Below are 1,153,433 nucleotides of genomic sequence, written 5' to 3'. Positions count from 1 at the left end.
TATGAGATGATCATGTATGATTAACTCGAATAAGGACGTTAGTGTTCTCGAAGCCTGTAGATCTGACCTTGGGTAGAAGACACACCTGGTTGTAACCCCACTTTCCTTCTTGCTAACAACCCCCCAGTTAATCCAGGTTTCTGATGGTCTGTGTTTGAGGGAAGGTGAGCTCTTTCTCCCCCCCAGGGCGTGAATCTCTATAAACCCAGATCGATCAGGGAATTCTATTCTGTTCTCCAGGGATTGGCTTAGATAAGGCTCGTGACTCAGTTCTTTTCTTAATCATCATTATTGAGGTATATACTTCTACACATAATAAAATCCAGCAATTTTAAGTGTACAATTTGAAAAGATCGACAAACATAAACAGCCCTGTAACCACTGCCAGGTTCATGACATTCATTTTCCTCACCCCCAAAAGTTTCCTATTGTCTTTGTGCAGTCAGCTCCTTCCCCCACCTTCTAGAAACAATTGCTTTGCTTTATGTCACTATGGATTGGCCTTCGCTAAGTCATCACGTGTGTGGAATCGTACAGTATGAGGTCTGTGTACCTTCTTTCACTTAACCTAACGCCCTGAGACTCTTCCATGATGCTCGGTGATTCAGTGGCCTCTTCGACGCATGGCTGAACGGATCTCCCCCGGACACCTCTAGTACCGTAATTTACTCGTCAGTCTGGATGGCTGACAGATTTTGGGCTCATACTCGCAAAGCTGTTGTGAACATCCAAGGACAAATCTTTGCGTGGACCTGTGTCGCCATTTCTCAGTAAATATCTAGGAGTGAGATTGCTGAGTCATAGGCAAGTATATGAGAACTCTTTAAGAGGCTGCAAAAGTGCTTTCCGAAGCGGCGTTCCCATCAACAATTCTTGATTTCCAAGATTTCCGGTTGCTCCACATCCTTGCTTACATTCGGTATTGTTCCTCTTTTTAAAGCAATGATTCCAGCGGTGGGAATTCAGCGTAGTTTAATTTGCGTTTACCAGTGACAACAGATGATATGATAATCATTTTTTCACGTGCTTATTTGTCATTTGTACATCTTCTTTGGTGACATGTCTGTTCAAATCATTTGTCTGTTTTTAAAAAAAACTCAGTTTATCTTCTTAATATTGAATTGTCAAAGTCCTTTATGTACTCTGGATATCAATCCTTTAGCAGATATGCTTCAAAAACATTTTCTACCAGCATATGCTTGTCTTTTCATTTTCTGAATAGTTACTTTTTAAATGAAAAGATTTTCAGTTTTAGAACACTTTTAGATTTACAGGAAAAGTGAGCACCTCTCATTTCCTCACTCCACAAAGCTCCTTGAACACTGGTGGGCATGGCGCAGTCTTTTTCTGAAGAAACTATAGGAGGATTAACATTAATAAAGGTAAGTATTCCAGTCCATGAAACACCCTACATCTCTCTAGGAATGTCTGCAGGGGACAAAACATCAGGCGACATAAGTGAGCCGACTCCTGACAAGCCTCCTACTCTGTTATCTGGCACATTCTATTAAGTATTGTGCAAATTTAAATTAAATGAGGGAGCAAAAGGAAACAAAAGAGCAAAACCCTCCCAAATAATAAGTTTAGTCATAATTGTCATAATTATATTTTCACTTCTAACATAGGCCTAACAATAGATTTTTTTTTAGATTTTATATATATATATATATATATCTCCTTCTGCTGGTATTGCTTATTTATTTCAATTGATGGAAAAATCCTAAAGAGATTCCCTCACATTTTGAAAGCAAGCGTCAGACATTTTATTTGGGAAGTTATTACTGTTATCCTCTTGTTTTCTAAATTAGGGATGGTCAAGAATATAATTGAGTCCTTTTGTGGAAAAAAACATGCTTGGCAAACTATGAAGGAGCTGGACTTCGCTTGTCCTAAGAACCTAATCTAACAAAGCGACTTCTTTTCCCCTTATGTGTGGAACTGGTTGAAACACGTCTACAGACCTGCTTGAGATGATGTGGAAAATGTGACAGAAAAATCACCAGAGTCATACGTTAAAGGGGACTATTTCTCAATACCCGAGGGAAAAGAGGAAGAGTAACTCACAGCCAGGAAATCCAGGAGCGCCTTGGAAAGAGATCCAAGAAGGCCTGGTGAACGCAGACAGGGGAGCTTCTGGCAGGAGTGCCAACAGGACACGAGGAAGTAGATGGCTGTGAAGGATCACCTCTGGCACACAGACAGTTAAAATGCAGGGGGCAGGACAATCTCCCTACTACATATTTTCGGGGGAGAAGACAATTAAACATTCAAGAAGCGTGTATGTCCCAATGATGCTCTTGGCAGGAAGAGAGGGATCCAAGCAAAATGGCGGCAGGTAGGGCCACGAGGGAATGAGCATGGGGTGAGGGTCTCTCCGTAACTGTGGAGAAACTGAACAACGGTGATGTGTTCTGGTAACTTGTTTAAAAACCCCGTTAAAACGGCCTTTTCTTCAGAAAAAAGACTGTTCCATGCCAGTCCTAGAGGAGTTTTGTGGAGTGAGGAGAGAGGGATGGTGCCCGGGATGAGGAGGAGGATGGAGATGGAGGGAGGAGGTGATGGGGGTGGTGACACAGGGGATGACGGAGAATTCCTCGGGAGCAGAGTTTGAACAGGAAGTGACCCAGGGGCCATGAGGGGATCCTTCAGAGAAGCTCCAGAAGAGGCGGCAGGGCCCAGACTTGCTACCCTAGATGTGGTGGGGACTGATTCATTTCAATGTGATCTTTTTTTTTTTTTAATTTTATTTATTTATTTATTTATTTAGGCTATGTTGGGTCTTCGTTTCTGTGTGAGGGCTTTCTCTAGTTGTGGCAAGTGGGGGCCAGTCTACATCGTGGTGCGCGGGCCTCTCACTATCGCGGCCTCTCTTGTTGCGGAGCACAGGCTCCAGACGCGCAGGCTCAGTAATTGTGGCTCACGAGCCTAGTTGCTCCGCGGCATGTGGGATCTTCCCAGACCAGGGCTCGAACCTGTGTCCCCTGCATTGGCAGGCAGATTCTCAACCACTGCACCACCAGGGAAGCCCTCAATGTGATCTTAAAGGAAGAAACAGTCCTCAAAGGAAGGGGGATTTGAGGACATCGGTGGGACAGACACTTGGTGAAATAGACCTAAAAAACACCCCTCCTTATGGTTGGTCTATTAACCTGATCAGGCCTTCACTGCTTTGCCCTTTGTGCAGTGCACAAACCTACCTTCCAGACTTTCTCTTCTGTACATCATTTACTGTGTTTGATCTTACATCTGTTTACATCAAATTCAACTGCATATAACAGAAAAAGCAAAATACTTGTATTTTCCCACGAAGAATTTTGGAGGAGCCAGTTCAGGACTGCTTTGGAGATTCCAGAAAGTCTTCAGAATGTTTCTGCTCCATCATTCTCTCTCTGAGGCTTCTTTCTTGAAGGTTACCTCGTGACCCAATAATGACACTGGAGTGTTGGGTGCCTGCAGGTCGTCTTTGGGGAGATGACTGATGGGTGTTAGGAAATGTGAGGGAGACTGGGAAGGGCTGTAGCGTATGAGTCACCAGAATAGACACGGCAGCTAAAGTCGAGGGTCTAGAGGGCCATGGGCTGAGGACAGCTCCCAGGGGGGCACCTGTAGTCAAGGAGAGTAGGGAGTAGCAGAAATGAGCCTACCATTGGGATGGCACAGATAATACTAATACTCAAAACTAAAAAATTTAAAATTAGGACGTTCCTTGTATATCAAAAAACGCAGACCTTTGAGTGTTCTAGAAAATTGTATACACTCAAGATTGTCTCTCTATAATTTCCTAGGATGCAAATGTGTGAAGCAGATTCTCTGAAATATGAGGGGGTGCCAACACAAGACTATGTATTTCTCTTGACGGCAGGGTTTTGCGGTCACCCCACTGCAGCCCAAGGAGGGTCTGGTACACGGTGGGCATTCAATATCTGTCAAATGATAAAATGTTGTTCCAGCCAAAGAGCCCTGTTTCCTCCCTTCACTCCTCCCAAAAGTCTTTTCTCTTTAAAGTTATACCCTAATCTGGAATAAATTAAGTTGAACACATGCATACGGAGTAGAAGAGTTGGATGGGAAAGAGGACGTGGGTCCTTACCTGTTCCGGAGCACGGGCAGTTTGTTCGGGGAGCCACTAGATGGCGCTGCGTATCCACTCATCAGGAGAAACCCGCACTCTCTGAGCCAGTTTCCAAACGTCTTATTCAAAGGTAACAAGTGTAAATTCCTGGATGAGATCACAAAGTGAGTCTACCATTTCATTTGTCTTTAGTAACAGTCTGACTCCCTAAACAAAAAGCACTACCTCCTGATAATGGGCAGCACGCCGAACACAATCAACTATCAAACCCTATCCCCCACCCCCGGGTCCTTTTCCTGAGATTTCCCAAACAACAGCAGGAGGCTACCTTCCCTTCAGTTAAGTAGACGCCTAGAATTTCCTTCTTTTCCTTCTTTCCCATCTACCTCTCTCTTCCTCAAAACCCTATTGCTGTCCTAAAAGAGCCAGAGCCTTTGACCCCTCATCCTAGGGACCCACGCCCTTCGTCAGCCATCTGCCAGGACCACCTGCAAACACCTGGCCTGACTCTGGAAGCCACCATCTGAGACCTGGAGCCGGGGTTCAGCTCCTTCCCTCTACCCCTAAGGAGGGAGGTGTCCTGGCATCTCAAGTCTTCCTGAGGATAAACATTGTTTGACCAGTTGTCAAATGCAGCATTTTACTTCAACTAGACTAAGGATTTAAAGGCTTTGGGGAGGCTGGTGGAGATCCCAGCCACCGATCCTAACAATCCTATCATGTCAGGGGCCCCGAACCTAAACGGGATGATTGGCAGGGATGACAACTAGTTAACAGTATCGCATTGTGAGCTCTGTAATAGGGCTCTGAAGAAAACGCAGAGGGCAGGTGATTTGTTCTTCCTGATGCTGGAAGGCTGAAGGAAGACCCTGCAGAGGAGGTGATGCTGAGCTTGAACCAGGAAGAGTTCACTCAGCGGAGGGTTGGGGATGGGTGGGGCGGGCCACAGCGACCATCCCATGCAGCCCCACTAAGAAGTTCCCGAAGCTTGAGTGTAGAGTCAGCGGGAGGTTGGCTGATTGTACGATGGGAGGGACTGCTGAGGATGGACCGTGTGTGCCCCTCTGACATCGAGACCTGAACACTCTGAGCTATGAGGAGCCGGCAAAGGCTTTCCAGGTCTGTTACGGGTTGAACTGTGTCTCCCCTTCAAAAGATACGAAGTCTTGACCCCAGTCCCTTTGAATGTGACCTTGTTTGGAAGAAGGACATTGCAGATGTAATTGGTTAAGGTAAGATGAGGTCCAACACGGCTGGTGTCCTCGGGAGAGAAGAGACACAGGCACGTGACGAGGGAGACAGAGCCTGGAGCCCCGTGGCTGCAAGCCAAGAGAGGGACACCAGAGATGGTCCCCAAACACCGGAGGCTGCAGGAGGCGAGGAAGGCCCCCCACACACACATCAGAGGGAGTACGGCCCCGCTGACCCCTTGGCTTTGGACTTCTGGCCTCCAGACCCGTGGGGCGGTACATTTCTGTGGCTGTAAGCCCCCCAGTCTGTGGTGCTTTGTGACAGCAGCCCTAGGAAATGAATACAAGGTCATTGCCATGTCTGCTGGCCACTGGAGCCTGGCCTGGAAGGCTCACCCTGGCCTCACCCCTTCCCCGTTCTCCTATCCATGCTTCAGGGATGGACTCGAAGCCCAGCTGTCCCTTCAGGGAGTAGCAGCCTTAGACGTCGGTCCCAGGTGTGTGTGCCTGAGCCCCGCGAGAGCAGCCATGGGACTAGCCCTCATCCTGGCACTCCTGCCGCATGCAGGGAGGGAGGGCTTCACACAGCAGCCCCTTCCTCCTTCCTGACTCCATCCTGCCCCTGCCCCGTGAGTTCCCAAACCCGGCCAGGCCTGAGCTGTGGAAAGCTTTGGTTTGAAGGACAGACTTACATTTTGAGTCACAAGGGTCTTGACTTCTCAAGGTCTGAAAATGAGACGGTTCTAATCCTTGAAAGCGACAGGAAAAGCTTAGGGACATCCTCAGGCCTTGGAGATAGGGACCAGATCTTACAGGTGTGAAGACAGTTTGGGTGAGAGGGGAAAAAAGTTCCCCTTTCCTTGTTCTGAACAAGGTCAGTTCATTCAATAAATGAGTTAAACACACCGAACGTTTTCTCCCTACTGACTTTATTAGTTTTTGAAGAGTTGGCATCTTAAGTGATCCTAATGACACCGAATCTATCTTAATTATAACCCTTCCTCTCAGGGCACAGAGATGTCTATTGGAGAATTTTCTAAATTTCTTAATTAACCTGTCCTGACTTTACGTTGCCAAAGATTGTGTTCTGAAACCATTATGAGATATTCTGTATACGCTACCCCAGAGTAGTTAAAAAAAATTTTTTTTTAATTTTTTTTAACACCATAAAGCAAAAAAAGTATAGCAATAACCTGCTCAGTGACTAAAGGTCAGAAAGACTAAAGAAAATAGACAACGACCAGAATTTAAAGGTCAAGGGTTACAGAGATTCATATTCTGCACACATCATTTCCAAGGGAATGTTTGAAGATAGATTTTTTTTTAACCTGCCCCAAATCTAATTTTTGATGGTGAGGGTTTTATAAGCAAGCTTGAATTCATTAATATGCGGCTGTTTACTCTCTACTTTATCTTTCAAAGAAAGTAGTTAATCCTTCATCTAAACAGAAACCAGACGTGGAGTTTAATGAGCCGAGTTTAACTGGGAGGAAAATTCATCTTTTTCCCTGTTTCCCTTTATGCTCTGCTTCCTTTCAGCCAGAGGAGGACTTACCTGCAGACGTAATGAACCTGCAGCTCCTTCCTCCGGTTCCTTGTGAGGTCTGAGAGGGACCCACGCTACTGTCACATGGTCTTAATGGCATATCCGACTGACAAAATTAAGATGATTTAACTGCAGTGGGTCAAGAGCATCCTATCTTTTCACTCCAACTTGTCCTTTCCAGAAGTTTCTTTAAGGTCAGGTGGCATTGGGGAGGCCGTGGGCATTTTGGGGACCCAACTAAGGCAAAGTGGAGCTAATGCGGGTTCAGGGGACAGGCCTCTGAGGTGTTATTGGGGGAACCTCTGGCCTCCGGCTGGTTCTTGGTAGCTGCTGCCCTGGGCAGGGTCCCTGGGCTGCCGGGGCCGTCTGAGGCCCACATAGGTTGCCTCTCTGACCCCTCTGAGGGCCCTGGGGTCTTCGGCCTCCCCCCACTGTGGGCCCTGGGACCCTCTTCACCTTCATGGCTCCTGGGTACCTTCTCCTCCAGACCCTCCTGGGCGTCTCCTTGCTCTGCCCCTGGGCCCACACAGGCCACTCAGCACTCCCAGGACAGGGCTTCCTGGGAAGACCACCCCGAATTCTAATCTGGAGCTGCCACCAAGGCCATGCCAACCTGGAGATTATACCACTGAAACCACTGTCATTGCTTTCCTAGAACTCTGCCCCGGGGGGATAGTAGTGGGTGGAGAACAACAGTTCCTTTCTTTGCTTCCTGAGCTTCCCTGAGAGAGGAAATGAGGAGCCTTATTTTGCTTCCTTCTGGATGTCTCTCCTACGCTCTCTCCCCCGTGGATAAAGCAGATCACTCCCCGACCTCATGAAAGGAGGGCTGGTGTTTATTAAGGGCTCACTACCTGCCGGGTTGGGAAGGCACTGTTCGAAGTTCCGGATGTGTATTAACTCCTTTAACCTTTACAAATATCTTCCGAAGTCGTTCACTGTCACCCCCTCTCTATGGATGAAGGCACCAAGGCCCAGCAGCCCAAGTGCCGGGTCACCCAGGCACGCAGCCCCGCTGCCACTCTCCAGACTCACCAGCCCAGGGACCGTCTCCAAGCAGTGCAGGCGCCTTGCTGGGTCTGTGCTAAGACAGGCCTGGAGGAATTTGGAAAGCCCTCTCTCAAGACAATAGTCCGGCTTTCAAGCCTCTAGTTTTGCTGAAGAGGACAAGATTCATCCTGTGGGTGGGAAGATGCTTATAAGCTTCAGGGGGAGAGTAAAGCATCAGCAAAATATTTCCCAGGTTCAGAAAGCAGTGGGGGAAAGATAAGCCCAGGTTGCATTTGGGAATAGTGCTTCCCTTTCCACCAGGAGCCTACCTCCACCACAGAGCCCCCCACCAGACCCCCATCAGGCCTCTCAGCTCCTCGGGCAGGAGCCCGCCCCAGTGGGGATGAGGGTTCATAACCGCTGCCCTAAAGGATGCTGGAAATCCACCCGGAAACAGATTTCTTTCTGGAGGAGACTGCTGATCACCTCCTGCCAGCCCTTCCCCTTCGTCCAGAGACTCAGAGAAGAAGGCAGCCTACCCCACCCCCCCGAATGCACGCGCGCGCACACACACACACACACGTACATGTATATACAACACAGCACAGACCACACACACACAGTACACGTAAAACACGTACAGACATGCGTGCACAACATGCACACCAAAAACACCTAGTAATCGAGATAATATCTTAATACGATACTTTCAAAAATCAAAACTAACATAAAAATTCCTGATGAACAACATATTAACATTCTAAAGATCGGATTCGACCCCGTGTTTGCACAACCTCACTTGCCTCATGTTCATCCCAGCTCTGAAATAAAACGTTATTTATGAAAAGAGGGGGCCAGCCTGGGAGCCGTGGTTTGCTAACGTGACTTCTTTTTATACATTTATTTATTTTTGGCTGCGTTGGGTCTTCATTGCTGCGCGGGCTTTCTCTAGTTGCGGCGAGCGGGGGCTACTCTTCCTTGTCGTGAGGGGGCTTCTCATTGCGGTGGCTTCTCTTGTTGCGGAGCACAGGCTCTAGGTGCGCGGGCTTCAGTAGTGCTAACATGACTTTTTAAAATACTGCATTAAGATAGTATCTGTCCTGATTAATGAGTTGTCTGGAAACCTCTTAAATTCTGTGCCCAAGGCCAGGGCCTCCCTCTCCTTACCCTAGTCCTGCCCTGGGTAGTGGAGTCAGGATTTGAACACAGAAAGCCTGGCCCTGACCCTGTGCTCTCAGACACTGGGCTCACCTTCCCTTAAAAGGATTGGCGGGGAAGGAGCATTGGGCCATCCTTGAGGTCAGGGGACCTGGGGATGTGAGGAAGCCATTCCTTCATTTACCCGTCCTGGTCCTGGTTGACTTGAAAAAACATCTCTACATGGCCTACACTATGCTCTTAAAAATTTTTTTTTAAACTGGCTCATTTTTAAGATATGGAAACAGATTCAGTGATATCTGAAGCAATTTGCCTCAGTTTACTCAGCTGGTAAGGGGAGGGGCCAGAGTTCATCCTAGGACTCTGCTTCCAAAGCCAAGCTCTTCCCAGGACCGCCTGGAGTGCTTGTAATCTATGATACGTGTATTTAGTGAAATTAGACAAATGTAGGCCTGGAATAGAGATTTTACCCTGAAATGAAGCCCAAGACACACAACGAGATAAATAGAGACACAGGCAGAGATGGGGGGGGGAGGAAAGGTGGGGGAGGAATGCAAGGGCAATGGGGGAGGAGAGGCGGGAAAGTGCAGGGCAGGCCCCGGAAGGATGCTCTCATTAGCAGAGGACGTTTGACGGACAGTACAGTTTGTCCTTCCATCTCAGGGACAGCCCTGTGAGCTACACAGAAGAGATGGCACAGGTGGGGAGTGAGAGGTGAGATGCTAGGCGACTCGTCCAAGGTCAGGCACTCAGTTGTGATGCCGGGACCTGCCAGGGGGGCGAGCCTGGCGCCCTCAGCTCCAGGCCTGCTGCTCTCTCTATTTTATCAGACGACTGTGTTTGGGAAACAGACAGGGTTGGAAACACGTGACCATCAGAGCCTCCGTCTGAACTTGGAGTGGGGACCATCGAGGGAGGAGTCGTGGAGGCTGATAGCAATGATTTCCCAAATCCCCTCAATGAAGAGATGCCTCTCCCTTGCCCCACCAGCCCCACTTCCTTTAAAGCTCAGCTCACTGGCCTGTTGATTCCTGGAGCTCCTAGAAACCCCTGCTCCCCACCCCGGCCTCTCCTATGTGACCTGCAACTCCAGGAATGCTGGAGGTCTTTGAGGGCTCAGGAGAGAGTCTGACAACATTAGAGCAAGGACGCGTTACCTCCCAGGCACTGAGGTTGGGTAACTTGCCCAAATCCCTTGCAGAATAAGTGCAGAGCCAGCGCCCGCTCTCTCCAAGCCAGGCTCTCCCCCGACTGAGACCTGGAAGGAAGTGTCTCCAGTTGCCAGCTCGCTGTCTGCATTAATGTGACTCCATGGTCCTCCCCAAAGTGTTTACTATTCCAGGAAACTCTCACCCAGGAAGTTGCAGATTACTTTGGCTTCCCAAATTTTCTTCAGAGGCCCATCAGCTTTTCAATAGAGAGCATCAAAAATAGTTCACACCCCAAGACGCTTGCAACCTCTGCCTCTCTAATCCCTGCCTTGCGGTGTCCAACTGTCATCCTAAGGGGTGAGGTTAGTGAGCTCACCCTACCTTAATCAAGGCTCCTTCACATGAAAACCCACCTCAACCAGCCTTCAGAATCTCGGTGAGGATCCCGGCTTTGGCCTCCTCCCTCTGACTCTCCTCCCCTCTCCCTGCACAGTAAGAATAAACACAGCTGAGTCTGCTAATCAGCAGATTGTTTGGGTGATATTTTTGCGGAGCTGGAACTTGATAACAGAAAGAAAAGAGGAAAAGAGAAGTGAGAGTTCCCTGTGCTATACAGTAGGTGCTTATTATCAATAGTTATTTTATATATGGTAGTGTATGGGACAGGAATCTAAAAAGAAGTGGATCTATGTGTGTGTATAACTGATTCACTTTGCTGTACACCTGAAACTAACACAACATTGTAAATCAACTATATTCCAATAAAAAAAATAGTAATATAAAAAAAGAGAAGTAAGACAAAGAAGAAGGATGAATAGGGACATTTTACTGGGGACCAGGGACCAGCTCATGCAGCAGCAGGACAGACTGGGGCCCCGGGGCCCACAGGGAACTCGGGCCTTGATGGACAGCGGAAGTGGAGGCAGCTACGTGGAAACCCAGGGTTAAACCTGCGGCCCTCCTGTGGCCTGTGTAGGCAGATCGCAAACTTGGTTCCCCATCCACCAGGTGGAAGGGAAAGCTGCGTCTGCTAAAGAACCATCTTTCAGTCTCCTTTCCGGGAAAGGTTCAGGGTTTCAGGTTCCACAGCCCACGTCTCCCTCCCCAAGATGCTGTCCGTCTGGCCAAGGGGAGCCTGCTGAGCCCCAGGGCCTCGACGGTCCTCGGCCGCGGCCACTACTCACTCCGCGGGCGTCTGCTGCGGGTGGCCCACCCCCGACTCAGCTGGGCCTGGTGTGCTCCCTGCTAGCCTGGCCTCACCGCCCTCTCCCAGGAGCAAGGTCCGACCTTGACTCCCATGTGCCCCCTGCAGGGAGTCCAATCCGCGGTCTTCCTAGAGTCCGGCCTCCTCCGCCCGCCCAGGGTGACTGTCCTCCGGCGTGGGTGCTGCCTGCCCCGCCCTCCGCGGGGCCCACACAGCGGAAGCCACCCTCCAGCCCAGCTCTGGACTCGCGGCACGCAGGCGGGACCCCTTCACTAGATCGAGGTCTTGTGGAGGTTTTCTGCCCAGAACCCCAGGATGTCCAGAGAACAAATGACCTGCCGTCAGCCTCCCCTCAGCCTGTTCACACATCAACCCTTCTCCAGACGTCAGCCAGGAGAGGGAGGCCGGGGCCTGTGCTACCACCAGCTGGGCGCTCAGCCAGCAGAAGCCTATTGTCTCCCAGTTCGGGTGCTCGAAGTTGAAGAGCAGGGTGTGGGCAGGGCTGGCTTCCTCTGAGGCCTCTCTCCTTGGCTTGCAGGTGGTCGTCTCCTCCCTGTCTCCTCACTGGTCGTCCCTCTGTGCCTGTGTCCTAAATGCCTCTTTTTTCTTTTTCTTCCTTTTTGAATTCCATTTTCCTTTTTTTTTTTTAATACAGCAGGTTCCCATCAGTCATCCATTCCACACATACTAGTGTATACGTGCCAATCCCAATCTCCCAATCCATCCCCCGCCCCTGCTTCCCCACCTTGGTGCCTCTCTTATGAGGACACCAGCCGTACAGGATCAGGGCCCACCCATAGCACCTCATTTTACCCCAGTCACCTCTTTAAAGGCCCTGTCTCCAAATGCAATCACACCCCGAGGTGCTGGGGGTTAGGACGTCGACATATGAAATTGGGGTGTGGGACGCAATTCAGCCCCAAGAACACGGCTCTTCTCTGCTGTTTCCCTCACGTTCCATTCTGTTCTCTTCCAATCCCCAGGGGCCAGAATCCCCGCCTGCCCATTTCTTTTTTCTTTCCAGATGGGAGTTTTCTCATCACGTCCTCTTTCTAATCTGCCGTCTCCTCTTCCATAATGGGGAAAAGGTGACCGTGGGACATGACTTTGAGGGGAAAGATGAGAAGTCCTTTAACTTCACATTGTCAAAGTCTTCTCTTCCTTAGCTTTATGTGGAGGTCGAGGATACCCGTGGATAAGCCTGGCAAGATGGTGAGGAAAGGAGGTTGACAGAATCGACCAGCAGGAGGAAGAACAGGGCCTCCAGCAAAGGAGGGTGAGCTCACCTGGGCTCCGGGATGCCCGGTGTCGCTCCCTCAGCCTTTCCTGCCCAGGCCCCTGCGGCATGTTTACATCCTGGGAGGAAAGGCTCTGTGCCGGTGGGGAGAGTTTGCTCCCTGCTTCTGTAACCATTTGGACCCCGGGAGAAGATAGAACCATAAAAGAGGGAGCCTTTTCCCCACCTGGAGAGACTGCTGGGGCTCTCAGATTCTAGAACAGTGGGAGCACTTCCCAATGGGGCCAAGATTCCACAGTGATAAAATGGGTCTAGCAAGCCACTGAAAATCCAGATCTCGGTGGTCATATGAACTCTTTTGCACCCTCAAGCTGTGAGGGTTAGGAATATCCAGATTCTTTGAACTGGATTGGAAAGAAAAAAAGTTAAAAAAAAAAAAAAAAAAAGGAAACTAATTGACAACATTTTCATGGTAGTTTGTTCTTTAATAGGCAGTATTGAGACCATTTACCATGTCCCTTTTGACCTACCATTCCTTTCGATTGTAATGAAATGAGTTTCTTGTATGGAATTTTTATAATTTTACTTTCTATGTTAGAGTAGTTAGTATTTGACGATGGGCCTAAAGCAAGCTGAACATTCTTTAGAAGTTTTCAAGGTATCTGATTGAGTTTATCAGCTTCTCTTTTGAAGCTTCTTTACTGCCTCTCTGAATGATTAGAGAGTATTTTTATAATTGTGCAGAGCTTGACGTGATAATGAAACAATCAGAAAGTAGCTGCACAGACAGGGCAGAGCCGCTGCTGCTTTACTGAACAATGAAGGACCAACAGCTCTCCCTAGTGAAATAACAGGGGTACTAAACGTTTCTATGAGCTAACTTAAAAACCCCATTCAATCCACACAAAGTCGGGATCAAACCTCTTTCTATTGCAGATCTTCACAAGTAGAATCAAAACGTATCAGTAAAACTTCTGATTATCAGTTAGGAATAAGTTAAACAATATATCAATTATTCTATTTGTAACTGAAAGACTTTATAATATCATGCCCTTATTTAAAGAGTCTTAAATCTGAAAAAAACAGATAAAAGTGAATTTAATTGTCTCAGAACAATCATTCATCTTAACTTATCAAAACATAATTATAAGGGCTTATTAAATGAATAGCAAATATTGATAGACTACTGGTAAGACCAAAATATTTTGACTGGATTTTCATGAGAAATTAATAAATACGGTTAAGAAACTGTCACTAATACATTTGGGGAAAATTATAAAATGCCAAGAAATGGGCTTCCTTGGTGGCGCAGTGGTTAAGAATCCACCTGCCAATGCAGGGCACACGGGTTCGAGCCCTGGTCTGGGAGGATCCCACGTGCCGCGGAGCAACTGGGCCCGTGCACCACAACTACTGAGCCTGTGCTCTAGAGCCTGCGAGCCACAACTACTGAGCCCGCGTGCCACAACTACTGAAGCCCGCGTGCCTAGAGCCTGTGCTCCACAACGGGAGGCCGCTGCAGTGAGAGGCCCGTGCACCGCGACGGAGAGTGGCCCCCGCTCACTGCAAGTAGAGAAAGCCCACGCCCAGCAACGAAGACCCAACACAGCCAAAAGTAAATAAATAAAAATAAATAAATTTATAAAATGCCAAGAAAGAAACCCATATTCAATTTTTCTTTTCTCCAGGTGTGAACAATGCTTAGTAGAGACTGGGATATTCATGACTGTCTTCCCTACTTGCTTCATTCATCCAAATGGAAAGTTATTCTGCATAATTCTCAGTTAATGCACCACGGGAGAGGAGAGATTCCCAGAAGACTTTGAAAATTAAATGGAAAGAGACCCAAAGGCCAAAATTACATGGAGCCACAAATTGCATACAGAAGTCAAATCAATAAGATTTGATAATCTAATGGAAAAGGCTTGATAGAGAAGAAATTACTTCTTTCAGATTCTACTAATCGTTGAATAGAACACGTATTCGTGGGATTCATTCACAATCTAAGTGCATTCACTTGATGGGTTAGAGGAAAGCTCTTAACAAATTAAATTTTTAAATGTAAGCTGTACAGGGTTGGTTAACATTTAATATTAACCCACCATTTTGAGGCATTCAGTGAAAAGAACAAAGAGAAGTTCAAGCTTTGAACCAGGAAGTGAAAAGTTCAAAGTTGTTTGGATTTTTCAGGCAGAAATATATGTGGTGACCTAGATGGGTGGGATGGAGGGATGGGGTGGAAGGGAGGTCCAAGAGGGAGGGGATATATGTATACATATGGCTGATTCGCTTCGTTGTACAGCAGAAACTAACACAACATTGTAAAGCAACTGTACTCCAATTTTTAAAAAATCGAATAATCCATGGTTAGGCATAGAGTTTCTGACATAGAGACCTAGAAAAATGAGTTTCAAAGCAATTGGTTTTCATTAACAGAATGTGATGGGTCATAAAAACCCCATCTAAATGGATATAATGTCTGGAATGGGATCTAAATTTGGATCCCCACTAATGTGCAGCAGTGGTTATTTGGGTCTCTCTATCCTCCTAAGCCTCTTCAGATGCACCTGTCCTGACCACGGAAATCCCTGGAAGTGAGGAGAGCTTGCTGTTTCCAGCTCAGGAGTTAATATCCTGTCTCCCACTTGCCTGCTTTTAATCCTTTGTGTCTCCCTGGTGACCTTGGCTCTTTGATTCTGTTGTTGTTTTTTCTCCCCTCTCTCTACAATATTTGCTCTCAAAAACTTAGCTATGGGGACAAGAAAAGGAAGCATATTTTCCCAAAGTAGCATCTTTTCAATCATTGTGAATGAGACTATGTTGACACAATATAATCATTGTTGAGATAACAATGAAAAGACAGTAGAAGTCTTGTGATTCCAACACTCGGGTGCGAGAGACCCTGACCAATTCTTCCACTTACATAAACTAAGTCTGCTGGGCTACAAAATAATTAAATGTATTGACAAACTAATAAGAATCTTAAAAAAATGATGCAAATGAACTTATTTACAAAAGAGAAATTGACTCACAGACATAGAAAACAAACTTATGGTTACCAAAGGGGAAGGGGGGGGAGGGATAAATTAGAACTTTGGGATTAACATACACACACTACTATATATAAAACATATAAACAACAAAGACATGCTGTATAGCGCATGGAACTCTACTCAATATGTTGTAATAACCTATAAGGGAAAAGAATATATATATTAAAAATATATATATATATATTAAAAAAAGAGAAAAACAAGTCTTAAAAGAAAAGAAATTAAGGCCAAAAACTAAGTGAAAGTGGAACGTGAAATAGAAAGTACATTGCAAGCAGGTTTTAGCCCTGGGTTCATTTGCCAAACCTGGCGCCTTGGTCTTTGGCTTTCATGGCTGGTCCAAGAAAGAGAATCTAATAGGAGACCCCCTTGGTTTTTTTAATTGATGTGTAGTTGATTTATAATGTCATGCTAGTGTCAGGTGAATAGCAAAGTGATTCGGATGTGTGTGTATATATATATATATATATATATATATATATATATATATATATATATATATATATATATATGAAGGCTCTACTACCATAGGAATGGGTCAAAGGGAACATTTGAAGAGATAATTGTGGTGGATTTTTCAGAACTAATAAAAAATTTCAATTCAAAGTTTAAACCCAACAATTTCCAAACACAATTAAAGAGAAAAGAAATCCACATTTAGTTGCATCCCAATGAGACAAAGCGATCTTCTCAAAAGCTAGAGAGAAAACACATATTATCAACAATGGCATGAGATTTATTCTGAGATCTGATTTTTCACAGGCAACTGTGGGAGGCCCAGGAGAGTGAAACTCTATTTTTAGTGCACTTAGAGAAAATAGATGTCAACTTAAATAATTTTCAGATCAATAAAAAAGCCAATAGGGCTTCCCTGGTAGCACAGTGGTAAAGAATCTGCCTGCCAATGCAGGGGACAGGGGTTTGAGCCCTGGTCTGGGAGGATCCCACATGCTACAGGGCAACTGAGCCCGTGCACCACAACTACTGAGCCCACGCGCCACAACTACTGAAGCCCGCACGCCTAGAGCCCATGCTCTGCAACAAGAGAAGCCACTGCAATGAGAAGCCTGCGCACCACAACGAAGACCCAACACAGCCAAAAATAAAAAAATAAAATAATAGAATAAATAAAACAAAAAATATGTAAAAAAATAAAAAAGCCAATAGCTTTTGTTAATGAAATTCTGAAGGAAGTGTTTCATGAAAAGGAAAAGGACCCCAAATATAGATCTGAGATGTAAAAGGGAACACTGAGAAAGGACACATTTATGCAAACACTGGCTGTATAAAATAATATCAATCAACCCTGTCAGATGAAATAAAAACAAGACAGAAAAAGGCACTACAAAAAAAGGAGTAATCAAAGTTATGGTGTTCCAAGTTCCTCGTATCATTTAGCAAAACTATGGAGCTATTGCTTGGCTTTAAACTTGGTTAAGTTAAATAATATGTCAACCATGGAGTTGGTGAGAGACACGGGTGGGATTCCCAAGGTCGTGGTAATTAGTCATTTCTTAATCTAAGCTGTGGGCACACAGTTGTGCGTTATATCCCTATTCTTTTCTCTTACACATCTTGGTATCTGCTCAGTGCTATGAATTAGCCAGGAGAGAGGTTCATGTGATTAGAAAGTTGAGTGAAATGCAATACTGCCTTCAAGGTGCTTTCTCTGCAGTGAAGGAAATACACATGTCCTTGAACAATTAAAGTTCAAGGTAGGAACTGAAAAGCCACTAGGAATTTGCACATCAAATATAAAGTGATAGGAGAGGGCAGAGAGCAAAATGGGGCTCATTAAGTGGCCAGAGAAGATTTGTAAAAGGGGTGCCCCTGGAAATGAGGCTTAGAGGAAGAGTGCCTGCAATGCGGTGGCTGATTCTAGGTAGGACTTGGTGAGGAGAGGCCCTGGAGTCACATGGAGCAGACAGAGAAGAGAGTCGTCATTGCAGATGGGAATACAGCTGAAAACACATAAAAGGGATGAATATTCTGTCTAGTTCTCAAATTGAATAGACCAGTTTGGGGTAGGTAATTGAAAATAAAAGCACTGATTGTTAGTGATGCTTTATCCACTTTTCTTCATTTCCTAGAAAGACTCTGATTGGAAGGCCAACACTGTTCCATTCTCAGACATCCCTATTTAGCAAGGAATCTGCCCTTTGATACAACTTGAAAATTTCTTCATACCCCTTGGTAATTTTTGCTCCTCTCTGCTTTCCTTCTTCCTTTCTGATCTAGAAGACTTTTCTTCCTTTTCCCTCTCTTATTGCATTGGCAAGGACCTTTAGTAAATGTTGAATAGAAGTGGTGAAGTAGGTATCTTTTCCTTGTTTCTGATCTTAGGGGGAAAGACGTTAATCTTTAGCCATTGAGTGTGATGTTATCTGTAGGTGTTTTCTAGATGCTCTTTATCAGGTCAAGGAAGTTTCCTTCTATTACTTTGTAGACAGTTTTTTTGTTTTTTTTTTTTAAATCAGGAATGGATGTTGAACTTTGCCAAATGATTTTTCTGCATTTATTGAGATGATCATGTAGTTTTCTTTTTTAGCTTGTTAATATGTGAACTATATTGATTGATTTTCAAATGTTAAATCGACCTTGCATTTCTAGAATAAACCCCACTTGGACATGATATATTATCCTTTTAATATATTGCTTGATTAAATTTGCTACAGTTTTGTTAAGGATTTTTACATCTATGTTCTTGAGGGTTATCGGTCTGTAGTTTTCTTTCCTGTAATACTTTTGTCTGGTTTTGGTATCTGAGTAATGCTGGCCTCATAGAATGAGTTGTTAAGTATTCCCTCCTCTGCAATTTCATTGAGGAGTTTGTATAGAATTGGTATTATTTCTTCCTTAAGTGTTAGATCTGCAAAGGGGTCCCCTCCGGTCTGCAGCTGAGTCATATTTTCTTACTTCTTTGCCTACCTAGCATTTTCTGATTGGATAACAATAAAGTTGTGATTTTTACCTTGTTAGAGCCTGGATATTTTGTGTTACTATAAATATTTTTGAGCTTTGTTCTGGAATGCCATTCATTTCCTTGAAAAGGATTCTATCCTTTTGTGACTTGCTTGTAGGTTTGTTGACTGGGTACAAGCACATCTGCTTTTGAAGTTTTTCCACTACTGAGGCAATACTACATGAGTCCTTTAACTGATGTAGTATATATTTTTAAAATTTATGTTGTTGAAGTATAGTTGATTTACAATGTTGGGTTAATTTCTGCTGTACAGCAAAGTGATTCAATTATATATATATTCTTTTTCATATTCTTTTCCATTATGGTTTATCACAGGATATTGAATATAGTTCCCTGTGCTGTACAGTAAGACCTTGTTGTTTACCCATTCTACATGTAATAGTTTGCATCTGCTAATCTCAAATTCCCAATCCATCCCTCCCCCACCCCCCTCCCCCAGCTGATGTGTATAAATGGCAAGGGTTCCACTCTGGAGCAAAAACGATGGCTGGTCCTGTGTGAGTTGAAGCAGCTGTTCTCTGTAATCCTTTCCGGTGGTTCTTTTCCTGGCCTCGGATTGTTTCATGACGTGCCTATGCTGATTGGCACTCTGCAGACAGAGAGGAAGGGGCCGTTTGCAGATTTCTAGAGCTCTCTCTATGGAGCTCTTGCCTCTCTGGTTCTCTGCCCTGAAAACTCCAGCCCTTTGACCTCCTCTTCCTCCCAACATCTTCTCCTGAACTCGGGGAGGCTGCCCAGCTCTTCCTGGTTGCCCTCTCCTCCAGGCGATGGTGGGACTCACATTGTTTGTTTCTCCTATCTCAGGAATCTCTGTCCTTTGCTTTTGTCCAATGTCTAAAAATCATTGTTTCATGGATTTTATCCTCTTTTTTAGACATCCCATCTTGACTAGAAGTGAAAGTCTCAAATTTACTATTTACACTGATTTCGATTTACATGATTCTGTCTTTTCTGCTTGCCTTTCTACTTCTAATCAGATGTTAGGATTTCATGAAACCAAAGTCATGTCAAATGAGGATCCAGGGTTTGGAGGAAAGAAGGAACAGAGAATTAATCAAGTTAAAGATAAAACTAGTTCAACACCTTCACTGGGTTCCTCCTACCTGTGAAGCATCATGCTTGGTGTCAAGCAGGTATTAGACGTTGGCATAAGCCATAGTCCCCTATGGATTTAGAGTTGAATGCAGTTAGGAAACAGGTTTTCTGAGACTTCAGGATTACTCTTTGAAACAGAGAATACCCCTACCCATTTCTTTTTTTCCTCTGCTTCTCCCTCCATTCATTTCCTAAGCCTCCTAGAAAACTATTTCCCCAGCAAGACGGCCTGTGTTTGCCACTTAGAAGTTCTGCAAGCATCCTTCCCTGGTTGCTAGGGGCTTCCTAAGGCTTCCTACTCAACCATTCAGCCCTGATCTGAGAAGAAACGAGGAAGCCATTAGCCGCATCCACTCAGGGATGATCTTACAAAACCTGGCTCTTGTCTGCATCTCAGTTCATTTATGCGTTCTGTTTGTCCTGTAGTTGCTGATGTTTTATTTATGTTGGGCATTCGGGCAGCTGTGCTGGCCTTGTTAGAGCGGCTGGTGCCCTTGCGGGAGCATTCCTTTCTGCTACATTTGTGTCATAACATTTGCAACACACTGGAAGGCTGAATCTGGGAGGTTCAAGGAAATGTCAGCCCATGATGGGTGTGAGGCTCAGCTGTGCTTCTGCATCTACCAGAAGAAACATTACTAATTGATTTGTCACTTGCAAAACCACAATCCTAATAAAAGTTTCATGAGAGGGTGCTACCAACTTTTACTGGGACACTGGCGGTCTCTGCAGGCTCCAAATCTGACATGAGCTGATTTTTAAACTTTTACTTATTTTTTGAGCTGCCCATCGAATCATATAGTAACTTCTCCTTAATAGAAGCTTAGCCAAAGAAAGGGCTATATCTTCCTGGTGGGGGTAGTCATGATGCTCAACTGTGCCCTCCCACATGAAAGAGAAGCCTAGGAAGATGTTCAGAAGGAGTAGAGACAAGTGAGAACCTACTAAGTGCACGGACCAAGGTACCAAGAAGCAAACTCCTCCCTCCCCCCATCTCTTCACACAGGGCTACAGTTAGGATGCAATCTTTGATTGTGTTCCTTGTGTTTATGTACCTTGCCTGGCTCTTCCGTGAGGCTGAGACCTGAATATGTGGCTTTAGGTGACAGGTGAGGTGCAGAGCAGCGGTTCCTCCAGATGGTACCCCTCACCTGCCAGTCTGTCTGTACACAGCATCTCCATCCCTGGAACCAGCCCGGACGTTCACCTCAGCTCTGCGAGTTTAGGTGAAAGCCCTCGTGAGCACTGTCAGCTTTAGTGAACATTGGGGGATGGGGGTGTGGGAGGGGGGTTAGATCACGTGCTCCTCAGCAAAGAACTCGAATGTCCTACCTTGACATTGACATTGATGTTCTCCAAAGTGATTTCTCAGCCAGACAGCAGGCTGCAGCGTGGCCTCTCTTCTTCCCATTACCCTATATCAGCCTCTCTGGCATCTTTCCCCTCAAATGCCTTTCCTTTCTGTCATGGAAAGAACTTCTGCTCTGTACTGGCAACTGCCCTCCAAACTTGCATCCCCGAACTAGTCACCGTTCTTCAGCAGAACTATGTGCTGTCCAGGTAGCAGCTCCATCCTCTTTAGAAGGCAGCTGGTGGCCATCTCTTGTTACTGATTCATTCTTTTCAATCTCACTTTTAATCCAAGAAGATTTTCAAGTGATTTTCGCAAAGGGGATTCCGGTGGAGAAAATCTGCTCCATCACTTTCCATCAGAGTTCAAAGTATGAGGACAGGTGGCTAGGAGATGGAAGGACCAGAGAAGGTGTTAAAGAGAAGGAGGGAGTGGAGTTGGACCTTGACACAAAAGTAGACTTAATGGGTGGGGATGAAAACAGAGGATCACTTCAAGCTATTTTCTGAACTTCCAAGCTGTTCACATGTTAACTCTTCCCAAATAGAAACATGACAAAAAGAGCTGATATTCTCATCACATTCTCCATAGGAGTTGACTAGGAAGGGTTCTAAATCTTTCGTTTGGCTTTTTTAGGTCCCTCATATAGGTGATATCATACAGTATTTGTCTTTCTCTGACTTATTTCACTTAGCGTGTCCTCAAGCATATCTATGTTTTCACAAACAGCAGGATGCCTTTCTTTCTAATGGCTGAATAATATTCCATTGTATGAATACATACTACATCTTCTTTATCCATTTATTCATTGACAGACATTTAGATTATTTCCATATTTTGGCTAGTGTGAAAAATGCTGCAATGAACATGGGAGTGCAGATAACTGTTTAAGATCCTGTTTCCATTTTTCTTTGGATAAATACCCAGAAGTAGAACTGCTGGGTAGTTCTATTTTTAATTTTTTTGAGGAACCTCCAAACTGTTTTCCATAGTGGCTGCACCAGTTTACATTCCCACCAGCAGTACACATGGGTTCTCTTTCCTCCACACCCTGGCCAACATGTCATTTCTTATCTTGTTGATAACAGCCACTCTAACAGATGTGAGTTTTGATTTGCATTTCCCTGATGGTTAGTGATGTTTGTCTGAGGACGTCTAGCTTCCATTGTTTCATTCACAGCCGACACTCCAGTGAATTCACCTGAATTAAGTTACTGAATATGCATAGATCCTTCTTTCCCTTGGTTAGGACTGCCTTGTCCTTTTCTCCATCATTCTCATTTCTAGCCTTTCACCATCTGCCACTGTTTATTTGTCTCTTCCTCATTTCCATTTCATAATTTTTAAAAATACTGACTTCTGACCACAGTTTCATACCTCCAAAGCCTTTAACTGTTTTTTTTAAGCTAGTAAAGAATATTAAAAAATAACATTACCAAATAACGACATAAAATAAAAACCAAATATCAAGAGCTGTCAGGGAAACTAATGAAACGTTACAACTTTTCATCCAAACCAGAATGGATCATGGTGGGTGATTTCTCAAATCCAGATCACCTTTCCTTGGTGGCTGGGTCTCTAAAAAGATCACAAAGTCAGGGAAACCCAACTGAAAATGCAAACATCCTTGTGCACAGGGAGAGCTGCAGGGTTAGTGACAGTTATCCAAACAGAGGGGGTTGGAGAGGGGGTCCTTGCGGGTGGGTGAGACTGGGAGGGGCAAGCTCACCTGAAGACCCAGAGGAGAAAGGAAATATGAGAAAGCCTAGAGAAAAGATTTGAAAAGCGATTTAACAAAGGCCAGAAAAGAAGAAGGAGAAGGAGAAGAAGAATGAGGAGGAGGAGGGGGAGGGAGGAAGGGGGAGGGAGGGAGGGGGAGGGGGAGGGGGGAAAGGAAATCAGGAAGTACATTAGGAAAATTAGGTAGTCAACATCAAAGGAACTGAGTCTGCTTCACCTATTCTAATTCTTCCCTTTCCAATCTGCCTGTGTGTATTTACTATACTACATACCTAGCGTTTCTAGTCCTCTGTCTCTTATTCCATCCAGCATCACTGCTGAGTATCAGACACTTTGGCATCTGCTAGGGCAGCGGCACCAGGATGTGGACCCTGCCCTGAGCAGCAGCCAGAAGGAGGAGGCGGTGATGGGGAAGGGCAGGTGGGAAACTGAAGATGTCATTGCAGGGCCGAATAGACTTCTGACAGTGTAATGGTTTTTATTAACTAATTACAAGGCTGAACATAATCCCAAGAATGACATTTTACAGGTCTAACAGATTCAGCAGTTCTATCAACTAGCTAGACTAGCCCCAATGTCACAATAAAACTCTTCTGTTTACTGAAAGTCTGTAAGAGATTGAGACCTGGGCGTTTTTCCAAAGAGTAGAATAGACAGTGAAACTAAATGGAACAGAAAATAAATGGAGAAAAGCAGGGGGTGAGGAGGGAGCAGGAGGGAAAGAACAAAATAGAGAAAGTGCATGGAGTAAATATGAAAAGGACGTAGGGTTTGATGACTACTGAGAATAAGAGCTGGAGGGATTTGGGAAGGTTAGCTTCTTTGAAAGTCATTGTAGGAGCACGTCTGCACTCAGAATCAAGTTGACACAGAAGCAGCCTCTTTTCCTACAAGAATATTCAAGAAAGATTTTGTCTTCAGCACCTTCAACAAGCTTCATTTGAAATGGCCTAACCACAGTCAAGTCCTTCCGCATAACATCCTGCCAAAAAGTTTCACAACTATCTTTTTGGAGCCAAGTAAATTATTTTTAACCAGTAGACACCAAAGACTCTCTCAAGTAGGTCATCAAACTGAAGTCTGTGTTCTTCCCCTGCTGATTCTAATCTCATAATTCAAAACAGTTGAAAGGTCTAAACATCAACAATGAACATACAAAATGCTTAACAAAAACCTAGCTCCTAAAGTGGGGAGGACTCCCCGGTCTCTGGTTTACCGCCTCTGGATTTATAGATAGTTGAACTGAGATTTGGTTCCCTTGAGTGATGGTCTCAGAGCTACACAGCTGATAGCAAAGCGGGGGCTGAACTTGAATCCCAGCATCCGGACTCCTGAGAGCAGCATCTCCTCCCCAGCACACCGCCCTCTCCTAGTGAAGAAATAGTTTCAATCTCCTCTTTTTTCTGCAGCCCCTCTGTTTTCAGGATTCTCCCGAGAGTCCATATAAGGTCATAAGAGCAAGACTCGTGCATTGAACAGTCTGAGCTCGGGCACAAAAGTGAAATGTTTTTATTTTCTCCAACTGCTGCCTTTAACTATGCTTTCCCTTTCCTATCGCTTAAGCACATCTTGGGTAAATTCCTCAGTTCTTTTGTTCATTTTATGTATTAAAAAATGTCCACTACCGTTTAAAACTTCAATTTCTTGTCTTCTTGCCAACCCACCATTGAATGATTCTTACAATTTACTTCACACTGAGAGAGTAATTGCAACTTATTTAATTGTTCATCTTTACCATTTTTGTTTCATGTTCCATTACTTAAAAAAAATTTAAACACTTTAATTTGAAATAATTTTGGACAGAGACAAGTTTCAAAATGGTACAAACAATTCCTACATATTCTTAGCCCATAATCCCCCAATGATAATATTTTACTTCTTTGGCTTTATTATTCGGTTTTATATATATATTATATTTTTAAAATACACTTATGTGCACATTTTCCTGACCATTTGAGAGTAAGTTGTAGACATTATGCTTCTTTGCTCCTAAATACTTCAGTGTGTATTTCTTTTTTAAAAATGACATTCTCCTATATAACCATGAAATGATTTTCAAAGCATAAAATTGGCATTGATGCAACACTACGATCTAATCTACAGGTCTTATTCAAATTTCAGAATTATCTCACTAATGTCCTTAAAATAAAATGAGAAAATTAATTTTTTTCTGGTTCAAGATCCAATCAAGCATCACTCATTGCATTTAGTTGTCGTTTCTCTTTTGGCTTCTTTTATCTGGAACAATTCCTTAGTCAGGCGTGGGTGTGTCCGGGGGGAAGGGTGGGACGTAAGACTGCGGTTGTGCCGTGGCTGGGGGCGGGGGTGGGGTGGGCGGGAGCGGATGGACCACAGAGGGCTCCAGGAGGGTAGCACGAGGTGCCCTGCTACTCGCTTTGCTAGCATCATCCCATCCATCCTCAGTACAGGCCAGTGAGGAGGAAGCATAATCACCATCTACAGATGGGGACGTAGAGGGGCCGCACCTCAGCTGCCCGATGCCCTGCAGCTCGCAGGAAGGTGGGACCAGGACCTTCCTGAGACGGCGCCGAGGCCTCCTCTGAGAGATGGACTAGACTTGGCTTGTGGGACAAAGCTTTGCTCGAGGAGCTGCTGCCATGGCGGTTAGATCGGGGATTCTGAAAAAGCAAAACACAAAAAACTGAGCTCATAGATACAGAGAACAGAGTGGTGGTTGCCAGAGGTGAGGGTGGGCGACATGGGTGGAGGGGGTCAAAAGGTACAAACCTCCAGTGATGAAATAAATGTCCTGGGGATAAAATGTACACCCTGGTGACTAGAGTTAACGTCGTGTTGCATGTTTGAAAGTTGCTAAAAAGTAGATCTTATAAGTTCTCACCACAAGAAAACAAAATTCTGTAACTATGTGTGGTGATGGGTGTTAACGAGACTCAGTGTGGTGATCACGTCACAATATGTACAGATGTTGAATCATGTGGTACACCTGAAAGTAATATAATGTTATATGTCAATTATAGGCCAATAAAAACAATTCTGGATTATGTGATGAGCCCATGCACACAGGACGCGGGTAAACGGAGAGGTGCCTTAAACAGACAAATGTCAGAATATAGTAACAGAGAAGCGATTAAAGGCAAACGGGATAATACTACTCAGCCATAAAAAAGAACGAAAGTTTGCCATTTGCAGCAACATGGATGGCCTTGGAGGGCATTATGCTAAGTGACATAAGTCAGACAGAAAGACAAATACTGGATGATATCACTTCTATGCGGAATTTTAAAAATTACAACAAACTAAGGAGTATAACAAAAAAGAAACAGACTCACAGATACAGAGAAAAAACTGTGGTTACCCGTGGGGAGAGGGAAGGGGGGAGGGGCAATGTAGGGGGAGGGGAGTAAGAGGTACAAACCATTACATATAAAATAAGCTACAGGGCTTCCCTGGTGGTGCAGTGGTTAAGAATCTGCCTGCCAATGCAGGGGACACAGGTTCAATCCCTGGTCCAGGAAGATCCCACATGCTGTGGAGCAACTAAGCCCATGCGCCACAACTACTGAGCCTGTGCTCTAGAGCCGGCGAGCCACAACTACTGAGCCCGCAAGCCACAACTACTGAGCCCGCAAGCCACAAATACTGAGCCCGCGCGCCTAGAGCCCGTGCTCCGCAACAATAGAAGCCACTGCAATGAGAAGCCTGCACAATGCAACGAAGAGTATCCCCTGCTCGCCGCAGCTAGAGAAAGTCCACGCACAGCAACGAAGACCCAACACAGCCAAAAATAAATTTTAAAAATTAAATAAATAAATTTTTTAAAAAGTAAAAATAAAATAAAATAAGCTACAGGGATATCTTGTACAACATGGGGAATATAGCCAGTATTTTATAACAACTATAAATGGAGTATAACATTTTAAAATTATGAATCACTATGTCATACACCTGTAACTTACATAATATTGTACATCAACTATACATCAATCAATCAATAAAAACAACACACAAATAAACAAACAAGAAAGTCAGGTGCCTTCTCTGTTGTTTTTTTTTCTCACATCAGATTTCCATCAGCACCCAGATGTTTGTTCGTTTCAGTGAGCATTTATTGAGCACCTACTGTGTCCTCAGAATTGTTTCAGGGATCTGGGGAGATAAGGAGCCTGAAATCTAACTGAGCTGAAGGAACAGACTGAGACTGAACAAACCTGCGGATAAGTGAGTTTGGAAGAGGAGCCGGACTTTGAGGGAAAGCAGTTGCGCTTGGATCTACCCCAGGACCCCCCTGCTCACCAGGAGAGCATGCTGTGCCCTGGAAAGAGCTGATTGTCAGCACAGCTTGGCTAAGAGGAAGGTCCAGGAGAGGAAAGGACGAGGCTCGCCCTGCACGGATGAAGTTCCTGTCACTCAAGCCCCGGGGCAGCCGTGGAATTGGCCGTCTTTCCTGTGTTCTGTCTAGTATCTATTCATGGGCTACCTATGGAGATGGGTCCTATGCGTTTTATGTGTATTAAGCCATTTAATTCTCACAGCACCCTTATAAAATACTGTGATTATCTCCACTCGACATATGAAGAAATGGAAATACATACAAGCGAAGTACCTTGCCCCGGTTCACATGGCCTTTCAGTAATAAATCTAGGATGACAACCCAAGATGCTCAGCCCTGGCAACCAGCGCTCAGGACATTGACCACCAGGCTGGGCTGTCTCTCACTGCAGTGGCTCTGAACTGGCAGGCGGGGGCATGCTCTAATCAGAGTAGTAATAAGCCACTTTACTAAGAAGAAAAGCTGTGCAGAGGGACGCTGGCTAGTCACATGGTAGAAAGAGAGCAGGATTTAGATCAGAAGACCAGGTGTTGATTGAACTCTGATACTAACTAGTTATGCGTCAGTTAACCCCACTGACTCTCAGCTTCCTCATATTTAACCTAAGGTTAACAATATCTACCTCACGAGTCTTCTGAATGTCAGATAGACTGTATAACTGTGTCTAAAACAGCTCCTGGCACTAAGTAAATACTCAGTGAACAGAAGGTGAGTGAAAGATCAGTGAGAGACGCTTCATAGACACAGGTCTGATTGCCCTTGATGAGAGTGTGAAGTTCATGAACAAGGAAAAATAAGCGTCAAACGTGTGGGGATGTTCAGTGAATGAATCTAGGGGTGTCTGTTGGGGGGGACGGGTGGTCTATGTGTATAACAGCTGCCATTCATGGGGCAACTGTCATTTACTGAGGTCACCATGAACCTTCAATGTACCATTAATAACCATGAATTAAGGCATTTTGTTATGTACTTTGGGTTTCACTGTTACATGCATTTTACAGATGCTTAAGCAGGGACTGTTCTGAGACGTGGTGGTCCAGCCACCGTGCAGATGTCTGTGAAACCTAGCAACAGGCAGGGCTTGCTGCAAAGATGTGGCCAACTTAGCCCCAGAGCTCCTGCCTCCAGCTATGCTATTGAGGAAACCTGGGCTAAAACAGATGATAAGAAATTTTTTTTGGTACAAGAAAATACATTGAAGTAGATATGTATAGGAAAAAGCTCGAAATTTACATATGCAAAACATTAACTGGATTGTCTCCATACTTTTCTATACTTTATTTTAAAAACTTTAAATCAATGAAATGGTTAATTTAACAAATGGTTGAAACGGGCACATTTCTTTCTTCCAAAATTAACAGACATGATCTGTAGACATAAGCTGAAAAGCCATAGTGACAATAAAGAGATTTTCAATGGATGTTCCATTAGTGTAAATTCAGGAGAAGCTCTGGATGTTTTCATAACCTACTATTTTATACTCTCCTCATTTCAGTTGTATTTTACTTAGGGTTAAAGAAATAAGAAATGTTGATTTTCATATGTTGAACAAGAATCACTTGGAATATATAACAATGTAGTTAACATGGTAGGCTTATTAAATATGTTTCTATAACTTCTTTAGGTTTTAAAGACAGTCAAATTACTTACATGCCCTGGAATTTCAAAAACCTGTCAACAATGCAGCCCTCTGAGGCTTATGCCAAACTGAAATCCACTCAGCCTCAAAGAGTCTCTTTTGGCAAAAATTGGATGTGTAGGCTTAATAGTAAGTCCCAAAGCCCCACAGCATTTCCTGTTACTGTTTATTCCCCAGGGACCAAACTTAATGTGAGGAAAATAAAAGCTGCCTTGGATGTTGCCTGCTTTCACCAGAAAGCGTTAAGTCTGACTTGCATTTTCCTACAATGGTCTCACTTGTAGTGAGAATCTTGACTCGCAGGGTAGGAAGGGGCTCCGGGAAATCACCGCCCACAAACGGCCCACATCATAGACGAGGACACAACCCAGAGACTATGACCATCCCCTCCGTGAACCTGCTCTGACTGGAGCTCGGACTGGATCACCATGGTTAATAAGAGGCATCATCCATGTTTCAGAAACTTAGAAGAAACAGTCAGCTATCCACACAACTCGTCCATTTGATATATGAGAATCTCGCTAAAGAACTGAACTATTTTGGGGAGGGGATTAAATCCATTATGCCAAAGTCTTCGGGAATGGTATTTTAACTTTGGCTTCTCCTAGTTGTGTTGGGGGAGAGAAAGTAGGGTTAATGCCTAATTATGTAGTTATTTCTATTATGTGGTTGCATAGTCATTTCTTTACCTATGTTCTCTCCAGACCTACTCCATAGAAACTTGAAAACAGAAAACCATATCCTAGCCACAGTTATTCCAGCTCTGTATACGTTTAAGCCCAGAGTTTTCTTATGGTTCCAGCCAGGGCTGTTGAGTCAGACTAACTGGGTTTGAATTCTGGTCCTGCCATTGAGTAGATACTTGAACTTGGGCGAGTGACTTGATCTTGCATTAGTAACTTGACCTCTCTCTGGCTTCCTTTTCCTCATATTAAAATGGAGATAATTTTAATATTCATCTTCTATGTAAAGTGCCTAGTGCAGTGCATTTCACACAGTAAATATTCGATTAATATTGGCTATTGATAAGTGCTCAAAAAGTATTTATTGGAAAGAATGTATTAAGGGGAAAGAGAGAGAATTGTCACAAAGAAGAAAGCCATGACTTTTTCTCAAACCATCCCAGCTCCTGCTGGTCCCCACATTTCAGATATTCTAGCATAATTTCTCAGTCTCATGCAAGCAGCAGAATTCTATTGTCACATGAAATTTACATATATAAGGCGTGATCTGCTCCAAAAACCTAGGGCACAAATTTAGTCACGTTACTCCCCCACCACCGTCCCCAATTAATACCTATGGTATACTCAAATATACCATAAAAAAAGTCTAGAGTGTCCACCTTTGTCCAGGAGTGCCTGGGGCTTACTCAGTTGAAAGGGGTCAGAGCGCTCTCAAATGCCAAGTGGGGCAGAAATGGCCTGGCATTGTCTTACACCTCCTGCTGCTCCGCCACAGTGGATGGGCCTGCAGCTTCCCCGGGGCGGCACCCAGCCAGAGCCCAGCTCAAGGTCCTGGCTTGGTGATGACCACAGTCACAGGACCAGCACTGCTGTCCAGGAGGCCCAACTGCTATGCCAGCGCCGTGCCAGCAAAAGCTGCAGGCCTGTGGGCCAAGCCAGCCCTCGCAAAGCCCATATGCCCTTTTCTCAGAGCCTGGGCCATCAACCTCGATATCTCTTCTCCCCTTAACCACAACTTATTTTTAGGATTTTTTCACCTATGCAGGTGTGTCCGCCTGTGCCCCAGCTGGGTGAGTTTGCCAGGGCCGTCACACAAAGCTCCATAGACTTGGCCGGGCGGGGTGGGGGGCGGAGCTTAAACAGCAGAAATTTATTTTCCACAATTCTGGACGCTGCAAATCTAAGAGAAGGTGTTGGCAGGTAGGTTGCTTCTGAGGCTTCTCTCCTTGGCTTGCAGATGGCCGTCCTCTTCCTGTGTCCTCATGTGGCCTTGTCTCCAAACACGGTCACATTCTGAGTTACTGGAAGTTAGGATTTCATCGTTGGAAATTTGGGAGTGGGGGCACAGTTCAGCCCATGACACCAACAACTGACTCTACCTACCTAGGGTATAAGTTAACTTGTTCAGTGAGAGAGATGGAGAGAGAGAGATGGAGAGAGGTGTGTACCCAGGGAGGCCTCTTCAGACTACTTTCCAGGACAATAGGCACCGTGCTTTCCTTACTAAGTGGCCGGTCAAGGGCTGTCCAAACATTTACAGAGCACCCAACCAAACCCAGGAGCTCTCTGCAGAACAGAGGACCCCAGAGCTTCTCTGGGAGAAAATGGGAGTGCGGTCAAGACCCCTTCACCCTCTCTTCAAGGAGTCACCTCGGACCAGTACTGTGTAAAACCCTGTTCTGGAGGATTCCAGGTGTCCGGGCTCCTTCTGTTACTTTTTCACAACGACATGACTCACCGCGGTTTGAATCGGTGTGCATGTTACGTCTGCCGATCCTTAACTTTGGGAACGTGACTCTGCGACTCACATTCAGCCAGCTCCGCTCCGCGGTCCGGATAAGCCTGAGACCTGCAGACACCCTGGCTTTATTTTTCCCCTTGGCTTCTTTTCGGAGATGGGCTGGTTAATCGCCCTGCTCAGCTGTGACACCCAGAAAAGCGGAGACAGGAAAGTCAGGCACGGCCTCCCCTTGACCTGTTTGCACACACCAGGCCAATAAAGTGCAGGCAGAATGACAGTGACAGCTGCCCCGTGGTGTTCAGAGGGACTCGAGAGGTTCAGTTCTGCAGCCTCAGGGACAAGGGTATCATTACAGCCCGGCTGCTCCCAGAGAAGCCACTTCAACCCAGCCTGGAAGACGGGCGGCTCTCGGCGGCGCGGCTAGACATCTGGGACCCCGAGGACCAGGCATCTGGGACCCTGAGACCCGGGGATCTGGGACCTCCCCCCAAGTCCTACTCCACCTGCAGCACCACCGGCCGCAGCTCCCATCACCCGATCGGCTCCGTGCTGGGCTTCAGCAGCGGGCCGGGAGCCCAGCCCCACCTGCGGCGACAGAGGAGCACGAGGAAAGCAGATAAATGGGGGCCAGTCAGTCTGTTGCCCGCTGCAAGGACAAGGGCCCCCCGGGGCGGGGGGTCCTGCGGGGGAGGCAGAAGTTCTCCCCGTGGGACGATGCTCTGCTCTCGGGGAGGGACCCGCGCTGTCTGCTGAAGCGGGGCCTGCGGCACGTCAGTTTCAGCCTGGTCACCAAGGGCATGACGGATGCTCCCGACTTCCTGTGGAGCCTGTCAGAGGTGCAGAAGCTCAACCTGTCCCACAACCAGCTCCGGGTCCTCCCGCCCGAGGTGGGGAAGCTGACACGGCTGGTGGTCTTGAACTTGTGCGGGAACCGCCTGAAGACCCTGCCCCGGGAGGTCAGCCTCCTCCAGAGCCTCAAGGTCCTGTTTGTGCACATGAACTGCCTGACGGAGCTGCCGGCGGAGCTGAGCGCCTGCCGGAACCTGGAGGTCCTGAGCCTGTCGCACAACTTCCTGTCCCAGCTCCCCGCCAGCCTCGCCGACCTCTCCCGGCTGCGCAAGCTGAACCTCAGCCACAACCGCTTTGCCCACATCCCCGTCTGCGTGTTCTCGCTCAGGGAGCTCGACTTCCTGCACGTGGGCTCCAACCGCCTGGAGAACATCGCCGAGAGCATCCAGTGCCTGGCCAGCCTGCAGATCTTCATTGCCGAGAGTAACAATATCCACGCCTTCCCCCGCTCCCTCTGCCTGCTCACGAGGCTGGAGCTGCTGAACTTGAACAACAATGACATCCAGACCCTCCCCGAGGAACTCTACCTGCTGTGCAGACTGGCCAGGATCGCTTGGAACCCCATGGACAAAGGGCTTCACATTTCCCACAACCCTTTATCCAAACCTCTGCCGGAGCTGCTGGAGGGGGGTCTGGAGATGCTCTTTAGTTACCTGAAGGACAAAAAACACACCTGACATGGGCGCCGGAGACACAGACAGACTCAGCCGGGTAATTTCCTGGTCTAAACCTTCTCCTCTTCCTGTTTCTGTGGGTCGATGCTTGTGCTATTCTTTGCTAAATCACACTGAACGCCCTTTCTAAGGAGGTGTTTGCTTTTAGCTCTGTATGTTCTTAATAACCCGCATAATACTATGTTCATCTCCTTCTAAACATTAATTGAAAGAGGACTTGGGTTTTCCCCAAAGAGGAATAATTCTGATTCTTCTGGGGAGCGGTGGGATTCAGCCTTTGGAAGGGAGAACAGCTGGTCTGATTCAAAGTCAATCAAAAGTGAAATATTTGCTAAGTACGTGCAGTGGGCCAGGTACGATATAGGAGGCATTGACACCATCTGGTTTCAGCCCCTGAACTGGCCACGTGCAGCTGAGTAGCAATGGCAAGACATGCTGCCACCTCAGCCGCCATCAATCATCACTTGGGACCAAAGAGCAGCTGGGGCCCTGCCCTCCCGGCAATGACCAAATCAGCCAGAGCTTCCCCACGAGTCCGGGGGGAAACAACCACAGGAACTTTGCCTCCAGAATGACCGTTGGGTAACAATCCAGGCGCTCATGCTGACGTCTGGTGGTGAGTGACGGGGGTACAGTGTGATGGCTTTCAGAGAATAAATACAAACCAAAGCTAACATTCAGTGTCCACCTTCTTTCCCAATCCTCCTCTTGCACTCGCAGTCACATCCTTGAGCTTTTCTAGAGACGCTTGCCAGTGGTTACATTATCCTTTAATAATTTCATTATTCCTCTCTTACTACATTTGCCTTCTCAGAGATAAGCTAATAATAGGGGAAAAAATGGCCAAAAGGCAGGAAAGAGGAGGTAAGGCAAAGACAGGCCACCCAAAAAAGTCATTACCTTTTTCACATTCAGAGAAGGGTGAAATTTGCCACTTGGCTTTCCCATATGGACATTTAAAAATAAGTTGAGCAACATGCAAAACTCTTTAGACAAAAGGATCTGTAAATATATGGTTTGTTTTGTTTTTAATTCTAAGAGTACACAGCTGTCAGTTAAACACAGAATCAGGATGAGGAATTACAGAGCTCCTGCCACGAGAGTCACTGAACCTCGCTGTTGTCACAGCAGCCAAGAGCCCCTGAGACATCACTATGTGGTGACAGTTCAAAAATTAGAATGAAAAAGTGGCAGTGAACCTACAGTACCTTCAGATCAGGGGAAGTCCAAGCATTCGGGTTTCTTGGCACGTTTGTCTACAGGACACAACAAACAATAGCAGGACAGGAATGGGGGTTGCTGCTAGGATTTATCTAACTTCTTACTACCCTTAATTTAATTCAGTTAAATTTATATTTATTAGCACCTTCCCTGGGCAAGGACCTCGAGAGGAATAACGCTCAGCTCCTTCTACCAAGGAGCTCAAAGTCTGGTGAAAGAGACAGACCCACCTGGGTTTCCACAATGTAGCAAGTTGTGATCCCCATGAGAGAGAAATTAAAGCAAAGGACTGAAGCAAAGATAACACACTAGGTGGCGTAGAGCAGACTGAGCCCCGGGTTTCAGAAACCAAAGGACACGATCGGGATGAATCAGTCAAACCCCCATTCTAGCAGTCATCTCACCCTAATTCCCCCTCTGCCTTCACCCCATGTGGGGAAGGGCAACAAAGCCTAGGGCAGTGGGTGGCTCATTCTCAGGTTCAGACTTAGGCAGCTTTAGTATGGGGGACTGCCGTCTTACATCTTCTAAGAGCTGCTCAAGGCTGGCGGGGGGGGGGTCCATGTAACTTATTCACAGGACAAGTGATTTTTCCAACAGACCCCAACATCAATTTCCCATCCAGCAAAGAAGGCAGCCAATTCCTGCCTTTACCATCAGACACCATCGCTCCATGAGCACCTTAGTGCATGAGCTCTTGTGTTGAACCACTGCAAACAGATCTTACCAGTGTCACTGGGAGGCAACTGCAGTCCCCTCCACATGCCCCTCCAGCGGCAACCGGAGACCTGCTTATCCCCGCCAGGCACACACAGGCACACTCAGTAACCACACCCACGTTTGCTTGCTGGAGCCAAGACTATTTAAAGACATCAGAGGAATTCTTCCTTGACCTCATGACTCAGTGGGAAATTGTGGGACACACCTTCCTCTGCAGAGCAGGACTGAGGCTGGAGCTGGAGCCCATATATGCAGCTGTCACACAAACACCACTTGTGCCAGGATCGCGCTCATGGTGTCTGCTGCTGAAGACCCACTTGGGCTCACGCTGAAGTTCCATGACCTTGCTCTGGCGGAGAGGCAGGCTGGAACACCACCATCACGTTTTTCCTGCTGAGCAATCATTTTATTTCCTCTCCTCGTTTTTTCAGTCACTTGATACCTCACGGTAACTCTACTCCAGGGAAAGAACGTAACCATATTTTGAAGGTGACCCAAGAGCTTATTATACTTCTTGAGAAAAGAGTGCTATCAATGTGGTTGCCAGCATCTATTGGTACCTTTCAGAGTATAGAAGCGAGGTTTTCTTTGTTAAAGCTCGGCATTGAGGACATCATAAAAGTAATTGCGGTTGCCTGATGAGCTTTAGATATTGATTCTTTGTGAATGCTCCTTTTTATCGATAAAGGGAAGTGCTGAGCAAAAACCCGGCTAACGTGCTTGGTTATTCAAAACATGAACGTGGAGGGAATTTGATACAACCCTGGGTGTCTGCTCTCAAATCCTACAGTTTGCTGACGGGCTGTGAAATGCTTCCTGCTTATCTTTTGTAGTTCTGATACTGCCACATTCAAATAACTCCCAGGTATTTCTAAGGCTTCCAAATCAAAGCATTGAGGCTCACTGCATTGGCTGAAGAGTACGTTTAGCAAAAGAATACGAGCTAATTGGGTGCTTGATGTGGGGAGCTGGCCATTCACATCCTGAAGATGGGGTGGTTTGCATGTCACTGGGCCCTCTGTAAGGAAGGATCTCAGTGGTGTGTTCAGAGACACCTTTTGAAGCAGCTTACAAACATACAATTAAGAAATCCTCTGTTCCTAGGAAAGGAAGACAGCTTTGAAAAGACACATCTGTTCAAGGAATAATACCGCTAAATGCATAAAACTGCTGCACATTAGAAAGAAGAGTGTCCTCATTAGTTACTTGTTGACTTAATAAATGGTTAATAGTAGAAATGGGCTCCATTCTCAGGCTTTAGTTAATGCACTGCGTCTCTACATTAACCAGAGAGACAATCAGGGTGCACGTGTGCTTCACAACCAGGCATGCCTGCAAAGAGATGGAGAGGGAAAGCTGTCATTATTTGCAGAGATACTTTAAACCCTTTTCTTGTGGGAATGGATTATTGCATTTCCATTTCCTATGCCTCAAAGCACAGACTGAGTAGGCATGTGGTTGGCTATGCACTACACACAGAGGAAGATGAAAGCACTGTGGGCTTGGTCACTGGAAGACGATGCAGGTATCAACATCCTCAGATGACCAGGGTGAGTGAGGCTCGAAGCTGGGCTGGGGTGCCTCTCATCAGTAACATACATCGGTGAGGGAGAGTCTGGACAAAGTCACTGAGATTCTGTTACAAACAGTGAAAAACAGAAGATGAGTTCAGGAAATGATCATTTTTAAAAAAGCAAACATTAAATCTGTTAGATTTAGCTAATAGGAAGACACTACTCCATGACTCCATCAATACCTCCTTAAGTATCCACATGTGCTCTATCTTCTTATCCCACCAAAGAATTATTTTCAGCACTGCGTGAGATATAGAGAAACACAAAATCCCCGGCCTAGATTAAATGCGCAACTAAGTACTGGTACCCGTGATGTAATTATAATTAATCCAAGAGCATAAAAATACAACTTTTCATAGATTTTAAGAAAATGAAACAAAATTCAGAGGAACATGAAAGCTATCATAAACAATAATGGGAACAATCTTGACCTTGTTGAGAAAAGAACTTTTTACGAGTATTCCTTTGATGGTACCCATCAAGTTATATGTTGAATCCAAAGCATTACTAATTTAAAAAAATGACAGCATAGTAATAAAAGGGAAGCAGAGAAGTCTCATAATGAATTTGTAAGAGCTTTGGCGTCATTAGGCGAGCATAACTGAAAGCTATTAGCATCAAGCTTGCTATGCAGTTTTTTTATAACATCTTTATTAGAGTATAATTGCTTTATCAGATTTTTTTTGTAGTGTCGTAGGAATCTATTTGCAAGGAGAGAGCTTATCTCCCATTGCTTAAACTTACTTCTCTTTTTTTTTAACTTTTTATTTTATATTGGAGTATAGCCGATTAACAATGTTGTGATAGTTTCAGGTACACAGCAAAGAGACTCACCCATACATATACATGTATCCATTCTCCCCCAAACTCCTACTGTATAGGACAGGGAACTCTGCTCAATGTTATGTGGCAGCCTGGATGGGAAGGGAGTTTAAACTTACTTCTTATTTCAGCACAGGACAGAAAATGAAAGTGAACTTGAGTCCATCAGGAAAGTGTCAAAGTATTTCTGGACACTCTGGAGAGAAGCGTACATTATGAAATTTACAGTACTACTGGCTTCTGCAGAATGAGCTAGAGCAGCCTATGGAACATCATAGAGTCCCCCATATTCTTTGGTCTTCAGCGACGTGAGTTCCCCAGAAGAGCCAGGACATGCCACTGGGGGCAAATCCACATTCCAGCCTCAGTGGCTCCTCTGGTGCTGCGGATTCTCTGATTGCAAAGCCACTGGAATTTGTCTTCTTGGCTGACTTGGATCTTCGCATCCAGCATAGGGAAGAGATTCAATCATAATGCATCCAATGAATAGATGAGAAAGTGAACGAGTATGTACAGGTGACTTCACCTGTCCAGGCCTCAGTTTTCTATAAAGTGAGGCGACTGAATTCACTTTAAAGTAAACTCACTTTAAGCTTTTTTTAGCTTTGAAATTCAGACTGTATTTTTTTTCTTTGTCTTCCCCTTGTCTAATGCCTCAGTAAATAGCTACCTGAGATAAGAATTGTTGTGATGACTCAAGAATAGCCAAAAACATTGATGAAATGGGTCAAGATCACTACCTCCTTGCAGTACCATAAAAAAGTATAATTTAATTTTGGTTGACTTTCAAAAATATGAAAAGAGCTAAGCTTTTATTCAGGGTGAGTCTAGGAGTTTGCAGACCTCTAGATTGTCTGGATTCCATCTCTAACTTTTTATTGGATTGGAGGCTCAGGGGAATATTTCTCTTTGGCTTTGTTGATTGAAAGATTTGAAGCTCCTCTTACGTTTCTGGAAGAGAAGGAATTCCTAATTATCTGTTTCCCATTAAAAAAAAAGAATGAATTGGATTTGATGAAATAATATCATTTGGGTAAGCAGAGCTGAAATCTTTTCTCTTATAAAAGAGAAAGCATAATGTGTTCCAAAGCGTGAGTTGAACTCTTTTTTTTTTTTTTTATAAATTATATTATCCCCTAGCCCCCAGGACTTTTTTTGGCTGTGTTTTGGGTCTTCGTTTCTGTGCGAGGGCTTTCTCTAGTTGTGGCGAGCGGGGGCCACTCTTCATCGCGATGCGTGGGCCTCTCACTATCGCGGCCTCTCTTGTTGCGGAGCACAGGCTCCAGATGCGCAGACTCAGCAGTTGTGGCTCACAGGCCTAGTTGCTCCGCGACATGTGGGATCTTCCCAGACCAGGGCTCGAACCCCTGTCCCCTGCATTGGCAGGCAGATTCTCAACCACTGCGCCACCAGGGAAGCCCCGAGTTGAACTCTGGTAATGAGTCATGCCTTCTCTACATCCCAGTCCACATACATATGTGAGTCAAACTTGAATTTTGCTATAAATTTTCCAAAGCAGCTCCTGCAGGTGGACACGCAGAAAGCTGTGAAACAACTCTTCCTTTGGTTTCTTTGATTCTTAATAAAATTGCTCCTCTCTCTGCCTCTACTGGTTTAATCAAAGCCACAAATGGGTGATATTTACAGTGTGGAAATTAGAAATTAATGACTATAATTTGGTTTTTGACTACCCTTCCTTCTAGAAGGGCAAATTACAATTGTGTTGGATAAGAAGTCCTGCATAATTTTGTTGCCATAAGTACTTTGAAAATTCAAAGGATGGTTCTGGTATTATCCTCCTCAGCCAAGGTTTATGAGTGAAGGTTCAGGAATATTTTCACTCTGGAAATCACAGGAGTAGTGTAAACTAAGAATCTAGCAAGAAGGATAAATGTCTACTTTATGTTTTATTGTTTTATACTTTCTTCTTATCGTGATTAAATGTCTATGGTAAATAATCAAGAAATCTGTTTAATCTCTCAGAAATGTATATGTTTGTTAGAGAAAATTTTAATTGTTCAACTAACCATGTAATATGTTGGTTATAGAATAACTGAGTTGACCCACTTAGTTTGAACATGAACTTGCCAGGGTCTCACGGATTCAGCCACTACTGTCATTTTAGCTGGCTTGCTTCTGTGGCTGAAGAGGGAATGTAATCCTTTCTGATCAGAATGAACAGGTTCCTTTTTTTCTGCCACTGAGGTTGGGTCCTTCATGGTCATCATCTATTGTGCAAAGACCAAGGATGCATTTGACAAAACCACACGGCATGTGTGCAGTAAAGGTCTGACTCAGCAGTTCTTGGGTGTTGAAACTCTGTACATTTCAAAGAAAGGTCTGGCCTTTGACCAACTCCTGGGAAATAACCTCTAAGCTTTTGGGATACCCTGTCTGATAAGGGCATCTTTGTTTACTGGGGGCCATGGGTCACACCAGACAGTCTGGGCTCACAGTGTGATTTATGGTGAGGTCTTGGGCAACACAACAGCTCTGTAACCTCTGGAGCGGCTGGGAACCGAGGTACTAAGGTCAGCCACGGGGAGCTCCATGCCTCCAAGACACACTCCCAACAAAAACCCTGGACACCAAGGCTCAGGTGAGCCTCCCTGGTTGGCAATACTCCATACACATCACATATCATTGCTGGGAGAATTAAGCAATGATCATCAAATTACTCCATTAGGAGAGGACAATGGGAAGCTGTGCCTGATCTCTCCTGGACTCTGCCTGGATGCACTCCTTTTATCTTTGCTGATTTTAACTTGTGTCCTTTTGCTGTAATAAACCATAATCATGAATATGAGAGATTTTCTGAATTTTATGAGTCCTTCTAGCAAATTGTTGAACCTGAGGGTGCTCTTGTGGACTCCAAAAAGCATGAGCTAAAAAGTAGACTTTATTAAGAAAGCAAGAGAATGGATAAAGAAGATGTGGTACATATATACAATGGAATATTACTCAGCCATAAAAAGAGATGAAATTGGGTCATTTGTAGAGATGTGGATGGACCTAGAGTCTGTCATACAGAGTGAAGTAAGTCAGAAAGAGAAAAACAAATATCATATATTCACACATATATGTGGAATCTAGAAAAATGGTCCAGATGAACCTATTTGCAGGGCAAGAATAGAGACGCAGATGTAGAGAATGGATGGGTGGACACAGCAGGGGAAGGGGAGGGTGGGATGAATTGGGAGATTAGGCTTGACAAATACACTACCATGTGTAAAATAGAAAGCTAGTGGGAACCTGCTGTATTGCACAGGGAGCTCAGCTCTGTGCTCTATGATGACCTAGATGAGTGGGATGGTAGGGCGAAGGATATCCGAGAGAGGGGATATATATATATATATATACATATAGCTGATTCACTTCATTGTACAGCAGAAACTAACTCAACATTGTAAAGCAATTATACTCTAAAAAAAAAAAAAAAAGAATACTTGCTGGAGAACAAAGCAAGAAAAGGGAAGCGAGAGGTCCTCACATTCCCCCTCCATGCTGGCCACATGTGTGGTCCGCCTTCCTGGGAGATAACTCACCTGCCGTATAGTTCCTTCTTTTTATAGGGAAATCCTGAGCACAATATCCAGACACCTTTGGTGTCTGCCTGTCTGGTTTTGATTCTGGGAGTTGTCTAAGAAAGCCAGCTGCAGAGCACCCCAAATTTGGGGGCATGCTGGATTTGCCACAAGGGATGGACGTCACGAGTCCCAGAGAAGACAACCTGGGGTACCATTCCCTCCTCCACTCCCACTCACTCCAAGCAGGCCGGTGGGAGCTGCCACATCATTTTGGACATTCTTGTTCCTCACACAAACTTCTGAGAATCTATTAGGCATATCACAATTTCCCCCCAGGTGGAATAATTCTATTCTATTCAGAAATCATTTATAGGTCCATCTCAGTTATTCAGGATATAGCTAAGACCCCAGAGTTAACATCATACATTTTACTCATTTATTCATAGGTAAGAGCTTTAAGCCATAAGAATAATGAATGAATGAATGAATCCATCCATCCATCCATCCACCCATACTATGTTATATAATGATAAATGTATGGAAGAAAAATAAAGCAGTGAGAGGGAATATGGTGGGAAAGGTATTTGTTATAAGGTGGTTGGGAAAGTTGCCAACAGCATACTGTTGGAACAGAGAGACCTGTAGAAAGTGAGGGACATAGTCACGTAGGTATTGTAGGAGAAAATATTCCAAACAGAAGAGAAAGCATATGGAAAGATAGAGTGTGTTTGGCATGTCCATGGACTGAGGTGGGTGCAGGGGAGGGCACTGAGGTCACTTTGGTGTCAGGATGGCTCAGGGACAGCTTTGGGCTGTTGGAAGGACTTTGGATTTCGCTCTGAGTGAGGTGGGATGCCATTGGAGGTTTTAAGTAGAGAAGAAACACATACTAACTTACATTTTAGGGGCATTACTTTGACTACTGTTGAGAATAGACTGTAGGGGCAAGAATAAAGCATGGAGACTAGTTAGGAATCTGTTGCAGTATTTCAAGTGACAGGTGATGGTGGCTTGAACCAGGGCAGAAGTGGTGGAGGTGATCTTATTGTGGAGATACTTTGATAATAGCAGTAGCAGAAATTGCTGATGAATTGGATATGAGGAGAGAGAGAGAGAGAGAGAGAGAGAGGTGCAGAATAACCTCAAAGGGTTTGACTTTAGCAACTGGAAGGGTAGAATTGTCATTTACTGAGAGAAGAAGGGTTTAAGAGGGATCAACATGCTAATTTTGAGATGATTAATAGATTTTCAAATGGGTCTGCTAAGTAGGTACTTAGATAAAGAAAATAGGGTTCAGGGAGAAGTGTCCATTGGAGATATAAATTTAGGAATCACCAGCAAAACATACAGGAAGAAGTCAGGAAAAAATGTATCTATTGTGAAGGGCTTCAATCAAAATCGGTGATTCTTTTTTTTTCCTTAAGTTTTGGTACTCAAAGTGCTATGCTCAGTAAGCTGGAAAATTCCATGTTTGGTGATGCTTGTTTTTTCCAGGTGCTGGATAAATAGGATGTTACTATATCTAGATCTCAGAGCTGTATTTGTGAAAACCCTTGAAATTATTGGTTAACAGGAAGAGAGGCTTTCTCTAGTCACATAGAAATTAGAGCACAGAAAGGCAAGTTCCGAGTGGACACTGATACCCCATTTGCCTTCCTTCTGCTAAATTACCATCCACACTGTCCTACCTGGCAGGTGATTTTAGTCAGTCATCAAGTAGACAAATATGTTGGTATTGCTCAAGATTCACCAAAACACAGTTGGAAAAGCCTCAATTTGTCTTCCTTCACCCTTTTTCCTTCTCTGTGTGTTTTAATTTGTTTAGATCTTAAGGAACATGATTAAGATTGTTTAAAACAAGGGAGAGGGGGAGCAAACTCAACACTTGCATTAGATTTTCTCTCCAAACTTTGGAAATAAATTTTTACTCCAATCTATCATTCTAATAAAAACATTTTAGAGTGCACAATGTGACAAATATAATTGACGAGCTGGCCCTGCATTTTCTTTTACCTGTGTACTGCACATACCTGCTTCACCCCATGGCATCTGGGTGGGTCTGCAGACAAGGGGCCCAGAAGGCTTCTCTGTTACTCTCTGGTGTCGTGTGTATTCTACTGCTTTTCTTGATCTGAATTACTAATGCCCCTCCTATTTAAGCAGAACCAAAGAGCTTTCTTTTGGAACTCTAACTAAATATGATCTTTTATTTTGGGCTCGTTTCATATTCTCTCCACAGGCATGGAAACACCATGAAGTCAGGTACAAGGAGAAACTATGGTACTTTGGATGATGATTCTTATGTGTAAAACAGAGAAACTGCCCCATACGTTCTGATCCGGTTTTACATAAGTCACAGAGAGAAAGGATGCCCTTTCTGGGATCAATGCAGGATGTGATCCATTGTTCTCCCCCATCCCCCCTTTTTTTTTTGCACAGGGTATTTGAAAGAAAATAAAACAAAATGCTGAACAGTTTTGAAAAACAAAGAAAAAGTCCTACTGGCATGTATGTGCTCTTATTTTACCCACGTATTGGTCCAATAACCTCATTGTCCTTTGCATCTTGCAAACAGAAGTCTTTTTGAACATATTGTATGCCCCCAGCTCAAACTACTCCCAGCTCAAACCAGATAGCCCACAGCATTTTAGCTTCTCACTGGGAAATTATTTTCTCCACATACGTTTTGATGATGACAGCCCTTTTGCCATCTTGCTGTTCCTCCTCCTTGGGGGAACAAAAATGTAAGGAATAACTTCCGATTTGATACTTGCTTTCTACCCATGTACCACTGCAGTTTGAAGACTGTCTACATACCTGCTAATAACTTACTTTAAATCTATGCTTCGGGAAGATGAGAGACAAACGGGAAGAGAAGAAGGAACTTAAAATAATACGTTTGAGAAAATATGTGTAATATTTGGAAGAAAAGATGATTCACTAATTCTACTGGCTGTATCACATTCTATAAAGCTACATCCATGGGGGCTGGGCAAGCTCATGTCTAAGCTAAATTCCATAATTCTGCTACATAGGAAGAATTATAGAATCTCACTCTAAGTGAGGATGTTTTCCTCTATACATCACCTAATTCAAAACTGTCATAGTTCATCATTTATTCGAGAAAAGAATGATCAGTATTTCAGTTTACCCGCTAAAATGATACAGCCATAGGAAAGTAACAGACACACAATTCAAAATTCACAGGATTAATCACCTTTGAAATTAAAATTCCTGACTTTTCTTTTATTGAATTCTAGTTGATTTACAATATTGTGTTAGTTTCAGGGGTACAGCAAAGTGAATTCTTTTCAGATTCTTTTCCATCATAGGTTATTACTGGATATTGAATATAGTTCCTGGTGTTATACAGTAAATCATTGTTGTTTATCTATTTTATATATAGTAGTGTGTATCTGTTCATCCCTCCCCTCACCTTTGCCTTTTGGTAACCATAAGTTTGTTTTCTATGTCTGTGAGTCTGTTTCTGTTTTGTAAATAAGTTCACTTGTATTATTGTTTAGATTCCACAGATAAGTGATATAGTATATCTGTCTTTGTCTGACTTACTTAACTTAGTGTAATCTCTAGGTCCATCCATGTTGCTGCAAAGTGCATTATTTCATTTTTTTTATGGCTAATATTCCATTTTGTGTGTGTGTGTGTATACATATCACATCTTCTTTATCCATTCATCTGTTGATGGAAAATTCTTAATGTTTTTTAACTTAGAGGATTGACATTATTTTGAATTTTGTGCAAGAAATGAGGCATTGTTATTAATGTCACCACATTATTTCAAATCTATAAAACTCAAATTTTCATATAATATAACAATATTGTATAATTCAGAGACGTGTCAGTTATTTTGGTATTGATGGTAATAGAAAACTGTACCTTGTACCCAATTCCATAGGTCAAGAGATGGCCAAGCATTTATGTTTTTTCTCTTATAACTACCAGGCTGCCATCCAACCAATACTTGCAAACTCTAGAATTAGAACAAACAAACCTTAAAATTCATCTCCTCTAAATTTCTCCCCCATATGTATCTTAAAAAAAAACATTTATGCTCAAACACTCTTCAGCCACAGGGGGCTCACCCATGTGCAAATGGTCCAGTCCATCGATTTCTTGATATGTCTTCTCCTTGTTCTCCATCTCAATAAATGGAGGAACCAGAAACCTGAGATGCATTCTAGCCTCCTCCCCCTCTTAATCCTTCATCTAATCTCTCACCCAATCCTGAGATTCCGCCTCCAAAATCCTCTTTCCACCTCCTCCTATTGTCCTATTCAAGCCACCACTGGGCCTCATTCTGGCCTCCATATTCACTCCTTTGGCCCCTTTTTCATCCATCCTTCACACAGGCACCAAGAGGGACTTTTAAAAATGCAAACTGGGCCATGGCAGACCCCTGCTTAATGTCCTATCAAAATGTACTTGCAATAAAATCCAAAAGCCTTAACACGATCTACAAGGCTTCGCAAACTCCAGCTCCACTGTTCATTCTCTTACGAATGTGCACCCATCCTGGCCCTCTTTAGTTCCTGAAGATTCTGAACGCTGTCCTGTCTTAGGACTTTCAAGCACACTCTCCCCTCTCCTTGGAATAACCTTGACGACTAACACCTGCTTGCCCTCCAGGTTTCAGATCAAAAGCACTTTCTCAGAGATGCTTTCCCTGACCTTTCACTTTTCCTTCCTAGCGCCTGCCACAGTTGAAATTACATGCATGTGTGTGTAACTGTGTGCACATACAATTAAATGCATGTCGTCACACATATACACACGTACAACTAGTAAGGATCTATCTCCCACCCTTATGACAGCATGCGGCATATTTTCCTTGTTTCACGGCTGCATTGCCCCACATGTAACTTTCTTTCTGGGCCGCATTAAGTACTTAATGCATTGTACAGAATGCATTCATATCTAATTATTCAAAATCATTAATTTGAAAATCGTGCCTTAGTTGAAATTTGTTTTATCAACCAGATGAAATAAAATGATGTATGTGTATCCATCATGAAAAAGTGCTTTTTGGTACAAAACAAAGTTACATTCATTTAAAAATATCGTACTTGAGAAGCAAAGAATAAACAGATGAGAGTGGTCATCACTTATTTAGGTTAACGCTAACATTAACGGTGCATAATTAATCACGCAGTCATGAGTTAAATGAATAAATGATGACCTTGGGGACCGAATGGCCACCACGCACAGTATCATCTCATTCACTGTTTGTCCGGTGGACGACATTACCTAATTGCTGCAGTTTAGTTACATATGTTTCTTAGTTGGTAGTATGTGGAATAAATAATAATGATTTAATATGATATTGTAAAAAATATAGATAACATTCCTTGAGTACTTACTCTGAGTCAGATTTATTTAATTCTTGTAAGATCTCCATTACATAGATATCATCTTCCCACTTTACAGGTTGGAAAACTGAGACTTGGAGAGCTTAAATTACTTGTCAGTCTAGCAATGGAAGGAGCAGGGAATCGACCCCAGGTCTGTCTGATTCCACTGTTCTGTGTCTTCTCTTGGGTACGTTTCCCTGACCTGCCCAGGGAGGGCACAGGGGACCACCTTCCTTTCTGTTTAGATATCTCCCCTTAATAGCACACAAAAGATTTCTTAACTCAGCTTGATGAGAAAAGACTGAAGTAAAGAGAGCTATGTAGTTTACTGATGATTAAATTCTGTTTGTGCACTTGAACGTGTATTTAAGAATGAGATTAATATTCATGCTTGTCCACGGTAGTTCCTGGCATTACTACCAAATTCCCCAATATTGGTATTGGCGAGTCCTCATCTAGGAACTGATCCCCCCTGGGTAACACTATAGTGATTTATATCTCCTAATTAATCTCTACAACAACTCTGTGAATTAGGTATTTTCCATAAATAAGGAAAGTGGGGCGAACACTGTGTCCAAGTCATAGAGCAGCCAGCCTGGAGCGAGTGGACGCCTCCTCCCCACCTCCCGGGGATGCTGGGCGCATCCCTGCTTCCTTAGGGAAACGTCAAGAGTCAGGACTCTCATGAACAGGGGGCGCCACCCAGGCAGGGACTGTTGTGGGGTTGATCAGAAGTCAGTGTGAGTGCAAACTGGAACCAATAAGAGAAAGGAGGGGTGGGCCGTGCGAGTGAAACCAGAGGGGGCTGGATGTCCAAGCTTCCGGCACAGGTGCTGAGCAGGTAAATGGGTCCGAGGGCGCTGACCAGGCGGGCAGACCCCTGCCCGTCCTCGTGCCTCCGGCCACCAGCCAGGAGCCTTGGGGACAGTCTCGTCTGCTTCTGGGAAGGCCTCCCCCTCACCTCCCTGCTCGCCGGCACTGTCCCTGCTGTCACCGTTAGAGTGGACCCTCCTGAACCACAACCAGCTCCTCTAAGAAAGCTGTTCATTTTGAGCTGTGATGGCCCGCGGTCACATCCTCCAAGGACAGACTTTGCACTTTAGCTGCACGGAGTGCATATCACCACCCTCCCACACCGTCACATTTCTCCCAAAGGTGATCTTCGAGTTCCTAGTGGTTGATGCCCCAACTCGCAGCCCTGGGGAGTCAAGGTGCCTCTGATGCAGGCCTCCCACCCCAGGATCCAGGGCATCCTTGGCTCCTGTGGGCGTCTTGTTCCCAGACTTCCCTGGTGTTTTCCGGGGAAGAAATTCTCACGTGGGTTGCGTGCTGGCAGAAAGGGCTCTGTCCTTATCCTGGTGGCCCATCCTCTCTCACCCCACAAGCATCCTCTGTCTGACTCTGGGCTGAGGCTGGCAGCCGTGGTCTCCCAGGTGGAACGCCATCTGTGACACGCTTCCAAACCACAGTCAAAGCTGGCCAGCGCTAAGCCCCCCTGCATCCCGGGCTCCAGAGCAACTTCATCGTTCAGGGCTTCAAATGCCAACGTGTCCGCCTAGAAAGTCTATCATTTCTGACTCAAACATTGTAGTAAGTTCCACAAGATATTGTAGTAAGATTTTACTGATTATTTTTTTCCAGTAAACAAATGCAAACATTTTTACACCCTGGTTTCAGCTGCAGTTACTGTGTTAAAATATTTGGCCGAGAAAATCGAAGACAGTTGAAAGAGTGTTGTAGACGTCAACTCAGCCCTTCAATAATACGTTCAATACCTCGAAAAGCGACAGGAAATCAAGGATGAAATGAAACAGTAAACAGAGCGAAGGCAGATTTCACATATGGTGGCAGCTCCGTCATTTCAAGCCTCAGATGGAACAGTGGATCAAAATGCCGAACGTGATGGATGAGGCTTGCATGTCCCAGATGAGCTGCTTCGGCTGCTGACGCACGCAGGGCATGCTTTTTGCACAATGTATTCTAAGTCAGTAGAAAAAAAAATTTAATGTCTGGCAAAGTTTAGTCTCATCCCACGGGAACTTCCATGCCCCGGGATATCCTTGCAAGAGATGGGAGTCCAGGCACGCTATTCAGTGCTTAGCCCCTCACTGGGAGAGACAAACAACAAAGAGATCAACAGCTCTGCCAGACACCCCGGGTTGGTCCCTTGCAGGATCCTCCCGGGCCATGCCCACCTCTCAGATACTGATTCTGCCCTGACTGTCTCACCAGCAGAGTCCTCTCAAGCCCAAGGCCCAGGCGTCCCTCATGTGTCCTAAAGTCTCCATATGGTAGAGCTTCATCTCCTGCCCACTGCAGTGGCTCCTAGTTCCATTTCTGGCTCTGGTTTCCATGCAGAGTCCTCTGAAGCTATCTCCCTCTGCTGGATGGAACATTATTTGTGGAGGAACAGGGTCAGCCACTGGCTTCTCTGATCCCAGGACTCTGTGGGAGCCCCCTCCCCACTTCCCAAGACGCGGTCATGGGATCATCTATCCCCCACGAGCTGCAACTGAGACGTGGTCCAGGCCGTCCTTGTTAAGTGGCTGAAGGGGATTAGCGTCACTTGCCTCTTAGGCTCTTGCTGTGCCTCTAATTTCAAAAGTCGCATTGTAGAGCCGCCTGTCCTGCACTATATTTATCATGTATTTCAACAAGGCTAATCCCTGTACTGTACAAGGAAACACCTGTGTCCACAGCCTCTGGCTCTGGTACCCCAGCAGCGCCCAAGCACAGTCGTAGGTACGTGCCCGTGAGGGACACTTGTCCAAAGATGTCATCTGATTGAGTGACCAGAACCTTTTGTGCCTTCTGTGGGTGACAGGAGATTTGTGGCCTCGTGGACGCCGTCCAGTGATGTGTGAATTACCTGGCATAGCCCACTTCTGCCTGAAACCATTCCTGACATGCCATCGGTTGCCACAGAGACCATGTCGCAGTGTCTGTTATATTTTTCTCTCTCTATCATGGGTCTTAACCTCCTTTCATCACTTTTTCTCTCTGGACTGAATTCTAAAAAATCTCTTCAGGTCTGTCTTTTAGTTTGTTAATTTCTCTTCATCTGAGTCTCGGTCAGTTAAATAGCATTCACTGAATTTTAAATTTCAATGGTTATATTTTTCACTTCTAGACATTCTACATGGCTCTTAATCCAATCTCCTAAGTCTGTCTTTCTAATCTCTTCCTCATTACTGTTTTTGATCCCTTTTCTTTCCATGTCATTGAACCTATCAAATGTACTTGTTCTAATGTCTGTTGTCTGATAATCCAACGTCTAATATCTTATTCCAGTTCTGCTGAATTCTGTTTCTGCCTCATGCTCATGGGCCTTGCTTCCCTGTAAATTTCACGATTTTTAACCATGAAGCTTTATCTGAAGGAACTGAAAGCATCCTTTGAAAACTAGGTTAAAGGTGGGAAGGAGATTCTTTCAGAGAGGATCTGCATTTGCTTCTGTTGGTTCCTGGGTGCCTTAGCTACCAGGGATGGCTTTCAGCTAATGTATAGGGTTTAAGTTTTGGACTACCCATATAAGACTCACCTGCTTGAGGCCTGACTTGTCTTTACAAATACTAGGTGGAAATTTTCTTTCTGTACCCAGCTCAAATCTTTAAAATTGGATATTTCTCTAGCTATCTCCAGGGGAGAGGAATGTGGGTTTATTTCCAGTTCACCTTTATCTTGAGGGCTGGCAATCTGGTTGAAGTTGCGTTCTTTTGTGGGGCACGGGGAGACTTCTCACCTTGGACAGACCCCTGGTTTTGTTTCCTTCTCCTTATGCCCTAAAAAGCTATGGACATATAAGCTCAGATTCATCTAGGTTTGGCAAATACTTTAGTTTGGAAAATACCTGCTTCGGTAATTCCTGTCTTTCTCTAAATCCCCACTTTCCAGGTCTCTGCAGCATCAAAAACATTTTTTAAAATACAACACCCAGGACTTCTGTGGTGGTGCAGTGGTTAAGAATCCGCCTGCCAATGCAGGGGACATGGGTTCGAGCCCTGGTCCGGGAAAATCCCATACACCTCAGAGCAAATAAGCCCGTGCGCCACAACTACTGAGCCTGCACTCTAGAGCCCGCGAGCCACAACTCCTGAGCCCACGTGCCACAACTCCTGAAGCCCGTGCGCCTAGAGCCCCTGCTGCACAACAAGAGAAACCACTGCAATGAGAGGCCCACGCACCAACGAAGAGTAGCCCCCACGCGCCACAACTAGAGAAAGCCCACGTGCAGCAACAAAGACCCAACACAGCCAAAAATAAATAAATAATATAAATAAATTAAAAAAAATACAATACCCAGAATTTGTACCTGTTTTATATGGAATCAATTGGGTGTGGCCATGTGCTAGAGACAAAAGCCTGGAATTCAGACTTTATGAAAATGTCAGTTTACATCTCTAGCATTCAAGTAACTTTATGTGTGTATAACATACAGTTTTAATGTGAGTGTTTTGGGCAACATTTCAGAAATTAAGATTGAACAAAATGTTTATTGCCTTTGTTCTGATTATAACAACATTATATGCTCACAGCAGACACTAAATGAAATGGAAAAGTATTGATAAGGAGGTTAATATCACCACTAATCCCACCATCCAGAAGTAGCTGTTATTCATATTTTGTTATATCTACTTTTATTCAGCTTCGATAGGCTATTCTATTTTTAAATAGTTGAAAATGCATTGTTTCAAATAGATTTATTTAACTGGAAGATGATCATTCTTTTCTGAGATATAAGTCACAGGATAGCTTTATTTCTCTCCCTTTCTATTCTGAGGTCGCAGCAGATCGGTTAACTGGCTTGTAAGATACACTACATTCCTCAGTGTAATCTAGCCTGATGCATCTAATCAAAAGAATCCACTTAGAAAACCACGGGGGAGTAGTAACTGAAGAAACAGTGCCACTCGGTCAGGGGTGTAAAGTGTCCAGCTGTAAAGGACTGAGGCAGAAATGACCTTGCCATCATTTAAATACTGCTGTAGGCTGTGTTTGAGCTCCGAGGAACAGAAAGGGGGATATGGTGGAATGAGGGCCAGGATTGAAAGTGTCTTTTGTATTTTACAAATAAAAATGCTTCGATATAATAATCTGATTATAATTACAGAAGTTTCACATTGGCTCAGACCTCCAGGGCCTGTCTCTGAGACAGGGAAAGAGGTGCACCCACCTCACACCCCAGGCATCTTGAATGTGACCATCTGGACTCCCTGGGTAGATAGGGGCTTTTTATCTAAGATGCTAAAGTCCCTGAAAAATGACAAAGATTTCCAGTTGAGCTGAAGTACTTTGGTCTGTAACCAGGTTTTCCTGCCCACTAAAGCCTGGAAGGGAGCCTCCCTGAGTGAACATGGACCCAATTTCCCGGTGCAGGGAGGTGTAAGGGGTGCAGAACATGGGAGAGGATTCCAACGAAAGAACCCAAGGCCACAGATGTCAGCAAGGCCCAGGAAACACAAGTACCTCTCGTTAGATCCCAGGAGCACAGAAGGTGGAGGGTCATTTTTTGACTCGTTTAGAAGTCCTAGCTGGGTGTACGCTACCTTTTGACTCAGAGCCAGACGAAGGATAACACATTGAGCTTTATTTAGGGTGAGTCAGACCCCTTTCTATGACAAAAAGCACAGGCTCTGGTGTCACGAAGATCAGAGTCTAGGTGCTAAGTCAGCAGCTCCTTGGCTGCATGAACTCACAAGAGGTACTTACCGTCTCCTCTATAACATGGTGATGATAATCCCTATTGTTGCTGGGGTGCTGGCAGGATTGAAGGTGATCTCTCTACCTGGCACAGGTAATCAGCAGTGATTTCACCTGACTGTGTAGGTCCATGTGTTCTGGAGTCACACTTTGATCATTATTGCTCCTAAAATAGCTAGCACATAGTAATTTTTTTTATGTTCCAGTAAAACTTTATTTAAAAAAAAAAAAAAGCAGGTGGCAGCTGGATTTGGCTTACTTGTCAGTTTTTTTAATTTTCTATTTTCTATTGGAGTATAGTTGATTTACAATGTTGTGTTAGTTTCAGGTGTACAGCAAAGTGATTTTTATACATATACATATATCCATTCTTTTTCAGATTCTTTTCCCATTCAGGTAACTACAGAATATTGAGTGGAGTTCACTGTGCTCTACAGTGGGTCCTTATTGATTATCTATTTTATATGTAGTAGTGTGTATCTGTTAATCCCAAACTCCTAATTTATCCCTCCCCCCCTCATTTCCCCTTTGGTAATATAAGTTTGTTTTCAAAGTCTGTGAGTCTGTTTCTCTTTTGTAAATAAGTTCATTTGTATCATTTTCTTAGATTCCACATATAAGTGATATCATATGATATTTGTCTTTCTCTGACTTACTTCACTTAGTATGATCATCTCTAGGTCCATCCATGTTGCTGCAAATGGCATTACTCCATGCTTTTTGATGGCTGAGTAGTATTCCTTTGTGTATATACACCACATCTTCCTTATCCATTCATCTGTCGGTGGATACTTAGATTGCTTCCATGTCTTGGCTATGGTAAATAGCACGTAGCAAATGTTCTGCAAATTGTCACTGAATGAGTGGACAATGTACTTTTGTATAGAAGGAATCGATCTTGGAAAACAGAGGCAAAGGTACATTGATGTCCTACCAGGAAGCTCTCGGAGGGACCAACCTTTGGATGACTTTTTTTTTTTTTTTTCCAGGCCAGGCTTTATTGGGGCCCCTGCTGCAGCAGAGGGGAGCAAGGACAAACAGCAGGTTCCCTTGCTTGGTTCCTTATAGGGGGTGAGGGTAGGGGGTGTGTCCAGGGGTGGGGCCAGAGGCGTGGCTTAGGTGGTCTGCCCGCCCCTTAGGTGGTGCTGTGCGCAGGGGGCATGTGCAGTACCCTGCTTCTGCTGCGAGCTCTTCAAAACTGGCAGTTGGGTTTTTTGGTCTCTTTGTATCTTTTGTCCAGAATTTGCCCCAACTGTGCATGCATTCCAATTATTTTTAGTCCCATAGAGTTTCCTTGTATTTTGTTGCTTGAGGAGAGGTGTGTCCAGGTGCAAGCACGGTAGCAAAAGTTCCCAGATCCCAGCCGGTCTCATTCCCCCCTGAGAGACTACACCCTTATTCTTTTTTTTTTTTTTAATTTTTAATTTATTATTTATTTATTATTTTTTTTTTATTTTTGGCTGTGTTGGGTCTTCGTTTCTGCGCGAGGGCTCTCTCCAGTTGCGGCGAGTGGGGGCCACTCTTCATCGCGGTGTGCGGGCCTCTCACTATCGCGGCCTCTCCTGTTGCGGAGCACAGGCTCCAGACGCGCAGGCTCAGTAGTTGTGGCTCACGGGCCCAGTTGCTCCGCGGCATGTGGGATCTTCCCAGACCAGGGCTCGAACCCGTGTCCCCTGCATTGGCAGGCAGATTCTCAACCACCGCGCCACCAGGGAAGCCCCTACACCCTTATTCTTAAGGGGTAAGGGGCCGAAGGTCTCTGCTTCTGAAACTTCTTCCTGCTGGACAGGGGTCGCAGACCCTAGCCTACCCTAGAGGTGTAGAAGTCCCTCGCTGACTGTTCCAAGGAGCTGGAGGGACCTGGGCTGCTTTCCGCTGGAATGCGCTGACTGGGACGTTCCAACAGCTCCAAGCATCCGAGTTGTCCGCTCAGTGTCTGCTCAGGCATCTGGACCTGGGGGTGGCCCCTTATTTCCAAGCCTTCTGCCTGAGTCCTGATTCTGCCCACGAGACTAACCAGATGTCCGTCCACACCAGTTTTTGATGCACCCCACCTCCCCTTGACACCTCAACCTGTCCATCTGCTCTGCTCACGTAGCCGGGATTCCCCACGTGCATGTGCACCTGCGGGGAATTGGAAAGGGAAGCAGAAAGGAAGACACAGGTTTGCAGGTGTGGCACAAGAGGGCGTTGAAAGTTGAGTCCCACTGTGAAAAACGATCAAATCCTTTTACCTGGAGGCTGATTTAATAAATGATAGCCGTGAGTCAGTAGGGTGATGTCAGATAAATGAAATATTTAACACGATGTAATAATCCCTCCAGTAATGTTAGAATGCTCGCATTTGTTAATCCAAGCACCCCCTGATGAGATGGCTGAGTGGCTGAACGTTCTGGAAAGCTGCTCACTAAATCATGGGACCCCCTTGAGTCAGGGGAGGGAGGTCCTTCTTTCCTAGTCCTTTCAGGGAACCCGGCGTGCTTTCCTCCAATTAACAAACCATGGATTTAAGGACACGTAGAAAATTACTCTCTCTCTCTCTCTCCCTTGTGGACAGAATTTGCACAGGCCTCCTGCAAGCTCCCTTCTCGGGTGGAGGATGCTGGTAAAAGTACCTCCTCTTATCTCCCACCTCGTAATTTGGTATCTGCTGTGAACAGAGGGACAGACAATAGACCTTCCCCAGCACGGTGGTTGGTTTGCTTGTTCACAAAACTGGGGTCAGCTGAGGCTTTGTCAACTTTTGGCTTTCTGATGAGCAGCATAAAAGAAAAAAAAAAGAAAAAAAAGAGAAAGAAGAGTTTTTATTCAGAATTCCCAGGCTCACAATAAATAGAGTTGTTAATTCAAGACCAAACTGCTTAGATAAATCGACTCATGGCACCCTATTAATTTATATGTTAAGTACTCAGTATCCATTTCTGGATTATTTTCATTCGATGATCAAACAGTACTACCTCTAAGGGAGACAAGAGCAGTTGTATTTTTCCTGTGTCCCAGAGGCCCCTTTCACTGGCTAAGCCTTCTACAGCACGACTGCAAACTCACCGAGGACCAGACTGGCTGCATGTGACATGGACGGGTCTTTGCTCCGGCCACCTGTCAATCACTCTGGGAAATATATGTGAAGTCATATTTTTAAAGCTTCAAAGAAAGCTCTTGTTCGATTTCAAATAGGATGACTTCCAAATCTTTGGGAAAGATATGAGCAGGAAGAAACTCGTGCACTAACAGAAAACTTAAAACACAAACCTTAGCAAAGAGCCACGAAAAACAGTCAATTTTTAAGGACGAGGGAAAATATGCAGAACTTTATATATACAGTGCGATTCAAATTTTAATACGTGCACATGCATGCATGTGGGTAGATGTTAGAAAAAAGACCGAGGAGAAATGGGCCAGAATGTGTTGGTTTCTATATGAACATATGTTGCTTTCGTATTTAGAGAAAACAATGTCACAGCAACAACCACAAAATAAGAAGGTGGGACCAGATGTGTAGACAGATGTGTAGGACATCCCCAGACCAAACCGTTGGTCAACCTTAGGGGCTGATGGGGATGATGTCTTCCCAAGGGGCTGGGTTAGCAGACCTGCCCAGCTTACCTCTGCTCCCAGCACCTCGTCTCTTTGTCAGGGATGTGTTTCATCATATGAGACACATCATTTGGTAGGAGATGAATGAGTTAGGAAGATATATAGGGCTTAGAAAATGTTTCATTTTTAGAAATGTATCATGCATAGCAGTTAAAGGCACCTCATACCTTGCAACAATCATTTTGCCTCAACGAGAAACAACCAGGTTTAACCTAAAATGGAAAAAAAGAAGCCAGTATAAAAAAACTCCCAAATATTGACATAGATTTTTTTCAGCCATCATTCCTGGATCAACATATAACTATTGAAGACCTCCTATGTGCTTCTAGTCACTGATTGAGGTTTCAGAAGAGAATAAGAAAGTCTCTCCCCTCATGGACCTTACCTTCTTCTGGGAAGAGACAGGAAACCAACGAGGAAGGAAATGCATGACGGGGGTGTGTTCATGGGTGTCCAGTACGTTAGTTTGCTTTATAACTGCTATATATGATTTCAGAGAGTGTTAACTGCTATAGAGGAAAATTAATCCAGGCTAACGGTGTAGATGGTAATATGGGGGGAAGCAGTTGCAGAAGGAGAGAGGTTTGGACCAAGAATGCAGAGAAGGTAAGACCCCATCTTATTCACTCTTCTTCCCCCAGATGCTAAGCACAGTCTGCGGAACTACAGCTAAGAGTTTTCTTAGTCAATGTTATCAATATCATAAAAATATCTATTACGACTGACATGCTTTAATAATTTTTTGAGATTTACCTTAAGGAACATTTCTCTGGCCCAGAAAGCCTTCAAATTATCACTGAAATGAAAATGTCATATCAGCATGAAATGAAAATGTCATATCAGAAATTAATTTGACTTTCTAGGCTCCTATTGCAAACGATGTGTGAACACGCTTAGGAGAGAAATTCTGGTCAGCTGATATTCTGGTTAACAGGGACTCACCAAATGTCACACTTAGCAAGGCTGATATGCGATGTTAGGAAATTGGGTCATGGGAAAATAGACCTGACACTAGAATCTCACTGAATGTAACCCAACCATGGATGGTTCAGAGCACCTTGGGGTCTTGTGGTGTCTGCTGTGACGACCACCTGATTCTGCCCGTGTGCCAGTGAATCATGATGGATTATTTGGCCCACTGCAGAGAGAGATGGCATGAATACACAGGGACCAGAATGGGGACTCTTATTGGCGGTAGGACAGGGGATAAATCACATTTCCCCTACCAGTTGTGCAATAAGTCCCACATGAAGTAAAAACAAAGCAGTAAAAAGTTGAAAGATGAAACTTGACAGAAAAAGACCCTCTTACATTGGAGACCATCGTGTTAAGTTATCAGAGGTTATACATATCTTTGGCTTTGTAAGCAGGGCTGTGGCTCCCACGGCCCCTCTTCACTTTCCTGGGCTGCCAGGCAGAGAGACTGAGCTGGCAGGAAAAGGATGAGGCTTGTCCCCCTCCCAACTTAGCCCGTCTGAGATCACCTGTCCTGATCACGTGTCCTTGGTCTGATACCACCCTAGTCTTTTGTGCTTCCTTCTGCCCCCTTGATGTGATCGCCGTTGTCAACCCTTTTTTGTTTTTTAAATTTCTACCTCACCCATGCTAGATAACCCCTGCCCTCACATCTCTCCAAAACTTATTTCAGGAAAGAACTTAACTTAAAACCCTTTGCTGTTTGGAGAAACACGTGTGAGTCTGTGTTTTCTTGTTTTCTGTGGTATTTGCATTTTAATACTCACCTTGAATTTTTTCTAAAAGAGCTATGTCTCTTTTTTAGGATTTTCAGAAACTAATTAAGAATGGTGGTCTTGTATATACACTACCAAATGTAAAATGGATGGCTAGCGGGAAGCTACTGCATAGCACAGAGAGATCAGTTCGATGCTTTGTGACGACCTACAGGGGTGGGATAGGGAGGGTGGGAGGGAGGTGCATGAGGGAGGGGATATGGGCATATATGTATACATATAGCTGATTCACTTTGTTTTGTTTTGCTTTGTTTTTAAATTTTATTATATTTATTTTTGGCTGCATTGGGTCTTCGTTGCCACACGTGGGCTTTCTCTAGTTGCAGCAAGCGGCGGCTACTCTTCGTTGCGGTGCACGGGCTTCTCCTTGCGGTAGCTTCTCTTGTTGCGGAGCACGGGCTCTAGGCGTGAGGGCTTCAGTAGTTGTGGCACATGGGCTCAGTAGTTGTGGCACACGGGCTTAGTTGCTCCGCATCATGTGGAATCTCCCCGGACCAGGGATCGAACCCATGTTCCCTGCATTGGCAGGTGGATTCTTAACCACTGTGCCACCAGGGAAGTCCCTGATTCACTTTGTTGTACAGCAGAAACTAACACAGCATTGTAAAGGAATTATACTCCAATAAAGATATAAAAAAATAAAATAAAAAGGGAAAATAAATAAATGAATAAGTAAATAAAATGTGTTAAGAAGCAAAAAAAAAAAAAGGTGGTCTTTTTTTCCCTCATCCAAGGAGTGAGCTAACAAAAAATATTTATCATTATCACCATCATAATCACCACTATAGACTTTCAAAGCTCTTCCATAGGCACCATCCTCTCCAGGACCTTACAATGGCATCTATAAGTTGTCAATCACATCACCTACCCTTGAGGCTTGCTACGGTTCTTGAAAAAATATTCGAAAATCCTTCCTAGTTCTAACATCCTGCAGTTGACCTGTTCCATGGAACAGGCTCCTGCAATCTTCTTTTTCTGTCTAATCCACAGACATAACTATTTATTTCGATACAGTAACTGTTCATTTTCAGTTGCATCTGCCAAGAGTGTTGCCATAAAGTGTGGCATACTTCCAATCTTCGGGCGATGCGCCTCTTTAAAGACCCAGATGCTGGAGAACATGCTTCCCTTGGAATCACTATGGACGTGTGGTACGTTTACCTGCTCTGAGCTGGGCCAAGCCTGTTGTGGGAACTACGTGATGTAGGCATCATGCATGTATGGCTTCGTGCAACGTTAACATAGAATGTTTGTCCACATCTGGCCGTCTGCTTTGAAATACGCACTACTTGTAGGTTCTGACCATGGACAGCAGATGGCGCTCTCGTTTTAGGATCCCAGCTCCTAAGTGTGGCAGTAACCACGGAAAATTTCAGGTGCATATAAAAATTTATGCATTTTTTTTTCTCTGCCAAGCCAGAAATGTACTCCATTTTCTTTAATCGGGTTCATTTGCTTCCTACTGTGTTACTTCAATTGGGTAATAGTCAACCCGGCTTCTCCCCTGGCTATCTTCTTTCCTAGAGCCGGGTATGAGGTTTGAGATTTGCCCGAGTTGGGGGTTAGTGGTCAGTGCAGGTCTGGCAGAGACGTTAAGTGCTGTATTTTCCTGCAGAGTTGGGTGTCCTTCCTGACAGTTCCAAGTGGCCTCGTGCAGACGCCGTCTTGACGGGGGCATGTTTGCCCTGGGTGTGGAGCCTGTCTGAGGCAAGGGAGCCTGGAGCCGGGAAAAGGCTTCCCCAGAAAGCTGGGAGGGCGTCTATGCCAAGCAAGGAGTGTGATGGGGGCAATTCCCAGGGGCACCCAGCTGGCCTCCCGGGAGGCACCTGTGCTCATTCCCAGTGATGGAGCATGGGCATGCCTTTGGTCAGCTACCGGGCACTGGTTCATTCACTCATTCCTGCAATCATTCATTCAGCAAACACAAGGCCTCCCGTATTCCCAAAGTGCTGTTTGCCCATGAATTAGTCAGGGTCCAATCAGGAGACAAAAACCACATCAGCTGTTTTAAGGGAGAGAATTTAATCTAAAGAACTGCAAACTCTGCATAAATTGTTAATTAGGCAACCAAATAGACAAAACAAGAGCAAGGTATCCTCCGGAGGTGGTGATGGGAGGAGTGGCTGTCCCCTGGGGGTGGGGATGGGGGTGGGTATCATTTCTGGAAGCTCCGACCAGTCCTGCTGGGTCTCAGCTCTGAGAAGGCTCCGCTCAGCTGGTGCGGGTCTCTGAGCCTGTGTGATGAGAGCGGTTCTGTGAGTGTCAGAAAAACTGCAAACTGGAGTCGGCCGCTGCTGTGGACAGGAATTGCCGCCAAGCGCAGCCAGCAGGGGTGCTCAGAGGAATGGGGAGCCGTGGGAGGATCAAGTCCCGGCTTCGTCCTCCCTCCTTGCCGTCTCCCTCTAGCGCCCCCCACTGGCAGGTCGGGGCCAGGGCACAACAGTGACGCGCAGTCAGGGCCCCTGCCTCTGGGGCAAGGTGTAGAGACATTGCCGAGTGATGCATGGAACTTCATTCCCACCCCCATGGGCTCAACTTAGACGGCGAGCAGGACCCATTTCCTCTTATTGCGCCAATGTGACATACAATTTCACTAAACGTAACATAACTTATTTCCTCTCTTCTGCTTGAAGATTCAAATGAAATTTCCTCACTCCCATCTTTTCACCTCCCTCCCATCATTACATACTCCTGTTTCCTTAGCCTGGTCTTACTCTTCACAAAAATCAGATATAAGAGCAAGAAAAGTATGTCACAATGTCATCGTGGGTCTTTTGTTAAATGCAAATGGATGTGTTGGATTGAATTAATGCACTTTGAAACTAGACAGAGCGACTACACTTTCAACAGCTTTCATTATGACGGTAACGTCTTGTTATCAGATCTAATCCATTTGACATATACTGGCATTCCCATTCTTTGTTAGAATGTTGACTTACGCATTTTTTAAAAAATCAAGCAAAGTAGAAGTGGAAGGTATTGTGGAGGTTTGGGTCCAAAGGAGAGAAAATAGAATTGAACGGAGAATTATTTTGAAGACCACCTGGTCGTTGCTTTTCATCCAGAAAATGCATTTATCAAGGACAATAAGGATCAATGGACAAGCACCAGTCAACACTGTACAGAGGCTGAAAGCTAGGAAGGCAGGTGGTTGGTGAAGGAAGGGTACCACACTAGAAGTACTGAAGATAGAGGTTGGGCTGGGAATTATCTGTTGGCAATACATCTCCTGCTGTTGTTTCTCATGGTTCACAGGCCAGAAATTTGGAAACTGCCTTTCCCCTCCTCCCTGGCCAGGAGCGCTTGGCATACATTTAACATTCCATCAATGAGATGAGCTCAGTTGATATTTGGAAAGCGGCAGGATGATGTTTCCTCCTCTGGAAGCCATGGTTGTGCTTCCAGCAGATGAGTTATCAGCAACTTCAGCCCTGACATTTGCATCAGCCGGCAGAGGTTCATCTAGGGGACCCACGCAATCCTCTGTAGCTTCCTGACTTGGGGCGACAGCACCTCTTTGGTCTCTAACAGCAAATCTGAAAGTTATAGTGATGCCTGATTCCCCCTCCTTCAGACTTCCAGTGGTTTTATAAGCACCTAATTTGGTGCCTTTCCTGCTTGATCTACTAGAGTGGTCTCTACTTTCCTGAGCAAACTCATACTTCTTCAGAGGTGTGAGGGGAGCACAGTCCAAAAGGCACATTCCTTTATAAAGTCATTTTCTCTGATGAGTAAGTCTTATGCCACCGTGTTTACCAGCTGGACAAGTTTCAAGAAGCTCAGAGATTATATTCGCTATATTTCTTGATGACCAAACTTGGGTTTGGACAAATCTTGACAGCTTCAGAAACCTCTTGTTCCTGATCCAGAATTAAATATCCTTCCAGTACCTTTAAGGTACAAGGGACAGCTGAGGTGACTATTAAGAGGAAATGACTGCCTTTTTTGCTGGTATGAACCAGACAATCCAAATTAGAAGCAAGCAGACAGTGCCCTCTTTCCTGTGGACGAAGGTAACTGAGAATCACTTTTCACACAGTAAATCTGACTCAAGTCTTTTATGAAAGGTGAAATTTAATATTCATCCCTGGAATGAAGATTCATCTCTTTAAAAGCTGTTCACTGTCTCAGGGTGTTTGTACTCACATGGGATGGATTGAGATGGCTCCATCAGTTCTGTCTTCCCAGGGGTTCTTGATCTGCAGGAAAAGAATTTAGTCCTTGAAACTAAATTATTTTGAATAGTCCTTGTCACAAATAGATTCTTTCTCTTTGCTCTATCTCCCACTATTTATTCTTTTTTCTAGTTTTTTTTTTTTAAACTTTGGGTTTATTTATTTTATTTATTTATTTTATTTATGGCTGTGTTGGGTCTTCGTTTCCGTGCGAGGGCTTTCTCTAGTTGCGGCGAGCGGGGGCCACTCTTCATCGCGGTGCGCGGGCCTCTCACTATCGTGGCCTCTCTTGTTGTGGAGCACAGGCTCCAGACGCGCAGGCTCAGTAGTTGTGGCTCACGGGCCTAGTTGCTCCGCGGCATGTGGGATCTTCCCAGACCAGGGCTCGAACCCGTGTCCCCTGCATTGGCAGGCAGATTCTCAACCACTGCGCCACCAGGGAAGCCCCCTTTTTTCTAGTTTTAATTTGTCTTAAATCTGCATTATATTATGAGTTTATAAATGTAAAATTTTACAAATTGCAGAGGGTTCAATAAATGCTTTGTTATTATTTCCCATTCACAATTTCTTGAATAAGTTCTTTCCTTGTAAATACTGAAAAGTGGAAGGATCTGGTAGCATTGTTGGTCAGAATAACAGTCTGAATGGAGACCACCTCGTCCATCTGGTCGCGGCGTTTCTGAGCAAGGACCGCGCTGACCCATGCAGACCCAATCTACAAGGCTATTGTCCTTTCATTTGGGTGATGTGTTTGGTATTTGAGTGAGAGACGTTGATTGATAATGCTTAGTATTTGCTTTCCTTAAGTGCTGTCACACAGATGATCTCATTGGTTGGTCACAAAGATACTGGGAGGTAAGGAGAACAAGTAGGAGCATGCCTCCATCTGACCACTTGGCAAGGACACACACTTTTCCCTGCAGCTGTGACAGCCAGGCACCCCAGTTTGGCCCAGACCAGAATTAGTGCAGAGTCTGCCCTGCTCTCTTGGCCTGGCCCTGATAATCCTTGGGACAACAAAAGGGTAAGACAGAAAGAAAAACCAAAAAAGACAAAAAGACGTTTCTCCAAAGAAGGCATATGGATGGCCAAGAGGCACACGAAAAGTTGCTCAACATCATTAATCATTAGAGAAATGCAAATCAAAACAACAATGAGGTATCACCTCACACCGGTCAGAATGGCCATCATCAAAAAAATCTACGAACAATAAATGCTGGGAGGGTGTGGAGAAAAGAGAACCCTCTTGCACTGTTGGTGGGAATGTAAATTGGTGCAGCCACTATGGAGAACAGTATGGAGTTTCCTTAAAAAACTAAAAATAGAATTACCATATGACCCAGCAATCCCACTACTGGGCATATACCCAGAGAAAACCATAATTCAAAAAGACACATGCACCCCAATGTTCATTGCAGCACTGTTTGCAATAGCCAGGTCATGGAAGCAACTTAAATGCCCATCGACAGATGAATGGATAAAGAAGATGTGGTACATATATACAATGGAATATTACTCAGCCATTAAAAAGGAACGAGGTAGAGATTAACCAAGATGGTGGAGTAGAAGGACGTGCTCTCACTCCCTCTTGCGAGAGCACCAGAATCACCACTGGCTGCTGGACAATCATTGACAGGAAGACCCTGGACTTCACCAAGGAGGATACCCCGCGTCCAAGGACAGAGGAGAAGCCACAGTGAGACGGTAGGAGGGGCGCAATCAGAGTAAAATCAAATCCCATAACTGCTGGGTGGGTGACTCACAGACTGGCGAACACTTATACCACAGAATTCCACCCACTGGAGTGAAGGTTCTGAGCCCCACGTCAGGCTTCCCAACCTGGGGGTCCGGCAACGGGAGGAGGAATTCCTAGAGAATCAGACTTTGAAGCCTAGAGGGAATTGATTGCAGGACTTTGACAGGACTGGGGGAAACAGAGACCCCACTCTTGGAGGGCACACACAAAGTAATGTGTGCATCGGGACCCAGGGGAAGGAGCAGTGACCCTGGGGGAGACTGAACCGGACCTACCTGCTGGTGTTGGGGGGTCTCCTGCAGAGGCGAGTGGTGGCTCTGTTTCACTGTGGGGATAAGGACACTGGCAGCAGAGGCTCTGGGAAGTTCTCCTTGGCGTGAGCCCTCCCAGAGTCTGCCATTGACCCCACCAAAGAGCACCGGTAGGCTCCAGTGGCTCCAGTGTTGGGTTGCCTCAGGCAAAACAACCAACAGGGAGGGAACCCAGCCCCACCCATCAACAGTCAAGTGGATTAAGGTTTTACTGAGCTCTGACCGCCACAGCAACAGGGAGGGAACCCAGCCCCACCCATCAACAGTCAAGTGGATTAAGGTTTTACTGAGCTCTGACCGCCACAGCAACAGTCAGCTCTACCCACCACCAGAGCCTCCCATCAAGCCTCTTAGATAGCCTCAACCACCAGAGGGCAGACAACAGAAGCAAGAAAAACTACGATCCTGCAGCCTGTGGACCAAAAACCACAGTTACAGAAAGATAGAGAAGATGAAAAGGCAGAGGGCTATGCACCAGATGAAGGAACAAGAAAAAACCCCAGAAAAACAACTAAATGAAGTGGAGATAGGCAACCTTCCAGAAAAAGAATTCAGAATAATGATAGTGAAGATGATCCAGGACCTCGGAATAAGAATGGAGGCAAAGATTGAGAAGATGCAAGAAATGATTAACAAAGACCTAGAAGAATTAAAGAACAAACAAACAGAGATCACCAATACAATAACTGAAATGAAAACTACACTAGAAGGAATCAATAGCAGAATAACTGAGGCAGAAGAACGGATAAGTGACCTGGAAGACAGAATGGTGGAATTCACTGCTGCAGAACAGACTAAAGAAAAAAGAATGAAAAGAAATGAAGACAGCCTAAGAGACCTCTGGGACAACATTAAACGCAACAACATTCGCATTATAGGGGTCCCAGAAGGAGAAGAGAGAGAGAAAGGACCAGAGAAAATATTTGAAGAGATTATAGTCGAAAACTTCCCTAACATGGGAAAGGAAATAGCCACCCAAGTCCAGGAAGCGCAGAGAGTCCCATACAGAATAAACCCAAGGAGAAACACGCCGAGACACATAGTAATCAAAGTGGCAAAAATTAAAGACAAAGAAAAATTATTGAAAGCAGCAAGGGAAAAACGACAAATAACATACAAGGGAACTCCCATAAGGTTAACAGCTGATTTCTCAGCAGAAACTCTGCAAGCCAGAAGGGAGTGGCATGATATACTTAAAGTGATGAAAGGGAAGAACCTACAACCAAGATTACTCTACCCGGCAAGGATCTCATTTAGATTTGATGGAGAAATCAAAAGCTTTGCAGACAAGCAAAAGCTAAGAGAATTCAGCACCACCAAACCAGCTCTACAACAAATGCTAAAGGAACTTCTCTAAGTGGGAAACACAAGAGAAGAAAAGGACCTACAAAGACAAACCCAAAACAATTAAGAAAATGGTCATAGGAACATACATATCGGTAATTACCTTAAACGTGAATGGATTAAATGCCCCAACCAAAAGACATAGACTGGCTGAATGGATACAAAAACAAGACCCATATATATGCTGTCTACAAGAGACCCACTTTAGACCTAGGGACACATACAGACTGAAAGTGAGGGGATGGAAAAAGATATTCCATGCAAATGGAAATCAAAAGAAAGCTGGAGTAGCTATACTCATATCAGATAAAATAGACTTTAAAATAAAGAATGTTACAAGAGACAAGGAAGGACACTACATAATGATCCAGGGATCAATCCAAGAAGAAGATATAACAATTATAAATATATATGCACCCAACATAGGAGCACCTCAATACATAAGGCAACTGCTAACAGCTATAAAAGAGGAAATCGACAGTAACACAATAATAGTGGGGGACTTTAACACCTCACTTACACCAATGGACAGATCATCCAAAATGAAAATAAATAAGGAAACAGAAGCTTTAAATGACACAATAGACCAGATAGATTTAATTGATATATATAGGACATTCCATCCAAAAACAGCAGATTACACGTTCTTCTCAAGTGCGCACGGAACATTCTCCAGGATAGATCACATCTTGGGTCACAAATCAAGCCTCAGTAAATTTAAGAAAATTGAAATCATATCAAGCATCTTTTCTGACCACAACGCTATGAGATTAGAAATGAATTACAGGGAAAAAAACGTAAAAAGGACAAACACATGGAGGCTAAACAATACGTTACTAAATAACCAAGAGATCACTGAAGAAATCAAAGAGGAAATCAAAAAATACCTAGAGACAAATGACAATGAAAACACGATGACCCAAAACCTATGGGATGCAGCAAAAGCGGTTCTAAGAGGGAAGTTTATAGCTATACAAGCCTACCTAAAGAAACAAGAAAAATCTCAAGTAAACAATCTAACCTTACACCTAAAGAAACTAGAGAAAGAAGAACAAACAAAACCCAAAGTTAGCAGAAGGAAAGAAATCATAAAGATCAGAGCAGAAATAAATGAAATAGAAACAAAGAAAACAATAGCAAAGATCAATAAAACTAAAAGTTGGTTCTTTGAGAAGATAAACAAAATTGATAAGCCATTAGCCAGACTCATCAAGAAAAAGAGGGAGAGGACTCAAATCAATAAAATCAGAAATGAAAAAGGAGAAGTTACAACAGACACCACAGAAATACAAAGCATCCTAAGAGACTACTACAAGCAACTTTATGCCAATAAAATGGACAACCTGGAAGAAATGGACAAATTCTTAGAAAGGTATAACCTTCCCAGACTGAATCAGGAAGAAACAGAAAATATGAACAGACCAATCACAAGTAATGAAATTGAAACTGTGATTAAAAATCTTCCAACAAACAAAAGTCCAGGACCAGATGGCTTCACAGGTGAATTCTATCAAACATTTAGAGAAGAGCTAACACCCATCCTTCTCAAACTCTTCCAAAAAATTGCAGAGGAAGGAACACTCCCAAACTCATTCTATGAGGCCACCATCACCCTGATACCAAAACCAGACAAAGACACTACAAAAAAAGAAAATTACAGACCAATATCACTGATGAATATAGATGCAAAAATCCTCAACAAAATACTAGCAAACAGAATCCAGCAACACATTAAAAGGATCATACACCACGATCAAGTGGGATTTATCCCAGGGATGCAAGGATTCTTCAATATACGCAAATCAATCAATGTGATACACCATATTAACAAATTGAAGAATAAAAACCATATGATCATCTCAATAGATGCAGAAAAAGCTTTTGACAAAATTCAACACCCATTTCTGATAAAAACTCTCCAGAAAGTGGGCATAGAGGGAACCTACCTCAACATAATAAAGGCCATATATGACAAACCCACAGCAAACATCATTCTCAATGGTGAAAAACTGAAAGCATTTCCTCTAAGATCAGGAACGAGACAAGGATGTCCACTCTCACCACTATTATTCAACATAGTTCTGGAAGTCCTAGCCACGGCAATCAGAGAAGAAAAAGAAATAAAAGGAATACAAATTGGAAAAGAAGAAGTAAAACTGTCACTGTTTGCGGATGACATGATACTATACATAGAGAATCCTAAAACTGCCACCAGAAAACTGCTAGAGCTGATTAATGAATATGGTAAAGTTGCAGGATACAAAATTAATGCACAGAAATCTCTTGCATTCCTATACACTAATGATGAAAAATCTGAAAGAGAAATTATGGAAACACTCCCATTTACCATTGCAACAAAAAGAATAAAATACCTAGGAATAAACCTACCTAGGGAGACGAAAGACCTGTATGCAGAAAACTATAAGACACTGATGAAAGAAATTAAAGATGATACCAACAGATGGAGAGATATACCATGTTCTTGGATTGGAAGAATCAACATTGTGAAAATGAGTATACTACCCAAAGCAATCTACAGATTCAATGCAATCCCTATCAAATTACCAATGGCATTTTTTACGGAGCTAGAACAAATCATCTTAAAATTTGTATGGAGACACAAAAGACCCCGAATAGCCAAAGCAGTCTTGAGGGGAAAAAATGGAGCTGGAGGAATCAGACTCCCTGACTTCAGACTATACTACAAAGCTACAGTAATCAAGACAGTATGGTACTGGCACAAAAACAGAACCATAGATCAATGGAACAAGATAGAAAGCCCAGAGATTAACCCACGCACCTATGGTCAACTAATCTATGACAAAGGAGGCAAAGATATACAATGGAGAAAAGACAGTCTCTTCAATAAGTGGTGCTGGGAAAACTGGACAGCTACATGTAAAAGAATGAAATTAGAATACTCCCTAACACCATACACAAAAATAAACTCAAAATGGATTCGAGACCTAAATATAAGACTGGACACTATAAAACTCTTAGAGGAAAACATAGGAAGAACACTCTTTGACATAAATCACAGCAAGATCTTTTTTGATCCACCTCCTAGAGTAATGGAAATAAAAACAAAAATAAACAAATGGGACCTAATGAAACTTCAAAGCTTTTGCACAGCAAAGGAAACCATAAACAAGACGAAAAGACAACCCTCAGAATGGGAGAAAATATTTGCAAATGAATCAACGGACAAAGGATTAATCTCCAAAATATATAAACAGCTCATTCAGCTCAATATCAAAGAAACAAACACCCCAATCCAAAAATGGGCAGAAGACCTAAATAGACATTTCTCCAAAGAAGACATACAGATGGCCACGAAGCACATGAAAAGATGCTCAACATCACTAATTATTAGAGAAATGCAAATCAAAACTACAATGAGGTATCACCTCACTCCTGTTAGAATGGGCATCATCAGAAAATCTACAAACAACAAATGCTGGAGAGGGTGTGGAGAAAAGGGAACCCTCTTGCACTGTTGGTGGGAATGTAAATTGATACAGCCACTATGGAGAACAGTATGGAGGTTCCTTAAAAAACTAAAAATAGAATTACCATATGACCCAGCAATCCCACTACTGGGCATATACCCAGAGAAAACCGTAATTCAAAAAGACACATGCACCCGAATGTTCATTGCAGCACTATTTACAATAGCCAGGTCATGGAAGCAACCTAAATGCCCATCAACAGACGAATGGATAAAGAAGTTGTGGTACATATATACAATGGAATATTACTCAGCCATAAAAAGGAACGAAATTGAGTCATTTGTTGAGACATGGATGGATCTAGAGACTGTCATACAGAGTGAAGTAAGTCAGAAAGAGAAAAACAAATATCGTATATTAATGCATGTATGCGGAACCTAGAAAAATGGTACAGATGAGCCAGTTTGCAGGGCAGAAGTTGAGACACAAATGTAGAGAATGGTCATATGGACACCAAGGGGGGAAAACTGCGGTGAGGTGGGGATGGTGGTGTGCTGGATTGGGCAATTGGGATTGACATGTATACACTGATGTGTATGAAACTGATGCCTAATAAGAACCTGCAGTATAAAAAAACAAACAAAACAACTAATACTAAACTTTCATTGGGTTATTTGTATGGAAATATGTTAATATAAATGTTTCAGACATTACATGAAATTTCTAAAAATCTTATATTTGTATTTGTATGGAAATATGTATGGAAATATGTTAATATAAATGTTACAGACATTACATGAAATTTCTAAAAATCTTATATTTGTATTTGTATGGAAATATGTATGGAAATATGTTAATATAAATGTTTCAGACATTACATGAAATTTCTAAAAATCTTATATGTTCTGGTATAATGTTATAAGTAATAATCCTAGTTATTACTTTAAAATGTATATCTCAGAAATAACTAATTTTCTTGTCAACTGCATTATTATGAACTTTCATCAAATCTTTAACCGTGGTCATTTTTAAGTCTTTTGTCATTTACAGACAGTTCTGGGTGTACTCTGATGATTTTGCAAATATGTTCCTATAAAAGGGTTTCATCTTCAAGAGATTCATGGAAAAGACTCTGACAAGTATAGGTTTCTGGTAACTGACTGTACTGCTGAACTGAATGAATAAGCATTTTCAGAACTCTAATGAAAAACTGATGAACTCATAAAAGTGCTAACAAAAGATCAAGATGAAAAAAAAATTAATTACATGGGACTGAGTGAACTGATGAGGATGAGTATAATTTTTGTGACTTTCTGTCTGAATTTAAAAAAAAAAAAAAAATCCCACAAGGACTCAGAGGCAAAGAATATACAAATCAATTTTCACTGCAAAGTAAAGGAGCTGTTACAGTGGAGGATTACTGGACTGAATGTCAATATTATGACATAGTATGAGTGTGTTTCATGTTTGGTAATTGCAATCATTGTTGCTTTTGTTGTGGTCATCCATGTACAATGCTTGGTGTCAGTCTATTTATGTCTTGTAAAAATAAAATACAGTGTGTGTGTGTGTGAATAAAAAAAAAAAAAAAAAAAAAGGAACGAAATTGGGTCATTTGTAGAGATGTGGATGGACCTAGAGACTGTCATACAGAGTGAAGTAAATCAGAAAGAGAAAAACAAATATCATATATTAACGCATATATATGGAATGTAGAAAAATGGTGCAGAGGAACCTGTTTGCAAGGCAGAAATAGAGACACAGACGTAGAGAACAAACATATGAACATCAAGGGGGTAAAGCAGGGGCTGGGAGGTGGGGGGTGGGATGAACTGGGAGATTGGGATTGACGTATATACACTAGTATGTATAAAATAGATAACAAATGAGAACCTGCTGTATAGCACAGGGAACTCTACTTCACTTCACTGTACAGTAGAAACTAACACAACATTGTAAAATAACTATACCCCAATAAAAAAAAAACAACTAATTTACAATGAGTTGAATAAATTGTTTATCAATATGAAAAAAAACAAGAAAGTTGGCCAACCACTGTTCTAGAGGCTTTAAAGTTTTAGATTTTATGTTTCTGTCTATGAGCTACTTCACATTCCTTTTTGTGTGTGATATGAGTAGGAATGAAGATCCATTTGTTTACCAGTTGTCTCAACACATTAAACATGACTTCATTTTCCACACTGAATGGGTAGGTCATTATCTGAACTTCAGTTTCATTGATCTATTTGTTTATCCTGACATCAACATCAAACTCTCCTCGATTACTGTAGCTTTGTATAAGTCTTGCAATCAGGGGCTATTAGTTCTCCAAAATTGCTCATCTTTTTCAGGATCTTTTTTGCTCTTCTAGGGTCATTGCATTTTCATATAAATTTAAGAATCTGTATGTCAGTGTTATAAAAATTTCCATTGTGATTTTGAATGGGATGGCATTAAATCGATAAATCAGTTCAGGGAGAATAAGACCTTTAATACTTCCATTCATTGAACATGGTATGTATAGCTCTTCATTTAGGTCTTTATTTCTGTCAGTCGTGTTTTGTAGTTTTCAGTGTAGAGGTCTTAAATATCTTCCATTAATTTTTTTCTGCGTATTTTGTTATCCAATGATACTATAAATATAATTGTGTTTAAATTTTGGTTCTGCAAATTTGAAGACAAAGTAAGAGTCTATTACAATAAGTCAAAAAAATAAAGACATGTTTTTGGTGTAGAATTTATTATTACAAATTACATTATAATTCTATTATTTCTGCCAAGTGGACATATTTGCTTATATTGCCACCTCACCCATATTTTGTTGCTGTTGTTCTTAATAGATGGCAATATTTGCATGTGATTCTGGTATACTAAAAATAAAATTTTCCTTTTAAAGAAAAAAAAAGAAAAAAAAGAAACCTTCAAGAAAAGTAGAAATAAAACTTGTCCAGCTATTCTAAAAGTCTAAAAGGTGAAGAGAATAAATTTATCCTGTCACTTAAAGAGTTGGAATTCTAAAGAGTTGCCATATGATCAAGAAATCCCACTTCTGAGCATATATCTGGACAAAACTATAATTCGAAAGGATACATGCACCCCTATGTTCGTAGCAGCACTATTTATAATACCCAAGATATGGAAACAGCTTAAATGTCCGTTGACAGAAGAAAGGATAAAGAAAATGTGGTGTACATATATATATATATGAATATTACTCAGCCATAAAAAAGAATGAAATAATGCCACTTGCAGCTACATGGAGGGACCCAGATATTATCATATTAAGTGAAGTGAGTCAGAAAGAGAAAGAAAAATACCAAATGATATCATTTATATGTGGGATCTAAAATACGACACAAATGAACTTATCTATGAAACAGAAACAGACTCACAGACATAGATGACAGACTTGTGGTTGCCAAGGGGGAGGAGGGGTGCAGGAGGGATGATTTGGGAGTTTGGGATTAGCAGATACAAACTATTATATATAGGATGGATAAACAAGGTCCTACTGCATAGCACAGGGAACTATATTCAGTATCCTGTAATAAAAACCAGAGACACATTTTAGAAAAAGAGTTGGGATTCTATTTGACTAAAACTCTAGCCGGCCTTCCAAGCCGCTGATCAACACCCACAAGCACCAAGCACCGTCAGCTCAATGAGCCTGCCACGCATGTTGGTCGGCTGACGCAGGTGCCCTAGAAGGTTCTCCGTTTCTCTGAGTGTCTTGTCCCATCTCCTTGACTAAATTGGAAGAGTCTTGGACAGAAACTAGGAACCAGAGAGCCACACACAACCACCGTGGCTATCCTGCCTGGCAGCCCAGCTCCCGTGAGGCTGACCAAAACACCATGTGGTCACTTCTGACCCTCCAGCCAGCGTTCCCTGGCAGATCCAAGCACGACTCCTGTGTAGGGAGGGAAAGAGGCAACCCTCCCGTGAGAGAGTGTCCCCGCTTTCCACACCCACACCCGCACCCTCCTCCCCAGGAGCTTCTCTTCATCCTAATACAGATCAATACATGGATCAATTGTGTGACTGTGCACTTGTGGGACTGCGAAGACCGTGGGAGAAACGGCCTCAGGGAAGGCTAGATGCAGTGATGCAAATAATGTCATCATTCTCTCTCTCTCTCTCCCGCTCTCTTTTTCTCTCTCTCCAGCTTGTCTTTGCTTATTTTGGTAGGTTGGCTTGTTCTTTCCCTTCTAATCCAAACAATTTATATTCACTTGGCGTGGGGAGCTGCTGAAACCAGGCTTAGGTCGCGTCCATGCAGCAACCCCAGAGGAGAAGAGCATCTTCCGCCTCCTGAAGCTCTCTCATGGGCCTCATGTGGGTGACACGCACACTGCAGTGACCAGCCCCTGGGACGGGGCTGGTGCTATGTGTCCCCAGGCAGGCTCTCAGGAACCACGATTGGTAGCCCCACTGGAAACAAGAGCTGTGGACAGGCAGCTCTCCAGAGCAAGGTACCCACCCTGAGTGTCTATGATGGTGATTCCCCTGAAGAATCAACACATCATTTGTGCAGCAACTTCCTCCTCTTATGGATAAAGGGAACAATGAGAGTGAGTATTTGATCCCATAGCCATACATCTCTGCACAACCACCCACGGGCGAGTTCTCCTGGGGTGAGCAGTGGAAATCAGTGGAATTCAGGTCAGAAGTCATCCTCTTTGGCAGAAGCTGGCAGGGAGACATCCCCCGTGGCCATTTCAGCCATTGGTATTATGTCTGGCTCAAGCCAACATTATCTGTCATTCAGTTTCAGGAACATCTGACACACCTTTTCATGCTGAGAGCTAATTGCCTTATTTTCAAACCTGGAACTGTCCCTCTTGTGATGTTTTTCCGATTGCAGTGATCTATTTGTCTAGCCAGCAAGCACAGCCAAAGCCAGAGCTATTCTGGAGAGTAGTCGGGGTAGCGAGCAGGGGAATTATTCAGCCACACAGTAAACAAAGGGAAATTCTCTCTGAATCAAAAGCTCCATCCTTTCCTTAATCACACATATATGATAATAAAAATGATTTGCTATCCATTTTTAATCTTCATGAAATGAATACACTCAATCATGAAAGTTGTGCAGGAGCTGCTTACTTCAAATAAGACAATGAATACATTACAAAAGTAATTAAGTGAGAACCCAAGTGAAATAGAGCCGTGTTCTATACCAACAGTTCTCTGTAACCAGATAAAAAAACAAAACAATCCACAGGTTAGACACAAGAGATAGAGAAATAAAAACCAAGGCAATAGACATGTAAAAATAAATAAGATCCACTGCAGAACATTGAGCTGGATCTCACATTTCTAATACCCCTCATCATATTATTTTTATTACCTAGGAAAGAAGAAACAATAGGGACTCACTTTAACCTGAACTTTGATTTATTACTTTATTATTAATAGTTATTGATCACTTGCTATGTATAAAGCATTCTGGCAAGAAGTATAGAGAATACAAAAAAAGGGGAATAAAACATTGATCCTGTCCTCCAGGAGATCAGAGTCTAGCTGAGGAATTAAGTTATATCCAGTGCACACAAAACTATGAAATTAGATGATGAGGGTTCTGTGTCCTATAAGTAGAATATATGCTATTTTCCTCTGGAATTTAGAAGAAAAGAGAAGTTAAGGCAAGGCTTTTTGGAGGTGCCATTTGGCCTTGGCCTCGGCACGTGCACCAAGGTGTCATAAAAGGAGATGTTAAGTGGAGGGAGGGAAGGGGTGTGCTCCGGCAAAACATGGTGGGGTCTGGCAGAGTGGCGTATGCAAGGAACAGAAATGCAGATAGGAAGAGCAGGAAGATGCAGCTGGAAACGGAGGTGGTAACAAACCAGTGCAAGCCTTCAACGCTAGGATGAAGCTCTCCAGACTTTCTGTACAGGGACGAAGAGGCTGTCAGAATTTTTTGAGAAGGGGTGTGCTGTAGTCAACCGGGTGATGTAGAAAAATTATTCTTGGTCATGCAGAAGGACATTGGCATTGGAAGAGGATAAATTGGGGGCGTGGAAAGTGGTCAGTAAGCTAATTAGAGCTTGGGTGTTGTGTTCGTTTGCTAGGGCTGCCGTAACCAAGTATCCCAGGCTGGGGAGCTTAAACAGCAGACGTGGATTTTCACAGTCCTGGAGGCTAGAAATCTGAGATCAAGGTGTCGGCATGGTTGGTTTCCTCTGAGGCTTCTCTCCTTGGCTTGTAGGTGGTTGTCTTCTCCCTCTGTCTTCGCATGGTCTTTCCTGTGTGTGCGTGTGTGTGTGTGTGTATCTTAATCTCCTCTTCATACAAAGACATGGTCGTATTAGATGAGGGCCCACCCTAATGACCTCATTTTATCTTAATTACCCCTTAGATGCCCTATGTCCAAATACAGTCACATTGTGTGGTACCCGGAATTAGGACTTCAAGCTGTGAGTTTGTGGGGTGGGCAGACTTCAGTCCATAACAGGCATAATAAGGGCTTGAATGAAGATGGTTTCCTTGGGCGTGAAGAAGAAGAAAAAAAATCTGGAGGCATCATGAAGGCAGAACTAACAACTCTTAGTGAAATGCTGGAAGTGTGGGGAAGGGAGAAGATGCCATGGAGACCGCATTTCCTAAAAGGTAAGGGATGGAGGGGAAGGAAGAAGAAGGATGAACAAGGTGACCACAGATAAAAGTTTTGTTTTTTGTATAGAGGAGAGTTTAACACAAAAGGTAAACAAAGGGAAAGGAGACAGGAGACAAAGAAACCAAAGGTGGTCTCGGGCAGGTGGAAGAGGGAGAAACGCAAGCCACTGAATTCAGTCTACCTATGGGAGGGGTCGTCGTTTCCTTTTAGTTAAGACAAGAGAAAATTTAGAGAGTACAGAAGATTGTGAAGACACGTCAAAATGCAGAAGATGGAAAACAAGGGAATTCCCACCAGGTGGTCTCAATTTTCTCGGTAAAACTCAAGGCAAGATGTAGTGGAAACATCTAGATAAGTTAATGAACTGAAGTTTTTTGTTTCGGAATCAAAAAAGGGTGTTGGGGTCCCAGCTCTGCTGTGAGACCCTGAGCTCCTCCTTCCCTGTTTGCTGCTTTTCTAGAACAGGAAGTCTACCTCCCTGAGTGCACCTGAAATATGAATGTAAAAGCGTCTTACAAGTTGGAAAGTCCTCTGAAGTCATGGGCTGTTAATCATTATTTTGTTTATTTATTATGTGGGCGGGAAGATGACCCATCAAACAGACCCTTCAGGACTATATTGGGTCCAAATGGATCTCAACCTTCAGATGCCCTGGGGCCCCATCCTCAGACCAGATTGAGCTGAAATAGACCTATTCTCCAATATGTTGGGCAGACACCCCTTCCCCAGAGCTTCCCACCTTCAACCATTGGAACTTGAACTTGGTACTTTCCTAAAAAGTTACTGATGCGTCTCACCACGGTGTCCAAAATAATTTAGTGCCCGCCCAGTAGGAGTTAACATGAAGTTAGCTGCTGGCACTTCATAAATTACTTCCATTTCTTGCATTTTTTATATCAGGATGTCATATTCCCTTCTAATCTCATATATCACTTCAGGACACAATGTCACTCGCAGATTTTTGAAAAATTGTAGAAAAGATCTTCACTTCTTTGATACATATCAATGACTCTCATTATTCAGAAATTGTCACTATTACTCTTGGATTGATGAACAGCTTGGTTTCCAAAAGTTTGTCTGAAGTCAACTGTTTTCCCCAAGATGAATATTTTCTATTATAAAAATGATATACGTCAGTTAGGTTTATAGGTCAACCTACAAGAATCTACACAACCGTAAAAGAGAATGGACACCATAGCCTTACATCACCCTGTCCAAGCCACGGGAAAGCGTTTCGTCTCCCAGCTGCCTCAGAAGCAGAGAGAAGATTCTTTCTCAGAAACACACATCTCAGGACCCCGAATTGGGTCATGTGTCCATTTCTAAACACTTTCTCTGGGACAGGGTGTGTTCATTGACTTCAGCCAATCAGGAGGTGGGGGTGATGTAAGACCTCCTTGAAACTCCTGGACTGACGGGGGAAGGACCAATCAATACCTGAATAGAGGAAAAAAGAGGAAGGGAGTCTGGATGCTGGGCAGCCAGGTACATCACCCCCATTCACCACACATGTGCTACAGAAAGAAGCAAGAGCAAGAAGTGTTTTCTCTCTGCTCTTTGTACGATGCCAGCTTGGAAACCTCCAACTTCACCTTTCCTCCCTAAATCCCAGCTGCCAGCATACCCAGGCTTCCACTGAGGCCAAAGTGGCCCATAGCAGAGCTCATGTTTAGAAGCCTAGTGCAGAATAACCCGTTCAATTCCCCCAGTTCTTCATGCTAACCATTCCCCTCTCCCACGCCCTCCCCCTACACCCACATTGGTGTTGCTGATCTCAGTTGACTAGTAAGAAGTTGCTAGATACACTAAGACACACTGAGGTCGATGAGTCACTAACTCAGGTATTCGTGTCGTTAAAGTAGGTGATTATTTCTAACCCCAACATCCCAGTAAATCACGGATTGGTGAAATTTCAGGCTGCATAAACAGAGAGAGAGAATAAAAAGAGGAGGAAACGGAAGTAGATAAGCAAGCCAGCTGTGCCTCGGTCCAGCTGTGCCTGGGTCCAGCTGTGTCTAGGTGTCTTCCTTTGGATGCACTTTTCTTACTATTCCTTCTATTTCACCTATGAACATACATGGCAGTAGCAGCAGGGGGAAGGAACATGGTGGGGACTGTCGCATTTTGATATGTTACGGACGCCTTCCACATTCATTTGTCAAGTGAAGACCACTGCATGGAGTTATAGATGAGTTACTAGATAGGCAGGCGACGAATGATAGAGACCAACACACTGTATTCCGTCATCATCCATTATAGGAAGCACTATTATTACATAACACTAAGAAAGGGAAAAAATACTGCCAATTATAAGAGTCACCAGTGTTAAAAATGAAAAAAAAAAGTGCATTTCGAATTGATGGAATACAGTATGCACCTTCTTTCCCAAACCAGGTTATTTTCTAACTCATTTAAGTGCAGTTTGGAATAAGGAGGTAGAAGCATCAGAGATCTGAAGATGAAGACTTGAGGAATTCGTTTTCCTTTTTACCAAAAATACATGCAGGGTTTCCCATTCCTGGGTCTTTTAGACCATCCATTCAAAAATCCATTCATAGTATATGAGCAGAGGCTGTGTACAAGGCACTCTGCTCGGCTCCGTGCAGCGCGCAGAGAGATATAAACCATGGCAACCACCTTCAAGACGTCGTCTTTATGACTTAGTCGAGAAGAGGAATCACAGAGAATAAAAAAGAAAACCTTAAACAGAAGAAGCCATCATATTGTGTTCCAAATAATTCTGGAAGGATCACTATGGTCTGGCGCCATAGGGAAGACTTTGGACTTGAACTGGATCTTGAGGAACAGGTACAGTCTAGACAGCAGTGGCGGTGTTCTGTGCTCCGCTACAGGGGAAGAGCAGAGTGCTTTGATGTAAAAAGGTCCTGAAGAACCTAGGGGTAAGACGGGAATAAAGATGCAGACCTACTAGAGAATGGACTTGAGCATACGGGGAGGGGGAAGGGTAAGCTGGGACAAAGTGAGAGAGTGGCATGGACATATATACACTACCAAACGTAAAATAGATAGCTAGTGGGAAGCAGCCTCATAACACAGGGAGATCAGCTTGGTGCTTTGTGACCACCTAGAGGGGTGGGATAGGGAGGGTGGGAGGGAGGGAGACGCAAGAGGGAAGAGATATGGGAACATATGTATGTGTATAACTGATTCACTTTGCTATAAAGCAGAAACTAACACACCATTGTAAAGCAATTATACTCCAATAAAGATGTTAAAAAAAAAAAAAAATTCATCGGAGACCTCCCTGGAGCCAGCCAAGTGCTGACGCCCTCCCTCCAGCCTCCCTTAGGGAACAGTACACTGATTTAGTTTCCTCTGCCTTCACCACATTGCTTCTCTCTGTGATCTTCCAGCCAGTGAATCTAAACCAGGTTCTTCTCATTCAGTTCTTAGCCCTGCATCTTGGTGGACTGAATTCTCTTTATGCCCCAACTATCAATATCCTGGGACCGATTGGTAGAGTTGTTATACAGGGAATGGTATTCTGAGAGCACTTGCTCAGGGAGCCAGGACTATTAAAACCCAACCCATCATCACAACTCTCTCCTAAGTCTCTGAGGTTCAAGGACGATGATTAGTATATTAAGGGCTAAGGAAGTTGGCACCGCCTTTGGTTTTGACCCAGATCCCAGTGTAGAACTCCAATAGGCTGGGCTGGATCTTGGCAAAGACTCAGTTGTCCAGGACTGATGCCCTAGTAGTCACATTCCTCTCTGTCCAAACCTAAATTTCAGATTATACTGTTGCACAAAGAAAAGCCATATATTTCTATCCCTGACAGATAAGAACTAGAACAGAGAGTCCTCATTTCCTTGTAAGAGTTTATGCTCATCTCCAAGTTCGACCCGCCCGAAAATGGGGCCCGATCGCTGGCCCTGCTCATTTCTTCCTTGACCGTGGAGTCAAGCAGGGAGACATCTCTGCCCTGGAAAGTCTCAGGAGTTACCCTCGTTTCTGATCTGCAAAGTAGAATACATCGGATGGCAAAGGAATAAAAACAAAATCACATAGGATTCCCTTTCCAATGAATATCATTTATTGAAAAGAATAAATGATGTGAAAATCTAGGCACTACAAAGCCCAGGGAAAGAGGTAAAATATTCAGAGAATTTTTATATACGTAAGCAAACAGAATATTTCAGATTAAAATAAAAGAAAATATATTTATTTTCAAAAGCAAGTTGGGGAGGGGACTAATGGAGACATCTTTCAATATCAGAATTACTGCAGCAGCTCTGGACTTGGCTTTGTCCTTTGGGCCATCCGAACACAGACAACGGGGTCAGCTCCCAGCTTGAAATGCCCGCTCTCTCCCCTCCGTCCCCTCCTCATCGGCCTCTATCAGGACTCAGCATCTCCGACTTTTCCTGCAATGTTAAATAGTAAAAGGCCCCAGAAAGTTCTTGATTTACTCTTTGTCTTAGACTCATCAACCAGTTCTAGAAAATAACGCTACAAGTCACGTCGTTCTATGGTAACAACAAACGATGGGTCATTAGTCTCAAAGACCAAAAAAAAAAAAAAAGGTTCTAGCCAAAGTTTTGACTTCCCGCTACATTAAAAAAAATGGAGTCAGGGAGACTCCCGTTATTCTGCATGAGGTCCTGTACAGTCCCAAGCTCCACCCACTAGAAAATGAACCAAATCTCCAGCCCAGAATGTGATTAGCTGATCAGCAGAGGGTTGAGTGATGGGTGGGGGCTTGGGACCAGGTGGCTTTCTTCCTTCTCAAAGCCAAATGCTGATCTCAAAGGGAGATGCTTGGCAAGCCAAGTCCAAACTCACATCCTCTCTGAACTTCCCCCTGAGGCCCCATTTCCCATCACACACACTCTCCCTTCCACTCCCACTCCCCCATTGCCCACCACTTTTCATTCCCTGCTTCTCTCAGCCCCCTCAGCCTGATGGTTCCCCCTCGGCTGGGGGCTCCTCGCCATGCCCATGGCCACCACGGTCGGGTCAGAGGGTCATGGGAAAACTACATAGAATTAGTCTTAAACACACAGGCACGCATATGCACACACACCCCCCCATACGTAAGCATACACGCGTGCACACACATACACACACCCCATACACACATGCATGTACAAGTGTACACACACACGAATTCTTTTTAAAAAACTCATTAGAATGCTTTTTTTCAGACCCACCCAGATTCCTTGCTCTCCCTCCCAGCATTTCCTGTTTGAGTTTACAGTTGACGGTGTTACAGTCAAACGCTGTAAATAATAGTCTCCCACTAAATGACACCTGTTAGAAAGTTCCTTCTTTATGGGTTTCAGAACACAGGGTTGGGGTAGGGGGAGGATGAGAGATGGATTCAAGCTTTTCAAACATCACTCTATTGATTTATGTATGAAAAAATATGGAATCTGTCAGGGCAAACAGCACTCTGTTCAATGTAAAATGTAATAACAGCTGTGGTAGCCACTGCTGCCAGTACATATATTTCAGGAAGTCAATTTACTTTTAAATGGAATTTTAACATTGGTGAAAGGCGTCACACTGGAACCTTTATTTACGTGAAAACTGTCTTCAGCAGTGAGGAACAATGCACACGCTCTCAGTCTGCAGAGACGGAAACTACACAGACTTCAGGAGACATGTTTGTTTTCTCAATCATTTATTTACCTGCGGATGCAGTGGGCAAAGACGGAGAAGGAGGAGGGGGGCCGGGAGGATCCATGGGACAGGCCTGCCAGCTTTCTAGCTCCTGGAGGTCCATGATCAGTGTGAGTGATCCCCTCTTTGGGGCTTGGGGACCTACCTTCCTTGGGAGAAAGGGGGGAAGGTGACAATGGCAGAGCCACATCACCCTGCTGAAGGTCTACATGGAAGGGAGGTCCATTCTCTACATCACCTCTGAATTAGAGCTATGTGATCGTGGGCCTTTTGCTTAACCTCTCTGGGCTCAGTTTCTTCACCTGTAAAGTAGTGTTGGCAACCCTTACCTGTTGGGATTTCGTGAGAGTTAAATAAGAGGACACATGTACAAGTGGCGTCGGGCAAGCTAGTCAACAAGGAAAAGGTACTATTTCCCTTTTCTCTTCTTTTTTTCCCTGAAGTGAAGACTTGTGTCTTGCTCAAGGTCCAAGGGTAAGGTGGATGAGGCCAACCCACCTTTCTGATTCACGGCACGGCCAAGGAAGCCTCTCCCTTCCTTATAGGCAGGAGCTGAGAAGCATCTGAGACTGGTTCGTGCTAATGAGTGGGGTAAACTTACTGGTTAAGTCTTCTTGCTCAGTTAGCGGAGGTGTTGATTTGTCTTGGCACAGGGGGACTTGCTCTAAGAGCTTAAAAACTGTATGAATAGTAAGCCGAGAAATGCCTGCAGCTGGGCTGGAGACTACCCAAGTAAATAGCAATTCTGATGATGGCACATTTTCAGCACCTAGAAAGGATCCTCTTCTTAGGCAGAACAGCAAGTCCTGTCTCTCCCCACCTTGTGGAGCACGGAGTTGCCTGTGGAGGAAAGTCACAGAATAACCTCTTCAAGAACAATAGTTTCCGGCCATCACGGAGCCGTGAGGGAATGTAAGGTCATCTGTCCAGCTCCCATCAGATGCCCGGTCCCCAGCATCCTGTGGGCATCTCCGGTGACCTGCCCGTTGGTGAGGGTTCTGGAGCTGTGTGTGCATCAGGCACAGGCCTGTCCTCAGGCCCCGCGGACGGGGGACTCACTGGAGAAACCCCATTCTCTCGGATCGCCCACTTTGGCTCCCCGACTCCTTCGGACATGACACGACAAAAGAGTTTTATTAATATTATAATGTACCAGATAATACATGTTAGTTAACAAGAATCCACACAGCTCATTTTGGTTCTAATTAAAATCTGAAAATACATTCTCCACTGTAAAATCCGTATCATTTAATCATCGAGTTACATAACCCGTCCATGTTCGTAGTCCCCAAATTGTGGTGCCTTTGATACAAATATCATTATAGAATGGATTACATGCTTTTAGTTTGATATCATGAACACTGATATGTGCTTTGGGAAAGATTATAAAGAAATCACTTGAGCACCACGACGCCCCTACCCCCCGGCCCTGCCACATAAGCTTTGGGGAGATCCACACAAGGGCACAAGAAAAATGGACCCCTGACTCTCCTCATCCCCAAAACAGCTTTTAACACATTTATGATTATAGTTTCCCCTTCCCTCTCCCTCTCCCTCTATTTCTCTTTTAAGGAGAAATAGAATCCCCCTTCAAATAATTTTTTTTTCAAAAAATTCACATCTATTGGTATCCTAGGAAATTTAGGGTCAATTCTTTCTGTGTGTTTTTTTTCCCCCTCCTTTTTACGCTGCAGGTGCCTTGGTATATATTGTATTATATAAGCGGATTAATTTTCTCCATCTTGGCTCTAAAACATTTCATTCAACTTGTTTTGGATTTCAAAGCTCAGTCTTTCTGGGTGGGCAGCACTCTTGAGTTTTCAAAACAGACTCCTCACAGGCTATTATTTTTGGTCTTTAATCACAGGGAAACAAAACATGGATTCGGGGCCACGCCCCCTCCATCCCTCTTTCCTCTCTGCCCCTACCAACCCCAGAGCCGGCACCTGGAAAATGCAAGGCAAATACAAAATCGAGCCTAGCAAAGACCCAGAAATATTCCTGGTGCCATCTTTGTTTTAAGTGCGACCTTCATCTGCACCTGCGCCCCTGGGGTCAGGAGAGGGACCCATCTGCTGTAGGATTCCCTTGCAGAGTAGCCCTCGCCTGTATCTCCCAGCTCCACCCCTATTGGTTGAGTGATGAACAGGGTAACTTAACCTTTCTCAGCCTCAATTTTCTCATGTCTTAAATGGTGATATGGTACCTAAGCCATAGGGTTCTTGTGAGAATTAAATGAGGGACCCATGGAACATGGCAGGGACATGGTGAGCATCCTTAGGGCACCATCATCACCCCTCTGAAGGTTCCTTCCCCAGCAGGTTAGGGTGCGTTCCCCACCCCAGTGTCCTCCTGGCCCTGGCAGCCAACACAGCCATTCTCATCCCTTCACTCTCTATTCCTACTTCCTACCAGGGCAGGGGGGCCATTACTTGAAGACAACCTCTCCTGTAACCGACCAGGGCCCTTGGACTCTTTAATCAATAGAAACTGATAAGAGGCCAGAGGAGAATTTCAGGTGGGCAGGATAGGAACTTGGACCTGGCGTTTGTTTCAAGTCACCTGTGACAGGTGTGACAAGGCCAGGAAGGATGGAGAAGAGACAGAGGTCACGGGGAAGCCAGGGGGGCCAGAACCTCTCCTCTCAGGGCTCACAGTGGGTGACTTTCTCAGGGACGCCTGAGACGGTTCAGTCAAGGTCAAATCCATCCTGCCCCTCCTTTCATAACGTGGTGGTTTGGGGACAATTTCATCTCACCCCCAAGAGCAGCATGTGGCTCTGTCCTTAGCGTGTGGTCACCCTTCTCGTCTCTCCTTCTTCAAAGATCATTCCTGTAGCAAAGGTGCTCGTGGATATTTTTTAGAAACCAGTAAGGCTCTGTCAGTAATGTTTCCTGGTAGACTGCAAATTTGAGCCAGTGTCCAAAATACAGCAACCTGGTAATAAATCATTATATCTTCTTTTCCAGAGAAAAGTCAGTTCCAGGACAGATCTCTGCTTTTGGTTCTCCACAAAATGATGCATGTCTCCGTACAAAGACAGACATTATATTAACCAAGCCAGATCTGGGTGCGCGGCCGGGGCAGAGCTTAGGGGACTGCATGAATGCAATGCCCAGCCTCGACACAGCTCCACTCACCACATCTCCCCCAAGACCCCCTCACACCCCCACCCCCTGCCCCCCTTGGACTGGAGGCCCCCTTCCCTACAAGCCCTCCCATTGTTCGTCCTCGCCTGGTGTTTCAGGGCATAATGAAGAAGCTGGCTTGTAACCCACACGATTTTGTCCCGACAGCACCTCCCTGTGTTTCCTTCTGGCTGCAGGCCCTCTACGGCAGTCTGGAGAAACTTCTGAAATCTCTCTTCAGACCCATTAACTGGAGAGTGATAAAGCTCCGAACCAGAATACTGGATGATTTGTTATCCCAGATACATTTCATTTTAATTTTTAAGAAATTGCTCCGGGTGATTCTTGGGGAAAAAGAAAAAAAAAACCCCGAAAAACTATAGTTAAATGCTTTCACAGTCAAAACCACTTGCTGTTAAAATCATTGACTACATTTTTTTTGGAATGCTTGACTGATTACACACACTCTTCTTTAGATATATTGACAGATTCTCAGGCTGGGTTGGCTCCCCAAGCACACATAACACATAATCCTTGGCAAAATTACTAAAGGAATCATTTATATGGGCTGGAAGACTGCAGTTCTGCCTGGAGAATTGCATTATTTCTTATCTCAACTACCCTGCTGTCATTCTCAAAGTGAGCTCGCTGCATGGCTCCCCGGGGACCCGCCACCGGGAGGCTGGGACGCTGGCGGCAGCAACTGCCTCCCGAGATGCTGAGCCCGGGGTGTGGGATAGAGAGCGGACGCCCGCTCACTCCCTCCCTCCAGAGAGAGCTTCTGCTCTGCCCTGTGGACACCGAGGCCCCCTGGGCCCCAAAGTGACACTTGAGTGACAGAGAAATGGCTCAGAGGGTGGGTTCAGGACTGGTGCAGGCCTGGCCTTGGCCGAGTTAGGTAGCATCTGGCTAAGCCTGGCATCCGCATCTAGAACATGGTACCCACCTTGTTTGATTCTATGACGATGAAATCAGATCAAGCAGCCGAAGAGGCAGGCACGAGGCCCTCAAGTCGTAACCCATCCAGACATGGTCCTGTTCATTCTACTGCTTCATGACCACATTCTCTGCGAGGCTAACGCACCTGTGCTCCCGAACCAAACTGGAAACCCATATTGTTTCATCCCAAGCCTGCTTTTCTGCAAGACTGGAAAATTGGCTGGGATATCCACACCCACCTCCCACTCGTCTCCCTTAGGAGTGAGGATGTCCTTCCCCAACGCTCCCCTGCTGAATCCCCCTCCCTCCTCATTAGCCCAAGTAGGTGTAAGCTTGTCTGTTCTGAGCCACTTCCTGACAAGGCGAATAGAGCCAATAGAATGGTCTAGTATAATCCTCTGGCGGGCAGATGTTGGAGGCTCCTGGGATCTCAGTCTCAGGAGAGCACTGCACAAGTCCAAGGAGCCAAAAGAAGCCCAGGGAGCAAGGGGGCAGGCGGGGAGGCGGTGAGTTTAGAGAAGGAATCACATAGGAACTTGTATGGGAGCTACCCCAGGGTTAAGCAGGGGAATGATAGAATCCAACTTGCATTTTAAAAAGAGGATCCTCAACACTCACTCGCCAAATCGCACAGAACCAGAGCAGCCTGGAAGGGCGGAGAAGGCAGGGACCTGGATGAGGTGATGTTTCCCTGTCAGGTGTGAGGAAAAAAGTGAGTTTAACACATGCCACAAAGAGGAGAAACCTTTCTGATTTCTCCAAAGAATGTAGAACTACTGAGTTAAAGGATGATAACATAATTTCCTAAATTAGGTAAACTTAACGATGCAGGGTAACGCAACGTCTAGTTTAATAACAAAGTCACATAGTCAGGATTATTCTTGGTAGACAGCTGGCCCATGACATCCTTCTAGAAAAAGCCAACAGTCAAACCAAAGAATGCTGGATGGTGACATGAAGCATACAAGAGCGTGGACCAAAATGCCCTCAGTCTGGACCAGGAAAAGATGCTAAGACATAAAAACAGGTGAATTAGAGGAGCAGAAGCACATTGGGGGGATGAGGGGGAAAGATGGGGAATGATTATGGGAAACAGAACCTGCCAGGACCCAGGATCTCAGAAGACACGGCTTATAGGAGGGAGGCCAGACATGAGGTGTTCTTTCAAAGTTCCTGCAAAGCCTCTCTCTAAGCAGAGCACATGGGGGCCTCTCCATGGGTTGAGAGGTGTCGATGGTGGCCCCAGTCTTGGTCATTTCTGTGCACACTGAGCACTTTCCCCCCAGGATGGGAGGCCGGGCTCAGCTGTCTGCAGTGATCACCTGCGTATCAGATCCTGGGAACACGAAGTGAAGACATGTAACAAAAAGATGCTGGGTTTTAGACCTAAAAGCCCATGAAAGGAAAACAAACAGATTGAGGTTGTTTTCATTTTTCTCAAAAAAAAAAAAGTCACCACTTGTCTGAACCGGCATACAAAGTGGTTTCCCAATCAATCCATCAGCAGCTCTAAAAATCCATGTTGATCCACTCCAGAAAATCTGAAGGAGAAGAAAATCTCTTGAGAGAAGAATGATTTGCTTGCTCTCTAAATAGACTGTTTGCTATGTCTTTTAACACCAGCTAATGTTTGCAGAACATCACTGAGGTCAAATTGGATAAAACATATTTAGATACAATCAGATCGTTTTGTATTCAAAACAACTTCCAGGAGAAAGGCGGCCTGCTGTCCTGTGGTTGAAACCTTCCAGGGAAACGCGACTGAGGATTTGCAGGTTTACTTGGCCTGCATGCTGAATGTTTATGCTGTTGCTGTGTGTTTATGCAGTCCTGACTTACGGGCGATGTGCAGAGACTCCAGGAAAATCTGCACAAAGGCTGCTTAAGCAGATGGCAAAGCTGGACTTGGGCAGAAAGGGAACTTATTTGTCTCTTTTGTTCTATGCTCATCACTCCTTTCCAGAATTCTCTATTCCCCACCATCGTAGGGTCTTAGAAGCCCATAGTCTCCTCATATTTGCTTCTGTTTTCTCCAAGCTGACTCCCTCCCACGCAGATAGGAGGTTGATGTGACGGGCAGGGTCTGGGAGCCGCTGTTGAGTGCTCTGCCTTGCGTTAGTGTCCCCTTATTCATCCTCTGTGCCTCAGTTTCCCCATCTGTAAAGCAGTGGAAATGAAAGTACCCACCTAGCAAGGCTGCAGCTAAGATCAACTGAGCTGATCAGGTTGAAGCAATCAGGCAGTGCCGGGGTCTGGTAAACACCCAATAGAGGCAGGTGAGACTATTACCATGCTTATCCTTCTCCCAAGAAATTTTCATGGTTTTTCCCCCTTCCCTTCAAAAACTTTTCATCATTTCAGGTCCTCACTGCTGAGGGAGGGCTTCACTCAGCAGTATAGCATTCCAAGCTCTATCAGCGTCTCTTGATGTCCCCAACCTAATTTTTCACTTCTGTCCTTAAAGCTCATTTGCATCCCGGAGACTCTCTGCCTCATTCAACGTTTGTAGAAATTCCATTTTGTGCCAGGCTCTGTGCTGGGGGAGGTGACATAAAATGAATGACATTTCCCTTATCTCCCAGGAGATAACAGAGCTCTCCCATGCTGCTCTGTCTTATCACGAGTCACCGGTGGTCTCTGTCTCTCGTTTTTTGGGGATGGACGCATTGGTACAGAGCCGCCGCCAGCCATCCACTGCGGGAAGAGGTGGACCATTGGTCGCAGCACTGATCACGATGACAAAGTAAGTGAGCGGATAGCACATTTGTAGCAAGACAGCTGAGTGGCTGTGCCCTTCTGGGTGTATGTTTGTTTTTCTCTCAAGGAGTTCTGGTGTTGAAGTCTAATGTGTGATCTCACTGAGGTTTACAAAGAAGCAACGGTTCACGGAGGCACATTAACTGCACAGCTGGATTTGACCTTGGATCTTGCCAGCGATCTTGGGGGAGGAGAGTGGTGGCAGGTCTGCAGCCCCTTCCTCTGTGCCCCCAGCACACAGCACTCGGCACGCTGCCCTAGTGACCCACTTGTGTGACTGCCACCCGATAAGCCTTGTAGCCCATGGTGCTGGGAGAGTGCCCTGTTGATTGGGGTGCCCCCGGCACCTGTTCAACTAAACTGAGGAAGACAAGAAGTTGACCGTGCCCGTACATTTTACGGGAACACTGTCTGCTCGTTTGAAAGGACAAGGGAAGCATCCCTTCCCCACAGAGATTCCATGAGAAAATAGAGCTGCCACTGCTTATTTCTTATATCTGTTCAAGTGTGGAATATGGGATTTGCCACTCATGCCAGCAGGCCACACAAAGTAGCTTCTAACCCAGTGCCTTTAAGGGAAATGTGTACACCCAAGATACAGGAGTGAGGGAAGAAAATATCAGAACCTTACATTTAAAGTGAGCATTTACAAATGTATATTTTATAATGTACATAACGTATAGCACAATGACACAGGTAGATATATAGAACATAGGTGTATATATTGAGGAGGTTTAACGCTTGTTATGGAGGGGCTACAATACAAATGTTTGAGAAACGTCATATCTGGATAATCATACATAGCATCTGAATTGTGTATAACTTCTGAATGAGTATTAACAAATACCTAAATGCCTGGATGGGGGGGTGGGGAAGGGAAGGATTGGGAGTTTGGGATTAACAGATGCAAACTATTATACATAGGATGGATAAACAACAAGGTCCTACTGTATAGTACAGAGAACTACATTCAATACCCTGTGATAAACCATAATGGAAAATATTATGAAAAAGAATATACATATATATATATATGTATAACTGAGTCACTTTGCTGTACAGCAGAAATTAACACAACTTTGTAAATCAAGTATACTTCCATACAATTTTTTAAAAATAAATTTATCTATTTATTTATTTATTTTTGGCTGCGTTGGGTTTTTGTAGCTGCGTGTAGGCTTTCTCTAGCTGCGGAGAGCGGGGGCTACTCTTTGTTGCGGTGCACAGGCTTCTCACTGCGGTGGCTTCTCTTGCTGCGGAGCACGGGTTCTAGGCCCGCAGGCTCAGTAGTTGCGGTTCACCGGCTCTAGAGCGCAGGCTCAGTAGTTGTGGCACATGGGCTTAGTTGCTCCGCAGCACGTGGGATCTTCCCGGACCAGGGATTGAACCCGTGTCCCCTGCATTGGCAGGCGGATTCTTAACCACTGCGCCACCAGGGAAGTCCCCAGTTTTTTAAAAAATAAAATAAATGCCTGAATGATTCCAATTGTGATTTGCCAACAGTTCTTCCCAGTCTCAGGGCAATTTCTTCTTCCTAAGGTGGGTAAAAATGAATTTCGTAGATGAGCAGGTGGGTGGGTTGAGGGATGGATGGACGGGCAGTATTTGTTTATATACGTTAACTGGAGGTTCTTGCGTGGGTGTCCAGGATTCTGAGAACCCTCGGAAATTGCGGTCAACCTACCGCTAAAATGTGAAGAACCCCTGTTTGAATAAATACTGCGGGAATCTTTTAGAGAAATTTTTGTGACCTGATGTAATTCAAGGTGCTTAAAAGCATTTTATTCTTCAGATCCTATTCATTGCCTGCGTTAGTCCACGTGGCAAGGTTCTGCACTGCAGGGCAATTAGAACAGAACCCCTCCCCCCCCAACCCCACCCCCAGCTGCAGATTTTTAAGCGGGGAAGAAGGGAAAGGATTGTGACAGTAGGAAGAGGGTGAAAATCATTATAGAATTGTTTTTTTCTCTTTGCCTTGGATGCAGTTCCATCCTAAATCAGAGGTTGTAATGTTTAGTCCAATCTGCATTTCTTTAGCATTTAGACATTTACTGATGTTACTTAACTTTGGAAACGTTGTCAGAAGGGGATGGGCTTCAATTTATTTATTCAGTGTAGCAGACAAAGTCTCAGACCTCGCAGAGTTTCTCTCTCAGAATAGGCTGCTGAGAAAGATTTGTCCCCTGGAATGCCTCCCCTCCCCCGAGCTCAAGGAGCACTTGGGTACGGAGCATCTATAGGGCAGGCGTGATCTTTATTCCCTGGCACCTTGTGTGGGTCAGGGGGCCAGGACATCTCCTCCTCAGTCCCGAATGTCTTGTCTTCCTCTCTGTTAAAATTTGAGCAGCATTAAAACCCCACATACCATGATAAAGCCATCATGATGATGAACAGTGGCCTTAACTGGGTATTAAAGGATATTTATGTTGGGATGACTGAGTTAAAACCCCTAATTGATTGGAGACACTTGAGTAACGGGATCCACGGAGCCCCATTAGTATCACATTGACATACTCGCTTATCTTGGTAGCTGATGGCTAAAGGATACAGATGAGAACCTTGCCCCGCATCACATCGAGGGTAAGATTTCTGACCTTAGATTTATGTTTGCTAAAGCAACAAACCCAGATGCTGACTTCATGGTCTGAATTACAGATTTTTCATCTAGCCGGACGACATGAATCTGTGGCTCCGATTATGTCCGCACTTACAGCCCCGCCGAGTGCCCGCCACATTCTAATGCACTTGTTTACCTCCCCCCACCCCAGCCTCCCTTGGAGTAAAAGTACATCGGCAGCGTCCGTCCCCTTGCCCCTCATCCCTCGGCAGAGCTGTCACTAGACAGATGCCTGGGCCGCTCTCGGCAGCACCTTCCCCTGCTGTTCTGTCCCTTGCTGCCTTTCTCTCTTCCAAGGAGGCTTCCTTCCATCAGAACTTTCCAATCTAAGACATAATGAACTCGATCCTCCCCCTCTGTTCAGGGAATGCACAGAGCAGAGCAGAGAAGAGCTTTTTAAATTTAACAAGCTGTGGCTGAGCCCTGCCTTGCACTGGGCACTAGAGCCCCCTTCCCAGTTTTGGGGTGGAGGGTTGCTCAAGTTCTGTGCAACCAGCAATGTATCTGGTCCCAGAGTTTTCTCCCAAACTTTCCTTCCAGCTGATTGGCTTTGGTCCTGGAATTCTGAGACCTAGTCTGCATCCTACATCCAGGCTCTGGTCTTTCCTTTTTCCTTCCTTTTTTTTTTTCTTAAATGAAAATATAATCATCCTATCCATGCTGTGTTATGATCTGCTTTAAAAAATTTTTCTAATTAATTGCAATGGTGATACACACTTTGTTTGAAAGTTCATATGTTACCTAAATATGTAAAGTTAAGTCTTCAAAGAATATTTCCAGACTTTTTCCATGCGGAAACACAAGCATTAAACTATAAATGTACAATTAAAATGAAATTTTAATATACATCTTTTCTTGAAAATTATTTTTTATTTTTATTTAGCACATGGTGGATATTTTCCACATCAACACATTACATCTATATCATTCTAGATGCACAGGTCAGATGTAACATCATTTATTTAATGTACCCATTATTGTTAGATATTTAGAATATTTTCTATATTTTGCGATCATAAACAATTATTGGATGAGCATTCTTTTAGCTGAATCAGTTTTCCTTTTTTTTTCTTTTTATTATGGAAAATTTCATCCATACACAAACTAAAGTGAATAATATAATAAACCCCAAACCCAGTACCTAAGTTCAAAATTATCAACATTGTGTCCATCTTGTTTCATCTGTTTCCCTCCCCAACACACACACACACACACACACACACACACACACACACACTTTTTGTTTCCCTAGAGTACTTTAAAACAAATATGACACTTTCTAAATTCTTTCTAAAAGACAGGAAGAGAAGTATAAAAAAGGATCACCAGATAAGACCTACTTCCTTCCTTTCCTGTCTCACCCCGACCGCTCCGAGGGCCCTGGTTTCAGGGAGGTTAAGCCCTGTCTCCTGCTTTTCCTACGAGGTTAGAATGGCAGGCGTGTTGCACACCTATTTTATAAGGTACGTCATTTCTCACTCATTGTCTTTCTGAATTTAATCGAGTTACTTAGCTTTTCTAAGCTAGAGGGTTGAAATAATAATAATAAGCAGATTGTATGGTTGTCCTGGGCGGTGAATGAGATCATGAAGGTGGGTAAGGAGGCAAGCACAGTGCTGGCATGGAGGAGAAGACACATGGTCCACGCTAAGCCCTTGCCCTTAGGAAAGCAGGTCAAGCAGAGCCTCTGGGCACCTGAGACCAGCAGCCTGGCCTTGACCTTGAGGAAGGTGGCTCTACAGCACCAGTATGTGTCCTGACTAGTCTCCACGAAAATAGACACCCCAGTGCATGTCTCTGCAGCAAGACCATGCTGGACCGTCCATGTGACTGTGACATCATCAATCCTCCAAAAGCCAAATGTCTGACCAGACTGTAGTGGGTTAAACCAAGTCCCCTGTGACCCGCATTTCCTTGGTGGGTCTCACGTGGGTTCCAGTTCCTGCTCTGGGGCCTGCGACGCCAGGTAAGTCATGGCACATCTCTGGGCCATTGTCTCACCTGGGGGACCAGAGTGCTGGATCCCACCATCCCTGAAGGCTATTCCAGCACAGAGGGCACACTTAGAACCTGGAAACACCTGCTCTCTGGGTAGGCTGGAGGCTGGTTGTAGGATGGAGGGTGCACCCGGCGTGCATGGTGGGGCTGCAGGGCTGGGAGGGCCCAGGGTTTACAGTCACAGACCTGCACCCAAGGCTCATTCTTCACCAGCTCCATGAGTCACGGAAAGTCTCACTCTCACTGGGTTTCTGCTTCCCCAGCTGGGACGCAAACATCATAACGCTACCTCACAGGGTTAGTCGTTCACTCACTAGCTCCTTCACTCATTCACCCTTCAAACTCCATTGAGTGCCTACAAGGCACGATATCCCTGCCTGGTCGCTGAGAAGACATCAGTGAACAGAACAGCGGAACTCCCTGCCCGCTTTCTTGTGGGGATGCATAGAACAGAGGCAACATCCTTTATTTAACTTACCCATCACTGTTAGATATTTAGAATATTTCCTATTTTAAGGTCATAAATGATTATAGGATGTGGTTGGGAGTAGAGGAGACGTGAACAAAAATAAATTGTAAAATAAGTCGTAAGTTGGATGGAGATAAACGCTAAGGAGAAAATAAAGTGGAGGCAGGGATAAGGATGATCAATGGACCAGTGAGAGAGGCGACAGGACGGCAGTTTTAGAGAGGTAGCCAGGCAAGACCATGGAAAAGGTGACACTGAGGGAAGCCCTGAGGGATGTGATGGAGTGAGCCGTGAAGACACCAGGGGGAAGAGCTTCTGGGCTGAGGAAACAGAGAGGGCAAAGGTCCTGAGGCAGGACCATGGTTTAGGGCTGGGAAGGAAGCTAGTATGGCAGGAACAGAGGAAGGAGAGGGCCAGGCGAGGCAGGGAACGGGACAGATCATACTGGTCCCCGATAAGATAGAAGGATCCTGCCTTTTATTCTTCCTGTGTCTGGGAGCCACTGAGGGGTCCGGGCAGAGGCATGGTATCATCTAACTTAGCACTTTTCAAAGCATAGTCTCCTATCTCCTGGGAGTCCCTGAGACCTTTTCAGGGACCCTCATGAAGTCAAAATATTTTCATAGTTGTGTAAGGCTTAATTTTCCCTCTCCATTCTCATCTTCTCACGAGTATACGGTGGAGTTTTGCAGAGGCTACACGACTATAACGTTTAATTGCTTGAAAGCAGAGGCAGATCAGAGAATCCAACTAAACTCTATTAAGCCAGACATTAAGGAGATTTGCAAAACATACTTTTCAAACTGTATACTGTTACGTTTCTCACTGCATTGTTTTTGTTTTAGAAAATGTTATTTTTCATAAAATTATTTATGTTAATGTGCAATGGGTTTGTTATTTTTTTACTGAATTATTTTTAAATTTTCAGTTTTAAATCATGATACGGTAAATATCAATGGATATACCTGAGGTAGCAAAGCTTTTGGGGATCATCAATTATTTCTAAGGATATAAAGTGTTCTGAGACCAAACGTGTGAGCCCCACTGGTCTAACAAAGGTTTGCATGGACCTCGTGTGTGGTGTCGAGACGGAGGAAGTGATTTCAATAACAGGATGGAGGGTGATTAGGATGGTGGCGCTGGGGACGTTGAGGAGTGTTTAGATTCTGGATATATTTTGAAGGTAAAACTGACAGAAATTGCTGATTGGACCATACGTAGATTTGAGAGAAAGAGTCAAGAATTCCTCCTTGGTTGGGACCTGGTCAACCAGAAGGATAGCAGTGCCGTTGATGAAGTGAGGAGGGCAGTGGGGTGGGGGGCAGGATCGAGGCGGGGGAGGGGAGGGATGGGAGGTCAGGAGCTCGGCCATGGACATGACAGCTGTTAGATGTCTGCAGGTATCCAGGCAGAAATTTCAAGCAGGTAAATGTACATACAAGTCTGACATCCAAGAGAGGCATCCAGGTTGGAGATATAAATTTGGGGTGTCATCAGAATACACGTGGACTTAAAGTCATGCGCTGGCTGAACTCTCCCAGGGTGTGAGTGCAGATAGAAGAAAGAAAGCATCCAAAGATGCTGCAACATCCAGGGAGATGAGAAGAGGAAATAGCAAAGGGGACTGAGCAGGAATGGGAGAACAAGAGAAGCTGTGGGGTTCTGGATTCCAAGTGAAGAAAGTGTATAAAGAAGGAAAAGTGGTCGACAACCTCGAGCCGTGAGCAGTACTGACTACTGAGTTCACACCTGGAGTTCACAGTGCCTTGGGTCCGGGCAGTTTCTGCGATGGCGTGGACGAATGTGGGTGAAAGGTGAGGATAGACAGCTCTGCTGGGGAGTTTGCCGTAACGGGATGGAGAGAAATCAGGTGGTAGAGGAGGGGAAGCAAGGTCCAGAGAGAGTTTTTATTTATTTCTTTTCCTTTGATATTGAAGCGGAAAGATAGTATATTCCCTCTTTTGATGAGGACACAAGAGTAGAAAGGCAGGCTTTGACAAGAGAGGAAAGAGCGGGGAGGATGAAGGAATGAAGGAATTCTAGGAAGGAGAGGGGGTGGGGTCCAGTGAAAAGAGGGGAGCTGGTCCTGACCGCAGTGATGGGAGAGAGGCAGGGAATGCGGGCGCAGGTGCAGAGGATGCGGTGTGTGTCCACTCTCTCTGTTTCTACTTTCTCAGTGGGAGTGGAAGCAAGTGCATCACGGGGTAGGGTTAGTGTAGGAGGGGATGGAGGCTTAGAGAAAGAGAGGGTGTGAGATAGTAATCTTGGTAATTGTAAGACCACATGAGCTATTCTCCACTGCGGGATAGATGCTTGATGCTGTTTCTTGTTAACTATAGATGTGGGAAGACACAGCTATTTTTCACTGGGTCTTATGTGTCCCCAGTATAGAGGGGATTATTACTCACTATAGGTCGAATGCACACATGTAGTAATATTTGCGTTCATGTCGTCACCCTCCCAAATTTCCCACGAGAATCCTCAGGTCTGCAGGGACACTTTATGTAGACACTTTACTGTAGTCTTGATGACTGATGATGCGAAACGGATTCTCTTAGGTTCCGTACCTCCTGCGGCCCATACTCACCCATCAAAGAGCCTGATGGAATTAGGTAAAGTAAGTAACCCAGTGCACTGTCTCTCGGATTATGGAGGACGTGCCTGGAAAATGCTGCCTGGTCTGTACATCCAGAGCCGCGGTACCCGCAGACAGAGGAGGGGAGGAGTGCCAAGTGGGGTGTGGGAAAGGCATTAAGCCATGTGTTCTCTTTCCAGTCAATTTCTCCACGAGGCCCCGAGGGCCTTCCTCCAGCTCAGGCAACTAGCAGCGATTCATCACTGTCTAAGGGGGAAGTTGCCTTTGCAGAACCAAACAAAGGCATTAAATTCTTGACTTTTAAGTTCAAGAGGCTTCTCTTTCCCTCTCCCTCCTCTAAGCTGGGGGAGAGGAAAAGCAAATAGGTGGACACTGGCTGCCTCCCGCCTCTACCTGTATTGGGGGTGGTGGAAAGGGGGAGAGCCCAGCCGGACACAAGGACCCAGTGACAGAGGGAAATCACACCAGCATGCGTCACCAGCAGTGGACAGGAGCACAGCAGGGTGTGTCCAGGCCAGGAGAGTCTGTCTCCATCTCAGAGAAGACAGGGAGCAAGTTCTCAAGTTTCCTATGTCCCAGAGGAGTCTGTGGTCAGGACAAGGACGATGCAGAGTGGCGAAAGCCCTTTTGAAGTGATGGTAGAACCCAGTGGATGCGTCAGGGAGGAGTCCACAGGAGAAGCAAAGAGGATGCTCTCATGACACCGTGGGTACCAGCACGAGGAGGACCAAGTCCCAGCGACCACCGCCGCTCCCTCCTGACGGGCGTCACAGCGCCGTGTAAACGTCCCAGGACTGAGCGAGGAATCCTGAATTGAACTGAGTGCATCCAATCCCGAAGAGGACCAAGTCTATCCATTAGGTGGATTGTATTTCTGCCATCAGGAAGCATGAATGAGAGACTAATTGGGTCACAGAAAAAAAGAGAAATTGATATTTCTGCCTATCTGCATCGCTCTTCCTTGGTTCCACTTACAACATGGAAATATTCATCAAGGAAGTACATATTTAAGTCACTAACATCTTAGTCTGAATGAGCTAATCACTGTGGTTCTCAAATGTGGGAGATTGCGCTCCCTGGGGACTTTGGTAATGGCTGGAGGCATTTTTGATTGTCACAGCTTGGGGAGAGGGGTTGTGTTGCTGGTATCTAGTGGGATGAGGGCAGGGAGGTGGCTGGACATCCTATAACGCAAGGGTCAGACTCCACAACAAAGACCGATCCGGTACTGAATGTCGATAGCGCTGAGGTTGAGAAGCTCTCCATTTCTCTCCTGAATCAAAAGATAGTTTCATCATTAAAGGACTGAATTCCTCAAGGAGGAAGGTCATGCAGATGGGGAAGAATAGAAATTGAAACTGAGAGAGAAAATAAATCCTAGCCTACTCCAGATTTGGAAGGGCCCATAGTTTCAGCACAGTCACTGATTATACGTACCACCAAGAGAAGCAGGAACATCAGGTTAATTGCATCCTACTTTCAAAAGTACACAAGACAAAGATTCCAAATACTAATAGTCTGAGTGGAGCAATAAATTAGGATTTGGGGATTAGCAGATACACACTACTATATATAAAATAGGTAAACAACAAGGACCTACTTTATAGCACAGGGAACTCTGCTCAGTATCTTCTATTAACCTATAATGGAAAAGAATCTGAAAAAGAATATATATGTATATACATATATATGTATAATATGTATATGTATAACTGAATCACTTTGCTGTACACCAGGAACTAACACAACATTGTAATTCAACTAAACTTCAATGAAAATAAAAAATAGTAATAGGCACACGATATGACAACAACACTGAGATTTCATTTCATCCCCACCTGGCACGCACAGCCTCCACTGAATCTGGGTGAGATTCAGGCCAAGTTAGGCTTACAGCTTAGCAAACTCCTACCCTTGGAGGTCAGCGAGTTGCCTTCGACAGTCAAAGGTGAGATAAGCCTTGCAGTTCTTATCTACTCCCATTCTGAGGGAGTCGCCGGATCACTTTTCTTTTAAAAAACCCAGTTCAGTGGAAGTTCCAGGCAGAAGTGACCCCTGGCACACACACACAGCCTTTCTCACTCCTGTGTCAGCCGGTCCCCCTCCAGAGCCAACAGCAGCCTGCAAGATGGGCTGCTACCCCCAGAGCAGGAGCCTGGGGCGCAATCCCCACACCATGCAGAACCCCGCCAGGAACTTGACGTCTGTCCTTATGGGCTTGGGTTGACGAGCTGGTACAAGGGAAACCTTTCTGACGATGGAGAAATTCACAGGCATGCGGTTGGGTCAGAAGCCACCAATCCAGCATTGGTGACTATCCCCCTCTAGCCCCATTTCTCCAGAGCGTCTTTGCGCTCACGAGCCGGTCATTCTCTTGTCTCTTGCCTGGTTTTCGCGATGCTGTCATTTGGTTTCTTCCTAACCCAATGTTCCTTTTGGGGCTTTCCGACCTCCCCTTCCTCCTGCTATGTCCTTATTTGTTCTTTAACTCTCATCCTCTGCTTCGCTATTTGGCAACCTGCCTGGACCTCTCAGCCTCCGCTACCTCTTCTTGGTGGATAATTTCTGGATTCTTGTCTCCCTTCTGAATTCCCTCCTGAGGTCAAGGACTGAATTTTCAACTGTTTACTACTCATGTGACTCTCTGCCCAGTTTCATCCTCCATAAAATGAGGATAATAATAGTGTCCGCCTCATGGGGTTATTGTGAAGAATAAGTGGGTAATACTCAGCTTGCCACAGGGGAAGTGCTCAGGGAATGTTGGCTATTGTTACTATTACTGTTATTATTGTTATCTATTCCTACTTAGAAGCCCAAACACTACCTCAAAATTAATATGTCCACAACCAGACTCATTTTCCTCCGAAACCTGATTCTTTTTCTCCATCCTACCTTTCCAGTTACTCCGCTTTAACTAGAGTGATTCTATCATTTCTTGTGCAAACTGGTACACTTGTAAAGAGAGAGGTCTTAATAATCACACCAGAACAGCAGGCTGAGGGCACGAGAGTCCCAGGCAGCCTGGAGGCTGTGTGGTCCTTCTGTCCTGAAACCGCTTCTCTGGACCACCATCCCCTCTAGTTTGCGTTAGTAACAGGCTCTCCTCACTGAGCCCTCTCCCCTCCAGCTCTCCTCCTATTTTCCCCTACGTATCTTTCCCTCCTGCAAAACTTGCAACGTTTTCTAAGAACTTAAGGAATGGGGCAGGAATTATGTAGCCCAGAGTTCAAGGCTTTCTGAGATCTCAGCCAGCGTTTATAACCTCATAACTCAGAACCAAGTCAAACAAATGGGCCACCCACTGCCCAGGGACCTACCCGCCACCTTCCCCTCCCCCCCTCCTGCCTTTGCTCTGGAATGTTCCTCCAGACTCCCACCCCCAGCCCATCTTCATAGATCCACGTCCTACCTACTCACCACCCGGACTCCTCCACAAAGCCTTCCTACAACAAGCGTTGAGAGTGTAAGGGGGCCTGATTTCCTAGCCACGAGTAACTTTCTCTCTTTTGAACTAATATGATACTTTTGTATCCTTTTTGTGGCGTTTATCCCCTCTGACCTTGAATTGGAATTGGAGCTACTCGGATTCATGCATTTATCTCCCCATAATATACTGCAAATTCCTTCAGAGCAAGGACGTGAATTCAATTTATCCAAGGAACTTAGCACTCGGTAGGAACTCAGCAGGTATCTGTGATCCTTCCACACGATCTTTTGAATACTTTTTTATTGACTGCATGTAAAAGTACATTGACTGAACTTCCTTCCTGGTTTTGTCATCAAATAGTTTCAGCCTATGTACAGTCCCCAGAAGCTGGTTAAAGCTCTCGTTTCCCTTTTTTCCCTGGGTGGGGGGGGGGAGGGGGAGGGCTGCATGACATGACGGATGCTTCGACAGAGCTGGAAAGAGACTGCGAAGGTCATTAATGTTCATATGAAGTCAGTTGCCATCAGGCAGTGACAGTGGGGTTTGCAGACAGGCAAACTGAGAACTGGGAAGTATAATACAGTTTCGCTGACCGACACCCAGGAGAGGGGCTCCGAAGGGCTGTCTCGAGCACCCCCTTCACTTTACCCAGAAGAAACAGCAACACAGAGGGGTGAGCAAGGTGGCTGCGGGGTCACAGACCACCTATCTCCCACCCTAGATGTTTGTATCTTTAGACCCATGTTCACGTAAAAGAGATGCGTCACTGGGTTGTATCCCTGGGAAGCAGAAGGGAAACATTCGAACTTGCGTTATCTCTGTAAGTGGTAACGCTTCCTCACTGACGGGCAGGGTTGGTTTGAGGAGACAGGGTGGCCTGGCACCTGCCCGGCTGGCCGGTCACTGCCGGCGGGTCCCACACGGGCACCCAGCAGCGCTCAGCGTCTTTTCACCCTAACGCATCTCCGTGGGTTCCCTGTTCCTGGAGATTAAGTACTTGCCCAAAGTCAGGTGGCTGTCAAGTGGGGAGCTGGGATTGGAAGGCCGGCGGCCTGATTTTACTAACCGCCGTGCCTCGTGCAGGAAGAAGGGAGGGAGGGAGGGAGGCTGGAGGGGGCGATGCACATTCACACCCGCAGCCCGCGGCCCGAGGGGAGATGTGCTGGCTCACGTGGCAGCCCCCCCTCGCTGAGGTGCGCCGAGGGCCAGGCAGGCTCCTTCCAGAGGCTTCTTACCTGTCCTCACAACGTGTAACTTATCTGCACACAGACGAAGATAAGCAGGGTCAGCCGGGTACAAACGGAGACACTCCCCAAATTGTTGCCGGCCTCTTTTTTCTCTCAAGAGCATCTTCTTCTAACCCCTGCCAGGCGACCATTGCTCTCCTACATGTCAAAGGTCCTCCAGCACAGCTGTTGATACCGTCTTATACTGTTTGCGTGACATTTCTTCACTCTTCTGTGTAACCTCTCCTGGGCATTAGCAGAGTAGAGCTTTCTAGAGATCCCAGCAGAATGAATGGCCGAACTCGCCTGAAATGAGTTTCAGGTGACATCCAGGCCTTAAGGGAGATCCTTGCGGGGGGGGGGGGGCGGTCATGGAGACTTCTAGTTGTCCTTTAAATCATTCTCTGCCTAAGGTTGGCCTTGAAGGTAAACCTGCTTTCCTTACTGATGCACCTGGGAGTGGGGCCTGAGAAATCTGGATCCTGGATCACCCCCCAGCACCCTAGAGCAGGGCAGCCCTGGGTTCCTCCAGCAGAGGAGAGAATTCTGAGCAAAAGCCAAGTGTGCATTTTCACCTCCCGTGTTGCCTTTGTCTACCTGAGCCGTAGCAGCAATAATAATAATAGAGTAATGACTCTACTTATTAAGAACCTACTATGTGCCAGGCACTGTCCTCAGTCCTTTACATGCTTTACCTCTGAAGCTGTAATGAGTAAGTGTTTGGATTTGGGTATCAGGTTATCATAGTATATAACTTTGAAGATTTGCTGTAAGAATAAATGAAAAAATCTCTAAATACTTAGTACAGGGACTAGTGTATAAGGAGTGTTCTGTCAGTGTTAGGCTTTCAAGATTGGTGTTATTATCTCCATTTTACAGATTTGGAGACTGAGACTCAGAGAGGTCAAGTATCCTCGATTGTATAGCCAGGAAGCAGAGAAGTTAGGATTTGAAACCGCTCTATCTGATTTTGTCCACTGCTGATACTTTCCACTGCTATTAAGTATCAGGTATGTTACACTGAGTGTCCCATAGGTTTCTAGAAGTATAATACTCCTGATTCAGGGCATCAGATTTGTCTCCATTCATTTGACTCAATGGATCCCATGTACCATCTCCATATATCATAACAGAAGGTGAGGGATTTTCACTTCTACTATAATATGGTAAATATAGTAGCTGTTTGGCAATAAGCAACTTCTTTTTCCAGATTAGCAATTTTACTTTTTAAAATCTGGAGCTCATAGTTCACACATCAGAACCAAACCATAAGCCTTCTTCATTCCCATGTCTGAGCTGTTGTTCATGGCAGAAGTTCAAGGAATGGGAAGTGGTGCATGGATTTGTGGGGAGTCATCCCCTGGGGTGTATATGTTCATATAATACTTGTATATCTTCATATGATACTTGTAAATCACAAGGCAGGCCCACCTGGAATCCCATCCAAGAGCCTACAGAAACTATTACAGCTGCTTTAGCACCAAAAAAGCCTCTAGATAAACTTGCTAGAAGATGTTCCCATGACAACGACCTAAGGACAACTTGAATCAGGTCCAACAAATGTCCATTTCAGTCCGAGTAAGTGGGTGCACTCCCTCCATTTTACTAGGAAAGCCCGGGCATGACTAACTAGGTCTGTTCTAACCTGTTCACCAACATCCTACTATCACAAAGGATGACTCTTGGGCTTCTTTTCTGCTATTTCACTGCGAAGAGCCCTGAGATATAGGTCCTCAGCCCCTGCCACTCTTGTTATGGGACTTAGGACTATTCATTCACTGTGGTGGAATGGGCTCTAATGCACAGCTGTGGCTGGTGATTGTACCGTAATCTTACTTTTCACTTTATGCATGACCCTCTCCGTGGGCACATGTTCAAAATGAGCATCAGTGCAGCTGTATTATGTACAGCATACACGGCTTTGATACGTCCTTGTTCCCCTTGTTGTCTGGATGGCATTGGCTCTGCAGAGCACAGGAGCGCCTCCAGAGAGACAGATGCAAGGCAGCACCAATCCTGTTTTCCAACTCAGTTGCAAAGGAATATTAGACCTCTTAGTATGTCCTCTAGAACATGTTCAGGCCAGACAGTGTTTTGCAAGGTTTGAATTTAAAGATTTCTGGAATGATCCAAACCAGTGGTTCTAGAAATATCTTGGCAAAGGACCAGTTTGTTTTTGTTTTGCTTTTTTTTTTTTACTATTTATAATTCATTGCACACTGATATATATTTTAAATGTGATAAAAATGAATTACTAGAAAAATTAAATGAAAAAGGACATAAAAATATAAGCCCTAAGTTTAAAATATTAGATTCAGCAAGCATAAAATGACTCTGTCAAGTTTCTATAAAAGTTTCTAAATGCTTATTCTCAATGTCAGGACTCATCTCATGGACCTGAAACAAACTGTTGAGGGCCACCTTCCTGGGATGGCGATTTGAGGATTTGTAAGTTTCCATGGACCAGGACGTGCTCTCAGGACCTTCACCCTCCCCTCTCTGAGAGCCGGAGCTCTGCGTCTATCTTAAGACCCAGCCTGAGCCTGGAGTATCACCTTTGGCTCTTATATTATGACCCTGATTGTATCAGTACCTGGTCCAAGAGCACAGCTGACTGTTATCTACCCCATTCATGAACACACAAATCACAGCTTTCCTCTCTGGTCCCTTAAGAAGGGATGCCTTGCTGCTCTGATTAATTATGCATCAGTTAATTAATTTGTTGGCTTTAGTGAATGGAATCAATTATTTTAAATGGCTTTTAATTGTTCATATATGCATTATAACAAAAGACAAAAGTGGTTAATAGAATTCAACATGAAAACCTCCCAGGACAGGGGATAGCCTTGTAAAATAAATTATTTAAAGTTTCCCAAAGTGTCTTTGTGACTTCCAAAAAGCCAGTGGTATCTGAAGCAAGACAGGATTCTGTGTAAGCATCCTTTTACAAGTAATCCTAAATGTGGTGTGAGAATATATTGAAAGATCACTGCGACTCATACAACTGCCTCTAAGCTCTTGCATGCAGGTCTTTCAGGAAAACTCAACGGGTCCTTGGGGACAGGATCACCTCTGTTCATCAGTGTGACCCTCATCTACAGCTCAGTGATGCATCGGTGAGGCGGGCATTGAACGTCTGTTAACAAGAATGGGTGGTTGGGAGGGTTCTAGATTCTCTCTTGTTTCAGGGAAGAAGTGAGAGGGTAGACTCTGGACAGCACTGGCTGGGGTTGGGGACAGGAGGGATGTTTCAAGTGTCACTTTCTCATCTCAGCCAGTCTAGAAACCTGAAACCCAGAAACCAGTGCAGGAAAGACATCCACACAGCTTGCAGCCCCCTGGGAGGGGCAGGGATACCCTCAGCTACTCCCTTCCCTCTAAGGCCTTCCTCAGCAGCCACAAGGAAGATCTTCCATAATGAGCCAAAGTAGCTCTTGGGCTCAACTTCAATATTTTTACTAGGAAGTCCAGCTCATCCATAAATAAGCCTCATTTCACAGGCTGATTGCTGCTTTTGAAAACTGTCTGTCTGATGTTCAAAAGGGGCGGCTGGTAACCAGTAGAATAAAATTGGGTTGGGGTATTTTTTTAAACCATTTTTTTTTTGAGTTTTTAAAAAAGATATTTATTTATTTATTTGGCTGCACTGGGTCTTAGTTGCGGCATGCAGGATCTTTAACTGAAGCATGCGGGATCTAGTTGCCTGACCAGGGATCGAACCGAGCCCTGCATTGGGAGCACGGAGTCTTAACCACTGGACCACCAAGGAAGTCCGAAACCATTTGATTAATTCATTTACCTTCCAAACATTTGAGAGCCCCCTATATGCCAGGCTGTGTGCTAGGTGCTGGGGAAAGAGAGAAAGCTGTCTGTCTATACCCTCAACAGGATGAGTCTCTGGTTGCAGACATTTGCAGCACTGTGTAATGAATGTTACAAAAGGCAAATACTGAGGGCTACAATAACATACTGAAATGCCACTTAACCCAGGCTAACAGAGTCCTGGAGCTTTCATAAAGGAGGTGAATCTGGAAGGACAAGGCAGGAAGCATCAGCTAAGCAAAAAAAAGGTCAGAGAGGAAAAGCATGTGGCAGAGAAAGAACCAGAGACCTGCGAAAAGCGGCACCATTTCTGAGGAGTTTGTCAGGGCCAGGGTGTAGGGTGCTGGAGGTCCAGACTGAACCACACAGGTGATGAGAAGCCATCGTGTGGTTTTAAAGTGAAGAATGGCACGACTGGGTCTGTGTTTAGAAAGTGCATCACAGCAGCTGTGTGGAAAATGGATTGGAAGTGGGTGAAGAAGGTGAGCAGAAAAACTAGGACCCTGCTGCAGTGATTCAGGAGAAAAGTGATGAGAACCCCGAATAACTAACCCACGAGGCTGGGGATGGAGATGGGGGTGGCGGTGATGTGGACTCTGTGCTGTGTCACCCAAATGTCCTGTCGGAGAAGGACTTGTTGCCCTGTTACTGGGAACACTGTGGCTGAGCCCTCAGGGATGGTACCTGGAGCGGCACAGAGCCCCTCCCCCGAGGTCACTCCCCATCCCACTGTGGACTGATGGCTGGGTGATGGGAGGGGGTGCAGGCTTGGCCAACGTGGTTTAACTCAGGGCCACCCTGGAGGGCTGTTCCAGCCCATTTATTCTGATTTCACTTCAGAAAGCATGGTGAGCTCCTGCTCTAAATCTGGCATCACTCTAGGAGCTCAGAGGATGCAGGATGGATAACAAATAGTCTCTTCCTTCCCCAAATTCTCAGTTTAGTGGAGACTAGCACTTAAATAATAGTGAAGCAGTGTGATGAAATCTCAATGCAGACAGAGGTGTTTACAGAGTACAGAGTAGAAAGGTTATTTTTGTCAACTCTTTCTGATGTACTACCATCTGACCCCACCCTGCCCATCCAATCTAGTTTTCCCACTCCCCACATTTGTGTGCTCACTGCCTGTGGGAGGTAATGAGCCTCCAGAGACCCTTGACTTCAGAAATTCATGCCTCTCTCCCCAAAACACACCCTTTGGTGAGGGCTGCTTTCTCTAACCAGCAGGATTTTGTGGACATGATGAGGTGTAACTTCTGAGGCCAGGTCATAAGACATCATACTTTTTGTGAAGAAAATACACGATGTGCTGGTTTTCAGGACACTGGACATCAGTCATGAAGGACGGTGATTGCCATGAGATGGAAAGCAAGTGATGGGAGCCCCGCGACCACCTGAGTTTACTGCCTTGAGAGAGTCCCCAGGGCACAGCACAGGAAAGGGGTGACCAGGAGGCTCACTGAATTGAGGAGACAGAGCTGAGAATCTAGGAGAAGAAGGTGGCCAGAGTTTACAGGACAGGCTTTTTGGGAGGACAGAGTGGCATTGAAGGAGAACTCCAGAGATCTGCAGGTCACCCCTGCATGTTCAGCTGAGTACTGATCAGTGCGTGTAGGCGAGGAAAACAACCCAGGGACAGGGAAAGAACCACCCTTTCTTCTCTTAAAGGATGACAAGGACTCATAATTGACATTCAGAGAGAGCCAGGAATGGTGCCTGTTCCCACCAGTAAGAATGGAAAATCTCATAATTCACAAAGCACTTGGTAAAACATTCAGAAGAGTCTTGCCCCAGTGGTGGATGGCACTACTCTTGTCCCACATAACAAATCGTAAATGCAAGACCTGAAACAACAAAACTATTTCTAAACAACTTAATTATATCCCAAAACAAAGCTCAAGAAAAAACTGATAGGAATGCAAAATATCAAGTACCCCAAAAGGCAAAATTCATAATTTCTGGCATCACATTAAAAAAATTACCAGGCATGCAAAGAGCAGGAAAATATGATTCATAATGAAGAGAAAACTCAGTCAATCAAAACTGACCTAGAACTGACACAGGTGTTAGAATTAGCAGACAAAGACAAGCAGTTGTTAAAAGTGTATTTTATATGTTCAAAAAGTTAAGCAGAGACATACAAGATATAAAAACAACCAAACCTGACTTCTGGAGATGGAAACTAACCTGTCTGTGTTGAAAATACATTGAATGGGATTAGTGGCAGGTTAGCTACTGCAGAAGAAGAGATCAATACACTTGAAGACAGAAACTTTCCACATGACCATAGAAACAGTATTTTTTAAAAATAAAAGGAGCATCAGTGAGCTCTGAGACAACTTAAAGCACCTTAATATACACGGCATTGGAATCTCCAAGGGAGAGCAGGGGAGAAAAAATATTTAAAGAAGCAATGGCCAACAATTTTTCAAAATTGATGAAAACTGTAAACTTAGTGTCCCAAGAAGTTCAATGAACTCAAAGCACAGTGAACATGAATTAAACTACACTGACAAATCAAGACAAAATTGCTCAAAAATAGTGATAAAGAAAATTTTAAAATCATCCAGAGAAAAAAGATACGTATGTACATATACAGAGGCACATGCTTAAGAATGACAGCAGATTTCTTGTCAGAGCCAACGTCAGAGATAAGACAATGGCGAAACATCTCTAAAGACAATGAGTCAACCTAAAATCTATGCCCCCAAAAATATCTTTCAAAAGTGAAAACAAAATAAAGATGTTTTTAAACATACAAAAGCTGAATGTGTTCATCACCCCAGGAGACTCATCCTGCAAGAAATGCTGTTAAAAGAAGTCCTTCAGACAAAAGGAAAAGGATGCCAGATGAAAACCTGGATCTGCACAAAGAAATGAGGAGCATCAGAAAATGGTAACTAATGGTTAAATAGATGATGGTCTTTTTCCTGTAGTTCCATTATGTTGAAAGATAAATGATTGTTTAAACAAACATAATAACCATGCATTCTGGGTTTTATAACATACAAAAGTAAAATATATGACAGCAATAGCACACAGGCTGGCAGGGAGAAAGGGACTATACTATTGTATGTCTCATATATGGTATGGACTGAATGTTTTGTGTCCCTCGAAATGTGTATGTTGGAATCCTAATCCCCCCATGTGATGATATTAGGAGGTGGGGCCTTTGGGGGGTAATTAAATCTTGAAGGTCCATCCTCATGAATGGGATGAGTGCCCTTATAAAAAGAGACAGGGGAGCTTGTTCTCTCTCTTGCCTTTCCACCAGGTGGGAACACAACAAAGATAAGGCCATCTGCAAACCAGGAAGAGGGTTCTTATCAGACCCCGGATCTGCCAGTGCCTTCATCTCGGATTTCCCAGCCTTCAGAACAGTGAGAAATAAACGTTTGTTGTTTCAGCCACCCAGTCTATGGTCTTCTGTCATGGCAGCCCAAATGGTCTAAGGCAAAATGTGTGGTGGTGTAATATCACTTGAAGTCCAACTAGGACAAGTTAATGATGTGTACTATAAACCCTAAGGGAATCACTCAAATTACAAAATGGAGTTAGAGCTAGTAAGCCGACAAAGGAGAGAAAATGGAAAAATACAAATATTTAGTTCACCCAAAAGAAGGAAGAAGAAGAAGGGGAATGAAGAAAAGATGAGACAAATGGAAAATAAACAACAAGGTGATGGATATAAACCAATGCAAATCCATATTCACAGTAAATGGTTAATGGTCTCAACACCTCAATTAAAAGGCCAAAATTCCCAGATTGGATAAAAAAGCAAGACACAACTATATGCTTTAAATAAAGGACACAATTTAAATATAAAGACACAGATTAAAAATAAATTAATAAAAACTATATTCCATGCTAACACTAATTAAAGGAAAGCTGTGGTAGCTATAACAATTTCACACAAGGTAGATTTCAGAGAAGAGAATATTACCAGGGATAACGAAGGTTATTTCATAAAGATAAAGGGGTCAATTTATCAATAAGACATAACAATCCTCAATATGCCCCTAATAATAGAGCTTCAAAATACATGAAGTCACAACTGATAGAAGTACAGGGAAAAATAAACAAATCCACAATTATAATCAAAGATTTTGGCATCCCTCTCTCAATAATTGATAGAACAATTAGAAAATCATGAAGGCTATAGATGTGAACACAATTATGAATCCACTTGACCTGATTGATATTAATTCAAAACAGATCATATACCTAAATGTAAAACCTGAAACTATGGAACTTCTAGAAAAGAAGATAGGAAAAAACACTGGAAACTCGGGTGAGGCAAAGATTTTCTAGATATGACACCTAAATCATGAGCCATAAAAGAACAAATTGATTAATTAGACTTCATTCAAATTAAAGTCTCCTCTTCAAATGACAATGTTTAGAGAATGAAAAGCTAAGCCACAGACTGAGAGAGAATATTTGCAAAGCATATGTCTGATGAAGGACTTGAATCCAGAAAATATAGGAAACCCTCCAAACAATAACAAGAAAACCAACAGCCCATATAAAAATCAGCAAAAGCTCTGAAGAAACATTCCATCATTAATCATTAGAGAAGTGCAAATGAAAACTACAATGATATACCACTTCACAACTTTTTAAATAACTGCAATTAGAAAAGACTGAACATATTGAAGCGGACATAGAGGAAATAGAAATCTCATTTTCTGCTGGTGGGAGAGTAAAATGATACAACCACTTCCAAAGACAGTTTTCAGTTTCTGAAGAAAGTACACATACACCTATAGGATACAACCACTCCACTCCTACGTATTTACCCAAGAGAAAAGAAAGGATATATCCATATAAAATCTTGACAGAACTGTTCATAGTAGCTTTATTTGCAAAAGCCCAAACCAGGAAGCAACCCACATGTCCATTAACAGGGGAATGGATGCAAAATTGCAGCATATTCATACAATGGAATACCACTCACCAAAACAAAAGGAAGGAACTACTGATACCTACCAACAACATGGGCAAATCTCAAAGTATTTACACTGAGTGAAAAAACCAGATGAAAAAGAGTGCATACTTTTATTTATATAAAATTGTAGGAAATGCCAACTAATTTACAGTGACAGAAAGCAGATCAGGGGTTGCCTGCAGGCAGGGGGAGGGGAAGGGGTGAGAAGGAGGGATCACTAAGGGGCATGGGGAGACTTGGGGATACATATATATAACATATGTTTAGCATCTTGATTGTGGCAATGTTTCACTGGTGTATACATATGTCAAAACACCAAATAACACAATGTAAATATGTATATTTTATTATATATCGATCATATCTGAATGAAATAGTTTAAGAAAATAAAGAAATTGTGAAACTTATTAGTGACATTATAGTTGCAAAGAAATCTAACCTGGCTATGCAGGCAGCCTCCCTAAGGACTGCGTAAGTGACTGTTGCGGTCCTTCTCTGCCAGAGTGTGTTCGGGTAGAGGGTCCAGAGAGCCCCTCTTCTGCCTACCCTGCAGACAGAAAGTAGTTCTCTTTTATTGCTATGTTCAACCCTATGGCCTGCAGCCTCCACTCTGTCGTGCTAAAGACAACGAGCCCCATATTGGACCATTTGAGGTGCTGCAAGCTCCTCCTTAAGGAAGGGTTACAAGCTGTGGCCTACCCCTTCTGTCCTCCTGGCACCCTAGTTCTTGGCTCAAATTCAGCAGTGAATACACATCTATTTTATGAGTGAATGAACAAATGAATGCTTAATGTAAAAAACACAAATTTCCCGGTGATTCTACTACATAATAATATGCACAGTATGAACAGGTTGTAATCTAAATCTTAATTCTAAGAAAGTTATTTAGAATTAGCAACATATTTGCCTACATAAAAAATGAGAGCTAACATTTATCATACATCTGCTATGCTAGACACTTTTCTAACTTTTTTAAAAGCATTTTTTAAATTGAAGTATAGTTAATTTACCATGTTGTGTTAGTTTCAGGTGTACGGCAAAGTGATTCAGATATAGTTCCCTGTGCTCTACAGTAGGTCCTTGTTGTTTATCTCTTTTATATACGGTAGTGCATATATGTAAATGTGAACCTCCTAATCTATCCCCCACAGCCCCACCCGCTATCCCTTCCGGAAACCATAAGTTTGTTTTCTATGTCTGTGAGTCTACTTCTGTTTTGTAAATAAGTTCATTTATATCATTTTTTAAGGTTCCATATATAAGCGATATCATATATTTGTCTTTCTCTGACTTACTTCACTTAATATGATCATCTCCAGGTCCATCCATGTTACTGCAAATAGCATTATTTCATTATTTTTATGGCTGAGTAATATTCCATTTTACATATGTACCACATCTTCTTTATCCATTCATCTGTTGATGGACACTTAGATTTCTTTCATGTCTTGGCTATTGTGCATAGTGCTGCTATGAACATTGGGGTACATGTATCTTTTCAAATTAGAGTTTTCTCCAGATATACGCCCAAGAGTGGGATTGCAGAATCGTATGGCAACTCTATTTTCACTTTTTTAAGGGACCTCCATACTGTTCTCCATAGTGGCTGTATCAATTTACATTCCCACTGACAGTGCAAGATGGTTCCCTTTTCTCCACACCCTCTCCAGCATTTATTATTTGTAGACTTTTTGATGATGGCCATTCTGACTGCTGTTAGGTGATACCTCACTGTAGTTTTGATTTGCATTTCTCTAATAATTAGTGATGTTGAGCATCTTTTGACTCATGCTTCATCTCATGGAATCCCCCAAAAGCACCCATATTAGTTTGCTAGGGCTACCTTAATAAAATACCACAGATCGGGGAGCTTAAAGAATAGACATTTATTTTCTCACACTTCTCGAGTCTAGGAGTCCAAGATCAAGGTGTCAGCAGGGTTAGTTTCTTCTGAGGCCTCTCTCCTTGGCTTGTAGATGGCCATCTTCTCCCTGTGTCTTTACATGGGCCTTCTTTTTGCGTGTGTCTTTGTCCTAATTTCCTCTTCTTATAAGGAAACTAGTCGTATTGGATTAGGGCCCACCCATAGGACCTCATTTGATTCAACTATCCCATTAAAGGCATATCTCCAAATACATCATATTCTGAGGTCCTGGGGGTTACGACCTCAACATATGAATTTTAAGGGGACACAATTCAGCCTATAATAGTACCTATAAGATCAGTTATAACTATTGTTTTCATTTTACAGAGAAGAAAACTGAGGCAAAGTGTCGCTGAACTGTCCAAGCTCACACCCTTAACCAATGTCAGAGCCTGGAAATTAACACGGGTGGTCTGAGGCCTCTAGAACCACATTCTTACTAAACACACTGCCCTGAGTCACAACTGATCCAACTGTTCTCAGGGTGGGCACATTCTCAGGCTCACCCTCAAAGCCTGATTTGTCACAGTTGGAATCAACACAGTTGGAATACTACTCAGAGTCTCCAAAGACCTGAGTGCCGGAGGTATTCAGGCATAAAGGGGAGACATTGAGATTGGAAATCAGCAATGGGGGCTCCACAAGCAGCAGCTCTGGGGTGTTGGTAGGGTGAGTGGCAACCGGAATATTTGGTGGCCGCAGCCCTTGTGACATTGTGAGAGGTCGGAGGACCAATGGCTGTTTCTATGTTTCTATGTATTCATCAAGTGGTTTACTTTTGAAGCTGCCTGTATTTAGAAGAGACAAACGAATAGAGCAGCAGGCATAATTAATATGCCACTGGGATCTCAAAATAATATGTGGATTGTTTTAGGGCTTTTAATTTACTTTAACTTTCTTAATGTACTGTAATATACTACACAGATATATGCAATATAATTTTAAATCACTGGAGGCTTTCTTTTCTGATAGTAATTAATTTCACAGCACAGCAGTATTTGACTACATCTCTCAGGCAGCCAACGGCACGGATTCCTATTTTCCTCCACTTAAAATGCTCTCAGGAACCTGTCTATTTCTCTAGGCCATTTTTTTTTCCTGGCCTGTTTGTATCCTGTGCAATATTTAGATGTGTCAACCCCAGCTTTTGTTTTGTCTTTATTATGAAGTAATGCACATTCTGAAAGGTTTTTATAAAAGAGCCTATGTGAAACCTAGGGCATTGAGTGATACCCCCCATCCATGTGGTTTCATTCAACAAATACTTAGGCACGATTCTAGGCATTGGAAACGCAGCTGTGAAAAAGCTGTCTCGATGACCAGTGATGTATGACAGGTGAGGACAGGCCTCCGACCTAATCATGACTCTTCTCTCGGCCACTGGAGAAGATGATCCCTGCAGAGGAAACGCCCAGGTGCAGGAAAGCCAGGCTGGGTCTGCTGGGGAGAAAGTCCAGAATATGAAAAGTTGCCTGGCCCTGGAAACGCTCTCTGCTCAGGGCTGACCCAGCACCCGGCCCTCCAAGCCCAGTGGTCCCTGCATGGTGGCTTTCAGCCTGTGTGCGTGGGTAGGGAACACATCTGGCTGATTTCTCCTCCACCAGCGGCATGGGAGTTACATTTTATGTGTGTAACCCAAATAAATCTAAACCTTCAAGTTCTCAGTACAGCATCACATGCCAAAGAAACACCAGTCAGCTATCAAAAGGAGCAATTCAAAGCAATTAAAAAATCTGAATACATTTTCAAAAAAAGACCAAGAAGGGATTTCATTCATGAATTTGAGCAGAGTTGTTAAAAATCCATTTTTACCATCTGTCTCCCCAAAGCCCCACTCATAGCACAGCAGCTGCCTCCGTCGGCTTCTCAAGATTCTAAAGGAGATGAGGTGGAGGCAGAGAGCTGCATTTGAACTTTCCACCAAGCCTGAGGGGTGCCCATGAACGCAGGCTGGCTCGGGACAGAACAGGAGCCTCTGACTTCTGTGCCATCCTCCTGCTCTGGGAGATCACTGCCTGACCCCCAACCTGGTCCCGTAGAGGATGGGTCCTGCCCGTGCCGCGGGCTGCCCTTCCCTTGGAGCCCTGCTATGCTGTCTGTTTCTCCTGGTGGAGTTCTTGTCGAGGGGAGGGCAATCACTGGAGGCTTCTTTCCTGATAGTAGGTGACTTCATAGCACAGCGCTATTTCTTGGGCTGAATCTCTCAGGCAGCAGATGGCGTGGATTCCTTCGTGATCCTCTTCACTCGGCTTTGCCTACACCTAAAGGAAAACTGGCTCATGGCGGGGAGACAGGTGTAGTATGGGGGCAGCAGGCTAGGCTAGGCAGCTAGGCTTTGTCCTGTCTGGTACCAAGGGACATCTAAGCTCAGGCTGGAGTGTAAACGTGTCCTGGGCTTTCCAGGATGCCTTCCAGCACTGGGTCAGCAGGAACAGCGGGATGCTTCTGTTGGTCCATCTTCTTCTCCCCATTCTTATTCTGTCCCTTCCCATCATTCATGACTATTAAGATACGTTATACTGGGGGACTCAGCCTCTCTTCTCCCTGCAATCCTTCTCTCCCTCCATGCCATCAACTCTTAATTAGATCTTCCCTCCCACCCCTAAGTCTACAGTCCATAAATTTGTAAGCCAAGAGTACCTTCGCATCAAGCTCCTCTACACCCAAGACACCTGATCATGTTTGGTACCTGCTTCTAGGCCATTGTCAAAAGCCAAGGAACACAAAGATTTGGGAAGCCTCATTGAAAACCTTTATTTCTTAACAAGAATGAGTGATATTATGTATAAGAAGTTTAAATATTTTATATTAATTGTATTTAAAATGTTAACTTGATACTGATTATAGATTTTTTAATTTTGACTTTTTATTGAAATATAGTTGATTTACAATGTTGTGTTAGTTTCAGGTATACAGCAAAGGGATTCAGATATATATATATATTTTTTTCTTAGATTCTTTTCCCTTATAGGTTATTGCAAAATATTGAGTATAGTTCCATGTGCTATACAGTAGGTCCTTGTTTGTTATCTATTTTATATACAGTAGTGTGTATCTGTTAATCCCAAATTCCTAATTTATCCCTCCCCCCACTTCCCCTTTGGTAACCATAAGTTTGTTTTCTATGTCTGTGGGTGTATTTCTGTTTTGTAAATAAGTTCATTTGTATCATTTTTTTTTTAGATTCCACATATAAATGATGTCATATGATGTTTGTCTTTGTCTGGCTTGCTTCACTTAGTATGATAATCTCTAGGTCCATCCATGTTGCTGCAAATGGCATTATTTCATTCTTTTTTATGGCCGAGTAATATTCCATTGTATATATATATACCACATCTTCTTTATCCATTCATCTGTCAATGGACATTTAGGTTGCTTCCATGTCTTGGCTATTGTAAATAGAGCTGCTATGAACATTGGGGTGCATGTATCACTATTGGTGAGAACATAAATTGGTACAGCCACTATGGAGAACAGTATGGAGGTTCCTGATTATAGACTTTTTGATACTGATTATAGATTTTTTTTTTGAAACTAACAAAACAAGAAAGGAGAAAAATTTTCAGAATTGTATGGGGTTCCCACCACTTTTGCATAGTACAAAAATAACCATGTATCTCATTGAGTATGCCAAATTAACTTTGTTATAAGTTTCATTTTATTACAAAAGAAAATAAAGGAGTATTTATTATGGAGAGAGACCTAAAGTTGATACAGTTCTACAGCGTTTCTTTATATATGTATAATATAAATATATATGTGTATATTTGTCATAGTTTGGTGTATATGTATCATGAGTTCTGCTATTGCAGTTGTATTTTCTGCTCAAAACTATAAAAAATTTAGAGGAGCGACTACCCTGGTGGTGCAGTTGTTAAGAATCCGCCTGTCAGCTCAATATCAAAAAAACAAACAACCCAATCCAAAAATGGGCAGAAGACCTAAACAGACATTTCTCCAAAGAAGATATACAGATTGCCAACAAACACATGAAAGGATGCTCAACATCACTAATCTTTAGAGAAATGCAAATCAAAACTACAGTGAGGTATCACCTCACACCGGTCAGAATGGCCATCATCAAAAAATCTACAAACAATAAATGCTGGAGAGGGTGTGGAGATAAGGGAACCCTCTTGCACTGTTGGTGGGAATGTAAATTGACACAGCCACTATGGAGAACAGTATGGAGGTTCCTTAAAAAACTAAAAATAGAACTACCATATGATCCAGCAATCCCACTACTGGGTATATACCCTGAGAAAACCATAATTCAAAAAGAGTCATGTACCACAATGTTCATTGTAGCACTATTTACAATAGCCAGGACATGGAAGCAAGCTAAGTGCCCATCAACAGATGAATGGATAAAGAAGATGTGGCACATATATACAATGGAATATTACTCAGCCATAAAAAGATATGAAATTGAGCTACTTGTAGTGAGGTGGATGGACCTAGAGACGGTCATACAGAGTGAAGTAAGTCAGAAAGAGAAAAACAAATACCATATGCTAACACATATATATGGAATCTAAAAAAAAAATGGTTCCGAAGAACCTATGGGCAGGACAGGAATAAAGACGCAGATATAGAGAATGGACTTGAGGACATGGAGAGGGGGAAGGGTAAGCCGGGATGAAGTGAGAGAGTGACATGGACTTATATACACTACCAAATGTAAAATAGATAGCTAGTGGGAAGCAGCTGCATAGCACAGGGAGATCAGCTCAGTGCTTTCTGACAACTTGGAGGGGTGGGATAGGGAGGGTGGGAGGCAGACACAAGAGGGAGGGGATATGGGGATATACGTATGCATATAGCTGATTCACTTTGTTATACAGCAGGAACTAACACAACATTGTAAAGCAATTATACTCCAATAAAGATGTTATATATATAAAAAAAAAAACTAGCTGTGGATTTATAAATAAATAAATAAATAAATAAATAAATAAATAAATAAATAAATAAATAAAAGAATCCGCCTGCTAATTCAGGGGACACGGGTTTGACCCCCGGTCCGGGAAGATCCCACATGCCGCGGAGCAGCTAAGCCTGTGCACCACAACTACTGAAGCCTGCGCGCCTACAGCCCGTGCTCTGCAACAAGAGAAGCCACCACAATGAGAAGCCCACGCACCACAACAAAGAGTAGACCCCACTCTTTGCAACTAGAGAGAGCCCGCGCAGCAACGAAGACCCAAAGCAGCCAAAAATAAATAAATATAAATAAATAAATTTATTTAAAAAAATTTAGAGGAAAAAGAGTTTGTTAGTTGCTAATTAGCAGCTAATTGGATAAACTAATTTTAGCAGTGGATTTAATAGCTGATAATGGCTAAGGGCTTGCCACACCCAGATAATATGCTGCATTTTAATAAATGCCCTCAACGTCTTATCTAATGACTGAGCAGGAGAAGAAACTTAATTATCTATATTAGGCTAATTTGGAGATATTTTGTAGGATTTTCCAGTACACTGCCAGTCCTACTACAAAGACAACTCAGAAGGCCTATTTCAGAAGACATATTTCCCTATCCATATGGAACTGGTCTTGTCCTAAGGAAAACAATGTATCACAGCACACCAGGGAACCTTCTGATAAGATGATCTTTTCAATTTTTCTAATCTCTTGCAATTTGACAAGTGAAAACTTGAAATGAGATCTCAGTATTTAATCTTGCATATCTTTGACCATTAATGGAATTCAACATTTTAATATATCTTTGGTCATCTATGTTTCTTTTTGTAAGGTGTCTTTTCATATTCCTTGCCCAATTTTTAAAGAGTATTTGTCTTCTTTTGGACTTATACAAGTTCTTTATATGGTAAAGGTTATTATGATATTTTAATCAATATAAAGCCCAAAGGTATAGTAACATAAGTTTCTGCTTTTGTAAATTTGCAGGGATGGGAATTGACTGCAACTGAATGCAATACTTCTGTTCATCCTGAATTCTGCCTTCTATTGTTGGATTACCTGTCTCCCCAAAGGACTGCACATGACATTGTTCTTCCTGGTCTTTGACATTTAAAATATTTATAATTTGGCCAAGATAAAAGGACTAGAAAAGAAAACATATCAGTTTCTCATAATGAATCACCCACAAGAGATTTTTCCACTGTGTGACTGGCATTGTATTTGCATAAAGTGAGAGGTAAGACATACGAAGTGTATGATTCATCAGCAAAAACAATTTCCAAATGTCACATTTAAGCTGCCTTTTACTGATAGCCGAATATGCAATACAGCAGGACCTCATACTTTGGACAAACTATTCTAAGGGGATCTTAGGATCCTTCCCCAGCTCCGTGGCCCCCTTGCCCTTTGCTTTGCTATGCTAAATTCATCTTTGTCACCTACCTCTCTCTCTTACTTGTTAGGAAACATTTCAGACATCAAAAACACGCAGAGACTAAGTAGCAAATATTGGTTTGTCCCTACTCAGCTTAACCAACGACTATCAAAAGCAGTGGGAACCCCCTGTATTGTTCTTCATCCAAAATATCCTGTTTCCTCCCCACCCAGAAGTAACTGCAATCCTGGATGGGGTATTTATTCATCCAATGCGTGACTATACTTACCTTACATGGTCATGAACCTTTAAACAATATATAGAACTAACTGGTTGGCATGGTTTTTTAAAGTTTATGTAAACAATATAATGCAACATGTAACTTTTATTCAACATTGTTTCTGAGATTTATCCATGTGGTTACTTGTAGCTCTAGTTATTTTTGCTGAGCATGGTATTCCATTGTAAGACTTTTATTCGACTTTCTCTCCTTGAAATTCATCTCCCACCTTCATTTTCCTTTATAAAGCCAGGAAATGTTCAGTGTCCCCCATTCATTTTCACCCCCATAATTCCAGAGCATTCAAAAGAGGAAACCCTTTCTCCACCATTAACTTTTCAAAATATTTTTCAGTGTGTGCTGCCTTTGTGCTACTGTATTACCCTTTTGCTTTATCTGCTATTATCTCTTCTTCATTCTCTATCACTTTATACACAGTGGGAGAAATGAAATGGAAACTTTTCTGTTTTTTTTTAGAAGTCCTGACTCTTATCACCGCTCCCTCATTTGTGTACAGCTCAGTATTTACTGACAAGCAGGGCCTCGAAGTTCCCAAGCAGATTCATACTTTACTCCTACTCCAGCCAGACTGATACCCCGCCCTTGACCTCTGACCCACTGCCACCAGGCACAAAGTTATGAAATGGATGAAGTTTGTCTCCAGGAACATAAGCTTTCCTGATTTGGGGGGCTCTTTCATTCAAAATCTTAAAAAGTTTTGCTTTTGATCACAAATGAAAGCCTGTAGTGTTTTCGGTTCTATCAGAACTTCTGGCCTCTACCAACAGGAGTGGGGGGTCCAGGGGGCTGTCTTTGGCCTGGCATCATTGTTCCCTGGATAGTGCATGGGTGTTGGGATCAGAGAAAGCCATCTCCCATCCCAGCTTTGCTACTTGCCAGCTCTAAGGCAGTGGCAAGTGACTTACCCTCCCTCTCTCAGCCTGTATCTCCTCATTAAAAAAAATAAGTAAACTTCCTCTCAGGATTGAATAGGATTAAACATACTGCATATGCAGAAGCAGGCACCTAGAGCAAACACTAAATAACTTAGTTTTCTCATTTTCTTTCTTCCTCGATGGTTCTCCCCAAAGTTCCATTCACACCCAGGTGGATCTGATTACCTCCCCACCCCAGCATCCAGAGGGCTGGGAGTTTGACTGCATCCAGATCTTCAGAAAGGTCCTCCCTGGTTTCTTAAAACTTGGCTAGAAAAAAAATCATAGAAAAAACTAAATGAAAGTTAATGTGCTGTATGGACTCAATTTCATTAGAAATATCCTACATTACAGCTCTTGCCAGAGATGAGATAGGAAATAACCATCCCAGTGCTGAGCTCCTGGAGTCATGTGGAATGGCTCAGACTTGGGACTTCAGGGTGCACCCCTTTGTCCCCTCTCCCTAAATGGTTTCAGACACGCTGGAGAACCATGGTGCCCTGCCTTCCCACTCCTAATCCTATCTTGGCTCTCAGCCAAAGATCCAGACATTTGTCCATTTCCTCGATGCCTCCCTGGTCTGGATCCATGGATCAGTTTCTCTCGCATGTTTATAACAGTGCACCTGCTTGCTTCTCCATCCAGGTGCCAGAGCTGCATTTCTCCAGAGGACTATTTGAGAAAAAAAAAAAAAGAAAAAAAAAAAATATATATATAAGAATTTTTTCATTCGTAAGTGAAGTAAACTCAACTCAAATCAGCCCAGGGCAAAACAGTATGAGTTGGGGCTTTATGGGGTCCTGCAACTTTGAAGGCCAAGGGTAGGCTGGATTAGATGTGGTTGCATCCAAGGGGCATACCCCCCCCACACACACACCTGCTGTGTGTGTGTGTGTGTGTGTGTGTGTCTGTCTGTCTGTCTGTCTATCCTTTTCTCCCCTTTGCCTATGGTCCTCAGACAAGACTTAAGAAAGTGGCTCTTGTCAGCTCAAGCCCCTTTCCTTTCTGTTCCTGATGCTATAGAAACTGAAACCTGCCTTGCCTTAAAATCTAAAGAGGCTTTGAATTTTAATAGAAATGCAGGATCTCGGGTCAGACAATCCCACCAGAACCATAGGGGGGTCTAGAACAGAAAGAAGGGTGCAGGTGGGTGAAAAGCCTCAGATATTCTCAGGTCCAAGAGACTTCTGAGGCTCTATATTCTGAAAAAATAGTGATAGAAATAAAGAGTGTAAGTGACCATCTGAAGTCAGGTCCAAGGAGCATTCATGAGCCCCTTTCCGTTTTTGGGGTTCACCCAGCCTCTTAGCTCTCCCTTCCCAGACGTCCGCGGAGGTCACCCTTCCTGCCCCCTTGAAGGAGCCATGGCCTTGTGCTTTGCTTTGACCAATGAAATGGGAACAGACATGATGTGGGTCACTTATGAGTGGAGGCGTGTAAGAGTCAGTGTGCAATTTCCCACCCTTTTCCCCCCTGCAGCCACACATGAAGGAGTTTTCATGATGAGAAGGAGGAGCCAGAGATCCAAGCGGCCTGAAAGACGAAGCCCCAGCCAGGAGGGTGGTGGGTCACAGATCACAATGGGATCTGGAGAGATGAGCCTTCGTGTCTCCAGCCCCTGAGATCTGGCTGTTATTCTGTAGCATCGCCTAGCCTATCCCAACTAACACAACTGGGTCTTGAACACTAGGTAGCTCAACCTTTTCAGCGAACCCTGTGAACTTGAACATTTCACTTAACTCCCCTGAACATAAATTCATTTTTGTGAACTGTCTAAGGTCACTGCAGAGAAGAGCGTCAGTGAACTATGAGTGGAGGTGATGACTGAAATAATGCCCAGGGTGTCAGATGGGCTAGATGCCCACCATACCATTGACTTGTCCTGCCCCTCAAGGAGACTGCATTTCCCCGCCTGCCTTGCAATGGCCCCAACAGGGACCACGTGCTGAGTCCTGGATGGTGGTCTGTGGGCCAAAGGGAATCCTTGCCTCCCAGGCTTTCTTTTCCTTTTCCTTTTTGCCAGGCTGAGCACAAAGGACTCCGTCAAGGATGGAGCCCAATCCCTGAGTTATCATATAAGGGGAAACCTGGAGGATTGTGGTCCTTGAAAATCACGTGACCCACAGCATAGCCTCGCCTACCCTATGTAATATGCCAAGTAAGAACTATGTCAAGGCAGCGGACCTGAGTACAGAAAAGGCAGCCTGGAAGGTTTCATGATTACGTGGGGAGCATGGGGCCACCATCACAGGCTGAACACCTGACACCCAGGGCCGAGGTTCCAAACACGTGGCTTTTACTTAATTGATGACGGCCAGGCTCAGCTGAGTGGAGATCAGCTTGGAGCAAGCCACTCTGAGATGCAGCATCTTTACCAACGACTTCCAAATTTGTATTTTGCTGGCCTGTTTTGCTTCGTGTGTGAGGAACACCTGTGCTCCTCTGGTCTGTGCTCACAGGACTGTCCAGCGTCCTTTCCCCTGGGGGCGGGGCCTTCTGTGATCCACACGGAGCCAGGGCCAGAAAGATGCTGTGGGCCCTCCCTCCTTGCCTCCCTGCCCCCCATCCAACATACATGCCTCTCTTTTTCTCTCCCTCGTTGTTCCCAGGCATGGAAATGAACAATTATAATAATAAATATTAAACAATATTTTAAAAGGCCTTTAATCATGTTCTAGATTTACCCTTAAATACCCTTGGGGAGACTATACCCGTTCTGAAGGAAAGTTAAAAGCTTGAACTAGGGTTTTGAAATTCAAACCTAAGACAGCTTAGATGTGCTCTGTCTGGGATTTCAACCACGTGTGTCGAAGTTCAAAACCTTTGCTAGCTTTAATACATCCTGTTATCACTTAAATAAGGCTTGTCTGAGCTTCATATGTGTCAGACATGGTGCTCAGTGCTTTACCCGGTGGCATGGATGTTATTCACCCAATAAAGTTCCTTCCCAAGTGGCATAGTCAATCCTTGAACCCCGGCCTGAGTTCAGAGTCCTCAGTTGTAACTGTCTTGTGTTACCCTTTGTGTCTCTGTTGTCCTGATTTGTACCCTTCAGAGGGTTGATGAACACCTCCACACCAGGGAGGGCTCCCTCTTTCTACAAAATGACCCCGGTCACAGCAGGAGGGTTGGGCCGGCACCCAGGGTAGCACAAGATGCTGAGAGGCAGGAGAGAAGGAGGGGAAGGATGAATGAAACATACAAGCAACCCAGAAGCGCTTGAATCCCTGATTATTGTATTTCTGCTAGGGTGGAACTCAAGAATAATGAAGCAGGCCTCTCATCAGGTTTACTGTAGAATAAGTCATTTAATAAACACAAAACAGGGGGCTTCCCTGGTGGCGCAGTGGTTAAGAATCCGCTTGCCAATGTGGGGGACACGGGTTCGAGCCCTGGTCCGGGAAGATCCCACATGCCGCGGAGCAACTAAGCCCGCGCGCCACAACTACTGAGCCTGTGTGCCACAACTACTGAAACCCGCACGCCTAGAGCCTGTGCTCCGCAACAAGAGAAGCCACCACAACGAGAAGTTCACGCACCACAACGAAGAGCAGCCCCCGCTCACCGCAACTAGAGAAAGCCCACGCGCAGCAACGAAGACCCAAAGCAGCCAAAAATAAAATAAAAAATAAATAAATTTAAACACAAAACAAAGCTGCTGAAAGATGACTGTAAAGCAGTTTGTTTCATGGAGCATAAAGGGTGATTTGAGTGCAAGCATTAAAACAGTTATCCTGGAGCAATTATGGATGTAAGTGACCTCAGACGGGCTCTGAATTAGCAAGGGATCTCGCCCAGGAAGCCTGAGGTTGGAAGGGGTGCCATCTATTCTTTATGCAGGCAATGCCTCTTTTGCCCTTTTACACACGAATAGAGAAGGAAATACTTCCAGAGCTACTTCTCACAACTGCGGGGGAAATGTGTCTGCATTCCTGCGCTGGCCATTGTGGCCGTTATGATAATAGACAATAGAGGACATGCCCTGCAGCTGGAACGCGGGCTGGGGAAGCAGTGTTCAGACTCCCATCGCGAGAAAGACACTCCGTGAAAGAGCTAATAACACTGACCGCTGACAAGTACTGACCTCAGCATCCGGGCTGGGCCCCGTGCAAAGTGCTTTCCAGCGAGATTTCACGGGAGCTTCATGACCACCTACGGGGCAAGCGATTTGATTATCCCCGTCCTACAGACGAGGAAACGGGCTGTAGCTGATGTAAGCTCTCTCAGCAGCTAAGTGGCAAAGCCAGCGTTTGAGCCCATGTGCTGCTGGCTGCGGACTGCACCCGGGTCTCAGGCCAGGCCAAGGCCCTGCTGCCGCGCCTCTGCTGTCCAAGTAGCACGTCCACACCCGGCTTGGCCTCAGTCTCTCATTCCTGGGAAGATTTGGGTGGCCCTGCGAAGGGGATAGCAGCAACCCAATTTAGGGGCAGAATTAACAGGCTGTGGTGACCCCAGGGGCCCCTGCTACCCGCTTGGCCACCTCTCATTTTGGCTGCTGCTGTAGAAGATGGTCCGTGCAATGCTGCCCATGGGACCACTCCAGGTGCCCACGGTACCTTCAACTTTTCCAGCCTCAGGTCTTTCTCCAAGGCCCCCAGAGCTCACTCAGCCCAAGAACAAGGGAACCCAGACATGGGAGAAGGATGTGGAAGAGGGAGGCAGCCCTCAGCCATCAGGACTGCGAGTGGGTGAGGAGAAGGGAATGGAAGGAGAATCCTGCGTGTTCCTTAGCAGGTCCCTGGAGGACTGATCCCAGCCGCCCCGGGTAGGACCCCTCAACAGTGCCCGCCGGTGGCTTTTCCTCGTCCCCCGCCTTCGTCTTCCCATTTCTTACTCCCATTCCCTGACATCACCTAACAAAGCCCTGCACCCAAGGCTTGACTCAGGCTCTGCTGTGGGGGAAACCAAACTAAGACAGGAAGTATTTGGGGTGCAGCCCTTCCCCAGCAAGGACAGCAGTGGAGAAACAACAGGAGGGGCTGCAGGCCTCTCCCTGGGCCTCCCCTCCCCACACTCCCCCGGGACCCTTCTCTGTGTACTGCCCTCGGCTCTCTGGGAGCAGACGCTGAGATGGAGAACAAGGCGTGAAGTGGAGATGGGCCCCTGTGAAAGGAAACGGCCCGGCTGGAGTGGAAACCAGGAGGCAGCTGGAGCCCAGGCCCCCGGAGACTTGACCAACCCTGTGGGCTCCTCGCTGGGTCACTGGATGCTACTGCCCAGGAAGGGCGTGACCTTGGACACAGCTCTCTGATCTGGACAGCAAGCTCTTCCCTGCACAGAGACCTGGGCGAACGGCCCTGCGTCTGCTGCGCTGTGGGATGGTACCCTTTGCTTGTGGGCCCATCTGTACCCCAGTGTGCAGGGCACACCCTGCAAAGGCAGTGGCCTGAGCTGTTCGGTTCAACAGCCAGCATGTCACCTGACACAAGTAGGCAACCCATAGCTGTTAAATGATTGAATATCTAATAATGATTAGAAAAGCTCCTAGTATGTCCTTCATTTTACAGGAAGAGCTGGAGCCTAGAGTGATTCAGTGACCTGCCCAAGGTCATAGACAGGGAGAGGGAGGGGTGGAGTGGCTTTAAATGCAGGATCTTGACCCTGAGTCCATTGGTCCTTCTATCTGCTCTCAGAAATCTGGACGGGTAGTGTGACGTTTTCTCAATTTGATTCTCTGCAGGATACATACAGCTGGGCAGATTTCCAGCCATATTAAAAATAATAATGAAGAAAAAATCCAGAACCGTTAACCACCTAGGAGCTTCGGGGCTAGAAGGACACAGTGACAGTGGTCTGTCCCCAGCACGGAGGGGAGAGGCTGAGTTGTCGTCTCGTGCGCTGGATGGAGCCAATAGGCATATTTCCTGACAGGTGATCCCAAGCTCTACTTTTAGAAAAGACTGTTCTAGATCACGCCCACCTGCCCATTTCTAATCCTGCCTCTGGGTGGATGAAATGACCCACTTTGTACACTACCCTCCAACTCTGGGGAGTCACACTTACGGGAGGACAGGTCCTTTGGGACAAACCTATAGCCGAGCTAGGGATGCCCAAGGATCAGGCAGGGTGGCGTTTTATCCACCTGGAGCGAGCCAAGGAGCAAGATGTGCTCTTGTGTCTTCCTGATCACCTAGGCAGGACCTCAGCGTGATAGAGATTCTGTCTCTCACAGCCCAAACCCCAAATGCCGCCTTATCAAGCCACCAGCTGCCGTTCCAGAGGAATCTGATAATTAGTTCCTAAGTTTGGCCAGCTGCAGGATGTAAGAAGAATAGAAGGAAGCTGGGGCCTTGGCGGCCACATTTATAATTAGCAATGTGCTGATTTTCAGGGTGCTCTCAGGATGGAACTCGAATCTCCGTGCTGCACTACTATATTGTGATCCGGGGCTTGGTAGTTACAAGCCCTTTGCAGAGAGCCAAGCACCTATTCCTATTAGGAAAGCAACACAGGGGCCCCGTGCGGCTTCCTCATCCAGGTTAGCGGAGTTACCGGGACAGGCAGGCAGGAGGGCCCATAAGTCACAGCCTGAAAGGGCACTTGGCGTATTTATTACACCTACATCTTGGGTCCCTTGTTATTTATGCACTTGTTACTTTGTACTCAACCTCACCTCTCTGAAATATTTCTGAATCTGGGCAAAAAAAAAAAGAAGCTAGAACACAGCTGGGTACCTCTACCTCTCTGGTAGCAACCGTCAGGAAAGTCTGCCAACTTCTCACCTCCCAGTGTCGGTCAGTGAGGCATACGTGTCAGGACTCTTCACACACTAAAGAAGACAGAATTTGGAGGCAAGAGAACTAGAGTCAGTGAAAAAGGATGCCCTCAGGGCTGTCCCTCCTCTGCTGGCCTCATCCCTGGCTCGGCCGGCTCATCTGCTCTGTTTCTCCTGTGGTCCCTGTGATGGAGTTTTCACAGTCACTGGGCGTGGGTTCCACTAGGGCAAGGAGGTGCATGGCGGCTGTGAGAACACCTTTCTAGTGACACGTTGACCTGGTGTCTAAAGGGAGGACGCAAGGAAGACACACCAATGCAGACACACCTTCTCCCTTTTCTGGGAGATGCAGGAAACGTCAAGATGGGACCAACAGCTCTGAGAATCTGGATCCCCAGGTCATGAGACAGAAAGGGGCGGGGTCAACAGGAACTCAAGCACCCAAGAACCATCCTCCTCTTCAGGGACCTACCCAACTCACTCCAGACAGCAAACCTGCTGTCAAGGAGGCTCTTGCCCTGGGCTGCTCTCCAGCCGCCACCTGTGCATCAGCTCTGCCCTCCTCCCTGCCTCCCCTTCTAGAACTTTCCGCTTGGATCCCTCATTGGCCTTATTAATGACATGTAAATATCACTGATGACTTTTTCTTGTAATTTGTTCCCCGGCATCTTCTGCAAAGTATTCAATTAAAACCGAATTGGAGATCAGAAAGGCCTGGGCAGACAGGCGGCTACATGCCAGATTTTCCTGCCTGGGGGAGAAGCAGCATTCCCACCCTGTTCAACCCCGGAAACGCGGGCTGGGAACGCCAGCCCCGCCGGGAACTGGTGCCAGGGCTACCTTGAGCCACTGCCCTCAGAAAACCAACCCAGCACTGACTCTGGTGGGAGTGCAGCCCGAGAAGAGGAGAAAGTAATCTCCTTTCAGGAAAAGACGTCATTTTCTCCCTGCAGCTGATGGGAGGCGGGGTGGCGTGGAATTCATCAACACAGCACAGCCAGATCTGACCGGGGTTTTGAACAAACATCTTGTGGGTTGTTTAAATTGGAGACAGTCACAGATAAAGACGTATTTGGTCCAGCTGTTTGCTCAGGACTCAGCCCTACTAGCTCAAACGCTGCTCATTGTTTTGAAGGCTTTATATTCCGAAGTTGTTCCCAAGCATATCTGCAGGGGAAGAAGCAGAGCACTGATCGCATGGGTGAGCTGTGATGGGCTGGCTGGACTCAGGAAAGAGACGGAGATAAACTCCAGAGTGGGGGACCACTTACAGTGACTGGATTTTGTGAAGAGGGCGAGACCTCAGGGGACACAGCCACTCCCAGCGGCCCCAAGTTCTCGCTGAGTGGAGGGGCCGGAGCATCTGGGCTCACCGAGGCCTTTTCTGGAGCAGGGCTTTGGCATTGAGGTCAGATGGAGGAAGAGGAAGAGGAGTGGCTTCCTGTCTGCCTGTGTGTCTCCCAGAGTGGGGCTCCCTGGCCCTGGGCAGGAAAAAGATGGCCTTCTCTGATAGGAATGCTATTGAATTGTTTGGAACAATAGATTAGGGTCTTGGTAAAGGCATTATTTGAACTCAACTGTTTTGTCGCGTTCTGAAAAAGGTTATGATGTGATCTCCATGTGATTAGCGTGGGACAGAGCTAAGCAATCGCTTTTCTGAAATACCAAAGTCACAACAAGCTTGGCTGTCGTCTTGGCAGCTGTTCCCTGGGATGTCTGAAACTGCCAAGGGCAAAGGGCAAAATAATATATTCGGAAGAGAGGGATAAAATATATTTTGTGGTCGAACCCCATCCCTACACATCCACACAAAGCCTCCTGATGGTCCAACAGCCCAAGAGGGTGTGAGAGAGAAACGCATTGCCTGCTGAGGAAGATGAAAGTGGGCGTGAGAACGCGGAGTCAGAAGCAGCCCAGGATTCGGGCCACTCTTTCCTTTTCCCTAAGGGGAGAGACAGAGTTGAGGTGTCCTTCTGGGAAGCCACCTGGCTTCTCTGGGCACCAGCGGGTCCCAGACCCAGTTCTCCTTATCCCAGAACAGTGCTCATGGCAAAGTAGGCCAAGCAACCAGGGCTCCTGGGAGCTGGCTGGAGGGTGGAGCCAGGTGGATGAGGGTGAGCTTGTTGAGAGAAAGAGAGACAAACTGGATTGGGTTCCAGCTGCAAAGGGCAGATTGGAGATGAAGACAAGAACATACATACAGAATGAGGAACTAAGCCAGGAGGAGGGGTCAGCAGGGGTAGGGCTGGCAGCGGGATGGTTCTTTTTTTTTAAAATTTTATTGAAGTATAGTTGATTTACAGTGTTGTGTTAATTTCTGCTATACAGCAAAATGATTCAGTTATACATATATATACATTCTTTTTTAATATTCTTTTCCATTATGGTTTATCACAGGATATTAAATATAGTTCCCTGTGCTATACAGTAGGACCTTGTTTATCCAGCCTATATATAATAGTTTGCACCTGCTAATCCCAAACTCAATCCTTCCCTCCCCCACTTCCTCTCCCCCCACTTGGCAACCACAAGTCTGTTCTCTATGTCTGTGAGTCTGTTTCTGTTTCATAGATATGTTCATTTGTGTCATGTTTTAGATTCCACATATAAGTGATATCATATGGTATTTGCCTTTCTCTGTCTGGCTCCCTTCACTTAGTATGATCATCTCTAGGTCCATCCTTGTTGCTGCACATGGCAAGCGGGATGGTTCTTAGCGTGTCACCAGAGGTTACGGTGAAAAGGCCTGGATTCTACCCCATCATGGTATGGCCACGGAGGAACCACTGTACCCCATCGTGAAACAGCTTCATTTAACCTCTTTTGAGAAGTCTTTTGAAGATGTGTGAAGCAAACCTAGTTGTTAAAGTGAAAAACAAATTAACTACTATTCCTAAGTATAAAGTGCAGACCTATTTGAAGGGGCATCTATAGGGCCCAGGAACCCATCTCTGAGGTAGAGAATGATTAGGGAAGGGCTGGAAATTTTTCTTCTTTCCCCAGGAAGAAAACATTTGCTCCATGGAAGCCAACTGTATATGTGCGTGTGCACCATGAATATTCATGATGGATAAATGCCTGTTGAGAGAGGTGCTTGACAGCAAGTCCTCAAAAAGGACAAAACTCCAAAATGGGAAGTCCCCAACTCACGTGCCTACTGGGGCCGGGCAGAAGTAAGTAGAAAGAGGATTATAATCCTCACGAGGACTTGATTTTGGCCTTCTACTGCTATATAACAAACCATTCCCAGACTTAAAGGCTTCAAACAACAGCTTATTATTTTCTCTCATGTTTCTATGGGTTGACTTGACTCAAAGGAGACCTTACCCCAGGAGTCCCAGAATGTTCCTTCTACATTTTATTAGCCAAGCAAATCCCTCAGATCAGCCCGGATTCAAGTCTCTTTGTTACTTTCTACATTCTTGCATCTGAACAGCTTGCCTTTATCTCCAATGTCCCTTTTGAATTTGACCACCGATTGGATTCTCAGTCTCTCTCTCTCAAGCTTGCATTCCCCCACGAGGCATCACCCTAGAAGGAGCCTGCTTCCATTGTAACTTGGCTCCCTTTTACTTTGCCATGAGCACTGTGCTGGAATCAGAGGAACTGGGCCTGGGATCTGGTCGTACTGCAGGTTACCTGAGTGGCTTCAGAGCAAGACCCTCCACCTGTGTCTCCTCAACTGTAAACGCCCCGTGTTGTTGAGGGGTGACCAGTCACATTACAGAAGAGCCTATGGGATGGAGACAATGCCACAGCCATCTTTGGAAAAACCATTCCTCACAGCGTCTTAAACTGTCCTCTTACCAAATGGACTGTCTTTGCTTTGCACATTGATTGTATAGACACCATTTACAAATAAATAAACACTATACTCTCTCCTGGTTTTCTTGAAACATACAACCCTCCCAGGTCTAATTTTCATTTTCCTTCTTTGGGTGGAGACCTAGTACAATCAAGATTCCACTTTCCTTTGAACACATCTGTGAAAGAAATGATAGAGTAAACATGGCGACAAATGGCAGCTGACGCTCTGGCAGGGAGATTCTAGGGAGCGGTGGGGACTATGGTGAAATGGGGCACGTGGGCCCGTCTCTCAGAGTGGCCGAGTATCATCACGTGAGAAAGACTGTTGATTCTATTGCCTCTAATTTACTTTAAAATACTTCAGTGCATTCAGTAGAATTCATATGTGTGTACAGTTTAATTTTAATCAACGCCCTAGGTGCAGTTAACATTAAAGGACCCTTCAAATTAGAAATCCATACTCCAGGGATGGTTAGTTACCATTTGAAAGACCCCAATCAAAAGTCAACATTCCAGACACAAACACTTCAAATATTCCATCTGGATCTGGGCAAAAGGCTTCAGTAATCATCCTGAAAATGGTGACTCTGCCTCCTGGGGTCGTGCGTTTATACCTGCTGTTCGGGGACCATCATACATGAGGTGTGTGCCCATCTGGCCTCTGCAACTGCAGGGTGCCCTCAGCTTCACTGAAATCAAGGAGCCCATTTGAATGACCAGATCCCCTGCGTTCACACCTGGCCTACAAAAAGGGGCAACCCTAGAGCTTTTCACGGACGTGGGCATTTCCCCTCGTTGATACAAGTCTCTACGCCTTAGTGCAGAGTGTCTTCCAGACCTTCCGGAGGCAGCTGGGCCGAGGGGGACGGATGTGCAGGTCACACATGATTAGTCCAGGTCCAAGCTCCTACCTCCCTGAGTCTCGGATTCCCTCTCCTACATTGTGCCCAAAATCTCCCAATTTGTAAGTGTTGGCAAGTGAATGTGGTCCATGATGTTGGCCAAATAAATCCACATCGTGTGACTTTGGGCAGTTACTTAACTTCTCTGTGCCTTTGTTTCCTTATCCGTCAAAGGGGGATCATAATAATAATACTCACAAGGCTGTGTCATGGGCTAAGATGAGTATATATTGAACATTTCACAGGGACTGACCACACGATAAGCACTATGTGTGTGGACAATTTAAAAATAACTGAGTACATTTCCGCCAGTCAGATGTCCAGGAGCTGCCTACTCTTGACCTCCCCTCAGTTTTCCTGTTGCCCATTTGCACTGTCCTCTTAGCCCCATGGAGGGGGCAGAAGTATGACTTGTAATAAAAAATGCACTAAAGGAAGCCGTTTTACCAATGAGCTGGACAAATATACACCCTGGAAGAAATGTTCAGAGCTCACGACATCACTGCCTTCTCTTCCCTCCTGCTCCTCTGCCACCTCTAGGCTAAAGGCAAATGTGGCTATTGCTGCCGCCAGACACTCAAGAGTTGATTCAGTCCAGATCCGGACACAGGGTAGGTGCTTAACAAAAGTGTTGACTTATCTGGACACAGTTAATGCCAGATGCCTCATCTGGAAGCCAACTTTCCCTGGCAGAAATGTTGGCCCAACACTCTGGCATGAAAGCACCAGAAATCAGCCTAGCAATTTTCTCTTCAAGCCTGGCCCACTGGTTAAAATCTTGAAGTTCAAATCGAAGCTTCTAAGCTTTCCCCCATCACAGTTGGAGTTGTTACCTTAGGAGCAGATGTGTCTGAACTTGAGCACAGGTAGAGGACCATGGCTTCTTTAGGAAACCCTATTGCTTTTCCTCTTCCTCAAGCCTTCTGTCTCTGAGAACTGAAGAAAGATCAGAGGTGAAGGGAAGCGAGAAAAGGAGCTTGTTGCCTACTAGGTGGCTTGGTACCAGTGACAGAAGGGATTTTTAGAGGAGGCAGGATGTCTCTGAGCAAGGCTGGGGCTCATGAGGAGATGGGAGACAGCAGGACCCCCACAGCCCCCAGTGGGAGGTCATCCATGGGGTGTCTCCATCCTGGAGTGACCGTCCCAAAGCCTCATACCCTCAAGTGGGTGCCGTCGTGATGTGGCAATTGTACCCAGAAGCCTGGACGAACTGCTATGCCTTCTCCATCTTCCCATGGGGTCACCCTGTCCGTCCTCTCTGTACTCTCTGTAAATACGGTCCCTGCATATTTCAGACACTTTTCCTCTGGGCACTGTCTCAGCCCCCAACTTATGCTTAACATTTTGAGCTAATGCCTTTCTCTGCCACCGTGTTTGGGAGTAAACAGGAAAGAAGTTCTCATTTGCAATCTTCACACTCCATACTCTACGCTGAAGGCTTACACAGCATTCCAGAACCAGAGACAAAGTCCATCAAAAGGGTTATGGCTAGAAAGAGAGAGGGACCTCCTACAAGGGAGGGCTTTTCCTAAAACCCTTCCCACCACAGCTGACCCCCATCTTGAAAAGACCCGAGACGCCTTTGTTCACAAGATGCAGTTGGCTATCTGGGTCCAGGTCCTCAGAAGAAAGTGAAAATTTCCCTGAAGGGAAAAATTCCCTGAAATTCACTCACTCCTATGCATTGTTAATGACACAAATCTGGCAGGACTATGTGATTCTCACTGGAAGAAAATTTCAGGAGAAAACATTCACAATACCGTATTTTAGCTCAATTTCGACTCTACAAAGAGTAGCTTATTGATTCAAAGGCTGGATTTGAAAGTCGGTCTGTCCAGGTTTGCACCCTGACTCTACCACTTCCTAATTATGGGACAGACTTCACTCCTCTATACCTTGGTTGTCTTATCTTTGGAGTGAGCACATTAATCATTCCTCCTCCATAGGGTTCTGGCGATAATTAAGGGAAATAAAAAATATAGGCTTAGGACAGCGCCCGGCACACAGCAAGTGCTCAGTAAGTGTTGTCCGTCACTGTTCTTGTGGCTCCTACCACTCCAGCATCACTGGTAACTGTTTTCTAGTTGAGTAAGATGAACCACAGTTTTGTGTAGGGAAAAAACCTGTGGGTCTATGTGGATGTGCTGACTGAACATCAAGACACAGAGTTTAAAATAAAATAGGAGAAATAGAGGAAAGGAAACCATACATAGTTGAAAACCATTGAACTGGATGTAAAAAGACTCATGGATGTTTCTTTTTTTTAATTAATTTATTTATTTTTGGCTGTGTTGGGTCTTTGTCTCTGTGCGAGGGCTTTCTCTAGTTCTCTAGTTTCTCTAGAAACTAGTTTCTCTAGTTTATTGGGAAGCCCAATAAAACTTGTTTTAAAACAAGAAAATCATGTGCTCAGCTGCCGGAACCTGAAATACTGACGCCCCTCCTCCCACCCTGTTTCCTTGGCTGCCAATCCACATCCACTAAATCACCGGTCACTTAGGTTCTGACTCATCAATACCCTCTCCATCCTTCCACTCTTCTCTATTCCTCTTGCCGTCAGCTCGACTCAGGCTGCCCTTCTAACCGGGATTCCTGCAAGCAGCCCCCAGTCTGGCCCTCCGACCCAATCTGCCCGTGCAACGAAGAGTGACACTGAAAGTCACACCACCTTCAGATGAGGGGCAGGCCTGTCACGTGACCTGGAAGGCTTTGCGGTCTGATTCCTCTCACTGTCCATGGCAGCTCCAATGTCCTGGCTGTAGTGAATTTTCCGCACTTCCTCAAACCATCCCTGTCCGTTAAGTGGCCTTTGCTTGTGTTTTTCTTCCTACCAGGACCGATCTTCCTCACCCTACACCTAATTCTAATTCAACCTGCAATTCTTGGCTTCGATGCTACTTCTTTCAAGAAGCTCTTTCTGCTCAAAAACCCTCCAGGTGGGCCAAATACCCTTCCCGTAGGCCCCTCATATAATGCTTACCGAGCACTCCCGACCCAGAGGTCAGGCCAATGAGAAGGAGCACGGTGGGGCTTCCCTGGTGACGCAGTGGTTGAGAATCTGCCTGCCAATGCAGGGGACACGGGTTCGAGCCCTGGTCTGGGAAGATCCCACATGCCGCGGAGCAACTGGGCCCGTGAGCCACAACTACTGAGCCTGTGCGTCTGGAGCCTGTGCTCCGCAACAGGAGAGGCCACGATAGTGAGAGGCCCGCGCACCGCGATGAAGAGTGGCCCCCGCTCGCCGCAACTGGAGAAAGCCCTCGCACAGAAACGAGGACCCAACACAGCCAAAAATAAATAAATAAATTAATTAATTAATTAAAAATGCAACTGCGGGGAAAAAAAAACTTTAAAAAAAAGTTTTATTGAAGTAGAGTTGATTTACACTGTTGTGTTAATTTCTGCTGTACAGAAAAGTGTCTCAGTTACACACATACATATTCTTTTTCATATTCTTTTCCATTATGGTTTAATCACAGGATATTGAATGTAGTTCCCTCTGCTATACAGTAGGACCTTGTTGTTAATCCATCCTATATATAAGAGTTTGCATCTGCTAATCCCAAATAGCACATGATTTTCTCAAATAAGGAGGAAGAAAGAAGGAATTTGGAGGGAAATGATATGGGGTGGGTTTTAAGGATGCTGTGTTAAAGGTGCTTTGGGACATCAGTAGAGGTGAGATGTAGGCCATCACATATGGGGCTCTGAAGGGCAGGACGGAGTCCTGGCTGAGAAATCACACACACACACACACACACACATGCATGTCTTGGCTCTGTTCCCAAGACTCTATGGAAGGCTGTCATCAAGGGCGTTGGGATTTTGATTGCTGAATGAGTACCGCTTCCTTCCAAAACCCACCCCTCTGGGACAGGATGGGAACACAGCTGGTGCCCAGCAGCCCACATGCCCTGACGCTGGGCACGCCCCACGGGGGATGGGCTCCCATTGGTTTCGGCTGTGCTGCGCCTTCCTTGTTCATAGGGGATGAAGATGCAGACTCAGCCTGTCTGCTCCAGAGTGGGGGGCTCCCTGCACTCTCCTCCGTAACTGCAGACGGGGATGAGTAGCTTCCTCGGCCAACATGAAAGCACGTTCAGTGTTGGAGGGGATGCTCATTTTGGTGCTTATAACTCACTCCCACCATACACTCACCAGGGCGTCCAGGGGGAAAATAACCCCCTTGCCATCCACCAGGTGCGTTTATTGCAGGGAAAGAAAAAGCCTAAGCAAACCTCACCAAATGGTCAGAATCTTAACAAGGACGCAATTCCCTTAACATTCAGGTACAGCATTAACTGCATCCATAAGCCAAATTGAAAAACAGCAGAAATAATAATAAAAAGGAGATATTTACGGCGGCAATGTAGGAGAGGGGATAGTAAAGAGAGTCCCCTCCCCCATCCTCAGCCCCTGAGTTCTGCAGTCCTGAAAGACTGGCGACCTTCCATCCTCGTAAACCCCAAACACTCACCTTCCCAGCGCAAAGCCTTGGGATCCTTACGGAAAGATGCCATGACCAGCCTGCGTACCTTGGGACAGAAGATGAAAGTCGTCTCTATAAAAGTCGGCTTTTATTCTAAAGCAGAAAATTTCCCAGTGTTTATGGAAAATCACCATCTCTGTGTGTGTTTTAAAGTTTTTGTTTAATGAAGGAGCAAAAACGTCAGGTGGGCTCAAGGGGCAGTCCCTGTGCTGTCAGGGCAACCGGCCACCCTCTGAAGGACATGGGAAGCCAGAGGCTTGGTGGCGTGGGTGTTGCTGGATGAGCTGCTACAATTTCTGAACAAAAACCTGGATAAGGGTGTACAGTGAGGAGCAATGGGGCTGGGACAGAAGTGTGAGAGAAATAACAACAATGCTTTGTCTTCAGATCACAGCTCTTGGTCTCGATTTCAAAGCCCTGCATGCATACATTAAATCTCCAACATTCATCCGAGGTCAACATCCTTACCCCATTTCACAGACGGGGAGAGCCGTCCAGCCAGGCCCGAGAGCAGCCACATGCACAGGAGAGCAGTGAATACAGCCTCTTTTTTTCCCACCCAGGCTGCATCCTTCCTTCTGCGTCGGAGTCACAGCCAAAAGCTCAGACTGGAACAGAAGTAAAATCAGCTGAGCCTTTCCTCCTTCAGAGGGAATCCAGGCTCATCCCCGGCCGCTGCGCGTGGAGGTGTCTCTGGAAGAAGACCTTGCAGAAGCAGGGCTCCTATCTGCTCTCTGTGGACATTTAGTATCTTGGGGACATTTCCGCAAAGTTTATCCCAGGCCCTGGGCTGGATGCTCCTTTCATGACACGCTGGGGCTGTGCACTGTTGGTGTTCCTGGCCGTGGCTCTCCCAGCCCCGATGACCCTGGATGAGAAGCCCGTCAGGTGGTTTCTGTGTGCTGGTGGCTTAGAAATGGGGAGGGGCGGCAGACAGAGAGATGGAACCCCCATCTTTAATCCTGTACCAGCGCCAGCACAGTTGGTAACTTGCCTCTCTGGAGCTTTGGTTTCCGAGGGGACGATTCCATTTAAAAAGGACACAGTGTTTTCCCATCAGGCTGATGAAATTGACTTCCCTCAACGGTAGGATGCCCCGCAAATTTGAAAACAGGAAAGCATTTTGCTTTGCTGCAATTCATTTTTTGGTTAAAGAGTATTCAAAGAGGTAGGCAGATAAAACTCATTCTGTCATTTACCAGCCCTGAGGGAAAAAAAAGGAGGGGGGGTAGGGTGGGAGCAAAATATGGAAAATAATGCAATTGTCAAATAGAGCCCAAATGCTGGTCTTGGCTACCTCTCATTTCCTAAGAAATCTTTAAGCCTCCATTTAATAAACCCAGAGTCTGAAACAGACTCTGATTTTGACACTGTCGATTGGTGTGGTGTGTGACGAGAAACGAAAATCATAGTGCAACTCTTTGGCAGTAATCGTCTGAACACTTGAAGTGCTGCAGGAATGATTTGCCAGACCCTGTGAGGAGTATTGGGCTGCTCTCCACCAGGATGTTGGAGGCTGTTTGATTGTCTGTGTTTTTTCCTCTTTCCTGTTTGTTTTCCAAGCAGAGGGGTCAAACGTAGAGCAGCGAAACAGACAGAAAACACATTTGGATTTTTTGGGTCCCACTTCCTGCTTGTTTCTCTCCTTCTCCCTTTTGTCAGTTTCCCTCTTAAACTCTGTAAATGTTGCCTCCCCCATGACCTTTCCATCATTTCTATCTTCAAATACTTGCCTTCTTCCCTGATTTACCAACACAGTATATCTCCCTCCGTTCCTCTCTAGATGGAAGCCATTCTAGCTTTAAAAAATATATATCAACGTGTTTTGGGAGGTCAGGATGGGGCGCTCCACACTCAGCAGAATTTTTTCCCGTCATAGAAGATATAGGGGCAACTAGGAAGAAATGCTTCCCCAGACCGGTGGCACCTCCAGGAAAGTAGCTTCAAGCACAGATTTCACCTGTGGTAAAAATTACAAAACAATAACACCGTGAACGGCCCCGCCTCCCGAGCTGTTATAACCTGCAGACCAGAGGCAGTGAAGCAAATCTGCTGGGTCCTGCTTGAGCAGTACACACTGGCCTTTCAAAACAATGCATCCAGATGGAATGAGTAAACAGACACAGGAAGGCCAAGTAGTGGAGGGAGTAATGAAAGCTTCTCAAGGGCAAATCTGTACCTACCTGAGATTCTTGATCTCTGCTTGGAGGAAGACAAGACGTTTTTTGCATGAAGGTCTCTCGTGGAACAGCTATGCTTGGGATGCACGTGTGGATGAGAAGGGCCTGATGGAAACAGTACCAGGACCCTGTTGAGCATCTGGGGTGGAGTTCTCAGACATGCCCTGTCTTAGGTTGGGCATCCCAGATGTAATCCCCTGGACAAAGGTTCAAGTGCAATTAACACTTGAGAGGGCACCCAGGAAGCAGCTTTAGGACAGAAAGTGAACAGAGAAGAAAAGGTAACTAAGAAAGAGCAAGGTAGTTCCCGTGGCAGGTGCCTGGAGCTCCATCCTGCTGTAGAAACCAGGAGCCAGTGTAGAAGACACACTTCCAGACATCCACCAGCTGTTATTGGCTGAGGGCTGCTCCTGGGACTCACGGTCCCTCGGCACTTTGGCTTTTACCATGGGTGGATGAAGTTCACTCTGGAGGCCAGTGAATGCTTCCAGGAAAGGAAATCTGGGTGCTGAGAGCTGTAAACCCAGCGTACTGAAGTGGAGAGGGCCATGGATACAGGTGGGGTGCTGCGATGGCCCCTCATGGCTTCTCATTTCTATATCACAATAACATATATACATATTTTTTGGCCAAGCCACATGGCTTGCAGGATCTTAAGTCCCCTGACCAGGGATCAAACCCAGGCCCCCTGCAGTGGAAGCTCAGAGTCCTATCCACTAGACTACCAGGGAATTCCACCATAGTATATTAAGTGGAACTTAGAGTCATGTGGCTCTTTGGTGAGTGATGCTAATAAGTGGTGGCTCAGAGTTACGTAGATGGGGAATACTAAGGATTTAGAAGATTAGTCACTGAGTGGCCCGTGGACGGGAAAGCCTCGTCTGAGAGGGGCTTGGGTGAAAGTCTCCCTATAGATCCTACAGAATAAAAGGTCGTATACCAATTGCATATATATTCCTAAGCAGGCAGATGAACAGAGGAGGATGAAGGGCCTTTTCCTGAAAGGAAGCCTCCTCCTAATTCAGCAGCTGGAGTGTTCACTATGATCTCCAAATACCTGAGCCTTCTTTTTATAAAAGCCAGTCCTTGGGCTTCCCTGGTGGTGCAGTGGTTGAGAATCCGCCTGCCAATGCAGGGGACACGGGTTCGAGCCCTGGTCTGGGAAGATCCCACATGCCGCGGAGCAACTGGGCCCGTGAGCCACAACTACTGAGCCTGCGCATCTGGAGCCTGTGCTCCGCAACAAGAGAGGCCGTGATAATGAGAGGCCCGCGCACTGCGATGAAGAGTGGCCCCCGCTCGCCGCAACTAGAGAAAGCCCTCGCACAGAAACGAAGACCCAACACAGCCAAAAATAATAAATAAATTAATTAATTAAAAAAAAATAAAATAAAAGCCAGTCCTTAGCGCGTGGGCACATTCTTTGCATCCTTGTTTCCGCAACATACTTTGACCCAGCACTGGGCACATAGTAAGGGTATCCAAGAGATGTTTGATAAGTCAATCAATGAGTGAATGAGGAGTCATATCTCTCTAACAAAAAGCCTGGTCTTTGACAATTTGTCAGTGACCTTCCCTGCAGGTTTAATATAATTTGGTGTAACCAGAGTGACATAGGACAGCAACAACCATAAGCTTTTGGCTAGTACGTCCATCAGACATGAGGATAAGCCTGTGAGGGCAGGGACAGTGCTACGTGACACACCAGTGAATTTCCGGGGCCTTGCAACTGGATTTGTTGGATGAATGAATGAACAACCAATGTAAAGGCACGGGGTGGAATAGTCGCTAAGAGCATAGACTTGGGAATTATGTGGCTTGTGTTCAACTATCAGCTCTGTCCTTTACTAGCTCCGTGACTTTGAGCAAGTTATTTAAGCTCCTTGTGCCTTGGTTTCCTCAACTATAAAATGAGGTTAATAATAGTATCTAGTCCATAAGGCTGTTGTGAGGATTAAATGACTTGATGCATTTAAATCATTTACAATAGTGCCTAGCAAATAGTAAACCTTATTTAGAGTTTTGCCATTGTTCTGGAATCTCAGAGCCCCCTGAACATCAAGAATTATTTTCCCAAAAAATGAAAATATGGCCAATGTGGCCATTGCCTTTTAAGTAGATGCTAAGTCCTGCTTTCATTGTCTGTAGAACTTTGGAGATTTCGCAGCATACCAGGCCAATGAGTTTCTTCAACCTCAAAAAATTTCAAAAATGCAATCCCTATCAAAATCTCAGTGACTTTTTTACAGTCATGGAAAAAAAAATTCTAAAATTCATATGGAATTTCAAGGGACTCTGAATAGCCAAAACAATCTTGAAAAAGAACAAAGTTGGAGATCTTGCATTTCCTGATTTTAAAACTTATTATCAAAACAGTATGGTACAGGAATAGAATAGAGAGCCCAGAAATAAACCCTCACATATATGGTCAAATGATTTTTGAGGAAGGTGCCATTCAACAAGGAAAGGACAGTATTTTCTACAATGGTTTTGGGAAGCTAGATATTCACATGTAAAAGAATGAAAGTGGACCCTTACCTTATGCCACATATGAAAATTAACTCAAGTAGATAAAGAGCTAAACATAAGAGACAAAATTATAGAACTGTTAGAAGAAAATGTAGGAAGAAAGCTTCATGACATTGGATTTTAAAATGATTTATTGGATATGACACCAAAACACAGTCAACAAAAGTAAAAAAAGATAAGTTGGACTGTAACATAATTAAAAACTTGTGTCAAAGAAAACAACCAACAGAGTGAAAAGGCAACCCATGGAATGGGGGGAAATATTTGCAAATCTTATATCTGATAAGGGATTAATATCCAGCATATATAAAGAACTCCTACACCCAACAACAATAACAAAACCTGATCAAAAAATGGTCAAAGAACTTGAATAGACACTTCTCCAAAGAACATATACATATGGCCAATACATATATGAAAATAAGCTCAACCGTGAATTATTAGAGAAGTGCAAATCAAAACCACCGTGAGATGCCACTTCATACTCATTAGAATGGCTTCTATCAAAATACACAAAATAACAAGCGTTTAAGAGGATGTGTGCACAGTCCCTTGTGCACCGTGGATGGGAATGTAAAATGGTGCAGCCACTATGGAAAACAGTGTGGAGGTTCCTCCAAAAATTAAACAGAATTATCACATGTTCTAGCAATTCTGGTTCTGAATACATACCCCAAAGAATTGAAAACAGACCGTTGAAGAGATATTTGTACACCTTTGTTCATAGCATTATTCACAATAGTGAAAAGGTGGAAGCAACTCAAATGTCCAGTGACTAGTGAATGGATAAACAAAGGTGGTCTATCCATACAATGCAATATTAATTCAGCCTCAAAAAGGAAGGAAATTGTAGCAAATGTTACCACATGGATGAACTTGGAGGACCTTATGCTAAGTCGCAAAAAGATGAATACTGTGTGGTTCCACTTATAGGAGGTCCCTAGAGTACTCAGATTCATAGAGACAGAAAGCACGGTGGTGCTGGCCAGGTGCTGGGCGGGGGGATGCAGAGGAAGGGGGAGGTGTCATTTAATGTGTATAGATTTCAGATTGGGAAGATGAAAATGTTATAGACATTGTTTGTACAACAATGTGAATGTACTTAACACTATTGAACTGGAAACTTTAAAATAGCTTAAGAGGGTAAATTTTATTTTATGTTAAATGTTATGTTATTTACCACAGTTAAAAAACTTAAAAACACACACACAGAATTGAAAAATACAGTTGAATGAATGGAAAGCTAGACCAGGGATCAGGAGATTTGGATTCCTATTCTGAGTTTGGTTCACGCATATCTTAACTCGACTTAGCTAAAAGATAAGTGAGAAGCAGTACTAGAAAAGCACTTTGAGCATTTTTATTTATTTATTCATTTATTAAAATAAATTTATTTATTTTTGGCTGCTTTGGGTCTTCGTTGCTGTGCGTGGGGTTTCTCTGGTTGTGGCGAGCAGGGGCTACTCTTTGTTGTGGTGTGTTCTCATTGCGGTGGCTTCTCTTGTTGCGGAGCACAGGCTCTAGGCGCGTGGGCTTCAGTAGTTGTGGTGCATGGGCTCAGTAGCTCCGTGGCACATGGGATTCTCCTGGACAAGGGCTCGAACCCGTGTCCCCTGCACTGGCAGGCGGATTCTTAACCACTGCACCACCAGGGAAGTCCCTGAGCATTTTGAAAAAGGATGGTATTGTTATTGAGGACCATTGGCATAATTACATTATTAGAACACTGCACTAGCAAAACAAACGTTTTTGCCCTGACAAATTGTAGGCAAAAAACAGATGACTGAGAAGCTATCTTGTCGGCTCATATTAACACCCTAATAGTAGAAAGAGGGCAAACCTGAAAAAATGCAGTCATTTACTTAAAAGCAATTTTAAAAGGAAAAAAATAATAACAGTAAATCTGTGACCCAGACTTCATTTGCTATTAGGAATGAATTTGGATAGGTCTTGGACTCTTGCATCATGAAACAAAACTAATTTGAGTTTGGATGATTTTCTATTTCATATGGTGTATTTAACTCTTATCGGATGGATATATGGACAAATAAGTATTGACACGTGCACAATAAATTAAGCTAAAGCCATTTTCTTCCTTTAGGGATTTAATGCAGGGAAAGCATTACACAGGGATGGTTTCTTCAGACACTCGCCCTTGTCAGAGAAAGCTATAGACCTGAGTTATTAACATAGTAGAAAAGGAGAAATGTGGTCCTCACACCCGCGTGCTCGCCCTGAGCCCTGTTGACTGGACTCCGGTATGCCCTGTGTAATGGGCTTGTTGCTAGGTAACAGACACAGGGACCCCGGAAAGCCTTTCCTCAGGGCTGCATATATTTTCTACTAAAGCCCCAGCTTCTGTGGTCTGGAAACTGTTTCCATTAGTCATTGTCTCTGTTGCTCTTCCTCCCATTTGTTTTTGTTCACAGATCCCAATTTAACAAATGAGTTCATACATCTTATGCCATTAAACAGCCGTGTAAAATAGAGACACCACTTTAATGGTCCTGGTTTACTCCAACAGGTAATTTAATAAAGAACATTTGGCTACTTGTATTTGTCCCCACTTCGTAAAAGGAGAGGCACTGGGAAAAGCATGCAACCAAATGAAAATGTTTCCTAACAATAGAACGCTGTCTTAAATGTGGGTTCAACCAAGCAAATAAATAAATCAATAAAATTGCTCTTTGAAATCACAACGGTTTGGGGGCAAGTGGAGAAATTTGAACATGAACTAGGCATTCGATGCTTTTAAGGACTCTTGTTAATATGTTAGAGGCGGAAGTTGCATCGTGGTTATGTACAAGAATGTCCTCATTTGTTGAACATGATGCTCAAGGTATAAGTGCCATAATATCTGTGAATTACTTTCAAATGGTCCAGGCAAAACTATAGATGAAGCAAATATGACAGAATATTAACAATGATGAGATCTGAATGGTGTAATGTACGGATGTTCATTGTCCGTTCTTTTTTTATATGTCTGAAATTTTTCATAATGGAAAGTAATTTATAGTCGAAACAAACAGACAAAGAAACCCACAACTACTACCTTAGGAGGAAGGTCTTACTTATAACATGGAAGGTCCATTTTTTCTGCTCCTGCAAAGGATGAGAAGAATTTTAAAGGGTAGGGGTGGAGTAGCAAAGTAGGAGGAAAGAGCTAGGGGACGCAGGGAGGAAAAGGTGTGATGCTGAGGACCCTGTGACGTGAACTGCCATTAAAAAACCCACTGTTGAGTGAACAAGGACTTGTAGTGTTCGATCTGAAACCGTCATGCTTCTGAAATATGATTCACTCCTCTTGAATCACAATTATTCAGTAAACTGAGCTACACTCAGAATGGGTTGTGAGAGTGAAAAATGAGTCAGGTGTCAACTTCCATGTTGCAGAAAGAGCCATAGACTCATCCATTTCCATGGAAGCTGGGGTCAGAGGTGAGCATGAGAATCTGGTTCCCATGGAAATCTTTGGAAAGGGTTTGAACCCTACGAAGAACGGAATTGGATATGAAGCAATCTCATCTTGATCTCAGGGCTCAGCTGACATCGGGCCAATAAATTTTAATCTTTTGTCAAGTCTAAGAAGATTGAAATAAAGTGTTATGTTATCCCATTTGTAACAATGTAGGACATACATTAGTTGATCAACTAATCAGATCATAGAATAAGTAGAATATATTTACTGTGACAGTCATTCAATACCTATTTATGGAACATATACTGCATTCCAGGTATATGTTTATGAGCTGAAGACCATGCAGCAGTAGGGGGTTTTATTTTGGCATGGCATTATAAAAGAAGGTTCTAGACATCACTTGAAGACAGAGCAAAAGAATTTGCTGATGGACTAGATGTGAGATAGCAGAGAGAGAGGGGAGTAAATGGTGACAGTAAATGATACAGGGAGACTGGGGGAGGGGCAGGTTGGGGGCAATAGTAGGCGATCAGGGCCTGGATATAAGCATTGACATCTGCTATCTGACATCTAGTGGAGATGTTCAGAAGGCAGGTGTTCACGGTCTGGATAGAGACGAAGAGTTTGGGGTGAGTGTGTGTGTATGAATGTGTGTGTGTGTGTATGAATGTGTGTGTGTATAAATGTGTGTGTGTGTATAAATGTGTGTGTGTGAATGTGTGTGTGTGTGTGTGTGTGTGTGTGGTTATTGCTGTTTTAAGGGTATCTGGGATTTGTTTTAATCAGGTATGGTAAGACACACAGACACAGAAATAACTATCACGAAGGAAGAGTTTATTATACTCACAGTTCTGTAGAAACAGGAATCATGGCATGTAGGGCCACGGGGGAAGCACCAAGGTGAGATGGGTGGGCAGACAGAAAGAGAAGGAAGTTGTGGGCAAGAGCCTTTATTGTGGTTTCCGTGGGAAAGAATGGGCAAAGCAGGGTAAGCAGGCTTGGGACTGGCTAGTTGGAATAACCTCAGTGGGCTCTGGGGCGTAGGGCTGTGTCTGTATGTCTGGTACCTGGCCCCAGGATGATTAGGGCAGGTGGATAGTGGCTCTAGATTGGTTGGTTTGCATTTGAAAGGTGAACTCTGAGGCAGGAGAGCTGTTTACTACATCTAGGAATCTGCCAGCCCCGGGAGGGGCAGTCCCTCCAGGGTCAGCAAGGCCCCAGATGTCAAAGCATCAACATGCAGGAAATAAAAAACATGGTTATTCCAATAATATTTAAAGCCATGAGCATGGATGAGATCACAGAGGGTTGGGACCCTGTGCACTTCAAGCAAGAGGTCAGCAAGATGAAAAGGATCTTGCAAAGAAAACTGATACAAGGGAAAAAAAGCCAGCAGAGAGTTTAAAGGGAACCAGCAGAACATGGTAGCCCCAAAGTCAAGTGGATGGAGTGAGAAACTGGGCCAGTGCTACTGATAAACCAAGTAAATGACATGGGGGCCATTGGTGACCTTTGCAAGAACAGTTTTGGTGCAGAAGTGGGGACAAAAACGCAAATGAATCAGATTTAAGAGCGAATAGGAGGGAGGATGTGAGACAGAGTATCCGTCCCTCTTCTGGGGTCTTTTGCTGTAAAGGGAGGGCAGAGACGGAGCAGGACCTGGGGTGGGGCCAGTTTTAAGATGGGAAGAAAACCTGCTTGCGTCTGATCAAAGGAACAGGAAGAGGCAGAAGCTTCGCGGGAGAGATGCCCAGGGGTAGACAAGAGGGACCTGAGAGGAGAGTCCGGCCTTGGAGAGGGGCAGGGCCCGCTCAGCCAGAGCCTCAGGGTCAGGCTGAGGACCTGGGCACAGGTGCCGGCCGTCGTGAAGATGCGGTGATGGGAGCGGGTGGAAGTACGTCCACTGGCTTCTTCTTCCTCAGCGGTGATTAGCTTGAAGCTTGTTCTTTTTTCTGATGCTGATTTGAGGCTCTTGACTGGATGGGAGACAACCATCTGATTCGTAGGGAGTGGAGGAGCCTAGCCCACCTCCTTTTTATTTTGGCATGGCGTTGTGTACGAAGGAAATTGCAAGAAAGAAACGTAAATCTCTAAATATAGTGACATAAACTAGAAGAATGTGATCCCGATTAAATGGTTTATCCCACGTTGTGAACAAATGTTCGGGAGAAGAAAAAGACCCGCATGTGATAACAGTACACATTTTAACGCTCCTTCCAGTAAGCAAAAAGTTACTGACTTACCAGAGTATTCTAAAGGTACAAGAGAGAGGGGGAAAAAAGTGGATTCAGCATTTGACTATTACATCAGGAAGGGCTTAACAGCCTCCAAGGGAGTTCCTGAGAAAGTGGTTTAGGAGGGAGACATGTGCGGGCACACACACCCCGTACACTCAACACGCTGACCCTCCCCCGCCCCGACAGAGCACAGTCTTGGGAGATATGTTCCAAGGACTGGGACGCCTTTATTCTGACAGCTTATTTTTTTGACCTGGCAGTTGTTTTGTGCCAGTCACAATGACATGTCCCCTGCTCCTCAATTATAAATAAGGGCAATTTACTCATCAGCTGTCAAACAGTGCTCCAAGGTACCTATTTTTTCTTTTTTCCCCACGTTCGTAACTTAATCCTCTAAGTGGATACGGTAGACTTCACGGAGATCACGGGATTCTGAGCCTGATAAGAAATCATCACTTCTCCCGCCCTGGTCCAGGGTGCAGGTGCAGTGGCAGCATGCCCTGGGTGCCCTAGGCTACGCCGTTGCCCACTGATTCTCCCGGAGACCTTCCCAGGGGTTGGGCCTCACCAGGTCTGGGCTGCAACTCCCTGTCAAGGGTCTCTAAGGAGTTTCATGAGCAACGGCTGTTCTTGCCTCATTTAGTGAACTCCCCACCACCTTCCAGAACCTACAAGCTTTCCAGATGCCCTGTGAGCATTTATTCACCTCCGTTGGGGGAATGCTTGGCATCCAAATTCAAGTCGACTCACTCGGGCCCTGAAAGTCATGTAACCTTGAATTCATCCATTTGCTGCTGAGGAGACAGCCATTGTCAAAATTTCTGGCCTGGGTCATGCCTGGCTCTCGGAGAGACAAATCATAGTTAGCTCCATCATCAGAAAAGATCTGGCAGGCAGAAGGTTTTTATTTGTACAGGAAGCCCCTGTGTTATCTTTTATGCTGGTCACAACTCTTTTTTTTTTTTTCCAGGCCTCCTTCTCCATCATGAAAATGTATCATAGTTAAGAAAGCTCCCGCATCTGGGGTCCTCTGAGGCCCTAACTGATTTAAACCCTGGGCCGACTTTCCTGTTTGCTCTTTCTTCCCATGGAAACAGAATCCACACTGTACGGCCAGGGTTCAGGGGAGGGAGTTATTAGTGTTTACCACAGTGATAGCCAGCACCGCTTCCCAGCTCTCCTTTTCCAGGTCTAGATTACAGATGAATCTTGATTCAGGCACAGAAACCCTTGATTTATGTCACTAATAAGTATGTGCTTTGTGTTGCAGTCACTGTGAACCGCTCAGAATACATGATGTGCTAGTCTTAAATTGATAACCATCTGTTGTAGATCACGGGCAGCTCAGAAAAAGGAGACAAGGATGGGAATCAAATACATGCGATATGACCGGAACTCAAGATGCAAATCCCAGCCTCGGGGTCAGGGCGTCTCAGCCGAGTCCAAATTACCCAGCACATCATCAACATCGACTTCTTGAGGTCACTAAGAACACACAGACCCTCTTTCACTTTGTCAATGTCTTGCTTATGCATCAAACTATACACGAAGAACCCTGATCTCACAAATGAAAAATTGCTCCATTATCTGCCTGCCTTATGGGGAAAGGAAGGTCCCACTGCATTAAGAAACAGGTAAATTTCAAACACGACATGAATAAACTTTGACTCCATACTGAAGGGTGCAATGCCTTTTCCCTGCATCTGCACAGAAAAATGCATCCTTTCCACGTGAGAAGCTGCAAGGTCCATGGGAATTCCAGCAGAGCCCAGCACGTGGCCCTTACTCGCTTCCTTCTGTCCCTTGTCCTACTTCACTTGCTTTCACTAATCAAGATCTCGAAGAAATGTGTTCTCTTAAAGCTTCAGTTTGGTTAATCACTTCATTGGGTTACTTTTCAGAAAGCATTCTTGATAGTCCTTGAAATGGAACATGATTAATGGAAATTCACAGGAAACATTAATGAGGTTGAAATGCCTTTACATCCATCTTGGAATTCTGGGACCTCTCCAACCCCCGGGAGCTGCATTTTAGTCTAGGCGGCAAGGTAATTGAGCTTTGCACAGTGAATGGCATGAGATGGGTGCTTGTGGGCTCTGATAAGTTCATGGAGGAAGGGTGATCCTTGATGTGATGACACTAAAATTTGCCTAATTTTTAGAATCTTCCGGGAGCAATTTTTACAGTTTGTATCAGTAACTGTTTTCCCCAGAAAACGGGGGGGGGGTGGGGTCATCAAAAATCTGGTTGTCCTTTTACATTGTGCACCGGGTAGAGACAATCCCACTTTCCCTAAATTTCTGAATCGTGACATTAAAGAGCACAAGGAAGTAAAAGCATGGCACTCCACCAGGACTGTCAGCTGAGATAGAAAACCTGATTAGCAGCAACTTTGGCACCTGAGACGCCTGCACATGGAATGAATTGCCAAAGGCGTGTCTTGCTGAGAGAACATTGCCTTTTCATTCAGTTATAGCAGAAGTATGTGCTACTTGATATGGTGCATTAATTGTTTTCTTAGGAAGCGGCAGTCTAAATATAATTTGTAGTACGTGCTTTGGTAAGAGGCATTTTATGTAGCTGGATCTATATATCATCGTTGACTATTTTATTAAATGCTAAAACTTTTAAAGCAATTGTGCCATATTTACAAATTATCTAGACTAGCAAAAACCATATAGGGGCGTGCTCAGGTTAATTACTGCCTGGGAGATTTTGGGGGTCTTGACATATTTTCAATTTCAGTAGGAAAAACTCAGCATTGCTAAGAGTGTTATGCCAGTAACTAATTCCCATAGACGCAGACATGTTGTATGAAACTCAGCTGTCAAGATGGACGGTCTGAATCCACGGCCATGCAACTTAGGAAAGGAGGAATTTTAAATGAAAACTTCTGGAAGACAAGGAAAATTCAGCTAGTCTATTCCTCTGACTCTGCTTGTCACCACAGTGACTACATCTCAAACATTTGTTTCCTTATAAAGTTAACTTTGAGGCCCAGGTGACTACCACCTCTGGTAAAGGGTAGGGAGGGGGCGAGTACAATTAAAAATCTAGCATCGGATATATTTGATACGGCATTTTTGTCTTTGTTTTGTGAAATGACGTCATTTTCCACCTGCCCTCCCAGAGCACTAAGGTCTGCTAGAGATGTGTTAGGGACCATAATAGGAACCAACTGTGGAGACTACACAAAGTTTGGGATTAGCAGATGCCAACTAGTATGCATAGGATGGACAAACAAGGTCCTACTGTATAGCACAGGGAACTATACTCAATGTCCTGTGATAAACCATCATGGAAAAGAATATGAAAAAGTAGATATGTATCTATAACGGAGTCACTTTGCCGTACAGCAGAAATTAACGAAACATTCTAAATCAACTATACTTCAATAAAATTTCAAATATTTCTCATTATGCCTCCCGCTCCCTGCTCCGAAAAGATCAGCTCCACATGAATCTCCCTGTAATACCAAGGTTTAAGAAAGAAGTATTTTGCTACTTACAGGAGTTTGTAAACAACTGGGTTGTTTTCATCCATTTAACACCAAAATACATTTAAGGATATTATAGGGAAAAAAATGTAAACGTGGAAACCTATGCATGACATATTGTTAAATTTAAAAAATTGTACCAAAGAAGTGTGAACATTATAAGCCCTTTTTGCAAATACCTGCATATTTACACATAAAAAGAAAAAGATGAATAAAATAAAAATAAACCGTACTGAGAATAGAGTGTTGGAGAGTAAGATAATTTTTTTTATATTCTGTTTGCATCTCTGTATTTCTTTAACTTTTAGTTTTGAAATAATTCTAGATTCACAGGAAGTTGCAAAAAGAGTACAGAGAGGTCCTATGTACCCCTAACCCCATTCCTCCTGTGGTAACATCAATAGTAGCATAATTGTAGTGCAATAACAAAACCAGGAAATTAACATTGGTACAATGTTACTGTACCCTTATCAGATTTCTCTGATTTTGCACGCACTTGTGTGTGCGTGTGTCTGCATGCGTGTGTGTGCAAAGTTCTATGTGATTTAATCATATGTGTAGATTTGTGCAACCACCACAAAAAACAAGACACAGGACAGCTCTATCACCAAAAAGATCCCTTGTACTATTCTTTGACGGTCACCACCCCCAACCTTGTCCCTAACCCCCTGGTAACCACTAAATCAGTTTTCTATTTCCATCTCTGTATATCGGCGATCATTTCAAGAATGTTACATAAATGCAATCATATAGCATGTAACCTTTTGAGATTGGCTTTAATTCACTCAGCATAATTCCCTTTGCTGAGTCGGATTCCACGGTGTGGCTGTACCAGAATTTTTTTTTTTTTTTTTTTTTGCCATTTATGCATTGTAAGACATTTCCAACTCTGCAGTCCTTATTACAAATAAAGATACTGTGAACATTTGTGTACACACTTTTTGTGTGTGGACGTAAGTTTCAATTTCTCTGGGATAAATTCTCGGAAGTGCGATTTCTGGATCATACAGTAACTGTGTTGAGCGTTTAAAGAAATTGCCAAAATATTTTTCCAAGTGGCAGTGCCATTTTACATCCCCACCAGCAATGCATGAGAAGACATACAAATGAGGGTAAACACTATAGACCCTCCTTCTTCCCTTGAATTTTATAGCATATGTTGGATGAGTGAAGCAAAGACTATAACATTATCTGATGTGGTTCTCAATACATGTAGAGGAAATATTAAAGTCAACTGTACTATGAAGGGGGAGGGCAAATGGACTAAATGGGTGAAAGATATGTTCCCTTTACTCAAACTTTAAAACGCTGAGATCAGCGGACAGTAATACGTTACTTGTGTATGATGTAATACCTAGACCAACCACTCAGTGTCTGTACAAAAGCTACACTCAAAAACTTTATACAGGGAATTCCCTGGCAGTCCAGTGGTTAGGGCCAGGTGCTTTCACTGCTGGGGTCCAGGTTCGATCCCTGGTCGGGGAACTAAGATCCTGCAAGCTGCATGGCATGGCCTAAAAACAAAACAAAACAAAACAAAACAAAATGTTATACAAATCAGAACAGAATTCTAAAAAATGTTCAAATAAACCCCAGGAAGGCAAAAAAAGTGGAATAGAAGAAAGGAAAATGAACAGAACAGAATTATTAAAAATGTTCAAATAAACCACAGGAACGCAGAAAAAGTGCAATAAAGGAAAAGAGGACAAACAGTAAAGTGGTAGAATTAAGCCTTAACATACTAATAATTAAATTAAGCGTAAATTCAGCTCATCTTAAAACACCAATTAAAAGACAGAGATGGGCAGACTGAATTTTTTTAATGACCCAGCGATATATTGTCTAAAATAAACATCAAATATATTTGTGTGTAGGTAGGTTGAAAGAAAAAAATGGGAAGAGACGTATCATGTCAACATTAATCGAAAGAAAGCAGAAATTAACCTCCGATCAGGCAGATTTTAGAGAAAGGTGCAAGTTCCCCAGGCTGCCTTCCACCTTCCAGAATCTTTCTGTGCTCACTTACTGTGTTATGTCCACGGATTTGTAGTTAAGAGCAAGGCTGGTGGGAGTAGGAAACAACGGGACCACTGCATCTTGGCCAGAATTGAAGTCTCAGTACTTTTCTTATTTCTAAAATAAACTAAGCTAGATATTTAAGTAGTTTATTTAAAGTATATTTAAATTATTAAAATAAACTCTCTATGAGAGAACTTAGAACTTACACTGAATTGCAAATCAAAGTGATTTTTAATTTTGTGAATTTCAATTTGGAAAATTCTATTGATTCATTCTCCAAAAATATTCTTGATCGAGGTTTGAATAAAGCTAATGTGTGTGCCCACGGTCACCCAATAGGTAGGTAGCAGAATCTGATTCCTTTCCAGGGAAGTCTGGCTTCAAAGCCCACATCCTTCCCTTGGCCGGCCCCATTCCGCCTCTCCTACACACCAGCGTAAAACAAGAATGCTGGCTTATGACATTTGCCATGATTTGTATGTTTATCCCCTTTTTGATTTCCATTCCACCCTCAGGCACACCCCTCCTTCTTTCCATTCTTTATGTCCATAGATGAAATATATATCGGTAGAGAAAATATTGCATAAAACATGGCAGCCTTTTTATGAAAATACACCAGATCAAAGGGAAAAATAAACCACTACACAAAGAATCATTGATAACACTAGGGAAAGGGCTTCAGAGAGAGAAAAATCTAGCTTGTTTACCTAACTTCTGGTCATTAAATTGCTTATGGTCCTGAATTCTCATGAGTCACACTTACAAACAGGAGAGCTTCTACAGGAAAAGAAAAGAAGTGAGCAAGGGCAGAAGGAAAGGTGCCCTGGTCTGGCCGGCAGAAGAGATGAGGAAGGCAGGGGTGGGTCCTCCCGTCCCCAAGTGTGTGTGGTCAAGACCCTATTTCTTGCCCTCTGTGTCCTGCTTCTGCAAGGGGACGGCATCTTCCCCAGAGAGTGTTCTGCTCTGTTATGTAGAGACCCAACCGCATTGGCCAAGGGCCTAATTGGTCTTACTTGCTCTTAGCTGTGCGAAGTTCCACCCATTTAATGTAGGAAACCTGTAATTCTCCCATTTTGTATCACATACTCTCCATGGCCTTACAGGAGAAGTATTGAGGCCTTTTCAGCTGCCTTGACTCTGTGCCTTTCACACCAAACCTCATCCAAGATCCAAGAGATAGGCTCAAGTTTAAGAGCATTAGGTTGCACGAAAATAGGGCACTGCATTTAGACGCTCTCCCCAGAGACTCTGGCAGAGGCAATGGGAAATGGCGAGCTGAAATGTAGAAGTGAACTGGTGGATTTAAGATAGTTGACCAGACTGTGGGTTCATTACCTGCCGTGATGGACAAAGGGAGACTAGGGCACGGCTATATATTTTTAGATATCAGGTCAAATGGAAAATAAGTAAAGTAGTAAGCTTTTAAAAGGTATTTCTTTTTTTGCCTGTGGACTGAGGTGGACATTCCAGTCAGTAAAGAAGTAAAAAGATAGGGCTTCTTCCTTCTCACATCCATGAAGATCGGTTTTCAGTCCTTTCCTGTGTAGGAAAGGGACGAATCCTGAACTGAATGACACAGCCTTATATGTTAGGACATGCTGATAATCAGAAATCTTTCATTTCCCATATCGTATAAAGAGGCAATGCTGTTTTCTTAAAATTACCTTCTGACAATCTTGTTAAACCTACATCAAACAATAATAGAGCCTATTTTATTCATTCGATAACAAGAGAAATAATCATTTAGAAGCTTTTATCGTAGGATTCCTACGATAGGAATTTAAGTAGTTTTCTTAAACTCTACTTTATGGAGAAGTTATGTTCAAAAACCAAATCCATGGAAAGTGCCCCATGCCCTGAGTTTGACAGTTACGTCACCCTCGGGAGATTCCTTCTGCCCCTTTACAGCCCATCCCTCCATCCACCCACAGACACAGCCAGCCATTCACCTTTTTCCCACAATTTTTTTTTAAGCCACAAATGTGTGTTTCCACTTCTGGTGAGGAGTGAAAGAGGGTATAAAGAACTTTCAGGGTTATTTTGAAAGATTGTCCAGGGCCTATGCCATGCACAAGTACTATCCACAAAAGGTTAGTATGCTCTCCTTCATTTGCCTAATGCCAGGGAGGGGCAGGTAGGGCTGGAGTTAAGCTTAGCTCTGAGCGTTTAAGAAAAAAGGCACAGTGGGGAGACTAGATACGCCCTCTCTTTTTCTCCGCAACATCGGACAATGCAAATTTGATAGAAGTGTTAGCACATGTGTATGTGCTGGGGGCGGGGCAGAGCGCTGGGCTAAGCCAGGTGGTTTCCACCTGTGTGGTTTCAGGTACGTGATTCCGCTCCCAATCTCTTTCACTTCTCCAGTAAAGTGAGAAGGCAGGACTGAATGATCTCTAAAGACTCTTCCGTGTCTACAAATCCGTGTTCAATCATAAACAAGGTCTTTAAAACACCACTGACTGTGAGTTGTTTTAATCAGTTGGAATAAAAACAGAGAAAGAAAAATTTGTAGAGGAAATACTTTACAGTTCTCTGTATCTCTTGCAGACATTATCCTATCACCTGGGTGGTCTGGCACAAGCATTAGTTCAATTGTCTCTTTTAGCTCTTTTTAACCTTTATTTTAATGATTCTGTCACTGTGATCTTACTTTGAGAATTAAGAGGAAAATGCATAAAAAGTAAACAACATCAGTGTCTCTGTATCTTGTTGAAAAAGACGGTTTTCCTGGAGGAGGTATTAGGTTTACTTTTTAAAGACTGTGGTATTTTAACTTAAGTTCTGGGTCACTTTCATTTAAAGAGGCTTTTGAAACTAATTAATACAAAAATTATAATTTTCTAATACTGATTTTAGCAATTAGAAGAAAAACAGAAAAATACTTGAGGTCTTTCAGAATATTCCAAACAGATTACCGATAGAGGCAACCGTAATACTATTTCAAGTTGAGTTATAACAAAAGTTATAACATCTACTTTCTTTTAATAAGAAAAATATTCAGGGAAGGGGCAAGTCAAACTTCAAAATCACTTTTCTGCTTTTTCAGAGATAATTCCACATTTTTCTTCTAATTCTTACACAGTGGATACATGAATCTTGCAAATGTTAAACTCAATTATTTTGGGGTTTCTGATTCAGTTTGTGGATTATATCACTTTTTCCCTTCTTTGCAATTACCCTCTGATACTGCAAATAAAAACTCAAATAAGTCCATTTTACTACTTATTATTGTAGAATATTTAATGGAAGAAACTAGAATCTTTAAATTATAATGAAATTCATGGGTTTTTGGCAGCAACTTTTATGGAACCAAAAGAAGTCATGTGCATTGTTTAGAGTCTCCATCTAAACCAACTGAAAATGTTGTAATTCTTTTTTATTTAACTCAATTCAGCAAACTGAAAACAATGAGAAAACACATTTCAAACAGCAAGTAAACTTGAATCTTTTCTAACATAATTGTGGAACATGAAAATAATTTCTGAACTTGAACGAAGCTGATAGTTGTTTGATTTGCATCTCAGCTCTATAGATCTATAATTTTGTTTGTTCATTATCTCATTTAAAAGTTATCATGGATATATCATCTTCAAACGCTAACCGTATATGGACTTCCCTGGTGTGCAGTGGTTAAGAATCTGCCTGCCAATGCAGGGGACACTGGTTTGAGCCCTGGTCCGGGAAGATCCCACATGCCGCAGAGCAACTAAGCCCGTGCGCCACAACTACTGAAGCCTGCGCGCCTAGAGCCTGTGCTCCACAACGAGAGAAGCCACCGCAATGAGAAGCCTGCACACTGCAACGAAGAGTAGCAACCGCTGGCTACAAGTAGAGAAAGCCCGCGCGCAGCAACGAAGACCCAACGCAGCCAAAAATTAATTAATTAATTAATTAATTTTAAAGAAAGCTAACCATATAGATTTTATTTTAAATGATACATATTAGTGTAGATTGTGCTTATATAGCAAAGTTGTATATCGTTTCAATAACTTATACAGACATGGTTATATGTGTATATATAGATATATGTATAATGTATATGTCTATATAGATATAATGTAATATATAGCATAATGTAATATTGCTATACCTCACAGGTAGCTTAAAAACTATCAAAGATTTTAACCATTATATATTGATAATATTTCATATATATATATATAAAACATTTTTTCTTTTTTTAAACCTTTCTTTCCCTGGTGGCAGGCTGCGGAGTGTGTTGTAAATTTTTAGTTAAATGCTTACTTGTCCATTAGTTCATTTTAGATCAGCTCAATTTCTTTCAAATCCTGAGCATATAAACCTCTGCTAATTTGCATAGCTGTGCATGCAACCTTAAATGTGAAGGAGATTAACGGTAGGAAATTGGAACGTACTGGAGGAGGGGTCAGCAACTTTGGTTGGCCCATTACCCCTGGGACAGGGGACGGCAGTGTCTCAGGTGTCGAGTGTCACCTCTGTGACTGCTTGGAGACAGACAGCGGCTGAACCCTCACCCGCCAGCTACTCCAAGTCCCAGAAGCAGAGGCCCCAACAATGCCTTCATTCACAGCCTCCAGATACTAACTGGGGACAAAGTCCCACTGAAGGTCAAGAGGGGCTGTAGCTATCAAGACAGATGGGCTCAAGTGTCACATCGAAGCCAAAAACTTGTACCTGCTGCAATTACAGTGATCAGGGCAGGTCCCCATGCTGGCAGGGCCTCTGTCCTGAGAGAGGCCTTGTGGGCTGGGAGGTTCTGTGTGTGGTCCCCGGTCTCTGGTTCATTGGCCACTGGTGATGCCATAGTTTAAGCTGTATTTAAACTGTCAAGGAAGAGAAAGGGTTCATTAGAAAACTAGGAACATTCTCCCAAGGTGGTCACATCCTCTGTGCAATGTGCCTGGATAGACAGGATTTAGGCTTCCTGGAATGCTTGTGACATTCGTGATGAAAAAAGTCAATTAGATTTTTCATAGAACTATTTGAGTGTTTGCTATAAAATGAGAACATTTATTGAGTATTGGCTATAAAATGTGAAGTCCATGAGCTTTTGAGATGTGTGTGTGTGTGTGTGACTTCTGTCTCTGGTCCACTGTTGTTTCCCATAATGCTAAGCCCTGGCCCATAGGCACTAAGTAAGTATTTGTTGAATGAGGGATCGTTTCAAGCACCATCTATAGGATCTCATAGTTTACATATAACACGTCACTTAAATTTTAACAACCCAAATAACACAGTGCTCACACCCCAGCTGGCAGATGAGAAAACCTGTCACAGGGAGTTAAGTGACTTGCCCTCCATCACACACACAGAGGTGACAGTCTCAGCGTTTGAACCCTGGTGCTCTCTTTGCAGTCTGCTCTCTTCATCACATCTCACGATCTCAAAGAGTCAGTGCGTCACGCTTACTTTATACTAAAACGTAACCAACCTTACCCCAAATATTTCATGACCAGACTGGTTTCCCTGCTTCTAGCATGTTCTGACACTTGGGAAATAATTTCCTTTCAGATGGGCAGTTCTTGTCTGTCTGCTCCTTTAACTGGCCGTGTCTGAGTCTGCCAGAATCGATCAATCTGATGTCGTGAGCCTGTAAAAGGCTAACGATAGATTTCAGGATATGGCCGTACTCTCCATACATGGGGAGCCCTGACTCTCACCACCTGCATTACCTACTTGCACGAGGGGATGATGGGTTACTTTTCTTTCAGTGCCTTTGAATGGGTTTAGCTCCGAAGATAGATGTTGTATGGAAATCCCTGGAGAAACAGTTTCTTCAGTTCATGCTTACAAGGGACTGTGGGCCAGAGGTACGGTCTGTTACAACCAATGAGCCCACACCTACCCTGAAGGGTGAGCACCTCAGCTTCCACGACTGCTCCCTCCTAAGCCAATGGAGGCTGCCAATGGCTTTTGTCGCACGGGCACTTGAATTAGGAGCTGGGCTGAGACCAGATGGGCAGCAGATTGGCTATAAAACAATATGATTACTTTCAGCTATGATAGGATTGGACCATGGGAGCCGCAGGTGAGCTTCTTGATTTTACCCATTTTCCATATGAAGGTCTGGCTAGCTTTTAAAATTTTTTCCTTAAAGGATTACCTCCACATTAATATTGTCTTTTTTAAAAAGTTTAATAACTGTCTCATTTGCAGTAAACTTCATTTATGTTCTGGGGAAGAGCATAATAATCCAGAATAAAATGGAAGGTAAGGATTATAATCTACCTCCAGGGCTTTTTTGAGTAACAGTCAAGATATATAGAGAGAGGAATAGGCTATTTTCACCCACAGAATTCATGCCCTGCTGGAAACAATATGAACTGGGCAATAACGTTCGCAATAACTATTTGTATTTTGGACATGTTCAATGCATAGAGATTAGAGAAGAAAAATGTATTCCAATTGAGCAGCCCATAGCCATTAAAATAAAGTATTCTGTCTGAAAGTTGGCCTGAACTATTCTCCTCTATCTTATTTCCCCCAACGGCCAAAAAATCTAAGAGGGCAATTTAGAAAGTTAAGCTGGAGAAGGGCTAAAGTGAATTCAAGATCTTATGAAATAAATATTACAAGATACAGGGACAAAGAAGCATGGGTGTGCTCTCATCAAGATGTAATTGTTTGTGTCCCAGAGAGAACATGACACTTGCCATCTTGAAAAGACAGCATTAGGTGTTGGGGGTCCATGAGCAGTTTTCTGAGGAGAGGATTCATAACTTCATCAGGCTCCCATCGGTGGGTATAATTTATTAGGTTATGAAGCATTGTTTTAGCAAAGTATTGAATTTTTCACACTATGACAACATCTGCCTTCTGGTCCTTTAACTAGGATGTTGGAAAGTTTAGATTCCCCAGGGCTCCCAATTGCTTCTAGGAAGAGAGTCACACCTGGATCTGGGGCGAACAAACTATACCATGGGAGTAAAATGATCTCAAATGAGGCGACGTAAGTAAACTTCTCAGGCTGCTGTTGAGCACACAGAAGAAAATGTATTGGATAGTAGCTGGTTGCCCTAAAAAAAAGTTTACCTCCTCATCGGATAAGCGGGTCACTCAGAGACACTTCCGAGTCTCATTCTGACTCTCCCTGGACAAAGCGCAAAGAAATCAAGTGCGAGGATGATTTCTCCTCCCAGCACCTCCTGCACTCTCCTGCCCAGCGATGCCAGCCCCATCATCTGCTGGATCTTCCAGGGCATCTTTCTTTGTCTCACTCATTACTTGGTCCAGCTTAAATCCCCAAAGTATTTGAAGATATAAAACTTTGCATAAGGAGCAGTTTCACCGGGTATTAAGACACAGCTAGAGTATGAAGACACAGATCAGCTATAGCTGATCTGAAACTATAGACCTCTCAGAGCATCTATTGACGGTCATGGACAATTGCCACAGAAAAGTGCACACTGGCCTCAAGTAGACCTTATAATGTTTAGGTGGGTTCCTGGATCCTCACAGCCCATCTCTGAGTCCGTGGTTCTCAGATTAAGAAGCCCTACTCTAAAACACAAATGCCATATGATATCACTTACATGTGGAATCTAAAATATTATACAAATGAACTTATCTACGAGACAGAAACAGACTCACAGACATAGAGAACAGACTTGTGGTTGCCAAGGGGGAGGGGGGTGGGGGAGGGAAGGATTGGGAGTTTGGGATTAGCAGGTGCAAACTATTAAATATAGGATGGATAAACAACAAGGTCCTACTGTATAGCACAGGGAACTATATTCAATAGCCTGTGATAAACCATCATGGAAACAAATATGAAAAAGAATCTATATATCTATATCTATCCATCTATCTATCTATATAACTGAATCACTTTGCTATACAGCAGAAATTGACACAACCTTGTAAATCAACTATACTTCAATAAAATAAATTTTAAAAAGACAAAGAAGCCCTACTCTAGAGCAGGAGTTCTCAACCTCGACACTCACATTTGGGGCTGGAAGAGTCTTTGTTGAGGGCTGTCCTGTGCACTTAGGATGTTTAGCAGCATTCCTGGTCTCTACTCACTAGATGCCAGGTGCCCCCTTCCTCCATCTGTGGCAACCGGAAGTGTCTCCAGACATTGCCCCTCCCCAGGTGAGAACCACTAGGGTGGACACATCCCAGTGGGACTATATGAAATCATCTTCCAAGTGGAAGGAGGCCCTCTTATGTCCTCAATGTGGCCAGACTGTCTAGATTCACAAGGGGAACAGGAGCCCACTTTCGTGTGATATTTTTACCTTCATGCACTCACTTAGCTACACAAACACCCAGTGAAATAGCGGCCACAAATGTAATAAGCAGCAAGTTCAGGTTTAAAGCCGAGTCTTCTGTTGCCAAATCCAGGGCTCTTTCCAGATGCATGATAAGGTAATTGGACTATAATTCAAAGTTCTAGTAGGGGTCTGGCCCTTAATCAGCCACATAAGCCCTTAAATTGTCTGCGACTCAGGCTTGCGTGGCCCAGCTGCGTAACATGAAGGATACCTTCGCCTGCTTCCCAGCAAAGTTAGAGGAACAGATTGCTGAGTGACAGCAATTAAAGATGACCCACACCAGTTTAAATGCAAGGTGTTATTAAATTGAAAAGTATCCATTAGTCTATAAGAATTACATGCGCATCAGCACTCTGAAATCTCCTTTATGAATAGAATCTTGAAAAATGATGATGCTTGTGGAATATTAAAAACTGAAATGGCCCAGGGATTGGCTGTCATACATGACATTAATTTCCTTTTGTACGGTCCGGTAGAGCAGGCATATTCAAAACCGGTTGTTCTGTGTTCCAAAAAGAAGCCACTCTAAGAAGAAATAAAATGAGCTAACAATAACTGACTATTATTATTATTTTTTTTTGTCGATTTCCAAACCCTTCATTGGATTTGCAGCCCAACAAGGATGCTATTTGAGTAGAATAAAAATACCCTGACTTGAATCTGTAAAGAATTATAAGTGAGTTATGTCTTGCTCTTGCTTAAAAGCAGAAAGCCCACATGACTCCGAAAAATGGGTGTAAAGGAAGGTGAACTGGTAGTGGTGGGTCTTGGCTACAATCACCTCACTGCTTGTTATGGAGCCGCCAGGGACAGTCACCCCATCATGAAGGTAATTGGTTCTTCCCCACGAAACGCGTGGGCGGGAGGCAGAAGAAATCACATCCCTTGTTAGCTTCCGGGATTCAGTGATGCAGGGCATCAGCAGCCCGTCCGGGCATCAGCAGCCGTCCAGGCATCAGATGTTGGTCCCTCATCCTAGGGCTGCGGCATCTTCACGATGATAATTGGAATAATTCTTATTCAATTGCTCTTGGGAGCCCATGAGGACAGAAAAATTATGCTTAGCCCCAGAGGTCACTTGCTTGGCTAATATTTCACTAATTATTTCTTAGTTGCTTCTTTTTTTTCAGGACGGAGGGAAAAAAAGAGTTCTCTTCTAGGGTTTTATGAAGAAGGGTTTAGAGCCTTTACAAAAGTGCAGGAGTCATAGGACTAGGGCTTTTTTTTTTTTTAATTTATTTATTTTATTTACTTATAATTTTTGGCTGCGTTGGGTCTTCGTTGCTGCGCGCGGGCTTTCTCTAGTTGCAACAAGCGGGGGCTACTCTTCGTTGCGGTGCGCGGGCTTCTCATTGCGGTGGCTTCTCTTGTTGTGGAGCCTGGGCTTTAGGCGTGCGGGCTTCAGTAGTTGCTGCACATGGGCTCAGTAGTTGTGACTCGCAGGTTCTAGAGCACAGGCTCAGTAGTTGTGGTGCACGGGCTTAGTTGCTCCATGGCATGTGGGATCTTCCCAGACCAGGGATCGAACCTGTGTCCCCTGCATTGGCAGGCGGGTTCTTAACTACTGCACCACAAGGGAAGTCCCAGGACTAGGGCTTTTAAAAAGAGGTCAGGACATATACGGTACACTGAAATTGGTCAAGACAGCACCACGCCTACAATATAATTTTTTAAAAGATGAGACTTGGCAGGGTGCGGCACGGCAGGTGAGGGACAATCAGTGATAGGGTGAGAGTAGGCGGACTTGGTCCAGAGATGGCTACGAGGCTAGTTAAGTAATAATAAAAGGACCCTGAGTGAGGCTGGATTCTGAGGTTTATTGAAACACAGATGGAGAAACATTTAGTAGGAACTAGCTAGTCTGAGCATCGTGCAAAGTGGACTGAGCTATTGATAGCTCTCATAAATTGTTATTTAAGACTTAACAACCCGGACTTTGGCACTTGTCCTGTTATTTGATTAGTGTGTTTCTGTTGTTGGAAGCACAGGGTCAGAAGGAACCTCTAAGGAGTGAGAGTGAAGAGTTTCCTTCTAAGGGAATTGATGCTCTTGCTGTCACTCACCCCGGAAGGGTGCCTATCCCAGGGCAGAAAATGTGGTTGGAAGTAAACATAGGACCAGAGGGCGAAGAGGAGCCTCTTCATCTCCCTGGGGCCAGGAGTGAGTTTGGCGCTGTGATGGGTGTGCAGCCGCGTGGCACTCAAGGTGGTGGAGACGGGCCGGGGGAGTGAGGGCCGAGGAGGTGGGCTGGGTGTAAGTTATCCAGCATCAGTCTCTTCTGCTGTTTTTGAAACTTCAGTAAAGTCTGATGGAAAGCATGGCAGGATCAAGCTCTGAGAAGATAAGAACTGTTTTTCCCCCACGTCATCTTTTGTGGTATTCACCCTCTATCCATTCCAGCAGTGACACACACTGCTGCGGGCTGTCAGACACACCAAGAACAAAGACGTCAACTGAATGTTTGAATACAGTTTTCTTCACTGATAACAGAGATGCCGAAGGCTGATGCCAGAGTTACGTTGTTTGGATGCTGAGAAGGGTTTATGACCCTCCAAGGCTGGGACAAGTCGAGGAGAATGTAGGGTGACATTTTGGCAGTGCTTTTACCCAAAAGATAAAAACGATCAAGCAACTGATGGGAGGGAAGGTTCTAGAGCAGAGCATGGCCAGAGCGCGTGTGGCAGGGGTGCCTCGGGAAGGCCCCTTCTCCCTGACCCTCTGGGCTAAGCGCCAGCGGAAAAGAGAATGGCCCCCCTGAGGTTGGGGGCATCTCAGCAGTAGAGCCTGAGAAGCAGCTGGTCTTGAAGTAAAGGACCAGCCTGCAGACAAGGTGTGGCTTGTAGAAACGGATCAGGGGTTTTCAGCAGAGGGGAGCTGAACATGTACCTCTTCTTTGCTCCGAGCCTCTCCCAACTCCAGAGCAGTAAGAGAGTAAAGTCGATTTTGTTATTTGCTCAAAATATTTGCACCCTTGTGCCTGGATCCCAATGATACGAGGACATCAGTCAAAGCCGCAGCTGATAACCTTTATTATTGCAAGCCACTGGGATTTTAGGGGGGAGGTTGCTTGTCACAAGCTGATGCAGAAAGCCCATCCCAAAGCTTTCCAAGCCCACGAGAAAGACAGGGAAGGACTGGTGGGCAGGGGACCCTTGAAGAGGCCTTGTGATTCTGAGCAGGGCTAAGATGACACGGAGAGACCTGGGTCGACCTGAAGACCAAAACACAGTAGAACATGGGACCCTCAACGGTAGACCAAGCACGGGAGAATTCAATGAAAACATGGATGTGACATTGGCCATGGATGCAATATTGAACTGAGCCAAATAAAGAAGAAATGAATGCGCCCTGCTGTTGAAGCCACGGTGATTCTTAGATTACCCATGGGGGGAGGTGCTGAGAAGGGAGAGGAAAACATCCCCAAGGATGTACACAAAATAGAGCGAGGAATCCTTAGAACATACTTTCTATTCATTTGGCAATAGCAAGTTTTCTGCCATCCGCGGAAATGGGGCTCAAGAACTCCATTTATAGAGAAGTCAAGTCTCCGTTTTACACACTTGACTTGGTGACTATGGAATTCAGACCTGCGTGTGTGTGTGTTTCGCGCTGTGGGGATGAATCCCATGGGCGGCAGAGAGACGCAGACAAGAAAGAGGGCGGGGTTGCAGCTGCGCTCCTGGGGACACCTTTGACCTTGAGGCCACGGAGCCCACGTGCAGGGGTAGTGCCTGATCCATGTTCCCGGGACCCCTCACATCCCTGCGGAACGTCTTCAGAGACTAATTTCTAGCAATCAAGCTGCTGGGGGGGGTGGTGGTGCCACAGTAACTCATCGTAATCCGGTTTGCACAGTGACGGCAGCCATGCTTTATCAGGGGGTCTACTGAGCACCACCCACTTTGAATACAGAGAAGGTTTGCATCTTCTGGCCATTTACTCAAGTATGCAGGACATTAGAACAGGCTTCGCTGTTCTAGGACTCAAGCTCCATTTCAAGCCCCATTCTGCCAGATGGCAGAAAATGTAGTCTTAGGCAATGACAGCTTTTCTCCATCCCTTCAGACGCGAACTTCCCTCCCAGTCCACCTTTCCATCTGGGGTGGCAGTGGCCACAGGCATCCCCCCACTTTGGAACCCTCTCTGATACGTCCCTCTGTGTTTCCTCACCACTTTTCTGCACATCATTTCTGCGGCCCTCTGCCCTCTCTCGACAAATCCTCTTTCTGGGGCAGGAAAAATTTTCAAACAATCCACCTTTCTTAGGGCACAGAAGACTCAGGGGGCTGTCCTGTGTCCTCTGCATCCAGACCCACCCAGCTACAACTTGACTTCCACAGCTACTCCACGGGCATGTCCAGACAGGAAAGACGCTTGGGGGGGGGGCGGGGGGGGGGCTGGGGCCTCGATTGCTTCGAGGTAAAAAGGAGTGTGTGTGTGTGTGTGTGTGTGTGTGTGTGTGTGTGAGAGAGAGAGAGAAAGAGAGAGGGAGAGAGAGAAAATTTGGGGGTGTACTTCAACTAACACTTCTCAAAATAATCTTGCCATATATCGTATCATTTAATCCTCACTGAAATGCCATAAGGAAAATATTATTACCCTAATTTTACAGAAGGTAGAACTGAGGTTCAGAGATAGTAAATAGCATGTAAATAAATAGCACGCAACTCAGTAGCATCTAAGTAGGTCGCAAAGGTGGTCGATGGTTTATCCAGAGCCCAAGCTCAGATCTGTCAGATTCCAAAGCCTCTGTTTTTTCCACGGTAGCACATTTCAGTGGTTCCCTTTCCTGGGAACTTTTCTTCCACGTTCCAGACAGGGTGCTGATATCTCATCTTCCTCCTCCTATTACCTCAGCTTCACCAGCTAGTAGATCCAACACCCATTGAAGAGCTTACTACAGATGCCGTCAGAATGGCCAACAGGCTGCTCCAGGGAGGAGCGCTGGGAATGATCTCTCCGGGGGTCACGTGTATTTTCTGCTTAGAACCTATAGCCCATCCTATAGATACATCCTGCAAGGTCCCATCAGTGACTATAGCCGTGCTCCCATTTCGTAGCCCCAAATGTGTCCTAGCTCCCATCGGCGTTTGACGGCACACACAGGGGCATAACCAGACCCGGCAACCTTTCATTCTTTAATCCATCCATTTGGCAGTACTTTCTCCTGCAAGAGCAAAAAGACCATCTTAGGTGTGTTTTCGAGTCGCTGACACTGAGAGTGAATCGTCGCCTTGAAAGCTCTGGGGCACCCCAAGATGCCACCCACCCGTCTGGAGCAAATGCGCACATTTACAGATGCCTGTGGTTTGCCTAATTACTTTTTCACAAGCCCTCAGAAACCACTGAGGGCTTCAGCTGCACCATGCATGTGGTTTAATGAGGTTTCCGAACTCCGTGTTATGAAATTGTCACCAGTTATTTGTCAGGAAACAAGCTGCCTTGTGAAGAGAGCAGACTTAAAATTTGGGGCACCCACATTTTAATAGTAATTCTTTGTAATTACAAAAACATCACATGACTTCAGTTACACGCAACAGATATTTTCTGGGCATTTGTTTTTAATGCACCTGAGGTTTCTGGGTTTTGGGTTCCTCTGAGCGTCTTTGAGGGATTGAAAGTGACGGGCACTGCTACCCTCATCCTTAAATTTGAGGAAGAAATAATGGTTTTCTCATGAAAATAGAGCTCTCGAATTGATCAATGTTGATTTCCTTTCCTTGAAGATGGATTAACTACTGTATGCTATTACGTTTCCCCTCTTCACAAATCATTGTATTTTATCATAGTCATTGCATTCAGTGTTTTCTAAAGCGTATTTAGTGTAAGTACTATCATCCCTTGGTTATTAAAGGGATTGACTGGTTATTAAGGGGGTGATGATCTGGTGAGTGGATCTTTCTTGCCTTTGGCTGGTAGGTTTTTTTCTCCTTCCTTCTTCCTCTTTGGGCTCCTTGCTATGTAACCCCGCTGCTGCTAATTACGAGTTCTCCACACCATCTGGACCATCACTACGGCCTCATGCATCCCTGCCCGGGTCTGATAACACCCCTGTGGCCAGGGGAGGCTCCCATGCCCTGGAGCCACCAGGCCTCCTCTCAGAGCCAGGGAGCTTAGTACCGGGGCCTCTTACCCGCTAGCAGGTGGGGTTTGGAAATAAACTTCTACCAGGGTTTGTCCTCAGGCCAAACCGCCTGAGCTTATTCAACTCTCACGATTCACAAAGCCCCCGTGGAGAACTTCTCCAGCCTTTGGGGGAGGGGTATCTCGTTGTCCATATTCCTACTCCAGGAATCTCTCGGGTTTCTCTGTCCTGCTCTAGGGAGAACCCAGTCCGTACTCCGGAAGATAATTAAGTTAAATTACTAATACACGTTCACTGTACAGCATTTGGAAAATGCAGAAAAATAAGCACACCCAAAACAAGGGTAATGTCATGACCCAGAGACAGCCCCAGTTTTTAATCTCCATGTATATGTCTATGTCTATTTTATGAAAAGGGATTATATCATAATACTGTTTTGTTAACTGATTTCTTAAATTAACAATCTTATTATTATTTTCACATTGCTAAGTAATGCATCATATGACTATCATTACTTACTTAACAAATCTTCTAATGCTGCCTACTTAGAGTGATTTCTTTTTTTATTACAGATAAGGGGCAATATAAAAAGATTTCCAAGGATATGGGTGCATATCTTGTTATTTCCTTATGATCAATTTCTAGAATTGGAATTGCTGTGTCAAAAGGTAAAGTGAGGGCTCTCTTCTTGACCTGGTTCTACTTCTTGACCTGGTTCTACCAGTTCTGCTTCCCACTGCTAGGTTTTCCTAGTCCTGTGTTTGTCAGTTTTGATACTCAGACCCCCTTCAGCAGAATTAGATGCAGATTCTTGGTTGCCCCACCCCCACGACAGGAGCTGCAGATCGAGTCTGCATACCTAGCCTACAGCATGGCTTGGAAACAGGAAAGTCAGTCTCCTCCAACCCGTCTCATGTGACTAGGAACCCTGTATGTTAAAAATGTACTGGGCTTTGTTTTATTTTTAGTTTTTATAAATTTATTTATTTATTTTTGGCTGTGTTGGGTCTCTGTTGCTGCACGCGGGCTTTCTCTAGTTGTGGCGAGCGGGGGCTACTCTTCGTTGTGGTGCGTGGGCTTCTCATTGCGGTGGCTTCTCTTGTTGCGGAGCACAGGCTCTAGGCATGGGCTTCAGTAGTTATGGCATGTGGGCTCAGTAGTTGTGGCTCATGGGCTCTAGAGTGCAGGCTCAGTAGTTGTGGCGCATGGGCTTTGTTGCTCCACAGCATGTGGAATCTTTCTGGACCAGGGCTCGAACCTGTGTCCCCTGCATTGGCAGGCGGATTCTTAACCACTGCACCACCAGGGAAGTCCCTGGGCTTTGTTTTAGTCACATGTAGTAAGATGGCAGACGTGGAAATGAGTGTCACGAAGAAGTTTATACTCACAGATCCTTAGAAAAGGATGCACACCAAGCCACCAGGGCCACATGGGGAAGCACCAGGACCCATCCAGAGACAGAAGAGGACTGGAGAGAGCATGGCCCAGAGCCTGTATTGGGGTTTCCTTGGGAAGGAATGGCAAGGTGGGGTAGGCACACTGAGTAGACGTAGTATTGGACAGTTTGAACAATTTTGGCAGCCCAGGGGCTATAGGGGTGGTCCCTAGCTGTCTGCTACCTGGTCCTGGACTAATTCAGGGCAAGGGGACTGTATGATTACAACCTCCTTTGGAAACAGGTATTTACTAGAATTGAATTAGAATTTTGCTAACCTCTTCAGACTTAATTACAGCTCCACCCTCCCAGATTTCCTAATGACTGGCCCTAGGGATCAGCTTCTAGTAACGCCCACCAAAGTCTCCTGACACTCAGAATAGTCCCTAAATGAGCCTGCCTCCAGCTGAAACAAGATCACCAGGACTCTGCTGAATTCTCCTCTGCATCAGCTCACCCAACATCAGGCACAACAAAGCTAAAGCATCCGAGCCCAAAACAGGTTAGCTTAGTTCAAGTGTTCTATATAGAGAGGTCTGCTCGGGGAGAGGCTGAAATTCTTGGCGAGATAATATTTACGAATTAGCTGTGAATTTCAAATATCCCTGCATCCATCTCACTTCATTAGTATGGAATCAAAAATTATAATTATGGAGTAAATGTTTTTCAAAGAGGAGAGAAAAAGGGTTTTTGCCACAATCCTTGTTATTTCTCTTTTGTAGGAAAATCTAAAATTGGACCAGAAAAAACACGACTATGAGCTTCCAAAACTCTCCTTGTGACGGGATTACTACATATTATTATTTCTATTCATAGTTTCATTGCTTCTGATAGAGCTGTTATTACTGGAAACAAAAACACAACAATAACCCTCTGAAATCTTTTCCAGCAAATTCTCTAAATAGGTAGGCATCTTCCTACTTCGTCTCAATTCTTTTCTAGGGGGTCAGCTAATTTTACCTTTTAAAACCATTGATATTCAAATCCACTATTTCTTTAATATCGAGTTGCTTGCCAAGAATTGTCCAACCTCTTCTTGAGCACAGAAGTGAAAATGTCCTTATCTACCGTTGAGGAAGCAACTGTTCTCTGTGATCCCCACCGAGGAGGTGGGGACGCCTTCCCCCCTTCATCAGCATCCTTCTGCTCATGGGCTGTTTGTTCCTGCCTCACCTGACTCTCCTCAGATGTGTGCAGGAGCTGTAAGTTCCCTGTGGCATCAGCCTGCAGCCTCTGTGCCCTTCCTCAGCGTGACAGCCCTGGGCCGGGGAGAGACATCCCTCGCACAGCTGCAGGGAGGTTTGGTCCTCATTAGCCCTCTCAAAGCTGCCAGCTCATCCGCCTGCCCTTTCACGGACAGGCAACAGGTGACATCCTGCAGCAGCCGTGGCGCTGATAGAACTCCTTTCTCTGGGTCACTGTTGTCGCCTGGCGTTTCACTGGTGTTGATCACGTGGGCACAGTTCGCCTTACTAAGACCCTAGGCATCCCTTGTGCGTTCTGGTCCAGCCCTGCAGGCCAGGCGCTGGGCTGGAGCCGTTTTCCACCTCACTGCATGGAAATCAGGGCAGCAAGGAGCAGCAGAGACCCATTTTAAACAGTCTCTCGAAGCTGGGTTTGATGCAGCAATGTCGTTGTCGGAGATCAGCTTCTCTGGTCCCTTTATGCACCAATGGAAAGTTCTGGAATGGTCACCGCAAGAAAGCTCTTCTTTCTCCTCGCCCCTGCCAGTCATTGTGTGGATCCCTGGTGTTCTTCCAAGGCGGGCCTCCCACTGCTGGCTCCCTCTGTCCCTTTGATGGTCAACCTGGTGTAGATTCCTGTCTATTCCAGCCGCCCTCCTTCTCAAGATTTTCTAAAATGTGATGCCATTTCATTTTGCTTCAGCCAGACCCCAACTACTAAAGCTCTGACGAAGACACTCAAACCGTGTTTTAGAAATGAGAGGAAGAAATCCAAGTTTTAGAGCACCGTGCAGGAGTGAACGTTAGCTCTTTGCAAAGTCAGTTTTGACTTGTCCTCAGAATGGATTGAAAGACAATACAGACTGGATTCAGCTACAGAAAATGGTATGAAAAGTCCCTGACACAACTTTATGCAGAATATCTAAAACCTCATGGAGAGGGCTTCTAGTGGGATTTCCCCACTGCTTATAAAATGTGTACACTCATGCCAAGAGAAAGAAAAGACAAGCAGGACCACCTCTTCTGTCCGATGGGACAGTCTATTTCTTCACTCTCTTCTTGATATTTGGCTCTGCAAACACCAGCATCATGTCAGCTGCCGGTTCTACAACGAGAAACGCTCTGTACGGATTTCAGTGGCAAACAGGTGATCAATCGCCCACGGGGGCGAAAGGGAGTGCTCTCCCAAATCTGCACACGACTTGTTTCTCCTTTGAAAGAATATCCGTGTTCAGAGACATCTCGGGTCTCATCTGCAGCGTATGTGGAAAGGCACACACATGGAAACAACACATCTTCTCCAAACATGTGACAAAACTAAGTGATGTTCTGGGGACTGTGCTTGGGAGGGAAGGAGGGAGAGAGCTGTTCCCGGGGAGGTAGTTTGCTGAAACATTTCCTTTCCTGTTCTATGGCTTGGGAGAAAGAGGAAGCAAAAGCCAGATTGCAGGAGGAAGCCTTCTTTTCTGGAGCCCACTTGTTTGTCAGCCTTGCAATGCAGAATAATGCTGGTGATTTGGGGTAAAAAGCAAAGGCTGAGACATGTGACTTTTGCAGGCGTCTTTGGGTGGGTAGGTGGGGCTCTCCAGGGCTCTTTGTCCCCTGTTAGTGACTTAAAGGTTGTCATCTTTACCACCCAACCCGGCTGGCCCATCAGTCTTTTTTGATCTGAAGTCCTTATTATTTTATATTTTGTTTGGGTGCTGGCTGTCTCCACACTCCTGGGGAAGCCGTGCTAAGGAACTCCATGTCCTGGACTCCAGGAAATAGAGCAGGGACTTGCATTTTGCACAAAGGGTTTGAATATGAAGCAGAAACAAAAACCCAAAACACATATTTCCTAAAACTTTGCGGTCGTGATGATTTCCATTACTGTAGCATATTTCAATTTGTTTCTTTTCTCTATAAATAACAATAAATGTGTTGGAGAACCGTGTCATTTCTAGTATTGTTTAAAAATTTTCAAATTCAAAAATGATGAATATTTAAGCAATTAGATGGAATTGATGATACGTATTTTGTCAGATGAAAGACGTGTGATTGAGTAAATGTGCTTTTCTCTAGGCAGTTAGTAAAGCACAACATTTCTAGCTGGGGAGAGCAGAGTCATTCACATCCCATGGTACCACCGCTGAGCGCAGTTCACTCTCTAGGCCAGGGCACATTACGGGGTCGGGGTGCCCACTTAGTAACTGGGGCTCTCACTAGGAGCTTGCAATGAACACTCAAGGATGAGCTCCATCAGGAGGCTGGAGGCGGCTGGAGGCATGGGCTCAGGTGTGAGCTGTGCAGCCAGAGTTAAAGAGTTTCATTCCAGGTCAATTACACCTCCATTAAAAAAATTATAACCCAATACACTGGTAGGATTATGGAAAGAGTGAATGATGTTTGACTTATAAGGATGAACACCTAGAAGCTGGTAAAGATTTTAAGTTCTTAAGTTCACAGAAATCAAACTGAAATCATCCCTTTGTGACTTTGAAGGTGTAATCATATCAACATAGTCTGTTATATATTTTTAATGTCCAGGAAATAGTCCTCTGTGTGTTGCCAAAACAATCCAAATAAAAAGCACTACAGTCGAGTTAAGTGTGATACGCTTTCTATGTATTTGTATTATTTTGTTTTGTTCTCACACATGGGGCAGAACATATACCCAGAATAAAAATGACTGATACTTTTTAAGCATTTAGTTTAAAAAAAAAAAAAGAGTTTCAAAATGTTCAGCACTGGATAGGAGAGACTCTCGTTTACAGCATCTTCATATCACCCTTCTCCCTTTCATGTTTCCTGATTCAGTCTAAATTTGGAATGGTATAAAGACAAAAGAGGGAAACAAGGGGGTACGTCTAATAACTGGGCTGTATTTTAACAGGTTAATTCTCCACCAATATCTGGGCTGCCAGTCTAGCTGCTACCTGGCTTCATTTCACAAAACAGTCCCCAGGAAGATCCTTTCTAGAGACAAAGCAGACTGTCATCCTCCGGCAGAAGAAGGAAAGACCTGCCTCTCAAAGCTGCTTTCTCTACGGACAAAGTAGCTACGATCAGAAAAATTGGAAATACCAGGCAGGATTAGGAAATCAATAAATTTTTCCCCTTACAAAAGAGCATGTGATTGTGAACAGCTTCACATGGCTTAATTTTTGGCGGTGTAAATGGAATTTAAACTGCAGGCAATAAATCAGGGACACCTTTGATTCATTATAGATAATCAAGAGGGAGCTCTTCTGATGTTCGGTGTCAATGGAGTCATAGCTCCGATTTCCTTCAAACTCTACCATCAGTCAAGAGAAGGGACTGGCCCCTGGTGCAGTGGGAACAGCACTGGGCAGTGGGTGACTGCCACCCTGTCCAGTGCCTCCTGGGAGCCAGGATCCATTTTACTGCAGCCCCTGTGGTAGATGGCGTAACCCTCCGGGGTGCAGGCAGCGTGACCGGGGCAGTTATTTACCTTCCGGGGGCCTCGTACGCCTGTACAGGTAGCACCCACTTTCAGCTCATCCTGAAGACTGCTTCTCCCTCTTCCCACTCCCACCCCCCGGGCCCCCAAAGCCCCTGCTGCCATCTGACTGCAGGCCGTTCCACCAGCCCAGATGTGTGGTCCAGCGCCCGCCCTTCACCCCTGCCATGCAGGCCTGTCTTCCTCATCACAGAGAGAGACCGATGTCACTCAGGTCGTGTCCGCAGCCCTCCCGGTCACATAGGGCCATCCTCCTCATGTGCACAGGGGCTCTCGTGGCCCTGGGCCCTTGCACTGACCCTCGGCCCCTTGGGCTCTTCGCCAGCCTCCCTCATGCCACCCCATAGGTTCTTTCTTGGGGATCCTATGGCTTTTCCTGCCATTTTAATTTTTGTCTTTGAAAGCCCAGGCTGTGCTAAGGTTCCTGCCCATTTTCTTCCAGGCAGTTCCACAGACTAGCTTAAGTTCCGTTTTCCTCTAAGATGCTTCTCTGCTTCTTCCCATTTCCACACGTTCATATCCCTGACAGCACATGTGTCTTAGCCTTGATAGTGTTCTGCAGTTAGGACTGACAGCAACTTTTTAAATTAATGCTGCGCTAAATAATGGCACATTCTACAACTGATGGCATCTTAGATTTAATAAAATACAGCAAAGGGAGGCAAAGAAGATGCAAAGCAGTGCCCGGGGCGAAGGGGCTGCCCCTGTATCACTGGTACAGGGCATCCAGACCCCAACACAGCTGTCGGGTCGGGGAGACGAGCTGCCCCCCGTCCCCAACCAGGGCACGAGAACCTCTGCTTGGCAACCAATATTTCCCCTTATTTCCTTAGGAATTGTGAGCCTGTGAGTCAAGAGCTTTCATAGCTATCATCACACAAAGGGGGAAAGTTGCTGTCTAGACATAGACTATAATTACTAGTATTATTTAAAGTCACTGAAATGCCTGAATTGCAGAAAGGAGCAAAGGGTCTCATATAAGCCAAAAGCCCTACAATGGGCCCCAGCGAACACCTCCCTGGAGGATATGCACCTACTCCAGGCTTTGCTGGGGGTAGGGTGTGCCTGGTAAAAGAAGCTGCAATGGATATAAACTATAGGCCGTATTTCTTTAGTAAGCTTTTTTTTTTTTTAAGTTCTCTTAATTTGGTTTCCACTAAGGTTAATTAAAATCTTGAAAAGCCTCTGCAAGGCAGCACGGATGCCAACAGAAGCCAAGAACTTGTCAGTAAGTCATTACATTTGTGCAATTGTCAACAGATCCTACCTACCGCCCCTGCTTTTATACTTTAAGAAGTACAACTTATGATTCATTCTTAGATCTACATTGGTCAAAGCACAGTATTTGGAAAACAACCATAAGACTGTGGCAGTGTATATAAACATTGCAAGCTTTTAACAAAATAATTCGGCTTCCAACATTTTCTATTTAACCACCTTTAATCACACTTTCCAACATGTTTGCTCTCCCCACTCACATCCGTACCCTTTTACTGTTTCTCACAACTGCAAAAATACCCTCCCTCCCGGGCAGGATGGAGGGTTTGGATGTGGGCTGGGGAGACGCCCAGACCACCAGAGTGGTCCTCCATGGGACCCTGGACTCGCCTCAGCCGTGGCTTCCCTTCCAGGCCCCAGCTGTCACCTGCTCCCATGGCAGGCAAGGCCATCTTCCCTGGACAAGTCCAAATCTAAAAAGACATAGGTTGATCTCTGGGGGCTACACACTAGCCATCCTCCTGCCAGGGTGCTCTGGTTCCAACACCCAAGGTCGTCCCTGTGCTTCCACTCTTATACTTGGATAGTGGACCTTGACAGGCTGCCTCAGCCCATCTGACTCCTGGACCTCAGCCCGTTTGACTTTCCCACCTCCGTTTTCAGGGCCTGGGTCTCTCTTTCCTGAGCCCCAGCTGGGGGCTTGAGTTCTTCACCCATATCCGTCATCTTGACATCTTGGCTTGGATGTCCACTACGCATCTCCAACAGTATATTCTGACTCGAACTGCACAATCTCCTCCCACGGCCAGACACATGCATCTCCTGATATTCTTCACCTCATTAGTGGTCCTATATTCATTCCATTCTTCAAGCCAATATCCTAGGACTCATATTTGATTTGACAGTATTAGATCCTTGGGTCTCCCTCTCCCTTCTCTGCTCCCTCCTCTCTCCTCCCCTCCCTCCATCCTCCTCCCCTCCCCTTCCCTCTTTCCCTCCTCCGCTCCTCCTCCCTTCCCTCCTCCACTACCCCTCCCCTCCCCTCCCCCTCCCCTCCTCCCCTCCCCTTGCCCTCTGTGCAGCCACACCACATGGGCATTCTTGCTACTTCCCCTGAGTTCTCCAGCTCCCTGTGCCAGGCCCCTCATCCTCCAGGACAACCACGTGCCTCTCACCTTCACCTCCTTCAAATGTCACCTCCCAGTCAGGCCCTCTGAACCAACCTATTTAACATTGTGACCCAGCTCCATCCTACAGGGCCTTCCCCCTCTCTGAGCAATGGTCACCTTTCAAAACACCGTGTAACTTACTCTTTATAGTCTGGTAACTGATCATCTCCCTCCTTGAGAATATCAACTCCCTAAAGGTGAGGCTTCTGTCCATCTTGTTCACGACACATCCACACACCCAGAATAGTGCCAGCATGTGGTAGGAGCTCCGTATATATTTGTTGAGTGAATGAATTCAACAAATCCATGTCCTGAGGAAAAGGGATGTGAATGATCAACACCAGGAAATGTTTTGGTAAATTTCCAAGACACATTTTGAAATTTCCAATTTCAAAAAAGGAATCCAATGGGGATCCAGGCAGAAGTAGAAAATATATAAAGGGGGCAGGGGGAGCATATTCCCCGGGTCATCAGTGCCAGACCATAGTGGGCCATGCAACATTCAGCGGGACAGAGCAGGACACCAATCTTGTGTAAGAAGCCAAGTTTTCCTTTGGATATAGATGCAGCAGACTGTCTGGACCAGGCAAGAACCCAGAGGAGCAAGCACCGCCCAGCCATCTCTTCTTTTTTTTTTTTTAACATCTTTATTGGAGTATAATTGCTTTACAGTGGTGTGTTAGTTTCTGCTTTATAACAAAGTGGATCAGTTATACATATACATATGTTCCCATATCTCTTCCCTCTTGCATCTCCCTCCCTCCCACCCTCCCTATCCCACCCCTCTAGGTGGTCACAAAGCACCAAGCTGATCTCCCTGTGCTATGCGCCAGCCATCTCTTCTTGCGCAAGTCTGCTGAGAACCGCTCGTAGGAAGGACAGGCCGCACTTGGCCGTGGGCTATCTCTGTTCCCCAAGAGCTGTCACAATGCCACTTCAGCCCCAGACCACAAGGCTGCCATTTATTGAGTGATGGATCCCCCTGGGCCAGGGCTTTTCACCTCCTGCCCAATGAAAACCTCACACCCCCATTTAGGAGATAGACGGCCCCATTTTATACATGAGAAATCCCACGTGGACCAAGTTAAGCTACTCCCCTCAGTACACAGGGGTAGAACCAGGATTTCAACCCAGGCACAGTAGCAACCCAGGCCTTACACTACATGGCATTATAAACATTAACCTGGCGTCTATCAAACTGCTGGGTCAACAGCACCCACTGGCCTCCTCATAAAGCTGAGAACTCCATCCCGCAAAAATAGTTTCCAAACCTCTATTTTTCTGCTTTTCCAACAGTTCAAGCAAATGTCAGAAAGCAGAGTCCCCTCCCACAATCAATACAAAAAGTATTGGGACCTTCCATCTGGAAAAGATAATACAAATAAAGGACCTCATGAATATAATCTTTAATATTCTGAGTGTCATGGATAAAGTTGATGTACTTTGAAACTTGAGACCAATTAAGAAATAAGTAGAACGGTGGTTACCAGAGGCTGGTTGGGGATGGGGGGTGTTGGAGAGGTGTTTTGGGGTGCTTACTTGGAACTAGTAGATAAATAAGCCCTGGAGAGCTAATGCACAACATCATGATTATAGTCAACAACACTATAGTATAAACTTCAAAGCGGCTAAGAGACTAGCTCTTAATTGTTCCCACCACAAAAAATAAATGATAATTATGCGATATGACAGAGGTGTTAGCTATGGGGTTAATTGTATCGCAACACACAAATGTATCAAATCAACACGGTTTATACCTTAAACTGACACAATGTTATATGTCAATTATATTTCAATTAAAAAAAATGAAAGAAGAGGAAGGGGTCTTAACAGTCTATGATAAACCTTTAACGTTCTTACTCAGAAAGGTGAGAGTGGGAGGGAATGAAAATAGATTCAACCTGTTTGGACTCTGTGAGGAATCTCATGCCCTAAAAATCTATTTCCCGCGTGAGAATGAAATCATGAGCAAGAGAACTTGAAATCAGAAAGACCTGCATTTGAGACTCATCCCTTATTTAAACAACTCTTCACTTACCCCACACTCTCGCTGTCAGGACAGAGCAATGATTTGTTTCCCTCTGCTCTGAGGACTGGCTTCATTTAATTTGTAAGGAATTATTTGCATCGTTTCTGTTGCTACTTGATAAAGAAATATTGTATCTTTTAAGAAATGGTTGGAAGCTCAGACAACAAAACAATAAAGAGAATAGAAAAATAGCAGGAATGAAATAGAAGTAATTAGACTTGAACCTGACATCACTTTCCATAGCTAACGCCATATATTAGTGTAAAAGGGAGAATAATGGTTTTTCATTTACCTTCATATTTATGTTCATTATGAAAAATCACATAACATATTTAGGGAAATCCTTGGTTTAAGCCAGTGTATAAAAAGCTTTTTATTTGAAGTATATTACACTGGTCTGCTTCTGAGCAAGTAATTTTTTCTGCATAAGGAAAATATTTTTGAAAAAAAAATATTACAAGCACCGTTCCTTTTTATTTTAAAATTATATATTTTCAAATAACGAATACAATATCTACTACTGTTCCACAATATTCTCATTATTTCTATATCATCAGAGAGTATCCTTTTGGGGGTAAAATTTCAGAAATTACCAGAACATAGAGGACCACTTTGTTGTATTGTCGTCCTTTAAACACATTTTGTTGAGTAAGACACAATGGAATTGGGCTTATTTTTGCTTTCCTTAACTGGATCTGTATTGTGAAATGAGGTTTGCATCTTATTACTTCTTACTGTTGCATTCTTTAAAAAATTTTTTTTTAATTTAAGCTTATGAATTCTATTCTAAGCAGCATAACTAAAATGAGGTAAGACATCATTACTCACAGCACTCTGGTTCCTCAGTTGGGGAACTCCACACCTCCTGCCTGAGAAGGGAGAAGGGATAGATACACAGCCGACCCTGAACTTGTCCCCAGAGCCACCACTCTGGATGCCGCCTGGCTCCCGTCAGGCCTTCAATCCCAGACTCATCTCCACATCACCTTCCCGCAGCCAGGGCCATCAGGTGGGTACCTCAGGCAGCAGCCTTTCTTAAAGGCTTTGAGGGCTATAAGTGCCTGAGGACCTATGACCATCGTAGGCTTGTGGGGCAGTTGGGGAACCCTACCCACGTGCCCCAGCCTTTCTTGTCCCCATCATCCCTGAGGGAGCCCCTGACCATGTCATGCTCAGAGCCACCCTCCAGACAAACACAAGTTTTGCAACTTCCTCTCTTGGCCAGACCTGGCTGATGGGAGCATGCCAGCAACACGGGGTGGGGGAGGTCCAGAGTCAGCAGGGTGCCCCCCTCAGGGTGCTGTAGACATAAAGCAGCCGCTAGCCACTGTGGCTTTTCAAATTTAAAGTTATTAAATGTAAAAAAAGTTTAAAACTCAGTTGTTCAGTTTCACTATCTCACATACACAACAGTCACATGTGGCCAGCGGCTACCATATCGGACAGCAGAGAGCGTGGAAGATCTCGGCCATTGCAGAAAGTTCTCTTGGGCAGCTCTGCTCTAGAAAGCATCATATTTCTCCCAGCCGTTGATTCTGGGTGAGGAGTTCCGCTGGGTCAGCCTGAGTGGAAGAAATCCCGATCTTGTTCTGGCTCTGTCACCAACCTGCTATGGACCGGGGCAGGTCACCTCCTTACCTGTGAGGGCTTCCTGGAATTAGATTTTTGTTCGTAACGGAAGAAGGGCAGGCCTCACATGACCCAAGGGTCCCAGGTTACTTGTCTCTGCTGTGGCCTTTTGTAGAATCGCTTCTATTGAATGTTAGTTTGGCATCATGCTTTCTACTTATGTAAGGACAATCACATACAATTCAGTACTGTGTTCATTTTGGGGAACATTTGAAAAATTATATTACATAGTATTCTCTTTATGAGACCCAACTGGAAAATTTCTCTCAAGTCTCAGGACCAGGACAAAATGTGTTCCTCATAAGCAAATAGTGGGCATTTAGGTTTCAAAACAACGTGAATATTGTAACTAATCCAATTTTCCTCTTTGTTTTCACAGCAAGGAGGCTCAGAGCAATACCATTAGAAGCAGTTAGACTGAATCTTATGGTCTACATTTTTCTTCCTAATTGTATCTCTAATAAAAGCTGTTGGGAAGCCATCAGAATATTTTTGGGAATGAATTGGAATAAATTATTTTATGAATTGAGGGAAACATATGTTCAGAACCCTCGAATCTTTAAACACATCATGCAAATGCATAACCTAAATCCGTGCTAAAAGAATCCATCTACTGGGAAAATATCCTTAGAAAGACATCTTCTAACCAGACTTGACCTTGGATTTGGAAATTTGGTAGACATGTATTTCTGGAGTATAATAAAAGACTAAAAGATATTAGGGGGCCTGAAGTTAGAAATTCAGATGTTCTAAAGACTGAAAAATGAAAATACATCACTGTTTTTAAGCAGAAGCCTTCGTTGTTGTTGTTAAAGAAAAAAAAAAATTTCCAGAACTGTCACATTAACAGAGTTCTCACTCCTCCCATGTTAAGCATGACTCTATAATCGAAAAACACCGCTCGAGGGAATAAATTAGTAAAAGTAAAAGCATCTCACCTCTCAAAACACTTCCATCCTTTTTGGTTTGTTTGTTTTGATCATTGTCAAAAGTATACTTTTTATGTAAAAGCATATTTTTCAAATAAAAAAGTGTCATAGGAAACTAAATAACTTTCCACTTGGAGTTGTATTGTCATGGTATCAGACTTCATGAAGAAGGAAAAATAAATGTTTTGGAATCAAATTTGAAAATCCAGACTAGAGTGTACCCAGACATGGTATATAAGGATTATGTGGACATCACTGGATTTGTGTGTCCTTGCAGTACAGAGACCCAAAAGAATCTCCTAAACAAACACAACTGTAGGATTCCAACATGAACATGTGCTCTGTAGTAATCATGTAACAGGGATTGTTTTCAAGAAGAAACGGTATTCAGCCTTATACTGAAGCATAAAAAACAACACTGAGTGTTCTTTTCACTAAACATCTGAGAGTCTCTTCCTTCCATACCTGTCACACAAATATATGATCATTAGTATATCTATGTCTTCTCAATCATTTTGTCAAGTAAAAGGCAAAATAAAGGAGGATTAGTTAAGTAATAATAAATGGCGTTTACTGGGAATTTACTATGTGCCAGGCACTCTGACCCGCATTCCTGATGGATTCTCTTATTGACAAACTGTGGGGTAGATACTGTTTCTGTCCTCATTACACAGTGGAGGAACCTTGGAAGTAACTTTTCCAGAGTCCACAGCCACGCAGCAATGGATGGGACCCCACACTGAGACAGCTTGGCCAGGACCCCGAAAGTCCTCTGCAGAGGGGAGGGGACCTGGCTGCAAGTTAATGGTGGGGCTGAGAGAAAACCCAGGGAGAGGGACCCAGATCTCAGCAACCCTCGCTTCGAGAGCCCTTCCAAGCTCCTTCTCCACTGCCCAGAGAGGATGAGAGGGACCATGTCCTTGGAACAACAGGCATGGACGGGGGACCCAGGACAGATGGCTTCCCCAATATCTGGGAGAAAGAATTCTGGCCTGGCTTCTTTTCAGCTAATGGCGAAATTTTTCATTTTGCTTCTCCCTGAAGAGAGGACAAATTTGTTTTCACTTACACATGGCTAATTTGCCTGTAGTGTGTTTAATAATCATCGTTCTAATTATCAGAGTATTCTGACACCAGATCACTGTGACCCCAAGAGGCTCAGCTCTCCTGTCTCTCTGCTTCCAATTCTATTAAACAAGGACGGATCAAAGGCTTTCTTATCCAAGTACCTTTGATGATGACTGCAACAAACAAACAGACACTGAGCTGCCTTGATATCCAGCTTAAATGGCCAGGCATTGTCCACTCACGGCTCCATCCACAGTGAAAGGCCTCATCCAGATACAGATTCTATACAGAATAAGTAAGACATCCTATTCGAGACCAACACGCTAACATTCACAAGTAATTAAATACTAACAACTGGCTGGGCATCTTTGTATGCTTTGCGGTCACTTCAACTTAGAAGATGCCTTAGTAACATATACACACTACTATGTATAAAATAGATAACCGACAAGGACCTACTGTATAGCACAGGGAACTCTACTCAATATATTGTAATAACCTATAAGGGAAAAGAATCTGAAAAAGAAAAAAAGAAATATATGTATGAATTGCTGTGCTGTATACCTGAAACTTACACGATATTATAAATCAACTATACTTCAATAAAAATTTTTTAAATAAATAAAAAAATTTAAAAATTTGTAGTACTACAAAAAGGATATATAACTGTGAAGTTGTAAAAAAAAAAAAAAAAAGAAGATGCCTTAGTTATCCGTAGAGTGAACATAGGTGGACGCATCCTCCTTTCCAGGTTGAGTAGAAGTGGCTGGAGTGGAGGAAGGGTGGATCAGATGTTTCCCCTTATCTGGAACAAAAGCATCTCAGCTTGAAGACTGAGGCTCTGCAGGCTGCCCAACCCTGTACCTCTGCCCCAGGGGATGCGGTTAACAGGACGGGACCACCTCCTTGATGAGGGAGGACGCCCAGCTGGGCTTGCCCAAACCCTGGGTCCTGGCAGCTGCCTCCTACCCTGTGAAGGCTCTGGCCAGCCTGCAGGATTATTGGGTAAGCAGCCCCAGAGGAGCTATAATTCAAGCATTTTTATGATATTTTTCAGCTCTCTTGGGATCCTCCTCACCATATTTAGACATTGGCTTTTGTTACTCATTCCATGTGAAAGTAAGTGACTGCCTGGATTTTGGTTTAAGGTTACAATTGCTGTTTATAAATCTCATTGACCTACTATTGTTTGTAAATATGTATATAGCTTGTTTAGATACATTTATTTGATTAACACACTTGGGTTCCCTTTATATGTGTTACTTTACATTCTCTCTTGAATGTGAAGGAAAATAGCATTCCCTCGGCTCCCCCTCTTTCTTTTGCTCTGGTCCAAAGGGAAACAAAACTTGGCTCTCGTTGACCAGCTACTGGTCACCTGAGCTTGCTGATATGATTTCCCATCCCCTCATCAGCCTCCCACCTCCCACCCTCACCCTACGCCGGCTGTTTAGAGACAAGTGTGTTGACAAACAGGCGCTGGACTTTGCATGCGTTCGTGCTTTGTCAAGTCCAGCAGGTTTGCCGTAGAGCAAGGCGTGAGAACTAGGGGTCCTAAGAGGGTCTTCTCGAGGGGTTGCCATCCAAGGGCCCTCGGCAGACTGGGACGGCTCCTTCCAAGCAAACGGGCAGATCAAAAGCAAAATGATCAAACAGAGTCTTAACAAAGACCTTGAGCTCAGTGTGGTGAAGTGTGAATTGCAGAAGCTCTGCTTCCCGGTCCAGCTCCCCGGGGAGTCAGGTACAAAGGCAAATTTTATTGCAGTAATGAAAAAAGCCATTGATTTACAGGGTTCTGGAAATGCATCCAGTCAGATGAAAGAACACAAACGAAACAAGAAATAACATGCTGTCCTCCCAACTCCTCCCTCCCCCTCCGCTCACCGATGTGGATTTGGGGGAAAATATGATTTGTGGATGAGGCAGAGAGCGGGGCTGAACATCAGATGCTGCCTGGTCCCACCGGTGGAATCGTCCTGCTGGTCATCAATATGGGCCGAATGGCAGGGGGACAGCCTCTTGCCAACTCTAGCCATCCTCATCCTGGCCCTAGCCTACGTTTTTGACAATTACTTGGATAAAGATATAAAAGGCATGGAGAGTGTATATTTGTCTTTTTTTCCCCCTGCTGGGCGTCTGAACCTCCTTCTCACGTTTGGAGAATTGTTTACAGAACAAGCCCTGCTGGGAGCAGAGCTCACCTTTGACACCAGATCCTGAAAGAACCAGACGCCTGTGTTCCCGGCCTTCCTTGCCGCTGGGGGGTGGGGAGGCGAGCTAGGCCCAGCCGCTCGGCCTCACACCCCCCAGCTCTGAACCAGAGGATGGGGGCTCAGAGCAGTAACTGGGGGCAACCCCTGCTGGTGGCAGGAGATGGGATGCATCGTTAGTTCCAGGTTTCTGGGCCGCACTGGCACACCCACCGCAGGGCCATGTCCCCGGTCCAGGGCCAGAGGCTGGGGAAGCTGTGCATCCAGGCACAAGGGGCAGCAACGTCCTCCCAGTGGGGTTCCGTAGACTGGTTTGTGATGGCATCTTTCCTGCAGCTCAGCCTGCCCTTTCCATGCCTTGGCCCATGGTTCTTCTGTGGCCTTCCCAGTGAAACTCTGAGCCACCCCAAATCTTTACAATCAATTACTTCTCTGCTCGCATCAGCCAGAGTTGATTTTGTTGCAGGCAACTAAGAACATTGACTTGTGGCATCCTTTCCAAATCTGCCGTCCATTAGATGACAGAATTGAGAAGAAAAACGTCTTCAGAAATGCAACCTATTAAGAGGACATCAAGCCGGGACAACTGTGTGACCCTACATTTGGGCCCAAGAGCCAACTCCGTGAGATCAGACTGCAGCTGGAGACACTTCTCCAGCCTGAGTTGGAAAACACAGGCACTTTGGAGAAACAGAGGGACACCCTCTGGGTCGATTTAAAAAAAAATTTTTTTTTACCACATTGCTAGTCAAATATAAAGAAACATAAAGTTAGGTATAAACGCCTTAAGATTGTGGCTCATTTACAGCTATAAAACCAAAACAAATTTACAAATTAATTACCAGCAGAACTACAAAAGCAATAACATTAAAATTAACATCATTAATTTAATGCAAAGATGATGATGTTTTGCTGAAACTGGTTCATTGCTCACCACACGGTCCGGCACCAACCGCTGAGGCTCGGGGGCTTCTAGGCGGGGACGGCCCTGAAGCTAGCAACCCACTGAGCCCTGGGTGCCCTCACATCCATCATTCTTCAGCTTCCTCTGGATCTTCAGCAAGAGGCTTCTCTCCAGATAGCTGGGCTTCTGTCTCATTGCTCTGACTTAATGCACTGAAATTCCTTCTTCCTCCAAATCAATCCTTCCTTAACCGAGTCCTAACACCCTGGCATTGAACTCACTGGCCCAGCATGAATTCAATACTGACCCTAGTCAAGCCAACTGAGGCCAGGAGGCAAGATCAAATGGTACTAAGATGATGGCTCCCTCAGCATCCATGTTCACAGTGCAGTGCCAGATACCACTTCAGAGAGTAAAAGCACATGGTGAAGCCCTACTTTTCACTCTGGTGCAAATGTCATGGAAATTAGGATGTGTACCCATCAGGGTCCATGTCTGAGGATGTTCAGCGAAGCACTGTCTGTGGTGGCAGGAGGTTGGAGGTGACCTAGTTCCCTTCACTGGGAAGGTGACCCATGGCAGGTGCACACTGTGTTCTACCGTGCAAAAATTAGACCCCGTGGAAGTTCACATATCAACCTACATGAACCTAAGAACCATGGTAGAATGAGATTTAAAATACTATTTACATTAGCTAAAGATACCTAAAAAAAACAATATGCATTTTGCAAGAAGGCATGCAAATACAAAGATGCATATTATGTTTAAATATTTGCCTGTAACAGTATGACAGGAAGGGTAGTGAAAGATGCTGATAAAAGAGACTAAATATAAAAACAACCAAACTTACTCACTCACTCACTAGCAAATGAGAGTACAGCCTTATATGGGCCAATGATAACGTCCATGAACAGTAAGGCTTAATAAGCGCTTAAGTCAACACACTGTACCCAAGGCAAAAAAGAAGAAAGAGAGAGGGGAGGAAAAGGGAAGGGAGGGAGGAAGAAAAGGAGTGCTGATATTACAGGGATCTGCCACACACGCAGATTACAAAGATTCTGGTAAAAATCTTATTTCACGTGATGAGAAAAAAGTCTTTTGAAAGTTGCAATTAGAAAATCTGGCTTTAAAAGACAATAAGAATATTGTTTGATACAGAGTAATGAACAGCTATTAGGATTTGGGCAGTTCCTCCCAGAAGCCTCCTTCTGTCCCACAGATCCACATCTTTAAAAGTAACCCAGGGGCTTCCCTGGTGGTGCAGTGGTTAAGAATCTGCCTGCCAATGCAGGGGACACGGGTTTGAGCCCTGGTCTAGGAAGATCTCACATGCCGCGGAGCAACTAAGCCCGCAAGCCACCACTACTAAGCCCACTCGCCACAACTAGTGAAGCCCACGCCTAGAGCCTGTGCTCTGCAACAAGAGAAGCCACCACAATGAGAAGCCTGTGCACCACAATGAAGAGTAGCCCCTACTCACCACAACTAGAGAAAGCCCACGTGCAGCAATGAAGACCCAACACAGCCAAAAATAAATAAATAAATTTATTTTTAAAAAAATGTAACCCAGCCATTACCCTGACTCCAACTTATCCAATGCAAGTCTCCCAAGCGTGATTTGAACGTAATGAACATGGCGCTATTCTTTACTGCATAATAAGTTTGCACACAGCTTTATCTTTTCAAGCCAGAATAGGCTGTGCTATTTCAGTTATATTTGAGTGAAATACCCAAGTCATGATTCATGAAAACATTTCATTAACTGATTATAGATCTTGTCGCTTCAGCGGGGGAGCCAAGAAGAGTACTCTGACCTGAAAATCCTTCGGTGGAGGTTGAGTGACACACCAAGTGTTAGAATTCCTTGTCCAATTTCTAGCAAGAGAGGCTAAGAAAGTGACATTTCTTTCTAACCAGGCACGACCACATATTAAAAAAGGAGGTGAGTTCCATAGCCATCTTGGGATATACGAAAATCCTTTAGGACTTGGCAAATAAGTTTTAAAAATAGTGGCTTTGTGTCCACAAGAATCAACACCTGTTGATTCTTAACTCCAAGGCATAAAATAAGCTTGTTATGGTTTGGCATTGAATTGAGCTGTCACCTTAAATGAAATCACAGTAAGAAGATAATTATTCTCAATTCTGCAGATAGATGATGTGACATCTCTCGGTGGTATGAAACAGCTACTATCTTGAAACTACTGTCTGACCATCCTAGGTGAGGTCAACCAATTTGCATGACTGTGAGTTATACATGATACAAATTTTTGCTTCAAAATCTATGTGCTCTCCCAAATTTTGCAGTTAGCCGGGGCCTTGGGAGTTTCTCTGGTCAAAAGGCTGTGAGTGGGAGTAATGGGTGTCACGTCTGATCTGAGGAACTGAATACCTGGAGTGAGTTCCCCACTCTGTCAACTCCCCACTACAATGACCACAGAGCTCACCTGTGAGGCGTGCAGTGTCCGTCAGCGGGGCTCTCCGGGGGATGACGAGGGGCAAGCTCCCCAGAGACCTGTACTGGGTGAGTAGCACCGACAAGAAAGAAGTTTCTGCTCCATTAAGCCACTGAGATCTGAGGGTCACTTGGTCACTGCAGCGACCTAGTCTATACCGACTAATATTCATATTGAATGACTTAATTAACAATAACCTAATTTATCACATCTTGGCGGGAACAAAAACAAATTTAAAAGATAACTATCATTGGAGTGTTAAGCAAAACAAAAAAAATTTGTTTTTTTAATTTTTAAATTCAGAGGAAGAATATCTGGAGGCTGTATCATAGGATGAGGGGAAAAGTAAGTGATCCCAAGAGCAAGTGCTCCTAATTCAGAGGGGGTGTCAGTGGGCTATAGTGTTAACAGAAGAAGGTGGATAAATTGGGAGATTGGGAATGACATATACACACTACTATCTATAAAATAGATAACTAATAAAAACCTACTGTATAGCACAGGGAACTCTACTCAGTACTCTACAATGATCTATATGGGAAAAGAATCTAAAAAAGAATGGATATATATATATATATATATAAAACTGACTTACTTTATATATTCCAATAAAAATTAATTTTAAAAAATTAAATTAAATTAAAAACAGAAAACAAAAACAGAAGAAGGTGGGCTGTGAGCCAAGGCTTGTAATTTAGGCCCAATTTGAGAAGCTTAGAGCAAGGAAGTGAGGGAAGATCTGGAATTAAGATTGGGCCTGGACTGGTTCAAGACAGTGGAAAGAGAGGTGTATTTAGGAGAATAATTGGAAATACAATTTGAAAGTATTTTAATACTATGATGTGAAGTCCACTGAAAGTCAAGCTAAGGATTTTGTACTTATATTAAAGGCAATAGAGAGTAACTTGGTTTTTCAGATATTCGACTGGAGAGAGAAAAGAGAGAGATGGAGAGAAGCGGGGAGGGGAGGTGTGACATCAACTCACATCAGTGTTCAGGGTGGATTTGAGAGCAGACTGAGGGGAAGTTGGGAGACCTGTCTTCAGACAGAAGATGCACTGGGTTGTGATGATTACCAGGAAAAGGAAAGGAAAAGCCTCGTGAAGAATTTACAGATATTGGTGAGTGAGTAGATGCAGAAAGCAAAGCAGAAGTATGGCTAGCAAGTCATTCATTCACGCATTCATTCATTCAGCAAATACATACTAAGTACCCACCATGTGCCAGGCACTATTCCAGGCACCTGGAACACAGCAGCAAACAAAACCAAGTCCCTGCTCTTACGGGATTTAAATACTAGTCGAGAGATGCAGACGATAAGCAAATAATAAGGCACCAGAGGTTATGTCAGGCAGGAGAAAAGAAAAGAACTGGGTGAGGGATAAAGAAGGACAGAGGCAGATCTCCCTGGAAACCTGAGGAGAATCTGAAAAAAGTAAGGAAGCAAACGTATTTGGGAAAGAGAATATATAGACCACCTAGTTCTCTTTAGGTAATTACTTCTTGGAATAGGTATTCCATGCACATGGAAGAAAAGTCAAAAAGTGCAGAGGGTACACTCTGGAAATTCAGTCTCCTTCCCTCCCAGCACCACCCAGTATTCCCAATGGAGTCAATCAATACGGAGGAATGAATGAATGGGTGAATGAATGAATGGATGCCCACATACATTTTTTTTTGCCGACAATACTTTTCTAATGGAATTTTTAAAAATTGTATTTATTTCTGCATTGAGGAGGGGGAGGAGGGAGAAGAGAAGGAGGGGAGGGGAAGGGAAGGGAAGCAGTATCCGACCAGCTCTTTCCTCTTCCTGGTTCCTGGAGGCTTTGAGAAAGCAGGAGGGATCCCTGGCTTTCCCAGGCACGCCCTAAAAAGAGGTGGAGGCTCACTGTAGCCTAGAGCCTTCCCAGACCTTCTGATCTGGCGGAGATGGCTGGACAGAGTCCTCCAAATCTCCCTGCAGACAGGATTTCAGGGTGAACCTCTCCCCTGAAAGACACAAGCTTCTGAATCAATTGTTCTTTTATTAACCCATAACATGGAGTTTCTTTCTTATTGTAAAAGTAATAGATGCTCATTTGTCTTTTCGAAAAGGGAGAAATCATCAAAGTATGAAAGATAGAAATAAACTGTTAACTAGTCATACGTCTACCATTGACATAATTGTTTAATCCTTAAATATTACTATGGCTACTGAGCTAATAATTGAAAATAAACGAAAGCAAATTAAACAGGAAAGTTCATATCACATCTAAATATCACAATACAAAAAGGGAGCCTTGAAACATCTCCACTGAAAACAGACGTTATTTTCAGTAATTTCTAACATTACTTAATAAGCAGAATTTCAATATGATATTCAGGTTAACTTAAATTTCCTTTACTGTGTCTTTTTTTGACTAAGATGTAAGCATTTGAGAATGCTAAATATACTCCTTGAGGGATGAATTTTAAAGCAAATCAGCTCTGGCGAATAATTCATTGTGTGTGATGACAAGTCTGGATGTTTAATTGCTAGCATTTTGTTTGCTGTTCTCCTTCGCAGAAGCTGTGCTTGGTGTTTGTTCCTCATTCCTTTCTTTGTCTCGGTCCCTTTTCGTTCAGAATCAGAAACAAAGATTGTCACTTCACAGGGAGAAAGGAAGCAAGGAAGTCAAACCACAGTAATGCAGAGTCTATTTCAAAATTGGAATTAAGTGTAGATAGGGGTTGATTTTCCAAATGAGTCTGTCTTCTTTTACTGCTAGTATAAACTAATAGCGTAACCAAGATAAATGTTTAAAATATTTATAACCAGCAAGACTTACATATTTTTTGCAGTCAGGTAACTCTTATTTGTTCGTTAAAAACAACTATTTTTTATCCTAGTTTATGTTATGCATCATATTTATCTTAAAGTTTTAAATTCATTTAAAATGAAATGTTTTGTTTTTTCTCCCAGCAAGTCCAAAACAGTGGGATTTTAGTGTATTAACTTTTCCAGGAATTTGCCTTTTTGTCTCTGTAGTACATATACGTGTGTGTGTATATATATACACACACACATATACATATATATATACACATATACATATATATTTAATTACACAAAGATATGTGTTCATTATAGAAATAATAGGAAATATAGCTAAGTTTTGAAATATTTAAAAGATCTGAAGGTCTGAACTTGAACCATCAGGTGAATAATCAAGATTATTTATAATGAAGATATTCATAAGAGATATTAAAATTAGACTTCAGTTCATCCCCCAGGATTTAGTTAGGTAATTAGAACACACAAATTTATCACCCACCTTTATTTCATTTAAAAATGAATGCATGGTGACTGTGATACTCAAAATTGCTATTAGTTTTTTTCTCTAATAACCAAATAGAGAAGATATTGACTAATTCAACCCACAGCTGAACTATACCTAACTAGTCAGAAATAAGAGCTTTAAATTCCATTTGTAAAATATCCAAAGGAAAAGACTGCCAGTTTTCCCCAATCACCTGTTACTAAATTTCCTTCCTGCTCTGAATAGCTTTACTGTAAAGAACCTCTTCACTGCAGTTAATTCAAATCTCTTAAGCCATAACTACAACTCCACTTCTTCTCCTGGGATCAGTTGTGTTTGACTCTATCACCTGTGATGTTCACTTCTCTCCAGGCATCTGTCTTGATTTCTAGGCTGTTTTAGTTTTTCCTTGCCTGTAATTCACTTGTGCTCATTTGTTTGAGAGGGACAACTGTTTGAGTTGTGTACTTGTAACACACAAGGACAAGTACACACACCTTCAAACTCGATTTCTAAAATGGTTATGACCAGTGGGGGCACTTTTTTGGTAAAAATTTGTAAAACCTTGTGAAAATTACCTAAGACATGCCAAATTCATTCTTACTGTAAAAGATTAAAAAATATAGAGTCAAATACCAATACTTGCTCTCACCTAGCTTCACTTACTTCATATCCAACCCTTTCACTGTCTATACTTTGAGTCCAATTCTTTGGCATTCTGTCTGCCTGTGTTGACTTTTTCCCCCCAAGATTCAATTTGGCCTTATTTCCTCTGTCTGTGTAGCAATAGAAGAAATACAGATCCATAGAATCAAAATACAGTTAATCATCAACAGGAAAAAAGTCTTACATCTTCTTATAGAGGCTGGATACTCAGATCTGGTAGCTGCTACTTGACCAGCCATCTGAGTCACACCAATGACTGGATGCAGTGTCCAGTCGCTGGTAATCCACCGGGATACACTCAGACAGAAGAGCTTGATGGACATCCTCAGCAAAGCCCCACTCTATCCCCCCACAGAAAGCCCGACTTAACCTCAACAACCTTTCACAGACCTACTACCTTTAAATGGTCTTTCAGGGCATTAAAGGGCCCACTCACTAGCTGAGTGACTTTGGGAACCTCGTTTATCATATTTAAATCAGGTAGTCGTATTAAACCACTTCTGAATTTCTTCCCTGCTTCTAAATTCTTTTATATCCTTTATTTTCTAAATTATTTTGTATCCTTTATTTTCTTCAAATAAAAGGCTAACCTAAGATAATTATATTAGCAAGAATATTCCCCAAAAATAGCAAGCATTTTCCACTGGGGAATTTTCTCCCTGTTTTCCTATTTAAAATACTGGTTGAGGCTAACACAGCGTTGTGTATCAACTATACTCCAATAAAATTTTTAAAAAAAGAATACTGGGGCTTCCCTGGTGGCACAGTGGTTGAGAGTCTGCCTGCCAGTGCAGGGGACACGGGTTCGAGCCCTGGTCTGGGAGGATCCCACATGCCGCGGAGAAACTGGGCCCGTGAGCCACAATTACTGAGCCTGCGCATCTGGAGCCTGTGCTCCGCAACAAGAGAGGCCGCGGCAGTGAGAGGCCCGCGCACCGCGATGAAGAGTGGCCCCCACTCGCCGCAACTAGAGAAAGCTCTCAAACAGAAACGAAGACCCAACACAGCCAAAAATAAATAAATAAATTAATTAATTAATTAAAAAAAAAAAAAGAAGAATACTGGTTGAGAGACCTTGACATCCACAACCTAGAATGATTCCTATTCCAGGATCGGAAAGAACCAAGGTATCTTCCCTGAACTATGAAGTCCCTGGCAGGAAGATTTTTCAAAAATCAAATTCCACAGATGAGGCCAGGCCATAAAGGAGAAAGAAAAATATATTGCAAAAGAGACCAGAAATAGACGGGGTATGAGAGTGGGAAAAAAATAAGAGTGTCGTGGGGTAGAGAGTTGGAGGCTTTTTGAGTTCTGTATTGGTTATCTATTGCTGGGATAACAGTTTACCCCAAAGTTAGCTGCTTGAAACAACTAACAGTTAATTTCTCTTACTCTTTCTGTGGGCTGGGTAGCTGGGAATGACTTAGCTGGTAGTTCTGGCTCAGGGTCTCTTACAAGGTTGCGATCAAGCTGTTGGCTGGGCCTGCAGTCTCTGAGTTCTTGACAAGGTCTGGAGGATCCACGTCCAGGCTCACTCACATGGCGTTGGCAAGAGGATTCTCTCCACGTGGGCTTCTCTGCAGAGCTGATCGCAGCATGATTTCCACAAGCCAAGTGATCTCCAGGGAGAAGGCAAGAAAGAGATCAAACTAAGAACAGCGTCTTTTATAATGTAATCTCAGAAATGGCATAAAATCACTTTCACCTTATTTTTCTGGTCACAAACACCATCCTAGTGCAACATGAAAGGGGAGCATACAGGGTGTGAATGCCAGGATCACTGGGGACGTCCAGGGCTGGCTACTTGGCTACCACACGTCCCATGTCACGGCCCCTCTGTTTGGAGATGGTTTTTTGGCATAAAGGAAAGAAAAACTCAGTGTGGACTTCTAATATAAACAAAAGCTTCACAGAGTATGAGGAGCTAGGGTCAGACTCAAAGGTCACTAATGCTAGAGGCTAGGGGAGGTGGGCAGGGTTGCCTGCATAACAAAGTTCCTAAATGTCCATCGACAGATGAATGGATGAAGAAGATGTCGTATCTACAATGGAATATTACTCAGCCATAAAAAAGAATGAAGTAATGCCATTTGCAGCAACATGGATGGACCTAGAGTTTATCATTCTAGGTGAAGTAAGTCAGACAGAGAAAGACAAATATCATATGATATTACTTATATGTGGAATCTAAAAAAATGATACAAATTAACTTATTTACAAAACAAAAAGACTCACAGACATAGAAAACAAACTTATGTTACCAAAGGGGAAAGGTGGTGGGGGAGAGATAAATTAGGAATTTGGGAGTAACATATACTCACTATTATATAAAAAAGAGATAACCAACAAGGACCTATTGTATAGCACTGGGAACTATACTCAATATTTTGTAATAACCTATATGGGAAGAGAATCTGAAGAAGAATATATATATGTGTATATATATATATATAAAACTGAATCACTTTGCTGAACGCCTGAAACTAACACAACACTGTAAATCAACTACACTTCAATAAAAAAATAGTTAACAGTTAATCAGAGCAGAAGTTGTCAAACTTCTTCTGGAAAAGGCCAGATAATAAATTTCTCAGGCTAAATCTCCAAAATATACAAACAGCTCATACAACTCAACAACAAAAAAACAAACAACCCAGTCGAAAAATGGGCAGAAGACCTTAATAGACATTTCTCCAAAGAAGACATACAGATGGCCAGTAGGCACATGAAAAGATGCTCAACATCACTAATTATCAGAGAAATGCAAATCAAAACTACAATGAGGTACCACCTCACACCAGTCAGAATGGCCATCATTAAAAAGTCTACAAATAACAAATGCTGGAGAGGGTGTGGAAAAAAGGGAACCCTCTTACACTGATAGTGGGAATGTAAATTGGTACAGCCACTATGGATAACAGTATGGAGGTTCCTCAGAAAACTAAAAATAGAATTACCAAATGATCCAGCAATTCCACTCCTGGGAATATACCCAGATAAAACTATAATTCAAAAAGATACGTGCACCACTATGTTCATAGCAGCACTGTTCACAATAGCCAAAACATGGAAACAACCTAAATGTCCATCGACAAATGAATGGGTAAAGAAGATGTGGTACATATATACAATGGAATACTACTCAGCCATAAAAAAGAACATAATAATGCCATTTGCATCAACATGGATGCAACTAGAGATTATCATACTAAGTGAAGTAAGTCAGAAAGAGAAAGACAAATACCATGTGATATGACTTATATGTGGAATCTAAAATATGGCACAAATGAATCTATCTGCAAAACAGAAACAGACTCATAGACATAGAGAACAGACTTGTGGTTGCCAAGGGGGAGGTGGGGAGGGAGAGGGATAGAAAGGGAGTTTGGGGTTGGTAGACACAAACTATTACATTTAGAATGGATAAACAACAAGGTCCTACTGTATAGCACAGGGAACTATATTCAATATCCTGTGAAAAACCAAAATGGAAAAGAATATTAAAAAAAAAAGAATGTATATATATGTATAACTGAGTCACTCTGCTGCACAGCAGAGATTGACACATTGTAAATCAACTATACTTCAATAAAAAATTTTTTAATTTAAAAATAAAGAAATACATTTCTCAGGCTTTGTGGGCCATAAGGTCTCTGTTGCAATGACTCAACTCTGTCATTGTAGTCTAAGAGCAGCCACAGACAGTATATACAAGGATGAGTATGAAGGTGGATCAATAAACTTTATTTGTGGACGCTGACATTTGAATTTTATGTAATTTTCTTGCAACACAAAATATTATCTTTTTATTTTTTTAAACCATTTAAAAATGTAAAAATTGTTCTTAGCTCATGTGCTATACCACTGTGGGCCAACTTGGTCCATGGCACATGGCTAGCAGATCCCTGAGGCAGAATGAATGTATTGGTGAAGGTGAGTGAGACCTGATTGAAACAGGAGTAATATAGCAAAGTGCTGTTTTCCAAGATAGGTTTTCATCTTAATAATATGGTGAACACTTAATGCTCCTTATCAAGTAATCAAGCCTCAAAATATATACGATCCCCTAAAAATACTTATAAGCAACTTTAAACTCCTGATGTTTTAGTTAATTGGAGGAAATGGAATCAGACCAGATATATAGGAGCCCAAGATTTAATTCAAACTTACATCATCTTTTAAAAACAAAAATCTGAAAGTTCTTTTTTCTTAGCACTTGCTATGTAAATATTTCATTTGATCATATTTACTTGTTGAGAATCCTTTTCCCATCTTTCAATAAAATAATTAAAAAATAATTTGACACACAATTAAGAGGATGTATACAATTTAAGCCAAAGGTATTTCACTAGGGAAAGCAAAGACAGCCATGGGAATTGGAGATTAGGAACTAATCTTTAAAGGACTGAAATTGTGAGACCAATGTGACTCCTAAACAATAGACACTGAATTCATGAAACGTCATTAATAAAACTGTAAGTAACAGAAGGGCCGGACCTGGCACTGAACATTATCAAGTCTGCTGTGATGGGTCAGGAGAAAGTTAGTGCTGAGGTCTGAACTCTTGCTCTTTTGAATTTTATTTCATCTGTTAAAAAGATGAGGAATACAGGGCTTCCCTGGTGGCGCAGTGGTTGAGAATCCGCCTGCCAATGCAGGGGACACGGGTTCAAGCCCTGGTCTGGGAAGATCCCACATGCCGCGGAGCAACTAGGCCCGTGAGCCACAATTACTGAGCCTGCGCGTCTGGAGCCTGTGCTCCGCAACAAGAGAGGCCGCGATAGTGAGAGGCCCGCGCACCGCGATGAAGAGTGGCCCCCGCTTGTCACAACTGGAGAAAGCCCTCGCGCAGAAACGAAGACCCAACACAGCCAAAAATAAATAAATAAATAAAAAAAAAAAAAGAAAAGAAAAGAAAAGAAAAAGAAAGCCAGAGCAAAAGGAAAAAGGAGTGTTAAAAAAAAAAAAAAAGATGAGGAATATAATAAGGACAAATTATTTTGCATATTATTTGTGTTTTCCAAATTGCAAAAAAATTGAATCAGTCTGTTTCCTTTAATGATTACTTAGATTTCATTTCAAGAGCCGGCGGAATGCAGGTCCCTTGAATGCAATAATAGGACACAAGCCATCCACTGGGCAGTCTCTTCCTAACTGCCAATGGCCTCAAAGCACAGCCTTCTGAGCTGTTCCCAGGGTCGCTCAACTGAGAAGAAGTGTCCCTGACTGGCCAGATCACCACATGACCATGCCGTCCATTTCTCGGTCTCATGCATGCCCTGCTTCTTAGTTCGTCCAGCCATTCAAACATCTATGTTTGAGTATCTGTAATTTTCCCGGCCCCAAGCTCTGCATAAGAGAGCTGCTACCCAGTGCATATATGACTGAATCCCAGCAAGGCTACGGAGCCCCTCACCTCTAAAAATTTTCCTCAGTTGTGCAGTCAGAGAAACTCAATCCAGCCATTTCCTCTGACATTTATAATAATAAAATACAGTGCCTTTTTTCATTGATTTTATCTTTGTTGTTTTCAAATGTAAGTAGCAGCCAAAGCTAAAAAAAAAAAAGCCCAATAGCATATTCTTATACTGATTAAGAAATGAACCTAATATTTATTCTACATAAAGAGTTGCTAAGTAATAACTCTGTATTATTAAATTAGAAAAACAAAACCAAAATGGTGCTTTTAATATTTGTCTTTTAATCACCTCCAAATAGGATGTTGCATGTTAAGGAAAATACATTTCTGATCACTGTATAGCATCCTTAGTTCAGAGAATCCGTGCTCACACATGGACAAAAGCACTACTTGGATATGATGCCCAGGGCTGTTCTCACTTCTCACATCCGGGAACCCAGCGTGACATCTCAAAGGCATGAGAAAAAGTGCCAGCTGGAGTAGAGGATGTTGCTCATAAACTGTACAACCGTTGTCAGTGATCAGGAGTTGTTTTCGTCGGAGAGACTAGAGCAATGCCCTAGCGAGATCTGATTCTTTACTGATTTCATTTGGTCAGAAGACACACTGCCCTATGAACCACTGCTTTCATTCTTAGGAGAGAGCGCAGTTAGTTAGAAAGGAAAGAAGTGTACGCCCTGAAAGACAGATCATAAGAAGGGACATTCCCTTGCTTGAACTACTACCCATCCGTTAGAGATCTAATAAACGTCGGCACTTGTTGTGATGTCTGAGCTGGGGTGAAGCATGGAAGGCGGGCCCCTGTGTCATCGCTGCGTGGGACGCTCTCCATTTTCCCACTCAAGCCTGCGAGGTCATTAACCAACATTCTCTCTCTCAAACCTCTTTCCGCCCCACTCTGACCTCTGGAAAATTAGGTCTGCTAATGCTTTAGGACATTTGTCAAAATGATAGTTCGAATTGATTTAATAAGAAAGGATGCATATAATTTTAAAAGATTTCTTTTCCATGTGTGATATATTTACTTACAGTCATAACTGAAGAAGAAGGAGTGTCATTCTCAAGCAGGGAAAGAAACGCTTTTAGGATTAGCAAAAAGATATAAATGGTAAGCACCTAATTGCACATCAAAGAGACTTACACGATCTTATTTCCTGTCTTGCCCATTCCGAGTGGAAATCACGTAGATGAAATAGAAACTTCAGCATAAAAGCAATAAACCAACGCATGAATATGCAGTGCCTTATTTACATCCAATTCAAGTCAAAAATGATTTAACGATAGAGATTATGAATAGTAGTTTTTCTGGGGCGGGACTAGTGAGGTTGAACATACAATTTCAATTCCAGTCAGGAGGGAGAAGTTTTAAACTCTTCTTAATCAATACAGAATTTTCCCTATGTATCAATACCTAAAACAAGCTATTACGGGTGCTGGGAAAACTGGACAGCCACATGTAAAAGAATGAAACTGGACCTTTTTACACCATACACAAAAATGAACTCAAAATGGATTGAAGACTTGAACTAAGACCTGAAACGATAAAACTCCTTGCAGAAACCATAGAGTGTAAGATCCTTGACATAAGTCTTGGCGATGATTTTTTTGGATTTGACATCAATCAAAGACAGCAAAAGCAAAAATAAACATGTGGGACTACATCAGCCTAAAAAGTTTCTGCACAGCAAAGGAAACCATCAACAAAATGAAAAATCAGCCTACCAAATGGGAGAAAATATTTGCAAATCATGTATCCGATGAGGGGTTAATGTTCAAAATAAGTAAAGAAGTCATACAACCTAATAGCCAAGAAAGAAAACAAATGATCCAATTTTAAAATAAGCAGAGGAGCTGAATGGACATTTTTTCAAGGAAGACATACAAATGGCTAAGTGCTCAATATCACTAATCATCAGGGAAATGCAGATCAAAACCGAATGAGATATCGCCTCAAACTCATTAGAATGGCCATCACCAAAAAGACAAGAGATGACAAGTGTTGGCAAGGTTGTGGAGAAAAACCCTTGTGCACTGTTGGTGGGAATGCAAATTGGTGCAACCTCTATCGAAAACAGTACGGAGGTCCTTCAAAAAATTAAAAATTGAACCACTGTGTGATCCAGCAATTTACTTTTGGGTACATTTCCAAAGGAAACAAAATCACTATCTCAAAGATATATCTGCACCCCCATGTTCACTGCAGCATTATTTACAACAGCCAAGACTTAGGAAACAACCTAAGTGTCCATGGATGGATGGATAAAGAAGATGTGATATACATATATAGTGGAATATTATGATTATGCGGCCATAAAATAGAAGGAAATTCTGCCATTTTAGACAACATCGATGCACCTTCAGGGCATTATGCTAAATGAAATGATAGATAAAGACAAACCCTGTATGATCTCACATATATATACAGGATCTTAAAAAACCAAACTCAGAGGAACAGATTGGTGGTTGCCAGAGGCAGGGGTTGGGGGCTGGGGGAAATGGTGAAGAGGCTCAAAAGGTACCAACTTTTAGTTATAAGATAAATAAGTCCTGGAGATGGAATGTAGAGTACACTGACCATAATTAACAATATTATACTGTATATTTGAAAGTTACTAAGGGAGTAGATCTTACAAGTTCTCATCACAAGAAAAAAAAGTGTGACTTATTGTGGCAATCATTTTGCAGATATACATATATCCAATCATTATGTTGTGCACCTAAAAGTAATACAACATTACGTGTCAATTATACCTCAATAAACCCTGACAGCATAGGAAGTCCTTTCTTTGCCTGCTAATCTGGCTTGAAGAGACCAAATTGCCCAGGTGACAGACTTGCTTTAGCTTCCATGGATGCTTACTGTGCCCAGGTTAAAGAAATCTTCTACTGGGAACCTAAATTTTCAACCCATTAGAGCTTAGAGTGATGGGGTGGATGTGTACTGAGAGTGATGGTCAAAGAGTCAATCCTACTTTTACCCCTTAGCTTCTGCACCCATGAAGTCAAGCTATCTTTATACCAGCCAGTAATTCAACACATATACCCCATCCTGAAAGACAGCATCCCAAGCTCATGCTTTTTTGGAATCTTTAATAAGCCATTCCAACATTCTTATTGCTTCCAGGTAATGAGATGTATGGGAGAACCCACTGCATTCCGTGGTCACGTGCCCATTGTCATATATTTTTGCCATCAAATGGGTCCTTTGGTGCAAGACAAAGCTTTTTGGATTCTGTGTCTATAAATGAATCATTCTGTAAGCTCTCAGACTGGTGCTTGCAGATGTACTGCAGGTGTGGATTGCAAAGAGATAGATGTCACTTCTAATAAGGACAAATCACTCCTCCTTCCAGAGTTGAACGTGTCCAGTGTAACTGACTGGCCATATGTCTGGCTGGCAGCTCAGACATATAGAAATAGAGCTCCTGATACTCTCCCTCAAACCTGCTTTCCCTCAGTCGTCTCCCTCATAATTAATGGCAACTCCATCCTTCTGGTTGTTCAGGCCAAAAACCTCAGGAAAAGCCTTTTCCTCACATTCTACATCTGACCTGTTAGTAAATCATGTTGGCTCTGCCTTCAAAATATATCCAGAATTCGTCCTCTCCTTCCCCATTGCCACCACCTTGCACTTACCACTGTCAACTTTCACCTGGATTATTGGAATAACCTCCTAACTCATCTCCCTGCTTCTGCCCTTGGCCCCCTGAAGTCTATTCTCAACCCATCATCTGAGTGAGCCTGTGAAAACACAGCTCATATTACATCATTCCTCAGTTCAAAACCTTCTAATGGCTCCCAGTCTCACTCAGAGAAAAAGGCAAAATCCTTACAAGGGTCCATATATCCCTGTGTGACCCGAGTCCTGGTAGCAGACAGACTCTAAGGTGGTTCCATGATCCCCCCTCCTGGGATGCCCTGCCCTTGAGTGTGGGTGGAGGCACCATGACTGGTTTCTAACCAACAGGATACAAGCGAAGTGTTGGATGTCATTCTTGTAATTACATTGTTTTGTACAACATGCTCTCTTGCTGACAGACTCTGTCTCACTCTCCCGCTGGCCTTGAAAAAGCAAGCTGCCATGCAGTGAATGGCCGGTGGAGGGGCCATGCAGAAGGGAATTCTATGCAGCCCTAAAAGTTGAGGGTGGCTTCACTGATACCCAGCAAAAAAAAAAAAAAAAAAAAAAAAACAACCCTGAAGCTCCCAGTCGTACAGCTGCAGGGGAATAGATTCTGCCAACAGCCCAAGAGAGCTTGAAAATGGACGCCTCCCTAGTTGAGCCTCCAGATGAGAACACAGCCCAGCTGACACTTGGACTGTTGCCTTGTAAGAGCTGAGCTGAGGACCTGGGTAAGCTGCCCCTGGACTCCTGACCCAAGGAAACTGTGAGCTAATAAATGGGTGTTTTTGAGCCTCTAAGTTTGCTGTAATTTGTTATGGGACAACAGACAATTGATGTAGTCCTGTTACTTCTCTGACATCCCTCCAGTACTGTTCCTTCATCCACGCTGCTTGAGCTACACAGGCCCCCTTTCTGTGTCCCAGATGAGCCAGACACATACCCATCACGAGGCCTTTGCATTCGCTGTGCTCCCTCAGCTTGGGATGTTCTTCCCCAAGATACACACATGGTTTTCTGCCCTCACTCACTTCCTGTTTTCACATGAAAACCATCTGCTTGGTAGGCATTCCCTGGCCACCTTATCTAATATTTCACATCCCTCCCTCATATCATAACTTCCTTCCCTGCTTTAATTTTTCCTCCTTAGAATTTATCACTCTCTAACTTACTATATGTTTTAATTATTTATCTTGCTTCCTGCCTTTTCTCTCCACCAGGACAGGGATTTGTGTCAGGTTTGCTGTTATTTTTTGTACAGTGAATCCAGTCCCTGTGGGTGTGTGATTCTCTTCTGCCACAATCAATGCTCAGCAGTGGGTACCAATTCAGAGGATATTTGGGTTTAGCCAGGGTTGGAGTATGATGAGGAGATGGGGGCCCACAGGCTCTGTGTGTTTTCTGGGGACTAGTTCTGGTGCTAGATCATGGAGTCTAGGAGAGAAGTGGGGACATGAAGGTCTGGGGTATGGCTTTGTGAGTGACTGGTTGAAGTCAAGTGGAATAAAAGATTACTGGGTCCAAAAGACTAAGGAACTGGGAGACCAAGGTATTGGATAAACCATTTCTTAAATTCTGAAGTCTCCAAGAATGCTGACTGGGTTAAGAGTGAAGTGACTCAGGTTATCTAAGAAGAAGGGAACATACAGAGAGGTTGGCAATTGACAGCCCTGACCTTGGAAGGTTCAAGATGGAAAAGCAGCCTTCACCCCAAAGCTGAGGATAGTAGGACCCCCCATGGAGTAGCCGAGTTGCTGTCAGAGCAAGAATCAGAAAACTACCAAGTCCAGCCTGCCCCCTGATTTTGTAAATAAACTCCTACCAGAATACAGTCACGCTTGTTTACATGCTTCCTAGGCTGCTTTTGCACTAGCGTGGCAGAGTTAAGTATGCAACAGGTGCAAGAGACCGTATGGCCCTTGATGCCTGAAATATGTACTTCTCTGACCTTCACAGGGAAGGACTGCTATAACCCCTGAGTTAGAGCAAGAAGGGGAGTGGAATATTCAGGCGAGGAATTGAAGATACTCTGGGACTTTGTTGATGGTGGACCATGAATTTCAAAGGGACCTTTGGAATGATGTGGGAGAATGGAAAGGGTAGAGGGTGAGGTCAGACTAAGGGCATATTCAGGACAACCTGGCCAGTGATGGTGATCTGGAAGCTTGGGCTTCCAGTGGTGACTGAGGCAGCCGGGGAGGTGGGAGGCTTAATGGGCTGAACCCCAGGACGCTCCAGGTTGGGGTGGTTGCCCGTGGGTGGAGGTGGCAGCTGGTGGAGCCAACAGCAACAGAAGACCTTGGAGGGTTGACTTGCCCTCGGCTGACGCAGGGGACACGCAGCCGTGAAGGCCCGCATGGGCTGGGCTTGCTAGCCTGTGGTCTGGGGGCAGGGCAACCCCTGGAGTGCAAGCACTGCCCAGTTCCTGGACAATCAAAGTAAGAAATCTTATTATCAGTGCTAAGGCCTCTTCCGGGTCCTAAAAATCCATTGTTCAACAATAGCAAGATACACTGTGTATCTTTTTTTTTAACTGCAGTATAGTTGATTTACAATATCATGTTAGTTTCAGATGTACAACACAGTGATTCAGTTATACACACACACACGCACATACTTATATATATATATATACAATATATATGTGTACATATATATATTCCTTTCCAGATTCTTTTCCCTTATAGGTTATTACAAAATATTGAGTATAGTTCCCTGTGCTATACAGTAGGTCCTTGTTGGATTTCTCTTTTAAATATAGTAGTGTGTCTATGTTAATCCCAACCTCCTAATTTATCCCTCCCTCCACCCCCCTTTCCCCTTTGGGAACCATAAGTTTGTTTTCTATGTCTGTGACTGTCTGTTTTGGAAATAAGTTCACTTGTATCATTACACTGTGTATCTCATTCCTTCTCAATTTAGTATTCTTCTCATCAACTACCCACAGCCCTCACCGTTGATTAGAGCGCTTCTTTAAAACTTACCTGGATTCTCGTGTCAAAACTCTTGCCTCCTAAATGAGTAACACGTGGCCGCTGGCGAGCCCTGGCGGAACTGCTCCCACCACCCCCCCCCCCACCACCCCGTTAACGACTTCTACCTGCCTCAGCCACGGGCAACCTTCCTCACCTTCCATCAAAATAATGACGGGGAAGACATTTCTTCTCCCATCTCCGCTCCACTCTGCTACGAAGATCCACGCCCCGCAGCTCCAAGTCCTCCTCTTTTTCCGGCTTCCCATGGGGATGTATAGTTTTGTTATAGCCTCAGAGAAACTTAACCCAAATTCCCAGTAGGTCAGGGCCAATTCTAGAACATTGCACCAGTTAATGACTGCATTTTAATACATCTTTTCATAAGAGTAGAACAGCCCTCCTCCCTTCTCTTTCAGTCTGGGAGCTGCCTGCCTGATTTGCATATTGTTAAATATTTCTCAGCTCGGATGCCTTTAGCAAAGGTTTTTTTCCGTGTAAACTTCCTTCTACCAAAGGGCCACCCCTAACAGGAAAAATAAAAACAAGATTCTCAAAAGATTTAATAGCAATTCCCAGCAGAGTTGATCTGGTTTCATCATAGAATCCTTGACATTCCACAGGGAAGAAGCCTAATTTAAGGGTGGAGAGGGAAGGAACTCTGATAGCCAAAAGTTCTGAGAGCCAGAAATGAAATCTAAAAATAATATTTGTCAATGTACCCAGAGGCTATTGCATGATGGGCGCCCACAGGGGAAGGGCTCCAGGCAGCTGCCTCTGCCTCGGGCTGCTTATGTTGATTCGCCAGAAATAGCAACAGCAAGCGTTCACCTAAGGCTTCTGCCATCATCCTCCCAGCTACAAACGTAACTCTCAACCTGAGGATCAGACCGATTCTTACAAAGAACGTCTTCCGTCCCCTTTGGGGGCAAGTCTGAATTTTGCTGCAGTGCTCGGTCTGTTTTCTTTGGAATCAATGAATTTCTATTCTTCTTCTAGCTGCCGTCTCTTGTGTTACTACATTTATTTACTTCGTCCTTTCCGTGTGCTTTCTCTACTTTTCCTGCCTTTATTTATTCTTCTTTCTCTGGGTTCTGGAACCCCAGAGGAGGAGCAATTCCAACATGGGAGCTCTCGGGAAGACTTCACAGAATGTTTAACATTCTAGGGAAAGGAAACAGTACAACCAAAGCCACTTGGTATGTTCTGGGACCTATGAGCAGTTTATTGTGGCTAAAGCAGCTACATCAAAGCTCAGTCAGACTATGAACCTTTGTCCTAGAGGCAGTTGTCAGCCAGGGAAGATTCTATGCCTGTGACATGACTGTTGGAACAATTAATGCTGTAGAACAATTAATCTTTATATCACGGAGGTCTGCAATAATTATCCATGGCTGCACAACAAATTATCCCCAAACTTAAGACTTAAAAGTTACTATCTTACGGTTTCTGTGGTGAGGAATCCAGCACAGCTGGTGTCAGCCAAGAAGGTGGTCCTCTCAAGGCTAGACTGGGGGGATCCAGTTCCCAGGTAACTCGAGGGGTTGTCGGCGGGCTCAGTTCCTTGCTGGCTGTTATTTGGACGTCTACCCTGGTTCCCTGAGACTTTGCTCTGGGTTTCTCCATGGAAAACCCACTTCCTGTCAGCTTCTCCACAGAGCAGCTCACAATACGGCAACTGGCTCCATCAGAGAGAACAAATGCGAGAGCAAGAGAGGGACACCAAGATGGAAGCTGGAGTCTTTGGGGACCTACTCTCAGAAGGGACATCCTATTCTCCCTATTGTGGTGTCTTCTGGTCATTAGAAGGAGGTCCTTAGGTCCAGTCCCCGCTCAGGGGAAGGAACTACACAAGGACACGAATACCAAGGGGTGGAAATCATGCGAAGTCACCCAAAATAGGAGGAGAATCTGAAGACGGTGGTGTCCGTCATATGTGGCACAGAGGAGTCAATGCCCTCCAGCCAAAGCCGCCAGGAGCCCGCTTGCAGCTGAACAAGCTGAGCATTTATTTAAGTGTTGCAAGGGGGAGGCCACACCCTGGGGAACCTCGCAGTGTCTCAGAAGGTGGAGTCAGATCCTGCTACAGGGTCTGGGCCTCGGTTGAGTGATTGGAAGGCATCTAAGGAAGCCGATCTCACTGTGGCCTGGGTGCTGTTGAGAGCGGGGGCCCTTCTGTGACTGGGTGTCTCAGTGAATCTTACCCACAGGGAAGGGGGGGACTGGGAAGGGGATAGAGCTGTAGGTGGTGAAGAAGAAGCAGTCTCTCATTTTGGCTGGGGGTGGGGGTGGGGAGGGGGTTTGGTACTCTGTGGTGTCACCGTGACCTTGCTCTTGCCCGTTCTTTGGCAAAATTATGAAGTGGCCTTGTTTTGGCTCCTTTACCAGGGTCTGAGGCCGTTTATGTCTAACAGGAGAATAGCAGGATCAGCCACGAGCGCAGGGCCAGCTTCAGAGTGTCAGGGGCTGCCCTTTCTTCCTTCTCAGCGGTCAAGTGAAAGAGGCCATTGATACTGCAGTTAAGACAAATGATGGTTGAGAACATGACTCTGCAGCTAGACTGTCTGGATTCAAGTCCTAACTCCACCGTTTGCAAGCAATAGGACCTGGGCCCATTAGTGAAGCTCCCTGGACTTCAGTTTTCCAAACTTAGAGTGGAAATGATAAGAGTATATATCTCATTGGCTTGTTCTGATGATTCAGGAGTTAACATACATGTCAAGTATCTAGGACAAAACTGGCATATGAGTATCATCTGTGATCCTTGAAGGAGCAATTCTGTCAGAGTGGCAGAAGACAGAAGCCAGGCTGCAATGGCCAAAGATAAATAGCAATTGATGAAGTAAGTTCACTATGTGCCGAATAGCCCTTCAAGAGGGATCCTGACAGAAAAATCTGGAAATCACGCAGATAGGGAAAGGGAATTGGTTTATCCAAGGTCGTACAGAGCAGTGCTTCTCAAAGTGTTAGAAATGCAAAATCCCCAGCCCTCCAGGTGACTTTTTTTTTAAAACAGTTTTGCTAAAATATAATTGGCATACAGTAAATCGCATTGACCTAAAATGTACAATTTGGTAAGTTTTTTTTTTTTTTTTTTTTTTTTTTTTTTTTTTTTTTTTTTTTTTATAAATTTATTTATTTATTTTTGGCTGTGTTGGGTCTTCGTTTCTGTGCGAGGGCTTTCTGCAGTTGCGGCGAGCGGGGGCCACTCTTCATCGCGGTGCGCGGGCCACTCATTATTGCGGCCTCTCTTGTTGCGGAGCACAGGCTCCAGACGCGCAGGCTCAGTAATTGTGGCTCACGGGCCTAGTTGCTCCGCGGCATGTGGGATCTTCCCAGACCAGGGCTTGAACCCGTGTCCCCTGCATTGGCGGGCGGATTCTCAACCACTGCGCCACCAGGGAAGCCCAATTTGGTAAGTTTTGACACGTGCACACAAAATAAAACCATCACCACAGTCGACAAATTCATCACCTCCTGGTAATCCCTCCCTCCTCTCCCCCCACCATCCCCAAGAGATTCTGATGCTAATGTGTGAGAACCACTTTGGTCTCGAGACAAAGCATGTCCTTGGGAGGACCTGAAGTCATGGTCCCCAAAATAGTAATAAAGATGAAATTGTAACTGTGAGGAAAGGAAGAAAATGGGAGGTAATTGGCAAAATCAATGCATGGGAAAGGCAGCCCCAGGCTTACAGACCAGGTGAGGATTGTCAGACTCAAGGCTGTGAACAGAGCACATACTCAGTTCTCTCACTGGGCAACAGGGCTGGGGGCAGTGGGGACGTAGGACTTTTGGAAGGTCACCATCTCATACTTCTGCTAGGAAAATGTTTCAACTCCAGGTCTGTGATCATGGCACATCCCTGTCAAGAACCCTTAATGGGGACTTACCTGGCGGTCCAGTGGTTAAGATTCTGCGTTTCCACTGCAGGGGGCGTGGGTTCGATCCCTGTTCAGGGGAGTTAAGATCCCTCATGCTGCACGGCCAAAAAATTTTTAAATAAATAAATAAATAAATAAAATAAGCCATGGCTTCCTCTTTAAAAAAGAAGAAGAAGAAAAAAAACCCTTATTGGACTCCCTTTTCTATAAGATGCAGTAAAAACAGACAGACAGGAACAAGCTGCAACAGAACCATCTCAGCCTGGCTTTCAAGCAGTCTGACCCCAACTGCCCTTCCAACACTATCTTCTCTCTTTCCGCTCCAGTTAGCTCTGGTCGCATCCCAGGGGGTTGCTTCCTGTTCTGCCTAATTGCTCTCCTTTTCCTCCCTTCAGAGAGCACATCCTCCTCCGCGCGTCCACAGCCCGTCCACTGAAACGCCGCTGTTTCCTGAAGCCTCCCCCGGTGGCACACCTGGGATTAATCTCTGTTTGCTTGGGATGGTTATATCATACATGACATGGCGTTCTTGTTGAAAGTGGCAAATTCTTAAAGGCAAGGATTGTGTGCATCTCATCTTTGCGTCCTAGCGCCTGGCATGCACTGAAACATACACTGAATGTTTGCTGATGGATGGATGGATGAACAAATGAATTTGCCCAGAATTCTTCGTCTTTCATTCATATGGCTGAGTCAGGGTACCAGGGTTTCTCAAGCTTGGCACTTCTGACATTTTAGTCCAGATAATTCCTTGGGGTGGGGCTCTGTCCTGTGCACTGTGGGGTCTTTAGCAGCATCTTGGCCTCTGCTCACTAGTTGCCAGTAGCATTCCCTTCCCGTTGTGACAACCAAAAAAGTTTTTCAGACATTGCTAAATATCCCCTTTGTGTGTGGTAAGGGGAGGGTTTGGGGGAGAAGGATAATTCTGTTTGAGATACTCGAACATTAACTCCCCAGGTGTTCCTATTAAATATTCATTAAGAAAAGGATAGTGGGGCTTCCCTGGTGGCGCAGTGGTTGGGAATCTGCCTGCCAATGCAGGGGACATGGGTTCGAGCCCTGGTCTGGGAGGATCCCGCATGCCGCGGAGCAACTAGGCCCGTGAGCCACAATTGCTGAGCCTGCGCGTCTGGAGCCTGTGCTCCACAACAAGAGAGGCCGCGATAGTGAGAGGCCTGCGCACCGCGATGAAGAGTGGCCCCCGCTCGCCGCAACTAGAGAAAGCCCTCGCACAGAAACGAAGACCCAACACAGCCATAAATAAATAAATAAATAAATAATTTAAAAAAAGAAAAGAAAAGAAAAGGATAGTGGTAATGATCTAATTCAGGTCAAGGAAAGAAGGAAAATGATTAACACCTGGAAACCTCCTAAGTCCTAGGAAACTCCCTACATGTTCTGAGTGGCTTCCTCCCCCCATCCCCCCCATTCCCTCCCCGTTCCCTGCTACTTAGTACTTAATTCCGATAGACTGTCCATCAGTTCCTTTTAACGACAAAGAAAAATATGTCCTAAACCAGAGTACTGAAGCTTTAAGAATGGAATGACTTCAAGTCAGTTGGAATTTTGAATAGGATACCACCATGTCTGAGCTATGCATGTACCTCTTACTTTATCTCCTTATCGTGTCCACTGTGTATGATCTACGACCATCTGTTCTCAGGACCTGAAGATGCTAAATCACTTCCCCACATTTGTTGTGAGATAAAACCTTTACCATCTTGACTTCATGTGGACGAGTTCTGGAAGTGAGAAAGTCAGGAAGCATGAGTCATGCTGCATCTCCCTGAGCTCTCTAGATGTTTACAACCTTAAGTATTTCCCCCTCCATCTTTTAGATGCAGTCTCAGTTTTAATACATTTTCTTCCTTATTATAATATGATCTATGGTGCTCATTTTGCAAGTCTAATTCAGTGGACCGTTTGCTAAAAATGGGCTATTAAAACAGAAGAGCGGCATGTAACCCTAAGCCTCTGCCCAATCAGGCTAAGCCCTCAGCGTACCTCCTGTGGGTACCACTCACTGCCCCATCATTTCCCCCTCCCCTGCTATAGGCAGGTGACTGCCTCTCTCCTCCACAGCCTCTTCTTCTTCCCACTTCTCCCCTTTCTTCTTTCTTCTCCATCTACCTCACGCTGACATTTTCCTTTGATCCTTTCATGCTTTATAGACCCTTTGTCTCTGTTCTCACACTCAGCTTCTGTCTGTGCTGTGTGCTTCAATTTCAAATCACCGGGAACATAAGCTGTATATCACTGTTCCCCTCCTTAAGTCACAAAAGCAAAGAAAAAAAAATGAAAAAGAACTCATCTTTCTGCCCGAGCGAAGCCTTATTCATGCAGTTAGTTGGTGGGTCTGTTGCTCAGTACCAGCTGGAGCGAACCCTGGACACGATCCTCTTAATGAGAGAACTTCTGATGCAAGTGAAAAGCATATGCTTGTAGGAAGTAGCCTGGAAAATATGGTAAGATACCCACCAGTAGGAAAATCAGATCTCATCATGGTATTCTTATTGTTTTGATATCCTCACAATACTTAGCTTTCCATAAAATTCTAGAATGTGTCCTGGAAGCAATGACATTGGATTTATGTATTAATTTTGAGTGTGTCTCACACGAGTGGGAAATATCTTTGATTTTGGTCCTTCACAATCAGTGAGAGATTCAGCAAGATTGCCTCTAGGAAGTCGGCCCCAGGGTGAAGGATTCTGCCATTCTAGGCAGGTCACTGCGACTACATCCATCTGTTTCTTTCCCTCATTGTTAGCAGGAGCATCTAGAGCTGTAGATAAACAGAAATGGACATATAACCAGAGGTGTGGATTCGAGTGTACCTATAATAGCTGCTTAACAAATGTTACAAACAAGTTTGGGGAACAGTGATCTACGGTTCCTTCCTAGAAAAGCATTTAGTTCTTTCTCTCTCTGGTCCTCTGTTCTCTTTTGAACTCTCATTGACTCATCATGTTCCCTGATTGCCTGTGCAGCCTGCAGAACTTAGAAGGAAAGACAGTCCAGGTTCTTACTCCCAACTACCAGAAAAGTCTTTCCAAAACAGAAAAAATGCTTATTTATCTCTTCAAACCCCAGGGAAAGTTGAGAACTTGACAGACAAGCAAGTTGAGAAAGGCAAATGTGCTTTGCCTAAAACTGAAAGGTGTTGGCAACTTTTGCAAAAATGGAATTAAGAGACGAGTGATCAGAGAACCAGAGGTAAAATATGGAGACCTTATTAATTCCTCCTGAGTGGATCTTCACAACATGGTCTCAGTATTTCATTTGATATGAATTCCCTGAATAACAAATATACCCAAATTCATGTTGCAGTTCAAAATGTATTCTCCAAAGCCATATACAAATAACCTTGAGTATCCATAACTCTATTATTTTTCAAAAAAAAAAGAATATATTCTTCTTCGTGCTTTTATTAAAGACATTTAAAAGACAAGGCTGTTGTTTTTTCAAATTTATAACTTCATAACATAATATAAAAGGAGTATGCTTCTGTAAAAGATACCTCATCTTTTTTTTTTATAAATTTATTTGTTTTGTTTTCATTTTTGGCTGCATTGGGTCTTCGTTGCTGCTCGCGGGCTTTTCTCTAGTTGCGGCGAGCGGGGGCTACGCTTCGTTGTGGTGCACGGGCTTCTCATTGTGGTGGCTTCTCTTGTTGCGGAACACAGGCTCTAGGCATGCGGGCTTCAGTAGTTGTGGCACATGGGCTCAGTAGTTGTGGCTTGCGGGCTTAGTTGCTCTGCAGCATGTAGGATGTTCCCGGACCAGGGCTCAAACCCATGTCCCCTGCATTGGCAGGCGGATTCTTAACCACTGCGCCACCAGAGAAGCCCTCCACATCTTTATACTGACATTGACATTTCTCTTCCTGAAAAGAGGCAAGATAATGCTAATAATATTTTAGCCTTTCTCCCTTATGAACTCAATGAATTCATAAAGGTAAATGTCATAAACAGAGATCAGCAATCATACAGTATATATCACAAGGGATTTCATTTTGATCTGGCAAGAGGTATTGCTTTGCAGTACTTTAAAGATTATTATAAAAATTTGGAGGGTTCTTGTTTTTAATATTAACTCTTTAGCTAATGTAACATTTTCTTTCTCTATTCTCTTACAGCTTTTCTCCTTTTTTATTCTCTGAATGACGTTTGTTGTGACTGCATCTCCACTGGATGTCCACAAATGTATTATCAATGTTTTTCCCCATTTTCAGTCATAATAGATCCTTGAATTGTAACCTTTTGGGAGATAAGATTCACCAGTCCATAATTTCAGGTAGTCTTCATGATATTCTGAAGTAAAAATATGGCAAATTGTCAGATCTGGAAGTGAGACAGGCTTCTGACAAAATCCAACACCATTTCATGATAAAAAAAAAACCCTTGAAAAACTAGGAACAGAAAGCACCTTTCTCAACACGATAAAGACCATATCTGAAAAACTCACATCTAACATCACAGGTAATGGTGAAAGACTAGGTGTTTTCCCCCCTAGGTCAGGAACAAGATCAGGGTGTCTGCTCTCACCATTTCTATTCAACCTTGTACTTGAGGTTTTTACCAGGGCAATTAGACAAGAAAAAATAATTTAAAAGCATCTAGATAAGAAAGGAAGAGGTACAACTATCTTCATTCACAGTTGACATGATCTTGTATATAGACTATCCTAAGGAATCCACTTTAAAAAAGCTAGTAAATCGGTTCTGCAGGGTTTCAGGATAAAAGGTCAGTATACAAACATCAATTGTATTTCTATACACTTCAACGATCTGAAAAAGAAATTAAGATCTAAATAATTGGAAAAATATCTTGTGTTTGTGGATCAGAAGACTTAATATTGTTAGGATGGCAATACTCCTCAAACTAGTCTACAGATTCAATGCAATCCCAATCAGAATCCCGGCTGAATTCTTCGTAGAAATTGACAAGCTTATTTTAATTTTTTTTTTTTTTTTGGCTGTGCCAAACAGCATGCAGGATCTGAGTTCCCCGACCAGGGATCGAACCCGCTGCCCCTGCGTTGGAAGCACAGAGTCTTAACCACTGGACCACCAGGGAAGTCCTGACAAGCTTATTTTAAAATTTATATGGAACTGCAAGGGACCCAGATTAGCAAAAACAATCTTGAACAAGAAGAACAAAGTAGGAAGACTCACACTTCCCAATTTCAGTGCTTACAACAAAGCAATATTAATTAAGCCAGTGGTGGTACTAACACAAGAGTAGACAGAGATTAATGGAATAGAAATTAGAGTCCACAAATAAACCCGTACATCTACTGTCAATTGATTTTCAACAAAGGTGTCAAGATTAACGAATGGCAAAGAGCATTCCTTTCAACAAATGCTAGTGGGGAAACTGGATAATCATATGGAAAAGAATGAAGTTGGGATATATGAAAAAAAAAAACTCAAAATGCATCAAAGGCCTAAGTGTAAGAGCTGAAACTAAAAAACTCTTAGAGGAAAACACAGGGACAAATCTTTTTGACCTTGGGTTTGGCAAAGCATTCTTAGATATGACACCAAGAGCACGAGGGACAAAAGAAAAAATAGGTCAATTGTGCTTCATCAAAATAAAAGCTTTTGTGCTTTGAAAGACATTATCAAGAAAATGAAAAGGCAACCAACAAAATGGAAGAAAATATTTACAAAGTATATATCTGAAAAAGGACTTGTATCCAGAATATATAAAGAACTCTTGCAATTCAATAACAATAAGACAAAAAACGCAGTTTAAAAATGGGCAAAGTATCTGAAGAGACATTCCTTCAAGGAAGAATATAGAATATGAATAGAGTAGTAGAATTTGTCAATGTGCCCTCACAATCTGTAGGGAAGGAAATACGCTGATTCTGAAGACTATTAGGGAGTATCTTAGGAATGAATGTTCCTAGGATGAACAAAGAACCATTCTTCTTGTTGCATAGTTAGATAGCCCCTAATTACAGCCAGATCTATCTGTTCTTATTCTATGTTCACTAATCAGTCTGCTGATCCAACAGATGACCAACAACCAACTCCCATCTGAGTGGCCTGAGAGTCAGGTGTGAAGGACCACTAACAGTCATCCTATTAGATACAATTCCCAAGATCAATTAATGGATGAATATGCTCATTTCCAAACCACTCAGTGAGTTGGATCAAGGGAATTGATCCCCTAGAGTCTGCTAATCTTAGATGACTAATAAAATAAATGTACATTCTACATGTGTGGCTCTCATTCAAGTTCAGGTATATCAAGACGTGGGGCATAGGGGCTTCCCTGGTGGTCCAGTGGTTAAGACTTCGCTTTCCAATGCAGGGGGTGTGGGTTCGATCCCTAGTTGAGGAGCTAAGATCCCACATGCCTTGGGACCAAAAAACCAAAACATAAAACAGGAGCAATATTGTAACAAATTCAGTAAAGACTTTAAAAATGGTCCACATCAAAAAAGTCTTAAAAAAAAAAAGACATGGGGCATAAACAACCAGTTTCTTTTCTCTCTCTCTCTCATGCTTTTTTTAATCCCCCCAACTTCATTCATTTCCCATTCACTCAGGCTCAAAATCTTAAAGACTTTCTTTGAATTCTCTATCTACATCCTATTCTAACACTCATCAGAGCCAATGGATTTTTCCTTCTTATCCTTTCTCCCACCTAAGTCTAGCCTTGAGGACAGCATAATTAGTGGGGGCAAATTATTTCAAAGTACAAATTGTTGTGCCCACTCATCCCACCCCTACTCCCACGTCAGTCATTCATTTGTTCCCTAAGCGCCCCCTGTAGATCAGAACTAGACAGGAAATGCCCATCATCACCAGGGAACCAGGAAAAGACAAGGCAGCAAAAGCAGAAAACTCTTGATTCTTAAGTTCAAACCCTTGGGGTAATGCTGAGTCAGATCCACATCTGTGACTCCCCTACCTAGACTGAAAAAAAAAAAAAGAAAAAAAAAAAGAATCTCCAGGCTGAAAAAGAGAAATGAGGGGATTGGTTGGCAGAGAAAAAGAAGTAGAGTTAAACGTGAGTGTGAGAGTGTGCTGTGCCTTCTGCCTGCTCAGCATGAGTCCTGAGAGAGGACATAACCGATCTTCTTATTAAGTTTGGGGACCCATGAAAAGAAAGTATTTCTGATAGAGTGGGGCTGGGAGATAGCAGACAGCAAAACTCCGAGAGAGAAGCCCCTCCCCAGCCCTAGCCATCTATCCTGCCATCATTGAGAAGGAGCTGGGGATGGGGCTCAGATGCTGTGACAGCTAGGGACAATCCACCTGGTGCCTTATGGGCTGGGGTGGTGTGGCTGGTGTCTGGAGGATCCCACAGTCCTCCAGTTCCGGAAACCAGGGTTATCTAAGGCAGGGTCTGTAGGGGCTCTTACAGTCAGAATGAGGGAGCTCTCAAAGGAGGATTCTATGGGGAAAATCTCTGCTCCCAATGACTGTCCAGCCTTTGTCTGAGGGACCATGATCCCACGCCCACACAGAGGACAGACGAGAGGAGTGACATTGGGATCAGTTTCCACCATAGTGTGGAGAAGGTTAACATGAATGTCTCTCATGTCCTCCTGCCCCACTCCTTCCGCCCCCTCCTGAAATGGTGGAGCTCCCAACCCTGAGGGCTTGTTTTACCTGGAAGTGACTAGAGTACAATTTCTTCAGCAAGTAGAGTGGAGACTTAGCACCAGAAATTGAAATGAATTCTAGAGAATGAGGGCAGTTACGGGTTTTGTTTATGTTCTTGTTGCCCACTTGAGTAGGACCTTTCAAATCAGTGCCTGCTCTCCTCGTATGACTAAAATATCTTTTTAATAAGCTCCCTGCCTCCGTCTTACATGCAGCTGCCAGGTTAATCTTCCTAAATGCCCACTTTAACAGTGCATTCGATGGTTTCCTGTTGCTTTAGGATGAAGTCCAAACTCTTCATCCCGGAGGCGTGGTGAAAGGCCCTACGCCATCTGTTCCCCAACTACTTGTGAACGTTTTACTTTCTGCCATTTTCATTCAGGATCCTCTGTTTCCAGAAAGTCATCCCTCTGACCTCCAGCCTCTATGCCTTTGTTTATCTTCTTCTCCAACCACCTTCACCATATCGTAAATGTTCTCCCTGCTTCTTCTTTTAAAAAAATATGAATCTCAAGTCACCCCATCATTTGCTTAACAAACGGTTTTTACAGATCATTCTTGTAGGTTTCTAAACACACCTATCCATTTTCATTCTGCCATGTTATAAGAAAAGTAGTGATGAGTTGCCATGGGAAACGAGAGGAAGGGGAGATTAGCGCAAGATGGGGCTGTCAGGGAAGGCTTCGTAGAAGGTATGCACATGTGCTGGGTCATTAAAGCAGGTAAGATTTAGATATACAGAGACAGTAAAGGTGGGGGAAGAGGAGTCTGCAAGGAAGAGATAAAACTATGAACAAGGAAATGACCCATACATTTAGGGATTGTTGAATGGTTGAATCCAGCTCAAGCTGAGTTCCATTTACTTAACTCCTAAAATATTTTTTGTCTGTAGCCCTTATTTTGTATGTAACTGATCTCTATAGCTATGCCATATCATCTCTCTGTATATACCATATTAAATAAGCTATCTATCAACCTATCTATTGGAATGATTCATGCACATGACTTGTCTCTAAGTAGAAAAACATTACCTGGGTGTGGGTGGCATGTCTTAAGGATCACAGATAATTTCCGACTGGGTTACACCAACTTTATTAATGACAAGACATGAAAAATTAAGGAAACTTAGATTCTGGACCTGAGCATTGACTTCTCTGTGGAGCTAAATGCCATTTCTTTATCATTTAGAATGTTTCTAGGAAATGAAACATTTAAAGTGACAGATGCACAGATGCTGAGACTTAACAATGATGATTACAGAATCTGAGTATAATAAAGGAAACTACAGCAGACGTAGTAGACATGGAAGAGAGAACAAGAAGATCCAAAGTAAGAGTAATTGGTGTTCCAGATGCAGAGAACTAAAACAAAACAAACAAGATGGTTCAAGCATATAGCAAGGACTTTTTAAAAATGCATAACGATATGCTCCATTACTCAGTGGAGACTCTGATGCCCTATATCATTGCTAGAGTCAGTTATTGAGCAGGATATTGAGCTTCTAACATTACAAATTGGAAAACTGGATCTTTTTTGTTTTTAATTGAAAAAAAAATTTTTTTTTTACTTATTTATTTTTGGCTGTGTTGGGTCTTTGTTGCAGTGTGCTGGCTTCTCACTGTGGTAGCTTCTCTTGTTGCGGAGCATGGCCTCTAGGCACGCGGGCTTCAGTAGTTGTGGCTCGAGAACTCTAGAGTGCAGGCTCAGTAGTTGTGGCGCACGAGTTTAGTTGCTCCGCAGCGTGTGGGATCTTCCTGGACCAGGGCTCAAATCCATGTCCCCTGCATTGGCAGGCGAATTCTTAACCACTGTGCCACCAAGGAAACCCTGGATCTTTCTTCACATAGAAAAAACAAATAGTGATTAAATTATTTTACAATTAATTCAAGTAAATTTTGAGTTTAATGGGATTTTGTAGGCTGATTTAGGTACAGAGTCAGTGTTTTTAGTATTGGTTCAATGTGGAAATGCATTCTGAGTGAGAAGGCCCTAACTTAGAAATAAACTTCTAGAACATAAATCACTTTTTCATTTGGGAACTATCTGTATTTTTTTTGTAATAGCTTCAGAGCCTCACAGAAAACTATACTCAGAACAGGAGTCTAGTAAACACCTGTTGGAAAAAGAATAGATGTATGTAGGTGATGAAATCTGAATTCACTTGTAAGAAGAATAGTAGTTTGTGTACTGGATAGGAAACCCTCATATTCTTCAAGTGATAATTATGAGGAATCACAAGCACAAAATAGTTACTACACACTAAAAATGATAGTAAATCTTGTCACAACAGGGCAGAGATGGTGGTTCCACCCATCTCTTGGAAGTTGTATATGGGACAAAACTTTGACCTATGTCCACAAAATGAAAGAAAGGATTCAAAGGACCTTGGAAGTGAAAGTGACTTGTGACTCTACAACTCTCTTGGAAACTATTTAACAATTTCCACTCCTAACCTACATTTGATTCACTTATTCATTAATTCATTGTTATTCATTTATTTATGTATTTCCATTTACTTACTCAGCCAATGTATGAATTTTCTACTGCTAAGGTTGCCAGTAACACAAATTTAGCAGCTTAAAGCAATGCAAATATATTATTTCACAGTTATGTAGGTTAGAAATACAGGTCAAAATGAAGGCATCAACCAGCCAGGGTCTTATCTGGAGGCTCAGATGGGAGTCCATTTGGGTTGTTGGCAGAATCCAGTTCCTTACAGATATAGAAACAGGTCCTCATTTCCTTCCTTTCTGGCTGCTGGCTGGGGGCTGCCCTCAGCGCCTAGAGGTCCCCTCTCCCAGTCCTTACATGTGAGCCTCTGAACATAAGAGCCAACAGGAGGGCATTGATTCTTCTCATACTTGGAATCTCTCTGACTTCCTGTTACCAGAATAATTCAGAACAGCACCCACCCTATCTTAAGATCCATTACCTTCATTACATCTGCAAAGTCCCTTTTGCCATGAATTGTAACACGTTCACAGGATCCAGGGATCTGGGTGTGAACTTCTTTACGGGGCCATTCTGCTTACCACAGCCAACAATAATTATTGTTGTTACAGACCTTTTTCATTTTTAATAAATTCTCTACTCAGTGAAAATTGCAGGGGGAAAAAAAAGCTGATCGTTAACCTTGTTGAAACCCCGCCAAGAAGCGATCTCTTAGTCACATGGTTCATGAGTAACCTAATTTTTTAGCCTTAAAAAAATCATTTCCAACCCTTAACTATATTAGTGGTTCTCCACTGGTTACTTTGCAAATTATCAAAGTGTATTTTTTTATGATGGAATCATGAACAGCATGGAGAAATTGCACACAAATATATAACAAGGATATGATCTGTGTAACTAATTTACTGCTAAATTTTCTACCATGTGGAGAGATGAGCATTTGCATTCACTGGTGTTGAGAAGTAAATTTCTGGAGGGTGATTTGGTCACATATAGAAAAGCCCTAAAATATGCATATTCTTTGATACATAAATTGCCCTTCTAGAAATTACTCTTAAATAAATAATAATGGAACAGATAAAGCTCTCACTACAAAAATATTCAAGACAGCATAACATGATAGTAAAGGATTAATGCAATCTAAATATATAAACAAGAAAATGGTTAAGTAAATTATACTTCTTTCATACAATGAAATGTTTTTTGATAAAACTCCTGGAGATATTTTGGAGATCTGACCTCACAGGGGACCTCCCAGGTCAGGGCCAAACCTGGGAGAACTAGAAAGGGCTGGGATTTTTCCATGCCCAATAAATGCAGAGACAGAAGAAACATATGCATGGTGAATCCAGACCAACTTCCAATATGGAGCAGGGAGCATAATTTCCCCTGTCCCTGGATGGGACTTAGTTGTGGTGAAAGACCTCAGACTATGAGAGGTTTCTGCAATTCCAGAGCAACACAGACGACCTGCCCAAGGTTTCTGACATAGAGCCAGACCTGGGGAGACTGTGGCAGGTGAGGGTGCAGGTCCACGCAAGCTCCCTGGAACTTTCAGGTACAACCCCAGGGCAGGGGGAAATCATGAAGTGAGATTAGTTCTTGCTCCCAGTAGACTGAGAGTTAGAAATAAAAATTAAGGTGAACTTTATTTACATTTCTTAGATACCTGAGATTTCTACACAGAACACATGAACACAGAAAGTCTAGATACTCTATAATAGTAATGGTAGTTACCCCTCTAGGTGTTACTGTTATGAGTGATCCTAACTGTATTCTTTGAGATTTTCTATAATTTCCATTTGTTAAGATAATGAAATAGGTATGAGTCTTACATGTGGAAGAAATATGATCATTCTTTATTTTCTGTTAGTCTAATATAGAGTCTAAGCACCAGCCATGTAACAGGTAATTCTACCCCAACTATTCTGGAACTCTCTCCTACATCTAATCAGGCTTCTGGAGCGTATGCTGTATGAAGGTACGTGAACGCCTGGGGAGAAAAGGGTCCCTAGTATCACCACGTCTGTCCACACTGGATCCCACTGTGTCATGAATGAGGTGGGAGATCTATGGTCTTCCCATTACCCACACCTGAAACAGGCCTTGAAAATGTGCTTGTCCTGAAGGAGACGTCACTGTGCAGCTGAGAGCACATCCGTGAGTTCTAGATTCTGCTCCCAGGAAGAAACAAATACCACCCCCTCTTGAGCAGATCCTATGACTCTGAGCCTACTTCAGTAACAAAGACTATGACCTAAAGTTGCAAAAGATGACTTAGGTGGAAGTGTGCCTGTTATAGATGTGGTAGGTATGGAAGCCAAGTTTAATCTCTTTTAATGTTTGCACTGCATAGAAGCTTCTCTTTGGATCCATGCCACATGGGAGACTTTTCTCTGTGCTGCGATGAACTCTTATTTCACACACGAGGTCTACTGGTTTGCAGCTCTGATCAAGTGAAAAGGAATAGATTCTGAGTTAAGGTGTGAAGTAGTAAGAACAATGCGAAGAAGAGCCAGAGCCCAGAGCAGGTTACAAATTCTGGGCCATTCTCTGCAAGCCTGGGTCTTTTCGTTTTGATTAAACAAATCACAGAGAAGGAATTACTAAGATCCCTTCCTAAGGGGCTTTCTGGCTTAGCGTCCACACAGATAAAACCAGAAAAATTAACTACACTCCACATCTGGCAAGTGGCCCAGACTCTCTGTGGGAGAATGATGAGGCCTGGCTTGGGTTACATAGATCACTGATTAGGTTTTCAGGTGGGGACAACTAAGAAAAAGCAGTAAGACAGTACATGATATATCTAATTGTGATCTTTCTTGATGCAAATAACTCCTTGAAAATAAGGGCGTAGACATGTATACCTATCTTTAATTTCTTGATAGAAAAGTGGGATAAAATATATGAGAAAACATGAAAAAATACTTATACCAAGGCAGAATAAAATTTGTAACCATTACAGTTTGACGGTCATCAATGCATTTAATATAAATGGATTTTTCTCATCAGGGCTAAATAGACAATAAACCCTACAGTCAGTTTGAGTCTCTATGTACACTCAGAAACTTCTTGGTTCTGCTTGCTCATTATGTGGTGTTTGAAGACTTTAGAGCAATAGGATATAAAAATGTGTCACTTTGGTCTACTTTGCCTTCAAGTGACAGAGCCTGTATTATCCGCTAATTTTAATTACTGTGGGTCGGTCCATATCTGTGCCTTGCTGATCTTACGCCTCTGGTCATGATCTTAAGTGACACTGGCTGACATTCAGAAGACACCCGATGTTTTCTTTTCTAGGGCCTAGAATTCCTCTACTCAGATAAGAGGGCAACAACCCAGGAGACCCCTCCCTGGAAAGGTCTCTCTCCTCCTAATTGGGGGGCTTACTTGGCAACTGCATGTGTGCCTCACTCCTTCACTAGAACTGGACTTAACCACTGGACTTGCTTTGTTCAATCCTGAGTGCCCATATTTTACAATCATTCACACTTTTACACAATCGCTTTTTACCCTCAGGGAGTTTTGCTCTTTTGAAAAATTCAAACCATATTTTTATTATTCAACCTCAGAGAGGAAATACTTATGAATATTCTGCTTTCTCATGTTCACATTCATTTGTGAATTCCAGAAACTTTTGGCTGTAGTCCAAATGTCCCTGTGTCCATGATACTAGTTCCTCACCATTCAAAGGGACCTTTCATCTCCAGTTGGCTATTAGCAGTGAAGTCAGACTCTCAGAAGAGCCAAGAGAAAACATAAATCGGTGTTCTTTTAATTAATGTCATTCTTGCATCTTACTGGTGTAAGCCGTCCAGTCTGGGTACTAGAATATGACAGTTTTTGGTGAAATCTGGAACAGAGTCAAAAGGATGACTTCTTTGCTAAACAATGATAAAAAAATAGAAAATTGGGAAAATAGATATACATTTCTAAGGTAATGCCCCTCACCACCAAATGAATACAAATACTTATTAAGTAAGGGATAATTGCATTCTACTGTATGAATATGAAACTTTAATTAAACAGTTCTCTGTTCTTGGATATATTTCCAGTTTTAACTTATAAAACGAACATGGCAATGCATATTCATGATTGTTGTTTCTTTAAAAAGTTCTTTCTTTCTTAAAAATATTAATCAAATTTTTCATATTATAAATATGACATTTTTTAAATATAAAAATTTTAAGAAATATGCTTAGGGAAAAAAATTTAAATTACTCATAATCCAGCTACTTTTAGGATTTGGGGGTTTGGAATATCTATCTCCAGAATGCATAGTATTCACAGGTGAAATCTTGTGATACTTCACAAGGTGTAATAATAAATACAAGGTGGATAAAATTCCCCATTAAGTAGTAAGTTCCCATTATTTAAATTTTAGCAAATATTTAAATTCTATCAAACATTTAAATTCTATCTGTGAAGGTCATCTCTCTATATTTCATCTCTATGTCTCCCTAAGTCCCTGAAGCCTGGTAAAATCTAGTCATTTTAGATGTGGTTTATGTTGGGAATGACAACTACCCTGAATATAAATAGATATTCATTAAGTAACAATGGTCAGAAATCAAATGTCTATGAGGGCTCTGCCAATGGGTTCTAAATTTCCTGGGCTAAGATAGGGTAATACAAACACCCCAAACTTGCCCAGCCTGGCCATCGGTTTCCCAAATATCTGGAGGGAACTCAGAGCTGCTGTGACATTGCTCCCCAGGAGACAAAGCAGCTCATGGGCGCAGCAAATCAGGGGCTAATCTGTGCCCTAATTGGGGACTTCTCTTCCCTGTGGATCAAACAAAGACAGCTTTCCTCTTCCCTCCAGCAAAATATGTATAAAGGGAAATTATGCCTGACTTATATACTAGCGTTTTTGAGAGTAAATAATGAAAGAGCAAAGGGAAAACTAATAGATCCAATTAACATAAACCTTCAAAATAAAATCTGACAGTTTCAAAAGAAAGGCAAATGAGCCATGTCAGGTTGGGTAGGGGGCTGTGATATTCGGTCCTATCAGAGACATTTTGTTAGTGTGGAAAACTCTTTGGGAATAAATAAGCAGGTAGAACGCTGCCTGGTTCAGCACTGAAACTGGTCTTATTGTCAATTTTACAAAGTTTCAAAGAAGGGGAGAATATGGTGAGACGTCCAAATGTGCACTTGACATCAGGCTCTCCTGCAAAGAAATGGGCCAAGCCAAATGGAAACGACGTGTAGACCTTTTGAAGTGGAAATGAGCCACTGAAAGGGCTTCAGTGTGGATAAGAAGAGGGCAAATTATAGGAATAATGATCTAAATTGTGCTTATTGATTACAGCTTCATAACAGAACATTACTAGCATCTGTTAGATGCTTTCACACATATTTTTCAGATAATCTTCCAAACAAATCCTGTAAAATGATGTATCCCCACTTTACCTATGGAGAAACTGACATGAGGAAAGTGTAAGTGACTTAGCTGAGGTCATAAAGCTCATAAGAGGCAGAGCTACCCCTGACAGTCTGCAAAGGCGGGGCAGTTATTATCCAAGAAAGCGGTGTGGAAAGTACTGTGGGCACACACCACAGACTTGGGCACAAGCTCTTACTGTAGCAAACACTGTTAATACAAGTTTTTAGACATAATCAGAAAGAATATTAAAAAATAAATGCAAAATATTATCCTAACTTTATGTCAGAGTGCATTCCTCTTTGGAATAATGTGTGTGATCTTTACGTTCAACTTTTCCAAAAGGAGAAAGGTCAGAGCTGCAGAAGGTCCAGTGATTGGGAATAAAAACAAATCTGCTCTGAGCCAGTGGTGTCTGTTCAACTCAGTGTATCCCTGAGAAGACGTTGTCATCACAGCAACAAAATGAGTTCAAGTGCACTGATGTTAAGTCTTGCGTGTATATGTTAACTTTGTCCTCTCTTCTGTCTTCTCCTTTCAAACATGAAGCAGATATCTGCCGTGTTTTGCCTGTTCTCCCCAACCCTCATCCATTTCCAGCTGTGCTTCCCTTTTGGGGAACCTCCCCCTCCTGTACTTGGAGTTCATTTGCCCTTGAAAGTCTCTGCCTCTACTCCAAGGATGAGATGGATAAGCCGGCTGACCTGACAGCGCTCAGTGATTGGTTCAGAGTTGGTCATGTGACTCAGGGTGTTCAAACCAGAGCGACCTGCTTTATCTGATGTATTAGTGTCCTGTGGCTGCTGTACCCAGTGAACACAAACCTGGTGGCTTAAAACAACAGAAACTTATTCTCTCACAGTTTTGGAAGCTAGAGTCTGACATCTGTTTCCCTGCGCCACAGTCAAGGTGTCTGCAGGGCCATGGTCCCTCTAGGGACTGCCAGCATTCCTAGACTCCTGGACGCATCGCTCCCATCCCCACCTCCATGGTCACGTGGTCTCCTCCTCCTCTGTGTGTGTGGTGTCTCCCTCCACTTTCTCTTATCAGGACACTTGTTATTGCATTTGAGGTCCACCTGGAGAATCTAGGATAATGTCCCCACGTCAAGACTCTTAACCTAACCATATCTGCAAAGACCTTTTTTCCTTATAAGATAACATTTACTGGCTTGAGGGATGCCGACCTTCCATCTTTGGGTGGCCATTACTCAGCCTGCTGCATCTAGGCAGAATTAATGACAGGAAACATATCTTTTTCATTCTGGACTTGGGCTTGCTTCCAGTGGGCGAGCCTGTAGAATTCTTGCCTGAGAAGCGACCAGCAGGAGGAGAAGTGGGGCAGAACACAGGTCTTGATGACATCCTTTCAGGATTCAGCCAGGCCCCAAACTAGGTCAGCCTCTGGACTACAAGTTATTTTAGCCTCTAAATTCCCTTTTTCCTTTAGCCAGATCTTTTTTTTCCCACAGATAGAGCAATATAAATTACATCTCCACTATTAGAATACATCTTCTGGAAAAGTGTCTCACATTGGGCCCATTTCATAATCTAGGGGAGTGGCAATTTTCTACTTAAACCCAATACTTTGGAATATCCATGTGTGCATTTTATGATCATTTACTTTGAGTCAAAGGTAGAATCAAGTTGTTTCTGAGAATTCCTGTTCATTTTTTTTTTCTCTCTTTTTCCATTGTCTGGAGGTGTTTCTTATCCCCTCCTTTCATGCTGTTTTTCTTTCCACTTCACCTGACTCTCATTCCATTCCTTTTCCTTTCTCACTTCAAAGGTCTCCTAACTGAAATGTGCTGAGGCATTTGAAATGTGGTACCTTGGCGAATTACTGTCAGACACTGTAACCTTTGGATCAGCTAGAATCTTGCTGTGAGAGGAGACAGCAGATATTGATGGAAGCTTAGAAAAAAGAATCATAAGAAAGTTCACATTGGTAAAGTTCTTCTATGAAGAGAAAATAATAGAAAAGAGTTAAGTTGTAAAATGGGCAATTAGCTGTTGACAATTAAAATGTTTGGTATAAAATATTCTGAGCATATAAAGTAAAATATATGTTGCAGATACAGAGATTTGGGGTCATGAAGCAATGTAGCTTTCAAGATTTAATTTCAAGAAGATGGCTTTTTAAAAAGTTTCTTATGGTGTTTCTGCTAACAGGATGGGGAAACTTGGGCTGAACAGTTGGATATGTGCTGAGTGTGTGGCCAGGTGAAAACTAGATTGAAGGGGGTGATGACCCATGTTTATCCAGACGTGGATAACAGCAGATTTAGAAGACCTGCTAAAGGCTCTCTTTCATTTGATGTGTTTATTAGTAACTTCACTCAGGCATGTTTATCAAGTTCAAGTATGACATGAGCTGGGAGAGACAGAGATGAATATACTGAGTGATTGATAGAATCCAGAATGAAACTGTCAAGCTGGATCTTGAACTAAATCTAATGAAACCAAAGTTAAGTGTTCTCTATATTAGGTTCACATTCAAGTTCACAAACTCAAGATGAGGGAACTATGGCTTAACAGCATTTTCAGGAAAAAAAAAGAGTTATTTTTGGTTAATGGCTAGAGCCAAAAAGTTTTTTAAGTTGCCAAAAGAGTTCACTGAATCTTGGTTGTCTGGCGACTAACAGAGTCCGGAACCGGGGAGATAACCATGACCCTCAGCCCATAGCAATCACTGTGCTTTCAGTGAGAACCAGGTAAACTGGCTTTGGTCCAAAGGATAGGGACCAGGTGATGAGTGGCAGGAGGAAGTACTGAAAAGGTGCTTAAGACGCTTAGTGAGAAAAAGTATAATTCCAAAGTCATAAGACGTGTATTCAACATTTGAAGCCACACAGAGTCCCAGGCCATATTTCAGAAATTTAGATTCAGTAGTTAGGAAGGAGACTTCAGTAATGTATCTTTTTACAAACCTCCCCAGGTGATGATCAGATGGACTAATTTTTAAAACTCGGATTCTAGATTCTAGAGCAGCTTCCAACTTTTTATGCACCTAAGAATTTTTGCTTTCCAAATTGTCCACATCTTTTAAAGTATTCCTTAAAATCGATCCATCCTCAAATATACATCACGGGTTTATCTTTTGCCGGATACCGAGTTGGAGAACACGGGGATCACTGCTGCTCTCAACCCCAACCTCCAATCACATCAAGAGCTTTAGGAAATGCCCCACCCCCATCTCCAGCCTCAGGGGTGATAAATACAGGCCTGGGAAACTGTCATTCCTGAAAAGCTTCCACGATACACTGAATGTGACATGCAACAAGGCTTTCTTTTGCTCAAGAATTCTGTCTTCCATAAATTGACAAGTTTTATTTCTGGAAGTGCTAGGGAAGCAATGATGTAGGTAGAAACAAAGGCTAGATAGAATCACCAACAACAGCCGGCTAAGGAGTTACGATTCTACCTCTCCAGATGTGGTGGGCATACACCCACCCTCTGCACATCTGCATGTGACACAGGAGGCCCTGGGGGACCAGACCCATCATTTATGTCCCTAACAGGTTCTCAGAATTTCACGCGTGTCACCCCATTTCTGCTCATGCGAGCTTGTGCGCACTTAAGCTAGGGAAGAGATCCCTGTTAACTGTGGGATTCTGTATTTGAAAATAAAAGACTCACTGAATGTTTCAGACTTTTGTGAAGCCTTCCTGGCAGCCTTATTAATTTGTTCTTATTTTGGTACTCACTGTTCTTTCGTCTGAGTGGTTATTTTAAAATGGGAAAGGAAACTAAATTAGTATTATACATTTTAAGACATACATTTGCATACATCATGAACTTTAATTTATAGTTGGGCCAAATAATTTTAACAGTTGCTATAAAATCCGTTATTTAATAATAGTTTTTACTACCATACTGAATGCAGCAGTAGACAAGCTTAATAGCCTCGTGTCCACAACAAATTTCCAGCTATTATGTGTACATCCCGCACGCCTTTGACAACTCCATGGACCAGTCAAATTCCCACTGATTGCATTATTTGAATCTTGCTAGAAACTAGTTCACCATGTGAGCACAGTAGTTTTTTAGTGAATACATCTGTTTTTCCGACCTCAATTTCTTTTGCTTTCTCAGATTTACATCATTATAAAAACGACTGTTATTTTCAATAGAATAATTTTCCATAATCATATATGTACCCCTTCATAGGGCATCTGCAATTCAGTTCTAAAGCACAAAGAGGAAAATGTGCATAAATTAACTACATTTAACATTTATACTTCTGGTAGTAAACATAAGAGAAGATTTCAAGGGGATTAAAAAAACCCATATTTTAGACATATACCAAGGTAGTTAAGTAAGGAAGTTTAAATTGGGCAATTGGAGAGAAAATGTAAAATTAAAGAGTGTAAAAATATAACACTAACTTGATCTCTGTTTTTGGCAACTTGCTTTTTAAAATTATGTTTATTTTCTTAAAAGTGTGACTGCGGTTTTAATTGAGTTACCTAAACTTGAGGTAGTTTTGGTTCTCTGAATTTAAGAAACTCTACAATTATTAAATCTGATTATGCTAAATACTCAATTTATCTCATTTATCTTTGTACCAGCCTCAGTTAACAATAGACTTGTTTTTTGTCGGCTTAATTTTCTAATCATCTAATTTCTAGCACCAATTCATTCCAAACTCTACCTATAAATATCTAAATCTCCTCCCAGTATGTTTAAACATAGCATTCTATTAACTTCATCTTCTTGGAGACATCTCTCTTGGACTCCTGACCCAGTGCAGTCTTCTCCGGATCTTCCACACGGCTGTTCTCCTAGATGTCCCTATGCTTTAATCCTGAGAATTCTGTCTTTTCTGTGTTGCTTCCCTTGTTATCCCAAATTCTATGCTTTTGAAATTATTGGTTTGCTTATCTGTCAGTAGTTTCCTTAGAAGGAGTTAATTTTTCCAAAACTTTGCATATTTGAACAGGTTTTTATTTCACCCTTATTGCAGTATGGCTGAGAATGTGATTCCAAATAGGAAATAATTCACTTTCAGAATTTTGAAGGCTTTGCTCTGTTGTTTTCCGGCCCTTCTGAGTGCTACTGAGAAGTCGAAGTCATTGTGCGTCACACTGCATTTTCTGAAGCCGTTTTTTCCTCTCTGGAAGCTCATGGGGTATTTTCTCTGTCCAATTGTTCTGAAATTTCACAATGATGTGCTGTGGTTTGAATCTATTTTCCTCTATTATGCTGAGCACTCAAAGGGCCCTTTCAATCTGGAGGCCCTTCTTTTCTTGGAAATTTTCTTGGTTTATTTCCTGATTATTTCTTTCCCACTGTTTTCTCTTATCTTTCCCCTTGGAACTTCATTATCTAGATAATGAATGTTCCTGGTCTAACCCTGTGATTTTCATCTCCTTGTCTTTTTGTTCTACTTTAATGGAAATTAAATTTTTTCTACTTTAACGAATAAATTCATCAATTTTATTTTCCATCCTTTCTACTGAATCTTTCATTTCTGCTATTATATTTTTAATTTCTCAGAATTCATTTTTATTATCTGGATATTCCTTTTCTCCAACATCCTGTTCTCATTTTATTTTATTTTATTTATTTATTTATTTTTGGCTGTGTTGGGTCTTCGTTTCTGTGTGAGGGCTTTCTCCAGTTGTGGTGAGCGGGGGCCACTCTTCATCGCGGTGCGCGGGCCTCTCACTATTGTGGCCTCTCTTGTTGCGGAGCACAGGCTCCAGACGCGCAGGCTCAGTAGTTGTGGCTCACGGGCCTAGTAGCTCCGCGGCATGTGGGATCCTCCCAGACCAGGGCTCGAACCCGTGTTCCCTGCATTGGCAGGCATATTCTCAACTACTGCGCCACCAGGGAAGCCCCTGTTCTCATTTTAAAGAGGCTCTGTCTCATTGCCCTAAGAGTGTTATTCATAGATTTTTTTCTTGTAGTTTTCATGTCTCTGTCCAATATCTGGTATTGTTTTTTTTTTCTGTTTATTATTTATGGGTTCCATAGTAGAGATTTTCCTCTGCTTTTTGTTAGTCTCTGGTTCTCTCCTCATATTTAAAAGTGGGGCTTTATTTTATGGTTGTAAGTTATACCTCAGTAGGGCTGTAAACAGACAAAAGAGAAACAATGGGGTATTATGAAGCTCCAAGCACGTGGGTGAGTCGTGTCAATTCCAGTGAGCTCCTGGATGGTTTCACTGGGAGAACTCCAATGTTAGACTCCATGTCATGTCTCCTGGGCTGGTCAGATTGCTCAGAGAAGAATCTTCCCATCTTCCATCTGGAAGGTGAAAGCCTGGTTGTCAGTGTTCTAGAACCTGAGTGGGGGAAAAAAATGGTTGAGGTGTTTCAAAATTCATTATTTACACTGTCCCTTAAGCTCATTTTCAACCTGGTATTCCCAACCTCAGTGGTGCCGAATGTCCCCAAGCTGTGTCACCTCCTGTCGTGACTTTGCCTGAACCTTAACCTCTTGTCTTCCGCCAGAGCCGATGAGAAGCCGTCGCCTGTGGAAGCCGACGAAGGATGATTTGGCCGGGGGCTGTTAACTACATTTGAACAAACTCTTAGCCAGTCCTCCTGTTTGCAGTCCAAATAGACCCCTACTTCCTAAAGCCTTTGGGACTTCGGGTGCTTCTTGAATTTCTTAAATGCCAGCGTAGGGTTTGTTTTTCCTTGTTCTGCTGGGTAAATTGCCATTCTTCTTTCCACTTTTCCACTTTCAAAATTTTGTTGCCCTTGCCCCCTCTCCCATTTATTGTCTTTGGGGTTTAATTCTGTTTTCCCCCTTATCCCTTTTTTTTAAGGTGTCAATATTTCATTCAAGTTTTATTTTAAGCGATGTTAATTACAGCATTTGAAGGGGAGGATCTAATTCCACACAAAATGGAAGACTCTAAAATGTACCCATTAAAACTGCTTAAAAATGAACTGAATGGAGAGAATACAACAGAAGTCCAATTTAGATTCTGAGTGTGGACACCATGTGATTATCATTATTTGGGGCTTCCGGGAGGAGGCAAAGGTACACGTGTGGGTTCAATATACTAGCTTTAACCCAAAGCACTAATACATTTATGGGTCTTTCTGCCTGCAGTATCTTTTCCTATAAAAGGGGAATAAATATAGGCTCATGATACTATTTATAAGACAATCATTTTCATCTCTGCATCACTTTACACTGTATAAAGCACTTCACATATATCTCCTTTCGTCCTCCTGATACTTTTATAAGTCAGTTAGGGCAGGTACTGCTAGTCCTTTTACTTAAGTAAACTGAGGAACACAGAGGTTCCTTTGCCAGAGGTCACATGCCAGCCAGGGATGGAGTTGGATATGCAGTGCTTCTGGGTGCCTGGGGGTCTGATGGAGCTATTTGAACAGAACAGACAGCAAGGAGAGGAGCAGAGCTGATTCTGGAAGCTGACTGAATGTCTACATAATTCAGAAAAAAATGAACGTGTTAGGCAGGGATAAAAGATCTCAGTTTCTATCAAGTAAATGGTTAAAAAAAATTCCAGGTGAATCTGTGGTTAGGGAAACAGAATGAAACCTAGAAATTTAATCAAGATTTCAAGACATCAAATTAGATTCCCTGGTAAGGATGCGTATGACACAAGTCATTATCTCAGCACAAAGCCCTATTTCTTAAGGTTAAATACTGATTTTCTTATCTTGGATGTCCTCTGGAAATCTTATTACCCTCATGGCTATTCTTCTGTATTAAAGGAGCATGGAAACACAGAAGGCAGCACACAGTATCTGCAATCACCATCTACTAGCATCTCTCTCCTCTGCTGAGCTGTACGGCCCATTTGTAAGAAAAATACAGGAAACCTTGGGACTTATCATCCTTTTTTTCATCCTAATTCTGTCATTTTTATCTTCAGCCCCTTATTTAGTGAATTAACAAATAGCCATGGAGTCCCTTGGTAGGTGGCCCCAGAGGAGATACAAAGAGGGAAAAGGCGACCTCTGCCCTGAAGAAGTCATCATTTTTGAGGGAATAAGACATCAGATCATAGCAGTGAGGTCGAGATCTCAAATCTTACCAAAATATGGGATATTCACATCCTGTCAAAATATGTCATTCAAAACCATTCATTCAACACAATCTAGCTACTTTCCTGGGCAGCTGTTGAGTGCTGGTGGCTGACCTGGTTGGATTAGGGCCATGCTGGACTTGGGATTTCTGCAAGAAGCATGCCATCTTCTTAGACTGTCTCTGAAATTGGGCCATTGACTCCACCATTCTTGGGCAGCTCTGCCTTGATGTCTGGCCTCTTAGTTCTACTTTCACGTCCTTTTTTTTTTTTTTTAAATTTATTAATTTATTTATTTATTTATGGTTGTGTTGGTTCTTCGTTGCTGCACGTGGGCTTTGTCTAGTTATGGCGAGCGGGGGCTACTCTTTGTTGCAGTGTGCAGGCTTCTCATTGTGGTGGCTTCTCTTGTTGCGGAGCACGGGCTCTAGGTGTGCAGGCTCAGTAGTTGTGGCTCACGGGCTCTAGAGTTCAGGCTCAGTAGTTGTGGCACACGGGCTTAGTTGCTCTGCGGCATGTGGGATCTTCCCAGACCAGGGATTGAACCCATCCATGTCCCCTGCATTGGCAGGCAGATTCTTAACCACTGTACCACCAGGGAAGTCCCCACATCCTTTTTTCTTCCAATGTTCCACCGCGGCAGGAAGGGTATGGCTCTCCACCTTGTGTTCTCTTTGACGTGGAGTCTCACATACATCCTCCTCCCTCCCGAGGGGACTGCATCCTGCCCTCGTAGCAGGGGACACAGTACTGTACCATAGGCAGGGAGAAAGCCTGCCTGTTGAGAATATAAAAAAAAAAAAAAAAATCATCCCTCTTACCCTGCCGATTGAATTAAGCATCATGAAGGAAATAAACAGAGTACGAAAAGGAGGATAAGAAGAGAGACCTGAATTCATTCATGAGAGAATTCTTTCCCCAGGGGAAGGCATTCACTGGAACCTGAAGGATGAGAAAAACCAATGCAAAAGGCAGAGAGAACCATAAATTAAGTCCGAAGCAATGGTAAGTCATGTCCATTAAGCTGATAATTAGGGAGGACAAGCAGATGGGAGGTGAGCTGGGTCTTCTCGGTGTTCCTAGAAATCAGTTCACCCAACAACCATTCCCAGCCACCTTCTCCGATGCTTCCTCCACTAGAGAGGCTGGGAAACTGCGACTGAAATTCCCAGCACCCTGGGAGCAAGACGTGGCTATAGGACACCATTTTTGCGGATGAGTTGTAGGAGAAAGTCCTTTCGGGGGCCTTCCCTTCCCCAGAAAAAGTCAAAAGCCCACAAGAAGAAGTCATCTTGTCCCTTGCCATTCCTCTTCCTCCCTGCCTGGAGTGCAGAAGGAGGCACTTATGTTTCACAGGGCTGAGAATGAGCAGTAAGACCGGAGGAACGTAAGCCCTGCATGGCGTGGTGATGGGGCTGCATCACCTGGGCTACCCATCTCCAGGTGGGAAACTATAGCATGGTAACTTCTTCTTCTTTTAAAAACATTTTCTGAGCAGTTTACTTGAATTCACAGTTAAACCTCATAAGAACTTAAAGAAAGTAGGTGCTGTTGTCATCCCAGTTTTTAGATGAGGAAGTTGAGGCATGGAAAGGTTGAATAATTTACCCAAGCGACTCGGTTAGTCAGTGGAAGAAATTGGACTTTGAACACAGGCAGTGTGCTCCTCAATCCCATCCCCTTGACCACTGGCTACATGCCAGTGTTGGCTGGGTTTTCTGTTACCCACAGATGATTGCAACCCTAACCTATCCATCTTTGAAGGATGGATAAAGTTTAGACGGCAGCTTTCAGATGATCATATCAATACATGTCAGTGCAGTGTGTGCCAGAGGAGGGCAAGTGAGACAACAATTTGATGAAGAATTTAGGCCAGGTAAAGAGACAAAGGTGAAGACAGAAAATACAGCACAGTGGAAAGACAACTACCATATGATACCACTTATATGTGGAATTGAAAATATGACACAAATGAACTTATCTATGAAACAGAAACACACTCACAGACATAGAGAACAAACTTGTGGTTGCCAAGGTGGAGAAGAGGTTGGGGAGGGATGGAGTGGGAGTTTGGGGTTAGCAGATGCAAACTATTATATATAGGATGGATAAACAACAAGGTCCTACTGAATAGCACAGGGAACTATATTCAATATCCTGTGATAAACCATAATGGAAAAGAATATGAAAAAGAATGTATATATACATGTATAACTGAATCACTTTGCTGTACGCCAGAAACTAACACAACACTGCAAATCAACTATACTTCAGTAAAATAAATTAAAAAATATATATATAGCAGAGTGAACCAGAAAGGGAACTTTAGGATAATTGCCTACAAGTCACAGATCTACCGGCTACCACTGACTGTGGTCTAATTATACTGCCTTATCTTTAGCAGGTCTAAGTCATTCTGTCTTTAAGCCTCAGTTTCCTCATCTCTCAAATGGGCATAATAATCATACATGTCTTTTAGAGTTTCAATGCCCTAGCAAAATGCTCTGCTCCGAGTAAGACTTCAGTAAATATTAGCCCCCAAAACATAGTGAGATAAATTCGAATGTTTTCCTCTGTGGCTTGTCTCATCTTCACAGTAATGACTGTCTGGAATCTTCAATTCAAAATGCAACATTTGGAAACTTTAAAATATTAAAGATGAAGAGAAAGTAAAGATGATCTTTTCTTTGATGTTAGCAGTGAAATGTTTTTTCTTTTTTTTTCATATTCTAGTGAAAACCTGGCCTTATTACAGATCACAGGCCCCTGCACACCATTGTTGCAATAATTTAATCTGAGGGAGGATTCTGACATTGTCAGTGTAACGTTTCTTAATAGTATTAGTCAAGCAGACCTTGAAGGAACCTACCTATTGACTTCAAAGGATTTGTTTTAAAGAAAGTGAAATACAAAGGAAATAAGAATTCATGGGAACTGGATTGGATGCCATGATTTCCACCCCGAGTTTAGGAAAAGCTGCCTAACCTCCAAACTGTGTTCTGAGAAAACAGTTGTCTGGTACAAAGGCACGAGAACTGATATAAAACGTTAGTTCAAAGCCTTTGGGGAAAAAAAGAGGGACCCAAAGACAGTCATTCTCTCCTTTAATGAACCCCCATGTGGAGAGTGGCTGCTGCATGGGGAGCTGGTGCCTTTGAAGTGAATGTGAATCAGACAACCAAGTGCCACCTCACGGCCTCTCACTGAGCTAGCAGATTTCCAAGGCTTCACAGCTCCCAAAGAGCCTGCACAAAGCATTTTCTTCCAGGACTTCTTGCAGACTTAAACAAAAGACGCAGAGAGTGACTGTACAGGGACCACCAGTGGACTCTGAAAAAATCTTCAGAAATCAGGGTTTTTGTTTTTTTTTTTTCCTTTGTCTTTTTCCATATTCAATGAACCAGCCTGAAAACTATGGCCGATGTGTGTGTGGAAGGCTGTTACCGTGTCTCTAAGGTTGCTGCTTCCAACAGGAAAAGCCTGCTGCTGGCTCTCCATCCCCCGGGACAGAGCAGACAGGCTTTTCTGGTCAGAGGGGTGTTTTTGTGCAGGCAGTCGTTTCCCCTGGTCCAGGATGCAGGGGTGGAAGTAAAGGGTACAGCATGGCTTGTTTCCCCAGAGGGGCCCTCGGTGTGCAACAGCCTGAGCACCCTGCCCTCCCAGTGCAGGGAAGGCCCCAGAGAGCTGTGTCCTTCCCCGTAGAACATACAGAGCAGCCCGCAGAGGCGACAGACTTTCTGGAGATCAGACGGTTGCCAGGGACTCTCCGGCAGAGCCCTTCCTATATCTGCCGTTCCCGGGAACACAGGTTTGGACGTGGCTGTAATAAGCATATTTTCTAGTATCTTGACGTCACCATGTGGGGTCCACCTTGCTACAGACCCCATGAGTAAGCAGGGAATATTTTGAGAATATCAAGCTACCATTTTACCTAAAATAAAGCTAAAGGAAAAAGTTCCATAGAAACAGATTGTTATAAAAATATGACCTATTTGCAAATCGCGAACTTATAGTCCCACCTGGTAAGATGAAAGAGAAGAGTTGCATAGTAAACTAAAAGTTTAGCCATCGGGGGCCTGTTTATAAAGAACTTGTCCCGACAATGTCGTTGACACTCTTACGACACAATGAGGTAGACAGGACAGAAATTATTATTCTCATTTTGCAGAGGAGCAAACGAGAAAGGGCTGTCATGATAAATCTTGTGGTTCCCTTGGATGTGGCCTGGTGTTGGGTCTGGCAGCTGATATAAACTCAATGTGCCCAAAAGCAGAGGTTGTTGAGAAAAGATGGAGGGGAAGCCCTGTTGAAGGTCGTCCCATCTAAATGGTAATTGGGCGGCCCAATTAGATGTCCCATCTCCCTGCGCAGAACCCCAGCACAGAACTTCGTGCAGAGTCGATTCTCTTCAGTATCTGATTTTAAAACCAGCGCTTAATAACTTATATAGCTCTAATGATGTACCAGAAACTATTCTGAACACTTTATATCACTATCTCATTTAATCCTCTCAACAACTCAGTAAAGTGGGTACAATTATTACCTTCATTGTACAGGTAAGGAAACCGAAGCACAGAGAGGTTAAGTGACTTGCCCAATGTCACACAGACTAAGGGTGTCAGAGTTAAGATTTTTAAAAATAGGCAAATGCATTGTCCTAGTATCAGCATTTCAGAAGCTTAATTTCTATTCTGAGGGTAATGTGGGCAAAGCAAAGAACTGAAACCTATTCCCTCTCCCCTTTTAATTAGGCCTTGAGAAGGAATTCCTGGGGCATCTAAAAATTCAAAAAATTTAAGCCTTTATGCACAAGTGGCTTTGAAGTCTGCTTGGAGGAGCCTTGCCTTTTGCTGGTGACAGGTTCTGGCCTCAGGTAGGATAGAACAACTTCAAAAAAGGGCACCTGCCCCCATTCTTTCCTCTGTGCAGGTGAGACCAGGGCTTCACTGGTGAAAGTTTAAATGCCCTGGTTTCTTCTAACCCCGTGAACCGCTAATGTTGTGTTTTTCACACACATTCAGAAGGTGAGTGAAGCTGTTAAGTCCTGACTGAGTAAGCCGACTCTGACGGCGAGGGCGTGCACCCGGCAGGGATCTGCTCAGCACTGCGTCCACGCTCCCCACCCCCCAGCGCTGCCCCGAGGCTCACGTGCTTCTCCAGGTAACGACAAGTGGGGGCGGGGGGGGGGGGGGGCAGAGACCGTGATGCACGGGCGGGGGCGGGGGCGGGCAGAGACTGGGATGCGCTCTGCACCCTTAGGGCTTTGCTTCATCAGAGAGGTTTGTTCAGGGCCTCAGATACACGCAGAGCTGCCACGTGTAATGCCATTTCTGCAAGCCAGGAAATGGAAACTAATTTAAATCACACAGTTGGGACTCAATCAAGCTAGACTCCAAATTCCAAGCTAGCTCTGTCTCCCACTCCCTCTCTTTCCCCCTTCTTTCCTTCCTTCCTTCCTCCCTCCCTCCCTCCTTCCTTCCCGTATTTATTTTCTTTTCAACAACATACTATCTTTGATCAATGAAAGAATACATCATCGTGAAACCCACACGAGGGGGCTTATTTACATTTTCCATTTATTATCTCAAAATACACTTCCACAATCTCAATGTGCCTCTAAAAAGGGAATTAATCATTGCAGCAGGGCCTAGAGAACAAAACGTGAGTTTTCTAGGACAATGTTTTCCGTTTCTGCTGGGTCATGTTAGCCCCAGTTAAGCCACCTGGGAGGTATTTAAATGATTCTTTTGTCGATGCTTTTCGGCAGGTGTGATAGATACTTTTGAAGGATCAGGAACTTTCTGCCTGTGGTTAACCTCCAAATTCAACCTGACATTGAGGATAGGTGGGGATAGGTTATGGTCAGTTTTCTTTTTTTATTTACATTTTGACTTTCAAGAGGTTGGGACAAATGTCACAAACAGAGTTAGTGATGCTGAAAACACCATCACAGCACAGACAGTGGGCAGCTTGGGCTCCTGCCCTGGGCCTGGGCCTTACAGGACCCTGGGGGATCACTAACCTATAAAAATAAATGTATTAAGGGGCACGTGGTCACCTCTGTCACTAGGGATCTGGTGCTCAGTGTTGAGAGACCATAAACCATAACCCTAAATATCCAGTCTCAAAACCAGCTCTGGGCTGGCTCCAGAGAAACACTTCACCCTGAGTTTTGTCCCCTGGCCTTGGAAGGGCACTGTGAAGATTTCCAGGGTGTGCTGCCACTGACACGCACATGGACACACCTAGGTGGGTAGATGATGTCATGGCAGAGGCACTTCGTTAAAAGTCCAATCAATTAAAAATCAAATCCTTGCTTTCAGGTAGCAGGAATAGGACACAGTCTTAAATGTGAGTGAGTGGGGTTTCCTCGTAATGCCAACCACCAATTTTCTTGCTTCTCTTTGGGTTCCAAGTCTGTAAGAAGTCACACACTAGTGTAGTATTTGCATGTGTTGAACTTGCTGATTGAGGAACATCTTTCAAAATGAAATGATTAATATTACTGTTAAAATGGTAGATATGTAGTTATACGTGAAACAGGATACTGATTCTTTTACATTGACAGCTAGGTGGACATTGAATGCTCACATGGCTAATAGGTTTCTGTTTATTCAAAATTCATCACGTATCACTGAATTTAAAATCTTAAAGAAAATGTTAAGCTTTTTATGAATCATTTTATTTCAGTCTTGGTATTCATAATCCTAATTTGTAGTTTGCATTTTACTTCTAGCAGATATCTTTGAATCATTGGGAAGAAAGGAATTTTCAGCAACTATAGGAAAGTAATTTTAATTTTCTGATTAAAACTTTTTGAATTTACATTTTTGATGAAAATATATACTCAAATTTTGCATAATTTGAATACACTAATCCCTTCTCAGTGTTTTCCAAAAGAGCTTTCTGTGATGACGGAAACGTTCTATATCTGTGCTGTTCACATGTAGCTACTGAATACTTGCAAGCACCACTGAGGAACAAAACTGGGTGAAATGTGGCTATAAATGTTCCATACAGAACAGATCATTGCTATCACTAGGACAAAAATTATGTGACAGTCTCGATTACGGCAACATATGAGCAATTTTACTAAAATAAAGGCAAAATAAAACTTATGGAATAAATACATAATAACGCATGAATTATGTATGCCTTTATTATTGATCCATACAGCCAGACTATCAACAGAAAATTAAGATACGCACAATGATATATTCAGTTGTCTTTGATATTTTGCTGATTTTCGTCATATGAAAACTATAGGCTTTCTTATCTTTCAGTATTGTTATCTTTGTCAAGGTAGGAAGATATAACATATTATATAATAGTTTGCCAGCTTGATGAATAACTTCAAAATATTTAGACATATGATGGGGGCTGGCTTGACAGCACCCCTGTGACCAGCCATTCTGCAAATGTCACTGTTGTCCCCAGAGAGACAGGAGTGTCATGTGGTTGGATTAAAATTAAAAAAAAAACCTCTCTGCTGAAAAAAAAAAGTGACAAGAAATGTCCCATTGGAAGGACTCCTACAGCATCCTTTCCTTAGAGGAAGTCCAATCCATTCCTTTTGAAGAGAGGCCTTCCATTTGGGCTCAGTGCTGCTTTGGCCAGTTACCTGGAAGAGTGAAGAAACAGTAGCTGTTAGAATTGCCAGGGAAGGAGCTGCTGGCAAAAACCCCACCACTGTTTGCAATGCGGGTTTCAGGCTAATAAGGGCAGAGTTGGCTTAACACTGTAATGTTTAGAGATCAGAGATAATGGAAATTCACTGGGTTTCCCACTGAGCTTTAAGTAACCTGAGGAAGGGACAGGGCATCTTCCGGTTACCAGGGTAACAGCACTGGGAGTCCCTACAGGGCTTTCTCCCCACTGGTGAAGGGACCCCTATCTGCGCAGCTGTCTCCCATGCCCCCACCCAGCCACCTCACACACGTCCTTGCCCTGGGGTGGGGTGCTCCAGCTCTAAGGCTGTTCCATACTTCCTCCTGGAGGTCTCCAGGGGAGTGAGTTCCAGTTGCCCAGAGTGGCAACTTGCTCATTCATACACCCTATATTGACTCCACCTCACCCTTCTGTCTCACTTTCCCATTCCTCTTGTACTGCGTCCTGGGATTACTTCCCCAATAAAACCTAAAACCACTTATGCTTAAATCCTTAACTTCAGGCCTGTTCCTGGGGGAGCCCACCATAAGACAACCTCCAGCCCATAGCTCAGTGCCTGGCAGATATATGGCCTTCTTAGATATTTGCTGAAAGAATTCACATACTTTGCAAATGAAATCCTACCTTAATATGAACTTCTTCACCCAACTCAAAGAAGGAAAATGACTAGATTGACATCTCCCTCCTTATCTGGATCCATCTCACATCTACTAACATAACAGCTCCATTGGAAAGCGCATAACCATTCAAATAAAGGAAATTTGGGCTCCTTCACATCACGGGACCTCAGCACCAGGGAAAGCCCAGGTGACAGACTCTCACTGCTGATCCTTGGAGGTATGTGACCCCCCTGCCTCTCCATACTTCAAATGTTATTTTGCAATCGAGATAGGGCTCAACAAGTACATATTTGGGAGAAGAAGCAGGATGATGTAAGGTCCGTAGTATTAAAACGTTAATGATTAATACAGAGCCTTCAAAAGAGCACTTCTGATAAGGATCTAATAAGTGGAATTCTGCAAGAAAGAGGAGCTAGCTGTTCGTTGGGCACCAAAATCAAAAGTCCAATCCCTCAATTTGCCCTGGGGAAGTGACAGCTGTGACATATCCTTGTCTGTTGGTTCTAGGGTCCACTGGAGACAGCGTCGAGGTGAGCGTGGGATCAATGCACTTTCTGGGCCTTTGTCAGTACCGGGAGGGAGCCCGTGGCCCACTTGCTTCATGGGTTTGCCCTCTTGCTGGCGCCGTTCCCCGCCCTAGAATACCGTGCAACTCACGGGTAGTTACTTGGTTTCTAATTTAACCTCTTCCCAGGCCTTCTACTGCTTTCAGTTAGCTAGGCCTGGCGTCTGCAGCTCCATGTGTGTTATTCCAAGGGAGATAGAAGGATTCCCCCCCTCACCCTGCCTTTTTTTTTTTTCAATTTTACAAACTGAACCTCTTTACTGAAGCATTGGAAGCTATTTTATCCACTTAATGAAATAGGCATTCCACACCCCAAATGGTAAATTATATATTTCAAGACATCATTTGATTCATTACCCACGCCTCCTCCCGCGTTTCCCAACACTTTGCACCAGACACAGAAATCACAGGATACGTAGGTCCGTGTGACCGCCGCCTTCCGTGCATGGCCCGCGGCTCGCTCGGGCCCACCCGGGACGGCTGGGACGCAATGAAGCGGCCGAGCGTGTCCTGCTCAGAGGGTTCGAGGTTCCGGGGGCAGGAGCGCGGGTGTCCCGCGGGGCTGCCGGTGCGCTGCGGGGTCTCGGTGCCCGCGGCCGCAGCTAGCTGCCCGGGCGCCCGCCAACTTCGCGGCGCCCGCGGCGCGGAGAAGCCGCAGATCCTCGCAGCCCCGGGATCTGCCGGCTCGCCTGGACCGCAGCCGCCGGGGAGCGCGGGCCCCGCGACTCCCGGTGCCTCCGGCCCTGCCCGCCGACACTGCCGTCCGGCGCCTGGATCGGAGCCGCCTCGCCCGCCCGCGGGGCCGCAGGCCGCTGTCCCGCCCGCCGCGCTCGCCAACTCCCGGCGGCCCGTGACCCGGGACAAACTTCTGGTCCTGGCGCGGCCCCTGCGCGGTCACCCTCCCGGAAGCCGGCCGCGAAACCAAAGCTGCGGCGGGGCGGGAGGGGAGCGGGAGGGAGAGGGTGGCACCGCCCGGCCACCGCTCTCCGCGCGGTGACGCCGCCCCCGCGGCCACCCCCCGCCCGGCTCCCCCCGAGGCGCCGCGGCTGCTGAGCGCCGGCGCGGGCCGGCGGGGCCGGGCGCTCACGCCCTCTAGCGGGCCGAGGCGGCGCGGGCGGCCGTGACGTGGGCGCTCCCTTCAGCCGGCCTGCGGGGCACCGCCAGTCAGTCGGGGAGCAGGAGCCCCGCTTGCAGCCGGCGCGGGCTCGGCCATCGGCGCGCCGCCGCCCGGGGGCTGGCTCGCCTGGCGGCGCAGAGGCGGCGGGCGGGACGCGCGCGGCCACGGCCCCGGCCCTGGCCACCGCGGCGCCGGAGGCGCGGGTCCCGAGCCGGGGAAGGAGAGCGGCGGCCAGCGCAGCCGCCGGCACGGAGGGCGGATTTTGGCTCCACGGGCGCGCCCTCCGCTCCGTCTCGCAGCGGCGCAGCTCCGAGCGGGGCCGGCGATAGGGCGGGAGGACCCAGGACCCTCGCCCCCGGCCCCGGGAGCCGCCGGAGTTGGGACTTCTGCAACTGTTAGCACTTTGGGCGTCTGGCTCTGGTTTTGGCTGTTCACCCTCCTCTTCTTGCCGCCTTGGAGGCAAAGCTCCCGGCCGCCCTCCGCCCTCGCGCCCACCCAGCGCCGCCGGGAGCGGCCCGGCGCGCACTCAGCACCATGGGGAGACTTGGGACTTGCCTGGCGACTTTGACCGGACTTTTGCTAACTGCGGCGGGGGACACGTTTTCAGGTAAGCGGGGTTGCGCCTGCCGGGGCCTGGGGCGCGCGGGCCGGAGGGGGCCCGGGACGCGGGCAGCTCCCTGTGGGAGAGCCCCAGCGGCGAACGGCAGGGCCGGGCAGGGGGCGCGGCGGGCCGGGCACCGCGTCTGCCCGTCCCCGGCGCGGGCGCGGGGCCGGCGGGGAGGGCGGGCACCTAGCGCTCCGGAGGGCCGAGCGGACGAGTCCCGGCGCTGGCCCCGGAGCCTGGCCCCCGTCTCGGCCCCCGCCCCTCCGCGGCCTGGGCGCGTGTCGGGGCGGACGGCGCCACTCGGAGTCCCGGGTCGGTTCCGAGAGCAACAGCAGAAACTTTGCCTGAAGTTGGGAGTTTGCAGCGCCGGCCGCCGGGCGTGGGCGCTGCGCGGTCCTTCCCACGGCGAGCGGCGGCCGGGCCGGGTCGCCGTGCCCGCTGCGCCCGCGCGATCGCCCGACCAGTCAGTGGCTCCGGCGGCGGCGGCGATCGTCGGTCCTCCCCCCGCCGCCCGGCTCGCGGCGGCCTTGACCCCGGCTCGTCCCGGTGGCTGCGCGGCTGCCCGGGAGAGCCGAGGCGGCGTCCTCGTCGGTCCCGAAGGGAGGACCGGCGGCCCGGAGGGAGTGGCCGGCCCGCAGGCCCTGGGCCGCCGTGGCTGTGCCCCCCGGGCTCCCCCTCCGCACTCTCGGCCCCGCGGAACGCCCGGCCGGGGGCATCGGTCAGCCCGCCTCGCGGCCCGCGGTGCCGGGTGGGGAGGAAAAGGAGTGGCGGGGAGGTGCCTGCTGCGCGCGGGCGGTCCGAGCTCGGAGAGCTCCTTGCCGGAGGACGCGTGGCCGGGAGTCGGGGGTCAGGAGGGGCGCGAACCCCGCACGGTGTTAACCTGGAACACACACGTGGATGGACAGCCGGCGCTTGCACACCTGCACACTAGCACACTTTCTTTCTCGTGTGTCAGTTTCATTAAGGTCCACGTAGAATGGTGGCACTGGGCTTGTTTTTCTTTTAATAAAAAGCCTGCTATTTGGCCTTGAACTTGGGTTGCAAAATAGGTTTCTATGTTTATTCGGGAGGAATGAATAGGTTGAACTTTTTGTTTGTTTTTTATATTTCATGAAGGACATTTTCACTGACGGTAAAGCGCATATTTTAAAACGTTTCAAACGTTTGCCTCTGTCAGATCTGTGGAAACGTACATCTTTACTTTCCCGGAGCCCGAGGGACACGCAGGCGTAGAGGCCGTGCCCCAGTCGTCCCTGAGCCCAAGGACCCTTGACCACAGTTGGCCGCCGCCAGGAAGCCGAGCGTGGAGTTGGCTGCTAGCTCTGTGCTGTCAACTTCAATAGAGAAATACCCTTTTCCCAAGTTTAATATGTCCTTAACTGTCTGGTAATTGCACGTGCGCCGGAGGATTTAACAAATTGATCCACTGCTGTCCGCTATAAACTTGATGTAGATATTGGCTTGCGTTCTTTCTTATTAGTGAATTATGGAGTAGACTCGCCAGTTGTAGAGCCTTGTAACTCATTAGTGTTAGAAGCCAAGGATGAGGGCCTTAGTTGATGGTTTTCTCTTTATTAAGAATCCATAGCTCCCTGCCTGGGATTTGTTTCAAGTTAAGCTGTGTCAGAAAGCATTTGGATGGATTTTCAAGTTGTGGGCAAGGGGGTGGAAAGAAATATTTATGTAGCTTATTTAAATGATCGGTTTCTCATCATTAAAAGGGACTTCAGCCTATGTAGTACTGACCTGTGTCCTTGTTAATGCTTATGTAAATTAATAGTCAAACCAAAAGACTTTTTTTTTTAACTCAATTTTAGCCAGATTTTTCTTTCAGAGGAAATATGTCATTCTGTTTTTTTGTTATCATACCACTGATTGAACTGTGCCTCCTTTTCATTTGGAAGCCAGAGTTATCCTAGTATGTTAGAGGGTTAAGAGGAAATGAAGGGCAGTATCCCAGAGAGAATGCTTAGCAACGATGAAATTAAAAAAAATTGAAGTTGGCAAAATTGGTGTGTGCAAGGATCAGATAAACTGCAGTGCATTATGCTTTTTCTCTCCACTTTGGGTTTTAGGTAGAACATGTGGGAAGCACTTAATGCTTTGGAAAAGTCTATTTTTTTTTTTTCCTTGTATGTTGGGAAAGTTAATTCTGATGTTATGAGTGACACTGACACTTATTTCTCTTTACGAGTCTTCTGGACGTTGAAATACTTGGCTGCTGTCCCCTGACATGGGGATCCTTTTAGAGACAGAGGAGCTCGATCGTAAGCGGCTTGAGGGCAAAGGCAGTTATTTTTCCTTCTTGGTTCCCATAAAGCACTTACATTCACTGTTTGTTGAATAAATTAGTGATGTGACTTCTGATTATTTGCAAACATTCTAATTGTATGTGAACTGGCTGACACAGAAGGGAGGGAGAGGAGAGATTGTGAGACTGGCTTTCACCGGCCCTTGTTTTGAAATTAACATTTTCATCACCGATTCTTCTTAGGGCACCCAATGGACTGGATCAGGAGGTTTTATGTAATCAGTGGAGGTTTGTGTGTGTGTGTGTAACCAAGATTTATACACAAGACACTTTGCTATTTCCCCTTTGCATCCTCATATCCTCTTTTGGAATGCATTCAGAATTGATGTGACTGTTGATTAATCATTTCTGGAAGGTACTACACATAATTTGAATGCCAGATATCAGAAATAGAGTGCTAAACATATTGGAAGAAAAAAGAAAAGAATTAGGTTTTTTGTCCAGGAGGACTTTTATTTAGTATATATAAACATTCCATTTTAAACATCACTTTCCATGTTTACAATTTCTAACTTGTTAGGCAAAGTATTGGAGGCTCACTTTCTGCCTTCTATCTAGGCTTTGAATGATCATTCAACATAACTTCTGTAAAAAGATATATAAGTAAGAAGCTAGGAAGAAAGTGAAATCATTCTTGCTTCTGCTTGAAATTCTCTTTTCCAGATTGAGAAGCCACATAGCTGGGAAGTCATTCCTCTTTGACCCATTTTCTCAAAAGCCAAGTTGTAATATATCCTATGCAAGGAAGTGTTTGGTTTTATATAATAATGAGACTGATATGGTAAGGTCTGGTAAGCAAGCCTTGGTCTGCAGAAGTAGAAATGCAAACAGATTGGTCCTTTGCTTCTACCGCAGTATTTGGAATAGATTAAACCTTAGTATAATCTTGTGAATTTGAAACTTCTTGAGAAATTTCTTTTTTAAAGTACTCTTTTAAGGACATTTGTGGGAAAACAGCCAAAATCTGAATGGAGTCTGTAGATGAGTTAGAACTGTACCAATATTTAGTTTCTTAGTTTTGGATAATTTGACTCTGATTAAGTCAGATGTCAACACTAGGCGAAGGCGGGCGAAACATGTACTTGAAATCTTTGTACTGTTTTTACAATAAGTTGAAAATTATTTCAAAATACAAGATTGTACAGTAACTTTTACAAAGAGTGTGAATAGATTTGTTTAGCAGTTTGATTTATTTTTTCTTTTTCAGATAACTAGAGTCATGACATTTTATATTTTTATGGTGCTTTAATGAGATTGATAATGGACGTGATGAAAAGATGTCAAGTTTAAATCAGGGCGCATGATAGAAATATGCCAAGAAATCACTTTAACATTTTTAGTGTTATGTGGTTGTGTGGATGTAAAGAAGTACTGCTTGAGCTTAATCAGTTGTTCTGATCTGGAAAAATCACAGGTTTTAGTCTTTGATGTTTTCAAAGGGTTATTTTACAGATTTTCAGTAGAGAAGTTACTTACATATATTGATATGTAGATACATGTGTATGTAATTTGAGTAATTCTAAATGAACAAGTAATCTGAATTATGTCTTCACGTGATATGAACCCCACCTGAGTCTCAAGCACAGCCTTTAGTTTTGGGAAAAGTAGGTTTTAGAATTTAGGTACTTCTGTGACAATTTGATAAAAGTTGATGGCTTTATTGGAAATTGTCATAGTTTTATAACAATTGTAATACATTCCAGGAATTGATAGGCTGTACATATCTGTTTCAGTAGAGGCACTGTTTTGGATTAAGCATTGTTTTCTCTCAGTGTTTGTTTTAGTTTTCTCGAATAAGCGTGTATTATCTAAATATCCTAAGACAGTTTTTAGTTAGGGGTCAGGCATTTTAATAAGTAGTTACATACTTTTTCAACAGCATAACATTTTTTTTTTTAAGGTAGTGTCTATCATGCTTTGTAATTCTAGGATTCTTCTCTTTGAAAACCAACTTTCCCACGAACTTTTCTCCTAGGGGCTTCTTATCTTTATGACCACAACCTATTAATAAGCTTATTTTGTAAGTGAGAGAAGGTTTCATTACTAATGTTTTTCAAACTCACTAATGAAAAGTTTAAAGAAGACGCAAAAGCACATAAACCTCCCATCAGAAGAGGCTGCTGCTTCTCCAGTTCCTACGATCCTGCCGTGGTTTAGCGTTTAGTCATCAGAAAGCCTGCGTTTATACTGTTGCTCCGAAAATCAGTAGGTAGGGCTGGTGTTAGGTGGGGAGCAGAAAAGCTTTCGTCATTACCCTTGGTAGCCTGTGGTCCCCCCGCCATCCAGGGGGGGTGGCTGGCAAGGCCAGAGCCTGATAAAGGGGTGGGAACGTGGGAGAGGAGAAGGAAAGAAGAACACAGGCCTGAGAAGGGAAGGGTTGTGTGTGCTCACCCGTAAGAACACAGGTCTGCAGATCCCGGCAGGCAGGGTCGCCGCTCCTCCCCTCTCTTTGCTGTTAAGGGTGAAACGTATGGAGAGTTTAGGGAGGAGGATCAAAAGAGTGACAAACGGGCAGGGAGAGCAGGTGACAGTCCTACACGTTGGTGGCTTTAGGTGGCCTGGGGGAGGGCGTGGGGTGCGTTCAGCCTGTGCTGCTGGTGAGCTATGTGTATACCTGTGCTGCTCAAAACCAAGCGTGCCTGAGGGTCACCGGGAGTGGTCCTTCCCAACTTGGTCTCTATGGCCGGCATGGTGACTGTGATGTCCAAGGCCCCTGGAGGGTCCCACAGCATCCGCAGGTGATCCTGGCCATCTTTCGAGAAACGTTGTTCCAAAAGAACAGTTTTTAAAGTGTTGTTCTTGGATTAGCAGCCTCAGCATCAGTCAGGAACTTGTAGACAGGCAGACTCCTGCCCCCTCCCCCCCCCCCCCCCCCCCCCCCCCCCCCCCCCGCCAGGTGGACAGAATCAGAAAGTCCTGGGTGGAGCTGGGGGTGGGGGCAGCAGTAGGTGCTAGAACCAGCCCTCCGGGAGCTTGGGATGCCAGACAGAGTGTGAGTTCTAAAAGGCCTGGCATCCTCCTTCTGCATTTTCAGCCTCCCTTGACAAGAGCTGAAAGGACCCAGGGATGAAAATATAACTCACGTCCATGCACTTGTGAACACCCCTGCCCCCCCATCAGCACGGCCCAAGTTACGAACAGGCCGATGGGATGGTGCTGTGACTCTCAACCTGTTAGGGGAAACTGCCAGCGTGACATTTCAAATAATGGTCTTATCTGGGGAAGATACTGGATCCAGCCAGTCGTGAAACGAAAATGAAAAAAAGGCTCCTCTAATTTTACTTACCACAGTGTAAAGTTTTAATTAAATCTTGCAGTCACGATTAGCCACTGGAAATTTCTCTGGGTTGATACTGTGTTTCGAAGATATTTGTTGGCTTGTTGTAAGAAGGGCGTAGCGCAGTGCACCTATTAAAATGATGCTTTTAATTCAAGTGGATATTTATTGAGCACATACTGTTGGGAAGGCCCCTTTAGGGGGTCGGGCAGGCATTGGGGGGTGGTAATGGGCAAAGATCGGAAAGATATAGTTAACCGTACTTTGGAAAGTTGTCCAATTATTAAAAGTTTCAAAATCTACTGAAATCGAAAGAAGCAAGGACTTTCTTAGGCGAGAATGAGAAATTTGCATAAAATTTGGAATTTTAATATGGCAATGTGACACTTTGCCTCTGGAAATGAACTTCACTTCCAAACAGAAAAGAAAAGCTTTTCAATATGTATCTCTTTAAACTACTGATAACATACTTTAATGTATCTCCTAAGATAGAGCCTCGTTTCTCTGTTATCCACAAAAGACAATCCCTGACTCTCTGTCATTTAATGCTCCAGGTAAACAAAATCTATTGTGATGTCATTTAACAGATTTATCTTAAAAACATTGTCACCAGACTTTCAGAGAATCAGTGGCAGGTGGAGTGCTTTCCACGTGGCAGGCGGGCCTCTAGCTCCCTGCTCCTCAGGCTGCCATCCCCAGCCCATCACTAGATGTAGCTCCATCCCTAAACCCACCTGCCTGCACCGGGGGGAAGGCCCAGCCTCACCCGCAAGGCTTCCCGGACGCATCTACTTACAGCTGAAGGAAGGCACGCTCTTGATGGGCCTTCCACCTGCTTGTAAGTCATTCACATCAAAAGAAATTCTTTAGTGGAAGTTGCTGCATTAGTCGCACTTCTCAACACTGACCTCAAGACAGCTTTAGACTCTGCCGTGATTTCTTCTTTTTTTGGCTGTTTCATAAATGGCTGCTATTCTGTGTATAGCAGTAGGACTTGGAGAAGTAGTATATCTGGCAACTACCTAAGAGTTCGTGGTAACCTCTGATGCCTTCACCATCAGGCCTTTCGGTAATTGACCAGAAGAGTGGCCACGAGCAGGTGTGTGTGATGTGTTCACGAGGAACGGGAGTACCGCGCTTACATCTGCAGGAGATGCCTTCTCCAGCATCGCCGGTTCACGTATATAATTCAGGAAGTCATTGAAATTTGCATGGACATCTGGATTCAGTCCATTTTTCTGCTTAAAACTGAGAAGACTCCTGAGTCGTTAAAAACTTTTTCTATGAAGCAGAAGGTTTGGGCCCCGAGTTGGAGGCAGAGGGAGGGTGGAGGATCTGATGCAAGGCTGCGTCACTTCCCTTCAGGCTGGGGCTCCAGGGGAGGGAAACTGTGGTGGTCAGTGATCCAGGACCTGCAGCCAAGAGCGGATGGGAGTTAAGTTGTCAGAGACTTGTCAAAACGGAGAAGTTTTTAGACCTTCCCTTGGAGGAGGAGGCTAGTGTTTAACAGAATGATTTATTTAAAAATACAACAGCCTAGGACTTCCCTGGTGGCGCAGTGGTTGAGAGTCTGCCTGCCAATGCAGGGGACACGGGTTCGAGCCCTGGTCTGGGAAGATCCCACATGCCGCGGAGCACCTAGGCCCGTGAGCCACAACTACCGAGCCTGCGCATCTGGAGCCTGTGCTCCGCAACAAGAGAGGCCGCGACAGTGAGAGGCCCGCGCACCGCGATGAAGAGTGGCCCCCGCTTGCCGCAACTAGAGAAAGCCCTCGCATGGAAACGAAGACCCAACACAGCCAAAAAATAATAAATAAATAAATTAAAAAAAAATACAACAGCCTAAGCAGAAGCAAAGCATTTGCTTTGTATGGGGCACAGAGCAGAAACACTTAATAGAGCATTGGTTTTTCTTCAGATGGGTGAATGCTCACTTTCATCTCTTTCCTATTCAGTATGCAGAAAGCAGATTTATTTCAGACAGTGAGAAGAATATGTTTTCGTTTGGGTTACTGTGGATGTCAGAGGCCCGGTACTTCTCCCCGGTTCCAGTGGTGGAATCAGAACAGGGTCTCGGGTGGGCTTCTGAGCATGGGTGAGGGGGCTGGAACACACCCTTCCTGCAGTCCAGTCTCGATGGGTTCTATTTGATCTCTCTTCTCAGTTGGTGTAGTTTGAGATATTTTAAATCATGTCATGACCACATGCTTGAAGTTGGCTCATTGTGATATTCTCTCTAGATACAAAACTATAAAGTCTAAAGCATTTCTTTTAAAATAAATACTCATAATGTATAAAATCAAGTTACTGAACAGTGTTTAGCATGTAGTAATCACATAGTAAATTAATAAAGTTAATAAATATTTGTTGAAGGAATGAATAAATGAATAAAGTTCCCTTAGGGAAGAAAAAAATCAAATTACTTCTGCTTACTGCTGTTTTTTTTATCTTTCTATCAAGTTTGATTTTTTTTTTTTAAAGCATTTGTAATCATCTTAACAGTAGGCCCAGGTTGTGGGTTCGGTGCTTGACACCCTTAGCAATTTATAGGTGCGTAGAAATTCAGTCGCTAAATTTAAAGGAAAGCAGTTACCTTTTGTTAATTAAGTGTGCAAAAGTGAGCCTATAATTTTATCGTGTACAATAAAAATTTATAAATCAGTTATTGCCATAAAGTAGAATTTTGGTATAATACTCATCTCTAAAAAAAAAAAAGAAATTTACTATGTGGTAGATTGACCATGTTTCTACTCTAGGGGCATTCGATTTTAGTTACTGGTGTGTTAAAAGAAACATGTATCACCGGTAAGAAGTTTCCATGACAGGCAATAGTGTGTATCATCTCCTGTTTTTATTTCTGATATAGAATGGAATTAATTGCACCTGCTCGGAGCTCAGCCTGCCCCTTTCCATCCGCTCACGTTTGGTACGCAGGCAGGCTCTCATTCCTTCTTCATTCACTGTGGCATATTCTCAGGTGATGAGACTTAATAAAATGAGGCTGCTTTGACAACAATCTTGTGATCTGTTCTCCACTTCCTTGACTTTTGACACCTAGGCCTAGGAACGTGGCGTGAAATCTCCACGATTGACATCCGTTGGCATACGTCCTGTGTGTATGTTATGGGGACTCTTGCCCTATTTTCTCTGTTTGTCAGTTACCATTTCATCCTGTTCGTGTGGCTTTTTAGAGAGCCTCTCCCTTTGTTTCTAGCCCCTGTGGGGAGCTTGCTGAGAGGCCTGGGTTACCGACCTCGGAAGGTTTGGAGCGGGGGTCCGGCCATCACAGTGGGACTTGGATAACTGGAGGGTGTTGTGGCCTGATGTCAGCTCTGGGGCCCCTGGGGGAGGAAAGAAGGGCAGAGGTGCCCCGGTGCATCAGGTGTTCCTGATTTCAAATTCTGTTTCCGCCACTGAACAGCCATGTGGTCTTGGACATGCTGTTGGATTTTTCTGAGGCTTAGTTTTCTTTTCTGGAAAAAATACCTTGCAGGAGTATCCTAAAGACCAAACAAGTGGACCAATGCCGCGAGGTTAGGAGACCTCGTGAGGAAAAGAGGGGACCAGTCGGCTCTGCCATTGCCCCTTGTAGGTGTAACCACACGAACTCCCTGTTTTCATGTCAGAAAGGCTTGAATATTGACAATGTCATATGGTTCAAACTCACAGATCCCCTTTCTGGGTCCAAGCCTTTGTTATTTGAGTTGCCTGGGGGCTCTGTGGGTGATGTGTATGTAGATGTGCTTATACACATATTTATTTACATTATAAACATATAGCCAACCTTATGTTTTAAAAGAAAAAAAAAAACCTTTGAAAATTACAAAATGACCCCCTCAGAATTGGCACTGTGAAAAGCCAGCACTGCTTAGTGCTGGAAGGCAGTGTTGGACACCTGCATTGGAATCACCCAAAGCTCTTCTTATAAATGCAGATATGGGGCCACAGAAACTGGTAAAGAAACACCTCTGATGATCTTTTTTTAAAAATAATTAATTAATTAATTAATTTAGTTTTGGCTGAGTTGGGTCTTTGTTGCTGCCCACGGGCTTTTTCTAGTTGTGGCGAGCAGGGGCTACCCCTTGTTGCCGTGCGCGGGCTCCTTATTGCGGTGGCCTCTCTTGTTGGGGAGCACGGGCTCTAGGCCTCTTTTGTTGCGGAGCACGGGCTCTAGGCGTGTGGGCTTCAGTAATTGAGGCTCACGGGCTCTAGAGCCACAGGCTCAGTAGTTTTGGCGCGCGGGCTTAGTTGCTCCATGGCATGTGGGATTTCGCGGACCAGGGCTTGAACCCGTGTCCCCTGCATTGGCAGGCGGATTCTTAACCGCTGCGCCACCAGGGAAGCCCCCTCCGATGATCTTAATGCTCGTTAAAGTTGAAAGCGTACTGGCAGGTTAGCAGTGACTCAGAGACCCTGCCCTTTGGAGAATTTACCACATGTTTTCGAACTAGTGTTAAGAAAGCATCTGAGGATGGTTACATGAAGTTTCACGTACCACACTATAATTGACTGGAGAGTATTTCTCTTAAGAAGCAGGGGCTTTCTGGGGTCAGAAGAGAAAATGAATTACAAAACACGGTATTTTATAGAAACTAAGCCACTTTGTACCCATCTTTCAACTTGGTGACCTCCAGTAAATGTGACATCCATCTGGAATTTTTAGGGTATAATAAAAGAATAAAGATATTTCAGAGAATCAGAACACAGATCATTTTAGATCTTTAGATTTGCAGCTGTGAGCCGAATTTTGAGATGACTCATTCAGAGAAGATAACAAGACATGATGACATTGGGGAGGTAATTTTCCAGCACTTATTTCTATCTGACATTCATTGAAACATGGACACTGTAGAAGAATCGGTCTTAGGGGCCCCATAAGCAGGGGCCAAAAGCGTGGCATTTTTACTGTAGTCGTTCCTAAAAGACTTGCTAACCTCAAAATGGGCATCCCCGTCTGTTACAGCACTTGAAGTTTCCACCAGCTCATTATTTTTGACCAAGGAAGAAAGGTGCTTGTTGAAATGACATCTCTGGGAGCGGTGGCTCATTAAGTCATCTTAAATATGACATCCCCAACTCGCTATCACCTCAATAAGTTAATATCCTTAGATGTCAGATTTCTCCCTCGTAAAATGAAGACGTTTGATTCAAGGATCTGTAGGGTCTCTCCAAATACTTAGAGTTTGAGGATTGTCACCTGAGTTCACGTTAGTTTGTCAGGTAGCACGGTGTAGGGGAATGAGACCTGGATCCTTGGGTCATTTTTGATAGATGAGGATGAGAGAAATGTCTAGAGCAGCGGGTCCAATCTGAGACGGTGCCTGATGCAGCAGGAAGGTGCTTGTTAACACAAAGTGGGTGTAGCAGGGATGTTGGAAGGATTTTAGGCGCTTCCCACGTTTGCCATCGGCTGCCTCTGCTCAGATGTGCACAGATGAAGCCTACTCTTTCCCTCCATTCTTGGGGATGTAGCTGCCACCCAACAGCTGCCACCAAAGGCTCTGCAGCAACAAGGATGTTTAGGCTGGGCTTTTCTGCTTAAATCTTGGCAACATAGATAAGCCTTATTTCAGGGGCTTAGAATTGATAGTAATGAGTGATAACTATATATTGGGCATTCATTGTGTGCTGGGTACCATGCTGAGAGGCTATGATATTCTCAAACCTACCGCTGCCCACTAGCTAGTCAAAGCTTGGCTGAGGTCTTTGGTGGGAGCTTTGGGAGGTAAAGCGGTCTCCAGTCCTAACAAAGCCAGGTTCCCTGAACACGGGGTGCATGCACTGTATTCTCTCTCTCCTCCCCTCCCCGTGCGCACAGATGCAGGTTGCCTTTTCCTGATTTATGCCTTGATTTGATGCCATCCACCTGTACTGAGGTGTGCTCTGTGCAAAAGCATTTCAAATGGAGTGTCGGATCTGTTAGAAAGATGCTGGGTGATGTTTTATTATGTGATGTAGAATCTTTATAATGACCTTCTGGGGAGCTTCCTTCGGGGTCACAGTTCCAGGAAAAAGTTTGAGTTTCCTTGTGATCTTCCTTCTTGTGGACACAGCGAATTGTATAACTCATCACGTTTTCCTCTTTACGTGGGCTGTTAGGATGCCAGATTCACATATGTGTGCTGTAGTAGTTAGAACTTTTTTGAACAGAAAACCTCAGTCAAACTGGACTTCATCAAACAGGGGATTTGTGGGCTCTTGCAACAGAGAAGGCTATGGGTGGCCCAGCTGGTCCTAGTGGCTCAAGGCGGCAGCCAGGAGAGTTCTGAGTCTCCTGAGCTGAGTCCTCCAGCTCCAAGCCCAGTGGAAAGAGAAATTCCCTCCCCCGAGCCGTACAGACCACTCCTGCCGCGGGGCTTGTAGAGTCAGCTCACATCACCTGTCCCCACTTTAACCTCGTGCCCTGCTTGGCCCGCCCACTGGGCCAGGCATGGGGTCCGCCCGCAGGAGCCACAGGGAACAAGAGTGCGGAAACTGAGGCTTCTCCACGGAAACTCAGGCTCTGTTACCAGCTGGAGAGAGTGGCTGCTGCCTGGGCCTAAAGCCGCCAAACACCGAGAGCCACGATCTCTGCAAGAGAACCTTAATTCTGCCTCCTTTTCTGGGCCTGAGTCTTAGTACCCCTCTTCACTTGTCTTACCTCATGCCCCTTTATCATGCTGTGTTTTATATATCATGATCAGTGCATTGAGTCTTTTGGAGCTGGGTGGTGGTGATGGCAGAAAATAAATGAGTTCCAAGTCTCAGCATCTGAGCGTTCCGAACGCAACTTTTGTGTATGTGCACTTCTTTTACGTCCTAGTGACACCAGGAACACGGTCTCAGCTCATTAACAGTGAAGAACACGGGTGTGGGAAGACGTCAGGGAGGGTATGATAGCCGAGTTCAGTAGTTCCCCAACTTATTGTTTAAAGCATCCAAAACCTTTTGGTTAAGCAAACTCTTACATAGGTAGAAAAGCATAAACATCTTCTGGTTAAAAAAAAAAAAAAATCTTTTGGTTAAACAAAATTTGATGTGGGCAGGTTTAAAAAATGACTCTCCAAGTTGGAAAACCAGATATCTGATGAGCTACTGCCCAGTAACAGATGCCCCCAGGCTTGGTGGCTTAAACAACAGCCATCTACTGTTTTGCCTGTTCTGTGGAGGGGACGCGTGTCTGCTGATCTAAGCCGGGATTGTATGCTTTCTGTATACGTCTCGACTCAGCTGACCTTGGCTGGGCGTCTGCTGATATTTTGGGGTTGGCTGGCTGCAGGCTGGTCTAGGATTGGCCTCGGCTGGGCTCCCCTTCACATGGTCCTCCACCCCCCAGCAGGGAGAGTTTCCAAAGAGAGGGCAGAGGGTTGCCAAGTCCTCTTGGCTTACGCTTGGCGAGGGCACATTGTCACCTCTGCCTCATCCTTCTGGTCACAGCCAGTCACACGGCCAGTCTGGAATCTAGGGTGGGGAAATAGGCCTTGCCCTTGGTGTGCAGGGCGGCAGGGCCACATTGTGAAGGGTGGACACAAGGACGAGGGGAGGATGGGGCCCTACACAGGGCTCTGCCAGGCCCCAGGGCCTGCGTCCTGAGATGGCCTCTGCTTTGCAGAACACAGTTGGGAAATCATTGGCACGTGAAAAAAGGGAGTATAGAATTGCAAGACCTGCGTTCAGGGGCCCACCGGCCACTTGCTGTCCTCCGAGGGGAAGCTGTTGAACTCAGTGAACCCAGTTCCTTATCTGTAAAGAGGGTCATTCTGGGATGTTCTGATTCAGAGGTTGGCTTCAGAGATCGCATATGTTAATGGATGGTATACAAAGAAACTTTTACAAACTGCTGTGTCTCTGGGTGTATTCTGGAGGTGATTAGAGCTTGCTTAAACCCGAGTTCTCATCCTGGCTGTGTCATTCATCAGCGGGACAGTCACGTGGCTTCTCTGAGGCTGGTTTCTGCATCTGTGGAGAGCGATGCTGTCTTCCCCCTTGGTCACCCGGTGGAGAACACAGCACGCCATCTGTAAGAGCCACGGCCCCTGTTCTTAGAGGCCTGTGACCACGGGATAACCTCGAGCCGTTGTCTGGTGTGTTTCCTTTATGTCTGCAAGCCCCAAAGGGTGTGGGTCCCCAAGCCCCAGGTTTTCTTCGATTTGTAATCCGATTTATCAGCTTATTGCTACGTCCTCTGGCTTCTCAGGAGCAAGGGAAGAGGAAATAGGAATATTTCGTGCCACTAGGTGTCGGCCCTTCACGTGTTCGTTGCCTCCCAAAACAGTCCTGTCAGGTGAAATGGTGGCTCTGTCATTTGATGGTTTTTTGGAACTGAGGCTCCAACATTTCAGGATGTGGCACAGACAGTGGGTACAGCTCTTTGTGGAGCCTCTGGGGCCCAAAGCACAAGTCATAATTTTTAAGTGTGCTTAAGTATTTGGTACGGTTTCTCATTTTAGTGTTAAAGACGATTGTAACCCAGCAGTGCACTGTAACTACTGCTATTTTATAGCCTCTGAAATAGCAAATTAGAAGGAAAAGTACTTAGCTTCTAAGTAACTTGTACGAAATGAATGGATGAGAGACGTTATCCATATTTTTCACAAGCAGAGGGAGGGGTGAATGCTGTTTTCTCCATGGTTTGAAATCCTCTAGATAGAATTGTATTTTTGTAATTTCTTGTGTTTAGCATCTGGAGATCGGATTGAGGTGAAAAGTGTAAAAACCTTCGCAAAACTCTTGTCTGTGTGCGTTCGTGGTCTCGGGCAAAATGCCACTAAGGTCAGTGAGATTTTATTTTAAGACTTTTCACTTCAGGTGGAGGTGAACAGGCCTTTGGAGATTGATGTTAATCACCTTCTTTAGAACAAATTGCGTTTGCTTTTGAGGTTGGACAAAGGCAAAGATAGCACGTAGATCCCTATTGGAAGGATTGAAAACACTTCAGTGAGTCAGGTCTGATTGCAGTCGTCACGGGAAAGAACTATTTGGTATATAATAGTTTACAAAGGTTAGGTACTTTGCTTATTTAAATCACTTTTTTTGTTGCAACATCATTGGGGAGATCTATGCCAAAATAAACCGTGCATTAATAAAAGTAGAATAAGTGAACATTAAGAGGTTATTAGCATCTTACAGAGTGATTTTTAAGAAATTATGGATTTAGGTTTTTTCAACAGAAGTATTTGTGAAATGACTGTCATTGTCAACAGATGCAAATTTGCATGGAAGTACCTATTTTGGAAAGATTCCTGAGCAGCTGGAGGTAAAATGAGGGGGTCTGTCCATTGCTAGGGATGAGGGAGAAGCCAGGACTGGACCTTGGGATTCTGATGTTTGGTTCTACCCCCAGGTGGCACGTGATTTGGGTCAGGTCTCCTAATTGTGACTCAGGTCCCAGAAGAATAAAATGGATATTATAATAACTCCTTCGAGTGCCTAAATTATGAGGATCAGATTAAATAATTTAAACATTTGCTTTCTCAGCTGCAAAGTCTTGGCCGCTTGTGGTCATCACACACCCTGGGTTGGCTCTTGCTCGGGGTTGCAGCCTGAGTCAGGACCTTCTGGGGGGCTAATCTGTGTGCCTGCAACCCCCCCCCCCCCCCAGGCTGGCGTTTAGTGAAAACCAGAAAGCTGCCAGCACCACGTGGTTGTCCTTTTGCTCTTTGTAGATGGGAAACTGCTATTAAGTTAGCATTTTTTCTTCTGGGGATGCTTTCCGAGTGCATCCGGTTTGTTCTCTTCTGGACCAGCCCCCCTGTGCCAGGATTATCGTTGATGTCTCAGTTCTATGGACTGAACCCGAACACGGGGTGAGGCATCTTCCATGGTGGGGAGGATAGTTCAAGAGTTGTTTGTAGGGCATCCTTTTCCAGAAGCGAATAATTATCGAGGGCTAAGCCTGGACTGAGGCAGGATGAGGTCCTCCGCCAGAGGAAGTGGCTGTGGCCTCGAGGGTGAGGACTCGTGGGCTGCTTTGTGCTCAGCCCTTGGGGTCCAAGGGTGTCCAAGATGAGGGCTGGCTCACAGGCACCCACAGAAAAACTCGAGGGGCACAGGCAGGCGGAGGGCTGGCCCTCAGGGAGCTTGAAGCTGACTCTGCAGGAAGGGAGACCCTTGAGGGCAGCTCCCCAGCCCACAAGGGTGGATGTTGGTGGAGATAGGACCCCCCAGGGGGCCTGTGGGGACTCCTAGGTGCTATTCAGAGGGAAGGGAGAGCAGTGACTTCCAAATATCATCTTTAAGTGTTTTGGGTTCTTTTTTTTTTTTTTTTTAAAGATTTATTGATTGATTGATTGCTATGTTGGGTTTTCGTTTCTGTGCTAAGGCTTTCTCTAGTTGCGGCGAGCGGGGGCCACTCTCCATCGCGGTGCGCGGACCTCTCATTATCGCGGCCTCTCTTGTTGCGGAGCACAGGGTCCAGACGCGCAGGCTCAGTAATTGTGGCTCACGGGCCTAGTTGCTCCGCGGCATGTGGGATCTTCCCAGACCAGGACTCGAACCCGTGTCCCCTGCATTAGCAGGCAGACTCTCAACCACTGCGCCACCAGGGAAGCCCCTTTTTTTCTCTTTAAATGGCATGTCTCCTAAGCAATTAAGTGTTTGAGGTGGTGGTCATCTACCTAGAGTAGATGCAGAAGGGAAAAGGCCTGGGGAGTTGGGGAGAGGAACCCACTTTTCATACGTGTTTAAATTGGAAGATCATTTTGTGGCTGACGTGGTTTCTCTCCCTCTGTCCCCAGGCTGTGGGGCCTGTTTGCTGCTGTGTTTGGCCACAAGTAGGAAAATGTGGGGTGTTAGGGAACGTTCAGGAACCAATAATTTCTTCTTTATTACCACACTTGGTATCACTGTCCCAGGCTTTCTCTTTTTCCTTTTCTTCTTTCCTCCTCCATCTACATCTCCTGTAATAGGTGGGTTTTCAAAGAAAGTGGTGAACAGGTATCTGTATCCCGCTGGACTGTCATCCCTCTTATTGTTGAGAAATTATCAGTGACAGGCTACTTGGTGTCCTGTTCCTCCTCTGAAGGGTGAGGACAGGACAGAGGGTGTTGGTCCCAACAGAGAGAAGTGGTGAGTGAAAGCCTGACCACGGCCATGCCTGTCAGGCACTGGTGGGTGCTTTGTCTGTTTTATTTCTAATCGGCACAGCACTTCTTAAGGGTTAAAAGATTATAATACAACGAAGGGACAGCCAATGCTTATTGAATACTTAAAATGTCTAGGCATTATTCGAAGTGCTTTTTATATGTATCACCTGGTTTAATACTGATAAGCACCTAAGTGACCCCCATTGCACAGGCCAAGGAATAAGCTCAGAGGCTAAGCAAAGGGGCCTAGCTCAGGCAAGTTGCACGGGCAAAGCCTGAGTCTGAAGCCGCCGAGCCACAGAACCTGCCAGTTCTTTGTATCCGACACAGTCAGGATCCCCCTGCACACACCATGGATGTAACCTGCTTCTGTTTCAAGACTCTGCATCTCTTTGTATGTATCCCTTTGATTTGTTTGCTGGGAGTCCAGGAGGGTGGACGGATGCTTCAGGCGGACAGGGCACTGGTCCCTGAATGACAGGCTGAAGGAATGGAGGAGAATCCCAGCTCTCGGGATGACTTTCCCAACAGAGTCAATGGGTGGATTTACTCATTCTGGAGACAGTGTTGTAACATAACCAGCAAAACTGGCAAGAGTCAGGAACAAGGTTTAGATCCTGCTTTATGAGCTCTTGCTCTAGTTAAAAGTTTTTGCTGAACCAGGAGCCAATGCTGGTAAGTTCCAAGATTTGTGGAGCTTGTGTGTCCAGAGGTAAAAATAATCAGACACTTCCTTGCACGTTGATAAGCTCACATCTGAAATTTTGCATCATATGTTTATACAGTTGAGAAGGAGGAAATTTATGCCCTATGGTAAATACTGACATTTTAAGGTAAGACTTGTACAAAAATCTTATAAAGGCATCCATCAGAGAGAGAATCCAAATACCAAAGGCATTTGATACTTCCATTGGCCATTTAAAAATACATGAACGAGGTTTTCTTTAATTGAGAGAAATTTTACCTGACTAATTTTTCTTCCTGAGCTGTTATTTACATTTTATTTCTCCATAGAATCTTATCCTATTATAACATGTTTAAACATGAGAGTCTTTTAGTGATGACTTATCAAACTTGTCTGCAACAAAAAATATGTATAAGAATGAAATTTTAATTCTATTTAATTTAATTTTATCTATTTTAATTTCTAGCAACAGAAATTATTCTTAATGACTTATAAGTTGACGGCTTGATTAGTTTCATTCCCAAAATTGTTCAAAGCAAAAAATTGGAAACCAACTAGTCTCTAAAGGATTTGTTGTCCAGTCCTGTACCTTCTCATTTGCTGGCAGGTAAACCGAGTAGATCACACCTGTTGGTTTTTAACTTAAAGGCAGCTTATTTAACCAGAATTATAGAAATATTCAGAAGTGGTTCTGAAAACAAAAATAATATTAATTTTAATATACTTTATAGTCAATGCATGCTTTAAATATACATATATATTATGTAAATATATATATACATATATATATTGGGTTGGCCATAAAAGTTCGTTCGGGTTTTTCCATACATCTTATGGAAAAACCCGAACAAACTTTTTTGGCCAACCCAATCTTATGTTAAAGAAATATCTATGTATATACACATACACACGTTTTTTGGTCAAACCTTAGAAATGAAGATTTAGGCTAGTCGGTGAATGAAAAAATCTATGATACCATTCCGTTTATCATAGCAGTCCTCATCAAAGCTGTCATTCAAATCAACCTTACTTTCTATCAGAAAAAGTCTAACAGTTTTTAAATTTCAAATAAGTGTTAATTTGCATTTTGAGGAAAAGATTTAAAAACAGCAAAAAGAAATATGACAGATTATTAAAAGCAGTTTAATCAAGTTTAAAATGATGTAGATTTAATAGAATTAATTATATTTTGTAATAAGTTATAAAACCATGGCAAATCTATACTGTTTCTCATTAATTTATAGGAATGTAATATAATGGTCACCTAAAATTATGAGGTATTATAAAGTGAGGATTAGGGTTAAAAAAGCATGCTGTTTTTCTGTTAAATGCGTGTGAATGTGTGTATTGAACTCTGGTGTTTTACCTCTGGGAATAAAGAATTATGGACATACTTTCAAAAATAACTACATCCATTTCTGAAGATACCAGGATCCAGTTTTTCCTATGGATGTAAAAGAGAGAAGTACGTGCTACTCAAAATAAATTGACACGGCAGCAAACTAAAACATAGCATGTTTTTGTTAAGAGAAAATATTAAATATTTGCTGGGGTTGACTTTTCATTGAAAAACTTGCTTTATAAATAAATGTTTGATAAAGTGGATATTAACTATTTTACTGTATAATGCAAACAGACCCTAAACTAAATCTCAAGGATTTTTATTTGTGAATTTTTCCTGTGTAATTTGAAAAATGTGGAAAGTGTTGCAATTATATTGAAAAGAATCAGCGTCAGGAACATCCACATTTTTACTTGTTTGACGGTTGTTTTATTTCCAGCTAATATCATGCTTGAGTGTGAGTATATTTGCTAAAAAAGAATCATATTTAAGTGCATTTGAAACTGATTTTTTTGCATTATTATTTACTGGTATCATTTTAAAAAATTTTTTCACTAGTTCTTTGGCTGTGAAGTGACTTCTTTATGGTCAAGGGAAGGAAGATGTGTGGTCGTTAAATTTATAATATATCTGATTTTATAACTTTCCACAAGGGCTAAAATATTCTATCTCTAGTACGGTACGTTTTCTTACCTTTAAGTGAAATATGGATACAACAGGGAAAGTCATGGAGCCCTACAGTGAGAGGCTGGTGTTTGAGTCATCATTAAAGAAGGCTTCCGGGCTTCCCTGGTGGTGCAGTGGTTGAGAATCCGCCTGCCAATGCAGGGGACACGGGTTCGAGCCCTGGTCTGGGAAAATTCCACATACCGCGGAGCAACTGGGTCCGTGAGCCACAACTACTGAGCCTGCGCGTCTGGAGCCTGTGCTCCGCAACAAGAGAGGCCGCGATAGTGAGAGGCCCGTGCACTGCGATTAAGAGTGGCCCCCGCTCGCCGCAACTAGAGAAAGCCCTCGCACAGAAACAAAGACCCAACACAGCCAAAAATAAAAAAAAAAAAAAAAAAAAAAAAGGCTTCCTTGACAGTTACAGCTCTGTTTCTTTGAAGCCCTGGACGTTTTTATACTGGAAAAGTGTGCCTTCCTTTTGTATGGTGTGACATCTGTTGAGAAAGGGCAGCAGGAAAGGAGGACCTATCCGATGCTAGGACGGGAGTTGGTGCCCTTTCCCCCGTCAGCACTGTGTATGCCTTAATTTTCCCATAGCCTTAGCTGGGAAGTCCCCTGCTCCGTGGCTCTGTTGGGACTTGCACACTGACACTGGAAATGATGGGGCCGGGCCCTATGACTCGGGGTCTGTAGCCTTTATCTTTCTAGCTAGAGATCTTAATTTTTTAAAAAAGACAATTTTTTAGAGCAGTTTTGAGTTCACAGCAACACGAAGAGGAAGGTACAGAGATTTCCCATATGCTTCTGCCACCACGCATGCGTGGCCTCCCCCGTCATCGACATCCCCCACCAGATGGTATATTTGTTACAGTTGATGAACTTGCACTGACACATCCTTATCACCCGAAGTCCATAGTTTACATTAGGATTCCCTCTTGGTGTTGTGCGTCCTATGGGTTTGGACAAATGTGTAATGACATGTATCTGCAGTTGCAGTATCACTGCCCTAAGAGTCCTCTGAGCTCAGCCTGTCTCTCCCCGCGCCCCTCCCCCGACAGGAAGAGGCAGAAACCCAGCTGGTGAACTTGGGTTTACAGTAAGTCCATTCTAGTCTTGACTAAGTCTGTGACTAGACAGATATTCTATGTTTCTCTGCTTCAGCTCCCCCTCCTGAGATGGAAACAGGTCATTACAATTCAAAAAGTAATTTAGATGGACTTTAGCTTCTGTCATTAATAATTATATGAATACCAAACAATAAACTCCTGATTTGACATGAAAGAATCTTGCAAAAATATTAGTTTCCCATTGCGTAACTAAATCTGCTGGACAATTGGTGGTTTCCAGTTGAATTCTCACGACTTGGAGGGAACAAGAGACACAGGGGGCTGTAGCCATCCTTCCAATGGCCTGCATGTCTCCAAGGCGCTGTATTTATTTGAGATTTCCCTCTCCACTTTGTGTGGCCTTTCTGATGTTTCTTTAGTGGGATGTGGGTAGGAATTGTCTTACTACCTGGATCTTGAAGCCCAGGCTAAATGGTTTGTTCAGGCCCTAGAGAAAGCCAGGGCTCTGGTTTCCCGTGAGTTCTAAAGCCAGGCAGCAAAGCTTTTGTGAACCCACTACTTGGGGAAATGATGAAGCATATTATCCCTTTACTAAGAGGAAGGCACATTTCTCCTTTGAATTGCTTTCAGAAAATAGAACACCAGCAGCTAGTCATTTTTTTTAAGTAATTTTCATACATAAGGATATTTATAATGTGCTTTGAGTGGGACTGGAAAACATGGCAAGATGGTGGGTTATCTGAGATCAACCCGTGGGCCAGGGGTTGTTTCCAGAATGATGACCCTCTAAAGCACAGGTCTCTAGAATGTGCACCCCTGGAGTGTGGAAAGGTGATGCATCAGGATGCAAAAGGGGGACAACTTTATTTAAATGTGAAAAAAATCCATCCTAAGGGAATGAGTGGCTACGTATGGAGAATCCCCTGAAAGCAGGTTTGTTAAAGCATTATTTAGAGTAGTGAAAAGTTGGGAACTACGGAAATATCCAACAATAGAGAATGGATTAAGTCATGGTCTATTCCTATGAGAGAATGTCATACAGCCACTAGGAATGATGACAGAAAAGAATGTTTAAGGACGTAACATGATCACAGTATCGAGAAGTGAGACAAAAACTAGTGGCAAAATCATGTGTATAGGATAATGCCAACTTTATCAGATGATTCAAAATGTTTTTTTAAAAAATCTATGGAAATGTATAAAGTAAAAGCAAAATATTAATAGTGGTTCTTTCTGGATAGTGGATTTGTTGGTTTTTTGCTTTCTTTTAACTCTTCTATGTTTGCCAGATTTCCTTCGATGTGTTTATATATCCATCTTATGTTGGGAGAAAGTTATTTAAAATAGTTGTTAGGTAAGAGTTGATTCCATGAGTAGTTAACTCAGTAAAGAAGTGTGATGATTTGGGGAGTATGAACCAGCAGAGAGGAACCGAACAAGGGAAAGAGGAAAATTCTCAGAGGACACAATCTACCTCCACTTTCCCTTGCTCTAAAATGTGTAAAACACAAACCATATAAATGTAGGTGTGAGAACACACTGCAGTGTGATTTTTAAAAACAGATTGTACCCTTAGCCAGCTGTCTCCTAATCCTCACTTGGCTGGCTTTTCTGTTGGAATTGTTTCTTTGCTAGAGTGTTAATGGATTGGTTAATTTGTGAGCGGCACTCCTAATTGTATTAAATCTCTACAACCTTATTAAGCATTTGTGCAGAATTAGATCAGAGAGTTTGGGGAAGCAGTGTGCCAGTGGTCGGAGGGAGGGAGAGCCAGGCTAGCAAGTGGGTCTGACCCCATCCCCAAATAAAACAGCACAGAGTGAAAACCCCACTGCTGGAAGTTCAGAAGGATTCTAAAGCACATAAAACAGCCTCCTCGCTGTATGTTTAAACACCACTAATGAGAGAGAGAGAGAGAGAAAACCAGAACCAGCTTGTTCTTTTTATTTAGATCTGTTAGGATTTACTTTTATTTGGGGGAAAAGAAATGAGCAAGAACTAACAAAATGTCAAGAGTACTAGGTTTTTAATTCTGGTCGCGTGTGTTTCTATTTAGATACCAGGGTAAAGGTATTCTGTGCTTAAAGAGAGAGAAACGGTTTCAGAAAATAGAGTTGGACCATGTTTATTTTGAAAACTAAAGCCCCAATGGACTGAAATATACTGCTTTTTAAAAACCATGGTCGGCAGCTACTTTCTGCTGCAAGTAAGGGGGGTGGATTCGGCCCCTGAGAATGCTTAGCGCACCTTCCAGCAGTGGGTTTGGGGAGGATGGATGAGGAAGCTTTAACATTGACCTCTGGGCATCCTGACTGTGTCCCATTGCTTATCTGTAACTATCGGTGTACGTTTCCCCCCAAAGTTGAAAGTTTATTACTCAGGATTATCGCAACAGTAATGAAAACCAAGTAAAACTTTTTAGCAGCCTTTTGTTTGATTTAAAGTTATCGATTTCTTGTATTGTGTGCTTTAGCACTTTCAAAGGATACTGAAGTACTCTTTAAGGATGAAGACGGTTCAAACCCAGAAGCAGTCAGAATTTTGACTTTCTTGATAGCTCCACAGTACTGCGCTAAGAGCGTTTTTCTTGTCACTGTGGTTTTAAATTGGATGGTCCCACAGGTTTCAAGAGTCACGTGGAAAATAGAAAAATAAAGGCTATCGTTAATTTTAGAAGTTTTACATAATCATGTCTGTGCCGGGGATATGGGCTTGGAGAGTGAGAATAAGGCATATAGGACAATAAGGAAGGAGAGGGGGATGAGACGCTGCCTTTCCAGCTCCTGGGGAGCTCAGCTCAGCGTGTATGCCACACGCCAGGTCAGGAAATCTGTAGGGATGTCCCAGGGTGTCCCCCAAAGCGTTCCTCTCCCCCACTAGGCAGGGTCTGCCGTCTCCTCTGCCTGGATGCCGTGGGGATGGCCCTGCCCTGGTTGCCACCAGCACAGGGTAGCCTTGTGGCCCTCCCTCCTTGCTGGCTGCAGTGTGCCACCTGCTCTGGACCGTTCCTGCCCCCTGATGTGGGGAGCGTCACACCCAGCTAGTGGCTGCCAGCCTCCCATCTCAGAGGCAAGGGAAGCGGCTCCTTATTTTAGCCCCTGCTCTGGGGCTGTCGGTGAACTGGCCTGACCTTTGCAGTCAACAGGGTCCTAGAATAGGGGAGTTAAAAGATTGGAGTGTGTGTTATAAAAAAGGGGTTAAATGCAAAGGTGGTGAAGTGTGTGTGTGTGTGTGTGTGTGTGTGTGTGTGTCTGTGCGCCCATGTGCTGGGGCCGGGGGTTGAACTGCAGATAAAGGGGCCCTTTGCTTCGCAGCCCTTCTATGGGGGTTGGGGCGGTGTGGAGGCAGAGAGATGCTGGAGGAACTTTCCATGTTTGTGAGAGGTGAACAGGGGGTGCAGCTTCCCCTCCCACCTGGATCTGAACATTTTCCAGACATGTACAGCAGGTTCCTTCCGTTCCTCCCAGATTTTCTAGGTCCTTGTAATGATGTGAACACATTTCATGTTGTTTACTCGGTTAAATATATAGGATGCTTCCTGGAATAAAATTGGTGGCAAGGAACGTGTGCCGACCGACTGCTTAGTTAATAATTGCTGGTGTGGAGCGTTCTTTTACTTTGCTTTTTTCCCCTTAATTGGCTGAGTATTAACAAACTCCTGGTTTGTTTCAATGGCACAGCCAGTTTTTAATGGTCGTACAGAAATTTCAGGAAGAAAGCTAAAGAATTAACATAATAAATAATTATTGTTTCCAGAATTTTTTTGTTGTTAAGATAATAAAATGTGTTAAAAAGCAAAGCCACTTGAGCGGAAAGTAATTGCCCTGACAAGCACGATGCCAGCAGCGTTCATAATGAAGCAGCCCTTCCCTCAATGTCAGGCAGATTTGCGTCCCACGGAAACGTTTCCTCACATTATGGAAATGTTCTTTTCCCATCAGCAGTGGAGAATGAAACTCCAGGCTTCTAATTAATCTTGGCTGACGTTTGATTTCATACCCAAGTTCAAGGCAAGAGGTGGTGGGGTCTCCCCCCTCCTGCCATGTACATGACCACAGGCAAATTTCTCCATTAATGTCAGAACACATCTGTGTGGCTCATTGTCACTGCCACACGTCAGTCATTAATGCATTAGCAGTCACTTCCGTCCACTTGCTACCCGCTCATTCCCTGCTGGAGGAAGGAGCATGGCAGGAATTTTACTTTGCAGGCCTTTAACCTTGAACCTCTGTGTTCATGACATAAAGAACTTGTAATGTTTTACAGATTATAACTTGTAACGCTCATACATTTTCTCCCAGCTGTGAATCTCAACAGCTTGGTGAGGAAGGCCCTACACCCTCAGTTCACAAAGGCGGGGACCAAGATTCAGAAAACCTATGTGGCTTTCGTTCCTAAGTCAGATGGAATGATTTTGTTCCTAAGAGGGTTAGAGGGCTGCTTTGAGGATAGAATTGTCTTCACCATGTCTCTCTATGACACCCCTCTCACCTCTTGCCCAGTCTAGTTCCTGAAGATGTTAGGGAAGCAGTAGACATTTTTGATTGTCCAAAGGAAAAAAAAAATCAGATGTATAGAAGAAATGGTAAAATCAATTCCCATTAATTAATTTGAAGTGGGGCGTAAAAGGATAAGAAAATTACTAACATAAGAATGGAAAATAAAGCTGTATGTATGTACCATTAGATATCGGTTGTGAGCTCCCTGGCGATCAGCGGAAGAGGGAAATGCAGGTCATCTTGCTCTGAGAGAGGAACCCTTTTCCTGCTCCTGGGTTTCCACCGAGGGCTCCGCGTCAGCAGATCCAGTGATGTAATGGGCCATCCTTCTCATGGACAGTTTCAGAGTCATTATGGCAGCATAATGCACGCAGCTATTTTTTTCTTTCAACCTGACCTCCGGTTTGAAGGAATAACTTAAAACAAGTCAGCGAAGGCAACTCTGTGGGAGGTACAGAGGATGCCTGGCTGATTTGATTGAGGGACAGAAATCAGCATACCTCGCTGAGGGAAAAATTGCTTCTTTCTTAAGTGATCATCCTCAAAGCCCACTGCTCTATGCTGCGTGTTGACGGCCGAGACCTCAGCAGCCCTGTCGCTGCGCTGTGGACTTCTAGAGCCTTCCAGTCTCTGAATGTCCAGGCTGGACTTGGACAGGAGCCAGGGTGCCCTTGAGGCGCAGACAGGACTTGGCTGTGATCCCAGAGAGCCCCGCCGTTGCGGATGGCAGGGGCAGATTTTGCTGGGAGGATTTTGGAGCAGGCAGTCACCACGGCTGTAGGAAAACCTCAGGAAGGCGCCCGTGAAGTATCAAAATCTAAGCAACCTCAAGGCTTCCCTGATGTGCCTCCGAGGAGGAATCAGCTGCAAATAGCCCCTCTAGGAAGGAAACAGATTGACCTGCATGTGGAATGGCTTTTTTATTGGCTCCTTAAGTGCTGGGGAATATCTATCAAACAGTGACTTTTGTTCTGTTCAGCACTTTCGGGGGGGGGGGGATAGTAATTAGGCAAAGGTTGTTTGGGAACACCTGTTCATGACAGTGTCACCCTAGGAGATGCAGCGTGGCTGGGAGATGCTTTTTACCCCACAGAGAAGTCTCAGGCGGTTACATCCATAGAAGAAAGTGGGGCACAGATACTTCAATAGCGGTGTTGCTCTATCTGCACTTTTAATATGTTCACTGTCACTGATGGATAGAGGGCTTCCTCTTGATTGTATTATGAATGCTTCTGGTCCCATTTTGGGGTCTTTGCCACGTTCTGTCGTTCATCTGTGAATATTTGAATTTGATGTACATCTCCTATCCTGAGGCCACTTGAAGCAATGAAGTCTTCTTTACCAAGATAATAATAAAACCTAACGTTTTCACGGTTTTGCAGTTTTTATTTTTTCCTTTCCCCCCCAAACTAATTGTGTCCTAAAAACATAATCCCGTGAGATTGATAATAGCTCTCGCATTTTAAAGTTAGGGAAATATACTTAGGCCTGGAAGGGCTAATAACCAGGATGTGAACAGTGGCCTTTGGGGTCCACACCCAGTATTCTTCCCATGACCCCATAGAAAATGTATCAAAAAAGATGACAGGAAAATTTCCCCAGCTCTCTGTTAGTTACAGACTAGGAGAATAAATACGCATGTGTTAAAACGTCGAATTCAAGTCTTTTACTTCTAAATGATTAAAGATATTGAAACGGAAATTCAGAAGTGAACAAAAGCAAATTGAAATGTAATACATTATTTTCAGTTACCTTTTAAAAAATATTGTATTTTCGTTCTAGATTTCCAGTTATGAAATACTTTTCCACTAAATATTTAACCTTTAATTGGGACTAAATATATAAACTTGATACTTAAGGTGGGTGAGTTTTTTTAAAAAGAATTACTGATAAAGATTGCTCAGGTAAAATCCCATTTGCTATTTTTAGAAAATGACCTAATTTCTCTCTTTCATTTTGGAGGTAAGCTCTAGAGTATTATTTCTTTCTCTGCATAGACTTTTTCCAAGGCGTTATGTTTCTTCCCCCTTCCCCTAATAAGTAGGAGGGTGCTTCTTGGTCATCCAAGTGAAGATTCTCACCAGATAGGCACCTCATTTATAATTAGGTTAATTGTTTTTAATTGAACTTGATTGTTCTGTGTCCCTGATCCCTAGAATGCTGTGTGGCATGTATAGGACACTAATTTCTTCAATAAGTGAATGAGTTTCATAAATTATTGCATTGGACACCTCACTTTTTACCCTAAAACATCGCTAGCAGAAATTTCATTATGCAGATAACCTTTTAAAATGTGTTTGGCACACATACTTTGAATTTAAATCTTCTAAAAACATTTTAGTAGAATCATTTTTTTGTAGTTTCTTTAATTTTTATATATTATACAGTTTCCCCTTTAATTTCTTTTTGTTAAAGATAATATTTCTTTTTTCATAGAGCAAGTTTGGAAAATAGTAAAAATTACAGGAAGAAGAAAAAAATGTTTATAATGCTGTCACTCATCCTTACCATAATTCAGTATTTTTCTTTCCAGTTTGTTTGCAAATTGTGTATGTGTTTTTAAGAATTAGAGTCATAGAAATTTCATCCTTTTCTTTTTTTAACTTAACCTTAAATTGTGACCTTGAATTAAATTAGCCTTAAATAATCTTAAACTATATTTTCCTTATATCCTTAACATTTAAGAAGACATTTGAGAGCATATTTCCACAGCTGCATAATACTCCTTGCTATCGAAGTGTGTTTTTTATGCATTAATGAACACTGAAATGTTCAAAACCTGGAACAATGACATTTCTAAATGCATTGCATTTACCAACATGGGATATTTTGCATTTTCAAAAATGGCCTTTATTGGAAGGGCCCTTTTGAAATGAATGAGAAGTTTTAGATATCACATTAGATCAGATTCTTAAATAAAACAAAGGCTTGTATTTGAAAAACTTCCACTTATACGAAACTAAAACAAGATGAAATTCTTTTGATCTTAATTGGAATATATATTGGCTGATATTTTTTGTGTCTGAGCTCGGAATTACCAAGAAAATCTTTGGTTTTACAAAGCTCAAAATGTTTATTGCCAACAGCCAAATAATGCCTTCTAGTAAATAGCATGGCTCAAAATTGTGTTCCTGTGTTTATCTAACTGAAATCTGAATGGAGTGCTGTGATCGTATTCTGAGTTGTACATACTTTCATAGGAATGAACACAAAGCATAATTATGAGGTTAAGATAAATGTGTTCAGTGTTCATGAAACTATCTCTACTCATCCAGTCTACGTGCATTTATTGAGCACCTACTGTATGCTCAATTCAGTGCTTAGTTCTTTCAGGGGAGAGAGAGGAAGTTAGGCACTCAGAATTTTCCAGAATTAAGTAACATTATCTTTCAGGCAGGTATAAAATAGTGCTAATCTTGTGTCCTTTTCTAACAGGATTCCAACAACCATTGCCGAGCTTTGCTGTACTAATAGTGTTGCTGATGTCAGCACTTTCTTGGAAGAAGTCTTTTTTGCTTATTCAACTTTGGCCTCCTGTTAGATTTTTTTTTCTGCTAAACATTGCTGTTATCTTAGCTTTTTTTGTTGTTGTTGTTGACTGGCTCTGTGGCCTGAGAATTCAGTTCTGAACTTTTTCTTTTTTTAAAGCAACATAGGGTAAGCAAGCCACTGTGTGTACAGCTTAAGATGATTTATACCCACTTAGTTGGTAGTCAAGTCTCATTCCTAAAGGATATAAACTCCGTATTCCTAGTAGGGACCCTCACGTTGTTGGAACTCTGTACATGGTAAAGCATGAGTATCGAGTTTTGGGCCAAACAAAAATATTCTGTCTCCTAATTTTTGCCATTCTGAAACACAGTGGCCTTCTGTGGCTCAAGTAGTTTCATCAAGTGTTTAGAATTTCTTGGCTGCAACCTGTTTCTGAGAAGTTTAACTCAGCTTTTGTTGAGAGAGGTCATTCTTTAGTCACTATGAAGCTATTGTAAAAGTATGTTAAGAGCTGGTAAAGAAAAAGGAACTTGAAGTCTTGATTAGAAAATAAGATGCCCTCCTTGTGCTTTAGGTTTTGAGATGTAGCTAAAATACATATATTTAATTGCTACAGGGCTGTATTCAAACTTGAAATAAAAAATGGCTCGGGGGGGTCCGTGGGGAGGGATAAATTAGGAGGTTGGGATTAGCAGATACACACTACTATATATAAAAGAGATAACCAACAAGGACCTACTGTATAGCACAGGGAGCTATACTCAATATTTTGTAATAACCTATAAAAGAAAAGAATCTGAAAAGAAATATACATATATGTGTGTGTGTATATGTATACATATATATATAAAACTGAATCACTGTGCTGTACACCTCACCCTGTCCTCTTGCCCAGGCTCCCGTGTGGGGTTCACCCCACGTTCCTCTTGGCAGTCTTCTCGTCTTCCATAGTCTAATCTCAGGTCACCTTTCACTGTACTTTTCTCCTCCAACACGCCCTACTGTGGTGGGAAGTCCATCACTCCCTTATCTGTGTTCTCAGAGGGCTTTACCCAGTTCTTGAATCCCTTTTCGAACCTATTACAGGGCTTGAGGGCAGGACTCTGGAGCCCAAGTGCCTGGATTTGAAGCCTGGCTCCTCCTTTCTAGCTGTTTGACGGAGGGTAAGCTCCTTAACCTCTCTGGGCCTCGGATTCTTCATGTGTAGTTACCTCCCTGTCTGTGCCGAGGACCAGATGAAATAAGTGTACAGGATGGAGGACAGTGACAGGTAAGGAATAAGCCTGCCCCAAAGGTCAGCCGTTGTCATCTTCGTTTTGTCTCTGTTGCTGCCATTTCATCATCATCCTACAGGGCTCCCCAGCCCCAGAAACCCGGAGGGCAGGGATATCGCCACCACTTCACACAACCTGCTCCGCACAGCGTGATGCACTGAATTGACCTCACTTGCGAATCCATTCTCTGACTTGGATGTCGCCCGGGCTTCACCTCAGCAGTCACATCTGTGGCTGTGGGTACGTCTCTTCTCTGCTCCCCTGGGAGCCTCCCCAGGGACAGTCCCGTGGAGGTGGCTGTGCCCGCTGTGAGCTGTCAGCGTCGGCACCCAGGGAGCCCCTCCTGATCCCCCGCAGGTGCCCTGCAGCGCTCCGGAGCCACACTTGACACTCCCTGGGCCTCCCGGGGCTGCCCAGGTGCCGCATCTCAGGGGAAACTGCTTCTTCATCTGCAGTGAGTACTGCTTGCCCGGGAGCAAGCCCATCCCTCAGAGACGCAGAGCCTGGTTTGACGTTTGGAGAATTCGGCAGTCCTCGGAGGAAGCTAGCCTGAAAAGAGCACCTTGGCCTTGACCCCCCTACCCACCATCCCTGGGTGACCAGCTTAGCCCTGCGGGGGACAAACGTCCACCTTCCTACCTCTCAGAACACAGAAAACTGACCCAAGTGTCCAGATGACTATTTTTTCCACCTTGTTCAGTTTGTAAACAGTTTCATAGATCTCAAGCCCAAGGGTCCATCAGTGTTTCCTCCCTCCTAGCAGTTTCTGTAAGAAGTACAGTCCTAGCTGTGGACATTGCTCTTCCCCCTTTTATTTCTTAGGCAACAGATCACTACGTTTTCTCTGGAATATTTGTTTCCTGGGGCTGCCGTAAGAGATTACCACAAACCTGGTGACTTCAAACGACAGAAATGTATTCCCTTGTAGTTCCGGAGGCCAGAAGTCTGGAATCCAGGTGTCGGCAGGACCGTGGTCCTCCTGGGGCTCTGGGGACAGTCTCCATGCCACCCCCTGTTTCTAGTGGCCACATCCCTCCTGTCTCTTCCTCTGTCTTCACATGGCTTCTCCTCTGTGTTTTTTTCTCTTCTCTGTGTCTCTTTTAAGGATTCTTGTCATTGGATTTGGGGCCCACCTGGATCGATCCTAGATTACCTCCTCATCTCAAGATCTTTAATTCTATCCAAAAGATCCTCTTCCCAAAGAAGGTAGCATTTACAAGTTCCAGGGATTGGGACTTGATAGCTTTGAGTGGCCATGATTCACCCTCCTACATCTAGGTGCTAGGAGTTTCCACCACCACCATCATATATCGTTTCATCATACCAGGTTTATAAACTAGTGTCCGTTAACTTTGGTAATCTGGTTGCTGCCAGGAATTTTTCATGTTTGAGAGAGAGAGAGAATAATAACAACTACAGAAACAGTACAGTTTTTTGAGCCCTTCCTGTATGCCGTTGCTGTGCCATTACAGTGCCCTGGGGGAAAGGTGTTACCATGATCTCCATTTTCCTGATGAGGTGACAAAGGCCTGGAGCATTTAAGTAACTTGCTAAGGTCTGCTTAGCAAATGGCACAGTCGGCCATATACTCCAGGCAGTAGTCTTCAGAATCTGTGCTCTTAAGTATGGTCAGCATCTGTAACCGTATAACAGATGCACTTTGCTGTATACCTGAAGCTAACACAACATTGTAAATCAACTGTACAAAAGAAAAAAAAAAAAAAAAAAAAAAAAGAAAAGCTGGTCAGGGCTGCAGAGAGGTGGCCTCAAGTAAGGGCAGGGCAGGGGGTCCTGGTACACTAGTTTCTAGCACTAACATGCTGTTAGACCATGGGTGAATTGGTCCACCTCTGTGAAAATCTCCATCTCTGAGATTTTCAGCCTCATCCAGTAAAAGGACTGTGGAAAGGGAATTAATAGGAGGGAAATATCAAAAGAAAGCCAGTGAGAAGCTCTGGACAAAGGTTTGGTTGGCTTCGGTTGAATTTCACGTTAGCTGTTTGGGTTATCTGGGAAATTTGATGGTGACAAAGCTTCTATAAAAAGCACTGTGTAAACTGTTAGGCACTATTCAAATGTTAAATGATTCTGTTACTCAGTCCCATTTCTGCTTGTACTGTCAGCTTGGAACCTTAAAAATAAACTTGGAATAAAAGAAAGGGGGGGAATGCTTCAATGAGTTTAAATATATATATGTTGATATTTGATATTAAAACTATTGGGAGAAAAAGATAAAGTATTACAAATACGTTTGAGAACAGTGTCTTTGGAATAACTTTTATAACCTTTGTCCATGCTCTCCTTTACCTTTATGGTGAAGAAAAAAGTTGAGATTGATTGCAAAACTCCAAAAATATCTTCTTGTAACTCCATTTTAGGAGAGTCGTTTGGCATCTTTTTGGGCGTATTTGATTTGGATGTTAAGCTGACTTTTGGTGAGAGCTCCTGCCTGTTAACGTCTGCCAGGCCTTGGCTTGCCCGGCTTTTCCTCTTCCCCCTAGGCCGGGGCTCTGCGAGATCAACGTGAGGTGCTGTGGGTGCAGGACCTCCCGTTTCTACCTCCCTCTCTGCTTTGCTGTAGGACAGTTTGTCGGGGGCCCAGAAATTCTCCCCCTTCCTCCATCTTCCTTTCTTTCTACTGCTGGCTGGTGGGTTTGGCTTTAAAACGGACAAACTCCCTGCTCCCCTGTCTCAGAATTAGTGATTTCTGCCCTTTCAGGGAGCCGCTGTGAACACACAGTGGCCTGTTGAGTTTCTGCTAAGCCTGCGGATTCACAATGAAGCATTGATGCCGGGGCTGCAGCAGCCCAGCCTGAGCCCCGGCCAGACGCACTTCCAGTGGGTGTTTGGATTTGTCACGTCGGCTTTTGTTTGTAGTCAAATGGGGGGGCTTGCTCCCCCCTCATCTCCATCCTTTATAACGTGGTGATCAGCCGCCTCATAGGTTTTGATGCCAACATAATCCTTTATGAAATCATCACATCACATCACACTTGCTGATTTTTTCCTTATATGAGAAATGGTTTTCAGGGGACGTATTGATGGGTGTAGTTCCTGTGAATTGAGCCTGATCTTTTATTTGAGATTCACTAAAATTGTCAATCTCTTTGGGAGACCAAAATATGATTCAGGTTGCAAATGAGTTGTTCCAAGTCTTTTCATGCCGAGCAAGTCTCCATGCTAAATTTTGGACCTCAGGAGACAGATTTAGGGTCCCGAGAGTTAAGAGCGAGACATGGTGGCTGCCTGGCCACGTGCCAGAAGCCGGGAGGTAAGGCTGGTGGTTCGCGACAGGGCTTGGACGTAGCAGCTGCTCTGTCAAAGCAAAACGAAACAAAAACCAAACTCCACCTTGCTTCGTGTGGAATATGTGCTAAAATCTAGAAAAGCGAGGTTCTCTGGTGTGGGAAATCCCGTGGAGTTCCCAGCATGCGTGGTAGCCCCTGGAAATACTCATTTCAATTCAGATGTGTCTGAAGTGGGCCCTGTAGGGGCTGCAGGGGGGAATTTGCAAGTGGTGTTTGTTTCGGGAATAAGTATTGATAGTGATACCAAAAGTAGGAATGTTGAAGGAATGTGTCTACTCAGGAAGAGGAAATAAAGGGACTTTGAAATTTTTGTTTGATACTAACATCCTGTGAGACGCATGGTCTAGCAGAAACTGGAAGCAAAGAGAGACGTGACAGAGGGCTGGGCTCCTGGAAGATGTCCGGAGATGTCCTTTCTGCCTGGTGCCACATTTATTTCCACGGGAATGCGTGGGTGGTGAGTGTCACCGCCAGCCCAGGTTTCCTTCAGCCGCGGTTGGAAGAGAAATATTTCTCCTAACTTAGTTCTGGATGGAATGGTAAAACAGTTCAAATACGCTCCTATTTCTCAGTGATGTTACACAGTGATTTTCAATTTACATTGCATTAAAGCTGTCCTAGGCCCCCAAAACAGAGTTTTGGCTTTTCTCTTTGGTGCTGCTGCTTTGTTAACATTCAGAATACCGAGAGAAACTTCTAACACAGATGAATTTTTAATGTGATCAACTACTTCAATTTTACTCACTAGAATCTTAATAAATATTGTGCAGCAAAAAGCCTGTGCTTATATAAAACTTCAATGATCAAGTCTTAGAAATTAGCTATATTTATCACCCCCTTTTTTTTTTTTTAAGAGATCGGCAAAAATGTCCCCCTTCCCCCTTTTCTTTGGTAGCATGCTTCATAACAAAAAGTTTTAGGAAAGTAAAGATATTCTTGTTCATAGCACATCCACATTCTTTTCTCCAACAGAGGTAGAAGGAAGGCACGGTGAAAATCAGATTGTCTTTTCAAGACCTTGCAGGGGATCAAGCCAAATCTTCTCAGTTATTTGAAGGATTAATTCCTTGGTTTCTCTGCGGAGTTGAATCGCCTGCAGTGAGTTGATGTTGAGCGGGCCTAGCTCCTTCTGATGCTGCCTCTTCTGGACAGTTTCAGTTCTGTTTCGGTTCTGAGGCCTGTGGTAGGGATTTGGGGAGGGGTCTGCTGTGTTGCCAGCCCAGCCGGCCCAGGCCAGCTCCCTAAGGCCTATTTGGGCCCAGACTGAGAGATGGCATGGGGGGAGGTGGTGTGGGTGTGGGGTGTGGTCCTCCCCTTGGGATAAGCCTTTGCAGAACAGAAGACACAGGCAGAGGCTGCAGTTTGGGACCAGGGAAGTGCTTCTGGGGGTGAGCAGAGCTGGGAATGGGGAAGGCGGTATGCTCTTCCGGACCCCCCTCAGAGCGGCCATTCCCTTCACTTGTCCTTTGGATGGATCAAGATGGGGGGCGGGGAGGAGGCCTTCAGCCCCCTCCCAGGACTGAGCGGGGCGGGGAGGTAGCTGCCTTGCTATCTGCTACCTGCCCTTGATACCTCCCTAGCCTTGCTGCTACCTGCTACCTGCTCTGTTTCTGGACTGAAGACCTGGACCATCCTTAAAACCCCTGAGGACCTGGTGGCCTGCACTGGGGAAGAGACTTCTCTGGCTAATGGCGTTGAGGCTGGAGAATCAAGCAGTCACCACTCCTAACTTCCTGGGCACAGGCGATTTGGAGGCCTTTGGGGTCGGCCTAGCTCCAGGAAGAAAACGCACCCAAGCCGGGGTTGCTTCCGGGTCCATCGCCCTCCTTCCTTGAAAGATGCAGATCAACCTTAGGCTCTGATCCTGGATGGGTGGGGGCCAGACGGGGAGGGGGCAGCGGGAACACTGCTTCTCGTTCTCTACCAACCAGAAATCAGATGTGCAGGTGACGAGCACCTGATCCTAGGGTCCAGTTCTGAAGTCAGCAGAGAGGGTAAAAATCTTTTTATTTTTTTCAGGGCAGATTTTGAATTGTCGAATTCACCCAAGGATCACGATTCCTATGTGCGTCATATGGACACACAGTCACGCATGCTACGTGCTAGCGTAGTGTGGCGATGTTTCACAGCGCCTACCTTTTGGGGGTGGGCAGAGCGGTGCTGTGTTGTTTGGCTAGTTTATATGGGTTTAAAGCCCAGAGAGGCTCCTCAAGCCCTCCTGCCCTCAGATATCTTCCTGGTTCCTAAGCTTTTCTCCAGACACAGGGCCTGGCTCTAGTTGGATGTGTCTTTTGTCATCTGTAGCCTGTCCTGTGGATGCTGGGGGAAGCTCCCTTGTCAGTTTTTGGGTCCCCGGATTCAGAAGCAGATTTGTCTGACCTTCTCGGCCTTGGTTTTTCCACACACTGCTTCCACCTCATTTTGATCGAAGCTGCTCTGTCGAGGCCCCCTGACCCGCCAGCTCGTCCAGTGGCTCCCTGAATTCTACTTCTTGGCCATCACTGACTTCTTTCTGCTGCTTCCATCTTGCCTTGGAGGTTCCTAACCCGCATGTGGAGTCTCCCATTCAAACTTCACAAATGTCCCGGGGAAGGTGGAACCGGGAGCTGGGTGTGTGCAAGGCCCCGGGTGCAATGCTTACACGTGCTGCTTCATCAGATGTTCCCACCAGCTGCTGAGGGGAGGGGCTGCTGTCATCACTGTTTCAGTGACGTAGAAACTGAGATTCGGAGCTGCAAGGAACGGAGATGTCTTTTGCACTTTTACTCTGGAAATTCTCACGGCAGCCAGCCGATGCTTCCTTTCTTTGCTCTTTGCATGTGGAAAAGCCCGTAGATAAACCAAGGCCAGAGTGAGTGACGTGCTCAGCTGTGCCCAGCTGTCTCCTCTGTGCGTTGTCTCCCACCTGAGGGAGGCAGCCTGGTGGAGGGTTTAGACCAGAGCTTACACCCTGGGGCTGAATTTCTGGCTCCAAGACTTTACTGTGTGACCTGGGGCAAATGACTCAACCTCTCTGTGCCTCGCTATGGGAGGTACTGGTTAACTAAATCGAGCATTTTGAGTACAATTCTAATAGTCTCCTACCAGAAAAAGAGTAAAGATTTCTCTTGCCTGTGCCAGCCTGATCTGGTAGAGGACAGGGCTGCGGGGCCTTCTTTAGGGTAGGCTTGAGGCTGTTCAGTTTCAAGTTGCTGACTGCCTGCTGAAGGCTAAGATGTCGCTTTCCTAAAATAAGAATCCTGGATGCCGTAGGTAAGCTGCTCATTCCTGGCTCTGCTGTCCTCAGAGAACTGATCATCCTGTCTACATAGGTCAGAGTCCTCGTGGGTGCTTCAGCCCCACCCACCCCCCAAACGTGATTTTCTTCCACCTGCCTCTGAAACTGAATCCCAAATGGCATGGCAGTGGGGGGGGGGGGGGGGGGGGGGGGGGGGGCAGCTCCGTAGCTGGCCTGTTACCATCTTAGCCTTACCAGCTGCCCATGTGCTGGCCTTTTAGGGACATCAAGCCCTCTTGCTCTGCAGGCTCTGTCCCCCACCTGTTCAGTAATGAATGAAACTGTAAAGCTTCCACTCCCTGGTGAGAGAAGAGGCTGGACAGGCCAGCACTCCTGGGAGAGGCATCACATCGACTGATAGTCACATCAAAGGAATGAGAATCCCCTTTGCTTCTGAACAGATCTTTTTGGAGACCACAGGATAGAAGTGCCCTGAGAACATTGAAATGGAATGGGAAAGAGAGGCAGGGAGAGTCTGGAGGGACGAAGAATCATTTTTCCTGATTCAAGTTTTATTTCAGGCTGGCAGGCTTCTGCACACTCCTGACATCATACCAATTTACATACAGCTTGTCCAAGACAAGAAAGGGTTCTACTAACGTTTTACATTCCACTTTTACGGAAAATCTCAGAGTTCCAGGCAAAAGACAGTCTTGTTGATCTGTAAGATTGAATTAAGAAACCACTCTATTGGTTATCTGATTTTTTTTTTCCCTTGAAGCTCCACATTGATCTCTGGAATTAATGTCTGAACTTTCGAGGTCCCTAAAATGAGAATGGGAAGGACGTGGCTCTTCTCCATCGCTGAGAATCCAGATTTCCTTCCGATTTTTCCTTGAGTCTAAAAGCACTCAAATTTTCCATATAGGGCTGAAGGCACTAGAATTTTCCATTCTTGGGTCCCATGCTTGAGCCACAGAGATTTGGGGATGAACTGGAGTGCAAAAAACCGTAGTAGTGTTGGCAGCTCTGAAACAGCTTGAAGAATTTGAGGGGAACTCTCTTGGGAACTGGGGTGGGGCTGTCTGAGTGAAGAGTAGCCTCTCCCAGTTAGAACAGACGTAAGGAGAGAGAGCAAGTCCAGGAACATCTGGAAAACCCTGGAAGTGCAGACTAGTCCCCGTGGGCCCAGAAGGTTGGCAGATCAGCGGCTATGGAGGCAGATGTCAAGGTTAGCTATCTGGGAACCTCTTCACAATCCTTGTTTACTCCCCCAGGGTCCATTTATGCTGTTATTAAATGAAGACACACTTGTCCATGCCTGTCTAGAGTGTCCTTTCTAGCTAATGTCATTTAAAACTAAAAATAATTCTATACCCCTTAGAGTTCCTGAGATTTTTTTTTTCTGCCCAGCCCTCTTTCTTCTTCTGAGATTTTGGTCTTCCGAAATCATAGTGAGTTTTGACCTCGTGATCTTTTTTGGCCTTGCTCTAAACGATTGGAGTTTCTGGGTTTTTAACTAATTAATTAATTTATTTTTAATTGAAGGGTAGTTGACATGCAATGTTATATTTAGTTAATTCGCTGTGATAATTATAAATTAAGAAGAACCTTTAATTTAAGGGTTAAACACAATTGAACCCTTACTTATATATTGTCTTAGTCCCTTTTGTTTCATTCAGTAGGAGCTCAATAAATAATGTTTGCAGCTGATGCCGACCTAGTCACCTTGTCTCTTCCAAGGAATTGAAACACCCCTGAGAGTTGGGGCCCTGTTGATCATGCAATTATTGATCAGGACGTAAATGTTTGGTTGATTTCAGTGCAATGGAGAGGTGCCCCTGTTTGATTAATCTCCTGGGATCAGCAGATTACTACTGTCAACCCCAATAGGGCTAACTAATAATTTTTTTCACTTGAACCAGGTGAATAAGTTGCCCTGTTGCTTAGATGGAGAAGAGGGTTGAGTGGAAATCTGAATTTTCCCTGGTAAGGTTGATAGCTTTATTGGGGCTGCTACATAGTTACTGGAAACAGGAAGATGGCACATGGATGAATCAGTGGGAGATTGATGGATCTGGCTCACTGAGGCTATAGGATTTGCAGTGGGGAACGCATCACAGTGGAGAAAAACCTCCATTTTCTGCAGAATGATTTAGGGCAAGAAGCAGAACCAGAGAACGTGTGTTAATCAGAATCCAAATCAGACCTACCAATTGTGCAGATGATTTAAGGGTTATTTTGGAAATTTACTTAAACCACCAACTCAGCATAAAATAGCATAAACAGGAGGCAAAGCTGGTGTTGCCATAGTGATAAAGTACACACAGGGCAATGAGCCTACAGTATACGTAAGGCAATCAAGTACATCTGGAATGCTGGTTTCAGAAACAGAAGAAGATGCTACAGGTTTGATTTTATGAGATCAAAGATCGTTTCGAAGCTGAGGAACTGAAGGAATATTAAAGAACCCAGAAATGTTCATGTTTGAGGTGATGAGAGCTTCTTGTATGCTTAGAAGGAGGGAGTGAATGATAAGTGATCCTACAAAGAACAAAATAGTTTGTTGTCACTCTGAAGGGATGTCTTCTTCTTTAGAGAAAATTGGATCACTTGTAGGCAATTGATCTGGTTAATAATCTGAATTTTATCCACTCCAACCAAATCATCTGGGTGAACATTTCTTGCCTTTCCTGCCTAATGTGAAACACTAGTTCAGTGTACCTCTCCTTTTTCATAAAGAAATTGTCAGCTGCTATTGACAAGCAGCTAATGAGTTTGACACGGGATCAATATTGCCATCAGTCTTTAGCACAGACATGTATTTATCCCATAATGTCGCTTCCTAAAGCATGGACTTAAAGAGTTGTTTTCTACTCCATGGGCATGTAAATAAACTTCATTCTAACCACTATTCTTAGAAGATTCATCAAATTTTTAAGAGAGATGGTCAGTCTTTAACTGTTTTTACACATCAGGATGAGACTGGAGTTGAGGATTTGACTCTGACCCTACTTGGCCCTCCTTCACCGACATACGATATTACAGTAGGATTCAACCGGTGGTTTTTTTTTTCTGTTTTACAATTTGAGGTTGGTGTTAACGTTGAGAATTTTCAGGAAGGTTATCTTCAAAATCACTTGTGGCTTAACTCTGATAATTTTTCAATTTGGGGAGCTGGTTTGATTTTGCTTGAAAAATACCTCCACATTTAGATACACTTACAGTATTTTAAATTATAATTTTAAGGTAACAATAGACAAAATTTGGGACTTCTAAGAGGAAAAAAAAAGTCAGTCATGATCTTACCACTGTAACGAAATCACTGTAGTCATTTGTATGTTTCCATTCGGTTTTTTTTAGGAGGATGGTTTATTTCATATTCTCTACTCTTTGGGTTTATTTGTTCTCAATGTACCTGTAAAACATTCAGTGATTGGGTGTCAGGTGCAGAGATGACCCTGGCCCTGCGGGTTATCTGTGACCATCCCTTCACATATGGCATGGGGGTGACTGGCGTGGGGTTTAGGATCAGGAATTGGCACAGGGGAGAGGCCCGAAATTTCTTCTCATGCCCACCGATGAGGGTGCCAAAACCTCAGGACCACCAGTTGGGCCTCCCCCAAGATGTGGTCACTCTGTGGCAGAGGCTCCGGAAGATGGCACATCCTGGGGCGGAGCTCTTCAGAAATTTCTGCTCAAAGTCATCTTGACTTGTAAGATTTTCCCCTGTATGTCTGAAAAGTTACCCGTGTATTGATACTTGCTGTGCAGGTGTTTTTACCCACACCTTGGAGCTGCAAAAACCTAATTGGCTGAGCCAGCCCCCACCAGCCAACAAAGGAGGCACATAGAATGTAATTTTTTCCAGAAGAAGTCTGGCTTCGCTTTTGAAGTCACACCCGTGTGTGAATCGGTGTCTCTGGTGGCCTCTCATGTCTGCATTCTCATGCTGAAATAGGAGTGGAGGCACCTAGGACTCTGTTGGAGTTTCCCACCCCGTCTGTCTCTCTCTGAAGTTCTCTGTCATTTGCATCCCCGTGACCTTGCACAGAAAGTATGGGTTGGGGATGAGGGGATTCCTAATCACCGTAAGATTAGGGGTCCTGAGAGGGTTTTGCACAGGGGCTGGGAAACAGTGGAGGACGTACGGGTGGGTGGGGGGATGGAGCATTGCAGCCCAGGCAGACGTGGACCAGCATTGGGAAGGACACACTGAAATACGCTCTTGTCCACCGCGAGTACTTTCTGGAAAGGCTTTGACTGTCCCTCCCCCACAGTACAGGGACCCCTCTTGGAAAGATCTCTGTGCTTCCCTGACAGACTCTCCACATGCTGCTGAATTAGGGAGCAGGAAGTAGTTTGAGATGGGCTGGTCTTCTTAGAGTCAACCTTTATTCTTAAAGTCTCGTCCCTTTATTTTGACAAGCATCGTAAAATGCAGACCAGAGACCTTCAAGATGGCGGAGGAGTAAGACGTGGAGACCACCTTCCTCCCCACAAATACATCAGAGATACATCTACATGTGGAACACCTCCTACAGAACACCTACTGAAGGCTGGCAGAAGACCTCAGGCTTCCCAAAAGGCAAGAAACTCCCCACGTACCCGCGTAGAGCAAAAGAAAAAAGGAAAAGCAGAGACAGAAGAATAGGGACGGGACCTGCACCTCTGGGAGGGAGCTGTGAAGGAGGAAAAGTTTCCACACACTAGGAAGCCCCTTCGTGGGCGGAGACTGCTGGTGGCGGAGGGGGGAAGCTTCGGAGCCACGGAGGAGAGCACAGCAACAGGGGTGCGGAGGGCAAAGCGGAGAGATTCCCGCACAGAGGATCAGTGCCGACCAGCCCGAGAGGCTTGTCTGCTCACCCGCCGGGGCAGGTGGGGGCTGGGAGCTGAGGCTCAGTCTTCGGTCGGATCCCAGGGAGAGGACTGGGGTTGGCTGCGTGAACACAGCCTGAAGGGGGCTAGTGCGCCACAGCTAGCTGGGAGGGAGTCTGGGGAAAAGTCTGGAACTGCCTAAGAGTCAAGAGGCCATTGTTTCGGGGTGCGCGAGGAGAGGGGATTCAGAGCACCGCCTAAACGAGCTTCAGAGACGGGCGTGAGCCGCAGCTATCATCTCGGACCCCGGAGGCAGGCACACACCACCACTGCTGCTGCCACTGTCACCAAGAATCCTGTGTGCAAGCACAGGTCACTATCCACACCCCCCCGGGAGCCTGTGCAGCCCGCCACTGCCAGGGTCCCGTGATCCAGGACAACTTCCCCGGGAGAACACACGGCGCGCCTCGGGGTGGTGCAGCGTCATGCTGGCCTCTGCCACCGCAGGCTCGCCCCACATTCCGTACCCCTCCCTCCCCCAGGCCTGAGTGAGCAAGAGAGCCCTAATAAGCTGCTGCTTTAACCCCGTCCTGTCTGGGCGGGGAACAGACGCCTGAGTGTGGCCTACACTCAGAGGCGGGTCCAAACCCAAAGCTGAACCCCAGGAGCTGTGCAAACAAAGAAGAGAAAGGGAAGTCTCTCCCAGAAGCCTCAGGAGCCGCAGATTAAATGCCCGCAATCGGCTTGATAAACCCTGCATCTGTGGAATACCTGAATAGACAACGAATGTTCCCAAAATTGAGGCGGTGGACCTTAGGAGCAACTGTTGACTTGGGGTTTGCTTTCTGCATTTGATTATTTTTGGTTTTATGTTTATCTTAGTTTAGTTTTCAGTGCTTGTTTTCATTGGTGGGTTTGTTTATTCGTTTGTTTGCTCTCTCTTTTTTTTTTATCTTTTTGTGAGTGTGTGTGTATGTTTCTTTGAGTGATTTTGTCTGTTTAGTTTTGCTTTTACCATTTGTCTTGGGGTTCTGTCTGTTCGTTTTTTGTTTTTTGATTTTTCTTTTTATGAGTGTGTGAGTGTATGTGTCTTTGTGTGATGTGGTTGGTTTAGTTTTGCTTTTACCATTTGTTTTGGGGTTCTGTCTTTTCATTTTTTTGTTTTTTTGTTTTGTTTTTCTTCCTTTTCTTCCTCGTGCCTTGTGGCTGGCAGGGTCTTGGTGCTGCGGCCACGTGTTGGGCCTGAGCCTCCAAGGTGGGATAGCCGAATCTAGGACATTGCACCACCAGAGACCTCCCAACCCCACATAATATTAATCGGCAAGAGCTCTCCCAGAGATCTCCATCTAAAAACTAAGACCCAGCTCCATCCAACAGCCAGGAAGCTCCAGTGCTGGATGCCCCATGCCAAACAACTAGCAAGACAGGAACACAACCCCACCCATTAGCAGAGAGGCTAAAATAAAAAAAAAAACAAAAACAAATGGGACCTAATGAAACTTAAAAGCTTTTGTGCAGCAAAGGAAGCCACAAACAAGACGAAAAGACAGCCCTCAGAATGGGAGAAAATATTTGCAAACGAAGCAACTGACAAAGGATTAAGTGCCAAAATATACAAGCAGTTCATGCAGCTCAATATAAAAAAAATAAACAACGCCACCTAGAGGGGTGGGATAGGGAGGGTGGGAGGGAGATGCAAGAGGGAGGAGATATGGGAATATATGTATACGTATAGCTGGTTCACTTTGTTATACAGCAGAAACTAACACACCATTGTAAAGCAATTATACTCCAATAAAGATGTTTTAAAAAAAAATCCAGTCGAAAAATGGGTCTAAGACTTAAAAAGACATTTCTCCGAAGAAGATATACAGATTGCCAACAAAAACATGAAAGGACGCTCAACAGCACTAATCATTAGAGAAATGCAAATGAATAGCACAATGAGGTATGACCTCACACCCGTCAGGATGGCTATCATCAAAAAATCTACAAACAATAAATGCTCTAGAGGGTGTGGAGAAAAGGTAACCCTCCTTCACTGTTGGTGGGAATGTAAATTGATAACAGCCACTATGGAGAACAGTATGGAGGTTCCTTAAAAAAACTAAGAATAGTACTACCATATGACCCAACAATCCCACTACTGGGCATATACCCTGAGAAAACCATAATTCAAAAAGAGTCATGTACCACAATGTTCATTGCAGCACTATTTACAATAGCCAGGACATGGAAGCAACCTAAGTGTCCATTGACAGATGAATGGATGAAGAAGATGTGGCACATATATACAATGGAATATTACCAGCCATAAAAAGAAACGAAATGGAGTTATTTGTAGTGAGGTGGATGGACCTAGAGTCTGTCATAGAGTCAAGTAAGTCAGAAAGAGAAAAACAAATGCTGTATGCTAACACATATATATGGAATCTAAAGAAAAAAAAAAAAAAGGTTCTGATGAACCTAGGGGCAGGACAGGAATAAAGACTTACCTCGTGGTCCAGTGGTTAAGAATCCGCCTTCCAATGCAGGGGATGCGGGTTCCATTCCTGGTCGGGGAACTAAGATCCCACATGCCACGGGGCAACTAAGCTTGCACGCCACAACTAGAGAAGCCTGTGCGCCCCAACGAAGACGCAACACAGCCTAAAAAAACAAGAACAGGATTCTTACTTGAAGGCCAGAATTGGGATGGTTTGCAGAATATCCTAAGTGGGCTCAGCACTGGAACCCCTGGGGACCCGCTCGGGAACGTGCTGGGTGATGGAGTACCAGGTGCCAGCCATTGGCCAAGCCTGTGGGCTCCTGTGCTGTGGGTATGGAGGGGATGCCCGGGGCCCTTTCTAAAGTCCCACATGTGCTTTGATGAAACGGGGACACGGGCAAAGGAAGAAAGATTGTGTGTCATGGAAAGCAGTAGGTTTGGACCCGGGCCAGAGGTCATGTTTGTGTTTGCTTCTTGTCACTCAGAGGAGGGGCACTTTGGTGGGAGGAAAGTCTCCTTCCGACCCCAGGAGCCACCCTGTCACATCAGAGGTGGCCACAGAGGCACAGAAGGCCTTTGCCTGGGGTCAAAGATCCGGGGTCCCGAGCAGCAGGAGAAGGAGGGAGGGCCACCTGTTCTCCCTTCCCTTCCCTCGAGGTGCTCTGGTGGGATCCTTCCTCCCTTCTTGTAAGGGGACTCCTGTTAGGGATGCCATCTGTGTTTCAGACACACAGAGTAAGGCCCTTCTGCAGCCATCAGATTCCCACAGACTTGACCCAAAGTAACAGCCGCAGAGCCTTGGGGATTGCTTGCTGATTTCCTTTGGTTTGGGTTCTGGGTCTCAGAAAGGCCCGTGTGCAGGGCAGAGCTTTGGTCCTCTCTCCGGGTACCGCAGCGCGCAGCAGGGATGGGCTCCGGAGCGTCCCTCCCTCTTTGGCCTTGTCCTCCTTCCTCCCGTCCTGGGCTGGCTTCCCAGAGGGCTGGGAAGAGAGTGTGGTTGTCCCGGCTTCTCCCCCTTTCCCTCCCTGCCCAATCCCAGGAGGGAGCTGCTGGTGGCTTCTGGGGCCAGGATTTACGGGAGGCCAAGGTGACCCGCCCGTCTGCACTCATGCGGCCAAGTGGAACCCGGCGTCTCTTTCACGTCTGGCCTGCTTTCCTGGCCGGGGCCCAGGACGTGGTTTCTTAGTGTTTCCACATGTGAGAGGCTGGGCTGGAGCCTCTGACATTGTTCTTACCATCAGCACCTCTTTGATCAAAAGAAGTGCAGAGAGGGAGGTTCCGTATTTACACAAAAAGCAAAAGGGAATTTAAAATAGTATGTTTGAGTAGGTGCCTTGGAAGTGGAATTCACAGCTGAACGGGGCCTCTGGCATGTTCCGAAGCTACCCAACCATGTCAGTCAGTGGATGTGCAGGGATCACGGTTCTGACAGCAGGATCTTGTATGGGGATTTTATAGTTTTAATGGGGATTTTATAGTTTTAAGGTAAGTTTGGAAAGGAAAATTTGGAAAACTTGAAGCGATGGGAAAGACATTTTTATTCGTAGGTTGAAGAATCAAAATCGTCCTCAGTTTTCAAGTCCTTGCTTAAATGTCACCTCTTCCCTGAAGCCTCCCTGGATTCTCCCTGACTAGCACTAATATCCCCCTGCTTGATGATTTTCTAGTGCCCAGAATATATGACCGTTACACATTGCAGCACTTACTGTTATTTGTTTAAGTGACTTTGTCCTCCGTTTATCTGAAAACTCTTTGAAGGCATAACCTCCCTTTTTCCATTCTATTTCCCTGGAGCATAATTACATCCTCAATAATAAAGATTTATCGAATGGAATCAAAATATATCAGATAGTATTTCTCTTTCTGTGTATGGGAAAAATGTAGTTTTCCTGAGTAAATTTAGAAGATAGCTGTTTCAATGAAAAAACTTAAGGCTTCATTAAAAAACTTCGTTTCAAAGAGGGTTTGCATCAAGCTTGGACACTGGGCGTATATAACTATACATCTATTTCACTGTAAGCCTCTTGTGAGAAGACGATCATCGTTAACCATGTGACTTAGTGTGTGTGGCGGAATGTCTGGGAAGTGGGAGGTTCAGGAATGCCGCAGCGGTGAATACGTTGAGAACATTTCTGGTTTCAATTTGGTTTACCTACTCTCGGTCTGGAAGATCTGGAGCGCTGCCCTGGACTTGTGGCTCTGCGTGAATTGGCTGTGAGGAGGAGGAGGAGGAGGAATTCTGAGCTTCAGGGGCTGGGATCATGAGAAGTAAGCGGACAGGAATCTGTTCTCTAAGACAAAGCCATTGAGTCTGCCTTGCTGATGACAGCCCGGTGTTGGAACTATTCTTCCCATCATTCATAAAAAAGGTTTTATTTTCACATGCAACTTGCTCATAACATGGCTCAATGCCCTGAAACAAACAAACCAGAAAGAAAAAAACAAAAACAAAAAAAAAACCACAAAAATTTTCTGGAAGTGATTACTTAACAGTTCCCATTTCATAGACAGTTGAATAAAACAATGTTGTCTTTCCTTTCCCTGAGGGAGCTGGGGATGGGGGACGATGAGCTTGAATCTCTGAAGGTATCACAGTCAAGGAAGTCTGAGGCTTGTAACTTTCCCTTCCTTCTCCTCATCACCTCCACTTCTGTTTTTCTCATTTAATATTTATTCCACTAGAATAGTACTTTCTTAAAGTGTATTTTTCTCCCTTTCACTCTGACTTGACACATTTTGGAACTTCTGTTTAATGTGTTCATAACGTTAGCTTGAGTACGAGTCCTTGGTCTATAAGACGTAACACCCAGGCTGAGTGAACAAATTGGCTAAGAGTTATGTCCGGAGAGTTGGTGTTGTTTTGCTTTTGCTTCTCAGGCTCTTATACAAGAAAACAAGTCCTTTTCACTGGCTCCAGCCCTGACACAGACCTTCCCCCTTTCTCCTCTGTATAGCACGGTGGCCAGCAGAGTCAACAGGGCAGGGTGGGCAAGGCGAGAGGTGGCCCCCTTCCCAGCAGGAAGGTCAGTTCTCCCTGACAAGGATCACACACTGTGGATAATGACCGCCAGACCCCTTCAACCTCAGACGCTCGCTCACCTCCTAAGTTATTTCAGTTTGGTCTCATTCAAATGAGTTTGTCGCATTGAAATGGATTAAGGCGAGAAGGGTGCCTACAAGTGGTAACTGAGCAAGAGAAGCCAGATGAGGATTAAAAATATATCTTGAGGGCATTATGCTAAGGGAAATAAGTCAGAGAAAGATAAATACTGAATGATACGGCTTGTATGTGGAATCTAAAAAAGTGTGACAGACTAGTGAATATAACATAAAAGAAGCAGACTCACAGACATAGAGAACAAGCTAGTGGTTACCAGTGTGGGAGGGGCAGTATGGGGGTGAGTGGGAGGAACAAACTATTGGGTGTAATATAGACCCAGGGATGGATTGTACAACACGAGGAATATAGTCAATATTTTGTAATGACTGTAAATGGAAGGTAACTTTTAAATTTTTATAAAAATAAAAAAAATTTTAAAAATGGAATCTTTTAACCCATAAAAATATGTGTCTTGAATGATGAGGTGACCTGATCAAATAGCAAGTGTTTGTAGTCAGGATATTATTGAGAACAACCTCAAGAATTTTTACTAGGGTGCTTTCTGAATCTTTTGGTCAGGAATTGAAAGCACTCACTTCATATTTTTCACTGCTCGTAATAACACAGCTAAAACGGGCTCTTCATAGTAAAATACTGTGTTGTTAGAAGCAAACCCAATATAAAATGCTGTGAAAGAAAAAGGAAATGATGATCTGTATTTGACTGTTGACCTACAGAATACCTGGAGGTAAAAACAAAACAAAACAAAGCTAAAAGTAATTGCCCTCTCATGATTTGAAAATGCTGTCTTTTCAAGTTGATATGTATGGACTTATAAAGGATGTCCTCCAACTGTTGGTCAGCCTATAGGGTATACCCTAATCGAAGCCATCTTTAAAATACCAGTAAAGAGTAGAAGATGTATATTTGGGGAAAATAAGGTCCCAGACTCATAGGAAGTACAATGGCTCTTTAATTTAGGGAGATTGGCACAGGATAAGGTATTGCTAATATAGATAGTGTGTCATCATTGTTCCTCCCCCAATATTCATTCTTCCTTTCTTTCTTTCTCCCTCCCTCCCTCCTTTCCTCACTCTTTCTCTCTCTCTCTCTTTCTTTCTTATATTGGAGTATAGTTGATTTCCAATGTTGTGTTAATTTCAGGTGTACAGCAAAGTGATTCTGTCACACATATGCATAAATCCATTCTTTTTCAGATTCTTTTCCCATAAGGTTGTTACAGAATATTGAGTAGAGTTTCCTGTGCTATACAGTAGGTCCTTGTTGATTATCTATTTTATATTAAGTAGTATGTGTATGTTATCATTGTTTTTCAAGTCAAGATCCCAGTAGGTACCAACTGTTTTTTACGCCACAACAAAATTAACAAAGAAAGCCTTTCCTATAAATGGCCGACAGCAGAAACTGCATTTATGGAGAGAGACACCTAGGTAGCCTTTTCAGTAGTTAGGGAAGAGCTTGGTTACCTGGTGTGTAAAGAGAGGTCATCTTCATAAAGGAACATAACTTGGGAAGTTCATCATTGGTGGTTCACTTGATAATCTTGCTCCAGGGTTTTCCATGAAGGAAGTAGTATCTTGATGACTGCAGTGTGTGGTGGTTTGTTACAGTCACGATGGGGCAAGTATTGGAGGTCGTAGGGCTGTTGAAAACCATTGCTTTAAGACACTGGTTTTCCAAATGGTCCTCTGCTGGTTCTCAGAAGTTTTACAAGCACCTACATTACTAAAGGCTAAAAACAAAACAAAACAAAAACTTGAGAGAAAAAAATCCAAAAGAAATCCCAAATCCTTATATCCCATATCTACTATCTTTCAAAACCAAATAATAAGAACCTCAGTTCTTCAACGTCTTTCTTCATTCTTCTTTTCATAGTTCGGTGTCACCTTTGATTTGAGTTCAAAACTAAATGTTGAGTGCCAGCTTAAATACACACACACACTCCTGGAACTGTTCTTTTGAATCACCTTAAAAAAAGAAAACCTCTTCAAAACCATCACTATGATCAGACTTCACCCCTGTGACATTTAGGATGTACGTTATAAAAAAATACAGGAGCTGGCAAACCAGCTCCATAGCCCTTGTTAAGCTTTTTCCATTCTGCAAAGGCAGCAGCTCTGAAATACAGAAGTGATTGCATTAAATCCTTGGCTGGCAATTTTGTGTGGGATTGGGTATTGAAATGCAGCAAAGCAAATAATGAAGGCATATGTTTACCTATAATTCTTTTTACCTTGGGAGAAGGATTAAATAGGAACAGTTTGGTTGTTGTCAAATTCTTAGCAGTTGCTTTCAAGCATGAAACAGTCCCTGGGCTCTCGGAGGATTTACTTAGCAGTTTGAATAGAGAGGTCTTTACTGCTAATGGAACTGAGATGGCAGGCTTAAGCAATGGGGTGCTTTATAGCCTCTTTAGCCACTTGAGAAGATGTAACATCAAATAGCTGAAACCAGCTCAGTCTCCATTGGTGTTTAGGAAGTTGTGCAAAATTGGTGAATAAATAATTCAGGGTTGGACGAGCGTCCGGATGCCAAAAGTGTTGAGAGTATCTAAAAGCCCGATTCACGGAAGGTTTCTTTCTGGGAGGACCTCTGGAAGCGCCTACCTGAGCTTGGCCCCAGGGAACAGTTACAGACGATGACATTTTCTATGAAAGAAAGAAAGAAAGAAAGAAAGAAACATTTCACTGGGGACTCCAATCCTGGAAAAGTGTTATTCATAAAAAAAAAACAGAATATTTTATTTTCAGTACAGATGGTTGGCACTGACTGCTTGTGTATGGAGGCATGGATGTGTGTTTAAAATATAGGATAGTGATGATTGCTTAGAGTCTTAAGTAACTGTTTCAGCTCTTTGCTATCTGATGGTTAGGTTTTAAGAAAATGCCTCTTGATGCGGTGGGAGAGAATGAGTCACAGTTTGTCTCATGGTAGCTGGTCGAAGCTTCTGCTTCACCCTGTAGTCGGCCTGTTTGTGATCATGATGGAGACATATCTGGAACGTGTTCTCTAGTGAGCAGGTGGAAAGCAGGTGTTGGGGACCGGCTGGATGGATGCATGGATGTTTGCAAACATCCTAACTCTCCTTCTTGGCAGAGTAAGTAGAACGGTGCTTCCATGTCCATTTGAACATAGGTGGCCACGTGACTTGCTTAGGCCAATTAAATGTGTCAGTTCTGGGCAGAAGCATGAAGAGCCAGCGTATGCCTCACCACATCCCATGCCCCCTGCCGGAGCAAACTGCAATATTTTGGCCCCAGGTGAGGAGGACTTGAAAGAGCCCCCGCTGACCTGCAGTGAGCGTGAAGGATCTGTGAGAAACGATGCATTCCTGGGTATTTTATGATTGTTACTGCAGCATAACTTGGTTGACCCTGACTAGTATAACCCTTGAGGTCCTAGATTCTTCTTGAGGAAAAGAACCGTGCTCAGGAGGCCTTGTAGCTATTTCTTTATCTCGGGCGCAGCAGAGAAATTCCTGCGCCGACCTGTTGAGTCCAAGGTCACACGGCTAATAATTGGTGAGCTGGGATTTCAACCCAGCCCCCAGAATCCTTGCTTTTAATGACTGTAATTTGACTGTTAAATGAAGAAGAGAAGAGTATTCTTGAACTTTTATAAATAATACTTGGACTGCATTTTCTGAAATATGTAGTTTATGGTTCTTTTTTTGGTTTAGGACTCCCCAGATATGTACTGTATGTACTTTTTTAAAAAAAGATTTTATTTATTTATTTAATTTATATTTTTTGGCTGCATCGGGTCTTAGTTGGGGCACGCAGGATCTTTGCTGAGGTGTGTGGGATCTTTCGTTGTGGCTCGCGGGCCTCGCTCTAGTTGCGGCGTGCACGTTTTCTCTCTCTAGTTGTGGCATGCAGGCTCCAGGGTGCGTGGGCTCTGTAGTTGTGGCACGTGGGCTTAGTTGCCCCACAGCGTGTGGGATCTTAGTTCCCCGGCCAGGGATCGAACCCACATCCCCTGCATTGGAAGGAGGATTCTTTACCACTGGACCACCGGGGAAGTCCCTGTGTATGTACTTTTGCTTTGTCTTTTAAGCTTCTTACCACCTCCACTCTCTCTCTCTTATGATGGTTGGGGTCAGGGCTCTCATATGAGAGGAATTGATACTGAGCTTCCTTTGGTCTATACTGGGCACTCTGTGGTTCATACTGGACTCCCTGTGGTCTATACCGGGCTCCCTGTGGTCTGTATTGGGCTCCCTGTGGTCTATACTGGGCTCCCTATGGTCTATAGTGGGATCCCTATGGTCTGTACTGGGCTCCCTGTGGTCTATATTGTGATCCCTATGGTCTATACTGGGCTCCCTGTGGTCTATAGTGGGTTCCCTGTGGTCTCTACTGGGTTCCCTATGGTCTGTGCTGGGCTTCCTAATTTATTGGTTTTGTCCTTTCAAAAGGAGCTGTTGACGCAGCTGTTTTCTGCAGGATGAAAACAATTGGAGGAAAAGACCAAGACTGGTAGTGAACTTGGGACCATGCCTGAGATTTGTGAGTCTAGGTGAGGTACTGTCAGGGGGACCCCGGAGGCACAGATGCAGCTGAGACAGGCCTGGCTGACACGTCTGCTGGGGGCTGCACTGTGTCTGGGCCCCAGGTCAGGGTGGTGAGGGAGCAGCAAGCCCGAAGGTGGGCTGGCAGCCCTCATGCAGGTGTCGGGCTGGTGAGGGGCTGGGGCAGGGACAGGCCCCAGGCCAGCTGCAGCGCTGAGTGGGACGGGGCCTCCGTGGTGGCTGAAGCGGCAAGCATGCTAGGCTCCTGGGGAAAGCTGCACCTTTTTCATCTGAGAGTTGAGAATCAAATGCTTGACTTGGCCAGCCTGTGTGTGTGTGTGTGTGTGTGTGTGTGTGTGTGTGTGTGTGTGTGTGTGTGTGTGTGTGTGTGTGTGTGTGTGTGCGTGCGTGCGCGCGCGTCTGCCAGGATATTTTTTCCAGGCCTAAGAGGAAAAATCATTTTCTAAAACTCTGTCTTCCTGATTTCTCTGTGATTCTGTGTGGTCACTTGTGGAGCGTTTTTATCTCTAAATTCTCTGTATGTTAAACTTGCTTTAGTGCTATTTGAATTTCTGGAAATGATCATTTTTTCTATTTTCCTTTTTTGGTGTTAGGTCATTTCTTGTTGGGATGATATTTTACAGTTTAGCTCCTTAAAAATAGTTTTGCTCATAGTGTTAATTTCACCTTTATTTGAAAAATGTATGTTTGTTCTTAGTTGGAAATCACTTTCCGTTGTTGACCCTTTTCTCTGATTACGTGAGTCCTGCATCGTCATAGGAAAAACCAGAAACTACCACAAGATAGCAAAAAGAAAATAAAACACAATCCAATTACTTAAAGAAGTACTATTAACAATTTTTTGTCTTTTTTTCCAGATTTCTATGTATGTATATATGCTTTATACATGTGTACTTACACGCAAAATAGTGCAGACGCTACGTATGTAGTTTTTACAGCTTGCTTTGTTCAGTGACCAAGATCAGCATTATTTTTCCAGGCTAAAAAAATAATCCCGGAAAACATGATTTTTAATAGCAGCCTATGATTTTAATACTATTCCGTAATTTATATGTTCTTACTCTTTGCAGTGTTGGCCGTTTGGGTTGTTGGCAGTCTTTCACTATTAATGATGTTGTGTTGAGGGTCTTTGTTTCCATGTGAGTTGAGAGATGACGAAGGCCTAGAGTGAAAAAATAACTCCTGTTCCTAAGCTCCTCCCGTGACCGGCTATGTGCCCAAGAACAGCCCATTGAGGGGATTAGCATTGTTCCCCGCAGAGACACAGGCAGACTGACCCAGCCGGTGCCCGCAGCTGCAGGCCAGGGAGCTGGGATGTGAACCCAGTACCTTGGGGATCCAGGCCCAGCTCTTCCCCACCCCTCATTCCGGCGTGGGGAGCGCTGAGACCAAATGATGAAAGAAAGGTACTCTTGGCTTATATGTGGAATCTAAAAAAAAAAGATGCAAATGAACTTATTTACAAAACAGAAATAGACCCACAGACATAGAAAACAAATTTATGGTTACCAGAGGGGAAAGTCTGGGGGGAGGATAAATTAGGAGGTTGGGATTATTAACATGTACACACTACTATATACAGAATAGATAACCAACAAGGACCTACTGTAGAGCGTGAGGAACTATGCTCAATATTTTGTAATAACCTATAAGGGAAAAGAATCTGAAAAAGTGTATATGTATGTGTGTATATGTATATAAAACTGAATCACTGTGCTGTACACCTGAAACTAACACAATATTGTAAATCAACATAGTTCAGTTAAAAAAATAAATTAATTAAAAAAATAAAATACAAAAATAAAAAGAAAAGGAAATTGTGTGGGAAAAGCTATTATGATTAAACAAGAACCTGCCCATGCTGATCAGACCTGAATATATGGGAAACTATCAAACAAACCCTCCTTCCCCAGCCTTGGCATTTTAGATTAAAAAAAGAAGGCCTGGAGGGGTTTGCCTGAGACCTCTGATTCTCTGTAGCTGTGAGTGGACCACAGCCCCGAGGTTGGTCCCCCATATTCTTTCCTTCCACTGTGCTGGACTCTTCAGGCCTCCTTAAGACTAAAGGGTGAGGGTCCCAATTCTCTATTCATCAGGGGGGCAGATTACATCTGTAAAGGGGCTTCTCCCCACATTACCTAGTTTGAAATCAGTATCTTCCAAAGTCCAAGGGTGGCCGTCCTGCAGACTGGCTGGATTGGAATTCCACCTCCACCTTTTCCCAGCCCTGTGGCCTGGGCAAGTCATTTCACTTCTCTGAGTCTCAGTTTCCTCTTCTGTAAAACGGAGACAGCAAGAGGGTCCGCCCCACGGGCTTGTTGTGAAGACAGCACTAGCAACAGGGCAGCTGAGATCTTCAAGGACGTTGAAGGAATCATTTTTTGTTGCCTCTAACAAAATTTATAGAAACTGCAAGAACTTGAAATACACCTATAGCCGTCATTGAGAGTATATATTTAAGAAGAGTATTAAGATAAAAGTGTTTGTGAAAAAAGCTTTTAGAAGACTAAGAAAACTCCGAGTTCAAAGGTTTTTTTTAAGCCGGCACTAGAATGTCATCTCAAATATGCTTCCTTTGTTTTCAGATATGAGAGTTGTTGGAAAAACACAAAACGAAATAACCTCATCACATATCAATAAGCCAGAGTTCCAGATTTCCTGATTTGGCTTCACCTACTAGTAATTTTCCAGCTCTTGGAAATTGAATGCAGATAGATGTTTTTAAAACATCTAGTTTTAAAACATTTAGTTTCCCACACGATTTGATTCAGTTTGCTCTTTTGGACATGAAAATGAAGAAGGAATAAGGCCTAATCCTGGCTTGATGGTAAGGTCACACTGCAAGGTAAAAGAATAGGGAAGGAAGCTTCCATTATAACTGCTCCATGCCTTCTGGAATGGAAACACTGGGCCACAGCAAGGGGGTTGAGGCTCACCAAGATGCATTTGTTCTGTCTTTGTCAGTCACCAGAGAAGTGGCAGTGATACCAGTGGTGATGGTCGGTGTGTGACATTGGCAGTCACAGGCCTGGGTTTGAAACCCAAGCCTGCCGTGTGCATCGAGGTGACCTAGAACGGGTCACCCCCATGTCTCCCAGCTTCTATTTTACGTACAAGGGAGAGTCCTTCCTCCTGTGAGGATTGAACGAGTTAACATTTGTGAGAGTGTGTGATGGAAGGAGGGCTCCTGGGATTCCCCCCTTTTCCTCTCGTGATGTTCTTCATCCGGGAAAGGGGGCTGCGTGGATCGATCATCAGAACTTCATTCTCCGCATCAGAATCACCTTCTAGGTTTGCTTTTAAACTAGGTAATTTTTTTTAAAAATAAATTTATTTATTTATTTATTTATTTTTGGCTGTGTTGGGTCTTCGTTTCTGTGCGAGGGCTTTCTCTAGTTGCGGCAAGTGGGGGCCACTCTTCATTGCGGTGCGCGGGCCTCTCACTGTCGTGGCCTCTGTTGTTGCGGAGCACAGGCTCCAGACGTGCAGGCTCAGTAGTTGTGGCTCACAGGCCTAGTTGCTCCGTGGCATGTGGGATCTTCCCAGACCAGGGCTCGAACCCGTGTCCCCTGCATTGGCAGGCAGATTCTCAACCACTGTGCCACCAGGGAAGCCCCATAAACTAGGTAATTTTCTTATACTATCCAAGCAAGTGATGTGAATATGAATTGGTGTGCCCTCTGTGAGACAAGCACTCACTTTAGAAAAGTTTGTCGCCCCCCCCGTGCCCCCTCTTTTAAAAGGGCTTAACAATCCTTGGACCTTGGCAGGCCCATAGAGTGTAGGCCTGATGTACAGAGTTTAGGCAGCAAGCAGATTTCCATTTCACAATCTCATATGTAGGGACCGGAAACCTGCAGCTGGCAGCCTGGAGGTCACGACCAGAAGCGCATGTCTGGGGAGACGTCATGGAGAACGGGAGGGAGGCTGCACCTCGCCCCCTGTGCCCGTGATAAAGCTGGGGGCTTCATGAGCTTAATGGCCTGCTAGTCACGAACAGTAGTGTGGCTAGCTGTGCCCCTGCCGGGATCGGAGGCTGACCTGCGTTCCTCCAGATCCTACTCTAGCTTGCTTGGATTACAGCTGTGAGGTCTGGGACCGGCTCTGGTGCGCTATCCAGTCAGATCCCCGGGTGGGAATCGATGGTACTCAGCTGCCCCTCCCTTGGACACCTGACTCTGGCCTCCCCACCCTGTGTGGGCGGCTTAGTGTCCTTCCTCTCTGCAGGGGGAACTCCTGGGTCCCCTCCTCTTCTGGTGGCTCTGGGATGACTCACACTACAATCTGGGTGGAATTAGGAGTCCTTATGGAAGCTGTTTCTACCACCTCCTGACCCCACCGACCTGCACAGTCAGCCACTCAGTCCGCACTCTGGGCAGGGCCTGCTCCCTGCTCGGTTTTTTGGCCATCAGACATCACAGTCGCTTGGAGCCTCAGACCTTGGCCTTTCCCTTGTCAGGGTCACAGCTCCCTCCCTTGAGGGCCTGGTGAAGCCCTGCAGCTGGACGGGGAAGCGGTTTACTCTTCACTAACGAGGCTCACGTGTCCTGTCCTCGACCCCCTGGTCATCCTGTCCTTGGCCTCCCAGCCTCTGGGAGTGGGATCCTGTCTGCCCAGGGCTGGACTCCAGGCCTTGGGGTCCCCTAGGAGGGAGCCTTTGGGATACAGAACGCCCAGGGACCTGTGGTGATGCTCGGTTCATGGCAGCCAATGTTTAGGAAGCACCTGCTCCCTGCTGGGCCTGTGCTGGATCCTGAGGGAGGGTGAGGATGAGGCCCCTGGGTGGGTACCAGGCGCACAAGCCCCCTGTGCCTGGGCTGTGCTTACCCTCAGCGCCGCTGGAAATGTTTCAGATGGGGGGATTTTGTGGCAGGGAGTAGAACTGAACTTTAACCCAGTTATTTTCCCTCTAAAAGGAGTAGGAAGGAAACCAATAGTACAGCTTAGTTAGGAAACAGGTTAGGGAGGAAACCCTGCTAAAGTGAGCAGAATTCCATTTATTCCAAATCAGAGGCCCTTATTTGTGTAAATGGGAATCCTGGTGTGGGCAGCTCCCCTGCCTCCTCTATTTGAAAACAAAAAAGCCAACTGGTTTTTTTCTAAAAGAATTTGCAATATTTTCCAATGGCCATATGGCAAGTATACTAAATATATTTCATATTTATTTCAATAGAAATATAAAAAGTATGTATGTCAGGATACATGTTCTAAGAGCCGCTATTAGGTTTCTGTAGGCCAGGCTGGATTTTTTAAAGTGTCTGAAGCATTCACTGTTTTTCACTTTAATATAAAAACATTAAAATAATACAGAAACAAAAAATGTGAAGTCATTTAATGATCCTACTTAAAATTAATGCAACTGATTTAGTGTATTTCTGTTATCCCCTGGTGTCCTATTGTTGAACAGTAGTTATTTGAAATGAGAGTTGAAAAAGATAACATCGCTTTCTATCTGTGTCTTTCATAACATTGCAAATCTGGTGCAGAAACTTGTTTCTAAATCAGACATGTCTTATTCCATTTTATTTAATAGGATAACATATTTAAATCACTGTGTGATATGCCAGAACCATTAGTTGGCATTTTAAGAGTCATTTAAAGAATGTACTTTAATTTACATCAGAAGGAAAACTAAATTAGAATTCAATTCCATCTTACTTCTGTTTTTTTTTTTTACTATATTCAAAATGAAAACTTTTCTTATTTTAAATTCTAGTTTTGTCCATGACTGTTAATACAGTCGTTCAACAAATAATCGGGTGCCCACTCTGTGTCAGGCACTGTTCTAGATGCTAGCAGTGCTAAACAAAGCAAAATTGACATGAAGCTCTGTCCTCAGGGAGTCCCCATTCTATTTATGGACACATGTGTGGGCCAGGCACCAGGCTGTGTGCTTTCCATGCAGGAACCATTTTAGCCCTTGTATCAGTCCAAAGAGGAAAGCGCTATTATTGTTTCGGTTTATGGAATGAGGACACAGAGGCTTGATGTGGTTTGCAATCTCCAGGCTCATAGGTGACAGGCTGGGTTTCCAGCCCGTTTCCATGTGGCCTCGTGCTGGTTTTGAGACCACTGTGCAGTGGGAGAGCCCTCAACTGGGTTAGCTTCGGGGAGGACCTGGAACCATCCAAATATGGTGTTAGGAACTAAGCTTAAAAAGAGTGGTGGGCTGTGGACTCCAGGTGATGGTGATGTGTCAGTGCAGGTCATCAGTCGGTGGGATGGGGGTGGGTGTTGATCATGGGGTAGGCTGTCCATGTGTGGAGGCAGGGAAATCTCTGTATGTTTCCCTCAGTTTCGCTATGAACCTAAAACTGCTCTAAAAATGGAAATTCTTTAAAAAAAAAAAAAAAGAAAGTATGGAAGCAGCCTCAGAGGAAGGCCATTGAGATGCTGAGGGTGCCAGCCACATCCTATGAAGGGGATTTTAAGGAATTACTGAACTAGGATCAATGGGTTAGAAGGTTCCGGAAAGCAGGTTCCAGGTCAATATAAGGAAGAGCTGTCACCTGCCCACGGAGGGATGGATGGCCTCATTAATGGAGACCCCAGGCCTGTGGGCATGGTCAGGACTCAAGTGTTAGATGCATTCTGGCCTCCTGGAGATGCTTTGATTCTCTAGGTTCAGGTGGGGCCTGATCCTCTGAATTTCCAGTCAACATAATAGATGATCCATTTGTGGGGTGGGAGTGGTGGTGGTGTGGCAGAGGTCACAGAGGTCCAAAAGCCCTTTTTTGAGGAGAGTACATGGATTGTATTAGAAACTGAAAGGCCAACGTGGCTGTAACACAGAGAGTAAAGCGAGCATTGAATTAGGAAAACGCGGAGGAGCAGGTCGGGGTGTGTGTGCAGAAAGGGGAGGGTTTGCTGAACCCTGGGAAGGATCTTTCCCGTAACTGGAAATCTTTTAGCCTCGAGCAGCGCAGGGTAACAGGATTATATATGTGTGTGTGTGGAGTGTACACACACACACACACACACACAGAGACACACAAATACACACAGTATTTTTAAAGCTCACTCGGGCTGTGAAGAGGATGGATTTAAAAGTGTGGAAGGAGAGGGGCAGGGGTGGATGGCCACAGATGATTCCGTAGACTGGGTAAGCATCCCAGGTGAACGAGGATGGAAAATGAGGAGGGTTTGGGAGCTAAAGTCAGGAGGACTTGACGATAGATTGGATAATGTGGGTGAGGGAAAGGGGAGAATTAAGGGGGGAGGTGGGGAGGATTAAGAGGGGAGGTTGGAAAAAAAAAAAGAGAGGAGGTTGGGAGAAGGGGGGGTGGGATGAATTGGGAGATTGGGATTGATATATATACACTACTATATATAAAATAGATAACTAATGAGAACCGACTGTATAGCACAGGGAACTCTATTCAATGATCTGTGATGACCTAAATGGGAAGGAAATCCAAGAAAAGGGGGATATATGTATATGTATAGCTGATTCACTTTGCTGTACATCAGAAACTAATGCAACACTGTAAAGCAACTATACTCCAATAAAAAAAAGGGTGAAGGTTGATGGCAGTTAGTCATGGAGGGAACCCTGGAGGAGGAGACCCAGGGTTGGGGTAGTGTTTTGAATGTAGGGGATCTGAGATGGCTAATGGGAGCTCAGAGGGAGAGGTTGGGCGACGGAGGCCCAGGGGCTGCATAAAACTGGGGAGCGAGAAGAGCCTTACCCAAGGTCCAGGGATGAAGGCAGACGTGCCTGATGCTGCCTGCCTGGCGGGGGAGGAGTACCAGGGCAGAGAGAGTGAGTCAGGACAGGAGGGGAGATGAGGCCTGGAGGGGATGGCCTTCGACTCCCTGGCCTGGAGGTGGCCGGGGCTTCGGGGACAGCCCTCGAGGTGCAGCGTGGAGGCTGCAGATGCTGGAGGGGACAGGAACTTGGAGGACACTTTCTGAGAAATTGGGTTACAAAGAGGAGCAGAGAAGTAGGACAGTGGCTCAAAGGAGATGTGGAAGGGAGGTGTGAAAACAGTTTAAAAACTGGGATAGACTTTTGGCCTCTTTGCTGATTTATTTGAGAATTGGAGGGGGTGAATTAAAAGAAAATTTGGAGTAATGCTTTTGAAGTTTCAACTTTGTTCCTTTAAAACATTTTCCATCGTGAACTCTGAAGCCATCTTTGAGGGGATGATGGATTTCTGTTGCCAGTCTCTTCACGGGCGAGCCCTGGCGAAGGGACTTCTTTGAGACCACAGCTTTGTTTTCCTCCCCTAGAGATAAGATCAAGGCACCGTGAACACCACTCTCTGCCTTATTATCTAAGAAGGGGGGTGGTCCCAGATGCATATTGTAGTTTTAAGAGGTACCAGTGGTTTTGTACCCGGGCCCTGAGATCTGCTCACTTTACATCCTCTGAAAGTGAGACCCCACGGCCAGGATCTGACTTTCCTCTTTAATTGAGCATCACATTAAAATCCGGAGCCCCAGGGACTACCATGCAGAACCATTTCCCCCTCCTCCTGATTTGTTTTTCTGGTCTGCAAATCTATGTCCTGTTTCATTGAAAACAAATGGACCTCTTTAATTAAGAAGGTTTTAAAGTCATGAGATTACAAAGTAATCTTGAATCCAATCCTCTGGAATTTTTAACCAAATCACCCAATATCTTTAAGCTCTAAGAGTCTGTTCAGTTTTAAATTGAAACTGAATCCCACGAGAAAATATTACCAGGTCTCATCAAAACCTGTGTTAATTTCCTTCTTTGTTTTCACTTTTCCTGTCTTAAATAATCAATCAGCTTGCTTTTCTACCGCAGTGAGTCTCAAGTTGGGTAACTGTGATAAGATATAATTCTTCCCGTTAACTTGACTGTAATAACACTTTATATTCATAATGGCCGGGAGTTAAGTGACAGAAGGCTGACATTTTAATTTTGTAATACACCAGGGCATTCCTTGTGGAGCTCCTGAGGATGGTAGGGTCCAGTATGGGATTTAGATAATGGTCTGGAGAAACAGACCTATTTCCTATGTAGATGGGTGGTTTTTCTAATACTGTCCCCGTCTCCCAAGTCTGCGTTTTCCCCTGCGATGCTATATATCCATCAGGGGTGAGGCAGTACCATTAGCTGTGGACCTTAATGGATTTTTTCCAACTTTACTGAGGTATAATTGACAAATAAAAATCGTGTATATTTAAGGTATTCTCATACATGTACATTTGGTATATGTATACACTGTGAAATAATTACCACAGTCAAGCTAATTATAACACGCCTATTACCTCACATAATTACCACTTATTTATTTGTTTATTGTGGTGAGAACATTTAAGATCTACTCTCTCAGGAAACTCCAAGTATACAATACAGTATTATTAACCATAGTCATCGTGCTGTAATATATCTCCAGAACTTACCCGGCATAACTGAGACTTTGGACCCTTTGACCAACATCTCCCCATTTTCCATCACCCCCCCATCCCTGCCCTGCATTCTTGCCCAGGCTCTAGAAACCACCATTCTACTCTCTGCCTCTACGAGTTCAACGTTTTTAGATTCCATATGTAAGTCAGACCGTGGAGTATTTGTCTTTCTGTGCTCAGCTTATTTCACTTAGCATAATGTGTTTTGGGTTCTGGACGTTAATGAAATGTGATTGTCAATATATCCTGTGCTGATTGTACTCACTCAAGTTAAACAAAATTGTAAGGTGCAGATGGATAAAAACCCAAATGTCAAATGCTGGCTGACCAGTTTACAGTGAAAATGTGATTTAACGTTCTGTGATGGACACGTGGTACCCGGATCTAAATGGTCTCCGGGGAAGCCAGGTGAGAAGGTTGGGTGCCTGTGGAATCAGCACAGGGGATGATGTCAGTGGCCACTTGTCATCCGCTGTTTGACATAGTGTATCCATTTCTATTGTAGCGACACACGTATGGCAAGAACCAGACCATGACATTTCTGTGGCTGTGCCATTTTCCTAGCAGTGCTCTATTGGACATTTTATATGCAAAGACATGAATGATATCCTCAGTTTATAGTTGAGGAAAGTGAAGCTCAGAGAGGTTGTGTATTGGCCTAAAAGTTGCACAAATCATAAGGGTCGGAATTAGAATTGGAGCTCACGTTTAATTCTAAAGGTTGTGTTTCTACTTACTGTGCCTTACCCTTAAGATGTGGGTGGCCCGTAGGTCTTCAGTGACACAAATCATCTCTAAGAAACCTCAGTGTCCCAGCACCTGATGGCCTTTCCAGGAGCAGAGCATCTGGTTCACTTTGCTGAGGCCTTTTCTGAGCCAGGGCAGCTGAAAAAGGCTCCCTGCTGCCACTGGGGACCACTTCTGCTCTAATCAGGGATGTGTAAAATTCTAGCCATCAACTGGGCCTGGAGTCTGGATAAAGTGAATATTACAGGTGATAAATGATCCCAGGCAATTTATCCAGATTTAGGGATGGTATTTGGGAAGGAGTTGTAGAGAAGAACTGATGAAGGCGCGTTTTAATGGTTTCTCACCAAAGCTGTGTGCTGTTTACTGTTGGAATTAGTATGACTGATTAGTACAGTGCTCTGAAAAGCTGTGAAAACGGCTAGAAAAATTCTGATTGCCTCGGTGCCCTAAATAGCCTTATGTCAGCAATTAGCATTAGCAGTCTTTCGTTAATCCATCAGATTTCTGATGCCACACATCCTAAAGCAGGCAAATCCTCAGGATTAGCCAGGGATGCATCACACGGCGGCTTGTCATTACAGTAGCGGTGTTGAGACAGCGTGTGGAAACAGAAGCGTCAGAGCGAGATGCTTCTCTCAAAGCAGCATTGCTCTCCTTTCTTCATTCAGAGAACATGGGCACATTACTAAACAGCAGTCTCTATCATGGACTCTTACACTCTTTGGAGGCAACTGGGCTTTTTAGTTGTAGTAATAAGACGTTGTAAAAACAACATTTCAAGTGCCTCTTGGAAAGCGGACTGTCGCTGCTAAATTCCCTGTGGTTCAGAGTGGGCAACCGCTCCTTGCTGAAATGGCCTCTCCGTCTGTTTTGTGAGCACGTGATCTGTTCAGAGCCTCAGTCTCCATATGCTTTGCCCTTCCTTTAATTCGTCTTGGGTCGATTCTGTATCAGAATCACCCAGCAAATAGTCCACGTCTTTTCTGGTTTCTTCAAGCCCCCAGATGCCTCCCCGTCCCGTGTTGCTGGTACCCTGCCCCGCCTTCTGTTCAATAACTTCCCCATTTTGTCAACCCTCCCATCTTCCCTTCCCTCCGCTCAGAATTCTTCGTATCCCATGTTGGTTCTTGCATCTCAGGCTTTATCGAGGCTGAACAGAGAGTGTGCGGGCGTTGGAGTTTGGCAGATGTAGTTTCAGATCTGACCTGCTCTATACATCATGCCGGCAGAGGGACCAGGCATGCCCACGCGTAACTCCGGATTCTCCCGTCTTTCTCTCCAGAGACGACTCCTGCATCTTTCCCATCTCAGTCAGTGACAGTGCCGTTTCAGGCCCCCAAAATCTTGGAGCGCTCCTCGCGTCCTCTTTCTCTCTGCCCCACCTTCAACCTGTTAGCAAATGCTGTGGGTTCTACCTTCAGCATATTTCTGACCACCTTCCCTGCCATCATGCGGGACTCGGTTGGTGAGATCCTTCTCTGGGATTATTGCCTTACTAACTGGGCTTCCTGCTCCCCACATGGCCCCGTGGTGGTCCACTCATACTTCCAAAGTGTGAACCAGTCATGGAATCTTCGGTGGCTTTCTGTTTCGTTGGGCAAAATCCAGAATCCTTGTCAAGGCCCCAGGTGCTGTGTGATCTGCTCCCCACCCTCCTCTGGTTTCATCTCCTGCTCTTCTCTCAATCCCTCCTCCTGACACAGGCCCCCCCTGTCCTAACCACAGCTTCACACACTTCCTCCTGGGAGCCTGTTCTGGATGCTTCCCCTGCCTGGAATACACACCCCCAGTATTCCTCACAGCTTTTCTCAATTCCTTTAGATCAGACGCGACTCATATTAAAATACTCACCCTATTTATTTTATTTCATTTTTATTAAAAGCATTTTTAAAATGAAGTATAGTTGATTGACAGTGTTGTGACCACCCTTGTATTATCCATCAAAATACCATTTATTTTTAGTAGTTTATATCCTCCGAGAGGATGTTCTCAATAAAGAACAGGATTTGTGTTTTTTTTTTTTTTTAATTTATTTATTTTTGGCTGCATTGGGTCTTCGTTGCTGTACGAGGGCTTCTCATTGCGGTGGCCTCTCCTGTTGCAGAGCATGGGCTCTAGGCACGCGGGCTTCAGTAGTTGTGGCGCACGGGCTCTAGGCACGCGGGCTTCAGTAGTTGTGGCACACGGGCTTAGCTCCTCCGCGGCATGTGGGATCCTCCCAGACCAGGGCTCGAACCCGTGTCCCCTGCATTGGCAGGCGGACTCTCAACCACTGCGCCACCAGGGAAGTCCCAGGATTTGTTTTTTTCATTCTGTTCACTGCTGCATCGGTCCGCTCTGTCCCTCTGCCCTGTCACCCCTCCCCCATTTGACAAGCTCAGACCTGTTAAATCAAGTCCAGACCCCTTCCTGTGGCATTTGGTCGAGACTGCACTGCCCAGGTCCTTATTTAATTTAGGCCATTACAGTGAGCACCCCAGCTACACCCGCGTGTTTACCGGACTCCAGGTTTGCATTGGCTGAGTCTTTGTTCCCGTGGCCGTGAAGGTCTTTTCTCATTTTTGCTTGTCCAAGCCCCAACTTGACTGCCACCCACAGAAAAATGTCTCGGTTTCCTCCCAATAAAATGTATCCCTCTCTGCTCTGAAGTCTGCTGCCACTTACACAGCACCCATCCCACTGGGCCTCATGGAAGCGGTGGATGAGCAGCTATCTCCTCGTTGTCCTTGAAAGCTCCTTCAGGATGGATTTATTTTCATTTCGTGTTTGAGTCTTGTATCCTTAGTTGTCACCTTGTGGCCTGTGTTGACCCAACTTACTGATAGAAACAGTTCTCAATTCATATTTCAAATGATCTCAGTGAGTGGGGAAAGTATATGAATTACTCACTTGAACAAGAAATAACATGCATATAATAAATTAGAATGTGTTATTTTCTTATTATCTTAGGATAATAAACAGTGAATTATTAATAACACACCAGCATATATTTTATTTCATTTTTATGTGTTTAAAATATAAAAACAAAACTAAATTGGACTTATTATTGGTCCTAATAGGGTGTTTTTAGGATTTGGGGGAAAATGAGTATTTTTACTTACAAAGAAATCACTAGTTTAAGAAAAAAAAATTTAAATGTGCATTGTGCCCTCTAAAATGTTGCCATGTATTTGGAATGTATGCTCTAAATGTATTTGGAATGAACATTCTATGTGTGTTAGAGTTTTAAATATTTTTACAAAAGTATAAAAAAAATAGAAAAAAATGGACTTCTGTTCATTGTGAAATCAACCTTTATTTTATCTTCCTAAATTTAAAGTTCTTCTGATTTGAACAGCAAAGGCAATCTTATAATGCTGGGTCCAAATCTCATTTTCTTCTTATCTTTTCTTCCCACCAAATAAGTAGCACCTCATGATTTAATGTACTAATATTTAGCATAAAGTGCATATTACTTTAATACAGAGTAAGCACTCTATAAGTGTTAGCTTTTATTATTCATTAAGAAGTGACCTTCCCTTTTCAGACTCTTGACTTAGCATTCATCATATACAGCCTTATGTGATACTTATTTTTGTATGTCTCTTCTAGCTAACTATTCTTTAAGATGGTAGAGAATTTTGTGCATGGTAAGGGATGAATACATAATTTATCCGCTGAATAAATAATGAACTTTGAACATTCTTCTAAAATTTAAGTCGCTTTATTTGATGTTCCATAACACGGAGCCCAAACATGGGGAAACACCTGAGCGCAGACAAGTTAATTCCTAAAGGATCCCAGAAAAGCCATTGGAGACAGAAGGAGCCCTTGGGAACTAAGCAGGAGTCCCACCTGCCTGTCTACGGCTTCCTGGCTGGGAAAGTTCTCCTAAATTACTAGGGGATGCATTACAGCCTTCCGAGACCTCTAAGGCACCATAAAACCCACAGAAGGCCGTCTTCAACTGAATTTGATAGACTTGCCCATTTGGTTAAGATTAGTTACTCAGTTTATTTATGGTGACTGACTCATTTGGCTTCTATTTGTTCAGGAAAGGTAGGAGGGAATGTCAGAGACAGCACAACAGACAGCGGCTTCTGTTTCCCAGCTGTGCAGTCACAGGCAAGAAAGGGGGCCTTTTTCAGAGCTTTTGCTGGGGTCCCTCACGTTTAAGGTGAGAGCAGTTGATTTTTCAGAGCCCGGACCTGGCCTGTACCCCGTTCTTTTTTGTGTACTCGTTAACCATCTCAAGACTGGGAATTTAGCAGGCATTCAAGGCATCCTTGGAGGGCTGGCTAGTTGATAGACTGTGGCTCACCTGCTGAACTTGCTCCGTGCGAGTCTTCATTTGGTTCTCCCAAGGCTCTGTGTTTGGCCTGCAGCTTCAATCATTTTCAGATCAACGAATGGAATTGATCATTACATTACATTAATTGTATTGTATTGTACCATTTACTTTCAAGTCAAAGCGGTCTTTCCTGTCATGATGATATTCATTTTATTTATTCTCTTAATGATTCAAACCTACTGTGCATCTCAGAATTGTAAGTCACTCTGCTGAGAAATAGCAGGGTCACACATCCACAAGAGGCATCTTCTGAGCTGCTTGCAGCCCAGCAGGAGACGGGACCTGCCCGCATCACTGTCAGGACAGGACGGCACGCCTGTTACCTGCTGAGAGGTTTAAGAGGAGGGAAGGTTTTTGTAGAACTGGAGAAATCCAGGGGACTTCAGAGAAGAAGGTGCATTTTGAACGAGGCTTTGAAGGAAACTTCGGATTTAAAGAAATGGCTCAGGTGGGAGATTTCGAGTGTAGACATTATAGTAAGAGAAAGAAGCGGACATGGTTATTAGTAACTGTGTGGCCATGTCAATGAAGTTATGTAATTCAAAGTGTTAAACTTTTAAACATTAAAAATAAGTTAATTCTTCATCCATGTGTAGGTATCTAAGTACAGTGATGGATTTTGTCAAATTTAAGCTAAATTTGATTTTTCTCCTTTGGTCTCCTTTTGGTGCAGGACATATTTCAGAATAGTTTTGTGTTGTTCAGGTTTTTTTGTTCTTTTACTGTTTTATTTCTTTTATGTATTGGGATTCTTCATAGTCAAAATAGAAAAGGAAATATCAGATGCTGTACTGTCCTTTGAAGGTAGGTTGCACGGTGTCCCTGGTGGAGGTGAGGACATCAGTGTTTACTCCGTAATGAGTACACGCCGCCTCTTTCCCACTGGCCTTGGAGCCATGTCATTCATTTGTTCACTCATTCAAAAACTATTTATTAAGCACCTACTATGTGCCCCAGACACTGTCTGTTGTCTGTAAATGTGCATGCATGCCTTACGGTATGTTTTATTTATTTTTTCTTTCTCCTATTCCATTAACATTTCTTTGGGGAATATGGTAGGTTCCTAATAACCATCATATGAGTGCATGTCGAAAAATCTCAGAAGGGAATAAGGACATTGATGAGCAAGATGGGCCGGTTGAAAATGCCATTCCTGTTTTGGACTTGAGTGCAAATATTAAGCACTCTGTTTCATAGAGGTGCGTTAGAACAGAATGCGTTGATACTTTTGAAACATTCCTGGTGCTTTGTATTAATTTAACAGATAATTCCACAGAAGAATCAGAGCAGTGTTCAAAAACTTAATTTTTCATTTTGATTAATCTTCCTACCTACTGGGGTTTTGGTAGTGACTTAAGCTTGAAGGACTTTTCTTGGCTTTTGACAGAAGAACAGATATTTGAAGTTTTTCATACATTTATTAATGCTAAACTTTCTTTAGCACATTTCAGCTCTTCTCTGATTTGAAGGTGAGCCAAAGACCATTCAATCAACCAAACAGAAAACTAGAGGTCGGTTAGTTAAAGCCTCACAGGGTATGTCTTCTCTACCCTACCCCATGCTCCCAGTTAATGCCATTCTTGGAGAGACCCAGCCAAACAAGATTAGTAGAAAGAGGCCCAGAATAAAATGTCTGATAAAGAGCATTGTATCTATATGAGGAAGCTCTTTTGGAAGACAGAAGTTGAAGGCTAATAGCTTTGACTTTATGTGATTAATCTAGTTTGTTTCATTAAAAATTTTGTGCTTCTTGATGTTTTCATCTAGGGCCCAAGGTTTTGGAAATGGAGAAAGGCAGTGTATGAGTACAATTAAAGTTTCAAATTCTGTTATAGAGAGGAACAATCAGTGTTTCTGCCTGCCCTGTGTTGTACAAACTTCTCAGTGGCTTTTAATGTCCTAAACATGGGTCTAATGACATGTGCCTTCAGGCATCCACCTTTGTGTCTGTCGCAGTCTTTTAATGATTTTAAGTTCATTTTTATTGGTTGAGAATGAGACTGTCTTCTGAGGCAAAATCGCGAAGTAGTACATGACTGTATTAAGTTATTTAAATTAGAATTGCAGTTTTAATGCATTTGCTATTTGAGTATTATTAGGTTGATTCTTATGTTAATTTTAGATTTATTAACAGATGTGCTGGAGTCTGAGAGTAATTAATTTTTTCTCTTGATTCAGCAATCATTTGTATAGTCCAAAATGCAGATGGATTTCTTATGGTCTTTTAGAAAATGGTTTTCTTTTGATTTCATCACTTGGTACAAGACATGTTTCATTAATAACACTTCTAAATTTAATTAAATATTACATTATTCCATAAGCAAGAATCATTTCTAACTCTTTTCCTCACAGTGGAAAACTTGATCTTCTTAAATAAACTTAACCATGTTTGTTTCTCTAACACTGTAGTATTTTACCTTGTGTTTTTTTTTTCCAGATGATGCATTTAAACTAGGTATCTCATTTCCACTTTTAAAGCTTTTTTTTTTTTTTTTCTGATTTGATTGACTTGTACTGTTCTGAATGCTTTTACTTCTTATAGATGTTGAGTTAGCAGATCCTTATATTGTGGGGCATGCAGTTTCTTGCTGTTTCCATTGACTGATTTCCTGTGAACAGATAAAATGTCTTTACATTAGTGTTCATGTCCCAGTTAGAATATATCTGTGCTTGAACACTTACCCAGAGAATGCTGCCACCTCTTTTTTTTTTTAAGTTTTTTTTTTAAAAGTGATGTGCGAAATTTATTTATTTATTTTTATTTATTTTTTAAATTTTTTGGCCGCACCCCGAGGCATGTGGGACCTTAGTTCCCGACCAGGGATCAAACCCACGCCCCCTGCATTGAAAGGCAGAGTCTTAACCACTGGACCACCAAGGAAGTCCCTGCTGCCATCTCTTAACAAGGTGATCAGTAATGTAGGAAACAGCCTTGTTATCATGCTTTATTTTACTTGTACCCAGATACAAGTTCCTAAGTCATTCAAAAGAAGTGAATACCAGTCTTTTCCATAGAATTTATTTGGTGGGAATAGTGGGAATAGAGGTGGTCTACAGTTAAAGATGAATGGTAGGATGGAAAAACAATTGGCCGTGATAGATATTGACCTGAGAAAGGAAATTGATACTTCAAATAAGTTTCCTGTATCTTCTAAGGTCAAAAAAATGTCATATACTTTCTACTTTATTATACTGATGATTGGCATTTGGGGTCTCTCTTCTGAACCGGTACAGATAAGCAAGTTTGAAAACCAAAACTCGCTACAGCAAGCAGCTTTTTCCTGGTGTCCAATTGAAGGGATTACTTACAAATAGCTACACCATTCCAAATTATCAGATAGTTACGTAATTTGAAACAAATAATTATATGGAAGGAGACTTGAAGATTATTTTATTGGGAGCAATTTTGTGATCAGGAGGAAAACCAAGGTCCAAGGAAGCTTACTTTTCACAGGTGGTTGTGTGTTAGGATGTTTTTGGTTGCAAGTGGCAGAATCCCCAAATGAAACTAGTTAAGCAAACTGAAAACAAAGAGGTATTGATTTACACGACTGGGAAGCCTAGAAGTGGATTTGGAGCCATGACAGTATTTCCAGGACGTGTCTCTGCATTTCTTGGTACAGCTATTCTACTGGTGTTCCTACCATTTTCTCCTGCATTGACACAAGAAAATTACAAGACAGTAATTCATTCTGCATCTTGTGTTTCCTACACCAGGCCCCTTAGACAAGTATGACTTTTAATAATAGTGGCGATTTTGAGCCTATTCTAGATTAGCCGTCCCAATAAGAGAGGAGAGCAGCTTTCTCCTGTATATATAGTTGTGTTTAAATTATCAGGAAGTAACCCGATTTTCCTGCCTTGGGTCGTCTGCAGATCTCCCAGCCGATTGGGTTGAGTATCATAATTTTAGGTTGTGTGCTCATTCCGAGGATGCCGTGGGAGAAGGACACATACGTAATGGCAGGGCCACTAGAGCCACCTGGAAGGGGAGAGGCAGGTCTCTTAAAAAGGAAGCAAACCCACCTAGCGGAGTGGTACGATAGATGGCTAGTGGGGTCTGGCTTTTCGACTTCCAAGCCAAGGTCATTGCCATCAAAACCTTAATGCATGGTCAAAAGGATGGATTAATTAGGAGGATGCCTGACTCAGTGGAGAATGTTGTCTATTTAATTCTCACTTCGAGAAGTTTGAGTTCCAGAACCTTGACTCGAAGCCAATAAAAGCTTGTAGTTACAGTCTTTTGGCGAATAGGGCTTTTATAATACAAATTCATTGTCAGTGATGTGATAAACGTAGACCAGAATAAAGTGTGAATTTGCTTTAAAAAAATTTTATTTTTCTAAATGAGAGTGTAAGTAACTCCTGAGGGCATGTAAACTGTGATTTGTTCAACAGGCAGGTCCCTTCAGCCTTTCCCTCCCCCAGCACACCTGGGCCTGGCCCCATGCCTCTTCCTGGGGCTGCTGTCCCGGCCTTTTCATAGGTCTCATATCCTCATGGGCTCCAACCCACCCACGCTTTCCAGCTCCAGGACCCTTTTGGTATCTTCCCAACCACTTTCTGTTCATTTCAATAGATGTTCCCATTTCTTTCACCAGGTGTTAAATTCCTCGAAAGCAGGGCCCATCTTAAGTTTTTCTGTATTCCTCACTTTTCCAAGGAGAGTACTGAGAATGAAGTAGGAGTTTCATAAATACTTGTTGTGTTTCTTATTTGATTTGCTATCGGAAGCATCTTTTATATTCAAGGGCCCATGCTAGGCTGAATTGTATTCAACCAATTCTTCATTTCCTTAGTCATATAAAAGTTCCTGTGTTACTAATCCACAAGGAAGTCTGAATTACTAAGGAGAGAGGTTACCCAAAGTGTAATTCGTAGACAGGTTTCACCTCAGCCAGTAGATTTAATTTGTCTTTATATGTTAAATACTGTGTGTTTATATATGTGTGTATATTAAATTTACATTTGATTTTTCCTAATTGTTCTTGGTGAGTTGTTATAAATGTGATCAGAAATATTCCATAGTATCAGAAAGGAGAGGAAGAGACAAGAAAAGTCTTTGTTAATCCCCCAACTGCATAATATCAAGATAGGATTGCTATCATGTAACAAGAGAATGTTTAAATTCTCTCACTCAAGATGTACATAGCTTTCAGATATTAATAACAGAAATGTGTGTACTTTAATCATACCCTGTATATAAAACCAGAGGGAGAGTGTGAATCTTAAGAAGAAGGTAATTACCCAAGTCTGTATTTCTGTATCAGATGGGCTGCTATAATCACTAAACATTTTTATAGGAGTTCATATGATACTGAGAACGTAGTGATTAATCAAAGGTAATTTTATTTTTTTTAATTTATTTTTTTGAAGTGTAGTTGAATTACAATGTTGTGTTCATTACTGCTGTACAGCAAAGTGACTCAGTTATACATATATATATACATTCTTTTTCATATTCTTTTCCATTATGGTTTATCACAGGATATAGAATATAGTTCCCTGTGCTATACAGTAGGACCTTGTTGTTTATCCATTCTGTATATATATCAAAGGTAATTTTAAAATGGAAGGCTTTTATTTATAGACATTGGTTTGTTAGGATGAGAGAATAGGGTAGTAAAATATAGGTGAAAATTTTATTGAATACTCTGGGTCCTGCACTGTGTTTTCATGCATGGGAATCAATGTTCCCTTCCATCCATGAAGCAAGCACTATTGTAAATAATACTCTACTTTACAGATGTGGAAACGGAGGCTTCGAAGGGTCATTAAATGATGTAAGGTGGATCCAGCCCTGACCCCAGGCCCTTGGGGTACTATGAGGGATGTAAAGCACTGTCTGGGAGCACTGAATACATAAGGTGCATACTGAGGGCAGGCATCTGACTTTGCAACCACCCGTTCTTCTACCTGCATCCATGGCAGACACTGCCCCAAATACCTTAGGATCTAAAAGCAAGTAGCTCTGCTAGGCTTATTGACTCCGTTCTGTGAAGAAAAGAAAATTAGACATTTGTTTCTGAGAAAGATTGCACCGAAGCAGAGAGTGCCCTTAAATTGTATTGACTTTTAAGAAGTGTTTCAGGCAAGGCGAGTCTCCAGCTTTTTCCCCAAGAAAAGCTCCACAGCATTGTACCCTGGGAGGAATGGAATATAGATTAACCTCCTTCCAGAGAACCATTTGTTCTCTTTCAGAGATGAGGTCTGCTCTTACAAGTTGGGCAGACTTCACATCTAATTATTCTACTGTCGTTACAATTTCCTCCCCTAATCCTAAACCTTGTGGAGGTTTTATTACATGGGTTGGTGGCATTAGCCTGTCAACAGCTGGATGAGACAGAAGTTAGAAAATGGACTTTTCAAGGTCAGGAAGCTAAGCAGCCAGAAAAACCAATTTGTCAACTTAAATCATCTTGGGAATGGAAAAAATTATTCCACAGCGTGGGAGAGGAAAGGCTGCAGTGAGCCCCTGCTTTGTTTTTTGTTGTCTCCTGTTGGTGTTTTTTTTTTTTTTTAATAGCAGCATCATGTCTGGATCACAGACGGTTTAAGTGTTGACTTGATTTGTCAGAAGCTGTGGTGTGTGGTCACTTGTGGTGCTTATCTGAACGTTTATCATGAAAATCGTGGGCCCTTTTTACCCTTCTGGCTTAATTACCTGCAGCCACATCAACCTGCAAACACGTGAAAGGTAAAGGGGCCTGAGCATTCAGTAATAACCTCTCAATCGACGTTTTGTTACTTTTTAAAAGACTTTCACCTTTGTATCTGTTATCTTTTAATAATGAGATATTAATACATTTTCCATATTTGGGGTGATAGCTTATGTGGAATGGATTTCACTTACTGGCTTTATAAAAATTATTCTTTCACAATATTTAGGAATATATGGTGTAGTATTTTATAAAATTTAAATATAATCTTCTCTTAAAATAGATATTCTTTGTGCTCTAAGAGCAAAGACAAGGATTCCTTTTTGAAACCATGAGATGGGGGTGTTCACGACAGCAAAAACACATGTTCCCTCATGATGCTCCCTTTCAATTACTTGAGCTTTGTTTTTCCTTCATATAAGTCTTCATAAAAATACAATTTTTTATATACTGCCATGGCATGAAATAAAAGCCATTATTGGAAAGCCTCTGTTTCTTAACAAGGCTCAAAGCTATGTTTCTTTATTTTCAGTATGAATCCATGTTTTTCAGGTTAGTTCAATGGACTGAGAAATCCAAATTACTGTTTCTTTAAATAGTAAAGCAAATATGCAATTTAAAATAATCTGGGCTTTTTATTTTTTTTTAGAAGCCCAAAGAAAAGTTGTTAATTTTTACTCAGCTTATCTCTTTCTTTCTTATGTTGTGTTTGTACATATAAGTACAATTTGTGAATGGATAATCTATTGATTAATTTCAAACTATCATTCTGTTATTAAAACAATTTAATATATTGAAACCAAATTTTTTAAAAAGTTTTTAAAACTTGAAAGTTTTTAAAATGCAAGAAAACTTGTAATAACCAGGCAGCACATATTTAAATGTAATAATCCTGTAGGAATTTGTTTTTAAAAAATTTCCTGTACACTAGTATTACTTATTATAAGAAGAATGTTTTTCTCTTAAAGGTTGCATATTCATTGAAATGCCATAAATAGAGCATTTTGTAATACTCTGGGGCTTTCCATGACTAAAGATGCTCTGAGATTAATTCTTTTGCAAAATGAGGACTGAGTTTTAAAAATAAACACCCTGTTAATTGTGTTTCTAAATTTAGATCGTTATATACTGGATTATCTTTTCTTAGAGTGAAGAGCACTTTATTTTATTTTCAAATCAGAAAATTTTTATTTACTGTGGAAACATTTTTAACACAGATGACCAATGAATAATCTCCCTTACTTCTGTAAAACATGCTAATTCATGTCCATCTCATGCTCAACACAGTAGAATTGTGTGTCCAGGAAGAGTCACTTGTATATATTCTCAACCCTGTTTGTGCAGGTTGTATTTGTAATCTAATTAATGTACCAAATTACTCTATCAAGAAAATTGATGAGAGTGGGTAGGGGATAGAAAGAGAGTTGTCCTATAATGAAAACTTAGTTGAATCCTTTGGAACAAACAAGAGTGAGCTGTTTCAGGGCAAAAAAAAGTTTAAAAGTTACAGCACTAAGGTAAGCAAACCAGCTGAAAAAAAGAATTAGAAAAGGGGTAGCAGAAACCTAGACTGGAAATCTGAGAAAAAGCATAAATGGTTGAGGTTTATGCAAAACAGATGAGGGGAACCTCTAATTGGCAAATCCAGGAAAAGGCTTTGGCAATACCCCAGAGGATTAGAGGATGACATGCACGTCTGTCATTTAACTTCAAAATAAATTGTTTAATTTCTTTATTATTTTTTAATTCTCATTTTGAAACTCCTTTCCAATTAACTGAAAAAGTAAGCATTCCTGAAGGTTGTACAACTGGACTTCTACTTTGGCGGTTATTATTAAATATATGTTTATATATTTTGTAAACATATTTAAGTATATTTAAATATAATTTTAAAACTTATATATATGTTATATATTATATAAAATGTTATGTATGTATAATATGAATGTTATATATTATATGTAATTAAAAATATAAACAAATGAAATTGATATATGTATATATAAATATATAATTTTAAAAATATATTTAAATTTTATAGACATATTTAAATATATATTATTATAATTTACTAATATTAAAGTATATAAATATATTTAAAATAACCATATATTTCATTTCACTTAATATGTCTACATACAACTTTTGTCAGCTCTTTCAAACAGTTATGCATCTTCTGTCATATTAAAGTAGTTAAATAGAAAAAGAATGTGTTTCTCCCTAAAACTCTTAAAAACCTTGTGTGATTAAACTTCGGAGTAGTTTTGTTGGAAATGTTATGTTTTTAAGTGAAAGCCAGCAAGCATTTAATTAAATATTAAGTATTTAATTGGGATAAAAACCAGTTTAATTTAATTATATAAAAGCGATTTTTAAATAACCCACCTCATTTGACACTATTTATCAGGAGAGTAGGCATCAGGTGCATTAGCATGCCTGTGATTTAATCATGTTTCCATTCTACTTATGTAGCCATTTCAACTATTCCAGGAAAATCCTTAGTGTTTAGAAATGAAATTGACTCATGACCCATCTATTTTATCCAAGGGGCAAGCGTTGGTTTGCTTTTGTTTGGCGTACTTCTAATCGTGAAAAAATAAGAGACACTTTGAGAAAGCATGTGGAAGTAAAACTTAAAGCCGTTTTAGTGGTAGGGTGCTGACATGCATCTTGGCAAAGCATTACAACGCACACATGCTACTGTGAAGCATGTAGTAGCAGTAAATTCCTGAGCTGCTTCCCTGCCTCTGCGGAATACTGCTCATTTGACCATCAGACCAATGACAACTCAATAGAAAATGCAGATGAAGGCCAGCCATGGTGCCATCACTTCTGGATTTAAAACGCCTGCAGAAATTAAAAGAAAAAGTCCATCTAGTGAGTGACATTATAGAGCAGTGGACCATTGAGCTGCCCAGATCATCCTAAGAGGGCAGTGTCTCAGATCCAGAATCTGGCCTCTGGTCTTGGAAGAAACATAAGTCGAGTTTTGTCAGTTCTGCAGGATTGGGTCTGTCCCAAGCTAGAGTCATGTTGGTATTTTATTATTTATCATGAGCAAATAAGGCAGACTTGAAAAGAACTGGGTGCCCACACCCTTTAGCCAGGACGGCCTTTCTTTGTTGGCAAGCTCTGTGCGGACCCATTAGAATCACACTGTTCTTGGTGGACCTGGAAGCAGGGAATGGAATGTACTAGGAGGCTTAGGTTTCTTCTGTAAACATGGGCCTGGGTTTACACTCGCCCATGTGAACATTAACAGGAATGCATCCGTGTCCACTGCCTGTGTCCTGCATAGACGGATAAGCTGTCAGGCAGGAGTCCTGTACTTACTGAGCTTGCAGTGTAGACGGGAGGCATCTTGGCCACATCCTGAGGCTCCATGAGTGCAGGTGATGGAGGCGGCAAGCCAGGTCTCAGGTCCTTGAGGACTTGACACCCATCTGAGACCAGAAGAAAGAGAGGGGTTACTCCTGCGAAAGGAGGGGTGAAGAGCACCGCGGGGAGAGAAAGCCCCTGTGCAGAGGACCTGGGATGCAGAGGAGGGGGTTTCCATGGAAAGGGCAGGGGGCTGGTGCTGGGAGGGAGGCCGGATATGGAAGGGGAGGGCTTGTGGTGCTGGAGAGAGGCGGGCCAGTGTCCACTGTCACCCTGGGCATCCTTGCGCTCAGCCTTACTGCCTGCTTGGGTACCCCCACTTCCTCCACTGTGCCCCATGTGCCCACCTGAGGCCGTTCTCCTTCTGTTCTTGCCTTTTATTAGACAGGATCCAAATCAGCAGTGTCGGTGGCCAGAGTCGTCAGTGACACATCTTTGTTTCCTTAGAACCTTCTCTGCGTAGAACTTGCCCTTGAGTTAGTGTGAGGTTGAACCAGGAGGCACGTCTCAGCAGCTGTATCATGGCACCGGGGACCGTCTCTGTTTTGACAAGGGAGGTGGCCTTGCCATTTCTTCATTCTTCAGCCTCCCTACAGGATCCTCAGTTTTTCTTTTTATGCAAGTAGATTTCTGATGAGCTGCCCCCCACCCCGCAGTCCGTCTTAAAATCGTATTGTTGGTGGTGGTGGGGGAGCATGGCATCCCTGTTGGGGTGGCTCCTGCATCCATTGCCAGAGTGGCACACGCCTGCGATCCCCACTGGCCAGGTGTCCCGGGGCATCCTCCCCTCTCCTGTGGCCTCGATGGACGTGGCCGGTGTTGGCCTCGAGAATCTCCGTGGATGACAAAGTGACAACAGTGGATCCTTTGATGTGTTTGCTTTAAAGCTTACTTTGCGTATCTTTCGACATTTTGGGTTGAATTGTGACGTTTTTGACTTTCAAGTGGCCGTCTCAGTTGCCAAGCTTCGCAGTTCTGAGGCTTTACTTCCCTCCCTGGTCAGGCTTTCATCGTGCCTCTGCTGGATGGTCACCCCGGTCCCTTCTTAATGCCCAGAAAATAAAGGATCGTTTTTTTGTTTTTGTTTTTTGGCTAGAAGCTCTCCAAAGCCATGTAACATTTATCTGGGACTAGGCATAGTTCCATACTGGTACTTCTGTATATTAGTCAGTTCCTAATGCCTTTAGTTCCTAATCTGTAAAACGGGAAGTTCAAATTTTTTTCAGGGTTGGTATGAGGCTCGTACGACATCTGTGTAAAAAACACGTCCACTGCCATGTTTGGGGTAAATGTCAGTTTTCTTCTCTTTTTCTCCAGTCTGGGCTCTTCCAGGCTTGCTGCCTGCTGTCCTGCTGTGTTTCTGACTCTGTCTCCCAGGCAGGGCATGGGGCCCTCAACACCCTGGGCTGACTTGCTCTTTGGAGAGGAAGCTGTGAACCGGGCATGTTCGTTTTTCATTACCTGGCTTCGCATTTCACTATGCCCACCTCTCTGCTGAGAACCTTCTCCTGCTCTCCCTGTGCTGATGAGCTGCCCCCCACCCCGCAGTCCGTCTTAAAATCATAGGGCCCTGAGTCACCTTGCCTGTCTCATCTGAGCAGGACTGGCAACAACTCCTCCTGCGGTGTGCCCAGCACACTTTGTCCTGATTCTGGGCTGACACTGGCCACTTCCTCAGACTGTGACGTTGTTTGCATATCTTCGGTAGATGGAAGGCCCTTGCGAGTGACTTGTGTTTACTTCAGCCTTGCTTCCTCCAAGTTGGAATGTTTGGGGAGGTCTCTGTTTGTATATTTTTAGGAGTGGAGGCGGCGTTCTAGAGGGGAGAATGTCACAGATGGAGGAGAAATGGATTTCTGTTCCTCCTTTAAGATATGATCTCTAGCACTTTTTGTCCCTATGTCATGAGCACTTTGTGAGGCCACTACAAGCTCTTTTTATCTTTGGCAACTTGGTCATGAGACAAGTTTTGGTGATACCAGGGGTGAGTGAAATAAATTTAAGGTATCATTTTCTTATATATTAAGAGAAACAATTTAAAATGAGAGGGCTTCCCTGGTGGCACAGTGGTTAAGAATCCGCCTGCCAATGCAGGGGACATGGGTTTGAGCCCTGGTCCGGGAAGATCCCACATGCCGCGGAGCAACTAAGCGCGTGTGCCACAACTACTGAGCCTGTGCTCTAGAGCCCTCGAGCCACAACTACTGAGCCCTCACGCCTAGAGCCCGTGCTCCGCAACAAGAGAAGCCACCGCAATGAGAAACCCGCGCACCACAAAGAAGAGTAGACCCGCTCACCACAACTCGAGAAAGCCCATGCGCAACAACGAAGTCCTAGCGCAGCCAAAAATAAAATAAAGTTATTAAAAAAATTTAAAATAATGAAAAATAAAATGAGAAATGATTTTCAGATGCACATTGAGGGTAAAGATTTATCCTTAAATCAACCAAGCAAAACTCTGATGAACTGTGAACCAATAGTTTCCTGTCAAGTGCAAGAATTCCGTTGAAAAACTCAGTCTCCCGAGGGTCAGTTCAGATTCTTTCTCGGATGGATGAAAATAAAATCCAGTCATAAAATCTTATGTTAGATTTTTAAAGTGTTGTCTCTCTCTAATATATGATAGTTCTGGGCTTCTCCTTTACTTCTTGTGAAAGTGAGAGTGAGAAAATTATTAGATAAATTATCAGTACTCAGAGGCAACATTCCAGATAAAGGTTCCTTCTACATAAGGGATGTGTATCACGGACAGAGAGAGGCAATGTGAACCCGTGAAGATGTTGTTTTCTACGAGATGTTGTAGCTTGGTTCTATTTTAATTTTAGCTTAACAAGGAAATACGGTATAGTCAGAGGAGGTCTAGATTTGAAAGGCTCCCCGGGTGTGTCCTGGCCAAGTCCCCAGCCAGCTCTCTCTTGAGTCTGCCTCTTAACAGATTGGAATCTGGCAAATGGTGATGAAGGCTACTTGCTCCCTTGACTTCAAAGCATGATTGAGGTTGTTGTATAGAATACAGCAGTGGTTCTCAAACTTTAGAGGGCATCAGAACTACCAGGAGGGCTTGTTAAAATACAGGTTGCTGGGCCTCATCCCCAAATTGGGGTAGGGCCTGATAATTTGCATTTCCAACAAGTTCTCACGTGGTGCTGATGCTGGTCTGTGGATGTTCTTGGAGAACCATTGGTATAGATAGGTATGTTGAAGTGCTTTGGAAGCTAAGTTTCTATAATATTCTTGGAATAAAAGGTAGATTTTGATCTCCTTACATTAGCCTTATATTTGTTTAGGATAAAAAGGACAAAACCAATGATTGTTTTGCTTGATGAAATTCTTAATGAAAAAAACATCTTGTTTTGTGTCTTCTGTCCCTTACTGAAACAGCATAGAAGTGTCAGATTCCCCCAATCCATAATTTATTGTGGTATTTGGCACGAAGACTTAAAAATTAATAGGAAGCTCAGATATCTTAGCTTAAAAATATTTAATTCTTGGATTAAAGATCCTTTAAAGTTTATCTGAAATGGGTGACAGTATTTTTTCTTTACCTTTATCTGTGACCAACCCATATACTCTTATTGCTAGAAAGAAGACTTTCTGTATATAGTGCCACAGTGATATGGAAATTCAGGATCCACACTGGTCTGAAGCACCTAACAGCATCCCACATCCCGTTTATTCATTCACCGTCTGTCAGCACAGAAGGTAGAAGGAACATTATGAAAAACACATGGGTCTTGTCAACGGTGGTGCCGGAACAACTGGACATCCCCATGCTGTTTTTACTGACCAGGGTTCTTGCCCTCCTTAATCAATAGAAATTGATCAGAGGCCAGACAAGAAATTCAGGCCAGGCTTTATTGGGGCCCCTGCTGCAGCAGAGGGAAGCAAGAACAAACAACAGGTTCCCTTGCTCGTTTGCCCCCCCCACCCAAGGCGGGGGCGGGTGGGTGGTGGTGAGCTGGGGTGAGGGTAGGGGCAGGTCCAAGGGTCAGACCGGAGGCGTGGCTTAGGTGGTCTGCCCACCCCTTAGGTGGTGTTGTGTGCAGGGGGCATGCGCGGTACCCTGCTTTTGCTCCCAGCTCTTCAGAACTGGCAGTTGGATTTTTGGTCTCTTTGTATCTTCTTGTCCATAATTTGTGCGCAAGTGTGCATGCACTCGGTTTTCAGTCCCTCATAGTTTCTTTGTATTTTGTTGCTTGAGGAGACGTTTGTCCAGGTGCAAGCACTGCAGCAAAGGGTCCCAGGTCCCAGCCTGTCTCAGTGCCACAAATGAACATAGACACTGACATTATCTTTTGCAAAATTTTACTCAAAATGGATCATAGACCTAAACGTAAAATGCAGAACTATAAACTCCTGGAATATATCGTCGGAGAACATTTAGGTGACCTTGGGTTTGGTGATACCTTTTTAGATACAACACCAAAAGCATGATCCATGAAAGAAAAAAATTGATAAGTTGAACTGAATTAAAATGTAAAAATTCTGCTCTGGAAAAAAACATTCTTAGGAGAATAAAAAAGGACAAGCCACAGACTAGGGGAAAATATTTACAAACACGTATCTGATAAAGGGCTAATATCCAAAATATACGAAGAACTCTCAAAACTCAACAGTAGGAGAACAAACAAACCAATTTAAAAGTGGGCAAAAGATCTGAATACACACCTCACCACAGAAGATGTACAGATGGCAAATAAGCACATGAACGGATGCTTGAGCAGTATACCGTGCAGTTAGGAAATTGCAAATTAAACAGCAGAGATGCCATCATACACCCATGGCATCCAAAATGCTGACAGCACCAACGGCTGGCAAGGCTATGGAGGAACAGGAACTAAAATCCAGAATGCTGACAGCACCAAAGGCTGGCAAGGCTATGGAGGAACAGGAACGCTCATTCATTGCTGGTAGGAAGGCAAAGTGGTACAGCCACTGTGGAAGACAGGCTGGCGGTTTCTTACAAAGCTAAACATAGTCTTATCAAATGGTTTAGCAGCTGTACTCCTAGGTACAAGTTGAAAACTTATGTTCATTACAAGACCTTGCACGTGACTGTTTATAGCAGCGTGATTCATAATTGCCAAAAATTGAAAGCAATAAAGATGTCTTTCAGTAGATGAAATGAATAAACAAACTGTTTTACATCCAGACAACGGAATATTATTGAGCTAAAAAGAAATAAGCTACCAATCCACAAAAAGACCTGGAGAAACCTTAATTGCATATTACTAAGTGAAAGAAATAGTCTGAAGTCTACATACTGTATAATTCCAATTATATGACAGTCTAGAAAAGGCAAACCTCTAGAGACAGTAAAAACATCAATAATACCTTACTATCCAAAAAGGTTTTTTAAAAAAATAAAATAGTGTGTGTTGGTGAAGACATGAAGAAATTTGAACCCTTGTACACTGTTGGTGGGAATGTAAATTGGTGCAGCCACTATGGAGAACAGTATGGAGTTTCCTCAGAAACCTAAAAATAGAACTACCATATGATCCACAATTCCACTTCTGGGTATATCTCCAAAATAGTAGAAATAATAGAGATATGTGCACTCATGTTCATAGTAGCATTATTTTCAGTAGCCAGAAGGTAGAAGCAACCCAAGTGTCCATCGGCAGGTGAATGGATCAAACAAAACGTGGTTTTTACATATAATGGACTATTATTCGGCCTTAAAATGGAATGAAATTCTGACACCTGCTACAACATGGATGAACCTTGAAAGCATTAGACTTGGTGAAATAAGCCAGTCACAGAAGGACAGATACTGTATGATACATTTCTATGAGGTCCCTAGAGGAGTCAAACTCATAGAGACAGAAAGTAGAAGGGTGGTTCCCAGGGGCTGGGGGAGGGTTGGAGAGGGATGGGGAGTTTCTGTTTAATGGGTGCAGAGTTTCAGTTTTGCAAGATGGAAAGAGTTGTGGTGATGGTTGCACAACAACATAAATGTAATTAACACTACTGAACTGTACACTTAAAATGGCTAAGATTGTACGTTTTATGTTATGCATATTTTACCACAATTTAAAGCAGGAAAAAAATGATCAGTGTTTGCTAGGGGCTGGGGCTGGGGCTTGGGGAGGGGTGAATAGGGCAGTGAAACTGCCCTAATCATGGGTATATGACATTATACATTTACCAGAACCCATTGTAGGTCCATCATAGGGTGATCCCTAATGTAAACGTGGACTTAGTTAATAGTAGTGTGTCAATATTAGCTCATCAATTGTGCAAACGTAGTACACCCCGACAAGGTGTTCATAGTAGGGGAAACTGAGGGTGGAGGAAGGGAAAGGAAATAGGTGGGAACTCTATTTTCTGCTCAATTTTTCTGTAAACCTAAACCTGCTCCAAAAAATAAAGTCTATTCATTAAAACAAGCAAAGAAACTTAAAAAACACATGGGGCTAAGCAACCAAGTGGTACAATTGGGCTAGTTTTTGAAGTAATTCACATGCTGGAAATAGTCCCGGTGAAATCAACTACCTGGGATCATTGGATCGTTAATTCGAATATATTGTTAATCTTTCTCTGTGCATCTCACCCTTCCCGCCGCCATCACTGCACAGATGCCCCGGGAAGAATTCAGTGCCACCTTGGAAAGAGAACAAGGGCTCGACTTTAGCTGACGTGTTAAATAGGGACATATGTTAGGAGCACAGTGAGAACCGCCTTGGAGGTGCAGCTGGTTACCTGCCTTCCTTTCCAGGGCTGATTGGCTGGATTTCCCTTTTCTTTGAGAGAATTAGGAAAGTTTCCCTTGTCTCCCTGTTTCCTTCGTGGAGGGGACTCACTTGTGCAATGGTTTTCTCTTCCCTCCAGCCTGGTGCCGTGTCATCATCCTGGGGGGAGCAGTGGGCCTGTCCCAGCAGCATCGTTACCCTAGAGTGACGGTCTGGTCCCCTTCCCACCCTCCCTCCTCTCTCTCCTCCCACTCTCTCAGGCGGAGGTGGGATTAGGAAGCAGAGACAACCCCATTTTCCTTCCATTTCCCTTTGGAATCTTCCGGCTTCTTACTAGCCTCACATTTTCAGACATGCGGTGACCATTTTTGCTAAACTCTGGGTTCTTAACTGAACGGAAGATTGAGAGGAGGTAGTTGTGTCCTGGTCCATTTATTATTCCTTTAAAAGATGCTAAACACGACCATCTTTACCCCGTGAGCCCAGCGATGCCAGATCGTTGGAAAGTTTGAAGGCCAGGCGTCCCCGTGCGCTGCTATTTCTGGGTTTCCCATTGACAGCAGCCAGATTACAGTGAAGCCCGTAAACTGACAGTTCCGGACAGGACCACGATTGCCGTAGGCAGTCAGAGACAGCGGGCCTCTCCGTGCTCCTGACTCAGGACAGGCATTCCTCCTGAGGTGCCTTGTCCTTTCTGATGATGGATTGAGAGAGACAGGCAGCACATGGGCAGACAGACACCCCACCCAGGCATTTGGTGCCATTTCACAGCTTCCTCCCGCTCCTGACATTTTCATTTCCCTCCTTCGCCCCGCGCATCACTAACTGTTTGCATCTTTTCTTCTTTACACAGCAGTAATGCAAAATGACAGAAGCCACATCCAGGCTCCATTCCTAATTTCCTCGCTCTGTTCTAGTTCGTTTACACAGTGGGTTTTCCACGAGCTGAGCCACGAAAGGCACGTTCCAGTTTTAATTGTACCCTGGCCTGTACGGGGTGGAGAGGAGGCATCATTCAAGATAGCCTGAAATTTGCATGAACCATCGCTGCTCAAAAAGCAGCGGGGAAACAGAAAGGTGTTTCATCTATGAGTTGCTCGCGCCGGCTTGGGCTTGCCTTGCTTGTCAGGAAGCCTCTTTCCCAGGAAAGAACAATGAGGAGTTTCAGTCATATCCCTTTGGGAAGAGGACTGATGTCTGCTGTTCGTTCTTGAGTGCGGTTCTGGGCTGTGCGGCAACTCAAATGTAGCTTCGCAGAATTTGTCTCTTTATCAACGGAATGATCCCTAGGAGGCTTGAGAATCTATTTAAAACTTTGAGACTTCCTTTCTTTAAAAAAGGTAGCTTTCTTTCATAAATATATCTACGTAAAAACTGAACAAATTCAGTGCAGGGGTTGCAGAATGGTCAGTGATTGATGGAGACATTTTTCAAGGTTTTCTGCTTCTGACTTAGATTCCATCAGCTGGCCTCTTTATCTCTTATTTCCAACATATCCCATCACCTGTCCTGTTAGGGATTGCACGTTTAGTCCTTTTATTCTTTTCTTTTTAATATAAATTTATTTATTTTATTTATTTATTTTTGGCTGTGTTGGGTCTTCGCTGCTGTGCGCAGTCTTTCTCTAGCTGCGGCGAGCGGGGCTACTCTTCATTGCAGTGCGCGGGCTTCTCATTGCGGTGGCTTCTCCTATTGCGGAGCACAGGTTCTAGGCGCACGGGCTTCAGTAATCGTGGCCTGAGGGCTCTAGAGGGCAGGCTCGGTAGTTGTGGTGCACGGGCCTAGTTCCTCCGCGGCATGTGGGATCTTCCCGGACCAGGGCTTGAACCCATGTCCCCTGCGTTGGCAGGCGGATTCTTAACCACTGCACCACCAGGGAAGTCCCCCTTTATTCTATTTTGAGGGCTTGCTTTCTCCTTTCTCCTCCTCGTAGGGGCTTTGTTGGTAGGTTGGGAGGTTGGACATGCAGCCCGACATGACATGACCATGAAGTGTGACAAAGGAAGGGCAGCCCCTGTGTCCCACTTAGAGCAGGTGCTCACTTACCGTTTGGTTGACTTAGTAAACAGCCGAGGATGTGAAGATGTGCTGTTTATCTCACATGAAGTTTGCCTGGTGAATAGCCTGAATGGTGACTGTCAGCAGAGACTGTCTTCTTTCTCTTTTGGCCGCCTTTCTCTGGGTTCTGGGAGTACAGTGGGCCTCATCTCCTTCCCCTCTCCTCACCCCCTGTGCTGCAGTCACACTGATGCCATTTTCAGACTTTAACTCCTTAGCATTGTTTCTGCCGCAGGGTCTTTGCACTTCCTGTCTCTCTGCGTGGAGCTCAGGGCTCTGCCCACGGATCTTCAGATGGCCAATGTCTCCATACCCAAATCTCCATTCATATGCCTCCTGGTAGCTAATGAGGTCTGATGTGGTAGCCTCGTCTGCAACTGCAAGGACACACACACACACAGCATATCTCCCTCCCCTGCTTTATTTTTTCCACACTAAATATTTTCATTATTTTGTTTGTTTGTTTGGAAAGAGCCTGAATAATAGGCATTACTACCTCTAATGGTTTTATTCTCAAGCGGCAATATAGTTACCCAAACATGTTCATATATTGTATGTAGTTGTAATAAAAGGTTCATGCTAAGGACCATGTTGTGTTTGTGTTTGCACCTCCTTTAATGGCCTGGAATATACTTTTTTGCATCTAGTAGGTGTTTTGTCCCTGTTGGCAAGATAAACGCGTTATGCCCTCGGCATCTGGAGGCAAGCCTGTGTGAGGGTGTGGTTTCCATGGGCCAGGAAGTTGTCCTCCGAGGGGTGCGTGACTGGTCCAGGTGGGGAGGGCACTCCTGTGTGCCTGGCGCTAGCTCAGTGCCCCCTTCCTGGAGCCACCAGACCACTAACGGCCAATGGCCATGGGAAGGACCACATTCTCCCCATCCCTGGCCGTCAGCAGGCCTGCATCACAAGCTTTCCAACTATTTACCCTCAGCAGTTCCAACTAGTCAAGTTTTCCTGTGCTGGTGACCCACTTCTTTGTAGCCTTGTTTAAAGAGATTTCATCAGAGTGGGACTTCAGTTCATTGAACAGATATTTATTGGGCAAGGACTCTGTGTGAGGCACGGTTCTAGGTACTGGGGACACAGCAGTGAGCAAACACCCTCAAAATCACTGCCTTCCCAGCATGTGAAGGTACGCAGCTAAGCGCCCTAGTTACCTCTTCCTACACAACCAGCCACCTACCCCACGCCCGCCCCAAGCTGAGTGACCTAAAAGCACGGCAACCATTGCTCTGGCTCAGGAATCGGCAGTTTGGGCCGGGCTCAGCGGGAAGACTCTTCTTGGCTTCACGCGGCATCTGCTGGGGCAGTTCCCATGAGGGCTGGAGCAGGCCTGGTGCACAGGAAAATAAGAGGGCCCTTCTCTGAAAACTATCAATGGAAAAAAGTGCTGTTAAAGGTATTAAAATACAGAACATCTTTCCTTCCTTCCGTGGTCTCTTTCTCAACACGTCACGGTGTTTTTTATTTGTTCCGTAAAGGACGGGTTGCCTTGGGCTTGGAGATGCTTGCTGGGCAGTGCAGCCCATTCCTGGCCCCGGGGGTGGGATGGGGTGCCCTGCCTTGCAATGCAGCACACACAGCCCCCCAGCCGGCCCAGGTCAGATGCCCTGTGCCCCGGCCCGGGGTGGGGAAGGCAAGCCAGGCTTCCCCACTTCCCGTGGACCTGCCACCTCAACCCGTAGTGGACGAGTGACCCTCAAGGCGGTGCACCCTCCATTGCTGGACATGCTCGGTGCCTGGATTGGGGGTGCATGAGGGTTCACCCACCTCAAGTCACTTGTCACACGTGCCATGGCTGCCAGCTTAGGGGGGGACAGCCCCTGCCGTGCTGTGCCCTGAGACATCACAGGATACACCCCTATGTTGCTGCCCAGGCCACAGCTTGGAGCAGAGGAGGCGGTGGTCACTGGCTGAGGGTGGGCAGAGGAGCCAGGAGTTGGAGGAGTGGGCAGCTGGGGACCTGTCCCAGGGACCCCTCAGGAGCCCAGGCTCCAAGTCCCCTGCTCCTGTTTCCTTGTCTCATGTACAGAATACAAACTCAAAGGTAAAGTTGTTGGGAATTGCAAGATGGTGACCACAGAGCATTAAAGCCAAGTGCAAGTCCACGTGAGCCCAGGGCCTGGGTGACAGCACCGATCCCACATCCTCCGCCCTTGGCAGGAGGAGGTGCTTCTTGGTGACTTGCCCAGTGGAGAGCAGGTTGGTGGTGGCTGTCGGCTGGGAGCTCAGTCCAGGCTGAGACGTGCCGAGTGGGGGGGGGGGCTCTTCTTTGTGGCGTGGTGGCTGGATTCCAAGAGGAAGCCGGGCGGAAGCTGCATGGCGTTTTATGATCTAGCTTTGGAAATCACGTAGCATCACTCCCGCCGTTAGTGGGGGCGATCACAGAGGCCCGCCCAGGTCCCCAGTGACACTCCACCTACCGATGGAATCATGGAGTTTCCAGAGGAACTTGGGTCTGGATATATCGTTGGAGCTGTATTTGTAGAAAACATCATCTGCCCCAGTAAGAGAGTTTGTGAGTCAGGGATTAGTGCTGTGAAACAAATAAGCAGAGCCAGGCAGAAAAGGAGCCTTGGTGAGGGTGAGGTGGTTTGCACCATCGAATAGAGGTCAGGTAGTGCCTGTCTGACATTTAGGGGAAGTTGGAGGTGGAGCCACACAGGTACCTGGGAAAAGGACGTTCCAGGCAGAAGAGAGAACCCGTGTAGGGTGAATTATGAAAGCAGAGGGGCAGATGCAAAGTGAGCGTGGAGGAGAGAAGTAGGAGAGGGTTTCAGAAAGGGAGCAGGGGACAGCCCTTTCAAGTCTTGGAGGATGGTGTAGAGCTTTTCCTTGTGTACACGGAAAGCCATTGTTTTTGAGCCATAGTGCTGTACGGCCTGGCTCACTTTTTAAAGAGATCCCTCTGGCTGTTTTTTATAGAACAGATTGTACAGGGACAAAGGTGGAAGCAGGCTGACCCATTAGGAAGCTATTGACATATTCAATGCAAGTGTTGATGGTTGCTTGGACCAGGTGGTCACGATGGAGGTGATGGAGTGATCAGCCTCTGGATGTATTTTTCAAGGTAGAACCAGTAGGATTTGGGGACGTGTTGGATTTGAGTTAGGAAGGACTGGGTCGAGGGTGACTGCAAGGTTTCCGGTCTGAGCAGCTGGATTGGTGGCATCGCCATGAACCAACCTTTGCCCCACTCTTTCCCATTTAAACAGTTTGCATAGCTGTTTACAAAAGGCTTGGAAACCTTATTATATTTGGAGGTTCCAAGACAGTCAGACTTTTGAGGGGATGGGGTGCTGGGCAGGGTGGGTGGGAGGGTATTAAGAGGGAGTCAGAATCAGGGACCCATGATTCTATTTTCGGGTCGGCCTGGGAGGCGGCTGGAGAGGTGAGTCTGCGGGTCTAGGCCAGAGTTCAGGGGCACGCTCGTTATTTTGAGTTGAAGCACATTTTTAATAAATAATACTGGGGACCAGCTCTGTAATATGCCCGGCTGGGGGAAATGAAGCACAGTTACTTGACTGATAATGATGCCAAACAGTTTCAGGTGTTAGAATGTCATTAAGACGGCATGTTGTCTCTCACTGTACGGTTTAGATTTTGTTAGGTATTTCAAATTAATCACGAGCATAATTAATAGTTGTAGTAATTAGATTACCATTTTGTGGTGATCTGCAGTGCAACAGAGAATGTGAGGAAGCAAGAAAAACGAGGACCTCGCAGGTCTGTGTCCTCTGTGTCCTCGGTATGAGGGACATCAAAACAGGTCACCTCTGAGCATTTACATATTGGTGCTTCATTACAGGTTGGTATATTACAACAGCTCAATACGGAGACAATTTTAACGTAAAGTGGAACTCTCCTAGGGCCCTTTGGTCCCAAGCCACCAGAAAAGAATTGTTTATGAGGATACTAACATTATAACAATAGTTCAGTTGAAGTGTGGGTTACTTTGGATAACTGTGGAGAAACCAGGAAGCAAATATATGGTTTTACGTTCCTTAAAAGCTTAATTCAGTTAAGGATCAGTATGCGTAATCTAACAAAAATAAGGAAGTTCAGCATTTTAGAACTTTAATGAATTACTGAACGTATATCAGACAGAAGATTGTTAAAATAGCATTTTGAATAGTTCTTGTTAACCTGAAGAGACACTTAAAACTATCCATAGACTGATAGAAAAAGGATATTTGCATAGAAGTCCCTTTTCTGCCATGGTTTGCCCTGGAATGATTTCGAAGGGTTGCATAATGAGGGCAAAAAGTTTCAGGGCTACATAGAAACTGCATGCTACTTAATAAATTATTCATGTTAGCCCAAAGGTATAATTATTCAGTGAAATGAGAACTAAAAAAATTAGTTCTGTACTAGTATTTATTTATACTGGTATTTTTTTTTTTAACATGCTCACATTTTCCTGCCAGAGGTAATCCAAAGGCAATTCACATAAAATATTGAATCAGGTTGCAACTCTCGGGGTCAGTTGTGTTCATCCTTTTCTATTTTTGTTGTTGTCTTTTGTTTGCTTTTAGAGAAAGTTTCTTTCATGTAGAAAGAAAAGTCAAACTCTCATTAAAGCTGTCCTTTGGCAAAGAAGGAGAGCAGTAAGGCCCTTCACCGCAGGCATGCCTGCAGCCCAGGCTGGGGTCTGCCACATCTGCTCTGGAGTGAAGAAGGGTCACAGTGACACAGTTTTGTGTCCTGGTGGTCCTGGGTTCCCCCACTTCCCCGACCTCCCACAGTCCAGGTCAGAAACCATGATTCTTATCTTTCTTTGTCTCAATTGTTATTACTTAGTTTTCAGTTGCAACAGTGTTGAACACATCTTAGTTCAATAGTCTGTGCTTCTACCCTTGACCCCTAGGTCAGGGTAGAACAATATCCAGAACAATAGGCAGGGTGGTTCCTTCAAAGCAAATGTCAGAGCAAATCATTCCTCCACTTAAAACCTCGCAGCAGGTTCTCATCTCAGAGTAAAAACAGAACTCCTCACCATGGCCCAGAGTCCTGCATGGTCTGTCCTATTTCCTCTGTGTCCTTCTGTCACTCTGCCCCTCCCCCAGTTGACTGCTGCCACACTGGCCGCCTTGCTGCCTGTGGACCAGGCCAACTGTGCTCCCCACAGAGGGCCCGGATGCCTCAGCCCCATTCCAGGATGCCTGCTCTGCTCACTTCCTCACCCTGGACCCTGGGAGGTCTGTGTAGACGCCACCTTCCCAATGAGGCTCACGCTGACTCCTTGCTCCCTATAACTACTGCTCTGCGCATCCTCGGTCCCAGGCTCCCCCTTACCTTTGTCCCGGTCTGAGATTTTCCTGCTTAGCATTCACCAGTATTTGTTGAATGAATGACTGTTGTATATCCTGAAACTCTTCTGTGGAAATGCTAAATGTGCTGTCTCCAACGTTTATTAGAGAGCACGCAAAGCCATGTTGTGAATGCCCCACGACCACCAGGAGTGTCCAGTTAGAGAAGAAATCTGGGGAAGCAAGGGCAGGAGGGTGGGAAGCCGTTGAAGCAGTGGAGAGCTTTTGTAGGCTTAGGTCTGGGACTCAGCATGTGCACATAACCCCGTTCCACCCCTGTTTGGTGGTCATGATAACAGGATGAGAATGGCACAGGTGGCTTGAGTGGGTAGCCTGACATGCGTGGATGTCCTGCTTGTGTTTAACCTGAGGGAATTTCATGCACAGGTGTCTGTCCCTTCCCAGACCTGTTTGAATCCCAGTTTCTAGAGCAGTGGTGGCTGCCATAGTTCGAGTGATCTGTAAAGTGTGTGCTTGCCTCCTGGGAGACTGGGTCACCATTTGCTTGGAAACTTTCATAGCAGGAAGCAGTGAAGCAGAGAAAATTTTTGGAAGACTTAAATGTCAAGAGATAAGGCTAAAGGCAACGAGCTGAATCTTTTGTTTCAGAGACCTTCCTGATGGGCAGCTTTGCAATTCCAGCCGTCTGCAGCACACAGACACACAGACACACAGACACAGACACACACACACACACACACGAGAGTTAGGGAGAAAATTCATGTTATCTTATACCTTCATTTGATTTAGTGGATGGTTGAATTGCCTCTTAGACTATTTCAACACTGTCCAATAAAAATATAATGTGAGCCCAAATTACAATGTAACATTTTCTAGTAGCTACATTTAAAAAGTAAAAAAATTTTAATATCGTTTCATTATATATTTTAATGCATTTTATTTACCCAAAATATTGTCATTTCAAAGTGTCATCAATGTAAAATTTATTAATGAGACATTTTGCATTTTTTTAAACCAAGCTTTCAAAATTTGGTGTGTATTTTATACTTGTATCTCAGTTTGGACTAGCCACCTCTCAGGTGTTCAGTAGCCGTACGTGGCTGGTGCCTGCTCTGTTGGACAGTGTTGGCAGCTATAAAGAGTTGGCTGTAAGATAAAAAACTTCCTATGTATGGATTCTCTTTTAAAATGGATTCTCTCTCTTTTGAAAAAGTTTGTTTTGATTCAAAGTATATTTTCAGTCTATTAATTACGTTGCAGCAAGCTTGATGTGATGAATCAGACTATGGAAGACAGAAAAAAACGTGTACTTATAGATGATCATGAACATGGTTATTAGTGATGACAGTTATAGTTCCGCTTAATCATTGGTGTATCAAGTAGCAAAGATATAAACAATAGAAACAGAGCAGATAATAAGTGGAATCCACGCACACATTCATGTAGCAGTCTGATACAGCTTTCTGTTTTGGTACATGTGAATTTATAGAGGTCTGGCTTACGAAGTCATGTACCACTGAGTGCTCTTTTGTATATTGCAAGATTATCATCTTTTCAAAACTGAGCTGAAGCTTATATAAAGCAGTTATATTTTGGTTCTCTTCCAAGGAATTGTAGCTACTAAACACCCCACATGAATTCTGAAGATAATATTCTAAGGATGCTTTCAGTATTGCAGGGAACTCGACTGACTCTGAAAGATGATTGGAGGGTGTAATGCCTGCTAAGAGTCCTAGGGTGGTCTTGGATGCCCTGATAAATAAGACAAAGAAAGTAGCTCTTCAAATCAGAATAAATGGCATTACATTTTGTTCTTATCCTTCTGAGCAAAACAAAGGTGACAACTTTTATACTTAAAACAGAAAACCTATTACTTAAAGATGTTAAAATAAAAAAAAAATAACATTGGAAAGAATCCCTGAGTCTCAGCATCTTCCAGTTCATTCCCTTCTGTGAACACTTTGTCCTTCCTTGTGCTGTTTTCCACTCCCCACCCCCAATTCAGAGAGACAAGTAATTATATACACACCAGCTAAATGTCTGGTAAAATCTCCGGGCAAAACCGAGTTGACTCGTGTGGAACTGAATTTAAAAATACTTGATGGAATATTGCTGCAGTCTCTGCCTCCTTGTCAGGTTGCATTTCCTGCCTTGCCTCGCTCGCAAAACCTGTGCTTTGGTCCTGAGCGCTGTTGCTTTGCCCAGCCTCTCCTCTTCCCTTCCTCCCCACCACGTAACGCTAGCTTCTGAGGGCTCGCCACCTAGCCGTCCTTCATTTTGTCACTCTGTTAGAAAAAAATATAATCATAGCCTATTTGAAATTTTTGTTTCATACCTAGACAACTGTCTTTTTAGGAAGAACATATTTACATAGTAAAATAGAGGAATGTTTCATTATTGTGTTAAGTGGCAGTGGAATAAAAATAATGCACTGCATTAAAAGTCTGTCCAGATCTATAGATCTGCTTTGGTAAGCTCTTCCTTCTGTTTCTGTCGATGCATAGAAATAAAGCCAAACACTGTCCTTTTGCTCAGTTTAATGGAAAAGAAATGACTTTTAGTTCTCATGGTTCAAAAATATAAGTAGGAGTAGCTAAAGACCCAGGCTCTTTCCCTAAAGTGACACATTTTGTCCTACATGTAGTGTGTGATTTGCAGTAGAGAGCCTTATGTGTTGGCATGGTAATAATTACGTGTTGAAACAATGTGCATACTCAAGCTATATCTAGAAATATCATTCTCATCAACCTGGAGTAAAACATAAACGAAATCAGTTTTAATAAAATAATCCTGCCATGTAAATATTACAAATAGAAATGTATTCTTCTTTTGGGGTGTTATTGGCAGAATCCTTGGATTAGAGATTTTCGTTTTAGTTTAGGGCCTTCATTCTTTCAGTGTTTTATAAACACTGTTTCACCTGCTCAGGTAGTTTGCATTTCATTTCATTTCGTTTTGGGTTTTTTTTTCATTTTTTTTATTGAGATATAATTGACATACAGCACTGTGTAAGCTTGTGTACAGTATAATGATTTGACTGAAATACATCATGAAATGATCACCACAGTAAGTTTAGTGAACATCTATCATCTCATATAGATACAACATTAAAGAAATAGAAAAGAAAAATTTTCCTTGAGATGAGAACTCTTAGGATTTACTTTCTTAACAATTTTCATGTATGGCGTACAGCAGTGTTAGTTGTATTTATCATGTTGTATGTTACATCCCTCGTACTTATTTATCTTCTAACTGGAAGCTGGTACCTTCTGACCAGCTTCATCCATTAGTTTGTATTTTAAATCATCTCACATAGCTTGTTGGAACCTGTAATCAGTGCTGAGGACACTGTGACATTTTAAGGGAAAACTGAATCGCATTCGATGTGTGAGGGGGGTGCCTGGTTTGCTGGACCCACTGGAAGAACATGGGGCTTAAATTCACGACGAGGAGCCAGCTGAGAGCCCAGGCCTTTTGAGGACAAGAAAAGTGTAGACAAAAGTTAAATCCAAAGCATGCATGCAGTGTCAAGCGTCTCTGAAAGTTTCCTGTTATCACAACTTATTTTCATTCCAGTGGTGAGGACAGAATAAACATCGGCTGTTTGGACTTGTTTTCAGAACCACTTCCTGATCTTCTTTTCACCTGGTGAAGAACCACTGACCTTTTCCCTGCCTTGGACCCTTCTTCACACACTTACTTTTGCAGATAATCAGCAGGGCGCACACCTTGGCGGCTGGTGGGATGAAGTCGTTTCCTTTTTCACTCAGTACATTTTTTTTGTTGTGAAACTGCTAAGTGTGTGGTGCTGTGCTAGGCTCCAAGGGATGAAGACATAGTTCGGACTTGGCTCTGGTTCTCCAGAACTGGGTTCTAAGCTTGTAGAAGCTCCGGGAAGCAGAGGCAGTTTTCTTCGCTTACTTCTTCAGTGTTTCCATTCCATAGCATTCTTGGCTTGCAGAAAACAGAAACTATTTATTGTTGCAATTGCTGGAAAAAATTCTTTCCTCTCCTGATTTGCTTCCTTAGTGACAGGTCAGTTGACAGATAACCTGTTGGTCACCTCGGAGCCCTGGCATTCGGGAAAGAAAAGTTTGATAACTGCTGATCATCCCAACCCTGGGGGTGTGATTCTCTCCGTTTCCATTGCTTGGGTGAACGTGAACTTCCTGTCTCATCCTTGACCTTGAGCCTGACTTATACTGCATCTGGCTTGGACAGGTCAGCCGTGAAGGATTTACATGTAGCTGAAATCAGTATTACTGATTTTTGAAACTAAACTCTCATCCCCACCCCTCACCAAAATTTCGGGTCTCCATATGGTTGGTTGACGTCCCATCTGGGTAAGTTTTCCATCAGCTGCAAGTTGATTGTAGGTCAGCGTGTGTGTGAAAGATTAGTGTGAAGAGGCTACCCAAATCTAAAGAGTTAACTGCACGGATCTTACTGACAAGTGTGTTACCTGTTTGAATGTGGCAGATTATTGAAAAGTTAGAACAATATAAAAAAGATGATTTTTGTTAAGTCCTCAGAATATGAAAATATTTTTTAAGAAGTACTTTTTTCGTTCTTTGAGAGGCTCTTATAAATCTCTAAACTCATGTTAATTTTCTACGCTTTGCGCAGTTTTGCCTATGAAGTCACTGCTAAGCCAAGTCTAGGGCCAGCCGTAGATACTATTTGGGAATTTAATCTGGGATTTAAAGAGTTTCCTTTTCTCTTGATTTTACTCTAGCTGACACTTTCTAGTCAGACTACATTTAATATGCTACTCATCCCAAACACCCTTCATTTCTCCTCTTAAGATCTTTCTCTTTCCATTCTGATAAAGCAGTTGTATAAACCTATATGTCATTTCTAGAATTGCTTCGAGGCACCCAACGATTACACTTTCCTTACAGTTTATAAAACCCCACTGGACTCTTATCTGAACATGAACTTTTAGAATTGTTGGGAGATTAATACGTGCATTGTGTCAGGGAACTACTTTACTTTTTCAGCAGTAGTATTGGATGCTTGCAACCCAAAATGACAAGTGATTACTGGTTTAACAGCTGTATGTTTCAGCAGATATAGCAAAACAATACGTTTCAGTCTCTACGTGGAGAGATGGCAATCCACCAGAGCTTAAGTTTTTTTCCCTCTTATCCTTAGCAAGAGAAGCAGATGGACCACAGTTTAAAAGGGAGTTGATGAGAGGTGCCTTCCTTAGAAGGCCTTTATTTCGCTGGTTGATTAATATCTTACTGTCCCCTTTAGACACTAGTTCCATCAACACAGAGGCTGCTCTGTGTCTGCTCACCACGTGGCAGTGTTCTTGGCTCATTTACTTGGCTTATTTTTCAGAGGAAAACCCAAAGTCCTCCCTACCCGAGCAGACCCAGTGCTTCCCCTGGGCTCCCTCCTTGAGCGCCAGGCTCTCTTTGGGAGCCCTCTCCTGCCCTTTCTCCTGCCCGAAAGGCTCTGCCCCCTTTCCTTGAATCTCTGCTTAGATGCTAACTCATCAGAGTTATTAAAGAGCTCCCCCATATTTAAGAGCTACCTTCGTCCCACATTCCCTGTGCCCCTAACTTGTCTGATTTTTCTCCTTGGGACTTAGCACTCAACCGATGACATATTGATTTCTTTCTTTATTGTCTGTCTACCCTAAGCAGGATGTGACCTCCGCAGAGACAGGGTCTCTGGGCTCAGCACTGTTTTATCTCTGGTGCCTGAGTGAATGGCAGGCACTTGGTTATTCTTTGAAGGAGTGAATGAAGGATTAGGGGCGCTTGGCGGGTATCTGTGGGATGAATGAGGGAGGGAGGACGTGGCACGTATGGTACCTAAGTGTGAAAGGACTTGGACACTGTCCCTTAGAAAGTAGGTGGTGGGCTTCCCTGGTGGCGCAGTGGTTGAGAATCTGCCTGCTAATGCAGGGGACACGGGTTCGAGCCCTGGTCTGGGAAGATCCCACATGCCACGGAGCAGCTGGGCCCGTGAGCCACAACTACTGAGCCTGCGCGTCTGGAGCCTGTGCCCCGCAACGGGAGGGGCCGCGATAGTGAAAGGCCCGCGCACCGCGATGAAGAGCGGTCCCCGCACCGTGATGAAGAGTGGCCCCCACTTGCCTCAACTAGAGAAAGCCCTCGCATGAACCGAAGACCCAACACAGCCAAAAATAAAAAAAAAAAATAAAATAAATAAATAAAAAAAAAAAAAAAAAAAAAAAAGAATGGGTTGTATTCTAAAAAAAAAAAAAAAAAAAAAAAAAAGAAAGTAGGTCGTGATTGTACTGAGTAGAGGGATACAACCATCCCTGAAGAGGGCTTACCATGAGGAAAGGGGGTGCTTCCCCAGTCATGGCTCAGTGCTCCTGGGTAGGTGACTGTAGGTCTGTTTTTCCTTTCATACACCTATTTTCTAGCCTAATATCTAATAACACCCTCTTTCATTCTCAGAAGTTTCCTGGGTTGGATGGTAAAATATGTGGCCATCCTACTTAAGAGATCCGATTGCATCCAGGGTTGCAGTTCTGTTAAGAGAACTGACAGTGGGAAGCACTCAGAGGGGCAACTTTGTGGGCAGCCCTGGCTGGACAGGGCCCTAGGAGAAAGGGAAGGTCTTCCTTCAAAGGACCACTGAGCGTGTGCAGTTCCGGACCAGCAAATGCTATGATGTCGCCCATCCTGTTGAAGGGGACTTCACGGTGACTCAAGAACAGTAGTGACCAGAGGAGATTCTAGTCAGTCCTCGTGGCCTATGCAATCCAGCCCCTCCCCACCAACCCCACCCTGCAAGTCCCCACCCTGGCCAGTTTCAGCTGTGGGTCAGGGACCATTTTCCTACTAATAGGAAACTTGTACCATTAAATGAAAAAACCCAACAAGGTGGGACTAGGAGTCTATCCTGAGTTTGGGGAGCAGTTGATGTCAGGCAGATATCCAAGAAGAGTGTCACATGGGCTATATTTGTTACAGGTATCAGATAATGATATTTAACTAAAAAATTATCTGAATATGCTCACTTATAGTAAATGGAATATGTCAATCTAAACGTCATCCTATACCTCTCAACTCTTCTTCTTACTTTGCTTATAAAAAAATAATTTAAACTTGCTGTTAGAAGAGTTGTCTTCTTTCTCTTGTCAACCCAGCCTTCTTGAGGTTTTCAAAGTTATCACTTTGGTTTATGTCTTTCTACATATTTTCTGTGCTTATGCAAAGGCATATAAATATGTACATATATATAAAGCTCACCCCTCTGTTTTATTTTATAGATATGGCATTATGTCATACCCAAGGCTTACCAAAGTCTTTTTCACTTAGCATTTTCAGAACATCTTTGCTGGTCATATTGATCTTCTTCATTCTTTTTAATTGCAGCATAATATTCTATAGATGGATATATCATCATTTATTCGGCCATGTCTCTGCTGATGTGCTTCAAGCTATTTTCATTTTTTACCATTACAAATAATTTTTTAAACTACATATATCTGTTTGTACCTATCTTTAAGTGTTGATGCTTTAATTTCTATGAAACAGACTCATGCCAGCAGGACTGCTGAATCAAAGGGCACTTAAAATTTTAACTATCATCACAGACACTTTCCCCAAAGGATGTACAGTTCATTCTCCCTGTAGCAACATAGAGCATGCCTGTTTTCTCACACCTTTGCCAGTAATGTATGCTCAAATCTTTTTATATTTTTCTAATACTTTAGGTAAAAAAAATGAGATTATCTTTTACTTTTGCCCTTTATTTTTGAGTATGTATTTTATCATATAGTCAAGTGTTTTGTTGCATTCTGTACCTCCAAGATACGTAGCGATTACTAACTGCTGATATTCATTAAAGATAATATAGAAAATTAGGAAGATATACTGTTTAAATTTTAAAAATCAATTTCATGTTCATATGCCATATTTTGTCAGTTATTTCACATACAAGGTAATTTTTTTTACAGATTTCCAGGTTTTATTTCTAAGTATGGCTAATAAAGAAGTTTCAGATCAAGGTTTATAATTGGAAAGGTTTTTCTTTTCTCAGAGATCTATAGGTAAAATTTTAGCATTCAAAGTTTTGTGGTGAATTATGACAGTCTCTAGTAGACTTTGTGTGCCTAAAACAATATGGAAAGTCCTAAGACCTTAACAGACATCTCACCAGAGAAGATATACAGATGGCAAATAAGCATATAAAAAGATGCTCCACACCATATGTCCTCAGGGAAATGCAAATTCAAACGACAATGAGATACCACTATACACATTTTAGAATTACCAAAATCTGAAACACTGACAACATCAAATGCTGGTGCGGATGTGGAGCAACAGGAACTCTCATTCAGTGCTGGTGGGAAAGCAAAGTGATATAGACACTTTGGTAGATGGTTTGGCAGTTTCTTACAGAACTAAACGTGCTCTTACTGTATGATTCGGCAGTTGTGCTCCTTGGTGTTTACTCAAAGGAGTTGAAGACTTATGTCCACACAAAAACCTGCTCATGGATGTTTGTAGCAGTTTTATTCATAATTGCCAAAACTTGGAAGCAATCATGATATCCTTCAGTAGGTGATTGGATAAACTCTGGTCCATCCAGACAATGGAATATTATTCAGAGCTAAAAAGAAGTGAGCTATCAGGCCATGAAGAGACATGGAGGAGACTTAAATGCATATTACCAAGCGGAAGAAGCCAATCTGAGAAGGCTGCATACTGTGTGATTCCAACTACAGTTCACCCTTGGACCACATGGGTGTGAACTGCATGGGTCCACTTATATGAGGATCTTTTTCAACAGTAAATACTACAGTACTACCCAATACATGGTTGGTTGAATCCGTGGATGCAGAACTGTGGATACAGAGGAACCGCGTACAGGGAGGGCTGACTATAAGTTATATGTGGACTTTCAACAGTGCAGAGAATCAGTGCCCTTACCCCTGCATTGATCAAGGGTCAACTCTCTATGACAGTCTGGAAAAGGCAAAACTGTGGAGGCAATGACAAGATCATAGTGGTTTCCAGGGGTGGAGGTGGAGGGAAAGGTGAATGGGCAGAACACAGAGGATTTTTAGGGCAGTGAAAACATTCTGTATGATATTTTAATGGTGGATACATGTTATTATACATCTGTCCAAACCCATAGTATGTACAACACCAAGAGTGACCTGTAATGTAAACTGTGGACTCTGGATGATTATGATGTGTCAATGGGGATTCATCCTGGGTGACATATGTGCCAGCCTGATGGGGGACATCAAAAGTGGGGGAGACTCTGCATATGTGGGTGCAGAGAATATGTGAGAAATCTCTGAACCTTGCTCTCAATTTTGTTGTAAGCCGAAAACTATTCTAGTGAAATAGAAACATTGATAAAACAAACAAACAATATGGAAAACTGTGATCCATTAATTGGTCATGTAATTTTTAAGTTCATAATTAACTTTGGCCATAGACTTTATTCATCCATTATTGAAGTATGATTTAGTAGAAACTATTCATTCTAAATATTTCCCATCAGAAGGCATCAGATGTGACGGGGAGGGGCAAGTCCATGAGTGATGGTGCACTTGGGCCGTGTGTGATTCTGTGCTTGTGATAATGGCTTTCTTGTCCCTTAAACCAAAAGCAACCATGTAAACAGCGACTTGCTTAGAGCAGTGTGCTATAGTCAAGGTGCAGGTTTCTTTCTCCAAGGGCCTTAGTGTGTCATGAAAACTTCATTGATTGATGCTCAAAATGTTGCAGCACAAAATAAAAATATGTTGCCGTCTGGTAGTGATGGAGGGAATTGTGTGCCTGCACTACACGAGGGATGACATTTTTGAGTAGACATAGGAAAAATGTCCCCACATGTTAGAACTGCTGTGTGTTTCCTCTGTCCAAATGCACATAGACAAGGGACCGAGGTGTGTGGGAAGTGCTTCTCTACTGCTTTTCCTGGGGAAATGGGCATTTTTTTGCTTGCACAGGGAAAACTGAACAGATACCTATTATCTTATAGCTTTGTGGTGTCTTTGAAAATATTGAAATGTCTCGTTCTCTTTGGTGCTCACACCCTGCACTGGCCTCGGCCTCATCTACCTGTGTGCCATGTGGGTGTCACTCTTCCTTCCTCTGCCCCCCCAAGAATAGCCACCCTTGATTCTGCCCTGGGTGCTGCCTCAGCGTGTGGCTCAGCCCCTAGTGGACCTGCCAGCCTAGCCCATGGGAGATGACTATGTCCCCTGTTCTCTAGATGGTGCAGACATGTTCGGACCTTGGAGTCCAGCATGGAAAGTTTGAAGGCGTTGAGGGGACATGTGTGTGAACTGGGTCCAGAGGTCATCCTTGAGCTCAGAGGAAAGATTGGCCACTGTGCTTTAGAAACCCTTACATCTCTGAGGGTTGACATGTGCAGAAATGAATGAATTCATCTTGAGGGTTTTTTCTCCTTTTGTGATATAGTTCTTTTTTTAATGTGAATCTCAGAATTGCCTGAATAATAATAATGATAATAATAATAATGGATACACTTAAAGAGACCTTCTTATTAATTGTTATGTTTTATCTCATTTAATCCTCATAACTATGAGAAGATACTCATAGTATCCATTTTGTTGTTGAAGAAACTGACATTTAGTGGTGTTGAAAGTAGCTTGCCAAGTTAAGCATAGCTAGAAAGTAGAGGGTCTGTCTGCCTATGGGACTTTGCTGAAAGCAGTTTTTCTTAATGAGCAAATTTGTAACTGTTGGTTAGTGGGTAAGTGGAGCCTCTTGTCAGATGCCGTCAAATCTCTCTTTGTAATTTTGTTTTTAGCATCCGTTGGATGATGCATATCTCTGCCCTGTACCCTCTCACTTCCTGTGTTTTGGAATTAAAATGGTGATACATTTTGAAAAAGAATGCTTCTTTGTGTTCAGAAGTGGTTCCCAAGTGCATTGCTGGTTTAACTAGTAAATGTTGCTAATTGGCCCTGCCTTGCAGATGGCTCGCCTCACCAGACACGTCACCTACTTGGTTCTTGCTTACTTTTCCTTGCATAACAACTCTGAAGTTTTTAATATTCATTTTACATTCATTTTGAGTTTTCATATATGTACTAAAAATGAGGTCCTCTCCTACCTTTGGCTGGAGATGAGTATATTTGTGGTTTAATTGAGCAGATGTAGGGATGGGGGACCCTGGACGAGAAATTCCCAGAAGTCTCTCCTGATTCCTCTTTGTGTGCTGGCAATGGCCGTAGAGGAGAGTTTGTTATAATAGAGCAGAACATTCTCGAGCTGATACTTACAGCCATGCCTCGCACCTCATGAGCCCTATGTAAGTGCTCACCTTACTTGCTACACCTTACGGTGCTGGTCCTCTTGGGATCTTCACTTTCCAGAAGAGGGAGCAGGTTGGGTATCGTTTCTTCTCAAGGCCTAGCAGCTAGTAAGTGGCAGAGCTGGGATTCCAATTCAGTTTGGTCAGATTCTTGAGCCCGGTGTGTTACCCGTAGGCTTTTAGCCTTATCCTGGTTCACATGTTTTGTTTTTTTTTTCCAGTAAAACTTTAAAAAAACAGGTGGCAGCTGGATTTGGCTTACTTGTCAGTTTTGCCAATCACTGGAATAGACCATTTGCCTAGTGGTTTTAAAAAAAAAATTATTGAAATGTAGTTGATTTGCGATGTTGTGTTAGTTTCAGGAATACAGCAAAGTGATTCATTTTATATATATATATATATATATATATATATATATATATTCTTTTTTAGGTTCTTTTCCCCTATAGGTTATTACAAGATATTGAGTGTAGTCCCCTGTGCTATCTAGGAGGGCCTTTGTTGGTTATCTATTTTATATATATAGCAGTGTGTATATTTTCATCTGAAACTCCTAATTTATCTGTTCTCTCCTCTCCCCTTTGGTAACTATAAGTTTGTTCTCTATGTCTGTGAGTCTGTTTCTGTTTTGTAAATAAGATCCTTGTACTTAAATATTCTGGATGGAGGGTATCTCAGGTAGAGCTATTTTGAGGGAATGTCTAAGAAGATATATGAAACATCTTGAAGTCATATATTTCATCAACCCTACAGTTACACCACAATGGGTCTTTTTGTTTGTTTTTTTGGCATCTCTAACAAATAGAGCTGTTGAAATACTTTCTACTGGTAAATGCGAACCAAGGAGACACTGTACCAATCATATAATTGTCCCATATCCTGGAAAAGCTAGAATAAATCAGGGAGAGCTTAATAAAAGTCAGGGGGCAGCACTGAGTGAAATTTAAGATGCTACAGGCTTCTTTATTCCTTTTTTTCCAAGAAAATGTATCATCTTGATGACATAGACCCCATAGCCAAATGATTCCAAATACAATTGCCAGTTAGTGTGTTTTTTAATGCTGGTTTCTCAATCAAGATGTTTCAAGAAGTTTTATAATGTAGCTTAAAATTAGACATTAGTTATTTATAAGAAATGACAAATTTTTAAGGCTTACAGATAATTTGCTTATGGGCTTGGGGGAAGTCCTTTGGGATTTTTCATTTTAAATGGTGCTGTGAAGCTCTGATTTCCTTTTGTCTCAGGCATTGTGAGGTTTTGGCCAGAGGGCCCTGGGACTGAGACCTACTCTTTGGGTTTCTTTAGCATCCTTGTGACTTTGTGTCCTGCAGTATTTTTCGGGTATGTGTAATTTGGGATCAATTTAATAGTAAAAACCCAGTTTAAAGAACAGCTTGTTTCTAGTTTGCTTTCATCTGCAGCTGTGTAGCTTTGACCTTCTATGTAACCTAGTGTCTGGGGGGCTTAGTTTTTCCTTCAATGAAACAAGGATGCATTCTCTGCCACCAGAATGCCCTTTTAACATCCCAGGCACTGAAGCATCACTCCTTGAGTGTTACCATCCTTTCCCTTATCTCTTCCCCTTCAGTGACAACTAGAGGATCGTATTGGGTGCAGGAGGTTGGCAGAGGAACTTGGAGAATGATTTCCCAGAGACACCTTCTTTTCCACTGGAAGAGACCTAGAAGCCCTGGTCTGAGAAGTAACTTTCACTGACCCAGAGTTTTCTGATGTATTCACATTCTCTGGTTGCCTAGCAACCACAGACTCAGCAGATGAAGACACCAGGCACTTCTTAGCTCATACTACTCTGTTGGAAGGCTGGGCTGGCTGGCTGTGCTAAGCGCATCACCAGGCCAAAATCAAGGTGTCCCCTGGCCAAGCGCTGGTCTGGAAGATCTGGGGAAGAAGTCACTTCCAGGCTCGTTCATGTTTCTGGCAATCCAGTTGCCTGTGGCTCTGATCTGAGGTCCCCATTTCCTGACTGTCATGGGACAGGGGGTGCTCTCAGCTTCTTGAAGGCTATCTGCCTTCCTTCTTGTGCCCCTTCAGCTTCAGGGCCAGCAATGTCTCATCCTGTTAAATCTCTCTTGACTTTCCCTTTTGCCACCAGCCCTAGATAGCCCCCTCCTTTTAGGGCTCGAGAGAATAGATCAGACTCAGAGATTAGAATGTCCTACTCTTAAGGTCAACTGTGTCATATGACAACATGGCATCAGCATGTTTTCATAATCGTCATGGTGCGTATGATGATAAAGGTAACAGTGAGTATAATCCCAGGAGTGACATGTCTTCATATTTACAAGTTCTACACAGTGTGGAATCTGGGGCTGGATGCATTTTTAGGATCCCACCCACCATGAGGGCTATCTCTGAGCGACCCCGGCTCCGTCTGTACCCTGCTGGAGTCAGGGCCAGTCTGGACAATTATTCAGCGACCCAGCAAACATCTTATTTCTGTAGGTTTGGCTAATTTCATTTGGTTTTAAGAAATTACCGACAGAAATTTCAGCTAAAGTATAATCATTATCTTGATGCCTCGAAGGGTGTTAAAGATTCCTCACGATGATAATAAACCTATTAGAAAAGACAGCATTGTTCCAGACTTATAGGGCTCTGGATGTGCAGACTCTTAACTGTCTCGCAGGTGAAACAAAGACATGGGTCAGTTCACTGCTCATTTTATTGTGGGAATGAGTCTGCGGAACTGGTTTCCTCGGGGTTCCTGCAAATAGAGATTATAGGTCGTAAATTAGAAGGTCTGTTATATAAATGGGCAAATGCAGCATTACCTTACTGATCAGTTCCCGAAGTCCTAGGGTGAAAAGCAGCAGCACAAGCCTTAGAAGCAGTTTACCTTATGCTATTGATTTTTTTGAGTTTGCCGCCTAAGGAGTCCTCGGGGCCACCAGGCAAGGTCAGGCAATAATTCATGTCTGGGGCTTCCCTGGTGGTGCAGTGGTTGAGAATCCGCCTGCCAGTGCAGGGGACACGGGTTCGAGCCCTGGTCTGGGAAGGTCCCACGTGCCGCGGAGCAACTAGGCCCGTGAGCCACAATTGCTGAGCCTGCGCGTCTGGAGCCTGTGCTCCGCAACGGGAGAGGCCGCGACAGTGAGAGGCCCGCGCACGGCGATGAAGAGTGGCCCCCGCTTGCCACAACTAGAGAAAGCCCTCGCGCAGAAACGAAGACCCAACGCAGCCAAAAATAAATAAATAAATAAATAAAATTAAAAAAAAAAAATTCATGTCTGGGAAGAGCACCTCGAATGGAGTCAATGTCTGTTACTTTATCATAGAGATAATCTCACAAAAGGGCACCTGTATCAGTTAGAGTTCTTTGGTTGCAAGCAATAAAATTGGACCACAGTTAATTTAAAGCAGAAAAGGAGTTTATTGTAAGGATATCAGGAAACTCACAGAATCCAGTGGCAAACCAGGGAGCGGGGCTGAGGATAAAGGTCAGGAGAGATCCAGAGTAGTTTTAGGGAGAAGATTTATTACCTAACTACTGTCCTGTCTTTTCAGGGCATGCCGCAGGGAACTAGATGGATTTTTTTTTCTTTCCCTGGGCACCACACTAATCAAGACTGAAAGCCCTGGAGAGACTGTCCTGTGGACCTTTCCAGAAAGGCAGGGACCCAGAGCCTGCACCCACTGGTGGAGGAATGCACACCTGGAAGGGATGCAGGATGCAGTTACCAAGCAAGGAGGGAGCAGCTACTGGGGAAGTACCCTAAAACCAAAAACCGACCTTCACTCTGAAATCTTTTTGCTTAAAATGCTTTCTTAAAAACTATCCTAAAAAAATGTATTAGGTGGTCATTTCAAAAACACACTTTTGCCTTAAACAAGATTGTCTTCTGTTGCTACATAAATGCTGCCTTCAATCATAGAAATCCAAAGTCCTCAAAAGCTAATGTGAAATTAGAATATTTCAGGCGTATCCCCGTATTTGCATAATATCAATGAAATCCTTTGACTAGGCGGATAAGAAGGGCCCATTTAGCATATGACAGTGAAAACCTGTGACCAAAAAAAAAAAAAAAAAAAAATCTGCAAGCAAGTAATACAGGAGCAGAAATCATTGTTTGTTGTCCTGGAGTAATGTTTACTGATTATTTGTAAAGTGAATACAAACTACGAAAATAATCCACATTCTATTTGTTGCATGATAATAGCTTTTAAAATGAACAACATTTGTGTCTAACCTAAAAAACCCTCTGTATCTGACAATTTGTGGGTGAGTGATCATGTTGTAATAGCATTGTATCAAAAGCTGCTTTTCTTTATTAAACCCTTATATTTAATCCCTCCAACCAGCCAACAAGCTACATGCTTCCCAGGGAATTAATTTAAGATTGAAGGTAAAAAAAAAGAGGGCAAAGTTAACAATATCAAAGAGAAAGCTCCTGAAAGAGGTAATAGTTTCAAAAAGAATTTTGACTGTTTTATAAAACAAATATAAGCTGCTGTAGAAAGAATTGGTGTAATGTGAGGTTATTGCTTTTGACTTACTCAAAATGATTTTTTTCTAGTGTATAACCTCAACTAATCTTGTAAAAAATGTTTTAAAGTAAAATTTTAATGGGAGCATTGGGAAGGACACTGACCAGTTTTACTATTAGATCACAAAAAATGTTTTAAATATTGGTAACGTAATTTTGACAAGAGCAAATCATTACTTGTGATAGCATAGAATTTTTATACTTAAAATATGAGATTTCTAAATGGATAAATAGGCAAAAGGGGGTTTGTTGGTGAGTTAGGTAGAATCTAAGATTGAGTTCTGTTCTGACAAGGAAATAAAATAATGGCATAAAACCACCAGGGAAAATTAAAAAATGATACTTTTGGTGAATGTTCTCCATTTTAAATAACCTTGCCACGTAATGACTTACACCTATAGTGGAATTGAAGCACCATATTATTTACACATTTAATCTTATTTTGATTTACTCTAATTTATCTGATATTGGCAGCCTGTTAGATGATAATTTAAAAATCCGCTGCTACCGTAATTACCTTAGGAGACCTTCCTAATGGTAATTTTATTCCCCAGAATAATTTAACTTTTCATTTAAAATGCACCTGTAAACACGATGAAGTATGTATTGGCAACAGAAGACGTTTATGTTCATGTAGAATGCTAATTTCCTTAATGGACAGCAATACTGTGCTTCATATTTTATGGTAATGGAGATGGACTAAAATTACTTTTTACTACAGGTACCTTCTATGTTTGTGTGTAGCATAAACAAGGAGTTATAAGAGTTGAAAACTTGAAAAAAATTCCCCAGAAGTGCCTTCATGGAGGCAACTGAGATTATGATGTCATATTTTGTCAGTTCTCACTCATACTCCAGTTCAAGCTACTTGCCCAGCATGGGCACACTTTCGAAGACCTACATCTGGCTTTTTCCTCAGAAGATGGGTAGGACTGGTTCTTCCTCAGAAGCATGGCACTCTGTTTCTGAATCTTCATTGCACACCTGAGAGATACAGTCCTCTCCTGCCCTGGACCGTGGCTTCCCTGCTGGAAGCTTTATTCCACAGGGAAGAAATGACAGAAAAGTCCTTGAGTCTACCCTCCCTAGAAGAAAGGAGAGGGAAGATGGAAAATCTTCCAAGGAAAGATGATGTTGGAAATACGGAGATAGTCCTTCCAGAAAAGCTCTGGGGATGGTGTTACCCCCAAGCATCCGAGGATGCTCTCTGAGTGTCCTCTGCCAATCACTGTAGGACGGAGGCTTCTAACTGTATTCTGCAAATGTTGAGGACAGGTACAGGTGTTGGGGAAAATCAATCCTAGATGATGGCATTCAGGAGAACCCCAAGGTCAGCCTGTGATGGAAGAAGGTTGAGAAGACTTCATGCCTAAGGTGTCAACAGCGGGTGCTTAATCAAGTTAGGAACAGAGGAGCCAGCACTTCCAAATCCTGGGGGTTTGCCATAGGGTGAAGACATAGGGCAATAGTTGCCCCAAGAATCTCTCACCCTGTGCTTTTTACTTTTGGTGGAGCATGTAGCCCAGTTGGTTATGGCCCAGTTGGCAGGATATGTTTATTCCGGGAATTTGACTTTGTGGACTGAGGCAAATTTATGCAGATAGAGCTGCGGAGGCAGAAATCCCTCAGAAGGGGCCACTGCTCCTGGCCAGCCCACGGGTATCGTGCTTGGCCAGCACAGGAAGAGACATTCCGCTGTGGTGACTGTGGAGGAGGTCTTAGTGACTAGATGCAAATTAGCATACTACTCCTTCCCGGATTTCTAGAATAAAGTAATTTCAGGAGTTATCTGTTAAGTATTTTTTTTTTTTGAACCCATTACTCTGAACAAGATTTGAACCAGCAGTATGACACGTCCCTGTCCTCAAGCATGTCATAATCTTATGGAAAAAAATAAGATAGATACTGAGGCAGTTCCAGTATAAATGTTATATTCGCGGAATATAAAGTAAGTAGAATTGATGTGAAAAAGAGCTACTTCCTGGTTGAAGTGAATTGCAAAGAAAACGTATCAGGGTTTCTGCAAGAAACAGAAGGTACCTTTGAAATGGGTGATTGAGGAGGATTTAATAGAGAAACTGGTTACAAAAGTGGAGCCAGGATTAAGATACCCTACGAGGGGATGGGGAAGCACCCGTCCACCCATCGGGATTGGAGACGGCTGTTGAAGGGAATCAGGCATAGGAACGGTGACTTTCATAGATGAATTCAGCTGGTGCCGAACCAGAGACTTCAGGGGGGGAGGCTGTGGATGAAAATGCCAGACCTCTCCTTCCTTGAGCCTTCCGACCTCCTCCTGACGCCCTTGCTTCGAACCAGAAGCAGAGCCCATGTACATTGGCCTCCCGGTCATGGAGGGTGGATTTCGAATAGCCAGTGAGGAATATCAAGCACAGGCTTTATATAAAAGTTTGAAGTACACAAATTTACATACCATTCCATGTTGTGATGAATAGTTTAAAGCACAGTGAATCGCACGTGAGGTTTACAGATCATATTTAGTTGGTGAAACCTCAATCTTGTCTTTCATTCTTCGGGCTAGGTAATCAGAGGAATTCGTCATTCGGTATTTTTCCTGACGCTCCAGAGCACTTCGAGAGGTGTAGGGGGACTTGAGCACATATAGAATCCAGACCCAAGAGTGGAAGTCTACTGGTATCTCTGGGTGTAGGGAAGAGGGATGGATGCTGAGCTACGTATGGAGACACTGAGCTGTAATAACCTCTCTTCATCCTTTTTTGGCATTATAACTTTTAAAAGGTGTGAAGTTACTAGAAGCTGTGCCGTGGTAAGCTTTAAAAATGCCAAGGAATCTTATAAACAGATGAGGGCCGTGACATAGAGCATTTGAATGGAGAATTGAAGCCCTGAAGACAGAGACAGAGAGATACAGACCCCATAGCTCAAGGTGATTGTAACTTTCTCCTTTGAGTGTGGCGACCTCATGAATTGTTCATATACAGAGATTTTTTCCCCCTTTGCCTCTAGTATTTGTAGGCACACTGTTAACTCATAGATTTAATATATTACTCAGAAGAGTATTGTGGTTTACTTCAAATTTCAGAGATGCTGCAGAAAACCATTTTTAATTTGAGAAACAACATATAAACTGTATCCAATGTAACACAAGGGAGAAATGTTCTTAGGTAAATTATTTAAGTATCCTAAGAAAATAACTCAGGACATGATAGAACAGTATCAAGGTGCTGGAAGAACGTTTTTATTATTCAGAATAACTCCTGAATAATATCATTTTATGTGTATCTCTTAAATACACAATAATAAAAATACGATCTTTAAAATATGGTACAATGGAAATCAAGCTAGTGAGGAATCATGCAAGAAAGCCTTGTACTTTCATGTGGACTGAGTCCAACAGATACTGATACCAAGCAGATGTGATAAATACAGTTATTTGGTTTTAGGGGTGAGGAAGACTGTTACAGAGGAAGGCAACCTTGTGTCACCTTTATCCTAAAAAGAAAACGTTATAAAATGTGCTTTTAATGCAACTCAAATATAATTTGTGTGCTAAACAGATATTTGAGCTAAGTAGAGAAATTTTAAAACAGCAAGTTTATGCTGCTTAGCTTCTTAAATCTTGGTAATCTGAAGCTGAAGTAATTGTTGCATTGTGTTAATTTAGTAAATTATTTGAAAAAAGTTAGTAGGGTATGTATGACAGCTGAGATCTCTTCCTTTATTGAAAAGGGTTGTAAAATAGATAAAAGGACGCAAGCTTGTGCCATAAATAATTATTTTTAAAAAAGCTCTGTGTGTGTGTGTGTGACAACAAAGTGAGTCAAATGTGACTTCCTTGGAGTATTTTCTGATTTTCATCTAAGTCAAAGCAGGTTCAGTAATAGTATTTGTACTTTCATGACTTTCTTTACAATCTACCTGTATCAGAATTTCCTCAATAAATCTAACCATGTAGACATAGAAGGGGTCACATATTGTCTTGGCCTGACTGTACTCTCCTTGGAGGTTCAGGGGAGTGGAGAGCACATGTTTAGTGCACTGAAGGTCATGAATTAATACAGTGCAGATGGTGAATCGATGTGCTGGGGGAGAGTTTCTGGAGAAAAATAGAAAACACCAAAACTCTCTTTTTTAGTTGTTCATGCTGTCATCTTTGGTAAGCATAAAATACTGCCTTATAATTCTCAGTGTGAATAAAATACAATGATCAAAGTAACTTTCCTGATAATAAGTAAGTAATTGATGTATACATTTTTGCCTAACTTGCTTACTTGAATCAAGCTTAAATGAGCCAGTATGTTATTAAATGAGCCTCTGTGCCTCCTTCTGTTTAAGTTTTGCTGTTTATGGTACGTTTCTGGGGGACCTGTTCATTGAGAAATGATGGATGCCAGTAAGAGAATGGCAAATTGAAAGAAAATTCATTCAACTTCTAGAGGGAGAAAAACTGTTTCTCTTATTCCTCCCACCAATGGGCCCAGCATGACTGAATTCAGTGGAAGTTTCAGTGGGATTGAGAGACAACTTCCAGCTCTCTCTACTCTTCTGGACAGACACTGACAGTTTCCATCTTTTATTCTTACCATAGCCTGACTTGAATAATTCATCAGCACAAATTGTGAGATGATGAAACCCTAAAATGACACAATCGAAACCACAAGTTATAATATCCTGAGATATTTCCAAGTTTACTTGCCAATGAGTGAATGCATCTTTAATGTTGATTTTTATTCTATTCTATTTTGAGATCTAAAATACCAGGTTTTCAAAACTACAAATGCTCTATAATTTAAACTAATTATAAATACTTGAAGATACTTCTGTCTTTCTGTGTTATACTTTGATGTAAACTTAATAAGCATGGGATATTCAGTAGGTTAAGAATACAAGAGGCTTGGTTTAAAATGCCATGATTTTAGGGTACGAAGCTGGAAATCAGTTTTTCAGTCTATTCCACATTTGACACTGACTGAATAGGTATTTCCTGAATGTTTATAATACACAGGCCATTTTATTACATACTGTGAGGAATTAAGGAACGAATTAGACGGATATCCTGTCCTTATGTAGCTTACAACCTAGTCTGTGAGACAGATTTCATAAAAGTATGAAGCTTTTATAATTTGAAATAATAAATTCCAGAAAAGACTTAAAAGATGTGTTAACGCACTGAACACGCCTAATGGGAATGTATTTTGTGTAAGTACTGTGCTGGACACATAGTCATCATGTTTACGTGGCTTTGGGTATGGAATGCCCGGGGAGCTTGGACAGGTAGTTAGAAAGGTTGCTTGGGGTCATGATTCAGAAGAAAGAGAAGGGAAAGATCATATAGCATAATATAATATTTTACTGGATTATGTGTTTAGTAGACTTTAATATTAGTAGTATTTAATAGACTATAATGTAATGCCATATAATATCATATTGCATAAAACTATATATATATATATATATATATATATATATATATATATATATATATACATTAAGGAATTTAGACTTTAAAGGCACTGAGGAGCCACCGGACTCTTTTGAGCAGGACAGTGACTTGATCTGAGTAAGATTAATCTGAAAACCAATGGGACAGAGATTAATGCAAAGAAGAGAAGTTAAACAAGAAGCTGGTTGGCATCTGTACCTGAGTTCTGCGTGGTGTGACCTCGGACCACGGCAGATCAGACTCCAGGGGCAGGAAAGAGGTCTCATACCCAACCATGTTGAGTGCGTTTGCCTACCCAGTGCTGCAGGACCTGTGATCCACAACGGCCCTTGGACCTGGGGTGGCCCCAAGCCCCTCATCCCTGTCTTTGAGGCAGCTCTTGGATTTTCTCCCCACCCAGAAAAGCCCCTCGTACACAGGAAACACTCCACTTTAAAACTCCAAATCCTGTCTACTCTGGGGCTATACTTATGACCTCCCACTTCCTTTTTCATTGACTTGATCTTAGATCTGAAATGAATGAGGAAGGTCTCATCATTTTGTGGATTATTTCTCCAGGCAGGTCTTCTGGAATTATTTGTCCACCCCTCTGGGCTTGGTGGTTTCCTGGTTTGTAACCATGTCTCACCCAGCTGCACGGCATAGAGAAAATGATGTTGACTTATGTGTGGGCTGCCTGACAGCACAGGAATGCCGCCATCAGCAGTATGACCATCCTTTGTAAATTGCAAAGCCCTTTTATGTAAATTATCCCCTTTGATTCTTCAAACAGCCTACCTCTGGGGCAGGTGAGATTCCTGAGCTTAGTTGAGAGTTGAGACAAGTGAGAGGTGGTGACACGTGTGAGGTTTCCCAGTAAGTGATGAAGCAGGGGTGTCACACGAAGTACAGGTACCTGAGCAGTCAGGACTGAAAACTTATGGGGCAGGAACAATGAAAGACAAGCACAATTTTATTGCATTTCTAAGCACCAGACTTTGTGCTAAGCAAATGGCTTATGTGCTCACCTAATCTTCATCACAACCCACAGGATAGATAAGGAAACAATGTGCCTTATGTTAAAAAGTATCAGAAATCTAAATGTGACCCCGACCGTCCCACTCTGCACCCCACACTCTCAGCACATAGCTCAGTGCCCGGCCCCAGGCTCCGAGACCACACCTGGTGTGCTGTTGCTTTGTAGCGTCAAGGAGCGAAGGGGCCTAGCACAGACCAGCAATGCCAATGTGTGCTGTTCTTACATGAGGGAATCAGGTGAGTGGTGCGAATGTGAACCCGAAATTAACAGTGATCTACTGAAAACTTTACAGACCAGTGTCAGAAAATAAGTAACCAGTGATGCCTACTTTGTGAATTTACTTTCCTGACTATATTCTTATTTATTTTACTCATTAAAGTTATAATTAGTAGCAAGTACCTTTTAATTTAAAAAAATCATTTTCTTAGCTCATATGGGTGGTTTAGACTCAGTGTTTTTACTTGAATAATATGCCTTCCTAAGAGGGGTTTATCTGCCTTGATGGTGATAAATCATTATCCTTTATCACTGTACCACAAAGGGCCCCATTAAATAATTGCCAGCTCTATTATTTTTCACATTCGGGTACCTTAGATTGTACCGTACGAATTGACACTCTGTTTGTTGGTCAAGAATCAGCAGAAATCAGAGAGGGAACTGTTTGCCCGATGGGTACAATCAGGATCTTTTATGAACAGCTGTGGAATTTCATGTCAGCCAAAGTAAAGTCTGCACTGTGATAGATGAACAGAAGCGACAGGCGGCTGGACAGCTCTCTGCTGTTTCTATCTGGAAAAGCATATATAAGTAGACGCAGATCCACAGTGGCCCTCTGGTCACCAGAGGACCGCAGCGTGGAGCAGAAGCCTGCGTTTCTACAAGGTAATTTGTTAGTTGTTGAGAATGGCTTTGGAAGGGAAATCATCTTTTAAAACTGTGGTTAGGTTCTGGGGCCAGCTCCCAAAGTGCATATTTACCCACTGTGCATTCTTCCATTGCTCTGCGTTGTGTGTTGTTTATATTATTACATTTATCACATTATATTATACCTGCTTTCATTTTTTGGTTTTGCTTATTGGGCTGAGAATTCCCTATGAGCAGGGATGGTGTGTCTCAGAAAGTACTCAGGCCTATTCCTGGCACATAGGAGTCACTAAGAATTTTCCTTTTGGGGAATGAAAATATTGGGTTGACCAAAAGGTTCGTTTGGGATTTTCCATAACATCTTACGGAAAAAGCTGAACGAACTTTTTGGCCAATCCAATATAATGTTTAGTAGGTTCTAGAAAACTACATGGATAATAAATGTTTATGAGAGAGAAATCTATTCAGAATTCCAAGTCTGGAAGCCAGGAAATACTCCTGGCACAGTAAATTGGAGAATGTCTGCAAGCAATATAATTCAGTATTTTAAAATGAAGGGTGTAGGGACTTCCCTGGTGGTGCAGTGGTTGGGAGTCTGCCTGCCAATGCAGGGGACACGGGTTCGAGCCCTGTCTGGGAAGATCCCACATGCCGCGGAGCAACTGGGCCCGTGAGCCACAACTACTGAGCCTGTCCTCTAGAGCCTACGAGCCACAACTACTGAGGCCACGTGCCACGACTACTGAAGCCCGTGTGCGTGGAGCCCGTGCTCCACAACAAGAGAAGCCACCGCAATGAGAAGCCCACGCACTGCAACGAAGAGTAGCCTCTGCTCGCCACAACTAGAGAAAGCCCGTGCGCAGGAACAAAGACCCAATGCAGCCAAAAAAAAAAAAAAATTTATAAAAAAAAAATGAAAAAAATAAAATAAAATGAAGCGTGTTACCTAAAGTTCATTAATTCTGACCACCTTGATAAAACCCTTCAGGAAAAGCTTAACCTTTCTTCAGCTACATAGTAATCAGAAATAATGGGTTCAGGGCAGGCTTTCTTCAAATCTGTAATTGTACTCCAAAGGGAAATTAAATTATGATTATATGTTGAGTTATTTGTTTTCTGGAATTTTAATGGAATGTGAATAATGCTATTACAATAGATCTCAAAAGCCTAGTCCTATGACCCAGAAAGATATTTACCTTTTTTCACTTTGGAGGTGAATGTTTCTTAGATACCACATCTCCATTGATTAAGTAATTTTAGAAAGAGAATGGTTCAGTGAATGTTTTGATTGTACATTTTTGTATTTTTGAGACCTCTAATTACTTTAGCCAACTTCCTTATAGGGGAAAATAGGAAAATCAGAGTGCTTTTATGCTTGGAAATATTGGAAGTAAAAGTTCTAAAATCTTCTGTTGACTATATGGGAACAACATGGAAATTTTTGAACAGTGCTTAATAAAAACCTGAATCGGGTTATATGTTTGTATTTTGAGATTTGAATCTCTGTTACACTGGCCCCCTTTCTGACTGTAAGACCCTTGAGGAGGGATCACGCCATAATTTTCTTTTTACCCAAAGTGACTTTCACAGAGTCTGAAATATAATAGAAATTACTGATGTTTGTGGAATGAATGAATTATGAAAAATTGACTCAGGCATGTTAAAAACCAAGTTAAATATTTTTTGCCTTCTCTTTCTGGGCTGCTATACCTCATGCAGTCCTAACTATATACCAAAACCCATGACAGTACCTTTGATCAAGCCTGAAGGGTATTAAATGGCTTTAAAAAGTCAGAGCGTGGCTAGCAGAACACCTTAACAGGAGCAGACAATGTATTGCTATACTGGCATTATTAAGGACCACCAACATTTTCATTTTGAATGATTATGATGTGGAAACAATTGGGTAATTAGAAACATTGAAGTGATTTGTAAGGCCAATCATATTTTTTTATGTATCTTTATTGGAGTATAATTGCTTTACAATGTTGTGTTAGTTTCTGTTGTACAACAAAGTGAATCAGCTATAACTATGCATATGTATATCCCCATATCTCCTCCCTCTTGCGCCTCCCTCCTATCCTCCCTATCCCACCCCTCTAGGTCATAACAAAGCATCGAGCTGATCTCCCTGTGCTATGCAGCAGCTTCCCATTAGCCATCCATTTTAATTTGGTAGTGTATATATGTCGGTGCTACTCTCCCACTTCATCCCAGCTTCCGCTTCCCCTGCTGTGTCCTCAAGTCATTCTCTACATCTGCGTCTTTATTCCTGCCCTGCCACTAGGTTCATCAGTACCATTTTTCTAGATTCCGTATATATGTGTTAGCATACAGTATTTGTTTTTCTCTTTCTGACTTACTTCACTCTGTATGACAGACTCGAGGTCCATCCACCTCATTACAAATAACTCAATTTCATTCCTTTTTATGGCTGAGTAATATTCCATTATATATGTGTGCCACCTCTTCTTTATCCATTCATCTGTTGATGGACACTTAGGTTGCTTCCATGACCTGGCTGTTGTAAATAGTGCTGCAGTGAACATTGGGGTGCATGTCTCTTTTTGAATTATGGTTTTCTCAGGGTATGTGCCCAGTAGTGGGATTGCTGGGTCATATGGTAATTCTATTTTTAGTTTTTTAAGGAATCTCCATACTGTTCTCCATAGTGGCTGTATCAATTTACATTCCCACCAACAGTGCAAGAGGGTTCCCTTTTCTCCACACCCTCTGCAGCATTTATTCTTTGTAGATTTTTTGATGATGGCCATTCTGACCAGTGTGAGGTGATACCTCATTGTGGTTTTGATTTGCATTTCTCTAATGATTAGTGATATTGAGCATCTTTTCATGTGTTTGTTGGCAATCTGTATGTCTTCTTTGGAGAAATGTCTGTTCAGGTCTTAGGCCCATTTTTGGATTGGATTAGTTGTTTTTTTGATATTGAGCTGCATGAGCTGCTTGTATATTTTGGCGCTTAATTCTTTGTCAGTTGCTTTGTTTGCAAATATTTTCTTCCATTCTGAGGGTTGTCTTTTCATCTTGTTTATGGTTTCCTTTGCTGTGCAAAAGCTTTTAGGTTTCATTAGGTCCCATTTGTTTATTTTTGAGTTTATTTCCATTAAGAGGTGGGTCAAAAAAAGATCTTGCTGTGATTTATGTCAAAGAGTGTTCTACCTATGTTTTCCTCTAAGAGTTTTATAGTGTCTGGCCTTACTTACATTTAGGTCTTTAATCCATTTGGAGTTTATTTTTGTGTATGGTATTAGGAAGTGTTCTAATTTCATTCTTTTACATGTAGCTGTCCACTTTTCCCAGCTCCACTTATTGAAGAGGATGTCTTTTCTCCATTGTATATTCTTGCCTCCTTTGTCAAAGATAAGGTGACCATAGGTGTGTGGGTTTATCTCTGGGCTTTCTATCCTGTTCCATTGATCTATATTTCTGTTTTTGTGCCAGTGTCTTGATTACTGTAGCTTTGTAGTATAGTCTGAAGTCAGGGAAGCCTGATTCGTCCAGCTCCATTTTTCTTTCTCAAGATTGCTTTGGCTCTTCTCGGTCTTTAGTGTTTCCATACAAATTGTAAAATTTTTTGTTCTAGTTCTGTGAAAAATGCTATTGGTGATTTGCTAGGGATTGCATTGAATCTGTAGATTGCTTTGGGTAGTATAGTCATTTTCACAGTGTTGATTCTTCCAATCCAAGAACACAGGCCAACCATATTTAATCTTGAGTTTCACACGTGAAGGCTGCTCTAGTCATAATGTTCTGTCTTCCTCTATTTTTGCTGGTTAAAACCAAATTTTCTTTGTTTTTCTGATGATACCAGGAGCATGCTATCCCTGTGTCCACAGAATACACAGATTATCTGAGGATTGGAGAGAAATATGGTGACTCAAGAAATGGCATTATTGTATAGTAAGCATGTATGAGAGATTTGGGTGGAAGAGGTATATTTGTCCTTCCTTAATTACCTTGTCAATAAGAAAGAGAGAGTTGGAGAACGAAACCTTGAAAGTTACAGAGGGATCTGAAGAAATAAGATCTCCTGGAATTAGTTTGCTTCTGCTTTGGAAGTAGTATTTCTGGGGCACTGAGTTCACATTATCATCATAGCAAATTCTCAGGCATTGCCTTGAACTGGTGTAAATCCTGTAAATGTTCACTCTGAAGGCGGGGTGGGTGATGGTGCTGGCAGGCTGAGATGGGACTTTCTTGCTTTGACATTGCTCATTTTATTTTTATGTGGGGGGATCTAGTGACCTATATAAATGTGTTTTTATGAAAATGTCAATAACTAACATTGGAGGGGTGACTGCTTGCTGAGCACTCCACCGGCGTGACCTTATTCTACTTCCTACTGACCCTATGAAGGTAGGAGCTGGTGTCATCCACTTTTGCGTGAGACTCTCACGTCTCATTTGTTGGGAGTAACTTGCCCACAGTTCCACAGCTAAGATGTGGCAGAACTAGGATGGAAAACCAGACAGTCTGATCCCAAAGACTAACCTTTGCTATTACTAGTATTTTGCAATGCCTTCCTGTTCTAGAACTATTAAAAGGCCAATGAACAGAAATAAACAGAGACACGGTACATGAGTAACCAGTAATATATGCCGAACATTTAACTTAATTCACTTTTTCTGCCAAAAAAATGTATTGACTCTCTACCATGGGAAATGGTGTGTGGGAAATATGAGGATGAGTTCCGCATGAGGTTCTCTGCTCAGGAAGTAAGAGGCTATGATAAGAGGCCATCTAGAATATCAGTAAACAACTCAAATTCAAAGTGGGAAATAAGTGCTTTCTAAAGGTTATAAGAAGAGTAATTACACCTAAAGAAAGTGTAGGTAGGCATTGTAGAGGATGTGGCATTTGCACTGGGCTTTGGAAGACCAGGTAGTTATCAGAAATGCAGACTCGGGTTGGGGATGGGGGGCATCAGGCTCAAAGGGGAGGGGGACATACGTGAGTAGGTATCGGGAAAGGAAGAGATGGGGCTGGAATTCTCAAAAATGAGAAATGTGGTTTGAATTGTCATGTGGTAGAAAGAGATTTGGTGGTGCCAGGTGTTAGAAAGCCTTAGGACCTGAGCAGTGATCTGTAGGCAACGGGGTGTCACAGAAAGCCTTGGGGTTAAGTTGTCTTGGGCACGGCTGGTTTCCACTGTGTCAGTCTAATGATCGAGGCCTGGAGCCAGTGATCCCAGAGGCGTGGTAGCTTGTGTTCTGGGGATGTGGTCTTTCTGAAGCTGGTCAGACTCCTCCTCTGGCCATATTGCCTTTCCTTTGTGTTGTCAACTTCCCTTAAATCGGAAGACTCATCGGCCCCAGATCATAGGAGGGGCGGGCTTGTAATCTTAATGAATCCCATATGTCTCATGTTTCTGGAGTCATTTTCCATTCTGCAAAATGTCATGAGAAGATACACATGATGATCTGTAATGATGACTCTTCCTCCTAAAGAACAATGCTTTGGAAAACACTTTGAATTTGATCAGGTGTGGACAGTCAGTAGTACAGGAAGCACAGGAAACAGTATTAAATACAAAGAGAAGGAATAGGACATAAGAAAGTGTTCATGGAAGGTTATAGCTCTTTTATAGAATGTGCTAAGTTTCTAATGGTCAGAATAAATATGTTTAAAGCAGTAGTTTAAAAATCGAGGTTGAAAAAAAAAACTTAAAAAAAAGGGAAACAGAAACAAAGCTTTCTTGAAGGCTTACTGAAAACAGCCTTTGTGCTGAGTTTTTCCTAAGTATCATCTCAATTAATCCTGGCAGTAACCCTGAGCTGGAGGGTTGCATTATCTCCATTTTGCAGATGAGGAAGCAGAGGCTTAGAGAATTTGAGCGACTTGACCAGTGGGAGGGAAGTGCTCACAAGTGGCAGAGTGGGGGCTTGAACCCCGGTCAGATGACTCCAGAGGCTGCTGTTCTCCAGCTAAATGGAGGGTCAGAGCTCATCCTGTTAGTAAAATCTCCTAGCAAGACATGCAAACCAAAAAGGATCCCAGACTCTTTGAGTTATTCAGAAACATACATGCACCCCAGTGTTCATAGCAGCACTATTTACAAGAGCATGTAAAGCTATTGTAAGACATGAAAGCAGCCTAAATGTTCATCGACAGATGAATGGATAAAGATGTGGTACATACATACAATGAAATATTACTCAGCCCTGAAAAAAGAATAAATAATGCCATTTGCAGCAACATGGGTGGACCTAGAGATGATCATACTAAGTGAAGTAAGTCAGACAGAGAAAGACAAATACATGATATGACTTACATGTGGAATCTAAAAAAATGATACAGATGAACTTATTTATGAAGCAAAAATAGACTCACAGACATAGAGCACGAACTTATGGTTACCAAAGGGGAGAGGTGAGGGAGGGATAAATTAGGAGTTTGAGACTGACACATACACACTACTATACATAAAATAGACAACCAACAAGGACCTACTGTATAGCATAGGAAACCCTACTCAATTATCTGGTAATACTCTATAATGGAAAAGTATCTGAAAAAGAATCATTTGCTGTACACCTGAAAATAGCACAGCATTGTAAATCAATTACTGTATATTTCAATTTAAAAGTAAATTAAAAAAAGAAGAAAAGTAATTTTTAAATGTCAGACTGGTTTTGATAATACTTTCCCCCTTTCTGTTGTGGGTTGTGTTTACAGGGGCACAATGAAGCATGAGGCATGGGCTCCCTTTAGCTGATGGAGATGGGGTGCCACACAATCATTTGTGCTACTGTATCACGTGTCAGTCAGTGGCACTTGGCGCTGGGATGGGACGTGCCGGGGTTGTCAGGGTGGATACACTGCCTTGCAGTCATTTCTGAAAGTTTTGAGTGCATTCAGTCGTCCAGTAAGTTTATGACAATTTACCTGATCTTTCTGTGCATCATCATGTAATTTTAAGCTTTAAAAATGCCCTGGTGTATCTTTGACATATAGTTTATTTTCGATTTACTCGGTATTTCTTGTTTAGAGTTTAGCTACCTCAGAGGGCTTTTATTTAGAATTAGCTGCTCTGACCATTGGCTTCTGGAAAGTTAATAGGAACAGTGGTGTTCGGTGCCATGCTGCCTGTTAAGGTGGTTCAGGTGATATGGTCCATGCCTTGCGGCCACCCTCCCATCAAAGGGCAGCTTCGCTGTCTACCTTCACTAAAGCACATGGGTTTTGACAGGAATTGACATTGCTCTCATGATGGTTTGAAGATAAATAGGTAAAAATGTTGTTTAAACTCCTTAACGTAAAATATTTTTATAAAATTTCCTTTCTCAGGGCTCCGATGACACTGACAGCATTGTTAATACTCAGTACTCTACTGACAGCAATCATTTGATATCAGTTTAATCATTTCACTGGTTAATGTTGGCTTTTTAGCATGATCGTTCAAATATACCAAAAGTTTGGGTTGATTATTCCTCACCAAGTAGATTCATTTTAGAGTCAAGAGAATTGCATCACTTGTAACATCAGCTATGCCTTTTCCAGGATTCTCCTTTAAATCAAGTCATTATAACTTATTGTTCTGATACTTAGTTATAGATCTATTTTGACTCGTTTTGTTTCTTAATAGGATCATGAAAAGTCCTTTTGCAAATTAGGCCTTCAGAAAATGAAACCAATCATGTTCCCCTGATTCTAACAACACTCTTAAAGTTTAGCACACAACATCTCAATTTTAATCTTCCTCTGTAGAAACAGGTTTCCTGAGTAGATTTCTTTTCATGCATGGTAGTCTGTTGTATCTGTACCACAGATCATTGTTTGCATCAGATTTGTCACTTTCTGGCATACTTTGAAATAGTAATGCATAGGAATGTGTAAATGTTTCATCAGCTACAGAAGGTGCAAATGTACCATATAAGAATGGTTTGAAAACTTCTAAGAGCATCTGTGTTTTCGCAGTTACCGGTTCATGCCGGTCAGCCTATTGCCGGGTCTTTTTTATGCCTGTTTCTATGCAGAGCCTGTTCACAGGGCTGTCCTAACTGTGCAGGCTTTATCTTTATGGATGATCTATAGACACACAAACAAGGAATTGTAGCAGCAGTATTTCATTCTTAAGGCTGAATGATGACAGGCATAATTACTGAGGCTAACATCTGGAGTATTTTATTAAAGGGAAACCTGCCAAGATTGTTAGCATATACCAAACAGCATTATCCATATGTGCCATTTTATCACTATTGACTGTCAGGGTGTGTTCATATGAAAGGAAATGGATAAAATCCAGCAAAGGATCACTACTAACATATCTTGCCAGAGCGGATTTTAGTTTAGCTCAACGGAGCAGTTTGCTAGAGATTTTCAAGACCATGAACATCACCCATCTGGAGGGTTCCTAGATAGACCAGTAGTACCTGGTTACTTGGTCTTCCCAGAATTAAAATGTACGCTTCATTAAAATCCTGCTGAGGTTTTTTTTTTTTTTTTAATGTTCTCCAAATCCTTTAAAGGAATAAAGACTATCATTAAAAAATAAACAAGGTTAACAGATTTTGAGGGCCTACTGTGTGTTCCATCTTTTTGAAAGCTCGGTACACACACTTGAGGAGTGTAGTAGGGATCTCGTCCAGTCGGGTGATAAAAGAGCACTCTGGAGCAATTATCAAATTTCTTGGAGTAGTACGGAATTACTATTCACTCTTTTCCTTAGCAGACAGCTCTGCAGTTGAATAGAGGGTATTAAGTCGGCAGATTGGTCCTTATCAAACTGTAGGAGGTTCGATTCCTATGAATACTGCAGTTCTTGTAATAATCTCGCAATTCAGTTTATTTAAATAGTAATCTAGAGAGGCTACCCCACCCTGGCATGGTCATTGTTGTCCCCCTTAGGCACGAGTGGAGGGAATCGTGCCCGTCTGTATTCTGTACACAGGAACTGAGGAAAAAGACAGATCTTCAAAAATCATACCCAGATAGTTTTTGATGGAAGGGAGAAAAAACTGGTCCCCAGAAAATGCTCCTAGTTCGTCCTCTCTGCCAATCACTGCAGATGCTGAAGACTGAAAAAGGAGTGAGAACATGGCCATCATTTGGTTCTAGTGCAATCTGGGTGATGGATTGTGTTTATGAATAATATCTGCTAATAGTTCACGAGTTGTGTGGTGGAGGTCCATGCAGGGACACAGGGAACACTGGAGGAGATGAGTGGTTTATTGTGCCTGTTGGACAGATCTGCCTACCACAAAATTGCATGTCCTTCCCTTGGAACCAGACAGCAAACTCCCTTCCACACCCCACATGCCGTTCCCTCACCTGGTGCAGATTCTCCCTTTAAAACGTCTGCACTGAAAGCAAAGTCTTCCTCCCCACCTGCGTCCTGCTACCCTGCCTTCACTTCCTCATTGTCCCCGCCAGCACCCGCAGCCATAGCATCGGGGCAGCCCATCCTGTCTGGGTCTTTGAAGTCGGCTCTGGCTGGTCTTTTGCTCTATTCTTCCTTTGCTCCCAGCCATCTGCCACGTTGCTGTCATCCCTGCAGGGCACACCTCACCCCTTACAGAAAACCAAGACTCCTTGGGAAGACCCAGTGGCCTTCTGCCACCCCTCTCACCCTCTCACTGCAGCCAAGACGGCTGCCCTTCTGACACTTTGCCTCTGCCTTTCCTCCTGCCTGCAGGGCTCTTCCCACTTCGGTGGATTTCCTGTTAATTTTCAAAGGGACAGCCAAGTCTTAACATTTTAGTTTCTGGGTGATAGATCTTCCTCCTCAGAGTCTAGTGCCTCTTTCATTCCCTAGGGATGCACGGATCCCATAGCATTTCAGCGTTCTGTCTCCTGCGGTAGAAGGACCAGGAAGATTTGTCAGAAATGAGTACTGAGTAATATGCATTCACCATTCGACAAACGGGGGCAGACCCCTCACTTTAAAAAATGTGTTTCAGCAGAATACACGTCCTGCAGGTAGATTGAAAAGCAGGCTGTGCATGAACCCTGCAGGGAGAGGTGGGACTTTGCCGCTGTTGTCTTCCTGCAGTATTACAAGTCTGTGTCTTAAATACGTGCAAAAAAATCTGTTACACAGCAGTGTTGACTTGAAGCTTTTTACTCATAGCTTCGATATTTGGCTTGTTTGATTTTCAGATATTCTTATTTCTGTATTACTATCTTGCAGTTTTAAAATGCACCAATCACCGGTGCCTTAGTGTTTCCCATGTATGCACGCACACACACACACACACACACACACACACGTATGTAAGGATTTACAGTCAGTCATCGCATCTGTAGACATTTTCATGTTTCTGAATGTATGTATACTCTGTAGAGGGAGAAGGTTGCTGAGATCATCTAATCCCAAGTGTCACCCTGAAGACAGAAGTACACCATCGGTAAATACGCACAATTAAAGAGACACTAAGTTGGGACTTAGAGAGACTTCGAGGCTCTGGGAATGGCGGCGTCTGAGTTTGTTGTGGGCATTTTGCCATCCCCAATAATGGGCATCTTTTCTGGCTTCCTTTCTTGCATGAAGCCGCTTCCTGTCCCTCCTCCCCCGCACTCTCCTTTGCTAATCCCTGCCAGTGCCCCTCCCCCCCAACCCCTGCATATTGTCTGTTGCCTCCTAGTGACATGAGAGCTGGGAAGACTGTAAGCAGTAAGCAGTCAAGTCCGACCAGAAGCGATGCGGCTACACAGCCTGGCACGCAGGAGGACTTTGGGCGGCTCACGTAGTGACTTACTGACCATGTGGACATCCAGATTGATAGTTAGGGAATGCAGGAAGGTGCCCAGAGAAACCAGAGCAACTGACTCAGACTGTATCTCCCACTGAGTTTTTGTTCTTGAAGTAGGTTGGTGGAAGGGAGTTAATTTGCATTTTTTGGATTGATAGTGGATTTGAACATCATCTAAACTTTCATTGTTGATTTGTGTTCCTTCTTTTTAATGTCTTTTGCCCATTTTTCTGTGTGACTTTAGTAACAGACAGAGCATTTGGATTCCCTACAAAAGAACTACTTACTTGGTGTATGCCTTATAGCTGTGAGTAGCTACGTACATAAGCTGGCTGGGGGAGGATGTTGCCTGGGATGGCTGAGAATAAAACAGGGAGTTTCGAATTTTCTGAATGTCCTGATTGGTTGATGTTTAGAAGTCAGCTACAAGGATTGAGGTGGAAAAATATGTTCATATTCTGTCTTTTCTGCTTCTATTGAATATCAATAGTGTGAGTCCAGCCTTACTGTAAAATGGCCCTGGAGGTGTAGCTTCGTTTCCTTGGTGGTTTTCTTGCTTTGTTTTGTTTTACTTTTTTTCTGTAATGGCTTTCCAGAGAAATAACTTCAGGCTCAAATTACTCATTCTAATCCCAGGATTTCCCTGTTTCATCTGGTTCAATGCAGTCAACATTTCATAGTTCATATAAATACCTTACCCATCCAGCATCATGATAAAAGGAAGGATATGTTTAACATGAGTGAAAATTTCTTGGATGATTGAAACTTATCTCAAAGTACAAAATTTTGCATTTTAACCAGTCTATGGGAAAATTACCTAAAATATATTCCCTGTATCAGACTTCTAAGATCTTAGTGTAATCATTATTTTCTGATGGGTGTATATCAAGAAGTGGAATTAATGAATCATAGAGTATGCATATGCTTAGCTTCAATAGACATGATCAAACAGTTTTCCAGTGTGATTGTACCAATTTACACTCCTTTAACAGTGTAAGAGTGTTTTGGTTTTCCCACCTGCTCACCAACATTTGGTCTGTCATTTTGATTTTATCTATTTTGGTGGCTGTGTGGTATTGTCACATTGCAGTGTTGGTTTGCAGTTCTTTGGTGACTAAGGAGGCCCATCACCTTTTCATATATTCCTAGCCATTTGAATATCTTTGTGTGAAGAGTCTGTTCAAGTCTCTTACACCATGTTTTCTTTGGATAACCTATCTTTTAAATACTCATTTGGGGTAGTTTTTCTAAATTCTGGATTTAAGTCCTTTGTTGCATACGTTTATTGCAAATACATTTTTCCACTGGTTGTATTGCATTGTTACTCTCTAAATGATGTCTTTTGATAAACAGAAGCTCTTGATTTTAAGAAGTCTAAATTATGTTATTCCTATAATAGTTAACATTTTCTGTGGCCTGTTTGAGAATTTTTTTGCCTATGCCAAGGTTACTAAGATATTTTCCTATGTTTTTCTATAAACACTTTATTGTTTTATCTTTTACATTTATATTTTCAGTCTTCTGGAATTGATTTTTGTGAATTGTGTGAGGTAAGTTCAATCTATGTGGCTTCCAATTGACCAAGCACCATTGACTGAAAAAAGAAGCATCCTTTCCCCCATTGCACTTAAGTGTCATTGCTGTAATAAATCAGTCTATTGTGCTCTCTTCATTGTGAAACACTCTGATGGGGACTTATAGAATTTTATACATCTCACAAGTTTTCTTCCGAAAAATGTATAGGTTAGAATATGCCATCAGAGTGAGTTGCTGTGGAAGGTCCCTTATCTTTCCATTCTAACATGAAAATAATAGATAAAAATATTTTATAAAGCTAAATATATAGCTGAGATTGAAAACAAGGAAAGAAAATCTGTAGATGCTCAAAATGAAGTGAGGACTCTTGATGGTGAGAGGAATTGAATTCACATGGCTGATAAGGATAACTGGACCAGAGAAACCCTTTATATAATGGAGTTTTAATGCCTCACAGAACCAATTTAGTATGAGCAGGAATTAACTTACCTGGATAAATCCAATAACCAGGAAAAGGTGACTCAGCAGAATTCTGCTTGCTGGCTAAAGGATGAACATAGAAGCTGAAGTCCTAGGCAGTGGATGTAAACAATACAAATTATGGAACATTGGATCTCCTAGATTGTGCAGTGACTGCATTTGGAACTGAATTCATCCTCTGATTATTCTGGAGAAGCCCTGGACTAAGAAACCAACATAAAATCTGACCAAGTACTCTACAGTCACATTGGGCTGGGGTAAAGGCAGCCAGAAAGACATTCCAGAGGAATGCCTCTTAAGACTCTAGAAGAAGACAATTTTTAGTAAAGATGAACTCATGGTAAAATTTTACAAAGGCCTTCAAGGAAAGAGGGAGAATAATAAGAACTTTCAAAGAAAAAAAGAAGACTGACTGCATACTTTTCATCGATAATACCAGATGACAGAGACATTGGAATTTAAAGTGCTAAGAGAAATAGATGTTAACCTAGAATTTTATACCCAGCTAAATTATCACTTGGGATTAAAGATGAAATTAATACATTTGGACATGAAATAAAAGATAGTTTTCAAAAGAAAAATACAAATAGTTAATGCACATTAGTAAGAAATCAACCATGCTGATAATTACAGAGATAAATATTAAAATAACAATTATTTACTTATTTCAATCCATCAAAAGTGAGATAGTAGACAATCATGTTGACAAGGATTTTAGGACATGTAAGAGTCTCACACTTAGCTGCTAAGTTTACACTGCTACATTTTTAGAGAACAGGTTGGCAAAGGCCTTGAAATTGTGCAAGGTCTTTGAACCTGCAGTTACACTTAAGGAATATATCCTAAGGTAGTACAGTTGACCCTTGAACAATGTGGGGGTTAGGAGTACTGTCCATACATGCAGTTGAAAATCCACATGTAACTTTACATTTGTCCCTTCATATCTGCAGTTCTACTTTCGTGGATTCAGCTAGCATTGGACCATTTAGAATTGTAGTATGTATTTAGTGAAAAAAAAATTCATGTATAAGTGGACCCATGCTATTCAAACCTGTGTTGTTCAAGGGTCAACTGTAGTTGAAATTATATTTATTTAGTTACTACATTGTTCATCCTAGTGTTTTTAAGAGCTCAAAGTTGAAAATAAAGTAAGTGTCCAACATGGGATGATTGGTGAAATAAATTATTGAATCTGTATAATAGAATACTGTATAGTCATTAGAAACAACATTTCATAATACATCAATTGACAAGAAAAAATACATTAAATGAAATAAATATACCAAATAAAAATATTATAAAATGTGAATAACATGATCTATTTTTACAAAAGCAAATAATCATTGTACCTAAAATATTTGAAAATATATAAATATCTATATCTATATGTATTTCTATATATTCCTCAAAGTGGTTGTACTTGGGTCGTTAGTGTTGTGTGGTTTTAAAATATTCTTCTTTATTGTCTCTGTTTTGTTATTTTTCCAAGGTTAGATTGTAATATTTTATAAGGAGAAGAAAGAAGGTAATCTCATGTTGGAGGAAACACACAAAACACCATTGTAAGCATTATGTAGTATTTATCATATGCAGCAACTTCACAGTACTGGTGATAGGCAGAGTCCAATCAACTATGTCTCGTTTTTTCCTTGATGATAAGGGTTAAGTTGATGTTACTTCTGCATTTTAAATTCCAGTAAATAATTATAACTTTTTAAATTTTCTTTAAAAACTCAAAGGATAAAAGAACACTATATTGATTATTCAATATGTAGAATGTATGGATCTTATTTCTCTTTATGATTCTCTACTCGTATAATTCCTTTTATATGTTTTTTTTTTTCTAGACAACCAAAGGACATTGCTATGGGTCCAGATCATGTGAAAGTGACATATGGCGACCCTATAGTGATTATAGGCATGAGGGTATGAGAGAAGTAAAAAAAAAGGCATTAATAGAAGGTTTTTTTGTGGGGGACAGTTTTTTTTTTTCTCACTGAGATTTTGAAATAGTTCAAGAGAGGTACCTGTTTCAGATAGAAGATAACTTCAGAAGTATTGGAAGCCGAGATTTGGATAAGGAGAAACAGACTGTCCCAGTGGAACACAATGCAAACTACACTCTTGTTCTTGCCAATAAAAAAGCAGAGTTGCTTCTACTTATGTAAAAGAGATTATCCTGAAAATAGATGCTGCACATATTGAGAATTTTGAGGGTGTTAGGAATGAGTTGTGATTTAAAACAGAAAAAAATATGAAAAGGAACTATAAATTATTAGCCATCTAGCCTTTAAACTTCCCTAGGAAATAATTTTTTTGAGGCTACCCATGTAGAACTGTTTCAAGATTTGGGGGTCGGGGAGGAGTGGAGTAGGAGTGGAACAAATACAAAATTTAACTTTTAAGGCAGTAATTTTTAGATCATTGATAATTGGTGACCCTTTGATGCCTGAATTCCTTTTGGAGATAATTGTGGAATCAGTTTTAAAAACCCACCTCATGTCGGAGAGAACATTTATAAATCTCTTTATAGGCAAATATATACAAAGCACTATTAATTACTTGAGACCATATCCTTTTAACTTTGTATTATATGACATAAGATTATGAAGGAAAGAAAAATATTTCATGAATCTCCTGCAGGCTCTTTTGAAATGACTCAAAGGAACTTTACTTCAGGGTCTTTAAGGAAAATATAAATTGACATCCAGTGCCAGCTACCTAAAAATACACTGTGTCATTCTTTACAAGATGTGTCCCATATTTTCTGTGTTAACTGTGGTTTAGAGAGAGAAACAGAAAAAGTGGGAAACCCAAAACTAGTTCTGGCTCTACTAAAAACTAGACATGTGGCTTGGGAAATCATTTATCCTCCTTGAGTTCAGTTTTTTTTCCTATTATGTAAGAGGGTTGAATTTATTAGTAGGTGATCTTCAGAGTCCTTGCTACTACAATATTCTATTTGTGTGTTCAGACACAATGATCCAAAAGTTAATACCCTATTTATTTTCCAGCAAGAATTACATTAGCACTAGAATAGTGTGGAATATGCTGTTTAAAAGTATTTTTGATTATTTATACCCAACTTCTTTATTCAGCTCTTGAGTTGGCTTTCAGAAAACATAGGGTAAGGTTTTTAAATAAAGTGATTATCTGGACTATAGAAATATAAATTAAACAGGAGATGAAGAATATATATTTTTGGTAGTATATCAGACTTTCACAATATCATATTGAGAGCCTTAATTGTAACCAAGTAATGTTCCCAGTGTGTGTTTAACTATACATCAACTCGGTGGATGGTTCATAAAGAATATAATTGACAGCTAGTAAAACCCGTGCAAAAATGAATCAGCTTTTAACTTTGTATTAAATTATCCTTTTCTAGAAGATTGAAAACTATAATCAAGTTCTTTCTGTGTAATTTGCTATAGATTACTACTCTAAGAGAATAACATCCTTTGTTAAAAAGGCTTTTCTATTATTGGCTTATGGTGTCCCCTCCTCCCACTGAATTAAAGCTTTCAGCCTCCTGTCAGATGCCCTGAGCTTTTCACCTGAACATTTTTACAATGAGGGCATAATGAATGTTGGAACTGGTATAGATTATTTAAAATAGGCTTACATTAGCTGTCTATCACTGTTCTTGACCTCCAGAGAGAGAGAAGAAACAAGTTCCTTAGTACAGAGATGGAATTTTTATCAAATGCTTTAAAGCTTAAACTGTACAGGTGAGGTCTGTAGCCTCCTACTGCTAGTTTTTCTTTATTTCTCGGGTCCACTTATTACATGAGCAAGTATGGGTATTCTGACAGTTATAATGTGCCCATTGTATATCATAAACACTAGAAAACAATATAATAATCAATATGTTATACAGAAGAATTAGGAACTTAGAACTGCTCTTTCATGCATTTATCAAAAATAATACTAAACTTTATGTATTAACATTCTGTAGATGGAGTATTGAAAAATGCAGCAAAGGTCCCTGCCTTCATGGACTTTATGGATAACAGTCAAAACCTTTATTATGATTCTCTTTATAGAGGCTAAGTGTAGGCCTTTCACAAAATTTAGCGCCCATTCCTGACTTAAAAAAAAACACTCAATAAAATAGGCATTGGTGACCAATTCTTTAACATTAGCTAAACTATTTAGATTGAAGAAATAAGGTTTACATCTTTCTTCATGTTGAAATATAAGAAGCATTCCCATTAGCCCCCAAACAATGCAAGGATGACACCATCTTCACCTGGTCACCTTTTTATTAGAAGTATTAGCCAATGAGATAGGACAAGGAAAGATAATTAAAGGCATAAGAACAGTACAAGGGGGAAGTAAAACTATCCCTTTGCAGGTGATACCTGGAAAATCCAAAAGAATCAATGAGAAAACTAACACAAACAATAAAAAATTCAGTAAAATACCAGGATATAAAATTAACTTACAAAAATCAAACATTAACTGATCAGAAGATAAAATGGAATAGAAAATCCTATTTGCGATAGGAGCAACAAGAAAATAAAATACCTGGGAGTAATATTAAACATATATGTACAAAATCTATATAAGGAAAGTTACAAACCTTTCCTGAAAGGTCTGAAAGTAGATTTGAATAAATGGTTAGTCCTAACCCGTGCTTGTATAGGATAACTCAACACGGTAAAGATATCATTTATGTTCAAGTTAATAAATTGAATGCAACCAGTAAAAGTGACAAGTTTTTATTTTGAACCTGACAGTTTGATTCTCATGTTCACATAGAAACTAAACATGCAAGAATATCTAGGAAAACCTGAAAGGGGAAGAGTGATGGGGGATTTGCTTTCTCTGATATTCAAGCCTCTGCAATGAAATAGTGAGGTGCTAACTAATATACCTGTTGGCCACTGGGGGAAGATAAAAATAGACCCTAGAACACATGATAATTTGACTAGGGACCTCATCTAAGTAGAATCATATAGTATTTGTCTTTTGTGACTGGCTTATTTTACTTAGCATGATGTCCTCAAAGTTTATCCTTGTTGTAGCATGTATTAGCTTTTTTAAGGCTGAATAATATTCCATTGTATGCATATCCTACATTTTGTTTATCCATTCATCCATCCATGGACACTTGGGTTGCTGCCACCCTTTGGCTGTTGTGAATAATGCTGCAATGAACGTAGGTGAAAAAATACCTCTTTGAGACCTTGATTTCAATTTTGGGGGGTGTATACCTAGGAGTAGAATTGCTGGATCATATGGTAATTCTAGTTTTTATTTGAGGACCACCTTACTGTTTTCACAGCAGCTGTACCATTTTACATTCCCACCAACTATGGATAAAGGTTCCAGTTTGTCTACCTTGTCGCCAATACTTGTTACCTTCTGTTTTCACACACGTATTTGCTTATTTTTGTATAAAGAAACATTGGGAAGATAAACCATAAACTATGAAACATGATTACTTGGGAGGTAGGTGGAAAGAGTCAGGATGGGGGTGAGATTTCTCTTAGTACATCTTCTGCTCCTGGCCAAGATGGAAGTAATAGGGACTGGATTTGCCCTTCTACTTGAAGCAACCTACAAACCCCACAAAAGCACAAAATACACGCACAAACAAAACAACGAAAAGAAGACAAAAATACAAAAAAGGAAGATAAACTGAAACAAAGGTTTTCAAGGCTTGGACATTGGGCAGCGAAGGGCAGTGAGCCCTGAGAGAGGGCATACCAAGGAGGCAAGCCTGTGGTGGCCTCTGCTGAGTCACGGGGAGAATTTCCAGAGCACGGGGCAGGGCAGCCTGCGTGGAGCCTTACCGAGTCACTGAGTTGAGGAGACGGAGATAGGAGTCTGGGGGGAACAAGGCGGCTGGAGTTCACAGCAGAGTCCTGGACAGGAGAGAGCCCCCAGGGGAGGACCCCAGGGCTGTGCAGTGTGCCCCTCTGTACGCAGCAGCTCAGCACACGCAGGTGAGGAGACTTGGCCAGCTCTGGGAAAGGAACCATCAGGAAGGATGGGAAGGATTGGAAGGAATGGTCCCTGGCAGCACACACAGGGCCGGGAACGGAGCCTGTTCCATCAACCAGGCTGAGGAACCTTCTGGAGACTCAGAATCGGGGAATCATCAACCCTACACTGAACTCCGTCTCAGACCCGCCTAACAGATCATTAATGCAAGACCTACAAGGATCAAACTGTCCAGGTGACTTCACTGCTTCCCAGGTCAAAGCAAAGAAGGTTTGTAGAATGTTCATCCAGTTTTGATTTTTGAACAGTGTAATGCTTTAAATATTCCCATTTAAAGTTAAAATTTCAAGGAATGAAAAAAGCAAACCAGAAAATTGAAATCAAACAAATGAATCTGATGATGACATAACCACGCAGAAGAAAAGGCTAATTCAGGTAAATCTTGGGCTCCATACACTATATATTCTCTAGGAGAAAGACACACACAACTGCAAAGAAATCTTGAGCTCTCCTTGGTGGTACTGATGTAGGCATTCTGAATTATATTTGTGAATCGTTGGATAGAGTGAATGAGTAAATATATTGATGTTATTGAGAACCAGGGCTACATCGTAGGATGGGGAGATAAAAGTATGAAATGCATAGATCCTGATATTTGACAAAGCTTTTCTGAGGCTATATTGATTCAATACATATTACAAAAATGTTCAGAAATGTTGGATTGTCTAAATGCAGTAAGTTAAATCTTCCTTACACCTACCTTCTAGTGACTGAAATTGAAATGTGTCTGGGCAGTAAGGCTCTACTCCTAGCACCCTCCAAAAGTGACCGTTTCTGATTTCCTATTGATTTACCTATTTATTTTCAATAAAATCCATAAAAAATATTGTTTATGTTTGGCATAAACTCCTGGAGAACAGTTGGGCCTTTGCCCAAAGCTGTCACTCATACGTATCTGTTGAATGGAAAGTAGTGACACTTTTCTGCTTTTTCATCCCATCATTCTAGTGTTATATATACTAGTGTGATAGTTATAAAACATCATATATATATTTTTTTGTTTTAATCCACCACCATGTTAGGAATTGCAGGTAAAAAGACAATCATGATGGTTTCTATTGTTGGAGAAGTGTGGCTTTAACTATTTTTCCCACTTCTAATTTTAAACTAAAAAAGTGAAAGCAAGATCGACGCAGTAAAACCTGATTTAAATTAAACCAAGCCTAGAGGAAACCTGGCCCTTGACAAGTAGTGACTATATCATTAAAGAAGACTGATTCATTTATGCTGTCATCACTCCTGCAGACTGCCGGTGCATTGCATGGTTTTCCACCAGGATCAATTCCTTGATCTTGAGTGTGAAGATTTTTCAGAATCCAGCTGTGAACTTTCATTATTAGTTTTTAGCAGGACATATGCAATTCCCCTTGGTCAGAGCGCATACACTCAGATAAAACCAAAGGCAGCTTACTGTTCAATGCAAGACAGAGAAATTAGCAAAAATTAAGAAAGTAGTATTAAAGGTTGGCTGCTCCTGATATATACATATATGTTAAATAAACTTTAGAAATTGTAGGGTGATAGGACCCTGGCTCATATTTTATTTTTACTTTTAACTATTTATTGTTACAGTAGTGTTACTGAAGGATGTGCTGAATTAAAATGTTCTTATTTTTCATACACTTGTCAGTTACAGACTGGTAGTAATTTAGAGTTGCATTTGAACCTAGATTTCAACAGATCCAAATGGCTTATCTCAGCTCTAAGGTGTTGCATCTATGGAGCTTACTCAGCTTCTCCATGAACTTGTGGTCTTCAGCAGTGAGAGGGCTCATGCTGGTCATTGACCACATCTGAAGGATGGACTCTTCAACTCTGCCCCCGGATTTAACTTGCTTATTCTTCTAAGCATTGATGTTTAAGTCTCCCTCCTGAAATGACAGAGTGCCATTTTTTTCTTCTTAAAAAAACATAGCTTTATTGATACATACTCCACATATCATACAATTCACTGATTTAAAGTGTACAGTTCAGTGGTTTTTGTATATCCAACGAGTTGTACAACCATCACCACAATCTAGTTTTAGAGCATTTTCATCACCCCAAAAGAAGTTCTGTACCCATTAGCAGTCAATCCCCGTTTCTGCTCCCCAATCCAGCCCTAGGCAACTACTACTGTACTTTGTATTTCTACAGATTTGCTTATTATGTGTATTTCATCTAAATGGAATCATACAATAAATAGTCTTCTGTGATTGGCTTCTTTCACTTAGAATAACGTTCTCAAGTTTCATCCTTGTTGTAGTACATATCAGTGCTTTATTCTTTTTTTATGGCTTAATAATCCATTGTGTGGATATACCACATCTTAACATCTTATATGTGTATTCATCAGTTAATAGGCATCTGGGTTATTCCTTCTGGCTATTTATGAATAATTTTGCTGTGAACATTGGTGTATAAGATTTTGTATGGATGTATGTTTTCATTTCTCTTAGTTATATACCTAGGAATAGAATTCCTGGATCATATACTAATTCTATGTTTATGTTTTAGAAAAACTGCAGGGCTTTTCCAAAGAAGCTGTACCACTCTTATTTCTACCTGCAATGTATGAGGGTTCCAATCTCTCCACATCCTTGCCAGTGCTTGTTATTGTCTGTCTTTTTGATTCTAGCCATCCTGATGGTGAGAAGCAGTTCTCAGCATTCCCTTCATGACTAATGATGTTGAGCATCTTTTCATGTGCTTGTTGGCCATTTGTATATCTTCTTCCAAGATCATCTCTTTAGATCCTTTGCCTGCTTTTAATAGGGTTATTTATTTCCTGAGTTTTAAGAGTTCTTTATATATTCTGGTTATCAGTCTCGTATTAGATGTATGGTTTGAAAATACTTCTCCCATTCTGTGGGCTGTTGAGAGTATTTTTATTTTTACTTTTAAGCCCTCATCATCATTCAAATATTTAAAGATTACTGATCTGTGACTTGCACAGTGCTGGTACCCAGAAGGTCTTCCACAGAGGTTTATGAGTAAATGAACGATGTGTCTTCACATCCCCTCTCAGTCTCCTACCCACACTAAATATACTTCATTCCCCAGTTGAGTCCATATTCTGCCATCTCTCAATCTCTCACTGAGTGGGCAATGGCCATCCTACGGGAGTCTGCTGATTTTCCCTAATGCGGCATCAGAGGTGTGGGTGTACTGGAACCATCACCTCCTTTGAACTTGACACTGCTTTTCTCTTTGCTCAGCCTGAGGTTTCCTGACTTTTGAATGCAGCTCTGTTATTTTTTGCAAATAAACAAACTGTAATAATCCATCTTGGAATAACAGATCTAAGCGACACAAAGCTCTGCCTTTAGTTTAAGAAGAATGGGTAGGTAAGTGAAAAGCAGAGGATGTCAACCTTGACAGCAGCTCTATGAAAAGACCTGGCCTTTTCAGTTAGCTCGTTACATACAATTCACTAGTAGGACAAAGTTTTTTGTTTCGTTTCTGCTGTTGTTGTTGTTTGGGGTTTCTGGGTGGTTTTATTTTTAATGAAGAGCTTCCCATCATTTAGAGCTCTGAAACAATGGAACGGGTAATTTAAGGGAGGGACAGTATGTAAACAGCATCATTGACAGTATGTAAGTAGGGGTTGGATGAACGGTGGTCAGGGATACAGTAGGAGGGACACTTGACTGGGTGGGACTATGGACCGAGTAACTCTTAAGAGCAACCTCTCTCCTCTAATTCTTTTCTATGACAAAGATACTTAGGAGAAAGGCCAATTCTTTTTGTGTTTGTGTGCATTCTGAGGTTATATTTTCAATTTATATAAATTTTCAATTTATTTTTTCATCAGATACTTTTTTACCTCAAAAGATCGCTTTTATTCTTTACTAAATTATTTTGGCTTCTAAGGAAAACATGTCATTCTTAGTATTAATCCTTAATGAAGTTAAGTGTATGCCCAGATAAATTTTTGCTTAGTTGTGTATTTTCACTTTTTTTGTCGTTAAGTCTCACAGCTGTATTTAGTAAAGTCTTCTGAGAGACGGCCAAGTAGCTGATTTTTTTTTTTTTTTGGTGTAGCAAGCCAATAGCATGTCAAAATTTGAATTTATGTTGAAAAGCTGTTTTGCAGACATAGAAGTCCATATAAACAGCCAAATTACTATTTCTCCCCAATTTGGTTGTGGGAAAGTGAGTATGTGTTTGGCTTTTCCTTCTAGAATAACTTGAGAATGGATAAATAGTTTTTCCTATGTGCTGTGTTAAGCATTTGCAATTTTGCAGCAAATCCAAATGTAAGAAATTTAACCCCAATTAATTATGTTAAGTGGTTGAAAAAATATCCATTACTTAGGGTCATCATCTGTGTGCTAGATGTTTTACAAATGATATTTTTTCAAATGTAATCCCCAAAATAGCACTGTAGGTATTACAGTCATTTCTATGGTATGGACACTAAAATCAAGGGCATCAGAGTTTAAGGTAATTTGGTCAAGGCCACAGAATCAGTAAGTATGAATTACAGATTTGGGATTTGAACCCAAATCTTCTTGGCTCCAGTCTCAAACCTTTTCTTAAAGCTTCTCCAAGTTATTGCAGTTTCTGTTCTTTTGTACCATAACATGAGATACTTAACATTCAAATATTTTGCTATTTTAAAATATCGCTTCAGATTCATTACTCTGGTTTTTCATGACTACCTAATATCCAAAATAGCAGCATTTCTCCTATTTTAGTTGCTAGAAACAGGAATGATATATCTGTGTCCCGGACTATCTGTGACTCCAACCTCAATTTCTATGTTTATTCATAGGTTAAAAAACTGAAGGATCATCAAGAAACTAGCTATTAATCATTTTTAAAATCAAGTTCTCTCCAACTTTCTATGTGTGGTTTTCCTGAATGAAATGCCTTCATGTTTGTTGTACATCAGAGAAATAGAGAAATGCTCCCTTATGGCTTAACTTGTTTTCCCAGAGGACTTCGCAAGGATGGTTTGTGTGTCCCTGATTCAGGGCACGTGGATCTCCTTTGGGCAGTGAAGTGGACGATCATCACAGGGTAGATTATGGAATCATGCTCAAGGCTGATCGCTGGGTGGAATAGTATCTGTTTTCTCATTTTACTGTTATTCTTTAATTTTCTGCTACAGCAGAACTTCTGTTGTATCTAAAACCCAGCATCTGTTTGCTAGGAAGGATAAAAAAAACAAGCAGTGAAAAACACTGGAAAGAACATAGTCAAGGTAGAGTTCATGTCAGAAAAAAGGTATAGCATTCATTGAAGTAAAGCAATTAAAAATGATCTTGGGACTCTTACTTTTACTTTCCGTACTGTTTGTTATAAAGCCGCTCTTAAGTGTTTTTCCCTTATCGTCCCAAAGCACACATTTGAGTTTCTTACTTAAATTATTATCCTTACCAGCTGCTTCGATTTTTTAAATCCCTCTGACTTAAAGGATTTTTAAAACCTCTAATCATATGGAACCATATAAATGTAACCTAACTTTAAATCCTGGTCTATTATTTTTATCTTAATGGCAAAATAATGAATTAAAACCAAGCTTTGGGCATTCTGTGTTGTTGAAGTTACCTCTCGTGTACTCCAGGAATGAAAAATATATACTCTAAACATATGCTAATGACTATATGAAATCCCTTTCAAGTGTCAAATGTTTATGGAAAAAAAATCTACTTTGACTCTGAATTTTTATTATGCCTGAAACCTCACAGTAACATTATCTTTAGATTGTGTAGGCGGGGAGGGGCCATTGTTATAAATATTTGGCACTTACACAGTAAGATCTGTTCTGTAAGGACCAAGGTGGGCCCTTGCACGTGAAAGTGGGCTCTCAGTATTATGCTGAAGCACATCACTTTAAAGAATCTGTATTCCCAGGTTTTTGAGAGTATGTCACCTTTGGATGATTAATGCTGAAAATGAGCCATGTCCGCTCATTTTTTCTCTGTCGAGCATTTAAAAAACCTATTTATTTAAAAAGTTGGCACATACATTATTTTCTTAGCTGAGTATTTAACTGCCATTCATTTCTATATTAGTTTCTGCTTTCCCTCGCCAAGTTGTAAATTTGTGTTTTCATGGGGTAGCAGAGAAGGGTCTGTATTACCGTAAACCATACATAATTAGAAACATAAATGTCGTTAATACACACAGACTAAGTAAAGAACTACATTGTTGCTGTAAGTACAAATGAGTATTTTTGGATTATATACAGTTTTGCTGATCTGTGATCCTCTTCATTCAAACTTAGACAGGTAATTAAAAGTCATTTATGTGGGATTGTTGTATTACTCAGGAAACAGGGGACATTGAAATGTAAAGTTTCTGTACCAGTGCCTCACAGTAAATTCTTTCCCTAAAGGCAAATAATTGCAGAGCCAGAAGCATTTTCTTTCCCTGGGGTGTGGGGGGAGTTTGCTGAGAGAGCTTACTTAGAAGTCCAAAATACTGCAAATTTGTTGAGACAGTTTCACTTAGCTGACATGTTGATTGCATGTCACATCAGACACAATACCCAGGGACTTATTCTGTAAGGTTTCTGGCCTTCCTCTTTATCATAATTGTGGAGTGTCACATTGGTCTGATGGAGACAGATTTAGAACAATTGTTGATTGGAAGCTCTTGATAAAGACAGGGAGTTCAAACACAGGCCCTGTCTGAAAATTCAGCAGTGAGCATTACTCATCGATCATAATTTAACAAATGGGAAAGATCAAGACAACCTGCCATCCATCACATCCATTTAACTGTACTCCAGCGTGGATTAAATTGTATTTAACAACTTTTCTCTTACAGGATTTACATACTCCAAAAAGGGAGTAACACTTCTTCATCAAGCTTTTGTTTTCTGTTTATCAATGTGAGATTTTGAAATTTTGTTCCAGAACATTCAGTATCTGGTAAATTCTTTTCAAAGTCTTTATGGCCCTTAATTTTCTCCAAAATTTGTTTTTAACAGTAAGCATGAATATCAAGTTAGTAGAACAGCAAAGGAAACATAGTCTTAGGATATACAATGGTATAAAATAGTAAGTTATTCTTAAATATGAGTGTTCTGAGTTGAAACAAGTTTGACTGGTACTGCAGGTATTAATTTGGAGCCCTTGAAGAACCTTTAAGGGGCATAATTTTAAGACCATAGCACCCTAGGGTTAGAGAGCACCTCAAGATGTCACCCAGTCCCTTTAGTTCACAGCTAAGAAGATGCGGCCCTAAGAGGTCAGTGACTATCTCAGCAAGGTCATCGTGATCTTCTGCAACAGCACCAGGATAAGAATCAGGTTTCCTGACTCCCAGGAATAGCTTCTCTTTTCATTTCCGCTGTACATCGTCATGTATCAATTCTACACGAATTCTGTGAACCTCGAGCTTTATCAGGATCTTGGGGATTTAAGGGCGAGGGGAAGGATGATCATGGTGAGAACAAATATCACTGACTCTTAAAACTTGATACTATCAGTTTGAGTTAAAGAGGAAATGTGTGGGAGAACGTAAGGGAAAGGAGATCACTCCTGTTCCTGTGTCTCTCCAGCTTACTTAACACTTGTGAGCTGATGAAAAATTTATTCATGAATTTTGCTAATGGAGTTGCTGTGTATTAGATACTTTGCTGTGTATTAGATACTAGATGCTCTTAGATACTTTCTACATCTGCAGAGGCAAAGACAGAATACTTAAGTTTTCTTTTTTGAAGAGCAAGAAAATCCAAAAAGAAAACATTTTCTAACATCTTGATGGATGTTATTGGTATAAAACATTATGTATTAATTAGGATTAGATCCAGCCCAACGTGATGGAAAACACAAATAAGAATGTTGTAAGCAAGTAGAATTTTATTTTTCCTTTCCAGTAAAAGAAGTGTGGAAGTAAGTAGACCCTGACTGGGAGGATGGGCAGTCTCCTTCTTTCTGGATCCCTATACCATCCTAATGTGGCACCTCAAGATTCAAGATGACTGCTCGAGCTCCAGCCATCACTTCCTAATTTTAACTAACATGAATTAAGTGATGAAGAACAGAAGCAGGGAGAGGGGCAAAGGGCCAGGGTGAGCTGGTTTATAAGGTAGTTTCTGGAAGCAGACACATAACACTTCCACTTACATTTCATTTTCATTGATCAGAACTTTAGTTATGAGAACACTTCTTGCTGCAAAGGAGACTGGAAATTTTGGAATGATTTTGGAAAATTCAGTTTCTATTCTGAGTGGCAAGGAATCCAGCTAAATCAGCGTTAAATTATTCTATTTGATTTTGGTAAATTACAGTATTTGAATTTGAAAGTTTTATCTGCTGTTTTTTAATTGGCATAAGTTTAGCATGTCAGGCTGGAGACTCTGACATTTGTGTCCAGTGGTGCCACTAAAGCTTTGACTATTAGCCACCTTTTCCATTTCACATTCTCTCTGTAAAGTCCGTGTTTATAGTCAATGCATTTTCCCTGGACCAGGACATTTGCTTTTTTTTTTTTCTCTCATGAGCCTAAAGAATGAAAAGTGCTTGGTACATGCCCTAGGACTTCTAAGAAAATGCCTCAAAGAGAAATTTTTTGGAACACCTATTTATTTCTCAGTTGTCTTTGATTGTCTATGACTTGAGATGAAAGGTACAAGCTAATGAAAAGTCAGGCTCTGGGAAGGATTTCTGGGGGGACCATCCCCCCACACTGGTACCAGCCCATCACTAGACAGACCCATGCACACAAGGCACAAGGCTGTCATACAGAGGAAGGGTCTCTTGTAAGCTCTGCTTTGCTATAAAGTATATCTTCAGACTTCCTTTCTCCCCACCCAGATCCTTGTTTCCTCCTCTGTATTCACATGCTGCCTCTCCACTTCCCCATAGCCTTGACTTTGCTGCATCCTTGAAAGAGGAGGATGTAGCTCAAACCAGCACGAGACATTGCTTCTTTAATCCATCTGATCTTCGGAAATTCCTGGGGGGGTGTTTTCACAGTGTGGACTCTTGGGTCTCATACCTGAACCACTGAATCAGAACCTCTGGGCGTAAAGCTTATGGGTTCATTTCCAAAGCTTTCCCAGGGCTCCCTAGGCAGCCAGCTTCCTGCTCTGTTGAGGAATCTTTTCACAGCAATACAGGCACTAGACATAAACCCCCTCCCTCCAAAAATAAAATACTCTCCACACTAAACGTTTCACACCTGTGAAGGGCTTGAAACTCCCAGTCCTGTGTTCCACACCTGCACCAAAGCCAAAGGAGGCCCAGTCCAGATTGGCATTAAACATGCCAGAGCCTTTTCTGAGCCATCTGTGCCCATGGGCCCAGAGGACACATGATTAGTATTAATATCCAGTGCCACGAAGAAGGACAAAGATGGGGCACCCCAAATCTGTGTGCATCAAGGGTAGCGTGGTTTGGGAGGGGCTTGGAGAGGGGCCCGTAGGAAAAAAAAGGAACAAGGAGGTATATTGCTTCTGTCCAAGGCGAATGAGGCTTCAGCATAAATGCAGTGCATTTGCCCAGCATCTGTGATATTTCAGCTTTAAACTAGGTTTTGGTTTAGCTAATAAATCTGGAATATATTTATGTAATTGTGATTTTATGTATACTTAAGAGTTTACGTTTTAATTAAGTTGCTACTAGTGTTCTAAGTACTAAATCAAGAATAGCATGGAATTCTGTGAACAGATAAAAATTTGGGGGGGAGAGGGCAGGCAAGTGTGGATTCTAGCAGAGTTGATATTAAAAATTAATCAGAGTTGTAGTTTCTTTCTTAAGAAGTGAGGCAGACTACAGATCTATTATGGACGTTAATTAGAGAAGGAGAGAAAATGGTATGGGATTTTACTACTGCTCGAAAAAGCCTTAATGGCATTAATGTCCTCGGAAGTATTGTGACATTGCTCAAGTTCAGTTGAAAATAGTCTCTGGTAGCCCTACTGGCATGTGGGGAAAAGTTAATTCTCTGAAGAGTGATGGTTCCAAATTCATCAGGACAAAAACTCCCTGCCTTCCTCTGGTGTTTATTTTTACTTCAGCTGAGCTCCCGTCTTAGCTGCAGTTCTGCTTTGTAGCAGGGGCACCTAACGGTCCATGGCAAGGGCCTTAAACCCAGGTGACTTCCTGGGTGAGTGACAAGTGACATGAGTGAGTGAGGGCTCAGAGAAGAGGGGCTGCTACTCAGTTCCATGTGGGAATATGGGCCCAGCTTTGCCAGATCTGTTGAGTCTGGAATTTTCAAAGTGAAAATTTCCTGATCTACGTGGCCAAGCCATGCAGAGGAAATAAAATAAAAAGAATTGGGTGTTTGATGCTGTGAAACCTGAATGCGGCCCTCGGGCCACGTGTTTGCTTCCTCTGCCCAGTGGTGGAAGGTTTCGTCTGACCCCACGGATTAGACAAGGCTCCAGACTCTCATGTTCAACTGGTCTGCATCTGGTTATTAAAACATTAAGAGTTGGTGAGTTACAGGGCCTGGGGTGGGTGCTCCTGGGAGCTTTGTGGGTGACGGATGTGGTGGCCTGTGCCCGCCCCTTGTCTGCTAGCCTGTCCAGGGCAGTTCCTCTGCCCCGTCCCCCATCCCGTGTTCCCTTTGGACCATGCGGACCAAACCCTGATGGGGACGTGGCATTCCCAGTGGAGTGGCCATGAGACACACTGAAGGACAAACATCTCCCTCAGCCCAGGCAATGGCCCGTTGCCCCACCCAGTGTTGCCCTTGTGTGGCCTATTGTAGGTGCTCTAGCTTCCCTAGTGACCACGCTCATAGCATACGTGGGGTTTCACTCTGCCATCGGCAGTGCATGCATCTCAGAAATGCTTTCTCAAGACATTTTGCCTTTTTCTTAGAATGATTCTTTCCCGTGGACACATACTTCTATTTTTCGTTCCTTTGTATTAGTGATGCTTTTCCCTTTGCCTTTTCACACCTCAACCTTGTGATTTAGTGGGGAATGCACACAATAAACAGCTTAACAACGGACTAGATTTTCCTTGTCTCTTATGTTATTTTGCCATGTTCTCTGCGTTTTACATCTTCCCATGTTTAATCATTCAGCCACACGGGGCTGGTGACAGTACTCTCATGCTTGCTTATCGTTTCCTTGTCTTTGCTTGTACTACTCCCTTTGCTTAGAAAATTCTTCTTGCTTCCACCACCTAGGCTGGTGTGGTCAAATCAATTTGATTTTTTACAGTAAGAGACAATATCTTCTTCCTTGAATTTTGAAAGCAAGAGCCTTCGTCTGAATGTCTCATAGAGCAGGGGTCCCCAACCCCCGGGCCGTGGCCCGGTACCTGTTAGGAACCAGGCCACACAGCAGGAGGTGAGTGGAGGGCGAGTGAGCAAAGCTTCATCTGCAGCTCCCCGTCACTCGCATTACAGCCTGGACCATCCCCCCCACACACCCCGCCCTGGTCCATGGAAAAATTGTCTTCCACGAAACCAGTCCCTGGTGCCAAAAAGGTTGGGGACCGCTGTCATACAGAATTCACCCCTTTATATTTCCTGTCCCGTATGGACACCTATGAGACAAAGTCTTTTCTCTCTCTTAAACTCTAAGGCTGTCCGCTATGGTAGCTGTTAGACACATTGGGCTATTTAAATATAAAAGAATAAAAATTAAGTAAAATTGGGATTGACATATACACACTACGATATATAAAATAGATAACTAATAAGGACCTACTGTATAGCACAGGGAACTCTACTTAATACTCTGTAATGGCCTATATGGGAAAAGAATTTAAAAAAGAGTGGATATATGTTTATGTATAACTGAATCACTTTGCTGTACACCTGAAACTAACACAACATTCTAAATCAACTACACTCCAATAAAAATTATAAAAATATATATATAAATAAAAAATTTATTCCTCGGTCCATCACACTAGCCACATATCAAGTGCTCAGTAGCCACAAGTGGCTGGTGGGTACAGTGTTGGACAGTTCTGAACATTTCCTTCATTGGAGAAGCTTCTGTGAAACAGGGCTGCTCAGGTCTCTGAGGGCTTTGATTGGTTTTCTCCATCCCACTTTCAGCTCCATCCCTATTCTTAGTGGGTGGGGTTGCAGAGGAAGCCGTGTGGGGCAGTGGTGAGTGTGTAGACTGGAGTTTAACAGTTTGGCTTGGTGAGTGTGTAGACTGGAGTTTAACAGCTTGGCTTGGTGAACTGGAGCAAGGTGCTGATAATCTCTCTTGGCCTTGGTTTCTTCATTGATAAATGGGAATAATCATTATATATATGTGTGTATATATATGCATATGGGCTATTCTGACTGCAAAATGAGGTCCTTCATGAAAAATTCTTAGTGTGGCGGTGACCACACACTGGCTGTTCAGTGAGTGTTGCTTGTCTACAGTAGGTGTTCCGTGGGCATCACACCACATCACACCACGCCTCCCCGCCTTGGCTGTACTCATGCTGTGACATGGGGGCGGGGGGCCACCTGGGTCTGTCGTCCAAGGGTTCAGTTTTACTGAGGACAGGGAAGAGCCCATCCTACCTGCTATGGGTGCCTCACTCCAAGGGTGAAGCCAATGTTTGTCATTGCCACTGAGCAAGGGACCAAACTGAATCACTTTGCTGTAAGCCAGAAACTAATGCAACATTGGAAATCAACTATACTCCAGTATAAAATACAAATTAAAAAAAAAAAAAAACTAACCCAGAAACAATGAGCCCCTGTAGCAATTAATTTTTGGCCTTGAAACACTATTTCACCACTAAAAGAAACCAAGTTCCTTGGAGAAATGGTTAATTTCTGGTCTGAAGAATGGAACGTATAAAAGGAGCTCAGAACATCTTGTCCTGTCAGATCATAATTAATATTACAGACGAAATAGCACAGTGTCCAAGAAACTCAAGAGACAAACTGAAGAGAATTCCACAGGCCACAGATAGAAAATTTTGAGCAAAAACAGGGATAATAATTGCAATGGACTGAAACACATAAAATATGATGAAATTAGGGACAGTATAAAGACACTAAAGAAAAATAACTAATCATCTTTGGAGGATAATCAGGAACCAAGTTATTATTTTGAAAATTAGAAAATGAAGGTGATGTGTTTTTATCTGAACTGTGGTGGTGAATACACAGATCTACACATGCAGTACAATTGCATTAAAGTAAGTGTACACACACACACAAATGTGTATACATAAAACTGGGGAAATCTGAAAAAAATAACTAAAATATTGACAGCAAGTAACTTATTTTCTTGTGCCCAGAAAAATTTATTTTCCTGATTTTTAACAGACCATTATCTTTGTTGGTCACTAATATTTTCAGTTAATGGAAACACAGAGGAATGGTTCTGTTTCCCCTATGACATCTGTGAAGCCCTGAATGTGGTCATTTCTGATAAAACCGTTAAAACTCTTAATAAGCGACTGACCTTTAAGGCTGGGAAACTACATCTTAAGGGATTTTTATCTCGATAAGATGCCCGTGCCTCTGATTAGATTGGATTCATCTTTCAGGTTCTATTCTGAAAGAAACCGTGAATTCCTTTAGTGTAAATGAAACATTATCCCTGGCTTCGCCTCAACAGATGCAGGGGAAATCAGCCTTTTTGTCCTGTAATTGCTTTCATCAGCTCTCTAAGGCAACAGCCAAATTATAGATCCCAGGGGAGGAAGTTTTCCTGCAGGGAAGTTCCTGTTTACAGGAGTGGCTGTGCACCCATTTGTCAAGAGCTGTTCTTCTCCTGACTGCCACCTCCATTCCTCCCAGTTCTATAAAAAACACATCTTTTAGAACCTAATTACTTATGTCATTAACACATTGTCCCCTGCTGAAGTTTACCAGAGTTTGAAGGAAGACAAGCTATGGGTGTGTGGGAAATGTATACATACGGCTGCTTCACTTCGCTGTACAGCAGAAACTAGCACAACGTTGTAAAGCAACTACACCCCAATAAATAAAAAAAAGAAATCTTCAGATATCTAAAACTAAAGGGGATAAACTTGGAATTACTTGGAAAAAGGTGATATATGATAGCATAGTATAAAGGAATCCTGCATGCAGTTTTCATCTTCCCATTTTTAAGGCGTCATATACATTGAAAGAAGAATTTAAGTTGCAGGGAGTGAAATATATGTTGGCTGTTTCCAACAACTTTAAAAAATAATACAACACAGAATTTTGGATAAATGGATGCAAAAATGAGCTTGTCATTTCTTTTCTTAAGCTTCTGGGATGATCTCAGTCTGATTCTGCAAAATAATTGAGTCCCTGGACTTTTCCTATCCTGCGATGTGTCTTTCTATTCATCATTTGATTTATTCACCCAGCTGTTTATTCATCATTTCTATTTAAGGTATTGCATTAGGAAATTAAATGTATAAAAAGATAAATGTATATTTCTTTATAAAGAAATATAAAGAAATGTATATTTGAGAAAAGTGGTTCTGTCTTTTAAGAGGACTCCTTTCGTTTGAAGGAGACCCTGGGCTTCTGTGTAGCAGATCAGAGTTTGGGCACTGAACAAGTCTCTGAAGCATCCTTGAATTCTGTAAGACAGAAGTGTGAGAAATAGCCAGAGATAGGTTATGGTGAGCCTGCATTTGTAAAATTGTTAATAATTTCTACTGAAAGTAGAAATTTAACTTGAAAATTGAAAATTCAGTTGCACTGATTTATATAGGAGAGTACTGGCCCATTACATGGGCACCAGTGTCAATGCTCTATGTGCTTTTCCTGATTGAATTCTGATAACCGTACAGTGAAACCAGTGATTATATTCCCATTTGACTGATGGGAAAAGAGAGGGCAAAGATGTTAATTAGCATATCCAGTTGTCACCTAACCCTGAGCATCCAAACCTAGGTCCAAAAGATTAGAGTCCAGTGCTTAGGCCTTAAGTTATTCCAAGTAGTAAGGAAAAGGGTCCAAATATCAATTCTGTATTATCACCTGTGTGGCCATTGATTGTCCCTTAACTTTTCTTTGCCTTTTGTCACCTGTAAGAATGGTAATGGTAATACCTGTCTTATGAAATTTAAAACACTGTTATGGGGATGTTGTGGAGTAACACATATAAAAATGTTGAGTGTAATGCATCATGTTGTATCAGTGAAGCTGAAACTCTTATACTTATTCCATTGCATTTTTACATGGAATCTTTCACAACACTCTAAGAAATTCTTCTGTCCAGGATCATAGCCGTGACTTGTCAGTTTGTACCTGAGTGTTTACTGGGTGATTACTGTGGAATACCAGAGTGGTAGAAATAGATACAATTCCTTGACTCATTTTGAAAAATATTGTATTCTTAAAAGAAAAAGGGAAAGGCTGGCTGAAACCTGGTATTTTAACAAACTAGACAAATGGAACTCTTGCCTTATTTAAGAGATAGATGAAAGCCTTTCCCACTATAGGCTTAAGTATGTAGCTGGGTAGGTCTGTGAATCTTCCCTTGAATATTTTGGACACAAAACAAAAAAAAGGGAATTTATATGTAGTATAAATTATTCCTTACATACATATTGACTTGTAAGCTGGTTTACATAGAAACCTATGCTCTTCTTTTAAATTGGAGATTGAGAATATCCATAGAAGCTATCAAAATTAATAATACTTTGTTTACAAGAAAGCAGGAATACATTATTCAGCAGCTCTTGTTCTGAGCTTAGTGTGTTCTTATCTGAGAAGCTTCATGAGTATTCTGAAATTACTGTAAAATTCATCAGACAAATGGCAATAATTACCATGAAATCAGGCTTCTGACTTAGGTTTTTCTGCAATTAGTGGGAAAGCCTCATACTTGGATTTATGTTATTTAGATTGGGGAAATCCTTTTTTTTTTTTTTAACATCTTTATTGGAGTATAATTGCTTTACAATGGTGTGTTAGTTTCTGCTTTATAACAAAGTGAATCAGCTATACATATACATGTATCCCCATATCTCCTCCCTCTTGCGTCTCCCTCCCACCCTCCCTATCCCACCCCTCTAGGTGGTCACAAAGCACCGAGCTGATCTCCCTGTGCTATGCGGCTGCTTCCCACTAGCTATCTATTTTACATTTGGTAGTGTATATATGTCCATGCCACTCTCTCACTTCATCCCAGCTTACCCTTCCCCCTCCCTGTGTCCTCAAGTCCATTCTCTACGACTGCGTCTTTATTCCTGTCCTACCCATAGGTTCTTCAGAACCATTTTTTTTTATGGTTCCATATATATGTGTTAGCATATGGTATTTGTTTTTCTCTTTCTGACTTACTTCACTCTGTATGACAGACTCTAGGTCCATCCACCTCACTACAAATAACTCCATTTCGTTTCTTTTTATGGCTGAGTAATATTCCATTGTATATATGTGCCGCATCTTCTTTATCCATTCATCTGTCGATGGACACTTAGGTTGCTTCCATGTCCTGGCTATTGTAAATAGAGCTGCAGTGAATATTGTGGTACATGACTCTTTTTGAATTATGGTTTTCTCAGGGTATATGCCCAGTACTGGGATTGCTGGGTCGTTTGGTAGTTCTATTTTTAGTTTTTAAGGAACCTCCATACTGTTCTCCATAATGGCTGTATCAATTTACATTCCCACCAAAAGTGTAGGAGGGTTCCCGTTTCTCCACACCCTCTCCAGCATTTATTGATTGTAGATTTTTTGATGATGGCCATTCTGACTGCTGTGAGGTGATACCTCATTGTAGTTTTGATTTGCATTTCTCTAATGATTAGTGATGTTGAGCATTCTTTCATGTGTTTTTTGGCAATTTGTATATCTTCTTTGGAGAAATGTCTGTTTAGGTCTTCTGCCCATTTTTGGATTGGGTTGTTTGGTTTTTTTTGATATTGAGCTGCATGAGCTGCTTATAAGTTTTGGAGGTTAATCCTTTGTCAGTTGCTTCGTTTGCAAATATTTTCTCCCATTCTGAGAGTTGTCTTTTCATCTTGTTTATGGTTTCCTTTGCTGTGCAAAAGCTTTTAAGTTTCATTAGGTCCCATTTGTTTATTTTTGTTTTTATTTCCATTTCGCTAGGAGGTGGGTCAAAAAGGATCTTGCTGTGATTTATGTCATAGAGTGTTCTGCCTATGTTTTCCTCTAAGACTTTGATGGTGTCTGGCCTTACATTTAGGTCTTTAATCCATTTTGAGTTTATTTTTGTGAATGGTGTTAAGGAGTGTTCTAATTTCATTCTTTTACATGTAGCTGTCCAGTTTTCCTGGCACCACTTATTGAAGACTATGTCTTTTCTCCATTGTATATTCTTGCCTCCTTTATCAAAAATAAGGTGACCATATGTGTGTGGGTTTATCTCTGGGCTTTCTATCCTGTTCCATTGATCTGTATTTCTGTTTTTGTGCCAGTACCATACTGTCTTGGTTACTGTAGCTTTGTAGTATAGTGTGAAGTCCAGGAGCCTGATTCCTCCAGCTCCGTTTTTCTTTCTCAAGATTGCTTTGGCTATTTGGGGTCTTTTGTGTTTCCATACAAATTGTGAAATTTTTTGTTCTAGTTCTGTGAAAAATGCCATTGGTACTTTGAAAGGGATTGTGCTGAATCTGTAGATTGCTTTGGGTAGTATAGTCATTTTCACAATGTTGATTCTTCCAATCCAAGGACATGGTATGTCTCTCCATCTGTTTGTATCATCTTTAATTTCTTTCATCAGTGTCTTATAGTTTTCTGCATACAGGTCTTTTGTCTCCTTAGGTAGGTTTATTTCTAGGTATTTTATTCTTTTTGTTGCAGTGGTAAATGGGAGTGTTTCCTTAATTTCTCTTTCAGATTTTTCATCATTACTCTATAGGAATGCAAGAGATTTCTGTGCAATAATTTTGTATCCTGCTACTTTACCAAATTCATTGATTAGCTCTAGTGTTTTCTGGTAGCATCTTTAGGATTCTCTATGTATAGTGCCATGTCATCTGCCAACAGTGACAGCTTTACTTCTTCTTTTCCGATTTGGATTCCTTTTATTTCTTTTTCTTCTCTGATAGCTGTGGCTAAAACTTCCAAAACTATGTTGAATAATAGTGGTGAGAGTGGGCAACCTTGTCTTGTTCCTGATCTTAGTGGAAATGGTTTCAGTTTTTCACCATTGAGAATGATGTTGGCTGTGGGTTTGTCATATATGGCCTTTATTATGTTGAGGTAAGTTCCCTCTATGCCTACTTTCTGGAGGGTTTTTATCATAAATGGGTGTTGAATTTTGTCAAAAGCTTTTTCTGCATCTGTTGAGATGATCATATAGTTTTTCTCCTTCAATTTGTTAATATGGTGTATCACATTGATTGATCTGTGTATATTGAAGAATCCTTGCATTCCTGGGCTAAACCCCACTTGATCATGGTGTATGATCCTTTTAATGTGCTGTTGGATTCTGTTTGGTAGTATTTTGTTGAGGATTTTTGCATCTATGTTCATCAGTGATATTGGCCTGTAGTTTTCTTTCTTTGTGACATCTTTGTCTGGTTTTGGTATCAGGGCAATGGTGGCCTCGTAGAATGGTTTTGGGAGTATTCCTCCCTCTGCTATATTTTGGAAGAGTTTGAGAAGGATAGGTGTTAGCTTTTCTCTAAGTGTTTAATAGAATTCACCTGTGAAGCCATCTGGTCTGGTCTTTTGATTTCCATTTGCATGGAATATCTTTTTCCATCCCCTCACTTTCAGTCTGTATGTGTCCCTAGATCTGAAGTGGGTCTCTTGTAGACAGCATATATATGGGTCTTGTTTTTGTATCCATTCAGCCAGTCTATGTCTTTTAGCTGGAGCACTTAATCAATTTACATTTAAGGTAATTATTGATATGTATGTTCCTATTACCATTGTCTTAATTGTTTTGAGTTCGTTATTGTAGGTCTTTACCTTCTCTTGTGTTTCCTGCCCAGAGAAGTTCCTTTAGCATTTGTTGTAAAGATGGTTTGGTGGTGCTGAATTCTCTTAGCTTTTGCTTGTCTGTAAAGGTTTTAATTTCTCCGTCAAATCTGAATGAGGTCCTTTCTGGGTAGAGTAATCTTTGTTGTAAATTTCATCACTTTAAATATGTCCTGCCACTCCCTTCTGGCTTGCAGAGTTTCTGCTGAAAGATCAGCTGTTAACCTTATGGGGCTTCCCTTGTATGTTATTTGTTGTTTTTCCCTTGCTGCTTTTAATATTTTTTTTTTGTATTTAAGTTTTGATAGTTTGATTAATGTGTGTCTTGGCGTGTTTCTCCTTGGATTTATCCTACATGGGACACTCTGCAATTCCTGGACTTGATTAACTATTTCCTTTCCCATATTAGGGAAGTTTTCAACTATAATCTTTTCAAACATTTTCTCAGTCCCTTTCTTTTTCTCTTCTTTTCTGGGACCCCTATAATTCAAATGTTGGCACGTTTAATGTTGTCAAAGAGGTCTCTGAGACTGTCCTCAATTGTTTTCATTCTTTTTTCTTTATTCTGCTCTGTGGTAGTTATTTCCACTATTTTGTCTTCCACTTATCCATTCTTCTGTCTCAGTTATTCTGCAATTGGTTCCTTCTAGAGAATTTTTAATTTCATTATTGTGTTGTTCATCATTGTTTGTTTGCTCTTTAGTTCTTCTAGGTCCTTGTTAAACGTTTCTTGTATTTTCTCCATTCTATTTCCAAGATTTTGGATCATCTTTACTATCATTACTCTGAATTCTTTTTCAGGTAGACTGCCTATTTCCTCTTCATTTGTTTGGTCTGGTGGGTATTTAGCTTGCTCCTTCATCTGCTGTGTGTTTCTCTGTCTTCTCATTTTGCTTAACTTACTGTGTTTGGGGTGTCCTTTTCGCAGGCTGCAGGTTCATAGTTCCTGTTGTTTTTGTTGTCTGCCCCCAGTGGCGAAGGTTGGTTCAGTGGATTGTGTAGGCTTCCTGGTGGAGGGGACTGGTGCCTGTGTCCTGGTGGATGGGGCTGGATCTTGTCTTTCTGGTGGGGAGGACCACGTCTGGTGGTGTGTCTTGGTGTGTCTGTGACCTTATTATGATTTTAGGCAGCCTCTCTGCTAATGGGTGGGGTTGTGTTCCTGTCTTGCTCGTTGTTTGGCATAGTGTGTCCAGCAATGTAGCTTGCTGGTCGTTGAGTGGAGCTGGGTTTTAGCATTGAGATGGAGATCTCTGGGAGCGCTTTTGCCGTTTGATATTACATGGAGCCAGGAGGTCTCTGGTGGAGCAATGTTCTGAACTCGGCTCTCCCACCTCAGAGGCACAGGCCTGACACCCGGCCAGAGCACCAAGACCCTGTCAGCCACACAGCTCAGAAGAAAAGGGAGAAAAAAAGAGAGAAAGAGAGAAAGAGAGAGGGAGAGAGGGAGGGAGGAGGGAGGAAAGAAGGAAGAAAATAAAGTTATTTAAATAAAAAATAAAAAATAATTATTAAAAATAAAAAGTAATAAAAAAAGAAAAAAAAGAAAGAAAGAAGGAAAGAAGAGAGCAGCCAAACCATAAAATAAATCCACCAGTGATAACAAGCACTAAAAACTATACTAAGAAAAACAAAACAAAACAAAAAAACAGACAGACAGAACCCTAGGACAAATGGTAAAAGCAAATCTATACAGACAAAATCACACACATACACACTCACAAAAAGAGAAAAAGGAAATATATATATATATATAAAGGAAGAGAGCAACCAAATGAATAAAGAAATCTACCAGTGATAATAAGCTCTAAATACTAAACTAAGGTAAGCATAAAACCAGAAACAAATTAGATGTAGAAAGGAAACCCCAAGTCTACGATTGCTCCCAAAGTCCACCTCCTCAATTTGGAATGATTCGTTGTCTATTCAGGTATTCCACAGATGCAGGGTACATCAAGTTGACTGTGGAGATTTAATCCGCTGCTCCTGAGGCTGCTGGGAGAGATTTCCCTTTCTCTTCTTTCTTCGCACAGCTCCTGGGGTTCAGCTTTGGATTGGCCCCGCCTCTGTGTGTAGGTTGCCTGAGGGCGTCTGTTCCCGCTCAGACAGGACGGGGTTAAAGGAGCAGCTGATTCGGGGGCTCTGGCTCACTCAGGCCGGGGGAAGGGAGGGGTACAGAATGTGGGGCGATCCTGCGGCGGCAGAGGCCGGCGTGATGTTGCACCACCCCGAGGCGCGCCGTGCGTTCTCCTGGGGAAGTTGCCCCTGGATCACAGGACCCTGGCAGTGGCGGGCTGCACAGGCTCCCGGGAGGGGAGGTGTGGATAGTGACCTGTGCTCGCACACAGGCTTCTTGGTGGCGGCAGCAGCAGCCTTAGCATCTCATGCCCGTCTCTGGTGTCCGCGCTGATAGCCGTGGCTCGTGCCTGTCTCTGGAGCTCGCCCAAACGGTGCTCTGAATCCCCTCTCCTCGCGCATCCAGAAGCAACGGTCTCTTGCCTCTCAGGCAGTTCCAGACCTTTTCCCGGACTCCCTCCCGGCTAGCTGTGGTGCACTAGCCGCCTTCAGGCTGTGTTCACGCAGCCAACCCCAGTCCTCTCCCTGGGATCTGACCTCCAAAGCCCGCGCCTCAGCTCCCAGCCCTCACCCGTCCCGGCAGGTGAGCAGACAAGCCTCTCAGGCTGGTGAGTGCTGGTCGGCAGCGATCCTCTGTGCGGGAATCTCTCCACGTTGCCCCCTGCACCCCTGTTGCTGCGCTCTCCTCTGTGGCTCCGAAGCTCCCCCCTCCGCCCCCCGCAGTCTCTGCCCACGAAGGGGCTTCCTAGTGTGTGGAAACCTTTCCTCCTTCACAGCTCCCTCCCAGAGGTGCAGTTCCCATCCCTATTCTTTTGCCTCTGTTTTTTCATTTTTCTTTTGCCCTACCCAGGTACGTGGGGAGTTTCTTGCCTTTTGGGAAGTCTGAGGTCTTCTGCCAGTATCCGGTAGGAGTTGTTCCACATGTAGATGTATTTCTGATGCATTTGTGGGGAGGAAGGTGATCTCCACGTCTTACTCTTCCACCATCTTGAAGGTCTCCTTTCAATCAGGAAATCCTTTTTAAAGCCTAAACCAGACTATAGTGTCAAGAATTACTCAGTAGAACTTCTTTATAAGGTTTTGTGAAAAATAAGTAAAATCAGATTTGAAAAAAATCAGACTCCATTTGTCTGCAGATTTGGGGCTCAAAAAGGCCACAGTGTGGAGAATAGCAGATTCTGTTGCAGAAGAATAATTTATGTATTTATTTTCCTGCAAGTCATAAAGGCATGGTAGTTACTCAATGGATATTGAGTGCTAAGGGTTTTGCCAAGGGCATTCAGGAACTTGAATTGGCAGGTGAAAAAAGGTTCAGTTATTCTGTAAAGAAGCATGTCTTTATGATGAATGGAGTGGGAATGAGGTGGAGTAATTATCAACAGTATTTTAGCAAATCTTTTGTAAAAGTAAAATCCTGCGACCTACCCTTTATCTCCTGTTCTGCCCTCCCAATCGTTTTACACAGCTCTATTTTCCCCCATAGAACTTAGGAGCTGTATAATTGGCCTATGTGTGATGTTTATGTTTATATTCTGTTTCATCTATTAAAATATATCCAAGTGCCTAGAACATTGCCTGGTGTGTAGTAGGTAATAGATAAATACTTTTTGGATGAATAAATGAGCCCAAAGACAGAGTCTTTATTTTGTGGTCTTCAGTTTATTTGTCTAAAGAATGAGAACTATATGAGATTACCCTCCCCTCCAACATTTTCCCAGAGCATCTATGAGGATAATTGTGACCATAGACATTATCTTATTGTCAACTGAGATGTGACAATCAAATGTCAAATGTCTTTTGATTCAATTTAGAATTTATCCTCCCATAGGAAAAGACAAAAGCTAAATGTATTTGGATTCCAAACTCCAGTAGAAAGACTACCAGGAAGATGGGATTTTGAAGTCAGAAGTCTTGCTCTAACCCCAGCATGCCATTTTCTGTGTCTTTCTATCACGTAGGTTATATTAAGGATAAAATCAGAGAAAGTATAATAAATAGTGGTTAAGAGACTCAACTCTGAAGTTCTGTTGAATTGGACTCAAATCCTGATTTTGTTTTTTGGTAGCTGATGAATCTGGGTAAATCATCAAAATTCTCTAATCATCCATCTTCTCTACTATAAAATGCCAAGAATAAGTGGTACTTCTTGGGATGTAAGGATGGAAAGAAAATGTTATCAGCCCATCAGTCAGTCGTAATAGGACTAAGTTGTTTTAGGTTAACTGTTTTGCTGAGAACAGTTAGAAAACTGGAGTATTTATATATAGCCGTCTATTTGAAGTCAGAGGCCTTCTAAAGAGTAGTTGTGTGATCCAGGAAGCTCAGAGCTGTGAGTCCTGCATGTGGGGCCACTTTCCTCCCCAAGAACAAGATTGAGTGTCTCAGCCTCTTAGCCTGCGCTTTGGTAACTGGCAACAGATATCAAAGAGCAGAGCTTTCAACTTAAGAGCTGGGGGTAGGGCCACTAGATTGGAGCTGAGGGCCTGCCAGGGAGAAGGTAAGTACCCCAGGCTTGGGGACCCCAAAGGCTATGTCCTAGGTGTTAGGGTGAATAGGAAGGAGACTAGCTCAAATCAGCTCAATCACTGATAGATTAAGGGGGTCTGGAATTGCTAGTACCCCAGACCTATCTGCCTGTCAGAAGCCCATCAGAAATAACCAGGCATATGAAGAGATGGCAAACCTGTGACCAAAAACCAAGAGGAAACACAGACAGTAGAAACAGATCTACAGGTTATCTCCAAAAAGGAATTGAGATTTATTATGTGCTTTAAAATAACTATGATTAATATGTTAGAGGAGGTCAAAGACAAGTGTGAGAATTTTGATATGTTACTAGAAATTCGAAAAATGAAAAGTACTATAGCTAAAATTAAAAACTCAATGGATGATTTAAACATATGAAAAGTAGTGAAAAGACAATGAAATATCCAGACTGATGAAAAGAGAGACAAAAGATGGAAAATACAGAGAAGAGCCTAAGAGACATATGGACATGGTAGATACATGTAACTAAACATGGCAGAAAAAGCAGAGAGAAGAATGGGAAAGGAACAGTGTCTGAAGAGATGGTGCCTGAGAATTTCCAAAATTGATAAAAGGCATCAAGCAGACATTTGGGAAAATTTCAAACCTCAACAAGATAAACACAAAGAACCGAGGCACATCATGGTCAAATTCCTGAAGATCAAAGACAAAGAGCGGACTTCTCTGGTGGCTCAGTGGTTAAGAATCCGTCTGCTAATGCAGGGGACACAGGTTCAATCCCTGCTCCGGGAGGATCCCACATGCCACAGAGCAACTAAGCCTGTGTGCCACAACTACCAAGCCTGCACTCTAGAGCCCACGGGTCACAACTGCTGAGCCCGTGCACCGCAACTTCTGAAGCCCACGTGCCCTAGAGCCCATGCGCTGCAACTACTGAAGCCTGTGCTCCACAACAAGAGAAGCCACTGCAATGAGAGGCTCCGTTCACACACCACAACGAAGAGTAGCCCCCACTTGCTGCAACTAGAGAAAGCCCGCACGCAGCAATGAAGACCCAGCGCAGCCAAAAATTTTTTAAAGAGTTAAAAAAAAAGACAAAGAGAAAATGCTAGAAGCTTTCAGAGGAAAAAAGACATCTGATCTTCAAAAAGCAGCAATAAGATTTTGAGTTGATTTCTCAACAGAAACAGTGGCATCCAGAAGACAGTGACATGATATTTTTGAAGTCCTGGAAGGATTCTGCCAATCTAGAATTCCACATCCAATGATGATAGCCTTCAAAAGTGAGGACATAAATCAGCTATTTTCAAACATATACAATTTTATCAGTCCACTGATTTCTTTAGTGCCTGGAATAGACCCAAAGAATCGTATTTTAAATCATTAGAACCAGACCGCCATATACAGTGATCTTTCTGTAAAATCATGCTCAGAGTTCCTACTTGGGATATTGGAATACCTCTCCCTTCTGCCTTTTCACCCCATTTTTACTTTGATGATAGGGTGAGATCCCCGCTTCCCACATTTCTTTTACCAGCTGGATGGGAATGTCTGGTGACTGTTTCCATGGAGAGCTTGGTCCAGCCAAGGAGGATGGAGGGGGAAAGAAGGGCATCAGGGGCTGTATCTGTGTGTTCAGGGAGAGCAAGAGGGAAGGTGATGGGACTTCAGTGACTCCAGGGGCCCTTACAGTCTTTGCCCTCACTTGAAATAATCACAGATGGCCAGTAGCCCTGGACTGAATGCCCGTCTCCCCCATCCTCCATCCTTCCGCCAGAAATGAGAAAGAGCCGGATGGATGGAGCCCCATCTCCACACTGAGGTCAAGGCCACCCCTTTGGACTGTGGAACCTCGGGCTGGAGGGATTCGGATCTCTGGAGACATCGTGGAGCATAGCTGTCATATCCGCCCCGGGCACTTACACAGACTTCATCTGTTTGGGAGGGGAAATCTCTGGTGTTGTTTTTTTTTTTTTTTTTTTTTAAGCCTGACTTTATTAGCTACTTTATTTATTTATTTATTTATTTATTTTTGGCTGTGTTGGGTCTTTGGTTCGTGCGAGGGCTTTCTCTAGTTGCGGCAAGCGGGGACCACTCTTCATCGCGGTGCGCGGGCCTTTCGCTATCGCGGCCACTCCCGTTGCGGAGCACAGGCTCCAGACGCGCAGGCTCAGTAGTTGTGGCTCACGGGCCCAGCCGCTCCGTGGCACGTGGGATCTTCCCAGACCAGGGCTCGAACCCGTGTCCCCTGCATTAGCAGGCAGATTCTCAACCACTGCGCCACCAGGGAAGCCCTCTCTGGTGTTTTGTTAACCCACTGACGTTTGGGTTTTCCTGCCCTGTTTGACTCATCTAATCCCCATTAATACAGGAGGCAAAAGCCAAGTGTAATTTCCCAGCCTCATTAGTGATGGTGACAGGTTAATATTTTATAGCACCCAGCATCCTCGTGGTCACAGTTAAAACGAACCACTGTAAACAGGAGGCAGAGTTCTTGACTTGGGGACCCCAGCCTTCTATTCCCCTGATTGGAGATGGTGCTGATAAGGAAGCCCCTTCCCCCCCACAGTGGAAGTAATCCCCGCCATGGATGTGATATGCTAGAAACTTCTCTTCAGTACAAAGCTTAGAGCCACTGGCCAATGTTTCACTCTAGGGTAAGTTTAGAATTCCTCAGTTGATATTTCCTGATAACAAATTAAATGGTCCAAGTCTGCTTAGGACGAGATCTCTTCCAGTGAGGAGTTATTTCGCTGAATGTGACATGCTTTGAAGGTCTTCCAACCTCTCTCACGTTTGCCTTTGGGGTTCTTTGCCCAAACGGGCCCCCCACATGGCCTTGTTAAGAACAGGAATCTCTGCAGGGTTGGGAATGGGATGTGGGCAAGTGGCTCGCTGCTGGAGGGGAGTCCTTGGGAGGGGGCGGGATGCATCCTTTGGCCCCCACCCCCGTTACAGCCCCATTTGAGCTGGCAGACTCACCACCCACCTTTTTTGTTGGCAACACTACTGCCAGATGTGTGTGTGTGAAAAACCACCATTTTTTTTGGTCAAGCTGTTTTGACAGGGGTTTGGTCTTTAAATAGTAATTGATCACTAATTGCATTTCTTCCTACACACCAGAACCTGTCTAGTCTCCCTGTATACTTTGGACTATCCAGATGTAAATTAATAAGATTTTTATTTTATCTGAGATTATGGGTGTGTTAAAAAAAATTCCATGGGACCACGTGGGAAACGCATGGGAGGACTTGGAGCCCTATTTAGGTGTAATTACAGTCTGACCCCATTTGCTCCTAATAGCCTGAGCTGTCATCATGGGATGGCAGACGGTTTGTGCTTATAGGGTCACAGGCAGAAAGATGGGGCTTGCTGGGAGAGCCACTCACTTTAACGATGATTTACCTGAATCTAGCGTTCTGTGGTTTATAAAGCCTAGGTATATATTCTCATTCCCTATGTCAGGAATATTAAAAAAATATCTTTTCAGAAATCCCTAGGGTTAAAAAATTCTGTTTTTTAAGTGAAGTTGCCTGGGGAAGCTAGATCTGCTCTGCTTTGTCAAGCATTTACAAAATTCATTTAAAGCAAGTCGGATAAAAGCCTGTGTTTGCAGAGGGCTTAGGAAGCCTGGTATCTGGTGTTGTAATGGCAGTTAAAGTCAGTTAACTGTTGCTTTTTTGACTTCTAAAGCAAGGTCCATATTCACTTTAGGTTTTAAGACCTGGTATCCTACATGATAAGAGTTTGCATATAAATCCCCGAATACATTATCTCTCTCGAGGTTTTGCTAAGAAAATTGGAATTACAGGCTAGTTTTGTGACTAAAGGATATTTTTCTCTGTTATCATTTTAATAAATGTAAAAGGAAATACCGTGGGGATAAGTTAAGTTCTGATAAGCTACATTTAAATTTATATCCTTTGTTCACTTTTAGATTCTGTTGTTTTGTTTTTAAAAGAACATTCAAATGATTTCTAAGCCTCTTAGTGAAACAAGCTTGCTATTTTTTAACACACCATCTTTTATATTGCCACATCTTCCTCCAATGTACTTTGTGGATTGAACCATTTCTCCTAATTTGGAAGCCACCTGTGTGCTCCTGGGCGATGGTTAGTCTCTCTTTTGTTCTGGTTTATACTGTGCAGCTGCAAATTGAATTTTATTCCTTGCATCCATCTCCGCTCAGGAGTCCAGAATGGCTCTTTATTGGCCATGAGAGCAAATAAAAGTTTTCTGTTAGACGTGGAAGACACTCTAGCACTCTTAAGACCTGACATTCTTACCTGGACTATGCCACACCCCCATTTTCTCCTGCCCACCTTTGGTCACTCCTGGAACAGTTCTTTTCTCCACAAATCTGGATGGAGCGTGTGCCGTCTCATGACTGCAGTTTATTGCATCCGATTTCTTCATTTGTGGATGAGTGCCTTTCCACTGGAATTGCCTCCTGCACAGCCTCTGTCCCCGACAAAACTGAACTCTAGGATAACAAACCTTCTATGTCCAGGGTTGAACATCCAAGACCAGAAATGATAAGATGGAAGCAAGTGCCCTTGGGTTCGAGTGTATTTGTTTTATTGTTTTTTAAAAATTTTTATAGATTATACTTCATTTTTTTTTTTGATAAATTGATTGATTTTTTGGCTGCATTGGGTCTTCGTTGCTGCACCCGGGCTTTCTCTAGTTGCGGCGAGCGGGGGCTACTCTTCATTGCGGTGCACGGGCTTCTCATTGCAGTGGCTCTTTTTGTTGCGGAGCATGGGCTCTAGGCGCACAGGCTTCAGTAGTTGTGGCACGTGGGCTCAGTAGTTGTGGCTTGCGGGCTCTAGAGCGCAGGCTCAGTAGTTGTGGCGCACAGGCTTAGTTGCTCTGCGGCATGTGGGATCTTCCTGGACCAGGGCTCGAATCAGTGTCCCCTGCATTGGCAGGCAGATTCTTAACTACTGAGCCACCAGGGAAGTCCCGTTGAGTGTATTTGTTGAATGAATGATTTTTTCGTCTGGCATTTACCAAGCCTAAGAACAATTTTTAAATTATTTTCCTCCTTCCTGTTCCCCCTCCAAGTTTCCCTTTGATTATATGTATATAATCAAATGGATAATGTGTTTTTTGGTTTCAACCAACTTCAACTCTTATTGAAAATCTCATCTTGTAAGGATTCACCAAGTTTTCTGCCTAAGTTAATAAACCAAGTTAAATTCTGCTGAATGCATTTCTGTGTTTTTTGGATATTGTCATCTCTGCAGTGTGATTCTGAGCGTCATTTGTGCTTGGCCTGTATGACATTCTAGAAAAGTACCTTGAGTACTTTCTTCTCTTTTAATATTTCTGTGATTTCTAGAAGTAGGAAACATGACAGTAATGGCTAATTTTAGGTTTTATTAAGGTTGGACATGAACTTGTGAGCAATGTAAATAATACTCAAAGAAAACTACCTACTCAGCTCAGATGTCCTTTGGCGCCTTAGCTGTGACCACTTGGCAAAAAGTGCTCCTGCTAAGCTTATTAGGGACTTCAATGGATGCTCTTCGCTTAAAGTCTTTCTTGTTTATTTTTTGTAAGTATTCTAAATTTTCTAATGCCTCTTTAAAGGAAAAAGTCATTTAGGAGTTTAATAATTGGGGAGGGGTGGATTCTGGAAATGTTATGATGAACAGGAGATGGAGAAACAGATCTTTGGTTTAGTAGAGAGTTGAAGCCGGTTTCTCAGGGGATGCAGCTCTTTTTCTACCCGTATAAATTTGACTGAACATATTTGGAAATTAGTCATTTTGTAAAACATCCACGGAGAAGTAGCCAGTGATCTCTCTGTATCCCATCCAGTACTTGTGAAAGGAAAAAAATGGAGGTGAGCAAGTTTCGAAAGCAGCCACATACTGACTTGAGGTCTAGTTACTGTTACTGACTTGCTTATATCATCCTGAGAAATTTTTCTCCGCCAGCTTTCGTTTGCTCCTCAGTTGAAAGAGCACGATCCTTCCTAGATGGTAGGGTTGTTAAGTATGCGTGTTCAGTGAGGTATGTCAAGTCACTGCTACATAGCAGGGGGTCAGTAGCATCAAATTCCCTTCTCATCGCCTATGTGTAATATAACCAGGGTTTAAATCAACACACTGAGTTAGTTCATATATGACTGCACACCAGCTTTGTTGTACTACCTTTAAGGTGTTTCAAATAACTAAATTTGCTTCTCTTTAAAATGCCATTTTTATCATTGTTCACATAATTTTGTTTTGGCTGTGTGGGCTCATGTTTTTGGTGGAATCACACCATTTTCTGTTGGTTTAATTTATAATTCGATTTTCTTTTTGGCTGTATGCATACTCTCTCATTTTGGGACCCGTGGCACTGTTGGATTTTTGACTTCGCTCACCTTTTTTTTTTCCCCTTCTCCTCTTTGGCCCATCTCTTCCTGTTTCATTTTGGCACCACTGACATAACTGTTCACGTGTGTTTTGTAAGTCTGCCCAGTACATCTTTAATGGTGCAGTATTCCTTTTTATTCTTTTTTATTTTTCAAAATGACAAGCTTATATTTCAAGTATGTGAAAATGCCTTAGAACAGCACGTTGAATATTGATTAGTGGGCATTTAAAATCTTAACCAGGGTTGTGTAGTTCTGTTTTGGTTTTCTATTTCTTCTTTACTTTTTTTTTTATCATATACCTGATAGTTTTTGTCAGCAATGAATGTTTACTAAGGATCCTTCTGTGCATAGCACTGTGTTGGGTCTTGCAGGAAGCATTTTAAAGAGACCCTTTGCAATGAATCCCCATGTCCTGTGTGTTTTTGTAGGCAGAGTTTCATAGAATATGATTGTCATCTTCTGGGTGCTTGAATCTAAAACAAATATGGACACATAGCCCAAGTAAACATTTGAACGAGAGTATGTAAATAGTAAACAAATAGACATTCGCATCACTTACCGTGGACTAGACTCGGACTCCCCCTCTTCCTGCTCTTCATTTCCTCCAAGTACTGAGATGTTAGGCTGCTCTCCACATCGCCTGGAATAATTTCTAGGCAGTTGTGCCGCTTGAAAACAAGGTAACACGTCCTTTGATTGGACAGGCTGTTGCACTTCCTGTGATGGATAGCACCTTTGCAGCAGTGTTGCTTTATTCTTTCCAGTTTGTTCTCTGGAGAGCTAAGCAGCAGGAGTGGACATCAGTGGTTCGGGGATCTCAGGGCAAGAGGGAGGCAGGCTCACCTCCCTTTGAGGAGGCCAAGCTGGGATGGAGGGCCCTGCCTTCTCCTGGCAGCTGGAATGTGGACCTGTCGACATGCAGCCAACTTAGAAGCTTAACGCAGGACATGTGAACCTTGAGGGAATGACCAGGGGGGCGAGTTAGAGATGATACCCTGTGTGGCTTTGGCAGAGGGCAGAGTGCCGTGAGCGTCCAGTGGTCCTAGGCGGACTGCAGTCCTGTCTGTGTCTCTCCAGGTCACCGCCAGAGCATGGCTCTCCCAGCTACCATTTCTTAGTTACCCTTCTCACGGATTGCTCTTTGTTTAAACTGACCAGGGTACACTTTGTGATATTTGGAGCCGAGAATCTGAAGATAATAGTCAGGCAAATCAAACAAGTGGTCATAGCGGAGGACGTGCACCCTTACAGGAAAGGGTAGAATTATCCATGAAAAAACAGATAAACCAGAGATTGGCCTGGAAAACAAAAAGACCATCCAGAAGGAGTCAAGGTAGACCTATTAGAGGTGAGAAGGGAAGTTTAGGTCTGATTTACAGGACTTAACAAAGAAGAAAACAAGCGTCGTTTTTCATCTCGAAGGTCCTTTGAGGAGGTAGATATTGTGATCTTGTTAATCAGCCTGGCTTTTTTACGCAGTGAGAAGGACCAGAAGTAAGAAGATGAATAAGAAAATGGCAACACATCCTTTCACAGTGTGGGTAGGGGTGGGCTTCTTGCTACAGGGAGGAAAAGAACCTGTGTGACCCACACAGAGGAATCATTGAAATTAGGTCCATAGCAAACACAGGACTTGAAGACAGTGCAAGAATTTGGTGCCATGTGTTTCATTTGGCTTTTAAACTGATCCAAAATAAAGTGAGATGAAAACACTTTGCTCCCATCTGTTTCTTTTCTTAACTATTGTCGGCCCAGTGTGTGACCAAACGTTTTTGATATAGAAAAATCCTGCCTTAAAAAATGATAGGATACAATTAATTATCTTTGTGCTCTTCCATAATTTTTTAATTTTGTGGTCCCTTTGCCACTTTCTGTGTGGGAGACTAAGGTAAGGATTTGAAGGATGGGAGTTTTGAACTGCTCTGGTCCCATCCATTTCAATGCAAACCTCGCTCTCTCTGTCTCTCTCTCGTTTCACTTGCACAGATTTGTTCCATTTTGGGGTCTTTGTAAGATCTGTCTTCGTCTCCTCTGTCCCCGTCAGACTCCTATATTTCCTTGTCCTTTTTGGCCAAACACCATTGTTTTCGTCCTCCTGGTGGAACAGTAGATGCTCTTCGAGCTTTGGTGTTAATTTCCTTTCTCTCGCAGCAGCTTGGAGCTGTCGAGCACTAGCACCTCTTTCCAATGTTGAAGGGAGATTTGATCTCTCAGCACCCTGCCGCCGCCGTGTCTGCGTTTTCTTGATGGTTCGTTGTGGCTGCTTTCAGTGCAAGATTGGATTTCTGATGCAAATGGCAAAGCAAACAAGCAATTAATTCTGTGCATGCTTTTGTCTTCCTGTAAACACACCTGCCACGGCATGTTACCCCTCTAAGCGCTCCTGCTTAACGTGCTTCGGTTTGTCAAGAATTGATTTGTTTGGCAGAATTACTCGTAGTTGATTCTAGGAGTAAATTTTCTCCGGTATCTATTTGTAGCAATAAATCTCACTTCTCCGTGCCTTTCTTTAATTAGCTTGTTTCTGTTGTCATCAAATATTTATTTAGTGAGTCTATAAAGGATCTTCAATGGTGTTAAGTTGTCAGTGCTGTTTGGGGATAAAATTCAAGATTGACATCAAACGTGTCCATTTTAGTAAAGATGCAATTGACTTAAGTAGTATAAATGGAAGGGGTGTCCATGAAACAGTCATCCTGCTGTAATCATGTGTAACGATTATACTGTAAGGAAAACCTGCCTTGAGGAGTTGTGAAACCAAGGGTCAAGTTCACCTCTGCCGTCACCTGCCTCCCTACCGTTGTCAAGTCAGAGCAATGGTCTAACCCAGGGGTCCCCAACCCCTGGTCCGAGGCCTGTTAGGAACCCGGCCGCACAGCAGGAGGTGAGCGGCGGGCGAGCCAGCGAAGCTTCGTCTGCTGCCCCCCATCACTCCCATGACCGCCTGAGCCATCCTCTCCTCCCCTCCGCCCCGTCTGAGGAAAAATTGTCTTTCATGAAACCGGTCCCTAGTGCCAAAAAGGTTGGGAACTGCTGGTCTAACCTATTCCTTTGTCTGTAAGATGGGATAACATTTTTGCCCTCCTTTTTCACCTGGCAGTTGTGGCGACCACATGGAATCGTGAATGTGGCAGTGTGGTCATCCCACCTGCCCTGGGAGGACCCCAGCCGGGGGTTATTCTGCTCTGCTCGGCCTTTGCATCCTGGTCTTCATCCCTCCTTTATACTCTTCGTGCTAAGCAGCCTTCTCACAGGTCCCCCTCCCTCTGTGTTTATACTCTCCGGAATCCCTCTAACTGCCCCTCAAGGCTGGAGCCATCTTCCTGGACACACCTTAAATGCCTTCTCCCCTGTGGATTCTCCCTTGTTCATCCTGATCTGCAATAGCCTCTTAGTGATCTCTGGTCCTCCATCACCTTAGCGATCTGTGGCTCTCTGTCGTCACGATGCTGAATCATCGTTGGTCCCATATGTGTCCTGGATTTCTAACAAGATTAAAATCGAGGGTCAGGATCCTGAGCCTTGCACTCTGTTACCACACTGCACAGAACCCTGGTGTGGATCAGGGGTTACTGGATGCTGACTGGAGTGGCTTTGATAAATCAGGGAAACCCCGCAGACTCAGTCTCCTTCCTTGCGGTAGTACTTTGGGTGCCCTGTGTGCCTGGGTAGAAATGTAAGTTGACCATCCTTAAGTCTTACTACAGATAGTTAAGGGGTGACCCACCTGGGCAGCCAGGTGCCAGGCTCTGCGTCTGTAATAAGATCAGGGTGCTCCCGTGTGGCTGGGGAGACCAGGGCTTGAGTGTACACCGTCCAGAGCAAGAAGAGGGATGTGGTCTCACACGGGAGAGTTACGGGCATTCAGTGAAGAGCCAGTACACTGGGAATAGGGTGAGGGCTGGCACATTCTGCGGCAGTGGGTCTTCATGGACGAGTGAGCAAGAGTTTGCTGGGAAGGTGGGTGGGACGTGCCCCCAGTGAATGTACAGGAGAGTCCAGGGGCCTGCTGTGCGTGGGGGCCAGTGTGGTTGTGTGCGGAACCCGGTGTGCAGAGCAGGTGAGGCTGCAGGGGGAGATGCCCTTTGGTCATGTGGAAATGATCTTGGAGAGCTGGGCTCCTTAGGAGAGAGGCACGTGGGAGCCAGAGGAGCCTCGACTTCAGGACCAGTCGATGCCACAAGAGGCGAGGAAAATGGCCGTGGCGGAGGGTCTTCCCTGCCCTTCAGTCAGTGGCAGCATCACAGGGAAGAGACCTAAAATTCAAAGCCCCAGCATTACTTCCAACAATTCTGATTCTGCAGGTCTGGGGTGGGGTCAGGATCTGTGTCTTAAGAAACTATCCAGGTGATCTGATGCAGGGGGTCATTGACCCACCCTTTGAGTAAATGCTGAATTGTCCCTAAAGAGCTTTGTAAATCCAAAGGATTATCAAATTTGCACGTTATCCATTTGTCCTGGCAGACAGGTCACGGATAGCTCTGTTCAGAGTCTCAAAAGGATCCATAAATTCTATAAAGCTTAAAATCACTGAGCTAGGAAAAAATAATGTAAGACAGAATGAGAACAGTGCTATAGCCAGAATACAGGAGAGTGGTAACCTTTAAAGAAACATTTTGTGATATAGGGAAAGTTGATATTTACAAGAACCCAACTATAACACATTAGGAAAGGGAAGGCTTGACATCCCGTTTGTAAATCAGGATTTATGTTTGGGTGAATATCTCCATGTTTAAAAGAGATACAATGCTTGGTGGATCTAGAGATTTCACGATTTATCTATAATAGGCTTTTTTTTTTAAACAATTTTTCCCTGACCTAATTAAATCATCTGGTTTCCCCTGAGTTTTATTTTTTTAATTTTGAAGTTAGCAGTATATAGAAGTTCAGTATCAAGAAGGTCTTTACTGAGAATTTTTAGTAACAGTGCCACATTTTGCTCTCCTGCGGTGAAGGTCACGCCTGCATTTCGATGATAAACATCCTTCTGAAATTTATGAAGGAAAAAAATGATATTGATGCAACTTGGTTTTCACTCCCAACCCAAGAGCTTTCATGTCAGTCAAGTGTACAGCTGAAAAGTGGTACCTGCTCCCTCTTTTCTTCTTAAACCCAAAGTGGGCATATGGTTGATCCTGGCAACACAAGTATCACGAATGGGATGCAGTAACTCTAGGGTGGAGGCTCTGATCACGGATGTATTTCCCAGTGATGGTTGAGGCTGAGGAATCCACTGGTAACCACAGTTGTTCTTGGCAGTGGGGTTCGGCTCCTGGAGTCCCATATTTGATCATTGGCTTAAATATTACATGAAAGGTTACTATTTCTTAAGCCCAGTCAATATTCTATTGACCCACAAGGGTTTATTCTCCATTCATATGGTACCCAGCACTAGGTTAGATATTGTCCATATGGCCAAGCACCCGGGCCAACAATTAGCTTACTGAAGAGCATCCCATAAGAGAGACCCAGGCCACATGTGATCAAACGCAAAATTACACACTCAGATGATTAAAACCAATTATGCAACAACACTTGGATTAACTAATCCCAGTGACCACAGCTTCTTGTAACAACTCAGCCAGATTGAAAAAAAAAAATGTTTCATGAGAAGCAGAGTTCTCCACTTTCCTGACTTTATATTAAAAATATCCCAGTGAATCATTTCTGAAGCAAATAGGGCTCATTGCAGGCATATTATGAAGTCACTGACCTTGATATTATATTCTTTTTTGGAACCTTTCTCCATCAGCGTTTTCTATGTCTAATGTTATCCTTACCAAGATAAGAAATATCTCATATCTTGTTCTTTGTACTTGTGGATGTTTTGCCTAGGCTGCACACGCTAGGTCTAAATAAATACTTTTTGGAGTGGGTGTGGTTAGAGAACCAGTTGTATAAATACATTTTGGTTAGTGTTTGTTTGAGTTTTAGATTTTGAGCCTCTTTGTTGGAGACTGAAAAATGTAAACTGGTTCAGATAATTTTAGTCATGAATCCACAGGTGCCAAGGAGTGGGGTATGTTGAGAAGAGTCCTACTGAAATTATATTGGTTGTTCTCAAATAATCCTTTGAGCACATATGATGTAATTTTTTGGTGGTGTGCTTGGATAGGAACAATCACCCCAAATTGGTCCCAACGCACATAGGATCGAGAATGGTGGGTGCCTGGTCCTATGATTTTGTGTTCTCTGCTCTTCCCAGCCCTCACATCCACATTCATATCAATAGGGTTTCTTCTACCTCCTCACTACCTCGTCCTAAACATTCTCTTCTCTCTTTAATGTTGGACTTAGCCATCCTTTTGCTTACATTATTTAACATTATCTTATTTAGTTTTTATATGATAATCAGCTCCCCCCCCAACCATACACCTTGGCTACACACCAACACATTTTAACCTCCATTGTGTTCCTGATAAAGAAGTATTGTATTTAAGGGAAGAGAGAGAAAAATAATAGGATGTATACCTTTAGAATGGAAATACAGTTGACCGTTGAGTGACATGGGGGTTAGGGGCACCGACCCTCCACGCATTTGGAAATCCAGGTATGATTTATGGTGGGCCCTTCATATCTGGGGTTCATCCATATCCAGGGTTCCTCTGTATCTAAGGTTCATCTGTATCCCTGGTCCTGTGTCCCTAGATTCAACTAGCCAGGCCAGATCATGTAGTGCTGTAGTATTTACTACTGAAAAAATCCGAGCATAAGTGGACCCATGCAGTTCAAACCCCTGTTGTTCAAGGGGTCCACTGTATTATCTTAGGGATCATCTAGACCTGAATTTGTTAAGTGTTGTTAAATATTAGATTTTGATGGTACAAGTCTTTTGTTGGAACCCCAACATTTAAAGTAAATAAAAGTTGACTATATCAGGTTGACTCAGGGTTTAGAATGACCTGGAATGGGTCTGGAAGAACCTTCACAATCTGAGCGTTCTGAGGATCACAGTGTGAAAAACCAGCAATCTAGTTCCTCCTGCTATTTTATATAGATCAGGACGCTGAGGAAAGGGAGCCAACATTGATCTATTTACCAGATAGGAAGGTAGGTAAGTGGATAGGTAAGTAGGTAGGTGGGTAGGTAGTGTAATATGTATGTGTATATATAAACACATATACTGTATATCTACAGTATATAGTAAACACATATACTGTATATCTACAGTATACAGTAAAGTCGTTTAATCCTTATAACATTCTAGAAGGTAGATGGTTTTACAGGTGATTAGATGAGAAAAGCTTTTAAGTTGACAGAGTTGGGGCTCACCTTAGTTCTTTTTGGTGGCAAATCTACATTCTTTGCATCATACCTCCACGCTGCCGGCTGGCGCTTCGCCTGAAGCCACACAGGCAGGGACAGGACTGGGACCCAGACCCCCTGCATCCTGGTCCAGGGTTGTCCCCCTAGACCACCTTTTCTCTTTAGTCAGTGGCCAAATAGTACCTGCTAAAAGAGTAAATGGAATATTGAGGAAGCAATTTAAAAAGAAGGACACTCCAGCTGTGCTGACCTTGAGAAGAGTTAAAGTTCTTAGTTCCGTATGTTTTAGCAACTAATTGGTCATGCAAAATAGCTGGAAGGAAGCTGATTCACAGGGATTTTTGTGCTCTGTAAGTATTGTTCTTAGCTTAGAGAATTTTGCATGGAATCCAGCTTCCTAATTTAAAACATTATATGATGAATTATTTTTCTTCAAAGTATACTCTCTTTATGGCCTGAGAATTGAAGTTTGATGCTGAATTTTCAAGTATTCACTACTTTTACGTTTCATAAACTTGAAAGGTACAGAACATGTCATCATTAACATTCTTTTTATGTTTCGAACGTAAACTCAAACATGAACGATTGAAGCATTAAACCAGAGTTCTAGTACAATACCCAGAAAATCCCTCTGCTTTTTGTTGACTTATGCTGAGGGCTGCCAAATAACAGCCTTATTATGCAGATGCTTAGAATAACGGGCCGTGGATATCTTAGCTTCTTGCCTCTTGTTGCTGACTCCGATTTTCTTTTTCTCTGGAGCATTTAGGGACAGGAGATCTTCAGGATGAGTTTTGTTTTTCTCTTGGCTCCTGCAGCATTTTCCATCTTTCTCCTTTGTAACTACTTCCTTGGCCCCCAAGTTGTCTTCCTGGAGGACCAGGGCATCTTTATCACCCTCCACATCTTCCCCGTAACCCTCGCCCCTTCCCCCCAGGGCCCGATATAACATCCGGCACACAGTGAGATGGGGGAGGAAAGAGATGCTGTGAGTCAGATCAGAAAGGCAGGAGCTCCAGAAGCAGGATTTCTTCTTTCCTTGCTGTAACCAGTGTGGTTAGTGAATAGAGTCCATTAGTATTTCTTTTTCAGTGTTTCTAATAAAGATAGAAAGGTGAACAATTTTCCATCTTACTTTTGTTACACAAATCTTTAAGAAATTCCATTAAACCCAGTAGGTCTGTAATGAGTAGCAGGCACCTTCCAAGGACTGGGGATGCAGAGGTGGAGAGAGTATTTCTAGGCCCAAAGAAGCTCATGGTGCAGTAGAGAAGATAAACAGGTCACAATCGTATTGCCGTATAGGTGATATGGACGCCTACAAGACCTACATGTCTTGTAGTGATGGTACACCGGAAGGAGTGGTTGATTTTATCTGTGAAACAGGTACCCAGGAGAGGTGGCCTGTGAGCTGGGATTTGAACAGCAGAGAACAGGAGTCTGCCAGCCATACTCTGGGCTGGGGATGCAGGGACACAGGGAGAGCACGTGGGCAGCAACATCACTGAGGTGGATCTCCAGACAGTCGGGGATTACTAGATTATACTCTGAAAGGGAAGCGGCGGCAGGAAATGAAGATAAAGAGGTAGACAAGGTCAAGTCCGGAAAACACCCTGGGTTACATGATAACATTTGCACATTATCCCATGGGCAGCGAGGTGCCCATGGTGTATAACACATGGGATAACACATAAAACAGCTGTGTGCTTTATGAAAGGTCAGCTTGCTGGGCGTGTGTGGGGTAAAGTGGAGAGGGCAGAGTCTAGACCTGAGAGGATGGGCCAAGTTCAGTGGGGATGTGAGCTGAAACTCCAGTTGTGGTGTGGCGGGGATGGGAGACTGATAGGAGAAACTTTTAGGAAGTTGTTTTGGGGGAAGGTGTTGGACAGACTCCTGGTTGACTCACAGAGTTTTGGCTCGAGCCTCTGGCTTGTGGTTCCATCAGCCAAAGTCGGCTGTATCCACACAGAGCCGCCTGGCACTTTAATTTCCTGTTTCAGGTAGCATGTCCCCACGCCTGGCTGTGGCCCCCTTTGATGTTCACCATCTTGTAACAGTGAGTGCACTTTCCCATCTGCCACCAAGTCCAACTGTCACCCTCTCCCTGGGAGATAGATCATAAATATTACAAAAGTGTCATATCTTCCATAGGCATTAAATCCTCGGGGATTTGCCTGTGGTCAGAATTGCCCTCTGAAAATCCTTCAGGAAACTTCTGGGTTGAAGACCAGCATTCTGTTTGTCAAAAGACTGTAGGTCTTTAAACATGAGAATGATGCTGAACCCAAGAGATGTATGCACTTAGAAAGGAAAGACTTCTGTCATCATCCTCCCATTTTCATGGTTGAAACCACACACGTTAATTGTACCTATGATGTAAGCCCTGCATATGCCCTTTTTGTACGGTGAGCGAGACACACCATCTGTGACTTGCCCAAAGATAGAATAGGTAGCTGAAAGATCCAGGACTTAATGAATCCCAGGTCTCAGATTCCAGTTAAGTTGAATGAGTCTTACAAGTTCCCAATTTTTGTTGTAGAATAAGTACTCCTAATAATAGGAAATTGGAATGAATGCTTTACCAAGAGGATATAGGAAATTGTATTTACTTTTTCCTTATACATAATTTGATTCTACCCAATGAATGGGATGTGTAGAAAAAGTGTTCATTGAGGGAAATATATTTGGTTGAGTTTGGGTTAATCAGCAAAAATAAACAATTGGCTGGCTGTTTTAAGCTGAATAACACGGCTTGGCTGTACTGCCTATTGGTGAGTTCAGGAGTTTATTTTATCAGCTGTCCCAGATAATGATTTTATGCTAATAAAATCATCAAGAGATGAATCTGTAAATCATACTAAACTGGCAGGAGCACTACAGGGCATAAAATTAAATTCTGTCCTTTATTAATTTCCTGGATATCTCTGACCAACAACTAGGATCGTTTTCTACCTAGGATACCTTTTCTTGTTGGGCAGTTCCACTTAGGAGAAAAATTACAGATTGGGAGTTTCTTAGCATGAAATTAGAGAATGGAATTCAGTGCTTTCATCAAGCAGTGTTATTCTGTTGCCCTTATTTACCTGAGAGATATTTATAACTTAAAAAGAGTTATTTAGAGCAGTGATCTCCAAAAGGCTTTCTCCATGCCCTTTGAGGCATATAATACACAATCTGTTGATGTAGGGAAGAAAAGAATTGAACTTAATTTATATTTATTTTCTAGTTTGTACTTTAAAAGGTCAATTATATGTGTGTCTAAGAATCTGAATATGTGGAGTACTACATTATATAATTTATAAGTAAAATGGGATGGTTGGGCCTTTTAATTTTTATTTATTTATTAATTTTTAAAATCTTAATATCCAAAATGTTTATTTAGCTTTTTAAATTGAAGTATAATTTACACTGTGTTAGTTTCAAGTGTACAGCAAAGTGATTCAGTTATATATATATATATTTATATATAGTATATATATATATATATATATATATATTCTTTTTCAGATTCTTTTCCATTATAGGTTATTACAAGATATTGAGTATAGTTCCCTGTGCTATACAGTATGTCCTTGTTGTTTATCTATTTTATACATAGTAATGTGTATCTGTTAATCCCAAGCTCCTAATTTATCTCTTGCTGCCACCTCTGCTATCCCCTTTGGTAAACATAAGTTTGTTTTCTCTGTCTGTGAGTCTATTTCTGTTTTGTAAATAAGTTTATTAATCATTTTTTTTAGATTCCACATATAAGTGATATCACATGATATCACTTTCTCTGTCTGACTTACTTAGTATGATAATCTCTAGTTCCATCCGTGTTGCTGCAAATGGCATCATTTCATTCTTTTTTATGGCTGAGTAAAAGGTTGTGCCTTTTTAAAAATCTGAAGTTACCTTTACCTTCCTCAAAATGTTTGAAACTACTGATCTAGAGCACTTTTCTAAAATGGGTCAAGGATTAGTTTACTCTGAGACCTCTTTTAAGACCCCCTATTCCTGAAGATTCTGGTTAAATAGGTCAGACTAGAGCAGTGGTTATCAAACCTAAGTGTGCATCAGAATTACCTGGGGGTCTGGCTTGTTAAAACACAGAGTGCCGATGCTGGGGCCCACCCCAGAGTTTCTGATTCAGTAGGTCGGGGGTGGGGCCTGAGAACTTATATTTTCAACAAAATTCAGGGAACCACTTTGAGAACCTCAGCTCCCACCTGGGACTCGGGACACAGGCGACTCCCAAAATGAGGTGATGATTACTGATCGAGATTTTGTTCACCTACCCTAGACAGTTCTTGCAGATACTTCAGCATTTTGTTTTCCTTTCCTACTCCTATTGCTCCCGTAGAGGCAGGCAGCTGCTTTTCACACTGTGCTTTTCAATACTGGCATGGAGGGTAAAAGCACCAGCGTGACATTAAGGGAGATTCGAATTTACAGGGAATTCGTATGAGTGGTTTACTTAAATCCTCCCTGAGGTACTTATTTGTATATGAAAACTGAGACAGGTCACTAATGCTGTGGCTGCAGCTGTACAATATTTTGGAGTAGAAATAACACCATTACCCATTTTTCAAAAAACAGATCTCGAGATGAATAAGAAAAATACATGGTTGCTTGTTGCCTTTTTAAAATCAGGCCTTGTTAAAAATTAGGAATTGATAGATGGATATGAAATGAAGAATGCAGTAAGTGTGATGAGCCGTAGAAACTTTAAGGACAAGACAACTCATAGCCTTTGAATTATATAAAGTATTTCTATCGGCAAATAGCATTTTTTACAATAGACTGTGGCATGAGCCATTTAAATGCCTGTGCCACGTGTAAAAACTGCTTGCTAGATTAAATTACGTAGAAAAGCAATGCTTAGTGTCCGATTCACTAATCATCAGTGGGGCATTCAAAGTTTAAGAGGCATTGTATACTTTCATTGTTGGCAGGCAATTAAATGTAGATGTCACTGGGATTGATTTACAAGAAGAAAGCAGTGGTTTAGCTATATTGGTGCGGGGTTTTTTTTCACTCTTAAAACAGTGAGGTATATTATAGCTCACTTCTGTTTATCGTTTGAAAAATGTATTTTATAGCCATTTGTCTCACAGTTCTAAATTTGAAATAAATGGAAAGGACCACCTGAGATGACATGTATTTTAGGAAAATAGAGCATATAGCGTTAATTCTTTTAGCACTAGTTTTTGATCTGCCCTCTCTGTAGAGAGTCCCATTTAATACTTTATGCATTTGATAAAGGCTGCCTTAAATGGGGTCATTCTGTATTTAGAACAAATGAGAAAAATGTTCCAGAAATCTCCTCAAGGAGTATTACAGCCTTTTTACAAAATGACTTTTAAAAGGACTGTAATTACGACAAGGAGAATGATTGCCGGAGTATATAAGTCAATTTAACCTGTTAAAGTCAGAACAACTCAAAATGTGTGTGAATCTTACAAAGAGTGTGAAATTAACATTTGATTGTCCTCCATTAGCTCCTTAGAAATGGCACTTTCAGGGGCTTATTTACAATGCAATTCATGTAACAATCATCATATAAATACCACAGGTGGTTGTTTACTTATTTTACAGGGGCAGATTAAGGGTGAAGATGTGTAGACTTGAAAGACTATGAATTTTGGACGCAGACTCTGCTTGGACTGCAAGTCCTACACCAAACTCTGGGTGATGTGGGCAAGATATTTGACCACGCCAAACTGCCATCTGTAAAAAGAGGGATGTATCCATCAAGATCCAATCAGGAGACAGAGAACAGGCAGTAATTTGACCAAGGAGAGTTTAATATAAAGAATGTAACAGCAGATTAGAATGGAGAGATTGGCTAGTGGAAAGAGTGCTCTAAAGAATAAAGGAAGAGCAGATGTGAGGGGCGGCCCCTGCTCCAGGGCAGAAATGAAGTCCAAAGAGAAGATCCGTCCAGAGCTGAGATCCAGGGCCCAGTGGATGGCAGGGAAGTCACTGTGGGGCCACACCCATAGAACTTGGAGGAAATGTGTCCTCTAGGGTGGCCGGGAAAGCTGTTCATGGGGGTGTCCTTCTGGGGCGGTCTCTCACAGAGCCGCAGAGGGGAGCGCTGGCAAGCACTGTCTGCAGGGCCTTGCTGGCCCCTGTGCACTGGAGAAGCTGGGCCTGGGAAGCCCCTGCCTTGTGGGCCTGGGGCTCCTGAAGCTGTGTGCTAGGGAGCCTTCCAGGCACCTCTGCAAGCTCCACCCTTCCTCCTGCCCTGCCTTTCCTGGACCCTCTACTGGCAAAGCTTAAAGTCTTGCCAACTGGGATAGGAAGTGTAGTCAGAGGGCCTGGCTATATTTTTGCAGAGGAAGCAATGGAAAGTGAGTTTAGGGCTGAGAGGTAATACATCGATACTTGGCAAAAGGGTATTGATGCTCGCCTTTAGACTTCGTAAGATTAAATAATACACGTGGACATTTCCGTGGGTTTTGTTATGTGACAGTTTCTTTGATCAGACATATTGAGACCACAGTCTTACACTGGTTGTGAGGATTAAATGAAGTAATGACTGTCTGTTGTCTGAAGCAGAATCTGGCTGGCATGTAGCGGATGTTCAGGAAATGTTTGCAGATCACATGGCGTTCACATCGTAGTGTTGACTAGTAACTTCAAGCTAAACAAAGGGTCCCAGGTAATGGTTCTCACCCTCACACCTTAAAGGCTACAGGTAGCACCCTTTGATGGATCATGACATCAGTTTTGTGGACCCAGACCCAACCTTTTACAAAATCGAATAGAACAGAAATGAAAGAGGCCAGTGTATCTCAGTAGAGATAAATGTGGTTTGTGAAATGTACATATACATGTGCTGGGTTACGATGTCATGACTGTGGGTCACAATAAAAAAAAAAAATTTGCTTAAACACTGCTCTAAAGAGTGCGCTCTAATCCTTGTCCGTTTGGTTTCCTTTGTCTTCTCTCTAGTCCTGAAGCTTTAGTAGGATGTAGAATGGTCATGTGAAAGAACTTATAAGGTTTCCTTTGGGAAAAAAGTGGACCATCCTCTCCTTTATAGCTCCTGTCTTAATGATGTCATGCTACTCTTGGATCTACTGAATAATTCTCTGCTATTCCAAAGAAAGAAGAAAGATAAATTCCCTCCAATATGCAAATGACAAAATTTTATTTTCATAAATCATGGATGACCTTTATAGACAACTAGCCTTGCTATCTAATTATGGCCAGGAAAAAAAAAAGAGTTCAACTTTTCTAAAGCAAAAGTCATAATTTGTGGAGACTTCATTAATGTTTAACTGGCTTATAGTTTTCAACCATAATAAAAAATGAACATGTTCAATGATTTAGTCACATTTGGAGCTGATTCATCTTGGAATACACCAGGGCAGGGCTGGGTATTTTGTGGGGCTCGATTGAGGTAGTTTTCATTGTTTAAGTGGATATTACCTTACACTTAGAAAAAAATTTTAAGCAAAATTATTACAGCCAAATTCTGCATAGAATTTTGCGAAATTCATTACCCATTTTTCTGAAGAAGCATTTATTGGGTGCCTACCATGTACCAGCTCTAGGAAATGTCAAGACGACTAAGAGTTATAATCAAGATGACTTTTGAGCAGAATTCCTAAGCTTTTAGACACCCGTTCCTTTTAAACTCCGCAGTTTTCATGAAAAAAAAAATAACATGGTTTCATCTGATTTCTAAAGCACATGGCATCACGCTTCAGTAATAGCACAGACAGCCTGTACTTTTTAGTTGGGGGGTAAATACTCAAACTCATGTCAGCCCATTAAGACTTTGTTGAGAGAAGCAATATTCATAAAGACTGTTTCAAGGAATATTACAGTTTTATCCTAGAGTGCACTGAGCTCCCACTAAATCAAGTTTATCCAATCAAAGTTGGATGACATGCTATCCTGACATGTTACTGAAAAAACCCTAAAACCCATTGCTTTGCTGTGGTGGCCGCCCCTGAGACTATGTTCATTAACTCATGTTGATTGTTTCATACTAGGGCCCTGGGAACATATTTCCCTCTGGATTTAGGATTAGGAGTTGTGTTTCTTTCAAGTTTTCAGTTTGGGAGATAGTGTCACATAGTGTTCAGAATATGGGTTTGAAAGACAGGATCCCTGGGTACAAATCTCTGCATCACTGTCTTCCAGCTTTGGGACCTTGTGTGCAACTCTGTAACCCTTCTGTGCCTCAGTTTCTGTGTGTAAAACTAGTATCATGGTACCTACTTTATAGGGTTGGCGTGAGGATTAAACACGTCCCCAGTAAATATAAGCCCCTGTTTTTAGTTTTAGTATTAATGTTATCATCTCATAGATACTGTGAATTGTGCAATCATTTTTTCCTCTTGGCACTGGCTACCCCAAAGCTTAAAGTGAAATGTGTGGCCAGTGCCCTGTGAATGAGCCTAGTGATATTTTTTATGACTTGGCGATAATGGTGGAGTCCTAGTTATAATCCTGATATCATCTTGTCCTTTTTTTTTCCCTGCTCTACTTTCCTTGCTTTTTAATTTTCACTTCCCCTCAATTTTATTAATTTAATTGTCATGTTACTGGGCACTACCTGTCCTGAAACAGGCCATACAGTCATCATGCTTGGTCAGAAGCCATCATCCTTCTTGTCCATTACCTGGGTATTTGACACCCATTGACACTCCCTTTCACATAATAACTCCTTCTTATTCCAGCACAAGTTGTGTGTTGTGTTCAAATTTGCTAAGGAAAAGCCTTTCTCAAGGTATGATGGAAGCAGGTGGGCAGGCACGTGTGTGTGTGTGTGTGTGTGTGTGTGTGTGTGTGTGTGTGTGTGTGTGTGTATTTATGTGAGAGAGAGAGAATAAGAGTGATGCAGACCACCACCCACCCGGCTTGCATCACCTTTCCTCCATCTCTTGTATGACCTTTGGTTTAGTCCTGATTCCCCTCCACAAAAGAGAAATAATTTACCATGATTGAGGGGTGAATATGGCCCAGCCATGAGCTGTTGGGCCTCGGTCCAAGTAAGACAATTCTGGGGAAACCTTGGCAATTTGTTGCTAAGTGTATGCCTCTACATGATGGCAAACTGTCTGTGTTATCCTGAAAAATGCGGGAGACTTATTTTTGGAAATGCTTCATTTCATGATGTTTCAGGGACTTTGCTTCCTTATCACATTCTTCACTGGCCCTAAGGCACTCACTTGAAAAGCCCAGCTGGCGTCTGTTCTTTGCTCCTGTAGTGCCACAGAGGAGCCCACACACTTCACCTCCTTACAAAGTACACATTAAATTTTCCAATTCTGTATTCCAACTGTTTGCAATGCGGTGAACTCCTGAGAGTCCTTGTAGGAGGTATAGATGGCAAGGACAATTTAAGACCTAGTAATAGCTGGTACTGGTGGACTTACCCGACTCTGTTAGACCAGCCACACTTGCTGCCTAAATGATTCATCAGAAACACCAGGTGAGGGACATGTTATGTTTGTTTTATAGGTAAAGACATTGGGGTTCCGAGAGGCTAAATGATTTGTCTACAGACACAAAGCCAGCAGGGCAAGAATGAGGAAGTGCCAGGCGTCTGACCCCGGAACCCGTTCACTTCATCTCTACACAGTGTTGCCTTGAAACCTAAAACCTTCATTTTGCTCTCTTGAGTTGGTTATATCCCATTGCTTTTTACCTTAATTGCTTTATTTTAGCTCAATAAACCACCTTTGCTATTTTAGGGTCTTGCATCTGTTGGATGAAGGCCAGTGGTGGATCTGAAAATCGATGTGCAGGGGGCCATATCTTTGGGCAACAGGAAATTCACAGTCTGTCCTATTTTCCAGTGGTTCCATAATCCTATGTGGGTCTAGACGGACCATGGCATTCTTTTTATGTTTCCTTTCAAGTGATAAAAACAGCTTTATGTAATGGGAAAATTATATCCTTGCACCAGTGTTGTATTAGTCTTTGGGGTTTGCTGTCAGCCATGCAAGCTCTCGCCTTTATATTTGGTTATATCTGCAGTGCTAAGAATTGTTTCCTAAACCAGATCTTTAACCAGCCTTGAGCTGTTTTGCAGATGCCCCCCCCCCCCAACAAGCTATTTCTCACTGTTTAAGATTGCACTGCAGGACTTTCATCAAAGTGCTATCTATGCTTCCATTGGGGGGGGCCCTTTTCTGTCAAAATTCATGGTTCTTTCTTTCTTTTGAATATTATTAGTGCTACTGCTGTTTGGACTTATTCCTACAGCACTGAAGCTATTTTCTATATCAAAATTAGGGTTTGCAACCAAGGGAAAATATTTCTCATAAATGTTTGCGTAGCCTTCTAACATTTCTTACCCCAAATTGGAAAGTTGTTAGTATTATGTGCTTAAAACAAATCCACTTTGTTTCTGAACTTGTTAAAGCTGAGTAAGAGGGAAGTATACATTACCAGTTGTTGTCAAGGTGAAGTATTGAGTTAATGCTGTATCTTTATAATGAGTTTTCTGTTCCCAGCAGAATGTTTAATTGGCCAGTTCTGTTAAAAGTGTTACAGAGGATGGTGTCCAGGGCCACTGATTTCACCATCATGCCTAGAGCCAGTGACTAAGACAAAGACAGAAAGCTGGGGGACACCTGTTAAAATGGCCCGAGATCCCTTGTCTCTGCCCTGTTGAACATTTTTTATCGGTGATTTGGAGGCAGACAGAAAGCATGCTTAATCAAATTGACAAACCACCCAAATCTAGGTAGGAAGACTAACACCCAAATGGCAAAATCAGGATCCCAAAAGCTCTCAACAGGCTGGAGAGATGCCCTGAAAACATTACATGGGGTTTAGAAGGGATAAATGTACAGAAAGTCACTTCCCTTAGGCACTTGCCTTATTGCAAAGGGGAGAAATGGCTCGATGGCAGTGGTCTAAGGAAGACATGTGGGATTCCAGGCTCCAGGAATCTCGGGAAGGACCAGCAGTCAGCTCTGACTGTTGACAGTCTGAGGTCAAGGGAAGTAGCCAGTTGAATTCGGGCTGCAGTACTGGGAGTTATTGGCTTGGAAGAGTGCTGATGAACTGGACAGCGTCCAGAACACCTGCCAGGATGGCAAACATCTGAGAACCTTCTAGTGGGAGGGAGGGAGGGGGAGCAAAACATGTTTTGCCTGGAGAAGCAAAAATATAGAACTTGACGGCTCTTTTCAGATAGTTAGCTTTCCCGTGTAAAAGCTGAGATTTTTTTCACTGTTTCTTCACAGGGAGGAGCTGAGATAAATGGGTATACATTTCAGGAAGCAGTGTTTGGGCCTTTTTAAGGGGAATTGTCTACATGGCAGGTATGCTTTTCTAAATGCTGGGTGCCCACCTGTTCAGAAGCTGTCTGTCTGTCTAGAAGGTTGTAGAACTGATGGAAGCATGTGGATGGAAATTGGACCAGGTGACCCTACCTCTGAGTTTGTGCAGTTGCTTTATTATTATTGTTTTATTTATTTTCTTGCTGCCAGGGCATACAGTACAGCCATAATGGAATTATATTCTTATGTTTGTGTTTTCTTGACCACACCCTTAATTCTCGTCATTGGCAAGTGATTATAATTAATCTTTTAAATTGATATAATTAATAGCATTATATAATGGGCAGTAGAATTTTCATGATAATTAAGATGATTGATATAATCCTTCACTTTGGCAATGTGAAGCATTGGGGGAAAGATTTGATGCTATAATAATTTAAAGTCAACAGGAGACATTTAAGAAGATGTGGGGTGGGACTTAAAATCATCACAGTGCCCAGGGTGCTGAAACAGCGGACCTGCTTTGCATATACTGCATTTTCTTTTATTCTTTGTGTAAGTTGCTTCATTTTTAGCATCGACATCAAGCAGATGTTTACCACATGTTTAGTTGTGAATTTATTCTTGCCTTTCAAAATTGTGTGGACTGTAGGCAAATTTATAATCTCTTTTAATTTTGAGACCTCAAATCTCCAAAGTATTAAAGCAAAACCTGTTTCTATGTTAGATTTAGAATAATCCTTAGAAAAATATTTTGCAAGCTAGGTCCATAATCTTTACTGTGTTTTGTCCTCTACCAGTGGTATGGTGGAAGTATCTCTCTTCATTTTTTTGGATAAATTATAATGGTTTTTTTTCTATTGAAAACACATTGAACACCTAGGATGGTTCTATTAAAGTTTTGAACATAAGATCAATTATACCTAATTCATATGAATCTGGAAAATATGGGTTATAAATCTGCTTAGGTCTTACTTTCAGTTGGATTATACAGACGTTGTATTCTTTTGGGGGAACAGTATAATATAGAATTATTGACAAGGCATGGTGAATACTCAGCTAGCGCTTCGCAAGGATGCAGTGGGGTCAGGATCCACAGTTCCTGAGCAAAAAGGCCAAATCAAATCGTGTTGAGCATCGAGTAGGTTTATGGTTCCCTGCAGTCATCATAGCTTACCCCAGACCTCTGGTCGTTATTTATTAATACAACTCTTCCTTCTTTTACATTTTAGGTGGTTGCCTCTTTGATGAGCCTTATAGCACGTGTGGATACAGTCAGGCTGAAGATGATGACTTCAACTGGGAGCAAGTGAACACCTTGACCAAACCAACCTCTGATCCATGGATGCCATCAGGTTTGCTTTTAAAGTTCTCTTTTTAAAACCAAAGGTGCACAAGAGTCTTAATCACAGTAAATGTTCACTGGGTATTGGTTGAATGAATGAGGGTGTTGGTCTTGGAGTTTGGTGGCAAAGGCTGATTAGCTGGTGAGGATGGTACACGAGGACCAATGACAAAGAGTTGACCCTTGTATCTCTCCCTTTAAAATGTAAAGCTTACTTCCTTTATTGTTGGATACACCTGAGCTACATTAATGGCCATTACCCAATTGACCCTTTCCCAAGTAGCAGAACATATGGGAAATAGATTGACATCTCTTCTGGCAGATGAGTTTGGTGATTGGAACTCTAGCTGGGGAATCCAAATAACAAAGTTTCCATCACAAATAGACCTTGGGAGGTGACTCATCTGGCACCTGGGGGATCTGGAGGTTGCTAGTGATCTTCAAAGCATTCTGATAAAATGGTTTTGCATGCACGTGGATCCTTTTTCCACTGTAGAAGCACTTAGTAAATTTTCTGATGAGTGAGAAACATTTGATCCACCGAACACCAGCAAGAGTTCTACTTCTTTAGTTGGAAGATCAGGAAGATGGTGACTCACGGACTCTAATCAGATTGGTGCTTGATCATTTTGATAGACACCATTTTTAGGCTGTGGTGTTGCATATCCATTTAAAATTTTAGATTTGCAGATTCACTTGACAGATGGGGTGATGACTGTGTCCCATTCAGGATTCAAACTGGAAGATGTGTTATTCTGATTTGGATTTCAAGTAAAACACGATTTTTATACTTTTTTAATGGCTCTTAAGGTCTTCATCTAACTGTGTCCCAATAGCAGTATTTATGAATACATTTAGTAAGTAATCTTGGAGAGGTAGCTTTTAAACATGAAGTAAGGTTTAATGTTGTTCTCAGTTAAGCTGTAACAGTTATGATGCCCGCCATGTTCTTTCCGTTTCCTTCCCATGTTTAACTCCTTATAACTTCAGAGAAAGGAAATTGAGCTCCTTAGCACTGTGGCTTTACTGGACTCCAAATCCTTCCTAGTTCTTGGTGATTTCCCCACAGCTGCCAGCCTCCTGTTCTGTCTCTTTTTCTCTCATAGGTATGTACTTTTGAATATTACTTGTGTTTGAGTCAGTGGTACTTTAGTTGTTTTTCCAAATTCCAGTCTGGCTCCATTCTTGTCAGTGATGGGAGAAGGGGTAGAGCAGGGGTTAGCAGCCCCCCCTCAGGCAGAGCTGTCCTTTCCCAAGCAGCCTTCTCACCCTGAAGGCCTCTGTCCTCACCTGCTCTATCTCTGGAGCCTGTGTCCAGAGAGGCTGGGGAGGGCACTCAGGTTTAGTTCTGGGAGTTTTCTCCACAAGAGTGCACTCAGGTTTTCTTTGTTTATTATCTTCTAATTTGGTGAACATTTTGTAATTTTCCACAGTAGGGAGTTGATTTCATTTTTGTGGTCCTTTAGATTGAAGCCTGATTAGGAAAAGTCAACTTTTACAAAGGAGCCCCCAATAGGCAGGATCTTTGTCAACCTCCACTGGTTCTATTTTTGATATAGGATGACCCATCTCCCTCCATGAAGGAGGGGAAGGTATAGCTTCTTGTTACCATCTTGTCCTTTTCTTCTTTCTGATGTCCCATAATACCATCTCAGACCAAGATGTCCAAGCTTTAAATATAGAAAGGATGGGTTTCCAGCAGAGGCCGTTACAAAAATGGTTACACATATCAAAGACCAGTTGTGCCCTGGAATAGTCAGTTGGGTAATTGAAGCAACACAGGGAGAGTGACCTTGCAAGTATTTGGCCTTTGAAGGCCCTTCTGCCTTTGGAAGAATGAAGTGGGGGCATTAAACATGCTGCTTGAATTTATTTTTCTTCTGTTGACTAATAGAATACTTGGTGATTAATATTAAGACTTTGTAACTTAAGATCTCTGAATGTTCTATTTTCTAACACTTTTGTCAATTCCATCTAGTTTCTGATGGTTACATAAGATGTATCCTCAACACCTACCCACAAACAGGGTGCAAGTGTTGGGTTAGGGTTAGGACACGTGGGTGGTTTGGGGGTCAGCAGGTCTGGAGAGAGTTGGGGAAAGACTAGCAGTGGGTCGTCTCTCCTCTGACTCTGCCTATGGACGTGGGTCCAGATAAGGCTCCTGAAAATGGGTAGTTCTTCCACCACATTAAAATGTTTACAATAATATAAAACTGCAGATACTTGTATTTTTTTCCTATTTATTAAACAAACTTTAGTTATTAAAAAAAACTTCTTTGAGCCCTAGTATATACTAATCATGATTACTGAGGGAGATGAAGGATTATGAGATGATTGTTTCTAGGAACTTACCTACTTGGGAAAGAGGGTTACAAAAATACAACTAGCGAGCAATCTAAAAGTGCATAGAATTAAGTGTGGTATACACTAGAAGTATTCTAAGAGCAGTTTTCTTACTGTAAGCCCAGTGTTTTTGGAGGACGTGGACTTGGGCCCAGCTGACCTACCCACCGAAAGTGAGAAGTTAAGTTCTCAATGAAATGTCACTGTTAGAAGTTACCGTCTCGTAAACGTGCATATACTATCCTGAGGTATGGATGTGAAAACTGAGTTTCCAGTATGTATATATAGCCATGAGTTTTAAATACTCTTCAATTTCAGGATTTTTCCTCTTCCTCCTCCTCCTTTTTCATTAATAGGTATAAAATGTATTCCTTTCAAAACCAAATTCTAAGGCTGGCCTTCTTACACTAAAACAGAAACTAGTTTTATGAATTTCTCAGGGTAAATGGGTGGCAAGATCAGATACAACCATAACTTTATAAGGGTTAAGTTTTAAAAACCTGTATTTAAAATATTGTTGGATTTGTTCTCACATGTGTATTTGTATTTGGCCTTGCATGTGCAGGCTGGTTCTGTGATGCCTTAGACCCAGGGTTGGCAAACTATATCCTGCCAGCCACAGCCAGTTAGCTGCTGTTTTTTTGGTGTGGCTTGCAAGCTAGGAATGGTTTTTACATTTTTATTTTTTATTATTTTTTTAAAACTTTATTTATTTATTTACTTACTTACTTATGGCTGCATTGGGTCCTCGTTGCTGTGCGCAGGCCCCCTCTATGTGCGGCGAGCGGGGGCTACTCCTCGCCTACGTGCGCGGGCCTCTCACTGCGGCAGCCGCTCCCGTTGCGGAGCACGAGCTCCAGGCGCCTGGGCTTCAGTAGCTGTGGCACACGGGCTTAGTTGCTCCGCAGCATGTGGGATCTCCCAGGACCAGGGATCAAACTTATGTCCCCTGGATTGGCAGGCGGATTCTTAACCACTGTGCCACCAGGGAAGTCCTAAATTGTTTTTTAAAATCAAAATAATAATAATACTGTTTTGTGACACATGAAATTCCAATTTCAGCATCCATAAACAAGTTTTATCGGCACACGGCCATGCCCATTTGTTAAATATTGTCTGTGCCTGCTTTTGGGCCGCAGTGGCAGAGCTGAGTAGTCTGAGTAGTTGGAACAGAGGCTGTAGGGTTCACAAAGCCTAAGATTTCTCGTTTCTGGACCTTTCCACAACAATTATGCTAACTTCTGTCTTAGACCATTTTGGCATCAGCTTTAATTGTTGTTTTGGACTCCTGGCTTATATTGTAATGATTTTCTATATTCATATTATAACTATTAACATATAAACATTTTTTCACATTTTCTTTCACTTTCAGATGACTTCTTTTCCAAACATTGAGCTATTAAAATCAGTAAGAAAAAAAATGTGATGATCAGGGATTTTCTCTGTCTTTCCCATAAATTTGCTATCTATTGGAAAGCACCGTGATGTTCTTTATTGTTTAGTACCAACGTCCTTGTGGAACTCCTGTGATTCTAATAAGCAAATAATCCACCAAGATGAATTTAACAATTATGATGGTGAGATAGACTAAAATTTTTACTCTGATTTTTAAATTTACTGTAATTAAAGTTTACTTTTTCTGTGTCTTTTTGGAAAATGATGCTTCAATGTGCAGGGTTTGTTTCTCTGTATCTTCACATGTGAGGTTATTTTTTAACCACATTTAAACTATTTAAATACAGTCTGGAGCTTTATACAAGCTGGTTGATAACTATTCTGATGCTGTGATGTTAGCTATGGAAATACATAGTTAGGGAAAATAAATACCAAATGCCATTTAATTTTTTTGTATCTCAAGCCAACATTTATGTGACAGTAGATGATACTTTTGCAGCTAACTCTGAACCACACAGTTTTCCTGATGGTGAAAGCGTGCTACATGTGATTTCTCTTTTATTGGAAAGCACGTGGTTCATTTCATATTCACTGAGCTCCATTAGCAATGGGCAACTCTCTTAAACTTTACCATAAGGATTATACTCTGAGCACAGGAACCCTTGATTAAGTAACCAAATAATAACCTGGTGCATTTTGATAGCACCATTGCTTCTATCACTTTATATAGTGCAGTGCCTTGTGTGATTATCCCTATAGACTAAGAAGTATTTGATTAGGAGTGTTTCATGATGCAAAAACATCTGCACAGTTTGAGAATAGTTGATGTGTTTATATGTTGTTAAAGTATTCATGTTTGGACCCTAGTGCTCCAGTTTTATGAAATGGATATTTAACATATTCCATATCTTATGTATTAGAAAATGTGATCCTGTTTAATTTAAAAAATTAGCAATAAATTCATCCATAATATTAAAAATGTAAAGGTAGCTTACAACCATAGCCATTTGATACTTATAAAATTGACATTTATTTATAACCCCTGTGGTCCCCGTAAGACATCATACCTCTAAAAAGGCTGTAATGAAGTAAATTGGGCCCTAGTGCTGGGAGAATGTAATACTCTTCCAGGTTGTATAGTGCTCCTATACAGGTTGTATAGTGTGCATCCTGGGCAACCTCACTTGGCCTCCACATCTTGGTTTTATGTAATGCAGATTGGGAATGGTGGCCGATCTTTGGGTTGCCTATCTTTGTGGAGATGTTGTGACTTGAGGATTGAGTCATTTCCGAGGGTATCCATGTGAAAGGCAGAGAGAGGGCCATGCAGGATGAAGGAGCAATGTGGACTCTTAGTGTCATGCCCCAGTAAATAGAAAAAAAGTGACTGCATGTATTTGTTTTGGGAAAGATGATGGATTGACAGACAAAGGAATTGCAGTTTCCTCTTGGGGTGCGTTCACCAGGCATGTTTTCCTCCTACTGGGGAAGACGTCCTATGTATTCACACTTCAGGGTTTATACAAAGTCTTCTGCTCTTTGAGTGACAAAGAGCAGAAGACTTTGGGCTTGAAAAGACATTTTTCCTCCTTAAATTTCAGTGTGTATCTAGTGAGTAATATTTTTGGCAAGGAACATTCGCACAGTTGTTTAATTATTTCTTTCATTCTTTGAATCTGTCAACATTCAACAAATATTTATTGAACACCTGCTATGTGTGAGGCATCGTTCAAGATGCTTGGGCTTCATCGCTGAATGAACCAAGTAAGGATCCCCTCCCCGGCGATGCACCTACATTCTCAGTCTAGTGAGATCGTTCTTGGATTGCCAAAAGATCAGATCCTGTGAGACCATGTTTCCCCTCATTAATTAATGACTTTCTGGATGTAAAAACGTAAAAGTTAATATGAAATTCAGTTCATCAGACTCAGCACACCATAGCATCAAATTTAGCTTTCTTGGCTGTGCTGTCTCTTAAAAACACACAAAGAGCAAAAAACAAGAGCAAAAAAAATTGAAATCCCAGGCAAGTGTCAGTGCAGTACCTTCCGATAATTCTCCCTCATAAACCAAAGTAATCTTGTACACGTACATGACTCCTAGCAGTTGACAAAAGTTGCTTCTATGCTGTGTATCCTCTGATCCTCATGACGACCCTGGGAGATCAGATGGCGTTATATCTGTCTGACACCCAAGAGGACTGAAGTTCAGAGAAGATACACCTGCCCCAAGCTTATAGGAGAGAAAAGCCCCGTTTTTGCTCTTCTGAGTGCCAGGGAGGGAACTTCCCACCCGAGCACTTGCATCTAGTGAGGGGGGCACGGGCAGCCTTCATCCCAGGTGGCAACTATTTGGATCTTCTGGAAATGAACTCGAAGGCTCTCCCCGTGGGGTTGCTGCCCACTCCCGGGTCAGATTCTGGCTCTGTGGCTTCACAGCTGTGGACCTTGGCCGACTCTTCAGCTCTCAGGTCCTCATGGGTGTAGGATTAGTCCGTGATACATGTTCGTGGAGTGATGGCCGGGGGCCTGGCTCTAGGAGCTGGAGCGACAATAATGACGTCTGTCCTCTTGCTGACTGTGAGGCACGCAGGCTGTGATAAGCAGACAGACTTACGCTGTGATGGGGAGACGTTCTAGGGCTGGGAAGAAAAACTAAATCAGGACAAGGGCTTAGTAAGGGATGGGAGCGGCAGACAGGAGCAGCCGCTGTGTGAGCAGAGATGGGGTCCCATCAGGGACAAGGAGGCCTGGAGGCTGAGTGGTCCTCCCAGAGGGAAGATCAGGGGGCAGAGGCTGAGGCAGGGGGACCTCTGCGGGGGGAGGGGGCCGTCAGCCCTACAGGATCCCGAAGGCGTTGGAAAGGCGTTTAGAACCTGCCTCATGGGGTTACTGGCCAAGGGAGACAAAACTATCCACTTCAGAGACTTAGCCTCCTACCTGGCCCAGCACAGAATTCAAGAAACGTCCTCCTTTTATTACTAAGTAACTTTCCAGGAGCAGTTGGTATGAATTCATCTTTTAGTTTAATTTGGACTGTCTGTGAAGTGGGCAGTTCGTGCCGATTTCCTATTTTCCCTTCTAAGTGATACCAAATAAGAAACAAAAGGTATAGATCTTCATATAATTTTTGAATGGATCGAAAAGCAAGTTGAAAGAAGTCCATTAAAGTATGAACTTTTTTTGCCAGCATGGTAGGATTTGGGGTAATTGTCCTGTCACTTCTACATTACACATTTTCTTTATGATTAAGTGTAACTTTGTAATAAAAAGTATTATAAAATACTTTTAAAATGTGTGGGGGGGTGGTCATTGAATTTGGTGTTATTTTAGTTGATTCTGAATATTTCTGCTCCAGAACTCAGGAAATGACACGTTTTATTGTCTTTGAGCATCTTATTCAGGTGTCCCATAGTGAGGTCCCTGCCTGACATCCAAGGTGTAGGATAGTCCTTGATGAGCATCCTCTCTGCATCTCACTCGTATCACCCTGGTGATGCTCAAAATGGGTTTCCAGTAGCTTGGAAACAGTGAATGATGAGACACGGTGAGAGGAACTGGACTGGAATTGCATCCTGCCGGCAGTTTCTAAGTTACAAAATTTAGAAAAATAACTTGCGATGATAACAAAAGAACCCCATTTCAGATCAGTGATCTTTGGGGAGTTCTTAGTTAAACAGCAGAGGGCTCTGGGCGGACTCATTTTAACATGAGTGTAGACAGTGTGCTCCATTCAGAGGCAAAAACATGTAACATACAATTTACCATTTTTTTTAAAGATTTGTTTGGTGTGGACCATTTTTTTAAAAGTCTTTACTGAATGTGTTAAAATATTGCTTCTGTTTTATGTTTTGGTTTTTTTGGCCTTGGGGCATGTGGGATCTTACCTCCCTGACCAGGGATTGAACCAGCACCCACTGCATTGGAAGGCAAAGTCTTAACCACTGGACCACCAGGGAAGTCCCCAATTTACCGTTTTTAAGAGTACAGTTCTGTGGCATTACGTACATTCACACTGTCGTGCAACCATCACCACCATCCATCTCCAGAAACTTCTTCATCTTCCCAAACTGAAACTTTGCACCCATTAAACACTAACTCCCCGTCCCCCCTCCCCGCAGCCCCTGGCCACCACCATCCTCCTTCCCGTCTCTGTGAATTGGTCCACTCTGGGTACCCCATGTAAGAGGCATCATGCAATAGTGGTTCTTTTGTGTCTGGCTTACTTCATTCGGCATAATGTTTCCCATGATTCAGTTTTTATTCAAGATCAGGGCAGTCATTCTTTTTTTGAAAAGTGTCTTGATTTTTAATAGTTAAGTGTTTCAAGGGGGCCAGCGTATTCTGTATGACCATTTATTTCAATAGTTTATATTCAGTGTTCCACAAATGTTCTCCTTTAGATTTGTTCTAAATTCCTGTCTTGGCTGATTGGGAAACTGTTACGAAAAGGAAGAACAGTGGCTGACTACTTTTTAAATATTTGCTAAAAAGTATACAAGTGAGCCTGTACATATAAATATGTTTTTATTTATTTTTTTAATTTATTTTTTAATTAATTAATTAATTAATTTAAGGCTGCATTGGGTCTTCGTTGCTGCGCACAGGCTTTCTCTAGTTGCGGTGGCTTCTCTTGTTTCGGAGCATGGGCTCTAGGTGCGCGGGCTCGGTAGTTGTGGCTCATGGGCTGCAGAGTGGAGGCTCAGTAGTTGTGGCGCACGGGCTCAGTACTTGTGGCCCACGGGCTCAGTACTTGTGGCTCGTGGGCTCTAGAGTGCAGGCTCAGTAGTTGTGGTGCATGGGCTTAATTGCTCCGCGGCATGTTGGATCTTCCCAGACCAAGGATTGAACCCGTGTCCCCTGCATTGGCAGGCGGATTCTTAACCACTGCGCCACCAGGGAAGTCCCAATATGTGTTTTTAAAATAGGTTTATTTCTTGCTTAATTTCCCGTAAAATTGTACGAGATGACATCATAAGTTACGTGAAACCAAGTAATGGAATAAACACGCAGGCCAGTCGTGACAGATGCTATAAATCTCTCTGAGGCTGAGTTGAGGAGGGGCTGAAGGTCCAGGGCGGGGTCCAGGGCGATGGGTCCACCGGGCAGTTGTGATGCCAGGCTGAGAAATTCACACCCAGGCGCTGGCTGGTGTCCACATACTCTGTGTTCTGTGTGCAGGCGCCCTGGAGCTGGGCCTGGCCGCGTTGTTGGAAGGGAGGAGGGTGGGGAGAAGGGACAGCAGGTTTTGATGGGACACTTGGGGACAGTCTTACCATCTTTTAAGATACCTTGGACTACAGAGGGGCGACGAGTGGGGATGGACTGAAGACCAGAGAGCTCTAGGCCTGAGGAAGACTTACCAGTCGTGTCCAGGGAGTGGCAGCCTCTCTTAATGGAAGGCAGGGTCTTTGGGTCAGAGGAGTTTTGGGTGGGCCGCTGACGTGCTAGCTGGCAGGTTGATGGTGGCATGAAGCTGTCCTCACACAGACACCAGCGTGGGGAAGGCCTGGGCCATTCTGTGTGGTGCGGGGGTCCGGTCACCCCTGTCTCCAGCCTGCCACAGACCAGACCATCACAGGGGCAAGGTCCCCTTTTAGCCCCTTCGGGGCCTCCCATGGTCCAAGAAATGGAAGAGATGAATACATTTAAAGAAGAACCAGTTAAGCCTGGATTGTTCTTTTTGCCATAGACCAGGAGGAGATGGAAGGCCCTTCCCTCTTTGGGCCTCCAACTGTGTGAGGCCCTGTGTGTGCTCCGGGCACTGGGATGTAGCGATGACCCAGAGCCAGTCTTCCAGAACAGAAGTGGTGGGCCCAGTGCTCCGGTGGGGCCCAGGCTGCTGCCCAGACAGAGGGCAGGGGTGAGGGCAAGGAGGAGGTGGCACCCGAGAGGGGCCAGGCGAGCGTGGGCCGTGGGACCGGAGCAGGCGGGCCTGCCGGGCAGGAGGATCGCCCTGTCCCGTGGCAGTGCTGGACAGTGGGGGGCACAGGCTTGCCCAGGGCTGCTCAGGAGCGGACAGTGTCGGGACTACAGGCACTGTGGACGGGGAGGAGAGGGGCGAGGCTGGAGGAAAGGCTCCCAAAGGCCGTCCTGAGCTGGTGAAGGACGCACAGCAGGGAGGCCATTTGACTCGATTTCTGACAAAGGGAACAAGAAAGAAATTGACTCTGTTTGCAGAGAGGAAAAGAAAGAACTGCTCATATGAGGGATCAGGGAAAGATGTAAGAAGGAAGTTTGAGATATGGGGATATATGTATATGTATAGCTGATTGACTTTATACAGCAGAAACTAACACACTATTGTAAAGCAATTATACTCCAATAAAGATGTTCAAAAAAAAAAAAGAAGTTTGGTTAGTAAATAAGTATCATATCACAAAGCATAGTAATATGTAGGAGAATTCCCTTGTTCTTAGGAGATTCATGTTAAAAAGTGTGTGTGTGTGTGTGTGTGTGACAGAGTATGTGTGCAAATGTGGTGAGATGTTAACAGTTGTTAAGCTTGGGTGAAGTATGTATAAACATTTATCATACTACTTTTTCAACTTTTCTATAGTTTTAAAACTAAGCAAAATTTGTACTATAAACGTGGGAAACAAAAGACACATGGAGCTTCACTGACTTAGTGCCAATGAGATTCTTATCCACAGATGCCTTTTAGGCAAAAAGCTATCCTGTCCAATCGCATTGAAAATATTTGTATTTAAGAAGCCTAGGTTGACCCCCGTCTTCCCTTCTGAGCATCTCGGGTTGATTCCTTGGTCTTCACTTGAGAAGTGTAGTGGAGCTGATGGGCCCATGTACAGTGACACACTTCAGGGATATAATTTTAGGACTTTCCAAAATAGGACAGATGCTTCACGCTGCGGTCTTATGCCTTGGTGGGTGAATCAAGTATAAAGATCGTTATCCTATTGGTAGATATTTTGGTGGCTAACTGGAACTTTGTAAGAAGATGCATAAGGAATTATTACATTTTATTTTTGGGTACATGCTTGAATTCATTTGTATCTCATCCATAATGTGGGGCTGAACACAGAAAAATTCATAAAGAATTTCTTGGCAAGCTTCATGAAATGATTGAGTGGATCATTAAATAAGTGGACTTTAATTCATAGTTGACTGATATTTTATCCTAGGAGATTGTGATAAATTATATCTTAAAGTGACATTTAAAAGCTTAAGTGGTTGAAAGGGAAATAAATATGGCTATTTAATTAATTGTCGGCTGGACATCCTAACTCCTTTCTGTGGTGGACGACACATCCAGACAACCTATTATGCAACTGACTATACCCCATATGTGCAGGGTAGCACGTGAATACAGCAGTGCTCTCCGAGAGGACAGCACGGAAAGTTGTTTTTTTCCAATGCCCTGTTCTTATTTGAATGCTTCAGGTTTCCTAATACAGAGGTGCTTCTTAATTTTATTTTTCCTGGCTCCTTCTCGGGAACATCTTTTCTTCTGTGACCCAGAGAAAATGTACAAAATGTTGAAATCCTTGGCACAAGACTTGGAGGCATAGACTGGGTTTGATCCAGGCAATTTTAAGGCAAATAGGAATCAATAGGTTTCTGGGGGTCATCTTGGGAAATGTTGAGACCTCTCTTATAGTCATTCCTTTCATGCTGCTTCCTCTTCCCATCTCTGTTGACCGTGACACCTGTCCTGTTAAACACACACCTTGTGGAAATGGTGCCACCTCCCCAATTGTACTGTATAAACGCAACGTGCCTGAGTTCCCCCGATGGTCCTGGCTCACTGCGGAGTGACAGGCTGCAATTTGCCAGCAGGTCAGTGACTGAGCTGATGACGAGCGACCTTTCTGACACTGCAATCAATGCTTGTTATTTGCAAAACAAAATGATAGTTTGTATTTTTCAGCGGATGGGTCACTGGGGCGGCCCACCACTGACATGTGAATCTGTTACTTGGGCTGGATGAGTCAGTTCAGACAGGAATGTTAATTTATTTGAATTGATCTGGGTCTTGCTCTTATAAAAAGGTGTTGGACATTTGTTAATGGTACAAATTATTATAAATAATTGGTTTTACATGTCGGTCAAACAGAGGCATTTAGAATACCTGTTTTACACAATAGCGCTGTATACTAGCTTTGGCAAGCATTTACCATCCATATTTTGTTTAGATTTGATGTTTTGCAATTGTTTTGAAATAAAAAACAATTGAAATATGTGAATCTGTGTATGTCGTATTTCAGTAGCGTCTCTCCACATGTTTCCTGAAATGGTTTGTGAGGCCCCATTAATACATGGTCACGAGGGTGAATAACTTTGGGACAAGATGATGGGAAGAGAAGAGCCGCCTGAAGGGAGAACCCTGTGGTATTGGGGGGGGGGGTGTTGAGTCACTGCTTCCAGTTCCCATGTTCTAGAAACAGGGGAGCATGTGCACCTCTGTGCCCTCTGATGTGGATGTGGCCACACCTGCTGTGGCTGGTGAATGTGCGTTCAAGTGACACGTGTCGCTTTCAGGCAGAAGCCGTTAGAGCCAGATTCCCTGTGTTCTCTTCCCTTTTTCCTGCCTTGGTGATTGCGATGCTTTTAGCCTGGGTGCCTGAGTGACAAAATGTAGAAACGACTCCTCCTGAAACCCAATCCTGCTCCCAACACACACACACACACACACACACACACACACACACACACACACACACACACACACACACACACCCCTGGGTAGTGCCGGGGTCATGTGCCTGAGTGAGAGGAAAACTTCCTGTGTGAAGCCACTGAGATTTTGGGGTTGTTTGTTGAATGGTTCTCAAACTCTTTGGTCTTAGGACCCCTTTACACCCTTAAAATTGTTTTTGAAATATCCAAAGAACTTTTGATCACGTGGGCAATTTCTATTTATATTTTCTGGGTTGAATGAAAACTGAATAATTTTGAAAACAGAGTACATCAGAGTACACGCACTCCATTAGCCATCAGAGCAATGATGTACACCTGTTAGTAACTGAGAGCAAAATGGGAATAATAAAATCAAATAATGTCCTATTACTATCAGGAAAACAGTTTTGACCTTGTGGACTCCCTGTAAGTAACTTGGGGATTTCAGAGGTCCTTAGAAGATACTTTGAGAACCGCTGAAGTAGATCATCTTAAGAGATATGCCTCCCTTGATGATTGACAGTTAAAGGCTTGGAGGAGTCTGGAAGGAAAAGAAAGAAGGGGAAAGGGTTTTGTAAATACAGGTGGTCCTTGACAACGTGAGTTTGAACTGCGTGGTTCCACTTATATGCAGATTGTCTTCAATAGTAAGCACTACAGTACCACATGACCCATGGTTGGTTGAATTGCGGGTGCCCAACTGAATCGTGTATACAGAAGGACCACCTCTAAGTTATACCCAGAATTTTTGTCTGAGTGGAGGGTTGGTGCCCCTAACCCCTGCATTGTTCAACGGTCAACTATTGCAAAAAAGGATATCCTTGAGTGTTACAATTCACATTTTCTTTCTGAATAAAGACAATGTAAATAGTTTGTTCCTATTATTGAAAAAGTATTTTCTTTTCACTAATACTCATTCTAAATGAAATAATACACAAAGTTACATTGTATAAAGCCACACAACTGTGAATATTACAAATTCTATGAAGTTGAGTTTATGAAATCTCATGCTCTAGAAAAATTTGAGAGTAGGATTAATATTCATATATTTGAAATTGTTTGTAGGCTTTCTGGACAGCTGTGGGTTGGATAAAGTGAATTATTTAAACTTATTCCTTATGAATAAGCCTGTATAAAGTCATTCAGTAGTGCTGCTTCTGAGATTTTTAACTGTGGAACTGTCGTATATATTGTCGTGATAAAATAATTTCAACCCCTTTATTATGAAGTGCATAGTGACACAGTGTTACAAAGATGGCTGAGCATTATTCATGGAGACTTAGAAATTGTGCTTGATAGAAATTGCATATGAATTGATAACAAATTCTTAGGGGAACTTACCAGTCACACATCTCCTATCAATAGCCCCGTTATGTAAGATAACACATTTATTTCCAAAGACATGAGTTCTAACAGAATTTGCTAATATTTAAAAGGCATGATGGAGAAACATTTTTTGAACTTAATGTTAATATAGCCATGGAAAGAGTTAACGGGGGAATCTGGTAATCTTTATAGATTTTTACAGCTATGAGAGGTAGTTAATACTTAATCTTGAGGAAGAAGACAGACGTGGATGACCTTTCTAGCTCTTTCTAGTGCTAGAAACTTTTCTCCTTTTTCAATAAATCCTTAGGAAGCGCCTGCTGTGGGGCAGGCACTGTTTTTGTATCCTAAGAGGTAAAGAACGTCGTGGGCAACCTAAAGTATCAACACAAGGAGGCGATGCTTTGCCTTTCAGAAAGACCAAGTATTAAAATAGAATAATGTGCTGAACGGAAGAAAAGAAAATTAAATTCATGAAGTGGCAGAGACTTACTAAGGATTAATTTAATCTGCTAATTGCCTACCCATTATGGTGGCTTTTGAAGCCTGGGACTCACTTTAGAAAGTCCTTGTTATTTGGAGTCCTTTGCAGGCTGAGAACACTTTAACGAGGCTTCCTAAGAATTGATGGATGTGATGTAGAGCCAGAAGTAGCCATCTGCCCATTGGCTGTGGCTGGCGTCCACAGCTGCCCCAAGATGCTGAGATACACCCTTCTCCTTTCTCAAGTACAGTTGCGTGGAGGGAAGGGCAGCCTCCACTAATGGAGAGTACGTCTCTATAAAATGCCTGTACTTGGTTCATACGTTGTTTGCCCTGACACTGATCAAAGAAATGGAGTGTTATTTGTTTCATTGCAACCTTTAAGTGACAGAAATATATAGTTGTGACTGGTATGGCCAGTCCTGAAATGAGGTGGTAGTTTCTTTTCTCATTTAATGTATCTTTTAGAAAAACTTTTAATTTTTATTTTGTATTGGAGTATAGTTGATTTACAATGTTGTGTCAGTTTCAGGCGTACAGCAAAGTGATTCAGTGTGTCTTTAATAAGAATTTTAATCATCATAAAGCCAAGTCACTTTCTAATTTGGGCAGTTCCTCAAGTCCCCCAGCAGATGGAGACGTGCAATTCTTTGCTCTTTCATTGGATGGACTGCTTCTTACCCCTGTGACATTGCTGCACTTATAAAATGCAGTGTCAAGTTCTGCAAATGAGCTATCGGCCATGCCCTCTGCTCCCCTGCCCTTTCTCTCCTTCGGCCCGGTTAAGAGCTGGTATTTATTCCTGCATTTCATAAGGTCTTCATCATTAGCGACCTTCCCCAGCACATAAGAACAATATTTTCTTTGATGATATATGCACAGCAAAGCAAAGAGCAGAGAACCCCCTGCACCCCCGGGGAGCAGGTTTAAACCCTCTGTGATCCCTCTGCAGGCCACAGCCTTCTGTGATTCAGAGTAAATCCCAGAGGTCAGATATTTTTGCAGCCGGCAGGGTAAACTTTGGTCACAGAGTTTTTCTGAGGTCAGCATGGGGAGTAGAGAGAGGCTATCCTCATTTGCCCCTTTCCATAAAACTCACACAAAGAGAAATTGTAAACAGTCTTGGTTCCAAGGAGTCTTTTGATCAAGTGAGTTTTTTCTTTTCTTTCCTTCTTGATTAACTGATACCATTCAGTTCTGGTGAGTTGAAGAAGAGATTGCTCATCTAAGACCCCATCTTTGACAAACTCAACAAAACCTTCCAAAAATATTAATTGTTGTGAAGCCCTTTAACATCATGATATTTGTTGCATTTCTTGCTATTACTACTAATCAATGGGGCAACATGATTGGTTTTCACATTCTTAAGTCCAATACTTTCTGAGCTGATGAATTTTCCTCCAGTGCATTAAAAGGGAAAGAAAGGTAACATCCTGGGGTCATTCATGGGAGCAGCTGCTAACACTTGAGAATTGCAAGTGAGAATTGGTTAACAAAAAATGGAAAACAACTCGACTACCAAACAAGTAAATAAAAACCCCAATTGTGACCAAAAGCATTGTTCTTTAAGGAGCTAGTAGTTTATCATATTTCTGTAGTATTAGACTTTCTCTATAATTTGAAGACACAGTTTACAAATAGGTTGTTTTCCAAGTCAAATCATTAATTACATTCATGGGAGGCATTTTCCCTTACTTTGTCTTTGTGAAGCAAGTGCAGTGATGATGCCACAAATGTCTATTGACTTACTGAATGAGTTCTGAGAATAGGACTCATCCAAACTCAATAGATCCTGTGATCTAATCTAGTTCCTTATTTTCAAATTAAAGAGCTTTCTAAAGAAAATGAAGCTCTTTGTTTTTTGCTAAGAATTTATCGAGTACAAAGATGTAGTAGATACCATGACAAATAAATCTCAAAATCCTAGTGCCTTAACACTGGAGATGTTTATTTTCCATGTATATAATAGTCTAGAGTGGTTCCAGTTTGGAGACTTTGGGGTTGGGAACCCCATTCCAGACAAACATCCAGATTGAAAAGGACTCTGCCATCTTTATTTTATTTAAGTAATTTATTTATTGTGGGCTGTGTTGGGTCTTCGTTGCTGCGTGCGGGCTTTCTCTAGTTTCAGCGAGCGGGGGCTACTCTTCGTTACGGCGCGCAGGCTTCTCACTGCAGTGGCTTCTCTTGTTGCGGAGCACGGGCTCTAAGCGCACGGGTTCAGTACTTGTGGCTCGTGGGCTCTAGAGCGCAGGCTCAGTAGTTGTGGCGCACGGGCTTAGTTTCTCCACAGCATGTGGGATCTTCCCAGACCAGGGCTCGAACCCATGTCCCCTGCATTGGCAGGCGGATTCTTAACCACTATGCCACCAGGGAAGCCCGAAAATGACTCTGCCATCTTTAACATGCGTTCTCCAAGATTGCCCTCAAGTGGACATCTAGACGGCAAAGGGGAAAGTCCGTGGAGGATCCACATGGGAAGTTTCTATGGACCAGACTTGGAAGGGGAGAGAAAAAAGTCAGGGGGGGGTCCCTGAAATCTGCAACGGCAGCTGGGGGTACAGTTTAGTGAGATTCCCCTGCAGAAGGAAAAATAGAACATTGAGTGACTAGCCTGTAGCCCCTGCCGCACTTGGCCTTAGAGGATTTCATTTAAGAAAAGGTCATAGAGTACTTCCTGGTAAATTATTATATGAGAAAATTACTTGAAATTGAATATAATGTTGGCTTTCTTTTTCTTTAAAGAAGTGCCATCTTTAAAAATTCCAGTTAATTGACTAAAATAAGTTTTGAGAATTAACTTTAGATTTATGGTGTTTTGATATAAAAGTCAGTGAAGAATTAATCCATAACTGATAGATTTTACACACTTAGAGCCTTTCCTAAGCCCTATGTTATTAAACCATGCCCTAATATTTCTATAAAACAGATATTCTCTTACCTTAACTCTGAGAAGATAAGTTCCCAGATACCGCAAAGATACATGAACATATATTGCTACTTAATTCAGTAAAGTAAATATCATTGAATAAATGTCAGCTTTTCCAGGGAAATCACTGCATATAACCTCTCTGGATAATATATTTATCAAGAAAAATCAATACTAAGAGTAAACAGATTTTTAATACATCTGAAGGAGCTTCCTAATAAACCAAAATGCCAACTCATAATTTAAAGCTATTGATACCAATGGGCATTTACAGATGACATCATCATAATTTTTGTAGATTATTCTTCATAGTGGTCTGATGTGATATATCAAATTCAGTTTTAACCTTGGGCCTGGGAGAAGTGGTGTATTGTAGAGGTATGTAAAGACCACTCTGGCTTTTCTTTCTATGTAGGAAAACTCCAGTGGGTGCAGAGCCCATGGTGCTTCTTTTCTCTTCCATTCTGTTCTGCTCTGTCAGTGCTGCGTGGTTTCGCTCCCCTCTCCCCCCACCTGCCATTCCTCTGACATCTGTGCTCAGCTTCCTGGGATTCATTCCTCTCATTACATGGGCTTGTATGTTTCAACCTTTTGGTGCCCACTGATTATATGACTGACATATGATACCTTTCTTCTTAATGTCAATCACAAATTTTATTTTATTTTATTAAAAATTTTTATTTTATATTGGAGTATAGTTGATTTACAATGTTGTATTAGTTTCAGGTGTACAGCAAGGTAATTCAGTTATACATATACATATATCTATTCTTTTTCAAATTCTTTTCCCATTTAGGTTATTACAGAATACTGAGTGGAGAAAATGAATGTTGAACGGTTGTATTTTACATTGGCAAAAATAAAATGGCTTCTTTCCTGTGAAAGATTTTTTTTTAACTTTATTTTCAACTTATATACAAAGCTGGCCCTTGAGATTTCTCCCCAGCCTATGCAAGGAACATCTCACAACCGAAAGCTGGAAGTTTGGATATTTTAAAACTTGGAGATAATAAGTAGATCCCCAAACCACAGTTTGGTTGCACTCAGCTTTGGAAAATGTTTTCTGATTCTATTGAAATATCAGGGTGGGTTCTAATTCTCTCTGGAATATGCCCAATGGGAAGGCAGCTGTTAGCATACGTTGTAAGAGCTCCCTGACTTCGGTACCCTGACTCTAGGACCTTGTTCAAGCTACTTGACCTCTCTAAGCCTCAATGTCTTCATCTGTAAAATGAGAATATTACTTACGTTATAATGTTGTTGGAAGAATTAAATGAGAGAGAACAACGTTTGGTGCAGAGTCCAGTGAATCATTTTCTCCTTGTATGGAGCATGCTTTTGGTGTTGTACCTCAAGATCAGATCGATTTTCTCTTATGTTTTCTCCTAAAAGTTCTGCATTTACTTTCTTCCTACATGTTTTCCATTTAGGTTCAGGATCCATTCTGGTTTATTGTTGTATATGGTGTGAGGTAAGGGTCTAAGTTGATTACTTTTTTGGCACTTGTATATACAAAAGGCCCAATCCCATTTGTTGAAAAGACCAACTGTTGTGGACTGAATTATGACCCCTGCCCTCACCCCCCACCCAAATCCATGTGTTGAAGTTTTAGCCCCTAAGGGTAACTGTATTTGGAGATTAGGTCTTTAATCCCATGTGACTGGTGTCCTTAAGAGAAGAGGAAGAGACATAAGTAACGTGCTGGCACAGGGGACAGGCCCTGTGAAGACACGGCAGGAAGAGAGCCACCCGCAAGCCGAGAGAGAGGGTTCAGAATGAAGCACCTCTGCCAGCACCTTCATCTTAGACTTGCAAACTCCAGAACTCCATACGTTTAGAATAACACCATTTCTTTCACTTAAGTCCCCCAGTTTGTGGTATTTTTTATGGCAGCTGTAGCAAACAAATGCACCATCCTTTCCCCCGTTGAGTTATCTTGGCACTTCTGTGGGTTTGCTTTGAACTCCCAGTTATAGAGAAATCAGCTGCTCACAATACTGAATCTGTTGCTGAAACGGAGGACTTGACTTTGCCACGAGAAGGCGTAGACTATCTTTACCGGCACATCTATGACCTACCAGGAAATTTCATTGTAGCAAGTGGTTCTTTTTCTCCATGCACAGAGGAAATGCTGGAAATGTGGTTAAAATTTGGTCATTTCCCCTTCCCACTCTTTTATTCAACCGTGCACCAAGATCAGGAGGCTTATAATGCTGAGTCCACTGGGAGTGTCATGGGTGAGGGTGGAGGGACAGGAGAGCCATAGGCCCAAGCCTCACACTTAGACTCTCCACATTATCTTCAAAAAAGGATAAACTTCAGGGCAAAGAGACACAAGACTGAAAGTAGAATGTATTCCTCATATGGCCAAATCTGTGTCTCACTGCTGGATCACACCACTTACAGCGTACCCAAAATTAGTATTTTTAATCTCTTTTATTCTCTTCTGAATAGCACAACTATACCGCCTTATAATATATTTAGTGTTTGAAGTATTCATATGTAAACAAAATAACACCATTGAAAGATTATACCTTGGTATCTCTGCATTTTTTAATGCTGCGGGGATCTCAAAAATAGCACTGACGTGGGACACATTGGCCCTGAGTTGCCTGGTGCCAACTGCTGCCAGTGAATAAATCAGGGTGTGGGGTGATAGTCCGAGGCAGCTCCGAGCTCCCTGACGGAAGCCTGGCCAGGCCTCCAGTAGGACGACCTCAGAGCACTTTTCCAAGTCTACACCATGCCATACAAAGCAAGCCTCCAATACATCCAGCAAAATGCTCAACCCCAAAGTTGTAGAAAGGTCTTCCTGTAACCCAGCCTGTTCTAAGAGCTGGTTCAAAGGCTGCCTTCGGTGGTTATCTCCTCCTGGAAGGTATTGTGGGAGCAATCATCATTCTCCACTGTACGACTTCGATTTTCTATGGCCATTGTATCTTGGTAGTAGATTGGTGGCCGGCAGTGTCATTTGATGTAGGGATTCTGCCAGGACACTCTTCTGCTTTCTCTCTTCACATAATCTGGTTCATCAGCCTTGCAGCTGGCTTTGGGAGGGCCTCGAGGTGTGATATACATTTATTTTTCCTGTGGGAATAATTTTGAATAGCGCCTCTGTAACTGGGGGTTTCTCTTTCTATCAGGACATCATTTAGGTTGATAGAGGAAATTAATGTGCTCATTCTGGAAAATCCCTATTGGATTACCCAGAGATGCCACATGGAAAATGTTGCAAACTTTTTGTCGTGTCACTGTTTGTGAAAGATTTATGATGGTCCCCTTCCTGAGAACTGGGGGCAAATGTACTGTGCACAGGACAAGTCAAATCTGACTTTCCTCTGCAATTGTCACATCTCCGTGGACCGTTTTGGTCGCCCACCCACTGGGTATCACCAGACAGAGTTAAATGCTCTGTGAGGCCAGCTGCCATGGGCAGAATCACCACCACTCATCTCTCTGCCCCTTTTCTGCCCTGAGTCACTAGGTTTCTAGTTTCTCTGGAATGAAGATGGACTACCTAGTACTTGAATAGAGCGTCCAGGACTGGGCTGTAGCTCTCCCTCCTCCTCCTTGCTCCACCATCCTGAGCACTTGCAGGTGCCTGACTTTGCCCGTCTCTAGTACGATTGCTGCTCGAGACCCCCTTCCTGTGAAGCCCGCTTACCCCCTGATGTCCCCCGAGTTTGTTCTAGTCCTTTGGGCTCCTGATACTTCCCGCGGGGGTTTCTATGGCGCCGCTGTTCTTGCTCTGAATGGTGAGATGTCCCCCCATCTGATGTGGTCTCTCCCTGAGACCAGGGGTGCGCCTCCACTCAGAGAAGCCCCATCTTGGCCTTCAGGTGTGTTTGTGTAGCACGCAGTGATCCTCTGTCATTGCAGATAACAGCATTGAGAAGTGTTAACGATGCACACCATCCCTGTGGCTTACCAGCTACTCAGATGCCTATGAACTGTTGTAGGTTTGTGGGCTGTTGCCTGGTGCCTTGGAAAGTACTTAATTGGGCATAGCCCTCGCTTCCCCTGGCCTCTAGGTGTGGGTGAGCACCACCAAGGAGAATGCAGGGGATCTCAGGAACAGCAGAAGCCCTGGGACGTAAGCCCCCAGAAGGCTGCCTTTTTCCTGGCAAGGACTCTGGGGCTTCTGCAGTGGTCTGGGACATCCAGTGGTTTCTTAAGCCACAGTCTTGGAAGCAGCTAATCCCAGGTTCAGGGTCTACAGCTCCTGTTGCTGTGGCCCCTGACAGCAACACCCTCCCACTGAGGAATCCCAGCAGGGCCACTGGGCTTGATTTTGACATTGATGCCCTGTGCTGCTTTCACTGAAGGAGGGGAGGACTCTCCCATTCAACTTAGGACTTGAATTAGATTCATTAAAAGGTCTCGGAGCTTTGTGACCACCTAGAGCGGTGGGATAGGGAGGGTGGGAGGGAGATGGAAGAGGGAGGGGATATGGGGATATATGTATACATATAGCTGATTCACTTTGTTATACAGCAGAAACTAACACACCATTGTAAAGCAATTATACTCCAATAAAGATGTTAAAAAAAAAAAAAAGATTGTCCTGTTATCTGCTGTTTAGAGTTACCCTGGGGTTAGAACCCTGTTTCTTGACAAAGAGACAGAATGACGGAAATGAGTGAGTTTGTGATGTGCTCTCTTAGCATAAAAGGGGGAAATAAGACATCCATGAAGGTTGGTAGTTTAAGAAAAAAAATCATGGCGATGTTTGAACAGCAATGTGAATTATATTTAACACTACTGAACTGCACACTTAAAATGGCTAAGGTGGTAAATTTTATGTTAATGTGTATTTTAGCACAATTAAAAAATTTTTTTTAAATTTTAAAAATCATCTCCAAGTCTCTTCCAGGCTTCCCAAGGTTGGTGATGAATGAGGATTCAGAAGCTTATTTATTAATCATTTCAGCAGGCTAAAAGAGGTTTCTCCAAACCCAATCAGTATGCATTTTAAAAGTTAATTTTTCTACCATTTGCTCATAATAATCTTGATGTTTTTGTATTAGTGAGAATTTATGTAATATTTCATAAATATTCATTGTTCTTTTACCACCAGTTGGCTTCTGGCTTCTGGTTATAAATATTTAGGCTATATTTCTCTCTGCAATCAGACTTATATTTTTAGTTGCCAACTAGACAGATACTTCAAACTCAAGGTGTTCAATGTTGCACTTATGTTCTGTCTTGTATTTGCCATTCTCTGATACTAGATGAAAACACCTAGTGGTCAAGACAACGAAGTGGTTAAAAATAAACATTTGGTTTTGATTTATAAAATTCAGAGGAAAATTAGAGCACTTGGCAGTATTTTTAGTGGAAGATTTTTTTTTTTTTTTTTGGTTTGTGTTTAAGTTCTAGTATTCATATTTTTTATTGTGGTAAAATACATTCACAATGTGTCCATCCATCACCACTGTCAAGTTCCAGAACATTCTCATCACCCCAAAGGAAACCCTGGGCTCATTAGCAGTCACTTTCCATCCCCACCCCAGCACCTCCAGCCCCCCCGCAGCCCCCAGAAACTATTAGTCTTCTTTCTGTCTCTATGGATTTGCATATTCTGGACATTGCCTACAAATGCACAGTATTAATTTAATTGAGATTAGTCTTCAGACAGGTAAACCTGTTCTCAGTCATTTTGTGGTTTGCTGTTTAAAAAAAATCTCAATGTCCAGCCACCTGGGGTTGGTTAATCTTTGTCTGGGGCGTCCCTGTATTAGAAGATGCTTAAGCCGTTAAAGGGGGCTGTAGGTACACGTTTGTTGACCTTTAAAACTATTTATATTATTTACTAAGGGAAAAGTTAGATTAAATTATAGCGTGTGATTGCATTCTGCAAAAATGCAGGCGCACAGGCAGTGTCTAGAAGGAGATAACCAAGGTATTGACAATGACAGTTTAAGGTAGATAGCTTGAGTTTTCTCAATGATCTTTCCATAGATCCTTAATTTCTGCTTTGTGTGAACATTTGCTTAAATGAGAAATAAACGCTTATCTGTTGCCTCAATCAGCCCTAAAATGATTAGTGTAAGACTTCTTGGTATTTAAAAAATCTAACTACAGTATATTACTATTCTTTTAATTAATTATCTTAGACAAAAATTTATTGCCCGTGCAATATTGAAAATGAAAATACTGCAAGTGAATTAGTATTGAACCACATCAGTCTATCTTCACAGAATGCAGTTGTGGCAAAAATCAGTGTTTGAATATTTTAAAGTGTTTTAAAAATGGATGTATAGATTAGCTTGACTAATGTGATTTCCAGAAAAGGGCAGACAACTCAACCAAGCAGTAAAATAAAAGATTTGGACCAGATAAGTTAAAGCTTTTTAATTCTGCAATTATTTGGCATAGTGATTTTAATCCTCATGTTACCTGTTTTTTGTGACTGTAAAAAAATGAACTTCTAATTATGTGCCTTATACTATAGTCACAAAACTGGCAAAATGATTGAATTAAAAGAAAACCTAGTTGAGAAACCTATTAAATATCCCTTTATGTTATCCTGATGGAGAATGCAACATCTTTTCAGAGATAGATTTGAGATGAAAACTCTGTTTTAGTCTAAATTCTTTTATCCATTATTTGTCTTTAAGATTATTATGTGTTCTCAGATTCTTTTTTTTAAATTATTCTTTTTTAAAATTAATTAACTAATTTATTTTTGGCTGTGTTGGGTCTTCATTGCTGCTCACGGGCTTTCTCTAGTTGCAGTGAGCGGGGGCTACTTTTCATTGCGGTGCGCGGGCTTCTCATTGCAGTGGCTTCTCTTGTTGTGGAGCACGGGCTCTAGGCACGTGGACTTCAGTAGTTGCAGCACGCGGGCTCAGCGGCTGTGGTTTACGGGCTCTAGAGTGCAGGCTCAGTAGTTGTGGCGCACGGGGCTGAGTTGCTCTACAGCACGTGGGATCTTCCCAGACCAGGGCTCGAACACATGTCCTCTGCATTGGCAGGGGGGTTCTTAGCCACTGCGCCAACAGGGAAGTCCCTGTTATCAGATTCTTGACACATCTTAGTATTGCACAAATACTAGCCATGCCTGTCTTCAGCTAATTTACATTGATCATGTGCTGTGTCCTGATGTTATTTTCACCATATAATATTTGACAATAATGATATTAAGAGCTGACATATTTCATGCTTTCCATACCTACACATTCTCTGCCTCTAGTTTGCCTTCCTAAGACCCTCACTTCAGCCACTTTTTAATTATGTGCTACCCATGATCATACATGATGATCACTCATTTTTGTTACTTTATGTATATTTTTAATAACTTAAATAGGGAAATTTGACGAAACAGTATATAGTATTCAAGGTGCCTTGGTGTAGGGTCTCACAGAATATGCTACATATTTATGTGATTTATTGAAGTTCTGGTTTTCGCAAAGCATTTTCATTGTGAAATATACTTACAATAAAGTGATTAAAGTATGAATGTACCGTTAAACAGCTGTGATGCTGTTATCTACTCAACCATCAACCAGAAACAGAACATTGTCCAAATCAAAGAAGTCCTATATCAAAGAAGTTATCATTTCCATTCACAATTGCCTTCCTCTCCCCAGAGGTAACAAGTGTCTTGAGTTTATCTTCCTAACTTTATTGCTTTTGTAAAAAAATTTTATCACTTATGCATACACCACACTCAGTTTTAATTTTGCCTGCTTTTGAGTTTTGTCTAAATGAAATCTTACTCTCTCTGCTAGCTTATATCTTAGATGTTTTTTCGTCAACATTAAGATTCAAGATTGTTCTTGAGAAAGAAAAATGGAGCTGGAGGAATCAGGCTTCCTGATTTTAGACTATACTACAAAGCTACAGTAATCAAGAGAGTATGGTACTGGCACAAAAACAGAAATATAGATCAATGGAACAGGATAGAAAGCCCAGAGATAAACCCACACACATATGGTCACCTTATTTTTGATAAAGGAGGCAAGAATATACAATGGAGAAAAGACAGCCTCTTCAATAAGTGGTGCTGGGAAAACTGGACAGCTACATGTAAAAGAATGAAATTAGAACACTCCCTAACACCATACACAAAAATAAACTCAAAATGGATTAAAGACCTAAATGTAAGGCCAGACACTATAAAACTCTTAGAGGAAAACTAGGCAGAACACTCCATGACATAAATCACAGCAAGATCCCTTTTGACCCACCTCCTAGAGAAATGGAAATAAAAACAAAAATAAACAAATGGGACCTAATGAAACTTAAAAGCTTTTGCACAGCAAAGGAGACCATAAACAAGACGAAAAGACAACCCTCAGAATGGGAGAAAATGTTTTCAAACAAAGCAACTGACAAAGGATTAATCTCCAAAATATACAAGCAGCTCATGCAGCTCAATATCAAAAAGACAAACAACCCAATCCAAAAATGGGCAGAAGACCTAAATAGACGTTTTTCCAAAGAAGACATACAGATTGCCAACAAACACATGAAAGGATGCTCAACATCACTGATCATTAGAGAAATGCAAATCAAAACTACAGTGAGGTGTCACCTCACACTGGTCAGAATGGCCATCATCAAAAAATCTACAAACAAATGCTGGAGAGGGTGTGGGGAAAAGGGAGCCCTCTTGCACTGTTGGTGGGAATGTAAATTGATATAGCCTCTATGGAGAACAGTATGCAGGTTCCTTAAAAAACTAAAATTAGAACTACCATACGACCCAGCAATCCCACTACTGGGCATATACCCTGAGAAAACCATAATTCAAAAAGAGTCATGTACCACAATGTTTATTGCAGCTCTATTTACAATAGCCAGGATATGGAAGCAACCTAAGTGTCCATCGACAGATGAGTGGATAAAGAAGATATGGCACATATATACAATGGAGTATTACTCAGCCATAAAAAGAAACGAAATTGAGTTATTTGTAGTGAGGTGGATGGACCTAGAGTCTGTCATACAGAGTGAAGTAGGACAGAAAGAGAAAAACAAATACCATATGCTAACACATATATATGGAACCATAAAAAACAAAAATGGTTATGAAGAACCTAGGGGCAAGACAGGAATAAAGATGCAGACGTAGAGAATGGACTTGAGGACATGGGGAGGGGGAAGGGTAAGCTTGGACGAAGTGAGAGAGTGGCATGGACTTATATATACTACCAAATGTAAAATCGATAGCTAGTGGGAAGCAGCTGCATAGCACAGGGAGATCAGCTCAGTGCTTTGTGACCACCTAGAGGGGTGGGATAGGGAGAGTGGGAGGGAGATGCAAGAGGGAGGAGATATGGGGATACATGTATATGTATAGCTGATTCACTTTGTTATAAAGCAGAAGCTAACACACCATTGTAAAGCAATCATACTCCAATAAAGATGTTTAAAAAAAAAGATGTTAAAAAATTAATTAAAAAAAAAAAAGATTCAAGATTGTTATGTAACTGTAGTTAGTTCATCTACATTGCTTAAAGATCTTCCTGTATGAAAATGCCTCATTTTTTTAATCCATTTTACTCTTGCTGGACGTTTGGGTTATTTCTGCTTTTAGGCTGTCTTGGAACGATGCTGCTACAGATATCCTTGTGTACTAACTACCTAAGAGCATAATTACACGAAGATTGGAACTGAGTGCAGAGTATGTGTGACTTCTACCTTATTATCGGTACTGACTGTTTTTTTCCAAGATAGTTGTACTCGTTTACATCCTCAGTAACAACTTATGAGAGTTTCCCTTGTGGTACTTCTTTCTAATGCCCGGTATTGACAATTCAAATTATTATTATTTTTTTAAAGACTTTTTTTTTGATGTGGACCATTTTTTTTTAAGTCTTTATTGAATTTGTTACAATACTGCTTCTGTTTTATGTTTTGGTTTTTTTGGCTATGAGGCATGTGGGACCTTAGCTCCCTGACCAGGGATTGAACCCGCACCCTCTGCACTGGAAGGCAAAGTCTTAACCACTGGACCGCCAGGGAAGTCCCCAATTCAGATTATTAACTTAAAATACCAAGATGTTAGGTATGCCATAGAATCCCATGTGGTTGAAGTGTGCATTTCCCTTATTGCCAGTTAGGTTGAACACAATTTCATGCATATGGCCATTCGGTGTTCCTCTTTTGTAAAGCCCTTTTCTCATTGGTTTGTCCTAGTTCTTCAAATATTCTGTATCAGTCCTTTGTTAGTTGTGTGTTAACTATCTTCTGTCATTCTGTGCCTTGTTTTTCACTTCCTGCATGGTGTCTTTGAATGAGTAGAATTCTTACCTTAGTCAGACTTATTAATTTTTGTCTTTTATGTTTAAGACTTTTTGTGTACTATTTAAGGAACCCTTCTGTATACCAAGGTCTAGAAGATAGTCTTCTCTATTATCTTATAGAACCATTATGTATTTTCCTCTCAATTTTGTTGTTTAATCAACTTAGACTTTATTTCTGTGCATGATGGAAGGGCCACATTCTGTTTTCCTCTCTCTTCCTTTCTCCTTCCTTCCCTTCTTTCCTTACCGCTAACTTCTAATATGGAAACCTGATTTCCCCAACACCGTTATTTAAAAGATTCTCTTTTCTGCTGTGCCACCTTTGTCATAAATCAACATAAAGACAATAACCATATACATATATGTAGTTATGAATCTGGGCTCTCTATTCTGTTGCACCGGTCAGGTTGTCCATTCCTGCACCAACAACTACACAGTCTTGACCACAACGGTTATGTATTATGTTTTCATATCTGCTAGGACAAGTCCTACCTTGTCCTTTTCCAAGTTTTCTAAGAGTATTTTAGAACATTTCCATTCATATTTCAAAATCAGCTTGTCAAGTTCTACAAAAATGCCTGTTGAGATTTTGACTGGGATTGTCTTAAATCTATAGATCAATTTGGGAGAGATTTAGTACCTTCAATATATCATGCCTCTTAATCAGTGAACATGATGATATCTCCATGTATTTAGATCTCCTCTAGTCTTGCTCAGTGAAGTTTTATAATATAACTTAGAGAGGCCTTGAACAGCTTTGGTTCAGGGTACTTGATATTTTTTAATGCTATAATAAAGTTATATTTAAAAATTCAATTGTTGCTGGTACATATAAATATATTCCTCTTTTGTGTGTAGACTTTGTATCTACCTACCTTCTTAAATTCACTTATTAACTCTAAAAGTTTTTCTGTAGGTTCTTTTGTATTTTCCATATATATAGCATTCTTATCTTATCAATGCACCTTCATTAATCATTATTAAAATCAGTGGAAAAATTTAAAAAAAAAAAAAAAATCAGTGGAGTTCACCGAGACTCCCCGATTGCTGTCCTCACCTGTGATTGGGGAACATACCATCTGTGAATGTATCTGTGAATGTGAGATGATCCTACCCTGCCCCAGATCTTTTAAGGAGTGTGGGATACTTGGATTTGGGCATCTTGCAAATATGAGTCTAGCTAGAGGCTGATCAATAAAGTTGTCCCACTTACCCCAGGCCCTTAAAGTTAATTGTGCATATTATTAATATGATGAGAAGCTATTTAAATCCGACACTGACAGCATTAAACTCCCCCCTCCCTAGTTGCTAGCAGTCACACTCAATAGGCAGTGAGCCCCCAAACATATAGCAAATCTATTATGGCGCCGCCCGATAGAACTTCTTCTGATGGTGGAAATGTTTTATGTCTGTGCTGTCCGGTATGATAACCACTGACCACGTGTGGCTATTGAGCACTTGAAATCTGGCCAGTGCAACTGGGAAACTAAACTTTTAATTTTAATTAATCAAAATTTAAATTTACATAGACACAATTGGCTAATGGTTACTGCTCTGGGGAGTGCTGTAGAGAACCCACATTTAGAAATATCCTAATCCTTTCCTTCTTGTTAAGTCTGGCAGCCTTTAGCCAGAAAAACTTTTGCTTTCTCCTGTCTCCTTTCTCTGAGGCTTTCTTCTACCTTTCCTAGTTCGAGGAAGCTGTTTAGCTTCATTTGCTGGGCCCTGTGTCCTGAGGACTCTTACCTTGGGCATCTTACCTTGGTTCCCCATTTCCCATTTTCTGATATTTCTATATGACAGCCCACCGATACTATCACAAATGGGCAGTATTTCATCTGTATTGCAGTTTGGAAAGATGTAGATAAATCCAAGCACTTGATCAACATTGATGTCAGTTTTGAACTCAGCCTCCTAGTAAATTGAGTTCTGCCTATAATAAGACAGCTAGTCTATTTGAGTTCTACAGAGAGTACTACATCTCTTTATTGATTAATTGCTTCATTCATTGATTATGTCATTCATTCACTCAAGTAATTATTGAAAAACTATCATGTATCTGGTAGGTAGTGCATATTCAACAGTAAACAGACTCAGGAAGGTTACAGTTTATTGAGGAATATAGGCAAGTATAGAGGTAATTCCAATTGTATAATGGCAGTTAGAATTATAGAAGAGCAATGCTGGGAACACAGGGTGCTGTGGAGACCCAGAAGAAAGGGTACCCAACATCGGATGCTCGTACAAAGCTTCAGAGAGGAAGTGAGGTCTAATCGGAGAGCTGGAGGATGGTAAGGATTTATGGTGAGAGGATGGGGAAGGAAGGCTGTTCTAGACAGATACGTTAGTTCCCTGTTGTTGCTGTAATAAATCACCACACATTTCATGGCTTAAAATAAGAAAAACTATCTTATAGCCCTAGAGGTCAGAAGTCCCCACATGGATCTCACTGGGATGAAATCAAGGTGTCAGTAGCACTGCATTCCTTCTGCAGGCTCTAGGAGAGAATTAATTTCTTTGTTTTCTCCAGCTTCTAGAGGCTGCCTGATTTCCTTGTCTCATCCATCTGCAAGGCCAGCAGCCTGGCTTCTTCCTGTCTACATCTCTGACCTCTTGCCTCCCTCTGCCACTTGTAAGGACTTTTTTGTGATGACGTTGGGCCCACCTGATAATGCAGGACAATCTCCCCATCTAAGGGTCAGCTGATTCGAAACCTTAATTGCACCTGCAATCTTAATTTCCCCTTTTCCATGCAACTGAACATAGTCACAGAGTCTGGGGATTAGGTCATGGACATCATTGGGGGTGGGGGAGGGCTTTATTTTGCCTTCCACAGAAGAGGAATAGTACAGCATATTCAAAAGGCGGAAAGAAATTCAGAATGGCTGAAAGCTTAGCCCATGCAGGAGCAAATAACAGGAGAACGGATGAAGAGGGAAAGCATGAAAACGTGACTGAATTTCATCCTAAGGAAAATGGGGAGGGGTGGTTAGATTAAAGGGAAATAATTAGATTTGGGTTATTGAAAATTTCCTCTGCCTGCGCTTGGAGCCTTCATTGACTATGAATTGAAACTTGTTAATTTAAGTTATCAGAACTTAATCTGAAATGTGAAAGAGTAAGAAAAAATGAATTGGCCTGTATATAGGCAGAGCACCAAATATGCAATGCTGAAAATAATATGATGGGAGGCTATTCAAAATACTGGTAAGTATTTAGATGTGGGCTCTTCCATCTAGTGAATACCCATCAAAGGTGGACCCAAACTACATAGGAGGATTTGTTGGTTTATGTAAGTGAAAATTGCAAGGGTAATCTTTCAGGCATACTGGGTCCAGGGGCTCAAATAATGCCATCCCTCTTCTCTCCAGGTTGGCTTTGTCATCCATCAATATGTCCTACAGGAGCTCCAGGCTGTAACCCTACTGGATAATCACCCCAGCACCAAGCGGGGGGCCAGGAGTTCAAGTAGAAGTCCTAGGATTTAGTGCCATGCTCATCCCTGAACCCGTCTCTGTGGCCAGGGACACATGATATACGAATTGGGCAGGTCAGAGTGATAGTTGTCTACTCTGATTTTTAGGCAATGATATTTTGAAAGCTTGCTTCTGAAAGTAACAGTATGTTTTAAGAGTTGTGAGGAACTTTGTAACCAAATTTCAATTAAACCAGCTCAGATGGGTACATTGTCTAAATTTCTTTGTCCTATGTTACCATCAGTGTGGATCTGAAATCTATATTATCGCTAGTCTCTGATTGCATTCTACAGATGGACCTGGATTTGAAATCTTAAGATGTACATGCCTATGTTCTACAAACTTACCCTTTAAAATCAGCACAAAGGCTTTTGGTAATTGATATCATTTGCCTGACTTTGAAAATGGAAATATTTAATTAAACTTCCTTTAAAAATGAAATAAAACCATGCTTTTATTTTAGATCACTTTCTTCCCTTAAGCAACTGACTGTCTCTTTCAGTCTCCTTCAGCAGACTTAATCTCACTTCCGGTAAGTCCTTTTCAGTCATATTATCTTCATTTAAATACAGATGTACTTTAGGATAATTCCATGTTCTTTATACATTGAGTACGTAATGACATCCTACTCCCAGCGTTTCTTGCAATTGTGTTTAATGTTTGTAAATGAGCCATCTCTACTCTTTTAAGGGCACAATTTCCTAGTGAGCAAATGGAAAATATATTAGAGTGTGGTTATTTCTATGATTGGTTTTATTTATGTGAAAGTGACAGAAACACTTGAAATCACTTCCCATCTTTACCATCTTCTGTTCGGAGGTGCTGCCGTTCCTGACACAGCCTTCACCCACGTTTCTCTGAAGGTGACTCTCAGAAACATAGCTCTGAATCTGACACCTTTCTCTGCTTCCACGTTCCCAGCTTTGTTTTTAACATTTCCTCATTTCTTCCCGCACGGTTTCTACCCATTTCTTTCCAGAATGATTGCTATCCATCTGTTCAGTTTCTTAGAAGATTTTCTGAACCTCTTCAATAACCTGGTGTGCTTCTGTCTAAATCTCTTTCACTTCAATCTCAGTACGATTGAGATAAAAACTTTCTAAAACACTATTAAAGTCCAAAGAGTTTTGAGAGTTGAGCTTATATCCCACTCCTCCTCTTGGCAACAGGTTTAGAAGCAATTTTTGTGAACTGCTTAGTCCTTGTGCATTATTTGGTAATACTTGTTTGTTCCATGGACACCTGTCTTTTTAAAAAAAATTTTATTGAGATATAGTTGATTAACAATGCTGTGTTAGCTTCAGGTGTACAGCAGATTGACTGAGTTATACACACACATACACACACACGCATAATCTTTGTTCAGATTCTTTTCTACTATAGGTTATTATAAGATACTGAATATAGTTCCCTGTGCTCTACAGTAGGACCTTGTTGTTTATCTATTTTATATATAGTAGTGTGTATCTGTTAATCCAAAACTCCTAATTTATCCCTCCCCCTTCCCCTTTGATAACCATAAGTTTGTTTTCTATGTTTGTGAGTCTACTTTGGTTTTGTAAGTAAGTTTATTTGTATCATTTTTTTAGATTCCACATATAAGTGATATCATATGATATTTGTCTTTGTCTGACTTACTTCACTTAGTATGATAATCTCTAGGTCCACCCATGTTGCTGCAAATGGCAATATTTCATTCTTTTTTATGGCTGAGTAATATTAGATTCTGTATATATACTACATCTTCTTTATCCATTCCTCTGTTGATGGACATTTAGGTTGTTTCCATGTCCTGGCTATTGTAAATAGTGCTGCTATGAACATTGGGGTGCATGTATCTTTTCAAATTATATTTTTCTCCAGGTATATGTATGGTTATCTGTCTTATCGTTTAGCCTGGACCATGAGCTCTTGGAGAGCAGAAAGCATGGTTTATGTTTCCTGGGTAAATTATTTACAAAACCGAGTACTAATCTTTACAAAAGGTAGCTGCTTGGTAAATTTAGTAGGGAAATGATAAAAGAGAGTTTTGAAGTTAGGTGAGAAGCTTGTCTTTTCTTCAAGACGGCAGAACCCGTTGACATGGGTAACCCCTCCAATCTTAAATCAAATGAAGTACTAGACAAAGGCAGTTGACCCTTAAGCAATGCGGGGGTCAGAGGTGCCGACCCTCCACTCAGTTGAAAATACGTGTATAACTTATAGTTGGTCCTCTGGATCACAGTTCCATATCCACAGACTCAACCAACTGTAGGCCCTGTAGTACTGTAGAATTTACTATTGAAAAAAATCCACGTGTAAGTGGACCCACGCCGTTCAAACCTGTGTTGTTAAAGGGTCAACTATACATCAAAATTTTAATGTTAAACATATTTTTAAAAATACATACTCAAGCTCAGAACCAATTATGGGAAATCTTCAGGTGGCAGGAATGAAGAGGGAGGCCTCAGCTGTGAAGGACGAGGGGACAACTTGAGCAGTCATGTATCTGCTTTAGGGTCTGGAATTTTAGGCTGAGGCTGTAGACCTCACTGGAAATGGTCTTAGACGTGGGTGTGGAAGTCCCACCGGAAAAATTAACTTAATCCATGTTGGAACTTGGACCCTGACAGGCACCTGCACTTTCATGTTTGATGAGCTATATTTTCATCCTATGGGAGCCCCCCAATTCAGAAACGAATGTCAAATTTGGTCTGCAAATCAGTGTACCCAAAGGACTTCAATGGGGATGCCTCCACAACCAAGACACTTGTGGGACCTCCATGGGAAAAAAGGATTCTGGATTACTGTGAGTTCACAGACAAAAATTATGAACACATCTGAAAATCCACTGTCGTGAGGTGTAGTCAGCAGACACAGCAAACCAGATCAAACTCATCAATTACAGATAATGAAAGCCAGAGGAGTGCAATCTGCAGGGCACAATGAGGGCATTAAAAAATAACATGCAACTACTTGGAAGAAGGAGAACCTAGAAATAAACATAGAGCCATTCAATGTTTTAAAATATCCAATATATTGGTTCAAGAGTGGACCAAACACAGCAAAGACAGGATCCGGGTATGGAAAGATGGATCTGAGGCCGCAGCGGGGTTGGTTTGTGCAGAGCTGGGCTGTGACTGCCCTGTAGATGGATGGTGATGGATCCTCGTTCTTCCTCGTTTTCCCCCTTTTCAGTGGACTCGGGCATCCGATAGGCACAGGTGCAGAACTACAGGCTTCATTGTTTTGCTCCTTTGCTTTCAATTTAGGTGACCTTATTTTTCTTAACTGTGTCTGCAGAGGTGATGTTATGATGCTGGTTCATGAGGAACTGGGCTACCATTTTGGTGAGGATCTGGTACCTAGAACTGTTTCAGGGATGGAGGGAGATAACCTGTGTGGATCAAGGCTGCTTTCTGGGGGACCAAACTTGCTTTTCTTTTCCTTTCTCCCTGATTGCAGTGCTCTCTGCTGGTTTTCATTGTCCACATCTCTTTCCCCTTCTGTATGCGACAGGTGGGTTCTGACTCCTCTTAGGTCCCTGGGTGGTGGTCCTTTTGAGAGTCTTGCGTGCGCATCCTGAGACAGGCAATTTTCTTCCTGCATTCTCGGCATTTTCTCCTTTGATAAACCTGGGTCTGCTTCCAAGGTTCATGTTTCTTCACATATTCCAATTTTCAAAGATGAAATTGTTGGTGGTGTCATTGTTTTTTTTATAATGCTGACATACAGTGGTTTTTAAAAAAATCAAAGTATAGTTGATTTACAGTGTTGTGTTAGTTCCAGCTGTACAGCAAAGTGAGTCAGTACATATATATATACTTTTCAGATTCTTTTCCCTTATAGGTTATTACAAAATATTGAGTATAGTTCCCTGTGCTATATAGTAGGTCCTTGTTGGTTATCCATTTTATATATAGTAGTGTGTATATGTTCATCCCAAACTCCTAGTTTATCCCTCCTTCCCCAGAGTAGATTTTTTAAAAGCTATCTGCTGAAATGTCTCCTTTAGGAAGACGATTTCCTTATATACTGCTTCTGGAATATTGGCAGCAAAAATGGGAAACAGAAAAATTAAACTTTTTATAAGTTGACTAAAGTTTATTAAAATATGAGCTATTAGGCAGTCCTTTGGCACTTTGTTACCTTAAATTACAAACCCCCCCCCCACAAAACACCTGATACTTGTAGGTTTTTAAAAACCTTGTTTGCTACTGACCCACATACCCATCTGTCTGTTCCCTGCCCCCATTTTATGTATTCTACTAACAAGAATGCCTAGTTAAAATTATTACTTAAATATTGAAAAGGCATCTGAAAAAGAAGTTATCTGTGTTTAGGAAGTGATTGTTTGAATTTCTTTTTGTTGTTATCAGTTATTTTTGTGATTTTTAACACCCAGGAAGCCCCCCAAATGACCAAAAATTGCAGCACCATGTTGAGAAATGAAAAATAAGTACTGCCTAATTTGCTGAGACTTTGATCATTGATTTTAGGTAGTTTTATGTGTTTGAGGAAATAGGTATAAATATTTGACTATATGTAATTTTTGACTTTATTTTTACATTTGACTCAGTGTGGGTGGAGTCTATACAAGTTTACTATTTGTTCCATGGCTATAGGTCTTGCCTCACATAATTAATTACTCTAGAGGTACAGACATAGCCTTTTATCTTTTCGTCTCAGATTCTTAACATTCTTTTCTAAGTTTAAAGATGAAGTAGTACATCTTTCCGGCTATCCCAGGTAAAGACATGTTTTCTTGTGTCCCAGTGTCCCATGTACATTCATAACATACTGGAGTCTGTCTGTTGAGGGGACTGGGAGGAACTTGAGTGAATGTATTAAAGGCATTTCCCCAAACCTCCTATTTGCCAGTATTTCTTCCTTCATCTCTATTTCATCAAACCTGTGAAGTAGAAACAAACTTGATAGAGTGGAATTTAATGTTCCCTTTTTATGTCTTCTCACACTCCCTTGAAGAATTAGAGCTGTGTCTTGAAGTGGTTCCAAAGCAGAGAGGAGAAGCAGGGGTGGGCTTGCGGGCCTAGGAGGCCACCATCCCTGACCACAGGGAGGGGACTCGGTGCCAGTGGGGAAATAGGTCTTCTTCACTGGGAGATTCTGGGCAGTGATTCCTAGGCAAAATCAACTTCATTTAAATGTGTGAACCTAACCACATAGAGAAGATGTAGCCTGTACTTCTCAAGGGAACTCTATGAGGTTCAAAGCAAAGAGCTGTGTAATTTTTAATTCTTCACTGGATTCAACTAGAAAATGGGCTTGCATTGGGTGACATACTTGAGATTCTTCTCCTGCTGTGCTCAATCTTCCTGTTTGACAAAGGACAAGGGAGGTTGAATTGTTGAAATTACATCTGCAATAGCAAATGATCTCAGCTGATCCTGCAGCAGGTTTTTCATCAGTTGGACATGCAGTTAAACTGTAAATATGCAAAATGAGGCATGTCTTTGAATAAAGAATATTTTATTAGCTTTGTTAGTATTATGTCATAACTGTCTCTAATATTTTATATTAAAAGTGAATATATGGGACTTCCCTAGTAGTCCAGTGGTTAAGACTCAGCGCTTCCACTGCAGGGGGTGTGAGTTCGATAGATGCCAGGTCGGGGAACTAAGATGCCACATGCTGCCTGTCGAGACCAATAAATAAATAAATAAATAAATAAATGTTTATCTGTCCAACGTCTGTGGTTGGAAAAAACCCCTGTTTGAAAAAAAATAAAAGTGAATATAAACCGAGTAGAAACATATTCACCTCTGTTTTATAACATTTTTCTGGTTGGAAGAAATGGAAGCAATTCTGAGACTCTCAGATTTAAATAATAGTAATAATAATAGTGGCCAATTATTATTAGAGCACCTGCTCTAAGTCTGATGTGGTGTTGTTTTCCTGCACACTTGATTCTCTATAATCATTACCCGCGTTGGGGCAGTGAAGGACCCTGGGGCTTAAGGAGATGAAGGAACTGTCTCAGTCCCCAGAGCCTGGCTTTCCCTGACTGCATCCTCCTGGAATCACCCAGTCTTCCTTGGGAGGCCTCTAGGAGGAGGTGGGGGAGAAGACAGCCAGCTCTGAAGTGGGCCTGGGTTCAAGTTCCCGCTCGGGGGCTCGGGCAAGTTCCTTGGCATCTCTGAACCCCGATCCCATCTGCAAGTTACAGCACTGCCTCTTCACTAGGCTCCAGGGAGTTAATATAGGAAGAGAGCTTGGAAGGGTAAACAGGCTCTTCCGAAGCATTCCCTTCTCTGGACAGCTGCTCTCGGCCCGTGTCACCCGCCCTGGGTTTGGGCAGGGCGCCCGGAGAGGGGGCGCCTGAGTCTGCAGCTCCTCCTTCCTCGCTGTGGCCACTGCCCGCGCTGTGTCCACAGCCCCTGGACTGAGTTCCTAATTCCTGTCCACCTCCGCTGTCCCTGCCATACTCCCCCAACCCCAGCAGCCCTGTTCTGATTAAATGCTCGGGATGACCTGGGCACATGTTAATTTTGCAGTGAAGGTAAGTTTTACTGGAGCCCTAAGTGTGATGGGGCAGGGTGAGGTGGGGAGAATGCGGGTGGGAGCCGAAGAGGGCAGCAGCCTCAGGATACTAGAGACTCATTCCTACCAGAACCTCAGGGGTGCCTCTTGCTTTGGGAGCAAGCGAACATTCTCAGCAACGAGTTGTCCGGAGAAAGTCAGTGGTCCTGAGCTTCCACACAACATGGCGACTTTGGAATAATAGGAGGCGGGTGGAGTCTGGGAGTGGGGATGAAAAAGGCAACTGGAGAAGCAGCTGGAATCAGAAATACCTACTTTTCGGGATCTACAGAGCAGAAGACCCCCCCCACCCCCTTTTTAATCCCCTTCCCCGGCTCTGGTCCCCGCTTCTCTGGGCCTCTGGGACCGCCCTGTGGCAAGCTGCGGCTGAGGTATGGATGGAGCTGAGTCCCCCAAATGCAAGGCAGTTGCCCTGGTGGCATTGTCACCTGGTAATCAGGTTAATGGTACACGTGTTACAGCGTTATCCCTGGGACACACAGGGCCACATGACTCATTGTGAATTGCCCAAGGATGCAAATTACCTGACATACATAGTTTCCTTAAGAACATTCATTATGATCTCTAGGTAGCCTGCTTACAAATGCATTTCTTGGGCAAAGCCTGTTTGTAAGCAGTGGGCTATATACATTTGCACTTGACTTATAAAGCTTTAGAGATGCCAGAAATAGTGTGAGCTGAGTGCCTTATTCGCCTGAAAGACACCTACTTAGCAGTGTGTGTGTGTGTGTGCCCATGCACACACACACAAGAGAGAAACAGAGGGAGGGAGGGAGAGATTGCAGTTTGAACAGACGTTTAGAAGGTATTGTCTCTGGAGTTTGGTGGAGGGCATTAAAGCTGTGGACAGATTGTAGCAAAATTTCTAAAACATGTCCCTTAGAAGTAGTAGTAGTAGAATGCTTTGTACTTTTCAAGCCTATCTCGTATGAAATAGGCTTCAACCAGAGGGTTGATTTTCCTTAGCAACTTTTTTTCCTATTTGAAATGTCTAGCTTTTTACCAAAGCCCACTCTGTTTTTTCAATACTTTTTGTACTTTATGCTATTTTCAATGAAGATAGGAATTTAACTTCATTCTCAATGAATAAAAATCAATATTATCCATGGTTTTACATTTTTTTTCTGAACAGTTGAATACTTGTTCAAGTCTGCGTTCTGCTCAGCGATTTTTTTCAATCAATATTGGGCTCAAATTGCCACAAATCAGTTTGCAGCTTTGGCAACCAGCTTGCCTCTAGAAAACAGTCCTACAAGGAAAAGTACGCAAACGTCAACCAGGTCGCCTGCAACATTTCTGCAAGGAGCAGGGGAGAGGCAAGAGTGACCTATCCTGTGTCACAGGCTGGGCCGGCAGGTCCTGAACTGGTTTCCGTCACAGCCAACCTCCTTCCAAGTACAGAAGAAGTCACCCTGCGCCTCATCCCCCTGCAGTGGAAGCTGTTTGCCCTGATCGCACAGCCCCAGTTGGCACTGGGCTGGAGTGGGATGCTGTGCCAGTTCAATAGCCATGATGTCTGCACTATGGCTGCAGCCAGGCCCAAGCTGCCATCTGTGGGCTGAGAGCCAAGGTCACGGGGCCCAGGGGCTGGCTTCCCGGGGGCTGGCTTCCCCGTGACACTGTGACACCAGTGGGGCAGATACCAAGGAACTTCATGGGAAGTTCTGTCCCCCAGTTATAGTCTGTATTCTAAACACTTGAAAGAATTCATATAGCCAGGTTTGGGGGGTCATTTTGCACAAATATGGCTGTTACCCGAAAACTGAGTTCACCTCTTGGTGGGTGTGGAGCCAGAAGACACAACCAAGCCAGAGATCAGGAGAAGGAAGGATTTACTACTTGCAGCAAGTAAGGAGAACACCAGGGATCTCTCCCAAAGCAGTGTCCTGAACAGCAAAATTGGGAAAGTTTTAAGGTAACGGTACGTGCATATTCATGAGGGGGCTTAGGCAGAGGAGAATTCAGCATAGAATTGGGGCAGAGGTCCATTTAGTGCAAGCTTTAGTTGATTGAAGTTGGGAGGGTCAACATCAGCATTCCATCTTCCACCTGGGTGGGAGCCTTAATTCCTGCAGAACTCAAAGGTATAATATTATGTGCGTCCCTTGAGGAACCAGGACCCTGCCCCAAGGCTGCACTGTTGTTTCTTGACTGCTCCTCCCTAGTTTCTGCATCTGTCCCGTAAGATCATTAATTACTGAGAACTATTCAAAAGCAAGTATTGTAGCCAGGCTTAGATCACAAAATGACTTAGGCCAGAATGGGTTCCCATGTCAAGAAAGCCATGCCTAGTTCTCTTTCTCCAGCGACCCCCTAACCCATGTGCTTACATGGCAGCCTCTGTAGATGTGAGACCCCGGAGAGAGTAATATCTGGGATCACCTTTTATAAGATGAAGTTTCAGCATATGGCATTGGAGTGAACGTGAACCCTGGCTCTGAAACCTTTTTATGATCGTTCCTGTCCATCAAGGCCCTTGCCCACTGGTTCATAATCAAGACAAAAATGAATTAAATCCAGTTTCAGGTTACTGTGTTTTCATTAGCAACCCTGCCTCTGTGATAACAATGTTGGGTAAATGAGACACCACTGAGTGACGGACACTTATTCCTGGAATCCCAGCTCCTCTATGGCCATCCTTCACTTTCCTTTTTTTTTTTTTTCTTTTAAATTTAATTAATTAATTTATTTATTTATTTGGCTGTGTTGGGTCTTCGTTTCTGTGCGAGGGCTTTCTCCAGTTGCGGCGAGCGGGGGCCACCCTTCATCGCGGTGTGCGGGCCTCTCACTGTCACGGCCTCTCGTTGCGGAGCACAGGCTCCAGATGCGCAGGCTCAGTAGTTTTGGCTCACGGGCCCAGTTGCTCCGCGGCACGTGGGATGCTCCCAGACCAGGGCTCAAACCTGTGTCCCCTGCATTAGCAGGCAGACTCTCAACCACTGCGCCACCAGGGAAGCCCCTTCACTTTCCTTAAGGCTTGCTTTTTCCCTAATTTCAGCTTTGCAAGTAACTTTTCACATTCGTTTTTATTATTTAATGAGGCTGTAGGTTCTGTTAAGTCCGTTGTGTCTGTTCTTGCTCTTCCTTTTATCTCTCCCCTTCTGTATGCTGGAGTCTTTCTCATAAGCCGCTTTTCTCTTTCCAGTTGAGGTACCTAGCGAACGCCCCATTAAGGTTTGTGGGGGGAGGGTGAAGAATTGTCTTCGCAGTGGGAAGTGAGCCTCTCAGATCTTAAGCTCCCTGGGTTTAGAGCAGGAGGGGCTTGATCTGCCCCCAGAATCTCCTGCAGCTGTTTATCAAAAGGTGAGCTCTTTCTCTTCCCTTTGGGGACAGAATGTGATGGATTCTCATGGCAAGTATGAAAATAAAACTCTACAAAGCAGTATGGGAGAGCTGTGTAATCAGTCCAGAATTTAAAATATCTAGTTGCCAACTTCCCCTCTGAATATTGAAAACTGAGACTTGGAAAGTTGTTTTCTTTTTTCTTTTTCTTTTATAGGGGTACTAGTTCAAAGTGCACTTGCTTGTGAAGGAGAAACTGGGTCTAGATGGTCTAGCTCTTTGAAGAGTGAACACCGGGTGCGTGGAGGGGTGTGAAATGTCAGCGAACAGCAGGAGCGCAGAGGCGCCCGTGGAACTTGTCAGTCTGAGGTTGGACTGAAGCAGAAAGAAGGGTTTGCTAAAACCTGTCCCAGCTCATTTGTGCTGTTCACATAGAACGCAGCTGACAATGTTAGAGCCACGTCTTTCTATGAGACATCGTGCTGATGAATGTACCCCTGTGACTTGCATGCAATGGCAGATTATGCCCACTTCGGTGACGTTTCCCGTCTAGAGGATCTCTTACGCGATTTTCCCACAAGATAAACAGGTGCCAAGGCCAGGTCCCCAAGGTTCTGCATGGAAATCAAAGTAGGAGGGATTGAGGACTTGGCGGGAAGGGGCAGAGAGAAATGAGAGGAGAGAGAATGAACATGGATGTGATCGTAAGGATATAGGAGGTGCGCATTCGTGTGTTGTGATCTCAAGAGCTCTTTTGCAGCGGAAACTTCATTAAGATTGATAAAGAGCGAAAGCTTGAATTCAGGAGCCAGTAAGACCGTTTTTCAAAGACAGAATCAGTCATTCATGTCTGGTTCTCCTTCCATGCCATAGTTTAAGTAGTGCGTATCCTTTATTTTTTAAAAAATATTTATTTGTTTATTTATTTATCTTCAGCTGCGTTGGGTCTTAGTTGGCACTCGGGATCTTTTGTTGCGGTGCCTGGGCTCTCTAGTTGTGGCACTTGGGCTCCAGAGCACGTGGGCTCTGTAATTGTGGCGCTTGGGCTTAGTTGCCCTGTGGCATGCGGGATCCTAGTTCCCCGACCAGGGATTAAACCGACATCCCCTGCATTGCAAAACGGATTCTTAAGCACTGGACCACCAGAGAAGTCCCAGTGCGTATCCTTTCAATGCAACATTTCTGGTATCCACAAAGGAGCTGAGTGTTTAAGACAGAGGACCTGGCTCCAAGGAGCTTCTTATCCAGGTGTGGGCCTTTGTTCCCTGGCTCCTGCTTGGAACTTCCTGGGTCCTCTCCACTGAGAACATGTGCCTTCACCTCTGCACATTTTTCTTCTATTATTTCTTTGGTCGCTTCTGTTACTGTCTCAGTTTTTTTCTTTCAAAATTCATATTAGATACATGTTAAAATTTTTGGCTTAACTTTTATTTCTCCAGACTTGGGTGGTTTCCTCATGTGCTGATGAATACTCAGATGAGCACTTGAGGGGAATGTGCTGTGGGTCTCCAGAGCTCGATCTCCGTGCAGCTGTCTTTTCTCCAGTGCTCTGTCCTGCAAGCTCCAACCACCTTGGCCTCTCCAAACTCTTTCTGACTGTCCCTTCAACCCAGGGAATGTGTTGGGCTCCCTGAAAGCCCCCTATCTGCATGCAGCCTATAGACTCTTGCAAGGGAGTAACTGGGGTGATTGTAGGGTTCACTTCCTTTGTTACCCATCTTTCAAGTATCACTTTCCTTTGTTCCCCGGAATCCAGTGTCTTGTAAACTGTTGTTTCTTATATTTTGTGTGTATTTTATTTGTTCCTTGTGGGATGGTTAATTTGGCCTGTACTCCGTCTTTGTGGCAAGCAGAATTCCCTTTGCGGTGTTTCTCAGATTTTTTTTTTCTTTTTGGCTGCACCGCATGGCATTTGAGATCCTAGTTCTGCGACCAGGGATCGAACCCGTGTCCCCTGCAGTGAAGTGCAGAGTCCTAACCACTGGACTGCCAGGAAATTCCCAGTGTTTTTCAGACTTTGAAGATGGGTCCCTTTTTCCAGAGTCTGTATCTGGACTACCATTGCCTTTGGAAAATGCCACTGTCATAGAGAGGAAGTGGTGTTCTGTTGGTTAAGGAATTTTTACCTGATGCACTAGTCCTTAGAAACTAGAGTCTCAGAGTTGATGTGGCATAAAGAGTTGACATAGGCCAGTTGTCTTCAAACCAGAATTTTTTTAAACAATAATGTGCTCCTCTCACACACTTAAAATTGAATGCAAAGTTTTTCATCATAAGTTGCAATATGTGTAAAGCATGTAATTCCAATAAATTATAAATATTGAGATTTTGATATAAAATCAATGATTATTCTATAAATAATAATATAGCAAAATAAATAATAATATAACATAATAAATATGTCATCTGGAATCTAAATACCATTGTAGTTTGAGGCCCATTATTTTCATTTTTTTTAATTAAAATTTTTTTTAATATATTCTTTTTAAAATAAATTTATTTATTTATGACTGCGTTGGGTCTTCTTTGATGTGTGCAGGCTTTCTCTAGTTGTGGCGAGCGGGGCCTACTCTTCATTGCAGTGTGCAGGCTTCTCATTGCAGTGGCTTTCCTTGTTGTGGAGCATGGGCTCTAGGCGCGTGAGCTTCAGTAGTTGTGGCACTCGGGCTCAGTAGTTGTGGCTCCCAGGCTCTAGAGCTCAGGCTTGGTAGTTGTGGCACACGAGCTTAGCTGCTCCAGGATGTGGGATCTTCCTGGACCAGGGATCAAACCCGTGTCCCCTGCACTGGCAGGTGGATTCTTAGCCACTGCACCACCAGGAAAGCCCTATTTTCATTTTAAATCATGAAAGAGTTCTTCTTTAACATTTAGAGATTTTACATTATTCCTCTTTCTTCTTGGTGTCATATTTCCATTCCACTTTCCCCATTTTCTGATATTTTCTAATGTCATATGTTTGCTTCTTTAACACGTTCATGCATCACCCTATTTTGTTTAGCTACATCTAAAATTAACATATAAATTAAAATAATACTTTAAAAAAATTTCTCGTGACCATAAAGTTTTATGTTTAAAAATCAAATTCTTCTGGATTGGCTTGTCACTACAATTATCAGTAGCACACAGTTGATCCAAACAACATAAATATATAAAGGACTGATAGATAATATTTCAGCATAATGACTGAAATTTTATTTGAAATGCATCTCTTTGGGAAAAGAGGGTCCTTTATTTTTTCTAGTTAGTCTATTTACCTGTGGGTAATAATTATTTATTGCTAGAATAAGACCAGATGAAGAGATTACACTGATAATCCAGGTAAATTTGACATGAAGGAAACACACAGTGGTAACTCCCAAAATATGTATGTATTATGTGAAGCAAGTTGACATAAGTATAATGGCACGTGACTTCTGTACATAATTTATTTGAAGTTTTGTGAATTTCAGAGACAATGCACTTTTGCCTGGGGGTGGATATATACCAGAGTATTAGATACTATTTTGGGCTAATTTTTTTGTCCTCCTCCTGCTCTTTTCTAGTAGTTGACAGTTGACTACTATATAAGCCTAAACTTGCACAATGGATAAAATATAAGATATGGCTTTTATTATAACAAAAGGATCCCTAGCTTTGTGAAGGATTTTAAACGATTCCATTTACAAAATGATTTCTCTGCTATTGGTCATATCTACTGCGTGAAATGATCATACCTGCCTGGGGATGCACTTTGGCCATCCTGTTGTCCTGTATCAGTATGATGGATAGAACCTTCTCCAGTAGGATAATTGGGGTCACATTGTAAAACTGGACTTGTCTTTGCACCATGTGATTCTCAGAAGTCATGGAATTTGGGCACAGGTCCTGGAAGCCGTCCCGTGCACCGCTGGGCAGCGTTAATCTCACTGCTGGTCTCCACTTGGAATGAGTTTCAAGGAGGCCAGTAGGGACTGAGGCTACTGCCCTCCTTATCCAAGCACTGAAGGATGAAAAAGGCTTCGTGCCAGAAAGGGATGCTCTGCCACACAGATGGTCCATGTGAAAAATGGTGTCTTTCCTTAACCTCACACTCATTGGCCTAGGGATTTTACAAATTAATTGCTCCTTCCCCCCGGGTGAAATTAGTTTGCTTTTGTCTTGGCCAACACCCTCTTTGGAGGGAGCTTTTAATGAAAGTTGTCAGAGAAAGATGTAACTTAATTTCTAGGGAATATAATTCCAGGCAACCGCACTGCTTCTTCTAAACTAGATGAGTTTTGTTTGTTTGTTTTATAAGTAGCTCAGAGAGTAAAGAAAGCATTGTTAATTTCCTTGGCTAGATCTGGGTATTATTGCTTCTCCATGAGAGCTTTGAAATTTATCTAACCGCATTCATTCAGTCATTCAAGAGCAGCTGTGACTCCATCCTAAAGTGAAATTAATCCTTCCCTTCTTTGTGGCTCGTCCTACCAGGTACAGACTGACATCCCGGCCTCTGTGACACTTAATTGCATCCTTATATATCTTCCCTTCACCCTGTGGACTCAGGGGTCTTATTCATCCTTGTATCTACCACAGACTCTGGCACATAGCAGATTCTGGGAGGGAATAAATAAAGAATTGTCTTAAGCACATCTGAATCCTGGCTTGTTCTTAGTAGCTATGCTATCTTGGCGACAGTTCCCCACCTTTCTGTCCCAGGTTTCTGCATGCCAACATGGACATAATAAACCCTACACACAGAGTTGTGGTCAAAATTAAATGTCTATGAAGTACTTACTCTGTGCCTGTGAATGAATGCTTAGTCCACGGCCTTCTTCAGCGGTAACCTGCCAATCTTATTGCTATGGATGGAGTGGATGCAGGAATGCACTTGTGTCATTGCTGACTTCCATGCTAGGACGTGGAATTCATGTTCTGATAGTGACACAGGGAAACTCCTGGGGAGTACAGTGCAGGAGAAAGGAAGACTCCAGGGTGAAAGGTTTAAATCAGTTTAAGGTTAGGGTTGAGGAAGTTTCTCAGGAGAGGTAAGGTGTGGGCAGTGATTTCAGGAAAGAATATCAACATTTTCTAGACGGTCAGTGTAGTAAAGTAGAGGTAATATGGCTGAGGGATTTCCAGGGGTTTAATAATTGTAGGGTGTGCCATTGAGAGTGGGGGTGGGATTGGGGGAGGGTTTTGGGGAGGGGTGGAGAGAGGGTGGAGTGGGAAGCAAGCCCCTCCACAGAGGCAGCCAGGAGCCACGGAAGGGTTTTATAAAGTAGAGGGTCATGGTCAAGGGGCAATTTGTGAAAAATTAATACCAGATGAGTCTCCAGCTCTGGTGATGAAGTCCATGGCTAATTTATACCTGTGCTGTACCTTAAACTTGAGTGAGACTGCGGGATCTTCCTGGAAAGAAATGGGTAGGGTCTCCAAAGGACCCCTTGGCAAGTCCTTTGGACCCTCAACCCTCACTACCCCCCCCCTCCCCTCGATTAGTCACATCTGCGCTGGTCCTGATGCTGTGCCACACACAGCAGGGACCTCCCCTAGCAGAACTTCTCCCTGGAGCCGGGGAGGCAGGCGATGCGTCTCCAGGTGACCTGTTTCCCTCCTGCTTGCCTGAGACTGGTTGGTGCAGGACCTGGTCGGAGGAAAGTGAACTAACTGGATTCTGGCGGCTCCAGCCCACAGCCGACAGTTGGGATCACCAACGAAATCAAAGGCAGTCCTCTTAGAATGGGTCCTCTCTATTTCCTGGGGCAGTCACCCACGAAAGCTACTCACCCGACACTGTGAAATGCACTTTGCTTTTATTTTTGTGTGGCTTTGGGGAGGGAACACTTAGAATCTGTCCGCAACAGACGCTGATCTCGAACGTAGAGGAAATTAGGATGAGGGAGCCCCTAGGTTTCCTGCTGGAAGCTGGCCCCTTGAAAGCTTCCCCAGGCCCCAGAGCTCCTTCCCTGGGAGCCCCACCTTCTCCCTAAAGACTCCAGTGTTCACGTGTTGCCAGGCTGCTGATTCTCCGTTGGTGACTTCTGCTGCCGGTGCCACCGTGGCCAGTAGGGAAGGGGAAGTGCTTTCCCTTTGGCTGCTCTGTCCCGAGCATCGGTCAGACCCTTCCCGTGGATTCTTGGCTGGACACAGCAGGCTGGCATCTGCAACCTGACTTTGCCAGGGCTTCAGCTCCAGTGGAGGGAAGTGTGGCGTGGGGATCCTGCAGCAGGGCAGGACCTGCCCCTGGGGCCTCTGCTGACCCCTGCCTGTCTCCCTCCCACCCCTGTAGCGCTCCCCCCTCCAACCCCTGAAGTAGACCTACCTACTCCCAGCCCAGACAGAGGGGACTGTTGACTCTAGGAAGGAGGAGAAGTTCTGGAACCCTGGTCCAAATCCTACCTCCACATTTCCTACCAGGACTGATCTCAGTACAGGTGAAGAGCCGACCACCCTCTGGAAGTGCTCACCCCTCCTCCAGGACCCTAGTCTGACTCTGTAGCCCCAGCGAGGCTATGCCCTGGTAGCCCAGTGTGGAGCACTTCCCACGGTCTGGATTCTTCGGAGCCAGACGGCACCTGTGCGGTACAGGGACAGCCTGGTACGCATTCCTTCTCACGCTGTCTCCATCGAGAATTTAGAGAAATGCTAGTGAAACACAAAGAAGACCTTCTCCTTGGCACTGTTGTCAGAATAAGCTCCCCGGAGGAGGTGGGATTTCTCAGTGTCCCGCAGGGCGGTATAGGCCGTGACATTTCCACAGGGCGGTGTCAGGCTGCACAGGGCCTCATCTGTCCCGGTGCACGCACAAGAACAGCCCCGTCCGCGGTGGTCTGATGGTCACCAGCCCAAGGGCAGTTGGAAGCCATCGTGTTTGTGTGCTGGGGGTTGCTGTGTTTTGATTTTTGCTCCATAGTACTCTCTTTCTTTGAAAAAAAAGATCCTTTAGTATTAAAAAATTTCCTTTTCTTGCTCATTGTTTTCTTCTCTCCTTTTCTCATTTCTTTTTTTCCATTTTCTTTCAGTAACTAGTAAGACTAGTCCTATCTAGACTAGCAAGGTACATTGTTCAGTTCACTTGTAATTGAGGAGATAGAGTAAGAGTTTGGGATTAACATATACACACTACTATATATAAAATAGTTAAACAACAGGGACCTACTGTATAGCCCAAGGAACTCTACTCAATATCTTATAATAACCTATTATGGAAAAGAATCTGAAAAAGAATATATATACACATGTGTATGTATAACTGAATCACTTTGCTGTAAACTTGAAACTAACACAACACTGTAAATTAGCTATACTTCAATTAAAAAAATAAAATAAAATTCAGTTGTACTTTGTAGTTTCCTGTCCAATTACTAAGGTTAAAAGCTTTGCCTTGCCATTTACAACACAACAAGATACCACCTCAAAATACGGCTCTCTCTGGGGATGTGGTGAGAGGAGAAAGACCTCCTGGTCCCAGTGGCCTTTGTCCAGGCTGACTTAGAGCAGGGCAGGCACCTGCTGTCAGGTGCACGGTCTGGCCCAGAGGCATGGGAGCAGACCTGCTACGTTACGTAGCGCTGGGCTGGCGGCTCGCTGGAGCCGCTGGGTGAATGGATTATCACTGTGCTTTCCAGACTTCAGTTTTTCTTCATGGATCTATGCCCCATGCTTAAACATGTCCATCTGTCTGTCTGTGTTAAACACGGAGATACAGGTCTTCTCCTGCTCCTGTTGGTAGAAGGCTTACTGTCATTTCACATGTGGTGTCTGTCAGTGCCACGGGGACCAGGGTCTCTGTCTGGCTTTTAGGAGGAAGTGGCAAGGAGCCAGGATGTGGAACTATGTGGCATCCCTAATTTAGGTGCAGTTTATCCTGAACAGAATAGAGGGTAATTGCTAAGGCCCTGGTTCCCAGACTGTGTGCCAGGGCACCCTGGAGCATTATAACAAACATATGGGGTATTGCAGGATCTTTATGTTTTCAAGGGAAACACAGCAATATGGGCTGGACACCATGCAAGTGACTCCCATCAAGTTGTTTAGATACTTAATAAGCAGAGTGAGGAGGTATTTCCTCTGGCCTAGGGGCACCATGAAAAAAAAAATCACTGAAACACTGAGAGCGATGTGAACGGAGAAAGTTTGGGAACTTTTGCAGTCAGGGAACAGTGAAGGCCCTTTAGAGCCAGGTGTGTGAGGGACGGAGTGAGAGAGAGAAGAAAATGCAGATTTGGCAGCTGGGAAACTGGGTCAGAATGACTAATTTAGCAGGCATCCAGGGTGGCTGGTAACCACCGACCTCCGTGGTGCTCCGAACTAGAGATTGCTGCCCTTTCCTCCGACGTGAGAGCCTGACAGTCCTACCCCTGCTGGTCACCCTGCTGCTGGGTGTAGGGCACTGCCCTACACCCCTCAGACCAAGCGTTTTGCATCTGTCTTCTTTCCGCAGGATTCGTTCATCCACTGAATGTTTCTCGGCTACACCTGCATGAGGAGACGACAGTGAGCAGAACAGACAGAAATAAATCCCTGATGTCTTGAAGCTTACAGTTGTCTGGAATGATATCTAATAGGATATTATCGGTGTTTACTGTGAGCCAGGCATTGTTCTAAAAGCTTTGCATATATTAACTCATTTAATCCTGACAAAACTTGTTCCATAAGTATAATTAGTTTCGCCGTTTACATGCATCTGGTGTAATGGTGATGACGTTGAGACCATCTCACTGCCCTTACTCATTGGCTGGCATCCTTGGCGACGTGGTACCAGTCAGGCAAGACAGCAGCGTTTAGAGTGAAACGTGGCCCCTTTGGTTTGTTTGCACGTATCTCTCTGCTTCTCTGATTGGGTCATGTGAGCGTGCTCTGTATTATCTCACAGCGAACCACACCCTTGACTTTGTCTACAAACCCTGGTGTCTGAGCGTGTCCTCATCTGCATGTGTGAGATTTACGTTTCAGACGTAATGCAAGCCGCATTAGCAAAATGTTAAGCCTTTCAATGGGCACGTCCCCTGGTAATGTGTCTTTCTAGGACTTCCTGTAAATACAACACGATGTATTTAGGTGGATGTCAAACTGGCAGTGCCACCCAAGCAATTTCTGATCACACCAAAGAGTGGTTTACTTGCCTGGCGTGTCATCCTGCGAAGTCAAGGGCTGTGACTTCGGTAATGAGAGTTGGACTTAGTAAAATGGTTTTCTCCCATTTTTTTTGCTGGGCTCAGTGGTTTCCTGGAAAAGCAGAGTCAGCAGAAACTAAGAAATTAAAGGTGTTGAACAGTAGATAGTTGTATCCAATGAAATTTCCATGAAATAACAGCTCATGCTGTTGTTCTTTTTTTTTATAACGAATGTAATACTTGCTCATCATAGAAAATACAGAAAATTATATAACAAAAGTAACTGCAGTCATATCGCCCAAAGAAAACAACTCTCTACTTTTGGACATATGTTCTTTTACTCTTTTTCCAGGCAAAAATATGCTTCCCTCTCTTTAACAAAATCTTATCATGTGTTGACGATGTGCATCGTGGTTGCATTTGGTGCAGAGTAACATAGACGTACGTTCCTCATTATTACTGGCAGAAAGTAAGGCAAATTGTCATCTCCTGAATCTTAGACACAGACCCAGTACTTCCCTCGGCCACACATTCCCCTCCCGTCTGCTGTCCTTCCTTCTTTTTCTTCTCTTGGCTGTGGACCTGATGTCATTAAAGATACCTGTGGCCTTGTAGCCCTTCTCAATTCTTCATTAAAATTCACCTAATGACAGAGGGGAAAGAAAACGTGTGCCATCTTTACCCCTTTGCTCTAGCACCTCCCACGGCGGAGCGCTGGTCCACAAGTCTCTCTCCTCTTCTAGAGAGCAGATTATTTGCGGTCAGGGACTATCTCCTATACATCCTTTACCCTTGCAGAATAGTAAGGGTTCAGTAAGCGTTTGCATTTCCTTCACGCTAGGGCCTTGCTCCAGGGCACCACAGATCTTGGTTGGGCACAGTCACTGAGTGCCCACGGTCGCCTGAACTCTGACCACAGAAGCCAAAGGGAGTCAGTCCCCACTGAGCATTCAGGGAGTCTGCCTGCCTCTTTACCAGGGCCCATCCACATGGTCGTACTGGGGTGGATTTAATGTTCCACGTGAACACATGTGCCCATGATAGCATCTGCATCTCCGTCATGGACACATGTGTCCTGGGGTTGTCAGGGAACATGGTTTTCTCCCAATTGTGGACATTGTCAGTTACCTGCCCAAAAATCTGTAGACACTTTCTGCTTGTATTGTACAGATGCTTCAGGGGTTCCAGAGAGGGGCCAGACATAGTCCATGACCACAGGGAGTTCACAGCCCAGAGCAGGTGGCAATGCCCGACACACCCTGGCAAAAGAGCTGAGTCATTTGGGAAGTTTTTAAAAAATTGTGTGTGTGTAAATACGTACATGTGTGTATCACATTTATATCTGGTCCCACCTCATATTCACGAAAATCAAATGGGTGCAAGGATCTGGAATTGTAATGCTTCTCCTGGTTCTGATGAGTAACACGGTTTAGGAGCTACTGAGTTGGAATTTGTAGTGCCAAGCAAAGTCTATGAGAGGGGAGGTGGAAACCTGAAAGCCACAAGACTGTAAAATCCTTGAAGCAGGGCCATGCTTCTGCATCCTCATGTGTGCAGGGGCCTGGACCCCTCCCCCCATGCACGTGGGAAGGCCCTTCGTTCGTGAGTTCTGTTGAACTGAGCTGAGTGTGATAGAATTCACTGTGCTATGCATCTGGCAAGAAGGATGCTGTGTTTTTCTAGACTGAAATAAGGAGTAAGAAAGATTACAGGGAAGGGGATCATTCCAAGATAACCCGTGTTTTAGAATCCATCTCAGGACTCTGGGATATATAGCCAGCCCTGTTGGTGCTACAGTCGCTATAATAACTGTGCTGGTGTATTTAGGGTTCTTGAAAAGATAAATGAAGTAAAAGGTATGAAGTCTATTTGTAAAAGAAAAATAGTTACAGAAATGAATGATGGCATCCTGTAAGTATTTCAGTAATGAACCACTTTTCTTCTCTTTTTTGTTTGGCCTTCAGTAAGTTCTAGCAGTTCACATTCAGTACTGCTGAGTCCCGTGGTATCAGAGATGTGCATTGACTATAAAAACCAAATTGTATTTTGAAATCAAAATGAAATGATTTTCATATTACCTGCCATTTAGATTATCTGTCCTATTGTTATCATAAATAATGAAAACCTGAATGTAGATGACAATAATAGTGATATCTTTGTGACAATGTGTCTGGTTCAAAGCACTTCTGTGTTGAGAGGAACAAACAAAATAATGTATATAAATGTTGGAGACATTTTTGTGCATAATATTTTCAGGAAACCTGAAAACCTGAGTACATAATAATTATACATTTGCCTGCCTTAGAATTCAAGATGACACTCTCTTCAGATTCAACATAACAATAGATGCATATTTTACTTCCAGGAAAATACTAGTATGTTCTACCTTACCTAATCAAGGTATTTATATTCCAGAAATAGGTGGCCAAAATTAGATTGCTAATGTAAACTGGAATTTTTATATCATGGGCTTATAGATACTTGGAATATAAATTGCAAAATTATATGTATAAATAGCCCAAACACGTGATTGTGTTATGTTATTGAGGTTTGAAAATATTGGCTGTGAGATCACTCGTAAAGATGTCTTAAGTCGACGTGACATGTAAATTTCAAGAGTATCATCAAAGATCTGCAAGATCATTTGTAAGACCCTAGAGTATATGTAATTGTGGGTCTCATGCACTGAAATCCTTTCCTTTGGTCATACAAAGGAAAAAGCAAAGACTTCCATGTGGTACTTCTAAAATTTTTCTATTTCTAGGGGAAACTAGATTGCTCCTTCTTGGGAAAGAACTGCCTAACCAGGGTCCTGTCTCCCTTGGGAATTTGTATTTTTCTTCTTTTCTTTCTCCTTTGTTTCTGTCTGTTTACCTATTTATCTATTCACGTTTGCCTTCATTTTACTGTTGAATAATTTAATAATTGAGTATTGATTATCTTCCTTCTTTATGTCCACGTAGTAATGAAATAATCATTTAACAAGTATTGTCTTACACTTTATCGAATGAATGTTCTGGTTAACTTGGACCTAAATGAAATGCCTCCTTTCTTCCCACGGTTGTGAGTTAAATCTCATTAACATAGGTCAATACACTTTTTTGATTCGATAAATGTAATATAACAGGATTTAGCCAAGGTGCTTTGCAGATATGCAGCCCTTGGAAAAGGTGGGCCAACTATACTTACGATACCTAATACAACATAGATGCTATGAAATAGTTGTAAATACAATGGAAATGCTATATAATAGTTGCCTGAACATGGCAGATTCAACTTTTGGTTTTTGGAACTTTCTAGAATTAAAAAAAAATATATTTTCCAGCCAGTGTTGGTTGAATCTGTGATGCAGCACAGAGGGTCAACTGTACTTAAAAATTTCAACTGCAGTGATAGGATTTGTAAGAGATTGGCTTGAAATGTATTCTTTGAAGTCCCAGAATAGGGTTTAGGCAGAATTGTGGTATCATGTGGGGGAGAATTTAACTTTCTTAAAAGTTCTGGACAATCACAGTCTTCAACCTTACTGCACTTCGTTTGGAGGAAAATACACACTCCTTTTATTGTCAACAAGGGCTGGGTTGCAGTTGTCAACCTTTGATTCTCTGTACTGGAAAGTGGAGCAGTGGTCTTAAATGTTGCCAAAGGTAATTTATTTTTTACTTTGAAATAAAACCTTTGGGGAGCAAGTCTGCCTTCCTTATCCTGTCAGTCTTACGCCAACACAAAAATATATTTATTTCCTGAACGTTTCAATTAACATTACAGGCAGGATCCCTGACTGGCAGAGGGTGGCTACCTGAGTTTTAAAGTTTGTTCTAGATGAATTTGCGAGGAAAAAAATATACATGTGATTCACTAAGGAATAAGTTAAACTATCTATTAGAGGATGCGTATGCACCTACAGTCATCAGGCAAATTCTTCTTTTGAAAGTATCATATCTTGAGGCTTTGGGGAGAGATCCTGTGGGATGGGTCTGTGATAATCTCTCTGTCCATCTACCTCCAAAAGTTCACAGGGAAAGTAATCCAGATTTGTCACCGTTCTGGCAGGGTCTGTGCTGGGAAAGCATTGGCAATGTGTCCATTATTTTCGGGATTTGGCTTCCTGTTCCGACGTCAGAGTTTGCTGTAGCAAGAAATTGACAAATGGTCAGAAATGTGCCTTCGGTGATGTGCCCCTGTGATGTTGTGTATTCTTCAGATGATGAATTGGCTTTATGCAGAATAAAAGCCATTAGAAACATATGGTATGACAGTTGGCGGCAGAATGTGTTTGTTTTGTTGTAACTCCAGAAGCTGCTACTATTTGGCGTTGACATGCCCTTGAAAATCCAAGATGCTTTGGTCAATGTGTTTGTTGTGTTACACTTCATATAAATTTTATTGGGAGATTTATTGTACGAGGCAGGCTTCCCTTCTTTGTTTTTAAATTTCAAGTTGATCTGAGATGAAAGGACAAGATGCAGTTTTTAAAGCACAACTATGAAGGTACTTAGAGAAGCTGTGTGCAAAAATCAGGTTCATCGCTTTTTAGTCACGTGGCATTATTTTAAGCCCCTTGAGTTGAAAAGCAGTTTATACAGAAAGAATTTCTATCAACGCTGAAGCTCCCGGTAAATTGTAAGTGATCATAATGTAACTAAAATTGTATAATTCAGAAAAGATATAAGGGTTATTCTGGAGTCTCTCTTCTGCTTTCTGCTTCTTTACAGAATAATTTTATTTCTAACTTTCGGTCAGACAGATTAGGGCATTTGGGGCTCAAACCATTGCTTAATGAGAGGTACGGTCTGCACCTGATTATTCAGAGAGGAATTTGTAGATAATCTGGCACCAGAGTTGCTTAAAATACTCTGACATAAACTGCTTCTGAGGGTACCAGGGTAAGTAATAGTTAAGCTTTCTAGAATTCTGAGAAAGGAGTCACTCTGAGAGTTTAACACAGGAAGTGCCAACGTTTTGAATTTAGCTTTATTGTGAGGACTTCTTTTTCTAAAATGAATGACGTATTCTTCTGATGCTCAAAATAGAGATGCGGTGAACATAATTTGACTTTCCTTGTTGATTCATAATTCAGAGACCGAGTTCCTGTGAGGGGTTGTAACTGTGGGTCTAGTTCCTGGAGCAGGTTAGGGTACCCAGAGATGAAGAGGACGCTGCCCTAGACTAGCTTCCCCACAAATGCCCAGCGTGGCCCCTTCCTTTTTCCTTCAGAGTCACTTTCACATAAAGGTGGGTGAAGCGTGAGACCAAATGATCCTCTGGTTTGCGAGATTAATTTGTAAGTAATAATTAAGGGACACAAGGGTGCTATTTATAATTTTATAAGAACTACCGGTATAAACCAGGACTGTCCGGGGAAAATCATGGTCATTCCAGTAATAATTAGCAGGTGTTGAGCATTTAACTGCAGCAGTATGCTAGGCGCTAGGGGCATTATCTCACTTAAGCCACAGGACAACCCAATGAGGTGGGCACTGTTGCTTATCCCTGTGATGGTTAATGTTATGTGTCAACTTGCTAGGCCATGGTACCCAGTTCTTTGGTGAAACACCAGTCCAGATGTTGCTGTGAAGGTATCTTTGGATGTGAAGGTATCTTTGGGTGTGATTAACATTTAAATCAGGGAACTCTGAGTAAAACAGATAACCTTCCATGATGTGGGTGTGTCTCATCCAATCAGTTGAAGGTTCCCTGAAAAAGGAATTTTCTTCAAGACTACGTCATAGAATCCCTGCCTGAGTTTCCAGCCTGCTGTTCTGCAGACTACGACTTGCCATCCCCCAAAATTGCATGAAACAATTCCTTAAAATGTCTCTCTCTCTGATATATACTACGATATAACCAGTGTACACTATTGGTCTTGTTTCTCTGAAGAACCCTGACTCATGCAATTCCTTTTATACAGACGTAACGAAGGCCCAGAGAGGTTAATTAAACCATCTAAAGTCAAGTTAACACTGTTCATAGATGGAAAATATGAGATTTGAGCCTAGATTTTTGGACCCCAGTTCTCAAGCTCTTTACTGTTAAGCTCTGTTGTGTCTTAAGAACATACACAAAACAACCACAAAAAACCCTCATGTGATTTTTGTTTTGTTTTATTTATTTATTTATTTATTTTTGGCTGTGTTGGGTCTTCGTTTCTGTGCGAGGGCTTTCTCTAGTTGTGGCGAGCGGGGGCCACTCTTCATCACGGTGCGCGGGCCTCTCACTGTCGTGGCCTCTCTTGTCGCGGAGCACAGGCTCCAGACACGCAGGCTCAGTAGTTGTGGCTTACGGGCCTAGTTGCTCCGCGGCACGTGGGATCTTCCTAGACCAGGGCTCGAACCCGCGTCCCCTGCGTTGGCAGGCAGACTCTCAACCACTGCGCCACCAGGGAAGCCCGTGATTTTTGTTTTAACTGGCCTCTTTCTTGCTGAGACTCTTCGTTGTTACTGAGAGTTTTGAGCTGTTTCTGAACATCAACCACAGCCTTTGTGATGATTTTTTTTTAATCAGTATTATAGGCACAGATACTTCTCATGCAGACTATGCGTTCTTCAATCGCCCTTATACACACTTTGTTCAGGGCATATGAAGGAATATCCCTGTGCATTTTTCAGAATTTCTGGTAGGTGTTTCAGGGGAGGACCCACTCCTACTGATAGATTATCATTGTCATCATCAGTTAGTACCAATTCAGAGGTGACACAACAGGCTGGCGTTTCTCAAACCTGCTGGAATGGGTAACCCTCTGGACCTGATATTGTACTGGTCATGAGAAACATTCAGACTTTCGCTTTTATATTACAGTCAGAGGTACATTCCTGTATGGAATTTATAATCAAGATTAACATTTTGAGGCACAGACGTGTGCATGGCTCAAAACAACAATCATTATGATCTCTCACCGTTTCCGTGTGTCATGAATCTAAGACATGGCACAATGGGAAAGGCTTATCTCTGCTCCATGATGCTGGGGCTTCGGCTGGAGGTCTCAAAGACCAGGGCCTAGCGTTGTATGAAGGGCTGTTAACTCCCGTGTCTAGCAGTGGATGCTGGGTCAGTTGGGGGCCTCGTGGGGCTGCTGTCTGGAGCACCCACGTGTGGCCTTCTCATGGGGCCTGGGATTCCTCCCAACACGGCGACCATGTTCCAAAAGCAAGCATCCCGGTGGGGAGAGGTGGGCACTGCGTTGCATTTTATGACCCAGCCTTGGACATCATGCAGCATCATTTGCACTGCAGTTGCAGAGGCCCCCCCCATGTTTAAGTGGAAGTAAACAGTGAAGGCATGTCATCACCGCCTTTTAAGGAAGAGTTTCTGGGACAGGATATATACTGGTGTGGCCATCCTTAGAAAATGCAGTCTGCCCAGTGTCCTGGGACCAGAGCCCTTCATGTCACATCCCTCCCGTAAAATACTCTCACTTCCTCCCCCAGGACCTATAAGTCTCATCTCATAAAAGCATCAGCTCAAAGCCCAGGATCTCACTACCTAAATCAGATTCAGGTGTAGAAGAGGCACCTCTGGTGTGGTTTTGTACAGTTCAAGTACAGATCTTCTCAGTCTGAAGACCTGTGAACTAAAGGACAAGTTATCCATCCCACCGAACCCTGGCCAACACGTAATGGTGGGGCAGGTGTAGGAGAGCTGCCTGTAGAGCCTCCTATCCAGAAAGGGCTGGAGTGGGAAGCATGGCAGGATCACTTGTCCATAGAAGCTCTGAATCACCACCTGGCATGGGCGGTAACTACTTGATCACAGCTTAGTCCTGTGACCTAGGAATGATTCTTCATGACTCTGGTCTTCTGGCTCTTCCATAAGAGTTGGAAGTTGAGTAGTTTTCCCAGCCTGATTTCTGCTTGCAGTAGTTTGGGTGTCCAATGGCCTCTTTCCATTAGAATCGTTTCTGTCCTGTTTAGTCCGAGCTGGCAGTGTTTCTATCAGCCCAGTTTGCTTAAAACACCTGAATCTTATTGAGGTTCACTGCATAGGACAGAAGCCACACCCATAAATGTCTCTGAGATAAGCCCTGGTATGTCACCCTTAAGGTGTTTAGAGGCAGCACAGGATCTGTGAGGCGTGCCCGTAGCATCCTTAGCCTTTTGTCTGCAGGCACGGTTCTCCAAGGCTCTGATATACATCTTTCTGGGATCTTATTAAAGGGTTTTATAGCGTACCCTTAGCTTCATCAGTCAAAGTTGTTTTCCAGTGGAATTCATTATTATCTTTCCTAGAAAAGAGATAATACAAACTGTAAAAGTTTGAGGTTCTGAAATTACTTTTTCCTGAAACAACAATTAGAATATGACCAATTGTGTTCAAAATTGTTGTACCGCATGAGCTTTCACTGGGTAAATCTTGGATGAATGTGTGACGCCTGGAGAACTTAGTGAAAACATGAAAAATGTCCATACTTACAGGCTTTACAGAGGCTAAGTTGGGTGTTCAGTCACTTTTTCATGAAGCAATGGACCCTTGTATTCTCACTCATGCAAAAGCATCTCACTTTCTCATGACTATACACGTCCTGAAGGATTTTCTTATGATTAAAGTTGTTCTACGTTCTTTCCCGTAAGCATCTTTGCTGTAGACACCTTGGCCAAAGACATTTTTGTCATATAACTAATTGGCCATAAGGCAGTTTTGCTGTGAAAGATAAAATAATGAAAAATAAAAGAGGGGCATTAAAAAAAGACATAATGAATCATGAGAAATGAACAAAAATTAAAAAGACTTCATTGCAAAATACAAAATATTTGAATACATTTAAAATGTGCGTAGATTCATGGCAAAACTGTGCGAATAATTTTGTTTTATTTTCTGGGTTGTACTGAAGCACTTGTCTTCCAAGTCTTTTGTTCAGAGTGTTTTGTACTTTTTTTTGCTGTTGAGCCATCATTTGGCATCGCACTTTTTCTTTTTCCCTGAAATGTCTTCCTTCATTAGAAGAGGGATCAGTTTCCACACAGTAGGATGCATGTTTGTATGATCTTTGTATTGCGTTGTGAATGCACACTGCTGTGTGTTCTTCACACAGACAACAGACACTGTTGCATGGCTGTTGGTAGACGTTCCAAAGTTCTGTGGGAAATGTGGGTTCAACTCTGTGCCTTCCAGGCCCTCAGCCTCTTTCTTCTCCAACGTAGTGTATTTCAAAATAAGAACCAGCTCTGGGGGCAAATCATACTCATCTGTCAGCTCAATAAGGCCATAAATAGTGTCGCTGACTAGAAGAAATATTAATATGTTTCAACCAGTTGAAACCAAACTGTCAAACCAAAAACCAGTTATTTTATTTTGCCTTACGGCCAATTCATTATGCAGTGAAAATCTTTGTGGTGAAAATGCTTGTAGCAAAGATGCTTATGGCGAAAATACTGGACTGGAATCAAAACTTTTTTTTTTTTTTTTTGGCCACACCACACGGCATGTGGGATCTTAATTCCCCGACCAGGGATTGAACCCACGCCCCCTGCAGTGGAAGCGCCGAGTCTCAACCACTGGACCACCAGGGACGTCCCAAAACTTTTAGTTTGTGGAAATTTTTCAATACGCTGAAGCCTAAATATCTACGGGATCAATGTAACAGCCTGATTAGCGATATTCTTCTGTAGCTATTGATTTGTCCTTTTTATAGTTATAGATAAAACTCCCTTCTACTATGAGGTTGGCAGTACCTTTTTTTTTTTAAATAAATACCTGAGTTTTTTTTTTTTTTTTTTTAACCCCACATTTGTTTTATTTTTTATTTATTTTATTTTGGCTGTGTTGGGTCTTTGTTTCTGTGCGAGGGCTTTCTCTAGTTGTGGCAAGCGGGGGCCACTCTTCATCGCGGTGCGCGGGCCTCTCACTATCGTGGTCTCTCTTGCTGCGGAGCACAGGCTCCAGACGCGCAGGCTCAGTAGTTGTGGTGCATGGCCTTAGTTGCTCCGCGGCATGTGGGATCTTCCCAGACCAGGGCTCGAACCCGTGTCCCCTGCATTAGCAGGCAGATTCTCAACCACTGCGCCACCAGGGAAGCCCGGCAGTACCTTTTTTATGTTTGCCTTTTATCTTGCAATAGCAGACATTTAGAAACAGGAGTTCCTTTTCCTTCTTTCTAGAATCCCTGCAGGGTCCACAATGTCCGGAGGTATGACACATTGTTGCAGGTTGGGTCTCCTGGGATGCAGACTGGCGCTCCACTCAGCCATTCTGAATAGTTGCCGCTGCTCCTAATTCTAATCCCTAATCTTACCAGGGTCTCTGGACCTGTCACTAATATTGGTCCCTCTTCCAAATACTTGTCCTTTTCCTTATTTCTACTGTATTTTATGTGAGCTCTGGGGCTTCTTGGATAACCTACCCCCTATTCGATCTCTCTCCCTATTTCAGAGTAGCACTTTATTCTCAAGAACAGAGCAACCAAGCAGGTTTCAACTATGACTCTTTGGAAGGCCCCTTAGAATTTAATCTGTAGCTAGTTTTCCAGTAGATGCTTCTTGACTGGCAGAGTGCTGTTTAGGTTTGAACGTAGAAGGATGTTCTAGTCTACTTGCTTGGTTGTAGTTTCTGAAACCCAAATCTAGGTTAATCGTAAATGGGAATTTATTGGTTTATCGAGTTGGGAGTGGAGGGGTGGAGTATGGCTTCAGGCACAGCTGGATCAAGGGGCTCAAAACAATGCCAGCCAGGCTCTGTGGTCCTTTCTATAGCTCAGCTTACTTCCCCTTATGCTCTGGCTTTGTTCTCAGGCAGAGTTTCTTCCTGTGGTATGAGATACAACGAATGACAACCCTAAGCTTATCCCTCAACAACTCCATATGGAAAAGGAGGAGGGACCTCCTTTCTCCGTTTCAGCATCCGTATTATACATTTCATGGAGAGAGTCACATACCCAAACCCAAGTGATGCACTGATGCACATGATGCGTCATTACCAGGGCATGGAGAATTCTCATTTGCCAGCCAGAGGCCTCTGCTCACCTTGGCTGACAGACTGACCCAGACCCTGTGCAGTTGGAGAGTCCCCTCAAAGGAGGGGATGCTGGCAAACTCAAGTGCCTACTGTCACCCAAGAGGGAGAGTGGCTACTCACATATAGAGGGCTATTTCTAGAGGGAAATGGACAAAGCAGAAACGGTCAAAAGCTTCATATCACAGTTCCATCAGCTCCAGGAGTCAGAATTTGCATACAAAGATATTACTTTTCAAGATATGTAGACATGATATACACACTACTATATATAAAATAGATAACCAACAGGGACCTCTACTGTATAGCACAGGGTACTATAGTCAATATTTGCAATAACTTGTAAGGGAAAAGAATCTGAAAAAGTTATATATATATATAAATCACTTTGCTGTACACCTGAAACTAACACAACATTGTAAATTAACTAAAAAAAAAAAAAAAAACTAAAAAAAATGTAGACATAGGGTTGCTTCATACTCACATTGTATTTACCTCCTTCATTCTGGGATGTTCACCGGCTTCCATTCCCTCCTCACCAGATGATGTACCTGTGTGTGCGCCCAGCCTGCAGGAGGCTTGTATAATGTCTGCTGCAGGAAACTGAAACCAGAGAGTCAAGGTTTTTATTTGCATCTCTACTTAAATAAGTAGCATATTTCAGAGTAAGATGCGCCAGGCAGCGCTGCGAGATTTTGTCGTTCTGTAGTCAGATGAAACAGTATGAAAAATACTGAATTTAGTTTAACCATGCAGGTTGTCATGTTGCTGATAAACCTTACTCATGCAATAAAAGGAAAACCACCATATTTCACATGAAAAAAAAAAAAGATGTGGGTTATTGTTATCTAATGCCTGTTTTCAGTAAGTTTTGAATACAAGGAATTGCTTAAAAGTGAAATTTGCTTTAGGGAACCCCTTCTTTATACAGTAAGGATAAACCTGCTGTTTCTAAAATGAAATATTTGCATTTTTCTTTTAAAACGATGGTAATTTATTGAATGAAGTAGCACATTAATTTCTGGAAATTAAATAGCTCTCCCTGTAAATGTGGCGAATTTGCTTATAAATAAACTCTCAGGGGTGTTTCAGCCTTGATGCTGGCTTAGGAATGGGAAAGTCCTCAGTTCTCTTCCTCTCTAGTGCCACAGGGGAGCGTCTGGCTGACCTGGTTCCATCTGAGGTGGCATCTGCCTCATTAATATGTATACATTTTTGTCGAATGTGTTACACCCAGAATGATTCTGACTTTCCCTCTTACCTGTGAAATGGCTTTTCCTCCAGTGGCCAACTGTGATGTTTTGCTCATTTCACTTCGGGTGAAATCCTGATGCCTATGATTGCAGGCGCCAAGTCTCATCATTTTCAGTGGGGATCCAGACTGTTTCAAGTTATCAAGAAAGTGCTCTTTTCTCGGAGACTTCTGGTGTGTGTTTTAATGACATTCTCCCCAGGCCTTCCTCCTGTACCCCATGCTCACTCCCTGCCCTCACAATCTTTATTAAGGAAAGAGAATGAATCCTAGATTTGTCTGTTTGAGAGTATATAGTTGAAATATTCAGATCTGGTCGATCTCTAAAAATACATATGACTCTAGCTCCAATTCTCGAGTAGGAGATGAGAGTAAATGCTGGCCAGTGCGTCCTTCTGGGCATGATGGCACCAAACACAAGGGGGTTTTTATGCTTTTAGTCTGTGTCTCAGTTTAAATGAAATGAATGGAATTGGGCTGTCTGTTAATTTGTGTCTTTGTGGCTATGATATGTAAACTTTTTGGAAACACCTTAAAATAATGAGGTGCCGGTGAGAGTTGTGGGGCAATAACTTAAAAGAACAGACTAGCCACACTGCAGAAATCAGCAGTGAGATGCATCTTTACCCAACAAAGATGGAGTGCAAAATATAGGAACGAGAGTCAGAGTGACCAGAAGTAACAGATTCAAGGGAAATTTCCAGTACAAACCATGGAACTGTCTTTAAGAATGCATGGTATGACAGCTGCTACTTACATTCATATTTATTGTAATAATAATAATCATAATAGTTGGCTAACATTTATTGAGGGTTTACTACATATAGTAGGACGTACTTTCCTAACTACTTTCATGTGTTTTGTTTACATCCTCATGGCTACCCATGATGTAGGTGGTAAAATGACCCCCATTGGACCAATAATGAAATGGATGCTCATGCTGTCCAAGTTCTAACAGCCAAGATTTGGTCCCAGGCTATCAAATTCCAGACACGGGCAATTCATGCACCTTCACATCTTGAATAAGAACTTGCATTATATACGTATGTTTACAACAATTTTGTCCCAGTGTTTATTTTAAAATATATGTAATTTGAGAGACAACTAAATGGGCACTTGAAATTCTGGGCTTTGTTCTTGAGCTTTTAAATGACAGTGTAGGATTCCCATTTCCAGCAGTGGCCAACTAGCTTATTTCAGACCATCCTTCATGTAGGACAACTAGATAATCTGGTAGGGGCGAGGGATATCGGTTTCAAAGCATTGGGGTTTGTAAGGCAGCGAGAATTTGTGGGGCTAATATTCCAGGGAGAGGGCAGCCCCCAAAAATGGGCCCAGCTTTTCCCATCCAGGCATTTGCTGAATCAGAAGTGTCACCTGGGAAGCTGGAAAGAGGACCAGAGCTTGTGGAAGACACATGAATCTTTGGAGTCCCATCCTGCCAAGGAGGAGGAGCCCTGGTAGACAGCTGATGCTCTCAGTGGGGACCCCAAAGCCTTCACCGAAGGAACAAGAGTGAACCTGAGAGAGACCAGTTCTCATAGAAGCTCTGGAATAAAGTAATTTGTTCCTAACCCATCTGTCTTCCACAAGAAAAAAAAAATCCTCCTTGGAGGAAGATAACATCAACTGGAGCCTTGAATTTTCTCTATAATTTTTCATTTACAGTGTTTAAAAACAGTTTAAAAAACCAGGTATCCCCAAACCTAGGATTTAACTAAAAATCAATAGGACAAGGAGCATAAAAATAGGAACCGTTAAGTAATCCAGATATTGGAGTTATTTAACTTTAATGTAACATTAATCAAAGGACTTTAATATAACAGTGATTGAAATATTGAGGGAATAATTAAATGACAAGATGGGAAATTTTCAGAGAACTGATTCTATTAAAAAAAATCAAATAGAAATTCTAGAATGACAATCTGTATTAATGTAAGTTAAAAAAAGAAAACCCAGTGAGTTGGTTTAACAGAAAATTTTACACAGCTGAAAGGAGAATTACCCAAATTTGGAAAGAAAAAATATTTAGTTTGAAGTTCAGAGAGGAAAAAAAAAGAATGAAAAACAGACAAGACATAAGTAAGTGAAAGGTCTAGCATGTATAATTGGAGCCCCAGAAAGAAAGAAGACAGATAAAGGGGCAGAAGTAATATTTGAGGAGATAATGACAGAAGTGTTTTCAAGATTGACAACATCAAACCACAAATGTATAGAAAGATTAGGAACCTAAATAGAGTAAATGCAAAGGGAATTTGAGCACACTGTAGTCAAACTGCTAAAAACCAAAGACACGAAGAAGTCTTAGAAGCAGCCAGAGAAGAAGGACAACTCACCTTCATAGGAACAGCAATAAGACTGACAGCTCCCTCGCAACAGAAATGACAAAAGCTAAAAGCCAATGGATTGACATCCTCAAAGTACTAAGAGAAAGTATTTACCAACCCAGAGTTCTACTTCCAATGAAGATGACACAAAATTACTTTTATCCAAAAAAATGAGGAAATTAATTACCAGCCCAATTGCGCTAAAGGAATACTAAAGGGGGTTCTTTAAGCAAAAGAAAAATGACCCTAGATAAAGAATGAAGGTGCAAGAAGCAATTAGGGTTAATGACAAGGGCAACTCTAAATAAAAACCAACTGTGAGAACCAAAGATAATAGTAGCTTTTGGGGTCTCACATAGAGATTTAAAATGCATGAGAGTAACAGCACATAAGTCAGGAAAAATAAAATTGAATTAGAAGTATTTTAAATTTCTTGAGTTTTGGGGTAAGTGGTGTAAGTACAATCGATACTGAACTTCAGTAGTTCAGGGAGCCACATTGTACTCTCTGGGGTGATCATGAGAAGAAGAGAGAAAGAATGTGTGAATAACAAGCTACTGGCATAGAAATTCAAATAATAAAAACACTTAATCTGTAAGGGGGGCAAGAAAGGGGAGAAAAAGGAACAGGTGGCTTATTAGGAAGTTTAAACCCAAATATAACTAAAATTATGCTAAATGTGCATGAGGTAGATCTCCACTTCCAAGGCAGAGATTGTCAGATTGGATAAAAAGGACAGGAAAACAGTTCTACTGCTTACAAGGGACATATCTTAAATATAGAGAGAAAGGGTAAGAATAAAAAGTTGCATCCCCTAAACCTAAGAAAAGCTAGCATATTAGACCGAAATCAGAAAAAGTTGACTTAAGGCAAGAGGAAACTTTACACTGGTAAAAGATTCAAGGTAACAGAAAAATAGAACCCTTTAAAATGTCATCTACCTAATGGCATAACTTCAAAATTTTAAAAAGACAGCATATTACCTAATATTCTGACGGCTTGACTGCAAAGAATAGAATTTGCCAAAGACACAACAGATAGCTGTCAGGGCATTGGGAAAATCCTGATAATAGCTCCATCTATACGTAGCTTTCAAATTCAGCCCGAGTCACTCCTTTCAGTCAGTTCCTTTCAAAGGAAATGGATATCTTCTGTCATCTCAGCTGTGTAGTTGATGGCGTGTAAGGGAGGGCTCAATGTGAGGTTGGAGCGAAAAGACTTGGTCTGCCTTCCCAGGGGCTGAAGTTGGTGATGTGTGGGCCACACCTGGGAGCTTCAGATAAAGTCCAGAATTGGTAGTAAGGCTGCTTCCTTTTGTGCCATTAGTGGAAGTCTTACCAGAAATACATGGACTCCAGAAGTAGCTGGTAAAGAGAAAGCATCCAAGAAGGGTGAAAAGCCCAGCTTCCCTTGTTTTTTGGTATCTCACCCAGTGCATCGAAAATATGAGCAACTAGAAAATCTGCACTGGGTTTCTGAATCTCTTCTTTCTTCTGTTTCCCATATTCCTGTTATTCTTTGTCTAATGAAAGCATCTCCATTGACTAGATGTGATGGAGACATGTATTTGCCTTTGGAAGGTAAATATAGAGCTTGAAAAAAAAAAGTATTCTTGAAAGAGCTTAAAATAATATTCTTTACCAAGCCAATTCTCATTAAAACTGCTGTTGTCCACCAAGATAAACAGCTTCAATCAAGGAGCAGTTTTTTCTAATCAGGTTGATAGTTTTGAACTTCAATGAAAACTGATTTTGTAAATTGTTAGCTGGTGGGATTACGTTTTCAGTCTGGTTGTCTTTTTATTCAAAGAAGCCTAGCTAATGAGAGCAGGTGTTGGAGGGAAAATGAACCATAAAATTATCTTTCTCTATCTCTTGGACCTAGACTGCTGAATTGGCCATTTGTTAGAATGCATTTTAGGATTTCCTCCAGAAGTTCTATAAAACAGAAAATTTCAACAGAAATATTAGTCTTTATATATCATAAGAGAATAAAAGAAAATAATTCCTTTAGTTAAAGGAAATAATGGATGCAGTTGCTTGTAAATAAATGGTTGTCTACCTTTTTCTTTTTCATTGTCATTCTTCTTTTACCATGTGACCTCTGGTTTTTATTGCTGAAATATAGGAGAAATAAAAGTGTATTACAAAAAGAATTCTGTAACCTTCCAATTCTGGTCTTATACTTCTTTTTTCCTCTTTTGGCTAAAGTAGAAATAATGAGCATCTAGTGTGTTACCCCTTTACACTTCTGTGAAGGTTCTCCTTAACTTTTGTAAGAATCAAGTGAATTCTCTTTGTAAAATCTTGACAGGTCTTGTCAAAAAAAATTAGTGTGAAAAATGTAATGGAGCCTAATTTTATTTTACTTGAAACTCCATTAAGGATTGCAAGTTTGTAGTATAAGATACTGGTAACCACTTGACAGTGCAGGTACCAGAACAGAAATATCCTTTCGCTTGCTTCCTATCCTTGAAATACTATTTAAAGATGAATCTAATATCTGGGGGTGTACACACAAGATTGTTAGCATTTGGTCACCTCTGAGCCATGGAATTAAAGGTTTGAGAGAGTGGGAGACTTTTTTATTTTTACTTTTTAAACTTTTTGACATATTAGATTTTTTTACACTGATGTGTTATTTTTGAGGAGGGATTTTTAATGACGTAGAAGTTTCCTGTGTAAACATTATAGTATAAGGAGTATGGAAGAGAATCTTCTTTTCTTATTGTTTCATGCAGCAGACCAGATTTTTGGTCTTTGTTTGACAGATTTGTTTCTAAGGAAATGATTTTTGATAGTTAACCATTTCACACACATATCCTTGGAGGTGAGGTAGCAACAGCCCCTGCCTTCAGACGTGCAAAGCCCACTCCACAGCCCTCCGCACGCGGGAATCTGAACGGGGAGCACAGCCTGGGGCCTCCTCTGTCTGCAGAGCAGAACCAGTGGCCTCACCCAACCAGGGAATTCAGTGCACACTCAGGCCTGACTCAGGCCCCCAGCAATGAGCTGTGCAGGCCCCAGGTCCCAGCCTGCTGCCCCGCCAGGGACGGAAGCTAACTCACACCCCGTCCACTACTGAACACGTGCCCAGTCCCGGCCGTCCCGTGAGCCTGGCCAGAGAGCCCAGGCGACTGCAGAGCCCGCGCTCCAGCCCCACCTGGGGAGGAACCCAGCCAGCCATCATCCACCTGTTCCCGGCCGGGGCACAGCCCCCATCCCTGTCCTCTGAGCTCAAACGGATGCCTCCCCCCAAATAAACCCTAACAGCAGGCCCACCTGCCCAAGGGCTTTACCAGCAGACACGCCCAGGAACCCAAGCCCAGCTGACTGGTGAGGAACCATCTCTGCCAAAGCAAACTGCACAGCCTGGAAGACAAGCCCCACTGCTCAGACGCACAGGTTCCAACATGAGGAACCGAGGATCGTGAAAAGCCAGGTAACTATGACACCAGCAAAGGAAACCAATAAAGCTCCAATGACTGACCCTAAAGAAAGAGTGAATTATGAACTGTCAGACAAAGAATTCAGAATAGTCCTCCAGAGGAAGCTTAATTAACTACAAGAAAACACAGACAACTAAATGAAACTAGAAAAACAATGCATGAACAAAACAAGAAGTTCAACAAAGAAATAGCCACCATCAAAACAACCACAACAATAACAAAAAAGCCCTAGAGTTAAAAAATACACTAACCAAACTGAAAAATTCAATAGAGAGTTTCAAGAGTAGACCAGACCATGCAGAAGAAAGAATCGGCAACCTAGAGGATAGGACACTGGAAATTCCCCAGTCAGAGGAGCAACAGGAAAAAAGGAGGATAAGAGAGAAGAAAGCTGGTGGGGGGGGCGGGGAATTATGGGACACAGTGAAAAGAAACAATATTCACATTATGGAGATTCCAGAAGGAGAAGAGAAAGAGAAAGGGACAGAAAGTGTATCTGAAGCAATAATGGCTGAAAACTTCCCACATGTGGGGAGAGAAATGGACATTTCAGATCCATGAGGTCCAAAGGTGCCCAAATAGGTTGAATGCAAATAGCACTACACTGAGACACATTAAAATTAAATAGTCAGAAGTCAAAGACAAAGAAAGAATTTTAAGAGCAGCAAGAGAAAGAGAGACGTCACATACAAGGGAAACCCCATAAGACTATGAGCCAATTTCTCAACAGAAACTTTTCAGGCCAGGAGAGAATGGGATGGTTTATTCAAACTACTGAAAGAAAATAGCTGTCAGCCAAGAGTTCTATACCTGGCAAACCCATCCTTCAGAAACACAGTAGGGATAAAGACCTTCCCAAACGAGAAAAAGCTGAGGGCGTTCATTACAGCCAGACCTGCCTTACAAGAAATGCTAAAGGGAGTTCTTTAAGTAGAAGTAAAAGAATGCTAATTGATATGATAAAAAACATAAAAAGGTAGTGTAAATCTCCTTGGTAATGGTAAATATATACCCATTGATTCTGCATTATGTTAAATGGTACATTTAACTTACTACCCTAGTTTAAAAGTAAAAAAAAGAACAAGTTAAAATAACCATAGCTACAATAACCTGTTAGTACTTACCCACTATAAAAAACATGTCAATTGTAATAGTAATAACCTGAAATGCGATGAGGAGGAGAAGTAAAAGTGTAAAGTTTACCAATTCTATTGAAGTTATCAGTTTAAAATGGGGTTTTATAAATTTAAGGTATTTTACGTAAGCCTCAGGGTAACCGCAAAATTCTGTAGTAATTACACTAAAGAAAAAGGTTGAAGAGGTCAAAGCATAGTGATACCAAAAGACATCAAAACACACGCACAAAAGGACAGTACCTGCTGTCCACGACTTGAGAAATCCAACTGCTAAGGTCGTAGAGCTCATTAGCCTGTCCAAAAGGGAATCCTCCGCTCAACCCCTTTCCTCACTTTTTCTCCTTGTCTGTCTTACCCCTCTGAAATACTTGGATTTTACAGAAACAAGGTTTACCCACTATGCAGGGAAGTTATCTGAGATGTATGTTACAGAGGAATGATTTTATTCAACACGTAAGGACCTGTGATTTGCACCAAATTTGCCCAGGGATGGAGATGCCCCTGAGCATGGGAGAGGCCCACTCCTTACCCTGGACCGGCCACTCTTTACCTTACAGGCCGTCTCCTGCCCTTGATCCTGCCTCTACCATTTCAAAGGAAGTCTGCTGATCGGTGCTCTGAGTTGCCTCCCATTTGAATCCTTATCCTTGTTATTCTGTGGCACAGGTGGCGAACGCATCGTTTAAAAATTCCTCCTCTGAGAAAGAAGCTGTTTCTCATCTGACTGTCCTCCCTCCCCCCCACCACCAACTACTCCCCCCTGTACTACATCCACAACCTTGCTGTGTCCCGATTCCCTAAAGGATGAGAGTACACCCCCTGTGGCCCAAGGCTCTATCCTCTTCAGCTTTGAATCCCAGCCCCTAGCTCCCTGTCTAGACCATGAATAAATGGTTCTGAGTGACTGAATGTACAATTTCTCAGCCTTGCTTGGCTTCCCTGTAAGTTTGTTTGTTTTTTTTTAAACTGGAGGTTTGCAGTTCTGTAAATCCCTTAAAAGAATGTATGCTTTGTGCTTTTAAGTTTCTACTTATAAAGTAAACAGAATAATGATTAAAATGAAACACAGTATATATAGTAATATGAAAACTAAGTGAGGCTACAATTACTCACCGAGGATTTTCACATCTTTAATATTTGAATGCAAGCTGGCTTATAGCAGCACAGACTCACAAGTGACAGCATAATATTTTAAAATATTTATACTTGCACCTAATAAGCATTTGCTATAGCTTATTTTGGATACATTGAAATGAGCCTAAAAACTCTACAGAATATATCCCAAACAAGCCTAAAACCCATCACACTTTGAAGGCTTCTCTTAAATTACCTCCTGTGTTGAGGTGAGGATGGATTCTCCTTCTGAGGATGTGGTCTGTTTCGGTGAATCCAGGAGACAACTGGGCATACAGACCTCAATCCTCTGGTAGACAGAGAGTCTACACAAAAAGGTGTCTACCTTCTACTTGCAACCCTGCACACCCTTTTCCCAGGGGAGGTCGTTGGATGGAGAGTGTTTGGTATTGGGGTGAGTATGTGTGTGAGTGTGTTTGAGCATGTGTGTTTGTGTGTGTGTGTGTGTGTGTGTGTGTGTGTGTGTGTGACAGAGACAGAGACAGAAACAGAGAGAACCCTCCTATATTCAGGAAGCCAAAATCATGACATAGATAGCAGTAACTACCAGGAAAAAAATGTAGACAGGAATTTATAGGTAAATGGTTGATTGAGTACTGGGGAGAAAACCTTTCCTCCAAAATTCTGTCTTATCTAGGTACCTGAAATTCTGTGTTTTTTAAAAACATCTTTAAAATGCCAATGGACTTAAGGGAAGGGGGATCATAGCAAGGCTTGAGCATCTAGAACATGGGTTCTTAATTGTTTTTGTGCCATAGACGCCCTTGGCAGCCTGGTGAACCCTACAGACCCCTTCTCAGAATGATGTATCTAAATATGTAAAATAAAATCCATTAGATTACAATGGAACCAATTAAATTGAAACGGAGGAATCCATATCTTAAAAAAATATGACATAATAATAACAGTGTCTTTGTAAATCATTGCATGAATAAAGTAGTTAATAAAACATGGTAATGTGATATGAACATCTGTGTGATTTTCTGTCTGATGAGAAAGTCAGAAGTACTGCTAACATGATGGTGGTTTGTTGCCTATATTGTATTTGAAGGAAATGCTACATTCAGTTAGAAGGTATTGAAATTCAAGAAGCAATTTCGTTCTCACCCAACTTCGTGAACTCCCTGAATTTTATTCAGGACTCCTACCAGGTATTTTTCTAATTTAATTGAAGAAATCTTTAAGTAAATGAATGCAGAGGCATGGAGGTGCAGGGGAAGAGAAGTAAAATGAGGTGGAAGATGAACTTGACACTTCAACTGGGCTCCTTCTGCTAAGACCATTAATTTGGTTCCCATGACACTGAACAGACTAAGAATTGCAGTTACTCAGTAAATGTGACTAAGTCTGAATAGTTTCACCTTCCTTTGGATCTAAGGGGAAAGTATCCCTCTTTCATGAATACATTAATGATTAATTAATTAATTAATACATTCATACAGAATCAGGATGTCCCCAGTGACAGGCAGGCCTTGGTGTACAGCCTGCCTGGGAAGTTACCTGGCGATTAGGGAGGTGGGCCTATGGCCTGTCAAGTGGGTTAGGTTATCAGAAGTCACTGTAGACACTTTGACCGGAAAAGAATGAAACATGCTCCTACCTTCTTCAGCAAGATTTCTTTTTAAAAAAATTTTTTAAAATTGAAGTATGGTTGATTTACAATGTTGTGTTAATTACTGCTGTACAGCAAAGTGATTCGGTTATACATATGTATACATTCTTTTTTATATATTCTTTTCCATTGTTTATCATAGCATATTGAATATAGTGCTTTGTGCTATATACTAGGACCTTGTTGTTTATTCCTTCAGCAAGATTTCTATGGAAACTGTACAGCTTCCTATAGTGATACTTCTCTCTGTTAGGTTTCGAAGGGGGAAAAGTTTGGCAATAGCATTAGTCATCAGAATTTCACCACCCTTTTACGTAAGTGCTTGCCTTTTCTTTTAAGCATTAAAATGTAATATAAACTATGGGTTTGACTTAATTGTTCTGGGGCTTGGTGGTTTCATGTGGGTAGTGAATGAAAAGGCTGTAAGGTTTTTAGATTGTAAGCTTCCCTAGGTAAGAAATTATCTTTTCTTCCTGAAGTGGCCAGAAGGTGGCAATTATTAAACTGATGGCTTTGTGAGGAGTGCTGATACCTGCGCATATTCTGATGCAAGTATTCATTGGATGCTTTCTGAGCTTTAAGTACAGCTGACGTTTTCCTTATCCTCCCACCGGTAACATTTCATGGTTACGGATCGAGGATCTCTCTTAGTTGAAATCTCACAGATTCCTAGTAGAAGCTAGGTCCAGCGTCTTCCTGTGGGCTCCAGGTTGGGCCGCAGGCAGGTTAATCTCTGCCACGTGGTCATGAAAGCTAATGGTTCCGTAATGAATGTGCCGCCGAAGTTGAAATCACAGCACAGGTGCGGTCCTCCTCATCCTTCATTGGCAGATGAAGTTGTTCTGGAGAGCTGCATTTCCAAGACGGTTCACGGTTGACCACCGTTAGTACCAGGAATCATTTTCAGCACTTTTACATGAAAATCATTCTGAACTCTCTCAGGCACCCCTCTGCCTTGCTAACATGTTGGTGATAAGCTGAGGTCATCATTAAGAAAACAAAGGCTTCCCCACAGACCTGCTGCAGTGGAATGGTTACGATGATCTTAACTGCCCCCGGCTGCAGAGCTGGCACTTATCCTGGCTTTTATATCTTGTAGCGTCTTTCCTTTTGACAACTCATTTTCCTCATTGTTGCCTGCGTGTCTGCTTTAAGGAGTCTCTTCCTTTCTTGTGAATTTTTGAAGGTTCAGAAACCAGATAATATAATTTTTCTATATTTGGTGAGCACAGCCTGTGGGTCATCTGAATAAATGCATGGATTCGATGACGTTTGTTTGGGCTGTTTGAGGTTTTTGTTTTGGTATATTTACACCCTACGACTTAATTTTTCATGTTGCTGATAGATAACTCACTTCTAAATAGATGGTAACCCATCCTCCCATCTCTTCATTTCACTGTCCATCTACAAAATATAAAGTCTGATGGATAATTTTAAATATTAAACCAACTGAACGATTTTTTGGATTTCATTGTATTTTTTATTTTTTTCCTTTTCCATTATGGTTTGGTACAGGGTATTGAATATAGTTCCCTCTGCTATACAGTAGGATCTTGTTGTTTATCCATTCTGTATATAATAGTTTGCATCTGCTAATGGAAACTCCCAATCCATCCTTCCCCCACACCCCCTCCTCCTTGGCAACCATAACCAACGAATTAATTTTTATTTGAAAATATGATAAAACCCATTTAAGATTTTTTTCCTTAACAATTTTTAAGTATTTTTTGCCTTTAGTTCGGTTTTCTCCTCTGGGTGTGGAAGTAATTCTGCCTAATGAAAAGGTTTAAAGATGCTCTGTAAAATGTTCTCCAAAAGAACTGCCTCTCTGGCAATTAACTCCCATGGGGGTAAAGGAGCTTTCAAACCCCTCACAGTAATGGTTAGTTTTAAAGTATCTGACTCGTTTGTGTGCCAGGTGGGGGCTCAACTCCCTGGAAGACCACTTAAGGCAGCAATGCAGCTCTTGAAAGAAGTTTTGTAAAAGCAAAGCACCACGCTGTAAAGAACAAAGCGTTTTAATGTGAACCACGACTCCTTCTGGAAGAGCTCAGCTGCTCTCCTGGAAAGACGTCCTGTGATTCCTGAAACAGCCGTGGAAGCGCTGCTCCTTGTGTGGTCCAATCACACATCGTTTTCAGTTGTTGCCTGCAGGTTAATCCTGCTAACGTTTGCACAGTGAATAAAGCAAATCACAAGTATTCCTCTATCTTCCAAGATAAGGATGATCACTATTTGCATTTGTGTGGTGCTTTAAAATGTCCCAGTGATGATATGGTACTGGCACAAAAACAGAAGTATAGATCAATGGAACAGGATAGAAAGCCCAGAGATAAACCCACGCACCTATGGTCAACTAATCTATGACAAAGGAGGCAAGGATATACAATGGAGAAAAGATAGTCTCTTCAATAAGTGGTGCTGGGAAAACTGGACAGCTACATGTAAAAGAATGAAATTAGAACACTCCCTAACACCATACACAAAAATAAACTCAAAATGGATTAGAGACCTAAATGTAAGGCTAGACACTATAAAACTCTTAGAGGAAAACATAGGAAGAACACTCTTTGACATAAATCACAGCAAGATCTTTTTTGATCCACCTCCTAGAGAAATGGAAATAAAAACAAAAATAAACAAATGGGACCTAATGAAACTTAAAAGCTTTTGCAAAGCAAAGGAAACTAAAGATGAAAAGACAGCCCTCAGAATGGGAGAAAATATTTGCAAACGAATCAGCGGACAAAGGATTAATCTCCAAAATATATAAACAGCTCAATATTAAAAAAACAAACAACCCAATCCAAAAATGGGCAGAAGATCTAAATAGACATTTCTCCAAAGAAGACATACAGATGGCCAAGAAGCACATGAAAAGCTGCTCAACATCACTAATTATTAGAGAAATGCAAATCAAAACTACAATGAGGTATCACCTCACACCAGTTAGAATGGGCATCATCAGAAAATCTACAAACAACAAATGCTGGAAAGGGTGTGGAGAAAAGGGAACCCTCTTGCACTGTTGGTGGGAATGTAAATTGATACAGCCACTATGGAGAACAGTATGGAGGTTCCTTAAAAAAACTAAAAATAGAATTACCATATGACCCAGCAATCCCACTACTGGGCATATACCCAGAGAAAACCATAATTCAAAAAGACACATGCACCCCAATGTTCATTGCAGCACTATTTACAATAGCCAGGTCATGGAAGCAACCTAAATACCCATCGACAGACAAATGGATAAAGGAGAAGTGGTACATATATACAATGGAATATTACTCAGCCATAAAAAGGAACGAAATTGGGTCATTTGTAGAGACATGGATGGATCTAGAGCCTGTCATACAGAGTGAAGTAAGTCAGAAAGAGAAAAACAACTATCGTATATTAACGCATATATGTGGAACCTAGAAAAATGGTACAGGTGAACCGGTTTGCAGGGCAGAAATAGAGACACAGATGTAGAGAACAAACGTATGAACACCAAGGGGGGAAAGTGGCGGGGGTCGGGGGGTGGTGGTGTGATGAATTGGGAGATTGAGATTGACATATATACACTAATATGTATAAAATAGATAACTAATAAGAACCTGCTGTATAAAAAAAGTAAAATAAAAAATTCAAAAAAAAATGTCCCAGTGATGGTCCAGTTGGAGTTCTTAATTTACCCTGACAATAATCCCAAAGTTGCCACTCTTTTCTGCAGTGCTTCTCTACCACTTAGTGATTTGAGTATATCTCAAATAACTTTGCATTCTAATTATTTGATTCTATGGTTGCCTACCCTGTTAGACTTGGAAGTTTCTAAAGGACTGTGTGCAAGTCTTCCTCATGCCCAGGATCAGTGGCCGTTACCTGTAGGGATCTCACCAGTGTTTCCCGACTGAACAAGTGCTGAATCCCTCATCTACTTTCCTTCCACCTCTGGTCTGGCTAACCGCTCACCCTGGGAGACGCCCTTCCTCTAAAGAGCGGTGACGGAGTCCAAGCTCGTACTGCTCGCCGCACAACAGGCCAATAAATCGAGAGGCGAGGTGTTAGGGCAAGGCATAGGGACTTTATTCAGAAAGCCAGCAGACCGAGAAGATGGCAGATTAGTGTCCCACTGAACTATCTTCCCCGAGTTAGAGTTCAGGCTTCTTTTATACTGAAAGGGGAAGGAGTGTGGCTGGTTGTAAACTTCTTGGTGCCTGCCAGACCCCGGAGGGGCTGTGATAATCCTCTGTTCTTGCAGCTGTCCAGGTAGGTCTGGTTATGATGTTCCTGTAAACCTCCAACAAGAGGCAGAGCCTTGAGAAAGGGCTACTATGTCTATTTCTGGCTATAGGTAGCATTCTTTGACAAGACAGAGGTGCAGATCCGGCATGAATAAGCACAGGCAACAGAGCACAAGGGTTAGAGCTAAAGGAAGAGATCCAATATGGAGTCAGGTTTGCTCTTCTCTGTTGCAAAGCCATCACTAACACCCACCTCCTCCAGCTGGCTCTAGTGCTCCTTTTCTGTGTGCTCTAATGACTGCTGGTTGGAATAGCTCTATCACTGCTCACACCTTTGCAATATAATTATTCTCCTGCCCCACTAGAATTAAGAATGGGGCTTGAGTCTTAACTCAACTTTGAATCAGTGGTGCCTACTACAGTGCCTGGCACACAGTAGTTGCTCAATACATGTTTATAAATTTAAGGAGTGGAAGAAGATAAGGTTGGAATTGTAGACTGGTGAGACTTTAAATGCCTTGCTTAGAAATTTGGAATGTATTGTGGAGGTACTTGTGAAATACCTCAAGTTCACTCTTTCTTCCTAGTGTGTTAATTATATACATGAAAAAGAGAAAAAATTAAAGAAAAACTATTGCTACCAGTAAGAGATATAAAGTGATTTTAAATATATCCATTGCCATTTCTTTATTTCTGATGCATTCAGGCTGTTAATTCAACAGCTAATCTAGTGCCCACCATATGCCAGATAATATGCAAGGTTGGGGATATAGAAGTACAAAATTTAGTATTTTGCTTTTCGTCAGGTAAAATTCAATTGTCAGTGTAATATAGAATCACTGTTCTTCTACATCACTTGGGCTCAGAATTATATTGGACACCATCACCTCCTCAGCCTCTCAGCATCCATTCAGACATAAATTCCTTTGACTGTAACTCAAAATGTCCCTTTTATCTTTCCCTACTTCTGTAGTATCACTGCCCTAGATTGGTCTACTGTTGTTGGTCTGCTCTTCCTTATATGTTCCCTGTGTGCCATAAACAGTTATATTATTGTTCACTTATATTCATGTTGCTTTGTAACTCTCTCCAGTATGTTTATGTGCCCATGGTCTGTTTCTCCATCTGGATTAAGAGCAATGCCTTGTATAAGTTATTCACAAAAATGTTGGCTAAATGAGAGGGAAATTAGTCTTGAATAAAAATACCTAAGATAATCAGTACTTTTAACTCTTCTACATTTCTTCCCGTTTCATTGCCAGCAGCCATGAATGGATTCTTTGTACAATAATGAATGTTAGGAATGATTCTCGTGCTGACTCTTGGCAGAACAGATCTGTGGAGGACTCTTTTTGAGGAAGAAGACGCAGTGCACTAAGCACCGTTGATGGCCTGTATGGCACATCACAACTGTGTCTGACCCCCAGACTCTTTTAGCACTTAGCAGATAGTATTTGTCTTCTCTAGGCTTGTGTAAGCTAAGGAAATTGGACATCTGCTTTGAATAATATGACCTTAAATCACATTTTTAAGTAAAACCACATGGTTGTTATTATATCATTTTATTGCATTAGGAAGCAACCAGAACAAACAATATCCTCTGGGCTTCTGAAGAGATGCAGGGGCTGATCTAATTGTTTGTACGATATTAAATGTCTTATTTAAAATTCGTATTTTCCAGTGAACCTTGGTAGTTTTTAAAGAAATAGATTTTATTCACATCTCTTTATTTTGCATTTGGTCACTAACTCTTGTTTACTTAAGAAAAAAATAATAAAACTAATTTTGGCTCCGTACTTTCATCTTAAACATGGTGGGTTTTAATTTTGCTTTTAAATAAGAGAATGGCTCATGTGATTTGAGAATCGACTAATTTTATTTTTTAAGAGTTACAATTCAAAGCTGAAGATGACCCTAATACCTTCTGGTGCATTTTTTGTTCCCCTAATTTTAATTTTCTCCAAAGAGCATATGCCACAAATATTTTGCTATCTGACTCTGTGACATGCTATGAAATTTGGATTATCTGTTGGGCTAAAACATTGGCCCTAGAATCAGACTAACTGGGTTAAAATCCTGGTTTCCTGTGTGACCTTGGGGAAGATTTTTAACCCTTCTGAATATGAAATGATACTAGTACTCCCCCCACCCATCTGTTATTGAGGGGATCAAGTAAAAGAATGGATATAAAGCGCTTAGCAGAGTGAGGGGCACATAGCAAGTACTCAGTAAATATTCAGTAATACCACCAATAGCAATGGCAATAATAATAAACAGAGGAAGCCATGGTGATTGTCTGTGTTCGGAGCAGAGAAGGCCAAGAGGCAGCTTCCTGTGGGCTCAACCCCACTTTCACGTTAGCCAGCCTGCTCATGTTGACCCTGTGACAGGACCACTCTATGTAAACCACTGGCCATTATCATTAATAAATAAAAAATGACGATTTTCATGTCTGGAGCATTGTTTAGTATTTATATCCCATAAATCAAAACACTGGAGACTTAGAAATGCATATGCCTTTCAGTGCCCTGACTCGTAGGGCTCTATTCTATGGAAAAACAGTGTGTTCACATGGATTTTATTGGAATATACATGGTAGCAGCAGCAGGTTGAAAAGGTTGAGCTGGGTCTGTATGTCTCTATTGGCCTCAAGAGTTATCCATGTTATATTACTGGTTAAGGGACAAAACAAACTCCAGAGGAAAGTGTCAGGTTATTATTCTTTGAAAAACATAGGAAAAGGCTAAAAAAAAATCATATATGTTTGTATGTATATAAAGAAGGATTTTGAAGGAAATACACTATTACTTTAGTGGGATAGGTTTGTGGATATCTGAGTGAGAAGTGGTTAATTTTCCCTTTGAAATCCTTCATTTTTTGTCTTTTTATAATGGTATGTGTACTTCTATTATTTCAAAAAAGTAAAGGAAGAAGTTAAAGCACAGGGAAAGTAAGAACTAGGTCTCTATGTAAAAGAAAAAAGTCTGCAGGGATATTTAAAATGTGGTTATCTATTAATTTGCTAATATACAGATTTCTCCCTGGGATTTTCCCAAGTACACAGTTATCTCTCCTGTAAGCAGAGCAGTTCATCATCAACTGAGTACATTTTGAAAAGAGCTTAATAAAAATGAATAATTTAAAATGGTTAGAATTTAAGCTATATTCAATTGACTTAAAAGGGAAAATAAAATATGCTGGAAACAGGAAAAAAAAAAAGCAACCCACCTCTTTAGAACTCTGTGAAAGATGAGAGAGAGAGATGTTTGAAAACCTTAGGTCTTAACAGAAATGTAAAAATTTATACTGTATTCTGAAGGACAAAAACAACTAAAAGCTAAATAGTGGAACTCCTATAAAAATAATTTTCCACCCAACCAGGCTCAGAGATACAATGATAGAATAATATATCTGAATTTGCTTCTAGATCACCTAACTAATAAACTGACTCAAGCTGTACTAGATTGAACTATTTCAATTTAACTACAGTTCCTACTGGTTGGAAATACTGAGAGAGAAAACCAAAAGCTTCTTTCTGAAATTTTTCGTGAATGATAATTGAAATATCTAACAGTGGGTAAATTATTCAACCTGTTATGTTATATCCAAGGATATCATGGGTATAAACAGAAGATTTTTGGTAACATGCACCATTCTTGTCGAAAATCTGAATGAACTTTACATCTTTACTTTTTTTTCATTAATTTTGTTTGCAAAATCTGTTCTCTCTCCTTGTGTATGTGAATGTGTGTATATATGTATACTATGTGTGTGTATGTGTGATTCACAAACATCATATTGATATAAACTCATTCTTAAGTGATTTTTTAAAAATTAGTTTAGATTAAATTAGATTTTCAAATTTATTATCCTTTTTTGAATCACACATCCAACATGTTCTCAGAAAGACGTATTCATTTTCTATAATGCATTTGCAATGAAGTAACATGATCCAAAATTCAGCCCATTTAGATATTGTTAGCTTAAAAATTGTTTTTATTATATGAAACTCTAATTATGAAAATGTTCAAAATCCAGATTCAACCAAAAATGGCTAAATTTTGCTATGTAACACAGTGTCCCCAAAGTTGGTGTCTTCAAGCAGTACCTGTAGCTGTCAGTTCTGTGGGTCAGCAGTTTGGGCTGGACTCAGCTGAGTGGCTCTGTGATCTGGGTTGTGCGGGGCTGTCTTGGCTGGGCTCCCCCATGCATCAGTGGTCAGCTGTAGGTCAGGGTCAGCTGGGGCCTGGCTGGGACAGCTCAGCTCTGCTTCCCAGGGTCCCTGTCCTCCAGCAGGTGGCCTGGACCTTTTCACCTGGTAGTGAATAAGTCTTCTTCTTCTCTGGTAGCCTCAGGTTTATTTATCATAATTAGCCTTTATTTCTTTATAGACACCTATTATATGCATATATAGTATCTAGACTTAAGAGGGTATAATGTTCTTCCTAAAGCGATCTAACTAATGTGCCACATGCTTCATACTGAGAGGCAGCTTGGTATCCTGCTGAAAAGCACAGACTCTGAGACAGTTTGCCTGGGGGTCATATCTCATCTCTACCACTTACTAGCTGAATGACCGTGGACAAGTTACTTAACCTCTCTACACCCCAGTTTATTGTCTTCTGTAAGAGTTAATATAAGTAAAGCATTTAGAAGAATGCCTGGTATATTTTATATATATATATATTTATGTAATATGTTAGCTATTATTACTCATCATTAATAGTCAATATATTTACCTATTCATCTTAACACTTCATTTTGTAAAATGAAAATTCTTAACACTTCATTTTGTAAACACAACTAACAGCTTTCACAATCACCATTAATTATTGTAGCATTTTTTCCCTTGCAGTAAAAAATGTACATTTATAATTCAATGGATTTGGTAAAATTTCAACTCAGATTTTTCATACTGAGTTACATCTAGAATGATTATGCATATCTGAAAATTAACGTTTGGATCTTGGAAAGAAATCTGAATGGCATACCTGGTTAATATTTCTGACCTTGTTAAGCTGAATAGGCAAGGATGATGTAGTCTATATAATCACATGATCATTGATACTCATGACTACAGGAGGGCCAGAAATTACCTTGAAGTAGGCATTCAGCTATTCCATCTCCCTAAGCTAAAACCAGATACATTTGGATAAAAACTGGGGCCGAGGCCAGACTTTGGCACATGGCTATTCTGTACCAGGCACTCCTCTAAGAAGCGTTCTAAGTGAATCATCTCATTCAGTTCACTGAACACCCTCTTTGAAACGGGCACAATTTTATCCCCACTTCCTAGTTTAGGAGACTGAGGCAGAGTGACGTTAGCTAACTCTCTCAGTGACATCCAATAAGTAGCCGAATCAGGATCCAAATCCAGGCTGTCTGGTTGCAGAGCCCCAGCCCTTTCCACCAAGGTCAAGGCGCCCTGTGTCCTATCCCGCACCAGGAGTCCTGGTCCACATAGCCCTCAGAACCTCTTTCAAAGTAGGCACTCTTCTTGTTTCTAGATTAGTCTACTCAGGATTCTCCCCAGCCTGCTCTAGAAGGGCAAAGAGCGTGACTCTATGTCTTTACAATAGGAATGCTGTAAAAATCTCTGTGCTTCCTTCCTGATCACGTGCAGGAGCTTCACCAGAACCTCACACATGTTTGGGTTTGAAATTTTTACGTATTTAAGAAATTTACTCATGTTTAAAATCATACCCGACATTTGCTCTAACTTAAATGTCTTGATTTCGTGGTGAGAATGAATATTTTCCCAGGCATCTCTTCTCTAATTGTATTTCTGCTAATATGAATTGCCTCTTCATATCGTTTGCTAATTATTTATCGGTGTCTTAATGCTTTTTCTGATTAATTATCCAACAGATTCCTTAAATTCCAGACTGTTCTGATCACTCATAAATTTGATGGTGTATCATCAGTGTAATGCGAAGACCAGATTAATTTCCTTGACTGACTAACCTTGCTACATTTTGATAATTCCTCCTTTCTGCCCTATGATCCCACGAATGCCTGCTGGGCTCCGCCTTCTGACCCCAGCCAGGCTAATGAAACATCTCATGCAAAATCTTTTGCTTCCTCTTCAGGAATATGGGGAGCTCCCATCTGGGGATGTTAACAGAACCCTTGGAGTTTCTTGGAGAACGAATTTTTTTATGGCAAAGGGTGACTCCTTAAGCTGAAAATGTCAAATATGATGCACTTTTAAAATATTTCGGTTTGGTTCATATTTCATATAGAAGCTTACTGTGTAATGCCTTCTTAAAATCTTTTTTTGTTTGTTTGTTTTATTTTGTTTTTTTGTTTGTAATGTCTTCTAGAAACAAGACATAGTTTAGTTGGTAGGCAGACTATCACCAGACACACGTGCAAAAAAAAAAAATATCTAAATTAACAGTAGCTTAGGGAAAAAATAAGCAGAAGCTTCTATTGTGATGGCTTATGTCATTTGAGACTTAGAACAAAAATGAACTCTTTTCTAAAGCCGTCAATTGATAAAAAGCCTGACTTACATGGGAAATTAAGCAGCCTCTTGAGAACATTCTAACCAGACTACCTGTCACTTCCCCATCCTCGTACCTGGGGCTCATTTGCTGAGATACGGTCATTAGCGTCGTCAGATAGTTAAAACGTGTTTGTTCTTTACTTATAAATTATAAAGCACACACCTAGTATTTTCCAGCTAAGTCATTAAAGTGGTTTGTCTAGATGACACACTAGAATACAAGTGAGTTCTCCTTAAAGCATCACTTTTCTTATGGAAGGAGAGACATTACTTCTCTCAATGGAACCCCCAGGGTTTCTTCTGTTTTCCAGAAACCTCTTCCTTCCTGCTTTGTCTCTCATATGATAACTGTGTCTCAAAACTCTTTTTTTTTTTAAGAGTTTCTGGTTGACGGTTCTAGGTTGTAAACCCACACATTTTACAGCCACTTCAGGCTGCAGTTATGTAAATATTGGTGACCTTAATAGATCTGATTTGTTAACCTGTAAATTTTTTTTGTTTCTGTGCTCAATTCAAAATATTTCTAATACGATAGACAGCCTAGCTGTGAGGTTCTTGCTGGAAGAATCGGTCCAAGTTTTGTTGTTTGTAGTTCTCAAAATGATCAGTACATAATGTATCAGATGAGTCCTGCCATGGCTAAAAATGACTAGTTAAGGCAAATTAATATCTTTTGATCACCTCAGTATTTCTAAGAGTAATAAAGAATAAAAATACCCATTCAGTTATCCTATGAATCACTAAATTAACAATTGCATTATCTTTGAGGCATTTAATTTAAATGTCCTGAAGCAAGTGTTTTATATACATTTTAGGTGTGAGCTATGCTTATTATTTTTTTTAATTATTTTTTTATTGACGTATAGTTGATTTATAATGTCTCAGGTATACAGCAAAGTGATTCAGTTATACATATATATATATATGTATTCTTTTTCAGATTCTTTTCTGTTGTAGGTTATTATGAGATGTTGAATGTAGTTCCCTGGGCTATGCAGTAGGTCCTTATTGATTATCTATTTTATATATATGAGTGTGTATCTGTTAATCCTAACTTGTCCCTCTCCCCCTTTCCCCTTTGGTAACCATAAGTTCGTTTTCTATGTCTGTGAGTCTATTTCTGTTTTGTAAGTAAGTTCATTTGTATCATTTTTTTTTAGATTCCACATACAAGTGATATCATGTGATATTTGTCTTTCTCTGTCTGATTTACTTCACTTAGTATGATCATCTCTAGGTCCATCCCTATTGCTGCAAATGGCATTATTCCATTCTTTTTTTATGGTTGAGTAATATTCCATTTTATATATTGATATATACCACATCTTCTTTATCCATTCATCTGTCAATGGACATTTAGGTTGCTTCCATGTCCGGGCTATTGTAAATAGTTGAACTATGCTTATTATTAATTTTATAGCACCTAGATTGATGCAGAATTCCCTTGGGGAGCACAGAGTGCCTTTTACTAGCCAGTATGACATGCAAGAAGGCCGGGCCACAGGAGTCCCCAGCTTCCCTCCTGCTGAGAGCACGTACTGGACTCTTCAGGAGGGAAGAGATCGTGCAGTTGGAGAGTATAGCTTGAGCTTCCCTGTGGGATGGTGTTGCTTCTTTGCCATCTTACTGTATTTTCACCAGAGTTCTAGGAACATGGCAAAAATCATTGCAACTAACAGATGTTCTTCTAGCTCAGTAATTATTGAGAATCCACAAGGAAGGCAAGAAGAGAGAGGGGAAAAATAGAAAGGGACAGAGGGCATCTGGATGAAGAGAGAATTTTTTTTATTAAAAGTTTTCTTCTCTAGTGGTTGCGAAATACGTATTTCACATTCGTGCTCGGGTGACATTTTCGAAAGAGGCGCAGAAAAGGCCCTTCGAAAAAGGAAGGATGCTTGATGCCTGGTCTGCAGAACTGGAGTGTGGCCGTGGAGAAGGAGGTTTCATCAGGCTGAAATGGGTGCTAATAAGTGCTTTTAAAGTGCTGGTGGCACCTCCCCGCAGAGGTTTTGTTCCCTTAGAGCTTTGTTCCCGAGTTCATTTATTTCTCCACAGTCTTCATCTTCCCTATTTCACAAGGTTTCTCATCAGAAAAGACGTTGTCTTTAGCACCATTGTTATACTGGCTGAGGGAGCAGGAGGAGGGATATAGTATTTTGGTATTATGATATTTGAGGGATAAGATCAAATTTAAAATTACACATTGGAAAGAAAAAGCTTTCTCACTGAGGAGGCAGAGCACAGGTTAGATCTTATTGATTTGGGGATACTGGTGGGCCTTAAAGTACGGCCTTAAAGCGGTCTTGGGCTATGAAATCAGTTGTGGGTCATATCCAACGTTCATTGACTTATTTATGTTGCAAGATGAAATAGGGTAGAATAGGAAATGTGAGTATAATGCACAGACACACATGGTAAGAAACATAGTGATGCATTTTTTTCATGAGAGTTTTGTCCGAATATGTGTGTGTTTGTGTGTTTGCACACACGTATGCTGCCTTGCAGCATGCTGTCTGTTTGATACAATGAATTATGGTGAAAATGTTTGAGAAATATTGTTTTTGGGGCGTTACCTCCGGAGCTTGAATGTAAAAAATTCAAAGTCGCCCCAGCTCTATCAGATGCTGTCAATGGGCCACTTTGGTGAGTTAAGGACTTCTTTGCGTTTCTTCCAGTCTTTACTATTGGGAGAATTTAATGAGTTGGCCTGAGCACTAACTGCACATCTTACTTCCCTGCATTCTCTATTCCTTAAGAACAGCCCAGGTATATGGTGACCTCCGTGTGCCTTGCCCACCAGCTCTCTTCTTTTCTCCTTGCCTTGAAACCGGTTCTTTTTCAATTCCATTCACCATAGTTGAGTCTGTCTCTTCTCTGTGTGTCCACTTGCGTCCCACTCTTCCTTTTCATTTTCTTGTACCACTTTCTGTCATAGTCAAAGGGCTTAACTTGATGACTGTTATCTCTGGCTTAAGAAACCAGAGAATTGGGCTTCCCTGGTGGTGCAGTGGTTGAGAATCTGCCTGCCAATGCAGGGGACACGGGTTCGAGCCCTGGTCTGGGAAGATCCCACATTCCGCGGGGCGGCTGGGCCCGTGAGCCACAATTACTGAGCCTGCGCGCCTGGAACCTGTGCTCTGCTACAAGAGAGGCCGCGATAGTGAGAGGCCCGCGCACCGTGATGAGGAGTGGCCCCCGCTTGCCACAACCAGGGAAAGCCCTCGCACAGAAACGAAGACCCAACACAGCCATAAATAAAATAAATAAAATAAACATAGAATAATCATTAAAAAAAAAAAAAAAAAGAAACCAGAGAATTTTTTTCCATTCCTTTCTTTCAGTTTTTCTGTCTCCGTCTTCTTCTTCCACTGTCTAGAAAACATGCCTCTTGGGCACCCGGGGTGCTAAGCCATTGTAACTTTAAGTGCATGCCACTCAGTGGGCTCTGCAGGTCAGAGCTGGTCCCCACAATTTTCCTGGTCCAGGACTGCTATAGAAATTGAGGGCAAGTCTTTAGAAATTTTTATAGGAATTTAAGAGTAAGTTTATGTTTATTTAAGCTAACAAATGTGGGCTTGCATTTTGCATGTCTTTCTATTTCCTTTTTTCTAGAAATCCATGTTCATTGTATTTTACATAAACTCGATCTGAGCTGCAGCAGAAAATTACAAAGCTGGTCCTTCATCATCAGTGGTTTCAGAGGCACTGCTCTAGATAACTGAATTGTTACAACCGGCGTATCTAACGGGTCAGAGGGAGAATGGATGGCCCTGTAACCCAGATTCTGGATATATGCTAGCAAAGGTGGAACTTGTAAACTTTTTATGTAGCTTTTGGATCTTAAGTCCACCGATTTGAAGGCATGGCGGTAGAGGGGAAAATGAAGACAAAACAGCCAAAGGGAGAGAAGAGCCAATGATCTGTGTGCTTTTACTGAAACTAAGAGGCTTAAATAGTGAAAGTTGTAATGGCTTTAAACTTCATAAAATGCTGCTTCTCTGTCAGCAAAGGTACTGAATAACACACACAATTCTCTCTTCCTGCTGCATTTGTTGGGTGCACAAAGTTTCTCAAATGCTGGAGGAGAATTCTTGCAGTTTCCTCAGCCTTTAAAAATCTGGAGGCTCTAACACCAATGCAAATTTTAATGATGGGGTAGAAGGAATAGCTAATTATATGTCATTATTGCCGCCATCACCAGCAGTGATGGGAGATGGGCTCATCAAATGCATTTGCCAATGGATATGATTAAGCTCATTTAATTCACCCAAAGATTCAAGAATACGAACATCACATGTTCTCATAACAGAGTTCTCCTTTTCAGAGAAACCAAAATAATGATTCTTAAAGACCTTCCAAGTCTGCCTGTAGAGACGGCCCCTTTTGAAGCCAGCTCCATTCCGTGCAGATCTTTCCATTTACCTGCAATGTTATATTCTCTCCGCTTCTGTACTAGGTGACTTAAGGGTGTTTATTATCTGAACAGAAACAGAATTTCAATGTTAATTTGAATTCTGATTTCTTTTATTTATTTTCCCAGTTGGAGTATTTTTTGTAGGGAAAAAAACTGAGGTAAGGATGTATCAAAAAGGGGGACCCAATTACTCTTTGGAAATGCATTTCCTCACAGTCCAAACATTGAACTAGAAGATGAAAATTAAATATTCAGCCATAAAGGGACATTTAACAAAGCAGACGTAATAGTCTAGAATTGAATAGAAATGCTTTTAATTCTTTAAACATCAGCTATGATGTTGACTTTCCTTCCATAGTAGGTAGGTGATAAATTCAAACAATTAAAAGGCATCTCACCTGCTATCCCTTTAGACACAACTGGGAATTTACCCCAGGATTCCAAGTTGCTAGACGATGCTAAACATAAATGTTCACACTTTCTTCTGTACGTTCAGCATAGGACAATAGTGCAGCACTGCCAGGAAGTACGAGTGCCGGCTGAAATATCTTCTGTACTTCAAACCATGTGATAAGTCCTCATGACCACACACAGAAGTAAAGATCTCCTTCCCAAAGCTCAAATGTAGGGGCAAGATGGATCGAGTTGAGGGTTTTGTAAAGCGTCAGTACTAATGTTCCTCTCCCATAAAGAAAGGGAAGTTAAACATTACCATTTTAGGTGAAAAAGGATAGGACCCAGGAGGGTTGTGGACAGGCAGGCAGAAATAAATATATAGAGCTAAATGCTGAAGAATTACATATAATTTAGAGAAGCAGGCATTAGGAGGTATGAAGCAACATAGTAATCGTAATGATAATCACCAATAATTTTTGAACCTGTGCTATATGGTGAACACTGTCCTAAATGCCTGTATATGCATTAATCGTTCATTGTGAAGCTACACAGAAATACCAGCTGAGCGACACTTCTCAGGGGACTATACCCCAGGGAACAGGTGCTCAGTAAAGAGAGACTTTTTCTCTAAAATATAGTGTGCATTAGAGAAAGACAAATACTGTTGATGTCACTTATATGTGGAATCTAAAAAATACAACAGACTAGTGAATATAACAAAAAAGAAGCAGACTCACAGATACAGAAAATAAACTGGTGATTACTGGGGGGAGGGGGAAAGGGGGAAGTGAAAGGAGGGGACAGAATTAAGAGATACAAACTATAAGGTATAAAATAAGCTACAAGGGTATATTGTATAATACAGGGAATAGAGTTAATATTTTACAATAACTATAAATGGAGTATAACCTTTAAAAGTTGTGAATCACTCTATTGTACACCTGTAACTTATATAATATTGTACAGCAGCTGTACCTCAGTAAAAAGAATACTGTGTGTTGACGAGCTGTTCATTGCTTTCTGGACTGTTTAGAGGCAGGACCTTTGCCTGTGACCAAGGGGACAGTCTAGATGGAGCTGCTTCCAGAGGGCAGAACCAGTGAGGTAGGAAGACGGTTCAAGTAGAGCAGGTGTTTCGACCAGCGCCACACACCTGTCCTTGGAAACCCTTTGACTATTGCACAAAACCATGCACCGAAAATGCTAGATCTTGTAAGAAGAATGGAGCTGACTATTCAAAATCTACACAGCTTTGTAGCCAGAGAACCAACGAAACAGTCACAGCCCTAATAAAAACCCTGGCCTCATTAACTTCCGCCTGGCACTTAGAATCCCTGTGAGTCCATCCTTTGCCCTGTGCCTGAGGGCTTCCACATCCTCCTTCTCACCGGAGGGGGCCTCGGAGTCAGTCATTCCCTTCTGATAGAGACCACTCTCTGCCAGCTGAAATATATGATCCGGGTTCATCATCTCCATCAATCAGCGTGCTTTCCTCTCTAAACTCAGGAGGGGAGCAGAAGCTTCACAGCTTCTTCATCTGGTCTTGCAGTTTCTCAGACAGCCTCACAGAGCGGGAAGAGGTATGGCTCTGTAGAGCCACTAAACTTCTTGCCACTTTTGACCCTAAGCGAAGGCCCTTCTGTAGGAGTTTCACCTTTGTCGAAAGGCCATCACGTAGCCCTTTACTGGAGAGAAAATTTGCCTTGATTGCTCTACAACATTAATGTCCTGCAAAAAATTGCACATGGTCCGAAGGGACTCTAGTGTTATATGGATGTCACTCCCCTATTTGCTAATCCTGTTAGCTAATCTGCATTGCAGCAACATGCCTTGTAACAGGATAGACTGTATTCTGGTTCAAAAGGGGGAAAAAAAGGAGAAAGTATAAAAATCAGGATCATTTGAGTGTTTGCAACTTAAAATACCTGAGTTGCACCTTGACCTCAAGATAAAAATTAGTATTTTGTCCTAGAATGAAGCTTAGTGAGTAAATATTGAAGGATAGGCTGTGTAGTTGGGGAAAATAGTATTTTAGGGAAACCCAGTGATTTCCCAAACAACTATGGTAGGATGTTACCCGGTTTATACCAACGTGTGAAAAGAGACTCTTCATCCAAACTAGACTTTCCAGGATGCAGGAAACCTACTTTTGCTCTCCTATGCATATTGCCATATTTACCATCTCTGGTCGCCCAAGTTTAAGTGATGGAAACACTCCAAGAAGTAATATTCTTGGCAGAGTGACAATACTAAAGCTTTTGGTGATTCAGAGTTGGCTTCAAGGCCGACTCATGCCTTAGCCCCATCAGGGCATATTCTACATTGCAACTATGTTGCAGATGCCAGAGCCCCAAATGATTGAATGTGGAATAAATACACTTATATTTTACTAAAAGCGACAGAGTATAATTTTTAACTCATGTTATAAACACCAACTGCCCTCTTTCAATTTGTGATGGGGTTGGTCCACCCTGTGTATTTTGAAGAGCTTTTTTTTTCACATTTTGTAGAGCATAGCTAACCCAAATCACTGCAGTGATATTCTCTTGTCACATAATCCCTCTCTCTGTCCCCAACTCTTTCTTAAATCACATTTGCAGTTCTTCCTTATTACTGAAATACATGTTCCACAATAACCCTTCCCTTGTGGCTTGACTTTCATATTTCCAGGTGCGTAACATTCGTCTCTTGAAAAATTGCTGTTATTTTCAGATAGCTCCCATAATTTTCCTTCACTGTCATGAAAGGGTTTGTTTTCTCCATATGTGCTCAAATGGCGCATGAAGAAATGTGGAGTTATTGGAGTGTAGCAGGATGAGTAATGGGCTGGAAACCCAGAGGCTCCAAGTTCTGATTTCACCACTGACTCATCCTAAAGCCTGGATAAGATGCGTCCTCATCTCTCTGTTCCTATTTTCCTTACATGGCATTAACACTAGCTGATCTCATGAAGGGGCCCTGAGAGGTAATAGCCAGAAGCAAACATTTTGTAATATTCATCCCTTAACAATAGTCTATTAATTTATAAAGGATATATCTACATTCCTGGTTTTTATTTAGTCCTCCTAATAATTCCCTGGGAAAAGTAGTCTTCTCATTTTGCTCTTTAGGAAATCACAGCTTGTAGATGAGAGAAAATTTCCACACTTTTTCTAAGATTGTGTATGTATCCTTATAGATATGTGTGGGTGTTTACTAAAATATGTATACCCACAAACGTGCATACACACACCTCCTTGAAAATTATGGTTCACAATGAGGGACGTTTTTAAAGGAATACTCAACTGAGGGTAATAGTCTCTTCATGCCGTAGAAACCATGAGTCCAACCACCCTGAGTAGTATTTTTTTTTATATTTATTTTCCAAATTTAGTTGTACTTCCCCCTCAGAATTTCCATACGTTTTTTCCTCTCTGCTAAAGAAGGCTTGTAATGACCTGTTTTCCCGTTCATCTTAGAACATTTTGATTTACCTTTCTTTATGTGATATATAAAATTCATATATTTATTTTAGTTGCTATTTCTGGTGATCTTAGGCATGGGGAAGGTCCAAGTGACCTTTCCCAAGGTCAGGGTATCTGGGAAGCTTGAATCCATCTGGAAACTCTTCAGCACTCATGGGTGGGTTAGTGCCCTGGATGAACAGTTGAAAACAAGGAGCTCACAAGAGACTTGAACGACTGTCCCCCATGGGCACAACCATTGATGGGTAAACTCCGCCATCCCCCCATTATGAGAACACCCCTAGTCAAGGAGAAGCCAGTTGTGACAGTAGTGGGGGGATGGGTGCTGAGCTGCAAGAAAATCATGTTATATTGATGACAAGGAGCATCATCGGGCCAATTTTCTAAGATTCCACCAACCAGAACAATCTGTTCCCTTTCTCTAGATTATATGAGAATCTCAGAGTGTCTGTGATTACTCAGTGGTGGTACCATTGTAGAATAGTGTTGTTTAGAGATGATGGAAAAGTTCAATATCTGTGCAGCCCAGTATGGTAGCAACTGGCCCCATGTGGCTATTGAGTGCTTGAAATGTGGTTCCTGGGGCTGAGGACCTACACTTTCAATATTACAAAACTTTTTTTTTTTATCCAGGTGCTGAATTTTTTTTAATTCATCTTTTTTTTTTATTGAAGTCTAGTTGATTTACAGTGTTGTGTTAATTTCTGCTATACAGCAAAGTGGCTCAGTTATCCATATGTATATTCTTTTTCATATTATTTTCCATGATGATTTATCCCAGGATTTTGAATATAGTTCCCTGTGCTATATAGTAGGACCTTGTTGTTATCCATTCCATATGTAATAATTTTCATCTACCAACCCCAAGTTCCCAGTCCATCCCTCCTCCATATGCTCCAGCAATTCCACTCCTGGGCATATATCCGGACAAAACTATAATTCAAAAAATACATGCACCCCTATGTTCATAGTAGCACTATTCACAATAGCCAAGACGTGGAAACAACCTAAATGTCCATTGACAGATGAATAAAGAAGATGTGATGTATATATAATAATATATTTTATATATATACACAGACACACAACACACACACACACACACACACACACACTCACACAATGGAATATTACTCAGCCATAAAAAAGAACAAAATAATGGCATTTGAAGCTACATGGATGGACCTAGAGATTATCATACTAAGTGAAGTAAGTCAGAAAGACAAAGACAAATACCATGTGATATCACTTATATGTGGAATCTAAAATATGACTCAATATTATAGAATTTTAATTAATTAAAAAAAAAAAACTCCATGTGGCTAGTGACCACCAGATTGACCAGTGCAGATCTGCAAACCATGCATATACCTATTATTTAGGAAACTAATTGCAGTGACATCAAGGGAATTTGCCATCCCCACTGACCTTGAGAGCACTTTGGGGATGAAAAGGTGTGAAAGAGGTGGGACTTTCAAAGCCAAGGTCAGATGTGTGGAACTGCAGTGTCGACCCATGGAAATGACGGTGACTTTTCAGATACGAGCAGGAAGTAGTGTTTCCGGTTGTGACCGTCCTTTGATTTTCTTTTCGCAGGCTCCTTCATGTTGGTGAACACGTCTGGGAGATCTGAGGGACAGAGAGCCCACCTCCTCTTACCTCAGCTCAAAGAAAATGACACCCACTGCATTGATTTTCACTACTTTGTATCCAGCAAGAGTAATTCTGCTCCCGGGTTACTCAATGTCTACGTGAAGGTCAATAACGGGCCTTTGGGGAACCCTATTTGGAATATATCTGGAGACCCAAACCGTACATGGAACAGGGCAGAGCTGGCCATCAGTACTTTCTGGCCTAACTTTTATCAGGTATGCCCTTTATTTTTCATTTCCTGTTTTGATGCATCCTCTAACTTCTGAAACTATAAATCAGTTTTATATTAGTCTAATCAGAGAATGTATTAGAAGTGTTGGTATTTTTAGACCAAGGTGAGGAAAGCTTATGCTCGTGGATAGGGAGTGTATTGAGGCTTTGTTTGTACATTACCTTGAGAAATGAGTAAAATGCACCATTCAAGCTTGTTTACGTATGTATCTATTTAAGAAAATAAAAGCAGCCACCTGCAGCAGGGCAGGAAATGCTGTCTGCAAGGATGTTTTACTTTCTATGTTAAGTAGCCACATCTGACCCAGGGAGACAGAGCACTTGATGGTAGAAGAAAAAGCCTCTTCTTCCATGAGTGGATCTCAGGAGTCATGGGTCATTAGGAAGTGAGCCCGAGTGGAGGTCAGCTGGTGAGATGCAGGGCCCTGCTCCCACCCCATCAGCAGTGGGAAGAAAATGGCATGTAGACCGAGTCCTTGTCATGGAGGAGCTGCTCTGTGGGATGTTCTGTTGGGACCACATTGCCCACCTGGAGTGGGCACTGAAAGGAAATGAAGGGTGCAGGCCAGAAGCGGTTAGAAAGTGGTACCAAGGTGGTCCCGCTGGTCTGTCCGTCCTCTCGGAGAGGGCCTGTGCCCCAAGAGCATCCCGACTTGGCGTCAAAGGTGGGAAATCAGTGACGGTGGTGTTCTGTGTGCTTTCTCCTTTTGTCCACAGCCTCTGAAAAATAACTTCACATTAAGAACTCAGTTAATTTCAAGCTAAGAGGATGCATTAAGAGAATTGCAGTATTTTGCTTTTCTCTTTCTTAATTCCTTTGGCTCACTCGGAAGCCAACGGGAACATGTATCCAAGATCATCTCTCATGGTTAATTGAGGTGCTTGGCTAGACCCAGGGAGGAAAGACTGAGTCTTCTCAAGGGCTGCTTGTCATCTGAGCGGCATGATCGGCGCCCGGGAACCCACTTTGCAGGCTTGGTGTTTATTAGGGAAGATTTATCAATCCCAGTTCCTCTATCCCTGGATTTGATCATGGGAATAAATGGGCTGTAAATTCTGTGCTTGTTTTATCTTTGTGCCCTCGTACCTGCAACAATTTCTGGTATTTAAACGTCTCTTAAATGGAAATGAAGGGGTAGTAAAAGCTCTGTTAGCACACATGTAAATTGTTAAAATCCTTTTAGAGTGCACTTGGGCAATACATTTTAAAAGTGTTAAATATTTAAATAAGTCTAATTTTAGCAATCTACTGTTAGGAGTTCATCCTAAGGAAATAATGAAAAGTGGTAGCAAACAGTTAGCTACAAAGATATTCACGGCAGTGTATTTATAATAATGAAACAGCAGGAGCAGTATTACATTTCTTACAATAGAGGATGAGTTCATCTATGCTACCTCAATACAAAAATTCATTTTGCAACCGTTAAGAATAATGTTATGAAAGATCATTTCATGATGTATCTCAGCTTATTTTCTTAAGTGGATAAAACTGTATAAAATCATAAAGCAGTATGTTAAATTCAACTTTAAATTAAATATATGTACTAATATGTATTAATTATACATTAATATGCATTAATAATATTAATATGTATAATATATTAATAATATTAACATGAATTAATTATATATAAATACATATAATATTAATATGTATTAATTATATATATAATACATATAATTAAACTATATGGTGAAATAAATATATTAAGAAGTAGTATCTCCCCAGCTAGTGACTTGAATTTTTTCTTTCTGTCATCTGTCATATTCTAAATTTTCCCCAATGTACATGTGCTGTTTTTATGTATAAAACAAAAAAAAGAGTTAAAAAGTAGTTTTTCTTGCAGAGGGAAAATGCCCTACTTACTGAATATCCTTCTTTTTTATAAATATATTGATAACCAATCAGGGTATAATTCAAAAATATGGCCTTTGGGACAAAGTTTCTTCTTTTGTAGGATTAAAATGGAAGCAAGGGAAGTGGGTTTGGCTCAGGCAGGCTTCATAAGGCTGTGTATGATGGACTAGACTAAGAGGCTGAGTGTTTTTAGAAACTTCTTTTGGAGGGGACCTTCCCACAGTAGAGAAGGCCTAGCTAGTTCCCCTCTGGAACCTGCACTGGACTCTTCCTTGGTCTCCAGGCATCTAGACAAGATCAGAAGTTCTGTCCTGCTCAACTTTGCCCTGATCTTCTTCTCTTTCCCCTTAGCAATGCCCACCCAAAACCTGTAGGAGTGAGCCCTTGTGGGGCTCCACAGCTGCCAGAGCCTGGTGCATTCATTTAGTTTTGACACTGGCTACAATCCAGATCTTAAATTTTTGTTTTGCCTTTGTCTTAGTCAGCTTGAGCTGCTGTGACAAAAAGAAAAACAAAAGCCCACAGTCTGGGTGGCTTAAACAACAAACCTTTATTTCTCAGCTCTGGAGGCTGAGAAGTCCAAAATAAGGGGCCCTCAGATTCCGTTCTTGTTAAGGGCCCCCTTCCTGGCTTATGGAGGCCCCTTCTGGTCTTCTTGTTGTGTGCTCAGATGACCTCCCCATGTGTGCAGCAGAGAGAGCCCTGGTCTCTCTTCCTCTTCTTATAAGGGCACTAATCCCATTACGGGGGCTCCACCCTCATTGCCTCAGCTAAGCATAATCACCTCTCTGATGCTCCATCTCCCAATTCCATCACCGTGGGGGTTGGGGCTTCAACATATGAATTTGAAGGGGACACAGCACTCAGCCCATAATAGCCTTGAACACACCTGGCTCAGACAGTCAGAACTAAAGGAATGATTTAATTTATCAACAGTCTCAGGAGATCGGCCTTTAAAAGGAATTATCAAACTACAGTTGGCCCTTGAATAGTGTGGCGCTTAAGGGTGCTGACCCCCAACACACACACAGTTGAAAATCCATGTGTAACTTTTGACTCCGCCCAGACTTAACCACTGATAGCCCACTGTTGACCAGAAGCCTCACCGATAACATGAAAAGTCAATTAGCACATATTCTGTGTGTTATGTGTATTATATACTATATTCTTACAGTAAAATAAGCTAAAGAAGAGAAAATGTTATTAAGAAAATCATAAGGAAGAGAAAATACATTTATGGTACTGTACTGTATTTATTGATACATTAAGTTTACATCATCTGTTTATAAGATGAATCACCTGTCAGTACCTACATCAACAGTGTCTTATATGAAACAAACACCATAGATGTTATACGTATTACTAACACGAGATAACAATAATGAAAAGATAATGTGAAAAGTAAACTCATATTTATTTACAGTTGTAACAATTCATGCATCGATAACGAAGAAGCAGCAATGTGTTTGATTTACGGTCACCTCACACAATCCATACAGTTGCTTCTTCATAGCCTAGCCTATATACCAATGAATGAATTGTTATCAAATTTTTATGGCACACAGTATTATGTCATATTCATAATACAGTATTGGAAACATTGTTACATTAATAAAAACACCTACCTGTTGATGGTAGGCTGATAGTTTCTTCAATTACTAGAGAGAGGGGTGTAAGGTAATGAAATTCTTTGAAAGCAAAGTTATAAAACAGTAAGAAAACAAACTGTTCTAACCTATAAACCTATAAAATGTTATTAATTTTATATTAAATATCACCCACCTTATGCCTATGTAAGATGAGACTAGTATTGACATGTATTTCATGCATTCATGACATACCTTTTTCTTAATTTTTTTCGATATATCTGGGCCATGCAGTTTGTGAGTTTTTTCAAATTGTTGCAAATCTCCAAAAATTTTCCAATGTATTTATTGAAAAATCCACATATAAGTAGACCCACAGAGTTCAAGCCCATATTGTTCAAGGGTCAACTGTATACTGAAAATAAGGTGATCCTGTATATCAGACCATTGTCATTGTCAGTGAATTCTTCCTTTCTTGGGCTCTTTTGAATAAAATATTTTGCCTTCCCAATTGTGAGCCTCTGACCCTCACCCCCAAACTCTCCTGCTCCTCACTGTGACCTCTCACATCGCTGAGCAGTACCTGACTTTACCATATTCAACTGGAATGTAGTTCTCATTATAGCTTTTTGGATCACTGGGTGATTCATAGTTTCATACTCTGGGTTTAAAGGTGGATTTGCAGAGATTCTTTAAACCAGTGTTGCTAAATGTTTAAGAACCTGGTGATCAAAGTTTGTTAAGCATCTGGATCCACTGAAAATGCATTTGTTCATTTAATTCCCAAGGAGTCTAACCAAGCCTCAGTCTTTCACGTTTTACAGGCATAGTTAAGGTTGTACTTCCCTCTTTTCTCCCCTTTATCTGCTGGGCAGTAAACATAGTGAAGTCATTACCCTAATAGTAACATAAACTTTTAGATAAATGGCACTCAGTAGATGATACAAGAGAGATGTCAGCAGGAAATTTCCCAAATGCTGAGATAGACCTTAAAATCACCATGTAAGACTTGAATGATGTTCCCAGTTGGCATAAGAAAAATACATTGTATTAACAGGTGGAGAGGAAGGAAAATACCTACCAATCCTATTTCCACCCTTGGCGCAAGATGTCAGCTGAACTGGAGGTGATCAGAAAAAAAGCTGGAAAAATCAGTTGTCCGTGTTCAGGCAGCACTGCCCTGGATGGGGGCTTCCCCGTTGCGCCTGTGGGGCGAGCACACCCTTACTAAGGAAATGGCTGTCATATCCTGATGTTCGTAAAAACCTGAGTTATGCAGGAGTCATCTACTTTTAAATCAATTTCCCAGAAAGATTTCTCCATCAGGAGTTTTGTACTAGCCTGAGGATGTGCTTCTGCTTTAGGTGACTATTATATTTCTAATTGCAAAATACACAAAATTATTTTTCTGGTATCACGTGTACGTGCATGCCTGTGACATTTTCTTTTATGAACATAGTTCATAAAAGTCAGTATCCAAATGATGCATTCTTAGTATACACATAGGCTGTTTCTGGGACCAAAAGCTGAGGACAAGATAATAGGACATGGACATTTAAAGGAGGTGATAACACAGGGACTCTGCTTCCCCCAGACGTCCCATTAGTATTTAGGCTGCAAGATACGTGACAGAGATCTAAAAAATTAATGTAGAGTGAACACATGCTTGAAATACTAGTATATTAAAATATTTTATATTCATATAGTACTTTATAAGATGCTCTTCACACTTTGTAAAGTAGTTTTGATCTAATGAATTAAGATTGATGAATTAAGTCTTAAAAGATCTCATATTACAGTATTGCTTGTAAATGAGCGGCATCATACTGTAGTAAAAGAACATATGCTTTGCATCAGACAGAACTGGATTTGAATATGAGCCCTGTTTACTTATAAGCTTGGGCAGCTTAAATTTACTGAGCCTTCCTAATTACGGGACTAAATATAAAGACAGGGCAGGGTGTGAAGATGGATGAAAGAACACATTTTGAATATGCTGGCCTCTCAATAAATGGTGGTAGTTTATGGAGATTCAGATGTGTGGAAAACAGAAAAAAGGGAAGCAGGTAATAGTTGAGTGCTTTCTCCTGCTAAGTCACTCCTTAAGTGTGTTTGGTGCGATGGCAGAAGGTATGCAATGAAAAAGGGTTCTGGGAACAAATCCTTCAGTGAAACAGTGGATGAAACGGGATGAACCAAGGGCTTTCCCGCCAGAACATTCTAGCATGTTAGCCCTGGAACTGCTATCGTGGTGCTCTGGGCACTCTGCCTACACTTGGGGAGCAGGTGCTCTGGGGGGGGACCGGGAACGGGGGTGCTGGGCTGGGTTCCTTCTGTCTGTCCTGTTCCTGATCCTCCCATGCTCTTGTCAAGAATGTCCATTTCTCCCTCATCTTTGGCTGCAAGATACTGAGTTGATTCTCATCTTGGTCAGAGTCTGAGTCTTGTAAATTGTTGGATTTGGGGAGGTTTTTGGTGCAACCAAACACCACTGCACTATGTACTTTGGATAAACATAGTGGGTTCTCTTGGGCATCTCTTTGTTTTTATAACCTTTCTGTTAACATGACCTAGATTAGCATGTGTAGAGTTTCAAAATGGTTCTTAGCAGAGTAAAGTGTTCTTGCCACTTTATGGAGCTTTCCCTATTTATGGGAAAATAATATTCTACCAGTACACATCACAACGGTAATCTGCATGGAATACAGCTAATTGCAGGTTAATTACTGTTCATTAACACATAAATTGTCAAGTATCTGGTGATTAACATGTATTTAATTACTTAATTAGTGTTTGTTCTAACTGCTGTGACGTAGAACCTGCCCCTCTTCTGGGTGGCAGCATAAGTGCGGGCTACCTGCTTTCACCAGGGCACCTGGGCTGTAACACCTGCTTCCTTTGATTTAGACACTGCCTTTTGCCCTTTTAGGAATAGCATTTTCCTCTCACAAGCACCCTTTTACTTTACTGTGCTGATTAAAAAAATATTTCACATTGATTCTGTTTCTTCTCCCCTCCTCTCTCCTCTTATCCACCTGCAAGTTTCTGAGGCCTCTGATGGATTCTTCTGGGTTCTTAACCCCACCTGCACCCAGAGACGCCCCTGGAACCCCACACTCACTGCCTTTCTCCCTGCTTTTGGAGATAGTGATTCTGAGTCCTGTTGGAGGCCAGGAGGGCAGTGATCTTTCATACAAATGGTTGCTTTGAAAAGGAAAAAATGCACAGGTGGCCTTGAAATCCCTCCCCCTGGCCCCTCAATAAAGGTGTTATGCCAGGCTGTGGGCAGTGACAAGAGGGATGGGAAGGTAAAGTCAGGGAAGATACTGGCCTTCTGGTTGCACCGAAGGGCCTGGCAGGAGAGGAGGCGTGGATCCGTGCTCTCAATTCTCTGTGCACTGAGCTTATCAAGGGGCCAGCACTTCGGGGAGGCTAAGCCAAGATTTACCCTTTACCCATCTGCCATCTTTCCTGGTGGATGAGGGGTGAGGGAATCGGAGATACTTGATCTTTCCCACCCCTTCCCATCACACTCCCACCTGGACTCCTGCACGGCAGGTCTTTGCTGGACCGGCCTTCAGCCCACTTATTTTATTAGAAGGTCACGTAAGCCACGCTGAGTGGCAGCAGCTCGGCAGGCATTTGCTGCCCAGAGACAGTGTTTAAGATCTGCATGGGTGAGTGTTTTCCAAACTGTGTTCCAAGGAAGGTTAAAAGGCACCGGTCAACCAAATGGGAAGAAGCACTGATTTAAGCGAAGCAGAACACATTCTGTACTGCCAGGCCTTTCAGAGCCCGGGAGCGTTTCTGCATCTCCCCGGGTGACACATGGCAGGTGCAGGTGCCTGGCTGGAGCGTGCACATCCGTTTGGCTTTAGCAGAGCATCTCAAGTCCAGTGTTCCCTGGAGCACCTTGGGAAATCCTGATATGTACTGATGGAAAAAGAGAGCATTCCCTGACTCCATAAATTCCTTAGCTTATGGCCGTTATTCCAAGTGTGTGACCATTGAATTGCTTTGTACCAAGTGCAAGACAATCGAATTGCTTCGTCCCTCTAGGAGGACACGGGGAATTAGATGTGGCAGTGAAATAGAACCCTGTCTCTAGCAGGAAAGCTATTCTAAGCAGGTACTCCTGTCATCTGCATTTTGTGCTTAAAAAAGATGAGTTTTAAGAAATCAGTGAGGACATGTGAGGCTGTCACTTTACTACAGACTCAGAGCTGCATTTAGGAAGAAGCAGAGGGAGTCACGTGACAGTTTCGTATCTTCGAAGATAATATTTTATATATTTATTTTGAAAATCTTACCATGTCTCTGGGTTTCCTTCTCAGTTTGTATTTGTTATTTGATGATCAAGGACAAGTCCTTCTTCTGGGTGAACATCTTCCACTTCTCTGTGGTCTGTCGCTTCTTGCTTCTGAGCACTTTTCCTTATCACTTTCCTATTTTTTTCCCCTCTGCCTTAATTTTCTTACATATCCCATTTTATAGAATGGGCATTTGAGCCATGATTAGAAAAGACTGGAAAAGAACACTACTTCTTTTCAAAAGGGAAAGGGAAAACACAAAAGTGAAGAAAGTTGTGTTATTTATTGGTAGAAAAAATAGATGACATCATTTCAGAATGTCCTAAATAGCAAGACAAAGCGCTGATAATTAGCTTCATTGTGAATCTTATCCTTTGAATGCCTTTAACGGAGAGAAAGTAGGTTTTAACTTTACTTTGATAACACGTTCATGGACTTCCCTGGTGACTTCCTGGTTAAGAATCCGCCTGCCAATGCAGGGGACACGGGTTCAAGCCCTGGTCCTGGAAGATCCCACATGCCCCAGAGCAACTAAGCCCCTGAGCCACAACTACTGAAGCCCACGCACCTAGAGCCCGTGCTCCGCAACAAGAGAAGCCACGGCAATGAGCAGCCCGTGCAATGCAACGAAGAGTAGCCCCTGCTTGCCGTAACTAGAGAAAGCCCGTGCGTAGCAACATAGACCTAACACAGCCTAAAATAACAATGCTAAAAAAAAATGTGCATATAAACAAAGGTTTCAGTACTTTGTTCCTGATTTGGTAAGGTCTATCGTTTGTGGTTTTGCTTTGACTCTTCATCATTACAGAAACTTTTCTTTTCCTATGTTTTTGTTTTTTATTTAACTTATTTGGATAAAAAAAAAATCAGTTTTTGTGAATATGATCCACCTTAGCTTTTTATTTAAACCAAAACCAGAAAGGAACTACGAGGCTCTGTGTGGGAGGACAGACAGATGCCATGGAATCCCCTTTGTTCTAGGGGACTGACAGTTTCCACCAGCCCATCTTCTGTGGGGAGTGTTTGTGTTGGTGAGATAATGCCTTTGCTTTGCTTATACGTGGCAAGAAAAGTGGCAGCGTGGAAAGCTAATTTTGCTCCTCACTAAAGCAGGGAGCATCGGAAATGCTGCAGTGTTAAACTTCTTCCCGTCTCCTGTTTGGCAGACTCAGATCCAGGATGGCTTTCCACGAGCAAACAAAACAGCACTAGTCAGTGGTTTAACCAGTTGCTTCCTACCTGAAAGACAGTGGCTTTTCCCCAAGGCTCCAAAGATGGTGGAGCTGCACCGTCTTGTCTCCTGAGATGTTATTTGTTGAGTGGTTGAAAGAATATGGATTCTCTCTAGTCTACATGTCTTTACATCCCATGGCTGCCAGTAATATCTGGGAACCAAGAGCAAAAATGAGCATTGAGTCCTTCCAATGACCAAGAACTTTGATAGAAGTGGGTCTCGGTGTGAATCCAAACACACGAGTACAGTTTTGTTCTAAACATCACGTTGAGCGCCAAATGAGTAAACACTGGACCGCTGCTTCTGGGGGACATAGGGCATTAGTCCCGTGATGAGAGCCTGTGGTCACAAGCCTTTCATCAACTGATCGATACATAACCTTGGTTTGTGTGTGTTTCTGTAAAGATGCCTTATTTAATGTGTATCATTGATTCTTAACAGTGAACTCGGCCAAGAGTGCTAGGCTTAGGTGTGAAGGAAGCTTATTTAACACACATGTTTTCTCTGTAAGACACATCACAGCCTTCTTGCACTTGGTGATACCAGACAGCATTTCAGCATTGTGCTGGGGGCCATCTTAAATAGCAGCATCGCCAATAAAAGGCACAAAAAGGTGAAAATGTGACACATTTAGACGAAGATAAGGACACTTGTTAGTGGCAGGAGAAGGGAAGCTGGAAGGCAGAGCTTCTCCTTGCCCAGCCTCTGCTGGGATGTGTGTGTCTGGCGACTCCAACCTTTGCCGCTCTGTCCATGTTCACAAGTGACCAAGAATGCTTTGCAGGTATTGATTTTGGGGTTTTGAATAAATTAACGAGTAGACAAATTCACAAATTCAGAATCAGCAAATAGTGAGGATTCATTATATTTTCTGTTAAGCTAAATTTCCCCCACCAAAAAGAAAGTGATGTAAGATTAAATACTGTGTGACGACAAAATTATTCCAGAATACGGTAATTTGGCTCTGTGATTCCATCATACCCATCCCCCACTTCAGCTTTCAACTTTTCAAATAATCATAGCTTAGATTAGGCTAGAGAGCAAAGGCATTTTTCCTAAAAATGTATGTGTTTGGTAAAAACAAATAAAAACATTTAGCTGTAATCGAGCTAATGCCAAAGGACATTGTGCAGAATGAGATCTGAGAGTCAGGTTGGAATACAAAAGTGTTATAAATTCTCAGTAGTTTAGCTTATTTATAGAGGATTTGCCTTCTAAATGAGCTGGATTTTCTTTCATTTTTTAATTTAATTTTTAAGACAGTGTTTTGAGGCCTATCAAGTAATTCGTGTCTATGGTTTTGTTTTGGTGTATTGCAATTACGCTTTTAAAAATTGGTAATGATACTCCAATGTTACGTGGGCATTTAAAACACCACCCATATATTAGAGCTGAAACAAATCAAGCCAGGATAGGGCTTTCTCCCTGTCATTGCTAGAGTTCAAGGCTCCCCCAGGAAGTGCAAAGCATATTGTTTTTGCCTGAGACGAACTACTGCTATTGATGTGTGCTTTCTTGTTATCTAGAGTAATGGCAGCCTGTTGGTGAGCAAAGCAGGAAAGCTTCCTCTTAAAGCAGGAGGCTGGATAGTAAATATTTCAGGCTTTTCGGGCCAGATGGTCTCTGTGGCAGCAACTCCACTGTGCTGTGATTGTGTGAGAGTCGCTGTAGACAATCCATAAATGAATAAGCGTGACTGCCTTCCAAGAAAGCTTTATTTTCAGCCATGGAAATTTGAATTTCATATACCTTTCATGTATCACAAAATCTTCTTCTTCTTTTGATTTCCTCCTACCAGTGAAAACTTGTAAAAACCATCCTTAGTTTGTGGGCCAGACAGAAACAGAGGTTGGGGCAGATTTGGCCCATTTGCTGACCCTTGTCTTAAAACTGGCATTGTTAAAACTGTGTCATATAACTGTCCCTTGCATCTGTATTTCTAGGTCAAATAGATGATGACTACATTTCTTAGTTCAATCTGGAAGTAAAGAATTTAGAACATATGTACATCTATGCATTAAAAGTCATATATATTTGTGTGTATGTATACATATGTGTGTGTATGCATGGTTATATATTATATATTTGTGTGTGTATGTGCATATGTATATGTCTATGTATTCTACATATACAGTCTCTCATACCTACTAGATTAGGCAGTCGGGTAACATGAAAGAAGCCCAGACTTGGAAGTAAAAGAGACCTAGAATTATACCCTGATTGCATGACCTCGGAAACATTCCTTAACCTTACTGAGTCTGCCTACTCATCTCTAAAGGGGAGTTAATATTATCTACCTTATATGGCTGACTGAGAAAAATTAGATAATATTTTCAAAATGTACCTGGGACATGGATGTATATGATAAATAAATGTGTTTTGAATTATTCATTTTTTTTATAAAGAAAAGATTTGGTGTGTTTCCCTCAAGAGATCCAAGTCTCACGTCTAATGTAGATTTTCAGTATATTCTGTCCTGTTTGATAAAAATAAGCATGGCCACATCCCTAAATCAATTTTCACACCTTTCTTTATTCTCTTTCCGGTGGTGCTGTTGGTGGCCTCGTGTTACTGTTTGCTGTGACCTCAATGTTTTTGTCCTTGGATGCAGGCATCTTTAGACATCCCCGTGACTGCCACCCCCATCCCCACCCTGGGCTCTGCATCCCCGTGTTATAATTCCCCTAGAGCAATATCTGTCCTTTCAATAGAGTAGTCCCTTATTTGACAGAAAGAGACAAAACTATTTCTGCTTCTGAAACTTTCTCGGTAGGGGCACTGGCTAGAAAATAGTACAAAATGGAAAACTTGCCAGACAGCAAGAGTTCATGACAAGGAAGCCTTTTCAGGAGGTGCTTAAATCTGTTTTTAAGAAACCTATTTAAGATAAGCCTCATCCTTTGAACTGCATGTTTTAACCCTGTTGTTTGTTAGAAGAAAAACAAAGTCGATTTCTTAATGGTCAGGTGGTAGGTAAAATCAAGATAGTCGTCAACCTATGATTGTCGGACAGGCCTAAATTCAGATATCTTCATTTAATCACATTTACTTCAAAGTAGCAAACATTCAGTGCGAATCATACCCACTTTATAGTCGTGGTATGTGTTGAAACATTTATATCCTAAATTATAAACTTGATGAAAAAGCTAACAAAACTTGTACTCATAAGTCCCTTAATTGAAATGAACTTCTAAGAAAGAGCTGGAAAATGACCTTTTAAAAAACGTGCTTCAGTTTTTTGGAAAGAAACATTGAAGTGATTGCTTCAAACTTGCAACACATTATGCACCTTCTGTTGTTTAAAACCTAAGGTGTCCTACTAAGTTTTTATTTATATATTTCATAGAAATCTACATGTCTGTGCATCTGTGTGCAGGTGTATAGACACAGACCCGTAAACATATCTATAAAGATTGTTTTCCTCTTTTTGTCTCTGCAGTTAGCTGTAAGTCAGTGCTGGAACCTGCCAAGTTCAGAAGTTTGCTTCAGAAGTTTCCAGTTAATGGAAAGGGCCAGTCCATTGGTCTCCAGTGTATCTGTAATCAGACTCTGTCTTTCTTTGCTTCCTGGCATTCCAGCTGGAAGACTGAGAGCAACAAAGTTTCAGGCATAAACTTATGTTCACTTCTTTGGTTGTGGCCTCACTGGCGAGCCATCTTGCTGGGGAATTTGGGGAATTGGCTTCTTGCTGAGTCTTGCTGTGTCTCTAGCCTGGCTGAGACGCTGGGTAAGTGCTTGCTCAGGCATCTGTGCGTTTGCACTTAGCAGGCTGAGAATTGGGCTGGAGGTAGTGTTAGGTGTATCACGGGCATCTTGGCTGGTTAGGTAAGGAGGAGGAGAAGGTGTGTGGTCCTACGAGCTCCATGCTGTTCCCATCTGTCATTTGGCTGTTCTTGTCTCCCTTCTGTTCTTTCATTGTGTTCCTTATTTTTTCTCCAACTAAAGCTTAAATTCATAAAGTTGTCTAATTTTTTGATGCCCTCCCCCCCAGAGCATGTAGTAAATATTCTATAAATATTTGGACAATAAGGCTCAGAATCTTTGGGCATAAACCTTTTGAGGATCCTAAGTTCTCTTAATGTGATGGATGAAAAAACAGATTCAGAGGTTTTAACCTGGCTTTTCTAGTGTCTAATTCCTTTCTCCCCACCCCCTTCCTTTCTCTCTCCTTTTCCATGGTAGGGCCATGGCCTTGTGTTGGATTAAATTAAATATGGTGCATTAAATTTACACGTGTCAACTTTTAAAAACAGATCCACATGAGCATGCTTTATATATGTACGTTATATTCTAAGAGTTAATGCATCCCTTTAAAAATGAGGATTATTCCATTTTTATGAGAAGCTTCAGCCCTTGTAGTTGATAAAGGAAAAAATAGAACTTTTGGTGAGAAGAAGGACAAACGTGCTGAGGAAAGGGATCTTCATCTGTTCCGTTCATGATGGACTCCAAGTCTCTGGAGTAGAGAGATGCTTGGTGGAGACTTGAACCGGATGAGTGAATGTATAAGAGGGAGGGAAGAAGGCAGGAAAGATGGATGAACTTCTGGGTTTGGCTTTCAAAGTACCCTTTTCATGGCCAGAGTGATGGCGTTCTTGGGCCACTGGTGGTGCTGGGCATCAGTCTGTGCTGTGGCCACTCGGACCAGAGCATTTGGCCGGTTCCTGCTTTGCCTGTAGCTGCTCCTGCCAGGCAGGATATGGCTGTTTCCCGGGAGCCCTGTCTGGAGAGCCCTGGGAAGGCTTTTTCCTCCACTTGTTCTCAATGTCCGTCTGCTTTTTGCCCCTCAGTTGTCCTGTCTCAGTCTTCAGTAGAGAGAGAAACTAGCAAGATCCCACTGCAGGAATATCTGTGCATCTCTTCCTTTCTCTGTATTATCAGTGAAAAAAATGTATATTAACCCCCTAAACAGGACCGAGTTTCATTTCATTTCTGTTCTCCTGCTGGGCCCCTCCTCCCCCTGTGTGTTTCGTATTTCAGTTTGGCGGCATCCTGGCACAGGGACGTCTAGTATAGCAGGTGTTTCTGGGATGACTTCTATCTGGGAAGCCCCCTGAGCTTTTCCATTGGGGGTCCTGCTCATTGCTTTCTCCATGCTTGCATCCATCGCACAGACATAAATAATGCAGTCCTTTGGTTGCAGTGTTCATTCAGGCAACGAGCAGTAGTGAAAATGCCGCCATATTTGGAATCAGAAAGATTCGGTTTTTAAGTTACACCCACCATAGACTCATCGCATGTTCTTGGACCATTACTTTGTATCTAAATCTCTTTGTTCTTGAAATATTGAATCCTTGAAGAATCTTCACGTGAAATAATAAATAAGACAGTGGAGTAATATCTGCCCAGGGTATGTAACATATTATGTGTGTAGTAAATGGTCACTTATAATTACTTTTTTTAAATTGAAAATTTTATGGGGATAATTGTGGAGTCAGATGCAGTAGTAAAAAATCATACAGATTCCTATGTACACTTCACCCAGTTTCTTCCGATGGTAACGTTTGGCAAACCTAAAGTATAATGTCACAAGCAGGATATTGACATTGTTAAAATCTAGAGCTTTTTCAGAGTTCCCCAGTTTTACTTGTACTTGTGTATGCATGTGGCTGTATTTACTGCTATATAATTTTTTCACTGTTTTATTGTGATAAAATACAAATCACTTAAAATGTATCATCTTAACCATTTTTAAGTGCACAGTTCAGGGGTATTAAATACATTCATAATCTTGTGGAACCATCACCACCCTTCACCTCCAGAACTCTTTCGTCTTGTAAAACTGAAACTCTGCACGCATCAAACAATAACTTCCCAGCCTCAGGCAACCACCATTCTCTTTTCTGTCTCTGTGAATTTACTACTCTGGGTATTTGCCCTTCTAGGACTGACTTATTTCACTGAGCATCACGTTTTCCAGGTTCATCCGTATCATAGCACGTGTCAGAATGTTTTTCGTCCTTCTTAAGACTGAATAATATTCCATAGTGTGTATAGACCGCATTGTGCTTATCCACTTATCCATCAGTGGACACTTGGGTTCCTTCCGCGCTGTTGTGACTGATGCCGCTATGAGCTGTACGATTTTATTACCTGGGTAGGTTTGCGCCTCCATCACCACAGTCAAGACCCCAGCACTTCCAGCATCACAAGGATTGCTCCTGTTGTCCTTTCGTGACCACACCCATCTCCCTCCTGTTCCTTCTCCCTCCATCCCTGAGCCCTGGCAACCACTCATCTGTCCTCCGTTTCTAAAATGTTGACATTACATGATGCTACGTAAATGGAGTCAAATGGCGTGTAATCTTTCATGATGGGCTTTTTCACTCGGCACAGTTCTCTGGAGATTCATCCAAGTCGGGTGTATCCACGCTATGGACATCCCACTGTCGGTTTAATCATTTACCATTTGAACAGCATCTGGACTGTTTCCAGTTTCTGGCTGTCATAAATAAAAGCTTCTATAAACATTCGTGTGCAGGTTTTTAAAAAAAATTTTATTGGAGTATAGTTGATTTACAGTGTTGTGTTAGTATCAGGTGTACAGCAAAGTGAGTCAGTGATACATATATATATATATATGCACTCATTTTTAGATTCTTTTCCCATGTAGGCCATTACAGAGTACTGAGTAGAGTTCCCTGTGCTATACAGTAGGTCTTTATTAGTTATCTAGTGTATATGTAGTACTGTGTATAGGGATTGACATATGCAGGTTTTTATATGAAAGAAAATGTTCATTTCTCCAATGGTGCAATTGCTGGGTTGTGTGTTAGACTTATTCTCCTCGTGTTGCATCAGCCGTGGTCTCCCTGGTGACACAGTTTCCTGCTGTGTAGAAATGGAGGTGAAAATAATGTCATGTGGACCTTTTATCACTAACACTAGCCTGACAACAGACACCTTTAGACAATCATGTTAAGAACATTGATAACTTTGGTACTGGTTCTTTTATCTCCTTTAGCCTCAATTTCTCTAAAGTGGCTCCACCATCTCAAAAATGTCATTCTGAGAACCTCAGAGCGTGTTGCCCTGCTTCTCCCAGGATCAAACAGTCATAAAGCCCTCTTGATTTTGCCACTGCAGAGATTTTTATATCGCCCTCCTCCTAATTGATACTCTGCTATCTGAATTTCAGTTAGTATAGTCTCTTCTCTGTAGTACTAATGTGCTGTGTTTCCTGGGATCTCCGAGCCAGGTCACAGCTGACCTTTATAGCTGCAGATTGCAGTTCTCCTCTTCATGGCCACCATCATGTCCACCTCAGGGCCTTTGCACATGCCCTGGAAGGTGCCTTATCCTCTTCACACCGTTAGCTCATTCACCTTCAGCTATCAGCTCAAACGCCACCTCCTCATGGGAGGCCATCTGGCATATGTTCTTCTAGTATCCTGTCCTCTTCTTTCATAATACGTTTAAAATTTTAATTGTATATAGTAGTTGTATAAAACCTAGGGTCCCACGTGGTTCAGTCTGGTGCTAGAGTTTCCTCAAAGAAGCTGACCAGAAGATATGTCATCTTAGAGCAACTTAAATCTTATCGCCCCTGCAAAATGACTCAGCCTCTGTCTTCCACGTATCAGTTCTTAACTATGGTACCCTGCCCTACTTTTATGAGGTGAGTCCTTGAGGTACAGTGCTGTCTGACCCGCCGCCGTTCACGTCCCTGAAAACTGGGTTTGAGTCTTAGTTGTTTTTGTAGTTTTAGAACCTGGAACACTGACTGGCGGATATTGGGCATTCCATTAATATTTTTGGAAAACATCAATGAATGGTTGAAACTACGTATCTTATATATATGAAATGTTTGGTAAAAGTTGACAAAATGAGTAAATAATGAAAACCTTTCTTAACTTTCCAGGTGATTTTTGAAGTCGTAACTTCTGGACATCAAGGCTACCTCGCCATTGATGAAGTGAAGGTGTTAGGACACCCATGTAGTAAGTTACCTCAGCTTCTAATCATCCGGGGACATGGTTGGGGGTGTATTTATGTTATGGATAAGAGAAGGCACTAAAACCTGGGGGAGGTCGTCCTACTCAGAGAGTCCCTGATGGGCCTCTGGGTGGTGCTGTGCTAGCCCAGAAGTTCAAAAACATGTGCGTCATGTGTGATGTCTTTGTACATATCTAAATGTCTTTAAAGTGAAAATCAGGAATAAGGACTAAGGGAACATCCACATTCAACCCCAGCATAGAGCTTTGGGAGCTGAGCAAGCAAAAGTCTGCAAGTGTGGGTGTCTGTGTGTGTGCTTAGGTGTACCAGCACGTGTGCTTGTGTGGGCACGTGCATATGTGTGTGCATGTGCGTGTCTGCATGTGTGCCTGTGTGCATGTGTGTATGTGCATGTGCCTGCGTGCATGTGTGTGTGTGTGTGTGTGTGTGTGTACGTGCACTGAGTTTCCCATAATCACTACATGTTCATAAAAAGTCAGACAGTCATGTTTGCCTTTTGTAAATTCTGATGAATGGTAGTGAACTGTGCAAATTACTCGGTATTCTTTTTTTCCCCACTTAGCATTGTATTTAGGTCAATCCATGAGATTGTGTCATATGAATACACTACATTCTATTTTTTCCTATTCCTCTATGAACGTTTAGTGCCCCCCACCCCGGTTTTCCTCTATGACAAACACGGTTGCCGTGAACATCCGTGTGTGTGTGCGTGCCTCTGTGTGCAGTGTGTGAGAGCTTGGGCGAGGTGTATTCTTCAAGGCAGAATTGCTGAGCGGTAGGGTAGAAACATTTTTAGTTTTACTAGATGCTATGAAAAATGTCTGACCAGTTTATATGCCCACCAGCAATGCACGGACGTTTCATTTGCCCTATATCCTTGCCCCAAATTGATATTGTCAGACATTAAATCTTTGACCATCCCAGGGATGGCAGCCTGCTTTATGTTTTAGGATCCCTGGCATAAAAGAGAAATTGGCTCATTCAGACGATTCTAGATCTCTGCTGAAGGTCCCCACCCAAATTCATGAGAGAATGGTTATATCTACACTGATATTAGAAATACCAACACACGCAGGAGTGTCTGCTTTTACAGCATGGATTGAGAGATTGGCGCCATGATCACTCCCTGTGGTGGTTACAGAGAAGCCTGGGTGGTTGGTATCTGATGGGCTGTCATGACACTGTTGTGTGATTCCATCCAGAGGGGTTCTCCTCTCTGAGATCTTTACCTGGTGCTCCAAGTTCAAGCTCAGCAGTCATCTTGTTCATTACTAAGGCAGACGTTACTTTTGTAGCACGGTGCTTGGCCTTTTATTCTGTCAGCAAGACTGGCGAGTTCAAGAAGAATTTCTGCCCCTTTTTTTCTGAAAAGGCAAGAAAATGAACAATGCTGTACCTAATGGGAACAGCAGGGCAAATTGAGGAAGCAGAATATAATTACCTGAGTTGGAACTTGGCCAAATCCTCAGAGTCATAGCCTCGGGCTTGGAAAAGTGCCGTGAGATCTTCTAATGTGCACGAATATTCAGGGCCTCTGATTCACCTCTTACCGGGAGGTAAAAAGTCAGACAGTAATACTGTAGGCCTACTATGGGCTGAGCACTCCATTTCCCAGAGCAAACCTCGCCACAAGGCAGGTGTCGCTGCTTCCCTGGGTGGTATAGGTGTGGTGGCCACTGGCCAACAGAATAGCTCCTCAGGTGTAGCCCCTCCCATCCCGCAGGATCTGAGTCATTGCCTTCAGTAAGGGAGAAAGACTTAATGCTTTCCCTTCTATCAGAGCCTTCCTGAAACGTGTCTCCTGCAGTTTTGTGCATTCTTTCCAAGCCCAGCTGCCTGCAACCATAGAAATGGAGTTTATGTCTCTCCTCTGGAGGATACCGGTGCTGATACTTAACTGGCTCTGCAAACTGCTGCTAGGAGATAAAGGATCACAAAACAGGCTCTGTCCCAAGGTGATGGATGCTACAACAACGTGTTGAACTGTGAGCTTTCAGTGGTTTTGATGATGGCCTTTCTGTAGTTATTTTTTCCTGAATCGCTAAGTTTATGGGGAAAACATGCAAATAAAGATTTTAAAGAATGCAGTCGTTCTGTCTTAAAATGGAAAGCTTTACAGTTTGTATTCTAAGGGCTTTCCTATCAAGATTTCTAAATAATAATCAGTTATTTTGAAATGCTGATGATGTTCATTAAATTTACATCGTGAAGAAACATAAGTATTTCATATCCAAAACTATGCTTTCCCAAAAGATGCAGAACTGCTGAACTTTATTTACTTCGCTCTAAAGGCTCCTGTTTGGATTCATATAGGTTTATGGTAGACATTATGACATTTTTTTTTAAAAATAGCTGTTCTGCTAAGTGTATACAGTTGCTCATAAAATTGATTTTCACGTCGTGACAGTAAGATGCTAGATCAGCCTGAAATGTGGAGATGGCTGTGCAATGGCTTCAGACCACTTCTAATGAAGATAGATAATTTTTGTATTTGGTACACATGCTAAAGCTATATTTTGAGTTTAGTTCAATAATCCTAGTAGGAGAAACTGAAGAAGCATTTTTTTCAGCTTCATAATATTGTCTCCTGTTTTTAAGTAGGTTGTGACTTATGCATAGTTGGGTATTACTATCATGACCTTGTGGTGCTGATATGTATTTTTATATCTTGTAAGCCATGCAGCATTTTAACATCACATATCATTCAATTCATCCACTCAAAGTGTATGGGAACATGGGATGTTTTTCCTTTTACTCGGGTCTTCTAAAAGTTCCTTCAATAGTGTTTACGGTATTCAGGGTACTAACTGAACTTCTTTCATTATACTTTTTTTGTTAAATCTATTCCTATGTGTTTTATTTTGATACTACTCTAAATGGAATTGTTTTCTTAATTTCTTTTTTGGATTGTTTATTGCAAGTGTATAGAAACGCAATTGACTTTTGTATATTGATTTTGTATCCCGAGACCCTGTTGAGCTTACTTATTATAAACTCTAACTGTTTTTTGTGGATCCTTAGAATTTTCAAGACCCATGTCATCTTTAGGTCGAGTTAGTTTTATATCCTATTTTTCAATCTGAGTGCCTTTTATTCCTTTTCTTGCCTAATTGCTGTGGCTAGAACCTCCAGTACAATGTTGAGTACAAATAGAGAGAAGACATCCTTGTCATGTTCCTGTCTTAGGAGGGAAGCTTCCAGCCATTCACCATTCAGTATGATGTTAGCTGTGGGTTTGGGTTTTTCATAGATGCTCATTATCAGGAGAGACATTCTCTTTTATTCCTACTTTGTTGAGTATTTTTTAAAAATCAATCATGAAAGGGTGTTGGGTTTTAGCAAATGCTTTTCCTTTATGTATGTAGGAGAGGAAAAAGTTCTCCTTGACCCTCTTAGGGTCTCTGACTGGGTCTGAAAATGAAACTGACAGATTCATGGGAGTAAAGCATACAGATACATTTAATATATGTTTTATGTGACATGGGAGCCTCGTAAGGAAATGGAGACCCGCAGAAACAGACCTGGTGTATTTATGCTGGTTCTCGTGAAGAGCAGACATTCATGGAGGAATATGATATGATAGAGATTGTACAGCAAGTGTGGCAAACTGAGGAAGACAAACAAGATGCGTGCATTGATTCTTCTTGCTGAACCTTTGTCTTTGGAGATAAGAAATCTCCTTTCTTCTGGTGCAAGGAGGGCACCTCTCACGTGAGGGTTTTATGGCCTGTTTAGGGGACAAGGGAAGGGAAGGTCAGAGTCACCTTCTTGCTACTGCTGTTTTCTTGAACTCCTTCAGCTTAATTTATTCAGTGTGCAAAGGCGCCATATTTTGGGTAGCATTTCCTGAACTCCATTATTTATCAGATTATCGTATGGCTTTTATCTTTTATCCTATTGGCGGGGTGTGTTATACTGATTGATTTTTGGATGTTAAATCAACTTAGCACTCCCAGGATAAATCTCACTGGGTTACAGTGTACAGTCTTTGTTATATGTTGTCATATAACACCTTAAATATGAAGTTATTTGCATATATGATGCCTTGAATTCTGAAATCTAAAAATTACACAGAATAATGCCTCATTATTTTTCTGCCAACTTTAAAAAATAATAATATAATGAAAAAGATTGCAAAAACCCTCATAAACCTATGTGCCATATATGGGATAAAATGAATACAAAAATCCAAGACATTTCTGTATTACTACTTTGCAATATGAAATAAGTCAGCAATTTCTTTAAACATTTAAGAAATGCTGAGTTCATAATATGGCGTCCTAGGTTCAAATTTATTCTTATTTTATAAAACAAAATTAATTTTTTACTCATATTTATTTGCACACTCAAACATTGCTTGCCTACTTTCAAATTTAAATTTTTATGAAGACATTAAACAGTGTGATTAAAATAAGAATAACAGAGACATATAAAAAATTGGAACTGTTTTCTGAATTATGTTTGTTGAATAAAAACTGACCCATGTGCTTTGGTTGAGAGACGCACAGAACTCAGAATTGAGTTTCTTTGAGTTTATCATTTTATTTATTTATTTTTATTTTTAAAAAAGTTTTATTGGAGTATAGTTGCTTTACAATGTTGTGTTAGTTTCTACTGTACAGCAAAGTGAATCAGTCATATGTATACATATATCCCCTCTTTTTTGGATTTCCTTCCCATTTAGGTCACCACAGAGCATTGAGTAGAGTTCCCTGTGCTATACAGTAGGTTCTCATTAGTTACCTATTTTATACATAGTATCAATAGTGTATATATGTCAATCCCGATCTCCCAATTCATCCCAACCCCGCCTTCCCCCTTGGTATACATACGTTTGTTCTGTACGTCTATGTCTCTATTTCTACTTTGTAAATAAGATTGTCTACACCAGTTTTTCAGATTCCACATATATGCGTTAATATACGGTATTTATTTTTCTCTTCATTTTACACGTGGGAACTTAGCTTGGATTTTTCTCCAGTGTACTATCATTCTTCTTCAAGAGATGGGTGACTAATAAAAGTTATTTGTACATAGTGCCTAGCTTATTTTTCTATGATAAGGATGTTGACTCTGTTTTTCCCTTGACAAATTATTCCATTAAGATCCATTCTTACCTCTCAAACAAAACAATAGTAGTTTTGTCTTGAACCATGTTAAGAGCTTCCTGCTCACAAGAGTTACTTGGCCTCTGTGGCCCTATAACCTCGCTCATGTAGTGGAGAATAATAATGATAATGCTCTCCTCACAAGGTAAATGTAGGGATTAAATGAGTTAATGTGCATAATGAACTTAGAACAGAGCTTAGCACATTCTAAGAGCTCAGTAAATGTTAGCTATTATTATTATTATTAGGCCTACATCCTGATTGGCCCACTAGAATGAATTAGATGGAGATTTTAACTCTAAGTGGCTAAATTGATTGATTTCTTAGATGGGATAATTTAGCAGTGTCCATTTTAAAAATTAAAAAAATGTTTGCGAAATAGATTGTTTTCAGGCAGTCCCGGCTGTTCTTTTCAGCAGAAGTTGGCTCTCTTCTTTGTGATGATGTGCTACACAAATAGAAGCATTGACTGTGCATTCTGGCAGGCGGGCATGGCTGCAGCCCATCTCAACCTGTGCCATTACATTAAAATGTAAATGAAAATACAAAGGGGTCAGGGCACAGTCCGCTTTTGTCCATTTCCGTTTGCACTTTGATCTCGCAAATTACCCTTCTCTGATTTTGTTGTTAGTGTTTTGGTGCAGGCTTTGAAGAGGCAATAATATGAGACATCTACAGAAAGATTTGCATCCTGGTCAATGATAATTCCTGGCTTTGGGACCAAATGCTGGTGTGAGATCAATTAATACCCGAAAACCTCTATTCTTTTGAAAACTGTTTTCTTAGTAAGAAACAAAAGAATATGGCAGAAATGAAAAAATAGGAGAGTTGTACTCCAAAACCTTTTAGTATTCATGGAAGATGTTTAGTTTTTAGAACTCCTGCAGAGTTTAGAAGAAAACTGGCATAGCATTTTGGAAGGGTATCCAGGAGACAAATGGGCCTATAAATTTAGAGGGAAAGAGAATTTTTCTTCCTGAGTATGGGATAGATTGAAATTTTCCACTGTAATGGTGCTCTACCTGTGTTACAATTAGTTTGGCAAGGTTCAGAGCACGCAGCTGAGCGTGGAATTGAAACTTTTCTGGCTGTGGAGCTCTTTTTCTTGGGGTCTTTTCCAGTCTCCAGTGATAGATCCGTTATTTTAAATAATAATGAACATTTTTGAGGCTAAGTACCAGGCACACAGAATACCTCCTCCTGGCAGCATCTTGTTTAATCTTTATCCCAACACTATGAAATAGGTACTAATTTTAAATCCTTATTTTGCAAATTAAAAAAAAAAAATCCACTAAGGCTTGGGTTGAAGAATTTTTGCTTCTATTCAAAGGTAGTAAGAGCCTGAGCTTGAACACGTATTATGCTGCAATCCTGATCTTAAAATAGTATTAACCTTCAGCTGCTTCCTAACTGAAAACAGTTGTAGGGTTTACAGCACTAGGCAGGGAGATTCCAGGCATCTTAAACCTCTGGAAAGATTATATATGCCTTTAAGGTTTATTGAAAAAACTTACAAATGTCACCAGTAGAAATTTTAACCTTCATGATCTTGGAGGAAACTGATCTGGAACATAGAATTCCACAGCCCCTTTGTCTTATCCACCCTGGTGGATGAATTAATTAATTCAGTTAATTCTCTTGCTTGAAAAGGATAATTTGCTGATAAAAGTGTTTACACTTAATAGGTTTTTCTGTCTTCATCTGGTTTCCATTGGAGGTATGGCTTTATTATTTTAGCCAGACAATTTTTTTTTTTTCTGGCAGTCTTCTTCTCAACCAAGAAACACTATTTCCCAAACTGAACACAGCCCATCTGTTCAGAGAAGAACCCTCCCAAAATACAATTTGAACAGAGGTATCAATTCCTTAGACTCTTAACCTCACTATGCAAGTAATAAGCCCTGGTGTCTTTGAGAAAACCATATTGAACATCAAATCCATTCTAAAGGAGAAGGGATAACCCTCATTCTGGGCAGCATGTCTTAATAAGGATGGGGGTAAAGAAATACTATCACACAATCCTATCTTTGGCCACCAAATTAAAAATGTAAGTTATATTCTAATAGAACTCCTAATACAATTAGCAAGTTGTATTGATAAATGAGCTTTGCTATGTCTTTCTCTTTGGTTCAGTAGCCATTGCTAGAAACAGGGCCCTTAGGAAAACAACCTTCCAGGGCGGACTTACTATGGATGGACAGACCTATAGCAGAACCAGTGACAATTCTGATATGCCCGTTATTTATTATTGTTAAGTAAGCTGATGAAGCAGAGCACATATATTTAATCAGATTCTCCAGAAAGATTACAGAAATTAACACTTAGCATTTTTGAGGGGGTGGTAAAAAGAGTACTCTTCTACTCTGCTGGTAGAAATGCCAATTGTTATATGCGCTAAGGAAAGCAGTTCAGCAATTTGTGTCAAACGTATTTTAACAATGCTGACTATGGGAGGATACACCAGGGGTGATACTCAAAATAATTAACAGCCCTTCAGCATAGGCTCCAAACTGACCCTGCGCTTGACCACGTGCGGTGACACTGCAGACCAGCAGCCGCAGGTATAACACCCCCTTAACCCAAGTTGTCATGAAAGATGGCTACACACCCAACACTCTGTGTTAGAGACCCACTGTGTTATAGTGACCTGCAGCCAGAGGCAAGCAGAGTTAGGAGGCCACGAGATGGACAGGAGAGGGTAACATCAGTGAGACGTCCTGACGGAGGACGTGTGATATCTCAAGGGTCTAACAGCAAGCTAAGGGAATCCATGGAAGCTTTATGGAAGGAAAAGCATTGGAGAAGGTCCTTGAAAGTAGCAGGAATTCCAGCAGTCAGACTGGGAGCCATACCTGGTGGGATGAGAGCACGGGAAAGGCAGACACCGGGCTGCAAGGCTCGCCGAGGCAGTGTGGCCTGATGGGCAGAGCCTGAGCTTTGGAACTGGCTAGACCAAAGTTTCCACTCTGCCTCTGACGCTTAGTAGCCAAGTACCCACAAGTAAAATGGAAAAAATACCTTCCTCACAGAACATGGGTGAGTCATCAATGGAAAAGTTTCTGGCCCCTGAAATGCTCAAAAAGAATGTTACCTTTTTCCATTTTCTAAAAGCAGTGGGTCTTCCAGCTTCTTGGGAACAGGGAGTAGAAGAGAGATTTGATGCAGGGACTTTTTACACAGACCTTTAAAACCATAGAATCCTGTTATTCTTGACCAAGGGGAATTTGATTAAGTTAATGAGAAATAGTTTACAGGGTTTTAAGTTAACATAATAGTATTAGAAACAATGACCCAGAGTTATACTGGTTTTTTAGAAGTTACTTAGGACATTTTGCATGCCAGGCATCATGAATGCATTGTCTGAATTATTGGTGGCCTCCAAATTAGTAATGGGGGTTTCCTCTGTGTTACTGATAGTAAAATGCATTTTTCTTTAGTAATTCATTTCCACTCCTAATTACGTTTTTTACAGGATCACGTTAGTGCGTGTTTATCATCTTTGGGTGCCCAGGAGTGGGGTACCATTCTTTGAAAGTGTCTAGATGTGGTCCAGAGACACGTTGGCACTGGGGGAGGCTTCTAGCTGTCATCCAGGTTTATCCATCCCTCCCAGAAAACACTGGCATCCTATTTTCTTCTCTTCTACTCCCTCACCTCCCCCCACCCCACCTCTTGCTGCTCTCTCTCTCTATCCTTGTTTTGATAAGAGAATGTTGTCCTAAAAGTAGAAGTTATCATAAAATTTCATTCCTGACCTGTCACTCCAGGTCCTGACACGCATTTTCAGTGTTCTGTGGAAATGGGTCTGTGCTTCTCAGGTCAGACAGAGTGATCCTTTATTTAAACAGCTGTCCCCTATGGACGATGTATGTTGTGAGACTTAATGCTGTTTAGCAGTTGGAATCATTCTTTCTTCTCGAATTGGAAATCAGGATCAGCCAACACCGCAGTGCTGTAGCAGTCCCAACGTAATTTCACAGAATCTATCTGTAGGGATAGTATTTTTGGTAGCTGGGAAATATTGCATGAGTAATGCTGCATACCAATGAGTTGTATTAAAATATATATTACTCACAGCTCTGTACTTGGCTTACAGAGTTTCCTTGGCAGCAGCATTTCACTTCTTACTGTTCTTTTCATGTTGCTAGTATAAATAGCTAATATGTTTTTGTTCACAACATCAATTAGGCCTCAGTATAATCTTTATTAATACAGGTCTGTTATTACAAGAAGGCTGCTGAGCTATGATTATTTGCACAGCAGGGACAATAAAGTATCTTCTTTCGTCCTGGTTCTATCCCAGAATGCCCGGCTGTTGCAGAACACACCAGAGCCTTCCAGAATCTCTTTTACAATCCTAATGAAATCTTTAAAGCTCTTAGAAGCAAAGGCATTCTTTCCTTCAAAGGTAAACAAAAGGGAAAGGCCGGAAATTGCAGAGAGATTCAAAAAGGCACCTATGAGTTCAGATCTCCACTTTTAACCTGTTTAATTCTTTCTCTTTGTGCAGCCAGAACGCCTCACTTCCTGCGGATTCAGAATGTGGAGGTCAACGCGGGCCAGTTTGCCGCCTTCCAGTGCAGTGCCATCGGCAGGACTGTGGCCGGCGACAGGCTCTGGTTACAGGTACGGTAACTCACTTTCACGGTTCGGAGAGAGTCCAGCGCGCAGAGTGCGTGTCCCCTGGGGAGGGCCCCAGAGGTCGGGTCAGTGTCAGGCCCCTATGGGAGATGGATGCTCTGAGCAGTTTCCCCAGTTCTTTTCTTTCTTCCTCAGTAAGTAGCCAGATTACAAAGAGCTCTAGACAAGCTCAGTGTTGTTTTTCACAAACCCTGTTGTGAATTTCTGTTTTTTCCTTTTGCTTCTGCTTAGCCATCTCATGTGGAAGATCTGGTTACCAAATTACTTTTGGAGCAGTATGTTGGAGTCCAAAATACAGTACCTTTCCCCCACTCTTCCTCTGGAGAAAAACCCAAAGAATCACATGCACACGTGCACACACACACACACACAAGTTTATAGGCCTTTTTGTAATTTTCATTTCCGCAGCAATAAGCCTAAACTTATAAATTAATAGCACACCTTTTACCTTTGAGCATTTAAGCAGACTTTTTTTAGGGTCATCATAACTTGTGTGTCTCGTTTTATTGTCTTTCAAACTCCACCATCTGTATTTTGCATGGCCAATAGTTTCATGGACAGATCAAGGGTTTCAGGAATTCTGACCAAATGAGCGGGAGTACGTGACCTGTCCCCCCTAACCAGCATGCCCCCCACTTCTTTAGACTCTGGGTTTGGTTTCCCCCATAGAATTCTCCAATTTTATTCTTATTGCTTCTTGTCGCGCATTGATCTATAGGCTGCTTGTCCTCCACCTTGACTCGTGTTGATTTTACCCCCCTTTCCTTACAGATTCTATTGTGGGTTTTGTTTTGGTTTGGTTGGTTATTTACTTACTTTAGTTTGCGACTGAGCTGCCTTATGTTCTAACCCTTCTCTGCATCCGTTCTGTTGCACTTGGGCTCTGTTCCATGGGTGCCGAATTTTCCTCGGTATATGTCACTCTCCACCTATCATGTGTCTCCTTCTGCCGTGTAGTAATGATTGTCATGTGTCACATTTGCCTGACACTCTATTCTTTTTAAATCCCGTATTCCTTTTAATTATCACAGCTGAAGTCAGTGGTCACTTTTCTTCTTCCTCCATTTCTGGGGGAAATGAAAAACAGCCAAATGTGCTATCCCAAGATTACTCCGCAATGTGTTGACAAATGGCAAATACATTCTGAAGGAGGCTTCTTAAATGCTTTGGGGTCCTCTGCACACAACCCTCCACCTTCTTCCCTGATGTCACTCTCATTTCTCATATCCTGCTGTCCCCATGAGAGAGTCCCCAGGCCGGGAGAGAGGAATGTGTGCAGAGGACTGAAATGGTATGTACCAAATTCATCTTTTTTTTCTGTTTTTCCAAGTGCTTTTATTTTTTTAATTAGCTTGTATTGGTGTGTAGTTGATTTACAATGTTGTGTTAGTTTCAGTTGTACAGCAAAGTGATTCAGTTATTCATATACATATATCCACTCTTTTTTAGATTCTTTTCCCATATAGGTCATTACAGAGTATTGAGCAGAGTTCCCTGTGCTATACAGTAGGTCCTTGTTGGTTATCTATTTTATATATAGTAGTGCATATATGTCAATCCCAATCTCCCAGTTTATCCCTCCCCCCCATTTCCCCCTTGGTAACCATAAGATTTCTACAGCTACAACTCTACTTCTGTTTTGTAAATAAGTTCATTTGTACAATTTTTTTAGATTCCACATATTAGCGATATCATATGATATTTGTCTTTCTCTCTCTGACTTACTTCAATCAGTATGACAATCCCTAGGTCTAAATTTATCTTTACTGTTTCCTTCGCTCTAAAAATTTTGTAATCACTACTTTAAGAGCTTTTTGCAGCATGTGAAAAATGTACTTGACCCTGGTCTTTGGTATTCAAATTTTTTTTTATCCCACGTCCCAGTTATTTTAGCTTCTTGATGTTAGAGCTTGAGAATTCTTTTTTTAGTTAGTGGTTGTTTCGTATTAAATTTGATCAAGTTTGGCTACGTATGTATGTATGGTAATTGATGAGACAGACGTTTTTAATTGGCATTTTTCACAATGCCTTACCTTCCTTTTAAAAATGAAAATACCCCCCCAAAATTTTTAAAAATAAATAATGAAAAAATGAAACTACCCTCGTCATCTTTGATTTATCTCCAGAAATCTTAATTTTTCATGGAAAGCATTTTTTTTGTCCCTGATATTTGTTTTAATGTTATTTGAGAGACTACAATAAAAAGTCTAAGCTTTTGTCTCAACAGTCTTAGACATTCCCAGGAACTTACAGGCAAGTTGAAAATACAGTTTCCTTTTTCGTTTTTGTAAATATCCTGGCCTTGGGAGGGTCCTGCTTACACTTGAGCACTTCCTTGGGGTTGGGATCTTTAACTCCTTCCTCTTAGGAAGTGGGAGACTTTGTTTTAGAGAATCCATCATGCTGTAGGGAGAAAACTAGCTACCAGTTTGCAAAAAGGGTCTAATTGCAGAATTAGATTCTGCATTAGGTCTAAATGCAGAATTCCCATTCCTGATTCCACTATAGAATCACATGGAGAGTTAAAAAAAAGGGTGGTCTACACCGGATTCTGATTTAATTGATCTGGGGTAGCCTGGATCTGACTCTCATGGTGAATTTCCCACCTACCAGGTCTATCTTGTTTCATTCTATTAAATTTAATCATAGTGTTGATAAATTGTTTTCCGATCAATCCATTAATGCCTCTCTTTGCCAGTTACCCCGTCTTCTCTTGCCCTTCTTATCATCAATGACTGCATATTGTCCTGCAGCTTTCAAGAAGGGTCGTGTCAAGAAGGGAATGAGGGTAAGACAGAACTGGGATGACTTTGAAATTCTAAGGGACACCGAGTTTGTCCTGGACTCAGCCTGCTATGTGGTTTGTGAGTCTTTGTGATGTTAGAATAGTTTTAGTGTTCAATAATTTATTTCCTCTGTTTGGATAGGCATTTTGGGGGGAGATGTTTATTTCGTTAGCAGCTGATGGAATAAGACAAGCGTCTTTCGCTTGCAAGGATGGCTTCTGTTAGCCTGTGTTGTGTGAGAAGGTTTCCAGCAGCCATTGGGATTTGTGGCAGGGGATGGTTTCACAGCGTCCTCCTGCTCTCTTGCCTGTGCCCTGGCCCTTTGCTTCAGGCAATTCTTTACAAGTTGTGCGGAGAAGCAGACCTGGAAAACTAGACCAGGCCTCTCTGGTCTTGGAGGTATGAATACGGACTGTTCTTCCTTCCTACCTGAATGTTCTAACACTTTCAAAAATGCTTTCCTGCATCTGAACTCCCTTGGATCCTCAAAATAATTCTAAGATTCAGGCAGAAAACTGAATGAAAAAAATGTTTAGGTTTTTCTATCATTTGAATCTTCCCAATAGTAAGTCAAGATTTAGAAATAAATAATACATCCTTTATTGGGGGAACATTGATACTGTGAAGTGTGATCATTTACAGTCATTTGCATTATAATCTTTTGAGTCCTACTGTAGGTACTTTGTGGAGTTTCATGGTGTAGCCCATGATTTTGTACTTCTTTTTTTTTTTTTTTAAATATTTACTTATTTATTTATTTATTTATGGCTGTGTTGGGTCTCTGTTTCTGTGCGAGGGCTTTCTCTAGTTGCGGCAAGCGGGGGCCACTCTTCATCGCGGTGCGCGGGCCTCTCACTATCGCGGCCTCTCTTGTTGCGGAGCACAGGCTCCAGACGCGCAGGCTCAGTAGTTGTGGCTCACGGGCCTAGTTGCTCCGCGGCATGTGGGATCTTCCCAGACCAGGGCTCGAACCCGTGTCCCCTGCATTGGCAGGCAGACTCTCAACCACTGCGCCACCAGGGAAGCCCTTGTACTTCTTTTTTATAGATGAGGCTTTTGAGGTGCGGGATTGGCGAGGTTCAAAAAGGTAAATGGCATAGCTGGGAATAGCACACCCCTGTTTTTTCACTTTTACTTCACCACTGATTAATTCCACTCTGCTGTGCTGGCTTCTCCTATCCTGAGCTAGGTGAATAGGTAATATGCACTTACTACTTTGTTAGAATGATTTGGATGTAACTGACATTACATAATTTACATCCAGGAGGCAGCTTGACAAAAAAAAAAAAAGTCCATCTGTATTACATGTACATCTTGATCCACGTCTATGAAAAATGGCCAGTGGTTTGTTTAAAAATATAGATTAAATATGATCAATGTCAGAGTCTTTCACAAACACATAACACACATAAATCTGAGGATGACACTAATGAAGAAATGTTTATGGTTAGCAGATGTGTCCCATCTGCTTCCATTTTCTCCATCTCATCCATGGGACACACAGGTTATTGTCAACGTGGAATCGGTCTTTCTAGAATACAGAACAAGGAAATAAAACAGCTCATGAACCTCCATTATTGTAGCTGCAAAGTACGTAAAAGACCTTCGAGACAGTGTGCAGGAGGAAGACAGCATCTATCAAACTATTTTTACTTAGTAAAAAACTGATGTGCATTGAATCTGCTGAGGATACTTGCTATGTGCTATCAGATATGGTGGTCTTTGCGTCCAACTGGGCTGTAACCATGGAAGACACTGAAATGAAATGTGTTCGTAAAACAATTCAAGCACCCAAAACAGGACCATGTATTTCTTGGTATTATCAACTTTCTGGTCACTGTGGAGCCTACATTTTGAGATATCATAGAGTATGTTTATATTTAAGATACTGAGAAGAGAAAATAGAATTTTAGATGTTCTTTTTTTACACTTAAATGTTAATTTGCTGATGGGCAGTTTCTGAGTTACACGTTTTTATAGTCATTGACACTTTAAGCCACATATTATTGTATTACAATTACTATTGTTCTTTCTGAAGTATTTAAAATTTTATTTTCTGCCATAGGCTTGTTTCTCTTGGGAATTAGTATTTATAATGCCTCTTTCAGCTTTTCAGTGAATCACCAAAGCTGATATTGACACTGGTAAATCTGAAGATGGTGTGTGCACATTCTTTTCCAGGGAATACAGCCCACTTTGCCCTCTTCTGCATCTGGTCCAGTTTGGGGCACTTTTGTAATTTCTGCCCTTTAATTCATTTTTGATACATTGTAGAGGCTCTTCCATTCCTTCCTCTTTTCTTTTTTTTTAAATAAAATTTACTTATTTATTTATTTATTTTTGGCTGCGTTGGGTCTTCGTTGCTGCGCACAGGTTTTCTCTAGTTGCAGCGAGCGGGGGCTATTCTTCGTTGTGGTGTGTGGGCTTCTCATTGCGGTGGCTTCTCTTGTTGTGGAGCACGGGCTCTAGGCGCACGGGCTTCAGTAGTTGTGGCACACGAGCTTCAGTAGTTGTGGCTCACGGGCTCTAGAACACAGGCTCAGTAGTTGTGGCTCATGGGCTTAGTTGCTCCACGGCATGTGGGATCTTCCCAGACCAGGGCTCGAACCCGTGTCCCGTGCATCAGCAGGCGGATTCTCAACCACTGCACCACCAGGAAGTCCAATTCCTTACTCTTTTTACTCCATATCTTAGTCAACTCGGGCCACTGTAACAAAAATGCCATAGACTGAGGGGCTTAAACAACAAATATTTATTTCTCACAGTTCTGGAGGCTGGCAGTCTAAGATCAGGGGCCAGCGTGCATGTTCTTGGAGAGGACCAGCTCCCGGTTTGCACACTGCCATCCTCTTGCTGCATCGTCACTTGCATCCTCTGGACTCTTCATCCCCTTATAAGGGCCCTAATCCCGCCATGGGGGCTCCACTCTCACGACCTCATCTAAACCTAATTACCTTCCAAAAGCCCCACCTCCAGTACAATCACATTGGGGAGCAGGTCTCATCATATGAATTTGGTGGGCATGCAAACACTTAATCTACAGCACTCAGCTACCACATCAAACTCAGAAGTGGGTGGAAATGAAGGCGCTTCGGCCCCCAGGACAAATGGCAGAAAGCAAGGAGGCAGTGGAGATGCCTTTTCAAAGGTAGACGGTCGGAGGCTTTGATAAAACCCGGGATTGACACGTGCGTGTTGGGTGAATAGAAGCTGGTAAAGGAAAGCTGGAAAATCATACTTTTCTCTCAACAGATCTTAGAGGCCCCATCAATTTTAAATGGCTCACTTTTTAGAATCACAAAATTATGTAACTTCTGAATTTGGAACAATCTTCAAATTAAATTCCTCATTTTTTTTTTTTTTTTTTTTTTTGGCTTGGTTTTTTCATTTTTTTTTTATTTATTTATTTTTGGCTGTGTTGGGTCTTCGGTTCGTGCGAGGGCTTTCTCTAGTTGCGGCAAGCGGGGGCCACTCTTCATCATGGTGCAGGGACTGCTCTTCATCGCGGTGCGCGGGCCTTTCACTATCGCGGCCCCTCCAGTTGCGGGGCACAGGCTCCAGACGCGCAGGCTCAGTAGTTGTGGCTCACGGGCCCAGCTGCTCCGTGGCATGTGGGATCTTCCCAGACCAGGGCTCGAACCTGTGTCCCCTGCATTAGCAGGCAGATTCTCAACCACTGCGCCACCAGGGAAGCCCCAAATTCCTCATTTTATTAATGAGAAAACCAGCTCAGAAGAGGTAGAGAACTTTAACACAGTCATCTATCCAATTATTATATTTATTATAGATAATTCCTTTCTGCTAGTGAAAGTCAATTATATGTACAAATATTTTTGCTTATTTATAAATTAGTAAATTTTGTCACTTGGACATTTTTCTTCACTGAGTGACCTTGTATTTCACATATTAGCCTTTTAACCAAATATTCTCAGATTTACTATGAAAATATCTGCATTAACTTTGGAACCATTATAGCACAATATAATTTGAGTTGTTTTCTTTGAGCAAACATCCCTTGGTGTTTATTTGAAGTAAGGTACCAGAATAGCATTTTAAAATGACTTCATAACGTGCATCAATTCACAGAAATAGAAAAGGAAATCAGATGGCATTACTCTGAAGTACGCTCTTAAAAACACTGGTGCAACCCAGCACCTAGAAGGGTACCTGTCACATAACAAATCTTCAGTAAACCTGCTCATGGCTCTTGGCTTACAGATGCCTGAACGACCAGGTGTCTCCTGCAGGTGAGTCCCAAAGGCACATAGTTGGACCAGGAAAACAGGCACAAACTCTGTCTTTTTGGAATGCTTATTTTAGGGCTATGGTTCATCTTCAGAGGAATGGTCTTTGATGAGAAGAGGGATGGATAGAATCTGGTCGTGTCTTTTCTGCTGTTTCAGAATATACAGCAAGTATCATGCAGAGTTTGAATAATTTTAGAAGAAAATGTGATCAATACATCATCACTTTTCCTTCATTTCTTGTAACCTTTCCCTAGGCTTTTTTAATTCTCTGTTGTAAATTTTTGTTCTTTAATTCCCCCTTCAAAAAAAATTTCTTGCCATTGGACCTCAGTAAATGGTAATAGAAGTATAGGTCTAGTAAAGCTGGTCCTCTTGGTTCTCACCATGACAGCAGACCTGTGTCATAGTAATTGATGAATAACCCCACCCACTCATTTTTTTGGTATGGAATATAATTCAATATGAGCTTTTAATTTGGGAAGCTTGCTCTTTGAAAAATAATATTCACTTGGGATTAATTTTCTTTTTTTAATTACTGGCCTAGCGGTATTGTTTTCTACTGAGAGTTTGCTATATCATTCCTCTTAACTGGGTATGACCTATACAATGGTGAAAAAGGCATTTCCACCAGTCTAATAAGTTTCTCACATTGCTTTTCTGAGCTCAGATAATTTTAGACCTTTTTGAGAAAAAAAGGAAAATCCTGAGATTTTGGTAACTTAAAATGATTCTCATAGCTCCTCTGACCTGTATAATTTGGTTCATGAATGAATATGTACATTGTATTAATAATATTTACATTACTAGCTTCAACATATGTGTTTGAAATAAAATAATTATAACTCCTTTTGCTGAGTCCCACTGTTTGCTGAGTACTCTGCTAGGGTGTGTTTAGCCATTTTTTCCCTTAACTGATCCCAAGGAGAACTCTTTTATGTGCCCATTTATGGAAGAAGAAAATGGGCCTCAGGAAGTTTCAGTGATTTTTCCGTTTGCACGTTGCTAGTAACAAGGTCTGGGTTTTGAACCAAGCCATCTAAGTCTAGACTCTATGTCCTTAACTGTAATGCCTCTTGCATAGCAGAAAGACCCAAACATTTCTTCATGGATTCATAAACATCGTATAGTAATTTAAGTGATACCTTTTATTGACATGTAAAATGAAAATTTTATTCATGTGTGTGTACTATTGCCTTGGCTTCTGTGTTCTGGAATGTGTATATTTGGTCAACCTTTCTTGGTGGTTTTTAGTTTCCTTTACAGATTCTGTGGGAAAAACATCACAGCTGTATATCAGAACCATTTTGTAATTATACATAAAAGCCATAAAATGATTTGAAAAGGAGTAAAATTATGGCTCCCTTATCAAGCCTAACATGGGTGTTTTTAGACCCTATATTTCAAAGCATAAATTTAACATCACTTACTGTCATAGAAAATACCAGGGGCTTCCCTGGTGGCACAGTGGTTAAGAATCCGCCTGCCAATGCTGGGGACACGGGTTCGAGCCCTGGTCCAGGAAGATCCCACATACTGTGGAACAACTAAGCCCATGTGCCACAACTACTGAGCCCATGTGCCACAACTACTGAAGCCCAGATTACTGTACTGAAAATCTCCTAGAACTTTCAAAGTTACCTAAAGCAGATATGTTTACCTCTTAGCTAAAACATTTTCCATGTTTTCCCTTCCCCTTCCAAAAAGCATAGGCTCTGGGTGCACCCAGAGCCTATGCTCCACAACAAAAGAAGCCACCACAATGAGAAGCCCATGCACCGCAACAAAGAGTAGCCCTTGCTCGCCACAACTAGAGAAAGCCCGTGCACAGCAACGAAGGCCCAATGCAGCCAAAAATAAATGTAAATAAAATAAATAAATTTAAAAAAGAAAATACCAAGAAGACACAAAGAGGACTATCTTCAGTTGCTATAGGAACCACTGGCTCCTTAAAATTTTGAGTGGTTGAAATCACATCCATTACTTAGTCAGTTAAATATCCACATATATGATATACTATTGAACATTCAGCCTGAAACCACCAGCAGCCTTGAAAGCATACACCATATCTTTTAACTTAAATGATTTTGGATTACCTTCATTTAAAGTTAAAGATTTATTTTACATGGATGAAAGAGTAGGGCATATCTAAGGGGATTCTGAGAGAAATTAATTAATGAATTTTACTCTGTGATATTACCTGTCTCAGTCAAAAAAAGGTGTAAACAGCTGGTGCTTTGAGGAGGATGCACCAGGAGCAGCTGGACCGTTCTCCTCCGTTGCAATCTGAAGGCCTCTGGGCCAGGATGTGAAATTGTACTGTGAAAACTGCAGGTCAGGATGGTTCATTTTGGAGGACAGAAGAGAGAGGCATCAACTACTAGCCTTAAGGACTGCTTGCTTTGGACCCAACAACCACACTTCCTGTAAAAGCATTTGTTCTGTTTCTTTTCTCATATTTATCAAAAGGTTCATTTGTTTCTCTTGCTTCCAAGAATCCGCAGCTGTGTCACGAGAAGGGAAGGTGGAGAAAGCCCTGCTCTGGAATTCCCGTGGTTGAGGGCTGAGAATACTAAACACTGTCTCTTCTGTCTCTTGTTAGTGATCCAGGCCTTGGAGTGAGGGTCCTGGAGAGTTTGGACACTGTTAGAATCTGTGGTTTTTTCCTCTTCTGTCTCTTCTTTTTGGAAGGGGAAGGGAAAACATGGAAAATGTTTTAGCTAAGAGGTAAACATATCTGCTTTAGGTAACTTTGAAAGTTCTAGGAGATTTTCAGTCCAGTAATCTGGAATTATGTACCTAGAAAAGAGAGAGGGAAGAAACACGACAATTTTTGATGGGTTTTGATTTCAAAAATGTCTTTAGGACCAGAGAAATGGAATGGAAAACAAAGCATGCCACTTGTAGTCCTAGAGGGACCCAGTTTGGGATAAGGCCAGAGACCTCTGAGACAGGCACACGGTGACAGTCAAGTGGCTCCTATAGAAGATGAACTTTGAAATCATAAAGCAGGTCGTTATTCTCTTCTGCATCTCTCCTACGTATAAAAAAGCCACCCTTCATTCCCTTTGTTCAAAGAAAAGGGAATTGGCTATTGTCCAAGTGTAAGAAGATTATGTTTGGACTTCCCTGGTAGCGCAGTGGTTAAGAATCCACCTGCCAGGGCTTCCCTGGTGGTGCAGTGGTTGAGAATCTGCCTGCCAATGCAGGGGACATGGGTTCGAGCCCTGGTCTGGGAAGATCCCACATGCCACGGAGCAACTGGGCCCGTGCGCCACAACTACTGAGCCTGCGCTCTAGAGCCCGTGAGCCATGACTACTGAGCCCGTGTGCTACAACTACTGAAGCCCGGATGCCTAGAGCCTGTGCTCCGCAACAAGAGAAGCCACCACAATGAGAAGCCTGTGCACCGCAACGAAGAGTAGCCCCCATTCGCCGCAACTAGAGAAAGCCCGCGTGCAGCAACGAGGACCCAACACAGCCAAAGATAGATAGATAGATAGATAGATAGATAGATAGATAGATAGATAGATTTATTTTAAAAAAAAATTATGTTTTTTCAGTTATAAGAAGTGATGTCCACTAAGCACAAAGGACAAGTGACAAACTAATGGAGTTTCTGTTTATCCTGAAGGTTTAGAAGCTGATGGTTGCTTTCATTCAAGAATTGTGTAGTATACACTTTCCATGTCTGGGTGTATGATTATTATAATAGTTATTCAAATGTTGCTACAGCTTGGGACTGCTACCCCTGGCATATTGCTTCCCTTTCCCAAATTGCATTTTTTCTTCTACTGTGGTGGGATCTTTACCATATAGTGACTTCATGCTTTTGCAGGAGGTGAATGACACCTGGACAGAATGGTTCTTTGATTCCTGTAGCTTTGGAGTATTTATAAGCCAGCAGCAAAACCGTCTATTTTTCCTGGGGAAATTATGGTGGTTAAAATAGTCGTTCAAAAATACAAAAACGAGAGATTTCCTTCTAATTGCTTCTTAGATTTTCTTCATTTATATTTTTTCTTTTCTTTTCTTTTCTTTTTAAATACTGAATATAGTTCTCTGTGCTACACAGTAAGTCCTTGTTGGTTATCTATTTTATAGATAGTAGTGTGTATATGTTCATCCCGAACTCCTATTTTTATTTTTATTCTAGAAATTATAGATGTATACAGAGGTAGAGAGAATGATGTCATGAACTCAATATACCCAACATCCGACTTCAAAACCAACAATATGTGACCAGTTACATCCTCTGTGTGTCCACCTGCTCCCCCGCTGATGATTTTGAAGCAGTCTTAGTCATCATATCATGTAACTTGTAAACGTTTTCTAAAACAGGAGATGGCAAACTTTGTCTGCGAAGGGCCAGATAGTAAATTTTGTAGGGCAGAGGGTCTTAGTTATAGCTCTTCATCTCTGCCATTGTAGCAGGAAAGCAGCCACAGACAACACAGAAATGGATGAATGTGGCTGTTTTCCATACAGCTTTACGTATGGACACTGAAATTTGACTTTCATGTCATTTTCATTGTCACAAAACACTATTCTTCTTTTGATTTTTTTCAATCATTTAAAAAATGTAAAAAACGTTCTGAGCTTGCGAGCTGTACGAAACAGGTGGCAGGATGGACTTAGCCTCAAACCCCTGCTCTAAAAGATAAGAGCTCTTTAAAAAAAATAGAATAATCACCGTGTATGCCCTGCGAAAACAGTCAGTGTTCACGTATCCTTGGCTGTGTTGTAACTTTATTTCTTTTAGCAGTTTGTTTGATTTGTGATTGCAGTGAAGTTCACACTTTGCAATTGGGTGATGAGTGTCTTAAGTCCTTTTTATCTTTAGGCTTCCCTGTTCATTTCCCTCCATTTGTGATGGTTGTTATTGTTGTGGAAAGTGGGTTTGTCCTTCACAGTCCTCCCGTATTTTGAGTTTTGCTTATTGCCCTACAGTAGTGTCATTTAACGTGTCCTTCTGACTGCTGTGTTTCTTGCAAATTATGTCTCCTTTTGTGAAGTTATCAGCCACTGATGATCATTCCTAGGGTCATTAATTCTTTCAGGGTTGCAGAACGGTCCCATTCTCAGTCCTTCTTTGTTTAGTCACTAGAATACTTCTAAAAAGAAAAACGCTCTCCCATTATCAACCATTTGGGTATCCTGGTATATAAATCGTAAAGGGAAGGTGGTATTGATACTTGATATTTTTGTCCTTGTAAGCAAATTGTCAAAAATAGTGAGGTAGTTCACTGGTAGTTCACAAGTGACCAAAGGGGTTATTTAGTATTACTGTCACTGATGTCATTATTGTCATCATCAACCTGTGGATTTAAACACATTTGATGAGTTTCGATCCATCGCACTTATTATCTTTATTGGTGCTCAGATCTTCCACCCCTAAACAGTGGGGCTTACCTGACCTGGGCCATCTTGATGGCTTTCTTGCTTTGTGGTGTAACCGTATGTTCCAGGCTTGTATTTTCCATCTTAATGACCTAGAATTGGCCATTTCTCCAAGGAGCCCTGGTTCTTTTTCAGGGGGACCTGGTAATTAGAAATTACAATCTGATCACAGAGGTGCTTATTCCTACTCGTTATCGTTTCTGGATCTTCCCATCCTATGGAGCTGGGATATATACGTATGCGCACATACACACATTTAAGAATGAAGCCTGTCCTGAGATCGTATTAACAATTCAAATTCAGAACTACAGGGCTTTTAACCTTTATCTTGCGCCTTCATCTTCTTTCAGCTATGTTTTCAGAAAAGAGTTGTATGTTTTAAGGCATGTTGATTGGGGAAAAGTGACGTTCTTAGCCTTGTTTATGTTTAACTAGCCTTGCCTCTTAGATTATGGATAACTCGGTAGGTTCTGCCATCTTCCTCATGGTCAAGTTCTGTTATCACAGTTTTGAAGTAAACAGGGTCAAGTCCTGGCCTTGCAAACCCAAACCTTTAAACCAACAGGAAATGTCAGTCAGCATCAGGCTCCTTAGTCTGGTGTGGCTAGATTAGTCCCGTCAACAGATTTTAAGAGTAAAGAACTTCTAATTTCATTGGTACTTCTTTTTTTTTTTTTTGTATTTCTAATTACTGCATTCATTATATATATCCTATATTATTTGGATGAACTTTTAAATAAAATTTAAACACAGGTTATTAAATATTATTCATGTATTGCAAACATATATTGAACTATGTCTAAATATCAGAATGAGGGTCTAAATTTTCGTAATCAAATTCTTTACTTGAATATGCCTATAAGACTATCATATGTTTGAATAATATGTTACTTTGGCTATCTGTATACCCATTAGCCAGTTGAAGAATACGTGTCAATAGATATTCATAGTATATGATAACATAAGTAAGAACTTCTGGTTCAGTATTCCAAATTGATAAATACTTGTGTTAGCTTGGTTATGGAATAGAAATCAAAGGTCAGCACCATCTTAGTTATTAAAATTAAAAAATACATGGGCTCCAGAAAGTCGATTTGTTGAGGTATTCAATTATTATTGGATTTAGATTACAGGAAATGTTTTAAACAAAATTATTCCTGGCTCTGCTGATACTATTAGTGATCCCAGTGGTAAGAATTTCAACCGGTATCTTACAAATGGGCATATTTGAAAGTGGGGTAAGACGGACTATTTTCTCTATTAAAGAAATGCAAGTGCGGTTTGATCCCCACCTGTATGGCTAAGGAGGGGCGAATGGCTCTCCTGTATCTTCTCTTGGCCCCTGCACTCAGAGTGGCTCCAAAATGGGATTAATTTGCCCGCAGTGCTGCTAACTGCCCGGACCTCAATTTCTTTCCGTCGTTGCTCTGATTATTGCAAAACTCTTTCTGAAAGACTTAATATGTGTCTTTTTTGCTGGCAAATTACTGCTCATTTAGAAGTCCTAGAGTTAGTCCACTGCAGAAAGAAGGTTGGAAGTCTAATTTAAATAACTATCAGGGCTTTTTCTCAGGCTTGCTCAAATTGAAATGCATGCGTGTTTGAAGATGCTCTTGCTTTTCTAAAAAGCTGCATTTAACCCATTAAGATCATTTCCTTGCAGATATGGCCGTTATGGTTGTCTCATTAAGTTGACAAAAGATGGGTCAGCAGTTTCTTTAACACCTGGACACCTGGTGCCGTGCTCTGCCTGGAACCGGGGGTTTTGTCCCGAGGACTCGGAGCCTCTCTTACGGGGGGAACTCATATTCTGAAGAACAATCGCAGTCCCATCCTTGGTGATGCCTCATTGTCCTGCTGTAATGCTATTAAGAACCAGCTCTCCAGTCCTTGTCAGGGCCGCCTCTTTCTAACTCTGTGAAAATTGAGAGAAAACTGCCTGACAAAGGTGCTGTCTCTACCCAGTGGACATTTTCATCATTTTGTTTTGTGGGAATAACAGTCTCCCCATAGCTTCCTCGCTGCTCAAGGGTACCCCAGGTTCTGAGCACATTGTCCTGTCTGGTCCTCCCTGTCATGGGGAGAGGCAGACAGGGAGGGGGACTCAGCCCTTTCACATCATCCAACATCAGAGAAAATGGGCCAGCCACGGTTCCCTGCCTTCCCTGTTGAATTCTGACCTAAGGAAGAGTATCTGGGGAACAAAAGGCATCTTAAAAATCAGTCTGGGGCTTCCCTGGTGGCGCAGTGGTTGAGAGTCTGCCTGCCGATGCAGGGGACACGGGTTCGAGCCCTGGTCTGGGAGGATCCCACATGCCGCGGAGCGACTAGGCCCGTGAGCCACAACTACTGAGCCTGCGCGACTGGAGCCGTGCTCCTCAACGAGAGGCCGCGACAGTGAGAGGCCCGCGCACCGCGATGAAGAGTGGCCCCCGCTCGCCGCAACTAGAGAAAGCCCTCGCACGGAAACGAAGACCCAACACAGCCAAAAATAAATAAATTAATTAAAAAAAAAAAATCAGTCTGTTCAGTTACCCATTCAATGCCTAAATCCCTTTCAGTATTACGCAAGACGCAGGAGATATGGGGATATATGTATATGTATAGCTGATTCACTTTGCTATAAAGCAGAAACTAACACACCATTGTAAAGCAATTATACTCCAATAAAGATGTTTAAAAAAATGGATATATATATATATATATATATATATATATATATATCCATTCTCTTTCAGATTCTTTTCCTGTATAGGTTATTACAAAATATTGAGTATAGTTCCTTGTGCTATACAATAGGTCCTTGTTGGTTATCTCTTTTTTATATAATAGTGTATATATGTTACTCCCAAATTCCTAATTTATCTCTCCCCCATCACCTTTCCCCTTTGGTAACATGGATTTGTTTTCTATGTCTGTGGGTCTATTTCCGTTTTGTGAATAAGTTCATTTGTATCCTTTTTTTAGATTCCACATATAAGTGATATCATATGATATTTGTCTTTCTCTGTCTGACTCACTTCACTTAGTATGATAATCTCTAGGTCCATCCGTGTTGCTGCAGATGGCATTATTTCACTTTTTCTATGGCTGAGTAATATTCCATTGTATATATATGACACATCTTCTTAAACCAATCATCTTGACGCACGTGATCTGAGAACTGGGCTAATACAGAACCGACCGGTGCTGTTGGACCTGATGAATGTATTCAGCCTCAGGAAACAAGACCAGGATTAAAGTGTGAATGCCAGGATTTCAAAGGGAAGGAATGAATATGGCCCTCAGAAGCGCATCTTTCTCTGGCGTTTGGGCACGTGATCTGTTCTCGTTTTAATCCTCCTCCCGTTCCTGTCCCCATGGTCTTCGGTCCTTTCCTTGGGGCGCCCCCTCCTCTCCTGTCCTGTCACTTTCCATCTGGCACTGGCATCGCCCCTTCTTTCTCTGCGGGTCTCACTTCTTCCTCTTCCTTTTGTTCTCTCTGTCTCCCTGCCTCTCCCTCCCGCCTTCCATGGACTTTCCTGGTTTGTTTCTCTTCTCATCTCATTCCCCTTACGTGTGGCCTCAGTGGTCGACAGTCTTCAGGTAGCTATTCTGCTCACGTTTTCCAAGTGGGATTTTCAACTTGCATGAAATTCCTGGTGATGCCACAAATTTAAATGAGATGCGTCAATCTGAGTAATTAATCTTATAGATATTTAAATATTGCCATACGTCCCTAATTCTAAACATATATTTTAGTAGTGCTACATGCTCTTCAGTTAAACTATCTTAAGCACACTTAATCTTACTTAGTTTGGTTTGTATTTTCCATTTTTGGGAATATCCACTTATGGATACTGAAGATGTGAGTCTCAAGGAGCATCCTTGCCTGATGGAAAGAGGTCAGAGTTAGCATCTCATAGTATTGTAGGGAATTTATCATTCTTCAAAATATTAAAAATGGGGTTTATTTTAATTTAAAAGTGCTATCGAGTGAGAGAATAAATGAATTTGTACCATAAAAGGCATGCAGTACCACAGAAATATAAATATTCTTCTGAATATTTGATCTTTTACCCAAGATAAGCTTATTTTTCCCCTATTGTATTGGAAATATTAATAAGAAAAGGTCAGTGATTTAGGCCAATGCCCTGTCCTGTTTGATCTGTTTGTAGTATTTAAAAGGAGTTGGAAAATAACTTGATTTTAGGAGCCATTTGAATTCCCATTAAAAAACACAATTTTTTTTTTAAAGGAAGGTTTTATTTATTTATTTATTTATTTATTTATTTATTTTTTTTTTGGCTGCGTTGGGTCTTCGTTGCTGCGTGCGGGCTTTCTCTAGTTGCAGCGAGCGGAGGCTACTCTTTGTTGCGGTGTGCGGGCTTCTTATTGCGGTGGCTTCTCTTTTTGTGGAGCATGGGCTCTAGGCACGCGGGCCTCAGCAGTTGGGGCACACGGGCTCAGTAGTTGTGGCTCGCGGGCTGTAGAGCACAGGCTCAGTAGTTGTGGCACACGGGCTTAGTTGCTCCACGGCACGTGGGATCTCCCTGGACCAGGGCTTGAACCCGTGTCCCCTGCATTGGCAGGCGGATTCTTAACCACTGTGCCACCAGAGAAGTCCAAACAACACAATTCTTATAAATACATAATAACTCTCTATAGAGATTTTTAGGTTATTCATCCAAAAAAAAAAAAAAGTTAAAACTTTTATTCCCTTTTGACCTAATAATTTTAGGAAATAGGGATTGTCCTAAGATCATTTATAATAGTGATGAATATAAATAATTTAAATGTGTAGCAATAGAGAACTACTTATATAAATAATGGTTACAGCCATATAGTGGAAAACATTAAAAAGCATGTTTTTGAAATTATCTAATGCTATGAAAAATTCTACAGATATCACAGGAAATTTAAATGAAGAGATCATATATATATAAAACCACTATTTCAAATTTTATTTAAATTAAAATGATCTGTAACAAAAAATAAACTAAACCTTGCCAACGCTTGTTCTTTTTCTTTTCTTTTTTCTTTCTTTCTTTGTTTTTTTTTTTTTTTTGGTATAATGGCCATTCTGCTGGGTATGAAGTGATATCATTGTGGTCTTGATTTGCATTTCCCTAATGGCTAATGATGTTGAGCATCTTTTCATGTGCTTATTGGTCTGTATTATTTCTGTATCTTCTTTGGGGAAAATGTCTATTTAAGTCCTTTGACCATTTTAAAATTGGATTGTTTGGTTTTTGTTGCTGTTGTTTTGCTGAGTTGTAGAACTTCTTTATGTATTCAGGATATTAATCCCTTATGAGATAAATTATTTGTAAATATTTTCTTCCATTCTGTTGGTTGTATTTTTACTCTCTTGATAGTGTCCTTTGATGCACAAAAGTTTTTATTTTGATGAAGTCAAGTTTACCTATTTTTTCTTTTGTTGCCTGTGATTTTGGCATTGTATTTAAGAAATCAATTCCAAATCTAGGATCATGAAGATTTCCCCCTATGTTTTCTTCTGAGAGATTTATACTTTTAGCTCTTAATTTTAGGTATTTGATCATTTGTTTTAATTTTTGTATAAAATGAAAGATAAGGGTCCAAGTTCATTGTTTTGCACATGGATGTCCAGTTTTACCAGCACCATTTGTTGAAAAAAGTATCATTTCCCCATTGAATGGTCTTGGCACCCATGTCAAAAATCCACTGACCAGAGATGTGAGGGTCTATTTCTGGGTTCTCTATCCTATTCCATTGGTCTGTGTCTGTCCTTATGCCAGTACCACACTGTGTTTTGATTACAGTAGCTTTGTAGTAAGTTTTGAGGTTGAGAAGTGTGAGTCCTCCAACTTTGTTATTTTATTTTGGCTACAGTGACGGCTTTTGAATAGAACTGTTGCTAGCCCATAAGACCTAAACTGGCCTTAAAGATTTGCTGTGTAACTCTGATAAATCAGTATTCATGACTATTGTGCATCTCTGAAAAGCCACAGGAGTTTTCAATATCCTGATATTCATTGTATTACTGTTCTATTGCTGCTGTAACAAGTTACCACAAACTTAGTGGCTTCATTATCTCACCGTTCTGGAGGTCAGAAGTCCTGAAATAAGGTGATGGCAGGGCTGGCTCCTTCTGGAAGCTGTAGGGGAGGATCTGTCCCTTGTTTCTGCAGCTTCCAGAAGCTTCCTGCATTTCGTGGCTCATGGTCCCTTCCTCAGTCTTCAAAGCACTTGCTTCTCTGGTCACATCTCCTTCTGCATCTGACCTTCCTACCTTCTCCTACCTTATCATTACATTGGGCCCACCTGGATAATCTAGCATAATCTTCCCATCTCTAGATCCTTATTTTTTTTATGATTATTTTTTGATGGTGCTAATATATCCTTTAATGGCAGAATGTGGTAATTATTGAATTAATTATTGCTAACTTAGTTTTCAAATGAAAAAAAAATAGAAAAAAAAAACAAATTAAATGTGACACAACCTGACCAAACACATGTCAAATTACAGTTTCAAGGTTATTTTACAGACTACCTCCATTTATACCATAGATCCTTATTTTAATCTCATCTTCAAACTCCCAGGTTCTGGTGACCAGGGAGTAGACATCTTTGGGGCCCGCTATTTTGCCTACTACGATTACAATGACTGGGCAGTGTTGCTGACCAAGGGGCACACAGATCCTCTAAAATATCCTTTTATTTTTCCCTGTTGGTCTCCCTTGTAAATAAAGATTCGCTGTCCAGTTGTAAGGATCAGGTATAAGTCTGTTAATATAACAATCTCACATTTCTTTCCTACCTATGGAACTTTTTTCCACCGAGACTATGATTCCTAGAGTCAGCAAATATTAATTGAGCTCTATTCCCTGTGCACCCATGTCCACAAAATGAATACATCTTGTTTCATGACCTTGAGGAACTTATAATCTACTAGAAGAGAAAGATGGTACTGCAGTGTAACCCCCTTTTTAAAAATTTCTTTCTTTTTTATTTAATTTTTATTTTATATTGGGGTATAGTTGATTTACAATGTTGTGTTAGTTTCAGGTGTACAGCAAAGTGATCCAGTTATACATACATATATATATCCATTCTTTTTCAGATTCTTTTCCCGTATAGGTTTTTACAGAGTATTGAGTAGAGTTCCCGGTGCTATAAGTAGGTCCTTGTTGATTATCTATTTTATATATAGTAGTGTGTGTATGTTAATCCCAACCTCCTAATTTATCCCTCCCCCCCACCTTTCCCCTTTAGTAACCATAAGTTTGTTTTCTATGTCTGTGAGTCTGTTTCTGTTTTATAAATAAGTTCATTTGTATTGTTTTTTAGATTCCACATATGAGTGATATCATATGATATTTGTCTTTCTCTGTCTGACTTGCTTCACTTAGTATGATAATCTCTAGGTCCATCCATGTTGCCGCAAATGGCATTATTTCATTCTTTTTTTATGGCTGAGTAGTATTCCATTGTATATATGTACCACATCTTCTTTATCCATTCGTCTGTCGATGGACATTTAGGTTGCTTCCATGTCCTGGCTATTGTATATAATGCTGCTATGATCATTGGGGAGCATGTATCTTTTCAAATTTTGGTCTTCTCCAGGTATATGCCCAGGAGTGGGATTGCTGGATCATATGGTAACCCACTTTTATAGATTATATTTCCTAAATAGCTTTAGAATCCCTCCCTTCCTGTCTCTCATCCCTCCTTTTGTCATGTGTTACTATGATTTTTGCAGAAAATACAGCCAGTTTCCTTGACATCAGTTGGGCTCCCACACTCCTTGCTTTGGGCCATTACTGTACCCACAGATGTGCTCATGTCACCCTTTTGCCAAAAATCCTTGTGTTCCTGGCATCAGGATAAACTGTAACCCTCCGCAGGTCCTATTCCTGGGTGTGGGCTCTACCATTCCAGCCTCATCACCTGCCATTCCAGGAGCACTTTGTGCTGTAGCGGAATAGAATAAACCTACTGCCCCACAGTTCAGCTGTCTTGGCTGTTGACTTTTACAGAGCTCTTCTCACTTACTGGCTCCATTTTTCCTCCTTCACTGCCCGAGAAAGTCCTGTGCATCCCCAGTTCTGGCCTCAAGTCTTGCTTTCTAGAAAGCCAACCCTCACCCCCCTCGCTGGTGAGGCTCTTTTCCCTGGGTTTACTGTGTCAGGCAGTTCCTTGCTCTGTAGTGTAATTAATGCCTTACCTGTCTGTTTTTCTAACCAGACTGTGGATTCAGTTAGGTAAGGGCTGGTTCTCTTAACCCCATGCTCCCTGTATAGGTAGAGTGCCTGCCTCATAAAAGATGTTAACTAAGTTTGGGTTGAATGAATGCTTGGATCCACGTACATGTGAATGATGTAATAGAAAACACCTGCAGATTGAAGCAAGATTTATGATGGCATATGGATTCTAAGCTAAAGTGATTGCTAGCTAGCACTTGTTTTCTCCTTTCTATATACTGTTTCTCTTGAAGAAGCTGAATCTAACTTTCTGTGTGATTAAATACATGTGCTTAAAAAAAAGTCCCATTCCTGAGAGTTCATGTGACTCATTGGAGTTCTGTAAAGCTGTTTATTTTAAAGGATAAATTTGTGGCATGAAGTCAACAGCTATGAAGTAAAGCTCCTCTCAACATATATATGAATCCAACACAGAAGTTTTCTTAAACTTGACTGCCCTCAGTACAGCCTTGAATACTTGTGAGGGATCCATAAGGGCATACTTTAAAATTCTTTTGAATTAACATTCTTTTGAGACAGGCTTATTTCATTAGGACAAATATTACAAGGCAACTAAAGAAGTATATTCTTACAGGATTCGTGCCACAAGTAAGTAAATAAATAAGTAGATAGCCCTTTTGTTTTTGTCATTGTTAATAAACAAAACAAATAATTATAAATGTGAAGTATGCCTTTCTTCAGGGCTCTTTTTTTTTTTTTTCCCAAAACGAGATTAGATTTTCTTTTCAGTCTGAAAAAGACAAACTTAATTTTATAGAGTAGTAGGTCTGAGGTTACTCCTAGTGGTAGAATTTAATTATTTATTATATTTATTTGGGGGAGAGGATGGGAGACAATGTATGAAATACAGAGAGAAATACTTTCTCCTGTTGTATCAATTAATAATGCTGTATTGATGTTTTGTTTTGTTTAACTTCTCAGTGCCCTTTGTCAGACCAAATTGAGAGGATTTAGTAATAAAAAAGACTCACATAGGATATATAAGGTATATATTTAATGTCACATTCAGATCTATGACTGTTTAAGCTATTAGCAAGACTGTTCTGACAGCTAGTACTAAAGATGGTGGGAACTGTTCTTCCGCGTCCCCGACGTTTCCTTCGCTGTGGCAGGAACTGTACTGGCGCAGCACCGGGATGCTTTGTCTCTGTGCACGCGGCTGCCGGACAGGAAGCCGGGAGCACGCCCGGCCCAGCCCTTCCTTTGGGAGCTCACTCCCCACAGCAGCCCTTCCTCCACCCTGCGAGTTTGCCAGCAGCACCCCACGTGGCGGGCGGGGGTGTGTGTGGTTTTGCAGTGCGGCCCGTGGCTGGGTGGGTGAGTCTGATTCCGTGCTTCAGTTCTAGCAAGCCCATGGTTACCGCACGTCGGCCGTGTTCTGCGTATTCTGCAGGGCCAGGTCCACAGGTACTAAACGAGGTGTTTGACCGCCTGTCCGCCTTTCTTCTTGAACTCATCCCTCAGCTGGTCCAGAATCCGGGCAGGGACTTGCGGTCCCGGTCATTAGGCAGTGTCCTTGCGCGTGTATATCTTTAAATTCTCACAACTGCCCTGAGAGTTGTATTGTCCCGTTACAGATGAGGAAAGGGGGGCCCCAGGAGCATAAATCACTCTGACGTTAGGTTTGGCACCCTGGTCCGTCTACTCCCAAACTCATGTCCTTTAGGACATACTGACAAAGAAAATATCACAGCAAAAGCTTCTAAAAGGCTTTGCATAATATAAGTCACTGAGTTCTACAGGTGAGTTTTATTATTGGTAGCCTGGCGTGTTCATACCTATAAACACAAAACATTTGCGTACGGTCTGCGAGTCCCTGAATGCACCGGTGCGCGCCCACCTCCCCAGTTCCCCTGGCCGCCTTGATGTCCTCCAAAGCTTTCGGCTCTTTCTAACCATCCCGGGCCTCCTGTTCTCTCTCCTCTGACCGGGGTGCTCCTTTTCTTCCACCCTCCCCTTTGCCTGGCAGCTCCTACTTACCCTTCAGATCTCAGCTCCAATGTCACTTCCTCAAAACGGCACCGTATCTAAAGACGGCCTCATTGTGATTTCTGCCAGCCACCTGCCCTGGCCATCATTGGTGATCATTTCAAGCCTATATTTCCCAGCAACTGAAGCGCTACTGTGAACACTGAGGCCACTTTTCTGTTGTCCACTGTTGTGAGCCTAGTGTCCTAACACAGTGACAGCACGTGAATGGCACCCAGCATGGTTGCTGGGTGAATAATTGGACATAATGCTTGGTGGCGTGCATTTGCCTTAAGATCTTTGCCCATTGTTTTCTCCTTAATACTTGCAAATAACGTGTTAAAGATAGCCTCTTTCCTGATAATTGTAAGAAAAAAATATATAGGACTGAAATCTATAGTCTTTCTTGAGGCTTTAAACTGTGGGAAGCATAGAATGGATTTCCAAGTGTACGTAACTAAGGACTTAATTAATGTCTCCGGGATAGTGTAAGACAACACTGTTCCAGTGTTGGAACCTGCTTTGTGTGGTCCTGGGCTGTGGGATGTGTAAAGGAACTTGTCTCCTAGCATTTCAGTGTCAGGTAATATCAAACACCTACTTCTGCTTGGTTTTGATAGCTTCAGGAAGAAAATTCTAAAGCTGAGACTAGTCCTTCAGAACTTATGCTAATACCTACTTACATTTTTAATGTAGTTCTTGATAAGTTGTTTATCAGTTCATGTATAAAATGAGGTCAGTCATAGGGTAGTGTGCGAATTAATTTTGTTTCCTAGCCAAGTATAAAAAAAAATGATTAAGTATTACAAAAAGACTAAATGTTGATAGTTTGGGAGCAAAATGAGGAATTTTTCCATGTGCTTTTTGCTCTCCTCCTGTTGAGGCAGAATAACATAATGAACATTTTAAAGGGGCAAAACCAAAGACATTTCTGCACACTTAATTTTGCATCCCTCAAATCCTGAAAGTGTTGATCGAGGCAGAATTTCAGTTTCTGGGCACCTGTTTTCCTGGAACAACTGCCATGGGTAATAAACCGTGGAACCAAGATCTGTAAGGAGGTAGCATCAGTAACATCCATTCTGTGCCTTCAGATGTCTTCCTGGTTCCATATGACAGCTGATATTGTTTCTTTCTGCTCTCCCCATCCCCACGTTTACAGGGCATTGATGTACGGGACGCTCCCCTGAAGGAAATAAAGGTGACTAGTTCCCGGCGATTCATAGCATCGTTTAATGTCGTGAATACAACCAAACGAGATGCTGGAAAATACCGCTGCATGATTCGAACCGATGGAGGAGTTGGCCTATCCAACTATGCAGAATTGGTAGTTAAAGGTATTTAATGTTATTTTTATACCTCCAAATAGTCTGTTAAAAGAGACATGTGGGATGGTTGTGAGTTCATGATTTGTTGAAAGCTCAGACTTATCCTCGTCTGTTTCTGAACAGTAGTTTGGTGACTGGCTGTACGGATGGATTACATTTTAAGTACAAATTTTGCACATGAGCAATAGTTTTGAAAAATGTATTTTGTTTGTGTTGGTTCAGTTGCATACAAAGCAATGAATGTGCTCTGGGCAAGTTCTTCTGCCAAGTCTGTGTACAGAGATTACAACCCTATAAATTTTTGTTTAAGGAATAAAATTTTTTTACTGATAGAAAATCACTTAAAATGCAAATATTCCCCAGCCAGGGTGTTTATGATAGCAGGGTGGTTAATAAAATGAAGCAGTGTCAGTATAAAAATGTGCCGTCATATCATACAAGCCACGTTGATAGTAGTGGGTTAACATTCATAATGTTGCTCTTAGGTTCTATTACTGTATTTTGCATGACTGAAAAATTGAGTCATTATATTCAGGAAGCTGGGAGATGAGTAAAAAAAAGGGGGGGGATAAATTTCCTTTGGCTGGTTTGATGTTTTTTTGTGTGTGCATGGACTTAGGAGTTTATAGTATTAAACTGGTAAGGCAGTTTTTGGTCCCAGACAGAATTTGGACTTTTAGATATACCATGAGGCATTTTTATACCTTATAGCAAGCCATTGCTGCTTTCTCCTAGGGGAAGAGAACGATACCTGCTTTTTACATGTTCTCCCCTGCATTTATTAAATGGGGAGCATAAAATTGGTCTCTTTTGGATGGACTATTCCTTTTGTCAGCAAATTTCTCTATGTCGGCAGTTTTACAGACTGCAGGGTTCAAACCCCAGAGCTAGCTGTGTGGGCGTGGTCCTATGGCTTACCCTCTCGGTGCTTCTGTTTCCTCATGTTTAAAATAGACATAATAATGTGACCGACCCTAAAGGGCCATCAGGAGGACCGGATGCAAAAGGTATGTGAATGGCACTTAGAACAGGAGACCTAGTAGGCAGCCGGCACCTGTTCAGGCCGTGATGGGGCATGGGGTGGCTCTTGTTCTCCGTTCTAGTCCATCAGTGGTCCTCAGCTGAGAATGCATGGCTGAACCACCTTTCCAAATAAAACAAAATACAGATGCAAATACCTGCCCACCTATTCTCTACCACCACTACACACCCATGTTCAATCAGAATCTCTGGGACCAGAGCCTCTGCCATAAAATCTATAGGTGATCCGGGCAGACGGCTTCTTCTGTGAAATCAGCCCTGCCAACGTTAGTCACGCCTGGCTTGGGGGGGAGCCTGCCCCCCAGCACTGTTTATCTGCAGCAGTGGCTAATGTTCTGTGGAAGGAAGCCAGGAAGCACACCCTGCAATATCTGCTCACATGGTCTAATTTGCCACACCAGAGCCCTGTGATTTGGGGTTTGTAGTGAAACTGTAGCCCGTCTGGCCAGTTTCCGAGTTTAGGTTTCACCTGTAAGAAAACTAAAACTCTGCATAGATGTGCACACCCTCCCCTGCCGAAGGCTCTCGGGGAAGCGAGGGGTTTCCTTGTGGAAAATGGACACCATTTGCCAACAAATCCAGCAGAGCGGCCGCCTCGCTGTTGCCACGGCTGAGTTCTTTACTGTCATCACTGTTACTTAATTTTCATCTTGGTCCCGTTCTTTGTGTCTGTGTTCTGTTTTCTGATTTCTGGTTGCTACGGTGCTTCACTGTGCCCGTGCCCGGTGAGGCGTGGTGCTTTGTAATCAGTATGATAGAAATCTAGTCACCTGTTTAAAAATTGCCTCTGTGGGAAAGTTAATTTGTTGGGAGTTATAAGCAAGTCAGAAATTTCTAGTCTGCCGCAACACACATAAGCACAGAGGCTGAGTGGGTCCTTACTCACATTTCTGCCACACGTTTTCCTGCCTTACGACAGCGTGGAGGGATCTTGGGTCATGTTGATAAAATGTCTGGGCACCCTTTGCATCTCTGCACCCTGCCACAGCTGGTGACAGTGGGCTTGCAGATATGGCTCAAATCTGGAGTTTGACTTTTCCTCCATTTATAATTTTTATAGCCATATTTTGCATGTAGTTGATTTTTCAAAATGAGATAACATGCTGGATTCTACTAATTAAATAAAGCATTGCGTTGACACAATTACTTTAAAATATATAATGGCATGTTTAGACCACCTGTGTGATTGACCACTTTTTATATGCATGTGTTTAGAGTGCTAATTTTTTCAAAATGGGAAAAACTAAAGTCCAAAGAGTTTATAACTTTCTTAAGGTCATTCCCTAATTTGGTGCTGGCCTACAAATGAAGCCCAGATCATTTTAAACTATAATTCTTGTCTGTTTTATGTCTACCACTGCTTTTGGTAATCAAAGACATAAAAATGTTTCATGTAATCTCCACAATTCATGTATATATGCATATATGCCAATATATTTAATTATAGGAGACATATATTAGGAATTCATATATGTGTATCAATTAGAAATATGTATATGATATGTATCTATAGGTATATAAATTCTTTCTTTGCTGGCTTCATTTAGAATTATATTTATCATGCCCTTTCACTTGGATTAAATATTTTAAATTGCTTTTTATCACTTAGTATAGATTGAGTTCCTCTCTTCTTTCCCTTTGAGAACATTTATTCAAAATGTAAATATTGAGATTGGTTCAAGATGGAAGAGTAGAAGGACGTGCTCTCACTCCCTCATGCAAGAGCACCTGAATCACAACTAACTGCTGAACAATCATCGACAGGAAGACACTGGAACTCACCAAAAAAGATACCCTACATCCAGAAACAAAGGAGAAGCCACACTGAGACGGTAGGAGGGGTGCAATCACAATAAAATCAAATCCCATAACTGCTGGGTGGGTGATTCACAAACTGGAGAACACTTATACCACAGAAGTCCACCCACTGGATTGAAGGTTCTGAGCCCCACGTCAGGCTTCCGAACCTGGGGGTCTGGCAATGGGAGGAGGAATTCCTAGAGAATCAGACTTTGAAGGCTAGCGGGATTTGATTGCAGGACTTTGACAGGACTGGGAGAAACAGAGACTCCACTCTTGGAGGGCACACACAAAGTAGTGTTCACATCGGGACCCAGGGGAAGGAGCAGTGACCCCAGGGGAGACTGAACCAGACCTACCTGCTAGTGTTGGAGGGTCTCCTGCAGAGGCAGGGGGTGGCTGTGTCTCACCATGAGGACAAGGACGCTGGCAGCAGAAGTTCTGGGAAGTACTCCTTGGCGTGAGACCCTCCCAGAGTCTACCATTAGCCCCACCAAAGAGCCCAGGTAGGCTCCAGTGTTGTGTTGCCTCAGGCCAAACAACCAACAGGGAGGGAACCCAGCCCCACCCATCAGCAGACAAGAGGATTAAAGTTTTACTGAGCTCTGCCCACCAGAGCAAAAGCCAACACTACTCACCACCAGTCCCTCCCATCTGGAAACTTGCACAAGCCTCTTAGATAGCCTCATCCACCAGAGGGCAGACAGCAGAAGCAAAAAGAACTACAATCCTTCAGCCTGTGGAACAAAAACCACATTCACAGAAAGATAGACAAGATGAAAAGGCTATGTACCAGATGAAGGAACAAGATAAAACCCCAGAGAAACAACTAAATGAAGTGGAGATAGGCAGCCTTCCAAAAAAAGAATTCAGAATAATGATAGTGAAGATGCTCCAGGAGCTCGGAAAAAGAATGGAGGCGAAGATCAAGAAGATGCAAGAAATGTTTAACAAAGACCTAGAAGAATTAAAGAACAAACAAACAGGGATGAACAATACAGTAACTGAAATGAAGAATACACTGGAAGGAATCAATAGCAGAATAACTGAGGCAGAAGAACAGATAAGTGACCTGGAAGACAAAATGGTGGAATTCACTGCTGTGGAACAAGGTAAAGAAAAAAGAATGAAAAGAAATGAAGACAGCCTAAGAGACCTCTGGGACAACATTAAACGCAACAACATTCACATTATAGGGGTCCCAGAAGGAGAAGAGAGAGAGAAAGGACCAGAGAAAATATCTGAAGAGATTATAGTTGGAAACTTCCCTAACATGGGAAAGGAAATAGCCACCCAAGTCCAGGGAGTGCAGAGAGTCCCATACAGGATAAACCCAAGGAGAAACATGCCGAGACACATAGTAATCAAATTGGCAAAAATTAAAGACAAAGAAAAATTATTGAAAGCAGCAAGGGAAAAACGACAAATAATATAAAAGGGAACTCCCATAAGGTTAACGGCTGATTTCTCAGCAGAAACTCTACAAGCCAGAAGGGAGTGGCAGGACATATTTAAAGTGATGAAAGGGAAGAAACTACAATGAAGATTACTCTACCCAGAAAGGATCTCATTCAGATTTGATGGAGAAATCAAAAGCTTTACAGAGAAGCAAAAGCTAAGAGAGTTCAGCATCACCAAACCAGCTCTACAACAAATGCTAAAGGAACTTCTCTAAGTTGGAAACACAGGAGAAGAAAAGGACCTACAAAAACAAACCCAAAACAATTAAGAACACGGTAATAGGAACATACATATTGATAATTACCTTAAACGTGAATGGATTAAATGCTCCAGCCAAATGACACAGGCTCACTGAATGGATACAAAAACAAGACCCATATATATGCTGTCTACAAGAGACCCACTTCAGACCTAGGGACCCATACAGACTGACAGTGAGGGGATGGAAAAAGATATCCCATGCAAATGGAAATCAAAAGAAAGCTGGAGTAACAATACTTATATCAGATAAAATAGACTTTAAAATAAAGAATGTTACAAGAGACAAGGAAGGACACTATATAATCATCAAGGGGTCAATCCAAGAAGAAGATATAATAATTATAAATATATATGCACCCAACATAGGAACACCTCAATACATAAGGCAACTGCCAAGAGCTATAAAAGAGGAAATCGACAGTAACGCAATAATAGTGGGGGATTTTAACACCTCACTTATACCAATGGACAGATCATCCAAATAGAAAATTAATAAGGAAACACAAGCTTTAAATGACGCAATAGACCATATAGATTTAATTGATATTTAATTAAATATTCCATTCAAAAACAGCAGATTACACTTTCTTCTCAAGTGTGCACGGAACATTCTCCAGGATAGATCACATCTTGGGTCGCAAATCAAGCCTTGGTAAATTTAAGAAAATTGAAATCATATCAAGCATCTTTTCTGACCACAATGCTATGAGATTAGAAACCAATTACGGGGAAAAAAATGTAAAAAACACAAACACATGGAGGATAAACAATACGTTACTAAATAACCAAGTTATTATAAGTAACAAGTTACAGTAATCCAGACAGTGTGGTACTGGCACAAAAACACAAATATAGATCAATGGAACAGGATAGGATGCCCAGAGATACGCCCATGCACTTATGGTCACCTTATCTTTGATAAAGGAGGCAAGAGTATACAATGGAGAAAAGACAGCCTCTTCAATAAGTGGTGCTGGGAAAACTGGACAGCTACATGTAAAAGAATGAAATTAGAACACGCCCTAACACCATACACAAAAATAAACTCAAAATGGATTAAAGACCTAAATGTAAGGCCAGACACTCTAAAACTCTTAGAGGAAAACATAGGAAGAACACTTTTTGACATAAATCACAGCAAGGTCTTTTTTGATGCACTTCCTAGAGTAATGGAAATAAAAACAAAAATAAACAAATGGGACCTAATGAAACTTGAAAGCTTTTGCACAGCAAAGGAAACTACAAACAAGGTGAAAAGACAACCCTCAGAATGGGAGAAAATATTTGCAAACGAATCAACGGACAAAGGATTAATCTCCAAAATATATAAACAGCTCATGCAGCTCAATATTAAAAAAACAAACAACCCAATCCAAAAATGGGCAGAAGACCTAAATAGACATTTCTCCAAAGAAGACATACAGATGGCCAAGAAGCACATGAAAAGCTGCTCAACATCACTAATTATTAGAGAAATGCAAGTCAAAACTACAATGAGGTATATCACCTCACACCAGTTAGAATGGGCATCATCAGAAAATCTACAAACAACAAATGCTGGAGAGGGTGTGGAGAAAAGGGAACCCTCTTGCACTGTTGGTGGGAATGTAAATTGGTTCAGCCACTATGGAGAACAGTATGGAGGTTCCTTAAAAAACTAAAAATAGAATTACCATATGACCCAGCAATCCCACTAGAAAACCATAATTCAAATCCCCTGAGAAAACCATAATTCAAAAAGAGTCATGTACCACAGTGTTCATTGCAGCACTGTTTACAATAGCCAGGACATGGAAGCAACCTAAATGCCCATCGACAGATGAATGGATAAAGAAGATGTGGCACATATATACAATGGAATATTACTCAGCCATAAAAAGGAACAAAATTGGGTCATTTGTAGAGACGTGAGTGGAACTAGAGCCTGTCATACAGAGTGAAGTAAGTCAGAGAGAAAAACAAATATCGTATATTAACTCATATATGTGGAACCGAGAAAAATGGTACAGATGAACTGGTTTGCAGGGCAGAAATAGAGACACAGATGTAGAGAGCAAATGTATGGACACCAAGGGGGGAAAGTGGCAGGGGTGGAGGTGGTGGTGGTGGGATGAACTGGGAGATTGGGATGGACATATATACACCAATATGTATAAGGTGGATAACTAATAAGAACCTGGTGTATAAAAAAAATAAATAAAATTTTTTAAAAAATTTATTCTTATTCTTGTACAGATTCTTTCAGCAACCCCAAAGTCCTTTTGAATGGCTGTCTCAGTGATTTCCAAATTCTAGTTGAATCTTTCATTTGATTTAACATACTTGGTACTCTTCTTAATGGGGAACTAATAGAGAAAATAGTCTCGGGACAAATAAGCATTAAAGTCCTGTCTATTTTAGGATACCAGTAACAACGTCCTAAATGAATTGTGTACTCACTAACCTTTGTGGCTTTGCCCCGAGTTATATTTTGAATGGCAGCTCAGGAACCCTTGCTAGCATTTGCAGCTTCAAAGTAATTAACTGCTCTTTCAGCCTGCCTATGTAAATGTCTTAGGACATACTATGAAAGGCCCATTTCATGTCTTGGTTCAAGGAATCTCCTAATGATATAAATTGATGTTAAATCACTATGAGTTGAATCAAAACTATCTAAAGAAATGAAAAGCTAGCACAAAGTTGTAGTTTATAAATAATAAGAACAATATTTTAGTAAATTTGCACTAAATTTATGGTCCCCCAAATAAAATTCATCTTTTAAGTGTCTTATTTAGACTCAGTCTCATGAGATTTCCCCAGCTATTTTAAAAGTCAGTATGACTTACCACACCTTGAATACGTTAAAGAAGAACAAAGATGCCCCAACCCAACAAAAGGAACTTGCGTTGCTGGTTTCTTGTTGGTCTAGGGATCTACCTGGTATCATCGTAGGGGCCAACCTCAGATGGGACCAGCTGTCGTGAGGTCCCCAGCAGCAGGAAACATGACAGGGAGCAACGGGTTATGTCTGCTATGGAACAGACAGGTGCATATGCCAGTAAAAGAATAGCAGGCTTTATTTTACATGCATTTGTGTGAGCTAAATGAGGAGCTAAAAACCCACACCAAAAGGCCCAAACCACCTGCAGAAACATCCTTGAAAAAAATCACTAGGACTTAACATTTTCTCCGATGGAGACTCATTAAATAGAAATACATTATTTCATACAGTTATCTCCTTCCCTAATGTCATGTGTGGTGCCACTCACAGTGACACTGGCACATGGAATGCCTTTATTTGGTGCCTGGAGGGCCATTCAGCTGGCACCTGATATACTGTTGAAAACAAGATTGCCTCTCTCTCTTGCCTCAGACAAAGATCCAGAAAAAGTCAGTCTCAGGTTTTCAACAATGAGAGAGACCTTCCTGGGTTGTAAAGAGTGTTTGCCATTTATTGCTTAGAGTTTTATCAAGCTGGGCATGACTTGTGCTTTGCTTTAGAGCTTTTCTTTCTATTCACTGCTTTAATAAGACTCATTACTGCAAGATCCCTGAACAGTGGCGGTGCTGGACTTTATCACCCCAAGTGCTCACTGCTCCTGGAGCAGAACGAGTCCATTGGGATAGCTTTTGGGGGGAAACGAGTCATCCTGGAAATGCATTTATGATGAGATAAACTGTAATTTCATCCGTGTTTTTCAAGTGATGATATCTTTGGAATACAAATATAAGGAGACTGAATTTAATGATATAACTAATACCTTGGGTGATTTTGAAGACACTTGGGGGTTTTTTTTGGTTTTTTTGTTTTTTACTCTTGACAATGGAGAGACTTCTAGAGCTTAATTACTACCACTTGAGAGAGTTTTCACAAGTTACTTTTAGTGCAAAAAAAAATCCTTTGGTGCCTATGTAGCTGTTCGAGAAAAATGAATTGCGTCCTAAAACAAACTGGGGATGTACCTACCTGAGCAGGCTTAGGTTTTAAGGATGGCTTATTTCACAGATGTGAACACTACGCAAACCTCCCTCAGTATGCTTTTTCGTATTAACCTGCGCAAAACCATTGTCATCAGTTCATTGCTGAAATGTTAATGTCTTCCCTGTTTTAGTAATTGACGTGCGTTTAGCTCTTCTCAAGTGTCTGAAGGATGGCCTCCGGTTTGCCTTTCAGAGCCCCCTGTCCCCATCGCCCCCCCTCAGCTGGCCTCCGTGGGGGCCACCTACCTGTGGATCCAGCTCAACGCCAACTCCATCAATGGCGATGGGCCCATCGTGGCCCGGGAGGTGGAATACTGCACCGCCAGCGGGAGCTGGAGCGACCGGCAGCCAGTGGACTCCACGAGCTACAAGATCGGGCATCTCGACCCGGACACAGAGTATGAGATCAGCGTGCTTCTCACCCGGCCAGGGGAGGGCGGCACCGGTTCTCCTGGGCCCGCTCTCAGAACCAGAACCAAGTGTGCAGGTGAGTCCGGGGATGCTGGGACCGCTTGTCATTGTCTTCTGGGTTTTGACCTGCAACCTCCGTGCAGGTGGCTCACGCTTCCCTCAGCTCTGCTGGGACCCTGTCTGGGTACAAAAGGTCCCTTCACCTGTGGACAGCAACCCAGTAGCCTGTGGACTTCAAACCTCAAGGCTTGATATCTCTCAGGAGGCCTCCGCCCCCTTTTCCCCCGTTCTTAATTTACACCTTTCTAGGAGTATCACCTAATTCTTACGGGAATCATCCGAAAGTTGACAGAAACTGTTTGCTTTAATGATGTCTGCTCATAGGTCAACGCCTCTCATCTGGGTCCCTTTGTTTTTATGTTCCCCGTTGATGTGCTTGTAGCCTCGAGGGCCTTTGGAAGGCTAGATTCCATCTTAGCGATAGCTTTAAAGCTGTGTTTTTATGGACGGATATTGAATGGAGGGGCTGCTTGCCAATGACATGGGGCCCATTTGTAAAATAAGCCAGGGTGATTTGTGGCCTGCACGCCGGCTTTAAATTCTTAGATGATAAAGTTCTAATTGACTGTGCAGAGCCTGCTCTGTGGGTTGATGGAGAGAGAAATGCAGAGTCTTATAAAAATCAGACCCTAAAGAAAGAGCCCGTTAGAGGTTCGAGCGCTGTTTCTGTCTGGCTGCTCTCGGGTCGGAAGTAGAGAGAAATAACAGGTTGGGATACTGAAGTGTTCTTTCATCCTTTAAACGCAGATTCTTGCACTGAATTGAGGGCTGAAAAATTTCTCCAGAAATTTTTATGGAGATAATTGATTCTTCGGGTGGCATTATTTAAGAGGACACTTATCAGTAGGTTTCGTTTCCTCTTAAGTTTTTAAAGTACTCAGAGCGCAGTCTAACCCTGTCTGGTAGGAGAAATGATTAAGCCTTAACAATGGTAACTGCTTCATTCTTTCTTCATAATTTGGCGTGTATGGTTTCGAAAAGCCCAAAGCTCATGGAAAAAAGTTATTTTTGTAAAACTGTTTTTGTTAGAAGAGGGAACAGGACCCTTTCTCTTCTTCGGGTATGTGCTATTGGGCCTGCCTTGTCCACCCAGGTCTGTTTCCCAAGTCCCACGCCCCCACGGTCATATCACGCTCAGCGCAGAGCCTCTGGTCTAAGAACTATGGTGATTCCCACAGCCGCCATGGGCGGTCCAAGGAGAAAGGAGTTTGACAACACTTTCTCTTCCTCACTTCTCTACACCATGTCATCTCCTCTCTCTCTTTAACTGAATAAAATTTCCCTGCCTTTTTTGAAATAATTTATCATCTGTCGTAATGCAAACAATAGCTGTGTAACACTGTATCTATCACTTTACACTATAAGAATTGCTTTCAAATCTGTTATTTATTTTATCACTGCCTCTTGAAGTCTCTGAGGCCAATACTGTGACCCCCTTACTAGGGGCAGGGAAATAGAAACCCCTGTGGTCCTCCACGCATGCTCTGTGAGCAATAAGTTTGTGTTCTTTCACTTCAGCGTTATTTTGAGGAATCCTGTTTGGGGACATGGTGCTAGATCGTCTTCCTTTCTCTCCAAAAGAAGGTTTGAATCCCATTGTCTAGGCTGGAGAAAGGATCCAATCTGTCATTCTAGTCACTGACAACCCCACCTACCTATTGTTTTCAGTTCTGTTCTTTTGTCTTTTCTCCTGGTTTTGTGCCTGTACATTTCAGGTATCAACATGATTATTATCTACATTTCCCCTAAATATAAGGCATGCAGCTCTGTTTTCAAGAAGCCTTTTTGTTACCGCTGCATGAGGTGTAAATGCAGAAACTTTCACAGTAGAATGGCAGTCCTTTTTTAAAACATTAAAACCAATCCTGAATGGATATTTGCATGCCAGCCCTGTGCCTTCGAGGTTTAATCTCACTTAAGCAAGGAAGCCTGATGAGAAAGCAGGCTTTTTCCTCTTACCATTTGTAACCTGCCGTGGACACTGTTGTACACCTGTCCTGCACGGGGGTTGAGCATTTTTGAAAAAGCTGTGGTCGAACAAGTCAATCTTAGGAAATAGAAATATGTTAGGTGAGAGGGTCAAAGCTAGAAATGAGAGGGGGAGATGCTGGGTGGGTGAGGAAAGGGAAGTTGAATGAGCCTTTTACTGTCGGAAGAAATACAGTTTCACCCTTTGCTGAACTGAGACTTTTGAGAAAATCTGCGGAAGAGCTTGTTGACTGCTCAGGTGAGCCGTGTGAAATCGTGGTATGCAAGACGGAATGAAAAGGGGGAAGGTGGCTGCTATACACTCGAGACTGAAAAATGTGCTAATGGTCCCGGCCTCTTCCTCAGATGGTTCGCGAGCGTTTAGGGTTCAGAAAGAGCAAGTCACGGATCTCAAAACCTAAGAGAGACACTGAGCGTTCTGCAAAGCAGATGGAAGATGGAAAATGGCCTTGGCCAGGCATGAACAGTGGGTGAATCTAATAGGGTGACAGGTAGTAGGAATAATTGGGCATCCATCCCGTGTGGTTTAAAAGGCCAAGAATATGTGTCTGGAATTAGAGTAATAAAATTTAGCAGCAGCACATATAAAAAAAGAGATTGAGGATTAGATTTAAATACATATGCATCTACAGTATGGTCCATATTCTGTTAATCACTCTGTAATGCTGTTGCCTCACCACCCCCTCCAAAAAACAAAAACAAAAAACAAACAAACAAAAAACCCTAATATAAGTGTAGGTTGCATTAAGAAAGCAAAGCCTATGTTGTAGGTGGTGATAGTCTTTTTCTACCAGTGCTGGGAAGCCTCCCTATTATTGTCACACTTACTTCTGGTCCCCACATTTTAAGAGAGAAAGCACAGAATAGACTGTGCTCAAGGGAAAGCACCCAGGATAGGAAATGTTCTGGAACTTTGCTCAACCAACGAGGAATGATGGAAGAATTGAGAAAGAGGATGGGGACAAGCAGGGTGTCTGTGCAGATTTGACAAGAGCTAAGTCATGCATAATGAGTTTCCAGTGGCTGGTGGGTTCAGGCAGAACCTGGCGTTGCAGAAGGAGATTCTATACTCACGAGAGGATTGAGCTGGCTGAACCTGAAGGCCTCTTTAACATGAAGAGTCTATGTTCTCTTTCTAATGAAATGATCCAGTGTATATTTCTACCCTGACCGTCTCGGAGTTCACTTCTATTTTATCCTTTTCCAAATTCTCCCTAATCATGCGTATCGAGTGCTCTGCTGGGCAGTGGAGGTCTGTGATGACGTTTGCAAAAATCTGAGCAAACGGGGGAAAACCACTGAGTTTTTCATACAGCTAAACAGGTTAAATTTGAAAGACTGACTCTTATTCTGAGCTTCCCACCTGGTTTTGTGCTAAAATATCACTTTCATGAAATGCCAGTGCCTGAGGATACTGCAGCTGGAGTCAGCAGTTGAGAATTTGGGCTCTGGCACCAGGCTGCCTGCGTTTGAGTCCTGGCTCTGCACGGAGCTAGACATGTGACCTTGGGAAGACTTTGTACATTCTCTGAGTTTCTCGTCTTATCTATGAAACAGCGGTGATAATAATAGTGTTGTATCTCCTAGTGTGGCTGTGAAGCCTGAAGGAGCTAATGTGCATGTAAGGTGCCTAGGACAGAACCTTACACATAACAAGTAGTCAATACAAGTTAACTGCCCGTGGCGAAAAAAAAATTATCGTTTAACATTTTCATTCAAAAGAATTAGATGTTGGCAACCTGATTTTGTTGCCTTAGATTACTTATCTGGTAAATCGAAAATCGGAGGGATACAGTTTTATATTTGGACTCAGAGAATCCCCTGCAGTTGGGCATTGCATCCATGGCAGACGCCATTCTCTGATTCTTTTTCTATCAAATCTGTTTCTTTTGGACAAGCTCTGTTTTCATTTCGGTGCTGCACCCATGGGGCCTGTCCTATCACGCTGGGGTGACACCCACGAAACCGTATTTCATTTCATGCATTGAAATGGAAAGATCACTGTTTATGACCCATCTCTGCGCTCTGGAATTGATTTTCATATGTGGCTTGTAGATGCGATCTCATCACCTGGTCATATTTCTTTCAAGAATCGTACGGGAACACACTGCCAGACCTCTTGCTTCTTATGCTTCTGAAAATTATTTTCAGATATATGCACAGGCTCTTGCACGTGTGACCCTGATCAAATCACTTGGCTTCTCTGATTCTCCAAATAGGGGCCCTCGACACCTGCCCTGATAATATCAAAGGTGTTTTTGAAGATCGGATTAGACATTATCTGTAAAGGTATTTTACACGTGAGAAAAGGCCCTGCCAACATGGGATATTAAAAATGATTATAGTCAGGAGCTACTTTGAAGATTTATACACATATCTACTTATTTTTCAACTTTGCATTTCAGCTATAGTTGGGGAACCTCAGAGAGCTGAAATTATTTCAGTATCCAGTGAAGCAAAATGCAGTTTAGTTTGTGTTTTGTATTATATCTTATATCCTTATAATTATGTGCAGCCTGTATATCACAAGTCATTAACTGGTAGCTACTTGAAAAAGAGAAATGGGTGATGCTGTTAGCTTGATTTTCACAGTGGACTTTTTAAGTGCTTATTTGGGGATATCGCTTTTTATGTATCCTGGTTATTGTTTAACTGTGGTTAAGTGGCTTGCTAATAACTGGCACCAGGAGTTAAAACAGGATGATGGTAAACTAATGACTTAACAATTAAGGTTGGTGAGAGTGAGAAAAAGCTGAACTGAAACGTGTTCTTTAGAATTAATATAACTAAAAATATTTGAAAAAAAGAATGATTGCACTGTTTAAAAATTTTATGCATAAGAAATTTATTAAGCACCCATATTTGTAAGGCACTGTTCCAGGCCCTAAGGGCAGAGCAACAAGACGAGATCTGGCCTTCAGAGCTGATATATTTGGGGGTATTGGAGGGAGGAATTGTACAGGCAATAAATAAATATATGTACATGTTTGTATATGTAAATATATGTATATTACATACACACACATATACAATAAATGCTATGAAGAGAAATAGAGAAAGAGATAGAGAATGGAAAGGTAGGATTTTTTTTATTAGATTATTTTTTATTTCTAATCGTGCTAAAATAACCTAACATAAAATTTACCTTCTTAACCATTTCTAAATGTACGGTTCAGTAGCGTTCCATACACTCAATCAATCTCCAAGACTTTTTCATTTTGCAAAACTGAAACTCCATACCCCTTCCCCCCACGTCCCCCCTGGCAACCCCCATTCTACTTTCTGTCTCTATGAGTTTGATGGCTCGAGGTCCCTCATGTAAGTGGAATCGTTCAGAATTTGTCCTTTTGTGCCTGGCTTATTCACTTAGCGTAATGTCTTCAAGGTTCATCCATATTGTAGCATGTGTGATTGCACCTTTGTAATTACTCTGATAATGTTGTATGGTGTATACTTAGTTTATGGGATTCTTTGTAAACCCCTTTGAGACTTTAAGCAATTGCATTGGTTTTCAATGAATAATTCTCGAAGTTTAAAAACGCTTTATCTTTCTGACTTGTGGAAATCTTGCCTCCTAGAGCAGGTGGTAATGCTGTGTTTCCAGAGAGTTCAAGTATATGCATATAAGTGCTGCATCAGGATGGTATAGCCATCCCATCAGCAGACAGCCTTCTGTTTGTCAAGAATAACGAGTGAGATAAGAAATTAGAGGGTTTTTAAAAATAATGAACCATTCTTTTAAACTAGTAAGGGGGGTACATTTTATATTTGTAGAGAGGTATATATTTGTTCTATATATGCCTATTTAGAACCTTTTCTGTGACTGTAATAAGAACTTCGATTATGTGTTACTTTAAAATGCATTTTTGTTCTACTTGGGATTTGATAAACACAGTTATAGCTACCTTGTCTATCCTACTTGCAGTGACACAAGAGATGGGCCATACTTTTCATCTACTTCAAGTCACTTCACCTTCCATTGCTCTGTGGCCTGTGAGAGAGTGAATTTATGCTCAGCCTATGGTGGTGTACATTTTTGTGCATCTCCTGTTCTTTGCGATGGTGGTTGTACTGCTGCCCTAGAACAAATGTATTTGTGTAGCTCTCTCCTGCCTTTGCCACGTGCTTGGATGGCCGTGGGGAATGTTCCATTGACTACAAGTTAATGTTCCGTGATGTCTCTTACCATATACCCTGAGACCATCTTTAACATGCTTTATGTAGCAACACGCCCTGTGCTACCAGGCCTAGTCTAAATCTCACTAGATTTAGGTAAATATTGGTTTTGGAGTATTAATTCACCATGTTTGCTAAATGTGACACAGGAGTGACTTGTTTTATTTTATTTTTAATTTTTATTGGAGTATAGCTGATTTATAATGTTGTGTTAGTTTCAGGTGTACAGCAAAGTGAATCAGTTATACATATACATATATCCACTCTTTTTTAGATTCTTTTCCCATATAGGCCATACACAGTATTGAGTAGAGTTCCCTGTGCTATATAGTAGGTTCTTATCCGTTATCTATTTTATATATAGTAATGTGTATATGTCAATCCCAATCATTTTAAATACTCTTGAATGGGATTCGCATATGGGAAGTGGAAAGTGATGGGTTTCTTGGCAACAGGGCCTTCCATGAAGCCCAAATTGCGTGATACCTGCATTACACTGAAGGCCGACCTCTCTGTGTCTATTTATTTATTATTCTTAGTTCCTCTTGTGGGGGCAAAAGAGACAATCTGTTTGGGATGGGTCTGATCTGAATTTAAACCCTGTCAAAACTTGATTTGTTTTCTTCCTAAATCAAGGGTAGCCAGATTTGTCTTTTCTGTACAGAACTGTTGCTGGCCTTGTAGTACGTCTTTGGACCCGCACGGATCACCCACAGGCACTGGGGGGCAGGTGGGAGCCCATCTAAGACCTGGCAAAGGCTGAGATTCAGAATGAATACAGGCCAAGACCTCATTGGATGGAACATAATTTATTTTTCATTTAAGTATATTTACCAGGGAAAAAAATTAAAGTGTGGTAATTCTAATTCTAAAAGAGCTCTGCCAAAGGGCAACAGGTTTTTTTTAATGCATTTCCAACATATTAAACCATTGAATGGTTTAATGTGACTTCCCTGGTGGTGCAGTGGTTAGGAATCCACCTGCCAATACAGGGGACACAGGTTCGAGCCCTGGTCCGGGAAGATTCCACGTGCCACAGAGCAACTAAGCCCGTGCGCCACAACTACTGAGGCTGCACTCTAGAGCCAGCGAGCCACAACTACTGAGGCTGAGTGCCACACGTTAAACCGTTTCCAACACATTAAACCATTAAAACCTTTCTTTTTTTTTTAATTTTATTTTATTTATTGTTTTATACAGCAGGTTCTTATTAGTTATCTATTTTATACATATTAGTGTATATATGTCAATCTCAATCTCCCAGTTCATCCTCCCCCCAGACCCTGCTTACCCCCCTTGGTGTCCATACATTTGTAAGAACCTTTCTTAATTATAAACATTAAAAGGATATTAAAAAGTATCTGCCCTGTTAGTCTGCAGATGTAAATACATGGCATTGGGGAGTGCATCGCAATTGGGCAGAGGACAGGTGCAGAGCAGCAACGTGGCACCTTTTTTATTATAATATATTCAGTCCCTGCCTTACAGGCTTTTGTGCCCCAGAGGCTGTAATACCCAAACCTGAAACCCTGCCTTTAAACACTGAGTCAGCACTTTCCCTGTGTCTGAGCCCTAAGGCCATGGTGGGGGAGGAGGGTTAGAACTACTGGAGCAACTCTGTATGAGAAGCTTGGAAAGGCCTCTAGGAAGACCAGACAGATGGAGGTGGTTGCTTTCAGAGTCCTCGTTATCCTGCCTCTGTGACTCTTAAGTGCCCTGGTAGTTCTAGAAGGTGCCAAGCAGGCCCCTTGATGGTGAAGAGTGAGCATTGCTAACAGACTTCTAGGTGTGAGGTTGAAGCCTTTGTAGGCAGCTCCCTGTGTAGCTTTGAATGCCCTGAGGAGGCAAAGAAATTTAAGAGAGAGATCCAGAGATTATCAGTCAGTGGCTGTGGCTTCCCACTGGGCCATTTGACACTGAAAAAAATCACAGAACCCGCCGGGCTGCGTTTTGTGTGTCTTATCAACGAAGGGCTTGACCAAATTCCTGGTTCTAGTGCTCGGATCCCATCAGTCTCTGTCAGAGGGGCTTTACTGTCATAGAGAAACATCCTTGTGGTCAGGATTAGTCCCCTATTAAGTACCGACTCCAGCATGTCGAGTGCGCCTAAAGCCACCAGAAGGCTTAAGGATGCTTCTGCTTCCCACAGCAGTATCTTCTAGAAAGAGGAAGACACCCACTAAATCTTAACCTGGGCAGTTTTTAAAGAGACCCTGGGTCATCTAAATCTTTCCCCAAATCTCTTATATATTAAAAAAAAAAAATTAGTACTGAGAATGATATTTTTAATTTTTATTAGAGCAAATGCCTTAGTTCCTTCAAACTTGTGATTCAGTAGAGTTCTATTTTGTGGTCTCTATGTAAGCATTTCTCATAGACTGGGCCCCTTGCATAATCAATATGCACTGCTTACTTGGGTTTTTTGTTAAGACTCAGGGCATGATTGAACATTCTAAATTGCCTTCATGACTATTTCAGACATATTCAGAGAAGACAGTGTCCATTGGTTAACTTCTTTCACTTTAAAGTCTGCCTGACTTGGGGTGAGTGCTGCTTCTGACACTAACAGCTAAAAAATATCTCAACAAATTACTAAACCTAGGAACCTCAGTTTCTAATAATTCTAGTCTGTTTTCTACCAATACCAGAACCTTCTTCATAGCACTGTTGGGAGAATTAAATGTGCTAAATGCATGAGAAATGGTTAGCAGAGAACTTTGGTCACTCTGAAGTCTGAGTATTGGTTTGGCCAAAAAGTTCGTTCGGGTCTTTACATACTACGTTGAGGAAAACCCAATAGGTCTGCTAGCAAATTCTGATAAAACAAATACACTTCTTGCGACTGAGGATACACACTATTATGGCAAAATCTTCCAATAGGACGTTTAAGCTGGTCAGCTGGGTTTTGGTTGACACACTCATCAAATTGCAGTTTGCTTTAAGTAAAACAAAAAATAGATGTACGTCCTCAAGCTAATGTCAAAAGCTGTTGCAATATTCACTGGAACCTGGGAAAACGGTGCATTTTTGACTCTTTCCCGTGTTGTCGGGAAAAAGCCCAGTGACCTAAAGTCCCTGAAGGGCGGCAAAGAAACAGGATAACTGTGAAGGCTTTATTCACGTGTGAGGCGTCAGTCTGCAGTGGTGGATGTGTTGCCATTATTAGTGACCCGGTGAGTGTTTTTGACACGTTAGCCCTTGGAAGAGCACTGCCCCAGGCCCTAACACCTCTGAGTTTGCTGAGAACACACAAAGCCTGACAAGCACAGTGTGATGAGAGCAGTAAGGCAGGCTCTCACTGTGGTGGAGGCATCCTGGCGGACGTCTTCCCCTTTGCCCGTTTACCTGCAGACATCAGGAAGGTATATAAGACCCTCATGGAATGAGATTGGAGGTGAGGGTCCTGATGCTGTGGATATAAGGGACTGAAGTGTGCACAGGTAAATTCTTCCCCTGTGGACTGCTTCTGAGACAGACCCTACCTGGCTTCTGAGCCCCTGACCCAAGAGCAGAAAGAACTAGTCTCAGTATGGCCTTTGTCTACAGGACATTTCAGGAAAAGCTCACGCACCCTTAACTCGCCAGGTTCGCTCTGGGTTTGTGCCTCAAACGCAGCAAATCCAATTTCACAAATTGGGAAATAGATGGATTTTATCTTTGACCTCATAGGTCCCGTGTGCTTCTATCCATCTTGCCTGGGCAGGCTCAGATTCATCCTCCTCTTATCACACCAGCTCTCAGCTCATTTGTCCTCTTTAATGTGGATGGATAACTCATTGGAACACATTCAGTGGCATTTGGGCTCTGGTTAGAACTTGCCTGCTTCATGTGTAAGGATAATGTCACTCGCGTTGTTAAAAACTAAATTAAAAAGAAGTGAAATAAATGAGAGCTAAAACTTGCAGAGTGATAACAACAGATTATGAAAGCTTGATGATATGTCACAATTTCAGTTTATGAGGGTTAACCACATTCCTGTGTTTGGGTAATATTTTTATAAATTAATTTTAAGAATACAAAGAACCGGTAATTGCATTACCTATTAGAATAAATTTTGAGTGAATAGAAAGCTTTAAAAATGAATAATGCATATAAATGAAATTAAAACTACAAATAGCAGAAATTTTATTAGGAAGTATGGTTATACCTATTATTAAAATAAGAAAGATAATAGAACAGTTTGAGATCAAGATTGCTGATCTTCCATCCATGTTATTACCTTTGTAGAATGAGTAATATAAGTAATATAACTACTCAGGTAAAGTATTTCTATTGACCAAATAGCAGTATTTCTTTCTTACAGATCTAGACAAATGACTATAGACATGGATTTATAGCTGGCATTGAAAACTCTTTCTAGTATATATTAGCAGTAGAAAAGATACAGATATTAACATGTATTTCCATTAGGTGTTATATATTGTTACATATTTACTATTCTTTAGCTAGACTATATTTGTCTTAAGTTGGATCATGAATTCATCATACATAACATTTTATTTGTTAATGTTTGTAGCTTGTTGATGATCTATTTTAATTACTGAATTCGTAGGTACCATATAAGAAGGTAAAAAATATGGAAATATATAGTGAAGAAGGTCATAGATTTCCTCATCTTTCTTGCAGTTCCTTTCTTGGGGGTAATACTTGGGTGTTTATCTTTGCACATCTCTCTATGCCCATTTAGACATATAAATATCAATCTATGTCCCAGGTCTGTTACTTAACTAGTTCTAACAACGCGATATTATATTGTACGTAAGGTTCTGCAGTTTGATTTCACATCAGTCAATACTCTCTGAACATCTCTCTAGTGGCTGGAGTCCAGTGCAATATTTATATATCTTTAACTCACTCTTAGGACTAGCTACTTATTATTATGAAATATGGATACCCTAATTATTCAGCCCTTCCCCCTTTTGATGGATAATCACTGTTGTTTTTTCTATTAAAAAGAATATTTCAGTAAATATCTATAAATGTATCTGCTTTTATTATTTTTTATTTCTATAGGTTACAGTTTTCAGATAGAATTGGTGGGCCAAAGATACATGCATTTAAGATTTTTAGTAGAGGTCACATTACTTTCCAGAAGGTTCTAGCAAGTTAAACTCCATCAGCAAAGTGTGAGAATGTTAGTTTCTAGACATGCTTTTGAGATTGCGTATTAATGATCTTTTACAATTTATCAATTTACCAGTTTAGAAATGGTGTGTTACTATATTAATTTGCATTTTACTATTTTTCATGTGTGTATTGACTGTATATTTTTTTAACATCTTTATTGGAGTATAATTGCTTTACAGTGTTGTGTTAGTTTCTGCTGTATAACAAAGTGAATCAGCTATATGCCTACGTATATCCCCATATCCCCTCTCTCTTGCATCTCCCTCCCACCCTCCCTATCCCACCCGTCTAGGTGGTCGCAAAGCACCAAGCTGATCTCCCTGTGCTATGCAGGTGCTTCCACTAGCTGTCTGTTTTACATTTGGTAGTGTATATATGTCAATGTTACTCTCTCACTTCGTCCCAGCTTACCCTTCCCCCTCCCCGTGTCCTCTAGTCCATTCTCTACGTCTGTGTCTTTATTCCTGTCCTCCCCCTAGGTTCATCAGAACCATATTTTTTCTTTTAGATTCCATATATATGTGTTAGCATACGGTATTTGTTTTTCTCTTTCTGACTTACTTCACTCTGTATGACAGACTCTAGGTCCATCCACCTCACTACAAATAACTCAATTTCATTTCTTTTTATGGCTGAGTAATATTCCATTGTATATATGTGCCACATCTTCTTTATCCATTCATCTGTTGATGGGCACTTAGCTTGCTTCCATGTCCTGGCTATTGTAAATAGTGCTACAATGAACATGGTGGTACATGACTCTTTTTGAATTATGGTTTTCTCAGGGTATATGCCCAGTAGTGGGGTTGCTGGGTCATATGGTAGTTCTATTTTTAGTTTTTTAAGAAACCTCCATACTGTTCTCCATAGTGGCTGTACCAGTTTATATTCCCACCAACAGTGCAAAAGGGTTCCCTTTTCTCCACACCCTCTCCAGCATTTATTGTTTGTAGACTTTTTGATGATGGCCATTCTGACCAGTGTGAAGTGATACCTCATTGTAGTTTTGATTTGCATTTCTCTAATGATAGTGATGTTGATCATCCTTTCACGTGTTTGTTGGCAATCTGTATATCGTCTTTGGAGAAATGTCTATTTAGGTCTTCTGCCCATTTTTGGATTGGGTTTTTGTTTTTTTGATATTGAGCTGCATGAGCTGCTTGCATATTTTGGAGATTAATCCTTTGTCAGTTGCTTCATTTGCAAATATTTTCTCCCATTCTGAGGGTTGTCTTTTCATCTTGTTTATGGTTTCCTTTGCTGTGCAAAAGCTTTTAAGTTTCATTAGGTCCCATTTGTTTATTTTTGTTTTTATTTCCATTTCTCTAGGAGGTGGGTCAAAAGGAATCTTGCTGTGATTTATGTCATGGAGTGTTCTGCCTAGTTTTCCTCTAAGAGTTTTATAGTGTCTGGCCTTACATTTAGGTCTTTAATCCATTTTGAGTTTATTTTTGTGTATGGTGTTAGGGAGTGTTCTAATTTTATTCTTTTACATGTAGCTGTCCAGTTTTCCCAGCACCACTTATTGAAGAGGCTGTCTTTTCTCCATTGTATACTCTTACCTCCTTTATCAAAGATAACGTGACCATATGTGCGTGGGTTTATCTCTGGGCTTTCTATCCTGTTCCATTGATCTATATTTCTATTTTTGTGCCAATACCATACTGTCTGGATTACTGTAGCTTTGTAGTATAGTCTGAAGTCCGGGAGCCTGATTCCTCCAGCTCTGTTTTTCTTTCTCAAGATTGCTTTAGCTATTTGGGGTCTTTTGTGTTCCCATACAAATTGTGAAATTTTTTGTTCTAGTTCTGTGAAAAATGCCATTGGTAGTTTGACAGGGATTGCACTGAATCTGTAGATTGCCTTGGGTAGTATAGCTGTTTTCACAATGGTGATTCTTCGAATCCAAGAACATGGTATATCTCTCCATCTGATGTATCAACTTTGATTTCTTTCATCAGTGTCTTATAATTTTCTGAATACAGTACTTTGGTGTCCTTAGGTAAGTTTATTCCTAGGTATTTTATTCTTTTTGTTGCAATGGTAAATGGGAGTGTTTCCTTAATTTCTATTTCAGATTTTTCATCATTAGTGTATAGGAATACAAGAGATTTCTGTGCATTAATTTTGTATCCTGCTACTTTACCAGATTCATTGATTAGCTCTAGTAGTTTTCTGGTAGCATCTTTAGGATTCTCTATGTATAGTATCATGTCATCTGCAAACAGTGACAGTTTTACTTCTTGTTTCCCAATTTGTATTCCTTTTATTTCTTTTTCTTCTCTGATTGCTGTGGCTAAAACTTCCAAAACTGTGTTGAATAATAGCGGTGAGACTGGGCAACCTTGTCTTGTTCCTGGTCTTAGAGGAAATGCTTTCAGGTTTTCACCATTGAGAACAATGTTGGCTGTGGGTTTGTCATATATGGCCTTTATTATGTTGACGTAAGTTTCCTCTATGGCCACTTTCTGGAGGGTTTTTATCATAAATGGGTGTTGAATTTTGTCGAAAGCTTTTTCTGCATCTATTGAGATGATCATATGGTTTTTCTCCTTCAATTTGTTAATATGGTGTATCACATTGAGTGTTTTGCATATAGAATCCTTGCATTCCTGGGCTAAACCCCACTTGATCATGGTGTATGATCCTTTTAATGTGCTGTTGGATTCTTTTTGCTGCTATTTTGTTGAGGATTTTTACATTTATGTTCCTCAGAGATATTGGCCTGTAGTTTTTTTTTGTGACATATTTGTCTGGTTTTGATGTCAGGGTGATGGTGGCCTCGTAGAATGAGTTTGGGAGTGTTCCTCCCTCTGCTATATTTTGGAAGAGTTTGAGAAGGATGGGTGTTTGCTCTTCTTTAAATGTTTGCTAGCATTCACCTGTGAAGCCATCTGGTCCTGGGCTTTTGTTTGTTGGACAATTTTTAATCACAGTTTCAATTTCAGTGCTTGTGATTGCTCTGTTTATATTTTCTGTTTCTTCCTGGTTCAGTCTTGGAAGGTTGTGCTTTTCTAAGAATTTGTCCATTTCTTCCAGGTTGTCCATTTTATTGTCATAGAGTTGCTTGTAGTAATCTCTCATGATCCTTTGTATTTCTGCAGTGTCAGTTGTTACTTCTCCTTTTTCATTTCTAATTCTGCTGACATGATTCTTCTCCCTTTTTTTCTTGATGAGTCTGGCTAATGGTTTATCAATTTTGTTTATCTTCTCAAAGACCCAGCTTTTAGTTTTATTGATCTTTGCTATTGTTTCCTTCATTTCTTTTTCATTTATTTCTAATGTGATCTTTATGATTTCTTTCCTTCTGCTAACTTTGGGGTTTTTTGTTCTTCCTTCTCTAATTGCTTTAGGTGTAAGGTTAGGTTGTTTGTTTGAGATGTTTCTTGGGGTAGGATTGTGTTGCTATAAACTTCCCTCTTAGAACTGCTTTTGCTGCATCCCATAGGTTTTGGTTGACTATAATTTTAATCATCAAATTATCTGTTTCTGTCTTTAGGATGCTATTCGAATCTTTTCCTTTTCAATTTGTAGGAGTCTTTTATATAGTAGTGTTATTAACCACTTGTCTGTTATATGTTTTCTAAATATTTTCCCTCATTCTACCATTTGTCTTTTGACTTTATTCACGATACATTTTGTTAAAGAGAAATGTTTACATTTTGTATAGTTAAATCTATCAATCATAGCCTTTAGAACTATATGATTAAATTATCACTAGAATTTAAATCAGTCCAAATATATTTATTCTAGGTAGATGGTGAGATGGTGAGATATGCAGTCACTTTTACTAATCAAACTATTGTTTTTCCAGTGGCTGTTTTCCAGTCTTGTTTTAGAAGGTTTCCACATTTTCTTTGAATATTTTAAAAATAGTTAATTTTCACACTTCAGTCTTCAACCAGTGAAATTCTGGTCCAAAAGACATGCAAAGAAAACCACAGGGCTGGGGAGGCTTCTGGAAAAGGTTCCTTTTGCTCTTTAATGATGTACAAGGAGAAACGGTCCTTTCTCACCTTTGGATGTTATGTGATGTGGCATCCAGGAATGCAGCAGGCATCAAACGACCCCAGGGGAACCAGCTAAAAGGACAGCCAGTGGGAAAGCTGAGTAGACATAACTGAATTAAAATACCCTCCACACCTCATTTTGGTTCCCCCCTCCCCTTCCTCCCTCTCTCCCTCCCTTCCTTCCTCCCTCCCTCCCTCCCTCTCTCCCTCCTTTCCTTCCTTTATTCAACAACTATTTATGGAGACCTTCTTATTTGATAAACACTCTCCTAGGCATGGGAGACAAAGTTGTAAAACACATGACCGCTGGCCCTCGTGGACACAGTTTTAATCTATAAAGTTGTCCATTTGGTTTGCAGTACATGCACATATTTATCTGGAGCAAAGCTTGCAGAGATTCCCAGGATAGCTGTAGGGAGGAGGTTCTAAAAGGAAACATAAACATTAGGGCACAGAGGAACTTTAGAAATAAATTGTTTTAATCAGGATGCTTTGGGCTGCAAGTAACATAAAGCCTGCCCATACAAACTAACCACAAAGGAAATGTATCAACTTGGAGTAAGAGGAAGCCCATAGATAAGTCACACTTTGCAGTTTGTTGATTTAGTGGCTCAGTAATATTACCAGGGACATGAGATCCTTCCAAACCTCTCCTGCGTCAGCTCCAACCCAAAGATGGTCCTCTTCATGACCATGAGGAAAACATGCTTTGTTCATAGCTGGTGGAGCTTTCCCCAAACCTAGAATATAAACTCCTTTCTTTCAATCTGTTAGGCCAACTTAGGACCAATAATAACAACCAGTAAATTTTTTTTGAGCTGATTTACTTAGTGTCCTTATTCTCAAATGTTAATGTACTTTGTTGATGTTGGTATACATCAGAATCACCTGGAAGGCTTTTAAAAGATTGCTGGATCCCACCCCAGAGTTTATGATTCAGTAGGTTTGGGGTTGGGCTCAGCAAGTTATATTTCTACCAAATTCCCAAGTGATGCTGATGTTGCTGGTTGAGACTGACTTGGAGCAATAAAGATGTAGTCTTGCACTAGACACCTATTAGAATGTCCAAAATCCAGAACACTGACAACACCACCTGCTGGTGAGGATGTGGAGCAACAGGAACTCTCATTCAGTGCTGATGGGAATGCAAAATGGTGCAGCCACTTTGGAAGACAGCTCCACACTTTCTTACAAAACTAGAAGTATATTACCACACAATCCAGCAGGAGTGCTCATTGATATTTACCCAAAGAAGTGGAAAACTTATGTCCACCCAAAAACCCGCCCAAGGATGTTTATAGCAGCTTTATTCATAGTTCCAAAACTTGGAAGCAACCAGGATCTCCCTTGGTAGGTGATTGGACAAATAACCTGTAGTCCATCCAGACAAGTGAATATTATTCAGCGCTAAAGAGAAATGAGCTGTCAAGTCATGAAAATATATGAAGGAAATTTAAATGCATATTACCAAGTGAAGGTAGCTAATCTGGAAAGGCTATGTATGTACAATTCCTACTGTATGACATTCGAGAAAAGACAAAACTATGGAGACAGTAAAAAAATCAATGGTTGCTAGGAGGTAGAAGGGAGGGAGTGATGAGGAGGCAGAACAGAGGAGATTTTTTAGGGCAGAACAGAGGGGATTTTGAGGGGATTTTTTAGGGGATTTTTAGGATTTTTAGTCTCAATATAAAAATATTCTGTATGATACTGTAATGGTGGGTACATGCCATTGTACATTTGTCCAAAGCCATAGCAAGTAGGACACGAAGAGTGAACCCTAATGTAAACTGTGGACTCTGGGTGATAATGACCTGTCCATGTAGGTTCATCAGTGGCAACAAATGTCCCATCTGGTGGGGTAAGTTGATAATGAGGAGGCTGTGCTTGTATAGGGCAAGAGGTATATGGGAAAGCTCTGTACTTTCTGCCTAAATTTTGCTGTGAGTCTAAAACTGCTCTAAAATAAAAGAAAGAAAAAGATATATCCTTGGATCTAGGGATGGGATGAGTCATACCTAAGCTACAAGGTGTGGAGAACTAAATAACTATTGAGAAATCGGGTAAGGTTTACTCCCGATCTTGAATAAATGTGTTCAAGGTTGTTAGTACTATGTATGAATCAGAATTGAGATCTGCAAAGAAACTTGCTTTTTATTTTTATTTTTTTAAGATGCTGATTTTTAGCAGGATACTAGTAGAATTCACCCTTGGGATCAGTTGGAAATCTATTCTTCATACTGAGTGTGTCTCTAACCTTGAGTCCACTTATGATGAGAGAAATGTGTAACACCTGAATTGTTCAGAGGATGTTGGTATGCCATTCTCCATAGGTTTCTCACGCTTCTGCACATTTTGCCAGTGGAAGCACTGATGGTCTTTGTTCTGGGCTGTCTTTTTAAGGATGCTGGTATAGCGAACAGCTGCGGGGGACAGAGGCAGCGCCTGCTCCTGAAGCAGAGGGCAGGCTGTCTTGCTGTTCAGTATAATAAATGCTTCTCTCTGGAGCAAAGGACAAACAGGTGTGCTCACACCCAAGTAAGAGATTTGGATTCCCTGAGCTCAGGGTCCCTCAGGCATAACACAAACCTACTGCGTGTGTAGCACGGCCTGGCCCCTCACTGTTGCCCTCATGGAACTTTGCGGGCAAGGGGTGATGAGAGAAGCTTGAAGCACATGCCACTTGTCAGTAATGAAGTCCTTCATCTCTGACCCAAGAATCTCATGTCTTCTGCTAACATACATGAAACTGGGGCAGGCAACTTGTTAATTTGAAAGTTGGGTAAAATCTCAGACCCTTCAAAGTTCTTGACAGTATGTACTCAGAAGAAAAAAAAGTTAGTTCTTTATAACGTCATCTGACTTCTACCTTTTGATGAGTAGGAAATTGAGACCTGGATAAGCGAAGCAACTTAACACAAGTGCACAGTGAATCTATTTATACAAGTGCACGGTGAGTCTGTTTGCACAAGGGCACAGGGAGTCTGTTTACACAAGTGCACCACCAGTCTGTTTGCACAAGTACACAGTTGCAGATGCCACTCTCAGAGCCAGCCCTTGGGTCAATCAGCACACTCTGCTTTGCCCCTCACCACAAAACGGGGCTCTGTGAGTACAGCCCACAGCCCGGGTTTAGAGTTGATTTAAGGATGTAATGAGACAGAATTTCTCATTTCAAGAGAGAACCAGATAGAATTGACATAAGCTGAGTGAGGTGGTTAGTGGTATAGAGCGCAGAGCTGTAACCTGACAGGGTGATTCAGCACTAAGAGATGCTTGGAGGAGGAAAAGATCATTATCAGCCAGGGTCACTGAGCTCTAACTCTTCTAAGAACTACAGAGTGAGATTAGTTGGCCTTCCCTGTGATTTCTCGATTTGTGTGTTTTCTGATTGCTGCCATTCTGAGGCGGGTGCTGATGTATTTTACATTATAAAGTGGGGCTCTGTTCGACCCGCAGCTATTAAATATGTCTCATAGCTGGTAGGGTATGCAGACTTAGCAAGGTGGTCCTATTGAAGGTTTTGCCCTCAGTTAAGCTCTGGCACATTAGCAAGGCCGTTCTGCTCACTTATTAGGTGTATGTTGGTGTAGCTTGTCTTGTTTTTACATGGTAGCATGTATCTTTTTCTCTTTTGAAGGAATTTCTTTGTAGTACTACTTTGTAGTAGAAATCGTAACTCTTCTATATTTTATCAATAGTATTCCTGACCCTTCTGGCATACTGATCACGTCTCAGCTTCAGTTATTAAAAAGGTTTATATCATAATAGTAAGGTTAGGATATTGACTGTTATGAAGGGTCTATGAGCAGATGACACAGTCATCTTTCATATAAATTCCAATGTGGTTTCATAATTTTTTGAAAACAAAGACACGTCTCTCCACCTCAGAATTGCCTATAGCTACTTTTTAAAAACAAAGCTTCACCATGGAAGCTGACAGAACGTGGCCCTGGGCTCTGCACCTGGGTTTTCACTGAGCCCCAGGCCCGTGGCAGAGAAAAGAATGTTATCTGGACGACCTGTCTGTAAGCTGGTTATTGATTCCACCATGGTTATTGAAGCTCTCGCTGTAGCCAAAGTGAAAACAAAAGTGAGGCAAGAGAGGTGATTTCTGCGGATGATCTGGATCCAACCAACAGAGGAAATCATTGACACGCCCTGCCACCGTTACAGCTTCCTTCTCTGGCCACCTTTGTCTAACTCTAAGTATATAAAACACACAAACGTTCCAAGAACCGCACAATTTCTGAGAATGATTTCTAAAGAAATCAGTAATAGAGGTCACTATATTTTAAATTATTAGGGATTTGGGAAGCAGAAATTCCAACAGTTAGCAATTATAATTCTTCCTAATAAGTTCACCACTTGGGCACCATTGGAAACATTTTAATAACAGGTTCAGAAAGGTAAACCTAAGCTACTCTTTTGGACAGATTATGAATCTATGGTATTTCATTTGAGACAAATAGCTAACATGTTACGTGATGTGTTTATTAGTCCAAACGAAAAATATTTATGTTAAACCTTCTTCTTCCAAAGAAAGTGTAGAGCCTATAATATATTTGCATTACTTATCTTTTTTCAGCAGTTTATGCTCAGAAAATGATATCATTTCAAATAATTAGTAGCAGAAATGAAATATAAAATAAAAAAAGAGAATGGGAAATCACAGGCTCTGGGGTCTTGGTGCTGTGGTCAGCGTCCCCTTGTCACCTTGCAGCGGCTGGCACAGGGGACGCTGTGATGGGGATTTAGGAGATGTCAAATGGGCTGCACTGGCATTTCAGTTGAAGCAGCTTTGGACCCATTTCCTCTTCCAGGTGGAGAAAGACTGCAGGGCGGGGGACCAGGTCATCCACCCTGGAGCCACCACTCCTGGGAGTGTGCCTGGGTCCCCACGTCCCTGTCCTCAGCCAGCCTGGAGGGAGCTCCAGGTGCTGCCACCCCACCTGGATGCCCTGGGCACCTTCAACTCTGCTTCCCTAAAACACAACTGAGCCTCTTCCTCTTCCCACCAGGCCTTTTCTCTCTTACCTCTCCCCCCCGATAAATGTTCCTCTGCCCATGTCCCTTAGTTCAGTAAATAATTCCACGAACTGCCCACTCCTTCCAGCCAGAAACCTATGACTCACCCTTGGCTCTGCACCGCCTACACCGAACCAGTCGGTACATCCTACCCGTTCTTGGTCCTAAATGCCCCGGGTCCAGGAGGTCGGTCTGGGTTATGTGCGCAGCGGCTGCGCTGGCCTCAGTCGCCCCACCCGCACTCCGGCTCTCCGTGCATCCTTCCCGTTCATCATCCTAGGTGCCCTTTGCTCCCCTCCAGGGCTGCTCTATCCTGTAGTCAGAGATCTCATTTTTTTGTTTTGTTTTTATTTATTTATGGCTGTGTTGGGTCTTCGTTTCTGTGCGAGGGCTTTCTCTAGTTGCGGCAAGCGGGGGCCACTCTTCATCGCGGTGCTCGGGCCTCTCACTATTGCGGCCTCTCTTGTTGCGGAGCACAGGATCCAGACGCACAGGCTCAGTAGTTGTGGCTCACGGGCTTAGTTGCTCCGCGGCATGTGGGACCTTCCCAGACCAGGGCTTGAACCCGTGTCCCCTGCATTGGCAGGCGGATTCTCAACTACTGCGCCACCAGGGAAGCCCCAGAGATCTCATTGAAGTGCAATGTGATCATACCAAGTCTAAGCAAAAGTGGAAAGACGGTAAAATACCGACTCCTCACCCTGCAGCCACCCAGCTCTCTTGGCCCCTCCCGGCCTCATCTCTCTCCATCAGCCCTCACATGTTGTGCGTTGATCTTTCTCTGCTCCGGGAAGGCAGGGTGTTTTGTCCTTCTCCTTGGCCATGCGGGGCCATCTGAGGCACTCGGGGAACAGGAGTGAAGACCAGTCGGCTCCCAGGACCCCACCCTCGGTCTCTGTCCTCCTCTCCGTCAGCTCTCCTGGCTCGTGCTGCCTCCGCTTCAGCCCTGTTGTACTTTGTTCGTTTATCAAACGCTGCTCCTTCCTGCCAGGAAGGACCATGGGGGAGGTGCCCCTGCCCACCCCCACCTCCCCTGCAGGTCCCTTCCCCAGGGGCTTGCCCTGAGCTCTGGGCTCTGGGAGAGGGAACCGTGCATTCCCGTAGGGTTACTTTTTAGCCATCTGATCTCTCGGCAACACGGGAAGCCTCACGTCTTCAGGACTAACATCTGTCTTGTTCACTGATAGACACATAGCGCCTGCCCAGTGTGGGCTCTCGACAGATATTTAGTGGATGAATCCATGTCATTCAGAGTCTGGATTGACATCTAATGAGCAGCGAGTGATAAGGTTTTTTCACCAAAGGAGCAGTTACGTCAGTCAGAGTGTGAGGCTATCAGTCTGATACCCACCTGCCAGCATCCTGTTCCTCCTGTACTGACCCCCTGAGCTGCCAGAGGGCCTCCAAGGAGCAGCTGCCCTGCCCCAGCGCTTGAGTGCAAACGAGGGTCAAGTACACAGATAGTTCCCTGTGGGGGGGGGGGTTAGAATCAGGGGCTTTAGGGAGGCCTGTGGGGTCTCTATGTTCAGGACCCCCGCCCCTGGCCAGCTCCTCCCCAGAAGCTTACATTTCGGTCACCTTGGACCTTGCCCCCCTCCCCAAGCACTTCATCGAGGCCTTCTCCGTCACACCTCCGTGCCTTCTCACATGTTGTTCCCTGGCTCAGAAATGCCCTTCCTCCTCTTATCTGCTTGTCAGCCGCTTAGCTCCTCCCCTGAGTACAGGAACCGCGAGGCCTGCTCCGTGCCCCATGCAGCCGGTGCCCCATCCCGTCCGGCGAGAAGACACTGACCGTGTCTTTATGATGGCGTTTATCTCAGGCCCTCAAGACTCGCTCTCCGTCTCTGGCTCCATCGTGACTCTGTCGGAGAAAGAAGACAAACTCAGACTGAGTTCTTTTCACCCCGTGTGCACCAGTGCCCGGCACACACGGGCGGCTCACAAACGTTTCGGACGTTGAAAGAACGGCTCCTGCTTCCTTTCATCCCTTCTAGGTCAGACTCCTTTCTCCGTTTAACACGTTCTCCCGTCGTCTTTGGCACTGACCTCCTTGGAGAAAAGAATCTGTGGAAGGTCATTATCAAGTTATCTCAGCGCTTATTTAATGTGTGTTTAGCTGCCTTACTGTCACATAAAAACGTGTGGCCATAAAATAAAGTAATAAAACTCTCAATAAAAGCTCCACTTCCACTCACTATTTAATGCCAAAGAGCAAGAGACATTTGAGATTTTCATCTGTAGTAGTAAATCGGCATCATCAAGGTTGGTAGGCAGTCAATTTGCCTTGAAATATTGTTAACTTGTTGAATAAAAACGGATATCGTTAGAGTAGAAAGCAGTGTGTTTCAGTGTTCCTTAAATGGCTCCAAATAAGGTCAGGATATGAAGGAGCCCCACACCATGGGGCCACCAAGTGTTTTTAAACAAAGAAACGTAGTCACTGAAGAATCAGGAGAGATGCCCCACTGACACCATCTTCAGTGCACTGTCATTTATAAGCTACTGCCGCATCCATTTTCTTACCTCATCCCCCAAATGAGTGTGAGGTGGATAACAGTACCCTCATTTTCCAAATCAGGGAGCTGAGGGTCTGGGAGGTCAAAGGTCACGCAAAACGTGGCTACAGTTCCATGCGTGTCTGACTCCGAACCGTGTTCTTCCTGTCATGGCACAGCTGCTTCATGGCTGGGGAACTAAAAAATTCAAATTGATGCAAACATAGAGACTCTTTAGAAAATACGCCATCAGGCTTACACTCCAAAGACTTAACTTCCCGTAGTGTCCAGGGGCCAGGTGGGCTCCAGAATACTTGTAGCCCTTCCGCCGTCCCAGGGAGGGTGTGGATGCCAAAGAAAGTTCGTTCAGAGTCTGAGATTCTTTCCTAAGGACGTCAGCCCATTGTCCCTGATGGTATAGAACTTTCGGAATTCACAGGAAAGTAAACCTTTATTCCCAAATTATACTTTGAAGTCAGAAGATAAAAGGAGAGCTGTCTCAGGCCCAGTACTCGAATAGAGGGGCTAAAGACTATTTTCAAATTCTAGAGACCTTATCAGAATTTGAAGTGAATGTGATAACAGATCTCTCTAGTTCAAGTTCTTAGTACCATGAAACAGGGTTTAAAGCAGCTTAGCTCAGCCTAACACACACGGAATCAAAGCCTTTTGTAGGGTTTTGAAATGTGTTTTCATTTTCTCAGGAAAGAGAAAAGCAGATTCCTGACTTTCATGTACCTGGTTGCCTAGAAAGGTTTTCTATTCTGTGGTTCGGGTCCATTCTTAGAGCAACACAGAGAAGCACAATGGCACTTATTCACATCTGTGATGGCCGGCCCTGGCCAAGCAGTGTTTCCCATCGCCTCGTGTGCCAGGAGGAGCTGGTGGGGTGGGCTTAGGAAGCTCAGGCCCAACATCGAGAACAGCGGACACGCATCCCCAGCCAAGGCCCCTGCATGAAGCTGGTTTGTTAGAGGTTCAGCAGCAGTGGCAGGACCTGGCGTTAACTCAGCATCAGTAAGCCGCAGAGGGTAGGTGTGGACTTAGGATGGTCCAAAATGAACAAATACTATTAAATTTGGAAAACAGCTTTATACACAGTCATTTATAGTGGTCTTCTGAGTTGGTGTTATGGGCTGAATTGCCTTCTCCCAAAATTCATATGTTGAAGTCCTAACCCCCAGTCTTCAGAATGCCGCGGTATTTGAAGAAGGGTCTTTAAGGAAGTAATTCAGGTAAACGAGACCATTAGGTTGGGCCCTGACCCAGTATGACTGGTGTCCCTATAAGAAGAGGGGAGATTAGGACGCAGACACACACAGAGGGATGACCACGTGGGGACACAGGGAGAAGACGGCCATTCACAGGCCCAGGAGAGAGGCCTCAGGAGAAACCAGCGCTGCCGACACCTTGATCTTAGACTTTCCAGCCTCCAGGACTGTGAGAAAATACATTTCAGGCCACCCCGTCTGTGGTACTTTACTATGGCAGCCCTAGAAATCAAATATAGTTAGTAACCCCAAGGTGGAGACTATCTAAACACAGCTCTCTCAAGCTACGACTGTACCTCCAAATCTGTCTTTATTTCCCTCCTCACTATAGTACACCCCTGGAGAAATGTGTACAGTTTTGTGAAAGCCCTCGTTCCGCTGTGTTTAAATATGATTTTGTGAGGATTATTCTTTCATTATAATTAGAGGAAGGTTGAGGCAGCAGTGAGTAGGAGTAACCGCTGAAGCTGGCTAAGCCACTGCTGAAGGACCAAGTGGAGAAATATTTGCTGTCTTTAATTGTTCTTAAATTATTAATAGCATAAGCTCGCACTTCAGAATACCTCATGTGTAATAGACGTGAATGTCCGTGATTGGGGAAGAGGAGCGTGATTGTTCCTCAGCGACCTCCTGGCCATTTCATCACGTAGCTGATTTCAACGAGCAGAGGATAAACCCTACAGCCAACAGCTATGTCAGTGATTCTCCAGGAACAAAGGGTGGAGAGGGGCGTCCACTGGACCCCCGGGCACAGCAAGGGCTGGTGTTGAAAACAACCCAGGTGATGTTTTGATTTCAATTTTACCTGGTTTAGATAGACCCACGAAAAGCAAGTGCATTTAACGCCCTTGTTACTATAGTACTATCTCATTTTAAAAACATATCATAAAAGATTAAAAGCAACATTTTCAGGGTCAACACTGCTATGATTGGTCTCTTTTTGTTCACAGTGCCTATTGATTTATTTTGAAATTTTAAGTAAACAAAATTTTTCACTCTTCTTTACTGTCCGGAAAAGCAAATAGGTATTTGAAAATAAAAATGATTTGGAAATAATTCTGATGATCTGAAGTTTTCAGGAAAATAAATGTAACCCTTTCATCAGTTTATGGTTTGAATAGAATGAATAAAGTCTTCCTAATTTTTATTAAGTGTCATAGGAATCCCTAGTAAGGGTTTTGTTTTTAAATGTTTATTGTGGTAAAATATACATAAGAATATTTATCATTTTAAATATTTAATAAATATTCTTAACATAAGAATATTTATTATTCATAAGTGTACAATTCAGTGGCATTAAATACATTCACAATGTTGTATAACCATTGGTACTATCTATACCAAAAACATTTTCATCATTCCTAAAACATTTTTATCATCCCCAACTAAAACTCTGTACCATTAAACAATAACCCCCACTTCCACCCTCCTCTCAGCCCCCCTGGTAACTTCCATTTACTGTCTCAGTGGATTTGCTTGTTCTAGGTACTTCATATAAGTGGAATCATACAATATTTGTCCTTCTGTGTCTGACTTATTTCACTAAGCATAATGTTTTAAAGGCCCATCCATGTTGTAGCCAAATCAAACTTTCATTCATTTCTATGGCTAAGTAATATTCCATTGTATTGTATAGACCACATTTTATTTATCAATTCATCTCTTAATGGACGTGTGAGTTGTTTCCAGCTGCTGTGAACATGCACATAAAAGTAATTGTTCAAGTTTTAAGGGCTTCTGATACATGTTAGATTTAGGGCCCACAAAATTTTTGGCTGGAGGTTGAGTTTGAAGGAAGCATGTGGAAAATGCATGTGGAAAATCAACTACAGAGTAAATGACTATCACTAACACCTGAAGATTAGAGAAAATGGTACCTTTTCTTAGATATTTTTGTATACATTGCCTATGGTATTAATAGATATTCAATTAATATTTATTGGATTTAAATAAGGTAAAAATTCACTCTGTACTGTTTATGTTTATTATTATTATTACTATATGTTCGTATTAGTTAACATTTGGGCTAGCCACTTTTGTCAAGTAATCTATGTTATAGACCAGATGGAGTTAATGGTTTTAGTAGCTTATACTTTTAAGCCTACAGGAGGGGGCACAGTTTCTGCTTTGAATCTGGGCTCTGCCACTTAACTTCATAGATCACCTTGACCCAGGATCAGTAAACTACAGTTCATGGGCCAAAGCCAGGCTGCCTCCTAACTTTGTATGGTCTGAGAATCATGTAGTGGTTGAAAAGAAAAATCAAGAAGACAATGACATTTTGTGACACATGAAATTGTATGAATTCAAACTCCAGTGCCTATAAATAAAGTTTTATCAGGACACTGTCCTGCTCATTCCTTTACGTATGGTCGGTCTTTGGGCTTTAAAGGCCAAATTGAGTAGTCGCGACAGAAACTGGTCCACAGAGCCTAAGATATGTACGCTCTGGCCCCATACAGTGAACGTTTGCCCAGCCCTGACCTTGAGCAAGTTGTTGAACCAGGCAAGGCCTTAGTTTCCTAATCCAGCAAATGGAATTAGAAATCGTTTCTCCTCGTTGGGCTGCAGTGAAGCCTAATTAGATGGTGAATGCGGAGCCCCTGGTTTCTCTGAATCGCAGTAGACACATAGCCACCGGTAACAGGATTTTTGTTTGGTGGTCGTTATGTTTATTATTATAATTACGGTTAACAGCCAGCTGAGAGAGCAGTGTTAACTGATGGAGCTAACTTAACCTAACGGCAAATAAAGTACCGGGAAACAATGGATGTCGTCTAGTAGCATGCCAGAGGCCAGAGGGCTCTGCTGAAATCTGAGCTTGTCTTGCTTACCTGTCGCTGGTATTATCCCCAAACTTCCCCTCCGGATCCATCTTAACACAGAAATTTCTTTACCATGTGTATCAATCTTCAATTCTTAACACAAATTAAAATCTAACCATGATTTCCCTTGTGCCCGACCTGTAAGAACAGTGTGTTTCTTGCCCTCCTGCATCTCCTTTCCTGCAGCAGGGAGCTGCAAGCCTCCCCTCCATCCATCGCTCCTGTGTCCCTTCACTGCATCCTGCTGGCTAACCTGCTGTCCCCTTGTTGACTTCAACTTTTCTACCATATCTGCTCAATTCTTAGTCATAGTCAACCTTTTAAAAGAATTTCAGCTTTATTTTATTGTATTTTTATTTTTATTTTATTTTGTCATTGGATACCTGAGATGTATTATTTGGACAGGAATGTATTTCTGCCATGTAGAGATACTGGTAAATACATGTAGCATGTATGGTCATACTATGAAAAATAAATCCAGGATCAGGGCATAGGCTTGTGCCTATGCTGAGGAGGATATATCTTAAAATACAGTTAAATCTCCATTCTCCAGTAATCATATTCATTTGTTAGATTTCTAGTTTTTAAAATTCCATTTATATACATCTTGATAATTTTTTTGTGCGTGCACACACGTTCAATTCTTGTTCTTCAATTTTTTATTTGTAGACAATTTTTAAAGGTTACTTTCCATTTACAGTTATTACAAAATATTGGCTATGTTCCCCGTGCTGTACAATACATCCTTGAGCCCATCTTACACCCAATAGTTTGTACCTCTCACTCCCCCACCCCTAGGTTGCCCCTCCCCCTCCCCACTGGTAACCACTAGTTGGTTCTCTGTATCTGTGTGTCTGCTTCTTTTATGTTATATTCCTGGTTTGTTGTATTTTTTAGATTCCACGTATAAGTGATATCCTACAGTATCTCTGTCTGACATTTCACTTAGCATAATGCCCTCCAAGTCCATCCACGATGCTGCAAATGGCAAAATTTTGTAGTTTTTTAATGGCTAATTTCAGCTTTATTGAGGCATAACTGACATGAAAAATTGTAAGATATTTAAAGTATACATCATGGTGATTTGATATATTTATGCGCTATGAAAGGATTCCCCCATCTGGTTAATTAACATATCCATTACATATTTACCTTTTTTTTGGGAAGAACATGTAGGTTCTACTCTCTTAGCAAATTTCAATCAAACAGCACAGTGTTATCAACTATAGTCAGCATGTTTTTCATTAGATCCTCAGATGTTATCCATCTTAAATCTGAAAGTTTGTACCCTTTTCACTACCTCACCCCATTTCCCCCACCCTCCAGCCCCTGGCAACTACTTTTCTACTCTTTCTATGAGTTTGACTTTTAAGTGATACCATGGTGTATTTGTGATATAAGTGATACCATGCTGTATTTGTCTTTCTCTGTCTGGCTTATTTCACTTAGCATAATGCCCTCAAGGTTCATCCCTGTTGTCATAAGTGGCAGGATTCCTTTCTTTCTCATGGCTGAATAATATTCCACTGTGTATCGATCTATCTCTCTCTATATATATATCACATCCCCTTTGTCCATTCATCCATGGATGGACACATGGACACCTGGGTTGTTTCCTTGTTTTAGCTATTATGAATAATGCTGCAGTGAACATGGGAGTGCAGTTATCTCTTCAAGATCCTGTTTTCATTTCCTTTGGATATATCCCAGAAGTGGGATTGCTGGATCACATGGTAGTTTTATTTTTAATTTTTTGAGGAACCGCCATACTGTTCTCCATAGTGGGTGCACCACTTACCTTCCCACCAACAGTGCATATTTCCCTCTTCTCCACACCCTCTCCAACACTTGTAATCTCTTGTCTCTTTGAAGACAGCCATTTTAACAGGTGTGAGGTGATACTGTGATTTGATTTTGATTCCCTGGTGATTAGTGATGTCGAGCATCTTTTCATGTGCCTGTTGGCCATTTGTATGTCAGTCAACATTTTTAATGTTGGATTCGTTCACTTGCACACTTTCCACACACTTTCTGTAAGGTTAAATTTCATGCCCAGAATATGGAAGCTGCACTTCTATGTTATCCCCTCCACTCTCGCTCTCAGTCCTCACTTCCCCTCCCACAGGCATAACTTTGTTCTCTCCTCCTTCGTTCAGCTCTACAAGGCCTTCTCTAATTTATAACATGGTATTTTCTCCTGATCTCACCTTTCAGAATATACACCTTTCACATCTGTTCCAACACTAAACATCATTCAAAATGCACCTTTGCATTTTAGCAGTGTGATGAATTGCATGTGAGTGTGAGTGTGTGTGTGCTATGTGTGTTTAGCTTGATTCTCTAGGTAGTTCACGGCAGCCAGTTATCTTATAGTTTCCTAAGAAGGAGGGACTATATTGACTTTTTGGGATAATGCCACATGTAGATTGCTGTCCAGTGAATGGCTTCAGTGATGGTGTTTTTGAGTGGTAACTACTTATATAAGCATTAAGAAATATGAATATAAAATGTATTCCATATACAGCCAAACTGTTTTAGGGTTAAAAGTTTCCATTGTGTTATTTTCAGGGTTCAGTAATTCTTCCCAGAAGGTCGGCGGTGCTGGCTAGCAGTGATGCGCAGGTGAAGGTGTAAGCCTTCCACCCTTGAGAGAAACCACAGGAGGCTCGCACGTGGGCAGTGCACCCCCATCACCTAGTCGGAGGAGTGCCTTCTGCCTTTTTATAAGTTATGTTTTCCCCTCAAGAATGTGCTCTGTGATCATGTCAGCCCAGTTCCATGTGTACAAATCATGGTTGGGCCCTGGGGGCAGGGGAATGGGTGATCTCCTGAAGCTTTTCTCAAAGTGCCATGGTTTCCGGCGGATGTTTTTAATGTGTCTCACATGAATGACTGTTGTAGCTGATGGAGGCCTTGTGGAAATGACTCAGAGTAAGCTTCTGCTTTGCTTGAAGCTTACTGACCCGGTATAATGGAGTGTAATTCAGTGGAATCAGTAAATTTATATTCTTACGGTTAATATCAGTGTATTCTCAGGAATGAAAAAACCATGATTGAGGTTCCTAATCTGTTTTTCTGCTTAGGCCCTGACCTCAAGGAGAATATCATGAAAGCATGGGGGAAATTTTATTTTAAAAATCCTCTTTAAAGACCCTCCTCACCCCACCCACTATTAAAGCTAAGCACCATGTCTGTGGGTCACCATTTTAAGTGAAGAGTGATGCAAATAGAGGGTATAGGTTTTATTCCAGCAACACAGTACTCTTAACCATTTGAGGATTGTAATGACTTTAGCAGTAATGTCAGTGGAATTACTATTCTTTGTCACTGGAAGATGGTTCATGACTGGGGAGGGAGGGAAGAAGGAAAGAAGGAGGGAAGGAAGGGAGGGAGGGAGAGAGGGAGGGAGGAAATGGACAGAGGAAAATCTAAGGCAGCCTTCAGAATTATTAAAGTAAAACAGAAATGTTTGTTTGCAAGGCAGTAGCACATAATAGAATCCCAGGGTCTTAATTTCATTAACATCCTTGCAGCAAATAATTCTCCTTCAAGACAGGAGCCAGCTGCACCAAGCATATTTATATTTTTCGGTAGCAACCCATCCTAACAACTTTATAGAGACTATCTTTGGTTTGGTTCAGTTTTAGACTAGTAAGGTATTAGATGCCCGATTCAGGAGAACTTGTTCCCATTAGTTTGAGGCTAACTAAGGCTTTTGCTGGTGGTCCATGTGGTTCCTGATTCCCAGGAAAACATGAGCAGTGAAGGTTTAAAGGCTCGTAATTTATGGGACATGCATAGGAAGCCCATAATTTGTGGGAATTATGTAGGAAAGAACCCATCCTGAGATGTGTGGGTGATGTTTCAGATTCTCAGAATTAACAAGCTGTTTATAAGGGTGATGTTGGTTCAAATGTCTGGGCATCTCAAGGCCCAGTCAAGTTGACACATAAAATTAACCATCACAATTATGAATGCCAGAAATTTAATTTGTAGATATCTGAAAATTGTGCTGGATTTAGGCAACAGTTCATATGAGATAAACTATTAGTAAACACAGTTATTAAAGTGATATGTGTATCTTATTCATCAAACCCATTTGTTTATGCCACTCTCCTTGATGTATTATGGTGTTACTATGTGTCAGTAAGAAATAATATGTTTGGATTTTTAAAAACATAGTTACATAACAGAATTCTCATTTCTTGTGAGAACCTTGCCTCAATTCACGTTTTTATGCAAAACTAATTATTGATGTGGTAACTGAGCACTAGTTAAGTAAAAAAATCATCACCCTCTATAACTGAGCTGGAAATAAGACCCTTAGGAGTAAATAGTTGTGTTTATGGACATGAGTCTAAAATGGGGTCTTAGACCTACCATTCTAGACCAAGTTTGATAGACACATAAAGATGAACCTTACAAAGGCTACTTCATCACTGTAAACCATCCATGATGAAGCCACAAGGAAGGAGAAGAAAACCATCAGTTCTGGATGGCGGTGTCCCTAACCGTCCCTAACTGTGCAGGGAGTCAGCAGGGTCGTGGGCTTTCACGGTGGCTCACATGTCTTTCTACTTTTTCAAAGACTTTTTCACCATCTTCAGTGGCAGCAGGCAGTTGAATGAACTCAAGTGGGAACACAGCACATGACTCCAAGATGCAAGAAGAAAGGCAGTTGGGATGAACTGGTGAAACAGTGTGGGCACCCAGGAAAGAGAACACCACTTCCAAAATGTTTAGTGAAAAATGGCATTTAAGAGCAACCTGAAAATCTGTGACCTGAGGGAAGAGAGTGAGCACTGGAAGCTTTGAAAGATGCTCCATTCAGCTCATGCCTGGCGTCATCGACAGAAGCTTTGAAAGATGCTCCATTCAGCACGCGCCTGGCGGCATCAGGCGGCACTGCCTCCGTCACTCACGATCCCTGACAGCCTTGGTGCGGGAACGAATCATCAAAACTCTGCCGAGCAGGGCTGGCCCTTCCTGTTCCTGTGTCCCCGTGTCCCCTGATGGGGGTACAGATGTAGACTTCTCAGAAACCCCAGAACAGAGCTCTGCTTATGCCTGTAGGTGCTGGTGCCTTTGCTGCCAAAACTGCTGGGCTAATTACTTCCACTGCCGAGTTTCGAATGGCATGAATCATTGGCCAAAAACCATAGTGAAAATTTGTGCGTGTGTGTGTCTGGCCTGAAAGGTTTACTGGAAGTTCGACAGAAATTAATAAAAGCTGCTGACAGAGGGGACTGCCACCCAGACAGCAGGTTTTCTGGCCATTAGAAGGCTGCATGAAAGGTGTGGTTTTTGATTCTCCCCTCTACCTGCCTTCATAGTCACCCACTTTTGTGACTTCAGAGGGCTATCCTCAGATATAGATTCCCAAATTAGGAATAATTCTGAAATGATTTCAAGAACCCAGTAGTCAAGTCTGCTCCGTCCCATCCTGTTCTCTGCACCGATCTCTCCTTGGGGAAAGCCAGCAGGGTCCCAATCGATTGCCTTTCTTTGCTGACCTCCAGCCCCAAATTGGCCTGAGATTGAGACTGACTGATGCCAGGCAGCGCTGTCAGACATTTGGAAACCCTACAGGCAGAAGGCTTTAAGACAGGCCGTACTGCACAAGTCATATTCTGCCAGTGTTAACATGTATATTTATGGCTCGCCGGCCCCAAAGTTCACTGTCAGCGCCTGCTGTGCATTAAAATGGATGTTTCCTTTGGTTTCCTTGAGCAGTTCTGCCTCAGCTCATGCTGTCAAGGTTCAGAATTTAAAAATAGTTCCTGTTAAATGTTGAGAGCTGCTCCTGATTATTGTGGCCACTGGTGGACCATGTGGGATGAGATATCTCCTTGAGATAATAGGAAAATTGCAGGTAATCCACTCACATTCGAGCTGTATTTAGATTTATGAAGCCCTCCTCAGAGGCAGAAATACCACATAGGGCTGGAGCGGGACTCAGAGATATTCAGGTGTCTGTTGCTAACGATACGCATGGACACAGAGTTTCCTTCCTCTTTTCTTATTTGAGCTTGGTTTCTGAAAACCTTGATCACACTGAAAAGCCAACACGCAGAGGGGAATGAATATCCTGCCCTCAGGATGGTAGAGCAAGTAAGTCCTTACCAGGTATGACTTGACCTAAACGTACCCCAGCTCCTTGACGCCATCTGCACCCACTGTTGACTAGGTGGCAATCAGAGCCAGTGGCCAAGAAGACAACACCAAGTCAGGAGATGCCTCACATGGGTGAAAATGCTGGTGGGAAAGATCCGAGAGTCTGGGAGAAGCTGCGTGTTCTTGTTCTCAGCCCTTGTGAGGACCAGACCTTTATATTCGACTCTGTCAGGGGTTCTCAAAGTGTGGTCTCTGGACCAGCAGCTTCAGCATCCTGGGAGAACTTGCTAGAAACTGCAGATTCTAAGCCCCCAGCTCAGACATATAGAATCAGAAACTCTGGGTGGCCTAGCTCTCCTTGAGCTGCCTCTTGGCCCACCAGTCTTGTAACAAGTCCTTAACGTGATTCCGATGTGTTCTAAAGCTTGAGAACCAATAAAGAATCACCTCCCCACAGAGGTGAGATGAGACCGAATCTTGGTTCCATTTTCCCACAGTCTCAGTCCTCAGGCAGAGAGGAGGTTTGAGAAACACTGAGACATCTCTACTCCCCAGCTTGACACCCAAGAGACCAACAGGTGTGGGGAGAAGTGATTTTTAAATTCCAAAGCCAGAGTGCTTCTCGCTTTGGCCTGGCTGGGAAGGAGAATGGGCACAGCGGGCCTCCCATCTCAGGTGGGGACGGCAGAACCAGTGTTCTCCAGATTACAAAGAGGGAGGAACGCTCTCCATCAGAGCACGGGGCCCCTAGGCTGGCAGGAGGTGTTCTCGAGCCTTCTCACACCTGCTGCATGAGGACGCAGCAGCCCCTGCCCTCGTGCTGTCTCGAAGATCACAGAGGCAAAGCAAGACTTCGACTTCTGCAAAATAGTCATAGCTGGGCCTAAAGCCCTAAACGAAATCTCTGGAGTTAACTAGACTACATACATTAAAGATCTGGGGAGATGGTGTGTTTCTTTGCATCTGTATAATCGCACCGTCAGTTCAACGGCTTCATTAACTACATATGCGAGGGCCTACTGCAGGCAAGGTGGCATTCCGTAATGATTCTCTCCTCGAGCTGCCTCTTGGCCTTCTGCCTGTGACCATCCTATTTAAGGTAACTTAGGGAAGAAGGGAGAGAAATATTCACTTTCCTTTTCTTCTCAGTAGGAACACCAAGTTCAGTCTCTCATTTCCTGCCAGAAGCTCAGAGAATGCAATAGTAGTTCTGGCAAATGGGAGCTGAATGAATTCCTCCAGCCTGGAAAAAACACTCTAACCCTTCTGATGGCCAGGTGCTGCCTGTATGGAAGGATCGTACCTCTCAAAAGAGATGGATATTCTGTCTTCATGGACTGACTTCTAACCTCCATGAGCCCCAGGCAACCTGGAGAGAAAGTGCCAGTGGCGGCGGGTGTGGGGGGGGTGGGCGGGTGACTCAGCTGTGCACTGATTTTCTCTAATCCAAATTACTTTGTCTGATCTGAGGGTGAATGCAGGACCTTTTTGAAGGCTAAAAGTGCTTCGGGCTTTAAATTGAGAGCAGTCACGCATCCAGCGTGAGGGCTGAGAGGTTGCACACTGGATAAGCCCCTTGTTTTAAAATAATGAAAGAGATTCATAGAATCGCTGGTGTTTTGCAGTTCCTGGATTTTTCCTGTTTTTATGTAAATTGTGTCTGTGTGCGCGCGCGTGCACGTGCCTGCCATTCAAGTACTGTCTTTCTTGTACGGAATTGGATAGAAAAATTGCTCAGACAATTCATATTGCTAACACTTGGCACTAGTTAGCATATTTTGACTGGGTGTTTGCCTGCCTATCTGGTGGACTTAAAAAAATAGAAAAAGATGTTCTAACGGACTTGGAACTGAGTGATGCAAAGGTAGGATGGGTGTGGGCCTAAGTTAGTATCCCCTGCAGCTCCCAATAGCCCACTTCAGAGGGCGGCTGACCTGGGGCGTGAAGGAACAAAGTCATAATGAGGAAAAGCAGTAGCACCAGGGGAAGTGGAGATGCTTGGACAGCTAATTGACAGAGATTTCACACAGCGGGAAGGACCCGTGGGAGAGCTCGTGGCTCATGGCGTAAGTCAGAATAAACACGGAATCATATAAAGAAAATCAGCCCCCACCCCACTTTTCCAGAAAACTTGAATTTGTTTTTTAGTTATTTATTTTGGATTTGTTGAGAACTCTTTCCCCTCAAAGGGTTCCCCTGCCCCTTGCATTTTGGTGAGGAATATTTCCTCGGTGCACGTAAGTGACGACAGCATTTACAGCTCTGGAATCTCCAGCTGTCTGGTTATGTAAATGATGCGCACACACCACATCCTAGTTTACACAAGCGTGTTTGCAGCTTGTTGAGCTCAGTGTTAAATTTGTTTCAGAGCTTGTTTAAAGAAAGGTCCTTTGGGCACGGCGGGTGATTAGTTGCATGGAAATCTACCTCAAGGCAGGGTAACAAAGCCGCGGAACAGGTATATCTCAGTTAAGGAATCCCCTCTGATAATCGAGTTAACTGTGCTGCAAACCAAGCAGATGACTCATGAATCCTCGCAGGTGGGGCCACCTGATTTCGTAGCCGCGGAACCAGAAGAGCTTCACGCTCTGCACCACCTGGGCTTCGTCCTGTTAAACCAAACAGGCTCCCTTTGGACAAGGTCCTGTCTCCGGGGGTTATTCGCTGCCTCCAGCCTTCTGATGCACAAGTATGGCTTCACGTGGATACAGGGCTGAGTACCTTCACAACGCTTTTCTGTAAGTGATCCCAGCGAATTCCCAGAGCCGTAGTGGAGGTTGACATCGTTCCCATTTTATAGATGAGTAAACTGTGCTTTGGCAAATGGAACTGTCCTCGAATTTCACAGCGAGCTAATCGCGGCACGCAGAGTTGTCCCCAAGACTCCTGCCCCCGCCTCCGGTGGCATTTGTCGCTGTGGAAGGGCGTCCTTTTGTCACCTCCGGGTCAGCCGCTCCTGTTTGGGAGCCTAGTCCTTCCCAGGGTGCTGTCTTCCTCTGCTCTGGTTAACAGTTCTCAATAGTCCCATTATTATTATTATTTTACTGTTGTGCAGCCGAAAACTCACTTATACTTAAACACTGCCTCAATCTGTCTTTGGTATTTTAAGCCTTTTAATTCCTAATTTCTGGAATGCGTGGCTTGTTTTCCTTCTGAAAAGTGATTTCAGGGGCTGCAGTGGGTAAGCCTGTATCGGAGATGGGAGATATCCTTCCTGGAATCCCCTGAATCATTCTGGATCTGTGGAGCTCTCCCTGTCAGCGGGAACTTAATTTACTTGGTTTTAGAGTGACTTAGAGGGATGTGAGGTAAAAGGAAGGATTCTTGATCTCTTCGTCTTCTGATGGTTTGTCTGTGGCTACTGAAGACCTGGCTGAGGTTTGCTGGAGCCGATGAACCGGAGACTTTGGGAAGGAGCTCCTTCTAGGCGTGTTGCCAACCAGCCCAGGTTCCTGCGTTTCGATTACTAATCAGAAAAATCTGTTTTTACATGGCTTCTAGCTACGGCTCTGTGAATTCCTAGCTCATGTCCTTCGTCTCAGCTAAACATTTATAAATACTTGGAAGATGTCAAGGAAATTTAAACTTCCTTATAAAACTTTATCTTATGAATAATAAGCATGCATGTTTTGCAGGAAAAGCTCATAGCCGTGATCAGTGTTTCCAAGCAGGAGTGGGAGCTACGTCAGTGCCATGGTTCTGTGGGCCTAATGCATGCTCAGCAGAAAACATGTGTGTCACGTTACATGATGAGGCTTCCCGCCTGGCCTTCCCGGGCTTGGTCAGTCATAAAGTACCCTAGAACGTCCTTGCATAGCTGTAAGTACAAGGCAAAAGAGCACGTGGTGGAGGCAGGTTCCCCTCCAACTTCTCTCTCTGAGCTGTGGGGTTTTCCCAGCAGTGGAAGCTGACATGTTCCTGGCCCTGTTTCCAGAAGATGGGAGTGAGATCTAGAAAGATCTTGTATCCCTAAAACTGTGGCAGCCTCAGACAGAGTCAGGATTTTTTTTTAAATTTTATTGAAATATAGTTGATTTACAATGTTGTGTTAATTTCTTCTGTACAGCAAAGTGATTCAGTTCAGAATATATATATGTATTTGTTCTTTTGCATTTCATTTCCATTTCTATATAGATGTATTCTTTTTCATATTCTTTTTCCATTATGGTTTATCACAGGATATTGAATATAGTTCCCAGTGCTATACAGTAGGACCTTGTTGTTTATCCATCCTATATATAATAGTTTACATCTGCTAATCCCAAACTTCCAATCCATCCCAACCCCCCTCCCTCTTGGCAACCACAAATTTGTTCTCTATGTCTGTAAGTCTGTTTTTGTTTCGTAGATATGTTCATTTGTGTCATATTTTAGATTCCACATACAAGTCATGTGGTATCTTTGTTTCTCTTTCTGAGTTACTTTACTTAGTATGATCATCTCTAGGTCCATCCATGTTGCTGCAAATGGCATTATTTCATTCCTTTTTTATGGCTAATATTCCACTGTATATAGGTGTCACATCTTCTTTATCCATTCATCTGTCAATGGACATTTAAGTTGTTTCCATGTCTTGGCTACTGTAAATAGTGCTGCTATGAACATAGGGGTGCATGTATCTTTTCAAATTATAGTTTTTTCCGGATATATGCCCAGGAGTGGGATTGCTGGATCATATGGCAGCTCTATTTTTAGTTTTTTGAGGAACCTCCGTACTGTTTTCCACAGTGGCTGCAGCAGTTTACATTCCCACCAACAGTGTAGGAGGGTTCTCTTTTCAGAGTCAGGATTTTAGGATTGCTGTGGTGCGCTGGGTCCCCTTTGTGGAATACCAGGCCTTGAGTCACACCACACAGTTCATGGCTCTGGGTCCCCTTAGCGTCACCCAGACCCCCGTGCAGGTCCTCAGGAGATGGACCACAAATGGACAGTGGGCAGATGTCTCCTCTCTATCAGTCCTTGTATCCCCATGTGGATTTTAGTGTGGACAGTCTCTGAGAAGCCATCTGTCTCCATTTGAGTCTCTCTAAAGTCTTATTTTAGGAAACTCACCTCAGCTAGACAACAAATATATATGACTTTGTTCTCAACATGGCTTAAGAGTTTAATTTCCATTTCACTTCTCTATAAGGTACTTGTCAACTTGACCCAAATGGAACGACTGGATCCTAACCCCTCCCTCCTCAAACTAAACCATATCACTCCAATAGATGACTGTGTATTAAATTCCACGAGAACCAGGAATCTGAACAACAGCACGTTTGCCCTTTTACCCCCTGCACAACTACCCCAGGCCCAATCTCGAGGAGCTGGGATTCTGCATCTTCACAAGAGCCACTGATTCTCCTTATCAGGCAAATTCGGTTAAATGGAACAAGTTTCTTGAACCAATACATGTTACCTAAATACTATCTTAAATTTTTCCTACTAACGTATGCTTCTCAAAGCGCTTGGCACTGTATTCTGTCTCTGTTGGAACATTCTTGAATGAGTCAAGTAAGTGGCTGATCTGTTTTTCAAGTGACTTGCCTGTGGGTGCCCAGCCAGCCACCGGTGGGAATAGATCCGAGAGGGGGCTTCTTGATCAGTGCTCATCCTAATTTGACAAGTAGGAAAAAATGTAACTAGTCAAATATTTGAGACACCATGGTTTTGAGGTCCACTGCTGTAGAGGATGAAGAGAGCTAACAGGGTAAAATAGAGGTGTGGGACCCAGTGCTTAAGATTCAATACTACATCTGCCATTGACCACTGAGAGTCTTAATTCTAAAAATTACATTTTATAATATTACATATAAAAATACATATTCAATACAAATTATATATTAAGACATGCAAAAATAAAAATTGTAACATTGGGTAGAAAACTATAAGTTAAATTATTTCATACATTGTGATGATTTCTGGCGGTAGATGCTTACCTAACGGATAAAGATGTTAGGAGATCCTTTAGATTGATTTGAATTCCCCTGGGTAACTGCCTTCCGATGCCTGGGCTGCCGGCTGCCTCCCTCCTGTGTGGCCGTCCTCACCTTTAAAGTGGCAGCACATCTTACCTGTTCTTTAGGGCCTATTTCCTGTCTAGGAAATATTTCTGAGGGAATCATCCCTGGACTACATAGGAGGTATTTGCAGTGTGGCTGCTTTCTGAAGAAAGGGAAATCAGCTGAGGGGGCATGGTATGGGAGGGCACCTGCTTACTCAGAGGCTACTGTAGCTGCCCTGCTGCCAGCCAAGCTCAGCTCCTGCCCCTCCTCGTCTCCTGGGCACTGCAGAGCATCCGACGTGTACATGGAGAGGTTGGCAGTTCAGCTCTGGACAAAATAAATTACTGGGAGATCAGTAAACAGCAGCTGAAGAGACTATGGGAAAATTAAAGACTAATGATGGAAAGTTGGTGAAAGGTTGGCTCTTTCAGTTTACAGTTGTAAAAAGAAAACCTCCCTTTTTGTATTATGTTTTAAAATTAACCATCTTTCCTTATTGTTTTTAAGAATAAATAATCAAGGAAGGAGAGAAGAAAGTGTTCCCTTTTCTAGCGCTTGAACACCTTGGTTCAGAACTTAAATAAGTGGTCGTGTTATTTCTTTGTGTTTTGGGTGATTTAGGGTTTAATAATGTGGTTGGTTGACAGAGAAAGAAATAATGGATAGTTCTCTTTGACTTGACGTAGCTTTGCATGCGAGTGTTGTTTTCTTTCCTCTGGAGTTTCGCAGGCTGCCTGGCAGAACAGCCTTGGCGCTGGAAGCTGGCGTCTCATGCTCAGCTCCGTGGAGAAAATCACATGCCTGCAGATCCACCCTTCCAAGGCCACAGCATCCCGTGTGCGAGTATGAAAAGATACAAGAGCTTCATCCTGCCCACTCAGAGTTTAGAGTCTAGAAGGAAAAGCAGAGAGGAAAAGTTAAATGCTTAGTAAGAATGTAAAGAGTCTTAAAACCGAGTGGACGGCTGGCCCTGGGCTACAGACAGGCTTATGTTCCAGCCCTTCAGCCTAGACGTGGGTTAGCCATGGCCCCAGGAGAAGCCTCCCCAGAGGGCTTGGAACTTAGGCTGAGGCTTGCAAAGCAGGCAGAGGTATCAGCGAGATGAATGGAAGGGAGGAAGCAAGGATGTTTCAGACAAGGGAGCGTCTCCCATAGCCTTCCTCCTTTATAAATCCATCTCCTTCCTGTGTGTGCTGGGTGAGATTCCATGGTGAAGTATGTAAAGCGTGGAGCTGGATGCCTGGTACTTAAGGTGCTCAATAAATATTGACTGTCATTTTGAAGGATTATGGTTAAAAGATGAGGCGTCATGAGGCAATGAATAAAACAGTTGTATTTCATCGGCTTCTATAAATTTTTTTTTAATATCCTGGAGCCTGAAAGAGTCCATTACCTACTCTAGTTAGAATCCTGGTTTTGCCAGTGAGTAGCTAAGAAACTAATAAATAAATCATCTTTTGCTTTAAGCCTCACTTTACTTCCATGTAAAGCGTGTCAGTTGGACTAAATGATATCTACTGTACCTTCCACTTTGAAAGATAGCAATTGAGTTTGTTATAATGAATGAGGGAAACTGGGACTGGAGGCAAGAGAGTTAAACTAGTTTGCCAGTTTCTTTTCCTGCTTTATACTTTTTCATTCAATCAGTAATACCTGTTTGAATGTGAACTTATTTTACATTCCTATTGGTAGTAAAATACTAAATTATTTGGGAATTAAAATTTAAGAACAGGTATACAGATTAGAGTTGGCTGGTATTTCTTTTTATTTTTTCTTTTCCATTATGGTTTATCATAGGATATCGAATATAGTTCCCTGTGCTATACAGTAGGACCTTGTTGTTTATCCACCCTATATATAATAGTTTGCATCTGCTAATCCCCAACTCCCAATCCATCCCTCCCCCATCCACCCTCCCCCTTGGCAACCACAAGTCTGTTCTCTATGTCTGTGAGTCTGTTTCTGTTTCATAGATAAGTTCATTTGTGTCATATTTTAGATTCCACGTGTAAGTGATATCATATGGTATTTATTTCTTTTTTTTTTATTATTTATTTATTTATTTATTTTTGGCTGTGTTGGGTCTTCGTTTCTGTGCGAGGGCTTTCTCTAGTTGCAGCGAGCGGGGGCCACTCTTCATCGCGGTGCGCGGGCCTCTCACTATCGCGGCCTCTCTTGTTGCAGAGCACAGGCTCCAGACGCGCAGGCTCAGTAACTGTGGCTCACGGGCCTAGTTGCTCCGCGGCATGTGGGATCTTCCCAGACCAGGGCTCGAACCCGTGTCCCCTGCGTTGGCAGGCAGACTCTCAACCACTGCGCCACCAGGGAAGCCCCTGTCTTTCTCTTTCTGACTTACTTCACTTAGTATGATAATCTCTAGGTCCATCCATGTTGCTGCAAATGGCATTGTTTCATTCTTTTTTTATGGTTGAGTAATATTCCATTGTATATATGTACCACATCTTCTTTATCCATTCATCTGTTGATGGACACTAAGGTTGTTTCCATGTCTTGGCTATTGTAAATTGGCTGGTATTTCTTATATGGAATTATCTGCTCCATCCTGAAATAAACAAACTAGGAAATTAGAGAAGTCTATTTTTAGAAATGTGTTATGGCAGCTGTGATGCCTGTAATAGCGGGTAATGCAGATGCAGGAGGACATTCTGAACTAAATGACTTTTTAGGTTCCCTTTATTGTTTATAAGATGCTTCCTGCTGTCCTCCTTTTCCTTGGTGCCATTACCAAATTAATTTTCCTAAAATCTCTTTGGTCATTTCCCTGCTCAAAAGCCTTCAGTGTGTCTTGTCTCACAGGTCAAGTACAGAAGCATTAGTCTTTCTTGTCTGGGTTCATCTTCTTTTCCCTCTCTTACTATTTTCCCTTAGGACATTTCTGTTCTTACAGGTGTGATTAACTCACAGACCTGAAATACGTCCCAGTTTTTCATGCCATACTGGTTTTGAGGTCAGCAGTCTCACAGCCTAGCTTAGTCTCACAGCCTAGCCTCGTAACAAGCTCTCTTTGTTACAAGACTCAGCTCAAGAAAGAGGATTCACCATGTTGAAACGAGCAGGAGTTGAGAAGGAAACATTAAAATGTTTGTATGACGATTCTCCCTAGTCAGGGTGGCAGCATGTGGTAGGGCAGGCAGATACAGAGGGTCAAGGAACTCACAGACTCATGGGAGTTGGAGAGAGGTGGAGATGGAGGGTGGGTAAGATCTAAACTGGAGATGTTGGACGTTGCATACTTTGAGGCCAAAGATGTCTCTGGAAATGAAGGTCAAAGAAGAAGAGGTGGGGAGGGGCTTGGCGTTCTTTGAGCCAGATTGACTTGAATGTGGCTCGAATAGATAAAGGCTTATAGGCTGTAGGAGGTGAAGGGCAGGAGAAAGCTGGACGCCAGAGGTGAGACTCATTGGGAGGTTGTTTGTGTGCCGTGGAAGTGATTTGGCAACAGTATCTTGAACGTGAACTAAGTGGTGTTAAAAAAAACAAAAGTCTGGAAGATGCAAAGAGGCATAGAAGAGCCCAACCCAAGATCCTTTCCTCTAATCCAGGGTATTTAGGAGGAGGAAACTCTTTGGATTTAGGAAAATCCAGATGGAAATAAAGGGAGTAGCTTCCAACAGAACAGGTTTTCCAAAAGGGCCAGGGGAATATCAGGGCCCGTACACCAGGGTGGGGTGGGGTGGGTTGAAATTGTCCAAGGAGAGGTAGAAGAGTGTACAGATCATGTACAGTTCAGGCTGGAAGGTAGATTGGAGACAGACGTTGGCAGTGGAAAACCACGGCTGACATACTGACGCCCCAGACCTCTGGACCTGGGCCTCCTGCTGGCAGGGTGATGGGAAGCCAGCAACTCTGTCCTTGTAAGAGAGAGACTGACTGGGACATTTTCTGATGTTCAGTTCTTCACAGCCAACCATCTGTAGCCTTTAGTACCAGTAAAAAAACCAAAAAAACAAAAGCCTCTGACATAGTTTTACTTCATTCCAGCAAGTTTCTTATAACCCATTTTTAGACTCATTTAAAGGTTTGAGCATTTCCAGTGAGTTCTGCTGCTAATTCTTTGTCACTGAGCTCTGAGTCACTCTTTGGCCAACGCAAACTATTGTATCCTGGAGAGGACTTCTGCAGAAATATGGAAATTGTTTTGACGATTTCCTACTCTGGTCCGTCCACCTTAACTTTCCAATGCGAAGGCATCCTAATAATATTTACTAAGAGTAAATATTGTTATAGATGATGTGCAGGGTTTGGGGTGGCTAAAGAACTCAGCAGAAAGATCAAGAGCAATATACCATGTTTGTAACACAACTAACGATTGAACGTTAACTGTTGGTTTCTGAAGAGATACCTCCTTCACCATTAAAAGAAAAAATATACGTTTATTAGCACTTATCTTAAAATCACTTACAGTAAAATGACCAAATTATCGAAACAGGTATAAAGTGAAATGGTGTTTTTGACCTGGTATTTCCCCTTCCGTCTCTTAGAGAAGAAAATCAGAGTTTTTGTTGCTGTGGTTTCCTTTTCTGTACTTCTGGGGACTCTCTGGTGGGTATATGTGATCACCATTGCCCTGCGGTAACATTAATCTGTGTGACTCATGGCACTGTAGTGAATTCTCAGCTCTTTCAAAGCGGTAATTAGACTTCTGGTTGTTTATTTTTTTTCAACACAAAGTTTTCTTTATTGATTCCATACAACTCTGGGAAATGATACATCTGCTTTTATTTCAAACTTAAGGGTTATTTTAGAAATGCTTTTTTTGTTTGGTTTCCTGAAACTCTAAAGGATATCCATTTCTATGATACATAGCTGTAGAGAAATTCTCTAAAATGGTTACTTTGCTTCTTCCAGGAGTCCCTTTGGCATTCCACAGCCTCCCAATTACATTGTCTTTGTTCTTGGTGCACACGCTGCTGTCGTATTTGGAAATACCTTCTGTTAACAAAGGGAATCAGGATTCACATTGAATGGTATGTCTCTCAAATAAAGTATGTTTTTTGTTTTACCCAGAGCGTGGACAAATAGGAAACACACAAAGGAGCCAGACCACTCAAGGGTGAGCGGTGGGTGCCTCTAGCAGCTCCTTGGGATGGGAGGGTCAGGGCCTTGAGGGGGAGCAAAGGGCCGTTCATGAGCCCCGGCCCTTCCCTGTGGGTGCAGGTCTCTGCAGAAGGAGGGAAGCCCGGCGACGTGGGCAAATACAGAGCTTGATGTAAACTCTGTTCTCAGTGTTTTGTGTTTATAAGGACTGGTCCAGTCTTCAACAGCATGAAAACATTCAGGAAGCAGTATGAAAGTAGTATTAAATGACAGAATTTTTTACTTTGTGGCAACCAAAATCCTAGATTTCAATGTCTTTTAACTTAGAAAATCCAGCCCCTGACTCACCTCCCTTAGTCAGCCCCTCTGATGGAGGAATGCCATTCTTTCAGCGATAACAGGGACTAGTGGAAATGGCCACATATTCATTTGGGGGAGAAAATCCATTTGGGCTTCTAAAAGTTTTTCTCTAGTTTCAAAAACATCAAACTGTAGGAGTTATATCACTCTATTTATAGAGATTATACTTCTTAGCATTAAAAACTTAGGCCTTTCAAAAGAAAAGTATGAATATATGTTTTAAGTGCAGAGTTCTTTTACATCCATTAGTGAAAATTATATCTAAACATACTATCTTGAAATTCAAGATTTCATCGTAAACAATGAAGTCAAGTTAAAATGAAAAAAAAAAAAAAAAAAACCTAAGGTTTTAGTATCATTCCAGTTTTTCTTCTTCTTTAACACAATATAAGAAGAATGAGATTTTATTTTGGTGTAGATTTAATTAGATTTTGAGTAAATTAGGACATTCTTTTCCTGACTATTAGAATACAAGAAATTAATATTGGACCAATTTTTTGAAAAATTACCTATCCCCAGGAATTTAGATAATCAAACTTTTAAAAATATGTAATAGTTAATACTTAAGTTTATATGCATATATGTATATATTTTATTTAGAAAGCCTGTGTTAAGCCAAGGATTCAGTTATTTATTGTAATTAGGCAGTCTTTTGACTGGAAATTTTATTTTTCATATTTTGTCATTTCCAAGATTTCTTGTTTTTGAAGAAGTGATATTCTCCTGGATTAGTGAATTCTTAAAAAGAACATCTTTTCTGTCTACATTTTTTTTTCTTTTTTGAAGAAAGCAAACATTTGTATACCCACACACTTAAGGAAAAAAGAGCAAGTGTTACAAGATAATTAGAACAGTTAGGATAATTGCCTTTTATGGGTATATAATGCTTGAGTTGTTTACTGCTAAATGAAATGTAAGTGTATTAGACGAAAGAATAATGCATAAAATAGATCTAAGTACAAGGGAAATTGTGTTTTGTTTGAAAATGTGTAGATAGGTCTAAATTAAGAATAAATGAAGAATACATATATATACACACACACATATATATGTGTGTATGTGTGTGAGAGTTTACCCACACACACACACTTATATGCATACACACCAAATACACTGAAACAAGTCTGTGCTTAGTGTCACAAGTTTGTGGTGAAAAACAAGTGTGATTTATCCTCTGTAATAGTTCATCCTTTCTGTTGCCTTCCAGTAATGCATTACTATGAATCCAGAGGAGTTTGTCAATTACAGAATTTATTTTTCATGCTCCAAGAGTTACCTGGTGCCTCAGAGAAAAGACTTAACTCATCCCTGCCCCTCACTTTAGATGTCTGGAAGTGTTGTTTGAGCTCATCAGCAGAACTCATTCTTGAGCAGCTCACTGAATTTCAGAAATTATCCTTTTCAATGAATCCACATTTCTGCGTGTAGCTTAGTGAGCCACCCACCACTGACTCAGTAATAGCAAGAAAGGGCATCATGTTTCTACATGACAACAAATCTGGGGCCTACGGTCTCTGCTCAGCATAAAGGCCCTCTACAAAGAACAGGTTTAAGACAAAATGAACAGTGGCTGCTAGTCAGGTTTTTTTTTTTTAATCCCATTTTATTTTAAAATTGACAGAATAAATATGCTTCTCAAACTTCCGGGGGGATTTTTGGCATTAAATAAAGTCATCTTTTCATTTAAAGCTGTTTATACTCAATTCAAAATAGGACGCACAGCTTCAAATCCAACAAAGAAATGTCTGCCGCCCTTTGAATAACACGTGGGGACTTGACTCTGGCCATCTAACCACTATAACTGACAACCTACCTTACTTGGGTAGTTTATTTGACTTGGGATGATTGTCCAGAAATTAATTTAGAGCAAGACCTTTCCATCTTATCTATGACAAGAATGTCTAAATACTTGTGTCTGAGAAGGAAATGGTCTCTATACAGATGCTCCTAAGTTTTGAAAGAGGATTGCTACTAATTATTTTGGAAATAAGTGTAGAATTGAGCATTTATCATTTTAAAGCCTTTTAATTGGAATTATAATAGAAAATTCCACTCCCCCCCCCAACAAAAAAAACCCTACAACTTTTTAGGTGCCTAGATATAGGAAAATTTGAATTTAATGGAATTAACCTTAGAATGAATACTGGAGTTAGTTGGAAAAGCTCCTGAGGTGGATTAGTCCTCAAGGTATAATCCAGTAACGAAAGATAGTGCCGTAAATGTCTTCTGAGAAGCATAGCCTGTTAGCTGGGGTGCCTTGTTGTCTGTGTAAACATTGAAATGAAATTTTGGAGTAAACTTGAGATGGTCCTGAAATGCTGTTACCAGTAAAAGAAATAATTGATGGGGAAGGGGTGGATGGGTAGACAGGGAAAGAGGAGAGAAGTGGAATTCTGATGGCTGATAGGAGAAAACAGATGATTAGGCTTATGCTCTTGAGGGTTTGATGTAAACACCCTAATACGCGTCACTTCTGATGCATCCGAAAGGTACTGATTTCTGCATTCGATGGGTACAGGACAAAACAGAAGCTAAACATGTGGGCATGGAAGCTAGAGGACAAGACGAGAGTTGCCAGAAGGGTTACTTAGACAAACAGCATAGAATTCATGCAGCTGTTGGTACCATTTGATCACTCTAGATGCACACTCATTTTTACAAGAACATTTCTGTCCATATAAATAATATGAAGGTGATCCCACATTTTAAACACAGCACATAAGTGAGGGTCTTAGGGGATGATCTGCTTCTCTGCATTTCCTTCCATCTGTGTTGCTGGCCAGTATTCCTGCCTGGGTAGATGTTGTCACTTCTCTGGTCGCCACAGTCACAGGGTCACTGTAGTAGCTACACTAAAGTGTTTGGATGTTCATTATGTAAACTGATACATTCATCTATAATGAATTATTTTTTCACTACATTCATCTATAAATTAGACACCAGTTGGGTAATTCTTTCTCCTGCTGATTTCTGAGAGTATTTTCCTTAAGCATGTTTTTCACTGAAGTGGATCAAATATGCTATTACATAGACCATGTATTCATTATTTCAAGTTGTCTTACATGGTATAAGGTAGCTTATCCTTAAAAAATTATACACACATCTAGGTATGATACCTTATACTTGTATAGCAAAACACAATTTACAAAGCAAATTTTCAGTTATGCTTCGGGGTCAGAAAAACAGCTTCCCAGAAGCAGGTTTCATTGGTACATTTTACAGTGAGGTAGCCGAGGTGCGTGGTATCAGCTGTACAAGGCCGAGGATTTTATAGCTGGAGGGATCTCTGTGGTACATTTGCCAAACATTCAGGGCTAACCTATTGGAGAAGCAAAGAGGGGGATGTCCTAGGTGAAGTACAGAGAGAAAATATGCCTGGCCCACCTGTCAGGGAGTGCACCGCCTTAGAAAGGAAGGCTGTATAAATTATTAGGGAGCAACTGGGAAATGCCTGCTTCATAGAGGAACTACTAAAATGCTCTATGACCAGGAGGCGGCATGTTCAAGCCCACAGTGTGCAGCCCAGGCGGCCCTGAGGAGGTGGTCTTTCTGCCGAGCCTTTAACTAAGGATAACTAAGATTGTTCCTGGTAAAGAATACAAGTGGGAGCTAATTTCAGGCATTAGCTGAAAGAAAGGGCATTCATGGAGACACAGAGGGGTTAACGTACTTTTAATTTTACTTTTAATTTTGAACCATCCACGGGACTCCATTAAGTGAAATGGGCGTGTCATATGTTGAGAGCGTACAGCCCAACCTTGATATGTGCATTTTTTCTGAATTCGTTTTCATTTTTGTTAGGTGACCGCTTAAAAGATAACTTTTTGGTCAAGATCCAACTGAAATAGGAGGCTGATTATTAATAACATTAGGGGTTATTGGGAAACCTATAGAAAACTTTTAAAGTGCCAAATTTTTGTATTTGCTGTGTGTCTGTAAAACTGGGAAGAAGCTGGCTCGTGAACCGAGTTGAGCAGAGACACAAGTTGTTTGATGTTTGTTACGCTCCGCTCATGGTCAAGGAGCGTTAGACTTGTCCTCTAGGCAAAAGTAGCACTCTGCTCCTGGTGAATAGGGAAGGAAACATTTATCAGAATGACATCATTCTTTTTAAGAACTCTTTAAGGGAAGGAAAAATAATTCATCTACAATGTTAGGGGATCGACTCCTTTAGGAGAGAAAAAAAAATATTTGAGTGTAAATTGCTGGATAAATTCATTTTCCTTTCTCATGTAAAATTGTTGTGACATGTTAAAATAATTTATGTAATTATAGAAGAAAATTGGATTTTCTTTCGACCTTTATATATGGATATGTGGTCTTAAGATTGAATATATACTGAATATTACGCTAGAATCTGAATGATGACTCAGAAGAGTATAGCTGACATTTGGTTTCATTAAAGATTAATAGTAGCTTGGCTTGTGTGTTTTACCATATCACAAAAAGCAAGATTTAGTGGCTGGGGCTCTGGATTATGTATTAGGTGGCACGGCTTGTGGTCTAAACTGCCACTCGCTGACGTTCCCACTCACCAATGCTCACTTCAATTTCCCCACGCATAATAACAGTAGTAATAATATCCGCAACCAGCATGCCCAGATAAATGGTGAAGATGAATAAGGTCATGTCTACAGGCTCTAGACTTCTTAGAAAAGTAATGAATAAAAACGCAACAGAAAAGCCTTCTGGGGAGCATTCATCACTTCTTCACTCTTCAGAGGAGGAGAACATTAAAACTCTAGTAGGTGGTGTAAATCCCATTGGGATGGTGAGGGAGGAAGCGCAGTGGAGTGACCTTGGACTGACTTTGTCACTCATTGTTCATGTGACTTTGGACGAGTTAGTTGATGTGATGGCGTCTGTTTCATCCTCCTTAATGAGAGGTAACACGCGTAACCCAGACATGTAAGAATTGAATTCATGGAAAATTCGACCTAAATTTCCCTCTTCAGTTTTGGACCATGTAGAGAAATACATAAAAAGCATTATTATCCTGTAGAGTTGACGAAATGGGGTTGTACACATAGGACGCTCTGGTTATTATTTCTAATAATTTCACCATCTCTCTAGTCTTCGTTCTGTATTTTTAACCTGCAGCAGTGGAAAAGAAAACACCTTTTATCCTTCCTTGTCTTTCTTATCCCTTGTTGACTGTCACAGAGGCAAACGAGGAGGATTAGAGATGGAGTTTTGTCTTTGTTAAATGGGCTTGCAGTTCACTGTGTATGGAAACATGGAGTTGATGACATTGTTCTCCTGAGTCAGAGCCCTGCCACTCAGGGTAACTGAAAAAGGATCCTCCCAAGAAAGCTGATTATTATTTAATAAAGGGGCACTATCACTTTTTCCCCAACAGTCTAGGGCAACAAGAAATAGTACTTGTAAAAATCTTACCAAGGAGAATCCTTGAAGGCAAGTTTTCATATGTATGAATCATTTTAATGAACTGTTGACACTGATTCTCATTAGCTCTTTTTATTGAATTATCTGTGGCAAAAATATCTGAAGTATCTGAGCTCATTACTCTCCATTTAAAGAAATCACACCCCACCCCATCCTTTTTTTCATGCATATGGTGAAGTCATCCCAATCCCCTGCACAAATAACCTTCATTTAATTTAAATCACACTTAATGGGATTCTCATTGTGGGCTCACATGTCTTCAGGGCACGCACGAAAAAGAGACGCAAGACATTGTCTTTTCAGTATTACTGTAAGCTATGTGTCTGAAAGATAATGCATGTGATTAAAGAGAATTTCCCTGGTCCTGTGAATATTCAAAATTTGAGGGGAAAAAGTCTTAAGACATATTCAATGCCCTAGGTGGTGCTTTTTTTTTTTACAAAATGGCATTTTAGTAAGGTGAAAATACTTTTGAAAATATTTATAGATTCCATGAGAATTTCTTAATATGGTCTAGAACATGGAGCATACTCTGTGCTCCATTGGGTACCCGGTATGTTTGCTTCGTCAGCTGAATCCCTTCTTGGTCTCTTAGTACTTGCTCGATGCACTTCCAGCCCAATTATGAGATATTTATATTGTGCTGTACACTATTGTTGCAGGATTTTTTTTTCGTCCACTTTTGGTGGATGGTTTTATTCATTGGTGGTATGAAAAGAAAAAGATGACAATCACCCAACGCAGTAAACACCTGTTTTTGCATGTTGTTTCTGTGCGGTGGGTGAGCACAGAATCTAAATGTGCTCAACAAATGTGCTATCATGTGGAATATTCCTGTAAGGACCATGATTTTTTTTAAAGCTCTGGCACTCGTGATCGTTGAAGCTTCCTGGGCACGGTGCCAGTGGCATTCTCTGAACCTTTAGTTTCCACTGCAGTAAGGGACTTGGTTGTAACTGGATAAATTCTGATAATAAATTTGTGGTGATCCTGGGCAGAAACACCTGTGGAGAGGGCTTTGAGAAGGTTCTTAGAGTCTAGCAGTCTTCTGAGTAGTACCTAGTGACCGTCCTGCTGTGTTGGAAAATTGCATTGGGCAATAGTAACTCCTCTCTGTGCATGGTGACAATTAAGCCTTTCTGACCTCGGCCTTGGTTGATGTCAGGTGACTGCTTCAAGCCATCTCTTAAAGGAGCTGCGGTTAACTAGTTAAGTTGCTTTGGTTCCAAGTAATAGAAACCAAGTGATACGTGCTTAAAGCATGAAAGAGGCAGAGATGATAAGAATACAGACAGGACTGATCTGGGACCTGTAACCCTGTCGGGAATGGAACCCAAGACTCTGTCTCCATCTTGCATCTCTGCTTCCTCCCTTCACTTCTTTCTTCTCTCTGAGGGTTGCCATCTCCTGCCCTGTAGGTCCTGTGGAAGATTAAAAGGCTGTCCACAGCTGCCAGGTTGTATCCAGGCAGGAACAAGGATGCTTCAGCTCTGAGACTCACTTCTATGGACAAGAGGACCATTCAGAAAGACTAATTGTGAACTGGGCAAAGTCCCCACCATCCTCACACAGTGATGTCTCGCTCCTGACATTCCTCATTCTTGGTCCCAGCTCCCCGTAAACAGAGGCAGGAGCTTAGTACTGAGCGAATCGGGGCAGTGCTGCAGAGAAAGCATAGACTCTAGGGAAGCATTTTCCATCCTTTTCTGTTCCTGCTCTTTTGCTTATTACTCTGCATGCATCAGCCTTATCATTTCACAGCTCATGGCATATCTTTCTTGAATCTGAATCTTTAAGGGACCTTTAAAGATCACCTTATCCCCTCAGCCACGGTCACCTGTACAAAAACTCTAAAAGGTGTCCACCCACCATTACTAAAGCACACATCTGGGTAGGAAGCTCACGCCTTATGAAGTGAATAATGCTTAGCCAGCTCCTAATTGCACTCCTGTTGATCTGAAGTCTGTCTCACTGTAGCTTCCTCCCCAGGCCCACACTCTCCCTCTGGAGCAACACCCTTCAGCCTTTTGAGTGACCTTCAAATTCCTTAATATGTAAGGAGGTACTCTATCATTCGCTTGAAGGTATTTCAGTGCTTATGTTTACCTAGTATTGTGTAACTGCTGTGGATGTGAAATGTTTGGCCAAGTGTGGAACAGAAACTGGACAAGCTTCCGAGGGGGTGGGAGAGGACAGGGGAGCAGCAGAATTCCTCTAACAGTGTTTCAGCCCCAGGGAGGCTGCATAGCCTCAATCGCACGTAGCCATCCTCGTATTCAGAGTTATCCAGCCATCGACAAAGCCCTTGATGTAGGAGTGAGAAGTCAGGGTGAGGACGTCTCACACAGGAGCGTAGGGCCTGCCGCGTGAGGTGCAGGAAGCACCAGGGTCAAGGGGTTTGGGATAAGCCAGGCCACCCCCGCTGGGGAGGGAAAGAAGGAAAAGCAAGGAAGGAAAGGGACGGACCATCTGGGAGAAGTGGATAAACTGAAGAAACTGGAGATTTTATCAAGTTCGAATTTGGGCGGAACATGAATTCCAGGTAATAGTAAAGTACTTAACATGTTCTCAGGGGCACAATTGCTGAAATCATATACTAATGTAAGAGACCTGCTGTGTCTTCTGATTGGTTCCAAAACAAACCATGTTTATCTTATCATCTATGTTTAACTTAGTAAATAGGTGTAGTTCTTATTTTAAGTAAAGCTGGCATAAGTAAGTTCACGTTCATAATTTGACACAAGGACTTTATTCTAAGAACCCACTACCTTTGTTTTTTTGTGGTTCATTGCAGTAAGTTGGTGTATCTTTGGATAGTTTTAGAGCATTCTGGTGTTTTTCTCAGAATTGAACTCTGATGTGAGGGGAGTCTTAGAAAGTTAAGTGAAAAACTTTAGGGCAGTGACATCATCAAAATGGCAGTGTAGGTCACTCCCGACTTCAGTCTTCCTCACAAGAAGGACAACTGGCAACTGTCCACAGACAAGACCCCCCTGTGAAGACCCCAGCACCGAGGATGAGGCTGAAGCCACCCCTGGAGCACAGAGACCGACAAGCCTGGGCTAGAAGGGCCTGAGGAGGGGTTCCACTCTAACCACAGCGCCCTCGCCAGGCCAGCCCAGCACCGCACCCAGAGGGCCCTGGGCTACGGTTTCTCCAGTGGGAGGAGGAGAGCCAAGGTGGACACCCAGCTTCCCCAGCGTGCGGGTCACTTCCCAGGAGGCCCGCTGGGTCTCACCTCTCAAGGATGCAGGGGCGGGGGCGGGTGTCTGTGCAGCTTGAGCCCTGGGGATCAGACAGACATGGAGAAAGGGCCACCGGCTCTCAGGTCTTGGCAGGCGTCCTCCTGCTTCCAGTGGCACCCGAACAGAGGCCCCAGCCAGTGCCCTCAACAACTGCAGAGCTGAGATGGTGACCCGTCTGGCCAGGGAGCTCAGTGGGCAGTGCCGCCTGGCTTGGATCCTCCGCCGATGGGCCATATGCACCAGGAACACATGTTAAGACTCACGCAGGCAGGAATCCAGCTCGCAGCCCTGCCGGGGTGTATGGAGAGCCTCCGGCCCTGCACAGCCAGGGATCCTAACCCGTGACCCCAAGCAGCCTCAGACCTCAGCCTACGGTCCCCCCCAGCCATGGAGCACAGCCCACGACTCCCCAGCCCCAGCGCCATCCCATGGCTCTGCTGATTGCTCAACTGAGCCAGTAGCCTCTCCGGGCAGGGGTCCCAGCCTGTGACCCCGCGCGATCGCAGAGCACAGCCTGCAGCTGAGCCTGACCTGAGACCCTGGACAGCGACCCCAGCTGACCACAGAGCTGTCTGCAGCCCCACCAAGCTGCAGGTACAGCCAAGGGCCCCTCCCGCCAGAGAGCCCGGCCAGTGATCTCCCTGGACGGCAGAGCACAGCCAATGGCCTACCTGAAGTCCACCCAACTTTGAGCACAGCCTGTGGCCCTGCCTGATCCCAGAGCACAGTGCAAGGTCCTGTCCTACTGTGTGGTCAGTGAGCTGTGCCCGGAGCAACTGTGAACTGCCCACAGTCCTGCCTCATCATGGGTAGGTAACCACGTAAGGTGATTGTTGTGTGAACTAATCTTATGGTGGTAATTATTTAGCAATATATGTGTACATCAAACTATCATGTTGTACACTTTAAACTTACAGGATATGATACGTCAATTATATCTCGGTAAAGCTAGAAAAAGAAGTTCAGTGTTAGGCAATTTTTGAGAAGGTTGTTATTTTCAATAAAAGGAAAAAGTTTTAAATGTATTAACCGTCAGCTGGAATTGAACATCTAAAAAATCGTTATGGGTAATATACAAAGTGAATAATTGATAATATTTACCTATTTATAATGGTTAATTATCAGAATACACACATACACCCCCATACGTACGTATCTCCTACAAGTGAACCGTTTTCTGACTTTATTCTAATACTTATTTTAATCAATAGAGTGAGAGCTAAGTTGTAATCAATATAACTGCTCTGCTTCACCATGTCAGGTACTTATGGATCAGTCGGCTGGTACATGCCTTTATGTTGGCACTATGGGTTCGTATTAAAAAACTGTGGAAGATGCTATACTTGCCCTTAGGAAATCTCATGTTGATCTGTGTATTATGAGGGCAGAAATGATTTTTCATATCTGGTATGAGATGAGCTCTGTTTCTTTGTTTATTTCTTTGTTTTTAATTTCTACCTCTGTTTAGTATTAGGGATCGTATTCATTGATTTGAACATTTCAGGCAAATATTTCAACTAAATATTTAGATGTCAGATTTCTGACAGCCTTACCATTTGGTTGATCTCCATCCAAGTTTCAGTGGGGACCTGATGTGATTGGTCATGAGTTTGGCTGTCATTCTTATTGTCCCATGGCTTGGGGGCATTTCTGCCAAAGACAACTGTGAGTCTAGAATATGGTGTCAGTTTCATGGCCGATAGGCAAGGTAACCATCTACTTTGTCATCCAAACCCAGATACATTTGGCTAATAATAATTATGCCACAACAACAGGCTTAATCCTGGGCCTATCCACTGTAAACTAGGACATATAGGTACTCTACTTACAGGTGACCATTTTTTTGTTCAAAGTCTTAAGTTGTCCATATTTCAGCAAGTCACTTTCTTAAGACTACACTCCTCAAACCAGGAGTATCCTACTTCACGTGCAAAACGATGGGGTGGAAACGGCACCTTCCTAACATAGCAGTTTTAATCAATGATAAGTATGAGTACTACTCTTATATTAAAATATATTTTTATGAAATAGGATCCAAAGCCTGCATATTTTTAAGATAAACTTTTGGGTCTTCACAGAAATGTCATTTTTGCAGTAAGTTGCTTAGTACAGCGTCCACAAGCCTCTGTATTCTCTCTCCTCTGCTGTTAGTGCTATTTTTGTCTACATGTTTGAAAAGAACTGACTTGCATGACCTTAAATTTTGAAGATGAGAAAACTGATTAACTGTTCTGAAAACGTTTGAACAGTCCTGTGGCTCCTGTAGCCTCCAACGACCTAAAGGTTATGACTAGAGGGATGGGAGGACCACCTACCCTGTGTATCTCTTGAACATCTGCCTGATTTAGTACCACAAGAGGTTCCTTCTTTTGTGTTAACCATTGCATCTCCTTTGAGCTTCTGTAAAGGTTAAATACTCTCAAGGAAGGTATCCATTTAACAAATAACATTTTTTAATGTGTTTATTTGCTATGTTTGTATTTCGTATAATATGGAGTATTTTACAATCATATAAAAATAAGAAATGAGTTATTTCAACAGCTGGCACCAGATTAGGGAAGGAACTTTGTTCATTTGGGAAAATGCCTTGATAAACCTCTTGGTGTGACATAGAACCTAAGACCATGGGTTTTCAGGTGTCAAGGAAGCAAAGATAGCTCACCCATCCCAAATAAAAACAGGGATTCGAGGATGGGAGGAGTGAGAGGAGATAAGGATGAGCTTCGGGGTAAAAAAGGGCCGAAGGGTATCTTTTCAATATTTCATTACCTGCCACATGGGTCTGTTATAAAATCCTTCCTGCTCACCCCCTGAGAACCTCAGTAAGACCTGCTGCACATGTAAAATGCCAGTGTGAGAGAGATTTTCAAGAGAGAGCCAGGATGGAAAGTGCTTGTTCAGTGAATGGCTGTATAGCTCTAGTGCACTTGAAAGCTGTCACAGGACCCATCAGCAAAGGAACTGACACAGAGCTCAGAGCCAAAGGAAGAGAGAATATATTCCCACCTACTCAAAAGCCCTGAGAGGAATTGTTGGACACAGACACTGGCACCTTGGGCTAACTTCAGGGTGAAGACCACCCCTTCGGTGCTGCAGAAGCTAGGTATCCCAACTCACCTCTGGGTTACCAGATGGCAAGATATTCTGCCTCCAAGTCCAGTCTGAGAGGCAGGGGAGGCTTAGAGAAGGGAAAGCAAATGGTATTGAACACCAACTGCTTCTCCATTGCTTAGATGTGTCAAGCTTCAAATCCTGTCCTGGTACTTGATGTGTGCCGGAACTCCAAGTCGAATAGTACGTAGGAATTAGAATGATACTTGTGAGTGTTGCACAGTGACAGATAAAAGAATATACTAAGTGCAAAATAATTAGGGCCCCAAATCACATACAGTATTGAGAAGATCGAAAGAAGTAGAGGGAAGAATATTGGTAGCTATGTTTACTTAATTCTACGCTAACTTCCTAATGGATGCAACATTATTTAACCAGTATTTCAGTTATCCTATTTCCAAGTTTTGGTATTCTGAAAAATCAAAGCATGCCATTTAGTAATAAGACTTATATGGTCTTGGCTGTGTGTCTTATATTATAAAGCGCTGACTTCTGAGGCTGGTGCTATATTCATAAACAAACTATTTCCCCTGTCAAAGAATCTTTTTAAAAAATAGATACCAAATGTCTCCAGTTATTGATGTTTATCAGTGCACAAATAGATATCCATTGGTACTGATTTATATTCTTCTGTATTATGTATATGAAACAAAGAGCCTTTGCCTGAGTTTGATAATATTTATTTCTTCATCAAAACACTACAAAATATTGTTAAAGTTGATTAAGTCTTGATCTATCCATTTAAGGATTAGTCTTTCAGAAGACTAAAGACTAAAGGATTAGTCTTTCAGAATTTGAGTGACATATAATTCAATACTTTTATTATCTTACTATAAATAAGTTAGACAGTTATTTTGTCTTCCTAGTTACATTCAATTTTTACTTAGAGAGATAACCTGATAATTAATTTCTTATATTCTGGAATGAGAAGTGTATCCCTTAAGAAAATAGAAGTCCCAGCAGCTTCGGTATATGAGAGTTATTGGGATTTTACATTCCTCTGGAATGTATTTTGTATGGAAATGTGTACACTCGTGAGGTAATAACCTTCGTAAGTCATTTTGAAATTTCTGTTTAATCAGATTCTGCATATTCCTGCTAACATATTTCAAAGCCAAATATATACATGTATAAACATATTTGTTTATTAGGCATTAGAGGCTTCCCACATAGCAAATTTTTTTTTAAAGCAAAGCAACATACAGCAGGAAGGAGCTTAACCTGTGAAAGTTTGATATTTAAATGAGGAACATAATTTTAAATTAGTATGGAAGACTCAACAAAGTAGGACATGTGTAAAGTAATCGATTTACTATAGTTTTAAGAGAACAACTGAATAGAGCCAAGGACAAGTCCTATATTTTAAAAAGTAACAAAAAAAAATAGAATTTATCTTTGGGCTCCTTTCCATCTGCTCCTACTTCCTCCCCCCTATCCCTTCCTCCCCCTCCTCTGTTACCTTGTACCACTGCACCCTCCCCCCGCCCCCGTTGGTGGTCTTTCTGCTGCTTTACAAGGCCATTCACTGTCTTTCTAAACACATTCCAATCTGACTCTCCATCCTGATTACCGTTCTTAGCTGTACAGACCCCTAATCTGATTACTTGATTTTTCTTCTCGGAGAGGACTGGGTAGATCCTAGCAAAATGCTTAGCCCTTAGGATCACTAGAGAAAAAATTATTAAATAACTGTAGATACAGCATGTGCATTTTTGTATTTATAGTTGGTACCTTCAGCATGTTTTTAATTCATGGACATAGTCAGTATGAAATATTATCCGGAACTTGTCCGTTAACAGCCTTGTGAGCAACTCTGCTTCGATTAAAAGCAAGAATCCACATGAGCATTATTGTCTGTACCACCTCCTAGAGCCCTACTTAGCAGTTCCCATAAGCAATAGATTATTCATTAATTAAGCTAATATTTATTAAGTACCTACCACCTCATACACTGGAGTTATTTGCTGAATTGAATGTTTTCCTCCTTAAGTCTTCCTGATGTCCGAGGCATGAAGTTCAAACTCAGCTGCCGCCCTGGTTGATCTGGTCTCACCTGTGACGGAGGCAGCGTGTCCAGGGGCGCTCGGCCCGGATCCAGGCACACTGAGTTCACATCGAGCTTTTGCTAATGCTATCATCCTTGCCGAGAATACCTTCCTTCTTTTTCCCCACCTGTGAACAAGTCAGATCAGTCTCTCCCCTTATGCAAGATCCCAGATCCCACCACCTTCATAAACCAATCCCAGCCCGTTTTATGTCCGTCTTCTCAGAACCCTCAAAGAAGATGCCATGTCTGCTTTGCACAATACAGTGTGGGCATTCTGCACCATCTTCACCTCATATTCCATGTATGTTAGACTCATGCCCACCACAAAAATAACAAATATTTTGAGCATTAGACTTGTCCCATATACTTGGTTTGTATTCCCTGCAGCACTGGACACAGCATTGGGCCTGATGTTAGGGTAATCAGTCATTGTTACTGTAAGTAGAATAGAGTGGGAAGTGATTTGGCGGCCTGGAACCTGATGGACTAGCTTCCCAAAGTCACTGCTAAGTAGGTGTCCAATGATTCTTCCCTTGCCATGTCACCTTAAAGCAAGGATTTATTTAAAGACATGTGCAAAGAATATGTAAACAGTGTTATTGGTGTTTCTGTAGTAAGCAGTCAGCGTGCTAACCCTGGGGTTATCTTAAAGCTCATCTGTCTATTTTAATATAATAAATCTTGAAATATTAAGTTCTTTCATTTCCATTGCTGAAAACTTTTTCTCTGTGTCTCCTCTTTGTAGAACACAGAGAATTCTCCCTTAAAGAGTATGGAAAGTAGTACCGAGCTTATGAATAATGCACAGACAACATGAGGTTTACAGATGAAATTCTCAATCCAGTAACTAGCACATACTATAGTTCCTCAATATATAATTGTTGAATAATGAATGAGATCATTAAATCTCAGTGAGACTCTATATGTTGTATATATAAAGGGATAAATTCTGTGTCATAACATTTTGCAAAAGACAAGTCTTTCTACTCTTGATGTGAGAAGAAATTACACGTGAACTACCCAGTCTTTTGTTCCTAAATTGCAATATTGAATACTTGCATTTTCGATTTTGGATCCTTTTTCTTTTCTTTCTTTCTTTTTTTTTTTTTTTCCAAGAGTGTGTGCTTTGTGTGTATTTCGATTCTTTTCATGGAAATCAGTGGCCATTTCATCTGTTCTTTGAGAAACTTCGTCAGTCAGTTACTTAGTATTTATTTCCATCTTTCCGATTGGGTCATAAGTGGCAGGTTGCGTAGGCTGTTCAGTAGTAAATATTTGAAATAGCCCACGCTGATCACACTCCTAATCTTCACCCACTTGGAGATAACTGATGTAACCTACTAGAAATTAAGGCTGTAAATTTTCAGGTAGGGATTTTAGTGTTAATGCAGTCAGTACTTTGCAGATCGTGCTAACAGTTTTTTCTATGAAATATGTTGGCTAGTGGGTGGAAAATCAATGCCTGGGAATGAAAAAGAGGTGTCAAGTTTGATAAGAACATCATGCGTTTGATGTTTGGAGGCCAGAGGGTCCTGTCAACAAACACAGCAGTAATTCTGTCAGATACAGTATGCGAGGAATTAATGAAAATGCCAGAAACAAAACAGTCTGGACAGCAAGCCAGTTCTGCACAAAGTCAGGGCAAAACATGCATCTTCCTCTTGCATGTGAAGTGAATGCATTACATTAAGACAATGGAGGAGAGGTAAAATGAGGCACATTTGCAGAGCTGTGGTCTCCGATACAAAGAGGAAAGGAGACAAAGGTGTCATAGGTGGCCTTGCCATCAGAGGGGCTGTCACAAGTGTCTGGTCTGGCAGACAAATGGAGACTGTTGTAACAGAGCATCGTGGTTGGGTTTGGAAGTTGCACATCAGCAGTCTTTCCTAGGCTAGTCAAGCTTGGCCTCATGACATTTATCTGTTAATACTCTGGGCATTTTTGCCCCTCTTATATGTCATCATCTAAAGAACTTGGTTCTACTTTTGAAATTCTTACTCTGTATTGAAACAATTGTGTAGCACTGATGCTGATGTAATAGACTCTGAGCTCCTTGGATCCTTCATATGTAAACACCCTTATAATTCATGACTCATGCTCGGTCACTCTCCATTGAATGACTGAAGATTCGCCCTCAAATGGCTCCTGTGAAACTGTAGGATAGAGAGGGGTCTCTAGTGCTGTCTTCCATCAGACTCTGGAAACATCTCTGGAATTTAGAATAAGGTTAATTGACGTGTTAATCAAATTTTCACTGGTTTTAGCAGGAAAGAAATTGCTGCATAGATAGGTGGAAAAAAGGTGCCGGCACAGTTTTTTCTAACATACACTAGCTCTTTGCCTTTTTTTTTTTTTTAACATCTTTATTGGAGTATAATTGCTTTACAATGGTGTGTTAGTTTCTGCTGTATAACAAAGTGAATCAGCTATACGTACACATATATCCCCATATCTCCTCCCTCTTGTGTCTCCCTCCCACCCTCCCTATCCCACCCCTCTAGGTGGTCACAAAGCACTGAGCTGATCTCCCTGTGCTATGCGGCTGCTTCCCACTTGCTATCGGTTTTACATTTGGTAGTGTATATATGTCCATGCCACTCTCTCACTTTGTCCCAGCTTACCCTTCCCACTCCCCGTGTCCTCAAGTCCATTTTCTATGTCTGCGTCTTTATTCCTGTCCTGCCCATAGGTTCTTCAGAACCTTTTTTTTTCTAGATTTCATATATATGTGTTAGCATACGGTATTTGTTTCTCTCTTTCTGACTTACTTCACTCTGTACAACAGTCTCTAGGTCCGTCCACGTCAATACAAATAATTCAATTTCGTTTCCTTTTATGGCTGAGTAATATTCCATTATATATATGTGCCACGTCTTCTTTATCCATTCATCTGTTGATGGACACTTAGGTTGCTTCCAGTCCTGCCTATTGTAAATAGTGCTGCAATGAACATTGTGGTACATGACTCTTTGAATTTTGGTTCTCTCAGGGTATATGCCCAGTAGTGGGATTGCTGGGTCATATGGTAGTTCTATTTTTAGTTTCTTAGGAACCTCCATACTGGTCTCCATAGTGGCTGTATCAATTTAAATTTCCCACCAACAGTGCAAGAGGGTTCCCTTTTCTCCACACCCTCTCCAGCATTTATTGTTTGTAGATTTTTTGATGATGGCCGGTGTGAGATGATACCTCATTGTAGTTTTGATTTGCCTTTCTCTAATGATTAATGATGTTGATCATGCTTTCTTGTGTTTGTTGGCAATCTGTATATCTTCTTTGGAGAAATGTCTATTTAGGTCTTCTGCCCATTTTTGGATTGGGTTGTTTGTTTTTTTGATATTGAGCTGCATGAGCTGCTTGTATATTTTGGAGATTAATCCTTTGTCAGTTGCTTTGTTTGCAAATATTTTATCCCATTCTGAGGGTCCCATATGTTTATTTTTGTTTTATTTCCATTTCTCTAGGAGGTGGGTCAAAAAGGATCCTGCTGTGATTTATGTCATAGAGTGTTCTGCCTGTGTTTTCCTCTAAGAGTTTTATAGTGTTTGCCCTTACATTTAGGTCTTTAATCCATTTTGAGTTTATTTTTTGTGTATGGTGTTCTAATTTCATTCTTTTACCTGTAGCTGTCCAGTTTTCCCAACACCACTTATTGAAGAGGCTGTCTTTTCTCCATTGTATATTCTTGCCTCCTTTATGAAACATAAGGTGACCATAGGTGCGTGGCTTTATCTCTGGGCTTTCTATCCTGTTCCATTGATCTATATTTCTGTCTTCCCGTCTTGATTACTGTAACTTTGTAGTATAGTCTGAAGTCAGAGAGCCTGATTCCTCCAGCTCCATTTTTCTTTCTCAAGATTGCTTTGGCTATTTGGAGTGTTTTGTGTTGCCATACAAATTGTGAAAGGTTTTGTTCTAGTTCTGTGAAAAATGTCATTGGTAGTTTGATAGGGATTGCACTGAATCTGTAGATTGCTTTGGGGAGTATAGTCATTTTCACAGTGTTGATTCTTCCAATCCAAGAACATGGTATATCTCTCCATCTGTTGGTATCATCTTTAATTTCTTTCATCAGTGTCCTATAGTTTTCTGCATACAGATCTTTTGTCTCCTTAGGTAGGTTTATTCCTAGGTATTTTATTCTTTTTGTTGCAATGGTAAATGGGAGTGTTTCCTTAATTTCTCTTTCAGATTTTTCATCATTAGCGTATAGGAATGCAGAAGATTTCTGTGCATTAATTTTGTATCCTGCTACCTTACCTTTACTTTAAATTGATGAGCTCTAGTAGTTTTCTGGTAGCATCTTTATGATTCTCTACTTAGAGAATTATGTCATCTGCAAACAGTGAGAGCTTTACTTCTTCTTTTCTGATTTGGATTCCTTTTACTTCTTTTTCTTCTCTGATTGCTGTGGCTAACACTTCCAAAACTATGTTGAATAATAGCAGTGAGACTGGGCAACCTTGTCTTGTTCCTGATCTTAAAGGAAATGCTTTCAGTTTCTCACCATTGAGAACAATGTTGGCTGTGGGTTTGTCATATATGTCCTTTATTATGTTGAGGTAAGTACCCTCTATGCCTACTTGCTGGAGGGTTTTTATCATAAATGGGTGTTGAATTTTGTGAAAAGCTTTTTCTGCATCTATTGAGATGATCATATGGTTTTTATCCTTCAATTTGTTAATATGGTGTATCACATTGATTGATTTGCATATATTGAAGAATCCTTGCATCCCTGGGATAAACCCCACTTGATCATGGTGTATGATCCTTTTAATGTGCTGCTGGATTCTGTTTGCTAATATTTTGTTGAGCATTTTGCATCTATGTTCATCAGTGATATTGGCCTGTAGATTTCTTTCTTTGTGACATCTTTGTCTGGTTTTGCTATCAGGGTGATGGTGGCCTCGTAGAATGAGTTTGGGAGTGTTCCTCCCTCTGCTGTATTTTGGAACATTTTGAGAAGGATAGGTGTTAGCTCTTCTCTAAATGTTTGATAGAATTCACCTGTGAAGCATCTGGTCCTGGGCTTTAGTTTGTTGGAAGATTTTTAATCACAGTTTCAATTTCAGTGCTTGAGATTGGTCTGTTTATAGTTGCTATTTCTTCCTGGTTCGGTCTCAGAAGGTTTTGCTTTTCTAGGATTTGTCCATTTCTTCCAGGTTTTCCATTTTATTGGCATATAGTTGCTTGTAGTAATCTCTCATGATCCTTTTTATTGCTGCAGTGTCAGTTGTAACTTCTTTTTCATTTCTAGTTCTACTGATTTAAGTCTTCTCCCTCTTTTTCTTGATGAGTCTGGCTAATGCTACATCAATTTTGTTTAATTTCCCAAAGAACCAGGTTTTAGTTTTATTGATCTTTGCTATCATTTCCTTCATTTCTTTTTCATTTATTTCTGATCTGATCTTTATGATTTCTTTCCTTCTGCTAACTTTGGGGTTTTTTTGTTCTTCTTTCTCTAATTGCTTTAGGTGTAAGGTTAGGTTGTTTATTTGAGATGTTTCTTGTTTCTTGAGGTATGATTGTATAGCTATACACTTCCCTCTTAGAAATGCTTTTGCTGCATCCCATAGGTTTTTTAAAAATTTTTATTTATTTATTTATTTATTATTTTTGGCTGTGTTGGGTCTTCGTTTCTGTGCGAGGGCTTTCTCTAGTTGCAGCGAGTGGGGGCCACTCTTCATCGCGGTGCATGGGCCTCTCACTGTCGCGGCCTCTCTTGTTGCGGAGCACAGGCTCCAGATGCGCAGGCTCAGTAGTTGTGGCTCATGGGCTCAGTTGCTCTGCGGCATGTGGGATCTTCCCAGACCATTGCTCGAACCCGTGTCCCCTGCATTGGCAGGCAGATTCTCAGCCACTGCACCACCAGGGAAACCCATCCCATAGGTTTTGAGTCGTTGTGTTTTCATTATCATTTGTTTCTAGGTATTTTTTTATTTCCTCTTTGACTTCTTCAGTGATCTCTTGGTTATTTAGTAGTGTATTGTTTAGCCTTCATGTGTTTATGTTTTTTACACATGTTTTTTCCTGTAATTGATATCTAGTCTCATAGCGTTGTGGTCAGAAAAGATACTTGGTACAATTTCAATTTTCTTAAATTTACCAAGGCTTGATTTGTGACCCAAGTTATGATCTATCCTGGAGAATGTTCCATGAGCACTTGAGAAGAAAGTGTATTCTGTTGTTTCTGGATGGAATGTCCTATAAATATCAATTAAGTCCATCTTGTTTAATGTATCATTAAAGCTTGTGTTTCCTTATTTATTTTCATTTTGGATGATCTCTCCATTGGTGAAAGTGGGGTGTTAAAGTCCCCTACTATTATTGTGTTACTTTCGATTTCCCCTTTTATGGCTGTTAGCATTTGCCTTATGTACTGAGGTGCCCCTATGTTGGGTGCATAAATATTTACAATTGTTATATCTTCTTCTTGGATTGATCCCTTGATCATTATGTAGTGTCCTTGTTTGTGTCCAGGAATAGTCTTTATTTTAAAGTCTATTTTGTCTGATATGAGAATTGCTCCTCCAGCTTCCTTTTGATTTCCATTTGCATGGCATATCTTTTTCCATCCCATCACTTTCAGTCTGTATGTGTCCCTAGATCCGAAGTGGGTCTCTTGTAGACAGCATATATATACGGGTCTTGTTTTTGTATCCATTCAGTCAGTCTCTGTCTTTTGGTTGGAGCATTTAATCCATTTACATTTAAGGTAATTATCTATATATATGTTCCTATTACCATTTTCTTAATTGTCTTGGGTTTGTTATTGTAGGTCTTTTCTCCTTTTGTGTTTCCTGCCTAGAGAAGTTCTTTTAGCATTTGTTGTAAAGCTGGTTTGGTGGTGCTGAATTCTCTTACCTTTGCTTGTCTGTAAGGGTTTTAATGTCTGTGTCAAATCTGAATGAGATCCTTGCTGGGTAGAGTAATCTTGGTTGTAGGTTTTTCCCTTTCATCACTTTAAATATGTCCTACCACACCCTTCTGGCTTGCAGAGTTTCTGCTGAGAAATCAGCTGTTAACATTATGGGGATTCCCTTGTATGTTATTTGTTGCTTTTCCCTTGCTGCTTTTACTATTTTTTCTTTGTATTTAATTTTTGATAGTTTTATTAATATGTGTCTTTGTGTGTTTCTCCTTGGATTGATCCTGTATGGGACTCTCTGCACTTCCTGGACTTGGCTATTTCCTTTCCCATATTAGGGAAGTTTTCAACTATAATCTCTTCAAATATTTTCTCAGTCCCTTTCTTTTTCTCTTCTTCTTCTGGGACCCCTATAATTCGAATGTTGGTGTGTTTAATGTTGTCCCTGAGGTCTCTGAGACTGTCCTCAATTCTTTCATTCTTTTTTCTTTATTCTTCTCTGTGGTAGTTATTTACACTATTTTATCTTCCAGGTCACTTATCTGTTCTTCTGCCTCAGTTATTCAGCTATTGATCCCTTCTAGAGAATTTTTAATTTCAGTTACTGTGTTTTTCATCCTTGTTTGTTTGCTCTTTAGTTCTTCTAAGTCCTTGTTAAACATTTTTTGTATTTTCTCCATTCTATTTCCAAGATTTTGGATCATCTTTACTATCATTACTCTGAATTCTTTTTCAGGTAGACTGCCTATTTCCTCTTCATTTGTTTGGTCTGGTGGGTTTTCACTTTGCTCCTTCATCTGCTGTGTATTTCTCTGTCTTCTCATTTTGCTTAACTTACTGTGTTTGGGGTCCCCTTTTCGCAGGCTGCAGGTTTGTAGTTCCCGTTGTTTTTGGTGTCTGCCCCCAGTGGGTAAGGTTGGTTCAGTGGGTTGTGTAGGCTTCCTGGTAGAGGGAACTGGTGCCTGTGTTCTGGTGGATGAGGCTGGATCTTGTCTTTCTGGTGAGCAGGACCACATCCAGTGGTGTGTTTTCTGGTGTCTGTGACCTTATTATGATATTAGGCAGCCTCTCTCCTAATGAGTTGTGTTGTGTTCCTGTCTTGCTAGTTGTTTGGCATAGGGTGTCCAGCACTGTAGCTTGCTGATCGTTGAGTGGAGCTGGGTCTTAGCTTTGAGATGAAGATCTCTGGGAGATCTTTCACCATTTTATATTACATGGGGCTGTGAGGTCTCTGGTGGACCAATGTCATGAACTCGGCTCTCACCTAAGAGGCACAGGCTTGACACCTGGCCGGAGCACCAAGACCCTGTGAGTCACACAGCTCAGAAGAAAAGGGAGGAAAAAAAAAAAGAAAGAAAAAATATATATATATAATAAGTAAAGTTATTATAATAAAAAATTTAAAACTATATTATTATAAATAAAAAAGTAATAAAAAAAAGAAAGAAGAGAGCAACCAAACCAATAAACAAATCCACCAATTATAACAAGTGCTAAAAACTATACTAAAAAAAAGACAGAACAAAACAAAAAAAACGGACAGGACCCTAGGACAAATGGTAAAAGCAAAGCTATACAAACAAAACCACACAAAGAAGCATACACATACACACTCACAAAAAGAGAAAAAGGAAAAAAAAAAAATATATATATATATATAAAAAAGAAGAGAGCAACCAAATCAATAAAGAAATCTACCATTGATAATAAGCTCTAAATACTAAACTAAGATAAACATAAAACAGAAACAAATTAGATGCAGAAAGCAAACCCCAAGTCTACAGTTGCTCCCAAAGTCCACCACCTCAATTTTGGGATGATTCATTGTCTATTCAGGTATTCCACAGATGCAGGGTACATCAAGTTGATTGTTGAGATTTAATCCTCTGCTCCTGAGGCTGCTGGGAGAGATTTCCCTTTCTCTTGTTTGTTCGCACAGCTACTGGGGTTCAGCTTTGGATTTGGCCCTGCTTCTGCATGTAGGTCACCTGAGGCCATCTGTTCTTCGCTCAGACAGGATGGGGTAAAGTAACAGCTGATGAGGGGGCTCTGGGTCACTCAGGCTGGGGGCAGGGCGGGGTACGGAATGCGGGGCAAGCCTGCGGCGACAGAGGCCAATGTAATATTGCAACAGCCTGAGGTGCGCCGTGCATTCTCTCCGGCAAGTTGTCCCTGTATCACGGGACCCTGGCAGTGGCGGGCTGCACAGGCTCCCAGGAGGGAGATGTGGATAGTGACCTGTGCTTGCACACAGACTTCTTGGTGGCTGAAGCAGCAGCCTTAACGTTTCATGCCTGTCTCTGGGGTCTGCGCTGATAGCCGTGGCTCGTGCCCATCTCTGGAGCTCGTTTAGGCCGTGCTCTGAATCCCCTCTCCTCATGCACCCGAAACAATGGTCTCTTGCCACTCAGGCAGTTCCAGAGTTTTTCCCGGACTCCCTCCCAGCTAGCTGTGATGCACTGGCCCCCTTCGGGCTTTGTTCACGCAGCCAACCCCAGTCCTCTCCCTGGGATCCGACCTCCAAAGCCCGAGCCTCAGCTCCCAGCCCCCACCTGCCCCGGCAGGTGAGCAGACAAGCCTCTCGGGCTGATGAGTGCTGGTCGGCAGTCATCCTCTGTGCGGGAATCTCTCCGCTTTGCCCTCCACACCACTGTGGCTGCGCTCTCCTCTGTGGCTCCGAAGCTTCCCCCCGCCACCCCCTGTCTCCACCAGTGAAGGGGCTTCCTAGTGTGTGGAAACCTTTCCTCCTTCACAGCTCCCTCCCAGAGGTGCAGGTCCCGTCCCTATTCTTTTGTCTCTGTTTTTTATTTTTTCTTTTGCCCTACCCAGGTACGTGAGGAGTTTCTTGCCTTTTGGGAAGTCTGAGGTCTTCTGCCAGCGTTCAGTGGGTGTTCTGTAGGAGGTGTTCCACGTTTAGATGTATTTCTGATGTATTTGTGGGGAGGAAGGTGATCTCCACGTCTTACTCCACTATCTTGAAGGTCGCTTTGCCTTTTTTTTTTCCCCTCTGTAGTTAGCTTCTTGAATTTTTAGCAGATAGCCTTATTTTTAATCATAATATTGTCACAATATTAGTAGTATTTCCAGTCGCCATTTAGTCAGCCTCTTGATTTTTACCAGGCAAGGCCTCCTCCCCTGTGTGAATTCTGGGAGACTGCAGCATGATTAAAGTTAGACACCTAGCCAGAATTAGGGTGTTTGCTAGAGGTAGTTCTGGGAACAAAATCCACGGTAAAACATGTCATATAACATCTTGAAAAGGTGTTAATATGGATGAATAACTGGGGCTACATTTTTTAGTTTATTTTCTACCAGAAATGTGTTAGCAAAAGCATGATGCATTTTATGATTTCATATATCTCAGAAGTAATTACCAAATTCATAATTCTGTAAGTAGCAGATTTTTAATACCTGCATTATTAGAATACACCAGATTGATTGCCTTGAATCCAGCCTTGGAAGTTAATAAAATGCACTTGTCAGTGTTGCAAATACCCGTTAATCTTGTATATTGTTTTGTTTTCATACAAACCATCCATGAGGAAATGATGCATCCTAAGAAGTTCTGGGAACTTTTACGGATTACTGTATTTCTCTCCTCAACGATTTGATGCTTGTTCAATCCTGCTTCCTTATTTAAATTAAAGGAGGTTTGATCTTAATCTTATATTCTATATAATCCCCTCTATATTTAATTAATAATTTTGCCAAAAAATATATACATATACCTGCCTAGTATACTGCTTGGAAGATAACTGTTCAAAAATGGTAGACATTATCTTTAGTGTTATAATTTAAAATGTGGTATTTGATGCATGGCTAGATCCATAATTATTCCTTTCCAGGATAGAAGATTTCCAGAGATAGTGGGAGTTGAGATTAGAGCTCGAGAGGTTCTTGAGACTTTGAGACTATTGAAAGGACTTTCTCTTGTTTATGGATCCCCATAGTCTGGTCCCAAGTAATAATCAAAGGCCTCAATTAGAAGGAAAAAATTCTTGGATGTATTCCAAACTGGATATACTACAAGCTGATATAATATTAGGCAATTTAAATCTTCTTCATTCATAGCTTTACCAAAGAAGTCATCATTTTTATGAGATGGAAAAAATGAAAGCTTTGGTGGATGCCTTCCCCCTCATGTGAGGGTTAGATGCACACAGGGTGGGTACCTCTCCACTACTAGAACATTCGTTTGCCCTGTGATGCTTCCCCAGGCTCTGACGCCACTCCCATCTCCCCAGGTCCATTCAACTTACTCTTGCCCTTGGAGCTCTAGTGAGTGATGATGCGGTGTCTTTGCTTCCCACTGCAATCACTTCTTTTAGTTTTAGCCTCTTGCGTGACCCATCTCAGGCTTCTAGATTTCGGCAGTAACTCAGGGTGGTGTGTCTCAGCTTATGAAAAGTGGACGGGTGCTGGCTGGTGTGCTTTCTCTGAATATGTATGTACCCTGTGTTTTGATATATGACAGCCAGGCATGAATCTTACTCTCCTCCCCACCCAAATACTGTTGCCATTCAAAATTATTTTTGTACTTGGATGATTCCCCAGGTCCAGAGCCAGATACCCCTGCTTCCTGTATGGTGGTGGGGTACAATAAATGGAAGGTTGCATTGGGATAGCAGCAGATGTGCTACTCTTAAAATCATGTAGCAAGTCAACCAAGCGGACTTGGAGTTGAAGAGATAAGATACAGTTCAAGGTCATTGGTAGAGGTAGCATTCAAAGGAAAAGAATCATAGACTTTGTGAGAATAGTGATATGGATTTTTTTTTTTTTTTTTTGGTGTGGGGAAACAGAAAAAGAATAAGATTTAGCCAAAAAGTAAAAGTGAATTTCTTTTGGTGCTTTACCTTTTAATCTCAAGTCTCTCAGTTTCCACATCTGTGCTCTATTCTGTCTTGTTGCCAGATGTTTAGAACAGTCATTGCATAATTGCCTTGTGAGAGGGCTATTTCTGTGCATTCTGGGCCTGAATGCACCGAGCAGTTCAACATGTATTCCTCCAGTTGATCTGGAGAATATTGTTCATCTCTCAGTTCCTGCGTTTGAGAGTTAATTTGCCAAAGTTGCTTTCATTCTACACGCCTTGGCTCGGGCAGATCACACATTTCAGAATGTATCCGTTTAGAAAAAAATGAACTCTGCTGTTTAGCCATGTAGCATTAATTGATGACATTTCTTTAGCATGTATTTACGTGGCTGTGCAGTCTTGTCTCCGGTTCAGTAAAGCCTTGTCTGAGACTCTCGATTTAGCTCACATTGTTGGGCTAATGACTTTGAATTAATGCAGTTTGTCAGCGGCAATAGACTTGCCATGAGAGCGGGTACATCCTGCTACGTCTTCTTTAGACTGATGTGTGGAATCACACATCCCATTTATTTCTCTACAGCATTATAAACAACATCTGTGCCTCTGCTTTCCTGGCAAGGATGGAGCTGCTCAAATCTGAGATTTATACCGTGGTTTATCATCTTCCCAGGTGATTTTCATGGCAACCTTCAAAGCTTAAACCAAGAGCTTAAAGTGTTGCTCAAGTGTGATCATAGATTGGCTTAAATAATGCCTTGAAAATCAGTTTACTCTCTCAGCTGCTTGGTGCTGTACAGACCCATGTTTGACACGGGGAGGGGTTCTGAATTTAATTAGAGGCATCACAAGGCATGACCTTGGGTTCGTCTGCATCGAAATGCCTTTTGTGGGAGCAGATTTGAAATGGCCAAGCATATTTGTCATTTCTGGTATCGGGTGGTTATATTTTCTGCCTTATAAAATGTAAGAGCTGAAGTTCTGCGTTATGTTTGTGCAGCATTTAAATCCAGGCCCTCTTACGAAGACCCCACTGTCATGCTATGATTGAGTCCAGTTGTGGTTGGGATTCTGAACCCCTGCAACTCTTCGGCTTGGGGTGAAGAGCGGTTGGCAGCCTGCTTACTTCTTGTTGACTTAGATGTGAACCGTGGCACCTGGAGTGCAGTTGGGGCAAATTGTCACTGACATGAGGGTGAGGTGAAAAGTATATGTCTGTAGTCTTTTATCTTTCCTTTAGCAGCTAGACACATGTTTCCTTCATGCAAAGGGAAGAAAATCACAGGGACCCGTGCTTGTCTCCCTTTAGAACTCTCTAGAATTAGCTTGTCATGAAATGTAAAACTAATGTGCAATTGTAAAAACTGCTGCCAGCTCTTTCCTCACTGCTGCCTGATGGCTAAGTAGATTTGGAAATGAAAGGGGTTATTATAAAGTGATTACTGAATAGCTAGGTATGTCATTTTAAACAAGCAGCTAAAATCTCTCTGTTAGACATTCAGGCTGTAGTCTTGTTTTGTATCATTCGTATTTAAGACATGATTTTGATTGTGGAGGAGTAATCAGTAATCAAGCACTAGGGGTAATTTAAGAAAAAAGAGTACATACTGGGTGATATTTTCTTTCATTCCTTATTAAAATACATTAGAATTTAAATGAGGCATTCTCTAAAAATGTGTAACTATTAAGTAGGTACCAAATATAAAAATCCAGATACCAGCTGGCTCTAGTTCAGAGTTGAAGATTCTTCACTTGACTAAAAACTTTTCTTTTAAAATTCAAGTAAAACCTATTATAAAATAATATGTTGAAAGTGGCATATATCAAAGAATGAATGGTTTAAAAATTATAACTCTTAATATCTTATTACTGTCAGTTTCATAGGGGAGGGGAGATGCCTTGAAGAATCTTAAAAGGAAAACATGAAACCAAAATAAAATGAGGTGCAGCTAATATAGGCTTTTCCTTTATCCTTCTCTTTTTTCTAAATGCTTTTCCTTGGAACCACCATCTGTGTTAGTGGCTTGAACAGTTGCACAGCCTCCAAAGCCTTCACCCCTGATCTTGAGCTTCAGGTTTCTCCTAAGGGTCATGCTGGCTGTCCATTCGTGGACGTCATGCAGGCAGCAAACAGTCAGGTCCATCACAACCCCAGCTCTTCTCCCTCTGTCCCCTGTCTTGGCAGGACTGTCTCCTTCCTGTCCCTGGTCCCACCCTCCACTCCAGCCCCTGACCATTTAATGGATGACATTCCGTGGTGCGTATCTCCAGGATGTTTATTGGGCTGCCATTTTCCTGGTACAGTCTGGCTTGGCCATCACCAGCAGGTCCTCCGGGGAGAGCCCAGCCTTGTACCCTTCCCTCCAGGCTCTCCCCTCCTCAGTCCACCCTCTACTGCCAACAGGCCAGTCCCTGTGTCTGCCCCACACGTCACCAGGCCTCCTCTCCCCGTAGCTGAGGCCCCTTGAGCCCCCATGTAGGCCTAACCCTTTACTGTCTCCAGGACCCACACTGACCTCGCACGGGGGAGGTCTGACGAGGACACGCAGGTCGTCGCCTAGTCCCTTTGCTCTGGCGGCCTTATCACCTTGTCTTAACCCCCGAGATAACTGAGCAGCCGGATCCCAACTTACTCCACGTCAAGAACTAGATGCCTGTCTATTGCGGTACTGGACCCTCTTGCTTTATGACATGCCTGATACTTTCCCTGGAGCACATTCTATGCCTAGGACCTTGCTGGTCGCTGGTAGAATTTCCTAATGTTACCCTGGCCCCTCTGTTTTAGTCTCTGCTGAATGGACATGTTATGGGACCACCCAACATTGTGTCTTCATTTATCAATCGTCTGTTCCACCTGGAATATCTCTCCTCTCTCTCTATTATTTGGTCCCGTGATCATATCTTTATAATATATGCCTGCTCTTCTGGTTCATTAGAAGTAAGCTTTGTGTGTACTATGTTGACTTCCTTTTTTTAATTTATTTATTTAGATTTTTAAAAGTTCTTTTTTATATCATCCTCCTAGAATATCTCTCCTCTCTCTCTATTATTTGGCCCTGTAATAATGTCTTTATAATATATGCTTGCTATTCTGGTTTACATTAGAAATAAGCTTTGTGTGTACTATATTGATATTCTTTTTTTGTTTTGTTTTGTTATTTATTTAGTTTTTTAAAGTTCTTTTTTACATCATCCACATTGGGGGAATGCTTATCCTCTACTCCTGATGCTTCCATGGAGAGGAAAGTCCTCGGTCCCCTCTTCTGCCCTCTATCAAAGATAAACAAAGCCAGATACTAGTTAAAGTGGCCAGGACAGATTTTAACCAGAAATACACTATTGTACTAGGGAAACGAGTCCAGCATGAACTGAACTCAGCTTGGAGATGCTCAGAGGTGACTGGGCCTTTACAGGAAGGATGAGGGGGTGGGAAAGGGGTGATGGGGGCTCAGTAGGGTCAGGGAAGTGAAACATTGGTCCATGTGACACCATCTGGTTTGCTGACTGGCGCTTATGGAATAAGTCAGGTCCTCCCATCCACAGAGGCTGGGAGCCGGGGCCCTGTCCTCAGGTGTCACTGGGACCAGAATCCGTTCTCTGGGCAGCCTTGAGTTTCTCTGGGGGCCTGGGGTCCCCTAGGGATGCAGCCTTGATCTGTTAGAAATTATGTCCATCTTTGTTCAAGTTTCTGTGGGCCCAGGTGGGGGCCTGGTGGAGAGGAGGGCTCAGAGGAGCCTGACTGGGGTTTGGTCCCAGAGAGAATCCTGTCACGTCTCCCTCCTTCCCGTGTGAGCAGCAGGGGCTCACTGGACTGGTGGCATCTGGAAAAGGAAGCGAGGACGTGTGACCAGCTTCTCCTGGGCATCGTCCTCAGGACACAAATGTTCTTTCTTACAACCACGGATAAATTGACCTCCCCTAGGTGGGGGTGGAGGGAGCTTGTATCTGCTGGTGAAGGAAGGGGTACGTGTGCATTTAATTCGAGAATGGATTCACTGTACAACCGCAGTAATCAAGGCAGTGTGGTGTTGGCATAAGGATGGATATATAGAGAAATGCAATAGAATTGAGGGTTTGAAAAAAAAACCCTTATTACATTTATGGTCAGTTGATTTTAAACGAGGGTGCTAAGACCATTCAGTGGGGGAAATAAAAGTCTTTTCAGCAAATGGTGCTGGGACAACTGGACATCCACATGCAAGAGGATAAAGCTGGACACCTTCCTTATATCATTGACAAAAATTACCTCAAAACGGATCATATGTCTAAATGTAAGAGCCAAAATTATACAACTCTTTAAAGAAAAATAGGTATAAATCTTTGTGACGTTTGTGTGGATTAGGCAATGGTTTCTTAGATATGGCACTAAAAGCACAAGTGAAAAAAGAAAAAAACAAACTGAACATCATTACATTTAAAATGTTTGTGCTTCATAGAACACCGTCAAGAAAATTAAAAGACAGTGCAGAGAATGGGAGAAAAATTTTGCAAATTATATATCTGATAAAGGACTGGCATCTAGTATATAGAACTCCTACAGCTCAACAATAAAAGACAAGTAACATAGTTTAAAAAAATAGGCAAAAGATTTGAATAGACATTTCTTTAAAGAAGATATACAAATGGCCAGTGAGCACAGGCAAAGATGCTTAACATCATTAGCCGTTAGAAAAACGAAAACCAGAACCACAGTGAGATACCACCTCATATCAACTGGCATCCCTTTAAAAAGATAAAATTAAAAATGGGAAAATTAATAAGTGTTGCCAAGGATGTGAAGAAATTGTATCCCTCATACATTACTGCTACTTTGGAAACAGTCTGACAGTTCCTCAAGTGGTTAAGTTACAACATGACCCAGTAATTCCACTCTTATCTACAGACCCAAGAATGTACAGAGGACATATGTCCACACGAAAACTTGTACATGAATGTTCACAGCAGCACTATTCAAATGTGGAAATAGTCTAAAATTCTCATCAATTGACGAATGGATATAAAACTTGTATTATATCTATACGATGGAGTATCAGTTGGCAATAAAAAGGAGTGAAGTACTGAAAAATGCTGCAGTATGGATGAACTTTGAAAATGTCATACAAAGTAAAAGGAAGCAGTTACAAAAGACCACGTGTGTATGATTCCGGTTATATGAAATGTCCAGAATAAGCAAATCTATAGAGTGGATTAACGGTTGCTGATGGCTGGAGGTGGTGGTGTTGGTGGCAATTGAGGAGTGACTGCTAATTGATATGTAGTCTCTTTGGGGGGGTGATAAAAATGTTCTAAACTTAGACTGTGGTGACGGTTGCACAACTCCGTGAATATAGTAAAAAACATTGAATCATACAATTTAAATGGGTGAATTTTATGACGTGAATTAAAGCTCAAAAAGGTGTTAAAAAAAAGGGCTTAAATGAATGTAATAGCAAGCTTATCTGGCCATAGATATAAGCTTTTCTCTTTAATCACCTTTATCAGCATAAATCTGATAGCATGATCTTCACCTGTCTAAAATCAATGGGTCTCTGTCCCTCAGTTGAGAACCTAAAGGGAAGACAGACTATTATGTATTGGCTTCCTAAGACCTCAACGTTATGCATAGCTAAGGATACTTTGTATCTTGTATCCTGCATCTATATTTTATCTTGTATCCACCTTGTATCTAGACTGTTGTGTTTATATTTCTTCATTGGTTCCCAATTTTGGTGAGGCAGTTGTGGAAGAAATGTGATTATTTATCAGCAGCCCCTCCCCATGACCCCCAGTCTGTTGGTCATCCATGATATGACTTCCTGACTTGAATCCATTATCTTTTTCGATCATCATTTATTGTATTCTCTCATCTTCACCCCCGCAAGGAGGTCTAGTCTCCCCAGTGTGGCAAATTAACTCTGTCAGGTCACAGCATTGGAGGAATAAATGTGATCATATTCAATGGGGCTCCTCAAAATCCAGATTCCTGGACGTCCACCCCAAAGCTCAGCATTGCCCCCTCCTCACACCATCCAGGTTCGCTCCTACCACATCTGACCCACCATGTGCTCTGGCTACAAGGTATTAGTAAGTGAGAACGTGTCTGGAAATTCAGGAAAATGAACGCTATACCAAAGAAAGGTTGCTTTTAATTTATGAAGACTATATTCTTTACCAAGAATTCAACTTCAGAAAGGATGAAAAAAGCTAAGATATGTCATACTATTTATCATATCAATAAGTTATTAGAATTATTATCTGTGGATCCTCATGAAAATGTCTGATTTTCAATATGTAAGAATCATGAGTATTTTTTAACTAAACATTAAATGGCAAATGAGTCATCTCTCTTATTAAGATTATAATAATATATTCCATAGTTTTTAAGCCACTTCTAAGAAATATTCAAATGCTCGAGGAAGCATAGTTGTTTGTAATTTTTTAAAACAAGTTTTTGTGGCAAGTTAACAGAAATAAAAGATACATGTATCAGTGAACTGTGATTTATTTTCAAAAGTTGAGTGAGGAATGAGCTGTAATAAAATTCTTATTCATGATCGTTTCCTTGTTCTTTTATTAAAGAACAGTTCTTTTCTTAAAGATAGAAAAGGCTGAGGGAACACTCTGGTGATCCAGTGGTTAGGACTCCGAGCTTTCACTGCTAAGGGCCAAGGTTCAATTCCTGGTCAGGGAACTAAGATTCCACAAGCCGTGCATTGAGGCCAAAAAAGAAAAAAGAAAACCTGGCTGAATTGTGTGCTCCCCAAAATTCAATTCAGAATGTGACTGTATTTGGAGAAAGGGTCTTTAAAGAAGTAATTAAGTTAAAATGATGTCATTATGGTGGCCCCTAATCCAATATGACTGTTATACCTTATAAGAGGAAATTGGGACACAGACATACACAAAGGAAAGACACAGGAAGACACAGGAAGAAGATGGCCACTTACAAGCCAAGGAGAGAAGCCTGGAACAATCCTTCCTTCGCGGCCCTCAGAAGGATCCAACCCTGATGACACCTTTGTCTCAGACTTCTAGCCTCCAGAACTAAGAAGAAATAAATTTCTGTTGTTTAAGCCACAAAAAAAAATATAGAAAACATGGCAAGTTAAAAAAAGAAAAGGTAGCACCAAACAACACAGCACACTTTCTCCAGGTGTCAAATTAATAGTGTATGTCTGTCTGTGTTTGTAATTCAGGGATTCCTTACCAGGTGGGAAGAGGGTGGGCCCCCCGATCACCTGGGCAGCTGATTCCTGACCCCCTAGGGAGGTGGAGTAGTGAGGTCGACACATGGGGTTTTGGGCGGGGGGGTTGTGACCCCACCCCCCCTAATCTTTATGGACTGCAGAGATGGGGATTTGAGTGCTATGAAGTCAGGAGACAAGGGTTCATTTGAAGGAGAAGTTTGGGGTGGTTACTGATAAGGGGTATGGGCAGATGACAGACCTGCAAGAGTGTTGCAATAAGTGACTATGAATCAGTACATCATTAATAAGTCATCCATTGATTTTCTGGCTTCCAGGAAAACAAACAAACAAAAAAATCCACATTGCCTTTCCATTTTGTAAATGAGAAAATTGCACTTTTTCATATTACCTGAGGCTTCATATTTGAAAAGGTCAGAAAACTAACACTGCAAAGTAAGAGATGGGAAAAAGGAGATGATTCCACACAGAAACTACTTTTAGGGTAAAGTCGATGCTAAAATGGTGCTAATTTGATAGCAAAATATGGAGAAATCTCAGCAGAGAGGTAAACTACACCGTATTTACAAAAAGAGCAAGTTTTTAAAGTTTGTTGTTTGAGGGAACAGAAATAATTTCAAGTTAGAACCTTTGTTTTCTTTCTTCTTACCTTTTTAAAGCAAAGGAAACTGGTTCCTTTCTTCCCATGGAAATCCCTTTTTCTGTCCTAATATTAACACCCCTCAGTGGGCTGCTGGCAGCATGCTGTCCTAGAACTGAGTTTTCTACCCTTCATTCCCCAAGCGTCCCTAGAAGGTAAGAAGGATGGAAAACTTAGGTTATTAAATACAAACTTGTCCATCATATGTGAATTTAAATGGAGGAAAACTCTTTTTAAAACAAGCTTTTGATGAAAACACAGAATTGTTATACAGTGGTCCCCCCTTACCTGCGGTTTCAGTTACCCTCGGTCAACCGTGGTCCAAAGGTATTAAATGGAAAATCCCAGAAATTAACCATTCATGTTTTAAATTGGGCACCATTCTGAGTAGCAAGATGAAATCTCTCACCTTCCAGTGTGTCCTGCCCTTAGTCACTTAGTAGTGGTTTACCAGATTGACTGTCACGGTATCACAGTGCTTGTTTTCAAGTGACCCTTATCTTACTTAATAATGACCCCAAAGTGCAATAGGAGTGATGCTGGCAATTGGGATGTGCCCAAGAGAAGCCATTAAGTGCCTCCTTTAAGGGAAAACCTGAAAGTCCTCTACTTAATAAGGAAGGAAAATAAATTGTATGCTGAGGTCGCTAAGATCTCCGGTAAGAATGAGTCTTCTATCCATGAAATTGTCAAGAAGGAAAAAGAATTTTGTGCCAGTTTTGCTCTCGCACCTCAAGCTGCAAAAGTTATGGCCAGAGTGCATAATAAGTGCTTAGTTAAGATGGGAAGGGCATTAAATTTGTACAATCAGATATTTTGAGAGAGAGAGACCACATTCACATAACTTTCGTGGCAGTATATACTAGTAATTGTTCTATTTTATTATTAGTTATTGTCGTTAATGTCTTACCCTGTCTAATTTATAAACTTTATTATAAGCCTGTTTGTATAGGAAAAAACATAGTATTAGTACTATCCCCAGTTTCAGGCATGGACTGGGGGCCTTGGAAGTCACCTCCCTTGGGTAAGGGGGCCTAGTGTATATAGCAATAAATCTAGCAGAGTTGAGTATGGTCTTTTGTGAAGCCATTTGCCCACATTCACAAATAATTTCAGAGAACTGTGTAATCGTAAAAAAAATTGTAAATACTACAGTAGGAGGGTCTGAACAGGTAAAAATGTTTTTAAAAGATTTATCTGCTTAATATCAACTAGTAGAGAGAATGGTTCATATGGGTAAAACTAAAATTGTGTTCAATTGGTTTTTTCCAACACTAATCACATTACTTCTGTAACCGGAAGTGACTGGTTTGGGTACTCTTTTGCTCTGGGTGAAATATCAGATCCAAACTTCTAAGGTTTTTTTGTGGGCATCACAGCTTTATGAGGGTTAGAGAAGGTCAAAAGACATTCCAAACCAAGTTTTGACAGTTCTGAAAAACTCTGAAAATGATTTGCCTCCTCCTTTAATATAGCCTGAAATAAATACAAAGAAAGTCTTTTACTGGAGAATCATTTTTATTTCATACAACCGTTTCTTGTAAAGTTCATCTATAGGATGAATTACAGTTCATTCATTCCAGGGCATCAAAACAATTGAAGATTCTAATTTTACTGTACAGCAGTAGTGTTCCTCCTGCAGGGATGAACTTTACACTTTGGAAATGTCACTAAGGAACTCAGGCAAAAATGGACTATTCTGGTTGTTAGGGGAGCCATGTTTATAAAGCAGCAAGTAAGACAGAGACGCAAGTCACAGCACAGAACTTAGAAAGGCTTTTCATAGAAAACTGGTAAATACTGGAGAAAAGGAGATGTTCTCTGAATTGACTTACGAAAACAAAGGAACTGAGCTAGACGCTTGGTATTTATTATTCTGTTAGCATCCTTTTATCAAATGCATTGATTAGTAAACATAGGATTCTTCTAGGATAAAGCATTCCTGTTAGACGTGGGATCAGTAGTCAATGAACTTGACTGTTACAGAAGACAAGAAAACATATAGAAACATAATCAACGTATGAACATGAGGATTTTGACATTGTGGGTGTATGAATGTCTGAGTTTTTATTTAAACTAAGAAGAAATAGTCATAAAAGAGATTGATTTTTGAACCAAGATTGAAAGGGATTGAAGGCTACTTTTTGGCAGATAAAAAGGTGACTATTACTGAGAACAGAGATGTTAATTTTGGAGGGAGAACGGTATTTGGGATACGGCAGACAGACTCACCCGACTGGTGAGGAAAGCGAGAATGGTTACGACCTGTTTGGCACTTGTGACTTACTCATAGAATCATTCTTATTTGGTTCCTATGATAAGGGGGCATCAATTAGAAGTCCTCGGATTGATTCAGACGAACTTGTCAAAAAGCAAAGGTATGAGGGACAGATAAGATTAGGGAGGAGTAGCTAGAACTGGTACCTTCGTGAAAATGCAATTTTAAGTACTATATGTGGATATATGAATGTTGAAGTTAATATTCGTGGTTAAATGGTTAAATGAGTAAATGGTATCAGTTTGCTGAAAAAAATCCACACACTTCTGTCAACAAGCACACCTCACAGCATATGCACTTCTGCAGACCTGCTTTATCAGAAGTTATAAAATTGTCCATTAAATTCTCTCAGAACTCTGTGTGTGCAGCATATATAGGTCTTTTTGGTCATGGAACTTGCACATTTAGAACAGCACATAAACATATGCATGTAGACATACACACGCAAGCACACTGATTCCAGCAGGGCCACGGCATACGGTTGTGCAAGCCGTGCACAGCGCAAACATGCGGTGCCGATTCATAGCATGAACCCCATAGATTTGTATATTTATTGTGCAGTTTTCCAGCAGGTGACAAGACGTGCCTTGAGGATGGGCCGGCCATGGCCTTGGACGGTTGGTTACCTTCCTCATGCTCTTTCCCTCCTCACATAGCCGTACTGAGTTCCGTTTTGGACCTCTCTTCAAGTATCCAAGAATGAAAGAGAGCGAGGTTCAGAAGTTTGGGCGGGGCAGGAGAAGCAATAACTGTACCCTAAGTGGCCAGAGCCAGGCCTGAGACTCAGCCTTCAGGACCCAAATGTCTGGTTTCAGGGGTGAGAACATCGCTGGTGTGATGCCTGTTACCCCTTGTGAGTACAGGGCTTTGTAAAGCTCTTCAGGTCACAGGCCCCCAGCCATGGGTATGTATCCAGAAGAGTTAAATCTTCAATAAGATATTGTCTTGCTTCCATTAGGTCTGGCTGATAGTAACCATAGTCTCTCTCTCAAAAGAACCAAAGGTAGACTGCTCTCCAGGAAGGAAACTTCAAAGAGCCAACAGTGTTTCTGGGATATTCATGCCTTCCCTGTAATAATATTCTTTTAAGTTATTATGCAATATTTGATAGAAACAAAAGAGTAGAAGTAATCTACCTAAACTGTACAGTGTAATAATAATTGACTCCTTGGCTTAAAATAGAGCATCCTTAGAACCTCTGCATCTAACTGCAAGCTTCTCATTTTATCCCTCTTCCTCTAGGACTGAGGTCAACAGTATTCCGAGTTTTCATGTAAATTTGTCCTTTGTTTTTCTCTTCTTTTGTTGTTAAAGTGATTTTAACACATATGTATGTTCTTACTTCCCTTTTGCTGATTTTTCACTTTTATAAGATTATATAATAGTTCTCTACTGTGACTTGAGTTTTTCCCTCAATTCTGTATTTCTAAGATTCATTATTGCTTCCTTCATATTCACTAGAGAATACTTTTCTTTTTTATTTTTTTTAATACAGCATGTTCTTATTAGTTAACTATTTTATACATATTAGTGTATATATGTCAATCCCAATCTCCCAATTCATCCCAACACCACCACCATCCCCCCGCCGCCCCCGCTTTCCCCGCTTGGTGTCCATATATTTGTCCTCTACATCTGTGTCTCTATTTCTGCCCTGCAAACTGGTTCATCTGTACCATTTTTCTAGATTCCACATATATGTGTTAATATATGATAGTTGTTTTTCTCTTTCTGACTTACTTCACTCTGTATGACAGTCTCTAGGTCCATCCATGTATCTACAAATGACCCAATTTTGTTCCTTTTTATGGCTGAGTAATATTCCACTGTATATATGTACCACATCTTCTTTATCCATTCGTCTGTTGATGGGCATTTAGGTTGCTTCCATGTCCTGGCTATTGTAAATAGAGCAGCAATGAACATTGGGGTGCATGTGTCTTTTTGAATTATGGCTTTCCCTGGGTATCTGCCCAGTAGTAGGATTGCTGGGTCATATGGTAATTCTATTTTTAGTTTTTTAAGGAACCTCCATACTGTTCTCCATAGTGGCTGTATCAATTTACATTCCCACCAACAGTGCAAGAGGGTTCCCTTTTCTCCACACCCTCTCCAGCATTTATTGTCTGTAGATTTTCTGATGATGCCCATTCTGACCGGTGTGAGGTGATACCTCGTTGTAACTTTGATTTGCATTTCTCTAATACTTCCTGATGTTAAGCAGCTCTTCATGTGCCTCTTGGCCATCTGTGTGTCTTCTTTGGAGAAATGTCTATTTAAGCCTTCTGCCCATTTTTGGATTGAGTTGTTTGTTTTTCTAATATTGAGCTGCATGAATTGTTTATATATTTTGGAGATTAATCCTTTGTCCGTTGATTCGTTTGCAAATATTTTCTCCCATTCTGAGGGTTGTCTTTTCGTCTTGTTTATAGTTTCCTTTACTGTGCAAAAGCTTTTAAGTTTCATTAGGTCCCATTTGTTTATTTTTCTTTTTAATTTCTCAATGGTGAAAAATTGAAAGCATTTCCTCTAAGATCAGGAACGAGACAAGTATGTCCACTCTCGCCACTATTATTCAGCATAGTTTTGGAAGTCTAGGAGGTGGGTCAAAAAAGATCTTGCTGTGATTTATGTCAGAGAGTGTTCTTCCTATGTTTTCCTCTAAGAGTTTAATAGTGTCTGGTCTTAATTTAGGTCTCTAATCCATTTGAGTTTATTTTTGTGTCTGGTGTTAGGGAGTGTTCTAATTTCATTCTTTTACATGTAGCTGTCCACTTTTCCCAGCACCACTTATTGAAGAGACTATCTTTTCTCCATTGTATATCCTTGCCTCCTTTGTCATAGATTAGTTGACCATAGGTGCGTGGGTTTATCTCTGGGCATTCTATCCTGTTCCACTGATCTATATTTCTGTTTTTGTGCCAGTACCATACTGTCTTAATTACTGTAGCTTTGTAGTATAGTCTGAAGTCAAGGAGTCTGATTCCTCCAGCTCCATTTTTTTCCCTCAAGATTGCTTTGGCTATTCTGAGTCTTTTGTGTCTTCATACAAATTTTAAGATTTTTGTTCTAGCTCTGTAAAAAATGCCATTGGTAATTTGACCGGAATTGCATTGAATCTGTAGCTTGCTTTGGGTAGTACAGTCATTTTCACAATATTGATTCTTCGAATCCAAGAACATGGTATGTCTCTCCATCTGTTTGTCTCTTCTTTGATTTCTTTCATCAGTGTCTTATAGTTTTCTGAGTACACGTCTTTTACCTCCTTAGGTCGGTTTATTCCTATGTATTTTATTCTTTTTGTTGCTGTCGTGAATGGGATTGTTTCCTTAATTTCTCTTTCTGAACTTTCGTTATTAGTGTATAGGAATGCAGGAGATTTCTGTGCATTAATTTTGTATCCTGCAACTTTACCAAATTCATTGATTGGCTCTAGTAGTTTTCTGGTGGCATCTTTAGGATTTTCTATGTATAGTATCATGTCATCTGCAAACAGTAACAGTTTTACTTCTTCTTTTCCAAATTGAATTCCTTTTATTTCTTTTTCTTCTCTGATTGTCGTGGCCAGGACTTCCAAAACTATGTTGAATAATAGTGGTGAGAGTGGACATACTTGTCTTGTTCCTGATCTTAGAGGAAGTGCTTTCAGTTTTTCACCACTGAGAGTGAAGTTTGCTGTGAGTTTGTCATATATGGCCTTTATTATTTTGAGGTAGGTGCCCTCTATGCCCAGTTTCTGGAGAGTTTTTATCATAAACAGCTGTTGAATTTTGTCAAAAGCTTTTTCTGCATCTGTTGAGATTGTCATATAGTTTTTATTCTTCAATTTGTTAATATGGTGTATCACATTGATTGATTTGCGTGTACTGAAGAATCCTTGCATCCCTGGGATAAATCCCACTTGATCATGGTGTACGATCCTTTTAATGTGTTGTTGGATTCTGTTTGCTAGTATTTTGTTGAGGATTTTTGCACCTATATTTATCAGTGATATTGGTCTGTAATCTTCTTTTTTTGTAGTATCTTTGCCTGGTTTTGGTGTCAGGGTGATGATGGCCTCATAGAATGAGTTTGGGAGTGTTCCTTCCTCTGCAGTTTTTTGGAAGAGTTTGAGAAGGATGGGTGTTAGCTCTTCTCTAAATGTTTGATAGAATTCACCTGTGAAGCCATCTGGTCCTGGACTTTTGTTTGTTGGAAGATTTTTAATCACAGTTTCAATTTCATTGCTTGTGATTGGTCTGTTCATATTTTCTGTTTCCTCCTGGTTCAGTCTTGGAAGGTTATACCTTTCTAAGAATTTGTCCATTTCTTCCAGGTTGTCCATTTTATTGGCATAGAGTTGCTTGTAGTAGTCTCTTAGGATGCTTTGTATTTCTGTGGTGTCCATTGTAACTTCTCCTTTTTCATTTCTAATTTTATTGATTTGAGTCCTCTCCCTCCTTTTCTTGATGAGTCTGACTAAAGGTTTATCAGTTTTTTTATCTTCTCAAAGAACCAGCTTTTAGTTGTATTGATCTTTGCTATTGTTTTCTTTGTTTCTATTTCATTTATTTCTGCTGTGATCTTTATGATTTCTTTCTTTCTACTAACTTTGGGTTTTATTTGTTCTTCTTTCTCTAGTTCCTTTAGGTGCAAAGTTAGATTGTTTATTTGAGATTTTCTTGTTTCTTGAGGTAGGATTGTATTACTATAAACTTCCCTGTTAGAGCTGCTTTTGCTGCATCCCATAGCTCTTGGATCATTGTGTTTTTGTTGTCATTTGTCTCTAGGTATTTTCTGATTTCCTCTTTGATTTCTTCAGTGATCTCTTGGTTATTTAGTAATGTATTGTTTAGGCTCCATGTGTTTGTGTTTTTTCACATTTTTTTTCCCTGTAATTGATTTCTAACCTCATAGTGTTGTGGTCAGAAAAGATGCTTGATATGATTTCAATTTTCTTACATTTAACAAGGCTTGATTTGTGACCCAAGATATGATCTACCCTGGAGAATGTTCAGTGTGCACTTGAGAAGAAAGTGTAATCTGCTCTTTTTGAATGGAATGTCCTATAAATATCAATTAAATCTGTCTGGTCTGTTGTGTCCTTTAAAGCTCATGTTCCTTATTAATTTTCTGTCTGGATGATCTGTCCATTGGTGTATGTGAGGTGTTAAAGTCCTCCACTCTTACTGTGTTACTGTTGATTTCCTCTTTTATAGTGGTTAGCATTTGCCTTATGTATTGAGGTCCTCCTGTGTTGGGTGCATATAAATTTATAATTGTTATATCTTCTTCTTGGATTGATCCCTTGATCATTATGTAGTGTCCTTCCTTGCCTCTTGTAACATTCTTTACTTTAAAGTCTAATTTATCTGATATGAGTATTGCTACTCCAGTTTTCTTTTGATTTCCATTTGCATGGAATATCTTTTTCCATCCCCTCACTTTCAGTCTGTATGTGTCCCTAGGTCTGAAGTGGGTCTCTTGTAGACAGCATATATATGGGTCTTTTTTTTTGTATCCATTCAGCAAGTCTATGTCTTTTGGTTGGAGCACTTAATCCATTCACATTTAGGGTAATTATCAATATGTATGTTCCTATTACCATTTTCTTAATTGTTTTGGGTTTGTTTCTTAAGTCCTTTTCTTCTGCTGTGTTTCCCACTTAGAGAAGTTCCTTTAGCATTTGTTGTAGAGCTGGTTTGGTGGGGCTGAATCCTCTTAGCTTTTGCTTCTCTGTAAAGCTTTTGATTTCTCTCTTGAATCTGAGTGAGATCCTTGCCGGGTAGAGTAATCTTGGCTGTAGGTTCTTCCCTTTCATCACTTTACATATGTCGTGCCACTCCCTTCCAGCTTGTAGAGTTTCTGTTGAGAAATCAGCTATTGGCCTTATGGGAGTTCCCTTGTATGTTATTTGTTGTTTTTCCCTTGTTGCTTTTAATAATTTTTCTTTGTCTTTAATTTTTGCCAATTTTATAACTCTGTGTCTCGGCGTGTTTCTCCTTGGGTTTATCCTGCCTGGGACTCTCTGCGCTTCCTGGACTTGGGTGGCTATTTCCTTTCCCATGTTAGGGAAGTTTTTGACTATAATCTCTTCAAATATTTTCTCTGGTCCTTTCTCTCTCTCTTCTCCTTCTGGGACCCCTATAATGTGAATGTTGGTGAGTTTAATGTTGTCGCAGAGGCCTCTTAGGCTGTCTTCATTTCTCTTCATTCTTTTTTCTTTATCCTGTTCTGTGGCAGTGAATTCCACCATTCTGTCTTCCAGGTCACTTATCTGTTCTTCTGCCTCAGTTATTCTGCTATTGATCCCTTCTAGAGTATTTTTCATTTCAGTTATTGTATTTTTCACCTCTATTTGTTTGTTCTTTAATTCTTCTAGGTGTTTGTTCTTTAACTCTTCTAGGTCTTTGTTAAACATTTCTTGCATCTTCTCGATCTTTGCCTCCATTCTTTTTATGAGGTCCCGGATCATCTTCACTATGATTATTCTCAATTCTTTTTCTGGAAAGTTGCCTGTCTCCACTTCATTTAGTTGTTTTTCTGGGGTTTTATCTTGTTCCTTCATCTGGTATGTAGTCTTCTGCCTTTTCATTTTGTCTGTCTTTCTGTGAATGTGGTTTTTGTTCCACAGGCTGCAGAATTGTAGTTCTTCTTGCTTCTGCTGTCTGCTCTCTGATGGATGAGGCTATCTAAGAGGCTTGTGTCGAGAATACTTTTCCATTGTATAAATATCTGTCTGTTTTCTGGTCAGTAGATATTTAGGTTGTTTGCACATTTTCCTTTCTTATTCTTTTGTTAGCAATGCTGCTAAGAACATTTCTATACATATCTCCTGGTGCCCCAGGGAAGAATTTCTCTAGAGATGTGGTTTTCACTCTTGCTGCAGTATGAAGTGTATTTTACATTGTGACACAGTCATACACACACCTGTAAATTTACAGGAGCGTGTGTAGGTAGAACTAAAACAAAATCTGCACAATCCTCACGTTTCAACCTAAAATGCACTCTAATGTTTTAGTTTCTATCTCTTTCTTTAAAACGAATGCTAATCTAAGAACTGAGGGACCCAGCCTGCATTCTGAAAAGCACTCCTCTAATCCAGAGTTTCTCAGACTTTAATGTGCACTAAAGATTCGGCTTCAGGAGGTCAGAGGTGTGGGCTTCCTGTTGGTGCCACTGCTTATTGTTCACCCCTTGTAATAGAGAAAATGTAGACTCAACCTGTCTGTTCCTCAATAGGAGGATGCGGAAGTAAACTATTTTTCATTTATTTACTGGAATTCGATACACCAGTTAAAATGATCTCTATGATCTATCCATAGATATAAACTAGATCTATGTATTTCAACTTGGCTGATGTTGAATCAGTCAAGTTGCAGAGAATGGTAGCATTTGTGTTAAATTTTAAGCATCCCAGATACATGTAATAAAAGTACAAAATCATGTCTGGAAATGACACATAATAACCTTAAGGTAGCCTGCAGGAACATGGAAAGGATTTGTATCAGCACTATTTTATTTCTTTAATCAAAAGTGATCTGAAGCAAAACACCTATGTTAATATTTGATATTAGTCGGTACACAGGTGGTTGTTTTATTTTGTACTTTTCAATGTGCTTTAAAGGTCTTATTACTTAAAATTTCAAAAACTTTAAACTAACACCAGAAAAGAATACTTTGTATTTAACAGAATAACATCTTTCAACCATTGTGGGACTCCTACCCTTATTCTTTACAGTTAGTCAGTTCAGGTGGAATAAAATATGACAGATGTTCATGTCAGTGAGTGCATTATCAATGCCAGCATTTCTTTATTTTGGACGGTTGAAAACAGTAATTTGTTTATTCCCTCTTTTTTTCCAACCCCCATTCAACAAACTCTTTACTTGAGAACATTAAATCTTAAAATTCTTTTTAAAAATTATCCTAGAAGACTTGGTGACACTAGCCTAAAACCAGACACCAAGGGTGACTAACCAAAGGCCTAAGATGTATTCTTTTACTTTAATTTTTTTAATGTACAAACCAAACCAAGACCTAAACAAAGCGTCTATACACAGTAGTCTTTTCAGGTTACCTGACACCACAGGTAAATGCTCCCTCCAGGCTGTCAGTGGTCACTTACGTTCAGAGCATGGGTGCAGCCTTACCCTCTTGCCTGAGAAGGTCTGTGTTCTCACCTTAGTCTGTGTCCTAGTCATGTTTTATGTAAGATAATCTTTACATTTCCCATAAGACATGAATAGGAATTCTTTCTACTGCGATCAAAATTAGAATCATCGGTAGAATTGATAAGTGGAGAGTCCATTTCCCAGCAACATAATGTAGTGGGTTACTTACCTTTACAATTTAGGCTGAGTCGAAACCACCACTTGGAAAACAGGAAAGACACTGTGAAGAATATGTCCATCCTAAACCAGGAAATATGGGAAAATGTTTGCTTCTTTGTGAGGCTTGGCATGGCTGCCCTTTCCTTCATTTATTCAATGACTGTTTTTTCAGCTCTTCGTACTATTTTTGAAATTCAGCTTGTTTTTTAGGAGGAAACTATTCTTTTTTATAGGATTGTGTGGTATATTTAAGAACAGATCGTTTTCAAGTGCGTTTCTTGATTCTAATCATGATGTAATGTAAGAATTACTAATGTGAAAAGTATTTTGGTGGAAGAGGCTATTCAAATTCATATAATTCTTATGACAAGTTTTCACTTATTTAATTACATCACAGGTATATAAAGCCTGTAGGGTAGCATAGGTTAAAGGTTGATATATTTCAGAACTTTCAACTACACTGACAAAGAGTACTTTCTAAACTATGGAAAACATCGGCTAACTCAAAAACTATAGCTATGTTGCTTACAAACAGTGCCATGTGCCTGGAACCTTTGCTGCTTAGGAATATTAAATGACTGAGTAGGCCAAGATAATACTAGTTAACCAGGTCTTTGCTCTGATTTAACTGAATAGTAAAGTAAATAAAGCTATTACCTTATTATTTTGTCACTTTCTTTTGTGTGACTGGCAAGGCAGAAATTCAGTAGCTGAAGATGACAAAAGGGGCCCACCATGCCATTCTGGTTGTTATTCCTTTTATTGTAATAGACCTCTGGAAAGTCCATGAAGAGGCAGAAAAGAGAAACCTGTTAGCAGGAGCCTTGGTTTGTAATCTGTGTTTTTGATTATCAATGACAGGTTTCTAAAATTACACCCAGATCTATCTCACAGGTTCTGAAATTGAGTTTCTGAAAAAGCACTGTAGTAGTAATGAAAGGTAAAGAGCAGAGTTCCAGAGAAATGAGCTGTGAATTGAACCTGCAATGGAAATTGATCCTATCAGTCAGTTTCTGCCCTTTTCCGTAGAAAAAGAGGACTGAGTGTAGAAGGAAGCGGGATCCCTGATTAAATAGGATGCCAAAGTGCTGGAGGCTAGAACCGGCTCGCTCGTCCCTCGGGTCAAGATTGCAAGTGTCAGACACCTCTGCTTGAAACCTGGCTCGAACTGGCAGAAAGAGAACAGAAGGAAAAATGCTGCCAGTGGTGCCAGCAAGGGAATTGGCGGGAACTCCCTGCCTAAGCTTCGGGCATGACAGCCACCGCACTCCTCAGGGGCACTGTTCTGGTCTCTTGTCGTGAGCCGGTGGGCCCAGACTGGATCCGCTGGCCTTATGACTTGTGCCAACGGGGCCTTCATTTACCCATCCTACTGTGGGCAGTGGGGATGTGAAGAGAACTGGCCTTGGAATCCACACACATCCTCCAAAGCATCTTTAGGATTGTAAGAAAAGAGAGGCAGATATCCTCCAACTAGTAAATACAATTAACTACCCTGTTATCTGACTCTTAAGAGATTTATTTTGTGCACGTGGAATGGTAGTAATAGTATGCCAAATTTGGGGAGCAGTATTTGCATTTTGCTCCCAGAAATGCCTTGTGAATTGCAATTAGCTGACTGAAATTACGCATTTCTATCTATGAAGTTGCCGTTTATTTCCTGCAGTGTGATCTGTGTCGACAGCAGTGCCCTTCAAAGTCTTCAGCGATCGTCAGCATAACTCACTAGGGGAAATGTCCCTGTGGAATGCCTCGTTCACAGCTTGCAGCACACTAATAGACACGGTTCTGGCGGAAACACTGAAGATGAAGGTGCTATAAAACACCAAATTAAGATGTAATCATTAGAAGCCATCACTGCATCAAAGCTCGGTTTTGCAGAATGGCAGAAGGAAAGGAGAAAAGGAGTAGTGAAATCTGGCAGTTTGCTTAACATGAGTTGAAAGGATTGTCAGATGCCCTTAGTCACTGGACATAGCCTAACAGTGCTATCGTCAAAGGGGATATTATCACAGGTACTTGGTAGCCCAGGACATTCAGTCTGTGTTATCAGATGTCATTTCCCATCTCACTTAGCGCTTGCCTTTGGGCCCTGGCAAGAGACAGTAGACTGTGTTGCCTGCATCGTCGTATTGATTCAACTTCTCTCTTAAGCTGTTGACTAAAGGGAGAAGCATTTAGGACTCATCCCTCCCCCTGCTGATAGGATTTGACTCCGCCATGTTGCTATTGACATATTAAGAGACACAACAGAACTGTACTTATGGTAGGCAAAGGTCCACAAAGGGCACAGATGGAAATATTCTGTTTGGAAATGATATTAAAATACTTTTAAAAAAGAAAAAAAAAACCGAAACAGATTTACAGATATCGAAAACAAACTTACGGTTACCAAAGGGGAAACGTTGGGGGAAGGGATCAATCAGGAGCTTGGGATGAACACATACACACTACCATTTATAAGATAGATAGCCAACAAGGACCTACTGTATAGCACAGGGAACTCTACTCAATATTCTGTGATAACCTCTATGAGAAAAAAATCTGAAAAAGAATGGACAAGTTATTGAACCCACCGTAGCCACAATTTTTTCATTTCTATACTGGGAAGAATAGTACTTAAGCCACAGGATTGTTTGAAGGAATAGAGATTATATACAAAACAACTCACACACAATAAGTACACACACAGTACGTGGTAGCTATTTTTTGTTTGTTTTATTTTTTGTTTTGTTTTGTTTTGCTAATCAGTGATTTTTTTTCATACTAATTACAGCTTTATTTTAATAAACCCTATCCTTGGTTATTATATCCTACTCTTCCAATAATGTTCTTTTTATTTTATACAGCAGGTTCTTATTACTCATCAATTTTATACACATCAGTGTATAAATGTCGATCCCAATCGCCCAACTCATCCCACCACCACCCCCACCCCCCTGCGGCTTTCCCCCCTTGGTGTCCATACGTTTGTTCTCTACATCTATGTATCAGTTTCTGCCCTCCAAACCGGTTCATCTGTACCATTTTTCTAGGTTCCACATATATGCATTAATATACAATACTTGTTTTTCTCTTTCTGACTTACTTCACTCTGTTTGATAGGCTCTAGATCCATCCATGTCTCAACAGATGACCCAATTTCGTTCCTTTTTATGGCTGAGTAATATTCTATTGTATATATGTACCACATCTTCTTTATCCATTCGTCTGTCGATGGGCATTTAGGTTGCTTCCATGACCTGGCTATTGTAAATAGTGCTGCAATGAACATTGGGGTAAATGTGTCTTTTTGAATTATGGTTTTCTCTGGGTATATGCCCAATAATGGGATTGCTGGATCATATGGTAATTCTATTTTTAGTATTTTAAGGAAGCTCTATACTGTTCTCCATAGTGGCTGTATCAATTTACATTCCCACCAACAGTGCAAGAGGGTTCCGTTTTCTCCACACCCTCTCCAGCATTTGTTGTTTGTAGATTTTCTGATGATGCACATTCTAACTGGTGTGAAGTGATATCTCACTGTAGTTTTGATTTGCATTTCTCTAATAAGTAGGGATGTTGAGCAGCTTTTCATGGGCTTCTTGGCCATCTGTATGTCTCTTTGGAGAAATGTCTATTCAGGTCTTCTGCCCATTTTTGGATTGGGTTGTTTGTTTTTTGAATCTTGAGCTGCATGAGCTGTTTATATATTTTGGAGATTAATCCTTTGTCCGTTGATTCGTTTGCAAATATCTTCTCCCATTCTGAGGGTTGTCTTTTCGTCTTGTTTATGGTTTCCTTTGCTGTGCAAAAGCTTTGAAGTTTCATTAGGTCCCATTTGTTTCTTTTTGTTTTTATTTCCATTCCTCTAGGAGGTGGATCAAAAAAGATCTTGATGTGATTTATGTCAAAGAGTGTTCTTTCTATATTTTCCTCTAAGAGTTTTATAGTGTCCAGTCTTACATTTAGGTCTCTAATCCATTTTGAGTTTATTTTTGTGTATGGTGTTAGGTAGTGTTCTAATTTCATTCTTTTACATGTAGCTGTCCAGTTTTCCTAGCACCACTTAGTGAAGAGACTGTCTTTTCTCCATTGTATATCCTTGCCTCCTTTGCCATAGATTAGTTGACCATAGGTGCGTGGGTTTATCTCTAGGCTTTCTATCTTGTTCCATTGATCTATGTTTCTGTTTTTGTGCCAGTACCATGTTGTCTTGATTACTGTAGCTTTATAGTATAGTCTGAAGTCAGGGAGTCTGATTCCTCCAGCTCCGTTTCTTTCCCTCAAGACTGCTTTGGCTATTCGGGATCTTTTGTGTCTCCATACAAATTTTAAGATTTTTTGTTCTAGTTCCATAAAAAATGCCATTGGTAATTTGATAGGGATTGCCTTGAATCTGTAGATTGCTTTGGGTAGTATAGTCATTTTCACAGTACTGATTTTTCCAATCCAAGAACATGGTATATCTCTCCATCTGTTGGTATCATCTTTAATTTCTTTCATCAGTGTCTTATAGTTTTCTGCATACAGGTGTTTTGTCTCCCTAGGTAGATTTATTCCTAGGTATTTTATTCTTTTTGTTGGAATGGTAAATGGGTGTGTTTCCTTAATTTCTCTTTCAGATTTTTCATCATTAGCATATAGGAATGCAAGAGATTTCTGTGCATTAATTTTGTATCCTGCAACTTTACCAAATTCATTGATTAGTGCTTGTAGTTTTCTAGTGGCATCTTTAGGATTCTCTATGTATAGTATCATGTCATCTGCAAACAGTGACAGTTTTACTTCTTCTTTTCCAATTTGTATTCCTTTAATTTCTTTTTCTTCTCTGATTGCCATGGTTAGGACTTCCAAAACTGTGTTGAATAATAGTGGTGAGAGTGGACATCCTTGTCTTCTTCCTGATCTTAGAGCATCAAACTAATGCTTTCAGTTTTTCACCATTGAGAACAATGTTTGCTGTGGGTTTGTTTTATATGGCCTTTATTATGTTGAGGTAGGTTCCCTCTATGCCCACTTTCTGGAGAGTTTTTATCATAAATGGGTGTTGAATTTTGTCAAAAGCTTTTTCTGCATCTATTGAGATGATCATATGGTTTTTATTCTTCAATTTGTTAATATGGTATATCACATTGATTGATTTGCATATATTGAAGAATCCTTGCATCCCTGGGATAAATCCCACTTGGTCATGGTATATGATCCTTTTAATGTGTTGTTGGATTCTGTTTGCTAGTATTTTGTTGAGGATTTTTGCATCTATATTCATCAGTGATATTGGTCTGTAATTTTCTTTTTTTGTAGTATCTTTGCCTGGTTTTGGTAACAGTGTGATGGTGGCCTCATAGAATGAGTTTGAGAGTGTTCCTTCCTCTGCAATTTTTTGGAAGAGTTTGAGAAGGATGGGTGTTAGCTCTTCTCTAAATGTTTGATAGAATTCACCTGTGAAGCCATCTGTTCCTGGACTTTTGTTTGTTGGAAGATTTTTAATCACAGTTTCAACTTCATTGCTTGTGATTGGTCTGTTCATATTTTCTATTTCTTCCTGGTTCAGTCTTGGAAGGTTATACCTTTCTAAAAATTTGTCCATTTCTTCCAGGTTCTCCATTTTATTGGCGTAGAGTTGCTTGTAGTAGTCTCCTAAGATGCTTCATATTTCTGCGGTGTCTGTTATAACTTCTCCGTTTTCATTTCTAATTTTATTGATTTGAGTCTCTCTATCTTTTTCTTGATGAGTCTGGCTAATGGTTTATCAATTTTGTTTATCTTCTCAAAGTTAGTTTTATTGATCTTTGCTCCTGTTTTCTTTTTTTCTATTTCATATATTTCTGCTCTGATCTTTATGATTTCTTTTCTTCTGCTAACTTTGGGTTTTGTTTGTTCTTCTTCCTGTAGTTCCTTTAGGTGTAAGGTTAGATTTTTTATTTGAGATTTTTCTTGTTTCTTGAGGTAGGCTTGTATAGCTATAAACTTCCCTCTTAGAACTGCTTTTGCTACATCCCATAGGTTTTGGATCATTGTGTTTTCATTGTCATTTGTCTCTAGGTATTTTTTGATTTCCTCTTTGATTTCTTCAGTGATTTCTTGGTTATTTAGTAACGTATTGTTTAGCCTCCATGTGTTTGTTTTTTTTTTTCTTTTTTTCCCCATGTAATTCATTTCTAATCTCATAGCGTTGTGGTCAGAAAAGATGCATGATATGATTTCAATTTTCTTAAATTTACTGGGGCTTGATTTGTGACCCAAGATGTGATCTATCCTGGAGAATGTTCTGTGCGCACTTGAGAAGAAAGTGTAATCTGCTGTTTGGATGGAATGTCCTATAAATATCAATTAAATCTATTTGGTCTATTGTGTCATTTAAAGCTTCTGTTTCCTTATTTATTTTCAATTTGGATGATCTGTCCATTGGTGTAAGTGAGGTGTTAAAGTCCCCCACTATTATTGTGTTACTGTCGATTTCCTCTTTTATAGCTGTTAGCAGTTGCCTTATGTATTGAGGTGCTCCTATGTTGGGTGCATATATATTTATACTTGTTATGTCTTCTTCTTGGATTGATCCACTGATCATTATGTAGTGTCCCTACTTGTCTCTTGTAACATTCTTTATTTTAAAGTCTATTTTATCTGATATGAGTATTGCTACTCCAGCTTTCTTTTGATTTCCATTTGCATGGCATATCTTTTTCCATCCCCTCACTTTCAGTCTGTATGTGTCCCTAGGTCTGAAGTGGGTCTCTTGTAGACAGCATATATATATGGGTCTTGTTTTTGTATCCATTCAGCAAGTTTTTGTCTTTTGATTGGAGCATTTAATCCATTCACATTTAGGGTAATTATCAATATGTATGTTCCTATGACCATTTTCTTAGTTGTTTTGGGTTTGTTTTTGTAGGTCCTTTTCTTCTCTTCTGTTTCCCACTTAGAGAAGTTCCTTTAGCATTTGTTGTAGAGCTGGTTTGGTGGTGCTGAATCCTCTTTGCTTTTGCTTGTCTGTAAAGCTTTTGATTTTTCCGTTGAATCTGAATGAGATCCTTGCTGGGTAGAGTAATCTTGGTTGTAGGTTCTTCCATTTCATCACTTTAAATATGTCCTGCCACTCCCTTCTGGCTTGTAGAGTTTCTGCTGAGAACTCAGCTGTTAACCTTACGGGGGTTCCCTTGTATGTTATTTGTCATTTTTCCCTTGCTGCTTTTAATAATTTTTCTTTGTCTTTAATTTTTGCCAATTTTATAACTCTGTGTCTCGGCGTGTTTCTCCTTGGGTTTATCCTGCCTGGAATTCTCTGCGCTTCCTGGACTTAGGTGGCTATTTCCTTTCCCATGTTAGGGAAGTTTTCGACTGTAATGTCTTCAAATATTTTCTCTGGTCCTTTCTCTCTCTCTTCTCCTTCTGGGACCCCTATAATGCGAATGTTGTTGTGCTTAATGTTGTCCCAGAGGTCTCTTAGGCTATCTTCATTTCTTTTCATTCTTTTTTCTTTCATGTGTTCTGCAGCAGTGAATTCTGCCATTCTGTCTTCCAGGTCACTTTTCCGTTCTTCTGCCTCAGTTATTCTGCTATTGATTCCTTCCAGTGTAGTTTTCATTTCAGTTATTGTATTGTTCATCTCTGTTTGTTTGTTCTTTAATTTTTCTAGATCGTTGTTAAACATTTCTTGCATCTTCTCGATCTTTGCCTCCATTCTTTTTCCGAGGTCCTGGATCATCTTCACTATCATTATTCTGAATTCTTTTTCTGGAAGGTTGCCTATCTCCACTTCATTTAGTTGTTTCTCTGGGGTTTTATCTTGTTCCTTCATCTGGTACATAGCCTTTTCATCTTGTCTATCTTTCTGTGATTGTGTTTTTTTTTTTTCCCTCAGGCTGAAGGATTGTAGTTCTTCTTGATTCTGCTGTCTGCCCTCTGGTGGATGAGGCTATCTAAGCGGCTTGTGCAAGTTTCCTGATGGGAGGGACTGGTGGTGGGTATAGCTGGGTGTTGCTCTGGTGGGCAGAGCTCAGTAATACTTTAATCCTCTTGTCTGCTGATGGGTGGGGCTGGGTTCCCTCCCTGTTGGTTGTTTGGCCTGAGGTGACCCAACACTGGAGCCCACAGGCTCTTTGGTGGGGCTAATGGCAGACTCTGGGAGGGCTTACGCCAAGGAGTACTTCCTAGAACTTCTGCTGTCAGCGTCCTTGTCCTCACAGTGAGACACAGCCACCCCCCGCCTCTGCAGGGGACCCTCCAACACTAGCAGGTAGGTGTGGTTCAGTCTCCTGTGGGGTCACTGCTCCTTCCCCTGAGTCCCGATGCACACACTACTTTCTGTGTGCCCTCCAAGAGTGGAGTCTCTGTTTCCCCCAGTCCTGTCAGAGTCCTGTAATCAAATCCCACTAGCCTTCAAAGTCTGATTCTGTAGGAATTCCTCCTCCCGTTGCCGGACCCCCAGGTTCAGAAGGCTGACGTGGGGCTCAGAACCTTCAATCCAGTGGGTGGACTTCTGTGGTATAAGTGTTCTCCAGTTTGTGAGTCACCCACCCAACAGTTATGGGATTTGATTTTATTGTGATTGCGCCCCTCCTACTGCCTCACTGTGGCTTCTCCTTTGCCTTTGGATGTGAGGTATCTTTTTTGGTGAGTTCCAGTGTCTTCCTGTCGATGATTGTTCAGCAGTTAGTTGTGATTCTGGTGTTCTCACAAGAGGGAGTGGGAGCATGTCCTTCTACCCATGGTAGCTATTATTTCTCAAGTTTTCATGCTTATTTTCACTTTCCAATTATAGATCTCTTTATATTCAGAAATGGTGACCACATTCAGGAAAACAAAAATCAAAATATATGGATCAATTGTATGTATGGATATACTAAAGCAAAGTATTTTAGATTAGTTTTTCCCCAAACCCGTGAAAGATAAACTTCTTAGAAAAGTGTAAGGTACATGATAAGGGCTCAGTAAATGTTATGTAGTTAGTATTACTGTATTTTCATCATCATTTCGTAAACAAGTTTAAGTTTTCTCATAAACAGCAAGGCCCTACTGTATAGCATAGGGAACTATATTTAATATCCTATGATAAACCATAATGAAAAGAATATTAAAAAAGAATGTGTACATATATACATATATATGTATAACTGAATCACTTTGTACAGCAGAAATTAACACAACATTGTAAATCAACTATACTTCAATAAAAGAATAGATATGCATAAAAAGAAAGTCTTCTCTGTATATATTCTTTCTTTTAAGCCCATCAGAATGCTTATAGTCCCTGCGTTTCATTTAGATTTCTAAGCTCAAAACTCTGTCCCTGGAGCTTGGACTTCAGGGGTAGCAAAGAACTACTTCAGCATTGACTGCGTGTAATTCTCTACAAATCACAACCCGAAAAGGCCTGGAGTTCTGTTCAGAAGTTTATGCTCTTTAATCATTGTATTATTTCAGGCTGAATTCTCAAGCTTTTACTCTGTTTTCCAATTACATAATGATGAATTAACTTAAAAAGATAAAAAATATATACATCAATTAGCATTAAGACTGCTTTTGTGTATCAGAGCCCCAGAGGAAAGAGCCTTAAGTAAAAGCACTGTATTTCTCTCTAATGAAAATTTTGGAAGTATACCATTCAGGGTTGGTATGGTAGTGCAGTGATTATCAGGAACCCTGGGTTCTTCATCATCATTGCTTTGAGTTCTTAATGTTTAAGCCTATTATGGTCCATCATGGCTGCATGAGCGTGAGACACCCTATCCTCAATCAAGCTAATAGGAAGGAAGGAGGAACAAGGATGGTGAGCCCCTTCCTTTCAAAGACACCGCCCAGAAACCATTCTTGACGTCTCACGTTGTGTGCTACCCACCAGAACTTGGGTAGAAGGATAGACCTCACTGCAGAAGAGACTGGAAATTGTAGTCCTTATTCTGGGTGGCCTCATGCCCAGCTAAGATTTAGGGGTTTTATTCATATGGAAGAAGAGAAGACAAGATACTGGGGATAAGGAGGATTATCTGTGATACCTGGGCTTCACTGGAACTTTTATTATTCTTTTCTCTTATGTTCTCTTTTTCCTTCTTTTGCATCTTAGATCCCATGCGCGGCCCAAGAAAATTGGAAGTCGTTGAAGTCAAATCTCGACAAATCACTCTCCGCTGGGAGCCATTTGGGTATAACGTGACTCGTTGCCATAGTTACAACCTCACAGTCCACTACTGTTACAAGGTTGGAGGGCAGGAACAAGTGAGAGAAGAAGTAAGCTGGGACACGGATAACTCACACCCTCAACACACCATCACCAACCTCTCCCCCTACACCAACGTCAGCGTGAAACTCATCCTCATGAATCCTGAGGGACGGAAGGAGAGCCAAGAACTCGTAGTACAGACGGATGAAGATCGTGAGTACTTTCAAGTGATATGTTTATGGGAAACATACAGTCTTTCAAAAAAGCAGCTCATGTTTCTTTCTAATTGAGATCTTTACACTGAAAATGGAAGGAAGAATTACTTACTGGGTTGAATAACACAGATGTGTATCTGTGCTGCTGTATACTGAAGCACTGATTAAAAGGGGTAAAAAGGGAATAAAGATCCAGAAGCTTATTTTAATTTTTATGAGTCATATAATTACTTTTCTACATATGATAATTCTGTATGGTTCTAAGTAGTTCTTCATTCAAGTTTTATCATCATGTTGGACTGAAGAGGTGTTGTTCTGGGTATTCGATTATTTATAAGAAATGCTCATTCAAACGGCATTCTGAAACATTTTTCATAGTTCAGATAAAAATTCAGCCCCAAATAAAGGCTGCCCTTGCTGTTCAACACAGTGCTGAGAAATTACCTCATTAGGTCGGTGGTCATGTAATAGATCATGCTTTTCCATAGGAACAATGCTGTAATTGGATATGACCTCAGTAACCAAGAATTCAATAAATAGACAGTGCATGTCTCCAGCAACTCATCAAAAAAAGCAAATACACAATTGCAATAAGCCTCTAAAATAATTTAAAATGGTGAAATGACACCTGGAATCCCATAGCATAGGTATAAATGTGCTTTTACACTGATTATACACGGGACTTTCATGTACAATAATGAGTCCATGTAGCACATAAAATACAGTGGTGGTTTATCGTATATTTGGTTTAAAATTCATTTGCCAGGCATCAGAGTAAGTGGCAAACAACCTGGGGAGCCACTTACTTACTCCTGGGAAAAATAGATTTCACCTTTTTCTCTTCAAGCAGCTGATTATGATCTTTATTGATTGTAACATGTGTTAAATGTTTATCACAACACTATTTTTTCATTTAAAGAGCTGACAAAGTATTTTTGACTGTTGATGACCTATGCAACACCAAGCATGTTGCTATAAAATAAAAACATGGAAACAGCCAGAGTAAATGGAAAGCTCGACCACATCTTCTCTTTTCTTTTTTTGTAGCCCCTCAAGTCCTGCCTGTGTTGGTTGCTCTCAAGTAGTTGTTTTATTCCAGTTTTTTTTGTGAGAAGTATAGTTTGATACGAGTCACTCAGTCTAGGCTGAGCATGGAAGCCCTATCTCTGTTTCTTCCAGATCTTCCTTGTCTCCCAGGAGAGACTCAAGAACGTTTCAGCACTGTCAGCAGGTCTTTTCTGGCCCCCTCCTCCCCTGCATTTTTGTATTTAATTTGGTCCTAACTCCTGTTGTTGCTACTTCCAAAATCTTAGATTGTTCTTTTTTTGACTTAATTATTTTTATTATATTTCTGTTTTTCATATGAAGAAACTGAGTCAGGAAAGTGAATGGTAAACCCAGAGGTCTGGTTCCAGAAACTGTGGCCTGTACTTCTATGTGCCAAAGTACTTCTAAGTACTTACTAATATGATCATTAGTATTCTAGAGGCCTTATTTATATAAACATTGATATTACTGTCTATTCTATCTTTCTGCCCTGAGGTATTTTTTTACAATCAGCTTTTTAATTGAAGTATAGTTAATTTACAGTGTTGTGTTAGTTTTAGGTTTACTGCAAAGTGATTCATTTATATATATATATTCTTTTTCAGATTCTTTTTCATTATAGGTTATTACAAGATATTGAGTATAGTTCTTTGTGCTCTACAGTAGGTCCTTATTGGTTATTTTATACACAGTAGTGTGTATCTGTTAATCCCAAACTCCTAATTTATCTCTTCCCTGCCCCCTACCTTTCCCCTTTGGTAACCATAAGCTTGTTTTCTGTGTCTGTGGGTCTATTTCTGTTTTGTCAAAAAGTTCATTTGTATCATTTTTTTAGATTCCGCCTATAAGTGATATCATGTGATATTGGTCTTTGTCTGACTTACTTCACATAATATGATAATAGATTGTTCTTTTCTCCCAACTTCCACTACCTATATCCAGATTTTATGCTGAAATTTCTGTAGTAGTTTCTAGCCTTTTATTGTAGTTCCAGCTTTGTCCAGTTCCAGTGCCCTCTACTTGTTCCCTAAACTAATCTCTAAAATACATGTGCATCATGTTACTCTCTCCACAAGAGCCGTCAGTGACTCTCTTTACCCATATCTCGGTATTCCAGGCCCAGGCTCTAGACCTGGTAGCTTTTCCTCCCCGACAGTGCATCCTGCAGAGACGTGCCCTGGGTGCTGGCCCTGCTGCCACACTCCATGCATCCTGAGTGCTCCCTCACTGTCCTCCTCTGCACGTCCTCCCCACCTGGCTGCCTACGTTCCATCTCCTCCACGACCCTCCAAAGTTCTCCTCAAGTTCAGATCCTTCATGAAGCTGTCTCCAACTCTCTCACCCTCATTCCTCTCTCATCCTTCTGACCTCATTTGCACTTGACAAGATCTTTAAATCTCTGAGCCTTAATTTCCTCATCTGAGAAGCAAGAATAATACAGTTCTCCAGCATATTAGGGTTAGAAGCCATTTCCATTGGGTGCTATTTGTAGCTGCAGAGAGGGGCGTTTTAATAGGTGAGCGTTATTATTGTTATTGTAAGAACTCAGAGGAACTTATCGTGCCCCTTTCTTGTTCTCTCATTATGTTATATATAATTTTTTCCTCTTAACTGTAAACCACTTGAGAGAAGAAGCCATCTAATTTTCTTCTATAGCAATTTGCATGGTATTGAGTAGGTAGTAAGTACTCAAAATACTTATTAGTCTTTAAAGAAAATAGTAAAATTTGCTGATAATCATTTAATTCAGGCTTAAATCAACAGTAATGTTTCCATCAATGAGAGAGGAAAGTCAAGTGCAGTCGTTTCTAGAGATGAGAGATGTTTTCCTGAAGCATGAACTCACCAACACTTTTGGGTTTCGAATTGACATGAGCTAATAATTCTGTTAAGTGCTGTTAAAACGTAAGGTTAAATAAGTCACTTTTTTGTTTGTGTGTTTAAATTATCTTGCTAGTCCCTGGAGTTGGGGCATGCATTACTTCCAAATAAAAATCTATTGTTTACATAGCACACTGGCATCTGGTTCATTAGAAAAACTTTGATTTCAAATTATATTTCCTAACAAGAGCAAAAGAAAAAAAGACTTCAAAAAAGACAGAAATAGAAAAATTGTTAACACCTACCGAGCTTGAAGAAAAAGGAATTGAAGTGTCACTTTACTTATCTGCCATTAACAAAGGCTACAATTTGTTGTACATTGTGAGTTTTATTGTAGTATAATATTTTTATTGAAATATTATTTATTTCATCAGAAAATATGTGGGAAAAAGTTATCTTTTTATTACTGATAAGAGTGTCACTAGACACTATAGGGCTCAGTTCCACAAACTTAGATATTATGGTTCTATATCCCAAATCATGAATTCTTAGAACTTCTAAAAAAGGCACCAGACCTAAGTTCCTGTGAGGTACCAGTTTCCCTAATTCAACTAAAACTCTTCTGGTATTTTATTTTAATTCACTTGATCTGTTCCTGACCTAACAACAATTATATGAATCACATTTAGGTTTTCCTGTTATTAACATTTTCATGATTACAAGCCCTCCAGTACATTTTATTACATTCATCCTTTTAAAATATCCTCTGTTCAATATAGTTTTGACAATCTCTCTTTTTTTTTATTTTACTCTAATTTATACTAATTGAATGAAACCAAAGATTTGTTTTTTTCTAAGTTTTCACCCTCTTTACATCTGTACATAGATTACTAAATATTTTCAATTCAGAAATATTATCACAAAATAATAGAACCACACATGCATCATAATTATCTTGATCCTGTGAGGAACCTGATGACGTCAAAATAAACACTTTCAAGGTCAAGAGGAAGAGACTTAGTAGAGCTTTTTTTTTTTAATTTTTATTTTATTTATTTATTTTAAAATTTATTTATTTTTGGCTGCGTTGAGTCTTCATTGCTGCGCATGGACTTTCTCTATTTGCAGCGAGCGGGGGTTACTCTTCATTGCGGTGCGCGAGCTTCTCATTGCGGTGGCCCCTTTTGTTGTGGAGCATGGGCTCTAGGCGCGTGGGCTTCAGTAGTTGTGGCTCGCAGGCTCAGTAGTTGTGGCCCACAGGCTTAGTTGCTCCGCGGCATGTGGGATCTTCCTGGACCAGGGCTCAAACCCGAGTCCCCTGCATTGGCAGGCAGATTCTTAACCACTGCACCACCAGGGAAGTCCGAGACTTAGTAGAGCTTTCTCTGGCATGACCCATCGTAGTCCAACTTCTGATTGTGATGAGCATTTTAGTCTCAGAGTCCAGAATCCCAATATTCTTAGAACTCACCAGTGTCATCACTTCTTAAATACTTTGTTTCTTTGCTTCAATGTAGTTTCACATCAATTCCTTCAACCTAAGACAAACGATTATTTTCACATTTATATATTTTTTAGAGTTTGGACATTAGGGATCAACTTACTCCAACTTCCTCATTTTATGTACTACAGTCCTCCGCTCTACCAGCTGAGCTATCGAAGGAAGCACTCCAACTTCCTCATTTTAGAAGTGAGGCAACTGAGACCTAAGGAGGATCCGTGAATTGCCCAAATTTCACAGTTTATTCACTGGAAAGTCTTAAATCAGAACCCAGGCCCCCCATCTGAATCAGTGATTTTTTTTTTTTCTGCTAAACTCTCCTTAGTTCTGCTGAGAATAACTATCAATATAAATGTCCTAGATCTACCTTTAAGTAGCCCCTCAACTAAACAAATGTGTATTGCCTATGAGTCCTTTTGTAAGTCTGGTCAGTCTTTCCAGTCTGAGGAGATCTCACCAACCCTTAAAGGGCTATTCATACCCTCCACAAGCTAACCAAACATTTCTTTAGCGCACATCTTTTAAACTTTATTGAGATATGTTTATACAGTCATGAGTTGATTTGTGTTGTTTCTACTTTTTAATTATTGTGAATAATGCTCCTCTTAATATTTGTGTACAAGTCTTTGAGTGACATGTGTTTTCAGCTCTCTTGGATATATATGTAGGAGTGGAATTTCTGGGTCATATGGTAAATTTATCTGTGTTTAACCATTTGAGGATCTGCCAGACTGTTTTCAAAGTAGCTTTGTGATTTTACATTCCTACCAGCAGTGTATGAGGGTTCCAGTTTCTCCACATTCTTGCCAATACTTGCTATTATCTGTCTTTGGATTATAGCCATTCTAGAGGGTGTGAAGTGCTATCACACTGTGGTTTTGATGTGCATTTTCCTGCTAGCTAATGATGTTGAGCATCTTTTCACGTGCTTATTGGCCATTTGTATATCTTTTTTTGGAGAGCTGTTTATACAGATCCTTTGCCCATTTTTAATTGGATTATTTATCTTTTTATTGGGATTTCATAGTTCTTTATGTATTTTAGATACAAGTCTCTTGACAGATACATGATTTGCAAAAGCTTTCTCCCTTTTTGTGTGTTGTCTTTTCACTTCCTTGGTAGTGCCCTTTGAAGCACAAGAGCTTTTCACTTTACTGATGTACAGTTTATCTATATTTTCTTTTGTTATTTTTGTTTTTGGTGTCATATCTTTGAAACCATTGCCTAATACAATGTCATGAATATTTATACCTATATTTTCTTCTAGGAGTTTTGTAGTTTTAGCTCTTATATTTAGCTCTTTAATCTATTTTGTATAATTTTCATATTTGGTGTGAAGTAGGAAACCAATTTCGTCCTTTTACATGTGGATATCCAGTTGTCCTAGCACCACTTGGAAAAATTGTTTTGACCCCACTGAATTTTCTTGGCACTTTTGATAAAAATCAATTGACTGTAAATGTGGGGCTTTATTTCTGTACTCTCAATTCTGTTGTACTGATCTATCTGTCTATCCTTATGCCAATATCATGATGTCTTAATACTGTAGCTTGTTAGTAAATTTGAAATTGAGAAGCCTGAGTCCTCTCAAACCACTTTTTGATTACTCACACCGTCACCAAAAAGTTTGATCGCACCATCCCCAAATATACATATATTTATAGGTAGTACAGATATACTAGTTTATAAATAGGATAGGTACACTAGACACTAAATTGTGTATCATATAAAGCATACTCAAAAACTTAATTTAAATGAATATGAGATAAATGATACTTTAAAAATAATATTATATGTTATTTTGTAGAAAATTGGCAAGTACATTTCTATCTTCCCTTATGTCAATTAGATTTTCTCACTAATCAAAAGGTGTTACATACTTTAGGTTTTAAAAAATGGCCTCAAACTTTCCCAAATCTGTTTTTTGTTTTTGTTTTTGTTTTAATTTTTTATTTATCTATTTATTTATTTATGGCTGTGTTGGGTCTTCGTTTCTGTGCGAGGGCTTTCTCTAGTTGCGGCAAGCGGGGGCCACTCTTCATCGCGGTGCGCGGGCCTCTCACTATTGCGGCCTCTCTTGTTGCGGAGCACAGGCTCCAGACGCGCAGACTCAGTAATCGTGGCTCACGGGCCTAGTTGCTCCGCAGCATGTGGGATCCTCCCAGACCAGGGCTCGAACCCGTGTCCCCTGCATTGGCAGGCGGATTCTCAACCACTGTGCCACCAGGGAAGCCCCCCAAATCTGTTTTATTATTAATAAATAAAATGAAATATTTTAAAAATATTTCATCTACATCACATCTTTGTAGAACTTCTATTTTGTGTGTACTTTTCATAGACATATTAAATATAAGTCCAAGAGTTCATATATATTCTTCTTTGACATGCTTTTATCACTCAGTGTTATGGTTATAGAATTCATCCATGATGATGTATAAAGCTGTAATCGATTTTCAGTCGTTTTTGTATTTTATTGAGTGAATATAAAATAATTTCTTAAACCATTTTTTGTCTCCAATTTATTAGTTTTATTTAAAAATGCTACTGTGCTGACATCCTAACCTATGTCTCCTGGTACATATGTGCAAGAATATTACTAGGGAATATACCTGAGGTGGGATTATTGGGTCGTATGACATGTGCCTCTTTAACTTTAGTGAGTACAGGCAGATTATTTTCCAAAGTGGCTCTACCAATTTATGGTCTCACAAGCAATGTGTGGGAATTCGCATTGCTCCACATACTTCTTTATTTCTGAAGAATAAAAAAGTTTATTTACAAGATGATACTGAGTTTTGTCTAATTGATTCAAACTTTTTAGAGGAAAATGTGATGAAATTCTTTTCTTTATAAAGACAGTATGGCCAAAATGGTTTTAAATTGCAGGTGTTTGCAAGAAAATGGAGTATATCTATTAAAATCTTACACCTCAAAAGAGAGTTAAAAACCTGTCAAGTCTAGAAAAATGTATTTTGTTTTTGGTTTACTTAAATATGTATTGATTTTTCCCCCCCTTCTAGTTCCAGGTGCTGTTCTTACTGAATCCATCCAAGGAAGTACCTTTGAAGAGAAGATATTTCTTCAATGGCGAGAACCAATTCAAACCTATGGTGTCATCACTTTATATGAGGTAGTATATACATTTGTTAGTAATTTAATTTTTACTGTAACTTTTATGATAGCTAGACTATCTAGTATTTAAAAATGCATAGTAACATCATGCCTTTTAAGAAGTTGAATGCCTTTAATAGTTATAATGGTTACTGAATAGAAGCAAAAAAATTAAAAATGAGTTTTCGAATTATGTATAATTTCAGGATGTATATTCACAATGATTTAGATGCTTCCAGATTACATGTTATTGTATGTAAAGCCACACCATAATATAGTTTAAAAATCACCTTTGTTAAAAACAATAAGTGTTCTGTCATATACATTATTTAGGAGGCAACCATGGCATCCTGTTCTCGCCAGCTCTAAAATATTTTACTCCTGAATTATAGAAGAACGCTGATGATCCAATTAGTGGAGTCGATAGACATTGTCTTGGGAATAACAACAGAATAATGTCTTCTGGTTTCTTAGCATTAGCAAAACAGCCTTTAGACTTCTGTGACATAGTTTTGTCTACTGATAGATAGCAGAGAAGAATTCAATGACTTGTTCAGGGAAAAAAATAACAGCAATAGCGGAGTAGCAGTCATCATCACATCTGTATGAGCGTGATTTCACTCTGCCTATTGTCATAGAAACAAGCAGGTGCATTTTTTTTTCAAGCTAGCATTTATGTGAATGCAAATTCAACAAAATTATATGTTGTTAGGGTTCTAAAATCCGCAGCCATTCTTCCTATGGGACCTCTACCTGAATACCTTTCAGAGCTACTGACAAAGCTGGAGTAGATTCACTGTCAGACAGTCACCATTGGTGAACCCTCTCCCTGACCCAACTAGCCTCACAGCTATGTTTCCTTGTACCTTTTGAAAATTGGTATTGAAATGCAAAAAAAAAAAAAAAAAAAAAAAAAATTGTTGTTCGTCAAAAGCTAAACAAAGTAAGAGAAAAGAAAAAAAGTTGATTTTCACATTAAGTTATGATGCTTTCCTTGGCTGCTTCATTGTAAAAGAATCATGAAAATTCATGGCTCTCTTTTGTAGAGTTGTTTTTTATAATGAAATCAAACAAGTTCATTTTTTTTCTCAGTGATCAGAATCTTTTAGTTAATATTTTTGGCCCCATGACCATTTTTTAGTTCTGTTTTGTGGATTCTTACCTCAGGATAACAGAATATTTTACTAGAAAAGATACAGTCTTTGAAATCAACATTAAGTACCAAGAAATCAGTCCACCTCTCCTGAAAGCCACATGTTGATATCTAGACGGACAGAATATAAAGGTGAGATCCTTTCTTTCTGATCCCATGGAGCATAATATTCATGTAATAAGTAACTTTAATGTGAAAACAATAGGAAAATGAGAACCCATCAATCTCTCTGATTTCAGCAGCCAGGATGTCCCTTCTAGCTGAACACTGATCTAAATGCTACTACAAAGGGGATGTGTAAATGTTTCGTAAATCAGCATTTTAAAACGCAAGATATAGGTAAGAAGAGCAGGTCAGTTGTTTTTTCTAGGCACCAAAGGGAAAATACCAAATGTGTGAATCAGGCTTAAGTGATTAAGTATAAGTTTCTGACTGTCGAATCTTTCTCTTCTTTTCTCCATGTTTGCTAGAAGTAGGAAGGAAGGTATTCCAGATCCCCCAAGGTGGGCCTTAGATGGTGTCTGTGCAGGGAGCTCCTCTTTGGCTAAAACACACTGCACCCTGGGGCTCGCCCAGCCTGTACCTGAGTCTGCAGGAGACCCAGCTTCCTCCTGGTGCAGGGCTGCTGGAGAACCAGACCAGTCCCCTCCCTGGAGGACCACAGTCCCCTGGGACAGACATGCTAAGGAAACAAAACCGTTGCCCAAAGGGAAACCAAGACCTTAGGAACAGCGTATTCATGGAAACACAGTTGACTGTAGGCCAAAACTGGAAGGCAAGATACGTTATCATAGTTGGAAAAAAGCTTAGTAATAAATGCTATGGGTGTTTCTTGAGAAGCACACTTTTAGGGTTTTTTGAAGAAGAGGAGGAAAAAACAGAAGGAATGTTGTAAATGTTGTAAGTGAACATACTGTGGGTTCACGTTATTCTCAAGTTCTCTCTTTACCTCTTAAGAAAGATATACCAGATCATTAATGATTGGAAAATGCTGACAATGTCATCTTTTGCCGGGAGTTATGGCAATGACGGCACTAAAGCATCCTTCTGGCCTCAATTCTTTGTCCTCCCCATCCTCAGCCTTCTCAAACTAGTCTTCCTTCCTCTTGCCCCCACCTGTGTTCTAACCCCAGCCCTTCTCATGCCTTACCTCCTGCTCAGCCGTTTCATTCTATCTGAGACATCTTCCTAAAATCTGGGACTGGTAATTACACTTTTCCTCAATGGCTATCCAGATTTTTATTTTATCAAATTATAAATGCAGTATTGTTCTCTGAAAGGATACTTTAAGTACAGAAGTATTCAAAATAAAATGTCTTTGCTTCCCAAATTCACTTTTCAGAGGTAACTACTATGAACAACTAGATGCATGTGCTTCCAGAATTTTACAAGGTAGAAATTTATAGTGCAAGTGCACTTATGAATATACATGGATAAAATCTAATAAATGCTAGCAAACCCAGCATTTTATTACAAGAATAATATGCCATATAAGACCCCCTCCACATCATACAAAAATAAATGCCAAATAAGTTCATGATCTAAACACAAAAATTAAACTATAGCAACACTATAAGAAAAATAAGGAAGACTTTTGTAATAAGCTTATTTTGAAATAAGCTTTTGTAATATATCTTGACATAAAACCCAGAAGTCATTTAAAAAAGATTGACAGATTTGGTTATATAAGAATTTAAACTTCTGAATGATAGAAGATGCCACAAAGGAAAGTCTAAATACAAACAGAAGACTTGGGGAAATTATTTTCAACATTTATAGCAGTCAACTGGCTGGTGGCTGTAATTATAACACACTTGATACAGATTGATAAGAAGTAGACAACACTCCATTAGAAAAAATGGGTGAAGAATAAAAGGAGTTGATTCATAGGAAAAAAAAAAATCTGAATGGCATAAGCAGATGAACCTAACCTTACCAAGGATTAAGAAATGAAATGAAACAAACACTTCAGAAAGTTTAAGTTGGTGCAAATCCAGTGTTAAGGGGTGATGTGGTGAAATTTGTGTGCACAGACCGTTGATGGGGACATACAATTTCGCAACCTCTCATGTAGACAATTTGGGAATATCTATCAAAATTCAGACACTGCATGTCAAGCCTGTTTAGGGAAGTTTCTCAGTCAGTAATACTCCCAAATGCACAGGGATGTATGTCTCAGTATTTTCATTGTACCCCACTAACTTTATATGGCTCTCGATTGCTTAGTGAATCAACTCCAAACTCCTGGTCACGAGAGTAACACACCAACAAGTTTTTGAAAAAAAACATTTAGTATGTATAAGGTATTAGAAGAGAACAAAATATAAAAGATCCTCTCTCTCCTCTACTAGAAGTGAGCAGTCCTATCAGCAGCTAATTATAGAAAAGAATGAAATGAGGACAAAATGTCTGCCTCGATGCAGCGTGTGCAGGGTTGTCGGGCACATAGTAAAGGAGAACAGTCTGGACTCATCAGCCCACTGGGGCGTTGACGGATGGAGAGTTGAAAATACCTCAAGACCCCCCACCTGGAGAGCGGGGCTCAGTGAATCACTCTCCCCTGAGACAGGTCATAGGGTGGAGAGAGGGAGAATTGAGGGGTCCTCTTTGCTATCAGTATTCAAGGCCATACATGGTACCATCCCAATTGATACTTGTTACTGCATCTCCCTTGATTCTCTCCTGGAACTGAATGAGCCATGTGTATGGAGTTATCTTTTCTCCATGAACCTTCTGATTTTTCACACCTGTTTCTGCTTATCCGCTTCTTTCCTCCTGACTGCCTCCCCTCGTTCTCCTCCTATGGCACTTCTGCTTATCTTTCAGCATTTCAGTCAAATTTTGAACTTTTCCGTGGAGCATCCTAGGTTCTTGCGTCCCCTGGAATCTGATTTACTTGTTGGTTCCTTTGATTGCTTGCCCCTCTGTTGAAGGACTGTATTTAAGGCTGGCTGGCATTGCAGCCTACTCACACTCCCTGGAAGATTGATTGCCCTCGTGGTCAGAGATTACGTGTTATTCCATTTTGGTTCTCCAGAATTTGAGACTTAGAGGAGGGGAAGATGATGCTGGAGTATTTCAGGCACTGACCTGCCCATCAGAAGTCATCCGATGTGAGCAGCAGCTGACTCCACCTCACCTGATCTAACCCCACACATGTTGTCTGCGTGTCGGTTTGCTTTCAGCGTGGGCATCCCATCAAGTCCCTGGATCCACCCTGGAACGTCAGTGTTCTCCATGGAGACACCATTAGAATCACCTTGGCCCTCAGCCAACGAAACGGCCAAGTGTGAGCTCAGCCCCAGACCTCCCTCCTGGGAGTCTCCGGATGCTCGTCCTTGGCCTGGTACTTACTAGGCACTTAATAAATGTGCTGAATGAACCAGTGAAAAAATAAATACTGAAAGTACATGTTGCATTTGGATGTGAGCGTGGAGCTGGGTGCCCTTCAGAAGTACTGCTCAGGAGGACAGATGCTTACTGACCATCAGCTGCGCAGGCAACGGAGTTCTAGGGTCAAGTTCACCGTGTTCCTGAGGAACCGTTTTATTCCTGGAATTCAGACTCCCAGGGCTCTGGATGGGTTTGAGGGGGAATCCATGCACTTTCTGACATTTTGTGTCCACTTGGACACAACGTAGTTGCTTGTTAGGGATTTGTTAGAGGTGAGGGAGAGGATTCATGATTTTTAAGAGCAGCGTATACGTGCTTTGTTACGGGTTGGGGAGAGGATCTGTGCTTTTTAACAAATTGTCAAGGACTGTGACCGAAAGAACCCCAGTCTAGCTGATCCTGCAAGGCCATGGCTAGAGGCGAGTACAAACCCATCAGCACTGGTAAAACAGCAAGTCCTCTGATAATGCATTTGCTTTTTGCTTTGCGGAGCAAACGTCCTTCTTGCCGCACCGTGAGCATGTGTGTGTGTGCGTGCACATACCTGCTCTCCCCGGAGTCTTTAGGAAAATATATACCGAGTGCCAAATAGTTACTGATCACAGTGGGATCAGAAAGAAGAATAAGCTATCACTATTCAGAAAGAAGAGACAACTGTATGAAAAGTTTCAATTCCTTTGGCATGTTTAAGTCGCGATTTCAGACTACAAAGAGCTCTTACAGCTCTCCATGATTTATTGCCGAATAGATGGTAGGGACACAGTCACAGCAGCCGGTGTTGAGCAGATCCAGTGATCATTAGGACGGGTTTGGGAAGCCTTTACAGATACGTAGAATGGGAGCTCTGGCTCGAGACATGGATAGACATGTTTTTGGTTCCAGTCTCAAACTCCTGGCAGCATCTTTGAAAGCATTTCCTTCTTAACACACTGTGTTCTTTTGATTTCTATGACAGCTGTCTCTTCTGGCTTCTCCCTGCTTTCTGGCTCTCCTTCTCTGCCCTAAATTAAATATCAGCATTTCCCCAGGGACCTCATCCAGTCCTGAACCGCAATGTTCCAACGCTACTCACCCCCAGGTCTCTACTTCCAGCCCAGAACTCTCAGCTCCCAGCCCTGTGTCCTACACAGTGTGTCCTCCTGACTGTCACAGGCATCTCAACCTTGACATGCCCACCCCCCAACAGTTAACTTCTCATTCATTCCGTCCCATTTCAGTAAGCAGGACATCCTTTGCTCAAGCCCAAACATGGAACCTGTCTTGGTTCCTCCATCTGTCCCCACATCCAGTCCATCACTGACTTCTGCTCATGTCGGCTCTAAAACTTGCCGATTCCTTTCATGTATTTCTCTCTTCATGGCCCCACCCTTGGTCCAAGCCACTGCCTTCTCTCACCTGCGCTGCGGCCTCACCCATGGCCTCTGCCAGGGCTCCTAGTGGTCCTCCTACTACCTTTGGTGCCCCCTTCAGGAAAGCAACCCTCCACCTGGCAGCCAACATGATCTCTTTATAAGGGAAGTCAGATCATTTTATCATCACACTTAAAATTGTTCAAAGGCCCCTGTTGTATGTCTCCACACTTTCTCCCTTGGGGTACTGAGCACTGCAGGGAATTGCCCCCCCACGTTACCAGCCCCCCAGGGACCATGCCACCTCGCTGGCTGGGCTGCAGCCACAGGGGCCTTCTTTCTGTCCATTGTCTGTGTCCGGAATGCTCCTGCTTCATGGTCTTAGTTCATGCTGTTCTTCCCCAGACTCTTGGCCTGGCTGACTCCTTCCCAAGTTCAGTTAACTGTTATCTCCTCAGGGGATGCTCCCCCGGCCATTCTGAATGGCTGAGCATGGGCCCCGCCCCCAAAATCCCCTTCATCTTAGCATCCTGTTTCTTTCTTCCATGGCACTTGGTGTTTACAAATTATTAATTTACTTCCTGGATGTCTCCCCAGCTCCTCCCCACCCCAGTCCAGATTCTTGGCTGCCCGAGGGCAGGGCCTTTGTCTTCCTGCTGACTGCAGTGCTCATGCTTGCACAGTTCAGTCAGTATTTCAATGGCAAGAGTGAATCTGAATTCATGGTGGAGGAAAGAGGACAGAGTTAACTCTCTCACATTCCAAGGAGGTGAGAGTTTATAAGCAAAAGCAGCATCAGAAAAGCCCAGTGTTTGTGGGGCAGTAAATCTTTGTCCCCTGACCAGGACAGAAGAAAATGTGATGTCATACCATGTGAACTTCTGCTGCCAGTGTCCTTGTCCCTGCGGTGAGCCACAGCCACCCCCGCCTCTGCCGGAGACCCTCCAACACTAGCAACCGCGTGGCTGACAGGGTCTTTGAATGAAAAGAATTGAGGACAGTCTCAGAGACCTCTGTGACAACATTAAATGCATCAACATTCGAATTATAGGGGTCCCAGAAGAAGAAGAGAAAAAGGGACTGAGAAAATATTTGAAGAGATTATAGTTGAAAACTTCCCTAATATGGGAAAGGAAGTAGTCAATCAAGTCCAGGAAGCACAGAGAGTCCCATACAGGATGAATCCAAGGAGAAACATGCCAAGACACACATTAAACAAACTATAAAAAATTAAATACAAAGAAATATATTAAAAGCAGCAAGGGAAAAGCAACAAATAACATACAACGGGATCCCCATAAGGTTAACAGCTGATCTTTCAGCAGAAACTCTGCAAGCCAGAAGGGAGTTGCAGGACATATTTAAAGTGATGAAAGGGAAAAACCTACAACCAAGATTACTCTACTCAGCAAGGGTCTCATTCAGATTCGATGTAGAAATTAAAACCTTTACAGACAAGTAAAAGCTAAGAGAATTCAGCACCACCAAACCAGCTTTACAACAAATGTTAAAGGAACTTCTCTAGGCAGGAAACACAAGAGAAGAACCTACAAGAAACCTACAAGAAGAACACAAGAAAACACCTACAACAAAAAACCCAAAACAATTAAGAAAATGGTAATAGGAACATACATATCAATAATTACCTTAAATGTAAATGGATTAAATGCTCCAACCAACAGACATAGACTGGCTGAATGCATACAAAAAAAAGACCCATATATATGCTGTCTACAAGAGACCCACTTCAGACCTAGGGACACATACAGACTGAAAGTGACAGTATGGAAAAAGATATGCCATGCAAATGGAAATCAAAAGAAAGCTGGAGGAGCAATTCTCATGTCAGACAAAATGGACTTTAAAATAAAGACTATTACAAGAGACAAAGAAGGACACTACATAATAATCAATGGATCAATCCAAGAAGAAGATATAACAATTTTAAATATTTATGCACCCAACATAGTAGCACCTCAGTACATATAGGAAATGCTAACAGCCATAAAAGGGGAAATTGACAGAAACACAATAATAGTAGGGGACTTTAACACCCCACTTTCACCAGTAGACAGATCATCCAAAATGAAAATAAATAAGGAAACACAAACTTTAAATGATACATTAAACAAGATGGACTTAATTGATATTTATAGGACATTCCATTCAAAAACAACAGAATACACTTTCTTCTCAGCGCTTATGGAACATTTTCCAGGATAGATCATATCATGGGTCACAAATCAAGCCTTGGTAAATTTAAGAAAATTGAAATCGTATCAAGTATCTTTACTGACCATAATGCTATAAGACTAGGTATCAATTACAGGGAAAAAAAACTGTAAAAAATGCAAACATATGGAGGCTAAACAATACACTACTAAATAAACAAGAGATCACTGAAGAAATCAAAGAGGATATTAAAAAATACCTAGAAACAAATGACAATGAAAACACAACCACCCAAAACCAATGGGATGCAGCAAAAGCAGTTCTAAGAGGAAAGTTTATAGCAATACAATCCTAACCTCAAGAAACAAGAAACGTCTCAAATAAACAACCTAACCCTACACCTAAAGCAATTAGAGAAAGAAGAACAAAAGAAACCCAAAGTTAGCAGAAGGAAAGAAATCATAAAGATCAGATCAGATCAGAAATAAATGAAAAGGAAATGAAGGAAACAATCGCAAAGATCAATAAAACTAAAAGCTCTTTCTTTGAGAAGAAAAACAAAATTGATAAACCATTAGCCAGAGTCATCAAGAAAAACAGGGAAAAGACTCAAATCAATAGAATTAGAAATGAAAAAGGAGAAGTAACAACTGACACTGCAGAAATACAAAGGATCATGAGAGATTATTACAAGCAACACTATGCCAATAAAATGGACAACCTGGAAGAAATGGACAAATTCTTAGAAAATCACAACCTTTCAAGACTGAACCAGGAAGAAATAGGAACTATAAACAGACCAATCACAAGCACTAAATTGAAACTGTGATTAAAAATCTTCCAACAAACAAAAGCCCAGGAACAGATGGCTTCACAGGTGAATTCTATCAAACATTTAAAGAAGAGCTAACATCTATCCTTCTCAAACTCTTCCAAAATATAGCAGAGGGAGGAACACTTCCAAACTCATTCTATGAGGCCACCATCACCCTGATACCAAAACCAGACAAAGATGTCACAGAAAAACAAAACTACAGGTCAGTATCACTGATGAATATAAATGCAAAAATCCTCAACAAAATACTGGCAAACAGAATCCAACAGCACATTTAAAAGATCATACACATGATCAAGTGGGGTTTATCCCAGGAATGCAAGGATTCTTCAGTATACGCAAGTCAATCAATGTGATAAACCATATTAACAAATTGAAGGATAAAAACCATATGATCATCTCAATAGATGCAGAAAAAGCTTTCGACAAAATTCAACACCGATTTATAATAAAAACTCTCCAGAAAGTGGGCATAGAGGGAACTTACCTCAACATAATAAAGGCCATATATGACAAACCCACAGCCAATATTGTTCTTAATGGTGAAAAACTGAAAGCATTTCCTCTAAGATCAGGAACAAGACAAGGTTGCCCACTCTCACCACTGTTATTCAACATAGTTTTGGAAGTTTTAGCCACAGCAGTCAGAGAAGAAAAAGAAATAAAAGGAATCCAAATAGGAAAAGAAGAAGTAAAACTGTCACTGTTTGCAGATGACATGATACTATACGTAGAGAATCCTAAAGATGCTACCAGAAAACTACTAGAGCTCATCAATGAATTTGGTAAAGTTGCAGGATACAAAATTAATGCACAGAAATCTCCTGCATTCCTATACGCTAATGATCTGAAAGAGATGATCTGAAAGATCTGAAAGAGATGATCTGGAAAATCTGAAAGAGAAATTAAGGAAACACTCCCATTTACCATTGCAACAAAAAGAATAAAATACCTAGGAATAAACCTACCTAAGGAGACAAAAGACCTGTATGCAGAAAAGTATAAGACACTGATGACAGAAATTAAAGATGATACAAACAGATGGAGAGATATACCATATCCTTGGATTGGAAGAGTCAACATTGTGAAAATGACTTTACTTCACAAAGCAATCTACAGATTCAGTGCAATCCTTATCAAACAACGAATGGCATTTTTCACAGAACTAGAACAAAAAATTTCACAATTTTTATGGGAACACAAAAGACCCCGAATAGCTAAAGCAATCTTGAGAAAGTAAAACAGAGCTGGAGGAATCAGGCTCCCGGACTTCAGACTATACTACAAAGCTACAGTAATCCAGATAGTATGGTACTGGCACAGAAACAGAAATACAGATCAATGGAACAGGATAGAAAGCCCAGAGATAAAGCCACGCACCTATGGTCACTTTATCTTTGATAAAGGAGGCAAGAATATACAATGGAGAAAACACAGCCTCTTCAATAAGTGGTGTTGGGAAAACTGGACAGCTACATGTAAAAGAATGAAATTAGAACACTCCCTAACACCATACACAAAGATAAACTCAAAATGGATTAAAGACCTAAATGTAAGGCCAGACACTATCAAACTCTTAGAGGAAGACATAGGCAGAACACTCTATGGCATAAATCACAGCAATATCCTTTTTGACTCACCTCCTAGAGAAATGGAAAGAAAGACAAAAATAAACAAATGGGACCTAATGAAACGTAAAAGCTTTTGCACAGCATAAATGAGACAAAAAGGCAACCATCAGAATGGGAGAAAATATTTGCAAATGAAGCAACTGACAAAGGATTAATCTCCAAAATATACAAGCAGCTCATGCAGCTCAATATCAAAAAAAGAAACAACCCAATCCACAAATGGGCAGAAGACCTAAATAGACATTTCTCCAAAGACGATATACAAATTGCCAGTAAACACATGAAAGAATGCTCAACATCACTAATCATTAGAGAAATGCAAATCAAAACTACAAGGAGCTATCACCTCACACCTGTCAGAATGGCCATCATCGAAAAGTCTACAAACAGTAAATGCTGGAGAGCGTGTGGAGAAAAGGGAAACCTCTTGCACTGTTGGTGGGAATGTAAATTGATACCGCCACTATGGAGAACAGTATGGAGGTTCCTCAAAAAACTAAAAGTAGAACTACCATATGACCCAGCAATCCTACTCCTGGGTATATACCCTGAGAAAACCATAATTCAAAAAGAGTCATGTACCACAATCTTCATTGCAGCTCTATTTACAATAGCCAGGACACGAAAGCAACCTAAGTGTCCATTCACAGATGAATGGATGAAGAAGATGTGGCACATATATACAATGGAATATTACTCAGCCATAAAAAGAAATGAAACTGAGTTATTTGTAGTGAGGTGGATGCACCTAGAGACTGTCATACAGAGTGAAGTAAGTCAGAAAGAGAAAAACAAATACAGTATGCTAACACATATATATGGAATCTAAAAATAAAAACCAAAAAAAAAGCAATGGTTCTGAAGAACCTAGGGGCAGGACAGGCATAAAGATGCAGACATAGAGAATGGATTTGAGGATACAGGGAGCAGGAAGGGTAAGCTGGGACGAAGTGAGAGAGTGGCATGGACATATATACACTACCAAATGTAAAATAGATAGCTAGTGGAAAGCAGCTGCATAGCACAGGGAGATCAGCTTGATGCTTTGTGACCACCTAGAGGGATGGCATAGGGAGGGTGGGAGGGAGACACAAGAGGGAGAGGATATGGGGATATATGTATACGTATAGCTGATTCACTCTGATACAGCAGAAACTAGCACACGATTGTATAGCAATTATACTCCAATTAAGATGTTAAAAAAAAAGAAAAAGAAAGAAGTTTAGAGAAGAAGGTGTAGGCAAGTCTTAAGCACGGAGCTCAGAAGTTTGAACTTTGTCCCGTACGCATTTGAATCCCATTGAAGTTTTTCATAAGGCCAGTCCTTATGCTAATTATACTGCATTATCACTGCTGGGTTGGGTCTCCCCTTACCCACCAGACTGCTACCTTCCCCCCAGCAGGTACCGTGTTTGAATCACCACATGAGACCCCAGCCCAGAGTACAGTGCTTGGCACACAAGAGACATGCAGTGAAGATGCTGTGAATGAGGGAATTAATAAATTTGGAGGAGCAGTTATGTTGTCACAGCTTAGATCTGCCTTCTCTACCTCTTCTCTGGAGCTCTCAGGATGGAGTTCAAAGTGCGCAGCTAAGCGCATAGCAGTGACGTTGAAGTCCCCCGACAGCAGCTGCTGGTGGGCGTGGTCTTGTCTCTTGACTCAGAGGAACCTGGTGCAGGAAGCCCATGAGAGGGTTAACAGCAAGTCTGCTGCCTGACTCTGATGGTGTCGTGCACGGCGGTGATTAATACATACAGCAAACATTTTCTTGCCGAAGTGTAGTTGACTCAATCTAAATATTCTTTCAGAGAGGTCTCCTTAATTATAATGACATGCTATAAATATAAGAAGAAAGAATGTCAATTATCACTTGGTATAATAACAGTGTTAGTGTTCATGCACATAAATTATCAGTAACTTTAACCTATCTAAAAGCAAGAAAAGTGCTCAGTTTTGCAATTTAAAACTTTTGAATATGCCACATTTAAAAATTATGCCATTACAAGGAGGAGAAGTTAGTAATCACCCCTAAAATGCATGTTCTTGAAGAGTTGATGAACTACTTAGAGTGAAATTTTTTAAAACGTCATTTGAAAGGGCAAAATTTAAAGACACCTATGTTATATTTATTTTCACGCAATCCAGACTCATCCAGAGTGATGTGAACACCCGTCATGTGGCAAACATAAAGCTTCCAGAATTGCACTGTGTCCAAAATGGAAACTCCTAGTCATTCGGAGCAATTTAAATTTAAATTTTAGTTAATTAAAATAAAATGACTCACAGACATAGAAGAGATACTTACGGTTACCAAAGGGGGAAGGGAGGGAGAGATAAATCAGGAGTTTAGGATGCACATATACACACTACTATATATAAAATAGATAACCCACGAGGACCTACTGTATAGCACAGGGAATTATACTCCGTATCTTGTAATAACCTATAATGGAAAAGAATCTGGAAAACAATATGTATATATGTGTGTATAATCATATAATCACTTTGCTGTATACCTGAAACTAACACAACATTGTAAATCAAGTAATTTCAATTTTTTTAAATGATTTTTAAAAATAATAATAAAATGAAATAAATTTTTCAGTTCTGCAGTCTCACCGGCCATGTTTCAAGTGCTCTGTGGCCACTGTGGTTAGGGGCCGCCACATTGAATAGTGCAGAATAGAACATTTCCATCCTGACAGTCCTATTGGACAGCATTGCTCTAAAGAAAAAAGTAAATAGGACACATCGCAAGCACCACAGTCACAGCATTAAGGGCTACTGACACGCATCTAGGATTTATTTTTGGAGCAGGTATCTTTGCCCACATTAAGGAAAACACTTAAAAGTGCCCTTGTTCCCAGCATACGATAATCCTATTCAGGGCAAAATCAGACTCTGGCCCCTGGATGAGAGATGAGGCCTTCCCCTTGTCGGGTCCTTATCTGTTTGAGCTGGTTGTCTATTTTGTTATTTTGTTTTAAGCCAGCTGTAATGTAGTTTTCCAACAAGACACTTTGAAACCAAACAACTTCAAGGTATTAGCTTAAACCTGAACTCATTCTTTATGTTCTAATCTACTGGCTTTCAGTTCCTCTGTCTATACAAGTAATAACTCATCACAGTTTTGGCTGAGTTCCTGTGCCCCTTCACTGGATCCAGGATTTGAAGAGTCTAGGGGAGCAGGAGAGCTTATCATAAAGCGTCTGACGGTGCATACATCAGGAGGGCTTATTGGATAAAGATGCAGTCTCGGTCGATCTGCCTCAGGTATTTCATCACATCCGTCTTCTCTTACAGATCACCTACAAGGCAGTCAGTTCCTTTGACCCAGAAATAGATCTATCCAATCAAAGTGGAAGAGTTTCAAAACTGGGAAATGAAACCCACTTTCTGTTTTTCGGACTGTATCCGGGAACCACATACTCCTTCACCATCCGAGCTAGCACGGCTAAGGGTTTTGGACCCCCGGCAACAAATCAGTTCACCACCAAAATATCAGGTATCGTACATTCCTGAGCTGTGTCTCTTATCAGAAGTAGCATTTGGGTACTTTCTCATTCCCGTTGTCAAGTCTGCAGAGCTCACCCAAACGTACACGTAAATTCATATTTTTGTAAGTATGAAAATCGGACTCATGGAATTCAATGAAACGCTGCAAATGTTTATCATTTGGGAGCTTCAGATCGTCGTCCTGCGTCAGGAAGTAGGCACTGTTTTAAGAGTGTGTGTCGGAGAACTCAGACATGAGCGGGCGATGCTGTTCCCAGCACTCTCAGCCCTTCGCAGTCCCAAGTCCCCAGAGCAGCAGTGTCGGGAAAGTCTCCATGGCGAGGTCTCTCACAACGGAGTGCTCAGCAGAAAGGCAGCGTTATGTGGAGTCCCTTCCAGAAGGCTCAGCCTTCCGTGGGGCCTTCACCGTTAGTAGTTTCACGTCCTCAAGAGAGAGGCTACTACGGAGATGGGGGCACCAAGCACTTACATCCGCCAGCTTGTTTCTTGTAGAGACTCAATTACACCATCCAACAAAGGACATAATTTGGGAAATATTTCTGGGCATGTGCAACTGTGCAGAAAATGTCTTTGTGCTTCAGACTAGAGGAAATGGAGTTGCCATCTGGTGTGGGATATGCAGCAGCAATAAACACAGTTCCAGGGGACGTTTTTCCTTTTCCATGTTTTCCCCTTTGGATCCGAGTAGGGCAGTATTTGAGTTTGGGCTGTGACTGTTTTGGTTGGGGGTAGAAGAGCAGGAGGCAGGTGATGGAGTAACTTTTCATCAGTCGGGGTCAGCTAAGTAATATTTAGCCTGATTTTTATATCTGTTGTCCCTCATCCCTAGTTCTGTGAGAGATTTTCTTTAGGCCTGAAGGAAGGGAAGGAAATACAACACAAGTACTCTAAGCCTTCTACTAGGTTTTGAGGGAGGAGTGAGGTTTGGAATTTTGTTTTTTAAGCAATTATAACTTAAGGGATAACTTTGCATTGTGTAAGATTTAATTTATGAGCACAAACTTAACTGGAAATTTAATAGACACTTGATGTTTGATATAAGACATTAGCTTATAAAAACAACATGGAGAGTTGGAAAAGAGGAAGGATACTTCAGAGGTTAGGAAAATGACATAAGTTGTACAGATGCCTGAGCAGAAAGACCACTGGGCCTGGAATCAGAAAATATGAGTTCTAGTTATAATTTTTCCCAGTGCTGCTTCTCTGATCTTGATCAAGTGAATTTACCCCTGGATGTAAATTAAGATGATATTATCTGTTATATGAACTTATCCTGGAGATTTAAAGAGGTAATGTGTGCCAATGTACATACCTCCAAGCCCCTTTTTTGGTAATTTCTCCCTATGGAAGCCATATTTCAAAGATTATTATCTTAAAGAGGCTATTCTTTTAGAAAAAATAATTCATTTTTACCATTTGTATTAGGTAAAAATTCTGGTTGGTGTGAGTCTGGCCGCTCTTCGCCCACCAAGTTCAACAGTTCTATGCCAAAGCAAAGCCAGTTGACATTTTAGTTAGCCTGCAAAGGCTCGTCAAGAATAACTCTTTGATTTTTCTGGTTCAAAGAAATTACGGATTCTGGGCCCCTATTTTCTACTTCCATGGACCTCAGAGAACTACTCTCTATCCAAAATGTAGTTCTGTGTTATGAACTGGAGTTAATTTTTAACAGAATTAGAGCAAATTTTAATGCTGAGAGAATCCAATGAATGGACCTGAACTATAACCCATGTCTTTTACATAAAAGCTTCTTGTATGGAAGAGATTTAAAAAGCGATACTCGCCAAACTGGCCTCTACTGTCCTCATCAGGGACCCGACCTGAGGGCCTTACAAAGGCCGGTGCCTCTGCGGCCAGCGTCACAGCCTTCGTGCGGCGATGTCTCTTGTGCACCGCGATGACAGAATTACCGAAGAGCTGTTATCTTCTAGTAACGAGCTGAACAATAGAAAGCAAAGACTGCCAGGAAATGGCCTTGGAAATGGGATCCACACTGGGAAGAGGGCTGACATTTGTAGAACTAGATTTGCCCGTCTCTCTTTATCTATTATCTCTTTGAATTCCCGTAATAACCCTGGAGGGTAATTTCTCCTATTTTGATGGATGAGTTAACTGAAGCTTCAGAGATAATTACCGTGCCTAAGCTCTCATGCTGGTCGAAACAAAAGGCAACAGAAAGTCAAGCCCAAGCCTTTCTCACTTCAACTCATTATCTTTTCCGTGGTTGTGCTTTCCCAGAGAGCCCACCGGTGGTCACTAGGTCCAGCCAGGCCCTCTGACTCCTAAGGACCTCTTCAAATCTCTGGATGGATATTTGGTACACAAGAAACCTTGATTTAGATGGGAGAACTGAAATGATCAGTTTTATGATCCTAGTAATTATTTCTTAAATTTGCATTTAATATTTTAAGAAAAGCATATGTACAGAAAAGCACACAAATTAAATTTATTTTACAGTTTACAATTTAATTACAGTGATGTACATGTATGGATGGATGTAATGGCTACACCCATTTAGCGAGAATCTGAATCGAGAAACAGTATTACTAACACCTCCTAAGCCCCCCTCGTGCCCCCTCCCAGGTTAAACTCAAGACCAAAGTCAACACATGATGGTTTTAACAGCTGTCCCTGATGTTCAGGGTTGGGTATATACGTAAAGGCTGTTCATGGTTGGTTCACAGACGCAATTTAAACTAAGTGTGCTGTGTTCTTAATGCTCATTGTAAATGAAAGTAGAAAGGAAACGGAAAAGACAAACCAGAAATCATGAGTCTCCTGTCTCTTGCATCTTCCCTAGCACCCTCCATGCCGGCTTATGAACTTGAGACGCCCTTGAATCAAACCGACAACACGGTGACGGTCCTGCTGAAGCCTGCACACAGCCGAGGCGCACCTGTCAGGTACCAAGCGGAGAAGGGGTGGTTTTAGGTGAAAACTGAAGTCAAGTCTCACATGTGTTTTCTGGGGATTTGCTACAGGCCTCGGTCCACATGTAAACCCATATTCTTATGAGCTCTAATTAAAAGAAAGGACTGAGGGGAAGGAAAGGGTTTTGATGTGGGGTGATCAAGTATTGTGTAAAGAGTTTGATTCTGATGCAAGTGGGTTGTTCTTTGAAGATAAGGAACAAAAACCCCAGTCCTTTCGGAGGTGGCTTTACTCCTAAAAGGTAATTGCTCCCTGCAATTTAGTTACCCAAGGTCAGGTGAGCCCTATTCCTTAAATGGACTTTCGTGGAGTGCTTTTGTTTGTTTTGTTTACATGGAGTTTTAAGTGCTTAACCTTCAGTAAATTGGCTAATCTCTCAATTGAATATGTGGTGTATAACTATTTTTTTTAAAGAAACAGGTGATTGGAAAGATGATTGTGAAGTCTTTATTTGAACAGATTTAAGTTTATTACCATGCTGTAGGCCTCATTTCTCATCATGTGATGATTTATATGGCTAAGAAATTACAAAGTATAACTTTTACTGTGAATGAATAAGATAAATTTATTCTTCGTAGGAAGGAGCAAAGGAATGCCTGAATAACTCTTGAGTATGAACTTGTCATAAGCTCATTAATCTATATAAATGAAATTTCTACTTGTTTCAGAGGGATTCAGATATTTTGTACTATCAGAGTAGATTCCCTTGAAAATAATCTATTCCTTTGAATAGCGTTCTCCAAGGAAACATTTACATTCACAATTAAGGCTACAGGGCCGGGGGTGGGGTTCCTTTCCCTGTGCCTTTTGTAGAATTTTATTTCATTAACCTTTTGAAACCTGGCCTCTCTTTGATCACGTTTTCACTACAGTATCCAAGGCCGATCCATTGGACTTCTTTCTGCCTGATAAGATATGTAAGTTTCAGTTCACAGACTCAAGATGAAAAACAGACAAGCATTAGCTGATAGAGAATTCACATTAGGGTAGAATCAAAGAAACTTTTATTTGAAAACCCTGCAAAATGATATGAAACAAGTTTTAGTTTGTTGACTTACTCAAAGTAGTAGCCCATGTAAGGGATTTCGGATCGCCACTCATAGGTGCAGTAAGTGAGAACTCTCTGAAATATGTAAAAGCTCTGTTCCAGATGTAAGGTATTACTTCTGCAAGAAAAGCGATGCCACTGACACTGCCCAGCTCTTTGGGTTGATTTGTTTGGCACTGAGGGTTTGCACAAACTGAATGACCCCAGGCTCACCCTCACTGGATGGCTGTCCAAGACCCAAGCATACCTATGGCCGCGTGTCAGACTTTTTCACTCCAGCAAGCTGAATTATTATTAAATGAAAATTGATGCTCTGACCGTGGCCTTGAGAACATCGTTTTTTTCTGAACAATTTGAGTTACCCAGACTCAGCAAAACAGGCTGTTAGGACAGGAGTCCGGGTTCTACCGCAGAGGCATCTCGATGAAATGAGAGGGTAGAGGTCATTCACTTTCAGAGCCTCCAAACTGAAGGAAGCTGAAACCCTAACCATTTCTCCAACACTCTACTTTATTCTCATAAAAACTCCTTTCACACATTTTCTATTCTTGTTTCTTCTTTCCTTCTAACCCTTTCAGTTGGATTGCCATCCTCATCTTTGTATAGATCTTCCCAAGTCTAAGTTTTCAAATAACATTTCTTTGGGCAATCCATGTTAGTCCTGTGCCCAGAAACCCTTTTCTTATCTTTTCAAAGTGTCAGTTGTGTCCCAAACGACTACTCATATTTTCCATCATCTGCCTTGCTAAGGCACGGTTTTGTTCTTTTACTTTACACCTTTCTAGTTGTTTTTGGAGACTTTGAAGTCTTACTACTTAGTTAGTTGTAGACATCCTCAGACTTTTTATTCTTATGTCTATAAAAATACAAATTCAGATGCTGGTTGGGGTGTCTAAAACGCAGGTCTCACATCATTTCATCAGGCCCAGCTCTAACTCTGTGAAGATTTCAGTTTATCATGTCACATGCTCTTTCACACCTGTCATACTGCCTGATTGTCCAAGTTCAGCACTGCTTTGCTTTTATGAAATATCATCTTGTTAACTGGCTAAGCATTCCTGGAATTGACCGGGGTCATTTTGCATTCTGCCTCTATGATGCCTTCTTCTACAATGTTAGCAGCTTGAAATGAACAAATTTACTATCTATATCCATCGTGGAAATCTACAATGCTAGAATCAAGATCAGTTCTTGTGGCAAACGGTTCAATAAGCATTACAGGGAAATCCACTACAGATGCCACCTTTACTGGAAGGATGCTTGTCTTAAATGGGTAAATTTTATTGGCACAAATTTGAGAGAGGAAATTATCTCAAACTCACCTGTCAAAAAGATTTTTTTTTTTAGAAAAGTGAATATTCTCTTCAAAGGATTCATTATTATAGTACAGCATAATGGGACTGATTATCTATTGAGTAGATGGAAGACCAATATATCTAGAAAGACTAGTTTGGAAAAAAAATGTCCATAATACTCTCAGTCTAAATGGGGTATATGAAAATTTTCAATTTCATTTAATGTTTAGAGAAATAAGAACTCTGATTAGGGACTCATAGGGACCTAAAATATAAAGCCATAATGTAGATTGAAACATTTGAACACATCTGGAAATTTGCAAAATGCACATGTAATCAACTGCAATACAAGAAAGCTTTTCCCAAATGGTGAGATAAATACTAGAAGAAGAAATAGAAGTGAACATCTGTTGGCTTTCCTGGATTTTGCACAGAATTATGTGTTCAAAAATACTGTCATTGTGTGATTGCAAAAAACCCATTCTTTTGATTGATTTGATTTTTCTTTAATCCATATTCATTGGTGTTGAAAATTTAGTCATACTTCACTGAGGCACTTTACTAAGTGAGGTGGTTGTATATTGATTCCACTACAAACACTCAGCTTGGTTAATGCGGATTCTTGAAATTGCACTAAACTCTCAGTGTAAATGATTGTTGTCTTTTTATCGATCAGCGCATCAGCTCTGTCACATAAAATTATTTAAATCCTGAGATGGCCGGGAAGAACACAAATTCCATCATTCCAGCCAGTAAACTAGCACCTAGGACAGAATTTTAATGTCTGTTCATGGATTCAATTTTTTTTTCTTTAATAAGACAGGGAAAAGCTTAATTTTCTTTTACTCATTTAGAATCACCTCATTTCTCTCTCTTCTTCTCTCCAGTGTTTATTACATGCAGACAGAGTCCAACAGAGAAAACCCTAATAATTTGGCAGTAAAAGAGCAACTCTAAATAAAGAATGAGTTTTACACTAACTGTGGTGCTTTTCTTGCACTAACAAAAATTCTGTCTGTGATTTTACTCTTGTGAAGTATGTCTTTATATATAATCTGCTGTGTGCAGTAACCCTCATTAATGATGTTTTATACCTTCTAATGGGCTGTAACTTGAGACTCAATCACGTTTTTGTAATTCAAATGACTCTCATTTTTGTTCCTTAGGCATTGTTGCTTTAATTTGTTCATAAATGTTTTGGAGCTCGGTGTCTTCTTAATTAAAACTCAGTGCTTGAATATGTTAACTAATTAAATATTTTGATATTCATTTCAGTGGAATGTTCAAAGATTACCAAATCATTCTTTGATTCATTCATTCAGGAGAAACTGTTGAGTGGGGAAAACATCTATTACAGTTGTGTGCCTACAGGGAGGGATGGAAGGAGGGCAGTAATCACAGCAACAACCAAAACATTAACACCGAGGCTGAACCATGTGAATGTAATATTAATTCATGGCAGCCACTTTGTTCTTCTAATGGTAACGTAGTCCAGATTATTTCTTTTTAATTTTATTGAAGTATGATTGATTTCCAATATTGTGTTTAATTTCTGCTGTACAGCAAAGTAACTCAGTTATACATGTATATAATTTTTCATATTCTTTTCCATTATGGTTTATCTCAGGATATTGAATATAGTTCCCTGTGCTATACAGTAGGACCTTGTTTATTTATCCTGTATATAAGAGTTCGCATCTGCTAATCCCAACCTCCCGGTCCTTCCCTCCCCCTTGGCAACCACAAGTCTGTTCTCTCTGTCTGTGAGTCTGTTTCTGTTTCATAGATACGTTCATTTGTGTCGTATTTTAGATTCCACATATAAGTGATATCATATGGTATTTGGCTTTCTCGTTCTGATTTACTTCGCTTAGTATGATAATCTCTAGGACCGTACATATTGCTGCAAATGGCATTATTTCATTCTTTTATATGGCTGAGTAATATTCATATATATTATATATATACACACACACCACATCCTCTTTATCCATTCATCTGTTGATGGACATTTAGGTTGTTTCCATGTCTTTAGCCCCGATTATTTTAATGCTGTGCATTGGCAGTCATTGGTGACTTATACTGTGGCTATCCTCTAAGTTGAATGCTTCCTCAACAGTTATGTTTAAAAAGCAATTTGTGAATAGTTTCTGTTGCTGAGAATCGGGGCCAAAATCTTAAAGCAAATAGGAACTTCACTACCTTATGAATGGGGAAGAGAGGAGGCATAGGGAACGGAAGACATATTTTGCCTAACTTTTTTCAACAATGTGTCCTAGGTAAGTAAGGTTTCAAATGAGATAGGAAATATTTCTTGTTAGTAAAAAGCAAACATAAATGCTTTATTCATCCAAAACACCTCTGATTTAAAAACAGAAAGACTTGTATCATTTAACACCTGCAGTTTCATAGATAAGTCAAGAATTTGTTTATTTTTATATACTATGTCCAGATTTTTATTAAACTGATTTTGCCTTGAATTTGCTCTCATGGTAGACTGCAAATGTGTGCTATTTTCATTTACTCCTAACATTTTTTTCCTCATGCTGCTTTCTTTTACGTGGTAAAGTAGGAAACGTTCTGATATTAAAGCGTCATTGTTAACTTCAATATTTCTTGATTTATTCAAATTACTCATCAAATATTCTTTTGTGACAAATTAGACAGAAAATGAAAAATGCATTAAAGGATGCTATTTTTCTCATTATAGAACTCTTTGTCTTTTGAAAAATCCACTCTTAGTCTTAGAAGAAGGTGAAGGACAAGTTTTCATTCCATTGAGGATAAATAGGCAGTAAAGCAATTGTATTTATTTTAAGAAAATGTGTTATATTTCTCATACATATTCCATTTGATCCTGGAGCTGTATGGGAAACGAGCTTTATTCTCTTTGTGGGCCTGCACTCGTGTCCCCAAGCTGGGTATCACACAGCAGTTTTTGTTAAAGGGACTCAGCGTGAGAGTGCCAGGGAGTCTGTGACACTTGCCACCTCGGATGGGACAGTGAAACTAACCTTTGTCGGTAAAAGAAAGGAAAGAGATCATTATTACTAATGAAAGGTAGGAGATAATCATGCATTTTGTTCTAAGAAGTTTGCTATTTTAGGAATTACAATTGTTGGCATATGATTGACTACAGTTTAGAAGTTTGATGTTAGGAAGTATGGACCAGATTCTTTTTACATTTTTTTTAAAGCAGCAGCAATCTATGTGATTGTCTCCCATTTCTAAGTCCCAGGAAAGACATTATCACTGCGTTGTCACCACCTTCTTGGACACCCCTTTCTCTTCTGCTTCATGCAAGGAGACTTTGAGCATTTCAACATTATAGGGTTCTTGTGAGGATTAAATGAGGTACTGTTTTTCAAATAGTACTTCAAACCGTACTTTGCACACACTAAATGCTACATAAGTGTTTCTTCTTGCTCTGGCACCCTTCAGACTGTAGCAGTAGGTGGTTCTCATTGTTTCTTTTCACACGACCAGCCCTGGGCCTCTACCTTTTCCTTTGTTGGTCTCATTCTCTTCAAATCTGCTATCACGAAAAATCTGATTTGTCATGAAAAATAAATTAAGAATGTAATAAGTGTGTCTATCAATAAAATCCTAAATAGAATTCCTATAAATTCTAATGTCTCTACTGCATTTTAAATTTTGATTGCCTCTGGTTACCTGTTTATTTATGCATTTGCACATTTTGAGGAACTGATACTATAACTAGGTAATGAACTCTGCCCCAACCCCAGTTCTGTACAACAGCTTTTTAAAAAGGTTAGGTGTTTCCATGTTGACCCCTGAGTCATTAGCTAATTATGGGCTTTATCAGCTCTAAACTTAAGTTTATGAATAAACTTAAGCATAAAACAAAAGGAAACCGATCTTCTGTTTAGAACCACTCTAAAAGTGAAGTTTGCAACTGTGCCATACCAACGAAGAGTCCATGAGACAGGTAACTTGCTTGGCTCAGTGGGGTCTGTTGTTGTCTCCACCCTCAAAGAATCTGCTCCTCCTTTCACTTTCTTAAAAGAAAGGTATCTGTTATTCAAGTACCATTTTATGGTCATTCAATCATTATGATTATATTAGAATTTATTCTCCAGATTCTAAAAATTGTCCTTTTTTTTAAAATTTTATTTTTCTGTACAGCAGGTTCTTATTAGTTATCTATTTTATCCATATGAGTGTATACATGTCAATCCCGGTCTCCCAGTTCATCCCACCACCACCCCCACCCCCACTTTCCCCCCTTGGTGTCCATACGTTTGTTCTCTACATCTGTGTCTCTATAAAAATTGCCCTTTAATCAGAATAGTTTTATCTATTAGTTTGATCTTGGCTCAGAGGAACCATTTAAATAGCGATTTGCAAATATTTTATTATTTATCCATAAAAAAATTTATCTCTTTATATTACTTTCTTGCTGGATGAAAGAAAAAACTATAGTGTAAAACCTTACAATGCAAAGTTTACCTTAAGATCCAAAGATTCTGTAACTTAAAAGTAGCTTCAGGGACTTGCCTGGTGGCGTGGTGGTTAAGAATCCGCCTGCCAATGCAGGGGACACGGGTTTGAGCCCTGGCCCAGGAAGATACCACATGCCGTGGAGCATCTAAGCCCGTGCGCCACAACTACTGAGCCTGCACTCTAGTGCCAGCGAGCCACAACTACTGAGCCCGCGCTCCGCAACTACTGAAGCCTGTGCGCCTAGAGCCTGTGTTCCACAACAAGAGAAGCCACCGCAAAGAGAAGCACGTGCACCGCAACGAAGAGTAGCCCCTGCCCAACGCAACTAGAGAAAGCCAGAAAGCCTGCGTGCAGCAATGAAGACCCAACGCAGCCAAAAAAAAAAAGTAGCTTCATTTTAAATTAACCTATTATAAATCAATGTATAATGTTTAGATCTACCCAGTACTTTGCTCTAAATTAATTGGAAACTACTGAATCTATCAATAATGAATAAGCAAGATCATTACGGCCTAAAAGATAAGACAGTATCAGGTGTCACGCATGGTCTTTTGGATGGGCAGAATCAGTCTTCCATCTTTTGACACAGGCAGGAAACTCTTCTAATATTCAAATAATTACTCTGATTATGCATCACATGAATAGTGGACCTAACTCTCTAAAATGACTCCCATGATACAGGGAAAGAACATACTCTTTGGAGTAAATAAACCCAGTTTCAAATCCCAGCTCTCTCAACGACTATCTGTGTGATGGTTACAAATCTCTTAACATGTCTGAGCCTCAGGCCACTCATCTTTCCAAAACAAGGGGTGACGCCACGTTAGCTCACGGAGCTGCTGTTGGGGTTACATTGACGCAGTAGACACTAGGTTCCGAGCACTGTGTGACTCCCTGGGGATCCAGAGGGGCCTGTCGTGGGCTCTGTTCTCCCGGGGGTTGCAGTCTAGACACAGGAGCCCAGTCTAGACACATGAGCTCTGGTCCCCTGTCTCGGGTGCTGAGGAGCCTGAGGGCGGGGCTGTACCTGGAGGGCGGGGGTTGAGTAAGATTCCAGAGAGGAGCTGAGTCTTGACAGATGGATGTTGCCCACGGATGTATGTCACATGGAGACAGGAGGTTACGTATGTGGCAGGGACTAAATACTGAGCAAGACAGATGGATCCCAGGAGGGTGGGGAGGACCAAGTTGGCCTGCTCTGGTGATGAGAAGTGTGATATAATTAGAGATGGGAGAAGCGGAAGGGAGATCAGGGGTAGATTGATTGATTGGGCGACCTTATGCTCCATACCAGGGGGTGGAGATGTATCCAATGGGCAGTGAGCAGCCATTCCAGGGACTTAGGTAAGGAAAAAATGTAGGGAAGATCAGCTGCAGCCGTGGAGGGTGGGTTAGTGGGACGGGGCATAGGACAGGTGTGCAGGTGTTCCTTTTCATCCGCCCAGTTAAGGTATCGCTAACCCTTAGGGAAGGGATCTTGTACATGTCAAATGCTAATTTTCATTAGAAACGGGACTTAGGGGAACCAGAAACATTTAGTTCTTTTAGAAGAAAAAAAGAGAATGTATCGCCTAATCAAAGTGATTGGTGATGTTAACTGTTTAAAGTACTGTTAAAGTGCATACTAGGACACTCAAAATTGAAAAACTAGCTCAGCCATGACTCTCTGGTAATTTACTGGAAATTACTAATCATGTGAATATTGTTAAATCCCAATTTTCATAAGCGGTAAAGAGGTGGCATTGTTAGTCCTTCTTGCTCAGAAGAACCTTCTGGACCTTTCTCTTTTTGCTTCTCTGTACCTTCCTTTTACTGTATCACCCTAACCCCTTTGCCCTGAGCCTGTGCTAGGCACTTTTGGGATGATTATGAAACACACTGGGGTGTGTTCGCAATGCCAGTGAATGGATGAGGCGGTGTCTTGGCTTACTGAAGGAGCGCAAGAGGCGTGAATGCTCCAGCACGCTTAGTGGGTGAGAGTGGCTGACGCTTGGCTGAGGGACGGGGAAGACTCCAGGTTTTGATCACACCGTTTCTCGTTTTTCTCATTCCTATACCCAAAGGAACCCATGCTTGTCTCTGCAAAGATCAATGTCTGAGGTTGGACCACAGGCTACGTGAAGGCCCTTGAGTGTCATTTATAGTGGAGGCCGTACGTTATCATACGTGACCGCCTCCCTGGAGGTGAGGTCACTAGTGCTGGGCAGTCCCCCCACCCGCCGAGCAGGAGCCCAGAAGCCACCTGTCAGGATGGGGAGGCAGACATGCAGGTTGAACTCACTGGCCACTGACAATAGAGAAAGTTACCTCCTGCTTCTTCCCCCCACGCCGTCTATCTGGACCATCCATAAATGTAACAGTGGAATCACAGCTTTTAGCTGTCTCAGTTGTAAACCCAGAGCCCCAGAAGGTTGCCGATGCCTTGAATTGAACAACTTATCGCCTGAGTGACAAATCTCACTGCTGCGCTGCCATTTGCTCTCAGCAGCTGCTGGGTCTTCCTAATCACGATTATTGATTCCATGGAGTTTAAGGGATGAATTTCTAGAGGTGTTCCAAGCTGAGACTGTTAGCCTTTGGGAGACAGGATCTTGGACATTTTGACAAAGACTAACTGATCCGACTATGGGTGCTTCACTTTCATTTTTTTAAGTGTTACAATCACATAAATACGTGAGAAAAGATGACAAGTTCAAAGAGGCTGATAGTTACTCTTGGGGCAGACAGTGAAAGCCAATCCAGGGAGCTGCTGAGAGCTGTGGGCTTTGGGGGCCAAGGAGCCACTCGGAGAGGACCTGACCACTCTCCTCAGGTGTCAGAACCTCGTGATCCTATGGAGGGGGGCGGACATGGCCATATAGTGAACACTATTTTATGTCATTCTCTTCAGCAGAACATTTTCTCAACCAGCGCTTCTAAGTATGTACAGTGTAATTGTTTATGATGAGAACAGCAAAGCACAGGAAAATGCTGATGTGCCTTCTAGTTCATCAAAAATTATTTTATTAAGTCTATTATTACATTATGCTTGTGATGGTTACCTATATTTGGTTTTCAGCTCCTTAATTTAATTAACAGTCAATTCTTCAATCTGTGAGACAGTAGAACGATTGGGTAGCAATGTTTGTTTTTTCCATATCGTCATATCCATTTTGAGCTGTTCTCTATGTCCTATTTTTTTCATTTCTCGACGTTTCCCTAATAGTGTTTGCCTGTCCAGTGTCAGTGTATTTCCTGCTCAATGAGAATTGGTAAGAGCTCTCTGAAGTTATTAGTCTCTAGTTAAAATTCTTGCCCTTTATAATACTGCCAAGTGTTATAGGAAATTTGAGGGTTGACATTTGCCTATTATTCATTCATTTGTGCACCTAATATCTAGTGAGCATCTTTATTTTCAAGTCACTGTGCTAGGATGGTGATCAAGCTGTGTAGAGAAGTCCAGAGTACACTGAGAGCATATGACAGAAAGATGAAATCCCAACAAGGAAATCAGGATGTGCTGTTTCAGCTGCAACTCAAAGGAAAAGTAGGAAGTGGCCAATCAGGGGCTGGAAGGCAGGTGTGGGTCCACCAAGGAGAGGAGCAGCCTTTAGAACAGCCTAGGATCAGAGAAAGTAAAGAGATGTAGACAGTGGTCATCCAGCAAATACAATTAAAACCACACACGTAGTAAATGAAGCTTGACCAGCACTCAGGAGTATTAATTAGATTTATGAATTTAATGTTGGAAGTGAGCCTTTTCCTAGGCTAATTATTATGTAAAATGTATGTAAATGTAATAGGAAATGCAAAATGATCACAAAATGATTTTCATAATTTAGTTTCTGAATATCCTTCGGTACCTCAAACCTAATTAAGTGTGCAATAAATGTTTATTGAATTGAATGTCATCTTTTTCTTGTGAGAAGTAATTATCGCTGAAACCTTTATAGATAAGAAGCCGAAGGTCTCAAACCTCCTTTTAACTCGTTGGATGTATAAGGAAGAAGAAGCGTTTAAAATTTATATCCTCATCTCTAAATAAAAGTTAAATACCATGACCCTTCCATAGAGTGCAGAAGCATAAAAAAATATCCTACCCTTACCCTTGGATCAATCTTATTTTTTTTAATTAGAAGAGAAATTCAGAAGGACTACTTCAAATAAGCCATTGGTACAAGTTCAGATTTCCTCAGGAACGTCACTAGAATCTTGCACGCCTATACTGACCCCTTTGAAACTTCTCCTGCTTCTCACCTCTCAGGGTCACTGACACCCTCCTTTCTCCTTTGCTTTCCACCCGCCCCCCATAGGTGGGAAAGGGAGTTGGGAGGTGGGAGAAATGGGCGAAGGGGCATGAACTGTGGGGTGATGGATGGTACCTGGACTTGTCGTGGTGGTCCCTCTGTAGTGTATACAGATGTTGAATTATAATGCTATATACCTGAAAGGTATATTAGAATTATATTTTTTTTAAAAAACTGGGAACCATGGAGAATTATTACAAAGAATTATCTGAAAACAATTATCATCAAAATCAAATTAAAATGTAATGAAAGCTTAAAATTAATTACTAATTAATTAAAAGAAAAGAACAATTGCATGGACCAGAAGCCTTGGGTTTGCATCTGGGCTGTGTTGTTTACTACTGTGTGACCTTGGGCATCCTGTGAACTCTGAGTCTTTCTTTAGTTCTGAAATTGGGTCTAACACACGATCTATCCATTTCACAGCATCGTCGTGAGGACTAATACAGGCGAAAGCTCTTTGTAAACTGAAGTGCTAAGAAAAGGTAAAACTGGGGCTTCCCTAGTGGCGCAGCGGTTGAGAATCTGCCTGCCAATGCAGGGGACACGGGTTCGAGCCCTGGTCTGGGAAGATCCCACGTGCCGCAGAGCAGCTGGGCCTGTGAGCCACAATCACTGAGCCTGCGGGTCTGGAGCCTGTGCTCTGCGGCAAGAGAGGCCGCGATAGTGAGAGGCCCGCGCACCGCGATGAAGAGTGGCCCCCGCTTGCCGCAACTAGAGAAAGCCCTCGCACAGAAACGAAGACCCAACACAGCCATAAATAAATAAATAAACAAATACTTTAAAAAAAAAAGGGTAAAATTATAATATCAGGATTTGCTTAACAAAACACACTGACTAGATTGATGTTCAGTTTTTATTCCCTTTATTCCTTGTTTTTGGTAATATGCTTAAAATTTCTAATCACTACTGCCCTTTAACTTTTATGCCAATATACTGAGATTATCACTTCAGTAGTATCTGTGGGGACTTCCCTGGTGGCGCAGTGGTTAAGAATCCACCCGCCAATGCAGGGGACACAGGATTGAGCCCTGGTCCGGGAAGATCCCACATGCCACGGAGCAACTAAGCCCGTGCGCCACAACTACTGAGCCTACACTCTAGTGCCAGCGAGCCACAACTGCTGAGCCCGTGCTCCGCAACTACTGAAGCCCACGTGCCTAGAGCCCATGCTCCGCAGCAAGAGAAGCCACCACAATGAGAAGCCCACACACCGCAACGAAGAGTAGCCCCTGCTCGCCACAACTAGAGAAAAGCCCGTGTGCAGCAACGAAGACCCAATGCAGCCGTAAATAAATAAATAAAAACAAATTAATTTATATTAAAAAAATAGTATCTGTATTCTAAAGGAAACCCATACTTTGACAATAAGTTTATGGTCGTTGTAAGAAATATGTGCAGTCATTCTGTAAAATCATCATAGTTTTAGAAGACCTCCTGTTCCAATCCAAACCCCACAGCGATGAGAAAGCACTGCTGGTTGGAGTAGTTACAAACAAGGGCTCTTTCCTGGGAAGGAAGGTGCAGAGGTGTTCAGAAGCATCAAATATGCAGCCAACCACCGCATGGAGTTTGGTGACCCTGCGTTTAAATCCTAGTGCTTATTTGCCCTGTAATCTCGGGCAAGTGATACTTTTCTGTCTCATTTTCTTCCTCAATTAGTTGTGAGTGATAATATCTACCTCAAAGGGCAGCTAGGAGGTGAAGGACAGTAAGCAAAGCAGTCAGGACAGCATCTAACACAGACGTCATCAGCTCAATATAGGAAAGCTTTTCTTATTTATTGTTGACTCTATTCTGGTCTGTAAAGATGGCAGTACCTTGTAGATAACATGGTAGCCTCTTTTCTTATGCCTGTGTCATAGGAAAGTTTCTAAGTCCCAGTATAATACTTCTGAACCTCAGTTATGATCTGACAGGAATAATAATAATTATGATAATAAAAAAATGAAGAATTGTTGTTACTTGGATTGAGTAGCTATAATGTGTCAGTCCCATGCTTGGTCCTTTATGAAATGATTTCTAATCATCCAGAGCAGAGTTCCTGGTCAGATGCCAGCACTCTGTGTACAGATATAGAAACTGAGGTCTGGGGGGATTAACAGTCGGCCGTGCTCTCCCTGTGCAACAGTGCATGGCCTGCAAGGCCCCTCCCAGGAGCCATCGCCACCACAGACATTGTCCCTGCAGAATCTCTCTGGAACCAGTGTGGTTACACCTTCCTTTGCAGACATGGGCTTTTCTGAAAATTAATATCCTTTCTTTATTGTCTCTTCCAGTGTTAAGAAAATATATAATGCCTTTGTTTTTAGATTATGATCCTTGCAATCTTTGGGGTTTCTCTCTAATAGTTCATTCTTAGAAGTTAGAAGCAGGGTTTTTTGGTTTTGGTTTTCTTCATTATTTCTTCATTTTTTTTTTAAACTAAGACTTCCTTTTTATTTTTTTGGTCAAGCCTAACTCCATCAAAATCTGCTCAATCTTTACTAGTGAAATTTTGACTACTTGAAGGACTTGGGTTAAACAGCTTTGTTTTAGTGTATTGGATTGTTTTAATCAAATTCATCAGTCTTTTTTTGTTGATATGTATGTTCTTTTTCATATGACCGTGTTTAATAGTCTCTGGAGAATAAAGAAAGAAAATACCAATTCTTTTGAAATGCTTATTAATAGTTTTTTTTTTTAATTGTTCCCGCTTCTTTATTGAAGAATTGTAAACTGCAAGACCATCTTAAACCTTTGGGGCTAAAGGTTCTTTTGTCACAGTTCTGGAACCTTTTGAAAAGGTTCTATCCATTGCTAAAATTGTTTAAGGAAAGGAGCTCTAAATACCTGACTTCCAACCTAAAATTTTTCCTTTTTTCATTGGTACACATAGTCACAAAAACCAAAATGTCATTTAACAGTAAAACTTCAGTTTTATATTACTATATTGGCTCGGTTTTTTTATGAGTTATTATAGCTGAATTGCTACAGAGTGTGTTCACAAAAGGTACTAAATCCCTTATTACCACTGCCACCACCCTTCCCCCACCTGATTTTAGGTGACTTTTATTGTATTAAAAAATAATACTCTGGATTCCTTTACTGCCAGGAAACAAAGATCATTTTTATTAAAGTTGCTTTTAGGATGACAGTGTCAGTCATCTCTTTGAAAATGCATTTTGGAAACTAGGTTTGTTCTTCCAGAACCCTTGAAAAGAAGCCAGAAAAATTGCAGGGGAAGATAATAATAATAGAGTAGATGTATTTGAGCAGTTATACTGTGAAACTTAATTTAACTTTCCCTCAAACTCCATTTCAAACTTGCTTTTGTGCATGAAAATATACTGTCTCGCTTTCCTTCCCTTATGTCTCAGATTTTCTTTTTCTTCAACATAATCCCCTCTGAAGGATTCTGTGTAGGAGATCAGAGCTCCAGTCTGATGCTCCGGGACCTGCAGGGCAGGTGCACAGACCTTGCTCAGGGCCTTCTCTGCAGAAGGCCGGGCCAGGGGCCACTGGCCTGGGAAGGGCGCAAGGGGCTCCCACTGCCAAATTCTACCACCACTGCCCCCAAAACAACCAACACATCTGTACTATTTTGACTTCACCTTAATGATTAAAATGGAGAGCAAATGAAATACTAAAATTGAGAGTTGATGGCTCTTGTAACCTGCGGCGTGATTCGAGAAGGCAGAAAAAGGAGTTCCAAGTTTGCCTGGCAGGCACCTGTGGGGAGGTGGAGGCGAGCAGAGACCGAGGCTCTGCGTGTTTTCAGGCTGCTCTCCCTGCCCTCCCCCAGAGAGCAATCTACCTGGTTCTTATTCCTCACCTTGGGCATCACAGCGGGATGGGAGTCAGCAACCAGCCCTGATTGTCATGCCCTGCAGCGTCCTTCTGCCAGGAGCTGGGCAGTATGGAACCTGTGAGGAAAACCCTGCCACTCCTGGGATTCCTCTCCAGGAAACTCGGGCACTGTCGGGACAGGCCTGCTGGGACCCTGGCAGGCATCTGAGCCAGAGCCCGGCCATCACCCTCAGTGTTTGGTCCTATTGATGAAGGATCCTCATGCCTCTCGGGAGTCTGATGGGAGACTTGTTGAGACTTGGGTGGGTCTTTGTTGGCACAGGTGGTCGTAGTGAATGGAGATTGCATTGGGAATCCAAAGACATGAGCTTTTTGTTTGTTCTCATTGCTTTATCTCTAATTTGGGGGGAAAGTTGATGGCTGTAGGCAGCACAGGACAGTCTTCAGGCGTCACCGGCAGTAGGAGCGTTTGGGCACTAGGTCCAGGCCAGATGTCCTCGGGGAAGCTGATGCCACAAGAGGTTTTTTTTTTTTCAATAGATCTTTTTTGGAGTATAATTGCTTCACAATACCGTGTTAGTTTCTTTTGTACACCAAGTGAATCAGCCATATGCATACACATGTCCCCATATCCCCTCCCTCTTCAGGCTCCCTCCCGTCCTCCCTATCCCACCCCACTAGGTCATCGCAAAGCACCGAGCTGACCTCCCTGTGCTATGCTGCTGCTTCCCACTAGCTATTTTACATTCGGTAGTGTGTATATGTCGATGCTACTCTCACTTCGCCCCAGCTTCCCCCTCCGCGCCCCCGTGTCCTCAAGTCCACTGTAGACACTGACACTCCCCCTCTGTACCCTCTTTCACTCTGTACAAACCTCCGTCAGCATCTTGTCCCAGTTCTTTGTTGGAGGGACCTGTTGCTAACACCCCAAGAACGGGGACAGTGTGGACTTCATTCCTCTTTTTCTTCTTCCCTTGTGCCTGGCACAAGGCTTGATATGTGATAAATATCGTAGAAAATAAGGAAATATGAATAAAATAGTTTTCTTCTCACTTGCTGATGTCACAACTTGCCTGATCTTGTACCAGGGATTATAAAATATCAGAGCTGGAAAGGACCTTAGTGGTCAGGGGATGATTTGGTGGCAGTGCTGGACCCAGTCACCTGGGCATGGGGCTCCCAGTTCACTGTGCTCTCAGCGGCACCCCCTTCGGGATGGTGGCATTTGTATTCTGGCTCACCTGGCCTGCACTACTGCTACTTTTAGGGACTGAAAGATTCTGACTTGAGTATAATAATGAAGATATTTAGTGTGGCTTTGATAGTATTTGATTTTTCTAGTTTTATTCAAATCCCTAGAGCTATTTAAGAAAAACGAGCTTTAAAAATAGTAGCAGACCTTGAGTTATAATTTTTATAGTCATGCATTTGTTATGAAATTGTGATGATTAAATTATGACAAACGTAGCTGAAATGAAATGTGCAAAGGAAAACGTCTTCACTTGTTAAAAGGAGGAGAAGTCACTCTTAAAGATGTTCCATCTTGGACTAATTTACTTGAAATTTGGTGCCTGTCGTGAAGATTAATAACATGTGGCCTTTTACACAGCTTTTATTATCCCAAACCTCCATAACTAAAGGATTTTTCCTTCCTGCCCTTTGTTCACAATATGGAGCTGTAATTGAGTTCATATTTCTCACCCAGCCTTTCAGCTATAATTAATATTTTATTATATCAGATTTTGTCACTAACTAGCAGAGCAGCAGGGTGTGGGACCACGTGCTCAGGCGTGCTTACACATACACACACACACACACACGTGCACACACATGCAGAACAGAAGTAACTTAGGGATGCCAGGCGAGCTCCTGATGATGAATTATGGCCGAGAGAACATCAATTTTATTTGTGGTACCCTGAAAATATGCCACAGCAATAGATGGCCGATACTATCTAGAAGAGAGCAGGACAAAGAGAAATTAAAGTGGGCAACATAGAATATTCGACCCCACGGATCAGTTTATGCTGCGCAGTGTGTTACCCAGGGTCCATTGTGTGTGGAAAACTAGTGATCAGACCTCATTTGTGAGTCAATGAGCAGGACAGGCTCGGTCAGCTGCTCTCAGCCCCAGTGTTATGTGGATCCTAGTCATGATGACAAACACATTGAACTTATTGAACTGACCTTTCTTTTTCCTCATTTTAAACTGGTGACAATTCTTTTAAAATGTAGTTCAGTTGTACCAGGTCATTTGGATCTTCAGGGTGTCATTTCAGTAAATGCTGACAGGTTTAGGGAAAGGATGTGACTGAAAAAGAACAGGAAGAAAATACATTCTGTGTTATTGCATAAATAAACCTGAATTACACATTTATTTTACCTGCCTTGAATATAATTTATACTTTCATTTTCCCTTACCACCCCCCCCAAAGAGTTAATCTTCAAGAAGATATTAATACTAGACTCTATTCTTTTTTTCTAGAGAGAGAATAGGTGGTTTTTACCAAAAATTGCAGATCAAGCTGAAAGTCACTAATAGTGCCATGAAATGAAAAATATTGTAAGTCCTTGAAATGATGAGAAATGCCAACTTTAAAGGACTGGCAAAAGCAGCAATGAAACGGATCAGTACTTTTCTCCTCCTCACCCCCCCATCCTGCTATCTGGTTGGATAATCCTCCAATATTTTATGCTGATAAGAAACAGAATAAGTAGATAGAAAAATGGACTTATGACTAAGGGCTTAATCTGGAAATGAATTAGGACACACATCTTGAAGTCAATTTCAAATCTGCAGCAGGCTTCCCCTAACATCTTCAAAGTTAGAAAAGACCAAAACCATTTCGTCACATTTGAACTTTCAAGTTTAACAAACTACATGAAAGATGTTCAGATGTTCTTTTCTAGGTTATACTTCATGGGCTAGTCTATATAAATGCAGATTTCTTATTCACCTTCTAAAAGCCTTAGAGTTTTGTTGTAGAAAAGCCTAGCATCAATTAAACTTTAAATTAAATTTCACTCTGTAAGAAGGTTCGGATACAGTGATGTCACATTCTTGGCAGATTCATCTTCACGATGGATTGTGCCCTCACATTGCACATGCCGTAGGAAAGTTTTATGTGATTTTAAATTCCAGAATAGTGGTGGAGGAAGGCTAGGAATGGTGAGACTTTGATAAACAAAGAGGCCGTGAGTAACACATTAAAAGGATAAAAGAATTTTAATTCAGCTGACTAAGCTAGAAACTTCCGTTTGGTTTTCCATCTGTGAGAATTTGCTTTTTTCAATCATCCTTTTAGGAAAAACATTCAAACAGTGAGATTTTCAAATCTGCTTTTGAGATGACACTTGTGGTTGGAGAGATCTTGTGAAAATCATCAGTGGGATGATGTTATTTGTACAAATGAAAAGCACATCAGTCACCAAGTTCTGTCCAGGTACCATTGACCTGGATGCCAGTAATGTGTTCATTTCCATCCAGGAGGCAGCAATGTGTGGCCACTGGGCAGCAGAACGGATTCAGCCATTTTTCATTAGCACTTGGACTTTGATAAAGGGGAATAGAAAAGAGCTGCTTGACCTTTCAGCGCTTAAATTATTAAAGAGCAAATAGATTTGAGGTCTGGATGCTTGCAAATCTAATTTGTCTTGTGGAGCAAGGATGAAAAGACATTTTGGGTTTGAAATTGCTCTAGTCAACTTAGTTCTTCCTTTAATATATCTGAAGATGAGTAGATGGTAGCTATTTAAAAAATAATATGTCTGGAGTAGAGTGCATGGCATAACATACCAACTGGCTGAAATGGAGGCCCACTAAATAATCATTTAATTCTTGCATTTTCATCTGATCCTCCTAAACTTGCTGCTTGGAAAAATTAATTTTTTTCATCCATATTCACTTAGATGGCATTTAAATTACAAAACAAAATTGTCTTTCTCTAGAGAGTGTCAAATATCACATTGTTCAAGTTAAATCAGGCCAGTGCCTGGCACATACTAGGGGCTCAGAAAGTATGCGTTGACTTAATAAATGAGGAAAGCTGGGGAAAGATGGGTGGAAAGTGAGGATGGAGATGAGGGGAGAGAGGAAACAGAGTTGCAGCTTCTGATTCTCTCCATTTCTCCTTATTTGCGGTTGTACAGGGTAAACTTGCAATCTAACCTGCATTATCTTATCGCAAAACCTTTTTCTTGACAATTCCCTTCTCTCTTACCTCTTGGGTATTCAGGAAATGAATACAAAAGAAACTTAGTATTAAATTTTAGTAAAGAGAAGCATATTAGTGAATATCAGTATATTTCCTCCCTCCTACTACATATAAGGTATATAAAGTAAAAATTACTTCTGGATTACGTTACGCTTTCAAAAATATGTACTTCGTGGCCCACTTCATTCTGTCTCATGAGATACAGAAGTGACTGACTGTGTTGTCGGATGGTCAGCAGACCACATCTACTATTTAATTAACTATGTGTCCCAGATAGAATGGGCACCTCACCTCTGAACCTTAGTTTTCTCATCAGTAAAACCAGAAAATAAAACCTACATGTGCAAGGCTCCTGGCCTAGCACTTCCTGTATGGAATAACTTCTGCAAATTTTTTTCTTTGCATAAATCTTCATATTTCTACTTTGTCTAGTATACTAGGCTTCCCGGAAGGTGTTTTTAAAGTGGAATTTTGAAAATCATGTCCTATAGCAAGTAAATTGGAAAAGCTTGCTGATAGAAGAAAACCAGTGTTAAAAATTACTTAATGGAGAATCTCTTTGCAAAGCAATTAATTATTCTTTGATTTATCCATCTTGTGAGAGTAGTTCTTGTATGCTGAATAAAAATTCTGAATAAAAAAAATATAAAATGTACCTTGGAGACCCATCTAGTTCTCTCATTTCATAGGAAAAAAATAAGAACCAAAGACGTTAATTTAAAACCCCAGTTTTAGCAGAACTAGGAGTAGAGTCTAGGGGATGCACACGCCAGTGTCTGCTACCCTGACAGAAGGCGTTGCAGGAAAACAGTCACACTCTCTTAATGATGTTTGCACTTCTCTAACCGAAGCCTCGAGAGTTACACGTTGTCCCTCTGTTACATTCTGTTGGTTGCATGCAATCTTCAAGGTTAGCCAACACCATACTTGGTGGGAGAAATGTCAAAGAACTTGCAGATATAGTGGAATCGCCACATCTGACTGTAGATGTAAGAGGTCAGGGAGAAGGGGGAGTGAAATCAAAGCCCCCTCTGTCTCTGCCTGTGTTCCTTGTTCCCCCCACCCCCAAAGGGAGGTCCTTCCTAAATTCTTCCTTCCATGTTGGATACACCCTGTAGTGAGAACTCTGCAAGATTTGGTGGAGCATCTTATGGGACCAATAGAAAGTCTTGATGTTGGGAAGTAAGAGTCATATTTCTTTTCTTTTCTTTAAGTTTACATCCGTGCTCAGAAGTCCCTTTATCATTATTTACACTGTAAACCTGCTGGACTCCCTGCCTACTGAGCAATCATTCTGATGTTGTACAACCATCGATTTTTGTTTGGACAGAATTACAAACTGAACGGCAGCTGCGTTGCATGACTGAAATAGAATGTGCTAAGTGGTTGTACTTCCAGAAACAGGAGATTCACTGGGTGCAGATTCAGAGTTCACACGGACAGGAGCACAGAGAGGGACCTCTCCGGGCCGACCCCAGCGCGTGGCGTTGGTAGGCACCTCCCTTCTATTCTGTTTCCCCGGCTTTAATGAGTGGCTGTGCTGAGCAGCCCCAGGGTTACAGCATTGCTCGGGGAGTCACGGTGCTTTTCTGACAAAGTGAGAAAAAGATATATCTCCTTGTCAGAACGACTTGCAATCTAGTCTGGATTCAGTTTTTGAAAGCTGCTGTCAAGGTTTGTTTTTTCTCAGTATTAGAAACTTTTTTTTTCCCCAACAAAACTGCACAACAGTTCATCATTCTAGTAAATGTATGTAGCTCAATAAAGAAGTCCATCCCTTCAAGGTTTCTCCTATTCTCCTAAGGTTAATTCGAAATTCACAGATATTGGAAGGGGGTGGGGAGGGAAAGGTGAGTAGGGACCAGGAGATCTACTCCTTGCTGGGGACGTCTGTCTCTCAGGCATCTTCTGAGGATACTCATTCCCATCTTATCTTTATATAGAATTCAAGTAGCCCTGTTCATGATTTACTCTTAGAAACCACTTGTAACTCCAGGGTGTTGGCTTTTGAAATTCCAGTGCCTTTTCTCTGCTTTTCTGATGTCCTCACTTTCCGCTGACCGAATATGGTGCAAGGCAAAGGAATAGAAGAAAATATGGGAAGTTACACCTTGGTTAACCCGAATCATCACACACTGTATCTTGTGACTTGATAAAACTTCACACATGTTCATACAGATGTCACCGAAGAAAATATTACGTTGCCTTTTTTAATAAACTTACGGTTAATATTGATTGGTTCATTGACTAGGTAAACTGAGTTCATTTTCTACAAATTCATCTTCAGTTACATGTAAGAAGAACGTTACCTTGGTGTCCTGCTCACATAAACAGCAGAGATTGTTATATAAAAACGTTTTAACTATGGTAAATTTTCTTTCCCTCAAGAAATTGTCTTATTTGGGGGTGAGAGAGTTCTGTGCAAAAGCATTAAGCACTTTCCCTGTCTTTCATGGAGCAAGTGTTGAATCCATGTCCATTAGGCACTAAGCACTTATTATTGGCTCTATCCAGTGTGTTCTTTATTTGGGGTGTCCTGTGGGTCTCCGCAGTTGAAGACCATGGGGATCAACTCTGTTATCCGAAGCTATCACTTATAATACTCTCTTTTTTCTAGTGTCTACCAAATAGTTGTCGAGGAAGAGCGTCCTCGAAGAGCTAAAAAGACAACAGAAATCTTAAAATGCTACCCGGTGCCCATCCACTTCCAGAATGCTTCTCTACTGAACTCCCAGTACTACTTCGCTGCTGAATTCCCAGCCAACAGCCTCCAATCAGCTCAGCCTTTTACTATTGGTGATAATAAGACATACAATGGATACTGGAACACCCCTCTCCTTCCCCATAAAAGCTACAGAATTTATTTCCAAGCTGCTAGCAGAGCTAACGGGGTAAGTTTTATAAATGGCTGTTTACTTAGGCCATTCAGCATTATCAATGCGAACACAGTCAGATCACATAAGGTAGCCATAAGAAGGAAAGTCATGCTTTTGTGTGCTTTTACTTGGAATAAATGTGTTTTATTCTCTCTTTTTAAAATTATTTTCACCTGGAGAAATTCATGGGAAGAAATGCATATATTCATATTTGTTTGGGTAGGAAGAATATATTGTCAACATGATGGTTATTTTCAGTTTTTACTTGTTACCAAAAGTTGGCTAGTAATTCTGCTTAGCCTACTATTTTACAGGGAAACAGTACAGCTCTAACACGTACATTCAGCTCATTTACAATTTTGTGAGATTCACAACATCTGTCTTTTCAGCATATTCTGTCCCATTTCTTTGGTTCCACAAGAGTTTAAGCTTCCTATAGCTGGAACTAAATTAGTTATCTTTCTTTTTTTTCTAAGAGAAAACAGCTTTGGAAAGATGAAATAGAAACAAAATAAAAACTATCAAGTTGTTTTTGAATTTTTTTCCCTTTCCTGTTCAGACCAACCCAGAGCTCTGATGAGATAGGAAAGTCTCCTTAGAAGGAAGGGCAAATTTTCCAGATACGACAGTGGTTTCCTCCTTCACAGCGTGGGTCTCGGTACCATCATTGCCTTTGGCCAGTGAGAAGGGGGGGAAATCAGGGGCACAGATTTTGCCCACGAGTGTCTGCACAGGGAGCCAGTGAGGGTCCGGAGGAGGAAGCCAGGGGGGCCACCTGGCAGAGGCGTTCTGTGTGTAACTCCAGGCTCGCCATCTGCTCCCGGGGTGCCCACCAGCGCCACCGCCAGCACTGGAGCCGGAAAATGTATCAGAGCGCAGTCCAAGCGCTAATCACTGTGTGGTTAATGCCACACTTGGAACAATGAGAACCTCCCTTATCCGTATTTAAAGAGAACTGCAGAGATTTTATTTGTTTCACATAAAACATGAATAGTGATTTTTTTTTCCCCCTCTTTATTTAACACAGGAAACCAAAATAGACTGTGTCCAAGTGGCCACAAAAGGTAGGTTGAAATTGTGCGAAGCTCTGCTGGCTTCTGTCCTTTACGAGTTTAGATGGCGTTTCAGGACTTCTTGAAATGTTCATGTCATTGAAGTCAGTGTGTGGGGGGATGTGTGCTCCTAGGTGTGTGCTAGGATTGTAGGCCAGTTAAATTTGACTGTGTTTCACACAGGTATTTTTTTTTAATGAGAAGTCACATTGCTGTGTTTCAAAGCAGTTTTCAATGGTTCTCTTTTTAAAACTTCTATTAAAATAGAATTGATTTTTATATGATCTCGTTTATACTGTGGTATAAACCACAGTACCCTACATAGTAATACTGTGTCTAGTGAATGTTCAGATGCACAATAGTAAAATACCTCCTGCTGTTTTAAAGCAATCATCTAGTTATAATAGATCTGTAGAGTCTGCGTGGGCTTTTTTCACTGGGGATGTGTGTCTCTTTGAACCCAGGAACCAGGTGATGTTATTGTGGACCTTCTGTTTCCCAGGCCTGGTTACAATACTGAGAAAATGTGATTGAGGATGAAAGGTAGATTAGGATGAACCAGCGTAAGCTCACCACACAGGGCTTCCTAAAGAAGAGAGTGCAGGTGTGTGTGTGTGTGTGTACACATACTGTAACATCATCTTGTCAACCTCGCAGTGTGCTTTTGCCATCCCACGTGGAAGTATTTGAGAAAATGCCACGAGAAACATCCGATGCTGCAGGAAAACGAGGCAGTATACGTTAACACTTGTAGTTAAACGCACTCTTTCAGATCAGTAGAGGAGCCATGAGCACAGGGAGGAAGTGCTGTGAGACTGAATTTGGGAAGGACGGCAAGAAAGCAGAAAGCACCAGATTTCGTCAGCTCATAGGGAGTCACTTGACAAGTTCTGTTGGATGAACCTATCTTGTTTTTGCTGTTTAACGTTCAGGCAGCTTAGTTTGAATATATCGTGGGTGCCCATCGGCATTTTCAAAATTCTCATTGAATTCTTATTTCCTGAAGAAACATGACCTTTTTATTCCATTAACTTGACACACATTTCTTGGTTTCATGTTATGTGCCAGGCCTTGTGGGAGGTACTCACCTTATTTGTATTTTGTTTGTCCTCATGGGCTCATAGCTCTATCTCCAAGAATCTCCTTATATTGATTTTAAAACACTCAATTCTTTTTATCATATTGTACCTGATTAAGAGCCTTTATTTGTAGGGATAAATTAATAAAAAATGAAATTACAGACATTGATGTGTTTTCTAAACTGTAATTCGCTGTTAACTATTAATTATCACAGTATTATAAGGCCTTTGAATGAGGTATCGACGTTCTCAGGCCTCTGATCATGGCCCATGCTCAGGCTGCTTTATTGAATTCTGCTGACCCTTGAGGTCTCAACAGAAAACCCAGTTCCAGAGTGCCTGATTCATAATGCCTTGCATTTCACATCACAGCTGAAAGTTAAAATTGCTTTCATATGTATGTTCTCATTTATTTCTTCTAAATTACTGTGAGAAAGGAGACATGTATTGCTATTTTTATTTTTGAGACGAAGAAAATGCATATTTGGGGAGATGAATTGACTTGCCAAGGTCATTCAGCTAATAATGTGTGCGTCAAGGCTTGATCCCAAGTGTCTGGCCTCCTACACCAGTGTTTCCCTGTATCTCATGGCTTTTCACCCAGCAGAACCTCTGGCCAATCGTAGTTCTGCAGCATATAAGTATCTGTCCTCCTTTTTATTAGAACTGAGTCACCGCCCAGTTGACTCTGGAAACAGCAGAATATCTGCCATCCTGTTCATGTGCAGAGTTAAATAATTATATAAACAACACACTAGTAAATATGGAAATGTGGCGTTTGCTCTTTTCACAATAGATTGAATTAGATGGTGATTTGGATCGTTTTCTTCTATCATCAGCTAGATTTAATCAATATTGTAATTTGTTTTTCAATTCACCAGAGGATGATTAGGCAATCAGATGACCTGATTGACTAAATATTTCTCCGCTCATATTTTCTGAGTCATTTGCAAACATTTACACAGCAACAAACTCTATCCAACCAAATAACCTTTTGCGAGGGAAGAGGGAAACAAATTTTAATTTTCATTGCCTCACTTTGTCATTCCTATTCATAAAATCACAGCACAGGAGGGAACCTCGGGAGATAGTCTCCTGCTGGGTGAAAACTACACTGTCTGGTACCATTTTATTTCATGAATTTCTATATGTACAGGTTCAGCAACCTTCCTTTACAGCACCATCCAATGTTTCATCACCTTTATAATCAGATCATTTTTTGCTTATTCATACTAAAATTGATTTTGCAATGAAGGAAGCCATTCCATCTTGACGACTTCATCAAAACAGAGAAATTGGCAGGTCTGACAGTGTTACTGGTACCCTATCATAAAGATGTTTGAAATTTAAAAGAGTTAAGCATCTTGACTGTTTTTGCCACTTAGTGCTGACAATATAGTGGCTTAATTGAATTTTCAGACACTAAACCACTTTCCTGAGCAGCATTTTGAATTTACAAAGATTTCAGTGTTCTCGTGAAACAATTGTTGACAAGTATCTTTATAGAGAAAGTATGGAGGTGGATTTTTTTCCACAAGGAACTAATTTGTAATTTCAAACACGGATATGTCTCTTAAAGATACATTTCATGCTAGTTATAAATTTAATGTAGTGATTATTTTAATCATATTCCAAGGGTACATTTTGATTCTAATCATCTCAAATATAAAGCCTCATAAAAAATTGGACACCAGAAAATACCTAAGGTGGGTCATTACATATCTCCATATGTTGGGGGATTGCCTGTATTTTTATGTATCCTCCTTTAATTTATATACCTAGATTCGTCATAAGTACATATGGTTAGCTATAGGCAAACTCACCCCAGACTATTCTATCTCTTGAGTTAAAAAGGCACCATACGGGACTTCCCTGGTGGCGCGGTGGTTAAGAATCCGCCTGCCAATGCAGGGGACACAGGTTCGAGCCCTGGTCTGGGAAGATCCCACATGCCGCGGAGCAACTAAGCCCGTGTGCCACAGCTACTGAGCCTGCACTCTGGAGCCCGTGAGCCACAACTACTGAGCCTGCAATCCACAACTACCAAAGCCCGCGTGCCTAGAGCCCATGCTCCGCAACAAGAGAAGCCACCACAATGAGAAGCCCGCACACCGCAACGAAGAGCAGCCCCCACTCGCCACAACTAGAGAAAGCCCGCATGCAGCAATGAAGACCCAATGCAGCCAAAAATAAAATAAATAAATTTATAACAATTAACTAAATAAATAAATTAAATTGTAAAAAAAAAAAAAGAAAGACACCATACGATGACAATATACTTGATGTTTTGGGGTTACCCTCCCAACAGGATTCTTTTTAATCTTTATGGTGGAGTACATAGAATGGCTTTTAGTTATTTTTAGATTCTCCTAATTTTTATTTTGATTTTTAATCACATTCACATTTTTATAGTTGACTTCTGTTTAACACCACTTGATCCAGCTGTGTCTTAGCAATCCTTGTATGTGTTTTCCTTAACTTTCACATACCTTATGGCTGCCTATGGTAACTAGTAGGGTGGAAACTCTTTTCTGCTAGTTTTGGAAGAATTTGTTAATGATCAATTCTAAAGAATTTGTTGATGATCAATTCTAAACTGACAGGAAACTTTTACTTTCACTTAAAAGTAAAAATCCGTCTTGTTAGTAGATTAGATTTCTTGTATTAAATGAGGTATAGTCATTCTAATTGATATAATAATTAGTTTAAACTGTTTACTTTGCATTAATCTCCCATAAAATAATTTTTTCCATGACATGATACCAGCTATGTTTCTCCTTGACAACATAGCCATTTGAGAGCTTTCTTGTTATACATTTATTTAAAAAAAAAATATTTGAGGACACACATAGATCAAAAGTGAGGGGATGGAAAAAGATATTTCATGCAAACGGAAATGACAATAAACCAGGGGTCACAATACTCATATCAGACAAAACAGGCTCTAAAACAAAGGCCATAAAGAAAGATAAAGAAGGACACTGCATAATGATAAAAGGATCAGTACAAGAAGAGGATATTACACTTGTCAACATACATGTACCCAGTATAGGAGCACCCAAATACATAAAACAAATACTAACAGACATAGATGGAGAAATTGGTGGGAATACATGATAGTAGGAGACTTTAACACCCTGCTCACATCAATGGACAGATCTTCTGGACAGAAAATCAGTAAGGCAACAGAGATCCTAAATGATACAATAGAGCAGTTAGAGTTAATTGATATTTTCAGGACATTACATCCAAAAAAAACCAGAATACACATTCTTTTCAAGTGCACATGGAACATTCTCTAGGATTGACCACATACAAGGGCACAAAACAAGCCTCAACAAATTTAAGAGGATAAAAAAAATTTACGTGCCTATTATGTTAGGCATAGTGTAATCTGTAAAACTTCCAAACATAGATACATAAATATATCACTTTTTAAATTTTGAGGATTTCGAGTTCATAAAAGTTTTGAGGTTTTTGTTTGTTTCTTTGTTTTTAGTGTATGGGGGGAGGGGTGTCATATGTATTAACTTATTCCTCTCCTTGCTATGATTTGACTAGCAGCAGTATAGCTAGAAATCAAGACAAAAACTGCGTGAAAACTACATGTTAAATTATTTTCAAAAGTATTATAGTAGTCAGATATAAACCTTAAAGAAAAAGAAAACAAAACCATTATTCTAATGTCATATTTTAAGGTGAATTTTCTGTGTGAAAATGCTCCACTGTTTTTAAGTGTAGTCTTCTATTTAACTTACATTTTTATGGCAATGTGCTTTGCTGGGAGACCTTCAGGAAACTTTGAAGGATTTCTATTGTTCTGATAAAATTTCTAACTATATTCAGAAATGTGAATGTTTCTCTTTTTAATCACTAGGCTCTTTGAGAAGTTTCTCTACACTGTTTTTCTGTTCATTGTTTTGTTCAAAGAAATGCCATCCTTTCTAGGCCACAGTGCTACAGAATGAAAGTACACTGATAAAAAGAACTGAAAAGAATGTCGAGATGTAAAGCTAATTAAGATTCCTTTTAATTACTCATATTCAACACACAAGCAAACAAATTATATAGTAAGGCCGCTCATATATGCTAATCTGCTATCATTTAGCTATGGGTTTAGAAATAGAAACGTAAATATGATACGCATTTGCCGCTCTGCATTTTGTAGAGAAAATATTTCCTTTTCTCGACTTGAAAGTCTCCATACTGTATGTCATGAGTGCATTAAGGCCCCCAAGAAGTTCCTAAGGAAAGGAAACCTGTTTAACTTTGTTCAGCCCTACAGTTTCTAAATTTATTTGACCCAATCTCATTTTTCAAGGAGCCCTAGAGTCATATAAAACCCAGTTTGGTAAATACTGGGTCTTCAAATTCCAGAAGATACCACCACCTGTAACTGAAATGGCAGGTTAGGAGCCGATACACCGGGTGTGATGTTTACTCTCCCGTGTGCACCTTTGTACCTAAAGGAGACCCTAAGCTTATCAGCACCAGACGCCATCTTTAAAGCCTAGGAATTTAGCGATACTCTCTTTCATAATGCATTCTTTTGATATTTTAAGACATAGTGCAGCAAGTTGTTCTGTAAAGGGCAGATGGTAAGTATCGTAGGCTTCCTGACCCACACTGTCTCCATCAGAGCCCCTCAGCCCTGCCTTTGCTGTGGAAGGGCAGCCATCATCATGGGTGAACATGACTCTTTGCCAATAAAACTTTATTTGCAAAAGCAGGCAGTGGGCCAGCTGACCCCTATTTAACAGTAATTTGTAACAAAATCAAGTTTTTTCCTTGTAACCAAGAATAATTGTCACAAAGGAACACTTTACAAGGCAGAACATAGAGATCAGATAGAAACCCTTCCTGATCCCTGTCATGGACTTTTCCATTTGAGTTTTGAGCCTCAGTTTGTAACTTGTCTTCCTTTGAGTTGTGAATACAGGGCTGCCTGACATAGCTCTTTTCAAATATCTTTTTGTTCATATTGTTTACCAATTTCAGTATCGGATAGATGTTCTATTTTTATAGAAACAATGTAATTTTTCTCAGACGTAGAGTAGGTCAAATTTTCCTGTAAGTAATGGAAAACTGCACAGGAATGTTGGTTGAACAACAGTATCTATGACCAAGCAAGTGTTCTGTGCATAAACTTGGAATTGGTACCAACTTTATCACGAGTCTTAGAAATAACATTTTACTGTTTACAGTTTATTATGCAATTTTGCATACTGTGTCATACCAAGAAAATTATCTTTGTGATATCTTGGGAGCTCTCCATTCTCTGTCCAAACTGTTAGTTTATTCATCTCACTGAGCAAAACTAAAAAGTTTTCATTAGTAACATGTGAAAGATGATGATACCACTTTTAAACTCAGTTGCCTCTGTTGTCTGGCTACAAGGAGCAACTCTGTTTGAACAGTGCAAAGGGATATTTCAAACTATTATGTACCAGCAGTTTTGGGTTTAATTGTCTGCAGATGGTAGATGATCTATTTTCCTTACTTGTTGCCACATTTCTGATAGCACCCAGGCTGTTCCATGTAAATTAGTCATCTTTCATGTAAGCCTGTCCTTAATTTTCCAATATTTTTTCTTTGCATCATTTTCCAGCTGTATCATGTTAGAACTGACGTTTTAATTTTCTCTCTTTTTTTTTTTTCAATATCTGTGTGTCATGAATGTTAACCATTTAAACTCAACTGCTGAGCTCTTCAGGCAAACCAAGAAACCCGCCTGGTCCGCTTCAAGAATCTTAATCATTTCTCTGGTCACATGTTAACCATGACAACTATAGCAAAGGCAATGATTAGTCTCTTTTTTTTAACTGATGTTTTGAGATGCGTTTTTTTTTCATTCCCTGAATGTGACAAAATAAAATTCCTAAATGGAAATTCTCTACAGGAAATTTAGTTATCAGAGAAATTTCTCTACATAAAAATGTTTTTAGTGAAGGAAGATAATATTCTTCACAAAGGTGATTTTAGCAAGAAGAGAAAATATTGTGACTTAAGCAGAAGAATTTAAAATAACCTATTACATGTTGAAAGCTTCAAGTTTGGCTCATCAGAATTAGCAATGAATCTTTCTACCCCCTTCTCAGGAGCAGTTGAAAACACTATTCCATCTAGATCCTTATTTAGAACGAACGTTTTTGGTTTTTGCTTTTTTTTTCCCCCTTTAGTCAATCTATCCACAATCTCAGCCCAAGCTTGTAACTGTGTCATGGTTAGAAATCCAACTGCCTGATGAAAGCCTGTTTAAGGGAAACGAACTCAGAAAATTCAACGGCTCGCTGCGGTTGTTTTCCTTTCTCCTTCTCTTTTTGTTGTTGCTGGAAGAAAGTTGAGATGATGTGATATGCGGATGGAGATTCTCCTTGCTAGCCTAGCTTCAGTCTGGCTTTTTCTTCCCTCATGCATGCTGACCTGGGAATCTTCCTTTGCCATAGCTGCGATAATCGTGACTCAGCTTACGACACCTCACATTCGCATCGCCCCTGCTGCAGGCGACGACCAGCTGACAGGTCAGACCTTCAAGTATAGATGAGTCATCTTGCCCATTTCCTCCTCATTTTTCTCAGCTTCGTTTCCCCTCTACATCTCCTCCTTCGCTTTAAGGCTTGTTGACAATGTCTCCGACTCTCGGTACAGACCTGTGCCCGCGTTTAATTAACTGGTGTGCTCGGCCTCTTCTGTGTGCACATGTATACCCCTGCATTCAGCACAGCCCCGCTGCATGATCCCATTGTCTGTGTGTCTGTCGGTATGTTCCTTTCTAGCCTAATGTTATACAGAATGAAATTTGCTGGATTTGCAATGGCAATGCCATCAAAGAGGATTTCAATCAAAACACGTAAAGATGTTTTCCCAGTTATCCAAATTAATCCAGAAAGGCGTCGAGATCTGAGTGTGAGAGGTTTATTTTCACCTTGTAGGGTCTAGTTTGCACACGCATTTAGCGATCCACAGGCTGATCTGCCAGTGTTGTCAAGTGAAGCCACCCAAAGATGTTTTGGGGTGACGCTGTTCAAACAGCTTTTCAAGTTCCTACAACTGGAGCAGAGCAGATTGCATTCCTTATAGATCCTTGTTTCAAAGCACACTGTTTATAGCAAGCAGAGGCACATCTGCAAGTCAAATGCACTGAATAATTTAGGGAAGTTTTTAAAAAATTGAATGGCTTTGAGTCGTGGAATTGAACTATGTGCCTCTTTATACCAAGAGAAGTTAGCTTATCCATTTGAACTGCCTCTAAAGGTATACGGACAAACGTATAAACTTATATAGGAAAAGAATCCAGTACATTACTGCATATCAAAGGTGAGTGGTTAGAGAATGCCAGAAGACCAGCTTTGGTCCTGCAAGAGAAGCAAGCCATTGTCAAGGTTTCTAACACAGTCACAGGAGCAGGACTCAAGTTCTGCTTTCAGAGGCATCACCAATATGGTAGTTTGTTGCATGAGTTATAGGCGTGAGGAAGCCAAGTAAGAAACATGCAACTGCATTCCATAGAATTTCCACTCCTGCAACTGTTTTGTGTGTATGAGATTAAGGCATATACCCTAACATTTAAGAAAAAAAAGTAAAGCTTAACTCATAGTAAGAATTCATGAATGTTTATGTTGTTCCGTGAGCTTATTATTTTGGAATATAAAGCAGCTGAGACTCAGGAAAATTATAGACTGCTTTTTCTAAGGTAAAGAACTGTAGGATAATTTTACTTCTTTCTCAGCTGGAATTCCATACACATTTTCAGCCCTCTGTTTCAGGGCCTAAAAGCTATAAACTTATTACTAACAGTTCTGCCTTTGCTTTCAAGTTTCTTTTAAGCATATTTCTTTTACTGGTTGAAGTTCGGTTGTTGCAGACACTCTCTTATCCTGAACTTCTGATGTGTTCCTCCCAACAGTTGAAGTACTTAAGGGATCGTGTCTTTCTTACATAAGTCCTCTCCTCTAAAACCTTTACGTCTCAAGCCTGGCCCATGCACTCTGCGTAGGGTTCTGTGTCCACCTTGAAGGTAATCTGGGATCTTCAGCAAGTCTGACCCCTGCCCCATTACAATTGAGCTGGTACCAGTCTTGTCAGCAAACATTAAAAATAGGTTGGCCTCACTCTCATAAAGTGAGTACTTGTAGGGAATATAGTTAAATAGCCCCTTTTGAGACTTTCCGCATAACCCACTGCCTTCAAATTCAGCACGTGGTTTACTAGGAATAAAGTAAGAGAAATTTCTGAATATAGTGTTCCCTCTAAAACTCCCATGATTAAGAAGACACCTCATAAATCAGCCTCCTTCCCAAAGCTTTCAGATCCATTGTACCTTGTTATTTTGTAACTAATCTGCGGAGGACGCATACATAGCTGAAGTATGTGGCGGCTGTCTTCTAAGGGCTGCAGGTGATCACCATCATTTACTTTGGTTTATTAGGGATGAAAATGATGGAGTGTTAGAATAAGCCTCAAAAGCCAGTACAAAACTACTCTTGTCCTTTTTTTCAGTATTTCCTGCTGCTGTTAGTGATGGTTACTCTTACCCAGATAAATTCAAGCTCAAGTAATATTTCTTTTGTATTTTCTATTTGCATCAGCCATCCACTTGGATAGCAGTAACACTGTCTTTTTTAAATAGATTTATTCCTGAGTTGTACTGCAAGCATGAGACTTCATTCATTCAATCGCTGATTGACATTTAGCACCTTCTGATTGAGCACTGATTGAGCACCTTCTGTGTGCCAGGTCAAGGGCTACTAGCTCTCATAAATACGTTTACTTTGTGTGGTTGCCCAGACTCTTGGCATCAGACATATTTGCATGAGTGACACCAAAACCTAAACGCACACATGCTCTTATGAATGAAAAATGACCATCGTGCTTGTCATTTCGTAGTTGAGAAGAGACAACAGCTTTGTAACAATGGGGGGAAAGGACGTGTATTTCAAAATCTTTCTCTTCCTGTCGAGCTGCTTAGAAAATGGGCAGTGGGACAGTTCTGAAGATTTCACATCTGTGACCCATTGTTTACTAGATCAACACAGGCCCTTCCGGAAGCCCAACACAGGCCCTTCTGGAAGCCAACAGGAAATCACGAGGGATGCATTCTGAATGCCTAGCAATTTTCTGGTCCGTTTTGTTTTAATTGTGCTGATATCTTGCCCCTGCAAATGCTATTGGAAGCTGTACTTAGAGGAAACTTTGATAAGACAGTGAGCTCTCCACAGCCTAGATCCTGTTGTCCCAGAATGTAATCCATGCTGGTTCGGTTCACCTCGGTGTAGCTGGGACCCCCCTCCCTTCTGTAACAGAGAACGCAAGCACCCGGTGACCTGACTCCCAGCACCTGGACCGTGTCAGACACAGCAAAAGTGCCCATAAATGTTGGCTAATTTAATTCATTGAATGAATGGACCTCAGATGCAGGATGCTGGTATGTTTGATAAGCAGGCCTGTCATCACACTGGGGCTGTTTCTTAAACTTTTTTGTCCTCAATCAACAGTAGGAATACATCACAACCCAACATACACACATACACATACACAGATGTTTAACTGAAGCAAAAGATTTAGAAACTGTCCTCCCAATGCTACTCCCTGAATAAGCTGCATTCCGACCTGTTCTATTCTGTTCTATCTTATTCTATTTCATTTTTTTAAATTTAAGTGCTACCTACTAAATCGATTTCATTTCCCACTAATGGGTTGTAACCCACAGTTTTAAAAAACAATTTACTAAACCACTATAGTTAGGGGATTATGAAAGGGAACAGAATATATAATTGAATTAATGGTCCAGTCTTACCTCAAAACTCCTACTCTAAAGAGAGCACACAGAAAATTCTAGAAACTGGAAATGCTTCTTTCTACTTCATTCCCTCAGTTTCGTTATTAATTGTCTATAATATAGAACTGCTTTGGGAAGAAAATTAAAAGCTGCACATGCTAGAAATTTTAAGATTTTTTTTACTTCGCTTTATAAATACCTCTAGGCTTTTTATTTTATATTGATATTTCTGTTTATGATTTAAAACCCCAGCCAGCTCTGAGATGCTGTGGAGAATGGTTTCCTTCAACAAGTACTTTTTATCATCTGTTTTGGTTAAGACATACATCTAAAATGATAAGATCTGTATTGTAGAGTATTTATAAACAAGGTGACTTCTGGGATTCAAGTACAAATCAGATACATCAGAGCATGTAGAATTACTTGCTAGATATAATTAGTACTAAAAAAAATAGAGAACTAGCCAACACTTATTCCCACATAAAGTTTGAAGTTTTGAAAAAGATACGTGTAGGAGATGTGTGTGTCGATAAAGATAAACACAGCCCGACATCAGCTAAAGTGGCGAAAACAGATTTTATTCAGTAACTGCTGACTTGTAAGGGTCGAGCTGCGCTCCAATCTGATTTGCTGAGAGGTGACTGGGCCTTTACATGGAGGATGAAGGGGCGGGGAGGAGGTGATGGGGGCTCAGTAGGGTCAGGGAAGTGAAACATTGGTCCATGTGACACCATCTGGTTTGCCGACTGGCGCTTATGGAATAAGTCAGGTCCTCCCATCCACAGAGGCTGGGAGCCGGGACCCTGTCCTCAGGTGTCGCTGGGACCAGCATCCGTTCTCCGGGCAGCCTTGAGTTTCTCAGGGGGCCTGGGGTCCCCTAGGGATGCAGCCTTGAGCTGTTAGAAATTATGTCCGTCTTTGTTCAAGTCTCTGTGGGCCCAGGTGGGGGCCTGGTGGAGAGGAGGGCTCAGAGGAGCCTGACTGGGGTTTGGTCCCAGAGAGAATCCTGTCACTTCTCCCTCCTTCCCGTGTGAGCAGCAGGGGCTCATTGGAATGGTGGCATCTGGAAAAGGAAGCGAGGACGTGTGACCAGCTTCTCCTGGGCATCGTCCTCAGGACACAAATGTTCTGTTGTGTCAAAGGGGCTCAGAAGAGCCCACCTAGAGTTTGGTCACAGCGAGAATCTTCGTCAGTATATCGGCAAAGCTCTCACGAAATAAACCCCAAGGAATTTCTCTTTCGCCCCAACGTGGCTCTAAAAGCAAACAGAGATTTTTTTTTTTTTTTAATGTAACATATAACACACGGAAGTCAGTGAACTAGGTCTCCACTGAGGAAGGAAGCGGCCCCATTGTTTACGGACAACCTTCTGTTCTAGAGACCCCACTGCATCCCTTCACTGACTCCTGAGGAAACCCCACAGCCTGTGCTCTCGGCTCCTGTTCATGTCCTTCCAAGTATCGCTGGAGAAACTGCAGAAACAGGCAGACATTCTTGAGGTCTGCACCTTGGCCGCAGTGATGTCCCCTGCCCGAGCGGTGACAGAGGCTGCGTCCACCCCGCCGGCCACTGCAGGGCTTGTTCTGCCTGAGAAGGTCTCCTCGTCCCTCAGATTATCCAGCCAGGACCCTGAATTTGGGGTATTTTCTCTCTTTGACTCTTGAATCCATCTAGAAGTTACCACTGAGATGGCCTGAAGTGTTTCCAGGGCAGAGGTCCAGCTTCTTCCCAGAGAAACAACCAGTTAGGCTGGTCTCATCATTAAATAAGCAACTACTTTCCCACAAGAATGAAAGGCCATGTCGTCATGTATTCAGTTCTCATATGTAGATTGCGCGAAGGGCCTCTTTGTCTCTTCCTACAGTGTTGTCATCACCTTTTGATGACACTGGCTTTTAAGACATTTTCGGATGAAACTAGAATTCTCTCCTTTTCTCTGTCAGAAATCCCCCAGCCCTCATCTTTCTCTGTCTACTTACCAGCCCTCCCAGCAGCCCAGAAGCCCTAGAATGACCGGCTTCCCTCCCCTCCCTGACCCCCTCCTCCCTCTGCCTCCGTCCACACCAGTCCCCGCTGTTGTTCTTCAGACACACCAGCCAAGCTCCCACCTTCAAGCTCTCGCTCCAGCTTCCCCTGCTTGGGAACATTCCTCCCCAGATCCCCGCTTGCCTGACCCCCTCGCCCCCTACAGCCTTTGCTCAAACCCCACCTTCTCAGGGAGGTCTGCCTTGAACACTTGGCCTTCCTAAGGGCGCAGCCCCCCGATGCCTCTCTCCCTGTGTCTCCCCGACACAGTCCGTTCCCTTCCACTACCACGTCCTTGTTCTTTACAGGACTTATCACCTCTGTGCCTATTTGTTCTGTTTCTACCGTCTTTGTCCCCTTCCTGGAACAGAAGCTCCCTGAGGGCGGGAATCTGTCTGCCGAGCTCTGATAAATCCTAGACATCAAGAAGGTCCAGTGCCCACAAGGCAGCCAGGTCCCAAAAATGCCACTGAGATTCTCTTTGGAATCTTATTAAATTTATACATCATCATCACTGTGGGAAATACGATAGATTCCTCCATTTATTCGGATCTTGTCGTACGACTTTTAATACAATTCTGGAGGGTTTTTTTAATGTGTAAGTCATTTTTGTCTAGTCTCCCCCCAAAAGATATTCCAAGTTCAGCCACATCTCACCTTCCCACGGTCACCACCCCCCCCCCAGGCATTTGACGGGTCCCCGACTCGCTCCCACGACTCGCTACTCCTTCATTGTCCACACCACAGCCGACCTGACGTGTGAAATCGAAGCCTGGCCCCGTCACTCCTCTTCAGAATCCATCGAAGAGCTTCCCACGGCACGCAGAATAAATTCCGAGCTTGGCATCACAGTGCAAGGGCTGCACCCTCCGGCCCGGCCTCACAGATCCTCATCTCACATCCCTCACTCTCAGTGCCCATCTTCCTTCTGTTCCTCCAGATCACCAAGCTGATCCTGCACCGGCTGTTTGCACTTGCTCTGTCCCCCGCCTTCCGATCACCAGCTGCTCCTCAGCACCAAGGTTCAGCACAAGTGTCGCTTCCTCGGGAGACCTCCCTAGACCATGGTCCCCGAAGTCCATGGCCCCGTGGCCCCCTGGCCACCGGCCAGCCCGTCACTCTGCCTCTCTTGGAAGTTCCCTCATGACTCTATATCTCCCTCCTAGGATGTGATGGGAGCAGGGCTTTGTCTGTCTCTCCTATTCTACCAGAGGTGTTCAAAATTATTTACTGAGTGACTGCACAGTTGATGCTTTTCCTAGTTAAATTTATTCCTAGGTATTTTGTAGCTTTCCTCACTATGATAGGTAAATTTTGAACAAATTTTGAATGAAGGTGAGAATCTTTTGACATTGGTTTATTTTGCCTACTTTTGACGGATTTTATGTTAATTGCCAAATATGTCTCTTCTTTATAGTATATATTTCTAATTCAGTCGACCTTTCCGTTGCAAATAAAATAGACGCATGGTTTTGCAACCCATTTACAAAAGCACAGTTTTAATCAGCTGTTTCTTTTGGCCAGAGCCATAGAAAAGTTTCCTTTTCACTGAATTGTTTAGAGAGAGGCCCACCCACTCACAACAACGTTATCTGTTTTACTCCCAGTCCCAGACTGCGTCTGTCCACTTCTCCACCTCCGCCTGTCAGACCCAGCCAGTGGGTCCTTGGTGCTGTTTGTGAGCAGTAATCTGGGGCAGGGTAAATGCAGAGAGGCAGTGTTTGTCCTTCTGTGGACCCAAGGTTCTCTGTAAGATGAAGACATAACTGAAAGCAGGTCTTAGCCACATTGTGTAGCTCCAAGGACTGGCTACAGCATGAAGGTGGTAGGATTATTCACTGACCTGTAGCTCAGTCAGTGGCAGGAACAGCACGTGCAAAGGCCCCAGGGTGGGAAGTAGCTTGAGCAAGAATGAAGGATTGGAAAACGGCCACCGTGGCTGGACAGATGCGTGAGCACTCAGGTTGTACAGGTGAAAGGAGGTTGACTGTGACCCTGTAAATTACAGTAAGGGCTTTGATCAAGAACAGTAGGAAGCACTGAGGTGTTTGCAAGAGGGGCAGACAGGTTCACGTCTGCACTAGACACCCCAGCCGCACTGGAAACATTGGAGGAGAGGTGAAAGAGGCCAAGAGACTGAAATAAAACTCTAAGAAATGGAAGATGGTCCGCCAGCCTGGAGGAAAAGAACAGAGTGAGTGGATACAAATAGAAGAGCTAAATGCCAGGGAGTTGATACAGTCTGAGTCCCTGCCCTGGGTTATTGATCATCTACAATCAGCATGAAAGAGCACATGATAGGAAACTAAAGGGACAGGTTCCAACACATCTTAGCAACACGTTGAGTACCTTGGAGATGGGATGGTTTCATTCAGCCTCTTGCCTGAGATCACCACTGCATTTATTTTGAGCGCTATTTACCGGGGTGTGCATGTGAATCAAAACTGGCAAAGAACATAAAGGATAATAAAACTCAGCAATACTGCTGGAATATATGCGCACTGAGATAGTCTCACCACTTTTAGCTGCAGACAGTTATATTTTGCCCTTTCAAGAATTCAGTCATCCATCGACAGATGAATGGATAAAGAAGATGTGGCACATATATACAATGGAATATTACTCAGCCATAAAAAGAAACGAAATTGAGTTATTTGTAGTGAGATGGATGGACCTAGAGTCTGTCATACAGAATGAAGTAAGTCGGAAAGAAAAACAAATACCATATGCTAACAGAGATATATGGAATCTAAAAAGAAAAAAAAGTGGTTCTGAAGAACCTAGGGGCAGGACAGGAATAAAGATGCAGACGTAGAGAATGGACTTGAGGACACAGGGAGGGGAAGGGTAAGCTGGGACGAAGTGAGAGAGTGGCATGGACATATATACACTACCAAATGTAAAATAGATAGCTAGTGGGAAGCAGCCGCATAGCACAGGGAGATCAGCTCAGTGCTTTGTGACCACCTAGAGGGGTGGGATAGGGAGGGTGGGAGGGAGACACAAGAGGGAGGAGATACGGGGATATATGTATATGTATAGCTGATTCACTTTGTTATAAAGCAGAAAGTAACACACCATTGTAAAGCAATTATACTCTAATAAGATGTTAAAAAAAAAGAATTCAGTCATTAGGCTCATAAAGTGTTGTACTGGAGATAGTTGCTTGTGTCTTACTATGAAATATGTGTGGAAATAGGTGGGGTTTTTAAAAATTAATTAATTTATTTATATTTATTCTGGCTGCGCTGGCTCTTAGTTGCAGCGTGCGGGATCTTTTAGTTGTGGCATTCAGCCTCTTCGTTGCTGTGTGGAAATAGTTTTCTCTACTACTCCAGGGGCCGTATTGTATGTCTCTTTATACTTTCCACAACCTGCCACTCAGAGCTGGGCACGTGAAAGGTATTCAGAGACCAGCTCTCATTTTCCGATGGAATGAATTCACTTGTAAAAGATAAAATGGTCTTAAAGGTGTGGACTAATTTCCACACCACTTTTTAAAAATAACATCCCCCCGAGAGGAGCTCCTGACTGTCGCGCCGTCAGGACTGGGTCTCCGGGAGGTACAGAGTGTCATGTGACCAAGTGTCCCATGGGCCTCCGATGGCCAGCCTCCCGTCCAGCACTTCGAGGAAGGGCGTACCGTTCAGTTCTGATAGAAATAAGTCGCAGCATTTCAGTCCCTGAAGCCCTTAGCTGTCGTGGCTGTGCTCTGCACTGCTCCACGAGCATCCACTGTCCGTACTTTAGGAGGCAAGCTTCCCTCGTTCATCCTTCACATTGAAGACCTTCTCATCTCCTTGGAGAGCTTGATGGATAATGAGCTCTGCGTTAAGAGATGAGGATTCAAGGAAGTGTAACTTCTGTCTACCATCTTTGTTAGGACCGACATAAAACAGTTCAATAAATAACCCACTTCAACAAATTTACCAGTTTCTTGAACTCTTTGTAATACGATACGTGCATAATGAAATAAGTTAACTTACAATCAGTTGGGCTCTAAACGTACTATCCTATTATTCCCCAGTCATGGAGTCATAGAGCTTCGATTGGACCTTTTGAGAGAATTTTGGGTGAAAATTAAGCAAAGAAAATGCCTCCTTTAGGCTTCCTTATCAATTAAAATGCCAAACTCTTTATTGAAGCCGATAATCAATATATTGGAAATAGTGGCTGAGTAAGACCTACCGTTTTCCAACTAGTTAGGTGTCCTGGCTTTTTTCAAATGCAGTATCCTATCAGTACAGAGGATTAGCAATTCACATGCCCCGTCTTGGGCATTTCTTAGTAAAGAGGGAACGGGGTATCAGTGCTGTACATTTCAGAGGCCAACATGGGCAGTTAATGTGAGGAGAATTTGGTTGGAATTTCAGCATCTCTTATAAGGGTTGCTTGAGGATTCTACAATTTCCTTTTCATCTAGAAGAATATAAAAAGTGAGGGGAAATTTTTATTCTTCCTGCAACACCAGCTGAATGCATTTTAATGGGCTATAGTGTCACGGGTAATTTATTGCCCTTTTTTGTTCTTTTATGTGTTATATTTGTCATTTTGCTATGGCAGTTTCATCTATAAAATGGCATAGTTACAAGACAATGGTGAGAGGATACAGGACTGCCAGGGAAGATTCTGTTCCTTTTTCCTTGTCATTTTTGGAAGGAAGCACTGAGTCAAATGTCAAGCATTTAGTTTCAGAAATAATATATTTTAAAAGATATATATTACCCTGAAATAGTGTTGTTTTCCATTTTTACTACATAAACTTGAGAATTTCTATGTAAAAGATTTTCAGTGTAAGAGAACCATTTAATTTTTCAGTATCCTTTTGTGTTTTCTCTTTCTGTCAGCAGTGTGATAAAGGAAAATAAAACAATGTGTTTAACTGTCTTTTATTTGCTTAAGGCATAGAGCTTCCTGGCTTGAAAAGCATAAATTGAAATTTTATATTTTAGGAAATCTACCTTATAATTTTGTTATTAATCTAGTGCATTGTGCATATCCAAAAGGAATGCTGAAGGTAAAGTTTTGAGCTTAAAATAAACCAAAATTTGGGTAAAAGATGCAAAATACTGGGAAAAAGACAATGCCTGCAGTTTTAAAAAATAGAGATTTTGCACAAAAGATTTTATGTCACTGAGTTAAATTATTCTTGCCTTTTCTGTAAGGAATATATAGTATCAATTTTATAGTGAAATTATATTAATTCATACTTGATATCAGTTAACATGGAAAAGGCCTGGATATTTTTTTAAAATATTTATTAAAGCTGAGTGACAATACCTGTTTTACTAGGTGTTTCTTTTTACCTCAGTGGCTAGCATGGAACTAGACAACATTGTAGGCATTCACTGACTATTGTCGATAGATACCAATTGTGATACTTTGGTTTTCAGCACTTTACTTGCTTTAGAAAAACGTGACTACCATTTACAACATAAGGCATCAAGATGAATTCCAACAGCTTAATGTCTAAGAAACCAGTGAATTCCATTGAGAATTTGTAGGCAAAGGGCCATGTCTTACTGCTGTGCTTTTTTGGTTGACTTTGGACTAGTTTCTCCTATAAATAAGTATTTTTAGAATACTGTAAAATGCTTAGTATTTGTGAGAGGTTGTTGTTTTGTTTTGTTTTATAAATTTATTAATTTATTTATTTTTGGCTGCATTGGGTCTTCATTGCTGTGCACGGGCTTTCTCTTGTTGTGGCGAGTGGGGGCTACCCTTTGTTGCGGTGCATGGGCTTCTCATTGCAGTGACTTCTCTTGTTGCGGAGCACGGGCTCTAGGCGCGCGGGCTTCAGTAGTTGTGGCTCGCGGGCTCTTGAGCATAGGCTCAGTAATTGTGGCACATGGGCTTAGTTGCTCTACAACATGTGGGATCTTCCCGGACCAGGGCTTGAACCTGTGTCCCCTGCATTGGCAGGCGGATTCTTAACGACTGCGCCACCAGGGAAGTCCCTGTGAGAGGTTTTTAAAGTATTTATGGGTGTGAGCCAGTGTACTGAGTCAGAATGGAAAAGAAGTCAGAACTTCCTCCAGCATCTTAACAGGGCAACATGTTGAGGAAGCAAATCAAGAAAACTTCCAGGATAGATCTAGCATAAACAAAACTCTTTTCTGGAGAAAGAGTTCTTATTTTAAATACTCTACTGACCTTATACGAGAATCAAGGGAAAGGTCCAGGACCAGAACAGAAAGTTGAAAAAGCACAGTCCTTTCAACCCAGGTGCCTCATCTTATTTGCCCTTTTGACAATATCAGTGTCAAAACTTGTTCATCAGTGTCTCCAGAGGGCTGACGGGGAGGCCCAAAGTCTTTAAAAAGATTGACTTCTGAAGTTGTAGCATGTTCAAATCCCCCCCCCCACAGGCACACGCAGGCACATAGGTACTGCTTTTAGAGTTGTGATTGTTTTCATGTGAGAGAATCTTGGGTTTGGCTTTGAATGTCTGATTCGTTCTCAGGCCATGGTTTTTCTAGCTTAGGGACCATATATTCTTAATCAAATAACCTGTCTCTCTCTCTGGAACGGTTGCCCCAGGGGGAAGGGGGAAAGAGGGGTCGCTCTCCTTTGTGGAACTGTAGCCCTTGTCTAGCTGCCTTCCCATCTCATATGCTTGTCAGACTGGAATCCAGGGCTTCCAGAAGGGAGTATCACTTTCCTTGGTGGTAAATCATTTAAAACATTATTTGCATTAAAAATCAGTATATCACAGAGCAAAAGGCAACATTTACATGCTCCATTCAAAAAAATAGAGCTACGGACTTCAAAGAAATTTGAAGCCAGTGGTGGGCCACTCAGGATAAAGCCCAGATTCAAGCTTCGGCCTGTCCTCTCCCGCCTGCCTTATAGGCACAAATGATGGGAAAGTGCAAGAGTCGCAGCTACCCTTGACCGGCTAAGAGGGAACAGTGAAGGCCCTCGGGTTTAGACTCCGAATCATCTTCAAAGCCACACTTCCTAGGGCCATTTTCAAACATGTCAGACAGGAATCTGAGCCTGGATTTAACAGGGCAGTTCTCAGGGAAACTCTGGGTCCCAGCGCACAATTCAGAAAGTATTTGCTTTAGATAAAAGGTAGTGAGCTCAGGTCCAGACTTCTTGGGCAAATCTCTTAAACTCCAAAACTCAGCTTCCATATCTGTAAAACGTGAGAATACTATTTCTTAACCTCACAGGGGGCGGTGGGAGAATTAATACAATAACATATGTAAAGGGCCTCTCACAAAGCTGGCTGGGGGTCAATGCAGAGGAGTTGGCAGTTGCTGGTAGCTTCTTTTGTGGCTTTGTTGTTTGTTGTTGTCCTGATAGAGGATTGTTTATGGCTGTTAGGGCTTTCAAGAGGCCAACGTGATTAATGCAGGCTACTGCCCCTCCCAAGCTTGAATGCTAACCCCGCCCTTCCTGGAGGTTCAAACTTGAACTTCCCAGAAAATGAATGGATTTCTTGATGCTAGGTAGGGTGTTATCTACACGAACAGCACGTGGCTACTGGGGTCTCCAGGAGCACTGGAGCGTGAGAGCAATGTGATTATTTTATTATATGTCAGGACCTGTGATGAGTCTCCCACGGATGATACTTCCCACTCACCTGCCTTTGGGATATAAACAGCATCAGCAGGACCCAGCCTATTCTCTTGCCACTAGCAACAACGGTGATGATGCTACTGATGAAAAAAAAAAAAAAAATCACTGCATTTTCAAAGACAGCTGCTTTATTTGAAGCAGTAATAGCCCAAAGCAGTGCCTAACCTAGTGGTGCACTTCCCTGTAGCCCAGCGCACGGAATAAAACGCCAGGCTTTCTTTTGTGGTCCTGGCCATTTGGGGGTTCGTTCGTTCCTTCCTCACTGTCCTTGGTTTAGATATGGACACCTCTCTTTGTGTTTGTCTCTCAATTACACCAGTTCTCAAGGGAGCACGAGACAAAGCACTTTAATAGAACTCTATTGAGAGGGATGATAGATTATCTCATTGAGTACCTTTTTCAGACACTGGGTATGACGTTGGAAAAATATAGAGCGGTTTGTAAGGGAAGGAGAAGCAACATACGTTGTTTTCATTTAGAGGAGTGAATAACTATCTCTGAGAAACAGTCTTTGAAAATCAGCCTGGCACCTGCCCGGGAATTAATAAATGGCATGTGTTCAGCACATCTATGAGAATCTCTGATGAGTTTTCCCATTTCCTCCAGTAAATATCCAAGCAATACATCACTCTAGCCATGTAATTGATGTTCAGTTTAATCTGTATAATGTACTTATTGGTATTGTAATGATGCAGTTATTAATTATGGTTTATTATTAATTATAACAGTTTACTCAAGTTAGAGTTCTTGGTCAAAACACATTATCAGCATACCAGTTTTTTTCTGAGATTTTTGCCTAGGTGCTGTCCTTGCAGTGGTTTAATTTTGTTCTTTTTTACTCAAGATTATATCTAACTTCACAGTAAACATGATAAAAAAAAATTGTGGGATATTACCAATTTGGTGGGTACTTCTTTTATGTCTTTGAATAATCTCTTTAGACTTTGGCATATATTTATGTATAAATATGTGTGTGCACACACACACCCCACACCAGAGTGATTTACATGTGTCTTTTAGCCAGCTTAAAGGCTTAATAAAGGGAATTTTCAGATTTCTACCTTATTTCTTCTCTGAGTAACAAGGAAGTTAGAAAATGCTTCTAAAGTAAGGTCATAGGAATGATATAACCATTTTATTAAATAAAATTACTCATAATAATTGTAATCATATTAGCATCATCTTAGAAGTTTCTCCTTTTTTTTTTTTTTTTTTTTTAAAAAGTCCCAGACCATTGTAATTATTCTCCAGCAGAAATTTTGACTCGTTTAAAGACTTCTAAAACAAATTTGACATATGATCATGAAGAATGGTCTACAACTACCTAATCATTACAAGTATTAAGTTCATAACACTTTATTCTTGACAGATACTCATTTCCTGTCTCTCTGATATGTACCCAGTTAACTTTCTCATCATTGATGGATATATATCTCACTGTTTTGGTGCTGGAAATATAACATTTTGCCACTAGTATTTATTTCCATGCTCTTTCTTTCTAGTAATCTCATTTTATCATTGATGAAAGTTTGGTCAGTAAATTTACTGGCAAAGGCTTTTATCTGTCATCAACATACTGAGGAAAGCCTTCTGTGCCCTGGCTAATCTCCGGCGTGGTCCCTGGAGCCAAGGCTCAGATGGTCCTTCTCTCTCAGCGTGTTGTCCTGATGGTCACGGAAGGTCATCCGAAGGCAGCCGCAGACCCCACTCATCTTAGTAACCCCCCGCTAAATGCCAGGGGTCGGTGGAGGAAAGACCACAAAATCGGACTTGTCTTTACACTTCTACTTTTTCCTCTTTTTTCTTTCCTTTTATACCCATCACCCTATGTCTGAGAACTTTAACGCAAATGGAAAAAGAATAGGTCGGCTGTGAAGAGAGTACAGATGAGAAAGACAGAAAAATTAAAGTGAGACTTATTGGGAGAGAGCTTTGATTCCGCATGAACTGCGGGCACGTAATAAGATGCTGGGCCGGGTCATGTGAGGGCCGAAAAGTAAAACCAGCTTTGTCCCAAGGAACGCATATTAGCGTGTAATATAAAGGACTTACCAAAATAACTGAACTCAAGGTTGAAAATAGTCAAGAGGGGTGAAAAGAAGGTGCTACAGCAGTTCAGTAGGAGAGAGAACACTTCCTTCAAAGACACAGGAACAGTGCTGGGCTAGGTGGCCTTTGAAGGACGGGTAGGATTGAACCTATGAAATGTGAGTAGGGATGGGTCCATGGAGAAGGAGCGGCAGGGCCAAAGGGGAAATGTTGCATGTGGGGGGCTGGGGGAGACTGAGCATCTCCATTTGGTTGGAACCCAGGTAGATGCAGGAAGGTAGAGAGAGAAGAGGCATAAAGTTAAGAAAGGGGCTGGGGCCGGTTCATAGGAGGCCTGGCTGCCTTTTGAAATCAGCATTAGGAGGCTTTTGGGTTTTTTGTTTTGCTTTTTAAATGAAAGAATGGCATAATTAGGGCTCTTCTGTAGGAAGATCAGTATGGCTGGAGTGTCTAAGAGGCCGGCTGGGATGTCTCCTTAGGAGTCAAGAGCAAAATCCAGAAGAGAAATAAACCAGGTCCATGGCAGTGGGAAAGGAGATGAAGAAAGTAAAGCGTTTTTTGCATTTTTAGACATTGGGCAGGGAGGTAAACTGACCTAATGTCAGGTGACTGTTCTTCAACCTGAGGACAGAGTAAATAAATATCCTTTGTAATATATTTCTTTTTTATGTGCTGAGGGTCAAAATGTCCTTTCTGGACAACCAAATTCATTTCCTTGCTCTGAATTTGATTAAGTACATGCCACATTCTAGGCACCAAGGATACAGAGAGGGAAAAGGGGCAGCTTTTCTCTGCAGGAACATGGACTCCTGCCTTTGTTTAAGCCTATACATTCAAAAACATTCCACTCACGTACACAGATGGCACATGGTCAACGTTCTCTTTTAAAACTCCCCCTCTGGGGCTTCCCTGGTGGCGCAGTTGTTAAAAGTCCGCCTGCCAATGCAGGGGACACGGATTCGAGCCCTGGTCCGGGAGGATCCCACGTGCTGCAGAGCAGCTAAGCCCGTGCGTGTACCACAACTACTGAGCCCACAAGCCACAAGTACTGAAGCCCGCGTGCCTAGAGCCCGTGCTCTGCAACAAGAGAAGCCACTGCAATGAGAAGCCTGTGCACCGCAACGAAGAGTAGCCCCCACTCAACGCAACCAGAGAAAAACCCGCGCGCAGCAACGAAGACCCAATGCAGCCAAAAATAAAAATAAATAAATTTACTTAAAAAAAAAAAAAAAACTTCTGTGTTTTAAGACTTTCGTTCAGGAAAGACTTATCAGGTGACCACTAGGTTACAGACATCGGGTTAACGCTTACAAGTCACAAGTGGGTGAGAAATAGTACTTCCTCTTGGGAAGCTCCAGACCAGCCGTGGCACCTGCTGGTCCGTCCTCGGTTAGATAAGTGCCCTTTGCCCTTTATCACAGTCCTTCTTTTCTACCCTGCCGATCATGTGTGTTCCTTTTCTTTGATTCCCTTTCAGCCTTGACCAGCGCACTGTGCACTGGAAGGATCGCATGCATGTCACTCCTCTGGTCCAGTTCAGAACCACAGTGATCCGGCCTCTCTTGCCTGGACTTAGGCCTGGGGCGTCCTTAGCCCTCATCTATTTGTCTTATTTTTCTTGCAGGATTTTAACTTCCTTATGGCATTGTTCTGCACTTTATCTTCATTCTTTTGTTAGGCTCTCCTCTTTACAACTGGTCATGATGATTTAAGCTGGAGTCTTGTCCTCCAGAATGTCAGCCGTAACCACCCGAGTGATTACTGTGTTCCTGGGGGAAGTGGAGATGCAGTGAATCCCCTGGGCTTCAGGGTCACACCGGGATCCCGAGGGTAGCGCCCACCCCACCCCCCCAATCCCCACTCTCACGTCCCTTCTCACTGGCTTGCGACAATCTCCTCTTCCTGACTGCTTCTGCTGCCTCGGTTTCCCCATTTGTAAAATGGCATTAATTATACCTCATGGTGTGATGTTAAAGGTTACGGAAGATACCCGGCTCACAGAGTAGGTCTTCACGAAGATCAGCCTTCTTCCTTTCCGGCTAACTTAGTAGCACCTGGGCAGTTGATCAGCATACTTTAAATTCCTTTACAATTAAGAACACTCTCCAACCCCTACTAGCTCTGGGTGATCATATAACCAGGGTTTGATTCCACCAGGTTTGCCTTTTCATTGTGTCAAAGGATCTTTTAAAATAGTGCAATGAAGGACATTGGCTAAATGATAAAGTAAGATATTAACATATTAGGAGGTATTTTATAAACAACCACCCAATTAAGTATTTTTCCCATTTTGCCATAGTCTGTGAAAACCTTCCTCAGAGATATTTAGGACCAGTGGTTCTCCGGTTGGATTTTTCCTCATGTCGTGTAGAGCATCACCTAGGGCGGAACATACAGATTCCTGGGTCCGACCTCAGACCTTCCATCCGGAGTCCCTGGGAAACCCAGCCATCTGCATATTCAAAAGCTCTTGGAATGATTCTTAAAGTCTCTGTAATTAGAGAACTTCTGTTCTAAAATATATTAACAGAATGATACAACTAATGTAAGCCTTATTTCTTAAATAACTTCATTGTTTGAGGAAAACTATATGCTTAGTAAATGAGAGTCAGGGGATGATGTGACCCCACTCTCTGCTGAGACCCCAGGAATCCTCAGTACGTCTCTAAGGGTCACTTTTTGTGTGTGTGGCTCATTGGCCTGTAAAAAGACATGTCACACTTCTGCAGGCAGTTTGCTACACCCTATACACTTTTTGAACCTCAGAAATACGGATTTTTCTAGCAAGGACATAGAATTTATTAGGTACACTTAACTTTTTGATAAGAGAGTGAATGACCAATTTCAAGCAGCAGAAAAAGCTGCAAGGGTCTTTAGCAAACAGTTACTGCTTTGTGCAGGATGCTGTGTGATCCTTTCTCCCACATAAGTGATTTTTAAGAGCTAAACGTAAGCGTGACCCAAGACACAAAGTATGGAAAAAATGTCAGGGACAGTTGATTTTTATTTTAATGCCTTCAAAGTTTAGTTTCAAACAAGCTGTTGGAAATGTCCACTCTTAACTGATAACATCCTCCAAATCACCCACTCACATTTCCTTTATTGATTATTCAGTTCATATGAAAGGCGAACACAGTTGATGCCTTCTTATTGATAAGCTGTTCACTCATTTTATTACTTGACGGTGATTTGAGAAATGCAGATGGAAAAAATAAAGCCATTTCATCAGACCAGTAACGGCACTAATAATTCTCTGGAAACTTCCAGAAAGTAAGTTATAAGGGTTTTATCATCTTACCCACAGGCTGTAGGCCCCATCAATAAATGAGAGCAGTAACTGTCATGAAATTAGAACAAAAATTAAAAAGTAGATTAATTTTTTAGAGATGGTATATATCAAACAATCTAGCATCTCAGTTTTATATGAAAAATTATGTTTCTGATTATTACTTGTACGTCATACATGCCCTGCATGCCCTACGGTGGAAATGAGGTACAAAGGAAGAATGATAAATTCAAAAGCATAATCAGGTTACAAATAATACATAAAGTGTGAATGGAGATTATTCCAGGGGTACTGACTGACTTTGCATTCCCAGAAAGAGAAACAATGATATACAATTTAAATGAAAAATCTTGGAGATGTTTCGTGATTATATATAATGTTAAGGTTCAGCTGGAAAAACCAAACAGAGATGGCAAGGAATTCTGATTTTCTGAGCCGCAAGACATGAAAGAACTGACAATAATCTTTAAAACCAGGGTGTTGCTATTTTTAAGACAAAGAAAAGACCTCTGCAAAAGGTGAAAAATAACTATGAAAATTATTTGAAATAGATTCTCCATTCCATAAAGTCATAAAAATGCTAGTCCAAAGTGGCTGAGGCTTCCCTGATGGATACTTTAGAATATCTTTGGGGACCAGTGCTCTTTTTTGTTTGTTTGTTTTAAATTGGCTTACCAGAGCAAGGCTTTTTTTTTTTTTTTAATGAATTGACATGTTTTTATTTATTTATTTATTTTTGGCTGTGTTGGGTCTTCGTTTCTGTGCGAGGGCTTTCTCTAGTTGCGGCAAGCGGGGGCCACTCTTCATCGCAGTGCGCGGGCCTCTCACTATCGCGGCCTCTCTTGTTGCGGAGCACAGGCTCCAGACACGCAGGCTCAGTAGTTGTGGCTCACGGGCCCAGTTGCTCCGTGGCATGTGGGATCTTCCCAGACCAGGGCTCGAACCCGTGTCCCCTGCATTGGCAGGCAGATTCTCAACCACTGCGCCACCAGGGAAGCCCCGACCAGTGCTCTTTGAAACACACTCGGAGAAACAATATTCTTACGTGTTTCCACAGCTTCCATTTTGTTTTTTCTCATAAGGTTTCTCAACCTCCTGTTTCTCTTTTCAGCAACTTCCCATGGTTGCTGTCCCCCGACTCTTTTCTCTCTTTCCCCCTCAAATACCAGAAGTGGAATTTCGGTATTTGGTTTTGCATGTTGTGAGAATGAAGTATTTTGTTGTTTGAATTCAGTGCAAACGTTGAACCCAAACACCAGTTCCCCCATCAGGAAGCGGGCCAGGTATTTCCCTGAGTGGCACCGACATCCACCCAGTCAGTGCCTGGCGCTCTTAGACCGGAGGGCACTGTGTGCGGCCAGTGGGGTGCCTGCCGTTGAGTCCCTGCATCCTTGCGGTTCCCATCACCCACTTGGGCCAGACATTGGAGGCCCCTGGCCTGGGTGAGGCAGTAGCCTTCATTGCTCTCCAAAGGGAACGTCCTTCTTTCCTCCAGTTGGGTTTTGAAGCTCACCCGTGGCACCTCTCGTGGCCTCTTGCATCAGGCACGGAAGGCTGAGGTGTCACTCGTCTTGCTCATCTCGAGTCCCCTGCAGAGCCTCTTTACAGGACCTGGAGCATAAAAGGAGCTGTTTATTTGAAGACTGTGAAAACCAAGATCGGCCGCGTCACAGGGATGGGCATAGGGTGGCTCGGGCAAGCATCCCTTCCCTGTGTCCATCCCAGCGATGCTCCCGCCTCTGACGGGCTCACTCTCAGTGTCCATCCCACCTGCTCACTGGGATGGAACTCGGAGCAGAGCCCCTCTCTGCCTTTTCTCCTCCTCCTCCTCCCCTTCTTCATCTGGTTGTGAGGAGGGAGGAAGGGGCCCAGCTCTGTGCTCCTGGATAAACCTGCAACCCCACCTAACCCACCCATGTCCGTCACCGTCCGCCTTGAGATCGTCAGGATTCATCTCATGAGGCCCTTTTTCTCCAGGAGCCCGGCTGTCCACCTCCCCCTTCTTCCCCTAGACCTTCGCCCCCTTACCTCTCTGTACAACTCTCTCCAGGCCCATCCCTTCCGGCCCCTTCAAGGTCACTGCTCCAGCAGCCATCTCCTTTCCCTCCTGCGTCATCAACCTTTCCCTCTCTCGGGGACCGTACGCATCACCGTTCAGAATGCCCTGATTTCTCGCATCTTAAGGAAGAGAGCGTCCCTGGATCCCCACACCCGCCCTGGCTCCGTAGTGATGCTCCCTTTCTGCCTGTATCACACTGACTCCCTCCTCCTCCTCGCCGATTTCCCTCCTGCCCCCTCCCTCAATCTGCCATTCCTTTTTGTCTCCATTACTGGTCCCTCCTCGTGACGCACCGTCTCTCTTCACCTCCCAGGTGCCCTCCTGAGTCTCGTGGCTTTAAAGACCATCGTTTTGCTGGCAGCCCCCCAAATGTTCACCCCACGTCTAGACCTCTCCCCTTTATGCCCCACAGCCTACTTGAGATACTAGACACCCAAAGGGGATCTCAAAACTAACTTGTCCAAAACCAAATTCCTGATTTCCCCACTTACCCTTGCACACCTGCCCCTCCAAGTCCTCTGCATCCCAGGACATGGTAACCCCATCTTTCCAGTCACTCCTGCCAGAAACCTGGATGTTGTATCAACACACCCTCCATCCAGTTCATGGACAGATACTGATGGCTGGACCGTCAAAATAGATCTCAAGTGTGACCATGTCTCACAACCTCCACTGCCATCTTATTCCAGACCATCCTAATCTCTTGTGTGGATTATCGCAATAACCTCGTAACTGACATACCTGTTTTCACTACTGACCCCCAACGGTCTGTTCTAAACACTGCCACCAGTGACCCTGGTGATCCTGCGTGATCCTGTTGAAAGCTAAGCCAGGTCACATCCCTCCTCCACTCTGAATCCCTCCGTGGCTCCCATCCCATGCAAAGGAAAAGCAAAGTCCTTCCAGATTCTCTTGAGGTGCCCCCAAGTCTGTCATTGTGCCCCCCACTTTCCCCGGCATATCCACTCCAGTCACACCTCAGTGTTTCACAGTCTCGTCTTGTAGCTTTAAACTTTTTCTTCCTGCTGTCCTCCCTGGGTGTCAGCATATCTCACACCCCTTCCTCTTTCTGGTCTCTGTTCACATGTTATTTCTCAGTAAGTCTTCTCTGATAGCCCATCTCAGAGCTCAGCAGCAGCCGCCCTGCCCTGCCATCCCCACCCCACACGGGTTCCTCTGTAGCACGAGCACCGATTGACAACCTGCACAGTATCGTTTACCTCTGGGTCTGTGTCCCACAGGAATCTAATTTCCACAAGGAGAGAGGCTTTTGTTTTACCCACGTGCTCGCTGCTGTGTTTCTAGAACAGTGCACGGCACATCGTTGGATGTGCAATAAACTCTTGATGTATAAATGGAGAATATTACTGATTTCCCCCACAGTCAAGGGCAGCCAGCCCTAGTCACCATCGTGCAGAGGTTCTGGGTAGCCACGCCCCCTCCCTTCCCTGTAGAAAGGCTCTCCGTTTGCTCAGGAGAGGAAGACCTGGCCCTGGGGCTCAGCCACTCCAGGCAGCGGTGATGTCTCCGTGTCCTTCTGGGCTGGTGTCCGTGGGTCTTCGGGGGAAATTTATGCAGCCTGTTCAGTGGCCAGAACTGGGCCCAGACCCTCGAGCCAGTGGCTGAGTACATCCAGTTCTCAGCCTGAGAGCTGCTGTTACTGAATTTAACGTCCAACACTGGACCAAGACGGACTGTTTCCTGCCAGGTTAAAAACCAGCCAAACACTGCATTGGCTAATCGCTCCCTTTCTTTTGAGAGTTTTCACGTTAGACATTATATCTGAAACCTTAAATAATGCAGGTTCACTGGAATACCATCCTTTTTTAAAAAAAAAAAAAACTTCTTTTGGTCATCGAAACAAAACAACATGCCCGGAGCTGTCACTGGGAGTCAGCAGCGTGGGCATCTGTGGAGATGATGTTCATTCTCCTTCCCCCTGAAATATTTAGCTTATTTATCATTTTAATGAATACGTCCAAGCCTAGATAATGCCCACTGTGAAATGCATACATTTGAATTTATTCTCTTTAAAAGGAGCTACATGTGCAGTAACCTCTAAGCAGGATGCACAGTAGAAGAGAATAAAAGCACCTTTCCATGAAGAATTAGAATTTATACCAAGAAAAAAAGAATAAAAGTTTATACCATTAGAAACCCGGCAAGAAAATAACAAAACAGAGGGGGAAATATTATAACAACTCTTTTGCCAAGCAGTTTGTAAATTATACTCTTACGTTCATAGATTTGGGTAAAGGGGGAAAAAAAACAAGCTATCAGTTGCAACCACATTCTGTCACAAATTATCCTCTGTCTGAGGCTGACTGACAGCTCACAAGCACATGTTTCCAAAGCAAGAAACGGGGAGAGAAGAGCATCCTGTGGGGGAAGGACGGAAGGATGTCCATCTCAGGCCGGGATGGAGGGCAGAGCACACGGAGAAGGCAGGGATGGTGTGTCCCTGAGGGAACCTGCAGTGAATGACACACCTTCGCGAGATTATCCCGGGGTCGTGACTCATTTCAGCCCAACTTGTGTTTCCCCAGAGTAGTCCTAAACCCAGACACCTGAACTGGGTTTTTCCCCAGAGTAGTCCTAAACCCAGACACCTGAACCAACCCAGGCCCCACCACGGTGAGCTGGTGGCCGTACCTTTCAGGTAAAGGGGGGGTCGCGCACAGACCTGCAGGGCAGCCCTCCTCACGTTTTTTCAGTTGCTCCCCCATTTTGCACGATTGCTGCCATGGTTACCTTGCAACTGTGTCCCACAGAGGTTGAACATTTCATTTTCTTGACCTGCAACGTGAAATGAGTTAAAAGTAGGTGCTAAAGAATGATGATCCTGACCTTCACTGGCTGCATAACAATGTGCTTGCCTGCTTCCTGCAGGGAATGAGGGGCTGCAGGGCTGATCTCTTTCCCTGACCCAAGGATGGGTAGGGTCACTCCTCACTTCTCACAGAGCTTAGGGAAAAGGCTAAAGCACAACGTAACTAGTCGTTTAGGTAACAGGAGCAAACGTGTGACCATTAACAGGACGCTCTTCTCTTATGGAGTGTTTTACAGTGTATGAGTTGAATCCTTGTAATTTTTTAAATTTAAATTTTTAAGCCAAATCCAGTTTTTCTAAATAATTTCTTCCCCAAGTGTTGTATTTACTGGAATAACTTAGTTACAAAAAACTTAGAGAATCATTTATTTAGAAAATGTATCTGGAGAACTTGCATTCTATCCCTAGTGAGATAAATGGAATGGTCCCCAATGTGCCAGCATTTGGAAGAATAAAACCAATTATATTTTATTTTTTTAAGTTAAGTTTTCAAATTGGATTAAAAAAAAAATCAAAATTGAAAACCATTGGACTTTTTGTCAGTTTTGTGAATTTGAAATATGTTATTTTTACAAGAATGGCTTTTTTCATCTTTTATTCATCTTTTAAAACATACACAATGTTTAAATTTTTCTTAGCAGTTTATTCAAAGTAACAATATCCTCCAAATCTACCACTTGGCTGTATGTTCCAGTGGCCTAGTGGAGTGGTATACTTCAGATGTTATTACAATAAAAAACAGTAAATATTTTCAAGGTTCATTTGGACAACTGTTTGAGGGATATTCTTTCAAACAAAATAGCAGGACATCCTCCTGAAGTGGTCAGAAATAAGAATGGCCTGTAAAGGGTCATTATATCCGGAAGGGTTTGTATTTAATAAGGTGTGATTTTTCACATCACCACTGCTCTCCTTGCAACCGTCGCTTTGATTGGAAAGTACCCGTGGGGTGGAAACTCAGGTGATCGTGGCCCTCCGTCTCCTGCCTTGTGTTTCTCCCCTGATCTTGACCAGCTCCGTCTGTCTGATGGCCACGGCCATGTTCAGGGTGCAGAGTCGCATATAAAATCTTAATATGAATAACTTTTGAAAGAAACATTTATATGTTCCAGTGGAAACAGATGGAAAGTTGCAGCTTGACACCCTGCTTCTCTGTGATGACTCATCTTAGACTAAGCCCTGCCTGGAGTGCACAGGAGACAGTGATGGTTAAGTTTTTCAGGAGTCAGATGAAGCATGAATGCAAAACCCAGTGGAAGAGTAGAAAGGGCTGGTACCATAGTCAGTGTTGATTTCATTTTTACCAACAAAAGCAAGAAGCAAATTCTAACATGAGAAATTTGGACATAAAATTCCTACTTTCCCAATGACCTGTCTCCCTAGGGAGGGAACGTGATGGCTCAGATGCCAAGGACTGTCGTGTTCTGATTAAAAAGGGAGAAGCCCTTCCAAAGTGGATTCTGTTTAGTGAATTGAACATTACAGTCCTAATATTTTTCATCCTGAACTCATTTAGCAGAGGAAATGGATATTTCATCAGACACAGATTTGACATTCCATCACATTATACTGTAAACAGGACAGATAGTGTTTTGAAAATGGGAAAGCAGGAGAGCTAAGACAGTGGCCAATGGAAGGCCCTGGTTATCTCCTTTAAACAGATACGAAATGTGGGTGCCAGTAGTGTGATCATCGGCTGCTTCCCACGTTGTGAATAAATTGCTTAGAAGGAGTCTTTTGCCTACCAGATGTGACCTAGATTTAGATTTTCAAAGGCAGGGGGGAAAAGAATCTCTATTGTGTTAAAAAACAATTGCTGGTAAAATGCACAGTAAGTGAGCTTATCTCTCTTCTCCAGGTGTTTGGGCTAATATTGTTATGGAATTACTGCTTCATTTATGAAAAATAATTGGGGGAAATGTTCCAGCAAATCAACTTTGGATAAAGGCTGAGGATGTCTATTGTGTTGTTAGCAAGTTTCTAAAAGGCAGAAAGATCAGGGAGCCCATAGAGATAATAAAAATATTTTAAAAACTGTGTTTGAGAAGAGTCTCTTATAAAAGGGTCAGGTGTGGGTGTGCTTTCCAACTTGTGTTGGGATTTAGTGAAATATGGAAGAACAATGCGAACAATTACATTCCTTTCAGCGCCTGTGAAAGCCGTTGAAAAAAATCAAAGCTCGTCTGTCTGCTAGCTCTGATCAGTCTTATGACTCTGTTAAATGCAGCAAAATTTTAAAAAGCTAACATTTTTATTCTCCCTTACCCACCGTGTCTTCTTTCTCGTTTCCTCTCCCCTTCAGGAGCTGCCACTCCAAAACCAGTCCCAGAACCCGAGAAACAAACAGACCACACAGTCAAGATCGCAGGAGTCATCGCTGGCATCTTGCTGTTCGTGATTATATTTCTTGGAGTTGTGTTGGTCATGAAGAAAAGGTGAGCTCCTGGCCGTTGCCACCCATATGCTCCTGGCCCGCTGTTTGCCAAGAGGCTTCTTGTGTGTGAAAATATTCAGTTACTCATTTGGCTTTGATGACCAAGATACATCTGTGGCTCTGGTTGTTCCTATTTTGCATCATAAAGCATTCAAGGTTATGGGACAAAATTTAGAGTACGTGGCTATGATTTTGTGTAAATATGCAGTTTCTCACGCCGGGTCAACATAGGGATCATGTGTCTTCCCACGAGTTGGTACATAAAACTTGGCAGAATCAGTAAAATCATTTATTCACCAGGAAATGTTTAGTATTTACTACCAACAGACTAGGTCTTGAGGATATGAGAAAAAAGACTTTTCCTTCTCGTTATCTTGAAGATTATGGCGATGACAGAATTTATTGGGCCCATGTTATGTGCAGGCACCATGTTAATATCCCATGAGAAAGGGACTCTCAGAAAGCAGCTGGACAGCAACGCAGGGCATGGACACATAAGGACAAGAATGGTAGCATGTTGGATGTTATGTTGCCCTGTTTGTTTGGCCAGGGGTGGTCAGAGGAGGAGAAAAACAGATAAATAAGCAATCTTCACCTCTAATACGTGAAAAATAGGCAGTGTCTTTTGTCTTGTGGAAATGAGTGAAAACTTGCTTAATAATACAATGTTCAGTTTATATAGGAATGATCAACATAAAATATAGACAGCAAGAAGTGAAAAGACAGATTGTCCCTTTTTTTAAAAATTAATTAATTAATTAATTTTTTTTTTTTAAATTTATTTATGGCTGTGTTGGGTCTTCGTTTCTGTGCGAGGGCTTTCTCTAGTTGCGGCAAGTGGGGGCCACTCTTCATCGTGGTGCGCGGGCCTCTCATTATCGCGGCCTCTCTTGTTGCGGAGCACAGGCTCCAGATGCGCAGGCTCAGTAATTGTGGCTCATGGGCCTAGTTGCTCTGCGGCATGTGGGATCTTCCCAGACCAGGGCTCGAACCCGTGTCCCCTGCATTGGCAAGCAGATTCTCAACCACTGCGCCACCAGGGAAGCCCCAGATTGTCCCTTTTTTATGTAGTTTAAAAACAATTATAAACAACAGGGTCCTATGTCTAACATAGGGAACTGTATTCAGTATCCTATGATAAACCATAATGGAAAAGAATATGAGAAAGAATATGTATATATATGTATAATTGAATCACTGTGCTGTACACCTGAAACTAACACAACATTGTACATCAACTAGACTTCAAGTTAAAGAAAAGATTTTTTAAAATTATGGAGTGTGAGTAAGGTTACGGATGATAGGAGGTGAGGACAGAGGGGTTGGCAAAACCAGGTCTTGGAGGTCTTGTCTGGTCATCTAAGGAGCTGGACCTGGTCGCAAAATCCACTGGTGGCATTTAAGCAGGTAGTAATGTGATGTGCTTTTGCTCTTAGAAAGATCACTCTGATGTTAGGGTTGAGGCCAGCAAGGAGAGAAAAAGGCTGGAGTTAGGAAGACCAGCAACTTCAGAAACATAAGGAGCTACGTTGTAGTAGCCGTTTGGAGGCCGATCTGAGGGAGATGGAGCAAAATAGAAAGAACCTCATTGCTGCCGTGGCAGTTGGTGGGGGTATTGCCACTCCCCAAATGTGGAATGTGTAGGAGGTGGGACATGTGGGGCATGAAGACGGGGAGCTCAGCTCTGCACTTTCTAAGTTCACTCTTCCTGTAATGTGGAGTAGACATGACCACTGAGCAGTCAGATATGCTGGTGTGGACCAGGAAGAGTAGTTTCCACAGTCAGAGTCATCCATCCACGTACGTCCGGCTGAAGCTGGGGCTGGGACGAGGGCACTTAGAGCTACTGTCGAGTCAGAAGGAGGTCAGGGATGAAGGTAAACCCTTGGGTCACGGCGATATTTAAGGGGGGAGTTAATATCCAAATGTGTATACATACATATACATCTTTCCTTTCTTCTTCCTTCGTTTTCTGGTGACTGGTCTAGTTAGGCCTTAGGACAAACAGCTGCTCTGTCCCAGCTCATATGTGACTAATTGGTCCCCATCATTTCAGCTCCTCCTCCCCACTTGTCATCCATCCTCTCTTCCTTTCTCTTTGCTCACACATCGTTTAATTTCTCTCCATTTTTTAGATCTTTTTTCTTGTGTTGAGAACTTTCATGATCTACTCTCCTAGCTACTTTCAAAAATAGAGCACTATAGTGTGGTGTATATGTAGTGTTTCTAGTATAGTGATATTAACTATAGACACTGAGCTGTACATCCCATCCCCAGGACTTGTTTATCTTATAACAGGGAGCCTCCTCCTCCTTTTTCATTTCTCGTCTCTCTAGCTTTCTTTTCTTTACCCTTCTCTGCTTCTCTAGCTGTCAGTCTCTTTATTTCTTTCTCCCTTCACATCTCTATCTTTTTTCTTCCTTCTTCTTCTCCATCACCTCTCATACACTTTTTCCTGGGTGTGCTTTTTCTCTCCCCACCTCGGTGTTTATGTGGAAAGCTTAGCTTTAGTACCAGTGGTTGGTACTTTTTTTTTTTTTAATATGATCCAGTATAAATTCTAAGCAGCACTAGGCCCTTGTACACCTGGATATTCAAACTAAACATTTTGGAGAGTTGATTTTTAGTTGTGGGAATTTGTTGGATTTTTATGTCATCTGGCAAGTTCTCTGTGAGGAATAGCCTGAAACTACAAATCCAGTTGCCCTCGTGACCTTAGCTAAATGTTAATTCATCCTCCAAGGGTCTGTTTCTGCAGGAGTAATTCATTATTCTACCTTGGACTCTCAGGCAGTCATAGAGGTTGTGTTATAAATTATGCATTTGAAGAAATTGCCTATGGTAACATATGGCCTTGATACAACTTTAGACTAAATTCCAGTAACTCATATCAAATTTACATGATTATTTACTAGATAATAACCTTAAAAGGGTTATTTTCACAGCATGTGCCGCTTGTGTATTTGCTTTTTCTGAAATATAGAATATGCTCCCTTGTAAGGCAAATTTGCCAATATACTATGCCTCTAAGTACAAAACTTGTAAGATTTTGACCTGAAGAGTCATGTGGTCCAAACTGTCCTATTTAATAGAAATTCCAAAAACTTCTAATTGTTCAGGGTTTTCTCCCAAAATTTGAGTCTAAATTTTAAAAGTTGTATTTTTAAACAGAACCATTAAAATATGATAGTAATCGTGAATAAGTGGCTGGAGAGTTATTGATACATAACAAGCTACAGTGTTTGGTTAGCAACAGGGAGTTTAGATTTGGAATTCCTAGACCTGTGTTTTAACTAATTTTGTGATTCTGACCTTCTCCGGGCCTTAGTTCCTTCATCTTTAAGTTGAGCAAATTGCACTCCCCTATCTCTGAAGTGTCCCCCCAAACTCTCCGGTTTTCTGTTAGGCGGCAGCCACTGGTGACACGACTACGCAGTTGCTGTCCTGCAAGTGCAGTGGGGGCTCCTTACTCTGTCTCATGCTGTAAACATACACAGTTGCTTCTCCAAAGCTTGCTTTGTGCAGCAGATTCAGGTCTCCGCGTGTTGGCCGGTGAGGGGTTCATCTTTTAGCCACGCGTTTACCATTGTCACACAGGAGGCACTCAGTTCAAAGGCGAGCAGTGGGGAGATGTAATGAGAGAAGGAGGGTGAACAGGAAAGAGCTGGCTTTCAGTGTAGTGCTAGTCGTGTTTGCTTGTTCGAGCCTGTGCTAATCAAACTTGCAGGCCCACCCCTGCCCGGGCTAGACTCTGGGTCGCCAATGCGAGCACATGCCATTGGTCATAAGGACATCCTGGGCCCAAGAGAAAGTGTGGGTGAAGCAAATGCATCCGTAGTTCTGGAATTACAATTGGAAGTCTGTCCTGCCGGGGAAAAGTCAGTAGTGACCGTCTGGGTGGGTCAGCGTGCCAAGCCACGTGGGCCTGAGCTCTTTGGAGGAGGGACAGCAAATTTCACCAGGAGACATTGCCAGTTATTAGCTTAACTAAGATCGTGTGGACTTCTGAAGGCTCAGCCTTCTCTAAAAATTAGTTGCTGGAATAGAACCTGTAAAATCTGTTCAACTCATACTAACTCATGGAATCCTTTCACACCTAGGCCATAATGACTGAAAACTGAGATGACCTTCAGTTTTATTTGGCTATAATGTTTTACAAACCTATCACAAATTAGACTAGTTGTTACCTATTTGTGAATATTAATACATTTGAGCCTTGCCTAGACTAATGCAATACAAAACCTGCTTTTCCTTAAAACCTTTTACAAAACCTTTCCATGTATTTGTATCTTATTCTTTAAGGAAGCAATTTCTTATTACTTTCCCCTTCCCAGAAGTATGTGTTCTTCTGAGGGTGCAGTGTTTTGACGCAGCAAATGTTAAGAAAGGGTGTTGGGGGCTTCCCTGGTGGCGCAGTGGTTGAGAATCTGCCTGCTAATGCAGGGGACACGGGTTCGAGCCCTGGTCTGGGAGGATCCCACATGCCGCGGAGCAGCTGGGCCCGTGAGCCACAACTACTGAGCCTGCGCGTCTGGAGCCTGTGCCCCGCAACGGGAAGGGGCCGTGATAGTGAAAGGCCCGCGCACCGCGATGAAGAGCGGTTCCCGCACTGCGATGAAGAGTGGCCCCCACTTGCCGCAGCTAGAGAAAGCCCTCGCGCGAACCGAAGACCCAGCATAGCCAAAAATAATAAATAAATAAATAAAAATAATAGTAGCTATAAACAAAAAATTAAAAAAAAAAAAAAAAAAAAGAAAGGGTGTTGAGATGAATAGCTATGAAATAAAAGTTTCATGCAGAGTCACGTGACAACACACTCTCAAAAGTAATATAAATTAAGTTGAGTAGCAGATACTTAGTTTTTATCATTTTCATCCCTGTATAATTAAATTTATTTGTATAAATGAAAATGCCTGCATTTTCAACATTTTTCATAAGGAATAATTTATCTCAATAACATGTTTGACAGAATTTAGTATACAAGCACCATCTATTTTACCCTGATTAATTATATTTACTATTGTTTCTAAAATTGCTATAGATCTTTTAGAAATTTGAGAACATTTGTATCAATTACAGTAATATTTCTGTCTCGGTCATTGTGGTAAATAGAAATTACAGAAGTTGTGACTAAATGGAAATCATTAAAGAGATACACATTCTTGCTCAAAATAACAAATGTTAGTTATTCTACTTCATGAACACCTGTTATAGGTAAATGGTACTATTTTCATCCTCCAGCACCATACCTCTATCTCCTTCCCATAAAGCTTTTTAACAGATGTACATTTTGCAAAAGCAGCCTATTATCATTGAATATTTAACACCTTTCTATTATATTTTAAAAACACTGGAACTACCAAGATAAAAAAGTTCAATAACATAGGAAGAGTATCTGAAAACATGAAACAAAAAAGATAAGGGAAAATGTCTGTTGAAAGCCCTCTTTTCAAAGAGACGCCTACAGCATGTGAGTGGAGGTAAGTCGACATTAACTGTTCCCCCACTAGAGCGGTTGACACTTGACTTAGGAAAATTTTTTCCACTACAGTTAAGTGTGAGTTACATGTGAAAAATGTCTTAAGTCTGGATGCTTTATTTGAAGTCCTATTTCAAAATCACATTTTCTGAAAGTGCATTGAGAAAGTCACACCTAGACATGTCTTTGTGGTTATTTAGAATATGTGTACTTGATATGTAGCCGTGTAAATAATAATCAGATGCTGAGACTTTTCTACTCTAGCACATGCTTTTGGCATATGTGAAACAGGATACACATGTTCACAAATAGGTCCGGAAATGCCCTCCTAATCAATCAATCAGCTAGTGTCCTTCAGTTTCCTAGATGATAATTGAGTGGGCTCCTTGTTCAGCGGTAAATTAAATTGACCTTTTTAAGGGCTCTTCTAACCTGGACTTCATATGGTTACTCTAATAGCTGCCATATTCTGACTATTTCTGGACTCAATCTAATGGTTTATTTAATTATGTTCTATTGGGGGCTCTCTGGGCCCTCTTTATAAAGAAGATTTTAAAAGGAAGGTGGGAAACATAGGCACCAGTTTTTTTAGTTTATAGGAGGAGAGTGTCAGAGAATGATAAGGGCAGCCAACAGGCTTTAGAATCTCACAGACCTGTGTTCACACCCCAGCTCCTACCTGATGGCAGCATGGATTTAGGGAAGTCACTTAACCTCTCTGAACTCAGTCTGCAAATGTGAAATGTGACGATAATGATGATGATGATGATAATGTGTACGGGGGAAGTCTGAAAATCAAGTACGGGCATAGCTGGTGCTTGATAAATGGTAGCCCAGAAGTTCGGAAAGCTATTTGAGGCCACGCGGGTATACGCGGCAGAGCCTGGGGTCAGTCCAGGGGTGTCTGAGTGTTACCACCCCACTGGTCACAGCAGTCAAGCTCAGAGGTGCCTCTCACTCTGTAAGCCTCAGCTGCTCTTGGTAACCAGTAGCTGGAAACACCAAATAGTCGTCGGCTTGTTGCTGTCTACTCTTGCTGGAAGTCTACAGATATTTCAAACTGCCAGCCTGTTTTAATCTCCATTTTGAGCTCTCACTGGAGAATAGCTACATGAAAGTGTTTTCCTCTTCCTCCTTTACAGAAGCGTTTTGTAAATCCTTTCGAATACATGTGTTCCGTGGCATTCTTGGAGCCGGTGGTTTACTTCTGATAATTTGCAGCAGCAGTGAGGATGCTGTGTCCTCGTCTGGTTTAGTGAGTGAGAGAACTTTGTTGAGTTTTTGTTGTTGTTGTTGTTTTTTAACATCTTTATTGGAGTATAATTGCTTTACAATGGTGTGTTAGTTTCTGCTTTATAACAAAGTGAATCAGTTATACACATACATATGTCCCCATATCTCTTCCCTCTTGCATCTCCCTCCCTCCCACCCTCCCTATCCCACCCCTCTATGTGGTCACAAAGCCCCGAGCTGATCTCCCTGTGCTATGCGGCTGCTTCCCAATAGTAAGCCTTCAGCAAGCGAGCTTCTCTCCTTCCTCCTCAGAGACAAACCCTAGATTCTGGGGGCTGTGGAGTGGGCAGCGGCCCCTCGAGACAGAGGCTGACACGGGCTCTGCTGAGCTGTGTGACCCTGGCACGTGGTTGGCTTTCCGTCCCCCAGCTTCCCCAGTAAAATGCCCCGAAGGCATCATAATAGGACTTTCCCATGAGTGTTAGGAGAAGGAAATGAGTTACGACCATTACATTGCTGGCCCCAGTGAATATTAACTACTTTGTCAGTACGCATGCTATGCTGCTTTGCCCGTGAGCTGTAGCTGAGGCTAGTCTCAGGTCCATTGCCCACCTTAAAGGCTTTGTTTCCACCCTCAGAGGCCGGCCGGGACCAGGAGCTGATTCTCCTTTGGAGGGGGTCCGCCTCTCCGTGCGGAGTCCACGTGGAGAGCATGGGTCTTAGTTGTGAAGGTGGCCGGGAGCACAGCCACCAGGAGTAGGACAGGTCGCAGGCCCCGCAGCCTGAAGCCAGGCCTGGGCAGAGATGCTAGAGCTGAGAGCGTGGAGGAAACGCTCTTGGGCCAGACTGGCCCAGCGGTATTCCTTGTGCAGAGGCCCCTGCTCCATCGGAGGGTTTTACTCCCTACACAGAAGGAAGCCAAGTGCTGGGGCACCGACACCACCTCCCTCGCAGACTTCCCGCTAAGCCCCAAGTTCATCTGAGTAAGCATGGCCTTGGCACTCAGCGCAGATTCTTTGGGTACCCGAACCTGTCAGACCCAGACCCGGGCTGGGGCCGGTGGTCTGCCTCCCGGCTCAGAACAGAGGACAGCATCAGTCTTTCCCAGGTCCTTAAGAGCATCCTGCGTCTATAGGGACGCCCCGAGCCTGCTCTAGCACCTCTCAAGGGGTGTGGACCCTCCTGCCACGTGACCAGCCCTGAGCCTGCGCACACTGAGCTGGGCTCTCCCCAGCCATCTCAGGGCGCAGCTGTCCTACTGATTCCTAGTGGAGTGACCTGTAGCTTTCCAGCACAGCTCGTTTGTATCCTGTGTCCGTTAGCACAGCTTATTAAAACGTGTTCTTTCACTGTATCATCCCTCTGAAGTTCAAGTCTGACGGTACCTATAAGGGGTTCAGAGGGGGTTACATATTTACCACTGAGATTGATTGTTCTCCGTAGCTGCTGTCCCCAGATGCTGTGTTGATGTCCCCAGCTCTGTCCCAGGCAGGCTCTTCATGTTGTAGAGGGCGTCTGTCTCATTCATGTTGACATGACCTCACGTTCTAGTTTGTAGGGTAGGAAATACCCAGGGCATGAAAACTGAGGATGTTTTACCTAGGATGATTGTTGAAACCTGTCGTCTTGGTCAGTGAATCCGAGAATTCAAACTTAATAGTATCACTTGTTCAGTTCTTTCTAGTTCTGTAGTAATGAGTAAAACAGTAATGAAAAATACTTAGACTATAGAAAATATATATATGTTAAAAAAAAAAAAGTAGGCCAATATCTAACCTGACTTCTTTGGGCAAAATTCATGGTCCCTCTTCTTCTAACATAAATCTAAATTTCTTTTTAACAAGGAAAGGAGTTATATCTGGAATCTTTAACTTAGGTTCCTTTATAGAAAGTTACATAAAATTAATTTTCAAAGAAGATAAAGAGGAGCTACTGTGTTAGTAGAGGAATGCTATTTTCTTTTTCTTTTTTTTGGCATATCTCAGCATTGTAAAATGTGATGCCGTGTTAAATAATATATTGACTAATAGGAAAGGCATGTTTTTGCCCAGTGTCCTCACAGACTGTGCCTTTCAAAGGGCATAATGCTTCACTGGAAGGAGTTTTTGTTCTTATTTTCATGTATACTGTTTTCCTCTTGGCACTGCTGTGGTGGAACTAAAGTCAAGCTATTTTTATGGGTTTTACAGCAACAAGTAAAAATTGACTCATTTATTAAATCCAACGTCCTTCTATTTGTTTGTAAAAACAACACAAAACCAAAAATTGGCCAAAATGTAGCCCAGGTTATCCTATCTACGAATGGCCTATTTTCTCTCTCCTGCACACGCAGGCACGAACACAGCTTTCTAAAGTTAATTATGTTCCTGAGATGACTCAGAGCACCAGTAGCCCGATAGCAGAATTCCAGGGTGGACCTGGGATGTGGTGCTTCCCTGACTCACCTCATCACAGCGCTCAGGCTGCACCTTCCATGCATTTAGCCTCCTGAATTATTCGGGTACCATCTGCCTCTTCTGTTAGATTCTAACATGTTACAGGCTGTGATGTGATCCTATCTAATTCTCTCTGACACCCGAACACAGTCTTTGCCCCTAGTAGGCATGAAGTATATTTAGTAATTAAAGACAAAAAGCACTCCTTTCATGCAAGCCCTTCAGTGCCACCCTGGACTTTGAATCGCTTTGGCTTTTTATTATTAGGGATATATAAGTTTTATAATATAAGATGCTTTATTAATTTTTCTGTACTGTAGGTTTTCTGGTGGACAGATTCCCTCTTTTGAATAGTATGATTTTTAAAGGTCTGAATAACAATTATTTACGTTTTTTATTTGATATATTAAAATCATTTAAATGAATAGGAATATATTTAAATTCAGATCTGGCTTAATTAAGAAAAAGAAAAATGGGCTCATATCTATCATTTACTTAAATTATCACTTATTTCCAAACCACCTTTGAAACATTTTTTATAATAGTGTACTGCCTTGAATATTTTTCACAAGCAACATCAATCGAGATAGAAATTATTATATTCAAAAAAAGAATAAGAGCCTCAGGATGAGGTTTTATCTACACAATGAGCATGTACCCTAAATAAATTAAAATATCCAGTTTTTCAGGTCTTCATTTCAGTGGGTTCACAATGGAAATGCTCAGACTTACGTCTTGGTAATTCATGTGGGTCTTCTCATCGCCAGCCCTTCATCTGCTAATAGCACTCCCACTGCATCCTTGCACAGCATTGTTCCTCCAAGTGTGCTTGATGAGAATTTATGGTAAACATTGGCTCACTGGCCTTATGTCAGAAGGAAAACATTAATAGAAACAAAATCAGGAAAAAGCCATTTCCTGAACAGCTTAATGTAAGTGTGGAGTTATCCGGAGCTATCAAAATGTCCTTCATCCCTTTCCCTGATTTAGCTAAAAGCCTGGGTTGTGGGTTTGGAGTCAGAAGTCAGTTGTGGAAGAATTGGCCGCTCTGCAAAGCAAATTGCTGCCTAATTCCTAGGAATGGTTCTTACCTTTACTAAAAGGGAAGGAGGAAAATCTCAGAAATACATTAAGATGGTGGGAACAAAGTGGGACATAGCATTAACTGAAACTCTTCACTCGGTAGCTGTCATCTGGGAGTGGTATTGTCCCCTTAGGGGACACTGGACATGAATGAGGGTGTCTGCACGGAGAATGGCTTAATTGTATACATCTGTCGGCTGTATAGTTTCATAGTTACAATTGCCAAGGTTTTTCTTTTATAATTTATCCAGGTAGGGTTGACTCAGAGTTCTGGTCTTAAAGTCACAGGAGGTCTAGATTAAGGTCTCAATCAGAACTGCCTACAAGGAGGCCCAGGAGGGCTGACCCGGGGCGGGGGGCCTGGTGAAGAGTGTGTCTGCAGAAGGTTGGGCTGCTCAGGCCCATTAGGTGTGCCACTATGTCACAGATATTACTGTCCCCTCCCACCCCTGGGGAAGTGAGAAATCTTGATTTCTTTTGTTAAATCTTCTGAATTTTTTTCACACTGGCAACTAACCAATTTTTAATGCTGTGTTGGCCAGATAAAATGGGTATCCAGTTGCCAATTGGTGATTCCTAATTCTATTTTAAGATAAACCAAGCAGGAGACATGAAAATAACCCCATTTTAAAATTCACTTACACGTTTCTGGCTGTAGATGATGCTTATGCCAGAAAAAGACAATAGACTCTTTCCTTGCCCACATCTTCAGTACCTGAGATGCCGTCAAATCGAATAAATGGTTCCTACTTGGAAATACAAGAAATTTAAGCTTCATTTATCTTGTCCGTGATGCCGACAGGTGGTTTGGATTGTGTGCCTCCAGTTTATGACAAGAGCCCATCCCATCTTTCCGCACTTAGAATTGCTGTTGACTTCTGTATCGCTCTGTAATCCAGGTCGGGAAACTTTGGAATCTAGAGGAGCCTCAGATTGTAACATCTGTTAGAGCGCTTTCACTCAGAAGATTAACATTAAATTTCTTAAATTCTATTTCTATTCTAATCATCTTCCTGGTCTTTCAGAACAGTTTCCCTAGCATGAGAGGGCCCTAGGCTGCCCCTGAAGTTGAATCCGGCCTCTGTACCCAACACCGAATTAAATCTTGGAGACAGAGTTTTGGGTGAAGTAGAAAAGAAAAGCTTTATTGCTTTGCCAGGCAAAGGGGGCCACAGCAGGCTAGTGCCCTCAAAACTGTGTGTCCCGGCTTGGAGGGGTAGTGAGGAGTTTTATAGTAACGGTTCAGAGAGGGCGTGCTCAGCTCGTGGACATGCTCCTGATTGGTTAGTGGGGAGACAGGAGTCAGCATCATCAACCTTCTGGTTCCAACCGGTCTGGGGTCTAGTGCTTGTGGACAGTACACCGTTAACTTCTCCCACCTGGTGGGGGTTCCAGTATCTGCAAAACAGCTCGGAGATATTGTGTATCCCTTGCTGGAAGCAGGACCGTGCCCCAAGGCTGCACTATTGTTTCCTGACTGCTCCTCCCTTGTCTCTGCATCCCCTCCCTTCCCTGATTAGCACCTGTTTGAACTGCCCCTCGGAACTCAAGGAAGGTCATGGGGGCTGAATAAAGCCTATTTCCTGTAATCAAGAAATGGGGGACACAGAAAGACTTTTGTGCCCAGGAGCTCCACAGGGTCCTGTTTGGTTTCACCCCTGACCATGCTTATCATGGTGGATGGGGTCTCGGGAGGGAAGCCGGCCCCCATCAGCCAGGCCCTCCTTCCTAAGGCAGCCTCCTGATGGACCGTGCCCAGCTGACCAAGTCAGAGCCCGGGGTGCTATGGGTTCTCCCGCTGCATAGCCCAGCCGAGGTAAGAGAGCCAGAAAACCTGGGGATCCTGTGAGAACAGGCTCCCTGCTAGCACTGTGGCTGTTGATTTCGTTATGCTGGGTTTGAGAAGCAGTAGGACTTATGTATCTGCCATCATCTGAGAATAAAACGGTAGTGTATTTCCCTGTATACCCTTTACCTCCCACCCCAATACACATACATCTTTACGGCCTGTCTTTAAGAAGGAGAATCCAAATTTAAATAATCTCCGGTGCCCTGAAGTTTTGGAGCTGAGCCAGTGTACAGTCCAAGACCCCACTTGGTCTTGAAATCAGACTGCAGTTATGAGACTCTTCTGCTGCTTTTGGCTGCGGCGAATCCTGGAGCCTTCACAGCACATCCAGAGACCTGACCCCGCAGCCCCGCCCCCTCTGCTCAGCGGGCATCTAGCACTTTCTGAGGAGCCCCCAGGAGCCTCAGAGCCACTCCACGGCCGTGCCACACTCGCTCTGGGGCCAGGAACACCCACTTGCATTCCCTGGCAGGAAATTGCTCAATGCCTGAGCTCTACGGCCTTCACTTCCAGAGCAATTTAATTTCCTACTGCCCTAATTGCTGTGCTGGTGCCTGGACTTAAATGGCCCATCCATTTGGATCTCCAAACAGCCTCTGACTCACCCAGAAACTCCTCCCTAAGTTCTAAAATGGCGATTTTTTTAACCTGGAACTTTGGGGTGCCAGCCTGATTCTGTAAACCTTGCGTAACTCTAGATCAAGTCTGGTTTATTGAACGCCCCTCACGTGGTGACATGCCCATCATTGTGGCAGTGTGAGGTCCAGGCTCTGTCTGTCACCCCATCCTGAGCCCCTGCCGTCCACGGCTGATACCCAGGTTGGTAGTGGTAAGTCGCCAGGGAAGCCTTCCAAGCACAGAGCTGCTGACAGTATTTTAACGAAGGAAAGCAACATGAATAAATGGTTCATTCTTATTCTGCATACATTTTTACTTTTATGATCTACACTGATACAAAGAACAACAATGACAACAAAATTTAACTGAAGTTGTAAGTAGCAGAGTCAGAATGATGATTCACTATATGAACGGAAAAACCGACTCTAGGAAGAATGTGGTTGATTAATGAGCTTTGTTAACAAGTTCACAGTTTCAAAGGTCAAAATTATAGACCTGATGACGTACAGCGCAACACTCTTCACTGATGTTCAGATCCTTTTCCTAACACAGAGCGTCAGAGGGCATCACCAACAATTATTTTAATACCATGTGTTCTATGACTTATAAAATTTTGGATTCTTAAAACATCTTTTAATTACTATCCTGACCAGTGCATTAGCCTCAGCGTTTTTTAGTTTAAACTGAGGGCACTCAGCAATCATTTCTCTTTCACTGTGACACTGCTAATTTTAATGACAGTATGTGAAGAACCTACAACAATTAAGCTGGAGCTCTGAACAAATAACAAATCCTGTTAAGCTAAGGAAAAGGAAATAGCCATAATGACAGATCCATAAGCTAAGAGAGAAACTAAGTAGGATATAGAAAGACAAATTAAAGTAGATTTTTGGATTCTAAATTATTGTTGATTATGATAGCTTGAGGGGCTCCCTGGAAGAGAACGGATTAGCCCACAAGTCTCTCCCAAGTTAATTTCATGATTTGGCAAAACACAACCTATGAAACTTATTTCTCTAGCCACATGCAATCCCTTTTTAAGTATGCATGAAATGAGAAGCATACTGAACCGGGACCCAGAGATGCAGCCCTACTGTTTTTATTGACAAAAATGTCTTTCTACGTATATACCACAAAGAATTGAAAGCAGGGACTTGAACAGGTATTTATACACCCACCTTCATGGCAGCGTTATTCACGATAACCAAAAGGTGGAAACAATCCAAATGTCCGTCAACAGATGAATGGACAAACAAAATCTGGTGCGTCCATACAATGGAATACTATTCTGCCTTAAAAAAGGAAGGACATTCTGGCACCTGCTACAACACGGATAAACCTTGAGGCCATTATGCTAAGTGAAGTAAGCCAGACACAAAATCACAAGTATTATATGATTCTACTTATGTGAGGTACCTAGAGTAGTCAAATTCATAGATACACAAGTAAAATAATGGTGAGCAGGAACTGGGGAGAGGAAAGAATGAGGATAGTGTGTAATGGGTGCAAGTGTTTCAGTTTAGGAAGATGAAAAAGTTCTAGAAATGGATGGTGGTGACGGTTGCCCACAATGTGAATGTACTTGTTGACGAAAATTTAATTAACTATCAAGTTAAGAAGAAAAAAGGGAATTTTATTCGAGCCAAACTGAGGATTATAACCCGGGAAGCAGATTCTCAGAAAGCTCTGAGAACTGTTCCACCTGTTAGAAGTCAAAGGCACAGTCATATACATTTTTGAGACAAAGGATCGTCCATCAAAATGACATATTGATATTTTACATAAAGTTCACCAAGGATACATAGTCCAGGTAGGCACATACAAAGTGAGCAGCAAGTCACCATGACCCCCTACGGAGCTGGGAAATCACACAATTCTTTTAAGTTACATTTGCTAGCGTCAGAAGAAAGAAAAAAAATTGATATTTACTGTTGAGCAGGTCTTCCCATCTTTGAGGAGCTCTGATTACTGTGTATGACAGATGCACATTGCACATTAGGGAGGGAGAAGGCGCAAACAAACACAGAGAGAGAATTTGATGTTTAATTTTTTCTTGGCTTGCCTTAAAATATAAATTTTATTTCATCATACTTAATGCCACTGAGCTCTACACTTAAAAATGGTAGTTAGTAAATTCTGTGTTATGTATATTTCACCACAATTTTTTTAATGGTTTAATATTGGTAGACAAAGGATGTTTAGACAGGTTTTGAAGTACTGCCCTCACCATTCTAACCAGCAGTCAGCCCCAGAGCATTAGGCCAGCCTTGGTACGGGGGGCCGGGTGTATGATGGAGCGTCTGCCTTTTGAACTCTCAGGCCTGGGCTGCTGGGAGTGTTGCTTTGCCGAGCTCACAGCACGAGAAAACTGATGCAATTGTGCGTGTTTACCTGGGGTTAGGAAAGCCCCAGAAAGACACCCAGCCACATTCAGAGCACGCAGCCCGGAGTATTCCTGCATCGTTACTGACAACGGTGAAAGCAAGGAAACCAAATTGCCTCCGAAAAGCACCTCCTGAATTGTCACCTTAATACCCCCCAAAGCCAAGCAGGCTGGCCATCAACCTGGAACCAGCCGGAACACATGTGCCCAGATTCCTGGGGAGGCACAGGGTATGTCAGTCATAAGTGAAGAAAACAATGCGCCCTGTGCCTTATTTTAAGCCACCGGAGAGTGGAATGTGGGTAGTGCTGGCGGAGGCTCTCAACAGCTGTCAGTTTATTTTCTTTACTAGTAACAGCGACTCTGCACAGATCACCTACAAACAGAATATGAGTGTGTCTAGCATTCTGGAAGCTCACAGCACTTCAGATCCAATCCACATCACTCCCTAGTGCAGGCCTCAGAAGTTGTGCAGTTTCAGCCTTACGGCTTTGATTAAAAAACAGAAAACAAAGAGAAACTAAATCCGGGATGTAAATCCCGTACGTGCTGCCTAGAATGTAGGGCTGGGGCTCCTCTCTTTCCATGGGTGGGTCCTGAGTCGGTCTCTGGTTTGCCTGTTTCTAAGCAGACTTGCTGCCTCTGAGTTGACTGGAAGCCCTCTGAGGGCAGGATCGCTGAGTGAGTGAATAGACAGCAGGTCCTGCCAACGTGACCCCTGGGCGCTCTTCCCACCGCATGCCCCCGTGCCCCCTGCCAGCTCCTCACAGAGGCGTAGCTGACTCCAGACCACCTGCTTCCAGTCATGACCAGGCAAGGAACAAGTCCTGTTCTTGCTCGCCATGCTCCTCTTCCTGCAAAACCCTTTCCCTGAACTGCAGCCTCCCTTTTGTGACTGGAGTCACGTGAAGACAGCGGTACCCCCAGAATGGAATTCTGCGTGACTACCCTACCTTGGGGCACCACATTTTTGTATATATTTATGTATGTCATCTGTAGGAAACTTCTTACAGGGCCCGTCCTTCCTTCAAACAAGTTTATTGACCCAGTGAGATGATAATGACCCAAAAAAGGATACAAGCAAGATTTACCTTGAGAAATCTGAATTACTAAACATCCACGAGTGAACATGAGTTGGCTTTTCTCAATAGTCATTCCATCTGTGTTGTTACTTATTTAATAGTGATGGTGATGATGATGTTGATAGCCAATAAAAATTCAGCATCTGCTTCATACTAGGCACCATTACAAGTTTTTATGAGTGTTATTACAGTTAGGCCTTGTAGCAACACGGAGACAAGTAAATTGTTTAAAGTCACGCAGACCGTAAGCGACAGAAGCAGAGGTGAAGCCAGGCCAACTGTCTCCAGAGCTCCGTTCTGAGCCGTTCTGGCTCTTTAGTTGAAATGAAACAGACATAGAAAAAAAGACGGACACAATGCCTACCCATGGAAAAGAAGCCACAAGAAAGTCCCATGGAATGTCTAATGAGATTGGAGCTATTGAAAAAGCCATAATTTGGCCTCAGTATGTGAAGGATAGAATTCATACCACCTATATGTACTTAGCAGGAAGTATCGGCATAACAGCTTTGTCTGCCCTGGCAGTGAGCAGAACTCCTGCCCTCATGAACTTCATGATGAGAGGCTCTTGGGTGACAATTGGTGCAACCTTTGCAGCCATGATTGGAGCTGGAATGCTGGTCCAGTCTATATCATATGACCAGAGCCCAGGCCGAAAGCATCTTGCTTGGTTACTACATTCTGGTGTGATGGGTGCAGTGGTGGCTCCTCTGACGATATTAGGGGGGCCTCTTCTCATCAGAGCTGCATGGTACACAGCTGGTGTTGTGGGAGGCCTCTCCACTGTGGCCATGTGCGCACCCAGTGAGAAGTTTTTGAACATGGGAGCACCCCTGGGCGTGGGCCTGGGTGTCGTCTTTGTTTCCTCACTAGGATCTATGTTTCTTCCACCTACCACTGTGGCTGGCGCCACTCTGTACTCAGTGGCAATTTATGGTGGATTAGTTCTTTTCAGCATGTTTCTTCTGTATGATACACAGAAAGTAATCAAGCGTGCAGAAGTAGTACCAGTGTATGGAGTTCAAAAGTATGATCCCATCAATTCGATGCTGGGAATCTACATGGATACATTAAACATATTTATGCGAATTGCCAGTATTCTAGCAACTGGAGGCAACAGAAAGAAATGAAGTGACTCAGCTTCTGACTTCCTTAATACATCAGATATCTGGCTTGTTTATTAGGGGCAGATATTCTTTAAATAGTTTGTGCAAGCAGCTTTCGTTGAAGTTTAGAAGATAAGAACTTGTCAACATGTTTCAGGTGTTCCAGTAATGTGATGCTTCAGGTCTGCTTTTTCTTCTGGAGAATAAATTCAGTAGTTCTCTTCCAAATAGAAAAAAAAAAAAAAAGAAAGTCCCATGACCTATATTGTAACCAGCATTCCTGTATTTCTCATCTCAGTCATTTGGTGAGAGAAGAAAATTGTGCCCCGTGTGAGAGAGGAGCCCTGCAGGGCCAGGTGGACAGGCTCGGAGCTGCCCCTGGAACCCAGCTCTGCCGCTTACGCTCAGGAAGCAGAGAGGGGACCTGGGTGACTCAGGCTCCTTTCGAAGCCTTTGACAAACCGAGCATCTCAGTAGGCTTGAAATGGGCCACAAAAAATGGCCACGTTCATGCCTAAATAATGTTCAAGCGTCACGGTCCACACACTGGAAAAATCCACATTGGCTCTGCAGCCTCCATCACCCAAATGCAGCAAGTACTTGGCTTGGGAATCCTGCCACTGCCCCCACTTCTGGCACATGTAGTGTTCGGCCCATGAGTCCACACAAAGCCTGTCGGTGCCATGTGTGTGCATCACCCCGAGGGCCAGGCCCAGCTCCTCAGCGCTGCCCTCATCAGCTGGGCTCACCTTTCCGATGCAGAAGTCCGTCACTTAGACCCTGTTTCCACCCCACAGGAAAGACTGGACCTTGACACTCCAGCTGTGTTCTCGTTTCTCATATCCTCGCTTGTTAGATCCTCAGAGGAGCCGCAAGGCCGCCGGGCTATGGGGGAACAGGGTCCAGCCCTGCGTTTCAGCACTGCCAGGCCTCTCCTGAGGACGGGTTGCTGGCTGGTGCTGGTGGGGGCGTCTGGGGTTCAAAGGCAAGGAGTCTAGTGTCCTGAGTGAAGAAATGCCAGGCAGCGTGAGGTGTGACCCTTAGCCAGCCAGGTACAGGCTCTCCAAGTGGGCTTGTGAATCCTCCCTTCAGAAACAGGCAGGGGTGGCCTGTGGTCCTGATGTGTGGCAAGTTGGGTAAGATGAATGTGATAGAGCAGCTCTGATTTTTTGGTCTCTGCTGACGTAGCGTAGCATCAGATGCTGAGACAAATATTACCTTCCAATGATGTAGGGAGATGGGATGGTGAGACTTTAAAGTGATTTACATCTTACCATTCTGGCTGGCATTGGGGCTCTAAAATGATTTTCATGCCAGCTTTCCGCGCTTGCTGGCTTTCTTATTCCCAGTTGTAGCTCCCATTCGTATTCTCTTCTGCTAGACAGAGAGCCATCCAGCCTCCCAGCTCTGGACGGCCCTGAGGGTTTAGCACTCAGCTAAAAGCATTTACTGACGTCTATATCTATTTCAACATTATTTTACAGTATTAATCTTAATCTGAAAGGTATTTCCTGAGAGCTATTACATATTTTAAATGAATTTAACCAGGACATATTTTCATTTTTGATCACGTCTAATCTGATTTTGATGCCGAACTGTTTGGTTTTCACGTTAAACCTGGCAGTCCCAGACCACTTTATAGCCAAACTGAAGTACTAGGAAACTTATGGCAAGGTCTTTATAACATCTTTTGTAATTCTTACAAAATATACTTTGAAGTAGCATCATAAATATCTTAAATTAAACTTAGCAAAAATAAACACTTAAACTGCAGTTAGTGCCTGCGGTACTCTTGGTTTTAATTTTTTTTCCTCCCTCTCACTAACAGATTTGCTAAATTTGGTAATTTGCAGACTGTTTCTTCTATATTAGTGAGAAAAATGTTAGTTCCATATTCATTTTTCTTAAAATAACTATTTTCTCAAGTTCCCTGTATAAGAATCAGCACTCAATTATTTGTGTTAATGGAGGAGAGAAAAGATTCGGATAAAACAATGGATAATCACAAATTGTTTACATGGGGAAAAGTGCTGAATTTTGTGAAACAAAGCTGACTTACGACCGTTCACCCCTCTCTTACTAACTTGCATGGAACAGGATTTAACCAGTGCAAAATCTATATAATAACAAATTTTGTTGCTTTGGAATTCCCCTCAGTAGGGCCTTCCAGTGTGTGCCCAACCTCACCATAGCACAGACGCCCTGTCGCCATAGGTAGGTTGTAAACAGGAACCTTTGTTCGTTCACCTGTGATCCAGATTCATCTAGTATCACACAAGTAAGCCCTGCCGGACTCAGTGGAAGAAGTTAAATAAAACATATCGCGTTCCTGTTTGACTTTGGAATTAAATTTCTCTATAAACATCCTATCAACACCCTTAGAGCAAGCTTCCTTAAAGAAATATTGTGAGTGTATGGAAGGAAAATGCAGACTGAAAAGGATAAAGGTCGCCGACATATCACAGTGAGAAACGCAAGACCATGGTCAAGAGTCCTGTCCTCCCCTACCTTTCTGTGTTCATTATTTTCTTTTCCTTCCCCCAGAAAAGTTAACTGAGAAAGGCCTATTGCAGTGTATGACAGATACACATTAGCAATGGCTGCCCCAAAAGTCACACCTCCAAAAATATCATGTTGACTAAGGCAAGTATCACTTATCAAATTAATGAGACAAAAACTTTTTGTTTGTTTTTCCAGGGCATGAGGGAAGAGGGAAAGTCATAGATTTAAATGGATTTCTTTAAAACTACCCCTCCCCACTGCTGAGTGCATTCTCTGAACACTTCATAAAGCGTCCTCCATGCAACTTTTCCAGATAGCAGTGCTTTAGACACAGAAACAACTTTCTCAACGACAAAGAAGAAAAAAAGCGTATCTCACTCATTGATAGCCATCGTGAGATTCTCTCTAATTCATAGCATTGGTAAGAATCTCACCCAAGGCAGGAATTCAGTGTGGTGTATGTGTGTACTTTTATTCAGTCTAGAGGAATCACAGGGACTGATTACAAATTTTTTTTTTCTGAGAAGCATATATATTCATATAGGCTGAATGGATGCTAATTCCCTGAAATGTGATTTTCCTTTTAAGGCTGGGTACATTTTTGTTTTCTGTAAGTACTTATTCCTGACACAACAGTGTAAGTAATTTGAAAACATGATTTAGTATGCAAGGATTCACTTTCCATTTCTATCATTTGGAATGCGTTTAATGCGCGAGATTGTTCAAACTAAAATGATGCATAGAATTTCAAGAGCTGCAAGGAGCCTTGGAATTCATCTCTTCCTAACCTCTCATTTTATAGATGAAACAAACAGAAGCCCAGATAAGCTAAATGCTTTGGTGGTGGTGTTGGGGGGTGGAGGAGGGGACCCACAGCTGTGAAGCCCAATGTGCAACTTCTGCACAGATTGCTTTAATGCAACTTTTCTGGTGACTGCTTAGCTGAGTGATGTCAGCTGAGCTGATTTCGGGACGTGTCACTGACAATGCAAGGGCCAAGCGATTAATTTGAGAACATCTGTATTTTTCTAGTGCAGCTAGGTGAGCTCCACTAAGCAAGAAGTCTTAATCTGTGACAGGCCCCAAATGTGGGAACAAAGTGCCCGGCCCGGAACAGGCCGGATGTGATTGATCACCGTGCCCGCCACACAATTACAGTCATCACAGGCTTTGCTCCCTCAAACTACCAAGCAGTAAATTTGTACATGAGCTGAGCATTTGTTGTTATTAAAGCTTCATTTTACTGTTTTCTGTATGCAACAAACATTTAGCATTAAATTCACTCAAGAAAAAAAACTCTCAAAATTATATATAGGCAGTCTTAGGCCTATAGCTACTTTATTTAGGGCCTTTAAAAGTAATATTCAAAGGTTTGCCTACCTTTCTGTTTGTTATTAGAAATAAAAGTTTAGACTCATGGCCTTGGCTAGGAGGAGAAACTCATTAAAGGAGCAAAACACAGGAAGATTCCTGAAGGATCAATCTCTGGACCAGTCCAGGCATCATTAGAGTCACTGGAGCAGAAGGTCTTTTCTTTCCCTCCCTCCTGGTGGCCAACACAGAGGTCCAGGCTTCTGCTGCTTGTGAAGTGACAAGTACATTTAAAGGTGGTGTGGAGTGACCACCAATTGTCAAAACGAGTCCAGAATGAAACCGTTCATCCCTATTTACTTCTGATTCGCATAATTTGCAGATGTCCTGCAGCAAAAATAAATGAGCTCTAAATTTTCTATTGAGCAGAGCCTTCCGACAGGGTGTCTTATGAATATTCTTCAGTCAGTTTGCTGAGGGGGAAGAGAGGCTCGGAAGATCCCCAGGCTACAAGAGTGGCAAGAAACTCATACTCCCAAGAAAACATGCTACGTTAAAATTAAATACCTGGATAATTAATGCAAAGCACAAAAATCATGCATTGTAGACTTAAGTAAACTTTTCTTGCTAAAAACTTTTTTCTTTTAAGTTCCAGTGTTGACCGTCTGAGGGAGGCTTACAGTAAAGGTTATGCTTCTTGCATCCAGAATGTGCAGGAAGTCTGCAGCTATAGATGTCTCCGTGGCAAATGGGCCGCACGGTGTCGCCACTGCAGCCCGTAATTTATGTTGCTTAGGGACTGTAGTTTTCTAACAGATTGAACTGTTAGTTTTCAGGAGGATTTAATGAGATATTGGACCAAATGCCACTGGTCTGCCATGGATGCGGGATTGTGGGAAATGAGGAAATGTTGCTTTGTAAACAGCTCGGACCTCTGTGAGGGGAAGCAGGCTGGGGCCTTGGTGAGAGAGAACCACAGCAGGAGAAAACATGGCATGTTTCAAGTCCTGTGTTTGCATCTCTGTCCTGTGCTCATTTAGAACAGGAGGCTATGTCTAGCTTGGGACCCTGTTGACTGCCCAGAAAAAATGGTCCATATCTGGAGGTAGGCAATAAGGGGCTGAGGTTCTTCTGTGTCGTTGTTGTTGTTATCTGCATGTTCGTCGTCTGCATGGCCTTATAATTCCCCCAGATATGCTTGTGCTGTATTCCCATTTTCAATAATATTATCAGATAATTGGCATCAAGACTGAACTAAAAGATTTTTTGCCAAGAAAACAGTCTCTTCAGAATTAAATTCTTACACATCATTTTGAGAGCCTTGACAATTAGACTCTTCCCCTAACATTTTAGGACTATTTCTTTCTTTCCTTCTTTTTTTTTTTTAATGACCATGGTGTCAGGACAAGAGGTCATTTCTCCAAAAAAAAAAAATTATTCAACTCATGAGTTCAGATTTTGATTTGTCTCTTTAGGACAGGCAGGTATTGTTAGATATTTCCTCTTTTCTATAAGCACTCATTCCAACTTAAAACACTTTTTGAGCATCACCCAGGATATTTTACTTAAGATTTTTAAAGTTGGCATTTAAAATATATCTCTAGTTGTCTTCTTTTAAAAAGCCTTCTTGATTCTGCACGACCCATCCTAACCAGCACCTAAGAGCACTCACAGAGGGCCACAGGCAGTGAGAAAGGTCTGGCATAGGTCTGGGATAAACATGAAAATATACTTGCCAATTAAAGGAAAAATTGTGAGTTTAAAAATGAATAATCAAGTCCACAAGGCTTCATGTCCATGGAGAGATTGTCTGTCTAGATAATCAAATACCCTATGTAACCTGGATTAGCTTTTAATGGGAAACTGAAAGTCATCAGTTTTCTCTAACTACTTTTAGATAGAAGTAGACAACATAGTTGGAAACGTTGCTTATGTAATTCCATTGGTCCTGGGCCAATCCTTAGCAGCTGATCCTAGGAAAGAGGTGGGAAGCTAAAGGAAAAAAGACACCTCCCCTTGTCAAGTTCCCCATAAAAACCATGGTGCCTGCTCTGTACATATTTATTTGTACCCGTTTGATAGTATAATATAGCAGTTACTTCTTACAGATCATTCAGGGGAACCCTAGTGGAGTAAAAACACTAAAGTTCTCCTGAAAAAGGTTAAGCGCATCCTGGTTTGGAAGCCTAGGCAACGGGCCCTGTCCGGGGGCCTGGATCGTGACCCCAGCAGGGCCAGGAAGTTATCTGTGACCTTTGGCAAGTCTTGGGACCTTTCCTGGCCTCTCCTGTTTGTCAGTTTAAGAACTGCCAGATAGGGGCTTCCCTGGTGGCGCAGTGGTTAAGAATCCGCCTGCCAATGCAGGGAACACGGGTTCGAGCCCTGCTCCGGGAAGATCCCACATGCCGCGGAGCAACTAAGCCCATGAGCCACAACTACTGAGCCTGCGCTCTAGAGCCCATGAGCCACAACTACTGAAGCGCGCGTCCCTAGAGCCCGTGCTCCGCAACGAGAGAAGCCACAACAATGAGAAGCCGGCGCACCGCAACAAAGAGTAGCCCCAGCTTGCTGCAACTAGAAACAGCCCACGTGCAGTAACGAAGACCCAACGCAGCAAAAAATAAATAAATAAAATAAATAATTTTTTTTTAATTAAAAAAAAAAAAGAACTGCCGGATAATCCTCAGGGTTCCTTAGCACTACTGGTGTCTGATTCTAATAGTACCAGCTCTGATCTTTCCAACAAAGAAATAAATGGGATAAACTAATACCCAAGTAGCCTCTAAGAGAACCCTAGTCCACTTATTTGCTTTGTCCGTTTCTGTGACGCTCACTCCAGTCTGGCAGATCTGTAGCCTTCAATGTACAGGGAAACCTGTTTCCTGTAGTATTTTTTATTTGCGATGGCCACCAACGAAGTCTGAAACTTGTTCCTTGGGTTCTCCCGTGCCCCTGATCTTGCCCTCAGCCTCTCCCTGTAGAGTAATAAGGACCTGCTGTTGCCTCAGCCACACGCCCATCACTCCGTTAGCCAAAAGGGGAACCAGGAATTAAGCAACAGAGGATTGACATGTACATTTCAGACATTTGCCCTCAACGTCCCTCAGATTTATATGATGGATGGCAAGTGGTGCAGATAAACCTGACTATTCCTATGTAACGTTTCGAGTCTGACCCTCTCTCACTTTCTGGATTACCCCTCCCTACAGCACATGCAGGGTGGGCACCATCCCAGCCCGTCTCCTGGGCTTGCTGCAGTTCATAGCCAGTTGTAGCTGGTCTTCAGGGCACTGGGGGTTCAGTGTTGGGCAGGTTGGAGCTGTTCCCAGACACATGACTGTGTTCCTCAGTGTTTAGTCCAAGGACCCTCTGCCTTGAAATCACCGGGGGTGCATGTGATAGTGGACACTTCAGGGCCACACCCCCAGGCACAGTGGAAGGAGGGAGGGATGTGTGTAACAAATTTCCAGGTGAGACAGTGATGCTGTCTGATGTTTAAAGCCACTGCCCTAGATGCTTGGACCAGCTGTTGACACTCCTTGCATATGTGAGGAAGGTTCTCAACCCTAGAAGGTTAGCTTAGACACCACAAGAACCAGCTGCCCAACCCCATGAGAGCCCACTAAGGAAGAAGTAACATTTCAAGGAGAACTGATTCTGTGGTCGTCATTCTGCTGGTACCGTGTGACCATCCTACAGCAAACGCCTTTTAGTATGAAGGCAGCTGGTCTCATGTGGTCCCAGATGGACTCACTTGGCACCATAATTAATTGAGAGTGATGTCCATAAAACAAAGCTGTGTGTACGCATGCACATGAGTGTATACACACAAATTCAAGTACTTGTGTCTTAATTTATGGGGTAGTTAAGATTTCATCCTTTTTTTTAAATTTATTTTATGTATTCTTTTTTTTTTTGGCTGCGTTGGGTCTTCGTTGCTGCGCGCAGGCTTTCTCTAGTTGCAGCAAGCAAGGGCTGCTCTTCATTGCGGTGTGTGGGCTTCTCACTGTGGTGGCTTCTGTTGTTGAGGAGCACAGGCTCTAGGCGCGCGGGCTCAGTAGTTGTGGCTCGCAGGCTCTAGAGCACAGGTTCAGTAGTTGTGGCGCACGGGCTTAGTTGCTCTGCGGCATGTGAGATCTTCCCTGACCAGGGCTCGAACCCATGTCCCCTGCATTGGCAGGTGAATTCTTAACCACTGCGCCACCAGGGAAGCCCAAGATTTCATCCTTCTTAATGAAATATTGTGCTCAGTTCAGGGGTTCGGAGTGGTAGAGACACATGGATTCATTCAGTGAGTACCTGAGTGCCCCCTTATTCAAAGCACTAAGCCAGGTGTCGTGGGGACAGCACACATCAGACTAAACCAAGGACCTCAAGATCATGATAGCCTAGCAGGAAAGAGAAGCCACATTAAAAAAAAAAGAGAGAGAGAGAGAAGCCACAGATGTAAAGACAACATTGGGTTGAAAATGATAAAACACCATGGAATGTATAAGTAAAGGCTCTGCCAGTTCGGAGGGAAAACTTGCTTTCAGCTGGAGGAACCAGGAGAACTTCAGGGAGGAGGTGGCACTTTTGTTGAAATTTTCAGGGAGGAGAAAGGAGAGACAGGTGGCAGCATGTGTTATGGGAGTGAAGTGCTGTCCTTATCAAGAATTGTTGTGCTCAGAATACTTCATGGCATTTGCTCTGACAGAGCACCTAGCCTGCTCATTTCACGTCAGCGCCCATGCCAAGCGATAGAAACAGGTTGGGTCTACTTTCCAACAAAGCGTATTGGTCCCCTTACAAAAGCAAACGAAGTAAGTTTACTCTGGAAGTAAACTAAAAGATCAAAGCAAAGACAGATGGCACGGGTAGTTTCACAGCATAAGAATCAGAAAGGTACTCTCGTTAATTTGATGAAAGAAGTTATCAACCTAATGGTAAGAAGTATAATGCAGATGGAGTGTGGAAAAGTACTTAGCTCAGAGATGGTAAAGCAGGAAGCAGAGGGGGAAATACCTACCGAGAAAGTGCAATTTGCTGTCTCTTATTAAATTAAAAAATGCATTGCTGCCTGAGTCAGGATGAGACTGTCTTCTCTTCTTAAAAAGTATCTTTGTCTGAGAATTGCCTGTTACTCTCTGAATCATAACTTCCACTGCTGCTTTCATTCAAAAGGAGCCATGAAATTCACATACTTCCTGAATATGCCCAGTGTATGAAAGCTTTCATTAAATCTACAAGCAGAGCCTTAAAAGAACAAGGATCAAATTAATTGCAACATGGGCCATGCGTTTGTTTCTCTGACAGTTCCCGTGCTTTGGAGAAAAGGCAATCTGTGTGCCCTTATCCTGAATTAGTAAACTCAATATCACTTTCCATTAGCATAGCCAAGTCAGCACCATACGTGCTGCTCTGACACTGCTTACATGTTAATGCTCCCACAGAGTCTGTTCCAACTGGTTTCCTGTCGGGTTCCCAAGCAGTAAATCCACAAACTGTAATAAGGGGTCTTCTGCTCTCTGCAGAGCTGTTTGTGTGAGTTCTTCTCCAGACCGAGTTTCATAATTAGACTGTGGAGTAATTAAGAAAAATTCAGCACATGCAAATAGGGCAAAAGGACTTGCTGCTATTTATGGCTGTTATACCACCATCAAGAAAAATTAATTTATAATATTATTATTCGGCTTTTCAATGACCTGCAGAAGTCTAAAATGAGGATGTGGTGTTTTGTGCTCCGGAAAGACTTCTACCGCCAGAGTTAATAAATATTTGCCCCATGAGGAAATTAGAGTAAAAGTGATATATTTGAAATTTTAGCCAAAAAAAAAAAAAAAGACTCCAAAAATTCCTGTGCTCCAAAAGCTTTAACGTTTATTTACTTTGCTTTTATTGGGGGTTTGTTTTTAGAAGGTGCTGGTTTTTAATATGCCCATCTTATAGTATCATCCCACTAGTAATCTATAAATACCCACTTCCCCTACCAACTTTCAGCACTTGCAACTGGGAATTTAATCAGACAGTATATAGTTTTCCTGTTTTAAGATCTTCACCTTTTAATACCTTCACCAAGGCCAGATGTTGAAAGCCAGTGGCCCCTGACTGGTTATACTCAGCTTCTAAGAAGGAGGTAGGTTTGAACAACGTGGCCTGGCTGAGCCCCCAAGTCAAATAGGTATCTTCAAGGTAACTTTGTTGGTTGCACAGTGTTTAGAATTAGAGCTGCAAAGACGTCTACTTTGACACATTCCGTGTTTGCTCATCAGGATTGTTTCCCGGGCAGAGAATTACATTCTCTCACTGGAAATGGAAAGATTCATTTGTGAGCTGTACACCTCCTCCTTGCTACATGTTTTCTTCCTTGTTTCTCATTTCCTTGAAGCTGACGATGAAAACACCAGCATGCATTCTTAGGACTAAAACAGGGGAAAGCAGCATTTTTAAGAGTAAGGGCTTTGCATGTGAATTAACAGAAGCAATATTCACTAAGTATTAAAAATTCAAGGTTTAGTCCATCCAGGGTCAAATTGGGAAATTTAAAAATTGATGAGCTTATATTGTTAATAGTTTCCTGAGGGCAAGTCCATCCAGTATTTTGAGCTATTAATGAATTGCGTTTTGTATGGCAGTATAATAGAGAGAAAGCATACAGTCAGACATAATCTAGAAGTTCTTTTTGGAAACAAGCTAATAACAAGGGAGGCTGTGTAATCTCTAGCCACTGCAATCTCTAAAAATAGGCTGGATAACCATCTATCTCCAGAGATTTCAGAGTGATGTGCCTGGAGGCTGGGAGTTGGATCTGGTGACTTCTGAAGTCCCTTCCACTTTTTTAATTCCCATAATTATTCCTGCAAATATAAATACAGACAACACGGTTTTCGTTATGCCAGTTTTCACTGTGTGAAAAAAAGAAAGTCTAGAATTCAGCACTCCCATTATAGAACATTGCTGTCAATTATTCAGCTTCACCCCAAAGAGCTGTCTTTGTTAATAAAGGGAACCAGAGTGCACATCGTCACCAACAGGATGGTCATTTGTGATGTCTTTTAAGTGGCTGGATGACCATGGCATGAAGGGCTGAGAGAAAGGTCACGCAGATTAGCTCCAGACATACCCAGTTGTTACTCAAGAAGGATTTTGCTCTGATGAGCAAAACACCAAAGGCCAGTCAAGGCAAAAAGGTCAAGGCCAGGAACCTTCTGGAAAAGAAGTCGACTTAGTAATAAACAAAGACTGCCACCATCTATCAGGCCTCCACACCCACGCAAGATTGATAATAATATCCTCCACTGTGCCTCGAAAGCCTTGCCCACAGTTCCATTTCTAATTATTTGTGGCTCAGATGGGACTGAAATACATCTATTTCTTTTCCACCTTTTCTATTTTTGCCCTTTTTTCTGCCCTTTGTTTGTATATGCCTTAAGTTTCTCAATAATTTTGTACTTCTTTTTATATCTTTTCTATCAACTCCATTTTCTCTTGCCTTTTTGAGGAGATGTGGTTTCTTAGGACTCATTCAAATACTGATAGCCTTTGGAACAAGTGAAATAATTTTTAAGCTTTTTTTTTTTTAACCTTTTTAGAAATACAGAAGCTTTTCTTATATTCGCGGTATATATTTTCTCAGCCCATTATCCAGCCAATGAAATAGTTTCTTTAGTAATTCTTTACAAAGTCTTCCCTGCCTCCTTCTTTGTTTATTTATTCATTCAACAAATTTTTGAGAACCTATTCCATGCCAGACACTCTTCTAGACATTGTGAATATAGCAGTGGACAAAATAGACAGAAATCTCGATCTCTCTGGAGATCCGAAAATTACTTCAGAAATTTTGCTCTGTGAGCAGTAATCAAGGAGGAAAAGGTGAGAGCTGGAAGTACTTCTGTCTTTCTCCAAGTGCACCCCAATCTTCTTCATTTTAGTAAATGTTGGCTAAATGACCACAGTCCGCTAAGACTAGCCCAGAGGAGACATGCAATTGCTAGAGGCACGGATGAATCAGAGCTTCTGCAGGGCTGGGAAGGGATGCAGGAAAGGAGGGGAAGGTGGGGAGCAGGTCCTGTGGCAGAGGGGCTCCCCCCACCTCCAGCCAATCACGGGAAGACGGCGACCTCTGCGGGACGGATACAGGATGCAGGAGCCACGCTGGGCCTCGCCAGAGGATGGGGTCCTCGCAGAGGATGGGAGCTGCCAGCACAGCACTTGTCCTCCCCAAGGGCACCAGAGCCTGGAGCAGGGGGTGGAGAGAGACGAGGCCGGGCCCGGCTAAGCGGAGAGGACAGCAACCCGCCTGCAGGCAAGGCAACTGCCTCGGGCAGCGGGTGTTCCCCCTGGGTTCATGTTATTTTCTCCTGCTTGTGCATCTTAGAAGGGTGAAATCGTGTGCTGAAATCTCTCCATCGGCTACTTCTCCTGACCCTTCAGTTGAATCAGACAAACGGAGAACCTCTGAGGGCACATGAACCTGCACCAGGTCCTCTCCAAGTTAACCCACTCCGTCCCTCAGTGCTGGCCACGCGGCAAAGGTCGTTTTCTGTAGCTGGGCATCCCCAAAGCAGGTTAGCCTCTTATTACCGCTTGGCAAAGAAAAACTAGACATCAAAGGGAGCTTGTCCTTCTAAATGTTTTGCTTACACTTTCAGATGGAGTTGAGTAGTGTTAGTTGGGGGTTTTACTTATACTGGGCCTCTGGCTCACCTTCTGAGCCAACTTTGATGTTTTCAGTTCTTACTCTAATTGAATTGTTTTTCCTGTGCCGTGATTACGTCATGAAAGGCAGTCCCTCAGATTGTTCACTGTAAAGCAGAACCACACAGAAGTGGGACTATATTTATGGGTGCCGAGCACGTTAAAGAGTCTCATTTATTTTAGAGAAATCTCACCTCCAAGGCAGGGCTAAGGCTCTAAGATATTGTTTTAGCTAATCTTTAGTGCATTTTTAAATATTTTAAAGTTAAAGTGAGCTGTTATGAATGCCTTATAAGTTATAGTACCTTTTCTCTTGAACTTCTTTGTTGCTAAACTTACTTCCAAATCAGAATCAACGAAGGGACTTTTTAATTTTAATTTATTTATTTTTTTGGCTGTGTTGGGTCTTCGTTTCTGTGCAAGGGCTTTCTCTAGTTGTGGCGAGTGGGGGCCACTCTTCATCGCAGTGCGCGGGCCTCTCACTATCGCGGCCTCTCTTGTTGCGGAGCACAAGCTCCAGACGCACAGGCTCAGTAGTTGTGGCTCATGGGCCTAGTTGCTCCGCAGCATGTGGGATCTTCCCAGACCAGGGCTCGAACCCGTGTCCCCTGCACTGGCAGGCAGATTCTCAACCACTGCGCTACCAGGGAAGCCCGGGACTTTTTAGATACACAGATATCTCGCGCCCACCCACCCTATGTGACCCCACAGAGAGAATAATCAAAGAGCTCTGTTTTTAAAAACGCACCACAGGTGACCCTATTTGGAAATGACTATTATACTGTACTCAAAATTACATAATATAGCTGCAAAATAACTGATTAAATGATAGTTTTGATAGCTTTCTTATCTTTGGAAAGCTAATACATGTTTATTGTAAAATATTCCATCACAGCAGAAAAGTGCCAAGAGAAAAGGAAAATCATCTAATATATTCCCCTGCCGCCAATTCTATGATTGTTCTGGTGACGATGTGTGCACACGTGTATCCATGCGTGTATGTGTGTGCGTGTGTGTGTGTGTGTGTGAAGGCGACGGATGCTATCTGTGTGGTTCTCCAGCTCATTTTTTTCACACAGTGTGCCACAAACATCTCGCCCTGCCAGGAATTATATTTAACAACTTAATGTCAGTCAATAATCTCCAAACATTCTGCTTTAACAGGAAATTAACTTTGTGGTCACACAGTCCTGACGATTAGATACGTTTACATTTCTTTCCAAAAGTTCATTTTTATCGGAGTTTAGACTACCCCCTGTAGACCCCTGAAAACATTTGGGAAAAGCTCCTCATGCCGACATAAACTCTTTATTCTAAGTGTGACTCACCAGCTTTCTTATTTCTGAAACGTAAACAAAGTACACTTAGCTTCTCAGTGGTTTTCAGCGTTAAACTGTCCTAAAAATAAATAGCTTTTCTTCTTGATTTAGAAGGAAAACCCCGCAACGAGTTCTTTAAATATGACTAAATTCTGCTGTGGTTCAAACCCTAATTTTAATATTATTTCTAAAGATGTGATGTGGTGACTTTGTTATCAGAGTCCCCACTGTGGTCCATGATACAATCACGAGACAGAAAAAACAGGGAGGGAGGGACGTCCCTGGTGGTGCAGTGGCTGGGGCTCCGTGCTCCCAGTGCGGAGGGCCTGGGTTCAATCCCTGATCCAGGAACTAGATCCCATATGCATGCCACAACTAAGGAGCCCTCGAGACGCAAATAAGGAGCCTGCCTGCCACAACTAAGGAGCTCACGTGCTGCAACTGAGAAGGCGGGGAGCCTCAACTAAGAAGCCCAAGAGGCGCAACTAAGGAGCCCACCTGCCGCAACTAAGACCCAACGCAGCCAACCAAATAAATATTTTTAAAAAAGAAAAACAGGGAGGGAAATGATCCAGCTGTGGTTCTATAAGGGCAGTAGCTGAGACCTTTTGTCATTTGTCCCAAGATAAGCCTCTCCCATTTGCTTTTATTTTTTTTTAACGTCTTTATTGGAGTATAATTGCTTTACAATGTTGTGTTAGTTTCTGCTATATAACAAAGTGAATCAACTATACGCATATGTATATCCCCATATCCCCTGCCTCTTGCATCTCCCTTCCACCCTCCATATCCCTCCCCTCTAGGTGGTCACGAGGCACCGAGCTGATCTCCCTGTGCTATGCAGCTGCTTCCCACTAGCTATCGATTTTACATTTGGTAGTGTATATATGTCAGTGCTACTCTCTCACTTCGTCCCAGCTTACCCTTCCCCCTCCCCGTGTCCTTAAGTCCACTCTCTACGTCTGCATCTTTATTCCTGTCCTGCCCCCAGGTTCTTCAGAACCATTTTTTTTTTTTTTTTAGATTCCATATATATGTGTTAGCATACAGTATTTGTTTTTCTCTTTCTGACTTACTTCACTCTGTATGACAGACTCTAGGTCCATCCACCTCACTACAAATAGTTCAATTTCATTTCTTTTTATGGCTGAGCAATATTCCATTGTATATATGTGCCACATCTTCTTTATCCATTCATCTGGTGATGGGCACTTAGCTTGCTTCCATGTCCTGGCTATTCTAAATAGTTCTGCAATGAACATTGTGCTACATGTCTCTTTTTGAATTTCGGTTTTCTCAGGGTATATGCCCAGTAATGGGATTTCTGGGTCATATGGTAGTTCTATTTTTTGTTTTTTAAGGAACCTCCATACTGTTCTCCGTAGTGGCAGTATCAATTTACATTCCCACCAACAGTGCAAGAGGGTTCCCTTTTCTCCACACCCTCTCCAGCATTTATTGTTTGTAGATTTTTTCATGATGGCCATTCTGACCGGTGTGAGGTGATACCTCATTGTAGTTTTGATTTGCATTTCTCTAATGATTAGTGATGTTGAGCATCCTTTCATGTGTTTCTTGGCAATCTGTATATCTTCTTTGGAGAAATGTCTCTTTAGGTCTTCTGCCCATTTTTGGATTGGGTTGTTTGTTTTTTTGATATTGAGCTACATGAGCTGCTTGTATATTCGGAGATTAACCCTTTGTCAGTTGCTTCATTTGCAAATATTTTCTCCCATTCTGAGGGTTGTCTTTTCATCTTATTTATGGTTTCCTTTGCTGTGAAAAAGCTTTTGTTTCATTAGGTCCCATTTGTTTAGGTCCCATTTTTTGTTTTTATTTCCATTTCTCTAAGAGGTGGGTCAAAAAGGATCTTGCTGTGATTTATGTCAAAGAGTGTTCTGCCTATGTTTTCCTCTGAGAGTTTTATAGTGTCTGGCCTTACATTTAATCCATTTTGAGTTTATTTTTCTTTATGGTATTAGGGAGCGTTCTAATTTCATTCTTTTATATGTAGCCATCCAGTTTTCCCAGCACCACTTATTGAAGAGAATGTCTTTTCTCCATTGTATATTCTTACCTCCTTTATCAAAGATAACGTGACCATATGTGCATGGGTTTATCTCTGGGCTTTCTATCCTGTTCCATTGATCTATATTTCTATTTTTGTGCCAATACCATACTGTCTGGATTACTGTAGCTTTGTAGTATAGTCTGAGGTCCGGGAGCCTGATTCCTCCAGCTCCGTTTTTCTTTCTCAAGATTGCTTTAGCTATTTGGGGTCTTTTGTGTTCACATACAAATTGTGAAATTTTTTGTTCTAGTTCTGTGAAAAATGCCGTTGGTAGTTTGACAGGGATTGCACTGAATCTGTAGATTGCCTTGGGTAGTATAGCTGTTTTCACAATGGTGATTCTTCGAATCCAAGAACGTGGTATATCTCTCCATCTGATGTATCAACTTTGATTTCTTTCATCAGTGTCTTATAATTTTCTGAATACAGTACTTTGATCTCCTTAGGTAAGTTTATTCCTAGGTATTTTATTCTTTTTGTCGCAGTGGTAAATGGGAGTGTTTCCTTAATTTCTATTTCAGATTTTTCATCATTAGTGTATAGGAATACAAGAGATTTCTGTGCATTAATTTTGTATCCTGCTACTTTACCAAATTCATTGATTAGCTCTGGTAGTTTTCTGGTAGCATCTTTAGGATTCTCTATGTATAGTATCATGTCATCTGCAAACAGTGACAGTTTCACTTCTTCTTTTCCAATTTGTATTCCTTTTATTCCTTTTTCTTCTCTGATTGCTGTGGTAAAACTTCCAAAACTATGTTGAATAATAGCGGTGAGAGTGGGCAACCTTGTCTTGTTCCTGATCTTAGAGGAAATAGTTTCAGTTTTTCACCATTGAGAATGATGTTGGCTGTGGGTTTGTTGTATATGGCCTTTATTATGTTGAGGTAGGTTCCCTCTGTGCCCACCTTCTGGAGAGTTTTTATAATAAATGGGTGTGGAATTTTGTCAAAAGCTTTTTCTGCATCTTTTGAGATGATCATATGGTTTTTATCCTTCAATTTGTTAATATGGTGTATCACATTGATTGATTTGCGTATATTGAAGAATCCTTGCATTCCTGGAATAAACCCCACTTGATCATGGTGTATGATCCTTTTAATGTGCTGTTGGATTCTGTTTGCTAGTATTTTGTTGAGGATTTTTCCATCTATATTCACCAGTGATATTGGCCTGTAGTTTTTTTCGTGACATCTTTGGTTTTGGTATCAGGGTGATGGTGGCCTCATAGAATGAGTTTGGGAGTGTTCCTCCCTCTGCTATATTTTGGAAGAGTTTGAGAAGGATAGGTGTTAGCTCTTCTCTAAATATTTGATAGAATTCACCTGTGAAGCCATCTGTTCCTGGGCTTTTGTTTGTTGGAAGGTTTTTAATCACAGTCTCAATTTCAGTGCTTGTGATTGGTCTGTTTATATTTTCTATTTCTTCCTGGTTCAGTCTCAGAAGGTTGTGCTTTTCTAAGAATTTGTCCATTTCTTCCAGGTTGTCCATTTTATTGGCATATAGTTGCTTGTAGTAATCTCTCATGATCCTTTGTATTTCTGCAGTGTCAGTTGGTACTTCTCCTTTCATTTTTAAACCTGTTGGTTTGAGTCTTCTCCCTTTTTTTCTTGATGAGTCTGGCTAATGGTTTATCAATTTTGTTTATCTTCTCAAAGAACCAGCTTTTAGTTTTATTGATCTTTGCTATTGTTTCCTTCATTTCTTTTTCATTTATTTCTTATCTGATCTTTATGATTTCTTTCCTTCTGCTAACTTTGGGTTTTTTTGGTTCTTATTTCTCTAATTGCTTTAGGTGTAAGGTTAGGTTGTTTATTTGAGATGTTTCTTGTTTCTTAAGGTAAGATTGTATTGCTATATACTTCCCTCTTACAACTGCTTTTGCTGCATCCCATAGGTTTTGGGTCATTGTGTTTTCACTGTCATTTGTTTCTAGGTATTTTTTGATTTCCTCTTTGATTTCTTCAGTACTCTCTTGATTATTTAGTAGTGTATTGTTTATCCTCCATGTGTTTGTATCTTTTACAGTTTTTTTCCCTGTAATTGATATCTAGTCTCATAGAGTTGTGGTTGGAAAAGATACTTGATATGATTTTAATTTTCTTAAATTTACCAAGGCTTGATTTGTGACCCAAGATATGATCTATCCTGGAAAATGTTCCATAAGCGCTTGAGAAGAAAGTATATTCTGTTGTTTTTGGATGGAATGTCCTATAAATATCAATTAAGTCCATCTTGTTTAATGTGTCATTTAAAGCTTGTCTTTCCTTATTTATTTTCATTTTGGATGATCTGTCCATTGGTGAAAGTGGGGTGTTAAAGTCCCTTACTATGATTGTGTTACAGTCGATTTTCCCTTTTATGGCTGTTAACATTTGCCTTATGTATTGAGGTGCTCCTATGTTGGGTGCATAAATATTTACAATTGTTATATCTTCTTCTTGGATTGATCCCTTGATCATTATGTAGTGTCTTTCTTTCTCTCCTATTGTAACAGTCTTTATTTTAAAGTCTATTTTGTCTGATATAAGAATTGCTCCTCCAGCTTTCTTTTGATTTCCATTTGCATGGAATATCTTTTTCCATCCCCTCACTTTCAGTCTGTATGTGACCCGAGGTCTGAAGTGGGTCTCTTGCAGACAGCATATACACGGGTCTTGTTTTTGTATCCATTCAGCCAGTCTGTGTTTTTTGGTTGGAGCATTTAATTCATTTACATTTAAGGTAATTATCGATATGTATGTTCCTATTACCATTTTCTTAATTGTTTTGGGTTTGTTTTTGTAGGTCCTTTACTTCTCTTGTGTTTCCCACTTAGAGAAATTCCTTTAGCATTTGTTGCAAAACTGGTTTGGTGGTGCTGAATTCTGTTAACTTTTGCTTGTCTGTAAAGCTTTTGATTTCCCCATCGAATCTGAATGAGATCCTTGCTGGGTAGAGTAATCTTGGTTGTAGGTTTTTCCCTTTCATCACTTTAAATATGTCCTACCACACCCTTCTGGCTTGCAGAGTTTCTGCTGAAAGATCAGCTGTTAACCTTTTGGGGATTCCCTTGTATGTTATTTGTTGTTTTTCCCTTGCTGCTTTTAATATTTTTTCTTTGTATTTAATTTTTGACAGTTTGATTAATATGTGTCTTGGCATGCTTCCTCCTTGGATTTATCCTGTATGGGACTCTCTGGGCTTCCTGGACTTGACTGACTCTTTCCTTTCCCATAGTAGGGAAGTTTTCAACTATAATCTCTTCAAATATTTTCTCAGACCCTTTCTTTTTCTCTTCTTCTGGGACCCCTATAATTCAAATGTTGAAGCATTTAATGTTGTCCCAGAGGTCTCTGAGGCTGTCCTCAATTCTTTTCATTCTTTTTTCTTTATTCTGCTCTGTGGTAGTTACTTCCACTGTTTTATCTTCCAGGTCACTTATCCGTTCTTCTGCCTCAGTTATTCTGCTCTTGATTCCTTCTAGAGAATGTTTCATTTCATTTATTGTGCTGTTCATCATTGTTTGCTCTTTAGTTCTTCTAAGTCCTTGTTAAACATTTTTTATATTTTCTCCATTCTATTTTTTGTATTTTCTCCATTCTATTTCCAAGATTTTGGATCATCTTTACTATCATTACTCTGAATTCTTTTTCAGGTGGTACTGTCTATTTCCTCTTCATTTGTTTGGTATGGTGGGTTTTTACCTTGCTCCTTCATCTGCTGCATATTTCTCTGTCTTCTCATTTTGTTTAACTTACTGTGTTTGGGGTCTCCTTTTCACAGGCTGCAGGTGTGTAGTTCCTGTTGTTTTTGGTGTCTGCCCCCAGTGGGTGAAGTTGGTTCAGTGGCTTGTGTAGGCTTCCTGGTAGAGGGGACTGGTGCCTGTATTCTGGTGGGTGGGGCTGGATCTTGTCTTTCTGGTGGGCAGGACCACATCTGGTGGTATGTTTTGGAGTGTCTGTGAACTTGGTATGATTTTAGGCAGCCTCACTGCTAATGGGTGGGGTTGTTTTCCTGTCTTGCTAGTTGATTGGCATGGGGTGTTCAGCACTGGAGCTTGCTGACCGTTGGGTGGAGCTGGGTCTAGCGTTGAGATGGAGATCTCTTGGAGAGCTCACGCTGATTGATATTACATGGGGCCGGGGAGGTCTCTGGTGGTCCAGTGTCCTGAACTTGGCTCTTCACCTCAGAGGCGGAGGCCTGACACCGCGCCGGCGCACCATGACCCTGTCAGCCACACGGTATGAACCAGGAACTAATCTAGGTCCATGGATTTCCGTAGTAAAAAGCAGTCAAAAATGTCTGGCTTCATGGAGTTTGTACTCCTCGTTACAGGAATTCCAGTGTCTCCTTTCTCTTTCCTCACCTTGCAAATAACAGTCATTTTCTCGCAAGCCAGAAGGGAAGATCCTTGAGGACAGGGAATATCCTTCTTTCTCTAGTGCCTATTCTAATGCCTGGTCCATTGCAGAAACCCAACATGTAATCGGGAAGAACAAATCTGACTCCATACCGGATCAGTTTCTTTTACTTTAACCTTTGTATTCGATTGCTTTTGCTTAGTCATACTAGCTCAAGCAGGCATGAAACCCCCATTTGTTTTTTTTGTTTTTAAGAAATTTAGTTATTTTATTTATTTTTTATTTTTGGCTGTGTTGGGCCTTCGCTCCTGTGCATGGGCTTTCTCTAGTTGCAGCGAGCGGGTGCTACTCTTTGTTGCAGTGCATGGGCTTCTCATTGCAGTGGCTTCTCTTGTGGCAGAGTTCGGGCTCTAGGTGCATGGGCTTCAGTAGCTGTGGCGTGTGGGCTCAGCAGTTGTGGCTCGCGGGCTCTAGAGCGCAGGCTCAGTAGTTGTGGAGCACGGGCTTAGTTGCTCCACGGCATGTGGGGTCTTCCCAGACCAGGGCTCAAACCCGTTTCCCCTGCATTGGCAGGCGGATTCTTAACCACTGTGCCAACAGGGAAGTCTCCCCACCATTTGCTTTTAGTAAAGGTTTCTGGGCGTCTTTGTCCTTCCTTCTTTGCCCCCCTTGACTCCCTCAGGAGCTGCCCCAGAGTCCCCTTCATCTGGTCACAGGAAGGCCAGCATCCAGGGCACAAGGATGCCGCAGGCGTTCTGAGAGGAATAAGACAGACGTGGTCGCCACCCTCATGGTGCTTGAGGTCTGGGGAGGCGACTGAAGATAAACAAGGAAACAAAGGGAATCGGGACAAATAGACCCCTCTTTCTATCATGTTTACCTCCTCATCCTCAGAGGTGACCTGTCCCAGGATTTTGTGAAAGTTTCTCTGGGTGGGTTTGACCACCTGGGGTCCAGGACCCTCACCTGAAGAGAGGATTCGTGGGTAGCACAGAGCAGAAAAAATAAAGTAAAATACTTAGGGACTGTGTTCACGTATAAATCGAATGATTATTAGCTTCTTTATTTGTTTTCCTCAACCAAGGAAAATGAGGCACATAATTTTGGGGGAAACAGACTAACATTAAAAAGTAGCTAAATATCTGACAATTGTAGCCAATGTATGCATATAGGGTATTTGTAAAAATAATAATAGTAACAGTATAATTTAATCAATGTATAAGCATAAATAAAGTAAAAACTAAAGGCTCTGCCCCAGCTGCCCATGCCCCCTCCATACCCACCCCCACCCCTCGGACAGGGAATCTGACTCCTAAAAATCTGAAAAAATATAGTATACTAACTTATAAAAAGAAAAATAACTCAGAAGCTTATAAGAGAGTTTGATATTCATTCTAGTCCTTTTATGTGTTTACCCACATATTTATATGAAAAGTTAAAGTATTTTGTGTTTTGTTTTTTTTTATATAAATTGAATCATTCCTTACTGCTAGTCTGTGACTTTTTATTTAGCTTTGTATGTCTTAGGGCTCTCTCCTATCACGCAGGATATTTGATCTACGTTATTCTTTTAATGCTTAGTTTTTTCACCTTCCTTTATTGATGAAAATGCAGGTGATTTCCAGGATTTTTTTTTTTTTTTTGCTTTCTTTTTACTTTCACAGGAATAGCTGCACTGACCACTCTCGTGTGGGCGCCTGAAAGCCTCTCTCACCTCAGTTTCCACATCAGTGACATTCATCCTCCTCCACAGGAGTATGGGCCAAAGTATATTCTCTGGTCTTTTAGAATTCCCTAGAAAACCATTCACCTATTTGGTATTTTTGGTGCCTTTAACAATAATAATAGCGGTAGTAGATATTGGTAGTGACCTAATAGCAAACACACATAGAGGGACCACGTGTCAGGCACCCAACTCGTTTCAGCCTCACAACAACTCTACTTTTATTCCATTTTACAGATGGGGAAACGCAGGTCAAGGAGGGTAAGTGACTTTCCAAAGCCACACAGTTAACCAGTGGTGCTGCTAAGGTTCGAACTGAGGCCAGCGGCTACAGAATGTGTGTTTAGTTACAATGATACCCTCAACGGGCTAGGCCCAGTGTTGATGAAATATGGTGACTAGTAGCCTTATACCTGCCTTCATGGGCCTTTCGCTAGTTGAGAAGATAGGTACTGGTAATCACACAGTGAATGTGCAAATGCTCTGTGGCAGGTGTAACCGAAGGTGGGGCACACGGTGGTCTGTCTACGAGCCCACAGTCAGGGGAGAGACTTAGCGTGGTCCAGGAAGGCTGCCCTTGGGCAGAGGCTCCAGTGAGATCTACAGGTGGGAGGAGTTAATGAGATGACCTTGAAGCTGGAGCCTCCCAGGCAGCAGAAGCAGCATCTGCAGAACGCCCTGTGCCAGGAGGGGCGTGGCAAGTATGAGTGACTAGAAAAGGCCAGGGAGAGAGGGTTTGGGGGTTCTCATTGCAGGGGGCGGGGGTGCAGAGCCTGTCGGGTGAGGAGGCTGCATGTAGATGCAGACTGGAGTCGGACCCCAGGGTGCCTTCGAGGTCAGGGGAGGAGTTTTGGCCTCATCTGGAAAGGAGTAGAAACCACTGCTGTGCTTTAAGGAAGAGGTGATGTGATCAGATTTGTGTGTTCAAAGCTCTCTCCGGTGAGTGTGGGAAAAAGCAGATGGAATGGGGCCAGTCTGGCTTCCAGAGACCCGCAGGGAGGCAATCACTAGAGAAGATGGAAGCCTAGGCCAGTTGGCAACGAGGACATGGAGGAAAGCGGACAGATTTAAGAGGCGCATTAACAGGACGTGGATCCTAGGGCTTCGGGTGAGGCAGACGTGCAGGAGGCATGGCAGTGCTGCTGACCAAGTTGGCCAAAACACAGCGTGAAGGGAAACGCCAGGTGTGGGACCTGCACCCACCTGGAGAGCGTGTGGGCTTCACGAGATCCGCACACGACTCCCTGTGAGCTACTTTACCCTTGAAGGGCGGCCTCCAGTGTGTATTGAGCAACATATCGTGCTTTATTCCGTTCGCCTTTTGGAGATTTGTATGCAGATGGCCATTTCAGATGCTTATATTTAATATCATATTTTTCCTGTTTCTTTCCAACGATTCTTAGAAGCATACAAAGCTTTTCGTTCCATGAGCTAAAAATATTTCATTTCATAAAGAGAAGAAACTATGTCGGAAAATGTAGGTTCCTAAATCCAAACAAAATTAATTTTGCTTACATTGATTATTTCTCAGATATTGATAGAGAAGTGGAAAGGAAATGTTCAGCAGAGCATCTCATTTTTAAACAGTAAAACAAAACCAAAGAAGTCCAGAAGGCACGCAGTTCAGCATAAAGCTAGCCACAGTTGTGCGTAAAATTTGAAACCATGTAGTCAGAGGGAAGGTTCCTCCTGTGCTTTGTACAAAGGATGTGCACGGCTGGAGTTTTTACAGACCCTCATTGTAGCAGCAGCCAATATTTTTCTGCATGCTCTAACCCTGAACCAACTCATAATTTTGAAGCAAACTCTGTAGGAAATATTTAAGTGAATAATGTAGTTCTATAATGAAGCAAATGCTGAATGCTTCTGTAAGTCGCGGGCAGTGCATTACCATAATGTTAAAGAAAGCATCCTTCCAAGGGGCTCGTCTCAAGCCCTCGTGGTTTGCCTGTGTTGTTTACGTTCAGTCTTTGAGAGACAGTGACCCAGTCATGCTCTTTGTGTTTAACTTCGGTGAACAGCATAGGACTTAAGGTTGAAGACCATAATGTTGATGGTCTTTACTGTGAAATTTTTCTTAGTTTCATTGTAACTAGTTCAATGAACAAAATCTAATTTTCTTAAAATGAAGGAGTGTGCATCAGAAGCACCTAGAAAGCTTTTTTTTTCCCCTAAGTACAGAGATTCAGATCTGCCCCCGCCGCATGGATGATGTACAAGCATGTATACTTTTTAAAAATTTATAACATTAAAAAAAATTAGTCTCCTTCCAGTTAAAAGCTATTGGATTAATAAGGGTTGCGGCTACATTGAACCAGTTTTTCAGAAAATGCCTTTCTGAAGATTGCTGGTTATAAGTTATTTTTGTTTCATTCATTCAGAGGTCTCAGAGTTGAAGGATAAGTGGAGAAAACAGCCTCTGTTCTTGGAGAGGCCAGCTCGGGGGTGGGCGCTGTTGTCTCTTAAGTGGTCAAGGCAAGGACATACTGACCCTGCCACATCACTGAGGGCAGTACCTTGCCAGCCCGGTCCTCCTTATAAAAGCTAAAGCATCTTGCCAAGTAAGCTCACTTTCTTCTTGTATCCTCAGCCCAAAGTGAGATGATGACAAAGAAATTTTGAGAACTCTTTCTCTATGCCTGAGATTGGCATCCTTCAGAGCCAGTATGTCGGGTTTTCATTTGTTCCTTGGAGTGGAGTGGAGGGGAAGGTAACCCACCTGAAGGAGGAGTTCAGAGGTTGCCACTGCCTACAGGTCACCTCCTCAGCTGGCCTGGAGTATCTGGGGAAATTCTCACCTGGGAGACCTGACCCCAGAGTGACCACGGGGCTGCCCATCACCCTGAGACTTTAAAGAATCATCTTTTAAGATGCGACGAGATGGTGTTAGTAAATTTACTGTATTGGCACACAAACTGCTTATATTTGCAAATTGGTAGGAATATGTCACTTTTTCTTTGCAGTTGCCTTTTTACTTTTAATTATTTACTTAAAAAATAAAATTAACAATACCATATTTTAAACACATACTCAATGCCAACCCTGTAAGAGTAGGCTTACTTTATCTCAATTTTCTGAACCGATAACACAGTGACAGCTGCTAACATGCTTTTTCTACTGGTTGTTCTAGACTCCTTTGGCTTTCAAAAGACAAAGATAATACCATGCGTTTAAGAATCAGTAACTAAGTAAATTTTATTTGAATATATTATTTTAGTTCACCCTCTGAAAGTAGTAAATCCATGTTCTACTGTTTGTGTATAATAATTGCATATAAAATACAGTTACTCTAACAGATACATTAGATTTTAAATACAGTGGAGTTAAAAGTAATTGACAAGGTGATTGCTTTACTGAGTGCAGATAGTTGTAATGCAGAGAATATATGTGGAAAAATGTAGAAAACTACTTAGTCATGGCAGATTGTTTTCCTGACACTATAACTAGACTGAATTTTATTTTAATGAAAAAAAAATTGTGCATGTATTGGGGGTGGGACAGAATGTCACGTGGGGCAGGTCATAGCTTAACAGTTGTGGACTGGCATAGAAAAGAGTAATTGTTTTGTTATTAAATGGAAGGCTGCTAAGGGCACAAGTAGGAGACTGAGCCGGCCTCAGGAGAAGTCTGTGTTTGCCGCAGAAGGAATTACTGGGGGAGTGGCAGGATTGGTGGGAGAGGCTGCAGTCAGACTGAGCCGTTGACAGCTCTGCCCAGTCACCAGGGTACCAGCCTGAGTTCACAGACAGCCTGGGCTTTGGGAGGGTGGCCTTCAGGTTGGTAACTCTTCATGTGGCCGTGTCACCTGATACTTAACCAGTGTGCCTGGAGGTCAAGTTTAAGGTAGAAGTTGGTAGAACATAGGACACGTCTGAATGGCCCATCTTATTGAAAAACCACAAGAAACTATGGAGCATCTGTCAGCCTCCTACTCAGCTATACAGGAGATGGAAAGACTTCTCCAGATAGAGTGGAGTGGTTTCCAGGGAAGGAGACAGGCAGGAGAAAATCTCTTCTTCACAAAAGAACACCAGCTGATCATTGTGGGAAGGATGGCAGGGTCAGAGGGCTACCATTTTGAAAAGGCCAGTGAAATATAATGTGCAAATGATTACAGCTGGAGTGATACCTTTTGAGTAAGAAAGAAAGGAATAAGTAAATATATGTATTTGTTTGTCTGTAAACACACACACATACATTATTTTTGCAAGGAGAACTCAAGAAGAATATGCCCAAAATGCCTGAAATTGATTACTGTGAGGATAGATATGTGGGAATGAGGTGGAGGAAATAAAGAATAATGAACAAGAGACTTCTCTGAGTATAAATTTTTATATAGTTTTGACTTTTGAAGCACATAAATGTTTTGCAAATTCAAAAAATTAAGTTAAATTAAAAATATGAAACAAGCCTTGTGTTCTGAGTTACCCCGAGATTGAATATAGATGGAAACACAAATTAAGAATATTACTGCCCAGAAGAAAAAAAATTAATAACTTTTGAACACAGGCCTCTGACTATGTACTCTTAGTGGTGTTGTCAAACCAAACTTGGGTCCACTCACCCACGCACAGTAAAGTCAATCGACTGACACCTGGTAGTGGTGAAGGAAAGTGCAGCATTTATTGTAAGATGGCAGACAAGGAGTGTAGGGCAGCTAGTACTCAAAAAATCCAAACTCCCTGATGGGTTTCAGGGAAACATTTTTTAAAGACAAGGTGAGAGGGGAAATTGCAGGGTATGTGATCAGCTCGTGCACAGTTCTCTGATTGGTTGATGGTAAGGGTAATGTCACAGGCAATTGTCACACTCTCAATCCTCAGGCTCCAGCCAGTCTGGGTGCTATGTGCTCATAGTCATCAAGTAGTAACTTCTTCCATTTGATGAGGGCTTTAGCATTTGTAAAACAACTCAGGAATGTGCATCAGATACTGTTATCAATGTACTTCAGGGAGGAACTAAAGATTCTGTGACTGCCATATGGCTGATTCACTGTTTAAATTGTTACCAGTTCTCCTGGCCCAACTGCTACTTTTGTCACTACATGTTCACATCCTTTCAGTCATTGATGTTGATCCAGGCTTTTGCGACTCAGGGGAGGCCTGGGAGACTACAGCTTTTCTACAAACAAGAGGCAGGCAGAGGACATGGGGGGACCCCATAGGGTCCTGCTCAGTTACAGTGGGATATATTCTAAGGACAAAAAGAACTTAAATTAAATCTTCAACATTTTTAGTAGATTTATTTTTCATAATAATGTTCATATTGCTATTCTGAAATGATTTTTATATAGTAGGATAAGCAAATAAGCCCCAGAGTTTTCACTGTAAGAGAAGAGAACCAAATACTTTTTTTAAAAAGAAAATCTCTGTAATGTTAAATTTGAATTGGAAATATCAGTATGAAGTCATATCAGCATGAAGTCATGATTTAAATATATACGGTATATAATACATATAAAATTTCCTAAGCTCTATTCACTCAAAAGAGCTAGAAACAATGAAACCCTGGGTGCCGTGAGCATACATAACAGTGAGATCTTGATTTCTAAATGCTGTTCCCTAATAAAAACAGTAGGGCTTCTTGGAGAAATGACTAATTCCTGCTCTAGGTCAGGGAAAAACCAGGTGAGCCTGTAGCATCTTATACCAGAAAGCAAGGTCATACCCAGTGACTAATGGGATGATGTCAGAGGGACACAGCGGCCAGCTTGAAAGGGCCGCCAGATGCCAAATGTGGGACAGTTCGATCATCCAAAAGAATAATGGCAGTAATTGATTATGAAGCATGGAATTTTTAAAAATCCGTTCATCTATGGTAAATATTTAAAAACCAAAAAAATAAAAAAGAAATAAAGAGAAGGGGACAAGGGAAGTTTTTCCTTACAGGGCAATGCCAGTCAGTAAATGTAGAAATGGGAGGATTAGAAAATCACCATTTTGCTAAGCCCAGTGTAGTAATTGATTCAGATAAGAATCATCAGTGTTTGCTAAAACGCCTGGGTGAGAGATAGTCTGGGAGTGAGAATATTCACACAATCTTGTCACTCAAAGATAATTTTATTCTGAAGGAAAACTTAGCCTTTACAATGGGAAGGTCTGCCAGTCTACATCTTACTCATCAAATTTAGCAAAGCCAATAACGGCACAATTGAACATTATGTGTCCCCCGAGGGGATACAGTTAGAAGGGTACAGAGTCACCTGTGTAGCAGCTTTGACATAAATGTTTAATCTGGGACAACCAGAAATGTCTGTCTAGGTGAGACGCTCTGCAATAAAACTAGCCTTGGACTCTTCAAAAGTCAACGTTGTTTAAAAAAACAAAAAAAAAAGCAGAGAGACTTCTTCATTAAAGGAGGCTAAAGGGATATAACCCAAAGCAATGTCTGAACCTGGATGCAGAGTTTTAAAAAAAGCATTTGGGGAACAACTGGGGCTATTGGATGAATAGACTACATATTAAATGACATTAGAGAATCATTGTTTTTCTCAGTTGTGATTGTGTAGGATGTGCAAGTGCTATCAAACGCTTCCGGGGGTAAAACTACCTAAGGTCTAGATACAGAGATAGAGAATGAAAGAGCGAGCAAGCAAACGCTCACAGTTGCTCAGTCTAGGTGGAGGGTATTTGCAAGTGTATTGCGCTGTTCTTTTGTCTTTACTGTAGACTTGGGGATTTTCGAGATAAAAAGTCGTGGGGAAGAAAGCTATCAAGTATTGATAGTACAGTAATACAGCTGCATTTTCTCTTCCAGATGCTTATAGATTGATTTTGTGTGATTTTTATTCTTCTTCCCAGTATAAAAGTTGTCAGCAAAATGTGTGTAACTCCCAAAGCCCTTTAAAAAATATGATTAAGTGACAGCATAAGGGTTTGCTTCCCCCAGCGAGCTGGGGTCAGCAGTACCGAGTGGAAGCAGCACAGGGTGCCCGGCCTGCGGCCCCGGCCAGATGCCGTCCCCAGAGCATCCTTCCGTGCGGACTCTTCTCGTTAGGGCCCCACTTGCGGCGGGGAGGCAGAGAGCAGGAGTGAGTGCACAGCTGGCAGCCTTCTGCCTTGACTAAGACGAGAATAGCAGGGAGGGTCCCAGGGGTGCCTGGGTGGAGACCAGGGCTGCAGGCAGGCTTTGGGGGGAGAGCCCTGCTCCTGTCTCTTGTCCAAACTCGGGGGCTCAGGGGCTGTAGGGACAGGGCCCTTGGCCTGGGGCCCACTCTCTGCACCCTGGCTTGTCTTGCAGAAGTGCTGTGGGGATTGCAATGGTTTCACACACATCGGGTCTTACATGTCGAGTTCTCCTGGATGCGTGTTAAGAAAAGCCCCAGCGGTATTGATCTGGGACGGCAGATTTATACTGACATTGTATACTTTCTGAGTGACACCCTGTGGTGTCACCCTCCTACCAAAATCCTCCTCCTTATGAAAGGCCATTTTTGAAACCAAGCAACAACTTTTACTTCCAGCCTTCATCCTTCCAACTTTTACCCGTTATTTCGCGTGTCTAAACACCACAATTCAAACTATGTCTAGAATATTTGATGCAGTGCCAACACTGCCGTGCCGTCTCCCCTTCCTCGTCTTGCCGTCCTCATCCCCGTGATCCCCTTTGGCAGTTTCTCTGCTTTTAAGCTGAATCATGGCGGCCTAGTTAACGTGAGGACTTGCAGTGACCGAGTGTGCGGATTGTTTTAGCTGAGGGGGTTTTGAGAATAGTGGGGGAATAAGTGTGAGAAAGTTGCTTAGAACAAAGAGATAAGAAAGACAAATACTATATGATATCACTTATATGTGGAATCTAAAATATGACCCAACTGAACTGATCTACGAAACAGAAACAGACATAGAGAACTCACAGACATAGAGAACAGACTTGTGATTGCCAGGGGTCGGGGGAGGGAAGGAGTGGGAGTTGGTGACTAGCAGATGCAAACTAGTATATATAGAATGGATAAACAACAAGGTCCTACTGTACAGCACAGGGAACTATATTCAATGTCCTGTGATAAACCATAATGGAAAAGAATACGAAACAGAGAAACAGAACAAAGAGGTAACACGTGGAAAACAAGAAAAATGTAAATCTCAAGGTTCTGTCTCTTTTAGAAAGTTCTGTCTGAGGAAGGTTATGCATGTGCTCGGGGCCCATGCGAGCAGCAGTGGAGCGTGCTGGACCCCAGCCTCTCACAAACCAACCCCTCACAGATCAGAACCCCCTGGTCCGTCCGTGGTAGCACCGGCTATTCCTACATTAGGCCGTGTTTATTGTCGTGGTCCCAGTATCACAGGGGATTACACCGCAGGCCTCTGGAAGTGGTGTGAGCAGAAAAGCATGTAACCACAGCTGCATCTACCCAGCACATCCTGCCCATTCACAGTAAATGTAGAAATCCACTTCTTAAGGACATTTCGCGCTGCTTTTTCATTTTTCTTGCTTTTGAAATACTGTGCTGTCCTGCGCACTCCTGTTTGGGACGCCACGTCCTCACTGTGACCTAGTGTCAGTCAGCCCAGGACTTGGGTTGTTTTCTCTGTTGCGTCAAATCTGAGCTACAAGAGCCCTTTTTATTACTGGGAGGGTCGGGCATACAAATCCTCCCTCTGGGAGTCAAAGAAAAACTCCCGGGAAACTGCCTTTCCCTGAGATCCCAACTCCCCCGAGAGCAGGACTCCGCCTGGAATACGGTTCATCTTGACTCTCACGTTTCTGCCCATAAACCTCTCCGGAGCTGCAGGATTATCCACACACTGGCCGGGGGCACTGGGGGGTAGCCAGGGTGGAAACGAGTCAAAATTCTCAACTCTTTGAATTTCCTTTTTTGTGTGTGTCCCAGGAAAGCCAAAAGCAGAGGCCTTTCACGTGAACTCCAGCAGCAAATTCTGGGCTCTGGCTCGAGTCTGTGTTTCCTTTGTGGCTCCATCACATGTGAAAGTGGCCTGAGGGTATTAAGTGGTGACAGCCTTTCAACAAAGCTCAGCGGCTGTTCCCACGTGAGGGGTCCCCCAGCACTACATGGGCGATCCATTTTGAATGGGCAGACTAACAGTAAAAAAAGAAATATAAAACCAATTGGACATCGTATGAGAAAAAATAAAAAGGGCACGTCTGGATCCTTCCCTAAGCTTGAGTAATCTCTTGTTACTAGTTAGGGGGGTTCCTTTCCTTGAGCACTTGGATCAGCTGGTGGGAATCTTTTAGGAAGGTCTTCATGCTCTAGAATTACGAGCCTCTGCTTCCGTTGACTTAGCTGTCCTCTAGCATTGGAGCCATAATGTGGGTTGGGTAGAAGTGGTGGTCAGGGAGGCTTGCGGGACTCCCTTGCATCAGCATCTCTTAAGAACTCTGGGATGGGACCTTGCACATCAGTTACTTCCTCGATGTACGTACAGGTAAGCCTATGTTAGGGTGCCTGAGATCAGTCAAAGGTTTTTTCCAGTAATGTTAACGAAAACTCTCAGCTACTGTCTCTTTCTTCAGGTAAAGTCTAATGCCTCTGTTCCTTAGTGCTTTTACTGCAGAGAGATGGGAGTAGGAGGAATTGAGATGAACAGTGTCTATCTCCTGGCAGAAAAGTGCTGTTGATGCAGGGAATGTTGTGCAGCTAAAAGATGCGCCAGCATCCGGGTCTTGCAAGGCTCAGAAACTCTCCTGTTTGCATGCAGCATTTGCCTAGAATGTCAGCTATCTAGCATTAGTGCCCATTTGGGGGGTTGACCAGAGCATTCTCATTGTAGTTGGCTTTCAGATTGCTTTTTACATTTGACAGTAACTATGTTAAGAAAGATCACTAGCTTATGTCAAAAAGTAGTTTGGGGAAATATTTGTCTGTTGGAAGGACTCCGGCGCTGATGTTTCGAAACGGAGTGTGATGTTGCCATGTTCCCATACCAGTCCCAGCTCCTCTGTCATGAGCTCGGGTTAGAAGCCGCTGTCCTTCTGAACCATGCCGTCACTCAGGGAGGTGTGTGGTCGCTCAAACTCAGAATTGCATGGGGTATGTGGTGGGACCGAAAGAGCTCCCAGTGTATCTGTATCTGACCTTGGTGAATATCTGACCTGAGGATATGGAAACAGGCAAACTGAGGGGCCATTAATATCTCGAAATGTTGATTGCCTCTAAGTTAATTGGGAGTGTGTCATGTAGAAAGCCAAGTAAATGCTAATTTCAAGCACTTTGAGTTAAGGACAGTATTTGATTGTGGTTTGATTTGAAAGACTAGAATGGTTTTTGCACATAGTAGGTGCTCAGAAATATTTCTTGAGTATTTGAGGGAACACCAAGGCATCAGGTAATGTTGCAGTCACTGTCGTCTTTATTCGCTCTAAGCAATGTTTTGAGTAATAAGGGGAATTCTTCAAGGTTATTATCATGTATTATTTTAGGTAATAATGTCCCTATTTACGCATTTATGTTTTCATGGAAAATAGTATGTGACACACATGCTCTGACACTAAGCTAAGCATCTATGAAGCGTCCTGGATATTCACCCCATTGATGATTACATATAAATTTTAATGTGGTAATCAACGCTTAAATTTTCGGAAGGCTGTATTTACAATGAAAGGATAAGGAAAACTAAAACACATGTTACTTTTTATCACTCTGAAATTTCATGACTCAAGACTTGGGCACTTTCGTTTCTGGTTCCTAAGACAAGGTTAAGGTTAAGGGAAATAGAATTAAGAAGTTGCTTAGGAGTAAGCTTTTCTGTTTATTGGGAGCTGCTATTGTACATTCATAAATTTATAATCTGCATTATGTTCCAGCCGTATGTTAATGCTGAATTCATAAGATTCATCAGGCCACATGCTGTCCTGTGGTTTCACTAATACAGTTCTCGGTTACATCAGCATCTTTTCTTTAACTCCACACACAAAACGCCGTACAGAGCAGTGTGTAAGCAGTCCTAACAGGCAAATGTTCAGACATAATTAAAGATGAAGTTTAGCTTTTCTGTTATGGTTGGTGAGCAAGCTAATGCTCTTTAACTGTATGATAGGAAAATAGAGAGAGCCAAGACATTTGGCTGTCAACCCTTGCTCATTGAAACTGCAGGCAGGATTTCTCCAATGACTAGAAGCTCATTCCAGGAATTCCAGCCTCTAGGGATCAGGAAGAAGGCTGGTAGAATGAGAGGGTTCCAAGTCTGATGGGTGGAAACAGGTCATCCCGGCTCTTTGGCCACGTTTTCCTACGTGTACAGTCTGCTTCTAGAACTTTGAGTAACTGGATGTCTGTTGGAAGATCACTTCCTTTGGTGCAAACTCAGAAGGTAGGTGTCTTTCACTAAAGCAAAATTTTGCTACTGCCTGTTAGGAATTGGATCATAATTTTAAGCTGAGTTGTGTCTTCTTAATTATAGACATGCCCCCAGATATATCACAAAACAGATCAGCTACAATAATCACTCATTGAACAGATGTTCACCCAACACCTACTTGTGGGGGGCACCCGCTCGGTGCTGGTCCAGAAGTGGTGAGCGGAAGGGTCCAAGTGTAAGGTCGTCCACGGGGTCACTCTGTTGTTCTGAATACCGACCCAGTGCTTTCCGCCTGGCCTTGTGGCCGTACCCCTTAGACGCCTGCTTCCTCGTAGTCTCTGTTGAATAGAGCGCTGCCCACTTAGACGGAACGAAGCACGGACAGCTTCTAAAACTGCCAGAGTCCAGAATCAACTCCAAATAAATCATGAAGATGATGGTTTTAACCGGGCTGGCTGGACTGACTTCTCCAAATTTACCAATTGTTATCGGGTTGTGGAGCAATGACAGCAAAAGAGGATCTGAGGATGCAGGTGTGCCAGGACCTACCTGGAGGAACAGGATGCTGGGCCCGCTGTCCTTCAGACATCTGGCGCTCTGAGGGAGAGAGATCAGGTCAGGCTGCCCCCGTCAGCCAACTCATCTTCTCCCGCCCCCGCTGCATCCGCTCTTGATTTTTTTCTGTATTATAATAATAATCATCATCTAATTTTTTTCAGCCTTCCCATGCATCGACTAGTGGTCTCATATTATACAAATCTGTTTTACAGTAAACAGACATATTTTGAAGTGATGTTACAAAAAAAGAGATGCCTCTCTGTGTTATATGTATCATATTCTGTTTATTCTGTGTTTAATTTGGGCCCAAGGGGGACAGAAGGACATACGTTCACTAATTAAGCATCTCTACTTTTTTACCTCCTTTTTAGCTCATATCCAGAAATTTGTCTATATGCAAAAACAAAAAACACAGATTTGCATGTATCTAGAGTAACCCTGCCCTTTAAGATGTTCATGTATGATTTCAGTCCAATTTTTAATTCTTCCTTCCGCTCCTCTTATGTTCTTAGAAATGATGAGAATTTGTCAGCCTTCTCCCTGAACCCCCAGCAGTGAGCGTGCTGCTGGTAATCCATGGCACCTTTGCCTCATAACAGCTTTTCATTTCTTCCCAGACCAAGACCATCCTCCTATGATTTTAAGTACTTTTCTCCTTGGCGCTCTCTCAGCTATCCTGTCCCCATCTCCTAGGCAAGCCCCTCCTCTTACTAAAGCACAATTAAAGCTGCAGAGAATTCCATTTGGCCCTCCTCTGTACCTGAGACCCCCCAGTGTCACCTGACAGCCCATCTCCCTCCTGTACCCACGCCCCTGCAGCCTCGTCTTCCTGGTGAAGGACCCACGCACCTCGGCTCAGATGCCCACAGCTGTGATTACCTTCCCAGTCATCACCCCTAAAAATGAATGTGCACTTTAATTTGCAAATATAAAATATATGTATTTGCTTACAGTGAATTTAACTGAATGTGTATCCATGTAATTACTGCTAGTTCGGATGATTCTTGGGGAAATGCAGGGAGGAACTCCCATCCGACACAGTTATTAGGTACAGCTCCGAGTATAGCATCATTCTGAGGCTTTGAAGGCAGCAGGATGTAACTGGTATTGCGTATATTAACACTCACCGAGTTTCTTTGCTCTTAAAAATAACTGGAACTCAGAGAAGCGTGGTACAAACTACTTTGGAGTGAATTCCTCCTTATAAATCACATTAGAAAAAAAAACACATAGGTTACAGGAAGTTTTTATAAAACAACTGGTTTGTATTCTTCGAAAGGCCAGTATCATGAAAAGAAAAAATTCAGAGACTGTTCTAGATTCAAGACGCTAAAGACACATGATAAGTAAATACGATACATGATCCTTGATTGATTCTCGAGCAAAAAAAAAAAATGTAAAGGACATTATTGGGACGATTTGGAAGTTTTCAATATGCATGTATATTAGATAATATTTTTGTATCATGGTTAGATTTCTTGAGAGTAGTAATAACACTGTAGTTATGTAGAATTCCTCATTCTTAGGTGATACATGCTAAGTATTAAGGGTAAAATGTCATAATGTCTTTCAACTTTCAATGATTCAGCAAAATAAGTGTACATATTACATATGTGTGTACACCACACACGCACAGACATGTAACTTGCAAAGATTCATTCCTGTTATTCCTTATTGCTTCTAAAGGAGTGAAAAATAGTTTTCTACGTTAACTTTCCTACTGATAAATAAGAGATTTTTCTTACACTCCATGAGGCAAAATAAAGGGAGTGAGCAGCTTGGGGTCGCAAGCATCCTGACCGTGGTCTCCCGCACCCTCCATGGAGTCACCCTTTCTGTACGTGCAGAATTGAACCACACCACCTGCCAACTGCAAGAGGTGTTTCTCTGCTATTTCTTGAAAAAAGGAACCCAAGAAATTTAAATCACATGTTGTCAAATGATCTAAAAAGGGTCGCCAACTTTTGGGGTGTAGGTCTCTTGTTCGTAAAAAGAGTGAACAGGGGGGAGAACTGCAGTCAGTATTGTGCCCTTTCTTGCTGTCTCAGCAACAGTGCCCTCAGTGACACTACTTATTGGTCATCGCCTCCCATACTTTGGGATGTATGTTACCCTCTGCTTTATGGGTGTATCGAAATGTGTGGGAAGGTAAATTGAGTCTTAACATTTTGAAATAAAATGACCTTTTCTTTTTAAATCCCTTTAGCTGTTGAGTGAAATAGTTCAGTAGGTTTTTTAATTGATATGCAAATAGGAGGCAGATTTGTTTTGAAAGCACAATGCCATTTTAGAAAATACAAAAAGAAAGGGGAAAGAAAAAACCATGAAGCTTCTGCCTAATGTCAGTTACTGCTCTGGGGAGGAAGGGAGGGGACCAGCCACAGCCTGTAGCCACCTCCACTTGTGGCAGCGTCAGTGTGCAGGGTGATAGGAGGGCCATTTCACCTGTACTTTGCTTCACTTAAGAGTTGTCCAGAGCTGCGCTTGGACTTGATACAGAAAATGACTGGATTGAGAGCATTCTTCATAAGTAATCCTTCTGTGGTAACTTAAAAAAAAAAATTTTTTTTTAAACCTAATATTTCCCATCATAGAACCAGAAAACTTGAAGAATTTGTATGTCCTCTTGTTTTCTGTCCAGTGTATTGAGTTTCGTGAGTCTTCTGGTCAGAGTGTGGAAAGAATTTGGTTTATCAGCATGTGCCGTATTCTACTTGTTTCCTATACATTTGCAAACATAAAATGATACTTTACTGTTTAAGTTGCTGTTGTGTGCTTAGGGTTTTTTTTTTAATAGAGTTATTCTTCATTGTTAGCAGCCAAAATATTGTGTGGCTAAATGATTTCAGTTTATCTAATTTGCTTGACAATTAGACAACCATGCTAGCCTTGGGAAGAAAATATGTTCACCATAAAAAAAATTAAGAATGTGATATAAAGTTCAAAGCAAAAATATTAAGCCCTTTAGTTAGTAGGAAGCTTTCAGAACTCTGCACTTAGTACGCAAAGAAACCATGATTTCTCACTGCTATAAATTCTGTTTCTGTCCATAAAAGGAAAATATATCAAGTTTAATCATTTGATAGAAAAAAAAAATTCCATTAGGCGACCTTGGGCGGGGGGGTTCACCAGACTAGCATCCCTATTATTCCTATATGCATGTATAACCTTAGGTTATGTTTACGTGATTTCATTTTTAGAAATGTTTACCAAACATGCATACGGTTTCCATTACCAAGAATCAACTACACTAAGTTCTTTGGATCTGCTTTCTTTATTCGTTATGTTTAATTGGTTACATGCTTTATAATTTTCAGTATTTTGGCATTTTAGAATACATGCAGCAATATATTGCTATGGTGCGTATACAGACAGTCCCCAACTTAGAACAGTAGGACTTAAAGTTTTTTGACCTTACAATGGTGCGAAAGCAATCAGTAGAAAATACTTGGAATTTTGAATTTTGATCTTTCCTGGGCTAGCGATATGGAGTATGATCCTTTCTGGTGATGCTGGGCAGTGGCAGTTCCCAGTCGGCCACATGATCCAGAGGGTAAATAACTGATACACTTAGAACCATTCTGTACCCAGACAACCATTCTGTTTTTCACTTTCAGTGCAATACTCAATAAATTACATGAGATATTCAACACTTTATTATAAAACAGGCTTTGTGTTAGAGGATTTTGCCCAACTGCAGGCTAATTTAAGAGTTCTCAGATCATTTAAGGTAGGCTGATGTTTGGTAGGTTACATGTATTAAATATATCTTCGACTTAGGATAGTTTCAACTTATGATGGGTTTATCGGGACGTAACCCTATCGTAAGTCAGGATGATCTATGTAGTTATATTTGGGATGATACATTACGCTTCAGTTATAAAAATAATTTGATACATCCACTGTGTTCAGTGGATATCGTGTCCGCCAAAAATATTTCCATTTCCACACAGCTAGCTTTCATGCATAATTACTTACTTGTTCATCTCAAGATGTAACGTCAGCTTGTACTGTGTAATATGAAATAATCTCATCTAGACACATAATGAATTTCTATTATCTAAGAGTTGTTTATATTTGATGACATTTTCCTTCTTTGGGAAAATATATTTCAGGAAGAGGAAAATTGCAGATATTTTTAAAATCAGTGTTTTTTTTGTTTGTTTTTTTGTTTGTATTGTGTTATGTTTGGCGTGCCCAGTGATTTGAATCACTATCGTTTAGTGGCAACGTGCTAAGTCTGTGAAGTATGAGAAATGTTTTTTTGCCTCACGAATCTCGTAACACGTTATACATATTGAAAGGTAATTAATCAAATGAGACAGGATGAGGTCAGGATAATTACTGCTTTGGAGTTCAGAGAAAAGTGACGTCACCATGGACCAAAAGATTAGATGCATCAAGGAACCCAGCCTTGAAGGATGGGAAAGAATGAGCTGTCGTAGGGAAAGGAGAGAGCAAATGCACAATGAGATGAGAGAACGGTGGAGGCAACGAAAGACTTCCAACCAGGCTGAACATTTTGTAAAAAATGGCTGCTACTCTTAATGTAATCCATTCAAATCCATGAATGGTGCACTAAGATTTTAATAGAAAAATAGGCAAAGGATATGAATAGTCAGTTTATAGAAGGGGAAGTGCAAACGATCAGTGTATGCATTAAAAGCTGTTCATTCATTAATAAGCAATGAAATGTAAACTTAGAAAGTAAAATACTCTATTTTTCACATCAAATTGACAACTACTTTTAAAAGCCAGTAGGTTATAGTGAGAAGGGCCTCCTCATGCATTTTCTGGTGAGAATAGAAATTGGTACACATTTTTAAAAAGCCATTTATAGTTTGTAACACTGCTGTTTTAAATGGACATGCCCATTAATCCAATACCACTGAGAATTTTTTTTTTAACATCTTTATTGGAGTATAATTGCTTTACAATGGTGTGTTAGTTTCTGCTTTATAACAAAGTGAATCAGCTATACATATACATATATCCCCATATCTCCTCCCTCTTGCATCTCCCTCCCACCCTCCCTATCTTATCCCTCTAGGTGGTCACAAAGCACCGAGCTGATCGCCCTGTGCCATGCAGCTGCTTCCCACTAGCTATCTATTTTACATTTGGTAGTGTATATATGTCAGTGCCACTCTCTCACTTTGTCCCAGCTTACCCTTCCCCCTCCCCATGTCCTCAAGTTCATTCTCTACATCTGCGTCTTTATTCCTGTCCTGCCCCTAGGTTCTTCAGAACCTCTTTTTTTTTTTTTTAGATTCCATATATATGTGTTAGCATATGGTGTCTGTTTTTCTCTTTCTGACTTACTTCACTCTGTATGACAAACTCTAGGTCCATCCACCTAACTACAAATAACTCAATTTCGTTTCCTTTTATGGCTGAGTAATATTCCATTGTATATATGTGCCACATCTTCTTTATCCATTCATCTGACCACTGAGAATTTTTTCAAAGGGAATTTTCAGATTTATTGATAAGGATAGTCATCACAGTATATTATCTGTGACAGTAGAAAATTTAGAAGCTAGCTAAATTACCAAAAGACATTATTAATGTCATTTTGAGTAAGTATTGTTTAGTCATTAAAACCTATGTTTTCAAAAAAATTTTAATGACATTTGGAAGTCATAGAAATAAGTAGCACAGAAAAATCCAAATTTTTAAAAAATTAATATGTGTAAAAAAGAAAGACTGGATTAAAATGTCCTGAACTGTTAGCAGTTATTATTCTGAGGGGTAAAATTATAAGTGGTTGTATTTTCTTTAACCTTCTCTCTATTTCTAGATTTTGTCCAATTGAAAATGAATTATTTTTAGAAAAACTATGTTAAACTTTCACTTAATTTATTGAAACAGGACAAATAAGGTAGTTAGGGTAAAGTCTCAAAGAGAGGATTTCATAAATCAGTAAATGCCAGTGTGAATCCTTTGACCAGCTAGTGAAATGAAGTTGCTGAATAACAAGTGTGTGTGTCTGTGTGTGTGTTGGTGTGTGTGTGCAGTAGTATATTGTAAGGCTGAGAAAAATGTTTTAGTGGAGACCCTGCTGAGGAAAGTTAGGGTATTGTCCACAGTCTAGGGGCTACAGAGGACCTAAGCAGAGCGGGGTTACACACCCGGGCCAAAAACATTAGTGAGAGTCAGAATAGGGTGGGAATTGATGTACAAGATTAATAAGAACCGGCACCATTTAAAATAAATAAAACATAATAGAGAATAGAAGGAGCTATAATGGCACCTATCTTGTGTAGTAAAGGTGGGAATTATTCTAAGAAACTTCTTGTCGTGAGTTTACACACAAAATGTGTTCGAATGACTTTGTAAGTCTTCAGAACTAAGTGCCCTTTTCAGGGTCATTTTCGGCCTGACCTGCCAGTATGTCAGCCTGGCATGGTCACATCTCAGGAGTGTGACAACACCAGTGACCAGTGAAGTGATTCTGGCCTATATTTCAGAGACATTGGTTTCTTCTTCTAGTCACCGTCAAATATCAGCAAAATTCTAGATGGCAGATGAGTGAACATCTCTGTAGGGGCTCTTTTAGTTGAAATTCTACCATTTACTTGAAAAATACCTAAATGTTTGTTATAAAGGAGTAAAAAAGACCCTAATTAATGATTACTATGCATGTTGCCAAATTAAACACAATTTTAAAAGTTCAAATAGATAAAAACTAAAGGATAGGGCTTCCCTGGTGGCGCAGTGGTTAAGAATCCACCCGCCAATGCAGGGGACGCGGGTTCGAGTCCTGGTCCGGGAAGATCCCACATTCCGCGGAGCAACTAAGCCCGTGCGCCACAACTACTGAGCCTGTGCTCTAGAGCCCACGAGCCACAACTACTGAGCCCACATGCCACAACTACTGAAGCCCGCGCGCCTAGAGCCCGTGCTCTGCAACAAGAGAAGCCACCGCAGTGAGAAGCCTGCGCACCGCAATGAAGAGTAGCCCCCGCTCACCACAACTAGAGAAAGCCTGCGCGCAGCAACGAAGACCCAACGCAGCCAAAAATAAATAAATAAATATATAATTTTTTAAAAAAACAAAAAAACTAAAGGATAGTGAAAACCTTAGGATGAAACACAATTTCTGCTCTAGAAAATGTGTATAAATAATCAATTGATCATGAAGAGCACAGTAGAATTAATTCTAGTATTTGTACCATTATTTGGTCTTCCAGATTTCACAACAAATACTAAAATTCATAGTAAAGACTACCACTTTTAAAAAGTATTTGGCAATTTGAGAGAAACACTTGGGTACTTGATCAACAGATACTCAGAAATCAGATATTATGTCTAAAAACCTTAAGCATGATGTCTGAGAGGAAAAACACGAAGGGCCAAGTTCAGAGGAAATGGGTAGAGTTAGAACCACAGTGAGGGGCCCTGTCAACAGCACAATCACAGGACAAGGTCCATTCACACTCCTGCTGGTCTAGACTCGCGTATGCCCACGTGTGCAGCCACCTGCTTCAGTATACAGCCCGTTTACAGTGCAAGTGAGTTATTTCAGTCCTCCAGTAAACACACTCACGTTGGCTAGTACTTATGTAGACACTGAATATGGGTCTCTTCATTCATGTAGCGGATGCCAAATGAGCAGCTGTGAGCAGCGTTCTAAGTTCTGCAGAAAGGAATCAACAAAATTTCTTCTCTTGTGGAGCTTGCCTTCTGATGGGAAGAGACAGACCACAAAGGATATAAGTAACTTATCTGTAAAACGGAGGAAAATAAAACTGGGAGGTAGCCAGGGAGTGGAGGGGAGGGAGGGAAGTTGGAAGAGGCTAGTCTTGTAAACAGAGTGGTAGTCAGATTTCTGTTTTAGAACAGAAGCGTTGTCTATACTTGCCTTCAGATCCTTTTAAAAGACTGAACATGGCCACTGTGCTAAAACCAGACCATGATAATGTGGGCATTTAACAATATTAGTTCTTCCCGTCCATGAACATGGAATGTCTTTCAATTTATGCATGTCTGCTTTAATTTCTTTCCTGGGTGTTTTCTAGTTTTCTGCATACAAGTCTTTCACCTTCTTGGTTAGGTTTATTTCTAAGTATTTTATTATTCCCCAGACCACAGAATGTGACCTTATTTCAAAATAGGATCTTTGTATAGGTAATCAGATTAAAATGCAGTCATTAGGGTGGGCCCTAATCCAATGTGACTGGTGTCCTTATAAAAGTGGAAATTGGACGCAGACAGTGTGAAGAGACTCAGGAAGATGCCACGTGAAGACAGAGACAGAGACTGGAGTGTCGTTGCTGTGCTGGGAGAACCAGGGAGATGAGGTGCTGAGGTCACTGTCATGACTCCCAAGGGACGTGACCTGGGTCAGAAGAGAAGTGAGGACACGAAAGATACAAAAAGCTTGCTGAATGAATAGGCAAAGGTTTAAGGAAAGAAGAAACCGTCATCACAAGCAAGGCAGTCTCGTAAAGAAAAGTGTCATAAAAACCAAGGGATCAGGTCTACAAAAGGGGACCACAGAAGAGGCAGTGGGGACGTTCCCGGAGGAGGAGGGTCACCTGTGCCAGGGGTGGAGCACCAGGAACCACTTCAGAGAGGAAGTCATCAAGATTGAATGGGAATGAACAGATGGGCAGGTGCACGGAGAGAACATCAGTGCAAACGGGACCCCCAGGGATGACAAGGGACGTGTGGTCGGCAGACAATGCACTGATTAATAGACCTGGAAACTAGCGTCTTCACTATCTAGGATTGTGACAGTACCTATTGTATTTCTTAATTACAAATTTAATGCTTCTTCATCCTCCCCAGTACATGTATATATTTGTGTGTATTTATAATTTGTTATATGTAATTTGCATACAAAAACTGATTGTGTAAATTCTATATATATAAGATTTTTAACTAACATGAGCGTCTCATAAATACAGAACAAAAATACGTCGTTTGTCCTTCCCCCTCTGCCCACCTACCACCACCTTCACCACAGCCTCCTTTCTCTGACCTCCTGAGCATCCTTCCCAGCCATTTCCAGGATAATCCCCCACCTTCTGGCCTTCATGCTGCTCCGTCTGCCAGCACTCCAGAAGGCCAACTTGAAAATGCAAGACCCAAAGCTCTAGTGTTTCGTGTGGGTCCCCAGCAGATAACACACACCGATACTAAGAACAATGTGACAGAGCTTAACAGGGCTTCGTGCCCTAACCTATTGGTCGTGAATCATGAACGTTTCCATGGGGTTTTCAAGTTTTTGTTCTGAATTGTTGAATCACAAAGATAACAGAGGTCCCTTATGCTAAGTATATTCTGTGAGGACAGTCCTTGCACGTAAATGTTTTCTTAAATGCTTACTATGGTAAGGTGTCAGCATAGTGAAACTCAACAGGCTGCAGGGTGTCATGGTAACATGAGCGCGTACTCCTGTACCTGCAGCCCGCTGGTGACAGAGTTGTAAAAGCTCACACCCAAGACGGTGCAGGGTGCTGTACTAGTCAGCACGGCTCCTGATTAATTACAAACCTAAAGAAATCCCACTTACAAAAACCCTATGGGCCAGAGAAGGTTCATTGGAAAGGGAGACTGAACACACCTCCCTGGGGCAGAAGCATAACTTGTGGGTGGGGGCAGCTCCATTGGCATGTTTACAGCAGGTGTTTCAAGGAACCCATTGATGAGACAGTGATAAGCTGTAGATGAATAGATTGTGAACACACAGAGGGAGAGGGTTATCAGAGTGGCACCTCTCTCCTTCCATCCTTCATCCCACCAGTGCTTACTGAGTGCCTACCCTGTTGTAGGGCCCAGGACTCCAGGGTGAGCAAGATAGATGAACACGCATTCTAGTGCTGGCCGGCAACTTAAAAGAAACGAGTGTATAAAAGAAATATAAGAGAGTAGTGTGTGCTATGCAGAAAATTGAAACGGGGTAATAGGACGGAGAATGGTCGATGATTACTCTTGGCCTCCAACAAGCCTTAATACCCACGAGGCTGTGTCCAACATGAAACAGGACGGTCAGATCCACGTTCACGGAGCATTCATTAAGCACGCGTCCTGTGGCAGGCCCCTGACAGGAGATTTCGTAAAACGGACTTCTTGTCAGCGTTCTTTTGCTTCTTCACAAATGACAGAGGTCATCAACAAAAGAGTCCTGGGATTCAGGTGTATGTCACCCCAGTTTATGCTACTTTGGACTGGGTTACACTTTGAAATGGGGATTAGTCATATCACACTATAAATTCAGGCCCAGAAAATGGTGGAGACTGAAGGAATTCCCAGAGCCACTAGGATTCTCCCACATTTGAAATGCCAGGTCCCTCCTGCACCCATAGAGCTTGGGGGTGGTGGCAGTTGGTCACCAGGAGCCCGGATCCTATGAGTTCAGCCTTTCATGAAAGGCATGCAGAGGTTCTTAGTAATGCACAAAGTAGGTGTCACTATGGTCACTGGATGAAATTACGGCCCCTGGGCCCCTATAAGAAAGGGTCTTATAAAGCGTCTGCTTCTGTTTGGTGGTGCCTTTGTTGTGACCCAGGGACAATATTGGTCAACAATAACGTTAGGTAGCAGTTTCTGAACCACAGCTCTGAAAGCATGAGCAATGGTCGTTTCCAATTTCATTATTAAATTCTTGTTAAGAGATTTGATTATCCCTGATGGCAAAGAAAATGCAGATTGCATTAAGTGATAATTTTGTATTTCTTAGCATTCTGTTTTCTTTATCAACTGACGAATTTTCTTCTTACCCACAGTAACTCTGTCTCTTGAACTTTTAAATCCAGACTTTGAGTTTTCAATAATTTGTTGGTATTTTTCATATGAAATTCAGAACATCCATGTTAATGATTTAAATACATTTTTCCATAGGACCAAGCTTGATTTCCTGTGACTAGCACCATTTTGACCACCTCATTAACACCAATGAATAGGATGAAATTTGAAAGTTATACTCTAAAAGTATACCTTCCATACCTCTAGAACTGGGTTTCTGAAAATCGTGTATTAGGAAAGCTCATGGCTGAGGAACAAGATGGGAAGCAGTGGAAAGAGTTGACTTATGACATCCCTAAAAGAGTTCTGTTTCCATTCTATGATACAATAATGATGAAGCACCACATAAACGGGCCATCAACTGCATAATCATATTTTAAAATAGTAATAACCAATATTATGCAATAATTGTCATTTACCATCTCTTGCTTGATAGAAACTTTTCAAGATCTGCCATTCTCAAAATTTTGGGAAGATACTTATAGAAGCATTTTCCATTATTTCAGGAAATACGCACTTTAAGAGGCATTGTCTCGTGTGTCTGGCTGTATAGACAATTGTTCAAAGCCTTTCTGATTTTAAGGCTCAATTTTTCTCTCCTTATTTTAATTCTTTCCTCAAGTCCTACCTTGTGCTTCTTATTTGGTTCCCCGGATGCAGAGTAACTTGTCTGCTTTGAGTGAGAAAGGCTTGGAGTGACCTTTTTGTAACCTCCAGAGCATATTTCACGGAACCTCTCCCTTCTCCCAAGAACCGTGGTTGGCCTCAGTTGAAGCACATGCCAAGGGTTCCTCCTCACAGGAGCGTGCCTTTCTATGGCCCTGCTTTCTTCCTCATTTTCCTTCATGTTGACTGGTTTTATTGCAAAAACCCCTATTTCTGTTCCATCTTTAACTTTACTTTGGTTTTCTCTTTCTGAAAAGACCTCTTTTTACTGATTCCTAATAGCATTGTCTGGCCATTCATATCCTCTGTATCTGAAATTCCCCCAATGATGTCAGATTTTTGAAGATATAAATTTATGTGCACTACAATTTTGCATAGAGAGAATTTGTGGTTGAAAAGAGATCATGGTATCCTATTTTAATTAATCTCAAAAAATAAATAACATATTATTTCTAGAACCATAGACAGTCATATCTACACAGAACAGTAATAGTTCAGATATGTAAAAACTACTATTAATACTCTCATAATATCCTATAAGGTAAAGAAAACATATTCTGCTGATTTATTTCTTTCTGATACTTTTCCTCTGATTCAATGTAATCATGTTGATAATATACTTGTTTTAGTGTGTCTTCATTTTTATGGTTTTTGAGGGGGATTGTTTGTTTTGTTCTGTTTTGTTTTGTTTTCTGAAAGGCCAAATCTCTCATTTGGTTACTCTTTTCCAAAATGTTTTTTTTTAAATACCAGGTATGTTTTGATTTAATTTTTTGCCCAACTGGTTTATAAACAGTCTCTGAGTCATATGGTGACATATTGTTTCCATGAGCATGCATTTTCAGGGCAATTACAGGCATTTTGTAGGAGTGGTGGCTCTTTTTGGCAAAGAGCTGGCAAAGAGTTTTTATTTCAAATATTATAAACCAATATACTGTTGCTGTCCATCGAGAGTTATCAAGGAACTCCTCCACAGCAGCTGACATGGGATACTCGGGAGAATAGCCGACTTCTCTCTGGAAAATGGATTAGGAGGGCTGGTGTATATCCGTTGTGGAAAGAACAGGTCGTGTTTCCTTCTGGAACCAACCATGTTGCTGATGGACACAGCTTTGTGGAGAATGTTTGACTCTCAGGCCACTTGGAAACCTTCTGCCTTGGCAATATCTACCTCTTTCATTTAAGACTGTGGCAAGGTTAATAATATTTACACACACTTTTCTCTGTGTTGCGAGATGTTAGTATAAACTGGGACATGCTGGCTTGTCGATTTCTAAAGTGAATCCGTTTATCTTTGGTTTAGCCTGAAATTGCAGCGGAGAGTACGTTTCCTCCTGGGATCAGAATGTAAAATAACTGAAGCAGATTGAAGCTGGCAGTGACTAATGACGTCTCTGCCCAGGTCGGCAAGTCAGTGGGTTTCTGAGTATCAGGTAGGGAGAGCGAGAGTGGCCAGAGCCTCTTTGAGATCAAGGCGTTTCTTCCCTTCCCCCTTGAGCCCAGCTCCAAAGTGGGAGCGGGACTTAAATAGCCCTCCTCCGTTCTTTCTAAAGACATCAGATTCACAGTATACAAATTCGTTACATTACTGATAATTCCCAGCTAGCTTCCTTGCTTAATGAGCCATTTCAGCTGCCTGAAGGTATTCCACATGCAATAATTTTAATCAGTCACATAAAATTTATGAAGCTGAGTGTCCAGCGAAAATTAGCATGAATTAGAACAGTTTCTTTGAGGACTCCTCGAGCCGTTGGCTACCTTGTTCCACCGTTAGTATTCTGGAAAGTACTCTGCATTGGTGATAGACGTCAGAATGACCACCTTGTTCCTTAGAGTCTCAGTTTGCAGGACTGCGGGTGGCTTCACTTGTTGTTTTGTTTTGCTTGTGGTCAGTATCTGCATAGATTCTCCTATATCCCTTAAACAGACACACCTTTACTTTAGAAAATACCAGAGTAATTTCTTTATTTCTCTCTTGAAATGTTTTATTTTTGCAGCTATTTTTTAAGCTTTAAAATGGTTTCAGGAACCCACAGCATCCCATTGAATTGATGAGATTACATGCGTACCATTTGCTTGGCGCTTTTAGAAATACGTTTTGAAAGACATCACTGTGCACCCTCCCCTAAGTTCATCTCTCACAGTCTGTGCCCACACGGAGAGCAGCAAGATTTGTGTTTTCCAGCTCATTAAACTGACAGCAGAAATTAGTTTCTGGTATTAAAAACTAAAAAGTTAAATTACAGCTACACGTGTCCTTTATGCAATGGGCTGTGTGGAAGATGTTTGATTTTAATGTTTGCTATAATGGAGAATTTAAATTACAATGTTTGTCAAATCTCTAATCTTTGTTACAGGGCGGAATATTAATTAGGCTTTTAACTACGAGAGGTAAATAATAAAACGGGCATCCACCACACGCCCAGGGGTAAATTGCAGATTACCCACAACGGGGCAGAACACACTAAATGTCAGTTTTGTCAAACAAATTTAGAGGAACAGTTAAACTATTAGCTTCCCGTTGTTCTCAGGCCTTTCTTGAAGCAGCGACTGTTTGGAGCCGCAGGGACACCGTGCCGTCTGGAAGACGAAGGGGGTTAGATTGAATCAGCAAGATGAATGAGGAGACCCTGCACTCAATTAACTGATAACTGTCTATTAACTTCTGTAGATGGTTTCAAATAAATAGCCGATTAACCGATGCACTTTGGGGGAACTCGGGGAGCCAGGGCACAGGGGCCGTGAGATGCTCAACGGGAAGGAAATTTTCGGGCTCTCATTTTTCTCTGTCTTCCACTTTCATCGTTTTGTCAGAGTTTTCTGCGGGTTTAGAGGATAGGCCTTGAGCAGCGGCCCCACCCTTGTGTTTCTCTTGGTCCGTCTTGCCTGGAACCCTGGCGTAAGCCTCTCCGAAGAGTAAGCAGGGTCCAGGTCACTGCGTACCTATCCTGGGGAAAAGAGCTCTGACTCTGAGTTCTTAGGATTCAGGAAGAGGAAGAGTCCCCAACAATGATCAAAGCCAGGGTTTCCTTCAGCAGCTGAGGGTGCAGAAGGGGTGCTGAGCAGGGAATCCTCACCTGATGGGCAGCCGTGCGCAGCCTCACAGGGTGCGTGAAGCCTGCCTTGCTTCCAGTGAAGGTGTCATTCCTCAGCTCGGTGTTTTGTTGTTGTTGTTTGATTGAAGAATAGTTGATTTACAATGTCATGTTAGTTTCAGGTGTACAGCACAGTGATTCAGTTATACATACATATATACATTCTTTTTCAGATTCTTTTCCCTTATAGATTATTACAGAATATTGAGTAGAGTTCCCTGTGCTCTACAGTGGGTCCTTGTTGCTTATCTATTTTATATCTCATCATGTGCTGCATTGAGGAAGCATTACATGGTATGATGATTACATTACTCTTGAGAAGAGCTGCACATTTTGATATGAAATTGTTAAAGAAACAGTGTGACTTAAAGGGGAAGAAGGAGATCAGAGACAGGAGAGGGAGGGAAAAACAAGACCAAGAAAATGTGGAAACTGTGAGTGATGATTTCAGGAACTTTAAAGTATTTCTACTGGTTCTGAACTTACTTTCTTCAAGTATGCATATCAACTTCCTTTTTGGGGGCTGCAGACATTACGTAACACAAGCCATTTATCAGAATCCTTGTGTATAGCACAGATTGCCGTAAAATACTCCTGCTTTTCTTTACACACACATGCACACAAACATGTACACAAAGGGATTTCATTTTTCTTATGCTAATTTGAAAAAGCTAAGCAATTTATACTCAATGCTCCCACTGGCCAGGTTGCGGCATCCCCCATGTGGAAATGTCCCATTGGGAGCAATTGTCATGAGAGAATTGGGAAAAAGCACAACACTCAGTGGATGGGTTCCCTAAATCCGTATTACTATTTTGAGTTAGAAAAGCTATGGTCTCTCCTGAATAAGCCTCCTTTGAGGAAGAGCCAAGACTTTCTCTAGCTCTTGGGTGTCAGTTTTGATACCTGTGACTATAATTGCTGCTTTACTTTATAAAAAGAGTGTTTTCTTTGATCATCCCTTGAATTACCTATCTAAAGATCATTGATGTTTTTAATACCTAATTTTACTTTGGATTATATGTAAGCATTTATGTGCTGATGGATGCTGCATCTCCTTTATAACCATTTATGAGAACTATCAGAGTGAGGGCAGTTTACTTATCAAATACTGCACGAAACCCTCAGGAGCTAAGATCCCAATTACCAAAGTTATAGCAATCAGGTGGAATAATACTCAAGTGATTGCCCTTGAAAAATAGAGACATTTTGCTTAACCTGAACTTGAACTCTCTTTCTTCTGTGCCCCCCCACACACCCAGAGGTACTGCTGGTTTAAGAGGGTGTTTATTTTGCAAGCTACAGTTAGAGGCATTCGTTATAGAAGAGTAGGGAGAGTAGACATGAAGAAAAGCATCATCCAAATGATAGTCCAGAGTCTATTCTCTCATTTGCCTGTGTACCCTGGTACCATGTAGAGTCTGTATCAAACGCACTTTACTGCTGCTCTCGTTACCTCTGTGGTGGTTTTACGTGCCCATCCTGGCAGCTTTGAGCTTCTCAGACAGGAGAGCTGATGTCTTCACCCATATCCCCAGCTGCTAGCACATTGCTGGGCTCACAGTGCTTATGAACTGCTGAATGAATAAATACTAGAAAAAATAGAGTGAAAGACATCTTTTGTGGATTCTCAAATATCCAGGAACAGCAGCATTATTTGAAACAGCAGTCAGCTGTTAGAGAAGGGTTCTGTCTTATTTTCCCTCCTAACTATTGAGTCCTTACCAAGTGTCAGGAAGTGTACTTCACCTGTATTCTCACTTAATCCTCATAATCATCCTACAAAATATGTGATACACTCTCCCCATATGGGGAAACCCAGACTTAAGAAAGTGTCTGTGTCTTTCAAACAGAAAACCAGAACTGGCAAAAATATGTGTATGGGGGAGGTGGGTATCTCCTCTGGTTGCTGCTGTTTACTCAGTGAAATAAGAGGTGTTCACCTGACAGAGGAGAGGGGGGATCATGGAGGTATGAAGAGATGGGAGAAAATGGAAAATTCTTTTTCCTAAAATCTAATTCCTATTATATTATTTCCTGCTCAGTGTAGCTTTTCTTGTCTAAGTATTACCACCCACCTTCTCAACTTCACCTCCAAAGCCTTCCACGGAATAACTCCTGGCCTTCACTGTATGTAGGCAGCTCAAACCCTATGTGTTTTGCTAAAAGTTGGTTGACTTATTACGAACTCCAAGATGCATAGCCATATGATAGTAATTGTAAGAATTAATGATTGTATTTTGTTGGAATGAAATGTTAAGGGAGCTTCAATTCAGTGGCCTAGAGTTGCTGGGTAGAAATTCAGCCCATCTTTCCAGTACACATTTTAGCAAATAGTTTTCAACTCTCTCCATCTTAATATAAGTCTCAAATATTACAGAGACTTTTCACGTAATTGTTTTAGTTCTCTACGTCGTTAGCAGAATGAAACGCTGAGCATTCTCTCTGTGACTCAGGGAGCAGAACATTCCTTTGCACAGCCACCAAAGCAGCCCAAAGTCACAAGTTTGAAAAAAGAAATGTGCATGTGACTGAGGATGATTTGGACTGTTTTTGCTGTTCCCCTCACCCCCAGGAGTCTTAACTCTTCACACTGATCAAGCCAATACCCCACACAATATGAATTGTGATTTATGTCAGCTGCCATATAAGTTTGCTGTCATGCCATTTAATGGGGAGGTAGGTGTTTTATAAATTAAGCAAAGCCATGAATCTCTTCTGTGTATATAGCCTATGCAAGGGACGCTTTCAAATACCTCCTACACGTGTCCCTTCCCCCTTAACTCTTTGATGTGCGTCAAGAAACGCCATAGCAAGACACAGACAGGTCATTATGTTTGAATTAGTTGGGGGTGGGGAGGGGGATGGCAGTATTTCTCTTTGCTTCAGAAATCGAAAGAAAATGCAGTACCTGCTGCATACATCTCCCCTGAAAGTTGCCGCCACTGTTCACAAGACAGCTCCCAGATAAGCCGAGGGCTTCTCTAATGATTAAACCCGATTTTTCTAAAATGCTAATTAGCTGGAGAAGGATAATTTGAAAGTCTGTCATACTTTGCAGGAAATGTCTTTCATGGCTGTGTTATTTGCTCCTACGAATCACGCAGCCATCACCTGAGTTGGCTCAGTTTCTCACTTTTTATTTAAATCATGTGACTCTTCAATCACAAGAAAAGGGGAAAGACCATTAATGAGGAAAAGGAGACTCCCCTTTTCAGGATGAAGTGCTCAATTAAAAGGAAGGCTATTGTTCTCTTTGCAGAAGTCAGCTTCATTGTTACTTTTGAGCTCTGCATTTGGAACAGTCACTTCAGTGGCTTCGTATGGCAAGTGCATCTCAATTCACTTTTCTATGAATTTCCACTGAAACATGGAAAACCCCAGTTATCGCTATGAAAGTTCGCTCTGACTCTGAGCTTGTCAAGCTAGAGGTCTTGGTCAGAATGTATTGGGAAAAATGAATTAAAGGGTTGGAGACCTGGCTATCGTTCTGGTCACCTAACCTTTCGTAGGTGCGTCTTCATTCATAACATGGACTCACGTGTTCCACCCGCCCTCACTTGTTGAATAAGCCATTCATCCTGTGGAATCGCCTGCGTTCTGAATTTGGCTGACCTGTTCTTGGTGTGTCATCTAAGGTGCCTTTCATCATCTGTACTTACTGTGATGTGGGTGAGAGAGGGAGGCTGAATCAGATTCAGGCTTCTTGTTTTGGTAGGAACTGCTTGTGGTCATGCTTTTACTTCCCATCACGCTGCATCGGGAAGCACGTAATGCTCAGATTGATTGGCGGGTGGCGGTTTCGCCAACCTGATCCATCCATTACAGAGTTCCACTTCAGCCTTTCACTTAATGGCTTTTTAAGCTACTGATGATGATTGCCTAGATCTATTATTTTATTAGGGGTTTCAAAATGGTGACATCCTAATTCCATCACTCCATCCATATTTATTAAGTGCCATCTCGGCTCAAATATTTGGTTATCCTGAAATACAATTCCTGTAGGAAACTCGAGATAAATGTTTAATTCATTCCCTTTATTTTCTAGTTTCAGAATGAATTGGTGTCATAACAACTTTATCCAGTAACCAGTAGTACCATTATGGACTCAGGGATTTTTACCTATTTAATATGTTTGAACGCTTTACAATAGCTAGTGTTTGCATGTTGAGAGCATCTCCTCTTTGGCCAGAAGGAGCCCCTTCTGGTTGTCTCTTGTGTTCTTTCAACATGACTCCAGAAATCTTTGGAGCTTCCCTGCTTTCTGGTCCAACAGGATGGTCTCAGCTAATCTTACTCATTGTCTGCCCCATGACTGGAATCAGCCATTTCTGCAAGAAATCTTGGAGGTTTTAGTAGGCAGTGGCACTTAGAGAATATATTCTGGCTTCACGGGTGCTCATTGAACCTGGTTGCTTCTAGACCTACGTCAGCTACTTTCACCACCATCTTGAACCCTCTTGTCTGCTTATCTTTTTGCCGTACCTGACAAGCCAGCATCTAATTCATCCCCTTTGTCACTAGGAAGAGAAAGAGCACCAGGTATAATAAAGTATAGGAGAATATCTTTGTAACTCAGGGTAGGGAATGCCCTAAAACCATCATGGACATAATCATAAACTTTTGTATACCAAAGGACACCATAAACAAAATTTTAAAACAAGCTATAGAAGAAAATATTCTTAATATTTATATGTCGAAGCACTAGTGGCCTAACTGTAAAAAAATATCTAGACATCAATAAAAAAAGACAAATCCAAATGTACAAATGGATATAAAATATACATAGGCAACTTACAGAATACCAGCGTATGATTAAGTGACATTTGAAAATATATTCAACCTCACACATAGTCAGATATATGCATATCTACACAATATGAGATGCCATTGTTTTACCCATCAGATTAGCAAACATTTTTAACTGATATCAAGTGTTGGTGAGTATGTGGGAAAACACAACTTGCTAAATATGATAATTTAGTACAACTTTGGTGTTACCTTTGAGATTTCATTTTAATTTTGAAAAAAAATTCCTCTGTCTCCCATCAACCCCCTCTGCCGCATACACACATACATAATAAATAAATAGCATATAAAGGCGAGATTATTTGCTTTTCACATTTCTAATAGCAAGTAAGCACCTTTTGCTACCAGTGTACCAAAGTACTAAAATACATGTAGTTTGCTTTGCCTTTATCTGTAAAAAAGAGAAACTTACAAATTCAGAATCAGAGGTAAAATGTTTTAGGTGTGATTTTTGTATTTTTCCATGGGGAAAAGACTATTTTCGTCAATAAAGTGACCACAGTTTAGAATAAGTTAAGAAAAGATAGGCCTGGATTGGGAAGAGTGGTTGGTAGATAAATGGATTTTTAGAAAGGCCCAATGACCAGTCAGATGACCATAGGGGTGCCTGTAAGTAATGAAATATTAAAGCTGGTGCTTCTGTAGCAATCTCTCTCAGTTGCTGTGTTCCACACAGGTTGCTAGAGCCCCAAAAGAAATGAGTTGTATTTGCCCCTGAATAAATTGACCAGCAGCCGTATTTTACACTTGGAATAGAACGATTTTGTGAAAATTTTTCATCCTGTATGTTTATGAGCTTCTTGGATACTTAGTTCTGCATATCCAAGGGGTCACCTGGATTTTATGATAATGTCCCTGGTTAATTCGGAAACAGAACACACAGTTTTCTTGTTTATTGGACTCTGATTTCCCTGCGTGTTGACACCAATGGCTTGCTCTGTTTTTCATAGACAGGCATTCCAATTTTTTAGTGAGCTTAACAAACTTTGTCAAGGGGAAACTAGAGGTACTATTCCGATATGACACGCATTAAAAATTCCTCTCTCACTCGTATTTATAGTCTGATGGAGGATCAACAGTGTACCAATTTAGTCTTGCGGCAGAGTGACATTTTTGAAACCATTAAATCTCAAGATGATGTGCACACACAGAATTCAGCCACATAAGCTGACTGTGAGCGGGGAGCCGCTAGCACTAATGTCGCTTTATTCCTATTTTGCTCTGTTGTGGATTTTACCCATTTCCTATTTTCTGTGCCATCGCTGGTTCTAGCCCCTGTGGATTCATATTGCCCTTATGTGAGAAATAAGACTAAACAAAATATTACTAAGATTGACAGATACTGCATCTATTATTTTTACTACTGGCTTTTTTTAATGTTTCAAAATCTTAGGCTGGTCTGGGAAATTACAGTAGGTGCTCATATGAGCTGTGAGTTACTCCCGAGTGGAAGATGTGTGTGTCAGGAGAGCAGAGTGTGTGTGTTCGTTGGTCCTTGCTGCAGCCTGTTTTTGGAGGAGGCCAGCTTAAAACATCACCAGACGGTTATAAAACAGGCGCTGTCACCCTCCGGGCCAGATAGAAAATGGGGGAGGGTATGGGGAAAAGTTGGGCTCTCAAGGAATTTCTCTTTGGTAAGAAAGGTAACCAGGGAGGTGGGGAAGATGTCCAAGCAGATAGGAAAAACGGGGGAGAGTGATAATTAAGTGCATTTCAGGAGTGACCCAACAGCTTTTCTCCAAGGCTATTATAGGGATAATGTTAAGTTCAAGTTACCCAAAAAAAGAGTTGTGGGTTTTTTTTTTTTCAATTCCTCTCTTATCACTTAGAAAAATACATCTACATCCATGTTTTGTGTTTTCAAACTGGCAGGGTCCTTTTCATTCTTTCCACAAACCGAAAAGCTCTAGGATTGAGCCCTGAGAAGTGCATGTCAATTCCAAGTACTGACCCAGAGACCTTTAGCTTCATTAGCTGTGCGTCAGAGTCACTGTCTCTCTGTCTGTCTCTCTCTGTCTCTGTCTCTGCCTCTCACAAATATGTTCATCCCATATTTTTATAATTAGGAAATAATATTATGATTAATCAGATAATCAGAATAAGAACAAATAGAAATATTTGTTGAATGCCTACCCCAGGCCAGTACAGTTCTAGGACAGGGCATATACAGCAAACAAAAGAGGCAAAAGCCTTGCCCTCATGCAGCTGATGCTAACATTTGCCAAGAAACATAGTGAAATACCTGTGGGCTGAGAATAAACACAATGTTCCCCAACCATATCCGGATAATGTTTTCCAATCAGAGGTTCCTTTGAAACTCAAGGGTGAGGAAAAGTTTTATCAGTCGAACACTCTACGGTTCAAAAGCTTTAGGTACTTGGACTCCCTCCAGAAAATAACAGATTCTATTCTTAATTCTGTTAATTCCAAAAATAAAACATAGGATATTGGAATTATTTTGTTCCCACATGTTAATTTAACATATGAGTCCATGAAGTTTCTTGCAATAAACAACACCTTCCCAACCCCTTTATTTATTGTAATTTGTAATAATAACTGTCATCATCAGAGTCATACAAAAGATACACACATCATGATTTTGAAGTGATCCTGGATTGTAATACATGTAATTTCAACTTGTTTTCAAAGAAAGTCAACCTTTTCCAGGTATTTCCTTTACAACTTCTAAGTTTGAGAAAGACTAATCTTTCATTAAATTTGTATAATATGACTCTGTTATTTGAGCCTCTTCAACATGAAATACTCGTGGTTATGGTATGTGTACATGGGTACAAAGAGAGATCCTGACAGCTACTAGCCTAAGAGGTCCACAGGGTTCTTCGCTTCTCTTGGCTGGTGTGTGTTCCTTGCAGACACCCTGACTGGTCAGTGGAGCATTCTAGGGCATCTTTGCCTCTAGGTAACCCAACATAAAGCTGTAGCCTTAAGTAATATGCTAATAAAATCGGCCCCCATTTCTCAGTTGCAGGGGAAGAAGACCAGTGTCGAAGGCCCCCTCCCAGTCTGCCTGAGGCAACTCCAGCCTATAAATTTATCTCATCACAGGGTCAAGAGGTAAACTCTGAAAAAGAGACCCAACCAAGATCAAAACCCTGACTTGTCTCAATGTGAAACTCTATTCTTTGTGATTAACACGCGCCATGTTCACTAGTCAGTGAGAACCAGAAGGCAGCTGGGTGGGGAATGAGTGTGTCCATAGCGCTGTGTCTGCAAGACATGGATGCAGTGGTCTCTTAGGTGATGATACAGTGAGCAGCGAAGTTAGAAGAACACTCTTACGTTGGTCGTCGGCCACAAAGTCCCAGCTGGCAAAGAAAACTAGCCTTTATTTTCTGTGTCCAGATTTAAGCTACCAATAAAGTTTGCTTAGTGATGCTAATAACAGTCTCATGGAGATGGTTTTATCTCAACACAGGAAACGATGCCAGAGGTCTAGAGTTGTCTGGCCATATGGTCTTGGGAAACTTAACAACATTGTGCCTCAGTTTCCCTCTCTCTAGGATTGGGATAACAATAGTAATCTCCTCACTGGGCTGTTGTGAGAATTAAGAGTTAATGAATGTAATGTGCCCGGTTTATCTCAAGTCCTACATAAGTTCTTGTAATTATTATCCTCATGGTTTTTCTATTAACTGTTACAGTGCCAGTTCTTCTGCGTTGAAAGTATTTAAAATGTCAGATCATTTTCTTTTCCTTTTCCTTAAAATTTTGCCTTTAAAAACATCATCTGGTAGTTCTCACAGATCCATCTTTACGGGGACAGCCCCCTATTCACTGAGGTTTATTCAGCTGTATCTTGGCAATTTGGTATAATGTATGCATTCTTTGACTCAACCAATATCTACTTCAGCCCTACTGTGAGAAAAAATTAAATACTTCTTCTCCGTTCCAGCTTCTGCACCAGTCCTTAACTAAGTCGAAGCACACACTTAATTGTAGAAGCCAGGACCAGAAAGCCATTTGCCTTTTCCTTCTTATGTTTATATGCAATTTGCAAATCCTCGAGTTTTGCCTTCCCTGTAGAATTTTAAATGACAGACCATTTAAGAATGAAGATACCTTTTTTATAGCCAACCACTGATCTTCAGGTCAGTGTTACCAAGTCCTTTGTTGGTCATGATCTTTGTTGGTGTAACCCAACATGGCAGGGTCTCTGTTAGGGTTGGGAGTGGGGCCAGTCGGGCTTGTTGGGGAACTGTGTCTTATAATCCTGAGTTGCAATAAACCAGGAGCTTGACTAGGGTCCAAATGGAGGTTGACCTTTGGATTCCTTCCCCTTGAATCTGCTTGGTGCACATGGCAAACATGCCCTTCCACCCTGATCCTCTGACAACTGCCACTCAGTTGAGATTCAGGGAGGAAAAGAAGAGGAGGAGTTACTTCTGCTTTCCTCCCAACCGTGCTGCACTTGGGTCTCCTAACTGGTGGCCACTGTCCTGTGGCTCTTCCTCCCATAGGACACGATGCTGAAGACATCATTCTTCACCATGTTTTCTTTACTGGCTCTAAGTCATGCCTGTCACATAGTTAATAACTTGCCAAGGAATTTTCTTCCAATTCCCTTACCCTCGTTCCTTGTTTTTAATTTTTATGCCAGGAAAGAAATACAAAAGAAATGTTGGAATAGAATAAGCATGAAGGGCCATCCTTTTAATTTGAATTCATCCCACATTTCTTTCCTCCTCCTCTTTTGTTCTAGTTGGGAAATTTAGGGCTCTAGCTATCTTTTTTCTCCCTCTTAATTTTTTTTCCAGGCAGTATTGCAGGGTTTTTTTAATAGACTTTATTTTTTAGAGCAGTTTTAGGTTTACAGCAAAATCAAGCAAGAAGTACAGCAAGAGAACAGAGAGTTCCCGTATACACTCTGCCCCCCACACACAGCTTCCCCCTCTGTTAACATACTGGACCAGAATTGTACATTTGTTACACCTGATGACACGTCATTGTCACCTGAAGTACATAGTTTACGTTAGGGTCCACTCGGTGTCATATGTACCATAGTTTTTAACTGCTGAATAATGACACATACCCACCATTATAATATCATACTGCCCTAAAAATCCTCTGTGCTCTGCTTAGTCATTCCTCCTTCCCTGCCTGGAAAACCCTGATCTTTTGTTTTTAATTGAAGTATAGTTGATTTACAGTGTTGTGCTAATTTCTGCTGTACAGCAAAGTGGCTCAGTTATGCACATACATACATTCACTTTTTATCTTCTTTCCATTATGGTTTATCCCAGGCAAACACTGATCTTTTTATTATCTCCATAGTTTTGTCTTTTCCAGAATGTCATGCAGTTGGAATCATACAGCAGGGAGCCTCTGCAGATTGGCTTCTTCACTTGGTGATATGCATTTATGTTTCCCCCATGTCTTTTATAGCTCGATTGCTCATTTCGTTTCAGTGCTGGATAATATTTCATTGTCTGGATGGACCACAGTTCATTTATCCATTCATCTATTGAAGGACATCTTGGTCACTTCCAAGTTTTGGCAATTATGAATATAGCTTTTATAAACATCAGTGTGCCATTTTTATGCGGACAAAAGTTTTCAGCTCCTTTGGGTAAATACCAAGGAGCATGATTGCTGGATCATTTGGTTTCTATTCTTTTGAACTTATTAAGGTGTGTTTTATAGCCCAGAATGAGCTCTATCTTTGTGAATATTCTCTGTGAACTTGAATATGTGTTCCAGTATTGTCGGATGAAGTATTCTATAGATGTCAGTTATTGATATATCAGGTTGATGGATGATGCTGTTGAGTTCGGCTATGTCCTTACTCATTATCTGCCTTATGAATCTGTCCATTTCTGGTCGAGTGGTGTTGAAGTCTCCAGTGATAGTAGTGGAATCATCTATTTCTTCTTGCAGTTCTATCCGGTTTTTTTTTTTTCACATAGTCTAATGCTCTGTTTTTGGGCACATACACATTAAGGATTGTTATGTCTTCTTGAGAGTTGACCCCTTTATCATTACCTAATGCCCTTCTTACCCCAGATAACTTTCCTTGCTTTGACATTTGCTTTGTCTGAAATTGAAAAAGCTACTCCTGCTTTCTTTTGATTACTGTTAGCAGGTTATAACTTTCTCCATCCCTTTACTTTTTTTTTTTTTAAAGCAAACACTGTTTTCTTTCTTTTAATATTTATTTATTTATTTTATTTATTTATTTGGTTGCACCGGGTCTTAGTTGCAGCACGTGTGCTCCTTAGTTGTGGCATGCGAACTCTTAGTTGTGGCATGAATGTGGGCTCTAGTTCCCTGACCAGGGATCAAACCTGGGTCCCCTGCATTGGGAGCTCGGAGCCTTAGCCACTGCACCACCAGGGAAGTCCCTGCATCCCTTTACTTTTACTCTACATGTATCTTTATTTTTAAAGTGGTTTTCTTCTAACAACAGATTAGTCGGGTCTTGCCTAAAGTTAGCAATAAACATTTACAACCAAATCAAGTCCACTTGCAAATAACACTATACTGCATCACAGTTAGTGTAAGTACTTTAGAATAATGAAATATGCCTAATTCCTCCACCATGTCCCTTGATTCATTCTATCATTCACTTCACTCATACATAAACTATAACCATCAACAGTATTGTCACTGTTATTATTTTGAACAAACTGTTATTTGTTACATCAAATAAGAATAAGCAAAATAAAAGATTTTATTTCACTTTCATTTATTCCTTCTCTAATCCTCTTCTTTATGTAGATCTCCTTCTGACCTATGTCATTTTCCTTCTTTCTGAAGAACTTCTTTTAAGATTTCTTGCAAGGCAGGTCTACTGGCCACAAATTCCCTCTATTTCTTTTATTTATTTATTTTTTATTGAAGTATAGTTGATTTACAATATTGTGTTAATTTCTGCTGTACAGTAAACTGATTCAGTTATACATATATATACATTCTTTTTTTATATATTCTTTCCCATTATGGTTTATCACAGGATATTCTCAATTTTTGTCTGAGAAAGTTTATTTTTCCTTCAGTTTTGAAGGCTAATTTCACAGGGTACAGAATTCTAAGTTGGTGGTATTTTTCTCTCAACAGTTTGAATATTTCACTCCACTCTCTTTTTGCTTGCATGGTTTTTGAGAAGAAGTCAGGTATAATTCTTATCTTTGCTACTCTATAAGTAGGGTTTCTTTTTTCCCCTTGGGCTTGTTTCAACATTTTTTCTTTATCTTTGACTTTCTGAAGTTTGAATACGCTAGGTGTAGAATTGCTGGTATTTATCCTTCTTGGCATTTTTTCAGCTTCTCAGGTCTTTGTTTTGATGTCTGACATTAACTGGGGGAAATTCTCAGTCACTGTTTCTTTGGATAATAGAAATAGTGACTTCTCTTTCTTCCTTTCTCCTTCTGGTTTCTCACTATACACATGTTACACCTTTTTTAGTTGTCCCAAAGTTTCAGGATATCCTGTTACCTTGTTTTACAGCCTTTTTTTCCCTGTGCTTTTCAGTTTTGGAAGTTTCTATTGTCATATACTCTGGCTCAGAGAAACATTCCTCAGCCATGTCCATTCTCCTACTGAGCCCATGAAAGGCATCCTTTGTTTTTGTTGCAGTTTTTTTTTTTTTTTTTTATCTCTAGCATTTCTTTCTAATTCTTAGAATTTTTCATCTCTCTGCTTTTGTTTTCCATCTGTTCTTGCATGTTGTCTACTTTTTCTATTAGAACCTTTAGCCTATGACTCATAGTTATTTTAAATTCCCAGTCTGATAATGCCAACATCCCTCCCATATGAGCCTTATTCCAATGCTTCCTCTGTCTCTAAACTGTGTTTTCTGCCTTTTAGTATGCATTGTAATTTTTTATTGATGTCCAGACTTGATGTACCAGGGAAAAAAGACTTCTGCAAGTAGGTCTTTAGTAATGTGATAGTAAGGTGTTGGGGGAGAGGAGGTGACCTATGATTGGGTCTCAACCTGTTAGTGAACTTGTGTCCCTGAACTGTGACCTGCACAGGTGCTTCAGTGCCCCTACCTTGGGTGGACAGGATGGCTGGAGACAGCTGGATTTGGATATTTTCTTCCCCCAACAGGTTCCCCCTTCCTCAACCATCTAGTAAAATAGTATTCTTGAGGGCAAGCCCTTTTAAAAAGCACAGAATGCTCTGGGTGTATTTCAAAATGTCTACTTTCCCCCTCCTCCTGCTGGAAGCCCAGTTTTTTCATTCAGTCTTTACTTTGAGAATGAGGTAGGGTTCCTGGAGATAAAATTCAAAAAGGTGTGGGGTACCCGTAAGTCTGGACGCCCTTGGAGTTTTTAAGTCTCAGACTTGTCCACACTGACCCTCCAATAATTCAATTCTAGTTTAGGTTTTTCTACCCCAGTGATGGTTCTCACACAGATTTCTGCTCATGGGTTTCTGCTCTGGTGAGTTGTGATTCTCTGTATCCACCTGTTTGTCTCTGTAATTTGGGGGGCACTGGTTTGCCCTGTGTCCTCAGTTATCTGACAAGTTAGAAGGAGTTGTTGATTTTCCATCTCTTCAGCTTTTTACTTGTTGTTAGGACAGAGTGATGACCTCCAAGCTCCTTACATGCCCGACCATAAACCGAAAGTCCTCTCTCTAATTCTTTATGCTCCATTTTTAGGTGTTGGTAGGAACATTTTTAGTTGTTGTTGTTACTAAGGGTCTTTGAGATTCATGCAATCCAAATTTAGGGATTTGAGATTGAAATATCTCAGGCAAACCATTTGTTTAAAAATCAAAATGGAAAATAAATTTACTTGTGTCTTTAGATAAGATTGCAAAGAAAATTGCCTCCACTTCAGGAGTTTTCCTGCACAAAACACTATTTCATTAAGTTCACAATGTTTTTCTGACAGTTTTTAAAGTTTTCTTTAAAATATAAAATACAGATCTGAAACACAATGTCCAAAAGAGAAATAGATAGTAGAAAAAGAGAAAGAGAATAAATTTCAGTTTATCCACACTCATTCCCAGCTCTCAATTCTAAATCTAACCTTCCTCAACCATCTGTAATTATGGACTCGCATTTAGCTGTGCATGAGGACAAATCAAAAATCCCAAGCAATGACTCAAAACCTCTGTGACCAAGCAAGCTACTTTTGATTAGGAGGTTGCAGAAAAACTGTCTTTTCTAATGCTTTGGTGTAACAATTGTTAATTCAATTAAGAAGCATACTTAATACCACCTGCTTTCTGTAAAGCGTTGGCTAGGTGCTAGTAAATTAATCCTACTTTTTTCAATTCATAATATTTAGTTATGAGGTGATAAGAGTATTCACGTTTGAAAGCAACTTGGTGATAATTATAATGTAACTTGTACGGAAATGTAAATGAATGAAATACTTTACTAGACACAGCACATTGTTCTAGAATGGGTACCTTTGGGGTCAAGAGAGATCTGGGGTGCAATTCCAGCTCCACCATTTGGACAATTTACTTAAGTCCTTGAGACTCAGTTCCTCCATCTATAAAATAGGAAGTAAGAATAGCTCTTACCAGGTTACTAGGATTAAATGAGAGAACACTTGCAGAGCACTGCCATACAGTAGTTATGTATTATATGTCAGTTTCCACTCCCTTCCCTTCCAACACAATTACGTTTCTAAGTGCTGTATTAATGGAGAGCAGAAGTGTCCACAAACGTGCTTTGTTTGGGCCACACAGTCTTTTAAATTTTTAATTTGAATTATTTGACAATACTTAGAATTCAGATAGTTCCTATAAAATCTGGATTTCTGGTTTCTCCTGCAATTTACAATGTCTGGGACCCTTATGGGGCATCCACCCTCTGGAGCTGAGAGGCTGTCTCCCCTTCCGTTTCTCCAGTGCCCACCACTCCTTATTGCCTTAGACTTGCTTCACTCCCTTGCAGTACCTGCCTGGTCCCCAGTGAGACATTTGTATCTGTGTTCAAAGGGTGAGGTTAATGCAGGAAGGCTTGCTGAGGACGTGGGAGCCATGTTTTGAAGGTTCACGGACACAGAGTATATGCTTAACGGACATGAGCTTAAAGCTGTGGGTCTCCAGCTGGACCTCTGCTGAATTTGAGCAGGTTCTCATGAGTCCTTAATGGGCTTCTTTTGTGCTTAAGGAAGATCAGCAGTGGAGTGTGTAGCGTGACATCACTGAAATTAGTTCACACACGGAGGATTAGAGAGGAGAAAGATCTTTACAGTACAAGCTTGGCTTTTATTGGAGCACACATCCCCCCCTCCACCACCACCTCCCACCAGCAGTAAGAAGCACTTTCACTGTCATTTCCTAACCTGTAAGGATTAGAGAAACACAAGCAAGAGAAGACAAAGAGGGAAGTCTGGCAAACTTGACTACGTCTCTCTTCATAGGCAAAACAAAAGAAAATATTGAGGCAATTATCTGCATAACTCAGTCCAAAGCAAATTAAAGAAATTCCAGCAAAGGGGGGATGTTTTGCCTGAATGATGGCGCTAATTATCTCGGTCCTCCACTTTAGTGCTCCTGGGGAGACCTGGCTTAAGAATGCTTTTCCAGTGAGCTGGCAGACGTAGAAGTGGAGAGCAAATGTACTGTTGTAACTGCAGCTGTGGGTCTGGAGCCAGTGCTACCTCTATCCAGAACACCTGTGGAGAGCATCCAAGCCTAGACTCTGCCTCTTAGACTAGTGTGATTGGCTGGAAAAAAGGGGGGCTCTGGAGAAGATGACCAGCATCTGCACACTGGCACCCAGAGGAGCCATGCCAGCTTCCTTTTCAAAACCTTTACAACTTTTTTTTGTAAATGCATATTTTTTAAATTTTTATTGAAATATAGTTGACTTACAATGCTTTGTTAGTTTCAGGTGTACAGCAAAGCAATTCAGTTTTTTATATATATGTTTTGTATATATATATATATGAATATACATAAGAATATATATTCTTTTTCAGATTCTTGTCCCTTATAGGTTATTACAAGATATTGAGTATTGTTCCCTGTGCTGTACAGTAGGTCCTTGTTGGTTATCTATTTTACATATAGTAGTGTGTATCTGTTAATCCCAAACTCCTAATTTATCCCTCCCTCTCTTCCCCTTTGGTAACCATAAGTTTGTTTTCTATGTATGTGAGTCTATTTCTGTTTTGTAAATGAGTTCATTTGTTCATCATTTTTTTAGATCCCGCATATAAATGATATCATATGATATTTGTCTTTCTCTGTCTGGCTTACTTCACTTAGTGTTACAATCTTGAGGTCCATCCATGTTGCTGCAAATGGCATTATTTCATTCTTTTTTATGGCTGAGTAATATTCCACTGTATATATGTACGATATCTTTATCCATTCATCTGTCAGTGGACACTTAGGTTGCTTCCATGTCTTGGCAATTGCAAATAGTGCTGCTATGAACATAGGGGTGCATGTATCTTTTTTTTTTTTTTTTTTATTTTTTTTTATTTTTTTTTTTTTTTATTCACACACACACACACTGTATTTTATTTTTACAAGACATAAATAGACTGACACCAAGCATTGTACATGGATGACCACAACAAAAGCAACAATGGTTGCAATTACCAAACATGAAACACACTCATACTATGTCATAATATTGACATTCAGTCCAGTAATCCTCCACTGTAACAGCTCCTTTACTTTGCAGTGAAAATTGATTTGTATATTCTTTGCCTCTGAGTCCTTGTGGGATTTTTTTTTTTTTTTAAATTCAGACAGAAAGTCACAAAAATTATACTCATCCTCATCAGTTCACTCAGTCCCATGTAATTAATTTTTTTTTTCATCTTGATCTTTTGTTAGCACTTTTATGAGTTCATCAGTTTTTCATTAGAGTTCTGAAAATGCTTATTCATTCAGTTCAGCAGTACAGTCAGTTACCAGAAACCTGTACTTGTCAGAGTCTTTTCCATGAATTTCTTGAAGATGAAACCCTTTTATAGGAACATATTTGCAAAATCATCAGAGTACACCCAGAACTGTCTGTAGCATGTATCTTTTTGAATTATAGTTTTCTCCAGATGTATGCCCAGGAGTGGGATCGCTGGATCATATGGTAGCTCTGTTTTTAGTTTTTTAAGGAGCCTCCATACTGTTCTCCACAGTGGCTGCTCCAGTTTTATTATACATTCCCATCTTTACAACTTCAACACTGTCACAGAAGTTATAGATCATTTTCATTTTTCTGTTTAAAAATGTATCTTTTTTTTCCAACAACTTTTGGCAATAAAAAAGGGGCAACTTATTAATGAAACCCTTCTGCCTTCCAAGTATGAAATCAAAAGATTATTTTAACTACGGGCAAGAAAGCATTTGGATTATGTGGCATTTGGAAATAAAAATAAAGTTTATCCATATGGTCTAATGTTGTCAGTGTCTTACACTGCATTAGTAATCACCTAATATGGGGGTGATTTTGATTATGCAGCTCATTTTAAATTCTGCTATGTTCTAGGTTAATCAGAGTCAAGATGATTTACTAGAAATAGCTGCCATTTTCTTGTGTACATGCTAAGCGCTTAAGCAAAATTAGAATATTTAGGACATTATATTTTTAGTATTACGGTGCTCTCGTCTTCTTAAAGCTTCTTGCTTTATACCTTCTTCTTAAGCATCTCTAATTCTATTCTTGTCTGTCCTGGGTGCATCAAACAACCTCCGGTAGTAAGAGCTATAAAAATGTGTTTTATCTGTGTATTCGAATGTCAGTTTCCCTTAGGTTTTTATGGGTTTTGTCCAGGTCTCTGGAACTTAAGATTATGGGCTTCTGGCGGTTAATGAGCATGTTAGAAAGGCCGGGGTTAAACTCTGTCTCCAAAAGAACTGGAACTCTCTCTGCCTTCCAGGGCCTTTTTGCATCTCGTTCACCCAGGGAGGTAGCCTGAGGACTCACTCCTCTGCAGAACTTGGCAGGGAAGCCGACAACTTGACTTTTTTTTGCCTTCTGCCCTGTTGACCAGCCTTGATGGGGAACTACTCTGGGTTCATTTGGGGTTCGGTCCAGTGTCACAGCCATCTGAGGTTCGGCAGATGCCCCAGAGGCCTCCGTCCGTGCAGGCTGCCTCATGGCCTCCTCCCTTCCCACACCCACTCCAGCGATGCTGTCTTCACACCTCGCCTGGGCTGTTCTTTGGTTCTTTCTGCAGGGCGCCCCTTAGATTCATTACTTGGATTATTTCGGTTTTGTATGATGAATGTCTACTAGGGGGATCTACTCTTGGACCCTGAATATGGCCTGTCAGGAGTAATTTAGTGAAAAGTTACTATCAGTAAGTATATCATGACTGTGTTGTACTAGGGTCATTGGCCCTTTTACTTTAGCTCCTAGTAGGAGAAGTGTAAGGTAATGTTTAGGCTGTACATTCCTAACATGACTGAGGGTTTTTTTTTTTAATTGAAGTATGGTTGATTTACAATGTTGTTAGTTTCAGATGTACATCCAAGTGATTCAGATATATATATATATATACTTTTTCAGATTCTTTTCCCATGTAGGTTATTGCAAAATATTGGGTATATTTCCCTATGCTGTACAGTTTGTTGTTTATTTTACATATAGTAGTGTGTATATCTGAACTGTCTGAGTCTGTTTTGTAAGTTCATTGGTATTACTTCTTTCTTTCTTTATTTAATATATAGTAATATGTATATTATCTGAACTGTGTGTGTCTGTTTTATAACTAAGTTCATTTGTATCATTTTTTTAGACTCCACATATAAGTGATATTATAAGATATTTGTCTTTCTCTATCTGACTTACTTCACTTAGTATGATAAACTCTAGGTCCATCCATGTTGCTGCAAATGGAATTATTTCATTCTTTTTTTCAATTGTATATATGTATCACATTTTCTTTATCCTTTCCTCTGTTGACGGACACTTAGGTTGCTTCCATGTCTTGGCTATTCTAAACAGTGCTGCTGTGAACACTGGGGTACATGTATCTTTTTGAATTATGGTTTTCTCTGGATATCTGCCCAGGAGTGGGTTTGCTGGATCATATGGTAGCTCTATTTTTAGTTTTTTAAGGAACCTCCATATTGTTCTCCATAGTGGCTGCATCAACTTACATTCCCACCAGTGGTGTAGGAGGGTTCCCTTTTCTCCACACCCTCTCCAGCATTTACTGTTTGTAGACTTTTTGATGATGGCCATTCCGACCGGTTTGAGGTGATACCTCGTTGTAGTTTTGATTTGCATTTCTCTACTAATTAGCGATGTTGAGCATCTTTTCATGTGCCTTTTGGTCTGAGGGGGTTTTTCTGAGGACAGGCAGGAGATGGGTCTCCTCTGCATGTCTGCAGCTGGCAGAGGACCTGCCATCTAGAAGGCATCATGAGACACTGTTATGGATGAATACCATTAATTCCATGCAAGTGATTCCCGGGCGTTGGTCAGTGCACCTTTTCCATCCTCACGCGTGTCTGCATAATGAACTCTCTGTCCCAAGGAAACTGGCCAGGAAGCGGAAGGAGACGATGAGCAGCACGCGGCAGGAGATGACGGTGATGGTGAGCTCCATGGACAAGAGCTACGCGGAGCAGGGCACCAGCTGCGACGAGGCCTTCTCCTTCATGGACACGCACAACCTCAACGGGAGATGTGAGTGCTGCGCGGCGCCTGCCTTCGGGGCGGCTCTCGGGTTTCCGGGATTCCACGTGGTGCCGGGGGTTAGGAAACAAAACCCCCCAGAGAATTCTCAGGCCCTGTTGGTTTCTCCAGTCCCTTCAGATGATCCTGGACATGTCCCCACGTGCCACGGTTGCTTAGGAACGGTGATGTGGGAGGGGTGACGGGACCAGAGCAGACAGCACGGGCAGCCACGGCCACGTTTCTATAAAGACCCGAGAGCAGTGACACGGAGGCTTCCCTCCTCACCCAGAGGAAGGCACCTGCTTCTCACCATCCCCGTTGTTATGCAGCTCCTGTCTGTAAGCGAGGCAGGTGTGCAATCACACGGGGGAAGCCCGTTATAAAACAGCTCACTAAATGGCAGTAACAAGCTAATTGTTTATTTGTTTAGCTGACAAATTCTGCCTTTATTACAGGGCTGTTAGTGGCAATTAATAAGCTAAATTGTATTTCCACTTCAGAAGGCTTATGTTTCACACCAGGTGGGTAAACGGAGCTCAGCTAACACCTTCCATGCTGCCACCTGCCATCCAGGTACAAGGCGTTATTTTAGGAAGCCAACAATTACATGGATTGTATGAATACAAAAAGTGCAGTTGCCGTGTCCCTGGTGATCTTCTCGGGGACCAAAAGTAAATCCTGTGGCCTGTGCCTAATGATGTGGTTCACAGCCCTGACAGGTTCAAGGTCAGAGGTTTCTTTAACGTGTGAAATCCATGCCCAAAGGCTGCTGCCGACCCTGGCTGTGCAACCAGGATGCTGGACGGCTTGCGGATGGATAAAGGACAGCTGTCACCAACAGTAATAAAGTAAAGGCTGGGGATTGGGAGAATCACAGAGACACGGTCTCTGGTGCGAGAGGGCTGATCCCAGTGCGGACGGTGTGCGCCCCTGTCCCGACCACCCACCTGGGCTGTTGGGATCCGCATCTCCCCCGGCCCCCCACCCTCTGTGATCATGCCTGCTGTGGTCCGCACCCTTCTCCCACACCTGCCTTTCCCCTACATTCAGCAAGGCTTCGTGGAAAGGCGTGTTCCTTTCTGTTCACAGTGACTACCGTTGTCCCCCTTAGCCCAGATAGAGGCCCTGCGTTTATCTATCCACGTGCAGCCGCGGCCCACTATTGCAGGACTTCAGCAGACACGGCTCTCACCCCGGCGGACAGGACTCACTCCTCAACCGTGGTCACTGTCCTTTGCTCTTTCATGTCATTTTCAGTGTAGGTGGCAGAATCTGGGGTACTTCAGTTTACCACAAATTCCATCCCTTTTTTTCGTACAATTTTCTCTGCTTTTTTGTAGCAAATGTATTTTCCATTTAAAGATATGTAATGCGTTTAACTGCCAAAATAAAGCAACTTAGGATGCATTTGTGTGGGGGGGTGGGGGAGGCAAGTCATTCCCACCACAGACAAGATGAGAATTTTTGTCAGAGCAGTTATTTCTTGACCAACAGTGTGGAAGGGACCACGCGGATACATGCTCGCTCTTTCCATGATAACCCATTACTGTTCCAAATCTTCTATTTCATGGTGAAATTCCTCACGAATAAATTTACTTGGAATTGCCTGCCCAAAGAGCAGAAACCTACACTGGTAGTTTCTAGGCTTTTGAAGTTTGAGCAACAGGAGGTATTTGCCTCTGGACAGGATATTTAATTTGGCATTGACTTTTTAAAAAATGAATGTATCTGTGGAAATCCAAAACTGCCCATGTAGAGGGGGCTGCTGCAGCAGTGGGGACACAGCTTCTGGGGCTCACCCGCCAGGAGGCGTTATTTGATGCTTCCATCCGTAAAGCCAATGGAGGAAGCATGGCATGAGGCGTTCCACTGTCCTCCCGCTCTCTGAACAATGGGTAGGTCTCATCCAGTGCCATCCACGGGCAGTGACCCTAATGGTAAACTTTGTCATCGGCATACTCTCTAAATGCCTTTAAATTAAAAGAGCAGTTACTGGGGAAGGAAGTTTTCATGAAAAGTGTTCATTAGACCACTAGGCTTCTAGCCCAGACCTACGCCAAGCCTGGATATGTTTGAGATCTTTTAGGATTGGGAAGCAAGTAGTTTTTAGGAATGAGACGGTGAGAAAACCGAGGTTGGAGAATTTAAAAATAAACCCGAGCACATCTATAAGAATGAGGAATAATCCGTCCACCAAAGCAAATGGGAGTCGTACCTAAAAGGGGGGAAAGTAGTTATGGATAGTGGGTATGGGTTTAATTCTTATACAAACAAAGGGTTTAAAATATGTTTTTAAAGGTGAAAATAAACACAGTTATTTTGTATCTGCTTTGCATATTTTTACAAAACAAATAAAAATGTCAGCAGGTAATAAGCATTCTGCTCCCTGACCATGGCATGTTTTATAGGTACTCGGGTTTTTGTCCTTGTTTTTATCAATTGCTCTCTTTTTTCCTGGCAGCTTATCATAAGCATGCATTATAAATGTGATACTTCTCTATTTTAGAAAAATATAACTGACAGGCAGCCTGGGTTCTGTCTGGTTCTGGCATTTGCTAATTCTATACTTGAAAAATATAAACACAGGTAAAATCATTGTCTGAAGGGAACTGCTCCAAGAGAGCGATAATATATTAACATGTCATCAGGATAAAGATGACGTGCAATAACCCCAGGGATTTGGTAGAGCCTCCCATAAAACAGCCATGTAAGTGGGTGTTAGCGTCCTGACCAGGAACTCAACATCAAATAAACCGTATAACCACATCAGAGGAATTAAAATTTAGACTTAGATCTAACCAGCTTGAGCACTTGAGCACATTCAAATAGTTTATCCTTACACTTTAATGAAATTAAAGTGTTTTTAAAGCACTAATCAATTAAGATGTTGAAGAGAGTTAAACTGCTTTAAAAATAGGAAATATCCACTTTCAACAGAATCAGATAAATTGGATGGGATTGACTCTACCTCTTAATAACAGGGCGAAGAGAAGGTGTTATAGTTAAATCTTGAGTGTTTCAGAGGAAGATTTCAGAGAAAAATAAGCATGTTTACGAGGATTTAAAGGCCTAATAAGACAACATGTAGGCATGCAGCTTTCACGTTAAATATAGTACACATGGAGCGTCATCTTTATTTTTCATAAAACAGATCATCGCATCGTGAAAAGCTCCCTGAATATCCAAAATAGGAGCAAGGTGAGGATTTAGCGAACTGCAAAAACATTGACATTCGGAATATTCTCCAAAAGCCATGTGTAGACACACTCTCATACTTAGTTGTAAAAATCAGTTCAGTGTAATAGTAAAATTCTGCAAGCAAAGGCTAGAAGTCAAAAGGGAAATTAATGAATTTCTTAATCCAAAATGGCGGCTGTGGTTGTGGGTTTTTTTCCTTCATTTGTGGGATCAGAAAATCTTTTCAGTGAAAGGGGGCATGTCCTCTAAAGTACAAGTAACTCCCCGCAGAGTCAGTGGAGACTGATAGTATTTACCACATAGACTCGGGTAAACCTCTGTTGTTTCTTTGGTCAACAGTCTACCCAGTGTGGTTTCCCCGTGAGTGACCTCAGGGCCATATTTTCTGGTGTTGCTTCTCTACCCCCGCTGACATGCCTTTTCTCTTATTTACAGCTGTGTCTTCCCCATCGTCCTTTACCATGAAAACGAACACCCTGAGCACCTCGGTGCCTAATTCCTATTACCCAGGTAACAAAGCTTTCCGTTGTTTCATCTCTTCATAAACCCTGAGCAGTCAGAATCACCCAGGGCTCACTTTGCTGCCCAGGATGCTTTAGGAGCTTAGCGTGTTTGAAGTGTTGTAACCCGACGCTTTCTATGGCTTTCTGCGGGAGAACTGGGGGGCCTTTCATCAGTCATTTACTGTTCTTTCTCTTTTTACTTTCTCTGCATTGACCTGCTTATGATGTATGACAGACCCATTTGTGCCAACTGCAATTTTAGGTGAGAACATTTCCCTTTATCACAGTTTATTACAGGAGTAATTTCTAAAGTCAGTGGCCACTCTGTAGGAGACGGCAGTTTGATGCAAGGATCGTAACCCGGACACGGGGGGTGGTGGATGGCCTGGAGGGGTGGGGGGGTGGGCATAGATAATAAAAAGACTTTCTCTAAACAGTCTCCATTGATAAGAAGGGTTTGCCGTGTGTGTGTTGGGAATGATACCAGAAGGTTCCAATGAACGATCCCGGCTCCAGCACTCTCCCTGTCCAGGTTCAGAATTAAAAGTCAGCTTTGATCCCAAGGAAAAACACAGTTTGTCGTCACTCAGCTGTGTACTTGCAAGACCTAAAGTCTGTCCAAAGTGGTGACAGTCATAAACGTGAAAATAGCTTCTTATTATTTTCACTTACTGCTAAGCACTGAAAACAGCAGTTTCAAAAATAGCACTTTTCTAATTATGCCAAATGTTACGCAGAAAAATCATCACAGTAAAGATTTGGCCCCCTCCCCCTCCTCGGAGCTACCCAGGGCACCCCCGGCATTTCAGATGCCTGTCACACAGTGGAATTTCAAAGGAGCCGATGTTCTCAACAGCAAAACGACAAGGTGACACTTTATAATCACATGGTTCATTATGTGTCGGATGTCACTGGAAATGAAATAAAATGTTAGCCCCCATGGGGCAGAATGCAATGAAAGTAGGAAATATTCCCAGCGGGAGTTAAAGAAAAAATCCCATTTGTCCAAATATAAGAAGGGTGAGGAGAAATGGCATTACCTGGCCGTGATAGAACCAAACAAGCATGAGCTGCTGTTGCCTTTGAGACCGTAGCCCGAGCGTACCCGGCTATGTTCTCTCTCTATCAGTACTACTAACCTTACGGAAAAGGAGCACAACACAAACGACTTCAAGGTGTGTAACCATCCGTCGCAGCCAGAGCTCCATCCTCAGCTGTGCCAGTCCTGCTTCCTAACTCTCTTTACAAGGGTTTATATCTTGGCAACATAATTTTTCCCCCTGTGCTTCTCTTTTCTCTTAAGTTGTTATGACTTTCATGTAGAGGGTGGGGTTTTTTTTCCCACCTTATGGTGTTTTCTGGGCTTGATTAAGCAAGTTTGTTGCTTGAGGAAAAAATGAACTCAGACAGAAGTTGAAGAATGGACCTAAAGCAGACTTTTTGAATTTGCATCATTTTGAGGACTAATAAACAAACCCCACTAAAGCTGCCACCTTTTAATCCTGACTGTAAGGGAAAGAAAGCTGCATTTTTATCCTTTTCAAAAGTGAGGGGCACAGGCTAATCTTAGGTGCCCGAACAATGCAATCTAAATGCAGATGACATTTGCAGAATCTCTTGATAGGCGAAGATTTGCGGTTTCTTTGTGTGCCTGGCATTCATTCGGCAATTCCTGTAGTAGATGTTCTGACCTTGGGGGAGCTATGAGTGGGGAGGGCTGAGATGTGCATTGTCAGAGGGAAGAAAATGTTCTGATTTCACAGCAGGATTTAGATAAGCTTATTAAACAAATACCATCTTTTAAAGTTGGGGCTTTGTTATTACGAACACTAATGACATCTTTTAAAGTTGGTTAGGCTTCTCTTCAGAGAGAGAGTCACTTGAACAGACAATTCAAATAGCAAAAATGATGCACATTGTGAAAAATAAGTCAGCCAGATCAACAAATAACTGTTACCGTGTTGAGCTGGTACCAACATGCCAATGTGACAAATGGCGGTGCTTGGGGACTGTCCCTTCCATGTCACTCGGTGCGAAGGTGAATCCATATTTTACATAGGTTATCACTTGAAACCATGCAATGAAGATATGCTGTACATCTACCCTGGCACTTTTTGGGAATAGTGCTATTTTAATTTACACTAAGACAGGAAGATGTGTTTTGTTGTGACTCACAGCTTAGCACAATTAAATCCTCTAGTGCCTTTTATTCTCACAGGCTAAGGTGCCCAGCCCTAATGTATAAAGCTTTAGCGTGCCTTTATATCATTTTCTTGCAAAAAAAAATAGATAGATAGATAGATGGATAGATGGATAGCTAGGTAGGACCATCGCCTACCTCAAAAACAGCATCCATTTCAATTCAAGATTTTTCAGCTGGTTCATTGAAAATTCGAGATCGTTTGTTAAAGAATGTAGGTAGAATGAATTCTCAGTTCTTAGAAAACCATCGGAACTTTTAGTGAGAAACTTTATTTCTGATTTCCTCTTAGCCATAATTTTTAATTAAAAATTGCGGGGGAGGTAATTTTTAACAAATATAGGAAGTTAGTGACAAATGATGTATTTTATCAGTAATCATTCTTTTTGAAGAAGTCAGAGGAAACTGATGAATCACTAATTTTGGTGGAATCAAGATTTTCTGCTAGGTTAGGTGACACAATTTCAGAACAGATATCACACCAGAAACCTTCAGTTTCCTCGTCGGCAGCTATGTTCTCGGTAATAGTGTTCTTTTCTTAGATGATCTGGTAGTGTTTAAATGCTTTAAGACGTGTCCACATAATAGTGAGGTCAAGATGTCATAGTGCAGTGGGGGTGATACATACAGTGGGGACAGTGGTGGCCGCTCTGTGGACTTAAAACTTCCAAGAATGCCTCGCCCTGGGATCAGAGCACTCTGAGGTTGCCAGTGGATCCACATGGAAGACCCACATGATTCATTTGGGGAAGTTTAGAAGGTCAGTCCACAGTGGAGGGCATTTAATTACGTTCATCCCAAAAGGTGCAAAACTGAGAGAACGAGAGGCACAGTGGGGAAACTAATTAATGTTCCATGTATTTGAGTATGAAGAGCAGAACTTCCTGCTGGAGCAGCTGAAAGCTCCAGGGCTTCAGGGCTTCAGGAGGGAGCCTCCCCCACATTGTGAGCTTGGCAGTTGCCTACAAGCAAATCCGATGTGAAAATGTCCCGGTTTATTTGCAACTGTTCTAATAGATGGGAACATATGAATTTCTAAATTTCAAAGCAAATCCAAATGAAAAAGAAATCATAAAATCAACTTACCACCTTTTTTATTTTGTCTTTGTGTCTTTAGCCACCTTGTAGTGATCCAGGTACCATTTCAGCAGCAGCACATAGCTACACACCTGTGTGCCACCCTTCATACCATGCATCCCAGGTGCTTTGCAATGCAGATAGAAGTGAGGTTTCAAAGCCAGGCCCAGCTCACCAAGCGCCCTTGAACTAAATTTCCTTTGGAGCTGAACTTCTCAGTTTAAACAAACAAACAAAAACCCATAGCTGAATTCCCTATTGATAAACAATCTGGTCATTTTTTTAGTTGAACTTATCTTTTCTTATATGTTTTCACTCTTTATGCCTGAAATCAATTTTGATTTAATGTTCTCATTTTAAGTGACTTTCTCATTATATTTTGATGAGACAGACCCTCAGTTGTAAAACGGCTGAGGGGATTCAGCATTATAATGAGTTAACCTGTAGAATGTGGAACTCTTAACCTAATAGCACCTTCCTGCATAAGACATTTTTTAATAGCTACAATTTCTGCAGTTCATTGATCTAATTTACTAGGAGTCTTCCATTAAAATATAGCCTCTTTAGGCTTATTTGACCAAATTCTGACATTAATTTTGTAATACAATTTGGTTGACTTGTTCAAGAAATTTAAGTGAGAAAATGTATGGAGTACAACTAAGACTTATTTAGTCATTACTTGGTTCATGGGGGATGAAAAGCAATTATGATACTATTTTAACCTCCTTTTCTTACTGAGTGCTTAAATTAAACACCTCCATCCTAAGGTGATGGGAGAAATGAGGCTTTGCCCTCTGACCACCTATGAATAGAAAACTTAACTGTAAAATTAAAACACAAAATAAAAACTACCTGTACTTATTCACGCAGTACTATTGCTTATGCCCTGTTTCCTTTTTCTCCTCCTCTTTTCTCCTGATATGTATCTTCTTAAAAGTGCCTATAAATGGTAAGTTCCCCCATGCGCCCGCCCCATGGAGAAGGTGTGGAGGGAATGGGGGGTGGGGGTGTCTTCTCTGTAGAACAAAGCCAGCTGGTTCTGCTGTGCGTTGGCCTGCATGTTAGCTCCTGTAGATCATCCCATGAGTGCTGTGTTGGCCCACCGTACTCTGTCCAGCTTTCTGATCCTGGAGCATGCGAACTGACTCATCCAACCAGGTTCCTTTCTCCGCCCCCCGCCACCCTCCCAGTTATCTTGGATCTCATGTATCATGTCCACGTTTTCATTGCTAGCTTTGTAAGCCAACCCATCTTGTGCACTTTTTCTTTGCTCACAGAACATTCATACAGAGTTGATTTCCATCATCATACAAACTAGTTCACAAATCTTCGGAAGAACACAAGACTGGTTTTGCACCAGGCCTTGATGAAGTTTCAGACCGAAACTTCGATGAACTTGAGCCCCCGAAGGCTAAAGGATTCTTACCAACTAGCTTTGGGAAAGCAAGAGATCGTTTGGACTGCTTTGTAAAAACAAAGATTCCTGCCGCATCCCTACTAGTATTGCCAACCCCACTGAAATCTCTAGACACTTAACTTTTCTTTTTTGCTGAGCCATCACGGGGATCGTGGCAGCCGTAGGTTGAGGGGATGTCAGCAGCCGCTTAGATTCTCGGCGACCCCGGTGTAGCTGCTGGTTCCCCTCACTTTTTCCATGGCCTTCTTTTCCCAGACGAGACGCACACGATGGCCAGTGACACCAGCAGCTTGGTGCAGCCCCACACGTACAAGAAGCGCGAGCCGGCCGACGTGCCCTACCAGACGGGGCAGCTGCACCCTGCCATCCGGGTGGCCGACCTGCTTCAGCACATCACGCAGATGAAGTGCGCAGAGGGCTACGGCTTCAAGGAGGAGTACGAGGTGAGCACGCGCCCCGCACCTGGGCTCCCCCTCCGCCCGCCTGGACGCGGCGCCGGGGGCTGTGCGACATCTCCCCTAGCCGGTGGGGCCCACGAGGCCGCCAGGAAGGGACCGGCTGTTTCATCCCTGGGTCCACTTCCATCCAGCGGTGAGACTTAGCCACCGGGGGGATGTCCTACCTTAAATGAAAAGAGGAGAAGTACTTCTTCACCTTTTTCTTTATTATGCATAAGTACGCCATGAAAACAGAGGCCTGCCAGGCTCTCTTCCCCATTCCTCATCACCTTTCCTGGCTTTTCCTATAATAAAGTCTGATGTTAAATCCCAATAATTTTGAGGGTTATCTCAGGAAAAAGCTGTCCACCTAGAACAGTTGTAGGCCAACCAGCAACGTCTTGCATGGAGATGAGATGGCAGTAGAGGGACCAGCTAGTGTCACGGCAGTGACAGCTGTCACCGTCCCGCCAGCCCAGGGAGCAGGTCGCTGTCCTGGGATCCAGTGCAGGCAGCCCTTGGGGGCCTTTCCAGGAACAGCGATATATACTCTGGCACCATATATAAATGTAGGACTCACCCCTTTCACAGCCTCTGTCCTCAGCCTAATTCTGTTGGAAAGTCTTTCCCGAACCGAAGAGAATTAATTGATTTGAAGAGTCTGGTTCAAAAGAGCACACCTTCACTGAGTGTGTGTGTGTGTGTGTGTGTGTGTGTATGTGTGGTGAGGGGGGAGAAGGAAGGAGCTTGGATTTCTCTGTTACCTTATTAAGTAAAATTAGTTCACAATCATTGGTGAAGATAAAGTAGCAGCATGCTTACAGTAAAAATAGGATTAGAAAGCCACATGGCTTTTTAAATCTAAGAATGTGTTTCTGGTCCTACATCTACCTGACTAGCTCCTACTTGGAAAACATCTTGTCTGGAATTAGAGTATTTTTAAAATCAGTTTCTACCACCTCCCTATCCTTCGACGTTCAAACTCTGCTTCTTTCTTCTCTTGGGTGGCCCTCATGCCTGAGTTTTATGCCCCAGATGCTGCATTATCTTGGGTTTAGCTTAATTGTCCAAGGCTCATTACAGCAGTCAGAGCCCCACCACTGCTCTGCTTCTTTGAAGGCCAGGTCTTTGTTCAACGCAGGCAAATACACAGACACACTTTGCTCTGCTGACACGTGTGTCCTCAGGTATTACCAGCGACCGCAGTTCAAAAGACTCCAAAGCCAAGAAAACAAACACAAACCAGGGCCCAAGGGTTTGATTTAAGTCCAGAAAATATTTCCAGATGAAGTTCTGCATTTTAGCCATCCTGAAATTCTTAGGTATGCCTTTAGTGATTTAATTCATAATTCAGTGAAACTGACTGCCTTTGCATATTTCCTCCTGCACTTTTAAAGGCTGGCTTAGGAATTAATAGGATTAAGAGCAAGACTTCCAAAAGCATTAATATCTTATGAAAGACAAAATTAGACTATTGAGAAGATATAAGCCTAATGAATACAGACGATGTCTTTAGTTCTATCCAATCCTCTGAATGCAGTATTGCTCTAATGTTTATTAAACATGTTAATGTCAAAGCGATTAGTTATAGGCTCAAATAACAGTTCGTAAAATAACCTGAGTCCAATTTTTCATGGACTATTTTAAAATACCTACCTTAGGACTTCCAATAACACACCATAGATGATGCGTATTTGAAAGTATGCAGAAAATCAGTTCCGATTCACATCTCCTGAAGAAATATGATTTATAAGTGCAAACTGAAAGTGTATACTCATCTTAAGTGTGTTATAATTGATGATTAAGAGTTGTTATACTCTGCAATAAAATGTTGTATTAATTACAGTTCAAAACACTCTTTTTCCCACGCTAGCTATTCAGTGGATCAGAGAAGACTGTTTCTTTTTTAAATTTATTTTATTGAAGTATAGTTGATTTACAATGTTGTGTTAATTTCTGCTGTATAGCAAAGTGATTCAGTTATACATATTATTCATATTTTTTCATATTCTTTTCCATTATGGTTTATCACAGGATATTGAATATAGTTCCCTGTGCTATGCAGTAGGACCTTGTTGTTTATTCATTCTATATATAACAGTTTGCCTCTGCTAGTCCCAAACTCCTATTCCTTCACTCCCCCATCTCCCCTCCCCCTTGGCAACCACAAGTCTGTTCTCTCTGTCTGTGAGTCTGTTTCTGTTTCATAGATACGTTCATTTGTGTCGTATTTTAGATTCCACATATAAATGATATCGTATGGTATTTGTCTTTCTCTACCTGACTTACTTCACTTAGTATGATAATCTCTAGTTGCATCCATGTTCTGCAAATAGCATTATTTCATTATTTTTTATGGCTGAGTAGTATTCCATTGTATATATGTACCACATCTTCTTTATCCATTCATCTGTCGATGGACATTTAGGTTGTTTCCATGTCTTAGCTATTGTAAATAATGCTGCCTTGAACATAGGGGTGCATGTATCTTTTCAAATTATAGTTTTGTCTGGGTATATGCCCAGGAGTTGGATTGCTGGATCATGTGGCAACTCTTATTTTTAGCTTTTTGAGGAACCTCTATACTGTTTTCCATAGTGGCTGCACCAACTTAACATTCACACCAACAGTGTAGGAGGGCTCCCTTTTCTCCACGCCCCAGAGACAACTGTTTAAAACTAACATATACAGGTATCCAATCATCACATTATACACCCTAAAGTTATACAATGTTATATGTCAGTTATATCTCAATAAAACTGAGGAGGGGGGGAGTAAAAACTTTTCAATGCCAAAATCATTATCAGCTTTTTTTAAAAGAAGGAAGGAAAAAAAAGAAAAAAGAGCAAATACTAGAGAGGAAAGCAGGAACAAATAGGAACGTGCTATTGGGAGAAATATGAGATGGAAAGTTCTGTTAGGAATAATCCTAGCACTCAGTAATTTTCAGGTTATTAAGTACCCCCCTCCTGGGGGCAGGGTGCGGATGTGGGTGGGAGGACTGTGGTGGGACAGAGTAAACGGGACATGAGGAGTGATGCTGGCACAAGGGTAAATCCGTAGAGTGGCCGCAGGGAGAGGGGAACACCTGCTCAGTTTCTCACCTACATCCCGAAGTCCTCCCTCTCCCTCGCCATCCTTGCCTGCACATGGCTGAATTACATGCCCACATCTTCCCTGGAGGCACAGCCAAGCTTATGGGGATTAATGGGGCAGCGGCAAACCCCAGCTGCCGTTATCCTGCTCGACTTTCCTTAGAGAAAAATCCCAGGGGATTTTTATTCCAGTGTGAATCCGGAAACATCCTTAAGCAGTTATGTTTTAAAGCCCAATTTGGCTTTTAGAACTCTAACCAAACGCACCTCTTTGAATCTTGCTGTGAAGTCTGCATCCTTCCCTCAAACCCGCACCAAAAGTCAGGAGTGTGTGGCTGCCTGGTGTCGTGTGAAGCTCGAGGATCAGACGGTAAGAGGCCGTGGTTTGGGAAGAGGTTCTGGTACCAGACTGTGGGTATTCCAGCTCAGCCTGGGCCAAGCTGTCTAACCTCCTGGGCCTCAGTTTCCCCATCTGTAAAATGGGATAACTGTAGTATCAACCTCATATGAGTATTGTGAGGCTTGACTCATTTAATACATCATAAGTACTAGAACTGAATCTGATATTCAGTGGCAGCTTTAGCTAATAAAAGAGGAAAGGACTAATTTACAATAGGATCCAAGGCAGGGCATTCACCCCGTGGTCTTTACAGGGAAACTGTGTCAGTTACAATTTCAGTACCTCTCCTATGTTCACACTCTGGATAGATAGTTCACTTACCATGTATCATCAAAACTTGCCATTAAAAAGTAACTTAAATAAATAGGTAGGTTTGACTCTGTGGACAAAGAGTTTGAGAACTGAGAAAATAAGTTAAATATTTTTTTCTTTTTTAAAATATTGGCATATAGTTGACTTACAATACTATATTGGTTTCAGGTGTACAACATGGTGATTTGATATTTTTATAGATTACCCGTCAAAGTTATTATAATATTATTGACTGTATTCCCTGTGCTGAATATTACATCCCTGTAACTTATTCTTTTTTCTTTTTTACAGTTTACCAGATAAAATATAGTTTGCTCAGTTAAACCTGAACTTCAGATAAACAGAATAATTCTTTAGTATAAGTATGTCCCAAATAGTGCATGGGACATACTTATACTAAAAACTACTCACTGCGTATATGAAACTCAGTTAATATTTAAAAGCATATGCTGTCAACTTTTATTGTTGAAACAGTATTTTCATATCTAAGTTAGAAAAGTCCTAAGGGTTGGTGTAGCTACAGACCACAGAATACTATCTTTTAAACAATGGTTCTATGAGTGTCTTTGCAAGGTCGGATTTGGGGCAAAGCTTACCTTAAGCTGCGCTTGTTAGTTTCACTGGAGAATACCAAGCACGTGGGGTGAATGTGACACGTCTGGGTGCTGGGGACATGGAGGACACCGAGTGTCCTGCCCTCAGGAGTCTCCCTCTGCAGGAGGAAGCAGTCATGGGGTGGTTTTAGCACCTCTCATGAAACCTCACAAGAGAGATTTGCGTTAGTACTTTGAAGGCTTGGGGTGCAAGTCTGGGCAAGGATGACTTTTTCCTTGAAGGATGTGTTGGAGTCGGCCAGGGGAAGGCAAAAGAGTGGGATTCCAGGTAGACACGGAAGCAAGAGAACGTGGGCAGTCAGGGCGCTGTCGTGAAGGGCCACATGTGTCCCACCCAGAAGCTTAGACATCATTCTGGCCGCCGTGGGAAGAGAAGAAGAATTCAGGTAACGCATGCGTCTCATTCCTGCACCTGGAGGGAGATCTGTTAATACAAACAGCTTAATTTTTAAATGCTGTTGTACACGGCACACAGGAACTGCTTGAAAGATAATAATCCACACCCAAAAAGTAAAGGGGAGATGGAAAATGTATTTACTGGAAAAGAGTAGTATGAACTACATCCCTTTCTCCCCATGCAAAAAATTGCAATGCAGTGCTTGGCTTCCAGATTTGTTGAAGCGATGAATTACTTCAATTCGGAAGCATTTCTTGGGGGAAACCATCAGGAAAGCCTCAGGTTGCCTCCGTGACTCAGCACAATCACCCAATCAGTCGGTTTTCTTCAATCCATGTACGTTGGGAAACACCAGCCACTTAGACTGTAAAATACTTTTGAAATGGTGACTTTCTCTCTGTTGACACTGTTTCAACAAATTCGTCTTTATCTTTTCCAAGACAGAGATGTCTGAAAACTGGCCTTAACCCTGGAAGGGTTCATTACCGCTCAAGTAGCCGACAGAAGTGTGTCCAAACCAGAGGGAAAACATGCTGGGGATAAGACAGCAGCACTGAGTGCAGATTTTTTTTGTTTGTTTTTGTTTTTTGTTCTAACAAGATCGTCATAGGGCATCTCTCACCAGGGAAATGCAATAATTTGATTCAGAAGAAACTCAGACATGAATCACAATAAAAAAGTAAACAGGCTGAATTGAACAGAAAATGGCATGTTGTCAGCAGAGACTGGTTTGGGGATCTCAGGAGAAAGACCCAGCGGAAGGGGCAAGTTTGTTTACGTTGCTACAAAAGAGGAGCTGATTCTTTCTTCCAAAAAGCAAAGATCAGTCTGTGCTCAGCCCTTGGAGAAGATCCGTGGGTTTACCAGAAGTGGAGAAAGGAGACAGCTGCACTCAGGAAACAGTGGAGGCCTGAGCGGCTGCCCCTGCAGACTCCTGGGCCTTTATCACCTGGAATGAAAAGGAAGATTCTCCAGCTCTGCCCTGAGCCAGTAGGCCCTGCCCTAGATGTGGGAGCTGCTCCCTGCTACCTGAGTGGGATGGAGAGGGTCCCAGCCTCAGGGGTGACCCTGCACAGCTGGAGAGTGAATTCCTGCCCCTCTGTCATCCCCAAAAGGTCTTCTTTGGTCCTGGATTTTTGAACTGATCCTAATTGTCTTCCGGGATCCAAGCAGAAAAACATTAACCTGAAGTAGGAAAATAGTTGTGCAGTTCTGAAAGAGTGTATGTTGCTATCGTTGTAAAATTAAGATAAAGGAAGGACAGCAATTTAAAACTACTCCCACATAGGACCTCCTGAAAAACACTGATGGTACTATTTTATTAGCTAATAATTAATATTGCTCTGGGGCACAAACATTTATTTTCCAGTTACTAGATCTGAAATGTATAAACCTAAGTAACTCGTGGCAGCTACTTGTCAAAAAACTATGTGTGTGTGTACATATATGTCTAAAATTATTTAGAAAAGCATTATCCTGACCCCACCTACTTTTATCCTGTGTGTTTCTCTAGGGCACAAACACGGATGATTAATTTTATAATTGAACATGGAGACTGGTTTTTAGCTCAGTTTAAATTGGGGAATTGGAGGCTTTATGCCAAGATCTTCAGGCTTAAGCACAACCTATGCGTTTTTCCAAGGAACCTGGAGTTTTTTTAAACATGTCTAACTCCTAGTAGCTCCTTGTAGATCTTATTAAAATGTATGGATTGTATATTTTCCCCTCTCATCCTTCCCCCTGCTTTCTAAGTAAAACAACTGTTTTTGTTCAATGTAAGCACAATGTTATATTGGATGGCCTTGTCTGTATTTGACAAAGTGTGGTGAGCTAAGAAGGAATTGTCTTAGCAAAAAAAAGTGTCACTTGCCCTCCAAATCTGAGTTTCATTTTGGTTTGTTTTTTGTTTGTTTGTTTGTTTGTTTTTTTAATTTACTTGCCCCCCACCTCAGGGAAGCCAGTGAAAACTAAATAGAGAAAACCACTCCCTGAAAAATCACCTCCTCCCCATGGAGGCTGCAGTTCTAATTCCTGATGAGATGCCCTTAGACAGCTGGGAAGACAGGCCAGCATCCCCAGGTGGGCGGCAGTGCCGCTGGGGAGAAGGGCGCCCTGTGCCTGGTCCCTCCCCGTGCGGGGCTAGTGGGCAGGTACCTCTAGAATAATTCCAAGAATAGTGCCCAGCGGCCCCTTTGCTGGGTTTTGAAAACAGAGGCCGAGGCAGGTGGCATGAGAGGTGCTTTGTGTTCTTACCTGCTGGACCCATTGCCGACACAGCTGGCCCGTGCTCGTGGGTGGTCCAGCGTGGAGGGACCCCCTTCCGCTCACCTCCAGCCCGCACACTCTTCAGATGTGCTTTTCAGTTCCCGCTTCATATTCTGAGGCACCAGCTGAGTCCATCAATTGCCACAATCAGTGCAGGTTATTTTCTGTCCCACAGGACACAAAATAAACAAAACAAAACCATTGAAAGCCAAGGATGGGGACATGGGGGAGCCTTGGCAAGCTCTGCAAATACATTAAGAATCACAACAGCTGCGCCTCCAATGGCTGCCGCAGCCAAGTAAGTTTTGACATTTTTTTTCCCTTTAATTATTACGGTGATGCTGAGCCAGGTCCATGAGAAAATGATAAAAACTTCTATGTGAAATTTTGAGGCTGCTTCAGGCTGTTTGGGGCAAGTCAAGTGTATGTGTTCATGAACACTTTCTTAGTAGATGAAAATCTCTGCGTCTTTTAAATAACGCAACAGAGACGGTTGATTTTTACTGTGAATACTCGGTAGATTTTTCACTAAACTACGAATATAGAAGTGTCTTTTATTTGTCGCGTGGTCCATTTTGTCATGCTTGCTTTCAGGACCTCTTATGTGTTAGCTGATTTTTTTTTTTTTTTAAGGAATTCCTTTATTTTTATTTTTTATTTATTTTTAGCTGTGTTGGGTCTTCGTTTCTGTGCAAGGGCTTTCTCTAGTTGCGGCAAGCGGGGGCCGCTCTTCATCGCGGTGCGTGGGCCTCTCTCTATCTCGGCCTCTGTTGTTGCGGAGCACAGGCTCCAGACGCGCAGAGCTCAGTAGTTGTGGCTCACGGATCTAGTTGCTCCGCGGCATGTGGGATCTTCCCAGAGCAGGGCTCGAACCCGCGTCCCCTGCATTGGCAAGCTGACGCTCAACCACTGCGCCACCAGGGAAGCCCTAGCTGATTTTTTTAATCCAGTTTCCTTCTGCCCACACCCCTGATAATATCCTGGACTCAGAAAACTTTGGAAAATTTAGTTAAAAATTGTTATTTCCCACGACTCTCTATTCCTCCCTCTGATTTGAGTTCATGGTGGTGGACCTTTTCCGGTTTGTTTGGAGTAGTTCTAGTTTACCGTCTGGTTTCCATTTTGAAGCTGGTCATTAGAACTGTCTTTATCTCCCCCGGGAGGAGTTAGGCGCTTTCCCCACTTGTTAACATGCTTTTAGTGTCGGATGCCATTAGTCACAGGACCCGGCCCAGAAGGGACTGTCGGGATGCCTGTATCCCACACCTGCCGACCTCGTGTGTCTCTGGTATCAGCTGGATGCTGTCACCGCCTGCTAACCTGGTCCACTTGGCTTCAGCACACTGGTATTGCCCCTCCCCCCGACCTCCCCTCAGCACCTCCCAAGTCCTATCCGCCTCCCCTCCCGCCGTTTCCAATTCCATCCCTTCCTCTCCCAGCCCACCGGCCGCCCTCATCTCTTGCCCACCCCCTCGTAACTCTCCCCGACATTTACTCTCCCCCTTCACATCTACCCTCCACTCTGCAACCAGTTTTCTTTGGGAAACACAGATATTATCACATGTGATGCTAAAACATCTGCTCTGGATTCTTTGCAAAATTAGGCCCCTCCTTAGCAGGGAGTGCTCAGTCCTCCGGGATGCGGCCCTGGGCCTGCTCCAGGCTGTCGCTGTAACCACGGCAGCTTCCCGCCACGTGCCTCAGGGCCCAGCTCCTGTGGATCCGCCCCTGCACCTTTCACACCCTCAGCACCTCGCTGTCTCTGGGCTGTGCTCCACGTCGTGGTTTCTGCCCGGAGTGACTGCCAGCTCCCTTCAGACCCAACATGGATGTTACCAGACAGCAGGCCGTCCACGGTCTCATAGCTCTGCATTAGAATAACATAGTGGACAATAATAATACCGTGGGCAATGTATTAACTGATAATATGGTAAAGTGTATATTAATTGATTATCCAATACATATTTGAGAAACACTGCTAAATATGTTACTTTACATTTGTTGAATTGATTTCTGTGTATTTCAACACATACACCCCTAGAAGGGGAGATGAAATTAAAGATGGATAGAACTAATTACAAATACACACTCAGAATGGTACACATCATCACGTAGGAGCAAGTGGATTAGCAATGTCCAACCAGGAAAAACTGTGCTGACCGACTTGAACCTAACCAATACCCGTCACTGAAAAATGGGAAGAATGGCATGGTTCCATCTGATCATTTTTACTCACTGAATGCCAACCATATGTTTAAAAAAATTAGGGTAAATATTTTTATTCCATATTTGCTTTCATTTCTTTTTTAATCCCTAATAGAAATAATATAGAAATATCTAGTGACTTCAGTGCATTTCAAAACATGACTGTTGCAAGAGAGAAACTGTATGTTATCACACACAGATGCAAAGCTCATAAAGGTAATTTGTGTTATCATGGACGTATTTTCAGGGGGAGCAAGGTTTTGAGGGGTGGACTTTTCATGAAATCTTGCTTGGTTCCTAGAATGATGATGATGATGTTGATGGTTAGACCTACGTTGGTCTAGCCCTAACCCTAATGTGGTAGCACTCTACAAAGATACACACACAGATAGAGACACATAGATATTTCTAACCACAATGCTATTACACTGTTATCATACCCATTTTACAGAGGAGGGAATGACTCAGAATGTAAGTCATTTGCCCAAGGTCATCCCACTTTGGAGTGGTGGGATTTACTCCATAATCTGTTGACTCCAAAGGCCACGTTGTTTTCCACTACACCACATAACTTCTTCATGGAACACCACGAAACACAGACCTACAGAATTTAACCTTGGGTTTTATTGATTTGACTTGTGATTTCATGGCAGGAGCATTGTTTTACTCTGTGCAGTTCTATCTGCTTTGAAGTGTTCTGTCCTTTGGCAGAGGACAGAGCCAGCCCCAGGGGCCCCGCTGACAGCGCCAACTCTGGTTTGTTTCAGCATCTCAGTATCAGCAGATGCTGCCCCTTAAACTTGCTCAGCATCTCAGCTCCAAGAGCGTGGTCACTCCCACATTGCTCCTGCTCTGGCTTTTCCTTGTCAAGAAATGCAGGGAAATTATTCTGCAAATATCAGCCAGCCTGGCTCGTCGGAAACCCACTAGGACCAGGTATAAGCTAAAATCAAGCTGCTGCTCTTGAGAGGCATAGATCCCATAGGCTGTCTCCCTGGATTGCTGCACGACTGCCAGCCAACCCAGTAGAGGGAGGGAGAAGAGGAAGTGTAGACGCGAGTTGTGTGTGAAAGCTGAAAGTTTTCTCAGAGATCCTCTCTGGAAGAGATTCTGGAAGAGGTTGCATCTTTTTTCAATGAGGTGATTCAACACAATGGTAACAACCTTGTGAACTGGATCTCTGACCTCCAGGCAGGACCAAGATAACACGTCTCAGCTTCGACTAAATGATGCAAAAAATAACCAGTTGAAAAAGCAATTATCCTTTTTCCAAGAACAGTGCTGGGAAGTAGAAAGAACAGTGGATTGGCCATGAGAAGACTGGATCCCAAGTCTTTGACCTGTCACGTCACTGAAGAGTCTCTCTGAGACCCTAACCCTAGACCCTTGAGCGAACCACTCACCTCCCTTGAAGCGAGTGGGTCAGTTCCGAAGACCAAGCACTTCCTAGAGTCTCTGTATCATTAGTCGAGCTGTCACCTTGGTGATGTTGGACTCCCAGTTTGGTTGACACATCTCCATGGACGGGATGTTTTTTGGTTCATGCTTCTCCATGGATGGGATGTTTTTTGGTTGATGTACCTCCATGGATGGAATGTTCTCCAGTGGGCAGCCCTGACCAGCTGCCTGAGAACTGAAGCCTGGCGGTCACTGGTTGGCTAGAGGGCCATCACTTGGGACCCGCGGGCAGTTCTTTGGCCCCCTCTTGCCAGTTTTGAGTTTATTCAGGATTTCTGAATGAGGGAGTTTCTGTCCTGATGTGCCCTTCCTCTTTTTTCCTCCTCTCTTTTCCCCGTTTCAACCTCTTCCCACTCTCACTTCTAACTCCCACCTCATCTCCAAAACACTGGGAAGGCCAAGTGGAGAGAGTGCAGTAGTGACATTAGTACATTTTTGTATAAAGTCCTCACCGTGTCTGAAAGGTGTCTGTGATCAGAGTTCCATTCCGTCTCTAATCCCCACTGTCCCCGTTTGTAAGGCTCTGTGAATAATAAGGAAATATATGGATTAAAAGTTTGGAATTAATTTCTTTCACATTTTATATTATATAAATCCACATTATTGTTACATGTCTTATTCAGACCAAAATAATATTGAATCAGAGGCCATAGCCTTTTTGACCTGTCCTGTCTCTGAAAAGAAAGAGAACATGCTGACTTTTCCAACTTCTTCTGAAAGAAAAGTAGCTTTATGTCCTCAATGGGCTTCACCTATTATTCAGCATCTTCGAAATTTTTAAAAACTTCTTCACTCCCTTTATCTTCCATTGTTGCCCTTTAGGGACACATGGAAAACCTTTCATCTGTTTACTTCAGGGAAATTATACAAGAGATACTGAATAATTATAATGCATTCAGTGTAATTATAAACGTCTAGCATATGTTTTTATATGTATTGTATTTATGTGCTTTAGGTAATTATGCATTTGAGTTCCTTGACAATTTTATGGCCAAAATATTTTACTTGGCTGATTACTAAGTGTATTTTAAGCTTACTTCTTGAAACATGAAGAGAATATACTATAAATCCAGTTAACATAATTTATCTGCCTAAAGAGGATGCTTGCTTTTATTTTTTTCTCTATTTCAATGATGAAAACCACTTGTAAGGATGCAGAGTAACAAAATATGTTTTTAAAGGTTTCCACGTCCCGATTTTATCATGTTTTTTTAAAAAGAAAATTTTGAAAGAAATTTGAAATTTTAAGAAAAGTGTAAAGAAAAAAAAAAAAAAAGACAATAAAAATCACCCTTAAACTTACTCTCAGTTTTCAGTAAGTTTCCATCCAATATTTTAATGCATTAGAATCTTTATATAAATCGTTTCATACCTTGTTTGTCTTTGCCATGAACACTGCTATGGATAATTCTTTGGATTTACCTCCATTATTTTCTATAGATAGATTTCAAGAGGTGGAATTAATGGTTCAAAGTATATAAAATGCTTAAGTTTCTTTATGAACCTATTATGTTGAAAGCTTGCTTTCCAGAAAAATTGAACCAATTCACACACGCCGTTAGCACTTTCCATGAGAATGCTTACCTCAACATACCAGCACTCAAATAAGGATTAGTCTTTTTTTTTTTTATCATCTTTGCCAGTTCGATAGGTGGAAAAAGAGTATCTCATTATTGCTCCATTTGAAATTGGACATGTCTTTATATGTTCACCAGCCACGTGAAAATCTTCTTTTGTGAACTGTTCATATGCTTTGCCTGTTTTTTTACTAGGGTGTTAATGTCTCCTACTGACTTGTACGACCTCTTCTATGCTTGCTTTGTCCTTCTTTAAAAATGTATTGGCTGTCCTTAAGCTTTGTGCTGCCATCATTTTAGAATCACCTTGTCCATGAAAAATGGACATTTCATGAAGCTGACATTTTATACAGTCAGCTTCATGAAAAACTCTGTAATTTTGTTTGGAACTGCGTGGGATCCACTTACAAAGTTCGGGAAAATTGACTTCTTGGCAATATTGGATCTTCATGTCTTAGTTTGGTTTATGCCTATTTATTTGGATCTTCTTTTATATTTTTCAGCAGAGTTTCAAAATGTTCTCCATGAAATCTTGTACATCTTTTAGTTATGTGTACTTATTTGCTATGGTAATAGTATCTTTTAAAGTTACATTTTCTTTTTATTGCAAGTATATAGAGTACATGTATAAATATATAGAGATACAGGTATATATGTGTGTATACGTATGTGTGTATGTATGTATATTTGTGTATTGCTCCTTTGCCCAGAAACATTTCTCAGCAATCTTTATTTCAGTCATTTCTCTGCAGATTATTCTGGAGTTTTCCATGGAGAAATCATGTCAACTTTCATTACTGACAGTTTTGTTTCTTCTTAATCCTTATACATTTATTTTTTCTTATTTATAAAGCTCACTAGAACCTCCAGTACAACACTGAATAAAACTTAGGTTGGCTAGTATCATTGTCTTGGTCCTGATTTTCAGAGAAAAGGCTTTTAATGATTAATAATTAGTCATAATTAGTTTAAGGATATTCCCTTCCATTTCTGGTTTATTAATACTGTTTACCATAGATAAATATTGAATTGGATAGAATGCTTTTTTAGCATTTATTGTTATACAAAATAATTATTTTATTTCTCTTTCTTAACATGTTAGTGTGGTGGGTTAATTAATGTAGTTAATATTCTAATTTTGAACCAACCCTTCATTCCTGGGATAAACCTAACTTGGTCATGATATGTTTTAAATATTGCTGAAGGCTGTTCACTAATGATTTTTACATCTATGTCCATGAGTTACTGGTCTCTTAATGATCCTTCTTGTATTTTTATTTTCTCATTTTAGAATGAAAAATATATCTGCTTTTTAAAATGAATTAGATAGCATTCTGTGTTCTTTCTGTTCCCTTAAAAGAGATCATGTGAGATTCAAGTTATCTTTATTTTTTTTTAGATGTGACCTTTTTTCTTTTTAATTGGAGTATAATTGCTTTACAATGTTGTGTTAATTTCTACTGCAAATTATCTTTAGAACTCACCTACAAAACTGGCTAGGTCTGGCATTTTCCTCATGGTAAAATTTATAATTACTGAATCTTTCAGTAGTTATAAGACTATTCTGGATTTCTAGTTTTTCTTGAGTTAATTTTATAGTGAATATCTTCATAGAAATTGTGAATTTTGTCTAATTTTTTACTCAAGGGTATACATTTGTTCATATTTTCTTATTATCTGTCCTTTATCATCATTAATAGTGTTTATTTGTGCCTTTTCTCCTTCTTCTTTCTTGACTATTCTTGCCAACATTTTGTTGGTTTTATTAGTTGTTTCAAAGAGATAACCTTTGACCTTGTGGATCTTTCATATTGCATGTTTTAAATTTCTGATATTCCTGATCTTTTTTCCTTCTACTTTCTTTGAGTTTATTCTATTCTTATTTTTAAACAAGATGCTGAACACATTAATTTTCAGTCTTTCTTTTTTCTAGTAGAAGCATTTATTTAAGTATTAATTTTCCCTCTAAGTAACAGTCGAGTACTCTTATCCTTAAGTATTTTTAAATTTTCATTACAATTACTTCTTTGACCCATGCATTATTTAGAGCATGTGAGTGCATGAATGTGTGTGTTTTATTTCTCAGAGCATGGCAGATTTTTTGGTTGTCTTTTTATTAATGATTTCTAACTTAAATGTATGATGATTGGAGAAAATTCATTGAAATTTGTGGACATTATTTAGAGCCGTCCACATGGTCAATTTTCTTAAATATTTTATGTATTCTTTACAACAATGTTGAGTGCCAAGTTCTGTATATTCTTTAGATCACGCTTTTTAAAAAGTTTGCTGTTCAAATTTTCTGTATACTTACTAGCTTTTTGTCTGTTTGATCTATTACTGAAAGAGGTTAAAAGAAGTCATATATTTTGAAGCTAAGTTATTAGGTAAATATAAGTTTAGAACTGTCTCTCCTAAGTGAATTGAACATTTCATCATTAGGCACTAATATCATTGTCGTTAGTTTATATTGTCTAATTTCAATATAACTATGCCAGTTTCCTTCCAATTAGTATTTTCTTGGATATATTTTCAATCTCTCTATTTTAGTTGTGTCTCTTGTAAATAGCATATAGCTGGATTTTTTTTTGAATTTTTGCATTTTATTTTATTTTTTTTTATACAGCAGGTTCTTATTAGTTATCCATTTTATACATATTAGTGTATATATGTCATGGATTTTATTATTTCAGCTTTTACCTTTAAAAGTCTTACAGCTTTTACCTTTAAAGTCTACTGATTTACAACTTAGTACATTTTTAATTTGCTGCGATTACTGATTTATTTGAATTCATTTCTGCCACTTTATTTTGTGAGTTATGTTTGTTCTACTTTTTCTTATGCTTCTTCCTCCCACCCCACCTCTTCTTGCCTATTTTTAATTAGTTAAATTTTTGTCTCGTTTTATTTTTCTGTCTACTAATTTGGAAATTGTACACTTTTTTCTTTTACTAGTCACTATAGAAATGTTAGCATGCATATTTTAATTTATTTCTTTATTTATTTTTGGGTGTGTTGGGTCTTCATCTCTGTGCGAGGGCTTTCTCCAGCTGCGGCAAGCGGGGGCCACTCCTCATCGCGGTGCGCGGGCCTCTCACCATCGCGGCCTCTCTTGTTGCGGAGCACAGGCTCCAGACGCGCAGGCTCAGCAATTGTGGCTCACAGGCCCAGCCGCTCCGCGGCATGTGGGATCCTCCCAGACCAGGGCCCGAACCAGTGTCCCCTGCATTGGCAGGCGGACTCTCAACCACTGCGCCACCAGGGAAGCCCTAGCATGCATATTTTAAAATCTAGAATTAAATTAATTGCTTAACCTTCTCCTCTCAGATACCTTTCCTCCCCTATAAATAGCTCATGATAAGGAGATTCTCTGAGAACAAAGATTCCCTGGGATTTGTAGCATCTACGAGGTAGTATTTCTTTAATTTGCTCATTCATGCATTCAGCAGATGTTACTGAGGACTCTCAAAGCTAGACCCTAGGATTAAAAAGATAAGTAAATCTTGGTTGCTATTCTTAAGAGCATCCCTTTTTGTTTTCTCCTCCAGGAGTAATTAGGCACCTACCAAAGACCACGTACCTTTCTTACATCCTGAAACCATGTTTTCAACCTGGTCGTCATGCAGTTCCAGTGGCTGCAGGGTTGCAGGCTAATAACCGTGGTGGCGTGCTTCCCGTGCAGTGGGGCCTCTGCCCCCCTTTGCTGTTGGTTACTGATGGCAGTCGTCACTCTCGGCCACCACCTTCCCATTACCAGAGATCCTTTCTGCTGTAGCCACTTGTGTTTCTCCCCTCTGATTGCAGACCCCCCAGTTCTGCTCATCGCCTTTCCACACAGGATGTACATGTAGATGGACTGAGCATCCCTGTCTAATTTCCCTTTCATACGTGAATCTCTCTGGTCTTCATCATTCACGTGAGCCCCAATGTCCCTCTGAATCACAGTGCTTTTGGAAAACGGGATAGTATGTTCCGCTCCCTGTGCTTTGTCACCTCTTCTTTCCTGCTTCCCTGGGCTCACCATCCCTCTTCCTCTCTCTCATCACTGCCTGCAGCCTGGACTTGAGCCAAGCACACACATCTCCCATCGCAGCTTCGTTCCTTCCTCTCTTCCTTCCACTGCTGGGCCTTCGGAGCTGTGTATAAAAGCTCTAATTTCTTTTTTTTGGTGTTTTCTTCTTCTTTTAATTTATTTTATGGAAGTATAGTTGATTTACAATGTCGTGTTAGTTTCTGCTGTACAGCAAAGTGATTCAGTTATATATATATATATATATATATATATATATATATATATATATTCTTTTCCATATTCTTTTCCATTATGGTTTATCACAGGATATTGAATATAGTTCCCTGTGCTATATAGTAGGACCCTGTTGTTTATCCATCCTATATGTTCTAGTTTGCATCTGCTAATCCCAAACTCCCAGTCCATCCCTCCTCTATCCCCCCTCCCCCTTGGCAACTACAAGTCTGTTCTCTATGTCTGTGAGTCTATTTATATTTTGTGGATAAGTTCATTTATGTTATATTTTAGATTCCACATAGAAGTGATATCATATGGTATTTGTCCTCTTTCTGACTTACTTCATTTAGTAGGATAATCTCTAGGTCCATCCATGTTGCTGCAAATTGCATTATTTCATTCTTTTTTATGGCTGAGTAGTATTCCATTGTATATATGGACCACACCTTTATCCATTCATCTGTTAATGAGCTTTTAGGTTGTAAAAGCACTCATTTTTAAACAAGATCATCCCGGTGAAAACATCTCCTCAGTTGTCAGAGGTTGGGGGGGAATCAGCAGGTACAGTGTTGACAGTTGGTCTGGATGGGTCATTTTATAAGTTGTATGTGCAATTCAAGGCTGCCTGTATTTAGAAACAATTCAGCCTGTACTGTAAGTCTGGTGAGCAGGAAAGAGGAGAAAATGGACCTGGATAAACAATTTAAAACTGATAGAAAAGTACTTTGCTGAGAAGCCCTGTGTCATTTGCCCATTTTCCCTGGCCCTTTTGAAACTCCTCTGTGTGTTAGTTCTGACTGTCTGCAGGGCTCCCACTGACCGGAGCATCGAGTGGTGCTGGTGGGTGGAGCTGGTGGGCAGCGCTGGTGGATGGAGCTGGTGGGCGGAGCGGGTGGGCGGAGCTGGTGGGTGTTGCTGGTGGGTGGCGGCGCTGGTGGGCGGCGCACATTGTCATGCTGCTCCACGCCTTGTTGGTGGGGAGTAAATCTTTCATAGAGTCTTCAGTGGTTTATGTTTTGTCTAGGATCACGATGTCCAATTTTCTCGTCAACTTTTTGTTTATAGCCTGTCACAGATCTCATTAACGCCACTGACCTCTTAACCATTTTAAAGAGCGTAGGGTGAGTTGCAGAACATGGCATTTGATCTCTTTTGCACTAAATAAAATTTTTTAATTTATGAGTTTGAGTTCTAGCCATGATTACTGCCTTGGTCAGGTAACTTTACTGCTTTTTTTATTTTTAAAATGCCAATATTTGACATCAGTGTTCCCATAAAATAAATGATTCTTCATAATTGCTTTTCCAGTGCTTTTCCCATGTGACTCTCCCCAATAGTTTTCCCCCAGAAATTGAGTAGTGGCTGTCACAATTCTTGTGAACTAGCAATTATGTCAAATAATTTAATCAGTGCTTGAACTGGGCTGGCATTGCTCTTGGAAGACCATTTTTCAGAATGACATACCTCTGAGCATTTGTTCCATAATTAAACCTGTAAACACTTTTTCCCACAAAGACCCTCAGAAGTACTGTTAGACATTCAGAGCCTTCAGGGAAGAGCCTGGGCACCACTGCTGGGCAGAGTTAGGAAACTTTGAGCAAGGATAGGCAGGAGTCAGAGTTCTCTGTCGTGCAGTGTCATTGTCAAGAGCCTGCATACATAATTAATCAAGGCAGAGCTCATTGGGATTTTGATTGACATCAGACACCATTCCGGAATCGTGTGTTGAAGGACCACTAGCAGGGTCTCCCCTTAATTTACGGAACGTATGATTCTCCTTCAACCAAAGTCACTGTGGAAAATGTGTTTCTTCTGCAACCTGCGCTGGTATGTTCTGTGAGAAAGTGATGCTCTAAAAATTAGGACTAGATTTTAAAATCATGATTAAATGGATGATAAAAATCACAGCATCCGCTTTCAGATGTGTCCATTTGGTTTATGAGGAGGCTAATAATGAAAAAGGAAAGACTTTAATGCCTCCAAGAGACTCTCCTGTGTTCGGACCTTTGCAGAAAAGCAAATAGGAGAGCAGGTAAGTAAAGGAATTGTTGGCCGTTTAGATGAGGCATGAATAAGGGCAGAAAGTCTAAACATCTTAAGACATTTCAAATAAGGCCCCTGTTACGTCTGTTCAGGCCCCGCTTCATCCAGCTCTTCCTCAGTCAGCTTTGCTGTGCTGGTTGCTAAATATAAGACACACCCATTTTTAAAATTTTTATTTTATATTGGAGTATAGTTGATTGACAATGTTGTGTTAGTTTCAGGCGTGCAGCAAAGTGATTCAGTTATATACATGTACAAGTATCTATTCTTTTTCAAATTCTTTTCCCATTTAGGTTATTACAGAATACTGAGCAGAGTTCCCTGTGCTATACACTAGGTGCTTGTTGGTTATCTATTTTAAATATAGTAGTGAAGACACACCCATTTAAAAAAAAAAAATCCCGGCATCCTCCTTGTGCTGCTGACACAAGGGCACACTCTGCTCTGGGTGCCCCCTTCTGGTGCCTCTCAAAACCTCCAATCCCTCATTAAGAAGAAGGGGTTAATGTCTCCCCATAGGAGACTGTTGTGGGAATGATATTCTGTGTGTGCATCCATGTATATGCAGAAATAAACAAATAGACCTTTTCCCTGTGCTCTGGAACTGGGCCCCTCCATTCTTGGATCACTGCCAGAGCTTTGAGCCACCGTCTCTGATGGAATCAGTTATTAGACCACCACCAGGCTTCAATTTCCTGTGTCACGTTGAAATATTGTTCACTCCCCTGTGCTTGGAACCCCCAGTGTCTACAGCACTGGGTGGTGATGACTGCCAATAGCGAGCTGCAGCCCATGCCTCCTTGTAGCCTTTTCTCTGTGGTAAAGATGCCTCACTTGGGGCAGAGCATCTCCTCCCTCGTTTCCGCGCCTCTGTCTTTGTTGCAGGCGTCGCTTGCCTGTGCTTGGAGCCCAGTCTCCATGAAGCGTCCCCACCCACCCGTCAAGCCCTACCTGATTTCTCCAAACCTTTACCGCACGTGAGAGTCTGCGCCACGTAATTCACCCTCTCTTTGCATACCACTGTTACCCTCTGCTGTCTGTGTCGTGACTGTGACCACTGGATTGTAGGTCCTCGGAGGACGAGGCCGTCTACCCTTTGGTGTGGTCTCCGCACTGTCCGGCACTATGCTCAGCCCCTAGTAGGCAGGGTGGTTGTCTGGGGCGAGGGACCTTTTACAGGACTGTCTGAGGATGTGTCAGCACAGACCAGTGGTGCCCAAGTTTGACAACCGATCATTATAATTTCATGGTTTTGAAAATTATTAGAACCAGGTAGCGGGCGTCTTCATGGTGGAGGTTGGAATAATCAACCTTCTTGTCGAAATAGCAACTAACACTGGTGGAGCATCAGCCAGGGGCCACACTGGGCGAAGCCCTTCCACACATTATCTGATTTAAGGCTCACCACACCCTCCCACTCTGGACAGGAGGAAACTGAGGCTTAGGGAGGTTCATCTTTTACCCGTGTCACAAAGCTCACGCGGCTGCTGGATTTGAACCCGGACAGCTGCACCTTCTGGACACAACAGGGAGTCAGGGTCTCCCTCCCTATTTCCCCCACACTTTGACCCTTAAAATGTGAAGAGGTAGGAAAGATCGGGCAGTTGGAACAGGGATCCTATGTACGTCAGACACCCAGAAAGCTTGACAACTTTCTACTCATTGGGATGAATGGCAGGTCACAATTTCCTAAAATATAAAGAAACGGTAGAAATGTTGGAAATTAAGTTTACTGACTACATGACTATATGGTGTTGATGTAGAACTTTCATTTTGTAAACTGACCTTGTTTTATTCATTCCGTGTGTACGATTTTCACTTTATTTGAAGGTGTTAAGAGTCAGATGTAAGTGTAGATTTGCTCCAATTAATACTCAAGGGGCCAGAGGAAGGAGGCTAAAGAGAGCCAGGGCATTTGTCCTTTGGCCCTGGCCACCCACGGGATGCCATATTGCACTTAAACATTGTAACAGTTTTTCCCAGTAAGTGCAATAGGTGTGATCGAGTAAAGGAACAGTGGAAAAGAGACATCGAAATGATTTTGTCAATGTTCCATATGTAGAAATAAACATATTTCAAAAGTCAGTCTTCCAATTTTACAACTTTCAAAATCTAACTAAGTAAAATCCTCCAGGGTAAAGGCAAAGCTTAAAGTGACCAGGATTTTTTAAAGCATGCTCTTTTGTGTGTGTGGGGGGGGGTGTGTTGTGAATGTGTGGCTTTGTGTGTTTAAAGTTCTCATGGCGTGATGAGCTGGGAAATGGTCCACGGAATATCGTAGGTAGGCTGCCAGAAGTGCTACGGGTTTTAAAATAATTTCTGACCTCTTTTTTTTTTTTTCCTTAGATTCCATATATATGTGTGACAGGGTGAGAGAGTGTCATGGACATATATACACTACCAAATGTAAAATAGATAGCTAGTGGGAAGCAGCCGCATAGCACAGGGAGATCAGCTCAGTGCTTTGTGACCACCTAGAGGGGTGGGATAGGGAGGGTGGGAGGGAGGGAGATGCAAGAGGGAAGAGATATGGGAACATACGTATATGTATAACTGATTCACTTTGTTATAAAGCAGAAACTAACACACCATTGTAAAACAATTATACTTCAATAAAGATGTTAAAAAAAAAAATAGTTTCTGCCTCTAGCACAGTAAGTGAATCTTCAGGTAACAATGACTTAAGTGGAAAAGGCAATATATTTTTTGTGCCTGTAACTTCGCATTAGTAGGAAAAAAAGTAGGATAGGGAAAAAAACTATGGAAAACCATAAGCATGTCTGCACAGTAGGATTTTGGTTTCTCAATATGTAGTGTTTCATTATGATGTTCTGAATAGGTGGCACACACTCCTTCTTTAGTTCTTTTTTGGCCAGCCTCCTACATGCATCTCAGTACATACCCCCTATGTAATCCAAGAAACCACCTAAATCAATCTCTAATGAAAAGGAAAGGTCTGGAGTCTTTGTAAACATAGTATTTATATAACGTCAAAGCTTCCTAAGAGTTCTTATTTGGGGAGCAACGCAAAAAACAAAAACATCGGCTGTCTTCTAGGCTGAATATTTGTAATACTTTACAGCAGCTAATTTAACTCGAGGACACAGTTCTAATGAAAGAAGTCATAGGACAAAAAGGTAGAGCTGAAATATATGTCTTCGGTGTCCTTGTAAGTCTGATAAACTGCCATGCTCTCCTAAGCTTCTGCAGAACAGAAAGTGAGGAGACCCATTGCAGAAAACTAAATTATACATAATGTCATTAAGCCTCCACCTTCACTTCTGATTGAGAGATTTGCTGCAGGAGACAGTGAGAGCAGAGGCAAATGAAAAAATAAATAAATGAAAGACCTGATCACATTATACATTTTGGTGGAAATGTAATTGCTTATAAGTTCACCTGAAGTTCTTGGGTACATGCAAAGTCATGTGTAGCTGCTGACGATAAGAACGGAGCCATGGCCCACAGCATCCTCGTGAACTCTTGAGTGTAACCCTCAGGTGGATGGGTACGGAAGTAAGAAGTGGGCTCGCCAGTGATGCTGGCATTGGCACATCCTGAGTAACCCCAAACTCTCCTACGTATTGAAGTGGTCACTCTTTTTCTTGCCCTGGTTTTCCACCCAGAGGTGTATTTCTGTAGATAACATGCACTGTTTACTTCTTTTTTTTAAATTGGTTTACAATGGTGTGTTAGTTTGAGGTGTACAGCAAAGTGATTCAGTTATATGTATATATATATGTATATACACTTATATATATATATTCTTTTTCCAATTTTTTTCCACTATAGGTTATTACAAGATATTGAGTACAGTTCCCTGTGCTATACAGTAGGTCCTTGTTGGTTATCTGTTCTATATACCGTAGTGTGTAAATCTTAGTCGCAAATTCCTCATTTCTCTCTCCCCCCGCATTTCCCCTTTGGTAACCATAAGTTTGTTTTCTAGGTCTGTGAGTCTGTTTCTGTCTTATAAATGAGTTCATTTTTGTTTTTTTTTTTTTTAAGATTCCACAATTAAGTGATATCATGTGATATTTGTCTTTCTCTTTGTCTGTCTGACTTACTTCCCTTAGTATGATCATCTCCACGTCCATCCATGTCCGTTTACTTCTTTTCCAAAGTGGTTTTGTAACTGCGCCTTTGAAAGCATGTCTAAATAGACAAGCTCATTAGGAAGGTTATGAAATCCCCTTTTCCAAGATGATGTATCCTGGAAAATGCTCTCATCTGTCAAGGATGATCTCAATGTGAGCATTTTGAAAGGATGACCATGCAGTAATGCCCTCTCTTGAGGTCATCATCTAGTGCCAGGACTATGAAATGGAAACATCAGTGTACGTATAAGACTTCATAACTCGGAGGCCCCACATAGCAGGCAGAGCTGGAGAAAGCAGCAAGACCCTTTTCTGACCCTTAATTAACTTCCAGGACTCTGCAGATTGCCGCTGGCTCTTAAGCATCCCCATACAGTTCTTAATTAATTCTAGCTGCCGGAGTGTCCCACCCTATATCACTGCAAAATAAGCCCTAGCTGAGGAGCGGGGTAGTAGCCATCGTAAGCCCATGGACCACATTTCCTCTTGTTTGATGCTGTGTCTTGAAGGCTATGGCAGTGGGGCGTGTCTGCCTCTGTGAGTGGGTCTGTTTCAGTCCACACATCACAGGACCATAGTGTTGGGACAGAATGTCTCCCTGCTTTGTATGAACTATGGCTCAACGAAGAAATCAGTGATAATGCACCTCCAAAAAAATTAAATGTATGAATGCTCGCTATGGAAGAGATGTTCAGAGAAGCAGAAATTGCAGGTTGTGTCTCTAGTTCTGCATGTCACCTGCAGGGAGGGCATGTGTCCTAGAGAGCCTTGAGGGGTCCTCAGGGACATAGAACCTTTTCATTGTCATAGAACTGCCATAACCTTTTATGTCTGGAAGGGCCATGCTCAAAGGCTTTGAGAGTCATTAAGGTGATCCTTGCAACAAGCATGCTACTGCCGCGTGCTTTGTACCAAGTTAAAAGGGGGGATGTGGACCCTCTCTTGGGGCAACACGTAATTTAACCTAACCGTGGTGATGAAAATAACATAAAATGCCACATATCAGATCTGTAAAGAAAACTTAAGTGGCACATACTGACAGCTATAATGGAATTTTGCGGGGCGGGGAAAGATCATTGGAAACTAGAGAAGAAAACACACGGAAGAGGTAGGTTTGAGCTGAGTTGTAACAGTTAGATCAACTTTGCAAGGCAAGGCCAGGAAGGGCACCCCTGCTAGAGCCACACCACACCCCACGGAACTGGATCATAGGAAGGCATAGAAGGCCACTGTCGTGCCCTTGTCTTGGACGTACGTCAACGTTGCTTCCATTCTCTCCTTTTTACTTCTTCCTTCCTTGTTCCTTTCTCGGCCTTTCCCACTTGTTCCTTAGCACAGCTGGGCTCTTGCGCATCCCGGCAGATCCACAGAGCTCTCCTTCCTTCCCCTGTCTTCCTCTAGATCTGTTTTGTCTTCTCCTCAGCCTACGGTAGGATGCGTGTTGCAGGGTTCACCTTCCTGACCCCCACATCAGCAGAGCCTGGCCCTCCTGGGATGACAGAAGATGCTGTCTCCAGTGCTGTGGCCACGGCCATGTGTGTTGCTTACGCTTCGCTTCCCGTGTGGCTGGTGCCCCCGGGGAGCCGAGCAGCAGGGATGGAGCCTTTGCCTTGTTTAGGGAGCTCGACTGAGCCTTGGACTGACGGCCAGCAGCTTCTTTTGCCTCAGCCTTGTCTGCAACATCCTCCTTCCTCTAGAAAGGATGCAGGTCACAGACAGTAACCCTGGGAAACGGGGGCCACCTCCCAATTCATTCAGAGGCAGAGAAGGAAGCAGGGAAGGGAGGGAACCCAAGGTCGTCCTAGAGAGCCTTGTGGGGTCCTCAGACACGTTCACGAAGGCATCTCCCAACTTACGTGCTGACATTTAACACTGCCGTCTGTGATGCAATGTCCACATTTCAGCATTCATTACTCTTCGATTCAGTGATTAATTATCAGGCATTACAGATTTCCACAGTGTTTTAAATCCAATAAAAGTTATTTTGGGAGGACCTGAGGTTTGGAGACCAGTTTTTAGATGTCACACCAAAAGCATGATCCATAAAAGAAATAAAGTCAAGAAAATAGACTTCATGGAAATTAAAAACGTTTGCTCTGTGGAAGATGATCCTAAAAGGATAAAAAGACTAGCTCTAGACTGAGAAAAATATTTGCAACCCACATATTTGACAAAGGACTTGTATCTGGAAAATATAAAGGACTCTCAAACCTCAACAGTAAAAAAGCAAACAATCCAATTAGAAAATGGATAAAGACATGGAAGACACTTCACCAAAGAGGATACACGAAGGGCAAATAAACACATGAAAAGATACCATGATCAGCCATTAATAAAATGCAAATTAAGATCATGAAGAGTTACACACACAGAATAGCACAGCTAAAATAAAAAATAGGGGGGCTTCCCTGGTGGCGCAGTGGTTGAGAATCTGCCTGCCAATGCAGGGGACACGGGTTCGAGCCCTGGTCTGGGAAGATCCCACATGCCGTGGACCAACTGGGCCCGTGAGCCACAACTACTGAGCCTGCGCGTCTGGAGCCTGTGCTCCGCAACAAGAGAGGCCGCGATAGTGAGAGGCCCGCGCACCGCGATGAAGAGTGGCCCCCACTTGCCACAACTAGAGAAAGCCCTCGCACAGAAACGAAGACCCAACACAGCCATAAATAAAATAAATAAATTAATTAATTAAAAAAAAAAAAAATAGGGACAGTACCAAATGCTGGTTAGAATGTGGAGGCCTTGGATCTCTCATAAATTACCAGAGAATGTAAAATGGGATAGCCACGCCAGAAAAGAGTTTGGCAGTTTCTTAAAAAATTAAACATACACTTAGCATACAACCTAGCAATCACACTCCCGGGCATTCATTATAGAGAAATGAAAACTTAAACTCTCCCAATAAAATGGCACCTACATTGTTTCAACTTCTGTTTCCTGGTTTCGATATTACACTACGGTTATGTAGTAACCATTAGTAACCACTGGGGAAAACTGAGGAGTAACCGGGACCTCTCTGAGCTATTTTTGCAGCTTCCTGTGAACCTAGAATTATTTCAAGATAAACAATTTTTCAAAAGTTATTTTTTGGTATAATTTAAAATTCAAAGGTATTGGTTACTAACATAATTATTTCTTAACTCACTGGTGATAATAATAATAAAGTTGACTTTTATGAATATACTGAAATCTCTTTCCCTGAGCATGAGTAAAGCTGTAACAAGAAAATGCATGAAGGATTCGTTTCTGTAAAGAAAAGATGTCTATGAGATGTTTTAGTTAAATAACATACATATTATCATGGATAATAATAATAATAAGGCTTTATTATTATGGGTAATAATATCTGTGAGATATTATGGGTAAAGCACCTAGAATAGTACTTAGAACTTAGCAAATATGCTGCATTTATCTTGTATTATTATTAATGTCATTTATTTAATATTATCTGGCATTCTTATTAATACTACTAAATTGAGAGCTTACGGTGATTTCACTAAAAGAATTATGTAATCAAAATATTTTGAGCCAAAGTTTTTTCCTCCCCACACTTCTTCTTGGCAAAAATTCAAATCCCCTTTCAGAAGTCTACTTTGCTGAAACAACAGTCTCTGACGATCGTGTGAAAGTTCATTCTGTCTTATGATGGAGATGTTAATATAGGTCCTCCAAGGGCATTAGATCTTTGTTGTTTGCATTTCAGTATTGACCCTTGAGTTTACTTTACTTTCAACTCTCTTGCCTTCTCTAAAATGTTTTGAGGCAGTACTTCTAATAGCATTAAGCATCTCATTTTTAGTTTAATCCCAAACCTTGTAGTTCTAAATAAAAAATTGAACCGCGTGCCCCCCAGGTTTTAATCTAATATCTGGTTCCTTGAATTAGGGCCAAGTCCTCGTTTTTTAAAGCATCAGCACGTTCTAAATACACTTTCTGCTACTTCCTTTTAACATCTGACCTTGGTTCACTTAAACTAATTGTTATCCTTTCAGCAGATTGTGATCCTAAAAAAAAAGAAACAGAAATTACACTATAGAACATTGGTGGAATTTTTAAAATTCTGAGTTCAATGCCCTCCATTGTAAACTGTGCCGCTTCTGTAGTACTCTATTTTTTTTTTAATGTTTTTTTCTGGTATACCTCAAAGGGATTCAGTTATACGTACATATTCTTTTTCATATTCTTTTCCATTATGGTTTATCACAGGATATTGAATATAGTTCTCTGGGTCAGTAGTACTCTCTTCATCATGATAGTAATTTATTTAAAACCAGATAAAAGCATATAATTTTTTAAAAACTTTTTAAAGAACCAAGCCTCAAAAATATTAAATTCATATACACTTGTAATGTAGGAATCTTCTGATTTTTTTTTTTTTTTTTTTAATGGCTGTGTTGGGTCTTCGTTTCTGTGCGAGGGCTTTCTCTAGTTGTGGCAAGTGGGGGCCACTCTTCATCATGATGCATGGGCCTCTCACTATCGCGGCCTCTCTTGTTGCAGAGCACAGGCTCCAGACACGCAGGCTCAGTAATTGTGGCTTATGGACCCAGTTGCTCCGCAGCATGTGGGATCTTCCCGGACCAGGGCTCGAACCCGTGTCCCCTGCATTGGCAGGCGGATTCTCAACCACTGCGCCACCAGGGAAGCCCGAATCTTCTGATTTATAATTGTCACCTGTTCATTCACTAATACTTACAGAGCTCCGCCTATGTGCCAAGTGGATGCTGGGCACCAAGGATGCGCAGAGGCTCAGCTCCGCCCCGTGGGGCTCCTGGTAGGGGAGGAGACTGGCCTTCATGCTCAAATGCCCTGTGCATGACATACATTGTACTGATTACATGACAGTTGTAGGGCACTTAATGTGTATAAGCTCCTTACATGTTATCTTAACTGACATTCATTGGTTTGAATACTGAAAGCAATGCTGTTAAGTAATTTAAATTATTAGAGTATTCCAATTGGATAAATTAAAAAACAAATTCAGTAACTGGCCTGTGGCCACATGCTTAGGAATCAGTCAGAGCTGGGATTCCAAGGCCAGTCTTCTGGTCCTAGATCCCATGCTCTTTCCTCTTCTGCACCCTGTGTTGGGAGCCAAGATTGAAGGTGAATTCAGAGTTCCCCCCAAGTGTGCAATGCCAGCAGCGGATGCTGTTCCAGGTGGCTTTTAGGAGGTCCACTCATGAGGAATAAACAGTGCTGAGACGCAGGGTGAGGAAGTGAATGCCTGTCCAGTTGGTTCTTTTGGTCCTTTGATTGATTGATCCGTGAGCCTGTGTTTGGGGCTAGAGCATCTTTCTCTCCCGAGGAGGAAGAGGCCTCGGGCTCAGAATGTGGCTAAGCAGCAGTGCCAGGCAGGACTGACATCACTGTTGTGAGTTTGTTGCCTTTACTTTTTCTGTTATCTTTACCTGTGGTGTGTGTTTTGGCCTTCCACTTACTGAAGTGATATGAAATCTCATTTCCAAATAAACATTTAAATATATAATACTTTAAATAAGTAACTTAGAGGGAAGAGGTGAGAGGACAGGGGAAATAGCGAAGGTGGGACCCAGGGACTGAGACTTGGGAAGAGCTCGTGGAGTGATACTGGCTACTCTGTCGACCTCATGTGCCTTCGGGATTTTTGTTTCATCTTCCCCTCCACCTACCTGCGACTTCCCAAACCAAAAGCATCTTCAGAAGATGATGACAGTTTGTAGGGAGCACATGCAGGTGAATAAAGCATTCCACCCAAGGTCTGTGGTAAGGTGATTTTAGCCACTAATGTTTGATCTGCTTTGAGAGATGAGTTAGTCCTTTCGGGATTCCCTCTCTCGGGAAGGGTGATCGGCACATGGAAACTTCCACCAAGATTCCCGCCCTACCTGGTGCAGCCTCACTGTTTCGACTTTGTTTTCAGTCTCCTCCTCACAGCCAGATTCTAAGGCTCAGAGCCAAGACTTCCGTCACAAGAAGTCTCTGGACATCTAAGGTGATGGTGTCCCCAAATTTTTTTATTAACTTTTATTGGAATATAGTTGCTTTACAATGTTGTGTTAGTTTCTGCTGTACAGCAAAGTGAATCAGCTATACGTGTATAAATATTCCCTCTTTTTTAGATTTCCTTGCCATTTAGGTCACCACGAAGCACTGAGTAGAGTTCCCTGTGCTGTACAGTCGGTTCTCATTAGTTATCTGTTTTATACATAGTAGTGTGTATACGTCAATCCCAATCTCCCAGTTCATCCCATCACCACCCCTGCCCCCCTTGGTAACCATAAGTTTGTTTTCTACGTCTGTGACTCTATTTCTCCTTTGCAAATAAGTTCATCTGTACCATTTTTCTAGATTCCACATATAAGCAATGTTGTATGATATTTGTTTTTCTCTTTCTGACTTACTTCACTCTGTAAGACAATCTCTGGGTCCATCCATGTCTTTGCAAATGGCACGATTTCGTTCCTTTTTATGGCTGAGTAATATTCCATTGTATATATGTACCACATCTTCTTTATCCATTCCTCTGTCGATGGACATTTAGGTTGCTTCCATGTCCTGGCTATTATAAATAGTACAGCAACGAACATTGGGGTGCCTGCATCCTTTCGAATTATGGTTTTCTCCAGATATATGCCTAGGAGTGGGATTTCTGTGTCATATGGTAGCTCTGTTTTTAGTTTTTTAGGGAACCTCCATACCCAACTTTCAGTAAGAAATGACATTTGTCCAAACATCAGTCAATAAAGGAAAGCAGCTATGACTCCAATTTCAAAATATGTTATAATTTTCAATAAGAATGTTTGCTTCTAAGAGAAGTTAAACTTTCTGACAGAATACATTGAGATGTAATTATTCTTCACTAAACTGTTAGAAAAGGTATTTCTAACCTTGGTTTCCTAATTTCTAAAATAATCCTCCCTTCTAAATTTTTACCGTGAATCTCATGTCTCGGGTCCTGCAGGAAGAGCCTGGGAATGGTGCCGATAGGTTTTAGAAATGAAGAGATGTCAAAGAGAGAGTCACAAACCTCTCATTAAAATTCCTTTTTCTGCTACACTTGTTCATTTCCAAGCCTGTCATGTCTAAAAAAGTCTCCTTAGATTTTCAGTCACATTTGATGGAGCATCTGTGCTGTGATTTGTGAGGTGAGGACATTTTAAGACTCACAGCTCTCCAAGAAATACCATGGAAAAGATGTTTGGTTTTTCACAGAAAGGAAAGAACAAAACAATAATCGCCCCATTTCTAAATGCTGTATAGAATCCGTGGAGGGAAAACACAGAGGAAAACAATGGAAAGGACATTGTCAGGGTGACGCTAACAAAAAATGGCAGCAAAGTCAGTAAGGATTTACCGTCATCGAAGTCTGAAGCTCTAATGTTAGAACAACAGTAATTGCTAGCGCTGACTGAGCACTTCCTGTTTACCTGGTGCATTGCACGTGTCAAGTCTCTAGGTCCTTAAGACCGCCCTGTTGTCAGTAGGGAGACTTGCTATGTTTTCAAATAGGGACATGGCAGATGCCCACGTGCTTTTTTAAAAGCTTGCCCTAGGAGAAGTGTATAAACCAGAGGGAGGTGAAGTGACCAGGTAGGAAGCTACTGCAGTAATGCAGGCCAGAAGTGAGTGGAAGTCAGCTTTTCTGGCTAGTCCCCGAAGGAAAGGAGCAGCTCGCTTTCTGCAGAAGCATCCATTTGTTCTCCAGATGTTTCAAGGATTCCTTTTTCCAAAGGGGACCCTTGCCCATCTCTGAAGATCTGGGCACTGTTAGCACAGGCTCACCGACAAATCACTCTTCCAAGGCAGGTACAGAGGTGGAGGAAATTACAGTCCTCGAGTTGTATTAACATCTCAGACCCTGGCAATATCTGCATCTGAGGGGAAATGAAAATCGTTCTCTCTCCTAAAGATGGTGGCATTCTCTGAGGAAGGACTCAAACCCAGACTGATTTAGAGAGTCAACAAAGCAATTACATCAGTCGCTTTCACCTGCCTTTAAAGCAGAGCACTCCCCTTTTTGGTGGCCACCTGTGACAAGCCGCTCATGGGCATCACGATTTTGACACCCCATCTGATGACTGGGCCTCCTTGGAAGCCCCGGGGTAATGCAGTGAGGACAGGGCCAGGACCAAGTTCCAGAACCTTTGCAAAATTGCTTGATCTCATGATGTCCTGTGACTGATCAGAGATAGGCATGCCCAAACCAAAAAAGTAAACTTGGACCAAGATTTATGTAGTGAATATAAACATAGAAACAGTGCTGTAAATCCCTTTCAGTGCAGCCGCTCTGCTACCCCATCCTCACTGCTCCAGAAGCAGCAGAGACCCTATCGGGACCATCTAGAAGGATAAGTCTGTACATGCAGCCTTTGACTTTCAAACTGAGGAATATCCGCCTCAAGCCCCCTTCAGGGGACCGGAGACTCCCCGAAACTCTGTGCCGCCTCCGCAGCGTCAGCGGGTGAGAACGTCCTCGTGAAGCCGAAAGTGGGGTCCAGCTGCTCGCCGCTCAAAAACCGGTAAAGAGGCAAGGTTGCTGGAAAGGAAAGTTTGCTTTATTTTGGATGCCGGCAACTTGGGCGGGGTGAGGGTGGGGGACTCCTGTCCAAAGGCCGACTCCCCCCCAACTGACAATCAGTGGGCAAGAGGTTTCAGAGACGGAGGGAGGGGGCTACATGCAGAAACAGCACAGTCAGCCTTGACCGTCGTCTTGTTATTGGTCATTGGTGGTCTGACCAGAGTCATCTTGATTGCTTTAAGTACAGTTAGTCTTCAGTTCCAGGGTTGGTTTGTTCCCATTTCCTTGAGGCCAGTTCTCGGAATTGCGGCAGCTTATGTCATGGCTACAGTCTGGTCATCGTGTAGTTAACTTCTTCCACCTGGTGGAGGTTTCAGTATCTATAAGACAGCTCACAGGAGATGGCTCAGAACATTATCTATAGCCCTTGAGGAGGAACTAAATGTCCTTGACTTTGCTTAATGACTAAACTATTATTGTTTAGTCTTGTTGGACTGTTTTCCTTTGTTTCTGCATTTTCTCACTTCTCTGATTAAAGTTATTCTTTGGCTAAAGTTTTTCTACAGACAAAAGGCAGGTGGAGGACATGGGGGGAAGGACCATAGGGTCCTGCTCGGTTTCACTCACGTGTGTGGGACAGGGGCTTCCAGGCCTGAGAAGGTAGACCAGATGGGAGGCGTCACTGGGCCCTGCTGAGCACAGCGGATCTTGTCACTAAGCTTCCTTCCAGGGAACAAAGGGAAGAGTAATGAATGCCAGGAAATGGTTGACTATCCCCAAACAGCTATCCTCTGCCTCTTAAAATTAATGCTCGACTGAAACTCACACCAAATATATCAAAATAGCCCCCTTTCTTGTATAGATATTTTATTTATTTATTATTGATGTACAATGGATGTACAATATTATGTAATTTTCAGATGTATAATGTAGTGGTTCACAATTTTTAAAGGTTATATTCCATTTATAGTTATTATAAAATATTGGCTATATTCCCTGTGTTAAACAATATATTCTTGTAGCTTATTTATTTTATATCTAGTAGTTTGTACCTCTTTATTATTATTATTTTTTTGGTTGCTTTTTTGGGTCTTTGTTGCTGTGCACGGCTTTCTCTAGTTGCGGTGAGCAGGGGCTACTCTTCGTTGAGGTGCGCGGGCTTCTCATTGCAGTGGCTTCTGTTGTTGCGGAGCACAGGCTCTAGGTGCGCGGGCTTCAGTAGTTGTGGCGAGCGGGCTCTAGAGTGCAGGCTCAGTAGTTGTGGCACATGGGCTTAGTTGCTGCGTCGCATGTGGGATCTTCCTGGACCAGGGCTCGAACCCATGTCCCCTGCATTAGCAGATGGATTTTTAACCACTGCACCACCAGGGAAGCCCTAGTTTGTACCTCTTAATTCCCTGCCCTATCTTGCTCCCCACCTTCCCTCTCCCCACTGGTAACCACTAGTTTGTTCTCTATATCAGTGAGTCTGTTTCTTTTTTGTTGTATTCACTGGTTTGGTTTTTCCACATTTAAGTGATACCATACAATGTTTGTCTTTCTCTGATTGACTTATTTCACTTAGCGTAATACCCTCCAAGTCCATCCATGTTTTTGCAAATGGCAAAATTTCATTCTTTTTTATGTCTGAGTAGTGTTCCATTGTGTATATGTACCACATCTTCTTTATCCTTTCATCTGTTGATGGACACTTAGGTTGCTTCCATGTCTTTCCTACTGTAAATAATGCTGCTGTGAACATTGAGGTACAATGTATTGTGTCAAATTAGTGTTTTCATTTTGGGGGGATATATACCCAGGGGTGGAATCACTGGGTCATATGGTAGTTCTATTTTTAGTTTTTTGAGGAACCTCCATACTGTTCTCCACAGTGGCTGCACCAATTAACATTCCCACCAACAGTGTACAAGGGTTCCCTTTTCTCCACACCCTCTCCAACATATGTTATTTGTGTTCTTTTTGATGATAGTCATTCTGACAGATGTGAGGTGATATCTCATTGTAGTCTTAATTTGCATTTATCTGATGACTAGCAATGTAGAGCGTCTTTTCATGTGCCTGTTGGCCATCTCTATGTCTTATTTGGAAATATGTCTATTCAGGTTTTCTGCTCATTTTTTAATCGGGTTGTTTGCTTTTTTGCTATTGAGTTGTATGAGCTGTTTATGTATTTTGGATATTAACCCTTTATCGGTCACATCATTTGCAAATATTTTCTCCCATTCTGTAGGTTGTCTTTTCATTTTGTTGACAGTTTCCTTTGCTGTGCATAAACTTATATGTTTAACTAGGTCCCATTTGTTTGTTTTTGCTTTTATTTGCTTTGCTTTAGGAGACAGATCCAAACAAATATTGCTACGATTTATGTCAAAGAAAGTTCTGCCTATGTTTTCTTCCAGAAACTTTATGGTTTCCAGTCTTACATTTAGGTCTGTAATCCATTTTGACAAAGCCACCTTACTATGCCTCAGTCTTTGTGATTCCGTGAGATATTGGCCTTGCCTGTGGAATGTTCAGCAACAACCCAGGCTTCGAAGTTACTGTTTCACCTCTTTCTCTCCATCACTGAACTGAAGAGTATTTTTTTTTCTCTCTGCCCACTTGATCAGTGGTTTTCAGATTTTTTTTTTCCTGCTTCGATTCACTTGAGGGATATGTCACATCATTAGCGGGAGCTTAGTACTGCAGTGATTCTGAAGGTGGAAAGAAAAGGAGCTTTGAAATTGGGCAAATTTCCTGAAAAGCAGGTCTATTGAGGGTCCCTCCAGGGCGCACATGGCTTCACATCCCGGGAAAATCACTGTGCAGATGGTAACAGAGCTGTGTGTCATCCAACAGGATTATTCCACAAAAAGTGGAAACCAGAAATGCCTGGCGACTTATGACCCACGGCCAGGGCGACTTCGGAAAGCTGAGTGTGCGGTGTGATGCAGTGTGATGCAGTGTGATGCAGTGTGCACAAAGGCACGTGTCCTCGGCCAGCTAGGTGGTCAAGCAGGGTTCAGAACCAGGCAGCCCTGGGTCCAGGCCCCAGCTGTTCTGCTCCCCTGCTGCGTGGTTGCAGGCAATCCACTTCATGCCTTCTGATCCTAAATTCCCTTCTCTATGCAGTAGAAATAAAGACTTGTCTGGTAGAACTTCAAAGATGCCATAAGCATATATTATTCATATAAGACATTGCTGTGAAAAGTCACTCATTCGGAGTAATACCCAACAGAATAAAAAACATTTTTAAGCTCAGTCAAATGTCAGGGGTACTGTTTCTGGGCACTAAAACATCACATAATATTTTGGGCTCTAAACCTCAAGTCCATTATCACGTAAGAAAGAGATGTTAGGTAAAGGAAGGCAATATGGCAACTACTGCCTAGAGCATCACCAGCTGAATCCTGCAAAATAGAAATTACATTTAGAATTGAATTACATTGTACTAAAACATGGCCATTTGAAGTCCTGAGCTTAATTAGCAAGTTCTTTAAAGATATCAGTGTGTTGGCATTTAGATTTCAGTTTGTTTAGAAATAACAGTTCCTGGGTCAAGGTTCTTGTTTCACCCAGCCCTCACCTCTCTTGCCCTTGAAGGCTCACACGCTTCCTTTGGCTGCCTCTGTCCAGGACATTGATGATGGCAGTGACCGGTGGTCACCACTGCCTCTGGCCCCAAGCTGCCAGGGCCACCTTCCCATCGACACTCCACCCTGAGGCCTGTCAGGCAAGTCTAAGTGGCTTCAGTGCAATAGCAATAAATAGTTTATATGGACCAAATAAAATGCAGCATTGGAAGAACCCAAAGAGGCGTATGGGTAGAAAACAAAGAAGTTCAGAGACTTTGCACGCCCCAGTGAGAGCACCGTCCTTCTTTTAGCGTGATGATTTTAGTCATTTTACGTGCACAGTTTTATTCATACGAGAAAGGGAGGAAAACTTTGATTTCAGAAGCTTCTAAAAACAACTCGACCCTGCACTGCCTGAGAACACGCCGTGCATTAGGTATAGCCTTGACCTGCATCCCGTTCTTCCCGGCAGCTTTTCTGTTGAATAGGGTTTGGGTTTTGTTTTTCTCCTTTTTTAATATCTGGGAGCTGTGGCATTTTCAACCGACTGCAGCATTTTGGAGTAACATTCTCTTGAGGTGGGCAACTGCGATGTATAATTACATCCTGTGGAAAATGATGGTGGTGTGAGGGGTGGGAAGGAGGTTACTGAATCACAAAAGCATGTTTCCTGTTCAGAAAAAAATGGCCGTGTGTGAGATGTCCCACGTCCTCCTGCTCTGTGCCCAGGGAGCGTGCGGCACCTTTACGTGGAGTCTTTGGTATTCGCTGGACCTTTGCCTGCTTTCATTTTTATTGTTTCGGAGACTTACTACTCTTGCAGAGTGGTTCCCCGGTTTGCTGCCTTTTCTCAGTATATATGAGCGAAGGTAGTCAGAGGAAACACTTTAATTACATTTTAAGCAGAGCCAAAGCCTAAGTCTATTTATGAAAATTCTAACAGACGGTGCAGTGAGACCATTAACTTCAATCCCCAAAATAACAGAAAGTGTTTTCTTTTCATAATAAAAAGTCCATAGTTGGTGCGTTAAATTGTATCTGCATATTAAAAATCTGCCCTGAACACTAAACATTGCCTAAATGTGCGTATTGTATTTAAAAATCCCTCCTGTGAAAAGCATCCCTGGAGCGTGGGCCGTTGTCGTGTCTCCCAAGCTGGTCCTTACGCAGCTGCTCTGAGGATGGGGCATCAGCTGCTAAGGATGCTCTCAGCTGTCGCCTCCACCCTCTCTCATTGGGCCTCTTTTTCAAAGAAACGCCTGTGCTGTGGTTGAATTGGATTTTAACCATAACCTGCTCATAACTTTTGTCAAGCAAAAACTGGAGAGATTAAGGAGGAATCGGAAGTTGTACTAAAACGTGAACTTAAGGGTGGGGGAAATGTTAGGAGTAGGTAAGCCAGGTATCCCCCAAGCGGCCAGAATTCATGTGCTCAGCAGTCCTCTGAAGGAATTCCTTCAAGGACCCGAGCTCTCTCTTTCTCAGCAACAGCAGGATTCAAAACCTGGTTGGCTTTCCTTCCAGTAAATGTGAGAGGAACAGCTCTTGTCTAGAGCCACATAAATGATGTGGTGATTACTTACTTCCCAGGAATAGTGGTTCAGAGTAGGAGTCTTCTGAAAGCATTCAGTAATTCAATTTATGCAGTTTTATTGGAACCACATACAGCTTTTGACCTTCTTGCAGATAAAAAAGATAGCCAAAGAACCTTTTGTTCTTACTCCAAGACAAATGCACAGCAGAAAATTGTCTGAAGCATTTGTTGATTTGCTTCATTTATTAAAAGATATTTAAAAGCCAAAAGGGCTGTGAAATAGGACATGGTAGAATGATTGTGTAGCAAAATTACTTAATTTTCCTCAGGCGCATTTCACTGGTGGGTTTATTAGTGACTATCTGTTCAGCTCATGGTCTGCAAAAAAAGAAAGGTGGTAGGTCACAGGGTCATCAGAGAAGGCTCGGTCCCTCGGGAAGACAAGGCCTGGAGGAAGAGCCACTTCTGCCTCTGGAGTCTCACGTCTGTGCCAGGCCTTGCTGTGGGCCACACAGGAAGTGGTATTCTGTAGCCCTGATGACCCGCATTTCTGCCCTGATTGCTATTCTTGCTCAGAATTCCCAAGCCAGGGGCTTCCCTGGTGGCGCAGCGGTTGAGAGTCTGCCTGCCGATGCAGAGGACACAGGTTCGAACCCTGGTCCAGAAAGATCCCACATGCCACGGAGCAACTAAGCCCATGTGTCACAACTACTGAGCCTGCGCTTTAGAGCCTACGAGCCACAACTACTGAAGCCCGTGCACCTAGAGCCTGTGTTCCGCAACAAGATAAGCCACTGCAATGAGAAGCCCGCGCACCACAACGAAGAGTAGCCCCTGCTCACCGCAATTAGAGGAAGCCCGCATGCAGTAACGAAGATCCAACGCAGCCAATAAATAAATAAATAAAAAGAATTTCCCAGACAGGAAGGCAGCCAGGGGCTCACTATGCAAAAGACCCATATGTCATGTCACAGCTTCTCTGAGTGCCCAATGGCTCTAGAGCAATAGATAAAGTTTTATTTTCTAAGTAGAAATTTAAACAGTTGACTTTTGTCCTACTTCAGGCATAAGAGGGAATCTAAAGTCTAAGGTAAATATTTTCTCAGCTATTTTGAAAATGTATGCTAATGGAAAGCCATGACATTTAAAACTGGGTCCATCTTAGAAATTATTTTAAGTGACAATCTCCATAACAAAAGAAAACAAAGCCAGGTGATCAATCCAGAAAGCCCTTTCTTCCTCTCTCTGGGCTCCCCAATAGGTATATAAGAACACATGGTCTTCATAATGCAAATGTATTCATGGGAATGTATTCATGGGGAGATTGGCTGTATAATTGGAAGCAAAACTGTGCCAGAAAAGGCGAGACCCGATCACCAAATCTGTAGAGAGTCAGGAGACTGTGGATGGCACCAGTCATCTGATCTTTTCCTTGAAGCAGCTTTTTGTTTTGTTTTGTTTTGTTTTGATTTTGATCTTGTTTAAGAAAAATACATTCTGCCACTTAAACTGATTCACATAATTCCTGGATAGGAAGTTGGGGAGGCTCATGGCAAGAACTCCCGCTTCTACTGTCACTCTCCTGCTGTTGCTCCCCTGCAACGATCACATTATCCTAGGAGATAAGAAAATTTCCTATTTTGTGAAAGCAGTCAACAGTTAAGCAAAGTTTACTTGACATCTTATATATTCTCTTGTTGCGAACCTTCATTTGGAGACAAGGAGATACGATCGAGGTTGGAAAACAGGCATTGGTCATGTGTAGATTTAACTGTATCCCCTCCAAAGCCCTTGTCGGGAGGGGTGGTCCAGGAAGAGCAGTGGACTACGGGTCAGCAAGCATTGAGGTCTGACTCAAGCTGGTCTGCAGTGAGCTGGTTGTGGTCTTTCTGCATCTCCTGTCTGCAGCAGTAAAGCAGGCAGGTGGTCCTCCATGGCTGCTCCTCTCATGGATAGTAGTCAAGCCGATGGACTCTTTATTCTGCTTGCTTACTGATGCCCGCGGTCAGTGCTCAGAGATGGAGAGCGTGGGCCCCACGCTCACAAAAACATGCAGAGGTCAAGTGCAGGGAGATTGGTTATCATCTCGTTGTTGATTTTGTCTGTTTTCTGGTCACCAGTTAATGAGAACAGTCAAATGAAAATAACTTTTTTTAGACTCGCAGACTTAGAGAACGAACTTATGGTTACCCAGGGGGGGAAGGGCGTGTGGGGGAGGGATAGATTGGGAGTTAGGGATTGACATATACACACTGCTGTATTTCAAATAGATCACCAACAAGGACCTACTTTATAGCACAGGGAACTCTGCTCTATACTCTGTAATAACCTAAATGGGAAAAGAATCTGAAAAAGAATAGATATATATATATATATATATATATGTGTATAACTGAATTACTTTGCTGTACACCTGAAACTAGCACAACATTGGTAATCAACTAGACTCCAATATAAAACAAAAGTAAATAAATTTTTTAAAAAACAACTGTTTTTAAAAGCAAGGGCTATTGGAATTCCTGTGATCACCCTAAATGCTAAAGAAACCCAGCCTGTGATGTGGGCGCCTTCCCCCACGGAAAGCGTCTGTTTGTCAGGAACGGGAAGGAACTGGTGTGGCTCAGGGTGGCTTTGTCTCCGGTGGCCCAGCAGCATCTCCTTGTACTAGTGGAGCAAGTGCCTCCTCCCTAATCCGTTGTTGACCCCCTCTCCATCGGTCTGTCTGTCTCTCATCCTGTGGGGAGTTAACTAGTGGCCGTGGGTCTACTGGAAGACACCCAGGTCTTCTTCAGAGTCAGGTCCCTTTTTCATCTTCCCATGAAAATAGCAAAGTCTGGAAATTTTCACATGGGTGGAGAAGGCAGAGGGGAATGAAATTGTAATTACATCACGACAAACTCAAAGTATTAATAGAATTAAATTGTTATAAGGGAAGTCAAATAATAGTTATTACTCAAGGGTAAAATAAATGTCATTCATAGAGTAACAAAGACACTATTCAGAAAAAGAGGATGACTTTAAAATCCCTGAAGCTATTTTAAATGCATATTTTATGGCAGAATAGACGTTACATGTCTAAATAAATCCTTTATCTATCCTATAACGGTCTTGTTCTAGATGGAATTAACTAACGATTTTTACTGTACTTTTATTAGCTTAATTTATTAATAATCCTGAAAATGTTTTTATTTGTTTTTGTCCTGCATTGCACAGTATCTTACCCTTCAGTTAGCAATGTGTATTGTGAATCTGTTAATACAGCTCTAAGTGTGTAGTACATCTGATCCTGGTCTGCCTCCATGGTTTTATTTCAAAATGATAAACACAATGTAAAAACTATTATGATAATGAGGTGTCAACAATGACCATGACTAAGGTACCTTACTTTAAAATGGGCAATTGAATACTGTTGGTGGGAATGTAAGTTGGTGCAGCCACTATGGAAAACAGTATAGAGGTTCCTCAGAAAACTAAAAGTAGAATTACCATATGATCCAGCAATCCCACTCCTAGGCATATATCCAGACAAAACTACAATTCAAAAAGATACATGCACCCCTATGTTCATAGCAGCACTATTTACAATAGCCAAGACATGGAAACAACCTAAATGTCCATCGACAGATGAATGGATAAAGAAGATGTTGTATAATATATATATATACAATGGAATACTACTCAGCCATAAAAAAGAATGAAATAATGCCATTTGCATCAACAGGGATGCAACTAGGGATTATCGTACTAAGTGGACTGGGTGTTTGGGGTTAGTAGATGCAAACTATTATATATAGACTGGATAAACAACAAGGTCCTGAGATAAACCATAACGGAAAAGAATAGAAAAGAATAGAAAAAAGAATGCATATATATGTATAACTGAGTCACTTTGCTGTACAGCAGAAATTAACACAACATTGTAAGTCAACTATACTGCAATTTTAAAAAATAAATAAATTAAATTAAATGGCAATTTAAAACTCTAACTCTTACGCTTACAGTGTTATCATTTCCCTCTTGGATGTGATGAAATGGTGTGTCCTGATGTTCTGGTGTGTGGAATTAATAGTGCGAGGGGGACAGAGTCAGGACAGGGCTCTTTTCCAACCAGTCTCTGTTGAGGGCCGAGCTGTAGGGTAACAGCAGCTTTCACACACAGCAGTTCACAGAAAACATGTGCACTTTTTTTTTTTTTAACATCTTTATTGGAGTATAATTGCTTTACAATGGTGTGTTAGTTTCTGCTTTATAACAAAGTGAATCAGCTATACATATACATGTATCCCCATATCTCCTCCCTCTTGTGTCTCCCTCCCACCCTCCCTATCCCACCCCTCTAGGTGGTCACAAAGCACCGAGCTGATCTCCCTGTGCTATGCGGCTGCTTCCCACTAGCTATCTATTTTATGTTTGGTAGTATATATATGTCCATGCCACTCTCTCACTTCGTCCCAGCTTACCCTTCCCCCTCCCCGTGTCCTCAATTCCATTCTCTAGGTCTGCGTCTTTATTCCTGTCCTGCCCCTAGGTTCTTCAGAATGTTTTTGTTTGTTTGTTTTTTAGATTCCATATATATGTGTTAGCATACGGTATTTGTTTTTCTCTTTCTGACTTACTTCACTCTATATGACAGACTCTAGGTCCATCCACCTCACTACAAATAAGTCAATTTCGTTTCTTTTTATGGCTGAGTCATATTCTATTGTATATATGAAGCACGTGCACTTTTACCGATGGACAACGTGAACCCTGCAGACAGTGCCTGTGAAGGTCTCTGAGTACTCCAACTCCACACACACCCACACTGCAGAAGTCAAGCTTTATTTGGGGATCAAAGCCCAGCAGACTGCCCCCAGACATTGCAGTCACTCATTCATTCAATGACTAATTATCGGACTCCTATCACGAAGCGTGGGCTCCACACCAACAAAAATGAGGACCACGCAGCCCCTGCCTGGGGGCATCCACAGCCTGGGGCAGAGACAGTAGGGTATGCCCAGCGCTGTCCACCGTGTGGTCGGGTCTGAGCCACCTGCAGGCGGCAGGGCTCCCCATGGGGTCTGTGAGCAGGTGTGTCCCCACTCCGGCCGTACTAAGGAGCAGCTCAGCTGATAAGACACAAGTGGACCCATGAAAAGGAATAATGAATTGGTCCCATTGAACTGCAGACTGATCGCTCAATAGTGGCCATTGGTGGCAATGGCCAAGATGGCCAAATGCTTTAGCGGGGGATGGAGAGTAGGGGAGTATAAAGGAGCTTCCGTTCTAAAGAGGGAACTTGGAAAGCCATGCTGGAGCGTGTTTGAGGATGTGAGTTCCTGGTACCACATTCTCTGGCCCCAGAGCATTTCAGAACGATGCTTCCACACACCTGATCTGCCTTTGTGTCTTCCTCCTGCTCTTCCCTTCTTTCCCAGTTGGTGCCAGGAAATATAAGAGTAGGTACAGAAAAGACAACAAATCAGTGTTACTAAATGCTTCTTGCTACCATCCTTCTTCCCAATACCTCCTTATAGCGTTGACTACGTGAAGGTGAAACAGAACGTGAACTAAAGTGGAAATGAAAATCCCAGATTTTTTTTTCACTTGTCAACTGATAGCAGAGGACATTTTCATTATAACTTGAACAGAAAAATGTATATCTGACTAATAACAAGAAGATTAAAGACCCTAGGCATAATAATGCCAAATCCTTAAATAAATGGACATCTAAGCTCCATTAAAAATGAAAACTCTGGCAGAAGTTCTTAGAGGATTTTAGGCTGGAAGTCGTGAAGTCTTAGCTTACCTACTTCCACAGTTTTAACCAAAAATAACCTTCCTTCGGTTTGCAGTTGGGAAGAAAAATGATATCTTTATATCTCGTAGGAGAATATTGAAAGGATGTAATGTAATTAAGAAATTGAGAGAAATGTTAAATTTTCTGTAATAAATATTCAGGTAGGATGGGGATGAACCCCCAACCATTTTCAGTAGATGGTACAGATAAATTGTGGGCTTACTCTTCAGCCCCCATCCGTGTTTGTGGCATTTTAACTAAAGGAAAACAAAAAAAAACTAAATGAGATATTTAAGATATAAAGTAGTTTAATAATCCATTATTTCATTCCTGTGAATATTCTTTTCCTTCCTTGAACGTTGTACATTTTTTAAGAACACCCCCCAGTCATTAAGATCCCTGTGTTTGTTTACCGCACCGAATTGTAATTCGTCATGTCACTTTTCTCTTTCTTCCAGAGCTTCTTTGAAGGGCAGTCTGCACCATGGGACTCCGCTAAGAAAGATGAAAACAGAATGAAGAACAGATATGGGAATATTATTGCATGTAAGTGATGACAGCATCATTGTGCTGTGATGTAACTTTCTTTTCACATCTGCTAAGATTGACCACCAGCCTCATGCGGCAAGAATTTGCAGTGCAATTACTGCCTTCATCCCGCTGGAAAAGCTGCTGTGATGCTCGTATTAGGGAAAGGAAAAACTACCTAAATACCCCCGCTATGTCCGTGTGTCTTGCTGTGGGGCTAGTTTTACTTTTAGATTTAAGGTTCGGGTAACCTAGGTAATGTTCAAATGCTGACACAGAAAATGCATTTTGGAAGGAGTAAACGTAACAGATCTAATGCTTCCAAGCTGCTCGATGAGAAGGAATAGACATAACGATTCGAAGCACGCCTTGCTGCCAGGAGCTTCTCAGCAGACATGAGCTCATTAATCCTCAGGACACTTGGGGTAGGGAGGTCAGTAATAGCCCCATTTTGACGACAGGAAACTGGAACTCAGAAGTTAAATGGTAGTGCCTGTATCACAACACTCATTAGCAAAAGAGCTAGGATGATATCTCAGAAATTCCCAGTTCCTATGCAAAGGAATGGTACCAATCCATAATACCTCGGACGGTTTTTAAATCGAGCCCAACCTCATTAATGTTCCGTAACGATGCCGGGATGCCTGGTGGATTGATGAGCTTCCTTCTTCCAGGGCTGAAGCCATCCATTCCCTGCATTAAACTGCTCAAAGCCACACGTGACTGCACCGAGGTACTGACAAGGTACTCACGGAATTAATACTATCTCTAAAGATATGTAAATTTAAAAAACAACAATAATGTGAAATATAGAGCACCTAGCTCATCCTCCCTTATTACTTGTGAGAGAACAAACTTGAAAGGTTTGGATACTCCAGCGGAGCTATATATTATCTTTCTTGATTGTGAAAGTGCGGTTAGATTTTATCTGCCTGAGTTAACATTTTCTTGGTAGGACAGTTGAGCTTCTATAGCAGCGCCACCCAGTAGAATTTTCTGTGATTGTGGAAATGTTCTGTGTCTGTGCTGTCCGGTGCAGTAGCCCTCACCATACCAGCATTTGAAATGTGGCTGGTGTGACCAAGGAACTGAATTTTCTATTGTATTTAATTTTAATTATTTTTAATTTAGATCGTCCATGAGACGAGAGGCTCCCATATTAGATGGTGCAGACCTACAGTGTGTTTCATTTTAAAAAAGAAAGGTGTCGGGGTTTACATATAACATGAACCATCCCAGCTGGGCCTGAACATGTCCTGTTTTCCCTTTGGCCACTCACAAAGCCAAACCACTGGTTTTGCAGATGGCAAGTGCTAGCTTTGGGTGTCTTGTGCATTCATTTACTTAGAGCTTCATTTTTAGAGAGAAGATGTTCCCCTGAGATCTAAGGCTTCATTGCCCCTCAGTGAATTCAGTCAACACTTGGCCCCCCGAGGACCCCAAGGTGATGGGGACGATGTCCCCGCCCCCAGGACAGAGCAGCCCAGGCAGATGAGAGGCTGTGAGTCTGGTCACTCTGCACCAGGAGGCAGTCCTGCGTTGGAGCTGTGTGTACAGTGCTGTGTGCTGCAGGGGCTCAGAGAGGGAAAGCATTATTTCCAGCCAGAGAGGGTCATGGGAAGAGTCCACTGGCCAATATAGATCCTCCCAAGTTCCTTCGTGTTCTCTGCGAGCCTGCTGAAGCTTCACACCCTCAAAAGAATCCAGATTTCTCACAGTGGCTTATAGGAGCCTTCCCAGGGTTCCTTCAGCTCTGCCACTAACTCCAAGGAGGTCCACGGAGGTAAAATGGGGACTTCACAGCCATGCCACCCACGCCAGGTGGAAGAGATGTCAGTGAGCCCTTGTCCCGCGGCCGCCACATCCGAGGTGTGGGCCTCACCCCGAGCATCTGGAGAGCAGCGTGCAGGGCTCTGGTTTGGGCTGCGCTCAGAGACCCGGCCTGCCTCTGTTCAGTGTGACTTTGACTCTGCTCCTTCCCAGTGCGTAGCTTGATGGCTGCACTTGGCAGATGCTTGAGAAATAGTTTTGAATGCTTAAAGAAAAAAGTGATAAAAGCTAGCATTTGCTGAGCACTTGCTGTATGCTAGACACCCCTGTTATACCTGTTAAGCCCTTTACACCTGTTAACTCCCTCACTCCCGTAATGATCCTGTGACATGAGTAATATTGTTTATCTGTTTTACAGGAGAGGAAAACTGGGGCATAGAGAAGGTGAAAGGGTTACACAGTTAATAAGATGGGGACAAGATTCCAGCCCAGGGGCAGCTCTTATAACCACCACCCAGTGGATGCTGGATAGTCAGTCCCCACCGGCCATTAGCATCATTGCCTGCACAGGCCAGTGTCTGTGACAAGAAGCAGCTTAAGGAGACTTTCACCCCCCTCATCCCCATTCTTCATCTCCCCGGGCCACCTCCAAATAAATGTACAAACTAAGTACAAAGAGTACACGCCCTGTTGAAGGTAGCTTCAAGCCAAGTCCTCCAGCCCCCAGGCTGACCCCCTGTGGCCCCCTGTTCAGAAATTCTGGAGCTGCCGCTGTTATGGGCCTTCTGCAGAAATTCTTCTTTGATGGCTTCAGATCTGTTGTCTAAGAAAGATATTGGGGGCAGGGTCTAATTTATGTATTAACTGTTAGCCTATCATCACTAACCATCACTAGCTCAGAATGGGCGTCACCACCAAGATCATCTTCAACTCTCAAGACCCTGCGCTTAGGACGGATTATCTCATCGCCCTAGACAGGCACTGGCTATGGTCTGTGTGTTCAGCAGAATGTTGTCAGAGGTGGAGAAGGTTTAAATCTGCCTCCCACCCCCATGAATGTACGGTCTGTGGGCTGGACCAGACTAGGACGCACGTGAACTAATAGGACAGTGTAAATGACTAAGGGAAAAGCCTTTGGGGGCAAAAGAGAGGAATTTAGGATTGGGAACTAGAAGGCACAGTTCAGAGTCTGTTTCACCACGTGTTAGCCAAGTGACCTTGGGAAAGTCATGAACCTTCTCAAATGTCCCAGTTTCCTAAAAAGCCAGCTGTTGTGGAAATGAACTGAAACGCCACATAAAAACATCACTGATTGTTGTTACCTTTGAAAAATCACATCTTTCTTCTCTGTTACTCCTGACCCTTCCTCAGCTTAGTGGACTCAGTAGGTCATTTAAAATGGAAAAACAAAAGCAGCATTTGGAAGTCTCGGGTTGGAAATGATGAACTTGTGGATAATTGCAGGCGCCACGTTGCTCCCTAATTGTCAGCAGGATCCGGCACAGCGACCCGCTCTTCATGGGCTGTGACCAGGGGCTCTATTTCTGGAGAGTTTGCCTGGCTGTCGCCTTTATTCCTGATAAATCCCAGAGGGGGAGGATTTTCTAGCTCTCACCTGCCTCCACCTCACCTGTTGGGCTCTTTCAGTGTTTCTTCCATCAGCTTGCGTTGTTTTTGTGCTTTTGTAGGGACAACGTCAGAAAGATGTCCTCTGCCCAGGCAGCTCTGTCCAGTCTCCTGATCTCACCCCTCAGCTGCCGTGGCATTCTGAAGGCTTTCCCCGTGCACACATTGTCTTTTTTTTATGTATTTTTAAAGTAAAAATTGTCTATATTTAAGGTGTACAACATGATGCTTGATATAGATAAATAGCGAAATGATTACAATAGCCAAGCTAATGAAAGTATCTTCCCCTCACATAGTTGTCATTTTTTATGTGTGGTGAGAGCACCTGAAATCTACTCTCTTAGCAAGTTTCTGGATTCAATACAGTATAATTAACCATCGTCATCATGGTGTACATTCAATCTCGAGACTTAGTCATCCTATGTAACTGCCACTTTGTACCCTTTGACCAACACCCCCCCCCATTTTATCCCTTCCCCCCGCAAGCTCCTGGTAACCACCCTTCCACTCTCTGCTTCTATGAGTTTGACTTTTTTTAGATTCCATGTACAAATGAGATCATGCAGTGTTTTTCTTTCTGTGTCTGGTTTATTTCACTCAGCATAAGGTCCTAAAAGTTCATCCATGTCGTTGCAAATGGTTACCTTTTCCTCTAGTTTTCTATTGCTTTCTAAAATCCCTCTAGAACTGTCTGTGGTTGTTTATATAATTGTCTATAACGGTCTATGCTGGCGTATTCTGAGACATCAGCCACTTAGACCACCTACCGAACAATTATTAATGCTCTTAAAATAGGGTGTGCAAATCCTTAGATGCTACTAGAGCTAAATAGCAGGAGTTTGGTACCACATATGGGTTGCAGAAATACCGCTACTGCTGGCTGGCTTAAATACCAGAACTGCCCTAATGCCAGCCCATGCCAAGTCTGGTGTTAGGACTCACAGCCTGAGTGCCGTTTCTCCAGGGGGGCCCCAATCCAGCATGAGCTCCCCAGTAGGGTCTGATGAAGCCACTGCAGTGCTAAGCACCCCTCTGAGAGTCACCATTTGGAGCTGCTTCATTTGAGACTGTATGTCTTTAGTTACGGCAGCGAAAATGAATCTTTGATAGTGTTAAAGTTGTAGAAGGATTTCAGGAATAAAATTACTTATCTAAATCACCCTAATGTATACACTTATACTGGTTGTTTCTTTAAAGGCATGGAGAAAAGTATTACATCTCCCTTCCCCACTAAGAAATTCTGTAATTGTGGAAAAATCAGTTTCCCTGACTGGGAAGCCTGCTTCAGGGAGTCTAGGCTTTGGGAATAGCACCACTAACTAGGATGAGGAACTGGGGGATTCAATGAACTTGTCCTAGAGATTCTTGTTAGTGCTTTTCAGAGAACATAAGAAGTGCTTTAATGATCACATTCGTAGTTTTGCAACAGTGTTTGCATATAAAATGGTTTTAATGGTGCTTTAAAACTGTTTATTGGCTGTTGTTCTTAAGTAAGGTGAACTTTTCCCTCATTTACACGATGAATTTGCTGAGCTAGCCCTTTCCAAATATAAACAAATACCCCGTCCACCATTAACAGACACACACACACACACACACACGCAAGCGTAGCCCTCCTGATAGTCTCAGCAGTTCTTAATTGTAATTAACAACTACAATTGAGAGAATAAGGTGCAAGTCAGACAAAAAGAATGAAACTCTGCCATTTGCAGCCACATGGATAGACCTAGAGGGTATTACGCTCAGTGAAATAAGTCAGACAGAGAAAGGAAAATACTGTATGTTACCACTTATATGTGGACTCTAAAAAATAAAACAAACAAATGAATATAACAAAACAGAAACAGACTCACAGATACAGAGAACAACTAGTGGTTACTAGTGGGGAGAGGGAAAGGGGGAGGGAATTGAGAGGTACAAACTACTATGTATAAGATGAATAAACTACAAGGATGTCATGTACAGCACAGGGAATACAGCCAATATTTTATAATAACCTTAAATGGAGTATAATCTATAAAAATATTGAATCACTATCACTATTTTATACACCTGAAACTAATATAATACTGTAAATCAACTATACTTCCACTGAATAGATAGATGTTAGATAGATAGATAGATAGATGGATAGATGGATGCAAGCCAGGGCCTGACGCAGGTGAGGAAGGGAGCCCGGTCCAGGCGGAGGCCCTGAGGGAGGGACAGCCAGCCCGGGTCAGCGTGGCGTCAGGGACAGTAAGGAGCTCGTGTAGCTGGAGCAGAGGGGGCGCCATCCAGGGGAGAGGCCGGAATTGTGAAGACCCTGGGGGACAGCAATGAGCCAACACAGACTCAGCCCCTACACTCGGGAAGCTGACATCTCCTTTGAGAGGAAGAGAGACTTGATTATACAAATAAATGAAATAAAAATAGAAATGAAATAAAAGTCAAGGGCCATAAGGAGAGGAGCGCAGTCCTGCAAGAACCTGTACGTGGGAGCTGACTGATTCCAGAGGATGTGGAATGAAGACAGCTGACCCAGGGGCTAGAGCAGGGGGGCGCAGACATGCGGGAACCCATATTTTGAGGAGGGGAAGGAAGGCGGGGTGGCCAGAGCTGGGAGGGGTGGAAGGGGGAGGTCGGCCCGAGAGAGAAGGAGGTGGGAGCCAGGCCTGCAGCGCCTTCTGGGGCAGATTCAGTGTTTTGGTCGTTATTATAAGAACAAGGGACACCTCATTAAAGGGTTGGGAGGGAGGGTTAATCTAATTTACATTTGGAAAGATTAGTCTAACTGCAGTAAAGAGTGAATCAGAAGGGGACCCTAGCTAAAAGATTCTCTCTTGGCCCAGGTGACAAGTGACGGTAATGTGGACTAGAAAGTAGTAGTTGGATTCAAGGAAGACACAGGGTCAGAGGTGACTCCCGTGCTTCTGACTTGGGTGGATGGAGGATGGACGGCGGACAGATGGACAGATGGAAGGACGGGCTGTTTACGAGATGGGTAACCCTGGAAGGGAACCGGACTTGGAGCTCAGGGGCGGCAGTGAGGTCGGCGGTAGCAGGGAAAGCTTGTGAGTTGAATCTGGGGATATACTGAGACGCCTTTGAAACATTCAGATGGGATGTCAAGTAGGCAGTTATGTGGATGGCTCTGGAACCCAGAAGAGATGTAAATTTGTGAATCTTGGGGCACATCAGTGGTGGTCGTGAGGTTCTCTGTGGAGGGAGCATGGAGGGCGTCAAGGGCCTAGCACCCAGCCTGGAGGGGCTTTAAAAATGAGAAATACTGAGACAAAACCGCTTAGCATGTGCAAAGGAGCACGTGTCGTGGAGGGGAGGGGGCATGCAGGGCGTCCTGCTGGGGGGTCTAGTACAGTGAAGACGGTGATGCAACAAGGTGAGGAGCAACAAGGTGAGGAGCAGCCGTGAAACTGCTGGAATGAGTAGGGGAGGGGCGAGGGAGGTGCGGGCTTGACCGTGAGGACCCACGACTCTTACATGAAGGGGAGGCCCTTCTGAGGTCTCGTTTCCGTCTGGACTCAGGGTGCCCGTGCTTAGTGAGGCGACTAAGAAGACAATGTGAGCTGTGACCCGGTCTGTCCCACCCGAGTCTTCTCACCAACAACCCCGTCTCCGTGGCCCGGGCTGAGGGCTGCACGTCCCCAGGACTTTGTCTTAAAGCAAGGTGCTTCTTTCTGCTAACTGAGCAACCGTGTCACTTCTGAGGGACGTACTACTGTCTGATCCAGGTTAGGTATAAAGGCAGGCGAAGGCGGGAGAGGGGGACGGGGTGAGTGTAGGGGGCAAGATGCACTGGGAGAGGGAGCTTCCTGCATCAAAACTCCGGCAGACGAGAGCAAGACAGAAACATCCCACAGTATGTGCAGGAAAGAAGAGGGTAAATTCTAGAAAAATCAGGCAAAATAAAATAAGAGTCGGGGGATCTGCCAGGAATCTGAAAATAAAGAGTAGGCGTCTCTGACAAAGGGTCCAGGTAAAAAAGTCAGAAACAAGGCAGGACTAAGAAGTTGGCGACACAAAACCAGCAGCAGGAGTGAAGCTTAGCACAGAGCCAGCCAGCGCTCAGCCGAAAGCTCCTTCTTGCTTCTTGCTCAGAAGCTGCCTGGCTGGGCCTGAGCCCACCCTCCATCCCCACCCCCGTGGGCAGCGGCAGGGACCCCAGGCTGGAGCAGTGGGGAGAGGTGCAGGACGCCCAGCGCTTCCTGTCGGTTACCTTGGCCCCTCTGCCTCTTGTACCTTGAAACCAGTGCAGACCAGCCCGTGGCAAGATGTAACCACAGGAAGAGCAAGGCGGTTATTTGCAGCGATCAATTATAATTAAAATTAATTTTGAGTCTCCTGTCGGTGGGCAAATGTTATATACATCACTGTGATACCAGTTTGCCTTAAATATGTCATCAATATTCAGCAGAAAGGGAGAATTGGTTAGAGATGAAAGATTATCAGTGACAGACTCCATTTGTGCCGCTATAATAATATCTAATCACTTACAGGTTCCGACTGCAAGGCTGTGACCCGGATCCATCGTGTTTAATGTGAAGATGATGTTAAAATATTTGAAGCTATGTAGATGTATTTTAAACATAACGTTATTTGATAAAAAGGGCATAAATAACATGTTTCAGGGACTGATGGACCTGCTTTAAATCTCTAATTACCCCACCTCTAATGTGTGAAGGCAGTCATACACACACACACACGTATATATGCATGCATATATACACACACACACATAGATACACACATATATACATACCCACACGTAAATACATACATATATACAAACATACATACATGTACACATATATACATATATGCATATAAATACATACATCTATATACACACCATAAATACACACATATATACATATATACACACACACATACATATACACACAGAGACATATTTATACACATATACATATATACATACATATATACACACATGTAAATACATATATAAACACTGTAAATACACACATACATACACATGCATATATGTATACATGTATGCATACATGCATATGTATATACACACACACCATAAATACATACACACATACATAAATACACACATGCAGACATACATTGGGAAAAGTCTCAGCCGATTATAATTTTTCAGCATTAAGCAATGGTTTGTTATGACCAGGTCTTTATGGGCCTGTTTCTTAACCAAAAATATGATTTTTGCCCTATTTCATTTAGTAAGGGCTTTTTTGAAAGAAATTGGAGGAATGGCAACGGATCTTTAATGCAGAATGAGTTTCTCAAAATGGCAGAGTTTATTATCCTTCTGGATGGGGTAGCATTGAGTTGTGATTATTATATAAACATTAATTGAGGTTTGATCATATTCCATTCATCCATGACTAAATAGGTTTCTTTTTCCAATTATAAAAACAATTCATACACATTAAAGAAAATGTGTGCAGTAAAGAAAAGAGGGGGGAAATTGTCCAGGACCTCACCAAACAAATTCAAACCCTGCTAGCATTTTATTTCTATTTCCTTCAAATCTCTTTTCTCTATGCCTTGAAGTTGTTGGCTTTATTTTGTAAAATAAAAATAGATTTATTGTTTTCTTTCTGATTCCTAAGACAGTATAAACTATGTAGACAATTAAAGTGGTACATAAAATCATAAATGGAAAAGTAAATATCCCTCCAGATTTTGCCACCCAGCAGAAGCCCCATCCCTTCAGTTGCCCACTATGCCTTCCTAGGCACATATCCAAATGCGTTCGATTATTTCATATAAACAGACTCTTAGGAGACTTGCTGCTTTGTAACCCGCTCTCCTTCACTTACAGTATGTCACAGAGATCTTTCCAAGTAAAGAAATTAAAGGTGTAGTAACCCTTTGTAATGATCGTTTCAGATTCCATTGTTTTATAAGATCACTGTTGATCAATCCCCTGCTGAAATCATTGAATGGTTTAAACTGGGTGGGGAGAAAATAAATTGTGTTTTAGAAAAGTAGCTCTCAGCATGGATTCACTGGAGGGGGGCAGTCTGGAGGCAAAGATGAAACCGTTCAGGTGAGAAAAATTATCAGGTCATGAAGTCACAGCAGTAATGATACAAGTGCCAGCTCACCTTTACTTAGTTCTAACTATGTACCAGACACTAATGCATGACTTGTATTAACTCAATCCTCACAAAAACGCTGCAAGGTAGGCACTGTTTTATTTCCATTTTACAGTGGTAGAAACTGAGGCACGGAGGTTAAATAACTTGTCCAAGGTCACACAACTGGAAAGTGACAGAATTAGGATCAAACCCAAGGATTTTTACTCCAAAGCCTGTGATCTTAACCTCTGTACAACACTGTACAGAATCAGGGATGAAAAACAAAAGCTGCGGAGTAGATTCCAGGGGAATCAGATGAAGGAGTTGTTGAGAAATATTCGGCCTATTTCCAGACCTTTTCCTGTTTCCTCTTTAAAGCTAGCTAAACTCATCTTCCCCAAAAAGTGGGTGCGTGGAGTTTTCAGTTCCTCTCTGCTCTGCTGGTCCCCTAACAAGCCTACTGGGCTCGTTGTGCTGTGAATTGCCAAACTCCAGCAAGGGTGTTGCTTTTATTTGTAGAAGAGAGTAATTTCTTTTTTATTGTATTTTATTCCTTTTTTTTAGTTGATTTTCAGTGTTTCAGGTGTACAGCAAAGTAATTATATAAAACTGAATATATATAAATAGGTTATTACAAGATATTGAACATAGTTCCCTGTGCTATACAGTAGGTCCTTGTTGTCTATTTTACATATAGTAGTGTGTATCTGTTAATCCCCAACTCCTAATTTATCCCTCCTCTTCCCCTTTCCCATTTGGTAACCATAAGTTTGTTTTCTACCTCTGTGAGTCTATTGCTTTTTGTAAATAAGTTCATTTGTATCATTTTTTTGGATTCCACATACAATCAATATCACATGATATAACTCCAGAGTCAGGTCCTGTCAGCCTTACCGGCCTGTGTCTCCCAGAAACTCCAAGTCCTTGCAGTCTTGACCGCTTGGCTTTCGTGGTCAGTAACTGACCTATTGTTAACCACAAATCCCACTGGATTTCCCAACCTTCATACCTGAGCAATCGAGTTCTCCAAGCTTCTTCCTCATTTTGACCCAGTTGCTGGACTCTGGCCGACTTCCAGCTGGTCGGCCTCCAAAGCCAACTGGGAGGACGGGGCTCAGCCAGTGGGCAGCTGGCATTTCTGTGGATCCTTTGCCTGAGTGACCCCATATGTGCTTCAGGCCAGAAACATCCTCTGGGCATCTCCCTATAGTCATTTGATACTATTTAGCCCCAACAGAAGGAACTGAGCTTTCCTAAAAGAATGGTTGGTACATATTAGTCTTCTTAATTGGCATCAGATTCAAGGTGAATCAGATTTCAAGAAAATACGGCAGTGAGCCTCCATGTACTGCTTTATTTGCCTCCAACAATCTATATTTATTGCTTTTATAGTCACCTGAGATGAGGGCTTGATGTGAAAGAGGATGCCTGAGAATCCAGTTTCTGTTCCCAAATCGTTCTCAAGTATCCGAGCAGCAGCTTGGAGTAGACTCTTGCGGCTGGAGGGGCGGATTCTCTTACTTCTTTTGCTTTTACTTTCACTGACAGCGTGGAGGAGGGTGATACTTTCCTATTTATTTCACTGCTGTTTAGGACGGATGGTTTTCCCAACAGCCTGCTGGGAGGCAGAGGATTAACTTGATAAGTGCTAACATCCCACCCAAGAAGGGCAGTTGTGCAACGACCAGCCCCGCTCATTTCATGGCTGAGTAATATTCCTCTGTACATATGTACCACATCTTCTTTATCCATTCTTCCTTCCAAGGACATTTAGGTTGCTTCCAAGTCTAGGCCCTTGAAAACAGGGCAGCACTAAACGTTGGGGTGCATGTATCTTGTCGATTGATGGTTTTCCCAAGATTTACGCCCACAAGTGGAATTGCCATATCCTCCGTAGCTCTAATTTTTAGATTTTTAAGGAAACTCCATACTCTTCTCTCTGTGGGCTCAGCTCCTGCCCCCGTGTTCTCCTTCCTACCCGAGGGGCAGCCCACTCTCCCTGCTGAAATACCTGCCTGCCTGTCTCAACTTGCACTGACTCATCAGTACTCACACTTATGTTGTCACAGAAAGAAAGAACACCTCGTAGGCCTCATTTCAATAATTCCCAAACGTACCTACTCAGCACACTTTATAAAGTATGGCAGTTGTCCTCAAGGAGCAGGTCATATAGTCACTGCCTCTCCTTCATCGTGGAAGGGAACGAGCCCCTCTCAGGAGGAGACCAGCAGAGGGGACCCCACGGGCTATGACACAGCGAGTCCTCGAGGTGCCCTTCCCACCTTGAAAGTGCTGCTTCCTAGGAGCCCAGGGCTCGAGTGGAACATGAGGAGGTGTCCTACAAGGAGGCGTGGAGAAAGTGGACTCTTAGTTTTTTTTTAATTTTGGTAGCAGACACACAGCATAAAACTTACCATCTTAACCATTCTTAAGCGTACCGTTCAGTGACATTAGGTTTCTTCTGCACCCATGAAATAAGAGCTCACTCTTCCCCACCATCCCAGCACTTGCCAACCACTATCCTACTTGCTGCTTCCATGGATTTGACCACTCCAGATGCTTCATATAAGTGGGATCATACGGTATTTGCCCTTTTGTGTCTGGCTCATTTCACTGAGCGTAATATCCTCAAGGTGGACTCTTTTATTTTTAAAGTGTGGAATATAGGTACAGAAAAGGGTATAATACATCCATATATGGGTTAATACATTGTTGTAAAGCAAACACTCGTAAAACCACTAACCAAGTCCACAACAGGACCATGGCCAGCACCCAGGGAAACCCCGGTGAGCCTCGCCTGAAGACAACTTGCCCTTCTTCCGCCATATTCATTAGCCTAGGGAAGAGGTCATCCTTGGCGCCCATAGCCGTGTGTTGGGCAGAATCACTGCTGGGCTGTGAGAGGAGCCCTGCATGTGGGCGCTGTGGCCCTCATGAAGGATCCTTGTGGGGATGTTCAGAGTGGACACTACGTGGTCTCTGACCACAAGGGGTCATACATAGTCTTGTAGAATCAACTTTAAAATACAGAAAGAGCATGCATATAAAGAGAAATAAAAACAATCCAGTCTACATAGGAAATAGGCTTTATATGGGTCTTACAGGCTTCTATGTCATGCGGGGAGTGGAGCAATTAAATTTGGAGAAATAATATGTAAATGAGTTGTGTCCTTAGGGGGTCAGTAGTTCGAGTAAAAGCCAGTTTTCCATTTCTTTGTAAATTCATTCCACGGCCTATCCTGATTTAGATTATCTACTTATCTATCTATATCTATATACCTGCATAGATTGATCTATCTATATCTATTTATCTATCTAGAGAACTAGATCTGGATATAGATCTGCTGGTAAATTCTCCTTGAACCGGTTGTAACATCTTCCTGCTTCCTTCATTAACTAAATAAAAATCTTTGACATGTGTTGCTCTTAAAAAAAAATGGAGAAATAGCAGTGAAGTTAAAAAAAAAAAACCTGTGCGGGGGGTTAACTGATTGAATAGTAGAAGATGTTGGGGAAATTCTTTATTTCAAAGGCTCTGTTGATGGGAGATGAGAGTGCAGCCTTGTCTGAGATCGAAGTCCCTACTGAGAACATTCCAGAACCACTTGAGAGGCCCAGTGGTGGTAGATCACGGGGACTGGGTAGCATTCGTCCTGAGGTTCTCAGGGAGATAAAGCACGAAAGAGGAGGGATTCTGACAAGAACAACAGATCCTGAGATAGCCTCTCGTCTAAAGATTAGGAGGCTCGAATGCGGTGCCTGCCTTTTAAAGCACAGCCCAGGGAAAGTCAGGGAGAACAGGGAGTGAACCTAATCTCCTTCCGAGGAGCCGACTGAAAGCCCAGTGTGTGCAGAAGAGCCGTGGTTCGATTCTGTTGTAGCATCTCTCATTCGGGAAGCTCAAATGGCTTTACCCACAGAACCGCTTCGAGCTCCCTCTGCGGTAGCCGTGTGTGCACTGGCTCCGCCAGCACGTGCGAAAGCGGTGACAATCCACACGTCCCAGTGCCCCAAGAACCTGCCCCCCACGACACGGGCAAACTCTGGACAGGGGCCTCTGGTGTTAAGCAAAATGGTTTCTAGGAAACTAGTTCTTGGAGCAGGTCACCACGGGGAAAATTTCTGCCTGCCCGTGGGTCCTGGGTTGCTCTTGTCGGTTTGGGCAGCCAGTGTAAAGATGGTGAGAAGCAAAGCACGAGTGTGTGTCACCCAGCACGTGGTGATAACAACAGCTGGCGTCATCCATCACTCGCTGTATACTGGGCTCTCTGCTCATCTCTCCTGTGTGTTATGTTCATGCTCACCGTAACCCCATGGGGAGGCACTGTGAAGCCCCATTTTGCAGCTCAGGAAAGGAAAGCCCAGAGAGACGAAGCAACTCGCCCGAAATCACAAGTGAGGGGTTCCCAGCGGCACCCCTGACCCCAGAGCCCACACGCGGGACCACTGCCCGCATGTGTTCTCCCTGAGCAGAGCAGGGAGACACGGCTCCCTCCAGGCTTCGCCCGTGTCCCACCCACTTTATCCCCACTCTCCGGGTAAATGTACTGAGCCCAGGCTAATCGTAAGGCACAGACAGGAAATGATATGACCGTCTGTCAGGAACTGGAGTGAGAAGCCCCATCAATGAAGGAGAGTTAGAAGCTCGACACGGATCTCCCTCTAGCCCCACTGTTGGAAACAGAATGTTCCTCCAAGGAGGGCTGAACCAGAGGGACCGGCTGAAACGCTGGCTCTCACTCATTAGCACGTCAAGCCAAGGAACAGGTTCAAATCGACAGTTCGTCCAGTGATCTTGGGTCAGACGGTCTGTCACCTGCAGGCCCCCTGGCTCTTGCCTCAGCCTGGGGGTGTCATTTCTCACCCACTAACCCAAATGAAATGTCGGCAGTTTAGAGGCAGGACCTCCCACTGCCCTGCGTCAGGGGAAGAGTGGTTTGCAAAGTGCTCCCCCCAGACCACCTGTCAGAGACCACACTCCCTCCCCCTCAGAGCAGCTGGCCTTTATCTGCCAAATATTGGGTTTGGGTGTAAGCTTTCATTGGAAGAAAGGGCTCCTCTGCTTCAAAGAACATTCATTTAGGAAAACAATTTTTAAAGGACGCATTTTTTAAAAAAACAAAAAGTTCACTTTTGACTCATTTAAAAGATATTTGGGGGAAATTCTACGATGTTCCAGACTCTGATATAGGGGTCAGGGGTAGGGCAGTGAGCAAAACAGGAAAATCCATGCCCTTATAGAGGTTTTAGCACTTTCCTTTTTAAAATTTAGATTTCAAGGAAATTATTGAGATGTCTCAGTAGCATTTATGGAGAAAATTTTCCATTCAGAAAAAATGTTTACTGTAGCTAATTGGTACCACCATCACGACCCCTATACAGTATTTGGCGTGTGTTGGCAATTTGTGTTTTTGTTTAATCATTAAAACAGCCCAATTTGAGGCAGGCGCTGGCATCCCTCCTTCAGGTGAGTGGCCGAGGCTTGGTGGTGTAACTGAGTGGCCTGGGGTCACGTGGCTGATGGGGACAGCCTTGCTCCACCGGCCGATGCCCTCGGGGCAGAGGGAGAGAACTCTGGGCCAGTGACTGAGGTTAGAACCGTGTCCACATCTCCTGGGAGGCTGGGCCGTGGTTTATAACCATCATTTGTCGAGGTGGATGTCACAGGCAACCTTCAGAATCTCAGGGCTCACATGTGATTTAGTGAAGTTGTTGAATTTCCAGTCCAAGAAATCAAGAAATCATTCCACTGTGATTCACAGGACTCTAGGTAGAAGTTTCAAACCTCTGCCAATGCTTCACGTCTGTAAATGATCAAAGAATAAGTTAATGAGATTTCCTGTAAAAACGCAAAGGATTATAAAAACCCTTCCCTGTCTTAAGAGCAAGAATGTAGGCGTGTAGTATTTAATTCTTCGTTTATCTTTAAAGCAGCGTGGATGTGGATGACCTCTCTGTAATGTGCTTAACAAGGTGGGGCTCTGAGCAGCCCGACAGATAGCTCTTGTTAATTGCTGGTTTTTTTCCTTTTGCAGATGATCATTCCCGGGTGAGGCTGCAGACCATAGAAGGAGACAACAACTCAGACTATATCAATGGAAATTATATCGATGTATGTATCTTGAAACTGTCGGTAAACCCGTGTGTTCTGACACATAGCACCCCGTGTGTCTGCTCTAAGATGGGTGGACACAGGCTGGTCCAACCCTGGGAGCAAACACATGCCCTGTCCCATACACGCAGAACATGTCCCATACATGAAGACATGTCAGCCTCGGGCTGGTGAGCTCCCCGTGACGTTCCCTGCCTTCTTTGCCATCCCACGCTTCTGTGGACTAAGAAAATGGTATTTCCATTTTTTTGTCAACAACTTGGATTATTTGACACTTAAAAAAGTCTGCTTGCATATTAATAGGACAAAACTCTCTAATTCCTAATTTGATGATTTACCATCTCTTGTCATCACAGCACTTTCAAGTTGCCTTCAAAGTCGTCTGCAGCTGTTAGCCAGGACCTCTGATGCATGCAAGACGTGTCATTAAATATGTAGGCTGCTTAATTATTGAAGCCTGCTCCTTTGTTCATTCTGCATCATGTTAACTTAATGTCTTACATTAGAATAAATTCTTTGGGAGACAGCATGTTTTCACTTGAAAGAAAGAATGAAATCAAAAGTATAGACTGAAAATCAAGGGAAAGTTGCTGTTACCTCCAAGGCCCAAGTTTACATTAAACAGATCTCAGTTCCCAAGGCATCCCCTGTGCTTGGACTTCATACTGTTTCTTAATCCATCAGGACTTCCTTGCACAAGTTTTATTCAGATATGTGGATTCCTTTCTTGTCTTGGTTGAGTATTACTAAAAATACTAGCGTTACAATCTCTGAGAGTTATCTAAAAATGACTGCAAGAATGTTATGTGTAGTGCTTCTTGGGAGGGTTTGGCATTTGAGGGTTATAGATTTGAGGCCTGACGGAGGATTATTTGAAGACTAATTCGTATCTAAGTCTTCAAACAGAGACCCCTAGACCCTACATTTGTTGATGACCAAAAACATATCCAATCCAAGGTAGAAGTTTTTATTAAAGCAAGGTTTCCTCCAAAGGCACATTGCACTTATTACTTCATTTGGGAAATATTTAGGGAGTGCCTTACAGGAGTGCTCAGAGGTGCCCAAGACCTTGTACCTTCTCCCCGAGGCCTCACAACTTAGGAGCTGGAGTAAGAAACGTCTTCACTCTGACACTCGTTCCCTGGGGAGAGTCCAGGAACACCCTGTTCACACCGCAGTCCCAGCTCCCACAACCCTCTGGGTCCTCGAGCAGAGGGACAGTGTCCAGGTCCCGCTGTACCCCTGCCCCTGACACAGGCCTCGGATGCTGCCAGTCCTCAGCGTCTGCCGAACCACCCTCTGAGGAGTGGCTGTGATCACATCGGGCTTCGTCCTGGAGGCCATTTGACCTGAGCTTTAAAGAACGGCTGGGTAGAGACACAGAGGAGGGAGGACCTAAAAGTAATGAAAATACCAGATTCATTAGTTCTCGTTTTAACAGACAAAAGAGTCAGAGTTCAGGACCCCTTTTCACTTAGTCAATGAGATTTTATTGAGCACCTATTACAGGTCAGTAACTGTTTGAGGCACTGGTGTTGTAACTGTGCACAATTCAGACCAAAACCAAAAAGAAAGCTCTGACATCATGGATCTGTTGGTCTAACCGGGAGGAAGAGATCACAAATGAAACAAGTCGGTTAAGTGTCTCTGGTGTCGTAGACGGTAGGAGGAACACAGTGCCGGTGGAGTGTCAGCTCCACCGAGAAAGTGGGGGTCTGGGCCGGGGGGATATCTGGGGGCTGAGCCTCCAGGCCGAGAGGCAGCCCAGGAAAAGGCCTGGCTGTGGGGCATGCCCGGCAGCTGTGGAGGGTGCTGGTGAAGAGGGTGGCGTCCGGGCGATGGGGTGAGGGAAGCCTGGGCAGGTGACGTCCACGGTGGTGAGGAGGTGGGCTCTTCCTGTGAGCTGGGCGGTCATAGAGGGACGTGCGCAGAGGAGTGAGGGATCTGGAAGCCGCGAGGAGGACGAACTGTAGGTCGGCGTGGGGGTCAAAGCAAGGAGGCCCGCTAGGTGGCTGAGGGTGGCCTGGCCCAGGGCAGGCGGCCAGAGGGAGGGAGGTGGGAGGATCCTGGGTCTGAGCTGAGGTGGAGGCTGGGGAAGGAGGGGCCCGCATGCCTTCAGGAAGTGGGGTCACCGTTATCTGAACAGGATTGTGGTGGGACAGACTCGGAGTGGGGAGGAAACGAGGAGCTGGGTTTATATGTGTTCAGCTTTAAATGTACATCAGACGTCCGAGTGGAGGTGTGAATCGGCAGTGGTTCGCCCCAGGGTTTCAGGGCAAAGGCCCGGCAGGAAGTGAGGATGCAGGGCTCCCGGGACACCGGGTGCTGACGGCCATGAGGCGGGAGGAGATCGTCAGGGGAGTGGGGTAGACAGAGGAGAGTCCAGACACAGGGCGTCCCAGCATCACCACCGGGGACAGGAGGAGGGGACGAAGGAAGGAGGCGGAGGAGCCGCGGCCAGGCAGGAAGAAAGCCAGAGCGTCACATCCAGAAGCCAGTGAAGAAGGCATTGCGGGGGTTCGGTTGTGTTCATGCTGCTGTCAGGTCAAGCAGGGGAGGCCTGGGAACTGCCACTGTGCTCAGCATCAGAGGTCTCCATGGACCGTGCCAGCTGCTGCAGTGTAACAGTGAGCCCCCATCTCCCAGCACCTTGCAGACTGGCACATACGGTGATGAGTCCAACCAGGTCTTGCTTCGTGGAGCTTACCAGCTGGCAGGAAGTGACTGATCATCTGAATAACCCTACTTAATATCTGTCATGACTCTATGTCAGACACCTGCAGCAGGCCAGTTGTACAAAAGAATGTGTTTGCTTTGGTTGTTCCTTCTTGTAGACTTGCTTTTAAGAGCAAAAAGATCTAACAGATATGCATCTAAGTGGTCTGAGAAATTGGTATTTCCTCTCCAAGTATCTTTATTCTCTTTTTCAGCTGGCTTTGGGCATAGTATTTTGGGTCATCTCAGGGGACAGAAAGGGGAAGTATTAAGGTCCTTGGTGATATTATATGTTACCTGTGTGTCATTTTCTCTAAATTGGCTTTATCTTTTCCAGATAACGATCCTGTGATGTCCCTTGTTTCCTTCTTGCTTTGGTCCCAGTTTTCATCTTTCCCCCTTCTTGTAAGGTCATGATAAAAGGAAGGGGTCTTGCAGAACTTCTACCTCTTTAAATTCCTGGTCCTTGCTATAGCATCATGTCTTGGTATTAGCAGTGTTTAAAAATGATGTTTAGTATTACTGTTGATATAACTGCCTATATTGATGTAACAGAATATGCGTTAAAGCTTTGTCACATTGCCAATAACATCCCAAACACAGATGAAATCCTCTTGCACATTCCTAGCCGGTTTACACTCTAATCAGAGTTGTGGTCATGTTATTTCAGAAAATCCATAAGTTGTTAGTGTTTTTTGCTCATCCATCATCTCGTAGCCTGTGTGTGATTAAGTTACTCACCCACTCCCCGCCGTGCAGGCATCAGAACTGTTATATTTGATGCATCTTGGCTTATTAAGAGGTGCTCAGTGGTCCCAGGTCTGGTCATGTAACTTTCAAATGATGCAGCTATTGGTATTTGTAGGTGCATTCATTTTGGCAAACTTAGCATGTGACTTCTGTGCTGCTTATTGATTTTTCAGTTTGTCAAATATTCTTTCTCATTTATTTTTAGGGCTATCATCGACCCAATCATTATATTGCTACGCAAGGTAAGTTGATTCCAGCTTTGATGTCTTTCTTTGGTTGTTTGCCCGCTCTGTCATTTCATACCCAGCTCACCCTCCCTAGGAGCTCTGTTGCACAGTGCTGCAGCCCCGATGATTGCAGTGCTAGCCGTCAACACATGCACCCTGGTTTCCCATCAGAGGTCCTGGTGATGTAATCATTCAGTTAGAACTTCATGTTGAGATCATTAGAAGAAATGCGTTCATCAGTTAATTATTGAATTAACTCTGTCTACCTTAGCAATTAATCTGACATTTGCAAAAATTGATATATAGATATTCGTTGAATAAATAGGTACTGAATAAAGACCTGGGCTGGTCACTGCTGGGAATGCAAGCCGAATCCAGCAAGCACCCCTCTCACATTGGTGTGGGTCAGTGGGGAGGACATTTGCACATGCAGTATCACTTAAAACCTTGTGTGCAAGGTACAGATAACAGGTTAGGGAAACTCGGACAAGAAAGAGGTGGCTTTTGGGTGGGATGATTCAAAAACAGCCTTGTGGCAGAGGTGAGCTTGCGGGGAGAAAACATCTAATTGAGAGAGACATCACGAGCAAAGATCTGAAAGCAACGAGTCAGTGCTCCCGGGTAGAAAGCAGTTGGTGGCTCACTTTGGCTAAAGGAAACAGAAAGAAAGTCAGAGGAACGTGTTGGGGAAGTTCATGGCATGGTTTTGTTCTTTTTTAATTTATTTTATTCAAGTATAGTTGTTTACAATGTTGTGTTAATTTCTGCTGTTGAATCACAAAGCGATTCAATTGTACATATATATACACGGCGTGGTTTTTAGACCCCACCAACGATGGGGCGGGTCATCTGTAGAGGGTGAGGGTCGTGGGAGATCTGAGGATTTCAGGAAGAGGCATTGTCGGGGTTGAGTTGGTGAGTCAACACAAGGTGAACCAAAGAAGTGCTGGGAAGCAGAGAGGACCTGCTAGGGTTGAAGAGTTAGGGATGAATAGAGAGTACGTTCTCTCCCTTTTATTATTTTATCATCGTTTCTGGTAATGCATCATATCCCAGAAACAAGAGCAGGGAAATCGAAAGGATGCAACCTGCCAACATTTAGGGGTTGGCCAGGGGTTGCCCAAGAGAAAGTCAAGGAGCAAGGGAACCAAGGATGACAAGAAATCATGGTTGGAAAAGTCTCAGCTTGGAGGCGGGGAGGTCAGAGGTGTCCAGTGCGCCACGAGGAGAAGGAAGGCACTAAAGGATTGAGGCCAAGTTCAGTGAATGAGTCACGAGGTAGAAGAGGCGGTCGTAGCCAGAGACCGGAATCCCAACACTTAGAGCAGCAGCGGCCGGTAGAACTTCCTGCATTGGTGGAAATCTTCTCTGTCTGTGCCATCCAGTATGGTAGCCGCTAGTCATTCGTGGCCACTGATACTCAAAATGTGTGCACTGCGAGTGAGGAACTGAATTTGAAGTTTTAACGTTGACTTAAAGAGCTACATTTGGCGTTTCCCCACTGGTGATGTTGGGCACCAGAGCTCTGGGGTGGACAAACTCTAGGTGTAGCCGAAATGGAGCCTTACCCTCAATCCCCACGGCCGCGGCAAAAAACCTGGTGGCACCACTCGTATAGTCCACAGTCTTATGTCACCACTTATAGATTCTACACTCGGGTCCAGTGTGTTTCCTTCCCTGGAATGACGTCAGTAAGGTCTCCTTCCAAGGTCGCCTTGCAGTCAGAAGAAACACCGCACGGGCAGTGTCCAGTGTGAGCCTGGCACAAGGCAGGCCCTTGTTAGGAGGTGCTAAGGGCTTCAGAGAGCAAGTGCCCAGCTTGTCTCACATCTAGACAGAACGAGGACGTGTTTCCGGACCTCTGAGTCCAACCCTGGGAGCTTCCAAACCGAACTAACCAGTGGCTGTGGAGGAACCATCGCTCGTGCTTCACATCGATCCGCAAGGCTTTCAGAATGCCCCCAAGTCAGGGTCATAACAGCTCTGATTTAATACATCTGATGATTATTTGAAATTTGCAGTTTTTACAAATTTACATGAAAATTTTATTGCAAAATATACAAAACGCTTCTGAGTTCTTGATTAGCAGCCCACGTTTTCATAGAAAGTATAAGCAAAAAATTAAATCTGATTCAAATTTTCACAGTTTTCACTGTAGATTCATGTGACTGAATAGGCAGCAGAAGTAGAGATTGAAACCCCCAAAGCCCTACATGGGTCTCCTCCCTTCGTTCATTCTGTCTGCCCCTCTGTCCCTGAGGGAGGTCACGATACTTAATTGCTTAGCAGTCGTCCTTGGCAGCCTTCAACCTCTCAAGTATTAATGAGCAGATATACTTGTAGGCAGCTGAGAAATAGCAAATGTAATGTTTGTAGGAGACCACCACGGTGCCTTTAGCAGAGAAGGGTACCCCGCTCTGCACAGAGCGTGGCCCTTTCCTCGGTGCTGGGTGGGCTACAGATTGGACTTCACCACCAGGCAGTTCTTACATCGCTATTATTGGTGCAGCAGGAGGAGGGAGAAGTGAGCAGATTTTTTATCTAATATTCAGTCCAGACAGTACCCATCATGTTATGAGTAGTACCTTCAGACCGTGATGTGCAGATTAATAGGTCAGAATGTGTTTTCTAGTGTGTGCCACAAGCGCAGTGTAAGTGGTGGCCTCGGGTTGCCGGTAATAAAGATTTCTGCTCGTCTGCAGTAATTGACCTGGACAAGGTATATAGAACATGCTCGTGGGTAGCTTTCATTAAAAAAACAAAAACCACAAACAAGCTGATTCTCAAAGTCCAGCAAAAAGGGTGATGAAGACTAACAGGCAGATGCAATTTTTGAATCCCTCCTTGCTCTTTTTTTTTTCCTCTCTATTTTGCACTGAGTCTTTAAAATCAGTTCACAGCAGGAACCCCTGAAACTACATGAATGGTCCATTTTCCTGACAACTGGTTTTATCCCCAAGAGTTGGAAACACATAGATTTCTAGCAAGTCCCTTCAATACAGAGGGCATGTCATGAATTTATCCCTTCAGCCTCTCCCCCTCCCTCAACTTTATTGATTTTTTCCACCAGTAACTGGCTTTGACCTTTGATGATAATGGTAACGTTTCTGCAAATTGAAGGGACCGCATTCAAGCCAGATCGGTGGCTTTTTGAGTGTGTTCCTCCCGTCTCCCCACCCTTTAATTGTTTTCCATCTGGCAGCTAGTATATTGATGACCTGGTATGCACTTCATCACATCTGCCTGGCCAGCCATTAATACAATTATAACACTCAGGACTTACGACTTGGCATGCCAGGGGTCAGAGGAGAGGAACTCACGTCTGTGACTGCTTTTCCACACTCAGAGCCGGGGCAGAGCTGGGATTTCAAAAGCTGGTTCACGGAGAGAGGCAGTACACAGGTGGGTAGGGTCACCCAGAACCGATCATAATCAATCACAAGATTCCCCATAGAGACCACCACACGGGCCATGAGCTGGAGGAAGCTGCACACATCAGAACCGGTCCTCCAAGACGATTTGGGAGAATGCCTGCCAGCCACGTGGTGCGAGAACGAGAAGCGTTCTCTTCATTGTTGTTTAGGTTTATTTTTCAAACTGACTTCAAGGGTCCTGCTTCAGAGAATTCAGGAAAGACAGTACGAGGCAGTTGTGGAAGAAATGGCTGTAAGTCTGGGATGGACATGGCTGTCCAGCGCCCCATCCCTCTGCCTCACTTCCAAGCTCATCTGTGGGCTGGAGATGCACAGAAAGATGGGAGGATCCTACCCAGAGGATAGGAAATCCGGGGGGGCACATCGCAGTCACGGGGTAGGGCACCCGCGCTTGGCCGGGTTTCAGAGGAGCTGGAGGGGGGAGGATAGAGCGGGAGGCGGGTCTTCATCCAGAGGATGGGCCGAGTGGGAGGACACCCGAGGTCCAGGAGGAGCACGGCCCCTGGCAGTGGGCAGGAGGGAGACCGCCTGAGGGGGAAGGGTCTTCATCCACGGCATCTTGGGTCTTCTGGGTTGCTTCTTGAAATGGATCGTCTCTCAGGACAAATTCACACAGACACACAGTTTTACCCGGAAGTTCAGGCATTCTCCAACTTACTAAAATCCAGCCTGAAAGATCTATACCCCCTAGATTAAGACCCCTGAATTAGAGGGGTTAAGAACAAAGAACTGACAGGTAAAGTGAGGACATGATTAAAAGGCTTTGAATAAGGAGCGTTATTTAATGAAAGGCAGAAAGGCAGGGAGGGAAAAAGGAAGGCTGTTTCTACGCCATGTGGTGGTGAAAACAGTGCTTTAAGAAGATTAATTAGTGTGGAATTATCCTGGAGAGAAAAACCTGCAAACAAAGATAACAGGGAGTAACCACAAGAAAATTTGGGATAGAAATGAATGACTCAGACAACAGGAATGGCAGGGGGCAGTTGTAGTTTTTATTTTACTCAACAATCCAGGTTGCATACAACTAAAGTATGTTTTCTAATATTAAATATGTTCTGGTGTCAAAACTGTTGATTTTTAAGTGTGATTCCTTCTCATTTAAGAAAAAAATGATAGATACATTTTCTTTCTGCATTCGTACTTTGGGTTTATATAGTACTTTCCTTTCTGAAACTTGGCATTTTTCTTTGTCCATCATTCAGTAAATATTAAGTGCCTTTTATGTACTAGGCTTTGTGCTGTAACTAATTTAATGTATTTTCTGTCCTCTGACCATTTAAGATATTACTCGTCTCATTTCATAAATAGATTTGAGGCCCATGGGGAGAACTAACACGTAGCTGAGTGCCTGTGCCTTGCATGAGGGCTCTGCAAGCATCTCTCTAGTGTCTGGTGGGGCAGGATAATGTACGATCCCCACCTTGCACTGCGTGCTGCCGCTTCTGTGGGCCTCACGAAGCTCACCCCCCAAAATCACGTGGTGAATCTTTTACAAAATGAGTCTAGGATCCAACCTCTTCCTCCTAAGTTGTGATGCATCTCAAAAAGCAAATTTTCTATGATACGTTCATATCTGAAAAGACTTCTTAATTAAAATTGTCTTAAATGTCCTGAAATATGACACTGAGCGTTTGGACTTGCCTTGTTCCCAGCTGGGCATCTGGGCATCTGTTTGGAAGACACCCTGGTCCAGGGCTTAGCCGATCCAAGGAGTTAATGCTGATGGTAACAAAGAGACTCTGCGTGGCAAGATCAAGGCCGAGCTCAGAACTCTAGTTGGGTGGCCAACCCTGTCGAGTTAGCACAATTCAGAAAAAAAGAAACGATAAAGTGGGCGTCGGGGCACCTATACTCAAGGAGAGTAAATTATATGGATTTGAACAATCTAGAGTTAAAAAGATGTTCATCTTTCCTGCCCAGAGACTCTGAACGCTCAGTGTCACATTTCAGGATGCCAAGTCACGCTGGCATAGACCCAGGAACCAAGAGAGACTTACTGTCCGTCGGACAGAACTGCCCTCAGCCTGGCAAGGGTAGTCTGTGTCTCAGGCCAGCCCCGAGAGGAAGATGCTTCAGCAGAAGGCTGCTTCACGGCCTGGCATCCGCAGAAGGGCCACAGGGTTCATCCGCCAATCCCCAAGCGCCTACTCACGGCCTGGTGGAGGGCGGGCACGAAGCAGATGCCCAGTGGGACGGCAGGAGCCCGGGAGGGAGTGAAGGGATGAGCAGATGTGTGAATGGGGAGCTGCCACATGCCCCGCACCAACCAGGGAGCAGAATACAACATCCAGGCCAAACGGCACCTCCGCTGGCCTGACACGGTGTCTACTGAGCTGGATGGATTTTTAGCTCCAGTATCTGTGACTGTGTCTATTCTAAGTTAAGGGCTGGTCACCTCCTGTACTCGTGAACACTTTCTCTTTCAACATGTCAGTAAATCAAGGCACTGTTTTTGGAGACTGTCCACCTTGTCGAAGTCACTTTGCTTAGCTCCACGCTGACTCTGCTCATGCATATATGGCCCCCCAACTACACCTTAGATAGTCAGTCGTATTTGTCCACAAGTATAAGCTGTTACTAATTTGGAAAAGAGAAACCTAAAGCAAATTTCCTCCAGAGACTTTGAGCTAGGGGCAGACTCTTACATGAAAATAATAAAAACGTGGGGTGTGAAGATTTACAGTGGAAATACCTCCTGTCCTCCACTACTGCAAAACAGTTGGAACTTTGCTACAGTGACTCCATTCTGTTTACTTTTCATTTGTGTTTCTTCTGCATTTCATCAACATACCCTATGTGGCATGAACATTGTTAGTAAGGATTTTCAGAAAGATGAATATGGGTTGTTTTCCCAGGCGTCTGAAGCAGTAATTACCAGTACCTAGAACAGCACACTGCTTCCCCCAGCAAGTCGAGACTTGCCAGAGGGTCAATGCAAGTTCTACACACTCTGTAAAGAGCTTTTGTCTCCTGGGTTCTGACCTCCAGTTGGAGATGAGCACTTGAAATCATTTCTCAGTAGAATTGAAAGGAAACATTTTTTTAAATCAAAAGCTAAGCCTTCAGTAAACAACTTTTGTTTTTATTCCTCCAAGCACCAGCTCTGCGCACACCTCAAGTACAAACTCTCCATGAGCTGCTATTGTTCTTCCTGGCTAAGCTATTCCCGCATTGTCAGTGGGTTGTAGGTTATGTTTGGATTCACTTATCATATCCTATGAGAGATTGATTTAAAAGTATTGCCCGGTAAACTGGAGTATGCTCTAGTTTCCAAACTTAAATAGGGAGGCTTTGAGGAAGTGTGATTTATACCTGGAGAGACAGTGACCTCTGAGGAGGTCTAGGTATTCCCGACACCCAGGGCCAAGGTCTCCATGCAGGGCCCACCCTCATCTTACTCTCCATCTGCAGGTTTCCAAGGGAAAATGAACAATTTCAAGAAAACAGCTTATCCACAAACTTCCTTTAAAACAATAGTTTTTCTTCACCAGATTAATTTCAAAAGCTACTGGCCAATTAGCCAAAAGGTCGGATCACAGACATGGCTCAGCCCTGTGGTCTTAATAAACTTGCTGATTAGAAGTGAGAACGTTTAAAGACAGCTTGCATATTAAAAGATGAAACCAAAAACAGATCACGTTAGGTACCATCCGTCAGTGTTGTCATAGATGCTATCGCGGAAACATATCCCTCAAGGAACAGAACCTAAGTTGATACAGAATAATTTGAAGACAAATGCTGTCCCACAGGTACTGGGTCCTCAACTGCCTGGAAACAAATGCTTTTTAAATCTTTCAGAGCAATTTAGAAGTGTTCCTGATTTGAAGTAGAAAAATGATAGCATCTTTTAGAGGTGGTTGAAACTTTAAAAAACCTTTTAAGTCCAACTCTCTTGTTTCGTAATTGAAACAGATGAAACTTAAAGCACAAATAGATTTAAGTGAGTCTCATCGTGTCAATTCAAATGAGTCACGATTGCAAAAGGATTTGCGAACTGTATGGGTGAACATTCGTATTTGAATAGTGCGTACGCCGTGTTCAACTTAGGAGGAACATCATGTGTTTCCGGCCTCCTAAGGGGCCTTGGTTAACAGTGAGAAAAACGTAGGGGGTCACATCTTTCTTCCAGGTTCCATCCTGAAAGGACAGAGCTGTGACTCACCCCCCAGGTGCTTTCTCTGGGGCTGGCCTCCCCCGGCCTTCACCCCTCATTGCAAAGCCAAGCTGTTCCTTTCAGGCATAGTTCATTGGAAATTGAACCAATATTTCTGTGCATCTACCAAGTGCCTGCTAAGTACAGGGTCGGGAATAGAGCGTGACTCAGGAATTACACAGTGTGCCATGTATGTAAGCAACCAGCTGTTACCAATCTGTGAGTTTACAGCAACGTCAGATTTGGGCAGTATTTTAGCTGTTTCTCTCTCCCAGCCCTAAACCATTGAGCAGGTGGAGAAGTGAGGCCTGATTTTGCCCTAGAACCACACTCTTCCTGCGTCTCGGGACCAGGGTCCTTTATCGCCCATCTATACGGTTTTGGACAGGTTTCTCAAGGCAGCAAACTTGAGGAAGTTTCTAGCCACTGCAAGTTCTTTTTCTCTCCTTCTCACTCAAAGGGATGCTTCTGGAGATATCCCAATGCCGTTGAAAACTTGAGATTGCCTGCACTCCGCCGTGCCTAGGGTGTCAGCTTACCTCTACTTTATTCATTTATCACATTCATTCTCTTTTTCTTAAATAAAAATGGATCCCACTTGTGTACTGAAAAAAAGCTTAATTAAAGAAGATGGTGAGTAATGCAAGCTTTTATTTCTCTGGCAGTGGCCCCTGAAGCATATGAAGGGAGGTTTTCCCCTTCACTTCGCTTCTCCTTGACAGAAGGCAGGCAGATCCTTTGGGTCACCCAACCCCTCCACTCTGAAGGCTGCCATTCTTTCTTTTCTCCTTGATGGCCTTCTCTCTGTGCCCCTCTTTAGACCGTGAACAAGCACTCAGGATGAGTGCGCGAGGGTTCTCTTTGGAGACAGGCCTGATGGATGCTCTGTGACTCCACCAGCAACAGGGTCTTGTAATGTGGACATCTGTCATGTTCCTCCCTCCCGAGGCTGCAAACGCTTTCTCGTCCGCCTCCTCCCAGCTCTTCGCGCGGTATCTCCATCAAGCCTGTCGCGGGGATCAGGGACCAGTGGGAATGCATCTGCATCTCTGTATCTGAGATTGGACCCTTGCCACACGCTGCCCACCACCCTGCCATTGTCTTCCATACACACGTTCCTCTTTGGAGGCCTCGTCTTTGCCGCCACTCAAATCTGATTTATCGGCCTTTATCCTTCAGTTTCTATGTCAAGAATAATAGCAGCCTTTGCATTCCCATTCACAGTGGCACCACTGCAAGCTGGAAATGTTTATGTAACTGCTAGGGTGGCGTGATTCTAGAGGAGGGCCGAGTATAGTCCAGAAGGAACAAAATCCAAGTAACGGTTCATTTAGGTAGATGGAGCTTCCAGAAATGCTTTGGAACATTCTAGTCCTGCCAGGAGTCACCCTGTTATTGGTTGTGTTCACAAATATTCCTTTGCTTAGGCAACATGGTCACAATCAAATCTTTGAAACCTGAAGATTTTATTTGGCCCTAAAATTGCTTCCATATACAAATATGTTTTATGTCAGTAACTAGGACAAGGCTTTTTCCCCTGCAAGAGGCAGTAGAGCAGAGTGGTTAGTTAGAGTGTAGACACTGAAGTTACACTGCTGAGGCTCAGATTCCAGCTCTGCCAGCAACCTCTCAGTAAGTATTAGCTAAAATTCTTATCGTTATTCCATTGATTCCAAAAACACGTCGCTCAAAGCACATAGGTAGTCAGGCTTTAACCCAAGTATAGCATATGCTCATGTCATTTTCATAAAAGCTAATACATTCTACACCTGTTAGTGCCTCTTCCAGGATGTACCAAAGGGAACCACTTACATTTTCACCAGCATCCTGCATCCCCCTCCAGAGTACAAAAATTATCATCACTGTTGTTGACTTTTAAACAAACATGGGTTGCAAAGACAATAAGCTAACTCATCAACTGCAGAAAGCATATTTTCCTTCAGTTTTTGAAGTCTTGCAGACATTGACCATCTCTGATAGCAGCAAAGAACACCAGCGTGGAGTCCTGAAGGCCTCTCTGATGCCTCCTTAGAGTCAGACTACATGTAAGTGAAAACAGCTTAATTCCAAAGACCAGACAAGTCCCTTAGCAAGAGGCTTCATCCAAACCAATTTCTGATATAAGAATCACACAAGGATGCTTTAGAGAGGAGCTTTGGAAGGCCAAGAAACCACTGGAGGAGAAAATGGGGCTGAGCAATGATCTGGGAAAGAGAATAATGATGACAGAGGAGCAGAGGGGGAAATCAGAGGGAGACAAAGGGAAAGACATGTGCTCTTGGCCTGTTTCTGCAGCCTGTCTGTGTTGGGTGGGGCTGGACTGTTTGTGGATCAGAAATTATTTTAAGGCTTCCATGGGTGATCTTGTAGATTTTTATTTTGAAATGATTCAAAATAAATTGATTCAAATTGATTTTAACACATGTAGCTTTTGTTTAAGAAAAAAGAAAACTTCTAAAAATATTATGACAAAGTTAGGTCTCAAAGCCACTATTTTCATTTATTTTCTTGTTTTAAGGTCTTAAAGTAATGGGTGAGGGAAAGGAAGAAGGTATCCAGAATACTTGGGTCATTTTGTTTTGAGTTTACTTTTTTAAAAATTGTGCTTCTTTACCTGTTTTTACCGTTGACTTGAGACATAGTTAAGAGTGGTGTGGAAATGCACAAACTTGTCCTTGTAAAGGTAACTTAAGGAAAACCACAATAAAAATTATGAAGGCTATAAAAATTTACAACAGAAAAAGAATTATAATAATGACTAATCAAGATAGGATGAACTCATATTGGAACTAAGATACTAGAAAATATGAATTTAAAAATTGGGAAGGTGACGATTAAATACGAAGTTTCTGGTATCTCTTAGGAAGAAAGTGGCTATTGATTAAATTTATCTTTATTAACACATTAAATAATACCTACTATATTGTTCTTTATTGTTTTTAAGTATTTTATAATTATTTTTAGTGAATAAGATGTAAGTCAGATTATTAACCAAAAAAGAGCCAAGAGTTGAGAGGTTATGACTGATACTACAGACAGAGGTTTCCCAAGCTGTTTTAGATTTTATATGTAACCTGTCCATTAGTGTTTGGTTTATACCGATTTTCTCTTAATTAAATCTGACATGACCTTTTGGTGTCCAATCAGGATTTCATATGTTCTAGTAATGCACCTGGAAACTGACATCCCATGACACTAATTATCTACAGAAAGCCATGAATGTTTGCACAGTTCATGTTGTCACCCTTTCTTATTTCAGTCTGAAAGGAGAATTTTAGGGGATGGTATGAGTGAGGTGTAAATATCACCATGTGGATGGTGTGTCCTAGAGGAAGTGGACGCACACACAGTGGATGCCTAGTTTTTTCAGATATAAGAGGAGCACCTTGTGAGCCAATTTAGGAGAATCAGGGTACTCAGCAAGTTCCTGCTCACCAGTCAACTATACTTCAATTTAAAAAAGGAAAAGAAGTAGAAAAGTTAAAAAAGACTCAGGCAGTGGGTAAACCTACTCCAGTGTAAGAAGGGATTTGTCATTGTGTGAGAACCACGGAAATGTAGTAACCAAAAAAAAAAGAAAAATAAGAAAAAACCCACTGTTTAATGTCATTAATTAAGTCATCACTTATGACCCTACCTCTTTTTTTTTTTAAACATCTTTGTTGGAGTATAATTGCTTTACAATGGTGTGTTAATTTCTGCTTTAAAACAAAGTGAATCAGCTATACATATACATATATCCCCATATCTCCTCCCTCTTGCATCTCCCTCCCACCCTCCCTGTCCCACCCCTCTAGGTGGTCACAAAGCACCGAGCTGATCTCCCTGTGCTATGCGGCTGCTTCCCACTAGCTATCTATTTTACATTTGGTAGTGTATATAAGTCCATGCCACTCTCTCACTTCGTCCCAGCTTACCCTTCCCCCTCCCCATGTCCTCACGTCCATTCTCTACGTCTGTGTCTTTATTCCTGTCCTGCCCCTAGGTTCCTCAGAACCTTTTATTTTTTTTAGATTCCATATATATGTGTGTTAGCATACAGTATTTGTTTTTCTCTTTCTGACTTAACTTCACTCTGTATGACAAACTCTAGGTCCATTCACCTCACTACAAATAACTCAATTTCATTTCTTTTCATGGCTGAGTAATATTCGATTGTATATATTTGCCACATCTTCTTTATCCATTCATCTGTCGATGGACGCTTAGGTTGCTTCCATGTCCTGGCTATTGTAAATAGAGCTGCAATGAACATTGTGGTACACGACTCTTTCTGAAATTATGGTTTTCTCAAGGTATATGCCCAGTAGTGGGATTGCTGGGTCCTATGGTAGTTCTATTTTTAGTTTTTTAAGGAACCTCCATACTGTTCCATAGTGGCTGTATCAATTTACATTCCCACCAACAGTGCAAAAGGGTTCCTTTTCTCCACACCCTCTCCAGCATTTATTGTTTGTAGATTTTTTGATGATGGCCATTCTGACTGGTGTGAGGTGATACCTCATTGTAGTTTTGATTTGCATTTCTCTAATGATTAGTGATGTTGAGCATTCTTTCATGTGTTTGTTGGCCATCTGTATGTCTTCTTTGGAGAAATGTCTATTTAGGTATTACCCTACTTCTAACAAGGCATTATTTCATTATAGCTTCAATGCCAATCTTCTCTTCTTTTACTAAATTAAAATTAAAATTCCACTGGACTGGTCACTAAATTATATTTCCACTGGTGGACATTCTGACCCTGTAATGCTGGACATAAAGGGTGTTTCACATGAGAGCTGTCCTTAGAAAATGCTGCCAGTTATATTTTTGAATTTAGGTTAAATAAAGTATTCCCAAGTTTTCCCCATCACGGAACAATTTCTCAGTGTTTGCTTCTAAATCTTTAGTTGATTTTTATTGTTTCTTTCAAATGGTAATCAGGGGGAATATTCTTACCAATTCAGGAAAATAAGCAAATCTCATCCTGTGCACCCAGCCGTCTCAACTTCGCTTTTCTTTGTCTGCAGCTAAAACCAAAAATTATTCATAAAAATTCCATGATTTTCACTTAAGTAGCCTCAGGGGAGAGCAAATGCACCTATCAAATAAGTGTTGTTAAGGATTATTAATTATTAATGCAGAAGCCCACTGTTTTCTGTGTCACCATTATCACTTTTGTGACATACCAGACAGATGCAGTCCGTAAAGCATGGTGGCATATTTTACCTTGTACATTTCACTACTGCAAAAATGAAAAGCTACTAAATGTAAAATTATAAACGTAAGTGTTATAGAAGCATCAGATTGAAAAATCACTTAAAGTTTTGTAATAAAAACTTATTCAGAAACCACTGAAGGGACATCTAATGTTTGGAACGTTGAGTAACTGACTTCATAATATTTATTCTAGATTATCTCCAGCAGCAACGATAACAGTAATGGATCAGAAATTTAGGGCGACTTTTATTTATGAGCAAGAGCTTGAAAATGAATGTGTAAATCAGGCCTCTCTTTTCCACATCAGTGTTTCAGCGTCAGGGGTCTTCGGTTCCGATGGAGTGAGCTGGATGCCACAGGGCCTGACCAAGCCCACGCCCGGCCAGCGCCCAAAGCCAGGACTCCTAGTTTCTGCAGCTGCACTGCCCTTAGGGTCCCCGCCCCTCCCCTCTGTGCTCCTGCCATTCGGTGTGCACCCCACACCATCCAGTCATGTCAGGTAGTTAAAGGCTGATGTGCACAAACAAGGCCCCCAGGCTTTGGGGGTCATTCTGAAATTTTCAAAGTGCACCTGGATTGATGTGGGTGGGAATCCCAGCTTCAAAGTCACTTAGCCTCCTAAGCCTGGTTCTCATCGTAGGATAGAAACATAGTTGTGATGCTGAATAAATGAGATGGTGCATGTAAAACACACCTGGCCTGAGGACTTACCCACCTGCCTCATTTAATTGTCCACCATCCTTCTCAGCCTGCTTCCCAGGTCCCCTTACTTTCCAGCCCAGAGCCCTCAGCTCCTTTGCTGACAAAGCAATGGTACTGTGCTAAAATCCTGCTCGGTTGCATCCAAAACTGTCCTCCAAGGGCAGCCCTGTCGACCCCAGTCTGATTCAAAGGTCAGCCGATGCATCCATGACCCGCCGGCTCCTGAGCCAGCCCAGCCCAGGCCTGAAGCCCACCTGAGCCCCTGCTCTGCACCAGGGAGCCTGTCAGTGGCACTGTGAGGCCAGCAGGGGCCTGTCCCCCTGCCCAGCCCCGTGTGACCTTCCTGCCCCGGAATCACCACCGGGAGCCACACGCTGCTCGTGGGCCCTGTGGTTCCAGGCATCACTGCCTGAATGTCTCCACCGCTGGTTTCCACCGGCCTTGTGGATGCCAGGGAGCCATCCTCAGAATATAGTCATATTTTTTAATATATCTAGAGTATTTTATAACTTTCCCTCTCATTAATTGGTATGGAGCATGATCTCTTTGTTTACGGTTCTTTACTGTTCATGTTCAACGTTGTCCTGTTTCTCGGGAGTTTTTGTTCAATAAATAGAGTAGATCCCTCCACTCTGGACACTGATGTCTGTCTACACCTGCGGGAAGCTCAGGGGCTCCCTCTGGACTTGACCTTTTGATACCTGGGCTCAGCTTTCCAGCCCACTGGGCCCACCTCCTCCAGGCCCCCTTCCTTCCTTCCTTCCTTCCTTCCTTCCTTCCTTCCTTCCTTCCTTCCTTCTTTCCTTCCTTCCTTCCTTCCTTCCCTCCCTCCCTCCCTCCCTCCCTCCCTCCCTCCCTCCTTCCTTCCTTCCTTCTTTCCTTCCTTCTTCCCTCCCTCCCTCCCTCCCTTCCTTCCTTCCTCCTTCCTTCCTTATGGCTGTGGATACCTCGTCACACATCGGGCCGAGCCCACCTCCTCTCAGACAACCAAACACTTCTTCCTCTGCCTTCTTTCTAGAAGGTAGGCTTTCAATCTAAAAGATTGCTCCCTAGTTGTGTTTTTAATGTCTTCTTCTACTACTCATAAAGTCCGAACCCACAATTCTTATAAAAATTTCGCATGTTGTCTCAAGATGGCTCCCATGTGTCCCTTCCCCACTCAGGTGGCACTAAGTCGCCCCTACTGGATGTTTCACCCAGGGGACCTGCCCCCCTCATTCCTCATCCGCTCTGCACTCCACCACTGCAGGAAGAAGTACAATCTCTTCCTGACGTTGACTACTGTAGACATACATCACTGGCTGACAGTGGTCTGCAAATGGTTTCCCTTGTGAATCCCCAAAAGAAGTTTGAAAAAATTATGTACCCCCTTTGAACATTTTAAGTTGCTATCTAAAGTTTTCATCATAAGTTTATATACGTTTATTTGTTAATAGGAGATAGGCGATATTTAATTATATTCTAAGATAAAATGAGGATTGATATAATGAGAATAAATATTTTATGATGTGTGATAAATAGAGTTTAACCACCTTACAGATTAATGCACACCGAATCTGAAAGAAAACACATGAAACTTTCATCCATGGTTTGCATCCAGGAAAACTTGGCTGTCCTACAGAACAGCCCAGTTCCAGTTAAAAGAATAAGTGTTACCAGTCTCTACCACTTTGGATGTTCTGAATTCAGAGCATCTCAGGATGAACCAAAACATCTCATTTTTAACACCAAATTTGTCCCTTTATATAAGTATGTTTCATAAGGGAAGGCAGGAAGCACTGTGAGTTTCCAGGGTCAGTATTTCAGTCCATCCCTTGGTTTCACACCTGCAGGTCTTTTCACCGGGGCAGTGCCCCATAGTAATATTTAAGATGAGTGAGGGCTTTGTCAAGTTTGAGAAAGACCACTGTTCCTGGGACTCCTCAGGGAGATCAGTTTGGGCAGAGTCCATAAAGCCGCTAAGTGTCTAGAAATTACTACTTTAGAAACTACCCATGTCCCCCTTGGAAAATCTCCTTGCGTCTGCAGAGATGTGCACATCTCAGGTGAAGTTCAAGAGTCCCAGGACGCCGACCTTACTGCACTTTTATATGCGAGTGTGGTGTGTTCTTGCCTTATCTCCACCTTATACAGCCACAAGCCTCTTAAAAGCAGGGGCTATATTTCTGTTACCACTTTTGCATCCCTCACCATCTCTCCCAGGATGCCTGGCACAGAACAGGCTAAGGGCTCACCTGTAGATATGGGTCGCACACTCAGATTCCCACCAGGGGACAGAAAGGGGGTAAGAATGAATGAAGCAAGCTCGGAGGGGTCCTGGCAGGGGATCGTCACAGGGGTCCCAGGGAGGTGGCACCTGCGACAGCAAAAGCCGAGACTGGAGACCCGGTCCAGGCACAGGCTGTGCGGGACCACATTTGCCGCATTAAAGAATCTGGGTTTTACTCAGTGGAAACCCCTTGGAAGATTTTTAAGCAGGAAAGTAACGTTTTGCAGAGGCAAGCTGTGGCTGAGATGGGGAGAACAGGGTGGGGGAGCCCGAGGCTGAGGCTACGCTGGTCATTCAGGGGGCACATGGCTTGGGGGGGGCGGTGAAAATGGAGGGAGTAAACTAGGAGGTGCTGGGTTCTGGAAATGCTCGGATGGGGAGGTTGAGGCTGCGGAGAAGGGGCCTTGGGAGAAGACGTGCCCACGAACTTGGCCTTTATTCTATAGCAATGGGACCATGGGAAGCTTAAAGGAGGGAAATTGATCTCCTATAAAAAGGCATTTAAAAAGGTGGTTTTCGGGTGGTTGACATGGCTTCCCTTCTCTTCTACTCTTGCCAGGATCGTGATGACTTGTACACACACACCTGTCAGGTAGGGCCCTTCCCAGTTCCTTGGGTGCTCACCTGGCGGCAGTGTGACCGGTGGGGTTAGACCTCACCCCGTGGACAACTTTGCTGACGTCTCTCTGCCTCAGTCTCCTTTCAGTAAAATGGGGGAAGAGTAGCACCTATCAGATAAGGTTGTGATTTTTAAATTAATGACATAATACATGTAAAACACTCAAAGGAGACCTGGGAAATAGTAAGAGCTCAAAAGAAGTTAGGAATTATCCTGTTTACAGTGGAATACCAATTTGTATCTGTACCCTTTCTTCCCTTCCAAAAACTCGCATACGCCACCGTGAGCTCCAAGGACCTTGACTTCCTGTGGCTCTAATGCAGAAAACATACTATATAGAAATGAGAATGTGAAAAGGAGGGGTAGAAGTCATCTATCAAGGTTTGAAATTATGATTTTTAATATCTCCCACTGCCCATGAACTAGAGAACTGGTCTTACACAATAGAGCCATCCTTGAATGTCTTTCACTTACACTTTTCACGGCTTTTCATTGTTTTCATTCTGCTCTAGTTCTCTCTGCCCTTTTTTGTTGCTGCTCCTCCAGGGCTGGGTTGTGTAAGAACACCCGTCCGCATGTCTCCTGCTCAGCAGAGAGAGGTCTGTGCGTGCTGACGATTGTCAGGGAAGTGGGATGTGGTACTGGCCTGATGCTATTGAAATTTCAGGACCTTACCTTTTAAACGCTTCGGTCCCCCGGGGACAGCTGCTGAGAATAACCGTCCCACCTAGTGTGCCAACATCTGTAAATGCATGGCCACAGTGATCGTGGGGCTCGCACCCAGCCAGCAACTGCAGAAATCAGATACCTTCCGGGGCTGTCACTGCAGCCGTTCATGCCAGAGGGGGCGGGGTTCACAGCATCCTTTGCCTGCTGTTTCCTTGTCTTAGGAGTTTAGCTGTTTGTCCACCCTGAGAGCAATCTCCAGTGACCTCTCCATGGATTATTCTCCCCGTGCTGAGGGTGTTTTCCAGCTTTTGGGAGACAGACATCGAAGGTTAGGAATACATGCCTAGCCTCCCCAGGTGGTCCTCCTCAGGTGGTCCTCCCCCAGTTTCAGCCCAGCGACGGTGTGGGACTGAGGGTAAGCGCCCTGTGTACCAGGCACGCATCTGGAGACTCTCGGTGTTGGCTCACAATGGCCACAGTCATCCAACGCCACCAGGAGCTGCTAAAACCACATGGTGTCAGTGAGGTCACCCCGCCCCAGCCTCCAGTGTGCTTTTTGATTTTGTTTGGAGACGTGTATCTCTGAATCATAATGTATTCGGGTCTCAGGAAATACTTTGAAATATGTTGAAGAGAAAAGGAAAACAGGATTGACAAATTTTGCATTAAAAACCTTACCTTTGGGTTCCTGCCTTCTTCCGTGTTTCCCCCTCCAAAAAAAAAACAAGATTTGAATGAACATTCATGAAAATATCTTGAATCATCAGCCAAGATAAGACTCTGCAGTGCCCACCTGAGCAGTTTCATCACTGAATTGCCCCAGGTGTGGGAGGAGCCAAGTGGTATGCAGGAGGGGACCACACTCACATCCAACAGCACATGGTGCCACCCAGGAAGGAGGGAAGAGACAAGGGACAAGGAACAAGGAAGAACAGGGCAAAACTGCACAGGGAGGGTGGGGGAAGGAGGCTGGGGGACCTTTTCTAGCACCAATTTTTTTCTTTCTCAGATCAACTTAGAATAATCTTTGTGTTCAAATTCATTTTCAGATCTTAGCCCCAAACTGTTTTAGTTCTTCTGGATACCTGTCCTAATTTTAGCACTAAAAAGACCCTCATCTAATGCATTCTTCTCTCCTGATCTTTTTTTTTTTTTTTTTAGTCCAGGTCAATGGGTAAGAAAATCATCAAGACTAAATGATGATTTAGTGATCATTGTCATCACCCAAGTGAGCCACTGATTCTTATAAATGCCCTTTATTTTAAAGGTAACCCAAACGTAGTTAAGTAAACATTTAAAAACCTGTGTCACCTTAACTACCGCTTTGCCCCTCGGTAAAATGGCACGGCCATGTTCCCAGATAATATTTTATGAGGGAAGTTCCTTCTAAATCAGAAAGAATTGGGATTTCTTGATTCAAAGAGCTTGTATACGGCTTAGACTATTCAGTAGATTCAAAACCTACAAATCTTGGGTGTTCCACAGTTCCACCTCCATATGAGACCACGTGACAGGTTGGAGGTGGAGCTGAATGCCCCGATGCTGTAGATCTGTAGTCCTTGCCCAGGAGACCCAACCCCCTGCCCCGGCCAATAAATGCAGAGTCTCTTGGGTTAGGACATCAGAATTGTTTAGAAGCTCCACAGTAATTGTAATATGCAGCCAGAGTTGAGAACCACTGCCTTCGACGGAGAACAGTTAGTGGAAGCCAGGATCGCACTCTGGCTCCAGATCATGGGTTGAGTTAAGATTGGAGGCAAAGCCTCGGGGCAGGGGGACTCAGAGGAGCCACCTGCTTAGTGGTTGGGACCAGCTCCTGCAGCACTGCCCGGCGGCGCTCTGTGGACTGGGTAACCATCACGCTCATTCTGAAGAAGCTCCTGCAAAAGATGCCCCCTTTCTATGAATCGGGAAGGAGTAAAGGCAATGTGCTTTCAAGCTTCTACAGATAATCTCTGAAATATGTCAAGAAACGGACTCATACAAATATTACCTATTAACATTACTTAATATTTGTATATTTAATATAACAGTATAATAGTAAATAATATGGTTTATCCTGATGCATACAGACTTATTCATTCATTCATTTATTCATTGAGCTGCTATGTGCTGGGTATCCCACAGACACTAAGGAAAGAGCAGTAAACCATGACAGCCACGTTCCCCAGCCCCGGAACTTGAGACAAGTCATCACAACAGGGTCTGAAGCCAAAAAAAGGGCGAGTGAGTTGCACCTGGGAACTTGCCCCCAGCCGTGAATGTCTCTGTTGGGCAAAGAAGGGAGAGGGGGCTTTCTCCCTGAAGGCACTCGCCGTCCGCCATGCTGGGACATCTGATTCATCCACGGTAGCCCTTGTCATCAGAACTGTTTCTAGAAGTTTCAGAGTAGGTGGCACAGGCCTGTGCATCTAGTGAAGGAAGCAGAAAGCGTCAGCCCTGTGTTTCGGGGTCGCATTGGGAAGGCTATCTGTTTGCACAAAGATGGACTCAGGGTATTTTTTCCTTGTGAGTAAGTAACAAGCTGTTAAGTACACAACGGAGGCAACTCTCTCCCCGAAAGCTAGAAGCATAGTGATTGATGGAATCCGATGTTTACTTGTGTTCCCTGTAACCTTGACTGAAGTCACTGAAATCTTCAGCCTGTGCATCAGGAGAATGGCACGCACATGCCAAGGGACGGGGCCAAATGGCAGGTGCAGCTTCGTGGTGGGCAGTGTGCAAGGTCCCATAAGGGGACTCGACGCAGAGGCTCAGGAGTTGGAGGGGTTCTCACGGGGAGGGGAAGAGTGTAGCCATGGCAGCAGGAGGAACGATAGATGTTTGCATTCCAGAGATGAGGGAATGAGGCTTGACAGTGAGGAAGAAGAAGAAAAGGTACACAGGAACCAACTGGTAATTGGTCAAGAGGAAGGGGAGATGACTGAAGGCGCCCCTGGCTGTGCCCCCATTGCTCAGCCAATGAGTGACCATTAATAAATATCTTTAAATGCACCTTTTTTTTGTTTGTTTTTGTTTCGGTCTTTGTTTTTGCAGTTTCAACTCTTTTATTACCTTGGGCTTTAGAAGGTTTGAGTTAAATTCCTTAATGTTCATTTTATAAGGCAAATGAAGGCTACAAGTTCTTCCTAACCTATGGCTTAACCTACTGATTTCTGCAAAATAATTTATGGAGAAAGCTTTCTGTTTTTACTGATCAAATTCTACACTCAATGATAATATATCTCTTTAAAAAAAAACAAACTTGTCATAGAAAATTTCAAATATGTATAAAAGTCAACAGAATTGTATAATGAATCTTCATGTAACCATCACCTGGCTTAAAAATTGATCAACTTATAGCCCAAATTGCTTTAAATATACCTCCAACTTATCTCCCTCCATTCCTTATAATATTTTAAGGTAAATGCACCTTGTTTTGTTCTGACGCTTGGCTGTGTGTAAAATGCCTAAGTGTGCGTTCGTTCCACGAATCCTTAAAATAACCCTGAGACGTGTTCCTGAAATCAGTATGTAGATAAAGAGAGATGCAGACACTGAAGGTCTCAGTGGCCCAAGTAACTTGCCCCAAATCACACAGCCAGTTCAGAGCCAGAGGCAGATCTCAAATGCACATGTTTGAGCTCCAGACCCAGTGATCTGCAGCGTCCAGACACAGCATCACAGCTGTCCCAACCCATCCCTAAATGCTCCTCTGAGTCCCCGTGTAACGTGACTCTCCATGCCTTTGAAGTTGTCTTCCTCTCCTGTCCTCACACGTCTGCTGGTCGTATAAAGATTTATGCTGTTACATATAGACCCTCAAACATGCATGGGCATAAAGTCGAGTTTGGGTTTTTTAAAAATCTGCATTAAAAGAAAGATTAAGTTCCAGCTTTCCATACCTATACAGTATCTATAGCACTGGCATTTTATAACCCATATTTTCCCTCTTTTTTCCCCAGTCCATAAAAAGAGCTTCTTAATACTAAGATCCCAAGAACTGGGGTAGCAGATCCCGGTCACGTTCAGTGACAGGAAGTACAACTGCTTGAATCCAACTCCTCTCTCACTTGAGGGAGTCAGGCGAAAATTTTAAAAAGGATTAATTTGACAGATAGCACAGAATAAGAAAAATATTAGAAACAAGAAAAGGCCATTTTTCCTATAGATGCTCATTTCATTCTATATACCGTTTCCCAGGATATCTGCCAGTCGTTAGCAGGAAGAGTAATGGTACCCATTTCTTTTTTTAAATTTCACTCTTGAGTATTATGGAGATAAATGGCTAAATGATGAAGAAATAACTTTCTTTCACGGCAGTCGTTTAAGAAGGGCAAAAGAGCTCAAATGCAGATACACTGGATGACATGAGAAAATTCAACCATGAGTGAAAAATTCAGTATTTCTAAGGGTGTCGTTTTAGGAAGAATACCCTCTCGCACCAACACTAGAAGGAGAGCTCTGTCCACCTAGAAAAGTAAGGGGACTGCCTGTGGCCGTCCATAGATTTCTTTGCAAGCCCCAGATATTTTCCAGTTGCAAACTCACAAAGAAAACAAAAGTCTCTGCTGTGTTTTGCTGCAGGACCAATGCAAGAGACCATCTATGACTTCTGGAGGATGGTGTGGCATGAAAACACAGCGAGCGTCATCATGGTGACCAACCTGGTGGAAGTGGGGAGGGTAAGTGGTCCTCTCGGCCTGCTGGTCATTTGTTCCTTGCTTAGCCAGCTCTGGAAGCAGTGTGTGTCCTTCCAAAAATATCAGCTACCACGGCTCCTCCTCTCGCTTGCTGCACTTGCTTATAAATTATCAGTAAACATAGCCTGAATTGCTTTCATTTGTTGTGATAGCAACAGACAGAAAAGGCACTCAAGATTTAAAAGCAGTTGTTATCCGGCTATATTGAGCGCACAACAACACAAAAACACGGCGAAGCATGCATGCTGGTTGTTGGGTGTCAGAACACAATGGGAGCCCCCAGGAGACAGGACTGCATTCCCCACCTCGGGGAAATCCACTCTGAGAACAGCCAGCAGGCCTGGAGTCAATCCTGGGCTTAGAAATCCAGCATCTCCTCTCGCTTAGATTTTCCTTTCCTCCCTTTCCTGACCTGTAAAGTGGAGACCACACTCCACACACACCCACCCCCGCCCCCCCAAGGTATTGGGTTACTTCATCTGTATTGACTATGGAGGAGCTATTTTTATTTAACCAGGAATTTCTTAAGTAATTAAGATCTCGGTCGTGGGATGCGACAGGATTCTTTCCAAAAGGAAATTTTAAAACGAGAAGATACACAGGGTGCAACTGCTTTGTTAAATAGTGGCCCCAATTCTATGGTTCTGCTGGAGGACCCATTACTTCTTAGAGAGGTTGACATTGTGAGATCTACCCTCAGCCTAGAGATTAGCCTTGAATTGAGATATTGGGGCAGAAACCATAAAGGGGTTGTTTCTTAAGATTAGCTGTCGGCCTTAAAAAGAAAGGAAATCCTGCCATTTACAACACAGATGCACCTGGAGGACATCACACCAGGTGAAATAAGCCAGTCACAGAAGGACAGAGACTGCACAATTCCACTCATAGGAATGATGGAGAATAGTCGAATTCTTAGAAGCAGAAAGTACAAGAGTGGTTGCCAAGGATTGCAGGGAGGGAGACGTGGGGGGTTGATGTTCAGTGGGTATAAGGTTTCAGGTATGCCAGATGAACAAGTTCTAGAGATCTGCTGTACAAAGTGTGCTTGTGGTCAACAATAGGCATTGCGTACTTGATTTGTTAAGAGGGTAGACCTCACGATAAGTGCTCTTAATACACACACACACACACACACACACACACACACACACACACACACGGGCATGCGCCAAGAACAAAGGCACACAGGAAACCACAGGAGGTGGTGGATATTGTCTATGACCTTGGTTGTAGTGATGGTACCAAGGATGTCTGCATGTGTCAGAACCCATCAAATTGTGCACATGAGGTTTTTTGTACATCAGGTATACTTCTTCAATAAATCTGTTTAAAAAAATGGATTTTCAGAAGGTATCAGGAAGCACAAACCAGGAAGAAGAGAGACATTGAGAAGTGGGAGGTACTTACAATCCTAGCAAAAATGGCAAATCAATAACCTGAAGATCCTCCTCCTACAAACATCTAGAAATTCTAGATAAAATGTAAATGTGTTTTAATGTATTTAATATTAAATATAAATGTATATGTAAACATATATGTTAAAAGTGTTTAGCTTAGCTCTTAAAAAAGTAAACTACTAGAGACCAGAAAGTGAGGACGAGAGACCACAGGAAGGGTGGGCCTGGCAGCTGCCCGCTGGAGGACAGGCATGATGGTGCACGTAGGTCTTAGTGAGAGGGTGGGAGGGCTTCGGTCTCACGAGCTTGGATCTTGAGTTTTAAAGCCCACCAAGAACAGGAGGTAACACCTTGGACATGTGCAATGCTAAGAATTTGAACTGAGATGGCCACATAAAACCTAGACCCACAAATGATAGATGCTCAAAGAAAGGGCAAAGGGAGAGGTTGGGTGGGGGGAGTTGGGGAGGGAAGCCAGCCCGGCACCAGAACAGGGAAATGACACAGAAGCAAATGGGTCTTCACTTAGGCTCTGGGTGAGAAAGCACTTCCACTAATTCACTGGTCAAAGCGAAACACCGTAATATAATTCAGAAAATTCTTAGAACTGTGAATCACAAAGCATCAGTTAGTAAATGTGTCGGATGCAAAGAAAATGGTACCCAAAACTATATATATATATATATATATATATATATGTTCTTAAATGTTGTTATTAGACGACTGAGCTTCTAATTCAAGAAGATAAATGAGGAACAGAGTACAACTAAAGAAAGAAAAAAGAAAGTAATAATAGCAGAGCAGAAAGTTATTAAATAAAAATCAAAGAAACAATAATAAAAATCACCATAATCAAAAAGGTTTTGTGGCAAGACTAATGAAATTGACAAATATCTGGCAATCAGAAGAAAGGAAATCAAAAGTAACAAATATTGGGAATAGAATACATTTTTTTTATCATAACAGATAATATGAGTAACAATAAATTTGAAAATTTAGATAAAGTAGGTAATTTTCTTGACAAATATGATTTTCCAAAACTGACTCAAAAAGAAACAAATTCTGAAGAGACAATCATGATTTAAAAAGTGAATTATAGTTAAAAAGTGACCCATGGAAAAGCACTAGTCTCAAACGTATTATAGGTATATTCTGCTAAATATTCAAGGAATGGGTAATTCAAATCTTATAAAAATTATTCTGAGAAGAGAAAAAGAAAGACTACTGCCCCATTTTACGTTAAGAGGCTAGTATAACCTTGATATCAAAACCAGAAAAGGACATAGCAAAAGGGAAAACTATAGATACCACAAATTAGGTAGAAATAAATACACCAACAGATCAAAAAAGAGAGCCCAGATGTTGATGTAGGCATCTGTGGGAAAATGTGTAATTAGTGGGGAAAGCATGACCTTTTCCATCAATTGAACTGAGACATTTGGTTATTCATGTGGACTAAAAAAAACAGCCCCAAAATGAATACTAAATAAAGACCAAAAGTTTTAAACGCTTTAAAATTTTTAGAAGGAAATATGGGGGAAAATATTTATGGCCTTTGTTTTAAGAGTGTTTCAAATATACCAAAAGCTCAACACGTTAAGAAAAGTATGGGGAAAATTGACTATTAAAATGTAAAATTTTCTGTAGAATAAAGGATATTAGTAAAGTGACAAGACAAGTGAGGAGAAGCTATGGGCCCATTATGTAAAGTAGAAAAGCTTACAAAGCACTAGTTTACATACTAACAGTGTAAAAACCATTTCCCTGTCTCCTGGGAGACGGTGAGAGCAGGGGAGCTGGCAGGAAGTGGGGAGGGGGAGTCGCTGAGCTCCCAACACCAACCCCTCACATGGGCGGTGGAGATGTCATAGCACCTGCTTCATAGGGATCTTGTAAAGATTAAATGAGTTTCTACATGTCAGGTGGTTAGAGAAATTCCCACCCCATTCTGAGGGCTACGTAAACATAGATATTAATGTAACCCTTACCTTTTCTCCAACAAAGCTAAGACCTACAGTGGTATCTATAAATTACCTTTTTTCACCCCAAATCAGTATTTTGCTATGAAAGCAGTAATGACCACTGGAGGAAAAAAAAAAATTCAACTGCACCGGAAAGCAAGCTCCTTTCAGGGAGGAGACAGCCTTACAAATTTTTGGTCTCTCCCTCCTGGCACTCAGGAAATGCCCAACAAAGTGAATGAATGCGAATTCTTCCCTCTTAGTATCAGAGAGTAGTTAACGTCTGCTAGGTTAACTGTGAAACAGCTAAGCTAAATATTTTATCTGTTTCTTCCCCTGAAACGTATGATTCATCCTGAATCTTCACTCATCTCACAAATACTTGTTGACTGCCTAGTATGGTAAGGAGCAAGAGAGATCTGGAGACTGCTTTGCACTGCTTTGCTTTCCCAATAACTGTATTCCTTGAAAGTTATTTACCAGATTTTACATATTTGCATCGGAGCTCACTTAGAATACTCCCAAGATAAATTATTTTGAAAAGTAGATAATTATTAAAAATAACAACTACTACTGGATTTTTTTTAAATAAAGGCACACGTGTATTTTTTGCTTATTTGAAATTCCAAAGTGTGCTATCTCAGGACTCAGTGACTGTGTTACCAACCAGGATTCTTGGCCTCCTTAATCGATAGAAATTGATAAGAGGCCAGACAAGAAATTCAGGCCAGGCTTTATTGGGGCCCGTGTTGCAGCAAGGGGGAGCGAAAACAAGTAACAGGTTCCCATGCTCGTTCCCTGAGTCAGGGTGAGCTGGTTCCTTATATGGGGTGAGGGTAGGAATGTGTCCAGGGGTCGGGCCGGAGGCGTGGCTTAGGTGGTTTGCCCACCCCTTTGGTGGTGCTGTGTGCAGGGGCTTTTGCTTTTTGCTTTTCCTGCTTTTGCTCCTGGCTCTTCAAAAGTGGCAGTTGGGTTTTTTGGGGGTCTTTTTGTGTCTTTTGTCCAGAATTTGCCCCAACTGTGCATGCACGCAGTTATTTTTAGTCCCTTGTGGTTTCTTTGTATTTTGTTGTTCGAAGAGAGATTTGTCCAGGTGCAAGCATTGCAACAAAGGGTCCCAGGTCCCAGGTCCCAGCCTGTCTCAGCTAGAGGTGAGCTGTCTTCATATGATAAACCCTCTTCCTTTAAGGAAAAATCAGGACAGCATGGTCTTCGGCTAACAGGTCAAAGGAAGATTGTGCTAAAAAATTACTACAGTAAAAAAGCTTCAAACACCAAAGCCCACTGTCTGTTGGACATGGCACCTTTTGCTGGAATGCAAGTTTCGTTCCGAGTTACCTGCCTTGGAATAATAGCAAATAAAAAGGCCAGGCAGTGGTGGTCTCTCTTCCTTCCATCAGGCACTTGGACCCATCCCATACAGGGTGGCCACTGTTGATATTTTTGATGGAAACTCTTCTTTCTGACAAATAACCGTGGACACTTCAGCTAACAGTGTGCAGCAGAAGAGGGGACTCAGCGTTCAAGTTCAGCCATAAATGGAAGCCCACAGGCTCACAGAAATTCAGTAATTTTAGGTCTGGTAAGCCTACTAAAAAAAAAAATCCTTACCCGGTTTGTGGGGACATGGCAAGCTCTGGAGAGTCCTCCCCTGTTACCATCAGCCTCTTGGACCAACCTGTCTTCAATTAGTAATGCACTTAATGGCATCTGTCCTTGAAATGTCTGGTGTGATTTGGGGGTGTTGACAAAAGGTCACATGCCCTCCGGGAAAAAGTCGAATCTTATTCCAGGCTGTTTCCCATTGTTCATCCTGCACATTTGTTGAGAGATGACGTTTCCATTTTCCATGCTTGGCAACAGCAGCAGCAAACCACTGAAGAAATGAAAATGACATGCTTTTAAGGGGAGCAACTAGCTACTTACCACGTTGAGTGCACGCAGTGTGTCCTTCATGAATCAGGCATGAGCCCGGGAACGCTGTTTGTTTACACAGACTTGATTCATTAAGTCAGAGCCAGGCAGCTTTCCCAAGATTTCTGCCCTGCAGCGCTCCACATTAGGCGGCTGTAATTGCTGGTGTTAGAGCCGCTGGGAGGCCTTCCCTGTCGCAGCACCTGTGCAGAAGACTCAGACGCTGCACTTCCCTCCAGCGGGGTCCCCGGTACATCTGCCAGGACCCGTCATTATCTAAGACTTCCTGGTCACCCCCGTGAGTCCCTCTCAGCCCATGTGTTGTGGCAAGGGACCCTTGTCAGTTTCCCTGGCACCTGGCGACAGCTGCACACCTGGCACGTAAATTGCGCCGGATGTGCTGTGATTGTTTTCCCTCTTTAATGAACCCACCTGAGGGACGCTGAGCTCTTTATTCATCGCCTGTTTCCCAGGCACTCCCATTGACACCGTTTACGCGGAGCCTCAGGACTCCGTTGTGTTGTTGTACTAATTCATCTGCCAAAAGTCTTAGAACCAAATCTGGGGGCCTCCCAAAGGAGATTTTTTTCCACTGGTAATTTAAGCTAATGATTTCTAAACATATTTAGTCAGTTTTATGAAGGCCTCATTAGAATGTGACTGTTTATTAAAAAGCCAAATGAGGTCTCAGAGTCATGTAGGAAAATTATTGTTGAGCTGCTCTGAATAGTTCTGATAACAGGTGATAAAGGCGTTTGGAGCTAAGAGAAGTAGAGACCAGAGATGTTAACCCCCATCAATGTAAGGGATGCGAGGGGGCCACCTAAACGGATGCTTTAAAGGTTGTCATTTACCCAAAGAGGTTGACCTATAATTCCTTTCACAACGTTTATCACTAAAAGGGTGACAAAAGAAAAAAGTTAAAAATGAACACTGTTCGTCAGAATTAGCTGTCCAATACACATGCAAGGAAGGTATATTAAGATTTCAGGTGCACCTGTCACATACAACAAAGAACATTTGCTTTCTACAAAAGCCACCAGATCCAGGATCAATGGAAGAAGCAAGAGAGAAGCAAGATTTTCCCCTTTATAACATGGGGAAATACTGTTTAATAGTAAAAATAACATAGGTAATGCCTAACAGGACAAAATAATAATAGTTTTTACAAAATTTCTTAAGTTGTTCCAATTTGTACATGAAAGGGAAGAGACAAATTCTTTTTGAAGACTTCGCTGAAATTTTTCTGTCTTGAACTCTCACGATTGCCTTTCATCGATCTTTTTTTAATGAATTAAATATTTAAGATTGACATTTTGTGACCTGGGTAATTATAGCGTTAACCTTTGATGAATTTATACTCATTCAGTAAGTATTCCTCTCCATTTTGATCTACCACCAACCATTTCAGCGGTCATATTAATGTAGCTGATTCAAGCCTTGCCTGTCTCCATAACTTTAATACGAAACTAGGAAAAAAGAGGAAGTCTGCACCGTGGCCTGTGACGATTCCCACCCAGGCCCTGCCATGTTTCACGTCACCTCCTCCAGCACATCACCCAAGAAATGAGGCCCTAACTGGTCCTGAGCCATCAGCAGCAGGAGAGGGGCCCCCTGCAAGCCCCTCCCTCCACGAAGCCAGATCGTCCAGTACAGAAGACTCCGTAGCGGCCCTGTGAACCTTTGAGGTTTTCTCGGCCCAACGATCTCAGATCCCCTCTGTAAAAAGTTAGAAAATCAACGCAAGAGCCTGATTTGTCTTGTTCACAAAGTAACCCAAAAGTGGGCTTTCTGATCCCTTTTCAGCACAATGTATGCAACATTTAATGATACACTTACTGTATCCAAAGCACTAAGAAATACAAAGGTATTTATAATTCACTTGTCCTGGAAGAACATAAACTATGGTATTAGTGAACACTCAAACCATCAGCTATGATACACGTAAGTCAGGGTGATGGTGACCCTAGTGAAGGGACGGAGTCTGCCTAAGGGAATCTCAGAGGACTGCATGGAGGAGGTAGTGAGGAGCTGGACTTAAATGGGAGAAGAGATTTTAAATGGCAGGAATGAGACAGAAACCACTTGAGGGAAAACACAGAGAAAGGGGAGTAAATGAAAGATCGGGAAGGAGCGAGTGGTCTGACGCAGGTGGCTGGAGCCCTGATGGGGAGGTACTGTGAACCCGGAGGCTGGAGGCTGGTTGAGGTCTTGTCCGTAGGGGTCTGAAATGCCTTTCTAGGAGGGCAAAGGAGGAGCAAGGAGTAGAGGGTGTGCTTGTGTGGTGTACGGAAGGCATGAAGCTGGTGCGTCCTATGTCCTAATTAATGTTGTTGAGAGACAGTTCTAGTGACTGCTAGAGAAAGGTTTAGAAGGGTTACAGAAGGGCATGGAGACAGGGTAGGCCAGAGCAAGACTCGGTGAGGGACGTGGTGGGCTCGGGCTGTGGCAGGAGTGATACCCACCCGGGTCCTTGGACTACGTAATCAATCGAAATTGATAAGAGGCCAGGCGAGGGGTCCAAGCAAGGCTTTACTGGGGGTCGTGCTGCTGCACAAGGGAGAGAAAACAAGAAACAGGTGCCCTTGCTCGCTCCCTGAGGCAGGGCGAGCTGGTCCCTTAAATGGGGTGAGGGTGGGAGCGGATTGGTGGGTGGGGCCAGAGGAGTGGCTTAGGTGGTCTGCCCACCCCCTGGGTGGTGCCGGGTGCTGGGATCAGCCCTGCTTTTGCTCCCGGCACCTCAGAAGTGACAGTTGGTTTGTGGCCTTTTTGTATCTTATTGTTCATAATTTGCCCCAACTGCACATGTGCAGTTATTTTTAGTCCCTTATAGTTTCTTTGTATTTTGTTGCTGGAGGAGACATTCGTTCAGGTACAAGCACTCCAGTAAAGGGTCCCAGGTTCCAGCCTATCTCAGTGGCATTTGGAATTTATGCGAGACACATAATTTGGGTGTTATTTGGGGATGCTGATAAGAGCTTGAATATGAACCCAGATTTCTACCATTGTTACTCGGATTGATGTAAAGGCTATTAACCAAGAATGAGTATCCCTTCCCTTCCCCACCAAGGAAGAAAAGAAGAGCAGTTTTAAGAAAGCCGTAACATGATTCATCAGTGTATTTTGGGCATGCTGAGTTTGAGACTCTGAATGAACAATGTGGGGCTTTCCAGGAAGAGGGATGCATGAGCTGAAGACACAAACTATGAAATGTGAGCTTCTCCCTTCGTTTATTGAGCATCTACTATGTGCTAGGCTTTGGGCTAGACTGGGGAGGGCAAGATGAAAAGACCTGGCACAATCTAAGAGAAAGACAAGCAAACCAGAAAAGTATGATGTGAAGTGATAACCACTGAAACAGAAGCATGGCATCCTCGGCAGAAAGAGAGAGAAGAGGGCTGAAGACAGCCCTGGAGGACGTCTGTATCTAGGGGCGGGGCGGGGCGGGGTGGGGCGGGGGGGTGGGGAGAGAGATGGAGTCAGATAAGAAGAGCAAGAGAGATGGGGCATAACCACGAGACCCAGAACCGTGACAAGTAGGAGAAGATGCAGGTAAGCAGCGTGAGGGAAGCTGCGGAGAGCGAGGTGTGTGGGACTGTGGGGGAGGGTAAGGAACACAGTATATTGAGCACCTGCTCTGCGCCCGGCGTTCCCCTAAATGATTGAACAAGCCTTACTTCCTTAATTATCACAGCTGCCCTATGAGATGCAAAGAGTCCTGTTTTCAAAATTAATAAACTAAGGCTCAGCGAGGTTAAATGCAGTAGACCCTTGAACAATGCAGGGGTTAAGGGCACCGACCCTTCGCTCAATTGAAAATCCGCTTATAACTTGTAGTCAGCCCTCTGTATGTGCGTGTGGTTCCTCCATATCCAAGGTTCCACACCTGTGGACTCGGCCAACCTCAAATCGTGTACTAACTGTAGTGTACAGTACTAACTGTAGTGCTCATATTTAGTGAAAAAAAAAAAAAAATCCACTCATAAGGGGACCCACGCAGTTCAAAACCATGTTGTTCAAGGGTCAGTTGTAATTTGGCAAAGGGCACAGAGCAGAGCTAGAAGTTGAGTCTTAGTCTGTCTAGTTCCAAAGCCCAGGCTCTCTCCACAATTCCCCAGGACCTCCCTGTGAACAACTAAGTTCAGTGTTGTTAACCAAAACTTCAGAAACAAGAGACCTGATTGAAATAAAGAGTTTACTGGGGGTTTGTTAGGACTGCAGCCCGGGAGACACTAATTGAAGAAAGACTTGAATTGTGGACTACAAAATGGGGGAGGCTTATAAAAGCAAAACCTGCACGGTTACATGAGCTGTTTATCAAGAATTACAGTCGAAGCTGGAAAGAAGTGAGGGTGCCGATTAAGCAAGGATTGGTTGGGGTCTGAAATGGTTGCATAGTTACAAGAGGGAAACTTGTAGCTTGCAGCTGTCAGATATTGTTTTAAAAATGGCTGGTGTCCTTGAGTTTGGTGTGGTTCACAGGAAGTTCAAGTTCTCGGTGGTGCAGGGACGTGTCTGAGCCGGGTCCTCAACGGCCGCCCGCCTCCATCTCTGTTTGCCTGCACTGTGATGGCTCCCTTATAACTTCACTTTGTCATCAGTACCTACCAGGTTGCAGCGTGCCATAGAACCAGGACCCCAGTGGCCACGGAGTAGTGGCTACATGTGTGGTGAAGACATTAGTGTAGCTTGTTCTTGGAGAATTGAATCCAAGGAGAGAGATGAAGCAGCACCTAGAGGGAAGCAGGATCAAGATGTGATGATAGAGGTTGGTGTGTGTGTGTCTGCATGTGTGTGTGTCTCTGTGTCTGTGTGTGTGTGTCTGTGTGTTTGTGTGTGTCTGTGTGTGTGTCTGTGTGTGTGTGTCTGTGTGTGTGTGTGTCTGTGTGTGTGACTGTGTAGGGTAGATAGGAGCATAACTGGGAGTCTGAAGAGAAGACAGAATTGGAAGCAGAGATTGAAGGTCCAAGAAGAGAAAGGGGAGAGATGATCATACTAAGTGAAGTAAGACAAAGAAAGACAAATATCACATGATATCACTTATATGTGGAATCTTAAAAAATGACACAAATGAACTTATTGACAAAACAGAAACAGACTCACAGACATAGGAAACGAACTTATGGTCACCAAAGGGGAAAGGGGGAGGGATAAATTAGGAGTTTGGGATTAACACACTACTATATATAAAATAGATAACCAACAAGGACCTACTGTATAGCACAGGGAACAATACTCAATACTCTGTAATAACTTATATGGGAAAAGAATCTGAAAAAATAGAAATATATATAGATATGTGGAGATACATAGATATGTATGTGTGTATATAACCGAATCACTTTGCTGTGCCTGAAACTAACACAAATTGTTAATCAACTATAGTTCAATTTAAAAAAAGAAGAGAAAGGGGGAAGGTGACAGAGGAAAATCGCAGAGCAGGTGGGAGGGGACTCCCTCAGTTACCAAGCGTATGCTACACACCAGCCAGTGTGTACACACACAAGAGGCCGCGGCTACAAAGGCATTAAGTGTATGCCTGTCCACAGCAATGGGGACTCAAACAAGGTGATTAAATCCTATGATTAAGGCTTTGCAGAGTGCTGCTACAGTAGTTCAGAAAGAAGGTACCTCATCAGACCGGGAGTTGAGGATGGAGGGTTTGTCAATAAATGCTTCCCAGACAAAGCGGTGCATGGGCCTGAGTGTGGAGGAGCAAATGGGACTGAATCAGCAAAGAAGGCAGGGTGCTCCAGGCAGAGGCAACCACAGGACCCCGAAGGGACACTGCAGCTGTGTTCAGAATGAACGTGGGGAAGGGGGAGAGACTGAGGCTTTGTCGTAGAGAGGCAGATGTGCACGTGAGGAACTGGGCCTCTTCTTGCGACCAACACAGAGCCCCCGAAGGAGCAGTGAGGGAGCGACGTGGAAAGGGGGTCATGATGGCAATGCTACAGAGAGGAAGCAGTCCCAGGGCAGGGAGAGAGTCACTGGATTTAACAAGGAGAAGGTCACCTTTTGCCTGAGTGGTTCAGAGGGATGACCTCCCGGAGTTCTCTGACTGTATGCAACGGAAATCAGCTCAGGCTAATTTAAGCCAAAGGGACATTTGTTGGAAGAATATTAGGAGCTCAGAATGCTGCTTTGAAGAATAAGACTTGCACACAGACAGGAAAGACGGCAGCAAATCCAGAGGGCCAGTGATCGGCGAGGCCCCACAGCCAGACAGTCTGGCCAGGGTGCAGGCGCTCAGAGGACGGGTGCCAACAATTCCCGGGCCTTTTCACCGTGCTCAGGATTCAAATCACAAGGACGGAGCATCATCTCGCCCGGGTCGGTTCTCGTGCTCATCCCTGGCCGTCCTGGGCCCCTAATTGACAAGCCACCCCATGGGAATGAAGTGAGTCTCCAAGAGGAAGTCAAGGATGTATCGGGAAGGATGATGGATGAAATGGATGTTGTGACAGAAAACAGCATGACTCCCTCCAGATGGTGAGGATGGAAGGCAGTCCGCATGGTCGAGGCAGGAGTAGAAAATCAGGAGGTGTAGACTGAGTTAAAACTTGTCAGAAGCTTAGCCAAGAAAGGAAGGGAGAGACATAGGGCTGTAGGCAGAGGAGCGTTTACAATCGAAGGATATTTTACAGGTGGAAGACCTTTGAAAATTGTACGTGTTAAGGAAAGGACCAGGAGAGGGGGAGAGATTGAGCCGTTAGAAAGTGGACAGCTGAGGAGGCAGGAGAGGAGGCATCCAGAAGACAGGTCTTCAAGTCAGCGGTAGAAGGGGCGACATCTTTTCCTCTGAGCCTGGAGAACAGAGACAGATGAGGATGCAGGAGAATAAATGTAACAGAAACACACACAACGGATCTGGGCGGGCACCCGCTCCGATAACACAGGTTTCCCGGGTGAAGACAGGAGCAAGGCTGTGGCCTGAGGAAATAGCCATTTTAGGGCGCCGTCGAGAGCACAAGTGAAGGCTCAGCCGGAGTAGGAGCTGGCGTGCTCCTCTCTGGGGAGAAGGTAAGAGGGGGAGAAAGATAGAAGCAAGGCTCAGTGGTGGCAGCTGGACCCGGGTGCACGGGGATCCTGGGATCCTGGGAACCAGAGGCAGATCCTCCCGGAACTGACTGGGCTGTGAACAGGTGACCACGAGAGGGACGTGGTGATCTTTACCCAGTGAGCTGGGAACCAACCTGTTCTCACCTCCAAGCCTTAGTTCACACATCCCCGACAGGAAGGGAAATTGGCCCAGTGAGCTGTAAAATTCCATGTTTATACGAAGAATATGGCTCAGTTTGTTGATCACATGTTGGCTCAGAGATCCATTAGAGTAACAGATGCATCATCAGCCCAGATGTGCCGTAATCCACGTGGCCTCAGGACCCTCCGGGCACCCACTGTGTCTGCACTGAGTACCGGCAGCGGGAGAAAGCACAGAGTCGGGATTTTGTAAAGGGAGTGATCCAATACAAAGCCATGAGTGTCACTTCCTTGGGAGAGAGCCATCCACTCCTATTTCTTCTGCGCTATTATACACGGATTTTGTAGAAGACCTAGAGCAGAACATTGCAGCGTGATTAGGTACCCATGAGACGAATTCTGCGGGGTTCTGTCTGTACATAATTTATGCAGACCGTAAAAGATGCACAGTCTATCATTTATAGGCCTTCTTTTGAAAATGATCTAATCTGACTACAGATTTGGAGAGAACATATTCTGTTCAAAAGTTCTCAAAATTGCCTATAACAATCCACCGGTTTATCAACTGGCACATCAAGCAATCTTACCTTCTGAGCACATTTCCATCTTTTTAACCGATGCTCAGCAATGCCGCCTCTGAGGCAGGCAGCAGGAAGGGGGTCTTTGGGGGAAATGTGGCCCCTTGCAATCATTTAATAAAGATATCCATGCCCAGCCCATCATGTTCTGTGTAACCCCATGTGTAATTTTTGCATCTGGAAGAAGATCCCCTTGTGCCCAGAAATAGTTACTTTACGCCCAAAAAATTAATAAAGAATCATCACCATCACTTAATGTTCATTAATCCAATTTGGATAACCAATCTGTTTAACTGCAAGGTAAACTGTGGTATAAGGGACATGCACAAACAGATACCATTGTGAAACAACTTCGTTTAACTAGGAAGCACTTCACTGACTACTAATTTGGGTGGCAGTTGTGAAAAATAGGAGACTAAAGGAAAACAGATCTTCTCAGAATAAAGCAAGGAGAAAACCACAGAACTTTCTTCTTCAGTCTCACTGCAGGCTTATCGAATATTTTACATTAAACACTCAGTACTGCCTTTTTTATTTTTTTATTTTATTGAAGTATAGTTGATTTACAATGTTGTATTAATTTCTTCTGTACAGCAAAGTGATTCAGTTATACATATGCATATTCATTTTCATATTCTTTTCCATTATGGTTTATCCCAGGATATTGAATATAGTTCCCTGTGCTGTACAGTAGGACCTTGTTGTTTATCCAGTCTATGTATAATAGTTTGCATCTGCTAATCCCTAACTCTCAACTCATACCCCCAGTCCCCTCCCCCTTAGCAACCACAAATCTGTTCTCTATGTCTGTGAGTCTGTTTCTGTTTCGCTAAGTACTGCATTTTAAAGCTTAAAGTAATGAGGCTTCTTATAGAAAATGTATCTGTAATGCTAACCCCAACTTCTGTAACCTTGATTCTCATAGTGTCCCTGCAAATAAGCGCGTGTGTGTGCGTGTGTACATGCATGTGTTTTTTTAAGACTAGCTATTCCCCTCCCTCACACTTGCTTACATGGGTATCCAGACTAGATGTCTTTCACAACTTCCACACTCCCTGTACTTGATAAAAGCTTCTTCCCACATGTACGCATCACACACACACACACACACACACTCCTGCTCACACATCCTTACCTCAGTTTCAGAAATGTTCTTTGCCTTGTCGGGAACAGCAGACTGTTCTAAGTGCAGACCATTGTCTCTTTTTTCCTGAATTCTGCATGAGTCGACACAGTGAATTAATGAATTTCCTAGGGTGGAGGCAGGACCAGCCTCGTACCTTTTTCTCACAGGCCCTGTTTCTCTGCCGTTGCCAGTGTTGGGCACCTTAACCCCTTGGAGTCTTTGTCCACAACTCCTGTGACTTTGCTGAGGCACCTGCAGCCAGTTAAGATGCGATGCTCAAGTGACCTCTTACCCTGCTGTAGGCGAGGCCAGGAAAACACAAGAGAAGCGCCCACCTTCAAAACATTCACCCTCCAGTTATAGAGGAGGACACACCGTCGTGTACAAGAAGGAACTAAACACCCTTGGGGACCGTTCTGCCCTCCCAGACCACAGGCCTCCGAGAGCAAAGACTAGGGTATGTCATCTGTGAATCCCACAGGGTCAGACACATAGAAAGTATTAGGAAGTCCTCAGTGAATGTTTCTGAAGAAGTAGAAGAATAATTACAAAGGAACAGATAAGCTGGTGCAAAATAACGACTCATAAGAGGGAAACTTCTGTTCACTGCTCCCCTTCGCCTGGTTTATTCCACTCGGGGAGGACAGACTGCAGGCGGAAGTCACCCGTGTGTGTGTGACGTGGTCCCCTGGGTGCCAGTGAGGATCACGACAGCTCTGTTTGTGACAACAGAGAGAAGGCTACGTCTGGCCTCCCCAGTCAACCCTTTGGTACGATGTTCTGGGTAATTCAGCCCAATCCATCATGTCCCTTTAACAGAAGGCAAAGTCATTTTTACTCAAAGATGGATGAATTATAAATTAGGCTTCGGAGAGGATTCTTTCTGTGTGGTGAGTCAGCTGATGCTTTCTTATGGGCCGTCTCTCCCATCGCTGGGATTGAAGCATGTTTGCAGGTCTGAATAACAAGTGTTTCCCAGAACTCGCTCTCCTGGCCCCCCAGGTCGTGCGAGCCGAGTGCAGATCAGCTGTTCAGTATTCTCCAGCTGCACCCACGGGGGTGAGTGTCGGGTTCCCACATTCATGGTCACCACCGTCAAGCCCTGTTGCTTGCGTCCTGCAGACACTCGTGCTGCTCTGTCATCAGTGCCCGGCCGTGGAGCCTCCTCATCTTCATCTGGGTCTGGGCTTCCTGTGTATCCGCCCCTCTACTGGCCTGGGCTGGGATCCTCACTGGCTCACTCTGTCGCCTCTCACTTTACCTGCCGTGTCTCTGGGGTGCATGTAGGTGGTCACCTGCCTTAGTGTCATGAAGCGCTTAAGAGGGCAGGGGCCTGGATGTGGCAGATGGGCAGGTGCGCTGGGACAGATACATCACAGCCCCTGTCGCACGGGTACCTTCCCGGGCCACATACACCTGTAATTTCTTGGCAGTAGAATCGGATGCAATATGGGATGGTCTCCAAGCTGCCAGAGCTCTCCTCCTTTGCTCCTCTCACATCACTTGAAAATTGAGTTCTCTGGGAATTCCCTGGCGGTCCAGTGGTTAAGACTCGGCGCTTTCACTGCCAGGACCTGGATTCAATCCCTGATTGGGCAACTTAGATCCCGCAAGCCGCGCAGCATGGCCAAAAGGAAAAAGAAAATTGAGCTTTCCCCCGTCTTTGCACCCTGCGGGTATATCCTATCCTTGAATAACTTGTTGAAAACCGTAAATGATGTCCTATCTTGAATACAGAATTATTTTTTCCCTTCTCTGAACTTTCCAAGTCTGCTGACTTCATCTTCTGAGGCCTTGCTCTGCCTTCTCCTGAAGGCTTGTGGTTATCTGGCTGAGGAAGTATGTGAGTAAATGCTGGGGACCTCTTAGGAGAAGAGGACCAAAGAGGCAAAATAATGCAGCGAGCAGGGTTACAGGCCGTGTACAACTGCTCTCAGATTAACCGAGTGACAAGGCATCAGTATGTCTGCATTCCTTTCACTAATTAAGGGATTTCAGTAAAGTAGGGTTTAATTCAGTCGGCCAACAGAACACCAGAATTCACTGCCTCGGAACTTCTCCTCTCAAAGTATCTGCCGTATGTTTACAACCAGAGCAGTACAACAGTTTATGGCTTAAGCCACTGCCCCATTTCTCTGGGACCAGGTTTCCAGCAATGAGAACGTGGGACAGCTCTGGACACTTCTCTGATATAAAATCCAACCAAAGGACCCCCTTCACACCTGACAAGAAGATGTGGACTACATTGCTTCCTCATCCTGTAAACCTCAGGATTAAGGAATATGCATTTGGGTAACATTATTTGAAAATTGCAGAGGTGCTACTGGATTACAGAAGTGGACTGACCTCATAGCCAGGAGATGAGTTAACTACTAGGGATTTCACTGGATTACTCGCTGGGAAGTAAAAAGAGGTAGAGTCTGAAAGGAAAGAGCTGAAGGGGACCGTGACATATAGTGGAGAATTAGCCCACAGAAGGGAATAAATATGAAGAGCACGGGAGGAAATAGATATTTCAAAAGCCGACATTGGGTTCACCTCTTTTAGCTTCAGACTGTCTACTTTGAAATAGAAACAGAACCCTTATCACTGAAAATTCTGGACGGACAGAGAAGTCTTTGTTCTAGAAAAGGATGGTACAGTCATCACCTCACCAAAGATAGATTCTTTTCTGATGTTGTTGGGTGGAGAATCCAATATCAAGAGTGAATTTGTAGGAGTTTTAATCCATTCAACTGGTTGAATCACATACATCCCAAACCCAGGACTATTTATATGAGGTTCAGTCAACAATTAGGCAGGTCAGCTATTTGTGTCACTATATTGTTCAAAGTCTTTGCTGTGTTTAGCAGTTCCTGTGATAATCTAGGGAAGAGGGTTATAGAACAGGTGAGGATATTGAGACCCAGGGAGGCCGGGGCCTTTTCTAAGTTCCTCTTTTTTGCTCCTGACCCCTGGAGCCGTTTACCTCCCCTCAAAAGATTAACTGGGACAAGTGTGCACCTCAGACTATCTCAAGGGATTTAGCCCAGCTTCGTGTTTCTGAAACTCAAGTTCATTGTCTCTCTCATCCTGGTAGAGACCATCAAGTGTGAGCTCTTATGATCAGTAGAGCACCTGGTGCTCTACACCGTGAGCTGTTCCCTTCTTAGTAATAGAGATGCTGACATGAAGCAAAGATGGCAGCCAGTGGACATTCTCTGATGCGATGGGTCTTCAGACCTCACAGTGACTCTGTGATGTGAGCGCTATTGTTATCTCCACTTCCCAGATAATACACTGAAGCTTCCAGAGGTTAAGAAACTACCCCAAGGCCATGCAGCTAGTAACTGTCAGCCTGTGATTGGAACTGCAGAACCTCCCTCCTGAGCACTAAGCTATATGGCTTCCAAAGAACCTCATTCTAAAGTCATGAAATCCATTTCCCAGACCTGGAATAATTTTAATAGCCATGTGGTCTACTGTCCTCTTTTTTTGCACATAGGATGCTGAGGACCAAAAAGGGTCTGTGACCTGCACAAGGTCACACAGCTAGAATCAACCCCGAGCCCTCCTGCATGCCCGCCAGGCCCCTCCTGTCACACCATGCTGTGCCATCACTAAATGCGAGTTTTTAAGAGAACCTTCTTTATCAGTGGTCCTTAAAAGTAAAATGTTACCCCTCTACCTAGAAGAATGTCCGCCTGTGTGTGTGGCGTTTAAAGAACATTTCCAGGTCTGTAACTAACTAAGCCAGAGAGGTCACATCCTGGAAACCTGGGGGATGTGGAAGGCACAGTTCCTGAGCTCACCTGCTCTAAGGAGCTACAGGTGTATCTGTCATGGTGTGCAGCGTCTGCTCAGCAGCTGGTAACAGAGGTGCCTGACACACATACCCGGGCGATCGACTGCTCCCAGCCCACACGCATACACTCACACACGCGTCCCAGCATCCAGTGTGCACGCGGCACCTAGCAGCCCAGCTGGCAGGGCAGCTGGCTCCGCTGCACAGAGCCGCACGGTGGTTCCAGGGATTGTGTACACTCACAAAAAGGAACGAGTGCCCTTTACAAATGTGGGTCGTACAGAAATCCATGTCCTGCGTGCTCCCCCACTTTTCGAACACACACTTTCTACCCCAAGACTGTTCCTCTTATTTTAAAACACAGCACCAGGAAGGTCCACCAGGATAGTGTCAGAAGCAGCTGGAAATCATGCAACAGGGACTGTCTCCTACCGAGGTCGGGAGAATCCCATCCCTCCAACCCCCGCCGTCCCCCCAACAGGGACTCGGGACCACTCAGGCTCCCCGGAGATGCCCTCCGCCAACTTTGTCAATCCACAGTGCCCTCCCCCTTCCACCACCTAGGGAACCTGCACTTCATCTTTCTGGTCTCATCTGTCACATGGTCTCCCTTGTGAAGCTTTGGGTCTCTTCCTTTAGATTTAATGTTCTTCATTCTACCTTCCAACAGCAGTTTTTGTTTTGCTAATTTTACTGGCGCCAAGCATGATCTAAGAGCTTTACAAGCAAGAATGTAGTTAATCTTTCTAAAACCGTTATTATTATCCCCATCTTACAACTGAAAAATGGAGGCACTGAGAGGTTAAGTGACATGCCTGAGGTCACACAGCTAATCAGTGGGGCCACGCTTTGAACCCAGACAGCGTGGCTGTGGGAGATGTGCTGTGACCACTAAGCTGCCTCCTTCTGCCCTGAGTCAGGTTGGTTATTTCCACACCAGCCTCTTCACCAGCGTTAGACTCATTCCTCTCTCCTCTCAGTGCCCCAGCCGTGCCGGGCCTAGGCTCTGCTCATCATGGCCTTCGGGGCTGTCTGGACGGGAGGACAGCCTGAACGCCACTGCCCTGAGCGCAGACAGAGGCATCACAACACTGCAGCCGTGGTGGGGAGCCCTCAAAGCTCCCCAGTCTGCCTCAGCCTCTCCACTTCAGATGATGGATATAAATAGGGATAGTTCGTGCCCCACAGAATTAGTGTGAGGGGCAAGTAGTCAGATCATTCTAGGACTGGAATGATGGTGACCCCCGTATGGTCTAGCCTGGGTGGCTCTGTGACCCACACAGAGACAACAGATAAAAAACTTTATAGGACTGCAAAGTCCTGCTGATCTAAATTGTTACCCTGATACATGGGCAGACTGCCAATGAGAGAAAATATGGAATCTTATTCTCAAAGATATGTCAAATATCTCTCTAAGAAATGTCCCCTCTGATGGACCTCAGGAGATATGTATATATAATATATAGGTGTGTATGTATGTATTATGTATACACATGTATGTGTATATTATATATGTTATATATAATATATGATATATATACACATATATGTATATTGTATGTAATATTATATGTGTGTGTGTATAATATGTATATATAATATATATGTTCTCATAATGTTGTCATTGCTCAAAAGATTTCTGAATGTCTTCTTTCAGAATCATCTTTAGACTGCGTGACACACATTTTCATTGTCCTCAATGGTGACAAATCTCCCTCTATTAGCAGGACGACTTAAATTTGGGGAATGGCTAAAAGTCAAGGCCAGTCTATTGAATAAGGTGGGGAACAAGCAGCCTGGGTAAACGTGTTTCTTCAAAGGGCTGATGCTCTGTGACCTAGCTGGGTAGGACCCTTGTCATCCAAGTGCGGTCAGAGAGAAAAGCAGCAAGACATTTCTCGGGGGTTCTGCAAGATGACACTTAGAATTCCACAAGAGGCTTCAGGCCACATGTTTCTTTACAGCGGATGAAAACAAATGTTACGGATATGGATGTGACCTTGTGCATATTATAAGTATTATGTGTCCATTAATTAATAGATGCTATTGGACGACCAGATAGAAAACCAGAAGCCCTGTGGGGGGAGCTTTAGGCAGGAGCCTGAAGGTGAGAAAGAGGGATTTGCTGGTGCCATGAAGTGATTCCTCCAAATTCACACTCTCCAGACCTCCAGCAGTTCCTGATTTCATGCCAGTTTTGAAACAGCCTTCAAGGATGTTGCCCAAAGGAGGCCCCAGGGCCCAGATGAAGCAGGTTTGGAAAGGAGGAGCTAGGAACCTACGATAAGCCAGGTACTTATGCAGAACTTTTATATAGATTGTGTCACTTACTCTTCACAATCTCCCTTAAAAAAAAATCAGTGCCATTATCCCATATTATGCACAAGAACACTGAGGCTCAGAGGATACACGTCACCAGCTGTAACACCACAAGTTAGCAAGATTAAAGCCAGTGCACGTCCGTCTTACTTCATCACGCTGGGACCAAAGCAATCCGCATTTTCAGGATATTTAAATGAGTGAATGTTTTCATTGCTGTGAGAGTTCTGTTAAAAAAAAAAAAAAAGGATGCAATAGATCTGTTCTCTTGGAAGCCTCGTTAGCAGCTGCTCTTGGCTGGGGCCCTTTTTGGTCACTGTGCTTCCCAGCAGTGTTTTTGCTCTTGCCAACCAGCGGCTCCAGCAAAGCCGCACTCAGCTATTAATAGAACTGTGGTCACTGTCTCTTTGGATGTCTCCTTTCAGAAAAAGAAAGAGTCTGCTTAAAACCCCCTTGACAAACCAAAACTTGTACCAGTGCCTTTGTCTTTTTCCTGCCTTCCACCTCCTTGTCGGCTGTGTCTATTAGATGGTGCAATGGTACCCGCAGTTGAAGGGCTGACATTTAATTGCTTAACCCTTCGTGATCATGGGCTTCTTAGCAAAATGAGTCCTTCAGGCACAGAGCACAGAAGCAGACCTTCACGTTCTACCCCAGCCCCCTTCCTGCCAACCAGAGAGTTGGTGATACGGGAGCATCCACGGAAACCTAGCCGTTTGTGATCAGGGATACAGAAGAAGGATGCTTTCAACGTGTGCTTCTGTTCTTCCTGCCCCTCTCCCCCTCATACCCTCACTCACCCCAAGAGGCAACGCAGCTAAAATCATTTCAAGCCTTCCTATTCGGTATCTGTTCCTGAAGCTGGGCCTGGCGAGACTGAAGGAAGCATAATTGACCCTGAGCTTCCTCCTCCAAAGACCCCTGAGCTTGGGGCCTGTCCACAGCTTCTCCCCCACCACCATCCAGCTCATCCCCTGGAGTGAGTCACTCTTGGTCCTTGGGCCGGCCTTTCGTTTCCTCCTTTCAGGACACAAGCCAGGGAGAGAATGAAGCGGAAGGAGACCGGCCCTGGCCCCTGCTGGCTCTCCCCTCAGGCCAGCCACTGGTGAGGCCACAGTTGCAAGAACCCAGTGATTCCAAAGCAAAATCCAAGCGTGAAAGTCTATGTCTGGCAGTCGTGATGATCTGGAAAAGGAAACTGTTTGGAAACTGTCTCTGTGGCTCCTCACGGCTCTACTGGGTGTGATTCTCCTCCGCAAGTCAGGACACCGTTTCCTAGTTTCTGTTGGGCGTTAATCAAATCTCCCTGGTGAGAGAGTGGACTTGCCCACCAGTGCCCCGAATAGGTGTGCAGGAAAGAGGAGCAGAGAACACCCCGGAGTTTCCTTGGCTTCTGCCTGTGTTTCCCCAGCAGAGAGCTGGCACAGCACTCAACCCTCCGCTCTCCCCTCTCCCTGTGCCAGGAAACCCAGCTTCACCTCTTCCGGCATTTAGGGGGATCTGTGCCCTCTGACTGCCTGTGGTCACCTCCAGTCCAGATCACCACAAATCTATCATCATAATAAAATTAAGAATTTCCATTGGTGGGGGGGGGATACTCACAGTGAACCTGCTCTAGGGCAGATGTTATCACTCAGTCCCAAACACATCTGCACTTTGGAGTCGCCTGGGGGCTATAAGAAATTACGGATGCCTCTGTCTTACCCAGAAATTATGATTTTTTTAATTAATTTTTATTGGAGTATAATTGATTTACAATGTTGTGTTGGTTTCAGGTATACAGCAAAGTGAATCAGTTATACATATACATATATCCACTCTTTTTTAGATTCTTTTCCCATATAGGTCATTACAGAGTATCGAGTAGTGTTTCCTGTGCTATACAGTAGGTCCTTATTAGTTATCTATTTATATATAGTAGTGTGTATATGTCAATCCCAATCTCCCAATTTATCCCTCCCTGCCTTACCCCCTGGTAACCATAAGTTTGTTTTCTATATCTGTGACTCTATTGCTGTTTTGTAAATAAGTTCATTTGTACCATTTTTTTAGATTCCACATATAGGTGATATCATATGATATTTGTCTTTCTCTGTCTGACTTCACTCAGTATGACAATCTCTAGGTCTATCCGTGTCGCTGCAAATGGTGTTATTTTGTTCTTTTTTATGACTGAGTAATATTCCATTGTATATAAGTACCACATCTTCTTTATCCATTCATCTGTCGATGGACGCTTAGATTGCTTTCTTGTCTTGGCTATTGATAGTGCTGCAGTGAACACTGGGGAGCATGTATCTTTTCAAATTATGGTTTTCTCCGGATCTATGCCCAGGAGTGGGATTGCTGGATCATATGGCAATTCTAGTTTTTTAAGGAACCTCCATACTGTTCTCCATAATGGCTGTACCAGTTTACATTCCCACCAACAGTGTACGAGGATTCCCTTTTCTCCACAACCTCTCCAGCATTTATTGTTTGGATTTTTTGATGCTGGCCATTCTGACCAGTGTGAGGTGATACCTCATTGTGGTTTTGATTTGCATTGAAAATGATGATTTAATTGGCCTGGAGTGCAGCCGAGGCTTTGGAATTTAATAACCCACCCTCCAAATGATTCTAATGTGCAAATTTGGAAACCCCTGCCTTAACCTTAGAGCCCTCTGAGATAGAATAAAAACCACCCCCCGCAGATGAAGAACCTGAGATTAAGCAAACCTGAGTGACTCACCCAGGCTCACCGCAGCCTTAAGGAGAGAGCCAGCCTCTGTAGTCAGGCTGTCGTCTAAATCCTTGCTTCTCAAAGTGTGGTCCGCAGACCAGTAGCATCACCTGGGAGCTTGTCTTAAATGCAAATTCTGGGACCACACATATCCAGACCGACTGATCAGAAACTCTGGGGTGGGGCCCAGCACTTGTCACAGGCCTCCAGGATCGTCTGATGCCTGCTGAAGTTTGAGATCCACTGCTACAGAGACATCAGGGTGCCCCGAAGCTCACAGTAACGTACAGCCAGCCTGGCGAGCTAGATGTGGCCACCCCTGGCGACCCCTGCACCTGGAGGGCGCTTTCTGCTGCTACCGCCAGGGGGCGCCCAGCTGCACCCGGGGGTTTGGGGGACGGCGGAGCCGGCGGGAGGGCCCGGCAGGGTCAAGATCCCTGGGAACCGAGCTGGCCCAAGGGAACTGGAAGAACAGTCCCCAAGAGAAGCTCTGAGCCTTTGGTACATGGCAGAGGCTTTTGGTTTCCCTGACTCCCAGGCATTGAAGCCTCCACACCCGCAATTATTGAAACTTTGGGGATGGGGAGGGTAAAGACTCTAAAAGAGAAGAACAGGTGACTATACAATATGTCCTACAGCAATCACATTCTAATAAGGCACTTTTGTTAGACAAGGTACACCTAGTTAACGTAGGTTAACTTTGTAATTTTTGGAGAAATACACAGATTTTTGACTTAGTATTCATTCCATTGAGAATTGTTTAATTTTTCTTTTTTTTTTTTTCTTTTTGGCCGCGTGGCATGCGGGATCTTAGTTCCCCAACCAGGGATGGAACCCCTTGCCCCCTGCAGTGGAAGCGCGGAATCCTAACCACTGGACCGCCAGGGAATTCCTGAGAATTGTTTAATTTTAAAAGTGCACGTATATACTCTATTCATAGTTTTGTATCTATCCACAACCCTCTGCTTGCGTGATTGAAGTCACAAAAAGGTAAAAGCAAGTCCCCTAAAATAGAGGAGATTTTGGTACGTGCCATATAAGCATCTTTGTTAATTACCATATTGAAAGTAAATAGACATTCTATGAGTGAAATTAGGGTTGTTATCAAATTAGACATCACAAATATGCATGATCTGCTCAGACTCACTTTACATCTAGGAAAAGAACTGGAGAAATTATAGATCTCTGTTATTCTGGAATATTTTAGATCTGGCACAGGTATCCATGATATAAATCTTTGAAATATGGATAAGTCAAAATATTTGTAAATGATTATCCTTTATAAAGTCACAGATAATGTTCCCATGAGGGGAAAGAAAAGATTCCCTAAGGAAGCTATAAATTTAATGAGGGCAGGGACCATCTTTGTCTTGTGCTGCACACTGTATCTCCAACTCCTGATGTTTCTGGCTTACATCTTCCCAAGTAAAGGTGATAAGGCTTATCTAGAACGGCACTGAATTGGCTGCCAGAAAGTTTCATGAGGAAGCAGCTAAGATAACAACCAGCCTGCACCACGCCGGAAGCATGGGTGTACCAAGGTGTTTGGCGTTCTGGGAAGGGCCACCTCAGTCCATATTTCTTTTGTAAATTTTCCCAACCTGGGATTGTCCTTCCTACACTGATCCTATGCTTGTCTCCATGAAATTCAGTTTTTCATGTATCTGTTGCATATTTTCGGTGTATGGGACACATGCCAGATTTGCTGGGTTTGCAGAAATAAGCAGTTGAAAGCCCTTTGCATGCTGGCAGGTAATAAGCAGGTATAACGTGGCGTAAGAAGGGTGTCATACTGGCAGAACTGGCACATCTTATCAGAGCACCAACAGAGAGCATCCATGGAGAAAAGACTTTGAAGGGGTGTGGCATTTGAGATATTCTTTGAAGAATGGATAAAATGTTCAGCTAGATAAAATATCTGAGTGGGAGGAGAACATTGTGAACAGAAGGAACGGCATGAGTAGGAGTCTGGACCGTGAGGTCTGCTTGGGGATCAGGCAAACCACTTGTCTCTGAACATAAAATATGTGTGGCTAGAAAGGAGAGTAGTAAAAAAAAAAAAAAAAAGGATGAAGATGCTAGTTGTGTCCAAATACAAAAAAGATCTTTACCTGCCAGGCCAAAGTTAATTTCTGTTTAATTTCACGGGCAGTGGTTGGAAATGGAAGTTTATTGAGCAGAGCAAGTCAGCGCCATTGGGATCGCACTTGGAAGGGTTTTTGCAGTTACTGGTATGGAGGGGATGCAGGAAGTTACCAGAGCCTGAAGATGGTGGCGGAGGGAATAAAAATTTGGAAAACATATTTGAGAGATATTTCAAAAGCTTCTTAGACTTGGCAGTTGATTGGGTTTTGGAGAAGGATCGCCAGGTTTTGTGCCTGGGTGACTGAGGAATTCTTAGAGTCATTAACATAGGGAGTTCACCAGGTTTTGTATACTGAATTTACTTATACTAAAATGAGTCTGTAATTCTAACTTGGGGAAAACACATAGCTACTACCTTCTTCAGGAAAAAAAAAAAAAAAATCTCTAATCTTTACTTTTGGCTCTGATTTCCTGCTCAGTCCTCCTCAAAAATGTTCGATCAGTTCCTGAAACTAGAAGAAATTTAAAGTTCAGAGGAGCTAAAATACTGCAAGCTAACTTTTATAGTTTATTTTTCCAGGCCATTCCTGAGTAGAGATAGACAGGAAATGAATGGTTACTGTAACTGAGATGTTTGTAGTGTAAATACAATTTGTTAACTTTAGACCATTTTCCTAGGTTTTATTCCTCCCATAACTCAAATTGTGTTTTATTCTGGGGAGAGAAAAAAATATATAGGTGATCTAAAAAAATAAAGTTAAGCTGTACTTCTGATTTTCTGTGCAAATTGTATCCTATAAATTATACTGTGACCCATCATTTGGAGAACTCCAAAAAAAAAAAAAAACCCTAAATCTTCATTTCCTTTGTGTTTTCTAAAGGTCAAATGCTGCAAATACTGGCCAGATGACACAGAGATCTACAAAGACATTAAAGTCACCCTAATAGAAACAGAGCTACTGGCAGAATATGTGATAAGAACATTTGCTGTTGAAAAGGTAAGTTTTCACACTGCTTTGAAAAGCTTTGGTCAGACATTAGTGATACCAGCCTCATTAAGTTATCTGGGATAATTCATACGTGGTCACACCTGAATGCAGGTAGGCTCTATCCAGTGATTTCTCAAGAGTGCATCTTGCCCTGTGATTCTGTAATAGCTCAGTTCCGTCTTTGAAGCAAATCATTCCCATTTCATGAAAATCTGTGTTTTGCAACTAAACCGAAAGATACACCTAGCTGTCTACTTCCTTTTTCTTTTTAACCTGATTGTTATCGTTCAGCTCATCTCTCTGTCCTTGTTCAGAGACAGTTCAATAAATGTCCTTCATGCTGTATGTCCATGTGGGTTTCCCAGTGTTGAGTTCGTATCAACTGTGGAGACACAGGTCCTAACTCCTCCTGGATCCCCTCCACCTCCTTGAGGCTTTTCCAGCCTATGGTTTAATATGGACTGATGGATTTTCCAGGTGGAGGCTTCTACCTGGAAACACACATAAGTAGACCCGGGCCGCTCTTGCATGAACCAGCGCTTCCATCCATTCCCTCCCATGCTGGTTTCAAACCTCGGGCCCTGCGGGCGTGGGCTCCTGAATGCTGTGCTCTGTCCCACGGCCTCACCCCACATGCATGGATGGAGCTGCTGCTCTGTGCCTTCTCCACAGGGCGTGACGGGGAATCTCCTTGCTCCCCCTCTTTCTGCTGACATAGGGAGGGACCGGAAGCGAAGCAAACTGCAGTCCATCCAGAGAAGTGTCACAGGTAGGCTGTGGGGGGTAGTGGAGGTGACGTGGCTGACAAACGCTCTGCCTTCCTGTCCTCACCTTGCCTTCGAAGAAGGGGACCCACGGTTTTGTCTCTGAGGTCCCCCGGCTTCTGTCCATGGCTGAGTCTTACACTGGATGTGGCGATGCCGGCACGAATTTACCAGTGGCGGGTGCCCTTGCAGGCCCCGAGTTGTAAGCAGTGGACCAGGGCAGTTAGCTCCCAGCCCTCCTCCCGACTTCTCACTGCATCTCGATGCACTTTCCGGATTAACGAGACCAGTTTTAGGAAATGAGGAAATTGCGGCGTTTGCTTACTGGCTCATTTACCCTGATTTTTTCAACTACCTCTTTCGGTTTTCAAATCCCTGTTTGTCATACAATCACAAGGCTGAAGAGACTTTCATTTATTTTAATCTGTTTCTCATACTATTTAGCTTTTTTTTTTCCCTCAGCCTGTCTTTTTTAATAAGCAGGCAGGAGGCTTAGAGACTTCAAACAACGTGGAGTTCTGGCTGACTCAATTCTTCAAGTTCTGGACCTCACACTTTGATGTCGGGTTTTTCCCTTCTTAGGCAGGATTGGGGGTAAAAAAAAAAAACATATGGAGGATTTTTGTGTGGCTCTTGGCAAGAGCACTCATGAATAACTGCATTGAAACAGATAGTGATAAAAGACCCGGAATATTTTCTTCTTTAAAACAAAAAAAAAGCATCCAAAAGCCATCACTTAAATATAGAGTTCTTTGAACAATAGTCAGCTCTCTAATAAGCTGAAAATGCATCTCTGTGGCTAAAGGAAGGATTTGTTTGTCTTTTTGCTCTTTTTTTAACCTCTTAGTGTTCTCGGCTACATCCCCAGCTGCACAGAAATGTTTCTGAAATACCCAGCTATTTAGTCCTCAGACAAGCAGCAAAGAGGTAGTGGGAGGAAGGAAAGGACTTGAGGAGCTTGTTAAAGCGTTTGGGGAAATCAAAATGACATGTTGCAGGATTTTCTAACGGGGCAATTGGAATCTCTAAGGAAAACAAATCATTAGTACATCTGTGGAGCACTTCTTGTAGGTTTCAAACTTCCTCATTAGAAAGGAAACTTAAAACAAAAAAAAAAAACAGCCAAGTGAAGTGTATACTTTGAGAGTCTTCCAATTCTGATTCTATTTTGAGAGTATTCGCATCAGGGGACCTAAAGGTGAAACATGGGTTTGGGCTCCGTTCTGCAAACAAGCAGGCAGGCTTGGAGCCTGAAACTGGTCAGTTCCTGTTTTGCATGGGATGGTCATCCTTCCTTTCCCCTGTAGCTGGTGACTCCAAAAGCTGAACAGCTTTTAAATAACAAAGGGCCCATCGTGGCAGGAGGAAGACAGCTGAAAAGTTTCTGTGGATCTAGGCTGTCTGGTGACTCTACCTCTGCCAAAGCTGGCAGAAAGGAAGCTGGCGATGGACCCCGAGTTCTCTCTGCCTAGGAGGTACCTGGGGCTCAGAGAGGCAGGGATATATGGTCCTGAGTCTGCAAGACAGAGCATGTGCCTAGGGATTCATCCATCCACACATATTTATCAAGCACCCGCTCTGGGCTAAGCACTACTATTTGTCGTGGGGTCTTCTTTCCCAGCTATTGCAAGGAAAAGGAAGTGAATAGCTCGCTTTTCCTGGGTTGGCCAAAAAGTTCGTTCGGGTTTTTCCCATAAGATGTTAACGGGAAATCCCAAACGAACTTTTTGGCCAACCCAACATATAGCGTTAATACTTATTATATTACGTATAATATGATACTCATTTATTTAGCATTAAATCTTGTTAATGAAAAATGAACAAAAAATATACTTGATATCAAGTTGGGAAATATTTGGGCTGTGATCACTGATCACATCTATGATTTTCCCCCCATATATATTACAAAACAGTGAAAGAAGAAACTGCCATGTCCATGAACAAGAGTGAGAGGTGACTCACAAGCCATTTCCATTGCTCATCTTGTCAGTAGTGAACATATTAGAGGGTGGAGGTTTATTTTGGGAAAAGGTTTGCTGCATCCCAGACACTGACATTTACCCTGCTGAGAAAATGAGTCTTAGATCAGTTGGACGCCCAGCCCGTGTTGGACGGAGTTCGGGTTCTGGGGATGCTGGATCTGAAATCTAGCAAAGCTAGAAAGGGAAGTGCTCAAAAAATTAAAATTAAAAACAACAGTGTATGGGAGACATAAATGCCCTTTTGTCCTCTTTGGAATGAATTAATCTTTATTATAGGCTTTCCCACTTCCTGGGACCACCCCTGACCTGCCCCGTCGTCCTGTGTAAAGCCAGGGGAGTTCTCAGGGGTTTAGAGGCTCACCATCTGTCTTCTGATGGAGGCTTTAGCCAAATGTTACCATGGTTTCAGTGATAGAAAGTGTGGGCTCCTAACCACCTAGTAATCTTGCTCTGGGGTCACAGAGCATATTTAGCAGATGACAGTGTTCATTTTCCTTTGTGAATCCCTGACGACTTAATTCCTTAATGCTTCAACCCCCCTAAAGAATAGCATGATTTTCAAAGAGAAATAAAGCTTCAGCACTTGTGGGTTATTAAACCAAGACAAATGAACGCCCTGATGGCAAACAAGTCTTAACTTTAAAACCTATCATTGTTTGCCTCTTCTAGTCTTTCAAAGGACATAAAAATTCCGAATTTCTTCCTGGCTACCTCTGCATGAACAGCGGCTGGTGGTGAAAGTGACAAGATTCCTGGGTGATTAATGTTAAGATAATAAAACCAAACCCAGGGCCAGTGGAGAAATGGTGTCCAGGAAACAGTGCTGGAAAGAGAGAAGGGGGAAAGTCAAGTCTGATCTCAGGTTACCTCCAGCCTTGATTCTGGAAGTAATTGTTGTTTTCAAAGTAGACTCTTGTTTTAAAACACAGTCTTAATACATAGGCTCATAGTTAGAAAAAAAAAAAGATGGATATAAATCAACTTAGTTATTCTCAAAACAAGAGTAAATTTTAAAATAATTAAAAACACTTGAAGTCTGTTTCCTTGTGCCTTCACTTCGGTTCTATGGCGGACCACCCTCTCTCTTCAGGTTACTGGTCTAACATTGAATTCCAGCAAAAATACCTCTGGATTTCCATGGTTTATATTTCTTGGCATGCCCGTTTCCCACGGGCTGACCACTGAAGACAGGAGACACCATCTCCATATCTCTGCAGCCCCAGCCCCTGGAGTCAGGCCTGATGCATTGTGTTTGCATCTGATGGTTGGTGATCAGATGAATGGATTAAATGTTTACCCCAATTAAAGAGAGAAACCTAACAAACTCGAGTTGCCGGTGAAAAGTGGTTCTCTGGCCTCTCTAGTTGGAAAGTGGTCCTTCTTCCAGTGGCCTTTCCGCACATCCTCAGCGTGTGCACAGCCCGAGTGCCTGGTGCAAACGGCACCAGAACACAGAAGAGCTGAACAGGGGTCTGCATCTCAGCAGCTGGTCTTGAGCGCACAGATACCCCTTAGTTCCTTCCCGTCCCCATTGTGTGCATCCTCTGTGGGCTCGCTCCTCACACCGTAGGATCTAAGTGACACACAAACTGTTAACAGAGCGTGCGTTAACAGGCTTAGAAAGAAGGCTCAAGGAATCCCAGCAACGCATCCATTTGCTGCCATTGCACCTGTTAATTAGCGTTTTCCCCTAACATCCCCTCCCCTTTCACCCCCACAAACATCTTCCTCCCTGTGAGGAGGCTTTCAAAGTGCGTGTTGCACCAAAGAATGACCCTCTTCCCAGCAGCTCACTTTCCCAGCCCCGGGCTCCCTGACTGCTTAGGGGTCCTTGGCGCCCTCCTGGCCCCTCACCGTTTGTTCTCCTTTGTTCTCTTCCTGTGCTGTGCTGACCGACCCCTGGCAGCGAGGTGTTCATGAAATACGCGAGATCAGACAGTTTCACTTCACGGGCTGGCCGGACCACGGCGTCCCCTACCACGCCACCGGGCTGCTAGGATTCGTCCGGCAGGTGAAATCCAAGAGCCCGCCCAACGCAGGCCCGTTGGTGGTGCACTGCAGGTGAGGGGGGCCCAAAGCTCCAAAAGGAAGCCCGGGGAGCCGTGGGTGCGGGTCTCCTCGGGGTGATGGAAACGTTTGGAAACTCGATGGATGCGAAGGCGCCAGGTGCCACTGAGTTGTGCACTTTACGATGGTCATTGGCGTGTTATGTGAGTTTCACCGCAATAAAAATCTAAGCGGAAGCAGGAGCACAGGAATCCTTTCTCCTCCACTGACTGAGCCCTCTCTCTGTGCAGCGCTGGTGCGGGGAGGACCGGCTGTTTCATTGTCATCGACATCATGCTGGACATGGCCGAGAGGGAAGGGGTGGTGGATATCTACAACTGCGTCCGGGAGCTGCGGTCTCGGAGGGTGAACATGGTGCAGACCGAGGTACAGCAGCTCCCGACCGCCCGCCTGCCCGCCCTCGGGCTCTGACCCCGGTGCCTGCCCTGCACCCCACCTCCCAGGGCAAGGGGAGAGAAGAGCCAGCAGTTCTGTCTTCAGAACCCCCCCAGGAGAAAAAGTGAAGCACCTGGCCATCCTTCTTTCCCTCCCTCCCTCCTTCTTTCCTTTCCTGTTTCTTTCATAAACACACAGAAAAGGCCAGGAGTCTCCCAGGTAACAGAATCTGCTCCCTGAGCCTAACTTTCCCCTTACTTCTGTGTCCAGGGTCCAGTCGAGGCTCTACGTTTAAGCATTCGGGGATTCAATACCATTTCTTTTTATTGTGTCTTTTAAACTAGCTGGTAACCAGAGCGAGACCACTCCTGAGAATAGCCAGGCATTTGCCAAGTGGCCTTTAAGGGTAATCTCTGTGCATTTCGTTCTCTTCCTACTGTCCTTAAAAATCCTGTCCAGTGGCCTGGTATCATGGGAATTCGCCCATTTTCTGGAAGTACTCTATACCGACTAGTACTTCTGTAAGTTAGAACTCAAGGTGTATCAGGAATTTAAGTATTTGAGAAAAGATATTCCATCCTGCTCCTAGGAAATTCACATTTTTACTACTATTTGATCCTTTTAAGTAGGCATTACACCCACCACCTGGAAAATGATTCATGAAGTAGAATAAGACTCCCTTACATTTAGGTTGTGCATTAAAGTTTACAAAAGCCACTGGGAAACCTAATTTCATTTTTTAACTAACAGAGAAGAATAACAGAAACTGTAAATGCTGCTTCCATGGTCTTTTTTCTTTAGAAGAGAGTTTTTGTTTTAAAGATAATAATGATCATAATGTATTTTCAATGTACTTAACAGTTGATCAAATGTCACCACATCCCCTTTTTCTCACTCAGTCCATTTCTGAGGTGTTGTTTAATAGGACTGGGCTGTTTTCGAGAATTAAGAATTCGAGTTATTTATAGAAATTAAAGTAAAAAGTAATGGGCCCCTTTTGCATTTCATGTAATTGGAGAGCAATAATAAATATGCTAACACTTTACTAATTAACTGTAGGGAAAGCCAGGGCCAATTCAGAATTAGAGGGTTGGTTTTTAAACTGCAGGCTTATACGTACACACGAGAGCTCTTCCCTGGACACATAAGGACTTTCGTAATCATCGCATTAATTAATGTTTCAAAGTAAGTAGCTCTAAGTGCTCAGAACTGTTGATTTTTCATAGTGATGTCAAGTTTCCCTGGACTTTCTTTGCACTGTTAATTTGGTCAGCACATTTCTCTTTTCATTATATGTAGGTAAGATTCTGCTATTTCCTCATCTGAAATACTGAGTTCCAAACTCGTGGGACCAGAATTGCAGGGACAGTGTAGCTCCAGTCACTCCCACATGACAGTGCTTGCTCTGGGATTTATCAGTGTCTGAGTGGTTTTCATCGATCTGTTTACGGCTTCTGCACTGAGCCCCTGTTTATCTCTTCCTCCCACTATACTGTACTCCGCACATGGCCAATCACCAATGTGCCTGCCGTCTCGTTGGGGAACAGGATTACTGGTTCTGGAATAACCCCCTCCTAGCGGTCAGGTCGTCTCCCCTGCTTTCTCTCTGGTGGGAAGGCGTTGTCTGTGATGGGTGGACCATTGTTCTGTTTTCCTGTCTGTGTGGGGCTGCCTTCCCTCCTTCTCTTAGTTCTTTCTGGTTACCTTGGTTTCTCTACTACTAACGAGTCCCGTCTGCTTTGCCAGGAGCAGTACGTGTTCATCCACGATGCCATCCTGGAAGCCTGTCTTTGTGGGGACACCTCGGTCCCTGCTTCCCAAGTCAGGTCTCTCTACTATGACATGAACAAGCTGGATCCACAGACAAATTCAAGCCAGATTAAAGAGGAATTCCGGGTAAGTCATGCTAAAGGGACAGGCGGCCGGCTGCGACCTTGCTCCTTAAGAAGAATCTCAGAGTCGGCTCCTGAACCCTTGAGCCAACACAGGGTTTCTTAGCCTCGGCACTGTTGACACTGGGGACTCGATCATCCGTTGCCATGGGGGCTGTCCTGTAGGATGTTTAGCTGCATCTCTGGCCCCTACCCACTGGATGCCAAAGGCCTCCACCACACCGTTCTGACAACCAAATCATGTGCAGACATTGCCAGTGTCCCCCCGTTGAGAACCACTGGTGTAGCAGAGCCAGGCCCCCCCTTAGCAGGCAGACACCACACCATCCCACAGTGTAACACAGGTGCAGCCCGACCAAGCAGGGTGCATTCAGGGTGCTTGCCGGGCAAGAGTTCTTCGTGCAGTTTCTCATATTCACGTTGGGTCTAAATGCACCTGACTCTGGGCCGAACTCTACCAGCCTCTTACCCCCAAGCGCCCAGATGTCCAGCCCTAGTCGGACACGATGGCACGTAATCCTGCACACCCACAGTGGTCCTTTTGTCTCATGGGCACTGTCTGTGGACCAAGTCCAAGGAGCGTAAAGAGAAATAAAAATCCAGCTGTGTCAGTGGGGTTCGGGGAGGAGGGGGACATCAGCTGCAGGAAACGTGGGTCTCCCGAGGTCTGAGACGGGTTCTCTTCCCAAGTGTGTGTCCTCTGTCCTCTAGACCCTGAACATGGTGACGCCGACCCTGCGCGTGGAGGACTGCAGCATCGCGCTCCTGCCCCGGAACCACGAGAAGAACCGCTGCATGGACATCCTGCCCCCCGACCGCTGCCTGCCCTTCCTCATCACCCTCGACGGCGAGAGCAGCAACTACATCAACGCCGCCCTCATGGACGTGAGCCCCCTCGCCCCCTGGGCAGGATGTGGGGGGATGGTCCTCCGGGGGCAGCGCCTGTGTTCTCTCCTGACTCCTCTGCCCTTGTTTTTTTTTAAGATGTAACCTGTATTTTCAACAAAGTGCATTTCAGATTCCATATCTGTTTCTGCGTCGGGACCAATGTTCTTAGTCTCTCTGAGACCCCCGGTCCAGGCGGATTGATAAATGAAGGATGTCTCGGTTACTCTCTGAGCACTTCCATTTTTAACCTCCTGGCCGGAGAGCAACAGACAGCTATTAAGTCACGAAAGCAGCGAAGTGGGATAATATGGTTTGCAGCATTATTTCAGTTCCCATTCCTCCTCATTTGGGCGGTAATTAACATGGGGGAAAAATTGCCTGTCAGCACAGATAGTACACAACTCATTACTTCCTGTCAGTCTGTTTACTTCTAACTGAATGAACATTTGCTGTTCAATTGATGGGCAAAGTGAACGGGTATTTTCAGTGCTAATATGGAAATTTTAATTCTATTGGTGTGATATCAGTAAAAGCGTATTTAAACTTGTTTGAAGCCCTGCAGAGCTGTAAAAAGCATGTGTGTCCTTTGATGGCAGGAATAAGTAACACCATCACACATTTAAACCACAAGCGAACAGATTTTAGGAAAAACAGAACTATTTTAATTATGCATATTTTAAAGTAAAGTTAAATTTTCTCCATTAAAGTAGTTATGTATAGGGCTAACATTGCCTTTCTACCAGAAATACCAAAAAAATTATGAAATACTTATTAAGTTTTCTTAGTATCGAAGTGAGATTATTTTATCATTATTATTCTGCAGATGAGTCTGTATTTGGTCTGTTTTGGCATTGACAATGGTGATAGAATTCAACAGTTGTTAAATACATTCAGTGTTTTATGTCACAAACTCCCATGTGTACAAAATAACTTAGCTTCCTCCTGTTACATTTTCCTGGGTATATTTGGATCTTTCTTGTTTGTGTTTGCAGAGCTATAAACAGCCCTCGGCTTTTATAGTCACCCAGCATCCTTTGCCAAACACAGTGAAAGACTTCTGGAGGCTGGTCCTGGATTATCACTGCACGTCTGTAGTTATGCTGAATGATGTGGATCCGGCCCAGGTGAGACTCGAGAATTATGGCCGTCAGGGCCCATGCCCGGGGTCAAATCTGTGTTTGCTTTGTTTGCACATGGGGAAGTTCAGTCCCCCGGTGGCAGGTCACAAACGCCAGGCAAGGACGGAGAACTGGAGATGCTAAAAACCCGTGTTAAAAACCAGACGGGATTAGGGGTGGGCGCAGAAAATAGTCTGAAACCAGAAGAGATGGTGGGAGTGACAGGGCGAGACAGGGTCAGAAACTGGGCTGTTACCGAGGGATAGAAATAGTGACCAGATGGGCTCCCCTGGTGGCGCGGTGGTTAAGAATCTGCCTGCCAATGCAGGGGACATGGGTTTGAGCCCTGGGGAGATCCCACATGCCGCGGAGCAGCTAAGCCCGTGCGCCACAACTACTGAGCCTGCACTCTAGAGCCCGCGAGCCACAACTACTGAGCCCACGTGCCTAGAGCCCGTGCTCCGCAGCAAGAGAAGCCACCGCAATGAGAAGCCTGCGCACCGCAACAAAGAGTAGCCCCCGCTCACTGCAACTAGAGGAAGCCCGCATGCAGCAATGAAGACCCAACACAGCCAAAAATAAATAAATAAGATAAATTAATTTTTTTAAAAAAGGAAAAGAAATAGTGACCAGAGGGAGATACAAGGTAACGGGCAGAGTCAGAGCTGAACCAGAGCCTGAAGGTCGCAGAGCAAACAAACCAGGACTGTGAAGAAAGGCTGTCAGCCTCTGACACAGTCCCAGATCCCATCTGGGAGCATCTGTGCGCCTCCTGGCACGGCCCACTTGGAGCCCTCAGGTGGCATTCGTCATGGAGGGGGTGGCAGTGCAGGCCAACACGCCATTCTAAGGGACAGCAATTACTTTGTCAACTCTTTGGTAAAGATATTAAAAAGAAATGAAACTGGGACTTGAAGATAAGAAAAACTCAGAATGATCAATGGGGCTTTTTCACAGCTCTTCTTCTTAAACATAAAAAGGCAGAGAACTGGGTGGTGGTGACTCAGTGTTAGTAATGGAGTGAGAAGCATTTTTTTAAGGGACTTGTCAGGACAGCGTGAGCACAGGGGCCCTGGGAGCTGGATGTATTATTGCCTTAGGGCCCGGCTATTCCAATCGAGGGCTGACCTGCTGTGACAGAGGCCCTTGTTAAGTAGTTTGAACTTGGCGTGTTGTAAGAATAAACTTGCTCTGGAACTGAATTAATTTTCTATCTCATAGGCACAAATCCTTTAAAAAAAAAAAAAAAGTCTGAAGTATTGCAGCATCCAAACTGGACGAGATTTTTCCTTCCTAAAATCCATTTGATTGTCATCAATCTGCCATAAATCCCATGGACCTTCACTTCAATTCTGTAATGTTTTTAATTATGTTTGAGGCACTACATTATCTTGTTATGGCTCTAGCCTGAAGACTAGTTAATGAAATAATAATGATAGTCCTGTCCTCATCTAGTCCTTTTTACTTAAGAAGCTTAAATATTTTAGGAGCCTTCCCCAGTGATTCTTCTCCGAAGGATAGATGGCAACCATTGATAAAGACAAGCAGACACCACAGCTGGGGGGACTTCAAAGACACAACCGGAAATAGGACCAAGGATCCTGATTTTCTAACTCACAATGCCATGGGTTAAATGTCACTCATTCAAGAGTCCTTAGTCATAGAGGATAAGCGACGGTTCCCTCTTCAGAATCGTTGTTTTTCCCCTAATGTGAATCCTGAAATGTAGTGATACACTGTTTTTTTATCATTAGTGAACCAGACATCAGTGATTTTCACGTGTTCCTTCTGAACGACAGTGTTTGAATTCTAAAGCTGCATTCTAACCCCAAACTGTCTGGACTCACACCCGGCGGGAGAGACAGAGAAGCCCCAGTTCCATTCGGCAGACAGAGCCAGTATTGAGAGTCAGAGAAAAGTTGCTCCTGGGATTCAGCCTTTTAGAGAACACTAAACGGAGCATTTGAACCGAAAGTCTTTGCAATTGCACAAGAATAGCCCTCAACTACTTTAAGTATTTATAGGTCCGGTTCATGGACATGATATACACTATTTAAGCCATTTTCCACACGGTTTCCTTGGGCAGAATGCAGAATGCCGTGTGCCAGGAGCCAAGCACCAGCCTGGGCCGTTCCTGTTTCTCGTGTAAGTGACAAGCTTTAGATCAGGGCCTGAACTGAGAGAACGAACAGAGAGCAAAGCTGGCTCAGTCAGGAGAAAATGGGCAGGACGGTTCAAATGTGCATGTTTGAGCTTTTATGACCAGCTCAGCTTCCCATCATACACCTGTTAATTTTAACAGTGGGTACCCTCGGGTATCAAAAAGAAGATAAAACTTCAGCAGGCTCTCTTTTGACAAGGCAGTTTTAAAACGTCACCAGGAAGCACTGATGAAGAAGGAAAGATTTTGTGGAAGCATTATTTTAAAATAATAAATGTAATTTCTAAAATACTATAGACTTAGCTAATGTAAAAAGGACACTTAGTTACCCTACTTTCATTCTTGATCATGAAATCCAAACCTTTAACTTCTGCAATAGAAGGAGGGAGATGGCTTCGGTTGACCCACTGAAAACTATCTTACAATCTTGGATGTAAATCAACTGTTGTAACTTTTGATGATGAGATTTCAGATCCTTTGGAAAATAAAAGTCATCAGTAAAAGGAATTTCAAGCAGTAGGTTCTCCCTTCGTGGTACATCATTCTGCTTAAAATGAGATGTTCTTCATCTGCTCTTGGCCCAAAAAGAAACAGATTGTAAAATAATGAAGTAGTTCCCTCTTGCCCCTCCCCCCAGCCATTTGTCCCTCAGGTAAATCAGAAAGAAAAAAGTTAAATGCTGCTCCCAAAACATCACTGCATACCAAGTCCCCAAAGAAGTTTCATTTCAGACTTTAAATGCCTTAATTAAGGTCTTCAGGCTTTTGAAAAGGTTTGGGAGAACAGATCATGGGGGTTTCTCACCTATCTCCAAGTTCAGTGTTTCTGTGGGGCAGCAGTAAATGAAAGCCCCTCCCTCATCAGCCACCCTACCCAGCACCCCGCCCTCCACCCTCGTGTCACATGCATCACATTCTTGCAAAAGTCCTAGTTTCCCAGTATCACCAATACCTGGAGTTTGAGACTCTAGGAAATTGTGTCTTTAATTAAAGCCACCTCCGGGTAAAAACAGCAGAGCAGTTACTCTTATTACACCAGGTTTCCTAGATGTAAGCTGGGAGGGTTTGGACCAGAGCATGAAAATGCAACCCAACACTGTTATCAGTATCTTGTCACAAAACAGCCCTGTTCTTAAAAGTGATTACGAACTGCAAGGCAAGCCCAGACGGGAGGATGGAGATTTGGGCGTTAACAGGTATGTCTTCATCTCAAGTGTCTTAGGTCTTATAGTGGCAGCTCGTGGCATCTCCCCAGGGCCTGAGAAGAGTTCCTTTCAGCAGCGAAAGGGATCTTACAGCATGTGTTCAATAGCACCCACATGACCTCCTTGGGAAGCAGAATTCCACGTGGCTTAAAGATGCTTTCGGAGAAAATGGAGTAAAAAGTACTAGACAGACAGGTGGATTTAAGGGCTCAGTCAACAAGAAAGTCCTCAAGTCGACTTGCTGGAAGGAAAAGAGAGAAAAGAAAGGAAATGAAGTGAATCAAGGGCATTTGGTCCTGATGCTGGTAGTGACCGTATCCAAACTGTGAGCAGTAAATGTATTTTTATCATTAACGTCGCGTCTCTGTGTTCTGAACTCAGTTGTGTCCGCAGTACTGGCCAGAGAATGGAGTCCACAGACACGGCCCCATCCAGGTGGAATTTGTTTCTGCTGACCTGGAAGAAGACATCATCAGCAGGATATTCCGAATTTACAACGCAGCCCGAGTAAGATCCACGGCCACCACGGCTGGTGTTGTGGTTTCATGATTTTCTCATTCATTGAATAGGTAGAGTGTCTGTGTCAGTCACTGTTCTGGGAGCTTGGAGTCCCTTCAAGGAGTCTGTGAACTCACTGACCTTATGGAGCTTATGTTCTAAAGGGAGAAGACAGACAGGAGAGGATGGAGACAACACATCTCCTACTAGATTTGTTAGCAAGCGGTGGGTGCTGTAGGAAAAAAAAGTGGGGAGGCAGAAGGTGCCGGGGCCTGGACCAGAGGGAGAGCAGATGTGCCATGTGAGCAAAGGCCCGACTGGAGTGAGGGGGCAGCCACGTGCTCTCGTGCAGGCAGCTTTGCAGGCGGAAGTGACAGTCAGTGCAAAGGCCCTGAGGCGGGGCCTTGTCTGGTGAGTTCCCGGAACAGTAAGGAGGCGGATGTGGCTGCAGCCCAGGAAGCGAGGGTGGGAGTAGCTGCTGGGGCCGAGGTCCGAGGGGTCGAGGAGACAGAGATCACGTAGGACCTTGCAGGCCGCTGCCAGGACTGGGGCTTTTGCTGTGAAGGAAAGAAGGAGCCGTTACAGGGTTCTGAGTAGAAGAGTCATGAGCTATAACCTGCCATTTAAAAGGCGCACTCTGGCTTCTGTGTTGAGAACAGACAGTAAGAGAGACGCATCAGGAGGCTGTTATAATAATCTGGGCGAGACGGGACAAAGCAGGACGGAGTGGCAGCAGGGGGAGGGGTGGGAGGTGCAGACACTCTGATGTATTTTGACGGCAGAGCCGATCGGATTGGCCGATAGTTTGGATCCCAGGGAGTCGAGGTGGCTCTCAGGATTTGGGTCCTGAGAACTAGATGGAGCAGACATTAACCAGGTTAGGAAAGGCTGTGCGGGTAACGGGATTGTTAGGGGTGGGGGAACGCATGGACAGAGGGTCCGTTCAGGGGGGATCATTCAGGAGAGAGGTCTGAACTGGAGACACAAATTGAGGACTTATTGGAAGACTTAAAGCCATGAGACTGAATGAAACCATCGAGAGAGAGAAGAGAAAGGGACCCGAGAACTGAGCATGGGGCCTCCATCAGCAAGAGGTCTGGGAGGAAGTGGGGGCCAGGGCGGAGAGGAGAGAGCAGTGAAGGGGGAGGAACAGCCAGGAGGGGAAGGGGAGAGTGAGATCCCCTGTGTCGGGTGCTGCTGACAGCCACAGAGGATTTAGCCCGAGAGGTTTAGCCATGACCAGGTTACTTCCTGAATCCTGCAATTCCATTTAATTATGATGAAAGATTAATTAACTATTGATATCTTAGCAAGAGTCACACCAAGAAGCAGAACCATATTCTACTCCCAGGAAACAGGGTGTAATCTGTGTCTCCCTGAGCTCATAAACATCGCCAGGTCATAATTTATCCTTTACCTTTAATTTACCTGTAATTAAAGTCAAGCCTTTTTACCACTTGCTGCACACTGTGGTCAGTGCTCAGGTTTGCGCTATTTTTCACAAAACTGTGTGAGCAAAGGCCCAACCAGAGTGAGGGGGCCCTTTTACAAAACAATAGCATTCTGCTTGCTTTTATTTGTCTGGCCTGTCATTGGAAACACATGGGGTTTTTTTTAACATCTTTATTGGAGTGTAATTGCTTTTCAGTGTTGTGTTAGTTTCTGCTGTATAACAAAGTGAATCAGCTATATGCATACGTATATCCCCATATCCCCTCCCTCTTACGTCTCCCTCCCACCCTCCCTATCCCACCACTCTAGGTGGTCACAAAGCACGGAGCTGACCTCCCTGTGCTATGCAGCAGCTTCCCACTAGCTATCTATTTTACATTTGGTAGTGTATATATGTCAGTGTTACTCTCTCATTTCGTCCCAGTTTACCCTTCCCCCTCCCCCTCCCCGTGTCTGTCTGCGTCTTTATTCCTGTCCTACCCTTAGGTTCATCAGAACCTTTTTTTTTTTTTCCCTTAGATTCCATATATATGTGTTAGCATACAGTATTTGTTTTTCTCTTTCTAACTTACTTCACTCTGTATGACAGACTCTAGGTCCATCCACCTCACTACAAATAACTCAATTCTGTTTCTTTTTATGGCTGAGTAATATTCCATTGTATATATGTGCCACTTCTTCTTTATCCGTTCATCTGTCAATGGACACTTAGGTTGCTTCCATGTCCTGCCTGTTGTAAATAGTGCTGCAATGAACATTGTGGTACATGACTCTTTTTGAATTATGGTTTTCTCAGGGTATATGCCCAGTAGTGGGATTACTGGGTCATATGGTAGTTCTATTTTTAGTTTTTTAAGGAGCCTCCATACTGTTCTCCATAGTGACTCTATCAATTTACATTCCCACCAACAGTGCAAGAGGGTTCTCTTTTTTCCACACCCTCTCCAGCATTTATTGTTTGTAGATTTTTTGATGATGGCCATTCTGACTGGTGTGAGGTGATACCTCATTGTGGTTTTGATTTTCATTTCTCTAATGGTTAGTGATATTGAGCATCTTTTCATGTGTTTGTTGGCAATCTGTATATCTTCCTTGGAGAAATGTCTGTTTAGGTCTTCTGCCCATTTTTGGATTGGGTGGTTTGTTTTTTGATATTAAGCTGCATGAGCTGCTTGTAAATTTTGGAGATTAATCCTTGGTCAGTTTCTTCATTTGCAAATATTTTCTCCCATTCTGAGGGTTGTCTTTTTGTCTTTTTTATGGTTTCCTTTGCTGTGCAAAAGATTTTAAGTTTCATTAGGTCCCATTTGTTTATTTTTGTTTTTCTTTCCATTTCTCTAGGAGGTGGGTCAAAAAGGATCTTGCTGTGATTTATGTCATAGAGTGTTCTGCCTATGTTTTCCTCTAAGAGTTTTATAGTGTCTGGCCTTACATTTAGGTCTTTAATCCATTTTGAGTTTATTTTTGTGTATGGTGTTAGGAAGTGTTCTAATTTCATTCTTTTACATGTAGCTGTCCGGTTTTCCCAGCACCACTTATTGAAGAGGCTATCTTTTCTCCATTGTATACTCTTGCTTCCTTTATCAAAGATAAGGTGACCATATGTGCATGGGTTTATTTCTGGGCTTTCTATCCTGTTCCATTGATCTATATTTCTGTTTTTGTGCCAGTACCATACTATCTGGATTACTGTAGCTTTGTAGTATAGTCTGAAGTCTGGGAGCCTGATTCCTCCAGCTCCATTTTTCTTTCTCAAGATTGCTTTGGCTATTCGGGGTCTTTTGTGTTTCCATACAAATTGTGAAATTTTTTGTTCTAGTTCTGTGAAAAATGCCATTGGTAGTTTGATAGGGATTGCACTGAATCTGTAGATTGCTTTGGGTAGTATAGTCATTTTCATAATGTTGATTCTTTCAATCCAAGAACATGGTATATCTCTCCATCTATTTATATCATCTTTAATTTCTTTCATCAGTGTCTTACAGTTTTCTGCATACAGGTCTTTTGTCTCCTTAGGTAGGTTTATTCCTAGGTATTTTATTCTTTTTGTTGCAATGGTAAATGGGAGTGTTTCCTTAATTTCTCTTTCAGATTTTTTGTTTTTAGTGTATAGGAATGCAAGAGATTTCTGTGCATTAAATTTGTATCCTGCTACTCTACCAAATTCATTGATTAGCTGTAATAGTTTTCTGGTAGCATCTTTAGGATTCTCTATGTATAGTATCCTGTCATCTGCAAACAGTGACAGCTTTACTTCTTTTCCGATTTGGATTCTTTTTATTACTTTTTTCTTCTCTGATTGCTGTGGCTAAAACTTCCAAAATTATGTTGAATAATAGTGGTGAGAGTGGGCAACCTTGTCTTGTTCGTGATCTTAGAGGAAATGGTTTCAGTTTTTCACCACTGAGAACGATGTTGGCTGTGGGTTTGTCATATATGGCCTTTATTATGTTGAGGTAGTTTCCCTGTATGCCTACTTTCGGGAGAGTTTTTAGCATCCCATGGTTTTTTATAATGGCTCCAGATTCAAACTCGTAACTCTTTGGGCCGGTAGACGGTTCCTTCGTTATTTACAGGCAGGCCCCTCCTTCCCTCGTGTCCAGTGGGATGAGTAGGTGGGATCAGCCCGCTGGAGTTCAGCCCCGGGAATAATGCCTGCTTTCTCTCCACTCCCCGCTTGTTGCCTGACTCTCTGCAGCCCCAGGACGGGTACCGGATGGTGCAGCAGTTCCAGTTCCTGGGCTGGCCCATGTACAGGGACACGCCCGTGTCCAAGCGCTCCTTCCTGAAGCTCATCCGCCAGGTGGACAAGTGGCAGGAGGAGTACAACGGTGGGGAAGGCCGCACGGTTGTGCACTGCCTGTAAGTGCTCAGACCCACGGGGCTGACACCCTGCTTCACTGCCTCTCATGTCACTATAGATGGAGAAGAAATAAGCAGGGCTGAGTGGAAGCTCATCAGTCCGCTCATTAAGTGTTTGGTTTGCTTTGCAGAAAACAAGATCATGCACGTTTTACATTTGGATGGGGTGTCACTGCTATAATATGAGCCCTGACCTTGTGGTTGGGAGCCAAACCCCCCCCCAAAAAAAAACAATACCTGGGTGGGTTCAGTGAGCTCCTACCAGCTCTTGAGAGCCCATTGTTAAGCTTTGGGGAATTTTCTGAGCTGGTTGTTAAACTGTTGGTAACTTGAAATCATCGGTGGTGGAGGTATTTACATCACGGACGTCAGCAAAGGCCACAATCAGGGCACCCTCCCTGATATGGCAAAGCTGATTTACCAGCTCACTAGTTGGTAATTCTATTGGATTTCATGTCAGAGGTTTCAAAGGAACTGTCTCCTTCTTCTTTGTGGTTTTTAAGAGAGTTTTGTTTTGTCTCGTTTTGTTTGCCTGGGGATATATATATATTGGGAAGATTTGGTTACAGCCACTGTCTCCAAACTGGTCTCCCGGGTGGCAGTTTTAGCAGGTGCTAAAACGGGAGAACTTGGCTACAGAATAATGGTTCCCGACCTTGGCTGCACATTTGGGGAGCTTTAAAAAAAAAAAAAAAAAAAAAAACTATGCCCAGGCCACAGCAAAACCAACTAAATCAAAATCTCTGGGGGTGCGAGGACCTGGATTGTTTCAGAGTCCCCCCAAGGTTGAGAGGCACTGGCTCGAATCTCCGTGCTTTTCAAAGCACTTTCACCTGCATTTTCTCGTAGGTGATGGTAGCAGCTAATCAGCCAGCTGGAGCTGGCTTAATGGAGCCGGCGATTAGAAAGCCCTGCAGTCAGGGGAGATGGGTAGAGAATTTGTGGAAACTGAAAGTGTAAGCTGATGTCTCTTTTCGGTGGAGTGTCATTAGAAGCGCACAGGGAGATCTCTCCCAAACTGAAAGGAAGATAAAGCTCTACTCCCGGCAGACCGACCCTTGTGAAATCGACAGGCGAGGCTAAGGGCTGGGTTACCGTCCACTCGGTGCTGTATCTCCCTCAATGCAGCCCCCGTACCCCAAACCCCACCCCCACCCCGGGGTCTGGGAGCCTCCCTGGGAGCCCAGAATCTGCCTGCCTTCCGGCACCGAACGTGGCAGTGTCTCGTCCTGCAGGAAACTGCTGTGCCCTCGGAAAGAATCGTATGAACCGACTCACACCTGCGCTCCATCAGAGGCCCCACCCCCAAAACCTTGCCTTCCTTCTCAGGGACCCAGTTCATTAAAAACATCTCCACCGAGAAAATGTCCAAAAGGATCGATTAACAGCTCACATCCCCGTTTTTATTTCTCTACGCCCAGATATAACTTCCGATCAAAATACAATCAGAGGGTCACCTGTGTGAGTTCATACAAGCCCAGCAAGGAAAACTGACGTTTTGGTTAGAGTTTGTATTCGATCCGCTAGGTTTTTTGGAGATACTAAAAATAGTTTGCAGTTACCGATTTCTGCATCTGGACTCCACCAGCGTCTGGACTAGGAATGCCACGCTTCCTAGTAGCTTCCTAACAAGGGTCAGTGCTGTAACCCAAAGGGCTACGTCCCAAGAGGGGAGCTGAGGCACAGGACAGGCCTGAGGGGAAGACACAAAGACCCCTTGAATCACTGTACTTCATAGCCACACTCTCCCAAGGCACAGCTGCGACCCCGGAACTAAACCATTACATTACCACCCCACGTGGTAGCTAAGACAGCGAGCCGTTCTTTAACTCCCGTGGACGTGGTGGTCACCTGCTGCTTCTGCCCTCAGACCGGCCCAGCCCCCATCCCCCTGGACTTTTCTTTGGAACCACCATCCCCACCAAAAGTCCCTGCTGTTCCTGTGGAGCTGCCTCATCGTCTCTCGGCATCACAGTGGGCATGAGACCCAGGCCTGCTGAGGATGCTGATCGTTGTTGAGATTTAAAAATCTTAATCTAAGGTTTTTTAGTTCTGGGAACAAAGTTTGGTTCAATTGGTATTCTCCAGTTCATGCCAGGAAAGGGTGCTTTGACCCCCAAAGGCAACCTGCTTTCCGTCTCTAAGGAGAGATCTTCGTATTTAGCAAAGCGCAGCGCCACCTACTGGCATCGGGCAGAGCGTCCCTGCCTGAGACGCCCTCCAGGGCTGTGAATTAGATGGTTCCTTGAGCCGCATTATGGCTTGCACTAAGCAAACAGGATTCTTTTTCTTTACACATGTCTTCCAGCTAGTAAAACCAGACAGAATAGAGAGAATTAAGATATCACCATCTTTCAACCCTTGATGAAAGTAATGGAAGTAGACAATGGTCGTCGACAGCTGCTGAAAGCGTTAGGTGAAAAGCTGATGGGGGAAAAGCAGTGAGGTGTCAGTGCAAAGAGAGAACACAAACTAAGGGAGCAGAAGAGAAAGTCCAGGAACGGAGCCACACCTCGGGGTCTCCTGATTCACAACAAGGTCCCACAGCACACACCTACTGCAGGGCAGTGGTGTCCCTTCTCATGCTACACACAGAAAGCATCTCCAGGTGGATTGTAGACCAACACGTGAAAAGGAAAACAATGAAGCTTCTAGAGAAAATCTTCAAGACCGTGGGGTAACCAGAGATGTGTTACACAGGACAGTATCCATAAAGGAAAACATTGGTAAATTGGATTTCATTAAAGCTAAGCACTCCTGTCCATCCAAAGACCCCAGTGAGAGTGAAAACACAAGACAGGACAAAGAGTTTTGCGCTACATACATCTGACAAAGGGTTCATAGCCAGAATGCCTAAGAACTACTGCAAGTCAATAGGAAAAGGATAGACACTCCAATTGTTTGGGCAGAACACTTGATAAGAACTTCGTTTTTTAAAAAAGAATATCCAAATAGCCAATAAGCATAGAAAAGACATCATTAGTTTTCAGGAAAATACACACTAAAATACATTAAAATCGGATGCCCCTGCATGCTCACCAGAATGGCTAAAATTTAAACGATAAACGAATAAATGATTCTAAGTGTTGGCAAGCTGTGGAGCAACTGGACTCCCAAACACTGCTGGTAGGAAGTAAATATGTACAACCATTTTGGAGCTGGTTAACAGCATCTACTAAAGCTAAATATAAATGTATCCTCTGAGCTCTTCTCCTCTGAGGTCTGTGACTACAGAAATGAGTCATACATGCAATAGGAAACATGCTTATAGCAGGTATACTCGTAATATGGAAAACTGCAAACATCCCAAACATTTGTCAGCTCCTAGATAAAGAAATTATACAGTAGTATAATTACACAGTAGTATATCCATTCAATGGAATTGTTCTCAGCAATGTAAGAGAACAAACCACTGATACAATATGGGTGATTCTCACACAGATAATATTAAGTGAAATAAGCCAGACTCAAAAGAGTATATACTGTATGATTCCATGTATTCAAAATTGAAAAACAGACAAAAGAAACTTATGATGCTAGACGTGAGAACAAAGATTATCTTGGGGTATTGATGGTGTTGATGAGGAAGGAATATTGGGAGGAGGGGGGTGCAGGGAGCTGATTGCGGTCTGTACCTTGATCTGAATGGTGGTTACATGGCATATGCATTTGTAAAAGTTAACAGAGATCTATATTTACCATTTGTGGACTTAATTATAGGTATGTTATACTTTATCTAAAAAATTGATTAGGAATTTAATCATGGAATGATCAAGCTGGCATTGGAACACAGAGATCAATCTTAAAATCACGGAACAGGTTGACATCTTGTGCCTGCTTCCAAATGAAAGTTCATTTTTAAAGTATCCTTGTCCAAAAAAAAAAATCCTGAATTCTTATAACGCTCGGGAGCTAACTCCCAATTAACAGGAAGTATAGGATTAGAAATTGGTGTGTTAAGTGCTTCTCAGAGATGCAGTGAATGAGAACAACCCAGAACGTGGGTTGTCATTTTCCCTGCAGGGGAAAATGACCCCATTTCCTCAACAAATAAATTGCCAAGAGAAAAAAAGAAGGGAGCAAAGAGGAACCTACAGATTAAAATAAACTTGCAAGACATGTCAACCAAATGCAATGTGTGGACTTTGCTTGGATGAGGATTTGAAAAAGTTAACTGTAAGAAAATGTCTGAAACAATCTTGGAAATTTGGACAGTGTCTAGAAATTTGATTCTATTAAACTGTAGTGTTTATTTTAGGTGTAATAATAATGGTATTGTGTTTAATAAAAAAAGGATCCTTTATCTACTTGGAAAAGGGGTTGATTCCAGAGCTGGTGCAGGGAAGAAGATACAGGATGAGCGTAGAACATCTTGTGGTTCTAGAAAGGAAGGAAGTGCTTGAAAAGAGATGGAGGAACCAGCCTGATGGAGCTCCTAATGGCCAAAACCGGAACAATTTCAGCAACAAAATAAATATGGATACTCTTTTAGCTCATAGAAGTGAAATTAACATGTACAAGTCTAAAGTGACTTAAATAAATAATAAAATAGAAATAAATAAGCAAATAAATTTTCAAATGGTGGCTGAGAGACAACTCTGTCTTTAGAGTAGAATGTAGAAGGAGAGAGGGAAGTGAAAGCCAGTCAGGCAGGTATCACTGTGACTTGTTGCAGACGGGATCTACCAATGGATGCTAAAATCAGCAGGTGAAACTTTGAGGAGAAACAAGATACTTGCATAATCCCAAAGTATCTTTCCCAAGATACTTACTAACTACAAAGAGAAGTTATGATGATCATTATACATAACTACACAGTGAAGAAATCTGCCAGACACCCACCGTCTTAATAAGCAACCAGGGGTGGGATAGGCAGGGTGGGAGGGAGGCTCAAGAGGGAGGGGACATGGGGATATATGTATATGTATAGCTGTTTCACTTTGTTATAAAGCAGAAACTAACACACCATTGTAAAGCAATTATACTCCAATAAAGATATTTGAAAAAGAATATAGTAGAATACAACATTGTAAATCAACTATACTTCAATAAAATAAATTTTTAAAAAAGAATATAGTAGAAAAGGCAAAAAAAAAAAAAAAGTGACCAAGGTTGACATCATGAGCAATAAGACAGTTCAACACCATGAACCTTCAAAGGAGGTAACAGCCCTTCTGTGGCTTTCTTGCCAAAACGCATAACCTCATTTCCAGTGATGAGAAGGCATCAGACGAACTCAAATGAAGGACTTTCTACAGTTTGTATTTTGTGATGACTTCTCAAATCGTGGAAGGGGACCATGGGTGTTTTCTACATCTCACTCCATGTTCTGTACTCTACAAAATAACTGACCAGTCCTCTTTGAAAGTGTCAAGGTCGAGAAAGACAAGGGAAGACGAAGGACTGATCACGTGGAAGAGACTAAGGAGGTGTGATACCTAAATGCAAGGTGGGTCCTGGACTGGATCCTGGACCAGAAAAAGTGGTGACACTTGACTAAGGTCTGTAGTTTAGTTAATAGTGTTATACCAGCGTTAACTTCCTGGTTTTGACCATCTGCTATGGTTATGTGACATCTTCACATCAGGGGAAGGTGGGGAGGCAAGGAACTCTCTGTGCTATTTTTGCAGTGATTCTGTACATCTAAAATTAATCCAGAATAAAAAGTTTATTTAAAAAGAGCCCTGGGCTTCCCTGGTGGCACAGTGGTTAAGAATCCACCTGCCAGTGCAGAGGACACGAGTTCGAGCCCTGGTCCCGGAAGATCCCACATGCCATGGAGCAACTAGGCCCATGCGCCACAACTACTGAGGCTGCGCTCTAGAGCCCATGAGCCACAACTACTGAAGCCTGTGCAGCTGGAGCCCGTGCTCCGCAACAAGAGAAGCCACCGCAATGAGAAGCCCATGCACCACAACGAAGAGTAGCCCCCACTCACTGCAACTAGAGGAAGCCTGTGCACAGCAACGAAGACCCAAAGTAGCCAAAAATAAAATTAAATAAATAAATTTATTTTTAAAAAATAAAAATAAATAAAAGGAGCCCTTATGTTTTAGAGATAAATCATGACATGCTAATGGATTGTTTAGGGCCAAATCCATCTTTGAGCATAACCCACACCCATCACAGTTTTCCTGCACATGCTACACGAGTGGTTTGTTTATTGAAAAACTTCCTGGGTGGTCCCTTTCCTTAAAAACTGATAAATTGCCATATCAGGTTACATCATCAGGGCAGAGACGAAGCTGGGAGAGCAGGATGTGCCAGTTTCCCATCACCTCCAGTCAGGTGATCCCTGGGCCCTGTTCGCATCAGTAGAGGGATGGGCCCAGGTGGAGAGTCCCAGCCGGGAGGGCTTAGGCAGCAGGGGCGCACAGGTGGTGGGAGCCGTGCGGTGCGAGAGCGACCCAGGCCCACCACCTGCCTCTGCTCCTCTTCCCACAGGAACGGGGGAGGCCGCAGCGGGACCTTCTGCGCCATCAGCATCGTCTGTGAGATGCTCCGGCACCAGAGGACGGTGGACGTCTTCCACGCCGTGAAGACGCTGAGGAACAACAAGCCCAACATGGTGGACCTGCTGGTAGGACCCCGTCCATCCCGCTTGGGGGGCCCTTTCCCGGTTAGCGTGAGACACCCGGCCCCTCGCTCGGGCTGACCCCTGGGAGGGAGAGACTCGTGTTCACAGTGCAGTCGCCTCATTCGTGCGGGTTTTTCTCCCTCGTTCTCCCTTCCTCTGCCTTTTCGCAAGGAGACTCAGCTCAGCACATTTGACACATGGAAATAGTTGAAACTCACAAGCGAACATCCTGATTAATTGCCGCTCTCGGCAGCGCCTTCCACGTGGCTAAGCACTTCATCTTCACAGAGAAGAAATAATCATAGCACATGAAATGCCAGATTTTCAAATTACATATTTTATAAATAGCTTAATCACCTAATATTTATCAAAGCTGGGAATTGGAGTTTGACATCCAGACGATTGCATTTAATTACGGTGGCCATATCTGAGGAAAGGTTGAAAGAGGTGGAGAAACAAAGGACGGTGTGGAATTATTTTCTTAAGAGTATTTCGTGAAATCTCTGTTTTGTGCGGAGCTGTTGAGATGCCAACCACTGAGACTCAAGAATAGGAGAAGAGCTTAAAGGAGGAAGCTTTTCAATGAGGTTTTTATACTTCTCTGTCAGGGGAGGAAGGATCGGAAGGAAACAGTAAGCCTGATCCCAAGGTGGGGAGGATGGGCCGGGGCGACGGGGTCACTGACGAGCTTGGAAAGCCTGCGTCCTGGGTGCGCAGCACTGCAGCAGGGGGTTAAAATTGTAAATGTAATAAAGGGACTAAAGAGGGAGTTGAGATTCAAGCTGAGGCTGAAGAGGCAGCCACGGCCCCTGCCTGTGACGGCCACATCCGAGCCCTGCTTGGCAAAAGCCACCCTCCAGGGCCGTCTGCTTCCCCCACTGACGTGCCTTGCGCCCAACGAGCTGCTCCGGCTCCCAGGAGCACCGTGCTGCCCAGGGAATGTGGTAAACGGGCACCTGTTTGGCCAGGTGCAGACTCTCAAACCATCAGCAATGACCATGTTGGTTTGTGTGAAAAAAGGATCTTGCCCCCCACATAGCAGCTCCCTGCCCTGCCCTGGGGACGCCCCTGCAAACCCACCCTCTAGTCTCAGCTCTGCGCATTGGAGTGAAGTGACCTCAGACAAAGTACCTTGGCTATTGAAGTCGCCTTGGGCACGTCGCTCCACTTCCCTGAGCCTGAGTCGTGTAAACTAGGGATAGTGTTGGTTTGTTGAGATCATCCCACGTGACGATATGTGTGAGAGTGTTTTGGAAGCTGCCCAGGCGAGAAAGACCTGGTCCCTGAGAGTGGAGGGGTCTACGGGGCACAGTGTGGCCTGGGCCCTGAAAAGGAGTGCTGGGTGGGGGCAAGGGGGCCGCCAGGGCGCAGCATGTATACACAGGTGCTCGAAAGTGCCTTTCCCACGGCCCAGATGTCACGCGGATGGGCCGGGAGGCTGACCCTCACATTCCATGCCCGGACTTCACTAGTCAGAGAACTCTCTCACTCTCCGGGACCGCCCCCCCAATCCCAAATTTTAAAGAGTTCCCCCACCATGGAATTCTCCATCTTCTGGGCTTAGGGCAACTGAGAATAGGCCAGTCGGGCAGTTAGAGGTGGCCTGAGTTTAGAACAGATAAGCAGATTGACAGAGGACGGAAACAAATGCATAATGAAAATATTCTGATTGTGATGTCGTTCGGTATTTAACGCCCTGATTCAGGGACGGGTGTGTTGCTTCCAAACTTCAGTTGGTGCTTGAAAAAAGCTGACCTTGATTTTTTTTAAAAATGTTAGTTCCCTCTCACTGCAGCCTAAACTAAGCAGATCATTAGAAACAGACCCTTCCAGGCCTTTCCCCCAGTGGCTCTGGCTACAGCTTCCATCACTCACCAATTTTTATGGGCAGGAACAGCATGGCTTTTCCCAAATCCGCAGTGCAGACTACAGGACAAGGGTGATTTTACATGAAGGAAGCTTCTGATCCCAGTCCACTTTCCTATAATAGCCAGGGCGTTTCCGTAGTTATGTGTGATTCTGATAGAGAAATAAGATCCTTGGATGCCCAAAACTCCGAGGGTCAGCACCAGTTTTAGGGTCAACTCAGTGGCTGAGAAATGTAGGAGAGTCCTACAATTTCCTGAGAAAAATGCCTGATAAACTTGTCACAGTGCCTGCTGGCGGGATAATGGATAATATCTGGTGACCAGAGAAAAAATGTCACGATGCTCTTTTCAGTGGGTTTGAAGCTTCTTGAGTTGAATCAGGGCTCTTATCCTTGGCTTGTTTGTTTTTGCCTGTAAGTACAATTTCTGTTTAGTTTGGTACTCGTACATGTGTGTGTTGGCTGAGAGAATTAATTAATTCAAGTCAAGGAGATAAACTCTGGTATAATTTTATTGGGCATAAAAGGCCATCCAAGACCTGCATTTCTCCTAAGCACAAAATGTTGTACCAGCAGCTACAAAGGTACCTCCTAGCTGCCTCTGCGCAGAACGAAGCGGGAGCCAGGATGCCCTGGAGTGCACCCCAGGAGGTAGGCGGGTGGGCGTGGGGAGCCCCGCCAGGTGCCCCTGGGTCTGCTCATTGGGGGCCCCTTCCATTCAGACACCAAACTTTGCTGCCACGCCCTCCCTGCCAGGGCCGGGTGAATGTTCCAGGGCGGTCGGTGTGCCTGTCTTCGTCTCCCCTTGCAGCTCATTATTTTTCCAAATTGCTTCTGAGTTAGAAACTTCCCTATGCGTTTTGAAGCATGGCACTCTCCAGGGAGAGCCAGAAGGGCCTATGGATTTATTTCTTCAAATGTTTAGGTGTGGAGGCTCCAGGGGAGAGCCAGTGGACTGCCAGGAAGCAAAATCATTTTAACACAAGACTAGATGTTTTGATGCAGCAGGGGCCGCTGGATTTGTTTCCTGACGCCTCTTTCAGGCCAGCTTCTCAGTTATCCACCTCTTCAGCCAGGCTCCAGCCCCCATCAAAGGCCTGGGTTCCAGCGGGGCGGGGCAGGGGTGTGGAGCAGGCCGCGATGGTACAGCCTGAGGTTGGCGCTATGGGCCTGGTCAGAGGCGGACGGGGTCGCCCGCTCTGAGCCCCTTTGAATCTAGTACAGTTGCTGGAAAACCTGCTGCTTCAATTGACAGTCCTCTCCCATCTTTGCTTCCACATTTGGCTTTTGAAGTTCCCAGGGCTCCTTTTTAACAGAGAAACAGCCTTTAGGGGACAGATCTTGCCTAGAGAAACATATTATCCCCTGGGAGGTGGCGGGAGCTTTGGCCAACATGCTGATGTGACATACGTACGCGTTATAGAGTGGTTACCAAGATCACGATAATCAGCACATCTGTGGCCTCACAGAGTTAACACAGCTGATTGTGTGTGTGCTCAGAACCCTTACGATCGACGGTCAGCAACTTTCAAGGGTACAATTCCACATCATTAACTCTAGTCACCGTGCTGCACATTAGAGCCGCAGAACTTACTGCTCTTATAACTGAAAATCTGTTCCCTCACCAACATCACCCCACTTGTCCCTCCCCCAGCAACCACAATTCTAGTCTCTGTCTCTATGAAATTGACTGTTTTTAATGGGAGCTTTAAAAAGTTCTGAGCCCTGGGTCCACCCCCAGAGACTCTGATCCAGTTGACGTGGGCCTGGCTTTTCAGCAGCAGTGGTACCAGCGCCCCAAGTGATCCTAATGTGCAGCCGAGGTTAAGGAACTTAGTAGCTAGTCTAGAAAGGCCCTTGGCCCGTCTGCACATGAGATCACCTGGGGCACTTCGCAAACACAGATGCCAGGCCGCGGCCCAGAAGATTAGGGCGGTCGGAGCCCACGTGATGTGCTACAGGGCAAGAAACACGGCTCAGGAGGATACAGAGGCCGTCCCTGTCCTGCCATGTGGGCTGCAGGGCGAGGCCAAGCAGCTTCCTCTCCATCCCTCCTGCTCCCACTCAGACCTCTGCCGGGATCTCCCATGACGGAGAGGTGACCACCCAGACCGGGCCCCCTTCCCTCTTGCCTGCACTGAAGTAACATGCCGGCCCGGCACTCCTACAGGGGGCCTCACCCCCGCCCTGCAGCCTCCCCAGTGTGGACAGCACACTGACTCTCCCACTCACGTGTGTAAACTGCCCCCTAAGCCTCTGCCTGAGAACTCACAGGAAACTGACGGGCTGTGTGAAAGGCGGGGCATGTGGGCGTAGGTGTGGTGTATAGGTGTGTGTGGGTGTGTGCGTGTGTGGGTGGGTGTGCATGTGTCTGGCTGTGTGTAGGTGTGGCTGTGCGTGTAGGGGTGTGTGTGTAGGTGTGCATGTGTGGGTGTGTGTGCCTGTGTCTGGCTGTGTGTATGTGGGGCTGTGTGTATAGGTTTGTGTGGGCGTGTGTGTGTAGGTGTGCACGTGTGGGCGGGTGTGCATGTGTCCGGCTGTGTGTAGGTGTGTGTGGGGGGGGTGTGTCTGGCTGCGTGTAGGTGTGGCTGTGTATGTAGGTGTATGTGGGTGTGTGTGTGTAGGCGTGCACGTGTGGGCGGGTGTGCATGTGTGTGTAGGTGTGTGTGGGTGTGTGTGTTGCAGCAGAGGATGTAGGCCTTGGGGGGGCATCAGAGAGGCTCACTCGCGTCCCTGAGCTGTGCCCCCACCGGCCATGTGGCCCGTCTCTGGGACACTGGTGGCATCCACGTCCCCTGGGGCCGGGCCCCGCCACTCATCCCCCCAGGCTCACAGCCCTGAGCCCACTGACCTGCAGTCGCACTCCCTGCTCCTGAGGAGTCTGTGTGAATGCCCTGTGCCCCTGCCCCACCCCAGACTCTGATCCCCCCGAGGCAGAGCCCCCCCCCGGCCCCCTAGCCCCAGCTGAGCTCCTGGCTCCAAGGAGGGCCCAGTAAACATTTGCTGGGCGAGCAGACTTTTCTTCTCTGTACCTGGACCCGCATCACCCTGAGTTGCTCCCTGGGACCCAGAAGGTGGCGGCTACAGGTTGACGGGTCTGAATAGGGAACCAGCTGCATGGACTGTTCATGCGCTCTGAGGGAGGAAGTGCTTCAGACTCTTTCAGAGCTATAATGAGGGTGATGACCCACCCATCCATCGTCAGAGACGGGCAGCTGCCTCCCAGGGGTCTCCTGGGCACAATGGTTGGTCACCCAGTGTGACCCGCTGGGAACGTTGAACCAAACGGTCCCACCCAGGATTATTGGCACAAGGGGACCACTTCCCCTCCTGGCAGGTGCGTCAGTCAGAAGGATTTTTTCCAGACTGAAGGATTTGTCAGCAAGGATCCAGCCGAAACTGAAGCTGGTGCTAGTTTCAAAAAGCAGGTGCGCGCGGGAGGGAAGCTTTGCCCCAGGTGAGCCGTGCAGACTCTTCTCTTTGAATCTTCTTAGGCGACGTGGGGTGTTTGAAGTGACAGACTGACCGTAGGGCCCCATTCTGCAGACACAGGCTGCCGTGCTGACAAAGGCACCGTCCAGCCCTTCAGGGGAGCCCCCTGCAGCCGCCCGCTGACACCGTGGCCTCGTGCCGCCCCCCCGAAAGCGGGGACCTTTAAAGCGTGACCTCACTTTGGGTGCCCTTTCAAACTTCACTTTCTCCCCTTTTGTGGAAACAAGAGGTGGGTCTGGAGTGAAGGTGAGGTCAGGGGTCTTTTTTTTTTTTTTTTTTTTTTTTTTAATTATTTATTTATTTATTTATTTATGGCTGTGTTGGTCTTCGCTTCTGTGTGAGGGCCTTCTCCAGTTGCGGCAAGTGGGGGCCACTCTTCATCGCGGTGCGCAGGCCTCTCGCTATGGCGGCCTCTCTTGCTGCGGAGCACAGGCTCCAGACGCGCAGGCTCAGCAATTGTGGCGCACAGGCCCAGTTGCTCCGTGGCATGTGGGATCTTCCCAGACCAGGGCTCGAACCCGTGTCCCCTGCATTAGCAGGCAGATTCTCAACCACTGCGCCACCAGGGAAGCCCAGGTCAGGGGTCTTTGAGAGGAGTAGCTTGTTGCCCTGGTTACGGCCCAGCACAAAGATGTTCACGTCAGCACAAAGATGTTGGGTGACAGCTAATGTCACCCAAATCGGGAGATTCTGGGACCAAGGCATAAAAGTTCTTTCTTCCCTGAAGCACAGAGCTAGCTCGTGGGGCTTAATTATACTGTTCAAAAACAAGGAAGCTGAGAGGGGAAACCGCCAAAGACGGGCCTATACCTGGTGATCAAGTGTAATCAGTTTGCAGTGTGGGAAGATTTCAGGCATTTCTCGAGGTGCTTGGGGAAGGAGATGCAGCAATTCATGGCCTTTCTGCTCGTTCTCCTTATTTTTCTGGTTCAGAAACCAGTCATCACAGAGTCTATGGGGGCTGGCAGCTTGCTTAGGAGGGATAAGATGAGAGAAAGCATTTTGAAAACCATAGTCATGGCTATGACCGGGCACTTTCAGTGACGCCCCTACCACAGCCATCCCTCAGGATGAACCCGAGGGATTCATCCCTGGTTTCCTGGTTTCCTCGCCTGCGTTGTGACCTGAGACCGGCAGCCACATGGCCCTCTAAGTGCATTCTTCTGTGTTAAGAGGATGGTTCATAGTCGGCGCTGAAACTAATTGCAAGAAGGGATTGATCGTGTTTCTGCAAGAAGGGATTGATCTCTTAGTTTTCCATGAAAAAAAAATGAATTGTCTGTGTGATTCACAAAAACAGAGAAGTGATTGGAGCACTCCATAGCCAGTGTCAGCCCAGTGAGCTTACAGCATAAGAATTTTGAAATTCAAATGATTTCTTTTAGATATTGTGAAAATGAAAGTATCAAACCCTGAAATAATAAATCCTGGAATGTGAATCAGAAAGTTTTAGTGTCACATATTTTTAGTGCCCTTAGGTGTGCTCCTAGGAGTGGAATCGCTGGGTCATAGGGTGACCCTTCGGAGGCACCACCAGATGGTCGTCCAATGAGGCTACACCATGTTACAGTCCTACCAGCAGTGTAGGAGGGTTCCAGTTTCTCCACAACCTCACCAGCACTTGATTTTGCCTGTCTTTTGTATTTTAGGCTGGCAGGTGCTACTGCCATTGATGTTCAATCTCATGGCGCCTTCGGTGTGTTGAATGATCTGTTTACTTTGTCTTCACCTCTAGATTGTAGGATCCTGAGGGCTGAGGCTCTATCTTGAATTCCCCAGTCTCTAGCCTTAAATGTTAAATGAGTTGAATCAAAAGCTGCTAAACCCATTTTTTTTTGTCACCATTTACATACACAGCCAATGTTTGACCCCCAGCTGTGTGCCAGGCTCTTTGCTAAGGATGGTGTATTATCCACGGAGGGAGAGACCATGGCCCTTGTCTTCAAATACATAGGTTGGTTTAGAGGGGCATTTAGAGAACAAAACGTAGGTGAAGAAAGAAAATTGTGATGACTAATTAGGCCCATATCAAAAAAAAAAAGGAAATTTCTTTTTTTAATTAATCTGGCAAACCCCGAAGTAAGAGGTGCATTTCCTTGGTCGTGGCCGTCCTACCGGGTGTGAGACAGTGGTCCTGACCACACAGCTGGGGAAAGCCTCCCTCCGACTGAGGGGGAGCAGGGCCTGCCGGTTGCTGAGTGACTGCGCTGCGGCCAGGGGGCAGATGGAGGTGTCCTCAAGCCCCGTGTCCCTGTGCTCGGCTCAGAGGCCACGGCCAGGTGAGCATCCGTCAGCTCACGGCATAAACCCAGGTGCCGAAGGCCCTCCCCTCCCACCTGAAACCCCACCTGGGCCAGGACCTCACACGGGGCTTGCTCAGGCCGTGGTCCAGGATCTGAGAATTCTGCGCTCAAGAGAAATGAGCTCGCTGCCCGATTAAGAACCGGTGTGTGGCTCCCAGAGGGCATCAGACGTCCCCACTCTGTGCCTTTCCTTATCCTGTCGCCTCCACCTGGGATGCTTGCTAGGAGGACCACGTACTTTATCATTCAAACTGGGACACTTCTGAGAGTGAAAGGGCCTACAAGTAACGATGACGCCAGGACAACAGGCATCAATTGGGACCGTCCAGGGCAAACCAGGACACATAACCACCGCCCCCCCACTCACGTGCTCATCCTCAAGCTCCCCTGTTACCTGCCACCCCCTGCACATCTTCCTTAAGAAGCTCAGCTCCCTCCTCCACTGCACCCACGTTGGGCAACATTCGTGGGCCCTGCTCAGCTCTGCCTCGTGAGTGCCATTGGGTCCCCGTCTCATCCTCCTCGTTGGACGTGGACTTCTCAGAGTCAGGGACCAGGTCAAGGCACTTGGTATTTAAGAGGTGCTTAATAAACTCTCATAAAACGGAGGAAATCCTGCTGACTGACAGTCAGAGGTAAAGCTGGGCCAGGAGGGAAGCCACGTTTATTTACTGAGCAAATCATGAAGGCATGTCCCCAGCCCTCATTATCTTTCCTTCCACCTCTTGGCTTTCCAATAATTTGTACTCAGGATGTTGATGTAACAGGTGAACACACACGTGTGGACAAACAGAGATATGTGTTGCAGTTGTCTAGAACTTTCCAGGAATTCTAATGAGCATAGATATCAAAATACCTCTTTCATCGGCCTTGTGGGAAACATCTACAAACGGCGAATAGGTGTGTGGTTCAGGACCATGACTTCCCAGTTCGTTTCTGATTCACATCCTTCTCAGTTTGATTGCTTCCAATTAAAACCCTAATCTGGCATCCTTGCTTTCAGAGGAACTGCGTCCCGCTATGGCCACGCTGACGTTTTGTCCCTTCTGTGTTCCAGGATCAGTACAAGTTCTGCTATGAGGTAGCCCTAGAATACTTGAATGCCGGCTGATGGCGTACACAGCCCTGCACACAAACCTTTCATCCTGCAAAGCCAGGACGTGCCATGGTGTTTGTGCCGATGAGATGAAGACTTCTCGACATGCTTATTTTGCTTTGCCTAATTGGCTCTTTTTAAGAGCCCAAGAAAGTGTTTATAAAACTGCTTGCCCTGCCCGATTCCCAGTAGTGCCGCTGCCTGACGGAAAACTACCCACAGCATCCAGTGGTCCAGCCCTGTCCTCCTAGGCACCAGCTCCGTAGAGCAGCGCGGACAGCTGGTAAATTGAAGAGCACAATTATATTCTTATGAAGGAATTTGTACCTTTGGGGTATTATTTTGTGGCCCGTGAACCTTTGTTATTGTTACAACTGAGTGTACATTTTTGTTCTGTGGAGAATGCTATCTGGCATTACGATAATATATTATTTTAGTTAAAATTTGTATTTTAACATGTCGCATAATATATGTAGCTTTCCAAGACTAACAGATAAACACATAACGAACAAAGAGATGTATGAGCTGTTGTTTCTATCAGATTTGTATTTGTTTCCAAGGGAAAAGCTTGGGAGACGTTCAGTTCAGAAAGGCGGAGATCGATGATCAGATTCACAGACCTGAAGCTTTTCCATGTGTTTATATTGTAAATATTTTTGATTTCATCAAATTATTTATTCATTAAAAGAAATTTTCGTGAAGCACGGTGAGTGACAATCATTTTTATCCAGCCCTGGAAATGACTTACTACTGTATGATGCTACCTTGTGTGAATTCTCAACTCAATAAATAAAGACCCGTGACCAGTGTGGTGTCTGCCTAGTGTCCTGGCACCCCGGCGGGGGCAGCTCCGGTCACTCTGGGCCTTTGGCAGAGAGATCGTGCCCGGGTCTGCTGGCCTGGAGCAGGTAGAGTTGGGACTCTGGAGAGAGAACTTTTGTCAGTGAGAAATCGAGGCCCATCCTGGGAGCCTCCCCTGGTGCACAAGCCCCAGAAGCCAGAGCCGGTGAACTCTGACCGGCGGGCAGGCCGTTACAGGGAGCTCTGGGCCAGACGCCAGGGCGGTGACCAGGCCTCTGCCTTTCTCTGTTTGATCTCAGTGGCCTGGGGGTCATGTCTGTCCTCTCCAAGCCTCATTCAAACCTGAAACTTGCTGAGAGAACGCTCTTTAGAGGGTCCCACGATCAGGGTGCATTTGAGCAGGACACCAAGCTGGACAAGACGTTTCCTGCAGGAGGGAAAGACCGCAGCCCGAGGGCTTTCCTGGCCTCTGAAGAAGGAGGAAGCCGGGCCGAGGACGAACACTGAGTTTAAACTGAGCGCCAGGCTGTGTGAAGTGATGGCCAGTAGATGGTGGGGACGGACCTTTGGCGAACGCCCATTCTGTGCTGGAAACTGTGCAGGCGCTTTCCCAAGTGGCAGCAGAGCCTCTTCCCCAGCCCAACAGTGTGATCGCAGACAGCGTGGAGCCTCGAGCCATCGGACAGCTGGAGACAAAAGATTAAATAACTTGTCCAGTGTCACCCAGGCTCGTCAGTGCCAGGTGTCTCCAGGGCCTGGGGGGAGGTGGGGGCAGTGGCCCCAGCACCGCATCCTTCTTAGGACACTCGGGGTAGGAAGTGCCCCTCCTCCTGAGACAGGAGATGGCCCATCACCCACTCTGGAAAATGGGAGGCTTCCTGCCCACTCTGGGGATCTCAGTGACTAAGAACGACAAGATTAAAGGTTGTCCACCAAGGGGACCGAGGCTGACCCTGCATCCAAGGCCTTTCCGGCTCTGCTGCGCTCTGACTACACGATCCACGCGCTCGGGAAGAGCTGGCCGCAGCCCAGTGAGTCTAGACCGAGCCCCTCGCTGCCCAGGTCGCCGTGGACAGTGGCCTCTCAGCATCCCCACCCCACTCTCTTGGACGAGCTCCTAAAAGATAAAAAAGTGCTTGCTGTCTACCTCTCCGGGGTACAGGAATGGGGACGGGTGCCTGTGGCCGGCCGCACACTTCGTGTGCAGGCAGGGCCGTGATGGAAGTGGCACCCTCAGTCCTCTTGGACAAAGTCGTGGTGGTCTTCACTCCTCGGGTGAAAGGAGAAGCCGGCTCAGCAGGGCCTGAAGCCACCTGAGACTGAGTGTGCAGATGCAGCTCACATCCACCCCTACATGATCAAACCCCATCTCATGTGGCAGCAGTGGTTTCCTCCCGATTTGTGAATGTCTAGGATTTTTACCTTCCTTTCCCTCGGTTTCAGCTCTTAGCAGAAATAGTGATAGGAGAGCAGGAACATCTGGTGGCTGTTTCTCACCTCCCACGAGTCCTTCCTGCAGGTCGGGATTCCTGTCACCTTCCAGACACAGCAAAGGTCTCTGCCCTTTGCAAACAAAAGAGGCCGACCTCTCGGCTATGTGTTCCTTCTCTGTCTTCTCTCGGTACCCAGGGTTCCCCTCACTGTTGTGTCCTATGATGGCTGCGAAAGCCAGATGTCCTGCCCCCCTGACTTCCTGACACGGTCCTGCTCAAGGACAGCCTTGTGACAGCTTTCAGTTCGGGTGCTGTGGTGTCTGTAATGTGTCAACTTGGCCTCACTGGACTGCATTTCCCAGATTCCATTCTCTGTGTGTTTCCAGGTAGGTGGGCGTCAGGGGTCATCCTGTGCCCGATGCTCTCAGAAGGCCCAGCTGCTGCCCCAAGCCAGCCAGGGGACCCCGCAGTGACCGGCACCGAGCGTGAGCTGCCCGCCAGCTGCTCACTGTCTGGATGCAAACTCAGGCCTATATGTTTAGGTTTTGTTAAGACATCCCAGTTCTGGGTACCAAAACCAGCATCAGTTATCTACTGCTGAATAACAATTGCCCCAAAATTCAAATACTAAATAACCAATAAACATTGATTATCTCATGCAGTTTCCATGGGTCAGAAATTCAGGAGTGGCTTTGCTGGATGGTTCTGCCTCTAAGGTCACTTATGCAGAGACTGTCCAAGTGTTGGGTCAGGGCTGTGGTCATCTGAGCGCTTGACAGGAGCAGGGAGATCCACTTCCAAGGTGGCTCACACACACCTGGCAAGTCGGGGCTGGTCATTGGCAGGAGGTCTCAGTCCTCTCCGCATGGGGCTCTTCACAAGCTGCCCAAGTGTCCTTGCAGCATGATGGTGGCTTCTCCCAGTGACCCAGGAAGCAAGGCAGAGGTCTTTTATGACCTGGCCTTGGAAGTCATGCCCTGTCATTTCCACAATATCCTACTGGTTACAAAAGTCTGCCCTATTCCGTGTGGGAGGGGATACACCAGGGCACAAATCCCAGGATGTGAGAATCCTTGAGGCCATCTGGAGACTGGCTGCCACCTGCCATCCCACCCCGGACCCCCACCCCAGCTGGACCTCTCCTTCTGTGGGCTGGTCAGCTGGACACAGTAAATCTTATCCTGGATGCTAAGCCTGTCTGTCAAGGTCACTCCTCTCATGTGCTGTCCATTCCGTCCTGCTGTACTTTTTTCCTACCAGTTTCTTCTGCTGACATTACCTCTAGTCACTTTTACTGTGCCCTAAGGAACCTTTATTGATATGTAAAGGAACTTACTCTAGTCACTTTTACTGTGCCCTAAGGAACCTGTATTGATATGTAAAGGAACTTACCCAGTAGCCTTGATTACCATGAGGCTCTCTTCCCCCCGCCTCCCGCCTCCCGAGGAAATGGCCCCTCTGGACCTCCCCCAAGTCCAAATGCTTCCTCAGTTTCAACAGCTGCCCTTCATCTTCCACTCAGGCTGATGGATGGCCACAGCCTGCAGCTGGTCACCTGGAATGGCCTCACCTCCGAAATCTTCAACTTGCCAAATTCTGACCCCAGCCTCTTCAACTGCTAGCTTCCTCTTTGCCATATCCCTGCCATCCTCATTCTTTGAATTTATGAAGCCCTCCAGGCCATTCTCTGGGCGAGCCTCCCCTTCTTACCTTCTTTCCCAGAACAACCTAAGCCCTGTGATGCATCACTTCATCCAGATTTACCAACACCCTCAGTGCTCTTGACTCCTTATAGTTCCATCATATCTATCCTACAAATGGTCAGATTTAGAGAACTCCATCCAGGACTTCCAATCCCAGACAAGTTAGAGTAGCAAAGACCAGATTTACCCTCCTAATTGAAACAAATAAAAAATTGGGGGAAAAAAATATTTTTTAAGATGGTTCTCAAGACACTGGACATCAAATAATGAAGGGAACAGGAAACAAGTTAGATGAACCCTAGGATCCCCCAGCTAACAGCCTTGAAAGAATTTCCAGATAATGGGTACAGGAAGGGGGAATCCAGGTGTAACCCAGTGGTCTCCCTTATTTGAAAGCAGAGTTCCCTTATTTGAAGTGAGAGTTCAAAAAAGCCAGGGTGGCTAGAGTTTGCAGGGCAGAGCAGCAGAGATGAGATGATGCATAGAGAAGGAATTCTGAACATCTGCACTGTCCCAATCAAGTCTTCAGTTAAGTACTGATCAGGATAAACATGGAAAGGACTTGAGGCCGAAGAAAGAACGACTCAAAAAGATTAGAAGGAAGAATACTCAGAGTTCACACGGAGCCATATAGCTCCTATTCCCATTGGATAGAGAACCCAGAAAGGTTTGGCCTCAGCAAGTGGGGAAATTATCTCTAGACTAAACACAGCTGTAGTCCTGCCTAGCGAAGCAATAACCAAAAGGATCAAACTGTTTCCAAGTAGCTTAACTGCACCACAGAACAAAACTCAAGAATATAGGGATACAAAAATATCCCGCACCCAAGAAAGTAAAATTGACAGTGTCTGGCATGCAATCCAAAATTACCAGGCACACAAAGAAGCAGGGAAATGGACACACAAAAAAAGAGGAGAAAAAACAATCAATTGAAACTAACCCAGAAATAATATGGATGATAGAATTAGTAGACAAATACATTAAAGCAGGTATTTTATAACATTATTCCAGATGACCAAGAATCCAGAGAAAAGATTTAGCATATTTAAGGAAAAACATGGAAGATATTTTTTAAAATCCAAGTAGAACTTCAAGAGATGAAAACTACAAAGCCTGAGATTTTAAAAATTCTAAAGGGGGTTCACAGCAAATTCGACTGCAGAAGAAAAAAATAGTGAACATAAGACATCAATAGAAATCATTCAAAATAAAACACACAGAGAGAAAAGACTGAACAAAAATGATCAAAGTATCAGTGAACTGCTGATGTCGCCCAAAAGTGGGGGAAAAAGAGAGGCACAAATAATGGCAAAAATTTTCCAAACTTGATGGAAATTGTAAACCCACAGATTCAAGAAGCCTAATAAACCTCAAACACCAGAAACATGAAGAAAGCTACACCAAGGTACATCATAATCAAATTGCTTAAAGCCAGTGACAAAGAGAAAATCTTTTTTTTGCTTGTTTGTTTACATATCACATATGACCATTTTTTTCTCTTTTTTTTTTGAATTTTAGAATTTTATTTTTTTATACAGCAGGTTCTTACTAGTTATCCATTTAATACATATTAGTGTATACATGTCAATCCCAATCTCCCAATTCATCACACCACCACCCCCTGACCCCCGCCACTTTCCCCCCTTGGTGTCCATACGTTTGTTCTCTACATCTGTGTCTCTATTTCTGCCCTGCAAAACGGTTCATCTGTACCATTTTTCTAGGTTCCACATATATGTGTTAATATACGATATTTGTTTTTCTCTTTCTGACTTACTTCACTTTGTATGACAGTCTCTAGGTCCATCCATGTCTCTACAAATGACCCAATTTCATTCCTTTTTATGGCTGAGTAATATTCCATTGTATATATGTACCACCACTTCTTTATCCATTTGCCTGTCGATGGGCATTTAGGTTGCTTCCATGTCCTGGCTATTGTAAACAGAGCTGCAATGAGCATTGTGGGACATGACTCTTTTTGAATTATGGCTTTCTCTGGGTATATGCCCAGTAGTGGGATTGCTGGGTCATATGGTAATTCTATTTTTAGTATTTTAAGGAACCTCCATACTGTTCTCCATAGTGGCTGTGTCAATTTACATTCCCACCAGCAGTGCAAGAGGGTTCCCTTTTCTCCACACCCTCTCCAGCATTTGTTGTTTGTAGATTTTCTGATGATGCCCATTCTAACTGGTGTGAGGTGATACCTCATTGTAGTTTTGATTTGCATTTCTCTAACAATCAGTGATGTTGAGCATCTTTTCATGTGCTTCTTGGCCATCTGTATGTCTTCTTTGGAGAAATGTCTATTTAGGTCTTCTGCCCATTTTTTGATTGCCCATTTGTTTGTTCTTTAATATTGAGCTGCATGAACTGTTTATATATTTTGGAGATTAATCCTTTGTCCGTTGATTCATTTAAAAATATTTTCTCCCATTCTGAGCATTGTCTTTTCATCTTGTTTATGGTTTCCTTTGCTGTGCAAAAGCTTTGAAGTTTCATTAGGTCCCATTTGTTTCTTTTTGTTTTTATTTCCATTACTCTAGGAGTTGGATCAAGAAAGATCTTGCTGTGATTTATATCAAAGAGTGTTCTTCCTATGTTTTCCTCTAAGAGTTTTATAGTGTCTGGTCTTATATTTTATAGTGTCTGGTCTTACAAGCTAATCCATTTTGAGTTTATTTTTGTGTGTGGTGTTAGGGAGTGTTCTAGTTTCATTCTTTTACAGGTAGCTGTCCAGTTTTCCCAGCACCACATATTGAAGAGACTGTGTTTTATCCATTGTGTATCCTTGCCTCCTTTGTCATAGATTAGTTGACCGTAGGTGCGTGGGTTTATCTCTGTGCTTTCTATCCTGTTTCATTGATCTATATTTCTGTTTTTGTGCCAGTACCATACTGTCTGGATTACTGTAGCTTTATAGTATAGACTGAAGTCAGGGAGTCTGATTCCTCCAGCTTCTTTTTTTTCCCTCAAGACTGCTTTGGCTATTTGGGGTCTTTTGTGTCTCCATACAAATTTTAAGATTTTTTGTTCTAGTTCTGTAAAAAAATGCCATTGGTGGTTTGATAGGGATTGCATTGAATCTGTAGATTGCTTTGGGTAGTATAGTCATTTTCACAATATTGATTCTTCCAATCCAAGAACATGGTATATCTCTCCATCTGTTGGTATCATCTTTAATTTTTTTCATTACTGTCTTATAGTTTTCTGCCTACAGGCCTTTTGTCTCCCTAGGTAGGTTTATTCCTAGGTATTTTATTCTTTTTGTTGCAATGGTAAATGGGTGTATTTCCTTAATTTCTCTTTCAGATTTTTCATCATTAGCGTGTGGGAATGCAAAAGATTTCTGTACATTAATTTTGTATCCTGCAACTTTACCAAATTCACTGATTAGCTCTAGTAGTTTTCTGGTAGCGTCTTTAGGATTCTCTATGTATAGTATCATGTCATCTGCAAACAGTGACAGTTTTACTTCTTCTTTTCCAATTTGTATTCCTTTTATTTCTTTTTCTTCTCTGATTGCCGTGGCTAGGACTTCCAAAACTATGTTGAATAATAGTGGTGAGAGTGGACATCCTTGTCTTGTTCCTGATCTTAGAGGAAATGCTTTCAGTTTTTCACCATTGAGAACGATGTTTGCTGTGGGTTTGTCGTATATGGCCTTTATTATGTTGAGGTAGGTTCCCTCTATGCCCACTTTCTGCAGAGTTTTTATCATAAATGGGTGTTGAATTTTGTCAAAAGCTTTCTCTTCATCTATTGAGATGATCATATGGTTTTTCTTCTTCAATTTGTTAATATGGTGTATCACATTGATTAATTTGCGTACGTTGAAGAATCCTTGCATCCCTGGAATAAATCCCAGGAAATCTTAAAAGCAGCCGGGGGGGGGGGGAAATATGTGCAGCAAAAGATAAAAATTACAGCAGACTTCTTTTTGGACACAATGCAAGCCAGAAGATAGTGGAGCAATAATGTAAAGTATTGAATGAAATAAAAACTGTCAACCTGGAATTCTATAACCAGCAAGAATATTTACCAAAACAGAGGTAAAATAAAGACACATTTTGATATGCAGAAGTTGAAAAATTCATCACCAGAAGATCTATGAATATAAGAAATGAAGGCTATTTCTCAGGTGGAAATCTGCATCTATACAAAGGAATGAAGAGCCCTGAAAAGAGTGAGTACCTGGATAAATATAAAAGGCTTTTCTTATTGTTATTTAAATATCCTTAAAAAATAATTGACTGTTTAACTTTAAAACATAATAACAATGTAGTGTGTAGTTTATAACATAGGTAGAAGGAAAAAGTATCACAACAATAGCATGAAGATAGAGGAGATGAACAGAAGTATCCTGCTGTAAGATTCTTCTGGTGCAGAAGTGGTAGGATATCACTTGGAGGTAAACAGTGATAAGTTAAAGATTAAATTCTAAACCCCACGGCAACCACCAAACTGCCACAACAAAGAGTTATGGCTACAACAAAGGAGATAAAAATGGAATCATAAAAAAGACTTGATTCATCCAATAGAAGGCAGGAAAAGAGAAAAAATGGAACAAAGGACAGATGGGACAAGTAGAAAACAAAGAGCAAGATGGTAGATTTAAACTTGACTATATCAGTAATCACATTAAAATGTAACTGGGCTGAATGCCCCAATTAAAAGTCCAAGATTATCAGATTGGATTAAAAAAGCAAGACCAAATTACATACTGCCTGTAAGAAACACACTTTAAATATGAACAAAGAAAGAAACCTATCCATCTGCTTTCTTTGATATACCCAAGCTGCCGAGAGCTGCTAGAAAAAAAATATGCAAATGGGCATATTATTGCTGCAGTATATTTATGGTGTCCATCTTTCCTTTCCAACTCCCCATCAAATAATCCAGGACTGTCTACACTCAAGCTATGTACACTGCAACAATGGCTTTATTTCCTCCTTTGCAGGAAAAATAAATGATCCACCCTCATACCTATAAATGCATTTACCTCCACACCCATTCTTACCTCCTTTTCACCAAATTCAAAGAAACAAGCCTTCAAGAGACAGGTTCTGGGGGCAGGAACCATCTCTGAAGTCCCAGGCTTAGGACGGTATCAGGGATGAACAGGTGGGTTTGCTTTCTCTCTCCTGGGGAGATCCTTGTCACCGCCTCTGTTATTTGACACCCTGTTCCCCCAGTTTTTTAATCAGGAAATCTGACCTTTTCAGAACCACCTACCTAAGCTGCTCCCAGATTCCTGACCCTCGGAAACTCTGTGAGATAATACATATTTGTTACTTTAAGCTAGTAGGTTTCAAGGATAATTCTGTATCTCTGACTTAGGTTCCAATTCTGGTACCTAATAGGAGCTTCCAGAAAGAGGTACTTGTAGCCTAGAAATTTAAGGTGTAGATCAATGCTCTTTATTACCCCCTAGGTTCCAGAACCTTCTGCTCAGGGGTTATTTCCCGAAGTATGGCACACAGACCACAGGTGGTTCATGTGATAATTGTAGCTGGTGCAAAGATGAACATTTATTTTTATCATACTTCTGAGTATTTCACCATGTATTAGAAAAGCACAGGCTTTCCATTTTCAGTGCTGATGGATTTCTTAGTGTCAGAGGGGCATCTGTGCATGGAGAGGAATAGTCATTACTAATTGTAATTTAAGCAACGTCCCAGTTATTAATCTTAAGAATTTGTTAAACAATTTGCATTTTTTAGATATTAGACAATCAACTTTGCCCTAAATATATACAATTACTTACAACTAATAAATATTGTAAATTCAACAAAATAAATGTTCCCAATCAATAAAAACCCTATATTACAAAGTTACCCCAGCACTCTTAGGCATTTAATTAAAATCCCAAGTCTAACATATTAATTCCCTTCGATATGCTGACTCTTTAAATGCAAAATGGTCACACAAAAAAATATAAAAGCCACAAAATTGATTAATGCCCTTACACCAAAGCAGGTTACAAAGATATTGATGCCATGGCTTTCATTTGGTTCCTTTTTTGATCCTCACTCTTTTTATTGCACATCACCAATGTCACATGCTTTACACTGTCCTAGGATTTCAATAACCCTATCAGTTCAGTAACTGATATTCTGCACCTTTCTAGAACGTTGGAAATTTTACCAGACCCCAAAGTAAAAGAATATTGCCTTGATCCCCCTAGGAGATCCAGGCCTTGGGCTGGTGACCTGTTGATTCTTGGTCAGGACACAGTTGAACAGACCAAATTGATTCAAACCTGAGCCAGTGGTCATTGGGGTGAGTTTCTTTTTCTTGCAAGGAAGCTGCACTTGTTATATCAGGGGACATTTAGGTTCCTGTCTTCCTTAACGAGGCTGACTTTGAGACTTGGAGTCTTTTCCAGGAATAAAGTGGCCTCTACGGTTTGTATGCATTTATTTGTGTGCAGTCATCGAGATGTGTTAGTCTGGTCTCTTACCGTAGTTGGATGTATGTCTTATTAGTAACTCCCTATAATTAGTGGTGTTGCCAAGGGTTTGATTCCTTGAGAGAAGAGGGAGTATATCTGGGATTTGCTTTCTTCTTTTAAGGACATTTGGCTACTTTGTTATCTAGGAACACGTGCTTGGATATTAGTTACCTGGCGATATCAGTAAAGCTCTCCCAGGGCTACTTCACTTACCACTTGCCGTCCACTCTTTTTTTTTTTTTTTAATTTATTTATTTATTTATTTATGGCTGTGTTGGGTCTTCGTTTCTGTGCGAGGGCTTTCTCTAGTTGCGGCAAGCGGGGGCCACTCTTCATCGCGGTGCGCGGGCCTCTCACTGTTGCAGCCTCTCTTGTTGCGGAGCACAGGCTCCAGACGCGCAGGCTCAGTAGTTGTGACTCACGGGCCCAGTTGCTCCGCGGCATGTGGGATCTTCCCAGACCAGGGCTCTAACCCATGTCCCCTGCATCGGCAGGCAGATTCTCAACCACTGTGCCACCAGGGAAGCCCAAGCCGTCCACTCTTGCTCGCGGCATCCTTCCTTCTTATGCTGGAATGACTGTAGCTGACTCATCAGTTTCAATCACTCCTCCTGCTTCTGCTGGTCCGTATCTACATCTGACAAATAGACAGGCGCTTATCAGAGAAACACGATATCCACGAACAGCATAGATAACACTTTTCCATTATGAAAAATAACACGGATGAAGCATATTCTATTAAATTCACCCTTTCTTTGAATAACTTCATTATTTTGTATTTTTTATCAACTGACATTTTTTATTCTTGCTCCAAAACATGGATTCAATCCCCAATTTAGTCTTTTTCTTTCCACTGGAGAAGAGTGTCAGAGAGCAAAATCTGGGGCCCACAAGCGTGCATGAGCTTCCAGTGTTGGAAGAAATGCTATTTCCATTGTTGTTGTTGGGACATTTTTTCCAACAGAACCGTCAGTGGTGTTTCTTTTAAGTCCATATATTTACAGTGACTTCCCAAATTTAATGTATTATAATATTATCCCAATCTCTCTAAAAACATATGATTCCATCAATCACCAAGACTTTCTCTCTAGGATTGGTGTACAGTGGGGATATACAGCTTCCTTTTATAATATATTTAACATTAAAAAGTGAAGCAATTTAAAAAGATATTGTAGGGAATTCCCTGGCAGTCCAGTGGTTAGGACTCGGTGCTTTCACTGCCGAGAGCGCGGGGTCGATCCCTGGTCGGGGAACTAAGATCCCGCAAGCCGTGCGGTACAGCCAAAAGAAAAAATAAATAAATAAAATAAAACATACTTTAAAAAATAAAATAAAAATAATAAAAAGACATTGTGAATAATATAACTGGGATAAGACAAACACCCTGAGTGTGGATTGTGATTGAGTGAAGCTCTGAACTTGCCCACTGGTCTGTCCACCTGTGAGGCCCTCCCACCCAGCACAGGTGGGCGTGGTTCCTGGACCCGCCATAACAAACACCACAGACTGGGGGGGCTCAAAACAACAGAAAAGTACCGTCTGGGTTCTGGAAGCTGGAAGTGTGAAATCAAGGTGTCGGCAGGGCCGGGCTCCCTCTGAAACCTGTGGGGGAAGATCCTTCCTTGCCTCTCCCAGCTGCTGGTGGTGGCCGGCCATCCCAAGGGCTCCTTGGCTTACAATTATCTTCAGTCTCTGCGTCTGTCACTGCATGGCCGTCTTCTCCAGTGCGTCCGTGTGTCTCTTCTCTTCTCTTCTTATAAGGACACCACTCAGATTAGATTAAGGGCCCACCCTACTCCACTATGACCTCATCTTAACTGTTTACATCTGCAATGGCCCTATTTCCAAATAAAGTCACATTCCCAGGTCCTGGGGGTTATGACTTGAACATATCTTTTGGGGACACAGGTCAACCCACATCAGGCCTGTCAGGGAGCATGGCTCGCCGTGGCCTGATGAATATTCTAGCCTGGCCTCTGGCTCAAGGTGATGGAGAGCAGGGGCTGGGGAGGCTAGAGGCAGGGGCACTCTGAACATAGAGGACTTGCAGCCCCATGAGAGCCCAGGGCTCACCCCACAGACCTCAAACCTGCTTTGTAGAATCTCGACCAGGATGGTAGTTGGTTGATCAGAATCAAACTGGCAGCGGACAGGCAGTTTGGAAGAAGGGAGAATGGTCTTGCTAACTTAAAGTTTCCTAAACTGGAAAATGAGGCAGTTGGGCTCTTTCAGAGGTTTCCCAGTTTTGCCCAAGGGAGTAACATGCAGACGGGTGGACACCAGGGTCCACAGCAGCTCTGCTCCTGTTTCTCTTTCCATTTGTGCAACTGGCTCCTCTGGCCCCAAATCAAGGTTGGTTCCTTGTGCATATCATTTATCCCTCAATCGTTTCTTTTCGGTGTAAAATATAGATAGCATAAAATGTAATCATTTTTAAATATACAGTTTAGTGGCATTAAGTACATTCACGTTGTCATGCAGCCATTACCACCATGGGTCAGGGAGTGGGTGAAATGGGTCAAAAGGTACAACGTTTCAATTATAAGATAAATATAGTTTATATGGGGACTATAGTTAACAATATTGCATATTTGAAATTTGTTAAGGGAGCAGATCTTCCAAGTTCTCATCACAAGAAAAAAAACTGTAATGTGTGGTGATGGATTTTAACTAAACTTATGGCGATCATTTCGCAATATATACATATATGGAACAATTATGCTGTGGACCTAAAACTAATACAATGTTATATGTCAATTACATCTCTAAAACAAAATTTAATCTGAATTTACAAACATCCAAACAAAAAAATGGTTAAAATGGTAAATTTTGTCATATGTATACATATTTTTTTTCTCTTTTTTTTTTTTTGGCTGCGTTGGGTCTTCATTGCTGTGCGCGGGCTTTCTCTAGTTGTGGCGAGCGGGGGCTACTGTTTGTTGCGGTGCACGGGCGTCTCATTGCAGTGGCTTCTCTTGTTGCAGAGCACGGGCTCTAGGCGCGCAGGCTTCAGTAGTTGTGGCACTTGGGCTCAGTAGTTGTGGCTCATGGGCTCTAGAGCGCAGGCTCAGTAGTTGTGGCGCACAGGCTTAGTAGCTCCGTGGCACGTGGAATCTTCCCTGACCAGAGCTCGAACCCGTGTCCCCTGCATTGGCAGGTGGATTCTTAACCACTGTGCCACCAGGGAAGTCCCTGTCATGTATATTTTAACACAACAATGCAAACAAAACAAAACACTTTCTTCCTTCCCTTCCAAGTGAAGTCAATGCCTCAGGGTGAAGGAGAAATCTTCCAGCTGCTGGAGCCTGCAAGGCTCACTTGCAGCCTGTAACACAGGTTCAGTCGTCACCCTTAGCCCCGCCCTCTGCACTGTCCCCTGGTCCCAGGACCAATTCTAGGGCCAGGGGCTCTGAGGATAACAGCGTGAAAACCCCAGGCCTTGGGTTTCTTCTCTGCATGTAACACCGGTGGGTCTTAGGTTTGCCTCTGTAGGATTTCAGTGTTGATTTTTCTCGTAGCAGCATGAGGCGCACATGCAGGTGACTCATAGAGGGGTGAGGTAAGGGGAGTTTGCTTGCATAAACCTCTAAGCCCGCCTGACCTGTTCTGGATCCTTCCAGCCCACAGCCCCCCTCCACCCCCACCCCCCCCTCCGGGGCCCTCACTGTGTCTCTCCGTGGGATCTCATCCTTCGGGAAACAGGCGAGTCAGGCAGAGAACATCAGCCCGAAATAGACTGGATCATACTTATGACACATCCTTCCATCTCTGCTGGGCCTTCTCTTCCGTGAATCCTCACTGTAGGAGAAGTTGAGGAGGCTTTGACAAAGAGAGGCTGGACCAGATGCCTGTCTCTGACCCCACCTTGAACTTCCGGCTCTTGTTACTGCGCTAGAGCTCACGAAATCAAAGATGCAGCTTAACACACACAGTTCAAAATGATTCCTACTCACGTGCTAGTGGTGGAGGGAAGCACGTCACCATTTAACTCCTCACCTTTTCCTGTAAGAGAAATGGGGTGGTCCCCCAGCCCTCTCTAGTCATAAGAACCTGACCGCATCATTTAAGTCACAGGCAATCCCAGAAACCCAATGTCATTGGATGTTTGTCAGTTGTATTTAGAAAAAGAACAGGACAGCAATTCACTCCACGTCCTCTTCCCCTAAGAGAGCAGAAACTCTGTTCCAAAGTCCACGATGCCCGTGTCAGATGGGAATAAATCTAAGCCAGCCATAGCCGCTGCTGCCTGCGTGGCCGCCACTCCCAGCCTCCCTCCCAGCCTGTCCAAAGGCAGCATCTTCTCTATTTTTCCCACACGGACGTGGTTCAGGACCAAGTGAAATAGGAGGCTATAGTAACCATTAAAAGAGCCACATGAATGTAAACTGCAGCCCATATGGGTAGCAGACGTAAGGAATTTTATTTACCCAAAGATTTTCACATGGATAAAGAAAAAATTGTGGTAAATAAAATGTTACGAATGCGACTGACTACAATGGGCAGGCGTAGAGGAAGTTGATCTTCGTTGCTGTATCTGGGGGCGATGCCAGCCTGGACCCCAGGCTCTTCCAGCTGTTTCCATGAATAAGATGGGTCCCCTCAAGCCCCACCCCCAGGCCATGAGCTCAGACAGGGGCCAGCTGGGCCCGTAAACAAAGATAAGGCCACAACTGGGCCTCAGACGCTGTGTGGGGCAGCCTGCGGAGGTTCCTTAAAGCAACACTAAGATGCCCCTTTATCCCTCTCTGTTCATAAAAATAATAGAATGAAAATCGAATTACCCCAGCTAACTTACTTAAGAACACCTCTGAAAGTTGGCCCTTGCTCCTGGGTTAGAAAAGACTGGATTTGGGGCCGTTTGTCCTCACCAGCCCTGAGGTGGACCTCACCGTTTACTTCCCCAGGAAGCTGGTTTTATCAGCCCCGTTTTGCAGGCACAGAGCTGATCTCAGGGAGAGGGGGTATGGCTTCCCTGAGGTTGCACCATCGCCAAGGGGCCATGGCAGGACTTGAATTCTGGGAGAGAGGGGCTGCACCCATGTGCACCCCCCCCCAGGCCTTCCCGGAGGGTCCAGGCTCTGGAGCCAACTTCCCAGGTTCAAGCCATGGCTCTTTGGCTGTTTGATCTTGGGTGGTTTATCTAAGCTCTCTGTATTAATTTGCGCATCTGGACAAAATCATGTGTTTCTTGGCAGTTGGCGTATTTCAAAAAATCCGTGGCTTCTTTTCTTCCCTCCCTTTTTCCCCCTGCTTGGAGATGAACTGCTGTCTTGTGACTGGTCCAGCCTTGGCAGCCTTACCCCAGGGCATTCCCACAGAGGACTCTCTTTCCCACTCCCACGTAGGACACAGCAGATTTGCAGCGAATTCATGGGACAAAGCAAAAGGCAGCTGGGACAGGTGAGCCATGGACACGTGATGAATGCCAGGGGCAGGCTCACTGCAGCGTAACTCAGAGCGGCCTTGGAAAACGGACCAAAACTGCCTGAGAGAACTAGGAGTTCTGCATCCCGGAGTATCATGCTGCCGGTGATGCAGACCGGGAGCACCCGGGGCCGGAGCAGAGTCATGGGCCGCCCTGGGCTTCCCACGGCCGCTCAGACCCGGGCACGCACGACAGCACAGAGGGGCGCCCCGTGCGCTCCTGAGCCTCTGAGCTGGACAGAGTAGTCCCCTGGCCGCCCGGGAGGAGTGTGGAAACGAGATGCTTCACTCGGCCCCTCAGCTCTGCGCTCTCAGGTTGCAGCGCTGCAGCCCAGAGGCCTCCATGGGCCAGAAGGCTGAACGACAGCTGTCCCTCCTGCACCCACCTCGCCCAGCACCCGCTCCTCTCCGCCCCGACCTTGAAGAAGGATGGAGGAGCGGCGGTCCTGCCGCAGGGGGTGCTGGACTGAAGCCCCTCCTTCTACCTGCCCCCCTTGGCTGAGTTAGTGCATTGGGGGCTGCTCCTGAGGTGGAAGCCCAGTTGGGGGGGTGGGGTGCGGCAGGCTGGCCCTGCTTCCCACCGGCGAGCGGAAGCGGCGCCTGTGAGGCGGGGAAAGCCCACCCTGGCCTTGGTCACGGGACCTGAGGATGGAGTAGTTCAACAGAGTAGTTCCCCACCCAACCCCCCCATGCACTGAATCAGGACAGTGGGTCCAGCCTGGAGGTGGGAGCTGGGGGGCGATCGCTAGGTGGAGATGCAGGGGTCCTTTCCTGAGAGTTCAGGCCCAGAGGGCAGCTGGCTCGAGGGAGCACCCTGGCCTCCCTGGGAGAGCCGGTGACAGCCCTTCAGGATGGCATTTGGGGCCCACGTGCCACCTTCAGGGAGTGTGAGCTGACAACACGAGGAATCAGCCTAGAACTCACCCTGAGAGGTGACGCCAGCAGGAGACCGGGGCTGCAGGACTAGCAACCCAGGTGAGATCCCCTCTCCGGGCACCTCTGTGCTGGAGCCGGGCCAGGACACAATCCAGGCCAGCAGGGACCGCTCTGCTTTCCTGGGGGTCTGCTCCAGCCTGGCAAGAGAATTTGCAATTCAGGGGCCATTCGTAGGGGTGCTGCATCCTTCCAGGACCATCAGATCCTGGATCATCAGACTAATGGCTCCTGGCTGGTTAGCAAAGCCGAGAAGCTGGTGGCAGCCTTCCCTGGGCTGAAGACAGATGTTCCTGGTGTTGGAAACCTATTGGATTTGTGGTGTGCGTGACCGAGAGCAGGCTTTCCCTGCCCAGCCTGGGGCAAAACGCTTGGTTTCCCGTCAACTGCTGATTTAACGAGGGGTCTGTGTCCATCCACCCAAGTCCTCTTACTTATTCATGCTATCTCAGAGTCTCTATTTCATAAAACACCAATTTATCAGATATTACCCTCTTTTTAAATTATATACATTGGTTTAAACATAATTCACCTTCTCTTTCCTATCCCATTAGCTTATAAAAGCATTAACAAATTGTCACACATTTAAATGACCGTGTAATAGGTATTGGTTTTAATTGTCAGTACCTAAGTGGCCATTATAACCAAGTGTTTTGCTTCATAAGTCAGGTAAGCCCCTCACTCTCCAAGGAAAAATGCTTGAAACTTGGCTGCTGCAAAGCTTAGAGCAAAGTTTGTCATCCCCTGGAAACATGCATGCAGGACACTGGACTATTGACTTTGGCCTTAAGAATTTTAAAAATATTTTTTGTTGTGGGAAAATATCCATAGCATCAAATGTATCACTTTAACCATTTTAAGCGTACAGTTCTGTGGCATTAAGTATATTCACATTGTTCTGTATCCATCACCTCCAGACATCTCCAGAAATTTTTCATCATCCCCAGCTGAAACTCCTGACCAATTAAACATTAACTCCCCGCTCCGTCTCCACAGCCCCTGGCAACCACCCTCCTACTTTCTGTCTCCATGAACTTGACTGTTCTAGGTCCCTCATGTAAGTGGATCATACAGCATTTGTCCTTTTGTGTCTGGCTTATTTCACTTAACATAATGTCTTCGAGGTTCATCCATGTTGTAGCGTGTGTCAGAATGTCCTTCTTTATTTAAGCTGAATAATATCCCATTGTGTGTTTACAGCACGTTTTTTTTGTTTTGTTTTGTTTATTTTTATTTTTGGCTGTGTTGGGTCTTCGTTTCTGTGCGAGGGCTTTCTCTAGTTGCGGCAAGCGGGGGCCACTCTTCATCGTGGTGCGCGGGCCTCTCACTATCGCGGCCTCTCTTGTTGCGGAGCACAGGCTCCAGACGCACAGGCTCAGTAGTTGTGGCTCACGGGCTTAGTTGCTCCGCGGCATGTGGGATCTTCCTGGACCAGGGCTCAAACCCATGTCCCCTGCACTGGCAGGCGGATTACCAACCACTGCGCCACCAGGGAAGCCCCTACAGCACGTTTTTTTATCGGTTCATCCGTCAACGGATATTGGTTGTTTCCACCTCTTGGCTCTTGTGAATAATGCTGGTATTGGCCTCAAGTCTTAGTTTTGTTTTATGTTCCCGTCCTTGTGTTTTCCTGTCTCATCCTCATCCACTTCTAACGTATACTTCCCTGTGACACTAGACTCCACGTCACCCCTCAGTAAATTGTTAAACTCCCAAAACAACCTCAATGTCCTAACATCAATGTGGGAGACAAAATTCCAAAATCAAATGAACCTTCCTACACACAAAAGGGTTCTTAATGTTTTGGGGGTCACCCACCCATTCGAGCATCTAAAACAGTTAAGCCCTCTCTCGTTTAAAAAAGCAAGTACGTGTGAGGACTTACACTACAATAAACCTTCAAAGGGATACAAGTTTTCAGTTATAAGATGAATAAGTTCTGAAGATCTAAAAGACAACATGGTGACAATAGTTAATAATACTGTATTATTGTATGCTTGAAATTTGCTAAGATGGTAAATCTTAAGCATTCTCACCACAAAACAAAAATGGTAACTATGTGAGGTGATAGCTGTGTTAGTTAATGTGATTGTGATAATAATTCCACAAAGTCTATGCATATCAAATCATCCTGTTGTACACTTTAAATATGTACAATTCTTTATGTCAATTATACCTCAAAAAAGCTGGAAGAAAAACTATTAAAAAAAATTTTAAAAAGCAAGTACACACACTCCCACAAATCACATCCTTAGACCATAGGTTAATCTCTGCTCTAGAGAATTAATTTCTTCCCCAAAAGTAATAAATGGAAGGTTTTCACATCAGAACCTGGTTGAAATGCTGAGTAAAGCAAACCATCACTTCGGGTTTGACAGTTCTAGAAAGTGTCTGTGTTTGGGATGTCCCCAGCGTGGACACAACAGCAGGAAGTTTACAGAGTGTCTGGAGGGACCCAGGGACCCAGATCAGAGCACTTGGTTCCTGTCCCAGATGCAGAGAGATCAGTGACAGTAACGCAGAAGGAAAAGTGCTCACAAGGGAAGCTCGCCAAGGCAGGAGGCAGAAACCCCCCACCCCTTATTCTAAACAGGGGTCTCCCCGGTGCCAGCCTCTTCCCTTCTGACCGCTGGCAGCTTTAGAGCTGCCCCTCCTCCACTTAAGTACAAGCACCTTCCCACTTCCAGGAATCAGCTAGGGAGCTGGAGACCCTAGTTTCCAATTTCACTGCATGTAAGTTTGTGTTCCATGCCCAGGAGGGGCTTTAGGAGGATGGGCTGCAGAGTTCCACCTGCAGGTATTACCCAGCTGGGCTGCAGGGCACTGGGATCAGCCAGTATCGTCTACTGAGGAGGGAGAGTACTTCCTACAAATCACCACGTCTGAGCAGGAAATGCAGGTCCAGCTGGATTTCATACAGAAAGCCGGGATGCCCAGGTGTGCTGGGGGATTCGTGCCAGGTATCCAGGCATCCTTATGGGAGGTGAGTTGCACAGGAGAAGCAGGTCTTCAGGTGTGCATACGGGGGCAGAGCCATGTGTATGTGTTGAGGTATGAAGACTCACACAAATGTCTCAGGTCTGGTCCCCCTGGGAGGCAGGGCTACGGAACAAAACCTAAAGACCCCTGGACCTGGGACAACTGGGACACTGCTCCCAGGTGCCCCACAGAGCGAGGGACAAGGACAATCCACCTTCTCCCGACGCGTAACCCTAGTGGCACATCAGAATCAACTGGGGAGCATCTAAACCATTCTGATGCAGGAACCCCACTCCAGACCTAGGATATATAAGGATCTCTGGGATGTGGCCTGGGCGTAGGTCATTTTTAAGTCCCCAGGTGATTCTGACGTGCACGCTGGACCCACTGACAGCTCTTCCACTTCCGTCTCTGTGAGCCCTGCCTTTGGTAAAACATGCTTATGTAACCACCGTGTTGAGTCGATTCTAAGATGAACATTTGAGGAGGCAGATGGCGACATTTCTTATAACACAGGCAGGCAGGTGACAGATGTGACAACCTGCCCTGGTTGACATTAACTAGGCATGTGCTTACTCCAACCAAGGCTTTCCTGTGGTCGTCACATTTTGAGTTATGGGCATTGTTCCTACACCCAGTGTATTTCATTGCTATTTTAAAATATTCTAAAAAATATTACACTATGATTAGGCCTTGAAATGAAAAAATATTGTGTGTGTGATGAACACGGACACACAGCAGCGGGATGTAAATTTGATGTTAGGGAAGCAAATATTTCACATTGCAATTTCATATTTTCTTGTAAAACAACAGCCAACTGACCCGACAAAGGAAGCCAGCCACCCAGGGTGAAAGGAGAAAGAACTGCCCATCCCTGTTAGAGATACAGCTGAGGGCCAGGAAATCACCTTATAAGAAAGGTCACATCACTACTGCCCCTATGGCCCAGTCACCACGGGCCCGTGCCCTGAACCCAAAAGGGATCCCATGCAGTTGGATGTATGTACTGAATGGGGAGAGGTTTTGAAAACACACTAACTGAAGTATTTCACTGATTTGTTCCATTTTACGTAAGCACAAGAGTGACATATGATAAGAATCCATGCCCATGAAGCCCAAAAGAGCACTTTCAATAAATATAAAGAAAAATTTGCAGCGCTGAAAAAGCATTGTGTCAGTTCTCTTGGCAGTTTTCCTTACTCAGTGATCCGCAAAATGGGTGCATCTTAGAATGGATGGTTTCTTAGTTTCTACGAAACAGGATATTTTACTACTGGGTATAAGTTCCTAGCCCTCAGGTTTGACCTGCCTGTTGCATGGCCACCTGGACTCTCTTTCTTCTGGATTCCAAGAGGCGCCCTCTCCCCAGCCTTTTCCTTCTGCAGAGAGATTCTCTGACGTCACCCCTGCTCTCTGTCCCTTCTCTCCTCACCCCTCCCGGCAGGGCCTTGCAGTTCCCCTCTCCTGGGTCAGACCCTCTTTCTTCCTTCTGTCATTTCTCTTCCGTGTGATTCCTGCCTATTTCCACCACATGCTGCCCAAAGAGATGCCCTAACTTCAATCGGCCGTGCACTTCACCATGGGAGGCAGAAAGATACAGGGATTGCAGCATGAGCTGGGGAGTCCCACGCATGGATTCAATCCAAGCTCTATACCCGTAATGGGGGATCATGTTCCTTCGCTTTGCCTATCAGCCTGCATCTCTTCATCTCGCAGTAAATGAGATCACGTGTACCTTGTTGACCCTCTTAATGATCGTTGCCCCGCTGGCATCTTTCCCAAATGTAGCAACCTTGGGTTTGGATGCGATTGACCAGGATGAATTTGATTGGCTTAATCCCAATCATGTGACCTAGGTTGGTCCAATCAGAGTGAAGCTCAGAATTTAGCTGGTTTGGGGAAGATAAATTTTCTTTTGCTCTAATTGTTTAGAAGCCATGAGGCCTGTAACCCTAAGGGTCATTGGATACCAAGGACACCAGCCTGAAAAAGAGGCTGACCATGGAGGAGGGCAGAAGGGACAGAGCTGTGCAATGCTGAGCCAGAGCCCAGTTAAGCCACATCTGATCCCTGGTCTATTTTGTCTATATGAAGTGACTTTTATTCAAATTTCAAGTGTTTTCTGCCATTTGCAACCAAAAACCTTCTAACTGATTCAGTATGAAAAGCACCTAAAGTACTTAATACATGGCAGTTTTTATCAGCTCAAGAGTTCAAATCGATCCTGTAAATATGGGTGAGACTCCTCCCTCCTTCCCTCTCTCCTGCCCTCCTGCCTGACTTTTCTACTCAAAGTGAACCTTCTGTTCTGCGGCAACATGTAAGCCTCTGTGTCTGCTCTGGGATTTTGCCAGTAAATCATCACCATGTAGCCCACAGCCTCCACTCTGCAAACCAGAACAGTCCCGATGTGCACACTGGAAGTCGGTGGTAACTCAGGGTGAATCCTCTTCCTATGAGACTGGGGTGAAGGAAGAAAAGCCCTGCGCGGTGGTGTCCTGCCCTCGCCTCAAGGCGCACGAGTGTCCCACCTCTTCCAGGAGGTCCCCCTGCCTGCCCCGGCAGTCACTCCTCACTCCCCTCTACTCAGAGCACTTGCAATCAGCAGACGTCTCCATGTTCTCTGCCTTGTCTCTGCATCGCTGGCCTTGTTTCCTTGTGTTCATACGCATGTGCCATGCGAGGGATCCTTAACGGTGGGGACATGTTTTGAAGTCAGGGTGGGGGCATGTTTTGAAGTCAGGGAGCATGATACCTCCAGTTTTGTTCTTTCCCAAGATTGCTTTGGCTCTTTGGGGTCTTTTGTGCTTCCATATGAATTTTAGGATTATTTTTTCCAGTTCTGTGAAAAATGCTAATAGTATTTTGATAGGGATTGTGTCGAATCTGTATATTTCTCTGGGTAGTATGCACATTTTGACAATATAAATTCTCCCAATCCATCTTTCCATTTATTTGTGTCTCCTTCAGTTTCTTTCATCAAAGTCTTACAGTTTTCAGAATACAGGTCTTTCACCTCCTTGGTTAAATTTATTTCCAGTTATTTCATTCTTTTTGACGCAATTGTAAATGGGATTGTTTTCTTAATTTCTCTTTCTGATAGTTCGTTATTATTGTACAGAAACTTAACAGATTTCTCTATATTAATTTTGTATCCTGCAACTTTACTATATTTATTCATTCTAATAGTTTTTTGGTGGAGTCTTCAGAGTTTCCTATTTATAGTATCGTGCCATCTACTAGTGGCAGTTTTATTTCTTCCCTTACAATTTGGATGCCTTTTTTTTCTTTTGCTGTGGCTAGGACTTCTAATACTATGTTGAATAAAAACAGCAAAAGTGGGCATCCTTGTCTTGTTCCTGATCTTAGAGGAAAAGCTTTCAGCTTTTCGCCATTATGACGTTATTTGTGTGTTTGTCATAGATGCCTTTCATTATGTTGAGGTATGTTCCCTCTATACCCACTTTGTTGAGAGTTTTTACCATAAATGTGTGTTGAATTTTGTCAAATGTTTTTTCCCCACCTATTGAGATGATCGCATAATTTTCATCCTTTGTTTTGTTAATATGGTGTACCATGTTGATTGACTTACAGCTGTTGAACTGTCCCTACATGCCAGAGATAAATCCCATTTGATCATGGATATGATCTCCTTTCAATGTATTGTTGAATTTGCTTTGCTAAAGCTATAGTAATTAAAGCAGTATGGTACTGGCACAAAAACAGACACATAGATCAATGGAACAGACTAGAAAGCCCAGAAATAAACCCACACACATATAGTCAGTTAATCTATGACAAAGGAGGCAAGAATATACAGTGGGGGAAAGACAGTCCCTTCAGTAAATGGTGTTGGGAAAACTGGACAGCTACATACAAAAGAATGAAACTTGGCCACTACCTTACACCATATGCAAAAATTAACTCAAAATGGATTAAAAACTTGAGTGAAACCGTAGAACTCCTAGAAGAAAGCATAGGCAGTCAGCTCTCTGACATCAGTCTTAGGGATATTTTTTTGGATCTGTCTCTTCAAGCAAGGGCAACAAAACAAAAATAAACAAATGGGACTACATCAAACTAAAAAGCTTTTGCACAGCAAAGGAAACCAGCAACAAAACAAAAAGGCAGCCCACTGAATGGGAGAAGATATTTGCAAATCATGTATCAGGTAAGGGGTTAATAACCAGAGTATATAAGAACTTATACAACTTACTATTTTTTAAAAAAACCAACAATCTGATTAAAAAATGGGCCGAGAATCTGAAGAGACATTTTTCCATAGAAGACATACAGATGGCCAACTGACACATGAAAAAATTCTCAGTATCACTAATTATCAGGGAAATGCAAATCAAAACCACAGTGAGATATTACCTCACACCTGTCAGAATGACTATTATCAAAAAGGCAACAAATAACAAGTGTTGGCAAGGATGTGGAGAAAAGGGAGCCCTTGTGCACTGTCGCTGGAGTGTAAATTGGTGCAGCCACTATGGAAAACAGTATGGAGGCTCCTCAAAAAGTTAAAAACAGAACTACCATGTGGTCTAGCAATTTCACTTCTGGGTATTTACCCAAAGAAAACAAAAACACTAACTGGAAAAGGTATATGCACCCCTATGTTCATTGCAACATTATTTACAATAGCCAAGATATGGAAGCAACCTAAATGTTCATCAGTAGATAAATGGATAAAAATACTACTCAGCCATAAAAAAAAGAATGAAATCTTACCCTTGCAACAACATGGATGGACCTAGAGGGTATCATGCTAAGTGGAATAAGTCAGACAGAGAGAGAGACAAATACTACATGATCTCACTTATATGTGGAATATAAAAAACAAAACAACAAACAAAACAGAAACAGATTCATAGATACAGAGAACAAACTGGTGGTTGCTGGGCAGGGGGGCGGTGGGCAAAATAGGTGAAGGCGATTAAGAGGCACAAACTTCCAGTTATAAAATAAATAAGTCACAGGGATATCATATACAGAATAGGAAATATAGTCCATAATATTGTAATAATGTTAAATGGTGACAGATGGTAATAGACCATCTGTGATGGTGGTGATCAGCTCATAATGTATATAAATGTTGAATCACTATGTTGTACACCTGAAACTAATATAATATTTTATGCCAGTTATAATTCAATTAAGAAAATATTTGGGGGCATATTGACCTCAGTTTTAATTTCCCACAGAGCCTAGTAGGATACTTGGCACACAACAAGCACCCAATGTCTTTTCTTTTTTTTTTTTTTAACATCTTTATTGGAGTATAATTGCTTTACAATGGTGTGTTAGTCTCTGCTTTATAACAAAGTGAATCAGCTATACATATACATGTATCCCCATATCTCCTCCCTCTTGTGTCTCCCTCCCACCCTCCCTATCCCACCAATGTCTTTTCGATAATTGATTGTCTCATTAAGTTACTATCTATGAGTCTCCTTATAGTACTGTCTATGTTAGATGTATAGCTCTATAGAGCTATATTAGCTATATCCAATACAGATAGAAATATACAGCATTGACTCCAAACTCATCTCTCCCTCAAGTTAAGTATAGGAAGTAGGAAGTTTGCTGCCTCTCCACAGAGCCCGCTGGACCAGGCCCCTCACAGTCTGGACTGGACACCCCACGCCCTTGCTGTGGGAGCAGAAGCCTGGGCTTTCATGTTCCAGAAAAGAAGATGTTAAGTCTGTCTTCTTGGGGAAGTGTGGTCTCCAGAAAGCAAGAGGTTCAGGACCTACTTCCCTGCTTTCTGGCTTTGGGTCTTCTCCCTGGGGAGGAGAGGACGGTCCACGTGCTCTGCCCCTGGTGCTCCTTGGAGGAAGGTGAGCCCAGCCACAGGGGCCGGGGGACTCCATGCCCCTCCTTCGTAAAATTGCCTGCTTTGCTCGAGTAATGACAGCGGCACATGCCGCGTCACCCTGTGGTCACAGCATCACTGATGTGATTGGAAATCCAACTCCTTGGGGTGGGGCAAGTGGGCGGGGGCTTCCGCTGGTGAGAGCAAGAGGCAGCTCGCCTGGCAACCGTGAAGGATGGCTGCCAATATAAATTCTTCCATCAACAAGCACCAAACGTGCTCCTAACCTTATCGTTGCAGCCAGGGCTCTGCTCCAATTCCTATCTTCCTTGTGGTTAATGGCCTTTTAGCCGACTGATGCCACCTAACACACACATCCATTCAGGGAAGGCTGCTGTCCAGAACTGAAAAGCCTGATTTGTAAATACGGAGGGATGGATTTTTGTCAGTCAAGGTATATCAGAACGAGGCAATAACGTTCCCACACAAGTTAATGTGTCTGAGCAGATGTTTAATTTTTGAATATCCTGTTTTGAATATATATTACCTGACAATGTATAGACCCTGAAACTACTTTTTATTTCCACTCATTAAATCTGAATCAAACCAGTAAATATCCCAAACTACAGAGCCACAGAAATCCTGTTTCCCTTTTCATCAAGTAGCAGCAGTTTGTAGTGGTGTAAGATGAATGAACTGCTAATACAGTTTTAAAGTAACAGCAATGACACAGCCAAGTGTGCCGCGGCGCCAGCTGGGGGCTGGGGCCGGGGGAGGGGGCAGTGCCGGGTTGAACTTTGCTCTGCGGCTCACTGAGTGACCTTCACCGGCTACGTGGTCTCCCCCGGCCTCCATCCCCCTCTGCAGATGGGGACAGTCATTGTGCTACTTTGGGGGATCCACTTGAAGAAAAAGAATGCAACTTAGGGATACAAAAAAGTCAGGGCCTTGAAAGTCCCATGCAAACAAGGGACCCCCTGGGTTTTTATTTCATCAGTTTCACCATAAATCTACTGCTGAGTCAATAAATAAAACAAATAAGGGAATGAATAAATGAAGCTTGGTATCAACTTGTCTGAGTTTTAAAAATTGTTTGGTATTTTTATTAGGATTGTGTTAAATTTATGAATTAAAATAGAACTGGCATCTTTATATTACTGAGCTGTCCTATTCAAAAACAAGAGATGTCTTAGTATTTGTTCTCATGGCTAGAAGTCTGTGTTTAGTCTCAAATATTTCAAATTATTTTATGTTAAAATTACCACATTATGGGGAAGGTGCTATGTTTCTTTTTCTATGGGATGTGTTTTCTTTCTTCTTTTAGTTTCTCATCTTCTTTTGCCATTTAGGAAGGTTTAAAGTTTGTTCTAGTGGTTACCTTTGTACTCACACCTTTTTAATTGCCAAGAGTCTCCAGTTATTTCATTTTCATCTTTTACCATGTCTCCCACTAATTGCTAGACAACAATCAGTAAGGTTATTCTGCTTTGTTCTTTTCTGCTCCCTTCTCCTTCCACTTTTGATTGAATTATTTCTCTTTTGTGATAATATATAACAATAACATTAACATGTAGCATATAAAATATTATTCTTGCACCCTTGTTTTGACTTATTTTGTATTCATGGATCTATAATTATATATATTAACTGCTTACTATAAGTCCTGTCATTGAAGTTTATCCCTTCAGTTCTATTTTTTGTTGTTGTTGTTGAAAGCCACACATGTGAGTTTTTTTGTTTGGGGTTTGGTTTGTTTTTTGGTCTGGGGTTTTTTGTTGTTGTTGTTTTAATTTGTTGAAAATCAGAACCTTTAAAGCATCTTGTAAATGGAAGGAATGGAACTGGACCTGGTGGGGGCGGGGCAGGCTGTGATGGAAGAGATCAAAGTGAACACGTGAGCTCGAGTTGCTGTGGGCAGCAAAGGAGCTGGTGGGACATTACAGCAGAGCTGACTGCTGTCTCTACGAAGGGTCCCCCAGGAGCACAATACAGGTATCAAAACACCCAAAACAAAACAAAACAAAAACCAAAAACGATCTGCAACTTCTCCAACTTGTAAACAGGGAAGAGCCTTTCACAGATTCAACGTTCAAGGGAAGTAAACGTGTTTAAATTATTTTTGTCAGTTTAACCCTGATTTGAAAACATGACCAGCAAAAATAAGGGAGCCGCCACCGTTGGCATCCCAGGCAAGCAGCTCTGTTCTCTGCGAAACTGCATGTCTCAGCCTCTCTCTTCTCAAGATGCCCCGTGAGGAAGAGGTGCCTCCTCTCGAGTTCCATCTCACTTCTCTCCTCACCACACCCCCGGATACTCATTGCCAGCTTTACATTTGGGGGTTTACGGTCCTGGCTGCTGTAGACTTAGCCGTGGGGAGACGGGCCGGGCGGGGGCAAATTCTTGGAGGATGCTACGAGCCACTTCGACATTATCTCGGGTGTCTCTAAGGCTCCCTTCACTTCCTCAAAGCCGTAACCCTCCCCTGTGAGTTCTGCAATTTTTGCATCGACGTTTTCCAGTGCTGCCGCAGGTCGTGAGTGCGGTTTTCTGGGGTGGATTTCGGGTGCAGTCCCGTGGGTTATGGTTGAGGAGGTGTGGCTGGCGCTCGTGAACCATCTGGAGATGAAGGGACCTGATCCCAGTCCTGTGATGTTCTGTGGGATTTGACACGTTCACCTGGTAATCTCCTGGCAGGAGGCAAAGGAAGTTGGCCTCTTGCTGGATCACAAAAGGGATTAGATTACAGGTTGATTGTGAAAGGATTAACTCAGGAACAGCCAGATGGAAGAGGCACAGGGCAAGGTTTGGGGAAAAGGCGTGGGGCTGCCCTGCCTCAGAAAGCATCATTCTCCCCAAATATCCACGTGTTCACCAACCTGGATGCTCGCCCCTTAGTTCTTGATTGAATGAAATTTATCTTCTGGTCGATTCCTCACCAATAGAGGATTTCCTACATTCTTGTTTGTTTAAAACTCTTTTTTTATAACTTTCAAATGTAAAGAATAACTTGGCCTGATCTAAAATCTTTGGTTCCTATTTTCTATGACTTTTCTGAAAATACCACTTAATTGTTGCCTTACCTGTATGCCATTTTTTAGGAACAATGATGTGACTCTTACACTCTTGCCCTTTTAAATTTTTGGATCTTTTGGCTTGGAAGCCTTGAGGATTTTTTTCTTTATCTTTAAATTCTAATTGTTTCACCAGAATGTGTGTTGGAGTCTATTGTTCTTGGTCAGTTTCCCCAGCTACTGAGTCCCTTCAATATTCAGATTCAAGTTTCCTCTTGTTCCTGCCAAGTTTTGTTGCATTATAGTTTAAATATTAGTTTTGTTCCATTGTTTTGTTTTTCTTCTTCATGGTTTCTGATTATGTATGTTGGTTTTTGTTTGGCTCTCTTGCCTTTCAATTGCTTTCTCTCTGAGCCTTTTTGCTTTTTTCTGTACATCATTTTCATTCTTTGGGCAACTTCCCCTCCTTTCTTCAATGCTCCTTATTGAATATTCATGGGAGTCTTTCTCCCTGTGCACCTTGCAACTCATTTTTCATTTCTGAGATCATTTTGTCTTTTTTTTCCTTTTCTTTCCTGAGATCAATCAACTCTCCTTTCATTTCTTCCTATCTCTGCCTTATTCTGGTTTTGCCTTTGGAAATTCTGATTCAAGGTGGGATTATGGATCCTAAAATGCTTGATGATATTTAATTCAGTGTTGGGTGTTATGTTACCGTTATCTTCTGCTTTGGCATCATTTGGAGGAAGATTTTTATCAGCTGACGATTTCTTTATGTTATAATAGTTTTGCATATATTTAGTCTGTTTCCGTAGTCATTGTACCGAGTGGCTTACAAGATTCCTCATCCAAGGGCACCTCTCCAGTCAGTGTGGGGAAGTGTGCCTTCGGGCTTTTCTGGAGGGGCGTGAGTGAGGCACTGTGTGAACGTTTTGCTTCTCTCTTGCCCTGCAGAGCCCTCAAACTTCTCTCTTGGGCTTCTTCCCTTCATCCTCCAAAGAAAGCTTTAGAGCTTCTCCCCCAGAAGTGATGCCCTTTGAAGACTGCCCTGTCCCGTCATGCTCACTCGCAGGGCATGTTTGGACTTCAGTGACTTTAGGTCAATCTTGGGGTCCCCCCACTAGGCTCCCACGTCCCTCTTCCACTCAGTTTTTCCCAGGCTGCCCCTGCCTTCCAGAGTCTTGAGGCAGGAGCATGGAAAACAGTCAGCTGAGGTTAGGCGTTTATTTTTCTACTCAAAGTCGTTTAAAGCTCAGGCTTTGTGTCGTCCGGCTCTGCTGGAAACTGGGTTCCATTTGCCCTTCCTGTTGTTTGCCCGTGGTTTTGGGAGGATGTATTGGAAGATCCAGTTGTATGGACTGATATTACTTCAACTGCCCAGAATTCTTGCTATTTTCTTGATGAACATAAAAGGCAAAAAGTACCTGGTGTTTTAAAATTTAGGGTTAGGGTTAGGGCCACGTGATAAACAAATTTTCTCAAAACATGATGTCCTGGAAGGGAAAAACCATGAGATGTGTCCCTGGTGGTGTTACTGTCAGGAACCTCTGGAGGGGCCTTTCCTGACTCTGAAACACCACGACTCTGTCCACTCTGCAGTGAAGCTGAGGATGGATGTCCCAGGCACTGAGCCCAGGGATGCAGACAAGGTCCCCTCCCCAGCATGTAGCCCCTCAGTCTCTGCTGATGACAGCTGCCCTGGGCATCTGGCTAGGGTGTTTCTGCTCATACAGGAACCAAATTACAATCCACCGCATCCTGGCATTTGCCTCAGTCAAAGAGAAGAAAAAGGATGAGTCCATGACCAAGTGCAGTAAAACACTCTGTGACTTTTTTGCTGCTTTTTCCCTTCGCCCTTAGCCATCCTTCCTGCCAGACAGAAATATATGCACAGAGACACACAGATGCAGATGCACAGGAAGCCCGAGCTGGACCAGGAGTCCAGCCAGGACTCCCGTGGGCCCCCTTCAAGCACAGTGGGGACCTGGGATCCAACAGTCCTTAATCAGAGGAGCAAGTAGCATCTGTGGGTGCCTCTTCTACCCCGAGTGGCCGTGCTTCCAGCTCAGGAGGCTGCACAGAGGCCCTGGCCCTTGGCCACCAGCCCTCAGGGGTCTCTATCTTTATTAGAGAACCTAGGTCCTTGTGGAGTCAACCTGCGTTGACGCAAAGAGCGTGAGATGGAATATTAGTCTCTGTAAACATCTGGTTTGGGGAGCAAGTGGTGACCACTGGGTGCAGAGCACAGGACAGCTCACGGGGACCAGTGGCCTTGCCCCGTCTCTGTGGTGCTGGCCTCATGCTGTCTCCTTCCCCACTTCCTGTGAGCAGCTGCAAAGGGCAGCCTTCCCAAAAGAGGAGAAAAGAAGAAAATTACACTATGGAATTCTGCAGTTTTTCTGCAGCATTTCTGCAGCTCCAAAGATTTCTTTTATGCAAAAACAAAAAGAAAAAAAAAAGTCTTTCATCTGCCAAGATTTTTACTTATCACATATGAAAGGGTACCGTCTACTACACATTTTGAAATGCTTTAAAAATGGGTATCAAAGAGTCCGAGGCCCATTAATCCAAATTGCTTTAACACTTAGAGAAGAATAAAAGGCACTTTCTAAAATCTGCAAATGAGTGTAACCTACAAAATTACAGATTAAATGCTGGGGGGGTGGTAAAAACCCTGAGGTTCTCAGCTTGGAACAAGCATCTTTAAAGGGAAAGAGAAATATTACTTCAATATTTTTCAATCGTGTTTTGAAATAGATGAGAAAAAGAAAGATATGTACTTAGACACAATGGAAAGAGATAGAAGGAAAAAACAATCTAGTTCGGCTAAAACTGGTTGCCATTAAATTCAATTCAATAAAGTTTCCCAAGGAGGGATGAGCTCCATAGATGGGTTGTTTTTACCACCTTTGCAGAAACCCTTGAATCTAAACTAATAAGTCATTTCTCCCCCCAGAAAAAGATACACAGTTCTCAAAATGTAGACCTGAATTCTCAACTGATACAGTTGGTAGGAAGGAAGTCATCTCACTTTTCTGTCTCTCCATTTAAATTTATTATCCGGTACTCCAATCATAAGGATAGAACAGAAGGCCTACAGTATTTGATTGTCTTGATTTTGCAGCCCCAGCTGGGATGGGAAAGCCATAATCATGTAATAACACCTTAAATTTACATCCTGCGTATCTCTAAAGAACTAATAGACTTTCACCTGGCAATTTTTAAATCTAATTAATCCCATCACCATCCCTGACAGGTAGGTTCTGTGGAGATGGGATCTGCAGGGCCCTCCCTGCTGAGCAGGTAATGAAGTGTCATGGGTGAGGAAGACCAAGATGTACTGCATGCTTACCATGTGCCAAGCTGTGTGTCCCACCCTTTGCATTCTTTCTCTCATTTAATCCTCCTGCCATCACTATGTGGTTGACATTTGGGACAGATTGTAGACACCCACAATTCTCCAGCCTTCCAATAAAGAAGCAGGGTCCAGTTCCCCACCCCTGGGGTCTGGCTGACCGTGGGTCTTCCTTCGGTGAATGTGAGCAGATGGGATGCAGGCAGAGACTTGGAAAGGTGTGCGCACTGGGGCTTCCTGGAACATCATCACCAAGTGAACAAGCCCAGGCCATCCTGAGAGACATGCAGCCCAGTCACCCCGTCATGTCCGACTGCCAGATATGAACGAGGCCACCTTGGACCAGCCAGCCTGCCAGCTGACCTCACACACACAGGTACAAGCCCAGCAGAGACTGGCCATCTCAGTCTAAACGAGAAGAACCACCCAGCAGAATCACGAGCTTAAATAAATGCTTTTCCACCCATGATGTTATGCAACAAAAAATCATCAATACAGCATTAACCCCATTTTAAAAAACAGAAAACTGGGCTCAGAGAGACTTGGTAATTTGCCCAGAGTCTTCGAACTCAGGACCGTCTGATTGCAAAGCACATATAGAACCCAGGCTGTAGGAAGAAAAGTTGGGAAAACTCCATGTGGTAAGCTTGAAAATGACAGTATTTAAACTTTATGGTTGTCCTCAAAGATCCTGAAAACAGTTGAAAAAAGGACAAAGTAGACCAACATTTTGGGCTGACTCAGTAGAGCCAAGGAATAGAACTTTCAAGAAAGCAAAATTGAAGTCAAAAAGAGGAGTCACGTGATAACATCCACAGTGATTTACAACAGAATACTCGACTGCAGAGGAATTACATTAGAGGGTAAATAACACCTCCAGATCACTGATTCCCTCTCTGGGAATGATGTGTCCTAGGAATGAAAAAGGTACCCTTCCCTACTCCAGGGTTCCAGAGTGACACGATGCTTCAGACCTTCTGTCGGTGTCTGGACAATCCAAAGACATTGTGTGTAAGGCCTCTGGGACTCGGAATGAAATCTGGCCAAAATAGAAATGCACATTACCTCTGATGTGGTCATTTGCCTCTGGGATGTCTGGTCACCCAGTTCCTTGGGTCTTTCTGCAATGGAGACTTTTGTATGGCACAGGTGACATTCGGCCGCATGTCTCCTGGGAAGTTGGGCTGGAGTTCTGGACCTCTCTGTCACAGGTGAACCTTGTCATGTCCCTCACACCCCACCCACTGCAGCAGAATTGTAGCTGCTGCCACTGTGGAGGGCTGCACTGTTAGGGTTCATCCCCCACTTTCCGTTCTCTCTCCCCATTCACATGGGTTCTGCAGATCAGAAGTCTCTGGACATAACCTGGTGTGGATGGATTCGGGCTCGCCCCTCAGGATGGGAACAGGAATCAGCCTGACCTTCCTACCATGGTTTTCTGCATTTCATAAAAGGCCACCTCAACACCTCTGTGCAGAACTTAGTCAACACCTTTCAGTGGTGCTGGCATTAGTGACTTAGTACTCTCCAAATCTTTTACATTTGCTTATGTTACTGTGTTCTAATATGATTCTGTGTTATACTCAGTGTCACTCTGGTGAGAGAGAATTATACAATGATTCCAAAGAATTATCATTGTCAAGCATAAACCTGATACTATTTAAAACATAAGACACACCTCTCTGGACTGTGTGGAGAAATTTGAAGAAAAAAAAAACAAACATAACTACAAGGAAAACTCCTTTGGATAAAAATAGTGATCACTCAGAATGTTGATTTCTTTACCCTGGATGCTGGTTTATGGAGGAAATCCACCCCTACAGAGTCCTGTTGTGATATGACTCAGCCACTAAGAGGGCTTGAAATTCTCTTTTAATTAGTTGATTGAAATACTTATTTGATTAAGGACCGCTTCCTATAAAGAAAGAAATTTGCATGCAGCGGCCAAAACAAGCAACCCAACCCCTGTACCTGCTTCCATTAAGAGTTTCTTTGCTTGGTGTCGTTTTAGAATCTGTCCATGAGTGGGAATGGCCCTGGGTATATTCTGTGGACTTGGGTTTGAGCGAGCTGGTTATGTCTGGTGTAAAGGAAGTTTGTGGAGAGACGCCCGCTACACAGGCTTCTGATTTGACCAAAAGCCTGATATCATTTGGGGAGGAAGCAGAAACAGAGCACACACCCCACGGGGCTTGGGGGGGGGTGGTACTCTGTTCCCCCAGGAAGCCCCTCCCCCCGCCATTCCCCGCCATCCCCGGGGAGGGGGTGTGGAGTCCCACACCCCCTCCCCGGGGATCTACACCGAGGACCAAGGAGGTTACTGCTGAAAGGGTAGTACTTCTGGTGATGATTATAAACAGCATGGAGATTCATTTAGAAACTAAATGACAGAACAAAAGCATAACCCTAACAATTTTCTGTACCGTTTTTAGCTACCCGTGGCAGTAGAATAGACATCACCACTCTTAGACCCTTGTCGGGGTCTCAGAAGCACGCCTCTCACATTTCGGGATGACAGCAGCAGGGTGTGGACCACTGACTGTCACCTTCTGCTTCTTTCTAACGATCTTTGCCACCAGGAAGAAGCTGCCACTGAGTTCCTCTTCCAGGTGATGGTCGTTTAGACCTGATGGCCCATGGCTTCTCCACTTCTCCAGTTGTTACTCCAGGGCAGGTAGATTCTCTTCTGCAGCTGGTCTTCTCCCTAAGCCAGCACCCGGACCCCGTCCTCCTCGTCCTTCTTCCCGGGCTCAAAGTAGACACCTGCACACCTCTCGCGATGTCAGCTGCTTCTTTCCCGCGAGATGTGGGCTGGTCCAGCTCCAAGGCCACAAGCAACAGCTGAGAGGAGGAAGGGGGTGGGGGAGGGCGGCAGCATCAGCTGGAGGGTCCAGCTTTAGATGAAATGAGGAAACTCTGTGGTCATGCGGCGCTTAGCTCCGTACCCACAGCGGGGTGAGAGTTGGTGCCGTGTACGTTTAGAGGAAAGGAATCCTACAGAGACCTTGCTGGTGCTGGAGAGACGGAAGGTACCTTCCTTTCTCAAATCTAGTGAGGAGGTTTCCGGAAGAACCCTCAGAGCTTAACCCTCCGGGCTGCCTTGAGTGGTGCAGGCTGACACCTGGTGGGCAGGTAAGTGGGGGTGGATCAAGCCCTGTCCCCTCACCAAGCCTACCACACCCTGCCGTGGGGAGGAAAGACACCTTCTAATTTGCCGTACGCATCACTTACACTTCCGGGGTCTGGTAATTTGCATCTCTGGCCAGATCCCAGCTAATGCGGGTGCTGCTGGCTCTTGGACCCTCTTGGGGGAGCAAGCGGCCAGAGAGGTGAGGGCCGCAGTGTGGGCCGCAGATAGCAGCATCGCCTGGGAGCCCAGGTCTGAGCCCAGCCAGGGAAGCAGTAGGTGTGGGCCTGGCTCGGCCGGCCTGGCCTGGGGTTGACGGTCCCTGCCCACGGGCGTGCTCTGGAAGGTTGAGGAGACCCCGGAGAAGAAGGCCGCTGGCCGCCCAGAGCCCAGGAAGGTTCAAGGGCAGACGCAAGGAGAAAGTAAAGCCACCCTGGTGAGGAGGCTCCGCCAAGACTCACTCTGCAACGAGGGGCTAGTTCACCACTGCAGAGAATAGGAAAGAACAGGGCAGAGTATATTTCATCACATCAGCAAATAGCAGCAAAAATACCACAAACAGTAGTACTCAGAGCTGGTGAGGGCGCGGCGAGAGGGGCGCCCTGATCTACAAGAGTTTCAGTTGTTCAGAACCTTCTGTAAAGCAAAGTGGCAATAGATAACAAAAGCCTTACAGATATTTAAACAATGTAGCTCAGTAATTACTGTAATTATACTTTTAGGACTCCATCCAAAGGAAATAAGAAATAAATATGAAGATCTTCTTTGCACGTATAGAAAAAAATTAAGTGACCCAAATGTCTAACATTAGTACAAAAATGTTAGACAAAATTATTAATTTTTGTTATTTCAATAGAGTATTTATCGGCATTAAAATTATGTATTTCGGGCACTTTTAAGACCTAAAACAATATTAAGTGAAAAAAAGTGGAATTCTAATAATGCATAGGAAAAAAGACCAGAAGAAAATATACCAGAATGTAATGGTTCTCTCTGAGTTATGAGAATGTGGGGAACTTTCTTTTCTTTTCACTTTATACTTCCCACAGTAGACATGTATTACTCTTCTAATTAAATTTTTTTTTTAAATCAAGTGAAAGTCCTGGTGGTTTTGTGGCCTGGTGGCCTGGTGGTCTGGTAGTCTGGTGGCCTGGAGGCTTTTGGTGTCTAGTGGCCTGTGGTCAGGTGGCCTGGTAGCTTTGGTGGTCTGGTGGCCTGGAGGCTTTTGGTGTCTAGTGGCCTGGTGGCCTGGTGGCTTTTGGTGTCTAGTGGCCTGTGGTCAGGTGGCCTGGTGATCTGGTGACCTGGTGGCTTGGTGTCTAGTGACCTGTGGTCAGGTGGCCTGAGCTTGGTGGTCTGGTGGTCTGGTGGCCTGGTGGCCTGGTTAGCTAGATGCCAGTGCTGACGGGGCTGTGGTGGGTGAGGCATGTGGCCAAGCGTGCAGGTGACCATCTCGGACCTGGTTTTGCCCGGCAGGGAGGCTCAGTTCTCAACAGTGCTGGCGCTGGCAGGAGGCCCTCTCGGCTGGCATGGGGTCAAGGCTGCAGGCAGGCTGAGACACACAGCACGGCAGCCACACCTCAAGCTTAAGTGAGTCCCCACCCTAAACTCAGGGCTGTCGGTGCTTTTCTGACGCAGACCTCAGGAGCAGACCAGTCACCAGGGGAGCTTGTTAACGTGCAGACTGATTCAGGGTGTCTGGGGTGGAGCCTGAGACTCTGCATTTCTATTAAGCTTCTAGATGACAGAGATGCTGCCCGTCCTAGGACCCCCTCTGAGTGGCGTGGCTCCAGGGCAGTTCCTCAGACTTCAGCGCGCATGACACTCCCCCTGACAGGCTGTTAGACACGGAGAGCTGCGCCCACACCCAGAGATTCCAGCCCCCTCGGTCTGGGCAGCGCTCGGAAATCTGCGTCTCTAACAAGCTCCCAGGTGATCCGCCGTCTGCGGCCCACACTGCAGCCCTCACCTCTCTGGCCCCTTGCTCCCCCAAGAGGGTCCAAGAGCCAGCAACGCCAGCATCACCTGGGAGCCGGCTGGAAATGCAAATTACCAGACCTGCGGAATTACTGCCGTGTTTTCACACGGTCCTGGGTGATTTTCTGCACGCTAGAGTCTGGGACCCTCTGATGTAGACAAGACTCCCAGAGACCTGCGTGATCAGCTGGGGTCCTGCTCTCACTCTCCGGGTGACCAAGGCACTCCTCCCTCTGGGACCAGCGGAGCCACTTCCCAGTCTCCCTACGTGCTCACGCCGTGATGACCTGCCCACGGGGACAGCATCTGCCCTCAGCTGACTTCCTCGCGGTGCTGACCGTGCCCCTCAAGAGGAAATCGTCTCAGTCACCATGCAGTTCTTACAGCAATTCCTTAAATCGGACTCCTCACCTAGACTGGTGAGGGTGACCAGTGGAAAACATTCCGGTTGGGGGGGATGCTACATGGCTGCAGCAAGGAATTCTGGGAGCAGCTAGAAATGTAACCCATCAGTTGCTGCAAGGAATAAGGGATTGCTTAAGAGTCTTGGTTGTGGGATTTCAGAACTTGGAGTGAGAGAGGGAATTTTTATGTTCTAGGTAACTTGAAGGCAGTGCTGTGCTATACAGAATTGTGCCATTTCACTAGAATGATTTCCTTTGAAAAATATCCTGTCCCTGTTTCTTTTTAATATACCCTAACTTTATTTTTTTTTAAGGAGGGAAAAACCCCTCTGGTTTATTTATTTATTTTTTAATATAGTTGTGGTTTTTGTTTGTTTGTTTGTTTTTGGCTGCGTTGGGTCTTCATTGCTGTGCACGGGCTTCCTCTAGTTGCGGCGAGCGGGGGCTACTCTTCCTTGTAGTGCGCGGGCTTCTCGTTGTGGTGGCTTCTCTTGTTGCGGAGCTTGGGCTCTAGGCACACGGACTTCAATAGTTGCGGCCCATGGGTTCAGTAATTGTGGCTCACGGGCTCTAGAGCTCAGGCTCAGTAGTTGTGGCTCACGGGCTTAGTTGCTCCGCGGCATGTGGGATCTTCCTGGACCAGGGCTCCAACCCATGTCCCCTGCACTGGCAGACGGATTCTTAACCACTGCGCCACCAGGGAAGTCTCTAATATACCGTAACTTTAGGGAAGAAATCTCCTTTGCCAAGAAGATAGACTAAGAGAAAAGAAAGAAAAAAATCACCCTGTTTATAGGGGACATTTATTTGCTAAGATATTTTCCTTAGCCCTGGGCAGAATAAAATATACAATCTAGATTTTTCTGTTGGCTTGAATTTAAATGCAGCTGTCATATTTCCTGCTAGTTGAAGGTTTGTTTTTTGTGGTTTTTTAATCTGACAGGAGGATGGGGAGGAAGGCTATTCACCAGTGGCTATTTGAAGTTTAGTGATTGCTCAGAAAGGGGAAAAAACAACCACTCCGATGTTATTTTTGAGCAGTGACTATTTTTCACTCTGCTAAGAAATTACTGCAATTTGACACATGGAATCTAAGGCATAGATAATTGTGATCTTGAAAAATTGTCTTTTGTGGGCTTGATGGTAACAAAAAAATAATCACGTCAATGCTATAGGCATTTCGCTGTAGTTTAGTGAGAATTCAGTCGGTGCAGCAGAAATGTACGCCACTCTCTCTGCATTGTTATAACAGGGGAAATGGGGCTAACTGCTGCAAATGATGAGGGTGGCCATTCTGCCCATTGGACGTGGCAAATCATGGTTGTCACCTCTTGAAAGAAAATCATTTCAAATGACTTTAAGGTGGATTACACATTCTGACATACTTAAAACTCTACCTCTTTATACAAGGTATAGAATTACCCAATTAGTGTTCTTTCTCTGATTTTGCTTTTGAGAAGAATCTATGTGTCCCCTAGGTCATATTGAACACATTTGCACAGCCATATCTATTTTTTAAGTTTTTGTTTACCAATAGAAATACTAGATCCAAATCTCCGAATATAACTTTAGCCTTTGAAAACTCTCCCATGCAAATTACTCATTTCAGGGTCACCATATAAGCTGTCATTCTCCAAAGGTGACGTCATAGCAGGTTTTGATCCCGCACCCTCAGACCTGAGCACGAGTGCCTGGTGGGGCACAGGCTCTGGGTGCGGTCTCTATGGATACGAAGGTGGAGACACAATGAGCTGTTTAGATTTTGAGAACTTTTACGGCAGCGTGCATGAGTGTGCGTGAGCGTGGTCGGGAGGGTGATTTTTGTCTAGTCTGGCCAGGTGGGGTCAGTTCCTGTGAAAGTAAGTTCCCTACAGTGGCGTCTGGAACCTGGCTTCTTGGGAAAGGAAGCAATCAATGGGTGACTTCTAGTGATAGTGATGGCTCCGTCCTGCCCTGCTCCTTGAACGGTGGTCCAAACTCCTCCCATGGCCCTCGAGCATCAGAATGAAGATTTCTAAAATTGCTCGTCTTTTCTTTGCTGTATCATCAACTCCGTTCCTTTTGGAGATAGTGTTGTCGAGGAAATCTCAAGCCTTTGAACTCCCTGTGGGATGTACTTACAAGTGTTCCTGTCAAGTGGAAGAGCTGATTCTAGAAAGCTGCTGGCTCACAGTGGGCAAAGACCCCACAGGGGCCCCTCATACCAACGATGTTACCTTATGGAGGTGTTGGGCTTTGTTTTGTGAGACAGAAAGAGGAATATAAACAGTCCATTCATCTTTTGTAACTTAAGAAAAATATGTAAAATAAAGAAAGCAAAAAGTTTTCATGAATTCCATATCTCTGTTGTGATCAGTTAAGAGTGACACGGAAGAGAACAGTCACCGCAGGGAGAAATCAAGAGAGAAAAGGCGAGAAGGGGATGCAGAGAAGCAGAGGCAGCCTGAGAAAGAGGGAAACCAACGGGAGGGTCAGGATTTCCTGGTTAAAAAACAAACAAACAAAAACTGGTTCCATTTAGGCTGGAAGTTCAAAGCGCAGATGGGAAAGTCTTCTCTCTCCATCACTGAATCATAGAAAAGATTCTCACTGGGAGTTTGGAGAACTGGCACCGCCTATCACCTGACTCCTGGTAAGACTCTTCCAAAGCCCACCTTTTTGCATAAAAACTGCACATAACTGTGGGAGCTCCAGTAAGCTTTATCAGACCCTCTGGAATCCAGCGCATATAAGCTGATAAATTTTGAACAAATCATGAGAAGTACATTTATAGTGACCGTCTGTTGAGAGAAAGAAAAAAACAGTGCTTAGACATTGACACATCACTGCTAAAGAAATGTAATGAAAATTGTCTGGGTAAAGGGAAGATCGGTGTCTGTTTGGGTGCGTGGTTTCAGGGCTGCCAGGAAGGCCGGAGGCTCCCCAAGTGCCCCCTGGCCCCACCTGTCCACCAGCCCACAGCAGCCAGTCTGCCCTTCAGAGCCCCCGGCCTTTTCTTTTCCATGACTCCCTCCCCTGTGAGGTCCAGAATGTTCTCATTGGGAGATGTATTCCTTCATCTTAAGACTTGGGCTCCTTTTCACCTAAAACGAATATAATGTTATATGCCAATTATACCTCAGTTAAAAAAAAAGAATAATAAAAGATTACATTTATGGAGGTGTTTGCAAAAAAACAAAATTGTACTCCTTTAAAATTGCACCCAGCGGGGGTCAGAGTAACACCGTCCTCCCTAGGAAGGGGAGCTCTGAGCCCCGAAGAAGACAGGCTTCAGGAGGGAGCTGGGAGACAGGGGGTGTCGGGTCCCCAGGGATCAGGTCTCCACGCACACAGTTCTCCTGCTTTCCTTTCTCTGTTATGACTCTGCCGTGTGGCCCAGCTTTGACAGGGAGTGGAGACAGAGTGGCAGTGTTTCTGAGCAGGCCCACAGCAGTGAGAACTGGCTGGCCTCCTGGGTCAGTCCCCTGGATGCTGTCCCAGACCCTGGGACCTGCCCTTTGTCATAGAAAAAGGAACCTGCAGAGATCCAAAGAGCGGATCCCAGCAGTGGTTATGTGGTTATTAAATTTTTAACATGTAATTTCTATGTAAAGCAACACGTGATTTATGTTCTGTAGCCTAGTTTTGACAGGGTGAGAGGGGGCAGTGAGCGGCCTGGAGCCCTGGGGATGACCCGGAGGAAGGAATGGCAGGGGAGGTGGCCTGGGAGGCTCCCAGTGGGTGACTGGAGAGGCCCAGCTGGAATGGTGGGGTGGAGGGACGCACTTGCTCTGTTATTCCTCCCGCCTGCTGGCTGCTTGGAGATGTCACTTAACCTCTCGGTGTCCCTACCCAGCAATCTGTAAAATGGGAATAATGATACAGCTGCTCGGCCAACTCACCCAGCTGCTGACGGTCACACAGAGCTTTGCAATCACTCAGGGCAACATTCAAAGTCACAACCAGAACATTTTTCCGATGGTAAGAGCTCCCTGAGAGGAGCAGGCTTTGAAGATGAAGTGTGATGTTTCCAGTTTGATGGAGGGACGTTCTGGGCTACAGTGCAAAAGATAAAAGGGTCAGAGCGGAGAACAGTGGGCAGTGCCGGGGAGACCAGTAGATGCTGAGGGGCATCTGTGTCTCAGCACAATTTCCTGATTAGCATTCTAATGCACTCGTGTTCACGGTAGCCCAGAGGGTCAGATTAATCAAAGAGGAAAGCGTTTCTGTTTCAGTTGCAATTACAACCATTATTTATGTTACTGAAATTAATCAATCACTATTGACGGCCTTTACTATTTTTATATCACTTTGGGGGAACCCCTGACAAACAAATCTCCAGTCCCTCCCAGGGTAGGCAGCTGCTGGCTAAGAGGCAGGGATGTTGTCCTCACCACGAAATGGAAGAAGGAAGGAAGGTTGTGTGGTTATTAAATTTTTAACATGTAATTTCTATGTAAAGCAACATGTGATTTATGTTCTCATATTTTCTTGGCCAAGAGCTTAGGCACTTTTTAGTAGACCTGTATCCCAGACATCAGTCTCCCACATCAGCACCACATTGGGGCAAGCCAGAGGACATCTGCTAATATGATGTGACCATTCTGCTTATTGGGGGGGGGGGGGGTAGGAACTGTTTCCAATCCAACCACAGAGGTATCTGTATATAAATTGCAGAAACATCCAGGCTGGTCTCTTACTAGTTTTAATGTGATGCATTTTTCCTTAGCACAACAGAAAATGGATAAGCTGCACAACATGGTAAAAAATCATATCCACATTTTGAACAAAACCACAATTAAGTCTACGGATAGGGAGTTTCAAATACCTTCTAATGTATAGGCTAAACATATCTTTACTGCGAACATCTCTTTCATTCTTGCTGCTCTCATAGCTGGCCAGGCAGTTGTTAGGACGCACAGGATACCGTAGAAAGAGCACGGCTTTGGGCATCAGAACGATGTGCATTCGAACGTTTGGTTAGGCTCTGTCTGTGCTGCATGGGAGTGGGGACATCTGAGTCGGCTTCGTGGCAGGAGTCCAAGGGGTAGAGAGACAGGGTGACCAACTCGACCCAATTAGCCAGGGCCTTTCCAGGTGTTAGTGCTGAGTCCCTCGTCTGGGTGACACTCTCAGGCCAGTGGAAGCAGGGAGGGATGGTCCACCCCGCAAATGGTGGAGCAGGGAGAGGAATCCCAGAAAGAGCAGTGGATGAACATGCAGCCTGTGTTCACCATGAGCGTGCCTGGGGGGAAGCTGTGCTCTGGTGGGGGGACAGTGGCAACTGCGGAAAGCAGTGGGGGGGCGGGGAGGGGCAGGGTGGTCGTGGTGCTAGCATCTCCCTCCGGCCACGTGTGGAGGGCACACAGGGAGGCCAGGCTAGTTCAGGTGAGTCAGGATAGCGCCACCTTAAAGGATGCTCCTGCAGGCTCAGTGAGAAAAAGATGACTTTCGGGGACAGGAAACAAAAAGCCCTCTCAAATCAGCTTAAACAACTGGGATTTTTGGCCCACATGAGGGAAAGTGCAGCTGGTCCCACCTCTGGCTCCCCTCCACCCTGTGGGGTTCTCCTGGCTCTGCCTGAAACCAAACAGGACCCCGCAGGACCTTCCTGATGACAAACCACCCCATGTCCCCTGCCTCTTGTTTGTAGAAAAGCTTTAGCCTCCTAGGCCTTCCCCAAGTTCCAAAAAGCAAATTTAACCAGAGAAGTGAGAAAATGCAGAATCAAAAGAAAACAGTCAAGCAAGACAAAGCAATAATAGTTGAGCCATTAAACAAAGTCAAGGACCTTTAGTTCCTCCTCAAGGGCTGTAGATAACATCCTGAGGCATATCGTTGAGTTGTTTTGCAGATACTAAACCCTCACCCGGTGGAAGAAGTTAACTGCATGCTGACCACAAGCACATAGACCCCAGACCAGTTGGAACCAGGTTGGTGGTGTTAACTCCTGAAACACCACCCTGTTACCTCACCACCCACGAATCAGAGGGATGTCCAGGGGCTAATCACATACCCCATGACCCTTGCCCTCACCTTGCCTTTAAAAACCCTTCCCTGAAAGCCGTCAGGGGGTTTGGCTCTTTTGACCCAAACAAGCTGCCTGTTCTTGCTTGGCTCCACGTTGGGTGCCTTGCAATAAATACTGTATCTTCCTTCACCACAACCCTTCACAGTGTCAGTAGATTGGCTTTACTGTGCGCACAGCATAAGGACCCAAGTTTGGTTGGGTGACAGGCCCTCCTATGCAGCCTCACTGGTCCCCGTGTGCTGGGCGGTGCCGGGGGAGGTTCAGGATTCAGCCCCTGCGCCCCGTCCCCAGGGAGCATGAGCATCCTTCCTGGAGCTCATTCTTAAGGGTAAGGATAGTCCTTCCCCTCAGGTGCCCCAGAAAACTTCCCTGGAGTCTCGTGGGCCATTCCTGAGCCGATGTCTGTGGCCGGGTTCCGGCCAGTCCCAGGCGAGAGGCACTGGCTGACCCTGAGGTCGAGTATCTGGCTTTCCCTGAAGCCCGTGCCTGCCAGGGGAGGGGCCGCCACCCAGGCAAACCTGGGAAGTCATGCGGGGAGCAAGGAGGACATCAGTGGTCAGCTGGATTCGGAGACAGAGAGAGGAACAAGCAGAAAGCGGGCCTCTGGGGTTCTGGCCGCTCCTCGACAGTTCAGCTGTGCTTGGCAGCCCCGTGCAGTGAGGCCGGCCGGGAACCCAGGTGTTGCCACTTCTCCACCCAGGCCCTTCCTTGGGCCTTCCGGGGTGAGGCCTACATCCCAGGAGCTGTCTCTGAAGGAAACCCACCCCCCAGAGAAGGCAGAAGGAAGCCACAGCTGGACCCTGGACAGGACGGGTGAGGAAGTGCATGCCCCTCCAGCCACCTCGCCCAGAGGGTGCTGGGACCCCCCCCGCCCCCCACGCAGCCCCCTCACAGGCCTGCCTGTCTTCCAAGAGCTCAGAGGCCAGCTGCTCCTGAAGTTCCTCGCGGGGCCCTTCAGGTTCTAGACTGTTCGCGTGTATCCCCGAGGTGGGATGCTCCAATCAGGAGGAAGACAGGCCCCTTGTAGCAGAAGGGGTGCCCCATCTTGACGTGTTGGCTTTTCCCACAGGTAGTACTAGAGTCTTACCTTGTAGAATCCTCCAGAATCTCTCACCCAGCCCCAGGGCCTAGATCTCGCTGCTGGTTCTAGGCCAGTTCCCAAGGCCTCCATGCTTGGTCCCACCCAGAGGACTAAGCACTTGGAGGTGTTGAGTCTCTGTCACCGGTAGGAGGTGCCACCAGGCCAGCCTCGCCAGAAGCATCCAGGAAACAACCTTCCCAGCCCGTGACCGGGAGTCTCTGTGGGTAACAGCCAGACTTAGGACTGACTCATCTCACCCAGAGGCTCTCTCTAGTCCCCAGACCAGGATGAGGGCTGACAGAGCCCTCTGGGCAAAGCGCCATCCCATTTCTCATTATATGAAAATCCTGGGTTTCAGTGCCTGCAACCCTTCCCCCCATCAACCCATAAACCAGGAGGTTTCAAGGACTAATTGCAGGCCCAGCACAGTGACTGAAACTTAGCAGATTCTCAGCGTGTTGAACTGAACTGTTCATAGAAGTCAAACACTGTGTTCGCAAACGTTGCTAACGGAAGCCCATCATCTACCCATTTGGTTCCCTAGCTTTCTTTAGGGTAAGAAAATAAATGATCCACTGAAAATTAGATGAAGAGTAGAATCAATAACAGCCTTCACAACAGTTTATCCCTGTCCGTCCACATCCACCCAGACACCAGGGGGATGTCAGCCTTAGTCTCAAGCTCAGTTGGTTAACGTTGCAGATAAAAAGATTTCTTGGCTCTCAAATCCTATTTGACTTTTAAAGCCCCTACTAGGATTCAGAGCAGAGCAAACTACATTTTCGGCTTTTTCTTGGAACGAGTTATGTTTGGCGGTGAAGCCAAGAGTGGAGCTTCCTTGAGGTCGTTGATGAGCGAATGCTAACACCTGCAAGCATTTCTCTGCTTCCCCGGCACAGCACGGTACCAAGGATGGAAACCTCTGGGCTGGATAGATCCGCTTCCCATTCCAGCATTAGCTCTGCTTTAAAACTCTACAGTTGACAGAGCAGCATTGTCTAACGTCTCTGAAATCCAGTGCATCTCCCATCACAGTTGCAAGCAATTCTGCCCTGATTGCTGTAACCTAGATGACCATGCTTTCTGCTGTACGGGAGAAGCTAATGAGACGGAGCGCTCTCTCGGAGGCAACCCTGCCGCCCACTGCCTAATGCGCCGTGCAGGGCCTCAGGGAGCCCACCTCCCGGATTGCCAACGTGCCTGCTCGGAGCAGAACATGCTGATGTGTCTATCGATTGCAATAGGATGCAAGTGGACTGTAAAATAGAGCAGCAGGTGAGTGAGACCCTGTGGGGATGCAGCTAAACGGTCCCTCCCAGCACGCGCGCTCTCAGCGTCACCCCGGAAAAGCCTCTTCCCAGGAACAGGGCGGTTATCTGCTCCGAGTGCACATAGGGGGCACGGGGCCAGTTACTGGCCTGGGCTGCCGCAGGCACAGAGAGCAGAGCCTCAGGCCTGGACGCCCACTTCAGGGAGCAGAGGTATTTATTCTCAGAAACGACGTGCCTCCCAGCAGCTGGCTGCCTTGTCGTTAATGTGATTAAGGTGAATCCAGATGGTGGGAGTTGCTGGTAATGAGTTCTTCACCGAACTTGTTCTTTTCGGCCCAAAGGGGAGGGGATAAAATAGACTGGAAATAAGACACTGATGCTGTGTTCCTGTGAGATCCGAACTCTGACAGAAGGGGAGATGGGATGACAGGAAGTTGGACAGACAGCCTGAGGGTTCTCTGGAAAGGATCAGAAGCTTCCAGAAGCAGACAGCCACCTGGCGGAGGGTACCAAGCTTGATGGTGGGTCACAATTGTGATAAATGTTGGAATTGCAACCGTGTTTTCCTTTGTACCACACATGACACGTCTTCTTATCCAGTCTGGTTCTCTGCTGGGGTCGGGTTGGGCTAGCGTCATTAAATGAGTCAAATAGGAGAAAAGAAATGCTTTGCCCTGAATCTTTCCTCAGAAAGAGCCACCAAAACCACTTTCTCCACTGTATTTGCTGAATTCCCATGAGGCTCCATGTGACTGGCAGACCTAACACCTGTCCTTCTCCTATTTCTGTCCGCTGGGCTGGGGGCCAAATAAAATCCCAGGGAGAGAGCAGTCATCACCGCACCTGTGGCCTGCTCTGTCTGGACGTGCTGTCACCTGTACCTGGCAGTGGCGCCCACTCGGTACATGGGCTTGACTGACTTTCCCCAAATCATGATGTCTCCTGGAGAGTCTTCCGTGCTCTCAGCTCTGCACATGTGGCCTCCACTCTGGATGCTGAAACCTGAACTAAGTGGGTTCTGCTTCATCATCTGAGAAGGAGAAGGAATGTGATATTCTGTGCAAAACAAGACAGGAAACAAACCAGCCCCACGGTATACAACCCAGGCTCTGCTGCAGAAACTGGAGGGCATCAGACTTGAGTCAATGTCAAGGCCGCGTCCCTTTTCCCAGGCTCTCTTCTGAACCAGGAGCAGGATTCCTGCCATGATCTCTATGGAGACCAGCTGCAGGCACTTGTGCTTTTTAGCAGCGGTCTTCCACCTTGACACCAAGCCCCTTAGATGTAACAGTTGGCAGACAATCTGAAGAGCTCTGCTCTCCCCCCTAGCTTTTTTGTCCTCATCGTACCAGCCTTCTTCCAAGTTCCAGAACACTGCTTCCTGCTTTTGCCATGAGGAATACTTTGACTCTAGTCTGGGGACTGATGCTGCTCTGCGGGGTGGTTCCTACAGGGAAGGACGCCTGAGCCCCGGAACCAGGCTGGGCATGGGATGGACTTGCGGACAGTGGTCAGGTCACCTGGACCAAGCTCTGCTTCAGCCAGGATTATCTCAGCACGCCGTGATCCGCCTCCAGTTACAACAAAGAGAGGTTTTTCTGTGTGTGATGCTTCCAAGCTGGAAAATTGAGACCAGCACAGAACCTCTCTGGGCCCCATCAAAGCTGGAAGTACACTCGTTGAAGGGAGTCAGTGGACTTACATTGATGGGCCCATAACTGTTTTTTGAGCCTGTCCTTTGTGCCAGATGCTGAGCTGGGCGCTCAGAGGGTTGATCCTCTGAGTTCTGCCACAGAATCGGGGGTCAGCAAGAGAGCTAAGCCTTCAACACCAGGAGACGCACCAACAGGGTGAGGCAGAAAATAACACATGGATGGCAGGATGGGAGGAGGTAACAGTATGGGGTACAGAGACACAGCTTCTTAGTGAGTTTCCTCTGTTCCCCTGTGCTTGGCAGCTGGCCATGGGGGTCCCTCCACGAGGCCATAAAATTGTAGCTGGCCATGGGGGTCCCTCCACAAGGCCATAAAATCCATCACTCTTACATGAGACAGAATCCCTTCACAGGAAATAAAATCCTGCTGGCCTTGGTGGTCAGGTAAACCTGTAGAAACGGAATAAACGCTTGTTGTCTAAATTAATGAATCGCAAAGTCTTCGTCCCTACATCCTGTAAGAAACTGCTCCGAAGACCGGCCTTGCCCTCACCAAGCCCACGTCCATTTACGCAGAGGACAGTGTGGCGTGCTGGGGTCCAGGGATCGTTCAGAAGTGCCTTCGTTTCGCAGCCAAAGCTGCGCTGGGGCCGCTCTGTCAGCTTGGGGGAGCTCATGGACTTTGTGAACCAGTGGTAAACTGACATTACCTTGAAACTAACCAGAAGGGGAATATTACACCACAGAAATCCACAAACACTACCCATCGTGTTATCTTACTTTACGGTATGTTTTTGTGTGCTGGTTTACCAGCACATCACTGGTTTGGACACTTAGCTTCTCAAAGCCTCAGTTTCCTCATCTGTTAATCTAGGTAACAACACCAGTTTCAGTTTGGTTGGGAGGGATGAGGGAGAAAACACACGTCAAGTGTGAGGTTCCGCATCCAGCCCATGGGCTGGTCTCGCTCAACACAGAGGAAAGACTGCCTCCGGTCACAGTGATTTCCAAACACCCCGTTCTTCCCAGAAGGAAAAACACTGCTGTTGTAGTGGCTCCAGGCCATCTTCTGGGACTTGCCAAGCTTGAAAAGTCTTCCTGTATCTGAAGAACCACATGGATGATTCCCATGACCAGGGCTGGCAGCCCGAGTGTTCCCACCAGGAGGATGAGGGATCATGTGAGTGACTGAGCCCTTTGAAGTCCCTGGAAACTCAACCACTCCTGACTCTCTGACTGATCAACAGGAAAAACGGATAATGTGCCCTTTTATAAAAACTTGGTCTCTGCTCAGCCCATCCCCTCCTCAGACACGATGTCAGCTGGTCTGAAGCAGCTTCCCCGACGCATAAACCACCATGGTTCCAACGGCTGCTGCCAGTTGATGAAAAGTGTGAGCTAATTTCAAGATTCTCGGAGGGGACATTCATGTCTCTTATCAAAGTAGTATGTTCTGGTCTGCTGTGATGTATCAGGAAGTCTTCTTATTTGGTGTCTTACATTAAAAATTACTTTCTTACCAATTCAAAACCCACACAGTTCTCTATAGAAAATTAGGAAATTGGCCTTCCTTTTAGTGTAGATGATATCTGTACTGTGAGTTTGTTCAAATATGGCCATACCGATATATGTCAGCAGTGGAATAAGTAGGGGAGAAAGAGGTCAATGCCAGTTCTCCACTGTTGAGGGGTCTTTCTAAGAGGGGGCAGGAGTGAGCTGGTAAATTGAGGGGGCACTTATTTTGATAATGAGACTATATGTTAAATTTTTTCTAGCGCCTTTGATGACAAAAGCAGTGTCAGGCCACTTAGACCTCTTCTCCGTTGGTGGATTCTTCAGTTGGACGCAGCCTTCCTCAGCGGGCACCCAGCTCCCAGGAGGTAATGAGAACCTGACCATCCTTTGCACTCAGGAATACAGTTTCCTTAGGAGTCATCAGAAGACTAGTTCATTAAACTAATCAGAGACCGGAGGCTCTGCTATTATATCTTCAAATATGCAAGTTAGTCAGCTAGGGTAGCTTAGTTTTGATTATTTGCATCTTCAATCCCACTGTCATCATCTTGGAAAACCAGATTAAGTCTATTAAGGGCAAGAGCCATAGCAGCAGGGAAAAAAAAAACCCAAAGGCCCCAAGAAAAACAAATATATCTGGATTTATCTGGAACAACCAATGAGTTTGAATTTTACTTTATTTTTTGGTTAGGTAATTCCTAGGAGGTGGTACTCAGGAATATTGATGGAAAGAATGAGTAAATAGATGAATAGTGAATGCCTCTCTGGACTGACCCAAAAGCCTAGGCAGTAAGTTCATGGTTGATGAACGTTGTTAATGATAGCAAAGCCCCGAATGTCCCAGTGTCCCTCATGGGACACATCTCATGGGGGCCAAGTCCCGGGTAGAGCGGTTGGCTCTGGTCAACGCCAACCGCTGGCCTGCGGTATAATTCCCTTTCATTTCCTTGCGTCCTCGTGCCATTACTTAAGTCACTCTTCTCCATATACTCCCACTCGCCATCTTCCCTTCTGTATCAGCAAGGATGTCACTGTGACTGGAGAAGATGCCAAGGGAAGCATCACTGTCGCCTGCTGGGCCACGAATGCAGAGGACTCAGAAACAGCATGTTATTCTTCTAGTGAGTATCAGTGATTGACAGGAGGACAGACGAGTTTAGGACTCGGTCTCATCTCAGAAACCTTCAGGGGTGGTTCCTGGTGGTGCTGAGCCATCTGGCTTCCTACATCCTACCTGTCCGGGTGGGATGAGACCAGCCATCCTTATGGAATGCTGTGGTCTGGCCTCATGTGGAAGGTAGTAGAACTTGTTGTGTCTTGATGGAATTGTCCTATTAAAGCAAAAGAAAGTGAGTCCACTGTAGCCTCAGTAATTTCCATACTACACGCCTTGACTCTGACAGTTAGGGTATCATGAAAGATAGTCTAGCAAATCTAAGAGAGAAAAAATTTTTTTTACTTTTGGTGTTGTTGGACTGGGAGTGGTTTTACTATTTTATTGAAGTAGAGTTGATTTACAATGTTGTTAGTTTCAGGTGTACAGCAAAGTGATTCAGTTACACATATATATATTCTTTTTCAGATTCTTTTCTCTTATAGGGACTGAGAGTGTTTTTAATCTGAAAAGATAATTCATGAAGTGGTCACTATATGAAATAACTTGCACATATCTTTTTTTTTAACATCTTTATTGGAGTATAATTGCTTTACAATGGTGTGTTAGTTTCTGCTTTATAACAAAGCGAATCAGTTATACATATACATATGTCCCCATATCTCTTCCCTCTTGCGTCTCCCTCCCTCCCACCCTCCCTATCCCACCCCGCTAGGTGGTCACAAAGCACTGAGCTGATCTCCCTGTGCTATGCGGCTGCTTCCCACTAGCTATCTATTTTATGTTTGGTAGTGTATATATGTCCATGCCACTCTCTCACTTTGTCCCAGCTTACCCTTCCCCCTCCCCGTATGCTCAAGTCCATTCTCTAGTAGGTCTGCATCTTTATTCCCGTCTTGCCCCTAGGTTCTTCATGACCAATTTTTTTTTCTTTTTAGATTCCATATATATGCGTTAACATACGGTATTTGTTTTTCTCTTTCTGACTTACTTCACTCTGTATGGCAGGCTCTAGGTCCATCCGCCTCACTACAAATAACTCAATTTCATTTCTTTTTATGGCTGAGTAATATTCCATTGTATATATGTGCCACATCTTCTTTATCCATTCATCTGTTGATGGACACTTAGGTTGCTTCCATGTCCTGGCTATTGTAAATAGAGCTGCAGTGAACATTGTGGTACATGACTCTTTTTGAATTATGGTTTTCTCAGGGTATATGCCCAGTAGTGGGATTGCTGGGTCGTATGGTAGTTCTATTTTTAGTTTTTTAAGGAACCTCCATACTGTTCTCCATAGTGGCTGTGTCCATTTACATTCCCACCAACAGTGCAAGAGGGTTCCCTTCTCTCCACACCCTCTCCAGCATTTATTGTTTGTAGATTTTTTGATGGTGGCCATTCTGACTGGTATGAGATGATATCTCATTGTAGTTTTGATTTGCATTTTTCTAATGATTCATGATGTTGAGCATTCTTTCATGTGTCTGTTGGCAATCTGTATATCTTCTTTGGAGAAATGTCTATTTAATTCTTCTGCCCATTTTTGGATTGTGTTGTTTGTTTTTTTGATATTGAGCTGCATGAGCTGCTTGTAAATTTTGGAGATTAATCTTTTGTCAGTTGCTTCATTTGCACATTTCTTTGATCCATTTTATAACAGAGCCATATGTAATGACTTCTTACCAATTGCTTCAATGTTTGACTCAGTTTGCATTTATTTTTTATCATCATTGACTCAGGTTCCATTTATTTTTTATCATCATTCATTATATTTTAGAGTTCTCCCAGCATCTTTGATAGCCAATGGGAAAAAGGATTAAAATGTATTTTAAAAATTCAACAAGGTACAGAGTTTGAGGCTTACAGGCTTGACTCATGACAGTATCACTCTAATGCTCTATCCTTACATAACACCTTTCAAAAAGAGGTTGAGAAAAATCTTTAAAACCTATAACAATTCTTGCAATGTCTATAAATGCAGCATTATAATCCCTGATTTATTAATGAGGAATTAGAGTATAAAGCAGTTAAATAATAAGCTATATCCTTTTACAGACTCATGCCCAAACATCTGATGTCAAAAGCCCAGAGTGCAAACTGTGTCATTTATACACACTCAGGCACGCATGCGCATGCACACACGTGCCCCAGGGCAGCACTGGGAAGAAAAAATGGGAGTTTTTGCTTTTCATGGTTAAACAAAGATATGTTATCCACCCATCTCCCCAGGGTTCATTTTGTACTGCTCTCTCGTTGTCCTTCCTCCCTCCCCTCCCCCTCCCCTTCTTTTCCCCCTCCCCTCCCCCTCCCCTTCCCCTCCCCCTCCCCCTCCCCTTCTCTTCCTTCTCCCCTCCCCCTCCCTCTAACGGCTCCCTGGAGCAGAGCCCTGTCCCAATGCACGGCCCTGTTCCCTGTTCCCCTGCACGGCCCAATAAACAGATTCCTACTCTCAGAATCTAGACGACACCCCATCATACAGTGCTTGCTGAGTGCCAGCCTCCAGCCCATCACTCGGCAAGCACTAACTCATGGAAAACCACCATCCCATTCTATGAATACACACATGAAGACCGAGGTCACCCCACAGCTAAGCTGCAGAGCCAGGGCTATGCAATCCTCCCACCTGGGCTCAGGCCCCTAGAGTGGAGCCTGGTTATTTGTGAGACCAAACTTGGTCCTCTGCTCTGTGCCCGTTGCTGGGACGCAGGACCCCGAGGAGCTCAAGGGGCTCCGGGCCTCTGTGGGGTGGGAGGGAAAGAGGAGGAAACAGTGTGTACACACCACGCTTTTAGTGAGATGCCAGCCCTGTACACCTAGTGTTAGGGGAACATGTAAGGGGGCCCCCACCCCAGCCAGGATGGGCTCTGGGGAGCCTTCACAGAGGACACGCTGGCAGCTGAGTCTTTAGGCTGCGTGGAAAAGGCCAGGTTGCACAGGTGGAAAGAGCCTGGCCTTTGGGTGAACCCCAGGGGCCTGTCTCCTGGGACACAAAGGCTCCAGTGGGGGTGATTGGAGAGGAAGTACCTCAGGGCCCACCCTACATTGGTGTAAGTGACGGGGCAGAGCTGAAGCGTTTCCTCTCTTGTTGGGTTTGATTGTGGGGCTGCACCTGGGGGAAAGTGGCATGTCAGTTTCAGACTCAGTTGAGGTGCCTCTGGGACACCCAGGCATGATGGATCTGTGGTCCTGGCACCCCAGGAGTGCCCTCTGGGAGGGAGAGATTGGAGGGTCCTGTCGGGACCAGGAGAAGCTGCACTCCAGCAAGGAAAGGCGGGCAGAGTGGGGGGCGGAGGGGACAGACGCCGCCCCAGGGGACACCAGCACTCAAGGAGCAGCAAGAGGGAAAGGAGGCTTCCAAAGGGTCAGGGAAGCAGCGGTCAAGCAGTTCTCAAAAAGAAAACCCGAAGAGGAAATGATGGAGTTGATTACTTCAAGCAGATGGCTTTGGTCAATGGTGTCAAGTGCTATAGACGCAATAAGTTAGATAAGGGCTGAAAAAGGAGCACCAAACTTAGTTACAAGGAGGCCAGCGGTGGCCTTGGTGGGAGCGGCTTCAGCTGGATGGTTGCAGGCAGGATGCAGGTTGAAGTATGGGGGTTGAAGAGGGGGTGGGAGGTGAGGAAGCAGAGAAGGTGGAGAGCCTCTTCCCAATGTCTGAATTTTTCCGGAAGGATAAGGTGTCATATTTAACAGACCTGGGCAAGAATGACAAGGAGAGATGATAAAATGGAGATAATAAAAATTTGAAAGTAGGCAAACAGGAAACTGAGGGGTCCCTAGCTATTGATGCAGTTGGTGATGGGACCATCTTCTGAGAATAGGCAATGACCACCACGGCCAGACAATGACCAGACTGTTGGTGAGTCCCTCCCACACCTGGCACTGTGCCACTGTCTCTAACCCTTGGACCATCCTCTGCTGCGCAGTTATCATCGCCCTTTGACAGATAGGACCACTGAGGGTCAGAGGATCTGGTGGCATCTGAGCAGAGGGCTTGAGGAGCCTGGAGAAGAAAGTTCTGTTGCAGGAACTGGGAGAGAGCTGACGGGGGACACATCAAAGGACGGCTGAGTAGCGTTGAGTACCCAGTGGAGACTGGAGACTCTGCGCTGGTAATGGTCCGAATCCGAGTGATGCTGTGTGTGCAGCAGCCCGGGTATAGGAGTGGAAACAGCAGGAAGTGGGGCCCTACCAGCTGTGTTTTAGCACGTCTTCTGGGAGATTCTGATGGCCCCTGAAGTTTGAGAGCCACTGGTTTAAGGGATCTGAGAAGAACAGTGGAGTTTAAGATCTTCCCAGCTGGAGTCACCTGGGTATTAGGTCCAGGATGACACTGATGTGCAATTGAGATTCAGGTCACTGGAGTTCAGGGCACAGGGATGCTGAGGCATGGCTCTGTCATTGCAGACTGAGCTCGCTCAGCTGATGTGGGACTTGCATTTTTTTTAATTTTTATTGAAGTCTAGTTGATTTACAATGTTGTGTTAGTTTCAGGTGCAAAGCAAAGTGGTTTGGTTATGCATATATATGTATATCTATTCTTTTTCAGGTTCTTTTCCATTATAGGTTATTACAAAATATTGAGTATAGTTCCCTGTGCTATACAATAGGTCCTTGTTGGTTATCTATTTTATATATAGTAGTGTGTATATGCTAATCCCAAACTCCTAATTTATCCCTTCTTCTTCAACCCCGCCCCCGTTTCCCAGCTGAGCTTGCTCAGGTGATGTGGGACTTTCCATAGGCACCGAGTTTGGAGCCTCGGTGCACACGGGGTGTAGGGAGGTGAGAAAGAAGACTGCAGGGCAGATGCTGTGAGCAGAGAGCTTTGAACTGGGGGGGGTGGGGGTTCCTTAGAAAGAGCTTGGAGAGCAGGCGGCTTCTAACCCTGCCCCCGGGCCCTGTGGTCCTGGGGTCCCTGTGAGTGTCAGTGGAGACAGCAGGTGGAGAGGTGGAGGTGAAGGATGCTGAGACTGGATGGCAAGCCAGGGTTCCAGAGGGCGAGAGCACAGAGCCCTGCAGGGAGGGGGCTAGCACAGCGCGGGGCCTGGACCACATTCCAGCTCTGCTGCTCTGCTGTGCGGCCTGGGAGAGTTACTTAACCTCTCTGAGCCCCTGGTTCTTCACCTATAAAATGACGGTGATAATAGTAGGACCAAGGTCATGAGCGCCAGGCATGGCGGGGGTCACTGGTTTCCAGGATCAAGTTGCTTCCGAGTCAGTACGGATGGAGTCTGGGTGTTGCTGGAGCTTTCAAGCACAACACTGTCTGCCCCCCCCAAGACTGTAAACCTATAGTCAGAATCACCTGATGTGATTCTAACATGCTCCCAGGCTGCGCCTCTGTCAGTGGGCTCTGAGAACCAGGCTGGAAGGCAGAGCCAGGGCAAGGGGTGGGGAAAGTCTGCTGGGTCGTTTCGGAGCCTCCCACTTGGAGAGATGACAACGCAGCCCCTCAGTCGGGCCTCTGGGTCCATGCATCACGCTCTGCTAGGGCTCCTGGACCACGTGGACGTGGGTTACACCTCACAGTCACGGCCAGGGAGGGAGGAAGTCATCTTTGCCAAGGACCGCCCATACTAAACGTGACTGGTAACGTTGCCACCGCACTGTGCTTAGTTTGTTCAGGAAAACACTGTTTTCCACACTGAAAGTGGAGGGCGACCTGAGCCCCCATCAATCGCCTTTGCCCGTGAGACCTTGAATTAAGTGCTTCCCAACCGAATGAGGCCACATGGGACCCTGTGCTTCTTGCCTATTAATAGCAGAAACCAACGCATTTTGAAAATTGCAGTGAGAAATGTCTTCCAGGGGATTTACAGGACAGAAATTGTTCGTTTTAAGCACAGCTTCTTTTTCCATTTAAACAAAATCTGTAAGAAAAAAAAATGGTGGTGCTTAGAACAGCTGTGTACAAAATATCTGTTTCCAGATGTGCTTTTGTATTGCGTTGGTATCCTGTTGGTTAACAAGTTAAAGTCCCCTAGTAACAAATGAAGAAACCATTAAAGAAAAAGAAAAAAGGGCTGCTGAATCTAGACCTTCCCCAGGATGGAGAGAATTCTCATTACCACCAAGAGCGCCACACACAGGCCTGGCCAGTGCCTGCCTACAGCTGGAGCTCCTGTAACCAGGGCCCTCGGGACATGGTGGGATCTAGAAAACCCTTTGCTGTAGCTACAGAGCCATCTCGTGGTTCTGTGTAGTATTCGTGTAAGGAAACACACTACACCCAGCCCTTCTCAGTGTCACAGCGCTGCTAAAATGCGGCTGGGGACAAATTCCCTTTCGTAATCAATGAAATCCATTCCTCCGCACAGCACTGCGTGTCTGCAGAACCCTTCCGAAGAGGGGAATGTGGATAATATGGAAAGAGCTGGTTTAAGAACTGACAAGAGCTTGAGCCTGGGGAAATCTCTAAAGCTTTAGGAATAAGGTGTTCTATCCATGGTCCTACACAACAACTCACTGGCGAGGTCAAGAGAAAATGCCACCTAGCCATTTCTTTCTTTCTTTCTTTCTTTTAATTAATTAATTTATTTATTTTTGGCTGTGTTGGGTCTTCGTTGCTGCACGTGGGCTTTCTCTAGTTGCGGCGAGCGGGGGCTACTCTTCGTTGCGGTGCGCGGGCTTCTCATTGCGGTGGCTTCTCTCGTTGCGGATCATGGGCTCTAGGCGCGTGGGCTTCAGTAGTTGTGGCATGCGGGCTCAGTAGTTGTAGTGCACGGGCTTAGTTGCTCTGCGGCATGTGGGATCTTCCTGGACCAAGGCTCGAACCCGTGTCCCCTGCATTGGCAGGTGGATTCTTAACCACTGCGCCACCAGGTAAGTCCCCACCTAGCCTTTTCTGTGTGACAAGAAAACAGTGACAGTAGATACGAGACACTTCAAGTTTTCAGCAATTCTCAAAGCCCGAAGCCCGGCTACCTTTGGGAAAAGAAATTTCAGTAGGATGCGTCCGATCTCCTGGTGTTTTGTGTTTCTGTCGACAGTGCAGGTCACTGTCCTTGCTCTGGAACACAGGCTCTAGAGATCTCCTCTTGCCCTGCATCATCTTGCTTTTGGGGGACACATGCAGACTGCCTGTGAACGCACTCTGTGGCCTTTGGATTTGAGGGATTCTGGTTTGAATGACCACTAGTTTGCTGATTATGAGTGCTGTGTAGCATGGGTAAAATATAATGAAAATATTTATCAAATCATATAAAAGGAATAGTATGGTAACTTCTCGAACCACTTGGAATAAGCCTGAGACTGCTAGCAGAGAATATGAGGAATAACTCAAGATCCACAATAACTGTGATAGAAAGATATTATAACAGTTGAATTTTTTTAATTTATTTATTTATTTTTGGCTGTGTTGGGTCTTCGTTTCTGCGCGAGGGCTTTCTCTAGTTGCGGCGAGCGGGGGCCACTCTTCATCGCGGTGCGCGGGCCTCTCAATGTCGCGGCCTCTCTTGTTGCGGAGCACAGGCTCCAGACGCGCAGGCTCAGTAGTTGTGGCGCACAGGCCCAGTTGCTCTGCGGCATGTGTGATCCTCCCAGACCAGGGCTCAAACCCGTGTCCCCTGCCACTGGCAGGCAGATTCTCAACCACTGTGCCACCAGGGAAGCCCAACAGTTGAATTTTTTGATTAACTTTTAAAAGTTCAATATTTGGTAAAGTCGTTTAGAAACAAAAGTAGCTAAATACATTAGAAGGGACTTAGAATCTTGGGATATCTTCGAAGAGGTTGTGTATTTCCTGATTCTAATGATGCAAATCTCTCTAAGGCTCTAGGAGCTTTGCTTGCAAGCATTTATTATACTTTCTATTAAAAGGCAATACGTTTTCATTATATAAATTTGAAAAAGAACATAGGTATAAAGAAGATAAATTACTTATATTCCTATTGCTATTAATATTTCATTGTATTGCTTTTGGGTTTGTTTTTTTTTTTGTCTTCTTACATAGTCTTTAAAAACAGGTTGTGATAATAATTATTATAGTTTCATTTTCCAAGTAATGTTGTAATATAGTATCTCCATGTTACCAAATTCTTTGTAAACATCATTTTAATAACAGCACAACAATCCAAACACAGACCAAAAGTTATGCACAGACATACATTTACATTGTTATGAAAAATACAAAAGAAAAAAAGGAAGCAAATGTGTAAACCAGGATTATTTCTTCTTCCTTCCATTATAAATACCACTCCAGTGTCTTTGTGCTAAAATCTGTCTAGATTTAGAAATGTGGCTTCAGGATGTGGTCCCAGAAGTGAAGTGAGTACAGCAAAGAATATGAACACGTTCCTAGGCCTCGATTACCATGTTGCTTTCCAAAGGGATGTACACAGGGGCTTCCAGAAACAGTATTTGAGAATCCTGTCTCACCCACACCCTTTGCACAAGGTGCGTGACGTCAGGAAGGGGCTCAGAATTAACCCCCGACCAGATAGATCATCGTCACCCTGTCCTCTGCAGGGTTCGGTGTCAGCTCCCGAGCTTGCATTCTCAGGCCCTTCAAACCCGGTTCGTTCCCACCACGCACGCAAACGCCCGCAAATAAGCGAACAGACAGAGCTTCCAACTTTATTCCTGTCTCCACCCCAGTCCTCTGCCCAAGCTCATGCTCTGTGCCACGTCCCCAGCACTCACCCCGTATACGCCCGGCTCTAGAGATGAATCCCGGAGATCTCTGTCCTTCGAGAATAACTTCTTTTCTCCATCTGCCAGGAGGGAAGAGGAGGGTGGAGAAGGAAGGGGAGAGAGGGAGAAAGAAAAACTGTTACTTCAAAAGTATGCATTAGGCCAACCAGGGCCTCAATAAAACCAAACATTAATTCACAAGTGTTCTGACTCCCAGGAACGGCCCTGGTGTGAAGCACAGTGAGACCCAGCCCCCCGCCCCCCCCCTCCTCCTCCGTGCCTGGCTCGTGGACTGAGCGAGGGACAGAGCTGGAAGGAACCATAGCATCATTCACCCACCCCTTTCACTGCAGGCTCAGGGCTCCAGGGCTGCGTCTGGGTTCCTATAACCAGAGAGTGACACAGCAGTGTCTGGAACGTAGACGGGCACGATGCCCAACGATGCCTGGCATTGGCGCCCCCAGGAGAGGGATGGCACTTACTGTCCACGCGCTCAGGCACCGCAAGCCTTCGGGGCAGGACAGCTGCCAGGGCCCCCTTGGCTGTAACCCTGTGCGCCACCAGCCCCCGGGTCCCCTCGGTCCTTCAGAGTCGCCATCACCTTTGCTGCCCCAAGCCCTTGAGGTGCCAATCTCTTAAGTCTTCTTTGGTTCTGAGTTGCATTTTAAGATGGTCAGTTTTGCAGCTTTTTGGCAAATGGGTTGGTACCAGGCAAGAGTGAAAGGACGCTGCTGTGGTGGCCCTGGCACGAGAGGGCAGTGACCCGGATGAGGTAGACATGGTGGCCATGGAGAGGAGGGGACACGTGCAAGATGTATTTTGCCAGGAGAACTGACAGGACCGGCAGATGGATTCGCAGTGAAAGTGAGGAATTCAGGATGATTCCCAGTTTCTAATCACAGTGCCATTTACTGTCAGGGGAAAAGCTGGGGAGTGAGGAGTTGGTTTCGGGGGGGAAATCAAGAGACTTTTAAGACATGTTAATTTCACCATGTTTCAGACAAGCATAACTGGAGGTTCTCTGAATATGCCAAGCGGACATAGCCCTGAATCCTCTCTGGTCTCAGGTTCCTCCTCTGGGAAATGAAAAGGTGGGGTAAAATCCATCACCTCTCCCCGACCACAGCAGGCTTCATCCCAGCTCTCCAGCCTCAGATGGTGTGTCTCTGCGGAAGTTACAGCTGAACTTGTAGGGTTTGTCTCGGAGGAGAAGTCCAGGGTGAGCCATGCACGGGGGAGACAGTGACATAAAGATGGGACTTAAATTCAGGAGAACTTATGTGACCGTCCGGAAGAAGGCATGGAAAGAAAAGAGCAGATGGTCCAGGGCGGCCTGAGCCCCGAGGGAGCCCACGTCGAGTGGTCAAGGAGAGAAGAGACCCCTGATCACAGCAGTTCTTCAAGCATCGCCAAAAGAAAGAGGACAGAGCGACAGAAAACCTATTAAAACCCATGTGACTCACAATTTCCCTCTAGCTGTAGAGTCGTAACCATGAAATTCCTCCACCTGTGAGGACAGGGACCCAGTTAAACCCAGAGGTGATTCAAACCCCAAGAAAAGGCTTGTTGTTGTTTTTAAGAAAGATATTTCTATTAAAACCACTGGAAACTGAGGATATGACTTGAAAGAACCTAACAGTTGATTCCATGGTAGAATGTGCTAACAAAGCATAAGCAAACGGTTAATGATAGAAAACGTAATCGCTTCTGAAGGAGGGCATTACCGAAGGTTACTTGTGCCTCAGTAATTCTTCAGGAAGTACCAAACACGAGCTAATGGTGAGTTTTCCCACATACACTGAAAAGCAGCAGCGTGAATAAAAGCAGCAAACCCACACAACAGTGAATACAGGTCTGAGTTAAGTAATTCATACAGTAAGCAATTCTGTCATTTTTTTAATGTAAAATTGGGCAGCTTCCCCAGCATCTTTCTTTTTCTCATCATGATAAGTAAGTTTTCTGCCCCACTGGGTATCAGGCTAATTTCCAGCTTCTCTGTATATTAGAGGTAAATTTAGAAACTACAGTAGGATTAAAAAGAAGACATGATGCTTACTCATGCACTTAAGTCTTAAACAATTTAATTTCTGAAACTGCCACGTAAACTAAAATGAACAGATTGTTTTCATCTTCAAATTACAGGTGACTAAAAAAACACAACCCAGTAACTTCCAGATCAGGAAAATCCTCTTACTAGGAGTCTCCACTAACCATTTGTGACTATGAAAAATGAAATTTTAAAACTGAGATTTTTTTTTTCAGACTCTAAGTACTGCTGCTATTCTTTGCTCAAAAATAACCTCAGTTATATTGCGTCCATCAGAATAATGATAGTTTCCTTCTCCAGAATGAGGAGTATCAGACCTCCCAGCAGTATATCAGAAGCCAGTATAAAGAAGAGTGTACTTTTAATGCAAATAATTCAGATATTCCTTTCAAAAAATTAATACCCAACTTCTGTAGCATAACATTTTTCTGGCATTATTTTAGTTTGCTGCAAACTAGAATATCATAGGTTCTATAAAAATTACTAATACAATGGAAAATAATTTGGCTAGCTTTATTGTTTAGGGGAAAGGAATATTACATGCTCATTGTAAATTAAAATGTAAACAGTACAGAAAAATACAAAAGGAAATACAGATCACCTACAATTGTATCACCTAGAGATAGCTACAGTTAACGTTTCCAATGCATACTTCCAATCTTTTTCTCTGTGGGTAATTGTGTACTCTACACCCATGAACACTTCATCCCATGCACGCAAAATGAGATCATACTGTCAACACTTCCTTGTGATCTTTTTTCCTTAATATAACATGAACCACTCCTTTGTGATTTAACAGTCTGCTTGTGGTTTTTAATGTCTACATAGTATTCCATCAGAGAGCCATGCCAACATCTACTTAACATGCCCAAACTGTTGAACACTGGGTGTGTATTTTTCCAGTTAAAAAGAATGATGTGGGCTTCCCTGGTGGCACAGTGGTTAAGAATCCACCTGCCAATACAGGGGACACGGGTTTGAGCCCTGGTCCGTGAAGATCCCACATGCTGCGGAGCAACTAAGCCCATGCGCCACAACTACTGAGCCCGCACTCTAGAGCCCACATGCCACAACTACTGAAGCCCGCACACCTAGAGCCCGTTCTCCGCAACAAGAGAGGCCACAGCAATGAGAAGCCCATGCACTGCAACGAAGAGTATCCCCCGCTGGCCACAAATAGGGAAAGCCTGTGCGCAGCAAAGAAGACCCAATGCAGCCAAAAATAAATAAATAAACTAAATAAATTTATTTTAAAAAGAATAAGGAATGCCACCTGAGTATGATGAGTAATATGGGAATTTTCTAAAAAAAAAAAAAGAGTAGCCCCTGCTCACCACAACTAGAGAAAGCCCATGCACACCAACTCAGCCAAAAATAAATAAATAAATAAATTTATTTTTTAAAAAAAAGAATGGTGCAATGAATACTCTGTATATATAAAGTTTTGCTTACATTTCTCATGACTTCCTTAGAATAAATTTCTAGATATAGAATGATTTATCAGAGAGCATGTTACCCATGTTAAAATTTTTTTTATTAAGACATTTTTTGTACAGTAGGTTCTTGTTGGTTATCCATTTTAAATATAGCAATGTGTACATGTCAGTCCCAAACTCCCTAACTACTGTATAGCACAGGGAACTCTGCTCAATATTATGTAGCAACCTAATTGGGAAAATAATTTGAAAAAGAATAGATACATGTATATGCATAATGGAATCACTTTGTTGTACAATTGAAAGTAACGCAACATTGTTAATCAACTATACTCCAATATAAAATTAAAAGTTAAAAAAAAAAGACTTTTTTTTTGAGGGCAGTTTTAAGTTCACAGCAACTTGAGGGGAAGGTACAGAGATTTTCCATATACTTCCTGCCTCACACATGCACAGGCTCCCCTATAATCCACACCCTGCACCAGGTGGGAATCTCTTAAAACTGAAGAACCTATGCTGACCCATCGTAATCACCCAAAGTCCATAGTTTACATTAGGGTTCATTCTTAGTGTTGTACATCCTTTGGGTTTGGACAAATGTATAATGACATATCTTCACCTTTACAATACAAACAGAGTAGTTTCACTGACCTAAAAATCCTCTGGTTATACATATTTTAAAGGCAATTTAAATATTACCTAAGAGTGGACCATTTCACATCTATTTTTTTTTTTTAACTTTGGGTTTATTTATTTATGGCTGTGTTGGGTCTTCATTGCTGTGCGAGGGCTTTCTCTAGTTGCGGCAAGTGGGGGCCCCTCTTCATCGCGGTGTGCGGGCCTCTCATTATCGCGGCCTCTCTTGTTGCGTAGCACAGGCTTCAGACGCGCAGGCTCAGTAATTGTGGCTCACGGGCCTAGTTGCTCCGCGGCATGTGGGATCTTCCCAGACCAGGGCTCGAACCCGTGTCCCCTTCATTGGCAGGCAGATTCTCAACCACTACGCCACCAGGGAAGCCCAAGTGGACCATTTCATATTCTACTAATGTATATGAGAGTTTCCATGTCCCTGATTTCTTACAATACTAAGAATAATACTTACAATACTAAGAATAATTTTGAGAAAAAACAACTTTGCCAATTTGATTGCTGAAACAACTTTGCCAATTTGATTGCTGAATAATGATATCTCATTTTTATTTTTTAGTGAGTTTAGTGAGTTTTAGTGTTCATATATAGTTATTGGTTATTTGAATTGTATGTCTGTTCATGCCCTCTGCCTATTTTAAAGTTGGGTGTTATCTTTTTTATTGCTTTAAAAGAAATATTTATATTCTCTTTTTTCATGTATGTTACAACTATTTTTTTCCTAGTTTAGAGATGAGCTTTTACTTTCTGTATTTAGTGATGGTATTTTATTGTTTTTTTAACATATAGAAGTTTTCATTTTTATGTTGTTAAATCTGTGGGAAAATTTATAACTATAAATGCTTATATTTAAAAACAAAAAGATCTGAAGTCAACAGTCTAACTTTACAACTTAAGGAACTAGAAAAAGAAGAACAAACTAAACCCAAAGCTAGCAGAAGGAAAGGAAATAATGAAGATTAGAGCAGAGAGAAATGAAATAGAGAATAGAAAAACAATAGAGAAAATCAATGAAACCCAAAGTCAGTTCTTTTAAAAAAAAATCAACAAAATTGACAAACCTTTCACTATGGACTAAGAAAGAAAGAAGACTCAAATTACGAAAATTAGAAATGAAAGTGGGGACATTACTACCAATTCTACAGAAATTTTCTAAAAATTATGAGCACACTATGCATAATTGTATGCCAACAAATTGGATAACCTACATTAAATGGACAAATTCCTAGACACAAAGCAACCAAGATTAAATCTCAAAGAAATAGGAAATCTGAATAGACCTATAACTATTGAATCAGTCGTCAAAAATCTCCTGACAAAGAAAAGCTTTGGACCCCATGGCTTCACTGGCAAATTCTACCAAACATTTAAAGAAGAACTAATAGTAATCCTTCTGAAACTTTTCCAAAAAGATGAAGAGGAACACTTCCTCATTCATTTTATGAGGCCAGCATTACTGATACCAAAGCCAGACAAAGACACTACAAGAAAAGAAAACCACAGACCAATATTACTTATGAGCACTGACACAAAAATCCTCAACTAAATACTGCCAAACCAAATTCAACGGTATGCTATCAAATGCACAGAAAACACTGTTAATCCTGTAGTTACACAGAGCAAGTTATCTAAGTGCAGGCTTGTCTTAAGTATGTACAATCATGGTTGCTGGAAAGTATGGGCCTTGGAGATGGACAGACGTGGCTTCTCACTCTGCCTTTAGCACAAAGTCTCTCTGTGACCTTGGGTGTGTTACCTGTCCTCTTACTTAAGATGACATAATAATGCTTCCTCTCTAAGACCAGAGAGTTTGTTTTGTTTTGTTTTGTTTTATAAATTTATTTATTTTTGGCTGTGTTGGGTCTTTGTTGCTGCGCACGGGCTTTCTCTAGTTGTGGCGAGCGAGGGCTACTCTTCGTTGCGGCGCGCGGGCTTCTCATTGCAGTGGCTTCTCTTGTTGCGGAGCACGGGCTCTAGGTGCACGGGCTTCAGTAGTTGTGGCACGCGGGCTCAGTAGTTGTGGCTCACAGGCTCTAGAGCACAGGCTCAGTAGTTGTGGCGCACGGGCTTAGTTGCTCAGCGGCATGTGGGATCTTCCTGGACCAGGGCTCGAACCCGTGTCCCCCACATTGGGAGGCGGATTCTTAACCACTGCGCCACCAGGGAAGTCCCAAGACCAGAGAGTTAACGTACGGGAACATGCCTGCTACGTTCTTGGCAAGGAGTTAATGTATTTTTCCTGCCCCTGCTTTATGTCAACCAATTACTTTTTTGACACATATAATATTTATATTCCATCCGTCAAATTTGAGTTAGATGGTGTGAATATTTAACGTATAATAATAAAGCCTATTTACTGTGTGCCTGCTGTTTGTATTAGGTAGTGAAGAAAATACAGTGAGGTAAGAGAAAGTAAAACCACACCTGCTTTTAACCAATTTAAAACGATAGTAGGAATGTAAGAGGCACGTCCTAAAATAACACCAGGAGAAGTTAGAATGTGATAAATGCCACAAAGGACAATGGGAGGAAGGAGGGGAGAGAAAGAAGACAGCTGACTTGGAGGGTGGCTCAGAAATGCCATTTCTTTATGTTCTTGAAGTAAATTAAATCCAAGTCAAGGCTTCATCTCTCTGGACTAGTAGGAAATTTCATCCCAAATGCGACCCCTTCCTCCCCCAGACTCTCCTCTCTCAATAAGTTACAGCCCCATCCAGAGTTGCTTAAATCTACACTCAAGGGGAGTTCCTGGCCATCCAGTGATTAGGACTCTGTGCTTTCACTGCCGTGGCCCAGGTTCAATCCCTGGTCAGGGAACTGTCTAAACTCAAGCTACGTTCCTTGCTGCCTGTCTCTCCTGCCCCCTCCCATTTCACATCAATGACTATCAGCAAGTTTGATCCTCCGAAGCCCACCCATCCCACCTGCATCCCCACCTGGCCAGTCCCCTTCACCTGGGTCACTTCTCTGACTGCTCTCCCTGAGTCCCCTCCTGCTTCATCTGCCCCCACCGCAGCCTCCAGCGCATCCAGAGCGATCTTTGACAAGAGTATCTCAGGTCCCAGCATATTCCTGCTCAAGTCGCTCTGGTAACTTCCCATTCTCCTTGGGAGAAACAGAGAATGGTCCCATTTGTCTTAATCAGCTTCAAAGCCTCCATGGTCTCTGGCCCTGCCTGCCTCCTAGCCTCCCTTCCCCCTGCCCTCCCCACAGGAGCCTCCTTCTGGTTCTTAGATGTTCCCAGCTTGCCATCCCTCAGCCTGGGATGGCCTTCCTCTAGATCACTGCATGGCCACCTCTGCAGCTGAAGAGTCATTTCCTCTGAGGTCACGCCCTGTCACATCACCTGATTCTAATTCTTAGCAGAGCACTCACACTTCCTAGATTTCTTCTTCCTGCACTTATTTCCTGTCTTTCCCACTGGATGATAAACTCAATGAGAAAAGGGACCTTGTCCATCCTATAGGTCAGTGAATTTCCAGCCCCAGGAAATATTTTTTGAATAAACATTTCCCTCCAATATGCTCCCAGCCCACTGTGCCATCCCTGGGGCTCGGGAACCCTGGGGAGGCAGGGAGGCCCCTTTCAGCCTCCGGCCTCCATCAGTGCCCTGGGCCAGCAGACTTACTCCCCGAGGTACCATCACCTCCCCAGGAGCTGCCCCTGAGCAGGGTGGGGGCCCCTCCTCACTCCCACCTCCTCTACCCTGACCCCTTCACCTTGGGCAGGTCCAGCCCTCCCACCAGGGCCCTGGGCCCTGCCTCCTCTTAGCATCTGAAGGCCGCTCAGCAGATGCACCAACGACAGCCCAGGGGGTGTTTGTTTGTCATAAATGTCCGCATTTTTGACAGTTTCTCATTTTTCCTCTGGGAAAATCCTGGAGGATGAGGATTGAAATACATGAAGAGTAGGGAACATTTTGAGCTACCCTGCCATACAATGTAAAGCGAAAACCACTGAATACAAAATTGTGTAAAATAATTGATTATAATGCTTTTGTAATGCATAGAAAAACCCTGGAAGAAATTAAAATAATACATTACCAATGTTGTTTTGGTGGGAAGAAGTTAACTGTGGGTAATACGGACTCTTTTCTTCAACTTTTACGCATTTTCTACATTACATGTAATGAGAGTATGTTGCTTTTATAAATATTTTTTTAAGTCTTTTAAACTGTATTTTTTAACATATTTTTTAAACCCAGAATTCCATGTCTGGTAGTTTATCATCTGAAAATATTCATGAGTGTGCATGTCGATCTTGTCACAGAATCGTCATTAAATAATTTTCCATAATAGTAAAAAAGTTAAAAGCAACCTAAACATCCAAAAACAAGAGATAACTTAGAATGGTGAAATACAGGCAGACCTCAAAAATTATGTTGTAGAAGCATACTTCACGTTATTAAAAAATGTTCACTATTTAGATAGATTTTTTTTAATAAGAATTTTAAAATGTAAAAGATTACAAAACATGAGCGCATTTCTGTGTGTATATATATGTACTACATATATATATATATATATACATACACTTAAGAAAGAAAAAAACACTTCAGAGCATAAAGCCAAATATTAGCCTTAGTTATTATTCAGTCATGGTATCAAAGGTGATATTAACTTTCTCCTCTGTGCTTACCTTTCTCTCTTTTTCCTCTTTTTTTTTTTTGTTAAAAAAACAACCACAACAATGAACATTATGTATTACTTTTCCAATAAGGAAAAAGACAGCAATAGAGGTTTTATATATATATATATACACATATATATATGTATGTGTGTGTGTATATATATATTTTTAAGACTCCTGAAATTGCCCCTTGATGTGTGGAAGGGCCAGTGTCCTGGGCAAGGTCCTCCAGGAGCCCTTGTTAGAGGCAGGAACAAGGGGAAGGGGAGCTAGAGACTGGACTGGCCCAAGACTAGGTGGACCTGTGGCTTCCTGGTAACCAGTGACAGGTGGTAGAGATGGTTAGTTAGAACCTCTTCCGTTCCATCTGTTGGGATGCCTTGGGGAGCACGTTAAATTTAACAAGTATTAAGCAGCTACTATGTACCAAGTAGTAGCTGCTTAATAATATACACATATAATATTTATATTCCATCTGTCAAATTTGAGTTAGATGGTGTGAATATTTAACGTATAATAATAAAGCCTATTTACTGTGTGCCTGCTGTTTGTACCATTGCTTTGGGGCTTTTAGCAGGTGAGAAGTGTTCCCAGCTAGAGAACCACATGAGCCAGCTGGGTTAACTGGGTCTCGTGCAAGGCAAGCAGCTGAAACCATGGGCACAAAGGCTAGTGCTGAAGCAGAAAGCTGACGGCAGTTCTCAAGATGGGAACGAGAATTGATTTAAGATCTCGGTACTTCGATCTTGTGTCAACATCCTGGAAAGGTAAAGCACAGTGACCTCATTTGGCCTGGTTTCTGAGTCACTGAGAGCATGGGTTTCGCATGCTGGGCTCACTGGCACGCTTATTATCTCCCAAGACTCAGACACGTTCTTTTTTTTTAATCTTTATTGGAGTATAATTGCTTTACAATGTTGTGTTAGTTTCTGTTGTACAACAAAGTGAATCAGCTATAAGTATACATATATCCCCATATCCCCTCCCTCTTGAGCCTCCGTCCCACCCTCCCTATCCCACCCCTCTAGGTGGTCACAAAGCATCGAGCTGATCTCCCTGTGCTATGCGGCAGCTTCCCACTAGCTATCTATTTTACATTTGGTAGTGTATATATGTCAGTGCTACTCTCTCACTTCGTCCCAGCTTCCGCTTCCCGCCCTGTGACCTCAAGTCTGTTCTCTACGTCTGCGTCTTTATTCCTGCCTTGCCACTAGGTTCATCAGTACCGCTTTTTTAGATTCCATATATGTCAGACACATTCTTAACCTCTGCGTGTTCGGTTTCTGCTTCCATAGTGAAGCAACAGTGCCTGCTCCAGAGATGTTGGGATGCTGGCATTAAATGAGGTGGCTCGTGTGACGTGCTCGCGGCTTTATTCGGGGAACATTACCCAGCGGTGATGACAATAGCATCGCCATCTGGGAGCATCCCCAGGGACCCAGCTCTAACCACAGGTCCGTGCTTGAGCAGGGGTCCAGCGGCCGGCGTACTGTGGGTTGAGCCCAGTAACCTCACCCAGCCAGGAGCCAGGGAGGTCCGTCTGGCTCTGTCTCAGGGATCACCTTGCCCTGGGTCTCCGGAGGGAGGGCAGGCAGTGACTGACCTCCTGCCTCACCAGGGCAGCAGGGCCCCAGACTAGCCTGGGACAGAGCAGGAAACCCCACCCTCTCCCTGGCTTGGCCTGTTTACATACTGACTGACGTCAGTCTGAGCTGCCTTCCGGTGGGCCTGGGTGTGCTCGTTTCTCCTGTGAATTACAGCCTCTACCCCGCTCCTTCTGCCTGCTGCTTCGGCTCAGATGTGCTGCTGTGGCCCCGCCCCACCAGGGCCTCCAGGGACACCGGCTGTGGGCTTGCAGGCCCCCCACCCTCCTGTCTCTTTGTGTCCCAGGCTGCTCACCTGATCACAACGTTAACTCTGTGTGTGTGTGTGTGTGTGTGTGTGTGTGTGAGAGACGTACCATTACCTGGGATCTTCTACCAAATTAAGCCCTGCCCGTACAACCTTTTGTACCTTGCTTTCCATTATCTGTGACCTTCTTGGTCTGCCTTTGCCCAGAGTTTCAGTGTTGGTGTCCTGAGCTGGACTTGAACCCAGGCCTGGCTGTGTGACCCAAGGTATGACCATCACTTAACCTCCCACCCTGAGGTCCTCACCTGCAAAGTGGTGGAACAGTACCTGTCACAGGGGCTGCCAAGGGGATTAAACGAGGCACAAGCACACACCTGGTATGATGCCTGGTATACAGCAGGTGCTTAATAAATGCTCTTCGCTTCCTAGCTAGCTTTACAAGCCCCTTTAGAACTTTCCATCTAGGGTTTTACCTTGGGCTGCCATCAATTAGGGTGTATTTTCCTGGTAGCAGAGCCAGGTTGGTGCGTGAAGAGACGTGAGCCTGGGCTAAGCTAGTGCCGCCCCTTCCTTTCCCCTCCCCGTGGAGGGGGTGGTGGGTGATGTCCCAGAACTGCGGGCTTTGGTGGATCTGGTGATCTTGGTTCTTTGCACTTGCTGAGAGGAATCATCCCCTCTGGTTCCAGGGATGGCTTCATCAAGAAAACAACTTCAGGGATGCCGATAGGACAATGAGAATGATCTTAACCAGCTGTCTGCCAACTGAAGTGACTTCTAATAAACTTCCCATTAGCATTTGCTGAAGTGTGTTCCGTAGACCCTTAGTCAGAGGGTGTGAGCAAGAGCCCCATGGAGGGAGGAAGACGGAGCACGTTCCACGTGTGTAGGACGTCCTGGGGGAGGGCAGGCCAAGAGGGTTCCTTTGTCACAGGCCATCCCGGGTGCCCTGCAGATCCCTCCATGGGAAACACCTACCGTCTTCCTCATGCACAGTTGACTGTAGAACTCCTTTTTCTTAAGGAGCTCCTGTGAACACTTTATAGAAATACGGTCCTTCTGAGAAATATTTCTAGAAACATTGCTTCTTTTTTTTTACAAACTTATTAAAGCCTATTTTACAGATCATATAATTCACCCGTTTCTAGTATACAATTCAATGATGTTTAGAAAATTTGCCAAGTGGTACAATCATCACCATAAGTCAGTTTTAGAGCATTTCTGCCACCCACCCCCTGAAATCCTCATGCGTGTTGACTGTTAATCTCTGTTCCTAGCCCCCTGCCCCAGACAACCACTAATTTACTATCTGTCTCTATAGATTTTCCTTGAGAATCATGGCTTTTTTTCTTACTGTGGTAAAATATACATATCGAAATTTACCATTTTAAAGTGAACAATTCAGTGGCATTAAGCACAGTCAGCCTTCATCACCATCCAATTCTAGAACTTTCCATCATCTCAAACAGAAACTTTGTACCCATCAGACAATAACTCCCCGTTTCCTCCTTCCCTCGAGCCCCTGGTAACCACCATTGTACTTTCGTCTCTATGAATTTGACTAATCCAGGGACCTCACTTAAATGAATCATACAACGTTTGTCCTTCTGTATCTTTTTTTTTTTAAGTATTTGTTTATTTATTTATTTATGGCTGAGTTGGGTCTTTGTTTCTGCGCGAGGGCTTTATCTAGTTGCGGCAAGCGGGGGCCACTCTTCATCGCGGTGCGCGGGCCTCTCACTATCGTGGCCTCTCTTGTTGCGGAGCACAGGTTCCAGATGCGCAGGCTCAGTAATTGTGGCTCACGGGCCTAGTTGCTCCGCGGCATGTGGGATCCTCCCAGACCAGGGCTCGAACCCGTGTCCCCTGCATTGGCAGGCAGATTCTCAACCACTGCGCCACCAGGGAAGCCCTGTCCTTCTGTATCTTACTTATTCCCTTAGCATAATATCTTCAAGGCCCATCCATGTTGTAGCACGTGTCAGAATTTTTAAAGGCTGAATAATATTCCATGGCGTATGTAGACCACATTTTGTTTATCCATTCATCAACTGATGGACTCGGGTTGCTTTCACTCTCAGCTATTGTGAATAATGCTGCTATGAACATTGATGTACAAATATCTGTTCTAGTCCCTGATTTCAATTCTTTTGAACGTATACCTAGAAGTAGAATTACTAGGTAATTCTATTTTTAACTTTTTGAGGAATCACCATACTGTTTTCTATAGCAGCTGCACCATTTCACGTTCACACCAGTGACGCACAAAGGTTCCAATTTCTGCACGCCCTTGAGAACACTTGTTATTTTCTGTTTGGGCTTTTATTTTTGTTCTTTATAATAGGCATCCTAATGAGTGTGAAGTGGTAGGTTGTTGTGGTTTTGAGTTGTATTTTCCTTAAGATTAGTGATGTTGAGCATCTTTTCATATACTCGTAGGCCACCTGTATATCTTCTTTGGAGAAAAGTCTATTCAAGTACTTTGCCCATTCTAAATTGGGTTGTTTGGGTTTTTGATGAGTTGTAGGAGTTCTTCATATATTCTGGATATTAATCCCTTGTTAGATATATGATTTGCAAATGTTTTCTCTCATTTGGTGGTTTGCCTTTTCATTTTCTTGAGAGTATTCTTTGATGCGCAAAATTTTTACTTTCGAAGTCCAGTTTACCTACTTTTTTCTTTTGCTGTTTGTGATTTTGGTGAAAGAAACATTGCTTTTTGCTTTTGAAAATTCAAACAGAAGAAAAAGAGCTTACCTATGAAATCAAACAAAGAAGAAATCTCCTGCTATGATAAAAGTCATTCTTATCTTTCTTCTAGATATAATTGGGTTCTTTTTTTAAGCTAAGAACTCCCAAATAGTTCATTGTTTCGACCATGTGACTTGGCAGATGGCTAAACAACAGTTGTTGCTGTTACTTAATATTCGTTATGCACCAACAACTTGTCAGACACAGTCAGAAAAGAAGATTCAAGCGGTTGTCAGCTCTGGAGCTGTCTGTCCTAAGTGGCATGAGAGGCATATTTATTAGTAAAAACTTTCAGGTGCAAGTGACAGAACACCAATTTAAAATAGCTTAGATAGAAAGGAGAATTCACCAGAAGAAACTACTTCTCGGGAAGGAGGAGAAGGACATTCGCTATAATGTTTCATGTCTTAAAAACATAATTTGAAGTGAATATGACAAAATGTGTTAATCTGAGTTGTGAGTAAATAGATGTCTATTTTTTTTTAAGTATTTATGCATTTAAATTAGTTTTCCCCCTTTATTAGAGGGAGTACCTGATGAGTATCCACCTGATTTCCTGAATTCTCTAATGACATGACATACCACCATTACATGAAATTTTAAAATTAAGGACAAAAAAGATTTTTAAACCACTTTTCCTTTCCAAGTAAATGAACAGAACTGGAAAAAAAAAAAAAAAAGGAATTCACTGGTTCATGTATAGAATATAGTGATTCTATCTAAATCCAGAAAGAATCTGAATTCTCTCTCTCTCTCTCAATTTATTGGCTGTGCTTTTCACCTTCCTTTTATCCATTGGCCTCTTTCTCTCCTACTGTGTGCATCTCGGGGAGGATCGTGAGTAACTGCTGCATATATTACCTTAGGGTACAATCCCAGTAGTTAAAATATTAAATCCCAGTGAAGACACAGTCTCTTTGGATCATGTGTCCATCTCTGAACAAATCACTGTGGCCAGGGGAATGGACTACTCTGATTGGCTAGCCTGGGTCATGTGCCCAACCCCATGGCCCACAGTTCGGGGCTCAGAGATGGTGGACAGGGGCTTTCTAAAGGGAAGGATCCATGCAGTGAATCTACAGGGATACACAGGAGGACGCCTGCTGGATATTGTGCAAGGACTTATCATATTTGCCTGGATTTCTTTTAGTGCTATCTTTCTCCCAATTTTTCTCATTTTTAGGATTTTTGTGAATATGACTGTGAACATTATGGTTTTACAAAACAGAAATATCCATTAATCCATGAAAGTTCCAGTTGGAAGAAATATTTGAGACACTATTTGAATTGATGGATAAATAACTTTACAGATAGGAGAAATGCACACGTGAGCAGCGTGACTGAAGGGGCACAGCACAGTAAAGTGAGAAATTAGGGCAGAAAAGCTGAGTGACGGTGACTAATCTTTCAGAAAGCAAGAAAATTGAGAGAAATAATAATGAATGTGGCTGTTAGATGGAAACCTCGGGATTCTTTTGGTTGCAAGTGATAGACAACTGCTCTGGTCTAACTGGCCTAGACCAAAGAAGGCAGTCTTCAATTCACATAACTGAAAAGTCTGAGGATACTTTCAGGCATAGCTTGATCTAGGACTCACTGTCTGCAGGAGCCATCTCTGAGCTCCATGTCCACTGGCTGGACACCTTCTCAGGGTTTCAATGAACCTCCAGTGCAGCTCTGGGTGCTCCCCCTTATGGCTGCAGCAGCTCCAAGCCTCCTATCTGCACACCCCTGAGCCTGAGAGTGAACACATAGGTGCCAGGATTCCCAGAAGTGGGCCTGAGTTCTCTATGAATAGGCAAGCTAAGACCTTGGGCCCGCCCATGGGTGACTCAGCATGGCAGGGGGATCTCTTGGACCCCTCCCTTAACTACATCCCCGGCACTGTAGCTGGGGGGCAGGAATACTCGAATTGGCCCCTAGACCGGATGATGGGATCAGGCCCACTCAAACCACATGGCTGAGAACAGACAGACTGGTTTTAAATACCCAAACAAAACAAACAAAAACGATACTCATCGGGAATGGAGGGGAAGTGTTCTGGCAGCAAACAGGTGTCCATTACAGGGACCATAATTTGATTATTGAAGATGAAGGTAATAATAGAAGATAAAGATGAAGGACCAGGTCAGTGTTGAGTAACAAGGTACCAGCGGGGGTAATTACAAAGTCCCAGTGCTTGAAAATGTCGTCTGTGTTCCATCCACCTGCAGACTATTTGTGCCCCTGAGGCTGGTTAAACGACCACCTTTCCATGAGCAGCCACTGCGTCATGACCGGCCCAGTGCTGCTGTCCGCCCTGCAGATCCTGGATGAGCCCACGTGCGGTCATGGGCGCTGACATCCCTCAGACTCTAAGACAGGGATCTCAACCCTGTACTCTTCAGGCCACAGGTTTGGGTTCAGAAAATGTGATTCTCAGAAACTCCAAAGGTCTCATGGACATGAGCTGGACAGAAGCTGAAGAAACCGAGGTACGGGCATGGAGAAGCGTGGCCGCCAGGTCAGAGAAGTCCTCACGGGGGACGTGCATCCTCGGGCCTCCGGATTTCTGGCCGTCGGGAGAGAGGGCAGAGCACGTGCTGGGCAAGGAGGGAGGGAGGGAAGGAAGGCACATCATGTGGGGCCTGGTGGCGGGAGGGCCGTGGGGGACGAGGCCACGGAGAAGGATGAGGGCAGTTGACCAGGGCCGAGTAGGCAACAGGAAACCCCCAGGGTCTTGACTTAGGAATGACATGCGGTTTGTGGTGGTCTTTAGGAAAGACACAAAGACCATCTCCTAGCAGAGGGGAGAGAGGCTGAGGCCTGAATTAGGGCAGGTGGGGATGGGAGGGTTGGAGAAGGAGAGATTCTCAGGTAGAATCAGTGGGTCCCGGTGGCTGCTTGGAATTTAACAGGGGAGGGAGAGAGCTGCCTTGAAAGAAGAAATAACAAACACGTACTCAAAAACGGCTTCTATTAAATTTATAATTTGAGTTTTTAAGTTTATCAATCTTTTTTTTTAACAAATCTTCATTGGAGTATAATTGCTTCACAATACTGTGTTAGTTTCTGTTGCACAACAAAGCGAATCAGCCATATGCATACACATGTCCCCATGTCCCCTCCCTCTTGAGCCTCCCTGCCATCCTCCCTATCCCACCCCTCTAGGTCGTCCCAAAGCCGATCTCCCTGTGCTATGCTGCTGCATCCCACCAGCCAACTATTTTACATTTGGTAGTGTACATATGTCAATGCTACTCTCACTTCGCCCCAGCTTTGCCCTCCCACCCCGTCATCAAGTCCATTCTCTACGTCTGTGTCTTTATTCCTGCCCTGCAACTAGGTTCATCAGTACCTTTTTTTTTTTTTTTTTTGACTGTGTTGGGTCCTCGTTTCTGCGCAGGGGCTTTCCCTAGTTGTGGCAAGCGGGGGCCACTCTTCATCGCGGTGCGTGGGACTCTCACTATCGTGGCCTCTCTTGTTGCGGAGCACAGGCTCCAGACGCGCAGGCTCAGTAGTTGTGGCTCACGGGCCTAGTTGCTCCGCGGCATGTGGGATCCTCCCAGACCAGGGCTTGAACCCCTGTCCCCTGCACTGGCAGGCAGACTCTCAACAACTGCACCACCAGGGAAGCCCCCCATTTTTTTTTTTTTGGATTCCATATACATGTGTTAGCATACAGTATTTGTTTTTCTCTTTCTGACTTACTTAACTCTGTATGACAGACTCTAGGTCCATCCACCTCACTACAAATAACTCAATTTCGTTTCTTTTTATGGCAGAGTAATATTCCATTGTATATATGTGCCACATCTTCTTTATCCCTTCATCTGTCAGTGGACATTTAGGTTGCTTCCATGTCCTGGCTATTGTAAATTGTGCTGCAATGAACATTGTGGTGCATGTCTCTTTTTGAATTATGGTTTTCTCAGGGTATATGCCCAGTAGTGGGATTGCTGGGTCATATGGTAGTTTTATTTTTAGTTTTTTAAGGAACCTCCAAACTGTTCCATAGTGGTTGTATCAATTTACATTCCCACCAACAGTGTAGGAGGGTTCCCTTTTCACCACACCCTTTCCAGCATTTACTGTTTCTAACTTTTTTGATAATGGCCATTCTGACCGGTGTGAGGTGATACCTCATTGTAGTTTTGATTTGCATTTCTCTAATAATTAGTGATGTTGAGTAGCTTTTCATGTGCCTCTTGGCCATCTGTATGTCTGCCTTGGTGAAATGTCTGTTTAGGTCTTCCACCCATTTTTTAACTGGATTGTTTGTTTTTTTGATATTGAGCTCCATGAGCTATTTGTATATTTTGGAGATTAATCCTTTGTCTGTTGTTTCATTTGCAAATATTTTCTCCCATTCTGAGGGTTGTCTTTTTGTCTTGTTTCTGGTTTCCTTTGCTGTGCAAAAGCTTTTAAGTTTAATTAAGTCCCATTTGTTTATTTTTGTTTTTATTTCTCTTACTCTAGGAGGTGGGTCAAAAAAGATCTTGCTATGGTTTATGTCAAAGAGTGTTTTTCCTATGTTTTCCTCTAAAAGTTTTATAGTATCTGGCCTTACATTTAGGTCTTTAATCCATTTGGAGTTTATTTTTGTGTATGGTGTTAGGAAGCGTTCTAATTTCATTCTTTTACATGTAGCTGTCCAGTTTTCCCAGCACCACTTATTGAAGAGGCTGTCTTTTCTCCATTGTATGTTCTTGCCTCCTTTGTCGTAAATTAGGTACCCATTTGTGTGTAGGTTTATCTCTGGGCATTCTATCCTGTACCATTGATCTATATTTCTGGTTTTGTGCCAGTACCATACTGTCTTTTTTTTTTTTTTTTTTAAGCAATTTGCTGCTTTTCTTTTTTTTTAAATTTGTTTATTTATTTATTTTTGGCTGTGTTGGGTCTTCGTTTCTGTGCAAGGGCTTTCCTCTAGTTGTGGCAAGCGGGGGCCACTCTTCATTGCGGTGCACGGGCCTCTCACTGTTGTGGCCTCTCTTGTTGCAGAGCACAGGCTCCAGACGTGCAGGCTCAGTAGTTGTGGCTCACGGGCCCAGTTGCTCCGCGGCATGTGGGATCTTCCCAGACCAGGGCTCGAACCCTTGTCCCTGCATTGGCAGGCAGATTCTCAACCACTGCGCCACCAGGGAAGCCCCATACTGTCTTGATTACTGTAGCTTTCTGGTATAGTTTGAAGTCGGAGAGCCTGATTCCTCCAACTCCATTTTTCTTTCTCAAGATTGCTTTGGCTATTCAGGGTTTACTGTGTTTCCGTAAGATTTTTTGTTCTGATTCTGTGAAAAATGCTGTTGGTAGTTTGATAGGGATTGCATTGAATCTGTAGATTGCTTTCGGTAGTATAGTCATTTTCACAATATTGATTCTTCCAATCCAAGAACATGGTATATTTCTCCATCTATTTATGTCATCTTTGATTTCTTTCATCAGTGTTTTATAGTTTTCTGAGTGCAGGTTTTCTGAGTGCAAGTGTTTCCTTAATTTCCCCTCTGATTTTTCATTGTTGGTGTATAGGAATGCCAGAGATTTCTGTGCATTAATTAATGTATCCTGCAACCTTACCAAATTCATTGATTAGCTCTAGTAGTTTTCTGGTAGCATCTTTAGGATTTTCTATTTACGGTATCATGTCATCAGCAAATAGTGACAGTTTTACTTCTTCTTTTCCAATTTGTATTCCTTTTATTCTTTTTCTTCTCTGATTGCTGTGGTTAGGACTTCCAAAACTATGTTGAATAAGAGTGGCAAGAGTGGGCATCCTTGTCTTGTTCCTGATCCTAGTGGAAATGCTTTCAGTTTTTCACCATTGAGTATGATGCTTGCTGTGGGTTTGTCATATATGGCCTTTATTATGTTGAGGTAGAGGTAGCTTCCCTCTATGCCCATTTTCTGGAGAGTTTTTATCATAAATGGGTGTTGAATTTCATCAAAAGCTTTTTCTGCATCTATTGAGATGATCATATGGTTTTTATTCCTTAATTTGTTAATGTGGTGTATCACATTGATTGATTTGCATATACTGAAGAATCCTTGCTTTCCTGGGATAAATCCCACTGGATCATGGTGTATGATCCTTTTAGTGTCCTGTTGGATTCTGTTTGCTAGTATTTTGTTCAGGATTTTTGCATCTATGTTCATCAGTGATATTGGTCTATAATTTTCTTTTTATGTGATATCTTTTTCTGGTTTTGGTATCAGGGTGATGGTGGCTTTGTAGAATGAATTTGGGAGTGTTTCTCCTTCTGCAATTTTTTGGAACAGTTTGAGAAGGATTGGTGTTACCTCTTCTCTAAATGTTTGATAAAATTCTCCTGTGAAGCCATCTGGTCAGGGACTTTTGTTTGTTGGAAGATTTTTATTTATGGTTTCAACTTCATTACTTGTGACAGGTCTGTTTATATTTTCTAATTCTTCTTGGTTCAGTCTTGGAAAATTGTACCTTTCCAAGAATTTGTCCATTTCTTTGTGGTTGTCCATTTTATTGGCATATAGTTATTTATAGTAGTCTCTTATAATCCTTTGTATTTCTGCAGTGTCAGTTGTGATTTCTCCTTTTTCATTTCTAATTTATTGATTTGCATCCTCTCCCTTTTTTTCTTGATAAGTCTGGCTAAGGGTTTATCAGTTTTGTTTATCTTCTCAAAGAACCAGCTTTTAGTTTTATTGATCTTTGCTATTGTTTTCTTCATTTCTATTTCATTTATTTCTGCTCTGATCTTTATGATTTCTTTCCTTCTACTGACTGGGTTTTCTTTGTTCTTCTTTCTCTAGTTGTTTTAAGTGTAGGGTTAGATTGTTTATTTGAGATTTTTTCTTGTTTCTTGAGGTCAGATTGAATTGCTGTAAGCTTCCCTCTTAGAATTGCTTTTGCTGTGTCGCATTGGTTTTGGGTCATAGTGTTTTTGTTGTCATTTGTTTCTATGTATTTTTTTATTCTTCTTTGATTTCTTCAGTGATCTCTTGGTTATTTAGTAGCACACTGTTTAGCCTCCATGTATTTGTGTTTTTTACAGTTTTTTTTTCCTGTAATTGATTTCCAATCTCATAGTATTGTGGTCAGAAAAGATGCTTGATACAATTTCAATTTTCTTAAATTTTCCAAGGCTTGATTTGTGACCCAAGATGTGATCTATCCTGGAGAATGTTCCATGTGCACTTGAGAAGAAAGCGTATTCTGCCAGTTTGGGGTGGAATGTTCTATAAATATCAATTAGATCTATCTGGTCTATTGTGTCTTTTAAAGCTTGTGTTTCCTTATTTATTTTCTGTTTGGATGATCTGTCCATTGGTGTAAGTGGGGTGTTAAAGTCCCCTACTATTATTGTGTTACTGTCGATTTCTCCTTTCATGATTGTTAGCATTTGCTTTATGTATTGAGGTGCTCCTATGTTGGGTGCATAAACATTTATAATTGTTATATCTTCTTCTTGGATTGATCCTTTGATCATTATGTAGTGTCCCTCCTTATCTCTTGTAATAGTCTTTATTTTAAAGTCTATTTTATCTGATACGAGTATTGCTACTCCAGCTTTCTTTTAATTTCCATTTGCATGGAGTATCTTTTTCCATCCCCTCACTTTCAGTCTGTATATGCCCCTAGGTCTGAAGTGGGTCTCTTGTAGACAACATATATATGGGTCTTGTTTTTTGTATCCATTCAGCCAGTCTGTGTCTTTTTGTTGGAGTATTTAATCCATTTACATTCAAGGTTATTATTATGTTCCTATTACCATTTTCTTAATTGTTTTGGGTTTGTTTTTGTGTGTCTTTTTCTTCTCTTGTGTTTCCCACTTAGGGAATTTTCTTTAGCATTTGTTGTAAAGCTGGTTTGGTGGTGCTGAGTTCTCTTAGCTTTTGTTTGTCTGAAAAGCTTTTGACTTCTCCATTGAATCTCAGTGAGATCCTTGCTGGGTAGAGTAATCTTGGTTGTAGGTTTTTCTGTTTCATCACTTTAAGTATATCCTGCCACTCCCTTCAGGCCTGCAGAGTTTCCACTGAAAAATCAGCTGATAACCTTATGGGGATTCCTTTGTATGTTATTTTTTGTTTTTCCCTTGCTGCTTTTAATATTTTTTTCTTTGAATTTAATTTTTGTTAGTTTGATTAATATGTGTCTTGGTGTGTTTTTCCTAGGGTTTATCCTGTATGGGACTCTCTGTGCTTCCTGGACTTGGGTGACTATTTCCTTTCCCATGTTAGGGAAGTTTTCCACTATAATCTCTTCAAATATTTTCTCAGACCCATTCTTTTTCTCTTCTTCTTCTGGGGCCCCTGTAATTTGAATGTTGGTGCGTTTAATGTTGTCCCAGAGGTCTCTGAGATTGTCTTCAATTCTTTTCATTCTTTTTTCTTTATTCTGCTCCTCAGCAGTTATTTCCACCATTTTGTCTTCCAGCTCACTTATTCGTTCTTCTGCCTCCGTTATTCTGTTATTGTTTCCTTCTAGTGTATTTTTCATTTCAGTTATTGTGTTGTTCATCTCTGTTTGCTTGTTCTTTAGTTCTTCTAGATCTTTGTTAAACATTTCTTGTATTTTCTCAATCCATGCTTCCATTCTATTTCCGAGATTCTGGATCATCTTCACTATCATCACTGAATTCTTTTTCAGGTAGATTGCCTATTTCCTCTTCATTTATTTGGTCTTGTAGGTTTTTACCTTGCTCCTTCATCTGTGACATATTTTTTTGCCGTCTCATTTTTTTTTTTTTTTTTTGTGTGGGATTGTGTTCCTGTTTTACTGGTTGTTTGGCCTGTGGCTTCCAACACTGGAGTTTGTAGGCTACTGGGTAGAGCTGGGTCTTGGTGCTGAGATGAGGAACTCTGTGAAACCTCATTCTGATGAATATTCCCTGGGGTCTGAGGTTCTCTGTTAGTCCAGTGGTTCGGACTCAGAGCTCCCACTGCAGGAGCTTCCGCCCAACCCCAGGCTTGCAAATCAAGATCCCACAAGCTGTGTGGGGTGGCAAAAAAAAACAAAAACAAAAAAAACAATAACAAAGTAAAAAATAAAATTAGACTAGGAAACTAACAGATATATTAGAAAGAATGTAAAAATAAAAATATAGATGAATCAACAACCAGAAGGTACATCAGTACCACAATAGTAAAAAAAGAGGAGGAGGGAAAGGAAAAAAAAAGGGGGGGGGGAGGCCTTGGCTGTGGAGAGCAGGGCCTAAGCAAGGGCGAGGTTTGGGCGGTTGGTGGGGCCAATACTCAGGACCCACAAGGCTGGAAAAGGCCCTGGGGGCTGTGGGGCTTAGGCTCAAGGAACAGAAGGGGCCCAGGCGTGCCCCCCACCCCTGGTCTCAGAGGGCAGGGGACCTCATCTGGGAGCCCAGCAGGCTTCCTGGGCTCAAGTGGGCAGGGCAGACGGCCTCCATTCCTCTCCTCCTCCTCAGGTCTGGGGTCTGAGAGGGCCCCTCCCTCCTGCCTCTCCTGATCTCCCCGGCCTCCCTCCTGTGCCCCCAGGACCAGCGGGTTGGGGGTGGGGGAAGGGGGGGGCTTGGAGGGCAGGGGACTGGCCTGGGAGCTCAGCAGGCTCCCTGTGCCTGCGTGGGCCAGGCGATTGCCCTCCGCTCCTCTCCTACTCCTCCTGGATGGCCCCTCCCGCCTGCCTCTCCTGATCACCCCAGCCTCCCTCCTATGCCCCCAGGACCCACGTGGCCTGGATGGGGCTTTGGAGGTGAGGGACCCGGCTTGGGAGCTCAGCAGGCTCCCTGGCCAGAGTGGGCCAGGTGATCGCCCTTCACTCCTCTCCCATTCTTCCCGGAGAGTCCCTCCCACCTGCCTCTCCTGTTCTCCCTGGCCTCAGGGGTGCCAATCTTGTCTGGCCTACACTTCTCCTCCTCCCTCGGTCCCCCTACGTCCTACTGGTTCACTTTGGGGTTCCTCCCGTCTCCTTGGGGGTCAGAGTCCCCCACCAGCGGCTGGCAGGAGCCCTAGTTGTGGGGAGACGCTAACTCTGCGTCTTCCCACACCACCATCTTGAGTCCTCCTAATTTATCCATCTTTTCCTTTATGATTTGTATTTTCTGGGTCTTGTTTAGAAAATACTTCCCTACCCAAGGTCATAAAATATTCTTCTATGTTGGAAAAACAAAAAGCAAAAAAATAAAAAACAGCTTCTATTCAACATTTTTCCTCCCAGTTTTCTGCAGGGAGATTCTAGCTGATTGTAGATCCTATTCCCTTTGAAATTGTGGCTGATTTGGTCCAGGTACACAGGATCCACAAAAGCCCTTCCTGCTTCCAGAACTTGGTACTTATCTCCACGGCAGAGCTACCCACAGTGCTCGGGAAAAGAGAAAACGTGTCTTTACCCGGCTTTGACAAGAGTCAGAGGGAGAGACTTGTACGATGTGAGGTCCTGAGGACAAAGCCCCAGCAGGGCGGTCCCACCACAGACGCAGGGCCAGTTCCAGGAGGGCCAGGTTGACCAGTTCTATCCCACTGATGCCATCGGGAGGTGGAAGCTGCTGGCAGGAAGAAAGTACAAGGTCAGTCCCTTGTTCCAGAACATGTCAGTGGTCCTATGTTTTGCTCCCTATTCCTCAGTGATGGCACTTTTGCCAGGTGAGTGAGGCAAGTGGCTCGGAGCATCCTGCTAACTGATGGACTGCAGTCCTTCAGAAGTAGCTGCACAGACCCCATTTCCAAAAACTGGTCATCTCTTACTTCACTGGCTTCACATCTTGATTTAAGAACTGTGCATTCAATGCCAAAGGCATATTCCTAACACAGTCTTCCCAGAGCATGTGATTTATTCTGTTATTTTAAAAATCCAGTCCGTCTCATCATCTATTATTGTTGTCATCATATATATATATGTGTGTGTGTGTGTATATATATATATATATTTAAACACAGTCCTTCAGTGGATTTAAAATGCTTTTATTTTATTCGCTTAATAAATATTCATTTTAAGGTGACAGCCAGATGGGCTTTAAGGAGAAAAAAATAGTTTATCCTTTGAGCAAATTTATTATTGGTGCATTTTCTTCTATGCTGTCATAAAGGCCAGTCTCTCACTGCACATTAATTTTATGATTTTATTTGTGCTTCACATGAACGCCAAACTCCAATTCACTTTTCTGTTTACTCACAGACCAAATCATTTTATTCTCCTTTGCAGGAAAGAACTATTATATTAGGCATGAATTTATTGCAGGCTGAAAATTTAGTTTCCTGGAAGAGCTCTTCCAGGAGACAATATCTATTTAAAAAAAAAAAAAAAAAAACTATTTCAGCTTCATTGTAGGACAAGAGTATTAGTATTTTTAATCGTGGAATTTCCAGTAGAAACCTTGCTTTGATGTGTTCCGTCTCTGTTTAGTGGGTGTATTAGGACTAACTGTGGTACCAAGTACCCCCTAATCCTCACTCCCCAGGTCTCAATAATTCATGTCCGTTTCCTGTCCTCATTCTGCGCCATCTTTTGCATAATGATGCCGGCAGTGATGAGTGTAGAAGTGATTGGTCCATGGCACCACAGTTCAAGGAGATCTCAGGGTCAGGAGGTCCACCCCCAGTGCACAGCTACTTCCTGTGCACCACAGACTCCAGAAGCATCTCTCTGAGTGCTCGCATGTGCATCTAAAAGCATATTTCATCTCTTCCTCCTAATCTAATCTCACTGAATAGATTCTCCTTTCCTCTGTTCTCCTGCTTCAGATGCTTCCATCATCGCGGCTGCGATAATTTGTACTACAAAGAATAAATAATAATTATTATTAAAATGTGATGCTAGATTAATGCCATGGACAGATAAAACACACCATTGCATTTAACCAGCCTTTGAAATCTTAGGTTAAATTATTGGCATGGTCTGAGAGAGAGTCAAAGGGCACACCTAAAACCTTAAAATCCACAAACCTGCCTTCCCGGACAGAGCTGTGCTGTCCCCCTCCTAGCAGTGTGGCAGCTGAGTGTGCCAGACCTCCGACCCTTCCCCCTCCCCCAGGCTGTAGCTGGGAGGGCCCTGAAAGGCGGGGTGTCCAACGCCCCCCAGAGTGGGGCCCCACCCAGGGCTCAACCTGCTTAATCGCACCTGCTATGGGGGCTGCCGGCTCCCTCATCCAGAACTCTCTGGACCCAACCAGATGACTCTAGAGTTCTTTCCCGAGGTCCGGTCCTGACCTCTTCTGGGTGCAAACAGCCTCTCTAGGATACTCTGTTCCTCCGTTGCTTAGTTGCACAGAAGAAGAACTGTGTATTGGATGCAAAAACATATTCCCAGGCCACATATCACAGGGCACCCTGTATTCGAGGGCACCCGGGGAATAGCACCGACGCTAGTAAACGTTTGGGTTTTAGGGATTTCAGATTTGCAGTGTGTATTTCTATACCTTCTGGAAAAACAAATATTTTGAGTTAAGCAAAACTAATACTTTAGTTTTGTTTTTGTTTGTTTTTTTGTTTTTTTTTTAACATCTTTATTGGGGTATAATTGCTTTACAGTGGTGTGTTAGTTTCTGCTCTATAACAAAGTGAATCAGTTATACATATACATATATCCCCATATCTCCTCCCTCTTGCGTCTCCCTCCCTCCCACCCTCCCTATCCCACCCCTCTAGGTGGTCACAAAGCACCAAGCTTATCTCCCTGTGCTATGCGGCTGCTTCCCTCTAGCTATCTGTTTTACGTTTGGTAGTGTTTATATGTCCATGCCACTCTCTCACTTTGTCCCAGCTTACCCTTCCCCCTCCCCATATCCTCAAGTCCATTCTCTGTTCCCGGTGGATGGACCTAGAGTCTGTCATACAGAGTGAAGTAAGTCAGAAAGAGAAAAACAAATACCGTATGCTAACACATATATATGGAATCTAAATTTAAAAAATAATAAAAAAAAATTTTTTTTTTAATGGTCATGAAGAACCTAGGGGCAAGACGGGAATACTTTAGTTTTTTTAAGCTTAAAACAATTTGCATAACACTCACTTCCCTGGTCTCATTTGATCTTCTGGGGTTTTATCTTGTTCCTTCGTCTGGAACGTGTTCCTCTGCCTCCTCATTTTGTCTGAGTTGCTATTTGTATTTTTATGTCTGTGACGGGTTAGTTATGTGTCTCGACCTTGGAGAAGTGGCCTCTGTAGGAGGCGCCCTATGCGTCCCCACCGTGTACTCCCCTCTCGTCACCCAAACTATACGTGCTAGGGGTTCCCCCTAAGAGGGCTGCATGGGCCCTCCTGTTGTGGCAGGCTGGCTACGTGGGTGGTCTGATGGGCTTGGTCGGTCCCTAGTCTGGTTGGTTGCCAGGCCCTGCCTTGTGTGGATGCTGCTGGCTGTGTTTAGACAGGCCTGGTCACAGGTGACTGTTTGTGGGATCCTAGGTGCCCTGGGGCTAGTGCTGGCTGACTGGTGGGTGGAGTCAGGGTCCTGGAGCCTCTGGGGCTGTTGCCCACCCACTGACAGGTAAAGTTAGGTCCTGAGGTTAGTGCTGGATTACTGACAGGCAGAGCTGCTTCCTGGAGTCTGGCTGCAGGGCCAGGGATCCCAGAGCTCATTTCAGATTCTTGATTGGGGGTGGGCGGCAGTTCCTGACACAGTTGGGTATGGGGTATGGGGTGTCCAGAAGCTTGTGTTGGCCTGCTAGTGGGCAGGGCCAGGGCCCAGCTGGTCCCAGGGCAGGGTCTGGCCTGTGTTGCAGGATCATAGTTTTCTTGCTTCTGGTGTCTCCCCCCTGGTGAGTGAGGCTGGTCGAAAGGATGGTGCAGGCTTCCTGGTGGGAGGGGCTGGTGCCTGCCCACTGGTGGGTGGAGCTGGGTCTTGGCCCTCTGGTGGGCTGGGCTGTGTCTAGGGATGTGTCCACAGGAGGCTGTGGGCTCAGGAAGTCTTTAGGCAGCCTGATGGGTGGGTCTGTGTCCCCACCCAGTTAGTTGTTTGGCCTGAGGCGTCCCAGCACTGACACCTGCAGGCTGTTGCCTGGGGCCAGGTCTTGAAGCTAATGGGCCAAGATGTCAGCCATCAGGAGTGTTCACATGGCTGAACGTTCCCCCATATGTCTGCCCCCAGTGTCTATGTCCCCAGGGTGAGCCACAGCCACCCCCTCCTCTCTAGGAGACTCTCCAAGACCTGCAGGTAGGTCTGGCCCAGGCTCCTATGAAATGACTGCTTTCGCCCTGGGTCTCGGTGCATGAGATTTTGTGTGCACCCTTTAAGAGTGAAGTGTCTATATCCCCCAGTCCTGTGGGGCTCCTGCAGTTAAGCCCTGCTGGCCTTCAAAGTCAAGTGCTCTGGGGGCTCATCTTCTCAGTGCCAGACCCCTGAGCTGGGAAACCTGATGCAGGGTTGGAATTCTCACTCCTGTGGAGGAACCTCTACGATATCATTATTCTGTTTATGGGTCGCCCACCTGGGGGTATGGGATTTTATTATATTGCGAGTCCACCCCTTCTACCTTGTTGTGGTTCCTTCTTTATGCCTTTAGTTGTAGAAGATCTTTTCTGGTAGGTTCCAGTGTTTTTCATCGGTGGTTGTTCTGCAGATAGTTGTGATTTTGGTGTGCTTGCAAGAGGAGGTGAACTCAGGGTCTTTCTACTCCACCATCTTGGCCACTCTCTTCCTGATCTTTACAACTACTAGTGAGACAGGCCAAAAAGTAATCATTCTCATTTTATAGATGAGAACAAAGTCTTAATTAATTAAATGACTTGCCTGAGCTTCACACCTAGGAAGCGGCAGATCTGATCTTTCCTCACTTTCCCAGTGGTATTTATTTCCCAATGTATCTTTCCAATCTAGTGTTTTATGTTGTTCCCCACTCCCCACCCACCCAGTGGCTCAACCATCTCCCAAAAATCATGGATCCAGTCTGCAACAATAGCGCAAATCTGTTTCCCTGTTTCTCACATTTTTCTCCAGTGAATTTTATGTCTAAGTTGATATTCTTTGAGTTTTGTTAAGGAAAGTCTCACTTCTCAACTTCTTACCTTCACTAGGAGTCTAAGTGATCTTGCCAAGAGACTCCTAAAAATCACGGGCGATGAGCACTCTTGATCTGGATATAACAATTGCACCCAAAGTCATTTGTAGTATGTGACCATATAAATATATAGGAATCCCTTTAAAAAGAAGGGACTTCAACTTCAGTTTTCAGGAATCAGTCAATTTAGTCTCATTCCCAACACTTTACTTTCAGGTAAGTCCCCCTCAGTCACGTTGAGGCAGGAACTGTAGCAGCTGACCTTGGTATCGTTCTGTCCTTGGACACTCAGGGAGACTCAGGGGTCTGGGTCAGTCTGTATTCTCCAGATGCAAGCCCAGCTAAGAGAGAATTATTGCCTCCATTGTCCATAAAAATGATACATACAGTTAAACTCCCTTCTAATAATTCTGAAATTTTAATTTTTTAATGGAAACCTAAAAGGAAAAAGTGAGAGATGATGGGCCAGCTGCTCATTGTGCTACGTGTGTTTGTTCCCTTTATCACTTGCTTAAAGCCATTTTCCTTTTAGAATTCTTGAGGTTTAAATGACCATGTTGAGATACTCCTAAAACTGTGGCCTTAGCAATGTGTTGTAATTTTCATCTTCATGGAGAATTGAAGCAAGAGAAATCATTAGTGCCACATTCACACTCTGATTAGCACTTATTCACTCTTCCACACAGAATAACAGAAAGAACATTTAAATGAGTGTTAAGACCTGAGTTTTTAATCATATGTCTGCCCCTTCGTATCTCAGCCTCAAGCAAATCACCTAATCATCTCTGCAGGAGATGCATCTCTTCCATTTGTCCCCAGCCGCACTCCACTCCTTCTCCACGAGGTTCTGTGTCTCAGGGGCTGATTTGGGAGCCAGCATCAACCAGCCTCCCTTGTTGTCTGGCTTTGGATTAGGTTCAGCCAAGAAAGGGAGGTCACCACAGGTCAGAGGGCCAAGGGGAGGAAGGACAGGGTATGTATTCCCCACCAAATTGCTGTGTTTGACTGGGTCCCCCTACCCAGAGCTCCTATCAGGCAGCACTCATCCAAAGCTACGTGTTCTGGGTTCTGCTAACTGCCTCCCTCTGCATCTTCAGACGGACAGAGGGCAGCAAATTTTCCTTGGGAAAATTTCATGAGATGCCAAAATTAGATAACCTAGCAATAGGACTATTCAAGCCCTCCTTTGGACCGAAAGGTAAACAGGAAGCATTGGAAATGGCACTCTGTAAAGGACATATCGGTTCCAGAGTGCACATTCTAGAAAGAATGAGTGTTCTTAGTTGAACATTGGTAATGCCTTACATTGCAAACAACTCTCGCATAGCGATCCCCACAGCAGTGACAAGCCCAGATCCTTCCGTGGCCAGAGACCCTCTGCATGGAAGTGAAGATCGGAGTTGGAAATGTCATCACCGAACACTGCCTCAGAGCCAAAGACGCAGCTTCCTCAGAAGACACGTCGGACATCCCTGTTGAGAAGATAAGCGTGATTGGAGGTGGAAAATCGCTCGCGCATGGGAGGTGTCGGGGACGTGCCCAGCCCGGCTCTCCTGAGCACAGTGACAACTGAAGCCGAATCCCTGACCTTTAGTAATTGCATGATTGCTCCCCATCCACCGCCAGGCCCTCCAAAGCCCAAAAGTTCATCTTAAAGTGGAAATGTGACCATTAGCCATGCCTCATCAGCAAGGAACAACATGCAAACATTCAGGACGCGGGTATCTTGGGTGGCTGGCAATGGAAGCAGCCCATGGCCGTGCGAGCCTGACCTTGGACACACACCTAGTGAGTGGGATGCTTTGCTGGCTCCTTTGCCTCAATCACCAGATTCACCAGGGCTGCTGAACAGCTTGGTTGAAATCAGAGGTGTTTAAAATTACTCACCGGGCTTCCCTGGTGGCGCAGTGGTTGAGAGTCTGCCTGCTAATGCAGGGGACACGGGTTCGAGCCCTGGTCTGGGAAGATCCCACATGCCGCGGAGCAACTGGGCCCGTGAGCCACAACTACTGAGCCTGCGTGTCTGGAGCCTGTGCTCTGCAACAAGAGAGGCCGCGATAGTGAGAGGCCCGCGCACCGCGATGAAGAGTGGCCCCCACTTGCCACAACTAGAGAAAGCCCTCTCACAGAAATGAAGACCCAACACAGCCATAAATAAATAAATTTAAAAAATAAATTAAAAAAAAAATAGGCCACTGAAATGGTGTGGCAATAAAAAAAAAAAAAATTACTCACCATTTTCTTCACTCTTGTATTTTTACCAAAGGTTGCCATGATGTGATGGATTTTTGTCTTTTCCTTGATAGGCTTGTAGAGCAGTGCTGCGATAACGTTTTTGACATGGCCGCAGTACAGGGCAGACTCCTAAACAGAATTTCTAGGGCTCTTCATGAGCCGGCCTCCAGCCCGTGACTTCATCTCTCATCCCCAGCACGTTGCTCCAGGCTTCAGGCTCTGGCAGAGAAAGCTATTTCTGGGGCCTCCCGTCAGGCCTTTGAGTCGTAGGACACGTGCTCTCCGTCTCCCTCCCCAGGGTAACTTGTGTCTTTCTTCAGAGATCAGCAGAGGCATCACTTCCTGCAGAAGCCTTCCCTGAACACCTCCCTTCTACCGGCTACAGAATCATCACAGACTGAGGGTTAAGGACAGAGGCTGTAAACTGGCCACCTAACCCCTCTGCGGCATCACTATCTTCCCTGTAAAATGTGGATGATATTAATTCCTATCTAATGAATGTTGCAAGAGTTTAATGAGATTATTAAGCCCTTAGAACACTGCCTGCAGTGTAAGCAGAGACTTGATAAATGCACACAGGCAATATCCCAGCTGCACGAGCCACTTTCTCCTTTGCTCTGTTTCCAGGGAGAGGAGGCTGGAATAGTTACTCAAGCTTCTTGTGTTGGGATCTTGGGGCCCATGTCTTTGCCCACAATGTGCTCCCAGGTGAAATGTCTCTCTTCCCAACCCCAGAGCCCTGTCCCACACAGTCCTGCCTCCCCCGTGACCATGCTGGCCTTCACTTGTGATCCCTCTGTTGGGAGCTCCTACAGCAGTATCTGTCTACTAATGACAACAGTCATCTCCGATCACTGAGCACCAACAGTGCGCCCAACACTATAACGTATGATTGATGTTTGATGTCAACTTCATCCTCTCAGAGGCTCATAAAGGCTGAGCTGTGATGATCTCCTCTTCAGGTGAGGAAATCAGGCTTGGGGAAGTTCTCAAGATCCACCCTCACTCCATGACATCCCCTGCTACCCATCCTGCCTACCTCACTGATTATAATTGTGGGTTTACTCTCCTCCCGTCCCCAGTAGAATGAAAGTGCCATGGTATCAGAGAAGGACCATCTTATTCACTGAAGTGTCCTGGGGAAATGGAATATAGAGCCAAGAGATTCAGGAGCTGGGTAGACGTGATGCGCAGGAGGAAGGCAGGGTGGCCGAGAAAGAGGGCGGGGAAGGCAGACTCGGGAGGGCCAGGATCTGGGAGCTAGAGTTGCCTTTCCCTAAGCTTCTGTGGTCTGTAACTTTGGGGAAGGGGTGAGAGAAGAAATCCCAATTTTCTGGTCCAGGAAGAGGTCTAAGATCGGAGCCAGACCCTGAGAGGGATTTGAGGGCAAGTTGCTTATTTGGAAGGTCACCCCAGGGGAGTAGGTGAAGTGAGGCCAGGAAAGGAAAGAAGCTAGTAGAAGAAGCTCCAAGGAGCAGATGACTCTGTGGGCACCTTCTCACTGGGGTCCCCTGCGTGGCCAGTTAGACTTGGGATCAGCAGAATCCTAGCCCACTAAGTGTTCACATGGCCCACGAGCTGAGAATAGTCTTTACATTTTTAAATGGTTGAAAGATAATCGAAAGAAGAAAAATGGTTTATGACACATAGAAGTTATTGAAATTCACATATCAGTGGCCACAAATAGTTTTCTCTGCAGACAGCCACGCCCATTTGCTTACATACTTTCCATGGCTGTTTGTCCTCCACACCAGCAGGGGGCAGTGGTTACAATAGAAGCCATATGGCCCTCAGACTAAAATACCACTTGAATTCACAAGAAAGCTTGCTGACCCTGGTGGAGACCTTGCTGCAGCATCGTCCCACCCACAGGGCAAGGGCCTCCTCACTGGCGTTGCCTGAGGGCTGTTGCCCAGGTTTGTAACTCCGAGCAGGCCCAGCCTGCCCCTTGGCCATCATCCTCCTGCAGCCTGAGAAGGCTTCCGGCAGAGTCACAGATGCTTAGCGGCAGAGTCACAGGTGCTTAGCGTAGGAAGCTGTTTGCATATCTGGAAAACGGTGAGTGCCACGGGGGTTTGGGTGGGGTGGGGAACTTCAGCTCCAGGGGCATCTTCTCCAAATGGGAATGGACTCCTCCAGGCTCGTTTGTTGGGCGTCAAGTGTGGGGTGGGGGTGACATGGGGAGGAGTCAACCTCCTAAGACAATTGGTGGATAAAGGAAAGATTTGTTATAAAGTATCTAGAGTTTCTCTAGAAAGGGAAGAGTGGACCAGTCCGCTATTGAGGTGAGCGTGTGCTTGTATCACCGTCTGTTGGTGAACAAGGTGAGGCTGTGAGCCCACACAGGAGCAGAGTCTTAGCAGCAAGCTTGGTGCAAGCAAGAAAGTGTGGGGAAGGCAGGCTCCAGGAGGGCCAGGGTCTGGAGCTGCCCTGAGAGTTGCCTTGCCTTAAAATTCTGTGCTCTGTAACCTCAGGGGAAGGAGGAACAGAAGAGAATAGAATTTACCAGTCTGGGAAGAGGTCTAGAAACAAGTATCCAAATTGATGCCTGAAGCTATGAAGAGCAGTTGGTATTCTCGTATTCACTCGGTCTTTGAAGGTCAACGAGAACATCTTCATTCTTGGAAGGAGATGAGGGAGGGTCCCCCAAGGGGATTAAAATGACCAGTTAGTAAGCAAGGGCACTGGGGCCAGAGCCTGCACCTCCGGTTTCTTGCCCTGTGCGTGTCACTCTGTATGTATCTCCTCTCCGTCATCCAACTCCATGGAGTGTGTCTCAGATGACATGGGGACGTCAGTTACTTTCTAGGTTTGGGGATGGGGGGAGTTGGGGCAGAATTCCAGTCAATCAGAAAAAGAGAAACAATCTAATAGAACAACAGCAAAAAATGAACAAAGGAAAGAAAAAGGAAAATCAGTTAAGATGAAATAGAAATGGCCAATAAATACATTAAATTAAATTGTATGCTCACCTTAATTAGGAATAGCTTTGTCCCTAGATTTCTGTAATTGGGGAGGTCATGGATCAGTGCCTGGGTTCATTGTTTTCATCAAGGAGAGGATTTCTAGGGTTCTTGAGAGAGCAGGAAACACCTACTTCTCTTTCTCTGGAAAGAAAAGGTGGAGATGGGGGGGAGGATTTTGATGGAGAGTATGATCTGAACTGCCCTTTCTTAAAACAGATTTTTTTTTTCGTTTCAAAGAGGTTCCTGACTTGTTTTTCTACTTAGGGAAAGTGGTGGTGAATGTCCACAGTGGATTAGGGAGATGGTGCCATGAACCAGATATGTGATAACATTGATAATAACGCAGTCAATATTTTATCCAAACAATATGTGCCTTAAAATTCTGATAAGTGGTAGAGAAGCAGCTAAAGACATGTGCCCTCTTTAGAATCATGAGAGAGGGCCCTGGGACCATTCCCTTTTCTGTGCAAGTACAAGTCCTTCGGAGCTTTAAAGCCAAGGTTCCTTGAGAAAGCAAAGTGGATTGGGTACCTCTTCTCTAAAGATCTCAAGCAGGGTCTGAGTGCCCTGTGGTCCCTTTGGAAGTGTGTAAAATTTCTGACCCCTCCAAGACCTCCACTCCCTCTGATTCAGAGATCATGAATAGGAGTCTTCAGCGAGGTCGCTTATGAGATTAAGACTAATACCGCTCTTCTCTGCCTTATTTTGTTCTGACACTGGAACCTTGTATAAACCCATGACCTTGGCACAGCAAATTCAGGCCCCCTGGATGGGTCTTTCTGTGTTTGTGCGTGCCCTGGCAGCCCTCCTAGACTCTAACAGGTAATGTGGAAGCCCTTCCGCTCTTGACTAGATGCCTCAGGTTTCCAAGGAGCAGAGCATGCCCAAGATTGTCAGAAAGCTCTGTAGCTTGTTGTTGGATTGATGACAAGAGCCTTGTGTAGATGACATGGAAGAATCAGATGCAGTTGTGATTTGCAAGATGATGCCATGAGTTAAGAGCTGCTTTCTGTGTCCCCATTACTTAGACTAGGGGATGTGACTCTTTTCAGTCAATCACACCTGAATTTTTGAGCTTTATAGAACAAAAAGCTTAGAAGCTGCATCTGCTTTTTTTAAGATTAACACTTTTTAGAATATAAAAGTAAAACATATTTAAGACTTCTGTTGTAACAAAATATATCCTAAAACAAAATTGAAAGACAAATGACAAGTTGAGGGAAATATTTGCAACAGTTATGACAGACACATATTAATACTGAGAATATGTAAAGAATGCCTTCTAGTCAATCAGAAAAAGACAAACGATCTCCTAGAAAAAAATGAATGAAGGAACAAAAAAGGAAAATCAGAGAGGGTGAAATAGAAATGGCCAATAAATGTATTAAATAATGCTCACCTTCACTAGGAATATGGAAATGAAACTGTACGAGATACCATTTTCCCCCATCGTAATGAAAAAAAATTTAAGTTTTCTAAAATTAATAGTTGGTGAAAGGTGTGGGGAAAGGATATTCCCATGATTGCTGGTGGGAACATAAATGAGAATATTGGAGGATAATTTGACAGAACTACCCTTAAAACGAGCCTGCCCTCATGGCCCAACCATTCTACTCTTGGAATTTACCCTAAAGAAACACTTATTATGCAGAGGTTACCAGTTTCCCCCATATGTGTTCCCTACTGCTTATGTAGTAACACAATCTCTAGCTGCCCAGGTAAGACTACATTTCCCAGCTGCTCATGAAGCTAAGTGTTGACCATGTGGCCAAGGTCCAGCCAGTAGGATGTGAGAAGAGACTGCAGTTTTTAGGACATGCTCTCCAAGGGGAGTAGCGTGCCCTCGATTTCTCCTTTGCCGCCTCTCTGCTGGCTGGAACGCGGACACGGGATGATTCATCTCGGACCGTGCACGTGAGGACCACACCTTAGGGACTCAGACAAGAAAGAAGGTACTACGGGACTCTATCAGCCCTAGACTTTTTACATTCATACTGTTATATGAGAGAAAAAGATGCTTCTGTTTTGTTCCACTATTATGGCGTCCGCTGAACCTGAATTCCAACTAATACACATGCACCTATTTTAATATGTCACATACAAAGATGTGCATTGTAGCTATTCTTACAGTAGCAAAATTTAGAAAAAAATAAAAAAACCAAATGTCCATCAGTATGAGACTGGCTAAATAAATCATGTGTAGTGAGTTGACTGGTGACCTTCCAAAACAACACGTCCATACCCTAGCCCTCAGAACCTGTGAATATGATCTTATTTGGAAAAAGGTTCTTTGCAGATGTAATAAATTAAGGATCTAAAGATGAGATCGTTCAGGGTTACTTAATTTAAGATGAGCCCTAAACCTAGTGACCAGTGTCTTTAATAAGAGAAGAGAAGGGGCAATGAGACAGAGACACACACAAAGGAAAGACAAGGTGAGGACAGAGGCAGAGATGGAGTGATGTGTCTGCAAGCCATGGACACCAAGCAATGCTGATGGCCACCAGACGCTGAAGAAACAAGGGACCAGTTGTCCCCGAGAACCTTTGGAGGGAGTGTGGCCCTGCCAGCACCTTGACTTCAGACTTCTAGACTTCAGAACAGTGAGAACAACTTCTGTTGTTTCAAGCAACCGAGTTTATGGTGATTTCTTACAGCAGCCCAAAGAAAATAGTACACCCTGGTATTTCAGGCTCTGACCTCCAGAACTGTAAGAAGATATGTTTGTGTTGTTTTAAGACAGTAATTTTGTTGTAATTTGTCACAGAAACCACAGGAAACTAACCCACTTCTCTGCCCTGGCTGCCATCAGTGCTGGCCAAGAGCAGCACGCTGTTTGGGAGGAACAGTGGCATGTGTCAACTCTGCACATCTGAGTTGTGATATGTTTGCCTCATTAGAGACAGGGTGGCCTAATCTTCCCTTGACCAGCCCTCGCAAGGAAAACTGACTCTCTTCAGGCTCCCCTGCTACTAAAAACTTCATTAAAGAATTCTTGGAAGTCCAGGCAGTCCCTTTGAAGAATAAGAAAGTCTGTGAATTTCAAGATTTTGCCTGATGATGAATCTTGAGATGTTAGCTATGATGAGAATAAAGACGTTCCCTCTTCTTCCAAATCTGAATTCTAAGTGTGCTTGAGCCATTTCAGCTCAGACTCTGGGAAGCCAGAGCGAGAAGAGGGTGAGAACAGAACAGCCCAATTCTACTGTATATGATACCCAGCCAGATAAGACATTGTAAAGCCCTGCAGCCATCACTAGCTGCTTTAAAACTCAGACATAGGGCTTCCCTGGTGGCGCGGTGGTTAAGAATCTGCCTGCCAATGAAAGGGACAGAGGTTCGAGCCCTGGTCCGGGAAGATCCCACATGCCGTGGAGCAGCTAAGCCCATGCGCCGCAACTACTGAGCCTACGTTCTAGAGCCCGCAAGCCACAACTACTGAGCCCACGTGCCACAACTACTGAAGCCCGCACGCCTAGAGCCCGTGCTTCGCAGCAAGAGAAGCCACGACAATGAGGAGCTTGCGCACCACAACGAAGAGTAACCCCTGCTCACCGCAACTAAAGAAAACCCGCACACAGCAACGAAGACCCAACACAGCCAAAAATAAAAACAAATAAATAAATAAATTTATTAAAAAAAAAAAAAAAACTCAGACATAATTGCCTGAGGAACTCTTCTTCCCAAAGGATAGGAACTTCCCCTCACCCATCATCTCCCTCGTGACCCAGAGGTCAGGAATGCTGTCATCTCTCCACTACGATATGGACATACTAGGGGATCAGAGGAAACATAGCTGACCGGGGCCATCCACTGGTGACACAAAGATTCCTGTCGTACACCTCCCGGGAGATAAGAGAGAAGCACATATCCACTGCAGGAGCAAAAGGAAAATTCTGTCTCTATGCACCCTCTTTAAACATCCACATCTTCTCCAGCCGATGTTCTCTCCCACCTTTTCATAAATTAGAGTTCTGTTCTTTTTCCGCTGGAATAATGGGACAAGTGTTTCTAAACCTACTTCTGGTCAGAACGGTTCCTTTCTGTTTGGGGTCTGCAGTGTGGACTACTGGTTGTCTATTCATCCCTCCTTCTACCCCTTCTCCATAGTAAACAGCGCTGGAATGACTTGCAGTCCAGTGGTCTACTAGAGCCTGCTGGTACCAGCTCACAAGAACCAATGATTAGATTTTCAAGAGTTTTGTAAACCAGTTGTTAAAGCTTAGTAGCTTGAAATTGGCCATGGTGGGAATATGTACACCACAGAAATCAGCAAATGCTACAAGCAGGATTTTTTTTTTCTTTCTTTCTTTCTTTTTTAAAGAGGCAGGGCGATGTAAAGTTGGCTTACCAGAACACCACTGGAGGCAAATATGCAACTAAAGACTGCATTTGCCAGCCTCCTTTGTAGTAAGATATCACCAAGGGGTCAATGAGCTATGGGAGGAAGTGTTGTGTGGGACTTCCAGAACAATTCTTAGAAGGGAGAGTTCCCCCTTTCTCAATATTGTTGCCTGAACTATGAATATGATGACTGGAACTCCAGCAGCCATGTTGTACCATGAGTTCAAGGCAAACTAGGAGGAACCTTGTCCCTAATGACTTGAAGCTGTCAAACCAGTGCCGGTTATTTAACTCCAGAGCAAAAGTAAACTTCTAACTTTTTAAAGCCACTTTTTATTTGGGGGTTTTCTATTATATATAGTAACATCTACTCCTAATTGTAGGGCCCAGATGAAAGTGAATTTCTCGTCAAGCAGATACATGATATTTCCTGTGCAATACCACAGTGGCTCACAGATGTTGCTGCTTGACTACATCATGCGCTTCCTTATATGGGCTTCAGCTGCCACGTACCTTACCATCCTCAAACCTGCCTTCCCACAAAATGGCCACTAATGGTTTTTTTTCTTAATGTTAACATTTGACAAATGATTAAAGTCTATCACAAGTCCTGGATTCTCCTGGAAATTTCACACCACAGCAACTGGCTGGTGCATTCTGCCATTGGACAGTGTCCTCATGGCCAGAGCTAAGCCTAGGCTCAGCTCACCAGGAGTCTGTGTGGGGAGGAGGGGGGTACTTGGCAGGGGTGACCAACTCAGGCAAATTTAGGGCCGAGCTCCAATGAAAAAGGACTAGGGAAGGAGGAAATATCTGTTAAATGAGGAATAACAGTGATGCAAATGAACAGCTTTTCCTGTCTGATTTTATAGACTGTGCTATTTTAGGACCAGAACACAGGCTGTACCATCCTATTTTTAAACAGTGGGTTAATGTAATAAAAATGTAGTCTGTTTATAGTGTAATTGGGAGATTGATTTTTTTTTCTGAATTAACTTAATCAACCAGCTCTTGGGTATTATAAGCATAACCTCTAAGTTTACAAAACAAGTCCTGTGAAATAAATGTAACCTACTTCTCTACTGAATAATCACAGAAATCACCCACAGAGACAGACACCTACTCTTAAAGTGTGTCAACATGTCATTCCAGGACAGTGGTTTTGAAAATTCGTATTTAATGCCTTTTATTGGTTGCAACTCTATTAGAGAAAGAATGAAAAGAGGGAAATGCCTCTTTTGTTCTTGTTGATTAGGCTAATTTAATCTTCTGGTCAATTATAAAAAATTTTTTTGCTATTTTAATGAGGTGAAAATGAAGGTGATCTAGCTGTGTAAATCTGAGTAGAATTGCAATATTGTGTTTCAAATGTAGTGTATCAGAAAAGTATGCATTTGAAGCCAGAGCAAATGCTTATTATTACAAAGATAATGAACTGTGCTTTGGTGGCTTTTGTAGGCAGCTGAAATGTCTTTGAGGTGTTGTTTATATTCATTGATTCCTGAATGGAATTAATATGTCTTGCCTTTCATATCTTGCTATGGGAGTGCCCTGCTGTTTAACTTGAAGTTTCTTAATTGAGATCAATTCTCTCCCTTTGCACAGGGCAGGGTCTCTACCTCCAAGGAACTGCCAGGGTCAAAGGTGGTGTAGACCACATAAATTCTCACCCCCTCCTGCTTTCCAACACTATTAGACAATTTGCTGAGCTAAATTAAGATGTCTTTTTTAAAAGAAGGGGACAAATATTTTATATGTTTAGAAGAAACATCTATTTTTCTATTTCTATGTTTACTTCTTTAGCAGAGTTTTACATAGAAATAATTTTTTAACTTAATTCTAGAAATAATCACATCTGCTAACAAATCGTTATTTGATCCCTGGAGTCTTTTTTTTTAATTATTGAAGTAGAGTTGATTTACAGTGTTGTGTTAATTCCTGCTGCACAGCAAAGCAATTCAGTTATACATATATATACATTCTTTTTTTAATATTCTTTTCCATTATGGTTTATCACAGGATACTGAATATAGTTCCCTGTGCTATACAGTAGGACCTTGTTGTTTATCCATTCTATATATAAAAGCTCACATCTGCTAACCCCAACCTCCCACCCCATCCTCCCCCAACCCCCTCCCCCTTGGCAACCCCCAGTCTGTTCACTATGTCCATGATTCTGTTTCTGTTTCATAGATAGATTCATTTGTGTCATATTTTAGATTCCACATATAAGTGGTATCATATAATATTTGTCTTTCTCTTTCTGACTTACTTCACTTCGTATGATAATCTCTAGTTGCATACATTTGTTGCTGCAAATGGCATTATTTCATTCTTTTTATGGCTGAGTAATATTCCATTGTATATATGTACCACATCTTTTTATCCATTCATCTGTCAATGGACATTTAGGTTGTTTCCATGTCTTGACTATTGTAAATAATGCTGCTATGAACATAGGGGTGCATGTATCTTTTTGAATTATAGTTTTGTCTGGACATATGCCCAGGAGTGGGATTGCTGGATCATATGACAATTGTTTTTTGTTTGTTTTTTTTTTTATTTATTTTATTTTTGGCTGCATTGGGTCTTCATTGCGGCGCATGGACTTCTCATTGCGGTGGCTTCTCTTGTTGCAGAGCACGGGCTCTAGGGTGCGCAGGCTTCAGTAGTTGTGGTGCACGGGCTTAGAGTGGCGCACGGGCTTAGTTGCTCCACAGCATGTGGGGTCTTCCTGGACCAGGGCTCAAACCTGTGTCCCCTGCGTTGGCAGGCGGATTCTTAACCACTGAGCCACCAGGGAAGTCCCGACAATTCTATTTTTAGTGTTTTGAGGAACCTCCATACTGTTTTCCACAGTGGCTGCAACAATTTACATTCCCACCAACAGTGTAGGAGGGTTCCCTTTTCTCCACACCCTCTCCAGAATTTGTTATTTGTAGACTTTTTAATGATGGCCATTCTGACCAGCGTGAGTTGGTCAGAATTGTAGTTTTGATTTGCATTCCTCTAAAAATTAGTGATGTTGAGCATCTTTTCATGTGCCTATTGGCTCTGTATGTCTTCTTTGGAGAAATGTCTATTTAGGTCTTCTGCCCATTTTTTCAATTGGGTTGTTTGTTTTTTGTTGTTGTTGAGTTGTATGAGCTGTTTGTATATTTTGGAAATTAAGCCCTTGTTGGTCGCATCATTTGCAAATATTTTCTCCCATTCTGTAGGTTGTCTTTTCGTTTCCTTTATGGTTTCCTTTGCTGTGCAAAAGCTTGTAAGTTTGATTAGGTCCCATTTGTTTGTTTTCATTTTTATTTCTATTGCTTTGGGAGATGGACCTAAGAAAACATTGGTACAATTTATGTCAGAGAATGTTTTGCCTATGCTCTCTGCTAGTAGTTTCATGGTGTCATGTCTTATGTTTAAGTCTTTAAGCCATTTTGAGTTTATTTTTGTGTAGGGTGTGAGGGTGTATTCTAACTTCATTGACTTACATGTGGCTGTCCAACTTTCCCAACACCACTTGCCGAAGAGACTGTCTTTTTCCATTGTATATTCTTGCCTCCTTCGTCAAAAATTAATTGACCATAGGTTTGTGGGTTTATTTCTGGGCTCTGATCCCTGGAGTCTCTTAAAAGCAATTAATATTATGAACAATAATGTTAGAAATAAAATTTTAAATTATCAATGTCAATTAAAATTTTTCCCTGTGGTTGCTTTCTTTCAAAGTTAGATTTAGCATTAAAAAGTTCTATCAATGTTGAGTTTAATACAAAGGTAAATTTTTAAAGATATTTTTAGATATAAGGTCAAAAAAGTAGCAGCCCTTTGGGAATGTAACTGGTTTATGCTCAGACTCATCAAATTGGAAGTTCGGCTTTTAGACAACCCAGTGGATTAAAAGCCAGGAGAACTGGGTTTCCAGTTCCAGCACTCATTGTAATGAGAGCCATCCCACTAGCAGTAAGTCTTCAGGCCTCATCCCTTTCCCCAAACTGAACCAAACCTCACCTTGTCTCTGCAGCTAATGTCCCTGCCATGGGCCTCACAGCCCTGCCTGGGCAACACAGGAGACATTTGGAGAAATTTGAAACAAACCCTCCAGGTGTTTTTTATTCAGCCTGGAATAAAAGGGTAGCTAACCCAAGAGGCCCCAAGTTTTTGTTTGCTTATTTGTTTGTTTGTTTAAAGCAGGAACTTTAAGCAGGAAAGCCATAGATCCAAGTGATTCTGAGACGGCAAAGCCCTACATTACTCATCATCTCTTCTTCTGAAAGACAGATAAGAAGGTTAGGAAGGATCACATGCAAGTTACCATAAAATAGAAATTAAGTCTATACTGATTTTTTATCTTGTCGTCATAACGTTGAGTTTTTACCTGTTTACTTAAAAAAGCAAAGAGCGTTGCTGTTTTGTTGAAAGATTTGTTGAACTAGTCCCAAGGACTCTTGGCGTAGGATCTTGAGATTATGGGTATTTGTTATAGGAACCTACACCGTCGTGCACTTTTGATATAGAGGGTGCAGTTGCTCTCAAAAAAGAAGAATTTTGAAGTGTCAGTGATATATGTTAATGTAGAAGTATCTTAAAGAAGATCTTGATGATTTATACTCGTGACTTACAGCATATAGATATTAACAAATGTTATGTTACTTGAGCATCATTGCTCTTAAAGTCCACTGGTCATTTTTCTTCCTAGGTCTACCCCATATCCCTTCCCCCAATATCACCCTTCCTCTCTCCCGACCCTTCCCCATTTCTCCTCTTCTCCACATACCAGGGTCCCCAGACTCCATCTGCCAGGAAGAAATTGAAATTTTCTGGTTCTTAATCATTCAGTGTAATCTAACTCTACCTTAACTCAACCATCTTTTCCCAGGCAAGATAGGCACACATGCAAAAAGCAACCTGCTATCATTGGGCACATCTTCCCACAAGGAATGCGGATGGAAACAGGAAGGCATTGAGAAGTAGGTTTGGCCCTTGTGTTTTCTCTAAGCAAAACTTGGTGGCTCGGGCTGCTGGATGGTCTACTATGGCTTCCTATATTTTGGTCACCCAAACTACCAAACTTTGGGCACCCTCCCTGCATCAGACTTGACATCGTGCTGTAGAGGATCTGGTCACACAGAGGTCACTTTGGCCCATGCAGAGATGGAGGCAAGCAAAGTGCAGCGAGGTCTGAGTGCTATGATCAGGTAAGTGCCTTGTGACTGGAAAGGAGAAGGCCCTCTGACTTGTATATGTGATAGTAGAGGGCATCAATACTTTTCTTTTTTTTTTTTTAATTTATTTTTTTTATTTATTTATTTTTGGCTGCGTTGGGTCTTCGTTGCTGCGCACAGGCTTCCTCTAGTTGCAGCGAGCGGAGGCTACTCTTCCTTGCGGTGTGCGGCCTTCTCATTGTGGTGGCTTCTCTTGTTGCAGTGCACAGGCTCTAGGCACGTGGGCTTCAGTAGTTGTGGCACGCAGGCTCAGTAGTTGTGGCTCGCGGGCTCTAGAGCGCAGGCTCAGTAGTTGTGGCACACGGGCTTAGTTGCTCCGTGGCGTGTGGGATGTTCCCGGACCAGGGCTCGAACCCGTGTCCCCTGCGTTGGCAGGCGGGTTCTTAACCACTGCACCACCAGGGAAGCCCAATACTTTTCTTATAATACAGAATAGTACAAGGAGAAAATGAAATACTTATACAAAAGAAGTGAAACAGGATGAACAGATAAGGGAAAATAAAATAACAGTTGCTTTTCATAGGGGAAAAAAAACATTTAGAAAGGCACACGAGCCGTGTAGAGTAGATGGTAATGGGCAGTATGATGGGAGGGGAAGCTACTGCAGAAAGAAAAGAAAAGTCCCCAGGATTGAGGAGCGGAATCAAGAAGAGCCATCTCAGCATGCTCGGGAAGGACTGGATAGGTCGCCAGGGTTCGCGGTAGGGGAGGAGGTGGCAGAAGAGGGAACAAGGGCAGGGGAGAACCTGGCAGGAGTAGGAGTGGTTTGCATTCTTGTGACCACAGAGGTGAGATCCACCAGGAGCAGACACAACTGGAGTTTGACCCAATGAAACACTGTGAGTCAGAGTCTAAATTGGACCTGACTACGGGGCCCTCTCATTGTGTAAATGGACTACAATGAGGGGAGCCGCAGGGATCCAAGTAAACAATAATCACAGGCACTCAGCTGCGTCCAGTTAAGTCCACCAGGGGGCCCGTCTGGGGAGGCGTTCAGTAGTAGCCTGTCCCTCAGGTGAAGGAGGGGGAAGGATTTGACTTTTTTTTTTAATTGAGGTATAGTTAATGTACAATGTTGTGTTATTTTCAGGTGTACAGCAAAGTGATTCAGTTATACATATATTTTTTTCTGATTCTTTTCCATGACAGGTTTTTTACAAGATATTGAATATAGTTCCCTGTGCTATACAGTAGGTGCTTGTTTGTCTATCTTATATAGAGTAGTGTGTGTATGTTAATCCCAAACTCCTATTTATCTCCCACCACACCCTGCCCGGAGGATTTGACTGATTGAAGCTGTGTGCTTGAGAGAGCCGCTGGGTTCTGCTGATCTGCTCTTTGAGCTACAGGGATGCAAATGCACGTGGTCCCACCTGTTCTAATCCCCGGCCTCACCATCTCAAGGGAATTGGGTTAAGGTCAAAGTGCACGCTCCGGGGGCCCAGGTGAGATTGTCCTGGGTCCAGAGCAATGCAGGCACGCCCCTCTCTCCTGTCACTGCAGAGGGCTGGTCCTAGCAGAGGGAGAGTTGACCCCAGGACATCCCCCCAAATGGTGGAAGCAGCTGCAAGTGACTTCATTTTTTTAATCACACCCTCTTCCTTACAGTTATATGTACAGCCCGATCCATCCTCTCCTTGTAGCTCTGATTTGACATTCCGGAAATTCTCTGAACTCTGTATTCTCCTGTTAGGATGTTTTCTGTAAAGCATTCCAGTTACTTCAAGAGTAGATGAAACTGCCTTTCTCAAGCAGGAAAATCTTCTCACTGTTTTTCCTAAATTAGAAAACTATTTACACCTCATTTATGGTGAGATAGGAGATCCCACAAAGCAAAGCAATTTTCTACTAGACATTATTTACCATTTTCGGTGACAATTCTGACATGCTGGCATAAGCACAATTTGAATGTATTCAGAGGCCACATTTAACACTAAGAAAATCGAAAACGTCTAAAAAGATCTCTTGAATATCCCCTCTTCTGTCAACATGTTCCACCTGGCATAGCAACCATTTACACTTGATTTTGTGTAACTGACAGATTCAGAGCACACTTGGCAGTCGTTGGGGTCTGCTTTTTCTATCCACACGGGCACCAGCATAGAGTGGTCAGCATTCTGTACACATCAGTGTTCAGGATGTGTTACAAAGAGTGTTTGTGCACAGCCTTCTAATAGGTAAAGAGAGCGTGGTTTTGAAAACATTCAAAAAGTTACAATCCATTACACACACACACACACACACACACACACACACACACACAAAACACCCGGTTAGAACCAATAAGCAATTCAACAAAGTTGCCAGATATGAAGTCAACAGGCAAAATTCAGTTGCATCTCTATGTATTAACATAAGTGTTCTCAGCAAAAAAAATAAAAGGTAAATAAATGAGGTGATGAGTATGTATTTAACTCAATGGTGGGAATTCTTTCATAACGTATAAATATACTAAATCATTACATTGTACCCTTTAAATATCTTACCATTTTTATTTGTCAATTATACCTCAGTAAAGCTTAAAAATCAAAAATAAAAAGGAAGGAAACGCTGACACACGCTACCGCATGCATGACCCTTAAGGCCATCATGCTAAGTGAAATGAACCCCGTCACAGAAGGACAGATACTGTATGATTCCATTTATATGAGATCCCTAGAGTATCAAATCATAGCGATAGAAAGTAGGATGGTGGTGGCCAGGGGCTGGGGAGAGGGGGAGGGGGAGTTATTGTTTCATGAGGACAGTTTCAGTTGGGGAAGATGAAAGAGTTCTGGAGAGGATGGTGGTGATGGCTGCCCAACACTGTGAATGTAATTAATGCCATCGAACTCTACACTTAAAAATGGTTAAGATGATAACATTTACGTTATGTGTATTTCATCACAATCAAAAATAAAAATAAGAGAATTCCCTGGCAGTCCAGTGGTTAGGACTCAGCGCTTTCACTGCCGAGGGCTCGGGTTCAATACTTGGTCGGGGAACAAAGATGCTGCAAGCTCTGCAGTGTGGTCAGAAAGAAAAAAAAATAAAATTTAAAAAGTTATATTCCTAGATAGATTCATTTGTGTCATATTTTAGATTGCACATGTAAGTGATATCATATGGTATTTGTCTTTCTCTTTCTGACTTACAACAGGGTCCTACTGTATAGCACAGGGAACTATATTCAGTATCCTGTGATAAACCATAATGGAAAAGAATTTTTTAAAATGTATATATATATATAACTGAATCACTTTGCTGTTTAGCAGAAATTAACACATTGTAGATCAACTACACTTCAACAAAAAAAAAATGCAAAAATGTTATATTCCTTCTAAACTAGAGTTCCTTAATATGATTTTGTCTGAAAGCATGTTAATAATCAAACCAATAGGGACTTCCCTGGTGGTCCAGTGATTAAGACTTCACCTTCCAATGCAGGGGGTGCGGGTTCAATCCCTGGTTGGGGAGCTAGGATCCCACATGCCTCACGTCCAAAACAACCAAAATATAAAAAACAGGAACAATATTGGAACAAATTCAATAAAGACTTTGAAAATGGTCCACATCAAAAAAATCTTTTTTAAAAAAAATAAAAGCAGTAAACAATAATGCAACACAATATGCTCCTGTTGTCACCCTTGGATTGAGGAGACTGAGGCTGACCAGCTGGTATTTCTGCACATTGGGAGCTCTGGGAGAGCAGATTTTGACTCAACGCTATCATTAGTGTACCAAAAAAATGTCAAAATCAAACACTAAAAGATTAATAATACAAATGATAAGCTATACCAAAACAAGGCAAATAAATCAAGTTACTTCCACATTATAGAATTTAAAAAGTGCAATAGCAGGGTGCAGTGATGCTGTCCAGGTTGTCACAGCACCTGGCCTGAGTCTCCAGGCATGAGTGAGACACCCAGATGGGTTCCAAGACTGGGAGCATGTTTCTTTGCAGCCCTTGATGTGAGACCCAGAGCAGCTCCCTCCATCGGACCAGGACACGAACTGAAGCAGCACAAGGATAACAGCCTTGAAACCGTCTCCTGAACATGCATCACTTACCATCCTCACTGTGCTCAGCACCTCACAGCATGGCCGGCACAGAAGAGCTGCCTGAAAAATCATTGTTGAATTGTTCAAGAACGCCGTGAGGTGAATGGCATTATTATTATCACTAGTTTACAGATAAGAACTCTGGGACTCCGAGAGGTTAAGCTACGTGTCAAGGTCATCATCCAGCAGTGGAGCCAGATGTTCTTGGCCCCAGACCCAGCTCTGTCCTTCTAAGGCTCCTCCAAAACTTTCCGTTTCCCACACAACAGTCAGAGGGATCCTGTAAGGAGGTCAATTGGATCAAGTGAGTCCCCTACCCTCAAGCCTCCAAGGCTCCCCACCCCACTGGCCAGAAATCAAATGAAATTTCTCTCCCCAGTTAGGAGGCCCTGCTTCCTGCTCCCTCCCCAACTCCAGCCTGTCACCAGCCCCACTCCACCCTTCAGCCCCACCCAGGATAGGACGGGCTCAGACCCTTTTGTCCTTGATGGTTGTGTGCAAATCCCTGCAGCATCTCCCAAAATGTGGTCTTGCCTCTGGCTTACTCTCTTGACCAAGCAATCACCCACGGGTCAAGGGCGCCCCACTGGGTTGGCTCCTGCTTGTCCGGTTACGCAGGTGTAGGCACTAAGCAGGTGTCATGGGGGGACCCAAGCCGGCACCCGAGAAGCCTGGGGGCAGGAAGCTGGAGGCTGTTGACAGGGATCTGTCCAGATGCAAGACACCTTGAGGTCACTCCTTCGCAAAGCTGGTCAGAGCCTACACCGTGCAGGCAGCTGCAGCTGGAGCTGGAGCAGGATGTGGGGCTTCTCCGGAGTACCCAGTGCACTGAATACTTAGCATTCTGGTAGGCAGGTACAGAAAGAGACACATGTTTCCTACTGGATTGTGAGTTCTTTCAAGGCAGGTGTCCTTTCCTAAACCTCCTTTGTCAACTAACCCAGGAGTGTCAGGTAGACTTACTGAATAACATTTGTTGGTTGCATAAACCAATACATGAATTAAATGGTAAAGCAACATTGGATAGAAAGAGCCAGCTCACATTCAGGTTTTGCCATATCTAACAGACCTGAAAGGAAAAGTGCTTTGGTCAAGTCGTGCTTGCTTGAGCTGGCCTAGACGCAGATCTCGGGAGGCGATGGGCAACGGCGAGGTCTGTCCTGACCTGGAATACAACACAGCCCCTGTCCACGGATGCCCAGGACTGAGAGTTTTTGGATGGGCCCCACATTATTGATGGAGAAAGCCATTTTCTCTCACCAGATTTCTTAAATACGCAGTCAGAGCTAAGAAACTGAAGAAGTCCTCAGGCAGTAAAGACTAAGGTTAGCCCGCTTCCTCGAAAAGGCTGGGGGGCTTCCTGTGGAGAGGGACCATAGCCAGATCATCTGGGTGGCGTACAGGGGACTTTCTGTGTCTCCTGCTGGATACAAGGAGGAAGGACAGTTGGAAGAGGAGACTGGCCTTAGCATCTGACTGCCAATGCTTTCTCCCCAGTGGGGAAAAAATAGAGGCTCACACAACTCCTGAAGCCCGGGAGCCTAGAGCCCATGCTCTGCAACAAGAGAAGCCACCGCAACGAGAAGCCCGTGCATCGCAATGAAGAGTAGCCCTCGCTCACCACAACTAGAGAAAGCCCACGCACAGCAACAAAGACCCAACGCAGCCAATAAATAAATTAATTAATTAATTAATTTTTAAAAAAAAATAGAGGCTCAGTCACCAGGCAAATGCCAAGATGGACATCCTGAGCTGGGCTAAAGGTGGAGTGGATAGTTTATGTAGAGAACAAAATAGAAAGAGGAAGAGGAAAAAGAGAAGGAGAAGAAGAAGGTGTGAGAGAGATTTTTGTTTTTTAATTGGCTTCTTTTTTTTTCGTGGCAGAAGGCCCTGGTTCCACATTAACAAGCCGTTATTCCAAATGTAAAATGACCGGTCCCTGCGGGGAAAAGTGACTTAGACTTTGGAAATGAAATTAAGGCAGCAGTAAGAGAAGCGCATGTTGTCTGGGTGACGTAGTGGCGTGGTCCTGACGTTTCTGCAGACACCCTGCCTGGTCCTGTGGCCGCACCTATGGAACCTCCTTGAGGGCCAGCATCACCTGGAGAGCAGTCACTTCATACCACTGACACCAGCGAACACGTTCGGTATTAAAACAGCATTGTCAAGTTTAACCTTCAAGTTTGGATGCCTCTTTTCAAAGAAGGACAAGAGAAATCTGATTTTTTTTTAACAGCATGATTATCAATGCGTAAATGCAGAAGAGTATTTCAGACAAACAAAAAAACCATACGTAATCTCGATTGAGGTACAAACCTTCCAAAATTTTTAAAGCCTTTATGTACTTTCGCACTTGCTTACTTGCTGGACACAAAAGGATACATTATTCATAGCTCCATCTTTTTTCTAGAAGTCCTCTCCTGTCTCCTAATTCTGAACAATTGAGTGTAGAATAAGCAATTTAGACACACTCCTTTTTAAACTCCAGAGTGCTAGATAAGTGAAAGGTATTATCACTTGTGGTTTGAACCCTAAAGCAGCGTAACCCTCAGATGTCTAACATTTAAGAATGGATGGACCAACCAAGAACGAAGTTAGTTGCATTTTAAATTTTTCCAGACTAAAAACAGCTTGCAAGTGTGGATCAATATCTATTTATTTATGTAAAATGAAAGAAATAAAAGGTGGGAATTCCCTGGTGGTCCAGTGGTTAGGACTTGGCGCTTTCACTGCCGAGGGCATGGGTTCAATCCCTGGCTGGGGAACTAAGATCCCGCAAGCCATGTGGCATGGCCAAAAAAAAAGAAAGAAAGAAAAGGGGGCATTATAAAGTGTATAATAGGATATAAAAGTGCAGGTTTTTGCTGAGACCCTAAGATGAGAAAGATCACAGGCCAAACCAAGGTTCCAAATAAAGATGCTGACATTTAGGGTTGGTGGTGAGAAACTTTCACCCTCGCCCACATCAAAGGTCAGAAGGTGGAGACTTGGGGGGTTTGTGCAGATAGAAAGAGCTGTCCAGTGCTTTAAGTCCCAGCCCTGGCATAGGAGCAGGGGACACTTGCCTTCAAAAAAAGCATTAAGGGAACCCCAAGGAGAGCCTCGTTTGTGTTCCATTTGGTGGGGGCCTCGGAAAGAAGTGTCTGATTGCCACCTGAGAAATCTGAAGGGTGGGAGATGCAGCGGCCCTGTAGGTAGCGGAAGGGAGGACGGGGTGGTCGTGTGGGAAGCCGGCACCCCCAAAGGGGCACGGATGCTTCCTGTGGGCCAGCTGTGGGCCCACCTAAGAGAAAGCCGTTGTGGGTCAGATCTTGTCCAGGAGAGACACCTGGATCAGCAAAGAGCCGCAGGTCATGCCAGACTCCTATGGCTCTGGGAGAAATACAGTGAACCAGAAGGAAGTGGTTACCTCCAATTAGGGAACTGCACGTGGGCGACACCTGCTCACATGGGTGGGCAGAGGAAGGTCTCTGAGGCACTCGCACAAACGCCCACAAGAGAAAGAGTCAGCCTTGAGCATCTGCCAGCACCAGAGAGCAAGAAGCCAACTCATGGCAGAACCAATCCAACCCTGATCATTCCTTGTCTTGTCTCCCCAGGACCCCAGGTGACCCCCAACCCTGCAGGTGTCAGAAACAAGGTTAGCCAACTGGAGGGTTTGGGAAGAAATAGAACACTGGACAATGAGATAAAGACCCTCTCCCCAGCAGCAAACTTCCCACCTGGTAGAGGAGAGACACATCAATTAAATCAAGTTTGAGTTTAGAAAATTGCAGGGCACTAGAAACACTCTTTTCTGTATTGAGACGATTTGCATTACGTAAGTGACTTCCAAAAGTCAGACAGCTGCTGGAGCTTTCACCCAGGCACCGAGAAAAACTAGTTCCACTGAATAAATTTAAAAGAACAGTGACAGATAAAGTTATTTCACGATGGCAACTCATGAATCATGCATTCGATGCACAAGTTACAAGTGTTCAGAAAACAGAAATAAAACTTGGGAAAATTTGATGTCTCCTGAAATACCTCTCTTATTACTTTTTAAATATAGGGTATTTTTTCAAATTATGAAAGTGGACTCATACGAGAATTTAGAAAATACATTAAAATATTAAAAGAAAACTTTAAAATACGCACAATTTCCTATCCCTATTTTTTAAAGTCTGAATAGAAAGTGCCCTTTCTCAGTGGGAAAAAAAAATGGCATTCAAATGTTCCAACTATTATCTTCAATGGTGTAATGATAGGTTTTCCCTTTTGTTGCCTGTTTGCGGAAGCAGACGGCTGTAATTTTGTCTCCCCAGCTCACTGCCCCTGGCATCTCGACCACCTGTCTGCACTTGCCCGGAATCAGCCTCCTCTGTCCGTGAATCTGGTTACATCAGAGCTGCGTGTGAGGCCACTTTCTCTGTGGCTCTTCATGTTCTAAAGATGGAGCACCAACAAGCCAGGACAGTTAGAGGCCGTCCCTGTGAATTTGGCAATAGAATAAACAGCTCTTTCCTCTTCTGGGAACTGGGAAACAGAGTGAGATAAGAGAGAAGCACTGAAAGCAACACCTGGTGCTCAAGGGATGTAGATGAGGTGGGAGAGGCCTGATGGAGTTGGAGTCATCCCCAAGGTCCACGTGGCCTTTCTGTCTGTGGTTTCCATGTGAGGGGCCCATATCTGAAAACTAAATTCCCCTTTTTTGCTAAAGCTTGTCATTTCTGTAATCTGAAAGTATCGATAAGTACATTATTTAATATCTTTACATTTTCTAATTCTCCTTTTTTGAAAAGAAGCATGTATACTTGCTTAACTAAAATTTTCCAGGGACCTAAGACTGTCCTTAGTGGGACATGTGGGATCTGTGTCCACTCTTAGGGACACAGAAGAAGCACACTGGATGCTTCCTTTCCATTCTGCCCCCATGTGTGTGCATTTTGTCTATTCTTAAAATAAAAATAACAGTATTAAAAAAGGGAAGAAAAATCACAACATGACAGCTGAGGGGCTGTGTGTGTGCATGTATGTGAGCATTCGTGTGTGTGATTGTGTGTACGTGTGTGATTGTACGTGTGTGTACATGTGTGCTTGTGTGTACATCTGTATGCACATGTGTGTACTATGTGATTGTACGTGTGTGCATGTGTACGCATGTGATCGTGTATGTGTGTGCATGTGTATTGCAGTGTGTACTGTGTGGTTGTGTGTGTACTTGTGTTGCATGTGTGGTCGTATGCACATGTGCATTGTGTGTGTACATGTGTGTGGTTGTGTGTGTCTGTCTGCGCTCTCCCTGGTCACAGTTAAAGTCATCACCGATTTCTTTCATGTCTAGTGGTGTCCAGGCTTTGGGGGTAAGCTGCTGGAGCCTTGTCCTTTCCATTACATTTCACTGTCCATTTGCCAGCCAAGAGGAGTAGGGACAGGAAGTGTGGTCCAGCCCAGAGGGCCATATCGTGCTGGCCTTGTCTGGTAGTTACACTTTCATCTCTACGGTTTGCTCACTCCTGGGGCTGCCTGCCTCCCTGACCCCAGATCTGAGGGTCACTCCTCAGGGACGTCTCGAGTGGATCGGGAGGGCACAGTTCCCATCCTGCACATGTGACTCTCCTCTCCCACCAGCCACAGCTCTTGTAACACCAACTGGACATTTGACCCAACTGGGTGGGTCAGGTGCCCTCTTTTGGAGACTCCAGATAGCTGGTTTGAGACACAGGAGCTGAGAGCCATCACCCAGAATCAAGCTGGTGAGACCACCTGTGTCATGTGTGCATCACTTCAGAGAAAGCCACCTGCCTGTATATACAAAGAACGAGGCAGCTGAGACGAAAAAGCAGAGAAGAGACTATGGGCTCCGCAGAGGTGGGACCCGTAACCTTATAACCTCTTGCGTGAGTTCGTGAGGGCTGCAGTAACAAAGAGCCACAGGCCAGGGGCATTAAACAACAGATACTTATTTCTCACAGTTCTGGAGGCTGGAAGCCCGAGATCAAGCCATCAACAGGTTGGTTCCTTCTGAGGCCTCGCTCCTTGGCCTGTAGACGGCCATCTCCTCCCTGTGTCCTCATGTGGTCCTCCCGCTGTGCCTGTCTGTGTTCTCATCTCCTCTTATAAAGACACCAATCATATTGGATTAGGGTCCACCCACATGACCTCATTTACCTTAATTGCCTCTTTAAAGGCCCTGTCTCCAAATGCAGTTGCCTTCTGAGGTGCTGGGGGTTAGGACTTCAACACATGGATGTGCCGGGGGGTGTGGGGAGACACAATTCAGCCCAGAACACTCCGTCTGACTTTCCAGCTCCTGATTGTAGCGCCTCGTGGGGCCTGTACATCCTATCCTTGGGACACAAGATAACAAATTCTAACTTTTGACCTGTGATAATTGGAGTAGATTTCTACTCCTTCTAATCACGTAATTCCTGACAAAAATAATTAGTCTTGTACAGCAAAACCTGCTCTGTGGTTTTCCAGAATGGGAGGACCAGAAATGTGACTACTGCCTTCATACATGAATTTTGTTTATTTTTTTAAATTAATTTACTTATTTATCTTATTTTTGGCTGCATTGGGTCTTTGTTGCTGCGCACGGGCTTTCTCTAGTCACAGCGAGCGGGGGCTACTCTTCGTTGCAGTGCGCGGGCTTCTCACTGCGGTGGCTTCTCTTGTTGCAGAGCACGGGCTCTAGGTGCGCTGGCTCCAGTGATTGTGGCTCACTGTGGCACGCAGGCTCAGTAGTGTGGCTTGTGGGCTCTAGAGTGCGGGCTCAGTAGTTGTGGCACGCGGGCTCAGTAGTTGTGGCGCATGGGCTTAGTTGCTCCGCGGCATGTGGGATCTTCCCGGACCAAGGCTCGAACCCGTGTCCCCTGCATTGGCAGGCGGATTCTTAACCACTGCACCACCAGGGAAGTCCCCATACATGAATTTTAAATAGCAACAATTTCCAAGTCCCTCTCTCGGTTCTGATTTTGAACTGAGCGCCAACTTCTTGAAGCAGCTTCTTCCAGCTGAAATCTACCTTTGGGCTTCCATCAAAGACGCCAAATCCAAGGTGCTGTCATGAGTGTTCCTGCAACTTCACAGACACTTGGAAGTCACCCTCTGGTTCTCACTTTCTGAATTTGGGGATGTTAGATGCACTGTCCTGGTTAGAATTTTGACTTTCTCAAGGAAAAATAGAGGATAGTTTTTGGATAGAGGAGTGTAAGGTGGTTCTAGGGATTTCAGGGTTGATCAAAGAAATAGACATGACCACCAGGTGGCAGTAGTACACACAGGCTTCTCAGGTGGGCTTTGACAGGTTTGCACCCCGGGAAGTCCGTCTGGGCTGGGACCATCCAGAGACTTCTGTGCAGAAGACCACAGTGTGGAAGAGGAGGAAGGCAAGGGACCTCCCCCAGGTATGCAGGGCTCACGTGGTAGGTGATGTCTCTGGGCAGAGGGTCTGTGGATCAGAGAGCTCCAAAGGGCACAGCAGCTTGGGGTCTTTATAGCTCCTAGAAGCTTTATCTTCCTAGTTAGCAGATGTTAGGCACAGTTTCTCAGGGTGTGCAAAGCAGGCAAGCTCTAAATGGCTAAAAATCTGCTTATTGGGGGTATGTTTAAAACAACTGAATGTATAAAAAATATTTTTGACAGCCTAAAATTTAACTTTATTTATACATTTTTAATTAGAATAGGCATAAACCAAAAAGAAGGGAAAAAGTCAAGATGAAGTGTCACTGTCACGTTGTTTGCAGGGAGGGGTCAAGAAATGGAACAAATTACCAGGAAAAAATTCTAAGACCATCCCAAAGCAGCTAGGTTACGTGTTATGTGTAAATGCCAAAATTAGGTATTATCCCACTTAATCTACAAATGAAAAAAGGGAGTCAAGGTTTATCCTATTTAGTACAAGAATTTTTAGAATGTATAAAAATTTGAGTTTGGTTCCTGCAGACTTTTGAGCTGACCCTTCTCAGCTGCCGAGAAGAAATTAACACTCCGGGGCCAACATACCAAGGCCACCTGGGCTCATCCATGTGACAAGGAGACAGGAATGCTGGAAAGAGGAAGGAGGTAAGTCATACACGTTTCATTATTTTAAAAAGAAAAGCCAGTCATTAATGAAAAACAATATACGATTATGGAGCTTCTGATTAAATGAAGGAATGGATTCTGATTCTGTAAACTCCCTAGGTGGAGCTGAGCTTCATTATCAACCAACTTGGAATTGGTTTATCCTTATTTATTTCTTTTGAAGGAGAAGACTTACATTTAAAACATTTGACCCAAAGATGGTTCCTTTGAAAGAACCCACATAGGATTTTCTTTAAAAGCATCGTGTGTGTAAATACATTTTTTTTTTCATAATGCAGAGTGCAAGATTTTGATGTAGACTGCCTTGTGTCAGCTACTTCCCATCTTTTTGACAGGAAGGAATATGACACCCACCACAGATACACATTCTAAGGATCACTTGCTTAAGTGTCATAGCTTACAATGATATGTTATTAAATAATAAAATGGAAACAAATATTGTTCGGTTGAGCCATTTCACAAAGGTAAAAATATTCAGGTCAAATGAAAGATAACATTTTAAAACTTCACCTGAGGGCTTCCCTGGTGGCACAGTGGTTAAGAACCTGCCTGCCAATGCAGGGGACATGGGTTCGAACCCTGGTCCTGGAAGATCCCACATGCTGCGGAGCAACTAAGCCTGTGCACCACAACTACTGAGCCTGTGCTCTAGAGCCCGCAAGCCACAACTACTGAAGCCCGCGTGCCTAGAGCCCATGCTCTGCAACAAGAGAAGCCACCACAATGAGAAGCCCATGCACCACAACGAAGAGTAGCCCCTGCTCACCGCAACTAGAGAAAGCCGGTGCAGCAATGAAGACCCAACGCAGCCAAAAGAGGGAGTGCCTGGGCTTTCTTTTCACTTGCCCAGACGTGGGGCAGCAGGGGAAGAAGAAGGGGTGAGGCTTAAAAGATGTCAGTAGTCAAACATAAACAAATGGAGTCAGAGTCTCCGTTACAATGTCACTTCTTTCAAAGTCTGTTGGTGACTGGTCGCTGTGTGTGTTATTCAGTGCCGCCCCCTTCCCCTGACAGCAAAGTGTGTCATTGTGTTGCCTCCTTGTCTCCCAGTGCTAAACCCACATGACATTTCACAAAAATGGATAGTCAAAGGAGGAAATTGGTCACCAAAAAGGAAGGTGCATCAAAGAAATGAAAAGTGATCATGCAGGAAGGGAAACTGAATCTACGGGAATGGAGTTAGAGAAGAAATGGCTGGGGGTGGGGGGGAGGGAAGGATTGGGAGTTTGAGGTTAGCAGAGGCAAACTATTACATACAGAATGGATAAACAACAAGGTCCTACTGTATAGCACAGGGAACTATATTCAATATCCTGGGATAAACCATAATGGAAAAGAATATGAAAAGGAATATATATGTATAACTGAGCCACTTAGCTGTACAGCAGAAATTAACACAACATTGTAAATCAACTATACTTCAATAAAATAGAGTAAAAAAAAAAATGGCTGACTGTGGGATGAGTGACCTTGCTGCCTTTCGAGAGGTTTTAGATGTGCTGACAGAGGAGCTCAGTGAAGACCAGCTTATCAACACAGCGGAGGAAAATGGTTGTGGTGAAAAGGATGAAGCCAGCCCAGAGGAACGAATGCCAGCAAAAAACTTAACATTCAGTGAACTTTTGGAGATAATTCATAACATTGAACATGCAAAGAACAAAAATGTTGGAAGCTGATCCAAACTTAGGAAGCAGTGTATCAATTCACCATGGCATGGAAAGGATGTCCACTCCTTATCCTAAGTCACATGACAAGATGAGCACTGTTCGAGCTATTCTTGATAAGTTTTCTACAAAGACACAAAACAGTTTAATTATCAATGTTTCTGATGTTTTAAATGACACTGTTCTAAATAACGCTAGTTTTATTATTTCTTTCATTTTTTTTTGTTTGTTTATTTTTTAGGTTTTTTTTTGGTTTTTTAATTTTTATTGGAATATAGTTGCTTTACAATGTTGTGTTAATTTCTACTGTACAGCAAAGTGAATCAGTCATATGTATACATATATCCCTTCTTTGGATTTCCTTCCCATTTAGGTCACCACAGAGCATTGAGTAGAGTTCCCTGTGCTACACAGTAGGTTCTCATTAGTTATCCATTTTATACATAGTATCAATAGTGTATGTGTCAATCCCAATCTCCCATTTTGTCCCACCCCGCCCTTCCCCCTTGGTAGCCATACGTTTATTCTCTACGTCTGTGTCTCTGTTTCTGCTTTGTAAATAAGATCATCTATACCAATTTTTTCAGACTCCACATATCTGTGTTAATGATATTTGTTTTTCTCTTTCTGACTTACTTCACTAGAGACTGTATGACAGTCTCTAGGTCCATCCACATCTCTATCATTTCTTCATACACTTATAACTGACAGTGTTTTCAGCATCTCGACAAAAATTTGTGAAGGTCATGGAACAATCCTAATTTTCCCCATTGATATGAAGATCATTTGAACTCTTTGAACTTGCACAATCATTCTTATGGTCCCTCGATGCCATGCAGAGCTAGGAGTGCCTGCACTAATCTGACCTGACTGATCTGCAATGTTTAACTCTTGTGATTAGTCCCGCCTTTGTAAACCACAGTCCTGCCTGTGTTTCCAGGACCCACTGTCTCCAGGATCCTCCCTCCCGCCTGCCTTTCGCAGGTTCGGTAGCTTCTCTTCCTTTGCCTGTCTCTTGGGCATTGGTGACCCCAGATTCTGTCCTTGACTCTGCTTCTTACTTTCCATGCTCTTCCAGTTCTGGTTGTTTGTAAAAGTTACGGCTTCTCTGGTCTTAGGTGGTGATGATGGCGCTAAGGTGACAGTAAAGAAAGGGGGGGTCTTACAAAATGATAGGAAGGAATTTCCGGGGGGAAAGCAGGATGGCAGGGTATCCCCTTTATTTCACAATCTGGATTTAGGACCAAGCCCACAGAGCCGGCTACCTTTATCAATATGAATATCTATGAAATGTCATTTGTTCTTTCACAAACATCTACCGAATTGTACTGTCTCTGGTTCTATGTTCTGGAACACTATGCAGCAACAAACAGATAGTATAAAGCAACACTATGGATTTTAACTGTGTCCTCTGGGGGTACTACCCAACTCCCTGCCACTTAACCCATTAATTATCCTAGTGGAGGAAATTACAGGGCTGCTTTATGAGGAAGATATTCTGTTATGGACAAGAGGGCCTTCAGCTGCACGTCCCTCACCAGACACAGCTGCCTATTGGGACAGGCAGTGCTATAAATCAGGATGGACTGAATTCAAAATCTTGAGATTACCTTTGCGTATGTGTCTTGCTTTGTGAAACTGCAGTATTCCCGGAAAGTCTTGAGTAAATCAGGTTCTTTAATTCCTTACATTAACAGTGAGTTAAGGGGCTTCCCTGGTGGCGCAGTGGTTGGGAATCCGCCTGCCAATGCAGGGGATACGGGTTCGATCCCTGGTCCAGGAAGATCCCACATGCTGCGGAGCAACTAAGCCCGTGTGCAGCAACTACTGAGCCTGCACTCTAGAGGCCGCGAGCCACAACTACTGAAGCCAACAAGCCACAACTACTGAAGCCCGTGCGCCTAGAGCCCATGCTCCTCAACAAGAGAAACCACCACAATGAGAAGCCCGCGCACCGCAATGAAGAGTAGCCCCCGCTCGCCGCAACTAGAGAAAGCCCGCGCGCAGCAATGAAGACCCAACACAGCCAAAAATAATAAGTAAATAAAATAAATTTATTTTTTTAAAAAAACAGTGAGTTAATAACAGACTCTGCGTAGGTTGTTAGATGTTTTCCTGACGATGCTGATTAGCAAGAGGGGTTGCTCTCATTCCTATAGAAGATGAGGGAAATCCACAGCTCAGAGAGGCTGCCTGCTTGTGAGCCGAGCTGTGCTTAACATAATAGAGATCTGACCATATTTTAAACACCCTAACTAATGAAAAGAGTCCTATTGTGATTGCTTTTGGAACGCTAAGAATTCTCTTATCAATGTAAGCTTCCAATTTACTTTGTGGGCAATGCTAAATTTTTACAAATCACGTTTGTAGAGCAATAGCCATTTAGTAATGTACGCATTACTAAATCCACTTCTAAATAAAGCTGAAATTTGGTGGGTTACCTGATCATTCTTGGCAAATGTGCCAGCTCCTATCATGTTTAGAACCCTGTGTCCTGAGGTGCTCAAGTTCACGCTGAGGAATTTGCTAAACAAATCCCTGGCAAGGAGTCAGAGAATGGTTTTCTGTATCCTTAAATCCTTTCAAATAGAAATGGCAAAACACACTGCCCGAGTCCACAATTCCTAAACTTTTGGAGTGTCAATCTTGGAGTTTCTTACTGTTTGAATCTGAACTCATTCGCTTCCCCAAAGGGGCAGGCTATTTATTTGTTTTAAAAGTTAAACGGAATGAAAACTTCTGCACTTTGAATTAGTCAGCAATCAGGGCTAAAAATAACTGATTTCGCGAGTTTCCTATGGAAAATGTTAAGACAGAGGTGATCAGTCTCCTTCCCAAGCGGGGTAGGTGGGGTCTGGGCCTGACCTAGGGGGGGGTCTGCACGGGACTCCCAGGGGGCGGGGGTCGAGGCGGGGCCCGGCCAGGAACTTTCAGCGCCCGGTGACAGTGCGAGTTTGTGGCAGTGATTTGGGGAATAAGAGTTCAACAGGTTAGGGGGGAGACGGCTAACACACTGGCCTGGTGTTTGGGGGCTGCGCTCAATGACGGTAGGAGACAGGAGGAGGGAAAAAGGAAAGGGGGGATGGGGATGGAGGAGAAGGGAAGGTGAAAGCCGCAGAAATAAAGGGGAGGGGAGACAGGACAGTGGAGGCAGGCAGAGCAGAGGGGGCGAGAACACAAGGGGGAGGCGCGCGGGCGGGCGGTCCTCCCGCCGGCAGGGGGCGCGCTCCCGGCAGCCCCGCGCCCCGCCCCCCCCCTCCCCGCCAGCCGCGCCTGCGCCGTCGCCCCGCCTCGCCCGGGATGCTGCTGCCGCTGCTGCGGAGTAGCTGCTTCCCTTCGTCTTCCCCCGGCGGCAGCGGCGGCGGCGGCGGCGGAGCGGACACGGGCGCGGGGAGCCGGCCGGCGGCGCAGCTGCAGCGCGGAGCCCGCGGGCCGCCGGGGCCACTCGAGCGCGCGCTCGCCCAGCCCGGGGCCGACCCGCGGCGCGCGGCGGAGGCCGAGGGAGCGTGGGGGCCCGGGGCGCGCGGCGGGCGGCGGGCCGCGCGGGGGCCGCATGCGTGCATGGATCCGGGCGCCGCGCTGCAGAGGCGGCCCGCGGGCGGCGGTGGCCTGGGCGCGGGCTCCCCGGCGTTGTCGGGCGGCCAGGCCCGGCGGAGGAAGCAGCCCCCCAGGCCGGCCGACTTCAAGCTGCAGGTCATCATCATCGGCTCCCGCGGCGTGGGCAAGACCAGCCTGATGGAGCGCTTTACCGACGACACCTTCTGCGAGGCCTGCAAGTCCACCGTGGGTAAGGCTGGCCGGCCGGGCCGTGCATTCGGGGTGGGCCCCGGGGAGCCCCTGCCTCCTCTGCCCAGCGCCGGGCGGAGACCCCCGTCCCCACGCAGAGTCGTCCTGCGCCCCCGCCCTGCGCCGTCACGAGGCCGGGTGATGCGCGGGGCCCGTCCAGCCCGGAGCATCTCTCCCCGGAAACCCCCCGCCCACTCGTTACCAGGAAAAAGGTGGTGACAGGTGGGGGGCAGGTGGGCAGCGTGGTGGACTCGAGCTGTGCCCTGGTTAGATGGCCAGAGTGCGTCATGTCTGGTGAATTTTGATGCCCTAACTTTGCCGTCCTAGGAGTAGGGGTATTTCCACTGTCAACCCGGCTTACTTTCTAATTTTGAACTCACTTTTATGTTGCGCTGAAATAATGACGTTTTAAATTCCCTGCGGAGGACCTCTGGGGAATATTCAAACTAACGCTACACTAAGTTTCTTCTTTTAACTGTAAATGCGGGGCAGAAGGACTTCAGCTGTGTTTGTCCGTGACCTCAGATAACCCCCCAGGGGCTCCGAAAGTGGGGAGGAGGCCTCCGGCACCGCCAGGTGCGTGAAGTATAGCGAAGTAACTACAGGACCAACCGGGTCAGGAAGTATCGTGTCCTCAGGATGTAAAACTGAAACTGCAGGGGAGTTTTCTGATGAAGTCACATGTACAGGCCTTGGCGTTGAGGTCTGTCAGGTCGCAGTCGGTAACAGTTGCTTCTATGGAAAACCCCTTAAAAGCTGTCAAATGTAGGGGAACCCCGCAGATGAGATAGTTCTTCGAAAGGAAGATCAGTCACCTTCAGTAATAGGGAGGAATTCCCCGAGGGGAGGTCCAATAAACAGTGAATAAATGGTATGTAAATATGAAGTTCAGAATTAAAAGTATCATTCCACACACTTGTACATATATTTAGTATTGTAACCAGTGGTAGTTCCAAGTTGATACAATTTGGGGATGAATTGGCTTTAAGATGTCATGTAACAAAACACTACTACATTTAAAATGTCTTATTGGAAGACTAACCTCCCAGTTTTTGTACTGTGTTTTTGTTTTGTTTGTGAGAATGTGTTTCCCTTCATGCTTTTTTTAATAATAGATCATTTTGGACATATTTGTGCTTTCTGTACCCTGTGTGTTTTGAAGATCTTGGCCTTGGAGTCATGATATTAAAGTTCAGTAGCGTACCCTAGACCTGGTTCAAACATCCAATCTTGGATCATATAAAGTACAGGGAGTTATTAAACCATCCAACGAGGGTTTATACTCTTATTTTAGTACCTGGCATAGGTAAAATAGAACTAAAAGCAATTCAGAATTATCCATCTTTTATGGCTCCACACTTAAAAATACGTAAAACTGAAGAGTAACATAGCTGTACTAGGTGAAGAGAAACTAGCACAGGAATAATGGGTGGATAACAGGGCTTGGGTGGCTGGAGGGCGAGATGGGGGATGAGCACAGGTGCGCTTAGAACAGGGCAGAGGAGAGGTGAGGAGGGGTTTTTTAAGCCGGGGCCGCAGCGGAGCAACACCCACACAATCTGGGAAGGAATCATTAGGGGACGTCGGGAATGAATGCCTCAGGACCTTGGCTGCCATGCCATGGAGTGTGGACCTTCTCCTGTAGCAGCAGGAGCCATAAAGGCCTCTGGGTACAGCCCTGACAGGGTTGCATCAGGTATTTGGGAATCGGGAAGAAACCGGGAGGCAAGGGGACCAGGCAGTCGGTTTCTCTGTCCCCTTAACAAACAAACATAAATGCACACGCCTCTGCACACCACTGCTGCTGTGGGGTTCCCTGTGCACTTGGACTTTGTCATGCTCATATTTGTTTCCTCCATACATAGCCTGTAGTCCTTGGCTTGTTAAGTGTTTATTAGCTGTGGGAAGTTCAGAGAAAGATGCTAACTTCTGGTCTGACCCAGAGTGTGAGAACACTTTAAGAAAGTTAACTAACCCCCCTTCAATCTCTGCCTGTGAGGTGCTTTTCCCTTCCACTTATCAGATCACTTATTGAGCACCTACTGTATGCTGGTGTTGTGCTACCCACGGGAGCTTGAGTGAAGATGACAAAGTCTCTGTCCAGATGTGGCTCAGAGCCGTGGGGCTCGGGATGCCCCAGGGTGATGAGGGCGATGTAGGGATGTGTACAGGCTGGGGAGCGTGGAGGAAGCCCCCCAGGTCGGGGTGGGATGAGAGCTGGAGGGGGAGGCTTCCTCCACACTGGAATGCTGTAGAGACGAAGTTCATTCCCCGCGTTCCTTTAGAAAAGCGCGTTTAAATGTGGCACTGGGTGTGGTGTACAGTTGGGGTTGCCTCACCTGAATGCCTCCTGCAGGTGGCTCGTAGGGTCCTTCTGAGGCCAGTTGTTGAGTTTCGTGTCCACGGAGCACGGTCAGCTCTGCAGATTCTGCTCCGCGGGGCCCCTTGCCCTCACCCTGTACAGCTGGCAGAGTCTGGAAAAGACCATGCGCCCCGCAGCCCGGCACAGGTGCTGACCCAGGAGGGTCGCTCCAGTGATGGCTCAGCCAACCTCAGGCTGGAAGCACGCGTCTCCAGTGAGTCAGACTCACTGGACTTTCTCTAAAAGATCGTAGCAGAAATCCCAAGGGATTTGAGATAATAAACCTATTTTGTAAAATTACAAATGAACAGAATGATTTTTTTTGTTGTATTATCAAATCAGAAGTTGATTTGGTTTACAAGACACACAGAACTCACCAGGGTATGAAACTGAAAAGACTGTTTTTAATAATTGACGTATTGCAACTTCCCTGGTGGCACAGTGGTTAAGAATCCGCCTGCCAAGGCAGGGACATGGGTTCGAGCCCTGGTCCGGGAAGATCCCACATGCCGCAGAGCAGCTAAGCCCGTGTGCCACAACTACTGAGCCTGCACTCTAGAGCCCGCAAGCCACAACTACTGAGCCCACGTGCCACAAATACTGAAGCCCGCGGCGCCCTAGAGCCTGAGCTCCGCAACAAGAGAAGCCACCGCAATGAGAAGCCCGCGCACCACAACAAAGAGTAGCCCCCGCTCACCGCAACTAGAGAAAGCCTGTGCACAGCAACGAAGACCCAACACAGCCAAAAATAAATAAATAAATAATAATTGGCCTATTTAATGGAAATTAGGTGGAGTATTACTTTCAAATGAGATTTTGTGTTCGTGGAATTGAGTTACTTAGTCTGATATGGCTGGCATGGTTTGACAGGGGCTTTAAAAGCCTCAGGAACAGCTTTTTGAAGTTTAAAAAATGGAAAAAAAACTAGTTGGCTGTAGAAATTCACAAGTCTCTAAAAAAAAAAACACATAAAATTATGTATTTGTCAACCTTTGTTTTTTAACTATTGGAAGCTAACTGTTAAGTTTATTTGGATCGAAATATTTTTACCAGACAGCACCCTGCCTCCACCCACCCAGCAGCATTAAATTTCTAGAAAAACATTCTAGAAAACCTGGGTTCTTGATATAAGCTTTGCCATGAACTGGTTTGTGACTTTGGATAAGTAATTTATTGTCTTTGCATGTAAAAGTTTACGGTCTATTAGTGGTAGCTACATTTCTTGAGCATGTACTGTGTACCAGCAAGAGTATACTCTTTCTAAACTTCACAACAATCCTGAAAGTTTCCGCATTTTACAGATGAGGAAGCAAAGTCCCAGAGGGTAGACAACTCATCCACAGTGGCCCAGCAGTCAGCAAGTGGTCAGGGCCAGGGCTGCAAGTGAGTTCCTTCTATCTGTCTGTTCCTTAGCTTACTTTGAGATTTAAATTCACTTTATTCTGAAAATTTGGATGATTCAGAATCAGACACCATGAAACTCATTCCTACTTGCCTAATTGGGTCCCCCTGAGAGCCCTGTGAAGGTAGTGATGTCATCGATATATGGTATCATTGACATTGACTTTCTTTAACTATGCCCTTATCATTTGTCACTTTCCTCTGGATATTAAAATACTCTAAAAATTGCATTTCTTACCTAAATATTCAATTATTCAAATATCTTAAGGCTTTTACGTATTTATTAAAATATATTTAAATAGAGGAAAAGGAGGAGTAAGACAGTTTGGACCAGAATTCTCATTTCCTGGGCAGTAAAGTTTCTTTCAAAGTGCCGGAGGCCAGCATAGGATTGCCATTTCTTTTGTTTTGCCACGTAAGGACATTTTTTAACAATCCACTACCACCGACTTTAAAAAAAAAAAAAAAAAGACAACATGAGGTAGACCAAAAAAATTAGGAAAGACAGAATATCAGAATTTAAAAGTTCTTTTGAATTCAGTTTGAGAACCTCACTACTCTGTCTTCATTTTTCTCATTTTGCATCCATGCATTAAACTTCACAGCCTGGCCCCTGAGAGTAAGTGGTCTTAGAGGGTTGATAGCGCTTGCTGGAAGCGCTGTTCCCACTCAGTCACGTGCCGTGGTCTCTGTTCTCGGAGCACACCTCTTCGGGTCCCATGTGCACTCGGGAAGCCTGTTCCCAGGGCGGGGAAACCTCGTGGTGCAGGTGACTGTGGTTCATCGGGGCCATCAGTAGAGCCGGAAGCAGAATCTCGAGAGGTCCAGGGAACAGGTGGATGTAAATCCTGTGCAGGACTGGCTGTGGATTGGCCTTGAATGTTATGGGACGAGATGGATGAGATGCAGGCCATCGGTGTCTGGTCCGCTTTGCCTACAATCGGTGGAGCTGCTGTCAAGGGAAATCGACTGCTTGTACTTTATTCTGGAAATTTAGGTCACAGATTTTTGTTCAGAAACCCAGAATGATCGTTTCATACTGGATTAAACTTATAAGCTGTGTGTTTTATGTTGCTTTTCTGTGATTGTGTGCAGTCTTTACAGCCATGGCTGAGCTGCCCGAGTGTTTGACTCACGAGGGAGTTAGGGAGAGTCGAGGGAGTTAGGGAGAGTCGTCTGAATTCCCACTCCACTCCGAAGCCCAGACTCTGAAGCTCTCAGTGTCAGCCCCTCCCCTGCCGGGATGATGTAACAGGATGACTCAGGGAGAAGGGAGTGGAAGAGGAATGGTCAGTTTCTATGCCAGCATATGCTGTGCAATGTGTGATTTGGCTTATTTAATGCACTCAGTGCACGCTGATAGGCTTGTGCAGAGCACATTTGTGGAAATAAAGTAGCTATCTTTCAAAATAAGTGTGGAAAGTTGGCGATCCCGGTTGTTGAGGTTGAATAAAGATCTATTTAAAGACCTGGCTTATGTGCATTCAGCCTTTCTTTCAGTGTCGTGCACTCACACTGCAGAAGGAAGTTCTGCTTATGCCCGATGATAGGGATCCAGATTCTTCAGGATTGCCTGACCTGCAGCTGTGGGCTCTGCGGAACCCTCGGCCGAGGGTCTGCGGACTGGCTTTAGAAGGCAGCCTGTAGATAGCTAGTGGGAAGCAGCCGCATAGCACAGGGAGATCAGCTCGGTGCTTTGTGACCACCTAGAGGGGTGGGATAGGGAGGGTGGGAGGGAGGGAGATGCAAGAGGGAAGAGATATGGGAACATATGTATATGTATAACTGATTCACTTTGTTATAAAGCAGAAACTAACACACCATCGTAAAGCAATTATACTTCAATAAAGATGTTAAAAAAAAAAAAAAAGAAGGCAGCCTGGGTTCCTTCGAGAGCTGGTAGGGCCAAATTATTCTCCAGCCTTGCATGCCAGAAACATCGTTCTAATAAAGCATTTGCTTGAATTTGTAAAGAAAGCTTAGTTTTGTACACTAGTCAGCAGATCTTTCATGAGAGGCTGCTCGTACTTCTGTAAGACTCCATTCTGCTGGCTATTTCATGGTGCAGGAAGCACACCTGCTCTCCTGGCTTGTCCTTTTCAGAAGGAGAAGTGAGTCCTGGAGATGGCCATGAAAAAAACGTTAGGGAGGATGTAAAAAGCTACACTTTAACAGAGGAGGAAGGGGATTCTTCTCCTTTTGTCCTTTAATTGCACAGCTTTGACATTCGGAAAGTATTTGGAAAGCCAGAACTTTAAGCCTAAAATAGTGCCCTTAATTGGATGGGATTTTTTTGTTTTTTTAACCCTTGAACTTTAAAACCAGAAAATACAACACAGGCTTAACAGAACATTATATGCCACAGGAAACCTTTTCCCCCCAAATCTGACAGGCTCCTCTGTTTGGTGTCTAGTGCTGACATAAGACCTTCTTAGTTTACAAAACCAAACCACAACTTGCAGACCCACCTCCGGCAAGCTGGTGATGGGAGTTGCCCGTGAACGCAGGTCTCCTAGTTGTTCCAGCGTAATGTAACGCAGAAGCTAGGCCTGCTACACAATCACACACCCGCAACCAAACTTTCACTTTTGATTTTTCATTTAAGACATTGGACTGTCTCCTTGGCCACTCCTGTCATTCTCGAAGCTCCCGGCAGGGGGAGGGGGTGGGGGTGAGAGAGAGGAAGAGTGTGGGCTTGGGGGGTGGGCATACAGTCCTGGATTTAAGTCCCAGCTCTGCTCATAAGCTGTCACTGTCTTTAGGCAGCACCTTAACTTCAGTTTCCTCCTTCATGAAAAGAAAAAATAGACAGAAATCACACTCTGTTCCTGTCTGCTGCTACAGGAACGAAATAGCTTATGTACCTGGACCAGAAAAGGCAGCTATAGATGTTCCCTTATCCTCCTAAATTATACTACAGATGCAAAAACTCTACAACACTCCAAAAAATAATTGTTATCCTTTAAGGGTACATACTGAAATACATACAGGTGAGCATGAAGTGTCAAAGTGTAAGCACAGGACCTGGGTAAAGTAGAATTTCCTTTGAATTTCCCTGCATATTTTATGGGCCCATCTGAGCAGTGGTAAACTTAGTATTTAGCAAGTGAAGAAAATGTTACTGATCTGCCATTTGATCATCTGGGGGGTTTTCTTTTCCAGATCTTCCTCCCCCGTCGACATTCTCTTCCTCTGGTGACCAGGAGGTTGAAATGACTCCATGCTTTTCAGCCGGGGTCTGTGTGTAGCCAGAGGGTAGAGCCAGGCCTGCTGGTGTGGGAGCAGTCTGAGCGGGCCAGTCCCTCACTCTTGCTTTTATATATTTCCCTAGCAACGCAGAATTCCCTTTGTGACGTTAAAAACATGTTTACAGCTCCCTCCCAGTAGTTGCCTCCATTCTTGCCTTCAGGTGAGGCTGTGCAGAGAGCTGGGAGGAGCCAGACTGCCTGGGTTCAAATCTGTTCTCTCACACTTAGCCGCCTGTTGACCTTGGGCAGGGTACCAGCTGCCTGAGCTTCGGTGTTTCATCTGTAGAATGGGGACAATGACAGTATCTACCTATAAAAGCATCAAGAAGATCCCTGCGATGAGTTACTGTACACAGTACACCCAGGAGACGTTGTTCTTTGTCTGCGAGGGGAGCACATCCTTGCCCATGAAACTTTCATGACAACAAGCACCCACCCCTTCTGGAGTGCGTGACCTCAGACTCCCCTGTCCGTGCCGGATGAAGTTCATGTGTGTCCGTGTCTGTTCCAGCCAAGTGCAGGGCCATCTCCTGCGTGTGTCCGGGTCAGGGATGGTGGGTGGTCTTTGCTGAGGTGCAGGCCATCCAGTCTGGACTGAGAGGGGCAGGTCTTGTTAGACTCAGGGTGGACATTTAATATCCTCAGACCTGAGAGCATTTTTTAATGATGCGCAGTCATTTAAACTATTTTAACAGTACCTGCTTCTGAGATGATCAAAGTATTTTACAGTTACAGTAACTTAGTTTCCGTTTCGTTGAATTCTCATAACTCGGCTTAGGTAGGAAAAGCCCCCCATAATATTAAACAATAGGGTTTCAGAGGTTCGGGGGCCTCCTGGGGTCAGTACTACAGGAAGGTGGTCTGCATTGCCTGCCCTTTATCGGGTGCTCTCCCCGAAAGGCGGTGGTCAGGCAGAAGGCTGGCCTCATGTTCAAGAGAGGGTTTCCTAATGTTAAATTTGCCTCTATCTGTGTGACCTTGACACATTTCCTAGTTTATTTTCTCACTGTCAACTCAGTGGAAATACTGGGAAGCCTCTCCATCAGTAGAAATATTAAGTCCAGGATTGGGTGACACTGTCAAGGATAGATGTCCTTGGAAGAAAAGCCAGTGTGTGCACCTAAGATAGTTATTATAAATTGGCAGTAACGTCGTAACTACCACTTGAATTGAGACTTATTTCAGAGTCTGTGAAATCCTTCAACCTCCTGAACATGTTAAGTAAACTAGAATCGTAGTCTGGTGCCAACTGCAAGGTCCTTGTTGGGGGCGGGGTGTGCGAGAGGAGGAGGAACGCTCAGCTGTCATCGCAGGCATGGGCCACCGTGTTATTTTTGCTTTTATTTTGCTTTTTGCTGGAAGGGAATGTGAAGAAAGAAGCTTCTGTTTATTTTTGCTATTTTCATTTTTGTAACTTTTTACGCCCAAGCAAAACGTAACACGGTAATTTTTTTTGGAGTTGTTTTTCCTTCAAGGGAACTTAGAAATCTTATCAGCACCAAGTACAACAATTCTTTATGCTGTTGCTGAGATTTATGAAAGATAAATACAAAGATGACAGTGCAAGGTTAAACTCTGTTCTTTAACAGCCCTTTAACAGTGACTCTGGGCCATTTGCAGATTTCGCACTTTTCCTTGTTTCCACGCATCTGACTTTTATGATAACAACCTTTGGTTGTGGGCAGTGTTATAATTTTGAATCTAGGCTCTGCCCCTCAACTGGCAGAAGTGATAATGACTTTCAAGCAAATGACCTTGACCTCTCTAAGATGAGTATAATAGTGCCTGGCTCGCTGGGCTCTGAAGGAGCCCACATGCTGCATGTCAGGCACAGGGGGTCTGACAGATGCCCACTCTCATTGTTATTAAAGGAAATTAAGATCAAGCAGACTTGAATAGAATACATAGCTATACCCATTGACAGAGGGATTACAGCACTGTGACCTGTGTCCTTCCTGATCAAAATATTTTTAGGAAGACTTCATACATTGGTTAAGCTTAAAGAAGGGTAGGCCCCTGTCACGTGGCAGGACATTCACTTAGCGGACCATTTCCTGTCTATGTGACTGAGTAAACTGATACCGTAATAATTCCCTGGGAGGGGTAATAATCCCCTGGGAGGGGCGCGTGTAGGGAGACGATCTGGACGTATTAAGACTGACCATCCTCTAAAGTTTTACCATCAGTAACAGGAATTGTAGGAGAAATGAAATGCTCCATTTCCAGGGTGATGTGTGTGAGCTGGGCACCCTGAATTCCACCACTCTGCCCACCAGGCACACTCAGGACAGAACATCCACCCTTCCTTCCTACGGTTTAAGCGTGTGTGTGTGTGTGTGTTTGTTTCATCATCAGTCCTGAATTTCCTCTTATTTCCAAGAAGAGTCAGCATTTCTCCTTACCCACCCAGCATTTGATGGAGAAGAGGGGCAGATTTCCATTCACCAGATTTACTGGGTCTCTGTGGTGGGCCAGGCAGTGTTCTAGGCTCCAGGGAGCCAAAGGTGACTGTGCTCAGAAGGCACCTGTTCCTGTCACGTGGGGGAGACCAGCGGAGCCGTGGGTCAGGGCTGGAGGGGGCAGAACTGGTAACATGGATGAGGAACGCGGGTAAGGCGTGGGGCCGTCGGGAGGCTCAGATGGCAAGCACCTAGGACCGAAAAGGTTCCTGGGCAGAAAGGGAGGGTCTCCAAGAGAGAAGAGCAGAGGAAGGCCCTTTGCCAAGTGCCTGGGCTGTTGATTTAGGTCTGGATGACTCAGCTCTTCAGGGGCAGGACTGTCTCCACCACCTGGTGGAGTGGTAGGCTGGTTGCTTCCCCTGTTGCTTAAGACGCTATAGGAGGGGACTTTCCTGGCGGTCCTGTGGTTAAGACTCCTCCCTTCCAACACAGGGGGCGGGGGCTCGATCCCTGGTCGGGAACGAACATCCCACATGCCACTCGGTGCAGCCAAAAAAAAAAAAAAAAAATTGACACTATAGGAAACTTGGTTTTCAACAAAAGTTGCCACTTTTTTTTGTCCCTTATTTGTTTATAAACATTGGTCCTGGGCGACCCTGCTCAGTCAGGAGTCTCTGTGCTGACTTTTCCCAAAACTAATCCCCTATTTGAGGCTATTGGTGACTTGTTACCTTTTGTTAAGGATCCTTTATAATTTCTATAACATGTAAATGGTAAAAAGAGACAGCACTAAGAGATATTTTTGACTTGATGTAAAAAGCCTTTTAAAAAATGTGTAGTTGTATACTTTAAGGATTTGTTTCTAAGCTATAAATTGGAGTAAGTTTCCAACCATTATCAGCTACTTAGTGGCTATTAGATATGGTAAAAGAAATTTCATTTAAGAGAAAGGACTATTTTAATGATCTGTTTTCTTTTGTGGAATTTTAGATTTAGCCACTGGATATTTTTCTGTTGTTGTGATGTCATTAATCTACTCACTAAAACTAAGTAGTTTTGGCTAAACAGATTCTTAATCCTATTTGCTGTTGTTCATCTTTGCTATGTTCTCCTATTGAAATTAGTAGTGTATTTATAATCACATGGTGATAACATTACCACTTATTCCTGATTTTGACTATTAATGCCCTTTCCTTTTATTTTTACTCATTAAACTTTGTGGTTACAAAATAGCCACAGTGCAGGACTGCTGAAGTCGGAAAGTTGTTCAAGTTGGTTGAAAAAAAGGTCTGACATGTTCAGGCTCAGAACGGTTCTTAGCAGAGAAAACAGCCTAATCAAAACAAAAATTGTTTGTGCTGGCTGTTTGAAGGGATTCTTGTAGTTGACATGAAGCAGAGCTCACAAGAGAAGTATCATCTGCCAGTTCTTTTCAATAAAATGTAGCTGGCACTGCAACAAATCTTAACAAGTTGTACCTCCCTTAAGTAAAATTTTAAAAAAAATCAAAGGAACTAGAAACAAAAGTAAAACAGAATAGTAGTCATGGCAGAGTATGAACTTGATTTGTAAACTGCCATCACAGAGTAACATGGTGAGGCCCTAATTTTATGCTAATATCAGGAAGAAAGGGTTTTGTCTGAGCTGTGCCTTTTTAAAATCAGAACATAGCGTATAGGTCCAGGCTGGTTTCCAGGCTTGTAGAATATCACGTTAGGTAGGCTGTGCTCTTACCTTGTGGTTGAGTCATGAGGGATTCTGCTTGGTCTCTATTTGAGGATGTTGGTCGTGTACAGACATACTTTCTGTTTCAAGGCTGTCTGAGAGTCAGTTGACTCGGAAGAGCAAAGCTTTTCCAGAACTGCAAGTGAAATTGGCTTAACCACCCGTTTGCTGTGACCTTTGAAATCAGGGCTGGTGCGAGAGATTAAGAACCAAAATGCAGTAGCCTATTCTCCAGCTGTGACATTTTATATTCCTGCCACTTTTCTTTGTTGTACAGACCCTGGTCCCACCCAGGGTTGTAAACATGTCTTTTGGTTGCATTGGTGTCTGCAGTGTGTTGCTAATTATAAAAGTCAGCCGCATGCCTGGGGCTTCACCTCAAGAACGTCATCTGACTTTGAAGAGCTGCATCACTGCCCCACCCCCAGCCCCGTCCTGGTAGAGACCATCGGGACCCTGGATCCATGAAGCAGTCACGATATAGTTCCTGTAGAGATTATGTTTCCAGTTCCCAAATTTAGCTGGCATCCCTTTGGTTTATTTTTTCTTAGTTGTGAAAATTGTGTAAAAAATATTGTTTTGAAATCTTGAAGTTTTCTATAAGTGAGAAGTATATAAGGTAACATCCACAGATGAAAATTTGGTTTAAAAAATTATCTGAAGCTTTAAGGGCTGAATTGGAAATGGGTGGTGATTCATGATAGTTTACTTGTTACCGTTAAACTAAATAAAAATTGAAATTAATTTGTATGAGTAAATTTTTAAAAAATAATTCCTCTTCCACGCTATTGACAGTATAATAAAGTCACTTTTGTGAACGCTAAAAAATTTAATACAATGATTTCTAAATTCAGACTAAGGCTGTTTGAAATCAATATTGAGTTTCCAGTGTAACATGTAAGAATTTTCCCCGAGATAGCATGCTTATAAAGCCATTCATTTGTTCGTGTAGTGATTAGTTGTAATTTTTAAATGGTTTTTATGCTACATCTCTAGTAGTCATAAACTATTATGAATAGCAAATGCTGCATCTCAAGTTCAGGGTAAAACCGAACATACCTTGGCTCTTCAGTTGTGCCGGGAAGCACAGAGTGATGGTCGTCACGCATACTGGCAAACTTCTGCTTTCTCCTTTTAGGATTTAGTGTGATCAGTTTTTTGGGTTTTTCTGATAATGGCATAAAAATGTGCAAGTAGTATTATTTTTCTGATGAATTGCATTGTTTTTGCTTCATATTCGTCTGTTTTATTTACAGGTGTTGACTTTAAAATCAAAACCGTGGAGCTAAGAGGAAAGAAAATTAGGTTACAGATCTGGTAAGTGGGCATCTACACCCAGTCCTGCCACGTGTGTTTACCACTCCACATGCTTGTCTAATACAATTAACCGTTCAAGCTGGTCTGTCGCTCCTACGTCTCTGCTCCTTCGCTCACGTTCAAGTGGAACTAACGGACCTTCCTTCAGGGGAGAGTTCACTTGTCAAGGGAGAGTTCAGGAAAGAGTCCATTTGTCTCAGATTCCATTTGCACACGGGAGTTGTGGGGAGAAGAATGTGACTTTTATGGCAACTAGTTTGGAGCCTTTAGTCTCTAGTTTCACATCATTTGACAAAACCGTCATCACTAAAACGATGGCTCCACTGCTCGTCTGCATGTTTTTAACATTGCTTTGCAAGCATTCAGAGAAAGGCCAGTGTGTTCCTCCCCGGAGCTGCGCTGTCTCCTGGCAAGTCCCTCACAGGCTGTGTCCCTGGTGGCACCGCGTGGTGGCCACCACGGGACACGCGTGCCCTTCCTCGCAGCTCCATTGCCGGAGCCATGTGCCCTGAGGCCCTCCGTGCCCCATGGAGGGGAGCCCAGAGCCCCCTCCCTGCACGTCAGGAGCGTGTGAGAGACTAAACCAGCTGTGTGGCGGCCGCTCAGCACTCGGCCGCCCGCGGGGACCCCCGGAGCCCCTCTGGAGGAGGGCCCGGGGGCGGCGGCAGTGGGAGCGGCCCCGCCGGGGGTGTCCCGAGTCGCCCTTGCTGTTAACACGGTCGCACGGCAGCATCTCAGCCACTAACTCCTCCCGCAGGTAGACCTCAGCTCTGAGTGTTTGTCCGCCGTGTGTGTGTTGCTTTCATCCGCGTTCATTGCTGCCGCGTCGGTGGCTCCATCGTCACCTAACGCTTGCGTGTTAGTGCCATGCCTCATCCTCACCCGTGTCCCTGTCCGGGGCGCCACTGCCCACGAACCAGCGGAGGAGCTCGCCGGCCGTCAGGTAATGTCTGCATTGGTGACTGCTGACTGTCTAACCCACTTGAAGGATTGGGGTGGGGGAGTGTTGCTTTTCTGTTTTGTGTTTTTGTTTTTCGTATTTTTGTTTGGGGCTTGACTATGAGACATTTATGGTCTTGCCTAAGTACTTGGTAACAGAAAATGGGTATTTCTTACTCTGTTAGCCCATGATTGGGAAGGCAGCAGACTGTGTGTGTGCATTGCTGCCCAGGTTTTGAATTCTGGAAATATCAGCAGAGTACCTTTCACATGAGCCGCTGTTTCTAACCATACACTCTTTAAGGTAAAGATAGTCTTTAGGGACTTCCTTGGCGGTCCAGTGGTTAAGACTGTGTTTCCACAGCAGGAGGCACAGGTTCAATCCCTGGTCGGGGAGCTAGGACCCCCACGGGCCACATGGCGTGGCCAAATTAAAAAAAAAAAAAAAAAAAAAAAAAAAAGACGGTCTTTAAAAAGATTCTCGGGGGCTTCCCTGGTGGCGCAGTGGTTGAGAATCTGCCTGCCAACGCAGGGGACACGGGTTCGATCCCTGGTCCGGGAAGATCCCACATGCCGCGGAGCAACTAAGCCCGTGCGCCACAACTACGGAGCCTGCGCTCTAGAGCCCGTGCTCCACAACAAGAGAAGCCATCACAATGAGAAGCCTGCACGCAGCAACGAAGACCCAAAACAGCCAAAAATAAATAAAAATAAAAATAAATAAATTTATTTAAAAAAAAAAAAAAGGATTCTCAGGGTGTGTCCACCTCTGTACCTGGCACCTGTGCGGAGGTTGCCTCACAAAGGAGACACAGGTGATGTGAGAACGTTTGTGACGCTTGCACGGTGGGTGACAGCAGTGTCCCAATGATGACACTGTCACCTGTCTGAAGAGACACGTCCTAGGTGATGTGTTAATACTTGGGGTTCCGTCTCAGGCAGGAGTAATCTGATTTACAGAGGTATTTACGTCCAGGTGTCCTGTGCCATGGAACTCTGCTCACTACAGGCCTTCTGTGCCGGTGACGTTGGATTCTTCTGGAATCTAGCTGCCTTCCTTTGAATCTGAACTAAGAGGGCCCGACCTGGTGCATCCCACTCTGGGGGGTAAAGTGTGACCGTGCAGCTGTGGGAGATGCACGAGCGCCCCGACACCACGGTTCTCTGGGATGTAAAAGCCTCTTCCGGATCACTCCTCTGCTGTTCCTCACCCTTCACACTTCATTCTCGGAATTTTTAAAACTGCACAATGTTTGTGGAAAATATAACTGAGGGAGGGGCTATCAGATTCATTGAATTTTCTGAGAGGTTGATTGCCAGTTTTCTACAGGGAGCGTCCCAGGGATTCAGTGAGGAAGTAGAGTTTGTCTTTTCCAGAGGGGTTTTCACCACTGAATAATGTATCTACTGACACCAGCTACCTGCTCGTCCCATAATACTTGAAACAGGATTCTTATCTGAAATAGGATTCTTATCTTCTGGAGTATGTTACTTAAAGGAAGGAAAAACCTTCTTTCCATCGCTGTGACCCCGTAGGTAGGAAGGAAGCACTGGAGCCGCGGCCCAGCCGGTAAAGGGACGCGGGGTTTGTTTCCGCCCTGAGAGCCGTCCTCAAGCCGTGGCTGTTGTGACCTGCTGTGTCCCGGGTGTGCTGTCATCGCTTTACTCTGTGCCGGTCGAGGGCGTAGGGGGAGCCGGTGTGTTGGAAAGAGCTCTTCAGAGAGCCTGTGCTCTGACCTAGACTCAATCCGTGGAAGCTTCACCGCTGGCCGGTTTTCGCAAGGAGGTTGTGTTAGAAGACATGCATTTTTTCTTGATGATTTCTGGATATAGCCAATCTCTAAGAAAGTATTATTTACTACAGATTCCTAAAGGTTTAAGGTACCAAAAGCTGCAGATGTCATTGTCGTAGTTTTAGGTCACACTTTATGTCATTGCCACATTTTTAAGTCCCTTGATTATCTGTGGTTAGAAAAAGGACCATTTTCCCATCTCTGCTTGAAGCGTTTCCACGTGTGTGTATGTAGAACTTGATGTAAGTATAGCTAAAATAAGATGTCGACCGGAATGTAGTTTCATGAATTTATATCCACATGCTGTCCTGGAAATTATTCACAGAGACTTAGGTCTTTTGTGTTGAGATGGACTTGAAGCTGAGAAATTAGCCTCCCTCCTTTAGGCAAACACAGAATTAAGATGCTTCATATGAAGGCCTCTTGTTCTGTCCAATCCTCACTGTCAGGGAATTTGGTCTTCACCAGCGTTCTTATATAGACATCAAGTTTGTGTCCTTTCATTCTCTGCTTGAAGAGGTAGAACGCTTCATACACTGACTTTGGTTCCTACAAATTAAGAATTGTGTCATTTAAACTGATATATTAAATTTTATAAATGATGGTCTTTGAATTTTCAAAGCATGGTGGTATTACCCAACTGTGGAAACAGGATAGCAGGAAGTTTTCAATTTGCACCAAAAGCAGAGAGAGAAATAATAGATTGCAGTCCACCCGTAATAAATGATGATTTGGCTGACAGTAATAAGCTGTAAATCTGTAAGAATCAGCTCTCGGTCATTACAGTGAAAATTCAGGTTCATTGAGATAGAGAAATACTAGGATTCTGCATCTTCACAGGCAGATAAACCATGATCCGGGCATTGGTATCGTGTTATCATCTAGCTGTGTGAAAAGTGGAGAGTAGTGTGGAATTTTTGTGGTACTGGCTCAGCGTAGGTATTTAATAAACACTTAACTTTTGCAACCCGGACATTTTGGAAATGCGGAATAGTCTCTCAAGGGAAGACGCTTTTCTGCCTCAAGCAGTGAGAACCAGGCACAAAGTGACGGAGTCAAAGGAATGGCCTTAATGTCTCCTCTCTGGGGTCTTGTGAGCTGGCCATATTTGGACTTACTTGTGTTACAGGTTGCCTCAGAGTTTGCCTCTCGAGGTCTCCGCCCTCTTTCTGTGTGTCTGACTTAAAGCTGAGAGTCAGCTAACTTCACAATGTTTCTAAGATCCCTAAGCGTGCTACTCATGTAGCGGGTTTTTTGAAACTGTATCAAAAATGCCTGGTACTATCTTGATTCCTTGATTGTTGGGTTTTTATTAGAACTCCTCCTAGGGATCTGCTGTCCCATGTCGTGCCTGTAGGTAACAGTGCTGTATTGTACACTCAAAAAAGTCTGCCTTCAGAGGGCAGGTCTCATGTTAAGTGTTCTTACCACAATACGATCAAAATAATTTTTCAAAAACTTGTATTACTTCTAATTTCTCTGTTCTTGAGCCCCCAATTTCTGGATCCTGATTCAGTGAATATATGTAGGAACGAATGTGAAATTGATTTAAGCTAAAAGTCAACTTAAAGCTACTTAACATAAAGATTCATGAAAGTCCGTGATTCCCAAAATGCTCAGTGAAGACCTTGTACCTGGTTGCTGTTTAGATTTGTGGTGCAGCTATCATGTGCTAACCACAGATTTCAGAGTAGCAAAATGTGTGTTATTTTTGCTTTTTAAAGAAATGAGTGAGAAATGTTTTATCAAATCCCAGCTTGAACAAGCCAGCACTTGTGATAAGAAGAGAAACCACAGTCTGAAAGATTTCACTCTTTTTTGGTTTGAAAGTATTAATTATGCCCCTAAATGTCTAGGACCCTGGAAATAAAATTGTTCAATGATTCCTTATATAAATGAATGGTATCTAAATCGGTTCCTTCTCACCTGATTTGAAGGTGCATTTTTGTGTCTCTAAGTTGGTTTTAGGAATCCTGAAGAATTCAGTCCCCATCATTTTCAGCGTTCCAATTTTGGGGCAGTTCTGGGTCAAAAAATAAAGTTCAGGGGACTTCCCTGGCAGTCCAGTGGTTGAGACCTCGCCTTCCAGTGCAGGGGTGAGGGTTCAATCCCTGGTGGAGGAGCTAAGACCCCACATGCCTCGCAGCCATAAAACCAAAACAAAAAACAGAAGCAATATTGTAACCAATTCAATAAAGACTTTAAAAATGGTCCACATCAAAAAAAATCTTAAAAAAATAAAATAAATAAAGTTTGTTTTGCCTTGACGTGACATCCACTTTCTGCATTTTACCCATGTAACCTTTTGTTCAACACCTGTGGATCGAGGGCCCGCAGTGGGCCAGGCACCCACTGGACCCTGGTGGACAAAACAGACCGGCCTCAGGTCCTGGGCCTTCCAGCCAAGGGCACAGGGCAGTCTTACAGCCTCTGGAGCAAAGCAAGTGGCCTTGCTTTACGTGAAAATGAATTTGCCAGCGAGCTTCGTTGTTTGTTTGGGCATAATGACATATCCCTAAGCGGAGCTAATTTGGTGGCAAGTCTAGTCTGATCAAAGCCGCTAAGTTACAGCACCTTTGCCATATGTGTTTTAGGGACACGGCCCCACAAGGTTCACCCCATCCGATGCGTTGGGAAGAGGTGTCACACCGTCTCCCCATTTCAGAAGCTCACGTGCTGTCCTGTGAGAGGCTGTGGTAGCACCTTGCAGGGGAGAACCTCGTTTTCTGTGTACCCCACCGCCCCTTCGCTTCCTCCACCACTAGCCACCCGTGTCACATGGCCCTGGGAGTATGCCGTGAGTTAGGGTTCTTCGGGAAAAACTAAATTATAGGTGGTCTTTAAAGACAGTCTGTAGATTGTCTTTAATTATAGATTGTCTACAATTATAGATTGTTAATTAAAGATTGTTTTCCTGATCAGAAGGCCTGCTCTCTTGAGCCTCGTTTGTAAATTTGTGATGATTCTCAAGTAGTTTCTTGGCTTCTTAGGTTTAGAAAATGGGTTTCAGCCAGCTTCTGTGCACTGTTAGTGTGAGTATATCTTCATGTGGAAACGGACAACTTTTCCTGGAGAGGAAATAAAGCTTTAGATTTCAGGGTAGCAGTCAGAGAGTGATGAGCTTGATTGTTTGCAAAGCTGTTTGGTACCTCTTCTCCCTTTGCCTTTGACCACTTACTCTGGAGCGATTAAGAAGATAACAAGACCAATTCTATAGCGTTTTTCATTAGTGGGGACTCCATGAGCAAAATCAGATATTCACCATCGAGTTCAGTTAAAAGAGTTCTAGGCTTAAATCTTTTCAGGTATCATCCATACACTTCGTCATTGTTGATAACCACCTAGTTTATGGTGTGTTATACTTGCCACCATTTTACACGGCATTTACTTCTTTTCAAAATCTTGGTTTGAAAGAAATTGGGGCTTCCTTATGATTTTGTTTGGATGTACCTACCTCAGAAAAGCTACCCCCACTAGGAGTGAATATGCACAGATGTGTGAGGAGTTACTCACAGTTGGGCTGAGGCCCTCCCTGTTGTTGTTCAGAAACTAATTTTTGCTGCTGTTTCTTAGGGACACCGCAGGTCAGGAGAGATTCAACAGCATTACCTCAGCTTATTACAGAAGTGCCAAGGGGATCATATTAGTATATGATATCACTAAGAAGGAGACATTTGATGATTTGCCAAAATGGATGAAGATGATTGATAAGGTAGGTGTTGCGTTTCTCTCTCAGATGTGAACTCTTTGCTTGTAGGTGTTAATCATTACAAAAGGAAGAAGGGAAACATTTATGGAGCATGTTTTTCCATCCTGAATGTCATTTAATCCAGATGACAGCGTTCAAAGTAGGTGTATAGCCCTGCATCATAGATGAGGCAGAGAAGAACTAAAATGTCTCCAGGATCCCCTTATAAATAATAGACCCAGGATTTTTATTCTGGTACTTGGGCTGTGTGACTTCAAAGCCCAGACATGCTCATTGCACACTGTCCGGCTGCGTCCGTGGAATCAGATTCAGGACTCCTTGTTTCTGCAGAAAGTTCACTTGGACGCTCGCTTTGTGAGTGTCCACAGAGTGACAGCCTCCCAGGGACAGCCGTCTCCACTCTGCCCGTGGGACACGCCAAGGGCCTCGGTCACCACGGGACCTCTGCCCTCAAATGAGAGATGGCCTTCACCTCCTCACTTTGAACTAAAGAAGAGTTTATCCTTTGGACCACACTTGACTATATAGAGACAACTCAAGTCTGTATGAATAATGTAATCTGTGGGTTCCCCTCTGAGAAACGGGGACCCAAAATACACATGTAGACGACACAGCCACTGAGGGTGAGATGTGGTGGTCAACAGTGGCCACATTTTGAGAGTTTTTTCCCCCTTATTCAGTAATTTGATGTTTAGTTCCTTTGTATAGCAAGCACACTTAGTATATTATAAACTGGATTTTGTTTACAAATTGTATTAAACCCATCTGTTAGATGATGTTGGAGAATGTTCCTTTGCAGGTCTTACTAAGCACATTTTCAACGCGTACCTCTTTAAAGTGTGTTAGGGACCAGGGTTGCCAGGGTTACGGAGATGGCGGGACCCAGGGCGGGTCTGGGCTCTGGGATGGCGAGTCTCCGGATGTGATGTCCTCTCCTCCTGAAGCCGCGGAGCGTGCTCCTAAGGACCTCAGACGGGGGCACCCTTGCTGCCAGCTGACAGCACAGAACCGAGGGATGGAGTTAAAACCGAAGGCAGTGGCCTCCATGTTAGGGGCTGCTGTTTTTTTTTAAACTTAGAAATGGAGCTTAACTTTTCCTCATTATAAAATTAATGATACCTTGTCATTATGGAAAATTTAGAAAACCAAGAAAAACACAAAAGTAAACTTTAAAAATCTTTAGTTCTGTCATCCAGAAAAACTAGATTGGGTCCCTACTCCATTTAGTTTTACACCCTGCTTATTGAACTAAATATTCTGTCACAGGGGCCTTCCTGTGTCATCTTAATGTTCTTCCGAAGCCTTTGTTTTGTTCTGTTTTGTTTATGGCTTCATACTTTTGTGTACTTTATTTCATTCTTCACCTACTTTGTGGGATTTTTAGGTTTTTTTCAACTAAGTGTTAAACTTTGCCTATATTTTGAGTCATTTCCCTAGGATAGATTCTTAGGAATCATGGGTCAAGGGCTGAGAACGTTGTGGTTCGTCAGGCCTGTGACCACGTTGCCGTGAGCCCGGCAGGAACCCAGCCTGGGACAGAGTAGATGCTCAGAGATTGTGAAGCAAGTGGTCGGAAGGGTGAGATGTGTTGCCTTGGTTTATGTTTCCCGTCATGAGTGATGTGCTTGTCTTTGAAATGCAGCTTCTTTTACAATCCCACAGTATGCTTCAGAAGACGCAGAGCTTCTTTTAGTTGGAAATAAGTTGGACTGTGAAACTGACAGAGAAATCAGCAGACAACAAGGTGAAAAGGTGAGGAAAGGGGGGCAGAGAGGGGGGTCTCAGCATCCACGCTCTGTACAGTGAGCACTCCGTGTGCTTTCCCTTTTAATAAATGACTTTATAATTATTTCATAATTTTAAAAAAGTGATCACTCAATTGCATCCTTCTTATTCATTTGCTTTTGTTAACTTCCTGCTCCTTTAAATTCATTTTGAAATGGAGGGGAGAAAAACACATTAGTGTATCCTGCATTATTTAGTATCTCACCTGACATTTTATGCAGAGAAATATTCTTTTAAACCATACAATTGCTTTCGTGGTTTTTCTCTCACTCTGACCTTCCGTGGAGAAGCGGTGATATTCATGTTTTAAATGTCAGATACACTACAGTTTAGAAACTTGGGCACGTAGTTTGACTTGGCATCACCTTACAGATTTTGTTTTGTTGTTTTCTTATCATGTAGGAAATTGGCTACACTTGTGAACTTTACATTTGAGGGTAAACAGGACTTTCCAGGCCTTTCGTCCCAGCCCTTCCCTGAAAGCCGAAGCCCCAGAGCTGTCCGTCCCCCGTCACAGGCCCCGTGCTTGTACATTAGATTGTGTTGCATCCCCGCAGAGGAAAATAATGTGTTTTCTTAGTTTGCACAGCAGATAACTGGGATGCGGTTCTGTGAAGCAAGTGCCAAGGATAACTTCAACGTGGACGAAATATTCCTGAAGCTTGTCGATGACATCCTGAAAAAGGTAAAAAGAGAGAATCGTACATCGTGGAAGTGTTTCATCTGAAACCTGTTCATTGTTTCCTTTGCTATTTTTTGGTTGGGAAGCTTTTACGTAGAAAGGGAAGCACGGGGGTCATCGTCAGGCTGAAGACCAAGGGGGCGAGGACCCGGCCCCAGGAGCCAGCTCGCTGCCGTGGCAGCCCTTCCCCACGTCCCTAGTGCCACGTTCCAGTCCTCGCTCAGCCTCACACGTGGTCTGGGGAGCGGGTGTGACTGCGGGCCGTGTTATTTGACTTTTGCTCCTCTCTTGTTGGAGTTTTACCACAAAGGACTAAGTTAGATACAGACAGTGGAGGTCTTGCCCCGCCTTGGGGCCCTGCTGTCCAGCGGGGCCTGAGGCCGTCCCGGGACCTTTTGTGGCGCCAGGTGGCAGGAAGATGGCTTCACTGGACGGCAGCACTTTGTTCAGGCATCTTTGGGCTTGCATCCAAAGATTTCTTAGTGAGATCTTTAAGTGTATTTGTATTACTATTACACATAATCGACTCGGTTCAAACGTAATTCAGAAGCTTCTAATACAATGGCTGTCTGTACAATTACCAGGAGAAGGTACTTCTTTCTTTAGTAATGGTATAACCCCAGAGAACACAGAACTGTTTTTTTCATTTTTTGGTACGTTAAGTTTCCATTATACTGGACTGTGAAAATAAATGTTTATGAGGTCCATCGGCTCTCTTCTGCCGTAGGGTGTGAAATAGGCTGCACAGCGTTTGTGTGATGGTTGAAGTTCCCTGAACCTGGTTCTTAGGTTTTGGCTTAATATTTTCATGCCTAATTAAATTCTGATGATTGAAGAGTTTTCTATAAAAAATACTTTGGTCTTCTATAATGGTACGATTTGTAGTCTTTACATATACATTGTTGGGTTAAAATGTACTTGTCTTTTTCTTTATCCTCAGATGCCTCTGGACATGCTAAGGAACGAGCTGTCCAATAGCATCCTCTCCTTACAACCAGAGCCTGAGATCCCACCAGAACTGCCTCCACCCAGACCACACGTCCGATGCTGTTGATTCGCTACATTGGAGACAAAGTGGGAGCGATTCCTGGAGAGGGGAAAGGTTCCATTCTGCACTACAATCATTTTGACCATTTCCTTTCGCACTTTGTAATCCAAGTCAGAGCTATACACTAACTTGTAAATACGCAGATATGCAATCCTGGGTAAGTTTTGGTTATAAATGACATATTTCCCTCCAAATTGTTATATTTCATGCATTATCCCGGTGCCTAGTGTATGTACACTGGGAAACGTAGTACTTCTAATACGAAGAACAGGAGAAATGAGAGCTATAATGTTTCTTGAAATAAATAATTGTCCTTGTTAATTATATTATGAGGACAGAGATATTCTGATAAGAAGAAAGAACGTGGTGCTTTGCTTACTGTTTTAAAGAAAATTTGTAAAACTAAAAACTTTGGGGGGGGGGAAAATGCTATCTTGAATGCTTTTTCTTTATTTACATTTCTCCCAGCCGTAGCATCTTTGAAGTGTTGGAGTGTTTCCCACAAAGCAAGCTCCATTCATAGCCGTCTTGAAGGTTATTTATTCACATTACGTATTACTGGTAGAATATGACTAGTTAGAAGGTAGGACTTGAATTGGTCCCGAGGCGCGAATCTCTCTGGTTTCCTGATGGACATACCCTGTGCTTTTAAGAACTACAAAGATTCAATAAAGAAATGTTTTTGAAACTATAGAAGATTTAAAAAGAACACTACTGTCCTAAACAAATCTTGTTTAAAGGAATTTTAAAGAGATACATTTTACTATATCAAAGAAAGTACATGTATTTGCCTAAACATTCTATATACCTTTGTAATGATAAAACTTCTCCCCTTGATGGCGAAGGTTATTCCTATTAGGCCTAGACTGTGTTCTTTTTTTTTCCCCCCCTGGTCTGATAATGAATTTGTGAACTCTATCTTTGGTATATCTTTTCTTAAATTGCACTGTTTGTTTAGTCAAGGTAAATAAGTCATTATGTATTTGAATAACTTGGCGTGTCTTGAGTGTTGTGATATGAGAAGCATTGTGGTCTTTCTACACTAATGAAATGCAAATAAAATTTTGTATTTATGAATGACAGTTGAGTTACCACACTTATTTGTGCAGTTATAAATTACATATTTGATGATATTCTTCCAAAACTCCACATCTTAATCTTTTGAGTGTCTTAGATAAGAAAAATGCAGCCTCCTCCTCCATGGAAAACATTTTGATAGTTTCTCAAGAGTTTTAAGCATAGAACTACAATACCATCCAGCAATTCCACTCCTGGATCTACATCCAAAAAAATCAAAAGCTGGGGCACAAACAGATGCTATACACTAATGTTCACAACTTTATTCACAGTAGCCAAAAAGTGGAAGCAACCCAAGTGTCCATCAGCAGGGGAATGGATTCTGACACAGGCTGCAGCATGGAGGAACCTGGAGGACATCATGCTGAGTGAAATGAGCCAGTCACACGAGGGGCCTAGACTAGTCAAATCCATAGACACAGCCCTGGTGGGTGCCAGGGGCTGGGGGAGAGAGGAATGAGGAGTTACTGCTTAGTGGATACAGAGTCTGAGTGCAGGATGATAAAACTTTCTGGAGGTGGATGGTGGTGATAGTTGCACAACAATGTGCATGTACTTCATGCCACAGGGCTGCACACTTGAAATGGTTAAATATATGTCTGTTTACAGATAGTGTCCTCAAGAGAATGTTCTGTTTAATGTCTCTGCCTTCTACCGTCCAACAACCAGTCGTGGATTGTGCCGATCATTTACCTGTTGTCTCACCTCCACGACGGCCCTCCTGTGCTCTGCCCTGTGATGCCAGGGCCCCAGCTCTGAAGGACACCTGCCAACACCCCTGCTCTTCCCGTTAGACCTGCTGCTGGGAGGAGCTCGGGGGGCTGGGAGGAGAGGGGAAGGGACTTGCCATTCCCCACCCCCCCTCTTTTCCCTGCAGAGACAGCTGACCTTTAGCTCCAGCTCCCTGCGGACCCTCAGCTGAGCCTGGCTGCACCCACCGGAGGGGCCAGGGCAGTGCCACCGCTACACTGCTCCTTGCAAAGTCTTCCTTTTTCTACCTCCTGGATCCTTGAAGTGCTGTTTCAAGTTGGTAGGTGGCTTTATTTAACTAACGGTTTAACTAAAGTTTTGACTATTAAAACTGAGGGGTGGGACTTCCCTAGTGGTCCAGTGGTTAGGACTCCACGCGTCCGCCGCAGGGGGTTCAATCCCTGGTTGGAGAACTAAGATCTCTCATGCCGCTGAGTGCAGCCAAAAAAAACTGAGGGATGAATATTAGTTGAGGACGCAACAAAACAAGAGATTCGTCTTGCTTGTCTCAAGCTGTAAAACTACCTAAAATAAGTTGGTGGGTTTTTTTTGCCCCCCACAAATGACTTGCGTTACCAGGGAGAGAGAAAGTACTTGTCTTACAGATTATTTATTGCCTAGAAGTCGTAAGTAGGCCACAGACTGCAGCTAAGGGTGGGTCAGGACATGATATACGGACTAGTATTCATGCCACGATACTGTGGTGAACAAAGGTTAAGTCTATTGCATGATTGCTGTTAAGCCAGGCCCTGTGCTTGGAGCTGTAGGGACATGACAGAGAGAGACCATAGGCAGACCCTGCCTATAAGGATAAGTTCGTCAGGTGCAACAGACGGACCCCTAACAGGAGTGCAGGGCAGAGCTTGCATCATGAAAGGACGGATGCAGAGTCTGGGAAGCGGAGGAGGAGAAGCACGGCCAGTGTGGGGAGAAGGGGTGGAGGGAGGTGGAGGTGCTTTTCCTGGGCCTTCAGGAATGAGTAGGCTACTGACCGGTGGCTAGAGGGATGGTGTATTCACAAGCTGTTGATTTGAAACCAAAGGGACCCTCTGGAAAAAGCAGACCTCATAGTAAAGCGTGCACTGCTATCCCCATGGCTTATAGCTTCCTGAACACTTGGCCGCTCCTTGGAAATGTTCGATTAAGCCTGTTCTCTTGGTGGAGACAAGGCAGTGACTGGAAATGCAGTCAAGCCGTTTGCATGCAAAACCTGGAGCATGTCTCATTCCCATAAATGGACAGTTATTACTGAAGAAGGTTCTGGAGAACTGCCTCTGTGAGCTGATGAGTTTGGTCCATTTGCCAACAGGTCCGCTCTTCCATAGGCTTGAACCATAACCCTTTTTGACAATGTGAGAACAGGATAAACCAGCCCCAATCCACCCACTGTTGACAGACAGCTCACCGCACACGCCCAGTGGGTGGAAGTTCCCAGGTGCCCTCCCAGCAGAGACAGCAGGGCCCCAGGGCAGTGAGGACTTAATCACCCCTGTTGACTGATGACGGGCGGGGGGGTTAAGGCTGTTGGGCGAGATCAGCAGTAGAATGCCTACACTGTACTGGGTTTCTTTCTTTTAAAAATTGCAGACCTTTCCAAAGACAGCTCAGCAAATGCTTGCGATTAAAATGCATTTTATTGTATGGAAGAGTGCGTTTTCTAAAAGACAAGGGGTGCTGCCGAGGCTAAAGCTCTCTGGAAGAGACTGTGGCCTCAGGGTGTGTCTCAGACCCATCAGGCCTACGGGGGTCATCAGCTTTACCTGTAGGGTCAGTCCATTAAAGATGTACCTCAACTTGTTGAAATGCCCTTTAACTCTGGAAGCAGCTTTTCAGTCCATAATTCGAAACAAAAGATTTTAGTACAAGTAACTTGTTAGTTGAATCCCCATTAAAGTGTGATCTGGTGTTGCCGAGTACCAATAACTGGATATTGAATTGAGCAGGAGAGTGTTGGGTACGTGAAGGGGAATCATGAAAATAGGTAAGAAAATGGTTTAGAAAGAGAATGAGACCAAAAACAACTGGGCCAACTTCCATTTGGCTCTCTCCTCAGCCAGGCTGGACAGACTACGGACGTTCACCACACCACCGTGTCCCCCAGGCCCTGCCGCTCCTCACTCTTGGATGGTTGCCACCTACTGCGGCCTGTCATGGGACCATTGAAAATGTGTCCAATGCAAGCAGAAGGAAGGAGATAATAAAGATGAAGCATCAATAAATGAAATTAAGAACATAAAAATAATAGTCAATAAACCAAAAACTATCCACACAACAATTTTTTTAAAAACTTAACTTTTAAATGGGTAAAAATTAGTCATTAGGGAAATGCAACTCAAAACCACAAATGAGATGACTTCACACCAATGAGGATGGCCATTATCAAAAGAACAAAATAAGTGTTGGCAGGGATGTGGAAAATTTGCAACCTTTACGCAAGGTGGGAATGTAAAATGGTACAGCCACTGTGGAAAATGGTATGCAGTTCCTCAAAATATTAAACAGAATTACCGTATGATCCGGCAATTCCGCTTCCAGGTATGTGCCCCAAAGAAGTGAAAGCAGAGGTTCAAATAGATATTTGTACATCCATGTTCGTAGCAACATTATTCAAAATAACCGAAGGATGGAAGGAAGGAACCCATGTGCCTATTGATGGATGAATAAAGAATGTGTTCTGTGATATATACTTACAATGGAGTATTATTCAGCCTTAAAAAGGAAGGAAATTCTGACACCGCGTGCTACAGAATGGACAAACCTTGGGGACATTGTGGTGAGATAAGTCAGTCACAAAAGGATATACTGAGTGATTCCACTTGTATGAGGGACCTAGAGCAGTCAAATTCACAGGGACATAAAGTAGAATGATGATGGCCAGAGACTGGGGCAGGGGATAAGGAGTTAGTGTTTAACGGGTGCAGAGTTTCCATTTGGAAAGATGAAAAAATTCTGGAAATGGATGGTGGTGATGGCTGCACAGTAATGTGAAATGAATTTGTTGCCCCTGAGCTGTACATTTACAAATGGTTGAACTGGTAACTTTTATGTTATGTATATTTTACCACAATGAAAAAAAAAAAATGGGGAAAAGGTATCTTTTAAACGATCAACAAAATTGACAAACCTCTAGCCAAGCTCTATCAAGAATATAGAGAGAAGATCGAGTTACCCATATCTGGAATAAAAGAGGGGACATCATTACAGGCACTTAAGACATCAAAAGAATGATAATGAAACACCATAAACTATTCTGTGCACATAAATTTAACAGCCTAGATAAAATATACAAATGTCTTGAAAAATACAAACTGCCAGAGCTCATTAGGAAAGGAAAGAAACAGGAAATTTTCTCAACCTGCTGCAGGTCACCTATAAAACCCAACAGCTAACCTCATACTTGGTGGTGAAAGAATGATCACTTTTCCTCTAAAATTAGGAATAAGGCAAGGATATTTGTTCTTTAACTAACATCATACTAGAGGTCCTAGCCTGCAGTAGAGCACAAAAAAAGAAATAAAACGCTCTCTATTCACGGATGGCATAATTGTCTACATAGAAATTCACAAAGAATTTACAAGAAAACTATTAGAACTAATAAACGAGATGGCAAAGCAAAGGTGGCTGTCCCTCCCCCTTATTTGTCACCCCTTCTCCATCTCCCCCGGGACTGATCCGAAAATAACTTACCACAGCCTGTTTTAGAAAAGCCAGTAGAAGATGCAGTGGTTGCACATAAACCGGATGCCAAGAACGATGTTGGAGGGGCACCCCCATCGGTCTAGCACTTGCATTAGGCTTTTTCTTTTCCATCAGGATTGATGTCACCCCTCCCATATGCTTGGTGCTTTTAAACATACAGACTGCTCTTCATCAGCTGCTCAGTTACCCATACTCCAAGCTGCTAAATTCAAATATCTGCTGCTCGACTTTGTCAAAAATTCCGTAGCTCGTAGAGGACAAGCCGTAGTCTCCGTTCCCTTCTTTCTTGTTATTCCCCAAGTCGGGACAGCTCATAGGAGAGCTGGGTAAGGAACCCGTGGTCTTCACTTCCAGGAATTGTCTTCACTGTGCCCTGATGTCATGCCTTCAACTAACACGGAGCAACCCCCAGAAACCTCTCATGGAACCCATGCTTACCTTGAGTGAAGGGATGTGGTTGAGTGCACTGTTAGCCTGAATTTCTATTTATTTTTTTTACTCTACTCTAGTGCATGTGTTCATTAAGCCATCTAAAATCCCTTGGGAAGCCACATGGACTGTATAATGCAATGAAATATCTTAGTGGTCCAAGGATCATCTCTGAAGGACTTCTGCAATGATGCAAACTTTCCATTAGGGGGAGCTAGAGTACTAATGCTAAAAATACTGCAGGTTAAAATAACATCGTTTGCAAATTGCACAATTGTTTCTCAGTCTTTATTATTTTCATGTTTTCCGCTATGTATAAAATACATACATAATTTAAAGGTATCATTTGAACATATGGTATAATTTAGGAGGGGAACGTGAATCTTAAAACTTATGCCCTACTTTTTAACAGTACTTTGAACAGACCTTATGAATTTGGTTTGAACTCGGGAATTTTCCTAAATCAAACACTGACGTTTTTTTAAGCCTAAAAATGTTTTAGAGGTAAACAGAGTACAGTAAGAGTTTTAAAGATAATTCTTTTGGTAAAATGTATTGTTTGCTTTTTATCTGTCACTGAAGGAAGGCAAAAATGTATTTTATTCACTAAATCTACCCGGCGTTTACTTTTTAAATTGTAGCCACGGACCACACTCAGAGATTAGGACTCACAGCTGTGGGCATATATCGCAGGACCAGTTAAGGAAAGGAGTGGGTGCTGCCGGGTAAGGAGTCCACAGAAGGCTGAAAGGGAGGGAAGCAAGGGACCTGTTTCCGCCAAGTGGCACAGTCCCCGTGAGCCTGGGGAAGGAGTTTAAAGAGGACACATTAATGTCAGATACAGCGTGAGGAGCATAGAGGCCAGAAGTACAAAACCTTCTCCGAGGAAGAGAAAAAGAGATGCCAACGTGAATTTTGTAAGTATGTAACCCTTGGCCGGCATCCCTTTGGAGGGTTATGATCTAACTTACACCAGCAGGACGTAAAACAGGATTTCTCTGGCTACAGGATTGTGTTCGGTAATGATTCAGTTTAGAGTGTAAGCAGAGGATGTGAGCTTCCCTCTGGTTTCTCTCCTTGGCGGTTGGGTTTAGGCAGAGAGAGTGCTTGGAGAGGCCACGGAGAGGTGAACAGGAGAAAGAGGAGAGAAATAGCAGGTGCTGAGGAAAGGTCGTTGTCTCCTGGTTTCTTAGAAGGTAGGGCATCAGCCGCAGGTGACCAGGGGGGTTCCAGGGGGGCGGGGGTCCCGGGGACTGGACGGAACAGGGCTTCTCAGCCCGCAGGCTCTCCTGGAGATTTTCTGGTTTGGTTCTGTTCTGTGCTATTCCAGTCATTTTTATGGTAATATAACATACATAAAGAAAAGGACACACATCATAAGTCGTACAGAGGACAGGTTTTTCTCAAAGTGGACAAGAGTAGCCTCAAAGCCTCAGAAGTTGCCTCTGACGCACCATCCTAACTGCTAACGCCATAGCCCAGTCTGCCAGCTGTTGAACTTTATGTAAATGAGTCGTTTGTAAGGTGCTCTGTTGCTCAGAACAGGGCTGATAGGGACAGTCTTGCTCTTTCATGTGGCGGACATAGGTGTGCACCCCTGTTGGGAGCACCTAGGGGGAGGACTGCTGGGTCATAGGGTGTGCTTATATACTCATAGATCCCAACGAAGAAGTTTCCCACGGGACTGGTACCAACTTACAGTGTCTGTGTATCCTGTTACCGGAAGTGGGGTCTTGCTGCTCAAAAGCCAACGAAGAGCAAGGTTGGTGGAAAGGAAAGTTTGCTTCATTTCGGAGGTCGGCAACCGAGAGAGAGGGCAGACTCCTGTCCAAAGGCTGACTGCCCCCTGACATCAGTGGGCAAGAGCTTTCAGAGGGGTGTTTCAGGGGTGTATAGGCGGAGGGAGGGGGCTACATGCAGAAACAGCAGAGTCAGCCTTGACCGTCATCTTGAAATTGGTCATCGGTGGTCTGACCAGCGTCGTCTTGATTGTTTTAAGTACAGTTAGTCTTCAGTTCCAGGAATGGTTTGTTCCCATTTCCTTGAGGCCAGTTCTCGGAATTGTGGCAGCTTATGTCATGGCTACAGTCTGGTCATCATGTAGTTAACTTCTTCCACCTGGTGGAGGTTTCAGTATCTACAAGACAGCTCACAGGATATGGCTCAGAATATATCTATCTATAGCCCTTGAGAAGGAACTAAAGGTCCTTGACTGTGCTTAATGACTAAACTATTATTATTTAGTCTTGTTGGACTGTTTCCCTTTACTTCTGCATTTTCTCACTTCTCTGATTAAACTTATTCTCTTTTTTTAATATTTATTTGGCTGTGCCGGGTCTTAGTTGTGGCATGCAGGATCTGTAGTTGCAGCATGCATGTGGGATCTAGCTCCCCGACCAGGGATCAAACCCGGGCCCCCTGCATTAGGAGCGCGGAGTCTTACCCACTGGACCACCAGGGAAGTCCCTAAACTTATTCTCTGACTAAAGTTTCTCTACAGACAAAAGGCAGGCGGAGGACATGGTGGGGAAGGACCATAGGGTCCTGCTCCATTTTTTTTTTTTTTTTTTTTTTTTTATAGCTACTTTTATTTTTATTTTATTTTTATTTTTATTTTTTTGGCTGTGCTGGGTCTTCGGTTCGTGCGAGGGCTTTCTCTAGTTGCGGCAAGCGGGGGCCACTCTTCGTCGCGGTGCGGGGACCGCTCTTCATCGCGGTGCCGCGGGCCTTTCACTATCGCGGCCCCTCCCGTTGCGGGGCACAGGCTCCAGACGCGCAGGCTCAGTAGTTGTGGCTCACGGGCCCAGCCGCTCCGTGGCATGTGGGATCTTCCCAGACCAGGGCTCGAACCCGTGTCCCCTGCATTAGCAGGCAGATTCTCAACCACTGCGCCACCAGGGAAGCCCCCTGCTCCATTTTAATACCAGTGACTCTATAATTAAACTACTGGCATTTAATATTACTGTAATAATAACAATCTATTATCGTATAATAAAATACTATAATTATTCAAATAATCAAATAAATATTTAACTAATTAATTATTAATGATAATTATATTAATAGAATCTCTTAACAACTGTATATGGTCAGGCCACTCAAGATGGCTGTTCTCTTGCTCTCTGGACATCCCCTGCCAGACCAGGGCCTGCTTCACCTTCGCCCTACTTACAAGACTGACCTCCCTCATACTTGCCCCAGGCCCCAGCTGGTGATTATTCTTATCAAAGGGGGTGGTGCCCCTCTGCTGGTTTCCCTGGTAACTAATGAGCCCACCTGACATCAATTTCCCTATAACTGGCAATCTCCCCTTCCCCCGCCCCGGGAGTGAAGCCTGCCACTGTGTCCTGCCTGCTGTGCACCGCACACGGTAGGGTGTCGCTCCAGGACCCTGCTTCAGATGTGTAAGCTCCCCCATCCATTAAACCACTTATGTCTCTTTTGCTGACTCTGGGCTCTTTCTTCGGTCTTGAAGCTGGGCAAGCAGAGGGTTTGTAGGCCTGTGGGGTACAGCCCAACGACTTGAAATTGCCCATCTTTTTTCATTTTATCCATTCTGATGGGTGTATTGTGTTATTTCATTGTGGTTTTAATGGGGTTTTTTTCCATTTTTTCTATCAAGTTGTCTGCCTTTTACTTACTGATTTGTAGACACTCTACATGTCCTGGATACTCTCCTGAGGTATTCGTGTAGAGCTATAAATGCTAACTCATGATACCAGGGAAACCGATGTCTTTGAGCAGACAGAGCCTCAGGGAGAAAATCGTAGATGGTAAAGCTCTTACTCGGTGGTAGCTGGCCTTCCCAGGACCGTGGTTCAAAAAGCTGCAGGTGCCAACGCCATTGTATGGGTCACTTCCAGGAAACAAGGGTGTAAGTTAAAAGCAACCCAAGGAATATGTGACTCTGATTTACTGGAAAACTTTTGTCTCATCTTCCAAAGAAACTCACAGTGTTGAGAGCAAGTTCTAGAATGAGGCATTCCTTCGAACTGTGGTCCACGTGATCTGTTGGCAAAACAAGCAAGCTTCATATCTGACTAACGACTTGCTCTAAAATGAGCCCCACTTGGCACTAAGCAGAATCCTGGCATCGTCTCACTGTTTGGGAAACAGTAACATTGGTTCACTCAGATGAATTTGTAAATACTGGCCATTGTCACTCAAGAGTTAGGCCTTTCAGGTTAGGCTGTGTGAGAGTCAGGAAGGCTGGGGGCTTTCTCAGGGGTGACCTTCCCACTCAGGCTCTAATGCCTGGTCTGCAACGCCCAGCAGGCTGGCCAGGGGTCCTCTTACTTCAACAGTGACAGCCAATTACTCACCCAGTTGGCCCCCTGGAGTATTTTATCTCTCACCAGGTGGATAAGGGCTTGGAGAACAGATTTGATAAAAGGAACTCCTGCGGATTTGGCCTTAACCTGACAATAAAGCAAAACTGCTCAAAACCAGCCTGACCCTTTTTTTGCATTTTGACCCTGGCATAATTTATGATGACTATTTGAAACGAAATAGTTTCATTTAAATTAAAGCCATTTTCACATTGCAAGCAAGGTCTGATTTCATAGGAAGAAATATCAATACTTGAAGTTTAAAGGCAGTGCAAAATCTCCAGCCATCGCCAGCACTGATACAAAGCATTTGGTGAACTCCTGGGTGCCGGTGGCCTCAGCCCTTTAATTTCCATCACAGACCTGGCTTTGTCATCGCCAAGGTCACTCCCGGTCCCTCCCGGTCACACGCTGCCCCGGGCTGCAGGCGGAGGGAGCTGCTTCGGACTCTCATTTCCTTTTGCCTTTGGCTCAAAAGATCCAGGTTCCTTTTTTCTTTTGCCTTTTCTCCTTGGGCAGGAATTTAAATTGCGCCCTGAGGTTTTCTCACTATCCCAGGTTTTCGTTTTTAATGCCTGGCACCTGCTCCCTTTCAGGGTTTTCTGTTGGCTTTCCTTTTCTTCACCATTTGTGCAATATTTTTCATCATCACTATATTATGATTTTTCCCTTCATTAGGAAGAAAAATGCTGTAAGTCTTACAGATGCTTGAAGGTCTTTTGGAACTGCTGGGCCCACCATACCCCCCTACCCCAACCCCATGCAAGCTTAGCAGCTGCCAGGCCTTCCTCCTCTTGGGACCCCACCCTGTGGGGTGGGGGAGGGGTCATATTGCCATGACAACCAGCAACCTGCAAGTCAGCTAGTTGAGGGTGTGCTAGCTCAGGTCTGGGGCATTGGCCCAGCCTGGGGGCCCTCCCCAGCATTACCGGAAACAACCCCGTTGGGTGCCCCCCAAGTCCTGGCGTGCTCTCCCAGCTCTGTCCTCACTGGTCTTAGCAGCTACTTGGGGTGAAGCCCACAGCCAGGGAGGGTCCACAGAAAGTGATGAGTATTTTCTCTGCAGGGAATCAGTCATCACTCTGTCCTCAGTGTGTTTATTCCGAAGTCAAGAATGAATGTCCAGGGACTTCCCTGGTGGCGCAGTGGTTAAGAATCTGCCTGCCAATGCAGGAGACACGGGTTCGAGCCCTGGTCCGGGAAGATCCCACATGCCGCGGAGCAACTAAGCCTGTGCGCCACAACTACTAAGGCTGCGCTCTAGAGCCCATGAGCCACAACTACTGAAGCCCACGTGCCTAGAGCCTGTGCTCCGCAACAAGAGAAGCCACTGCAATGAGAAGGCTGTGCACCGCAACGAAGAGTAGCCCCCGCTCGCCGCAACTAGAGAAAGCCTGTGTGCAGCAACGAAGACCCAACACAGCCAAAAATAAATAAATAAATAAATAAATAAACTTATTTTTTAAAAAAAGAATGAATGTCCAAAGCCGCCATGATGGTCCAGCTTGGTCCTGACGCTGAAGGCAGGGGAGAGAGGAGGGCTCTAAGAAATTGGAGGGGAAAACCGGACAGATTTTGTACCTCATTTGCAAGGGCAGTTTTTATTTTAACATCTTACCATCCTTAAACCATAGTAGTTCTTCCTAGGGAAGGCTTCCTGGGGGGGGGCCCTGTGCAATGTCTGTCTTGAATGCTGCTTATCAACCAGCTTGAACACGACATGGATGGATCATGTATAAACCACTTTGAAACAGAAGCTCACAGGCGCTGGTCACCGGGAGACACTCCAGAGGCGGCTAGGGAGCAGGGCAGCGGGGAAGGGAGGCCGCCTGAGCCGGCGACTGGCTGTCCTGTGTGGCCCCAGCGGCAGAAGCTGACGGTCTGACCTTAAGATAAAATCCCTATTGATCGACAGTTGTCTGGGCACTAACAGATCAGGAAGCAGAAAGGCCTTACTCTTTGCTTCATGTGACTTTCCTGCTAATGATGCTGAGACGAATAACAGGACTCAAACTGAAACTCAATTTCCTCCCAGGCTGCAGAGGGAAGCAGGGGCAGCTGGAGACGGGGTGGCCGGTAGTGACGCACCTCGTCTGCCCAGGGCGCGGGCGAAGCCAGAGCAGTCCATCACGTCCACCGACTGTAATTAGGAAAAGGCCCTGGATTCCGACAGATCTTGGTTGCAGTTTTTAGTCTGCCGCCTAGGAACTATGAATTTGGAAATTTCACCCGATTCCCTGAAGCTTCCATTTCCTCTCCTCTATAATATGAGATTGTCAGGATAAGAGCATATATGCAGGGTCCTGCCTGAGACAAACACTGGCTGGGAGTGTTCACATTTCCCCCATTTGGGGCCGAAACAAGGGCGTATCCCTGGGAGCCAGGCATGTGTGGCTGGCCCCTGGGCAGATGTCCTAGCCCCCATCACAGAGGAGGACCCTCAGAATGGTTCATGGAAATCCCGGGGCTGAGTGGTGACAGAAGCCCAGGCCCCTCCCTGCTCCTGCTGCCGGAAGCTTGCACGCTCCTTGAGCCCGGCTCAGATGAACATCCTCGACCCTGGTTCCCTCATTCCTTCATCGCAGGCAATAATTTCTCACCCGTAGGCTGGTTTCAGTGCTTAACTCTTCTGTTAGAGCCTTTCTCACGCTCTGCTTTGGATGGCTCTTTCCTCCCCTGGCTTCTACCACCACAGACCAGCTCTGCAGTTTTTGAACTTCATGCGAATAGACTCACCAAGTGTGCTATTGGTGGACTTTTACAAAATGCTGGGTACATTCCCATCCGCTCCGGAATTGGAGGCAGGTGAGCTCCCTGCTCACGGACCCTGACCTGCCTGCAGGCCCAGTCAGGACCAGCTTCTGGAAAGAGAAGCGTTGAAAAAAGTAAAAAGCTTTCCCCTGAATGCCCGATGGGAATGAAGCACGCACAGCCCGGCGGGGACTGTGGCCACTCAGGTGGGCCCCTGACCTGGCTCCAGGTGTCTCGGATTCTACGTGGCTTCCTGGGTGGTTCTCTTGGATGTTATGAGACCTGTGAACTGGAAAAAAAACCCATACGTGTAAATCCAAGCCAAACAAAGTTGATTAATCAGAGTCATTACCAAATGATGGTAATTTCCTTGCTTTGCCAACGTGACCTAAAATGATTGAACCTATTTTCAGGAACATATCCACACGTCTATCCAGACGTACCTGATTGGACCGTGTTTATGTTTTCATTTATTTGTTCCTTTATTTGCCCATCCTGCTTTAGCTGTCAGCCACAGGGCGGGAGCAGGAACAGGAACTGACTGTGAATATTAAGGTGACTTTCTTGACTCCACAGGCTGGTGAAGGCTGCTTGGTATTTGAGTTATAATTACTTCTTGAGTCTGTCCCCTGCAACTAGATTGTAAAGTACTTGAGAGCCTGGGAGGTTTCAACCTTTGTAAATTTCTCTGACCCAGAGCAAACATTCAGTGAATGTACCCTGATAATAAATGTTTCTGGACAGAAAGAAAGGGAGGGAGGGGAGAACAGAGAGGGAGGGAGGAAGGAAAGGATGAAGAAAAGCAAGCGATGTGACTGTAGAGAGCTGGGGCATTTCTGTAGGTACATGGATGGATACACAGATACATGTAAACCACACCCCTGCAAAGTTCTTGAAGAAATGCTATTTCTGTTTCCTTCAGAGACACAAGTCTACACTCTTACAAGCTTCACTGTCATATTGTAACTTGAGAATGTAGCATTAATTGCTACACAGAAAGCAAGTGTAACTCACTCGTGAAAAGGCAAATTGCACTGTTGTGCTTTATTTATTTATTTATTTATTTATTTGGCCTCTGAATGCAAATTGAATAATAAATGGCAAACAATCAAACTTGCCATTGATGGTATTGATTGGGAGAAGGATTAAGGCCCACGGTCCTCAGGGATGGCTGGAGGTCAGTCTTTACCAGTTGGGGGCGGTCAGGCCAGTGCCCCGGCTCATTTTTATTTTCACTTTTCCTTCCTTCTCCTCCCTGTCTGTGACTTTACCCAGGAAAATAGCACCGCCTGTCACCTAGGAAACTGGCTCTCACGCTGGCAGGTGGAGATGGGTGACCCCACCCTGTCTCATTACAAATTTGCATTTGCAGCTGGGCTCTGGGTGACCTTGCCAAGGACAGAAAGCTAATTCGATGACACTGGTGAACTGAGGCCCAGCCCCACCCACCTGGCTTCCTGAGGGCCCGGCTGAGGGGTGGGATCTGCCTGTTTAAGCTGCTAAACACGCCCGTCTCTTCCCTTAAGAAGGAGGCTGCAAGGTGGTTTCGTTCTGAAAATGATTAAGAAATAATCCTGATGCTCTGGATTGTGACCGTGCAAGACCCCGGGCCTCTAACTTTGACCACCTTCTTTTTCACCGGGTTCCCCGGAGCCGAGGGTTAGCATTGGACTTGAGACTGGGTGAGCTCAGGACAAAGGCCTTGGGTTCCTCCTTTAGTTATGTTAATTGAGAGAAAAGACAGGGGTGAGGGCCGGGACAGTGGGGCCCGGGCGGCCGCTGTCTGCGGGCTGAGTCTATTCTGCAGCTTTGGCAGTGACGGCTCCTTTCTGGGCCCTTTGTCGCTGTTGGCTCAGGGACCTCGGGACTGCGCTCCAGCTGTATGCAAAGTGCGGCCAGGGGCTTGGGGAGGGGGCCCAGCGCATTGTCCTTCTGTCACAGCCTCCCTACCATCCTCCCGTCCTTTATGTGATAACAACAGCCACCAGCACCTTTGGCTACTAGGTGCTATTTGAAGCCCTTCGGCTGGTGAAAGGACTTGATTCTTACGACAGCCTAGGGATGGGCACTGTGTGTGCTCTGATGACCACAGACCCCCAGGCTGCCTGACTGCCCGCGGGGGAGGTGGGCCCAGTGGGGAGGGTCACGCTCCCTCCAGGCGCCTCCTCCATCCTCACTGGCTGTCGACCTGTCTGTCCCCTGCCGTCTAGGGTGACCCGCCGGGCCTGGACCCAGAACTGCCGTGTCCTCCCCGCCTGGCGCCCCCAGTCCTGAGCACGGCCGGCTGCAAGGCCAAGGGCAGTTCCAAGGTAGGGTGCTCCCTGCAGGACAGTCCAGATTCCGGGGAAAAGACACCTCTTGCTTGTCTAAAGAGAGGCTGTGTGTGTATCTTATACCCAGGAGAACAATGATGGAATCGATGATTTTAACCTGCGCTGTAGGAGCTCCTAGCCAGGTGATGCTCTGGGAAGCAGACAGCCAGGGGCCCACGCCCAGGAGCTGACCTTCCCAGGGCAGTAGGCAAACTTTTTCTTCTCTGTTTTTATTAAAAATAAATTATGAATTTTATTTATTGATTTTTGTATAACCCAACTAAATAAAAGCATTTTGACTTATGTATCCCTCGACTAACTTTTGTTCTCTACGTGTGTAATCCATGGTGAAAAACGAGGGCTTCCCTCACCCTGTTCTGTCTCCCATTTCTGAGCTAAAGAAGTTTGTACTGCTGTTTTCACTGGTTAATTAATTGTCTCATCTTTCAGTGGTTACAGTTTTAATCCAGGTGTTAGTGTTAAAGTTCTCAACTTTAATAAGTGAGAAAACAGGGCTAAATTTTTGCACTTGTAAGTGAAAAACATGCGTGTTGTCAGTTTCTCCAGCTGATATAAAATGTGACGTGTTTCCTTAAATCAGCAGTTGACTAAACTTCCTTAGGTTAAGAGAAGGTTTAACTTATGAACTTCTTTAGACCTTCATTTGCAAAATTGCCATATTCCCTTTATAGGAGGGATGGGGAAATTTACAAAAAGTATTTGAGTTCTGGAGGCCAAGCCTGTGCTTTTTATTGTCTCTTGAAATTCTCACCTGGAGTTTCCTTGCCAAAACGTCAGTGGAATGCAATAGCTATTTCCTTCAGGAATTTCTCAGGGCTTAGAAAAGACTTTCTACTGCGAGGCTGAACTTGTATTTACAAATAAATGGGAGCTAGCAAGGTGTGGTGGAAAGGAAATTGCACCGAGGTAAGGCGATGCGGTGAGGCTGATGAATGGCTAAAACTCTGTTTCATATGATTTGTGTACTTTCATCTCTAAATATGATGTACAAAATCTTTTTAATTTTTTCCTATAATTTAATGAGAGTGTTTGTAAACTACTGGAAGGTGGATTTACATAAAAGGTGTTTTTCCCCTTTTGAAGATGTCAGATTTGAGGCCCTTGCTCCTCCTCTCCGGGGCCCTCCCCCCAACCCCTGTGCAAAGTCCCGCAAAGTGGGACAGGGGGCTCAGGATGGAGGGGCAGGCAGGGAGGCAGGAGTCGGGCAGGGAAAGCTGCTCAGCTGCTGCCTGGTTTCTCTAGACCAGCAGTTCTCAAGGTATGGCCTCTGGACCAGCAGGCACAGCATCACCGGAGATCTTGCTGGAAATGCGGGTTCTCTCCAGTCCTGCTGAATCAGAAGCTCTCGGTTTGGACCTCAGTGATCTGTATTGAAACAAACCCTCTGGGTGATTCGGATGCACACTAAGGATTAAGAATCACGACCCCATAGTCCCAAAGACAAGAGTACTTTCAAATTAAGAAGGCTCTATGGCCTCTTCAGATGCCGGTTCAAAGCAGGAAAACACAACACGATGGGAAATAATACTGGATAAGAGCTTTTCTTTCTAAAATATACAAGAAGAGAAGTGTGGAAGAGACGTAACCACAGTGCACGAATGTTCATGATAGCTGGTGGACAAGACGTTATTTTCCATAATTTGTACAAATGGTTTGAAAAATCCAAAAGAGAAAATGCTACTTTTCTAGTTAGAACTTTTCACTTTGCCTTTTCCTTTGCTAAATTCTTCTAGGAATCAGTGGTGTAAATTTAGGAGACACTCTTTTAAGTATAAACACAGTGACATATATCTTCAGGATTTTCTTTCCTCCCAAAACATGAAAATGCTTAAAAACAGGGAATACCCTGGCAGTCCAGTGGTTAGGACTCCACGCTCCCAATGCAGGGGGCACGGGTTCGATCCGTGGTCAGGGAACTAGGATCCTGCATGCTGCAGTGTGGCCAAAGAAAAGCTTAAAAACAATAGAATTCCCAAAGGAGATAATTTCCCTATGTTCTTATGGTGCCTGGTTAGCCAATGGTTGATTTGACACGTGGTCAATAATAGTTTACTCCTGTCTACCTGCGGACCCCCAGGGAGGGGCTCCAAGCACAGGTATTAGGACATGAGTGTCCTCGTGACCTTTGACTGTAGCACAGGGTCCCCGCCTTGCCTTTTGTGTCAAGTTGTGATAGGTCAAAACTCTACCAATAAAAACACAACCTCTGTTGACAGAAAGTTCTCGAAATATTGGTAAAATTTAAATTCAAAAACAAACAAACAAAAGAAAGGAAGGAGGGGAGGGGAACAGAGAGGAAGAAAGGAAAGGAATCCTCCCCTAGAGAACCTACCCAAACACCTCATGCTGACTTTTATAAGCCATTGTCTCTGTTTGTCGGGCTTACAAAAAGTTTTTTTTTTTTTCTCCTCCCATAAACTGACCCAAAATAACACACATGCTATGAAATCCACACCTTCAGTCAAGCATTTGGATTACAGTTAACGATATGGTTTAGACCCTTGAGATCAAGGTATAATTTTACACATTCATAATTTTTGTCACCTTTTCTGCAAAAAAAAAAAATAAATAATAAATTGACAAATGGTCACACTTCTCTGGAGTGTGAAGAGAAGAGATGTGTGACTCCCTTGGTGTCCTGAGCTGACAGACCTGCTCCCGTGGAGCCGGGGCTGAGCATGTGCCTGAGCCCTGAGGTGACACTAGTTGTGTGGCTTTAAGGGGGCAGATCAGGGCTCAGAAGACCATCCTACCCCTGCCATCCTCCACCGGCGTTTAACCAGAATCCTCTACCTGGTTCTCTAAACCCCTATGAATTGGTGAATTTGCGGAAGAAATGAAGAAGATAGGAAGCTTACCTTAGTTACTGAGTGCCTACGTGCTTTACACACAAAGTCCTGTGGAGGTAGGGTCCCCGAGCTGGTGGTAGCTGCCAGCGTCCATCTCGGCCTCCCTGCCCACGCTCTCCTTTCAGGATGAGTGCGGTACCCTTCTCCCCGGGAGCTGGCAGCCGCCCTCACAGGACCAGGGGCAGACACCTGGCCCAGGCTGGGTCAACCAGATTTTCTCTCCTGGGAGCTCAGGGACACAGGGGCTGTGTCGGATAGATGTGGGGAGCAGAGCTGCAAAGGCAGGTGTGGTCAGCGGTCCAGGCCATCACTGCAGGAGACCAAACCCACAGACTAGAGCAAACAGCCACAGGGAGCCTAGACAGATCGCTGGCAGAGAGACGTGGAGACAACTCCGCTGCTGTGCAGAAGGCAAAAGCTCTCAGATTCCCTCGTGCCACGCAGCGGGGCACCGTTTCCTGGAGGTCTGAAGGGGTAGCTCTGGGTCCTCCTTAGTGAACTTGAATGGGCTTGTGATCCTGGTCTAAGAGTGTATGTCCCAAACCCAATCGACTTCTGGGAAGACATTAGCATTCTTCTTCTTATTTTTTTTTTTTAATTTATTTATTTGGCCGAGCTGTGTGGCACGCAGGATCTTAGTTCCCCGAATAGGGATCAAACCTGTGTGCCCTGTATTGGGAGCGTGGAGTCTTACCCATTGGCCCACCAGGGAAGTCCCAGCATTCTTGATTTTTAAAAAGTTGAAACAACAATTTAACAAATGATAAACTTTAATGGGATAAAGAACTTGTACTGGGAAACCTGTCACCTACGCACCCAGTCAAGTGAGACAAAAGTGATCTTTAATCAAACATCCTTTTCTTATCTGGTCTAACAACAATCATCTAATAACCTTTTCCTTTTCCTATAAAATGTCCCTGGCAAGAGTGAATCATATCTCTCTACCAGGGGCCTTTATCTTTGTGTGCAAGATTGCACTAAACCTCAGATCGTGATCTGCAAGGTTTGCTTTAGGCACAAGGATGAGTCGTGCCCTGAGGCAGCGGTGGTCAAACGTGGTCTCACCTGGGAACTTGCTGGAAACACAGATTCTCAAGTCCCACCGCAGACCTACGAATAGGGCCCTGGAACGGAGCTCCAGGTGATGCTGATTCGGGGGAGATTGAAGAACCACCGCCCCGAGGACTCTGAAGCTCCTCAAGGTGGCTGCAGGATACCTGTCAGGCCTGCCCTTGGGTGGGCTGCATGGAAATGGAGAGACCCATCCATAAACCACTTTTCCATAATTCTTCTTGACTCCGAGAGGCCTCATTCCACTGAAATGAGCCCTCTCTCACTGAAAGGGGCCCAGACAGGGACCCAGCGAAAAGCCCACCTGCTGTTTACACTTAGCCGGGAGCTTTGTTTGGGGAGCACAGCCGGGTGGTGTTTCACCGCCCCGTGGTAACCCCAAGCTGTTGGCTGCCCAGTTTCCCGGCTCGCTCGGGAGAAGGTTAATGAGCAGCCGGCTGAGCCCTCCTCAAGGGGAACAGGCCCCAGCAAGTCAGTGAGACCGGGATCTGCTTGCGGTTCTCAGCTGTGCAATCCCCCCACCCCGGCACATTTAGCTTGGGGATAACGTCACGTCCCCAGTTGGGAGGCTCCAACTTGACAGATGGCAAGAGCTAGCGTCTTTCTTTAGAATGCAGAGCAGGGAAGGAGCCTTAAAAATCAAGGGAATGCAAATTTGGAAAAGACAAAAGCGGTCCCCTCCTTTCTAGACCATCTCTCACCAGCCCCCTCCTCCTCCATCAGGGAAAATCGTTCACCCTTTCCTCTGTGCCCACTGCACCCCTCTCCCCGACACAGTGTAACACGTCCACCTTGCTTGTTCCCTGGCTGCTTAACAAGAGTCTTTGAGGCCAAAGCAATGGTTAGTCATATTTGTGTTCTCTGTTTGGCAAAATTTATTTGCTGAATGAATGAGGCTTAACTAGGGCTGATTCAGATGTTTGGGTGGAAAATGGAGTCAGCCACCAAGTCCTGAGACCCATTCCAGCAAAGCTTCCTGACTGTACAAGTTCCTCTTGGAATCTACATGCATGCACACGTGCACACACACACACACACACACACACACATCTTTTTTTAAATTGAAGCCTAGTTGATTTACAATGTTGTGTTAGTTTCAGATGTACAGCAAAGTGATTCAGTTATACATACATATATATATATATTCTTTTTCAGATTCTTTTCCATTATAGGTTATTATAAGATATTGAATATAGTTCCCTGTGCTCTACAGTAGGTCCTTGTTGTTTATCTATTTTGTATATAGCAGTGTGTATATGTTAATCCCAACTCCTAATTTATCCCTCCCCGCCCCTTTCCCCTTTAGTAACCATAAGTTTGTTTTCTATGTCTGTGAGTCTGTTACTGTAAATAAGTTCATTTGTATTATTTTTTTAGATTCCATGTATAACTGACATCATATGATATTTATCTTTCTCTGACTTCACTCGGTATGATAATCTCTAGGTCCATCCATGTTGCTGCAAATGGCATTATTTCATTCTTTTTATGACTAATATTCCATTTTGTGTGTGTGTGTGTGTATCACATATTCTTTATCCATTCCTCTGTCAATGGACATTTAGGTTGCTTCCATGTCTTAGCTATTGTAAATAGTGACCATGGGGTGCTATGAACATTGGGGTGCATGTATCTTTTCAAATTATGGTTTTCTCCAGATACACGCCCAAGAGTGGGATTGCTGGATAATATGGTAGCTTCATTTTTAGTTTTTTAAGGAACCTCCATACTGTTCTCCATAGCGGCTGCTCCAATTTACATTCCCACCAACAGACACAAACACACATCTTGATGGTGATTTCAGGTCAGGTAAAATTCCCTTAGCTTCCAAAAGCTTCAAGAGGCTGTCATAGCTCATTGCAACACTCCATCCAAGTACAATTACCTTCCTCCGCCTTCCCTCCAGACCACAGGTGGCTACTGCTCACATGTGGGGTCATCTCTGTTCCCATCACTGAACCACAGAAAAATCTTGAGAATTCACACTGCATTTTGTCAACCTGGTCAGTTCCTTAGGGGCTGCTCAGACATGGACCATTGTGTTCCCAGTGAACAAGCATTCGCTAAGGAAGGGAGGAGGGTCAGTAAGATGGGGCACTACTTTCTTGGTTGAGCTCCGAGGGCACAACCCAGGGACTGGCAGTGCCATTTACATATAAACGGTGTAATTGCAGTGAGAGGAGGAGCTGGCAGAATTAGGCTGGTGTTTGATATGCTAATTACAAGTCTTGGTGAGGTTGACTTGCCCAAAGGTCACAGGGCTAATTAATTGAAAGTTTTCTGTGTGTTTCAAATGCACAAAAGGTCTTACAGTATCTCATTTAATCCTTGCAATGACTCTCAGATGAGTATTTCATTACTATTAGCTGTTGGTGGAGAAGGGAAGCCAAAGGTAGTGAGTGAGGGATCCACTGTGGTCCTCTGAGATTTCAGCCGAGGTCAGTCTGGTCCCAAAGCCGGGCGTTTGCAGGTCATTCTTTTTTTTTTTTTTTTTTTTTATTTATTTATTTATTTTTAGCTGTGTTGGGTCTTCGTTTCTGTGCGAGGGCTTTCTCTAGTTGTGGCAAGTGGGGGCCGCTCTTCATTGCGGTGCGCGGGCCTTTCACTGTCGCGGCCTCTCTTGTTGCGGAGCACGGGCTCCAGACGCGCAGGCTCAGCAGCTGTGGCTCACGGGCCTAATTGCTCCGCGGCATGTGGGATCTTCCCAGACCAGGGCTCGAACCCGTGTCCCCTGCATTGGCAGGCAGATTCTCAACCACTGCACCACCAGGGAAGCCCTGCAGGTCATTCTTTCCTTACGGGGCAGAGCTAAGTCTGGGTGTCCCAATTCTTAAAACGGCAAAGAACATATGCCGCCTAGTTCCCATTATTTGTATACATTAAAGCTGGTTTCTTAAACCAGAAGAAAAAAATCTATACATTTTCTATAAATTCAAATTAGCCTTCCAGTTAGTTCCTGAATAAATTTACCACTAACAAGATATTTCTATTTCATTCTACTCACAAGCTAACTAGTAACAAAGGTTTTATTAATATTGCAAATCAGGAGCAAAAACTGTATGTCTTTTCCATTTCCCCCTTCATTTGAGATTTGCAGTGTATCCAGTGGTGATTGATGTGACATATTCTCGGTCCTTACTTTTAAAAATTAAAAAAGTAAACATTCACATCTACATCTTTGGAGAGGAGTCCTTATATTTTGCACAGCAAAGGTAATAAATAAATGCATGGATAAATAAATACATTTCTCCTTTAATCATTTTTCAGCAGCTAGCAGGGCATCTGTCAGACGTATCCTGAAATTTGTACACACCCTGGTCCTGGTTTTTCGTGCAGGATAAATACGGGAATAAAGGAAAGCGATTCATATGCCACAGTCCTGGTCAGGCATTCCCCACCTGAAGCCCGCCAGGCAGCAGAGGAAGCAGGAGGCAGTCATTGCCCAGAGGCCTTAAGAGAGCTGAATAGGGTTGTTGACTGAAAAAAGAAAAAAGTGCAACCTAAAAGTTGAGAAGAATGTTTTATTTGGCAGACAAAACTGAGGACTTAAGCCCAGGACACAGCCTCTCAGATCGCTCCCATGGACTCCTCCCAAGAGGTAAGGGAGAAGCCAGGATCCATAGGGGCTTTTGCCACAAAGACCAGGTAGTTGGAACATCAAAAGATTACTGTTAATTAAAGAAAACCAGGCATCTCAAGTTAAGGAATTTAGCGCTTTTCTTTTTTTTTTTTTTAAATCCTGGTTTCTTTTTTTAAATATTTTATTTATTTATTTATTTATGGCTGTGTTGGGTCTTCGTTTCTGTGCAAGGGCTTTCTCCAGTTGCAGCAAGTGGGGGCCATTCTTCATCACGGCACGCGGGCCTCTCTTGTTGCGGAGCACAGGCTCCAGACGCGCAGGCTCAGTAGCTGTGGCTCACGGGCTTAGTCGCTCCGCGGCATGTGGGATCTTCCCAGACCAGGGCGCGAACCCGTGTCCCCTGCATTGGCAGGCAGATTCTCAACCACTGCGCCACCAGGGAAGCCCTAGCGCTTTTCTATGTATGGGAAGATGTGAGTCCAGGCTCACTGAGATCACTCCTTTGACGTGCACCTCAGCTCTCTGGGGCCAGCATCCTGTGCTTTCCCATCCTGAGTCCCCTCAGGGTGCACCTTTGGGGGTGGCTGCAGTGGCTGAGGGCTTGATGGTGGGCATCCTGTTTCCATCCTGAGTGCCCTCAGGGCTCACCGACGGGGCGGCTGTAATGTGATGGCTTTACGGCTGCAGCATCCTTTGTGTACTGATACGGCAGCAACATTTTTCATTCATAGGGTGCAGGGTGGAGCTGAGGGGCTGGGATGGGGACGCAGGAGGAGAGGTGATGCCTGTGCCTGGTGTAAAGAAAATGCTCATTGAAGTTTTGGGAAAGCGGAAGGAGAAGGTGAACTCCTGGGACATGTACCATCTTAAAGAGGCAGGAAAGCGGCATGAGAAGGGCCTTCTCTCCTAAGCATCTTCCTGCTGCTGTGTCCTCTAGAAGGTCTTCCCACTAAAATTTCAGGGGCACATGCCTGGCCACCCTTTTCCTCTCTCCTTAGATCAACCGTCAGACACAACACAGCCCCAGCAGACCTCAATGTCCTCCAAAACAAACGGAGGAAGAACGGGATTGTGGCAACCCTGTCCCTAATCTTTAATGTGGAAAAACTGCCATGGGAGACAGGGAGCTGAACACGTCCACCCCTGGGACCTAATAAGCTAAGCCACTTACACACACACACCCACGCACACACACACACACACACACACACACGCACACATGCAAAAGCATCCATAACATCACGCACCCTCATGGCAGGATTTTTGAATCTGTGATGCTATTACTATTTTCAAGGGCTTTCCTAAAATATCTGGTTAAATCAGCATTCGATCTGATCTCATTGTCATTGTGCTCAGATGAATGTCTGGGATTGAGATACTCATAGTTTTTGAAGCTGTGGGTCAAAGTCCTGCTTCTTACTCACCCTATAGCACGTAATGCAACCCAAGACCACTCTTGGTGGCCGACACTGGTCCACTGTTTATTTCACAAAGCAGCACGAGGGAAACTTGTCCAAACACAAGAGTGTCCTTGAACAGACACTGGAAAATCATGAGTAGGTTCCCTGATGCCTTAACAGTCTCTGTTTTCCCGAGTCTCAAAGAATCTAACTGCTTCCTCCTTTGGTCCTCTCAGATAACATTCTCCCGGGACCACATTTAAACTTCTGGAGAGATCTGTAGACAAGGAGTTATTTCCACAGCTTTAGGCTAGGCTTCCCATGTGTGGGTGACACTGCTCCGCACTCGATGGCCCTATTTACGTTTTTATTTCAAAAACTGCTTCCCCACCTTTTCAAATTCTAACTTACATAGAATTAGTTTAGCAGATCGTGCTCTTCCTGTATGGACACCATGCACCACCAAAGACCTGCGATTCCTGATAAATCTAAAATCCTCCTCCCACTATCATCTCACCTAGGAGTGGAAACTCCAGAATGGCTCCCAGCTTTTAGAACCCAGAGGGCAGACAATCTGGCATTACATTTCCCATGAAGAGGGCAGACCCGTGGGCATCACCTGCCTGACAGTCATCAGTTCTTTCCTTCCAGCTGTCTCTCCAGAAGTTCTCTCCTCTGCATCTTGCAAGGTGGGCTGTTTCACTCCTGGGGAAAGTCCGCAGCCACTCTGATGTGGGGGGGAGGTGTGTGTGCAGCTCGTGCTAGGAGTGGGGCGCAGAGTACAGTGGGGTGGAGGGTGTAAATGGGCACGGCACTTCTGAGTGTAAGCCTGGTCCTGCCACGTAACAGCCTTGTGTTTGGTGAATTACTTCTTTGTGCTTTGGTTTCTTCATCTGTGAAACTGAAAACAATTATGTCTAGGACCCATTATGCCTTGTGACAAAGCTCATTTTCTTCCTCCATCAGAGAGCCTCACCAGACTTAATTACTTCCCTCTGTGTGTTTTTGTTCTTGTTTTTCAAATTTGCAAACCAGAATATCTATTTATTATTTTCCAGTGAGGAAGGTACTATCAAGCACATCCGTTGCCTGCAGGCCGTTTGATACAGGAAGTTAAATTACTCTCAGAAAGTTGGTTACTGAGTGTGGAGCCCTAGATGCTGGTGTTTGGGAGCATCATCTCATACATTCGTCTCTACTAGCAATAGCTCATCTTTATTCAGGGCTTGCTAGATGCCAAGTCATATGATTCTAAATATTTATATGTACATTAAAGTCTAATCCTCACAATAACTCTTATGATCTAGGAACCATCATTATGCCCATTTTACAGGCAAGAAAGCTGAGGCACAGAGAGAGTAAGTAACTTATCCAAGGATACAAGCAGGCAATGCTGGGGTCTGGCCCCAGAGCCCAAGCTCTCAGCCACCGTGCTGTGCTATCTCTGCAGAAAGAAGCCTCCTGCTGGGCTCCGTGCTGCCCTTCACCACACCTTTCATCATGGACTTTCATGCCCCTGGGCGGGCTTCCTGCACATGACCTGTGCAGTCAGGCAGGATCCCTGCTTAGACGGGCTC

General features: G+C 43.0%; 4 protein-coding genes across 9 annotated transcripts; all 4 read left to right on the top strand.

Annotated features, from left to right (window-relative positions):
• Window positions 1-31,339: 31,339 nt before the first annotated feature.
• Window positions 31,340-33,342, top strand: LRRC30 (leucine rich repeat containing 30). The gene has a single exon (XM_036823323.1). It carries the CDS (start codon window positions 31,766-31,768, stop codon window positions 32,669-32,671), a length of 906 nt encoding a protein of 301 aa, XP_036679218.1. The 5' UTR covers window positions 31,340-31,765; the 3' UTR covers window positions 32,672-33,342.
• A 203,528-nt stretch (window positions 33,343-236,870) lies between these two features.
• On the top strand, window positions 236,871-986,582 carry PTPRM (protein tyrosine phosphatase receptor type M). Of its 6 annotated transcripts, XM_036823980.1 has the most exons (34): window positions 236,871-237,332; window positions 418,285-418,407; window positions 510,601-510,872; window positions 527,738-527,816; window positions 537,451-537,566; window positions 561,370-561,544; window positions 570,252-570,545; window positions 668,925-669,233; window positions 676,625-676,734; window positions 690,555-690,756; window positions 693,568-693,670; window positions 715,411-715,684; window positions 716,697-716,733; window positions 749,717-749,849; window positions 834,626-834,777; window positions 838,402-838,476; window positions 838,705-838,731; window positions 842,684-842,695; window positions 843,419-843,606; window positions 886,138-886,225; window positions 901,710-901,786; window positions 905,457-905,493; window positions 927,090-927,187; window positions 953,176-953,292; window positions 954,002-954,052; window positions 957,936-958,090; window positions 958,327-958,462; window positions 960,218-960,367; window positions 961,075-961,248; window positions 962,244-962,375; window positions 966,116-966,241; window positions 970,383-970,546; window positions 976,991-977,126; window positions 985,843-986,582. In XM_036823980.1, the coding sequence occupies exons 1-34, from the start codon at window positions 237,260-237,262 to the stop codon at window positions 985,894-985,896; spliced, it is 4,449 nt and encodes a 1,482-aa protein (XP_036679875.1). In that variant the 5' UTR covers window positions 236,871-237,259; the 3' UTR covers window positions 985,897-986,582. The 6 variants fall into 6 exon arrangements, with proteins under 6 accessions (XP_036679875.1, XP_036679876.1, XP_036679877.1 ...); XM_036823981.1 differs by lacking the exon at window positions 842,684-842,695; XM_036823983.1 differs by lacking the exon at window positions 954,002-954,052 and having other exon boundaries at window positions 236,872-237,332.
• LOC118880005 (growth hormone-inducible transmembrane protein-like) lies at window positions 766,367-767,344 on the top strand. The gene has a single exon (XM_036823359.1). The coding sequence runs from the start codon at window positions 766,367-766,369 to the stop codon at window positions 767,138-767,140; it is 774 nt and encodes a 257-aa protein (XP_036679254.1). The 3' UTR covers window positions 767,141-767,344.
• A 118,323-nt stretch (window positions 986,583-1,104,905) lies between the features above and the next one.
• RAB12 (RAB12, member RAS oncogene family) lies at window positions 1,104,906-1,128,671 on the top strand. Its single transcript, XM_036822933.1, has 6 exons — window positions 1,104,906-1,105,182; window positions 1,117,573-1,117,633; window positions 1,123,939-1,124,077; window positions 1,125,737-1,125,826; window positions 1,126,440-1,126,544; window positions 1,127,482-1,128,671. The coding sequence occupies exons 1-6, from the start codon at window positions 1,104,957-1,104,959 to the stop codon at window positions 1,127,593-1,127,595; spliced, it is 735 nt and encodes a 244-aa protein (XP_036678828.1). The 5' UTR covers window positions 1,104,906-1,104,956; the 3' UTR covers window positions 1,127,596-1,128,671.
• Window positions 1,128,672-1,153,433: the final 24,762 nt, after the last annotated feature.

The sequence above is a fragment of the Balaenoptera musculus genome, chromosome 14 (genome assembly GCF_009873245.2).
Source record: "Balaenoptera musculus isolate JJ_BM4_2016_0621 chromosome 14, mBalMus1.pri.v3, whole genome shotgun sequence".
NCBI classification, from domain to species: domain Eukaryota; kingdom Metazoa; phylum Chordata; class Mammalia; order Artiodactyla; family Balaenopteridae; genus Balaenoptera; species Balaenoptera musculus.
The sequence above is the reverse complement of the archived record's forward strand: the minus strand, read 5'-3'. Positions and strand labels throughout refer to the sequence as shown.

What these genes read in the sequence shown, in the direction of transcription:
- LRRC30 (XM_036823323.1), top strand. Translation starts at nt 31,766, where the DNA reads ATGGGGGCCAGTCAGTCTGTTGCCCGCTGCAAGGACAAGGGCCCCCCG.
- PTPRM (XM_036823980.1), top strand. Translation starts at nt 237,260, where the DNA reads ATGGGGAGACTTGGGACTTGCCTGGCGACTTTGACCGGACTTTTGCTA. An exon ending in TGTCCAAGTGGCCACAAAAG is followed by an intron (nt 716,734 to 749,716) that starts GTAGGTTGAAAT and finishes TCTCCCCTTCAG; the next exon opens with GAGCTGCCACTCCAAAACCA. An exon ending in ACCTGGTGGAAGTGGGGAGG is followed by an intron (nt 927,188 to 953,175) that starts GTAAGTGGTCCT and finishes TGTTTTCTAAAG; the next exon opens with GTCAAATGCTGCAAATACTG.
- LOC118880005 (XM_036823359.1), top strand. Translation starts at nt 766,367, where the DNA reads ATGCCTACCCATGGAAAAGAAGCCACAAGAAAGTCCCATGGAATGTCT.
- RAB12 (XM_036822933.1), top strand. Translation starts at nt 1,104,957, where the DNA reads ATGGATCCGGGCGCCGCGCTGCAGAGGCGGCCCGCGGGCGGCGGTGGC. An exon ending in GGATGAAGATGATTGATAAG is followed by an intron (nt 1,124,078 to 1,125,736) that starts GTAGGTGTTGCG and finishes ACAATCCCACAG; the next exon opens with TATGCTTCAGAAGACGCAGA. An exon ending in GCAGACAACAAGGTGAAAAG is followed by an intron (nt 1,125,827 to 1,126,439) that starts GTGAGGAAAGGG and finishes GTGTTTTCTTAG; the next exon opens with TTTGCACAGCAGATAACTGG.